The sequence below is a fragment of the Equus przewalskii genome, chromosome 16 (genome assembly GCF_037783145.1).
Source record: "Equus przewalskii isolate Varuska chromosome 16, EquPr2, whole genome shotgun sequence".
NCBI lineage: Eukaryota > Metazoa > Chordata > Mammalia > Perissodactyla > Equidae > Equus > Equus przewalskii.
The window spans coordinates 65,515,096-66,668,528 of NC_091846.1; the positions used below are offsets into that span (position 1 = coordinate 65,515,096).

Consider the following 1,153,433-nt stretch of genomic DNA (forward strand, 5'->3'; position numbering starts at 1 on the left):
CTTAACAGCAGGTAAAACATCGCAGGTGTAGGGCATGTTGGGTTTTGCGGGGACGCCAGGGCAAGCGGTCGTCCACAAACTCAACGCCAGATGGAGCAACTTGAACTTAATCTTCTTCAAGTTTTCCCTGACGAGCACAGGATGCAAGCTCCATTCTAATGGGTCTCTCTCGTTTCTCCTTGCGGTTGACGTTGGCTGCCCTCTCAAGAACTCTCTGCCTCCCTGGTTTCTTCTTCACAGAATCTTTCAGAATTGCTTTCTTTTCTGGACACACCGGTCCGCTTGACTGTCGCGGGGAGGGGGTCCCCAAGCTTCCAAGCCAAGCTCACTTACCTGCCACGGGTCACTAAAGCCCTTCTCTCTAGTAGGCCCTGCAGCGCTTGGGGCTCCATCAGCTCCTCCTACTTCACCCAGCCCAGCTTCTCCCGACCGTTTCCCGCGCACTCTCCGGTTCAGCCCGTGTTTGTTCCCAGACGCGCAGCGCGGGGTAGCAGACTCTGTGACTCGTCGTGCTCCCCGGTCCTTTCCGACACCTCCCTTCTAGGCGCTTTAAAGCTCCCCTCAGCCTTCCTGGGACCAGCTTTGGCCTCCTCATTCGGGCGCGGCGGCCTCGCTCGCCTCTCGGAACAGCACACCGGAAGACGCCGCCTGGCAGAAATCCTCCTCCAGGCTGTCCTAGCGCGCCGGGACCGACCCAAAAAGGCCTTCGCGGCCTGCGCATGCGGACTCGGCGGCCGGCCGCGGCGGTTTGGAGGTCTCTGACAGCTCCACGGCCGGCGGACGCAGCCTCGTTTCGTGCTTCCACGTTATCCTATCAGCGACGGGGCGGGGCGGCGGCCTCCGCAGCCTATCAGCGCGAACCACGACCCCGGCGAGCCCAGTAGGAGAGCGGCCGGGAAGAAGGCGATTGGACGGCGGCGGCGCCCCGGGGAGTAGCGTCGCCCGGGCCCCGCCCACCGCTGCCTTCCTCCGCTGGCCGCCGGCCGCCCCTTAGGCCCGAGCGAGAGCGGACGGCGAGCGGGCGCAGCTGCCGCTTGAGCGCCGGCGGGGGCTGCTGGGCCCCGCACCCTTGCTCCTCCTTAGCGCCCGCGCCCTCGGACATGGTGGCCCCCGGCTCTGTGACCAGCCGGCTGGGCTCGGTGTTCCCCTTCCTGCTGGTCCTGGTGGACCTGCAGTACGAAGGTGAGTCCTGTGCTGCCCTGGTCGGAGCCGGGCCCCCGGCGCTTCCCCTCTTGCGCCCGGGCGCGAGCCTCGGGGCGGCCGGGCCGTGCAGTGGGAGCCGGGGACTCCGGGGCTCGGCTGGGCCTGAGCCCGCCCCTGGGCGGGGGCCGGCGCCGTGTTCCGGGTTTGTCCGGGGCAGAGGTGCCTGGAGGGTTTGGAGTCAGGAGCGGGAGCGAAGGGGTCCGGGGCAGCGGGGCCCCGGGCAGCGACTTCTGGGGCGTCCTGGGACGCGGAGACTTGGGCAGCCGTCGGGTCCTGGCCTCGCTCGGGACCTTCGCTTGGCGCCTTGGGGACCCTGTTGGTCAGTGCTACTGGGAGGAGGCGGTAAAGGTGGCCAAAGGGGAGGCATCTTTCGCCCTGGAGTTCCGGGGGAGGCGGGGATGTCCGGCTGGGTGAGCCGGAGGGGACAGTTGCCTGTTCAAAGTGGGTGACCATCCTGTTACTCTACTCTGCGTCGTGTATGGAAGTTGTTAGGTTGGTGCGTTAAGGAGCCGGGGCTGGATCTCAAGCGCCGGAAAGGCCAGGCAATTAAGTTTGTGGTTTTACAACTCCCAGCACGGTGTCATTCAACTTAGAGCTGGCTTTCCTGTTCCGAGTTCTCTGAAAACAAGGTCCCCTTCAAAAAGTACGAACGCGTAAACTTCTCTCCAGACCTACAGATTGGAATGTTGGCTCCCCTAACAGGATAGCAGAAATAGAGGGCTGTCCCGTCTTAGATGTCAGCGGGAGGAGTGAGAATTAAAGCTGAAAATGCCAGTTGAACGAATGCTCCTAGCTTGGTTACTGTGTGAAATATTCGAGGATAATGACACATCACATGCACTGATCTATTTTCATCCCTTCGAAAACGGTTAGTAGTCAAGGAGGTCAAATTAAACATTTTAATATGAGACTTGATGTTAGGTTTGGAGGGAGGCGCTGAGGTTGGGAATGGTTTCTTGTAAAATCCACTAAAAATTCTCAACTTTTTTTAAAAAAAAGTAATCCTGTCCAATTTTTAGTTCTCATTCATGGCAGTGGTTTTTTTTTTTTTTTTTTTTTGGTTTTCCTGGGGACCATATGTTTTTTTGAACCAAAATCAGAACGTGTCGTGTGATAACGTTGGGACAAAGATGTTGACAGTGAGGCTGCCCCAGAAAGTCTAGGGAATTGGAATTTGAATGCCTGGACCACTTTAATACGGGTCATATATTCCAGTTCTCCTGCATTTTTTTAGTGCTACCTTCCCCCCAAGTGTAGCATTTGTGTCCGGTTACCATTAATGATTTCTTTCGACCACTTAAGAGAAAGTTGCCTATGAAAATACCAATTTTTTTTAAAGTTACAAAGGTGCACATTTTTGTATGGTTTGCTTTCCCCACTAACATTTGGACTACCTTTTTTATAATTGCTGTTCTGTTTATGATTCTGGAGGACTTTAACCCTTCACTTCTCTCCTGTGGTATTTTTCATGAGAAAAACCTCATTAGAAAGCTTTTCTGTAGAGGAGACATTTTTCTGTATAGGGAAGAAAGGTGGTAGGAAGAAAGGAAGATCTTAAATTTAGTGAAGGTGAGCTATGTGCCAGGCACCTTTCTGTAAGCTGTCTTGTTCATGGAAGTATCTGATATTATTCCTGCTTTACAGATGAGGGAACTGAGGCTTCAAGGGTTTAACTTGTTTAAGGTCACATAGCTGTTAACTTTAAGGGCCATAAGCTGAACTCAAGTTATTTGACTCTAAAGTTCATCTTGTGTGCAGGCTGGAGACAGAAGTGGTTGACAGCATCCTGTGGGCCCAAGAATTTGTAAGTGGTAGCAGCTGAGAAAAATCAGCCTTTTTTAATTTTTTTGCCACCAGCAGTAATGAAGAGGAAGGTGGTTTCCTGGCATGTTTAACACAGTGGTTCTCAAATTTGAGTGTGCATCAGAATTTCACCTGCAGGGCTTTTTAAAACCGAGTGCTGGGCCCCACTCCCAGAGTTTCTGATTCAGTAGATCTGGGTGGGACATGAAATTTTGCATTTCTAAAAAGAAACCGCTAGTGAGAATCACTGATGCAATAAGTTACATAGAGGAATGAAATTACATGTTTGTTACGTACTAGACATTCCGTGTGGTGATGAGGATATGACGATAAGAAAGAACCTCTGACTTGCATTAGCAGACTGTTAGCTCCTGTTTTCCCAAATAACTTCTGTGTCTGAGTTCAGTAACCTCACGGTCCTCCAGGAGGCATTCAGGTCCGCATGATTTCACTACTCAGCCTGAGGCTTGGAGAGAGAAGAAAGAATGGAGAATGGGAGTGAGAAGAATAAATGTGACACAAAGAGTTGCATAGGATGGAGAGTGTCGCCAGTAATTAGTTAGCCTATTTTTTTCTAATTTAAAAATGTTTGTCTAATTTAGGAACACAGCCTGGGAACCAAACCTTCATTTATATATTTTTCTTCCTTAACATGCTGGCTGGACCCAGTTTTTCTTTATTTCACTGACCTGACCTGACTAAATCATATATTTGACCATAGGGAAAAGAATAGTTGAAAATCCTTAAGTATAAAAGATAGTGATAATTTTTTTTTTTTGGAGAAAGATTGGCCCTGACCTAACATCCGTGCCCATCTTCCTCCACTTTATATGTGGGACACCTACCACAGCATGGCTTGCCAAGCAGTACGAGGTTTGCGCCCGGGATCCCAACTGGGGAACCCCAGACCACCAGCGCAGAACGTGCGAACCTAAGCGCTATGCCACCAGGCTGGCCCCAGTGATACTTTTTATATGAACCTAACCTACTAAAAGTATGTTTTGTCTCCTGTAGGATTTTCTTGACATTATTTAAATATAGAAAGAATAAATAAAGTAGGGAAAATGAGTGACTTTCAGTAATTTATATAAACTAAATATTCTAGCAGATGGTCAGATAGCTTCTGGAATTATTTTAAATTATTTTTAATGAGGTCATAGTTGGCAGTAGTGTCAAAGTTCCAATTCACTTGACTAGTTGGCGTTTGCTGAGTGGGTGCCTGGAAATGCAGTAGTTTCATTCTATGGGACAGGGGGAGTTTTCTGAGATGGGATGCCCTGTAGTAAGTAGGCTCTGTTTTCCCATATGAAGTGAATTAATTGTGGTTAAGTTTAATTTCTTTTGCCATAGTTTTCCTTTGATTATTGAGCAGTTAATCTTTGTTTATATGGAAATATCATGGGAACCCAGTCACCTGCTCTTTAGAACTGAAACATTTCAACTATAGATTTGTTTTTCTTTCGAGATCTTTAGAAAGCTGCTTTCAAAAAAAAAATCTGATGAGATTGTGTCATGTGGAGTTCTGGAATATGGGGAAGACTCTAATCATTCAGCAGAGGCTTATGCTGTAGTGCTCTTGGGTAAGGTATGCATGGTATAGAACTCACGGTTTTTTCGTTGAGTTTACAGACCACTTGGGGGTATAAGTCATGCTTTGTGAATCATCCATGTCCTCTTCCCTCCTTTCTCAGTTTAGATTTGGTGGTCCATTTTGTAGTCATTCCATTGCAAACACTCTTTAGTCTCCTTGTTCCTGTATTCTTTTGTTTTATTCACTTGGCAAAATTTGACAGTGATTAAATCCAACTTGGCCAACATGTTTGTTGTACCTCACAGGTGAACATGGATGGAGAAAAATGGAGATAACCTTGCCAACTGGTCTCGTTTTAAACATATAACCTCAATTTCAAATGCACACTCAATACTGCCAATGTTCCTATAATTCCCTAGTATGTCTGTTCTTGAAAATCAGTATTTTAGATCTTTTGCTCTTTCCTAAATCTCCAATTTAAACCCCCTCTCCTCTCTTCCTTTACCTTATTCCTTTAGATCTTGTCTTTATTGAGAAAATGAAAGCTATCAGCAGTTTCTTCTTTCTACCACTAAATTCACTAGCCTACCCATATCTGTACCCACTCTACTACTTTTCTTATATTAAAATGGATAAAGCATCTCTATTCCTGGAAAAATCCAATTCCTATACTTATGCTCTGGATTCCGTTTTCTCGCATCTTCTGAAAATATTGCTCCTGCAATTATCATTTCTCTCATGTGTCATCACTTTCTTCCTCTGCTGGATCATTGACATCAGCACTTCAGTGTGCTCTAGTGTTTCCATCTTAAACTGCGCTTTGATGTTATATGTCTCTTCAGCTACTGAACTGTATCTTTGCTTCTCTGGACAGCAGAATTTTAAAGAATTGTTGGCAGTCTCTATTTCCTTATCTTCTGTTCTCTCCTCAACACATGACTCCACTAATACTGCGAAGCTTTGCTTATCTGATTCCTATTTACTTATACCTCTTTTCATCTTAATTTTCCCCTCGCTGGGCTCCTACCACATCAACTTTTGCTTCAGATGCCAAGCTCATTTCTGACTAAGGGTCTTTATTCTTGGTGTTCTCACAGTCTGGAAAGGTCTTCTCTGAGACCTTTCAGAGAGGCCTGCCCTGATACAGTGTAAAAAGCACTCTCTCCTTTAGTTAATACTCTCCCTTTACCTTCTCTGTCAGAATTATCTCCCTTATTTTTATTGTCTATCTGTTCCCTCTAGAATATAAGCTTTATGGAAAGAGCTCTTATCTCTGTACCTAAAACATGTTGACATGAAGTAGATGTGCAGTAAATATTTTTTAAATGGATGAATGAAGTTGATTATTTGGTTTGTTTTTTGCAAGGACTTTCCTAAACTATCCAGGTTGAAACTGCTTGAGCAAGGAATCCTATAGCAACATTTATGCCTTCACAGTTAATTGAAGCAAAGACAGTTAATTAATATCCGTTGAAATTGAGCAAACATAGTTATAGAATAGATTTTATTTTCCTAGTTCATTCAGGAAGATTTTAGTGCAGACATTGTTCAGATGTCCTTGTTCAGATGTACTTAACTGCTTGGGCTTTTCTTCCTTTCAGTTTGGCTGTGTAGACTAAACCACTTTTTAGGTCAGCGCGATTGGAGAGAGATTCTTAGGGTTTCCAGCTCAGTGTATTTTTATTGAAACCATTTTGTGATTGGTCCTCAATTGACTATGGAATTGCTAAGATAATGAAATTCCAGCTGTCTTTCTGCAGCCTGATTCTACTGTTTTCTGTGTTTCTGCCGTGAGACTTCTTTCAGACTCTGCCCCATCCTGCTTGGATGTTGGATTCAGGTCGGATATTTTATAGACAGTACTTTGTCTTTTTTCCCTCCTGCTCCTTTGTAGAATGATCTTAGGGTTTTCTTTCTCCCTCACATTCTAAGTGCTCCAACCTGCATAACCACCCCGGGCTTGCTACTGGCTCTGTCATCTGGCCTTGGCTTGAACCTTAGTATCTTTGACCACTAGTTCTTGCCTTTTTCAGGCTTGTTTTTCCAGTCTTGATTTTTACTCTCACCTCATCATACTTTGAAACCCTCAACTTTAAGTTTCTTAAAATTCTTTATTTTTTGCTTTCCAAAATATGACAGATTCTAATACTAACTATAATGAAAGACTTAACTTCCTCACCTTTTTTCCTTGCCGTTCCTGAATATTTTGCTGACCTATGATTATGCTTGTCTAAGGAGAGACCTATTGTTTAATGCTGATTAGGAAATGGCGTGATGTTTACTCAGAAAATAGGAGAACCTCTTGGTGTCACTGCCTCCCAGGATGTGGCAAAGGAATAAAAATTATCCATAGCTCAAAATAGAGTTGAGATATTGCAAAAACAGCCACAATTTACAAATAATTTTTTTTAAATATTATTGTCATTATGAATCTTTGGTAGTATCAGTTTGATTTGATAGTTGTTATTATGTATGTCAGATTCTGTTATTCTCTTGAATTACAATATGTTTAAGTAAGAAGGAAAATAGTTACACTCATTCAATAAATACTGAGTGCTCACTTTGTACAAGGTACTGAGCTGGGTGATATAAAGAAGAAAAGAGAGTTTCTCCTGTCAAACTTGCTTCTGATCTAGGTTAGGGAGCCTGGAGTTGTGAGAGGCAGGTAAACTATGAAGGTCAATATATTGAGACCGTGGTTTTGCAAAGTGAAGTCGTGTACTTGAGAGTGTGGGGATGCCAGGTATAGGAGGAGCACAGAAGGGGCTTTTTCCCACCCTCTCACTGAAGTAGTTAGGGAAAGTTTCACAAAGGAGCCAGCATTTGAGGGCAGCATCCTGATGGAGGAGTAGAATTTTCCAGGTGAGCAAGTGGAGATGGCCTTTTCATGGAACAGCAAGTGCAAAGGGATGCAGCATAAGAACATAGTTATGTTCAGGGAAGTCCAATGAGTTGATTATGTTATAGGAGTATGAAGTAAGAGGTGGAGGAGTGAGGGATGATGAGACTGGACACACACTGCGGGACCTGATCATGAAGGATCTTGTTTGCCTTTATATCTGGAGGGATTCAGATTGAATCTAGCCAGCCATGTGAAAATACTACAGAATTTTTATTAGGAGTGCATTTTGGAAGAATTGCTCTGGGAGCAGCATGGGGCTGGATTTGGAGGAAGGTAAGGGAAGATTCCAGGTAGGAGGCACACTGTCTCTTGCCGGGAGAAAGGGGCCTGTGCAACCAACCCTTCCTTACATTGTGGTGTGTTCTGTTGCGGAAATGTGACCAAGGTGCGCCAAAGAAAATTTTCAAAGAGGAGATGGTATTACATAATAGAGATCTAAGTTTTATTCAGAAGGGACTGAGAGATGCTGGATACCTCTTTTAATCCTAGAAGGCAACAGAAATTTAGTTTGAAGGGTAACTCAACCTTTGGGATGACAGTATGACTTAACTTTTTTTGGGGGGGAGGGGAAGTACCAAATTAGTTTATTTGAAGGAATGCTACAAATGAAAGAACTTAAATGGATGTCTTGGTACAACTTAGAGAAAAGGTAAAGGTAGCCCCATCCTGCATGCCCTGCCTTGGTGACCAGGGAACTCAGCTCTGTGGCTATGGGAAGCTAGCCTAAGGCTTAGCTCTTGTTGTCACTGTCTTCCCAGTGTATGATTGTCAAAGAGTTACTCTCTCATGCCAGATCCTGGGGCCCCCATCTTGTGCAAACTGGTTATGTGATCACCCAGTTCTTTGATGGATTTCACCTGCTTGTTCAGGTAATGCGTCTCAGTGAAGTCATGCAAGTGGGAGTTGTTTTTGTCAGTGACCAGTTGTACCGTAGTGACTGATTCATGCATTTTCCCAAGTGTAACACACACTTCATAGCATTCAGCTGGCTCTCCTGATCATCACACATCATGTTTAACTGGCTCTCCCAGGCATCAGTTTGGTTTCTTGACAACCCGAAGAATTCGGGATTCGGCCACCTCCTTCTACAGCTTCTTCATCAATTTCTCAGGATACTGGTGAAGAAAATATTTGGGAAAGTTCTTCAGAGCCGCACCATCAGGGTCAAATTAGTAAGACATGCACAGGTAGACATAGGAGACGTAGAGCTCCAAGTTAGTCTGGGAGTTGACGGTGGCCTCCAAGCCCTGGGGGTAGTTCTGGCACACCTGCTAGTGGGACGCACTAATTGTGGCAGGTTGTTGAGAAGGGGCCATTGGAGGGTGCTGTGAGGAAGTGGCGGAGGGAGGGCCGGTCAGGTGAGGGACAAGGGCAGAGTTCTGTCCAAGCACTGTGGAGCAGGAAACCTCGAGGACTCTCAGTGAAGAATGTCTGGCCTGACATAGCAGTTCAAAGAACTTTGCAAATGCATTCTTCCCTTCCGCTGGACTTCAGGTTCAACCTGTGAGGTTGGAAACAATTGTGGCTAAAATGTTACATTAAATGATGGGTTGAGTGAGTGGAACATCCAAGGATTAGTAACTGTGGAAAGCTTGGCTTGGTTTATGTGGGGAAAAGGATGGTGTGCTGTGCTGAAAAGAAAGCTGGGCTGTGGAATTGCATCTTGTTTTGACAGTTACTCTGAGTCTTCAGGCAGGATGGATAACTTCTTTGAGCCTCAGTTTCCTGAGTTATAAAAGTATGAAAGATGTTTACTTTCTAGGGTTGTTGTGAAAATGAAGTGAAATAAAGACACTGAAAGTATCCAGCACATAGTAGGTTCTTAATTCTTCTGTGTAGCATCTTTCTTGTTAAACATTTTCATGGTTAGATGAGGAAAGCACTTTGACTAATGGTTTATCTTCTGCCTGAATTTCTTCCCTCCTCAGGCACTCTGGAATCCTCTATTCAGTGCATTGGTCTGATCTCCCCTTTGAGAAAATGTAATAGGGAAATGTTTGAAATCTTCATGCTATTTTGAAGACTCTCCCCCACTCCCCACATTTTGAGAGCACACAGGTATCCATCAACATGCTCCTATAATTAATTGTGCTTACTGGGATAGGCTGGATTGTTCCATAGCCCAGTCACAGCACTTCCACCATTCTTATTTGATCCCACATTCATTCTCTAGTCTAATTTTACAACAGTTTCTGTACACATTTCTCTCTCCAAGAGTGATGTGCAATATTTTACACTAGGAACTGTAAATGTTTATATAAGAAATTATCCTTAAAAAATCAAAATGAATTTAACTCTTTAACTGTTTTAATTTCCCCATCTCTAATCCCTGAAGAGGATTTAATATAAAACTTTATTATGGAAAATTTCACACATTTACAAAAGTGGAGATTGTACTCATCTCTCAGGTTTAACAGTTACCAACTAATGACTGATCTTCTTTCATCCATACCCATGGATTACTTTGAAACATATCACACATGCCATCATTTCATTCATAAATATTTTAGTAACGTATCACACATGCCATCATTTCATTCTTAAATATTTTAGTATCTATAAAACATAAGGACTGTTTTAAATTTTAGATTCTGTATCACCTATATTCCCTGCAATATCTGATATTATGATGCTATACCTTTAAACTATAGTTTAACAAAAAGATTTGAGGCAAGTTTATTTTTCTTTTCTTTCCTGACTTAATTGGCTACTTCACAGTAAAATATGATATGTCTATAGTGTTTACAATTATTCTTTAAGAGTTTTCAATTGCATGTGATTATTTAATTGGCAACATCTTTAACAAAATACATTCCTCACTCTAGTTTGTTAAATTTTTATCTAAGTAGTACATGAATACATTCTTACTGGAAAAAGTTTAACAATACAGAAATACTTATTATATCTTCTTTTTAAAGCATACATGAAATCGTAATATACCTACTGTAATGCAGCTCCCTATCCTTAGTTCTTTCCACCACAGTTCTTTCCATTCTTGCCTTCCTCCAGTCTGTTTTCCACACTGCAGCCAAAGTGATCTTTTTAAAATGTAAATCAGATAGTCAGTTCCTTGCTAAAACCCATTCTAATGACCTCCCTTTGCACTTAGAATAAAATCTAAGTTTCTTACCATGATCTGCGTGGCCCAATGTGATCTGTCTTGCCTACATCCTTTATCCGTCTTAACATGCTGGAGCCACCTTTTGATTCCTTGAAGTTGAACGTGGTCATACCCAAGCCCTGTGCGCTTTTGTGGTCATATTTTGGCATGCTGGAGGCTTCTTGTTATTCAGGATGCCCTCTCTCCCCTTCATGTTTTAACTCAAAGACTAATTTTGTTTCCTTAATTCTCTTATTTGGTGTTAGTTTTTTAAGGATTGATTTTATGATCTTTGCATTTCAGAATTGCTCATTGCCAGTCTTTGAATGCTGATTGTGGGAGAAAGCTGATAGCCTGACTGGAGGCTGGGAAATCCCCAGCGTCCCTTCCTTTTCCTTGTATCAGACTTTGGAGCACACAGAGAACTGCAGCCACCTCACAGCACACTTCCCCTGGGAGGGTGTTTGGATGTGATTTTGCCCACCAATCCAGTCCAGCCCTTTTTATTTTTTGAGAATTTATCTAAACATTTTTTTTTCTTTTTTGTAAGAAAGATTGACCCTGAGCTAACACCTGTGTCCAATCTTCCTCTTTCTGCTTGAGGAAGATTGTCGCTGAGCTAACATCTGTGCCAATCTTCCTCCACTTTGTATGTGGGATGCGACCACAGTGTGACCCGATGACTGGTGTCTGGGTCCGCACCTGGCATCTGAACCTGCCAACCAAGGGCTGCTGAAGCAGAGTGCATGAACCTAACCACCATGCCACTGGGCTGGCCCCTAAAATTTCTGTTTTTTTGATGGCCCTCTTCTTAAAACACTTTTTTTCCCCCCAGCAAGGTTATGCGTTTATCTCTTTAAATAGCTTCTATCATTTCTAAGATTTGACCACGTTGGCAGGTAGGCCCATGTGCTTAGTTGGCTGTCTTGATGTAGTAGTCTCTGTGGTTTACTTTCTTCAAAACATTATTTTTTGATGTAAGAGGTAATTTTTATCAGCCAGTTTTCTCTTCACTGAAGGGATTTAAATTTTTAAAAAACTTGATTTTGGAAAATCTTAAAAACATACCAAAGTAGAGAGAATAATATCATATTCCACTGTGTACTGTCACTCAGCTTCAAAAATGATCAACACTTGCCAATCTTGTTTCATCTATACTTGCATCCTCTGCTGCAAGATTATTTTGAATTCACTCGAGTGCTTCCTATTATATATTCTGTGAATGCTTCAGTATGTGGCAGAGACTCCAGTGGAATACTAGGAGGCAGCCTGGCTCTCTCCAGTCAGTGATGAGAACCCTTCCGGCTAGGGCATTCTCATAAATGGATGAAGCCCCATAGGGGATCCTCACTGCCTCACTTACTCATCTCTGTTATGGCCACAGTTTCACGCATAATATATATTCAGTAACATTTGTTAAATGAAACAAATTAGCTTCCATAATCTTCATTACAAAAAGCAGGGTATATTTTTGGATATGGTATGTCATTGCATGGAACTACAGGTGACCCTCACTATGTGAATATAATCAGTTTCCAAATCTCTATTGTATAATGAGTTTTCACAGAGCAGGAGCCTATGTCCTCATTTTAAAGGGGAAAAAATAAAGTGCTTTCCTAGCCCACTGAAAACCCCAAACCAAGTTCTCCATATGTTACCCACACACTCTTGAATAGGCTAGACATCTTCACATTGTTGTCTAAAACAAACAGGGCTCTGCAGGACCCTAAGTTTTTGAAACGATCAAGTTAGAGTTTCGTCCTTCCCTCGCTCCTTTTTCTCCCTTCCTTCCTAGTATAGAGGGTTCCAAAAGACAGACAAGGTAATGAGACACTACACAGAAACTGCAGACTAGGAATATGAAAAGCTGAAAAAGCTACTTTGTTTAATAGGGCAAATAGCAAGATAAAGTGAATTTCATTCAGCTTTTTGCTATAGTAGATGAAATAAGGAATTCAGTTGCTTTTGATGCCTGAAATGGCAGGCAACTGCTTCAATCGTTGCTCTGCGTATCCTCCTGGACTCCTGCTTTTTCTTCACTTAACCCCCACATCCAGTCAACATAAGCTGTGTGCAGTCTTTCTCCTTATATTTCTCTAAGCAGCCTATTTTTTTCTGTTTCCACTCCTCCTCCTCCACAGTTAGGTCACCATCATGTCACCTGGATTATTGTAACAGATACCTTATTGGTTTCTTCTCCTTCTGGCTGTTTACTAGAATCACCTAGCAGTAAAAGTGACCCACTTCAGAATAATTAAATCGTGATGGAGAGGAGAGCCAGCTAAAATACTGGACTTTAATTTCTCCGAAAGTCTCATTAATTCTCTGATTTCTTGGGATTTAAATATGATGCTCTTTGTGTTTAGAATGTTGGTTTCCCTCTTCAGCCTTTTCACATACGTGGTATCCTTTCCGTTTTTCCTGAGACCTCAGGGATCCCCCTCCCTCCAGCGCTGACCACTAGAACTTTCTTTGATGATGAGAAATGTTCTGTACCATCCATGCTGTTCCATACAGTAGCCACTAGCTATCTAGCAGTTAAACTGCCTATAGTGACTAAGAAATTGAATTTTAAATTTTATTTAAACTATAGGTGTTAGGTGCCTTAACTTGTGCCCTTAAAGCACTGTGTGTATTCCTCCCATCATAACACTTATTATATTGTATATTTTACCAACTATTCCAAAATGTTTATTATTAAACATTTTGAAAAGCTGAAACATTTTTTTAGTGTACACTCTGATACCCATCACCTAGATTTTACCATTAATGTAATTACTGTACTTGATTTTAACATATATCCATCTGGGCATTTCTCTCCATTAATTCTTTTTTTAAAATGCATTTGAAAATAATATCAGTATACATGCCCCTAAATACTTTAACATGCATATCATCAGTAGCTTTTTTTGGATGTACATTTATATACAATAAAATGTCCATATTTTAAGTATATATTTGCTGAGTTTTGGTAACTACATATAACTGTGTAACCCACACCTCTGTCAAGATTAGAACATTATTAGCATCCCAGAAAGTTCCTTCCTGCTGCTTCGCAGTCCTTTCTCCCACCCTCCCAAGTGATGATTGTTCTGATTTCTTTTTCCTGCAATGTCCCTTTAACACCCTGAAAAGCTTAACATCACGTTCACTGTAAAAGAGAAATGCCTTGGCTGCTTAGCTTCCATATGTACCCTTCTACGCACATTTGAAGTGTACATCCAGTACAGCAAAACAACTCTGTTTTTTATCTAAGAAGATACAGCTATTCTTCTTATAAATAGTGAAGAAATTTTCATCTGTACACCAATTGAGAAGACACAGTTCCAGCAGTCATTGTGTCCCTTGCTGGCTGTATTAATTACTGCTCTTATTCCATCACTGTCACACTCAGTATTCAGTTATATAAAGACTAAATCATTAATTCCAACAACTTGTATATAAAATAAAAATGGGAATTAGAGAAAATATGATTAGTATAGTTGTTTCTCATTATTCATGGTAGTTATGTTCCATAATGTCATTGTGAACACTGAATTAGCAAATATTGAACTATTGCTCCTAGGAGGAAATACAGGGTTAAGATCCTGCAAGTCCTCAGGTCACTATATTTTTGTCAACAGATCAAAACATAACCTCGTTTTATGTATATTTCTGTTTAAAAATATCTCACTTAATATATTGTTGATTTATTAACATTGAACTCATGGCCAACAGCAGTATCGTTCATGCCTGAATGAAGCTTATCTAACACATATATTTTCTCTGAAAGGCACATCACAGCCTGTTATCCTTAGGAACACGAGACAGCACTATACTCAGGAGCCATTGTAAACAGTGAAATCACCAGCAAAAAGCACAAAAATGTGAAAAATGTGACACTAAGTATACTGTGGAAGGACACTTGTTTATAATGTGAGAGCGCAAACAAGAAGGCAGAGCATCACATTGTTTGACTTCAGCTGGGACTGTGCACTTTGAGTGACTCAAGTGTTTTGCCATTCTGCACTTGCACATGTCTGCAAATAACTGCCAACGCGCTCTGAGAATTAATTCGAGGATTACAAATGAATTGTAGGGGGTTACAAATGAATTTTAGTGAGTGGGCAAGTTCACAAATACAGAATCTGTGAATTGTGAGGATTGACTATATGTACAAATAAACCCATGTATAATAAACAAAGAGAAACTATGCAAAGCTACTGCAGTCCTTGTGTCTATAATTGATCATGAGGTTGTAGTTGATATATATGGCTTCCTTTTTCAGTTACCTGATGCATACTTCTCCTGACCTCAGCTAGAACCTCAGCTACTCGCACTTCTTTACCTAATGGCGTGACCCAAACTTTCATTCTTGAAGGGTCTAGTGCTTAATTGTTCTGTTTTTTGGTTGATGTAGTTTTTCATTAAGCTTTAGTATTGGGCATGGAGTTACTAAGACCCTAGAGAATCCTCTAGGTTCCAGATGTAGCCCTCTTTGCCACCATTGTATTAGCAGCAACCCTTGGTTCTCCTTACTAATTGAGATCAGTTTCTCCAGCCAGTAGATTAACCTTTTTTGTTTTTTTGGCCCTTTGGTTTCAGTGGCATAAGGAGTATAAAATGGTGAGGTGGCAGTCTCACCTTTAAAATCACTGGAACCATTGTTGTGTCCTCTTATAGAAGCATTTCCCCTTTGGGGACTAAGATCTCCGAACAGTCAGAGCTCAAGTTGCCAAGACTGGAAGCAAACATTTTGTAAGTGGGTTATTAGGTGTAATAATGAGAGGAACCACTCCCACTTCTACTTCTTGATTCCTGGACCCATGTATTCTGGCTGTTGGGGAGATAGCACCATATCATAGTCTGTCGTAACCTGCAGCCTGTAAAATAATTTTTCAGGTTTTTGTCTCCCAGCTGATGCTGCCATTCCACTTTTCAAATGGGCTTGCTGCTTCTGGGTGATGGAGTATGTGGTAAGACCAGTTAATTCCATGAGCATGAGCACATTGCTATACTTCCTTTGCTGTGAAATGAGTTTCTTGATTAGATACAAAGCTGTATGGGATGCCATGATGGTGAATAATGCATCCTGTGAATCTGTCAATGGTAGTGCTTGCAGAAGCGTTACAGGCAAATCCATATCCTAAATATGTGAAGATGATCCATTATGGACAAGAACAAGTATAATCAGTCTGCCACCAGGTAGCTGGCTGGTACACCCCCACCCGCCTGCACTCCATGGTGCCATATTGGGAACTTAAGGTTGGTCTCTGGTGTTGGCAGATTAGGCACTCAACAGTAGCTTCAGTCAGATCAGCTTTGGTAAGAAGTAGTTTGTGTTTTTGAGCCCATTCATAGTTTCCACTTTGTTCATGGGTCCTTTGCACAAGCACTGACGTAGTGGTGAAGGAAGTTGACTGACATCCACAGAACATCATTTTATCCACCTGATGATTAAGAGTCTCCTCAGTAGCAGATGCCTTTGACAGTTGATGTGCCTACCTAGTTTGTGATGGTTAAGTGCTGCTACTTAGTCTTCTGCTACTCCAGGACCCCATCATCCCCATTGAAACCAGAAAGCCCATCTCAGTGGTGACATCCCCTATAGTCATACCTGTCCTGCAAAGGGAAGTGACCACAGAGCTTTGAAAAGGTTGCGGGTAGTCCCTCACTAATATATTCCTCAACACCTTAGTAAAGGAGGAGTGTCTCCTGGGCCCTCTCATGGAACTTAGGTGGGAGGTTGGTGTGTAGGTCACATAGGAGAAGTTCAACAACATTTCTCTCTCTCTAAGCCTTTGGATAAGCCTTCTTATCAAGCTAGGGAAACTCTGGATTCTCAGCCTTATTAAATATAGGCCATTTTTGAGTCCAAGTTTCAGTCAGCCAATCAAGTAAGTTGTTAGAGCCACTTCCAGCTGCATGAGCTAATATGTTAAATCTGGGATCTCTAGTATAGGAGTTGGCAAATCTTTCCTAAAGGGTCAGATAGTAAATATTTTAGGTTTTGTGGGCAATTTGGTTTTTGTCAGAGCTACTTAACTTTGCTATTGTAGCGTGAAAGCAGCCATGGACAATATGTAGTGAATGGGCATGGTAGTGTTCTAGTAAAATTGCATTTATAAAAACAGTTTGCTAACCTCTGCTCTGGTAAGTGGGCACATATCAATGAATTAGACCGGATTTAGTGTTCTAGTCCACTCTCCTTGGTCTAATGCCTTTAAAATCCGTTCCCACACACGTCCCTAGTTTATCAGCAAAGTCTTGCAATTCTTTGGTGTGCAAGCTATTTTTTGGGCTCATAGTCTCTACCTGTCTAGTGACAACAGGAATGGTTAGGGTGGCTCAGAAGGACTTAGAGGTTCAAAGTTGGTCAGTTTCATCCGGGTCCAGCCAGTTCTTCATTCTAAGTTTTAGGATCCCATTCTTTACTAATTCATACCCTAAATTTCATGCAAGAAACTTGGCGAGACTATGAATTCAACTAATGTTTTAATTCCACAACTCTCAAAATTAAATTTTGTGTGTGTGTTTTTTTCCAGCTAAATCAGCTTTGTGGCCACAAAAAAAAAGAGGTTGTTTTAGGGCTACCAAGGAAACTCTCAGACTGTGGCTTGAGCTGAGAAACCTGAGCTTGTTATTTTCTCTCTGTAAGTGCACTACTGTGCTCAGAAGAATTCACTGCACATCACAGTCCTTATTTTATCATTACTGCCCTTACAGTCGAGTGTAGCAGCCACTTGGGTTTCCAAGGCATGTGCTTCGGTTAGCCCTTCATTACTGTCACCCACAAGTTGTATCTTGATTATTGTGATTCCAGTACCTGCCATGGGTTACTAACATCTTATTTCTCATTGACAAGGAGCTCAGCACTGCACTCAGTCTCAAGGGCATGACCAAACCAACCCTCAAATCCTGTCTTTGTGGATCTGTCTCCTGGGACCACTCCCAATACCAATTGTGGATAAGTCAGGGTCCATTCAGGAGACAGAAACTACCCAGTAATTTAAAAGAGGAAGTTTAATATAAAGAATTGTTAGGATAAGAGAGTAACTAGGAAGATGTAAAGAAAACTCTAAAGGATATTCTAAGGCTGAGAGACATTCCCCAAGGAAGGGCCAACTTGGAGGGGAGATGGCCTCCTCAATGCTAGAGTTAAGACCTCACTGGAGAAGGTATAGGTGCAGCCCAAGTTTGCTGGTAGAGAAGTTTGCTGAGTTGTCAGTGCCAGAGCTGTTCACGGTACCTGGGCAGCAGGAAACAGCCCTCTTAGGTGTTGGTGAGCCCAGGCTGAATGGCCTGTGTGTGAGGGGAGTTTGGGTGCTGTTGTGAGTGTGAAGCCTGGAGTGCATGGTGTCGTCTTTGGGAGATGGTGTCTGACAAGGCTGCCAGGTGGCTGAGGGACTAGATCCCTGGGCCTATGGCTGGGGCAGGGCACCACTGGATGTCCTGCTCAAACATACCATGCAACAGAAGCTGCATGGCAGACCAGGCAGCAGGAGCCAGAAAAAAGTAAAGGCAGCAGTGGGAACCAGAAGGTGTCCTTCTTGCAGTGCCCCTTCAGTACCCTTTCCTGACAGAGTGTAACATTGTGCTCAGCGTAAAGAAGAAACGCTTAGAAACTCCAGTCCATTTTTACAACCAAGTACTGAAGAATGAATTCAGGGCAGAGAGGCAACCTGCTGATAATTGGCCTGGTCAGTCAGATCATGTTATTCTACTCACAACTCCTCAGTAGTTCCCCATTTTACCCAGAGTAAAACCAAAGCTGTACATTGTCAGGACCTCGTCTTACACTGCTGTCTCCTTTGTTGACTTTGTGGTAGCCATCCTGGCCTCTCTGCTGTTTCTGGAGCAGAGCTGGCATTCTCTTGACTTAGGGCCCTCCCACAAGCTGGTCCTTCTTCCTGGAAAGCTCTTTTCCTAGATGTCTGCATGGTGGGTTCCTCACTTCCTTCTGGTAAGTCTTTGCTCATATGTCAACTTCTCGGTGAGGCCCGCCTTTGACCACCTTAGGTAGTACTGAAATCCCTGGCACTCATGACCCCTCTCACATGGCTCTATTTTTTCCATAGTACTTTACCTAAAATACCATGTAATTTATTTCTTATGTCTGTCTTCTCCCACCATAATGTCAGGTGCCATGAGGGCAGAGCCTTTTGTCTATTTTGCTCACTTATCCCAAATACCTGGAACAGTGCTAGGTGCATTGTAGCTGCTCAGTAAGTACTTGAATGTTACATGGATGCTTTAATATTCATTAAAGTGAGATTCTAGTTTAACAAAGCAATTCTAATTTTGTTGTTCAACATATTTTTACTACTACTGTGTTGTGCAATTTCCTTTATATTTTGTAGACTGGTTACATTCTTTTTTTTTTGAGGAGGATTAGCTCTGAGCTAACATCTGCTGCCAATCCTCTTTTTGCTGAGGAAGACTGGCCCTGAGCTAACATCCGTGCCCATCTTCCTCTACTTTATATGTGGGACGGCTACCATAGCATGGCTTGCCAAGCGGTGCCATGTCCACACCTGAGATCCAAACTGGCCAACCCCAGGCCGCCAAAGCAGAACGTGCACACTTAACCGCTATGCCACCTGGCTGGCCCCTGGTTACATTCTTTTGACTGATTAGGTCCATACAGGTATATTTTTGAGCTGCTTATATTCTGTAAAATGAAGCACTATTTATGCTTTTTTGTTGCGTTCTCTAGGTCGCTTTTCAGCTTCTGTGACTTTTCTCATCTGAGTAAATGACTGAGGCAGATAACTATATTCTTAACATGTTTTCCTTTAGAATTAAATCTTGGTTCATGGAAAGTTAACTTATTTTTTTTTGTTTTCAGGTGCTGAATGTGGAGTCAATGCAGATGTTGAGAAACATCTTGAACTGGGCAAGAAATTACTTGCAGCTGGGCAGCTAGCTGATGCTTTATCTCAGTTTCATGCTGCAGTAGGTTTGTATCTTGGAACCAAAACAGTCAATGTCCATCTTAGTGAATTCTAATTAATAGCTCTTTTTTTGGATAACATTTAAAATAAACACTATTTAATGTTTAAAGAAAACATTTAAAAATATTTACAGGATTCTGGGTGAACTAGATTAATAAAATAAATGTGTAACACTTGAATGCATGTGTATCTAACGTGAGAGAATTTTCTAAGTAACTGAGACTTACTACTGTAAGAACCAAGAATAATTCAAGAGAATTTTAACAGAAAACTTTTCTCAATGTATTATATGGTTTTCTGCCTTAAACAGATTTCACTGAATACAGTTTAATTTTCTTGATGACTTGAGACAATCAGTATAGTAATTACTTTAGTTTGAGGCCCTTGGGGAATCCTGCAGTTCATTGCCTCCTCAGGGCTGGTCAAACTCCCACCACTCCTTAGGCTGTTACTTTTTACTGCTTGCTTGTGTCTGTCTGTGACATCAGTCATCTTTGCAGCTTTTAGTCTATTGGGACTGTGAGACACGAGATGACCAGAAAAAATAGGTTCTACGTGAGGGCTTAAAGGGTTTTCTTATGAGTCACTACATACACTTTTGTGATGGGACTTTTTGACGTTGACATTCCTGAGTCCTTTTTATTTACTTATACATTCCCACCTTTATTTGGGATGGTTAAGAGTGACAAGTCAACCTGAGGTTAATGAAGTGGAGTATTTTTCATAAGATACAATTCTGCTCACCAGAAGAATTATTCTATTGTTGTAATTTACGTATAACTAAAATGTAGTTAGGTTTTGGCTTGGCAACATTTTCCTTCAAAATAGGAATATTTGTGACGATTAGGTGGGAATAATATGTATAATAATTTATTTGAAAATAGGATTCAATCCACACATGTAAGGTATATAGAAATAAATATAATTTCCATGTCTGAAAATTAAGACTTTTCTAGAAACAGATTTGATATGTTAATAGAGTTTTCTTAACTATGTGGAGTTTCTATTAGGAAGTTTTTTACATTTCAATGGTTAGCTCACCTTGGGAAGTGGCAGTTAATTGGGACAAGAATTTGTACAAGTTACTTTTCACTAGAAACTATATGTTATATGACCATGTCATTACTAAGTCCATACTTTTTCTGGTGATTCAAACGTCCTTAGTGCTGCTGTATGGTTATTAAAATTGTCAGTTGTCTTAGATAAAACATATCTTAAAAAATATATTGGGAGCTGGCCTCGTGGCGTACTGGTTAAGTTTGCACACTGCACTTCAGTGGCCTGGGGTTTGCAGGTTCTGATCCTGGATGCGGACCTAGCACTGCTCGTCCAACCATGCTGTGGCAGCATCCCACAAAAATAATAGAGGAAGATTGCCACAGATGTTAGCTCAGTGATAATCTTCCTCAGGCAAAAAGAGGAAAATTTGCAATAGATGTTAGCTCAGGGCCAATCTTCCTCCTCACCAAAAAAAAAAAAGAAAAAACAAATTGATTCTTTCCTACTACCACAAGAATATTTTCAGAAACGTATGCCTTCTACCTGTTTTATACTTTATTATTTGCTGTCATTAATTTCACATTTAAGAGAAACATTAAGGACTATGGCATATTGTTAAAGTGGTTTAAAATGACTGCCTATTTTTCTTTAGCTTCACTGCCTTACTGGAAATCTTGAGATGGCTCTTCCCCAAAATAGCCAATAAAATATTATTGTCTTTACAGACAGATGTAAATTAGTAAAGCTAAAACATAGTAGTTTGTGAAATTCAGTAAAGGGAGAAAGTGAAACACTTCTAGTGCATTCAGAATTCAAATAGCAATGTTCATAATTTGGTGAATAGCAGTGATTCTCAAATGGTGCACATATGGTAATTTCTGAGGAAGACCTATGTAGTTGGAGACATTGATCATTTTAGTGTATCTAAAATACAGATTATTCATAAGTAACTGTAGATAATAAAGTTGAGATGGTATATGATGAGAATATGCAGTACGCAGCGATTGGGGTGCTGTGCTGTCACGGCCTATTGAATCTCTGACGAGACGTGTTGCACAGAAAGGAACTGTAGATCCTCTATTTCAGCTGTCTCCTTTACCACATCAGATTTTTGGTATGGCCATGATTACTGCTTCAGGAAACCCGGAGAGTTAGTGAGAGCCTCTCACTGACAGCGAGTTAGTCCAGGTCTCCTGACTTCTAGACTAACCAGTTATGCACTTACTGCTGAAGGTCATGGAGCTGTACTCCTGTAAAATGTTCACTAACTTTTGTGGTCATATATCATCCATATTTTAATACATTGCTTTAAACTGACTGTATAAAAAGTTCATTGTGTTTATTTATTCATTAAAATGTTTATGCTTCTCAACTTGTAAATTTTATAATGTACTTTATTTCTTTAACTTCTCCTGTGTTAGGAATTGATGTTAAAGTTTGTAACAGAATTTGGCTAAGAGCATTGTGAGTATCAATGAATGCTACAGGTGACATTATTTATGGTTGTGGCATATTTTCTTCCATTTTTTTTTATTGAGTTAATGATAGGTTACAGTCTTGTGAAATTTCAGTTGTACATTAATGTTTGTCATTCATGTTGTAGGTGCACCACTTCACCCTTTGTGCCCACCCCCCACCTCACCTTTCCCCTGGTAGCCACTAATCTGTTCTCTTTGTCTACATTTTCAAATTCCTCATATGAGTGGAGTCATACAGAGATTGTCCTTCTCTAACTGGCTTATTTCACTTAACATAATTCCCCCAAGGTCCATCCATGTTGTTGAAATGGGACGATTTTGTTCTGTTTTACAGCTGAGTAGTATTCCATTGTGTATATATATATATACCACATCTTCTTTATCCAATCATCTGTTGATGGGCACTTAGGTTGCTTCCATGTCTTGGCTATTGTAAATAATGCTGCAGTAAACATTGAGGTGCATAGGACTTTTGGAATTGCTGACTTCAAGCTCTTTGGATAGATACCCAGTAGTGGAATAGCTTGGTCGTATGGTAGTTCTATTTTTAATTTTTTGAGGAATCTCCATACTGTTTTCCATAGTGGCTGCACCAGTTTGCATTCCCACCAGCAGTGTATGAGGGTTCCTTTTTCTCCACAACCTCTCCAACATTTGCTACTATTAGTTTTAGATATTTTTGTCATTCTAATGGGTGTAAGATGATATCTTAGTGTAGTTTTGATTTGCATTTCCCTGATGATCAGCGATGATGAACATCTTTTCATGTACCTATTGGCCATCCGTATATCTTCTTTAGAGAAATGTCTGTTCATGTCTCCAGCCCATTTTTTGATCGAGTTGTTTGAGTTTTTGTTTTTGAGTTGTGTGAGTTCTTTATATATTATGGATATTAAGCCTAAGTCAGATATATGACTTGCAAATATTTTTTCCCAGTTAGTGGGTTGTTTTCTTGTTTCAATCCTGTTTTCATTTGCCTCGAAGAAGCTCTTTAGTGTGATGAAGTCCCATTTGTTTATTCTTCTATTGTTTCCCTTGTCTGAGAAGACATCGTGTCCGAAAAGATCCTTTTAATACTGATGTCAAAGAGTGTACTGCCTACGTTTTCTTCCAGAAGCCTTATGGTTTCAGGTCTCACCTTTAGGTCTTTAATCCATTTTGAGTTTATTTTGGTGAATGGTGAGAAAGAATGGTCAATTTTCATTCTTTTACATATGGCTTTCCAGTTTTCCCAGCACCATTTGCTGAAAAGACTTTCTTTTCTCCATTGTATGCCCTCAGCTCCTTTGTCAAAGATAAGCTGTCCATAGATGTGTGGTTTTATTTCTGGGCTTTCAATTCTGTTTCATTGATCTGTGCACCTGTTTTTGTACCAGTACCATGCTGTTTTGATTACTGTAGCTTTGTAGTATGTTTTGAAGTCAGGGATTGTGATGCCTCGCATTTTGTTCTTTTTTCTCAGGATTGCTTTAGCAATTTGGGGTCTTTTGTTGCCCCATATGAATTTTAGGATTCTGTGTGCTAATTCTGTAAAGAATGTCATTGGGATTCTGATTGGGATAGCACTGAACCTGTAGATTGCTTTAGGTAGAATGGACATTTTAACTATGTTTATTCTTCCAATCCATGTACATGGAATGTCTTTCCATCTCCTTATGTTGTCATCCAATTCTCTCAGAAAGGCCTTGTAATTTTCATTGTATAGGTATTTCACTTCCTTAGTTAAATTCATGCTGAGGTGTTTTATTCTTTTTGTAGTGATTGTGAATGGTATTGTGTTCTTGAGTTCTTTTTCTGTGAGCTCGTTATTAGAATATAGAAATGCTACTGATTTATGCAAATTGATTTTATACCCTGCAACTTTGCTGTAGTTGTTGATTACTTCTGAGAGTTTTCCAATGGATTCTTTAGGGTTTTCTATATATAAGATCATGTCATCTGCAAACAGCGAGAATTTCACTTCTTCCCTCCCTATTTGGATTCCTTTTATTCCTTTTTCTTGCCTGATTGCTCTGGCCAGGACCTCCAGTACTATGTTAAATAAGAGTGGTGATAGAGGGTATCCTTGTCTCGTTCCTGTTTTCAGGGGGATGGCGCTCAGTTTTTGTCCATTGAGTATGATGCTGGCTGTGGGTTTGTCATATATGACCTTTATTATGTTGAGGTAGTTCCCTTCTATGCCCATTTTGTTCAGAGTTTTTATCATAAATGGCTTTTGGGTCTTGTCAAATGCTTTCTCTGCATCTATTGAGATGATCATGTGGTTTTTATTCCTCAGTTTGTTGATGTGGTGTGTCACGTTGATCAGTGTGCGGATGTTGAACCATCCCTGTGTCCCTGGTATGAATCCCACCTGATCATGATGTATGATCCTTTTGATGAATTGCTGAATTATGGTTGCCAAAATTTTGTTTAGAATTTTTGCATCTATGTTCATCAGTGATATTGGCCTGTAGTTCTCTTTTTTCGTGGTGTCCTTGTCAGGCTTTGGTATCAGCATGATGTTGGACTTGTAGAATGTGTTAGGAAGTGTTCCATCCTCCATAATTTTTTGGAATAGCTTGAAAAGGATAGATATTAAATCCTCTCTGAAAGTTTGGTAGAATTCCCCAGGAAAGCCATCTGGTCCTGGGGTTTCATTCTTTAGGATGTTTTTGATTGCTGTTTCAATCTCTTTGCTTGTGATTGGTCTGTTCAAATGGTCTGCTTCTTCTTGAGTGAGCTTTGGGAGATTGTAGGAGTCCAAGAATTTATCCATTTCCTCTAGGTTATCCATTCTGTTGGCATATAGTTTTTTGTAGTATTCTCTTATAATCTGTTGTATTTCTGCAGAGTCTGTTGTTATTTCTCCTCTTTCATTTCTGATTTTGTTTATTTGAGCTTTCTTCCTTTTTTTCTTTGTAAGTCTGGCTAGGGGTTTGTCAATTTTACTTATCTTCTCAAAGAACCAGCTCTTTGTTTCAATGATCCTTTCTACTGCCTTTTTAGTTTCAATAGCATTTATTTCTGCTCTGATTTTTATTATTTCTCTCCTTCTGCTGACTTAGGGCTTTGTTTGTTCTTCTTTCTCTAATTCAGTTAGGTGTAGTTTAAGATTGCTTATTTGGGATTTTTCTTGTTTGTTAAGATGTGTCTGTATTGCGATGAATTTTCCTCTTAGTGCAGCTTTTGCTGTATCCCATATGAGTTGGTATGGCATATTATCATTTTCATTTGTTTCCAAGTATTTTTTGATTTCTTCTTTAATTTCTTCAATGATCCATTGCTTGTTCAGTAGCGTATTGTTTAGTCTCCACATCCTTGTCCCTTTCTCAGCTTTTTTCTTGTAATTAATTTCTAGCCTTACAGCATTATGATTGGAGAAGATGCTTGTTATTATTTCAATTTTTTTAAATTTGTAGAGTCTTGCCTTGTTTCCCAACACATGGTCTATCCTTGAGAATGTTCCACGTGCACTTGAGAAGAATGTGTATTCTGCTGTTTTTGGATGAAGTGTTCTATATATGTCTATTAAGTCCAATTGTTTTAGATTTTTGTTTAGCTCCACTATTTCCTTGTTGATTTTCTGTCTGGATGATCTGTCCATTGATGTGAGTGGGGTGTTGAGGTCCCCTACTATTATTGTGTTGTTTTTAACATCTTCCTTTAGGTCTGTTAATAGTTGCTTTATGAACTTTGGTGCTCCTATGTTGGGTGCATAGATATTTATAAGCGTTATTTCTTCTTGATGAAGTGTCCCTTTGATCATTATATATTGTCCCTCTGTGTCTCTCTTTACCTGCCTTATTTTGAAATCCGTTTTGTCTGATGTAGATATTGCAACACCTGCTTTCTTTTGCTTGATATTAACTTGAAGTATTGTCTTCAACCCCTTAACTCTGAGCCTGTGTTTGTCCTTGGGGTTGAGGTGTGTTTCCTGGAGGCAATAAATTGTTGGATCTTGTTCTTTAATCCATTTTGCCACTCTGTGTCTTTTTATTGGAGAGTTCAATCCGTTTACATTGAGGGTGATTATTGATGCATGTGGGCTTAATACTGTCGTTCTGTTGCTCGTTATCTGGTTTTCCTGCATTACCTTTGTTTCTCGTCCTGTGTGTTTTAGCCTACCCATTGACTTCTGCAATTTCTTATGCTGGGTTTCTTAGATTTTTCCTTATTCATGTTTTGTGGCTCTGTTCTGTTTTTTAGTTTAGTGGCTACCCTGAAGTTTGTATTTAGAATCTCATGTATAATATAGTCTATTCTCTGGTGGTCTCTTACTTACTTGGCCTCGGCTGATTTAGTCCCTTTGCTCTTCCCTTTGTAAATTATTATTTTCATCTCTTATTCCAACTCGTGTTATAAGTTTGTAGTTAGAGTGATAAGATCGTCTTTGCTTTGGTGGTTTCCTTACCTTTATCCTAATGCTATAGTTGAATATTTGCTATCCTATTCTGGTTCTATCTATCTGTCTCCCTACTCTGTGGTTTGTGACCCCTTTCTCCCTTTTTTTTATTTTTTCAGGTATGAAAGCCTTCTTGAGGATTTCTTGTAGTGGAGGACTTTTGGTTACAAATTCCCTTAACTTTTGTTTTTCTGGAAAAGATTTAATTTCTCCTTCATATCTGAAGGATATTTTTGCCAGATAGAGTATTCTTGGCTGAAGATTATCTTTTAAAGTTTTGAATATGTCACTCCATTCTCTCCTAGCTTGTAAGGTTTCTGTAGAGAAATCCGCTGAAAGTCTGATAGGAGTTCCTTTCTAGGTTATTTTCTTCTGTCTTGCTGCCCTGAGTATTCTTTCTTTGTCTTTCATTTTTGCCATTTTTACTACTATATGCCTTGCAGTAGGTCTTTTTACATTGAGAAATCTATGAGATCTGAAAGCTTCCTCCACACACATTTCTCCCTCAATCCCTAGATTAGGGAAGTTCTCTTGTATAATTTCATTAAGCACACTTTCTGCTCCATTTTCCTTTTCCAGAAGTTCTCTTGTATAATTTCATTAAGCACACTTTCTGCTCCATTTTCCTTTTCCACGCTCTCTGGTATTCCGATAATTCTTAAATTCATTCTCCTCATTGAATCCGCTATTTCTCTGATATTTTCCTCATTCTTTCTAAGCCTTAGTTCTCTTTCTTCCTCTGTCTGGAGCCATTCAGCCTGTCTGTCTTCGATTATGCTAATTTGCTCCTCTGTGGTGTCTACACGGGCATTCAGAGAATCCGTATTCTGTTTTATCTGGTCCACTGTATTTCTCATCTCTAGTATTTCTAATTGATTCTTTATAATTTCAGTTTCTTTTGTGAAGTAACTCCAGATCTCATTGAGTTGTTTCTCTATGTTTCCCTCTACCTCATTGAGTTTTTTGATGATAGCTACTCTGAACTCATTTTCACTTGGTTTACCTATTTCCAAGTCCTCAGGACTTAATTTTGCATTTTTACTGTTTTCCTTCTGGTCTGGAGCTTTTATAAATTGCTGAATGGTAGAGGAGCGCTTTTTGTGCATGATGGTAGTATTCGTTTGCAGTTACAGCCTGTCACCACTAGATGGGGGTTGAGAGCCACGTGTCCTGAGCCCTCCATGTTCAGCCAAGATGGTGGCGCCCAGCGCAGGTTGGGGGAGGAGGGGCACTTTCTCTCGCATTCTGATCTGGATTTCGATCAGCTCTCATTCTCTGGTCTCCCCGGGGCCTGGCTTGATGGAGTCCCCATACACGGAAGCTTTCCCCCATCAGTGGGTTTCCACTGCACCAGCGCGCGGAGTCCTGGATGGTCCCCTGGTCGCGTGGCCTCTCCCCTGCTCCTTCCCTCACTGTCGGCAGCGATCCCAGTCTCTAGGGGAGGGAGTGAAGTTCTCTCTTACCCCATTCCAGCTCCTCCGAGGCCAGCTGTAGCCTCTCTGTCCTCTGTTGTTTTGCTCTGTAGCTCTCTGATGGTCTCGGCATTAGGGGTTATTGGTTGAAAGTCAGTTTTTCCATTTCTTTGGTTGTATTTTGGAGGGGAGAGAGTCCTGGGTCAGCTCACCCTGCCATTTTGCTCCACCCCCTCTCTTTTCTTCCATTTTTATTTTTGAAAAAGTACTTGATATAGTTTCAAAATTACTCAAGCACAGTATGTTTTATGATTACCTTTTTACACAGTGTAAGGTTTATGTATTTAAACTGAATAGCAGCAAAAATAATTATTTTTATGTTGTAGTGTAGATCTATCAGTGATATGGTTTGAATTTTTTTTCTTTCTGGCATGTAAATATTTTTTGGCAGGAGTTTTAAGACTTGGAACTGATTGGAAAATATTATAGATCTATTGGAAACAGTGTGATTTAAGGAAGAGTGTTGGCACTTTCCAAATAGTCTTCTGAAATAGTTGCATCTTTTTCAGTGTTATGAAATAGTCAGACACTGTTTTGTTTAGAGATTTGTCATCAGAGAAAACTGCAGTGCAGGTGTGAAGATGCCCCACCTCTCATTCCTGCAGCATGGTCTTACCGGGATAATGAGCCCTAGGGGGTATCTGGCGTAAATGTATGTCTAAAGTGGTGGATTAAATGGTGGACTTGTCTGAAATGATTGGTTTCTCCATTTGCTTGGTAAGAAAACCAGTATCACACTTACATAGTTTTGCTAAATTGAAAAGTAAAGTCCATGTCTACATTTATTTGTTGTTAAAACATATTGGGTGCTTTCTCATCACTTTTGAACCTCACTAGTGAAATGAGGATGGACATTACTATCCACATGTAGACAGAAGGAAACAAAGAGGTCTCCAGTGGCTTTCCAAAGGTCACATTCCAGTTCAGGAGATTGTGAACTTCTTAAAGATGGGTGCCATCTTATTATTATTATTATTATTATTATTATTATTTTAACCTCTGGTAGGTGCTCAGTAAAAGTTTGAATGAATGAAGGGGTAGGCTTGGATTAGCTGGGAGCAAGAATAAAAATTTTTTTTGTATTTAGGCAGGGATTGGTGGTCTTTCTGCTTCCCACCTCCACTGTTTACAGCATCATTTGTAGTTAACTTTCTGATGTATTTTCTCCAGATAGTGGTTGTATTTTCTTCATTAGGGCTAATTTTCTTATATTTGAATTGTTTGATAGTTTTAGGATTAGACCTTAAGTCCATCTCCCATGTTCAAATTTCTAATAAACTAGTATAACAATTTGAATGACTTGTTTTCACATGAATCTAGTGTTTCTCTATGTAGGCTTGCAGGTAATTTAAATAATGAACTGTATTGTATATTGAAGGCCAGCCCTAGTGGTCTAGTGGTTAAGATTCAGTGCTCTCACCGCTGTGGCCCAGGTTAGTTTCTCACTCAGGGAACCACACCACCTGTCTGTGAGTTGTCTGTACTATGGTGACTGTGTGTTGCTGTGATGCTGAAAGGTATGCCACCAGGATTTCAAATACCAGGGGGGTCACCCATGGTGGACAGGTTTCAGGAGAGCTTCCAGACAAAGGCAGACTAGGAAGAAGGACCGGGTCACCCACTTCCAAAAAAATTGGCTATGAAAACCTTATGAATAGCAGTGGAGCATTGTCTGATACAGTGCCAGAAGGTGAGAGGATGGCACAAAAAGCCAGGGCAGGGTTCCACTCTGCTGTATACAGGGTTGCTAGGAGTCAGAGTCTACTGCACTAACAACAATTGTATATTTAATGGATAACAGGAAAAGTGATTATTTTCAAGGTCAGTAAATCTTGTATTTTGAGAAACTAAGCATGAATTTCTTAAACCAGTCTTTGTTCAGTTGCTACTTCATGCACAATGATATAGGAATGGGTGCTAGTTCTAGGAACTGTTGGTATTTTAAGATGAAGAGCACTGGAAGGCTATTTTGATTTGCCATTTTGGGTGACCCTATACCGCTAAGCAAGTAAGCAAATTGATTCTTGATTCATGTGTTGACCACTGTCATCTGATTTCTTAATTTTTAAAGGTTGATTGTTATAAATTTGGGTCTTAATCCCATTTCATATCTTAAAACTACCTGAAAACTGGATAGTAAAATAAGTGAAAGTGAACACCTCAAATATTTTATATAGACTTTTTTTATATGTTTGTAATCAAATTCTTAATACAAAAGCTAAGTCATACATAATCCTCTTCGGAAGTTTTTCTGCATGAACTGAAATGGTCAGGTTTTTTTCCAAGTAGAATTCCAATGCAATGTTTACTGAAGGTACTTTCTTGATAAAATACCCAAAGCTAGCACTAAACAGTCTTCTTTTCTTGAAAGAACTTCATACAGAGTTCAAAATAAACATCATCTGTTTTTGAAAATGCCATTGCTAATCATGTGGGAGAATGATCTGAATATCCTGGTGAGGCACGTTTGTTTAAGAGCCATATCTTGCTGACTTTGTTGGGTCCCTTGCTTGTCCCAGGCAGGTCTCAGTGTTGGCATTGGCCTGAAGTGTCCTTTGCAGTTATCAGGAGTTTGTTTTAATTTCCTTTTGCTTGGGTACCTGTGGACCAGGTGCTATGGAGACACAAAAATGAATTCACTCATGGAATTTATTTTCTCTAGACTGAGGCATGTGTATAAATAATTGATATCAGGAGGTATTGATAAGTGTTAGGTGCAGTAAGAGATATGTATTATAGAATGTTTTGGAAATTGAGGTAATGGAAGGTTTATTTTCACATGTAATCAAATAAGTCACTTGTGGTGTAAACTCCAGACCTTAAATCATGTTGTTTTCAGTATTTCTTATTCTCTGCTTAGTGTAATTAAATTTGGAGAACTTAAGGTTTGTTTTTTTTTTAAATAAATGAATATAAAAGTAATTCATGTTCATTGTGAAACATTTTGGAATACATGGACAGTATAAAGAAGAAAATCCGATCTCTCTGCCCAGATGACTATTGTTGATGTGTAGCGAATTTCCTTCTGCTTTTAGGGACAGTCACTTAAGTTTTAGTAATCCTTAGGTAGCCAGTCATTCTTACAGCCAGTTTTGCTGACCAGACCTATATATTTTTAATTTATTGCACATTCTAAATCAAATATAAACTAAACCCAAAAATATTCTATATCAAGTATGCTCTAAATATAGTTACTCTGTTTCTTAGTCCTTCTTCAAGCCAATTACAATATTTTGCAGGAAAAACCCTATATACAGGCCACTGACTTTGCTCTTCTTTCCTCGCTTTCCAAGGGAAATTGGTCAGGAAAGAAATTTCAGTGATGCTTAGCTGGGATCATATATGGATTTTGTTTTTGTTTTAGATTTAAGAAAAAATGTTTTTTTAATTGTTAAAATGCCCAATTTTCTTATTTTTTCAAAATAGTCCTTTTTTTCTGACTGCCTCATTCTTTTACTTTTTTATTGTAGTAAAATATACGTAACAAAATTTATCATTTTTAAGTTTATAGTTCAGTGGCATTAAGTGCGTTCACATTGTTGTGCAGCCGTCCTTACCATCCACCTCCAGAACTTTTTCATCATGCCAAACTGAAACTCTGTACCCATTAAACAGTTGTTTCCCATTTCTGATGCCCCTCCCTTCTCACCCCTGGCAATCACCATTCTAATTTCTGTCTCTCTAAATTTCATTACTCTAGCTACCTCATAGGAATGGAATCACACGATATTTGTCTTTTTGTGTCTGGCTTATTTCACTTAGGATAATGTCTTCAGGGTTCATCCATGTTGTAGCATGTATCATAATTTCATTCCTTGTTAAGGCTGAATATTATTCCATTCTGTGTATACACCACATTTTGTTTATCCATTCATCCATCGATGGACATTTGGGTTGTTTCCACCTTTGGGCTATTGTGAGTAGTGCTGCTATGAACATGGGTGTACAAATATCTGCTTGAACTCTGCTTTCAATTCTTTTAGGTATATACCCAGAAGTGGAATTGGTGGTTCATATGGTAATTCTATGTTTAATTTTTGAGGAATCACCATACTGTTTTCTACAGCAGCTGCACCGTTTTACGTTCCCTATGACAGTTCACAAGGGTTCCTGTGTCTCCACATCCTCACCAATACTTATTTCCCCCTGCCTCCCTCCCTCCCTCCCTCCCCTTTTCCCTCCCTCTCTTTCTTCCTTTTTCTTTCTTCCTCCCTCCCTCCCTCCCTTCCATCCTAAGGGATATGAAGTGCTGTCTTACTGTGGTTTTGATCTGCATTTCCTCTAATGATTAGTGATGTCGAGCATCTGTTCACCTGCTTATTGGCCATTTGTATGTCCTCTTTCATCGATAGTTTTATAGCGTATTTGCTCCTCCTGCCCCACCTTCCTCCAGCAGTACTTCAGGTAGTTTTCGGTGCCATTAACAAGTGCTCAAAACTATCATTTTAAATGATTATATACTATCCTGCCATATAAATTTCATATTGTAATGTTTTTAAATGATGAGACCTTTAGGGGTAGAACTTTTAGGGAGTTTAGTTGTAAATCTTAAAATGATGACATCTGTGTACATATATATTTATTTTTTTAAGATATGTGGTTGGATTTGGTCAAGATCATTTTTAAGATTCTTGGTACACACGTTTTTTCAAAATTGCTTTCTAGAAGGATTAATTGACGGTACAAGATTTGCTTGTAATTGAATTCACTCTTCTCACTTTGTAGGTGCTGAGCAGAGTGGAATTAGTTCGAAAACCTAACTCATCCATCTGCTTTCCTTCTTTCAAATGTTAACTTCTCTAGTCTCACTCTCATTTTCATTTTCCTCCTTTGTCCTATGGTTTGTGACTTTATTTCTTCACTGCCATTTTAGTTGGAGTTTATGAGGGAGCAGAGATTGCACATTCAATATATTAGTTTAATTGGAAGTCTATAATTTCCTAAAATTCTGTGAATAAGTGCATAGTCCATGTTCACAATCAGTGTTTCACTTAAGAAAATTTCAGCAAAGACTGAATTGCATACTTATATAAGTTATGAGTTGAATATAGTTAATATTCTAGACTGGAGGTTCGCAAACTTTTTCTCTGAAGGACCAGATAATAATTTATGCTTTGTGTCTAGTCTCTGTTGCATATTTTTCTATTTTTTTGACATCTCTTTAAGAATGTAAAAAATATTCTGAACTTGAAGTCTGTGCGTTAGATTTGGTTCAAAGTCTACAGTTTGCCGACCCCTATTCTGGAATTATTTGCAGTGATCTTGCTAGGCAACATGACCCATTATTAAGGAAGAAATTCTTTTCTTAATGCTTTTCTTAATAGAATTGCAAACTCTGATAATGTTCAGGTGATTTGGTTTTTAGAGTAAATTACTGAGAGCTAATATTTATTTAAATTTTCAGATGGTGACCCTGATAACTATATTGCTTACTATCGGAGAGCTACCGTCTTTCTAGCTATGGGCAAATCAAAAGCAGCACTTCCTGATTTAACTAAAGTGATTGAATTGAAGATGGATTTCACTGCAGTAAGTTCATCTAAACTTTTTTTAAAGGGGAGTTTCAGGGAACTTAGAAGAGGTAATTTGTTTCTTGAGGTGAGGACTGGCGTGCTAGGCATAGCTAGAAGATATAGAAAGCCACTGTGATGTAGTGGACTGGGCAACAGGAGAAATTGAAAGTCCCTGGAATCAAAGGTCTTGTGAAACAGGAACAGTAGATGCAGTAGGTGATTTTTAGAAGCTTGGCAGTGATGTTAGCTTTGTGGTTTAGAAAGACATCTGTGTGGATTGATGGAGTGTAGGGCAAGATGTGAGGGTGAGAAAGTTGATTAAGAGACTGTTGAGCTAAGAGGCTATCAGGTGACTGGTGACAGTTTCAATTACCAGTCAGCTGTAGTAGGAAGAATAAAGAAGACAGGATAGCTCAATAAAGCCAGTGGTTTGTGGTGAGGGTACAAAATGCTGAATTAGACAGAGTCCTCCCCTGAACCAACACCCAAACTTCAGAGGGAGAGGAGTTTACAGTCTAATGAGATAGCCTGATGATTGGCAGGTCACTGTAATGGCTTAAAATAATAGGACCAATGAGATGCTTTCAAAATTAATTTGGTAACTTATTTATTGTTTATATTCTGCCATATTTCAAAAAGGATTTGAGATAACTGATTAGATATGAGTGAATGTTTAGTTTGAAATATTACTATTATTTTTTTTATTTTTTGAGGAAGATTGGCCCTGAGCTAACATCCATGCCCAACTTCCTCTACTTTATATGTGGGACGCCTACCATGGCATGGCTTGACAAGCTGTGTGTAGGTCCACACCTGGGATCTGAACCTGCGAACCCTGGGCTGCCGAAACGGAATGTGCAAACTTAACCGCTGTGCCTTTTGGCTGGCCCCAGAAATATTACTATTGTTTTTAGATAGAATTCCCAAGTATCAAATTTTTCTTTAATCTATTACTTTACCAAACTAGGCACAACCTTTCACAAAGGTTACATGGCTCCTTTTTCTTGTATTATAGTAGCTATTAGCTAGTTGAAGTGACTTTACTCTTTCTTTCTAACAGAGGATTAGGGAAATTATATGTACCATAAAAGTAATATATAAGTTTTAGTGGACTATTGATGTGATTTCTGTCTTATGGTAGATGTTTGTCATCAGAGAGTTGATATTCTTGGAAGAGATGGGATTATGCACGTTAGAAGCAGGAGAATATCGGAGATGATGGGGAGAAAATGATGCATGTTTAAAGGGAAGAGCATGATTATTCTGGTTATGGTGGAGTAAATATTTGCATTGAGAGTTAATAAAAAAAAAAACCACAACTATTTCCAGAGCTTGGATTGGTAAAGTCCCAAATTACACACTTTTACAGTAATGACAAAAAAGTTATTATGATGGCAAAAGTATATTTTTTTAAATTGAGATATAATTCACATACCATCAAATTTACTTTTTTGTTACAAATTATACACTGAAGTATATCAGGTGTACACTGAAGTGTACAATTCACTGGTTTTTAGTATATTCACAAGGTTGTGCAAGCATCATTGCTATCTAGTTCCAGAACATTTTTATCACCCCCAAAAGAAACCCTGTACTCATTAACAGTCACTCCCCATTTCTGTCCAGCCCTTGATAACCACTTATCTGTTTCTATGGATTTGCCTATTTGGGATATTTCTTATAAATGAGATCATACAACATATCCCCTTGTGTATCTGGCTTCTTTCACTTAGCATAATGTTTTCAAGGTTTATCCATGTTGTAGCATGCATCAGAATTTCATTCCTTTTTATGGCTGAATAATGTTCTATGTATGGGTATATCACATTTGTTTATTTATTAGTTGATGGAAATTTTTTTTATGACATTTTGACTATTGCTGTGAACATTCATGAACAAGTTTTTGTGTTGACACATTTTCAATATTTTGGGTATAGCAACAGTATTTTTAAGAAAGCATGTTTTAACAAAAATTAAAAACATTCATTGGTTCCAGGAATTATTCTCAGAGTGCCCAGTCAAATGGGCATTGGAAAAATAAATATTTCATTAATACTTCATTAGCTTATTTACTTTTATTCTTTGTGTTTAAAGAAAATTGAAAATGCATAGTTCCAGGACATCTGTTCTGTTTTTTTTTCTAGGCAAGGTTACAGAGAGGTCACTTACTACTCAAACAAGGAAAACTCGATGAAGCAGAAGATGATTTTAAAAAAGTGGTATGTTAAGTTCAATTTGTATTTGGCTCTATGAAGATGTTATTTTGAGTGAACATATTGGACTTATGTTTTATATTAAGACATTTAATAATAATTTTATAGCTAAAAGGGAGAATTGTTTGATTTGTGTTTATAAGAATCACAGATCCCGGGGCCGGTCCTGTAGCTGAGTGGTTAAGTTCGCGTGCTCCGCTGCGGCAGCCCAGGGTTTCGCCAGTTCAGATCCTGGGCGCAGACATGGCACCACTCGTCAGGCCACATTGAGGCGGCGTCCCGTATGCCACAACTAGAAGGACCTACAACTAGGATATACAACTATGTACCAGGGGGATTTAGGGAGATAAAGCAGGAAAAAAAAAGATTGGCAACAGTTCTTAGCTCAGGTGGCGATCTTTAAAAAAAAACACTCACAGATCTTGTATTAATATTTAGTGACTGCATCAAAGAATCGCTTTAACAGAGGGAAGGTAAAGTGTATGGAATAGATACATAATCCTAACTCAGTTCATGTAGCTCATGTGTTCTGCTTTCTTCTCCGTGAGAATCTAGAGATGTCAGCTGAGCTATTCTAAAAGTCCTGTAAGTGACTTGGGAAATGCTTTATTTGATTTGAAAGGAATAATGAAACAGATTCTTAAAAGGAAATGTTGCTGTTGCCCATATGGCTACTTTACAAAGTAAAAAATGTTTTGGATTTGTTGGAAAGATGTTATAGATTACATGTAATTGAAGGGGGTATGTCTTAAAAAATGGTTTAGAGAGAGACAGCTAGCTAATGTCTTTATGCCCTCATTGGGCTTGTTTTAAGACCTGCATTTTTGTTCTACATGGATTTGTTTCTGGAAGAAAATATTTGCAACCACATATGTGATAAAGTATCTAGAATATATAAAGAACTCCCAAAACACAATAGTAAAAAAGCAAACATCCAATAGAATATGGGCAGAAGACATCAACAGACATTTCACTGAAAAGGCTTTACAGATGGCAAATATGCACATGAAAAGATCATTAGCCATTAAGGAAATCTAAATTAAAACAACAAGGAGCTATCACTACACATCTCTCAAAATGGCTAAAATAAAAAAGTCACAATACCAAATGATGACAAGGATGTAGACAAACATAAAATGGCCCATTCACTCTGGAAAGCAATTTGGTAGTTTCTTTTTTTTTCACTGAGGTTGATTTGCCCTGAGCTAACACCCATTGCCAATGCCAATCTTCCTCTTTTTGTACGTGAGCCTCCGCCACAGCATGGCCCCTGACAGACGAGTGGTGTAGGTCCAGACCCGAGAACCAAACCCAGGCCACCAAAGCAGAGCACACTGAACTTAACCAATAGTCCACTGGGGCAATATGATAGAATAATATTCATTAACAAGAATTGTTTATGTATAGTGTTGATTTATAGACCTAGACATACAAAATAAAGTCAATTAAAAGACAATATAAAAATTGTGTGTAAAAGTTGTTTACAACTAGAGAAAACTTTTACGTGTGCTAAATTAGTCTAAGTGGCAGTTATTTAAAGTTTATAGCTGTTTTCCCTTTTGCAAAGTTGTATACAACAAGTTTTGAAGAAAAAAGAAAAGCTTTGGAACAGAGACAGGAAGTTTGGCTTTTAGAACTGACTTTGTACTTCAGCCATGATTTACATAGCACTCCGGATGTGCGGGGCATGTTGCTAAGTGATTTCCAGGGATTATTTCACTTAGTCATTGTTCAGATGTGAGGCAGAAAGGGAAGAGGGAGGGGTGAGGCTTAAAAGATGTCAGCAATAAAATGGAATCTGACTTATATAAGGGAAAGAGGAATTTAGCATGACTTCTAGGATTTGGCTTAGATAATAAAGAAGAGCCATTTATTGAAGAGGATTGGGGGGGTGCGGTGGTAGTGGCAGTGGGTTGGAGATAGGAAATGGAATTCTGTTGACCTTGTTATTGAGATGCCATTTAGAATGTCCCATGGGAGAGATGTCAAATAGGCAGTTGCAGTCTGATGTCAGTGTATGCATAAGAGGGAATGGTGAAGAATGTAGGGTCTGGAAATGACTTTGAGCCATAGTTACTTCTTGTATAAAATGGAGATCATCTGAAATGTCCTTTAGGATTTTAGGATTTGCTTAGAATAGTGCCTGGAGCACAGAAAGCTCTCAATAAATAAAGCTCTCAAATAAATTGATCATCACCATCATCCAAAGCATGGGCTTTGGAGATAGAGACCTTAGTTTGAACTTAAGCAAGACTTCTGGCAAGTTATATAATCATTCCATTTCTTTATCTGTAAATTGAAGACAGTAAAACTGTCTCATGGGTAATAGTATTAAGTGAAAAAAAATAGGTATGCAAAGTAGGCTTTAACTGTTCTTTCTGCTCTTCAGCAGTTTTCACTTTAGTTGGAAGAAATAAGCCCTAAATATGTAAAAAATAACAGTGCAGAGGCATTTGTAAGAAGTGACATATGAGCTGTCTAAATAACAAGATAGCTCATTAAGATTGAGAATGACATATGACCAGAAGTTGGGAGACCCACCTCACTTTGTCTCCTGATTAACTGTGTGTTGTTGAGCAGATTACTTACCATTTGTGAGACTCAGTATTTTCTTTTATAAAGTGAGAGTTGATTGGGCAAGATGATTTCTTAGCTTACTTCCATTGTTAAGAGTTTCTTAAGTGATTTAAACATGTAGAGAAAGGCGATTACTACCATAATATAGAACAATTAGGGAAGCTTGGAGGAGAGGAGACTTGAGAAATGGGTTGGTTTGATTAAAACTGCTTGATGGAACAAGAGAGTCTTTTGGAATCTTAGATTTTTTTTTGTGTGTTACAATTAGGAGAAATTAGCTATATTCTCACATTTCCCTGCTTCATTTCTGGTAGGTTTTATTTATGAATTTAACAAATATTTGAGTTCATCCTCTGCCAGGTTCAATGAACATTCTTATCTGTTTTGTTTTCCTTGCTCATACTGAATCTCTTCAGGGCAGCAGTTCTCAGGATTGGTCTCTGGATCCCACTTACTGTTAAATATTGAGGACTCTAAGGAGCTTTTGTTTATCAATGTTTATGGTATTAGAAATTAATTTTAGAAATTAAATATTAATTTAAAAGTAGTAATAAACCCACTATGTGTAAATATAAATAGCTTTGTTTTTGCATGAAAAACAACTATATTTTCAAAAACAAAAAATTTGGTAATGAGTGGTATTATTTTACATTTTTGCAAATCTCTTTGATATCTGACTTACTTGAAGACAACTGGATTCCCAGATCTGATTTATATATTGGTCGAAGCATTATTAGAGGAAATGTGTCTCACACATATAAGCGGTTGGAAAAGGAAGACTATTTTAATAGTCTTTTTAGATAATTGTGGATATTCGTTGGTGTTACACAAAGACTCCACTAGTGGTTATAGGTTAGTTGCAGTGTGGGCTCTGAAATCTTATCAGTGAACTTTTAGTACTTTGTTATAATGAAACCCATTGGTTTATCTTGCACTTTGAATGGATTCTTTATATTTTATACATATATGCTTTTGTCCCCACAGACCCCTGAAAGAATATTAAGGACTCCCAGGGGTCCCTGGATCAGAGTCTGAGAATCACTGCTGTAGGGTATATACCTGAGAGGATAATTGCTACTTTGAAAGTTATGGGCATTTTTAATCTGGCTGAATAGTTTGGCACTGTCCCTTTAAGTGGTTATCCAAATTTATGTTCCCACTAGCAGCATAGGAGAGTTCCATGTGTTCCACATCTTCAACAACACTTGATATGAACAGTGTAACTTTTGCTAACCTGGTTGATGTAAGAAATGCAACTACATACATCTATGGTGTATGTTTCTGTTAGATTCTATTCTCTAACTATTTCTTCTCTGTCAATCCACCCTTCTCTTCCCTCCCCCAATTCATTTAGATTTTTCTTCCTTATTCTGTTCTTTCTACACTATTACACATACTATGTCTTTTTCTCTTAGTCATTACCTCAGGAATTTCAACGTGCATGCTTAATAACATTTGAAGGTAATCAATATCTTTAGCTTCCTCCAGAATAATACAGGGACCTTAGAATGCGTTAACTCAATCACCCTCCCCCTGACTTGGATACTATTGTTTTTCAAAAATGGGTCTTTCTAGTAACCAAAAGAGCATGGTACTGGCACAAAAACAGACACACAGATCAATGGAACAGAATCTAGAGCCCAGAAATAAACTCACACATCTGTGGACAGCTAATTTTCAACAAGGGAGCCAAGAACATACAATGGAGGAAGAATGTCTTCAATAAATGGTGTTGGGAAAACTGGACAGCCACATGCAAAAGAATGAAAGTAGACCATTATCTTAGAGCATACACAAAAATTAACTCAAAATGGATGAAAGACTTGAATGTAAGACCTGAAACCATGAATCTTCTAGAAAACATAGGCAATATGCTCTTTGACATTGTCTTAGCAGCAGTTTTTCAAATACTATGTCTGACCAGGCAAGGGAAACAATAGAAAAAATTTAAAAATGGGACTACGTCAAACTAAAAAGCTTCTGCACAGCAAAGGAAATCATCAACAAAATGGAAAGAGAACCTAACAATTGGGAGAAGATATTTGCAAACCATATATCAGGTAAAGGGTTAATAGCCAAAATATACAAAGAACTCATGCATCTCAACAACAAAAAAACCAACAACCCAACTAAAAAGTGGGTGAAAGATCTGAAAAGTGATTTCTCCAAAGAAGATATACAGATGGCCAACAGATGCGTGAAAAGATGTTCAACATCATTAACTATCAGAGAAATGCAAATCAAAACTACAATGAGATATCACCTCACTCCTGTCAGAATGGCTATAATTAACAAGACAGGAAACAATAAGTGTTGGAGAGGATGCGGGGAGAAGGGAACCCTCATACGCTGTTGGTGGGAGTGCAAACTGGTGCAGCCACTATGGAAAACAGTATGGAGTTTCCTCAGAAAATTAAGAATAGATCAACCTATGATCCAGCTATTCCACTGCTGGGTATGTATCCAAAGAACTTGAAAACACAAAGGCATAAAGATACTTGCACCCCTATGTTCATTGCAGCATTATACACAATAGCCAAGACTTGGAAGCAACCTAGGTGCTCATCAAGGGGTGAATGGATAAAGAAGATGTGGTATATTTAAACAATGGAATACTACCCAGCCATAAGAAACAATGAAATCCAGCCATTTGTGACAACATGGAAGGACTTTGAGGGTATTATGCTAAGTGAAATAAGTTAGAGGGAGAAAGTCAAATACCATATGATCTCACTCATAAGCAGAAGATAGAAACAATGACAAACAAACGCATAGCAATAGACATTGGATTAGTGGTTCCCAGAGGTGGTGGGGAGAGGGAAGAGGGCGAAAGGGGTGATGAGGCACATGTGTGTGGTGATGGATTGTAATTAGTCTTTGGGTGGTGAACATGATATAATCTACACAGAATTTGAAATACATTACAGTGTAGACCTGAAATCCATATAATGTTATAATCCAATGTTACTGCAATAAAAAGAAAATTTGGTCTTTCTTCTTTTTGCTGTTCAATTTAGTATTATTTTTTGTATGGTTCCCTTGTTGTTAGATTGCAGAAAGAATTTATGAAGGCAAATTCTAGAAGTCACTGGAGAATGTTACCATATACCTCAAATATTACATATTTTTATGTTATTAAATAATATCAAATGAAAAATTTAAATTTGTGCTTCTCCCAAAACCATATTTAAATATAATAGGATTAGAAAGATTAATTTCTTGAGACAAGCAGTTCAGTGAATGTATTTTATGCCAAAGTCTAATTTTATTTTGACCTAAGAGGAGTCAAACTGAGGTTTTATTATTCCAGGACCTTAATTGCTGTAACTTTAACAGAGGGTATCCAGTTTAAGTTGGCTAATATGTAATGCGATGGGAAATAAATTGAACATCCTTTTAAACTGTGTATTACATCTTTTACATTCTGTGCTCGTCTTGAATTTATTTATTATAGGGATGTCACAAAAGGAGGTTGGAATTTTTATTAGCCTTTTTTGGAGTACTTGCTGTATGTTACATAAAGTATGTTTTTAATTTCTCAGTGACTGCTACTCAAGGTGTAGGTATTAATATCCTCCTTTTGTTGGTGAAGAAAATGCAGATAACATGTAGACAGTAATAAAGTTAGGATTTGGGCTTGGTTTTTTTTTTTTTCCCCATTTAGACTTTATTTTAAAACATTAATACAAAATCTATGTGGAAATAGTCACAACCTGGCCATTGAGAAATGGTAAAACTACTGTATTAGTTATCTGTTGCTGCATAACAAATTACTCAAAGTTAGCAGCTTAAAGCCACACACATTCGTGATCTCAGTTCATGGGGTCAGGAATCTGGGCAGGCTTAGCAGGGTCCTTTGCTCCTGGGTCTCTCACAGGCTATAGTCAAAGTGTCAGATAGGGCTGCAATATTATCTGAAGGCTCAGTTGGTGAAGGAACTGCTTCCAAACTCACTTGGTTGTTGGCAGGCTTTAGTTTCTCTTGAGCTGTCAACACTGAGGTCTCTGTTTTTTTCTGAGCTTTTAATCAGAGGCTTCCCTTGTTTTTTCTTAAGTGGGCCTCTCCAGAAATACCTCACAGCATGGCAGCTTGCTTCATCAGAGTGAGCAATGAGAAGGCAAGAGAGAGAGAGAGAGAGTACTAGCAAGATGGAAGTCACAGTGTTTTGTACCTAATTAAGGAAGTGACATCCTATCACCTTTGTCATTCTGTTTGTTAAAAGGAGTTACCAGCTATCTTAGACTCTGGGGGAGTGGATCACACAAAGGCATGAATTCCAGGTGAGGATCACCTGGGGCCATCTTAGAAGTCTGCCCACCTTAACTACCAACCCACTGTTTTCATTTGAGGTCCCTGAAATAGGGGTGTATTTAGATTAGGTTAGAGGGCAGTTCACCTCTTTCAACAAGCCCCTATCCCATAGCTATTATGAGTTTTTATCCAGAAGCTCAGTGACCATTTAAATAGTCAGAAGAAATAAATAAAATATTGTCGTAGGGAGACATTTGGCAGAAAGGGTCAGAAATACACAACACTAAAGAAGAGAAGGAGATCAAGAAACATGAAAAAAGGAGGGAGGGAAATATCAGCAGGAATCTCTGCATGTAAATATCCTGGAACATGGGAAGGCAATTGGGAGGAGGCGGCAACCTTGTGGTAAGAGTGAAAGTCTTCATCTCACTTCATCTTCTTTAAAACTCTCCAGGGTTGTAAATAAATCCTTAGTTTGTTTCTCAAACTCTTTTCTTAGCTCCTTGAAAGAATCTCCTCCCTCTCCTCTCCTTCCCCCTCCTCCCACCACTCCCTCCTCTCCCCAAAAAGGCCCAGAGGACCTGAGCTCATTCCCTCTTTCCCATTCCTGTTGCTGGAGGACTGAGTGAGGCTGAGCCCTCCATCCTCAACCTTGAGATTTAGTGCTTTCTCCTCATTTCCAACAAGAGAAATTTTGTGGAAGATACTAAAGTTTGGGAGAGGAAAGAGGAAAAACACAAATTCCGTCCAGAAGAGGTAGTCTCTAATACATTCTAATACATCCTATCCAAAAGGGAGCAGTACATATAGGGAACAAGTTGTCAGTAAACTTCTACTTTTACTCAAAGTGGCAGGGCACACACATTTATACTTTTCCAGTGTGGTCTATCAGAAGTATTCAGGACCACCCTGAGGATGATGAAACAGACACAGGCAAACACGCCAAGGCCCTGAAGCAGTTCCTTTCAACTTGGATAATTCAGTCATGCAGGGAAAATCCTCCCCCTAGACCGAGCTGAGGTTACCAATTCCTAGTTACCTATGAATACCTGGAGTCCTGTCCAGTCCTTCAAAAGCTAAGGGTTAAACAGACAAAATAGAATACCTGAAGTTCCTGAAAACCAAATGGTGAAATACAGAGCCTCTACCAAGAAATAATATTCTTAAGGTTTCTTAACCTTAAGTTAAGGTTTGGAGTGTTCTCTCCTACCAGGTGGCTAGTGGGGGTGTTTTTAAAAAATGAATCGACTAAAAGGGGAAGCAGTATGATCAGTCAATTGAAGGAGAGACATTTCTAGAAATAACCTACCATTGTCTGCACCTCACCCCAAATTGGAACTCATCAACTACAATTCTCATCGTAGTAAGAATATTAGATTTCAGAAATTGTTACATATAAATAGTAATCTTTAAAAAGTTCCCCCCAAATTTAGTAGCTTTTTAATGTAGGCACTCAGTTTTTCTGAGCTTAAGCTTAAGATTTTCCATCTGGAAGAAGAGATTGTTAAGAGCTGCTGTGCATGAGGCTGGACTGGGAGCAGGGATGAGCTGGGAGCAGACAAGGGGGGATTTTATTGGGGTGACAGAAATGGTCTAAAACCGGTGATCATTGTAGACTTGGTAAATTTATTAAACATCATGGAATTGTATACTCAAAATGAGTGAATTTTGTGGTATATAAATTATACCTTGATAAAATTGTTAAAAAAAAGAGACAACTTGTAAACCTCTTAAAACCATGTCCTAAGCCTTTTAATAAGGTATTAATTACTCTCTTATTTTTTCATGTAAATTCTTCCTTTCTTATTAACCTTAACCCCTCTGGTACCAAATCTTTTTCTATCATATAATCTCTAAAAAAACCCTGCTCTCTCCTTCAGTTTCCCTATGTTTTTGATAAAATTATTTTATACTTAAAAATAAGTACTTAGGAAATATAACTAGAAGGCAAAATATATAAAACTCAAGTAATTCTGCAGAGCTCTATGTAAGAAAGTGAGAGAGGTGCTTTCCTGTCTTCGTTCTTCTCTACCCTCTCGCATTCCTAAATATAACTCAGGTCTTTTGACTGTAGCTCCACTGCTCGCTCTTATGCACCGTATTGGTGGAAATAAAGAGCCTTTGCCGCTGCCTCCCACGGTGATTAGCACCAGGGAGCAAGTCTGTGGACAGCCAGCGTCTCTGTCCTTTTCCCCCACTGAACTGAAGTATTTGCAATGGTCAGATTGTTGTGTATATTATGGGTATTAGATTTAAGAGATTAAAAATGCTGTTTAATTTCTTATTATTGTTATAGCTCAAATCAAATCCGAGTGAAAATGAAGAAAAGGAAGCCCAGGCTCAACTTATAAAATCTGATGAAATGCAGCGTTTGCGTTCACAAGCACTTGATGCTTTTGAAAGCTCGGATTATACTGCTGCTATAACCTTCCTTGATAAGATTTTAGAGGTAAGTTTGTTAGATATTGCGGCTAACAAGCCTAACACTGCTTCTTACTATAAGGCATGTTTATACACTTCGACTTGTTATATACCACAAAAACCTAGATGGGATAAAATCAGATTGGTCCTTGTGCTTTCAGCCCTTCATTGAGAGATGGTGTCTATGTACGTAGAACACAATTTGGAACTGAAGTTTTCAGTAAATGTAGTGAATGTGCTGTGGAGTGGGAGTTACCTGTTTTTAGACGTTGCTTGCTTTGCTACTTTTGTTTGATTTTGCAGTTTTTTAGGGGAAGAAAACTCTAGAGGTTAGATAATGAGCTAATAGATGAAAGACTTGGTTGAAGGTAAGGAAAAATAATGTTTGGGAGGAAAGAGTAGTGTTTAGAGGGAGAAGCTCCTAGGGAAGAAGGCAGATGAAGTTTATAGGATCCAGAGAGCTCTAGATAGGGGAAACCAAAGTCTAGAGTTTCCTTGCCTCTGAAGGACTTAATAACAGATGGTTTCAGAAGGAAGTCTACTAAAATGTTGAAATGGAAGCAGGCATAATTCGTATTTGTCATTTTCACAGTGCTTTGATGTACAGTTTCATTTCATCTTGGCAGGAAACTTGTGATATATGTAGAATGGGCACCACTTTGATAATTTTATAGAGGAGATCATGTGATATAGTCCAGTGGAATTCACGTGTTTTTTTTGTTAATGCTTTATTAAGGAAGTATAAGTATAAGGTTATAATTTTTACCTTCTAGTAGTTAGAGAATTTGTTTTGACCTAGCTTATTGCCTATGATATTTAGTTTATGTACAGTGTTGATTTTGATATCCTAACATAAGTGAAAAGTTGACATGACTTCAGAACAGCTCTAAGAAGTATGTAAAAATACTACTACAGGTCTTATTGGTGAGCTTTTGGGTTTATATTTTGAAGAATACTAGTGTGTTTACTACACATTGTCAACTTTGATAAAATAGAAAAGGTGAAACCTCCACCTTCTCACATTGTTTTTCTCTTTATTTTCGTGATGTGAGGATTTAACTTGAAGAAGGTGACATTTTATAAAAGAGAATTTCATTGGTTATTAGTAGAATAAAAATATTTTGTGAATTTAGAGACTAGATTTTAGTTTTTGAGATTAGAAATGAGAATTGTTTAGGTACACAAATCTGATTAGTAAATATTCTCTTCAAAATTAAATATGCTTCACCGGGAACCGTCTTCTAAAGTAAATGCTATCTTTTCTTATTTTCAGAGTTTTAGAATTATATAATTGAAGGGGGTAGGAAAAAGGCCTTGTTAGTATGTATATCCCTTACCCCATTAGAATTTATTTAAGGTATCCTTGGAGAAATTATTTTGTCACATCTAATTATTTTTGTCACATCTAAATTGTATCAGACTTTTTAACACTATTCACAATATAGAAGTCATCACATTAATTGAGGATGTTTTATGTTGATAAATATGTAGTAAAATATGTGGGATGCAAGTATGAATGTGCGTAATTTACTGTTTCTTTCTTAAAGTCTAGTTCTTTTGTTTCTCAAGGTTTGTGTTTGGGATGCAGAACTACGGGAGCTTCGAGCTGAATGTTTTATAAAAGAAGGGGAACCTAGGAAAGCGATAAGTGACTTAAAAGCTGCATCAAAATTGAAGAATGATAACACTGAGGCTTTTTATAAAATCAGCACACTGTATTATCAACTAGGAGACCATGAACTGTCCCTCAGGTCAGTTCTAGTGACATACACATCTCATCATCTTTTTATTGTTAGCAGTAAGATAATCTCCTTTTCTTTTTAATTTTAAATTAATAAAATTATGGTTAAGGCTGTTTTTATACTTCATCTATTTTGTATCTCTAAATAATTCTGTTTCCACATAATTTATTTTCATGAAGTATGCTTATTAAAATAAATAGGAGGGCTATTATATTTGTAGAAGAAAAATGGAGTGTTCAATGTATAACTCTCTTTAAGTCATTTGAATTTGAATTAATAAGTATGTGCATAGTACAATGCCATATATAAAAGTGTATGGTAAATTATTGTCAGTATGTTTTGTTTGTTACAAACAAAAAACACCTTTCATGTGATTTCTCTAGTTAGTATGGAAAAACCATTTATTAATTATTTTGACTTGGAGTATTTTCCTCTTTTTAATACATGAGCAGTGAAGTTCGTGAATGTCTTAAACTTGACCAGGATCATAAAAGGTGTTTTGCACACTATAAACAAGTAAAGAAACTTAATAAGCTGATTGAGTCAGCTGAAGAGCTCATCAGAGATGGCAGGTAAGAGTATGCTTGTCTAGAATATGCTTGCTTTCGCTTGTGTGTTTTGTGGACGCAAAAGAAAAATTGAACTGCTTTCTCTTTTAGTCCTTAGCCGTTGAAGGTGGAGTATCTTAGATGGTACGGGGTCTTAGCAAAACTACCACAATTGTACATTTTTTGAATAAGGCAGGTATAAATGATGCTAACTGCATAGTGTGCAGCAGATTTATTTATATTTCACCAAATATTCATTGAGTTTCTCCTGTATCAGGCACTATGTACTAGGGCTGCAGACATAAATATGACTATAGTTTTCGGTCTTAAGAAGCTTATAGTTTAGGAGACAGGCATGTAAATTGATTATTAAAAGATAATGTTTTATCTAGAGTGATAGAGATGCATACAGATTTTCTCGAAGTATAGGATTCTGGGTTAACAGTTCGTTATGGCATCTGAAAAATATCATGCCACTTCTATCTGGCCTCTTTGGTTTCTGATGAGAAATCTGTTGTTATTCTAATTATTTTTTACCCCTTAAGATAAGATATTTTCCTCTGACTGCTTTCAAGATCTTTTCCTTGTCTTTTGTTCTTAAAAGTTTGATTATGTTGTATCTTACCATGGATTTCTTTGCGTTTATCATATTTGGAGTTCACTTAGCTTCTAGAATATGTAGGTTTATGTCTCTTATCAAATTTGGGAAGTTTCTGGCCATTATTTCTTGGAGTACTTTTTCAGCCCTGCCTCTCTCAGCTTTCCTTGTTAGACTCTGGTTAACATAAATGTTAGCTCTTTTGTTATAGCCCCACAGCTCCCTGAGGCTCTGTTCGTTTTTTTTTCAACTTTATTTCTCATTGTTGTTTGGATTTGGTAATTTCTGTTGTTCCAATTCACTGATTTTTTTCTCTGTCCCCTGTGTTCTGCTGTTGAGCACATTCAGTGAGCTTTTTATTTCACTTTTTATATTTTTCAGTTTTTATCTTGTGTTTCTTCACTGAGACTTTCTCTTTCTTTGCCAAGGCATTCGAGTTCTTCATTGGCTTTAAGCATGTTTGTCATTGCTGCTTTTTGCGTGGCTGCTTTAAAATCTCTGTCAGATAATTCTTTTTTTTTTTTGAGGAAGACTAGTCCTGGGCTAACTGCTGCTGATCCTCCTCTTTTTGCTGAGAAAGACTGGCCCTGAGCTAACATCTGTGCCCATCTTCCTCTACTTTATATGTGGGATGCCTACCACAGCATGGCTTACCAAGTGGTGCCATGTCCACATCTGGGATCCGAACTGGCAAACCCGGGCCACTGAAGCAGAACATGGGCGCTTAACAGCTGCGCCACCGGACCGGCCCCTCTGTCAGATAATTCTAACATATCTGTCTTCTTGGTGTTGGAATTTATTGTCTTTTCTCATTGTTTGAGATCTTCCTAATTCTTGGTATGATGAGTGGTTTTTATTTGAAACCTGGACATTTTCATTTTATAAAACTCTGGTTTTTATTTAAATCTTCTCTTTTGCTGGGTTTTCTAACACTGTTTCCAGCAAAGCAAGGGCGGGCACCATCCTGTTGCTGCCAGGTGGAGGTAGAAATTTCTCACTTGGCCTTCCTTGCTACTCGAGGGGTGGGGCTTCTTACTATGCTTGGTGCAGGTGGGAGTTTGGGGGACTCATTTCCGGCTGTGGATGGAAGTCCTGGCTCGCTACTTGGCCTTCTCTGCCACTAACCCTGGCAGGCGTGTGGGCATGCCTCGTTACAGCCCCACCAGAGAAGAAGTCTAGGTTCTCCACTCGACTGCTGGCTTTGGTGGAGTGGAGCCATAATTTTCTCTGTGGCGTTTGGCTAGAGTAGAGCTGTTATTGTCAGAAAGCTTTCTGTCTTTCTAGGCCACTCTTTCTAGGCCTTTTATCTTAGGAGAGCAGGCTCTTGCTCGTTTTTTGTCTGCACCCATTGGCATTTCTGGGTTGCTGGCTTCTTTAGCTCCACGTCTGAGGTATCTGATGCAAAAAGAAACCCAGGGAACTTACCACACCAAGTTTTTCCTCAGGCCCCTGGTCTCTAGCTGATCTTCCTTCTTCTCTCCCCTTTTCTGAGTCTTTTTATATTTTAACAAATATATGATGTCGAGGGTATTTAGACAGATATCTGGCTGGAGGAATTGGGGAAAGTACTATTTCACCTTCCCCGAAGCTAGGTTTTTTTTTTTTAGTGAAGTGCAGTATTTTCTAATTGAAGCTTTTATTTCAAGCTAATTATAGTTTCACATATAGTTGTAAGAAATAAAGCAAGGTCTTGCATACTCTGTGCAGTTTCCTACAATTGGACCATCTTGGAAAACTATAGGACAATATTTCCACCAGGATTTTGACGTTGATAGCCAGCTTTTGTTTGAAGTGTTGTATTTAAACCTGTGTTTGAATGCGTCAGTGGTTGAATGTGAAGACTGCAGCACTTAAGGAATGATGTGCCCAATGGCATGGAAATCATCTTCTAGGTCGCCGTTACTGAGCAAAGTAACAGTGGATAACACGGCTACGGCTTTTCACCAGTTTAAAGCAAAATACTGACACAGCTTTATTATTCTTAGAAAGCTGGTAAAGTTGGGAATTTAAGCAGTTTCCTTCTGCAAGGAACCATGTTGTACTTAGTTGTGAATATTGACATTCATTATATAAAATAATAACTCCATTATTTCATCAAAGTGTGTAGTGGCAAGAAGTAAAACCTGATCTGTTTTGCTAAAAGTGCTCTGTGTAAGTCAGACTTTAATAAGGTGTTTTACTCAGTTTCAAAATTATGAGTGTTTTTCTGTAAGGAAATTCATCATTTGGTTTGATTGATACTCACAGGTATGCTTTGATTTCTCCATATACATTTTCTTGGTCATGTGTTTTATCTCCTAACTCTTAACTGCAGAGACTACCTTCCTTGGTACTCTAGATAATAAGGTAAAAGCAGTGTCTGAAGGCATGTGCTTATTCAGGTGAATTGATTAAGCAACATAGAGTGAAGAGTAGAGGGTCCTCTCCTTACCTCTGGAGGTAGAATTTCATTGTTACTTATCATGATTTGCTCATTTAATAGATACACAGAGGCGACCAGCAAATATGAATCTGTCATGAAAACAGAGCCAAGTGTTTCTGAATACACAATTCGTTCAAAAGAAAGAATTTGCCACTGCTTTTCTAAGGTAATAGTTGACTTGTTCCCAGAAATGTAAAAACTTAACATATGGAATAACAACAATAAATCCTTTTCTCACATTTGCTTTTAGGATGAGAAGCCTGTTGAAGCTATTCGAGTGTGTTCTGAAGTTTTACAGATGGAACCTGACAACGTGAACGCTCTGAAAGATCGAGCAGAGGCCTATTTAATAGAAGAAATGTATGATGAAGGTAAATCTTTGAGGACTTTGATGTGTAACATCTAAAAGTTGAAGTGTATGAAATTAGCACATGTTTAACATACTTTTGTGTCGAACAAGTTTACCAGAGTACCTGGAAATGTTGGCAGTTTTAGAAAAATGGCAGAGAACCTGAAAATTACTCTTCCTTAGTGAAACTTGAAAGGTTTTCCGTATGAAGAAAGAGTTGTGCTGTTGAAACTAGTTCAGAGAATATAAAAATAAAAATTTTAACTTTCTTTGTTGTAGACAAGTTAGAAAAGATAAATAACAAAATAGAAAATTTAAATTGTAGATCTCATATCATTTAGAGATAATCACTATTCATTTTGGATTTATATCTTTCAGACTTTTGTCTATGCATATATACATATATTTTATTCTATATCTGTATATATATTCTCTGCCTGTGGATGGTATACATATTATACGTATGTGTACATATATATGTCATACATGCCTAACTATAAAAGGATCACCTGTGACCTCTGAGCTGTTCAGTGGTTAGCATAGCTGCCCACCCTGCTTTGTTCAAGTTGACGTATCAGAGTTTCCTGCTAGATGTTGTAAGGACCTTGAATAAAGGCAGTGCCCTATTTTTGGAAGATAACTAAGGCATATACCGTAATAGCCAGTTTTTGAAAAATAGAATCCTTTCATATATATTGTTTTGTGACAAAATGCAATGAACATTTAAATGAGATGGTTTTTAAAAGAAGTGAGCCTTATAGTCCTTATTGCAAAGTTTTTGTTTCTAATCAGGTAAAACATTTTAAATTGAAAACACTAAGAGTATTTTTCTGGTGAAATTTGGTTTGTGGTACTCTTTTTTTTTTTTCAGTTAAGTGCTGATATTTATTTAATAAAAAAGTATGCAGCTATTAAAATAATGTTAAATTTTAATGCCATGCAAAAGTAGTCCTATTGATAAGTGGTAATTGTGGATAATATTTTAAATGCAGCGAGGATGCATCTGCAACAATGATAAAACCTATACTAAGAAGGATGTAACTATACTTATAATTAAGAAAGGTTTGTGGTACCTGTTTTCAAGGCAAACTGATCAATCACTTTTTCCCTGAGTTGAAAAGGATGTTGCTCCTAAGCAGTTTCCTGGGAGTGATGACAATTCTGGTTGCTACTGTTTGTGGGACATTTTTATAGTATAGTCCTCAAGGTCTGATTGAGGCTTGAAATGTATGCAATCAAAATGATAAATTTTAATATTCATAAGAATGCTTCAATAAGGCAGGTAATATCCATAGAAGAAGCCTTTAGCATATTTGTTCTTTTCACTTCTGAGCTCTGTATCTACTCAGTGAGGGGGCTGCACTCTAGGATTTTGCATTCTGGTTAGGTTTTGAAACTCTTCAGCAATGGTACTTTGTCATCTGTATGTAAACCCTCAGCTCTAACTGAAATTAGAGACACTGCACAAGAATATGAAAAGCTTAGCTGTTAGAAAAGTGTTAAATCTTATAGGCTGCTAAATATAATTTGAAAGATGCCTTTGTAACTTGAATGTTAACCTGATTTATTTTTAGGGAAACTTGACAGCTTAATTCTTAAAGAAAAAGATGTTTACTACTAATTTAATAGAATAGATCTGTCTTTGAAGCCTGTTTTTTCCTTTAAAATTTTATTTTATTTTTTATTGGAGTGTAATTGACATACAGTATTCTATTAGTTTCAGGTGTGCGTCTTAGTGATTTGGTATTTATAAACATTACAAAATGATCAGCACAATAAGTCTAGTTACCATCTGTCACCATACAAAGTTATTATAATATTATTGACTATATTCCCTGTGCTATACATTACATCCGCATGACCTATTTATTTTATAACTGGAGGTTTGTACCTCTTAACCCCTTCACCTATTTTGCCCACCCTCCACCCCTGCCCCTCTCTGGTAACCACCAGTTTGTTTCCTGTATCTCTGAGGGTTTTTTTGTTTTGTTTATTTGTTTTGTTTTTTAGATTCCACATATAAGTGAGATCATATGGTATTTGTCTTTCTCTGTCTGACTTATTTCACTCAGCATAATACCTTCTAGGTCTGTCATCTGTGTTATCACAAATGACAAGATTTCATTTTTTCATTCTTTTTTGTGTGTGTATGTTTGTTCTTTATCCCTTTATCTATTGATGGACACTCAGGTTGGCTGTTGTGAATAATGGTGAAGTGAACATAGGGGTGCATATATCTCTTTGAATTAGTGTTTTCATTTTTTTTGGATAAATACTCAGAAGTGGAATAGTTAGATCATATGGTAGTTCTATTTTTAATTTTTTGAGGAACCACCATACTGTCCATAGTGGCTGCACCAATTTACATTCCCACCAACAGTATACAAGGGTTCCCTTTTCTCCACACCCTCACCAACATTTATTTTTTGTCTTTTTGATAATAGCCATTCTGATAGGTGGAGGCAAAAATATACAGTGGGGGAAGACAGTCTCTTCAATAAGTGGTGTTGGGAAAACTGGACAGTCACATGCCAAAGAATGAAACTGAACTACTATCTTATACCATATACAAAAATAAATTTAAAATGGATAAAAGACTTAAATGTAAGACCTGAAACCATAAAACTCTTAGAAGAAAACATAGGTAGTCAGCTCTTTGACATTGGTCTTAGCAATATTTGTTTGGACCAATCTCCTCAGGCAAGGGCAAGAAAAGCAAAAATAACAAATGGGATTACATCCCATTACATCAAACCAAAATGCTTTTGCACAGTGAAGGAAACCATCAACAAAATGAAAAGGTAACATACTGAATGGGAGAAGATATTAAATCGTACATCTGATAAGGGATTAATAGCCAAAATATTTGAAGAACTTATACAAGTTAATATAAAAGGAAACAACCAACCTGATTAAAAAGTGGGCAGAGGACTTGAATAGACATTTTTTCAAAGAAGACATATAGGTGGCCAACAGGCACATGAAAAGATGCTCAGCATCACTAATCATCAGGGAAATGCAAATCAAAACCACAATGAAATAAAAATTTCTTTTAAATAGGAGTTTATTCTTTGTCTCTTGGGGGGGTTTAGATTATGCACTAGGGAATCTTTCTGATTTATGGTTTTACAAGAGTAAAATGGTCATTTGAGTCATAAGTATGGAAATTAAGCATGGAGAGAGAGAGAATAGGTTGCTAGGTCTCTAAATTTGGGGGAGTAGGGAGGAAAGCCTGTATAGTTGGAACTTAAAGGTATTATTTGACTTGTTTGGATTTGAATCAGAGGTTTATCAAATGATGTCAATGAATAATAATCTTCCTTAACTAGGTTAAATAAAAATATGTTGAAGTCCTAAGTTAAAATATGAAGGCTTTCCATATTCTGTTCGCTGGTATTACCTATTTTTAAATCAGCAATTTAAAATGAGGGTAGGTATATAATGAATGAGGAAAGAATAGGGTTAGGGTAGTGAGTAATAGAACATGGAAATTTATTAATTTTGAGCTTGTGATAGAGTTATCAGGAAAGGTATTAGGGGATTTCACTCACTAGAACATGAGTGTACAAATGCTTCTTCAAGACCCTCCTTTCAAGTTTTCTGGGTATATACCCAGAGGTGAAATTGCTGGATGATATGTGCTTTTTAATCTTTTGAGGAACTGCCATACTGCTTTCCATAGTGGTTGCACCATTTGCATTCCCACCAGCCTGTATCTGTGCTGTCTACTCCAGTGCTTTGAATACAGTTGGTGATATTTCTTAACTGTTGATAGAGAAATTATAGTACAAAATTAAATTTTATAATCTGCTAGGAAATGGAATTCTCTTTGTCTTTTACTGTTAGTACTGTTCTCTCTTTTCCACTATAAAAATTTCAACAAAACACATGTATAGAGCACATTGATGTATCAGATTCAGTTAGAGTGCAGGCCACGTTATGTCCCTGTGCACAATTAAACATAGTTTGTCTCCTCTCTTTTTAAATCGGCCTAAAATATATTGGTTAGGCTTACCCTCAGAGTCCAGTGTTAGAGTGTGCTCTCCTTTAGGAAGTTTAACTTTAAATTGTTCTGCTCTCTTTTGTGTCAGAAATAGCTCACAGTTCTCTTACACTTTTATGCTAATAATGGGCCTGTATTATAAGGGTTTTTGAATAAAACTTTCCCTTTGTTGTCTAAGGTTGAATATATATAAAACATAGTAGTAGAAAACTTTTAATTTTCATTGTCTATTATTCTGACAGTCTCATAGCAGATAAATATTCTCCTCAACATTTTATTAGGAGAAATATCAAATATAGGGAGAAGTTTAAAGAATTTTACAGTGAACACTCATGTCTTCACCATCTAGATTCTAAAATTAACGTTTTTATTATGTCTTATCACATTTACTATCTATTCTTCCGTCTGTCAGTTCATCTTTCTTAGATGAATTAAAAAAAGTTGTAGACTTTGGTTTACTTTTCCCCAGATACTTCAACTTACAGGTCATTAACTAGAATTTGTTTACTGTCTTCCTTTTTTTTTCTTTTTTTGGGGGGAGGTGATTTTAGGCATAATGAAATGCACAAATCTTAGGGATACCTGCCCCGTGTTCTGATACCCGTACAACCTTTTAACGAGAAAAGTTATTCATGACACTTGTTAAAGACCTTAAGGAAGACTTTATTCCAGGGGGGACTGTCAGGATAGGTACAGGGACACTGCAGTGGGGTCTTGGAGTGAGAGAGAGAGAGAGACTGGGCTCAACTCTGACTCTAACAAGGACAGGTGGGGATTTAAAACCAGGATGCAGGGTGGGGGTCAGTGGATGGAAAATTACTAAGAGGCAACATCAGGGAAAAGGGGGATTCTTGCTAGGTGGACTCAATTGAATTCTTGCTGAAGGCAGGCCAGGGTAGAGGATGAGGAGTTCAATCAGATATAAGATTCAAAGTTGGTCAGATACCAAGGGTGGGAGATTTTAGCTAAACTGACTGAGCAGGATTCTTGCTTAAACTGGATTCTACAGGGACAGAGTGGGAAGCCCAAGGTTGTGCCTTAGTCAGAAAGAGGACTCACTTGGAGGAGCCTGACTAAAGTTTTGGTCAAAAGAGACAGTCTTTGTCAAACTCCAACTACTATCAAGATAGGGAATGTTACGTTACCCTTTTGTCCCTTACCAGTCAGTCCCCATCCTACCCCCAGCAGGCAGCCATTGTTCTGATTTTCTCCATCATAGACCAGTTCTGCATCTTCATATCTGCAGAACCATATGTGTGTCCTCTTTTGTATCAGGCTTCCTTCATTCAGCATGTTTTTGAGATTTATTTATGTTGTTACATACATTGGTAGTTCATTCCTTTTTACTCCTGAAGAGGAGAAATTGGCAAACTTTTCTATAAAGGGCCGGAGGGTAAAAATTATAGGCTCTGTGTGCCATGCAGTCTCTGTTGCTACTGCTCAGCTCTGCCACTGCAGTGCAAGAGCGGCCACGGACAACACGCAAACACACAGATATGACTGTGCTCCCATGAAACTTGATTTTAAAACAGATAGTGGGCTGGAAGCACTTTTATTTTTCTACTATAAGAGAAGGGAGAGCATTCATTATTTCACCATTAATCTTATCCTTGAAGAGTGTTCTGTTTTATGTCTATACCACACTTTGTTTATCCATGCTCATATTAAATGGATACCTGGACGGATTTTAGTTAGCATGAAAAAAGTTGCCATGAACATTATTCTGCAAGGCTTTTTTTAGACATATGTTTTCATTTATCTTGTGTAAATGTCTAGGAGTGGAATTGCTAAGTCATAGGGTAAGGTGTATGCTTAGTTTTAAAAGAAACTGCTAGATACTTTTCTAAAAAGTAATTTACATTTTACACTCCCACAAATAAAGTATGAGTTCCAGTTGCTGTGCATCCTTGCGAATGTGTTTAACATTTTATACCTTTTGGTGTGTGTTAGTGGTGTCTCATTGTGGCTCTAATATGTGTTTCTTTGATGACTATGGTTGAATACTTTTTCATGTGCTGCTTGTATATTCAAATATCTTCCTTTGTGAAGTGTTCACATCTTTACCCATTTGATAAAACTTTTCTTTTTGTTATTGAGTTGTAGAAGTTATGTATATATTTGTGTTTTTCTCCTTTGTTTTGTTATTGTGATAAATTACATTGATATTTCTAAAGCTAAATCAACCTCGAATTATTGAAATAAACCATTCTTGGACATGATGTATGATCCTTTTTAGATATTGCTGGATTTGGTTTGTTAATGTTTTAAGAAGTGTGCATCTATGTTCATGAGGGATATTGCTTTGTAACTTCTTTTTTGTAATATGGTTGTCAGATTTTAGTGTTAAGGTTGTGCTGGACTCTGAGAAATTGTTCCCTTTTCTTTTATTTTCTGGAAGAGTTAAGGTTGGTGTTATTTCTTCTTTAAAGTATGAGAGAATTCACTAGTGAAACCGTCTTGGTTCTGGAGTTTTCTTAGTAGGAAGGTTTTTGCTGACAAATTAAGTTTCTTTAATCAATATAGGGCTATTCCTATTTTCTGTTTCCTGCCGTGTTAGTTTTTCTAAGTTGTGTCTTTCAAGGAATTTGTTCCTCTACATTGCTGAATTTGTTGGTATAAAGTTTCTAATATTATCTTATTATTCTTTTAACGTCTGTAATTTCTGAAGTGATGATTCCTCATTCATATAGTGATAATTTGTATTTTCTTTTTTTCCTGTTGGTCAGTGCAGTTAGAGTTTGGTCATATTTGTTGGTCTTTTGAAGGAAACAACTTATGGATTTGTTAATGTTTTCTATGATTTTTCTTTATTATTTCATTGATTTCTTCTCTTTATTTCCTTCCTTTGACTGACTTTGGGTTTACTTAGTGCTTTCCCAGCTTCTTAAGGTTGAACTATCATTGATTTTAGGCCTTTTTTTTTTTTTTAACATAAGCATTTCAAGCTGAACTTCTCACATTATTTCATTTTATCTTTGGTTTGAAATGTATTTTAATTTACCTTCTGATTTCTTTGATGCATGGATTGTTTAGATGTGTTTTAATTTTCAAATATTTGTTGGTTTCCTAGGTACCTTATTATTGATTTCTAATTTGATTCCTTTGTGCTCAGAGAACACACTCTGTATAATTTCCTTCCTTTTAAATTTATTTAGATTTGTTTCCTTTTAAATTTATGTAGACTTGTTTTGTAGTGCAGCATGGGATCTATCTTGCTGAATGTTCTTTGTGCACTTGAAAATAATGTATATTTTGCAATTGTTGGGTGTAATGTTTTTGTTAGTTTCCCATCAGTTGCTGAGAGGGGAGAGTTGTTAAGATTGTGGAAATTGCAAACTTTCCTCTTTCCCTTTAATATTGTTTGTTTTTCCTTCATGCATTTGAAGCTGCGCTATTAGTAGCCTACACGTGTATGACTGTTAAATTCTATGGGTGAACTCCTCCTCCTCCTATCAATTCCAGAAGGGAATACTGCAGTATTCTCAGAAAATGCAGAGGAAAAGTGACTTTCAACTCAGACTTTTATATATAGAAAACTATCAATTATGGTAGTTTTTTGGTAATTATCTGGAAGGTTTCCTTTTTCAGTGTTGTGGAATCTCCATGGAAAGCTTGCTGCTTTATTGGGAGGTGACTTTTTGACAACTTTCTCCATGAAAATTGTTCTGTTTAGGTTTTCTGTCTCTTTTGGGCTCAGTTTGAGTTACTCTCTTGAGTTTTCAAGTTTATTTGTACAGAGTTTAGCAAAGAAGTCTCATTATTTTAATTTCTTCTGTCATTATGGTTATTTCTTATTTCTTATTTTTTGTATTTCAGCTTGCTTCCTTTTCTTGATTGGAAGTATTTATTGATTTTTGCCAAGAAATAAGGTCAACTTGTTCTATTCTTTTTCTATTTCATTAATTTCTGTTTTTGTCTTACAAGTCACCTTCTTTTTCTAACTTTGAATCACATGATTGATTAATTCATTTTTCTCCTTTAATTTTTATTGAACCATTATGGCTATGAATTGCCCTCTCAGGACTGCTTGAGCTATGTCCTATAGGTTCTGAAACATAGTGTTTTCATTATTATTTTCTAGATCATTTGCAGTTTTTATTTTTATATTCCTTCTTTGTCTTAAGAGTTGGAAAGTTTAAAAATTTCTAGGTGGGAAAGGCATTTTATTTTTTGATTTATTATTAATTTCTAGTGTTATAACATTGTGATCAAAGAATGTTTTTACTTCTTCCATTTTTTGGAATTTATAAGTGTTTTCTTTTTGACCTGAAATAGCTGACTTCATGAGTCACAGGGACTTGAAAGTAGGTGTACTCTCTTGTTTCTGGGATAGAATTTGGCATATCAGTTAGATCTACCTTATATTGTGGTCTTCCTTTTCTTGCCTTCTTTTTGTCTACAGAGGTAAAAGTTTCCCTCCACTAGCGTGTTTGTCTCTCCTAATATCTCTTATAATTTCTGCTTTATAAATGTTGCTGTTCTTTCACTTGATGCACAGATATTCATTGTATCTTCATTATTATTTCTAGCTTTTAACATTATGTCCCCCCTTTTTTTTCTGTTTAATGTTTTAGACCTAAATTCTAGTGATCTGATGTTGAGGTTGTCAACTGTATTTGAATTTGCCTGGGGAAACTTTGACCACACTTTTATTGTTAGCTCTTTGGAATCACTTTGTTTCAGGTGTGTCTCTCGCATAGAGTTGGGTTTTGCTTTGTGATCCAATATGAAATTCTTGTAAATGGTTAAGCACATTTACACTTATTGGTAAGATGGATATGTTTGGTCTGAGTTCTGTCATTGTTTTGCTGAGAATTTTTGTTATTTGGCCTGTATTATTTTGTGTACTGTTTTGATATTGAAGGTTTGCATTTTTCTTCTTGGTTGTTTCTACAGTTTTATTAACTTAGCCCTCTTTCTTTGGGCAATATCTATTAGTTTCCTATAGTGAGGAACAATATTAGTGTGTTTCTTCTGCTTCTTCCCTTTTCCTCTATCATTTAATAGCTGTTAATGAAATTCTCTTTAGTATTTACCTTTGACTTATCAGTGGGTGATGTTTTCTGATTGTTTCAGCTGTAAATGGTAGGAATTAATGAACTTTCTCATCTTCTCTCCCCATTCTTCTCCTATATTTTTGTTATCTGTATCCCTTCTGCATTGTCAGGGCATACATTTTACTCTATCATAGTAATTCCCTGGTTTATTTTAGTCTCAGTTCTACATTAAATATCTTCAGTGTGTGCCATCCCTCCTTTGGCTGTGGTTTCTCTAGCCTTCTCTTGGCGAGTTGATCCTATTGTAGTAGTTTCCTTGAGGGGCTCCTGAGAAATTTTTTTTTCTGGTTTCTTCTATGTTTAAAGCTGTTTGTACCTTTGACACTTAAAAGATGGCTTGGCTAGATAATAAAATCCTCTGCTCACACTTTTCCTGTCTATCTTGTAGTTATTGTTCCATTCTCTTCTGCCACTGAATATTGCTATGGAAAATCTGGGGCCAGGCTTTTTGTTTTTGGTCTGGCTGCCCAGAGAGCCCTTATCTTTCAAGTGTGTTAATTATACTAGGATATATGTTAATGTTTACCATTCTCATCCAGTTTGCCTTGGCCCCTAGTATGCCCTTTCAATATATAGATTCACCTTTTATTTCAGGAAAATTTTCTTAAATTTAATCTGAATTGTTTTGTTCTGTTCTATGGGTTTGGTTTTCTGCTTCAAAGATCCAGTTATGTAGAGGTTGTGTTCGCTTTGCTTGTCATCTGTAGCTGTAATTTTTTTGAACTATTTTCCATTTCATTTTGTTAGGTCCTTAATTTTTCCCATATGCTTCTCCCTTGTGCTCCTTCTCATTTCTTCTTCAGTTCTATGATAGTTTTGATTTGTTCTTATTTTTCTTGAGTTCTGACTCTTCGCATTTTTATCTCTTCCTTGTCTCACTGTCTCTTGGCTGAGTTCATTCTGCTTTGTGATTACTCTTAAGCCAATCACCTCTATTAAGTTTTAAAAATTGATGCCATAATGTTTGCTCAGAATTTTCATGTATTCTTTGGCTGTACTGTTCTGATCATGTTCATCAGGTAAGTTTTGGTTCTCTTTTCCTTTTTTAATTTAAAAATTAAATATCTTTGAATTGATGCTGTGCTATTTTTTAAAAAAATTCGTTACTCATCATAAAATGACTGGCATTACCCTGCCCGAGCTCTTTGTGGGAAAATCCCTTGGGGGAGGGTGTGTATAAAGGGGCGCTTGGGACAGGGCAGCCTTCTGTACTTAACACTTGCAATACTCTCTGCTTCCCTGTTTCCACAGACACTCTGCTTCCTGCTAAAATGGCCTTTCTGTATAGCCCTGCCCTCTCTGCTTCTCTGAACCCAGCCGTGTCCAGGAGGTCGTCTGCTGCCAGCCCTGCTGCCCCTCTGCCCACTTCCTTTGCTACACCAAAGGGGTATATCTTTTGCACTTCAGGGTGAGCCCCTCACCTTCAGAGCACGCAGTTGCTCGTGTTTCCTGAGACGTGCTGCCCAGGGCTATTGCTACCCTCACTTACCATATTCTCCCCTTCTTCCCGCCTCCTCCCCAGTAAGGCCTCTGCTTTAGCTCCACTATGTCTGCTCTAGATTTCAGGGTTCTTCTAATATGCAAAGGATACAGGTTGTCACTCACTTCAGGGTGAGCCCATACTCACAGAAAGCATATTTTGCTGGCATCTTCTGTGATCTTTTGCCATTGGGCTTTCTCATTTGTTTCCCTCTCTCATCGTGGAATCATGGCTGATGTAACATAATTTTAGCAGCCCTTCCACAGATTCCTTGAATTGTTTTGCTGAAAATGAAACCTCGCCCTCCATTTTCGTTGTTTGTTTTGTATGATACTCAGGAGGAGAAAGCTGGTGTTCCAGGGGGCGTATTTATAGTGGAGGTCTAGTGTACTCTTTAAAAGGATCTCTAAAGCCCCTGTATTGAGAGCAGACTTTTAGGGGAATAAGGGTGGAAGTTGGGAGCAGCTGTTATGAAGCTATTATAGCTTTCAGGTGCATTAATGATGGACTGCGTCACAGTGGTAGCTGTGGGAATGGTGAGAAGTGGTTAAATTCTGGATGGATTTTGAAGGGAAGCCATTTGGGATTTGCTTATGGATGACCAAGAGCAGGGAGTCATTTGCAGCTGTGCATATCTGTCTTTCAAATGCTTCTCTGTATTACGGAGCTCACAGCTGGCTTTAAGTGGATAGGACCTATTCACAGGAAGACTTCCCCTGTGGCACTTCCCATCTTGCCGAGTTATCAAAATGAGCAGGACTTTACTCCTTTTGTGTCTCAGGTGGAGTCCTTTGCTGTATTTAAATTCTGGGTGGAACTGATTTCCTTTTGTTGCAGGTCTGTTGTAAAAGCTTTGAGTGCTCTTGAGCTCAGGTCTGCTTCTCTTCCTGGTCCGAGCAGCCACATCAGGGGCCCTCCACATGCCCATCTTCCATCCTGCTCAGAGGTGGTTCTTGGGCCCTGCTTGGGGTTAATGTGCTGTAGCCAGTTGCTCCACATACTGGGAAGCCTGCCCAGCCATTCCTTAGTCATCTCACGAACTATCCTGATGATTGCCTTAAAGCATGTTCTCTGCTTGCTCAACTGAGGATCCTTGGCCAAAAAGAAGTCTTCCAAATCTGCTAAGGCCTCTTTCAGTGTGTACTTGGATTGTGGTTCTCTCTACTTAGGTTTATTCATTATTAATATTATCCCATTTGCTTTCTTACAGAAATTTATCAAAATTTTTGGTCTGCTGTTGTTTCAGTGCTGCCATGGTTACATTATTTTTGTCATTTCAATAGGATAGTGTGGCAGAGGGCAGGCGAACTCCTGTGCTTCCTGTCTGCCATCTTGATCTGATTGTTCGTGTTACTCCTTAAGAATTCAAGGAGGGGAATACGGAAGAAAAAGGATTTGGGAAGGATAAGATCTTTTAGATTCAGAGGTTAGAAAATGAATTGGCTAACATGTAATATACTATTCATTCAGGGCCTTAGTATTTCTGGCTTATTACACTTTTCCTGGCTGCTCAGTTATGGTATAGTATAATTGAGTGTCACTTACTTTTTTTGAAGAGTCCCCCTCAGAAAGCAGAATCTGAGAAAATAGAATTAAAAATGATCTATCTAGTTTATGTCCATGGAAAGTCTTATGTCATCCATATTTAGTTTCTAATTAGTGACCTACCTGTAATCATGTGATTTTAGGAAACCTATAATTTTATATTTTTCCTATATTGGGAAAAATGTGTCTAAGTTTTAATAAAAGATAGGATATAGAAGACTGCTTTAGGGAAGGTACTCTGAATATTTAAGAATGAAAAGATATTTTAAATGTTGAGTTTACATAAGTAGCCAAATTAAGTATACTGAAACATTTTCCGCTTGTATTAAATTCCTTCAAAGTATATGACGTCAAGTGCTATGGGGATTAACTGCAAAGGTAAACCTCACTACTGTTTATAATGGTTTTCTGTTTGTATACTAAATTGGAAAGGTATTTTGTGATGTCACTGTGGTTGGGTGACAGTAATATTTAATGTTTCATATTAATATTTAATTAATGCATTGAGGCAGGAATTAAGATAAAAGCTTGAAGTGCCCCCTGCCCACAGGCCAAAGGTAGCACTGGTTCATTTTTCTGTGTAGTGCAGGCTAACTAAATTTGTCAATCTTACTCTACTATCTTTCTTATTTTAATCTGCCAAGGTGCCTTCCTAAACCCCTTCCAGGATTAGCTGTTGCTAAGATGAATGCTCAGGCATGTTATCCAGAGAGATGTCCTTTCCCACAGTGAAATGCATTTCCATACAAACTAGAATTTGAACCCAGCAATCCATTATTTTGAGTTGTCTGTCCAGGGAGAACACTGAGAAAAATTTGTGTTGGGGTGCCTCAAGACCACCCCCAGATTTGGTGATTCAGGAGGAGGACACATGGGACTCAGCTTATAGTTATACTTAGGGCTAAGACTTGTTCTAGTGAATGGATACAAAACAAGACCAGTAAAGGGAAAAGGTGCAGGGGGAAAAATCTGGAGAAACCAGGTGGAAGATTCCAAGAGTCTCTGTCTGTGATATCATCCAGGACAAACTTAATTCCTCAACACATGTGAAGTTTTGGCTACTAGGGAAGCTTGTTAGAGACCCAGTGCCCAGGGTTTTTACTGGGGCCTGGTTAGGCAGGCACCTTCCACCTAGCTCATACTGAAATTCCAGACTCCTGGAAGGAAAGAAGATACTTAGCGTAAAACCACATTGTTTGTACAGATTAGGCACGGTGAGCCATTCTTATCAGGGAAGGTGGAACACTCCTGAAATCCAATTTTCCAGATGCCAGCAAGGGGCCAACCTTGCAAGCAGCCCTTTCTAAGGATAACAGGCTCAGGCCGGCTGATTTGCCTCTTTTCTGCATGACATTTGATATCCAGAGGCCTTTTATTTTCTAAATATTCAAAATAATCTAAAATAAAAGATGTAATGTAGATTCTCATCAGACTTCCCATACCAGGACTCTGTGTGTTTTCTGTTTTGGTTGACACTTTAAAAAGATTAGGTTTGTGACAGTTTGTGTTGAAACCTGTGGGTGATTTAGTCATTCTGATGGCTGGTGGTTCCTCTTGCTCCCTTTCTAAGCCTCTAATTCTTCTGAACTGTGGACTTGTAGCTGACCATGGAGATTTCTTTGCCACTGTCTTATTTTCCTCTGTAACACTCACCTTAATCTTAGCGATGGAAGATTGCTTTGTAATAAAATGCTAGTATTAAAATATCTCAAAGGTGTGGGAAGGTGGGCAAGTAAACAAAGAGCGGTGAATTTTATTGAATGGGAATAATAAGCTACCTACATTCAGCCTTAATTATGCCTTTTATAAGTTTGTGAACAAAATTATTAAGGTTATATCACTTCTTAGGCTCTTAGCAGTAACGGCAAAAGAGTGAAGGGGCTGGGGATGACGACTTCAGTATCATATGTGCAGGATAAGTAAAAGTCAAATTATAATTCCTCTTAACCGTATTTTCTTAAACATATTTTGACAGCTATTCAGGATTACGAAACTGCTCAGGAACACAATGAAAACGATCAGCAGATTCGGGAAGGTCTAGAGAAAGCACAAAGACTATTGAAACAGTCACAGAAACGAGATTATTATAAAATCTTGGGAGTAAAAAGGTGAATTATTCAAAATTTGCATGGTTATTTTTAACCAACTCTGTTTTAAAGCTAATCATTGCTTTTTTCCTCTCTGATTTATTTCCTTTCCTTCTGTAATTTCAGTCGTAGATTAAACCCTAACAATCTTTAGTATCATAAAGCTATTTAGAGTATGTTACAGATAAATTTCTTTGATAGAGACTAGTAATACAGCAATGGGGAATTAGTAATTGGTGACAAAGATATAACACCGTAGCACGAATAGGTGCTAGGCCTCGATTTTTAAAGACGGGTAAAGAGGTGAGCTTTTTTTTGGTGGGGATAGAAGGGAGAGAGAGAATGAAGAAAAGAAAACTTCTTTAGGCCTAAACATAAAGTGGCACTTTTGGAATTATCTTGCAGGCACTGGGAGGTACATAATTTACTCAACATGTGCTTTTATATAAGACCTACCTTCCCTGAACAAGGGAACCATCGGTCTTTCAATCAAAAGTCTGAAACTTTGTTCTCATTATGTAGCTAATCCAGAAGCAAAATAGAAGGTGGGGTTCCAAGAGGCAAAGTATCTTTTTTAATGCTAAAAATTAAATCATGGTAGCTTGGAAATTTAGAAAGTTTAAAAATAAGTCTATGTGACTTTAAGGGAAAATTGTAAAAATCAGGAGTGCTTTAATTTGTACCCAGTAAGACTCTAATCTTAGTGAACACGTATCTCGGAAGCCTGACCAGCTTTAATGAACCTCCAGAACAGTACGTCAGATGTTCAGTCTGTGACGCCACTGGCACTGTGAGGAAGACCAGGTTGCTAGTTTGCCAGTGGGATCTTAACTGTCTCTTTTAGTTTTTTGTGGCAGTGTGATGGACATTTCTTAACTAATGATAATTAATTTTACCACCCCTCAGAAATGCCAAAAAGCAAGAAATCATTAAAGCATACCGAAAATTAGCGCTGCAGTGGCACCCAGATAACTTCCAGAACGAAGAAGAAAAGAAAAAAGCAGAGAAAAAGTTCATTGACATAGCAGCTGCCAAAGAAGTCCTCTCTGATCCAGGTATGCTCCGCCTTTAACGCTTGTGTTCTCTGGAGAGAGTGGAACGGGCGACTGGCGACGTACTCGCTCTGTTTCTGTGCCCACCTAAGAGGCAGTGTGAGCAGTAGGGGTGGAGGCGCGGTGGGCAGGCTCAGGACTGACAGGCACAGCAGTGGAGTGGCCTCCTGGACTGTGCAATAGGGGACCCCCCTCCCTTCAGGTCTGAGGAGCCTTAGCTCTGTTCAGATTTAATGGCAAAGCCCTAGGGAGCTCACCAGGCGCTTCAGGGGTTGATGAGGTTGTGCCTTCACTGTCGGTGTTAGGATGGTGCCATGGCTGTTTGATCAGAAGAGCGTGACTTTTGGAGGTCTCTTTCTCTGCAATTATTCACTTTCTCCAGAGAAGAATTTCATTGAATACCCATTTTCAACTCTGAACCTCACCCCCTTCTGCTGTGACTGGGGTTTCTCGAGTGTTTCTCCTGAGACCAAACCTCTGATTCTGGGTGGGAATGGGAGAGCTTTGTTTTGAGTACTGGGCACACTGCTCCCTCTCCCTTAGTCAATACTGGGTCTTAATTTGCTGGTTTCTTTTTTAGAAATGAGGAAGAAGTTTGACGATGGAGAAGATCCCTTGGATGCAGAGACTCAGCAAGGAGGCGGCGGCAACCCTTTCCACAGAAGCTGGAACTCGTGGCAAGGGTTCAACCCCTTCAGCTCAGGCGGACCTTTTAGGTTTAAATTCCACTTCAATTAAACCAGCTGTTTTTCTGCTCTTTTTTTTTTTTTAACGATTAAAAACAACGAAACCTTGTTCCGGGATCCTAATGAAAAAAAATTTCAAATCTTTCAGTTTGTCCATGACCAAAGAGTTGTTTTGATAGGAAAAATCTGTTCTTATCCATTTTAGACGGGAGGGTGTTGGGTTTGCGAGGGCCGGGAGCTGAGGATGTGCTGGGTCTGGCAAAGCGGCCGCGTCTACGCTGGAGTGTCTGCAACGGTGCTCTGAGGCCGGCTCGCCTGTGCAAGCGCTCATGGAGGAAGTCGTGTGGGTTCCTACACATGGCAGAAGTTGCTGTAACTTCTTGAGAACACGTTGTGTTTCAGAATTCTTAAAGAGAATATTGACATTTAGAGCTGTTTATTCTTAGGGACAACTTTGCTTACATTTTGGTCAGTCCAGTCACTTGCAATGATCTGTTAAATTTGAGCCTCCTTTAATCCACATGTATTGCCATCTCTACTAGCTCGAACATGGCTGTCACTGAAGGAGGGGCTGGGCCCATCTTCTAGAAAACCTGCCACCAACTGGTGGTCGATGTGGCCAGGTTTAGACTTTGGATTGATGTTAAGCATATATTTTATGTTTTTTTGTTCAGTACCTGCACGACAATACTGAAAACTACTGAAACAGAATTAACTGTAAAAGCCTATGGCCCTTTTGTTTAATATGAAACAACAAATTAACTGAAAAATAATATGTAAAATACGTTCAGATAATATAGCAGGGGTACTATTTAGAATAATATTGCTGAAGTGCAGAATGAAATACTTTAACAACTGAAGTTGTGAGCTAAACAATTTCCTGTAACAGGATTCGCTTAGCAACGTAAAGTTGCTCAGTCAACATAAAGAAACAGAATGCCATGTTTCCCACTTTTAATAAATACAGTGGGCACTTCTCTTCCATCCTGGCTGACCCTCTTGGAGTGTAGTGACTCCCACTGGGCCATCTGAAGTGGGCCTTTGACAGCAGACCTGCCCCTCCACCAGACCTTGATGCCTCTGCGTGTTCCTCCTGCCTAGAAGAAAGCCCAGGTGTGGATCCGGTCAGCGCAGGCTGCATTCCCCTCAGGAGGGCAGCTCCTCTTGGGGCACCTTCTCACCTTGGAAGAATTGAACCCTTCAGTCTTTGTATACTGGATAATTTTTTCCCTAAGAAATAAGTGTTAATCAAGAACATTAAATATTTATGGAACTAATGATGCTGCATTTAAAATCTGAGAGAATTTAGATAAGAATTACCTTTATTCTGGAAAGGCTTTGTTTTTTCCCTCAGAGCATTTTGAAGCATTTTAAGCAGGGTCTAATAATATATTGTTTTTATGAAATCAAGTATTTTCATTTTAGTTGTGGGAGGCATCCTGATCACTAATGTCCACAACAGCCAAGCACAAATCGTTTTCTTCTACAGTCATCCTGAAACGTATGTGGAAAAAATTTTTTTAAACTGAGAGACAAAAATCACATAGTTGAATAAAACACAAGTGCTTTTTGCATTTATTTAGGCGTCTATTTCTTACCAATAAACTTAACTGCATTTTGAAAACTAGTGAACAGCTTGTAGATTTCATTTTGTTTTAATGTCTCAAAATTCAAACCAGTGTGAAAATTTCCAAGGCAAATGCATTTTGGTTTATTCTTTAATCTCAGTAATCTTACTACTTCATTAGTTATATCAGCAATATTTTTTTCCAGTCTGGTTCTTTCGTATGTGATGTCACTGTGACCTCTGAAATCTAGCAATGGCCTCTACCTACTTTCAAAAGAAAAATTTTCACACAGAACCAGAACAAAGGAAATATCAAATCAGTTGCCCTTCCATTCAGAGAAGACGAAAAGTTGCCAACAACAAGGAGCCAGAGGGAGTCAGGCTGGCTGAGGGCGGGGCCCGAGGGACGTGTGTCCCCGCGCCTGTTACCCTCACTGCCTGCCAGCCTGCTGCCCAGAGGGTTGGTTGCATTTTTTTCCCCCACTTGTAATGACCTTAATTGTATTTCTGAAGTCTTGCTGTGGTTTTAGTTTAGTCACTGTAACTGAAATGTGCAGAGTTACTTGCTTGTTTTCAGTGGAGAGAGAGGAGAAGCTATGGTGCCACCTGCCAAAGCCACTGAGACAAATTCATTCTCTGGAATCTGTTGTTTTGCTGATTAATGAAGAAGATAATGACCTTTAAGTTCCAGCCTTGAGAGGTGTAGCAGTCTTCTGGTACCCACCTCAGTGGACAATCAATTCATGCTTTCTTTGACAGTGACTGAGAAGAACTCTGGGCGTATGAAGGGAAAGTCTTCCTCCTGCCAGCTTGATGGAGGAGAGCGTTATGCAATGAAGAGCATCTGCCTGAAAAAGCATTTGACTTGTTTTTGGGCTACTTCCACTTACCACTCTCCAGTTTCTGTTTTTGGGGACTGCAGTTGCCCGGTAACCTTTGCGGCTCTTTCTGGAAAAGTAAAATCAGAGGGGTACCTAGCCTTAGCTGTATTATGTTCCCTTCCTAAACTCCTCCCTTTGCTGGTGAGCTCCAGAAGTGCAGCGTCGCTGGTCTGTACACTGTGGACACTGCCCACAGCAGTGAGTTTTATACACATCAGCCTATACACGTGAAAAAGTTCTAGAAAGATAATAAATTATTGCCCACTTCTGAAAGTTTATGCTTTCTCACCATGAATAAATGAAAACTTGAAAACAACTTCTATAGTTTACTAATGTGAACTTGATGTAACATAATGCTAATTTTAAAATATCTCTTTAGTCAGTATTAAAAGTTTATTTTTAAATATCAATATGAAAACAGAACCTTTTGGGACTCTGATAATGGAATGTAAAAGCCCAGAAGTTTTCTTTTGCTGAGGAAGATTAGTCCTGAGCTAACATCTGTGCCAGTCTTCCTCCAGTTTGTATGTGGGATGCTGCCACAGCATGGCTGATGAGTGGTGTAGGTCTGTGCCTGGGATCCGAACCCGCAAACCTGGGCCACTGAAGCAGAGCACTCAAACTTAACCACTACACCACAGCGCCAGCCCCACCCACAGTTTTTTTAAAGAGAAAAATACTACTGATAACCATGTAGGAAAAAAAAAGCTAACAGAATCACAATTTGAAATTGGCACCATTTTCTATTCATGGTAGAAAAGGAAAGATTCCACCTTTAAAGGCATGAAATTGGTCAGAAGTTGTGACATTTATCATGAAAAAAATGCCTAAGATGCTTATGTTAAAAATGGCTCCTCAGTCAGGTCTGTGGTAGAGCCGACTGTCTTAAAGGTATAGGGCACTGGTGATGGGCCTTGCAGAAAGTTTTCACTGAGTACCACATCCATGGTAAAACCTAGAGAAATTCATGCAACTTTGTTGAATGTAATTGACTTTTCCATATTTATAAAGGAAGAAGGCAAATGTTAATTTGTCAACAAACAGTATCCTTATTCTAAGATCATTCCTTTTTTGTTAGCAGCAGAGTTTATTCTGTAATTGAAAATGACGTTAATAGGTGGGGATAATTTTTTTTTATGGATGATCTCATTTGTTGAATGATTTAAGAGTACAGTTAGCCACTGCGTGGCTCTGTGTATGTATCGTACCAGGTCTTGTTGCACTCGTCTTAGTTGAACCTCTCACCTGCAGTGGAAAGCAGAGGTGGAGGAGGTAAAAATTGGAGATGTTTGATGTTAAAATATTACTCCTACCTTAAGACTATAGTTGGTTTTTAATGAGACAAAACTAAGGAAGTTAATCCATCTCAATTTAGTGTTTTAAGTAAAAACTCAAAATTAATTGAAATGGCTCTTAGACATGTCTACAAATATGGGTACTATTTTTATGCCCGTGTATTTTCACATTTAATAAAAATATTTATGGTCAATTCAGTACCTTTTTGCTTTCGATTCATTTTTAGTCACTTGCAGAAGTCTATATCCAACTTCACTTCACACATAATCAGTGACTGGGGAGACAAGGGCTCCTCCTTTATGAGCTCAAGTCAGAGCACAAAAAGCAGAAATGGCTAAAATCTCAACCCCAAAAGTCCTAGGACAGCAAGGCCTTAAAGTAGACAGTTCTTCAATTTCAATACTACTAAAATCTAATATTTAAATTGGCTTTTTGGGGAGCCTTTCCCATTTATTCCATCATTTCTGTTAGGTCCTAAGCGGAGGAGGGAACGCTGCTGCCTATATCTCATTCATTCTTCTCAATTACATATTCTGCATATGCTAAAATTGAAGGACAGCTAGAATACTTACACAGAGCTTTCCAAGAAAGTGCAAAGTTTCCAAATGGTTAATAATCAGTTCATGATATTTTGCAATACATGAGCAATCAGCCTTAGTCTAAAGACAGTGGAAATGTCTGCACAGGCTGCCAGAGCAGGGGAGGATGCGAAGATCCAGTTTCTCCTCCGAGACCCCCAGGGGTCAGGACTTGGCAAGCACTAATTCCCTCTCCCTCCCAGCTCCTTCCCCAATTGTGTCTGATGATCTATAAAAAACAAATCCAGTCATTTTAATCTTAGGGCGTACAGGTCACACCCCAGGGACCCTACACTCTGCAAACCTTTATCTGCTAAATAAATCCTCCTTGAGAACAGATAGTCCACACAAGCTTAACATGCAAATGTATTTGTCACTGCCTTACACTAGGATTCAGTTACTAACAAGGAGGTGTCCAGGTGACAACTGTGAGGCTGCAGAGCCTTGTTTTGAATACATTTCCAACCTTCATTCACTAAGGGGTCAGTCTGCCAGAAGTCCCTTTTGATTTAGATAATCCCAGGGACTGAGCAGCCGGATTTCAAAGCACCTCTGGGAAAGTTAGTTTCAAGGTCTTTCTGAGGAAATTGCTGAAAAGCAGGAAGGAGAAACCACTGCTTGCAGCTTTTCTTAATGGATTTAAATTGTTCTAAGTCTTTTTGGTATTTCCATATTTCCTTGTTATTACAGGAGATTTCTACAGTTATATGCTTGAGCACAGTTTATCATTTGTATGTAACTAGGTAAAGGATTTTCTTCCTTAGACTGGTTTCCCTAAATGGATGTGATTTTTCTCTCTGGTGTGAAAGATGCTTTGAAGATAGCAAAGGATAACTCTTCTAACAATTACCATTTCACTGTATTGGGTTTTTCTTAGGATTTTATGAATACTCCTTCATATAGTCCACCTGTTAGGATGTTCTCTTTCCTGCAATGTTTATGCCTTTGTTACCTCAAGTTACTAAAACCTCATGAAGGTGGAAAGACTTCCTTCTACAATTGTACAAGCTTAGTGCAAACAAAATCACCTCTCCTACTGGATGCACTCTGCTAGGTCAACATGCAGGGAGGGGCCTGTGGAATGTGACCTTTGACCAAGGAAGTTTCTTAGGGATGCTGTGCAATGAAGAAAAAGGGCATCATCAAATCCCAAATAAGGCTATTTGTCCTTATCCAAGAGCTTTTACCCAATAAAGTAGTGATGTTATGAATAAATATAACTATTAGGAACAATGTAGGCATAAAGATATTCACTGAGCCATTGTGGATTAACACTGATAGACGTTAAAGCCCATCAAATCACCAAAGGGTCAAATCACCAAAGCTCCTCACATGGTTTACAAACTCACCTGCACGACCGTGGGCAGCCCGGCTCCAACCTCATTGCCTCCTCCTCGTCCTCAAATGAACAAAACTACCTCCATGCTGTTCTTTCTTTGCTTGTCTAGCGTGGACTCCAACTTGAGGTTTTATCCTCAATGTCACTTCTTTAGGCCTTTCCGGACAGTTCTCTTCATAGCATTTTCATTGGGATATTTAATGCCATTTATACTGGTTTAGTAACTTCAAAAGGACAGCCTGGCCCATAGTAGGTACTTAAATATTTGTTGGATTTGTTCAGGTTACAGAGACCTATATTATTGGCCTTATTCAAGGGCATCGTTTTCTGGTGAAAGGAGACGTGAGTACACAGAGGACAAGGCTCCGGAGCAGTGGCGGGTTCACAGCGCGTGCTGGGACAGCATCGGAGTAAGATGCTCTTAGACCAGACACCCCACTGTATGAGTAGTGACAGTTACTTCAAAACTCATCTTACTCAGCAAGGCTGTGCCATAATTATTCCTTCTCTACCTTTCCGCCAAATTTTGAATTAAACCTAAGTTTGATCTGGAGCCTTTGTCATTCAAACGTTTTGGTTTTGGAGCAGTCTTTTAAAATGAGTACTTTTTCTTCCCTCAATCCTAATCAAAACCTTTAATTTTAAAGTGAAATCATCTCAGGTAGGATACAAACCTCATATAGTTGGGCAGGTCCATAAGACTGAAGTAAACTTCTTAAATTCAAGTAATTAGGAACTGTAGGGGACAAGATTATTTTCCAAATCTGAAGTCTTTAAACAAAGATGTTAACAGTAAGTTCTTAATCAAGAGGCTTCACTCCAGAATTTCTCAGAAGACAGAAGTTTGTATTTGATAAGCTGGGCTAATCAGCCTGAAAATGGGGAAGAGCTGCCCATTCACTGCACCACGTCTAGACTGACTGTTCGGGTGGCTGTAGGAGGGGCTTGCACACAAACCATGCGCGCTTAAGTCACAAAGTGGCCTGTCAGTTGAACTTTGATCATCAAAGACCCGGACCTTCGTGCCTCCCCTCCCTTACTTTGCCACAGAAGGCAAGACTTTAACAAACTGACCGGTTCTGTGGAAGTGAGTGGCCCCCCTAAGTCTACCAAGTTAAGTACCAGAAGCCGGCAAGACAGTTAACTCAGACTTCATGGTACTGAGCCTGGATCCATGTGCACCTTTCATTTAACCTCTGGACCCAGGGATCTGAGACACATGTTGGAGTCTTTCATGAATGACCGGTCTTGTTTTGTTCTAGTGGGAAGTTAAATGTCATTAACTTCTTTGCTGCTATATCTCCGAGAAGACAACTCTCTTAGCCATGCTTTAGTCACTGAAGGATATTCTGACTTGACGTATACCTCCTTCCTCTAAAACTATTCTGTGAGGTCCCTGGAGCCTCTTTTGGGCAGTGGCAGCTTTCCATCTGGTTGTTTCTCAGGTGCTGGAGTTGGGACCTGGCACGTTGAAGCAACCATTTCTTTGGGTAGGCTCGCACTCCGGTCAAACTACATTTTTCCTATTAAAGAAAAGCCTGATTTTATCTGTAGCTCTAGGCTGACATGACCCGTGGTGCTTCCTGGAAGTAGTCTACTCTCTCAAGGAGCAACACTGTTCTCTGGATCTGAGGATAACTGGGGCCAAAGGATGGGCACTTCCAAAGTCTGGCCTTTCGTATCTCGGCATCCGAGGGCTATGAAGACTTTGGGTTGTCTTCAATCTCATTTATGGCTTTCTTTATATCTAAAACTTACATGTCTTTACATGGTTAAAGCTTAGAATCTCCTAATTTTCAAAAAACTCTATCTTGTGACCCATTCCTCTAAGAAGGGGGAACAAGAAGTAAATTATAACTTCTCACAGATAGAAAATATGGGGTTTTTTCCTCCTAGGATTTGATTTTTGTTAAAATTTGATAAATGGCCTGCACTTGAAAACCAGAATTCAGGATCGAGAATGTCTGTAAAAGCCCTCAGGCTACACTCCAGGCTCTCCAGCTCCATGGGGCTGGTGCTTTCTCTGCAAGCGCTGCCACGCACTCCAGCAGACCTGCAGTTCAGTTCCCACAACGTGTCCCCGAGGAGGGGAGGTTTTTGTACGGCACAGCAGTTTATATGCACTGGACCTAAGAATTTTAAAATGAGTCATTTTATAAAAGCATCCCCTGTAGAGAAATATCTTATTTATAAAATCAGGATTTTCAGATATAAGGTAGCACTCATCTGGAAATGGGACGTGTAAATTTAACTGATAAAAATCACAAGACACAAACCAGGAGGTGGGTCGTCAAGACTGTGTTTACATTATCCTGCAGTTTTAGCTTATACTCTATGAAATACGGAATCCAGCATACTGGAGATGGTAGTCAACAGGAAGCATGGGAATCAGTTGCCTTTGCCTAGCCAATCCTTCTTCCCACCAGATTCTTAGAGAAGTGAAAACAGAGGCTGACAATAAAGGAAAGCAAAGTGCCACCTTACAGTCACTTGGGGCTTCTGCCCAAAACACCACCCAGACCTCGGTGAGCTTGGTTGGAGCATCTGGCCTAGGCTAGAAGGTTACAGAGTCTCTTCCCTCATCACACCCAGATGTTAGGCCTGACTTCAAAGAGGAGGGAGTTGGAGAGCACCGTGGAGTTGGCCACCCCAGGCCCAGTTCCCACTGCAGCCTTTGACAGCATCCCTCAGCATCCTTGGCGCCTGCAGGAATAACCTAGTTCCATCAGGGCAGGCACACCTGAAGCACTCCATTTTATCACAGACAAACACGGACAAGTAACAAAGGGTGATCAGGAGAGGGACAGGTCTTGTGATCTCTTATTAGGGATGGATGGAGCTGCTGGGAGCAGAGTAGTTACTTTAAAACACTCTACAGGCTGTGCTGTCAAAAAGAGCAGGATTAGACTTGCTGGGAAGACCTCAAAGGAGCAAGAGTAGAGACTGCAGGTGGACAACTTCTGGCTCACTGCGGACCTCTGTACGGAGCTGTCCAAAGATGGACCAGCCTGTCTCTTGAGGTGGACAGTTTCCCATCACCCTGGAGGTTTCTGAGATGGCCTGAGGCTCCATCTGAAGGCCCTATGAGGGGGGCTGGCACACTGGCTGGGGGCTAAACTCTACTGGATGTTCCCCAAACCTCACTTATCAACACAATCATCTGGACAGATTGTTAAACAATCGTGATTTCCCATGCTCACCTCAGCCTACTGAATCAGCTTCCTCAGGGGATGGGGTCCAAATGACATTGAGGTTTCCTCCAATCCCAAGATCCTATGATTCTAGAACAGTTGGACAGTTTTTGAATATTTACTATTCCTATTTATCTATTATTAACACACAACAGGAAAACAAATTATTTACATTCTTAACTTAGTTTCTAAGTAAAAGTAGCCAGTTTTTTTAAAAAGAATACATACCCCATAATCCCACAAATATCATTTTATAAAAATAAAAATTAGAAACATTGAAAAAATACAAATACAGTATAGGCTTAAAATATCATACATTTAAGATAAATAAAATAAATGACTACAGTGAGACACTACTTCCATTTAAAAACAATGGTTAAGGTATAAATGGGCTTACTTTGTTTTATTATTCAGAGATAAACATGAGTCCTTTTTCTTTCTCAGAAGAAAAGACACAAAATAGGTTTCTCTAACTTTAAACGAATTTTGTGAATGAGGAAATATGGACACATATAGAGCTGGAAAACACAAAGATGCAGATGGTCTGATAATCCCCACGAGGACCAGCTAGTCAGATACATTCTTCTATCTGGATAGCTGGCAAAATATCACTTTCACTGGTGAAAATCCAGTGTTTTAAGCAATAAGGAAAAAGGAACAATCCAGTTTTAAATACTCAATGGTCATTTCTTATATAACTTAAACTTATTCAATACGTTAAGTTCACGTATTTTTAAATAATTTTTTAAATTGAAGAATATGTCACTGATCATTAATGAAACTTCCAGAAGTCTTAGCAGCAGTTCCACACTTCCCCAGCAGGTGGCAGATTTCTCGTCATACTTTCATCTTTCTCATATAAGCCAGTGCTAGAGTTCATCGTGCGTCAAAACTGTAATACAAAAGTTTATTTAGTTCTCAAAATTTTAAATATAAAATTAGCTTAAATCTCACTGAGGTATGGGATATAGAGAAAGCACAGGTGCTGAGGATCCTTTTGTTAGTTTAGAACCTATTTGCTTCATCATGTGACATGAGAAGAGCTCTTTGTACATTACGGTTTCTATTAAATTACATCATAACTACTTACCTTTTTACCCACCTAAAAGTGGGCTACCATGAGTCTCTGGGACAAGGGCCATACCTTTCTTATACTTTGTTCTCTCTAGGACCTAGCACCCTGCCTGGCAATGGAAGCCTTGAAAAACACTAATACATTATTCACCATGCACAAAGTATCCTACCATTAACGTAATGAAACTACAAAGAGCAGAAGGCCTGCTTCTAAGATGGGAGGACAGAGCATTCAAACAGAGACATAAGTACTATACAAATGCGAGAATCAATACCAATGAAGACTCAGAGAACAAAACGGTTTCTTCTCCTCCCGCCTCACTGAGCTGTCACATACTAGCTGATGTAAGAACACTGAGAATTCAAAATGATATTTTCAGGCAGAAATTAATTAAAATACAATTTAAGTGTATCTTGTTCCACAATTCAAGATGGCAGACTGTGATTCTCTCCATTAAATTCCACTTGAAAGATAATAAATATAAAAAGGAATAACAACAATGAGAATGGGGGAAGTGGCTATGAGCCACTATTGGAGCAAAGTCATCAAAGAATTTCTAAAAGAGGAAAACAGAATATACAGCTAAATATACAAATACACAGCTGAGAGGATGAGCTGATTTTCCTGACAGAGCAGCCTGGGAGGGCCTGCTAGTAGAAAACACTGGCAGGAAGAGAGTCAGACGATGAAAACCTGTGCCTCTCAGCTCCCCACTCTCACTCTTCCTTCTGCATCCCAGAAGGAACTGACAGCCTGGTGTTTATTCCAAGATAAAAAGTAGAAGACAATTTTTGAAAAAGAACTGAACAATTTATTCAGAGAGATTTTTGTATGGGTGTCAATGTTCTTGTGTAAAGTGCATTCCTTTCAGCCTTTGGCCTGCAGGGTGTGTGGGATAGGCTTTGATCTGTCCCATGCCCATAGATCTAGAAAAAGCCTGCCAGTTCTACACCATGTCTATGTACCTAGAGCTACCAATTAACCCTCCCATTCAGGGAAGGACCTATTGCAGAAAAGAGATACATTTACACCATGGCAGAGGAAACCCATGCCAGGTATCTATATTGATCAATCTAATCTTTCATTCTTAAATATGGTCAAGATCTCTGGGCATTTGAGGAAGACCAATAGCAAAAGAAAAAACAACTAAGATGAACACACAAAACAACTCACCCAATGGAAACAAAGATAACCAAGAGAACCAAAGAGATACTTATAATAATTCTAATTACTATTTTCTGAATAGTATCTGAGATATCTGAAAAGTCAATGAAGCTATAAAAAAAGGACAAACAAATTAAAAGGAAGCAAGCAGGAAAAAGAAAGATCTCTTGGGAATTAAGATGTGATTGATCCTCTTAAAAAAAGATCAATAGAAGGTTTGAAGGTAAAGCAAAAAAATTTTCCCAGAACACAGTGGGAAGATTAGGAAATATAAAATATATACATAACCATAGGAATACAAAGAATCATAAGATTATACACTTCTATGATCAATGATTCTAGTACTATGAAAAATTACACATCAACAAATTGGAAAATCTAGAGGAAATGGATAAATTCATAGAAAACAACCTACCAAGACTGAATTATGAAGAAATAGAAAATCTGAACAGACCAATTACTAGGAAGAGGACTGAGCCAATAATCAAAACCCTCCCAACAAGCAAAACTCCAGGACCAGATGGCTTCACCGGTGAATTCTACCAAACATTTAAAGAAGAATTAATACCAATCCTTCTTAAACTCTTCCCAAAAACAGATGAGGAGGGAAGATGTCCAAACTCATTTTACAAGGCCCGCATTACCCTGTACCAAAACCAGACAAGGACACTACAGGAAAATAAAATTACAGGTCAATATCCCTGATAAACATAGATGAAAAAAATCCTTAACAAAATATTAGCAAACCAATTCCAGAATACTTTAAAAGGATCATACACCACGATCAAGTGGGATTTATTCCAGGGATGCAAGGATGGTTCAACATCCACAAATCAATCACTGTGATACACCACATTAACAAAATGAAGGATAAAAATCATATGATTATCTCAATAGATGCAGAAAAAGCATTTGACAAAATTCAGCACCCATTTATGACAAAACTCTTCAACAAAGTGGGTATAGAGGGAATGTACCTCAACATAATAAAGGCCATATATGACAAGCCCACAGCTAACATCATACTTGGTGAAAAGGTGAAAACTTTTCCTCTCAGATCAGAGACAAGGATGCTGACTCACCATTTTTATTCAACATAGTATTGAAAGTCCTAGTGAGAGCAATTAGGCAAGAAAAAGAAATAAAAGGCAATCAAGTCAGAAAGGAAGAAATAAAACTGTTTGCAAGTGACATGATATTATATATAGAAAACCCTAAAGACTCCACCAAAAAACTGTTAGAACTAATAAATTAAGTTGCAGGATACAAAAATCAATATACAAAAATATGTTGCATTTCTATACATTAATAACAAACTATCAGAAAGAGAAATTGAGAAAACAATCCCACTTACAATTGCATAAAAAAATAATAAAATAGGAATAAATTTAACCAAGGAGGTGAAAGATCTGTACACTGAAAATTATAGAACAATGATGAAAGAAATTGAAGATACAAATAAATGGAAAGATATTCCATGGTCACGGATTAGAAGAATTAATATTGTTAAGATATCCATACTACCCAAAGCAATCTACAGATTCAATGTAATCCCAATCAAAACTCCAATGGCATCTTTCACAGAAATAGAACAAACAATCCTAAAATTTTTATGGAACCACAAAACACTCTGAATAGCCAAAGCAAGCTTGAGAAAGAGGAACAACACTGGAGTCATCACACTCCCTGATTTCAAACTACGTTACAAAGCTATAATAATCAAAATAGTAGGATATTAGCATAAAACAGACCCATAGATCAATGTAACAGAATAGGGACCCAGAAATAAACTCACACATATATGGTCAATTAATTTAAAACACAGGAGCCAAGACTATACAACGGGGAAAAGAGAGTCTTTTCAATAAATAGTGTTGGGAAAACTGGACAGCACCATGCAAAAGAATGAAATTAGACCATTATCTCACACCATATACAAAAATCAACTCAAAATGGATTAAAGACGAACTAAGACCCCAAACTATAAAACTCATAGAAGAAAATATACGTGGTGAGCTTCTTGACATTGGTCTTGGTGATAATTTTTTGGATTTGACACCAAAAGCAAAAATAAACAAGTAGAAGTACATCAAACTAAAAACTTTTTGCAAAGCAAAGGAAACCATCAACAAAATGAAAAGGTTACCTATGGAACGGGAGAAAATATGTGCAAATCATATATCTGATATGGGGTTAATATCCAAAATATATAAAGAACTCATACAACTCAACAGCAAAAAAAACAAACAACTCTATTAAAAAATGGGCAGAGGACCTGAATAGACATTTTTTCCACAGACGACATACAGATAGCCAACAGGTACACAAAAAGGTGCTCAACATCATTAATCATCAGGGAAATGTAAATCAAAACCACAATGAGCTATCACCTCACATCTGTTAGAATGGCTAGTATCAAAAAGACATGAAATAAATATTGGCAAGCATGCAGAGAAAAGGGAACGCTTGTGCATTGTTGGTGGGAATGTAAATTGGTGCAGCCACTCTGGAAGACAGTACTGAGGTCCCTCAAAAAATCAAAAATAGAACTACCATACTACCATATGATCCAGCAATTCCACTTCTAGGTATTTATCGGAAGGAAACAAAACACTAACTCAAAAAGATATATGCATGTTCATGGTTACTTCAGCATGATTGACAATAGCCAAGACATGTAAGCAATCTAAGTGGCCATCAACGCAGGAGTGGATAAAGAAAATGTGGCGCATATATACAATGGGACACTATTCAGCCATAAAAAAGAAAGAAATCTTGCCATTTGCAACAAAATGGATGAACCTTGAGGGCATTAAGCTTAGTGAAATAAGTCAGACAGAGAAAGACAAATACCATATGATCTCACTTATATGTGGGTTCTAAAAAACAAAAAACTGAGCTCACAGATACAAAGAACAGACTGGTGGTTGCTAGAGGTGGGGGTGGGGGATGGGCAAAATGGATGAAGGGGTCAAAGGTACAAATTTCCAGTTATAAAATAAGTAAGTCATGGGGACGTAAGGCAGAGTACTACGACTATACAGTCATGTGTCACTTAATGATGGGGATATGTTCTAAGAAATGCATCACTGGGCGATTTCATCATTGTGCAAAGATCATAGATTATAATTACTTAAATCTAGATGGTATGTCCTATTACACACCAAGGCTCTGTGGTATTAATCCTATGGGACCACTGTCATATTTGCAGTCCATTACTGACCGAAATGTTGTTACATGGCACATGACTGTAGTTAATAACACCCTATTGTATATTTGAAAGTTGCTAAGAGAGAACTTAAAAGTTCTCAACACAAGAAAAAAATACAATTTGATAACTATGTGTGATGATGAATGTTAATTAGACTTATTGTGGTGATCATTTTGCAATATAGACAAATATAGAATCATCATATTGTATACCTAAAACTAATATGTCAATTATATCTCAATTAAAAAAAGAAAAATAACAATAGGTCATGACCAAGTAAAGTTTATTTTAGGAATACGAGAATGCTTCAATATTAGGAATAACAATTCCATATTATAAAAAATATTAATGTACTTTACCATATTAATAGATCCAAGCAAAAAAATCATATAGTCACCTCTATTTCTGTTGAAGAGGCAGCTGATAAAATGCAACCTATTCTTGATAAAAACAGTGATTAAAACAGGAATCAATGGCTATTTCCTCAACATGATAAAACACATTTTTTAGTCCAAAGCTACTATCTTACTTAATGGGGAAACACAGAAGGTTGGCCAGGCAACCTAGGAAAAAGAAAGGACACCCTCCTCCCTATAAACAAAACCCAGAAAACATCTGGGGCTAGATAAGCTGATTCTAAGGCTTGTATGGAAAAAGAACCAAAAAGGACGCCCAGGAAAAGAACAACAAAGAGGGCAATGAGGGGGCGATGAGCTCTACTTGACATTAAAACATGCTGTCGATCTTCCAGAATTAAAGCAGTATGTGATGGGCACAGGCACAGAGAACAGAGGCGCAGAACAAAAAGTGCCAAATGAGACATAAATAATATGGGAGTTCAGTATAGGATAAAGATGCAATATAAATCTGTGGAACAATGATTATTAATTTTTTTCCAGTGTTGGAAATGTTGGACAACAATCCTCTTGGAAAAAAAGGGCAAAGGGCAAGAACAAATAATTGAAAAACAGAAGAAATACAAATGACCCTTAAATATATGACAAGATTCTCAACTTTTATCCTGTTATGGCGGGAATTATGTCCCCACAAAACGCATATGTTGGAATCCTGACCTCCAGTACTTCGGAATGTGACCTTAGGTGGAGACAGGGTCTTTACAGAGGTACTCAAGTTAAAATGAGGGTAGGAGGGTACACCCTAATCCACATGAGCAGTGTCCTTACAGGATGAGGAATACGGACACAGACGTGTGCAGAGGGGGCATGATGTGTAGAGGCTTAGGAAGAAGACAGCCGTTTACAAATCAAGGAGAGAGGCCTGGAACAGATCCTTCCCTCCCAGCCTGCAGAAGGAACCAACCCTGACAACAGTTTCATCTTGGAGTTCCAGCGTCCAGAACTGTGAGGCAAACAATTTTTTTTCTTTAAGTAACCTAGTTTGTGGTACTGTGTTACAGCAATCCCAGCAAACAAGACGAGAATTATTTCTCTTATCATACACCTGCAATTTTTCTTTAATTAAGATGGGGTCATATTATAAATATTATTCTAAAACCTATCTTTTAACTTAAAAATATACTGTCAGCACAAATACACCTATCTCAATTCTCCTGAAAGGTTACACTACATTTCATTGTATGTATCCATGTTTATGTAATCACTTCTCTGTTGATGGATAGATTTTTATTTCATTATTAAGAACAGGCTATAATAAACACAGTATATATACCACACTTTTATTTTTTAAATGTAAATTGCTTGAAGGAAATTGCTAGGTCACAGGGTGTATATATTTTAAGTGTTACACATGGTGCAAAACTTCTGTAATTTATACAGCTACCATATGTATGTGTACAGGAGAGTGCTCACTTGTCAACACCCTCACTAACGCTGGGTATTATTAATCCTTTAACTCTTTCCAATTTAAATGATAAGAGAAACATTTCATCTCAATGCTTTGTGCATTTAAAAATTTCTGTGAGGTAATTATGTAAATTTTCCTTTCCTTCCTTCTCACCCTCCTTCCTCTCTTCTTTAAAAGAGTAAAGAACAATCGAGAGAGACAGGCACTGATGAGGAAAGGAATTATGAGGGAATAAAGAAGTTTACACTAGATTTAAAAGAACATTCAACACATATTTGTTGAAGGTTTATGTAGGGTGATGAAATGCCAAGGTAACTACATGGCCCTGAGCTAACATCTATCCCAATGTTCCTCTTTTTGCTTGAGGAAGATTGGCCCTGAGCTAACATCTGTGCCAATCTTCCTCCATTTTGTATGTGGAATGCCACCACAGCATGGCTTGATGAGCAGTGCCAACTCAACACTACGCCACTGGGCTGGCCCCGTAACTACAGTTTTTTAAATCTAAGAAATGGGAACAAATCAAATCCAAGTGACCCTCCAGCCCATGACTAAGGCTACTAGAACCAAGACCAAATTTCCATAGAGAAACTTATATTATGTATGAGATTAATTTGGGAGATAGGTGGTAGTATTTTCAGTTAGATACGTAGGCTTTTATTAAACTTTAGGGCTTGGATTTTCACATTTAGGAGAGTCAGTGTGATCTTAAAGACAAGTGGTTCTTTTTCTTTGATTTTCACCTCTCTCTTGCGTCGGGAGGCTAATGCTACACTACCCACCTACGTGGCGCTACAAATTAAAGCTATAACCGGGGCGGGGGGGGGGAATAGGTTCTCTATCCACGATTTAAATTTGTGAGCATAAAAATGAAGTTTTTAATCACATCCAGACTTTCCTAAAGAAATTATGGCCTAAACATTTGAAGACTTCACTAAGAAATGAGTTTGTAATCTATGCTAATTTCACTTAACGCAACAGTGCAGAATGATGACTCACTTGCATTTTTCTTCTTGTTCTCCAGGTGCTCTAACAGCTGTCGTATCTCAGCATCGTACTCCACCCATTCTGGGACAATCCTGGCAGCAGCTTTCAGTTTGGGTTCTTTTGTTTTGGGATTATTGCACTAAAAGTTTAAATAAAGTTTTGTTAATAAAAAACCGTGTTCCAGGAGATATAAAGGACCTACTTGAGGACACTGCCGTGTCACTGAGCAAACAAAATGCATTTGATACAAAGCAGAGCCCTGAGTGCTAAGTACCTGAAATACTGGAATTAGTCTAACAGTGAAAGGGTCAAATGAAATGATAAGTCATAGTTTATGTAAGCAGTAAGTGTTTAATGCAAATATCTCAATCAGAAATTTAAGCAAAAATTGTTTAAAGACATTCTGATGGTTCAGAAGAAGTTTGTCAAACAACTCCATAAAATATTTTGACAGAAGATCTAATTACATGACCATTCTGTAAAAGAACATAGCAGACTGTATTAATAAATATTTTCTTGCCTTTTCTTTGGACTAAAAATCTGTTTTTTTATACTTTATGCTTTCTACAGATAAAACTATTTGTCAGCCTTTAGAAATGTCTAGAGTTTCTTCAGAAGAAGCATTCATTCCCCTTCTGTTCTAATTAGCAATTGTGATGATATTAAAAATCAGTTAACTGGAACTCATTTGTCAAAATACTGATAGTCATGAAATTCAGAGCAGTCCAAAAATCTCCATGCCTTACAAATATTGAACTCGTCTGCGTAATAAGCACAGTGGAAGACAATGGATGTGGATCTTCAGTCCTCACAGTTCCAACTGCACACTTACTGGCAGTAAGACCCGTCTGTACACATCACTTAACTTTGTGTGTGGATGGCGGAATCTTAGTTTCTTCATCTGCAAAGGAGGAAACTAAAACAAGATCCTCTCCAAAGGTTCCTCTAATATATAATCAATTTAAACTACTTAGCAGTTTCTTGGGAAATTAAATAAAGGTTAAACGGCAAAAAGTATAGGAGAAGGTTGAGAAGGATCTGATTCTGGGTGTATTCAAAGGTACAGCTGACAAGATCTGCTAATGAGCTGGCCGTGAGTTGTGAGAAAAGAGAGGCATCAAAGATGCCCAGAGTCCTTGGCTTGAGCAACATAAAAATGGAGATGCCATTGACTGAGACAGGAAAAACGATGAGAGGAACACAGACCACACAAAGGTACAGAGGTATCCCATTTGCTCTTTACAAAGCATTAACAGAGAGTGCATCTTGAAGGTCGCTTCTTCATGAGAGATGCGGCACATTTTCTTGTGGTTGCCACAACTTGCCTTCCCCTTAATGCCTTGTGGGGAAGCTGTTAGCTATGCGCCATGAGGCTGTTGTCTTAATCCTTTCCTCAGCAAGTATTTTCAGTTCATTCCATTGTGGATTCTATTTTCTACAGTACTACATTCCTGAAGCAAGCAAAAATCAGGATTTTCTTTGCAGAAATTACCTTTACAGGCAATGTGTTCTATAAAGTGAAGATAATGGAACTATATTCTCTCCTTTTAATTGTGTCAGAAACTATTAAAATAAAAACACTAAGCTTTTCTTAGTTTTTCATGCTACATTTTCTCTTGTTGTTACAATCTATATAGTAGTGCTTAAATGGGGGCGTCATGCCCCTCAGGGGAGCTTTGGCAAGGTCTGGAGACTTTTCTTTTAGTTGTCATGACTGGGGGTAGTGGGTGCTACTGCCATCTAGTGGTAGAGGCCAGGGATGCTGCTAAGCATCCTACAACACACAATCGGTTCCCTGCAACAAAGAATTATGCAGTCCCAAATGCCAATAACCACCAGGTTGAGAAACCTTGATTGAAATAGAGTTGAGATAACATTCATAAACGCTCTCATTCTCACCTTCAATACCGTGAATCATGTTTTTTCCTCTTAGGCCATTTCCTTGGGATTTTTCTGTATTCCCTTAACTGTTTTCCCCAAGATAATGGCCAAAAGTAATATATTCTTTCATTTTTAAGTGTTTCTGTGAGAGAAATGGTTAGGCATTCCACCAAAATTTATGCCACTTGTCCTTTTTCTATGTAGACGATTGCTAGGAAGTAGCTACCCACCCAGGAAAGACGTTTCTCAGCTCCTCTGACATCTAGATTGTGACCACACAACCAATTCGTACAAAGGGGTCTTTAGGAGTCAGGATGCATTCCCCACACTCCTTTTTCCCTTCCCTCCAGATCAACCCTACCCAATGGAAATATGATGGAAATCACGTAATTTAAAATTTCCTAGTAGTCACATATAAAAATGTAAAAGGAACAGGTGAAATAAATTTTAATACTATATTTTATTTAACCCAATGTATCCAAAATGTTATCAGTCAATATGTAATCAATATAAAAATTAGTCATGAGATATTTTTATATTCTTTTTATTGTGCTTCAAAATCTTCAAAATCTGGTGTGTGTTTTACGCCTTAGAGCTCAATTCAGACTATCAACATTTTAAGTGTTCAATGGCCACACGTGGCAAGTGGCTGTCATACTAGACATACCAGCTCCAGATGGATACAGATGATGACAGGACCCTAGAGGATGAAGAAGCTGCAGATGGATGGATACTGGTCCCTGAGTTATGACGTACAGGGAAGCTACTCACTGACAGGACACTCTCTTAGGTCCGTGCTTGGTTGAGTGCGAAACCATTGAAATTTGGGGGTTTGTGAGAGTAGCTCATGTTAACCTAAGTATTAAAGGTCCCGAGGAGACCTTATGTCACTAATGTGTGAGTCACAACCTGATATGTCACAAAACAACCTTAATAACATCTTATGAGTTATATTCAGTAATGTTCTTGACTGCTCTTTAGAAAATTCCCTTGCTTTCTTCTTAACAATGCCATCTTACTTGTTTCTGCTATATTCTATCAATTATGATTGCACACTAACATGTTGGCATGCTACTTCTTTCTATTCATTTCTACACATATCTGTAAAAATGTCCCTATATTTTACTGTCCTGTCCTGTTTTGTTCAAAACTGTAAGAATTTTAAAATTTTTAGCTTATTCTTCAGTGAAAATTTTGTATACAATTATTTTATACTAAAATTAGCACATAAAAACAATATGGTCTGAAAAAGAATGATAATACCTTATAACTATTAAAGATAATATAGTTTTAGAATGTAAGTTCTAGACAGTTGGACAATAAATCAGTTTGAAACATTTCATGTCTAGGAGAGTTAACTGCGTAGCAGAGTCAAACTGCTTAAAATGAAAATCTAAGAAAAATTTTCTCAGAAGTAAGGAAGTAAGAAAAATAGACATGTATAGGATAATTTAAGTAGACATAGAATTATTTTGGCTGTTGTCTTTATTTGGGAAAAATATTGGCAGGAGAACTAAACTGAAGATATATTAAGATGATAGCTAATCCATGAACATTTCAGCCAGCCCATGGCCTTTCTTTCAAAAGCCCTTGTGCAGAAAAGAGTTAACACAGCAGGCCTGAGACTGCTATTCTTAGAAAGGTCTGCTTGCAAGGCTGGTCCTTGCTGGGGTCTAGTAACTTGAGTTTCAGGAGTGTTCCCACCACTCCCTGATAGGAATGGATCACTGTGCCTAAACTGTGCAAACAACACGGTTTATGCTGAACACCTGCTTTCCTTCTGGATGCTGGGAATTTTGGTGCGTGCCAGGCAGAGAGGGTGCTTACGTGATCAGCCCCCAATAAGAACCCTGGGCTCTGGTTTCTAATAAGCTTCCCTGGTAGACAAGATTCAACATGTATCCTGGACTTTCTCACAGCTTAAGGAATGAAGCTTCTCCGGTGTAACTTCACGGGGGAGAACTCCTGGAAGCTTGCCCCTGGTTTCCTCTGGACTTCCACCCTGTGTGCCTTTTCCCTTTGCTGACTTTGCTTTGGATCCTTTAACTGGAATAAATCACAGCCATGAGCATGGCAATAGTCTGAGTCCTGTGAGTCCTCTTAGTGAATCATCAAACCTGGGGTGGTCTTGGGGGACCCCTGACACAGCCCTATGCTCACCATCCTAACCAAATATAATAATAAATAATAGACTAAGGAGCAGTGTACCATATGTGTGCCATTCCATTTGTAAAACAGAAAGGATTTCTATCTGAATATTTTCTTACCTGCTTATATACAAATGAAAACACAGACACTCACCAGATCAATTGTTTTGGCTCTTTGTTTGGAGTCATCATCACACCAGGTTTCACACCACAGCCAGTCTTGAGGAAGAGACTTAATGGCAACTTGGTAAATCATATTATTGGGAAGATCCTACAGAAAACAATGATTTACACAAAGAGGTGTAGAAATTATAGTCGGAGTGAACAAAGTTGAAGATATCATTTAGACTATAAACAGATCCTAGAAAACATATGCAAATCTGAGATATCTCTATATTTTTAAGCTTTAAGTATTTAATTTGACCCAATCATCTTGTGTCATGAATGAACCCACATACTGCAACTGAGCCCATACCTGCCCTGGACTTCACTCCTAGCATCAGGGATGGAGAGGGAAGCCCAGAAACCCACCACGCCACACTCCTCCAAATGGATAGCCTCACTACTTCTCTCTGCCTTGAAATACCAGGATTAATCCCTCAAACTGTGCCTTCTATTACTGTTTATGTTAGTCACCACCAAACTCTCCAGCTTCTGAGGCGACTTTTCATTTCCCTGTTAGGAAACAATGCTCCATGAATATCTTCACATTTCTGCAAGCTTAGGGCTTTCTAAGTAAAGATTGCTGGCACCGGGGTTAAAGGATGTTTAAGTGGCAAATGAGCCTAATAAGTTGAAAAGAGAGACCTCTGCAGAGATTTGGAGATGCCTTCCCTGGAGATATTTGTTTATAAGCCAGGGTTGTAGAGCCCTCCCCCTTCTCTCCCCAGAGAATATCTATTTGCTTTCCAGAGCAAAGGGGATGCTCCTCTCTCCCAGAGGCCATGACAGGTATGTGTGTGAGTTGTCTCATCTGTTTCAAGATTCATAATTTTAGGGTTCTTCTCTCCACAATCTTATTAAACACCAAATTGAAAGTCCTAGCTAATGCAACAAGACAAGAAAAGGAAATAAAAGGTATACAGATTGGAAAGGAAGCAATAAAACTGTCTTTGTTCACAGATGACGGTATTGTTTATGCAGAAAATCCCCAAAATCAACAAAAAACCTCCTGGAACAAATAAGCAATTATAGCAAAGTTTTAGGATACAAGGTTAATATAAAAAAGTCAATTGCTATATACCAGCAATGAACAATTAGAATTTGAAATAAAAAACATAATACCCTTATATATTAGCAGCAACCCCCCCACCCCCCCAAAAAAACCAAACTAACAGAAAACTTAGGTATAAATCTAACAAAATATGTTCCTCCACGTGAGGAAAACTACTAAATTCAGATGAAAGAAATCTAGGAAGATCTAAATAAATGGAGAGATATTCCATGTCCATGGATAGGAAGACTCAATATTGTTAAGATGTTAATTCTTCCCAACTTGATCTATAGATTCAACACAATCTCAATCAAATTCCCAGAAAATTATTTTGTGGATATCGACCAACCAATGCTAAAGTTTACATGGAAAGGTAAAAGACTCAGAGAATAGTAAACACAGTATTGAAGAACAAAGTCAGAGAATGAAACTACTGAACTTGACATCATACTATTAAAATCTGCAGTAATTAATGTGGTATTGGCAAAAGAATACGCAACAATAGATCAATGGAATAGAATAGAGAACCCCAAATATGGGAATTATTTGTACTTTCTGCTCAATTTTTTTCTGTAAAAATCATTTTAGATCAGAACTGATCTAAAAAAATAAAGTTCATTAAAAAAAACAAAGCTTAATTTTTTCCAACACCCTTATTTTTGGAATCCATTCCTCAAATAACCTGGTCTGTCATCTTGTCTCAGCCACTTTCTCCCATGGTCCTGACCTAGCCAACTCCTACATAATTTCAATTTCATGCTCTCACTCTCTGACCATCTCTTGATTTTCAGCTCACTCTATCAAATACTCAGATATCAATACCTTGTGACCCTCACCGGGACCTCCAATCAATTGATCCTTTTACTACTTCATTGTCCCTTACTCCCTGATGTCTTTGCTCCCATAGCTTAATTTTCATGGTTAATTATTATAGTTAATCTCTTGAATATACTCTCCATTGCCTTACTCTTCTCAGTTAGTTGTACTCGCTTGGGAAAATTGTAGTCCTGGTTAAATCCAAACCTCTTTACTTGCACTCTTGCAACTAGACACGGCTGGCAACACACACAGACACACACACAACCCATGCAGACTGCCTTCATTTAACTTCATGAACAGAGATCTTAAGGGGGACCTTAATGTTGTCAGACAATATATACATATGTCTATTCTGTTCTAACCCTTTCTTAATTATTTCACTCATTCTCCTCTTATATTCTCCCTTACCCTCTGTGTAAACAATAATCTACTTTTTCTATGAGTTTCTCTAGTCTAGACTTATCATATAAATAAAATCATATAACACGAAGTGTTCTCTTACATCTGGCTTCTTTCACTTAGCATAATGTTTTCAAGATCCATCCTTGTTGTAACATGTTTTAGTACTTCATTCCTTTTTGTGGCTTAATAATATTCCATTTCATGGATATACCACATTTTGTTTAACCATTCATCAATTTATGGGCATTTGGGTTGTTTCCACTTTCCAGTTCTTATGAATAATGCTGCTATAAACATTTCTGTGCAAGTTCCTGTGTGGGCCTTCTCTTGGGTATATACCTAGGAGTGGAATTGCAGAGTCATTTGGTAACTCTATGTTTAATTGATTGAGGACCTGCCACACGGTTTTCCAAATTGGCTACACTATTTTACATTCCCATCAGCAGTGTATGATGGTTCCAATTTGTCCATATCCTTGCCAATGCTTTAGTGTCCATCGTTTTTATTATAGCCATCCTAGTAGGTATGAAGTAGTATCTTATTGTGGATTTGATTTGCAGTTCCTAATGACCAATGAGGCTGGAACATTTTTTCATGTGTTTATTGGCCATTTGTATATCATCTTTGGAAAATACCTATTTAAATCCTTTGACCATTTATTTTTTTGAGGAAGATTAGTCCTGAGCTAACATCTGCCACAAATCCTCCTCTTTTTGCTGAAGACAATTGGCCCTGAGCTAACATCTGTGCCCACCTTCCTCTACTTTATATATGGGATGCCTGCCACAGCTTGGTTTGATGAGCGACATGTAGGCCTGCACCTGGGAGCAGAACCGGTGAACCCTGGGCCACCGAAGTAGAACATGTGTACTTTACCACTATGACACCAGGCCAGCCCCCTTTGACAATTTTTTAAACTGGTTGTCTTTTTGTTATTGAGTTGTAAGAGCTCTTTATATGTTCTTGATACTAGTCTCTTATCAGATATACGATGTGCAAATATTTTCTCCCATTCTGTGGGTTGTCTTTTCACTTTCTTGTATCTTTTAATGTACAAAAGTTTTTAATTTTGATGCAGTCCTATTTATCTATTTTCTTCTTTTGTTGTTTGTACTTTTGGTTTCATATCTAAGAAACCATTGCCTAATCCAAAGTCACAAAGATTTAGGCCAATATTTTCTAAGAGTTTTATAGTTTTAGCTCTTTACATTCAGGTCTTTGATATTTTTTGAGTTAATTTTTGTATATGGTGTGAGGCAGAGGTCCAACTTAATTTTTTACATGTGGATAGCCTGTTGTTCCAGCACCTTTGTGGAAAAAGCTATTTCTTCCCCATCCTGGCATGCTTGTGAAAGATCAAGTGACCATAGATGCATGGGCTTATTCCTGGACTCTCAATTCTATTCCTTGATCTATAGTCTAAACTTATGCCAGTCTACTCACCATACATATACATCTATGTACAAATGTATATATATTTTGGTGAGCAAGATCGTTGCTGAACTAACATCTGTGCCAGTCTTCCCCTGTTTTGTATGTGGGATGCCACCACAGCATGGTTTGATGAGTGGTGTGTAGGTCTGCGCCCAGGATCTGAACCCATGAACCGCAGGCCGCTGAAGCAGAGAGCGCGAACCTAACCACTATGACATTAGGCTGGCCCCTCACTGTACATATTTAAAGGGTACAGTGTGATTAAGTTTTGCATAGAAATATTCCTCTGACACCATGACCACAATCAAGATCACTGAATATATCCCAAAGTTCCCTCGTGCCCTTTTGCAATTCTGTCCTCCTGTCCTTCCCACATTCACCCTACCTAGTTCCTGGGCAAGAATGAAGTGCTTTTTGTCACTATGGTTAGTCTGCATTTTCTAGAATATTATACAAATAGAATCATACAATATGTATACTTTTGGACTGGCTTTAGATCAGCATAATTATTTTTAGATTGAGCCATGTTGTTACATGTACGAATAATTCATTTCTTTTTACTGTTGAGTAGTAGCATTCTATGGATATATCATCATCTTGTTATCCAATCTCCTCTTGATAGACATTTGGGTTTGTGGTAGGCAGCTTCTGATATGGTTCCCAGCAATCCTTGCCTCCTGGGACCCCTTCTCTTGTGCAATTCTTTCTCCTGGAGTGGGGCTGGACCTAGTGACTTCCTTCTAACAAAGAGAAAATGGCAAAAGTAATAGGATATCAGTTCTGGGATTAGATTACAAAAGACTGTGACTTCTGTTTTGCTGGCATTCTCTCTCCTCTGACCCTTCTGGTACGTTTGCCCTAATGGAGAAGGCCAGCTGGCAAGAAACTGATGATTTCCTGAGTCAACATCAAGCAAGGAAATAACATCTTCAGTGAAACAGTTCTTGAAGAAGTGAATCCTGCCCACAACCACATGAATGCCCTTGCCCAGTTAGGTCTTCAGATTAGGTGGCAGTCCCTGCGTCAACACAATGACCACAGCCTTGTGCAAGACTGTGAAGCAGAACACCCAGCTAAGTCAGGCCCTGATTCCTGGTCCACAGAAACTGTTATTTCAGTTGCTATGTTTTGGGGTAAGTTGTTATGCAGCAATAGATAACTAAGACAAGGTTGTTTCTAGATTTTGGCTTTTACAAATAAGGCTACTATGACTATTCACGCACAAGTCTTTATGTAGACATATGGTTTCATTTCTCTTGGGTAAATGCCTCAAAGTGGAATGACTGGTCATATGGTAGGTGTAAATTTAAATTTATAAGAAATCATCGAACAGTTTCCCAAAATGGCTGTACCATTTTACATGCGCATCAGGAATGTACAGGAGTTCCAGCTGCTGCACGTCCTTGTCAGCACTCGGCATGGCCAGTCTTTTTAATGTTAACCATTCTAATAGGTGTGCAGAATTACTGTTGTTTTAATTTTCATCTCCCCAACAACTAATGATCTGTATCATCATTTCATGGGCTTATTGCCACTTGATCATCATCCCTGATGAATGATCTGTTAAAATATGATTTAAAGAAAATCAGATTGTTTACTTTCTTATTAATGAGTTTTGAAAGTTCTTTATATATTTATCAATTTCCTTCTTTTGTGAATTGTGCTTTTAACAACATATCTAAAAAAAAATCTCTGCGTAATCCAAGGCCACAGAGATTTTCCCCTATCTTCTTTTAAAAGTTTTATAGTTTTACATTTTAGCTTTAGATCTATATGTGTTTTGAGTTAATTTTTGTATCTGGTGTGTTACGAATTGGAAGTTTTTGTTTTGCATATAGATGTCTAATTGTTCCAGCACCACTTGTTGAAAAGGCTATCTTTTCTCCACTGCACTGCCTGTGCACCTTTGTCAAAAGTCAATTGCCCATACTTGTGGCTCTAATTCTGATTCATGGACTGAATTGTCTATCTTTACACCAAACCACACTGTTTTGATTACAGTAGCTTTATATTAAGTCTTGGAATCACATAATCTAAGACCTCAAACTTTGTTCTTTTTCAAAGTTGTTTTTGCTATTTTAGGTCTTCTGCATTTCTATATGAACTTCAGAATCAACTTTGTAAGTTTATACAAGAAAGTCTATAGGAAAAAAGCCTACATTTTTATTGGAATTCTATTAAATCTAAAGACCAATTAGGGGAGAAATCACATAAATACTCTGACTCATGAACAAGGTATATCTCTTTACTTATTTAGATGATCTTTAATCTCTCTCAGCAGTGTCTGATAGTTTTTAGTCTACACGTCTTAAGTCTGATTGATCTAAGTCATTAATTTTAAAAATGCTATTAGAAACAGTATCTTTTTAATTCCAATTTCCAATAATTTGTTGCTAGTACACAGAAGTAGAATTGATTTTCATATCCTGATCTTGTACCTTGCACCTTGTTAAACACATTTGTTAGTTCCTCGTAGCTTTTTAGTAGAATGTGTAGGGTTTTCTACATAGATGATCATATTGTCTGAAAAAAAGGACAGTTACTTATTCCTTGCCCATCTGGATGCCTTTTATTTCTTTTTCTTGCCTTGCTGTACTGTCTAGTACATCTATTACAATGTTGAAATCGTGAGTGGATATTCTTGCTTTGTTCCTGATCTTAGGGGGAAAGTATTCAGTCTTTCACCGTTAAGTACGATGCTAGCTACAGGTTTTTCATAGATGTCCTTTATCAGGTTGAGGAAGTTCCCTCCCTGTCCTAGTTCACTGAGAGTTTTTATTAGGAATGGATATTGGAGTATATCAAATGCTCTTTTGCATCTACTTAGCAGTCATATGGTTTTTCTTTTTCAGTCTGTTAATACAGTGAATTACAATGATTGATATTTCAATACTGAATGAACCTTGCATTCCTGAGATAAAGTCCACTTAGGCACGATATAGGGTCTTTTTTATATATTGCTTGATTTGGTTTCCTGAAATTTTATTAAAGCTTTTTACATCTGTTCATGAGGAATGTTGGTCTGCAGTTTTCCTTTCTTGTAACGTCTTCGTCTGGTCTTGATGTCAAGAGAATGCTGGCTTCATAAAATGAGTAGAGAAGTATTCCCTCCTCTTCAATTTTCTGGAAGAGTTTGTGTAGAATTGGTATTATTTCTTTGATGTTTGGGAGAATTCACTTTGAAGCTATCTGGGTCTGGAGATTTAAACTAAATTCCATTTCTTCAATTGATACAGGGCTATGCAGGTTACCTATTTCACTTTGAGTACATTTTGGTAGTTTGTATCTTTTATGTAATTTGTCCATTTCATAGAAATTGTTTAACTTACTACTATAAAGCTGTTTATAATAGTCCCTCATTATTCTTTCAATACCTGTAGATACTATGCTGTCATGTCTCTCACTTCTATATTAGTAATTTGCGTCTTTTATCTTTTTTCTGATCAGTCTGGCTAGAGGTCTATAAGTTTTGTTAATTTTCTCAAAGAAACAGTTTTGACTTTACAGGAAAATCTATGAAAATATACCATTTTCCTGATTTTTCATTTCACTGATTTCCACGCCCATCTTAATTATTCCCCCTTTTCCACTTACTTTGGTGTTATCTGGCTTTTTTTTCTAGTTTCTAGGTAGAAGCTGAGATTATTTATTTGAGACCTTTTTCTCTTCTAATAGACGTACTTAGTGCTATGAATTTACCTCTGAGAATTGTTTTAACTGCTTCAGATGACACACCTTATCATGTACTTTGTATGTAACACAGAGATGTAACCTAAGACTAAAATATATATAAATTCATGTGAAATGGTGAATGGCTTGGCTGATTGGTCAGGATCCCAGAAAGAGGAAGATTAAGAACAAGAAATTCTGGGGTAGAGGCTTATAAATGAACCTCTGGGGTGGCAAAAATTGTCAAGATCTTTGCATATTGCAAGTTAAATATCCACCAGAAAGCATTCAACACAGAAGCAGCACTAAATGACCAACCAGACAGAATGATGTGGCCTTTTGATGTCAGCCAGCTTTGGTCATTGGCCACTCCAACGGCACAATGAGTACATGAAGGGAGTAGTCATGATGGCAGAGATGGAGACTACGTATGGGCCCAATAGCATGGGTTCCTACTTAACCAAGGCTGTTCTAGCTCTTACAGCTGTCAGCAGCAGAGACAAACACTGAGCTTCTGATGCAGCATTTACACTTTACAAAGACAAATCAACTGTTTTGTGGCAAGGTGACTACACCAGACTCTTTCTACCCTGGAAGGGGCATAGATTCTTCTGAACTAAAATATACACATACTCTGTGTATGGGTTTGCCTTTCCTGCTCTCAGAGACTTAGCCAGCACCCTTATCCAAGGGCTTCAGAGCTATCTACTGACATCGGATTCCATATAATATTGCACTAGACCAAGAGACCCACTTTACAGCAAAGAAACATAGCAGAGGGCACATGACCAAGAGATCCCATGTTCCCCTCACATACTGCACCACCTAGAAACTGCTGGCCTGACAGAGGCATGAAATGGTTTACTGAAGGCACACAGAGGTGCTACCTGGGAGACCATACCCTGCAAGGGTGAAGCGTCATCCTCCAGATGCGGCATTATATTCTAAATCACCAACCATTACATGGTGCTGTGTTACCATCTGGAAGAACTACATGGGTCCACGGGGGCAAAGCAGAAGCGGACCTGCTTATCATCATTCCCAGTGACCCTCTTGGGGAAGGTGTACTCCTTATACCCATAACTCTGGGAGGTTCTGAGTAGCAGGTTAGGTGAATCTAGAAATTACTGAGGTATGAAGAAAAAAAGTGTTTGTTAGGAAAAACAAAAAGTAAAACAGTAGCCAGGTGGGGCACAAGAGGATGGGAGTTAGTCTTAAAAGATTAGCGAGAGAGAGACATGTTTAAACGATGGTGGAACCAAGTGAGAGAAAGACAGGGTAAGTGAGATGGGGGAAGAAGAGGTTTAAGGACGGGAAAGTGAGGATAAAATACTATTAGTTTCGACAATGTTGAGCTTGAAGTGAAAAAGTTATATCTAAGTCAAGATATCCAATAGAGAATTGCACAGAGGGGAGAAAGAGGCTGAAAACATAAGATTCTGAAGTTCACAAGCAGGGAGTTGGAGCAGTCTACACCTATGTACTGAAAATTATTCTGTGGGCATTTTACTTACCTGATCTAGGTTTGAAAGGCTGTTTGGATCTTGACTGAGAGCCTGGTACTGGCCCCGGAGCCTGTCACCTGCTGCAATTCTCCTGAACTTCTTGAGATCCACTACATATAAGGCGCTGCAAAAAATGAATACTCCTTGATAGACTATGTCGTGCATGTATTCTACTTTCCCCCAGTGATTGTCCACAGTAATGGTATTAATTTTAAATATCCTTGAGTCTAATAATAATGAATCCTTTCATAAATTTGCTCCCAATGTCTAATGCTGTTTCCAAGGAGTTTGAAGTTGGATATAATACTGTTAGGACCCATATCCTCTTAGGGTCACCTCAGGTTTTCCCAAGATCTCATGAAACTCAAAGCCCTGCAAAACAATAACAGCTTGAAGAAAGTATCTTTATTTTGTTATTCGCTAAACTCAGTTTAAACCTGCAGTAGTTAGGAGCATATCCTTGAGCCATCTTACTTGGTTTTAACTCTTGGCTCAGCTAAGTACTTAAGAGCATAAACCTGGGCAAGTTAGATAAATGCTGTATGCTTCAGTATCCACATCTATAAAATGGGGATAATAAGTGTATCTCAAAAGGTCATCACACAGATTTGATGAGTTAATACATATGTAAAGTCTTATAAGAGTGACTGGCACGTAATAAGCACTATATAATTGGTTGCCATTTTTGTATAATTTTTAAGAAAACTGAGCATAGGGATTCAATAAGTTATTTATTTACTAAAAGGTAAGAGTATGAATTTTCTTACCTGATATGATATTTCCTTCTTAAAAGATGTGATGCCCAGTATCCTGTTTTCCAGAAGCGATATCCATCCATTTCAGTGCGGCTATCACAGAACGGAGTATATCCATAAGGAGCTCCATCCAGATTGAAATCTCGAAGTTCTTTTAGGTCATGTCTCACGATCTAAATTAAAATAGTTTCTCTGATCAAAACTATAAAATAATATGAGCCCTTTTTTGCAAATCTCAAATCATCATTACCTTATTGTAGAAACAGAGAGAACTGCATTTTCCTCACAGTTCTTTTGTGCAGTATGAGTCTATTAAGTTTCTATTTTTTTCTCTTGTCCTTACAGATTAAAAGAAACCTAAAATTTATATACCTAGTCTACACGACAGTGGTCTTACTCATTAAGAAGAATAGTTTGTTACATCATTTTTAACCACGATAGTTTAAATAAAATGTATTTTGGGAAGGAATTAAATATCACGTAAGTGCATAGCTTTTAGTTTCTCAAGGTATGGATTAATAATTCAAAATTATTTTTATTATAAATCTCCATTATTGTATATTGGCAAATATTAGTTTGAAACATAAAGAAAAATCTCCTGATTATCCTCAATGGCTTTAATGAAATAATGTTAGTATGTTTCATTTTTAATAGACTCTAGTCTGCTGGAAAAATATTCCTGTAAATGTGGGGGAAGGTAGGAGAAATAAATTTTACGTTAGATGGCATATACAGAAATGCTTACTTTATCACCTACGCTTGCCTGTTTTCTTAGTTTTTAATTATAATAATTCATATTTATCCATTTTGAAAATAAAAAAATAAAGTTTATAATAGAAGTAAATTCTAATATAGGAGTTAAAAATATACTTTTTGTCCTAAATATAAACAATAACTTGTGCATTAATATTTACATATTACTGTTCTTAGAAATTCTGTGTATTTTTCAAATATTTTTTCCCATCAATGATTACAAAGGCATGCAAGGAGAGAAGGTGAAAAGTCATAATAATTTTTGGATAGATAAATTTTGAAAGCTGAGTACCATAATGATTTTTTTGGCCAAACTTGGGACATTTTCTTTTCCTCAAGTGGTAGAATGATGAGGACTTGGTTTTTGGCTAAGTGTCAAAGAATGCTGTTGAAGTGGAAAAACAAGAGGAGAGTCATGTGTAATTAGCTAACTTTTCCAGCAAGAAGACTGAGCTTATTTTAAACAAACATCAGCTCACATTCATAGGAACTCATATAACTACTTATATTATGACTAATGTAAGCATTTGTTTTACTTTTAATGACCAAAACTAAAAAAAAAAAAAAAACTACTACTTCAGAGAGAAAACTGCCATGTCCTAAATAATAAATGGTACTTTTTGCAATACCTTTGATTTCTCCCTGGAATTCTAGTGGTATTTTTTTTTTTTTTTTTTTTTTTTGCTGAGGAAGATTTGCCCTGAGCTAACATCCATTGCCAATCTTCCTCTTTTTGCTTGAGGAAGATTTGCCCTGAGTTAACATCTGTGCCAATATTCCTCTATTTTGTATGTGGGTTGCTGCTGCAGCATGGCCATCAATAAGTGGTGTAGGTCTGTGCCTGGGAACTGAACCTGAGTCTCCAAAGTGGAGTGCACTGAAATCAATCACTAGGCACAGGGCCGGCCCCTGACAGTTTTTTTTTTTAAGAGATACTTTGCTTATATATTATAAGTATGTCTTGTACATTTGCATAGAATAGCAACAAAGATAATAATAAACACCAGCAACATAAACTGAGTCCCTACACTCAGGTAGAAGTATAGAAGAAAGTTTAAGTACTAAAAACAACAGTTAATCTTATTACCTGGTCAGCATCAACAAAAATGATTTTGTCCACTGCTAGAGGAAAAAGGACATCAAGGAAAAGAATTTTGTAACCCCAAATAATCCTTTGCTTTTCAGTCTGCTGATGAAGCCAACGGGGCCACTTATATTGGACTAGTTCATACTGGAATCCATATTTCTCAGCCATGTGGGGAATTACCTCCTAAAAACAAACACATACACATAAATCAAAGAATATGTTCAAGAAGAGAAAGGAGTTTTTATTTTAGAGAAAAAATTAACACTTTAAAAGGTAGAGGTTACTATAAATTGTTACAAACTAATTGGTAAAATGTGTACTTCTACAACTTATACCTATTAGTGAGAAATATGAAAATGATGACAAATATAAAAATAAAGAATATATAAAACTATATAACTTAATGACATTAAGAAACAGGTACACTAGATTAACTAGCAAGCTTATTAACTACAATAAATGTTCCCCTACTTTTACAACTAAAGTTTGACTTGAGAAAACCTGACTACAGAAGGAAAAGCCCTTGGATATTGGAGCACCTATGCATCAAACAGTTTATGTATTTGCCAACACATTGGTTAGTCAGAGAGACAAAAAGATAAAAAGGGTGTACAAAAAACACAAAATGAGGGGCCAGCTCAGTGGCGTAGTGGTTAAGCTCACGCACTCTGCTTTAGCAGCCTGGGGTTTGCAGGTTCGGATCCCAGGTGCAAAGCTACACACTGCTCATCAAGCCATGCTGTGGCGGCATCCCACATACAAAACACAGGAAGACTGGCACAGACGTTAGCTCAGGGCCAATCTCCCTCACCAAAACCACCCCCACAAAAAACACAAAATGAGTTACAAACTGATAAATTAGATTCTATACATGAGTTTCATGTGAGATATTTATGACTATTTAATTCAAGGATTGAAAATACAAGGTAGTTATCGTGGTCTGAATATGTGATATTTGATTCAGTGTCTTATAGGCTTAGAGTATCTTATTCTGTTTAAACTAGAGCAGTTAATGAAATACACTGTTGGCAGGGACTGCAATTTTACACAGTATGGCCAGGAAAGGATTATTCCCTAAGTAGGTTTAATTCCAAAGATTTGAAGGAAGAGAGGAGGTATGTTTTTGTTTTGTTTTGTTTTGAGGAAGATTAGCCCCGAGCTAACATCTGCTACCAACCCTCCTCTTCTTGCTGAGGAAGACTGGCCCTGAGCTAACATCCGTGCTCATCTTCCTTTACTTTATATGTGTGATGCCTACCACAGCATGGCTTGCCAAGCAGTGCCATGTCAGCACTGGGGATCCAAACTGGTGAACCCCGGGCTGCCAAAGCAGAACGTGCGCACTTAACCGCTGCGCCACCCGGCTGGCCCCAGGAGGCATGTTTTTTAACACTGGAGGGAAAGGATCTAGGGTACCAGGAATTTCTGTTTCTGTATACGGTTGCTGGTTACACAGGTGTTTTAAGTTTATAAAAATTCACTGAAGCTGCACACTTATGACTTGTATATACCATACTTCACTGAAAAGTTTTTAAAAGACAAACGTTTTGAGAGAAAGAAATACATTACAAAAATAAGGGAAATACTATTTCAGATACGGTATTACTTTTGGCCATGTAGTGGGGAAAGACTTTTATTCAGACATAGCAGTATATTTCTAGTGAATAATACCATTTCCTGCTAAGAGAATCTTTAAGATTTTATTATCTCGGTTTATGTAGAGTTAAATCCCCCTATTCAGTGTTTGCCTAGGAGGATAACATGTTAAAAAACTAGTTTGTTAAAACTAGTTTGTTACTAAATACAGACTAATTCTTGTCTGCATTTATGGGTTCTTTTTAGTTTTTTGTCCACTGCCAGACGAGCTCAGGAGGCGGCACTCTTGGTGGTGAGGGCAGAGGAGCTGTTACATAAGGGTTAAGCTCCTGGGCTTTGAGGTCAGAATGCTTGGGTTCAGATCTCAGCTAAGTTCCCAATTAGCTGTTTGACCTCAGGCCTGTGCTATAAAGGACAAATCTTGCTCAAAGAAGGGTTGAGCCCTTTGCCCCAGGCTCCTGGGAGTAACCCCTATCCTCGGACTGTCCTGCCTGGTAAGACTGATTTTATTTACCTGGGGACCTTGGGTCACATCAGACAGCCTAGGCTAACAAGGTGACATATGGTGGGGACCTTGGGCTACAAGGTATCAGCTCATCCTCCAGGGGCCAGAGGCTCAGGTCAGCCACAGTGGCTGTCACATGGGTCTCCGCAGCTACCCTCCAATTAAAGCTCTGGATACTCAAGTTTGAGCGAGCTTCCTAGGTGTCAATACTCCACGTGTATGATCACACATTTCTGCTAGGAGAAATAAGCTCTGTCTGCATGACTCCACTGGGAGAGGACAACTGGAAGCTCTGAGTCTGGTCTCCCTTGGACCTTGCTCTATGTGTCTCCTTGCTTTGCTGATTTTAATCTGCAGCCTTTTGCTGTAAGAAGCTATAACTGTGAGTATAATTGCTTTTCTGAGTTCTGTGAGTCCTTCTAGTGGGTTACTGCACCTAAGGGTGGTCTTGGATACCTCCCAACTGTGCAGGCCAGTTATGTAATTTCTGAGTCTTGGTTTTCTGGGAATAAGACTTTATGAAGAGCAACAGAATAATGTAGGTAAAGTACTTAGCAATGCGCCTGACAATATTAAGGAGTAAAAGCATGCATGCCTATTTTTATTTCTGCTTTGACCACCGGTTTTGGCCTAGAAATAGAAGACTCCTTTAAACTGGCTGAATAAGATCCTAATTTTCATAGATCAGCCTATCTTGTAGTAAGAATAGGAAGAAACCAGGTACACTTTGCAGCAGGAGTGTGGGGCTGAGTAAAGGGTAATCCAACAGGCCATCTGAAAACTTCTCAACACAAAAAGCCTCAGACTTCCAAATATAGTGCCCTAACTGCCACAGCAATCAACGCGCTGCACAGAGATAAAACAGCCTATTGTTCTCGGTACCATCAAACTATTTTCTATGGCAGTTTTCATCCTTTCTGCATACCACTCTCCTAGCCTATCTTTGTCAAAATATAACAGAATTCAAATCTTTTTATTGACAAACTGTACATATTTCTCATTGCCAAGTTTTATTTAATTATATTCATTATCATGAAAAACTACTAATCCTTTTGATTTTGAGTTTACTTAAAAATAAACCACCTCCTGTCCTTTTAAACAATTCTTTAAATGAAAACAGCACAGAATTTTTCTTAAGCTAGATAAAAAATACTGAATACCAAAGTTTTAAAACTGACTAAAAATAATAATTTGAGTAAATATACATTTCAAAAGACTCATTCTGAAAAGAGAGATGTTATATGAACCTGCAATGATCTAAAGAATTTACTATTCAAATTTTAACCATTCTATAACAAAAAGGTTAATATACTTACTTTAAATGTTGGTGAGAGATAATTTTTCAGAAACCAGAATTTCACTGGTGTTTTGGTGTTACGTAAAACAGAAAGCATCATAATTCTGTATAAAAAAACATTAAACACAAACAACATTAATAGTAGTTCATCCTACTTTTCTTAAGACTTTTAAATATTTAAAGGCAATACTTAGAAGTTTTTCACTATGAATTATGGAGAAACAGATTGAAGTACTTTCAAATGTCATGGCTGCTCCTCAAGCATGTAATGTATCAGTATATATATAGACACACACACACATACACCTGACAGACTAAATTGATTGCTTTTGTTTGTTTCAGCTGACAAAGAAAGCAGCTAGTCTGAAATAGTCCTGCTTAGCTGAACTACAGTCTAATCTCGGCTCTCTTATGGTGTAATTAATATCAGGTGTGCAAAACTTGAAGCCTGACAAGTTGACAGGTCACTTGTTTTGCTATCACAGCCCTCTCACTGGAGAAGATACAGATGTTCCATCTTAAAATATCAACACATTCAAACAGTTTTGAGGCATTCTCTAGGATCCTTCTATCTAAACAGTTAAAAAATAGCCCATTGTAGTTTGTAAATATGCTTTCTTCCACACAAACCCCCTCCTCCTTTTTATGAAACAGGTATTTCTTCACTGGAAAAGGAAAATTTACTACATATACTTTTTCTCACACATTATCTTGTTACAAAATATGTTCATTTTATAGCCTTCAAGAACACTGATATTCTGTATCAAACTCAAGAAATTTCACTGTATTTAAAAAACATATTTTCCCCATAATTGTAGGTAAAAAAAAAGAAAGAAAAAAGAAAGGTGCAGAGCAGTATAATCTTTGTTACTATTTGGGTAAAAAGGAGTTAAATATATATACATAAATAAATATATATATATATATATATTTGCTTGTCTACAGATATCTTTGGCAGGAAATGAAAGTAATAATATTAGTTGCCTGTGGGAAAGTGAACTGGGTATCAAGAAAACAGAGGTGGGAGATGTTTTCACTACACCTTATTTTATTCTTTTGAACTTCTGAAATTCTTTTTGAACCATGTAAATGTATTACTTTTCAAAACATTAGATCAAAAATATACCTACCTTAAAAAGCGTTCATATAAATGGCCAGAAGCAACTGAAAAAATGTTTAGAACGTCTGTTTCCTTTTTGTCTTTTTCTTTATGCAAGCTTCTTGTGAAACTTGGAATAAAAAAGTAGTGATTGACAGTTTCTTAATACACATCTGCAAACTTTATATAAATACTAAATTTGATAAGCAATAAAAATAGGAATGCCTTTCAAAATGAAGAATTATTACACTATAAACAAGTTCTTATCCTAACAATTGTGAATTATTAATATTAAAACATATGACAAATCACAAAGTTCTATGATTTTTAAAAAATTTATAACATAGAATGCAATTATATTGTCTCTGGGTTAATGAGGTACTATCTTTGAATCTCTGTGAGTTACAAGAGTTGTTTTGAGAACAAAAAATGAGTTATGGCATGCCATGGCCACATCTAATGTACCGAAACTTTACTGAACAGGCCAATAACGAGGGGAGAAACAGAAGGCACAAGTGTGTAATATAGCACAGCAAGAATTTTCATACATGGTAAGAGGGTAGGTCCTTGAGCGCTGCCCATGTGGCTCCCCCAGAATAAAATGTCCTAAAAGGCAGCTATAATTTAGAGCTGGAAACCTCTGCACCTTGGGTGCCCCTCCTTGAGGAACAAGGGGCATTAGGGAGCTACACCCATTCACTGGTCTACGTCACGATCACTTCATCTGGGACCAGCTGTTGTCTTCAACACTATTTAGACCCATACCAGCTTTTTTTTGATATGCTCCATCTCCTATATAAAAGTAACTGAACCTTTTATTTGGGCTGTTCATAGTATATAATTTTTTCTTTTTCCAATTTAAAAATTTCATTTAATTAAAAATCTCATTTTTATATGCAATGGTACTTAGAGTGACTAAAATTTGGAAAACTAAACAGTTTATAATCATTGTGGAATATATTTTGCCAAATAGGAACTGTTATGACAGAATCATTTTTCAAATCTTTTCTTATTATAATCAGCAAATAAAAAGACACATACAATTGATTCAGTGGGGGGGGAAATCACTCTAAGTCAGGATTAAAAGTAAGACAAAAGTGAAAGCAGTATAATATACACAATACTGGAGAAGTTACCATCCCCAAAACTTACCTTCTTTCTAACTCTTAGTGCTATTTTGGTTTTGGTGTCCTTTTTGTACATAGCAAGCGGCTATGCCGTAGTTTAACAGTTACCTTCATTCATTCTTGCTTCTGCCTTTTGGTTTTAATGAAAGGTCATGGACAGACACTCTCTAACATGTCCAGATTCTGTTTCATCATCCCCTCTCAAACACAGCTACCTTCCAAATCATTTCAAAGTGAGTGAGCTTGAGCCTTTCTCTATCAGCAACTAGCTCGATACACATTCTGACACAGTAACATGATTCTTCTTATCAAACAAAGAGTCAACTATAGAAAAACAGGCCTAAACTGGGCGAAATCCAAAATGATGGGAGTGCTGATTGGTCTAACAAAATCTGCTTAGGCTGTTAAACTTATTTGGCCTAAAGTTTCTATTTCTTACCCCTGATAAAAATGATCAATGGTTCTTCAACATAATTCAAATTAAGTTCAAATCTCTAAAATAGACTTTCAAAGTTCTCTATGATGTGGAATACAGCAGGCAGCTTTTATTTTCGCCTAACATCCTTTACACTTCTAGGAACAATAACCTAGTATTTTGGCCAGCTTTGGGGGAGGGTGGGGATGGGGGTGGGGAGGCGTGACCATTCCTCCTCCAATTTCATTCTACGAGGTTTAGGTGGGACAGGCCATCTCGCTGGCTCTATAGGTAAGTATATGACCCAAGCTTGGTCAATCAGAATCACAGCAGTAAGTTCAGTTTGGGACACATGCTACAGCTGGACCACTAAGTCAACTTTAGAACTTCTGTTGGTACTATTTGGAAAGAAACAATCTCTTCCCACTGGAGATGGCAAACCTTCCCTCAGAAACGTTTATCTGAAAATGAAGGAGAGGTACAGATAACTGACCTAAGAGATAGAGAAAGTTTCTAGATCCCATCATCTGAATGCCCAAAGAGTCATCATGGACTCTTTAGATATGTGAGCCAATATATTCCTTTTTTGATTAACTAATATAGGTCCCAATCTAACTTATAGATCATTATAGTCAATGTCCCAGCTAACCTGGGCTACTTTCTGTTCCTTGAGGAACATACCCAATCTTTTTGACTTCACGTAACCAAGTACCTTCATTTTATCTTCAACTTTTGAAATACTGTCCATCGTTTAGAACACATCCTAGCCACACACTTCTCCAAGGAGTCTTTTCTGAGGTTCCTCCTAACTGGATATAGCCTTTTTCTCCCTTGGTTTTTAGAGCACTTTATTTTCAACTGTCTTACAGCTCCAGTTTCCTGTCTTGTATTATTAACGTTTATTCATGTATTTCATCCTTCCTAGAGGAGAGGATCTATGCCTCACTTAAATGTTCACCTTCGGCAGGGCTTCCACATACTAGACTCCTGATGGATCTACAGCTATGTGTTAAAATATCGATTTGTAATTACCTTTTAATGGAATCCCACATTCCTTTTTTTTCATCTTTATCAGTAAGGACATTTTCCTTAATTTTGTCTGGCTTTTTTTGCACCTAGATAGCACAGTAAAGAAAAATTTTAGAATTTTGTAGCTTTACATAATATCCTGCATGGTTAGACAGTGAAACACATCAGGCAAGGTGACCCTTGTAAATTTAAGGTAGTTGCAGTAAATGAAGCCAGGGAAGATCCTAGTACAACAGTATGGAACAATCTGGTTCCAACTATCAGTCCAACTTCTTGTGTTTAGTTCTTTTGGTAGTTACCTCCATACTGCTAAATAATGTGTTCATACTTGTATTTACTGATTTATCAACTTTAGACGTTATCTACTAGTAAATCTGGATTCACAGAGTTTAGACGTTATTTATTCTCTCTGATGACAGATGATTAGCTCACTTACACCACCATTTCCTTCCCCTTTTGGTCTGGAAATTTTGGTAGTAACATCTTTATCATTAGCTCTCCCACTGAGTATTTTCCTAACTTAAATAATACTTAAATCTCTATTTTTCATTCTAACAACTTCAACAGTTCCTCTTGCATCCTCTGTTTATAAGACAAGCACACTAATATCTCTACCTTTTCCCTCCACCTCCCAACTTACATTAGCTAAACCCCTATTTTAGCACTATATATATATTTATATTTATTTCGGTAAATATATGTTTTACATTTTGCTATGTTTCTTCTACAACTTGAAAATCAGTAAAAAGTGCTTACTGTGACAACGTAAATACTTTTCACTAAAGAGTCTGAAGGCTACTACAATTGTATTTCCTCTGTACAGTTACAATGACGTGTCCACTGTGCCCCTCACAGAAGACTGGCTAGTTCAAATGGATTCTGTCGTCTTACTTTCCACCAATAGGGAAGTGTTTCTTCTTGAAATCTTATTGTATTTATTTTTTCTTGTGGTGAGATATATTTCTTCTCTACCACATACCTAATATTTTCCAGTATATTTCTGATGTTACTTAATTGTCTAGAGTTCCTGTTTTCTTGAAGACATTTTTCTTGGAGCTTAACAATTAACAGCCTGTTTCTTTCTAGGCCTTCTTTGTATGGGTTTTCAGATTAACTTCACCATTTCTTGAACTACCTATCTTCCTGTTTCTTGGTCTTCATCTTCATTGTGCTGGCAAACACCTTCAAGAAGGGGTGTGAAAAATAATTTTTCTAAATCTTGACACTTCAGAATATAACTTTTGCCTTCACATTTGGTTAAGAATTTGGCTAAAGAGTCCTAGGTTCAAAATAATTTTCCTCAAAACATTAAAGGCTTTGTTTCGCTGTTAACATCCATTTTGAAAATGAAAAGTCTGATGCCAGCATTAGTGTCACTGTATTGCAGTGACCTGCCTATTCTCCTTGCAGTTATTAAGATCTTATGTGGGCCATTTTTCACTCATCCTAATCTGTGGATCCTTTTGACATGAACATTTTTCTCTCTCTTTATCTGTGGAACACTCTCCCTCTTCCATTTTCTCTGTTTCGTCCTCCTGGAATTCCGATTAGTGGGGTACCAAAGTTCATGAACTGATCGTCTGTTTTGCTTATCTTTTCTCCTCCCTTTTCTCTGTCTTTTTGTGTAATTCTGAGAGACGGATTGTGAAGAGAGAAAACAGCTTTACTAAAAAACAACAGAAGGACCTAAGCAGTAAGGCTGTAGAATATTTGATTCAAATAGGGCATGATTATTACCCTTAAAGATTTGATGGGTGAAAGACTTAGACCTGCTCTATCCTACAGATCAACAGGTCAAATTAGAACCAATACATAAAGTGCAAAAATTCATCTCAAGAAAACTTAATTTTTCAATGGCCAAAATTGCTTAAAGATAGAACTGCTGCCACCCCCATCCCTGGCAGAAATAGTTTTTCTCTCCTGTTTGTAGCACAGGATAAAACTAGCTTGAATGCTGGTCCTAAAGGCTAGAGCTAATTTAGTACCTTCAGTAGCTGGTCTGGGTTTTGTGGGGTTTTTCATCTGGAATGACCAGAAGGAAACGTATTCAAGGAGAATGTAAGTTATTATTGAGAAAGGAACCCAAGGTCAATATAGGAGAGAAAGTACCAAAGATGAGTGTGAGCAACATGTACAACTGATCACAAGATAAAGAGCAGAGGTGTTAGGAAGAGGTTATGATGTGGGATGCAAGGTATAACTTGGTGATACAGCTTAGGATCTAGGCAATATATAGGTGAGAGCTTTGGTAACCTACTGTTAGTGGATCTTAGAGATCCCAACCATAAGAGTATTTCCCAGTTATCTTTCGATATTAATTTCTCCTCTACTGCATAGTAGAGAACATACTCTGTATTCATTCTTTTGAAATTTGTTGAAACTTGCTTTTCAACTGAATGTAAAGCTTATTTTATCAATATTTTCTGTGTGTTTGAAAGATTATTTGGTATTATTGGGTGTGGAGTTCTATGTGTCTGTTAGTTGATTTATAATCACACTGTTCAAGTCTTCTATACCTCCACTGATTTATTGGTCTGCTTGTTCTATCAAGTAGTGAGAGATGTGTGTTAAAAATATCCCAATATGGTAGACAATTGTCAATTTCTCTTTTTAACTCTATTTCTGCCTTATATATATATAAAAAATGATCTTCTTTTAGTAATGTTGTCTTAATGTCTAATATCTCTGATATTAGTATAGCTATACAAACTTTGTTTCGGTTAGTATTGGCCTACTATACTTTTTCCATGCTTGTGTTTTATTTCCATCCTCACCCTGAAGCTGTATTCTTAAGCATTAGGTATGTTTTCTGCAAACCACATATAGCTGGGATTTTTAAAAAATCCAGCATAACAATCTTTGTCTTTTAAAGATTGGAACATTTAGTCCATTTACATTTAATGTAATTGGGTTAAATTCTAATTTACTGTTTTGTGCTTCCATGTCCCATATGGTCTACTGTATTTCTTCTCCTTTCTTAGTCTCTTTTTATTGATAAATTTATTTCATTCCATTTTTTCTCTTTACTATGACAATATGTCTTGTTTCTATACTTTCAGTTGATATCTTAGAAATTAAAAATTCATATTTGTGGGGGCTGGCCCCATGGCCGAGTGGTTAAGTTCGTGAGCTCCATTGCAGGAAGCCCAGAGTTTCGTTGGTTCGAATCCTGGGCGCGGACTTGGCACTGCTCATCAAACTACGCTGAGGCAGCATCCCACATGCCACAACTAGAAGGACCCACAACGAAGAATATACAACTATGTACCGGGGGGCTTTGGGGAGAAAAAGGAAAAAAATAAAATCTGTAAAAAAGAAATTCATATTTGCCCTAAAGTCTAAAGTAATCATTACCCTTGCCCTTGTCAATATAAGAACTTTATGTGTAATTGCAAACAACCATATTTATCTTATCACTTAAATGCTATTGTTATATTTTTCAATTCTATATATTTTAAAAATTCTCATAAGACATTACTTTTGTTTTATATACTCACTGTTCATAGATTCATCCACATATTTACCATTTTCTTTTCATTTCATTCTTTTTTCAAACTCAGACTTTCCATCTGAGATAATTTTTTTTCTGCCTTAAGTAAATCTTTTAGAATTTCCATTAGTGTGAGTGTGCTGTGGCAAATTCAATTTTTCAATTTGTCGGAAAATACCCTGTTTTATGTTTCCTCTTGAAACATATCTTTTTCAGGGTAAATTATTCTAGGTTGGCATTCCTTTTCTCACTTAGTGCTTTTAAATATCATTCCAGCATCTTCCAGCTTTCACTGTTACTGCTGAAAAACCAACTGTCCGACTAACTATAGCTCTTTGCAGGTATTTTTTCTTTTTTCCTCTGTTTACTCCTAAGATTTCTCTTTGTCTTCGGTTTTCTGAACTTTTATCAGTAAGAGTCTAGGTGTGGATTTACTTTTAATTATCTTGCTTGGGAATCACTGGAATTCTTGAATATGCAAATTGATATTTTTCAGCAATTCATGAAAATTCTCAGCCACTGTTGCTTCAAACATTACCTGTACCTCGTTGTTTCTTTCAGCATCTTCTGAAACTCCATTTAAACTGATTTTATTTATTCAAAACTCAGAAAGCACTTTACAAATCTATCTATCTTACTATATTATCCTTATAACAGACATATAAGGGAGGTTCTACTGTCAAGTGCATTTGATAGATGAAACAAATAAGACAGAAAGGCGTTAAGTAATCTGTTGAAGGTCACATATCTAGTGAGTGGTGGAGCCAGGGTTAAATGCAATCCTTGCATCTTAGATTTTTTCACTGTGTTCTCCCTGCCTTTTATGCTCTCTGCCATATTTTCCTCTTTTGTTTTTAACATCCCTGTTGCATTCGGGATACTTTTTCTGGTCTATCCTCCGACTCACTAATTCCTCTCTTCAGGCATGTTAAAGTCATCCAGTGAATTCTTAATTTTGGTTATTGTATTGCTCAGTCTTAGAGGTTCTACTTTAAAAAAACATTGGATACGTGTTTTTTACAGTTTCCTGTTCCCTTCAATTGTCTTTAAGCTTGTCTTTTATTCCTTTAAACAATGTAAGCATAGTTTCTTCAGAGTCTGTGTCAATAATACTAATATATGTAGTGTTTGTGTATCTGCTTTCTGTTGTTTGTTGTTTCTGCCAGTTTTCTTTGTGTATGTGGATATAGTAATCTTATTCCAGAGATATATGGATGTTTTTGCCAGGTGCACGTGCAACCTTATCAATCTGGAACTATTTTAAGTGCAAAATTAAGGCTCAGGGTTCCCTAGACTACTTAAGGTGATAAAAATTTGGGCTAAAAGACAGTGTGGGATAATTTATTATGGTTCGCCCTTACCCTGAAGCTACAGCCAGCTTACTGTGGAGAAGGTCTTCTAATAGACTACCACTTTATGTGGGTCCAGGGTTTAGTTTCTGTCCCCATCACCCTGCAAATTAAATCAAAATGATAATTCAAGTGGACCAGGACAGACAGATGTTCCCAGGGCAACGGTGGCTTTCTTGGGACAAGAGAAGCTTCTGTGCTTGCTTACTTCACTAGGTTCTTATTTTCCCTTTACTTTTCGTTTTGTATTTCCTTATTACCTTTATTGTTTATTATTGTGAGCTCCTCATTACTTTTAAGATTTTTAAAAAACATTTTACCTAACATTTTTACTAGTTTTAAGTAGGCAGGTTGGTCTGAAAGAACTAAATCTGCCATCACTAAAAATTCTTTTTCTCTATTTTTTTGGTTTCTGTGTTGTTTTTTGTAAAGAAAAGAAACATCACTTTTTCTTTTCAGGGCTAAATTTTCAACGTGTTCCTGATCTCATCTCTAGACAATCTGCAGTATTACCTGGCTACAGATAGAGTAGATATAGTAGACACATCATAACTGAAAAAAATAAAATTCCTTTTCTTCTATCGTTAAGCTGTTTTCTCTTCATGAACTTAATCCTCTTCTTCTTTTCATTGCCAGAGTTCCAATATGACATTTTAGGTAGTAAAATTAGTTGTAAAATAAAAATTAATCAATTAATTAAGGACAAAAATGATAATTCTTAATACTAAGAACAAAGCCTATAAAAAGCTTCTGCCTCACCCACTTGTACTTCCAGTATTTTGCTTTTGAAGCTGTTTAACACAACAATGACATCTCCTAGGTCTGGTTGAGAGTCAGTTCCTTCGTGCCTAAAAGTAGAAAAACATGTAAATGTCTATAAGCAATTTAAGAAAAGACATAGAATTATGATGGTATAAATAGCAATAAACTCATTCTGCAGTAAACATAAGTATACTATCACTTGTGTATATATATCATACTTGCTGTTTTTATGGTCAAAAAGATATGCTGTAATACACTACCATTTTCAAAATTATCTAATCAATTTTAACTTAATACATATTAAAATTGTACAAAAGTAACTCATTAAATTCACTATTGCCTAACCACTCAGAAAACCCAAATTATTGTTTATCTTTGCTGTTGCATACCAAGATTATCACAAAAGTGAAATCTTTCATATCTCTTTGATATATTGCAATAATAATTAAAATACGGAACATTTTCTAGACTTCAAGATAAGTTGTCTATATATCATAAGCACAGGAATTCTACACTGTCCAACAAATTTTCAATATCCAATTTCAAATACCAAAATTTAAAGTGTATTGTTAAACTCTTAAGACTGAAAATTTATCTATGATGTCCATGTGGATCACCTGAATGTTTCTATTTTATACTATACATAAGGTATTTTATCGTCTAATTTTCAAAGTTCCGTAAGTCAAATATGACAGCTTTGATCAATAATTATTTTTTATACTACTCTCACTAGGTACTAAGAAATGCCACTGCAAAAGACATTTACAATAAGATTGAATTTTGTCAAAGAGGGAAAGCAGACGTCAAATGAGTAGATGCTTTGAGTCCAGTCAGATTTATAACACCTGAATATTTTTCTAAAATGAAAATCTGGGGATGCTAGCACTGCCTAACACATGCCCTGACTCCCTCTTACTTCCAATTCCCCAGCTGAGGTGGCTAAACCAAAGAAGAAGGCATAGACCCCCAATAATTATCATTAGAAAATAGAAAGGTTTCAACTTCTGTAGCAGAAATGTCAAATTTCTTAACTTTCAAGGGCTTCCAGTCCCAAACACTGCTCAAGGGCATCAGCAACTTCAGCCATCAAATCCATTGTCCACTGAGACCAAGGCAGAGCGGGTAGAGCCACACTGCAGCTAGACTCATACAACACCTAAAGCAGCCCCCTCTCTGATCCCAGCAGGTGTTAGAGGGAGTAGTGATGAAGACTTTCATTCTCTTTCAGGCACTATGTCAAGCACAGTATAGATGTTAGCTCATTTAATCCATATAACCGTCCTTGAGGAGGGTACAATTATTATCCTAGATCCAAACTGAGCCCATTTAGTCTGGCTCTTCACCACTGCACCAGTAGGCCTTTATAAGTAACAGCAACTTAAAAATCACTGGATATGCTAGGACAGTTGGCAGCTTAAAGGAGGAAAACAAGCTAAGCAGTCAGAAGACATGGACTACACTGGTAAGGAATTAATACAGGGAAAAAGAGGAGCATTCAAATAATTTATATTCCCAATGAGATTTGAGAAGATATCTCAGTAAAAGCCATTTACTTTAAAATGAAAAGATTCACTACGTTAGGAAGCAGTTTTTTTAAAAAAGACATATTTCCTAGAATTCTAAATATCATTTAAATTTTTATAGAGGAAAAGTAAATCACACTGTCTCTCATTTCTTATCCAAGACACTTGATGGTAGGAGACAATGATGAAGGCTTGTTGCAAGAATTCTGAGGAAAATTATAATGCTACTGCTATTATCAATACTTATGAAAAGTAAGCAAAAAATTTTTCAGGCCTTTAGGAACAAGAGTACACCACTAACGTTTCTGAAAAAAAGTATTTGTAGAAATTTGGTGCGTATTACAATATGGCAGGCAACATCCATTCCACCTCTTAGCATATACTGCAGAAGTTAAAGAGCTAAAAACTCTTTTTTTTGTTCCTAGATTCTTTTGCAGCTATGGTTCTGGTTGATAATCAGATTCTGCTAAAGAGAGAGATAAATTTGCAAGTGATTTGGAATTTAGAAATGAGGTAGGGGTAACAGTGATGCTTGGATAGTTTCTTTTGGCAAGCAAAGTCATGGGGACACAGAGGCTTTTTTCTGATAATGGGAAAGGTACTGGCTCTTTCTGGTTGGTCAGTTCCTTGGCTTTGTTCTGTGAGCCATTCCTGGGGACTAGCCCTCCTAGAGAGCTTGTTCCTCCAATCCTCACCACCACAGTCAAGAATCCATCTCCCTGTGTTAAATTCTCCTTTGATATGAGAAGCCAGCCACTCAAACAAAAATGAATGTGAAAGATAAAAACACACATACAAAAACTATGATCAAAAGTGAATTTGGTCAAACTTACATTCAACTAATGGTAATGTGATGGTAAAGAACTAAAGAGAAGATTCTTTGGGAGGCGCAGTAAAAGGATGCTACAACACTTAACTGAGGCATCACTAAGATAGCTTTCAGGGAAGAGACTGTGTGAGATGAAGCTGAAGAATGTCACTGGAGAGAGATATTGCAAGGCTATGAGTCTCCACCACTACACCATCTGGGGAGAGGGGAGAAGAGTATTACCTTCTAATCCTAAACTCAGTAATGTAGATGCTTTAAAGGGAAAGCACTTTGCACTGTATCTTCTGAAGTTGAGAGACATGGAGGATCATGTCTGGCTCATATTTGGGAAAGTTAAAGTGGACCACGGACTGGGATACGATATTTGAGGACTGGCTTATTATTGCTTTAGTCCAGGAGAGTACTAGTGCCATTGAGACTGGCCTGAACTCCTAGAGTTTTCCAGGCAAGTGATGCCTAAGTATTTCCCACGGATCAGATGTGGACCAGCAGGAGAGAGATTTGGTTTTGTTATTACCATGTAGCAGACACACCTCCTGCCAATATGGCAACCTGGAGATATGAGGAAACCTCAACAAAAACAGGCTGCAGATATAACACAGGAGTCTCAGAGAATGAGGAAGTTGTCAGGCAAGCTGACTGGAGTAGAGATGCACCAACAGGGACCAGGGAATCAAAAGAGAGAGAGGTGCTACAATTGTAGCCTTCTAGGAGTCCATAGCAATGCTCCACCAAGAGTGAGCTTTAACCACTGCCAGGGCCAGAGACTGCAAGGCTGGCTTACAAAGGGGCCAGCTCAAGGAAGTGGGGAGAAAGTATGGAAAGCCTTGTTTGAAATCTCTCCTGCCTCCTTTCTAAAACATAAGAGAAGCAGTTTAGTCTCAAAGGTACCAAACTAAAATTATATACAATAGCAATTTGTCAATGTTTTTCTCAAGATTTCAAGTGAAAAGCCTAGCATATAATTTAGCATTCTGAAGGTGTATATGTGTGTATGTGTATATAAGTAGATACAAAAGTATCCAATATTCTCCACAATTTAACTAGGAAAATCTGAGAAGAAGCATTTGCCTAATTTTAGTAGAACTACAAAGATTTTCTTTTATAGGAGATTAATTTTATTGACTATTTTTGTATTCAAGGTAAATACCAGTCAACATTGAGTATGGGCAGATGATCCCAGTTAAAGATTACAAAAACATGGAGAGACATAAAAAGTACACATGTGAGGATTGTGCTTAATAAAAAAAAGGCAAATTTTAAAATATCAAATTATTTAGTCACGGTTTTCAAATCTGGACTTAGAACCTCATGTCAGTATTATTTTAGCTTAGCTTTTCAGCATACTTTAAGACTATCTTTCCTAAATATAAATTTAATGTCAATTAGAATTAAATCATAAATTGGGATAAACAGAATTTCCATTTTTGTCATATTTTATATTGACCTATTTTTCATTACTGATACTTCAATTTCAAACAAATTTTATTACAGAGTAGCATTATTTATGTTTTCTCCATTCTGGATATCTAGTGACATATTAATTACATTTGGAGTTAATTATAATTGACAGAAGTTTATGATTTTATTATTTATAAGTAATACAAACAAATTTGAAATTACTGCTATTACCAAAAGTTGTCTTATTGTGAATAAGAAAAATTAGCTTTCCATTACTAATGTTAGTGGTACTTAAAATATAATGATCATCAGGGGCTACTTTCTCCCTAAACCATTCATTTATAGACTATGTATGATAGCAAATAATGGTAAAGAAGATAAAATAAAACCTGATATATTAATGTATAGTTTTACATAATATATATTATACATATTATATATAAGACATATATTGCACACATATAATATACAGAATTGTAATTTGCAAAGAAGGAAGGAGTAAGTGGGGAGAAAGGGACATTTACTCAATATGTGAGACATGGCCCCTATGATGATTACCTCATTTAGTCCTCACCAAGATCCCACAAAGTAGATAGGATTATCCCCTCTTGTTATGAGGAAACAAAGACTCCAGGCGGTAAAGAAATGTATGCAAGGTCGATGAGATAGCTGGTGGCAGAGAGGGACTCAAATCATGGTTTATTTAATTCCAAAGGGCTTTCCCTTTGCAAAAAACACTGGAGAAACAGCAGTGGCACATTTAGGAACACTCAGCTCCAGGCAACACAGTTTGCACAAGATCAAAGAAGCTGAGGCAAAGCAGCATGAATCGTTCTTGAAACGATGGTTTTCATAAGAAGAGTTAATAAAAGGTTAGTGTATTTGGCTTATTTTCTGTACAACCATAACACTCTTTTATAAGTACTTATAATGTATTAATAGTCACTCATTTTCTTAACTGCCTCTCCTACTGGAATGAGTTGTGGAAGGGCAGGAACTGTTTTGCTCACCTGTTTATCTCCCATATTTTCCTCTGCTTTCACCTGACCACCCACCTCCCATGCCCAAGCAATCAGTGATCTGATTTCTGTCACTATAGTTTGTATTACCTAGTGTTTTACAACTAACAAAAGGAATCACACAGTATGTACTTTCTCTCTTTTTTTTTGCCTCACTTCTTTTACTAAGCATAATTATCCTGAGATTCATCTGTCTGAGATTCATTCATCGTCACTGTGTGCATCCACAGTTCATCCTTTCATAGTGCTGGGTAGGATTCCATGGTACGGATACACCACATTTTGATCATTCCCTCACTTGTTAACATTTGGGTTGTTTCCAGGGCCCGGCAATTACAAATAAAGCTGCTGTGAACATTAATGTACAAGTCTTTGTATGAACATATATTTTATCTTGGGTGAATACCTAGGAATGGAATGCCTGGATCATAAGGTAAGTGTGTATTTAAATACTAGGGACCCGTCAAACTGTTCCAAAGTGGTTGTGCTATTCTATGTTCCCACCGGTAGTGTATGATAGTTCCTCTCACGTCACATCCTCACCAACACTTGGTGGTGTCAGTCTTTTTAATGTTAGATATTCTAAGAGATGTGTGGCAGAATCTCAATGTGATCGAAATGTGCATTTTCCTAATAACTAACAAAGTTGATCATCTTTTTTATGTACTTATTTGCCATCCATTTTTTCTTCTTAGGTGAAGTGTCTGTTCAAGTCTTTTGCAAATTTTTTATCAGGCTGTTTTCTTATTGTTGAGTTTTGATAGTTCTTTATATGCTCTACACATTTTACAAAGATTTTTCTCCCAGTCTGTAACTTGTCTTTTCATTTTCTTTTATAGTCATTATATATTCTTTTAGTGTGAATAGTCACGTTTTGCAATAGAAATGACGTTTGTTTAATGAAATGCTTTCTCAGATCCTGCTCGATATGTCATAATATATGATGTATGTACTATATTAACTTTCTAAAATCTGAAAAATTCTAAACTCTGAAACACATATGGCCCTACAAATTTTAGAGGAGACATTTGCACCTCTAACCTCTCCTGGAATGTTCTGCCTGTGGTATGACTAGCGGTAAGTTCCTATAATTCTTCAAAACTGTCCTGAGGTACAATCTTATTTCTAACATCAACACACTTCCCCCATCCTCCTCCTCATCATAGAATTAAGCATTCCCAGCTTTGTCTGCAGTGATTATTAAGCATATTTGTTGAATGACACTATGTGCTTCAGCACCATATAAGGAAAAGGGGAAAAGGCAGTGGGGAAAAAAGTACAATAATCCCTACCCCATACCTTTGTTTAGCCCAGTGCTTGGTATAATGACAGGTGCTCAATAAATACTTACTGAAATAAATTAAAACTATAGATATTTATTAAGGAGTATCAAACAAAGACTTTATGGGGCTGGCCCATTTATTAAGGGGTATCAAACAAAGACTTTATGGGGCTGGCCCAGTGGCCCTGGGGTTCATGGGTTCCCAGGCACGGCCCTACACACCGCTCATCAAGCCATGCTGTGGCAGTGTCCTACATCCAAAATAGAGGAAGACTGGCACAGATGTCAGCTCAGTGACAATCTTCCTCATGCAAAAAGGGTAAGATTGGCAACAGATTTTATCAAAAGAGACTTTATCAAGGGTTGGCAAACTATGGCTCGCAAGTGAAACCAGGCTGGTGGCCTAGTTTTATACGGCCCCTGACTTAAAAATGGCTTTCACATTTTAAAATCATTGTTCAAAAAAAGAATATTGACAAAAATTATATCTGCCCTCAAACTAACTATTTACTACTGGCTCCTTATAGAAAAAGTTTGATGATCCCTGGTTTATACTATTCTCACTGATGAGCAGGGAAGTTACTGTGAAAGAAACCAATTTTTATTTATAAAAATGAAAAACTGAACATAACCCATGGACAATGGCTTTGTTATAAAAGATCTAATACATATTATATTGTCACTAAATTATATTATCACTAAAGGATAAATACATGAACTATGCTAATACATGCAAAAGTCTACAGAAAACAGTAAGTAAAGGAGATAGAGTAAAGAACAAGATATATACTTTATGCATATCTTTCATATTTTTGAAATAAAACAAGGATAGGAACAAATGTCACAGTTTTAAGGTAGGTTTTGGTTTATAGTGATGGTATTCGTGAACATTTTAGTTGTTTTGATGACCCTGATTATACCACACTAAAAACTTATTTATATATAAAAATTTAAAAGGGGTTTATAAAAGGGGTTTATATAACTCACCCAACTATTTGATAAATATCTCCAGATTTTCCTTCACGTAATTTCAGGATCCAAGCACCTGGGTTTGCTTTTAATTGAAAATATCCCTTTTAAGATGAGAAAAATATGATCATAGTTAAATGACTAAAAATATACCCAACTGTTCAAGAAAGATTATATATGAATCATCCAAGAAAGTGTTTACTAACTGTGGAATGAATTCTATAAATGATTTCCACAGAAGGAGGTTTTGCAATAACCAGTAAAAGTACATTCTGAGAGCATGCTTCCCTCATTTTTGTTTTATTTATCTTATTTAAGGATTCAATTTTGTTTCCTGGGAGCTGTTCAGCAATAGGAGAATAAAAATTATTTCACCTTATTATTAGGAAAACTTCGAGGATTTCACCAAAATATCTAATTAAATATCATCAATTAAGTACTTATAATACTTACAAGATTGGCCATCACTATTGTATCAACCACAACAGGTTTATTTTTTGTGCCGAGTGTAAACTGCAGACCCCGAGGAGGTTGATCTGTTATTACATCAAAGCAGTGTCCTTCAAGTAACAGATATTCTAGTTCATACTCTGCTGTAACAGTTCTCTCAATCTATGGAGAAAATATGTCATTGTTTTTGGTATCAGTAAGTCTCATAATACAAATTTTGTAATAAATAAATGTGATTATTTTAATATTAGCCAAAGCATCTTGAGGGGCAACTTCAAGTCTTTCTTTTACACGAAGGAACAGTTGAATCAATTTCTTGAAGACCAACGTTCATGATGAGTATTTTTTCCCTTCCCATAACATCAGCTCTACTCCCATCTTGTGATATATGCACCAATTTCACAAGCAGGAAAGATGTGAGCATGAACGGATGCTCTGTGAGTTATAGTATTCAAAGATCTCTTCAAGTCAGATTTAGATGGGAAACTTCTCAAAGATCTGCTTCATTTGCTGTTGCCCTAGAACTCCCACTTCAGACCTGGCAAGACAGCCAACCTATCGTCATCTATTGCCTTTCTTGTCATTTTTTAAAAATTAATGTTTAATTGTTTTGCAGTCAAACTAACATATGCTCATTAAAGAAAATTTAGCAAACGTGAGAAAGTGGAAAAGAGAAAAAATAAAAATCACCTACAGACTAAACATTCATAAACAAATCAAACTCACTGATTTCTATTTCTTGTCATAAATTTTTTTTTTCCTAAGAAAGTGTAACCTACTTTTCATTTAATATAGTTTTCTAAGACATGTCCTTATCTCTATAAACACCCTTTTAAATGGCTGGACATTCCAACTGTTTCCAGATTTTCCTCTATTAAAAATGTTACAATAAATATTTTAGGGATAAACCTTTTTCTCTACTTCACATGAAAAATATAACCAATCATGAAAATAAATCAAATGGTAAGTGACTCTTATGTAGTTTGGCAATTTTGTTGAGCAGATAAGACAATGATGCTATCTATATTTACCTTTATTTCACTATAGGTTTTTGACACTATTGTTTAGTATATTTAGGATACGGAGGATTTGAAAATCTATAGTGTATGGGTTTGTTTTTTTTAGAGATTGGCACCTGAGCTAACATCTGTTGCCAATCTTCTTTTTTTTTTGTTCTCTTCTTTTTCCCCAAAGCCCCCCAGTGCATAGTTGCATCTTCTAGTTGTAGGTCTTTCCGGTTGTGCTATGTGGGACGCCACCCCAACATGGCTTGATGAGTGGTGCCATGTCCGCGCCCAGGATCCGAACTGGCAAAACCTTGGGCTGCTGAGGCAGAGAGTGTGGACTTAAGCACTCGGCCATGGGTGGCACCTATTGTATAGTTTTTTAACTGTGATTGCCACAGAAATAATTACAGTACTTATGTTCAGCATTTTTTCTTGAGTCTAGTTCTCATAATTTTACTGTTTTTAAGAACAAGAAATAAGTAACTTCTTTGGAAACAGTATTCTTTTCAACCACTTTAGTTTGGTTCTGAATTGGTTGTTGAATTATTACAATTCCAGTGATGAACTTCACATACTTCCTTAGCCTGTGTCCACAGTCCTACAGCACTTTGATGGAAAGATTTAGAGGGGACAGTCTCAGAATAGGAGAACACTAAAAGTTAGAAAGAAATCATAATATAGTTCAATCCCTTCATTTTACAGACAAGCAAACTGTACCCCAAAGTGATTATGAAGTAAAGCTTAACTATTTTTTATTATGAATTAGATTAGAATTATGAATTAGGGCAGAGTCCAGATACATTCAGTTTGTGCCTAATAATATCTTCATTTTATAATATATTAATGTGAAAATTTTTCTTGTCCCTATATATTTGTATAACAGACATCAATTCTGTTGACTTATTCAAACCACACCACCAAAAACAGCCAAGCTGTTTTTTAAAGAGTTCTTTCTAGTAAATACTTTAAGTTTTATAATAATTTCATAAAAGTGATTTAAGTTAAATTAATTCCTATTATTAAGGTTTCTTTTCAGCAAGAATATAAAAGCCAGTGATCCTTTTTGATGTTCACATCTCCTTTATATTTTATCTCTTCTAAATATTAACTGTTCATATGAGACATGAATTTAATACCTTTCAAATATAACTTCGGGTGCCCATAAATATTACTAAATAGAAGTGTTTATTGTATTGTTCTGTGGCTGAATAGTTAAGAAGTTAGCTTCTTCCTTTAAAAAAAGTGTAAGTTTAATTATAAAGATGAAGATTTGGATTTATTAAGATTATCTATGGCAGTCAAAGAGGAATTCTTCGACAATTACATTGGTAATACATCAATTGGTAATACATCACATCAATAAAACTGATGTCTAAATTATTTATATTTCAGAGTGGCAAATAAATTTTTTCTGTGAATCCCTTTTAACATAGCCACATCCTATTTTCCTTTAGCTATCTTTTATTTACTCATTTCCTGTTTACTGGGCAGACGACCACTACTGTTTCAGGCATTGTGGTATCTCTCAGATACAAGCTGTGATCAAACAGAACTGCAGAGTCTTTGGATGCAGTTCCCACAAGCTGAGAACCACCTCTGAACTCAGGTAAAAGTGTCTCTCACTTTAAGCTTTCCTGTAACCCACCTTTGGCACCTTTAATTATGGCATTAATAGTGGTTGTGCAAAGAACAAACTCCTGGTAACAGAGAATTTTTCTACATCCAGCTTTTTTCAGGTGTTTATGTAATGTTCAGGAGTTAGATGCAGCAAGGAATACTTTCACAAGCTAATGTGTAGTGACAAATCTCTCAATATTAGTCTGATTTTTGCCAGGGTGTGCTTTTTTCATTTACCTACAACTCCTCCTTTCTATTCTAGCAAGTGTCTTTACTTTGTTATTTCATATTCTTTTAGGATAGGTGTAGGTAAAATTCTAAGTATGTACAGCACAAGTGGAAGAGAAGAGCCTTAGAGGTGGGTAACCTTCACAGCTGCTAGAATTTATATTTCCTTCCGGTTATTCATATAATCTATGAAGACAGAAGAAATTATTTCTTTTTATTTCAGTCTTCTAAAATAAATACAGCTACTGTCCATTTAAACAGCTTCTAAAAAGACATTGCTATATTTGCCACTCACAACAAAAAATGTTTAATCTCCATTAATTGTTTAATAGTTGCTGAAATTTTTCACCAGCAGATTCAATTCAAAATCTTTTCTAAGCTGCACTAATTCTCCTACCACAAACTTTTTACCCTTTTGGTTAGAATCTTTAAAGCTACCCTATTGATAGATATTGCTGAACTCAATGAAGAATCCAATAGACTCATTTAAAAGATCCAACCCATCATGAGGAAAAGAGGATTTTTTTTTTTTTTACTTCTTGCCAAATTCATTTCTGAATTTGCCCTCACAGGTTTTATTATTTTGCTGTCTTTCTATTCTTTCCTTAGATTTAAAGGACTGATTTCAGAAGACTGCTACAACTGAGTTTTAGGTTTTTCCTCAGATGGGTAAAGTTGGGGGTATCGGTGAGTATGTTTCAGGGAAGTGAATTAGGATCCCACAGACTCTATTCATGAGTGGCTCAGAAGAAACCTGCCTAGAAGGAAAATCTTTAGACAAAAAGTAACACGTGAGAGGCATGAGAAAAAAATACGATGAACAATCTTAACCAAATTATTAGAGGTACAATGCTTATGCCTAGGTCAAGGCAATGGCAACATTCTGAAGGAGCTTGTCACACACAGTTGGAAATAGGTGAGAGGCCATGCACAACCAGGCAAGAGGGAGGACAGCGAGAAGGACGTATTTTCTCTCCAGTTTCTGGATACCCATTCTCTAGGTAAACTCCCCTAAAATTCTTATGCTTTTTGTGGTTTCTGAATCTCTTCCCAATTTTTGAATGGAATGTTTTGAAAGACTCAGTGTATTTTAAAATAGTCTCCTCCTCTTTTTTGTGCTGAGGCCGGAGTGACAAAAGGTGGGGATGAGAAGTCTGGTCATTGCCTGGACAAGGGTCATGCTGGAGGCGATGGGAAGCAGTGCACCCAACCTACAGTACACGAGTCAGCTCTTTTTCCTGCTTTCTTACCCTAATCTTGTTAGGACTGCGTTCTCTGGCTATGAGCTATGGGGCAAAAAAGAGTTTCAGACGGAACTGCTCCTTTCTGAGTTAAAAACAAAACCTGAAGGGCAAAACAGGTACTTAACGGTGTTGCCCTAACTCACCACGCACCCATCTCCATATTTTTTACATTGTTCATCCTAGAGTAGCATGTATGAACCAGGGGTCTGAAGCAACAAAAAAGGCAGGTGCAGGTACGAACTCGGAAAACTACAGAAGCTGAATTTGGAAGTTAGGGAAACTCAAAAATCAAAGGAAAGACTAGATCAGGACCTAGAATCGTAAAGAAGAAAATTCTGGTGAGCAGCCATAGTACAATCACTCATTTGCTACAGTTATCGTAGCTGATAAGAATTGATCCTATTTGTCTTCCTTTATATAACTTTATGTGATAACTTACATCCTTTAAGTGAATATTATCAAGGTCACAGTTGCTGTGCACTGTTTCTACCAACCAGCCTTCAGGAGTAATCATGTTGAGCGTTAGAAGGGGTGATTCCGGGATATCCAAGAATTTTGCCACTGGTCCAATATTGTCATTAGCCATTAACATCAATTCTGGTTCCAGAACAAAACGGTAAAAGCTGTTGACAGAATATAAACAAAAACACATACTGTGACCAAAATTGAGATTTCCTCTGTCTAAAATATTTTAAAACTGAAAATGGCTTAAAAACGTGACCAGAAAGTCTTTATTAAAAAGATTAAAAACACACTGTTCTGTAGAAGAGCTAATGCTTATAAACAGTGGAAAATTATCTTGTTTATATTATTATCTATTATAAGACTGTGTACATTATTACACCCTTGTTAATTATTTCTTAATGAACACAATTACAATCCCTTTAAGATATACTGGTTTATGCAGCTTCTAGTATTTCATGATCTGTTCATCTTTTTTTTGTTGTTTTTTGTTTGTTTGTTTTTGAGGAAGACTAGCCCTGAGCTAACTACTGCCAGTTCTCCTCTTCTTGCTGAGGAAGCCTGGCCCTGAGCTAACATCGTGCCCATCTTCCTCTACTTTATACGTGGGATGCCTACCACAGCATGGTGTGCCAAGTGGTGCCATGTCCACACCCGGGATCCGAACCTCCGAACCCCGGGCCACCGAGAAGCGGAACGTGCGAACTTAACCGCTGCGCCACCGGGCCAGCCCCGATCTGTTCATCTTTTAACTGATCCTCCTTTAAACCTGACCATGGTCTATTTTTCAGCCATTGTACTGGCTCTTAGCACCACTAATAATATGAAGAGAAACGATAACCAGAAAGCAAGTAAGATTCAAGCTAGAATCTGGTACCAATTTTAAAAATTCAATTAAAACCAAAGAGGATTGAGTTGAAAGCAGCTGCTTATTAACAGAACTTTCACAAGTACCTGAAGTCTTAATGTATCTTAGCCTTATCTCCCAATATCATGCACAATAAGAATTAGTTCTGTTATTAAGCACAGTGACTGTCACTATTTTGAGACTGCAGTCGAGGTGTCAGCTGTGCTGTAGTTAGCTCAAGGCCGGAGCGGGCAAGGATCTACTTCCAGGTGAGGCAGTTCCTCAAGGGCCACTGGAATAGAGCCTGCAGGTCCTCACTAGCAGTTGGCTGGAGACGGCCCACAGCTCCTTGCTACAAGGGCACCTCCAGCAAGCTTCGTCAGACAAGCACTCAAGAGCAAGAGAGAAAATGCCAGCAAGACAAAAGTCACAGTCTTTTACAACCTAACTGCAGAAGAGACATTACAGCACTTTTGCCATTTTCTGTTCACTAGAAGCAAATCACCAGGTGCAACTGAGGCTCAGGAATAATCTACACAGAGTGTGCATCCCAGGAGGCGATGATCAATGCAGCCATGCCTGAAGCTGCTTACAGCAGGCGGGCAGAGTAAAAAGTAAGTGGGTACAAGGGGACTGGAGAGAACACTCATGAAGCAAAGGTGCAAAACACGCGCTTGGTTTGTCAAATGCAGTGGAAACGTCGTCAGGTAAGAAGCAGCCTTAGGATGCTGCAAACAGCAATTTCTTCGTGATTTAGTAAAAATGATTCAGCTGTAAAGAGGAAGTTAAGGCCAAACTGCAGTGGGAGGTACAGTGAATGGGAGAGGAAGCGGGGTAAGATGAGTCTTCGAAGATGCTGAAATGAGAAAGAGTGGAGAGGAGCATCAGGGCTCTACAGGAGGAGAAGTTAAGGGAACACTTTCTTTTTTTAAATGGAATAACTCTTAGGACTGAAAGAAACAAGCTAGTAAGGTGGCTAAAGACAGGAACAAAGGGACTCTGTGACAAAGCAAGGATCCAGAACAAACAGAAAAGCATGGGATCAAAACAGAGAGGGAGTATCTGCCTTAACCAAGAGGAGGGAGAGCACATTCTCCCGCTACCGCACGGGAAGGCTGGGGAGGCACAGCAGACAGCGGAGGAATGGCAGCAACTCCCACCCATAACCTCTATCCTCTGAGCAAGAGACGGCATTCTAACAGTAAAGGGCTGGGAATTAATGTGTCAACTATTTTGCTTGATACATGCCATTGAGTAAATAAGACTCTGTTGAACTCATAGTTTAAAAACAGTTGAATGGTTTTCATCTCGTGCAGTATCAGTTAAGCATGTTGCAAAGAAAAAATAAAAACAGGTCCAGTAATTACGGTCCTCTTTTCATCGCAGCATTTGCAAATCTTTCAAGATGAAATTACGTTCACTTAGACTCACCTCTTTAAGGGGGCTTCTGAAAGCTTACCCCTGCAGTTCATGAACAACTTCACCTTCATGTTGATAATCTTGCCAAGTACCTATCAGAAAAAAAATTTCCCATATTTGATATTAAGTCATATTAATAGCTAACATTCAGCAAGCATTTACTATGTACTGGGCGCCACACTCACATTTTATATTCATTATCTCTTTTGATCCTCAAAACATCCTTCTGAGGCAGCTACTTTTACATTTGAGGCACAGAGAGATGTGGTGATCTGCCCAAGATCACACAGTTAGTCATGGCACAGGTAAGCTTTGTATCCAAATAGTTATTTCATTGACCAAGGGCTATACTGCCTACCTTTTGCCTGATGTGACTTTCTTTCATGGTATCTAAATTTCCTTAGTACTGAAGAACAATCAAATCATTATTAGAGTCTTGACCTGCAAATACAAAGTGTGACCTCACAACAATGGTGAGGATGACCTGATCCTTTTGGAAATTCACTTATTGTAAGAGATGTAGGAAGTTCTTGCCTACATACAGATAAAATACTCTGTTTTCTTTTCTTTTTCAACTTTATATCAATTATGGTTAATAAATTATCTCTGATCTATTTCAGTTAAGCATAAGAGGTAGGAGACCTATTAATTTATTAATATAATTAATTATTAATTTTTATAGCCTCCACTTCTACATAGGCAACAAGTTAGTGAAGATTTGAAAGATATTAGACAAAAAAGAATACATGTAAAGGGGAAAAAAAACATCTATGGAACAGAAAGGATGCAGGCTTGATGAAGAATTACAACATACAGACTGGGGATTTAAGAGTCTTGAGTTTTAATTCCCATTCTGTCATTCCTCATATTTGCTACAACGGAGGTCCCTGAGCCACTGTTTCTCCCAAGTGTTAAATGAGATACTTTCCATTTTTTCCAATAAATTAATTTATGCTTTACAGCATAAATTTTCTCTATAGTAAAAAATAATGTTACATGAAGTGCTCAGTTGCTCAGAAATAAAGTATGCTATTATTAACAGTTGCCTTAGCAACTCCAGGCGGTTGCACTTGGACTGTGAGATCAGAGAAATAAACTTGAGTCTTGAAGGTACTGTTGGCTCTGGCCAAACCTACTGAATACAACCTTCAGGTTTCCACTTCCCTTAGCTTCAACTGTTTGGCTAATGTTACTTATTACACTTTAAGCTTCAACTAATTAAGCTTAGGCATCAGTTTCTCCAGGAGCCATTCTCCATATCTGGGGAAAAATGAAGACAGGAAGACACCTGTATTGGTCTGCTCAGGCTGCCATATTAAAATACACAGACTGGGTGGCTTAAACAACAGAAATTTATTTATTTTAGATCAAGGTGCTGGTGGATTTGGTTTCTGGTGAGGGCCCTTTTCCTGGCTTGTGGGTGGTAGCCATGTTGCGGTGTGCTCACATGAACTCTTCTTTGTGCTTGTGAAGACAGAAAGAGGTCCCTCTCTCTCCTCCTCTTCCTATAAGGCTATCAATCCTATTGGATTAGGGCCCACCTCGATGAACTCACTTAACCTTAATTATGGCCTAAAGGCCCTATTTCCAAATACAGTCACACTGGGGGTCAGGGGTAGTCTAACATATCAATTTTAGGGGAGAGGGAGGTAACAATTAAATTCATAGCAACACCTAAACTTGGTACTGCCATAAGGCCCTGTGCACAGCTCTATCATTCATTTTCTATATTGAAATATGACAACTATTTAAAATGTTGCATAGAATAAAGAATCTTGAGCACAGATATTTGATTATACTTGAAAACAGCCTTGAAAGATTAATTATAAATTTTGAAATAAAAGTAGTATATAATAAGATGTAAATATATATAAAATACATTATCTTACGATCAGTAACTGTGACATTTTCTGTGCTTCTCTTGTCAATGGATCAACAATAGCAATGACATCAAAGAACATATCATTCTCTTGAGGATTTATCTTTATAATGCTAATAAAATAGAAAATAAGATGAAAGATGATCAGTTAAATTTCTTCAATTGCCTAGTTAATCTTAATCCTAGCTACATACATTCTTATAAATTGCTTTCTATCTCATTGGATTAAAAAATTCTGGTTATTTCAAAGAAGAAAATGCAAATTTGAAAGTCTAATGTTCATGTTCAATAAATTAGAAAACTAGAAAGAACTGGAGAAAACGAAAGTAAGATTTTTATGAACAAGTGATTTTAGAAAACTCTTCAAAGAATAACACTATTGAAAATTCTGATAATTTTAAGCCCCCCAAATTCTCATGGATCATACAATATAAAAAATAAAACCAGGGTGTTGTGTTAGTTGAATATATTTTCTAAGATATTAGAATGATAAAATTAACTATTCAGTACTTTTATTAAGTTTAATATTAAAAAAACCCCAACATCCTATAATAGGAATGTTCAGGGAAAAAAACACCCCAATTTATCACTTTAACTCCAGTCATCCTCTCCTCATCTCCTCCTCTCTGTCCTTTTCACTTTGTCTTTCATTGATCTAAGTTCTAAGTTAGAAGAAGGACTAATCTTTAAAGGAAAATGTTGAAAGGAAAAAGGCCAGTGGGAAATAATCAATTCTATCTTGAATACAATTAGAAGTTAAAAGTATACATTTAAAGTACAGAATATTCCAGTTGAATAACTGCTTTAACACGGTAATAATACAGGAAGTCAGTTTGAGATGTATGAATTAAATATTTCGCATATTACAAAGAGAAAAAGATTACCAAATAAAGAGGTACACCTGTAAAATTACAGGGATATTAGTCTTCTTTCGTACACACACTATAAATATCTAGAAGACTTTGCAGTGAAAGGATTAATTTCTTAGCAATTAAATAAAAGCTAATGTAAAAGTCACTTCAAATATGGGTCCCCTGATGTAGAGAAATGAAAGACATTTTATTTTATATGCAGTTGATATGATTTACTTATGTTAAAATACAAGTGGCAGAATCAGACAACAGAGCCTGCTGGATAACTATTGCTAGAAATAAGGGATACAAATCAGATGTTTTAAGTTAAAGTGACTATCTACAATCATTCATTCCTTTAGTTATCTTGGTGAAAATTTTACAGATTACTACCATACTTGTAGCACTACTCAAAACTGGTCATTTTCTATATGCTTTCTGAGATGTTATTATGGTGAAAGTAGGCATCTATGTACTGCTACTTGAAGGTTTTCCCCCCAGACTATTGCCACTTCTGTGAGGTTGTATGAATCAGAATTCCAGAGTCCTCATCATCTACTTAGATGTGTGTTGGTGTAGATGCAGGACAATTTTCTGAGCAGAATCCTGAGCCTATTACGAGGTGTCACACTGACTTATCTAAGAATGGAAACAGAGCATCCCTTTTCTCAGGCAACATTCACAACTCTATGCTAACTCTATATACATCACCTTTTTAAGGCAGCAGATTTCCACTCAATTGCCAAGAAACTATTGCTACACTTCATGCCATTAGTCAGGAGAAATAATGTCAAGCACCCTGACAGTCAACAATTATTAAAAGCTTAAATCACAGAAAAAACAGTGAAGAACAGCTTGAGGTATATGAAGTTCATCAACTCTTAGATACACAGTCATATGCTGCTTGACAAAGGGGCTATGTTCTGAGAAACGCGTCATTGGTTGATTTTGTCATTGTGAGAACATCACTGAGTGTACTTACACAAACCTAGATGGTATAGCCTACTACACTTCTAGGCTATATGGTACTGCTGTCATACATGTGGTCCATTGACCAAAATGTCATTATGTGGCACACGACTGCACTAAACACATTTCAAACAGGTCAAAGCAGTAGAAAGCCGGGTACTCAGCCAATATTGTATTCATTCTGTGTAGAATTGTTTTACTGAATTAACTTTGTTATGATACTATCAGTTTATGTATAAAAACAGGTCAAATCATCTATTTTAAGGATGTTAAAGACACTGCTCATTATACAGAATTATCTTTATGAAGATTCCTAAGAGAAATTCCTGTCTGTCCTTTACTAAGGTTAGTTACATTTCACCTGAACAACTCATTTGTTTTCATTCGTGAACTCTGCGAATGATGTAAACTGGAATTTCTGGCATGCTCAAGGGAGGCAGGCAGGCCAGCCACTACTCCAGTGGTCTACAAGGCCTTCTTCGAGACCTTTAGCATCACACACTTGCATCTGCCACTGCAAGTTCCTGGCATGACGGGGTGACAGGTCAGGGTTGCTATTTTTGCTTTTGGCAAAGATGGCGGAAGAATATCAAATCCACATACTCTGGAGAGAAGGCCACAGGGTAATATAGAAATTCAACAGAGATCCTTCAGGGCTGAGAAAAATGTAACTGTGCTTTTCATTTTTCACTTTCTTCCAGATTTCAATTTACCCCTACCTTTTTCTTTCTCCTTTTGCAAACAATCTATAACTTACCTTGTTAAATTTAAATATTCTCATAAAAATTTAAATTTTAGAAGGAGGAATTAACAAATATATTAATATAGCAATAATATATTTATAATAAATTTTAACATATTGGCTCCATACAAAAGCAGACTGCCAAAGATATAATGCTGCATAAAAAAATACACATATGTATAGTGTATATAACTAAAAAGCTGTAATTGAATGAATTTTTCAACGTGATTATAGAAATATATATATTTTCTCATGAAATAATATACCTACATAACTATAAAAATATTGGAAATGTATAAATTAAAACAAAAAGTGACTTGAAGTTTTTGCTCATCTCTGTAGCATACTGTATTATCCTAAATTTTAAAAAATTAACAGTATGTGACATGCATAAATTTATATATAAAATTGAACTATATTATAAAATATTATAATAATTATCCTTGATAGGAAAAAATCAGAAGCAAACTCTTTGATAGATGAAGAATGGTATTTCTAGAGACAATTACTAAAGGTGATAATTTTAAGACACTGCGTGAGCTCGGAGAATCTGTAATAAGAGTAATAAAAAAATGTAGTATAGTTACTTTTACAAGTAATGAGGCTTTCTAACAAAGAATATGGGCTTATAAATCACTGAGGAATCAAACATATGATTATGGTTAAACTGCCTTTATTCTTTCCATCTTACCACTAGGGCCTGACAGAGCAAATCCTTGGACTCTTGGTCCATGCAGTAGCTTTATAATGCATCAACTTCACTAGGCTGAACTACATTTTGCAGAATTCCCTTTCCCTCACATTTCTGGTTTGGGTGGGCCACAAGAGAGATTCTCAGGAGGTGGGGAGGGCAGGAGAGGGGCAGCAGTCATTTTCGTAGCTCACCCACTTTGTCACTTATCTGCTGATTCACCTCGTTGGCATGAGACACCTTCCCCAGGACCCTCCCTCTACGTCTCTGACTCCTGGGTCATGCGTGTGTGTTTAGCTTTGTGACAAAGCGCTCCCAGTGTCGGCAGGATGCCCACTATATATCAAGGTCAGAGGCAACAAGAACTGACACAGGTTTCAGTCCATCCTTGTGGGGTTCCAGCTTGCTCTTGATCCCCCACCTTTACAACCACCTTTCCTTCCTCACTGCCTGCCCTGTGTACTTGAAGCTCCAGTATAGAAGTCAACAGCCTTGCAGAGACTGCTTAACCAGCTCCCACAACTGCATTAGGTCAAATCTTATAACACTCTTTTATTTATTTATTTTAAATAAATATTTTAAATAAATAAAGTCTTATCTATACACTCTCCATATACACATGCACACACATAACAATGTTTCTACGGCTCTGATTGACACTGACTATATAGTCTAGCAATGCTAATGTGTTTTGTTCTACTTTTCCTAGGCTTCCAAGAGAAATAAAATCCAAAGTCATTGTTTCTTCAATAAATTAATATCTTCAATCAGGTTATGAGTAAGTCTTGCTGGCTTTTATCCTACATTTAAGGTAGGTATTCACATTTCTTCCCTGATTAATGTGAGTTAATTTTATAGTTAAACCTGAAATTTTCAGGTTCAATCTTATTTCTCTTATTTTCACGTTGTGAGAGAAACCTCACTATTTGTGTAACAAATATGCAAAACAACTAGCTACAATGCATTAAATATCTACTATATTCAAGGCAGGAGACCTTCAACTCACAAAAACCCTGAAGGGTAGGGATCATCATCTATATTTTACAGACTAAAAAACTGAGGCTAAGAGAGGGAGCTAGATAAGTGGTAGATTAGGATTCAAATATTAGGGTTTTTTGACAAAAAAGCTCATGCTGTGCCACGCGACCAAAGTTGATCTAGATAAATATATCATACCAACATGTGTAAACACACAGAAAACAAAAGTTAAATGCTTAAATTATATACATGAACTCAGAAAATTGTGGATTACTGACTTTGCGTGTTAAAAAGAAGCAGGCATTAGACGAGTTATGTATCATTGCATAAACATAGATATAAACCAATACATACATACTACATATCCATTTACAATAATGCCCCAGAAATAAACAGAAAACACTGGAGACTTGTAAACCACTGTCACAAAGTTACATCATATCCTTCCCTCTGTGGAAAATAAGGCAGGAGGCTTCAAAGCAGCAGGACACATTGACTGATGTGAAAGCTAGAGAAAGAAAGCAGAGACTACACCACCACAAACTATAAAAGATCAAACGTTTTAGACGTTTCATGTGGGAGTAAATCATTCCAAACACATCAAAATTCCTAAGTATAATTTAATGGAATGGTAAAGTGACTAATGTTTACAATGATAGTTTTGAATATTCTGTGTTAAATTACTTCAGCACATGGTATTTAAGAGATCAAAAACGTTTCCAAAAAGAATTCTATTAAACGTGTTTAAAATACTTAATTAAAAGTATTGAATCTCAGTTATCTGAAAAAAAAGAAAATGAAGACTTCCTTCTCAACAGTGCTAGATAATTTCTTTAAAAAGTAATTTTCCCTGAGAATGATAACACTACACACGTGTGAACAGATCTCAGCAGAAAGCTTTCACAGCTGGAGCACATCGCATCTTCTAACAGTAAATGTGAGCAACGTAAGATTGCATCCACCACAAAACCAGAAAACTGACAAGGAGGTGCAGCCGTTTTAAGTTTGTGTTAAAGTAATTTGTCTCAATTTAGTTTATAGGAGAAGTGATTACAAAAATATTATAAGATAAAATACGTCTGTCGTTTGGTTACATAACGTCTAACTTATTTTTCCCCCAATTTTAAGTGGTGCTTAATTCAAAACAAAGGTTCCTTTCTGGGGACACAGATAATTGCATGTTTGTAGACAGAGCTTAATGAAATTTATTTCAAATATCTTAGAGGACTTGTATACAGTGAAATTATAAACTAGTTTATAATTCTAAAACTATTTCTCTGATGGCTGTCTTCAGAAACCTAATTTTTGTGAAATAAACTTTTAACCAAAAAAGTCTTCCATGGATAAATAAGTTACGCAACTACTAAATTAACCAAAAATAAACTTTTCTTGTGTTTTCTTTTAGTTACACCACATCTCATAAACCGTTAATACGTTGATACACACTGACAACCTGCCCCCTCCCCCGCCCAAGGACGCAGTGTTCTCTAAACTTCGTTAACCAGAGAACAGTTTTTCTCTCAGAATATATCTGTCAACATCTCAGAGTAGTGTTCCACAGAATACATTTTGGGACATGCTATATTTGGGACATGTCTACATTTTATCAATCAGAATTCTTTAGTAACTGAGTCTTTTATACATTGAGAATATAGAGATATTATCATTTATAACGATTATTCCAAGTTAGTGCAAAAATTCCAAATAGTCTTGAGCATGAAAGAAAGATAAGAATAAGACAAATCATATTAGGTATAACTTACTTGAAACTTCATATCCTATATATACCATTCCTTTATTTTCTAGAATATACAATTAACTGGAATTTCTTTCCCTAATCTCGTCAAATACTTTATTCTCTAACACAGAACTTTTAATTCTACTTTCAAAGCTGCTATATTATGACTACAAATGGAAACCGTAATTGAGTACAGGATGCAATGACAGAAAACACAGCACTATTACATTCTTACCTGTGACTCTCTTTCAGAAATGTGACATCATACCGAGATGCATGTGTAGGCAAAGAGGAAACAAGGGCGTCAACTTTCATAATGAGGTCATTCATGCTAGATAAACAAGATCAACAATATATGAGCATTTCGGGAAGAGAAAGATCCATATTATATGTCATGATTAGTGCCTCAAGAAAGGGGACTTTAGTATAAAATATTTCCAATAGACAAACTTTAGATAAATGATTTTTCTTCCACACTTGTCAGTAAGTAGAATTTGTCAGTTCAAAGCAAGATGATTGTTGCTTTTAAAATCATCCTACTTTCTCTTATCATTGATATGATCTTTAAACGCTTATATTGATAAGTCGTATTCTCAACAGTGTCTATAAGAATATGGTGAATCATTCCATTCAAATCAATACTTGCTGAGTGCTGGTTATGTGTTCAAGCATTGGGGCCCATGTCATGTAGGAAAGAAAGGCAGAAAGAAGAAAAAGTAAATAATAGGGTATTTACTTTCAAAAAATTTTTAATATAGTTAAGAAGCCCAGATTTCTATGGTTTCAAATTAGTTTGAAAACTAATTAAGGTTGCACAAAATAAATACCTAGATTAAATGTAACCAAATTCGAAAATCCATGACAGAGAAAATGTATTATATGTTGAATGATACACTGGGACAGAAAAATGTTGGCTGAACTTTAAGGAAGGCTTACTTAAAAAAAAACAAAAGAAAGAAAAGATTGGCAACTCCATTTAATAAACAAAGAAATTTAGATTCAAAGTGGCTGAGACCCTTGTATCTTTCTAGTATATCATCTTTCACTGAACTGTAAAGTTCTGAAATGTAGGACTTTGTATTATTTCTATTTGTAATACCTACCATACCTTTCACAGAGCATTGCATTTAATGGCCACTTAATAAACACATCAAATGAATTAATTAATCAAAACCATAATCTCTATTCACATACTCTTTCAAAGATATTTACTTATGAGCCACATAATCCCTAATATGTAAAACTGGAGGAAATATTTATGGTCAACATGCTCTCCACACTTCTTAAACTGGGCTGACTGCTCAAAGTAGTATGTATGGACCAACAGGAGGGGAAACGGAGAAAAGGACAATCTTTGAGACTGAAACAACTTTTTCTTAGAGTCTCTGCTGAATTTTCAGCTATCCAGGTCAGTTTTTTTCTTTCTGAAAAGTACTCTGAATTAAAGAGGGAAAAGAGCACCTGAAATGCAGCACCTACTGCTTGAGAACTGGAGACATCTCTCAGAGCACAGCAAGTAGTAATCACTCCATTAGAAGTAGATTTTCTGTGCTCCTCGGGATAGTGGTTCCAAGGATTCTGTTTTTTGTGTGTGTGTGAGGAAGATTGGCTCTGAGCTAACATCTGTGCCAATCTTCCTCTACTTTATGTGGGACACCACCACAGCATTGCTTGACAAGCAGTGCTAGGTCTGCACCCAGGCTCCAAACCTGCAAAGCCCAGGCCACTAACATGAACTTAACCACTATGCCACTGTGCCAGTCCCTCCAAGGATTCTGTTTTTGGCATTCAGAGTTCTGCCTTCCTAGTTAACTAACTCTTGAAAAACATAATAAGGATGCATACTTTTAATACATGTTCAGATTTAAGTGAATATTAATGTATTCTAATTACAACATAACTTGCTTAGTATTATTTGCGTGCATGCAACAAGTTAAGACAACTAGAGGGGAGGTGGTTATGGTTTAACATTCTTGGTTTTCTTATTTGGTGGTAGTTTTGGTTTGAAATGCAGCTTTAAAAGTGGCTAAAATAGCTTCCTGAACCTTCTTAAAACTACGATTATAATTTTTACCAAACAAGGTTAAAAAAATTACCTCTGAAATATTAGCATATTTATAAAATTCAACAAATAATTACTGAATTATAGGCTTTTCAACATATACTAGACCTAAATTATTTAATTATAAAATCATAACTTTTTTTGCTTTTGAAAGTTTTCTTTAGTTTTATTCCATTTGAAAATAACGTGGATATTATCTCTTCACTGCAGAAAAACCCTTAGTTTACTACTTCACAAACATTTATAATTTTCTATTAACATAATTTACTAAATGATGAATTTTTAAGAAATATCACTTCCTAAATGATACATTAAGTAAGACATAGTTTCATCTGGATCAGAATTCTGTAGTCAAGACTAAAAATCAGAACTTTTAGTTCTGGCAAGATAACCACCCCCAAGGCACAGCCGTATGCTGTGAGATGCATGGATACATTAAAAGTAGAGGACAGAAAAAGGTATAACAGAAAAATATTAACCAAAAAGGACGTTGATGTGGCTATCAGACCCCATACACTGTAAGATAAAATCATTATTAGGAAAAGAGTAATTTATATTATAATGAAAGGAATAATTCACTAGAAAGATAATTTTGAAACGGTATATGTAACGACATATAGCTCAAAATATTTAAAACAAAAATTGAAAAAACTACAAGAATTAAATGATAAACCCAGAATCCCAGTGGTGTTTAACAAACTTCTCTTAGTAACTGACAGACAAAACAAAGAAAAATTCAGTATTTCTATGATCTGAAAAAAAATAACACATTCAATCTGATAGACATATATAAAATCTTCCACACAATTAGAGAATGTCTTTAAAAAAAATAAGTATGCAATGATAAAAATTAACCCTGTCTCACAAAATTAAGAGAAATAAATACCAAATAACTTATCCATGTTCTCTAATCATAGTTCAAAATAAACTGGAAATCAATTACACAGTGTGCCATTTAAAATTTTCAAAACACACTTTATTCATTTATTTATTCAATAAATATTTACTGAGTGCCTAATAAGATCTAGGCACAATTCTATGCACAGGAGATTAAAAAAGACAAAAAAAATAGACAAAGAACTTGCCTTCATGAAGCCAACATTCTAAATATTTCAAATACTTTAAAAAATAAAAAAAATTTAAAAAAATCAAAACAGAAATTTGAAAATATTTAGCACTGAATCATTACAAAATAATTATATTTTACAACTTCTGGGATCCAGCTAAATAAGTGTTTAGAAAGAAATTTCAAGCCTGTAATTTAAAAGGATGAAAGGAAAAAAATGTGATATTAATAAGATAATCCAACTTGAGAAGTTTATAAAAAAGAACAGATTAAAAAGAAATAATGAACTGAAATTGATAAAAACAAACAAAAAACAATTAAGAGCCTGTCATGTCCTAAATCTACATATATGAAAAGAGTAGTAAAACAGATATATCCCTCACTAAATTGAGCAAACTAAAACAAGAGAAAGGCCAACATAGATGAGACAGTTAAACACTGGAACTTAAGGAACAAAGCTGTTATAAGTCACAAATGACATGAGTGTCTTACATTAGACAAAATGTTACAAAAGATAAGATAGTCCAGCAAGGGACATCAACACAGAAACTTAATACTGTTCCTATAATTTAGCAATAAATGATTTGAAAATGTAATCTAAAATACACCATTTACAATATGAGCTAAAAAGTATAAAGTACTAGGGAATAAATCTAAAAACACGTGCAAGATTTCATGAGAAAAATGGAAGCTTCACTGAAGGATCTAAAAGGAACACTAAATAAGTCTGCCTGTCTGTCTAACTACCTATCTACCTACCTAGTCTCATATATATATTTAAATATAAATTATATACCATATATATCAGTTATATATGATTTACATATTTTAAATATATATTATATATACATTTAGATAGCTACATATAAATAATATATGTATATATTTAATGGTTGGGATGATTTAATATTATATAAAGGTGGCAATTCTCAAACTAACCTATCAATTCAAAGAGATTCCCATAAAAATTTCAGCAGTTTTTTTTGTAGAACTTTTTATACTGACCCTAAGCATATTTATATGGAAAAGCAAGTAGCAAAAGACAGTCAAGACAATTTTGAAGAAGAGGAAGTAGGGGGAGTTTTCACTATCTGACATCCAAGTTGATTATGAAGCTGTAGTAACTGCGGGGGGACTGGCATAAGGCAGATACCAGCAGCACGGTGTAAAGATCCAAGAAGAATTAAAGATATAAATCAGAAAAAAAGCAGAACTGTAAAACTTTTAGAAGAAAATAAAGGAGAATATCTTTATGAACTCAGACTAAGGAAAATTCTTATTCATCCTACACCCACACACACACAAACTCCCTCACTTACATAGTCGTAGACAAACTACAAAGGGAAAACCCTGATAATACATCGACAGTAAAATAAAAAACTTCTATGCACGTGGTAAAAAGACAATGAAAAAGTAAACCGCCAAGCCACAAACTGGAATATTATATTTTTAGCACATATAATAGATAAAGATTAGTATACAGAATCATAGAAAATACATTTACAAATCACTAAAAGAAGAAAATAATCCAACAGATAACTAAGCAAAAGATATGAACAGGTATTTTACAGAGGAGCAAACATGAATGAAAATAATCACATGAAAAGATACTCAACTTTACTAGAAGTCAAGGAAATGCAAATAAAACAAGATACAATTTCACATCCCATCAAACAGGAAAATTAATAAGGCAGATAACACCAAGTATTGGTGAGGACTTGGGGAAACAGTAACTCTTATACATTTCTGATGGGAGTGTTAATTGTTGCAACTACTTTAAAGGACAGAATTTAGCAATATCTGGTAGAGTCGAAGATACACATACTCTACAATCCAGTTAACAACACTCTTCTACTCTAGAGAAACCTACACTGCAAAAGGAGACCTTTAAAAGCAGGTTCATTATAGCATTTCTCTAACAGTAAAAAACTAAAGCCAAGTTAACTGTACCTCAGTAATGGATGTATAAAGGAGCCGCAGTATACTCACAAGATGAAAGACTCAAATGGAATTAAAATGAGTAAGCTAGCTCTATACACATGAACATGGATAAAGCTCCTATGGTAGCAGACTGCAAAAGGAGCCTTCAGTATAATATAGCATTTCTCTAAAAATGTCAAGGTCTTCAACACAATAAACACTAATAATAGATATTTACACATGAAGCAAAAGTAGAAACACAAATATGGGAATCATGCACACAAAGTTTAGGAAAATGGTTACCTCTTGGGGAAGGAGGAGAATGGGATGGGTGGGTAAGAAATAAAGAGACAGGCAGATCCAAGGCAAATAAAACAAAATATTAACATCTACAGTTTGGTGGTGGTGAGTAAATGGGGATCATTTATTATTTCTCTATATTCTCTATATGTCTTTTATTATATCTTTACTTGTGTACATATTTGAAACATTTTCTCATCTTAAAAAGAAAAAATAGGATGTGAAATACCAAACCCCAAAATGAATTGCTCTTAGATTTAAATACTTACTTCTTTGATTTGATTTCCATATTTTCAACAATGCCTTTAATTTTCTCTACTAAATTAGTAAATGTTATCTTTTCCAACAAGTAAAAGTCTTCCGCATGGAAATTTTCATCTATAGGTCCTAAGAACTTAAAATAAAAGCAGTTATATTATTGTGCATCTTCTAGACAATATCAGTCTGAGACAAATATTTTCTCATCAAATAGATATTTCTTTAAGCAAAAGTTGATTAAACAGGTGGCGGCTATTAATCTCATCATTTACTAAATCTACTAGGAAACAAAGAAGAGAAAAATATTTCCTCACTTTGATATTACAAATAACATTTACATAAATACCAAAACTAAACTGACAAAATTAAAAAGCAGCAAATTATTTTCATTTGAAAGTTTTACTTTGAAACATAATTCTTCCAGAAACCTAAGGCTTTTCATTCTAAAGTAAATTATGAAAGCAACTGTCTATACTTTGTAAATCTTTTAATTTCAATTTTCTATTCATCTGTAAATGTAGTCTACACTATGTAGATATGAATTAACACATAAGCAAGGGATAAAAGAGCAAAAACCGAGAGACAAATCAGATAATTATAATACCAACCAATCTTCGTCTAACTGATGTTGTCTAGTGGTTTGGAGCACAGCACGTTCACACAGTTTAGCTTTACTCCAGTAACTACAGACGGGGAGGTTGTCACAGTCAGTGTCCACATCTAATTTCTCAGGATGGCTATCCCATCACAACCACCACCAACTCCACTACTATTAGCACTTTCTGAGGAAGCTGATACACGCAATCACCATAATCTCATGAACACAAGCCCTGAGGTAGAAGGTGAGCCTGACACAGTCTTATGTGCTAAACAATTAATAACAAACAATTGGAAAACGCGTCAGCTAGAATATTTTTTTTCTTGGTAAAAAGAACAGAGTGAAATGGCTGCAGCAGATTTTCTCACTTCCCCTTCATCTACTTCTGCAATTAATATTTTCTAAAAATTAATGAAGTATAGTTCCTGGATCTTTGTCATTTGCTCATATCAAAGAGGCTATTAGCTGGGACGTTGGCCTTACAGCTAAACAAACACCATGTTTACCCTTAAACATAAGACACGGGCTTTTAAAAATGCAAAACTAGGCACTATAAAATGAAAAGTACATAAATATTTCATTGCCTTAAGATTTGATATTTTTAAAGAAATTTTTTTTGGTTGGCATTTGTTTTTTAGTTTTTAAGGTAACTTTGAAAGCACTTTCAAGGTTATATTTTTAAGACTACGAACAGGAGAGGCCTGGAAAATAGTTGAATTTAAATATATCATCTCTAGTGACTTAAGCAGTTTTGTTAATAACTCAGAATAAGGAAATATGAAATTATTTTCCTAAGGGATTAACAAGATTGTCTATCTTTATCAATTAAATTCACCAGAGAACCAGCTCTATTTCACCTTTCTAAGTACAGTCTCAAATAGTTAGGAGAAAATTGATTCTGTTGTGTCTTAGCTCTTCTACTTAAAGTTGAATATAATATTTGTAATAAAGTAATTTAAATAGTATCAAATCACATAATGTCTGAGTTGGGAAAAGGAACATTTAACTTCAAAATCATGTAATAGTAAAATAAAACCTATCTGGAGCTTAAATCTTCTTTATAACATTTTGGAGATGTGATTTTTCAGTTATACAGAATAACTGCTGTAACAGAAATGCATTACCTCCTCTGACAGCTCATTAAAATTTTAGAAGCCTCTGTTAGAGGGTTCATCCACATCCTGAGTAGAAAAGCTCTCTTCACTCACAGAAGTTCAGTCAACTGGCCTTGATAACATACTGACCTTCACCAAGAGTAACACAATCAAGTCTACAAATCTGCCCACTATTTCCCATGAAAGCCTTCAAATACTTAAAGAGAAAATAGGAGTTAAGTATATTTAATCTCTCTGACAACTCTGTGAAAGACACTGTTACTACTCCCATTGTCCAAATGAAGAAACCAAGTCTCAGAGAGGTCACATAATTAATGGTGCACCTGAATCTGAATCTAGGTTTGTCTGGCTGAATCAAAAAAGGCCATGCTTGTTTCCCTAGCTTCTGCTACCCGCTGTCTTCCAGCAGTTTGTAAATAGGCAGTGTGATAAAAATAAATTTACTATAATTACAGCAACAGCATTATTTAGGGTTTTAATATTAAAACGCATAAAGTTTTAATTCTTCAGCATCTCAGTAAGAAAGTATGAGATAATCACTGCACCCCAGTTTTGATCATTTATAAGCAATTTTAACTTTGACTATGTTCCAATTCTAACATAAATGTTGGGACAGGTTCAAATGAAGATTGATTCTAAAATGCCAGAATTATTTCAAGCATTAAACTAGTTGGTTCAGAGCGATAACTAACTGCTCCAATTGCTGTGATTATTGTGCTTTACAGCATTACAATGAGAGAGTAATACATTAGGTATTACATTATAGCTCATAAACCACAGTACTTATTTTTGGCTACATTGTACTCTACTCAAATCACAGTTCTACAAATAAAAGGATAATCAAAATTACAATTTTCTAGTAATCAACACAAAAATTCAACATAATTTCATTTAATACTATCTCTAGCTCCAACCTCTTCCCTGAATTCAACTCCTATGTTCAATTGCTGATCAACAAGTCTGCTTGGAGGTCCAGAGCTGAACACTGAACTCTTAATATGTCCAGAACTGAATTCTCTCTTTCCCTTCCCAGTCTCCCTGAACAACCCCACTCCTCCTGCAGTCTTCCTCACTTTATACAGGGAACTCCATTCTGCTAGTTACACAGTTGTCTCATATCCCACATCAAGTGTGTCAGCAATTCCTGTTCACTCTGCCTCCAAAACATATCCCACGTCCACTTCTCACTACTTCCGCTAACACCATTCTGGTCTAAGCCACCATCACTCTCTCTTCAAACTGGTTTCCTGAGCCTCTACAGTCTATTCTCAATGTAACAGCCACCAGCGATCCAAACAAAACATGTCAATTCCCTGCCCAGAACTGTAAGCTTCATGACTCGTTCATTCACTGCCTATACAACCCTACAGGATCTGGCCTCCAGCCACTTCTCTGGACTTCTCTCCTAACTATTCTCCTGCACGCCTGCTACTCCTAGAACACACAGACATGATCTCATCTCAGGACCTTTGCACTCACTGTTCCCTCTACCTACAACATTCCTCTTTCAGATATTCAACACAGCTTGCTCCCTCACCTCCTTTGGTTCTCTGTCCAAATGATACCTTATCAGTAAAGATGCTGTTTATGATCTGTCTCTGCTCACCAAAATGTAAACTCTATGAAAACATGTTTGTTCACTACTGTACTCAGAACCTAGAAGAACGTTTGGTTCAAGCAGGTGAGAAATTAACATTTGAATATGTTTGTCAATTTCAAGGAAAATGAGAAAGAAACAGTTCTAGGAGAAATAAGATGAATATAACTATAACTAATATTTGTTGTCACTAATATTGACAATATATGAATATATTAAACAATGACAAAGAAAACATAAGGTAGCTTTTCCATAATGTATAACCAAGAGGCAAGGTACTAGATACAGTTGGTGTAATTTTTTACCTCTTTATCTCTTAAACTGCCTGACAGAGCCAGAGGTAGCCACATACTTTAAAACTATCCTAAAAAGCTATATTTCCTCCCAAAGAAACTGTTAAAGAGAAAAAGCAATGCTATTTCTGGGCTTCCACATAGCTCACTATCAAAATTTACTAATACTTTATATTATTGTAATAATAAATGGCAACCATTGTTATCAAGTTGTAAAATAGCACTGTACACAGATAAACCTGAGTCTAACTGACTAGCAGCTAACACAATTAGTCAGCTCAAAAACTGTTTCACGGAAGCAGATATACTTGATCTGTGGTGGCTGGGGGATATGAGTCCCTCACTATTCTCCAACTCCTATTATCTACAGATTCAGATAAGAAAGAATAAATAAGCATAATTTTAAGGGGATAATGATATGGAAATAAAACACATAGGTGAATAGAGCCCATAAAAATATAGAAAACAAAGAGCACATTGAGGGGGTATTTGAGCTCTGAAGATGATCTGGGGATATATAATTTGATAGTGCAAGCAGAGATGTGTCAAATACTTTGCATTAATTGATTTCCTAATAAATCTAAGCATCAGATTGAATTTTTTTAAACTTAAATCATTCCTAAGAAATAAAATCAGACTATCATATTCAAAAAATATTAATAAGTAGACATTATCCACTAATTTTGCATGTATATAATAAAGACTCTTTAATCAGAAGAATGTGATATACTACAAGAAAAAAGTGTGATAGAAAATTACATATACACAGTAGGATTACAATTGTGTATTTAAAAAAACAGAAATAGTTATGTAGGGTAGAAAAAATGGTTAGAAGGTCAAACAATAAGCTCTTAATAAATTTTATTAGGATAGTGGGAGTAAGAGTGACTTAAGTGTGATTTTTTAAGACTGATTTTTTAAATCTTATAGATTTTTAAAGATTACATTAATAAACACTACTTCATACTTCAAAACTTATAAAAGTATTGTATTGTTATTTAACTTAATCATATTGTTATTTAACATAATCAATTGTAGAGGAAAGCCACAAGAGAAAGATGTCACAATATACTTTCTACACCTACTACAACAGTGGATCTCAATCACAATGTTGTCATGTGTACCAAGTGGTTTATTCTAGTACTTATATTAGAACAAAATAAAAGTCACCCCCACAAGAACATTCTTCCTTACCTGCATTCAACATTGTCACCAACGGGGGAAAGGGAGAAGTAAGAGGCAGTGTGCCGTGGACTGGACATCTCAGCGCCATGTTATTGATGCTGAGGCCTGTCTGGTGTGTCTAGCACGTGAGCACTGTCCTCCCCATGTGCTGCATCAGGTGTGTTGTGACAGAAAAGTCTGAGACCTCTGTAGCACAGTGTCACTGAGAAAAGTGAACAACGGCTTTTCCTACTTACTTTCCCATTGCTGACAACACCTAACTCTCCAGGACGCAATTTGAGTACGTCTTGACAGAACAACTGGTGAGTTCGGAAAATATTCACTCCAACGGTATTATATTTTTTCTCAAAAGCATTCTTCTCCATCCCCTAAAGCATAAGAATGATGAAACTTATATGAGAACAGTAAACATATTAAATCATTTTCCTAACAATGCCTACTTTAATATATTAGTATAAAATTTAAAATTATACTAAACTATGATTTTAAAAAGCACTTTCTTCTGAAACTACCCTTAAAAAAAAAAGAATCTTCCTTTACCAAGTCAATTACAATATTTGTAAATCTTGTTACAAGTAGCTACAGTTTGTAATTCAGCCTTTGAGAATTTGAGTTGGATTATTGATTAGTAAAATGCTAAGGAACATCAACTTAAATAAAATTTAACATTAGAGAAATGAAGTGTTTATTAAATTCTGAACTCAGTACCCCCATTTTGATGCAATCAATAAAAAACAGTGTTTAAAATAGAAATACCTTATCTCACCCCATTATACCAATCCCACAAAACTATTTTAGTAACAGCACATTTAATTTCTGAAATAGAAAAGTAACCCTTGGTCAGAGTCAAAAAAATATGGACATCCACAAAAAATAAACCACGAATAGGTTCTTTACACCTTCATGCTAAGACGCAGTTCTCTATATGAGCCATTATCAAACTTTAATGTGCATACACATCACTTGGATGCCTTGTTAAAATGCAGGTTCTATTTGAGTAGATCCAGGGCGAGGACTTAAATTCTGAATTTCTGACAAGTTCCCAGGCACTCTTGTGACGATAGCAATGTTCCCCTGCACTGTCCAATATCGTAGCCACAGCCACAGATGGTTATTGAGCGCTTGAAATGGGCTAGTATGACAGAAGAACTGAATTTAAAATTTAAGTTTAAAATAGCCACACGTAGCCCGTACAGTGCAGCCTAGATGCTCCTTACTTCCAGAATCTCCACCTCCATCGTCTCCTTGATCACAAGCTCCTGCACTCCCAGCTCACTCATTCCATTGTCATCAGACCAACTGCTACTCAACCCCTCAGTCCACAGACCCTGCCACTTAGGTACTGTCCTTGATAGTTGTCTTATTGTGATTTTCCTCCTAACCGAGTTATACCCCAGAATCCTTGACTACAACAAAACCTTCCATGCAGTTCCCCTGAACGCTCCCCCTTAGCCATATTGACATGGCAAAACCCCAACTCTGGTTAAAGACAACTCTGCTTTCTCTGGACAACTGGATCCAAACAGTGTTAACACAGCTGGAGAAAAACATGCAACCAACGCTGTTCTCACTTTCAATTACGGTCATTAACCTCATGTGGGCTCTCGGAAATCTTCCCACACTACATACTCAATTCACTTTTTCACTGTCAGAATAATAGAAAAATATTTGACATTTTCTCCTCTTTCCTCAAACCTCTATTAACTAACGTCTGCTCCCTCTAATATTGAACTAATTACCTGACTTTTTTGAAAATGAAAGCAATCAGAAGAGAAGTACTTCATCTTGCCACCACCAAATAAATCTGCCCTTCTGCATCTGTACCCTTATATTCTGCCTTTCTCCTGGTTAAAATGGGTCCTGTTCTTAAGACCAACACTGAACACTTGTGTACTGGATCCCAGCACTTCTCATCCACTCAAGAACTTTGCTCTCCTCTCTCTATATCATCCTTTCTCATTGTTTGGATGGATTGTTTCCATTAGCATGCACGAAAGTGACATTTCTCAAATTTAGAAATCCTTCCTTGACCACAAACTCCATTCTAATAGCTACAGAATGTTTCTCTGTTCCCCATATAAAAAAGTTCCTGGGGGCCGGCCTGTTGGCATAGTGATTAAGTTCGCATGCTCTGCTTTGGTGGCCCAGGGTTCGCAAGTTCAGATTCCAGTTGCCGACCTAGCACTGCTTGTCAAGCCATGCTGTGGTGGTATCCCACGTAGAAAATAGAGGAAGATCGGCACAGATGTGAGCTCAGCAAAAATCTTCCTCACACATGCGCACACAAAAAAGTTCCTTTAAAGAGCTACCTATACTCATTGTCTCTATTTCCTGATTTCACATTTTCTCTTGAATCTAACTCACTTTTACATGTACCACTCCACTGAAACTGTTCCTATCAAAGCCACCAATGACCACTTTAACAAATAAAATGGGCAATTATGAAGCCTAATTTCAGCAACATCTGGCACAGGTGATCATCCTCTCCTTGAAATACTTTCTCCAACTGGCTTCCAGGATATTATACTCTCCTGGTGATCTTCTTAACTCACTGGCTGTTCCATCTGTCTCCTTTACTGGATTATCCTTTTCTTGTGTACCTACTTGGTAGAATGTACTAGGGCTCTGTTTTCAGTCCCTCTGTTTTCTACCCCTTCACTCACTTCTGAGGTGTCTCATCCAGTTTCTTAGCTTTAAATTACATATAATGCTGATGAGTCTTAAATTGACTCTCAAAAAGATATTATAACCCTCCTTTGATTTCTACATTCATTTACTTGGCAACTCAACATTTCCACTTGAACGTCCAACAGGCATCTCTAACTTAACACATACAAAACTTAACTCAATCATCTGTGTGTCCAAGTCTCTTCATCTAGACTTCCCCAACTCAAAAAAAGACACCACCATTAATTTTAGCTGTTCTAACCAAAATCCTGTATTACCCTCACATCACATACAAATTAGCTCATTCTGCTGACCCAAGTTGTAATAAATACTATGTATCAACCATCTGACCAACTCTCCCACTACTCTCTAGTCCAAGCCACTATTGTTTCTTGCCTAGATTACTACAATAGCACCCTAATTGCTCACCCTATTTCCACTCTTTTCTACTTACTATCAAATCTTGACATGGCATCCAGAGTTATCTTTTTGTTGTTGTTGTTGTTGAGGAAGATTTGCCCTAAGCTAACATCTGTTGCCAATCTTCCTTTCTTTTTTGACTTGAGGAAGATTTGTCCTGAGCTAACATCCGTGCAAATCCTCCTCTATTTTGTATGTAGGTCACTGCCATAGCATGGCCACCTCTGAGTGGTATAGGTCTGCACCCAGGAATTGAACCTGGGCTGGTGAAGCAGAGCACGCTGAACCTAACCCTAGGCCATGGGGCCGGCGCCCAGAGTCATCTTTTTAAAGATTATTCACCGCTTCAAGATTCCTCAATGGCTTCCCATTATACTCAGAAAAAAAATTCAATTCCTTACCATGGCCTACAAGTGCTTGAAATATCTGGAGTTATGTCTCTGCCCTCATCTCCTAGTACTCTCCACATCACCCTACTTTGGTCATAACGGTCTGCCTATACCTCAAACCTGGCAAGAAGTCTCTGCATCAGGCCTCTAGACGTGCTGTGTTCCTGGACCTGGTAAGATCTTCTTACAGACTTCCCGTGACTTGATTTCTCGTTTCACTCAGAGCTCTGCTCAAACGTAAGCTCTCTAGAAATGCCTTCCCCAACTACTCAAGCAAAAGGGCATCCCTCAAACTATCAACCTTCTTACGTTTCTTTATATTTTTCCAATATCACTTACTTTGTCTGTCTTTCCCACTACAACATAAACTCCACAAGAGCAGACACTCTATCTGCCTTGTTCACAAGTATCTTTATTGTCTAGTAGACAATCAGTATTTTTTTTTTTTAAACAATTTTTTTTTTTAAGATTTTATTTTTTTCCTTTTTCTCACCAAAGCCTCCCAGTACATAGTTGTATATTCTCCATTGCGGGTCCTTCTAGTTGTGGCAAGTGGGACCCCACCCCAGCGTGGTTCGACGAGCAGTGCCATGTCCGCACCCAGGACTCGAACCAACGAAACACTGGGCCACCTGCAGCAGAGCGCGCGAACTAAACCACTGGGCCACGGGGCCAGCCCCACAATCAGTATTTTTTGAATGGATTGATGAATCTTTCTTCCAGAGGACCATCTTCTATCTTTTGAATTTCCCCCATTCTGGACCCCTTCAAGGAAATACCTGAGGATTATTTACATAATCCTTTAACTCCCAATTCTTCACTTAAGTACACATCCTAACTAAAATGCCATCAGCTCTAAAGGATCATGAAGTAGCGGTTGAAACATATGAAGTTTGATTTGCTAAATGTCTCTATGCAAAGGTGTATCATTTAACATTTATCTTTTCCCATTGTAAAGGAATGTTTATTACCCACCCCCAATTGATTATACTTATTTATTGATGTTTTTCTGTAACATGATATCTCCAAGTACATTTACATACTTTTATTTAAAATATGCAACAGTACTCATTTATTATTTCAAACAAATAGCTACTGACCTCAGTAAGAAATGTTTTAATTTTATCTCCAGAGTAAATAGCTGCAGCAGTTTCTTCCTTTGCCAGTTTCCTGAGAAAGTTTCTCAAAAAGCTATTTTTCTGTGTAAGAAAAGCTGCCAAAATTCCTCTAGAAATAGCTGTGTTCTCTTCATTTATTTTTGATGTAGGATTATAAATAACCCCCAACCGACTATGAACACTTGTTTCCTGCAAAACACATTTATAGGTGAAAAAGATCACAATCTTACATACCTTTTCACAGTTGAACCTTCCAATCAAGTTTGTTCACTTTACCATACAGCACCTTTCACTGTCAAGTTGACTGTACTGAATGTGGTACAGCACTGAAATAGTCTAAAAACAATCACTTTAGTAACTCTAATTGCTTCACCTCTTTGCATAACGATTCTTTCGTAATGCAATACTTTGTTTAACCTTTTTCTGTGTACGTGTGTATGTGAAATAACATACATAAAAAATACACAAGACAAAAAAGTAGAGCTCAGTGAATTAACCCATAAAACTAGCACCCAGGTCAAGAAATAGAACATTGCCAGCAAACGAAAGATCTCTCTCATATCCCCTGCCAATTACTACACCTTCTCACTTTTCTAAAGACAACCGCTATCCTGCCATTTATGGTATTAACGTTCTTGCTTTTCCTTATAGCTTACCATCTAAGCTTGCACTGTTAAACATTTAGTGTATTTCGAACTTCATGTAAATGTAATCACACAGTATGTATTCTTTTGTGCTCTTTGCCACTCCACATAATGGTTGTGAGATTCATCACCATTGTTTTCTGTAGCTATACATTTTTTTATGCACTGTACAGAATTCCATGGTATGAATACACTCTCTTTTATCCATTCTATCGATCCCGGACAACTGAATTTTGTACACTTTGGTGGTTTACAAACAGACTATACATACCTTCAACTTTAGAAGATGCTAAAAAGTTTTTCAAAAATAGTTGGATTAGGTTTCACTCCCACTAGCAACATATGAGAGTTCCATCACCCCACAGCCTCATAAACATTTTATTGTCAGACTTTTAAATTTAAATCATTCTGGTAGATATGTAAAGATATCTCATCAGGGTTTAATTTGCTTTTCCTCGTCACTAATGCTATTAAACATCTTTTAACGTGTTCATTGGCCTCTTTTCTGATTTGCCTGTTCAATCTTTTGCCAGTATTATATTGGAGATAATTATCTTTTTATTACTGACTTATAGGGATTTGATTTCTAAGACTTGAGTACTTTTTTGGTTATATGTGTGCAGGTAACTTCTGCCATTCTGTGGCTTGCCATTTATTCACTCAATGGTGTGTTCTGATAAAAAAAAAAAAGTCCTTAATTTTAATGTAGCTGAATTTATTGATATTTTAGTTCATGGCTACTGGGTTTTGTGTTCTGTTTTATGAATCTTTCCCTACTCTGAAGTCATAAATATAATCTATATTATCTTTGAGGAGCTTTATTCTTTTGCTTTTTATGTTTATATCTATAATCCATCTGGAATTGACTGTTGTGTATGATGTGAAAAGGAGAAAGTTTAAACGACCATCCTTACTGCTCTGTAAGGCCAACTTTATCACAAAGCAAGTATAATGTACGCATGGATCTATTTCTGGATTCGCTATTCTTTTTCCATTGCTCTATTTTTCTATCATTGTGCTACTACCAAATTGTCATCAATTATATAGCTTTATAAAAGATCTTAATATTCAGCAGAGCAATTATCCCACCTTTCTCTTCTTTCAGAGTAATTTAGTTATTCTCAGTCCTTGGAATTTCTATATAAACCTGAGAATCAGTTTGACAATTTTCATAAAAAATGTTGAGATTCATATTGGAATTACACTGAAGTTATACATCAATTTTGGGAGAACTGACCTCTGTACAATTTTGAATCTTTCAGTTCATGATTATGGTATATCTCTCCATTCATGCAGGACTTCTGAATTTTCTCTCAATAATATTTTATTGTGTAAAAGGCTTAAATATATTTTATTACATTTATCCCTAGTATTTGATATTTTTGATACTATTGCAAGTGATATCTCTATTTAAAATGCATTTCTTCTTTGTTCCAACTCTTAGAAATAATTCTTGTATACTGACCTATTAATCAGCAACCTGGATAAACTAAAAAATTCATTCTAATAACATATATGTGGATTCATATGTATTTTTTGTATAAACAATTTGGAAGAAATGACCATTTTAATACTTCCTTTTTGATTTTTATGCTGTTTATCCCTTTCTTCACTTATATAGGATTTCTGTATCTCTGTTCATAAATAAGACTGGCTTGTAGTTTTCTATTCTTATATAATGCCCTTTTAGGTATTTGGTTTTCAAGTAGAGCTGGCCTTGTAAAACGAGTTGGGATGTATTGCTTATTTTTCTATTCTCTGGAAAAAATGTGTTAGATTGATGCTTGGGACAGCTTACTAGTAGGATCAGAGAGGTCCAGAGTTTTCTCTAAAATTACAGATTTCATTCCATCAATAGTTAAAAATATGTTCTTCCTACCTCTGCCATGTCCACAGATCTTAAGTAACATGCCCTATTTCAGTCACGGCACAGAATGCTTGGGTCTGCTTCTCCATTTTTCTTGACCAGTTTTACCAGGTGTTTTATCAAGTCTATCAGTCTTTCCAAAGAAAACTTTTGGCTTTGTGGACCTTAATTACTATATGTTTTTATTCTATTTCATTACTTTTTGTTCTTATCATTACCATACCCTTTCCTTTTCTTTGATAGAAGTTTAAGTTACGGTTTTCAAATTTTAAGATTCATGGTTAGATGACTGATTTTTCAGCCTTGGTTTTTTTTTCAGATACATACATATAACACACAGATGGGCACTTGGGTTGCTTCCACATCTTGGCTATAGTGAATAATGCTGCAATGAACATATGGGTGAATAAGTCTCGTTTAATTGTTGATTTCAAGTTCTTTGGATAAATATCCAGTAGTGGGATAGCTGGGTACATGGTATTTCTATTTTTAACTTTTTGAGGAATCTCCATACTGTTTTCCATAGTGGCTGCATCTTTTTGCATTCCTACCAGCAGTGTATGAGGGATCCCTCTTCTCCACATCCTCTCCAACATTTGTTATTTTTTGTCCTGGTGATTACAGCCATTCTAATGGGTGTAAGGTGGTATCTTAGGGTAGTTGTGATATGCATTTCCCTGATGATTAGTGATGCTGAACATCTTTTGATGCGCCTGTTGGCCATCTGTATATCTTCTTTGGAAAAATATCTGTTCATATTCTTTGTCCATTTTTTTATTGCGTTGTTTTCTTGTTGTTGTGTGAGTTCTTTAGATATTATGGAGATTAACCCCTTGTCGGATATATGATTTGCAAATATTTTCTCCCAGTTGGTGGGTTGTCTTTTTGTTTTGATCCTGATTTCTTTTGCCTTGCAGAAGCTCTGTAGTCTGATGAAGTCCTACTTGTTGATTTTTTTTGGTTTCCCTTGCCTGAGTAGGCATGGTATTCGAAAAGACTGTTCTAAGACTGAAGTCAAGGAGTGTGGTGCCTACATTTTCTTCTGAGAGTTTTATGGTTTCAGGTCTTACCTTCAAGTCTTTGATCCATTTTGAGTTAATTTTTGTGTATGGTGAAAGATAACAGTCTACTTTCATTCTTTTGCACATGGCTGCCCAGTTTTCCCAACACCATTTATTGAAGAGACTTTCCTTTTTCCACTGTGTGTTCTTAGCTCCTTTGTAGAGGATTATGTCCATAGATGTGTGGTTTTATTTCTGGGCTTTCAATTCTGTTCCATTAATCTGTATGTCTGTTTTTGTATCAGGACCATGCTGTTTTGATTACTATAGATTTGAAGCATATTTTGAAATCAAGGATTGTGATGCCTCCAGCTTTGTCTTTTTTCTCAGGATTGCTTTAGCTACTCAGGGTCTTTTGTTGCCCCATATGAATTTTAGGATTCTTTGTTCTATTTCCATGCAGAATGTCACTGGAATTCTGATTGGGACTGCAGTGAATCTGTAGATTGCTTTAGGTAATATGGACATTTTAACTATATTTTTTCAATCCATGTGCATGGAATATCTTTCCATTTTTTTATGTCACCATCGATTTCTTTCAACAATGTCTTACAGTTTTCATTGCATAGGTCTTTCACCTTCTTGGTTAAATTTATTCCTAGATATTTTATTGTTTTTGCTGTGATTGTAAATGGGATTGTATTCTTGAGTTCTCTGTTAAGTTCGTTGTTAGAGTATAGAAATGGAACTGATTTTTGTAAGTTTATTTTGTACCCTGCAACTCTGCTGTAGTTGTTGACTATTTCTAATAGTTTTCTGATGGATTCTTTAGGGTTTTCTATATACAAAATTGTGTCATCTGCAAACAGCGAGAGTTTCACTTCTTCCTTGTCTATTTGGACTCCTTTTATTTCTTTTTTTTGCCTAATTGCTCTGGCCAAAACCTCCTGTACTGTGTTGAATAAGAGTGGTGAGAGTGGGTATCCTTCTCTTGTTCCTGTTCTCAGAGGGATGGCTTTTAGTTTTTCCCCATTGAGTATGTGTTGGCTGTAGGTTTGTCATATACAGCCTTTATTACGTTGAGGAACTTTCCTTCTATACTTACTTTATTGAGAGTTTTCATCATAAATGGATGTTGGATCCTGTCAAATGCTTTCTCTGCATTTATTGAGATGATCATGTGGTTCTTATTCCTCATTTTGTTAATGTGGTGTATCACATTTATTGATGTGCAGATGTTGAACCATCCTTGTGTCCCTAGTTTGAATCCCACTTGACCATGGCGTATGATCTTTTCAATGTATTGCTATATTTGGTTTGCCAATATTTTGTTGAGGATTTTTGCATCTATGTTCATCAGCAATATTGATCTGTAATTTCCCTTCGTGTTGTCCTTGTCTGGCTTTGGAATCAGGATGATGTTGGCTTCATAGAATGTGTTAGGAAGTGTCCTGCCTTCCTCAATTTTTTGGAAATTTGAGAAGGATAGGTATCAAATCTTCTTTGAATGTTTGGTAGAATTCTCCAGAGAAGCCGTCTGGTCCTGGACTTTTATTTTTGGGGAGGATTTGATTACTGTTTCAATCTCTTTACTTGTGATTGGTCTATTCAGACTCTCTATTTCTTGGTTCAGTTTTGGGAGGGTGTAAGAGTCTAAGAATTTATCCATTTCTTGTAGATTATCCAATTTGTTGACATATAGTTTTTCATAGTGTTCTTTTATAATCCTTTGTATTTCTGTGGTATCCACTGTAATTTCTCCTCTTTCACTTCCAATTTTTTATTTGGGCCTTCGCTCTTTTTTTCTTAGTGAGTCTGGCTAGGGGGTTGTGAATTTTGTTTATCTTCTCAAACAATCAGCTCTTAGTTTCATTGATCCTTTCTACTGTTCTTCTATTTGATTTCAATTTCATTTATTTCTGCTTTAATTTTTATTATTTCCCTCCTTCTGCTGACTTTGGGCTTTGTTCTTCTTTTTCTAATTCTACTAGGTGTAGCTTAAGATTGCTTATTTGAGATTCTTCTTGTTTGTTAAGGTGGGCCTGTATTGCTATGAATTTTCCTCTTAGGAATGCTTTTGCTGCATCTGATATGAATTGGTATGGAGTATTTTCATTCTCATTTATTTCCAAATATTTTTTGAGTTCTTCTTTAATTTCCTCAGTGATTCACTGGTTATTCAGTAGCATGTTATTTAGTCTCTTAGTGACATGTTTGTCACTTTCCAGCTTTTCTCTTGTAGTTGATTTCCAGTTTCATAGCATTATGGTCAGAAAAGGTACTCAATATGACTCAATCTTCTTAAACTTATTGAGGCTTCCCCTATTTCCCAAAATATGGTCTATCCTTAAGAATTTTCCACGTACAATTGAGAAGAATGTGCATTCTGTTGTTTCTGGATGGTGTGTCCTCTATATATCTATTAAGTTCATCTGGTCTAGTTTTTCATTAAAATCCATTATTTCCTTGTTGACTTTCTGTCTGGATGACCTATCCATTGATGTAACTGGGGTGTTAAGGTCCTCTACTATTATTGTGTTGTTGTTAATATCTTCTTTTAGGTTTATTAGTTGTTGCTTTATGTAGTTTGGTGCTCCTGTGTTGAGTGCATAGGTATTTATGTGTTATGCTTTCTTGGTGGAGTGTCCCTTTGATCATTATATACTGCCCCTCTTTGTCTCTCATTACCTGTTTTGTCTTGAAGTCTACTTTGTCTGATATAAGTATGGCAACACCTGGTCTCTTTTGTTTGCCCTTAGCTTGGAGTATCATCTTCTATCCCTTCACTCTGAGCCTGTGTTTGTCTTTAGAGCTGAGATGTGTTTCCTGGAGGCAGCATATTGTTGGGTCTTGTTTTTTAATCCATCTCGCCACTCTGTGTCTTTTGATTGGAGAATTCAGTCCATTTACATTTAGAGTGATTATTGATGTATGAGGGCTTAATGCTGCCATTTAATTGCTCATTTTCCGGTTCTTCTGCATTTCCCTTGTTTCTTGTCCCATGTATTTTAGACTACTAATTCAGTTTGGTAGTTCTCTATGATGGTTTTCTTAGTTTTATTTTTATTTATCACTTGTGTCTCTGTTCTGATTATTTGTTTAGTGGTTACCGTGAGGTTCCTATAAAAAAATCTCATAGATGAGAGAGCCCATTTTCTGATAGCCTCCTAGTTCCTTAGACTAAGCCAATTCTATCTCTGTCCTCTTCCCCTTCTAAGTTATTGTCACAACTTATTCCAATTTGTACTGTGAGTTTGTGGTTAAAATAACGAGCTTATATTTATTTTTGGTTTTACTTCTCTTTATCTTTGATGTTATAACTGCTAACATGTTCTGATAGAGACCTGTAATTTTCTGATTTTGTCTATCTCCTTGTTCAAGGCTTCATAAGCCCCCTTCCTGAGCATTTCTGGTAGGGGGGGTCCTGTGGTGATGAACTCCCTTAGCTTTTGTTTATCTGGCAAAGTTTTTATTTATCCATCACATCTGAAAGGATATTTTTGCTGCATAGATTATTCTTGGCTGAAAGCTTTTGTCTTTGAGAATTTTGAGTATATCATTCTGCTGAGAAATCCACTGAAAGCCTGATATTTATTTTCTTCTGCCTTGCTGCCCTTAGTGTTTTTCTCTTTTTCATTGACTTTTGCCAGCTTTACTAGCTTATGCCTTGGAGAAGGTCTTTTTCATTAGGAGAGATATTAGCTTCTTTCATTTGTATTTCTAGCTCCTGCCCCAGGTTTGGGAAGTTCTCAGCTATTATTTCTTCGAACAAGCTTTCTGCCCATTCTCCTTTTCTTCTCCCTCTGGAATGTCTACAATCCTTATGTTGCATTTCCTAATTGAGTAGGATATTTCTTGGAGAATGTCTTCATTTCTTTTTAGTCTTAGTTCTCTCTCCTCCTTCATCTGAAGCATTTCTATATTTCTGTCCTCTAGACTGCTGATTATTTCCTTCAGAATATCAGCTCTGTTGTTCAGGGAGTCAAGAATTATCTTTATCTCATCCTTTGTATTTTTCATCTCCAATATTTCTGATTGGTTTTTCTTTATAGTTTCAATCTCTTTTGTGAAGAAGTTCCTGATTTCATCTGTCTATCTGTACTTTCTTGTGACTCATTGAATATTTTTATGATAGCTATTTTGCATTCTCTATCATTTAGATTACAAATTTCCGTGCCTTCAGGACTGATTTCTGGGTGCTTGTCATTTTCCTTCAGGTCTGAAGTACTAACACATTTTTTCATACTGTTTGATGGCATGGATATGTGCCTCCATGTAATGATAGTATTTGGTCGCAGCTTCTACCTGCTGCCACTGGGTGGGGGTCAAGAGCTGTCGTGACCCCTGGCTGGCTTGCTCACAGCTGCTGCTTTTCTGTCATATGTGCGGGCCCTCTGGCCAACTACCAGCATTCTAATAACAATGAACACTCTTAGCACTCAGATCTGGTTTTCTAACTACCATTTCCCACAAAAAGAAGTAAGAATTCTTTGAACAAATGGCAGATTATAGATCTGAGACAGCGAGAATACAAGGTCAAAAAAGGACATTTATCAGAAAGCAAGAAAGTGCTCAGAAAAAGAACCATAAGAGTCAGCTTGACAGGGTTCACTAGCCATAGTGGGGCATTGTCAGCATCTAAAAGAACCATGTATGCAAATGACAGAAGACACTGAAAAAAAAAATCCATGAGCAAAATGATACTTGAAAATAAAAGAAAAAAATCAGTATTTGGCATCAAGAGGGGACTACTACACCATCTCCCTTCTCTGAAAACTAGTAACTAAACATAAAGAGTAAATAATTTCCTCTGGATTCTTAGGAAGAATTTTATTTCATGTCATCCTCTGTTGATAAGGGAAAATCTCTTATTTCAGAAGACTACCAGCTAATCAATGAAGAATAATCTCTCTTTTGCTATCAAAAATAAAATAACTGATTCAAGCAAGCATTATCAATAGATCATAAAAGCATTAAGTGAAAGATTGTGGGCAACACAATATTCACATGGTGTCAAAATATTCCTTGGTAGATTAATTCCTATTTGAAAAAGGAAGAAACACATTTACAAAGTAGAGATTTGGCTATCAACACTGTACCCTTTAAATGTGTAGTAAGACAACCCTGATATTTATATGCTTCTTGTTGTACAGTAAGACAACCTGACAGTCATGTGCTTCAACAACAAGAAGGCCATAAGGAAAGGCTCAACACATACAATACGATGAAGCCTTCTTGCCAGAACATGTTTAAGCTGAATCTAATTAAACTTTAGACATAACTTATAGAATAGAGGAAACATAAGAACTAGAAGAACAAGTCAAAAATACTATAAGGAAACAATCAGTGAAATTCAGAATGTGGGATTTTTCTACAAAGCAACTAGCTTGGTTTCTAAAAAGTCAATACAAAAAAATGTGGATGGGGCTGTTCTACCATAAAAGAAACTAATGAAATGTAACAATGAAACGCATTGTGGGAAACTTGTTTGCATCCTGGTTTGAAAAAAGAAAACACATCTTGTGGGAACAATCTAACATAGACTTAGTCCTCATACTGTGATAATTGTATTGCAGTTATGTAAAAGAATATCCTTATTCTTGGGAAATGCATGTTGAAGTCCTAAGTAAGAATTGATTGCTGATTTCTACAACTTACTTTAAAATGATCTAGACCATTCCTATCCCTCCACCCCCTCGAACAGATAATTATATAAAACAAATATAGCAAGATATTAAGAATCATAGAATCTAGGTGTTAGGTGTGTAAGTGCTCATTACATTAGTCTTTTGAATTTTATGTAGCAATTAAAAGAAAATATGGCCTCCAAAAAACAGACTCAGGGAGCCATAAGGAGAGGCCCAAGTGAGATAAACAAAGAAATTAAAAACAAGTTGGTTGAAATGAAATAAAAATAAAAGAGGCTCAAAACATAACACTGGAAAGAATAAAAATAAGAATGATATCATAGATAATTCAATTAAAGAACTAAATCAGGAGTCAGCAAATTATAACCTGTGGGTGAAATCCCACCTGGGGCCTGTTTTTATATGGTTCTCCAGGAAAAATATATTATGAAAAATGGCAAAGTAGGCAGAAATTTAACAGAGAGAATTAGAGAAAGAGAGAGACAGGAAGAGCTGTCCTGGTATCACACTCGTCCCTGAGGGTCTGTAAAACTACAGATATGCTAACTGGCCCCACTCGGGAAAATCAGAATGGACATGAATCACCTTGAAAGCATTCCCTGAATAAACACTGCTGAATAAAAAGCAGCTCTGATCCAGGAGGAAGTTCTAGGAAGTAAGGTTTAAAAACAAAATTAAACCCATCCTGGGCAGTGTGGAAGACTGTGTGCAGCCAAAGGTTGAATCTTCTCAGGAGTAATTACAAAGGGAAATTCCAACATTCCAAGATGGATGAATTTGGGGCCAAGTTATAAAATCCCTGAACTGCAAAAGTAGTCTCTAAGTCAAATATACATCCAACAGTAAAAGATGAAAATCTAACTGGCTCTGAGGACTTAAGCACAACCTTTGAGCAGTAAGTGGCTTCTGCTGATCCAGAGGCAGTCCCTAGGAAACCAAGATAAAAGATAAAAATAAGGATAAAAAATCTGAGCAGGAACACCAGAGATATATATTGAGAGGGAAATAGACTATAGAATTAGTTCAGTCACATCACTAAACAAATAAATGATGAAGCAAACAAACAACAAGTAGCCCTGGGGATGAAGGCGTATCAGTACCCAAATGTACCATAGTGTATTATCTAAAATGTTTGCTTTTCAATAAAATATTATGAGACATACGATGGAATATGAGGGGAGTGTGATTCAAATAAAGAAAAAAAAACAACAGGCATTAGAAGCTGTCTTTGAGGGGCCTTAGATGTTGAACTTAGCATACATAGAAATATGTTCAAAGAACTAAAGGAAACCATGTCTAAAGAATTAAAGGAAGGTTTGATAATAATAATTTATTACACAGATGATAATAACAAAGACACAGAAATTACAAAAAAGAACCAAACGGAAATTCTGGTGTTGAAGAGTATAATAGCTGAAATGAAAAATTCACCAGAGGGGTTCGCTAGATTTGAGTTGGCAGAAGAAACAGTCATTGAATTTAAAAATAAATCAATAATGATCATACAATCTGAAAAACAGAATGTAAAAAAAAAATGAACAGATCCTCAGAGAACTGTGGGACACCACTAAATTTACCAGCATATGCATAATGGGAGACCCATATACACTGCAACTACTGGGGAAAGGCAGTGCATGAGCTTCTCAAAGAACATGCTACCAGAGATTCTTAAGAAGAAAGAGAAGGCAGAAGTGATGGTTGCTCCATAGATCCCAAACAACCATTTTTGAAATGTGCTGGTCTGTGAAAAGCCAGAATGTGTTCTGAGATTGTCTAATATTAAATGAAAATTCTTCTAGCAGATGTTTTGTTTAAAACATATTAATTATTCTTAATGTGGTGGCAAGCCTCCAAGATGGTCCCCAATGATCCCCACCTCTTGGTACTGAGGCTTTTGTATAGTTCCTCCTCATACTGCATGGAAGTGGTCCATGTAACAAACAGGATATTGTGGAAGTATTATGTGTGACTTCTGAGACTAGATCATAAAAGGCATTGTGGCTTCTGTCTCTCTCTTTATCACTCATTCTGGGGAAAGCCAGCTGTTATGTTGTGAGGATACTTAAGCAACACTAAAAAGAGGTCTACGTGGCAATGGAATGAAGCATTCTGCTACCAGCCAGTGAAAAACTGGGGCCTCCTGCCAACAGCCATGCAAATAAGCCATCTTAGAAGCTTATTCTCCAGCAACAGTCAAGCCTTCAGATGACTGTAGCCAAAATCCTGATTGCATCCTCAGGAGAAATCCTAAGCCACAACCACTCAGCTAAGTCACTCCTGAGTTCTTAAACTCCAGAAACTACGAGAAAATAAATGTTTATTATTTTATGCCATTAATGTATGGGGTAATCTGTTACAAAGCAATAAATTTATACTTAGCTAATAAAAAACAATTTCATAAAATATTTTGGTTTATGTTTCTTAGGTATTTTTATCTAGACAGACTTTTATGTTCCTGTAGAAGTACAGAAGGTTATAAAAGAGTACTTTTAAATAAACACAGAAGTATATTCTATTGAAGTATACTGGTTTGTAATTATCAAATAAGAAAATTAAGGTTTACTTAAAGCTTAAAATACTCGTCAGTAAGACAAATTTATTTAATTTTCTTCAATAATCAAAGAAAAGAAAGTGCTGCCTAATAATATGATGAAAATTGGCTATTACAACCTGTTGTTGGTAAAAAGTAGATCTGGGGTCACTGAGGTAGTGGTGGGATCTAGAACCAGTCACTCTGTTTTAACAGCCTATTTATAACCACTATGCCTTAGTCACTCCGGGTTGCTACAACAGAGTAACCACTGACTGGGTAGCCAGTAAACAACAGAAATTTATTTCTCACAGTTATGGAGGCTAGAATGTCAGCATGCTCAGGTTCCGCTGAGCACCCTCTTCTGGGTTGTAGACTGCCGACTTCTTGTATTCTCACAGGACAGAAAGAGACTAAGCCAGTTCTCTGACATCTTATAAGGGCACTACACCCATTCATGAGGACTTCACCCTCATGATCTAATTACCTCCTAAGGGTCCCACCTCCAAATACCATCACATTGGGGATTAGATTTGAACATACGAATTTTGGGGAGATACAACCATTCAGTTTGTACACACTATTAGATATGTATATGTCCAACAGAAAGGGCTAGAATAGAATCTATAGGTCACAAATCATAGAAGAAACATAGGTTTTTTTTTTTTTCCTGGGCAAAGTTACCTGTTTTACATGGAGACTGAATTTGAATTCCTGTCTTAGTCTCCTCAGCACCCTGTTCTGACCAACTTAAGGTACTTAAAATGTTAACGTGGGTGAGGACAAAGATTTAATGCATGTTTTTCACATTGCTTTCTTGAAATTAACAACAAAAATTTTTGTAGTAAGAATATCTAAATACTTACTATGTGCTTTAATGCATTAAAAAGCAGTTTTCTCCCAGATGGTTTGTCAAAATCAGCAATAATCCAGAGAGTAACTGAAGAAATTACATCATAATCTGAAAGTTTCAAATAGTTTAGTCAAACTAATTCTTTTTAAGGTCCAACAAAAAGCAGGCGACCTTTCCAGTTAACGAAATACATAAAAAATAAGTATTACAGTTAATCCTTCCCAAAATAAGCAAATATTGCTAAAAATTATATATACACACTCATGTACATATAAAAATGCTAAAAGAGTAATTCATTACATAAGCTTTATACAAACTCAGTTACCCAGAAGAAACAGCCCCTAGGGAACATATCTGTGGATACCTTTACCAGTCGACAAAAATTGTATTATGCTTATCACAGTTCCAGTGTTGTCAAACAAAACTGCCTTCTACCTACACTTGTAAAAAAAAATTGATATTTATACCCCACATATATATAAAACCAGATATAATAAAGCTTATTAGTAGATTTTCAGAAAAATTTGAAAACTTGGAAGTCACAGCAAGAAACAATTTTTAATTCTGAAGTCACAGTTAAGTGGGTTTAATTTCATCCAGCCTAAGCACATAACACCTGAAACAATACTTCTCTGGCTATCATTAAAACCTATAGAAAAACTAGTCCTTTAAATCACATGACCCACTTAAAACGACCGTAAAAAATGTGCTATTCCCAAACATACTCTTGAATAGATGTGAAGCTACTGAGTAATATCTAACTTCACAAAATTGTAACAAAAAGAAGGGTAACATTGATTCCACTCGCAACCTTCAGAAACAAATTAAGAATAAGGCAGGAAAAAAACAGTAAGGCAGCAGCACATTCTTTTCAAAAAAGAAAGGTAAAGAATTCTGATGCTTTCTTAAAGCCAGCACTTTTACCATCACAGCAAGTAAACTGAGAAATATTTCAAAAGTGCAAAGTAAATTTCTCACAACTCTATTATTTCCTTACACATGTACATAAATGCAAATAGGAGGAAATTAGGTGTTTCTCAGTTAATAAAGTATTCTTTTAAATTGCAAGAGATTTAACGAAAGGGCATTAATGATAGGCTAACATTCTGATGCCCAGAGGCAATTTTCAAAATACAACCCAGAACCTGACAAATATGTTTCTCCTATTTTTTATTCCTTATTTCTCTGTCTCCTTTTCCCTTAGCTTGACACATTCAGGACCTTAGCCTGCCATAACATGGAACTGCATTTTATTTTACTATTTGTTGGATTTCTTGTAGAGAGACTACTTTATGGATATAAAGTCATGAGTCTGTTATACACTAATTTGGGGTCATCTGATCCAAACTTGGATTCATTCTACAGCATTCTCGAAAACTGGTTGTGTGGCCTCTGCTTAAATCTCTCTCATGCATAAAAATTTGTGCCTTACTACATAGCTCATTCCATCTTTACATCCCTCTCATTGTTAGAAAGCTACTGCTTTATACTGAGATGAAAATCAGCCTTATTTTCTCTCTCATGTATTGGCTCTCCTTTTTCTCTCTCGAGCCAAGCAGGTCACACAAAACAAAGCAAAACCAACACAAACTGAACTTTAACTGTCTCCATCTCTGAATAGTTCATGGTACCTAACAAATCTGTGGCCCCACCGCAGACTCCCTGTCTGGCTAAATCCTTATTTCCAAATATGTTCCTGTCTTGGTCTCCCCTCCTTTGGCTGTGACCCCTAACCTAAGCAAAACATCCCAATGCTGTTTATTAATCAGAGTGCACAACTGTTCTCCTCTGATCTGGAATTATACTTTTATTCAGGCCTTATAAGATATCAGTTTACATAGTCTTGAAAGGATTTTACCACTTTCTTAAAAAAGTGAAAAATGGAATAGCTTGCTTTAAAAAAAGGCAAAACACCAAGATTAATCCCTCTGAGTACAGTATTAGCTAGGAAAGGAGGTATCATTTTCTCAGCACAATCCTTACATCATAACAAATCACAAACTCTCAAATTGAAAACCAGGCCTCTAGTCAAAGATCAACATGCAAAATGTATTATGCAAGCACCTTACTAAAATCACAAGTTTTTGCTACTTTAGGAATAAATTCAGGAAAATAAAAGATGCTTAATTACCTTCTCGGGTTAAATAATACATGTTCTTTGCAATTACAGCACTCTTATCTTGTGAATCCAAGAAAGAGAAAGTAGAGAAATCTTCAACATCAGCAGTTACTGAAAATTTTAACATTAAATGTTAAATAATGAATTAAAAAACATTCACAACTCAATAAGCATTTGTAGAAAAGTATATGGAAGGATTATTTTACCTGATGTAGCTATTAAATTAAGGTACTGCATTTTGGTGTGCAAAATCAAAGGATTTATACGGGGTACAATGTTCTTTTTATCCATAAGGAAGTCAATTGCATTTGTCCAATCATTTAATGTGCCCTAAAATAACAAAAATATCACTTAGGTAAATATAGGTAATTTATATGCATACGTTTTAAAGTTATGCAAAGAATACATCTGAAGACTATGTAACCTAAAATAAATCAATAAATAATATGCAATTTAGGATTCTTATAGTAAATTTTCCTGTAAAACTTTGAATTTTCTTTCCAACTAAGCAATTTTTAGCTGTAATTACGCACAGATAAATTTAATTAAGTATTACTTTTAAAATCACTACTAAATGATCAGGATGGAAATTTTTACAAAATTAACTTTTGCTATTACTTTTGTATTTTTTTGTGAGTGTGTGAGGAAGATTGGCCCTGAGCTAACATCTGTGCCAATCTTCCTCTATTCTACATGGGATGCTGCCACAGCATGGCTTGACCAGTGGTGCCAGGTCCACACCCGAGATCTGAACCTGCAAACGCCACGTGGCTGAAGCCAAGCATGTGAACTTAACCGCTCCACCACGGGGCCAGCCCCACTTTTGTATTTTTTAATACAAAAAATTATATATAAATATCATTCATCATACATTTTCTCATAAACGCTTACCTACCATAAAAACTTCCCTTTGTAAATATACAGTTGCATCCACCATTCTGTGAAGAACAGCCTTTTCCAGTTCTTTAATATTCAGCTCTTCACGGTTAAAGGATTCACCATTATAAAGAGCCTGAGGCAAAGGACCTAGGCCAGTCATCTTATAAAAGCTTGCTCCTGCCTATACAATTAAAAAACAACTGAGAGTTAAACAGAATATAGCTCTCTGAAAAAGAAACAAATAAGAAAAAGAAAGGGACACCACCACATTTTTATATTCCAAATTTTACTTTTTCTAATTTTATCTGTCCTTTCCAAACATTATTTAAAGGAAAGTAATGTACCTAGACAGAGCAAAAGTCAGTAAACATTTCTGTAAAGGGCCAGATAGTACATATTTTAGGCTTTCTGAACCATTTGGTCTCTTTCACAACCACTGACTTGTGATGTTATAGTGCAAAAGCAGTGATACACAACACATGGATGGATGAAAATGGCCATGTCCCCAAAAAACTCTACTTACCAAAAAAGGCAGTGGGAGGCCTGGATTTGGCGCATGGGCTATAGTTTGCTGACCCTTGATATAGAGGGTGACATTTACTTTAAAAAAAAAAATGTATTTACCTGCATCAGAGATTCATTCATCCCTGTATTATTAGGTTAATCAATATTTATTGAATTCATGCCACTAACATTAGGCTAGACTCTGTGAATACAGAGCTGAAAATCTGCCCTCAAGGGGTTCACATATATACAAACAAAACAGGCAGGTACAAGGTTCTATGGGAGCCCAAAAAAGAATCACCTAACCAAGCTTGAGTGCGGAGAGGAAGGGATCAGAGAAGGCCTCTGTTAGGGAGTGAAACCAAAAGGATGAGTAAAAATTTGCTAGGGAAATAAAGTGGAGAAAGACATTTCAAGTGAAAAGGGACAGCACAGCAAGAAATGGAGGGGAAGAGAGAATATGGCATATTTAGGCAATGGCAGATGATTTGCTGTGTTTACAGTGGGGAGAGTTATATATAGGAGAGCGCTGTCAGGCATGGGGTCAGAGGGGATAGACAGAGGCCAGATCATGAAGGTCCTCAACACCTGGATCTTATCTTGTGAATGATAAAGTGTCACTAAACAATTAATTCATTTGCTATTCAATACTATGTATCATTATAATAATTATTACAGGCATTATTTTCACAATCACTCCATGAAGCTAAGTACTACTATTACAATCATTTTACAGACGATGAAGCCGATAGAGAGAGATGAAGTCACTTTCAGTGCCACATAGCTACTACATTTTTGAAACAGAATTTGAACTTAGATCTGACCAAGAGTCTGAACTCCCAACCACTGGACTATATTATCTCTGCATTTGTTGGGAGCTTACTGTGTATTAGACTTATGAATGCATATAAATGGTATGCAAAGTCTATCCGAAGGAAACTTATAGTTTAACAGAGGGAGAGATGGATATATTAAAAACAAGTGTGGATATAGTATCCAGGATACCAAGGAGGGGCATGGTCAATTCTCTAGGAAGAGGGTTCACGACAGATAACATGATCAGATTTGCTTATTTAAAAAAGAATACGGGGCAACAATGCGCAGGACAAGGCGGGGAGAGCATACACTGGGGACCGTGGGTCAGGGCTATTGCAACAAGGTGGGAAAGAAAAAGCAAGAGACGAAAATCAGTGGTAACACGCAAGGAGAGAATGAGGCAGTTTCTGAATTATTTAGCTGATGGAAGAGACAGAACTTGATGATCTACTGTTTGGGAGAGTATGAGAGAAAAGAAGTTGTTTAGGATGACTATAATGCTTCTAGCATAGGTGGCCTGGGAGAATGATGATGCTATCCCCTAGGATAGGACGTAAAAAAGAAAAAAAGGTTTGGGGTAACAAGGAAGATGATGGGCTTGGTTTTAGATCCTTTTGATGTAAGATTCTTATGGGCAATCCACTAGGCAGTTGAATACATAGGTCTGGACCTCTAGAAAGATGTCCCTGCTTGAAATACAGGCCCTCTTCTGATTTACTCTATAATTTCCAATTAGGCAACCTGTCCATTCTAAAAACTTTAATTACCACGAATAAGCCAATGACACTGAATTTTATACTTTTCGCCCAAACCTCTCTTCTGAGCTATAGACACCAATATCTACTCAGTTATTTCACATGTCCTCTGGAAATCTCACAGGCACCTCAAATTCAATTTGTGAAAAACTAAACTTCTGATCTTACTTCCAACTCAGTTTCTCCTCCACTGCTTTCCATCTTGGCAATGGCATCACAACCCTCCCAGCTCAACTGAACCCTGGGAGTCGACCTTGACAACTTCTCATCTCTCTTCTACCCTATCCAATCCAGGAGCAGGTCTTGGATTGTACTTCCTAAATAACTTGATTGTGTCCCTTTTTCTCTGCCTCTACTTCTTCCAAAAGCCTCCTAACCCATCTCTCACCTATATGTTTCCCAATTCATCTCACCACATACTTTTACCCTCCAAAAATCCATTCTCAACAACAGAGAATGCTCTTTGAAAAAAAATTCACATCACTGTCACTTTACTCCTTAATATCTTTTCAGGTTTTTCACTGTTGCCAAGGTCTTCTACTCTTCTGAATTCAAATTAAATATTGTTCACAAGACCCTGTGTAATCAGGCCCCTTGCTTATTTCTCCAGCTTCATCTAGGAACTTCCCTCCACAACACAAATACAACACATGCTTGCTATCTATAGGGCAGCAACACCAACTTCTCTGAATTCCTTTGCAACTCAGGACCTGCTAACATTTTTCTCTAAAATCTTAATCTCCTATCACTTCCTTGTTTTCTTTAATCCAACTCTTCCTCCTACTTCAGGACTCAGTGCTTCAGAGAAGTCTTCCTTATCCCCAGCCCCCAGGGCACTCCTCTTTCATTCTGTGTGTTGGGCATTTGCTGGGTCCCATCCAGTGAAGACTCATGTCCATCAATTTTGGGAACTTCTTTGTGATATTTCTCTGATGCTTTCCTCTCCTTTCTGTCTCTGTTCCTTCTGAATTTTATGGATTGAATCTCTAATTTTTTACCTTTTATTCTTATTTTTCATTTCTTTGTCTTTTTTTTCTCTCTGTTCCATTAAATTTTTATTTTATTTTTAGTTTTCAAGAGATCTTTCTTGTACTCTATTCTTTTACCTCTTGTGCCTAGAACATTATAAGTACTCAAAAAATATTGGTTGAAAGTACAAAGTTTGAATGGAGAGAGAAATATGAGTTTAAGGAATAAAGACCTAAATGCATTTATTTTTTTTTGTGATGCAGGAGTCAGAATGATTTTCTAGGCATGAAGAGGAAGGTAGAAAAAGGGGCTTATAGGCTAATGAACATTTAGAATAACTTTTGGGAGGAATAGAGAGGAGAGAAGACCAAGCACAACTGAGGGATTGTCAAATAACAGAGTCCAGTTTAAACTGGAGATTAAGTAGACTTGGGAAAAATGGAGAAATTAAGAGACTGAAGATATCATCATTACAGAACAGTCTTAGGGGGAGAAAGGAGTAAAAAGGGAGAAAACAGAAGACTGTACTCACATACTAAAAAAATAGAATTTAGTATTTCCAAGGAGTGCATGGCATTTTCAGTCTACAAAATTCTGTAGCACTTTTCATAATTTCAAAAGAAAATTACTGCAGATATCTTAAAATGGTAACACCAAAAAAAATTCATTTCACTGCTTAACTTGCTAACTGTTTCTAGACCTATCCTCACTTTCTGCCTCTACATCCTCTCATTTGCCACATATATTCCTTCTAAGATGAAAATAAAGAATTCTCATTTGAAGAAATCGAATGCTGCAACAGACTGTCAGTATTAGAAAGACATTTGTTGTTCCTTTAACTGAAAAAAAAATCAGCTCAGCCCCTTGAGTGAGGCCCACCAACCAACAAAACCCATTTATTGTAATCTGCTTCTTAGAATTTCATTCTTACATCTGAAAGATAATCAGACATCATGAGACATTTGACAAATTCTTTGAACACAAAAAAGAAAAACTAAAATTAATAGGAAAAAAGGAAGCTATAGAAAGCAGAGATAATGCAGGCAGCAGAACAAAATATCAAAAAATTAATACTCTTACATAAAAAAAGATATTGTGTCCATGAGAGAAAAACTGGATGATACAAAAAAGGAACAGAAAACAGGAAAGATGTCCAGAAAATTTTAAAAAATCACACAAGACAAAGGAATAAAAAAAGAAGAAAAAGTAAATAAAGATTCAACTCAGAAGATTCAGAAAGAACATAAAATAAATGAAACAAAAGTATGAGAGAAATAACAAAGGAATTCCAGGAATTGATGGACAGGAATCTCCATTAGAAGAAGGTCATCAATACATTGAATGAAAGAGGATCAAGACAAAGGTATAACATCACGAAAATTCCAAACACCAAGGATAAAAAGATCCTAAAAGCTTTCAAACAGGAAAAATCAATCAATCAATCAAGTGGAAAGAAAAAGGAATCAAAATCAGAATGGTATCATTCATTATTAAAAGCCAGGAGACAGCAGAAGAAAATATTCAAAATCTGGAAGGAAAATGACCACCCAGTCCAACTATCAATAACACGCAAATATAAAATAAGATTTTTAGGGGCCAGTGCAGTGGCATAGTGGTTAAGTTCACATGCTCTGCTTCAGCAGCCTGGGGTTCACTGGTTTGGATCCCAGGTATGGACCTACGCACTGGTTATAAACCATGCTGTGGCAGGCATCCAACATATAAAATGGAGGAAGATGGGCACAGATGTTAGCTCAGGACCAATCTTTTCTCAGCAAAAAGAGGAGGATTGGTGGTGGATGTTAGTTCAGGGTTAATCTTCCCCTCACCCCACCCCCCACCCCCCAAAATAATAAAATTTAAAAAAATAATAAAATTAAAATTTTAAATACAAAAAGTTCAAATAATTTTCCTCTCATGCATATTTGCTTGGGAGAGAAATAAAATCAGAAATAAATCAACAAGAGGAGAGGCACAGTGTTCACAAAACCAGAGATAAAGCAGAGATCCTATGAAGGAGAGCAGCAAAGGGAAATCCAGAAATGACAGCTGTGCTTCAGGTCTGGAGCCAACCAGCTCAGTTTAGAGAAAGGGCAGGCACAGCTGCAGAAAGGCATTCTTGGGGCTGGTGTGTGCAAGGGATGGTGCTGGTTTGTTCATGCTATGACTATCTGTAAGGAACATTCTAGATGGGTTCTTTGACCAATCTCTTGACTATTTGGATACGTTTGCAGTATGTAGAAAACTACACACATGGGTAAAAAAATGGAGTAATTCTCAAAGCTAATAAAGTTGTTAAGGGGCTGGCCCCATGGCCCAGTGCTTAAAGTTCCATGCACTCCACTTAGGCGGCCCGGGTTTGTGGGTTTGGATCCTGGGTGCAGACCTACCCCACTTGTCAAGCCAGGCTGTGGTGGCAATCCACATACAAAATAGAGGAAGACTGGCACAGATGTTAGCTCAGGGCTAATCTTCATCAAGTAAAAGAAGAGGAAGATTGGCAACAGATACTCAGGGTGAGTCTTCCTCAGGGGGAAAAAAAGTTGTTAACAAATGGAAGGACAATCATAGTACATGACTTACTAGCAAGGAATCTTTAAAAAGTCACACACACTAAATATTCACTTAATCAAAATGTGTTAAAAACAGATCTGATAATTAGCTGGTTTGCACTGGACAGGCCTTACCGATTCTCTATGTATTGAAATACTTCTGTACCAGCTGGTAAATAACTGCTGTCTTGGGATGGTGATTTCCCCCATGAGAACCAGTGGACCTCTTTCCCAGACCCTCCATGTCAACATGATTCAGCCACTACAGGGTTAGTAATTGCCTCAGCACGAGGGTCTCTAAGACTCTACTCCAGCTCTAAGACCTGATCTGAAACGTTCTGATTGGTTGCTCTCGAAAACACAACAGTTTTAAATATTTTAAGTAATACCACTGGACTGGGGGAGACTAAGTGAAGGTAGGGAGGTGGAAGAGAGCTCAATCCTCAATGGCTATAACAGAAACTCAGCAAATTAATATCTAAAAGTTAAGGCGTGCACTGTACAACTTGAGGAATAAAGAATAAGACAAGATTCCTTTTTTTGAAGTACTTATAGCCCAGCTGGAAATGAAACTTACATCCACATACAGTATGTACAAAAAGGGCAGTTAAGAGGAAACAGTAATATTGAGTTGTGAATATCATTACTTAAGGATAACATAGTGCTATTAAGGATAACATAGTGCTACTCGGGTGATATTTTACAGCAACAGATAATATGTAGTACATTTTGGCCATATAATATTATCTCAACTTTAACCCATTTGTATTACAGCATATATTGCTGCTGCATTTACCTAGAACAGACATGAATAAATGAATCCATTTCTTTCTATATATGTTGTATTATGAACAATATTTCAAACTGTTTAATAAATATATTGAAATTAAATAAATACCTTGAATATTTATTTGAATATTATTGAATATTCCTATCTAGCTGTTCTTAGGAACGTATGTTATTTAGATGCACTTAATATCCTCAGGTACACAGGCATTATTAAAGGCTTTAAATGGTATAATTAATTTGAATCAGAAGAGGTTTTTCAAGAAATAAAGCATATACAACTTAGTGAAAAATCAAATAAGTGGTTTCAGATTAATAAAAAAGAAACAGGCAAATCAACCAGAAAAAATTTTTACTCTTGAATGGGAAGTGATTCTTAGTATCATCATTATGCATCTATCTATCAGTCACACTTAAGAGAGATGATATTTGCAGAAGTGCCAGTGCCTAAGGAAGGTAAGGTCTCAAGAGAAACTGTGTTCTATTACTTAGTAGCAAGCAGAGAAAAGACCCACTTCTATAAAACAAAAAAAAAGAAAGAAAGAAAAAGAAGAAAAGAAAGAAAAAGAAAAACATAACATGTAACGTGTAAGTAATGAATTACTTCCAGGACTCCTATAATTAACACTCGCTACTGGCAAATATTAAAACACAAATGGTGCAACATTCTGCTTTCAACCTCTGCAAATAGGACCCCTAATATACAAAAACTCATTGTTTTTCTATTCCATGAGCTTACATAATCCTTATAGGAAATTTTTGTTCCTTCTCCCCATAATTCAGAATGCCTGAAAAGTACTTATAAAACAATAATTTTCTTTCTAAATTTTCTTAGTGCCATAAATAACTTTATCAAAAGAGATGCCTCCGTGCAACCTGGCCTTAAAAGGAAGCTCATCTTGGCTGCTTTTTAGTTTTGTTTTTTAATTATATGAAAATATAGTAATGGAAAAGAATCAGGGGCTGGCCCCGTGGCTCAGTGGTTAACTTTACATTGTCCACTTTGGTGGCCTGGGGTTTTGCTGGTTCGCATCTTGGGTGCAGACCTAGCACCGCTTGTCATGCCATGCTGGGGTGGCGTCCCACAATAGCACAACCAGAAGGACCTACAACTAGAATATACAACCATGTACTGGGGGGCTTTGGGGAGAAGAAGAAAACAAAAAGGAAGATTGGCAACAGATACTAGCTCAGGGCCAATCTTTGAAAAAAAATCAATGAAACCCTTTCTCACTTCAAAAGCAACCATTTGAAAACCATTCTTCTATAAGTAACAACAACAACAAAAATCCATAATTTCTACCACACTGGCTTTTCAATCGCATAAAGACCACCAGACCTTTGGCTTCCTGGCTTTGATTCCATTTCAACACAGCCTGCACTCCACAGATCTCGCTGATGGGCTATTCTTTGGGCCTCTTATGCTAATGCTTTACCTGTCCTATGAAATTCAACCTTAAGATATTTTATCTAGTTACCTTCCTTCACTCATATGGGTGGGCATTTTGGACTGTCTTTAAAACTGAAAAGATTGACACTCCTGTAAATTTATGGTAGGCAATTTCAGCAGAAATTTCAGCACCAAGGCAATTCTTTTATATGTTTTTACTCTACTCCCTTTCCTGGTCCACGGAGCAGCAATTTCTAAAACTTCATTGCTCTCCTGAAGTTCCATTCCTACCACACCAACCCTCACTTTCAGCCTTGCCTCCTCATTCAACAGTTATTTACTGATTACACATGATCCACTCACAGAGCTATAGGCCTACAACATCCCACAAGACAAATACTATTCCTGCTTTCATGGAGGATGCAGTCTAGTGAGAAGGCAGGTACTGAACAACTAAGTATAATTAGTATTACACAGGACTATATTGTACTATTTTAGCATCTAAGTTAGCTTGGGCAACTTAATCTCATATAGAGGGTTAGAAAATGCTTCCCACAAGTTTTTCCCACAAGTGATACTTTTCCCCCAAAGTAACATTAAAGCCAAGAGCTAAAGATAAGTAAGCACAAGCTAGGAAGAAAAGGGAGGGAGTCTCGACAAACATCGAGAACAAGTATGTGCAGTTCCTCTGATCAGGAGGTCACCCATTCAAGAACCTGAAATAGTGCCAATATGGCTGCAACAGAAAGAGCAAGGAAGAGAGTAGTGAAAGATGAGACTAAAGAATTAAATAGGGGCCAAATCCAGTAGGACCTTTACGATGCTAATGATTCTGAACTTTACTTTTACTATGGAGGGATACTGCATGTAACAGTGACAGGATCAGACCTACTTTTTAAACAACTCTTGATATCCATATAAGCACTAGAAATTCAACCCCAATGATGCCACATTTTCCTAAGTTTGGTTCTTGTCCTAGCATTTAACTAAAAAGCCAACTTTCCATTTCTTCCTCAAAAAGCACAAATTACATTGTTTAAGATTTTACATTCAAGTTTTCTATCCCGTCAATCCTGAGAATTACCTTTTTTTTCATATTTTTCAAAAATTAAATAGTGGCAACTTAAATACTGTGTCCAACTTGTGTCATTCAAAGGTCTAAAATTTCCCTTCTGAGAGACTAAAATCCAAATCAAGAGTTATTTATATTCAGATAATTTATTCACGAGACTATAATCAAAGTTTCTTTGATCATGTTTTTGAAAATTTGCATTCCAACTTACCTTTCTGTTGCCATCATATTTAGAATGAATCCCTAAAATATCCAAAATATTAGCTTGAGGAAATTGATTTTGGAGGACACTCTTCACATTGTCTACAGTGAGTATATTTTGATTCTTCACTTTTTGGTACATCTGCGGAAACAAAGATATTACAATTAACTTCCATCTTATAGAAATTAGTTTTCTTTCTTTCCCTTAGCATGCAGATAGATTTATAAAATAAAGAACATATTTTCTAAGTTCTAAGCATATTATATATATATATATACACACACACCTCCCCCCACACACATACAGATAAATAAATCATTTTAACCATACAATATATCATCTTCTAATAAAAATGGTCTTGTGAATATTCTATAGCTTTCAAAATCCTAATAAATTTATGTTATACTCTATTTTGATCAAACTAGACACTGTGATTCTTAATAACGGTTACCTTTATTTAAAAAAATATGTGTAAGACATTTTAAATGACTGATTTCAGAAATGCTTTATTTTCATTTCTGATTGCTCTTCAGTAAATATCTTGACTAGTTTTCTCTGTTCCTCCACTCTTCCCCCCGTCTCAAATGTTTTAAACACACTTGCATACTGTAAGCTGTTACTCCTTTACTGCTTCATTTCTCCCTTCATCATACATCCTCTACTATGACCCAAGCATGTTCTAGGCATGGGGAAAAAGGACAGTTTTGCACCGAGAGTCAAGAGAGAATGCATCTCTGAGTAGTGGCCTAGTCAAGATATAAATATGAACACTGAGCTAGCATTAAGACATTGTGGGGAAAGAACTTTCCAAGCAGAAGGAACAACTAGTAAGCATAAATACCATTAGGTAGTATTTTGATATATCAACTAAGAATAGTATTTTTAGTTCCAATTCACTTAAGTCATTATTGCCAGAGATAATCCTCATACTATGGCTGACAGAATCCCCACACTATTCCTCACAGTAAGGAATTAGCATTCTTCTTTGCTTTCCTTTTATCACTGTAAACTTTGTAACCTATTCCTTCAAGAAGAGGCACAGGTCTGCAGTTAGGCCACAGAGTTTAGTTTTATGAGATTCTCAACATAGGGGCAAGTTTTCTTCTCAAATCAAAGCAGGACATACTATGATCTAACTAAAAAAGAAACAAAGTGAAAAGTTCAGTATTCTATAAAACATAAATAGGGATTACAAAAATGAGATTTTAGGTCTACACGCCTGGACCAGGTCAGAGCAATGGCCCCCACCAGTGTCTCAGTCTCCAGGGAGGTCCCTCCTCTCACCGAGATGCCCCCAGAGCCCACGAGGAACGTACAGTTAATGGAGAAGCAGAGTTATAGACAAATGATTAAAGCACAAGGTGGAAATGGAGGAGTAGTACAGCTGCAGTTGTATGAAAGAGGAAGATCAGCTTGTTTCTTCTCATTCAAAGAATCCAAGTTGTTAAAAAGTACTTGCCCAAGTTCACCCAGAAAATGAGGCAATGTATGCCTTGTTCAAAGTCAGGCTGCTGGTGGGCACTGAAGCCTGAAACACCACTGAAACTCAGACCACCTGACTTCAACTCAAATGGACTCCACTCAAGCAGACCTACGATTCTGAAGATGAACTTGGAAGCAAGATGGAAGGCTCCCACCAGACATCATGAAGTCCAAATGTGTTCTCTAGAATGTGGCAGCCTTTTTGCACCCATGCTGCCAATGTGGAAGATGGCAGAGTGGAGGGATGAAAAGAGCCTCTATCCTTAACGATGCTGCTGATCTGATGATCCAACCCCAGCCTTGCCTGCCTACCTCTCAAATTCTTGTTTTCTGAGATTACTAACTTCCTTTTTGTTTAAAACCACCTTTAACGGAGGTATGCTATTACTTGTAGCCAAAAGAAACATAACTAAAACATTACTATATTAAAAAAAATGAGATTTTGAATAAAGCAAAAGTTACATATGAAAAGTCATTGAGATTAGGCATTTTACTAATTAGTCCTTTTAAAATATTAGACTTTCCTAAGGTACCTAAGGAAGCCAGAATCTCTTCCATAAGCTACTTAAATATATAATGACTCCATTTTTTAATACATTTTTAAATTTTAAAAACAGTTATGCTACTTGGTAGGAAAAAAGTGCATGTATGTAACATACATGTTATAAGGAATAAATAATAAAACGAATAGTCCCCATGAGCAAACCACATAACACAGGAACTGGAATATCACTGGTACTGGTGAAGCACAACTTCTCTCCCTATCTCATCTCCTTCTGCTCCCAGATGCAAGCATCATCCTGTTTGTGTACATTCCCTTACCTTTTAAATTCTAGAGTTTTACCTGAATGTTCCCCATGCACTACATTTAGCTTTGTTTGCTTGTGACCTTTAAGAAGTGTATTGTATGGCAATATATTAGCCTTCCATAACTTCATTCTGCTTCAAATACAGCCATGCTCTTATATATCATGTTCCATTTTATGAATAGACTGAATTTTACCCATGTTTTACCACTGATATAGATAGAGAGATAGGTAGGTATCCAGTTTGTTGCTATTATGGATGCTAAGAATAGTCTCCTATGGCACAGGTACAAGATTTTCTCTTAGGGTGTGAGTGCGTCTAGGGAATATGCAAATTTAACTCCAAATCTGGACGTAACCAGATTGTTTTTCAATGTGGTTGTGCCAATTCGTATTCCTAAAGGCAGGGTAACATTGCTCTACATTCTCAGTAACATAAGATATTGCCAGCCTTCTTAATTAGTGCCAAATTACAGGCTATAAAATAATATCTCAGGGTAGTCTTTATTGGCATTTTTCTGATTTCTGAGATAATGATCTTATTTATCATTAATTGTAATAAATATTTATCTACCTCAATAATTTCAATAAATTTTTGTTTATCATTAATGTAGCCTCTTGTATTTAAAAAGAATTCTTTTATGTATTTCTTCTCTTGGGTTGTATTTTTCTTTTTGATTTGTAGGAAGTCTTTACATCATAGAATACAGATCTTTTACGGATTTCTTGCTTGGAACTTTTATCTCCTCACTTCTCATCTGTAAACATTTGAACATTTGCAAACATTTGTTTTCATTTGTAATACAGCTAAATTTATCAGTATTTTCCTTCAGACTCATGGCTTTTTAAGTCTTACTGAGGAAACCCTTACTTCCCTTGGGGTCTTAATTTCTTCTAAAAGTTTCAATGCTTTGTTTTTCACACTAAGCTTTTAAGCTAACTGAAATGATTTTTATATAAAGTGTGAGGTCTTATCTGTTTGCACTGGCAGAATCAATTGTCAAGCCACCAGCTGCTTAAAGTCCATTCCCACTTACTGCAATGCCACTTTTGAATTCCTCAGTTTTAGAGGCCCCACGTGTTCCTTTGGCCTATACACATCTTTCCTTTGAACCAACACTGTGCTGTCTTAGTATAACTTTATACACCTTATTATTTGGTATGGTGAGTCCCATCACTTTATTCTTCCTCAAGAGATTTTCAGCAATTTTGGGTTTTATTCTTCCATACAAATTTCACTTATTTTTCTATTATATTTTTTCAGCTTTATTGAGGTATAATTGACAAATAAAATAGTAATATATTTACACTCTACAACATGATGATTTGATAAACATATACACCATGAAAGGATTCCCACTATCAAGTTAATTAACACATCCATCATCTATTTATCTTTTTTTTCTTTTTTTGGAAAGAACACTTAAATTCTACTCTCTAGCAAATTTCAACCATACAATACAGGATTATCAACCATATCATCTCGCTGTACATTAGATTCCCAGAACTTACTCCTCTTACAACTGGAAATGTATATCCTTTGACGAACATCTCTTCATTTTCCCCCCTCTCCCAGCCTCTGACAACCACTTTTCTATTCTGTTTCCATGAGTTCAGCTTTTTTAGATTCCACATATAAGGAATATTATATAGTATTTATCTTTCTCTGCCTGATATATTTTACTTGGCAAAATGCTCTCCAGGTTCATCTATGTTATCACAAATGGCAGTATTTCCTTCTTTTTTAAGGCTGAATAATATTCCATTGTATATGTATTATTAATGTATATATATTATTTTCTTTATCCATTCATCCACCAATGGACACTTGGGTTGTTTTCATACCTTGGTTATTATGAATGCTGCTGTAATGATTATGGGAGTATAGATATCTCAAGATACTGATTTCGTTTCCTTTGGATACACACCCAGAATTGTGATTGCTGGTTCATACGGTAGTCCTATTTTTAATTTCTTGAGGAACCTTCAGACTGTTTTCCATAGTGGCTTTACCCACCAACAGTGTACAAGGGTTCCCTTTTGTCTACATCCTTGCCGGCATTTATCTCTTGTCTGTTTGATAACAGACACCCTAACAGGTGTGAGGTGATATCTCACTGTGGTTTTGGTTTGCATTTCCCTGATGATTAATCATGTTGAGCATCCTGTTGAGTACCTGTTGGCCATCTGTAATATCTTCTTTGGAAAAAAGTCTATTCAGGCCCTTTGCCCATTTTTTAATTGAGTTATCTGTTTTGTTTTTTGCTATTGAGTTGTATGAATTCCTTGCATATTTTGGATATTAACCCCTTATTGGATACGTGGTTTGAAAATATTTTCACTTGATCATTAATGATCCTTTAAAGGTACTGTTGAATTCAGTTTGCTAGTATTTTGTTGAAGATTTTTGCATCTATGTTGGTAGGGATACTGGCCTGTAATTTTCATTTCTTATAGTGTCCTTGTCCGGCTTTGGCAGCAGGGTAACGCTGGCCTTATAAGTTTGGAAGTGTTCTCTCCCTTTCTGTTTTTTGTAAGAGTTTGAGAAGAACTGGTATTAATTCTTCTTTAAATGTTTGGTAGACGTCACGAGTGATGCCATCTGGTCCTAGACTTTTGTTTGTTGGGAGGTTTCTGCTTACCAATTCAATCTCCTTACTAGTAATTGGTCTGTTCACAGTTTCTATTTCTTCATGATTCCGTTTTGGTAGATCATATGCTTCTAGCATTTATCTATTTCTTCTATATTGTTGAATATTTGTTTTGTGTATAATTTTCCATCTTTTTATATCCATTCTTCTAGTATGCTTAAGTTTAATTTACTTATACTTAACATAATTACTAATATGGTTGGATTAACTTATGCCACTTTGCTATTTGTTTTCTACATATCACATGAGTTTTTTGATCATTGCTTCTTCCTTTTCTGCTTTCTTTGTGCCTAACAGACATTTCTTAGTGCACCATTTCAATTCCTCCTTTGATTTTTAAGCTTTTTATAACTCAGTTTCTTTGCAGTTACTCTAGGAATTAAAATATTCATCAGAACTTACCACAATCTGCTTCCTATTAATCTTAACTTAATATTGACAAAACACAGAATTTAAATTCCAAAATAGATCCATTTTATCCTCTGCTCCTTTGTACAATTATTGTCACATGTATCATTACATCTGCATAAACCAGAATTTATGTTTTATTCAATCTTGTGTAATTTAAAGAAGAGACGAGGAAAATACATTCATACAGCCTTCCATATCTACCCATATGTTTACATTTCATTTACTGTTTCCACTTCATTTCTTCCCGTGGATTTGAGTTACCACCTGATGTCACTTCCTTTCAGCCTAAAGGACTTCCTTCAGTATTTCTTCTGAAGCAGCAAGGAGTTCTCTCAGTCTTTCTCTGTGAGTATCTTTATATATTCAAAAATATATTCGTTTGCAAGGATCATATTGTGTTACCTCTCGCTGAACATCTGAAAACAGACTTATTTCATGTACTTTGTCCAGTTTTATAAGTGCTGCTGTGGTAAGGCTAATCTGGTGTCAGTTACTCCATCATGGCCAAAAGTTAGTCTTACAGTGCTTTTACATTCTAAAACATGCATTCATCAAATATTCATTAAGTATGTAACATACAATTTTTTGAGTCTTAATCTTGTAAGGTAGGGAGAAAAAATTAAATTACTTGTAAGTTCGTACAGCCACTGTGCAGTAGAACTGAGATACAAAGTCAGACTGTTTTACTATAAATACTGTACTTACTCTACAATAACTATCTACCACATTTCAATAATTTTTATATACTTTTCTTATGACTTTGGTCTTCTATTATATTCCTCCTCTCTCCTGATACTGTATTTTCAAATTATTTAGATAAAATAATTTGCTCATTGAAAGTAATGAAACAGTATTAAAGAGATTTTACAATTCATGTATTTTATTAAAAGACTAGATTTTACTCAAATTATTTTAAATTAGTGAAGCTAAGTCATCTAAGGGATGTTAGCTCAATAATGTTTTACTTTCCTGTGAGACACAAAAATTTGGGAGTCCCTAAGCATATATGGTTTGAATAACCACAAATATTCTCACACTCCATACCCCAGTGGATTCTACTATCTTTCTCTAAACATTCCTTCCTCAGTTATTTTTCCTTCACTTTCTTCCTCTAGTTGTTTAGTACCACTTATAGGCTGTGGCACATATTCAATACTTACTTTTATGCTGCTTTGTATTGAATCCTATGGTTTCCAGTATAATTTGGTTTTCCAAGAAATTATAGTATTGTGCTGAACATCACAATAGATAATTCAGTAGGCAAGTGATTGACAAAATACGCCATCACATGCAAATTAGTGTCTGATACCAAATGCTTACAGACTAGAGACTCACTAGAGATAACTAAGATAACTTAGGTAAAGATAACTTTGGCAAGTCTTCAAGTTTCTTAGTTTTGGACAGCATATTGATCCTTTTGCAAAAAGGTAGTTGGACATTAATAATAATAATGATAAAAAGATATGTCAATTTGACTAAGTCCCTTATAAACTCTTACACCAATCAGTTAGTAAAACTAACAGACTGAGATACAATACTGACACATATTCCACTGCCCAAGTCACAGAAGGGTAGGTAGTTTCTATACCCCAGGACAGTGAGGCATTTACTGTTTCTCCTGGGAGTTACAGAAACAGGGGAGGAAATTTACACTGCTTTGGAAATTTCATTCTCAGTTTGAAGAAGAATCATTCCTTCTTATAATAATAGTTGACAAGCTAAAGACTGAGTATAAAAATGAACAGAGGTTATTTTTTTAAGCTATAACCTGACTTTCTTAATAATAACAATATAATTCTTTAATACACTTATATTTCCATGATGGGCCATGAGAGAATTTCCAAACCTGAATTATGAAATAATCTTCCTATTTCTTGTTCTTCCTTAATCAGGTTCTTATCAATTTCTGACTTTTCTTACACAACCTCTTGGTCAAACTCAGTCTCAATCTTACCATTTCCACACCAATTTGCCGTCATGAAGTGATCTCTTCCTCTTTTGAAATTCTCTAGCAAGTGTCTGCATACTTTGTCATTTAGAATATTTAATTTTGCAATAATCTTTTCTGTTCGTTTTACTCAAGACCTAGTGCAAGAATTCTTCCCTGATTAATCATTTTATATTAATATGTTTGCCTTTAAACTTACATATACAATTTAAATTTCTTTATTGGCTGGGTAAACCTGAGCAAACTCATATATTTTGGCAGAGTCTCAGTTGCCTAATTTGTAAAGTGGGGACAATATTATGTACCTCAGTTGGGATTTGCAAGGATCAAATTCATCATCTGTATTAATTCCCACAGTCATATTTATAAACTTTTAAATGTTAAAATAAATAATAATAATTACAGTGATGCAAAAAAAAAACCCACTGTACATTCTACAGAAATTATACCTAACACATAAACTCACTTTTAGTACGGAAACAAATGCTTGTGACACATCATGTTCTTCTGCAATATAGTTGAAAGCCCGCCAAAGAGCAACTCCAGCATCATTTGTTCCATCAACTTCATCATCCGTATTAACAATGAATACAAAACCAATTCTGGGAAAATAAAATGAATAAGTCACAACTACCTCTTGAACCACAATAAACCACAACTTTTAAACATTATTAGACTATAACATCTAGATGGAGGGAATATGTTAGTAGATGGGTGAAAGGGGAATATCATTATTTGAAAAGGTTTGATTTGTAATGTCTGTTCACCAAAATCCTCATATCTATTGGATTCGTCCAAAATGTCAAACTCTCTCCGTTGGTGATATTATCAAACAATCTATTTTTCCGGGGAAAAAAAGAGGGAAAGTGTACTTTTAACACCACCACAGGGAAACGGATCCATCTTTAACTACCCAAAGTAATCAGATCACTCTCCCAGGAAGGTAAGAGGGTAAGCAAGATTACCAAGCAGCTTTGATTAACAGAGTCTACTATAAAAGCATATGACATTGTAAACACACAGCTATGTTGTGTCAGGCACTAGAGATAACCAATGCTTTGAATTTCACAGTAATATTCTGTGTAACACAACATGAACATCACTGATTTCCTTCAGTTGACAATTTAATGTTATAAATTGACAATTACCTAAGAGGAACTTTATGATAATAGAAAAGTTCAGCAAGTTTTATGAAATCCAAGGTATATTCTTGAGCAGGATCAATAAACAGAACCTAAAAGAAAGTAGATAGTCTACAATCACTATTTTGTCTCAACACTTTACAATTTTCATGAAATTCAAGTTTAGTCTAAGCTCTATAGCCAAGAGTATGAAATTCAAGGTACAATCTTTTTTTTAGAAATTTCTAGTAATTCTAAAGAATTTTGAGGAATGTATACAAGAAATAATTTCATACTTTATCAAGGATTTCTAAAAGCTGCACATTCAAATATAATAATACATGGAATTTAAAGAGAGATTACTCATCTTCTTTTTGAAGCACAACACAAAGGAAATGTTTCCTACAAGAAGTGAAATGCCTTATCATAAATGTTCACTGGATTTTCTGTGATACATTTTTTTTTGTTTTTGAGGAAGATTAGCTCTGAGCTAACATCTGCTGCCAATCCTCCTCTTTTTGCTGAGGAAGACTGGCCCTGAGCTAACATCTGTGCCCATCTTCCTCCACTTTATATGTGGGAGACCTGACACAGCATAGCTTGCCAAGCAGTGCCATGTCCGCACCCGGGATCCGAAGTGGCGCCCCCGGGCCACTGAAGCGGAACATGCAAACTTAACCACTGCACTACTGGGCTGGTCCCTCTATGATAAATTTTTTTTTAAAAGAAATAAAAATTAAATTTTGACCAACAAAAAATAGCATTAATATAACTGCTCACTCTAGGTTGCTGTAGGAAAGAAGAAATTCACTTCCTATGTAAAAAAATACCAAAGCCCTAGGTGTTTTCCCCATATTTCAAAGTTCTAGAAGGTTGTCTAATATTGTAATAATAAACATATGCACATATGAGACAGTAGTATTTATGTAGTTTTCTCTGAAATGTACTAAACTTTAATCAGTTCTTTATAATACAGAAGAAAAGTCTGATCATAAATTGCTTTCAGAAAATGTAAAAGCAACCCATCAACTTAATATTGGTATTATAAAAGTACAGGAGGGCTAAATAGTAAGAGGCAGATGATGTGACACTGCAAGCTTTTGATACCTAGGCAGCCACATCGCCTCAAGCTTGTTGCATCAGGCAAATATTTCCTTCCTCATTACTCAGATGCCTATTTACCAAGAGCAGGGTAATCCAAAAAGAACACTGATATCTTTATAAAAGATGTATACAAAATGTCAAAATAGAAAACTCACCAAATTATGAAAATTACGCCTTATGGAAGGTATACTTCCAGGGAATATTGGCTTCAGAAGCTCCTGGCAACTTGCAGGCCACATAACATACAAATGATCATTTTCTAGGTCATTAATCCACTAGAAAAGAATCCAGAAATCTGTAAAAGCTATATTAAGATAATACTTAAATCATTTCAGAGCCAGATTTCACGCTATCAAATGACAAGTAAAAATACACAGAGGATTTTCTATATTTCTGATTAAATATATTCTTTAAATTAAGGAACATTACTATGTACAATTTTATATTACCATGGTCTTTTACATTGAGCCTTTCCCCCCAAAACAACTGACTCCTTTTACTCATGTTTGTTTTTCATATTAAAAAATAAAATTCTATAAAAATTACTCTCCAAAAACCATTTAAAAGAGACACGTATTTATCTCAATTATCAGCAGTGCAGAAGGTGATGAGGTCCTCGACTGCCCGTCTCAAACTGAAAGGCTTGGACATAAGGAGAATAAAATGTCGTATAATAATTAAATTATAAAACTGACACCTTGGACATTTAATTCTAATCATGATGAAAGAGCTTATATTAGACTAACCCTCCCACCTGAAACAATGATAAAAGCTGGAAAGGACATATAAACCATTGTTCAGAGGCATGGAGGCAGGTGTCAACCCAGAATCAAGGATTGAGGAGTTACAATCCTTGAAAGCAGGAGGTGTAAGAGACAAGCTCCACATTCACCTCAACACTGTCCCTGGGGGCATTTTCCAAACTGCAGCCTGGAGAAACAGAATTCAAATAGAAAGTAACAGTCATATTGGGCTGGAAAGAGAGAAGTCAAAATTAGGGTTGCCAAACTGGTGGGATTTGAGGCAGGGGCAATCCAGGAGAGGAGGAAACTGCAGGGAAGAAACCAAAGCATCTCCACATAAATTCCTCTCATTTGCTGTCTACTAACTGAACATACACTTGGCAAGACACCCCTCAAAAATTCCAGGAGGAAATAGAACCCGGGAGGTTGAAGCCACAGCCACAGCATGGTACTGAGGACACAGAGGCCGGAGCTGAAGGCGAAAGGACTTTGCAAAACACTGCGCTTTCATCTGAGACCCAGTAGGGCCAGACCTTAGGAGTACAACAAAAAAGAGAAAAGCTTGCACAAAGCCTAAAACAAAATCAAACCACAAGAGAATCAAGTGAGCATCTCTACCTGGACTGCCAGAACAAACCTCACAACTCTTTGCTTCTATAACCTTTCATCAGCAATTTTCGGCTCTTATCAAAAACTGTCATGCAAAAAGAAAAGAACCACATGAAATGCAAGAGAAAAAAACATAACAGAAAGGGACTTAAGCAAAAACTTTAAAATAACGACAATTAATGTATTCTTTAAAAAGAACAAAAATACATGGCAAGATGGAAAATTTTAACAGAGAACTAAAATCTATTAAAAAAGAAAGGGATATTCTAGAATTTAAAAACAGTGTCTGTAATTAAGAATTGTAAGAACTTATCAGGCGGGTTTAATTGCACGCTGCACATGGAAGAGACGGGGATGAGTAAACTGAATGACAGATCAATAGTACATATATCAACTAAAGTGCACAGAGAAAAAGATTATGCAAAGTTGAAACAAGTGTAAGAGAGATGAGTGACAGGCAAAGGTCTAACATGAATGAGGCTGAAAGTACTAAAGGAGAGAAAGAATGGGACAAGGCAATGCTTGAAGAAATGAGGAGTTTTTGCAGTAAGCTAGACATGAGTTTTTGGAGTGCTTAATTAAGTCAGAGGCAGTGGCTTTAGAGAGAAGACAGAGTTAAGAGACACAAACAAAGAGGGATGAGTAAGAGGGAGGAATCTAGGATAACTCACGGCTTTCAGAAAGGAACACCATATCAACCCTGAAGAATTAGGCTCTAAGAGAAGTAGGCTCTTCCAAGCAGAGAGGATCGAAAGCGGAGAGGGAGTTAACTCAGCTCTAGACATACTTAAGACATCCGAGGAGGGATAACAGTGGACAGCTACAACTTCTACATTCGTGGTTCGCAAGTGTGATGGTGACCTGGGATTGGCTTATTTCCACTCTAATTTGCCTGGGTAGTACAGAATTAGAAGGGAGAACTTTGGTCTCCCTGGAAAAGTCAGGAGTAGTGTATCTTGTTTAGGCTTCTGAGGTAATTCTTGACAAGATGTGAAGGTAATGGCAACAGTTCTAAAGATCCTCACAATATGCTAGGAATCCCCTGTGAACTGGAAATCTTTGCAGACTCAGTCAACAGTGTCTAGATCTGTTAAATTTTCTTCTGTGGGGATCCTGGCCAGAGGAGGAGAAGGCACGAAGCAGAGGATGTGACTATCCGATCTCCGTGGCGGTCAGTTATGTTTCTTATTTTAAGTGAGAAACTGGCCTTAGGCTTTATGTATCAGTCCCTCTGAATCTGATTAATGATCGGAAGTAGAGTCACTTTTGATGTGGATCAAAACAGCTGGAGGTGTTTATTTAAAATGCAGATTCCTTGGCCCCACTTCAGACCTACTAAACCAGAAGCTCAGAACAGGCCCTGGGAATCTCCATTTAAACCTAGTGCCCTACGTGACTCCTATCAGAAATACCAAAGTTGGAAAACTACAGCAGCGGTCTAACTTACAGCATGGGTGTTGGGGAAATTAATTGAGGTGACATCCTGATCCATTTGGAGAACTATTGAAACAACACTGGAAATCACACTGAATAGGCCCATAGCGATCGAACTGTCCATTTCTTTAGTTTCAAGTAAATCTACAGAAGCATCAACAATAGCTGGAAAAGTGGCCTCACAAAGTTGCATGGAGAACTGGCACTGATATTCCAAACATCTACCTCACTAGTTCTGTTAGTCTTAACTGTGGCCTTTATACCTACTGTTAGGAATAATAAAAAGTTCTGGAGATGGATAATGGTGATGGTTGTACAGCCTTGTGAATGTACTTAATGACACTGAATTACACACTTAAAAGGCTAAAAGAGCATATCTTATGTTATATATATTTTAATTCAATAGAAAATTACTTTGTGACACACTCAGATAGAAGTTCCTTGGAAAAGAATGCCTCCTGAAAGTGTACAAGAGTTGGGCAAGAGAGGAGGAGAATTCAGAGCAGTACTACAGCAGGAGACTTCAACCCAGGGAAGCGGGACTCTGCGGAGGGTAAGGGCAATGAGGACAGCATCAGGGCTGCTCCATCCCATGAGTGACTGTCCTCTACTGCCAATCTTAGAAGACCAGAATGTTATTTTGTAAATGGAGCTGCAAAGTTTCTTTAGAGATCTATTTCTTATGCACAGAATAACCTTGAAAATTACTTCCTTCATTTTCTCAGTGTGACTCACATTCCCAGCACTCTTCTATAAATGCTAAAAAGCATAAATACTTAAAATAAAAGGCACAAAGTATTATGATTACCAATGTGGTCATTCCTTTTTCTGGTAAAACATTTTTAGAAAAGACTCTGTTATTACACTCAAAGATATCCAAGTAAAAGTAAAATCTAGCCAATGAGAGAATATAATTAAAGAGCAGTAAAACAGTTATAATAAATGTTTATACCAAATCACTTAGTGTTCTAGAAAATAATGATGGCAGCTAATAACTCGTGTGATTTTTCCTGAGTCTGAGGTCTTTGATAATCAGTGAATATGGCATTTCTTTGGTGCTGCTATCGTTCCATGATTTTTAGGTGGGGGACTAAATTCATAAGTGGAGAGGCTGTTAGGTAGGACAAAAGTAACTGCAATAACTGAGATACGTCAGAGGGAATCCCTTAAATTTTTATACGAAACAATCAGCAAGACATTTAGAGAGGTTCTGTTTTTTTCCCCTTAAAAACTTTTTTCCTGATCATATAATAATACATATCCATTGTTAAAAATTTGGAATTCACACAAAAGCAGGAAGGAAAAAAGCCCCAACTACTCATTAAACCATATCATCCATTAATAACTTAACATTTTGATCTATTTCCTTCTGATCCTCTGTCCATCTTTTCACATGATGCTATCGTGTAAGTCTATATTTTTTACTTAACATGAGAATACAGCCATTGTTACTGATTATTAAAAGATATTTATAAACATAATTTTAATGTCTGAATAATACTCGATTGTGTGGATATACAATTTACAACATTTCTCTGTTATACACCTAACTCATTTCTACTCTGTTTTAAAAATATGCAGTGATGATGATATCTTTGGGTATAAAGATTGTTCCCCCTTCCCAACTATTTCTTTATGGTAGTTTCCAGTGAAATTACTAGATCAAAGTATATGAGCACTGTAAGGGTACCACAGCCATAATTTTTTAAAAGGCTATGCCAATTAACACTCTCTTTCCACATGTCCTTTTATCCTTCTTTTATATCTCCTCACTTAAGTTGCAGTTTTTATCATTAGTCATTAAGATAATTTTACTACATAGTAGTTACTAAGATATTATCAAGGTATTTAAACTTTTATGCTATTATGAATAAATCATTATGTCTTCCAAATGGTTTCTGGAAAAAAAGCTTTTGATCTGTTTACTGTCATTTCAAACTTATTTTATAGTCTCTTATCAATTATAGTCTCTCATAATGGCTTTCCTTGGAGAGTTCTAGTTAGATAATTTTTATGTCATGCAATACTTTTATTTTCTCTTAATAGTTACACTTTTTATAATAATGTTAAATCATAACAGTGATATGGACATACTTATATAGATTATGTTGTAATTGGAATGCTCTCACAGTTTGACTGTTAAAAATTATGTTTTATGTTGCTCTGAGATAAACATTTACTTATTCATTCAGGGAATATTTATATTTATTGACTTCCTATTAAAACCAGGGATATAATGGTGAGAGAAAAAACTGGATAGAATTCCTACCTTAAAGAAGTTTTATATAGTCTGGTAAGAAACAAAGACATCAGGGAATCACAGGATAAATGTAAAATTATAACTGTGCTAAGCATATGGAGGGCTTAGTGTTCTATCACATATAATAAGTATGTATACACACGTGTGTGCGTGTGTGTGCATGAAAGGGTTAACCCAGCAGGCCTGGGTTGCTCACAACTTGCACATTCCCAAGAACGGTCTGTTTTCGTGACAGAGGTTCTCTAGGTTGGCTCCTGGGAATTGAGCTCTCAGAATGTTCTGACTGATAAGGGCTTTTTGCAAGCTTAGGGCCTTGCTGCATGCTGCAGCAGTGTGCAGAGAGAATTTATAGAAAGCATGATTCATGATGAACACCTGCATCCCCTCTGAGGGTCTGGAGCTCTAGTGACTGAGATCAGTCACATAGCCATTATATGTCTATACGACAGACTCCTTTCCAAACCCCTAAACTCCCGGGTTCAAATAAGCTTCCCTAGTAGGTAGCACTTTGCATGTACTGTCACACGACAAACAAAGAATGCTCTGTACAACTCCACTAGGTGCAAATTCTTGGAAGCTTGCATCTGGTTTCCTCTGGACTTCACCTCATGTCCTTTCTCCCTCCGCTGATACTGCTAGTATTTTTTTGCTTTAATAAAACATAACCAAGAGTATAACAACTTCTAGGCCTTTTGAATCCTTTTAGCAAATCACTGAACCTGAGGGTGATCTTGGGGACGCCTTGACACAATGTGTACAGGCATATCTCACTTTATAATGTTTTGCTTGACTGTGCTTTGCAGATATTGCATTTTTTACAAATTAAAGGTTTGTGGCAACACTATGTTGACCAAGTGTATTGGTGCCATTTTTCCAACAGCATTTGCCCACTTCATGTCTCTGTGTCATATTCTAGTAATTCTTGCAATATTTCAAACTTTTTCATTATTATTACATTTGTTATGGTGATCTGTGATCAGTGGTCTTTGATGCTACCATTGTAATTGTCTTGGGGCGCCATGAACAGTGTCCATCTAAGACGGAGACCTCAACTGACAAACGTGTATGTTCTGAGTGCTCCACTGACCAACCATTCCCCCTCTCCCTCTCCTCGTGCCTCCCTATTCCCTGAGAAACAACAATATAGAGATTAGGCCAATTAACAGCCCTATGATGGCCTCTAAGTGTTCAGGTGAAATGAAGAGTCACACACCTTTCACTTTAAATCCAAAGCTAGAAATGATCAATTTTAGTGAGGAATACATGTCCTTAGTAAGGAAGGAAGGCAAAGCAGCAAGTCATCCAGAAGATCCAGCTAAGATGATTAATGCAGGTGTCTACACTAAACAACAGACTTCCAGTGTAGACGAAACAGCCTTACAATGGGAGAAGATGCCACCTAGGACTTTCACAGCTATAGAGGAGAAGTCAATGCCTAGCTTCAAACCTTCAAAAGACAGGCTGACTCTCTCGTTAGGAGCTAATGTAGTTGGTGACTTTAAGTTGAAGCCAATGCTCATTTATCATTCCAAAAATCCTAGAACCCTTAAGAATTGGTAATACATACTCTTACCTGTGCTCTATAAATGGAACAACAAATCCTAGATGACAGCACATCTGTTTACAACATGGTTTACTGAATATTTTGAGACAACTGCTGAGAACTACTGCTCAGAAAAAAAGATTCCTTTCAAAATATTACAGCTTATTGACAATGCATCAGGTCACCCAAGAATTCTGATGAAGACAGATGACATTAATGCTGTTTTCATGCCTGCGAATACAACATCCATTCTGCAGCCCAGGGATCAAGGAGTAATTTTGACTTTCAAGTCTTATTAGTTAAGAAACACATTTTGTAAGGTTATAGCTGACATAGATAGCGATTCCTCTGATGCGTCTGGGCAGTCATTTGAAAACTTTCTGAAAAGGATTCACCATTCTAGATGCCATTAAGAACATTTGTGATTCTTGGGAAGAGGTCAAAATATCTACAGTAACAGGAGTTTGGAAGAAGTTGATTCCAATCCTCATGGATGACTTTGAGGGCTAAAGACTTAAGCGGAGGAAGTAAGGGTGGATGTGGTGGAAGTAGCAAGAGAACTAGAATTAGAAGTGGAGCCTGCAGATGTGACTGAACTGCTGCAATCTCAGGATAAAACTTTAACGGATGAGGAGTTGCTTCTTATGGACGAGCAAAAAAAGTGGTTTGCTGATATGGAATCTACTCCTGGTGAAGAACGCTGTGAAGATTGTTGAAATGACAACAAAAGGTTTAGAATATCACATAAACTTAGTTGATAAAGCAGCGGCAGGGTTTGAGAGGGCTGACTCCAATTCTGAAAGAAGTTCTACTGTGGGTAAAATGCTATCAAATAGCAAACAGCATTAAATGCTACAGAGAAATTGCTTGTGAAAGGAAGAGTCAACTGATGCAAACTTCATTGTTGTCTTAAGAAATCGCCATAGCCACCCTAATCTTCAGCAACAACCACCCTGATCAGCCAGCTGCCATCAACACTGAGGTAAGATCCTCCACCAACAAACAGATTATGACTTGCTGAAGGCTCAGATGATGGCTAGCATTTTTTAGCAATAAAGTATTTTTAAGATTTTATTTTTTCCTTTTTCTCCCCAAAGCCCCCTGGTACATAGTTGTACATTCTTCGCTGTGGGTCCTTCTAGTTGTGGCATGTGGGACGCTGCCTCAGCGTGGTTTGATGAGCAGTGCCATGTCTGCGCCCAGGATTCGAACCAACGAAACACTGGGCCACCTGCAGTGGAGCACGCGAACTTAACCACTCGGCCACGGGGCCAGCCCCAGTATTTTTAAATTAAAGTGTGCACATTGTTTTTAGACATGATGCTATGAATACTTTAATAGACTATGGTGTAAACATAACTTTTATATGCATTAGGAAATCAAAAAAGTCGTGTGGCTCTATTTATTGTGATATTCACTTTTTTATGGTCTTCTGGAACTGAACCTGCAATATCTCTCAGGTATGACTGCATATGAAAAAATCATCTAATCTGAATAGCTAAGAAAAGCTTCTCTCAGCAAGTGCTATTTGAAACTGAAGTCTGAAAAAAGAGTAGGAATTGACTGGACAGAGAGAGGAAAAATTGCTTTCCAAGCATGAGATAAAGGATATCGTGAAAATAATATTTCATAGTCTAAGAAATGAAAGGAGGGAATAGGCCATTTACAGCCTCATAGGGCATACTAAGGACTGTTTTTGTGCTTTAAGCAAGGAAGAGCGATGTGATCAGATTTTGGAAAATTCACTCAGGCTGTAATACACCGACCAGAATCTTAGGAGGCCGCAGCAAGTGGTGTAGGCAGAATTTTCATCATATTAAGGTGGTATTCTTATGTTCCTCAGATTTAAACTATTTTGTGTTTTGTTGTTGTTGTTCATGTGATTCTTTCGTTGTTCTCGTTTGCTTTGTTTTTGCCTTTCAAGCTGGAAGGGTACTGAATGAGAGCAAGCAGGCGTTCTTGTAGGGAGACACAGAGAATGCAAGGAGGGGGAAGCATCCACGCACGAGATGGGGTGAGTCTACACTTTCCATTCTTCTCCCTGATTCTCCTACAACCTTTTCCAAAATACGTAAATTTATTCTAAAGCCTGCCAATATTTGCTTTTCTGTGAAGTGTTGCAGCTACTAAAGGTTTTAAACAAGGAATGACACGAGCACTTACCATTACAGCAGAATGCCGAATATCTAAAGCATACGTAGAATCCAAAACAGGTGAATTTAATTTTAAAAATTTGCTCATATCTTCTCCATTGATCCCAAGATTGCGAAGTCCATTCATCATTTTTCCTTCCAGTTTCAGCATATCCAAAAGACTTTGTTTCAAGGAAAGAAATAGTTTATTTCAATTTGCCAAAATTAAAAAAATCCTTTAAAGTTTATAGCTTTCTCAAAGCATTAGAAACAAGTTTCACTGGTATTTTCATTAACAGCAGGAAAACAGATTATTAAATTAAACTCATTAACAAAAAAGACAAGAATTTCTTCTCATTAGTTATCTTGGGTGAACTTTTGTTGAGGTTTTTTGTTTTGTTTTTTTTTAGTGGTAACAAAATATTATTTAAGAGATAAAACAACAAGGTATATTTATTATATTCCTTGCCAAAGAAGTGAGGATGTGCTCACCCCTGGGGAAGCCAAATATGAAGGGAAAAATATATTAGGTCACTCTTTTGATAAATCTTCTACAAAAAAAAGATCAAACACGACCTAAAATATAAAATTTTAATACAGAGGAAGCCCCATTAAAGCATCAAAGTTCACATCTGTTTAGAATACATATTAAAATTTCTACTTGCATATATAATAATTTGATAGCTCTTAAACATAATAGAAAGTATTACTGCTAAAAATAACAATAAAATCAATAAATAATACTATTGACAAAAAGTTTGGGCAATTCGATTCTTTAAACTACTGGTTATCAAGCTTGTACTGTGTGCCAGATGATGTTAAGCACTTTTCAAACAGAGCTCCTCTGAGTCTCACCACCATCTCAGGGAGTCGCAAATGCTGCACCTGAGGCTCAGACGGTGAAGCCTCCTGTGCAGGTCCCTCGGCTAGTGGAGCGGCAGGGCTGGGATAGCAACGCTACAGGACTGCAGTGCTTTCCTGCATCTGGAAAGATAAGGCTTTATGGACTGCAGTAAAGTGTGCTCATGTCCGAAAAGGTAAAAGTTTACTAGGCAGGGAGAAACTTTATTACTTTTTGAAACCAAGTGTTAAAATTCACATTTATAATATTTAACTTAAGTGCTTAATTAAAAAATTGGGTCATGAAAATTACTTTGCCTTTCAGAAATGAATAAAATAAAATATGCATTTCGGAATACATTTCTCAGGGAGGCCTACAGAGATCTACATCTAAAAAGTAGAGATGTAATATCTAAACTCTTAAGAAAGCTGTTTTATAAGTGTTTCAAGCTGGCCTGTGTGACTTCAGCTCTGCACATCTGTATCCTAGACAGTTCTGACCGCTGCTTTACAAAGCAAACCTTTTAGCACCCAACCCCTGACAGATTTACTAGGAGATGAGTGTGATAAACACTAATTTAAATATCACAAATTATCAATCTAATAATAAGATTTAGTCTAGGCTATAACACTACTTCACATGTGACTTCCTGAAGTTCTTAACCTCTTTAGTCTAATTTTTCTCAGTTGTAAACTAAGAATTTTGGATTGCTTTGCCAATGTTCTCTCCATTTAAAAAATTTTATGATGCTTACTGATCACTTTTTTGTGTGACAGAATTTTAATATTCTTCAAAGCTTTTGTAACTATCATCTTTATTGTCTCAACCTAGTTTCTAAGGAAAACCACCAACAGGAAAACTAGGTGGAGCTACACAGTACACTGGAAAGGGAATGAGATTTCAAATCCTATTATTATTATTAATTTTGTGTGTGTGAGGAAGATTGTTGCTGAGCTAACATCTGTGCCAATCTTCCTCTACTTTATGAGGGATGCAGCCACAATGTGGCTTGATGAGCGGTGCCAGGTCCATGCCTGGGATCTGGACCCACGAACCCTGGGCCACTAAAGCAGAGTGCACAAACTTGACCACTACGCCACCGGATGGCCCCTAGAATCCTATTATTTGCTAGCACTTTATTTTTTATAAACCTTACCACACTCTATTTATTTATTTAATATCAATTATCCCACTAGACTGTAGATTTCAGTTATTTCTGTCTGGTTCACCACTATACCCCCAAAAGCTAGGTGTTTCTATAGCATAGTAGGCACTCAGATATTTACTGAATTGAATTTTAAAATTGATTTGTTAATATTGAGTTTTAATGTTGCTTGCATTACAAATACATATTTATCAAGCACTCAAAAGAACTCTGAGCCAAATAACTTTATTAAGATACAGAAAAAATCACACTGGTGGGGATATCAAGACACCTTTGTTACTTCTTTCTTCCTGGTAGTCACACTGTAGTGACACTGCTTGAGTAGGAATAGGTTGGCTATCAAAAGGAGTAACATTCAATTTGTACCAGTTTCTGTCTGGTCAAGTCTGTGGCTAAGGTGAGTGCTTAGAGACAAAGATGTCAGTGCCTCTAAAGGAGATACACAAGACACCATTTATGGAAGACTTCAATTTACTCAGTCCTACCTGTCTTCCTCCCTGGTCACTGCCACACCTCCCACTGTCCTAGCCTCCCTGAGGGTGAGAGGTAGCCCCGGTACAGCCTCCACTGCACCAATGCTGACCTGACCCAGGGAGGCTGTGGGTCCTCTCACTACTTTCAGGATCAGAGGAAGAAAGGCTAAACCACAGGGCATAGTATCAGCTCTCCACAACCCAAAAATCCAACGAGAGACAGGAGGTAGAAAGGAAGTGCAAAACATTTACCCACTCCCTTTATTTCTCCAAATGGACAATTCTGAAGTACCAGTCGCCCAGGAAGCCTCGGAGGTCCAGGGTATAACTTCAGTAATGGGACATTTTCCTTCCTCTCCTCTCCTGAGTCATTTTCTTCCATTCACCAGTCTCTTCACACTGACTTTATTCTACAGGTTCTAATCTTTTTCTGATATCCTCTTGTTTATCTTGTGCTAAAAATGTCAGAAGATATAAATATCCTCACATATTTTCTTTTCCTCCTCTAAGGGAATTATAGTAGCTGCAACTAGCAATCACATCAATGAGGAACAAAAATGTATCACCCATCCTACAGATCACTAATTACCAGGTGGAGGAGCCAACGGGGTTGTATTTCTCAAATAACCTACAGTCTTCTAGATTACCCGTCAAAAGGTTTCTGCTATGAAAATTTCCCCATATACTGCCACAGAAAACTTTCCAAAATCTACACACCTTTTCACTCTCTCTTTTAAACCTGTTTTCACTTTTTCTGAGTATAGATATAATTTTTGTCTCTCTGAAGTTTACAGGCCAGGAGCTTACAATCACTTTACCCTTTGTGTGTGTAGTACTCATCCTATATATATATCTTAGGTCACCATTTTCCCAATACTAGGTCCAGGAATTCAACTAAATAAAGAGAAAAGCCCCAATTGAACTACTCTACTTCTTAATCTTTCCTGTATTTTTCTATATATTTCCAAATTTGTAATAAGATAAACAATTAATTTAAGTTCAATAAAAGTATATTCAATCAAATTAAAACTGAGTATCTGAACTAAAGTATCATGTTTACTAAATTTATCTTACATTCTAAATATTAATTTTTAAAGTAGTTTTATGCCTCTCTTTAAAATAAATTCAATTTGATTTCTCTTCTGCTTTGCCCATGCCTTTAATTTATGGGCCAATGGCCATGATAAATAAAAGACTTTCTAATTCTGCCCTAGAGCAGTTTTGAAGGTTTTTTTTTGACCTAAGGAAATAGATAGCACCCTGCCTTCTAGAATTTCAAATTTCCTTTCTGACAGATACAAGTACTTTGAATCCTTCCTGTTGATTTCTTTCCTCTAGGGAAACATCTCATGTTCCTTTCAGCTCCTTCCTGGAGGCGAGATCTCCCTAGCTGCTGAGCCCAGTCTCAAGGAATTTCCCCCTAAAGGATAAACCTACTATTCAATCAAAGACAGTTTTAAACAATGGGGTGAGTATAGGTCTCAGATTCAGGAACTCCAGTCTTCTCATCTGAACAAATGCCTCCATGGTCTCCCCCAGTTTTGACATTCTAAGATGCAAGAGAGTATTCTACCAAAATAATAGAGTTGTTTTGCACAGTCAAAACATGTATTTGCTTTACCTTTAAAGTGATTATTGGCATTTTTGACAAATACTAAATTCAGGACAATATTTACCTCTATATAAACCATAGTTAGTTTGTATTAGTAATTCAATACTTACCTAAAAGGATCATAAGTATCCATATCAACACGAAGTCCATTTATAAACAGACGAGCATCACCTGGCTGAATTTCAAATCTATTAAGAAGATTCTTGAAACAGAGCAGAAAAACAGTTAACAAAGTCATTTAACACCAGTTACCCATGTCAGGAGCCAGCAAACTTTCTGCAGTCAGAGAGTAAATATTTTAGGCTTTGCCGGTCATATCTCTGTTGCAACCAGTTAACCCTGCTCTTGTAGCATGAAAGCAGCCACAGACAACATGTAAACACACGGGCATGACTATGTTCCAACAAAACTTTTTTTAGAACAGGTGTCAGGCCAGATTTGGCCTACAGGTGAGTAGTAGTCTGCCCACCCCTGACTAAGTGATGGGAATCTTATGACAAGTCAGACACACAAACACCTGAATATTTTGATTTTGCAATATGTGATATCAAAGTTCTAATGCTACAATGATTACTTGCCTACATTTCATATTGTGCATGTGTATGTGCACACGCACTTAGAATTTGATAGTTGGCATCGTCCTAATCTTTGATATCCCAGGACTCAAAACTTTGGTGTATGTGTAAATATTTGGAGGCCACTCTAAATTCAAGAAGGTCTCCATTAAAGGACTGTTTCAACATTCTGTCTTTCCATTCAGTAAAGACTTCCCAAGTGCCTGGCAATGCCTTTGCCAATACAGCTTAGTTATTAAGATGGTGGTGAGGGAGTCAGATCTACTTTAAATCCTAGTCTTGCCACTTACTAGTGGTAAGATTTGGGCAAATTTACTTAGCTCCCGTAAGTCTCAGTTTCCTCATCTGTAAAATGGAGTACTCATATCTACCTCATGGGTTTGTTATAAAGTTCAAATGTAATATATACCTGTGTCTCACACACAACACTCACAAATGAAGCTTTTATTACTATTATCAGGGTAGGCAAATTGGTTTAGAAGGAAAAACAATTTTAAAACAGTGCATTTCAATAACATCACATGATAAGTGATCTAATAGGGATTTGTATAAATTATTATGGAAAGGCAGATGAAGCAACAAATTTGAGAGTCAGGGAAGGCTTGAGAGAGGTGAATTTTTCTGTATGGTTATCACTCACCATGACAGGTGAGTTACATACAGAGAAGGGAAGGGAGAAACTAAATTTGTAACAGATCAGAAAATATTCCACTTGACTTTTATAAAATATTGGTAAGAGATTAAACCTTACTATGAGAAGGTTCACAGGTAAAATTTTGATTTGTCTTCAGCTACCTCTGTGCCTTTCGATCAAACAGTTACTTATTCTAAGAAATCTGCATTCTAACTTCAAAATCTACAGACGCCTAGTGACTTCGTTGCCAGTTTTCCCAAAACTTGCATTGAACCATCATACACTGTCTGCAGCTCTCCCCAGCACCTCATCATTTTAGGCACCTCAAATCTAAGCAGAAAGCATTTCAAGCACACAGACCCACACTAAATTGCTAATTCCCTCAAGAATGTCTATGCCAGGCACAGTGCCTTGAACAAAGAACATGCTCAAAAAGGTAATAAATTGAACTCAGTGAACTTGATTGCTGAAATACCGTCAGTCTATTAGAGGCTGGTGCTGACAAATTCTTTCTCCTTCCCCTCAGAGGGGTAGCCTTAAATCCTGGCAAATTATCCTAAGAGTATAATTTAAGGCAGCGTTTCTCAAATCAAGGAGTAAGAATTCAGTTTCCAGCTGTACGATGAACCAGAGATCCTGAAACCCTCCTACTAAAAGAAAATGTCAGAAATGCTGGATTAAAATATTAATAATGCACTCTAAATGAATGACTCAGCTTTTAAAAATAAAGACTTCATCTAAGGGCAGAGAAGAAGTAGGACTGTGAGTCCAAGGATGTAACAAACACTGAAGGCCCTCTCCCGAGGAAATCGGGCTTCCTAGGTCGTCTAAAGCTTGGGCTTTCAAGGGCCAGTCTCAGAAGGCAAAGCTTGGGGCCCACACAGCGAGGGAGTAGGCACAGAGATATCCTTGTGCACAGAAATAAGTGCCACACTCAGAGTGAAAAGGTGACCTAGAAAACAAAGCACCCTGCAGAAACAGCACAGAAACTTGTCCATCTCAACGATGTTCTTGGTGGAGGAAGAATAAATCCTCCATAAGAATTCATGGCCTCTGGCTTCTCTTCATATGACTTTGAGGCTTGATTTCACACTATATTTAAGGTCCAAAAAATACATGCAGGCTCTTTATTTAAAGCAGAATTAAGTTGAGAGAGCTCTTAAGCTTTGAGCAGAAGCAAATACAAATCCCCATGGAGAACCACCATCTCATTCAAAAAAAGAGGGAATAATGTATTGCAACGTACCCCTTTAACGACCAACAGAGGTAGGCCATTGCTTGAAGCTAAAACAATTCCACTTGATTGAATCTCAGAAGACTGGCTGAGCTTTATAAAGGTAAACTGGTTTACAAACATGCCTGGAGGTTGCTAAGCTGAAACTACATGCATTCTGAACTTAAAATTTGAAGTCAAATCAGACATAAATCTTAACGTAGAAAGGTTTTTTTTCCTTTCCAGGATGAATGATGAGAGAAAATAAGATTCTAAAAGAAATATGTTTTACAGAGAAACTTTTGGAGAAATATTCTAATCTAGGGAATGTCTCAGATTGTAAAATTTTCACACATTCTAAGTAATTAGTTTACATAATTAGAAAAGCATGAGCTTTTATTCGGATTAGCTGTAATCTTTATTTGTATTTTGTATTTAAGTATCTGCATTTGGTTTATTACGTAATTATTGAATTAAACAATCTGTTTCATACTGCTGAAGCAAAAAAAAAAAAAAAAAAGTTACCAGACCACCTGACCATATCTCCATTTTTTTCCCCTCAAGCGCACACAAAAATGTTATTGGAATATAATTTAACAGCTCTTAACAGTAAACAATAACAGCCACACATTGGATGGACATTGAATTTAAAACCACCAAAAATAGTCTCTGAGCAAATTAATAAGAACTATGAACTTTGAATGGAAATTAGCTATACTTTGGAGTTAAAGCAGTTGTCTCCTGAATAAAACCAAATCCAAATTCACTTATACAATCTCGGCATAGTCATAATATTTTCTGAACAATCTTTGCATGAATCCAAAGTGAAAACTATATAAAAATCTATACACAAAGAGTTCTTATGCTCATTCCAGCACGTTCCACCCTGTCTCCCAGCTCCTATCTGTGGCCCATAGAGGTAACCTTTTTTTTTCCCCAAAGTTTCTTGTTCATCCTTCCGGTGTTCCTTTATGCAAACACTAATACGTACAAATATATATCTTGCTTTCCCTGCTTTCTTACACAAAATAAGATAGACTTGCCAACACAGTGCAGTATCAAACTTTTGAATTGTTAAAATCTGGTGTCTCAGTTTCATTCTGATCTGTATTTCTCTCATTACGAGCGAGGATAGGCTGTCTTTCTCTGTATTTAAGGACCAGTATTCTCTCTTTTCTGTGTGTAAACTTCTTGCCTATATGTTTTGTAGGAACTATACTCCTTGGTGTGTATGGATTAGATGTTGTGGCAGTGACATACTGCCAGGGTGTTCATGTGCCCAGTCCATGTTCAGTAACACTGCAAGGGACACTCCAAGATTTTCTGACCTTCCAGTCATAACCACCCTCCTCTCCAGGGTTGGCGCTCCAGTTTGTTTAGTTACCTTCCACACACCCCATGCGGTAGTGGCTAACATGGATTACCAGTCCAAACACATTTACCTGAGATTAATAACGTGAGAGCCATTACCATCCTTGTCTTTCAGTGTGTTCCAAAAGAGGCAGCTAAACAAGATGACCACATACAATGTCATGATTATTTAGTTTACTGATTAAACTTAAGGTTTCTTGCTCAGAAGTCAAAGCTTGTTTCAAAATTGTTTCACTGCTAATTTCAAATGATGAGAGGTGGAAAAGGCAACGGCAGCGGGTGGCCCAATAGCCCTGAGCAGGCTGGAGCAGCGGGTGGCCAGCACAGTTACAGAGCAACAGTCCACGACACCAGCCTGTGCGCGTACCCACATGCAGCAGGTCCACATTGCTCTTTTAATTTTTCAGAATATTCTTGGCTATTATTCCTTGCCTATTTTTTCCACACGAATTTTTCGACTCATCTTGTCAAGTTTCAGAAAAAAAGAAACTCTTGGCATTTTTATTAGGTTCTGATTACATTCATAAATTAACTTAGAAGTGATTTCCAGTGTACAGTAACGTAATCGTCAAATACAAGAACACGTGTGTCTTTCAACATGCCCTTATGGAATGCTTAAATTTTTCCTTACATACTTGGTAAGTTTGTTCCTAGATAGTGCTTGTGTTGCTGTTGTAAATGGAGTCTTTTCTTACATTATATCTTCTAACTAGTTGTTAATGGAGCCTATTGATTTCTATGTATTAATTGTGTAACTCATTAGCTTTTGTTGTGGACTAAAGTGTGTCCCCCCTAAACTCAAATGTTGAAGCCCTAACCCGCAGTGTGACTGTACTTGGAGAGGAGGCCTTCAGGGAGGTGACTAAGGTGAAATGAGGCCATAAGGGTGGTGCACCATGTGTGTACAGAGGAAAAGCCATTTGATGACACAGCAAGAAGGTGGCCATCTGTCCATAAGCCAGGAAAAGAGTTCTCATCAGAAACAGATTCTGCCAAATCCACGATGTGGGACTTAGGGCCTCCAGAACCGTGAGAAAATAAGTTTTTATTGTTTAAGCCACCCAGTCTGTGGCAGCCTGAGCAGACTAACACACCTTTCTATCTATAGTTTTTTGTTTTTAGTTGATTCTCTCATACCTCACTTTTTCCCAATTTTTATACTTCTAACATACTTTTCTTGACTAATGTTAACTAATAACTAATACAATGCCCCTAGTATTCTTCTGTTAGTAAGATGCTGGTTTTTAAGCTGAGATAACACAAATACACATGCACACACTTTCAATCACATTAAGGAAGTAGAATCAATTCTCTGATAAAGTGTTTTTTTACAATCAGCAATACGTCTTGAATTTTGTAAAATGTTTTTCACCATCTATGGAGATGATCATACAACTTTACAACTAAGATCTAATCATATTATGATATGAATAGATTTCCTAATGTTGAACCACCCTTGCATTCCTCACATAAACTTAATTTGATTATATTATCCTTTTAATTCTTTAGTTTTACTATTTTTGTCTTCTAATGTATTTTTACCTGTATTAATTTTTTCTGCTTTCTTTTGGTTTTCTTTATTGCTCTTTTACTAACCTTTGCGGTCCTATACTTTTTTTTATTTTTTCATTTTTACTGATGTAAGATTTTGAGGCTTTTCTGTGAACTTTGTTTTACTTCTGTCCCAAAGAGTCTAATACCGTGTGTTTTTAAACGTTATCAACTAATACTTCAATTTTGATATGTATTTTTTCCTTCCACTTAAGAGAACATAAGAGGTTTTAACCTCCAAGTGAACAAGTCCTTTTTTCTGATTTTGTTATTGATTTCTAGTTTGATTGCTCTGAGATAAGAGAATGTTTTTTTCTATTATATCTACTTTCTGGTTTTTTTGCCATTATTACTCCATAAAAACTTGAAAAAAGGCATATTTTCTCTATTATCAGGATACAAAATTTATTATACATCCATAAGACCCTGCTAATGTTGCTTGGTCTCCTGTATCTTTACTTATTTTTTGACTACTTCATCAATTTTAGAGATGTAAATTCTATTTCTCCTTCCATCTCTGGTACTTTATGTTTCATGAATGTTGCTACAGTATTTTGAGACACAGATATTAATAACTGCCATATTTCCATTGTGCCTTAGTATTATAAAGGGCCATTTTTTTGCTCATTAATGTTTTTAGGCCTGAATTTAGCTTGAGGGTATTCAGATTACTACCCTTGCAACACAGTATTTGACTGGTATACTTTCACTATCCTTTAGTTTTTAACATTCCTGAATTACTTTGAGTTTTATTTCTCATGTATTATGTCTGCCCAACGATCCAAACTGAAAAATTTTGCTAACATGTTAGTTAAGCTTATTCACATTTTATTGATATCACAGATACAGTGAGCCTCAACTGTCATTCTTTCATGCTGTATTTACTTTTTCCAGATGTATTTTTTAAATGTCATTTATGAATGGTTTTTCTTTCTCTTCTTTTGCATATTAAGTTCTTTTCACACTAGGGAAGATTTAGACTCTTGTTCCAATAGTTACTACTAAACATGTATTTTCATGTAATACCCTCAGTCATCTCTTTCTTTAAATGATAACTAATGATTCTGTTACAAATAAGAATAAAATTAGCTTTTAACCTCTTCCTGCTGCCTTTCCTCCTCTTGCACAGCTTAATTTTAGTCAATAGTTTTATATTCATTAGTGGTTAACTATGTACTTTTAAATATGTTTAGGCTTCTATTGCTTGACTTTTCAGCTTAATCAAATCCTTTGATTCCCAAGTATTTCCGTTAAGGAAATCAGAAAGTTATTCTGTTTTCTATCTCCCTTCTATTTTTAATAGTAGCAATATTTTGTCATTGTCAGAGTAGGTACTATTTGTCTATTACACTGTCACCCATTCCCCCACCTTCTCTTTAGTTTTAATTGTACACTTAACTACATATTAAATACATTCAATATTGGGGATTGAATGTGTTTTTCTGCCAAAGTTTCTTCAATCAGTTCTTGGTTGGAAGAAATGCCTAAGAAAGTGCTCTCAGGAGCAATATTCCCTGAATTCTTGATGTTCAACATTTTTGTAGCATATATATACATTTCTATCCAAAAGACAGCTTGAAGGACAGCTTTTCTTTCCTTAACCATCTTGTAGGTGGAACTGCACTGTTTCTTGGTATTGAATGTTGTTTTTGAGAAGTCTGATGCCAATCTTATTTTCTTTCCTTAATGATCTTTTTAAATAAATGCATAAATAATTCCCTTTATTTCCTATAAAGTTCAATAGCCTATGTCTTTGTTTTGATCATTCGTGGTTAATTTTCCCAGTTACATAACGCACCCTCTTAATATGTAGATTTAGGTCTTTGATTTCAGAAAATTTTCTACATGTAGCTTTAAGCAGTCGTTCTGTCCATTTGTTTTATTTTTCTATTTCAGGGACTCTAGTATAGGTATGCTGGATTTCCTTTACTTGCCTTTTATTTATCATTTTCTCTTGAATCCTTTCTATTTCTGTTTTTCTTTCTTTGTATTTCTTATTTCTATCCACTACGTCTTCCACTGTGTTTTCCATAAGGTCAGTTCTCCCTTGTGCCACTTGAAATTTTAGTTTTTATTTCTGTAACAGTTTTACCTTTTTTCTTCTTTTTAGTGAGGAAGATTGGCCCAGAGCTAACAATTGTTGCCTATCTTCTTTTTTTCTGCCCAAAGCCCTAGTACATAGTTGTACATCCTAGTTGCAAGTCCTTCTAGCTCTTCCGTGTGGGACGCCACCAGAGCAGGGTTGGATGAGCAGTGTGTAGGTCCAGGCCCTGGATCCGAACTGGCAAACTCTGGGTCACTGAAGCAGAGCATGCAAACCCAACCACTATGCCACCAGGCTGGCTCCTGAAATGGTTTTATCTTTACTTTCTATACCTTTGCAAAGTCCTTCCAGTTCTGGTTTCACATTCTCTTGTTATCTGCGCGTCACCGCCTATTGTCTGTCCATCTTTACTGAGAGTTACAGTATTTTGGTATTGGGCATGGCTTCTCCACTTCAGTAAGTTTTCAAGCACACGTCCAAATGTTATATTACAGGTTTTCTCTGCTTAGTGAGGTTTCTTCATCTACAATGCAGTTTCTCCCTGCTTATACAGTAAGATCTTTAGGTGGATGTAGTAGTTTTACCTTTTGGTTAATCATATTTGAAACACTTGGATTTTCTTGGACCAGATGTTAGCAGGGAAGATTGCTCTGGAGCACAAGGGGCAAAATCAGCTCTCTGCTTCTTGGCTTGAAGTTTCCTTATAGTGATCAACAGTTTAAGTTGGCTCATCTAATGGTCAGTCTTCCTCAGAGTCTCAAATATTACGCTGGTTCGGGGGTTCTGATCACCAGTCACTTTTTTTCTCACTTTGCCACAAGAGGATACTGCCCTTGTCTTTTGGGTGAGCCATCCCCTCTTTTACTAGCCAGGTTTTCTTAAATCTGACACTTTCATACACTCTGCATGACTTCTCTCTCTATCTCCCTCAGCACACGTGCCCTCTCCTGCTTGTTTTAAGTCCTGTCCATACTGTTCCTACTCAGAGTGGAGCTCTCTCTCTGAGGATGAGTATTTGCTGCTGATTTCTGAGACTGTCATTGCAAGGAGCCCCCTGCACCTTTCCATTCTTTCCCTCCTCACCAGTGTAGCTTTACACTTCAGTTATACTGGTGTTGGGCATTTTTCACCACAAATCAACGTTAGAGTTTGTAGGGTTTTGCTTTCTGCCAATTTTGCTAAAAATGTTATTTCATTCTCCTTGTTGCTATGTAGGAGTTTTCCTCATTCTCTTTGTTGCTATGTATGATTTTAAGGAGAATAAATGGGACCCTTTTGAATTGGGCTGCAGTCATATTCCTACTGGAACCAATTGCTATATTCTTAACTGAATAACAAAGTGTCAACTTAGGCCAGCTTTGATCCAAAGTGTGATCTGGCTAAATAAAATGAACTATAACCAGCCTCCCTAGCCCAGTTGATAATAAAATACTAAGTTATGCAAATAATAAAGATGACACTAAAATTTAAAAGATCCAAATAATTACTGAAAAAATGAAGGGATAGAGCAAATACTAGGGTTGAGAGAATTCTGGATAATGTAAATAAAAGATATTTTAAAATGTATATTAGAATAACTTTTTAAAAATAACTTTAATCTTCAACTTGTCATTTTGACTGTTTCTACTATTTCTGCCACCTTACAATTGTATATATAAAATATATTCAAAGATTATTGTAATATATACTCCATAATTAGTTACATTTTACAGAAGAGGTGTGTAGAAGATGACTTTCTCAAAGTTAGTAATAGTACCAGCAAGTGAAGTAGAACTTGCACCTTGTCATTTCCTTGATAGCTATCTTATTCTTCTAGTCCTTCTAAGATTCCTAAAATCACTGTTTGTTTTCATTCTATTTCCAGAATTATTTCTGGATTTCTTTCAAACATAGAGGCTTTTAACAGTTTCAAGAGCATAAGACAAAATATGATTTAACAAATGAAAAAGTAACAAAATTTAATACATTTGATGATTGTTACTGTAACCAAGTTCCTAATATAATGAATCCCAAAATCACAAGTGGCCAAATCTCAGTGGCTTACTATAGGAAACATTTGTTGTTCACATCACATTTTCACAGGTCCAGGTGATCTTCGGCTCTGCTCCAGGGCCTTTTTCATTTCAGGAGCCAGACCAGAAGAGCAGGGACGTGCCTCTTGTGATAGAGAACAGAAGCAAGATTGCAACCAAACCATACAGTTACATTCAAGGCTTCTGCTTGGATATGACATACGTATCTGCTCATTTTATATTAGCTAAGGAAATCACACGGCATCAACCAATGTCAAAGGGGCAGAGAAGGAGACTCTCTGACAGAGAGAAGAGAGTGACTGTGAACAATAACATAATTCATTTCAGTAATTCACATTTTCCATCTGCTAATATATCAACCAAAGAGCTTAAATTTTTTAATAGTCCTTTCCTATGACGTGCTACCTGGTACCTACTAGTAATACCAAACCTTTGGTCATGAAGCACTATAGGAGAAGTAACCTCGTCTCCCTCACTGTTCTACCTAGCTGCTGTCCACCTCTTGAATCATCTTCTGCCTTCCTAGTGAGAAATGAGACCACCTATGTCAATACACCTCAACCAATGCGACTGAGAACTGGGATCACCTGGGCCAACAACTCTCAACTATTACAGGAAATTCTTGTCCAGGAAGACAAAGCTATAAATGAATAAAGAACCATTTGCTTCAGGAAATTCTTGCAAGCCAATTTTTCCAGGCAAATCTGTAACACTCTGATTTACAAATCTGGACAGTTAAGGCAAACAGCTTGCTTAGCCGACAAGTCTGCTCATCAAAACCATCAATTTGTGTTCACCGATCCTAAACTACTGTGTGACAAACTCCACCCAATCTCAAACAATTCCTCACCTTGAAAGACCCAACTTAAAACCAACTGAACAGAGACCTCAGAACCCAAGAAATACTCTACCCTAACATCCTCCTCCTGAGACTCTAACAAGGTTCTAGCAAGGTGCTGTTCTCCCTGACTGGCGTTTACTACACTGGGCTCTGCTTATCAACAGGTTTCCCTGGGATTTTTTGGGGGGAGCTGACAGTCTACACCAGACTCCCCCTACCCACCTGGTTTTATTTAAATACATCTCTCTAGCATTTTGTATGTTGTTCTTCTGGAAACAGGAGTCATCAAAGAATTTTTGGAAAATAGGTGACTAGGTCAAATTTCTTAGTCTTCTCAAATATCTTTGTTTTCCAATCATCACCTGGCAAGGTGTTTGGCACTTGAACAAATTCAAAATACTTAAGTTGTTCTGAAATGAACTGTACATCAGGGCACAAATTCTGGCTCTGTCTTGTACCAATTCAGTGACCCAGAAAAAATCACTGGATCTCAGTTTATACATTGGGCTATTAATAACTGCTACAATATATACAACATCTCAAAACTACACATTGCTAAACATAAAGTGTATTTTAGATAACATTTAAACATTCAAAAGTTTTCAATTCAACAAATATTTCTGAGGGAACGCTGTGTGCCAGGGACTGCACTCATTCAAGGCCCTAGATTCAGAGTTTCCTGATTTACTCATTTCTACCAACTGCCACTTCCCCTCTACTTCAGCAACTAGCTCTGGTTGTCACTCCAGGATTATGTTATCACACTGGTCTACCTTTGAATTGATCCCATTTGGTGATTTGGATCTTCAGTCCTTCCAATTATCTCTTTTATTCCTTCCATATCTCCTCTTTAACCTAATGAAAGCCTCCAGCCTCTGGACCCAAAATCATCACATAGAGCAAAGCTCTGACGATCAAGACCACCCTCTTGGACTAGTAAATGAACAAAAAATAAATTTGATTGTGTGAAGCCACTAATACTCTGGCATTCCTTTCTTTTTCCTTTTTCTTTCCCATCCTCTCTTCCTTTCTTATTGTAGGTGGCATTATTCAAACAAATAAACACAGGAGCTCTTACAAGAGAACAATCCATTCAGCTTGAAGAATGGTAAGAGCAATTAGGACAATTACAGAAAGGAGCAATACCAGAAACTCAGTTTTGAAGGATAAACGAGAATTTGTCAGGTGGTCAATGGGGTAAAGAACATCCCAGTTAGGGATGATGAGTTATGATTCCTAATACTCATGCTCCAATGAACCAGGCATCTGCTTCATTATCATCATTGTAGTTGTCTGTCATCATCAAACCAGCTGACAGTTATTGAGAGCTTACTCTGTCTCAGTGTGACAGGCACTCTTGGCTGGCTAACGTACCACCATCCCTAACGTACCACCATCCCTAACCTACTTCTCCACTTGCCTCAATTACTAGAAAAGTAAACACTAACTTTCTGGTCTCCCTTGCAGCTAGAGATGGCCACTTTACAAAACTGTGGCCAATGAAATGAAAGTCAAACTTCACTGACGTGTTCCAGGAAGGCTTAAGTGAGGATGAATGTGGTTGATACCTTCTTCCTGCCTCTTTCTGCTCTGAATACAGATAAGAGTCTGGAGCTGGTAGTCATCTTGCGACCATAAAAGAAAAGAACCATATCTGCAGCCACCTACTTTGAGACTTCTGTTTATGTGAGAAAAAATAAACTCCTACTGATTAGGGCCCTGGGTATGTGGTACTATTTAACTTTTAAAGCCAAACCAGTCTGATGTGATAAAGCCAGGCAGTGTTCTAAGCACTTCACAAGTATTAACACCATTAGGATCATTTGGGGTTTCAAGGTAATTTAAGAGACCATTTGGGAGAATTTTATCAAATTACTGATCAATTGTGTCCTGTAAGCTATAGGATTTTAGTAATGCTCCAGCAGTGTAAACTTGACTTGGTCCTCACAAGCTTCTAGGCAAAACTAACTACGAGAAACAGAACAGTTAACTCATAGCCTTTATTCTTTATTCTATGAAGAAAACCATACCATGTGGTCAAAAGGTCTGGAGTAGAGAGTGGAGGAGGTTAAGTAGGACATGCGTCAGGAAAGCCTGGCTGGAATCACAGACTGCATGCCACACAAAGGAGACAACACAAAAATGAAAAAAGCTCAACTGTCTTAATAACCAAAAAGGACAAATTAACATTTTCTTTTTTGTATGAAAATTATACATCCAAAGTCTGAAATAGTGATATTAGTGCAACAAATTTTTTTAAAGAGGAATTCAAACAAACCTTTTGATTTTTCTGTATTTCTTCTCTCATATGTTGATTTACAGCAATTCTGGTCAGAGATCTGGGAAAATATTGATATGATTCATTCCTCCTTAGATGTTTAGGACTAATCTATAATTCACTGTAATGTAACACTTTCATGACTGAAAAGTGTACATTCTCACATAGCCGATTTGCCAAGTGGTACGATGGCTTTCCTTTGATTCAGGTGGAATAGAGATTGTCAAAAGTTCATGTGCACTAATTGTATGCAAAAATATTGTCAGAGCTTGTTTACTACTAGATGGTACTCATTTTTCAAAAGCATTTGATTGAAAATGCTATTCTGCGTTGTTTTGCCCACAAAGGAAATCTTTGTATGAAATTACCAACATCATCATATGCGTCAATGCAAACAGGCAATTTTCAGAATATTTGTACATAAAGAATGTTGCTTAACCTGGGATCTTTACATGAGTATATAAGTTCTAAAATACTGGTAATAGTGACTGCACATATTCATTCTTGAAGAGCTTATAACTCCTTTATAATTTGAAGGTAGAGCAGAAATGGTTTTTACTAAGCCTATTAACTGCATTTGACTTGAAAACTCCTCTAAGATGGCTTAGTTATATATATATACGCCAATTTTATACACAGATGAAAATGACTTAAAAATTAAGATTGTTAATTCAAAGTTACGCCTTAAGTAAAACTCAAGCAGAAAGGTATATCTTAAACCAATGTACAATAACTGTGTACTATCTCTGAAAATTTGGCAGCATTGGGGAAAAATTACAACTGAAAATTTGACAATACACATTTTTCATTTGTTTAGCAAATATTTCAACAGTTACTGATTGTCTACTGAATGGCTTTAGACATATGCTCAAGCCTACAATTTAGCCATTAAGCAGTGTTAGCATAGTTTGCAAAATTTTTTTAATGACCAACCACAAATTAAGATCAGAGTTTAGCAGCAGAACCCCTGAATAGTTGTACTGACTTACAGACAAAAGAGCAAATCAACAGTCTTCTTAAAACTAAAATTATTTTACTTTATTTGTATTTGATCTAGTGATTTCAAAAGCTACTGTTACTTAACGGCAGTGTGGGTAAACATACACATTTACACTCACAGATACATATTTCATGTTTTAGTATTTAAACGCTGACTTCTCAAATTCTTGACCGGGTAAACAAAAATTGACTGAAAAGAGTCATATTAACATACTCATTCTTAATCTGTAAATAAGGTGACAACTTCTTTATTTTCAGAGTACTATTAAAAGGTTCTTGGTATCTTGTGGCCAATTAGGTACTATTTGTTTTACAGAAGTAAAGAAGTCCTAGCTTTAAGATTCACTAATTTATACTGTGGATGAATGTACAAAATAGTGTTTGAGACAAGAGAGGCCTCGTAATCATCCACTGCTTCTGGAAGGGTGCTGAGAGCACAAGGATGCTCTGCAATCCCTCTCGATAAAACGCTGCTGTCGCACTTGTCACTGCGGTATGTCTTCAAAATAAGCTAACTTACTGGTTGCTTGTAAGTTTACATTCTGTCATTCCTAACCAGAATACAAAAGCATCAACATTTTGTTATTTTGTAAATCCTTATAATACCTGGTACCCTGAATTGTATGTTCTGGTTACTTTTAGATATGCAAATGTATTATCTACTGAACTGGCAGATGTGTTTACTGTAACATCTGTATTTCCGGAAGCAATTCAATTAGATATCCAATTGGCAAAAAAGTATTCCAGAAAATATTCCATACAATTAAGCCATTACTAATTGTTTGGAACCTGAAAGGGCAAGAACATGATTTGCCATACTTTGGTCTATTAAGGATAATACTTTTCTTCATCTTCCATAGAGGAAAGAGAAAAATGCTCCTTTATTATTTATTGTTTAAACAAGTTTTTTCTTGGATTACCATGTCTCACTGTTTATGTTTAAATAATTTTTAAAATAAATTACTTTTCCATTCTATTGGCCTCTAATTCAAGTTCTATTTTGTAGTATATACACCCGTGTGCACAAGTCACTATTCTGCTCTAGTAAAAAAACCAACATACATAATGAAGAAGGGCCCTGATTTCATAAACACTATATATACTAGAATTAATTGACATCATTATGTTAAATGAAATAGCTATTTTCATAAAATTTATTTAATGGAAAGAGTTCTGGCTATAATCAAACCAATTAACTTTAGTATACCTGGCTTTTAGGGGGAAGTTCTGCGAGATGTCTTTCATTAATTTTATGGCATCATAAACTGGAGTGGACATTATTTGAGAAGCTGCTTGAAAACTAAGATCTGTAAGAAAAAAATATCATTAAGGAAGTTATTATAATGTCGGAACTTTATAGACATGTTCATGTAATTTATATAATTTACTCAACCCCTCTTGCCATAATATTCATATACAGACACGATAACATTCTTACTCTTATATTTAGCATTTTTCAAAAGTTTTAAATGGAAAGCTTTCACTTACATCCAATTAAGGTAAGCTTTCCATTTTTATGAATGAGAAACTATCATTTAACACCTATTATTTGTTTTCCAAAAATTACAGTTTAACTTCAAAAAGATGTATATATATATATAAATAAATATAAAAAGAAATGCTGATGCAAAACTATTTTTCTATACTCAGGTTAAATAAAACATGCAACAAGAAGCTTTAATAAAAAGAATAACAGGGGGCGGAGCAAAATGGCAGGCTGAGCTGACCTGGGATTCTCTCCCCTCCAAAATACAACAAAGAATTGGAAAAACTGAATTTCAGAGAATGAATCTAATGTCACCACATTAGAGACCTACAATACCAAGAAGGCGGAGATCATAAACCTAGCTTTACACCTTCGGAGGCGATGGAACGGTAGGAGAGAACGTCGCTCCCTCCCCTAGAGTCTGCGATCGCTGCTGCGCAGGTTGGGAAGGAGCGGGGGAGGGGCAACGCGACCGGGGATCATCCAGGACTCCTGCTGCTGATTCAGTGGAGATCCGCTGACCGGGGGAAGCTTCCGTGCTCGGGGACCCCATAAACCCAGGGCCTCGGGAGACCAGAGAACAGAACTGATCTGAATCCAGATCGGAGTGCGAGAATAGCAGCCCCTCCCTCCCGGCAAAGCCAGTGGATGCAGCCATCTTGCCCCAAGGCAGAGAGCTCAGGACACACAGCTCTTGACCCCCATCTAGTGGCAACAGGCTGTAACTGCAACCGAATTCTACCACCATGTGAAAAAACCGCTCCTCTACCATCCAGCAATTTATAAAAGCCCCAGACCAGAAGGAAAACAATAAAAACATAGAATTAAGTCCTGAGGACTTGGAATTAGGTAAACTAAGTGATAATAAGTTCAGAGCAGCTATAATAAAAAAACTCAATGAGGTAGAGAGAAAGATAGAGGAATAAGCCAATGAGTTCTGGAGTTACTTCACAAAAGAGATTGAAATCATAAAGAAGAATCAAACAGAATTACTAGAGATGAAAAACACAATGGACCAGATAAAACAGAACATGGATTCCCTGAATGCCCGTGTAGACACCAGAGAAGAGCAAATTAACATAATTGAAGATAGACAGGCTGAATGGCTCCAGACAGAGGAAGAAAGAGAACTAAGAATTAAAAAAAAACAAGGAAAATCCCGAAGAGACAGTGGATTCAATGAGGAGTAAGAACTTAAGGATCATAGGAATTCCTGAGAACGTGGAAAAGGAAAATGGGGCAGAAAGTGTGCTTAACGAAATTATTGAAGAGAACTTCCCAAATCTAGGGATTGACGGAGAAATGTGTGTAGAGGAAGCTTTCAGATCTCCTAGATTTGTCAATGTAAAAAGACCTACTGCAAGGCACATAGTAGTACAATTGGCAAGAAGGAAAGATAAAGAGAGAATACTCAGGGAAGTAAAAAAAAAGGCAGAGAATAACCTACAAAGGAGCCCCTATCAGACTTTCAGCAGATTTCTCTACAGAAACCTCACAAGCTAGGAGAGAATGGAGTGACATATTCAAAGCTTTAAAAGATAAAAATCTTCAGCCAAGAATACTCTATCCGGCAAGAATTTCCTTCAGATATGAGGGATAAACTAAATCTTTTCCAGACAAACAAAAGTTAAGGGAATTTGTAACTAAAAGCCCTCCACTACAAGAAATCCTCAAAAAGGCTCTCATACCTGAAAAAAGAAAAAAGAAAGAAAGGGGTCACAATCCACAGACTAGGGAGACCGACGGATAGAACCAGAACAGGATAGCAAATATTCAATTATAGCATTAGGGTAAAGGTAAGGAAACCACCAAAACAAGGGCGATCTTATCACTCTAATACAAATTCATAACACGAGTTGGAATAAGACATGAAAATAATTATTTAGGAGGGGAAGAGCAAAGGGTCTAAATCAGTCTAGGCCAAGTAAGTAAGAGACCACCAGAGAATAAACTATATTATACACGAGATTCTAAATACAAACTTCAGGATAGACACTAAAATAAAATACAGAACAGAGTCACAAATCATAAATAAGGAAAAATCTAAGAAACCCAGCATAAGAAAGTGCAGTATTAAAAGGGTAGTCTAAAGCACACAGGAAAAGAAATGCAGGAAAACAAGATAATGAGTGACAGATTGTCAGCATTAAGTCCACATGCATCAATAATCACTCTCAATGTAAATGGATTGAACTCTCCAATAAAAAGACACAGAGTGGCAAATGGATTAAAGAACAAGATCCAACAATTTGTTGCCTCCAAGAAACACAACTCAGCCCCAAGAACAAACACAGGCTCAGGGTGGAGGGGTGGAGGACAATACTTCAAGCAAATAGCAAGGAAAAAAAAGGCAGGTGTTGCAATTCTCATATGAGACCAAGTGGATTTCAAAATAGGACAGGTAAAGAGAGACACAGAGGAACAATATATAATGATCAAAGGGACACTTCATCAAGAAGAAATAACGCTTATAAATATCTATGCACCCAACACAGGAGCACAAAGATTCATAAAGCAACTATTAACAGACCTAAAGGAAGATGTTAAAAACAACACAATAATAGTAGGGGACCTCAACACCCCACTCACATCAATGGACAGATCATCCAGACAGAAAATCAACAAGGAAATAGTGGAGCTGAATGAAAAACTAAAACAATTGGACTTAATAGACATATATAGATCACTCCACCCTGAAGGAGCTGAATACCCATTCTTCTCAAGTGCACATGGGACATTCTCAAGGATAGACCATATGTTGGGAAACAAGGCAAGCCTCTACAAATTTAAAAAAATTGAAATAATAACAAGCATCTTCTCTGATCATAGTGCTATAAGGCTAGAAATTAATTACAAGAAAAAAGCTGAGAAAGACACAAAGATGTGGAGACTAAACAACACACTACTGAACAAGCAATGGATCACTGAAGAAATTAAAGAAGAAATCAAAAAATACCTGGAAACAAATGAAAATGATAGCATGCTATACCAACTCATATGGGATACAGCAAAAGCTGTATTAAGAGGAAAATTCATCGCAATACAGGCATATCTTAACAAACAAGAAAAATCCCAAATAAGCAATCTTAAACTACACCTAACTGAATTAGAGAAAGAAGAACAAAGCCCAAAGTCAGCAGGAGAGAAATAATAAAAATCAGAGCAGAAATAAATACTATTGAAACGAAAAAGGCAGTAGAAAGGATCAATGAAACAAAGAGCTGGTTTTTTGAGAAGATAAATAAAATTGACAAACCACTAGCCAGACTTACAAAGAAAAAAAGGGAGAAAGCACAAATAAACAAAATCAGAAATGGCAGAGGAGAAATAACAACAGACTCTGCAGAAATACAACGGATTATAAGAGAATACTACGAAAAACTATATGCCAACAGAATGGATAACCTAGAGGAAATGGATAAGTTCTTGGACTCCTACAATCTCCCAAAGCTCACTCAAGAAGAGGCAGACAATTTGAACAGACCAATTACAAGGAAAGAGATTGAAACAGCAATCAAAAACATCCCAAAGAATAAAACCCCAGGACCAGATGGCTTTCCTGGGGAATTCTACCAAACTTTCAGAGAGGATTTAATACCTATCCTTTTCAAGCTATTCCAAAAAATTAGGGAAGATGGAACACTTCCTAACACATTCTATGAGGCCAACATCATGCTGATACCAAAACCTGACGAGGACACCACGAAAAAAAGAGAACTACAGGCCAATATCACAGAGGAACATAGATGCAAAAATTCTAAACAAAATTTTGGCAACCAGAATTCAGCAATTCATCAAAAGGATCATACATCATGATCAGGTGGGATTCATACCAGGGACACAGGGATGGTTCAACATCTGCAAATCAATCAACATGATACACCACATCAACAAACTGAGGAATAAAAACCACACGATCATCTCAATAGATGCAGAGAAAGCATTTGACAAGATCCAACAGCCATTTATGATAAAAACTCTGAAGAAAATGGGCACAGAAGGAAACTACCTCAACATAATAAAGGCCATATATGACAAACCCATAGCCAACATCATACTCAATGGGCAAAAACTGAACACCATCCCCCTGAAAACAGGAATGAGACAAGGAGTGCTGGGGGCTGGAAACGTGCTGGGATATATTGAGGAAATTCTGTTTACAGTTACTCTGCTAGAAAGTGATATAGAGCTGAAGTTGGAACCCTGGTCTGTTAGATTCTACCATCCCACGGAGACTACCCTAAGAACATCTTTTTCTAAGCTTTGACTCCAAGTTGATCCACCACTTCACACTGAGAATATGGAAACAAAACTAGCCTTGTCACTGCAGACTGGTTGTTTTACTAGTATTTGCTAAGCTAAGATTCCACCTTTAGTGAAATGTTAAAGAGAAACAGTATGCTTCACTATTAGGTAATGAAAGAATTCAGTTTTAAAATCTTTTCTGACTCTTGACAAAGTAATGAGACTAATGCAATCAGTCAAGGTATGAAAACAACCTGGGGCCGGCTCCGTGGCCGAGTAGTTAAGTTCGCGCGCTCCGCTGTGGCGGCCTAGGGTTCGGATCCTGGGCGCGGACATGGCACCGCTCGTCAGGCCACATTGAGGTGGCGTCCCACATCCCACAACTAGAAGGACCTGCAACTAAGATATACAACTATGTACAGGGGGGTTTGAGGAGATAAAGCAGAAAAAAAAAAGATTGGCAACATTTGTTAGCTCAGGTGCCAATCTTTAAAAGAAAAAAAAAGAAAACAACCTACGGGTCTGTTGACAGATGATGGATAAAGAAAAGAATATTATTCAGTCTCAAAAAAGGAGATCCCGCTATTTGAGACATCACTTTTTTTTTCCCCTTCTTCTGCCCAAAGCCCCAGTACATAGTTGTATATTCTAGTTGTAGGTCCTTCCAGTTCTGCTATGTGAGACGCCACCTCAGCATGGCTTGATGAGTGGTACTAGGTCCACACCCAGGATCCAAACCGGTGAAACCCTGGGTTGCCAAAGCAGAGTGCATGAACTTAACCACTCTGCCATGGGGCCAGGTCCAATTAAACAGCATTTCTTGAGGAAGCCTTCCCTTTCTATTTCCTTCCCTCCCCGCCACCCCAACAGGTTCAGATCTTCCTGGCATGTACCCTTCATACACCATGTACTTTCCTCTGCAGCATTTACAATGGTAATTTTTACACTGTTCTTTTCTTTTTAATGTTCTACCTCGTATTTTCGTTATTTGGAATCAGGACATGTCCCCACTATTAGATGTTTAGCTCTAAACACTGGTTTTTAAAATTATTTATGTTTATCTAAGACCCTTAGAAGAAACAACGTATCTGTTTTAGCTCATCATTTCATCTTCAGAATCTAGTATTTTTCAAAATGTCAGGTGGAACCCATTTAGTAGTGAAATCAGATTAATAGGAAATACATTTTCTAATGAAATAGGGTAGAATAAAAAAAGTTTTGCCAGAGTGAATAAAATGTAGTAAACATAAATACTGTATGCTGAAGCTTTTGGTTTTGAGCATATCTATGTATTCACATATTATGCACAGTATGGGTCTTGATAACAAAATATACTTCCTACTGTAGGTCTCAAGCAAAAATTATAAAACTAAGGCTATAGGGACATGACTGACACCTAGCAGACATTCAATAAATATTTGTTGAATCAATCAAAACAAAAAGTACTGATCACTTTCTCTTTCTTGAAAATCTATTTCCTTCAGCTTCCACAACGCACTCTTCCATTTCTTACCTTTCCACCGTGTCTTCTTTACGGCTCTACTTTCCACACGTGGCCGAGCACCACAGCACTCTGCCCCGTGCACCGACTCGGTCACTCTACCACTTCAGTTAGCACCCTCTCCTCTTACAACCTTTATGCTAAGATTTTCAGCTTTGTAAATCCTCTCCTTTTGGCTTAAGGACTTTACATTCACTCCACCACTGGACCTCGTCATCTGGATGTGTCACAATCAGTTTAAGTCAATCTTTTTAATGCTGGTCTCATTATTTCTGGGGCCCATATTCAACCTTAAAACGACCTGACACGTTTTATATTATCTCTACTTAGGGTCAAAGCTGGAAATCTTGAAGTCATCTTTGATTCCTTTTATCTCCTAAATATTTGCCAAATCCAGCCTTCTCTTCTACGCCTTCTACCACATAGTTCAAACTCTCATGACGTTATTTCAATGATGTCTTAACTAATTTTCCTGTTTCCAGTCCATTCAAATATATCTTACACAGACACTAAAGAAGTTAATTAAAACTAAGCTGGCTATCTTTGATCTCTGTTTACAAGCCTTCAAAAGCACCCTATCACTTACAATTTTCTAAATTATGAGTCCCTTTGAGAACATTTTGAAGAAAAGGTAGATTGCTGCTTGCCTCCACACGGAGGAGTTGGGGAGAAATAGGGTATGACTGTTAATGGGTATGTTAGTTTCCTTCTGGGGTGATGAAAATACTCTAAAATTGACTGCAGTTACAGTTAAAGAATTCTGAAAATATACTAAAATTCATTGAATGGTACACTTTAAGTGGGTATCTTGTATAATATGTCAATTATATTTCAATAAGCTGCTACATTAAAAAAAAGTTGATGAGATGGGACAAAAGTTACGGATTACCCAAAAAATGACGTTTCCATGACCTATTAAAAATTAAAAATAATAAAAAAGAAAATTACAAACTGAAAAGGACTTAAGAGTTTAATTCAAACCAAATTTTGGTCACAAAATATTTGCCTATAGGATGTTAGCACAGAAGCTAAGTTAACATTGAAACCTGCAATGGTCTATTAAGATCAAAATTTTAAAGAGAAGAAAACTAAGGTTTAGTCCTGATTTCTCCCGACCTACTACTCAGGATTTTTAACCAGTGTTATAGATTCTCTGAAATGTGATTTAATACTTGAGATGAACGTCTAAGATAAATCATGTATACTTTAAAAATGATTAGATAATATATAACTATCCTTCATATAATTTTAAGTCTTACAAAAATATGATGTGTTTGATGGATAACCTTTTAATTAAATATATTTCCACAAAAAGTAATGTAATAACATATTATTCACATTAATAATTATTTTGTCTATGAAATAAGTTATATCATGTTATATAAAAGCTTAACAAAACAGAGATCAGTTATCAAAATGCTGTGTTAAAGTAGACCAAAATACTATACCTTGTAGTTCCCACACTTTCAAAGGAATCATTTCTTTATTACTCTCAATCAGGTATTTTTGGAATGCGGTCAGATTATCTCTAAGATGTGAATATCTCTCTCTGCATTAGAATATTAAGTAATGTTAATTATTATCACCTAATACAAATCATTATACAAGCAGTATATTTTTTAAATTGACTCTTCCAAATAGACACAAACTAAGATAATAATAAACTGCGATGCAGCTACATCCACAGAACTTAAAAATGATGAGGGAGATATATGTCTACTTTTGGTCAATATATAAAACCAAACCAAACCAAACCAAACCAAAATCTAGAGGGATGTACTCTCAATTGTTAACATGCTAACGTTACCTATAAGGAATCCAAGCACGAGGGCAGAATTATTAGTTTTTACGTTACATACTTTTTATTTTAAAATTTTATAAATTAGAAGTACTGCTTTCATAATTTAAAACAAAAGCTATTTTATAATGAAAGACATTGATGCTTCTATACAATCTTAGAATTTACTCTATTTCTGAAAAGTTCCAACTTGGAAACTTATAAGAACCTTAAATAAGGTCAATTTTGCCTAATGTTAAAACACATCTAGACATCTTTTAGAGAGTGCCAAATATTAATGTACTAGAATGACATTTTACTGTACATATAATCTAAATAATCTTCTTTCTTCTCTCTTGAAATCAAAGTATAGTGCCATTTCAGATTTAAAAAGACAGAATTCTTGGGACTGGCCCAGTGGTGTCATGGTTAAGTTCACACACTCCGTTTCGGCAGCCTGGGGTTCACGGGTTCAGATCCCAGGTGCAAACCTATATACTACTCATCAAGCCATGCTGTGGTGGCTTCCCACTTACAAAATAGAGGAAAATTGCCACAGACGTTAGCTCAGTGACCACCTTCCTCAAGAAAAGAGAGGAAGATTGGCAAGAGACGTTAGCTCAGGGACAGTCTTCCTCATGAAAATAAATAAATAAATAGAATTCTTTTGTGAAAAATCTTATCTAGCCAGCAGAAAAACTTATAAAACACATATTTTCAACAGCAAAGAGAAGATTTTAAAAAGTGAAATGAAAAATAAATACACAGAACATACACACAGAAATGCATTAATCTTGTATTTAACAATAAATACATACTCTACTCAATATCCTGCAATTTTATTACAACATGGGACCACATTTTGAAAATCAATCAAGACTATAACTGCTCATATAGTAAAAAAGCAATAGAATTTCTTCCAAAAAGAAGTTCACTATGAATTAAATTGACTTCTCCTTTCTCAATATTTTACATTACAGAGTAATGTAAAATACTTACATTAAGTTACATTACATTAAGTTTATAAGAGCTATTATATTGCTTTTCATATTTAATCAAAAGCTTAATGATAATTTTTTCTGCTAAAATTATTTATGTAATGCAGGTAAAAATACATTATTCATACAATACCTCAAAGCAAAGAGTTTTTGCCTAAATCAATTGAGTAATTGTATAAAAACTAACTTTGAGTATTTCCTCCTTTAAAAAACTAACATTCTAGGGTTCCAAAGGCTTTTTGGATGAGTAATTTATTCCCATAAAAAGTTATGTTTAAAACAGAATAAGGGGGCCAGCCCCGTGGCCGAGTGGTTTAGTTCACACACTCTGCTTCAGCGGCCTGGGGTTTCGCCAGTTCAGATGCTAGGCACGGACACGGCACTGCTCAACAGGCCATGCTGAGGCCACGTCCCACATAGCACAACCAGAGGCACTCACAACTAGAATATACAACTACATACTGGGGCCTTGGGGGAGAAGGGAAAAAAAAAAAGATGACTGGCAACAGTTGCTAGCTCAGGTGCCAATCTTTAAGGCAAAAAAAAAAAAAAAAAAAAGACGGGGGAGAAGAAATTGGCTTAAAAAAAATAATAAATAAATAAAACTACAGATTCCAAGTTGTTGCAACACAACTGAAAATGCAATAAAAATGTATTGTTATCCACTAAATAAAAACTTTACTTAGAATAAATCTGTGTGCATGATGCATTAACTTTTTAAGCCCACTAATGTGCCGCTTGGCCAAAATACTTTAGGAATAAAACTCAATCATCAGCATAAAGTAGCAGAGTCTCCAAAGATGCTCCCCTCACTCTGTACCCTTATCTACTCACCAGGAGACCTGACCTTAGCGACCTTTATAAATACTTGTAATACTGAATAAGAGCTAAAAATATTAATAGAAACAGTCTTTTACTTTGAATTAATTTAGTCTTTGTAATGGAATGGCAAACTTTCCCTTCTTGTAAATAAAGGAAAGCACACACAAAACTCTAATGATCTCTTTTCATGAGTATTCAGAGAGCACTCACCATCCTATTCCTTGTCTTCAACCAGTGACGCAGGAAAAAAAAAAGGGGCACAACTTTAATTTTTGAAAGGTTACTTATACAAGTATATGAAATTAAGACCAGATGCTAAAAGGTTTCTAATATAGTAACCTGTGGCACAGAAATTTAAGTAAATAAATATCTTATCTTCTTTTGAGGCATAAAAATTTTGATTTTTTCATGCTAAAGATCCAATATTAACCATGATTTCTGTAACTGATTAGATCTGTAACAGAATCTATAAAGTTTTGTTTTAGTTTTTTGCCAGAGATAACTTTGATCATTTTCAATTCCTTTTTTCTAATCATACTCATCATCTTGTGGAACTAGTGACTATTTTCAATTTTGTGCTTTTTGCAGTAACTGTGACTTACTTTTGTAATAAAAACAACATATATATTTTAAAAATGAGAAACATATACCTTCACAGCATATTGGATTAATTCCTTTAAGGATAAACTTAAGAGTACAGTAATAAAATTTTATTTCCATTCAGACCTACTTTAGTTTCCCAAAGAGAAATCCCTGAACTTCTTTTGTTTCAACCTCATCTTCTACGGAGGCATTAGTCACAGCTGTATTTTGGAAACAAAAACAAGACAAAAACATTTTTAGACTGGGAAAGGAATACACGATCAAAAATTAGAGCTCAAAATGAAATCAAAGTCCATGTGGCTTGCCTTGTTTTTCCTTCATATATCAGCTTAATGACACATGCATGTACACACGCCGTATTCCTGAGTATGCTTTCTCTTTTTAAACGGGCTTGAGCATTAAATATTTAACAACCATAATAAAGGCTCTATAGACAATTTCCTAGTCAAGTTCTATTTTATAATCAGAATGATAAACCACAAGGCCTGCAACCAATATTGGGTTCAGCTCTTACGGCAGGCAAGAGATCCACACCCTAACAAATATTTTGAAAACAAAATATTTTCAACACCTTTAAAGATAATCAAGAAATCTTCAGAAAGACACAAAACTCATGGCCTCAAAGAATAAGGACAGAATAGTTTATATTCATTTTCCTTCCCTTTCCCTTTTCCTTTACTTATCAAATAACTATACATACAGTGCGGTGAGTGGTCTAGGCAAAGGGTACTTTGGGACTGTAAGAATCTGTGGCCTCCTAGAGCCTGGGCTGCTCTCCCTCAGACTGCACCAGAGCTCATCAAGTCTCCTTCTCGCCTCTCTTCCTGCCCTCCTGCAGATCTGACCTCTAAGACCACAACTGAAACCCAGGGTGCTGTGATCTCGTCTTCCTTTTCCTCCCTTTCATTCATCCCTCAGGCACACATTCACTTACTGCCTTCTATGACGCCTGATGCCTGCCGGGATCAACACCAGAAAGAGAGGAGAAACAGACACAAACTCCACTTGGTGGAAAAGGAGAGAGACAGCAGACAATTTTCATAGAGTGTGTGAAACTTTTCTGAAAGAAAGCACACAATGCATGGGATATAGAAAAGGGAAAACCATCCTCTGACAGAGCAGGAAGACAGGCAGCCATCTCAGAGGTACTGACTGATATACATGTCATGAGGAGGCCTTAGAGGAAATGAAAGAGTAGGGAGGAGGAAGAAGGTCTCAGGCAGAAGGAACAGCATACACTAAAGAGATGAAAGTACTCTACAGAGGTCATAAAGACTTAGCATGGAGCCAAACATGGAGGTAACCAGAGAAGGGAAAATTATTCTGGATAGTAGTTTACTGTTGCAGGACCAGAGGGTACAAATAAGAGAGGGCTGAGGGAGAGTGATAAGGTGGAAAGAGGGCAGAGTGTGAAAAGCTTTCTTTGCTACTTAGTGGCTACTAAGGGATTTTAACAGTGAAGTCACAAAGTTGGATTTTCATCCTAAGAAGTTCAGTCTGAAAGTATGCATTTAGTATATAGAACTAGAGACAGATAATTGGTTTGCAGATAACAAATCTAACCAATTTACCTTATCTAAAACAAACAATTCACAGGCCTCTCTCATCCCAAAAAAAAAAACCCAACACCACAACATCATCATCCTAACTTCATTATATATAAATAGCGGAGACAAAGCTTCCTAAGGCAGTATGTTACCAATGCATTTCAGGTTTACTGAGGTCCTGATCCCCTTAGACAGCTGACCTCCCACTCAGGGCTGGCTGGGCGCATCATGAGCCATTCTGAGCTCCTGGGCCAGCCACCTCCACCACAAGCAGCCTCACCTATGGCCTCAGTGTACCTTACATATATTATCATTTTTTATATGTTGTTTAAATCGTTGGGAAGCCACTGAGTATAAGCAAAATAACATGCTATTTTCATTTTTTAAAGAAGTTTTTGAGAGCACAATATGAAATGTATTTTTCAGTTTAAAACTAAATTTCAAACTTCAAATTAAATTCTCCAGCCTCAAATTAACATACCTAAGATTGTAGACACTAAATTTTTTAAAAACAAAGTATGTAAGTCTCCAAATTTTCATTCTACTCAAGTATAGAGAGAAAACTTACTTTTAACTTGGGTATCATCCAATGCTTTGTATTCTGTACTCTTAATCGCCAGTTCCACACCATAGCCAGATAAGTACATTTTCTGTGAGACTGGTTTCTGTTCAAACACATTAATTTTTAAAAAAGAGAAAATATTTAGTGAAACATCTTTTAAATTCGGTATGACAGTGCATTAGGACATTAGGATAAAGTACTAATGTCGAAGTTTTTTAATCACTGGGAAATATTATTTGGGGGATATTTATACTTTCTCTAGATGGTCTATCAGGGAGCCAGAAATTGGTCAATGATAACTTGTTTACTTTCTAAAAACTCTGTCATGACTCTACTGTTTTAGTCTTTTACAATGAAGACATATCTAATTTTTTTCTGTTATAAATGATAATCTTCCCGTCTCTCCCATGTGTTAATTAAAAGAGGATCCAATACAATCAAGTTTCAATAAAACCGTACTCCTTTTGGGGAACTACACAAGATTTGCTAACCCAGCATAGATGTAGGACAACTAGAGTGTTGCCAAAAGCAAATACTGGAAAGTAGAGGTAATGGACACAAAAAACCCACTGCCTGAACAACCTGATTAAATTTTTCTTCAACTTTCTCAATGATTAAAATATACCAAGTGCCACAAATTAAAATCTCTTCTTGCAATGAAAGGCAACAATTGCCTAAAACTGAGTTGTCTGTGGTATTTATGATCAGAATTTTGGTACATAATTTCCCCCTTTCTGTAAAAGGGAAATATAAAATGTACTTCTAGAGATTACCCCACCAAGGAAGAGAAGTCACCAGGTTTTTTCAAAAGGTAAGCAACCTGGATGAATATACATAACATTTTAGAAGATGTCTAAGGTTCTTTCTAGCTTCCAGATTGAAATTCTTACCAGTTGTGCTACCATCATTATCACTTGGCGTATTCTTTCACAGGTTAGGAAACTAGTTTAACCTACTGTGCAGCAAGCTCCCTCGAAGACGTCACATATTTTTGTTTAACTCAGATTCGCGCAGGGGTAGTTGTGCAATCCCAAATATGACAGAGGAAGAGGTAAGATGGGAGGGAAGGAGAACCTTAATAGCGTATCACTCTTCTTATTCTCTTCTATCCACCCTAAACTTCTCCCCCAGCCTTAAAAGTAAGCATACAACCAGAGTAACTATTCCTGGACTGCTCTATTTCCAAATAAGATGATGTAAGAATTAGTTTCAGATATGCAGACAAGTGTTTAACATTGCTGCCCACGCTAAAATTTAATTTGCTAATTTCTCAGGCACATGCTATAATGAAAGATAGCATAAGCCAACTAGGTGGTTTATAATTATAGTAATCTGACAAAGTTGAAAAATTTTTAAAGAGTTTTCAATTTCAAACAGCTCAATTTAAAAATACATTTTGACTATCCCTCAAAAGACAATCAGTTGGCTAAGCAAATCGAAGCTCTAAGTCCACATATCTTGTTATAGTTCATAAAAGAAATGCAATTTCATATAACCAATTTTCATTATCAGTTCTGGATATTATAAGCTCCTCAGCAATAAAGATAAGTGTTTATTAAATTCATATTTACTTTCCCCATTTGAAAATGTATTAATATAAAATTTGAATTATAGTTTAGTAAGTTTAGATTTGCAAACCAAAAATGCTAATAAGCCAAATCAACTGGTGAGAAGAATCTTCCTTCATTTTTCTATTTCTTCTTTCCCCACAAAAAGGGATCTGTTCAAAAGGTAGCATAAATAAGTCCATTTTTATTAAAATTACATGTTGACTAGATTTAAAATATAACTATTTTTAATGTAAAATAGGTCACTCATTAAATAGAAGGTTAAAATTTGATGCTACAAAGCACCCAGACAGTTGGCTAGTATGTTTTCACAGAAGTATATTTAATGGTCACATTCTCCAAAGAATAACTTGGAACACTGATTCTCCACAGATGAGTGTACCGCCTGGCGGTGCATATTAGAATCACTTAGGGGGCATCTTTTAAAAAGATAAACATATACTTCCATCTCCCACTTCCATTCCTATTATAATATAACTGACATATAACCTTATGTTAGTGTAAGGTGTACAACATAATGATTTGATATATGTATATACTATGAAATAATTACCACAATCAGTTTAGTTAATATCTATACCTCACAGTCACAGGTTTTTTTCTTTGATGAGAATTTTAAAGATCTACTCTCTCAGCAATTTTTAAACATACAATACATATTGTTAACTATAGTCACCATGCTGTACTACAACACCCCTAGAACTTATCTCATAACTGGAAGTTTGTACCTTTTGACCACTTTCACCCATCATCCCCTCCACCCCTTGCAACCACCAATCTGTTCTGTTTCTATGAGCTTGGTTTTTTCAGATTCTACATATAAGCGAGATCATATGGTATTTGTTTTTCTCTGTCTGACTTATTTCACTTAGCATAATGCCCTCAAGATCTATCCATGGTGTTGCAAACAGCAGGATTTCCTTCTTTTTAAAGGTTGACTAACATTCCATTATATATATATACACACAAACACATACCACATTTTCTTTATCCACTCATCCACTGATGGACGCTTAGGTTGTTCCCATATCGTGGCTACTGTAAGTTAATGCTGCAATGAACATGGAGTGCAGATATCTTTTCCACATAGTGATTCATTTCCTTGGGATATATACCCAGAAGTAGAATTGCTGGATCACATGAAAGTTCCATTTTTTTTTTTTTTTTTTTTTTTTAAAGATTTTATTTTTTCCTTTTTCTCCCCAAAGCCCCCTGGTACATAGTTGTATATTCTTGGTTGTGGGTCCTTCTAGTTGTGGCATGTGGGACGCTGCCTCAGCGTGGTTTGATGAGCAGTGCCATGTCCGCGCCCAGGATTCGAACCAACGAAACACTGGGCCGCTTGCAGCGGAGCGCGCGAACTTAACCACTCGGCCACGGGGCCAGCCCCATGAAAGTTCCATTTTTAACTTTTTGAGGAACCTCCATACCGTTGTCCATAGTGGCTGCACCAATTTACATTCCCACCAACATTATATAAGGGTCCCCTCTTCTCCACATCCTTGCCAACACCTGTTATCTCTTGTCTTTTTGATAACAGTCATTCTAACAGGTGTGAGGTGGTATCTCATTGTGGTTTTGATTTACATTTCTCTGATGATGATTAGTGATGTCGAGCACCTTTTCGTGTACCTGTTGGCCATCTGTATGCCTCTTTTGAAAAAATGTCTACTCAAAAATAGATACAAAAATCTTCAACAAAATTTTGGGAACCCGAATTCAGCAATACGTTAAAAAGATCGTATGTCATGATCAAGTGGGATTTATACCAGGGACACAGGGATGGTTCAACATCTGCAAATCAATCAGTGTGATACACCACCATCAACAAATGGAGGAATAAAAAGCACATGATCATCTCAATAGATGCAGAGAGAGCATTTGAAAAGATCCAACAGCCATTTATGAGAAAAACGCAACAAAATGGTGATAGAAGGAAATTACCTCAACAAAATAAAGGCCATATATGACAAACCCACAGCCAAGATCATACTCAATGGGCAAAAACTAAATGCCAGACCTCTGAAAACAGGAACAAGACAAGGATGCCCACTATCACCACTCTTATTCAATGTAGTACTGGAGGTTTTGGCTAGAGCAATTAGGCAAGAGAAAGGAATAAAACGAATCATAACAGGGAGTGAAGAAGTGAAACTCTCCCTGTTTGCAGACGACATGATCTTATAGATAGAAAACCCTAAAGAATCTATTAGAAAACCATTAGAAATAATTAACCTCTACAGTAAAGTTGTAGGCTACAAAATCAACTTACAAAAATCAGTTTCTTTTCCATACTCTAATAACGAACTTACAGAAAGAGAACTCAAGAATACAATTCCAGTACAATCGCAACTAAAAGAATAAAGTACCTAGGAATAAATTTAACCAAGGAGGTGAAGGACTTAATATGATGAAAACTATAAGACATTACTGAAAGAAACTGATAATGACATAAAGAGATGGAGATTCCATGCACAAGGATTGAAAGAATAAACAGTTAAAATATCCATACTACCCAAAGCAATCTACAGATTCAATGCAATCCCAATCAAAATCCCAGTGACATTCTTCATGGAAATAGAACAAAGAATCCTAAAATTCATATGGGGCAACCGAAGACGCCAAATTGCTAAAGAAATTCTGAGAGAAAATAACAAAGCTAGAGGCATCACAATCCCTGACTTCAAAATGTACTAGAAAGCCATAGTGATCAAACAGGCAGGGTACCGGTACAAAAACAGGCACACAGATCAACTGACCAGAACTGAAAGCCCAGAAATAAAACCGCAAATCCACAGACAGCTAATCTTCGACAAAGGTGCCAAGAACATACAATGGAGAAATGATAGTCTCTTCAATAAATGGTGTTGGAAAACTGGACAGCCACACGCAAAAGAATGATGTAGACCATTATCTCACGCCATAAACAAAAATAAACTCAAAATGGATCAAAGACTTGAAGCTAAGTCCTGAAACCATAAAACTCCTGGAAGATAACATAGGTAATATACTCTTTGACACCGAACTTAAAAGGACCTTTGTGACTACCAGGTCTTCTCAGACGAGGGAAACAAAAGAAAAAATAAACAAGTGGTAGTTCATCAGACTAAAGAGCTTCTGCAAGGCAAAAGAAACTAGGATTAAAACAAAGAGACAACCCACCAACTGGGAGAAAATATTTCTAAATCATATATCTGACAAGGGGTTAATCTCCATAATATATGAGGAACTCACACAACTGAACAATAATAAAACAATCTGATCAAAAAATGGGCAGAGGAGATGAACATTTTTCCAAAGGACATATACAGATGGCCATAAACACATGAAAAGATGTTCAACATCACTAATCATCAGGGAAATGCAAATCAAAACTACCCTAAGATACCACCTTATTCCTGTTAAAATGGCTATAATCACTAAGACTAAAAATAACAAATGTTGGAGAGGGTGTGGAGAAAAGGGAACCCTCATACACTGCTGGTGGGAATGCAAACTGGTGCAGCCACTATGGAAAACAGTATGGAGATTCCTCAAAAAACTAAAAATAGAACTACCATATGACTCAGCTATCCTACTACTAGGCATCTACCCAAACAACTTGAAATCAACAATCCAAAGTAGCATATGTACCCCTATGTTCATTGCAGCACTATTCACAATAGCCAAGATATGGAAACAATCCAATTACCCACTGACTGATGATGGGATAAAGAAGATGTGGTATACATATACAATGAAATACTACTTAGCCATAAAAAGACCAAATCATCCCATTTGCAACAACATAGAAGGACCTGGAGAGAATTATGCTAAGCGAAATAAGCCAGACTGAGAAAGACAAACACCAGATGATTTCACTCATATGTGGATTATGAACAGACACAGGGACAAAGAAAACAGTTCAGCGGTTACCAGGGGAAGGGGGATGAGGAGTGGGCACGGGGTGAAGGGGAGCACCTATGTGGTGACAGTCAAGAAATAATATACAACTGAAATCTCACATTGATGCAAACTATTACGAACTCAATAAAAAAAAGGTCTATTCAGGTCCTTTGCCCATTTTTTAATCAGATTGTTTTTTTGCTAGTTAGTTGTATGAGTTCTTTATACAGTTTAGATATTAACCCCTCATCAGATATATGAATTACAAATATTTTCTCCCATTCCATAGGCTGCCTTTTCATTTTGCTGACGGTTTTCTTTGCTGTGCAAAGGTTTTTTAGTTTGATGTACCCCTAACTTGTTTATCTTTGTTTTTGGTGTCAGATCCAAAAATCACTGCGAAGACTAATGTCAAGGAGTGCTTTCCCTAGGTTTTCTTCTAGTAGTTTCATGGTCTCAGATTTTACATTTAAGTCTTTAATCCATTTTGAGTTAATTTTTGTGAGCTGTGTAAGACAGGGGTCCAGTTTCATTCTTTTATATGTGGTTATCCAGCCTTTCCGGCATCAATTTATTGATGAGAATATCTATTCCTGAGTATTCTTGGCTCCCTTGACAAATATTAGTTGATCACACATGCATGGGTTTATTTCTCGGCTCTCTGTTCTGTTTCATTGATCTATGCATCTATTTTTATATCAATACCACACTGTCTTGATCACTATAGCTTTGTAACATAGTTTGAAATCAGGCAGTGTGCTGCCTCCAGTCTTGTCCTTCTTTCTCAAGATTGCTTTAGATTTTAAAGCTACTGAAATTAAAATGATGTTTTATTTTTGTACAATAAAGACATGTATTATTGGAACAGAACAGAGTCTAAAAACATACATGCCTATATGAAAACTTGGTATATGATGGCACAGAATAGAGTCAACTGTTCAACGAATTACGTGGGGACCATGGTTTCTCCATATGGAAAAACTAAAATTATCTCTCTACCTCACAGTATATTAAAATACACTCCAGATGGATTAGAGACCAAAACATAAATAGCATTTTAATTCTCACAAGAAAATATAGGAGAATGTCTTTATGACATCATGAAGGAAACCATTAAGAAAAGTTGGATAAATTTGGGCTGAACAAAAGATGTCAAAAAGTTGTTTTTTAATACCAGAAGACCAGAAATACACTAGAAGATGTTTGCAAAGTTTGGAAGAAAAGATTAGTATTCAGAATATACTTTTAAAAGTCTGTCAATGAGAAAAAAACCAAAAATCCAAAATAAAATCAAGCAAAGGCTATGGATAGGCAATTGATAAGTATATTTATAATACTTTTATTACTTTAAACATTAATATGCTAATCACTAATATTTTGGGAAATGCATATTAAAAGACGCTTTCCACATTGGGAATATAGCAGTAAAAGAAGCAAAGTCCTTCCTCTAAGGGCCATTATATTCTAGTGTGCATGTGTGAGAATTGGTGGCGTTGGGGGGTGGGGGGAGGTGTTAAAGAAATAAAATTTGAGATATAGTAATAAGTGCTATGAAGTCATTAAAACAGTATAATGTGATAGAGTGAGACAGTAATGTGAGGTTGGGAGAGTCAGCGATAATAAAACACATTTGACCAGAAACTTGAACAAGAAAGTGGTCAGCTATCCAAAGAAATAGAGTTAAGAGCTATCCAAAGAAATAGGTATAATTCCTATACCATGCTCAGCACTTTAATATATACTCTAAGTATATCAAGTAATATATCAGTATATCAATATATCAGTATATCAGATTTTCTCATCAGGGTATATTTTCATTAAAAATAACTGTATTTATGAATTCTAGCGAATATTATATACATGTGATTGCAGTAAGGTTTTGTTGTTCATCCAAGTTTTAAATCTGTTCCGGATATATGATAAGGGAAAGGAATATAAACATGATACCCCCAGAAATACACAGAATTCCAATATATTTTTCCAGACAAAGTTCACATTTGATAGTTCTGTTAACTTTTAAAAATCTTTTAAATAACTGTTCTGGTGGAAATTATTACGTAAAATATAGTAAGAAAACTATCATAAAATGTATTTTTTATAGCCAAAATACTCTTGGATAAAACAAACCTGTACCTGAATATAATGCCGCAGAACATACAGAATTTCCCCATTTTGAGCTTTTTCAGACAATACTGTGTGAAATTTACCAAATGCCCTGGTACCCATTTCTGCATAGAGAATAATCACTGGTAAGTTCTCTTTGCTTGTGGGAAATTTATGATCTCCTTTAAACAGATAAGGTCTGGGCCTAAAATGAAAACAAAACACAAACTTTTAAAAGAATTGAAAGTAAAGAGCAGGTGAGAAACATACCAAGACACTTTATAATTTCTGCTTATCAAACAACTTACAGGAACATATATATATATATATATATATATATGAATAATCACAGAAAAAGAATTTAAATTTCTTGTGGTGATTTTGTACACACAACTTCTATTAAATGACAGACAAGAAATAAATTTGGTTAACCCAAAATTGAGTACTAAAAATTCTTTATTTCCCAACAAGGTTCACTATCTTTAAATAATAACATACAATGGCAATATACTTTTCAATGAAATAAACTACATAATTTCTCCAATTAGAAAAATATAATTTTTCATTACAGTTCACATGTCCTGAAAATGGGTTCCAAATATTTAAAAAACAAAACAAAAACATTATACCGTACAAAGATTATCAGTACTTAATAAGAGTAACAATTCACTAAATCCTCAGGGATAAGCAAAGAAACCAAGCAGTCCTGTGGCCTGGCCCTCTCATCATTAACAGACTTCAACACCTTATTTACCAGGCATTGTGCTAGATTCTTTGCACATATTAGTAAAATCTATCCTCACAACAATTCCTTTAGATAGTTACTATCATTTACTAAAACTTTTGAGGATCCTGAGGCTCAGACAAGTGAAATATCCCAGAGAAGATGAAACAGAAAGTGAGGAATTGAAAAAAGATAAGACTCTCTCATGTTAGGCACTAAAATGGAGGCAGGTGGCCATGAAGAGGAGAGGAACAAATTCCCCCTTCAGGATGAACTCTTGAATTCAAGCATTTAGTATGCCTGAAATGCATCTGCAAGTCTTGTCAAGGAAGATAAGATCACCAGGACAGAGACTCCTTTCCTGTCAGTCATCTCCCACATTCCTAAGTTTAATGGTTTGTTTCAACTGACCCTCACCCTGATGATTACCTTGAGCCTGGAATTTGTTAAAAGACATTGGTTAAGTTCACGCACTTTGCTTCAGTGGCCCAGGGTTCACTGGTTTGGATCCTTGGTGCAGACCTACACACTGCTCATTAAGCCACGCTATGGCAGCATCCCACATAAATGAACTAGAACGACTTACTACTAGGATATACAACTATGTACTAGGGCTTTGAAGAGAAAAATAAAAGGAGGAAGACTGGCAACAGATGTTAGCCCAGGGCCAATCTTCCCTGCCAAAAAAAAAAAAAAAAAAGGACATTCTTTCTCTTTTCTTTCTTTACCTTCGTTAGCCACGACTATAAAACCTCCCTTCTCTCCTCAATGGCTGGAACACAATTCAAGTGTTACTTAAATCTGTGCTTCCCAGGCTGCAGTCCTAACAAACTCCGAATAAACTTCTTTTTGTTTTAAGTTTACCTGAGTCTACCTCATAATTGATCAACAAAAGCCAGAATTTCAACTCATGTCTATGGAATTCCTAAGCCCACATCTTTAAACAATTTACCTAGGCAGAAAGAAAAACATGAAATAATGAAGTTAAAAATAACAAAGGTGTTGAGAAATAACCTTTTATTTAATGAAGTCAGATCTCTACAATCTTTCAGTCATTTACTACCTTCAAATAACAAAAACTGAGAATAGGAAAGAGGAAAGAAGGGCATAAATAACACTCCTACAGCAGGCTGGTGAAAAGACTGTGGGTTTTGAAATCAGGCAAAACTGGAGTCAAGTTCTAGCTTAACTATTTAGTAGCTTTGTGAAACCTAGGCAAGCGACCTGATCTCTCTTGGGCCTATCTCTTCATCTGTTCAAGAGGAGGAGTTCCAGCTACCTCCTACGAGTGTCCTGTGGATTTACCAACACGACCTGCAAATCATCTAGCACAGCATAAAGCACATACTTGGTGCTCAAGAAGTGATTATTTTTCTCTCACTCTCACCAGCCTCCACTTATCTAAAATATCCATCAAGAATAGTGTGCAGGGAAAAAAGGAAGGAACCAAATGTTGCATGGTATATCACCATTTATGACAAAAGTATGGGGTGTTTACCTGTGTAATTATGATCATATATACCTTGACTATTTCTAGAAGGATATGCAAGAACTTGATAGCACTGGTTGCCTCTGAGGAGAAGTTCTGGAAGTCTAGAGTAAAAGGGAATCTTATAATTTGCTCTATGTACATGCTGTATTTTCTAATTTTTAATGTTTAAACTCAATACATTGGGAACATGTCCTTTTGGTGTAAGTTAACATAAAAATGAATCAAAAAATTTAAAGGGACAAATTCTGCACTCATAGTAGATGAACATACTGAAATTTTTAAGTCACTTTCTATTGATTCTCTCAGGTTTCATATACCAGATGTGTATAGGATTCTTTTTTATTTATTGAGATATAACTATAAAATTTTACAGCATGTTTGTCATATCTTATTATATGTTTATTATATTGTTTTGTACGTAAAGAAAATTATTTTGTAGACAGAAGTAGATAATATTTTCTTTACATTTTTTAATTCTCCCACAATAGTTAGCATGTTAACCTGTATATAGTAAGGATGAAAGTTCTCAAAACCAAAATTTAAAATGGAAATTGAGTCTTTTTACCAAAAAGTATAATGTAATTTTAAATATCAAAAATAATATTCCATTACTTATTTGAGCTAAATAAAACGTGGTAAAATCTTTTGTGATAACTACTGTTTGTTATTCTATAGAAAAATATTGCTATAATATTCATGATAAACTTATTTAGAGACAACTTTCTTTGACATTTTTTCTATGGTAAATAAGATAACTAATTATTCAGTTTTCTGATATGGCTGGAAAATGCACATATATAGATTATATCTTATAGAGAAATTCAAATTTCTATTTTGTTTAATTATTATAGAATAAGGCTTGTCAATGGAGATAAATTAACTTTCATTTAAAAAAGGGCCAAAAATCTAGCGTTCCTGATTACTGACTTAATTTATTTTAAATCAAAATCACTCAAATGCTCAATAAATCTTATTGACCAACAAAACAATGAAAACTTTCCTCTAATTAATCATTTGGCTTAAAGTTTGTGACATTTCTTGACATCAGTATGGAGTACCGTGTTTATTTCAGGTTTGTAAAATTACATCAATTTAAGCATCTTTACGGTGGTTTACTGTTTGGCGCGTATAGTACGTATGCACACTCATACACTTTTTTATTTTAACAAACTTTTTTGAAGTATAAAAGCTTTACAAATTCATCCACTCTCATTTGATTTGTTAATATTTAACACGAGAAATGATTTTTAAAATATTACTGCCAATGTTTGGACATTTGGAACATAAAACAAAAAGAATTTTATCAGCCTAAAATAAGACCTAACTTCACTATTAATCTCTTCTCCAACAGATGAAGAGACATGAATGTGCAAAACAAGAGAGTGAATTAGTTGCCATTCTTCATAGGATCCTATTAATAAATGTAAAAAGAACACTAAAATCATATTTCACATTTGAAAAGAGTAGTAAAAAAGAATCCAACTACATGAAATTATTAAAATCATTCTCATTAATTTTAACTGATACCTTGGAACTCACATGGCACTAAGTCAAATGGATTATCCTTAAAAAAATTATTTTTATCAAATTCGTGCTGTAGAAGTACATTTAGTGATTTATACGGGGTATCTTACATTTTAGCATGTCTAAAAGACATTTTCAAATACTTTACCATTGTTGGCAATTGGAAAGGCTGCATCAGAAACAATGCTAGTAGATAAATCTTGAGGTTGAATATAAAACAAAAAACTAGAAGAGATGGAATACATTTTCCAGAGACAAAGGTAAGGGCTCATCCACCATTTGTTCATGAGTCTCTAACAGAGGGCACCTTGTTACACCCATATACAATTACCTTTCAAAGTCTGTTCTATGATTAATTCAGGAACTGCTTGCATGTAGCATAGGTAAAAAAAATTACCCTATGCTCATAGAGAATTACTGGGTAGGAGTGAAAAACAGCCTTTAAAAATTGAATAGATTACATTTAAAAATAGATATTTTCACTTATTGAATTGACTAAGATTATAAGGGGAAAAAATACAAATTAGCACTGGTGAAAACATTAGAAATGGAATGTAAAACATAAGCAGCTTTCTGAAGAACAATTCTGGAGTATGTATCAATTTTAAATGCATACACTTATTTACCTAGTGATTCTAGTTGTAGAAATTTATCTAAGACAATGTCAAGATAACCATATAAAGATATATTTACAAGGACATTCAAGTAGACAGTGTTTATAACAGAAGACAAACGTAAAATACTTATATCCATCATAAGGGGTAGGAAAATTAAACATACTTGTTCATTTGACTATGGTATCATTCATTTGATAAATATTTTTGAGCATCTACTATATGTCTGGTGGAAACACAATATACATGGGTCCTGCTTCATAATGACAAAGCATAGCTATACTTACATTTATTTATATGTAAGGCATGTAAGGATGTATAATTTAGTGGGGGAAGGTTCTAAGACATCCTTTATAGCACAATTCCATGTTGGTTATAGAAAAGAATATATTTGACATGTGAATATATGCATTAAAAAAGAAAAGACTATACCAAACTGTTCACAGAATTATGGGTCATTTTCCCTTTCTACTTTGCATTTCTCTGAAGTATTTGAATTCTTTTATAATGACTACATATAATTTTTTTTTTACTTTAAAAATACAGCTTTCTATTTTGGACAAAAAGTTTAAAGTCACAATAAAAGAGAGTCATGCTGATTTGAAGTGGCATTTGGAGGGCAGTCTCTAACACTACATTTCCAGAATCTCCAATATTTTTAGAGACACAGAAAAAGACAACTACTCTTAATGAAGCTGAAAACCAATAATAACCTTATACCATAATTTGGGAGCAAAACCCATTAACCATAAAATCTACACAGTCTAACTTAGAATCATAACTAATGGTCAGCCTTATTGCTTAAAACATAATACCTTACCACCTGAAAGACAACAACGTACTAGTCAAAAGGAAAGGCAGAAAGATTCTTCGTCTCTTCCCTACCTGCTTGTTCAAAGACCCATCTGCCCCCAAACTTGACAGATATTATGCTAAAATGTGATTTATATATTTGGGAGAAAATGACAGCAATCATGGCCATCCTAAATGAGTGTAATTTTCTCCCCCTTTTCCCAAGAAAGAAATAAAAAACTACTATTAAGGAGGGTTTTTATTTTTTTATGAAAACGGGACAATGAGGATATCACACAGTAAAGAAAGACAACTCTGATGCCCTAAATGTGTTATGACTGAAAAGAAGAAAAGTAAAATAAACCAAGCGTTTAGCTTAACCAAAAGCAAAAGCAGCAAATTCATATTATATGAATGCAAAAGGCAATAGATTGGAAGAACAACAAAAGTAGAAAAGAAATCTATTAGTGATTTCTTTAAAAAAAAAACAACATAAAAATCCAATCTGAAAAACTGAAAGAGCATGAAAACCGAAGAAAATTTAGGAATGAGAAATACGTCTACAGAAAGGGGAAAAAATGAAAATATTTATGTTACTGTAAATATATATATATACACACACACACATAAATTGTTTGCTTAAATAAGAAAAAACAACCCCCATGGACCAATGTTGATAGTGTGTCATGAACCAAGGATTATTGCCTAAGATTCACAAAAAGAAAAAAATGTATTAACCTAATCCTATATATGGCTTCTGTCATGCTGGGGAAATGATTTTACTCTACTTACAAGCTAATAAGTTTGCCTTTTATACTATTTCATGGATTCTAGCAAAAGACAAGAGATTCCTAGGTCACAATCAAAGAATTTTACTACTCATAGCACACAAGCAGCATGAGCATTAGCATATCTGCATTAGTTCCCCAAGGCTCCCACATTCTATGGAAATGAAAATGCACCCACAAGAATGGTACCTATGCAGTGGCCAGCGTGGTGGCATAGTGGTTAAGTTTGCACACTCCGCTTCAGTGACCCAGGGTTCACGGGTTCGGATCCTAGGCATGGACCTAGACACAGCCCATCAAGCCATGCTGTGGAGGTGTCCCACATACAAATTAGAGGAAGACTGGAAACAGATGTTAGCTCAGGGTCAATCTTCTTCACCAAAAGAAAAAAAAATGGTACCCATGCAGTAGGAATGCATCACAGCTAAAGAACACTAAGCTTGGGGAACCCATCATTTCGTAACAAGCAGTAACCTGCTCTTTGTCCCAGGGGGAGACGTTAACTCATCCCTCAAAGTCACTTGCTGCAAACCACCCTGAGAAATGGCCTGGGTAAAGGGCAGTCAAGGCCTCAGAGTCTTGGCACACCCAGAGATATATTCAGGGGATATGGCAGAGTGCTTCTCTCAATAATCTACCCTTTGGCCTGACAAATTCTTGATCAAACATAAATTTTTATGACTATGCCACTCATTCGCCATTCTGATGACTGAGAAAAGATGAGACTAGATGTATGAAGTCTCATACAGCATTTAATTAAGGCTACTGTCAACAGGACTCCAAGTAGCAGGATAAGGTCCAACTGCAGTATTAATCTCAACCATGCCCACAGGGTCCCAGAATCAGCCAGCTGCAAATAAGTCCCAAGGGGACTACTATGTCCTATTTAAGACAGATAATACACAGTACAACCTGCACAAGGGAGTTTGTACTAACATGCTGATGTTTGCTGTCATTGGAAATATTTACTGGGGCAATAAATGGGCCAAGAAGGCAACCTCCATCCCCAGTGGAAACATTCTGTACTGATTTTCCCCAAATACAAACATATAACCCCAAAGTGGCACACGTCACTCCAGCTCCAAAAGTGTTAAACTTACACCTAGTAATTTCAGCCTCAATCATCATACATGGCATAGCCCAAGGCTGCTCAGGGAACAGAAGTCTATGAATTTGTATCATTAAGATGAAAACAAGGTTGTGCCCATCCACATGTTTATACATGAATTTAGGGGAGGGGTAATATAGGCTCAGGAACTGCCGTGATGGGAGTTGGGCACAAGTGATGGATCAGGACTAGCCACGTTCACATAGCACACTGAGGGGATGACAAACCCAGCAGCAGGTGAAACTGTCAGCCAAAGCTGCTGGTTGACTCAGGCAGACCATATGATTGCTTTGACAGGCTGCTGTGTTGGATCTAGGATCAAAGAAAACATTAATTTGTCCCCTTCCTGCACCCTCCAGGGCCTAAGGTCAGGTGCTAGGGTTGAGGTTCTGCCTGAACAGCTGTGAAATTGACATGTCCCATCCTACTACCCACAATTTCACCTATTTTCTAATCATCCTCGATTTACACCCAGACCTTTCATCTGGAAGAGTCAAGTCCAGTGAGACAGGGGCATTTTTTAAAAACTTACAAAGACTCTTTATGTCCCCATCTTGGCCTGTGTGGGCTACTATAGGAGGACTTGGTAAGCTGTGGACTCAACCAAGTGGTTATCTTCACCATCTAGGACCACATCTTTCCAATAAAACCACCCAGGAAACTGGACCAAAATCAAAGTCTGAATTCCTTAAGCCCCTTCTGGCTGGGCTACCATATGGAGGCTGAACTAACCAGGCTGATCTGAGGTTGCTGTTGGGGAAGAAAGGATGCATCATGTCCAGCAATGGTCAGGGTAGAATCCTGAATAGGTCTATATAACCTCCTACCTCTTTCATCCTGATCATTTCAAAGGAGTAGACAGGAGATGAAACCTTTCCGAGGATGGTCACATTCAGAGATCAAACTGCCCTACTAAGGTCTTTGGATCAGAAGGTGAGGGAGGCAGAATCAAGTCTTTGTGAATTAATTTTTGAAGAGGCCATTCCAGTGTGCTCACAAAACCAGATGCACGTAGATGGTAGAGAATGTGGAATGCCCACTGAACAATCTGACTGTTGACCTAATGCTGGTGGCCTCTGTGAAATAAGGTGTGTAGCAGACTGTAGATCATCTGGAAAGCCAGAAATCTAAGTTTGGTTTCAAGTGTTACAGTGGTATGGCTAGAGTTAGCTGATTGGACTTAAATAGCAAAATCATAACCTGAAAGTATCAACAGTGATGAGGCACCGAGAACAGCGTCAAAGGTCTGACATAGTTTGCCAGCAGTGAGTGGTGGCCCAGTGCAATGTGGACTCCTTTACCACAAGACAAATAAACCGTCTCTGGGCAAAAGTCACAAGTCAGGTATGCTGTGGTAGATTTTACATCAGAAACATGTAGTCCTTTATTGTGCTCCCAGTCTACAGTGGTGGATGTGTCTCCTTTCCTATGCAATAGAGGATCCAGGTAGCAATGGCAGCAATCTGGATGCTGCAGTCTTGATAAGTAGCTCAACTCCATTGAGACTCATCAAAGACTGGGCCCGGGCTGTGTGCATCTACAGAAGTAACCCAGACTATCAGATGAGCAGCTGCAATTTAGTCTCACAGAGTATAGCCCCAAACAATGGCACTTTAATCCGCCAGCTGTAGTCTTCCAAGTGGCGGATCAGACAGGTAGGCCATTGGTAACAGCCTAAGAGTTCCCTTCCTGTACCCTCAGTGCAGCCCAAGAGTCAGTATGAATGTAGCAAGTTTCATCAAGAGGTCAGAGATTGGTCAGGGATATGAGGAATGCCTTGAATTCTGCCCACTGAATGGAGTGACCACATCTGCTTTTGGTTCTACATAGCTGGAGCATGGAGGAACAGCAGCAGCCGCCGAAAAACACTATCAGCTTTTAAGTTAGCTGAATATGTCAGTAACCTGGCCCAGGCATCAAGGGAAAGCACTGGGAATTGGCCCCCCAAGCCAGAAACTTTACTTCAGGTAGTGAAATAGGGCATAATGGTTTGTCCCAAAGGGGTAGCTGCCACTTTGTTATGTAAACCTAAGATTATGCTAGGTTGATGCAACTGTGCTCTTGAATATACCATTTCCATTTGATCAGAGAGACTCGTTGGGTCCCTTCCATCTTGTTAGTCACTGAATCCTAGTTGACCAATGCCAGAACGTAAACATCAGATGTTAGAGTCACAAGCCTTCCCTGGGTCAGGCATTCAGTTTCAACAAGCATGCTGAAGTCCCTTAAGAGCAGCTTTTTAAAAAGTGGTGAACTTGATGGCTGATCCAGGAGTTGACATTGTCATACTTGGAAACTGCCTCTGTGGGTGTTCCAAAGGTCACAAAGTCCTTAACTAAAGGTGTGATTCTCCCTTTCTCCTCCTGGGATTCTATGTTGTTTCTGCTAGTCTACCTGGGAGTAGACAGTACATGTCATGTGGTAGGCCCGGAATGAGAGTATCTCCCTTTAGACTTCATGAGCATTCACAGAATTCACAGTATAAACATGTACAATATCAACACCAGTTATATACTCAGATGTGGGAGCCACAACAATAAAAGGACACTGAATTGGTCTAGTGATCCTTTTAATTCCTTTCCCCATCATGAGAGCCTTCCAAACCCCATCAGCCGGGTCTGGGTGCCTTTTCCTGTAGGAACACAGATCAAGGAGCACATGTTAGGGCCACAGTAACAGTTACCAGAAGACTGCTAATCACCCAGCCAGGAGCACAGTGAGTACAGAACGGCAGGGGAAGAGAGAGGGGAGCAGTAGGAAAGAAATTTAAGTATTGAGCTTCTGTCTCCCCAACTCATGGGGCCCTTGTCCTTCCTCTCCCAGAAAGCCAGGTGTCTGTCAACATCCCACCTTTGTTTCTAAAACTATCAAGAACTGTAAGATGTCTAAGGTTTGATTTTACCCTACTTACAAAGTAATAAGTTAGGCTTTTTTCATTTCACGGTTCTGGCAGAAGACATGAGACTCTTGGGTCAAAGATAAAGGACTTATTGCTCATGGTACAGCAAGCCGCGTGAGCATTATGCTTGCCCCCACCAAGTTCGACAGGGGGTGACAAAAGATGGACCTAAAAGGATACTCCACAAACAGTGGGTGTATGTTGCAGCTGAGGAACACTGTACTTGGGGAACCACCGTTTTATAGCAAGCAATAAACAAGTCTGCTCCTCTTTCCAAAGGAAAACGTTACCTCCTTCTTCAAGCTTGTGCACTGCAAACACAACCCTGAGAAATGGCTCAGGTGAAGAGTGTTCAGGGTCTTGCGTGTTTTATTGGTCAGACCAAGAAAGAAGATGCAAGGACTCACAAGGTCCATGGCAGGTTGCCTCTCCCAACAGCTTAATGTTAATGTTTTTTTTTAATCTTAATTTAATTTTAGATTTAATATCTAAATATTTAACTGAATTTTAATATTAGTTTCTATAAGAAAACTATAAAGTCAAATATCAGAAATCAATAGCAACATAATAAATTTTAAAAGTTACCAAAATTACCTCTAAAAAATGCACTAGGAAAGAAAAACAACACACTAGGGCTGACAATTTCCTAGTCTATTAATGCAATGAAGGAACAGATAATTCCTATACCATACTAACTCTTATAGAGCAACACGGTTGCCTAATTCACTACATGAAGCCAGAATGACTCTGATGAACAAAAATAGCGTAAATAATTTAAACAAAAGCTAATCTCTTTTATTAAAATAGAAACATGAATCAATAAAAACATAAGCAATCTTAATTCAACAGAAATTAAGATAATCCCACATCACTAACAAATAGTTTTCCCTAGAAATGCAAAGAAGGTATATTTTAAAATATACCACCATAATATACAGTATGCCCAATGAGAAAAACTTTGTATCCACCTCAATAGATGAAAAAATAATTGATAAAATTAAACAATTATTTCTGATTTCAAAAACCTCAGAAGATAATAAAACTGTAAAGTTTTAAAAGGAGATATGAAGAAGACACCATGTTATCTGTTGAGAGATTTAATGTAAGAAAGATTTAAATTCTTAAATTAACCAACGAGTTTAACATAATTCTAATTAAAACCCTACCAAGGCTCTTTAGGGAGGCAATTTGGCAGGAGGAAAAGGACTCTATGTTAATTCGAAAGCAGCAACAAGCGCAAAGAGCTAAGAAATTCTGGAGGGAAAAGAGCAGCAATGAAGAGGCAATCGTCCTGTGAGATATTAGAATATATTACAAAGCAATAAACAGTAAAACAGCAGGGAACTGCTACAAGAAACAGATACTGGTACAGAACAGACAGCTATAAAGTAGGCCATAATATAAATAAAATCAATACAAAAATTGACTAGCCATCTGAGCAGAAAAAGATCTGACTGGATTCTTACTTTCTGATTAAAATAAATTACAGATGGATTAAAAGTTTAAGGTAAGAGAAAAAACTTTAAGAAAGGTACCACAAAATCTTAGCAAAATTTCTTACTCAGGTTTGGGAAAAACTGTCTAAGTATAAAAACATACACACGTGACAGAAAAATTTGGCTACATAAAAATACAAGCCTTATGCATATCAAAATAAGTCTGAAATAAGAAAATATTAGAAGAGATTTCCAACAAATAAGAGAAGCACTACTATGAATCACTAAACACATGTTAGTGTTTAACATATAAAGAGCTCTTTCAAAATTAGAGAAACTAAAGTATAAATAATCAGGTAGTAAAACATACACTGGTATTACTATGTAAAAAAATCACTAATAAATTAATAATTTCCTTTCTACTTCCCATATTCATTTGTATTAAATACTTGGAGGAAGCAAAAAAAAAGTTTTGAGTAATACATTATAAAAAAGCAACTCTATCTACATTATTGTTTTTATTATTAATTTTTCACTCCCAAGGTACACACTTGATATTTAAAGAGATACAGTCCAAATAAAGGTACAGTTTTACAAGTTTATTTGAAAAAACAAATTATGTTTATAGAAAACAATATCTCATTTTTCATGGTATTTTTGTACAATTTATATTCTAAAATCAAAAGCTAATCAAGACAAATATTGAAAGTACTCATATATTTTAGAAAAGGACTTAGACCACCAGCTCAGATACATTCAGTTTTTCAACACGGATCACATTTTTTAACATACAATGTCTTGGAATATTAAAATTTTGTATTATAAGAAATTTCTGCTATTTCAACCCTTAGCTTTTTTATAAACCACTTCTTTCACAACAGGCTATCATTAATTTACCTTGAAGTAGCCTTCTTCAGCAGCTTTTTAATCTCATTAATTTTACAGGTGTGCTTCTTATGGATAACCACAAACGCATCGCAACCATCTGGTGGCGGCTCATCAGCTGCAATCTAAAATTTCAAAGATTATATTTAGCTAAAGTAGTTGATAATTACAATATGATTCAAAAAACTCACACATTACTTTGATTAGAATAACTCATCAACTACTATTAAGTTATTGCTCTAATTAAAGTAAAAAATACCTATATGCAGGCAGAATAAAATATTTTTACAAAATCAACTTTACAGTGGGAAATACATGCTTCAAAGTTGTTGAAAAAGTTCCATTAAATTAAAATTTCCACTATAGTTCATTTCAATGGTGTTTTGTCCTCACAATTTCCTTATCCCAAATAAAAAATTACATACTTGATTATATAAAAATCTACGATAACGCAATCAATGATAAGCTATGGAACCAGGTATTATAAGTTTGCGGATCCTTCTGAATCAAAGATATTCACATTAAGATAGATTTATGTACATTGCTAGCATGCTTCTTTGTCAAATACAGTTTGGGTATTTTTACATACCTGTTGAAACATCTGAATAGTTGGAGAGTATGCCCTTATAGAGAAAGCAAACTTCAAGAGATTGATGTGTAAATTGTCTAAGAATTGTCCAGCTTTCTTTAGGATTAAGTTGTAATAGGAATAATCTGATTCTATAAAAAGTAATCAAAAGAACAGAATGTTATTTCATACTCAACACCTTGGCACATCTCTCACTGTAAAGCTAACTTAATTAATGTCATATAACCATGTCTTAAGTTTGGTTATGGATGGTGTTAGAGAAAAATGGAAAACCAAGATCTTTGTTACATTAATTTCATTTGGATCTTCAGTGAAGCTCAAGCAATCAATGCAAGACTAGGTGAAAATAATCTAGTCATTAAAATCTTTTTGGAAGATGCCACCACATCAGACCAATTCACTCCCAGGTTTTCGAGTGATGAAACGCAGATAAGATACAGGCCCTACCTACAACTTCAGAGGAGACTAAGAACAACATAGAAAACTTAAAGAATAATCTGACAGCCAATTCGTTTACATTACACGTATGAATAAGTCCTACTGGGACTTAGTACACACAGCCAAGCGTAATCAGTGTGCCCAAACACTTTAGGAGACAGAATTTGAAACAGACCTTAAAGAATAAGAGAAAAGTCTTCTTGTCTGGAACAAAGTAAGCTGAACTGCTGGTTCCCTCCTTTAAACCCATCTCCAAAGATTACAAAGACTCAAAAGAGAAGGACGAACCTGACAATTCAATTTAAAAACTCTTGGACACTCCTGGGGAGACAGAGCTCATTTGGATGGGAGAGGGCAGTAGAGAATGGCAGTCTGAAGAGCTGAAGAGGGCCTGGTGGCTCTAACGAGGACAAGCAGGCAGCGAATGAACTATTTTTGTCCCCCTTTTTTTTTTCTCTATACTGCTCTGAGTGTAATCATTGTTTGCATTGTTGCCATTGTGCCAGAAAAATGCAGTACCATTCCACTGCCAGTCAGAGGTGGTAAGGTAACAACAGAGCAGCTCTGGAGTTTAGCTGGTACAGATATCCATAAGCTGGCCCCTGGACATTCCCTGGTCATTTCTTCTCTCCTTTACTCCTTGGAACTGGGTTACCAACTGACGGAAAACTTGTTAAACAAAAGGACAGAGTTGGGGTAGTTCTAAAACAGTTACCCATAGATCAGCGTTCCCTGACGTGAAATGGGAGGGCGAAAGAGGTGTGTAAAACCAGACATTCTCCTGGGAGGAGGAAAAAGGATGCTGACTGGAAGAAGACACTTGGGGGAGGCAAGGGAGACTGGATTGTTGGTTGATTACTACAATGTTTACTATTTGTTCAGAAGGTTCTGGGCTCTTAACCCTTGGTTCTTCTACTGACCACAACCCATTCATGGTGCAGGTATCATCTGGCCCTGTACATTGTCCTATGTGAATTGGGGCTCAAAAAACTAATAAAAATATGTGGACATCATGGTTATTGCTTTTGGTTTGAATAATAGTCTTTTGTCTCTGATACAGGGGTCTTTTGTCTTCTGTCAGCATCCATGCAACTAATCTGTCAGCATGCAAGTAGGGTAAAATCTCAGATCCTTCACAGTATTTGACAGATTTGACAACAAAAATTGAATGCTGACAGATACACGGATTTTTGGAGGAGAAAACACTTGGTCCCATGGGCAAATTAACAGGATTTGAGGAAAGCCCTTGTAAATTCATAGTGGACATACTGACAAAATTGTATGGTCAATCAGGCAATAAATGGTCCTCCACTTATTGCCTGTTAATGAAAAGAAAATTTGAAGAAGATTACAGGCTAAGAACTGGGCAGTAGATTCACAAGCATTTGCCCAAATGTCTTAGTTGTTAACTCTCCTTCATATAAGTGGACTTCCTCACCAATTGTTCTGTCAGCTTCAAGTCCATTCCACTGTGACAAGTACAAAGACCTGTCTTGGATTAGAGCAAGGTTCAATCTTCTTCAGACAACAGATACAGAGATGCACACCTACACTTAGGGAGAAAGGAAGGAAATCTGTGACCACCATGGTCAGAAGGCTGGCACATCATCAGAACTTTGGTTTGCCTGGCAGATGAGAGGATGAAGTACATAATGCAGAATTACAACCACCTTAAGATTCAATCACTTCTACAGTGTATCATGCCAACCTTAGATCCTTTCAAAGATGACAGTAAAAAGACTCCGAGTTATTGTAATAGGTCCTGGCTGATAAGAGAGAGCTATGGCCCACTTGGGAGATTTCCCTTGGTCAGTTACAAAGTCTTCCAGCTCTGATCCAGGAGTCTCATATCTCATGTCTTATGTCTGTCTGATGCTTGAAACTGTGAGAAGTAAGTTTTGGGCTTGCAAGTAGCATAAAAATCTCAGCCCCTCTACAGTTATTGATAAAAAGCTCAGATATGAGATGACCAAAAAACAGGGGGATATGAAAATATTTCTGAAAGAACTCAGGAAAGAACAAAAAAAATACTAGAAAGTATAGACTAAATTAGAAATAACAAATGAGTAAAAAGACATCACGGAAAACATCGTAAAAGAAATAGAGAATACACAGGGAAAATGTGAAGAAAATAGAAAAAAAAGCAGAGAAGATGAAAAAAGATTTGAGAGTAAATGACAGATACAGAAGACAGGCAAAGAAGACCTACAATGTGTATAATTGTAACACTAAAGTGGAAAATCAAGGGACTAGAACAGAATGAACAAAGAAAATTATAACCCAAGAAGACCTTCCAGAATTAAAAGGAGTAATCAATCTACATGTCTAAGAATAAAGACTCAGAACGGTAAGCCCTGAAAAATTTTCTAGTAAAACGATGAGATCCTAAAGTTAAAAATCTGAAGTTTAAAATACACATAGTTATGTACATGAAGAACTCAAGGCCATTATTCCTAGGAGTTATTCATGAGGTATCAACTAGAGAGTAAACTTTACATAACCAAGAAATAATTGAAAAAATGCAGCATAAAGTTTGATGGTGAGCTTTCAATATGACTTAACTGTAGAAATAAGACTAAATTTAGGAGTTAAGATTTACGAAAGACTATAAATGTTCTGGCAATGCTCTGGTGATGTAGAAAAATATACCACTAACAAAAACGCTACAAAAGGGAAATTAGCTAGAAAGTAAAGTAAGCTCAGTGATTCCTCATAAATATTGGCTGGGAATAAAAGAGTATCATTGAAGTCAACAAAGCAAGTAGTAGAAGCTTATGCATACTAAGAATACAAAAATAAAGACTAAGACTATTTGTGAATAAAACCAGATGGTGGTGGGGGAAGAAAGGACCACTAGCCATTTCAACACTGCTTGTAGGGGACCAACAGAAAATATCTAAAGAGGAGGTTAACAACTCACGGCCTTCACACGTGTTATTTCTTTTGTGTGAAATGCAGGAGGGTAGCAGGTGCACGTTTGGCCAACTTCTATTCAGCAAATCTCAGCTTAAATGACATTTGTCTTTAAAAGAGTTTCCCCTGACCTCCCAAGTCTAGATCCTGCTATACACTCTGACGGGACCCTATACTATCTCGAGAGTAAGTCTCAAAACTGTAATTAAAAATACTTGTATAATTATTTGCTTAATGCTGTCCTTCCCGTTAAGCTATAAACTGTGAAGGCAGGAATCTTTCCTGGCTTGCAATGGTACCTTTCCACTCCCACACACAAAACAGGTATTCAATACATTTTTGGAATTAATATTTAAGAACTGAATAGGTCTCTTCATTCTAGGCAATAATTTTTTCCTAATCCAGTAGTTTTAAAGAGTTATCATATGACAGAAGGTGTGCTCATTCACTCCTACTTCTTTAAGAAACTAGAGGTGATTTCTCAGGAAGTTATGGTGAGTTACCCTACAAGAATCAAAAAATAATCCAAATAAGACTCACCTTCAACAGTAAAGAAAATTCACAAAACAGATTAGAGATGTTATCTTAAAAATTGATCATAAAAAAACCTAATAGCTATAGGACCAACAAGAAAATAGCTAAAATTAGTGTAATAACGTAACGAAAATAAGACTACATCATCAAAAGGGGAGTGGTTATCCATGTAAACAGAGAAGAGAGTCAACATAAACAAATGTGAGTAGTGCCTGACAACAGACGTCAAATTTTGTCAGGGTCACTGTTAAGGTTGTCTCTAATGTAGAGACGGATGTAGGATTCAGGGGTTTATAGAAAGTAAACATCTGTGACTAAGGCTTAACTTGCAAGATTGTCTCAATCATGAGATGGAGGCATTGGACTGATGTTTTAAAATAACTAAATCTATGCTCACCAACTAACCTGCTCATAATTTTACCCTTTCAATATCCTTCATCTTCGACCTCACCTCTTACACCATTTTTGCCTACTCGCATTTAAGATACAAAAATCACTCTTATCTTCAAAAAAGGGAAAAAAAGCAGCAGCCGCCTTCAGTCAGCTACTGATTCATCTTATTCGCTTCATAGTCAATTTTGAAAGACTTAAAATACTTAGCTCTGCTTCCTCAACCTCTACTCACACCTCAATCTACTGTAGTTTTGATTCCCATACCAGTGAAATGGCTCTCACCAAAGCCACCAATAATTTTTCTGTTGTTAAAGCTTAATATTCATATTACTTCATCTGTCTATGGCATTTGATAACATCTGTCATTTACCGCTCAATATTCTTCTGGCTTTCATGACATTACACTTCCTGGGTTTTCACCTACCTCCACAGTACTCCTTCTTAGTCTCCATTGTGTATCTTCCTCTGGTTATAGTTTAAACATTGGTGTTTTTCAGGGTTCTGCCCTTGGGACCTATTTTCTTCTCATTCTATACTTTCTCCCTATAACTTCAATTACCCTCTCAATGTTGATAACTCCCCAACCCTACCCTTTAGCCTAGATTTTTTTTACCTAAATCTCTCACTCATATATCAGCTTGCTGGATATCTTCACTTGGATGTTCCACAAGCACTTCAAATGTGACACCTCCAAACCGCAATCATCCTCCTACCCCAAACCCGCTTTGAGTTAGAAACGTCATAACATTTTCTGAAAATCTTTCCATTAAAACATAGAAGCACCTTGACTTGTGTAGAAACCATTAATATCCTCAATGACTGTGAGAATGAGACTCTTAAATGCTGAGCACATGGAGAAGTGAAAATAAATAGGGACTTTGGAGTCAGAAAAACCTTGGTTGACATTTCTAACTCACCACACAAAACTACACAGATTAGCTACTATGATGCCACTTGAATCCTGAGGCATCAACAAATACATAACTCTGTGGCACAACCATAAAAATGGTTAAGAAACAGGTAATTCAATGTTTAAAAGTCTTAATTTGCTACACATAATGTAAAGTATTCTCACTAAATGGCATGAAACTAGCACCTTAATTTAAAAAGTTAAATGTTCAATATTTACAACGTTTTTGGGCAAGTGGATCACTAGGATTATTCCTTAGTAAAGAGTGTTTAGAGGGTCTCGTGGAGATTCAACAACCTAAACAATTATTAACTGAGGATTTAAAATGTTTCCTCTAGGATAATGTCTTGCAAACAAATTCAATAAAATCCGACAGTTGTTAACATATTTAATTCCTATATACCATTCTTTCTTACGCCTAACAGGTCAGCAATGATGCTGCATACGCATTTGACTCTTACCATTTTAAGTTCAACAGAATTATATTTTCAGTGTTAGCAATTCTTACTTAACAGAATTTCTTTTAGGTTCCACCCTGAAATACACACACCTCCTATAGTATATGCTTGAAGTAGAGTTTAGGTATTCCTGAGCTTAAATTCCAACTTGTTAATTATCTACCACCAGTTTGTCCAGGTATGTCATTTCATTTAGGTATAAAATATGCTGATATGCTTAAGTAACTTAAAATAAGAGTTCAAAATTTACGAAAGCAATTTTCAAGATTTCTTCTCCCATGGAAAATGGCACTGAATAAGGCCATAAAGCACGCACTGAGAACAAGACATTTGGGATAGAGATATTCAGGATTTTAGGTGAGAGCCAGGAAATGTGGTGTTGGATTTTATAACTATCAGGAAAACCTGACATATTAATCTAGCCTATTTTTACCTCAGACACCAAAACTAAAAGCACCAGGACAAATACAAAGCCAAGAAACAACAATTTTCCACTGACTTGAAAGTAGATTTCTAAGCGGTCAGAGGTCCTCTGTGCATTCCATTCCTGTCTCTTCTAGTCTTCTCCCTTCCCTAAATCCTGCCTAAATCTTATCAACCAAACTCAACTCCAGCATTCACCACTGGAAAGGCTGTCCTGCTCTCTCTGAAACACTGGCTAGGTGCCTTTGTGTGTGCTCCTGTGTCATGCATACCCCTATTAAAGCTCTTATCACCCAATAGTATACTTAGCTGTTTTGCTGTGTCCATCATACTATGAGGTCCAGAGAACACAGATCACATTTATTCATCTCTGTATTCCCAGGATCTAAGCAGTGGGGCATACTATCTCCTGTGACTCAAATAACGATTATCAAATAATCAATCTTTACAGCACAATTTTTCTGACAGAGGAAATTACTTGTTTTGGAAATATTTTAGTCTAAAACATCATTAAAGGCATGTCGACCCTCTTTATTTTTTAAATGTATCTCATGAACTCATAACACTGCTGAAATTCAAGGCCATTTGCGCCAAACAGGCTCCAATAAAAGAACACTTAAAACATTCAAAACTGTTGTTTATCTTACGTTTACAACAGGGGATAAAATCATAAACTATTTAATCACCACAGTAAGAAGTTTTCTCTATGTCGAAAAGGCTAAAGAATTCCCTCTTGAGGGATTCCATGTTAATATAATTTATTCTATTCTCTGTAGAGACACGAAAATAACCTTTCTTTATGATAATTAATAATTAACCTTTTAGCCTCTGCTGCTAAAACCTAATTTCAGTATCTTTGATCTACTGACCTTTCCTAAGAAACACATTAATAAACACTTCTTCATTCTGAAGATATCTATATGTATATACAAATATATACTCTCATATATATTAAAAAAGTAGGAGCACCTAACTCTGTTTCCTAGATAGTGAAATGAAAGCTCACAGTTTACCTGACTTGTTGAGGGCAAGTATTAAAAACCTCTGTACGAGTTTAAGAGTAAAAGTAGTCTGGCAAAAAAAAAATTCAATATTACTAGATACAAAACTAATACTATTTCAAAGAAGTCTAAGTAAAAAGAAAACCATAATTCAACAATTTTTATTTCTTCTTGATTGTAATGCAATATCCAAACAATGCTAATTAAATGAGTATTCCTATAATAAAGTATTAAAGCCTTATATTTTTGGAAATGGATGCTTGGAATAGTTACCATTAAAACATCTTTTCAAATTTAATATTCAGGTTTACTACCGCAATTGAGCATTTACACTTAACCTTTACCATTAAAAACAATAAACACATCCAATGTACGCACATAAATACAAATCTTCTAAGTTAAAATATGCACATCACCTACCTGTTTGCTTATAAATTGCTAATTCTTTTACAGTTTCCAAAAACTGCCAAAATTTTTCATTACTTTCTTCTGCCATAAATTCACTATTAAAAAAATAAAAGTAATCAGTTATTAGATAGAAATGAAAAATGGTTTAGATGCTATAAACTATATTTTAAAACCAAATTATAACTTATAGTAAAAAGAAAAACCTCCAAAAATTAATGTCAAGTTACTGATTTCCATTTACTATAATGCAGAAAGAGAACAAACTGATAATTCTTACCTGAGATATCATTTTCAACTACAAGCATATAATCATGACTGGAAAAGACTGCATGAGAAATTACTTTTGGCTTTTCCTTATTATTAGCTACAACTAAAAACTGGATAATTTATTTTGTTTCTCCATGTGAAATACCACTGAGGAGTATAATTTAATGGTAATGAAGAGAGTGTTACATAAAGGTAAAAAGTAAAAAAATAAAATAGACTGCTATTTTAATCAAACAAAAATTGATTCTATCAACACTTTTGAAAAGTTATATTATCTATTTTTATTTAGCTACTTATTTGTGTAATCTTTTTATTATTTAAAACAAACTACCTTAATAAAAAAATTAATAGGAAGTTGGCATATCACATTAGGTCTTTGGCCTTGAAGCCCAAAGAAACTTCCATTTTTCCACAGAGTATAGGTAACAAAACTGGCCAAAGCCATTTAAAACCTTTTAGAAATAATGAAGTAAGTGAAAGATTATTCAGTCCTGTATAGAACAAAGTGCAAGACACCTAAAATAAGTAGACTTAACTATTGAAACTGGAAAGAAAACAGCCACCAAACAATTGGTACAGACTCTTTCTTAGCTCTCGCCTTCCCTTTCTCTTTAGCCTTGGTAAATTTAAACTAATCCTGAATATAAATGGAAAGTATTGAGGATAGCCAAGACATATCCAGAGTAACTAACTGTTCTGAGTCTGAGATGGTCACCAAAGGAGGAAATGGAGCTGAGAAAAATTGATTAATTCATCAACATAAATATGACAAGCATAGGAATTTAAAGCAACAAGTAACTTTAAAACAACTCTGGCTATTAATGGTGTTCAACTCAATGTCATAAAAAAGAAAAGCAGCTAAAAGCAGAGCAAGCAATGGGAAACACTAAGTAGGATGTGAACCTGAAAAGGACAAGGATGGTACAAAGCCTTAAGAAAAGAAGGGAGCAACACTTAATACCTAACTGACTCGATTAAACAACCATAGACATGCTCGTATACCGCGCAACCATAGGTAAAAGACTTTTTCCACATGCCAGAATTCACACATCTAAGTGTGATCCTTCATACTTAAGTGATCACCTTAAAGTATTCACTTACACTTATTCCCTCAATATCCCACAGCTCTACGCACTTTTGGCACTCTTCTGGAATTACTTTCAGGGGTACTTTGTCAGTAACTCATCATTAATCTTAGAGAAGGAAATATCCTTGAAAGGCCATCTAAATCAGCACCTCACCTTCCAAAAAATATCACCTTTGGTCAAAGTTTAAAAAAGGGAAAACTCCAAAAAAACTGACATTTCCAATTTGGTCACTTGTCTTATATAATACTTTGTTCCAAATAACTTTTCCTGAAAAATCTTCTAGCAAAGAGAAAAAAAATTATTTCTATAGGGGGTGTTTTTATATGCACTAAAGAGCATGACAGTAATTACAAGTGGAATTCCAAAAAATATTTTCAGCAGGAGCAATGCCAGTGGAATAAATGCAGTTTAGAAGTATAAATTATGGTATATGTGTTGGAAAAGTTTAGCTCCATCAGCCTATAATCATGCTAGCAAACACTACTAAATTATAAACTTTTTTAGGTAGAGGACGCACGTTATTCAACTTTGTTTCCTACACAGTACCCATCAGAGGGCCATGCTCAAAATAGGCACTGAAAATTTTAGGCTAAACTAAAAGATATGTTTTACATATATATGTGTGTGTATATACACGCAGTTAAGAGACATCTCCAAGAAAAATGCTTTAAATAAAAGACACTGAGCTTCTCAAAAAGAAAGCTATTACTTTTCCTAAGTTCCTATCTCCTATGCTCCTTCAAACTACCCAATGCTCTTCAATTCTTCCTCTTCCACACTTACTTCCTTCAATTTCTTTGATTTTCCTAAAATTTTGATTTGAGAAACATTAAAAACCCGAAGATGAGCAGAACAATGAAGTCCAGAAAACATAAATAAAAAGTGCAATGGTTAAAGAAACTACAGGCTTCTAGCCTGCTACACTGTCACAAAGAAGAAAGAGATTTGGTTCAGAAGGATGATGTCAGGACCAATAGATAAAAAGTATAGTGGGAAAGATTTTAGTTGATAAAATAAATGACCTGCTAACAACTTATATTTGTTCACAACAGAACAAGCAGGTGCATGAAATTAACACTGAGCATCATGTCTAAATTATCCAAGCAAAGACCAGTTTCCAAAGGCCAGGCATACTGTAGAGGTAATCCTGATGCTGGTTTGAAGTATAGACTACCTTATAATGAGGTCCCTTCCATCGACTCAACATTAATAAGTACCTACTTCTGTGTACTGAGCCTTGAGGAAAAGAAGTATGAATAAGAAGTACTCTTGTCGCATCTACTGAACTAACACTTACTACTAATACTTTTTAAGCACCTACTTTTTGTTCACTGGGCCTTGGCAAAATAAACATGAATAAGAAATACTCTCATGTCCTGAAGCTCACATTTTAGCAGGATAGATTAGCATACATGATACCTTGCAACAAAGATTATTACAAAAGTATTGACCAAATATTATGAGACCCTAAGACATTTGTTTTATCAGAGGAAAGGATAAGGCAAAGAGAGGAGTAATATGGTATGTCCACAAATAAGGTATCAATGAAGAAAAGACTGCAGTAGAGTGTTATATTTCTTTCCTAGGGCTATCATAATAAATTACCACAAACAGTGGCTCAAAACAAGAGAAATTTATTCTCTCACAGTCCTGAAGGTCAAAAATCTGGATTCTGTTTTTTGTTAAGATAAACACAACAGGTTCCAAGAGGTTAGAATGTGGATTTATCTTTTGCGGGGTGGAGGACGGGCACCATCCAAGCCTCAGTCCACCTTCTGGCTCCCTAAAACCCACATTTGTCCCATATACAAAATACATTTACCCCATCCCAACATCCCCTAACATAATCTCAACCCATTATAGCATCATCTCTAAATCCAAAGGCTCATGCAAATATCATTAGAAGTCTCAAATCTCATCACGTAAATCATCTAAACACAGTATGAGTGAGATCCGGGGTATGCTCCATCCTGAGGCAAAATTCTTCTCTGTATGTGGACCTATGAAACTAGAAAACAGATCTGCTTCCAAAACGCAATGGTGAGATAGGTATTCCAAATTCCAAAGACAGACATTCCAATTCCAAAATGGAGAAATTAGAAAGAATGAAGGAGTCGTCTGTCCCAAGCAAGTATGAAATCCTGGAGAACAAATTCTATTAGGTTTCAAGCACTGAGCATAATTCTCTGAGGCTTATTGCTCCACCCTCTATGCTGCCTGCCACAGCTCTGCCCTTAGTGTCACTCTTCCTTTTTCTTGAAGGGTAGTACATGTTTGCAGCCAAGCAGTTCTATCAGTCAATTTCCCTACCTATACAATTTTGGAAGTCTGACAGCCTTCTCTCTTTTCATCTTGTCTCTGTCCCTTTTGATCCAAGCTGGCAGTGTTTCTGCTGATACAACATAATCAAAACACTTACGCGTCTTCTTGTGTATCTCACCAGGGTGGTGCCATTACACAAGGATCCTCCATGGATCCTTCCTGGATAAGCTCATCTCTATTCCTGGCTTCTGCTGAGATAGTTGAGTGGATCCATGAGACACACACCTAACCTATTTCAGCAAAAGTTTGTCCAGCCACATGTTCGGCCTTTTTTCCAGAGCACACATTCCCAACAATGAGTTTCCTAAATTTTAGCATCCTTTGCAATCTGAATAGGCTGAGACTCTCCCAAATTATCAAATGCTGATTTCTTTTTCGGTAACAGTTCCTTCTTCAACTTTTCTCCTTCCTCTTGCATTTTAATATAAGCAGTAAGGAAAAACCAGGTGACACCTTTAATACTTTGCTTGTAAATCTCCTCAGCTAACTATCCAAGTTCATGGCTTGCAAGTTCGGTTTTACACGCAACTGTAAAATGCAATCCAGCCGGTTTTCTGCCACTATATAACAAGGGTCATCTTTCTTCATTTCCAACAACACATCTGTCATTTCCTTCTGAGCCCTTGCCAGAAGTGCCTTTAATGTTCACATTTCTACTAACATTCTATTCATGAGGATTTAAGTATTCTCTAAGATGACAGAGCTTTTCCTGCCACGGCCCTCCCTCTCCTCTAAGTCTTTACCAGAATCACCTTTAATGTCCATATTTCTGCCAACAGTCTCCTCAAGACAATCTAGGCTTTTTCTACCACACTTCTCAAAACTCTTCCACCTTCTGCCTGATTCAACAGCTACTTCTATATTTTTAGGTATTTGTTACAGCAGCACCTACTTCAAGGTACCAAGCCTGTATTAGTTTCCTAGGGATGCTGTAAAATTAGCAAAAATTTGTTGACATAAAACAACAGAAACTTATTGTCTCAGAGTTCTGGAGGCCAAAAGTTCAGAATCAAGGTACTGGTAGGGCTACGCTCCCTCCAAAGGCTCTAGAGAGTATCTTTCCTTTCCTCTTCCAGCTTCTGGAGGCTTCAGGTGTTACTTTGCTTGTGGCTACATCAGTCCAATCTCTGCCTTTGTTCACATGGCCTTCTCCTCCTTCTCTGTGTCTTCTCCTCTTCTGTCTCTTAGAAGGACACTGGATTTATCACCCACCCAGACAATTCATGATATCTTGTCTCAAGACCTTTAACTTAATTACATCCGCAAAGATCCTTTTTCCAAATAAAATAACATTCACAGGTTCCAGGGGTTTGGAATGTGGACCTATCTTTTTGGGAGCTGCCATTCAACCCACTATGATGATGTTGGTACAAGAGACTGTACCTAGATCGTGAAAGACCTTAGGGAACATTCTGCAGAGTTCCAGTTCTAAGACTCTCGATGCAAACAGAAATCAGGACAACACTAAAATTACTGTTAGACTGATTTGGAACTGAGAATGGGATCAGATCCAGGCAAGCTCTGGGAAAAACTGGGGAAAAGACAGAGGAAGGGAACATATTTTGAGCTAGAATATTTTATTCAATACAAACTGTTTTACTACCTCTGATACCAAAGAAATACAAATAAGAGACTACTATGAACAATTATACACCAACAAACTGGAGAACCTAGAAGCAATGGATAAATTCCTAGAAATATACAACCTACCAAGATTGAATCAAAGAAATAGAAAATCTGAACAGACCAATTACTAGTAAGGAGGTTGAATCAGAAATGAAAAACCTCTCAACAAAGAAAAGTCCAGGACCAGATGGTTTCCTGGTGAATTCTACCAACCATTTAAAGAAGAATATCAATTCTTCTCAAACTCTTCCAAAACAGAAGGGGAAGGAACAGTCCCAAATTCATTCTACAAGGCCAGCATTACCCTGATACCAAAACCAGACAAGAACACCACAGGAAAATTACAAGCCAATATCTGATGAACAAAGATGCAAAACTCTCAACAAAATATTAGCAAACAGAATTCAACAACACATTAAAAGGATCATACATCAGTCATGGGATTTATTCCAGGAATGCGTGGATGGTTCAACATCTGCAAATCAATGTGAAACACATAACAAAATGAAGGATAAAAATCATAAGATCATCAACAGATGCAGAAAAAACCTTTGACAAAATTCAACACTCATTTATGATAAAAATTCTCAACAAAGTGGATATAGACAGAACGTACCTCAACACAATAAAGTCTATATAAGACAAGTCCATAGGTAACATCACATCCGACAGTGAAAAGCTGAAAGCTTTTCCTCCAAGATCAGAAATAAGACAAAGATATACACTCTCACTACTTTTATGCAACATAGCACTTGAAGTCCTAAGCCAGAGCAATTAGGCAAGAAAAAGAAATAGCCAAGCCCCATCCCGAGTAACGGACTCGAATCCAAATCAGAAAAGAAGTAAAACTGTCACTATTTGCAGGTGGCATAAAATAATATACAGAAACCCTAAAGACACCACCAAAAAATGGTTAGAACTGATAAACAAATTTAGTAAAGTGGCAAGATACAAAATCAACAAACAAAAATGTGTTTTGTTTCTATATATTAATAAGAACTACCAGAAAGAGAAATTAAGAAAACAATTCCATCAAAAGAAATAAAATACCTAGGAATAAATTTAACCAAGGTGGTGAAAGACCTGTACACTGAAAACTATAAGACACTGATGAAAGAAATTGAAGACACAAATAAATCCCTCTGCTCAGGGATTGGAATAATTAATCTTGTTAAAATACCCATACAATGCAAAAGCAATCCACAGATTCAATGCAACCTCTATCAAAACTCTAATGTCATTTTTCATAGAACTAGAACAAACAATCCTAAATTTGCATGTAACTATAAAAAACCCCAAATAGCCAAAGCAATCTTGAGAAAGAAGAACAAAGCTAGAGGAATCACACTCTCTGATTTCAAACTATATTACAAAGCTATAAGAATTAAAACGGTATGGTACTGGCATAAAAAAAGACACATAGATCAATGGAACAGAATAGAGAGCCCAGAAATAAACCCATGTATATATGGTGAATTAATTTATAACAAAGGAGCCAAGAATATACAATGGGGAATGACAGTCTCTTCAATAAATGCAGTTGGGAAAACTGGACAGGAACATGCAAAAGAAACTGGACCACTATCTTACACCATACACAAAAATTAACTCAAAATGGATTAATGACTTGAATGTAAGACCTGAAACCATAAAATTCCTAGAAGAAAACATAGGCAGTGAGCTCCTTGACATCATTCCTGGCGATGATTTTTTGGATTTGATATGAAAATCAAAGGCAACAGAAGCAAAAATTAAACAAGTGTGACTATATCAAACTAACAACCCTCTGTACAGCAAAAGAAATCATCAACAAAATCAAATGGCAACCCACATAATGGGAGAAAATATTTGCAAATCATATATCTGATAAGGGGTGAATATCCGAAATATACAAAGAACTCATAGAACTCAACAGCAAAAAACACTCCAATTAAAAAATGGTCAGAGGATCTGAATAGACAGTTTTCCAAAGAAAACACACAGATGGCTAACAGGTACATGAAAAGGTGCTCAAGATCATTAATCATGAGGGAAATGCAAACCAAAATCACGAGCTATCACCTCACACCTGTTTAGTCTGGCTATTATCCAAATGACAAGAGAGAACAAGTGCTAGCAAGAATGTAGAGAAAAGGGAACCCTTGTGCACCGCTGGTAGGAATGAAAATTGGTGCAGCCGATATGGAAAATGGTATGGAGGTTCCTCAAAAAATTTAAAAAGAACCACCACAGGATCCAGCAATTCCACTTCTGGGTATTTATCCGAAGGATGTGAAAACACTAACTTGAAAAGATCTCTGCACTCCCATGTTCACTGCAACATTATTTACAACAGCAAAAATATGGAAACGACCTAAGTGTCCATTGATGGATAAACGGATAAAGAAAATGTGGCATATATATGAAATCAATGAAATCTTATTCAGCCATAAAAAGAGAAGGAAATTCTGCCATTTGTGACAACATGGATGGACCTTCAGGGCATAATACTAAGTGAAATAAGTCAGAGACAGACAAATACCATATGATCTTGCTTATATTAGAATCTTAAAAAACAAACAATCAAGAGAGCTCATATACACTAGCCCAGAGGCAGGGAGACTAGTGGGTGAAAGTGGTCAAAAAGGTACAAATTTTCAATTATAAAATAAGTCATGGGGATATAACGTACAGCATGGAGACTATGGTTAATAATACCATATTCCATATAGTATTCATTGTACTACTCTATTTTATATGAGGGATTTGAGCATCAGTGGATTTTGGTATCTGCAGTGGTTCCTGGAACCAAAATCCCCCACGGATATGGAGGGATGACTGTATTTGAAAGTTGCTAAGAGAGTAGATCTTAAAAGTTCCCATCACAAGAAAACGAAATTTTTGTAACTATACATGGTGAAGGATGTTAGCCTTAATTGAGAATGATCATTTCCCAATATATACAAATATTGAATCACTACGTTGTATACCTGAAACTAATGTAATGTCAATCATATCTCAATTTAAAAAAACTTTTAATCTCTTATATATGAAACGTAACGTGGGGTGACAACCTCTTTTTAGGACCCTAAGCTGTTGCTTTGGTGAACTGACAAAAGCAACTGGCGTTAAAACTTCATCTGGCTGAAGGAAAGAACTTGCAAATTTTACTACTGAAATACGACGAGCAAAATTCAATAGCTAGTAGTTTTGTTTCCGCACAGTACATGATACCTTCTCAACTAATTCCAGTGGAGGAGTTTCGGAAAAAAGTAATAACTTGTGGGAAGCTGTCTTCTCCACAGAAAGCCCAGGAGCCGACCGAATGATATTATCATTGTGAAACTAGATGCTTCAAGTACCGTTTCCTAAAAACAACTGCCTACATCGATTGAAGTGCTTGCATGAAACGCCACACTCCGCTCCCATCCTTCCTTTTCTTTCGTAAATGCTAATAAAATCCAAACGAATGAAACAAAAGCCCCTAAGTTTTAAAAACCTTGGGTAAGGAAAAGTAGGAACCGCGGGGAAAGGAACTGCAAGTGAGTGCTGGGCGCGGGGTAGCGGGGGAGGAGGTGATGCTCGAGGGCCGAGCACGAGGGCGCCTGGAGACGCGGTGCAAGATCTTGCGCCCTGGGCCGGCGCAGAGACGGCGTCCGAGGGGCCCTCGGGGTCCGCGCCTGCCCCCAGCCCCGCCGCACCCTCCTTCCGCGCCGGGCTCGGCAGAGGGTCCGATCCGCACCCACCTGGCCTCCAGCAGCAGCGGGGTCTCCGGCCACTTCGCAGCCAAGTGGGCCGTCACTGCCTTCGACGCGGAGGCCGTCTCGGAGCCGAACAGCGACAGCCACAGCGTCGTGGAGCCGAGGAGCAGCCGCACCACATTGGCTGCCTCTGCCATCGCGCGGAGAGGGAAACGCGATCGCCTGGGAACCGGCGCCCACTGCCCGCAGCCGCCACGCTACAGCCGGCTCCTCCCGCCGCGCGGCCGCCCACTTCCGGTGGGGGGAGCTCGAGTCCGTTACTCGGGACGGGGCTTGGCTAGAGCCATGCGCATGCGCGTCCCGCTCCGGCGCCGTCCTTGGAGGCCCGCCGGCCGACGCGGTGCCAGCCCCGAGCCACGTAGGTGCGGGCGGCGCCGGAATGAGGAGCAGTGTGGCTGATGCTCCGGCGGGTCTGCAACCAGACCTCCGATTCTCAGACAAAGGTTGTGGGACACTGGGTGGGAGGCGGACTCCCTGAGTCCGAACTAGGATTGCGGCCGGCTAAGGCTGGCTGGATACACCGAAATCTGGAAGCGAAGGCAGGAACCAGCGTGCATATCATCCACATTTACACAGGCGGAAAATAGGCCTAGCAGACTTCAAGTACCTACTTCACGGGGTTCTCAAATTTTATTGCATATTATTGACCAGGTAGAGCTTTTAGAAAGCCCGATGCCCAGACGGCGCCACACACCAATTACAGGGGAATCTCTGGGGATGAGATTCGGGCGTCAATAGTATTTAACCCTCCCCCCACCCACGTGATTCAAGTGTGCAATCATGTTCGAAAACCTGTGACAGTACCTGGGGGGTTTGTTAAAACACAGGGTGCCCGACCTCATCCCTGTGTTTCTGATTCAGTAGGTCTGGTGTGTGTGTGGGGGGGGGGGGGGGGGTGGCGGTCCAAGAACTTGCCTTTCATGTCTGTCAAGTTCACAGGTGACGTTGATACTGCTGGCTGGGAACCACGCCTTTAGCCTTTGTATTCAGAGGTGGTCCACAGACCGGCAGCGTCAGCGTCTCTGTGAGTTCATTAGAAGCGCAGTCTCAGGCCCCAGCCCAGACCTACCGAATCCGAATTCCCCACTTTAACAGGAACCCCGGGTGATATTTGTGCGCAATAAAGTTTGAGAAAAGCTGATGTAGAGGATTACTGGTGAGAATTCATAGAAAAGTGCTAGTTGCTTTTATCATTATCACCCCAAATCACACAGCTGTGACTGAGTCTCGATATCAGCTGAGGACTATCTGGCCCCAAAGCTCATGCATTTACTATATCATGCTCAAAGACAAAACCTTGCAACCGAGTTAACGGGCTTTCCAGTACATATGATTCATCAAATCAAAATATTCAGTTTTATTTAACTGGGCAGAACCTCAAGATTCTGGCTCCTAGTCAGGATTCTTTTTCTATTCCGAAGAGAGTAAATTTATTATAAATATTAAAATATACGGTAAAGAGAAGCAGCAGCTGGGAAAACAGTTTAGGAGGATGTACTGATCCGTTCTTTTTTTTCTCCCATTACTCCCTTTTGCTGTAGGGAATCTGGGTGTCTTGAAGCTGCCTAAATGTGAGCGCTCCACTTTTTCATTTCCCTTCCTTGGTTTAGTATATACTTTTCCATAAAAGACCTTGCTTTGGAAATTCTGCTTAGGTCTCACTTCCAAAGTTCAGCTTTCATTTCCTGATTTCTCCTACTTGGTTTGATCTCTCCCTTCTTTAAATTTCCATAAGCTCTTTATTTCAACGGTCATATACCACTTATAATTCTCACTTTAGAATTTGGATACAGTACTTATTTATTTCTCCTACTAAAGATGGAATTCCCTGAGGGCTCATGCCTTATTCATTTCAGCATCTCTTACAGTACCTAGCACAATCCATATTGTTGGGGCTCAATAAATATTGAAGAGTCCTTGTTTTATGGATAGGTAGGCAGAAAGCTGAGGCAGGTGAGTAAGGAGCTTAATTTCTATCTACAAAGCATAATAGAAAAATATATTATGAATCTTTAACAAGTATTTGCTTTAATTAACTCCTAATTCCCACTTATTTTTGGACTAAATTTCTGACAAATTATTGGAGGAGGGGAATAAAATATTGAGAGTGAATGTTTTAAATGTCACCATATCTGATGGCATCTTTGAGAAATGATTTGCCATATAAAAAGCTGCATAAAATACACTATTAAAGGACACTACTAAGACGTGTTAATATATGTTCCATTATATTTGAGTTCAGAATAGTGAGGAATGCTACATTTCTCTTTTAAAGAGATTGAAATTAATCTAATCCAGGGTCATTTATTTACATACTTATTATACACTTTAACTTACATAGTATTTTCCTAGAAATTTAAGTGTATTTGAAATATTCCTCAGATGGGGCATCCCTGGGCTTGCTTCTCATCTGTAGAACAGAAGAGTATGACTGATATTTCAGGTCTCTTCACTATGTAATTTCTGTGTACAGATAGAAAAACTAAAATGCAAAAATTGAGTAACTCAGGAAAGGTCATTCAAGTTAGTGAAGCAGCAAAGCATTCTAACAGCCGTTACCAACAACCTTCCAGCACAGATTGGTGATGAACTGTGTGTAGTTCGAGGACACAATTGTGCTTTAATATTTTTTAGCAAAATGTTATTTGAAGTTATTCACATCAGGGTAATATGAATGAAAACTGATGATGATAGCAGTTTTCTTTGTATGTGGAAGAAGTGATTAATGAGTGCTTTATAATAAGAATGTTGTGCTTAATAGAATAAATCATCTGGAATTACTTTAAGGTACATAAACTTTATTTAATGAAAATAGGTGGCGCCATGTGAGGATACAGTTATTGCCAGATATCACATAATATAATAAAACTTTAATTTTCTCCACCTGAATAAAGTCCCACAGCTGACGTGACTTTTTAAAAATATCATGCTGTAAGTCTTCCGGATTTCCCTTACTATAAGAAAGACCCGGGAGCCAGCCCATGCTGAGTCGTCAAGGTCGCACGCTCTGCTTCGGTGACCTGGGGTTCACTCATTCGGATTCTGGGCGCAGACCTCCATACCACTCGTCAAGCCATGCTGTGGCAGCATCCCATATAGAGGAACTGGAATGACTTACAACTAGGATATACAACTATGTGCTGGGGCTTTGGGGAAGAAACAAAAAAAAGAGGAAGATTGGTAACAGATCTTAGCTCAGGGCCAATCTCTCCTCACAAAAACAAAAAAAAGAAAGACCCTATTCGTAGTTTTTTATTTGAATATCTTTTGTGTGAGTGTCTGTGAAGAAGATTCATTCTGATCTAACATCCATCGCCATCTTCCTCTTTTTTTGCTTGAGGAAGATTAGCACTGGGCTAACGTCAGTGCCAGTCTTCCTTGACTTTGCATGTAGGTTGCTGCCGTGACATGGCTTGATGAGTCGTGTAGGTCCATACCCAGGCTCCGAACCCACCAACCCCAGCCGCTGAACTGGAGCCCACTGGACTTAACCACTATGCCTCAGGGCCAGCCCCTGAATATCTTAAATACGCAAAAGTGTCCTATGCTTCATTCAGTTGGGAGGAATTTATAGACTTATGCAATTTGTTATATTTCTACTCCCTAAGCAAGATTATACCAAAATCATAATCAACTGAGTAACGGTTTAGTTTCCTTTAATCTATTGGTTAATAGATTAAATAGACTGATAGATTAAAACAATTAATAGATTAATTGATTAATAGATAACCTATTGATTTGATTTTTGTTTACATATTTTCTTTGAAATAGATTACAAATGCCTCACAAATGTCTAATGCAGAAATGCATGATGAAAATTCTTTTAGTTTGATGAAATTCAGTGACTTTCAAATAGCAAAGTAAGTATGTGAAATATATAACTTTTAAGTTAATCATTTGAAATGATATAAGAACTTGAAATATGCTATTTAACAACAACCTTCCATACTTACATCTACAGGCAGTATTTTATAAGTATATGTTCAAAGGTTGCTAAGTCACTATTCTGTTGCTTCTGTTATTTGTTTCTTCAACAAAACACGTAGGAGTGAAACATGTTGGTGAAAAACAAGGAAACGTATTCTGCTTTCACATCTTCTAGTAAAGGTTAGTATAGTTAGATGTGCAAACTCATTAATTCATTCACAATGTATTGCATATCATCTATGGGGAGGTGACAGTATCATATATTGGGAAAGAAGACTGAGATGAATAAAATGATTAATGTCTTCCAAGGGCTTACGGTGTTATAAAGACATAAGAACATAAGCCCATACACTATTACAGAGAAAAATTAATACGATTCTATCGAAGTCCAGAAGAAGAAGACAAATTTTTAAGAAATCTTTTTGAACAAATAGCCTTAACGAACTTTCTCATTAAAACTGTTTCCTGAGTTTAAATCCAGCATTTTAAGAAGCTGCACACATTCTTTCAGTCCCAAGGGAAGCGTCTGAAAAGTACTGTCATGATTATTAATAACAAAAATAAGGATTTATACAGCAGCTGCTTTAAATTTATGTCATGAAACATGGTCTCAAACCATATGTGACTTTGTCATTTAGTTGGGAAGGTGGTACAGTACATAAAAATTAAAGTACATAGAAGGAGACATTTTATGTGACAAGATCCCAAGGACTGAACGTCACAATAAATATGACAGAAATTAAAGGAGGATGCAATCTCGGAATAGGTGGTGTAATGACACTTTGAAGGAAGTGTAGATAACTTAGATGACAGCTCTGCCATTGTAGCATGAATGTAGCCAAAGACAATACATAAACAAATGCATGTGGATATGTTCCAAAAAACTGTTACTTATGGACACTGAATTTCCTGTTTTCACATATCATGAAATATTATTCTTCTTTTGATTTTTTTTGAGGGGGTGAGGAATATTGTCCCTGAGCTAACATCTGTTGCCAGTCTTCTATTTTGTATGTGGGACGCTGCCACAGCATGGCTTGATGAGCGGTGTGTGTGCAGGTCCACACCTAGTATTTGAACCTACGAATCCTGGGCAGCCAAACGGAGCGTGTCAACTTAACCATCACACCACCAGGCCAACCCCCTTTTGCTTTTTTTTTTTTAAATTTAAAATTGTAAAAATCGTTCTTAACTTGCAGGCTCTACATATTTGGCCCATGGACCAAAGTATGCCAACTTTTGCTCTAAAGAAAGTTTTTCAGGAAACTTGTACAAGAAAGCTTATAGAATTATTGTTTGTGATAACGAAAAACTGGGCACAGCTCAAGTGTTCACTGGAGTAGAATGACAAAATAAATCATGGCTTATTTATTCAATGGAATACTAAACAGCATTTACAATAAGTGAGTCACAGGTATATAAGTAAGCACTGATGAATCTCGACAATATAATGTCAGTGAAAAATCAAGTCATGAAAGAATACATATACTAAGACTCTGTTACACAGAGTTCCAAAGCAGTTCTGATGATATAACTTTTAAAGATACATGCTAACTCTAATGAAAGCAAGGGAATGATTAATACAAAATTCAATATATTGATTATCTCTGGGTAAGAAAAAGAAGATGAAATCAAAGATGAGCCCCCAGAGAGCTCCAGCTATTGGTCATAGTCTACTTCTTAAAAAGTGTGGCCAGTACATGGATTTCACTTGTTAGTGATATAGTTCATAATTTTTACAAAGTGGAATGAAAAGCCACAAAACAATTTATGTCAATGTCTTGCTTAAAAAACTCATGCTTCTCCATTGCCTAAAGAATTGAATTGAAATTCCTTACATACAAACAGCTTGACACCCTTTTAGATTTTCAATGTTTAATTGAATACTGGCCATGGCTTTTTCATTTTCTGGAAGATCATCAGCTGGTGTTCTAAGACCTGTTATGCTGTTTAGAAATTCTCTTTCCTAGAATATGTAAGTTTTTGGGGAATCTTCCTATAGATATTTTATTTTCCTTGTGTTTAAAAAAACCTTGTAAAAGAACACTCTGACCCTATTGTACCTATACATCTTTGTCCTCAATCTCATTACCACATTCCTTATTCTTAAAATTATTTTCCCTTCCCTCAACTTACCAAGCCCTTTCATGTAAAGTACTCTGCATATATGCATGTTATACCTTTTAGCTGGAATTCACTTTCATTTGTTGCATCTGGTCTAACAGCAAAGCCCATACCTTTTCTGTTGTACCAGGATATAGAGGTAATGTCTTAGTCACTGTGCATCTCAGGTCCTTGCATGGGGTTTAGCTCATAGTAAGTGCTCAACTAAAATTTCCTGAATATTCCATGAAGAATGAAATAGAATTGTAACTTCACTAGAATATTTGGTTTAAAATGACTATAAAGCAATGAAATTAATTTTTAAACAGCATTCTGGTGTTTACCTACTTAAACAAACATCCTAGAAAGCCCTTTTTCAGTGGCTATGTACTTTATCAGATGCTACAACTGGAAAAAGTATTTTTTTTAGTTGTGGTAGAATACACATAGTGTAAAACTTACGATCTCAACCATTTGTAAGTGTACAGTTCAGTAGTGTTAAGTACATTTATATTGTTGTGCAACAAATCTCCGGAACTTTTTCATCTTGCAAAACTGAAACTCTATACCTATTAAACAAAAGCTTCTCATTTCTCCCTTCTTCCAGCCCCTGGAAGCCACCATTCTACTTTCTGTCTCTTTGAGTTTGACTATCCTGGATACCTCATGTAAGTGGAATCATGCAGTATTTGTCTTTTTATGGCTGGCTTATTTCATGAAGCATAATGTCCTCAAGGTTCATCCATGCTATAGCATATGTCAGAATTTCCTTCCCTTTTAAGATTGAATAATATTCCATTGTATGGATATACCACATTTTGTTTATCCTTTCATGTGTTGATGGACGCTTGGGTTGCTTCTATCTTTTGTCTATTGTGGATAATGCTACTATGAATACAGGAGTCTCTTGGGGTCCCTGCTTTCAACTCTTGTGGATATATGGCCAGAAGTGGAATTACTGGATCATACGGAAATTCTATTTAAAATTTTTTGAGGAACTGCCATATTATTTTCCATAGTGGCTGCAGTATTTTACATTCCTACAGTATACACGAGTTTCTGTTTCTTTTATAGTAGCCACCTGATGGGGGTGATGTGATATCTCGTTGTGGTGTTGATTTGCACTTCCCTAAATAGTCAAAGTATTTTTGAAACACAAACTTTGGAACTAATTCCACAGCTAATTTATGAGCTACTCAAGCAAATAATGTCCGTAATTGTCTAAGTACAAGACACTCTCTTTTGTTTTTGTCTGTCTGTCAATGCTTCAGTCAGATTATCTCTCAATGTATCACTTAAGGGATTGAGGTAGGCTGACAATGTCAACACCCGCCAAAGAGTAGCTTAACTAGTAAGAGATTGTATTTTTTCTCATGAAACTGGAAATGAGCAGTCTGGAACTGCTATGACAGCACAAAGGTGACCAATCTTTTGTGTCTTTAATGCATAGATTTTAACTGCATCATCACAGATGGCTCCTGTGTCTCCAGGCATCATTTATATATTTCTGGCAGGAGGAAGAGGAAACAGAAAGAACAAAAGGCAAAACCTGGGTGCCAGTGGAGTTGGCTGTATCTAATAAACTCTCCCCAAAGCCCTGTCGAATGACTTTCTCTGCCCTCTCATTAGCTGTTCTCTGCCACCTGGCCACATCTTGCGTGATGTCAATGAAAATAATCCATAACTAATCTACAAATGAAAATTTGGGTGAGTTTATTCTGAGCCAAACTGTGAGGACCATGGCCCTGGGCCTTCCTTCCTAAAGGAAGGAAGGGCACCAAAGAAGCGGGATGTACAGAGTGGTTATATGCCCTCAAAGAAGATGTTTCACATGTGATTGAAACGTCCGTTTTACAATAGTCACGAGACTGCTCTGTCGGCACAGCAATTGATGGACACAGCAGGTACTAGGTCTGCTGTCTCTGAGGCATAGCAGGGTGGCAGGTCTGTTGTCTCGAGCTGGGTGGTCACAGGTAAGCACAGCAATCAGTTCCTAGCCTAAGGAAAGAAGCTTATCCTTAAGGAAATGCCACTGTTGGGAGGAAGTTGCCCCTTTATCTTAAGGCCATTTGTTCTTGTCTTTGGGACATAGCAAATGCTTAAGCAGATAGACAATGCATACTCAACAGCCATGGCAGGCCCTTTTGGAAAAACAAAGTCAGACCGAATTAGTTTTACACCAAATAGCTTCCTCATATGCTCTAATATATCCCATTGCTTGCCATTTCTATTTGTCAGTGATGAGAGTCTGGGAAATGTAATTTTATAGCTGGGCACATTTTCCCTATCTCTCCCAACAAAATCAGGATTCTGTTACTAAGGAATCAGGGAGTGATGTGTTGTATAGACAACAGGCTTTGCTACATCCATGTATCCTTTCTACTTTCAGTGTTTCATTTTGAGGCAATGAATTAGCCTGGAAACTAAAGTGAGTGAGATTCTAGAAACCAGAGGACAATTTGTAAGGCAACATCAGGGAATGGACTGTCTGCTATAAGTAAATATCTTCTAGCCTAATATAAGTACCATACTGTGTATTTAGTTGGTTGAAGAATCACTTTAAAGTCAAATTGCACTAAATTAAGAAATGCCTTTATTTCAAAAATACTATAATTCAAAAGTAGCAAAATATCAAAATTTAGTGTTGATTGTTATCTTGAATCTGTTATATTTGCAGCTGCAAGTGCTAAAAATCACTTTGTCTAAAATTAGTTGTATCAAGTATGATGAGCCAAGAAAATTTACGTCATTTGTGTAATTTTGGTTTAAAATCCTCCTGACCCAGCAACTCATCTTAATATAATCAAATAACAATTTGTTGCATTTCAAAAGCTAAAATTTGATTATTCTTGTCAAGCTAAAGGAAGACCAGAGAAATTCATTCTTCCCATTTACCTTCTCATTTGATTCTGAGTGCATATTTCAGCTCTAGAATTAGGAAGGGGAGATTCTGGAAAAGAAAGAAAGAAGCATGGAGGCAGTTTAAGTAGCACATCAAATAGGGAATTTATTTTTTGTGTATACTGTGTCACATGGAGATACCGAGGGGGGCAGAGAGATGGAGAGAAAGTGAGAAGAGGTTTTACAATGCTGGCAGACTTGGTAAACCTTTTTATTTATTTTCATTTCTATCTCCATTTCACTTTGTGGCACAGTGTCTTTCTGTTTTCTCTTCCCTCTTCTCATTTCCCCTTCCACTGTTGTCTGATATCATTCATTTTTAATTTAGTATGAATGCCTTTCCAAACCTAAGCTAGAGATGCCAGAGTACTCTTTGAAAAAGCTGTTTGGTCTGTTCTGAGGTCATTCACTACTCCCAGTAGCAACTACACTGGAAGAAAAAGAGACCTGGAGCATATATACTGAGAGGGCACAGGTTATTCTGCTTAACAAGGTCCCTGTTTTATCCATCCTTGGCATCTACACTCTCTTCTCTGTAATTCAGGCTTCTCTCCTCACATCAGCACCTTTAGCTGAGTGGTCCTGCTTCCTCCCTCAAACTGTATAACCACCCACTAAACTAGCCCTTGGTCTCATGTCTCAAAGATTTTTAAAATTTTGAATCATTTAGCACCTAGAACATCTGGGCCTGATGCTTCTAAAGATACATGGGATGCGTATGGATACCCCTCTCAGAAACACCTTGGAGAAAGTTAAGCAAGAGGTAAATATGGATCAGAGGGTACGTTATGACTGGGTGGAGAACATCACTCGTATATGGCAAAGTTTTTCTGACAATTGGCTACTAAGGAGCTGGATTCAGGATGTAGGTGTGTTCGTGTGTTGTGTTAATGTATTCATAACAATGAAGATTAAGCTGCCAATGTGAACGCTTTATGGATACTCAAAAAACAATGAAAAGAGAATAAAAACTCAGAACAATAGCGCTGACTTAGGTGAACTTCTCACTGATTTTACTTCATTGTAAAGCATCACAAGAAGTATATGTAAAACTACATTAAACAAAATAATGTCTATTTTTTCATTTATGCCTAGTACATGGTAGGCCCCCAAATGCAAATATATAATTACTTACATTATCATATTATATATGTATTATATTACAATGACATTATAATGTATTATATCATTTTGTCATTAATAGATGCTTTATGAGATTATTTTTAACTTTATTATTGTTATAACTTTAGTGTTCATGTAGCAGAATTTTCTATTCATACATTTCCCAAACTGACAGGAACATTAAGTGTGAATTTTCATTAAATCGTACTGAGAATTATGTCATATCTTCACCTAAAATTTATGTGCCAAGTTCCTATAATTCAAAATGTCAGAATAATTTCTGCCATTGACTCAGAAGGTGTCTCTTGGCTTACCAGTTTCTCTGCTGTTTTGTCTGGATTTATATTTAAGCATTTGGCTTTCATATTTATCTCTAATTCAGCCACGCTGGAAGAGTTGAATAGTAATACCAGCTGGCATAGAGTTGAGCCTGTTTTAGCATATTGATGTTCCTGCGTCAGCATATTGATGCTAGTGACACCAAAATGTCTCTCTGTCTCACAAAATTGCCTCACAGAGGCATTAAACAAGTGTGGTGACAAAAGAGAGCTGACAGGAATCATCCCCTAGAGTGGATGAACGGTTGCCCATTGGAAGAGAGAATGTTTCACAGTGAGGTGGTGCATTATCACAATGACATGAAACAAATCAATAGATCCCAACTATCCATAATAAATAAGCATAAGTTGTGACTTTCGGTTGGTTGTTGATGATTAACTATTGACACCAGAACACTTTTGGTTCTGAACGTGATTAAAAATGAAACTCACCATGATGAAGAGGTTTATAAAAAACTGACGCTGTTGCCCCAAACTGATTTGAAGATCAATTGTGGTTTTTTAAATTAACTTTTTAATTGAAGAAAAAGATATATACAGAAAAGTGCCTACATCATACTTGTTTAGCTCAATGAATTTTCATACATCTGTCATACTCATGTAACCTCCACCAGGATCAAAAAATAGTACATATTGACTGTACCCCTCTTGCCTCCTGATAACCATTACCCATAGCTTTCTCTCCAAAGTTAACCACTGACATTAATTCTTACACAGTAAATTAGTTTTATTTGTTTTTGAACCATAAGCCTGTACTACTTTTGGGAATGGTTTAAAGTGGGGAGTGTATTAGCAGACATATGTGATAGAAAGATTACTCTGCAGCAATATGAAGAAACTTGAGGCCCAAAGACAAGTAAAGAGATGATTGCAATAGTTCAGGTAAGAGAGAACGAGGAGTCAACAAGGCAGTAGAGTAGGGCTGGAAAAGAAGACACACACATGCATGACTGGTTTGTATTGAGTATGAGGGATCCAGACTGACATACAGTTTTCTAGCTCCAAGAAGATGGAGCAGGTTTTAGGGGAAAAGAAGTGAGTTCGGTGTTGGACATATTGAGTTTGAGGTACAATGTGGCAAGGAGATGGGTAGATTTCAAAATATTAAGAAGTCGGAATGTAAACTCTTTGTTGAATGAATTATTAGGGGAAAGACACATTAAAGAAATAATGATGTGAGTGATGATCCGTAGAACTCTGGCTTGGGCAAGGTGGCAGATAGTGTTGACATTCACTGAGCCAGGAGAACTGATGAGTTTGGGACATATTGATTCCAATTATGAGGAATCCAAATGAAGGTAGTTTAAGGATAGTTGGATATATGGATCTGGGCTCAAAAACTGGATTTTCTTTTGAAGAAGAGTAAAATAAAATAAGGTATTTAAAAGCACTCTGTAAAGTATAGAGTGCTCCATAGACTACTATTAGCGATTATTTTTTGTTGACTCAGTTTAAAAAGTCCCTGATAGTGATATCCAACTAGTCCATGATTAATTGCTGGGAGAGAAACATCGTTTGTGGTTTTGTGGAGGTAAAAGTAGACATCAGTATTTTGTCACCGATAACGATGGCATCATGCCAGTCGTAGAAGCCATTTCAGCCAGTGTTCATCAGAAATTATTCACTTAAATTATTAACTGGGAGGCAATTCAATTCTGTAAGAAAGCAATGTTAATTTATTCTTTAATATTGGTTACTATTCATTTGTGACACTAAAAAATGCCTTTCGTTAGTAATTGGTTGGAACTGAGGAGTCATACATAGTCCAGAGTGAAAAGCCTTGTTATCAAGAAAAGTTTTTTGCTGTGTCACAGAAAACTAGGAATATGACATTGTTGTCACCTTCATTTTCGGATCCAGTGATTCACCTGGGAACTAGGGAAGCACCAATAAGAAAGTTCCATAGCGCTTGAGCCTGAAGTTCGTGGACTACATAGAAAAGATCTGAAAAAGCTCTGTCAGGACATAACTGGATGTTTTAGACACGTACTATATCTTTGAAACTCCTGAAGAGGTTATTCTTCCTCTTGAAAAAGAGTCTTGCCCCTTGATGCCGTAATAAGCATGGAACCAAGACAAGGTAGAAGGAGAGCGACCTAAGTGTCCATCAATAAGTGAATGGATAAAGAAAATGTGGTGTATACATATATACACAATGGAATAGTATTTAACCATGAGAAAGAAGGAAGTCCTGCCATTTGCAACAACATGGATAGACCTTGAGGGCATTATGCTCAGTGAAATAAGCCAGACAGAGAAAGACGACTACTGCATGGTATCACTTATATGTGGAATCTAAAAGAAAAGGACAAAGAAAGTCAAACTCGTAGAAACAGAGACTAGAAAAGTGATTGCTAGGGGCTGAGGGGTGGGGGAAATAGGGAGAAGTTGGTAACAGGGTGTAAACTTTCAGCAATAGGATAAATAAGGTCTGAGGATCTAATGAATAATGTATAACATGGTGACTATAGTTGATAATGCTGTATTATACAACTGAAATTTGCTAAGAGAGTAGAACTTAAATGTTCTCATCCAAATAAAAGAAAGAAAGGAAGAAAGAAAGAAGAAGAACGAAAGGGAGGAAGAAGAAAGAAGGAGGAAAGAAAGATAAATATGTGAGGTGATGAATGTGTTAATTAAGTAGATGTGGAGAATCCTTTCATAATTTATAAGTATATCAAATCACCATGATGTATACTTTCAAAATCTTACAATTTTATATGTCAATTATATACCTTAATAAAACTGAAATAAAGAAAATAGAAAAAAAAAGAGAGAAAAAACATGAAGAGGAATGATAAACAAGACAAGAGAAATCATCGATTTATTCCACCAGTCAGAATACATATTCACCAGGCATTATGCTGAGTATTGGGGATATCAAGTATAAATATGTCTCTTCTCTCAGGTCTCCTTATAGATTAGTGGAGAAACAAACCCATAAATAATTATCATGCAATGTGATAATGGAGATGTAAGCAACACATAATAGGAGAATATGGGAAGAGGGCACTTAATACTCCCAGTAAAGAAGGCTTCACAGATAAAATGGTGTAAAACAAGTCAGGCAATGAGCTGGAGTTCAAATAGGTAGGAAGCTTGAGGAGTCTCCCACTAGCCAAATTTATGATAATCTGGAATAAAAGATGACGGTAATTAATTATAGTGCCTTGAATAAAAAATATTCGTAGATCCATAGTGATATTCAAGAAAGAAAGTGGGAGAGAAGGGATAGGAATGAAGGTGATGGGAGAAGGAAAGCTAATAAATGTGGAAGGAATGATAACATCGGAAAATTATCACTTGAAACCCCCAGTGTAATACTTAATTCAGACATGACTCATGAATAGATGCTGAAACCATTAGGTAAAATGATTTTGGAGAATGTAATATTTGAACAGTGCCAAAATATCACCCCAGAGTTTACTCATTCATTTACAAAGGGAAAATTGTATCATTACAACAGAATGATCTGGGGACATTGCCTTAACTGAATAGTCAAATTTATTATCTCATAGAGTGAGACAATGTGATGTCGTGCGCCTTCTGATGAGGTGCAATCAGATGTACACATGTCACTTATGAAAGACTTTTGGTCAGAATGTTAAAAACTGAGTCTATTCAAACCTCTAAACCTAACTTCCACTTTACAGGAAATAGAGGGAAGGGAGGAACAAGTTAAACAACATTACAAGAAACAACTGAACATGCAGGATGTGGGGTCATTCTGCAATAAAACTGGCCTGAACTTCTGTAGGTTAATATTTTAGGGGGGAAAATGGTGTTGCTATCCCAGAGTAAAAGAGATTCAAGAGACATCACAACAAAATACAATGTGTGAACCTTGATTAGATCCCTGTTTGATAAATAGCTATTAAGGACATTTTGGGGAAAACTGGGAGGAAATTTGAAGATAAACTGGATATTTAGTTAAATCGTAGGATTGTTTTCTTAGTTGTGATAAGAAAACTGTGGTTATATAGGAGAACAGACATTTTTAGGAGATGCATTAAGTTTAAAATGTCTGTGACACACTTTCAAATGATTCAACAAAAAAGGGGCATACATTTGGCAACATGTTAAAATTGTTGAAACTAAATGAAGAATTTACTGGAATTCATTGTACGATTCTTTCAAGTTTTTTGTATAATTAAAATTTTTCAAAATAAAACGTCAAAAATATTACAAGCTGGAAGAGAGCTTAAAAATAGATTTGATCCTTACAAAATCATTTGGTGACATTTCAGTCTCATGATGTTTATAAAGGAATCATAACCCCTATCCATACCAGTTCTTCCCTGCTCTATTTGCTCAATCCAGTTTTCCAGCACAGCATACGTAATTTTCCTTATATCACAATATGAGTGCGCTATAGCTTAATGACTATGTATATGGGCTCCGGAGTAAGTGCCCTTTCTTAGTTTCTAAATTCCATGAATAGGGACTTTGTTCTTTTCACTACTCTGTCCGCAGGGCCTGGAACACCACGTGGCCTAGAGAGTGTTCAAATAATGCACTTTTTTTTTTCTTTCACTTTTCATTTTGAAAAATTTTCAGACTTAGAAAAACGTCGCAAAAGTAACATAGATTTCCATTTACCGTTCATCCTTCAGCCCCAAATGTTAATATCTTACATAACCATAGCACAATTATCAAAACCAGGTAAATAACATGGAAAAATGCATAAATACATCAAGTAATAATTTCTGAATAAATGAATCTGTAGAATAGGCAAAATAATAGCTGCTATCTCAAGCACATAACCCTCAGTAAGTGTTCACTGGCGTAGTAAATAGTAGCATCTTATTATTTCTGCTCCCCTAAAGTTTCTATATAGAAGGGGCAAGGGGACAGCAATCTGGTTGGAAGGACAACAAGAGGACTTAAAGATGTATTTACCCAGCAAGCAATGTTTGTATTGAGCTTTTTTTTTCTTTGAAGATTGGCCCTGAGCTAACATCTGTTACCAATCTTCCTCTTTTTCATTTTTTCTCCCTAACGCTCCAGTACATAGCTGTATATTCTAGTTGTAGGTCATTCTAGTTCCTCCATTTGGGATGCCACCACAGCACGTGTTGATGAGCGGTGTGTAGGTTCATGCCAAGATCCGAATGGGAGAACCCCAGGCCGCCAAAGCGGAGCTTGAGAGCTTAACCACTTGTCTATGGGGCTGGCCCCTGTACTGAGCTTTCAGTTTATTTGTTACTGCCATCATGCCTACCCTGTCAATGTCCAGGTCCTGGGTCATTCTAGATTTAGGCATAATAGGGAGCTACTTCCATTAAGTGCTGCGAGAGTTCATTCATTCAACCCCCTTTATTGAACCCCTCTTATGAGCCCTTAGTAAACCCCTGGGGAGTCAATGGTAAACCAACCAACCAGATACGCAAACAAGCAACCAACCAAACCATACAGAAAACAAATACAAAACCCTGTCCTTTAAGGAGTTCAGTCCAGTTGGGATAAAAGATAAATAGCCAGTGATAAAAATAGCTGATAAAGCAAATGTGCTCACAGAGCCACTTCTCCAAGACCCCACCAAAACAAGTGTCCCTGGAGCTAGAAGAGAGCTAACAGAGAAGCTACTAGAGTTCTGAGGAAGTTGTACACACATTGCCGCCCCCCCAAAAAGTGGCACCTTCTTGGAAGTTAGGGCTTTGTGGTCTTGGAGGGAAACTGCCTCAAAGATAGGATAGAGTCTTGAACAGTCTTTTTCATGCTGGCCCAGGGCTTCCTGTGTCAAATTTATGCCTTGCTGCCTGATTTTACTGTCCCAGATTCTTGGTGACTGCCTCCTCTCCCTGGCCTGACATCAGATCTTTTTGGACCTTAGATCAAAGTGAATGTTGGCCTGTATTACTATGACAAAGTGGCTTTAAGTCCCTCCAAGAGCTGCCTAACATTGTCTCAGCTCATTCCAGACGGTCTTGTGTCCACTGTGTGACAGCAGAATGCTTAACATGTCACCCCAGAGTAATGTCTCTTAACAGACGTCCTCAGACTTTCTGTTCTTATTATAGGAGACAGTTCTTTTCTCAACTTTCTGTAGATGGCTCTCTCATGCCATGTATAAATGGAGCTACATCAGACTCAAGCAAAAAGAAGCAGTAACATTATTCTCCATTTGCTGCTATTCAATGCATCCCTTCAATTTCTGGGTGCAGAATTTCCAAAGAGTTTAGGAAAGACATATTGCCCAAGTTCTAGTATTATATTCAGCTTTAACCAAATGAGGATTGAGGCTCATATCCCTATTAAAATCAAATCCTGATATATTTCAAATGTAGTAAAACAAAAATACACTGATAACGAAAACCAAAACATTATCCAGCAATCAGGATATTTGATTCATGCTTTGGGAAATATGATATATCACACTCTGATTATGGCATTTAAAATTGGTAGACTAAAGAGTCCCTTACAAATTAAATATTGTCTTCTCAAAAACACTGAGTTTATATAACAACTTGGCAATTTCACGATTTTAAACACTGCGTTTAAGTTATAGTCATTTAATCACTGAATCCATGCACTTATATTGAGCATAACTATGGTGAACATGTAAAAATTACTTTTCAATAGTGAAATGAACATCTTATATCTTTTCCCATTAATTTGAATATGTAAAATTTTCAACTGAGTTGACTTACATGGGGTCATAATTAGAAAACATTGAGAAACAGCTTTAAAATCAATGCAAAATATAAAAGGCACACATGAGTGAATATGTATAAAAAAACTGCAGCCGCAGCTAATAAACGTATAATTAAAATGGATTTATTGCTTTTGGCTTTGATTTTTTTCTCTTTGTTATTGAATCATTATGGGGAACCCCTTGAGTTCAATTATAATTACACACATACAGATTATAATGTTTCACATATATATAGTACATACATAGTCTTTAAAGCTGAACTAATATAATAATATATATGCAAATTAAAATGCGTAAAATTCAGGTAATTAAAAATTATAATTCCCTAAGCAGCATTAACATACAGATAGTTATGAATCACTGCATTGTATGTTAAATTTACATCACGATACATCTCTCTGGCAAGGTGGATTTATGGCGTGTGTATGAATTCTTTAGATTTCGTAACTTATATTCTTAAAGTATTAGGCATAAATTTCTCAGTTTACTAATTTTATGCTGGGATTTAAAGGCTTTGTTTGTGTCTCAGACAGCCAGTCGTTCCCTGCACAGGGTCCCCTGCTAAGCAAAGTAGCCCTAGGTGATTGCATAAGTGTGAGTAACTATAGTGACATCTCATGACCTGTTCCCTTAGCCACAGCTGAGGTAACAAGTAGGTGGGCGCCCTACCCAGGTTTCCCCAATGTATAGACTTGTCGAAGGCCTTAGTGGTGCTTAGAATTGAGCGCTTTGCACAAGAGAAGAGTAGATATCCCATTAGAATAATCATATTCTCTCATTGATTTTGAATGTGAGATTCAGGGAAAGCTGAGCAGTTGGTAGATGGAACAAAGTTTTTAAAGAGATGAAAATGAAGAAGCTGAAGCATATCTGTAGGGGAATACTGCAACAAAATCTTGCTCCCTGAGATGGCAGCAAGGTAAACTAGTCATTAGAGCTGGTCCTTAGCAACCGTCTAGGTCAGTCTCTATTACGGGTTGAGTCGTATCCCCCAAAAGATATGTTGAAATCCTAACCCCCAAGTACCTGTGAACTGACCTTATTGGGAAATAGGGTCTTTGCAGACGTAATCGAGTTAAGATGAAGTCGTTAGGGTAGGCTTTAATCTAATATGACTGAGGTCCTTATAAGAAGAGAACAAGAATACCATGTGAAGATACAGATATAGAAGGGATGGACGCCATGTGACGATGGAAGCAGAGATGGAAGTACTGCAGCTGCAAGCCAAGAAATACCAAGAATCGCTGGAAGATGATCAGAAGCTAGGAAGAGGCAAGGAAGGATTCTCCCTTGCAGGTTTCAGATGCATTGGTTTCTGACTTCTACCCTCCAGAACCTTGAGAGGGTACGCTTCTGTCATTTTAAGCCACTCAATTCGTGGTACTTTTTTATGGCAGCCCTAGGAAACAAATCAGCCTCTATGAGTCATCTCGGCTAAGTTTCCTGTTCTCTCATGAGGACTGGTTGTCTGATTTCTGGATTCCAATGTGGCTGAGCTTCACATTCTCCTTATTTCCATCTAACGTGAAGTGAAGTGACTCTCTGTTCTTTGCAACCAAAATACCAGTATCGATTGGAAGCAGGAGTGGGGCTACAGCAATGGAGGTTTGCAGGAAATGAGCGTGGAATCGGTTATGGTGATGAGGCAGGGTAATGGGCAATGAGAGTTTCCTCTAAATTGTCAACGAAGTGCTGGTAGCCTTCACTTTGTGGTGATGGAAGAATTAATTAAGCCATAACCTGTCGTCTCTAGATACTTAGGTAATATATCCACTAAAGGCAAGTCTTTGAGGCTTTTGTACTGAAGACTAGGACCAAAAGACCTGTAGAATTGTAGGGTCAGCTGAATTTCTGATTAATCCATATCTCCATGTAAAGATTTCGGGCATGAATGGCAGAGTTTGGAATCTCAATAGAAAATCTGAGAAATAGGAGAGATTGAGTGACTTGCTCAAGGTGACATCAATTTTGTGTTATGTGCATTTTACCACAGTTAAAAATAACAATAAATGAACAAAAGCACTCAGCTTATTATGAGTCAGGGAAAAGAAAAAAGTAAAGAAAAAGTTAACTATTTGAAATGCAAAAGAATGTATTCAGAATTACATGTGTGAACATTTAAGGCTGAAATTGGAGTGAGATCTGTGCCAAAGGCCTCATATTCTCTGTTGAATGTGATCTGTTGGACCAGTGAAGGACTTGTCCCTAGAGAAGTTTTATTACTTCAATATGAGTGTTTTGCTGAAATGTCCCACTAGGGAATGGGACAAGAATTTAGGATAATCTAATCTTTATCATCTTTACAGAATGGCTCAAAAATGGAGAATGTCTTACTGAATCTAATACTTTGGAAATATTCTTGATGTCTACGGGGGACATACAATTATAAAAGACATAAGGAGACAATGATCAAGTTCTTATTTTTTGTTTGTCTGTTTTTGTTTTGTTTTGTTTTGAGGAAGATTACCCCTGAGCTAACATCTGCCGCCAATCCTCCTCTTTTTTGCTGAGGAAGACTGGCCCTGCGCTAACATCCTTGCCCATCTTCCTCTACTTTAATATGTGAGACCCCTGCCACAGCATGGCTTGACAAGTCTTGCATAGGTCCACACTGGGATCCGAATCAGCGAACCCTGGGCCATTGAAGCGGAGCATGTGAACTTAACTGCTGTGCCACCAGGCCAGTCCCCGAGTTCTTATTTGCTTTTAACGCTTTGCCTAAAAGAACTCACAGAATTCAGTTTCATAGTGTTTACCTGAAATATGCAGTCATTTTCCACAGGACAATCTAAGTTTTCTGGACTATATATCCTTGGTGTCAGTCTGTCGCTTAAATGGAGGGTTCAGAACAAAGGTGGAAACCTTCAGTATTGTCACATACTGTCTTCGTCTCATTCTCTGAGTGATTAAATATAATTGAATATTAGACCTAAGTTTGCTTTCCGAATGAGAAAAAGGGAAGATAAAGGATCCTCTGGTTTTCTTTCAGCAGAATAAAAATCACACCAATCTTTGACATCTCTCCTTTGTTCCCATATCCAAGCAAGCAAGCAAATACAGATACATGAAAAGCTCCTGTGTTTCTTTGAGCATTTTCCAACATTGTGCAGAAATTAGTCTCACTCTAAAGACAAGTTTTTCATTCTTTACCAAGAAAATGGAAATGTTTGGAACATGCTAACTGGTTAAGGATAGGCAAAAGAGGGAAAAAGGAGATCAGACATTTTTCAAAGGTCAACTCTTCTAAACCTTTCAATCCCACTGCGATATAGGGAGGACAATCTCCATGTTACAAAAACAAAGATGTTTATTCACTCAATCAAGATTACTCAATCAGTGCGAAAGCATGGTCCTGTCTGACTCCAAGATAGGTGCTTTTTCTAGCACATCACCCAGACTCTCATATTAAGAGAATATTTATTCAGGCATAAAGTGATTTTTGCTTAACAATTTCTATAAATATCCTGTTTTCTTCAGATCTGTGACAGCTAAGACCCTTTTTCTTAGGTTAGTACACATACACACACATGTATTGGTTCAAAATCTCAGGTGTCTCCTCTGGTTGAAATCTGAAACTTGTCCCCATACACAGAGGGCAAGGAGAGACAAAAGAGAGGCAGACCACTTCAGATTGGTAGGTGGAAGTTTTAGTAGGCAAGGGAACTTGCTTTGAGGCTTGTCTTGGGCAAACATCTGCCAGAATCTTCAAAGTTTATGTAGAGGCCTGAACTGGGTTTGGTCATGAATTCAGTCTACACGATCACAACAGCATCTTCCTCTCTCAAGGTTGTGTCCTTGAAATGGCTCCTACTGTGGGAACAATAGGTGGAAGTTAAACTCAAAGGACCAGAGAAGGGGTGAGGAGCCTGCAATTGCTCGGGGCCAGCTCATGGCTCCACCAATGGTCACATCTTCTCAATGACCTCCTCTAACAATACCACAAGTCATAAAAGTGATAAAAATTTGCTAATTAGTGATTCTCAAGTTTCCTAGGTATCTTTGATAATGTCAGCTTCTGTCAATGAATGCCTTTTTAGGCATGGCAGCTGGATGATATATATTTTGAAACAATGATGATAACCAATAATGATAAGGCTCCCATAGAAGATGTCTAAAACTTGATATTATGTAAAGCACTCTCTTTGAATTTGGAAAATCCATATTTCCAAATGGATGTGTAAGTTCTTTAGTAAGCTGATCTTAGAAAAAGGAATAGACCATTACTTAATCAACAAACATTATGCAAAATTTGCTATTTTAATTTCACCATTTCTGTTTTCTCTCTTGCTTGTTAATCAAAAACTGTTCTGTTTCTTGGCTCGGAGAAGATGATGCTAACAAAAAGTACCATAATTGTTTAGAAGTGATTTTCTCCAGAGATCCAGGAAGCTTAAGTAGTTGAGTTTCCTATTACTTTCTGCCCCCTGGGTTTTACATTAGTTCTGCACTGACTTTCCTGTCTTGTGTGTTTGTAAGAGTAAACGATTAGGTAGGAGAGGCTCCAGGGGACTGTTCTTGGCAGTAGCAGGTTGTGCTTAACTACCTTCCACTTGCATGCACCTGATGCTGTCGGTTATTAACAGAGTTTGTGGGAATCAATGACTACAATATCTCTTTGCTTAATAGGTATATGCAAAGGAAAAAAAGATGTAATAACATTTATCTGCAGGTGCATCCTATGGTCTTAATCCAAGAAACAGAATTTTGTGGAGTTGTTGACAGCTGTTTCTCTTGTTCTATGTTTTCATTGCACAGGTTGAGCATTGAATATTCAAAACTTGGTCTGCCTGACTATGCCACCCGTGGGAAAAATCAACAAGAAGCAATGTATGTGGTAGAAAGTAAAGGACAGCAAAGGCTATTGCAAATGGAGTGGTAGGAATCAAGCATAAACAAACCAGAATGATGGTAGAGACAATTAGTGGAGGATTTTAGAAACTGAAAAACGTGTTATCAGTATTGAAGTCATAATATCAACGAATAGTGTTGGATACTTGGAGGACCTTGATGACCTTCAATTCATCTACGTTGTCTGAATGCTGGAGATTAAATCAAGTTTTGTGATTGTTCGAGAAAATTTAAAGTGTAAGTTTTTATATCCTTGCCCTACCATCTTTCTAGGAAGAAATTACTTACCTTTCTTTCCTCTCTTTTTCTTTCTTCCTTTTCTTTCCCTTCTCCATCTCCTCTTCCTCTCTCTTTTTCTCCTTATCTTCCTCCTCTTATTTTTTATGAAGCTACTTGGCCTTCTTTGCTGCTGGGTAGGAAGAAAAACTGGAGAAACTGAAAATCAGGTGGCTCTTCATGATAAAAAAAAAAGGGAAGGAAAATAAAGGAGTAAAAATCCACTAGAGGGGTGATGGTGAGCAAGGGGATGGGAGAGGGAAGAGGAAGGTAGGTTTGGGTGAGGAGATCTGCAGAAGTATGGAGCTAAAGGGTACATGGGACTTCTGGAGGAAAGGAAATATATAATAAAGATTTGTTGCTATGGGATGCATGATGTAATCGCCATATCTATATTTCCAACCAAACTATTGAAAAAGTCAGATTGTGTGTGTGTGTGTGTGTGTGTGTGTGTGATCTGTTAGGTCAACACATGTGGCTGGGCATTAGGTAAGAGCAGAGCTGACTCACTAAGACCCAAAGAAGAAACAACATGAAAAAAATTATTAAAAAATAGGAATCATTTCCTTTACTGTCCTCTAAATTACCTTCTACAGCCGGATGAGACTACTCACTGCTTCCTGAACTTTTTGCCCCTTCTTTCCTCCACACTTGTGCTTGCACTCTCTTGACCTTAATGTCCTGTATCATTTCCGTTCCACCCGGCCGTCAAAATCCCACCAGTCTTCCAAAGTTTAAATGCCATCTTACCCTTAAAGCCTTCTCTGACTCCCTGGTTGGAAATTATTTTTTCTTTAATTCCTGTTCCTGCTCTTTGTTGACAGCTCTTTCAAGTCCCTCATCACCCAACGCCTAAGATTAGGGCCACATGGGCAGGTCCCTCTCTGCTGAGAGAGTGCAAGCCCTTCCTATGAAGAGATCCTGTTCCATTCATCTCTGTGTCCCATCTAGGTCCTGGGTCAGTGCATTTAGCAGATGCTCAGTCAACATCTATGGAACAATGCATGCCTGGCTCATCAACTGTAGTTATTTACTTGTATCTTCTTTTATAATTCATGAGATATATTTTTTAAAATTTTATTTATTTATTTATTTTGGCAAGGAAAATTTGCCCTGAGCTAACATCTGTTGTCAATCTTCCTCTTTTCACTTGAGAAAGATTGTCCCTGAGCTAACATCTGTGCCAATCTTCTTCTATTTATTGTTATTTTTTTTATATATAAGAAGCTGCCACAGCATGGCTTGATGAGCAGTGTATAGGTCTGCGCCTGGGATCCGAACCTGCAAACTCTGGGCTGCTGAAGTGGAGCATGCAAACTTAACCACTATGCCACTGGGCTGGCCCCAATATAGTTCATGAGTTATTTTTATAAAGCTCTTTTTGTGGGTGAAATTTCCTTCTCATAGTGTAAAATTGAAAGGTAACGTTGGTAATAACAAATTGCAATAGTCAATATAGTTCTAAAACAAGCAAGATGGAAAAGTATTCAAGAAATTCTTTAGAGGATACTATTTGTATTTCAGTAACTAAGTTATAATAAGTGCTCATCCATTTGGGAAATGTATTTACAAAATAAAATTGTGTGGAAGTGAAAGACAGCAAAACTGTCGTTCTAAAGATTTTTATATGAATAGAAGTGGGTCCATGCTGTTATCTGTCTTTGTCTTAAATTAAAAGAAGAATTGTGAAATTCAAATTATTCTAGAATCAGAAAATTTAAGTAACCTGAGGTGATAATTAGATGTACTTTCCATATTTCCCTTGTGGAAAGAATGGATACTTATGGCTGTACACATTTCTCAGTTTTCATATTGTCCCTGTACCCTTTGGCAAGAAGTAAGAAAAGAAATTCTGATCGAGACACTGCTTGGAAGAAATAGTAGGATCCCAGAGAAAATGAGTGAACAATAGCTATATATATAAACACAGATTAATCTCAAAAAACACATTTATTAGTGAAAAACCAAATCATAGGAAAATATGTACAGGATGAGTTCCCTTACACAAAGTTAAAAAACATGAAAAAAAAATGTTGTTGAGAGGTATATATATATATGGTATTAAAATATTAAAAAAAGGGAATGTTAATGCAAAGTTTAAGAAGTAAACTTTATGCTTTGAAGAGATGGAAAGGAAGGGAAGCTGAGGAAGGAACAACAGGGGACTTCAAAGATACAGATAATATTTTATATCTTAAGCTGGGTGGTGGATTTTTAAAGCTGTACCTATATGTTGTGTACACTTGTGTATATGTGATATATTTAAAGTCTGAACATGAATATATACTGTAACTTCATGGCCCTGTTGCAAAACCTGTGTGTGTACAGCAGCTTTGTGGAGAGTTGTGTCAAGGGTTGTGCAAGAGAGACATACCATGTGCAGATAGCATGTTTTGTTGAAGTGTTATGGGCAAATACGTTAAATTAAAGCATACTGGAATATTTTATGGAATAAAACAAAGCATTTGCATGAAGTTTCAAAGATAAATACAAGCCTTGCCAAGAAAGTTACTGTTTGCAGTGAGCCATTTTAAACTTGACCCCAAACCACTTGGGATGCTCATTCATTGTCCTCTATAGTAATGGATGGTGCAGGGAAAGCATTTGGGAAGCCCCAGGGAGCCAAGGACAGGCATTTAGCCTGAGCCAACAAGGAGAGAAGACTCATGCCTTATCTCAGAACGCAGCAAAGGGGTATTATAAATGTAACCTTGTAGCATATGGTGTTACACAAGCTTGCTTCCTTTTTGCTATTTTAGAGAACACTGAGGAAATTCCTTTAGAGGTCTTTGCTGAAATAACTGTTATTTCTGGTGCCCCCTAGAGGTTACTGGGGATACACTAATAAATTAGTCTCTAGTTCACAAGTGACATTTGTACTAAGCCACTTCTGGAAGAGTGAGTGAGGGATTCTGGAGAGTCTATAGGGGCAGATAACACACCTAAGACACAAGAGGCTATCAAAAAGGAAAAGGAGATGTTAGGAAACAACAAACAGACATCCTTAAAATGCAGGAAGACTTTATTAGCTTCCTTTATCCAAATACAAATTGAGCTATCTCTTGTCAAAAAGGGGAATGTCCGTCTTCCTAATATATGCACATCAAGACAGAGTGAAATCTCAGTCTCTCGAGACAAGCAGGATAAGGACACTCAGAAAGTCTAGATTCATTCATTCAGCAAATATTTGTTGAGCGTCCACCTTGTTCCAGGCACTATGCTAGCCAGTGGAGTCACGGTGATGAGTGAAAGCATCGTCACTGCCCTTTGGAACATGTGGCTGGTAAAGAAGATGGAAATTAACCAAGTGACATGCAAATAAATGTATAATTGAAGATAGCTAAAATATTATGGAATGGAGGTACATGCTGCTAGAAAGGAAGTGCTATATAAGAGAAGGATTACGGGGCTGGCCCTGTGGCCAAGTGGTTAAGTTTGTGCACTCCGCTTTGGCGGCCCAGGGTTTCGCTGGTTCGGATCCTAGGAATGGACATGGTACCACTCGTCAGGCCATGTTGAGGCGGCATCCCACATGCCACAACTAGAAGGTCCCACAACTAAAGGTATACAACTATCTACTGGGGGGGATTTGGGGAGAAAAAGCAAAAAAAAAAAAAAAAAAAAGAGAGAGAAGGATTAGATATAGTGGTGGAAAAGGTGAAGAAGAACTCTGAAGAAGTGACATTTGAACTGAGATCTGATGGATGAGGAGAAATCAACTTGTTGAATTGGAGAGAAGATGTTGTGTTCTAGGAGAGAAATAATATATGCAAAGGTCCTGAGGCAGGATGAAATATGTATAGTGTATTCTAGAAAATGTAAGAAGACCAGTGTGACTATAGTGCAGAGAATGAGGGAGGTGAGGTGGGCATGGGAAGAGTCTTGAGGACCGGTTAAGGATTTAGGTCATTAGCTTAAAAGCAATGAGAAGCCACTGAAGTATTATAAACAGGGGAATGATATGCTCAGATATGTGAAAAGAATATTATAACTTCAGGGTGTAGAATAGATTGAAAGATGCAGGAACAGGGAGACACGTTTGAATCGTGAGCCAAAGCAGTGGATAATGGTACCTTAATTTATCATGCTAATGGAAAGAAAGATGTTCTGAGAAGTATTTAGAAGATAAAAATCTATAGAACTTGAAAGCGAATTGGATATGAGGGGTGAGGAAGAAGAACTGTCAGGGGTGACTCTCAGGTTTCTGGCTCAAGATGGTTTTGCCATTGACTTGGGGCACACCCAAGGGAAAGATCATGAATTTGGGTATGGAGGTGTTGAGTTGGAGATATTAGTAAAACAAGCAAATAGAGATATTGAGAAGGCAGTAGGCTACATGCAGGGGCAGTTGAGGGGAGACGTTTGGGTTGGAGGTGCAGAGAGTTCTGGGAGTCACTCTTGTATGGGTGGCAGGTTAATGCTGGGGGCACAGGTGAGGTTGTGGGTGGAGAGGGTTTAGAGTGAGAAGAGAGGAGGGCCTAAGCCTGAGCTTTGAGGAGCTCTAACAGAAGACTGAAAGGAGTCGTCACACAGCTCGAATCACTTACAGCAATTGTGTGTAACCCGGTGGAGGGTGTGGTACAGGAAAGTAAGAAAGACCCAGGTAAAATCATTCATTTATTCATTCAATTAGACAAGAAGCACCTATTGAGTGGCAGTCATTGAACTAGGTAATAGAACTAATCCAAAGAAAAGGAAGGCATAGACTCTGCCCCTGAGTAGCCCATAATCCAGTGGGACATCAAGCTTTCAGGCTCTAGCTCCTCAATTTGATGAAAAAATATGGGGCCGTGGAGAAACCCATAATCCACCCTCAGAGAACCAACTATCCCTTTCTGCTGAGCCTTTGGATTTCCAAAACACACTGCTGTCATCCATCATAAACAAGGCTGTCACACTGATTCTTTGAGGAATCAAGAGTTAGCTTGGCAATCAACACCCATCTGGAGAAGCCTGGACCTTTTATTTGCAAGAAGGCAGCCAGGAGCAGGACCAAACAGGGAAAAAGCCTCAAGTGTTTTGTTTAGAGCAGTGGTCCTCAACCTTGGCTTGACATTGGAATCGCACGGTGAGTTTAAAAAATTCTGATGCCCACATCCTGATTTAATTGGTCTGGGATGCAGCCTGGATACTGGGATGTTTTTTTTTAGAGCTCCCAACATGATTCTATTGTTCATCCAAGGTCAAGACTCTCCAGTTTAGAGCAATCAAAACTCAAAGACTCACCGTACCCCATCCCTCCCAGCTTTTTCTTTGTATGCTTACCTGGAACAGACATTTGATTATTAGTCAAATCTGAGCCTAGCTCACCTACCTGTCTTGAGTCTTGTTCATCACATTTATACCTGTTTGATTCTATCACATCTTTATTCTGAGCAAAACTCATAGCTACAATCTAAGTTTCTATTTAAATAAAAGTAACAACAATTAAACTCCTGCCCTTGGCCTCAGTCCAAACCTATATACTTTATGTACTCTGAAGTTTGCTCAGGGAATTTCTGCCCCTCTTACTACTTGGGAATAGGGACCAGGGCAGAGTCAAGCATGGTTTGTGCACTGGGGCTTTTGGGGTAGAGAGTTTTGGGAGATTGGGAATGAGAAAGAAAAAAGGAAACTGAATTTGGGCAGTGACGCATGATCAGATTAACTGCAATCCCAATTTGCTGCTTTGTCACCACTGTAATAGTCATCTCCTTCCTCTGGTCACTACTGGACAGAGGAAACCAGCTCCTGAGAGCTTGCATTTGTAGATAAGTCTCAAGAGCCCTCAGCTTTGGAGAAGGGAGAGCTTGTTTATTTGATGAAAACTTTCAGATTCAGCTATTCTGACTTTGACATGCCCCAACAATGAATCATTAAATATACATAGCATTGCATCCAAGAAGTGTTTAACATAAATATCCTCACTTCTGTGGAGGCCCATCAGCTAGAGACCACCAGGAACACACATGCAGCAAAACAAAGATGAGTTTATTGTTTGCTGCAGCTAAGGAGACCATGCACCACGGGGAACCATGGATTGTCTTGAGAAGAGGGAGTTAGGAGGGACTTATTGTAAGATTTGGGCATGTGTTAAGTGATTTGGGGAGGATTCAAAGGAGCAGAGGTCTGGATTGGGTCTTTCAGAAAGCAAGACAGTTAGGTAAATGGGTATCTTAGTACTTCTTATTTAGTGGCAGGAGGAATGGAGCAGAACTAGAGTTGTCATTGGAAGAGAAGCAGTTGTCATTCATATTTTCTGGGAGATGGAGATGTTTGGTCATTTTGTGATTGCACAGTGTCTTTGTTTTGGTCTATGTTCAGGCCTGTTTACAGAGTAGTCTTATTTTTGCCTGGTTCATAACCATGGGAAATCCTCACCTGATGTTGATATTATGTGAAGCTGTTTATATTCAACAGGAAAACACTGTAGCCTAGCTGGTAGCAACTAGACCAGCTACCAGCTGATAGTTGCTAGGGCTGTGATTTTCTTTTTCACCAGACAAGCTGGGGTCAGGGTAGGGATGACAAAATGGTTAAGGATAGATTAGGGATGAGGAATGGAATCAAAGTTAGGAAATGTGAACACAAAAGAACTAATCTAAGCAGACTTAATATGTCTGCCGCACTTGTTCAGGTCAGAAAGGCCCATCAATCATTCTAAGAAATTGTCTATTCATTCTTGGAAAATTCATTTGTACTTGAATGGGCCACAGTACAAATCCTTTTTCTAAATAGTGTATTTCTTTCTTCCTTCTCTCTTTCTCCTTCCTTCCTTCCTTCCTTCCTTCCTCCCTCCCTCCCTCCCTTCCTCCCTCCCTCCCTTCCTTCCTTCCAAAACTTCATTTTTTTTTTTCCAAAACTTCATTTTTTAATTCAAACCAATCAACCCAAGAACTAACCAGCCAATATTTTCATATGAAATTTTCGTATGTACTGACAGTGGGCTAGTGTATTATTTTCCATTGCAATGTAACAAATTACCATAAATATAGTGACCCAAAACAACACAGATTTTAGGTTATAAGTCCAGGCGTGTCATGGCTGGGTTCTCTGCTCAGGGTCTCACAATGCTAAAGTCAAGGTGTCAGCTGGGGCGACTTCCTGCCTGGGGGTGCTGAGGAAGAACCTGTTTCCAAGCTCAGTCAGGTTGTTGCAGAATTCTGTTCCTTGAGGCTGTGTAATCTGTGTAATCGAGGTTTGAAGGCTGTTGGTCGGGGACTCCTCTCAGCTCCTAGAGGCTGCTTGCAATTCCTTACCACACGGTCCCTGTGGGCATTTCACAAGATGCTCATTGCTTCTTCTAGGTCAGCAGGAATGAATCTCTCTGAATTCTTCCTTTGCTACCAGCTGGAGAAAACTTTCTGCTTTTAAAGGACTCAGGTTCAGCCAGGATTATCTCCCTTTTGCCGTCTACCATAACATAATCACAGCTCCTGCCCACACTCAACAGGATGGGATTGTACAAGGGTAAGGGTCAGTGGGAATCATGTTGGAATTCTGCCTACCTCAGCTAGATAAATACAGATACTAATAATCAATAGTGCCTGCCCACAAGGAGTTCACACTCTCACTGGAGTCAGTCATATAAACATAATTTAAATACACAGTATGGTAATAGAGCTACATAATTGCAGTGAGGAGGAACAGAGAAGGAAGAATTAACTTTACCTGCAACAGAAGGATTATGGAGTGTCCAAATTGCTTTACAGAAAAGGAGATGTTTCAGCTGAGTGTGGAAGTGTAAGTGGGATCATCAGGTGGACAGGATACAGAAAAATATTCCTGATGGAAGGTTGCCAGGAATAGAAAGTGTGTGTGTGTGTGTGTGTGTGTGTGTGTGTGTCTGTGTGTCTGTGTGGTGCAGAGGCATAGGTCTTTGCCACTGGAGTATAGTAGAGTGAGAAGACGGAGCTGATAGTAGAGTCTAGACAGATAACATATACAGATGAGTGGTAGAATAGGACTCAGGAAACAGACCCAGGGAAGATCTGTAGAGTTGGTGTTAACTTTTCACAAGCTAACAAACCTCCCCAGCCCACTCCTCCCTGGGTCACCGGAGTGCTTGCTGTGGATAAGTGGCCATCGCGTGAAGCACATGATCATTTTATCGTGCTCCACCATCTTTGTGCTTTCAGCAAATAGAACTTATCACAACAAAGGCCCAGAAGTCCAGATGTTTCAATTTCCTTTTTTTTCAGAGGAATGAGATGTTTTTGCATTTGCTACATTAGGACAGCACCTTCCAGTTAGACACTTAAATGATGTATCATTGCCTTATCAAATCACAAGAACAACATTTAACTAACAATAGCTGGGAAGAATTAGCATTAAATGCTTAAGAGCAATTCACAGGAAAGAATGATCAGCAGACAGCTATGCTCTACGGAGGGAGGAAAAATGAAAGAGCAACTGTTTCGAAATGACTTTTTGTGCAAAAAAGTATATTGTTTGGGTGTCTGGAGCACAATTAAGTATTAATTGGATTAAAAAACATGCATTTCACAGCATGATTTTAAAAACAAATACATTAATTAATTGAATAAAAATGGATATGCACTTCTGAGGTTGTGTGTAGGGCCTGAGTTTGGGTTTGGGTAGGCAGGTTTATAGCTACATTAAACTGCTGGGATTTTTACATTTAGAATATACCTTCTTGATAACATAGAAAACTAGAACAATAATGAGCAGAACTCAAAGCTTTACGAAAATGCTCTGAGGACAGTAAGTGTTTACTGCTTGATTCCTCAGGGGAAACAAAGGTATATGTATATGTTTTGAAGATAATAGGATTCTGTATAATAATCATTAGAAGGTAGCAAAAATAATTTTGCCCGATAGCTACTATGCTTCCATGGCAAGGTGACCAGTCTTTTTGATAAATGAATACATATATTCATATATATACGTAATAGAATTTTGGTGGTTTTTTTCGTGTAATTCATCAGACCATGGGAACATCAGTTGAAATGGTAGCAAAAGATCATACTAAAAAGATTGTTATTGGTTGTAGGAACACAATTGAATGATTCGCCAAGGGAATCAATGCTCACTTCCACCTTAGATAAGACACAAGTGAGAAGTGTCAGAGGTTTGAGGCTAGGTGCATGTTAGCAAGGAAGTCTGTGGAAACTCCTGTGGCAATTTAAAAGGAGAGTATATTTATTGCTTAACTTATTCAAAGAATACTTATTCACCTACTTATTAAGTGTGAAGCATGTGCTAAGCGCTTTAGAAAGATAGAGTCCAAATTAAAGCCTGCCCTCAGGCAGCCTACAGATTCTCTCTTTCCCTGTTGGAAAACGCCATCCTAAGGGAGCAAAGAACAACTACCCATGGTGTCTCTTAGAGCCTGCCTTAGATACTTGATTTCTTATGATATATAGAGAGAGATAGAGATACATTTCCCTCTCTCTCTCTCTCTGTCTCTCTCGACAGCAAGAGAGAGAGAGAGGATAAAATTCATTGCCAATGTAGAAAAGAGGAGCATTGCATCCTGATTTATCATATGAAACATTAGGAAAGTGAAAATAGTCTTTACAAAATAGACTTCTACCTAGACTTTTCTTTCCAAAGCTAATAATTAAGCTAAGGTTATCTGTTTTGCTGCAGAAAAACGAAGGTATATTTTTAAAGCCCGCTTCCTTAAAATGAAATGTAAATGTTTGCTCAAAGTTGTGTGAAAAATGAGAACATTTTAATTTGCTGAGAATAATAATTATCTACATTGATTTCCCTGCCAGTCCTTTATGTATTTCTCCTCCCATATTAATGGCATTACCATCCATGTAGCTTTCCAAGCTAGGACACGTTGAGTCATCCTCAATTTCTTCCTCTCTTACCTCTTCATACTTAGTCACTAGATCCTATTGATTCTACCTCTAGAATGTTTCTCAGATCTTTGCTCTTTTGCTCTACTGCCATTCCTTTTGTTTGTGTCTCACTTCTCTCTTGGACCACAGTAGTTGCTTACTTAATCTTTCACAGATTCTTTCAACAAACATTTATAGAACACTCACTGCTATGTGGTACTTATGTTATTAAAACCACCACAATTTTATCTCCTGTCCAGTCATATCTGAGCCCCAGATCCCATATCCAGCTGATTGATATCTCCATTTGACTGTCTATTAGTATTTTACACTTAACTTATCCAAAGCAGAACTCAGAATTCACCCTTCTTGAATCCCAGGCTCCCAGCTGGTTTCTCTCTCATTTACCCCTTTTCAGTAAATAGAACTGTCAGCCTGCTAGTAGCTCAAATGACAAATCTCAGAATCGTCTTTGATTCATCCCTTGTTCACTCCCCCTTATCCAATCTTTCAGCAAGTCCTATTGATTAGGCTTCTAGCATCTATCTTGAATCCAGTCACTTCTCCCCATCCCTGAGTCAGACCACCTGGTTCAAATCTAAGTACTGTCACTTACTAGCTATGCGGCCTTGGGTAATTCATGTCTGCAAGTCTTGGTTTCAAATGCAAAACCAGACTTTTTAAAGAAAAAAGTAGACACCATTTAAAAAAATTCCAGGAGTGTGGCTTTACCTATCAAGAGCCAAAGTCTGACTGAGTGAGAAAAAATATGCACTGATTTGGCATTTTTATCTCCCCCAAACTAATTTACTTTGACAGAGGAAAGGAAGGGGAGTTACTAGATTCTCAATGGGGGTGATGTCAATGCCTAGGGGAGTGTTTGGGCTTCTCACAATGATGGGGAGTCTCTACTGGTATTTCTTTGGTGGTTGCAATGGTAGGATTGTCTTGCCTTCACATGACTTTCAAATATTCCACTACATTCAGAAATCGGATTAGCTTTGATGCGTAGTAGGATTTCAAAGTATGTTTTTTGAGATATTTTATATTATAGAGAAGTATTTTGACCTGACATTTAAAAAGAAAACCTAGCTCATTTGTGAGAATCATACTTCCCTTTTTTCTTCACTCCAAAAATCTGTAATTTGTTTTGGTGTGTCATCTCTGCTTCATTTAAGGATATTTCCCGCTTTTTCTTATTGTATGTATATTTATAAGTCAAGTCTATTCTTCCTTACCCTACCACTATTTTTAATTCTAGTATCCACTAACACCTCTGCTCTTTCGATCTCTTCTTGAAAGGGATGGCTTCTGATCTTCCTTCTCTTTGTCCAAACAAGATATTTAAGAGACACAAGCATCTGACCGCTTCTTTATGTTGACTACTTTAGGTAGGTCTGAGCCTTTGCATGTTGAAATGTACAGAGTTCTATTATTAATTACTTTTTAAATCTCCTTTATATTACTGATTAGGGCATTTTATGTTAATTTTGTCAAATTATGTGTGTAATTAGATTCTATTACTTATGACATTTAAGTTGAGATTATTAAAGGTATTATTTCAAAATATTTGTTCAACAAAAATGAATATTGGGTCTGATGGGGTTGAAAACCACTGATTTAGATGCAAACATGCCCCTGAGAAAAGGGCATAGAAGAGCTGAAGGTGCTGGCAGACAAAAAGGCCTCATAGTTCGCTTGAGTAAGGAGCAGATCATGTGGACATGATGCTAAGCTTCTAACAGGGCAGCAGAACACTCGGCAGAAATCAAGACTTATACCTGAGTCCAGATGAGACTAACTACATATCAAGGGAGGGCAGTGGGAACAGGATACTCCCCACAGACCACCTTTCCTTCAGCCATTGCCAAGATGCTACATAAATTCCCGTAGTTTAGATCACCTAGAGGAAGGCAAAGAGAAAGGGGAATGAAGTGCAAACTTGAATATTGACTCCAAAGAGACAGAGGTTAACCAAGAAGTCCTGAGTTAACTTAAGTTGGATGCTTTTAATTTTCCTCTATCTCAGGAAATGGAATCTTACTGGCAAAGTTTCATTCTGTTGTTAGAAAATGAAGGAAGTTAGATCATTCCATATCGAGTTTGTGGACTGATGACTATAAATTGTTTTCTCCCCTGCTCCCATCCTCGTCCAAGCCCCCATCATCTCTTGCCTGGAAAACTGCGCTAGCCTCCCAACTGGTTTTCTGTCTTTCTTTCTTATCCTTCCTAATCCTAATCCATTCTTCGTGAAGCCGAGTGAGCTTTCAACATCAGTCATATCATTTCCTTGCTTAAAACTCCCCAGCGCTCCTTTGTACCCGTTATCATGGCTCTGAATAATCTGCCCCCAACCACCCTGTCTAGTGTCCTTTCTCTACCTTGAGCCCACCAAGGTCTTTCCCACTCCAGACCTTTGCACTTGTCATTCTGCTTAGAAAGCTGTTCTCTAAGATGTTTGGCACGGCTGGTTTACTCTAATCCTTCAGAGCTTGGCTCCTTTGCCTTTACATAACAACAGTCTTTTCCGACTGCCCAATGGAAAGGACTACCTCCTTCTTTCCACCTCTGCCATCTATTCTTTGTTATATCACTTTCTTTAGTTACCCTGATAGCACTTGTAATGATCTCAGTTGATATCCCAGTTGACAGCTACTCCATCCCTCCAGTTGCTGAGGCCCTAAACCTTGATGTCATCTTTGGCTTCCTCTTCCTTTTATATCCCATATTCAAACAACCAGGAAACACTGATAGTTCTGTCTTAAAAATGCAAGCAATCTGACCACTTACCACCCCTCCTCTGCTACCACCCTGTCTTGGTTACGAGATAGCCACTTAAGTGAAACGTTTTCCTGCTTCTACATTTGCTCTTTCATAGTCTGTTCTCAACAAAACAGTCAAAATGACCCTTTTAAAACTGTTCAAATCCTCCAGTGGCTCCCCATTTCTTGCAGAGTAAAATTCTTACTGTGGTCTACAAGGCCCAGCTATTTTACCCTGCTAGCATTTGAACACTTGAGGACAAAAATGATTGCCTTCAATGTTCACTAAAGTATTCCAAATACCTAAAAACACCTGGTACGTAGTAGGGGCTCAATAAGTATCTGTGGATTAAACGACTGGATCTTGTTTGATTACTCATTGTTTATGTTTCCACTGGTGGAATGTAAGATACATGGGGGCAGGATCCTTATTGGTCTTGTTTAATGTTGTATCCAAAGCACTCAGAACAGCACCTGGTAGACAGTAGGTGCTTGACAAGTTCTTGTTGAAGAAATAAGTGAATATCTACCTTGAAAAGATCATTGCAACTGCTTACACTATGCTGAGTTAATTGAATACAGGTAGCATAGTTTCCATTCATCGCTCATAGGCAGCTCTCTGTTGTGGATGAAGAGAGTTATATAACGAAGAAAAGAATGAACTGTTCATATAAATAGAACTTTATGGGAAGCAGTATATAGGGTTGTGGTTGCCCCAAAGTTACAATCATGTGGTGAACTGGAATACATTCAGTGTATATCAATCCTTTCTGTAGTTTGCCTTGCCTATACAAACTCTTCTGCTTAACCTCCTCAGGAAAAAGAAAGCTACTGCTTTCCTGGTTATCTGTAAAACTGCTTACCACAGGGGCTTTTTTTTTTGGTTTGTTTACAAAAATGAAAAAAAAAGTCATTTCAGTGTCTAAGAGCACTTTGTATTCTTGAAGGAGAGATTCATGCTGCCAATGACTTACATAACCTATTTTGTTTTTCATCTCTATGGAAGAGCATTCATATCACTATCTTCCTGTGTGCCAGTGCAGGGGATCCAAAACTATTCTCTGTGATTGTTTGGGTTGTTAATCTCTCCAGGGTTTCCTCAACATTCTCCAAGGCAGTTTCTGGCACCAAAGGGAAAATGGAGAAGTTGAGACGCAATTTTATCTCCCAATTGAACTTGATTAAATGGGGACTGTTCTAATCAAAAGTTTGAATCCTAGGGGAGTGTGATGTTGTTAATGGATTTGAGAATATTTGAGAAGAACAGGGAGGAAGAGTACTAAAGTAAAGACAGAGAAGGAATCAGGCAAGACAATAATTGTAGTAAAGCTTATTAAGGCATAAAATTAGGTGAACAAATTGCTTCCCAGATAGTGTTAAGCTCACTGCTAGACTGGCAAAGGAAGTGGAGGAAAGCTCTTTGAAAACATTATTTTTATTATTTTAATAATTTGTGTAGGAATCATAGTAGCTGCAATCTGTTAGCCAGAAACAATTGCCAGCTGGTGTCATCGTGGAGTAACTATAGTAGGCTGAATGCAAACATGTCTTTTTCTTTTTACCTGGAGAGCATTCAATTTTAGAAAGTTTCTATTCATTTTCGCCTGAATGTGAGGTCTGCCCTTGTAGATAAGGAAGCCTGTTTATTGCGTGATTTAACAGCTTCGATTAGGTTCCCACCAAGTTCCACAACTGTAATAGGGAGACCACACCTGGGGCAGTCTGTATTTACACAACCAAAGTTACCTATCATTAAAAATGAGCACTTGGGTACACGCCTGAGTTATCTACGTAATTGCTTGCTTCTCTGCATTGCTTTCATTGTGGTTACCTCAAGGAAATGGTGGTGCTCCATCAGTTATTTTGCTGAAAGCAAAAACATCTTCTGGGATAACATTCTTTGAAAAGGGTTAAAGGTACACTTATTTATGGAAACATACATTTTGTTAGCAATATAGCTGTTATATTTGTCATAATTTCTTCTTCCGAAATTCTCCTAAATAATTTCTTTTGACAATGATATAATCATGTTAAGATTGTTATTGTCTTTCCCCTGTCTATCTGGAAACTCACAGGCTAGGTGCCAAAATACTACAGGATGTAGAGATTTCTCAGCTTTGCCTATAAAGCCAGAGAGAGGGGGAAGATAATTTAATTGTTCTATTGCAATTCTATCATCTCTTCCTGCCTCTTGACACAGTCTCAAGAGGGGATAGAGGAATTATGGTCTCTGTTGTTGATGTTCATTGGATCTCTTCAATGGTGATTTGAACATATTTCAGGGATGTTAGTGGTTTTTAATCCTGGATCTGCTGTCATCTAGTTTTCCTTGGTTCAGTTTCCTCATCTCTGAAATGGGATATTACACTTCTCTTATCTCCTTAGAGTGTTGTTCTGAGACGCAAATGAGATAATGGTTAGGAAAGTGCTTTCTATTATACAAATTGCCACCAGCACTCAGGCTATACATTTGGGTAGCTAACAAGGTTATATTTATCCATGTGATATCAAGTGATTTTATTGAAAATGAGAAACTTCCAAAATAAAGTAATATAAAAAATATAATGAATTTGTACTTTGCCAAAGCAAAGGTAACATTTTTAAAAAGAGGCAATACCATTAGTTAGATGCACTCAGGAAATAATTGTTGGGTTTTATTGGGTTTTTGTTCTATCAATTTCTTGCTTTGGAGTGTAGTGTGATGCCGTTAATAGAATTTTAAACTTTAAGTGAGAGAAAAAGAAATAGAATCAACTAAGCATTAAAACAGCTGATTCATTTTACCCAACACCTTTCTTACTAATATAGGCTCGTACAGTACCAGGAAGGGCACTGTTTGTGGTTGTTTATAGAGTTGAAAAGAGGAAAGGAAGCAGAGGAAGAAAGCTTTGTTGAGAAGAATCTCACCTGCCCAGAACAATAAAAATAACTCCCTATGGGAAAGCGTTAGCATCTCTGGAAGAGATCTGGGTCTTAACTGATGGCTGGGAAGGGGACAGTCTGACAAATGGAAGAGATCAGCACTGTGTCTCAGGAAGAGTCAAGTACCGCATAGATCCCCGAAGAGGCCAGGTGGGAAGCCTGGCTGCTGTGAAGGCGTGGAATGCCAGGCGTAGTGGACTGGGAGTGGCAGGGTAGCCAGGAGGGACATGTTGGCCTGCACCTGGGAATCAAACTGCATTGTCTCTGCCTTCAACACCCTGCCACTCTCCTCTTGGGTCAGGCAGGCCCAGGGATTGTGGAGGGGCAGTTACTTCAATTTGATGTTACACCTAATCATTATCTGAAAAACAGAGACTGTTAGTCAACAAAGATTTGGTTCTCAGGTAGATGCAAAATTTAATGTTTGCAAAATAAAGTTTTAAAAAACATTTGCATCTAAACGGAGTTTATTTAGCTTATGAAATACAGTTAAGAGTAGGTCCTATGGTCCACGTTGCGGGGAAGGGGGGAATCTCGCACGTTTTGGAGCTCAGTGTGTATTAGCAGGATGAATTTTAGGAGGTGACCCATAAACTCCTCTTACGTTCTAAGTACTGCATGGTTGTGGGCTGGATGGTCTGGTGCTGGAAGAAATGAAGCGTGTGTTGAACACAGAGCCTGAGATACGTAGGTTCCTGATGGATAACTGATGAATGGATGCTGGTTGAAGAAAGCTGTAGAGTTGGACCAAGTTGTGGAGGAGCAGTTGTAGTTAAGGAACGACTGGAATAAAACTTGAGGACCAGTTAGAATGTCTTGGGTAGAAATTAAAAGCGGGCTGGAGCCAGTCTCCCTTGCCGACAAGGGACCGGCCAACTCGTGTCAAGTCCGGTTTAGGTGGGTCTGCCCAGCAGCGTGCAGGTGTTATCCCTGCAAATAGGCCAGCCAGATTTCTGTCCACTCAGATTGAGAAACTGCAGATCTGGCGGTCTCAGATCAGCGCCAGCGACGCTCTCCTTGGGCCTGTCCTCGCTCCGCCTTTGCCTTTCCCCCAAATCTATTCTCGCTCTCGGCTGAAGGGATTCCCACCCCCAGCTGCCTCCTCCGAGCCCCGTGGAGCGGCCGACTCCTCCCCTGGAAACTCCTCCGGGGCTGGGGAAGGCTTTGGCGCATGCTCCGTACCTAGGGCAGGTTTTTGCTGCGGGTAGCACGGCTCCCGTCACACCGGCTGGCGGGTTGTGGCGGTGCCAGCCTGTGTGTGCGAGTGTGTCTGCGTGCCCGCGCCTGGGCGGACCGACCCGGAGCAGCAGTGCGACTCGCCTGGAGAGGCGGCTCCGCACAGGCGCCTCGCCCGCAGCGGCCGCAGGGGCTCCTCGGCAAACTTGCGGCGTGCGCCGGCCGTCCTCGCGCCTCCCGCGCCCCGCCACCGGAGGGCACAGGCGCCGGGCGCGCGGGCGGGGCGCGGTGCCCGCGGCCGGCCGGGACGGCGGGGCCGGGCCGCGCCTTCGCCCTTGGCCGGCGCCCTGGCGAGCCTCATGCAGCCCCCGCGCTCGCGGCCGCAGCTGCCCGGGGCAGGTCCAGCACCCGAGCCGCGCTCCGCTGCGCCTGAGCGCCCGAGCGCCGGCGGCGGGATGCCCCGCGTCGCCTGAGAGCGCGCGCCGCGCCCGGGAGGGAGCAGGGATCCGGCCGAGCCGGGCGCCCCGGGAGCGCAGGGCTCCCCACGCCGCAACCGCGCGCCGGCGCCCGCCTTCCCGCTCGGCTCCCAGGCCCCGGCCCCGCCAGCCCCCGGGTGCCGCGGGGCCGCCAGCCAGCCGCACGCCTCGGCGTCAGGGGCATGGAGGAGCGGCGGGCTCGGAGCCGCGCCCCGGAGTCCCCGAAACTTCCGAGCGGGCGCCCGTCCGCGCCGCTGCCGCCGCCGCTTCGTCTGCCGGCCTGAGAGCAGGACCATGGATGAAAGGTTCAACAAGTGGCTCCTGACGCCGGTGCTCACTCTCCTCTTCGTGGTCATCATGTACCAGTACGTGTCCCCCTCCTGCACCAGCTCCTGTGCCAACTTCGGGGAGCAGCCCCGCGCGGGGGAGGCCGGCCAGCTTGCAGCTGCGGGACCCGCCCGCCGGGCACAGCCGCCCCTCGAGGAGTGGGAGCGGCGGCCCCAGCTGCCCCCACCGCCCCGGGGGCCTCCCGAGGGGCCGCGGGGGGTCGCGGCGTCGGAGGACGAAGACGAGGACCCGGGGGACCCCGAGGAGGAAGGGGAGGAGGAGGAAGAGGAGCCGGACCCCGAGGCCCCCGAGAACGGCTCCTTGCCCCGGTTCGTGCCTCGCTTTAACTTCACCCTGAAGGACCTGACCCGCTTCGTGGATTTCAACATCAAAGGGCGCGACGTGATCGTGTTCTTGCACATCCAGAAGACCGGGGGCACCACGTTCGGCCGGCACCTGGTGAAGAACATCCGGCTGGAGCAGCCGTGTAGCTGCAAAGCGGGCCAGAAGAAGTGCACCTGCCACCGGCCCGGCAAGAAGGAGACGTGGCTCTTCTCCCGCTTCTCCACCGGCTGGAGCTGCGGGCTGCACGCCGACTGGACGGAGCTCACCAACTGTGTGCCGGCCATCATGGAGAAGAAAGACTGTCCCCGCAACCACAGCCACACCAGGTACTGTCCCGTGCCCCGTCCCGCTTCCTGCCACTTCCCTGCCCATCTCCCCCATTCCCCGACCTCGGGTGGCCCTGCGCTCTCTAGGCGTGCTGGTGGTTCCCCAGCATCTTCTGGGGATTGGGGCACTGGTTTTGGGAGAGGGATAAGAAGCCTCTGGATAGTGCCCTGGTCTTGAACTCGCTCCTCCCCTCGCCCCATCGCTTCCTGCCACTTCCCTTTCACCTTCAAAGGTGTCCGGAGCCGTTGTGTGTGTCCTTCCTTGTGCCCAGCATGGTGTGACCTCCCTCAGAGCAGACGCTGGGAAAACCGTAGAATGGCAAGGAGCCTGGGTTAGACCAACAAGGTCGGATCTTGTACTTAAGTTATGTGAGTGGAAACCCAAACCTGGTAAAAGGCAGGGGAGCTTGACATAGAGAGGCAAGGCCGGAGGTTTCCAGGCATGCTGAAGCCAGAGACGAGACTAATCCCTCCATAAGTGGTTCTTGGGTGGCTGCTTGCCAGCTCAGGAAACAATCCTCTTGATGCCGCTTTGAAGATATGCGTTCAAAATTCCTGCTCTACCTTGATAACCCTAATTCTGGAGATGGTCTTTGTTGCTGAGCAATGCCAGGATTTGGACTCATGCTGTTCTCAGCAAGATTTCCACTTCCCCCCAGGACAATCCACCAACTCATTCCAAAAGTATTTGTTAAATGCCTACTGTGTGCCTGGCAGTGTGCTAAATGCTGAGTGAATATAAGAATGTAATAAGTAAAATCCCTTCCTTTCAGGATAGAATGGCTTTCTCTGCCACCCACCCCCCACTTTTAAATAGTAATACTGCTGAGAATTAGGAAAGTTTGAAATCTGAATAGCCAATGAAACTGCTTACATTATTAACATCTTTTGAGAGAGGCATAGGCTTAAGAATTTGGTTGAATGTTCTTTCTGCCCAGTGCAGTTTGAAGATTAATCTGACATGCTTGCTCAAGGGACTAAAATATTAAAAGCTTGAAACACTAGTTTATTGAAGTTTTTATCTTAAAGGTTTCAAACAATTTGGTGTAAGGAAGTAGAAATTTAAAAACTCAAGCTCAATATGTTGATATCAGTTAGCTTTTGCATTTGACATTATGGAAAAGCTTCACTTACTGGAAGCTACCCAGATTCTGGAATTCACCACCACTGAAGCATCTAATTCTACTTCATTTCTCCAAGAATGAGCAAAATTTCATTATGGGATTTTTTTCCTCTGGCAGTTTTTCAAATACTTTCTCTCCTCCTTGCTCCTTTCACTGTTTAATGGAAATTGGTTAGAATAAGAGGCTGGTTGGGCTGGGAATGAAGGCATGAGACTCCTCCCTTAGTATATTTTAAAGACCTTTTTACTTTTAAAGATTTCTAATTGTGTAGTATTTTAGATCCTGCCACTCTATTTTAGCTTAAAACAGTTTTCCAATTAAGTTTTACTTCAAACTTTCTAACATACAATACTAATATTTTAGTGAGAGACAATCTCTGCTACATTTCACCCCAAATTGCACTTTTTGTTTTTAGGCGCCTATGTATTAATTCCTGAACGATCCAAAAGAGTTTGCTGGTCTGATGTCCAGCTTCTATTTCACTAAAACTAGAGACTTTGATTATCAATAGAAGCATCTAATGACTCTTCAGTAAAGATCAGCATTATTTTCGACCAATGTATATAAAAGTCTTAGTAGACAGGTGAAGATTTTGAAGGAATTAGAAATTATAGAATCTAAAACTAATTGGACTTTTGCTTAGTGATGAAGTGATGCTGCTGCCACAGACCACGCATAGATTACAGCAGTAAGGTCTCACTTTTATAGGAGAAACTCAGTGTCTGTCTGCTCTGTAACATGGGAAAATTCCACCTCGGCTATTTGAACATATGGTTTCTATTGCACAGTCAAATGCTTTTCTTTGTTTAGCGATGGACCATGAACACTCGTGTCTCCCTGAATCACAAGTTATCAGATAATCACCCTGCACTGTTTTGTTTTAATTTTTGTGATAGTGTGTTTTTTGGTACCACTTTTATGATCCTTCTTCCTTTTCCTCCTCCTCCACTCTCCCCTTCTTAGTTACTTTTCTTCTCTAGATGCTGCAGCATCTAGATGGAGTAGTTGTGGTTTATGTGAGGTGTCCTGCATCAAAAGCTATAGGGAAAAAGTTGAAGAGATGTTCAGTAGCATCTTCCTCACAGAGAAGATTGAATTAGTTGTCTGTCATTGGAATGTCTGGGTATAACATTCTACAGTCAACTAGATTAGCCTGGATAATGGAGGGTACATTTCCACAATGCAAAATGGCAGATAATCTATTGCTACATAATGGGAACAAGTTTCTTTTTCAAATAGGGCTGACTCTAAGCAAAATCAAGAATAGGTCATGTTGATTTTAACTTCCTAGTCTCTTTGCTTTTGGTTCTCCCCAAGCTTTCCCTCCCTGTTTCTCACAAGGATCAGTGCCCCCGTGGGTCAGGTAATGGTAAGAGCAAAGATTCTGGAGTCAGATGGATATGGCTCTTGTGCTTACTAGCTGTGTAACCAGGAGTTACACAGTACTCTTTCTAAGCCTCAACTTCTTCATCTTTAAAGCATAGGTAATAATTAGTGCTTCTCTCGTAGATGTGTTATGAGAACTGAGTGGCAAAATGCATGCAAAGTGCTTAGCATAGTGTCTATGCATAGTATAATATGCCAGTATATGATACTTAGTACTTAATATGCAGGTATACAGTAATACTTAGACATTAGTTGTCAAATTGTAACAATATTTTCCATCATCAAGACCTTCTTTCACAAAAGGATCAAGGTCAGTTCCTTAGAGCAGCTCAGTGTAAATGGGTCACTTTAATTTCTAGAGATGCCATTGTATGATTTTTTGTATTAAGACAGAACCCAAAGTTCCAAACTTTAGAAATAAATTGAAAGTTGTAGACATTTGGGCATCAGTTATTGCAGGGAACAAGATAGGAAACAGGGATGGAGGACACATGATATAATTGGGTATATATTCTGTTGGTGACAAGAAAAACTGGAATAGTGAGAGAGGAGGTAGGAACATCCAGGACCAAAGGTAGAAGTCGGAAGCCAACTCTGAAAGGAGATGCATGGTAAGGTTGAAGGAGCCATCCTGTGGATTACATGGGCCCAGGAAGGGGCAAGGCTCAGAGGCTGGCAGTTTAGATCCAGCGCAGAGGGCATTTCTGATCACAGAAATTGGTTAGAATAAGATAGGAAGCTAATAGGAAAATGGCACATCTGAATGACCTCTTTTATCATATCACTGATGATTTCTTCCCATTATTATTCCTTTGCTTTTTTCCCCCAATTATTTCTTTGGTAGGTTATTCTTTCTTATTATCTTTATGCTTCCTTCTTTATTACTGCGCATTTTCTCTTTATCTGCATGCCCAGGTCTTTAGAAGACTCTTCTTTACCATTGTTGAGTATGCGTAGAATCACAGCATTTTTTTTTATGGCTAAAAAAGACTGAAGAGATATTATAGTCCCATGATTTATACTGTTAGTGGGTAATTTAATTCTAAGGCGATGAAATGATATGTCTAAGGTTTCCCCAGGGAACTCGTGTCTTCATTTTGGTAATTTATATTCAATGTTTTGCCAATTGTTCCTTCTGTTTACTATGGAAAATATAGCGGAGGGTGTTGTAAGCACTTCCTGTGTGCCAGGCACCTTGCTAGTTCTAGAAATATGATTTTGAACAGATATTGTCAGCCCTATGGAGCTTAGGCTGTTAGGGAAGATAGACTTTGATCTTCTTTGGTGAGTATTGTTCTCCTAAGAGAATCTCTTAAATAACGCTGGAAAGAGATTCCATCCATACCTTTTGTAGGGTGGGATGGCAATTTTTCTCTTTTATGACCCACGTTTTATTGGTCCTATTAGAGTAGTTGGAACCCTATGAATATTGTAATAGATTGTAATAGATAGGTGTTGCAAATGAAAACCTAAATTTAACTGAATTCAGCCAGAGAAGAATTATTGGCTTAAATAACCAGACCACAGGAAAGGTAGCGGTAAAGTTGGTTTCAGGAATGACTGCAACTGGAGATTTTGGGTCTTTCTCCCTACTCTCCTTTGCATATTGACTTCATTCTACCAAATTGGCTTATCTCATTAAATGGGTAAATAGCTGTCATCTCCAATAGCTCCACAAGCCAAGAGGAAAGTAGGCCTTCTCTGAGTTCCAGTTTGAAATCTTGAGGAATGACTCTGATTAGCCTAGCTTGGAACTTGTGAGTATTCTTTCAACCAATCAATGTGGCCAGGGAGATGAGGTTCTCTGACCCACTTTTCATCGTAGAACCATCCCCATGCCTGGTATGTGTGTGTGTGTGTATGTATATATGTATGTGTGTTATCACAAGAAGGAGAGCTAGCATAGATATGGCTCCTGGGTAGACCATTGGGTTCTGGACAGTCCTTCCAATTGTGTCAGATATAGGTGTAAATAAGTGAGAAATAAATGACACTTCAGATCTCTTCTTTGCATTCCATTTAGGAACGTTTTTAAGTCAGACTACAACTCCAGTTTATTTGCAGCATCTGGGAACCATGTCATATGAGGAATAATTGAAAGAATTGATATTTAATACAGAGATGGGAAAAATAAAGAAAGAAATAAAGGTTGTTTCCAATGCTCCAAGAAGGAGGATGTGGGAAGATGGAGGAGACTTCTTCTGTATTTCTCCAGAGGACGCAACTAGAATAAGTAGGATAAGGACAGCAATTCAGAGTAAGAAAGAACTTCATAAAATCTGTAACTGTCTAAAATGAGAATGAACTCTTTTGTGAAGTGTTCCCCAGTGGTGAAAACTTTAGCCATGGCTGATTAGCCATTGATGTTGTAAGAGGAATTCCTTCCTGGGGAAGGGCTTAGCCTGTATGGCCTTTTATTTTAAGATTTTGTATTCTAATCTACGCTGAGTTCAGAGCATCTTCTTTCTTCTCCCCTTTTCTGCTCTATGCAGAGAAAATAAAATCAACTTCCAAAAAAAAAAAAAAAGGGATCATAAGTGAACTAGTCAGTTCTCAAACATTTTTAAATATTATACCAAGGGAACTTTTGATAAAGCACAGTCTGATGGCGTGAACTGTCTTACACATTCAGGGCCAAGAGCAATAAATAGATGCTGTGTACTAGAATGTCTGCTTCTTAATAATAAGTATAAAAAGATAAGATGAGAAAATATAACACAACTTGCCACAAAAAGCCGTAACCACTTTGAAACATCATCTGGTTATTGCTTTTCCTTTAGACAGCAGGCTAAAATATACAGTGAGGCTGCAGAGCTCTGTTTCAAAGACTATCTAGAATATTACGGCCCCTAGTGCCTTCTAAAGCATCATCTTTTTGATGTCTCTTCTAATTAGAAATGTTGAACTGCAAAGAAGGTTAATTTTCACCATCAGGTTTGTGTGTAGCATAAGACTAAGGAGATAAGAGATTGTTCTGTCTATATGCCATAGCCACTTACATGCTCATTACAGAGTCTCTTAAAGTACTGCTTCTGGTTCAAACCACCAATATTTGCTATAAATCAGAAGGAGGTTGAATTAAACCCATTCAGTTTTTTGCGTTGTGAAGATAAAACTGGAAGCTGTAAATGGTAATAATTTATTTTTCTGCCTTTTTCCAGATGGTTTCCTTGGGATTTTTGAAGAGGTTGATTTTAGAGACATATAAACGTTCATTTAATAATTGGAAGCTAGGTAAATTTAGTCACTAACAGTGTGCATTTGCTTAATCTTAGGCTTGTTTTATTATTCTCAAAAGCTAATTATTATCATCTCATTTTGGCTAAGGACAATCAGAATCTTATGGCATTTCACAGTTGTTTATACTTGATAATGCATTACACAGGTTTAATTGAGACTGGCAAATCTTAATGTGATTTTAAAAGTCATGAAATAAATTATTGGGCCAAGAAATAGATTTAGTATGAAAATAATTAAATGGGGAACCCAAATTAATATTTTGTTGTAATCAATTATCTGGTTTGTGATGTTTATCATGTATGAATTCTCCGTTGATTTTAATTGGCTAATATAACTTTGTTTTAATTGTAGCTCAGCATTTAACTATGTGTTGGAAAGTGTACTAAACATTTATCTTAGACGATATCGTTTGTTTATGTCTTCCTCTAGCAAATTCACTTGCTCAGTAAAGCACCTGTAAAGTTCCCAGCACAGAGACTGACCTGTAGAACATGCTCAATCAATGTCAGCTAAAAATATATGGCATGTTCTAGAATACCCTGTAAAAATATCAGCATAACTTAACAAGATTGTGATTCTTTAAAAGATGGAATTATCAGACATTTTGTAGCGTGACTCTTATTTTGGGTGCAAGTTCTAATTCTTAGTAGTTGCCTTCCATAATTAGCAAGATGTCAGCTCCCCTGATTCTCTAGAAGATGAGTGAAAGTAAGTACAGAGGCCAAAGCTTATTGGACCATTGGAGGACATTTCTCCTCTTAGATAGTATGCCACAAATCAAAAATTCATTTGGGTACAAACAGATGTACTCGCCTTTTGGGAGGGTTAATCTCATCATTCATTCTCACTTTAGGAAAAAATCAGCCTTAACGGAGAGCATGGAAACTTTGATGTAGGATGGGAGGATGAGAAAAGTGCAAATAATGTAGACTCTGGATTACTACTGGTGAAGCCAGGTGGTGGTGGTGGTTGTAGTTAGAGACTGCGAGACTGGAGAGCAGTGGGAGAAGACCCTAAGTTAGGAAAAAAGTCCTCAAGGGATAAAATCAATGACGAATTTATCATCCTCTGAAAATCACTGAAAATTGTGCTGATGCCCAGTTGGTGAATGTAATTAGGATAATGTTTAAGAGCATGAAAAATGAAGTCAAACTAGCAGGATTTTGATCTGGGTCAATCACTTACTGTCACATAACCCTGCATAAGTCAGCTACCTGCTCTGTACTTCAATTTCCTTCTCTGGAAGATGGGAGGAATAATAGGACTATCTCATGGTGAGCACTGATAATACACATGACATCTTCAGACAGAGCCTGACGCATATAAGAGTTAGCTATTATTATTTTATCGTGGAACTCATCTTATACATCCATGCTGTTTTGTGTAAAAATAAAATGATAGGTCAACCTGTACTATCCTTTTTGAATCTGGAACTTTTCATCTTGAATGATGCAAAAATGAACTTTCAAGCTGTGATGCGAAAGAAAAGTCATAAATGATAAAAGTAAATGTTAATTCTTAGTATGCCATGGACATTCGAGCACTTAATGAATGCTGTTGAATGGAAACTTATGATCTTTCTTTTCTTCAGTGTATCATGTTATTTTTTTATGGGAAATTAATGAAACAGCAACAAAAATGTTTAAACACATACAATTAAATTCATAAATGAACCTATCTTTCAGTGAAATTGAATGAGTTGCCTGTGGGCATATATTTGTAGTTCATTGTGATTATTAACATCTTCCCATGCTTTTATTGGTAAATACTGTGTCATTTGTTGTCAGAACCTTGCACTTTACACCATATGTTCACGGTGGTCCCTGCATTCTAGTTGATAAACATAGAGGGTAGAAATGCTTACCACCTTGATGTCTTCCATATTTGTATCTTCCAAAGAATTCAAGGTTATGGATGTCTGACTGCAAGCCTGGATGATAGCTTCTATATTTTGTGGAGTCTAATTAGGAACTTTTAGAATTTTATAGGTTTACTTCAAAAGTGAAAACATAGACCTAGAAAGAAAAGTCAACAAGACTTTAAAGATAGATATGTGGTAATTTGCTGCATGTGTGGGAATCTGAAGGTGAGATCCTTATAATGCAGTAGAGAACAAGGTGACATGCCAAGGGAGAGAGAACAGACAGTGATAATGTAGAGTGTAAATTAGAAGGATGCTACGGAGGAGGGAGAGAGGAAGGATGGAAGTAGTCAAGGTGAAGAATGAAGTCCTAAAAGAACTGAATCCGAAGGTAATGTTGAAAGTAGAAGTCAGAAATTTATCTTGTATGCGATGTTTGTCTCATTAGTACATTTATGGGAAGCAATCAACTATCCAGGAGGCTATCTGACTTGGAGCGCTGGTATATTTAAATGCTGCTGATTTTTTTTTAATTTACTTATACGTTCTTTTTCAGTATAAGGTTACTGTTTTAAAACATTGGAGCTGTATTAGTTAGAATCCTGGAAGCAAGCAGGGGCACACTCTGGGGTTGCAGAGGGACTAGTTACAGAGGTATGGATGGGGTAGAGGCACCAACATTGGACCTCAGGTACCTTGCAACTAATAACAAGGTGAAACTGTTAACCCCCATGGGCCTGAAGTAGCAGAGGGAGAGAACCATGTGGTCAGCATCCACTGTCTGCTGGGAGCCTGACAAGAGCTACAGTCTCAGTGGGAGGAAGGGCTTCCTTATAGGAGCTGTTTGTAAAAGCAGCTACTGCCAGAAGTATGGAGCTGAGGCAAAGAGGAAGGGGTGGGGGAGGAACTGTCTTGACCACTTTCTCCTCCCACCAGTCCATCTCCTTCCATTGTTTTCTATTGGCTGAGTCCAGCTAGAAGCTAAAGAACAAGAGAGCTAGTTGATATGCTCCATGTGTTTCAGCAAGGCAGAGAAAGATGGAGAATGGATTTGGGGTTGCGGGGGTGGGAGGGATGAAAATGGAGAATAACTAGCATAGTACCTTAAAATATTTCTTCTAATTCATTTTATGAATACCCCGTTCAGTTCTACAAATGAGACCGAGAATAAATACCCTTTCTTTTAGTACCTGTACTGCACGTTTTCTGTATAGACCATTAGTCTCCAACTACAGAATGGTGTATGCAGCAAAGGGTGCTCAGGAAAGGAGCAGTCACCACAGGCAAGTGACTTTTTGCTGCGTAATAAAAATAGTGCTAAATTCGAGTGTTTTGTCACCTTAGTACCCCAGAATCAGCTGGTAATAGTGACAGATTTAGGCAGTTAGGTCTGTAGTTTGATGCATAGTGTACAACACGCATTTTATATCTGTGTGTGGTATTTTATGAATTTGAAGTCATATAACAATATTAGTTAAGGCATGACAAAACAGTTTGTAAAACTGGATGTAATTTGCAAAAGCATATGCATGAGATGCAGTTCTTTCTGTTGCTTAGATTTTTCTTCCACGACTGTTAAGAACATTAAAACTAATATTTATATGGCTTAAAGTCTCTGAAGGTAAAAGGTGAGGGAAGAAAGCAAATTGTATTACATTTGAAACTGGTATAATCTTTCTAGTTTTAATTTGAAAGGATTTTTGAAACACTGTTTCCATATTTATTTTGGGGGAGATATTGTTATGCTTGAAAGTGTACATATGTGCACCTCTCTGTGCATAACATTACTAGCATGGGATCTCCTAACATTAGATACTGAAGAATTGTCCAATAAAGTTAGTATCTGAGAAAACTTGACAGAAGAACTATCACTTCACTGCTTTAATTCCAAGAGTCAAAATGCCATGAGCAAAACACTTTTCAGCATGTTTTTGTAGACAACAAAAACAATATTCAGTGCAATATCTGCTCCCAATACATGTATTGAGATTGGTGCATATGTGTTAAGTTCATTTCTCCCATCCATAGGACGGCGTTTTGAGTTCCTGGCAATAACATCCATGAAGAACATACCAAAATCCATCATCTTTTTCCCAACCCCCCTTTGCACACTTTTGTTCTCTGGAATACCATTTTGCGAGGTGGCTAGAGTCAGCAATGGTCTGTAAACACAAGGATCATCTTCAGTCCCTAGCCTCTATATGAAACTTACTTGCCATGATAAAATTGCCTCAGGAATTGTTTTCTGCTGGCTATGAAAGTTATCAGCTCTAAGGAGCCCGCACTCCGTTCCACTGGATTTAAGTCCAGGTGCCTTATAGAATCTGGGAGTGGTGTCTCTAAGGTTTTCTTTCCCACATAGCTCCATTGAGTTTGTCATTGTGCCTTCCATATATGCAATGAAAGAGGTGGATCAAGAGATATTTCTGTTTCTAATATTTATATTAATAAACATTTCTGTCAATGCTTCTATTCATAAATAAGTATCAAAAATATTATGTATAAAAGCATCTGACAACATGAAGGAACTTAGGTACATTGGAAGTGTCAAATTTATTATCTGATGCATTTTTAATCTAAAAATATTTGTCAACTCTCTTGGCCCAATCTTTGCCTTTTAAATTCAAGCTTAAGCCTACAACACCGCCGTAGATAAATTTCTTTGCTTTGAAAGGTTTATTCTCCAAGTTCCTTATGTGTGCTGTAAAGAATAATTAATGTAATGAAAAAATCAATATTGTGTATAAATTATTTAGGCTTTACTATCATTGTAATTTTCTCTTCAACGCCTATTGATCAGCAACAATTCATTTGTTAATTTCTTCCTAATAAGATATTCATTGTATGGGGTCTGTAGTAGTGCTGTCCCTGCAGTTTCACAAATAAGTCATGAATTACTAATGATACATGGAACAAGTTAACTGACTAGCGAGTGCCGTGAGATGGAAAACAGGCAAAGGGGAGTCATTCGAAATGCTGGCCTATGAAACACTGTGTGGCTAGACAACTGCTTACAAAAATGAATAGATTTTTTGCAGGATATTAATTTGTACTGTTAAATTTTATGTGAATGTATTTTTCCAGTTCTTTATATGTTTCTTTTTTAGAGTTAATTTTTAATTCCATGATTCTCTTGTTTTGAGAGGATAGGAGACGGTTTTCCCTAACTGTCTGTAATAGTGCTCTGAGTGTGGTACTTATTAAATGCTGTTTTGACAGTTGGCCACTGAACTACTTCAGAGGAGTGGGAAAAAATCTGAGACCTGTAGGAAACCCAAAGAGATTTGAGTCCAAGAAATCAAACTGCCAAAATGATGGCAAAGAGAACTTTTGCATTAGTAATTTGGACCAGGGAGGCAGAGTGGTATCCTGAAGAGAGCTCTATATTTGTAATCAAGCAACCAGAGTTTCAATCCAGGCTTCCTCATTTACTCGTTTCTTTATTTAGTGACTGTTTTGTGCCCTTCAGCATCCTCAGTGCCTAGGATAGTGCCTGGTACATAATGGCTATCAAATAAATGCTGACTGAATAAATGAAAGAATGAAAGAAAGCAAGCATACATAAATTTACTAATTTATTGGACAATTTGGATAAGAATATGCATCCTCTCTCTTTTTTTAGAGTTGTTGTGGGTTAAGGAAATGACTCTGAAGGCACTTTATACAGTATAAAGTACTATATAAATTTAAATTTACATTGATAGTGAGAAGCCTTTTGATATAGAATGGAAAAGGAAGGAAAGTTGGATTTTGGAAATGCAATGAATATATAATTCAGCTTTTATGGAGAGTTTCAAAAATCGAGAATGACAAAGATGCAGTTGAAAAATATGCAAACTACACATTCAGCTCAACAACTTGTTAGAGTAATGAGCAGTTTCTTTTAAAACAGGACATAATATATAACAAAATTCTTATTGAAATGTGTGAGTCTTTTCCTTAGACCACCAGGAAACCTTTTTTCCCGAGATTTGGCACAGATCATGATGCACAAGGTTTTTTTCCATTGCTTTACCCTTTTGAGGAAGTTATCCTAAAATTGATATTTTAAATTTTTTACTTGTGACTTTATCATTATTTTCATCTGACGGCTATAAATTATACCTATCCGTTAATTTGTCCTGAAAGGGAACTGAGAATGTAACTCTTCTTCATTTAACCTGATTCAGGATGTGATAATCCACTGAGCTGTTTACTACATACTTGGTTTTGCAGCTAATTACAAAGAAAGCAAGAAGTTACTTTAGAAAATAAAATCTTCTAGAATCTAGAGTTTGCTTTCCAATAAAGGTCTATTAGCAGAATGATTTTGCTTAGCAACGATTGGTTTTCATATGTGGGACATGCCTGGTCACTTCAGGAGGGTGCACACATCTGCATGGGTGGAGACCTAGAAGCCCCCGGATTGGAGTGGAGTCTTGGAAGAGGTTCAGTAAGCTGTTGGAAAACCATGAGTGTTGTGATGCCTGGCAGTAGGAGATGATCCAGAAGAAGAGAGAGGCATTATCATTTGTTGAACTCTTAACAGCAACCCTATGAGGCATATAGAAGTCTCCTCATTTTACAGGTGATGAATTTGAGTATATTTATTAGGATGCCATCAGCTGCATTTGACAAAGACTGAAATTCAAATTGGCTTAATAATAAGACGTTTTAAATCTCTTAACAAGCGCAGAGAGCATTGGTTGATTCTGTGTCAGTAGCAGTTTCCAAATCCAGTAACGCAATGAGGCAGAGACCCTAAGTTTTGAAGCCCAACTTGGGTTTAAATCCTGACTCTACCACTTAATACTATGTGAGCTTGCACAATTTGCATAAATTCTTCAGGCCTCAGTTTCTCGATCTGTAAAACAGTGATAAAACCATTCCTACCTGGTGTTAGTGGTTAGGATCATATGAGTTAATGCACACAAACGTTTAGAGGAATACCTGAAGCAAGGTAAGCACTTATTACATGTTAGCTATTGTTATTTACAGAGGCCCCAAGTGCTTTTTTCACATCTTTACTCTGCTACCCTGACCTTGCTGACTTGGACCATACGGTGCCTCCCTCATGGTTGCAAGAAGGCTGCAGTTCTTCGGGGAGAATTTCCTGGCCAAATGGAAAAGACTAGATCAGAAAGGGTCACATTCCCGTCTGTAAACCAATTACTGGCAATGGGAATGGGACCTCCAGCATTTGTCCCTGAAGATGGGGGTAGGATTGCCCTTCCCTAAATCACTGCTTACAGAAGAATAAAATCAGGCTTCTCTCAGCAAGGGAATGGGGGGATGGATGTTGGACAGGCTACCAGTAGTCTCTCCATCCTGTTTTAGAGAGGCACGTGGGATTCAATTGTAAAGCTAGGCTTCAAATCCAGGCCTCATTTCTAAGGTCTAGCCTGTCAATTATTCTAACCTACATCTACTAAAAGTGTTGCATTTCTATGATTGGTCAAAGTACTGAGCTTTTTCATTGATTTTTTTCATTCATTTCTTTGTTAGTTGAGTCAACTTCAACATACATTTATTGAGTATCTACTATGTATCAATCACATACAATACAGTTTCAGGGAAATCAGAGGCAGAGGAAATAGTAATTATTGCTGACAGGTTTTGATGGCTTACTCTGCTTTAGGCAAAGTGCTTTATTTACGTAAGTACCTGCATTGAGTGGGCATTATTATCATCTCCATTATACAGATGAGAAAATGAATTCCAGGGATATTAAGTGACTTGCCCATGGTTGCAGAACTAATTGGTGGAGCAGTTAGGTATTTTAACCCAAGTGTATCTGATTTCAGAACCATATCTCTTAATCTCTAGGCTGTGCTGATGTTGTGTGTATTTGATAGCTGTTTGGGTAGGTTGTATGTGTACTGGCAGGAGGAAGGCAGGACGAAGGTAGACCTAGGTGGGTTACTGTAACAACCAGGTTTTATAGTTTTTGTATTTCATACTTTGGCATCTGGGGTCTTGCTGACCCTGGAGGTACTGCCGTTCCCAGGGTTAGCTAATTCCTAGAGATAGTAAATGAGCATGACTTCCACATGAAAACTAACAAATCCAGAGCCCATACCTGCAACCACTTCCCTTATTAAACCCTTATACTCCAGGCCACTATCCTCCCTGCCTTAATCACCCCCGAGCCAGGTACCAGACAACTCAGGACAGTCCCTGTACTCTAGAGCCTGCTGAAATTATTCAAACTAGCAGTCCTAAACCTGCTTACGCTGCCTCACTCGTTCCTTTCCCCAGAAACCACAATAAAGGCCCAGGTTTTCCCCTTGTTTCCTCTGCCTCCTGACCAAACTTGGTGCTTCCCCATGTGGTGTACTGTGCCTCCTGTCCCTAAGGGTCTGTGAGTATAAAAAACTTCTTCCTTTGTGTCAGTCATTTCCTTGTCTGCATTTCTTACCATAACTGATTAAAATAAATCCCTGAGTATCCTTAAAACAGTTATCAAGAATGGAACTCAAACATAAGACAAAGAGTCTAGTTAATCAAAAGCATAAAAGCGATACAAAGTGGGTTCTGAAGCAGTGTAGAAACCAGTGATTAGAGTAAGGTGCAAGGCTAAGTTGAGACTAATCAGTGGATTAGATTAGTGGATGAGACTAATCACCGGATTAGACTAATCAGTGCTCTCACATCCATGGTCAGGACTGTGGATTGGTTCCAGAGATTGGAGTGGGACCAACTCTTCAAGTCAGATGGTTCTAAGCTACAGGAGGACAAGGATGTAGGAGGAGGAAAAGAGAATGGGGAAGGTTGTAGAGCTGTGATACCCAGCAAAACCTGAGACAGCCAATCCTTATAATTTAAACAATATTGAAAAACATTGACTAGTTGACAAGAGAGATATAATAATATCTAATTTTATTTTGAAGTCATTTTCTTTCTATAGCTAGCTAGCCAGCTAGTTTGATTCATTCAATCATGACTGTGCATAGCCCAATACCTGGCACTATGGGGATGCAGATTGAGGACAAGACTTGGTTCTGGCTCTCAAGGACTGAAATCATGATTATGTAAGTCACAGGCAAAATGACTTGGAAATATTTACATCACAACATTTAAGTCAATTCATGATATTCAGAACTATATACAAAAGTTCTGAATAAGATATACTAAAAGAAAGAGTCTGAATGTTTTCAGGCATTAACAAGGCACATGGTAAAGGGTTGAATTGGCTGAAGAGATAGGGCGATATTGGGATGGCTATGGGGCAGTTTACAGGGGGCCCTGAACATATGCTGGACTGAGGAAACTATTTTTTATTCATTACCACATTTACACTTACTTTAAATTCTTAAACAGTGATGCTTTTACAAATGTTTATAAATTCCCTGCTACTCTGTTCTTCAAGAGGTAAAGCTTAATTCCTCTCTTCACCCCCAATATCGACTTTAGTGACTTAATTCTTATGAATAGAATACAACCGAAGGGATGAGATGCCATCTCTGAGGTTAGCTTATAAAAGGATTGTGGCTTCTGTTTTGGTGTGCATGCTCTCTCTCCTCTCATCACTTGCTCTGGGTAAAGCTATGTTCTCAGCAGCATTGTAGAAAGGCCCATATGGCAAGGAACTGAAACCTCCTGCCAACAGTGGTGTGAGTGAGCTTGGCAGGGATCCTTCAGCCCTGGTCTAGTCTTCAGAGACTACAGCCTTAGCCAACAGCTTGACTGCAACCTTGTGAGAGACCCTCAGCCTTGTTTGAATGCTCACAGGAATGATAAAGCAAAGAGGGGTGATTGTAGGAGTGATGTTTTTAAGAAGATGAGGGATGATACGATCACAGAACATAGGATCTCAACTATCTTCTTCCCTTTTTAACAGAAATGAAGGCAGAGTCTTTGACTACAGATACAGGAAGGTTGGTGAATTGATAGTTGAAAGATGATGTTGTCCTAATCTGATTGCATCTCTTTTCTCTGTGAAGTACAAAGCAAGGTCATTAGCTGAGAGTGGGGAGGAGAGGAAGGAATGTTGAAATTTGAGGAGAGCAGAGAAAGTGTGAATAATTATCTCAGAAGTTGGGAAAACAATTTTCTAGAGAAGTAAGCTGTCTGGCAGGATTGAGTTCTGTTTTGAGACCTGTGATTATAAATTTGAAACCAGTCCAGTTAGCATGATTCTGTGATTTTTCTTCGGCAACGTTAAGCTGCTCTGGTGGAGGCATGGACGAGGTGCACAGTTGGGTTTACGAGGACTAGGGTTTTACCAAGGGAAGAACAGGGTAGTTATGGCTGTGTGCAAGGGAGCATTTATAGTGCCAGATCCTGTATTTTAGGCTGGTTAGGAGACAAGTGAGGATACAAGGGTGGGTGAGAGATAATAAGAAAAATGGTAGGGTCAATAGTATGTGTTAGGGTTGATGGTAGAGGTCTTGCTGCGGAATTGTAGTAGGTGTTGGTGTAAGAGTGCTGGACTATGGGAGATGACGGTCAGACCACAGGGTGTTTGAAGTGGATGAGCTGGAGTGGGTGATGTTACTTGTATGATCTATGTGAATGGGTGCCTGAGATGGAGCAAGAAGTGATCACTGGAGCTAAGAAGGTAGAAGAGTGGTGTGAATGAGATGTTGTATGGAGTATCCACACAAATGTTGAATTCAAGAATAATGATAAAAGTAGAGTTGGAGAGGAAAGTAGGGAGCCTGGTGCTGGAGGGAAGGAGGCCGACAGTGGTAGAACCATGAGCAGAGGGTGATGAAGAACGATGTGCTCCAGAAGACTATGGACATATAATTCCTCAACAGACTTCAAAGCTGTTGAATTTTTCAGGACTGTGGTGAGCCAAGAAGGAAAGGAACAAATGGGAGAGAAGAGAGCATAAAATAGAAATAAGATAGAAAAGAAGTGGTGATAGGAAATTAAAGAAAGAGATGGAAGAAGCTGAATATTGCTCTGTGGAAAAGGGCATAAGCTCCACACCCTTCATTATTCCATTAGGGGCATAGGAACTCTGGGACAGTAAGGAGGTCAGAGGGCAGCCTTCCATGAAAGGTTACATCCTGTGACTTCCACTCCATTTATATATATCACTCAGTTATAGTTATCAAGCAACATTCAGCATTCTCTCTTTATGAAAGCAGAAATGTGAATAATATTTGTAAAGTTTTCTATCTAAAATCATTTTTTTATTTTAAGTATTGGTGCCAAAGGGACTGAGATTCTGTTTTCTGACAACTTCCCTGGTGAGGGACAGCTGTGTCCCTATGTTTCCAGGTACATGAGATTGTCTAGTGGACAGATGACCCAATAGGAAATAAAGTCTGACCATTGAATGTGAGCTGGGCCCTAGAATCCAGAAACAAACTATGACTCAGCAGGTCATATGTCAGTATGTGAGTAGATAGGTTTCTGAGAAATAAAGGTTTCTCGAGGAGACAACCCCCATTCATAAAGGAGGGTTCACCTATTTCAGACCACTTGTGGTTTTGATGAAATGGGCAAGGAGAAGGATGCATTATGGGATAATTATTATGGTTTCCAAAAGGTTATGCATTACTTATATGTGGGAGCGGCCTCATTTGTAGATAGATTTTCCTGTCTTTTGTCTAAAGCTTCTTTCCACATTAGGAGAGCTACTTGCTTTTATTTAGACTTTGATATCCTCTTGTTCTGTTCTGGAGGAGGGTTGGAAGCAGTAAATAAGTTACACTGGTGTTAGTGACTTTGAGGTGTGAGAAAGGTTGAGAGGGACTGAGGAAGAGCCTGGGAGTGAAGATCCAAAAGTGGCCCAAGAAAGCTAGAACAGGAAGGTGCAGATGGTGGATGTGCACCACAACCAGTGTTTATTAAGTCCTTACACTTAGTGTTCAGTAAGAGGACAAATGTGGGCATGCAGAGGTGGCTAAGGCCCTGCTGATAAACAAAAAGCTCTCTTTCTTGATGGGAGACAACAATCTGAACAACTAAGATACAGTGTGAGTAGGTTGGAAGTGCAGGATACTGTGCTAGACACTGGAGATAAAAAGGTGAGTCAGACATTGTCGCTGGTCTCAAGGAACTTACAGTGGACAGATTGAAAAATGGACAAGTGTCATGTAGTGGAGGATGTGCCTTAATGTAGGCGCCGTGGGAGCACAGTAAAGAGATTAGGCATAGCCTGTGGGGGCAGGAAAGTCTTCCTTGGAGGAAATGGAGTCATTTTAAAGAGTGGTCAGAACTTAGAATAAAGAGTAGCTAATTTTGCCTAAAGGGTACGGTCAAGACATCAGAAGTTATGATTCAAGAAATGCACGTGACTTACTTAACCTTGTCAAGGAACGTCTCCAAAATCCTTTCCCCGTTCCTCACCCATTTGTGTTCTGATAGCATGCCGTTTGCTGCACATTGTCCAATTATTAAGTTGTACCCTAAGTGATTTATTACTAAAAATATTGTAAGTACCGAAGTTTATGAAAAATGATTATATTTTTCTTTTAAATTAAAGAGGACTCAAGGTGACCGGGGGATCTCTCTCACGTTCTGTAAATGCTTTCTTGAGTGGGATACAAAGGAGTGGATTTACAGTGTGTCCTGAAGGAAGAAGGTTGATTACTCCGTTTTTAGCATATATAATTAGGAACAGATGAACAATACTATTCAATTATCATGTAGCTTAATTACTTGTGAATGTGCATATTAAGGTACATAACCTTCCTCAGCTAACTGCCTACCTCCAAAGACAATTTGAGGTGGATTACAGAATTAAAATAGGACAATTAAAAATATGAATAAAACCAAAACCAATTACAAGGAACAGAAAAATGTGTGTGCCAGGCACCTAAGTTTAGTTCACTTGTGCAGTTGAACATGAACTTAAGCTTTTAATATCTCAGCTGCTAAGACAAAAAATAAAATGCTAAGACGGGCTTTGTCATTGGGTTAAGTTTGTCTCAGGAAAAAGAATCCTCCTTTTTCTGACCTCTGGCAGGAATTTATTGCTTAAAGGGACATGAGACAACATCACGAACATTGTTTTCACAATAGTTTTGCAGGAGATATAGAAACATTCTTCAGAAGGCTGTTATTTACATGGCCCCTAAAACAGAGATTTTGGCATATCAGCTATAAATGACTAAAGAATATAATGAAAAAATTCATTTAATATATGACAGAGATATAAAACACTTAGGAATTAGCTTCATTAGGGATTACTGTGACCTGTATAAAGAAAACTACAGCGTTTCATTAGAGATATAATTAAAGCTTGAATGAATAAAGAAATGTTTCCTGAATGGAAGAATGAATGTTATAAAGACTGAAAATTGTTATCAAGTTAATTTGTAAACTTAAGAGTAAAAAATCTACTAGGCCTTTTCTTGATAAAATCATTTTGAAGCATTCTGAAAAAAACCGCACAGGATACCAGAAATATTACTGAAGAAGAAAGTGATGAGGTGGAGTTAGTCCCAGATATAAACCATGTTAGAAACAGTAATTAAAACTGTATCTATTGATGCATAGCTAGAAATATATATAAATTGGAAAAGCTCCAGAAATTGATACAATTATATTTATGAAATGATTATGTGATAGTAGTTATCACAAAACAATAAGGAGAGAAATACTCATTTGATAACCAGTTCCCCAACAACGTTTTAAAATACGGCAAACTCTTGTAGATCTGTATCTCATATTATATAGCAAAATTTATTCCAGATGAATTCAGTGGTTAAATATAAAAAATAATATAAGCTTTGGGATAATATAAAATTGGGCATATTTGAGTACCTTGGAAAGAGTGATCCTTTCCAAAATATGAAGGGATAAAAGAAAGCACAAGGGAAAGCCTGAAAGATTTATCTATGTTAAAAATGTGAAACACGTACAGTGAAAACAACATAACTGAAATAAAATGAGAAAGAAATGGGTAGAGATTCCATGAGTCAGGGTTGGCAGAAATACTGTAGACACACACGTTCCACTGTAAGAGGAGATTATGCTTCTGATTTAGTTAGCTGAGGATGCAGGGTTTTATTGGGATGAGGAGGTGACACCAAGGAGGAGCAGAGGCAGTGGTTCCAACAGCTCTCTTCTGTCTGTAGAGCTTCTAATGAGGAGTGGGTGTTGGGGCTGCTGCTGGTGGCATTGGTGAACCCTGTGGGGTCCCTCCAGATCTGAGAAGCTCCAATCTTGCTGCCCCTTAGCTCTTTTATACTCAGGGCTTATATCGCCAACCAGGGATAAATTACACAAAAGTTGATTCCCGTAAATTTAAGGAGGCGTTTACAAAGGTCAAGCTTTCCTGATTCTTGAGCCAAACTGAACCTCCTCAAGGTCACAGCTTCATCTATGGGGAGAAGGCTGACTCAGAGCCCAGTTATCATGGAGCAGTGTCTCAGTGCCTGGCTTTCCAGGACCTTGGAAAGCTCACTCTCCAGTAAACAGATTGAGGAAAAACATACAAAGTATGACAGGAAAGGATTAATGACTTTCTTAAAGGCATTCAAATGGGTAGAAAAACTAGTACATTCTCAATAGATAATTGGGCAAAACTTATGTACAATTTTCTCATTAAGAACTTCAGTTAGTAAGTAAACAACTAGGAAAATATTAACCTCACCAGCAATGCAACTACAATAAAAATTTTAAAAATGACACACAACTTACACCTACTAAATTAGCAAACATTTAAAAATATAGACATAATATCCAGTCCTCATGAAATTGTGGTGAAATGGATCCATTTGGAAGTTTGCAACCTTTCACAGCTCATTTTTGAGAAGTAGTCTGACTATATATCAGGAATCAAAAAACTGCCCATCAACATTTGTACCAGGAATCTCAACCTTGGGAATTTATCCTAAGGAAATAATTCAAGAGAAGGAAAAAAATGTATGCAAAAACATATTCATTCCACCATTATTAATAATGGCAAAGAAATGGAAAACCAGGGAACACCTAGCAATTTGGATGGGAGGGCAATGGTTAAACTATGGTACAACAAATTGATGGCTTATTATGTCCCCATTAAAATGATAATAGGAAAATCAGCAGATCAGGAAATTTTGAGGTGTTGTTAAATTAAAGAAGATACAGGGGCCGGCCGCATGGCTGAGTGGTTGAGTTCATGCACGCCACTTCTGCAGCCCAGGGTTTTGCCAGTTTGGATCCTCGGCACAGACATGGCACTGCTCATCAGGCCATGCTGAGGTGGTGTCCCATATAGCACAACCAGAAGGACCTACAACTAGAATATACAACTATGTACTGGGGGGCTTTGGGGAGAAGAAGAAGGAGAAGAAAAAGAAGGAGGAGGAGGAGGTGGCGGAGGGGGAGGGGAGGAGGAGAAAAGAAGAAGACACAAAGTAGTATCTAGTCAGTGATCAGCTTTGTATCCTTATTATGACTTCTACAAGAGAAAATGATAAAATGAAAAAAAAAATTGTGAAAGTGTGGGTAATTTTAATTTCATTCCTATTTGCTTTATTATTATTAAAAACAGTATGGAATATTGGTTAAAAATGTGGATTCTTAGATTGCTGGGTACGTATCCCAGTTCTTCTACTTACTAGCTGTGGGGAAAGTTACTTACCGTTTTTGTGCCTCAGTTTGCTCATCTGTAAATGGGGATAATAATAGTACCGACATTATTGTTGTGAGGATTGCATGAGTTAATATTTGTAAAGTGATTAGAAAAGTGCTGGGCATATATAAAGTGCTATGTCAGTATTAGGTGTTAGCATAACGTTGATTCTAATAAGATATAAAAGGGTGTAAAAATCCCCAGATAAACAAAACACTGTTTTCTCACAAAACACCATCAGCCAAGGCCTAATAAACAGACATTGACTTCTCAGAAGTCTTTGTGTAGGGAGCAAAGCCATTGGCACTGGACCGTGGCTTCCTTTAGTACAAGAACTCTAATTTTACCTATTTTTATAACATTCTGGTTCATGGTAGACAATCAGTAAATGTTTTTTACTGAATTGCCCAGATATGTGGCTTTTTGATAGTCTGGCTTAATAGTTAGGTAACCATAAGAATTGTTCCTCCTTGACCTTGCACCTACCTTGAGCCTCATCTGCCTCCCTCAACCTCTGTGCCTTTGTGCAGCCTATGAGTTTTCCAGGACTCAGTTCAGGTGTCATCTCTTGAGGCTGGGTCAGGAGCTCTTTCTTGGCACAGACATGGAACCCTGTTGATATGTCTGTTATGACATCTATCACATTATAGTTACATTTTTGTATTAGTTGGGGCTCACCTACTTTCAAGTGACAGAAATCCATCTAGCCAGCTCATACTTAACGTGGTGTTTATTTAAGATGCTGGCAGCCACAGCAATGTCTTTGGAGAGCAGACGATAGAACAGTGGGTATCAGGAAGAGACTTAAGAGTCTGGTCAAATTTGGGAACTGGGCAGTAGGAATGCATGAAGCCTAGTTCTCCTTCACTGACACAACTTCATTTATGTTCTCTTCATTTATTGGCTGCTTTTACACTGCTACTACCTGACTTGCTTCTTACAGGCCTGATTATAAATTTTCAGCTGAGAAATCTGACTGGCACACCTCACCTGACCCAACTGGGGTGTGGGGGTGGTGGGAGGGAGTATCCTGGTGATGAGGTGCACATGGCTGTCTCCTAATTACTACAGATGTAGCCTGGGGCAGGTTCTTTGAGAAGGGAATAACAGTATGGCAAACTCCCCAATACAGGTTTAATATGTGGCAGTCTCCACTCCCTACTTGATTCCCAAACCATAAATTTTCCAATGGTACATGGGTGACTTATTCATCTATGTATTCTAAGCAACTGGCATGGCGTGTGGCATGCAGAAAGTGCTCAACACATGCTTGCTGAACTGAATTTTCACATATCTGCTGGTGCACTCCTCATAGCAAGTGCTAAATTGCAGTAAACTTTCCAATGAATTCCTGCACACCACTATTTTAAACTGTTGGTTAAAGAGGAAGCCTGAAGAGTGCAGGTGGGAGAACCACCATCCTATTGTAGTTTTGTTGGGAACTGAATTGTCTTCTCATCTTTCTACTTATACAGAGAGGCTCAGGGCAACTTGGCAGGAGGTAAAAATGTATTTAAGGATCGATGGGAGTTTGTGTGAAGTCATGGGAAAAACATAGATTTTGGAGTATACAAGTTAATTTTGACTCTGAGCTTTATCGTTTACTACATATACAAATTTGAGAAAGTCACTATGTTCCCTGAGTCTCAACTTACTCATCTGTGAAAGGAGATAGATAATTTAATCCAATTTTTAGGATTGAATGTTAAATGAGATTGTGAAATGAAGTTTCTAGGCTGTAGTAGGTATTAGTAATTTAATTCCCTTCCCTTTCTCTCTTCTTGCTTCTTACCTCCTTAAGTGCTCTGAGAGTTATTCTGAATGGAGTCCTAAGGGTCCTGATTTCTGTAGCATGAAAGAGACTATTTTGGCTTGAATATTTCATAAGACAAGGACTTCCAGGAAAATGCGAAAAGGATTAACATTGTAAGATGCCTCCTGTGGTCTAAACATACCAAAGTAATAGCATAAGAATTACAAAAATCATAATAAGTATCACAAGGGGAAAATAACCTTGGAAAACAGTAAATGAAAATTTAAAATAAAAGAACCAGATCTCGCTGTGAAAGTATTTTAACACCAAAGAGGAAGAACACGTTTGCAGGACCAGGGCTTTGCACTGGTAGAGGTGTAAAACAAACATCAAGAAGCACAAAGAGAGAAGACTGGGTGATGATATCCACCTGAGAATACAGAAAAGAAAACATAATATCTATAAAAATATGCAGTGATGGTGAATGACTACAGCACATGGAAATGCGGCAGAAATACCAAAAAAGAGGACAGGCTCCAAAGGATGGGCTTAGAGCAGTGAAGTAAAGATTTACATTCGTTGTAAACTGTTACACTAAGTCACTGAATTAAAAACACGTAACAGACTGCATGAATCTAGAAAATAGATTGAGATAAATCTGTGAAGAATAGGGAGTGTGTTATGGGCTGAATTGTGTTCCCCTAAAGTTCAAATGTTTAAGTCCTAACCCTGGTACTTCAGAATCTGACTGTATTTGGAGAAATGGCCTTTAAAGAAGTAATTAAGGTTAAATGAAGTCATTAGGAGGGGCTCTAATCCAATGACTGGTGTCCTTATCAGAAGAGGAGATTAGGACACAGACACACTCAGAGGCAAGACCACGTGAGGACACAGGGGGAAGATGCCATCTATACGCCAGGAGAGAGGTCTCGAGGAAACCAATCCTGCTGAGGCCTTGACCTCAGACTTCCAGCCTCCAGAACTGTGAGGAAATAAACTTCTGTTGTTTAATTCACCTCGTCTGTGGGACTTTGTTCTGGCAGCCCTAGCAAACTAATACAGACACCAAAAGAAAAAATGATGATGAAAACCAGGAGAAGGAAGTACAGACTTATTCTAACCTGGAAAAGGAGAAATTATGAAAAGAGAACTGGGGAAAATGTTGAAATATCTTCTATCAATACTCTCAATTAACAGTTTTAGAGATGCTTGCCTCAGGACTATGAGTGGAAAAAATAGGAAGGACTAGATGAATAACATGTTACTAAATGCGTACATGATTAGGTATATAGAAAACCCTGAGAAATCAACCAGAAACTATCATAGTAATAAGAGTTCAGCACAATTATAACATAGAATAAATCTATAGTCTCCAGTGCTTCATATACCTATAAAGTGTAATAAAAATTAATCTTTAGAAATAGTAAAATAGCATTAAATAACTCAATTACTTTAATGTAGCATATGAAAGCTATTTAAAGGAATTTAAAATAATGGGAGACATTAGAAGAAAGCTGGGAAAAAGAGACTAATAATTTACTCCAGAATAACCTTATTAAGAATGCTCATGATTATAATATCTCTTCATTAAATAGAATTAAATATAATAGATATTAATGCACTTTATAAATTATAAAGATTTGGATGCCAGATATGGTGGTATTACTAGAGTTTAGGATAGCAAAATTGAGATTCAAAAAAATATTAGAGGAAAGTAAGTTTTAACATAGGCTAAAATACTTCAGGATTGAGATAAAGAATGCCTGATCGCTTCAATCATTTTGACCCCTTGGTTAAATGAAATTTGCATTGGGTCTATCTCATTCCCTGTTAGAATATGGTTAATCTCAAAGACTATGGAACCAACAGGCTGGCGGCTCTTCTGTCTGTTGTCTGAGTGCCCTTGGGCAGTTATTTAATATTTCTGTTCAATTTTCACTCTGTAAAATGGGAATGAGGCTGTTGTGAGGATTAATGAGTCCTGAAATATTACATCATGATTAAAATTACTTTCACAGACAACTTGCAGCATTAAATATAATAACAAAGAAATAAAAAGAAAAGGAAACTGTGTTCTACCATAGGAGACTTTTAAAGATGAATTGTGTCCTCTCTCCCAGAAGATATATTGAAATACTAACTCCTAGTACCTCGGAATGGCACTTTATTTGGAAATATGGTGCTTGCAGATGTAATTAGTTAAGATGAGGTCATACTGGAGTAGGGTGCGACCCTACTCTAATATGACTGATGTCTTTATGAGAGGATGGCAAGTGAGGACAGAGAGACACAGGTGACACTGAAGGCAAAGATTGGAGTTGTGCTGCTACAAGCCAAGGAATGTCAAAGACTCCCAGCAACACCAAAAGCTGGGAAGAGGGCAAGGTAGGATTCCCCTACAGATTTCAGAGGGAGCTTGGCAAGGTGTCGATTTCAGATTCCTAGCTTCCAGACTGGTGAGAGAATAAATTTCCGTTGTTTTAAGCCGCTCCAGTTTGTGGTACTTTGTTATGGCAGCCTAGGAAATGAATTCAAGGACTGTGCAGTTTTTGCAGTCATTTAAAGCATATTCTTGAATATTTTAAGGATATGAAAAGATGTTCACAATATATTAAACACTGAAAAAACTGTTTATAAAATATTCTGTATGCTCTGAGTCCTATTATCTAAAAAAATACCTAAATGTGTGTATACAATTTCCTTCAATTTGTTTTTTATACGTCATATTGTTAAAACTGTTTTTCTCTGGTTAGGGACATTTTGGACAACTTTTATTTTCTTTATTATATTTTTCTGAATTTTTCGAATTTAATCAGGAGACAAAAATCTATAAATGTTAATTTTTTTGAAGAAAAAAATGCATTTAACTTGGTATTTCTTCCTGTGACTTAGGCAACTATGTTTCTTCATGAAAAATACGCAATTATAAGCATTTTTTTCAGTTCAAATTTCTATGCATGGAGCTTGGCAGAACCATTACTAGCTCTGGCACACAAAAGGCCTGACATGAACAAATTAGTTAGAATGTAAAAATATGGGAGGCTGACATAGCTAAAGGACGTGTATTACAAGAGCGTTAGAAAGTTATATCTTAGGACATAGCAGATCAGTCTCATCTGGAAACTGGAGAAGGTTTGTGTTGAATATAGGAGGCTTCAAAACTAATGAAGATCCATTGGCTTATAATGAAATTAACTGGCCTGGGCTGGATAGGAAAAATGACTAATAAAACTTGGGCATCAAGAATTTCATTTTCCACATACCAGACCTCCTAAAATAGATACTCTGAAAACTGGTCACAGAGGATTTAAATTCGTTTGTGCACTTACCCAAAGAAAATTTTAAGTTATTTGTAAGTGTATTCCCAACCACCTTAAGGTTTTAGAATGCCTTCATTTCCCTTCAGAGTTTTAAAAGTATGCAATTTCAGAGTTGCTGATTTACTAATACTTTGAATTTAGGCATACTTAATTTAGCTGAATTGAGATATATCCAAGGAGCTAGGTTTTATGGGCTTCTTGGTACAGTTTACTAGAGGCTTATCAAGGAGCCAAGCAGGTGTAGAGTGAGGCTAGGATATCAGGTGAGTGTCATCCTGAGAGGTGCAGAATGGAGATGTCTATAGAAAAGGCATACTCTTTTTGCTGTTATTGAATTATAATGTCTGTCAACACCTTGTGACCATTCTCCTTCCCTCTGGGTGGCTAGAACTTTGATGCAAATGAGGCAGCAGATGGCCACCATTGCCAATAGCCCAGGCCAGTTCTTAACAGCCACCAAAAGAGTGAGCTCAATTCTCCTCCTGTACAAGGTCTCTTCCTGGTAAGAGTGGTTATGAATAGGACATTACAGATTCATGAACAGAGGCTTGTTTCTATTGGCTGTGGTCTCTCTATTTGGGGGAGCAGCTGGCCCTGGTCCCCAAAGTTTTCAGCTGCTGGACTCCCTGAATCACCTTTCATTTACCAACCAAGCCCTTCCCCAGATGAACTCACTCTTCATCCTGTACTCAAGCCCTCCTAAAATCCATCCCAACCCTGAAGAGGAACTCACAAGACTACGTGTTACTCCATATTGCTTACTTACTATTGCTTTGTATGCTGTGATTTTTATCCATTATAATGGCATTAGCCTAAGAAGAGAATCTCAATACTGTCAATGATTAGTAATGTTTGTGCAAGCCATTATCACTCAAGACTTTGTTCCCTTTGGTGATACTTTCTAACTTTCATTCTTTCTTTTTCAATAGCTAAAAAATAGAAAGCATTTCCTATGATCTGACTGTCGTAAGAGGTTTACATGCTGGTAATTCCTTTAATCATCAAAATAACCCTTTCAGGTAGGGTTACTATTATTTTTCTTAATACTATTATTATCCCTATTTTGCAGATGAGGAAATTGAGGCACAGAGAGGAAATTTGCCCAAAGTCACAAAGATAGGAAGTGGTGGAACCAGGATTTGATCTTAGGAGCCCGCACACTTACCTATCTGCATTTGTATTTGGTCTCAGAAGCCCAGACACTTACCCGTCTGCATTTGCTTCTTCCCAATTATGTCTTTGACTGTTATCTTCAGTTATCACAAGACAACATTCGAAGAAATGTTCTTCTAAATCTGTTATTATACTATATTTCAATTAACATAATCCTATGATTATACTTTTACAAACCCTCTAACAAGATATGTTGTATATATTCTGCTTAACCTAATATATTTCCCCACTCACATTGTTGTATGGGAAATTACAGCAATGCAATGGTAGCCTCCCAATAGACTACCAGAGACCACTGGACAGAAAGACAAAATTAAGATGCTGCGATCATGTGGTTTATTAAATCAATTTAAAACATATAATGAGAATAAAGAGAAAAAAGATGGGGTGAGTTAATACACTTAGGAGAGTATGCAAGTGGGGTGAAAGGAAACCCACAACCTGAATTCAGGGTTATATAATGTTCATATATCTTGTCTCTTTCTTTGCTGCATCAGCCTCCAAACTGGTGCTGTGGCTATGAGGATAATACTGCGATTTGAGGAAGGAGCCCCAAAAGACAGATAGAAGGTGTCTGGGGAGACACCCTTGCTCTGTCAGAAAGATGCAAGGGCAAGTACACCTGCCAATAGCCTTACCTTGCCCATTAGCCTACTGAACATCTTTGGGTTTTATCTGCATTATTTTGGAGAGAGCACTGGTGAGGCCAGAATTGAACCATATTAGGCCGCTGATTTAAGGATAACATAGTTGTCAGCCCAGAATGGTGTGATTTTACCTTAAGACTTGGTCTTTCTGAACCGTCCAATCAAAAAGTAGTACCTTTGACTAATTTCACTCTACATAAATACCGTATGATCTCACTCATAAGTAGAAGATAAAACAATGACAAACAAACACATAGCAATGGAGATTGGATTGGTGGTTACCATAGGGGAAGGGAGAAGGGGGGAGGGCAAAAGGGGTGATTAGGCTCACATGTGGGAGGTTGGACTATAACTAGTTTTTGGGTGGTGAACATGATGTAATCCAAACAGAATTTGAAATATATCACGATGTACATCTGAAAGCTATATAATGTTATACTGCAATTAAAAAAAAAGTAATACCTTTGCTTGTTCCATCATACATTTCATTTATTCTATCTTTAACGTGTCTAACAAGTTACTAACCTACTATCTATATTTAACACATCATATGCCTGTGTCTCACAAGCTACTCATCTGTACTTAATGCATCCTATGAATTTTGTCTCTTCTCTTAAGCTATTAGCTTACTTATTATCTGTGCATAACGCTTCTTGAGTTCCATACACTCTATTTGTTTTGCTTGTCTGTTTTAGAAGAATTGAGTATTCTTAAATAGTAGAGCAACCACATATTGTTCACTTGCAATAGAGTTCCTCGCCTACTATCAACTGGTGAGTAAAAAGTATTCAAATTGAATGGAGTTTTTCTTCAGTACTCAAGAGAGCATTGGATAAATGGTCTTGTGAATGAGTGATATTTTTTTTTTGGTGGCAGTATCAGAAAAAGTTTTGGAAGAGGAAAATTGGAGCCAATGCTCAGGCTTTGCTACTGGTTAGTTTGTTTTAAACTGCTTCATGTCAACTCATGAGAACTTTCTTAACTAGTTTCCATTATTGAGGAAAACCATTCCTGGAAATCTGGCATTGAGTATGATTAGAGTATATATAACTTCTCTTCCCTTGGAGGGGTCTGGAATTATCAAACAGGGTTTATTGCCCAAGGAGTTTGGAGTGATATCTTTTGTGAAAGGGGCAAAGCTGTTATAGCTCTGATTGACTTTATACCAGCTATCCCTTAATTTTCATGAGTGAAGGATGCAGATAAAAGATTTATATGATGGAAAAATCCCTTTGAAGCTTGTTCCAGAAAAGCTAGTTTGCTGAGAGTTCAAAATAGTGTAGATAAGCGTCCTCTATTGTGCCTCCCTCTTGGAAACATTATAGAAAAAGACCACCTGGTTGTTTTAGAAAATTAAAAATGCAGAGCTGATTGAACCATGAGTTGTTGCATGCATGGGCTGATTAGGAGGTTTGCCTGATAGCATAAAGTAAAGCCTGTTGAAGATCATGGATTTAAGCTCTCATATTTGTCATATAGGGACTGAATCATCCCAGATATTAAAAAGAAAAGAAGGAAAACGTTCAGGAGCTTTCCTTAATAGTTTTTAGAAGTGGGGCTTATTGCTCTCTTGGTGGCAATTTCTAGCCCATTGTTCCACTGTATTGCCAGGAACAGCGATTTTAGCTGTGAAGTTATTAACCATCTCAAGAGGGCCATCCTTTAGGACAAGGAGACCACTGGGGACTTGACGGGAGAACTGATTCCAGGCATTAAAGGTCCCTGTGGACAAAATCATTTAGCCGAGCTTCGCAGGCCCCACCAGTCTGCTTCCTTATTTTGGCCTGTCCCATTCCTTGTTTAATTGAATAGATGTGAAATATGTAAGTAAAATAAGATAAATAAAGAGAAAAAATAAAGTAGATGTTGCTTTATTCTTTTTCAGTAATGGAATGTATAAAAAACTTTTAAAAAATTAAAAAAAATTTGTATTGCAATAACGTTGGTTTATAACGTTGTATAAATTTCAGGAGTACATCATTATATTTCGATTTCTGTGTAGACTACTTCATGTTCACAACCCAATCCATCACCACACACATGTGCCTAATCACCTCTTTCGCCCTCCTCCCTCCCTCCTTCCCCTCTGGTAACCATCAATCCAATCTCTGTCTCTATGTGTTTGTTTGTTGTTGTTTTTATCTTCTACTTATGGGTGAGATCATATGATATTTGACTTTCTCCTTCAGACTTATTTCACTCAGCATAATACCCTCAAGGGCCATCCCTGTTGTCACAAATGGTCAAATTTCATCGTTTTTTTAATGGCTGAGTGGTATTCTATTGTGTGTACATACCACATCTTCTTTATCCATTCATCCCTTGATGGGCACACGGGTTGCTTCCAAGTCTTGACTGTTGTGAATAATGCTGCAATGAACATAAGGGTGCATGTATCTTTATGCATTTGTGTTTTCATGTTCTTTGGATAAATGCCCAGCAGTGGAATAGCTGGATCATCTGGTAGCTCCATTCTTAATTTTTCAAGGAGTCTCCATACTGTTTTTCATAGTGGCTGCACCAGTTTGCACTTCCACCAGCAGTGTATGAAGGTTCCCTTTTCTCCACATCCTCTCCAACACTTGTTATTTCCTTTTTTGTTAATTATAGCAATTCTGATGTGTGTGATGTAGTTTTGATTTGCATTTTCCTGATAGTGATGTTGAACATCTTTTCATGTGCCTGTTGGCCGTCTTTATATCTTCTTTGGGGAAAAGTCTGTTCAGATCTTTTGCCCATTTTTTTTTTTAAAGATTGGCACCTGAACTAACAACTGTTGCCAATCTTTTTTTTTTTTTTTTTGCTTTATCTCCCCAAATTCCCCCTGGTACGTAGTTGTATATCTTAGTTGCAGGTCCTTCTAGTTGTGGCATGTGGGACGCCACCTCAACGTGGCCTGAGGAGCGGTGCCATGTCTGTGCCCAGTATCGGAACCAGCAAAACCTTGGGCCTCCGCAGCGGAGCGCGTGAACTTAACCATTCGGCCAAGGGGCCAGCCCCTGCCTATTCTTGAATTGTGTTTTTTGTTGTTGTTGTTGATGTGTATGAGTTATTTATATATTTTGGATATTAACCGCTTATCAAATATATGGTTTGAAATATCTTCTCCCAATTGTTAGGTTGTCTTTTTGTTTTATTGATGGTTTCCTTTTCTGTGTGAAACCTTTTTAGTTTGATGTAGTCCCACTTGTATATTTTTTCTATTGTTTCCCTTGCCCCATCAGACATGGTACTTGAAAATATGCTGCTGAGACCAATGTCAAAGAATGTACTGCCTATTTTTTTTCTAGAAGTTTCATGGTTTCAGGTCTCACATTCAAGTCTGTAATCCATTTTGAGTTAATTTTTCTGTATGGTGTAAGATAGTGGTCTACTTTCATTCTTTTGCATGTGCCTGTCCAGTTTTCCCAGCACCATTTATTGAGGAGACTTTCCTTTCTCCATTGTATGTTCTTGGCTGCCTTGTTTAAAATCAGCTGTCCACGGATGTGTGGGTTTATTTCTGGGCTCTTGAATCTGTTCCATTGATCTGTGTGTCTGTTTTTGTGCCAGTACCATGCTGTTTTGATTACTATAACTTTGTGGTATATTTTGAAATCAGGGAGTGTGATGCCTCCAGCTTTGTTCTTTTTTCTCAGGATTTCTTTGGCTATTTGGAATCTTTTGTTGTTCCATATAAATTTTAGGATTCTTTCTTCTGTTTCTTGAAAAATTTTGGGCCTTTGATAGAGATTGCACTGAATCTGCAGATTGCTTTAAGAAATATGGACATTTAAGCTATGTTAATTCTTCCAATCCAAGAGCACGGAATATCTTTCCTTTCTTTGTGTCTTCTTCAATTTCTTTCAAGAATTTTTTATAGTTTTCAGTGTATAGATCTTTCACCTCTTTGGTTAAGTTTATCCTGAGGTATTTTATACTTTTTGTTGCAATTGTACATGAGATTGTATTCTTAATTTCTCTCTCTGCTGCTTTGTTGTTAGTGTATAGAAACACAAGTGATTTTTGTATGTTGATTTTGTATCCAGCAATTTGACTGTATTCACTTATTATTTTTAATAGTTTTTTTGTGGCTTCTTTAGGGTTTTCTGTATATGAAATCATGTCATCTATAAAAAGTGACAGTTTCACTTCTTCCTTTCCAATTTGGATCCCTTCTATTTCTTTTTCTTGCCTCATTGCTCTGGCTAGGACTTCAACTATTATGTTAAACAAGAGTGGTGATAGTGGGCATCCTTGTCTGTTTCCTGTTCTTAGAGGGATAGCTTTCAGTTTTTTTCTATTGAGAATGATATTAGCTGTGGATTTGTCATATATGGCCTTTATTTGTGTTGAGGTACTTTCCTTCTATACCCATTTTATTCAGAGTTTTTATCATAAATGGATGCTCTATCTTGTCAAATGCTTTCTCTGAATCTATTGAGATGATCTTGTGATTTTTATCCTCCATTTTTTCAATGTGGTGTATTACGTTGATTGATTTGTGGACGTTGAACCATCCCTGCATCCTTGGAATAATTCCCGCTTGATCATGGTGTATGATCTTTTTAATGTATTATTGTGTTTGATTTGCTAGTATTTTGTTGAGGATTTTTGCATCAATGTTCATCAGTGATGTTGGCCTGTAACTTCCCTTTTTTGTGTTGTCCTTTTCTGGTTTTGGTATCAGGATAATGTTGGCTTCATAGAATGAGTTAGGAAGCTTCCCCTCCTCTCCAATTTTTTGGAAGAGTTTTAGAAGGATATGTATTAAGTCTTCTTTGAATGTTTGGTAAAATTCACCAGTGAAGCCATCTGGTCTTGGACTTTTATTTTTTGGGAGGCTTTTGATTACTGTTTTGATCTCCTTCCTGATGATTGGTCTATTCAAATTCTCTATTTCTTCTTGATTCAATTTTGGAAGGTTGTATGATTCTAAGAATTTATCCATTTCTTTTAGATTATCCAATTTATTGGCATATAGCTTTTCATAGTATTCTCTTATAGTCTTTTGTATTTCTGAGTCATTCATTGTAATTTCTCCTCTTTCATTTCTGATTTATTTATTTGAGTCTTCTCTCTTTTTTTCTTGGTGAGTCTAGCTAAAGGTTTGTCAATTTGTTTATCTTTTCAATGAACCAGTTCTTGGTTTCATTAATTTTTTCTATTTTTTTTACTCTATTTCATTTATTTCTGCTCTGATTTTTATTATTTCCTTCCTTCTCCTGATTTTGGGCTTTGTGTGTTCTTCTTTTTCCAGTTCCTTAGGTACACTGTTAGATTGTTTCTTTGAGATTTTTCTTATTTGTTGAGGTAGGCCTGTATTGCTATAAACTTCTCTCTTAGAACTACTATGGCTGTAGCCCATAAGTTTTGGCATGTCGTATTTTCAATTTCATTTGTCTCCAGGTATTTTTTGATTTCTCCTTTGATTTCTTCATTGGCCCTATTGTTGTTCAGTAGCATTTTGTTTAATCTCCATATATTTGTGGCTTTTCTGATTTTCTTCCTGTAGTTGATTTCTCATTTCACACCGTTGTGTTTAGAAAAGATACTTTGTATTATTTCAATCTTCTTAAATTTATTGAGATTTGTTTTGTGGCCTAATATATGATCTATCCTGGAGAATGTTCCATGTGCATCTAAAAAGAATGTATATTCTGCGGTGTTTGGATGGAATTTTCTGTATGTATCTACTAAGTCCATCTGGTCAAATGTGTCATTTCAGCCCAATATTTCCTTATTGATCTTCTGTTTGGATGACCTATCCATTGATGTAAGTGGAGTGTTAAAATTCTCTACTATTATTGTGTTACTGTCTATTTCTCCTTTTATGTCTGCTAATAAATGCTTTATATATTTAGGTGCTCCTATGTTGGGTGCATAGATATTTACATGTGTTATATCCTCTTGTTCCCTTTATCATTATGTAGTGCCCTTCTTTGTCTCTTGTTACAGTTTTTGTTTTATAGTTTATTTTATCTGCTGTAAGTATTGCTACACCAGTTTTCTTTTCATTGTCATTTGCTTGGCATATCTTGTTCCATCCCTTCCCTTTCAGTTTGTGTCTTTAGGTCTGAAGTGTGTCTCTTGTATGCAGCATTTATATGGGTCTTGTTTTTTTATCCAATCCGCCACCCTCTGTCTTTTTTGTTGGGGGGGGGGGGAAGATTGGCACTGAACTAACATCTGTGCCTATCATCTTCTCTTTTGTATGTGGGATGTCTGCCTTAGCATGGCTTGATAAGTGATGCATATTTATGTGCCCCAGATCTGAACTGGCGGACCCTGGGCCACTGAAGTGGAGTGCATCAACTTAACTGTTATGCCACTGGGCCACATGCCACCCTGTGCCTTTTCACTGGAGCATTTAGTCCATTGAGATTTAAAGTAGCTATTGATAAGTATGTACTTATTGCCATTTTGTTACTTTTTCCTGGGAGTTTTAGTAGTTCTTCTCTGTTCCTTTCTTTTTCTCTTGCTCTCTTCCCTGGTTGTTTGATGGCTTTCTTTAGTATTTTATTTGGGTTCCTTCATATTAATTTTTGGTGTATTTGTTTCTGGTTTGTGATTATCATGAGGTTTGTATATAATAACCTACGTATATAACAATCTATCTTAAGTTGATGGTCTCTTTAGTTTGACTTCTTGCTAAAAGCTCTACTCTTTTACTACCCTCCTTCCACATTTTATGTTTTTGATATCATATCTAACCTCCTTTTTGTGTGTGTGTTTGTATCTGTTACCCTCTTATCATGGAAATAGATAATTTTAGTACTTTTGTCTTTTGACCTTCATATTGTCTTCACAGGTGGTTGATCTGCTACCTTTACTGTATATTTGCCTTTACAGTGATTTAATTGCTTTTTTTAAAAAATAATTTTCTTATTTCTATTTGTAGTTTTCTTTTTTCCTCTTAAATAAGTCCCTTTAGCATTTCTTATAAGGCTGGTTTCTTGGTGATAAACTCCCTTAGTTTTTGCTTGCCTGGGAAACTCTATCTCTCCTTCCATTCTAAATGATAACCTTGCCAGGTAGAGTATTCCTGGCTGTAGATGTTTTCCTTTCAGCACTTTAAACATACTGTGCTACTCCCTCCTAGCCTGTAAGGTTTCTGCTGAGAAGTGAGCTGATAGCCTTAGGGGATTTCCTTTGACTGTAACTTCTTGCCTTTCTCTTACAACTTTTAGGATTCTCTCTTTATCTTTAATTCTTGATATTTTAGTTATAATGTGTCTTGGTGTGGGCCTCTTTTGGTTCATCTTGTTTAGTGCTCTCTGTCCTTCCTATACTCAGATGTCTGTTTCCTTCCTTAAGTTAGGAAAGTTTTCAGCTGTTGTTTCTTCAAATAGATTCTCTGCCTCTTTTTTCTCTCTCTTCTCCTTCTGGGACAGCTATAATATGATTTTAGTGTGCTTGATGTTGTCCCAGAGGTCCCTTAGACTGTCCTCATTCTTTTTAATTCTTTTTTTCTGTTCAGCTTGGGTGATCTCCTTTAGTTTTTCATCCAGCTCACTGATCTCTTCTTCTATATCATCTATTGTGCTACTGATTCCCTCTAGTGAATTTTTCATTTCCATTATTGTATTCTTTAGTTCTGATTGGTTCTTTTTCATATTTTCCAATTCTTTGTTGAAATTCTCACTGTGTTCATCTATTCTTCTCTCAAGATCAGTGAGCATCCTTACCACTATTAGTTTGTACTCTTTATCAGGTAGATTGTTTATCTCTGTTTCATTTAGTTCTTTCTCTGAGGATTTGTCCTGTTCCCTTATTTGGAACATATTCCTTTGTCTCCTCAATTTGCTTCTTTCTCTGTGCTTATTCATATGTATTAGTAGGTCAACTATGTCTCCTGATCTTGGAGAGGTGGCTTTATGTAAGAGATGCCTTATGAGACCCAGCTGTGTGCTTCCCTCTCGTCATCAATTCCAAATGTTCCAGGAGTATCCCCTGTATGGGCTACCTCTGTCCTTCTGTTGTGGCAGTGTTGTTCTTGCTGCAGGTGCATGAGGAGGCTAGGCTGTTCCCCTGGCCAGCTTGTGATGCTCAGCTGCATGTGGCTGCTATGGACCCTTCAGTCACTTTATGAGGTGGGGGAACCCCAGCACAGTTGGCTGCAACATCTAATAGCACATTCCTTGTTGAAGTTTTTTGTTAAGTGAGCAGACGCCCAGCATGGCTGGTTGCTAGGCTCAGGGGCTTACAATTGTTGTAGACCTCTGACCCACAAGGTTGTTATCAGCTCTCTCAGGATTGCAGCTGAGTGGTGCCCAGAGATGGGAGCACCAAATCGTTTCGGGCTTGGAAGGTGGGGCTGATCCCCTATGTGGCTGTTTGAAAAGCACAAGTCTCCTGCAGCTGACAAGCCCACTGCCCAGATGGCCACATACTCCATCAACACAATCCTGCCCTGTGCATGTGTACACACTGAAGCAGACCCAGTTGCCCCACTGTAGAGGCCCCACACACTCCACCAACTACCGACGCACTCCACCCACTCCTCTTGCATGCCCTGCCCTGCAGAGGTGGTCCCGCTGCCTGGCTGCAGAGGATCCAGGCACCCTGCATATGAGGGCCCACAAGTTGCCCTAGGGCTGGCTGCCTGCCCTGGCTGAGCTGGATTAAATCCGTGCTCTAGTGGGTGGAGCAGACCCTGGACTAACAGGCCAGGGGAAGAACTCCAATGGCATCTGCCAGTGTCTATGTCAGCATGACTGTAGTAGGTCATAATAATGGCTGCTGACAATGTCTCAGTCCCTGGAGAGGTCTTACCCCTCATTGACATGCACCCAGAGCCTATCAGGTGAGTCTCTTTTCACCAAAGGACTGTGCACCTTTCTTTCTGGTGATTTTAGTTTACTTTCTGAAACAGGTAAATTTGTGCATGGGCGCTTTAGGAGCTGGCTTTTTTTCCCCTTATGTCAGATATCTTTTCTGGTAGCATTCCCTCTTGTAGTAAAGCCAGATATTATAACACTTGTCTCTGTTGTGCTGAGTCCAAAAGCTGCTTATAGCATTAACATTTCCCCACTCAGATCTCCTGCTCCTCCAGGGAAGGCTTCATACCTTGGGATTGCTCTTGGCTGACTGCAAAGCACTGTGGCTTGTGAAGGTGACATTTTTTTCTCTCCAGAAAGGAATTTCTGCCTCTTCCACCTTAGTCAGCACTGCTCCTTGTTGTGGGGGTGCTTTTTATACAGTTTTCAGTTCCCTCTCAGGGGTAATTATTCCAAGAGCATTTGTAAATTTGTTGTGTCTGTGGGAGGAGGTGAGTTCAGAGTCGACCTACATCACCCTCTTGACACTGTCCCTAGCAACTTTGACCTGAAACGTCTATAAGCATTTAATGCCAGTGATGATGGGTAATTCTTTGGTATGGAGTTCAGGGTTAGCCTTGAATTTCTACTCTTGAGCCAGAGGCCTGTGGGTCACATGACAGGGGCGTAACCAGGTAAAGACATATTTTGCTGATTTAACGAGTCATTCACATTAAGACATGGTGTAAATAAGCAATTTCCTTACCTATCCACACCTGCCTTACTACTGCTTACTACTGGCTATTAAAGATTCTTGCTTTTGATGACAGGATACAAATAAATAGTGGCAGGTGGTACAGAGGCGCTGATAAGCAATATAATTTATTATAGGTTTAATGTATACAATGTTGTCATTGATATTCCACTCCTGAATATAGACTGATAAATGTTGTGATATGCCAAACTCATGGAGGATATTTCACTGTGTCACATTCTGCTATATGTAGAAAAGTACTATTTTAGAGTGAGATAACTTGAGAAATGATTTCTAGGGTTTGAAATTAAGTATGGAGCTAGCATTTCCAGTAAGGCTCCAATGGCTATCTAGACCACTATTTAGGAATGAGATTTCTGAATATTTATTTCTAATTTATGTTGCACCTACTCCAACAGTGTTTGAAGTGGCATGCAATTAAAAATTCCACAAGAATCTTTCAAATCAAAGATAAAGAGCAAGATATAAATAACGAAGGCAGGTATTAGTTTTAATAGAAATACCTGGGTTAAGGATGGTTATTACAGTTGTGGAAAATATTTACTTCCAAATTTCCTGGAGTCAAGATCCAAATGGAAATGTGATGAGTTAAATAACTCTCCATGTTTAAAACTAGTAAGTAGACTAGTGTGTTAGGAGAAAACTTTCATCTGGCACCAAATTCTAAGAATTTATTGCATTGATCTTAATTTAGGGAGCATTAAGCTTCATAGACCAATCTCAATTCCAGTTCCATCTCACTTCCTTAACTTTATTAACCCATTTCTCCATCTTTCTTACTTATTTTAAATTTATTCTATCATGCTACATTTTTGTAACTTTGTATAAAATGCACCCAAATCCTACATAGCATAAGGTATGGTGCAGGCAAAATAAAAATAAGCAACATGATGGTTGGATCTTCATTTACAGTTTTTATAAAATATACAAAATCACTTAATGTGGTCATTTGTAATTGACTTGATAAAATTACACAAGTAACAGCATGTGGTCAAGGTTCTGTCAGGCCATTTTAACCAATGACCGTGGCTATTTAATTTTAGTTCTGTAAGTGCAGGTGATTCCTTCCTTCCTTTCTCATAATTCCACTTGCAGTATACCTGCTTGGTGACTTCAAGTAGACCATTTATCTCTTAGCTTCTCTCCTTTTGCCACATCTACCAATTAACTCCCTCTTGACCTCTATTCCTTTCCAACCTAGTAGGGGCATGTGGTTTATCATCCAAACTATTCTTTCACCAGTATCTTTAGCTGTGCTGCCCTCATCCTTCTGCTGCATCCCACTTTGCAAAATCTAGAATCAGGGTTGATGCCACAGTTTGCTTCTTCTCCCCCTCACGCTATTTGCTGAACCCTGTTGGAGAAAAACACACAAGTATGCAGTCTTGCCATGGCATGATCATGGGATTCTGGATCAGCTGAGCCTCAGTGTCATCAGTTCATCCTTATACTTGTTCTCTCATTGGTAATGAGTCCAAAGTTTCAACTCTCTAGGCTCCCCCTTCAACATCTCCTCTCTCACGCCTACTTCTCATTCTCAGCAAATGGCCTTTGTTTCATGCTGCCTCAAGAAAATCGGATCTATCAAGGTTATCCTCACTTCTTCCCACTTCCACCTAAAAACTTAGCTACCTTCCACTCATCGTATTTTCTCCAAAGACAATGTGTCTGGCTCTCTATTTCATACTAAGCCACCCACCTGAGCCCTTGCTCTGACCTCCCACCTCCTCTGTGTATTTGCTCCATCAACAGCGACCTCTTCCTTCTGAATCCCTGATATCTCTTTTCTTTGAAAGGATCTCAATTGTCTCTCTTCCTTAACACATAAATAATAACAACAACAACTCTTGACTGAGCATGTCTCATTCTGTTCTGTCTCATTCCAACTTCTCGACTCTTCTGCACTTTCTTCCAGTCTCCTTACTGTCTCTTTACTCTCAGTGTACTGCACTTGGCTTTCAGACTCCACCACTCCAGTAGAATTCCTCTTGCTGAGGTCACTAATGATATCTAATATGGTAATTCCAACAGATACTTACTTTTCCTCTATTTGATTAATTAACGACTTGCTGAAACTCTGTTATCAGGCTTTCCTGATTCTCCTTTTATCTCTCTGACTATTCCCTTTTGTGTCTTTCTAAAGTTCTGTTTTTCCTTCAGATCCCCCTTCAAATGCTGGTGTTGTTCAGGTATATGTCCTTAGTTCTGCTCTTATTCTAGGCACTCTCCTTGAAAGATTTCACATATTTTCTTGGTTTCATCTATGCCTTGTGTGCCCATTGATTGATTGGGAAGCTGAGCGAGGCCAACTAGACATGTAATGTTCTGGTAATTTGGACTGCTTCAGAGTTCAAGCATAGAGAGTGTGAGAAGGTGACAGCCAGCACATTCCTGGAGGTTTTGAAATAAGATCCCCACATCTACTGCCACAGAATCACTTATATACACCCAACTCTATCCCTGAGTTTCTGATTCAGTATGTTTGGGTTGGAGCCTGGGAATCTATATTGTCTGAACATACCTGAGTTGCTTCTGATGCATATTTATTGAGTGCTTACTTATGTCAGCTACTGTGCTATGTTAGGAAGGTCAAAATTTTATTTTGGGAATGTAAAAGCTGTATCTGTATTTTCTAGTTAAAGAGTAAGCTTCCTGGCTGCAGGAGGACCCACAGGCATGATCAGAACTTTCTTCTAAAAGCAGTTTTGAATGTGCTTATAACTAGTAGACTTAATTAAGTATTAGGTTGTTTCTCATGATCTACTAGTAGTGTGGTGGCCCAGAATATTTTGAGAACAGAGATTTTCTGTTTGCTTGTCCTATAGTTGTCCTCTCATGGACAGTCCCTGTCTTGAGCAGTGGTGTATCATGATACACCCAGGGTGGATTAGCCTTAAAGTGCATCCTGAGATAACTAGATGGAAGAAGGTATTTCCTATAACCCAGGTGTCAGCTGAAGTGCTCCTCCCTACCTGGCTCCTCCAGAAGTGTGCTGAATGGTTTCGCCCCATGTGGGTGCAAAGCTCAGCTCTTTTCAAGTTCCCAGAATGCCCACTTCCATTTGTTAGTTTACTGGCAATTTGGGGGTTCATGTGGGAATACATCTTATACCATGCAGCCTCCCTATGTCTCCAGGTTCTCTGCTTTTCCTGCCCCTCTCCTTCCTCTGTCTTCCCTCATTCCCATTCCTTCTCTCTGCTAAGAGCTACACACATTCCCCTTGTCATTTGATGCAGAAAGATTAATAATGGTCATTTTTAAATTTAGGTGTACCTGGGATCTTTCCCTTCATTCTAGAGGCTCATTAAAAGTATTTTTTTATTTCTGTGCTTTTCCAAAAATAATTCTGGAAGTAAAATTTTCTCTGTTTCATTTTCTATGATGTCTCCTTCAAAGCTGTTCTTAAAAATGACAATTTTGGTGGTGTTATAGGCAATATTGGGAGTGGTTTATTCTGGCCATGGTTGTTCAGTTTCTGCAAGAAGATCATTTCTTATTTCTCAAGGAGGATGCTACAGCAGGCAAGTATGCATCCAGACAATCTGATAACTAAATTACAGAGGGTAGAAGCTGTAGCATAATTTTTAAAATATAATTTGGAGTTTGAGTTGTTGAAACATGGTCTCTGCTGATTCTTGTGGCGATATTACAATAAAGTCATTTCAAAATCCCTGGGATCTGTCTCTTTGTTAGTTTGTATGGAACCAAGAATGACTGGGAACCAAGAATCAAAGTTAATTTGGAGCATTTAGTCCTATGTTTAAAAGTTCATCTGAATTATTATCTTAAGTAACTATAATGGTCATATGTACAGTAGCGTGTGTTATGGGTTGAATTGTGCCTCCCCACCCAAGATCCATATATTGTGATCCTAACTCCCAGTTAGTCCTCAGAATGTGACCTTTTTGGAAATAGGGTATTTTCCAAGAATGGTGTTCTCCCTGTGGGCATGAACACAGCCATCTACAAGACCAGTAGAGCGGCCTGCGAGAGACCCTTCCCTCACAGCCCACAGAAGGAACCAATCCTGCCAACACCTTGATCTTAGGCTCCTGGCTGCCAGAACTGTGAATCAATAGATTTCTGTTGTTTAAGCCACCTAGTTCGTGGTGCTTCGTGATGGAAGCCCTAACAAACTAATGCAGCATGTCTTAAATTGCAGTTCCTCATGCAGAATGTTAGACTGACTCACCTAGCTCTGTAGTTTGAGAGGGGAAAATAACAGCAAAGAGTTTTAAAGATATTTCCACCAAAAATGAAGAGTGCGTAATTTGAGGGAGAAGGATCGTAACTTTTGGTAAATACAATAACTTATCCTAGGGTTTTCTAAACTTTATTTGGCAGGGAATGTTTTTATTTATTTTATTTTGTCTTTTAGGCATTTTAAAGGAGGTAATAGCAGAAGTGCTTTGCTTCAGTTGAAAAGGCATGTGTGTATGTGGGGAGGGAGCTGAGTGCTGCTTACCTCTCCACTCCTCCTTCCGCTTTAGGTGGCCTGGAACCCTAGGCCTTTTAAGAGAGAGTGAGAATACTCTTGGCTACTACTTTGAATTGACCCAGAAGGAACCATGCCTGAGGGGTTAATTAGACTCTTTGTGTGGGTTAGAATTTATTACCATTAAAACAAATTATGTTGTCCTGTAGGCAAAATAACATTTTTGGGAAAGTGATTAATTATATATGCTGTAACTGGGGAGGGGTTACCAGATCCTGGTTGGGGAAGGTTTTAGGGTCTACAAAACATGGGGTGAATACCATGGGGAGAAATAACTTCCCTAACCAACCATTGTAAACTTGTCTTTCTCTGATACCTTTTTCTTGAAGTAATGCCAGGAGCAACTATATCCCCAAATCTGTATGCATTATTGGCCCTATTGGTTAAGCTTTGGGCTTTACAGTGAGCTCTGTAGTATTGCATTAAAAATTGGCTATAAAAGGATTTACATTTAATGAATTTCTCTGCAGCTTTCTCTGAGCTCTTTATCCTATCCTATCTAGTCTGGAACTTCCTCCTTGAGTACCACTGCTCTCAGATTTTCAACGTCTTGCTCTCTGATGCCTCACTCTCTGTAGATAGTTGAAATGTTTAAGCAATTTACCAAACCCCCACACTCCATGCTATGGATCTGCAGCCCATCTCAGCTAACCGCATTTTAGTCATCTCCTCCTTTCCCTCTCCCTACCCCCAAGCAAGGTATTTGAGGGCCAGTTGATGTCAAGTCTCCGGTGAGCATCTCCCAGGAGAAGTGTGCTGTTTGTGATCTTTCTAGGCTTTTGTCAGCTCACTGTCCTCAGCTTTCTATTAAAACTGTCTTGAAATCCTTTGCCAGGAACTGTAAGTCTTGGAAGGTCAGATCTGCAGGAGATCTGCTGCCTTTGCAATGAACTAAAAACACGTTCTTAAGTGTATCTAAGAGAAGTGTATATCTTACTTTACTATTTAAAGATTATATTCTATTCATTTAAACTGTTTCCATTTCCATTTATTCTCCTTTAGATTGTTTGTCTTAGTTTGTTAGTCCACTTATTGCTTGAGATATTTTTCCTTTAAAGGGTTTTTAAAAAATCTTCTTGGTTTAACTTAAAAAATCCTGGCATTTATTTTTGTTATTTTACTTATTTAACATATTAATTAATTTAGTTTTATTATTTTATTGTGGGACAAATACTTAAAAATGAGATCTACCCTCTTAAAAAATTTTGTGTACAATGTATTATTGTTGACTATAGGTACGATGTACAGCAGATCTCTACAGCTTATTCTTCTTGTTTGACTGAAATTATACCTATTGATTAGTAACTCCCCATTTTTCCTTCCTCCAAACTTCTGGAAACCACCATTCCACTCTTTGATTCTATAACTTTGACTGTTTTAGGTACCTCATATAAGTGGAATCATGCAGTATTTGTCTTTCTATAATTGGCTTATCTCACTTAGCATAATGTCCTTAAGGTTCATCCATATTATTCATAATATGTTCATCTGTATTATGCACTGCATAATGATATTTCAATGATGGACCATGTACATGATGGTGGTCCCTTAAAATTAGTACCATTTAGCCTAGGTGTGTAGTAGGCTATACCATCTAGGTTTGTGTAAGTACCATAGAGGAGGAAGAAATTTTCCTCTGTTCTTCTAGGTTCTTCTAGCTGATCTAAGAATTAAGTTGGTATGGGAAAGATTAACAAGAGAAAAACAAACAAAAGTTTAATAACAAGTATACATGGGAGAAACCCAGGAAAACTGAGTAACTTGCCAAAATGGTGGAAGTCCTCACCTTAAATACTGTCCTCAGCTAAAGACAAAAGAAGATGTTATGGGTGGAGAGAGTCAGGGACTTCAAAGAGAAGGAAGGCAATTTACAAGTAGCTGAAAAAGGGCAAGTGTTTGGAAAATAAGTGTTTGTTTGGCCACACAGAAACATAAGAACACAGAGGGGAGTCCAACAAACAGGCTTTTCTAGGTTCCTCCTTGTCTACCATCTAGTTCATATTATGCTAAGGTGACAGCACACTTCCTGAGACAGGTTTTTTAAATCTGAATTCTTTTAGGCAGTTAAGGGAGAGGTAACAAGCAAAACTATCTGAGTCTTTTGTTTCTTAAAAATAATCAGCTTAAAATAATCCTCATGTTAAAGAGACACATTTTGTGGTGGCAAATTTTGTTGACCTTCAATACATTCTATGATATTCGCACAATGACAAAATTGCCTAACGATGCAATTCTCAGAATGTATCCCCATCGTTAAGTGATGCATGACTGTGGATGTATATACCAGTTTCTTTATCCATTGACAGACATTTATGTTGTTTCTACATCTTGGCTATTGTGAATAGTGCTGAAATGGACATAGGAGTGCTAATATCTCTTTGAGATCTTGATTTCAATTTTTTTTTTTAAAGATTTTATTTTTTCCTTTTCCTCCCCAAAGCCCCCCCCGGTACATAGTTGTATATTCTTCGTTGTGGTCCTTCTAGTTGTGGCCTGTGGGACACCGCCTCAGCGTGGTTCGATGAGCAGTGCCATGTCCGCACCCAGGATTGGAACCAACGAAACACTGGGCCGCCTGCAGCGGAGCGCGCGAACTTAACCACTCGGCCATGGGGCGAGCCCTGATTTCAATTGTTTTTAATAAATTCCTAGAGTGGGATTGCTGGATCATATGATGGTTCTACTTTTAACTTTTTGAGAAACCTCCGCACTGTTGTCCATAGCAGCTGCACCACTTTGCGTTCTTGCCAATAGTGCCCAAGTGTTCCAGTTTCTCCACGTCCTCGCCAACATTTCTTGTCTTTTGTTTATTTGATAATAACCATCCTGACAGGTGTGAGGTGATATCTCACTGTAGTTTTGATTTGCATTTCCCTGATGATTAGCGATGTCGAGTGTTTTTTTAATGTGCCTGTTGGCCATTTGTATGTCTTCTTTGGAGAAATGTCTGTTCAAGAGTTTAGGCCATTTTTAAATCGGGTTATAAGGAGTTCCCTAATACATATTTTGGGGATTACCCCTTTTGAGATATGCGGTTTGCAAATATTTTCTCCCATTCTGTAGGTTGCCTTTTCACTCTGTTGATTGTTTCCTTTGCTGTGCAGAATCTTTGTAGTTTAATGTAGTCACACATTTTTGCTTTTATTGCTTGTACTTTTGGTGTCATATCCATGAAATTGTTGCCAAACTAATGTCAAGGAGCTTTTCCCTTATGTTTGCTTCTAGCAGTTTTAGAGTTTCAGGTCTTAGGTTTAAGCCTTTACTCTATTTTGAGTTGATTTTTTTTCAAGGTGTAACATAAGGTTCCAATTTCATTCTTTTGCACAAGGCTATCCAGTTTTCTCAACACCATTTGTTGAAGAGACTATTCTTTCCCCATCATGCATTCTTGGCACCCTTGTTGAAATAGTTACCATATATGCATGAATTTATTTATGGGCTCTTTAGTCTGTCCTGTTGGTCTGTATGTCTGTCCTAAGGCCAGTATCATACTGTTTTAATTACTCTAGCTTTGTAATAAGTTTTGAAATCAGGAAATGTGATTCCTCCACCTTTGTCCTTCATTGTCAAGATTGATTTGGCTATTCTGTTTGGCTATAACTATTTGTGGTTCCATATGAATTTTGAAATTGTTTTTTCTCTTTTTGTAAAAAATACCATTGGGATTTTGATAGGGATTGCATTGAATCTGTAGATCGCTTTGCATAGTATGGACAGTTTAACAGTATTAACTCTTCCAACCCATGAACATCATGTGTTCCCATTTGTTTGTGTCTTGTTTAATTAATTTCATCAATGTTTTGTAATTTCTAGTACACAAGTCTTTCACCTCCTTAGTTAAGTTTATACCTAAGTATTTTATTCCTTTTGGTGCTATTTTGATTGGGATTATTTTCTTAATTTCCTTTTCAGATAGTTCATTGTTAGTGTATAGAAATGCAACGGATTTTTGTGTGTTGATTTTGTATCCTACAACTTTACTGAATTCATTTGTTCTAAAAGTTGTTTGGTGGCTTCTTTAGGATCATGTTATATCGTATTAGATCATGTTATCTGCAAACAGAGACAGTTTTACTTCTTCTTTTCTGATTTGGATGCCTTTTATTCATTTTTCTTGCCTCATTGCCTGGCTAGGACTTCTAGTACTATGTTGAATAGAAGTGGTGAGAGCGGGCACTCTTGCCTTGTTCCTCATCTTGGAGGAAAACTTTTCAATTTTTTACCATTGAGTAGAATGTTAGCTGTGGGCTTGTTATATATGGCCTTTATTATATGGAGGTACATTCCTTCTATACTTAGTTTCGTGAGAATTTTATCATATTAATTTTTAAAAAGTCAAAATCTCTTTTATATTTTCTTAGCAAATTTACACTCTTAAATGTCTCAGCTTATGGTTTTAGGTGTTTTTAATGTTTGAATTTCTTTTTCTAATTCTTTTAATACTCTATATGGTAATCTATACTATACTCTATATGGTATAGTAAGACAAGATTACTTGTCTTATTTTTTACCCCCCTTTTTTGGTGCCCTGGTTTTACCTTCATTTATCTTCCTTTAATTTTCTATCTTTGATATGTTTTTTCTCTCTTTTTTTCTGACTATTACTTTTCACCCATTTATATTTTTTAGCAGTGTAATATTTTTTCTTTTTATTTGAGGTTTTGGTGTTATCTGTTTTATAGGTTTTTATCATAACAATTCTTTGCATTGTAATCTTCAGAACCTTTTTGTATTATTTGTTTGTTTCTTGTCTTCCTGTTATGGTCTATTTCTTCATTATTTTTTTTTAAAATTACAGACTCTCAAACGTTTTCTTGGGGATGAAAATTGCAAGGAAATTCTTCTCAGTAATCAGAGTTTGGATGTTTTTCTCTTGACTGTCCCTAAAAGTTGCTCCTTTCACTTTGTAGAATATCTCCATTTCCCTTCAATGTTGATTCTCCAGGAAAAATAATATTGTCATTGATACTCAGAGAGTTTCATATAATAGGTTTATTATCCAAGGGCAATAATGATTCTCTTTATGGAAGATTTTATATTAGAATTAGTAAGTTTTTCTTTCCTCCCTTCCCATATTGGCCAACTGTTTATTAGGAGCTGGATATTCTCATAACCATTCTCTCTGACACAGCATTGGAATGATAAGTTGTTCAACAGTGTGCCACATTACTTTCAAAAAGAGGTCAGCAGTGGAAGGGCAACTGTGAGGCCTGACTTTGCTCAGGAAACTTCCAAAAGACCATTCAGAAAGGAAGCTTTATAGTGAGACCACGGTCATGCTCCTGAAACCTGTTCTATCTCAGTTCCTTTGTATGTTGAATTTGACCTACCACCTCTCTTGGCAGGTTTGTGGGAGAACCTTGGATGTTTCTGTCTTCTGCTTCATTCTCACATTACGGGGAACATGAGGGCTGTGATTATCACTAAGAGGTTTCCTTTCCTTTTCTTTTGTTAAAACCTAAAATAGAAGTATGGATGAATGAAGGTAGAACTCAACTGCTCTCTGTTCTGATTAGACTATGTGTGGAATCATAAGTCTGTTCTGGGATATATCCTTTAAAAATAGAATGGTGAGGTAACTTAAAAATCGTGCTATATGAGGAAGAGTTGAAGGAATCACTTAGTCTAATTATACAGAAACTTAAAGGAAATTTGCTTGCTATTGGCAGATATTCCCTAGGGCTGCCAGGGAAGAGGGGGTTGCTAACTAGGGCAGAACTAGATGCAATGGGTGAAATTTGTAGGGAGCCAGCGTTGGCTATGTTTATGGAAGAAAAACAGTTGTAATATGAAAACCATTCAACCACACGACATGCTGCTTCGAAGTGGACCATGATAGGCTAATTTTAGAGAGAGGTTAGAAGGATCTTTGATTCTTTGGCTTTATGTTCATTTTTACCTGTGGCCTTTAAATTGGATTTTAAATGATCTGATTAGCTTATTTCAAATAGGGTATTTGAATTTGAAATAGGTTTCCTCATCTAATTTTAATTCTTTTAATAGTGAAAAGGAAATCCTTTCTCCTCAGCAGCATCATTGGTTATATGCCATTCAGGTGGTGATTGTTGTTCTGGTATCCAGTAGGATTTGTTGAATGTAATTCAGGCTTATACTAGGCAAAAGGTATGAGCATTGGATTGGAATAATTTTACAGCTAATTCTTAGCTTTCTGGAGATTTATTTTATTCCAGTTTTCTTTAATGAGGATTACTAATGTATAATAAAATGCACGATCTTATATGTGTGTTTTAACAAATGTATACACCCATGTAGCCATTTTCCCAAAGTTCCTTCATGCCTCTTTTAATTGACTCCCACATCCTCACCCCCATACATCAGCCTCTTTCTGACTTCTGTAGCTATGGATTAGATTTGTCAGTTCTTGGGCTTCACATAAATGGAACCATACAATGTGTACTCATTTGTGTCTGGCTTTCTTCACTCACTATAGTGTTTTGGAGGTTCATCGTCCACGTTATTGCAGGTATCAGTAGTTTGTTCCTTTTTATTGCATTTCATATGTGCATTTTTATTTTTATTGCATTTCATATGTGAATACATAGTTTGTCTATTTGCCCCTCTGGATATTTTATTTCTTGACAGCTATAGGAACAATGCCAAACATATCCAAAGGACTTTGAATTCTGTAGGTAAGTTTCCTCCTGACCTCATTACTTAGTATTGTCATATTTTTACTTCATTTTACCTATTTTTATTGAAAGAAACAAGTAAGAAAATAATTGCTGTGTAATGTAAAATGCTAATATCGTGTCTAGCTCATGGAAAGTCCTCAATGTGAGCTCTAATAATATCAACTAAGAGTCTACCTAATTTTTCCCCAAATGCTTTTTAGTCCTAATCTTAAGTAGTGTAGTAAATATTTTAGTAAAATGAGTTTAAGAAAAAATTAATAAAATCTGTTGTGAATTGCACAAGAATTGAAATGTCTCGTCATCAAATCTATGAATAAGCTTCAAATGTACAAAGTTATATTTTCTTTGAAATAAAGTGGTGAATTATGTTTGCTACCACTTTATTTATAATAGTTGAACATCAGAACCAAACATCTTAGTGTGCAACAATAAGAGAATTTTTAAAAATTATTTTTTATCAGCTTTATTGAGGCATGGTTGACATACAATAACTGCGAATATTTAAAGTTTATAAAATCTGATACATTTTGACATATGTATGTACCATGAACCCATCACCACAACAAAGATAATGAACATATCCATCATCTCCAAAAGTTTCCTTGCAACTCTTCAAAAGTTTTCTCCCCTGCCCTGTCTTTCCCTCACCCGCAGCAACCACTGATTAGCTTTCTGTCGCTCTAGGTTAGTTTGCATTTTGTAGGGTTTTAGTAAAGGAATGTTAAAATAAGTTATGGTACGTTTATCTTCTGCTAAACTTAAAATAATGCTTTTGAAGATTATTTAATTACAGGGCAAGTACTCGATATAATCTTAGGTGAAAAGTGATATAAAGTTATAAATATAGAATAATCTTAAATTTACATGCACAAAATAGCTTTAACATGAATAGAAAAAAGATGAAGGAAACATTAGAATGATATGGTTATTTCTGGGTATGTGGGATTGTGGGTGATTTTATTTAATGCAAACATTTTCTATTGTCCAGAGTACATTATTTTACAATCAGAAAAAAAAGAAATATATGAACTAGATGATCTATGCCTAAACAAGCTGCCATGCATTTCTGCTTGGCTGAGGAAACTTACACTTGGGGATTTTAACTGTAGATAGTTAAGAATGTGTTCTCTATGCTAAAGGAAAGATTCTGATAAAGAAGCATTTTCTTTTTCCTGGAAGTATTGGAGTGCCTTGGATATTAATATAATTTGTCTGAGTAATCATGTTAATAACTATGGTATGTAAAATAATTCCTACGGTATCTGACTGCTTATCCTCCTGGAACTGAACTGAAAGCATTAAGCGAGCTCTCTTGGTAATGAAGGTCACAAATCAAAAGAAAGAGTATGTGAAAAAAGGATTAGAACAAAAAGAGCTAAAGCCATAACTCTATATCCCTGTTATAATGAATCCTATAATTTGACAAACGTAAGTGGGTAAAAATGGCACTTAATGAATTAAGGATGAGCTGCTGTTCCCTATTGTCAGTTGGGAAGAAAAACTTTTTTCCTGAAATACTGAAAGATTCAGCAAGAAACACATATAAATTACAATAATTTGTTAGATGTAAGCAAATTATCATTTTTTACAAATAATGTTCATAGTAAGGAATAATTTTTCTTCTTGAGTTTTGCACAGCACTTAACATATATAACATAAACAAGAATTACAAAGTTATATATATATATATATATATTTACTTCTCAGTTTAACAAAATAGTAGTTGCCTACCGTGTGTTAGTAGAACTCTGCTCAGTGCTATGAGAAATACAAAAATAACCTCTGTTCACAAGGCACATAAAGTTTAGTGCATGTTTTAGGTGTGTTGCTTGACCCTTAAATCAAGTATCTATTTTGAGCCTGGGTAAATGAGTAATTTCAAGTCTTATTTTTATCCATTAGTATAGTAGAAGGAAATGAAGGTGACAGCATAGATCAATATAGTTATCAATTTCCATTAAAATGGTCATTTAAAAAAGATTATATTCTTTGAAAAATATATGAAAATAATCACGTATATTTTTCCTTGCTCATTTTTAGTATTATTGTTATTTCCCACTTTTGGATAGGTCATTCTCCTGGAAAAGACTTTTTTCCAAAGAAGTAATAATTTATTATTTTGCATCCAAATTCCAGGATTAGTGCAGGTAAAAGGAGACCAATTGAAAAGGATCTGGAATCAAGTCAGTAACTCTTAAGGCGGTTATTTCAGTCCTCAACCAAAGTGTAACCTGATGATATCACATGCAATATGATAGTCACAAGGACATGGATGATCCTCTCCACAATCAGAAGGGTATATATTGCACTTCCATTTACCTGTGGCAAAAAGGTGTGTGAATTGTGGCTATAGGCAATTCTGATGCACATGATCACATCTTATCTTAGTATTGTCTGGAAGTTTATAAATCTGGTAAATATATGTCAGAAACAATGGCATATCATGAAAGTACAATTAATGCAATTAAATATTTTATCCTTCCTTTGTGCTTCTCATCTGTTTTTCCTCACAAATCTTCCGACTTATTAAAGTGAACTCATTTTCAGAGGTGCATTAGAAAATCAAGAAATGGTAATATGATATTTCAGTAATGTCTTTAAAAAAAGATATTTCAAAGTTAAAGTGCTGATGCTTTCTGAGAGCTTAATTGTATTTAAAAATAAATGAAATTTCTGATGACTTACATCTTTCACCCCCCCCAAACCTTTCTCTAATATAAATGCTATTTCATATAAAACTCCTTAAGCAGAACTTGACATCTTTTAAAATCATTCACTATCATAACATAATGTAGTCTGCAAATGTTTTTTGCTTCATTTGAAATGTCTCTATGGATGAACACAGATCCTATTGATAGCAGCGATTGAATGCCTCACTCTCATTGCATAATGAAGCCAATATCGCTATGAAATAATATAAGGAGCTCTCAAAATTTACAGAGCTCCCAAAAACTTTTCACAGATCAAAACAAAAACTTTGATACTTAAATGTTCCTCAACCACTTTATGTTTAGGCAAATGATCTGATATGTGTGTATTAACAGACAGGGTGGTTTCAAGAATAACCTTAAATACTTGTAAGTGGTTTACTGCAAGTGATTAGAATTGAATCTCTAAATTATTTAAGTTGAAGAGATGTCTAAAAATGCTTAGTATGATTCAAGTACTTGAAATCATTTTTCGCTTTTAAAATGAATACAATTTACTGAAAAAATAAGAAAGACTGTTCTTTGTGATGGAAAATGAATTGTTTTCCCTTTCCAGACAGACTCTAAACAGATCATTTAGTTCAGTTTATTCTTGATTGTTTAGAGATGGTTACCCATTTGTGGATTATTCAGACCCTCTGTTTCTCTTCTCTCTCTTCCTGTTGTCTACCTCCTGTTCATATTAGTGCTTACCAGCATCCTAATGTGGTTGGGTGATAGAGGGAAGCGCTTGACGAAACAGAAGTTGGATGAGTCAATGTCTTTCTTATTAACATTAGGAAAGTATTTTGCCCAAAAGCTGTTAGTTAAAAATCAGGTTTTCAGTGTACCGTTGATTTTAATTTATGATATGTTTGTCTTTCATGAACTTAGGGAATCCTAAACCTAATTGCAAATGAAGGCAGCGTGACATAGTGAAAAGCTTTGAAATCAGACACAGTGGGGTTCAAATCCCAGCTCTGCCATTACTAACCATATGATTTTGGCAAGCTAGTTTAATTTATTAGCCTCTATTTCTTCATCAGTTCATGTAGGATAAAATATCTGTCATACAGAATTGATATGAGAATTAATAATAATATTAAAATCTGGTATATAGCATATTCACAATTTTTATCTGAGTGCATCTGTCAGTTTACTAGGACATATTCAATACTAGAGACCCATTACTTGATTATGTTAAGATTTCTAAGTATATGATGAAAAGTAGCTATCAGAAATATCAGTGGCTAAAGTTTTTGATACATAAATGTAATGACCCATTATTCATATAATTCTATTAATCTGGCAGTTCTACATCGTAGAAAAACATGCCTCACTTTTGTTTAATGCATAGAAGATTTCCTCTAGAATTAAGAGACAAACAGGAGAGAAATTTCAAGGCGAGAACTCTAGAGACCCCCATTTTTCTGCAGGTGGTGATCACTATCAAATAGTCATATGTAAAAGGTCTCAATTAATGTACCCTATGGACTAGATGTGATCCTGAAATTGGTTATCTATAAAATTCTTTTTAAAAAGTAGAAATTTAATGGGACGGACCCCATGATGTAGTGGTTAAGTTTGGCGTGCTGTACTTCAGAGACCCAGGTTCGTGGGTTTGGATCCAGGTGTGGACATACACCACTCATCAGCCATGCTGTGGTGGCAACCCACCTACAAAATAGAGGAAGATTGGCACAGATGTTAGCTCAGGGCTAATCTTCCTTAAGCAAAAAACCAGGAAGATTGGCAACAGTCAAATCAGTTCAGGGCAAATCTTTCTGAGCAAAAAAAAAAAAAAAAAAAAGGTAGAAATATAAATATTTTAGAAAACCTAAAGAAATTGGACAGAAAGTTCTGATAGATGCTCCCTAATATATTTTAGGATCTCTTCAAGATACAGTTATAAATCATGTCACAGAGATTATGTCTCATTCTTCTCATTCCTGCCTGGCTTTGCTTCCCAGGGCTCTCACACTAGCCTGGGACAAAAGCAATTTTATAAACTAATTCATACCCAGGTGTAGTCACATTGTGCAGAAATCTCTTGGAAAATTTGTTTTTCAGGTATGTTCTGATTTATTTAAAGTTAGTTAAAAAATTTCAGGGAACACAGGACTTAGTGCCATTAATAAGGAAACAATTGCATTAGCTAGTGTTGAGTCGTTGTATGGAGTTGAACGTGAATCAGGCGGGAGGAGGCATTGACTGGGAGACCCAAGCTGCAGAAGAAGGCTCGTGTGCCATCCATCGTCAGCGCCACCAGAAGACTTCACTGTATTTTCCAGATAAGGAAGTGAGATGCTGAGACATGAAGAAAAGCCAACAAAGTGACTGGGTATGGTCGAGGGGACTTTTAAAAGTCAAACCTTCATTTTCTCAAATTTCTGTACTTACTTCCACATATTTTAATTGAAGAAAGGGAAAATGCATTTTGTCATTCTTGATAGTGATCAACAGAGCACATAATGAAGGATTGACTTAATTATTAATCTCTGCGGGGAATGTCATTTGTAAGAAATCCACTTTCATGGATAAATTAAGTCTGTATGTTTTTCCCATTTTACCTTTATTTTTCAGTTTTCTCAGAATCACTTATCGATAGCTAACCTGCACTTTGGCTAGTTTATTAACTATCTCTTACAGAAGTGGCCAGGTTTCAGCTGTCCTGAAAGTTATAATGAGAGTGAAGACTCACTAACCATCATCCAAAGTGCATATTGGACAAACTGTTTATTTAACGAGAGGATTATAGCACAGTTAATGGATTAAAGGTAGGAGAGTGTATCTGGAACATAAGTAGAGACACCTCTGAGTAGGGTCTGGAGAAAGAGCAAAAACCAGAGGTGAGCTGTGCTGGTATTTAGATACTCTTGGCCTCTGACTTGCATACAAAAGCTGTTTCTTTAATGAAAATTTCAGTTAATTAAGAAAATGCATTTAAAGTTTGGTAGTCTTTGTGTAAGCGTCAAACAAGTGAAAACAGCAATCTAAAGAAAATGAATTTCAGGAAAGTCAACTTCAGTAAGCTTAAATAAAGTATAAGAAAAGGACCTATACGTGGAAGGATCCGTGCAAACTAGATTATTATTTTTAATATATATATATTTTTTACTGAGGTAACATTGGTTTACAGCATTTCTTAAAGCAATACTTGTAAGGGTGGCGAGAGGAACAAGAGGACAGGATGAAACATGGGTAGCTGCACAGAGCTGCAGATTTGAAATGCCCAAAAGAGTAAGGATTAGAAAGGAGTATTAAACCAGAAATAAGGCAATGAAGGCATGTAAGGATAAAACCAGGAAACACATGGTGAATAGATGGTGAAATGCACCACAAATGACAAAAAGTGTTCTTTAGGTATGTATGAGTTGCAAGGAAGACTGAGAAAAAACATCCTCTTTATTAGATGCAAAAACAGAATTGGCACCAAAGCGAAAAGCAGGATTCAGTTGTTCTTTGAGGAAATTTAGCCTTCATGATGAAATATAGTGTATAATTTGGAAAATGGAATAGGAAACTGTGGTTGAAGGGCAGGGAAACAAACTCGACTTGGCAGGGAATTGATCAAAGATCATTTAAACAAACAGATCCTGATGACTTTCAAATTAGAATGCCAATTATTGATGATCTGGCTCTGAGGTGCTAAAAATAACACCTTTCTGTTACAGTAGAAAACTATTCTTAGTGATTTTTAGATCACTGTGAACTGTTAGTGCCTGCTTCATTATGCTTTATGTCAAAGGACACAAAAATGAAAGTTTATTTTTGATTATGAAAGTAGTTCATGATCGTTTTTTTAAAGTGCCTTCATTTTAATGTCAACAGTGGCTACCCTTTGGTGGAGGGATCATAGGTGACTGTTTTACATTTAGGAAAAAATTCAGTAAATATTATTTTAAAAAAATCACTGTATTAATTTCCCAGGGCTCCCATAACAAAGTACCATGAAGTGGTTGGCTTAAAACACCACATATCTATTGTCTCACAGTTCTGGAGGTTGGAAGCCTGAAACCAAGTTGTTCACAGAGCCAGGCTCCCTCTGAAACCGGTAGGAGAGAATCTTTCTCTGCCTTGTTTGCCAGCAATCCTTGGCAGTCCTTGTGTTGCAGCTACATAGCTCGAATCTCTGCCTCCACTGTCCATGGCCATGGTCCTTCGTATGTCTGTGTCTTCACATGGCTTTTGCCTCCCTTTGTTTCTTGTTTTTTCTCTTCTGATAAGGACACCAGTCGTATTGGATTAAGGGACCACCCTACTCCAGGAGGACCTCATCTTGACTTATTACACTTGCAACACCCACTGTATTTCTAAATAAAGTCACATTCTGAGGTACTGGGGGTTAGAACTTCAACATATTTTTAGGGGGAGGAGGAGGTACAATTCAACCCATAGCTATCACTGTATTCAAAATTTAATCATCTATTTATCTCCAAAGCAATCTGCTCTTGAATACTTTATTACGCTTCCATCTCTCAACAGCAAGATATGAAGGTGCTTTGACTCTTTCTTTTCCTCTATATCCAGGTAGTGCCACACCACTGAGACCTTATGGGATAAAATGTTTCTCAAATCTTGGTTTTGTTGTTATTGCCTAGTTCAGACTCCTGCTCTTTCTAGCTGAGATATTACAATATATGTCTAATTGGCCCCTTCCTTATTTTTCTACATTCCCTAACACCAGTCTATTCTATATGCTTTTGATTCCTTATGTGACATATTCCATTTCTAAGTTGCGTTTCTGATCTTATTGCTCTCTTGCTCAAAATGTCCAATGGTTTCTCTCAGTTAAATCTCCAAAGCTTACCTCTGGCAGTCGAGGTCATCCATGAGTTGACTCTCTCCCCCTTTTCCAGCCTTAGTTCTCACAATTCTCATACACATACTCTGTGCTCTAGCCTGGCCTGACTGCTTATAATTCTCCAAAAATGCTTTGCACTTTTTTCTACATCCTCAGTTTAACTCATACTGATTGCTTTCCTTGAATTGGCCTCCCTCTTTTCCTTTGCTACCTGTTAAATTGTCAACCATTGTTCACTGGCACCTGGAATACCATGTCCTCTTGAATTTGGATGTTCTCTCACCTTCATTTGAATCTCCAGGTGCATTGGGGTACCTGATTTAAGGTATTTACCTTGTTTACAAGTTTCACTCTACTCACATCCCTGCCCAGCATGAGCACGTGGACACACACGTTCACACACCACCTCTAAATTGTAAAGCCCTCAAAGGCAGCATATGTGTCTTATCTGTGTCTTCTCCACAATGGCCTAGGATGCTGCCTTGATCCTGTTGTCCCTCATAACAGGTGTTGAGTTGTTACTGATTAGAGCATGGAAGATGAATTAGAGTTCAGAAGCACTAGTTCAATCATCAGAATCAGAGTATAGGTTACCAAACATTGAGAATAACCTATCAAATCTGTTAGTTGAGGGGATATTCTGCTGGAGAGACATGTTGGTTTCCACTCGGGATGTCTCTCCACCAGCTGGGCTGGAGTTCTTGTACCCATCCTTTCCCCTGCTGTATGGGAGGTGGGTTGTACTTCCTCTGAAAATGGTTAGAAGATGTGGCAATTGGGTAAATTTCTAGGACAGATGGTTTACCTGGATCAACCTAATGTTCTGTATGCAAACTATGTGAAAAGTGAGGAAAGTATTTAATTTGAGAATTTTATAATATTTATATAAATGTTCATTTTGCTATTAAAACTATTAGTATGAAAAGTTCTGTCTGAAATTTTGGTAAGTTAAAGAGGCTAAACTTTAAAAATGTAATCAGTGGTGTTAACCTTTGTTAGTGAAGGTATCATTTGAGGAATTTCCAATCAGAATGTATATACTAAATGCACTTGATAAAATGTCCACTTCTGAGTTTGTTTTCATCAGTATTAATACAGAATATTGCCTTGATGAGGGCTGCATTAATATAAGGCTGTATGCATAGTGGTCAGGGACACAGGCCCTGGGTTTGCCTTCCTCTCCATTGCCTGCTAGCTGGCTGGCCTTGGCCAGGTAGTTAGTCATCCTGAAGTCATGTTTTCTCTCTTGTAAAGAGGAGCAGCTAATACCCATATCGAAGGTTTGTTTTTGAGAAGAAAATCAGATAATTTATCTAAAACACTTCACACACTATCTGGCACTTAATAATTTTTCCTTGAGTGGAGGTGATTAATAATAATGCTTATATTACATAATGTCAGGTAATTTGAGATTTAGTGTAAGCATCAGTTTTAGAGTGGCAGAATCATCAGTTTTATTTGCATTCATTGAATTGTTTCAACAATGCATTAAAAGGTCAGGGAGGGATAAGGAATAAGGCAAATTTGTCTTTAATTGGCTGGCCTGCCATGTTTGGAAAAAAACCCTTTATTTTAATTTTAAAAGATAAGTATAATTATAACAGGTAAGTTTCAGGGAAGTAAAGACTTTTAAAGCCTCCAAAATGTCCCTGAAATAATGTCAGAACTCAGTGAAGTGTTCCTAAAATATTTTAATTTCCGTTTATTAGTGAGTGTGATGTCACTATTCAGCTTAGTGCAACATCATCAAACTGTCAAGGACCCATCTAATAGTCCTACTTTTAGTATGAAATGTTTTTATCAGTAAAGGAGATGACCTCATACAAATCAATGCAAAAAATGAGGGTTCTAATAGATGAACAAATAAAGATAATGAATAGATGACTCACAAAGGCAAAGTAAAACGGGAAAATAACCATGAGAAGAAAAATGTTATCTGTAATAAAGGAAGTAAAAATTAATACAGCAAAGTATCTTTTTTATTTCTTGCCTATTGTGATAGGATAACTTTTTCCTACAGAGAACTGGGGTCTAGTGACACTGATTACTCACCTAGATTATTGGTGGCAGTAAAATTGGTACAACCCTTTTAGAGGCAGTTTGAGAATATGTATCAAGAGTCATATAAATATTTATACCCATAGACCTCCAATTCTACCTTTGGAAATTAAACCTAAGAAAATAATACAAAGACAGAAAAAAGTATATGCAGGAAAATGTTCATCACAATGTTATTTAAAATTATGAAGACTAGAGGCACCTGTCATCATGGAAATAGTTAAGTTAATCTTTCAGTTATATATTGTACAGTGAATACATGAGTATTCCATATATATATATATATATATATGTATGGCTAAACACACATACACACACATATATGGCTATGTACCAACTTTAAAAATGCTTACAGTAGTGTTAATTGAGAAAAGCAGAGTATAAAATTATGTGTACGCCATAACTAAAGTTTTATAAAAATATGCATGAAAAAAACTTGAAGGAAAAGCCCAAATAGTAGTAGTGATTGCCTAATAGAGGTGATATCCTGAATTGTTTTTCTGTTTGTACATTCTACAAATTTTCTTTGCTATTGTTATATTTTATACAAAATGTCTTATAAAATTAAAAAAGAGATGCCAAAAGCGATTCTCCTCACTGAGATTACTATTGGGCAAATACATTCTTGCCTTGTGGGCAAGTTTATCTTTGCCTCTAGGGCAAAAACTGAAGCTTATTAGGTATTAATTAGCCCTAGATTCAGTACTAGGGGAGGATGAAGATGTCAGAGGTTAATACAAATTTTGATTGGGATAATTTATACAATGAAAATTCATGTCCATGCTTTTCTGGCAAGTTTTCCTTTAAAAAAGGTTAAGGATCTTTTTTTAAAGGCTAAGAATGGCAGTAATTTTTAATAATGAAAAACTGATAACAGGAAAAAGATTTTTTCTGTATATACCAAGTACTTCTATCTTCCGTGGCCAACAACATACATATGGTTAGTTTATCTTGGCTTATTGTGCTGTTTTTCTGTCAAAATATATGAAATTTAGGATTGCATTTAATCTTCCCAAAATGCTTCCCTGAACAAATAGAGAGGAGTCATAAACATGCTATATTGTTTGGTGAATAAGTCATAGAGTCATGAAAAGTTTTTTTAAGCTCACCGAAGACCTCCTTTTAGCCAAACCCAAAGGTAGATTTTCCAGTGACTGTTATGGATGAGTGTTTGTATACCCCCAAAATTCATGAGGGGAAGGTCAACTCCCATTGTGGCTATATTTGGAGATATGGGCTCTGAGGAGGTATTAAGATTAAATGAGGTCATAAGGGTGGGACCCTGTGTGTCATACGGTGTGTCTTTATAAGGGGAAACACAAGAGAGGTGGAAGTCTCTCTTCCTGTGCACATTCACCAAGGAAAGGCCATGGGAACACAACAGAGAGAAGGGGGATGTCTGCAACCCAAGGGAGAGCTCTCACCAGGCACCAGCGCTGCTGGCGTCTTGATCTTGGACTTTCCAGTCTCTAGAACTGTGAGAAAATAAATTTCTGCTGTTTAAGTCACATATTCTGTGGTATTTTTTTATAGCAGCCCGAGCAGACTCATCCAGTAACCTTTGAAAGGATCAGGAACATATTTTTTTTCTCCTTTAAACATGCCTTCCCTTCAGCTTCCATGAAGCTACATTCTCATGATTTTCCTTCTGATTCTCTCTTCTCATCATATGGAGTCATCTAACAGTCTGTAAAACATCCAGCTAATATTTATTGAACTTTGTTATGTAGTAGGCATTATTCTGAGCACTCTATAGGTGTTAATTCACTGAATAATCACAGAAGCTCTTTGAGATGGGTAGGGCCATCATCCCCATCTTACAGGTGAGTAAATTGTGACACAGAGAGTCTGACTCTCCCAAGTCACATAGTAAATGGCAGACCTGGGCTAGGAACCCAGCAGCCTAATTTCAAGGCATGGGTGCTTTACTGCTGCACCCTACTGTTTCTTATAGTGCCCCTCAGTGCAAAAAGTGGCTGAAAACCCTAAGGTGGCTCAGTGAGGGCAGGCATTGTTACAACAAATCCAGAGAGTGAAAAGTCTACAGCTCTCTGATTAGGTGGCATGATAGGAGGATATGTTTTAGAACACCTAGAAGACCGATTGGATTGAATATGACGTGTTACTATCAAATTTCAGAATGGTAGAGTCAAGTTCCTGGTGATATTCTCAGGCAGGATCCTGCTGATTTAGGGCAGCACTGGCCATGTTGACGGTCAAAGGAGGCAGCAGAGTTGGTTTTGAGAACACAGTCGGCTCCCCCAACTGGGAGATGTTGGGTTTGTTTTGGAACTCCAGGTCCTGACCTTTGTTTCATTATCTGTAGGGCAATGAATAATACTGCCCCATTCATTACTCGTTCAGTACTTAAATGGAAAAATGTGTTAAAGCTCTTAGCACAGTGAGCAGTATAAGTGCAGGCAGAGTATAGGATTGATGATCTCTTATGGGAATATGGTGCCTGACCAGGAATCACATGCCAGTGAGCAGAGGCAGTGACCTTCAGGCAGGTCAGTTTTTCCTGAGAAAACTACTTCAGATCACTCCAACATACGACAAGAGGCTCCCATTTATTATCTGGGTAACCCTGGGCAACTACTGAACTTCTCTGAACCTCAGTTTATTGATCTATTAAACAAGGATAATGACATTTACCTTGCAGGGTTTTGATGAGGATTAAAGTTAGATAATAATGTCTTTAATTACTAAGCTATTTTCTTATTTCTTTAATATTTGATGCCATTTAGTAAATGTTATCTTTGGAAAAGTCTTTGCATATGATTTTTCCAGTTTTCATTTTTATTCCCTTCTTGCTTGGAACTCAGTTTCTTCTTTCTGTCATTTAAAAGGATAATGAAATTATAGAGATTTTAATTCCCAAAAGTTTAAATTTTAGGAGAAGTTTATCAAAGAAATTATATCCTGAAAAATAACAGAGGAGAAAAAGAATTTTATAAAACAAAATGTAAGCTGGCAGGAAGAGACATTTCTATTGGTTTAGAATGAGGCAAAATTGAATAGGAATAGGCATCAGCACTGACATTTCCGAAAGCGATGAAGTATTTGCCCAGGGACCTGTGAGTTAATTTGTCATTTTGGACTTTTAAAGTAGGAGTTAAAAAAGAACAGTGAGCAGTTGGCTGACTTGGGAAACTGATGGGTGTTCTCAAGAGAAGCTGTTTTATTGTTCAGTGGAGTTAATCTTCTCTGGACAAGAACCTTAAAGGGTCATATTTTGTGATAACATTTATTTCAGGAAGAAAAGAATAAAAATGTTAATTACCTCTTGAAATTGTTTTTGGTGTCTTATGAAATAAATTATTAGTATTCAAAGGGACCCAAATAAATCGCTTAATATAAGCCCTTACCTCTTAACAGGATTACATGTAAACTGTACTAGAAAAAGTTTAATGATTATAATAAAACAAAAATAATAAAAAATTACAATGCTGTAAATTATATACAAAGTGCTTTGGGAAGATTGAGGAGGAAATGAATATTCTTAGGAAGAGTAGAGAAAGCTTCACAAAGTATATGACAAACAGAAATCTGAAGCTTAAGGGCTATATTAAGTGAAGGTATGTGTAATATGTGTATACAATATGTATAAAGGTCTAAAAGCTGGGGCCATCCAGGATGAGTGTGCCTCCATGACTGTTTGGCTGCAAATGAGGGGTGTTAAGAGATAAGGCTGCAGAAGAAGGTTAGGAAGAGATTTCGAAATGACTGGGTGGTTTCTGCTTGGGAAATGCACTGGATCTAAGTTAGGGCAAAAAGAAGAAAGAGTGAGTTTGAGGAGAGAAAAGCTAATGTGGCTTTGAGCATCTTGAGGTGGGGCATCCTGGGATATATTGAGGAGAGATGGGGAGAGTAAAGATAGAAGAAAAATGAGGAGAACCTTGAACTCTTGGAAAGAAGGGAAAGGAAGAAACCTGTGAATAAGATGGAGAAAGAAGGACAGCTTGGAGAGGAACAGTCATAGAGGTAGGAAGACAAACAGGAAAGTTTAGTATTAATGAGTCCCAGAGAGAGTGTTTGAGGAGAGAAGAAACAGCATTAACACAAGCTGGGAGAGATGAAGTAGGATGGAACCAGTAATTAGGGGGTCACTGGTGACATCCCTGGGAAGGATTTCAGAGAAGTGAGAGCAACAGCCAGGCTGCTTTAGGATAATGAGTGCTTGGGAAGTGAGGAAGTATAGGCAGAACTTTATCACTTGGTTAATCCTTTTGGCAGGATGAGAGGAGAAAGAGGGGAAGGAGAGGTCTGAGGGAAGGGGTTGTATGTCTGCAGATACAGGAGATCGGGGCATGTTGTTTTTGATCTGAGAGCTAAAGCCAGGAGGGAGGGAAGAAGCAGTTGAGGATACAGAGGTACAGAGCAGTTGAGAGAGGGGAGAATTCACAGAGAAGGTGACAGAGGTGGGGAGAAAGAGCATGAATGGGAGGATTAGTTCTTGAAGAAGCAGGACGCTTTTTCCTCTAAGACAAGGAGGAAAGACACAGGGATCAATGAAGGTGAAAAAGACGAGAGTGGGTTGCATAAATGCCGTCGTTTTAAAACTCTTTTGCCAATGGGAATATTTGCTCCCAAATGCTAGCATTTGCTAGCGTTTATTTTATTTATTTTTATGTGCATTTTATATTATATTAACTATCTTATATATTTTTACCTTTTATTTTATCTTATTGGAATTAGTCTGTCTATTTGCATTTTAGAGGAATTGGAGATACCCTATGAATAAATCATTGCTGGTTTGCAGAAACCAGTCATTGTCCATAGCTCTAGCATATGCTGATCTGGAAATGATTTTCTTAGGGGGAGAATTCCTGGCCACATATTTCCACTGTGTTTTTCATATAATCAATCTGTGATGAGAATTGGGGAATTACTTAAAGGACTGACTCGAGTTTATGTCTTATTGGTTATACTGTAATTTGTAATAATAATAATTTCAGGAGTCATTAAATACATATACTATACAAAATAAAAGAAAATAATATATTGGTAGAGAACCAAAAGCTGCAGATACGAATATCTTAAGTTTATTCTGTTAGGTTGAGCCACTTGACCATTTTTGGTCTACAAAAATAGCTATTTCATGCAGTTCAATGTGATGATAATGTGAGACTTATGAAAATATCTGATCAAATATATCTTTCAAGTGAATTCTAATGTGGGACAGTGTCCATAATGGGTAGTAGCCAGAAGTGTGGCACCAGAAAGGACTAAGAACTATTCCCATCTCCATCTATTATTAGCTGTGTGACCTTTGGCATATTGTATCTTTGAGCCCCAGTTCTCATTTTTAAAATGCAGTAATGATAGTATCTAATTCATAATATTTTTATGAGGAGTAAATGAGAAAATTTATATAGCTTTTAGCAACATACCTGGCATGTAGTAAACACTCAATAGCTAATAAAATGAATAATAAGAGCAATAATAAGTGAAAATCTAAATAGCTATGTGAGGTTTTAGTAGAAGTGTCTTGTTTTTAGTAGAGGATGTTGTGTGTAATGAAAATGCTGAATATGATAGAAATTAACATAAACTAAATCTGGTGATGTTTATAGTTTTTTAAAGTTCTTCTGAACGGGTTAAATTAATATGGTTGCCCTGAGCACCTACAAATGATGATGCTGTGCTAATCTGTGTATGGATGACTGACTGTTTATGATATAGTTATGTTCTGGAAGCTCTTAGACTTGAGTGAATGGATGAAACAGAACTCTGTGGGTTATTTAAAGGTCAGTTTATTCACTATGTTATTGTGAAGGCTATTTCCTTTATGTAAAGAGATTCAAGTTGTCCCATTCTTACATTCCTGACCATGGATGCTTTGTATTATGTAGGAGTATCTAGAAAGGTGGTGATTAATTTCAAGAAGACCTAAATTCTGCTACTAAGTTCCTTTCCCTTGTGACCATGAGTTCATTTAACTTCCTTTTAACTTTAACTTCATTTAAACTGTTTACTCTAGTTTATCTATTGGAAAATGAGAATAATACCAGCTTTCCTTATGGCTCAGGGCTATTCTGAGGAAATATAAGGGAAAATGTGGTAGTTAGGCATTTATTTAGTCAACATACTTTTTATATGTTCTCTGATGAACACTGTATCTGGTTTCTGCTCTCAGAGGGGATATAATCTAGTGGGGTAGATGGATACACAGATAGTTGCACTTTAGCATGGTAAATGCAATGAAAGAGGCATGCAGGCATGTAATAGAACCCAGAGGACTGGGCTATCACTGGGGGCTTTTTTAGAAAGGGAGGTGGTACTTGAGGCTGGTACAGTTTCAGAATTTCAAGAAGAGGAAATTTCCTTTTCCTACAATCTAAAGCCATGATACTGAATCTTAGTTTGAATGTCTTTACTTCCTTTAATTCCTTGAATTTAATTTTATGAATATATATTTGCCACATAGCATTTCTAATCGTGGAACAGGGGTCATCTTTCATTTAAAAAGAATTTGTTGATTGCCTGTTATGTGCTGAGCATTGTTCTAGGTGCAGCTTGAAATATGGAAAGAAATAACAAATAACCTTCACCTAAAGATGTTATGGCCTCGTTGGGCATTCTAATGCATTAAGGCAGAATGAGATAAGTACACTAACAGGGATATGGGTAATATCTTATGGAGGCCCAGATAATGTGATGTCTGTGGAAGGTTTCATAGAAGAGATAGTAGGATTTTATCTGGATCTTGGTAAGTGAGTGGGATGTGGAAGTGAAGTGAACTTCAGCAAAGGCAGGGAACCATGAAATTGTATAGATTCTCTGATTAGTTGGGATGGCTAGAGGGTAGCATTTGTGAAGAGATGCCATAGGGAAATGGGTTGGAAAAGGAGATGGGGCTAAAATTTAGGGAGTTTACCCTTTATAGTCTCTGCTAAGATCCCTACTGCAGAGTTCTTTATTCTCTTGGGAGTGAAGGATGTAGGAACATGTTTTGCTACTCTTTAGGTGAAAGAATAACACCAAACTCAAGATCAGGTCTTTAGGAGACTTTTGAGGATAGCACTGGTTGCAGTGTGACTTGAGAGACCAGGGAAGCAGAGATGACTTAGGAGGCTATTGCCAAAATCCTCTGAACATGTGATAAGAGACCTTTAGTTCAAGATTGATAAATGAAGCATATCCTGAAATCTTCCCTTTCCACACAAAACTCAGAAAAATATGTAAAAGGAAAGACTATAAAACCAACGAATATATATCTCTGCTAAAAGAAGAAAGCAGCTGGGGTTAAGCATAGAGCACAGGGGAAATTTTCTCACATGAAAGAGGAAGTCAGTACGCATTACAAAGACCTGAGGAAGGCCACCATCATGAAAGAGATCACAATTACTTAACACATACTCTATTTCCTGATGAAATAGAGATAATAGAATAGCCTGAAAAAGACTTTAAAATGAACATATTTAGTATCTTCAGGGTGATAAATGTCTTCACATTTATAAAATCAAAACAAGTATTTGCAAAATAAGAATAGATACTTATGAAGAACCCATTCAGAGATCTTGGAAATAAACCATAAAATTATTAAAATGAAAATATGGCTGATAGGCTACATAACAGCCTAGAAACAGCTTAATAGTAAACCAGTGATTTGGAATATCAACCTAAAGAATTTTCCTGGAATGCAGCAGAGATGAGGGTATGGAAAAAATGATAGAAAATTTAAATGACATGGAGGATGGATTCATAAATTCCAACATCCATCTAATGAGATGACAGTACAGTGGTAAAAAAACAAAAAAGGAGGAAAGGTGGAGTAATGGGAATATAAAAAAATGAATTGAAGTGTTGAATGGAATAGTTGAATGTGTGAGAAAATTGAAGCACTTGTCAAATATCTGGACAAAGAATGTGAAAATGGGAGACTAGAAGAGGATCCTAAGGGAGTAAATAGATAGGTGATGGGACTACTGAGTATAGGAAGGAGAAAGTTGTAGGCAAAGCACCTCAGTTTGGTTTTGGACCTTTTAGTTTGGAAATGCAGGAAAAATAGCTGTGCAGGCAGTCTATCCAGTACTGGAAACTGTAAGTCTGGAAGCTCAGAGGAGAGGTAGAGAAGAGATCACAGAGGCAGTACTTGAAGGATTTCAAGCGCATCATATAATGGAAAATATGATGAAATGTGGTGTGAAGCATTCTATTTGATATACAATTGTTGTACTATGTGGTTTCACTTTATTAAATCAAAGTTGATTGTGGTACAAGGTCTGTCCCATTAAAAATTTATCACAGTTAAGATGAAAGGCAATGCATTTTATGTTATCCAGCAGTTCTTTTTCATATTTTGTGTTTGGATTATGTTGTTTAGTTTATGTTTGATATGTTAATTAACCATTGTATTTTGTTATTATTAATGCTTTTCCATATAAACAGTAATGTGGCTTTTAAAAAATTCTTACCTCACCCCCTTCCCAAAAGAAATGTATGATTAAATCATTACAGCTGCTGAATAAATCAAATAAGAGGTCTCCCAGATAATCTGATGTCAATATATGTAAAACCTTATTTTAGGATCTGACCCTAAACTTCTAACAAGGCCAGAATCATCATAGTCATCAATTCTTAAGAAAGGAGGAGAGAATTGATTTTATAGAGTTGTTCTTTTGTGTTTGGAGTAAGATGCTGCTTTCATGGGGCAGTGGGCATATAAAAAAGATACAATATTTTTTTCTGTGCTGTTTCAATGCATTTTGGTATGTAAGTCTTTCTGAGATATCTATATCTATATCTATCTATCTGTATCTATCTATCTATCTATATATACATATTTTAAACCAGACCAGTATATGATATTTTCCTTGGTGCCTGCTGAGGTGGTTTGTTGAACTATAGTGCTGTGTTCAGAAAATGCCATTGTAATAATATCATGGGATTAATTTATAATGATATTTAATGTATCCCTAGCTTAATAAAAAACCTTTTTTCCCCCTAGCCTGGAAATATATTATTATTAAACTACTAGTAGCATGACATGATGTACTTAGATTTTTCTGTTGTGGTAAATTCTTCTCAGCAGAAGTTCTGAATCTGCCAGTGTTGACAGTTCTTTATTCAAAAGTGTAGTTGCTAGCAGGGGTCTTTTTAGTAGAAGAGTTTAGATATATTACCCATGAGTTCTTAAATATGTATAGAACTGGGAAAACATTTTATGGTCTCGTTGGCACTCTCAGATACATGATTTGCGTTCTGGGAACACAGTTCTCGTCTTCAGTGGTGCTTCAGAAATGATTCGTGGTGTAGCTGCTGCGGATACCATTGCAATGAGGCCTCCTTCCTGGTTTTGGGGAAGAGTCATGTGAAATGGGATTAGGCTTTCCGCTCAAACTTGTTTTGCAAATCTAGAAAGCACCCGTGAGAGTTAGCCTGTCCATCTGCTTCTTTGTCACATACACACCAACTGTGTTTTGTATGTATAGAAAAGGTATTCTTCAATAGGGCATGCTCACTTTCCAAGGGTCCTCATGCGTGGATAGTTTTAAGAATTTACAGTCACATGCTGCTTTCAAGATTCTCAACTTCTGCATTTATTCTTTTCTAAAATTGCCTGAGAAAGTGTCGGGGCTTTGCATATTCCTTCTCTCACTTTACAAAATAAAGGCCTACTTTTCACCCATCTGAAGTGTTAATATAGTACATTTCCCCAGGATTAGAAACCTCCTATGTTGGGGCCCACCTGGTGGCCCAGCGGTTAAGTGTGCACATTCTACTTCGGCGGCCCGGGGTTCACCCATTCGGATCCCTGGTGCGGACCTGGCACCGCTTGGCAAGCCATGTTGTGGCAAGCATCTCACATATAAAGTAGAAGAAGATGGGCATGGATGTTAGCTCAGGGCCAGTCTTCCTCAGCAGAAAGAGGAGGATTGGCAGCAGATGTTAGCTCAGGGCTAAACTTCCTCAAAAAAAAAAAACCACAAAAAACCAAAAAAGAAACCTCCCTGTACCAAAAAAAAGATGATTAGAAATATTAGTTTTCTTGTTAATCAAGGAAACTTAAACCTGATGGGTTTCTTGCCTTTCTGTATCTTACAAAGATGAAGCTGGGCCTTGCAATGTAGGCTAGAGGTACCAGTTTTAAAAAAAATAACATCCGTGTTTTCCAGGACTAACAAAATTTTAAAGATATGTTGAAAAGCACAAATTCATATTGCAGGTGGTTCCTTTTAGATTCGGTGCAGTTTTCAATATGATAGTTAAAACCTATTTTATCAAAGCATGTCATGAAATATTGATTTCAAAGTTGACCCTCATCTTATATTTGTCTTATGAAATATTTAATATTTCATATCTCCTATTAACAAAAAATTAACTTTAAAGTTATGATGAAAAATTTTGTGTGACAAGTTAAAAATATGTAAAGGGGATGCATAATTCTTTTTCCAAAATTCTTTTAGGGAGAATGTGAGCAGGGTTCTCACTGCATTCAGAATAACACTGCAAAAAGACTTCCTTGAAATATGACCTGGGACTGTCCCAAGGCCTCCGGTGGCCCCTTGTTGATACAAGCTTACCTCTTTTGGTGCAGTAGACGTGCTGCTTTTAAAGCCCCACGGTTTGCCTGGTACTCTCTCTGGAGTGTCTTGTCCGGGAGGACTTCTGAAGCTCACTGTCAGTTTATGGAAGGTGGTGTCAGAGGCCAGGCTTCCAGGAGACAACTGGTCCAGTCCAGAGCTTCCCTTTTGCAGTCCAAAATTTCAGAAAGGGTATGTGACTACTCAGGACTGCTGGCTGTGCTGTGGACAAATGATACCAATATCTTAGTGGCTTACAACTGCCAGGATGCTCATGCTTATGCTGCATGTGCACACGTGGGTCAGCTTGATTATGCTTCTGTTGTCTTCACTTGAGAACTCAGGTGGATGGATCAGCCTCTATCTGGGAAAGAGAAGACTGGGCAAACTAAAGGCTAGGTCCCAGAGCTTTCACCTGGAAGTAGCATCTCCCTTCAGCTCACTTTTCATTGACCAGAGTAAGTTCATGGGCCAAACCTGGTGTCAGTGGGGGGAGGAATGTGGTCCTCTCTTAGGGAGGGGCAGTGAATATTGTCAAAGCAAAATTTATGCTGGGCAAAGCTCAGCAGGCAAGGAAGACATTATCCAAGGCCCTTGTGATAGCAGAGAGAGACCTGAACAGTCTGCTTTCAACTCCACTGAAACAAAGGGCAGGAGGGTTTTTAAGAGCTGGAGTGGGAGCTTGGGGATCATTGGCTATCTGTGTTTGCTTACCAAAAGAAAAAGTACATTTTCTCCTATCTTCATGACAAGAGGTAGTTTTACAACTTGGAGCAAGGCACCCACCTAAATTAGGCTGCTGCCCTCCTACAGAGACTGGGAGATAGGGGCCCTATCTTCCTTGATGATTACTTTTCAAAGAAATGGCTTTTCCCAGGTTGCAAAACTGGCCAGAGACTTTTAAAATGTTTACGTCTCAAAGGGGCAGAGAAAGAATTTACAGTTACAAATTTTCTAAAGTAAATGCTTCAAGAAATGGGAGGTCAGGGGCCTAGAGTCAGGAAGAAGTCTGTCTAAAGTTTATAAAGCTGAGGAGAATGTTAAAACCCTCTTGGTCAACATTTAAGAACAATAATGTAGTCTACCACAGCATCGAGGGTGTGTGTGTGTGTGTGTGTGTGTATGTGTGTGAGTCTTTAGCTTGACTACAAGTAGCAGAAACCAATGCTGGTTGCCTTAAGCAGAAAAATGCCTTTTTCTAAGCTACTGGGGGCTCACAGAATTGATGGGAGCTGAAGAACCAGATTTGAAACATACACAGCAGGTCCTGAGAAGGCAGTCCCTCATCTTCTGGCAGGGACAGTATAGACAGATCTTTGGCACTGCTCAACAGAGATGTGACTGCCACCAGACACTTCTGTAGCTGCCATGAAGAAAGGCTGGCCACTCCTCCAATTTTGCTCCAGAGCAAAGTATGGGCTGAAATATCTCATTGGCAGAGCCAAGGCCACACACCTTGGATAATGAGGAGGGAGTTAGCTCTCTCACACCCCCAGGCCCTGGCCCCTGGGTAATAGGGAGGGGGTGAATTATTTCACACACCCATACCCTGTCCTTGGGTGGTGGGAGGGGGTTATCTCTCTCATACCCCCAGGCCCTGGCCTCTGGGTACTAGGGAGGGCCTGGGCTCCCACTGTGGCTTTGGTAATGGGTTAATGAGTTCCACCAAAGCCAAGACTCACATAACTGGAGATAATGCCCTACCTACCCAGCCAAAGAGAAGATTGAATAGACAAGGCAAGGCAAAGCAGAGCAAAATAAAACACAGAAGAAACATGTAACCACTAATGTCCACTACCTGGAAGATGGAGTGGTTGTGAAGAAATCTGTAGCAGTTTTTTACCCACTTCTGTCCTATCTCTTCTGTGGGACCCTTTGATGGCCAACAAACTGCTAGACTGCTCTGACCAACCACTTCCTTCCCTAACCCCTCGGCTCACTGGTACAGCCTCGCAGGTCTCTGAGTGGTCAGCCAACACGACGTGGAGGAAATTCTCTCTCCTCTAAGCTTCTTGCGTTGAGATGGTGAATGGACAAGTGACGCTCTTAAAACCTTTCGTGTCTATCAACTAGGAATACAAAAATCTTTCTTAACAGTAAGACTTCCTAACTTAGTTCCGTTAAAGGAGAGGCAAGGGGCACTCTTTGAAGTTGCAAAAACTAGGATTCAAGTCCCTGTCCCTTATCTACCTGAGCTCCAGATTTCCCATCAGATAAATGGTTTTCATGCGCATTTTGCAGGGAGGTTGGAGAATGTGTTGATCATATCTGTAGAGTGCCCAGCTCTGGCACACAGGAGGCCTGAATAAATGGTAGCGATGATTAGGAAAGGGACACCTTTAACTCTTCTTCTTCCCCTTCTCCAGAGTATTTCTCCACTGCAGTCATAATTCCGGTATTTGTTCAGGAGGAAGATGGTGGTCTATATTTGAATTGGCTGCTGGGGGTTGCGGGGCGCCATGTGCCCTCGCTCTGTCTTTCCTCATAGCCTGAGAATCTCCTGTGCAATCCACCTGCCTAGATCAAACAGTGCCGGAAGAGGTCAGATCTTGTGCAGACAGATCGGAGCACTTCTGCCAGGCCTCTGGGTCACTTACTGAGCTGCAGCACTTTGCAAATAGGAAGCATCTTGAGGAAGGGTTTATTAGACAATCTTCACTATGTCCTCACACCAACGCTGCATTAATCATGCTGAATCGTGCAAGTACCCAAGTGTTTCATGAATAGGTAATTAATTAAAATGTTATATGCAAGTGTCATGCAGTATGTGAGGAATCTTATGGAAATGAGCATTTCTATGGAAATTTCTCTTTGGGCCTATTTATAAATATATGCCTAAAGATGTGGTATCTCTGATATATAAGTAGACTGTGCATGCATGTGTTCATGTGTGTGTGTGAAGTGCTCAATGATGATTATGATTTTATTGGTGTGGGTTTAGTTAGATTATAAAGCTGGAAGTTAATACTGAAAACTTTTCCAAGTGTTGTTAAAACTTAGCACCATTTTTTTTTCAGTTTTAAAGAATGACTGTCTTACAAAATTGAACCAATTGGGAAGTTTTATTGGCAGTGATATTATGTTTCTTAAACTCTGGTTGCCTTGGTTACGCTTGAAATATTAAAATAATCTGGGCTTTAGACAGTGAAGACTAGTCTCCTATTTATTTTGGGCCTATGATGGTGCTAATTAACCACTCTCTAGGGCATGTGAGGAGGAAGTGCTGTCTAGAAGGAAAGATGGCTAAGGCAGCCAGCAGTTTAGATAATTTCTGAGCTCCCAAAGAAGACAGCATTATTGATATGGAGGATCATTATCTTTAAGACATACATAGTCATTTTCTGAATGTTTCTGGTACACAAAGGCACATCTTTGACCAATTATTTAAAGTTACTATTTTAGAATAGAGAGCAGGGAGAATCTAATGATCCTAATCTGTTATTTTTTTTCTTTAATTGTTGTCCTCCGCCTCCACCCCTTTCTCAGAGATAACCAGTGCTGGAAGTGGCAGTGGTCACAGACCACTTGTGCAGGAGTAATGGTTCTGTTGTACCTAGCACTGTGATGGGCTGCAACCTTATCCTAGAATAAGAATTTCAGAGTTGAGTGAAATGTAAGTGTTTGCTGAGCTCAGCCCACGTTTTGCAGATCAGGTGACCAATGATCAGTGAAGTGGGGTTTTAATTCTGAGTTTCTGATTTCCAGTGCAGTGTTTTTCTCTCATTCTGGTTTAGACTGAGGACAACCCTGTCTGTTCTGTAAATCAAAGTCCCTTGTTTAAATAATACTGCTGTAGGAAAATTGTTTGGTAGCATTGGGATTTCAGAAGTTGCCTTGGTAGAGTTATGGAATCACAGAGTGGAAAGGAACCTTGAACGAGTATATCATCCATCACGCCAGTTCCCAGCTCTGACGGGAATGTTTTTAATACTGCACATGCTCTCTGCTGATCTCCTCCCAGCGGTGAGCTAGCTCTTAAAATGTGTACGGACACGATGTGAGGAGAACAGGGATCAGAAGCAAGGGTATCTATCTAAATAAGCCTGTTTTGCTTATTTAGCATATTTTTGTTAACCTATCTAGTTAAAATTATTGCCTATAGTATTGTTGAAGGATGGGAGCATGGCTATGAGGAAGAATTAGAACTCACCTATGACAAAAATAAAACCTTTAGTGTTTCCACCTGTATTATTTCAAGACCATCATATAATCCATACTGATGACTTGTGTTTAATTGATTAGCAGTTAATTAACAATATCAAGAGTAAACAACACCGGAAGGGAAAAGGGAAAAATGACACTGTGTGTGTTCCACCTGTCACTCACTTATATTCAGTCTTCACCATCAGCTGAAAAAGGTATTATTGTCACCATCTTACAGATGAAGACACTGGGAATCAGGAAGTTTCAGTGTCCTTCTTAAGGTGACACAGTTAATGGTGATGCTAGGATTTGAACCTGGCCTGCTGCCTCCAAGGGAAGAGAAAACTTTAAATGGGGAACAGAAACTTGATATTGGTACAGTTCAGCTTACTTACATTTTCTTCCTCTTGCCTAAAAATAAGTCATTTCACGTGATCCTGTTGGTGAGCTGTTCCTGCTGGAGCAAAGATGCAGCCAAGGAATTTTCTTAAGTTTGCAGATCTCCTGAAGTTTAAAAATGGTGGGGGAGAGGAATTTTTTAAAGCTAACAACTGGAGAAAACCCGATGAGTAGGGAAAAGTTAAGACACAGATTGCTAAAGGCCTCACTGGCACTCCCTAGGGGAACTCAGTGCTATGGAAGAGGACGACGGGGATGGGAAAATAGTGAACCCATTTAACTGCCTACCTGATAGGCATGGGGGTGTGGGTGGTGGTGGCAGTATAGATGCTTTTATATTCTAGAAGCCTAAAAAAACCCAAAATGATTAATCGGCAATTGACAGCACGTGAGGCCTTGATATAGCACAGAAACTTGGTGGAGGGAACTGTATTGAATCTCTGAAAAATAGCAACAATAGGTTAAGGGGTTTATATTATTTAAAACACACAAGCACACTCACACACACATGTGTGCCAATGAGATTGTATTAAAATTATTATTAATATTTTTTGTGAGGAAATTTGCCCTGAGCTAACATCTGCTGCCAATCCTCCTCTTTTTTGCTTGAGGATGATTAGCTCTGAGCTAATATCTTTGCCAGTCTGCTTCTATTTTGTATGTGGGCTGCCTCCACAGCATGGCTGATGAGTGGAGTATGTCCGTACCCAGAATTCGAACCAGCAAACCTGGGCCACCAAAGCTGAGCATTCAGAACTGTAACCACTAGGCCATGGGGCCAGCCATAAAATTATTTTTAAAAAAAGATTGGGGAGCCGGCCCAGTGGCTGAGTGGTTAAGTTCACTCACTCTGCTTCAGCAGCCTGGGATTTTGCTGGTTTGGATCCTGGGTACTGACCTAGCACTGCTTGTCAGGCCATGCTGAGGTGGCATCCCACATAGCTCAGCTAGAAGGGATTACAACTGTGAACGGGGGAGCTTCAGGAAGAAGAAGAAAAAAAGAGAAAAAAAAGGAAGATTGGCCTCAGATGTTAGTTTAGGTGCCAATCTTTAAAAAAAAAAAAAATTGAGTATAAAATACGTGTATTTTTTTTTTTTTTTTAAAAAGATTGGGAAAGATTTAATCTCAGGCCAGGCTGCAATAAGGGATACTTTAAATATATCTACATGTGAATTAGATGAATATCTTTTAATGAAGAAATGTAGAGCTTAGATTTTTGGTTAAGACCACTAAATCATGTAGTTTTAGGATTGGGTATCACAGGAAAAGCTCAAATGTTGAATTAAAAAGCCAATATTATTTTATTAATATGAAACCTTACAGAAGGTGGTCGAGGGCAAAGTACATGAAATCCTGAATTTCCACAAATTTATTACCAGCCTCCCCCCTCACCTTCCTCTATTTACCTCTTTTCATTTCCCATCTCTTGCATCTGCCATGCATGAGTAGTTTCACAGTTCAGAGTCAGCATAGTGTGTTCAAAATGCCTTTTCTTTCTTTCTTTGTTCATAGGGAAGGGTGGCCCAAGTTGCAGGGGTTGTTCTTATGGAATGGAATACCCTCCGAGGGGTTCATTTGCACGCTCTTTGATTCAGCATCCAAGAAGCTTGCTCGGGCCTCTCTGGTTACTTGAATATCTTTTCTTTAACAATAGTCTTCTCTCAGTGGGCCTCCAGCCAATCTCACAATATATTTGAACTTCTTGGTCAAATTATGAGTTTTGTTTTCTGGTCTACATATGATAATGTGGTTTGTCCGTAACTCATACAGTAGAGGTTCGCAAACTTCATCTGTTCATAGAGCCCTTAGTTTCTCAGAAATGTTTTTTGTGTTTCCCCTAGGCAAGAAGCAAACAAACAAACAAATAAACTTAATGGTTCTGCTTATGAAGTAGTTGGGTTCATACAACTTAATGAGTATTTATGTCCTAACAATGCCGAGCATTTTGCATACATTGAGTCATTTCTGTCATTCAGCAATAACTTATTATTCAACCATTCATTCAAGAAACATTTATTGAGCAGCTGCTATGGGCTAAGCGTTGTTTTAAAGGCTGCAGATATAGATGTGAACAAAGCACATGGAGCCTTATCCTCAAGAAATTTACAATCTAGTATAGGAGACAGGTAGTAAACAAAGAATAGATGTATAGAGTAATAGCAGATAGAGATAAGTGCTATGACTAAGAAAAATGTATCTGATAAAGGGGAAAGAGGATGATGGAGATGTCCTTTTAGATAGGATGGTCAGGGATGTAAATCTGTGAAATTGGTGGTATCATTCCCATTTTATGGAGAAAGAAACTGAGTATCACAGAGATTTGTCTACTGTAGCACAGTTATAAAATAAGACCTTGGTTGGAATTCAAATCACTATAATCAGGGAATTGATGCAACACAACCAAGAGTCTTGAATTAATTAAGGATAAAGTTTTTAACATATTTGTTAAAGTGTGTGAGTTGATATATCATTGTGTCTGATTACCTGAAATTTCCTAAGATTAACTCCCATCTTTAAAGAACTTGAGCACCACAGAAAGATCAGGTTCATTTACATACTTATCAAAGAGATAAAACCTGTTATCATAAGGGTGGAATCATCGAATACTCAAGCAAAGCTTGCCTAGTGTGATAGAACAAAGTGATTTCTCTGAGGACAAGGAAGACTTGGCTTCTTTGAAGAGGTAAATTCTCAGGTGAAAAAAAAAATAGGTCTAGAGGACAATAATATTTAGTTCAAGAAAGAGAGGGAGATTTCTGGGAAGATGGCAGCATAGGAGGACTTGGAACTCACCTCCTCCCATGGACACAACAAATTTACAAATACCCATGGAATAATTAACCCTGAGAGAGAACCAGAAACTAGATTAAAAAAAAAAACCCACAACAATAATTTACATCACTGACTGAGGTGGAAGAGGCAGAAACATCTTTCTGGAAGGAAAAAGCTACATTCTAGCCATGGTGCTTCATGGCCAGGTGTAATCTTAAGGTACAAAGCTTTTCCTGGAGGAGCGGGGGATCTGAGCAGGAGAGCTTTGCCACAATAAGCAGCTTTTGAACTCAGCACAACTGAGATGATTGTCATGGTATCTGGGTTTTCTGTCTATTAAAAACAATGAGGAATACCCCCAGAAAAGCTGTCAAACATAACACAAAGAAAAGCCTGCTCTTAAAGGGCCAATACACAAATTCACCCATTCCAGAGAGCAACACAAAATCACCAGAAAGAAAGGTATGTAGTCCTTTGGGGAGAGACTCATTTGATAGCCTCTGGGTGCAGCTCAGGGTGGCAGGAGGCAGCTGAGACCAGTTCCCAGGGACTGAGACATTGGCAGCAGCCATTATTGTGACCTAGGATGGGTGTGCTGACACAGATGCTAGCAGGTGCCATTGGAGTTCTTCCCCTGGCCTGTTAGTGCAGGACTTTGCCCCACTCACTAGAGCACAGATTTAATCCAGCTCAGCCATGGAAGGCAGCCTGCCCTAGGGACTGACCCCACCAATGAGCAGGCCTTGGGACAACTTGTGGACCTACATAGATGGGGTGTGTGGGTCTGCCTCTGTGGGTCAGGGTGTGCATGAGGGGCAGGCCTGCATTGGTGGAGTGTGTGGGACCTCTTCAGCAGAGCAAGTGGGTCTGCTTCAGCCAGGCAGGGCATGCGCATGGGGCAGGACTGCACTAATTGGGTACATAGGCCTGTGGGTGGTGGGGCTTGTCAGCTGCAGCAGACTTGTGCTTCTCACATAGGGGTTCTGCCACACCTTCCAAAGCCTGAAGCAGTTGTTGCTGCCACACCTAGGGCTGGCCCCATGCAGCTGTGCTCCTGAGAGAGCAGACATCAGCCGTGCAGGCTGGAGGCCTACAGCAATTGTGAGCCCCTGAGCCTAGCAACTAGCTTCCCTGGAGGCCTACTCACTTAACAGCAAAACCACAGCAGGAATCTGCTACTAGACCTTGAAGCCAGCTGTGCTAGGGCTCCTCCAGCCCAATAAAGTGATCAAAGGAACTGTAGCAGCCATGTGCAACTAAGCCTTACAACCAGCCAGCCAGGGGGACAGCCTAGCTGCCTTGTGCACCTGCAGTAAGAGCAACCCCACCACAACAGAAGGACACATGTAGCCTACCTGGGGGACACTCTGGGAACATTTGGAACTGGTGACAAGAGGGAAACACCTTGTTGGACCTCATAAGGCATCTTTTTACATAATGCCATTTCTCCAAGATCAGGAGACATAGCTGATCTACCTAACACATAGATATAAGCACAGAGATATAGGCGAAATAGTTCCAAATAAGGGAACAGGGCAAATCCTCAGAAAAAGAACTAAATGAAACAGAGATAAACAATCTACCTGATAAAGAGTACAAACTAATAGTGGTAAGGATGCTTACTGATCTTGGGAGAAGAATAGATGAACACAGTGAGAACTTCAACAAAGAATTGGAAAATGTAAAAAAGAACCAATCAGAACTAAAGAATACAATGATGGAAATGAAAAATGGACTAGAGAGACTCAATAGCAGAATAGATGATATGGAAGAACAGATCAGCAAGGGGATGAAAGACTGGAGGAAATCACCCAAGCTGAACAGAAAAAAGAAAAAAGAATTGAAAAGAATGAGGACAGTCTAAGGGACCTCTGGGGCAACATCAAGTGTACTAACATCCATGTTACAGGTGTCCCAGAAGGAGAAGAGAGAGACAAAGGGCCAGAGACTCTATTTGAAGAAATAATAGCCGACAAATTTCCTAACCTAAGGAAGGAAACATCCATTCAGGTGCAGGAAGCACAGAGAGCACCAAACAAGATGAACCCAAAGAGGCCCACACCAAGACACATTGTAATTAAAATGTCAGGGATTAAAAATAAAGAGAAAATCCTAAAAGTTGCAAGGGACAGGCAACAAGGTACATACAAAGGAAATCCCAAAAGGCTCTCAGCTGACTTCTCAGCAGAACCCTTACAGGCTAGAAGGGAGTAGTATGATATATTTAAAGTGCTGAAGGAAAAAACCTACAGACTAGAATATATTCTACATGGCAAGTTTATCATTCAGAATAGAAGGAGAGATAAAGAGTTTCCCAGACAAGCAAAAACCAGAGTATATCACCAATAAACCAACCTTGCAAGAAATGTTAAAGAGACTTATGTAAGTAGAAAATAAAAGACCACAAATAGGAATAAGAAAATTATTTTAAAAAATCACTGGTAAAGGCAAAGATATAGTAAATGTAGCAGATCAAGCACCTATGAAAATCAAAAGACAAAAAAGTACTAAAATCATCTATTTCCATGATAGGAAGTTAATGGATACACAGACACAAATGAGGTTAAATATGATATCAAAACAAAATGTGGAAGAAGGGGAGTAAAAGAGTAGAGCTTTTAGCAAGAAGTCAAACTTAAGAGACCATCAACTTAATATAGATTAAAGAATAATAACCTATAATATAATAGGCTATTATATATGAACCTCATGGTAATTGCAAACCAGAACCCTAAAATAAATATGAAATAAATTAAGAGAAAGGAAGCCAAACATAATGCCAAAGAAAGCCATCAAACCACAAGGGAAGAGAGCAAGAGAAGAAGAAAGGAACAGAGACGAGCTCCTAAAACACCCAGAAAAAAGTAACAAAATTGCAATACGTGCGTACTTATCAATAGCTACTTTAAATGTCAGTGGACTAAATGCTCCAATCAAAATATGTTTGGTGGCCGATTGGATAAGTAAATAAGACCCATATATATGCTGCATTCAAGAGACATGTGTCAGACCTAAAGACACCCACAAACTGAAGGGATGGAAAAAGATACTCCATGCAAATGGCAATGAAAAGAAAGCTGGGGTTGCAATACTTACAGCAGACAAAATAGGCTGTAAAACAAAAGCTGTAACAAGAGACTAAGAAGGGCACTACATAATGGTAAAAGGAACCCAAGATAGGAGTACCTAAATATATAAAGCAATTATTAACATACATAAAAGGAGAAATAGACAGTAATAGTAGAGGACTTTAACATTCCACTTACACCAATGGATAGATCATCCAAACAGAAGATCAATAAGAAAACATTGGCCTTAAATGACACATTGGACGAGATGGATTTAGTAGATATATACAGAACATTCCACCCAAAAACCACAGAATACACATTCTTTTTAAATGCATATAGAATATTTTCCAAGTAGGAGAATATTAGGCCACAAGACAAGTCTCAATAGATTTAAGAAGATTGGAATAATACCAAACAACTTTTCTGACCACAATGGTTTGAAACTAGAAATCAGCTACAGGAAGAAAACCAAGAAAGCCACAAATATGTGGATATTAAGCAAAATATGACTGAACAATGATTAGGCAATGAAGAAATCAAAAGAAATAAAAAAATACCTGAGGACAAAAACGAAAATATGACATGCCAAAATTTGTGGAATACAGCAAAAGTGGTACTAAGAGGGAAGTTTATAGCAATACAGGCTTACTTCAACAAAAAAGAAATATCTTAAATAAGGAATCTAACAGTGCAGCTAAAGGAAGTTAAAAAAGAACAAAGCCCAAAATCAGTAGAAGGAAGGAAATAATAAAAATGAGAGTGAAATAAATGAACTAGAGATTTAAAAAAATAGAAAAAAATTAATGAAACTAAGAGCTGATTCTTTGACAAGATAAACAAAATTGTCAATCCTTTAGCTAGATTCACCAAGAAAAAAAGAGAGAAGGCTCAAATAAATAAAACCAGAAACAAAAGAGAAGAAATTACAATGGACGCCTCAGAAATACAAAACATTCTAAGAGAATACTATGAAAAGCTATATGCCAACAAATTGGATGATCTAGAAGAAATGCATAAATTCTTAGAATCATACAATCTTCCAAAACTGAATCAAGAGAATTTGAGTAGACCAATCAACAGTAATGAGATTGAAACAGTAATCAAAAACCTCCCAAAAAATAAAAGTCCAGGACCAGATGGCTTCACTGGTGAATTCTACCAAACATTCAAAGAAGACTTAATACATATCCTTCTCAAACTCTTCCAAAAAACTCAAGAGGAGGGGAAGCTTCCCAACTCATTCTACGAAGCCAACATTACCCTGATACCAAAACCAGACAAGGACAACACAAAAAGAGAAAATTATAGGCTGATATCACTGATGAACATCGATGCAAAAATCCTCAACAGAATACTAGCAAATCGAATACAATAATACATTAAAAAGACTGTATATCATGATCAAGTGAAATTTATTCCAAAGATGCAGGGATGGTTCAACATCTGCAAAGAAATCAACACGATACACCATACTAACAAAATGAAGAATAAAAACCACATGATCATCTTAATAGATTCAAAGAAAGTATTTGACAAGACACAGCATCCATTTATGATAAAAACTCTGAATAAAATAGGAATAGAAGGAAACTACCTCAACATAATAAAGGCCATATATGACAAACCCACAGCTAATACCATTCTCAATGGAGAAAAACTGAAAGCTATCCATCTAAGAACAGGAACCAGACAAGTATGCCCACTATCACCACTCTTACTTAACATAATATTGAAAATCCTAGCCAGAGCAATGAGGCAAGAAAAAGAAATAGAAGTCATCCAAATTGGAAAGGAAGAAGTGAAACTGTCACTTTTTACAGATGACAATCATTTTATATATAGAAACCCTAAAGAAGCCACCAAAAAAACTATTAAAAATAATAAATGATTACAGTAAAGTTTCTGGATACAAAATCAACATACAAAAATAGTTTGTGTTTCTATACACTAACAATGAAGTAGCAGAAAGAGAAATTAAGAATACAATCCCATTTACAATTGCAACAAAAAGAATAAAATACCTAGCAATAAATTTAACCAAATAGGTGAAAGACGTATACACCAAAAAGTATAAAATGTTGTTGAAAGAAATTGAAGAAGACACAAAGAAGTTGAGAGATATTCCATGCTCTTGGATTGGAAGAATTAACATAGTTTAAATGTCCATACTTCCTAAAGTAATCTACAGATTCAATGTAATCCCTAATGAAAGTTCCAATGACATTCTTCACAGAAATAGAGCAAAGAATCCTAAAATTCCTATGGAACAACAAAAGACCTTGGATAGCCAAAGGAATCCTGAGAAAAAAAGAATAAAGCTGGAGATATCAGACTACCTGATTTCAAAATATACTACAAAGCTAAAGTAATCAAAACAGCCTGGCACTGGCACAAAAAGAGGCACACAGATCAGTGCAATAGATCAAGTGTCCAGAAATAAACCCACGTGTCTACGGACGGCTGATTTTTTTTTTAAGGAAGCCTAGCCCTGAGCTAACATCTGCCACCAATCCTCCTCTTTTTGCAGAGGAAGACTGGCCCCGAGCTAACATCCCATGCCCCTCTTCCTCCACCTTATATGTGGGACACCTACCACAACATGGCTTGCCAAGCGATGCCATGTCCACATCCGGGATCTCAACCGGTGAACCCTGGGCCGCCGAAGCAGAACATACACACTTAACCGCTGCACCATCAGGCCGGCCCCAGGACAGCTAATTTTTGACAATAGAGCCAAGAATATACAAGGAGAAAGGGAAGTCTCTTCAATAAATGGTGTTGGGAAAACTAGACAACCACATAGAAAAGAATGAAAGTAGACTATTATCTTACACCGTACAGAAAAATTAACTCAAAATGGATTACAGACTTGAATGTAAGACCTGAAACCATGAAACTTCTAGAAAAATCATAGGCAGTACACTCTTCGACATGAGTCTTAGTGGCATATTTTCAAATACCCTGTCTGATCAGGCAAGGGAAACAAAAGAAAAATAAACAAATAGGACTACATCAGACTTAGAAGCCTTTGCACAGCAAAGTAAACCATCGACAAAATGAAAAGACAATCTACCAACTGGGAGAAAATAGTTGTAAATCATAGATACTGTAAGGGGTTAATTTCCAAAGTATGTAAAGAACTCTTACAACTCAACAACAACAATACAACAACCCAATCAAAATATGAACAGACATTTTTCCAAAGAAGATATACAGATGGCCAACAGGCATATGAAAAGATGTTCAACATCACTCATTATTAGGGAAATGTAAATCAAAACTACAATGAGATATCACCTTATGCCTGTCAGAATGGCTATACTTAACAAGACAACAAATAACAAATGTTGGAGAGAATGTGGAGAAAAGGGAACCCTCATACACTGCTGGTGGGAATGCAAACTGCTGCAGCCACTAGGGAAAACAGTATGGAGATTCCTCAAAAAGTCAAGAATAGAACTCCATGTGATCCAGCTATTCCACTGCTGGGTATTTATCCAAAGAACATGAGAACACAAATGCGTAAAGATATATGCACCCTTATGTTGATTGTGGCATTATTCACAATAGGCAAGACTTGAAAACAAACTAAGTGCCCATCAAGGGATGAATGGATAAAGAAGATGTGGTGGGGCTGACCCCCTGGCCCCGTGGCCAAGTGGTTAAGTTTGCACGCTCCGGAGCAGGTGGCCCAGTGTTTCGTTGGTTCGAATTCTGGGCGCGGACATGGCACTGCTCATCAAACCACACTGAGGTAGCGTCCCACATGCCACAACTAGAAGGACCCACGACAAAGAATATATAACTATGTACTGGGGGGCTTTGGGGAGAAAAAGGAAAAAAATAAAATCTTAAAAAAAAAAAAGAAGATTTGGTGTATGTATACACAATGGAATACTACTCAGCCATAAAAAGCACGAAATTTGGCCCTTTGCATCAACGTGGATGGATCTTGAGGGTATTACGCTAAGTGAAATAAGTCAGATGGAGGAAGTCAAATACCGTATGATCTCACTCATAAATAGAAGACAAAAACAACAACACCGGCAACAGCAAACAAGCACAGAGATACAGAGATTTGTTTGGTGGTTACCAGAGGGCAAGTAGAGGGGCGAGTGAAAGGGGTGACTGGGCACATGTGTATGGTGATGGATGGTAATTAGTCTTTGGGTGGTGAATTTATATAGTCTACACATAAATCGAAATATAATGATGTACACCTAAAATTTATATACTGTCATAAACTAGCGTCACTTCAATAAAAATTAAAGAAAAAAATATCATTTCCATTTTCATTGCTGACTAGTAAATAAGAGAGAAATCAATTTGGAATAGCATTCCAAATTATACAACTTCATTTCACCTTCTGTAAAAGAAAAGTAAATATTTCACTCACCTGAATTTTAAGTACAGAACAGGGATCATATAATAAAGACAATATGTAATGTATTTTAATTATTATTATTATGACCAATTAAATGGAAAAGAGAGCAAGAGAGTGATGGACAGAAGGATGCTGAACAAGCTCCAAGGGGAATGTGTTAGCAATAGGTAAATGATGCTTGTCACACTGCGTTTTGCGCATCACAGTAAATTATCACCTGTTAACACCACTCTTGGAAGGTTTTCAGCAGATAAGAATAGTCTTCACTTCCTCAGTGCTCTGGGAAACACGTTGCAAATGAAAGCATATAAATACCAGCTCACATTTATTTATTCATTCTCATAATTTATTTTTCATTAAAATATTATCATTAAAAATTCTAAGTATGCAGAATGGTATTAAATGAAAAGTACATGGCTTTCCAACTCTAGTACTACACCCCAGAGGCAATCACTTCCCGATTTTTCTGTTTATACATTTATACTATTTTATTTATATTTATCAACTTTAGACAGTATCTCATGAATCCCAGTCACGGGAGAGGAATTTATCTCACAGATTTTCCTCTCTCCCCTGTACAATTTTATATATATATAATTTTATAATATACGTAATTTTTATTTTTATGTTTTTATTTTAATTTATTGAGATATAATTGACTATAACATTATATTAGTTTCAGGTGTACAATGTAATGATTCAATGTTTGTGTATATTGCAAAATGATCACAATAATTCTAGTTAGCATCCATCACCAAATATAGTTACACAGTTTTTTTCTTGTGATGAGAACTTTTAAGATCCACTCTTTTAGCAACTTTCATATATACAATACAGTATTATTAACTATGGTCACCATCCTGTACATTCTATCCCCAAGACTGACTTATCTTATAACTGGATGTTTGTACCTTTGACCACATTTACCCATCTATATTACTTTTAGATTTTGAGTTGGAGTTTCTGACTTTAATATAAAGTTAACACCTCTAGACTACTTTGTCTCTTTCCACCCTTAGTTCAATTGCTTTTATATTATCAGGATGTACATATTTAAGTAGTTGAAAACCGATAAAAAACATTTACAAATTATGATCAAGTAAGTATTATTCACCATAGAATCAACTGTATGATTTGACCTTTGGAGAAGAATGTAATCCTGTGTAACTGAACTCTTGCTTCTCAAGGTAAGACGTCCGAGAATTACAGTCAAAAGGATATTTCTCCCTCTCTCTTTTAAAAAAAGTCCATATTTGTTCTTCAGAATCAGGCCAAAGATTCAGTTTGCTTCAAATTTGGACCTTGGCTTTAGCCTAACTTTTTATTTTTCTTGGAGTTTCTAGTGGTTTTGCTTTATGCTTGTTGACACAATGAATATAAGCCTTCTTTACCATACTGTTAAATCTTCCAGCTAAAAATTATGGATTTTATGAAATAGAAACTGTTCTCATATATATATATTTTTTGAGGAAGATTAGCCCTGAGCTAACATCTGCTGCCAATCCTCCTCTTTTTGCTGAGCAAGACTGGCCCTGAGCTAACATCCGTGCCTGTCTTCCTCTACTTTATATGTGGGATGTCTGCCGCAGCATGGCTTGACAAGCGGTGCCGCGTCTGCAACTGGGATCCGAACCTGTGAACCCCGGGCCGCCAAATCGGAATGTGTGAACTTAACTGCTGTGCCACCGGGCTGGCCGCTGTTCTCATCTTAAAGACATTATTTTTGGTTTGCACATCTGCCATTTTAGGGTTTCTTTTCATGGCATTGCTGGGTTAAGTTACTTGTTTCTTGGATCCCCAATACTCCTTTTCTTTGAGTCCTTTTGAATTTTCTCATAAAGGGTGTGCGCAGGCGGATGCATGCCTATGTCCTTACATTACTGTAAATGTCTTTATTTTGTCTTATTTAATATTTACTTTAAAATGAATGTTTAAGTGGGAGGAGACATAGAGGCTTAAACTAATTTTCCCTGGGAACTTAAAACGTAATAGTACATTTTTTTTTTTTTTTTTTTTTGTCATCCAGTGCTGTTCATGAACAGTCTGATACCAGTCTGATTCTTTTCCCTTTGGAGTAGTTTTTTTCATTCTTTTGAAAATTTAAAAATACTTTCTCTTTCTTTGGAGTTCATATTTTCACAAGGCTAGATCAGTTCGTGGTCTGTTTGACCCTTGGTGAGTCTCTTCAGTCCAGTTATCAGCTTTGAGAAGTTTTTGTCTGTTTAAAAAAAAATTGTTTCCTCCTCTTTCTTCCTGAGTTCTCTTTCCCTGGAAAGTAGATAATTGTAGGATCTGAATTGATCCTCCAAGCCTATTAAATTTTCTCTCATATTTTTAACCTTTTTGACTACTCATTCAACATTTTGTGAGATTTTCTCAATTTAACCTTCCAGCCCTTCTATTGATTTTGTCTAAAATAAAATCTAATTTCTCTCTTGTTTTCTCATTTCTCACATTTTCAAAGCAGTTTATTTTCATTTTATGACTGTGATATCCTCTTGATTCTGAGGATACTGATTAGGGGTTGAAATTATTATTTTTACTTCCTCTGGAGTCAGTTTTTAATTTCTCTGCCCCTCGATCTTCTTCTGTTTTACTTTTTATTTTTAAATGTTTTTGCGACATTTATTTCTCTGTTTACATTTTAAAATGAAGGGCTACCCACTTGTAGGAAATGGCAAAAGTATGAAAATATATATAATTAAGGCTATTGTCTACAGCACTATTTATAGTTGTAAAAGATTGGAAATAACCCAGCTGTTCCCAATAGGGGCCTGGTTGAATAAACTATGGAGCATTTTCAGAATGGAGTACTGTGATACTGCAAAAAGATATTAGGAAGATCCCTCTATATATTTATCAAGTGATCTATGGGATATATTGTTAGGTTAAAAAAAAAGGCAAGATGAAAAAAGTGTGTATAGTAAGATACTATTTACTGAGAAAGGGGAGGTATAAGTATATATATATGTGCTTAAATTTTAAAAAATGAAATGATAAACCATTAAATTTTAAAAAGTTAGCTTTGGGGAGAGAGGGAATATGGTTATGCTATTTTGTAAATTTGACTTTGGAACCATATATATGTTTTACATAATTATAATACAAAATTAAATTTTAAAAGATAATCCCCCCAAATCAGTAGTAAAATGAGATAAATGAATCTGATTGCATATTCAGTTGGCAACATAACCACATAGGGATGAACTATCCCAAGTACTTTGAAACACAGTGATCTGTATATCCTTAAAGGGATGTGCCCCACGGATGAAAATAATTGCAAAAACCCTTAAACTGTTTTCAGCAATTATATTATTGAAGGAAGTTTCGAAATTAGTATTCTGAGACTGTTGTTTGTGTAAGATACAATAGAGAAAACTAGCAATTGTCTTGGTGTTATTGAGGACTGGGATTTTTGACAGGGAGGATGGGTCTTATGAGGTATAAGATCAATGAGATTAAGTTAAAGCTCTGTAGTTCCAATTTTGAATTGGAAGTATCATTATGAACTTGTGAGGTATTTTGTGTGTATGTATGTGCATGTATTTATGTGTATGTATGCATGCATGCATGATTGTATGTATGTGTTACTAGCTCTCTCCACCAAATGCTTCAGGCACAATGACCAACCCAGTAGCAGTGAACACCCCCAGCACCTAGGTGGTTGTCTCTAAATACCATCTTTCATTAAAATGAAAGAACTCCTTGAAGAATGGCTGATTCTCTTGTCAAGGGCAAGAAATATACAAGATGAACCTACCATATCTTGTCATTCTGTAAAGCAAGGCAGTTGTCAAAGGTGCTAGGGTCATGTCAAATGGACTCAGGAGCCAATTTGTGTAGGTTCCTACTGGACAAAGCTGGGACAGTTTATACATCAAAAAGAATAATTGCAATGAATTTAAACATATCAAATATGTTTAAATCCATGGATTCATAATAGAACAAACAACTACCCCGACCAAAAAGTTGCCCAAAATTCATGGATCACCTTTGTAAGATACAAAATTCATGTTTTTTGAAGTTGGTGAATAAAGGGAAAGAATTAGCATTGATCTTGTATTTATTTTGTAAACAGTATCCAGGATAACCAAATGTTTGATGAGAGGAAGCTTATCTTTATAGAAGTATTTCAGATAATCAGTGAAGAAGGAATAATAGAATGAGAAGTCATCTTTTTATGTAACCCTAATGAATGACTTGATTTCGGCAGTGATTATCAATGGCTGCCAACTTAGCAAAAAAGGGAGACAACCAGACATTATGTACCTCCTGATGGAAGTACATACATCATGTTTGAAGTAGTCTTGCCAAAAAAAAAAAAAAATTGTGCCAGTATCAGATGAAGCTTCTGATAATTCTATCACGGTACAAGAAATTTGGACAATACGTTAAGTGACACCATGGGGAGGCAGTCAGCAAAATCCAGACTTTGAGAAACTCTATAGGACAAACAGTGTGATTTCGTCAACAAATTTAATTTGTCAGGAATTGAAAAAGAGACAGAAAGGAAATCTATAGACTAAAGAAATCAAGAGACTTAACCAAGCGTAATGCATGCTCCTTGTTTTGGTAGCGATTCAAATAAACAAATTGTATTTTTAAAGAGATCATTTATAGGACAATCAAGTATGCATATACTGTGTGATGATATCAAGGAATTGTTGATTTGGGGGGGCTGTGACTTACGTATTGTGGTTATGATTTGAAAGGGCAATCATTGTCTTTTGGAGATACATACCAAAATGCTTAATGATGGAGTAATAGAATGGGAATTTCTAAACGATTTTGTGGATTGGGGAAGTAGGTTGGGGTATACAGGGAACAAGATTGGCCATGAATTAATACTTTTGGGGTACATGAGGGTGACTCTCTGCCTTTGTACATGTTCAGAATTTTTCACAATTAAAAATATGAAAGAATAAATCAAAAGCCAGTTTGGGTTAAAGATAGGTAGGCAGCATGGATTTCTTTGGTGATTCAGTGGGACTTTTATCCCTCAGACCCCTTCCCTGTGAGGAGAGCTGACTTGGCTCCATGTAGTTGGGTGGGGAGTTTTAACTGGCAGACCGCTTGAGGGTGTACAGGATACGCCCTACTTGTTCAAACGCCAGAGGAAGGAGGCCTTCACGTTGGGGGCACCCACCCCTGCCTTGGAACGATCATCTGCCTTGGTAAATTCTTTGCAGAGCAGATCTTAGATTTCATTTTGGGGGCAAATGTCCTGTCCTGGCTTTCAGTATCTATGAGGGTGGGAAATGTTTCAAAAATAAGTCTCAGTAGATTAGCCTGATTACCATATAGCCCATGGGGTGCATGTTCTACTTGACATCTCTTAGTTTGGAGTGAATCTCCCTGTTTATAGCATGATTCTCATCAGATGCCCAGGAAATGGCTCTGTTCTTGCTCTTTTGCAGACCGGGAATACTTCTTTACAGGTAGGAGTAGAGCACATGGAAGACTGGAATTCTCCTCTGAGGAGAGACACTATTGCCTTGTGAAGTACATGTCTGATGAAGTTAAAACTAAAGCTGGATCTTTCTTTTAGATTTCTAACTGTTATTGACCAGGTTTTGATAGAGGAATATTTTAAAAGCTGAATTATATTGGCTTTGGGCCAAATAGTAAGAAATGGAGAGACTGGCTAATGCTAAGGAAATGTGTTTTTAAGTGGATGAAGTTAGTGGGTTAATAAAATATTATCTGCAGAGACTCTCAGATTTTTACATTGGTAATAAAGAAACAGGTTTGAACAGAGAAATTTCCAGATTGGGAAATGACAAACTCGATTAAGTAGTAAAATAAGATGGATGGTAAGGCTGAATGGATACAGTCTCCATGGTAGTGGGTAGGAAAGTGAGAGTTGAGCATGAGTGTGCCCTGGACAAAGTAGCTTTGAAAAAAGAAATCCAGACTATATTTTTAATGGTCTCAATCCCATTTAAACTGTTTTTTTTGTCACTCTAATGAGACTGTACTGTTGAAGATCGCTATTAACTCTGTACTCTGCAAAAACATCAGCAAACTCGCTGCATCAGTAACCAGACTCTTTATCCTTTCTCTTCTCCCTGCTGCAAACTAGCATCGTCTTTGTATTTTCCATTGAAGTTCCTGGTGATGCTGTCTTTTCACTCTGTGTGCTCCTAATCTTGAAATCATTATTCATCCAGTCATTCATTCAACACATGTTTATCAGTGCCTACACCTGCCAGGCTCTGTACTAGGTGCTGGGGACACTGTGGTGAACGAGATAGGCATGGTCCCTGTGTTCATGGAGTTCAGCGTCTTGCAGAGGTCACCCATAGCCCCTTCCTCTCCCTAGGGCCAATGTACAGGATCAAACCAATTTCTCTCAATGTTATCACCTTTTACTTGTCATGTCTAAATCAGTACTCACCACAGTCTGTCTGAGATTATAGTTATGTGTCTATTTCTTCCATTAGTTTCGAAATGAAATTCATTTATTATGTATCATTCTTTCCTACCTTCCAAACTTTTATTTGTATTTTTTATGTTTCCTTGTTTTAGAATGCAATTATGTGACTTTTTAACTACACACACACACACAGACACACATGCACCCCCAATTAAGCCAACCAACAAAACCCACTTTGTGTGCAGTAGTGAGGGGGTCCAGAGCAGATGATCAGATGCCTTGTGCTACACTGTGGCTCTCTCAGCCCGCAGCTTGATGCCTTCCTCCATATTTGTCAGCTTCTTACCAGGAGGAGAGTGGAAATTATGTCTGCTTCCCTTCTCTGATATTGAGCATTATTGCTAGAACTCTTCCACCTCAATTACACTTTTTTGGGTTGCTTTTGAAAATAATAAAGTAGCTTTTATTCATAAAACTTTAGGGATTCCTTCTGGAAAGACAGAAATAAGAAAGGGTTTCTATATAGACTGCATGTTGCTCACTCCCAATAGTCTAGTTTTTGTCTGTCACCGTACATATGTGCCCCTTTATCCCTTTTGCCCTTCCCTCCACCGCATTCCCCTCTGGTAACCACTAATATGTTCTCTTTATCCATGTGTTTGCTTATCTTCTACGAATGAGTGAATTCATGTGGTGTTTGTCTTTCTCTGTGTGGCTTATCTTGCTTAACTTAATGCCCTCAAGGTCCACCTGAAATTACACAATGTTATAAACCAATATGACCTCAATAAAAAACAGAAATGAAGAGAATTGAGACAATGTGCAGAAGAAAAGCAGAGGTAGACAAGTGGATGCAGAGAGAGTCCTGGTGCCCTTTGATTTACTGGTGCCCGCCAGTCCCAAGATTGGCACCTCAATGCCCCTCCTGCATTGTACTTACGTTTGCCAAAAATTCCCTTCCTTTGCTTATGGTTGTTTATATTTGTGTTTCTGACAGACACACACCCACCAACCCAGTTCTGATGAATGTACTTGTATAAAATTTTTTTCTAAATCGTTAAGAAAACGATGAACAGCTCATTAAAAAGAAAAATAATGGAAAAACAGTCAAAAGGCTTGAAGAGGAAATTCTCACAATTAAGGATGAGCAAAGTGAAAAGCATGTAAAGATATGCTCAATTCACTGGAAGTTAAATACATGTAAACTGAGATTTTAATATCATCAGATTGGTAAGTGTTAAAGTAGTGATAATGTTCATTTATTGGGAGGGTGTGAGAAATTGGCACTGTCGTTCAGTGTTGGAGGAAGTGAAAATTAGTCCAAACTTCAGAGAAAAATCTGGCAATGTGTAACAGAATATGTGGTCCTTTAGAACTAATAATGCTATTTCTAGGGATATGTGCTGAAAAAAAATCAGGAAATTGTACAAAGGATGCTCATTTTTGGTTGTTGATGATATAAAAAAGCTAGAATAGGGGATTAAATCAATCAGAGATTAACTTTTAAAAAATTATTTAAATTACTATGCCATGTAACCATTAAAAGGAAAAAGGTAATTTTATGAATATTTTCTTCATTAAATGAAAACGTGTACTAGAAGAACCATAAAAAAAGGGTTAATAAGTATTTATAAAACCTTTTCAGCTGTTCTTAATGATATCAATAGAATCTTGAAAATCATGAGATTAATTGCTTTATAGCAAGCCTTTGACATACAAACAATAAGAATGATCGAGGACATGTATGTAGCTGGCAGCAAGCCAAGTCTTAAATGGAGTAATTTATTTAGTCTTCACAACAATTCTATGAGGCAGGGGCCTTTCCTATCTTTATTCTAGTGCAGATTAAGGCCCTGAGGCTTAAAGAGGTTAAATAATTTGTTCACAGCTATCAAGTGGTGAGTCAGATTTAAACTAACCACAATTGTATCAAAGTATCACATATAAAGCTTGCTCGCTTGCTTGTCTTTTTTTGTTCCCACCTTCTTTTCCTCCCTCCTTCATTTCTTTCTTTCTTATGTGGATGTTTATGAACAGCTATATGGAAGCAAAATGTATGACTGCATTTGGCATGGTGCTGTGGAGAGAGTTCATTGACCATGACATACTTAATTTTTTAAACATAACATTCTCACCAGCAGTGTACAAGGGTTTCTTTTTCTCCACATCCTCTCCAACACTTATTTTTTGTCTTTTTAATAATAGCCATTCTGACAGGCATGAGGTGATATCTTATTGTGGTTTTGATTTGCATTTCCCTTAATAATTAGTGATGTTGAACATCTTTTCATGTCCCGTTAGCCATCTTCACTCCTTCTTTGGAAAAATGTCTGCTCAGATCCTCTTGCCCATTTTTTCATTGGGTTGTTTGTTTTTTTGTTGTTGAGTTGTTTTGAGTTCTTTGCATGTTTGGGATATTAACCCCCTATCGGATGTATGATTTACAAATTTCTTCTTGAATAGGTAGATTGCCTTTTTGTGTTGCTGATGTTTTCCTTTACTGTGCAGAAGCTTTTTAGTTTGATATAGTCTCATTTGTTTAGTTTTGCTTTTGTTTCCCTTGCTTGAGGAGACATATCCCAAAGATATTGCTAAGACTGATGTCAAAGAGCATACTGCCTATGTTTTCTTCTAGGAGTTTTATGGTTTCAGGTCTTACATTTAAGTCTTTATTTTTAAGTAAATTTGGTGTATGGTATATTATAATGGTCTACTTTCATTCCTTTGCACGTGGCTGTCCAGTTTTCCCAACACCATTTATTGAAGAGACTTTCCTTTCTCCATTGTATGTTCTTGGCTCCTTTGTCAAAAATTAGCTGTTGATAGATGTGTGGGCTTATTTCTGGGAACTTAATTCAGTTCCACTGATCTGTGTGTCTGTCTGCCTGCTAGTGCCATGCTGTTTTTTTTTTTTTCTTTTTGAGGAAGATTAGCCCTGAGCTAACATCCGCTGCCAATCCTCCTCTTTTTGCTGAGGAAGACTGACCCTGAGCTACCATCCATGCCCATCTTGCTCTGTTTTATGCGGGATGCCTACCACAGCATGGCTTGACAAGCTGTGTGTAAGTCTGCACCGGGGATCTGAACTGGCAAACCCTAGGCTGCCAAAGTGGAACATGCGAACTTAACTGCCACACCACCGGGCTGGCCCCTAGTGCTGTGCTGTTTTGGCTGCTATAGCTTTGCAGTATACCTTGAAATCAGAGTGTGATATCTCCAGCTTTGTTCTTTTGTCTCAGGATTGCTTTGGCTGTTTGGAGCCTTTTGTTGTTCCATAAAAGTTTGAAGAATCTTTGTTCTATGTCTGTGAAAAATGTTGTTGGGATTTTGATAGAGATTATAAATTAGTACAGCCACTATAGAAAACATTATGGAAATTCCTCAAAAAATTAGAAATAAAACTACCATATGATCCAGTTATTCCATGTCTGGTTATTTATCCAAAGAACAGGAAAACACTAATTCAAAAAGATCTATGTACCTCCTATGTTTACTGCGCCATTATTCACGATAGCCAAGACCTGGAAACATCATAAGTGCCCATTGATGGATGAATGGATAAAGAAGATGTGGTATATCTGCACAATGGAATGCTACTCAGCCATTAAAAAAGATGAAATCTTGCCATTTGGGACAACACAGACAGACCTTGAGGGTATCATGCTAAGCAAACTAAGTCAGACGGAGAAAGATAAATACCATATGATTTCACTCACATGTAGAAGATAGAAAAAAACACCAAAAATAACAACAAAAAAGCACATAGGGACAGAAAACAGATTGGTGGTTACCAGAGGGGAATGGGGGTGTGGGGAGAGCAAAAGGGATAAAGTGACACCTGTGTACAGTGATAGATAGAAACTAGACTTTTGGTGGTGAACACCGTGTAGAGTATACAGAAGTTGAAATATAGTGCTGTACACCTGAAACTTATACAATGTTGTAAACCAGTGTTACCTCAATAAAAAAGAAACATTCTACTTCAGGTACTAATATTAATGTTCTATTAACACGTGCATTTATTATTTAGTGAACAGTAGCAGCTGACTGGATTTCAGTTGTTAAACATTACTCTGCATGTAGTAGAGAAAGACTTGTTATCTTATTACATAAGTTACTCAACATAATTGAAATTAGAGATTTTATTTTCTACAATATTTGGTACTATATTTGAAAAAAATGTTCCTACTCAAAATTCGTGGTATATTACAGTAATTTGCAACTGTGAGCAGCTTTGGAGGCACATTTCTTCAGGAGAGGAGCAATGGTTTTTGAATGTATGCCCATTTATATTTCTTCCTGCACGTCATTTACATTTATGTGTTTTAGCTATTGAGTCGTGCTCCTAAAATGTCAAATGCAATTATCGTAGTTAGCAATGACTGGGAAAACTTTACTCCAAATATTTTCCTCAGGAAAGAAGAGACTTTTTCTGCCTTGTTTGACTTCAGTAGCCAGAAGCTTCCAGATTATCTCGCTGGCCTCCAGCATATTCACAGACCTTCTCTAGCAGAGTTGCAGGTGGTCTGCTGTGCAGAGCCTTTTGCTGGAAACCCCTGTCTTGAAACTACACGGGAGGCATGACAGGCTCTGGAAGGCCAATCCTGGATGGAGATGTTCCCCTCCATTTCAGAACTCTTGTGATCACCCAAGCCTCTACTAGAACAGAATCCATGCTTCTGAACTCCCACCCCTTGGAAACTGTTTCTCTAGACTGAAAAAGAGTCTCTGGATTTATATCCATACCTCTGTCCTGGTTTTTTTCAGTTTATCTGTTTTCATTGCAGGCTGTCATAGGAATTTTTACTTGATGGTTTTTACTTAGTAATTAGTTTTACTAAATGATACCTTATAGGTTTAGTACTTTCTGGTTTTAAAAGCACTCATACCTACCCTATTTTGTTTTATCTGCTCCTTAAGCCTATGAATTAGAAAAAGAAATTTTGTTAGATGAGAAACTGCAGCCTGGAAGTTGGAGGACTCATGTAATGACACAAGTAGTTGGTGACAGAATCAGAACATCAGACTTAGAATTTGTGACTATTGGTCTACACCTCTCAAGACCAGACCTTGCTGTTCATATAAAACATTTCCAAAATAACATTTTTCATGAATTGATCCCTTCAATTAATTTGCGTTTCTGAGGCTTTGCTGTATTGTCAACCCTTGACTTTTCCTAAAATGATGTTGAACCCTGCAATTCATTATCACTTCTGGGGCACAGCGATTCCAGCAATTGCTGAAAGTATGCTGGGCCATAAAGGCAATGTCTTAATGATTTAAGACAAGAATCCTTTATTCCTAAAATAATTCTGCTCAGTAATGTGATCAGGGAGCTCAATTTCAGTTTGACAGAGGTTTCAAAATAGAACTTCATGAGGGAAAACTGCAATTAGATATTCATGGGTAATATTCTTCAGTTTGTGAAGTAGAATGTTAATGAAGAGGAGTATTGATTTTATTTTAGTTTAATTATTACTGCATTTGCTGTTATATCTGTGGTAGATGGTAAAGAACTTTATATCTTTACTTTGCCTTTTCTTCTCCTTCAGTACCTGCTATGATGAAAGGCATAGAATTCTTAGCAATCTGCAACAGACAAAACATCAAATGTAATATACCGGTTGTGAGTAAGCAAATGAAATCCTTAAGAAAATTCCTCCTACTAGTGTTTAGTTGCAAAATAATGTCACAGTCTTACCTTCTTATCTCTGAAGGCTCCCATGTGAACTACAGACTTTTGTCAGATTAGGAATCAAATAAAATAGAAAAGCAGAAAAATAGCCAGCCCAGTCACGCAAACCAGAATTATTAGCTTCCTTTTCAAAGTCTTCTGCAATTTCTTTCTTTATCCGGTATTTGGAGATTAAGAATTTCCATTTCATGGAGGATAGCTGTTGTCAGTAGGCTCCTCCTGGGTGAATTATAGAAGTGATAGAAATTGTATGAGAGCTGATTCTAGATGGCAATAGAGATGAACGTGGACATGGCCCTGTTGTTTTTCTGTTACCAAATGTTGTGGATAATAACAATCATTTTGATAACCTCCATTTTCTTGGAAAATGATTGAATTGAAAATATAAGCTTTGAAATTACAGAGTGCTATCTTAAAGCCTTTGAGGGGAAAATTTGTAAGTTTGTGAGAGAGACTAAAATGAAACATGTTGATTTCCACAGGGTCTCACCCCAGCGCCAGTGACTTGGAGAAACTTAGATGCTTCAGGTGGAGAAGTCTCTGGACGATCTTCAGTTTACTCAGTGTATGTTAGGGGAAATCGCTGTGGGTACCTAGAGGTGTTTTATCAATTCTCCTCCCCAGTTCTAAGGGTTATGTGTTAGCCCCCCCCGCCCCCCAAATTAGCCCCATTTTCCCAAAGGGCAAATACTGTGTGATTCCACTTATAGGAAGTACTTAGAGTAGTCAAATTCGTAGAGACAGAGAGTAGAATGGTGGTCGCCAGGGGCTGAGAAGAGGTGGGGATGAGGAGTTATTGTTTAATGGATACAGAGTTTCAGCTTTGCAAGATGAAAAGAATCCTGGAGATGGATGGTGATGATGGTTGCACAACAATGTGAGTGTACTTAATGCCACTGAACGTATACTTAAAAATGATTCAGATGGTAAAATTTATATGTATTTTTCCACAATTAAAAATAATAATTTAAAAATCTCCTAACATGCCATCTGTTGTATTTAGATGTTCTCTCAAATAGATGTCTAATCTCATCTTTTCTAATTATTACCTACAGCACATTGACCCAGGTCCTCACATGCAAAGTCTGTATCCTCCCTCTTTCTCATCCACACATCCAGTCCATCTCCAAGTCTAGGTGATTCTACTCCCAAAATATCTCTCTGCTCCATCCACTGTTTTTGGTTTCTGCCACAATGTCTCTAGACGAGACTATCCTCTCTCCCCTGGACTCCTGCGACAATATCCTAGCTGGTCTCCAACTAAGTCTTTTCCAGCCATTTTTTGGTGTTCCTTCTGCATGAAACATTCTTCCCCCATGATTTTACTAGGCTGCCCTTCTAGTCTTTCAGATATTCCTGCCAGGATGACATCTCTCACCATCTGTTCTAGCATGTCCTTCCTCCCTCCCCTTTCTCCCTAGCCTCAGGTATTCTCTCTCACCCCGCTATTTATTTTCTTCAGCACACTTACCATACTATGTCCTTTCTTATTTGCTTGGTTGGTTATTGACTATCTTCTCCCAGAGAATACCAACTCCATGAGGGCAGGGATCTCATCTTCTCTGCTAAACCCCCAGAGCCCTGGCACAGGGAAGAGAACCTGGTAGATATTCAGTGAATTTATTGAATGAATGGACAAGAATAAATATTTGTACATTTCTCACTTTCACAGTTTAAATACTGTAAAAGCATAGAGTTGAAGAAACTGTGTATTTGTTCCAAACATAATTTAAAATATGTGATCTTAATAACTGATAATAAAAACGAGGAATTTTACTTTAAGAGAAGAAAACTGGGATCAGCCAGGCACCAATTTGGATGTTGCAGAACGCTGTTTGTCTGTCACATGACCACACCGAGTTTCTTACTGTGAAACGGGGATAATAATACCTGTGCCATGCACTTTAGAGTAGTTATAAAGATTGTGTTTCTATTTCTTATTTGTAGAGTGCTTTAACATTTACCAAGTGTTTTCTTATTTATGCCTCACAGCAACTAGAGAAGTTGGTATGATTATCTGCCATTTAGACAAGAGGAACTTCATTTCCCATATTCCAAAGCTGGTGAGAGGCGACGCAGGGACTCAAACTCGGCTGGGTGTCTGTTATTCTGCCTTTGGCATGACAGCTGCTTCCTCACTGTCCACCAGCTGAGGGACAGAGACCCTTCTGAACATTCTAAAGTGCTATAAAAACATACATTCTTATTGTTATGATTTTTAATCATGGTGAGCTTTACCTATGTAAGTTTGCTGTATTTTCTTACACACTAATTGAGTAAGCACTTGGGTGGTATACAAAAACACACAGATACTCCACGTAATTTTTTCAGTGGCAGTTGTTCAATTCCAAAATCACATATTTTGCTTGAATTTAGAGATGGAGAAAATAAAGGCACTTGAAATTATTTAGCTTTCTGAATTTGACTCTGTGTCTCTTTCTGTTTGCTTTTGCTAACTTGCTTTTTATCATGTGAGGACGTTCACCATGTGATGTTTGCAATTGGAAACATTTATTCACACATATAGAGTCCATCTACTCCTCCTGAATTGGGCAGAGATGCTAAAAAAAGTGGCGTGGGTCTAAATTAAGTCTGTATGTATATATGTGTATGAGTATGTATGTGTAGGTGTGTCTATGTATATGTGTATATATGTATGTGTGTATATATTTATGTGTATATGTTGTATATGTATATACAGTCACGTGTTGCTTAACAATGGGGATACATTCTGAGAAATGAATCATTAGGCAATTTCGTTGTTGTGCAAACATCACAGAGTGTACTCACATACACCTAGATGGTATAGCCTACTACATGCCTAGGCTGTATGGTACTAATCTTATGGGACCATCATCATATGTGTGGTCTGTTGTTGACTGAAATGTTGTTATGTAGCCTGAGACACTGTGTCTATAATGAGTGTATGTGTATGTACACAAAAACACATATACATATGTGTGCATACATACATGTATATGGATATATGTGCATACACAATATACATATATATGTGTATATATAATTTTTCTTCCTCCTAACAATGAGCAAACTAGTCTGGCTATTTCTTCTTGAGACATCACCTTTCTTATGTGCAGTGAAAACAGACAAGGTCCCCCAAAGTGTGTTCTCTTTGTGAAAAAAGAAAGAAGTAAGATGGCTCAGAGCACCAAGAATGCATGCTCCCTCATCTAAGGTTCACGGTCTGAGAACAGTGGAGCTCTGGGGCTTCCATTAGAGTTTGCCCTATTGCGTCTCCCCGGCCGGCAGGAATTCTGAAGGAGACGGCACGTGTGATTGTAGGCGAGGATTGAATGTTTCTTTAACCTGTCTCTGGTGACCTTTTTCCTGCTGAGCCTATGGCACACGTACACAAGTTTGAACTTTGACTTTACATTATTATGCACCCAGTAGTGGTTGTGTGAACGAGTCTTGAAAGTTTGATGTGATTCAAAGTAATGTCTGGCTGCCTTTCCACTAAGGAGACCCTTGTGTGTGGGTATGAAAAATACCCTAGGACTCTCAGCCTTATCTAAAGATATTTGAAAATCCAAGTAAATCGTGTACATCAGGGTCACTATTTTCTATTACTTTTGACTCCATGGGCAAATGTGTAATGTCCCCTTTTCTGAGAGAAGCTACATTTTTTTTTCTGAATGTTCCTTCAAATATCTATTTCTAATCAGACTCTCTGATATATAAGTCTCTTCTCCTTTTTTTAGGTCTACATGTGAATACTCATAACTCTCAATGTATGTTCTTCACTTTTATTAACAATGGACCAATGGAGCATTTTCATTTTATTGTCCTTCAGGTTCAAAGATGATGCTGCCCGAGATGATGCTAGCTGTGAGGGTGGATATGATTGAAGAGGCCACTGTGATTAACAGTTTCTGTGATGTAATTTGCTGTGAACACTGTTTCTTGGTTTGTGGCACAGGACTCTCTTAGCTATGATCAGATCTGATTTACTGGGGGCCCAGGATTTTGTTCTCATAATCTGTCCAGTACCGTCGCTACAAGGCAGGCATCCTAACACGTTTTCTAGCTTGGTGGCAGCAGCAGCTGCTGCTTATCAGCATTTTGCAGGGAAAGGCACACTCTTTGAGCTTGTGCTGCCATGTGCTTTTAAAACACTTTTCTGCTGTCTTTTGTACTTGCCTGAATTCTGTTCACCTTGCAGCAACTTTTGTGATATCACATTTCTATCCCATATCTGGTTAAGAGTAAATATACTGCTGAGAACACCACTTCCAAGTGGATCAAATGATTAATAACATAAGTAACTGACATTTACTGAGCACTTTCTAAATGCCAGATCTTACCTATTCTGTCTCACTTATTCTTTGCCAGAAAGGTAAGTCATTATCCCCATTATACAGATGAGGAAATTGATGCTCAAAGTGTAAACAATTTGCTCAAGATCTCCCAGTTAGTAAGTGGTAGAGCCAGTTTGGGATCCAGGTCTATTTGACTCCAAAGCCCAAGTTTTCTGTGATGTGACCCCGTGGCTTCACATGGGGTTATGTGATAAGTCCTGGCACTCGATTGTTGCCTATGTGACTCTTCTTGGTGAAGCATGACTCAGTGTTCTTATGACCAGTTTGCTGTAAATGTGTTATTGTTGGCAGCTCTTTGCTGCCTTGACACATTGTGGGTTTGACACCAGGAACTACCCTTTGATTGATAGATCAATGCCACGTTGGTGTTCTGTTCTGTCTCCAGCCTGCTGAAGGACATGTTGACTTTTCTGATTTGGCTGGCTACTTCTTTATCTGTCAAGCTGCTGTCAAAGACCTTGCTACCTAGGTAGCAGAATTCAGTGACAATTTCTTTCCCTCCGTTGGTAATGAACACCTGTAAATGAGCTTACATTCTTTTAAGTGGAGGTTGGTATCTATGTTGATCCTCTTCTGGCAACCACCAACTTTTAGCCATTTGATTTCTACTCATTTCATTTCAGAGTGCTGCTGATTATATACAGAATGACTTACAGTATAAAAACAGATACATGCCTATTTTCTGGAGTTCTTCCCTTCTCTCTGCAGCACTGGGTCATGTGAGTTGCGTCTGGCCCGCATTCCTGGGATGATCGCTTAAATCCTACCACAAGTATTGCTTACCATATAGTCTGTTTCATATAGCCAACTTTAGAGAACTTAACTCAGTATTATGTATAGGGTTATAGTTTAGTAAGTATGATGTCCATAGCAATTTTTAGATAAAGTTGAATATCAGTCTTCATTAAAATTATATATAACGTTTTTGTTTCAAAATTAGAGTAAAATTTCTAGAAAATTAAATGAAACCTGGTCAAATTTCTTAATCTTTTTGAGTTATTTTCCTCATCTGTAAAACAGAGATAATGTTGTACTTCTTATTTAGATATAGTTAACAAAAGAGAATATGTAGAAAGTGCCTTGTAGGACCTCTGGCATATTACTCTTCAGAATGGCATTTCTTTTCCTCTGTAAACTATGAATCATTGCAAAGTAATTCTTAACCCATTTTCTTTGTAAGTTTGCTTTATCATTATAGTTATCAATATGTATTTTATTATTGTTACCAGATGACTCCATTTAGGATATTTATTTCCCGTTATTGGATGAGTTCATTACAGGATATGGATCTGAGAGTCTAGGTTACTTTTATGCTAATTTGAAAGGTTTCTTCCAATCTACTATTTCATATTTTAACTTTTGATAAAAATATTAAGATCCTTATTGTCACATCATAAAAAATAGGTAGCTATAGCCAACGACAATAAGCTTCTTAATACAAGTATTTATATTGTCTTATTTGAGGGAATCATTTTAATTAAGCAAGAATGGAAAATGTATTTCAGTTTATTTTTCTTCATCTAGAATTTTCTATAAGTAAAATTTATTGCCTTGATTAAATCTATATGAATTATAGCACTGTAAAAGAAATGAAAGTTGATTATTCAATTATCATTATTTTAATTTTAATACTTCTTTATGTTTATAGTTTCATTGAATTTTCTTTCAGAGGAGCCTAAGAACTGTAGGCTTAAAAATGCAAACATCCAAAACAGAGGTGGTGAGTGGGGGCTGAATGAAAGATAGGGAAACAGACCATGGGGGTCATAATAGAGTGTACAATAGCAGATTCAAATTGAATCCCATTTCATAGTGAATATAAATTCCTGGACTATTCATCCATTAGTTTTCAGTTCTACTAAGTAAGGTAAAAATCACATCCTCTCGCCTTGAACTCCCTTCTAGGCAGAGATGTAGGGCTATTTCTCAGGAGAGTTGTTTGATAAGAACTTTGTCTATGAGATCCTTGTCTGTGAGGTTCCCACTCCCTTACTTTCATCCCAGAGGCATTCAGTGTCTTCTGGGGGTCCAAGAATCAGTCAACTTTTGCTGCAGTAATAAGTCAAATCTCAGTGGTTTACAGCAGCAAAAATTTGCTTCTTGCTCGTGTTACTTGTGGCTGTGGATTTGCTGTGGCTTTTGTCCAGGCTGCTGGATGACTGTGGGTCTATTCCATGAGTGTTATCATTCTGGAACACAGACCGAAAGAAGCAGCTCCTAATTGGGACATCTCCTGGCAGTGAGTGTGAACCAAAGAGGATGAATTGACTACACAATTGGATTTAAAGTCATGACATAATGTGATGTACATCATGTCTGCTCACAGGCCCTTGGCTGAAATGAATCACGTGGCCAATTCCACAGGGCAGGGGTGGATCAGCAGCAAGAAGGGAAAGTGGATATTTGTGAGCAATCTACCAGACATTGACTCAAATCTTCTGGACCCAGTGAGGAAATAAATTAGGTGATAAAAATTCATAATATGTTGTGAATTGCCTCAACTGGCATTTATTGGACTATCCAGCAGACCCTACGTGTTAAAAAGATAAATAGCCCAAACTTGATGTCCAAATGACATTTGGATAGTGGTTTATAGCATCAGATGTGTGTTCAAGTAACTATAACATATCCATCCATTCATTTGTTAATTTGTGCAATAAGTACTTATTGAGTGTTTACTGTGTGCCAGATACTGTTCTAGGTGCAATTCCCCGCTTCCTTCCTACTTGCTGTCTGCCTGGGCATGCTCCTTCAGTCTCATGGCTTCAGTTACCATCTGTACATTGATGACTGAATTCATTCTCCGGCATAGACTCTGTTCTGAACTTCATAGTAACTACTTTCCAGATGGAGACCTATACTTTTATTGGTAATACCCCTCTAGTACCTCATGTCAAAATTGAACTCTTTGTGCCTCCCGAGCCTACTTTCCCTATGAGTTCCCCACTCTTTCATGCACTCATTTATTTATTCATTCAACAAGTATTTACTGAGTACTTGCCATCTGCTTGGTGCTGTTTGAGGTGTTGGAGATTCAGCAATGAACAAAACAAGCTTCTTGCTTTCAAAGAGCTAACCCTAACCCTAACCCTAGAAAAGTCCCTGACAAATGATACTTTTATCATTAGTACTACAGTAGAGACATGAATATGTTCATCAAGGGCTATAATGTTGACCAAATATGATGTTTTTTGTTTTCTTGATTTTTTTTGGTGAGGAAGATTGTGACTGAGCTAACATCTGTGCCAGTCTTCCTCTATTTTGTATGTGGGATGGAACCACAGCATGGCTTGGTGAGCGATGTATAGGTCTGCTCCCAGGATCTGAACCGGTGAACCCCAGGCCACCAAAGAGGAGTGCGCGAACTTAACCGCTATGCAACCAGGCCTGCCCCAAATTGTTCATGTTTTTATTGCTGGAGTAGAATCTTCTACTCAAAGCTTAGAGAAATCAAAGGGAACATTGCTAGCCAGTTTAATTCCATTCAACCAGCATTTTCAAGCTCCCTGTATTTCTTACAGCTATCATTAAGGTGGTATAAATAACTAAAACAACAAGGGGAACAAGTGGTTGAGTAAAGGCCGAGGATGTGAAAAATGAAGGGGCTCTGGTGTAAGTTTTCTAAGAGAGCTGTGAACAGGTGATGGAGAAACTCAGGATAAGCAGAAAAGCTGAACTCTCAGAGTGGCAGTCGATTTAAAGGGGTCAGAGACTGTGTCATGGATATGTGTTAAATGTTTAGGATGATACTGATTATGAGCTTGTTCTTCAAAACCAGAGAAGATGTTACATATTTTAAAAAGAAATCAGAGAGAGAGAGGTTGAAAACAATAGGGACCTAGCCTATGTCTTAGAGTTGACATTTATATTTGAGTGTGCTTTGTGTAAGTGTACAGGGCATTTAGAAACAGGGGTAGTGAAATTTCTTATGGGATTTCCTCAAGCCCCTTTCTAGCCATCTTATTATTTTGGAAATTATGTAAGCTCTTTCAGGACACCAGAGCTAATTAATACACTTGGTAATCTGCTACTTCATTAAGTGAAACTCCTTGAGGAGCTCATGAAGCTTCAAAATGTGCAATCTAGGAATAATTTTGTTGCTTTTCAGTAATAATAACAACAGACATGAGCTATTGGACATTTACAGTGTGCTAGGCACTGTGCTCAGAGCTTTATATAATTCTCCTTTCATCTGCACAACAATCCTGTGAGGTGGATTTCCCCAGCCCATTCCCAAAGCCTTGGTCCCCTTTACTTGCTGCCATGTCACAGATTGCAATTGCTTCCCTGCCGTCCTCATCTCATCATCTGTATGATATTGTAAAATGAAGCGGACCCAAAAATCTGCTCGCAGGAAATGTATTGTGTCTGCCTACACCTGATGGCCATGAAACCAAACCAAAAAGTGAGATGTCAAAAAGACAGAATATATTTGAAGATATTTAGTCCTGGTCTCTAAATTTTTAAAATAATTCCTTTGATGCACTTTATCAATTATAAACCTGGGGAAGCATGGAAGTCTCTATTTTCTAGACAGCTTTTTACTTAGAAAATCCATCTTATTATGTCCCTCGTTTCTCTTTATTCCCTTTAGCCTTTCTTATAACAGTTATCTATCATTCCTATTAGGTAAATTGATCCCATTTTCAAACTTTAATTAGTATTTTGTTATTGATTAAACTTAGAGGTCATGTGCTACTCATGGAATTAATGTGAATATTATGTGTGATGGTTATTTTAAAATGCAATTTTATTGATTCCTTCAAGAGAGCAATGTGTTGGTGGGAAAATGGTACTTTCATTGTTACTAGTTCAAGATTCATCTGTTAGTTTCAAGGATTTTGTTTTTGAAATGTCAAAACTAAAAAGGGAAACAAAAATAACATTAACAGACACACGTAGGAAATTATATTATTTGAGGATGTCAAATTGGAAGATGGAACATGTTTTTTGCAGACTTCCCTGCTTCCTGAAAATAGCAATGAATAACAGAGAAAATCTTTAATGCCATCTTTGAGCTTTTGCTTGATAAAAGGAACTACTGTATAGCTTCGAAGGTTTAAAAAAAAAACTCTTTGCAGAAATAGTTTATCCTTTCCAGAGCATCTTCTCATCTCTGTGCATAAGTGCACTCCCAGTGGCATGCTTAATCCATCTTCACAGCCCTACAAATCTTCAAGTGTGTGCATAAATTCTGTCAGGAAGGAACTACGACCTCGTTGTGAGTAACTGCAAGCAGCACTGTGCGTGGGGCTCTATTGCTTGATGTAAAACACGGCCCTGGATGATCACTCTGGGCTTTGTTTTTTAAGTTTATTTGATTAGAAGGGTGGATGTGAGCTCCTCGCCAGGGTGGTCAACATCATGGAGCATTTGTTGTAGAGCCAGTGCCTGAAAAGCATCACTTGTTCCATTTCCATAAATTGTCACCCACACCCCAATTGCTCCAAGTGTTCATCGATTGCTTACAGTAATTTAACCCTTCTGTGCCTCAGTTTCCTTATTTGCCAAACAGAGATATTGTTGTATCCCTCACATAAAGTTATTATGAGATGAAATGAAACAAGGCACCAGAATATCTTGAGCAGTGCCTGGCACATAGTGAAATATGCTCTTGATAAATGTTAGTTTAAAGCAATTTTATTTTTGCTCTTAAGAATAGACTTGAGTTCATCAATCTCAGGAACCAAATGATTTCTTTCTATTTTAGATCTGCTTTTACTTGTGTGCTTTTTCCTGAAGTATAAGCCATGATTTTGTACTCTTCCAGTGTGTTTCTGAGAGCACAGATGTGAGGGAAAGTGAAGAGTGATTTAGTGTGAAGTGTCACGCTGGGTCAGCACATTAACTGCTTCCTCTCTGCAGTCCCTATAAAAGGCTGAGGCAGCCACCCCTGGTGGCCCACAGGATTGCTAGGGCCTGCCTCCCACCTTCCTGTTCAACTCTCTCCTCTTAGAGGGTGTCTGCTGTCCTCATCACTTTGGTTTCTTAGCTAGTCTGTCCCTCTTTGCCTCGCCTATTTGGATTGTGACCCGTGTATATTGTCTGTTGGATTTTTGATTGGCATCTCCCAAAATGCCCCCCTCCCCCCGCAAATGTCCCCTTGACTCTCTACTGCCTGGAAGGTAAATCAGACAGGAAGGGAAAAGGCACTCTGTTGATCAGAATCCCCACAACAGACCTATGCTGTAGACATTTATTGTCCTCTTGTACAGGTGATGCTAAACATCATGGAGGGAATCAATAACTTCCCAAGGCCATAGGACCAATGAATGATTTCCTGGGTCTTGAGGACTGTATTGATGCTGGTTGGTGACTTTGGTAACTGCAGGTCAGAGCAAGGACTTAGGAAGACAATGGTGTGAATGCTCACCCTAGAGCACAGTAGTGCCAGTCTTGGGAGAGCTGTCCTAAGTGAGCATGGGAGATCTCTGAGGTGTCTTTCTCAAGAGGATCACAAGTGAAGCAGAGCTCCACAGATGTGGCAGACAAAGCTGGATTCTACCCACTAATCGTTTCTCCTTCTTTGCTTGTTACAGGACCTCAATATTTAGCTACCCATATTGCCATCTGAGACAGATGGCTTTTCTCAGTCTTCTTTGCAGCTAGATGTGGCCATGTAACAATTCTGGTTGGTGAGTGGTGAGTCGAGTGTTGGGTGAGGGTTTTGAGAACATTGTTTAAAAGGACCTGACTCAGGTGGATGGCTTTTTCCATTCTGACTTTCCTCCTGGCCTGCGACTCAGACGTGATGATCTTGAGGGTGGAAGCCGTGAACTTGGAACCCTAATGACACTATGAAGCTTCATACTAGCCCTGAATTGCATCCCTGGATTACTTTTACGTAAGAAAGAAAAAACTTCTGTCTTTTATATCGCTAATTTCATACAACAAATCACAGTTAAGTCTACAGTTAAGCAAAACAGCATCTAGAAGAAAACTATAAAAATATAAAGTAGGAGAGAAAAGGCACAAGGGACAGTGCAAACAGACATGAAGTGCCAGACAAACACCAGAATTTTGCCCAAGGATCCGGGGTCCTGAGGAAAGGACAGAGGAACTCCGGGCACTCAGGAATCCAAGGTATAAAGGGGACAGGTGAGCAGACTTCCTGTACTAGGAGCTCGTCCCCAGCCACCACTGCATCCAAGCTATAGGAATCAACACTAGCCTAGTGGCTCATCCATTTATTGTCTGACCTCTGTCAATCATGAGGCCATTGAGAGTGATAGTGGTGGGTTCTGCTTTGGGATGTGCCAACCAGATGTGCAAACAACCTACCTTTTGGGCAAAGGGCTGTTGGCTTATATTTGCCCATTGCTACCAACCACCACCATAGTGGACACTAGGAAAATCAGAGCCCAGCTTCACACTGTGGCTCCGGGGCATCCAGTGTGGGCCACAGTGGAGTTCTTTCAAGTCTGATTATTTACGACTCCCAAACACTATTGGGCTAAATTTATTCATGCTCCAGGTGCTTGTTTTCCTTTGATCAATGTTACAAACCCAAGCTCCTCTGGTCACTCATCATGCCCAAACTATCTTCTTTATGAATCAACCCTCCACTCTTCTCTCTCCCTATTCCTTTCAAATCTCCAAGTATTTTCCCTATCTCTTTGACTTGAATTGAAACCTGGCTGGTCTCCAGGATGGGGCTTCTCCTGTAGCCCTCTCAATGGTCAGCTGCCAATCTTCTCACAGCCTTTGTTTCTTAGGGTTAAGAAGTGCCTTCCTTGCTCCAAAATGCAACTTTCTGACTAGTGTTTCTGCGCGATCATGAGGCTCATGTTGCTGAATCTACAGAAGTTGCACCCTGCCCACAGAGGATATACTCTAAGACCCCCCCTGGATGCCTGAAATGGCAAATAGTACTAACCCTATATATACTATGTTTTTTTCCTATACATACATACCTATGATAAAGTTTAATTTATAAATTGGGCAAAGTAAGAGATTAACTGCAATAATTATATTGTTATAATAATAAAATTGAACAATTATAGCAATATACTGTAATAAAAGTTACCATAGATTTTAGCAACCTCAGCATATGATTTTTTTTCTTTCCTTATTAAGTCAAGAACTTTCACCTTTTCATTTAAAGGAAGCACTTTATGACTTCTCTTTGGCATGTCCAAATTGCCAGCATTACTACTCTTGCACTTTAGGGCTATTATTAAGTAAAATAAGGGTTACTTGAACACAGGCACTGTGATGGTGCAACAGTCAATCTGATAACGGAGATGGCTACTAAGTGACTAACGGACAGGCAGTGTATACGGCATAGATCCGCTGGACAAAGGGATGATTTCTGTCCCGGGTGAGAGTGGGACGACACGACAAGATTTCATCACGCTACTCAGAACAGCATGCAATCTAAAACTTATGAATTGTTTATTTCTGGAGTTTTCCATTTAATATTTTTGGACCATGGTTGACTGGGGGTAAGTGAAACCACAGAAAGCGAAACCGAGACTAAAGGAGGACTACTGTATTGCTCTTCTCCACGTGACCTCTAGATGGATCTGTGTGATTCATCGAGGACTGGTTCATTGATGATAGGATGGATGATCTAAATATATTTGATAAATAGATGATAGGAACTTTCTTTGGCTTTTAGGGCTAAAGTATATCTATGTAAATTGTGTATAAAATTATGTATAAAACATGTAAATTAATTTGCTTTATTGAGTTAAAATAGGGCTTTGGCAACATGAAATTGTATTCTCTGTGTATCTGACTAAACAATTACAGTGAAGATGAGATTTTGTATAAAGGGTATAGTTTGCTTTACTTAAAAGAGGAACAACCACACAGGATCTCTTGATAGTTACGTATTTTCCCTGGGATCGCAATTATATTATTTTAAAAATTAATTATAAGCTCATTGGATGGGAATTAGTGGGCTATTATGTAGCCGAGTGCCTAGTCAGCATTAATTCATTTTAATAACTGAATATGAGCCATAAAGAAATGAGAACCATTAAACATCTATTGATTTTTTTGGTTCTGATTTCTGCATCACTTCTGCGTATATCATTTCATTTTTAATTTTAAAAGCTAGACTATAATTTGTTCTAAGACATGGCTGAGACTCTTGCAAATTGTAATATACTTTATCTTAAAGTTGTACCTGAAATTTACAAGGTAGACCTGGTAGGTCTTACCAGGAAACAACCCACTGATAATCTTATTCATACTTGGTAGCGAAAAGCCTGGTAATGTGCTATGGCCAGTGTCAGAGTCAAAGGACATGCAGATTCTGGTTTAATATGATTATTTGAATAGCTTTCTAGCAAGACAAATGAGAATAAGATTAAAATTAAACTTTCTCAGATTAATAGACTTCTATGCCTCTTCTAGCAGTGGAAATATATTTTTGACACCAATAATGAATTACATACGTATGTTTCAAATCTCCAAGGAAAAGGTCTTCAAGAACTACACACCACGCTTAATTCCATACTCTCACTTAAAATTTGCTTCCCTTAAAGTAGAGTATTAGAACTGGAACTTGCAAAGCTATTTCAGCTCTTTGCCCTAATGTCCCCAAAATGTTTCCCATATTTGGGGGTGGAGCCAGCAAGTGGGCTTAATCTTTGGAACTGTATATAGTCAACTCTGTAATGGCTGCCCATTTTCCTCCCAGTAAAATCCATGCACCTGCAGTGGTTCTCAAGGTCCACCTGATCTGACTCCTGTTACCCTGGGGACCTCATCTGCTACCCTCCTCTCCCCTGCTTTCCTGACTGTAGCCACCCAGGCCTTTTTCAACAGACCTGGCATGTTATGGCTTAGGACTTTGCTCTGGTACCTCCCTCCACCCAGAAAGCTCCTCCCCTGGATATTCACATGGTTAATTTCCTTAAGTCCTCCATGAGTCTATGCTCAAATATATTCTTGCAGTAAGGCCTACCTTGACTATCCTTCCTAAAGTTATAACTTGCCATCTTTCCCTTCCTTTCCTCCAACCCTGGCATACCCAGTCCTTCTTATTCTGCTTACTATTTCCTTTTGCCATATTATTTATTATTTTATAACTATGTTATTTTCTTATTTATTATAGGTTCTGCTTTTGTATGTCTTCCACAAGCTACAAGAGAGAAAGGATCTTTGTTTTGCTTACTAATGTATTTTAAGTAGCTAGAATAGTGCCTGGTTGTATTTATTGAATGGATGACTACAAAGTATACCTTACATCCCATCCAGGATGCCTCTCATTTCAGATTCGTCCCAAGTTCCTTTTGTTCAATATATGATCCAACTTTTCCTTGGACTATATCTTTCATCTCTATTCCTTGCCTGATCCCACCATCCCCTTTTTGTGTGTGTTCTGGTGATACCCATGGGCCTCTCAGGACAAAGCCCAGGCCAGAAGACTTATGGCTGTGAGTTTATGACAGGTGGCCATGGTATGTTGCCCAGTTATCTCTGAGATTAGAGACACAATTGATAAATGACAGCCTGCTAAGCATCTATTACCACATCCCAGCTGTGCATGGGACTGGGTGTGCATCGCTCAGACGACTGTATGCAGATGCGCCTGTTTCACTCTGAGCTCCGGCATGTCTTAGAATTTCTGATGATGGTGACTAAATAGATGGAGCTATTTAAGATCTGATGTAAGGGGCAAAATTCCTTGCCTAAAAGGAGACTTGGCCTGAAAAATGGCATCATCAGAAATTCAGATGAGAGCATATCTGCTTTTCAGTTAGTTTCCGTTTCAAATTTCTAAGTCCCTTTCATGGAAGAAGCCATCCTATATTAGGCTGGTTGGAATAATGGTATCTTCCACCCCAAGTTTCTGTGAATAATATTGGTCTTTACTTGTGAAATCCACAAGAAATTTAACAAAATAGGAAAATTTAGAAATTGATATAAGAAAGTGGGAATCCATCATTTTTATGGAGAGTTGTGTTTTGGTGCCATTGCATGAATGATGCTACATTAATTTTTAATTCTTGTTGCACAGAATCCTTTCGGTGCTGAAGGTACATAGCTCTATGAACCGCGTAATATATTGGTGTTAGCACTATTCTTAGAGTGTAAGCTTCAAATATGAATGGGAAGATACTAAATAATGAGCTGACGGCTCTGTATTGCTTGCTTTTGTAACACTCAGCAAGCACCATGTAGAAACAGTATGAATGCTTTTTCATGAAGGTGATGAGGGTGGATATTTAATATTTATTGGATAATAAGAGTAGCACAGTTTCGTTTCAGGTTTCAATATAAAACAGATTTCCATCTGTATATTCGTTGAACTTGTTCAGTGTTGCAAATGCACAAAAAATACTTGTTTTTAAATGTATGTATGTTATATATATAATATATATTAAATATATATATAATAGATTATTTGGCACAAATATTAGATGTTTGTATCAAGGGAATTGTGACCTCAAAATTAAGAATTTGTATGTTGTGAAATAAAATGAAACATTTAGTTAAAATTAAAATCATGATGAGTTTAAACAGCCAAATCATCTCAGTAGAGATCTGTTTTAAAATAAGCACTCTAAGATTAACACCTGCATATTGCTGAGTATGATGATACATTGCAGTGGCTATAAAAGATTATTTCATCCCCTAAATCCTCTTTTTAATCTCTTTTAAAAAATGAATTGTTCTGACACCAATGAAACATGTTATAATGAATCACATGAGAGAACTGCATTTTAATATCTTGATGCCCCATGAAACGATGAGAGGGGGTGAGAGGAAATGTCTTTTCCTTAGTCAGGTACTCCTCATATCCATTTGAAATTCCTGATCAAAGGTTTTAATGCTTTCTAGCTACTATCCCCTCTGCAATCCATTTCCTCTTTATGTCATTGCACGGATTTCGTCAGATGCCTCAGTCTGTATTCCCTACCCTAATCATCTACAACTATTGCCACTGCTGTCCTCTGTTGAAATGACATTGCATGTCATATCCTCCATCCCATGGTGTTGTGGCACCTTGCTCACTGCCCTATGATAATTTGTGCTTCAGGATCCCTGATACAACCCCAACATATTGAATTGGAACAGCCACTCCCATCCAACTACAACTTTTCCCTCCAGGATTCCCTTAAGAAGGCGAACAACTCTGATCTGTGTTACTTTCTTTCCATTGTGTCTACTATCCCAAGAATTCCCAAGGAATTTTCACTTCTCAAGATTTTAGGAACCGATCTCAATGATTAGACAGTCTAATCCTACTTGATTTGCTGGGGATTTAGAACTGACTTGCTTGTTGGGGAAATTACTCAGGTCACCAGAATAGAAAGCCTGGAACAGTGTCTGGAAATTCTCAGTTCTGCTCTTTATTATTATGCATCTGATTTGTCAGATATCTTTTTTGGCATGTGATAAGCTTCAAGATGAATTTAGGAGGAAAATTCATCATAGGTCATTGAGAAGATTCAGGAAACTGATCAATGATAAAGGCTTCCTCCCATTCATTCAGTTCATTAATCCAGTTCATTCATTCCTTCATTCATTTACTGTCTGTCTTTTACTAATGATGCCAGCTGTATTTCTCCTTATAAGGCATTTTGGGCTTGATCCTCCCTTTTAATATAAATCCCATACTGTTAAATTATTCTACAGTAGATTTAATGTTTTAAAATTAATTTATTTCTACCATCTGCTTTCTGTATTTCCAAATTAGAGCTTTGCATCCCCTTCTTAATGGAACTCTTTTCTTATAGGCTGACTTGTTGACATGGGATGGATGCTAGAAGCCATACACTATATGCCAAATACCTTGAGTGAAGCTTAGAGGGAAACACGGGTAGTGGATTTAGATTTGCACACTTTCCTAGTGAAAGAGAGTTCAAAGTAGAGCTCAAATTTAAAGCACTGGAAAATATATAAAATTAGGAGATACCACTTAGAATTCCACCCCTTCTTTTGGATTATATCAAGAAATGAAATAAACCAGAGTCTCTATACATCCCTCTAATCTCACCTCTCAGAGATTACTATCTGTGTAGTATCTATATTCATACCCATATCTTAAAATATTATGTATGATTGTAAAGCAAAACAAAAAAAAAATGGAGGCAAGCTAGCTATTCATATCCATCAAAAAGAGACCAGTTGAATACCAGTTGAAGAAGTTTTGGTACATTCATACTATAAACTGTCATATGATTATTAAAGGAGGGTGGTATGAAGGCTTAAAAGCAAGTTTCAGATTAATATGTGTCATAAGATTTAAATTTGGTTAAAAATGTGCATATATTGGCAAATCATTTAAAAAAAAGAATAGATGACACACACCAAACCGCTACTGTAGGTTTCATCTGTTGCTCTATTTTTTGAATATTTCAAAAATCTGTATTACTTTTATAATTCTAAAGTAATAAAATATTAAAGCTCCTTTCTCCACATTTTCTTTATTTCCCTTTGACGTTGAGTTATGCTAAATACTATATTGGTCTTCAGCTTGCATTTTTCATTTAATATGTCATAGACATTTTCCTATTAAAAAATCATTCTTTTCATGGCTACAAAGGATCTGCTATATGTATATGGTACACCTTATTGAATCATTTTGCTATTGGACTTTTAGGCTGTGTCTAAACTTTTGCTATTACTTGCAATGCTTCACTGAACATCATTGTCTCTAGATAGGCACATATTTAAGCAATTATTTCTGTAAGATGAATTATCAGAAAGGAGATGACTGGAAATGTACATTTAACATTTTAATAACTTAATTTCCTAGGGTTCAACTGATTCTTCAGAGACTAAAGTAGTACCAAGTATTTTAGAATAAAATATTTTCTTTCCTTTTGATGACTAGGCTGATTATTGTTGAGGCCTGAGGATTAGTAACTTTGGTTTTTATTTATTGTGGTTGAGTTTGGGAGGAAGCACTCTATAAGAATGGTTGCAATTTTCCTTGGATGTTTTGCTGAAAACTCATTAGCCAGTGCTAAGTGGTGGTAATCTTTTTATTTGCTATTATGTACATAATGTACTTTGATATCCTCAGCTAAAAGGGCACTAGGTAAACTGAAAATTATTATTGTTCTTTGTTTACTTCCATTATTTTGGGAATAGTTGTTAATACCACAGATAATAAGGCAGACTTTTTCCACGTACAAACATCTTCTTAGAAATATAGAACATGTAGGGAAGTTAGCAGGAATACTTTTTAGAAAGTGAAGCTGCTGTTTTTTAAATTACTGCTTCACTGAGCCCCTTATTAACCTCATGAGTTTATGTACTCTCCACAATTATGTAACAGATTATTCCTGATTTTTTAATTTGGCTTGAGACACAATACTAAATTAGGCTTTTCAACCATAAATAAGCAAGTTTTGACTATAGCAATAGAGATGTAATGTTCACGTCAATGTTGTAATAGAGATGGAAAGACAGATGACCTATACAATCCCTTGCTCTTACAAGTGAGGGAATTGAGAAAATGAGACGTTAAGCAATTTGTAGAAATCGTGGGTTAGCAATGGCAGGGCTCATGCCAGATCCAGATCTCTAACTCATATGCCAGTGTTCTAGCCACCCAACCATGCTCGATTCTATAGTGAAGGCCTGAGGTCATTGAATAACTGCTATATAAGGGCACCATCGTGTAACATGTGGTTGATGCTTTCCAACTATTTTCTGGTTACCAGTGAGAAAATATCGCTTGGTTGTTGTTTATTCCTAGACTCTACTCCAAGCCCATCATCTGTTATGGACAAGGATCCATGAGAATAGATGGATTTAGGAATAGTGGGCCTAACAGTAGCAAAACTAGCTGTATCTTTTTGGGAGAATTTGTAGCAAATAAAGAACATTTAGCTCTGCATTTTCAGCAGGCCCTTCTACAGGTTTCCCATGTGGCCCCTGCCACCTCCCTGACCTCTTCACATGTCACCCATCCACCCAGGCTTTTATGTCCTCAAATGCTCCAAAGTTGATCCAGCCTGGTGATGCTTGCCTTTACTCTGCCGCCTCCTTCGTGTTCAGACCTTGGCTCCGGCTCAGAGAGGCTTTTGGGACCACCCTATATACAGTGATGCAGCGTTACCTCTTGGCAGACTTGGCCACATTATTCTTCTTAATTTCCTTTGCTGAATTATCACTGTCTGAAAATATGAGGGACATTTATTTGTTTGTTCTTTGTCTGCCTCCCCTTAGTAGATTGCCCCTCTATGAGAGCAGCCATGTTTGTCCTGTTCACTGCCCTAGAATACAGTAGGTGCTCAATACATTTTTGTTGAATGAATGGTCTTACAGAATACGGCTTTTGTTGGGATATCTCTTTCTCTGTGTGTTCCGTTTTGCTGTGTGGGTCAAGTATGATCTGCCTACACCCTTGCCAATGCTTGGGACAAGTTTTCAGAAAAAAGTTTCAAAGGCAGAAAATAATTTATGTTAGAAATTAAGGAAGTGACAAATGTAAGCCAAATGTTTTTGTTTCAAAGTATTTTCATGTTTCTAAAGTTTCAAACGTTGAATGTCTTTCACTCAACTTGTGGTTACCGGCAAGAGAAGAGATTTTTCCTCATAACCTCCTAGGAGAATGTATTTCACTGCTAGCCACTATGGAGTCACAGTCAATTTTGTCATCTTTGGCATGTCCTGAGGTATGATCTTGGGTTTCCGAATTATTTAGCAATCCCCTTCTCACATACCCATAGCCTTAGTAGAAGTCAAGGGGAACAGATGTTGTCTTCCTATATTTTTTCTTCTATGACACCAACTTAATTGCCTGCTTATGTCATCATTATCATTATGTTATTATTACCTTTATTTTTATTATTACGGTTATTATTTGGCTGGTAAGATAAAATTCAGACCCTTGGGCTTCTGGAAACCTTACCACTATCAATTCTCAACCAGTCCTGCCTCACCCACCCTGTTCCAAACCATGGTCCACAGTACCTCTGGAGTTGGGTCACCATGCCCACCTCTAGTGACTGCACCCTGGCTACAATTCTTAGCTTGCTCTTTCATATTTACATAAATGGATGTACAACAGGCTTGTTGAATCCCAGCTGAGTACTTTGCAGGACTGAATTAGCTGTTCCAATTTTCAGAGAATGGAGTTATGTATTGTCTAAATGTCTTTTATATTATGAAAATGTTGAAAGCTTTTAAATATATGGTTTATCATTATTTTATTAGATACTTTCATACTCCAAAAATCTTTGTATTTTTCTCCTGTAGGGAAAAAAAAAGACAATAAAGCGAATGCTATTTTCTCGTGGAAGTATGGCACCATAGCTGGCTGTCTTTATATTGTGTTTCTGGGAAACTTAAAATTTTACATTCACGTTTCATGGAACTACCTAAATGTCTACATGTTGCAGTGATATACTGCTGCTTTTATTTTACTTACTCTCTTTTTGTCAAGAAAACACAAAACCTTTTATAGATATTAACTCTCAACAACCCCACAGGATGAGATAAATGGCAACTGGAAATAAAGTTACAGAATGGATTGACAATTTTCTTGACATCATAGAATATACTAGAAGCAAGAAGATTCTGTTAATTTCACAATTTCTCAAACTAGAGTCTTCCCTGATTAGGATGATCCAATTTTGATATTTCCTGCTAACTTAAAAACTTACATCAAAAGAAGCTTTTATCTGACTGGTCTGTTGCTGCCAGCCACATTAATAGGAAAATATCTCTAGGGTAAAAATTAAAAGAAAGCTTTTTGTAGGATTTTTGAAATATTATAAAAGAGGAATTGGAATACTGGCAACAGTTTTAATGCTTGGGTACTACAGCAGCACATATAAGAAAACATGAAGTCATTATGTATGCTAAGCATGAAGTAGGTATGCAATATATATTTCATTGTTTTGAAAATTCCTATGAAAGTCTATTTCCAAAATGATTATCTGTCTATGGTTTAAAAGTTGAAGTCACATTTAGCTTATTTTCTTCACAAGATACATATTATCAGGGTATGAAGAATCTCAGTGTGTGTCTGTCTCAATAAGAATGTCTTCCTACAAAATTCGAGAAAATTAGGAAAATTCTCTGAATTTTTTTGTTTGTAGATCTAGTCCATATGTGTTCAAGTTATATAAAGTAGTCAATTTTGTATTTTCAGAGAAAAACAAAATACATTCAGGTTGAAAACAGGTCCCAAATGCTAAGTCATTTCCTAGAGTTTGGGTTATTTTATTCTCTTGATTGGCTGATGCTGTTTTTGGTGGTAGGGGGTGGGGGGCAGCGGCAAGAAGTTGGGAAGCAGGAGGACTGGGCTGGAGTTCACTGAATCACAGATGTAATACAGGCTTGTGTCTTCAGCGGTGAAGAATTCTATTACCAAACATGGCAAACTCACATGTTCAAATAATAGTATTTCATTTTTCATTGCTCTATATAGTAAGTGACTAGATTAACTATTGAAAATATATTTTCTCTCTCCTGAATCCAAAGAGAGAAGAAAATTTCACCAGCCAAATTTATTAACTTGCACCACTAAAGCAGATGGTATGATAGGAAAATATTGATTTTCCTATACTGACAGAGCAGCTGATAACTTATTTTTGGTTTGACTTAATGTATAAACGGTGAGTTAGGTCAAGGGATTTTTATGCTATTTTGTACTGGCTTATCTTGGACTTTACAAATCCAAACATTGACTTTTCAAAGGAAAAAAATCCAGTTTAACCCATTGGGGTTTTCATAAGACAGCCACAGATTTTCCTTAAAATTTTGGCCTGCTTGTACATGTACTTGTCATCTATTTCCCATCGTGTTGCCATGAAAAGGGCATGATTCATGGGCACCACTAATGTGTCCACACATAGTATTCTTTTTATGGTCCTTGTGCACCTTTGCTCTTTTCTCTAAATTTGCTGGGGATGTATTCTTAACCGTTTGTTCCAACCATACCTGAAGGTTCTGCATTGTGCTTCTGTGGGATCTCCTTTTTCCTACCTGTGATATGGCTGTTGAGGTCAAGACCGTGGTAAGTGAATTTATGTCCCCTACTCGGTGGTCCATAACTGACTCCTGCCTCAGCTCAGGACATTTTGATGTCAGTGAATAGTGAATCTCAGTGTGTGTCTGAATCGCTCAAAAACAGTGCCCCTCTACAAAAGAAGAGAAACTTAGGAAAATTCCTGGAATTGCTTTTGTATGTGGACCTAGTACATACGTGTTTAAGTTAAGTACATTTAGTGATTTTCAGAGATAAGCAAAACTCATTCACTTTTGCAAAAGGGTCCCAAATGCTAAGTTTGGGTATTTTGATACTGAAATAGTATTACAGAGTATATGTGTCATATATTCTGTGTCCTCTGTGTCCTTATTTCACCCATGACAGCTACCTTGACTAGTGGGGTTCTTTTACTTTCTCTTTTTTATTGTGAAATATTTTATACCTATAGAAAATACGGAGAATAATGTAACAACATCCTTAAATCCTCAGTTTAAGGCATAAAACCTGACAAATACAGTTGAAGATCCCTGTGGACCCTTCTGGGTCTCATGACCTTTCTCCCAGATGTAGTAACTAGCTTGAGTTTGGTGTAATCATTTTCTGCATATTTTTATACTTTTACTACATTACACATGCATATCTAAAAAAATGACTATCATTTTGCATATTTTAAAAACTTTATATATAAGCCATCATGATGCCTGCCTGCTATACTTTCACAATCTGCTTTTTAGCTTAACATTGTATTTTAGAGATTGATCACATTAGTACATATAGAAATAGTTTATTTTTATTGCACTATATGCTTGAATTATATGAATTTAACCGATTTTATTTATCCTTTCCCTTGTTGATGGGCATTTAGATCTTCCAAAACAGTGGGTGCCGTACAAATTTCCATGTACACACGTCTGAGATGTTCTCTAGGATGTCTACCTAGGAGTAGGATTGCTGGGTCGTAGGACATACGTATCTTTAACTTTACTAGATATTGCCAAATTGCTCTCAATTTATGCTTGCATCAACAGTATATAAGAATTTTAGTTGCTCCATATTCTTACTAGCAGTGATATTTTCAGACTTTTTAATTTTAGTTGTTAGTCTGATACATATAAAATGGTATCTCATTGTATTTTTTGTTTACTCTTTCCTGATAACTAATAAGGTTAATCATCTTTTCATATGATTATTGGTCATTGAAGTTTTTTCTTCAATGAATTATTTTTTAATAGCCTTTGCCTTTTTTGGTGTTTGTCTTAGTTCAGTTTGCGATAACAAATATACCATAGACTTGGTGGCTTATAAGCAATGGAAATTTCTTTCTCACAGTTCGGGAGACTGGAAATCTGATATGAGGGTGCCAGCATGGTTGAGTTCTGGTGAGGGTCCTCTTCCAGGTTTAAGACTGCTACCTTCGTGTTATATTCTCACATGGTGGAGAAGCACCAGAAAGCTCTCTGGGGTCCCTTTTAAATGGCACTAATCTCATTCACGCAGGCTCCACCCTTTTGATCTAATTACCTCCCAAAGGCTCCACCTCCTAGTATTATCACATTGTGGGGTAGGATTTCAACATAAATTTGAGGGATACAAAGTTTCAGTCCATAACAGTGGTGATCTTTCTTTTACTGATTTGTAAGAATTCTTTATATATTCTGGGTTCTCATCCTTTGTTACATCTATAACAAAGATCTTTTCCCTAATCTGTGGCTTCTCTATACACTTTTAAAATGATGCCTTTGGTTGGATTGTAATTTTTACATTTAATTAACCTATTTTATCAACCTTTTCCTTTTAGTTTCTTTCTTAATATACCATTTCCTAACTCAAAGTCATTAAGAAACTCTCCTAGAGTTTTACTCTCTGCTCTTTCATTTCTGGAGTTTGTATTTTTGTAGCTGGTTCTAGTTTTTTAATCTTATAAACCATGCATCACTGGTTCGTAAGTCTGCACCAGTCAGGCCAGGATCCAGAATTCCACCCTTGGACCATTTCTACAAGAAATCTACTCACACGCAGCATTTTTGTGAATTAATAACTTGTGCAAGATTTCATTTGGAGATGGGGTAGGTGGAGGCAGTGGTAAGGAGGAATTACATGGAGGCACAGTTGCTCATATACCCTACCAAGGTCCCCTGAAGTATAATCTCACCTCATCTCTGACTGCTTCTCTCTTGGGGAGTAGCCCTGCCATGCTGAACTGTTTCCTCCAGATTCCTGGAGTTCTGGTAAATAAAATTTGCCATCTTGTTACAATTTTTTTAAGAAAAGCTTTATTGCTTATAAAGTCTATATTAACTTGATTAACTTCTAAGGATGGGCCACCCATCCCCCAAAAACATTTTAAAGGAGTGTATTAAATATCGTGGATGTATATTATTGAGGGCCCAGAACTGGCTGAAATTTAACTGAGCCAGTAGGTAACCAGTGGGTAAACTTGTTGTGGCCTGAATATCTCTCTAGTTAGCATGATTAGGAGACCTGCAAATAGTGGAAATATCTATCTCTAAAATTTTACAAAGGAAATCAAGCAAAGAGTTTTGTTATTTGAAAGTGATTAAAGATGACCATTATAACTTTAAGAGCAAAATCAAGAATTTGATGTTAAACCATTGAAATACAACTGAATTCTGAAAAAAAGAGAGACGTACTGCCTGGAATGGTGGGCTGAGCAGTCGCAGATACTGGGTGCCAGCCTATGTGTAGTTTGTCTGACAAATTGTGTCTAATTCCCCCCCCCCCCCCCGCCACTGCCCCCACTCCACCTTGAGACCCAATTTACTGGGGTAGGAGTGAGGCAGTCTTGAGAGATGGAGCAACTTTTTGGGATAGGGTACGGATGGTGACAAAAGCAGCTTGCCTTTCAGGCTGTTGTTTCTTTTTCTCACTGTCTGCATCACAACAGCAGCTTCAAGATATCAGGGACCTGTTTTGTCCAATTTGTGATGCTGCATAAAAGCAATATTCTCCAAGGAGAGGACTCTGTTTTAGTGATCTGTCTGTGCCTATGTATGGCTTTCAGCTCTCCCAGTGATTAGTAATTCTTGGTTGTTAATGGGTAATGAGACACAACTTGGATAGCTTGGAGAGAAAATCATTGGTCATTCCATTAAATTGAATTTTAGATGTGAACTGCCGTTGGCAGTGGGTTTATCCAACCAATCATATAAAGAAATGTTGCCTTTCCCAAGTGTTACCAGTCAAAATTATTTCTTGGTGATATAAAATTGTATGTATTCTTTTACAGTAATGTGAGAAATGAATATTAAAAAAGACTTATGGGGAGCTGTAAAATGGGGGTTTAAACTTTGTTTTTTAATCTAAAATGTTGTATTACTTTGTGGTTTAAATATTTTTTGTTGTTGAAAGTAGCTTTTCTTTTGGATTTTTTCGGCTTTTTTTTTTTAAAAGATTTTATTTTTTCCTTTTTCTCCCCAAAGCCCCCCCGGTACATAGTTGTGTATTCTTCGTTGTGGGTTCTTCTAGTTGTGGCATGTGGGACGCTGCCTCAGCGTGGTCCGATGAGCAGTGCCATGTCCGCGCCCAGGATTCGAACTAACGAAACACTGGGCCGCCTGCAGCGGAGCGCGCGAACTTAACCACTCGGCCACGGGGCCAGCCCCTTCGGCTTTTTTTTTAATCAAAGTAATATGTGTTCATTGTAGAAGATTTAGAAAATAGTACAAGGAAGAATCAACATATAGTGTCATAATTAGGACATGGGCTATCACTTGATTTCTCAGTTCCTGGCTTTGTTTCTTTGGATGAATCACTTAGCCCTCTCTGATGCTGAGTTTTTCATCTTTTTAATGGGGTTGGTAATATCTACACAGAAAGTTCTTGTGAGGATTAACCGAGATGATTGCTGCCCTTAACAATTGGTAGGTATTCTTATTGTTAGCCTATTTATGGGAGGTAGTATAGCATAGTAGTTAAGAGCATACTTCTAGAACTAACTGCTTGTGTTCAAATCCCAGGTCTACCACTTGCAAGTTGTATAACGTTTGACAAGTTCTTTAGCTTCTCAGTTTCATCATTTATAGAATGGGAATAATAGTAGTATTTAATCATGGGGTTGTTGTTATATAAGTTGAATTATATAAGTTAACATATATGAACAACATACTACATACATAGTAAATGTTAACTATTATCATTATTTTGCAATTTCTGGGCAATCAATGCTGACATTCTAGCATATTTATTTGTTTGCATTGCGTATAAGTTTTTGATTCTACTTCTTCACATAACCCTACACTTTAAGCAGTCCTTTCAATGACTGCATCATGTTCTACTGAATGGGTGCTCCACGATTCACTGAACTATTGGCTCAGTGAATGAGTACTCAATGAGTGAATTGATTATTGGCTACTAGAGATTTCTTACCTTTTTTCCCCTTTCTGATAAATAGTAATTAGAGAAATATTATTGTGCTTACCATTTGTTGAAAATTCTGATTCTTTCGCAAGGTGGAGTTTTATCTTAATTTTTGCAATACTTCATGAGTACAAAGAAGTATAGAAAATAATATGAGACACCTATGACTCAACAACACAAGAGAATGTGTTACCATATTTAGATTTTTCTTTTGCTAAGAAATATGTCATCATGGGGTGGGAGGAGATGGGAGAGGTGGTGGCGGGGGATGTAATCTGGCAGACAGCACCTCTTAGAAAGAGTTGAAGGCTGCCTCCATCCTAGTCCCCATGTCCCAACATAGAGGTGACTTCTGTTAACATGTACTATCCTGGCCTGAACATGGATAGTCTGCTATTTCTTATTTTCTCTTAGCACACTAAGACAGGTTACCATTTTCAAAGGACTTTTACTAAAAACAAAGGGAAAATGAAAGGGGAAGGAAAGGAAAATACAAGCAGAACAACAGTCTAATTTTCCTTCAGCGCTTGCCTTGTTTTCCCTGCTCTCCCCACTCTTCCCCTGGGCCCTGACATGCTGGTCTCCTCTACAGAGCTCAGAATTCTAATTCTGGCCCTGCCTGCAACTCCAGGATGTGTTTCTGGAGCCCTACTCACCCAATTATCCAATTGCTTATTCTCCTGCCTTGGTGCAGTTGTGGGATCTCAGGAAGCAAGACGAAAGCCAGCAATTTTCCAGGGGTCAGTCTAGGAGAAGTCAATTTTGAACATCATATCTAGTCTAAGAGCAAGGGACTTGAACTAAGGGGTAAAAGAGATAGAAGACAATGAGCATTTATTGGGTGACAAGTTGTGTTAGGTGTTTTACATATATAGTCTAATTTATTCTTCCTCAAACTGCAAGATAGGGTTTATTTTCCTCATTTAATGGAGGAGAAAACTGAATCTCAGAGAATGAAAGTACTGCACTCAAGGTCTTCATTGCCTGTTTATGGTATAACTGAGACTGGTAAAACTGATGTACTCATCTATCCCCCTCCATCAGAATGTAAGTTCCAGGATGCAATAAAAAAATCTGCATTTATTCAGGGCTTATTTGGTATTTATCACGAAGGACTTCCATTGTATTATCTCACTCAATCCTTTCAACAATCTAAGGAAGTAGATCCTATCATCTATCTATCTATCTATCTATCTATCTATCTATCTTTCATCTATCTATTCATCTATCATCTATCTTTTTATTTTACAAATGAATAAACTGAGGCATAGAGAGGTTAAGCAGATTCTTGCAGAATCTTACAGTTAGTTAAGAATAGGGCAGGAATTTTAAACCAGATAGTGTAACTCCAGAGTCTGGACTGTTATTAACAATGATATGCTGTGGACAAGCAGTATGTATGTGTGTTTGTGTGTGTGACTATATATCTGTGTGTATACATATGTATATACATGGGTATATATATACATGTGTATATATATTTCTTTGCCCATCTTATTTACTGCTGGTATTTAATAAATATTTGATGAATGAATGAATAAATTTATGTGAGCCAAAGTCCTAATATAAAAGATATGAAGGAGATGTTGCTCTCAAATTAAAATAACTCAGGGTGAATTCATTTATGAAGTGACTCACTATCAAGATAGAATAGAAGATCTATAGATAGTTCGGGGACTCAGGACAGGCAGCAGCTGTGCTCTTCACCATCTCTGTGTCCACAGAGATAAGGGACCAGGGAAGGGGCGGGAAGGGGGAGGTCACTGAAACCAGAGGAGAGAAAATTGTGTAGAGCAGGCCACCTCAAGAGGACTAATGACTGTCGGGTGAGGGACACAGCAGGTAGAGGGGACACTGCAGGGAGGGAGCCAGGAGAATAAATACCCAGGCCTCACTCTCCTCCCTCCCTCTCGTCTCCTGCCAGGGCTCTCCATCTGCCAGACCCAAGGGGCAGCCAGGGGGAAAGGGGCCCAATGCTGCCATCCATACAGATGAACCTCAGGGCAGAGAGCAGGGTTGAGAAAGGTGGAAAGACCTGGAGGGACCAAGGGATGAGATCTAGAAGAGAATGACTGCGTATGATGTCTGTCTCTCTCTACTAATCTGGCTGTTTCTAGGACCTCGCATTTCCTCTGGGAACTGCCGTTTATGGAATGTTCTATGTCCAAGTCATTTGTTGCCTTGGGGGGGAGAAGATAAGCGTTAGAGATATGTTTAAAAGCATAAGTTGGGAACTGGCTGGAGCTGGAGACTGAAAGGAAGAAATGCAACGTGGTCCCATTTAATTAGGAAGGCATCTGTTAAAGGGCTGCCGTTTAAGGAGCTTCTGAGTATTTTTGTCTTGTGCTGTCTGATATTATTTGCTGCTGTCCATCACTTGACAGATGGGCTTTCCTGGTGCTAAACCAAGTCTGGATATGCACCATTCTTTCTTCATCATGGCTTTGACTGCCCTTGGCAGGGACAGTCTTTATCCCAATTTTGTTTTTCCCTCCAGTCCCTGTCCCCACTACTTCTCAGTGGACATTAAATTTAGTCAAGGACCTAGAGCTCATGGTTGAGTCTGGTGTGCCATTTTCTTTTTCCCACAAAGGCACCTGTGGCTCCCCAAGCCATCTCTTTACAGGGCTGCTTGTTTTCACATGATAGTGACCTAGGACCAGCTGTGACCTCTGAAGGTTCCTGTACATCTTCCCCTTGAACAGTCTGCCTAAATTAAGACCCTTACATATAAGTATATGTTTCCAGAACATCACTAACTTAAATAGCTTACCTGGCTCCCAGATGGTCTTATTCTCTTTCACCTCTGCCTAAAGTTCCCACCTTAGATAATTGCCCTGTGAAAGTCTTGGCATTTTTCTTTCCTTCTCTCTTGTCCATTTTCCCTTCCAATACTGTAAAGGATTTTACAGGTGGAACATCATCTAAATAACATGAACAAATTACTGGAGATAATAGAGGTTGCATTTCCCGAGAATAGTATTTTGTGGTGATTATTACCTGTGACTGTATTTTGAACCCTATTCTTTCAACATGGTATGTTGATAAAAGCATGGGTGATGGAGATAGACAAATCCGAGCTCACATTGACATAGGTAGGATTCTTAAACTCTAGTAGCATCATTCATTCATTCATTTACTCATTCTTTCCAAGAATGTTTATTGAGTGCCTCCGAAGTACCATGAGCTCTTTTAGGCTCTGGTGAATTGGAGATGGACCAAGTAGACAGCAGATGCCTTTATGAGATGGCGAAAATAATGTTTATCTTGGAAAGTGGTTATTAGGATGAGATGAGATGATATATGTAAAGCAACCAACGTACAATTTGGTACATAATAGTTGCTTATTAAATCTTATTTGTCATCCTTTCCCTGCAGATAATAAACATGAAATTAGATACATTTTTAAAATTTGTGTGAAAGATCAGTGAGAGGGAAAATATTTTTGAAAAACCTTTTTAAATAGAGAATTTTAAAGTGTCATTAAAGCTTTAAATTTTTTGATTTGTTTTCTTGGCTTTTAAGTTGTAAAGAAAGACACAGTTTTTAAGGGTGTAAGATAGAGCAGTTATCTCAGAGAACATCTAAAGTCACCTTTCTTTTTTCTGCCACTTGAAGAGCTTTAATTAGAAATGGTGGTGATTTTCCATTTCTCTAAATTATCAGCTTATTTGAGATAGCTAGGTTGTTTGTGGTGATCTTCTCCATACAGACAGTTTATCTTAAAAAAAAAAAAACTTTAAAGAAACTTTAACTTCTTTCCCTGCTAATAGCTTTATATCCCCTAATAAATCTGTGACATTTTATCTGGCCCCAGGCTTCTATAAATTCACATATTAGATAGCTATGCCATATGATGTAAAATTTTAAGGCTGTTCCACTGGCTTCATGAATTTAATTCTGTAATTGTTGAAATTAATGTGGTCTGACAGTGTCATGATTTTCCCACTTTTTTATGCCTCAGGGTTGAAGCATCCTATTTTGGGGAAATGTGTGGTTACTAAAACTATGACAGTCCACTATAAAACACTAACCTCATTAGGAAATTAAATATCAAAAAATATTCTTAAAACCATAATAATACTGGAGCACAAATGAACATTTGTTTTGCCAACTCCTTTAAAAGTTTTCACTTGACTGTTAAGTATTTGCAAGCTGGCAAAGGAAAATTTGAGGAAGGCTTCTATCTTTAGGTGGCTAAAAGAAACTTAGCACACAACATATTTAGCAATAGCATATTATCTGACTGAATTAATAATTTACATATCAGCCAGCCCATACTCTGAGCCAAGCTAGTGATAACTTTTAATTTATAAAATACATCTGAGCATGCTCAGTATTGTCTGTTTGTCTCTTGAGATTTGCTTTCTGCCCTGCTCCACCTGCTTTATCTCCTGGTGTATTAGTCAGCTCAGGCTGCATAACAAAATAAAATAGTTTCGGTAGCATAAACAACAGAGATTTATTTTCTCGTGGTTCTGGAGGCTGGAAAGGCCAGGATCAGGGTTCTGCAGGGTTTGGTGTCTGGTGAGAGCTCTTTTCTTGGTTTGCAGATGGCAGCCTTCTCAATGTGTGTTTACCTGGCCTTTTCTTGGTGCACGTGCGTGGAGACAGAGTAAACTTTCTAGTGTCTCCTAGTGTTATCCCATGGTGAGGGCACCCATCCTCATGACCTCCTTCAACCCTATGTACTTCCCAAAGACCCCCACCTCCAAATATCATCACATTGGGAGTTAGAGTTTCAGCATATGAATTTTGGGGGTACACAGACATTTGGTCCATAATACTGGGAAGCTTACCTGAACACACCATGCCAAGGCATTGCTTGCCTCTGGCTTACTGTTGAGTTTGGCCAATGGGGAGCATCAGTAGGAGATGGAGGGAGGGAGAAAAGTGAAGTCAAGGGTTGTCATGGGCTGGCTTTGCCCCTTCACCCAAGGTCATAGCGCATATCAGGCAGCTCTATCCACACAGTCCCTTGCTCCAGGTCCCTGTAACCACTCCACTTCTTTGTCTTCAGGTCTGTGGTGGTGACAGCCCTGCTGTCACTGGTCTCAGGGTACTGCACCATCCCTGCACCTTCCTTATTTGCCCTGCACCCTGTCAAATTACCATCTATCTGTGTGGGGTACTTATGACTATGACTCAGATCACTGGTCAGGGAAAAGCAGTACCAATCCTGCAGCAATCCTGAGTGGTGATCACCACTCCCTGAAACTGTCATTTATTTGTTTCATGTTTATGGCTTGTTCCCATCTGTAGAATTCAAGCTAAGGATTGTAATTGTCTTAAATACTGTGGTGTTCCAGGCACCGAGAACAATGCTCATGATAGCTTCCAATAAATATTAGTGAAGTGAATTTGTTATTCAAATTCTGTTGATCTTCAGTATTATGGAGGGAGGCAGGATTTGGGGAATGGACTCAAATGAATGCTCTAAATAAAGTTCATTCAGCAGCCAGCAAACAGTAGAGGAAAGACATGGTACAGACAGTAAGGAGTGGCATGGTTAAACTGGTGGCCTCCGGAGTCCAGCAAGGTAAGAGATACTTCCAAAAATCTCATGGGTCAGAGGGAAAGAGGCTATGGACATTTGGCCCCTGGAACTCTAGACAGTTGGGATGTCTATCAGCAGGTTGTGAGATGTAAGCAACCTAGCAGATTACATGTACTGGGGTGATGGGATACAAAGATGAATAAGACATAGTCCCTACATTAGGTTATTTGCCTCTTTAGCATGGATGACTGAAAAAAGTGATTATATTCTCCCCCTCAAAGTGGAAAAAACTCAATTGACTCTAATTATACAGTAGTCCACCGTTGTCTGTGGGGGATATGTTCCAAGACCCCCAGTGGATGCCTGAAACCACAGATAGTACCGAGCTCTACTTATACTATGTTTTTTCCTATACATACCTACCTATGATAAAGTTTAACTTATAAATTAGGCACAGTAAGAGATTAACAGCAATAACTGATAATAAAATAGAACAATTATAACGCTATTTGGCAATAAAAATTACCATAGATCTTAGCAACCTCAGCATACTATTTTTTTTCTTTCCTTCTTAAGTCAAGACCTTTCACCTTTTCACTTAAAGGAAGTGCTGTATGGCTTTCTTTGGTCATATCTGAACTGCCAGCATCACTGCTCTTGTGCTTTGGGGCCATTATTAAGTAAAATAAGGGTTACTTGGACACGGGCACTGCAATACTGAAACAGCTGATCTGATAACCCTAGATGGCTACTAAGTGACTAATGGCTGGGTAGCCTACTCAGTGTGGATACCGGGACAAAGAGACGATTCACATCCTGAGTGGGATGGCGAAGGACAGCGTGAGATTTCATCACGCTACTCAGAACAGCACTCAATTTAAAACTTATGAATTGTTTATTTCTGGAATTTTCTGTTTAATATTTTCTGACCGAGGTTGACCATGGTAACTGAAACTGCAGAAGGCGAAACCATGAAAAAGGGGGTCTACTGTAATATTAAATTTTATTTTAGGATGATAACTTCGGTGTAACTTTTAATTTTATAATTGATTCTAGATGGTTGAACAGTAAACAGTAGCATGATGACTTTAAAATTGCTCAAATTCTGAAATACAGGTGGTGAAATTGACACTACAATTGGATAAAATTGAGGTTATTTTTCCGTGGGCAACCATAAAAAGCCAATCTCGGTTCTTTATTTAAAAGTTCATAAGAAAATCCAGAGATGCTGAAGTAAATATGATTTTCCTTTTAGTCACTTCATGATGTAACAGGGAATAAATTGATTTCCTTTCTAACAAGGCACAAATCACATAAGACAAAGGAGTAAAGGCCTTGAAATGGACTTTAATAATTTCCAGACCTTATAAGACACTACAGATATCTGTGTGGAAAGGCGATGAGCAACATTTCTTATGGTACAACATCAGCTCCACTTTCCTGGGCTGAAGATTAATAGCACAGGAAATTAAAGAACATCGTAAAGCTTAGAGAGAACCAGAGCCAAAATAGCTAGGGCAAGGTCAATATCCAAGCAAGGAGTTAACAAGATCAGTGAAGGCTAACCTCAGTCCCGAACTTTCTTTAAGGAAAGTTGCCCACTGGACTCATACCAGGTAAATGGGTGCAGTCGTTTTACCTCATTCCTGGAGAATTTCCCTCTTAGAGTACTATTGTTTAAACAGAAGCATATTATTCAGGTCTAATTAATCTCAGCTAGTAATTGCCCCGATGGCTGAATTAGTAATGGAATAATCAAAGTGAATTTATCTACAGAGAATTATTGTGTGTGTTAGCAAATTTTAGATGAATAATTAGGCAGTTTAAAACTTGGGACCTCTGTGCCATTAATTTCTTGGATTTCTATCCCTTTCCTCTCAGAAATTAATTTCTCATTTATCTGGAAGCATGCTTCAACTCACACACTTTAATGATAGGACTTCTTTTCACGGAAGAAATGACTCTTCTTGTTGCTCATGTGTGTCTATTTCAGTGGTGTTTATGGATATGAACTTGGTAAAAGGTCTCAAGCCAGGAGCTTCTCTGGTGCTGTCACCTCTTGAAACTGCAAATTGGTGTTATGTGTTTTGGTTTAGAAATGGAGTGTAACCACGTAATATGCCTTAGTATTTGTTTGTGACTTGTAGGATGCGTTTGTATGTTAAGTAGCCTCTTACTGTTGTAAACCATGCTTGTTTTGGAATATTTTACTTCGTCAAAGCAAACAAATAATGATTTTTCTGGTTTGAATGTTCAGTATTAGTGTGAGAGTTGCATAATCCAATGAGGATAAGAATGGGATAAATCGTGAGTGAAGTGGAAGGAGGGAAGCAGAGATGGATGGATGATGAGTCACCCTTGTTTTGCAAGAGGAAATGTGATCTTGGCTGTCTAGCAAAAGACCTGCTACTGAGTTGACAACACACAGGCCTTCTTGTAGCACGGGACAGCACAGCCCCCAACTCTAGAACAAGACAACATATTCCAATGCTCTTTGTAACATGGTTGCCTGCCCTGGTGGCTCAAACCACCACTGACACCATTCAGCTAATTTCCACACTGGTGTTGGCAGGGTTGAGGTAGGCAGAGCATCTTTCTGATGCCCAAGTCTGGGCCTGAGTCCAAGAATCATCTCTAGTATTGACATTTATGGATGGGACCAGAGAAATTACTTTCAGAACAGAATACCTGTACTTTGTGGTGACACAAAATAACCCCTTGGATGTTCTTTCTGGAATGAATGCAGGGAAAAACTTTTCTGTTTTTCATCTTTAAGGTTATTCCTTTATTTGTGTCTAACTTGGGAAGTGGTAGGGGAAGGAAAAAAATTGTTTAGATGTTACAGTAACATACACTACAATTTTTGGCAATAACTATATAACTGACCCTAGTAGTTGCTATGGTAAAAGATCAGAAATGCTTGCCTTGGATATCTGGTTGAAGGACTCCAGTCTCTCCAAGCCATGCAATTTATTTCAGATGGAAGCTAGTTCTTTATATAATCTGAAGCAGAATATTTCAATCACTTACATTCTTCTCTCCCCTTTCCTCTTCTCCTTTTTGCAGAGGATAAATTAGCTGAACATATACGAGCATGACTCAGCCCAATAGCAGCAAGCTGTCCATCCTAGTGGCACACATAACTCCTTTTACATGTTACCTGTGGGTTTTCAAGATGTTCTAATTTCTATGTCAGGATATTAGCATCTACAGCGCTTTCAGTTATCCTGTGGTTCTTAAGGCTAATGATTGCAAATGAGACTCCAGAGCCCGATCACTGTGAGCATTGCTGGTTTGCACAGGGACTAGTAACATCTTGAAGCTTGCACCAAATTCTAACATGAGAAATTTGAGATTAGCTGTTTGGCACCTATTAGAAATTAATAAAATCTTGCATTTTTATATATGTTCACACTGCTATTTTCTAGGCAGAATATAAATTATCTTTGTTCTAGGATAAAGGAACATAGGATTAGAGATAGCCAGTGCTTGGCCCAAGGTTACAGGGTCAGGTAATTTTTTCCTGATTCCTTAGACCGGTGATCCTTCTACAGGGTCCTCGTAAGAATCTTACACTCTCTAAAAATGAACGTCCTCTCTGTCATCCATTACTTAGATTTCTTTTAGGCTATTCTTAAATAATTTGGGCAGACTTTAATGTTTAAGTAGAGCATATTTGCATTGTTACTGGGACTGCATTTAATTTTTCCAAAGGGTAATTGAATTATTCTGAAGTTGAATGCATGGTTTATGCACAGTGATATATTAGCTTGTAAGTTGGCAATTGAGGGAGTCACTAAGAATAAAACATTTCTTCCAAGTGTGTTGTAAGTATTTTGGGAACTTAAAATGTGAATTTTGATCACGGATATCCTTTGTAGACAGTAGACTTAATTGGTCGTACCTGACAGGTGTACTCATCTGCAAGGCCATTTGAGAAGTAAATGTGTATCAAATCGAGTTTGGCCTAATTAAGTTATCTGGGGGACATAAGTATGTAGAAATGCTGATGCTGTCATGATAGATTACCTGCACTAGGAGGTTTCCTTTTGGAAACCTGTTCATGAATTATCAAATAATTTCCAAAGTCCACAAATAAAGAAACGGCAGACTTCAATCTTCTCAAAGTCATGCTTCTTCCCAAAGTAGAACATTTTTACTGGAAATGAACATTATGCATTTTAATATTTTTCTCACTGCATAGAAAGGATTATTTTAGGTAATTATGTTGAATATGTCCCTCTTTTTTTTTTTTAATGGAAGGAGCAGTGCTGGAAAAGGAAAGCAGTCTGTCTTAAAGTTCTTGTATATCCGTTCCTATTTGCATCGGGATACCACTGATATAACATCTCATTTTAATAACTTTACTTTTCTGTTCAGTTTGCAAACTGATTGCTGCTTTTATTTCGTATTCCCTCTTTGTCTGGCAATTCTGTTTACCCAGATTTTTTGTTTTTTGTGTCTCTATTTTCTCTTTGTGAATGGCTAACATTGATTATTAAGTATCTTAAGATTTAAGAAAGATGAGAAAATGTACTTCAACTGGGGAAAAAAAGAAAGGGGAACCTAAAACAGCATGGAGACTTTGTCGAAAAGTAGCTAATAAGCACATAATCATTTATTATAGTGAATCCTGGGGTAATATGTTAGGAAATATGGTTTACTTGGCTGATCTTTGGTAAGTGCTTTTTGTTGAATCTCTGGGTATGGTAGTAGAATAATGAGGATTAAATGAAGACCCAAGCAGAGTGTCACTTTAGTGTAAGACGACTAGTTTTGGAGAAGCATGGCACTCTTAAAAATGGATTTGATGGACTAACTTAAGGAATTTAGAGCATTTAAAAACAGCTAACAACTAGATTTATGTATATTTCAAATGGGAAATACCTTGAACAGTTTCAGGATTTAAATGAGGAAATAAAGGCTTTACATCATCTTTTGTTTTGTTGTTGTTGTTTATATTTTTGTTAAAAAATGTGAACTCTCTTCTAAAGACGTACCATTTAAATGGGACAATACACTTTATAGTTTCAATTTCTGTCATCTATAGTGTAATATTTTTCTGTTTAAAGAAATATATGGGCACAGTTATGCTTTGGAGGCCTTAATCTAGGTTAGACACCTTGGTGTAAATGCACATGTGTGGCACATGCATAGAGTAAGGTGAAATATCAATCTAAGATATGAAATGATATTTTTCAAGCATTTTAACAATGGATATTATTGATAGGAGCCAGCTCATCTTAAAATTATTCATATTAACCAAGTAATCTTGATGTTCCATGGTGACTTTATCTAGTGTTCTGCGTAAATATTTTTATGTTTTTTTTAATGGATTTATATTTAGAATTATGGCCAGTTAAATCTGTGGTTTTTAGGATTAATCACTTTATCTTGGTGATAAAGTGTTTTTATCTGTTTAGAATTGTTTTTAGCTAGTCTCTTTGAAAGAATAAGCCCTAAACCATCAATTTTGCAGGATCCCATATTTTGCAGGTTCCACACAAAAGTGAAAATATAGTTTTACTTTTTAAGTGCGGATGTTTTTCATGTATCAGGTATGTTTCTTCTTGTCAACATCCTATATTTACTACAAGCTTTGGGATAAATATTTACCCATCTTTTGCTCTAAAAATAGGTACTTAACAGCATTTGTGGAGATCCAGCAGAACAACAGTAATCAATTTGATCTGGCCTCTGAAACAGGTGTCATTTTGATAAATGGTCCTAATTAAGCTGAGATTTCAGGTAGAAAGCCGATTGAGTTAATGCATTGGCACCTATATGGCCATGGTCAGACAAGTACAGATGTTGCAACGAGGTAAAGGCAGTGCTTTATTAGCTTAGTCAAGTCCCAAGTTCCCTGCATCTCTCATCGTTTGATCGAAGGATCTCGGTGCTCTGACACCACTGGCTTTAACTTTCATTTATTCACAGTGTTGCAGGAGGCAAAGGCAGCTATGGAAGTTTCAGCTCTTTTGGGTCATTTTTTACTGATCCCTATCCTGCAGTGAGAGACAAGTGCATAAAAATGATTAATTAGACAAGAAGCTTCATTGTTTTCAATCCATGATTCATATTCCTTCTGCACAACATGGGTTTAAACTGCTGGAAACAGAGCTCTTTGATGTCTTCTTACATTAATTTCAGTATAGATTATCTAGGTAAGGAATTTGCAGGATGCCTTCACTGCTTACTGCTTCACATTTAGAAAGACTTTTAGTGCAAAATGATACAGGGACGTGACCTTCTCTGCTAAATTCATGTTCCTCTGTGATCTCACAGTATCAGATGATGCCATGGGCAGTTCTGCAATTGGGCACTCCAGGAGGAGACTTGTGATTTTTTTTCCCTACTTACTCATTTTGAAGGTTTATTTTGTGGGGGAAGGTATTTTGGGGGGAATATTTCAATAATCTCAGTGAACTTAATTCAATTGCTTCAACTTTCCAATGCAGAGATTAGCAAACTTTTTCTGTAAAGGATCAAATAATAAATATTTCCAGCTTTGTGGGCCATATGGTCTCTGTTGCAACTACTTGGCTGCTGTTGTGACACGAAAGCAGCCACAGACAATACATACATGAATAAGTGTGGCTGGGTTCTGTATAACTGTATGTATGGATACTGAAATTTGAATTTCATACAATTTTCACATGCCATGAATATTCTTCTTTTCATTTTTCTTTTTTTTGCAACCAAATTAGAAATGTGAAAAATATTCTTAGCTTGTGGGTCATACAAAAACAGGCAGTGGGCCCGTTTTGGCCTGTGAGTCCTAGTTTGCCAACCCCATTGTAATGCATTTCATGAAACTCTGACTGCATAATTAGTGCTGTGTTTAGTGCTGGAGTAGATACACAGAAAATTTAAGTGTTGTCCCTGCCTTCAGGGACCTTTTCATTCAGGTGAAGAAAAAGCCAACTGCAAAAAGACATACCAATATTATAAAAGAGAATATAATTAAATGCTAAAACTCAATGATACTAGTTCTCTGGCCAGCCCAGGAAGGAAGAGGAGGGACCAGGGAGAGGGAGCGATGAGTTCAGGAGAAACCATTGTCACAGAGGAGTGTGGGTGTGGGTACAGGGAGAGCAGTCTGGGTAGGGAGGGAATCCTGAGAAGGCAGAGGTCCCAAGAGACGTGCAGCTCACACAAGGACTGCAAGAAGATGCTTTTTGAATTTAGAAAGAGTTTCAGGAGGTGATAGTGAGAGAACCAAAACTTAAGCCGCTTCAAAATTCAGCTTTGCTCTTTTCTGTAGCTACAAATATACCCCAAAGCAAAATTAATTATCAGTTCGTTTGTGTGCCATGTTCTATGCTGTAAGCTCAGGACAGATACTGCTTCTCTTCCTCTGATTTTGTGAGACTTGTCACTTTGCTGTTGGATGGCACGTGGCATTTTTAATTCCTGCGTGTACGTTTGGCCATTCAATAATTACTTATTATACTACCTTCTGTGAGTTGAGAACTGTGCTGGTGTATTAGTCAGCTCGGGTGGCTACAACAAAATACCATAGACTGGGTGGATTAAATAATAGACAATTTATTTCTCATAGTTCTAGAGGCTGGGAAGTCCAAGATCAAGGTGCCAGCAGATTTGGTTCCTGGTAAGGATCTCTTCTTGGCTTGCAGGCAGCCACCTTGTTAGTGTCCTCACATGGCAGAGAAAGATGGGGGGAGAGACAGAGAGAGAGAGGAAGAGAGACACATACAGAGAGAGAGAGAGAGACCTCTGGTGCCTCTTCTTATAAGGTCACTAGTCCAGTCATGAGGGCTCCACCTTTGTTACTTCATCTAAATCTGATTACCTCCCAAAGTTCCCATCTCCAAGTACCATTACATTGGGGCATTAGGGTCAATATATGAATTTTGGGGGGACACAATTCAGTTCATAACAGCTGGATACTGGGAACATGAAGAGTAGAGTAGAACATAATTTACAGCCATCTAGCATCTCACAGTTTCTAAGGGGAGACCCCATTTAGGCTCTTAGTACCACAAAGTTATAAATGCTAAAATGAAGGGACATATAATTTGCAAAGAAAGCACAAAGGAAGAGGTACTTGACTCTGCTTGGGGGGCTAGGGCGAGGAGACAATTCATAGAGGAGACAACATTAGAGCTGTGTCTGGAATGATGAGTATGAGGTAACCGGCTGGGAGAGAGAAATCTCAACAGCAGGGGCAGAGTTGGGAAAGCTTGTGGTATGTTCAGGAAATGCAAGTAACTCAACATGGCTAGAGAATAGGGAGAGCATGTTGGCTGCAATAAGGAAAGGAGTCTGAGCAGGTATCAGAGTTAGGATTTTGAAAGATCTTTCATGTCCTATTAAGGGGTTTGAACTTTGTCCTGTGGGTAATGATGAATTGTTGAAGGACCCTGAGCAGAGTAGTGATATGACCAGATTGGTCCTCTCTTTGGGCACAGTGTAGAAGATGGATTGGCAGGGCAACAATTTAAGAATCCATTGTTTTAATCCATGTGAAAAGGGGTGTAAAGTTAAACAGGCTGTGAGAATGGGAATGAAGAGGGTAGCAGGGGGCGGGGGATGGAGGAGTCTTAAAAAACTCTCAAAATACTGGTTTGGAAACTGTGTAGATCCTGTGATCATCAGCCAGATGGGGATCAGTGGATTGATGTAATGGGATAAAAGGTAAATTCAGTTTTTGGAGATGTTGAATTCGAGGTTCCAAGTGTAATTATCCAGCCCTCTGGGTGAAATATGGGTCCAGAGATGGAGATTTAGGAGTTAATCATTATGAAATTATACTTGAAGCCTTAAGAGCTGGGGAAACTGGGCAGGGAGATTGAGCCATGTGAGAAGATGAGGTCCAAGGATGGCACTTTGGTGGAGGCCAATATCCAGAGGATAGCAGGGGGGCTGAATTGAAACCAAGGGAAGATAGGTTGTGAACAGAAGAAGTAGAGGCATGAGTGTAGGCATCTTTCAAGAAAACTGAATTAAAGATAATGACAAGGTGATGTTTAGAGGGATATTCAAGGTCAAGGAACTAGGGTATTTTCTAGAAGCTGCACTTGCATATACTCACTATTTTTACTTAGAGTATGTGTTTATTTGGGGGAGAGGCTTTGATGAGGAGTGATAATGCAGAGTATAGGGGGATTAAGGCTCTCTGAAGCCAGCCTTGGTCCCTGGACTGAGCAGTCATAACGGGCAAATAAAAGCTGTTTTTTCCCCCTGAAATTGGAAATTAAAACATTGATAGTGAATGATTGTGTACTGTTATCAGCCATATTTGTCTTCTTGGGTATAAGTAGGGTGAACATAGGTAGTTGGACTAAAGGGGATATGGTAGGACAGTTGAAGAAAGGTGCCGTCTTGATTCATTCTTGATTTGGAAAGAGAGAGCTCGTAGTCTCGGGAGGGAGGTTTAAGGTGTCCAAGTGAGAAAAATGGAATGTCAGAAGATTATGCGGAGACTCTGAGAGTGTGAATTTGCAGTATAAGATGACAGAGGTGAGGTAGCCTGAGAGATGGCAATGTCTGACAGTGGCTGTCAGGGTGGGTTGCTAAGGAAGTGTTCAGATGGTTGGCAGAGTTGAGAACTAGAGAAAGATACCAAAGTCCTCATCGGTTGTGAGAGTCACAGTAGGATCATAATAACGAGGTAAAGAACGTGTTGGGGGTGGGATAGACAAATGCCATGAGCCTCTGAAGAGGAGAATGTGATACAGAGTGGAAAAGTAATGATTTGGAAATGGCAGAGAAAATGCCGCACAGAATGCTTACATATGTGGTGTGAGAGAATGAGCAGTCTCCCCTAGAGAGGGCTAAAAGGGGAAAACGAATCCCTAGAAAAGAAAGACCTAGATAGAGTTGGGAAGAATTGCAGCATTCTGAGATAAGCTTGAAAATATGCAGGAGGGAGAATGGGGCTGGGCAGGGGTGTTTCCAGAGAGCCCAGAGACAAGGATTGGAGGGAGATTGGCTGTGGGAAGAATCAGGATGAAGGGAAGAGCAGTAAGAAGATGACAATGGGAAAAATGGTTGGTACCTAAAGACGATTACCCTTGGGGCAGTGCCAAACGATGACAACAAGGAGACAGGGCAGGGACGCTGTTGGCTGGTCTTGGGGTTCTGACTGAGACTTGGTTAAAAAAGTTGTTTGGAAGTGAATTGGAAAACCTGATCCCAGGGTGGATGTGTTGGGATGTTTAGGCCCAGTATCTTTTATAGTGTGTGTGGTCTTGGTCAGCTAAAGAAGAGGTCTCCTTATTTTATGCACACCAAACAAGAAAACTTTAAAGAATTAATTCTATAATTTAAATAAGCATGTTATACATTCTTTTTGGATGTCAATGCAGAAGAATCTATTGCTTGATTGATACATGTTTTACCCTCTTAAAGCACTAGATTTTATTTAAATAATGCATTTTCCTCTAATTGTGGTGTAGAAATATTTCTTTTTCCTACAAATTGGAAAACAAAAAATTTCAATAGAACAAAGTTCTAACTTCCTGCCCTAAGTGGGACCACTATCAGGCTATCAAGAGTAGAATTTCCACCCAGAAAAAGACCCTTTCCATTTGAAGCTATATAACATGCCACTTGCAAAGGGTTTGTCATGTCTACCGGAATGGGTAGGATGTTACAATATTGCAATATTGGTTCTTTGTTCTTGTTATTCTTTTAGTTTTGTGTAGTAACTACTACTGTCCTATTGAAAGCAATAGCCAGTGGGAAATGTAATTTTGAACTTGACAAGTATAGAGCATTCATTTTATTATAAAGGGTTTGAAATACCTAAGAAAGCCACTATAGTTTGAAGAGCTCCAGCAAAATAAATCTGAAATGGAAAGAGATACAGTGATGAGGACTGGAAATGATACCTAACAAATAAAAGTGAAACCAGTTATGAGGAAGAGGGAAAACACAGAAGAAACAGGGAAAATAATAAAAGAGATAATGAAACAAGATGAAATGATAGCAATTTGTGTTTACCTGGAAGCTTTCCTTCAGAAATTAAATTTGATAGGAGTGGGGGATTTGATGAGGTTGGGAACCAAGCTAATAATGACTTGGTTTTAGGAGGTTAGGGATGGGATATGAGCACGTCTGTGAATGGGAAATAAAAATTGTGAAGGAATTTAAATTTAATGCGGGGAGCTTTGAGGAGATTTTGTGCAAAGGATTGACATGGTCAAAGTGACAGCAGGGAAGATAATTCGCATTCAGGATGCAGGAGCAGAAAGAAGCTAGAGGAAGGCATCTTAGGGGAAGTGTGTGTAGGGAATGTTGTTACCTACTGCGTGTCGGAATGGACAGACCTTGGCACATCAACACACCCAGATTCTGGAATGGATACTAACTTATGAGCAAGACTCTTCCTTTTAGGTCCTTGTTTTTTAATCTAAAAAAGAAAGAAAGAAATAAAGGAAACAAAGAATATACCCAAGCTTGGCAAGGTACAAGGGAAGTCTTAGATGCAGCTTATGCAAACTTTCTTTGAAGATAATTGGATGATATGTCTCAAAAACCTTAAAAACATCCGTTTTCTATGACCAAATAATACTACTTCAAGGGATTTGTCATAGGTAACAATAATTAGAGGTATCTTCAAAAGTTTATTCTTATGGGTGTTCGTTACAGCATTGTTTATAATATCCCAAATTTGGAAACAACCTAGACGTATAACGATAGCACATTGCTTAAATAAATCTCAGCTGATTTGTCCAGTGTAATACAGTGAATTTATTAGGATCTTGTTGTAGAAGAATATTTAATGTTGTTGGAAAATCTTTATGATACATTGTTAAGTGGAAAATAAGTAGTTTCCCAAACTGTTTGTACAATATGGGAAAAAAAATACATATCTGAATGTGTGGGTAGATACTGCCTATTTCGTCATTATGGTCACTAATAGAAAAATGCCTATTAGAGGACTATCTGGAAATCTGGCTTTTAAGAAGTCCTATGGTTGAGCTGCAAGATAACAAGGATTTGTACTATATTGAGTAGGCAGTCAGCAGGCATTTGAAGGTAGGCTTCTCTATAACCCCATCAAATAGAAACTGTCTTTTCACTCATAGCCTGAGTACCTCAAAGGCAGGACAGGGCCAAACACAGAATCAGGAAAGAGGAGGCCATGTGCTGGTTCCAGAAGAAGTATGATAGGGGCATTCTTTGTGGTAAATATGTTTCTCTTTTGATCTAAAAAGGCCGATAAAAAAATTTCCAATGAAATTAAAAAAACAAAGGTGTGAGGAGGGATGGGTTTTTCCCTTGTTCTTTCCTACTGTTTTTAGACTGATCTTTCCTCTTCCCTCCATCAAAACCCCCCAATCCTGTAAGTGTTACACCAAATATGTATGCCAGTTTCACCCCCAAATTCATGCTGTCATCCCCTGATCTCTTGATCATCTTTCTTCATTCATTGAAGATTTTAGCTCCTAATTTATAGTCTTAGTTCCTCCTCATTATTCTATTCTCAGTGACTATAACACCCATTCACTCATCCAACTTGGTTCCTCTACCTTCTCAATCATCTTTTCTACTGCCCCGACCCCCCGCCATGATACATTCTCACTGTCCATTCATCACCTCCACCATAGTCTTCGTTTTTCTCCTTACCCAGCTTAGATTCCATGGTTATTTACCCTAATAACTTCCTTGAAAAATCCCTCAACTTCTTTTACTTTTCTTCCTATGTTATTTATCTCTAGAAAAACTCTGACACTGTGAATCTGTCATTCACTATCTCCTTGCCAGCACCACAGCAGCTGAATATTCCTGGAGGAAAAACACACAAGAGGGCTGCCTGGTTTAATTTTAAATGCGTGATCACAAACATGAAGTAGCCAGTCAGTACACAACTGCTATCCTACTTATATTTCTCTAGTGGATTCACTTCCCCACTTCCTGAAATGGCTGTTTCCTCTCATCTACTCTGCTCAAATCTCTCAGACCTCTTCTTCCCACTTCTCTTACAGCTAGTGACCTTGCTTCTTACAACATTGAGAAGATAGAAGCCATCAGGAAGACAATTATTTTTCTTCTCATTACCAAATCTATAAACTCACTTATGTTATTCCTCCCTCTTTGTACAGTAGAGGACATATCTCTCCTCTTCCTATAAAAGCCAGTTCTTTTACTTTCTGCTGGATCCTATTCCTAATTTTCTGCCTTCTGCAGGTCTTCCTTCTCTAACTTATCCCTTCTCCTTGCGTCATTGATCGCTTCCTCGTTACCAGATGAGTGTATAAAAACAAACCTAAAATCTTTGGTCCCGTATTCCTCTCTAACATCTGCTCCATTCCTGTTTTCTTAGTAATGACCCACTTTAGATAATTGTCTACAAATACTATCTCTAATGCTTCACCTCCAAAATCTTGTTTTTAACTCCAACACTCAGCTGAAACTGCTCATGTCAAGGTCACAAATCACCTTTGCATGGCCTAATTCAGTGGCCACATCTTTTCTCTTTTTGTTCTCAGACTTCACTCAGCACTGAATTCAGTTGACCCCTCCCTTCTTGAAACATGATCTCATTTTGTCTTCTTTAACCTCAGACTCTTCTAGTTTATTCTTATCTCACTTGATGATTTTTCATTACTTTGCCTCAAAATTTTGGTCTTCTTGTTAGCTAAACCTGGGCCCTTTTCTTTCTCCTCTCTTTACACTTTCTCTCTAATAGATATCACTCTCTACCCGTGAATTTAATATTGTCTCCAGCTGCCATCTTGACATCTCCAGTTGATAGTCTTACAGCTTGTCAACTTTAACATGTCCAAAATGGAACCTTGGATTCCATCCTCCTCCAAATCTGTTCCTCTCCCCGTCTTCCTCATCTCAGTCAAGACTATGACCATCTGTTCACCTCTTTAAGAAAAACACTGGAAGTCATCCTTAATTCATCCCTTTCACCTCTCACATTCAACTTATCACCAAAATCTATAAATTTCGCCGTCTATATATCTCAAAACCTTCTACTACTGTCCATTTCTGTCATCAATATCCACACTACATACTCCCTTATTTGGACTACTGCCACAGCATTCTAACTTCCTCTGCTCCCAATCTTGCCACCTTTCACCCATTCTTCGGCCAAAAGTGCTTTTCTTCTTAAAGTTAAATCTTGTTTTGTCTCTTTGATGAACTATGAACTCCTTACTATGGCTTACAAGGCTCTTTGGTCTATCATTCCAAACTCATTTTGTTCCTCTATCCCCTTTACTACTGAAAACTCATTCTTTAGGTCTCAGATTAAAAATAATTAATTCCGGGGCTGGCCTGTGGCCGAGTGGTTAAGTTCACACGTTCCGCTTCTGCGGCCCAGAGTTTTGCCGGTTTGGATCCTGGGTGCGGACATGGCACCACTCATCAAGCCATGCTGAGGCAGCGTCCCAAATGCCACAACTGGAAGGACCCACAACTAGAAATGCACAGCTATGTACCGGGGGGCTTTGGGGAGAAAAAGGAAGAATAAAATCTTTAAATAATAATAATAATAATAATAATAATAAATTCCAAGAGACTTTCCTCAACCTCCTGCTGAAAGTTGGTCTCTGCATCATGATTCTCTAGCACAGAACCATTTTAGTTTACAATACTTATCATCTCGAATTATGTATATTTATATGTTTATTATGTGTACTCTAGGCTCCTAGGTGCGAAGCCCCTTGAGGTCAAAGTTGAAGTCTCCTCTGATCACTGTTTCACTCCAGTACTGAGTACTGTGCTTGTGCATAGTAAATAATATGCATTCAATAGATATTTGTGAAATGAATGAATAGCTCAGTATTTGCCAAGTGTTGGTTCTGTTTGGTGCCAGTGTGAAGAGAAAGGATAAAAATGATGCAGATTGTAAGATGATTACCATGATACCTGGGTGACATGATAAGTGGTAAGGATTGGCAGCACAATGTGGGGAAATAGGAAATACAATAGCGAGGTTTAGAACTAGAAAAATGACAAATGATTATATCTTTGTGGGGATGAGGAAATAGGGCAGTGCAAAGGTCTGAGGAAAGAATACTCAGAACTCAGTATTCTCTACCTTTTGTGGGAGATCTTAGACTTAAAAAATCTCTTCAGGCAAGCCGACTCAAAAATAGAATTCATAAAACTACTCAGGATAGAATGCAGAACAGAAGCCACAAAGACATTAAAGTTGAGAAAGTTTATACAGATAGCAGCAGGTCCTCACTATCTACATGCAGACCAGTGAGTACATGAAGGCCTACCATGGAAATGGTTAGTAGGAAGGTTAACTCCTTTCATGACTGATGCTTACCGATTATCATAGAATTCCCTTGGTGACTGTGTTATGCCTTAGAGTATTGATGGGAGAGCAGCCCTTCGTCTGGCTACATAAATGAAATTGATCATTTAGCAGCAGTTGGCTTATCATATTGCACTACTTTATGTGAAGGATGCTATCCATAAAGGCAGTTGTGTTGGGTGGTTTAATAAGGCAAACACTGCTAGAGAAAACAATTTAACTGTATTCTTAGCAAATATATTACTTTTTGCATAGCACTCATTTGTTTTATTAAAGCCAATTATACATTTGTTTTTGCTAATTTTTACCGTACAAAAGAAATTTGAAATACTTAATAGTCACTTACTGTAAGCATGCAGATAAAAATAATGAATGTTATCACACAAAGAGTTTATATATAAGAGGCAAGGCAGACATGAATACAGTATATGGAAATTTGTCAGAAATTAATAACTTCTATTTTAAGCCTCTTTAGAACATTAGGGGAAGGAAAACCTTTAAATCAATGAAATTCCTACCTGGATCCATGTAGATGGCTGACCTGATTCTATCTAAATGGAATACTGGTAAAAGCTACAATCAGTGTCCTCTCAAGAGAGCTGGCTTTTTCTTTAACAGCACCTTTAAACAATAGACCAGCGACCTCTTGGTACTTAGATCTCTATATTTAGTCACTTTGAAATAGTTGATGCTTTTATGAGTCATCAGAAAGCAACCGTGAACTTGCCTTCAGGTGATAATGGAGAATGACATATTTCAAACAAATTTTGGGTTAGGGAATAATGGATATACTGATAGTAAAATTATGATTATGAATTAATAGGGAAATGTTTATTATTCACCAACTTTCATTTATGTATCACTCACAATAATTCAGACTCAGTACTAGATATAGAAAATATTTCAGGTTCAATTCTATTATGTAGGATAGATGTGGTCCTTGAGTATAAAGTTAAGAGTCTCAAGGTGAAAGGAAGCATTAGACAGATTGTTTCAGGAACACATGATATGTGCTGTGATGGTGGAATAAAAATATCACGGGAGCGTTCGTCTATAAGGGTCTAACCTAACATAGAGATCAGGGAAGGCTTCCTGGTGGAAATAACAGTTAAACTAAGACTTTCATTTAAATAGGAATTAGGCAAAGGGGACAGAGGAAAGAGCATGTATTTAGGTCCTGGAATCTTTGAAAAATGGAAAGAAGTCCAGACTGGCCGGAGCATAGAGTGTTAAGAAAAGTAGCAGAGATGCTCCTGGAGATTTGGATTGCCTTGTGAATCATAATAAAGGAGTTTGTACTTTATCCTAAATGCTGGGACACCACTAAAGATTTTAAGGAGAGTCAGAACATGATCCAATTTTATTTTGTCCTTTTAACTCTTCTAGCTGTAGTGTGGATATTGGGTGGGAAGGAAATAAGACTGGATGGAAGGAGATGAGTGAGTGAGAATGTTGATATGGCATTCCAGGCAAGAACGCCTGGTGATTTTCTTGGGCAGGGATGGTAGGGATGGAGGATAGAGACCAGTGGATAGATTCAGGAAATGGTTATGAGTTAGAATGGCCAGTATGTCAGTAGATATTAGGTTTTGAATCTCAGAAGGGAGGACTGACCTGATATATGTTTGAGAGTTATCAGCATTTAGACATATTGTAATTGAAGTATAGGAATCAGTGAAAAACCTAGAGCAGTGGTCTTCAAACTGAGGTACATGTACTTCTCGGGGTACATAAAGACTCCAAGTTTTATGTGGGCACACAAATAATTTTAAGGGAATCCAATTGCTAGGTCTTCAACTTCCGTATGTTGTCTTCCTAAAATCAATATTCTTGAGAATCCTTCTGTGGTCAGGTAGGTTCTTCTTCCCCACATCTCCTATTACAGAGTTCTTTTCCCATTGACAAAAGAAGGACAGGCCTGCAATTTATTCCTACTTGCCATGGTGCCTCTGTGGGCCCCACACAAAAGCAATAGTGTTTATATGGAGAAAGTGAATGACCCAAATGGGTAATAAATCCTTTTGCAACTCAGTTACTTTCTGTTGTTATTTTTTTCTCTGTGAAATGAAAGGAATGCCTAATAGAACTGTCAGCTGATAGATCATTAAAAATAATTTTTGGTGCTAGATCGCTATTTGATTTTTGGCATATAACTCAGAAGGAGTTTAAATAATTGAATGACATTGCTATGATAAAACTTCCATTTTTATCTACCTATTTATGTGAAAAATGTTCTAGGCATTTACATAAAAAATGAAAAACAGGAATAAACTTGATGCAGAACATGGTTTCACTCTAGCAATGTTACATTATCCATGGACTCATGAAATAATTTTAAAAACCAATTTTTATTAATTAATAGTTCCATCTAAATTCTGTTTTGTATAATTAATAAACATCTGTCAAAATATAAAATATGTTACATTGTGTTTATCAATTGTATATAATGGTAATTTAATGAGAACTCGATCCAGAAGAAAAATGTTATCACTTAGAAACTTATTGTCCCAGGAGACTAAAAAAAATTAGATTTGCCAACATGTTTTTTTTGCAGAGATGTGTGATATGGTGATCAATAAAAGACTTTCAAGCATAAAATGTATTACATTGGGTTGAAATTTTGTTGGAGAAGTAGAACAGAATTATGAGTTCCAAGAGCAAAAGGAATGATGTAACATTTTCTAATGTTAAAGAAGAGCTAATTCATGTATTTTTTACTGGATAAAGGTGGGAATGAAATCACTATGGTGATTTCACACATTTTAAACATTGGACATGTTTAAAAGAATGAAGTAACGGTATATTTTTAAATGTTTTAAAATTTACAAAATGAGGACAATTATATTTTTTTGCCAATGATATCCCATATGAAGTTATATGGTAATTTTTGGATGTCAACTTAGAAAAGTAAGAGAGGTTTTGCAATATCAGTTTAGTAGGTATATGAGATCAAAAGTTTGAGGACCACTGGTCTAGGGAGGGAAGGTAGGGTGAAAAGAGAAAAGGGCATAGGTTAGGTCCCCAGAAGCGTCATTATTCAAGGATCCTTCTACCTTCACCAGCGTAATACAGAAAGGAAGCAAGAAAAGGCTTGCTAGATGTAGGTTTGTAGGTTGTCTCTATGGGATTGGAGATGAGAACATCTATGAGAGTGCAGGAAGGGTGAGGAGTGTGTCCAAAGAGAGTATAATGTTTGGACTAGCTGTTGTGGCGAACGGGAGCCTCAGGTGATGATTGAGAAGCCAGTCTTGAGGTTGACTGACCATGCTTCTAGAGTGATATCCATCTGGTTGGTGTGTGATATTCTTCAAGCATTTATGGCAGAAAATTCTTCAAGTCAATGGATAACATAGGCATTAAGAAAAATATGACAAATTACATAATATTAAGGAACTGTGGGCATAATCAGAGGCAGAGATGATAAATATTTACCCAAGGTTACTTTGGAGAATGGCAGATAGAAGTTCAACTTCTTGGTTTCCCACTGAAGACTTTATAAACTTACCTTGTACTTCTCCATGGTATCTCCACACATGGCTTATAAAGTTCACCAGAAGTGAGATGAGAAACTTGGTCATTACCCAAATATCCACACCTTCAAACGCACTTCCAGGCCAATCTCCCCTCTGCCTCTAGAATTTAACATTCTAGCTTCTGTCTGGAACATGTCTGCCTCCTAACTCTACCTACCAAAGTCCTCTGGATCCTTTAAAGGCTAGCCCTCCATGAATTTTCTGAACTCCACTTGTACTTGTAATCTATACCAGCCCTGTCCAGGACAAAAAGAAAAGAAACCACAAATGCAAGTCATCTATGTAGTTTTTATTTTTATTTTTCTAGTAGCCACGTTTACAACAGTAAAAAGAAACAGTTGAAATAAGTTTTAATATGCTTTATTTAACCCAATATATCAAGATACTTACTTTAACATGTGATCAATACAAAATTATTGAGATATTTTATATCCCTTTTTTGGTATTAAGTCTTTGAAATCTAGTGTGTATTTTACATTTATAGCACATCTTGATTTGGACTAGGCACATTCTAAGTGCTAATAGCCGTATATACTAGTGGCTACTGAGATGACAAATATTAGTGCAAAAATTCCATTTTTATTTGCTGATTGTTTCTTGAGTGTTCTTGATTTTCTTAGCAGATTGTAACATCCTTAAGGGCACGGATCGTATTTTAAACTTCTTTGATATTCTCAAGGTGCTCAGCATAAGGCTCAGCCATAGTAAGTTATCTTGATCTGCCACAGTAGTTGAATTATTTTGACTAATGAAACTTTTTGTTAAACTACCTCGATACCACTCTATTGACTGGCCCCTTGGGAATAGGATAGCTCTTTTTGGAACAACAAAGCTGTCAGAGTTTTAAATAATTGACAAGACTGCTAATAGCTGCTGCTGGTGTAATTAGACAATCATTTAAATTTGTGAGCATCCTGGGGGTGGGACTGTGGTGTCTTTTTAGCTACATCCAGTCACAACAGCTTTTAGTTTAAGTATGAACATCTTTACATACAAATTAATAGTTCTTTGGAAGGTATTAGATGCTCTTTAAAAAAATTATGAATTTAAATTTTCCCCAGGATGCTTGTCAAATTGGTTAATATTATCACACTTACATTTGACTTATCTGACTACCTAGGTTGAAAATAAATTGGCTTAGCTGTGCCAACTAATTCCTTAGAATCTTTTCATTTTTTTTTTTTTCAGGGAGGTGGGAAGGAGGGATCTGCCTCGATTCTGGAAATGTCATTATCTCCTGATAAGCCTGTATGTTGAGAGCTGTGGCCTTCAGGATAAACAAAGTGAAAAAGGGCCTCGTGAGAATTTTAATTTCTTCAAATTAAAGTGAATGTAGGAAGATAACAAAACTGTTTTAAAAAGCTAGTCTGAACTTCTGCACAGTATTTTAAACATTCCTTTGGGGAAATTACGTCACCCTTACATGAAGAGTCAATGAAAAAACAGTAATTATTCAGAGTTGTTGGATTTTTTTACCTTCCACCATTGTGAGTGCAATAATATGAATTCAATAGTGCACATTCTTGAACTTCAGCTTTATGGCATTAGAAAACCTCTTACGTGTACTGAGTAGGGAAGGGGGTTGACAAAGTGATTACTTTGTTCTAATGACTTTATGCTAAAATAAACTTATCATATCGAAATGTTTTGTAATAGAAATGCAGGTAGCAGTTGCAGAGTGGAGATCTTTTGCATGATAAGGGATTTTTTTTTCCTTATGACCACTACGTTAAAGCAATCAAGAAGGTGTGCTAATTTACTTCTAAATAATGCAATTGATTTCCTAAAAACTTTACGGGAATAGGGAATAGGAGATGACATTGTGATGAATCAGAAATGCTTAATGCTATCACAATACAAAGCACACTGAGTTGTGATGCATTCCATCTGTTTTGGTAATAATCAAAGGGGGAACAAACCAACCTTTCTTCCTCTAGTTCTAGGTAATTCACAGATGGGGAGAGGATTATACAAGCTAGTTTTAAACTTTTACCAGAAGAAATAGAATTGAAATTTGAAGCCTCTGGTGCTAATTATTGAGGTGAATTCCAGTAGGGATTGAAGACTATGGGTGGCCTATAACAGAAGTCTGCCAGATATGATATATTCCGAACATAGATAATGAACTGTTGTCAGTTTCCTTTAAGGGAAATCTGGATATATTACATTTTCTCTCTAAGGTAGGTGTAACTGTGTTTGAAAATAAAATAGTTATTGCTGCTAATACCTATTAACTTTAAATGTTATTCACTTGTCTATGCTGGGAAGTCACAGCATGTGCTGAACGTTAATTTTAATCTCTTCTGGCAGCAGTGAATTTTACTTCATAACCTTCTTGTGATGAATGACATCAGCTACTGTGGCACTAATTTTGTGTGCTCTTGCAAAATCATCTCAGATGATCGAAATCAGGCTTCTAATGCTGATTTGGAATCAACAATATGGCATTGCAAATAGTGAGGTTATTCTCAGATTCGACTTACAGCCGGCTCCTCGGTCATCATGTCTAGTTTGGACCTTATTGCTTATGCATGATTCAGAGAATTGAATCAGTGGGAGATGAGTGCAAGAGGTATGTCACTAGGACCACAACCTTAGGGTCTCCAATAGGTGTAACTTAATTTTTTTCCACTTCAAGCCTTTTATTTATTTATTTGTTTTTGAGGAAGAGTAACCCTGAGCCAACATCTTCTGCTAACCCTCCTCCTTTGTGCTGAGGAAGATCAGCTTTGAGCTAACATCTGTGCCCATCTTCCTTTATTTTATATGTGGGATGCCTGCCATGGCATGGCTTGATATGTGGTGCGTAGATCTGTACCTGGGATCTGAACTGGTGAACCCCGGGCCGCTGAAGTGGAACATGTGAACTTAACTGCTACACCACTGGGCAGGCCCCCATTTCAAGTCTTTTGACAATTCAAAGTAGTAGTTGTCAATTCAGAGTTTCCTCAGTCAATTCATGGTTTCCACTTTCTCATAGGTTCCAGCTAGTTTGGAGGGTCTTTGTAGATGCCAAGACATGAGGATCTGCTCTGGTCCTCTCTTTGGACCCCACCTGTTGGTCACTACAGCTTGCTGCAGACCTTCTTTGTTCTGACTATAAGGTGTGCAGCGTCTAGGTCTCCCTTGGAGCCACCTCCTCACCCATCCGGTACTCCTTAGGCTTATCTAGGCTTCCTAGACACCCCATGCAAACTGTAGTAGTCTCCTGTTTGGGTTGGGAAACAGCATATTTTTCTTCCAAATGAGTCTCTTGTCCATGCTAGGTTCTTGGCTTTCTAGATGCAAAAGTCAAGAATTTGCCTCTTTGGTTCTTCTCTGAAATAGAAACTCCCAAATGCCTACCTGTCTCCTAGATTACAATAATGTGGGAATGGAGGAGTGTCCTGGGCTAATAGGAAATATAGAGGGAAAAACCTCATCAGTTAATATGTCAAAAATACTATTCTCTACAAGAACAAACAAACTGAATAGAGTTTTGGAAATGTTAAAAAAGACTAGGATTGGTCAGTCTGAGTGAAAGAAAGCTATATAAAATACTAATTATGTATCATACATACATATATGAATGACTGCTGTGTTTGGCCTGGGCTAACCAGTTAGTTTCTCTCTTAGAGTAGAGCCATATCTGTAAAGACCATCTAGTCCAGTAATTTCTTCTAAGAGTTAGGAAACAAAGACCCATAACCAGCATGAAGTCACCCAGCAAATATAGCGTGAGAAACCAGGTCCTCTGACTCAGAATTCTTTGCTCTTTTCTTTCCTCCTTTCCTGTGAATGATATTATTTTGCAATTGAAGAAAATTAGGTTAGCTATCAGGATGGACTTTTTGATGCTGATAGGTTGAAACATTGAAATATATTATTAAAGACAGTTGCCATGGTTATTTTAAAAAACGGTTAGGCAGCTACCTTTTTGCTCTGGCCTAGGGGCAGTCCCATGGAATCAGGGGCGATATGGCTTATTGAAGTCGATTTCTTTACCCTGATTTTAGATTACATGATTTTAAGGCAGATACGTCAAGAAAGGTTTACAAATGTAGACTTGATTGAAATATTTACCACAGAAGCTGCCCCTGTAGCTTCTCTAAATTCACTGTGTTTATTTCCTTTTGTGTGTGTGTGAGGGGAGGGAACATCCATCTGCCCTCTCAAGCAAATGTAAGGATTTTTCAAGATGTTTAAAAACAGAAGAATGAAATTGTCTTCAGATCCCTGGAAAAGATTGGACACATAGAACTTCAGCTTCTTCCTCGCGATGGAATGGATTTCTTTTGGGAGAGGATTTGTAACTTCATGGACCAGAGAGTGTAAAAGATGTGACAGGCTTCAAAAATAATTTTTCAGTGGGACTATTTCTTGGGAATAGTAATTGATTTCACTTAGAGTCTGCTAAAAACAAACCTGGAGGACTGGGTTGCATTAAAAAAAAAAAGAAAAGGCTAGAGCAAAGTATTTACATTTCTGTGATGCTGTATAGAGATTTAGACAGATTTTAGAGAGACTCTTGTATTTCATTTCTCCCTGGCTGGGAGGGCTACATTTTGTAAAGCCAATCAGGCATTTTCTTTTCCTAAGGTAGTACTTAAAATCTTGGCTTTCACGAAAAATCTCCCAGAAGAACTTTTCTTTCCCATACTGCACCCCAGAACACCTCTCCAGTCCTTGGGTTCTTCCCTTTTGATGGCAAGGTGTCTGTTTAACAGGATTCAAGCACCTGTTTGAATGCAACCCCGTCCTCCCTCCCTTCCTCCCTCCCATCCTCCCTCCCTCTCCTTCCTTCCTTCTCTCCCTCCCTTCTTCCCTTCCTCCTTCCCTTCCTATTTTGTAGTGAATGACTTTAAACTGCCCTAATCAAATAACATGACAACATAACACAGCCTGCTTTTTCCCCAGCTTTATTGAGAAATAATTGACATATAACATTGTGTCAGTTTAAGGTGTACAACGTGATGATTTGATGCACGTTTATACTGCAAAATAATTATCACCAATAAGGTTAGCTAACACATCCATCAGCTCATATAATTACCTTTGTGTGTGTGAGTGTGTGTGTGTGTGTGTGTGTGTGTGCAGTGAGAATGTTTAAGTTGTACTCTCTTAGCAACTTTCAAGTGCATAGTACAGTATTGTACAGTATTGGTAACTATGTCACCATGCTTTACATTAAATCCCCAGAATTTGTTCCTCTTATAACTGGAAGTTTGTACTCTTTGACTAATATCTCATTTCTCCCACCCCCCCACCCCCCCCCAGCCCCTGGCAACCACCATTCTACTCTCTGTTTGTATGAGTTTGGCGTTTTTTAGATTCCACATATAAGCGAGATCATACGGTATTTGTCTTTCTCTGTCTGACTTATTTCACTTCACATAATGCCCTCAGGGTCCATCCATGTTGTTGCAAATGGCAGGATTCCCTTCATTTTTATGGCTGAATAATATTCCATTGTGTTTGTGTGTGTGTGTGTGTGTGCATCATATTGTCTTTACCCATTCATCTGTAACAGAACCTATTTTTAATATGGCTCTTTTTTATTGAATCTGGGAATCTAAAGTACATACTGCAGCTTCATATTTCAGTATACTCAGCTAATTTGAGAGAACTTTTGATTTTACGTAATCTTTTAAGGTTATAATAATAGGGTTAAAAATTGTGTTTCCAGTATACCTTCCAGTTGGATTCTCACTCTATATGTCATTAATCCCTTAGAGACAAAACCCAAATTTTGGATTTAATTCAGAATTAATATAGTGTGAGGATATTTAAGATCACCACCTAATTCCCTGTAGTCTGTTTTCCTTTTAAAGTCATACAGTTGTATGTAAACTCTCATTGTTCAGATATTTGCCATAAGAATTTTTAGCCCCTTTTACCCTAAACTTACTGTCCGAATCCACGTCTCACCATAGTCGACATGCATGTGTGTACAAGTTGTTGAGATCAGGCAAGAGTGAGTGGGCTTCCATCTTAAGTCCTTTGCTCAGGTTGTTTACAAGTGTTTGCATTGTCTCTGACTATCTCCCCCATCCTGTTGCCTGAGGATTGAGCCCTTCCTGAGTCCCAGTTTCTTTCTCCCAGGATCTAGGAGCACTTTTAAACAGGGTCTAATTTAGCTGGGTCTTTGGTGTCTCTAACATGGTATGTCATTGTTTACTTCCATTATAGTATGTATTCCTTGCATATGTGAAAGGACAATATAATTCCTCTTTGATACTGTAAGGACGGATTCCTTGTTTACTGTATACAAACATACCCTCTAAACACTATGTGTTCAAGAATTAGGTAATTGGTGTTTCAAATGATTTAATTTATATCATTCAGAAATCCTGGGTGGATTTGGATTGCCATATAGATGTTTACAAGTGTTTTATTGATATTTGGGGAAACTGGATGGGTGTTTGGATGGGTTGGCAACATATTAATTTTCCCAATTAAAATAATAGAGTGATAGGCTCCCACTACCTGATAATTGCTGTGCAATATATTTTCAGAAAAGGATTGAATTCAGATAAGTGATGCCTGTATTTCGGTTCTGAGCACATACACATATAAATTCTATAGTAGCCTGTACTAGTGAAGTTGTCTTGATACCTTTTGCATGACTAATCCTCACATTTGCCATCTAGTGTGATTGATGTGGCTACTTATTCTATCAACCAATACATTTATAACCTTTTGTGGATTTCTTGACAGTTTTCTTTATTGCTGGCAGCATTCCTCCTTCTGTCTTCTGAAGGGTCATTGTCCCGAGCCTTCTCTTTCTTCTCTCCCCTGAAGACAACTTTCTTTCTTATCCCTCTACTGAACTCTTCATCTGGAACCCTGTTTGTTCTCTTTCTCATCCTCCTGTCTCCCATTTTCAACCAGCTGCCTTTCTACATTTGTGTCCCAATGCCACTTTAAATGTAACATAGCATGGAGGAAGCCTATTATCTTAACAGCGGGCCCCAGAAATCCCTCTTAGGAGACAGTGGACTTTGCCTAGGAAAATGCTCTGTAAACCAATTGATGCTGCAAATTGAGACTCTGGGAAAAAAGGTTGACAGAAGACAAACTGAGAAAAGGTAGCTGAATAACACCAAATACATGATGAACAGAGACTTGAAGTTAGAAGGGAAGGAGAGAAATGGAGTAGGAGGAGAGAGGAAGGAGAAGGAAGAGAGAAAGTGGCTGGAAAACTTACAGAGAATTGGAAACAGAGTTGGTGGCAAGGGCCAAAGGACTTTGTAAGGACAAGTTGTTTTGATCGTTGAATTTAGGTTGTTTATATTCTTTGCAGTATAAATGTCTTCATCTGTCCAATAAAATGTGCTGCATATATAACAGCCTTCTGTGGGTGAATTTTTCCTACGTCAAAATTTAGAGACAGTTAGATTAGAGCAGCATTATTCACGATAGAAAAAAGGTGGAAACAGCCCAAGTGTCCATCAGCAGATGAATGACTAAACAAAATGTGCTGTAATCAAACAATGGAGTTTAATTCAGCTTTAAAAGGGAATGAAATTCTGACACATGCTACAACATAGGTGAACCTTGAGAACATTATGCTAAGTGAAATAAGCCAGCTACAAAAGGACAAACACTGCATGATTCTACTTATATGAGGTACCTAAAGTAGTCAAATTTATAGAGACAGAAAGTAGATTAGAAGTTACCAGGAGGTAGGGGGAGGGTGAAATGTGGAGTGATTGTTTAAGGGACACAGATGTTTAAGGGGTTCAGTTTGGAGTGATGGAAAAGTTCTGGAGATGGTGGTGATGGCTACACAGCGATGTGAATGTACTTAATGCCATAAAACTGTACACTTAAAAATGCTTAGAATGGTAAATTTTATGTTATGGGTATTTTACTACAATAAAAATGTTTTTTTAAATGTGGAGACGGGCCGTATCCCATGTCTGGGGTCCTACAGTTTGTGTAGGGTGAAAGATGGTCTAGAAACGGAATTACTTCAGCAGAGGTTGGTTATAGAACCACAGAGAGAGAGAGAGAAAACCCATTAAACCCCTGTAGTCAGTTGAAGGGTGGCTCCCAAAAAGATATGTCCATGTCCTAACCTCTGGAACCTATGAATGTGTCCTTTTTGGAAAAAAGAGCTTTGCAAGTGTAATTAAACTAAGGATCTCAAGATGAGGTCACCCTGGATTTCCTGAGTGGGCCCTAAATCCTATTACAGGTGTCCTTATAAGAGACAAAAGAGAAGCCCAGAGGATAAGGCCATGTAAAGATGTAGGCTGGCATTAGAGCAATGCCAAGCAATGCCTGGAGCCACCAGAAGCTGGAAGAGGCAAGCAAGAATTCTCCTCTAGAGCCTTCAGAGGAACGTGGCCCTGCCAACACCTTGATTTTGAACTTCCAGCCTCCAGAAATGTGAGAGAATAAATTTCTATTGTTTTAAGCCACCAAGTTTATGGTAATTTGTTACAGCAGCCCCAGGAAACTGATTCAGCTTCCAACTCCTCCATGCTCTGGAAAATCTGACTAGTCACTGGGCACTTACAGGAGCTCCCACTGCAGAGAGGACTGGCTTCCAGCTGATTCCATCGGCATCTTGAAGGCATCTCTACAGACTTCTAGGTTATAGAAAAATAGAACCACCCTTCTTAGGTCTGATTTATGTGCCACAAAACCCCTAAGAATGTAGGCATTAGCATGTGTGTTTTCAGATGGGGAAACTGAAGCTCCTTGCCAATGTTTGTCAGAGTGTGATCCATGGATGGTCTGCACCAGAATCACCTGTGATATTTGTTGAAATGCAGTTTCTCGGGCCCCGTCCAAGACCTAATGAATCAGAAACTCCAGGGATATTCTCCAGGAATCTGCATTTTTTTTTTACAATCATCTTTCCATATGTTAGATTATACATATTAGATTCTGAGAACCACTGCTCTAAGAGATTAGGTGATTTGCTTGATGTCTAAAGGATGGTTAAAGATTCAACAAGAATTTGAATCCACCTCTTGTTGTCTATAAAGCATGTGTAGGTTCCACCAAAAACCAGCTGACTTTTCATCTTTCTTTTCACTCTGAATTCCTTTACAGGATTCAGTGGCACCAGTGAATGAATTATTTTCTTTCTAGGTATTACATAGCTAATATTTATTTACTCTTTTGGTTCCAGATCAAAATGATGATAGTATTGCTGATTGTGTATGTGTCTATTTCCCTGAGATGGTGAGTTCTTCCATGGCTGGGTCACATTTAATTTATCTTCGTACCTCTGGTCTCGAGGGCAGGGCCTTACATACAAAAGGCATCACATATTGCAAAGCCTAATCATTTCTTCTTTATTGTTTTAATTACAATAGAAATATGTGCTACTTATTAAACTTTCAAATATTGCATATATATGGAGAGTGAAAAGGGTGAGTCTGCTCTTAATTCCAATGTTTGGAATATATCCTTCAGTTTTCTCCATGTAAATCAATTATTATAAATATAATTTTTCCAAAAAATGGCATATTGCTTTGTAATATACTTTTTCCTTTTAACAAATACATAATGGACAGCCCTCTTGATTACTGCTTAGCAAGCTACCTTATTTCGAAAAAGTCTGACCGTTTAAGAAGACAATTTGTAGTTAATCTTCACAGTTCCTGCTGGAAGAACTCGGTTGGAATCAGCTGAAGAAACTGATGTCATTTGGGACCTGTAAGGTATAAAGATGTTGAAAAGCTCAAAGGGCTGGGCAGACTCCAGAGAGAAGCTCAGAAACTGTCTAGCTCAGAGGAAGCACAGAAAGGAGACTTTCTGCCTCAAAGGAAAAAAAATTGCTTTAGAAGAAGGAACTTCAAGTTGTTCCAGAAAAGAGAAGGCTATGTTCTGAAAACCAGAAGAAAAAAGCTGACTAGGTTGATTCCTAGCCTTGTAGCTTTCTCCATAGCAGTGCATAGAAAGCCAACATTCAGCGATTATTGTATGTGGATTTCAGCTGTTAAAAAACAATTGTGAAAAGAGTGAGTCAAAGTAAATAGTGAAAGTTAGGTTGGAAAAGACATTCTATTTTTCTTACTTTTGGAACTATTCTTAACTTTTTAGACTCTTAAAAATTCATTCAAAAAGCAATTAATACCTGCCACCTAGCTGGAACAAGGCAAGGCACTGAATGAAGACTCAGAGACAAGTCAATCTCCACCCACAGGGAGTTTGTGGTCTAAATTAGGGCTATGGGACCTTCCCTACCACAGGCTCCCTGTGAGAGCAAACAGTTTTTATCCACTTTATTACAGAATGTCTCCCTGAAAACAAGGATGGAAACATGTACAAAAGTTGAATAACACAGACCAGCAGGTTAATAGCAGGGAGTTTAGCAGAGACTATCCCTTGGAAGTGAAAATGTTATAAAATCCCTAATTATGGCATCAAGTATGGTATGTAGGACCTAGGTTTTTCTTTTCAAATTTTACAATGTATATATGTTTGTCTAATATACTAAAAACTATATTAAGCATTAAATACATGTAATGTGAATTTATTTTAAAAGTAATTTCCTACCTAAGGTTTTAGATCTCTCAACTTAATTGGTGTGACTTTAGGAGACAGGAGAAATGTATTTTAACAGTGGGGTGGGCTTTCTGGTTGTAATTTTTCAGCAGACTCAGCAGGCAATTTTGATGCTGACTTTAATGGGGATTTCCTGACTTTCGCACAAAATTTGCTCAGAAAAGTTGAAACTAGCCTTTGTTTTCTCTTGATAAGAAATCTGTAGAAAACTATCCATATCAACTGAGCTAGTGATTTTTGAGTTTCTCTTTGCATGTGAATCACTTAAATGCTTTTCTGATGTTGATTCTTAATTCACAAATTTACAATTATCTCCATTTTCTCTACCCTTACTCCTCAAGTTGTAGACACAATGTTTGGCCCTAGTTCCATCATTTCATGTATGTCATTGAATAATTGCTATTCGCTTCACAAGTAAACTCACAGTTGACCAACTTATGTCTCATGAGCTTTTGATGTCTTGCTTTTGGCATGCTTAATGATAACACATATTTCCTAAATTGTATTAGTACCAGTATTAGCATTTTCATTTTTATGTCTTTCACTCTGCTGAATAAAAACAGAAAATAAAAAAGCAACTAAATATTCAAATGCATACACAAATGCTGTTGTACAGACAATGGTGAGGCCATACCTTAGCCTGGTGTTTCCTCAGGTGATATGTGCACACAGAATTGGTACTAGAGAGGGAATGGAGTTCACTGTATAATAAATAAAATTCAAGGTTGTAAAAATCTTGAAGACTCTTGTCATGTGTATATTAAAACGTTCTGTCATCTCAAAATTGTGATAGAGGTGGGGGCTAAATCTTCTATGCTATTTCAAAAGTGTCCAAATTATTAGTTTACTTTATCAGTTCAACAGTGACGTCTGAGCCTCAGTTTTTCTTTTTCTTAAGAAAGAGTACTTATTCTCATCTCACAGGGCTGCTGTGAGGATTAAGTAGTATGCTCACAGAGTGTAGCAGAGTGCTGGTGGCATGGTGGGGGCCAGCAATGGAACTTCAGCCTCTTCTTATCCAGCGGATGGTGCACACCTGGAGAGCAGGGACCATATCTTTCATGCCTTTATGGGGCTTTGTACAGGTTGTTACATAGTTAAGAAGTATTTTATTGTCGTTGTTAATTTTTTCCCTGGTTAGGATGTTTAAAGTGAATTAGTAATTGAACTGAATTTTAGATGAAGAGTTGAGAAACAGATATGGTAAGTTTAGAGATTTTTAGATAAGCTGTGCACGCTTATCTGCAGAGAGAATTCTCCCCTGGAGGTATTAAGAGTTATAACCAACTGTTGGTTATCCATGGTGAGGGTTGTGACATATCACCCAAACTAGTATGATTTTGAGAGTTAAAGAGCATGCTATGAATATTTATGCCTGGACCACTGGTGAAATCTGGAATTGTTCCAGGCAAAAGGAAATAGATGGTCACCCTATTCATGGTTCTTCATTTGGGATCTGGTTTAATTTAAGGTAGAGCATTTCTCAAAAGGGCTTCCTGTTTCTGTTGAATTCATGTCATAACCACATTAATTAATGTCATAACCACATTTTCAGCATGAGTGGACTTACTCCTGAGGATTGCCTTTCTCAAAAGCTTTTGGGTTCCTTCTGGAGGCAGGTGGTTAGCACCCTTGTTTGTCCTTAATTGAGCAATGGTACTGGGACCTGAGTGGGTTTATCCAGAGATCAGAGGATTCTCCTTTCCTAATCCTAATACCCCTGCTCCCAGAAGAGCCTTCACTGTCTAACTACTGTGTATCCACAGGAGGCATTTAATTAGTCTTGCAGTAGCTCCTGGAATATGAAGCTATATGATTCGAAGTCAAAGATTATTCAAATATTATTTGCAGTTTTCCAATGATCCATGCTGATATTCCTTTTCAGGATTGCTATATGGATTATCATATTTATCTGAGAGACAGCCTAGTCTTGGGGTTAGAACAAAGGCTCTAGCTGCCAGACTGCCTGGGTCTGAACCCTTGCTTTGCCCACTTATCAATTTTGTGACCCATGGCAAGTTACTTAAATTTTTTCCCTTCGGTTTCTTCATTAGGAATATGGAGATAATAATAGTAGCTACTTCATAGCAGTCTTGCAAGGATTAAATGAATTAATATTTGTAAAATGCTTATAACAGTGTGTGATATTTAGCAAGAACTATATAAAAGTTTGTAAGTAAAAAATATAAATGAAACTTCTACATATAATCAAGTGCTGGTGATATTAAGCTTGAAATGCTCACAGGCATAGATATGAGAGTAAAGGGAAGAGCAAAAGAAGAGTGAGGGCTATGGACAGCACTGGGGCATTCGAGAGAACAGTAGGAAATATATTCCACAGGAGATTTAAAGATGGAAATCTCTGTGTAACGAGAGCCACTATTTTACTGGGATAATGAATCCAAGAGACAAATGTAATTTTTTCTTTACTTTATTCTTTGGGTGTCATTGAATTTTGCAGGGATGCCTCTGCAGTCATTTTTGTTATTGTTAATATTGTCATCTCTATCATCAATATTTTAATCATTGCCATAAAATATTAAATTCCGTTTGACTTGGGCAATTCACTATATCATTTAAATGCAGTGGTCCAGCCTCAGGACTTAGAGGTTTTGAAATGATAATTTTTTATTGAAGTCTGGATGAGATCATAGTGGATTTAGTATGTCTATTGTTGAGTACTCTGAATGAAGCAGGAAAACGGAAACCTTCATAGAACTGACAGTACAGCATCTGGCAATGACTGCCTCTAAGTCCTGGATGGAATAGTTTCAGAATCACTGCTACAGAGTGAGCTGAGCAAGGTCATCTTATTATCTAGTTCCGAGTTCTCATGTCAGACATAAAAACAAATCAACAACAAAGAACCCGAGAAATGTAAACATTAGAAAAATAGAGAGACACAGAAAAAAGGGGTGTGGGCTTTGGAGTGGGTGGAATTATATTGAAATTCTGGCTCTGGGATTAATTGTATGAGCCTTGACAATTTGTTAAGCTCTCAGAGCCTATCTGTACAATGGGATTGACACCCCCTTATGCAGTCAGAGTAAGGATTAAGTGAGATCATGTATGTCAAAGCAGTGTGCTTAGTGGCACTTGGTATAGGCAATTTCCTTTTCCCTACCACTTATTAGACTGTTTCTTGATCATAGAGACCATGCCGTTTTATTAGTATATCCCTAACACAGTGTCTGACATATAGTAGATATTAAAGAGCTATTTATTCAATATTGAATGAATAATGGTCTAACTAAATCCATTCATTCATCAACCATTAATTAAATCACCATTCTATGTCAGTTACTATGCTAAGAACTTGAGAAATAGAGATGAGCATGGCATGGTCCCCTCCACATAGGGGCTTATAGTCTGGAAGGAGAGAGTATACATTATAACGAGTGCATTGTAGAGTCTGTACAAAGCACTCTGAGTGCACAAATGAGGCAGTGCATCACACTACTGGGGAAGCCTGAAAGCTTCACAGAAGAGATATTCGAGCTAAGTCTACCCAGCAGATATAGTGGGGGGAAGGGCCCTCTATACAGAGGGAATTGGATGTGCAAGAACTTGGGGGTGGGGAGGAGGGTGAGGGAGAGAGCATGCTGTGTTCTGTGTTTTTGCATATCTGGAAAGCAGAGAGTGTGTGTGTTTATTTTGGGAGCTGGGGAAGGGGGCACATGGTGGAATCCGCGGTGAAAAGGTAGGCAGGGGGACAAATCATGACAAGCCTTGTAAGACATGTTCAGTCACCTGAAACTTATCCTAAAGGTGATGGAGAGCCTTCAGAGGATTTTAAGCAAGGACAGATGGGACCAAAGTTAGATAGGGCCTTCTGGCTACCACATGGAATGTCAGCTAGGTGAATACTGTGGTATTCCAAATGAGACAGAGGAGGATGTGGGAGCACACAGTGGCTCTGGGAAGAGCAATGGGATAGATTCAAAAGATCTTAGGATATGAGAATGATAGGACTTTGGGACTGATTGGATGTAAAATCTAGAGAAATTCAATTCAGATTTGAGTTGTATCATTAGAGATTCTTCTATATTTTAAGAGCCATGAAAAATATTTTGTATTCCCTTCAGATTTTCTAACTTAACTATAAAGATAGTGTTTTAACATCTGAAAGCCACCACTCTAATATATCATCCTTTTAAGTTTTCTTTGGTGCTTTCTAGCTCATGTCTTTATAAACATTTACCTTTGATCATTTAATTTTGGATTTTCCATCCATCTTGCTTCTCCCTTTTCTACTTGCAGTTGTTCAATAAGCAATAAAAAAGTAGATATTGATTAGCATCTCTGTTAGAGAGTAGTCATAGATAAAGAAGAGAGGTAAAATTTTGCTCTTGTTTATTAGTGCCAATTAAATCTATATTACAATATGAAGTTTAAACCAATGGCTATATTAAACCAAGATTTAGATACATGGCAATATTTTCCATAAAATATTATTTTCTTGGTTCTGCCCTCACTTGGGTGATGACTATATTGTTCTGAGTTCTGTAGATACACAAAGTGAGTAAAAATCTGAACCTTTCATTTATTGTATCTTTTGTTACCACCAGTTAAAACAAAGCAAAGCGTTCAATACTACTACTATATGTGAATATTCTTTGATGACCTTGCTTACATCATTTGGTAGCTGCTTTGCTAGGTTCCTAGCTTGAATGGCCTTTTAAGTGTTTTCTTTTCATTGAGCGAATTCTCTTATAGTTTAGTCTGTTTGCCTCTTATTTGAATCCTCTTTACAGTGGGTGACTTCCTGGGATTTACAGTAAGAGCCAAATGGGATTTATTTATAAGAACAGAAATTCATATATTTGGTGATTTTTTTGGTAGATTATTCAATTTAACAAATCCATTACTTTCAAAATGTCTTTGGGTTGTACCCTAAAAATTTTGTATTTGGCTTCACAGTAATTCATTAGTAAATACCAATAAGTTTAATAAAACATAACAGAAGTGGATTCTTTGTTTAGTAGTTGGGAAGTTAATATAAACACTTTAAAGTAGTACAGTTTTTTAGGTATGTATTTGTAAGTAATGGTAGGCTTCACATTGTTGGGCTAAAATGAGGTACAGGAAAGTACAGATTGGAAAAGGGGATATGAAGCTGTGAATGAAAAAAGAAAATTGCTTGTACACTACTGTTTTTAAAATGTTAGCAAATAGCCTTGATAATAGATTTTTTAGTATTAAATGTCTATGAATATGAGAGAACACGGTGCGGGTGGGGAGACGGCGTGATGAAATGGAAAAGGCACAGGAGATGTGTTTCCCTCAGCTCTGGCAGCTGATTGTGCCTGAGTTGCTCAGCCCTGTTTGGGTTTAGCTTTCTTATCTACAAAGTTGGGAGACTGAAGCATTTGAACTTCAGGGTATTTCAAATGTTGTTCTTCAAAGCTTGGTAAGTGTTGTGAAGATAGAAATCTGTAGAGGCTATCGATAGGGAAACTGGTGTTTTGTGTTTTTTTTTGACATTGAAATATGAAAATAAAGGTATTTTGTGGTCCTAGACTAATCCACTTCAGTCAGGTCTGGTGAATGTGTTAGGAATTTACAGCAAGTACACAGGTCACCTGAACCAAGTTTCTCACAGAAGAAACTGAGAGAAGGATCAACTGCATTTAGAAAGGTACATTGAGAGTCCTAGAATCATCTTAGAGAGTAAATGTACATTACTATGACAGACGATTTATCCCTTGAGGTGTTTATCTGGGATGAACGAAGGTCATCAGAAAGGTGGATCATAACTGTCATTCAGGAATGTTTCAGAAGTAAGATGTCAACATCACTGCTAGGTACCTTCACCCCCAGGACATGGAGAAAGGTTATTTAACTATTTGACTCTTCTGAAATGAAAGTGAGGAAACAAAAAAAAAGATAGTTGTTAGTGGGTGAAAAATATAAAGAAAATTAGGATGAATAGAAGGCAAACATTTTCTATTAGAAAAAACTGTTGGACAGAGGGACCTTTTGTCCTAGTCTGGACTTTGTGGCTTAACAGTCAGACAGAGGTGTTTAAGTGTTTGGGTAAATCTGAAACCCATGAGGAGTCTAGGTAGATATTTCGGCCCTCTGTGACTTATGTGTCTGAGGATAGCATGTGCTTTTTGGGGGAAAAATCAAGAAAATTATGACCAAACCTTGATTGTAATTGTTCCTTTATACAATAAATGATTTGGTTCTTAACCAGATTTAATGAAATCAAACCTATGCCTATGGTAATTGTTTTTTGTTTTAATCTCAAATAATGCAATTTCTCCTAGTAAAGAATGGTAAGAATCCATCTTCCACATTCACGCAGATATCACTATGGCTCCCCGAACTGGCTGTGCACATACTGGAAGAGGTGTGGAAGTGTGGAAATGGGTGCGATCTCAGAATACAGATCATGGGAGGAAATTTACCTTTTGTTTAAGGAGACCATTTTTAACTAGCTTTTACTGAAAGGTGCTCCAAAGGCTGTACAACAAAGTGCCAACTTCTCCTGAGCTATAGAAAGCCCTCAGATTTCTAGAGAAGTGTTTGACTGGTCCTGGCTTGTCCACACTTGAGAGGAAATTTACACAGCACATGGACCACAGCACATTAGATTACTTCTATTTCTGGTAACACCAAATAATGAGTAACCTAGTCTCTGTTTAAAGATGCCCTGTCTGTAATTAAGTGGAGCTCGACCCTGAGGGATAGCTGAAAACAAAGGGAAACTGATGGACTCTGAGCTCATCCTATGAAACTCCAATTCAGGTCCTTTCTCAGCTTTATTTTACAGCACAAGGAAGTGAGCTGTTGGAGATGAGAGGCTTTGCAGTTCTCCAAAGCAGCCCAGTGTCACCATGGGTTATTTCTGAAAGGCAAAGTTATAAGGCTTAGTTTGCACAGGTTTTAAAAAATTATTTGCAAGTGTTACAAGTTGACATTTCAAAATGCTGAAATTTGAAAATAACTTTTAAAAAGTTCTAATTAAGCAATAATAAGTGGGAATTGACATTTTCTACCATTCACTGAGAAGTTACCCAGCTAATAACCCCTTCTTTTCAAATTCCCAGCCCAAAGCCATTATATAAATATAGAATGACATCGTGGTGTTGTGTAGGAAATTGGAGTCTTAGCTTCTAACCTACTTGCACTCCTCTCTCAGTCCCCTGAAAAGTGCTATTGATATGACCCTAAACAGGCAAAGAGTTTACTGTTACTTGGAAATTTTAAATAGAAATTGACTTTCTTTAAGCAATCCTAGTTTACTTAATACACCACAACACTATTGACTCTGATTCATTTAGAATCCCGTCAGACACACCAGCTACTTTTATAGTATGCAAAGTGAAGATTCCTATTTAGGAATTTTAAGAACTATGGACACATGGGCTGATCCAAAAGCAGTAATGCTTTATGATGGAGTGATTTCGGATTGTGGTGAATTAGCAGACTTGCTCTCTTGGGGAGATGGATCAAAGGATGGGACCAGAGTGATCTTCATCCAATTTTGCACAAGACAGAGACAGTTTATGTTTGTTGTCATAGTCCTTTCATTCTCAAAAAGTGTCCTCATCTGGATGATGAAATAGATGATCATCTCATTTAATTGTTCAATTTCATGATTTCTCAAGATACAGTAGAAGGAGAACTAAAGTAGAATCAAAATATCTGGTTTCAAATCTCTACTACCTGAGGAACGTTAGGCAGTTTGCTTAATGTCTCTGTGGTTTTTTCTTTGTCTCTACAATGGAGATATCAATCCCTACCTCACAGAATATTCCAGATGTGTACCTAATAACCATGTATTCAAGAGCACCACAGTAATGCTTGGCTAGGAGTGGACACAATGTGTTTAGTTTGGTTGGTCTGAATCTACTGCCACTTATTGGGACTCAGGGCACTCATATGTTGATTCATCTGATGTTCTGGGGGGAATATAAGTTGTTAATTCTTCTTCCTTGGACAGAATTCCATGGTTGTTTAATTGACAAGACTTAGGACTGGAAGACCCAAGTTCCAGGTCTGCCACTGTCTTCCTATTTGACTGTGGGCACGTCACTTGAGATTTCTAAGATCTCTCTCACTTTCAACAGTTATGAGGCTAAAATGGATACACTATAATATGTTTGACTTCAGATTTTGATTAGGCATTCATTCATTTAACAAATATTTATTGAATGTCTGTTCAATAAATACCTGTATGCCACATACATTCCAGTTATTGATACATCAAAAGAGAACAAAATAAATCTGGAGCCTACCTCAAAGGAACTGTCAGTCTGGCTGTCCTGAGTTATCTTTTCTAAGCATTCCTGATAGACAGGCATCTCTCTTCTTATACATCAAGAGGAGAGACTATTTTGGATTTCTTCACCTAATCCTATATAACAATTTCTAAATCTTTAAATCTAACTGAACCTCCTCTGGTTTCTATTAAGTATTTTCCTTTCTGCTTTTTCTCAGTGGGAAAGCAGAAAATCTGTTCTTCTGACTGCATGAATATCTTTTATTTTATTAAAAATCTGTCAGGCTTTTGTCAAGGCATTGTACGGTGGAAATACCATGTGGTTACCTTAAGTACCACAATGAACTCAACTGTTAGGTTGCATCTATTAATTATCTTCCTGCTAGTATAAACTATTTTGTAAAATTTAGAGCATGAGGCTGATTTTCTAAGTGCTGTATTGTAACATTTGCGAGGTGGTTCCAGTTAGGGTGAGAAATTCTGTTAGGCTGAGACATCAAGAATTATGTGTGTGTATGTATTGGGGGGGGGCGGGTTCCAGGGGGCACATTATCCCTGCTGGGAAATTAGTTACTTTTGTGATGAACGTGGAAGACCTTACTGATAGGAAGGAATGGATCTGAAACAGATTCTGGGTACTGAAGCCATGAAAGACCTCAAAGGAATGGGCTTATCAAGGGACGAGTTAGAGGTGGAAAAAGAATCAGGCTTTAAGACAGATAACCAGGTATAGCTGGGCTCCCACCATTGACCCAAGAACACAGTCTTGTTTCTCTTGGCTGCCTTCTGATAAATCTTGCTGAGAGGAAGGGATTGTGGCAGAGAGCCAGCAACCAACAGGCGTATCAGGTAATTCTCCAAGTGGCTGAGGTAGTTGATTAGAGCAGGGGGGCTAGACTCAACAAAAGATGAAATCTAACATCACTGTATTTTGAACTGCCAACGATTACCTACATTTATCAGGCTGCAAAGGACATCAGATCATCTTGCTTCCTGGAAAAATTGTGCATTAGTGATTCTAGATGGAGGTGTGTCTCACATATCAAGTGACTTTAGAACAAAAGCTCAGCTAGAGCTAAAGACAACTTTCATTTGGGTCTAGTATTCCCTATATTATTTTCTCAATTCCAACCTGGTGCTACGTGAAGGAAGTGGACACAATTTTTGTATTATAGATTATTTGCATAATCACAGAGATGTACATTTCTGAACAGGCAGGAACAAATGTCTCATGGAAAGCAGCACCGTGACTCCCTCAATCCTGCCTCTGGGTTGAGAGATGTCCATGCTTCTCAGTTGTACGCAGGAAGCAGTCACATTTTATGTGAGGAATAGGATCATAATGACCTTGCGTTTTTCAAAACTCACATAATTCAACACTAATTTTCCTATGCAGGGGGATGCGTTTCCAGACTTCATAAATTTACCACAATTGTAGTGTAATTTTACTTTTAAATATACTTTTTATGTATATCAAATAACATAAAAATAACAGATGAATAAATAAACTATAAAACTTTGACCCTTTTCAGAGCTTTTTATCACATCTAATTTCACTCCATGGCTTTTGATTTGGGGACTCATTTAACAGCATCACTATTCAATGCATTTTGGCATATTGTTATGGGATATAAAAACAATTATAAATTATAATAGCACTGAACATTAAAATAATATTACAATAGTCACAAAATCATTTAGGAATGTTCCCAGGCTGTAAAGCCAAGGGTGGTTCATGGCATACTTTTATTTGTGATATTTCTGTTTACCAGCAAAAGTGCTGCTGCCTTCGGGAATGAAAGAGATACTGTCTGTGGTCAACCTACTCAACTGCCAGCTTTTAAGGGATGTGATTCATGGGTAGTTTTTGAAGTGTGTGTGTATGTGTGTGTGTAGGGTTGTTTTGCTTAAATTTTTCATATTAAGTTATATATATTATATATAAAATTATAAGTTGTTATATGTAAGATTATAAGGTATATAAGATATATGAGATATATAAGATTATAAGTTGTTATATATATGATGTAGTATATATAGTATAAATGATATAACTAAATTATACCATTTCAAGTTGGCATATTTCAGTTTTGTATAATAGAGAATGTCTTATATCTATATCCAGTAATGGCTATCATGATTATTGATATAATTTTAGAAAGGATTTCTTTGTTTTCTTGACCCAAATATCTGATATATATTTTATTAAACCATATCTCTATGGACTAAATTGTGACCCCAGCCCCTCATATTCACATATTGAAGTCCTAACCCTCCATGTGACTTTAGTGGAAATAGGGCTTCTAAGGAGGTGATTAAGATTAAATGAAGTGATGAGAGTGAAGCCCTGATCTGACAGACAGGGCTGGTGTTCTTATAACAGAGGAGGAGATACCAGAGATCGCTCTCTCTTTCCACGGGTGCACACGGAAGAGGTCACATGCACACATGGTGAGAAGGCAGCTGTCTACAAGCCAAGAGAAGAGCATCAAAATGAAACCTGACTTCCAGCACCTTGATCTTGGACTTCCCAGCTTCCAGAACTGTGAGAAATAAATCTCTGCTGTTTAAGTCCCCTGGTCTATGGTTTTCTGTTATGGCAGCCTGAGTAGAGTAATACACATCTCATCCTTTAATATTTTTGTTTAAGTTGAATATGTTCAAGTTAGTTCAGTTTTGATTTTTATAACTTAAAGTTAGTGCTTATACATATTAGATTGTATTTTTTCACTTAAAACTTATTATTTTTGTTTAATTTTAAAAAGTTGAATTGTGACTTTTATCTTCATTTCTGAGGATTTAACTATTCATGTTTACTGAGTTTAATGTTATGAGGATTCATTCAGTCACTCATTTAGAAATATGCTCGGGGTATGTAAAGAGCTGTGGTAGGCACCTGGCAATGAGAAGATAAGGAAGACATGGTCTGTGTCTTCAACAAGACTTGTTGAGTTACAGGGAAAAGAAATGCACAAATAACAGCAATGTAAGGCAGACCATGGTGACTGACAAGAAAGAAAAGTTGAACAGAATGGAGCTAAATGCCATACACTCTCTCTTTTCATTCGGTCCCCATCAGCTTTTCACTTGTTTGTCAGGACCAAGATCTTTCTCCCCTCACAGAGTTTGTGTCTGATTTTCCTTTTCCTGGAATGCTCTTCCCCCAACCCTGAACCTAACTGACTTGCAGAGTTCAACTCAAGTGTCACTTCCACCATAAAGATGCAAATATGTATTCAAGTAACTTCAAGAGCATAGAAAACTGTAAATTAATTAGGAAATGTTGGGTTTAAAGTATTACTTTTGTTTCTCATGTAATTAATTGAAAGTTTATATAACTTAATTTTTAATATTGACTGTATTTAATGACTGGCTTGTGAAATTCTGGAAATTTAGCAAACAGGTCTGATCACTGCTAAAACCTGGCTCCAACACACCAATAACAATCACATAATTATGTATGTAGTCAGTTAGTGAATGTCTATCTTCTCTATGAGAATGTGAGCATGTAAAGGCAGGGACTGTGTTCCCTGGTGCTCTATGAGTCATTTTTGGTAGGGGAAACAGAAGCCACCTAGGTAATCCAAATAGGAAGCTTTTATACAAGAAGCTGGAAGCTTATACTTCTTTGGAAGGTCGTGGAACCAGATGATTGGGTACAGTTGACTTGTAGGAACCTGCCCAGAAGCTAACTCAGCAAATCTCCAAGTCTCAGTGGGAACTGCCACTGCTGATCTTAGGGATCCTCAAGAACTAGACTTTTGCCCACAAATCTGCCTGCAGATGCTACCAGAAATGTCCAAATCCCACATGGGCTCCTCTCATGGGCTGCCTCTAAGCTGGTGCCATGCTGGGAAGGGCATTCTGAAGAATCTGGTTTCAGGGATCTCTGCAATGCAGAGAATCTGCAGAAGGGAGCAGAGATGGTACCAAGTTGATGATAGACAGTTTATCTCTCTTGCTCATTAACATATCACAGCACCTAGAATATTCTCTTGCACATAGGAGGTGCTCAGTGCATCTTGGTTAAATGATTGAGGCCAGGTGTTCAAAGTATATAACACAGCCATGATAAAGAATAATTGACTTTAGAGAAAGGATTTATTTGGACATCCCCATCAGTTATCCTCACCTAGTACCTGTCGCATTCAGATAAACCAGCTTATGAAATAGTATTCTGAAAGTTAATGTTTAACTTAGTTGCTTGGAATTTAAAACATATTTCTGTCTATAAATGGTGGTGAGGTCTCTAGACTGGTCCATTAAAGCTCATTTCACTCATAATGTTTTTAAAATATAGCGCTAATAATGTAATAGCTCACTACCTTATAGAATATTCTGTGAGAAAATGTACTTCAAGTTCCAGTTCTGATGCCAGATGCACATTTTCTGCTTTTGCATCTCTGGCAAGAAGTATATGACTTCCTCCTCCCCAATTCCTGTTTACACTTTAAGCAATAGGAATAAGAACATCTTGATGTAGTTTGAGCTTTAGTCATAACAAGGAATGTTAAGTCCTGAGTGCCCTAGTAGTAGTAGACAGAAATTCTAGATGGGGGAGGGAGTTCCATTAGGTATAATGGAAAAGTAAATTCTATTTAAGGGACATTGCAAGTGCTTTATATTAAGATTTTCTGTATTATGCTTATTTAATTAAGATCAGAGTTTTCATTGCCAAAGAATATAAGCTATACAGTTAAAATTAAATTAGGAGAATAAACTATATTACATTTGCATAGAGATTTTCTTTAGTAGGTCTTACCAGGTGAGTGAACCATACCTTGGGGATATTAACTCTGGCAGTTCTTAAAGGAATCACTTAGTAAATTACTAATATAATGGACTAAAAGATTCTCTAAAGAATACTAAAAAGTGCTTTAAGTTTCTGGGGGCAGGGATCATGTCTTATTCATCATGTTATCCTTCCAGGGTTGGCACCATGTTTAACCAAAAGGCATCCAATGAATGTCAAATGAAATATGCATGTTGTCAAAGAGATACATTTAGAAAAGGAAGCATAAACTAAAATAATCTAATCTAATCCAAGGACCCACACAATAGTCCATTAGGAAAAATGAGTAAGAATCATAGATTTACAAATAGGAAAATTGATATACAAGAAGAGAGAGTTTGAGTTTGGAAGTCCTTAGTACTGTTAACCAAATAATTTGAGTTCTTGGCCCCTTGCGATGAGGTGGGGCTGTGACTAGCTCTGGCCAATGAGTTGTTAGGAGACATGATGCCTCTAGATTCTGCTTCTAGTCTGGAACATTTAATTGCTAGTTTAAGACAGTAGAACTCTCTTTTCCCTCTACTATGTTGACTGGCAAGGTCCTAGATAGTGACCATTCTATCAGCCTTGGCCTCATGTGTTGGATAGGTAAGATAAGTGAGAAGTAAATAGTGTGACCGTATAGTTTTTCATTCAAACCATATCACTTTTGAGACTTAGAGGAGGCTCTATTAATAATTTGGCTGAGACAAGAGGCATACACTAGAATTGTCCTGAGCAAACAGAGACATGTAGTCATTAAGAACTAATTCTTTGTTATTTTAAGCTACTAAGATTGGGGGTGTTTGTTACTGAAGCATAACCGCCTATCCAGACTGATTCATGGAGTCAATACCAGAACTGATGGTGGCATTCTCTTTTTTGATTTATTGCCTTTAAATGAGTGCATATGTATTATTTGGACTGCAAGTGACAGAAGCTCAACTCAGATGCATTGAGGCAAAACAAAGGAATTTAGCAGCACTTGGAATCCAAGAAATGTTAAAAAATAAAACAATAGGAGTGTACAGATGGAGCTGAGCCTCAGGCACAACTAGAGCTAGGGGATCAGGTTGAATGCTGCCAGGCCTTCTGTCTCTGCTTTTCCCTGCGTGGAGCCCTCACTGCTTCTAACTGAAGCCAAATTTCCTCCACAGGGGGGCGAACTATGGCCACCAGCAGCTCCTAATTTCTAAGTCTGACTGCTTCCATAACCAAGAAGGACAGACTCACAGATGTTTTCTGAATCCAATTTCAGAAATCCCAGGCAAGGATTTCTGTTTGGCTCAGTTTTGGAAAAGTGTCAACCTCTTAACCAACCAGCTGAGACCAGGAGGTTGAGTCACTTAGGACCAAGGCAGGGTCTTTGGGAACTACATTGGGATAAGGAGAGGAACAACTTTGAGAAGAAGAGTGGGGCGCTAGGAAGACAAAAACACTAGATGTTTACTTCATGTGTGCTCATGGATGTGGGCAGACACCACTAATAAGACCCTTGCACAGAGCTTTTCTGGAGGTATTGCTGGAATCTGCAAAAATTTATAACATTCTTTTTTCCCCCATATTCTCTTTTGTGATTCCTTTTGGATAAAAGCCTCACATTTGAAAATAGCTGGGTGGAAAAATGATGAGTTATGGGGCCAAGGGACTCAGTAAAGCTAACTGACCCACCTGGGCATTGAACCAGAAATTCTGCTCTCTGTAGAATTATATTCTAATCAACCGAGCTCAGCTGTGGGGACATAAGTGACATGATGACATTCAAAGTGACTTTTTAAAGCTGACCGTAAACTTACATTATCTGCAATTAGCTAAGTCCTTAAAAAAAGAAACAACTAAAGAGTTAGATTACATCATCTTAAGCCTGCCTTCAAAGGTTGGATTGCGGGGTCCATGATTTGGTTGCAGGCTCCAGCACTGGGTTGCCCTATTGTCCTTCTCTCCTGAGCAGAGTGCCTCCCATATTTTCAAGGTAAATTTTGGGGGGTATGGAAGAAAGCCTGCTCCCAAGAAGGTTAGCAGCCAAACTCTCCCACAATTCTGAAGGTGCCTATGATTAAGGGCTGTGTCGTGATGAAAATAATTGCTTTAATTAGCCATTAAACAGGCTTCAGGGTCAATATGACAATGAGTTTCTTTCTGTGTTTGATTTAGTAGAAGCAGTTAATGATTTTGTTTTTATTATCTTTACCCCCTGCTTCAGAATTATTTACTTAGCACATGGAAGGCAACAGATATTTGTTATTATAAAATCAATTTCATGCCTGACTAGACCATCTCTTCCACCTTTGTCATTACTCTTTGAGCTTTGGGTGTTATCTTGGGCTCATTTATGTTTACACAACTAGGCGGCAGTGGACCCTACCAATAATTATTTGGGGAATTTGAGTCATACAGCAACAGGCAGTGCATTTTCAGAGAATTTCCATGTATTCATTTCCCCCCCATTTCTATTGAAATTTCTAATCAATAGAATAATGTTTCTAAAGTAAAAGTGTCACATCATGTTTTCTCTTATCTACATGATGTTAAGAATGGATTATGTATCTAGAGTAAAAAATTCAATATGTAAAGGGACTGAAACAAACATCCATAAGCTATCATTTTGGTTAAAAGCATTCTTCTTTGAAATCTTTGTTTACTAAAGTTATGTTCCTTTGTTTTCACTAGCTTTTATGTAAGGCTCAAGGTGACAATCATGGCTTTTCTGAAATGCCAGTAGCTATGAAGTTAAATAATCTAAATGCCAGTAACATTCTTTTTTTGTTGTTGTTTTTTTAGTGGTTGTGGTGGTTCTGAATTAATTCCCAAGCATACATAATATTAGGTTTGCAAAGTCTTTTCATGCCTGTTAAGCCCAGCCTGGATATAGCTTTGTGGATGTGGGGTAGGAGTGAGTTAGCTTGCTTCCATTAGGATCAGCCCATTGTTCCCATCATGCCTTGTTGATCCCATCTTGCCTGATAGCGTCTGCCTTCCCTCAGTTGCTGGCAGGACCCAGAACACTACCCTATCTGGTACCATGCTCCCAACAGCCCAGCTATCTGGAACCATAATGCCATTCTCTGATCCCATTACCTAATCTTTCCCATTGATTAGCTTTGACCTTCAACACCTAGCAAGCATTTATTGACATGTACCCAACTGGCTGGGGGCCTTATCTAGTTCAGCACCTTCTTGGATGTGTGACACTCAGCAAGCTGGAAACTTTCTGAACCTTAGTTTCTATATTTAGAAAATGGGACTAATATAAATATTCACCCTATCTACCTCACAGTTGTTGTGAGGACTCAATACAGTAAAGCATGTCAAAATATCTTGTATAAGTTGGTGTATAGAGGTTAGTTATTTCATTTCATTGGAGGTATACATCTAGATTTCTGTCAAAAAATAATTTCTATAATCTCGATCAGCTAATTTTTTCTGGAAAATTCTATGCTGGTGTTATGGCTTAACATTTGGCATAGGTTATGTAGAAGGTTCTTATGCTTTTAAGCATATCATAATCATCTAGGGTGCTTTATAGCTTCCTGGGTGTCATACCTAGAGATTCTAGTTTTAGCTTTTCCTTGGGCTCAGAAACATGCATTTTTAACAAGCACTGTGGATTAGTTTCCTGGGGCTTCCATAACAGGGTACCACAAACTGGGTGGCCTGAACAACAGAAATTTATTGTCTCACAGTCTGGAGGCTAAAAGTCTGAGATCAAGATGTTGGCAGGGTTGGTTCCTTCTGAGGCTGTGAGGGAGGATCTGTTCCAGGCCTCTCTTCTAGCTTCTGGTGGTTTGCTAGCAATCTTTGGTGTTCCTTGGCTTGTAGATGTATCTCCCCAATCTCTGTCTTCATGTTCACATGGCATTCTCCTTATATGTACATGTCTCTGGATTTCCTCTTTTTATCAGGACACAGTTATATTGGATTAGGGTCTAGCCTAACGACCTCATCTTAACTTGATCCTCTGTAAAGACCCTATTTCCAAATAATGTCACGTTGTGAGGTACTGGGAGACTTTAACATATGGATTTTGGACTTCACTATACGAATTTTTGAGGAACACAATTCAACCTGTAACATGCTGTAAATGATTCTGATCCAGATGTGTGTTCCATTCCACCTTGAGAAACACTGGACTGGAGACCAGGCTGAGTGTGAAAGAGTGTGAGGCTCAGAGTGGTTGCACAGAACCATGTTTTCTTTATATTTGAGAGAAGCACTTGAGAATGGGATGAAGAGTGGTGTAGTGTGGCTGGAGAAGAATACCCCTGTAACTAACAGTGGGTGAATAGAGACCTTAGGGTTGCGTCTGAGTAACTCTGGAGGAGGCATTATTAACACTCCTGTTAAAACTGTGAAAACTGGTGGGCCACATTCTCAACCCTGCAAAGGGCTGTGATCCTGAGAAACCTAGCCCAGAGTCCACACTCAGAACCTCAGCCTACTCAGATGGTTCTTCTGAATTATTTGGTAATTTCTCCCACAGCCTCATGTTTATTCCAGAACCTAAGCTATAGTACCTAAGGCCTTTCCAAAAATATCATCTCTCTACTTGATCCACACAGATGAACTACTCGCGTGAAAATCTGAATGTGTGGTGGCCAACCCAGGGCTTTCCTCATTACATCAATTACCTCCATCCTTGAGCTGACCCTGGGGTGAGAGTTCTGAAAGATACCAGAAATAATTGGGGAATGCCTTACTCCCACTGGTGTGTGTTTGAAGATACTGCTTTGTAATTTGGAATTGATAATGAATTACATTTAACTCTGATATTGCAGGGCATATTGTCAGGCATAGTTCCAATAAAATTTAAAAAGAACATTTATGGGTACTGTGGTCTAATAGTTGAAAGTATTCAGGATTGTGTTTTTCCTTATGTACATCCTCATATGCCATGGCCATGCCTGGGCCAGGTAACTACAGCCTTCTAGCTCACTGCCTCAGGAGAGGGCTGTTACAGTTGAGGGGAGATTGACACATAGGCATTGGAAGATAATGGAAGATATAATAGTTAGAGAGACTTGGCTGCAAATGCATGAAAGAGACAGTAGATTTGGAAAAAATGCATTATGATATAAAACCAAGTTTCTCCCACCCTGGAAGAGATGTAGGTCCTACAGAATGAGAAGAGGAGAGGAGAACTGGGGAAGAATCAAGGTAGATGGGGGCAAATCTCCATGAGAAGGGACCCTCTGCTTCTCCTACCCCCTTCCTTGGGTCAAGTCATAATCTAAGATCCAAACATTATCATTTTTAATTTTATGTCCCTATTTGCTTTCTAGGTAGTGGGTTATATACACTTTCATATTTTGTGTTCTACTTAACAACATATGATGAATATTTTCCATGTTGTGATATTCTTCATATTTTAATGCCTAAAAAATAGGCCATCAAGTAGTTTTAATTATGCTGTGAGCTACACCTATGTATTTCAGTGATTGTAATGAAACTACACAATGAAGGGGAAGACCCAAGGGATTCATTGATAAGGGAAGAATTACCTAAGTGAGTCTTTACCTCCCTCCCTACTCTTGTTGGACAAACACTGCTAAGAGGATGGGTTTACTCACTCACCCGGTTCTCTGTCCCTGAATCCCATTAACCCTCACAAATGGAAAGGATGAAGTGTCCACTTACAGGTCCAATCCTGCTTTAGCTGGGGGCAGATTTCACCACTTTTGCCAAAGCCCTTGTTTTGACATATTCAAATAACCTTCTTCCGTTTTTGGAATGCCCTTCCCTCCCCATCTCCCTACCCATTCAAACACTCTCTCTTCATATTTCCAGGCCCCAGAGAAGTTCAACCTACCCAGTGAAGCCTTCCTTGACTAGCTCAAGAGATCTAACTTTCCCCTGAAGTCTTGGTTGAGTGTTGTTCTCTGCTTCTGTCTTATCTCATCTGGTGTATTATAAATTGGTTGCAATCAGGTATCATGTGTTATCCTTCTGGGTATTTCTCACCACTTCTGTTACAATGGGGAGCCTCAAGTACGTGCTCAACAAATACCATCTTTCAAAAAAGTTTAGTCTTCAAAAAGGTGTCAGATTTTCCAAATGTCCCTGGAAAAGAGTGATGGTTAAGTACATTGTACTAATTAAATGGAATATATGCATTCATTAAAATTATAACTATGATGATTATATATCAATGTGAAAATGTCACAAATTTAATTTTATGTGAGGAAAATAGAACATAAAATTACATTTGTACTACAATTATAGCTGTGGAAAAACATGAATAAAGGCTATGAGAGAATGCAAATATGGAGACAGTTATATTTAGGTGCTAGATTAATGAGTGAATTACTTTCTTTTAATGCTAGAAAACTATTTTCATAATAACTGAAAAATATATAGTGATAGACAATTTAGACTGTGGTCAGCTGTGGGAAAAAGTACTCAGTTTCTGGGAATGGAAAATGAAATGAGTTATATAGCGATTTCAAGAGCTTTCAATGTATGAGCTAATTCTGGTAGCCTTGAGCTTTTAATTTTTATCTTAAATAATAGTGAATACTCAATATAGGAGATATTCTGAAGACATGGCTACCAGGTCTTAGGAGATCCATCTTAGAATCCTGCCATTTATATAATAAGCTCCATATTTCAATTTCCCCCCAAAAGTAGAGCTTCCAGTAGGATATGTGGAATTCAAGACCTATAATAATCTTAATATGCTAAACTTGTTTTGTTAAAAGTCCTCATCTTTTTGGGCTCTTGTGTTTTGTTTGTGTGACAAGAAACAGTTTCCGGTGTTTGAATCATCATGTCCTCTTCCCTCATAACAATGTCCCGTGGGGTTTTCATCAGGGAAGAAAAGGCAGCACACCGGAGTGAGATTTTGCTATGATTATCTCATCATCTCTTTTCATTTGTGGTGCCATGGGCAAAACTCTTTTTTTAACAAAGGTTCAGCAAAGTGATTGGCACTCAGTGAGTGGTTGATATTGAATAGCAAAAGCCAAGAGCTAATTTGAAGTCTTCATATAATGTTCTTTGTTTAAAAAAATGAAGAGAAAAAAATCCAAAATTAGAATACTAAGAACTAGAACAGGCTTGCACCATACTGTTTTAATTGGCTGTTGCTTATGAGAAGAATCAATAATTTCTTTTGAAGTTTCACATCAATTGCTTAATTTTGATCGTCTTGTAATTAATCAGCTGTGAATAAAATGAATCAGCTGTGATTTTAAGCTTAGTTTTTTTTTAAATGGCTACAACGTTATAAGTAATAGGTTATCCAACCTGATTCAAAGCTTTGTAAATGATTTTAGCTGTATTTTGAAAGAACTACAACTTATCAACTTACTCATGAGTTTCAGCAATCACATTTTCAATACCTTTTCAGAACACTTTTATTGAAATGTTAATGTAATTTTGTGTTCTTCAGGTATTTTACCTGTTTTATTTTAACCATCGAGTAACAATATAGTAGTACCCAGTGTATTTCTGACACTGTGCCAGGCACCATAGAGGCAGAGAAGTGAGTCAAAAGCAGCCTAGGGTATGGATCCTATTCTCAAAGACCTTACAATATAAATGGAGGAACAGACAGACTGGACATACACGAAACAATCAGAGAATAACTGACTGAAATTTCCAAGTGTCACGTTAACTGATTGAGATAAGGTAATTTCAGAAACTTAAGAAAGCTTGAATAGACTTTGAGCTCCTTGGAGGACATGGAACTGGAGTGGAGACTTGAGGGATGGTTTGGCTGAGATTGCTACTTTGCCCTGATATCTGTTCTTCCCTTGTTAGATAGGAATAGAATTTAGGGGCCCAGTTGAAGGATACACTCTTCAGGCCTCTTGCATTACATGTGGCCATGGGACCAAGCTCTGTTCAGTGGGTTGTAAGCAGAACGGTGTGTGTAGCTTCTAGATCAGGAGATTAAGCCAGGAAGTATGCCCACCCAGTTCTACTTTTTGTCGGTCTTAGTGGGTAGGACACAGATAAAATAGCTAGGAGGTGGAGCAGCCATCTTGGGCTGTGATATTGGAGTCATGTGAATATAGCAGATAAGATAGAAGGAGCCTGAGCCTCTGTCAGTCTCATCAAACAGAGTTGTCATGCCAGCTGAGAATTTTATATGTGAGAGAAACAGACTAATATCTTGTTTAAGCCATTGTTATTTGGGGTCTTCCTGTTAGAGTAGCCAACCCTATATCCCAATATAGATGGATAGAATTTAGATTCAGCAGAAGAGTAGAGGGAGACATTCCATGTAAGGAAGCAGCAGGAAGAGAAGCCCTGGATGGGGATTATTCTCTACCTCAGAGTGTCTCCACTTATATCAAACAGTGAATGGATATTACTTATTTAACTTCATTGTAGTCAGAGAATACACATGATGATTTGAATGATTTGAATACTTTAAAATTTATTGAGACTTGCCTTATGTCCTAACATATGGTGTATCCTGAAGAGTGTTTCCTGTGTACTTGGGAAGAATGTGTATTCTGATGGTGTTGTGGGAGGTGTTCTATAGATGTCTGTTAGGTCTAGTTTCTTTATAGTGTTCAATTTTTTTGTTTATTTTTTGTCTAGTTGTTCTATCCATTATTGAAAGTCGGATTTCGAAGTCTCCAACTATCATTGTTGAATTGTTTATTTCTCCCTTCATTTCAGTCAGTTTTTGCTTCATGTATTTTGGGGCTCTGTTGTTAAGTTTATGTATGTTTTTAATTTCTTATATTTTCATATATTACAATTTCTAATAATTTCATATGTTTTCTTGGTGGATTGACCGTTTTATCACTATAAAATATCCTTCTTTGTCCCTATAACAATTTTTGTCTTAAAACCTATTTTATTTGATATTAGTATAATCATTCCACTTTCTTTTGATGTAAATCCTACCATATCAGTAATTACATTAAATGTAAGTGGACTGAACACTCCAATTAAAGGCAGAGATTGTTTTTAGTTTTTGGTTTTCTATGCGTCTTGTTATTTTTGTTCCTCTATTCCTCCATTACTACCTTCCTTTGTGTGAAATAGATATTTTCTAGTGTGCCATTTTAATTCCCTTGTCATTTCTTTTACTATATATTTTTTAATCATTTTCTTAGTGGTTGCCCTGGGGATTACAATGAACATCATAACTTATAACAATATAGTTTGGATTAATACCAACTTAATTTCAGTATTGTAAAACACTATATAGAAGTACTTACTTCTATATAGCTCCATTTCCTACTCCCTCTTTTGTGCTGTTCTCATTATATATATGTGTAGCTTTATGCAGTAGTCTTTTAAATCAGATGGGAACAAATGAAGCATCACCAACAAAAATACATTTATGTGGTCTTTTATATTTACTTATATAGTTTTCTTTACTAGTATTCTTTCTTTCTTTGTCTATTTATTTATGTGTTACGTGCTATTGTCCTTCATTTCAGCCTGAAGGACTGCCTTTAGTGTTTCTTGTAAGGTGGGTCTGCTAGTGATGAGTCCTCTCAATTTTTATCTGCAAATGTCTTAATTTCAACTTAATTTCTGGATAGTTTTGTTGGACATAGAATTCTAGTTTGACAGTTTTATTTTTCTTCCAGCACATTGAATATGTCATCCCACTGCCTTTTAGCCTTCATGGTTTCTGATGAGAAATTGGCTATTAATCTTATTGAGGATCCCTTGTATATGATGAGTTGCTTCTTTCTCAGTGCTTTCAAGATTCTGTCTTTGTCTTTCAAATGTTTGGTTATGATGTGTCTAGGTGTGAATCTCTTTGCATTTATCCTACTTGGAATTTGTTGCATTTCTTGCATGTGTAGATTAATGTTTTTCATTAAATTTGGGAAGTTTTGGACAATTATTTCTTCAAATATTCTTTCTGTCTCTTTCTGCCTCTCCTCTTCTTTTGGGTCATGCCATATGCATATGTTGGTATGCTTGATGGTGTCCCACAGGTCTCTGAGACTCTGGTTCATTTTTTCTTCATTCTTTTTCTGTCTATTACTCAGGCGGGATAATTTCAATTGACCTATCTTCAAGGTCACTGATTTGTGCTTCTTCCTGCTCAAGTCTAATGTTGAGCCTCTCAAGTGAATTTTTCATGTCAGTTATTGTAGTTCTCAACCTCTAGTACGTCTATTTGGTCCTTTTTCATAATTTCTATCTTATAATTTCTATCTCACTCTACTTGGTGAGCCATCATTCTCCTATTTTCCTTTATTTCTTTAGATATGATTTCCTTTAGTTCTTTGATCATATTTAAAATAGTTGATTTAAAGTCTTTGTAGTAAGTCATCTGGCCGCCTCAGAGACAGTTTCTATTGATTGATTTTTTTCTACTGATTGATTGTGTTTGCATCGTACTTTCCTGTTTCTTTTCATGTCTCACACTTCTTTTCTTGAAAAATTAAACATTTTAAATATAATGGACAAATCTGGAAATCAAAATTCCCTCCTCCTTCTTCAGGCTTTGTTGTCGTTCCTGTTTGTGGTAGTAGTTGTTTGTTTGTTGTTTTGTGATTTTTCTGAACCAATTATGTAAAGTCTGTAGTTTTTATTACAGGTGGCCTCTGAAGTTTCTTTTTAGTTCAGCAAATGATTGGATAGAGATATCATTAAATGCCTGGAACCAATGAGTCTCCTAGTCTTTGCCTAGGTGGTCTATGTGCATGTTGGGGCACAGGGGCAACAATCAGCTAAACAGTTTACAACTCTGCCTTAGTCTTCACTTCGTGCTTGCATAGAGCCTTCAGATCAGCCAGAAGTAAGAGCTTCATGTGTCTTTCCTGAGCATACATTCAGCCTTGGACATGTGCACAGTGCTACACATGTACCTGGCCTTCTAGTTTCCAAGGAATATGTGGGAGCTTTTCAAAGCCTGTATGGACATCTCATTCCCAAGAATTTCCTTTTAGGCTTTTTAGTTAGCTATTATTTGCTCCAGTTTTTGTCTGTCACCTCAGGCTGCCACAAATTTGAACAGTTTTCTGTAATCGCTGTTGACAAATGCCCTCAAGAGAAAAGGATTTTTGGGAAAAGTTTTTTTGCATTGGGTGAGCCTTGAGTCAGGTCAGATGCAGAAGAAAGACTTTCAAGTGGGGTTTTACAAAGAAGCACCATTCAGGTCAAATAATGATAATTCTTTGGGAATGTGGCTTTGAAAGACCTCCAACTTCCCTCTGGTGGCTGCCAGGCTGCTGATTTCTCACATAAATGTGAGCTGGAGGGCAAGGGATGGCAAGTCAAAATGCCACAAATTTCTTACTGATATGCAGCTGTTTTTCTTGAAGAAATGCTCCCCAAGTTCTTGGAAGTATTTGAATAATTTGTAGAAATCTGAGAAAGTTGGTTTTGACAATTTTTGCCAATTTTCTCTTTGCTTTTATGGAGAGAGAATTTTCAGAGATCTTTACTTCTCCATTTTTGCTGATGTCACTCTCTCATCCATTCTATGGCTGTTTCTGAGTATTACTTGTTATTGTTTGAACACTTTGAGATAATTTTTAACAAGTTATTTGAAATCTCAATGGAGAAATTTTACTTTTGCTCTTCACAATTATATTGGCTAGAACATGTGTTGTTGGTAGTAGTGTCTGTTGAACTTGGGAACACCAAATCTGGATTCACAGTTAATATATTTAAACATTCAATTCTTGTTGTTTACAAACAAATTTAAGTTTTGTTAACATTCAAGTATAATTATTTAGCTAATACTTATGTAATGGTTAATATGACTGTTTACTGTTCTAACCACTTTACAAATATTGTCTTTAATTCCCATAACCCTGTGAAGAAAGTACCATTATTAACTTCATTTTGCAGTGAGAAAGCAAAGTCACAGTTAAGTTAAGGAACTTGCCAAAGTTCATTTAGTTAGTGAATGGCAGAAACAGAATTCAGATCCAGGCAGTCAATCTCCAGAGTTTCTGCCTTTAATCATTATGCTATGCTGTGTCTCCAAATAGTTACATTAATGATCATATTTAATTCATTTATTATAGTACTTACTGAGCATATATACTCTATGCTAGGTATTCTGGATTTGGGGATATATATGGTTTCTACCATTATAGAGCTTATAATTGAGGGGTAGGAGAATATAAACATTAAACAAATAATTATATAAATTATAAGTGATACAAAGGGTAGGTTTCAGGGTGTATGAGAGTACTCTGAAAGAGTTATGAGGAAAATTTAATCTTGTCTAGAGGGGGCAGAACAGGTTGTTTCAGAAAGTAAATTGCCAAATTGAGAACTAAAGCTGAGTAGGATTTATCTAGACCCCAGCCATGGCCATTCCTGCCATTGAATTGTGCTGCTTCTGTTAGTGACCAATCTACTTTCTTCCTGCTTTGGTCTCCTTTCTTCTTTCTTGCCTTCTTTATCTTATAACTGCTCTCTTGTCCTTTGACTATCACATAAAAAGGATAGTCATTGGCATTCAATCAGTATATTTCTTTCATTCAGTGTTGGGCATAATTTGGAAGTGGTTGAAAGTTCTTCATTATGTCTGCAGTTGTTTGGTGCGTAAGGGTTTCTTCTCAGTGTCACTTCATAAAACTATAGTTTTTGCTACTTTAATTTTTTAAAGATTATTAATATTTTACTTTTATAGGAGATATTATACATTTTTGGAAATGGGTAAATTGCATTAAAAATGGCAGAGAATCACAACTCCCTAAAATGTAATTTTTGCTCTTGTGGCTTCAGTCGTATGTGGACGTAGCCTCTGGGTTTGTCAATTCTTTGCCTTGGTGCCCTCAGTCAGTAGCTTGGCAACATATTACACTGGCAGGTTCTTATTGTCTGTCAACATAAAGCTTGTTTTGTGCACAGTATTAGCTCCTGGATGGTTCTGCAAAAGTGATGTGTCACTGAAATTTTCTTTTTTGACATGTCTCTTACCTGGCAGTTAATGGCTGTGATGAAATATTTTTTCTTCATGAAACGAACCATTTCTTTTTGGCCGTATATTCTAGTCTTTGAAGATATATTTGCCAAAATATTGCCAATGAAACCTTCTGTTTTTCTGTCCATTTAAAAAATATCTACCATTTCTCCATTCTGGGTTTATTATTTCTATCAGTGAAGTGATGTGTAACTGCGATCTGTAAGGCATTATATTAGAAATTGATTGATTGATTACCTTGACTCGAGGGACTCAGTGTAGACAAAGAAGACATGACAAATTCAGGATGTGTTCCATTCAACAACAAATGAAATAGAAAAGTAGATTTTCACTAAATTGTTTGAACAATCAGAGAGTTGTGGGAAAGTATGTATTTTGTAATCAATATAAAGTGAATTATGCTTTTCTCTCTCTTGTATCATGTAACACAAAACCTGCTGGATGTATTTTCAGCTGGAGAGTAATCTAGAGGATAGGTCTCGTATAGTCTGTCTTAAAAGAGGCTTTGTGGCCCAAGCAAAATTTACCCTGGTGTACTTCAACATAATAGTTATTTTCTGAAGCAACAGCTAATGTTGAGATAGAATAAGAGGTCCATGTGACTGACATTCCAGAGGGACCAACCACACATATTCAGATACCACGTCTTTATGAAACAAATGATAGTTTCAATGTAAGATTCAAATCAGAGTAATAAGGACAGGTGCTCTGAATTGTAGGTACAGGCATCCCTCTGTATCTGTGGGGGATTTGTTCCAGGACCCCCCACATATACCAAAATCCTCAGATGCTCAAGTCCCTTATATAAAATGGTGTAGTACTTGCATATAACCTACGCACATCCTCCTGTATTCTTTGACTCATCTCTAGATTACTTATAATACCTAACACAATGTAAATTCTTTGTAAATAGTTGTTATACTATATTGTCTAGGGAAAAATGACAAGGAAAAAAGTCTGTACGTGTTCAGATGCAACCACTGTAGGCCTTTCAATATGTGGTTGGTTGAATCCACAGATGTGGAACCGGGGATAAGGAGGGCTGACTGTATTGGTTTCTGATAGTACTGCTTCTCTTAAGGGCAGCTCTTTTTAGCATACTACAGTGTAGCAACAGGAATTTATATCTTTAAGGATGGTTAATGCCTTGAACTTTGTGAAGAAAACCAGCTAATTTCTCATAAATCTCAGTATTGCAGTGGTGAGGAATAAAAACAAATATGCATTCTTTTTTCAGTACCGACAAAAGAAAATAGGTAAAATTGCACTAAGAGTGATTTAGAGAACTGTGCAGAGAAAGACCAGTGGTAATATCACTCTAGCACTACAACAGAATTCTCAGGGCCATTGCGAAATTTTTGTCCTGATGGCTTTAAAAATAGCCCAGGGTTACCAGTCTGAAGTGGTTAAATTGCTTGCATTCAGAAGCATTTACTAGACATCATAAAATTACTGAAGTTATTTTTAGACCAAGAATTGGATTCTAGTTCTGGTTCTGGTAGTAGTTAGTTATATGACCATAGGCATATTTCCAGAAAGGGAAAAGATAGGAGTTATATTGGATTCTCTCCAAGGTTACTTGGCACTGTGGGTTCTTTTGGACTTCCCTCATAAAGCATCAGGTAACTATGGTCATCATATTTTGCATAATTGTCTGTTGTTCTCATGAAAATTAAGATCACATCCAATCAATTCTACAGGAAAAGCTTAAGAAGTTTTGTAATAAGAATCTTCTAGTGGGTCCACTTGGTGATATAGCCAGACTTATGACCTCTGGTTGTGATAATACATATGTGAAGTTCTAAAATTCTGTGATACGTGGGAAAATCATTCATTTTAATAAATTTTATGAATCCTTTTGATAGGTTAATCTCTGCTCTATTTTAATCTCCTAATTCTTCTCAGTAACTATTCTAAACTTTTCAAAATACCTTCACACTTAGTATCTACTTTGGTTTAAAAAATGGGACTAAAGCATGCTATGAGTCCTCACCTTGGGGCCAATTATGCATAGGTGTGGAAGGATGTGAATAGAGGTAGAAGGATGAGATGACTTTTCTGGAGTTAGTATCCCATGGAAGAGAGAAAAGGTCAGTGGTCAGGAAATCCAGCCAAGGTCAGACGGCCAGAAGGAGTCCAGCTGGATGTGCTTTGACAGAAGCACAAACTAACAACAGATGAAGGTCAATATTCAAGAGATCAAGATGTAGTGAAGTAAGTAAAGACCAGAGAAGAATGTTTCAGGAGTTACATCTATGCCTATTCAACATGAGACCCACAGGACAGAGAAAAACTTGGTTTACTTGATTAACCCATTAGATTTAGTGGAGTGAGTCAACTTACCCAAGGTGGTTCTTCCCCATGCAATGGGATGCCAGGAATCAAATGTACATCTTTTGAACACAATATCTATTTAATTTTCCCTCTACCTCTCCATGTCAGGATTAGGGTGCGCTGTTTATGTTAAGGAATATGTAAATTCTCATGTAAGGTTTTTATGAGAAACGTAGGATCCCTGGTTTGATGATTCCCTTTCTCATGAGGCACCAGACCTGAAAGCAAGTTAGCGAAACAATGGCAGGTTAGGATGAGTATCATGAAAACCTGATGCTGTATGTTTGTGCACTGAGGTTGCTTTCCTTGCAAGCAGAGTGTTAGAATTCAGGGTTTACACAAAGGGCTGTTGTGAGCATGAATTTTTAAAATGTCTTATTGTTTAACGCAAAATTGCAAATAAGGAACACATGCCTGGTTACCTGAGGGCATCATTGTTGGCTGGAATATCCATTCACTCCACAGCTGTCCATGGTTCCCAAAGTCCCTGATGGATAACCTGGCTCAGCATCTCTTGAATATCTCTTCACTGTGTTCCAAGCATCTGCTGTCCCAGACTCACCATTTGCTTCTCATGTCTCAGAAAGATTTCAGTGATGCAGAGTGGGGCTTTTTTACCTTGAAGCAAAATGCAAACTAATGTTTGATCTATCAGTGTATTTATGTATTCGCTATTTGTTACCTTTCCATTCTTAAGTCATAAACCATTCTTTACTACCCATCAGGACTAAATCATTGTTCTTCTTGCTTCGTAACACCCTACAAGGCTGCTAAGTAAGTCCTTTTCAATTCTCCATATACCTGGCCTGTGCAAAAGCTGTTATTTTATGACTACAGAACATTATTTTCATTCTAGTTGAGGTTGTGTTTCTTCACTTCTGAAGATGTTTATTATGTAATAATTGAATATACAAAATATATGCAGCATAATAATAACAGGAACACCTGTGAATCCACCCTTTCAGTTTTGAATGAGAACAATACTGTTGTTTTATCTTGTCCTCTTTCCTACTCTGTCTCTGTACCTCCTTCACCCCAGAGGTAGCCAATGTCCTAAATTTCTTTTTAATTTATACTTTTATCACAAAAATTTGAACCCCCAAACAATATACCATTTAGTTTCATTTATTTTGTAATCTCGAAATGGGTATTGATGTGTATAATTTTCTATGATTTGCTTTTTTTCAGGCAAAATTATGTTTTGGAGAAATTTCTATGATTTACTCCTAATTGAGCGGTGCTTTTTCAACTTTAACATGCACACAAATCACCCTGGGAACTTGTTAGAATCTGGATTCTGATTCAGTACATCTCTAGTGGGACCTGAGGCTCTGCATTTCTAACAGGCTCCCAGGTCTTGTTCCTGTTGCTGGTTTGTGTCACACTTTGACTAGCAAAGTTATAGAGGGTAGAGATTATTCACAATTAATGGATGGTGGCTTACTCTAAAATAAATAGTTTGTTGTTTAAGTTCAGGCATACCTTCCTGAAAACTTACATTTTCTTTACGTTTATTTCTCCCTCCAAACCTTAGTGGAAAGATAGCGATTGTGAAAACAATTATGGGGCTGGCTCCCTTTGACCTAAGAGCAATGATGAGCAATGTCCTTGTCTGAAAACCTCTTGGGTAATATTAAGTCAAGTTTCCCCCTGTGGATGCTCAGTTGGATGTTCCTCTATTGTAGTTCCTGTATAGAGGATACTGGTCATCTTTTTTGGAAAACTGGGATTTTCAGACAATGATAATGTATGTTAGCTATGTATATCTTAGTATATGAGGGCTCTAAGACTGAATGCATATTTTTACTTATTAGTCTTGGGCTTCATCACTTGGTGAAACTTTGGCTCTGGTGAGGTCCTGATACTATAGGATAATCAACCTGTAAGGGAAGAACAGGAGGCTGTGTGACAGAGCTTCGAGCAGCTCTTCAATGTGATTCAGCGGGAAGATCTACAACTCTGATATGCCGATGATTTATCATCCTCCCGTTCCCAAGCACATAAATTTCAAGGAGCAGCTGACACTTCTGATCCTCTTAAAGATATACTATTTAGCAATAATTTTACTTTCAGAGAGACTAAAAAATACTTGTTACTTAGTGCTATTTATTATTCTTCTGAATTCACAATGTTAAACTATGAAACTACAATCAGCTTTCACTTTAAGAAGGGGCATTTAGCCTTTGAAAAAATGGAAAGTATGGCCACATATTACATGTTATTTAATAAAGTGGTGTAGAATAGGGAATGGGGCTCTTAGGTTCTAGTAGTTGTCTGCCTTGGTGAGAGAAATTAGTGTTCTGAGGAGTAACTTGAATTACTTCACATAATATTTACCATTACTCTAAATAATGATGGATTTGAAGGATGTGTTGTGGATTTGAGAGTCTTTCTAGCTTGTTTGGAGACAAAAGAGTTGAAGATTAATTAAAGGACAAGATGTCTTTTAATTTCAAGTGACAGAAACTCATCTCAAATCAGTTTAAGCCAAAAGGGGGAATTTCTGTGTTCATATGACTGGCGAATTCTTATGGTTCTTTAGCTTCAGATGTGGGTAGATCCAGGGCTTAATCAAGTTATAAACTACCCCCGTACTCCCCTTTTCTGCAGCTCAGTTCTGTTTTCCTTGGTGTTGGCTTCATTCTTCCCAGTGAGTGGCCAAGTTGGCCACCTGTGGCTTGAGGCTGACATTGTCTGGTAAGTCGCAATCTCAGAGAGCAGAGTGAGCTGCTTTCTGGGTAGCTTTTAACAGTTCTCTCCCTCTTATCCTTTATTTTAACCTCTCTTCTTCTCCTTGAACTATTTAACTCTGAATCCTTTAACCCTTAAATCGCTCTCATTTAGAATGTCCTCTTGTTTCCTTCCTTAATTACCCCTCTCTTTCTCTGTGTACCTAAAATGATTGAAAGCTCTGGGTGTGTGCGTGGGAGACGTGGAGGCTGGTTGATGTGGCCATTTAAAATAATATCATAGAATATTTAACATCATGTAAAAATGTTCACAATACATTAAGTAAAAAAGCAGATTCCCAAATAGCTATAGACTATATTTTTTAAAACACACATAAGTAGAATATCTAGATCAATAGGCAAAATGACGAATAGATAACAGGAAAGTTATCTAGCAGGATATACTCCAAAGGGTTCACATTGATTATAGCTAAGTAAATGTTAATTCCAAAATTTATTTTTACTTTTTATTTTTTTATTGCAGTAACATTGGATTATAACATTATATAGCTTTCAGATGTACATCATAATATAATTCTGTGTAGATTACATCATGTTCACTACCCAAAAACTAATTATAGTCCATCACCAGACATGTGAGCCTAATCACCCCTTTGCCCTAATTTAGTATCTTTAAGTCTTTTCTCTTGGGCAATTCACACTCCTCAGAAAAAAGGCCCCCTCCCTCTTTTGAAGGGAGATATGCTTGTGTATGCTTGCCTCCACTGCCCTGGGAGCTGAGTGCAGAGGAAAACTGGGATTAACACTTAATTCTCCTGATTTCAGGATGGTAAGAAAGCCTGTCTTTATGCCTGAGGAGAGATGGTGTGTGTGTGTGTGTGTGTGTGTGTGTGTGTGTGTGTGTGTTGTGGGGAGGAGTTGCCAAGCTGAGCTGTATAAAGCAGGAAAGAGATCTGGGAGAGAGTTGAATTCCCCAGCTCTGGGTGGCACCCCTCCCTGGGCAGAACCTGTTCTCAGGAGGACCTCGGAACACAAAGAGATTTTCGTTGCCAAGGCACGACAGTAGAACTTGACTCCAACAGTCATAGTCCCTAATCCCCAACGTTTTCTCATAAAAGTAAATCAGATGAGCTTCTATATAACATCCTACAAGTCCCTGTCCAATTCCTAATTAAAAATCGAAATGAATCTTTTTTATTAAGGTGCACTTCCAAATGTTTAATATCTATGAAATAAATCTGATTTACTTCATTTCAAGTAGCCTCAACCATAAAAATATATAGGAAAATCTTATATAATATCTTGAAATATTTTAATATTTGACTATTTTAAGATCCTTAAGGAACATTATCTCTTTAGAGATATTTTAAGATCTTTAAAGAGCATTATGCACATATAGCTCGATGTAAGTCATTACTTAATATTGAGCTATATGTGGAAAGTAATTTGGAGAAAATTTCCAAATGGAATAATACCTAACATCAAATTTAAAGTAGCATTGATGACTTTTTTTTCTTTTCAGAGAATTTAAGAGTCAGTGCTGAAAATCTTGGCAGTAGTTTTTGTCCTCACAAGAATGAGTGTTCCTGCTCTCCTTCTTAATTTAATTCTCCTTGCCATTAATTTTTATGTTAGATATTGACATAAAATGGCAATAGTTCACAGGCATTGGATGTTGTGTTCGCCTTCCTTTTTAGCTCTTATTTCTTTCCTCTCCCTCTTCCTCTTTAATTCTTTACTTCTTAGTGAAAAATAACAACTAACATTTATTTAATGTTTACTGTGCGCTAGGCTCTGTTTAAATCCTTTGCATGCACTAGATTATTTAATTCTCACAGTAATCCTGTGAGGCATGATGGTTATCTCCATTTTTCAGATGCTGAGGCTGAAGTTTCAAAGTTTAAGCAATTAGAAGGTTTTAAGCTTCGAGTGCTGTACTGCAGAGGTTCTCCAAATCTAGTCCCTGGACTAGGAGCATCAGCAGCATTTGGGAACTTGTTAGAAATGCAAATTCTTAGGCGTCCCCCCAGATTTAGAGAATGAGAAACTTTGTGGGGTGGGGCCTGCCAATCTGTGCTTTAACAACTCCTTGGAGTGATTTTGATCCATGCTTAAGTTTGAGAACCACTGACGTCATTCTTCTCTGAGCTTGATCTGAAAATTGTGTTCTCTGTTGTTGACTTTTCCCTTTGTTATAAGAATATACATATGAGTTTGTTCTTATGGGTTGCTTTACATTTTATTTTGTCTCTTAAATTGTTAAAAACTCTTAGGTTTAAATAGTGGGTTTTGTTTTTTTTTTTGCTAAGGAAGATTCGCTCTGAGCTAACATATGTTGCCAATCTTCCTCTTTTTGCTTGAGGAAGATTGTCCCTGAGCTAACATCTGTGCCAATTTTTCCGTGTTTTGTATGTGGGACCCTGCCTCACATGGTTTGATGAGTGGTGTGTAGGTCTGCACCTAGGGTCTGAACCCGTGAACCCTGGGCCGCTGAAGTGGAGTGTGTGAACTTAACCACTATGCACTGGGTTGGCCCCTAAATAGGTTTTTTATAGTCTATTCTGAGGATTATTTTAAAAAATATTTGTACTTTGGACCAGATTATTCAAAATGTTACCAGGTAGAATCCAGCAATGCAGTAATGTTTTAAAAAATATGCATGATGACCAACTAGGGTTAATTCTAGGAATATAAGGATGGATCGGATATTTGGAAAACTACTAATATAATTTACTGCATCAGCACATTAAAGGAGAAAAATCCATGCATTCATTGAAAAAATTTCTGACAAATTAGCAGCCATCCCTAATAAAAAAATTAAGCAAGGGGATGGCCCGATGGTAAGCAAGATAGGAATAAAAGCAAAATACTGTAGTATGGTAAAGACTGTTTACTAAAACCAATAGCAAACATCATCCTAAATAATAAAACACTAAGTTCATATTCATTGAAATCAGGATAGAGAAAAGGATGCCGACTTTCCTTTTTTTTAAAGTCTACTTGCCATCGGTCACTGTGCAAATGTGCCCTTTTACCCCTTTCACGCCCCCCTTCCCTTCTGGTAACAACCAATCTACTCTCTGTATCTATCTGTTTATTGTTGTTTGTTTTTCTTCCACACAGGGATGAAACCATATGATATTTGTCCTTTTTCATCTGACTTATATCACTTACCATAATACCCTCAAAGTCCATCCATGTTGTTGCAAATGGCAAGATTTCATCTTTTTTTGTGGCTGAGTAGTATTCCGTTGTGTATATGTATATATATAGATATATATATAGATATATATACACCACATCTTCTTTATCCACTCATCTGTTGATGGGCACTTAGGTTGTTTCCAGGTCTTGGCTATTGTGAATAATGCTGCACTAAACAAAGGGGTACAAATATCTTTTTGAATTAGTGTTTTTGTGTCCTTTGGATAAATACCCAGAAGTGGAATAGTTGGATCATATGATAAATCATAATAGTTGGGTCATCTGATCATATGCTATCTATTTTTAATTTTTTGAGAAATCTCCATACTTTTTTGCACCAGTTTCCATTCCCACCAGCTGTATATGAGAGTTCCTTTTTCCCATATCCTTTCTAATACTTGTTATTACCTGTCTTTTTAATAATAGCCATCTGACAGGCATGAGGTGATATCTTGTTGTCGTTTTGATTTGCGTTTCCCTAGTAATTAATGATGTTGAAATCTTTTCATGTGCTTGTTGGCCATATGCATATCTTTTGGGAAAATGTCTGTTCAGATTCTCTGTCCATTTTTTGATTGGGTTGTTTTTTTGTTGTTGAGTGGTATGAGTTCTTTATATATTTAGGATATTAACCCCTTGTCAGCTATATGATTTGCAAATATCTTCTCCCAATCAGTAGGTTACCTTTTCATTTTGTTGATGGTTTCTTTTTCTGTGTATAAGCTTTTTAGTTTGATATAGTCCTATGTGTTTATTTTTGCTTTTGTTTCCCTTGCCTGAGGAGAAATATTCAAATAGATGCTGCTAAAACTGATGTCAAAGAGTGTCCTGCCTATGTTTTCTTCTAGACGTTTTATAGTTTCAGGTCTTGTATTCAAATCTTTAACCCATTTTGAGTTAATTTTTGTATATGGTGTAAGATAATGGTCTACTTTCATTCTTTGGCATGTGGCTGTCCACTTTTCCCAACATTCTTTATTGAAGAGACTTTCCTTTCTTCATGGTATGTTCTTGGCCTCTTTATCAAAAATTAGCTATCCATAAATGTGGGGTTTATTTCTGGATTCTCAATTCTGTTCCATTGATCTGTGTGTCTGTTTTTGTGCCAGTACCATGCTGTTTTGATGACTACAGCTTACTGGTATACTTTGAAATCAGGGAGTGTGATGCCTCCAGCTTTGTTCTTTTTTTCACAGGATTGCTTTGACTATTCAGGGTCTCTTTTGGTTGTTCCCAAAAAAGGATGACTTCTATTGCTGTTATCACTTAACATTGTTTTGTAGGTTGGAGTAGATGCAAAAAGTCATGAAAATGAAATAATAGCTATAAGTATAAAGAAAAAGTAAGATTTTTTTTCTGAAGATATTTGTTTTATACCTGTAAACCCCAAGATATGCTAGTAAGAATGACTAGAATTGATGAGGGAACTTTATAAAGAGCTTGATTATAAGAAAAATGTTAAAAAATTTTTTGTACTATTAGTAACCGCTTAAAAATGGAAATAGTAAAAGTATCTCAGGCACAGGAATGACAAAAAATTTAAAATGCTTAGGTATAATTTTAACAAGAATATCTCATAATCCATATGAATGAAATTATAAGGTAGTATTCAAGCATATAAAACAGGCATAAAGAAAGAAAAGGACTAATATCCTGTTCATAATATGTAAATTAAATGAAATTTAATGTAAAATCTCAAGTTATTTTTAAAACTGAATAAAAAGATTTCAAAGTTAGGAAAAGTAAATATCTGAGAAAAAATTAAAATAAAAAGAAAAATAGTGAAGAGTCATTTTTCTTACCAGATGCCAAAACATAGTATTAAACAACTGTAATAACAACAATATGGTGTGGAAATAGATGGGTAGACTAGAATAAGTACCCTGAAATAGATCTCAATATATGTGCAAACTTATATGATAAAGCTGACGTTTTATTTTACAACGAAAAGGATGATTTATTTAATAAATTGTGCTCACACAACTGGAAATCACAATAAATGGGTACCATTACTTCATACCTATATAAAATTAATTTCAGATGAGTAAAAGACTTAAATTTAAAAATAAAATTCTAGAAGAAAATTCGCGTTTTGACACGCAGGTTGTGGAGACCTTTCTAGCTAAGATAAGAAGTCCAGAAGCTATTAAAGAAAACACTTTTGGCTACATAAAAATGAAAAATTTGAGTATGACAGATGCTACAAAGACATAGACAGGCCATAGCTTGAGAAGTTATTTCCAATGTATATCACATGTAAGCATAATAATAATAATAATCAAAGAGATTATATTTGTGGTTACCAGAGAGGAAGGGGTTGGGGGGAGGATGAAAGGAGTAAAAAGTCACATGTATGGTGAAGAATGGCAACTAAACTTTGGGTGGTAAGCACAATGAAATGTACACAGAAATTGAAATGTAATGATGTACTCCTGAAATTTATATAATGTTATAAACCAATGTTACCGCAATAAAAAAAATTAAAGAAAAAAATTTAAAAATTTGACACGTTGATGGCTCTCTTTGCCCCCTTCCCCAAGAAAGTAGAATCTGAGTCAGGATTAAAGTGCTAGTGCTTTATTCGTGAGGCGCAAACCCAGGTCAGTAAGGGTGACAGGTAAAGGAGGAGAAGCAAGGTAAGATGTGATGTGGTTGAAATGGTGTGTTACTGTTCACGGGACACAATAAGACACAGTGGGTTGCTTAGCAGGTGTGTTTTCTCAGCATATGGGACTTCTCAGGTGAGCTGTAAGGAGAACACAGCTTTGGAGAATTCCATGGGAGGAGGGAATTTATCTGCCTAGATCCCTTCTGTGTCTTGTTTTCTATTGGCCAATGCTTTCCCTATAGGCACTTAGCTTTCTGAGTGCGTCATTGGACCACTTTAATGACTCCGCCAGATGCCAATTCTCGAGTTCCTCATTGAGGTGTTCCACACTAGCCTGGAGGTAACAAAAGATCCAAAAACTCTGAGCATATACCTGGTCAGCCCAGCACAGTAGTGACCAAGGGGATGGCCTGACACATGCAGGGCTTGTGACTGGCTGGACCCCAATGGTGTTAGTGGAGTCTAAGAAGCAGATAATATGACCAAGGGGAGCCGAGAAGGAGCAGAAGATTTGTATCCTATACAATAGCAGAAAGATGTAAATAGGCATTTTAAAGAAGTGCAGATCCAAATGGTGATATGACAAGGTGATTGACCTCCTCAGTAGATTTATTATTCAAGGCATCTGCCACAGTAAAAGAAGATTGCCCAAACCTCAGAGTTACTCATCTATGTCTCACATACCTCCTACTGACACTGCTCTAGCTAAAGCTACCATCATGTCTCTAACGCCTGGATTGGGAGGAAGTAGCCTTTGAATTGCCCTCCCTACTTCCACTCTCTCTCCCCGCTCTGAGTCTATTCCCATTATAGAAGCCAGAATATCCATTAAAATGGAGATGAGAGCACTTCATTCCTCTGCTGGAAACCTACCTTTGGCTTCCCATCTCCCTTAGAGAAAAAGCTAAAGTCCTTGCAACGACATGTCAAGCCCCACATAATGTGGTTTGTTACCTCTCTGATCTCATCTTCTACCACTATTCCTTTGTTCTTCTAGCTCCAGTCACATGACTTCCTCACTGCACCTCATAGGCCAAACATACTCCACCTCAGGGCCTTTGCATTTGCCGAATAATGCTCTTTTGCCAGCTATGTGCTTGGTTTGTTCTCTTGTTTTCTTTCTCATCACCTGTTCGAAAGTCACCTTTTCAGTGAGGCCTTTCCTGGCCACTCTTTAAAAATTTTCAAACTCCTACTCCTGACATTTTATGTTCCTCTACCTTGCCTATTTTTCTTTTATTTTTAGCGTTTATGAATATCACATACTGTATATTCTACTTACTTATTTTGTTTATAGTCTGTTTCTGTCATTGAATGTGGGCCCTATGAAGGCCCTCTGTGTTTCATTCACTACTGTATCCCCAGGCCTAGAACAGTCTCTGACAAATAGTAGATACTCAATAAATATTTGTTAAATGAATAAATGGTCATGATACAAGAATAAGGGCTAGATGCTGCCAGCTTTAGTCTTATTTAGTGTTGGTGACAAGGGTTAGTGGTTGTGTGAGGAGCTAGAAAGAGGCACACCTGACTTCTCAGCATCCCTGTTGCGGCCCATATATTGAGATATGATGGGAACTGTTATCTTCTTGAGTGTGGACTAGAAAATAAGGAAAATCGATGTGTTAGGGGGAAGGCAGAGAAATCTTACTGGGTATCTAGAGTCTCTGATTGGGATTTAGTTCGATAATAAACTTTGTTCTTAATAAAAACATCTATGGTCTGGACAAGTGAATAAGATAAATGCATTTATTAAAAAACATTAGATTCTCAGAAGATAAAAATTTTCATGACCTAATGATATGAAGAGTTATTGAAATACTGTTTTCTGCCATGATGGAACTTTCTGTTAATGACTTAAAACTGGAATAAGAAGTAGTACTAGCAAAACTCAAACAGGAACGTGATTGATTTTGAAAGGCTTGTTTAGGCAGGGTTCTATTCACATGAAATTGGTATAAAAGAAGGATCTGCTTCACCATCCAGGAAGATGCCAATGATTGTCTTTTTGGCAGAAAGCGTGTTCTTGTTTATCCATCCTCTGTTTCATTTGTCAAACTGATGTTCCAAGGAAAGCTATATTGCAAGATGCTAAGAATTGTGCTGCAAATTTATTTTCTGTGATTAAATATGTTTAGAAAATCTTGACTTCTGAGATTGTAAATATCTAAGAGGGGTTTAAAAATGCATTATAATTACCATATCATGGCACACTTTTATTATAAAACAGTTGTTGACTTATTTGAGAATGGTATTCATTGTAAGCCAATATAGGACCACCAGCATATAATGCTAACGTGAAGTCTTCAAAAGTCAGAGAAGTACATTTGTATAATTTTAGAAAGTTTACATTACTTAAAAGTGACATTTAATTATGCCATTTATGGTATTCATTTAGTATTTCTACCTCAAGGGCAATGATAGTCTAGTTATTTTATTTTAACAAGGTAAATTTTGTAATTTTAATTTTAATCATCCTTCAAGTCATACATTGACTCACCATGGATTTTGGGGGTTATGTCTATTCAAGTGTTTGTTATTAAAAATAGCCCTTTAGGAGCTGTCCCAGTTGCATAGTGGTTAAGTTCACACTCTGCTTCAGCGGCCTGAGTTTTGTGGGTTGGGATCCTGGGTGTGGACTCATCAAGTCATGCTATGGTGGCATCCCACATACAAAACAGAAGAAGATTGGCACAGATGTTAACTCAGTGACAATCTTCCTCAAGCTAAAAAAGGAGATTGGCAATAGGTGTTAGTTCAGGTCCAATCTTCCTCACCTAAAAACAAAACAAAACAACAAAAAATGTCCCAGCCATTTAAATTAAAAATGCTTTGTTAAAGCCAATCCATTTTTGATTATTCAAGGCACTTTTTAATCTATAGAAAGAAATGGAAATATTTTAAATTCTTACTTTTAGTTAAATTTCTGTTACAAGTATGAAACTCTATATACAGTATTTCAGCTAAATAAAGTCAATAGATTGACAAACGTTTATTGAGCTCATCACTGTGCTGGGCTTCATATAGGTACTCGGGACTAAGAGAGATAAAATCTCTGTCACCAGGCAAACTCATTCTAATGCAGAATTCAACTTGGTGGATAAATAGCAAGATTATTAGAATAAAGTTAATCTTCTTCCTAATTATCCACTAGGAAAGAAAAACGATTTTACTGTTTTGTTCCGTTTCAAATGACTTCAAATTTTAGAATGAAAATTCTAAAGAAATTAAAATATTTCTTAGAGACAAAATAGTTTATGCTAAACATGAATTGCTGCTTTTATATGCTGTATTATCATGTCCTAATTTTCAAGCCACAGATTTATTTTACAATTAATGGATGATGACCTTTAGTGATAATGACATCCTGAAGTTTCTTTTTAAAACAGAGAATGTAGAGCTATTAAGAAGGTATGACACCCTTCTCCACCAAATCAAGATTTATGTTATTAATAAAAGGTAATATAGATATTTATGAAACGATAGTACCTTGAAATAGAGCGAGAACAACTTATAAAATTATTAAAAAATTAGGTTCAGTTAGGAGCTTCATCATTCAATATATTTTGGAGATTTTATCTAACAATTATTTGATGTTCCTTCTGAAAAAAATAGCAACTCTTGTAACAGTTTCTGAAAGTCGGGGCTGCTAATGGTTGCTGCTCCAGTACTGGTGCTTTTAGAGCTTTTCTACGATCTTATGCCTAATTTTTGAAATTCAGAGCAAGGGAATGGTCCCTGGTAGATTTCAACACTTAACAGTTGGGTATATCCAACTTAACTTTTCAGGGACTCCTTCAGGTAGAGAGAGAGAGAGTGAGCATCATATTTTCATATAGTGATCTTAGATGACCTGACCTCTAGGTGACTCTCTTAAGAAATTTCTGTATGTGCACACACATACATGGACACATATAATGCATATAAGCTCACACCCCAGATAATACATACACATACATATGCACCCCTCACAGGTTGCCTGTATAGCGGTATTTATGCAGAGTCACCATGTTGTTATTAATGTAGTATTTAATAAATATTAAATATTTTTCTTTAACAATATTATGAAGACGTGATTCTCAGATATTCATGTCGCAATCAGCTCTCAAGCAGTTTAGGATTAGTTTTTGTATCACCTTTGGAAAATATTGGTAAGAAAATAAACTGTAAATTATGCAGAAACCACGATCTCTATGATGCAGAATGGGGGAGGCTGAGATGCAAGGTATTCACAGGAAACTGATGCCCACATCATCTCCGTTCGAAATTCCCCAGACTGAGGAAAGGGGGCGATAGAGGACATTACTTTTCCATAGACTTTTCTTATGTTGGAATTATCAGGAGTCTTGAGGTTGCATAGTGGTGGCAGTATCTTTAACTTATAGTTAAAATATAAGATCTATTGTGGCTTAGGGAGCCAATAATGGGACTATTAATGTCTGGAGGAACGGCATTACCTTTCTTGGGTTTTCAAGCTTAGACGGATTTGGTAATGCTATTTTGGCATTCCTTCTTGTCTATAGGCAAGATTCTATATGGTGAGAATTCTATACAGAGAATTACTTGTATACATTATACTAATGTTGATGGTTATTTAGGTAAGTGATATGATCATTATTTGTTACTAATACAACATGTAGGTTAGTTTCAGAACAGTTTCTGTGTAGGCGTCTTGAACCCCTTCTGTTGATAGTTCACCAATATGTCTGTGCATTTATATTTCTAATTTATGGTATAAAGTAGTAATTCAATGTGGCTGCAGTTACTACAGTATTATTTTTTGGTTCACAAGCAATACCTTAAGGTAAAAGAAAAAACTAGAAAACAAAAAACAGTCATTTTCTCGTCCCAGTGGAGTCAACCTAGATAGAACAATATAGATGGGTGAAGAAATTGGTGGAAATAGTATTCAGATTAGAGTTTGTGAAAAAAGACTGCGATTATAGGCTTATATACTTACATAAAATAGCCTAAAGGAGGTTGTTTTATTCTGTCACCATTTGTAGGGTAACTTTACTTTTCAGATTCTTTAAAAATACTCTGATGTCATGGACTGTATATTTAAGGTAAAAAAATATGGAAATTGGTAATGAAAGTGGGCTTTTTTTTCCTGATTGAGGAGGCTGTATTTATGTATTGTAAATACCATACAGAAAGAAGGTGTGTGATAGAAAGCCTGCCTGATCCTTAATAGCATTGCTTATTTCTCTGTAATTTAAATTTTCCTTTGTTAGTTATGTGAATAGAATGAGAGTTATTTTAAAGGAGCCATAGCAAGAAACAAAACAATTGGATTGTTATAATTGGTTGTTTTTTTAATAAATAGTATGTGGTTAAAACCAGGGTCCTGGTAACAATCACAAGAGGGACATCAATGGACAGGCTTTACACTCCAGCTGTTTCACCAGATGGCCATAGCCAGGTATTTTGTACCTTTTAAACAGGTTACATGTAATAAGTAGAAGGAAAATAGTTTCATTGAAACCTTATCAATTTGATGATAATATTGTCTTAAGTATTTTCCTTTTGTTAACAGAGATAATATATCTTTAATAGTTTGTTCACTTGTTTTTTTTTTTACAAAGAAAAATATTCAATATCAGAACATAGACGTGTTTTCCTTTTTTGTTCCCCAAGTGTCATTGTGATTTAGAAGTGGTTGCTGAAGAGAAGCTATGTTAACATAACAACAGTTGATGCAGTTGCAAATCTTTCTGTTTCAAGGTGTCAGGGTTGTCCCCAAGGAGCGATCCTGGCCTGCAGTGCAGATGTTGAGCTCTCTTTAAAAAAATAGTGCTGAGCCTGATACAGATGTTCCCACATTGCCCAGCACTTTGATTAACCTTTTATGAAGTATCTGCCTACAGAAATCTGGATTAGTATGTTCCCGTGTGTCTTATTAAAAGCCTGCCAGGCTTTATTGAACATTGTGTTTATATTTTTTGTTCTATGGACAGTTTTGGTGTTTAGTAAATATAAAATGGAAAGCATTAGCATGCCCTAACAAGGATATCTGAGGTAAGCTGCTGACTTGAGTTTGAAATGGGAACTATCATGGTTTGATTAGCTGATTGTCATTAAAGAACGAGTGTACTTACACAAATAGGAGAGGCTCTGATTTCCCATAAACAAGTTGCTAATAGAGGACCTACTTTGTGTCCTTTGGAGACATGTTAATAGAATTTTCTGCTGTTACCAAATCCTTTGGATTGGGTTTTCAAGAGTGTGGTCATAATTTAGTGTAGACCTGAGCCCTCAATACAGAAGCCTTCCAAATGTAGTTATTTAAATTTAAATAAAAACTAAATAAAATTCAAAGTTCAGTTTCTTAGTCACACTAGCCACATTTCAAGTGCTCAGGAGCTACACGTGGTTAGTGGCTACTGCGTTGAATAATGCAAACAGGCAAACAGAACATTTTTATCATTGCAGAAAATCCTATTGAACAGCATAGCATCGCTCTGAACTTTGAATACCTGATTGACTCATATGCTACAGTTTCCATTTATACTCTACGTTCTTTTTTTATTATTATTTATTTACTTATTTTTAATTCCAATAACATTGGGTTATAACATTATGTAGCTTTTGGATGTACATCATAATATATTTCGAATTCTGTGTAGATTATATCATGTTCACCACCCAAAAACTAATTATAGCCCATCCCCTCACATGAGCCTAATCACCCCTTTTGCCCTCCCCCAACCCCCATGGTAACCACCAATCCATTCTCCATTGCCATGTGTTTGTTTGTTGTTGTTTTTATCTTCTACTTATGAGTGAGATCATATGGTATTTGACTTTCTCTCTCTGACTTATTTCACTCAGCATAATACCTTCAAGGTCCATCCATGTTGTCACAAGTGGCCAGATTTCATCATTTATTATGGCTGAGTAGTATTCCATTGTGTATAAATACCACATCTTCTTTATCCATTCATCCCTTGATGGGCACCTAGGTTGCTTCCAAGTCTTGGGTATTGTGTATAATGCTGCAATGAACAGAGGGGTACAGGTATCTTTATGCCTTTGTGTTTTCAAGTTCATTGGATAAATACCCAGCAGTGGGATAGCTGGATCATATGGCAGATCTATTCTTAATTTTCTGAGGATACTCCATCCTGCTTTCCATAGTGGCTGCACCAGTTTGCACTCTCACCAGCAGTGTACAAGTGTTCGCCATCTCTCCACATCCTCTTCAACATTTGTTGTTTCCTGTCTTGTTAATTATAGCCATTCTGACTGGAATAAGGTGATACCTCATTGTAGTTTTGATTTGCATTTCCCTGATAGCTAATGATGTTGAGCATCTTTTCATATGCCTGTTGACCATCCGTATATTTTCTTTGGAGAAATCTCTGTTCAGATCTTTTGCCCATTTTTTAATTGAGTTGTTGGTTTTTTTGTTGTTAAGCTGTATGAGTTCTTTGTATAATTTGGATATTAAGCCCTTATCTGATATATGATTTGCAAATAACTTCTCCCAATTGTTAGGTGGTTTTTTCAATCTGTACACCGAAAAGTATAAAACATTGTTGAAAGAAATCGAAGAAGACATAAAGAAATGGAAAGGTATTCCATGCTCTTGGATTGGAAGAATTAGCATCATTAAAATGTCCATACTTCCTAAAGCAATCTACAGATTCAATGCAATCCCTATCAAAGTTCCAACAACGTTTTTCACAGGAATAGAACAAAGAATCCTAAAATTTATGTGGAACAACAAAAGATCCCGAATAGCCAAAGGATTCCTGAGAAAAAAGAACAAAGCTGGAGGTACCACACTCCCTGATTTCAAAATATACTACAAAGCCACAGCAACCAAAACAGCATGGTACTGGCACAAAAACAGACACATAGATCAATGGAACAGAATCGAGAGCCCAGAAATAAACCGAGACGTTTATGGACAGCTAATATTTGACAAGGGAGCCAAGAGCATATGATGGAGAAAGGAAAGTCTCTTCAATAAATGGTGCTGGGAAAACTGGACCGCCACATGCAAAAGAGTGAAAGTAGACCATTCCCTTACACCATGCACAAAAATCAACTCAAAATGGATTAAAGACTTGAATGTAAGACCCAAAACTGTGAAACTTCTAGAAGAAAACATAGGTAGTACGCTCTTTGACATCGGTCAAAGGGTGTTTTCAAGTCCCATGTCTGACAGGGCAAGGGAAACAAAAGATAAAATGAACAAATGGGACTACATCAAACTAAAAAGCTTCTGCACAGCAAAGGAAACCATCAACAAAACGAAAAGACAACCTATACTCTACATCCTTAAAAGGATTTCTTCAGCGGGCTTGTGATTCCTTTAAATTTCTAGGATTAAAATCAGAAGTATCTATCGGCTTTCCCTGGAGGAGAGATCAGCTCCCATTCCTTCTAGCTTAACATTTGAATCCTTCAGTGAGAGTTTAGACTTAGAGATTTAAAAATGGATTCTTGGAATAGCTAAATTTTTTTAGATTCCTGGATAACCCTCAAGAAAAGACTCCTGGGAAGTTGGTGGCAATCTGCATATCTTTGTGAACTGCAGAACTATGGAGAGAAAAGCTGGAACAAAATTCCCAGTGTTTATAAAGTATCAACATTTTCCAGGCTATTTTTTTCTATATTTTAGAATTAATAAAGTAATTTACGTAGTGTTAAAATGACTTTAAATGGCTAAGATCATGATTACTTTACCCTGAAATTCCTTTTGTTGTCTGCTTTGAGTGAATGGGTGCGAGTATTTTCCAATTTGCATCTATTTTATAATATGAAATATCTTTAAGTTATATAGTTTCGTTGAAGTGTTTTACAAGGAACACTTTGGCTAATTTTGCTGGATTTACCCTTCCCCATATTCTAAGTTGATTATACTTTGTTTTATTAACACAATTAATTGAATATCCTTGTCTTTCACCTAGTTTGTTGCGTTAGCCTGCAATCTGGTCTTATTGTCTCCAGTTTATCCACTCTCCTGTCTATCTTCAATGCCTCTACTAAGGTTATCTTTCTAACTGCATATTTAATCATCTTCTGCTGTATTCCATGGCTTGCTGTATTAAAGTTAGAGTCCTTAGCATTTTGTTCAGTGGCTTGTCATAGACTGGCTCCTATCTACCTTCTCAACTATATGTTCAACAAACTCTTTTTTACCTTTCCTCTTACTCTAACATATTCCTAATAAATCTGCAAGTCTTTATAATCACCACTCCCTTTTAGCATTGGATCCTAACTTCATCCATATCTACTTGCTTTCTGCAATGACCAATTTATTTTACTGTAAAAATTGAGGTAGTTTTCTTGACTTCCCTCTTTCTAATTCTAAATTTCTCTATAGTTCACCTGTTTTGTTTTCTTCGACTCTTTTCCGAGAAAGAAATATCTCTTTGATAGAAAAAACAGAGATAAACACCTGTTTTGTTTTCTTCGACTCTTTTCCGAGAAAGAAATATCTCTTCTATCAAATTAACTGAGCTAAAGCCAAACTCTGCATCCTTGCTCAAAAAACTTTAGTAGTTTCCCCATAGGGTGTAAGTTAAAGTAAATAACGCTCTTTTCTTGGCATTCAAGGTGCACCATGATTTGGCTCAAATCTACTTTGCCAGTGTTAGTCCTCAGTGTTCCTTCTGTCCATGATTTGTGCAAATGGAATTGATTCTCTGTATTTTGCTTTGCATACTTCCTGCCTGCCCTGATGCTCCTTCTTCTAAGTGGCATGTTGTTCTCCCTCATCTGTGATGACTTTTGAGCATCTAGACAAAAGCCCAGACGAAGGCATTTCTGATTCCCTCAGTGTGCAATGCTCACGCCTCATCTACACTCCTAGAACACTTTATCATCACTTCAACTGGCATTCATAATCTCACCTACCAGAGGAGGAGATCCTTGGTAACAATTTATTGCTGATTCAGCTTTTCCTGTTCTCCACTATGCGTAGCACATAATCTTGTATTTGGTACATGCTCAACAAATGTATTTTGAACGAATAAATGAATGGAATCACTTATTTTCAAACTTAAACATTTAATTAAACATTATTTACAAAGCTGTAGCTATTTTAAATGAAAATTTCTTAAAGAAAACTGCTAATTTGTCTGTTCTATTAGTGTACTCTGGATTAGGATGGGGAAGTGATTAATTTCTTATTTTAGCTGGTTAGATATGATGTGTTTGGACAATTTCTGAAATGCTCAAGTTTGTTGGATTTAAACACAGAGATACTTTATTTAACAGTGGTTGTTTCACGGATTCTTCTTTGGTGTGCTTAAATGCTAAGGTGTTAGGATTTTCAATAGAGAGGAAATACAAAGTTTCAAATGAGGTGAACAGAGGTGTATTTGCATTCATACGACCATGGGTTTGCATGTGCACACACAAAACACATAGTAGATGGTGGGAGGAAGGAAATGGAGAAATGGGAAAGGCAAAAAAACCTACCGTTACAGATTATTAGAAGCTTGATGCTAAGATGAATATTGTGAGGTACATTTTCTCCTTAGGCTCATTGATGAAGAACACTAACTCTGAGACCAAACTTATTGGTTTGTATTTATTCATTTCACAGAGGGTCCTCTAGGGCTGAATGCTTTGCCTTCTTCTTGTGCACATTCTATGAATCCAGAGACATCTCTAAGAGTCTGCTACCTAAATCAAGATATAACAGCACCCAAATTGTTCTACAGCACTTGCAAAATGTTTTTTATTACTGAACTCCATTTCAACTTTATAGATATTAGTTGACCTGTCACAAGGAACGAGGTTATCATGTTTGACCTTTGTGTCCCCTACCTATTTTAAGGGCAGGAACTAACAGCACAGCAGAAGTGAAGCTGAGTACCTATTCTTTGTCGTGGCAGCTTTAACTTCTGCCAAACACCTGGAATTAAGGGAAAGAGATTTCATATTGCAGGGAGAAAAAAATGAAGTTTAGCAATACCTATTGGAGGTGAGGGAAAAGCAATATGCCTTTTCAACATGTAGGTTCAATAGTGGTAGAGAAAAATATATTTTGGAATATTTAATTTTTTAAATAAGCTAGAAGTTTAAACACACTAATTCATCCAGCTCTCCTGTTTTAGTAATTCTTTCAGATATTTTTACTCTGGGGAAACTAGAAGTCCAGATGTCATGTTTCTTTGGGCTATTTCTTATGGTAGGATAAACTCCTACTAAATTCCAAACCATAGTCCAGGCCCTAGGAAATTCAAAGACAAACCAGATAGTCTCTGCTTGCATGGAATTTGTAATCTATTGGCTAAGGTACAAGTAAAGCAACAATGAAAATATGGCGACATAATGTAAGTTTAGAATGTAGGACTCTGTGAAGGTAGGATTGTGTCTGTCATATTCACTGCTGCATTCTTGGCATCTAGCACAATGCCTGTACATGGCTGAAGCTGAATAAATGTGTGTTAGATGTTATTTGGGATTTTGCAGAGAAGCAACTTGCAGAAGTAGTACCAGATCCTCTTCGTAGAGGGCTTCCCACAGATGGTGCCACCTGAGCAAAGTCTAGAAGGATGTGTAAAAGTCACCATGCATAGAGAAAATGGCCACCAAGTGGGATTGATTACGAAGGACATCCCAGGACCACGGAACAGAGTGGGAAAAGCACAATAGATGAGAAAGTGTGCAATGGTTGTTTGGTGGAGTGTCAAAGGGTAAGGCTGTAGAGGCAGCAAGTGCAAATTATGAAATGACTTGAGGAATAAGCTAGAAATTGTGCTTTGGTGTGGAGGCTACCAGGATCCCATGAAGCATTTAGTAGAGTGGCATACTCAGGTTTGCATTGAAGAAAAAAATCACTGTGACATTGATATTTTGAAGGATGATAGTAATGGAATAACCCAGACCAGACAACTAAGATATTCCAAATTGTGATACGAAGTTTCATCTATAGAAATAAAATTTCTAGAACTCTTAAATAAGTGGAAGATATTAGTCTTTTTTTCATGAAAAAAAATTTAGAGAAAATGAATATTTATTATGTATCTGGGGTGTTTTTATCAAGTCACTTTATGGTCTTATATAAAAAAATATATATACCTCAATATGTTCACAAAATAATCATGTTTATTCTATTAGGTTGCAAAACTAAAAATTAATTATTAATAAAAATGAATCATTTTAATTCACTTTGAAAGATTTTTAATATTAGTAAAACTATAATGACTTCATGAGAAATATTTTTAGAATGTTAATTGGACCACACTTTGCATAGATGTTGAAAAATACCAGAAGCACCGTTAGAAAGAAGTCATTAAAATCTAATGTTCTAGATTTTAGAACACTTGCTTTTGCTATGCAGTAGTTGTCGAGTACACCTATTATTAGCATTCTCTTCCAAATGGGAAAATTTTTGAGAATGAAACAGAGTGCTGTTAATTATTATACTGGATAAGAGGTGTTAACTGAGGTAGTCCCTGGCCAAACCAAAATGAATGGTCGTCTCTAAGAACAATCCATATAGTATTGGAAATATATATTGTATTTGATGTATTTGTTATTCACAATGTTAGCTTATACTCCATCTTAAAGGTACAAATTAAATAAAACAGCTCACTATAAAAATTGCCTTTACAGTAAGACCTTGGTCTAAAACACTTTGGTAAGAAGAAAGAACAAAGGAAAAGGAAAGTTTATTGGTTATCTTGTACTTAAATCCTAAGTAATAAGTTGAACTAGAAACAATTTTTGAGCCTTATCAGACCAATCCAAATATACAGCTTATAGATGGGTAATGTGAGGGTAGTATAGTACAATGGAAAGAGCTTTGACCTATCAGCCAAAGACCTGAGTTCTGGTTCTGGATCTTTCTCTCTCTAACTTTGTGACCATGAGACAATATTTAACCCCTCTGAACCTCAGTATTTTCCTTATCTTTCAAGTTAGAGCTGAAATTCACAAAATAAGAAATAATTTTCCCAAATAAGGAAAAATGTCTAGTCTTTTCACTAATGGAAGAAATGCATGTTAAATGATAATATGGTAGCATTTTAAGTTTGTCAAGGTAGCCAATATCAGAAAAAGAAAGAACATCATAAGATTGCATGGCGATGGTATTGCAGTTTACTGATGATGGAGGGCTAAGTTGAAAAATCCACCCAGGAAGGCAATCTCACAATATGTATCAAAAGTTACAAAATTAAAAAAAACTGTTTTTCATACTTTTTGACTTCACAAACAGGAGTATAGGAATTTACCATAGGGAAGAAATCAGATCATCATACAGGGATTTATGAACAAGGAGATTCCATTGTCTAATTATTTATAATAGCATAGCAACTGTAAAGAAATGTCTAGTATTAAGGGACTGATTAAATGACTTATGGCATATGCAGCTGATGATAAAATTATGTAGCCCTTTAAAATTATACTCTTGAAGGTTATTTAAGGATGTGAGTAAATGCTTATGAAAAGTTGTTAAATAGATAAATGGTTCACAAAATTGCGTATGTAGTGTGATAGTTACTTTACAAGAAAGTACATGTATAATATGAAAAAAACATGAAATTTGTACATATAAGACTTATACACAGTGACTAGAAGGATAAATACCAAAATGTTAACAGTAGCTATCTCAGTATAGTGAGATTAGAGGTGACTTTTGCTTTCTTCTTTGTCCTTTTTATTTAGAAATTTTCTTCAATGAAATGTTATGTATTTTACAAAGGACAATCATTGCTATATAATAACTTGATTACAAGAAAAGTTGCTAAACCAGATAATTTGTAGGCTAGCTCTTGTTCTAATGTTCTATAAGCCTATGATTTTGTCTGAGAACAGGAGTTGGCAATCTACAGCCCTCAGACCTAATCTGGCCCAGTACCTGATTTTGTAATTGAAGTTTTATTGGAACACAACCATGTACATTCATTTACATATTACTCATGGCTATTTTGGTGCTACAATGGTAGAGTTGAGTAGTTGTGATAGAGACCATATCACCCAGAAAGCCTAAAATATTCATTATCTGACCCTTTACAGTAAAAGTTTTCTGACCACTATTCTTGAATGTTGAATTGGAAATTTCCATCTGGAGTGTTGAACTGGAAATTTCCCTCATTTAAAAAATACATTAATTCTGTTAAAATATAGTTTAATATTATTATTTCTGATATATTTTGATGCCTATAGTTCTATAAAGATCTATACTCTATTTTAATAATTTTGTGAATATTAAATGCACAGGGCCAGGAAAGAGCAAGGTCCAACTTGACTCTTTCATTGAAGAATCAGAGAACTTTGGATGTAGAGGGGGCCTTAGAGATCTGGGCTTGCTCTCATTCTTCTGTGTCCTGACCTTTAGGGCTGCACACTGTTATTTCCAATCTAGTCGTATGGGAAGGAAATGGGGCTATTGTTGCTTTTTTGAAAAATAGTTAGCCCATTTTACAACCGAGGGTGAAATATTGCTATCATTTCAATACCAAATACTTATTGCATGAGGCATGCTGTGGCCTTGTGGAGGATGAATGAAGAGTCCCTGAGCTTGAGGAACATGAAGAAACAAAATGGAGAGGGAAGCACATTCTGGGTCAGGGGAGAATCAAGGCACCTGTATGGCACTGGAAGGATATCTGAGAACTGAGAAAATATGATAATCTGTAAGAATTTGAAAAAATGAAGCACGTGATAAATCTGTGGAAGAATTGAGTTAGGGTTTTGCACTTATTTTGGCCATGATTTTTTCTCACTTTGTTTTGTAATATTTTGTCAGATTCACTAAGATTTTAATGAATAGAGCTAGGAAGATGTACCTTAAAAGTGCAATTTGCACCTTTCAGATATATTCAGCTTTGGTCTATGTTTTTTACCTAATGCAGATTTCATTTTAATTGGTGCTCGTGTTATTATTTAGTCATTGACAAATTACATTCCTTAGTGGACAATTTTGAGGGTGGAGTTGCATCTCATCTAGAATAAACAAACAGCAGAGGGTTCCAGAATCTCCTGTTCTAGATATTTTCTCTCTAATTTTCCATTTAGATTTTTATTTGATTTAAAACGCCTTTCAGGGCTGGCCCCGTGGCTGAGTGGTTAAGTTAGTGTGCTCTGCTGCAGTGGCCCAGGGTTTCGCTGGTTCGGATCTTGGGCGCGGACATGGCACCACTTGTCAGGCCACGTTGAGGCAGCGCCCCACATGTCATAACTAGAAGGACCTGCAACTGAGATATACAACTATGTACCAGGGGGGATTTGGGGAGATAAAGCAGAAAAATAAATAAAAAAAAATAAAATGCCTTTCATTGCATCAGAGACGTGAATAGACTGAGGAGCCTTTAATTTTTTGTTATGGATCAGTGCCAAGGTCTAATCAAGTGATCATCTCATGGAGACCTGCCTGAGTTAATGGGGCTGATGATGGTGGGAGGGTGGAATGTTGATCATATGGGAGCTGAGGATGTCTTCGGAGCGCACTGTAAACTCTTGATTGCCTGGGGAAGAAGATAGAGAATAAGATATATAAGTTTCAAGGCTTGAAAACTCAATTACATGACAGTCACTACTGGATGTTCTTCTAATAATTTTCCTGCTCTGAGTTTTGCATATTTCCATGTTTCTACATTTATTGATTTGTCAAGATATCAGAGGTGTCTAGTAATTTCTCTGAAATTAATTCTCATCTACAGATTACGGGTATTGTCTACCTGGATCTTATTACGGCTGGAAAACCTAATGGCTTTTTCATTTGGAAAAAAAATTTTATGGGAACGTTGTTGACAATGATAAGCTTGGTTGTCAAATATTATCATTTATATTTGCTTGATATATTTATAAATATTTCTGAAAAATCCATATTTATCCTTTAAGTAAACATCTAGTTTTAAGGCACTTCATGAATGTTTTAATTTTTATATTTTATATGCAATATATTTGCTAGCAAATTTTTGTTGAAATACAAAGAACATATAAAATGCACCATTTATGGAGTTTTCTAACTTGCATTATTCTTTATTCTTCTCATCAAGTTTTAGACAATTCAGTATTTGAAGAAATTATTCAATTTATGCTTTAGGATCTGTACAGATTCTACTGTGTAAATATACATATTGCATATTGAATTTCTAATATATATGAAAATGAAAATAATGTAAGTTATTTTACATGATCATATTTATATAGAATAATATATAACTAGGTTTAGAATCTAATACCAAATCCCATGTAAATCATACCTAACAACATCCTTAGCAATTGTTAGACATAAAAACAATTATTAGTGATTTGTACTTCAAACTACATGTATCCCACAAGAATATGCATAATATACCTTGGACATTTTTCCTAATTGATTCAAGATTGGTTTGTTACTTGCCTTGGTATGAATTGTTATTTAGTTCATGGTGTATTATTTCCTCCCAATGAAAATGAGTTTGAATTATTTTTGCTTCAAATGATCTGTATGAAGGTGAGTTAAATACTGTCTCTCTCAGAGCAAAAGTGCTCATTGGTCGTTTCTCCTTTCCAGGAGCACCACAAGAGTCCTGTTGACCGCTGGTGAGGGATTTCTCTCTCAATCAGTTTTTCTGTTCAGGAAGCTTGTCTGCTTGCTCTGCACATATGCCCTCTTGCTTCAGTGTGCAAGTCGATAGTTTCTCTTTGTGTTCCAGGATTTCCGTCAGGAAGTGTTTAACGTAAATAAATAAGCTCTTCACTTTTAAAAGAAAATATATTTACCTCCCTATAAAACTGGATTCTAGATGATAAGAAATCTTGACCTTAACAAATGATTTTCATCATTATCATTTATACCAGGCAGCTTTTGAAAGTGCCTCATCTGGAGCTGGTCCTGGGTTGGGTACAGAGTAGACAGGAAACATTGATTCAAATAAAAACAAGGAAGATGCAGACAGTTCAATCAATGTTAAAATAAAAAAATGTACACGTCAAATAGATGATTTAATACCATTATAACTCCCAGGGGAATAATTATATAGGAAAGGGTGGTAGTAAGCCATGAATTTTCTGTTAGTGTTATACATTCAATTAGTCTAGAGAGGCTTCAAGAAAGAGGACAGGTTTTAAGATATGCTTCAGTGAAAGAAAGTGCCCTCTATAATATCACTTCTTGGGTAGCAAATTACCATTTCAGTGCTTTTCCTGCATTTATAATCTTGGGCAATTATTTAGGCACATAGACAGCGAATCTTCAAAACGGAGGGAGTGATGTCCATACATTTCTGAAAACAAGAGGAGTAATTATGAAATCTTGTTCCCTGGAAAAACTGAAAAGAATCTTATCTCACTAGAAGTTGACATTTTGGAACACTGTAGACAGTTATTTTTTTAATGCTACTTTTTGTTTTTACATGTGTAATGAGTATGTTAAAAAAAACTGCCAATATAATACATTAGATGTATTTGAGATTATTCCTCAGGATGCAGTGTCCATTAATTTTGTTCTTTTGATTGATTTATTGTGACATAAGAAATTTTTTAATTTATTCTATCTTGAGTTACTCAAAATTCCCAATAAGATAGCTCCTTCAATGGGCAGTATGTATAATATGAATATTAATTCATGATACAGAGTGAGATTTAATAAAATAAAATTTATTACCAAGAACAAACTCCTACTTTATATACATATTTTCTTAATATATTCTATATGTGCTACTGCAAGAATGCTATAATTTGCTTTTTGAAATTACAGCTCTCCACGATGAGAGGGAAGCTTGATTTGATTAATTATGCTTACAAGCTGTTAGAGAGGGGGAAAAAATAAAGAAAACCGTTTTGACTTTAGTTTTTGCATAATTGCTGCTTTTTGGATTCACATTACTTCCATCAGTTGTTGAGAAATGAAGAACTAATTTATTTTAAAGAGAGAGAGAAGATGAAGAGTCGAGGGTATCAATACCAAGAAGTAGTGACATTTAACTACTACTTTAATATGGTGATCAGTAAGATGAGAGAAAGCATTTATTAAAATGTTAGTGTTGTACTTTATAGACACTTTTCAATCTTTAAGAAAATAGTTATTCTTACATTTAGAGGACTGATTCCTTAGAGGATTTTCGTTTTACTCAACTGACATTAGGCCTTACATTAAAAGGAACACGATCGATGCCTTATATACTGCTTTGTTGAAAGCACTTCTGATGATCTTTGAATTTGGTATTCATTATCCTACTAGAAGAGTTATTGAGATTCATTTCAGTTCTTCTTATTCAAGTAATTATAATTATAAAATATTTATTGCTGGTACCAAGACAATGCTGTAGATGTGAGGCAATCACAATATCCAAACAGACAATACAGGCAACCAAATATCCAAAATAAAGCATCTGAGTTGTAGACAGTTTAAAAATTAGTATAAAGGTTATTAAAATAATCAACATTGTTTCTTCTTCTCTTTCTGTAATTAATTCATAAGTGTTGCATCAGGTGGCAGACTTATGTAAAAGACAGTGCAAGATAGAGGCTAAGGTAATTTCTGAGGTGCCATTTTCATTCTTCTTTCCATTTCCATTCCATTTGTATTCCTTTCTTCCTGTACACTCTTATGTCCGGGATCCAGCAAGAACCCCTCTCAACAGCCATGTTTGGTTAAGATTAGCTTGTTCTTTTCAAGTTCACAGCGTCATAAATATGCATGCTATTCTCAGAGGCAAAGAGTCTGTCCATGACAATTTGCTGTCTTGTGGCATGCATGATGTAATTCGTTACAACGGAGGAATTGCATGCACATGTTGACTGAAGAGAGTTTTACTGATAGGAACCCAAGGAATTTCTGGGGAAGATTAGGAAAATTAACCTTTGTCTAGAGGGAAAGAAAGAGAAATTATATTTGGATGTTTCTCCTATGTTTGTACAAAATATTTACATAGTCGTCAACTGTGCAAAAACCAATTTAAAATATTTTCTAAGTGGATTTTCTGATCAAATATACACTTGGCATAGTTTGCAAATATTTGTTTTCCTAAATTTTATCCTAATATTCTAGGTTAGGCACTGGGATGACATAGCACTTTGACCTACTTTTAGTTTAGCATTTATCACCTTCTGGTTTTTATTATTTGTTTTTTCTCACTTAGTTATACATTTTGAGGGAGGGGGCATCTATTTTAGCATCTGCTCGGTTCTGTGCTGAGCATGGCACATAGGGAGTGCTCAGTAAGTACTGTCTAATTGAGAGATGATAGTTAACATCAATGATGATCAAAATGGCAACCTCATTTTTAACTGTGATAAAGATGTAAATGTAACATTTTAAGAAGTTGATGCTTATTTGTTTATTAGAAATAGTTCATTGAATTCCTGTTCCGAGTAAGGTTATTTTATAATAGCAGCAAATTTTTCACATATACTGGGGTACTTAAATCAAGTTCTATAGCTCACGGGGGCTCCATAGACAGGTTTAATATTAATATGAACTCTTTGAAACAGTTTGCAAAATGTTGCATGGATGTGTGTTTTTCTGGAGAAAGGATCAAAGCTTTTACTGGATTCTCAAAGAGGTCTGTGACTTAAAAAAGATTAAAAATGACTGTGTTAAAGCATAGTTGTTTTGGTAAAAAGTCTGGATTTTGTCAGTTATCACATATTCTCTCTGTGCTTTATCATTTGAATTAAATTTTGATAAAAATTAAATAAGAACATATGTTCCTACTCAACGCTGCATTCACTGTTTTAAAATTTAAAAACAGATTAATATCAATATCCTTATTTTTAACTATAATAAGAGACTTTGAGAGGAATATTGTTAGAGAAAATCAATAGAGAAATATTAAGTGGGAAACTAGTTTACAAAACTTATGTACAGTAGGTATGTAGTATGCAATTAAATATACTTCACGTAAATAAAAATTTCTAAATGCATAAAATATAAAGACAGGGAAGATATCCTTGAATTACCTGCAGTGATTATTTAGGTAGTGGATCTTAGAGAATTTTATTTTCTTCTTCTGGCTATTAAAAATCTGTATTTTTAAAATCTGCTCTTCAAATTAGTATTTAAAAAATATGCCCCTTTTATCATATGAGGACACAGAGAGAAGTGGGCAGTCTGCAACCTGGAAGAGGGCCTTCATCAAAACCTCACCATGCTGGCGCTCTGAGCTTGAACTTCCAGCCTCTGGAATTGTGAGAAATCAATTTCTGTTGTTTATAAGCCCCTTCTCTCCCCAGTACACACACACACACATAAATATATATAGTGACTAGAATTCAGAAGGTCTTTCTCTTTGAAGTTGTTCTTTGCATTTTGTCAGGCTGATTTTCTTGAAACATTTAAATATAAACACAAGCTTACACACGCACATATATACATATATATGTATATACACACATATACCCAACAGAGAGCAATATTCTCCAAAGACATTAGAATAATTTAAACATCATTGAAACGAAATTTTGTTTATCATTGTGTTGTGAGGACCCTATGCTTCCACTGTCAACGAATCTATCCTTTGCTTGAAAGTCCTAGGTTTGCAGCAGGCTGAAGGGATGTCTTAACTTTTTGGGTACTCATAGGAATTTGGAAGGATTTAGAGTATAGATGAGCTGGAGAAAACAAGTTAACTCTACCGGACAGTGATGAAAGAAATGGGAGGTGCTCACATTATCCATATAATTAACAAGGACATGAAGGAAAGGTTTGCAGCTGCCTCTCTTTCTCTTCTCCCCTGCTTTACACACACACACACTCATGCACACAAAAACACTTGTGCACACCTATATCTGCACACTGTCCTCGTTGCATAGGAGACTTTTTTAAGTTCTTCCTGTCTTTTTCTCTTACAGGGTTACCCTTGATATTCATTTAACTATAGTTCACTTACAAAAATGTGTTTTTGTTTTGTTAGAAGCTAGAGGGTTCCCAGCAATTATGATGTTGTTTGTACTACATCTACCCTTCCCAAAAGGCATTAAGTGAATCCCTACAACCACCCCCCACCAAAAAAAAAAAAAAACCACAAAAAACCACCCCCTCAAAATCATGTGATCATACTTATAAGTGGAAATTCAAAAGTAGTTTTACCTCAGGTCCAGATAACTCTAACGAAGCCAAGAAGACAAATAAACAGAAAGTATCCTAATAGGTAAATTTGATAACTAATTTTCATATTTGACACTAAGCTGTAACATACCACCATATTATGTATGACATTAATTAAAGGAATTCAAGCATCTCACTCCAACTCATTGGTAGGGAATTGCCAGGGAAGGTAGAGTTGTGAGGCTTGATGAAGAACCATGGTGATGTTGCTCTCCTATGTGTTCTTTCATTTCTGTCCTCTCATTTCACCTGCCACAAGCTCTATAACTGTGGAATGGCAGAATACATGTCTCTCTCTAGTCATCAAAACACATGAGATTTAACCTTTGGCACTTTGGGGGGACACTTTCCAGAAGTCTTAAATGAAGAAGGCAAGATAGCAGATGAAGTTAGTCCAAGCAAAGAGGCCACCGCTCCACCCATTCTTTGATGCTATCACCAGAGTTGTCACAGGAAATGTGGGTTTAAAGCAGGTTGAAATGGTTATTCATTTTTCGGCTCGAAGGTATCCATTCCTCATCTTGTTAAAAGTAAACTGGCTTTTCTTTGAGAAACTGGCTTTTCTTTGAGAAACTCTCTTTTCTGCACATATATCATATATCTGAGGTCTGTATATTTGAAGTGGACATGATTCAGGCCTGCCCAAATAGAACATTTTGCAATGTCCTGTCCAGAGTAATTGATTCAGAGATGGCACATGAGACACAGTGAGGTTTTTCTGGGGCTGTGTAAATCCAGGGGAGATGTGAGTTTGTGGCTCCTGGTAACCATCTACCCACAAAGTAGAACTTGAGAATAAAACCAATGTGGAGAAGGGTGGGCTTCATGATGGGGACAGAGTGGGTTCTGGGTATACTGTTTGAGCCCCTAAATAAATCTGTTAGCCTTTTCATTTTCATCAACCAGTAACTTCCTTCTTTTGTTTAATCCACTTTGAGTTTTTTTTTTGTCATGTACAACACAAAGATTCCTGACTTATACAACACCTGTCCCCTCCCAAAAGGACAAATATTCTGCATTAGTTGGAGAGTAAAATAGAGCTTCTTAGTGCTCCAGCCAGCACCACTGCATAACCTGACCTGCCACTGCCTTTCAGCTTCTTTGGATTTTTTTCTGTTAATTCTTAAATTAGATGCTTAGCCCAATGATATTCAGCCCTTCTTTTCTAATACAAACGTTTAAGGTTATACATTTCTTCCTAAGTAATCGTTTAGTTGGGCTTCTCAGGTTTTGATATGTAATATTTTCCAATTTCCAATTTGGTTCATTATTTGACCCATGAGTTATTTATGTATTCCAAAAATCACCAATCTTGATATTTTATTCTAAGTTTTCTTTGTTATTGTTTTCTCACTTGATTACATTATTGTTGGCAGAGAATGTGATATGTATGATATCCATCCTTTGAAATATGTACTGACTCATCTTATGGCCTGGTATTTGATCAGTATTTATAAATGTTCCACAGATGTATGTGTATGTGTGTATATAAATTATATGTATAAATTATTTTAAGTTCAGTAATTTCATTCAGATTGTTTTATATCTGTTTTACTTTATTTGTTGCTGTTGTTTTTCTGTGTCATCAGTTAGTTACTGAAAGATCTCTGTTAAAAATCTCCCAATATTATATTGAATCTTTCAAGTTCTCTCTTTAGTTCTGTCAAATATTGCTTTATTTTTTTGGAATTTATGTTATTAGCTGTATACAAGTTTAGGATTATTACGTCTTCCTGGAGGACTGAATCTTTTAGCATTATCTACTTATTTTCTTTTTCACTAAAATTTCTTATTGCTTTCAAATGTAAATACATTTTAAGTTAATATAAGTTAATTCAAACAGCAATATCACTTTCCTTTTGGGTAGTGTTTGCCTGTAGACTGCTGTCTGTGTAGGTTAATGGGAACTGGAAGTGCATTAGGGTAATTGTTGAATTGAGAGCCTGCTTACCACAATGGATTCTTCTTCTTGCTTTCCATTATCTTCCTAGGATTTGCTTTATTTCCTTACTGTCTTGCAAGCTCAGTCATGCAGTAGAATGGATTTTTTTAAAGGAATTTTATCCAACATTTTTAGGAAGTTTATTTTATCTGCTATCTTGTGAGAAACAGAAATTCTCCTCCATTGTCTGCCCATTTAAATCCTTATCATCCTTAAAGGCTCTAAACCTACCTCTTTAGAGAGCTCTTTTGTCAGACAAAATTAAGCATCCTTTCCTCTGGATTTCCTCCTATTATTTATACCTCCATTCAGCACTGATGTCATTCAGTCAGTCAATTCTCGTTTATATGAACATGCCCATGCAGTTCTTCTCCACTCACCCCCCACATTGTCTTCCTTCTTTCTGCCCATCTTCCTAAGTGCCATAGATTCTTCTCAAGTCTGAGACAAATTTATGTCCCACATGATGGTTTCAAATATTCTGCTTCTCGCTGATGTATTCCCTTTCCGAACTCCTGTTACTTTCTTACCTTACGTCACAAAAATAGCACGTTATGATTCATAATCTTGCCTTGTTCTCTAATTTTATGATGTTCCCAGAAAAAAACTAGAAAGAGGTTAATATATTCTTGTTCTCCCCACCCAGACGTCTGTTGGAGTCTCCTCATCTCTCTAGTTGTAGATGAGATTGACTTGAGCCACCACTGTACACGAAGCATGTGTCCAAAACCCTCCCCAGGCTTTGTGGCCTTTTCCAGGCTGAAGTACACGTGTGGCTCTCCAGCTCACCTGTCCCAGTCTCCTGTTCTCACAGGGTTAGCTGTTTATGGGTCATATTTACATGCCATGTTTCCTGTTTCTGTTCTCCTCACATCAACCTAGACATAAATTCATTCTTTTACTTAATTTCCAGAAGGAAAACCACTCACACAAGGCAGTTATTGTCTATACTACACTTTACTAAGATATTGGGAGATTTGTTTCCAAGAATGTAAAGAAATTTAACTGAATTCTTTTAACGTGATTTTAAAAATAAAGTTAAATAAGTTTAACTTGATTATTTTTCATATCTTTCCTTAAAACTCACTCATCTGTCCCATCATCAGGAATGCTTTTCCTGAATACCTTTACCCCAAATGTTGCTCCAGCCTTGCGTCATCTTCCTGACTTCTCTCTTTTTCCCAACTCTTCTCCTAATACTCCAAATTTATGATTATTTCTAATGCTAAGTATTAGAAAAAATTTACCCTTCGCTCCCGCAGATCCACACTCTCAGGTTTTCACCAATCCATCAATTAACCTATCAAGATATTTTCCTAAACCCGAGTCTCTGGGGCAGCTGTTAAGAGGATAGCATTTTCACTCACTTCTACCCTAACTCAAACGTATCTTCCAGCAGCTAAAGGCTAGCTTCATGCTTTCTTGCAAACCCTCCTTTTGCAATGTGGTCACTAGGAGGTAGGAACCCAGGTGGCAAGATACAGCTGTTGCTAGCTATTTCTGGCAGTATGATTGAGCAGGAGAAAAGAACTGTACAGCAAAATTTTTTTTAGCATTTTCTCAGTTGGCTCTACCTATGTTCTGAATCCTAGTGCTGTATCGTTTTTTTGTTCTAAGCATTCCAAGATAGAAAAACAAGGAATGGCTTGTTTTTGGAGGGAGGATATGAGGGTCGGATGCAGAGGAAGAGGAAGAAAGAGAAATGGAGAACTATTTACTTCATGTATTTGAAGTCATGGAACTCAACATTGCTGGGTTCAACAGACTAGGCCCATTGACCTAATGTTCATTCTATTGCAAAGAGGCAAATCAGTCTGCAGTAGTCCCCCCTTTTCCAGAGGGGATACATTCCAAGACCCCCGCTAGATCCCTGAAACCACGGATAGTACCAAACCCTATATAACTACGTTATTTCCTATACATACATACCTATGATAAAGCTTAATTTATAAATTAGGCACAGTAAGAGATTAACAATAAGTAATAAGCTAGAACAATTAATATACTATAATAGAAGGTACCACAGATCTTAGCAACCTCAGCATGCAATTTTTTTCTTTTCTTATTAAGTCGAGAACTTTCACCTTTTCACGTAAAGAAAACACTTCATGGCTTCTCTTTGGCATATCTGAATTGCCAGCATCGCTATTCCTGTGTGCTTTGGGGCCATTATTAAGTAAAATAAGGGTTACTTGAACAGAAGCACTGCAATGCTGCAACAGTCAATCTGAAAACCTAGACGACTCCTGAGTGCCTTTGGCGGGTAGCAAATACAGAGTGGATCCTCTGGACAAAGGGATGAGTCCTGTCCCCAGCAGGACAGAGCAGGAGGGCAAGAGATTTCATCATGCTACTCAGAACAGTGTGCAATTTAAAACTTATGAATTGTTTATTTTTCGAATTTAATATTTTTGGCTGTGGTTGACCACAGGTATCCGAAACTTTGGAAAGCAAAACTGCAGATAAGGGGGGACTATTGTATACATCTTTGGAGAGGGTAGATATTTTGTGTGAAAAATGAACCAACATCATGAACAGTAGCTACACTCATCAACATGGATGAATTTCAAAAGCGTATTATGGAATGAAAAAAAATCTAGGAAGAAATATAATTAGTATTTTTCCATTTAAATATAAAAACAAGTAAAATCAAACTATGAATTGTTTAAGGTTACATGCAAAAGTAGCAAAAATAATTTTGGGATATATGGGAATGTTCTACTTCTTGGTCTGTGAGCCAAATACAAATATTTTGTTGCTGTTTCTTAAACTATACAATTAATTTGTACATTTTAATATACTCTCATAGGTATATTTCAAAGTATAATAAATACATAAATTAGACAACAAAAGTCAGAAACAAATAAAATACACCAATGTCAACAAAGTAGAATGTATCAGAAATTCTAAAATTTCTGAAGTCTAGCATTAGATCTATCTGTGGATGAACAAATCTTACCTAAATGTATTTGACCTTGGGAAAAAATAAAGTACAATTGCGACTAAATGAGAAGTCTTTCTTCTTGCTGAATATATCAACTGTAGAGGAGAAAATCAGTGACTCATATCATACTACACTCAGTGTCTGCACAAAGGATTTAGATTAATTATTCTTGGGAGGTTCAGACATATTTCTCTAAGATCTTGACAACTGATATTGGTTGGTTATGACCTAAGCCATTACAAAGAAACAGAAAGAACCAGACCATCATCACTTCTGTGGAAATAGAAAAGTTTAAATATAGCCAATTATGATTAATAGTTGCAGAATAAATAAGAATAAACATAACACATTATTTAACTTGATAGCTAGGGATCTATTACTTGAAGTGTAAGAATACTCTTTTAAACACTTTATTTACATTTAGAATTACAGCTCTGCCATAGTTTGCATTTAGGTTTTTAGATAAGATCCTCTTTCAGAAATTAAAAATGAAAGATTCCAACAAATCTTTCTAGACAGAATGTTTCAAAGCTCATGATGAAATTAGAGCTTTCTATAATACAGGGTATAATTTCCCCATTTGTATGCTTTAATTTCTTTTCTTTTTGCTTGATTCTCCTTGTCACCCAATATAACAAATGAAAATGACATTTTGTTTTTAAAGGACTGTTTATGTTAATCATGTGAATATGTATTTGACTTAGCATCTTTCAGCTGAGGATATTTGTATTCCTCTGCATTTTCAATAGCAAGCTTGCTAGTCCTTTGAATAGGTATAATAGATACCCAAGAGAGATGCGACTTTTTCCAAGCCATGTATGAAGTCAGTGGGTTTTCTTTATAATAAAACCATGTTTCCTTTTTTCCCTTTGTAAGGAAAACAGGAGTTGACACCATTATGGAACGAGCCAGACATACTTCAGCACTTGGCTTCTTTCCAGAACCCTGGAGTGCTCACTTCTGTGTTGTATTTTTTAAAATCATCGTTATTGTGTTAATATTTACAATTTGTATTGAAGACATATTTGGAGTACATATTTGTGATAAGTGCTGTTTTGTTTTCTTAAACCAAAACTTGTAGGAATAAGATTATATACACATGTGCACACCCCCCCCCCACACACACAAAATACACCTTTATGGGTGTTTAGTGTGTGTGAGTATAATTGCGAGTGTATGAAAGTCTCTCTTTAAGAAAGAACTGAGAAAGAATAGTCAAATAAAGAAAAAAAACAATTTCCCTGGGTTCTGAGCTATCCTAGGGTGCTCATCTCCATTGCCTTCCTCAGTTTTCTCCAGATACAACTTATTTATCATGGATTTGGAACACCTGGGAAGAAGTGTAGTTCGATCAGTGGAGAAGGTCCTTGTTCGTCCAAAACCATAAGGCCACCCATCGGGGGAGAAGCTTTCTATTCTGAACTGACCATTTGGCCTCTTCTCCCCTAAATGACGAGAAAATTGCAAGTCACATCTAGTTTGTTAGTTTTATTTCAATTATGATAATTTTAGCTGAAAGCTAAATTAGAGCTTAATTTTAGTCACAACCAGCAGGAACAGATGCTACTTTTCTGGCTTCTGGACATTTCTTCTCCTCAGATGAACAAACACGCCTACCCCCTTCTCTTTTTTCCCAACTTTCTATATTATATATAAGGCAACATGGAAAAAATGGACAGGCATTCTTAAATCACAAAGAATCACTCTTTAGGTGTTGGTTACCTGTTAAGCCCAAGTTCTAAAGATGACATTCAAAGAAAAAACAACTTTTGGCATATAGGTATTCACAAAGGAAAATGTTAATTCTGGCTTAATAGCTGTCTTTTGCTTTTATTTATTTATTTTTATTTTTTGGTGAGGAAAATTGGCCCTGAGCTAACATCTATTGCCAATCTTCCTCTTTTTTCTGGAGGAAGATTGTCCCTGAGCTAACTTCTGTACCCATCTTCCTCTGTTTTGTATGTGGGACTCCACCACAGCATGGCTTGATGAGTGGTGTGTAAGTCCGTGCCTGGAATCTGAGCCCTTGGACCCTGGACCACTGAAGCGGAGCATGCAAACTTAACCACTATGCCACTAGGGCCAGCCCCTGTACTTTGCTTTTTAAAATGATAGCTTTATTGAGATATACCATAAAACTCATCCATCAAAAGTGTATAACTCCTTGGTTTTTAGTTAATTCACAGTTATGCAACTATCACCACAATCAATTTTAGAACATCTTCATTAATCCACAAAGAAACCCTGTGCCCATTAGCAGTCACTCTCCATTTCCCTCCAACCTCCCCCATCACCTGACAACCACTAATCTGCTTTCTATCTCTATGGATTTGCCTATTCTGGACATTTCATATAAACGGAATAAAAAAATATGTAATCTTTTGTAACTAGCTTCTTTAATTTATCAACGTTTTCAGGGTTCATCAACGTTTCAGGGTTGTTGTAGCATGTATTAGTACTTCATTTTAATGTTGAATAATATTCCTCTGTATAGATATACCACAGTTTATCCACTCATCAGTTGATGGATATTTAGGTTGTTTGCATGTTTTGGCTATTATGAATAATGCTGCTATGAACATTCATGTACAAATTTTTATAAGGGGTGTATGTTTTCATTTCTCTTGGGTACATACCTAGAAATGGAATTGCTAGTCATATGGGAATTCTATGTTCCACCTTTTGAGGAACTGCCAGACTGTTTCCCAAAGCAGCTGCACCATTTTCCCTTCTCACTGGCAGGGTATAAGGGTTCTAATTGCTCCATGTCCTTAGCTTTTAATTGGGTTTTTGTTATTGAACCACACTACAATAAAAGTCTATGCTTAGCCTCAACATTACAATGTCAACACCAAAAGCAATAATTACCAGACTTTTTATGACTTTTGCAGGTACATTTTAAGATTTGGTTCTATGGCACTTGAGAACAGTCTTTCTATAGCTTTTTGCTGGGAGTCAGAAATTTTACCAATACCAGAGCTCTCTGACACTGGAAAAACAAGATTGCTGCCCCAGAAAGTGCTTTCCTTTGTTCTCTGAGGACATCAGATATGAGTTTGCGGTTTTGGCTTCTGATGAGGTTTGCGAGTGCTTCAGTGGCAATGGCGGTGGGGTTTTCGGTTACTCCTCAAATGACTCCTTTCAAAGAATCTATCAGAGAACTCCCTGGCATTGTGTCTTGGTGCTGTGCACTGGAGAATTAATATGCAGCTTCATGTGGAATCCTCCTGCTTTTGTCCTGAAAAGTCACTCTCATGCCTACATGAACACTTTGATCTTTTACTCACTGTTTTCTTAGCAAGGTGCTTGTCTTATGTTCTTCCCCTTTGGATTCTGAAATTGTTGTTTACTTCTCGTTCACAGCTCCAAGGACATATGAATGCATTTCCTGACCCAAAAGTGAACTGTTGGAGGAAGAGATTCCAAACCTTCACAGTGCCTGTGTCATATTGTCTCCCACCCTATGTTTTCATTGAGATCTGAGAACATCCAGTTCTAATAAGTTTTACTTACTCTTCAGAATTGTGCATAGCATTGTTGTTATGGAAATAGACAGTGCTGAGGCATAAATGTGTACAGAAAGCTGACAAAGAAACACAGAAGGTTTGAAAATGGGCTGTGTTATCTTTGAGATCGGGTTGAGATTCATCACAATGCTGATTCCCACTCTAATTTTTCTCTGACATTTGAGTGTGTTTTATTTATCTTTATTCAGGAGGGCATTTGAGCTGACTTTTACGCTGTCAGCAGCTTCCAGTCTCAGCACGGCCCAGCAGCTGGTTGGAGGGTTTTGGGCTGGCCCCAGCATCCCAGGGTCAAGGAAGAGGGAGGATGCTGGGACCCTGATTTCCCACAGTGGGTGGGATCCTGGATCAATCTATTGTCTAAAGTCTTTGGTGCCCTGGTGAGCCGCTGCCTCTGTGCTGAGGCCGCTCATGGCAGGTCAGTTTGGCATTGATGATGCTCCCTATCAAACTCATGGTTGCCTCACAACTTTGGATCCTATAATGTGGATTTCTGACCTCTTCCTGGGGCTGAGGTATGCAGCAAGGATCATTTCCTTGGTCCAGGTCCTATTTTTTCCATGATTACTCCTTCTCATATTTTCCTGGTTATGATGAGTAATCAGCATGCTTTTTTGGACTCTCTCTAGTAAATTCAACATTTTTAGTGTGTATGAGGAAAATTGGCCCTGAACTAACATCTGTTGCCAATCTTCCTCTTTTTGCTAGAGGAAGATTGACCCTGAGCTAGCATCTGTTCCAGTCTTCCTCTATTTGTATGTGGGAAGCCATCACAGCATGGCTTGATGAGCAGTGTGTAGGTTCACGCCCAGGATCTGAACCTGTGAATGCTGGGCTGCTCAATTGGAATATGTGAACTTAACTACTACACCACTGGGCCAGTCCACAAAATTCAGCTTTTTAAAAAAGAAATATAGTGGGGCCAGCCCTATAGCTGAGTGGTTAAGTTTATGCTCTGCTTCTGCAGCCCAGGGTCTGCTGGTTTGGATCCTGGGTGCAGACCTACGCACAGCTCATCAAGCTATGTGGTGGTGGCATCCCACATGGAAGAACTAGTATGACTTACAACTAGGGTATGCAACTATGTACTAGGGCTTTGGGGAGAAAGAAAAAAGAAATATAGAGTTGTTTTCCTTTGGCTTCCTTATTTAATGCAATAGAATACTAAGAAAAAAATGTTCCTCAGTCCCTCTACTTTGAATCGTCTAGTGGACCCTTCACCCTGTTCCAGACACACTGGCCTCCTTGCTCTTCTTGGAACACAAACTCTCCTCAGGTTCTTTCCTCTTCCTATTCCTTCTGCAGGAAGTGTTTACTGCCAGGCTCCTTCCCATCTTTACTCAGCATCACCTTCTCTGAAGAACCTACTTCAAGTTGCAATATGCTGCCTTCTGGCACTTTCTATTTTCCTCCCTTCTTTATTTTGTATAGCATTTATAACCCTCTAACATGCTGTATATTTTACATCTTATTTTGTTATTTTCTATCCACTCCTCCCAGCAGAATATGGGCTTCATCAAGGAAGGGATTTTTGTCCATTTCATTCAATGTCAAGAACCGTGCCTGGCATAATAGGAACTCAATAAATATTTGTTACATGAATACAATGTGGATTTAAATTGGGCCTTCAGTCTTATTATAAATTCCCTCTTGCCACAAAGGATGTGAGGTGACGAATCTCCTTTAAATGAACACACTGAGAAACTGGAGGCTACTTTATCAATCCTCTGTACCTCTGTGCTAGCCACGAAGATTTGCAGCAGTAGAGGGTAGAAAGCTAGACTCCAGGAGGAAACTGACAGAGGCAGCTGTTGAGCACAAACAGGCTGATGGAAGTTGTAGAAACGCCTCTTTTAGACATCTTCAAAAGCTTTATTATGTGGCCAATAGCTTCACCAACAGGATTGATGGCTTCATAACTATCTTTAGGATAGGGGCATAAAGTATCCTTAATTTTGGTAAATTAAAGAATTCTGAGGGAAGTGATTGCCAATGCTGTGGGATTTCATAATATTTAGTTAGTACGTGTTATAGGTTGAATTCTGTCCCCCTCCTGAAAGATATAATGGAATCATAACCCCCAGTACCTGTGAGTGTGACCTTATTTGGAAAGTGGTTTTTTTGCAGATGATCAGGTTAAGATGGGGTTGTTAGGGTGGACCTTAATCTAAAGACTGTGTCCTTACAGAAAGGGGAAGTTTGAACATAGAGGCACATACAGAGGGAAGATGATGTGAAGACACAGGGAGAACACCATCTACAAATGGAGGAATGCCTGAGCCTACCAGAAGCTAGGAGAGAGGGCTGAAATGGATTCTCCCTCAGCCTGACCCTGCCAACACCTTTACAGTCATGTGTCACTTAATGACCAAGGATACATCCTGAGAAATGTGTCAGTAGGCAATTTTGTTATTGCATGAACAGCATATGGTGTACTTACACAAACCTAGGTGATATGCCTACTACACACATAGGCTGTATGGTACTAATCTTGTGGGACCACCATCGTATATACTTCCGTTGTTGACCGAAGTGTGGTTATGTGGCACATGACTGTATTTTAGATTTCTAGGCTCCAGAAGGTGAGACAATAAATTTCTGTTGTTTAAGCTGTTTAGTTTGTGGTACTTTGTTATGACTCCCGTAGGAAACTAATATATTACCTTATTTTAATTTTATTACTCTCAATAGCTTGGGTATATTATTTTAGGACTGATAATTTATTTAAATCCAAGAGCTTTAGATTTTAATTATCTAGAGAAAATTTCCATCTATTACCAGTAAAATCATGGGTGTATGGTAACATTCTCAGACATTTAATAAAAAGTATAGTTTTACTGCTTTTTTAAATGTATCATTTAGAGGGCTGACTTTACAAATAAAAGAACAGATTATGTTTGACTATTTAGTGTTAGACTGTAAGAAGTATTTTTGATAAATATTGCTTTGCAAATGAAACTCAGATAAATGATACCCCTTCAGAGCTTTCTGAGGTAAGGTAATATTTTTACACAATCTTAAACTTTTGACATTAACTATTGGGACTATGAATGGAACCTGGAAGTAAGGGTTATTCTTTGAAGGGCTAAATATAGTCATTTAAATGTGTTGAGAAAGTTTTTAAGACTTTGTGAAATTCATTTAAATTGACAGACTTTAATGTTAGTAAGAAGTGGTTTTGTATGTTAAAATCTTTTCCCTTCTGTATTCGTTATCCATCTTAAGATATGGTAATATATACACAGAACTATATTTTCAAAATACTTAATTTAGTTTGAAATTATTGTAAGAAAGAAAAGATCCAAGAAGAGATCAGCAGCTTAAAACGCCATAGTGATAATGAAGTTGGAGGGAAACTTGTGTACTAAGTGAATTCTAGACTAGAGACAATGGGAAAACTACTCAAGTAGTGATATTGAATATCATCCAATTTACTCTATTCATGAAGATTCCTAATTTTAAACAGATCTGATATATTTAATTACTTTCTTTCATGTTTTAGGTTTCTTTTCTCCAAATTTCCTATCGTAATTTTAAATTTTGTTTCACTTGAAGATACATGACGGTTTTGTATCATACATAGCAGTACTGAAGGTCTGAGTATATGCGGCTCTTGCAGACCTGGGAAATTTTGGATCTTAGTTCTAGCTCTGGTTTTACTACCAACCAACTGGTGACCTTGAGAAAGTCTCTTCACCTTCTTGATTTCATTTTTGTCGTCTATTAAACTCTAAAAATCTGTTTGGTCTTTGTGGAGCCTGACAAAGTTTGGATATGTTGTTCTTTTTCCCAAGGATTTAGTTTGCATGGCACCGTTTAAAACGTCCTTGTTTTAGGTGGGCGTTCTGTCTTCCTCTGCTATTGGCTATAGTTTCCCTCAATCGTTAGAGACCCTCTTTGGACATCTCATTTGAAAAAGTTCTGCTCAATCCATGAGAATTTGGAGAATGCCACCATGTCATAAGGGATTGCAACGAAACAAATTGAAGGCTTTTCACATTTCGTATGGGGGATTGTTTAGCATGTCAAATATGCATTGACTTCATAGTGCCCATTTATATGTTCTGTCAGTGCCACGTAGGTCAACATTTATTTGAAAACATCTACTTGAGAAAAGGAAATGGAAATGCAGGCACATCGCTGGTACTTATTTTGGGTCATCCGCTGATATTTAGGACCATAGCTACACATGTTACAGCTGAGCCCAGAATCAAAGCAGGGGCTTTCCACAAAGATTCTGTGTTTATAATTCAGAGTAACGAGTGTATGGCAGCTTCCATGGAATACATGCATCCTTTCTTGTCAGATTATTAACCTTAAGTAATAACTCTTTAGAGTTGTCTACTGTTAAGACTTGTGGTAAAAGTCAGGTACCAGCAGAGGAAAGGCGATGGCGGGGTGTGGGGGACACAGTCTGGATGCCAAATCTCTCCTCTCTTTTGGGAGGTCTGCAATGCTGGATGGTACTGAGGGCTTTGAGGAAGCCTGTAGCTTTCCCTGGCTGCTGACAAGCTTTTGGAGTAACAGTAGTTCTGGGATTTGTAGTAGAAATTGGCAGGGATGGAAGCCTTCATTGTGTCCAGGGTAGAAATATTCAGTATGTCGTTATAAGCACATTCTGTAAGATGTGGGTTTTGGGGCAGGCATTTTATAAGGTTTAAAGATTCCTTTGATGGTGAGACACAGCACATTGACCCTCAGATAGATGAAGGCTGAACTCTTTGTTGCTTACAGCTCCAAAGAAGAGAAGGCTGCCAGGCCGGGCTGCATAGAGTGCTCCCAGGGGCAGGGTAACAGCGACATGAAGCTGCAGGGGGCAGCTTATGCATGGCAAGTGGAGTGATTAGCTAGGTTTCGTGAGTTCTCTGTGGATTCAATAATTTGAATAATTCTGTGGGCTTAGGGCCATCCCAGCTGCCCCTAGTTGTCTGGTACCTGGCCCTGGGGCAATTAGAGCAGGTACATCATAGCCCAGGGTGTGAGAACCTGATAAGGGAAATGGTTGGAGTGTGGACTTAATTAGCTGGGCAAGGAGAGTTGACTGGCCCCTGTCCAGGTCCTCAAAATTGGATCAAAACAGCATTAAAAAAAAAACTATATTGCAGTAGGTATAAGTTCTCTATAGTTGTTCAAGTACCTAGTCCATGCTTCACAGCTCTGCCATGTGTTGGTGAGTGGCAGGGGAGGCAGGTTATCAAGAAACTCAAAGACCTTAGAAAGCACCACCCAAAACTTGTATGCAAATTGGCCAATGCACAGCTGTTGGGCATCTTGATGTCCCTTGGAGGCTGAGGCTCTTGTTGACATGAGAGGGTGTTGGTTGTTGCTAATTGAGGGTGGCCGGTGTGGGAGGTGTCATATGCTTATTGAGGGCCACTCTACAAGCAGGAGAGCCTTGGGACCATGCCAATGGATAAGGTAGAAACCATATTCAGGGTAAGCTGTCACTGGAACACTTGCAGGTTGAAAGGCATTGAAAAGTCTCTGGAGTCACCCAGGCCTGTTTTTGACCAAGGAGGTGTCTCAAGTCATGGTCTATTTACCATAAATACCATACCAGTCATTCAGTGGATTGAACAGACCTCAGTGATCAGCCCAAGTGGTAGTGTTGCCCCAGTGACATGCTTGACTGCTGGATTTGCCAACTGAGCAGCACAATAGCTTGTCCCAATATCACGGGCCTCCCTTTTCATCCCTTGTGTCTTTGGTTCTCTGGTACCGCTGTAAATAGCACTCTACTTACTGCCCACACCAGCTCTCTTTTAGCTACAGCTGGGTGAAGGTTTCCATGGTGATTCTAACTTCTGGAATAAGGCATGTATGAGGGGGCAGTTTGGGCTGGTACACATGGCCCAAGTTGACTAAGTTGCTGCCTATAGAGCATAGTTTTGTAAATCGCATAGGGATTGGTGTAATGCTTCACTCTAGATTTATTTCCCCCAGCCTCTTCGATAGGGTCTTCTTTGATAGGATATTAATGGCTTGCATAATTCACTCTTTTGTTCTTTTCAAAAGATGTATAGAAAACAAAGACAAATACTCCTTGTGTGTGTATCAGTGGTAGAATAATCTCTTCTTTGATCAGGCTCATGCTGTCTTATACACTTGGCCTTTCTTTAGATTATTGGTGCCTGGGAAGTAATAAACCTAAGTGTTTGACATTTTAAAACACTGTGAGTTCTGGTTAGTTTATTACCATTTTCTTAGTTATTTATGCTTTGAATGTCATAAATTATTGGACCTCAAGCATCTGGTAATAAGCTGAAAGTTTTGACTAATTGGTAATGAAGTATTGTTGGTTATTAATCACATTTTAACAATTATTTTTGTGTTGAAATGTTAGAATTTCTTTATTCTTACTATATTTAAATGTATATTTTTAAAAAAGACTACTAGTTCTAAGACTTATAACAGAAAGTAATTCCCTTCCATCCTCTGTCAACCTGATTCCCACTCTGGAGCGACAACTACTTTGAATTCTTTGAGCTTCTTCTACTATTTGCCTCCATGTTTCTAATAACATGATTTTTCAGTTTTAGATTATTATATATTGACCTACTGGTCATTATGGGCTGAATTGTGTCCTCACAAAATTCACATATTGAAGGCCTAACCCCCGGTAACTCAGAGTGTGGCTCTATTTAGAGACAGGACCTTTAAAGAGATGTTTAAGTCAAAATGAAGCCATTAGGGTGGGCCCTAATCCAATCTGTCTGGTGACCTTATAAGAAGAGGAGATTAGGACATAAACATGCACAGGGGGAAGACGTGGAGACATCTGAAGAAGAGGGACGTCCACAAGCTAAGGAGAGAGGCTTTGGAATGATACCAAGCCTGCTGGCACCCCGATCTTGGACTTCCCCCCTCCACAACTGCAAGGAAATAAATTCCTGTTCTTTAAGCCCCCCAGTCTGTGGTATTTGTAACAGCAGCCCAGGTAGGAAAAACGCATTCTTCCTGTGCTTTTCCTTTCCTCTCACACTGCCATGCTCACAACACTTATGACACCAGATGTGTGGCTTTTTTTTCCTACCCCAAGCAATTCTCTGTGACACTATATATCTCTTCATTTGGTTGTTCGTCTGTATCCTTTATCACATCCTTTAATAAACTCGTAAGTGTTTCCCTGAGTTCTGTGAGCTGTTCTAGCAAATAGTCAAATCCAAGGCGGGGGGGGGGTTGTAGAGTCTCCATTAAAAATGCCTAAAGTATGGGGTTTAGAGAGCTTCTGGGTTGGTGAACACATTCACCTACCACATTCACCTACCACATTCACCTGCCGGGAGGGTGGAGGCACACCCCAGCTCTACAGTGACAGCAGCTGCAAGGGTCCAGGCACAGGGCCTTCATCACTGGGTGTGATAGATTATTAATTCAATCTCTGGTCCCTCTCCCCTTCCTGGAGCCTGAAGGGTGGGCTGGAAAATTCCAAGCTTCTAATCATGGCTTGGTCTTTCTGGTGACCAGCCCCCATCCTGAAGCTTGTTAGAACAAGACACTCCTATCACCCAGGAAATTCCGAGGGATTTAGGAGCTCTGTGTCAGGAACCGGGGTCAAAGACCAAATATTACAACAAAAGATGCTTCTAGTGCTATTATCACTGAGGAAATTATAAGGGTTTCAGGAGCTCTGCCAGGATCCAGGGGCAGAGACCAATATGTATGTTTTCTTATTTCACATAGCCCTAGAAAATTAATATACTGCTATAGAAGAAAGATAAGATTTTAGCCTTATATCTTCAAGCTGAATTTACATATACAAACATCTAAAGTTATTATGTTATTGTAATATTTTTAAGTCAATCTTTGGGATTGTACTGTTATAAGAACTATTACTCACAGGTCGGCCAAGAAGTATAGTATAATTACATAATCTTTTGTCCTTCCTGGAATTAATAATTGTTTCTTTCTCCTTCGATCAGTTTTCTATGACCAGTCACTACTTTGTTCTCAACTCTGACAGAAGTATGAATCTCTTCTCAATACATCCAAACACATGAAATAATTGATCAGTTTTGTTTTTCTCTTGAAGACATTTCTTCTGGATTTTGCTGTCAGCTTCATTTCAGAGTCTCTGAAATGGCAGTTCCCATGACCTGTCATTTATCTTGAATCTCTTATTTTTCAGATTCCTTTTTACTAAGTTTATTTCTTCATTTGGGTGGGACACATCCTCTAGTATCATCCTGAGAGAGGGTTCGTGGGATGTAAAATTTTCTTCTACTCTTACAATTAATTGTGACTTGGAAAACACATTTCCACTGTTTCTAGTTTCTAACGGTGATATTGAGATAGCTGAGGGTGTTCTCATTTCTGATCCTGTGTGGTGACCTCACCTCTTCTCACTTGCAACATTGTAGTTCCCAGTGTTCTGATATTTGACGATGATGTGCAATAGATGATGCATTAGATGGTGTGTGTTGAGGTAGGTGTATTTTCATTCTTGTAGCTAGGCATTCAATGAGTTCTCTCATTTTGGAAATTCGTCTTCTAGAATCTGGAACAATAAAAAAAACTTCTTTATTAATTTCTCCTCCATTTTCTCTCTTCTTTATTTCTGGAGCAACTGTTTTTGCAAGTAGGAATTTCTGGATGATTACCTAATTTCCTTATAATTTCCCCTCTCTTTTCCAACTTTTTGACTTATTTTTCTGGAGGATTTCCTCAATTTCATTTTCCAACCCTTTAAGTAATTTTTTTATGTGTGCTGTAAAATTTTCATTTTTAAGAATTCTTTTTTGTTGGGGACATCAGGCCACTGGGAACACTTGTTTAATGAATATTTTTATAATCTCCTTTTTCTTTTTTATATATGTGATACCCTTTCTTATATCTCTGGTGATATTTATAATAGAATTTTGAAGATTTATTCTTCATTATCTTTGCTACCTCTAGGTTCCTGTTTCATTTTGATTACGTTGGGCCTCAGTTTTTCTAGAGGCATTCCTCAAATATCTGGTGGTCTTTGGCTGAAATTGCTGCCTAAGAACAAGACATGAAAAGGCTAATTGGAAAATTTAAAAATGACTGATGAGCCATGTTGCAGGGGGACTTCCAACTTTCAGGATGTGCAGGTCTTTTTCTCTTGGGTTGTCAGTTCACAGGGGAGGTACATGCATGGCTGTTGAGAATACTCTGTAGGTTTTCACATATCCCTGGTTTTCAGGGCACAGTACTTATGTGAACTTCTCTTTCGCTACCTCCAGAGTAGTCTTCTAGTTTTCTGCTGAAGCATGAGAGGGGTAGTCACCTGTCCAGGAAGAGTTGGAGAGAGGATCTGGAAACCTGAGTGTTTCCTTCAACCAGTATTACCAATATTTGTCAGCTGTCCATATGGTTCCCTACTTTCAGAGTTTTCTAGTGCCTCTAATTCCTGGGGTTTTGGGGTGTGAAATCTTCAGCTTCAGGGCTGCCTCCTGCCAGCTTAGGTGTCAGCTTTCTCAGGTGTCAGTCACTCCAGTGGATTTCTCTTCAACTCTTTAGTTGCAGGCTATACTACTGGTACCCCTTTCTTGTCATTTAGGGGGATCCAGGAGGGAATGGTGGTACCCATATGTGTTCCATCTACCGCATTCCTGGAGGAATGTTATATTGAAATTCTCTTTCAAAACAAGGCTCATTGCTTTTGGGGTCTTGGATAGTCACGGGTAGGGAGTGGCCCTTTATTTATGGGTTCAAAAATTGGTGATTTTGATTACGTGCTTGCAAAACAGGCAGTTAAACTGCTGCCTACTGTACCTTGGGATCCAGATGTTGTGCTTGCCAAGGCTACAGTGTTAGGGAAATAGTAGGAAAATTCAGGATGTGGAGTGTGCTGGCTTCTCTGTGGAACCTTTGGTGATAACCTACAAGAAAGGGAAAACACAGAGCTGAAAGTGGTCTATTTTAAAAAAAACAGGCACAAGAATAATTAGTTTTTAAAAAAGATATCGTCTTTGGCTAGAGCCTGAAATCTGTGTCAGTTGATTAAAAAGCCAAATTCTCTCTCTACAGCAAGCAGAGGCAGGGGCGTGGATGTTTAACAGGAGTTGAAATGAGCCTGTGCTGTCAGGATCTCCCAAATCCTCTCCTTAAGCATTTGGACCTGCGAGGTGATCAGGCTTGAGGCGAAAGAAGGCCTTCTGAGGGCGCTTCCCTGCCCGAGGCTATGGTTTCTTACTGCCTCAAAGCAGAGCACTGTAAACTGAAAGCCAAGGGGTAGGCAGGGCCCAGAGCCTGTGGCAGAGAGATTGCAGTTCCCAGAAGGAAAGGCTATGTAGGCATCAACTAGACCAGGAGTTTATTAAGTTATTGCAGAAGTGGATTGCCAAAGAAACTCACATATGACTGTTCATCTCCTAAAAAAATCCTCAGCTCGCCCCTCGCCACCCCTGTTCACTTTGAACTAACAATGGGTTGCTATCCAAATCTTGCAAAGGGGTTATTTAATAGTCATCTCATGTGTGGATTTGGAGGACAGTGGAAAAGGATGATGCTCCTTGTGGGTATAACCATAGACTCTGGAAGAGAAAGGATCACGAAAGTCTTTCTAGAGAGCAGAATTGGGGTTGACAAGTTTGCTGATGAAGAACTAACTCTCACATCTAGGACAGGAGTCCTGGCTCTTTCTGTCCAGCTGGGTATTATGAGTAACGTGGACTGTAAAGTTCTGTGCATTGTTTTCCAGTCTCCCTTTTTCTGAGTTAGTTTTTTTTTTAAATTTAAAAAATTTGCAGTTATTGGGTCCTTGTTGACTATTGTATATTAGGTATGTTGGAAATAGATCATTTATCTTTAAGCCACATGTTGCTGAATCATAGAGGACTCTATCAGGATCTAAGAAGTGGACGTGTCACCCAGAAGTCCTGGTCTTGGAGCTCTTTGCAGAAACGAATTCAATGTATGAAAACAAAAAGCAGCACAATCCAAAAGACACCTTACATGTTAAGGGGCAGGTGGTGGTTGATTCAGGGCAGAGGATTTGGAGAGGGATGGACAAGGGTACAAACATAAGCTCTGCAATTCACCTGTGTACCCTTGGGCATGTTATCCTCTCTAAGCTGCATTTTCTGCAAATATAACTTGAGGATGGTAATAATCCCTACCTTATCAGGTTGATTGGAAGATTGGATGAGATAGTGTATGTGAAGCACCCAGCAGAGTGCCTGGCACAGAGGGAGCGAGCAGTCAGTGTTAGCCAGGTTGATCTGACTCTGACGATCGCGATGCAGAGACAGGCACGCTGCTGTCCTAGGTACTGAGATTTGCTGAACTAGGTGGGCTTGGCTGGGGTCCTTGAAATCAGTCTCAGGTTTCCTAAACACTTCTCCCTTGGCGTCATTTCATTTATGTGTCTGTTTCTCAGAGCAAACGCTGTCCTCTGCCTGCGCCTCGCAATGCGTTTTATAGTTTTGGTCTCATGACCTAACACAGTGTTGTATAATAGATGTTCAGTAAATGGTTTTTGAATGGATATATACTTATCACTAATCTCATTCTTAAGTCAATATTTGCAAAAAAAAAAAAAAAAAAAAAAAAGCATTTTGGATTTTCTTAGCTTCCAGCTTATTTTTTAGAGAAATGTTGGATGTTTTATTCTCAGACCTAATGGCTAAACTAACAAATAAAAAAGGTCTTTTTAATTTATTCTTTTCTGGTTATATGTGAAAAAATCAGCCATTTATTCCCAAACAGGCCTCGGCAGTGTTGGGGGAACATGGCATTCATTTCTCATAAAATAAAAATTATCTATAAAATGTTCTTCTTTTTATTTAGATCTGTGCGCAGAATTTGGCCAGTTTTCAATTGGGGAAGAAGAAATCTGATGCATTGCTTTAAAAAACATTTACTATGTTTAAAAAGTGGGTTGAAATGTTAATGATGTTAATTTTTAAGTTACATCTTAAATGTATAAATTAAAACAATAAAATAAATTTAAAACTTTAACCCAATTAAAAATCACTTTATTTTAATCTTGAGGCTTGCTTTTTGTCTGCTCGTGGGAAGGGCTCTTATTTAATTCTGTAGAATGACTAGTTTTTCTTCACGTGGGCAACCTGGCACCATGTGAACCTTAGAAAGAACCAATTTATAAATATACGTGCATACATATATGTGGGTAGTTTTCATTATATCAGAAGCAGCCCCTATATAAATTTATTATATTTTGTAAATTATATTATGTACAAATTCCTTTCCATGAAGAGACTACTCTAACAAATTCTCCACGGTGCTTTTTGATCTGAGATACTCTTACCCTGGGGATGTACAGTAATGTGCCCTGGGTTTTGTGAAGCTCTAGGGTGGATATGACACTAGGCATATCTACCTGTGCTGTCAACTTTACCAGAAAGAAATTTTTTTTTTGGAGAGATGTGGGGGCTGAGAAATGGAGATTGAAGGGCTATAGTAAGTATGTCTTGAATGGTAAGCAGGTAAGCCATTTTTTATGTAAGAAAGTAAATATATTATGGAATTGGATAAAAATTCTTGTGGACTTTTAAAAACTAAAGGTTGAAACTTTGAGAATATGTCTTTCTTGCTAAGAAGGGCTCCCAAACTCTATGGGATGCATTTTCATTCTCTTCTACCGTTGGTGTAAAATTTTTTATAAACTTTGCTTAAAATAATTATTTAGTCTGTCTATTTTACTTACCATATGTAGAGATGACTTGTAGCTTACATATCTTCAGTTGATATAGGATGCTCTAAATCAGGAGTTCAGACGAACATCCTGAAGTTGAATGCATCCATGTGTGACTATGTTCGTATTTGTTACCCTTTCTCCACCATTGAACTTTTTCTTTTATCCAATGGAAATTATGTACTAATAGACGAGGTTTCATAGCCTTCACCATCAGCGACAACCAAACTCCTTTGTCTTCCATCCAAAGAAGGTCCATGATTTTCATCAGATTCATAACAGGATGTGGGTGAAAATAATATTAAGAACTTATTGATTTAAATTTTTTAAAAAACTTTTTCATTCACAGATTGGGGCATCTATGGGCAAATGGTTACTTTCCAAATTTGGACTCTCATGATTTGAAATTCAATGGCAGTTTGTATTTCTTTGCATCTTATTTGCTATATTTTAGTTATTTGTTTATGTTCCCTTCATCTATACTATGAATTCCATGAAGGGACTGTGTCTTAGTTTTAAAGTCTAAGCATCTAATATTATGCCTGGATCAACAGTAGGTGTTGAGTTGAACTGAGTAACAAACACATTCATATAGTTTCCCTGAAGCGTTACCCTTGTAACCAATAGAACATTCTGTTGCACATTAGTTTGAACTTAAATGATTCAATTATCATGTTTACTTGCTAATGTCATCCTATCAATTGTGTTTCAGAGTTGAATGTTTTGAAGAATAGCTTCTCCTTAACAAGACAGAATCCAGACAAGGCAATATCTGTCTTTACTCAACCCAGACCTAATATGTTAATTCTGATTTAATTTAATTTTCTTCTGCTCATGGCACTGAAATTTTCAAATGGTTCATTTGGTGCTTAATTATCAGCTAAAAATTCACCCTGTCTAGAGAGAAGCCATGCTGTGTCGAGTGCAGATCGTTTATCTGGGCACAATTCTGTTCTTCTCACTATTGTTGGGCTTGTGTTACTCAAGAAGAAATACTTCCATCTGTGACTCTAATTTAGAGATAACTGATATGTTTCAGAAAGGATTTCTAAGTATTTCAGGGGCTAAATGCCATGTCTTCTGACTCCACATCTGTATTCTGTAGTCAATATTGTACTACTTCTCTCGTCTCTTAAAGGGACTTATCATAACTGCCAAACTAGCCAAAGTTTTATGGAAACTTTCCTTTCATACAAAGAGAATTATTTACCAATAGAAGGGATTTCTTACTCTTCAGCATCAATGAAAACCAGATTCATTAGTATGTTCCTTTTTTGCCTGAGAGACATGCTATCTTACTACTCCTCAGCCTATCTGTGTTAGTTTCCTATTGCTGCTGTAATGAATTGCTGTAGACTTAATGGCTTAAAACAAAACAACTGTGGTGTCTATAGGTCAAAATTCCAACACTTGTCTCACTGGGCTAAAATCAAGGTGTTGGCAAGGCTGCATTCTTTTCTTGAGGCTCAAAGGGAGAATCTGTTTTCTTGCCTTTTCCAGCTTCTAGACACTGCCCACAGTTTTTGGCTTGTGGCCCTCTTCCATCTTCAAAGCCAGCAATGGAAGGTCCAGTCCTTCTCACATTGTGTCACTCTGACCTCCTCTTATGCCAATCTCTTCCACTTTTAAGGACCTTTGCAATTGCATTGGGTTCGTCTGGATAATCCAGGATAATCTCTGTTTTAACGTCAATTGGTTAGCAACCTTAATTCTCCTTTGCCATATCACGTAACATATTCATAGGTTCTTGAGATAGGACATTGATATCTTTGCTGGTGAGGGGAGCAAGGCTATTATTCTCATGACCATACCTCCCATTATCTTTTCCTTCTCACTCTTAAACTTTTAATTATCTTTCCACTCCCCTTATTTCTTCTTCATCAGTCCTTTTTCATAGTATCCTTTAGTCACTCATTGATTACTTTTTATCTATTTTTGCTTTATTTAACATACACCTGTATAGTATATGTTGGATAGCTGTGTGTATGGAGGTGCCAGATAAAGCTTTTAAAAAATATTAACACTTTAATCTTCATAAGAACTCTGTAAGGTTGTCCTAAGATAAGCACTATTTTCCTCCTCATTTTACAGATGAGGAAATTTGGGCTCAAAGAAAATAGCAATTTTTCTAACTAATTCTTCAACAATCAATATAATATATTTTACTTATGACTAAAAGAAACTAGAAAAACCATAGAAATAATCAGAAGATAGGGATACTTACTTAAGTAACTTCTGAGAAGTAGGTATAATTGTCATTTCACAGATTGAGTCTCAAAATTTAGAAAACTTGCCCAAGGTCAGACAACTGGTAGTTGATAGATACTTGGGACATCAAAGCTTATGATCTTCGTACCAAAGGACTCTATTTTGACCAATGAGTACTTATAGATTTGGTTATGTAATGCTACTGCTCATTCCCTTTGTTATTGATTGGTTCCTTTTTAAACATGGTGAGTGAGTGTATTGCATTTTGGTACGTTTATCAAATTTGTACTTTCTCCTGTGGTGGTTAGTAGTGTACACTGACCCTGAACTGTCCTCTATTACAAAGAGGTGTTTGGTATCTGTTTCAGTCCTCCTTTTGATGTTACTTTCACATTGGATGTTTCTGTTTAATGAGAGACATTGCTTGTGAATCATGTCATTGGTCTTGTAGAATACCATCCTAAGAATCAGTGTGATGAGGCTGTTGATTGAGGTATTAGATGAATGCCTGTTTTGCCCATAGATAGATGAGCTATCTTATGACATGATCTTTTGGCTTTCTCTCTTATTATTTGCTTTTCCACATGTAAATAATAAGACAAAACAGGAATTTCTATTTCAATTGTGTGAGGATCAGGTTTGAACAAAAGTAGTAGAACATGGTCGCATTTTCTAATAAACTTATCTTCAGGTTTCATGTTGGAGAAACATTGGGGTTAGTAATATTCTCACCCCACAGCACAGATTAAGGCAGAATTTGAGAAACACACTAGAAAGAGGGGTGCTAAGAGACATTTTGATGTTTGTTTTGTTTTAGAGATCTATTTGCACTATGTTAGGCAGTCTTCAGGAGAAATCTTCTTAAAGTAAGCTCATAGTGCCTTGTTTTTCATAAGGCTATCATCAATCCTTGAGAAATGCAATTACTTAGAAAACAAAATATAGCTTCTAGCAAATTACCTGAAATATTCCTATTCATATTGTTGTTTCAGAGTGCTGTTGTTATCAGGCCAGACAGCTTTTTTCTAAAGCATGTTTGTCTTAGTGACTAGATTAATTTTTAAGTGTGTGTGCATATATCTAGTGCCTAGTGTTGTTTATTGGAATAATATGAGAATGTTATATTGCCAGTGGATTTCAAAAGCCACTAGTTATGCAAGAATTTTATTTGTCCAGTAGAATCCATTTTTCCCACACCCATATTTACCATTTACATTTCCTACTGTTTCCTTCATGTGTACTGGAGGACGATATTTACCATATCATCCATTTCTATCCTATATGGAGAGAGTAAGGTATTTTTATTCCTTACCCATGATAAAATTATCTGTTGGAACCAGCTATACTTGTGACCATACTAAATATTACTCTAAAAGATTAGCAGACATTTGGCCCTATACAAAATGTCTATAAGACGTTTGGTCCACACCAAAATGTCCTTAATATTTGGTCCTCTACAAAACATCTATGCCAAGTGGTTTTGGACAGGACCAAATGTCAAGAATCTTTTAGGATGGACCCAATGTTTTCATGGATGTTTTGGACAGAACCAAATATGACCAGATATCAAGGACCTTTTGGCATGGACCAAATGTCTGATGGACCAAATGTCTTCTGGACGAAATGTCTTATGGATGCTTTGGACAGGACCAAATATCAGGGACCTTTTGGCATGGATCAAATGTCTTATGGACAGTTTAGACAGGACCAAATGTCCTGCAACACTTAAAAACATAAAGCCAAGAAAAACAGGTACTGTAATTTCATATTTGTATATTCTTGCTAGAGATTTGGAACTGTGCTAAAACTTGAACATACTTTACACTTGCCTGAGACATACTGAGACTGGACCATCAATCAGCCTGTAAGGCAGACAGCCTCTTAGACGGCCCTGAGTGATCCCAGCCTCCTGGCATTAATGGCCTTATGTAATTTCCTCCCCTGAGTAACATTGAAGGAATGCCACTTTCTGATTAGGTTACAAGAGATCGTGACTTGTATCTTGATAGGGGACTCTATTGGCTTCTAGGCTTATATGATTTGATGAAATAAGCTGTCATGGTGGAGAAATCCCCATGGCAAGGAACTGAGGGTGGCTTCTAGCCCACATCCAATAAGGAACTCAAGCCTGCAAACAATTACATAAGCTTGAAGTGGGTCCTTCTGAAGTCAAGGATACAGATGGTCTTCAAAGCAGAAGATCCAGGTAAGCTGTGCCTGGGTTCTTGTTCCACAGAAGCTATGAGATAATAGGTGTGCATTGTTTTAAGCTGCTAAGTTTCGTGGTAATTTGTCGTGCGGAAATAGATAACTGATACAGCCTACTTCCTGGATTTATCTGCCCAAACTTCCATTCTGTCAAGAAACATATAATGACATTGCCCACAAAAGTATGCAATTGTTGACCATTTATCTCAATCATATTCATGCTTCATTAGGTTCTTTTGCTGTTTCTTTTCCACCTAAGACCCAGTTTGATGAAATTATCATCATTTCATCAGTCTTTGTTCAGACAATTGAATTTCATAAATGAAGCCAGTAGCCTGATGAAAGCATCCCTGTGTACATATTCCGACTTTGCAGTTTGGGGGCATTTTTAAATTTTATACTTTCAGATTTCCTGATATTTGGAATCTATGATAAATTCGTTCCTTCTGACTGGACCACAGTTCACATTAATAGAAATTAATAGTATAATTAGAACAGATGCTGGGCAGTAATGCCACATTGTTTTTGGCCTTAGGATTAAGAGGAACAGAACATACTATACATGTCTATGGTTAGGAAAAATCCACTCCTATCCTCTGCCTCCTTTCGCTATCTCTTTTTTTCCCCTGTCACCTTCTGGATCCCAGTTAAATGACATTCTCTCCAGGTACTTTACCTGACTCCCTTCTTCACTTTTTCCTTTCCACCATGACTGGGCTGGGTGACCCCACTGTGTGCTTTCTATTCCAGAATGTGTATACTGAAGAGCTATTGTTTAATTATTGGTGTCTTCCAATTGGCTTTGGGCCCATTAAGGCAAAGGATATAAATCTCTTATCCATTCTGTATCTCTAGCACCTAGCAAAGTCTTTGGTAGAGAGAAAGAATTCAGTAAGTATTTGTTGAAGAAATAAATAAATGCAAATGTCAATAATATACAATCAGAGAATTCTTAGCAATGGAGTCAGCAAAAATGTGGCAGGAGGTGTTTGCCCCAGAAAATCTACAGGTCATGGAAAACTACTAACACTTGCTTTACTGCAGTATTACAGCAGCACTTTCCTGGAAAATTCAAGAATGTTGGATATAGATTCTGCAAAAGAGAAAGCCATCTAGGGAGGTGTAACATTCAAAATCCATTAGAGTCAGGTTGAGGACCTATTATTGCAGTTCCAATTACTCAGCATCAAGAAATGTTAGCTATTCACATAACACTGAAAGCTGTGGGTTGTATCATATTTAGAGGGTCTGAGGGAATGTGCTTCAAAATACATCAGCATTTGAAATAATACTAATCAATGACAAACCATGTAAGGTGAAACTTAGCTTGGATTGTGACATAATTGGCAAATATGCCTCCCATAGCATTTTTTTCCCAAAGAACTATTTGTCAAAGTTACTGAAACCAATGTGTGTTCTGGTGGATTCAATGAAACATTGCTAAATGTTGTGTTGTGAAATGCTCGCTCACAGAGGGACTCAGATTTTTCTTCACAAGGACCTCAGGCATCTACTTTGCCACCCAGAGAGCCAGCATCCAGGGCAGTTAGAATAGCCCAACTTCAGAAAGGTCTCGACTGATTTCCCAAGGCACTCTTCAAAGTGGTGGGCACTTGCATAAACAGCCAATCTCTTTATGTCTAGATCTCTTCAGGTCACACATGCTCCTGAAGATTTGATGTACTGTTCAAGGAAGAATAAAAGTGAAGAAAAGCCTGATAGCTAATCAAAGTGTCCTTAGTCTCATGTGGCAGTTGGGGTTTACTGATTATGTCACAGATAAAAGTTAGGGATGTTTTGAATACAGTCAACTAACAGGGAAAGAGATTGAACAAGTGTAAGGTTTACAAAATTAAAATTTCATGACATTTACATCCTGGAACTCTCTGTCCTTGACTGACTACTCATGCCCTAAATGTTATGCTCCCCATAAACAGAAATTTGTAAACTTAAATGTAAGATTTGATTTCATGTTCAATCCAATGTTTAACTTTAATTTTGAATTTGCAATAATCTTAACATATTAGTACAATTTTCAGTTAACATTTTTTGAGTTGTTGATCAGGATTGGTCTGATAAATTAAAGTCAAAAAATAAAGCAATCTGTTCTCAGATTTTTGGCTTTTCTCCATAATTTAAAATAAGCAAATCAAGAGTGTTTGTATGTTCTATGTTATATTTTTAAGGAAGTTATTGTGGTGGTCTTTTGTTTGTTTTATAATCATATTGTTCTTTGCTTATTTCTCTCTCTTTCAAAACAACTCTCTCCAAAAGCTCTGCATCACATTTTCAAACATTTAAATAGAATGTCACAACACTTCCTGAAAAAGGAAATATCCATGGGTATTATATTTCAACCCCCTGAGACTGAGATTCACTCCACTTCTGAAAGTATATTGATGGTGTAGCTTGGCGCAAGTTGTAGCTTGCCAGTCATTTTTCTTTAAAGCAAGTTTATTTTTCATATATTTGTTATTAGACTTTATTGCAACATAAGACAAAAATTTAAACCACCTTGTTTATTTCTGTCCAGGAAAAGTAAAAGAGGAAGAGAAAATTTTACAAAGAAAATGTGATTGAATTATTAACGCTAAGACCTTGATATGTTTGTTAAGCAAAGACTAAGGAGAATCTATTGATATAAAAACCCAATATGTATTGTTGTTGGTGTAAATGTTAACTGGAGTTGTGAAAGGGGGTACAGAAAATCAACAAAATATTTATTTCAAAGGAACTCATATAACCCCAGTTCAGATGGTATAGGAAGTGAAGATGAAACCCTCTCTCCTTAGTTGTTGACTAAGGTGCTGCAATAAATCTTACGCTGTGCTTCTGAAGGGAATAGTTGGGTATTTGAAAAGAACATTCTGCAACGTCCTAACTGAGGCTTCAAATCTGCAGAGTCCCAACAATCACAAATTTCCTGGCCGGGATTAAATAGTCTTTCTTACTCTTGCTATTCTTCATATCACTCCTGTAGCTACATTGAGTCAGGCCACCGAAATTAGTATTGAAACAAATCTAATTTCCCAAGCCTATTGTTTTTCATCATGCTCACAACAGATGTTAAGACTTGAAAAGGTTTGAGCTTAACACGTCTGTGTTTCTACATTAAGCACAGGAAAAGCCAGCTTACATGTTACCGTCACGGTCTGTACTCCTGTAAATCCTGTAATGTTTGGTGTAAGATGATTCTGCTAGTGTTGATCAAACCTGCTTATAAATCTGGCATTGTGATAAGTCACATTGGAAAGTCTTGGCTTAACATTTGTCAGTAAAGCATAGAAGAATGTCTTCTCAAGCAGAATTATCATTTATTTGCAAGATAATGTTCTAGAATTACAATCTGTAAAATGCAGAGTCTCCAACTCTAAACTTGGATGTTGATTTTGCCTTCTGTATAAAGTGCTAGATGTTCTTCTGGTAGACATAGATAAGGAAAAAACTGACACTAAGCAACTGTAGGTAATAATGAACATTTTACTTCCCTAGGCGTTATTTTGGCTTTCCTTTCCTTCACGTGAATGTAATAATGAAATTGAAAATCCTTGGAGGGTGTTTTAACACCTGCTAGTGTATTCTCTTAGTGTAGCACAATGAGGAGAGAGGGTTTGCAAGCTTCTAACATTATTAAAAATCAATTTATCAGTTACCCTGTAGTGTTCTCATCTTCCTGGGTCTCAAAAATGCTCCCCATTGCTTCCTTCCTATCCTGTTCCATCTTGAAATTGTTTTTCAACTTAAATCTTTCATTGATTGCTTTACTTTTGAAAGTTATTAAAAGAAAAATTTATTTGGGAATATTTTATTTTCCTAATCAGTGTCCATATGTTGCTCCCTTTCAATTTTAACCTTTTTCATGTAGAAGCACGTTTTTATTTATTTCTGTAGTTCTGATTTCTACTTTCCTTGGGTTAGAAGGATAATTAAATCGTTTGGTTAAAGGTCAAGTAGGATTAAGGATAGTAAATGAAAGATAGTGAACTGTGACAACAATGACTGTCATCTCTTACATTTTTTAGTCGTATTACTAAGAACTTGAAAGTAAGGTTTGATTCGGTGTAATTAAAAATTAATTATTAATATATCTATTAAAAATAGATGTTATTAAATAAAAATGTTAATCATTTCAACCAAATTGGGGAAGGTGGCAGTCTTTAACTATAAGAATATTCAGAATAATGGAAGAAATCAAACTGATAAATACTGATGGTTTATAATGTCTTCTGGCACAACACATTTATAGAGCTAATATTTATTACTTCAGCTAATGCAATTACAAAATAATAGCTGTAAAGAAATAATAGCTATAAAACGGAAAATATGAGGCAAAATTATCATTTGCACTGATATGATTATACACTTGAAAAATCCCAAACAGTTGTCTAACTACTGGAAAAATGACAAAATTCAGCAAGTTGGCTGGTTACAAAGTTAATAGAAGATTAATAGCATTAAAATTGATAGTATCAATACAATTTAGAGAATAAAATAGAAGGAAATAGCAACAAAAATAATAAAGGAACTGTACCAGATGTAGATGAACACAACTTAAAATTTCTACTGGATTAAAAAAACTCTTAACTCAATGGAAAGACAGAAATTCTACTTGCATAGGAATGTTCAATATTGCGAAGAGGTCAGTTCTCTATAAATGAGTCTATAAATGCAATGCCTTCCCAATAAAATTGCTAATAGGAACATATATTAGATATGCTTGACAAAATTAACTCAAACTTAGTGACTTAAAACAACAATAAATGTTTATTATTTCACACAGTTTATGTGTGTCAGGAATGTGGAAGCAACTTAGTTGGGTGGTTCTGGGTTGGAGTCTCTCATGATGTTGCAGCCAAGGCTGCAGTCATCTGAAGGCTTGACTTGGGCTGGAAGATTCTCTATTCCTATAGTTCACCCTCATGACCATGGCTGTTGGCAGGAAGCTTTAGTTCCTTCCATGTCAGCCTCTCCAGAGGCTGCTTGAATGTCTTTACAACATGACGGCTGGCTTCTTCCAGAGCGATGATCCAAGAGAGAGCATAAGGTGGAAGCACCAGTGTCTTTTGTGACCTAGCTTTGAATGTCACACACTGTTATTTCTGCAATATCCTATTGGTTACACAGGTCAGCCCTATTTAATGTGAGAGGAGACTACCTAAGGGCATAAATTCTAGGAGTCGTGAATCATTGGGGTCATCTTGGAAGCTGGCTACTTCAGAATGTTTGAAAATTGGCAAATCAATCCTGATGTTCACATAGAGAAATAAAAATCTGAGAATAGCCAGAAAATTTTCTGGAAAGAAAATGTTAACATTCATTAAAATCTTACTCTTTACCAGGCATGATTCTAAGCATTCTGTATGAATTATATCAGTTATGCCTGCCAACATCCCTATGGGGCAATTGTTATTATTATAACCATTATAGGTGAGGAAATGGAGGCACAGAGAATTTAATTTGTCCAAGGTCTCACAGTAAATAGCAGAGGCAGGGTTTGAATGTAGGTAGTATGTTCCACTACCCAGGTGGACCAGGGCCCAAGTCCTCAACTCTAAGTGGAAAGGGAGGGAGTGCCTACTAGACCCAGTACGTACTTAAATATTCCATAATGAAAACAGTTCTGGTATAGCAACAGAGAGACAAATTAATGGAACCAAATAGAGTCTAGACATAGGTTCAAATATATGTGAGAATTTAGGGTGGAATATGGTTGACATTTCAGATTAGTGGGGGCAATTCAATAAATGATATTGTGTCAGCTTGGCTAGCCATTTGGGAAAAAATAAAGCCAGCTTCAATCATTCCTTACACCCAATTTCCATGGATAAAGTACTATAATATAAAAGCATGAAAACATAAAAGTACTAGAAGATAATGTTATCAAACTTTTTATTAACAAGTGGGGAAAGCTTTATTAACCAGTAAGTCATATAACAAGATAGTGATCAATTTGACTACATATGGAAAATATACCATAAGCAATCAAACTAGGGAAAAAGATATACTTTCATTGATGCAACTGACAAAGCTCTAATTTCCTCATTTTTATAGAGACTTCTTACAAAACCATAAAGGACAGACCTATAAATCAACGAAAAATCACAGAGATGGAGATTGATAAAAAGTATAGAGGGTTTATAAACATGGAGAAAAATGCTTATCTCATATTTAAAGAAATTAAACTTAATTTTCACTTATGACATTGGCATATGGCAGAGATTAGAATTTTGCTACTGTATAGTATTACCAAGAGTCTAGGGGAAGAGATAACTCTCATACACTACTGATAATATCTCTCAAAATAAAATGTGCCCTGAAACACTCACTCTGCTTGTTCTGGGATTGTGGCAAGGGGGTCAGCAAGTCTTCACAGAAGAGACGCTTGAGCTGGGTCTTTAAGAAGAAAGACGAGTTTTTCTGGCCATGGAATGGGAAAGAGGATGATTCTAGACAGAGATAGCATCTTCAAATACATAGCATGATGAAATTGTTGAGCTGTGAGATGACCTCAAGATTCTAACCATGGAGAACAAGTGAACAAGAAAAGGAGCAAGTCTAAGAAAGTGAGGGAAGAGCAGGATATAATGAGTTTAGCTCTGAGCTTGCTAAATTTTAAGTGCATGTGGGTTTTCCAGGTGGAAATGTCCAATCAAAAGTAGAATATATAATATGGATCTGGAGATTTCAACAGAGGTGATAAATGGAGATACAGATCTTGGAATCATTGGTGAGTGATGGAGGTGGAGTGGAGGTGGAGGTGTCTGAGATCACCCAGGGGGACGTTTAATTCAAGAGGAGCAGATAATGGAGGATTGCACCCTGGAGCACCAACACTAAATAGAAGTCCTGTGGTACAATTAATGCTACCATTTATCTACATTATGGGATAAATGGGCTGCTATGAGTTGGCCCAAGACCCATGCCACCATTTATAAAACTTTCTATGTAAAAGTGCAGTGTAAGTTCAAGCAATTTATAAAGTAATTTTGGGTCACAAATTGTAAATTGGAGCTTGAACGTACTTTCTTTGAGTTATCCTAAATATACCTTTTCACCCTATGACTCCTAGTGTAACCTGCCCACATACTTTGTATTTTTATTGCATTTGAGAGTGTTGTCAGCTGTACTTGGTATTTCAGGTGTACTTGGTTCATTTGTAACTCAAATATGATGACATCCAACCTTTGCCATTAAAACAGGCAAACTTTGAGTTAAAAAAAAATACCTTGATCTTTTGACGGTCATTTTACTACTAGTTATTTATTCTAAATGCACATTCTCACATGCCCCCAAAGATATATATGCAGTTATATTTGTTACACAATTGCTTGCAACAGTAAAAAACAAGCAAATAAAGAAATGTGAAAACTATCAATCAGTATGGTACTGGTTAAATAAATTATAGTCTAACTATGCAGTGAAAGTGAGTTAGCTGACTGGCGTGTTCTGATGTGAAAGTTTCTCAAATTCAGTTCAGGGCACCAGTCAAATGCAGAACACTGGTTGTAAATTCCCATTTGTTTAGCAATAACAACAACAAAGGATTCACCTACACTTATTTTTATGAATTTGAAATTTCCGGAAGGAAACTCAAGAAGCTGTGAAAAGAGGATGACTTTGAGAAAGGATAGATATAGTCTTGAATAGAAAGAAAATGTCATTTTATTATATTCCATCCTGTACTCTTTGACTTCCCTTTTTTGCCATGTACTTATATTACTTTTATCTTAAAAATTAGTTAACTCAAAAATTTAGTCTGTGATAGGGTTTGGTTTTATGATATATGATGTGAAACTCTATATATCTTCAAGCTTATGTCTGATCTCTCTGAAAAATTAAAAAATGTTTATTAGGTGAAAACAACTAATATATGTAATTATTATTACAACAATGTAAAATGCATAGAGGTGACTTAGAAAAGAAAAGGTAAGGTAAGATTTGTGAGATTGAGGTTAATTTTTAATCCCTGTTTATTGTTAGCATTAATAGCTTTATTTAAATAAAATATCCTGAAATAAACCCCATTAAAACTGAATTAAAGCCCCACTTGCTACCAAATGTAGAGCCAAATGGTACATCAGTATTTCCAAGTGCACTACTCTGGACTATTCTCATTCAAGCTACCTTCAGACGGTCAATCATTTACTCACCTACCTAAACAGTATGAATAGTTTCTCATAGAAAATATCAAAATCAATTTTTAAAAATTAATCAATTATTTAAGGCAGTGACGTTGGTTTAAAACATTATATAAATTTCAGGTGTACATCTTTATATTTCGATTTCTGTTTAGACTACGTCATGTTCACCACCCAAAGACTGATTAAAATCCATCACCATTCACATGTGCTTGATCGTGCCTTTTGTCTTCCTCCCTCTCCCTTTCCCCTCTGTTAACCACCAATCCAATCTCTGTTTCTATGAGTTTGTTGTTGTTTTTTATCTTCTACTTATGAGTGAGATCATATGGTATTTGCCTTTCTCCCTCTGACTTGTTTCACTTAGCATAATACCCTCAAGGTCCATCCATGTTGTCACAAATGGCTGGATTTCATTGTTTCTATGGCTGGGTAGTATTCCATTGTGTATATATACCACAACTTCTTTATCCGTTTGTCCGTTGATGGGCACCTAGGCTGCTTCCAAGTCTTGGCTATTGTGAATAGTGCTGAGATAGCTGAGATGAACATAGGGGTGCATGTATCTTTATGCATTCATGTTTTCATGTTCTTTGGATAAATATCCAGCAGTAGAATAGCTGGATCATTTGGTAGTTCTATTCTTAATTTTTTGAGGCATCTTCATGGTGTTTTCCATAGTGGCTGTGCCAGTTTGCACTCCCACCAGCAGTGTATTAGGGTTCCTTTCTCCCCACATCCTCTCCAACACTTGTTTCCTGTCTTATTGATTATGGCCATTCTGACGGGAGTGAGGTGATATCTCATTGTAGTTTTGATTTGCATTTCCCTGATATTTAATGATGTTGAATATCTTTTCATGTGCCTGTTGGCCATCTATATATCTTCTTTGGAGAAATGCCTGTTCAGATCTTTTGCCCGTTTTTTAATTGAGTTGTTAGTTTTTTGTTGTTGTTGTTGAGATGTATGTGTTCTTTGTATATTTTGGATATTAACCAATTATCTAATATACGGTTTGCAAATATCTTCTCCCAATTGTTAGGTTGTCTTTTCATTTTGTTGATGGTTTCTTTGCTGTGCAGAAGCTTTTTAGTATGTAGTCCCACTTGTTTATTTTTTCTGTTGTTTCCCTTGTCTGATCAGACATGGTACTTGAAAATATGCTGCTAAGACTGATGTCAAAGAGGGTATTCCCTATGTTTTCTTCTAGAAGTTTCATGGTTTCAGGTCTTACATTCAAGTCTTTAGTCCATTTTGAGTTAATTTTTGTGTAAGGTGTAAAATATTGGTTTACTTTCAGGCTTTCCAGTTTTCCAAAAACCATTTATTGAAGACTTTCCATTCTCCATTGTATGTTCTTGGCTCCCTTGTTGAAAATTAGCTGTTCATAGGTGTAGGGAGTTATTTTCTGGGCTCTTAATGCTGTTCCGTTGATCTGTGTTTCTGTTTTTGTGCCAGTACCATGCTGTTTTGGTTACTATAGCTTTGCATTATATTTTGAATTCAAGGAGTGTGATATCTCTAGCTTTGTTCTTTTTTCTCAGGATTTCTATGGCTATTCGGGGTCTTTTGTTGTTCTACATACATTTTATCATTCTTTGTTATATTTCTGTCAAAAATGTTATTGGAACTTTGACAGGGATTGCATTGAATCTGTAGATTGCTTTAGGAAGCATGGACTATGTTTTTACTATGTTAATTCTTCCAATACAAGAGCGTGGAACATCTTTCCATTTCTTTGTGTCTTCTTCAATTTCTTTCAACAATGTTTTCTAGTTTTCAGTGTACAGATCTTTCACCTCTTTGGTTAAGTTTATTCCTAGGTATTTTATTGTTTTTAATGCAATTATAAATGGGATTGTATTCTTAAATTTCTCTTTCTGCTAATTCATTGTTAATGTATAGAAACAATTGATTTTTCTATGTTGATTTTGTCTCCTTCAACTTTAGCATATTCATTTATTATTTTAAAAAGTTTTTTGGTAGATTTTTTAAGGTTTCCTATATATAAAATCATGTCATCTGCAAATAGTGATAGTTTCATTTCTTCCTTTCCAATTTGGATCTCTTTTATTTCTTTTTCTTGCCTCATTGCTCTGGCTAAGACTTCCAATACTATGTTAAATAAGAGTGGTGAAAATGGGCATCCTTATCTCGTTCCTCTTCTTAGAGAGATAGCTTTCACTTTTTCTCCATTGAGAATGATATTAGCTGTGGGTTTGTAATATATAGCCTTTATTATGTTGAGGTACTTCCCTTCTGTACACATTTTATTCAGAGTTTTAATCATAATTGGATGCTGTATCTTGTCAAATGCTTCCTCTGCATCTATTGAGATGATCATGTGATTTTTATTCTTCATTTTGTTAATGTGGTGTATCATGTTGATTGATTTGTGGATGTTGAGCCATCCTTCCATCCCTGGAATAAATCCCACTTAAACATGGTGTATGATCTTTTTAATGTATTGTATTGCATTTGCTAGCATTTTGTTGAAGATTTTTGCATTGATGTTCATCAGTGATATTGGCCTGTTATTTTCTTTTTTTGTGTTGTCCTTGTCTGATTTTGGTATTAGGGTAATGTTGGCTTCATAGAATGAGTTAGGAAGCATCCCTTTTTCTTCAATTTTTTGGAAGAGTTTGAGAAGGACAGGTATTAACTCTTCTTTGAATGTTTGGTAGAATTCACCAGTGCTTGGTATTATTTAATCTTCTTAAATTTATTGAGACTTGTTTTGTGGCCTAATATGTGATCAATCCTGGAGAGTGTTCCATGTGCATTTGAAAAGAATGTGTATTCTGTAGTTTTTGAATGGAATGTTTTGTATATGTCTACTAAGTCCATCTGGCCAAGCGTGTCCTTTAAGGCCAATGTTTCCCTATGGATCTTGTGTTTGGATGATCTATCCATTAATGTAAGTGGATTGTTAAAGTCTCCTACTATTATTGTGTTACTGTCTATTTCTCCTTTTATGTCTGTTAATAATTGCTTTATATATTGAGGTGCTCCTATGTTGAGTGCATAGATATTTACGAATGTTTATATCCTCTTATTGGATTGTTCCCTTTATCATTATGTAGTGCCCTTCTTTGTCGCTTGTTACAGTTTTTGTTTTAAAGTCTATTTTATCTTATTTAAGTATTACTACCCTACTTTCTTTCATTGCCATTTGCATGGGGTATTTTTTTCCATCCCTTCACTTTGAGTTTGTGAGTATCTTTAGGTCTGAAGTGTGTCTCTTGTATGCAACATATACATGGGTCTTATATATTGTTATATTTTTATCCAATTTTATCCAATATTTTTTTTATCCAATCAGCCATGCTATTCCATTGTATTGGAGCATTTAGTCCATTGACATTTAAAGTAGCTATTGATAAGTGTGTACTTATTGCCATTTTGTTACTTTTTTCTGGGTGTTTTAGTAGTTCTTCTCTGTTCCTTTCGTCTTCTCCTGCTCTTTTCCCTTGTGGTTTGATGGCTTTCTTTAGTATTATGTTTGGATTGCTTTCTGTTAATTATTTGCACATTAATTATAGGTTTCTGGTTTGTGATTACCATGTGGTTCATATATAGTAACCTATGTATAGCAATCTATATTAAGTTGATGGTCTCTTTAGTTTGACCTCTTTCTCAAAGCTCTACTCTGTTACTCCCCTCCTCCCACATTTTATGTTTTTGATATCATACCTAACCTCTTTTGTGTGTGTGTGTTTCCATTACTCTCTTATCATGGAAATAGGTAATTTTGGTACTTTTGTCTTTTGACCTTCATATTATCATCGTAGATGGTTTATCTGCTACCTTTACTGTATTTTTGCCTTTACCAGCAATTGTATTGCTATTTTTTTTTGATAATTCTTGTATTCCCATTTGTGGTCTTCTCTTTTCCCCTTAAGTAAGTACCTTTAACATTTCTTGTAAGAAACTCCTTTGGTGAATAAACTCCTTCAATTTTTGCTTGTCTGGGAAATTCTTTGTCTCTCCTTCCATCCTTTTTTTTGTTTTTTGAGGAAGATTAGCCCTGAGCCACCAATCCTCCTCTACTTTCTGAGGAAGACTGTCCCTGAGCTAACATCCATGCCCATCTTCCTCTACTTTATATGTGGGATGCCTACCACAGCATGGCTTGCCAAGCGGTGCCATGTCTGCACCCAGGATCCGAACTGACGAACCCCAAGCCACTGAAGTGGAACATGTGAACTTAACTGCTGTGCCCTTGGACCAGCCCCCTCTCCTTCCCTTCTTAATGATAACCTTTCTCGGTAGATTATTCTTGGCTGTAGGTTTTTTCTTTTCAGAACTTTAAATATATCATGTCACTCCCTTCTAGCCTATAAGGTTTCTGCTGAGAAGTCAGCTGATTGCCTTATGGGGTTTCCTTTGTATGGAACTTGTTGTCTTTCTCTTGCAACTTTTAGGATTCTCTCTTTATCTTTAATTCTTGACATTTTAATTATAATGTGTCTCTATGTGGGCCTCTTTGGGTTCATCTTGTTTGGTGCTCTTTATTCTTCCTGTACCTGGATGGCTGTTTCCTTCCTCAGGTTAGGAAAATTTTCAGCTATTGTTTCTTTAAATAGATTCTCTGGCTCTTTGTCTCTCTCTTCCCCTTCTGGGCCACATATAATATGAATGTTAGTATGCTTGATGTTGCCCAGAGGTCCCTTAGACTATCCTTGTTCTTTTTAATTCTTTTTTCTTTTTTGTCTTCAGCTTGGCTGATCTCCTCTAGTCTTTCGTCCAGCTGACTGATCCATTCTTCTGTATCGCCTACTCTGCTATTGAGTCCCTCTAGTGGATTTTTCATTTCCAATATTGTATTCTTTAGTTCTTTTTTATATTTTTCAATTCTTTGTTGAAGTTTTCACTGCATTCATCCATTCTTCTCCCAAGATCAGTGAGCATCATTATGACTTTTTGTTTGAACTCTTTATCAAATAGATTGTTTATTTCTGTTTCATTTAGTTCTTTTTCCGCGTTTTTGTCCTGTTCCCTTACTTAGAACGTATTTCTTTGCCTCCTCATTTTGCCTCTTTCTCTGTGCTTATATCTATGTATTACATAGGTCAGCTACATCTCCTGATCTTGGATAGGTGGTCTTATGTAAGAGATGCCTTATGAGGCCCAGCTGTGTGCTTCCCTCTCGTAACCAGTTCCAAATGTTCCATGGGTGTCCCCTGTATGTGTTACATGTGTTCTTCTGTTGTGGCAGGGTTACTATTGGTGTAGGTGCCCAGGGAGGCTAGGATATCCCCCTGACCAGCTGGTTGTCATTCTCAGCTGCATGTGGCTGCTGTAGACCATTCAGTCACTTTAGTGGGAGTGGGGGGCCCCAGCACAGTTGGCTGCAAGGTCTAATAGCACATTCCTGTTGCAGTTTTTCTATTAAGCGAGTAAGCCCTTAGCATGGCTGGTTGCTAAGATCAGGGGCTTACAATTGCTGTAGGCGTCTGGCCTGCAAGGCTCTTGTCAGCTCTTTCAGGATTGCAGCTGAGTGGGGCCTTCCCCAGGCATGGGAGCACACAATTATTTCAGGTTTTGGAAGGTGAGACCAATGCCCTATGTGGCTGTTTGAGAAGCCAAGTCTTCTGCAACTGACAAGCCCCACTGCCCATGTGGCCACACATACCATCAACACAGTCCTGCCCTGAGCGTGCAACCTGACCCCCTGAAGTGGACCCAGTTGCCCCACTGCAGAGGCCCCACACACTCCACCAACACCCCACACACTCCACTCATTGTTCACTCCCTGCCCTGCAGAGGCAGACCCACTTGCTGGACTGTAGGAGATGCAGGCACCCAGACTAATAGGCCCACAAGTTGCCTGAGGGCTTGCTGTTTGGTGGGGCCAGTCCCTAGGGAAGTCTGCCTGCCCTGGCTGAGCTAGATTAAAACTGTGCTCTAGTGGGTGGGGCCAACCCTGGGCTAACAGGCCAGTGGGGAACTCCAATGGCATCTGCCAGTGTCTGTCTCAGTACGCTTGTAATAGGTCACAATAATGGCTGCCACCAATGTCTCAGTTCCTGAAGAGGCCTCACCTCTCACTGAGATGTATCCAGAGCCTCTCCGGTGATTCTCTTTTCACCAAAGGACTGTGCACCTTTCTGGTGATTTTAGGTTGTTTTCTGAAATGCGTGAAGTTGTGTGTGGGTCCTTTAAGAGCTGGATTTTTTCTGCTTATGTCCATAGCTTTTCTGGGGGTATTCCCCATTCTAGTTAATAGCCAGCAAAGCCAGATATTATGATACTCATCTCAGTTGTGCTGATTCCAAAGGATGCTTATAGTGGTAACGCTCCCCCACTCAGATCCCTCGCTCCTCCAGGGAAGGGTGTGTACCTTAGGGTTGCTCCTGCAGGCTGTGAAGTGCTGCAGCTTGTGAAGGTGGCTTTTTTTCTCTCCAGAAGTAATTTCTGCCTCTTCTACCTCAGTCAGGACTGTCCGTGTTGCGAGGGTTCTTTTTATCTAGTTTTCTGTTCTCTCTCAGGGGTAATTGTTCCAAGAATAGTCGTAAATTGTTTGTGTCTGTGGAAGGAGGCGAGCTCAGAGTCCACCTATGCCACCATCTTGAAAGCCCCTCAAAATCCATTTAAAATGAGAGCCCATTGAAAAATTTAAGCAACTCAACAAAAAATTAACCAAAGTGAGAATGTGTCTACCTCTAGGAATTGGCATGAAGTAGATATGACTAGCCAAATCTGGACAATTTGAACATCAAAAAAGAATAATTATAACGATGTATTGTTCCACATTAAACAAAAAGTAAAAGCATGAGTCTATAGTGACATATCATTGTATCTCATTTATATAGAGAGATAGATAGATAGAGCCCTTTTTTACAGAGAATGCTAATTAATAGATATAGAAGAAAAGATAGAGTACAAAACTCTCAGTGTTTAACCCAAAATCAATAATTGACAAGTCAAGGATAATCACTGGATAATAAGTCTTTTGGATAAAGGTGGTGGGGAACAGGATATTCACATGGTTCAAAGTATCTCTTCATGGGTTAATCTCTTACAAAGTGAAAAATGTATCTGTATAGTGGAAATCACTTTATCCATATGATCAAAGTTAGTATCATATGGTGTCATATGTCTCCTGATTTGATGTAATATCACCTAGGTAAAGTTCATGCCAAATATGTTAAACCAAATCTAATCATGAGGGAACAATCAGACAAATCCAGAAAGTGGGACATTGTGACAGACAGCTGGCCTAGATTCTTTAAAAACATTAATATCATGAAACACAAAAAAGCAGAGGGAATATTTAAATTAAAAAGATTAGAGAGACCTAACAACGAAATGCAATGCATGACATTTGGATGCTGGATTAAAAATAAAAAGGAGAGAAAACTACAAAAGGCATTTTGGGGCTTTGGGAGCACTTGGAACAATTTGAGTATAGACTGTATGTTGGATTATAAATTGAATTAATGTTAGTTTTCTTAGGTGTAATAATGATTTTGTACATATTTAGGAAAATATTTTTATTCTTAGAAGATGCAATTTGATGTCTGGACCAACCTTGAAATGGCTAAGCAAGGAAGAAAACATATATGTAGAGAGAAAACAAATGTTGCAAAAAATCATTGATAAATCTAGGGGAAGGGTACATTGGTGTTTATTCTAACATTCTCTAGGTTTGAAATTTTGCAAAATGAAACGAAAAGTGTTAAGTATGGATTTCATTGTTTCTGATGCATTAGTATGTCCTTGGTGCTGACTTCATCTTTGCCATCAGTGGGATATTACAGTGTTTTGGGGAGGGGGTTTTAGAAGAACCTAACTAGATGAATGGGACTCTTATTTTTACTAGAAACAAATTACGTTGGTTAATGTGAATGAAGGTACTTTTGAAGCATCTTTACCCAGGGTCACCTTTTTCCTCCTAAAACTGCTTATGAATTTGACGGGATTATTTGTGCTCCAGAATTGACCGGCAGTCAGAGTATTGAACAACTTTTCATAAACACATTTGCCTTAAAATTTTTTGGATTGGATCTCTGTGTAGGAATGTGGAAAACTATCTAGTTGTATAGGCAGATTAATTAATCAGTATGCTTTTAGAAAACCTTGGTTTCTCATTCAAGTTTTCTTTTTTTTAGCCATTAACTGGTTCTCTGAATAGCATCTGGGAAACTTGTTAGAAATGCAAATGAATCAGAAATTCTGGGAGTGGGGCCCAGCAGTCTGGCTTTAACAAGACTTCAGTGAATGACATTGACATGTCCTCTCATTGACATATAAGTTGTCAGGAATGGCCACCAGTGGTTGGGCTGCAATGAAGGGATGGGGGACTTCACATAGATTCTGGAGTTCTTTCTACCCTTGGTCTAAACATGCTGAAGACACTGAAAAACTCCGGGAGATTTGGCCTAATAAGGTAGACCAGCAGAAAATGGATTAACACCTCCAAAGATACCAAGTTGCAAAGCAATTTTATCTATAATTAGTCCCTAGCAGGGGTTGGTAAAGATCCTCCAACCTGGGCCCAGGGAAGGCTCAGCAGAGAAGAAGCCAGCAGTAAAGACAGGATTGGGCATGGGGTGAAGGAACAGGGTCACACTAGAGCCACCATCCCACCACTGGACAGGGCTGAGTCCAAGGGCAAGTCTGGGAAGTGACTTAGTCTGGGTCATCCAGATAGAAAGTGAGGACACACTTTAGGGGGATGGGGCAGAGTTGAAGTGAACAGTATTCCTGGCTGTAGCTGCTCCTAAGCAGAGTCTGGGAGAGGAGGAGCCAGACCTGTTGAAGGGTTGGGTGCTGGCACAATCCAGAAGAGATTCAGCTAGCGACCTTCTTGGGGAGGTTAAAAGAGCTCCACTTTGAGGTTAAAAGAAGGTTGATGTTTCAGGTGAAAAGAGACTCTGCTTTATAGGGAGGAAACAAAAAGATCCAGGATACTTGAGTGTTTGGGCCAAAAGGGTAGGCGCCTTTTGGATATTTTGTAGGACTTACTGGCAAAAATAGGGGAGGGGGACAATGTCTTACTCAGTGCTCCTTTCTTGAGGTGCAGGACAAAGGGGATTCATGTTGAATCCCTCTAGGGCTTTGAGAAAGATTTGACCTTCAAGCTGTTTGTGGGAAAGGAGCAGAGAAGCAAGGTAAATCTCTGATATTAATACAGGTGGGAGGAGCCAAAGGAGGGCAGTGAAAAAATTTCGATCACCTCCTATCAGAAAGAGAGATGCTAACATCCTGTCAGGTGAGCCACCTATGGCTGCCAAGGTAGGTGGGCTTGAGTCTGGGGCAGCCATTGTTATGAACGGCTGTAGAGAGGTTAAGAGAGGTCGGAACATCACAGTTATTTTGGAATTCTCAGGAGATGGAGACAGCCGTGATTTATGATGTTTTTGTATAATTTAAAAAAAGTGCAAGAGGAATCAAAAGGCATTTATATACCAGATATTTATGAGTTCTTAAACAAGAGACTAAAATATTATTGGAAACATTATGTAAGAATGGTATAATAGTTAAATAAAGTGATAATATGAATAATTAGGCTATTAATAGCTAACGAGTTGATTATCCCAGTTTAGAGAGTGCTTCGGTATACGTACATTATTTGATGTGGTGCACCTGTGAGTAGTAAGAGGCACACTTTTATCCCCATATTGCAAATGAAGAAGTCCAGGCTAACAGTAATTAAATGACATGAGTCATCAGTAGAAAACTATGATTCCAACCCAATCTCCTGATGCCTTACTTTATCACAAGCCCCTGCTGATCCAACTATAAAAATGTTTTTGGCTTTTCTTTAATGACTTTATTTCCTCTTATTCTGAATAATGCATAATAGAAAAAAATGTGAGTAAGAAGTTTTTAAAGATTCATTTGAAAAAGCTGTAGGGAAAGCTAAGATGGTTTCATCCTCTCTGAATTTGGATCTTAATTTACATCATTTGAAAGTAACACCTAACTAGTCTTTTCCCATCTGACAGCCTCAACTATTTGAAAATAATGCAAGGGTAAGTTACCAGTCCAGGAATTGCTAAAAACAGAGAGCGGCTGCTGGAATATTTTGGGTGTATAGGAGATTCTTGCTTTGGGAAGAGGTTGCTCTAGATAACCTTTAAGGTCTGACTGCCAAGATTCCATGAGAAGCTGGAAGCAAGTGAAAAACAAAACAAACAATACCCACTTCCTCTGTAGCCAGAGTGGATGCTACAAAGTCTGGCTCCCTGAGGCAACTTACTCACCCAGTAGAGACACACCCATGAAGTCTTTCAGGGTCTTGCTGCTCTTGTTTGAAAAACAGTGGAAGTTGCTTTTGCTGATTTCCTAGGTCAGTGGTTCCCAAAATGTAGTTGCTAGACCAACAGCTTCAGCATTCATTAAAAAATGTAATTCATTAAAAATACAAAGGAACCAGAAACTCTGGGGGTGGGCCAGGCAGTTTGGGTGTAGCAAGCCCTCCAGGTGATCCTGATGCAGCTTAAGTTTGAGAACCACTGGGCTAGGGAACAAGAGAGCAGAAGTTGTGAGTTAAATCTGGTGGAAGGATGATATTGGAGGGAGACAAATGAACCAGAGAAATTGAATAAGCCATTCACCTGGGGATCATCTCATGTAGGCATTACCTGCACAGCCCATATTACTGCTGTGCTTATGCTGTCGTGATGATTTTATTTTCTAAATAAATGCATGATGTAAATAACGTTTCATAAAGATTTCTAACAAAATGGTTAAAATTAAAAAGATGTTCTTGTTGAATATAATTTATTTACAGAAAATAGATTTAATTCTTAGTTAGAATGTATTGTATTCATTAGGATTTGTTTAGTTTGTTAGTAGTATGAGATAGGCTGAACTGCTGTAACAGACCCAAACACAATGAAAGTTTATTTCCAGTTTATTTAACAGTCCAATGGGAATATTCCTAAGCAATACGAGGCTCTCCTTCACTCAGTGATTCGCGAATGGAGGCCCCTTCCATTCGGTGACTCTGTGTTATGCCTAGTGCCCTGTTGTCATTTGCATCCTACTGGTAGAAGAGAAGGAGAGAGTGGGAGAGGCATACTTGCTTATGAAAATGCTTAGCTCATGGGCATTTATCCCAGAGAAATGAATACACATGTGCAATGTTTAGAAGTAGCTTTATTATTTATAATAGCCGGAACTTGGAAACAACCCACATGGCCTTCAGTAGGTTAATAGGTAAACAAACTGGGATATATCCATACTATGGGATACTACTCAGCAATAAAAAGCAATAAACTATTAATATATGCAACAAATTTGAGGAATCTTAAAGGCATTATGCAGAGTGAAAAAAGCTGGTGCTAAAAAATTACATATTGAATGATTCCATTGGTAAGACCTTCTTGAGATAGCAAAATTATAGATGTAGAGAGCAGATTAGTGGTTGGCAGGGGTTAGGGATGAGAGAGGGAGATTGTGACCAGAAAGGTCTAGCATGGGTGATGGAATGGTCGTGTGATTTGATTGGGGTGGTATTGCTACTGTAACATGAAGCTACACATGTGGGAGAATTGCATGGAACTACACATACACACACACATGAACGAGTGCTAATAAATCTGAACACATTCTATGGATTGTGCAATTGTCAAGTTGCAACTTTTCAGAGTTTTGCAGGATGTTACCAGTGGGAAAGGCTGGGTGAAGGGGGCATGGAATCTTCCTGTATAGTTTTTGTTAGCAACTTCCTCAGAATCTATAGTTATTTTAACATTAAAAGTTTAAAGAAAAGAAACTTGACCCAGAAGTGGCACACTTCATTCCCTTAAACTTAAATTGACAAGAACTAATTGCATGGCCACACATAGCTGCAAGAGCACTGGGAAATATGGAAGAGGAAAAGGTACACAGCTGGCCTTCTCTGCCACAAGAAAAATACTAATTTCCCAGTGAAACCAGATTGCTAAAACCAAAGGCATTTACCCTAATCTGTACAACATTCTCCTTATTATGCATCCTCCTAAAGGTTTATCTTCTGGACACTTGTGTGGTTACGTGTAACCAATAGCAGCTATCAGCCTTTTCAGAATATTACCAAGAAACATCCCTTCATCATAAAGTTCAGAGAGAATGGAAGAGTCAAAAGATTAAGGTATTTTTTATCATGATACTTTGTCAAGTTATAGTTGAGAGGAAAAGTGTCCCTTTATTTGTATGTGTTCCATTCAGCAAGTTTTAGGGCTCAATAAATATTATGTAGTCAATTTTTGTATATTTTTAGAAATGGAAAAAGAGACCACTTGGTATTCTCCCTCACTGGAGTTGCTGTTAAAAACCATAACATAAAAGAAACATACAACAAAAGAAAATCTGCCATGTTTGATTTTTATTTTGGTGACTATCGGATAAGTTGAATGAATTAATAATTTATTTTACTCAACATACTTGAAAATAGTTTATAAAAATATTGGAAGCATTCCCACTAGGATGGCTATTATTAAAAAAGAAAAACAAAAGAAAAAGAAATGTTGACGAGGACGTGGAGAAATCGGAACCCTTCTGCATTGCTTGTAGGAATGTACTATAGTGTAGACACCATGGAATACAGTTTGGTGACTACTCAAAAAGTTAAACATGGAGCTACCATATGATCCAGTAATTCTACTTCTAGGCATATACCCCAAAGAATTGAATTTAGGAATTCAAACAGATACTTGTACACCCATGTTCATTGCAGCATTATTCACAACAGCCAAAAGAGAGAAGGAGCTCCAGTGTCCATTGGCAGATGAATGGATAAACAAAATGCAGCGTATGCATACAATGGGATATTATTCAGTCTTAAAAAGGAATGATATTCTGAATCATGCTAAAACATGGATGAACCTTAAAGACATTATAAGCCAGACACAAAAGGACAAATACTGTATGATTCCACTTATATGAGGTAAGTAGAATAAGTAAACTATGGTAGAGATAGAAAGAATAGAGGTCATAAGGGACTGGCGGGAGTGGGGGCTGGGAGTTATTGCTTACTGGATACAGTTTCTGTTTGAGATGATGAACAAGTTCTGTGAATGGATACAGTGATGGTTGTACACCATTGTAAATAGACTTAATGCCACTAAACTGTACGCCAAAAATGGTTAAAATGATAAATTTTATGTTATTTATATTTTACCACAATAGAAAAAAGGAAGAGGGAAAATATTGGAAGAAAAACATTTTAAGACTTCAAGTCAATGATTGTGCTCATCCTGGACATAACACAGGATTATAACACACCGAAAGGAAGGAATAGATTATCTCAATTTATTTTAAAACTCACTCATAATCTCCCTTCTAGGTAGTAAACATTGTATAATACAGAATTGCCAAGGGCGGATAAATTATTTTTTTGGATTTTGTAAGTACTTATTTAAAGGGACATACTACATATTCTTTGAAACAGATTCTTCCTTTCCCTCCAAAGTGATCCAGTAGAGTTGGACTAGGCACTCTCTTTTGCTACATCAAGTTTAGGCGAAGTTTTGGGTCAGAATGTCCACATGTCAATGACACAAGTCTGGGAAGACATATTTTAGATGTAGTTCGCTGGGGCTAGGAGGCAAACTCCCCCTTACTCGGGTCTCAAATATTCAACCTTAACACACTCATGTTCAGAGTATGCCACCCACATGGAGATTCTGGGTGTGGTTTAATCTATAGGGATGTGTGTTGTGGCCATGAATATTCTTAGAGTGTTCTTTTCAAATGTTCCATACCAGCCTGTCACATTCACCAGAACAGTGTGAGGTAGGGTACCAATATCAGGCCTGACCTTATTTAACAAGTATCGATTGGATTCTCTCTCTTTTTCTGCTTTGTACTAGGCACTGGGGAGTCATGGGTAAAAACAAAAGGTCTATAAATAAGGAGCTCAAAACCATACTTGTTACATTATTCTGTTTATATTCTATGACTTTCCTTTTTGAAAACACTTTGTCAACTGTGGCATATAGCATGCACTATGTAAATGTTATTGCTTCTAAAACTGTTATTTGTAACTGTCGAAATAGGAAGATTAAGGAGAGGCTCTGAGTATGAAGTGTGAATATTTTCAAGTTTAGTGCCTTTATCAGACCAGGAACTATGATTTCCTTCTAAAATATATGGTCATCATGCATATAAGGGAAAGAGCAGATATTTCAGGAAGAAATTGGGAGTTTTGTGTTCCAGTTTCACAACTTGCTGGCTAATTCACTCTGGGTGAGTCAAAAGCCCTAAAGCTAGATTTGCTAATATTTAAAAATAAGGATCATAACTCATAAAACGAGGAACATAACATGACTCCCTCACAAAGTTATTGTCATATTAAAGGAGATAAATTACAAAGAAATCCTTTGGAAACACTAAGGCATTTAAAAGAGATATTTAAAATGATCGTATCTACTACTGAATTTGTTCTGCTCCTTCTCTAGGGAGGGGCCAAAGGAATGGAGGACACTGAATATTGTTCAGTGTCATTTGAATATCTTTGAATCCTTTTCAGATTAGTGTAAATCAAAAACATTTTTTCGTATTCGTATAATTTATTGTGTTTAAGAATCACCTGGAATCTTGTAAGGCTGCAGATTCTAGGGCCCATGACCAGAAGTTCTTCTCCAGTGAGTCTAGAGAAGTGACTCTTAATCTTGAGTGCACATCAGAGTCTCCTAGGGAGTTTAAAAAATTCCCCATGCCCAAGCTGTACCCCAGATCCATTACATCAGAATTCTGGCGGTGAGAGGCAGGCATCAGTACCCCAGACGATTCTGGAGTGAGTGGTCCAAGAACCATCGCTTAAGAAAAATGACTTTAAAGAATAAGCTGCTAAATTGAGCTGCAAATAATTACAATTTGCATTTTCCTGTTGTATGAAGAAAGATATATGTAAAACTTAGATTAATAGCAGTATTTAAAAATATTTTTTGTAAAAGAAAAAGCTAAAGTAAAACAAATATCTTAATTCCAGATGGTAAAACTTACTTAACTCTAAGATTATATTCTTAGATAACAGTGATATTATAAAAGCAATATTTATTGAAAAATGAATGATAGTAAGATTTGCATTTTTAAATCTTTTGATTAAAGGGTTCAAATTTTATTTTTGTAAATCTGATGCTTGTGTGTTTTGTTCCCTGTGCTTAATGTGTTTAATTAAACATTGATCCTCATTTTACTCAAATCATAGCTGTTGACTGTGATGCCAGTACAATCTTACTATGCTTATTTTCTAATTCAGACTCCTAATTTCCTGCTTCTCAGTTCTTACTAGCTCTTTTCCCATTTTTTTTAAGACTAGTCCAGTTCTTAGATGTTAACAATGATTTCATGATTTTTAGTTTTTTTCCCTTATAAGTGTATGAGGTCTAAGAGAGAGTTCATAGAGCACAACATTTCATCCCCAGAATCCCCAAAATTTCCCACATGGCTTTGGTCAAGGTTCCCTATGGTTGCTTCACCCCCACCCCCTCTCCCAACCCCACCCCACAGAGCCTGGCCTTGCTGGCTGCTGCTTTCCTGCTTTCCTCGGACAATCGGACAATCTAAGTTTCTCTCTCCTTTGTTATGCATAATGTTTCACTAAATTGAAGTTCTCCTTCTACACTTGCAGGCTACAACCTATTACCCACTCCAAAATAAAGGTCTCTCTGGTCATAGGGCCACACAATTAGGATTGAAGATGGGGTGCTTATAAATAATAACATTTTCAGAACTTAGTAATAAGAAGACGACTGCCTTGTATCAAAGAATATTGTATGTAAGTACATATTGTATTAAGCTTCACTATATTCGAAGAAGACATGTTTTCAATCTAGCTGGTAGACATGTTCGATGAAAAAAGGACCTCTCACATCATAGGCATTAATCCAGACTCGAGCCAGCAAGCCTGATGCTCAGAGCTTTTAAAAAACTGTAATTTTCTCCTTCATTTAAAATTATGTGGTATAATTCAGGATCTACAGTGTAATTCTTCATTTTAACAGAAACATAATGAAACTGAGTAAAAATTTGATTTTTGTCAGTCATAGTTATGCATTTTCTCTCCTTAGTCAACTATCAATTATTTAGAATTTGTCTGTGTTGGGGATTATCCCATCCACTTTTCTCTTTCTCTTTTGTTTTGGAGTTTAGATAAAACATTCTGGATTTGCCAGGGAAATGAAAGGAGACTAACTCTGAGTAAGTTAGTTATGATATTGTGAGGGTTGTGTAAAGGTTCGAGAGCAGGACACATGGAAACTGTTAATACCTGTCACTGTTTATATTAATAACAATCCAAGTCTTTACAAACTTGAGAATTCCTATTTCTTGGTATAAATGTGGAAGGGACATGTTTCACTCACAGCTAACATTTATCTTAAAATCACCGGGATCTAGGAGAGACATCAATTCCATCACAGGGTACTGTGTTTGGACTAAGAAACATTAAGTCTGTGACAGAAAAATGGTGCCTCCTTGAGGTTGTGTGTTTGGGGAGGGGGCGTGGAAGTGGGGTATGTGTGCACTCGTAATCGTGGAAGGATGATATGGACCCAGTGCATTTCAGCACGATTATCTCTTCCCCTAGAACAAAACCCAAACTCTCCATTAGTGGAGGCAAGCCCTCCTGCAGCATGTTAGAGAGAGGGACCGAAAATACTTTGAGCAAAACTCCCCCATGGCGATGGGCTGATTCCCCATCAAAACCAACTGCAGGAGAGTGGGCAGAAGGATATTTGGTTATTGAATCAAAAGATCACCCCCTCCTTCCCCAGTTTTCTGCACAGTGAAGCAGAAAGCAGACGCCTTAACATATCCAATTGCCTTAGGTATTGTTAACAGTTGTCTGATGACTTGGCGTGAGTATGATCTGGCATCCTACGATATGGCTATCGTTTGAGCTGCCACTGAAGCCTTTCTGGGCAAAGCCTAGGGAGAGAAGATGCTGAAAGTTGTATTTTTTGTCTGTGTTCCTTCTAGCCAGCCCTGCACATTTGTCAGCACCTCACTGGCCTCTGTCATCTGGGCAGCAGTTGCGCAAAAAGACTGATGAGCACAGGGACGAGGCTGTTAGACACCTCTTTGGTAATTTCTAGGGCTCTGCTGCACTTCAGTAAGTACAAAGCCAAGCAAAGAGTCTAAAGCAGGGCGCCCCACCTCCACACACTCAATAAAGGGAGGGAAAAAAAGATGAAGCTTTATGTAATTTTTGCCTGGAGAAAATGTGTGGGGAGAACTGGAATGCCAGAGTGCTGGTGACTATTTTCAGAATAAGATCTTTTTTTAATGTTGTACCCTTTCCGCCCCTTTTTTAAGTTTTAGTAGAAGTTTGGTGAAATTCCATGACAGTCTATTCCTATTGATGAGTTAGTGGATGGCTTGAAGCTTGCGGGTTCTGCTGATATAGCAAGTCACTTCCCTCTGGCCTCAGTTTCTCAACAGAAAATAAGAGGCTTGGTCTAGATCAGTGATTTGTCATCTTGGCTGCACGTTAAACTCATCTGGCAAAAGGTGAAAGCAAACACAAAAGAAAACAAACAAACAAGTTGATCACTGGTTTCCAGCCCTGTAAATTTGATTTATTTGATCTCAGGTTGGGTTCAGGCATTGCTCTTTTACTTTTTTTCTTTTTTTGGTGAGGAAGATTCGCCCTGAGCTAACATCTGTGCCAGTCTTCCTCTATTTTGTATGTGGGATGCTGCCATGGTGTGGCTTGACAGGTGCTAGGTCTGTGCCCCGGATCCAAACCTGGGTTGCCAAAGCAGAGTGTGTGAACTTAACCACTACACCACCAGGCTGGCCCCAGGCATTGCTCTTTTTAAAAATCTCCATCACTTCAAGTGATTCTAATGTACACCTAGGATTGAAAACTATATTTAGAAAATCATATAGGCTTAGTAGTTTATTAAATTATTTTCAGCAGTGATATTTGTAATTGTTTATTTGCAAATTTTTTTTGTACCCTTAGAGCAGTGGAATTTTGTTGGTCTTTTGTTTATTCCTACTTTTTCTTTAACAAAACTTTCTATATAATATTTTCAATATATGAAAAACTTATATATGTAAGTTATGAAGCATAAGAATAATATGAAAATCCCTGAAAAAATTTTCTAACTTTAGAACTAGAGTATTAGCATTACTATTGAACTTATTTGTGTATTCCTCTAAAATCTTATATCTCCTGATTCCCTCAAAGGTAATTAGTGTTATGGATTTTGTCTTCATCATTCCCATTTTTAAAATATTTATTATTATTGCTCTATGCATGTATTACTAAGCAATATATTATTTAGTTTTTCTGAATTTTGATCATTATAAAAATTATATACTCTGTGCTACCTTATTCAGTTTGTTTTTTTTCCACTTGAAATTGTTTCTGAGTCATTCCTGCTGTGAATGGCCCTATTTCCACTCATTTTCATTGCTGTGTAGTCTGCCACTTGTGTGACCATAGCATAGTTTGATTTAGTCATTCTCCTGGCAATGGATATTGGGTTACTTGTGACTCCACTCCACTCCATATCGTGAACACATACTATTGTAAGCCTTTAGAACTTTTGCCAATCTAATGTATATAAATTGGTATTTCATGGCGGTCTTAATTAGCTTTATTCTGATTACTAAACATCTTTTAACATGTTTTTTTGCTATTTGAGTTTTCACTTCCATGAAAGGCCAGTTCAAGTTTTTTGCCAGTATTTCTAATGATTGTTTTTTATTTCCTTATCAACATGTAGTTCTTCTTTATACATTTCTAATATTAATTCCTAGCAAGCCATATATGTGGATATATCAACTTATTGTGTTGCAGATATCATTGTATGGTGTCTTAATGGGAAATGATTAATTTTAACGTAGTCAAAATCATCAGTCTTTTCATGGATAACTATGCTTTCTGTACCTTCTTTAAGAAATTATTTGGTATTCTAATGTCTTATATTCAGCCATCTTGCTAAATTCATTAATTCTAATAATTTGTCTGTAGGTATTTGGAGGATTTTCTATAGAGTTAGTAATATCATTTACAAGTTATTCTAGAAACTAGTTATTCTAGTTTCTATTTTTCAATTCTTTATTTTCTTTTCCTTGTGTTTTAGTGCTTTTAGGACTTCTGGTACAATGTTAAGTCAAAGTGGTGACAGACCATATTATTTTTTTCTTGCTGATTTTAGAGGAGAAACTCCTAACATTTTACCAATGAAGTGTGATGTTTGCTGTAGAGTTTTGAGAGATGCCTTCTATTATATTTGGGAAGTACCTTTCTATTTCCAGTTTGCTAAGAATTCTATTCCTTCTTTGTTTATTAATTTTATCAGTTTATTGTATTTATAAAACGTGTTGGCAATGTTTTATCAATTCACCTTTTGGTTGTCATATAAACCAAAAGCCCATGTACTTTCTTCATGTTCCTTCATGTTTGCAACATCCCGAAGACCTGGAACAGTGGCTGTACTTAGTAGTTGCTCAAGAAATACTTGTTGGGTGACTGACTGATGGTTCTCTGGGCAGGATTCAAGCAATATATATATTTTTTTGCATCAAAAATATCTAGGTCTTGTGTCTGACCATTGTTGACAATCATTTGTTGAAAATCATTTGTGAGTAATGTTATATAAAAATCAGTCCAGATCTTCAAAACTTACAAAATGTTAAAGTAATATATAGTATATAAATTCAGTGGAATTCATACAGAAATTAAAATACGTTTGAAGAGCATTATAGACGCAATGAAAATGCTTATGATGGAATGTTTAGTGAAAAAAGAACAATGAAACATCATGTGCTCAGTTTGAGGACAACAATCTAAGTATATCGACAAAGAGTCAATAGCAGTATGCTAAAATGAAAATACTTGTTTAATATTAGATTGTTGTGCATATAGATGATTTGTCTTGATCTTATGGTCAAATCTTTTTTTAATGTCACCATAGTGCTTTTATAGTCCTTAAGAAAAAGAGTAGAAAGATACTACGTTAGTTTTCTAGGGCAACTGTAATAAATTACCACAAACTTGGTGGCTTAAAACAAGGGGATTTATTTTCTCTTAGTTCTGGAGGCCAGAAATCCAAAGTCAAGGTGAGGGGAGAGCCGTGTTTCCTCTGAAGGCTCTAGAGGAGAATCCTTCCTTGCCTCTTCCAGCTTCTAGTGGCTTCAGGAGCTCCTTGGCTTTTGGCTGCATCACTCCAGTCTCTGTCTCCATCTTCACATGACCTTCTTTCCTTCTCTTCATATTTCTCCTCTGTGTGTCTCTTATAAGGGTACTTGTCATTGGATTTAGGGCTCACTTGAATAGTCCAAGATGATCTCCTCTTGAGATCTTTCATTATGTCTGCGAAGACCTTTTCTCCAAATAAGATCACATTCATAGGCTCCTGGAGGTTAGAATATGGACATATTATTTTGAGGGCCACCATTCACCCGACTAAAGATACTTTCCTTCTTGAAACTAAACTTCATGATCTTCAAACTCCAATATTTGGAGACCATGCTTAGTGTACACGTACATTGACTAGCAATATATATACCTTTTAAAAAAACATTTTAAAAAAGGATTTTGGCTATGTATTATTTTTATTAAAAGAACAAGAATGAGTCTAAATAGTGCTTGTTGCTTAAAGAATTTGTAAGTCTAAAATTGGCATGAAGTTTTCTGAAGGGTGAGCTTTTCTATTTTCTGTGTCTCATTACTTGCATTCCTTACCAATTTGAAAATGTGACCATTTAGATTTTTGTTCATATTGTTAACAAATATGTGATTTAAGGAGATGTAAGAGGATTCTTTTATGTGAAGCTGTGAGTGTTAAGCAAAATCTTCCTCAAGCATTCTCTGCTTATTTCAATCATGTCTGTTTTCATCAATTTGATTGAAAGAAGTGGCTGGGTTTTTCCCAATGTAATCCCAGGGGTATACAAATCATGGTTTGTCTGACAAACTGATATCGACGTTAAAAACACTGCTGTGTCTGACTATCACAACTTCTGAGTTGGAGTTATCTTATTTTGTCATGATGTTAGTTAAAGTTTGCCTTCCTTCTCTCTTATAGAGTTTTGACCCTGTTAATCATGCTCTGAATTCAGGGAGAACAAAATGAATTAGTTTCTTTAGAAGGAGCAGTACTCAGAAAGTTATTTGGTCCAAGCAGGTAAACAATTTGACCAGACGAGTCCAAGCTCTCACTCTCCAGAAAGAGAGGGCCTGTCTTAACCAGTGTTAGTCTTTTCCTCAAGTAAATATCCTATCATGTGTCCTTATATTATTGTTTTAGTCTCTATAATATTTTTTTTCTTTATATTGATTAGTCCAAAAAAGAACTGAAAAGGATTTTAAAATACATTGGGAAGAGAATCTGACCTAATGCACAATCAATAATTGGAGATTTTTTTTAATGTTGAATTTTTTAAAAGTTGTTTTTAATGTGTTTCTTATGTGTTTATTTTATATCTCTGGCAAACTTCATGTCTTTTCCAACTTTAGCTAATGGTATCTGCTGCTTAAATCTTTTGCACCTTGTAGGATTTCTCATTGTCTGTAATTTCATCAAATTTCTCCTTCTTGAGGCACTCACTGAATCTTTGTCCCTGTTCCTTTCTGTAGATCCTATTCAAAGCTGTATTTTGTCTGAGAAAGAGCAAATTCTGAGGGCCTTCAAGACGTTCTTCCTGTAGGCATGTGGTACTCCTCTCTTGTTCTTTTTAATTTCCATCTTCAAAAAGAGCTTTCTTCAACCACTAGATGTTTGCTCTGGGACAATGAAGAGAATAAAACCATTAGAGTCTCAAGTGGTAAATACCGTAGTCCTGCGGGCATCAAGAAAAGGTCACCAGATGTCAGAGACCCTGGAGTTTTGACTCCCCTCCTCACTGACCCCACTGTCCCTTCACTGGCCCTCATGGTCAATATCTATGTAATGAGGCCTGGAATAGATAATCCATAAATTCCCCTCCACTTCTAAAATCTTATTGTTCTTTTCTTCTAACTCATTAACTGGCCCAGATATACTACATTAATTTTATATGTCAACCAAGTTACAAGGAGCTTCTACTTATCGTTGTCATTTCTAAGTCTTTCATGTCACACAAGGAAGACCTGCCCCTGCCCCCATTTTCACTTTCATTGCAGGTGCCACATTCTAGCCACACTGGCACCCTCTCTTTACCATGAACGTAGAAAGCTCTCTCTTGCTTCAGGGTCTTTGCATTTGCACTTCCTTCTGCTCCACACACCATTCTTCTGGCTCTTCTCTTTCCTTGTTTCTTTTCATTCTTCAAGACTTAGCAAAAATGCCACATTCTCAGCAGGCATTGCCTGACCACTCTGTAAAGACCTGCCCCTTCATTCACTCACCTCAGACTCCTAGTTGCTTCCCATAACTTTGTTCATTTTCTTTATAGCCTTTATCATGATCTATGATGATCTCGCTTCCTTGTTTTCTTTTTATTGTCTACCTCCACTCTGCATCCCAGCATATTTTGGGGGTAGGGATCTTCTCTGGTTATTTTTGCTATATCTCAGTTATTTCTGCTGTATCTCAATGCCTAGGAAAGTATAATGACAGATGTCCAAAAAATATTCGTTTAATGAATTAACCTTCCTGAGTAGATCAAATTGCTCTTCAGTAAAGCACATTTATTAAATTATCGTGATCTCTCTAAGAATCTCTATCTTCAAGCCTGTGACCTGGGTCAGTGTGTATAGCAGGGTGCTTATTTTGGTTCCCAATTATTTGTCTTTATTGCTTATTAAAATCTCTCAACATGAAATAAAAGCCAATTAACATGTGCCACCTAAACTCTGCAAAATTGTAATATACTAACTACACTTGACCTTGAATGAAAATTGAATGCTGGTATTTACTTGATGTGGAAAATATATCCCATGGACTTAAACAACTTAGATGTCACTAGTGAAATTTTCTTTATAAATATTACTATTTGTGATACTAGCATCCAATTAGTGATTCCAGAGGCCCCATAAAGAGAAAAGCTTCTCTGTGTGTATGTTTTTAAGGCTATATTTCAATGATAATTTCAGCCAACATTTCTCTCTGGATTTATTTACATGTTTTATCTTCAGTGTTTTGAGTTCCTGGCATTTCATTTCCTTAATAATCTGTTTTCTGAACTTTGCAAGTCAGGCAATATGGTAACCATGCCTCCAGAAGCATATGGAACCCCAAATGATCAACATTATCTAGGCTTCCACCAAGTAAGTGGTATCACTCGAGTCATAAGAGCAGATGGAGTTAAAAAGGGTGGATAATAATATCTTAGGGACTAAGCTAAGTAAAGAAAATAAACTTGCCTCTTTGGCTCAACTAGCATACAAGTGTATTTTATCTTTTGTAGAACAAATGTGCAAATATGCTTTAAGTACATTTGTGCTTTTTATGGATTGATATCTAAAATTGCTTTAGGATTATTAACTACAGATGCTAATTTGTTACTGTAAACTCTTATCAGAAGCTCTTGGTAAATGGACAAATACTTGGGAGCCATTGTATTATCCTTCATGTCAAGCAGTCAGATGGCACAGAGATTCAATACAGGGATAAGTTTGTTCTTTAGTGTCAAATTCACACAACGTTGGTGTGTCATGCTCTCAAATGGACTGTAATGACTTATTAGGAAAAAATGGTGTTGCTTCAAAAATGTCCAAGCCTGGTAGCATGGCAAAAGCCTGACATACTAGGTATTGAATCCTGGATCAGCCTTTTCCCAGCATCTATGATATTTATTGATTATGCCATTATCTATGATCTTCAGCAAGTTCCTTCGCCTTTATGAAGCTCCAGTTACTCATCTACAAAATGGGTAAAGCAGTACCAATGTCACAGAATTATTGTGAGGATGTCATGAAAATTTTGTAAATTCCTGGAATATAGTATGCTCTCCATAAATGCTTATTTATTCCCTTAGCCACTCTCCCTTTCCCTAGAAACTTTGACTTTTGAAAGTTAAGGTTTTGTTTTGTTTTGTTTTTTGCAGAAAACATACAATTACATGGTGCCCTTTACTTTTTTTCTTGGTATTTTGAATGCAATTAAGTTTTTAAATTATTTTATTTTATTGAGGTCATAATAGTTTATAACATTGTGAAATTTCAGTTGTACACTATTATTTGTCAGTCACCATATATATGTGCCCCTTTACTCCTTTCGCCCACTCCCAACCTCCTTCCACTCTGATAGCCATTAACTTTTTGTCTATGTATTTGTTTATCTTCCACATATGTGTGAAATCATACAGTGTATGTCTTTGTCTGGCTTATTACACTTAACATAATACCCTCAGGTTCCATCCATGTTTGTTGCAATTGGGATGATTTTGTCTTTATTTTTATGACTAAGTAGTATTCCATTGTATGTATATACCACATCTTCTTTATCCATTCATCAGTCGATGGGCACTTGGATTGCATCTACGTCTTGGCTATTATGAATAATGCTGCAATGAAACATAGGGGTGCATAAGTCTCTTTCAATTGTTGATTTCAAGTTCTTTGGATAAATAAGGAGGTTGTTCTTTTTAAGAAAAAGAGCTTAATTTCAAGTGAACACCTCCCCCCCAACATGTAATTATCGATAGTAGTTTTCAACTATTTTTGCTGAATTTAATGAGATCTAGGTGCAGAGTTCTACAAAAGAAATTAAAACAGTAATTCTTGAGATATTTTCTCTAAATACAGAAGCAACAATTCCTAATATAGATGTAAAATATGTAAAATAATGAATTAAATGATACATTAAGGCGCAGCGTTAGCATACAGGTGCTGATATCTGTGCTGTTTCCATCTAATGCACATCTTCAGTCAAAACAGCTTAAGCATTGTTATAAAAAGAACAAGGAAAGTAAGTGGCTGTGACAAAAAATGACATCATTGAAGAGCAAGAGAAAATCCAGAGTAGGTGTACCAAGCAGCATGTTAAAACCAGAGTTAGTCAAAATCAGGCAAACATTTTATTATAGAATAACGTGCAACTTAGGTTAGCAAAAGGAGAGATACAATAAAATGCCTGGTAGAATTTTTCCTCCTTTACAACTGGGAAATCTCCAAAGAAATCCTAGTTTACTTTATTTGCTAAGTTTTGATGAGATTAATAGACTGAGTTGTCACTTATAAAGTTAGTCTTGTCATATTATTTACCAGTATTGGTGAATGTTAGAACAAGAACAGACAACTCCTAATCGTGTTTCCACAAATGAAGTGAAGAATATTACTCAAGAATGGACTTTAGGTGTCATGGTAACCAAGTACCAGGTGCTGTCCAAGGTGCTGAGCATACAGCAGTGAATGAGACAACCATCCCTGCCCTCTTCCATCTTGCAGTCTATTGGGAGTTATGAATCCCACAGAAAGACACCCTCCCCCGCCCCCGCCCCCGCCCCCGCCATGGGTCCTAACTTCAGTAATATCTGACCTAGTATCAGGAGAGGTGGTGAGAGCTTCCATGAGGTTTTAGGAGGCCTTTTAGGGAAACAATCCTAGAAGAATCATCATGCATGTAGGCAACCCATTCAGCAATCTACCTCATGATTCCTGGGAATTGTTCCATCCAGTGGCTTTCCCTCCTTTCTGCTTTAACTGTCCATTCCCAAACCATATCCTTAATCTTGTTAGGGTCTCTCTGGGCCAATTGCACATTATGCTTTGCATGAAGGCCCTTAGTTGTGGAGTGGGTGGGGTGTTAAGTCCAGCCCTTGTTATGGTTCACTAGCTATTCAAGCTCCAAAGCTTGAATTTTGGAAGTTAAGTTGTTCTTCAATATTCCTTGTCTCTCACCTCAACTCTCTCCACTCCACTGTGCCTAACTATTGAATCACCAACTCTTGTTGATTTAGTTTGCAAATATTGAACCTCTTAAATAGTGTTCCTACTATCCTCTTTCCATACTATGCTCTTCAATCCTACATAAACTTTCATCTGGATTATTGCAACAGGTTTTCTTGACTGAAGCCCCTTTCCTGTGAAATCATTCTCTGTGTCACCACAAATGGTTTTGCAAAAGTCTTAAGTTTAAATTTGCTATTCAAACTGCGTCACATTTTCTGAAGCAATATTTTTCCAAGTGTAGTTGATACATCCCCCAAATCAAGCAGTACCCAATAAAAATGCAGTTTCCTTAGCCACATTCCAGATCTACTGAATTACAATCTCTGGTGTGGGGTGTGTGAGAGGTATACTGGGATTTAGGATCTGCATTTTAATAACCTCTCTAGGGGATTCTTACACAATCTTAAGTTTCAGAACCAGGTTAAATATTGCTTAGAAGGAGTCTGTGCTTTATCAAAAACTTTCTTTTGAGGAAAATTTCTAGACTTTTGGACATGGCCTAGTACATAAAAGAACTTTTTTTTTTTTTTGAGCAGAGAACCAAGGGGTAAGAAGGAAAATATTCTAAAGCCAGTTTATATTAGAATAATAAGATGTTTGTGGTTTCTGTAAAGCCATAGTCTGGTTACAACCTTTGCTCAGGCAGAAATTTTCTGTTCTGCACCCTTGATGAGTGGCCATCAAACACTCTATTTTCAGTCAAGAGCTCACTGCTTCATAGGAGATTCTGTTTCAGTGTTGGTCATCAACAGTTTCAGTTGGTTGACCTTGAATGTGCAGGTGTATGTTTGGTTTTGTTCATAAATGACATATGGATTTTATAACAGACAATAGTTCCAAATTATCACATTTTTTTAAAGATAAGCTTTTAAAAAATTATTTTTAAGGAACTACTTTATCACTTTGTATGAAAACTGTAAATTGTATTCAAAACATTTGTCAAAATGTTCAGAAAAAAAAATCTAGCCTCTAAATGAAAAACTAGTTTTGGACAAAATGAAGTAGCTACTAACACTTTGACGTTTTAAAAATAAATGATTCCTTGCTTGACTTTATTTACTTCTATATTTATTTATTTGTTCCTTTTAAAAAGACATTTATTGAGGGACTGAGATAGGTTTTGGTGACTATGATATTGTGATTTATAATAAGATATGTATATTTTGTTTTAGTCCCATTTCTGGTACAGAGCTCCTAAAACCCTTGGAATTTCCTAAAAGATAGGAGCCAGAGCTGTGCCTTTTGTTGTGTTAATGAGGTGACTTTTGGAAAGCACCTAAGGATGGGAGCTGGTTGATAGGAGAGACAGCTATGTGATTAGAGGGTTGAAACTTTCAGTCCTACCTCTTGGGAGGCGAGAGGGGCTGGAGATTGAGTTCAGTCACCAATGGTCAATGATTTAATCAATATGCCTGCATAATGAAGCCTCCATAAAAACCTAAAGGACTGGGTTTGGAGAACTTCTGGGTTAGTGAACATGTGGAAATTTGAGGAGAGTGGTGCACTCGGAGAGAGTATGGAAGCTCCATGCCCTTCCACCATACCTTGCCCTACACATCTATTCTATCTGGCTGTATCTGACTTACATCCTTTTATAATAAACTGGTAATCTAGTGAATAAAATGTTTCTCTGAATTCTGTGAGCAGTTCTAGCAAATTAATTGAATCCAAGGTGAAGGGCTTATCAAGGTTCAATTGTTGGAACCTCCAAACTATAGCTGGTTGGTCAAAAGTACAGGTGACATCCTGGACTTGCGATTAGCATCTGAAGTCAAGGGCAGGCTTATAGGACTTAAGTCTTACGCGGTGGAATCTGATACTAATTCCAAGTAGCGAGTGTCAGAACTGAGTTGAATTATAAGACACCCAGCTGATGTCTGAGAATTGCTTGGTGGTGTGGGGAAAACCTCCTTGCATGTTGGAGTTGGTGTCAGAATCTTAGCAATATAAAAAAGAAATGAGTAAGACCTGGTCACTAGTTGTACACAGATCATAGTCTAGTTCAGGGAGAAAGATATGGACATAATGAAGTGTGCTGAGTTTGAGACGGACATGTTCAGCAGGTAGATGGAACCACAGAAGCTGGATTCAAGAAATCTAAGCAAAGGTATCTTGAGCTACATGTACCATTGTGTGTAATTATATCTGTGTTTGAAATGATTATAGCATAGAAAAAGGAGAGGACCTAAAATATACTAAGCTATTTTGAAATATTTAATAAGAAACTATGTGTATAGAGGGTAATAATATATGGATTGTGTGCTGCTCTTCCTCAGTCATGCTGGACGTAAGCCTTTCCTTCAGTTTGTATACTCGATAGACACCACTGTTTACTTAGTGCTGGTTAGCAGAACGGAAATCAGGGAAAAGCCAACTTTGTACTCATAAACTTATATTTTTCAACTCTTTTCATCTGGTGACAGATTGTTTCCATAAAATCCACTTACCAGAGGACTCGTTCGTTCTGAGGCCAGTAGTTCTTTTGGCAGTGGCGTTAAAAGTACAGGCTGTGGGATCCCAGCTTCATCTTTCACTAGCTGCATGCTCAGCTTCTTTGTGCTTTAATCTCATTGTCTGTAAAATGGGAAGAATAATAGTACCTACTTCACAGGATAGTTATGAGGCTTAAATGAGATAACACATGTAAAGAGCTCAGCACAGAGTGTGGCACATAGAAATTTCTCACAAATGCTGACTGTCATCATATGTGGGGATAGCTCTGAGGAGTGGAATGGCAGTGGTTCTGGAGTCAGAAAGCCTGGCCTGCAGTATCCTCTCTGCCATGTGCTTGCTCTGTGTTTTGATCACCTCTTCTCCACCGTGTTGGTGAGTGAGGAATTTCTCACCCTATGGGGATGGGGATGGTCAAACACAGGACATCTGACACTGGACAGATAACAGTTTCTTAGTTACATGTACTCACAGCCTGGGGAGGAGGACAGTGCACCGTACAAGGTCACACAGAGGTTGTTTTCAGGAACAGAATGACAACCAGGAGCGTGGGAGGCAGGCTTTGTAGGAGCAAGAGGGTAGGGTGTCTCCTGGCTCCCGGGGGAGGATGTGATGGTTTGTTTGAACAATTTGTGAGCTGGCAGGGAACTGAAACCTGCTCCTCAGCGAGAAGCAAGAACCATGCTTGATAAGGAGGGTTGTTTGGCTAGAGGATCTTTGCTATGGATGCAGAGTGGGGAGGGGAGCTTACAGTTAGGTCACTGAAGCCCCTCCCAATTTTACCAGATGTCAAGGCAGCATGTAATATTGAACCTTAATTTTAGGTCTTACACACTACTCTGTGACTGAGTAATTCACTTTTATCTCATTGCAACTATGTTTCTTCCTCTGTAAAAGAGATATGACTTTAAATGAATGTGTCTTGTTAACTACATAATCCACAAATATGCAGTTTTATTAAATAAGCCATTACCGAATATGATTTAGAGAGTATTTCCTGTATCCTGATAATAATATTCTGAGAAAAATATCTTGGTAAACTCCATTACATAAGTTGAGGTCTCTCTTACATTCTAACTGAAACTTCCTTTCTTTCTTTAGAGTCAAGGGCTATGTATCAATATAGAAAATTAATGAATTTTAGTAAGATTTGTGATAATATAACTAGCATAACTGTCAAACGTAGTCATATCACTTTAGTAATTGAAGGCCAAGTGCCATGCACTTCCAGTAAAGGGTGAGTATAAAAAAGTTTACCTTGTAGATATCAGACATCAGTTAATGTTTCTGGCTGATCGTGCTGGTTTACTTTTCAGATCGATATTTGTATCTGACCAATAATGTCAAAATTATAAAAAAACTACATAATTAAGGAAAGTTCATCTCTCTACTTACTACTTCCTTCAATCTAGGATTAATTTATAATTTAGTTTTTTTTTCTTTTTTGGTACATTCTATTAATGGACATGAATAGTCAGATGAAAGTGAAAGAATATATACATATATTTTTTAATTATATGCTTTGTGTGTGTGTGTCAGTGTGTGTATAATAGCATATCCTTGATGAATCTACAGACTAGGTATGAAAGGCCGACAACCCACCCCCATACCATGATGTATATTTGTACCACCTGATTTGTATGAGGCTAAGGGAACTAATGTACAAGAAAAACACCTCAGTGTCAGTGATTGAGATTAGTCCCACAGATTGACGTTCAGCCACATAGAGGCAAGTCTGAGAGGTGATAGATGGAGTGGGAATGGGAGAGAGGGACTCAAAAGAACCCAACTGCAAAGGAGATTATAAGAATCCATTATGGGAAGAGAAGTTTCTGGAACAATGAGCCACACTTGGCAACAGAGGCTGAAGCTCAGAGGGGAGCTGTGTTTCTGGGTCAAGTGTGAGGTTGTTGACTGATTCTGTTCTTTGCCAGGCCCTTGATAGTTTGTGCACAACCTGAAGGCTGAACACCTATTGGTGTAAAACCTAAAAGGAAAAAATCCTGGGGGCCAAATGGCTCTGAGGTGTGACCTCTAAAAGAGAGGAGAACATGGAGGAAGGGAGCAGTTCCTAGTAGGCCAAGAGAGGTGAATATAAAGTGGAGTTGGTCTCAGGAAAATATTAGTGGGAAGATAGTATCTGAGGAGGTCAGAAATCAGGATGAAGCTCAAGCCTGGGGGAGCCCAGAGACTCATAAGTCAGGTCAGTGAAGCCTGAGAGAGCATCAGCAATCTGGGGTAGGGTTCCTGTGCCCCAGAGCAGCCTGAGAAGAAACATTGAAGAAAGGAAGACAGTCCAGGGCAAATGGTGGCTCTCAGCAGTGCAGAGGTGGCACTGAGACAGCTCCTGGGGGAGCTTGGACCACATGGGGACACCTCTTGGGAACTCCATAAGCTACCAGAGTCAGAAGCAAACCATAAAAGATGGAGGAAAGGGACCTCTGTGGATAGAGACCTCTGACTGAGCCAGAGATGGATCTATTAATATAACCTATATCGTATTACAATGAGGTGTCCTTAGTCTTTCAGCCTGTGACTATAAATAAGGTTATATTTATTTTAATATTCAAACGGTAGTGCTGAGCTCCTGCCTTACTTGTAGTAAGTCTAATTTTGCTCCTCCTCAGGTACTCCTCCTATGTTATATCCAAGACTGTCAAGGATGGTTACTGAAAACCAAAGGCTGGTTCTCACTAGTCTTGGCATCAGGCAGTTGGGAGTATTGCTTCCTTTGCCAAGAAGAGTTTTTCTATTGCTAAGTAACCCTGTCCATTGCTGTGGCTATCGCTGTGGGTGGGAATGTTCCTTCCCTACCCTTGTGTTAGGCCTAGCCAGAGGTGCTCCTCTTTCTTATGGTGAATTTGATCTCAGGGGCTTCTCTAACTTGGTGTTAGTCAGGACTAACTCAACAGGGTTCAGTAACATTGAGCAGCAGAGAGAAGACTTTGAGTTCTTAATGCCTTTCATCCCAGAAGATCCCTAAGATGCAAATGTGTCCAACTCTTTTTCAACAACTTCTAACCTCTTGTACCAACGGCTATAGGTGAGGGACAAAGAGATTCCATCCACTTACTAACTCAAGTTCAGATTCTGGTTAAATTTAAGTCCTGTTGAATATCCCAAAGATAAAGCATTGGGAAGTTGCTTTGGATTTGTATAATTAAAAAGGGCTCCTAAAGTGGTTCTTTCCAGATTAAAATAAGTTTTCCCTAAGGAGAAGTTCTAGCTCCCAAAAAAGAATATTTGTCAATATTTGTCAAAAAACACTAAACTGCCCTTAAAAAAATTGTCTTCCCCTGCCCCAGCAGCTATTTCATGTTTATAAGACCTCAAAGAACATACTTCTTTGCTGACTTGTTCACAGTGCAGCATAGAATTGGTTGTAGGAATGTGTTAAAAGCATATTGGTAGTAATTCTAGCTCTTCTCCAGCTGGATAGCGCTGTGAGAAAGTGGGTGAAGCAGTCCCTGGCCTGGAAGACAGAAGACCCTGATGGACTAGATCTCTACTGCTTCTAAGCTGTGTGACTACAGAGAGGTTACTTAATCTCTATGGACATTGATGGAATTAGAGGGCTTGGACAGTGGTCCTCAAAATTTATTCTTTGAAACTCTTTGTCCATCTTTTAATCTCTAAGAGTGTAGCAATGCTGTCCTTGATCACAGGATTGTTATCTTATATTGTGAAGTATAATTAATACCAAGGACAATCTTAGTAGAAACAAGAATTATTTTTTAAATGCTTACTATTTTTCAGGTACTATAATATGCATGAATTATCTTATTTAATTAAGATGTGTATGAGGTGTGTATTAATATATCCATTTTATAGAAGTTAAATAACTTGTCCAAGTCGTTTATCTAGTATGTAGCAGATCCAGGATTCAAACCCAGGTCCATTTGGGTTCTTATCGTGTACATATAATGCATGCAGAAAAATACATAAACCAAAGTTCTAGCATGGTTTGGCTGTAAAGAAATTGAAATCTAAACAAAAATGAATTAGGCAATAATAAAAGAGAAGACTGGGAATAAATTTTGTAGGGAAAAAAAAAGATCCATAGAAGAAAAACCTTGGAAAGTTGCTTTATAGTGACATAGGTTGACCAAATGCCTTCAGGCACAAAGCCACAAGATTGATTTGTATGAATAAATATTGATTTGACAGGAAGTCAGACAAACTAATTATGTGAGTAAGTCTATCTACTGTATGTTAAACCGAGCCGTACCACAAACAATCTGAGAAGAAAACTGTTGCTGCAGACAGTTCCTGATATAACCTGGGACTTCTCCACTCCACTGACATATCTTACCTCTGCAATAACATGGATAATAATACCTTGAGCCCAAGCGGGCTGTCCTTCTGAATGTCTCCATTTCTCTCATCCTCCATGTCGGCAGTCTCACAGTCATTTTTGACCTCCTTTTCTCCTTTGACTCCTGTTTGTTACCGTCCCTTTGATTCTTATGCAGACGCTGGGCATTGATGTTGAACCAGACAGACATGGTCCCTGTTCTCCTAAAGTTTGCTGTTTATTGGAAGTTACTTGGGGTTGAGGCTTTGAATCCTGTGAGAAAGATCTCAGCCAGAGTGGGATCTTACCATGGTCAAGTTCTAGTGGAATCAGGAGAGATGACAAGGACTGCCTTAGGTTTTGGGGGAGGCTGGTGAGGGAAACAATCCTAAATTAATTCATCGTCCATGTAAACAATCCATCTACACCTAGAATTCCTCCTGATTCCTCTGCTTCGTTCAAGCTTTTATTATGTCTCCTTTGGTTATTATGAGAGACTCTTCTAATTGGCATTCAAATCATTCCTTTTTTTAGTGCTTTCTGCCAAGTGCTGCCATATTTATTTTTCTGATGTGTAAGGTCGTTGTTTTACTTTTAAGCCAAAGACTATTGTGTATTCTGTGTCCTTTTGATTTTTCCAAGTCAAGGCCAAGTTCCTCATTTTATAATTCAAAGATCTCCATCAATTGCTCACTCTTTCCCTATTCACAGATCTTAGTCCCAGCCCCATCATTTCTCAGTACCATCCATCCACCTAATCTAGTCCCATCTGACTCATTCTTTCTCTCCCCACAACTATTTATTTCACTGATATTCACCAAAGCCACATTTGCTTTCTCTCTCTCTTCGTGGGTGTGTGTTTATTTATAGATTTGTTTTTTTTACTGAACCGTTTGAGAGTATGTTGCAGACATGATACATCACCCCTAAATACTTCAGCTACATCTCTTAAAAATAAGGACATTCTCCTACACAATCATTTTCACATCCAAGAATTCAGCACTGATTCAGTAATATCTAAAATGCAGTCTATATTCACATTTCTCCAATTTAGAGGGAAAAAATCCTGTGTAGCTGTTTTTCCCCTTTCCAGGATCTAATAAAGGAATTTCATTGCATTTGGTAGTTATGTCTCTTTAGTATCCTTTAATCTAAAACACTCTTGCATGATATTTTGTCTTCATGACATACATATTTTTGAAGAGTACCCATCCAGTGTTTTGCAGAATTTTTGTCTATTTGGATTTGTCTGATGGTTTCCTCAAGATTATATTCCAGTTAAACATTTTAGCAAAAATACTATATAGGTGACATTGACTTGGTACTTTTTTCACTTATTTCCTCATGTTGCTCTCTTGGCTTGAATGTTCTCTCACTTCCATTTTGTTATTGAAAACCATACTTTCTCTTCAGTTAAATTCAGAAACTTGTTATGTGATCCTTGCACTGTGCCAGGTGATCTGGGCGCAGGAAGAAAGTAGGAGATTTTCCTTCCAGGGCACTTGCATGATCCACACCCTGCCAGGAATCTTCCCTGATTAACCCTGCTCACAATGATCTTGTCTTTCCTGAATTTCTGTAGCCCTATAGTCTATAAACTATAAGATTCCTTTGATTATGAATGTTCAGCCTTGTAAGATGCTGGAATTTTTGTAGTGTGTGTGAGTCTTCTTGTCCAATAAGACTCCAACTTCCCTTATCACAGATGTATGTCTTTTACCATTTTTTCTTGTCTGTTACATCACCAGCAAATTGCAAGACCAAAGGCAAGTGCTTAAGAAACAGTTATGAGTTGATTCGGTTTTTGTAATGCCTTCCTTATTTTAAAGCCTTTTGCCTGTTTTTCAAAGGAAGGTAATTCTTGACAGTCTTCTGCATTGAAAAGAAGCTGTGGCACAGATAATACACTAGTATATAGCTTTGGAATGCATAACATGACTTTTGAAAAATCATCCTTTTATATCATCCTTATTATGTTTGTGTAAGACCATGATCAATTGGTTTTCCCTCAGAATAAACTTGAGCATTGTGAAAAGATAATCAGGAATGTGTTGAGTGCTTCAGATTTTTAAATCAGCCATGGATGATCTTCAAAGCAAATAATCCACACTTGCAAAATTAGTCATTTAAACCCTTTGTCTACATATAAGATTAGATGGTTTGAATCGTCATGCTATTCTGTACAGAGATCATTCTTCTCATGGAGCTATTTTTAGTCCATCTGTGCATGTTGCTTAAAACATTTTCTTTTGGAAATCAAAAAGATGAATCAGAATTGCAGAGAATTATAATACAGCCAAAATCCATGTTAAACAGAATCCAGTGGGGAGACTGGTGTTTTTATGAAGGGCTCTTAAATTTTGCACGGTACTTTATTATTCTACATTGAGAGAAAAACATGTTTACAGTCATGGACCAACTGGATCACTCCGGTTACCCCAAGGCCCCAAATATTGTCTGCCCACGCAAAATCAATCAATAACTAGATGTAAGGTTTTCATGCATTACTGTTTGTTTGATTATTTGTTTGTTCATTTATTTATTTATTTTGGATCAACCAATGCACAGAAACTTTGCTTGATGCTCTAACAGGGAGTTCCATAAAGCCCGTCTTTTCTCCCACTTTGTATATTAGGGGCCATTTGCAGTTGACTGCACCAGGTCTTTTGATTGCTGGCCATCTGGTGTAGCCTTGGCCTCTGAGTCTTACAGCCATAGAGTCCCCAGCAGTGGATTTACCACCCATTCTGGTATAAAACAACCATTTGGCGAACTCTGATGGCCTTTAAGCTGTCAACTACCCTCTGGTCTGCCTTGACTGCCATAGATTCATCTGTGGTTTGTTTGCTGGAAAATAAACCTCAAGGTATTTAATCATGTACTTTTGGTCACATCCAAATTAGTGTGTGTTACATTTGCATGTATGGAGCTTAATCATGGATCAGGTGTGAAAGAATTCTATATAGATATCCAGAATGAATCAAAGTAGCTATATTGAGTTATTTGAGTAATAAGTTGGACATGGTTCTAAGAGAAGTGAGTTCCTGGATTGTAATTAGAAGAGTTTAATATTCACCAGGCTGATGTGTCATATAGTTTCTAAAGGATTACCGTTACATTTATACCTAATAAATATATTCTTCATGAATATGCTAAAGCAATATTGATTTACTAAACAAGATGGTGCTTATAAGGAATAATTAACTGAAATGATTTCAAAGACCTGTGTAAACAAAGCAAGTTGTGTAAACACACCTTCAAATTAGAATGGGCCCATAGGCCTAGAGCTGATGAAAAATGTGATCATACCTAAAATTTCTGACAACAGCAAAGGAAAAAGTGTCATTTATCCTATACTTTTTAAAAGTTTCTGAAACTTCTTACCATTATCTACATCCTTAACCTAACATAGCTGGGAAAGCTTTGTGGAAATCTTATGAATTGTTAAATTTTCAATAAACTTGTAGGTTAGAAATAGATATGTATACCACATTGATATAAATAATTGTTAATTATTTTAAAAACCTGCCACCGTGGGTATATATATAGGAATTTTTTATCTGTATGGAACACACGGAGGCCTAGTATTTAAAAAAATTATTCAGGCATTTATCTAGTAAGGTAATTAGTGAATTCTAGTTCCCTAAACTCATCTTTCCTCTACAAAAAGTGCTATGTATGAGAATATGAGTATATAATTTTTAAGCTCTTAATTAGCACAATGGGTGAAAGATTATTGGAAATGGAAGGAATGGTAAAAACCATCTAGCCGAACTGTTTTACAATGAGGAAACTCAAGGCTAGCTAGAAGAGACTTGGCCATGATTTTAACAGTGACAAAGTCAAGACTTAAACTCTGGTTTCCTGTGTCTAAGTCATTGCTCTTTCCACATTCCAGGAGAAAACAGAACATTTTAAATAATTTTATGCTTACTGAGGACCAACTCAGCAAGGAGGCACATAAGTAAGAGGTCACCAAAAATCAAACCATCACTTTTGAGCTCGGTTTGTGATTTCTTTTCTTGCTTCTTACCTTTTATTTTGTAGTATCAATGACTCTTTAGGACTGAACTAATTTATTTATTTTTTATTTTATTTTATTGTATTTTTTTTGAGGAAGATTAACCCTGAGCTAACATTGCCGCCAATCCTCCTCTTTTTGCTGAGGAAGATTGACCCTGAGCTAACATCTGTGCCCATCTTCCTCTGCTTTATGTGTGGGATGCCTGCCACAGCATGGTATGCAAACTGGTGAACCCCGGGCCGCTGAAGCGGAATGTGCAAACTTAACCGCTGAGCCACCGGGCCGGCCCTGAACTAATTTATTTTTCTTTGCCATTTTACTTTCAGTGAAATTTAAGAATGTCTTTAGTATTGATACAAACTGTCTTTTTATTCTCTCCAATTTTAGTATCACTCAAACCTGTATAAGATATTTAATTCAGTCCTATAAGCATGAATTGAATCATATTTTTCCATGAGAAGTTCACAATCGCATATAAGGGCTCATAGGTATTAAAAATATTTGAGATCATTAAAGGTACCGTGCAATATTCTTAGATCATTCTTCCAGTTATCTACAGACTCTTCCCTTTCTCTCATCTACCGCAGTCAATATGTCACCAAACCCATTGATTTTACCTCTTAGGTATATGCCAGCATACACCCCTCCTTCCCCTTTCCTTGCAGCTGTGCCAATTCAGGCTGGATCACAACTGGGCTGACTTTTGCAATGGCCTCTTAACTGGCCACTAGTCTCTGTCCTCCTCCCCTAGTCCAATGCAGTTCAGTTTCATTAACATCACCAAGTTATTTTTATAAATTTCCAATCACTCTGTGGCATGAAATCTGTCATTTATTCCACACCATGAATAGGCTAAAGTTCCAGCTCCAATGCATCCATACACATGTTCTTTGCCCCTTTAATCCCATGTTCTGCCTTTTCCTCCACGCTGATCCCCAATGCCTAACACCCCAGCCACCCCAAACGTCTCTGTTCATGTAATATTTTGGACTCCCTCTCTAGTCCCCCCCCCCCCCACTCCCACCATAGTCCAGCAAATGGCTTCATCTTCAAGGTGCACTTCTTCCTCTATGCTCACTTGACAGCATTGCATTCTTATTTGTCACTTTTTACTCTCAGTATATATAAGTGCAGAGACCAATTTTTTTGGCTATATATGCCCATAATCTTGCATTGTGAGGAGCACAGATGAAGTTGATCTTCATTATTCGTGGATTCAATATTTGAGAATTCGCCTACTTGCTGGAATTTGTTTGAAACTCCAAAATAAACACTCACGGAGCTTTCACGGTCATTCACAGACATGCACAGAGAAGCACAAAATTTGAGTGACCTGAAGTGTACATTCCTCGCTGGGGTTGACACTCTGCCTTATTGTTTCAGCTCTTATACTGTAAGCAAATGTACTTTTAGGGTCTATTTAGTACCACATTTTTCACATTTTTGTCCATTTTATTGGTGATTCTTTTCTTTAAAATGGCCCCTAAACGTCTTGCTGAAGAGATGTCTAGTGTCCCTCAGCACAAAAAGGTTGTGATGCACCTTAGGGAGAAAACACGTGTGTTAAATAAACTTTGTTTAGGCATGATCTATAGTGGTGTTGGCCATGAATTCAACGTTAATGAATCAAGAATATGTATTAAAGTGAGGTGTCTTTAAACAGAGACACACATTAAACAAAGTTATGTATTGATTAGTTGATGAAAATCTTGTGCCCAGAGATTCATAGGAACTTAACCCTGTATTTCTTCTAGGAGCAGTGATTCAATATTCACTATCTCAGTGTTTGTAGTAACTTTATGGAACATAACTACTTTGAATAATGAGAATTCACTGTAAATATTACGTGGAAGGCCAAATGAATAAGTGAGTTGCATCCACAGCTTCGTCTTCTTCTCAAGTTTAATGTTTCATGAAGGATAGACTTTCATTCCCACGATCTCAATGAGGAAATCTACTGAAACTCCTTTTGGAAGTAAGAGTGGTTTTACATTTTCTCAGATTAAGTAACAGGACACACTGGTGAATTAGCAAGGTGCATGGGAAAAGAAGGGAACCAGGTGCTGAAGACCTGCTCAAGTCCTGGCTTTTCCTTGGAGCTCTTGGAGAAATCATTTAAGATCGTTTAAGCATTCTTAAAATGGATGTGAATAATAACCCACCTCACCTGACTGCTGAGAGGAAAGAGAGAAGAAAGAGTGAAATAATGGGTGTGGAAGGTGTCTGATGCTTGAACTACGTTGCAAAAATGTGAAGATACATTATTACAATATATTTACAGTTTGGCTTAAACGAATAACATCTACTCTCTGCTGCAGCAACTGCTTTTCTAACTTTGTCCATTCCCCTCCCTTCATCATTCTCTTCTGACGTCTTTATTCAAACTCTCTACTTGAGAAGAAAGACTACTCTCAGAGAACAATACTTTATTAAGCATTTTGTATGTGGTATAAACAGTTTATTTCAATCCATACCTATAGGCTGACTGCCTTACAAATTTCCAGTGTGGCTCCACTGTTTTCTTATCCTTTGACCTGAGTCCAACCACACAAGAAAGGACTGATTGATCAACTAATCAATTCAATAAATAATTATTGAACATCTCCTCTGCACCAGGCATGATGGTCAGCGATGGAGATGCAATGATGAGCAGGGAGAGGATGAAGCCCCTGTCCTAATCACAACAGGGGTGGACTCTTTTAGTCACAATAATGAAACAAATAGGACATGAAGGAGAGGAACACAATTCTATGAAAGGCTGTAACAAAGACACCTTACCTAGAGGGTGAATTTGAAGGAAGTGATGGTGTCCTGAAGAAGTGACACATGATCTGAAATCTGAAGGATTAGTGTGAGCTAACTTGGTGAATAAGCTTGGAATGGAAGATGGGGAGAGTGTTGAATATACCAAATGGGTACATAGCCTGTGCAAAAGCTCTGTGGTGGGATAGGGGCATGGCACATTTAAAGAACTGAAAATGGCTGGTATGGCCAAAGAGCAGTAAGTATCAGGGAGATTGACAGGAGAAGAGGCTGGAGGTGTAGGAAGAATCAGACCCTCAGGGACTCGAATGCAATGTTGATAGTTTTGATCATTACCCTACAAACAGTAGGAGGCCAATCCTACAAAAGTAGGAGTTTAAAGCATCAGGCTTACATAAGGATATTTGGGTTCTGAAAGGAATCACTTCGCCTCCAGTGTGGAGAATGGATCATAGAGGGATGGGAGTAACCCAGAGGGGACCTAGGGAGACCCCAGATAGGAGGCTATTGTACTGTAATCATCCAGGAAACTACTAAATGTGTGAAGATTTGCTATACAACTTATAATAACTTAAGTAGTGAATGGTTTAAATAAAGCTAAATTTCTTTAATTTTAAGGGCTGAGTCCTTTCTTAATAATTATCATCTTCATCCTAATGCTATAAATTTTGAAATAATGCTCGTAGACAAGTATGTAATTTTGGTATTACTTGAAATGGATAAAAAAATTGCTTGCTTGCCAGGAAGATTCTTGATAATTTCACTTTTTAAAGAAGGAAAAGCTAAGCACTGAAGAATTTAAAATTTGTGGCTACTTTTAGTTGTGATAGTGAATATGCGAGTTACTCTTGGAAAAAGAATGCAGCCTGCAGAACCTGTGACAAGCAAGGGAGATGGGCTTGTTTAGCCACAGCAAGAATAAAATCTCCTTTCATTCCTTATGCAATATTAGTCATGAACTTCCAGGTTAAAAGTAAAATTTTCAGGTCAGGATGAGGAAAATGAGCCAACCAGAGTTTAGACAGGCCAAGATTTCGTCTTAGTGGATGAGGCCAGTGCTGATCACCATTTCTACCTGTCACGCCAGAAAATGGTTCAATAATGAAAGTAGTTATGGGGAAGGAATGATGTCAGTCATTTGTCCCGTGACATTTTTTATAAGGTATCAATTTTAAATGACTGGGAAAACATAGAGAAACTGAAATATGCTTTTTCTTCAGTATTCTTGACCTCTCTTGGCAGCTTGTAGCCCCTGCTCTCTCAGCTTCCTCTCTGTCTCTGCACTGAGGAAGCAGGGTCAAGCCGATGTCTGGCTGTAGCTGTGGCTCTGTTCCTTTGCCACTTGACCTTCTCCATGGCTGTTCTTGTGGGCCTTAATGTCTACTCAGAGAAGTGCTTTGGGTGGAGACAGGCTCAGCCAGTTTTCTGGATTTGTTCTAGAATGGAATGGCCACAGCAAGTAATCAAGAATTCGGTCGTATTTAGGACTCTTAGTGCATCTTGGGATAAGGGGATATGGCCACTCTTTCAGATTAAGCTTCTCTTCCAATTTTAACTCCTGTCCCGCTTTCATTTTGACTTTCAACAGGGTAGAGGCTCTTTTTTCTTTTGTAGTCTTAGTTTTAAATCAGCATGATATCATTTTTGTAAAACGACACCTAAAGTTTGATAAATTAACTTTAGAGGTGACACGGAGCGTATCTGGTAGAAATATAGTTTGTATAAAATTGTGTAATCCTCACTGTGCAGAACATGAAGAAAGGCATGATTATAGCTTTTTGCCAATAATTTTTGTAATAAAGAGCTTTGAGAGTGATCTTATTATTTAAATTTTCCCTGCCTTGTGGTACATTGTCTAGTTGGTACAGAAGAGTGTAAGAATACTGCAAGTTCAAACTCATTTTTGTACAAAGTGAGGCTAAGATCTTTTAAAGAAAAATATACACAAAGGTGAGAGAATTGTACTAGCAAATTCTCAGAATCATTCAGTTTTATATACAGTGTGAAAACCAATGGGTTTATTTTATTATTTTATTTTGTTAACTGTAGGGAAAAAAAAAGTGGTGAAGGTGGGTAAAACATTAAAATAATTGCTGCCTCTGCCTGTTTACACCAAGAAGATCTTTCTGTCTTTCTATTGTCTTTATTTGTTCATTTATTGCTTTGTAGTCGTCTCAAATGGAAAGCTTTTGGCTAATGCACTTATATAATTTGGAAGATTTCTATTTGCTCCAGAGGATGTTGGAGAGACTCTATTTCTTTTTCCAGCATCTGAGTTAAAAGATAAATTAGTTTTTTATAATAATACTGTTATAAATTTTTTTGTAGTATTTCTGGAGAACAACAAAGAGGAGTATTTATTAGTGTTGCAGCATCCCTGTGAAGTTTCTAGCGACTGTAATTGTTCCTATTTTGTGATAAACCAAACTGGTCAGGTCAAATTTATCTTTAATAGCAGACTAAACTCTATTCTCAGTTCTGAGTCGGTGGTTTAGTGCTAAGTTTGCTGGTATGATATGAATATGTTGTCTTTCTCTTTAGGTCCCATGTGGCTCTTTCCTGCCAGTGTGTCAGACTACCCTTAGCAATGCATTCACAGAAAGCGTTCAGAGGCTGGACTTTGAATACTGACTTCAGTGGTAAACCATGACTCAGGTGCTCTACCCCAATGTGCCTATTCACATTGCTATCATTGCACTTATTTCATTAAAACTGCTTTTTTGTCTGACTTGACCTCTCCCAGTCTCAACAGTGTTGAGTCCTTGAAGACAGGATTTTTTGTTTATTTATTTACTTACTTTTATATCCTTGGTTCTAGGCACACAGTCTTGGGCATAGTAAACACTGTAACTTGACAAAGGTGATAGGATGTCCCTCCTGTGGATATGTTAGATTATGTAAGACTTTGTCTTAGGAGATAGGAGTGCTGGATTCTCCTGCTGGCCCTGATGTTGTGAGAGGCCAGCAGAGAAGGCTATGTGGCTTGGAACTGAAGATAGCCTCTAGGAACTGAGGGTGGCTCCAAGATGACATCCAGCAAGTAGAGAGGGATTTCAGGAACTGGATGTTACCAGCTACCACATGAGCTTGGAAGATGATCCCAAGCTTCAGAAATGAATGCAGCCTGGCTGACAGCATAATTATAGCCTTGTGAGACCCTATGCAGAGGACCCAGTATACTGTGCCCAGACTCCTGACCCCTAGAAACTTCCAGATAATAAATGTGTGTTATTTTAAGCCACATTTAGTACCACATGTGTGGTAATTTGTTATGCAGCAGTAGATAACTAATAGACACATCTGTTCAAGTTTCTGAATAGCTGTCTAACTTTGACCCATTTTTGCCTCATTAATATTAGACATTAAGGTATATCTTAAATTTAATTTGTAACTAGAGAAAAATAACAGCTAATTTTTTTAAATTTTCAAAGAACTATTAATAATTTTTAATTAGCAACAAATTTAAAATGTGAGTGAGGTAACAGAGATAAAGCAGACCCTTTTAGACTCAAAGAGATGTTAGAGTTTGTCTAACCCTTTTATTGTATAGATGAGAAAATTGAACCAACTTTACACTACATACCATTGCCTCTGTGCATTATGAAATTTTCACTGAGATTTTTATAAGTTTGAACTGAAAGAGGTTCTTAATCTATGTAAATATCCCTTATATTGTTTATTTATGGAAGTGAGGAAAAGCCCAAAGTTGCATTGTACAAATACAAAGAAAATACTTTAGTGTTAACCAGAGCCCTACCCGTTATAGAAGATCCTGACAGTTGCCAGAGGGGAGATGGGCCTGGAGGTATCCAAGAATCACCCATGTCCATTGGTTAGAGCCACTGGCCATGCCATTCCTCTTCTCAAGGGCTATACATAGATTAACTTCTGATATAGGATTGGGGGACCCAAGTTTAATATGTTTACTTGTGTGTGTTCTGTAGAGGGTGCAATATTCTTTGAGTCATTGACTCATTGTGCCTATAGAATAAGTAAAAGTTCTGCACCTTGCTGTTTAAGTTCTTTCCTCAGAGATATGGCTTAATTTACTGTCTCAACTCTTTTCAGGGGAGACTGGCTGTATCGTCTCCACCTCTGGGTTTTGTTCACACAGCTCACAAACCCACAAGTTTGAACTCTGCTCTTCCTTCAGATAGGGAAGCTCACGTTCTCCATCTCTTCAACGGGGGCTGCCTCTGCTCATCTCAACACAGCACAAAAACTCCCTTTGATTTGGTAGTGCTGAAATCACACACACACATACACACACACACACGCACACTCATATTCTTGGTTCCCTAAATAGACTGTACATTCCTTCACTTTTGGACAGAGTATCCTATACAAATTATTATCCCCCCCAGCATCTAGTAATGTGCCTTGATAGGTATTAATTTGATGTTTGTTAACTGATTAATTAATTAATTGGTTAGTGTGGATAAGGAAGTGGGTAATGGATATAATTAGAGGAGTGATAGCAGGAACTTATCACAGTTGATGGGAACTGGGGAGTTGGTAATGGCTGCAATTAGAGACCTAATAACAGGAGCATATTAGAAAAGGGATGCTGAAGGGAAGATGAGGTCACAGGGAAGGAGTGAAAAGAGAAGAGGCATTGAGACTGAATGGTGGAAGGAAAATCCCACCAATGGTTCAGGGCTTTGTGGTTTTGGAGCTGGGAGATTAAGATAATTCTCTGACAAACTCAGGAGCAGGAAAATACATTGTGGTTTGTATACAATTTGTTCTTCTTGTCACATCTTGTCACTATGATGTCCTTGAGTTACATGCCATCAAGATTTCAGGGCGGGGCCGGCCCCGTGGCCAAGAGGTTAAGATCGCGGGCTCTGCCCAGGGTTCCGATCCTGGGTGCCGACATGGCACTGATCGTCAGGCCATGTTGAGGCGGTCTCCCACATGCCACAACTAGAAGGACCCGCAACTAAGATATACGGCTATGTATGGGGGGATTTGGGGAGATAAAGTAGAAAAAAAAAAGATTGGCAACAGTTGTTAGCTCAGGTGCCAATCTTTAAAAAAAAAATAAAGATTTCGGGGCGTCTTCTTTTCCTCCTCGTAAGAGTAACCTACTCCCTGATTTCCAGACCCAGCCTCCCTGATTTCCGGACCCAGAGTATTAATTTGCAAGATAATGAAGATAGAAATAGTGCAAAGAACTAAAATATAGAAAAAAATGTTTTTTAAGCACACCTTTCTGGAATGAATGAAATTATTTGAATGTAAATCTGAGTATCTCTAACTTAAAATACATTGATTATTAAATGTTTAATTATTTTAAGCTGGTATAGGGAAGACATCAAAGTAATTAAAATGATGTGGAGACTGGGAGAGTACATAAGAGGCTGCATCCTGCTTTTACTGGGAATCTTTCATCAGAAGACTTTCCCTTTTTTTGTACCTAATTGGTTTTTTTCTTTCTCTAGTTGAAAAGATTTGCCTTTGTTTCAATTGACCATCATCCTGTTTTTAAGTCCCACTTTTAGGGGTCATTTGAAACTGTGTCCAATCCTCTAAGCCCTCCAATTTGGATGTCAGTGTGGACTTAATAAGCATTCTTTGTTTTCTCATCATCTAAGTCACCATTCAGAATCCCAGCTTTATCAGGCCTCCTTGATGGATGTCCCTTAGTAAACTGATAACTATCCTAGAGATATGTCCATCTGTCCTCCTCTGCAGGCTGAAAGTGCCTGAATGTACTCAATGAATCTTGGTAAAAACTATCCTTTCTCAATTTCGCATAGCTTTATTTGTTGAGTGTTATAATTGTCATAAACATACACCTTCATGAATCAGAAATACTCTACGGTGACTATTTTATTTACCATGTAACTGTGTGTAATACTAGTTCGGTAGTTTGTGAATTGAAGAGCTCATCAACCCAAATTCTCTGAACTACTTAGGACTCATTGAAGTTGATGTAAGATACATTTAGACCTATTAATGTCTACATAAGATATAGATGGATGTACAATCTATGAGAACTTGGGACAAATTACTTAGCCCCTCAGATTCTTATCTGTATAATGGAGATAATAGTAGCATTTGCTTCATAAGATTGTTGGGTAGATTAAATGAGATAATATACATAAACAGCTTACAACAGTCTGGTGTATATGCAACTATATAAGTTTTAGTTATTATCATTGGGTGGTTTGAAATAGTCAATGTAAATGAGACTGACCATTTTTAGGTCTGTGTTTGTTGAGGCAAAATTTACATGCAATAAAATCTACGATTTTAAATGTGCAGTTGGATGACTTTTGACAACCATATACACTCATGTAGTTCACAGTCCGGTTAAGATACGGAACATTTATATCACCCTGGAAAGTTCCTTATGCCCCTTTGCAGTCAATCTCCTGTCTCCCGGAGAAAGATAATTCTGATTTCTATCACCAAAGATTTGTTTTGCCTGTTATAGAACTCCAGATGAATGGAATCATAGAATATGTACTCTTTTGTGTCTTGCTTCTTTTCTGCAATGTATTTTTGACATTCATCCATGTTGTCGCATGTGTCAATAGTCCAGTCCTTTTCATTGCTGAGTGGTATTCCATTATGTGTACATATAACCTGTTTATCCATTCTCCTATTGGTGAACGTTTGGGTTGTTTCAAGTTTGGGGCCTCTTATGAAGGAAAATGCAATGCATATTCTTATATACATCTTTTTCTGGATATATGTTTTCCTCTCTCTCGGGGAACACCTTTGAGCAGACTCCCTGGATCATAGGGTAGGCACATCCTAGCTTTTGAAGAAAGTAACTGTTTCCAAAATAGTTTTACCCTTTTGATATTCTCACCCACAATGTATCAGATTTCCAGTTGCTCATGTCCTCACTGACCTCAGTTTGCCATTTCAGCCATACTAGTGGGCATGAAGAGGATCTCATTACAGTTTTAATTTTCATTTCCTTGTTGACTAATGATGAGGAGCTTCTTTTCATGAACTTATTGGCCATTCATACATCTGCTTTGGGGGATTGTCTATTCAAGTCTTTTGCCAATATTTAATTGGTTTGTTTGTTTTTATTATTGATTATTTTTATGTGATTTGAATACTTATATAACAATCAAATTCTTTGCTATGTACAGCACATTTATTATGTATTTATTCCATTTGTCAATGGAAGGAAATCACTGCCAAAGTGGTTTATTTATCCTCAAATAGACTCAGTAAATTATCAATACCTTTGTTTCAAAGTTTCACACCAAAACCAGAGCCAAAGCAGGTGTTGCTACCATCTGAGAGTGATGATCGTTTGCAGATGCTACATATGGTATTTCCAGTAACTTAGAGTCTACATTATGTAGTTCTCTACGTTTTTACACCTTGTGACTTAATCATTTCCTTCCTACACTTGTTTTAATTTGTCTCTTCAAGGAGAAAAAAAATCCCTGTGAGAATATGAGAGTATAATTAGTTTCTATGAATTGGGTATTTTCAATAACTGGCTTTTTTTGTCTTTGCTTTCAGGAAGAGGGAGCAATTGTCTTTTTCTGGGGGGGGGGGCAGCATTACTTTCTATGTACAATAATGTAGCTGTGAAAGTTGAATGCTTTCATTAGCTTGTACCGGGGTCATTACAGTAGTGACAGCTAAGAAATGTTAATACATACTTAGAAAATGTGTTTGTTAATGGTTCTCAAGCAAAGACTGTGACAGAGCTGCCCCTGATTCCATAAACATAAGGCATATTAATCCCTTTAGTTGACAGGTGCTTAAATGGACAGATTGGATGAGTAATTGGGTTGTTCGCCTAATCCTTAGCTTTGAATATAAATGAGAAATATCTCGATATTTGTATTTGTCTCAGTTAACGTCTTCTAATTGATTTATTTTAAAATGAACTGTTTCTGTAGAATAGTGATTTCTTTCAGCATCTGTTGTTCATATGAGAGGGGTTGCAATTAAAAACATTTCTAAAAGGCCATACCTTTTAATATTCAGCAATCTTTCCAAATCCCGTATAAAGGATCGAGGAAGTCATCCTCCAATGATTTCATTTTAAATAACATTATTTTTTGGAAAAAAAAAAATCTATTCCCTAGGAAGAAGATTAATTCCTTTGGAGGCTGCTCTGTGCCTTATGTGCCCCGAGGATACAATTTAGTGTTATACTGTGTGACCCGAAAATTATGAGGTAGTTTCCAGAAGAGCCTAATATGCTCTCAGGAGGCAGCTCCTGTCCTAGAAAGACCTCGCTCAATATTCCCCTTTTACTTGAAGACAGTGAGAGACATTACTTAACATTTTAAAGAGTGGGCTGATATATTTCTGAAACTTTTGTTGCAGTCTCTCATCTGTCAGTGTGATGAAGGATTGGGAAAGAAATTTAGAGTAAGTGAGAATTGTGGCATGAGAGGAATGGCAGACATTTTATAGAGCAACATAGGAAGAAAAGTTTGGAAGGAAAAGTTGGGGAGTTCTGCATACCAAATCAGGCCAAGAGCCAAGCAGCTCGGAAAGGGTCAGCACCTTAAAAACAGCAACAGTGCAATCAACACTTTACACTAAAGTCAGAGTGAGTTACAGGACAGTGGAGCGCCAGGGGAGGCAAGGTTGGGTAATGAAATGAGGTACTATATCCAGAGAGAACCAAGGCAGGGAACATCTGAGTAGCCAAATTTTGTATACGTGTTTTTTCTTTTTCCTATGTTTAGGACTCTTTCTGTGTTTTATGTCTATATACATCATCATTTTTACAAATATTTGAAAACTTAGTTCACACAGACAGCTGTGTAAATTTTTAATTGATTAGCGTTTGTAATATTTACAACTGTTAATGTTTTATTTTGGGGGGATGAACGATATGAAGGTGTTGCTATATGTGGAAATATGATGTTATTATGTTTAGTCATGGCCAATGGGAAGTCCTAGAAGGAAGATCCATATCTCTTCATTTTTGTACCTTCTGGATCTAGCACCATGCCTTCCTTCTAGGAGAAGCAAGGAGAGTGAGTTAATGGAATAAAATCAGATTTAGGAACTTTCTACCAGACTTGAGTACTTCTTAATAATGATTTCTTGATAGCAGGCGACAAACTCTTTTACTTACATGATAAGTACATCCATATGGTTGCTACATTTTCTACCTCTTTTGCAGATATAAATTGCATTTCTTTTGGGAGAAGATTGCCTATGGCATAGTGAGACAGGAATCTTTGGAATGATTGTTTCCACTGGTGTTCAAAGGCCTGGCAGTATAGAAAGGGATGTGTTTGGAGGAACAATAGGATTTCTGAAAATTGCCTACATTTTCCTCCAGTGTCTACCAAGGACCTTTGGTGTGGTCTTTAGTTACTTTTTAAAGAGTCATTCACATTTATAAACTCTCAGGGGTGAGTTTTGAAAACTTAGAACAATAAAAAGTAAAATTCTCAAGTTTGTTCAATAAGACTTTGGGATTTTCTGTTTCCAATTCACTTTTCAGTTACGTGATTAATTTAGTTTCTTTGAAATTTGTAATCCTTTTATGCTAGGTTCCACAACTGTTTAAGGAGCTGGAATACTAATGGCATTAAACTGCCGTGTTTATTTTGGATTAGTTCAGTTTAATTACAATCTCAGCCTTTTCTAATTGGTTTTATATTTTTCTTCAGCCATTAATCTGGTATCACACACAGATAATTGTGACAGCTCCTTCATATGAAAAGAGAAAAAAGAAAACATTCAACTAGTACTTTGAAGAGTATAAATCCTTGTGCCATAATTCTTAGGCTCAATGATACTGATTTCTTCCTTCTCAAATACTAGTGAAAACAGCTATTACCTATCCCTGTACCTTTTGCTTAGCTTTATGAAATTGTAGTACTTAATTTGTTTCCATGTCTGTGAAAATACCAGCGCTATCCATTAGCTATAAACTGGAACAGTAAAGTGCTATGTATATCCATCTTGCGCTGGAACTTCGGAATTAGTAGAATGTTTTAGCTATCATTTGCATTTCACAACCAGGGAGCTGTTCAACCCAGACAAATCTAACACAAAGGTAAGAACTGGCTCTATAGTTATTCTCAATTTCCTTTGGAATAGCCTGATTTTTAAAAACGCAGTTAGTGTTCGTTTTAGGCAACAAGAACTGTAAAATAAAAAAGAGCAACACTGACAATTTATGTAAGCACAGCATGTCTTCATGCCCTGTGGGGTGAGGAGAATGCAGATCTCTGAGTTAGATAAAGGTGCAAATCAGATATTTGGAATCTTTAGTTGTCAGAAGTTATTCTAAATAGGTTTTTGATCTGGCACAATCCATACGCTTTTCTTGGGATGTTGTGGAGGAAATCACCTTTGTTCTCTTTCCATATTGACTCATTAGGTCAAAATTTATTAAACATTTTCTGTAGACAAGAAACATGTACTAGTGTACGTTTGAAATATAGTTTTTTTGAGTTCAATGGAGTTGTATCCTAATAATTATGCTCCACTTCAGCCTCTAGATATTTGTATTAATATTCTACAGTGTAGTGATATACAAAACGTTGCGTTATTTTACGGTATTTGACTTTAAATCCAGGGAACATCTTAGAAGTGGATATATTTATTAATATTAAAACTTAAAGTGATAATTTCTTAATATTGCGAATACTTTAATATTATTTGGGAACTTTAAGCTTACAGGGGAGAGCTGTTTATAAAGTTTTTATCAATTTCATCTGAGGAAACATAAACCGTAGTTCATCTCTCCAGTGATAAATCCTTGTATACTTCTATAGGCAGTATAGCATAACAGTTAAGATATTAAGCTTGGCTCTTGGGTAGATTGGAATCATATCTCTTCTCAGCTATTCACTACCTGTTTAAATTAGGCAGCTTTATTAAGCTTTGTTTGTTTGTTTGTTTACTGGTGAGATGGTAATCATCATCGTATCCACCTCATAGAGTTGTAATGATTAAATGAGTAAGACTATGTGAAGTAACCAATATCAAATACGTATGAACAGCTCAATAGATGTTTATCTTTTATATCCCATGCCTGGCAAAGTGCTCAAAATTACTCATTGAATAAATAAGTCAGTGCTGTGGGGTTCTGAGAACAAAATTGATTCTAAAACACCTGGCTGGATGGTTGTATTCACTTCAGTAATCTGTTAAACGTATCCCTGAGTAAAATGCTAATTACTTAAATCAATAAATAAGATTTTTGATGACCTAGGAAGATCAAGACACTGTGCTAGGTGCTGTGGGACGTGTAAAGCAGAACAAGAAATTGTCCTTGTCCGTAATGAACTTCCATTACATTATAGATGGGGCGATAAGACCTGAACACTTGGAAAGTTCAAGAATCATACTGAGTTTAAATAATAAGTGAAACTATAAAAAGAAATGATAAAAAATATTTTAGTAAGTGATGGAGATAAAAATCTTAGGAGTTAAATAAAATTTCAAGACTCAGGATTCAGGGAAGGTTCAGTTACAACTCAAACTTAAACATTGATGATATTTGGGATTTTTAGCATTTTTTTCAATACTGATAATGGTAAGTATGTCTTATTCTCCCCCCAGTATTCATATTTCAAAATAGATAGTGTATAAATAAAGTGTAATATTTATTCTTCCCTACGTGAGGACCAACATGAGCTAGTTGGATATACAAAAATGAATGAAAAATATTCCCCAACCTAGAGTACATTGCGCAAATACACATGTAGCTAAAATATGAGATGCAATATGATAAATTCATTCAACTAACACATCCTGAATGAGGAAAGAAACTAAACATCATCTGTATTTACTCATTATTGAATGGGTAGTGGTTTGCTAGGATACAAATGTGAAAAAGATAAAGCTCTGACCTTGAGGAGGAGAGAATCCAAGGGGGTGAGTGACCTATGGACAAACAGATAAACACAGCATTGAGACAAAAATGCCCTGATAGAACCTTGTGTAAATGCTCTGGGGGGCCAGAGGAAAGTGCCACTTGAGCTACTATAAAAGAGAAATGAAGAGAAACAGCCAGAGGATTCCAAGTAAACAATAATGGGGAAGTCAGGGAAGACTTCATGAAGGAGAAGGTATTTGAGTTGAATATTGAAGGGAGATTATCTCAATGAATTCCCCAAATGGGAGATATTTGTTCATATCTGACTTGCACAGAGTCAGAATTGTATGGGAATTCTGGACAAAGTAGCCCATGCTTATATTCAATCTCTAATACTGTGTCTGATTATAGCAGGGGCTAATAAATGTTTGATTGAATAAACAAATATTCATTTACATGGTGCATAGGAGAAGCAGTGCCTAATACAGTGTCTTGCACATTGTAGGTGCTCAAATAGCTGTTAAATTTATGACACCTGGGTGGAGGGTGTTGATAGTTAGGTTTACGTGGTAGGTAAACGTGTCAGAGTTTTCTCATGGCTGATGCGTCAGAGCAAATGGTAAATTTCAAAGTGTGTTTGTCATTGTGGTACTAGCACAAGATGAGATATAGATCAGTAAAAAAAATAAAACAATAAGTAGGAGCTTCTATTTTTTGAGTGCTTCCAACTTTCCATGTGCTGTGATAAGCACTTCCTATAAATCATCTCTAATCTTAAAATGATCTGCAGTAGGGCTAGCTCTGTTTTGCAGATAAGGGAATTAGACATGAGGAAGTGAACTGACTTATTCAAGGACACAAAATCAGTAAGACTTGAAAATGAACCTGGAAACAGAAAGACCCTAAAAGGATCTATTACACAAAACAAAATAGTCTATGATAATATGGTCTTAAAAACAAGTGCGAAAATAAAGCCTTATTCAATAAGCAGAAATAAGGATAATTTTAATGGGGGAAAAAGTTTCATTTTTACCTCAAACAGTATTTCAATGTAAATGCTAGATAGGTTAAAGAGTTAAGTGTAAAGAAAAAAGAAATCATAAAAGCACCGTAAGGTTAATATTTTCCTCAAATTTGTATGTAGAAAGACATTCTGTATATAAAAGCAGTGAAAGGAACAGTGAAAATAATGATGGATTTGACTACATAAATATTTACAGCTTCTATAAATCAAAAGAATCAAAAGATATCCTGCGCAAAGTTGAAAAGCAAATGGCAAATTGTGAAAAACACTTACAAAACATGCATGAGTAGATTGAAATATATGATATTATAATATAATGTAATATAATATAAAAGTGTTTTACAAATCAGTAAGTAAATTCAAATTTCCCACTTAAAAATGAGCAGAAGAAATGAAAAAGCAGTTTTCCAAAGAAATACAAATTAATAAACGTGTAAAAACATGTACAAGCTCACTGATACTCAAGAAATAAAAATTAAAACCATAATGAGATGCCTCATGCTACTTAACAAATTGATAATGATTAAAAAAAAACAAAACAAAACCTTTGTCCTGGGGAGAAATTGTGAGAAAATACTTTAATGTACTGTTTGGATGTTGGTTGTAATGTTACCTCCAATTGTGAAAAATTGAAAAAAATTAAATATCTATGATAGGGAAGTGTTAAATTATGGTTTGTTAATCATAATTATTGTTAACCAAATTATTCCAATTGTATACAATGAAATATTAGCCACATTTAGATACAACATTTAATGATATAAGAAGTGCCTTGTAACATTCTATTAAATAAATAGCACATACATAGGGAATAGTATCACCTTGTTAAAATAGGAATATAAATACAAAGACTGGAGGCAAATACATTTAAATGCTAATTAATCATGGTGATCTAACTTTAGTTACATTATGAAGGTCATATTTTCCAAATTCATTATAATTAAGAAATGATAGGAGAAGAAAACAATGATTTTTTTTTTTTAAAAAGTAGTGAGAAATGCTTTGCTACATAATTTGAAATTTTATGTGAATCTTGGTGCTCATAGCTAGGAATGAGGATATTTCCAGATTAAAGTTCTTTGCCCTCACTGTCAGAGAAGACACAAACCATCATTGGTGGGATTTAGGCTAAAAAGAGCAACCAACTGAAGGTCAACTAGAGTTCAGGGGTAAAACTAAGATGCACAATAAGATATTCCAGAACAAGTGAAAAAAATCATTTTAAAACTGATCTATATGTTGAAGATATCAACCAGTTTCAACATTTGATGAATAAAAAGCAAAAGATTTTATTTGGAGAAGAGTAGAATACAAATCTCCCCAAACTTCAGTGAAGATTTTTATGCAGTGATCTGGAGCAGTGAGGAAGCTGCTTCTGCAATGTCCCCTCTGCCAGTTAGGGAGCAGGTGGTTGTAGAGAAGAATGCTTCTAAACCAGACACAGGAATCAGAAGAATTTTCATGGAAAATATTTTAGGACTTAAATAAGCTGAAATGGGGAGAAGAACATCCCAAATAGAGGAAAGATATTTGCAAATGCTCAGATGGGTGAAATAACATGGCAAATTCTGGGAATGCAAGAATTTTGGTGGGGCTGGAGCCAAAAGAGGTTGTGGGGGAATGGCAGGAGATGAGTCAAAGACATGCACAAGGTGCAATTTCTGTATTGAGTCGATATTTCACCTTGAAAGATATGACAGCCAATTGAGGTTGCATTGAACAGGGGTGACACACTCAGTTTTATGTTTTAGAAAGTCTGCTCCACTACCCACCTGGAAGATGAATTAGTGGGAAATCTGACTAGAGGCAGGATGATCAATTGGATATTGCAGAAATTCTAGTGAGAAATAAGAAGGACGTGAACAGAGGAAGAGACAATGGGGATGGATAGAAGATGGATTTGAAATGTTAAAAAGTGATGACAGGACCAGATGAAAAGGGAGGGGTGAATGAGAGGAAAGAATAAGATGACTTGAAGTTTCAGGGTTAGCTTACAGGGGAATGGTGGAGCTCTTTACACAGGCAAGAAGTATAGAAGGAGAAACAGGCTACGAAACAGAGGAAGGTGGTGCACATGGTGCAGGCATGAGGTATTTCTAAGAAGAGAGGTCCAGCAGTGGACTGAAAATGTCTTTGGGGCCCAGGAAGAAGGTCTAAATTAGAGACAAAGATTCTAAGTTGAGGGTCGGGATGGGAGCACATCCGAGGGAGAGTTTGTGTAAAGAAAATAGAGTGGCTGATATAATTGTGAGGAATCTTGATTTTTAGGGGATAAGATGAATTAAGAAGATTCTTGGATAGAAATAGTCAGCTGCAATGTCCAGAGAGCTAAGAAGAGAATCAAGAGAATCTATTATAGAAGTCATAAAAAGAGAATTTAATAAGAGACTATTAAGGGATTATTACAATATTAAGATTATTACAATAAGAGAATATTGAAAGCCACAGAGAAGGTGAGTGAGGAGAGTATTGGATGACTTTGATTGGATCTCTTTCTTTTAGTAATTTATAGGCATTCAGTAGATACATCTCCAGCTCAGTTTGAAATGGTCAGTTTTTATAGGAAATAAATTCCATTAAAACTTACAAATGTAAGTATGTGCATATGCATATGTTATCAATGTAAATATAAGACAGACATAGTATTTAATCAATATTTATTGAATGAACAATTGAAGAAAGAAAGTTGAAAGAATGAAATAGAGACCCCTCATGTGATATCCTCTCCTCCCACTTTCTTTCCAAATAAGTCTCTCCCTCTGTTACTTTCTTTCTACTCCTGAGAGTGAAAGTGGACTACCTTTGTTTCAGGCCCAGAGAACATGTCCATCAATGCACTCTAGACACGTGGACACATGAGCATTTTATGTGTGCCCCCTTCTATTTGAAGGGCCTTTTTAAAGGGATGCTTTCTGTGTTTCAACCTCATTATCAGCTAACATTGCTTGTCTTTTTTTTTTAAAAGTATGCTTTTTTGGGGGAGGGGTGAGAAAGATTGGCCCTGAGCTGACATCTGTTGCCAATCTTCCGCTTTTTTCTTTTCCCCCCAAAAGCCCAGTACACAGTTGTATATCCTAGTTGTAGGTCATTCTCGTTCTTCTATGTGGGATGCCGCCACAGCATGACTTGATGAGCGGTGTGTAGGTCCATGCCCAGGACCTGAACTGGCAAACCCCAGGCCACGGAAGTAGAGCGTGTGAACTTAACCACTCAGCCACGGGGTTGGGCCCCGTTAGCTGACATTGTTTTTAATTGAAATTTGAGATTCCAGCCTTGGACTCAATCTAGTTTCATGTCTTTATGAATATTATTCATTGATTAGTCAAGGTGTTTCTTAAATTTATGAATAACAATACTTTGAATGCTTCTGAAAATAATCTAGAAATAAAATGAAAGGGTATATATACATGGTGTAAAATTTAATTGGTTAAAGCACACGATTTTGTCTTTAGAATGAGCAGAAAATAAACTGGTACCATTGTGGCATGAAGGATAATCTTAGTAAATGTCAGAGAAGAAATTCGGAGTGAAAGAGCTATAAAACCAGTGCCTTATTTTATGCAATATCACTTAAGAATTTTCAAACTATCCATTAATTCCTACAGAATATTAAATTTAAGAATTTATAGAGGTTATTGAAGCAAAATAATTTTCAGAAGAAATTTTTACTACTTAATTTCAATAGCATTCAGGTATTCGCTATATGTTTGGTTTTGTTTTACTTCTCAAATCGTTCTTGAATTTGCTTATAAAGGTTACAGTTGTGCAAATAACATAATATTTGGTGGAGATTGAAGGCTTGAATATATGTCATGTGATAATCGTTATGATTTGTGTTTTGGGTCTAAATCCATCTCCTAAGATTTGAAAACATCATCCGTCTAGAACCATACTGGCTAATGATGCCTAATATAGTTGTCCTGTGAATAATTTTTATTACTGCTGCTGTCTAGCATTTGACTTACCAAAATCCATTATGGAATTCCTTTCTTCCTAAAGCCAGTTTTTGATGAGATGAAAAATAGATGGTTAGAGCTTAGGTTTCAATTATGAATGTATGTCATGTTTGTAATTATGTTAAACACTAGCAACAAAGTGTTACATAAATTAAACTGGACAATAGCCAAATTTCTTTCAGAGGATGGCAAAGTCAAAACTAAGAACTAACGGCCTTGTTCAGTCATACCTGTAAGAAATAAGGTATTTTAATAATGCATTTGAAGTCAGAAAATAAAAAATAAAATAACATTTTCACATAGACCAGTCCTGCAAAGAGAACATTTATTTCATTGTGGTTTACTAAGTGTTAAACAATTAAGAAATGATTTTATTTATATTGCTCTTTAACCCAGTAGGATAATGGAATTTTAGACTTCGAAGGGATCTTGCCATCATTTAGTCTGACCTTTGAATTTGTGTAAGGAAAACATGGGGTCCAAAGAGGTCTATTTACTCAAAGCCAAATTTTAGTTAGTTTTGTGATCAACTTCAACTCAAATTCCTTTATTCATGTTCCGGTACTCTTTCTCAACATAGTGCTCCTTCTTGCTGAATAAAAAGGGCTTGTTTTCATTTTGCACAAAAGTGACTCTTAGGTGTTCAAAAAAATGGTATATTTTATAAGAAGTGATGGAGTCTTTCTTAGAACCCTGTGATATTTGAGCAGGAAATTAAACTCTCCACCCTTTAAAAAAAAATGAGAAAAACAACCAAAACCAAGACATTTCTTAAGGATTCAACAAATTTTATTTGTCTTAACTTAGCCTCCATAGCTATGATAATTAACTCCCCAAAAGGATACATTTAAAAATAGTATATTTTACACATAACTGAAAAAAATTCAGGGTAGGATATTGCTGCCTTACAATTACGGCTCTTTAGGGACTGAGATGACCTGCTCAACCATTCTGAATCTTTTCACAGTGTAACATTAATCAGAAAATTACAGTTCCTGAGGGAAGTTGTCTGGGAACATGATGTTCAGTACAGATGTGGTGGGAGCAGATGAGGAGAGGGAGGGAGGTAGAGTCATCTTACTCCTTCGCCTGGGAAATCTCAGGAATCCGTGAGGAGCCCCCAAGTCGTATTGATGAAAAGGACACAGTATAGTACAACTCTTAAGCCTCTCATAGCTCAGTGATGCACTTCCATTATCCTCTTGCTAAGCTAAAGCAATTTTCATTGCCTTTGAAGGAAAGAAAAAATAAAGTGCTCTGCTTTTATTTGGAATGAAGGGCACACCATTTCCGAACTCTGTCTTTGCTGGTTCTGACTAATGAAGCAGCTTAGTCACCACGTGAGTGGAATAGCCAGAGTTGGGGGAAATATGACCAGCTTGCATAGCTGTTGAGATGTGCATATTGGCACAGAAGACCTTTGATTGACTTTAGAAAATAATGGTTGATGTTCTCTGTGGATCTTGCAAGAGAATCTTACTGAAAAAAGACATGTTTCATTTATGCCACTTCCTTCTGTTACTGGCAGCCCTGCAAATGATCTGGAACAGGTGGGCATACCAATGAGCAAAGAATGTGTTTTATAGCCTGTCATACTCCACTTATCTTATTTTGATGAAACTATATAAAGGGAAGATCGCATTTGTACTGGATCTTGTGTTAGGTATCTGTAAAGCACTCACAAAATAAAAGGTACAATTTCTCTTTGGTAAGTTAGTTGGCTATTAAAATTGAGAATAATTTTCTTGCAATTGCACAGTACAATTTTTCATCGATGGCAGTCATCATTTGGGGCAGGAAAGGGAGAAGCAGTCTATCAAAAACAGATAAAGAAAAGCCACACCACAGCCTGCTGTTTCCGCTATTTTGGATGATCGAGCTTGTGCACAAATGAAATCATGACAGATTCATTTATATGAAATGGCCATTGCTGATCTCCTTGCCAGAAACTAGATTGCTTTTTTATTTAGGAGATTTGCAGAGCAGTCCTTAGCTTTTTTAGTTAGTGGCAAAATGGCACCTGGCCAATCTGCCTCTTCTCATCCAGTTGGTGTTGCCAATATCTTGGGATGCGTGCATTAAAATATATTTGCAGTCAATTGAAAAAATATTTTTCCATTTAAATTTTTTAATCATTTGCATAGTTGGGTTAGGGATGCCCTACTTAACCCGATATTAAGATTAATAGCTTGAATGATATAAATTTTGCAGTCAATAACCATAGGGTTGTGAATAAAAAAACGACAAAACAACTTATGGATCATTTTTCATTAATGGTATTTACTATTATTGATCATCTCTGAAATGGTTAAAGTATTTTCATTGCTGGTTATACAGGCCAAATTTACTGAGCAGCTGAGCTCAATAAATTGATTGATTGGAGAACATAAAGGTATTGGATAGTCACAAAGAAGAATCCTTCTTTAAAACAGAAACTAGCCAGATGTTTTTTTGGACAGCTCATTTACTAATTTCTGCTTTCCCTTAGAGGGCCTGCCTGCTTGCTCATCAACAGAGGCATGGGGTAACTTTTCTGCTACCCGCACACATTCAGAAATTCTTAGCAAGAGGACAGGAATTAGAAGAATTATTATCAGATAGGTAGATATGTTTAGCAGTATTATTTTGTAGTTTGCTTCTGGTGTCTTTTCTTACAGGTACCAGCTATACAGCTTACACGTACATATTTAGTGGACCAGTAAATTCATTCATTTATTGAGTGTCGACTATGTACAAGGTACCTGTGTTAGAAACTGGGGATTCAGAGCAAAGTAAGCAAAGATCCCTGCCCCATTGAACTTACATTCTATTGCAATTCTCTTTCGTTACTCTGTTTCATAGCCAGTTGAGAGACAGAGAGAAAGAGAGAGAGAGAGAGAGAGAGGAATCAAACAGTGAAGACAAACACATCAAGTTTTACTGCTGATGAAGCTGATTAGAGAATGTGGCTTTCCATTTAGCAGCCCAAAGGGGCTTGCTAATTAATGCTTTACTGCTTTACTAGACTTTAATGTCCATGAGAGGTGGAGCCATCTCTGTTTTGTTGACCACCATCTATATAGGACCCAGCACAGTGAAAAAAATATAAGATATATAAATATATTTATATATGTATATATAGCCAATTTCACATATATACGTATATGTTTGTATGTGTATATATGTATATGTATATATAAATAGAGCGAGAGAGTCTATTCTCATCATTTGTGGTAGTTATGTTCTGTAGAGTTGCTGTGAAGACTGAATTAATGAATACTAATTGTTCCTATGGGAAATGCGGGTTTAGAATCCTGTAAGCCTCTGGTCACAAGCATTTTCATCAACTGATCAATACTCAATCTTGTTTTATGTATGTTTCTGTTTAAAGACACCTTACTTAAAATCTATTGTTGATTCATTAACATTGAACTCACGACCAACAGCACTGTAACTCGTGCCTGACAGGAAGTTTACCTGACACGGGTATTTTCTCTGTAAGGCACATCACAGCCTTCTCATGCTCAGGAACACCAGACAGCACTTCAGTGCTACATTTGGGAGCCATTTTAAGCAGCAAAATTACCAAGAAAAAGCACAAAAGTAGGCCCTAAATAGAGCACGAGAAAGAGACTTGTTTGCAGTGTGAGACCTGAAACAAGCAGACAGGGCGTCACCTTGTTTGACCTCGGTTGGAAACATGCATGTTGGGCGACTCAAATTTTTTGCCAGTCTGAACCTGCAATCTCAACGACCACAAAAGCACAGAGAGTATTAATTTTGGTGTCACAAATAAATTTTAGCGAGTGGGTGATTTTGCAAATATGGAAGCTGCAAGTAATTTGGATTGATTGTAGATAGAGAAACATGTTAAATTGCATCTTCTGACTTTCTCAGTGAGTTCCGAGCTGTGGGTTTAGCCAGAACGAGTTGTAATCCAAAACGGAGAATGCAGTTTCAGGCTCAGAGCAGGGAGACGAGGAAAGCCCCTCTCTCCCCAAGTGCTGGGCTCAGCAACCAAACCTCCTCTCTCTGCCTGTGTCCCAGTAGGAGCCATAGAGATGCAAACGACTCAGGGATTCCATCAGCCCAGGTGCTCATCCTGACCAAGTCCTGTGGGTTGTGAATACTGAGCTAGAGAAGAAATGGTTGAAAGAGAGGACACAAGCAGCAATAGTGTGTGGAAACACGAAAAACAAGCCGTCTGAACTCTACTAGGCAGCGGCAGCCTCTCTGCATGTGCCATATTCCTGTTTCTCAGCTCTAACTCCTGGCTTCACTGAGTCCCTGCACACCCGAAAACCAGCGGGCCCCAGCTTCCTGAAGACCAAGCCCTTCCCTGCTGACTGGCAGTCCTTTCAAGGCGCCAGGGACCTGACCCACTCCTGCATCTTTGGAAGCCTAAAGCTCAGCACTAGGGCATGGAGGGCCCCCAGAAATGCTTTCTTGATTGATTTAACTATCTTGAGGCTTTTTACAGATTTTAAGTCCGACTTTTTTTCAAGTGTCAATTGAATAGGCAGATGCCTGAAATTCCTTTATTGAGGAGAAAAGCCTTTCATTGCATAATTATAGAAGCAAGGAAAAGATCATAAAAATATTCGGTTGTAACAATTTAGTGTGAATGCTTTTCAGTTAAAATGTAATTAGTCAACAAATGTAAATTAGTAATTATGAGTTCCTTTTCTAATTTGATGTGAAACCATCCTTCAAGTCTTTGTAGCAAGAGGGGACCTTAATACTGGAGCTGCATAAAAATGTAGGGAGAAAATGGGACAGCTAATTAAAAAAAAAAAAAAGCAAATTTGACCATTTTGCATTTGACTGGGCCTGGACAGAGAAAAGCCAGGTTCTGTGGTGTCGCGTTTACAAAAGCACCAGCAAGGTATATAAGACCTTTTATGATCTGACCGCTCCTATACTCAATGACCTGAATGTGCCATTTTCCTTCTCACTTTGGCACATGCTGTTCCTTCCTCCTGGAAAGCTCTCTGTGCCTGATTTGCCCAATTACTTGCACTCATCTCCTTAGGTTCTATCTTAGTAATCTTTAGGAAAATTGTTCTTGACTCACCAGGGAGAATTTGGTGTCTCCCACCTCCACGTTCCCATAGTATTTCACAAGCAGCTCTAGTAAAACAGTCAACATGTTGTTTGTTTGCATACCTGTTTTTCATGCTAGATTGCAAGCTCTTTGAGGTCGAGAACAATGTCTTCTCATCCATATGTCTAGTTTATAAATTCAAGTATTGGTTGAATGCCCCCCTTTGGCACATAGAGAAGTAAATGTTTATTTGAATAAATGCATGTTTTTGTGCCTTGGCTCATTTTCTCCACAATTCAGTTTTTCATATCTTTACATAACTTGTTTTATCATTTGTGAAACAATTATCACCTCCTTCAGAATATCTTGCACGTTTTGTGCTTCCCTGCATAATGATGATTCATTTTAGCACTATTTATCTTAGCAGTATTTTTGTATTAAAACAGAATTATAGCACATTGTTAGTCTATGCTCTTTGCCATGCATCCTCCTCCTGCGAGAGTCATGGCAGACAGTACCTTCCACTCCTGGCCAGACTGCATTAGCTCATCACACTACAAACTCGTAGCCAATGAGCCTTATTCTGAGTTGGGTGGGTTCTGTAACACATGTGGTTTAGTCTGTAGTGTCCTCTCTCTTTGTTCTGTGTTTTGTACTTTGGTGAACTTTTCTGCAAAGCAAGAATATCCTTTTGGATGTTTAAATGTGGGTTTTGTAGTGGCTTAAGAGTCCTCCAAGTGATGATTTAGAAAATAGAAGATAATGTTTATCAGGAGATTAAGGATTGGTGGAAGTCTCTTGACATTATGAAGGGTACATATACATCCGTGCAGAATGGGCAGGATGTTCAACAGTTAAGAATGGTGTCTGGAAGAAGCTATGGTGGAAGGTGTGTCATGATTCCAGGAGATTTTGAAGAGGATGAACGAAGAACTGTCACTGTGTGGTGCATCTCCACGAAGACTTTCTGTCGTGTGACTTGCATTAGAGCTAATTCCTTTCGGCTCCTATCTAGGAATGCATACACTACCTGCCACTCTTATCCTCTAAATGAGGTATGTGGATACTCTTGGAATTACATGCAAGCTCGTAAAGCATATGATAGGAGGGACCCAAAATAACAAACTAGCAAGAGGTAATAATAAAAGATAAATACTCTCATTTATCTTTACTTTTAAAGCATGTTTTCTCTTTTTTACTTGCTTTCTTAAGCATCTAGCCCTACCACCTACCTCATATAATACTACTATAAGATCATAGGTAATATACTTCTCATGTGGACATTAAAGAAAGCATACATATTTAACAGTAAATAACATCATAAATGAAATAAATATATAATTGAAACAAAAATCATCAATGGGTAATAAAAAAATGAAGAAAAAAAGCCTTCCTTTCTTATTTTTCAGGAGCTTATATATTTTTTCACAAGATTTTTTGGGTTTTGGGAAAGTGGTCATCCAGATAGAATCCGTGAATTTGCAAATTCTGCTTTCTTTAAGCATGAGGGTCCCATCTTCATTCTAATTCTGGTATTTCATCTTAAATGAAAATGAGGTATTCATTAGCAGACTTTCACTAAATTTTTCAGATTCATTCCTTCCAAAAATTTCTATGGAATGCCTGTTATGTGCTTAACACCGTTCTGGATCCTGGGTCCAAGAAAAAGTCCCTGACCTCAGTGAATTTATTTGCTAGTGAGGAAGATAGGAAACAAACAAGTAAACAAATGGTACATGCTCTCAGGCAGGGAAAAGGAAATGAAAAGTAAAGTGGGTCAGTTGTGTGGAGAGAATGCTGGAATGGGGTGAGGGTGACTCTGAGGTGGGGTGAATGGCCAAGCCCTCTGGGGAAGTGACATTTGAGCACTTGGATAAAGTGAGAATACCAGTCATTTGAAATTCTTCAGTAAGAGCATTTCAGGCAGAGGGAACAGCCAGTACAAAGGCTCTGTGATGGGAACCCACATGGCAAGGGCGAGGACCAGCAATGAGGCCAGTGTAGCTGGAGCAGAATGGGGGCTGGATGTTGTTGGCCATTGTAAAGATTTTATATTTTAGTTTCCCTATGATGGTACACTTCAGGAGAGTAACTAATCTAACTTATGTTTTACTGGCTGCTATGTTGAGAATAGACTACAGGGGGCAAATAACATGTAATTAGGGAGACCAATTATGAGGCCACTGCAGTACTCCAGGTGACTACATGATAACACAACCTGTGGGGTTCCGAGGCTACTTCATTCTCCAAACATGCAATTGTATCTTGGCTGCAATAATCCAAATTATTCATGTGCATTAAATACTCTAAGCCTGTTATCCTCATTTTATGCTTCATGAAGACTGGATTCAGAACCACCCCAGGGACTATTCATATTTATATTACAAGTGTATGTTTCCTATAAAGCATTGTCATTCTCCAAGTAGCTCAGAATTATGAAATCCAATTACAATGGCCACATTTATTAGAGATAAATTTTTTTCCCACTGTTGATATTACCAAATAAATGAATTCCAGAACAATGGAATATTTACAATTAAAATGAAGATGTCTCAATTTATATTCACTCTTATTTTGATAAAATGTGAGTCCAACCAATTCTTGTTTAATGATTATACCTGTAAATGATTTTAATTAGTCTGTTTCTAAGCACAAAATACCATCACATATATTAAAAGAATTATAAAGCCAGACTTGATTGCCTAGTGGTTAAAGTTCCATGTGCTCTGCTTCAGCGGCCCAGGTTGGTTCCTGGGTGTGGAACCACACCACTTGTCTGTCAGTAGCCATGCTGTGGCGGCAGCTCACATTGAAGAACCAGAAGAACTTACAACTACACACAACTATATACTGGGGCTTTGGCAGGGAGAAAAGGAGGAAGATTGGCAAAAGACATTAGCTTAGGGCGAATCTTCCCCTGAAAAAAAAATATATATATGTATATAAACTCTAATGCCATTTGCTAGCATTTCATCTAGAAACACCATATACGTTCAATGGGCACATCTTCATGTTTTTTGACAAGTGTTCTTTTACACAATGAACTTGCAATAAACCCTGAAGTGATAAACATAAACTTATAATATATGCCTATATGGAAGATTGATGCCTCTCATTTTTTTTTGTTATCAGGTAACACTCAAGATAGGTGCTATTAACCTACTTATATACATCAAAAGAATGCACAACTGGGTTATATAATTCTGGAATAGTATTGTGGATTCAATGTAGCAGGTTTTGGGGGCATACAGGGAGAGAAACTGTGGTTGGCTGGTATAAGCTACCCGTGTGAGGCAGGAGAGTGGTGAATCTGAGCACTTGCTTTGGGGGAGACACCACCTGGGACAGAACCCAGGTTCTGCCTTTTAAGAAGCATGTGGCTTTGGGAAAATGACCTATCGAAGCCTCTCACTTCTCCATTAAGTGGAATAAACACAGTACCAGACTCTTAAGATGGTTTTGAGGATTAAATAGCTAATATGTTTAAAGCACTATAACAGTAAACATGGCAAGCACCAAATAAATGTGAGCTTTTATTATTACATCCTGCAGTTTGCTGCCTGAAGCCTTGAAGAACTTTGCAGCTCTTCCTCTTAATGAAGTTTCCTAGAGAAATCTCTCTTTGGCATATATGACAAAAATTTGCCATGTCCCTATTTGACTTTTCAAAGATCAAATGTTTGTGTGACATAGCTCATACACAAGTTTCATTCAAAAAAAATTTAGACAACTAAGAATGAGTTCATGTCATTCTGTGGATTGTTCTTGTTTTCCTAGATTCTCTTTCTTATATTTAAACAAATGAAAAATCAATCATTAGCATTTGTAGATCATGGACATGTAAAATGGTTAATTACAAGCCTTTTTGAGTGTGTACAATTACAGTGAAAGACTCCTAACCCCACTGGCTTTCCAAGCACTGCACAAGCGAATCAGGAGGGACTGTAAATAATCGTTCTCTACCAACCTCAGACAGTCAGCTGATTTGCAGATGCAATTTGCAATCTGGGCCAATTACCAGAATGAAAATTTATTTGGGATATATATCACAATTGGTGGTTTCTAGGGCTTTTCAATTGGTTAGATGTTAGGAAATACAGTTTTTCTGTGTAGGTTGGGGACTTTCTTTCATTTGTTGCATACACCTTTACTAAGCATGCTCCATTATTCACAGCTCTATGTTTGGTGCTGTAGATGTTTCAAAGTCTCTAGAAAAATAAGTCTGTGCCCCTGAGAAACCGAAGGGAGATGGAGATCTTCATATTGTAACTCAAAATATCGTACTGCCATTTTCATAGGTCAAATATTGGCAGTTCCATCTGATTCAACCTAAATTGTATTTTTTAAGAAAGGTAAAATAAAAAGGTGGCACCCTTGCTCTGAGACCCAGTAGTGAAAAGGAGAGGAACCGTGCTTCAGGCAGGGGTCTCTTCCACCTGTCACAGCTGTGTAATTATGTAAAGCTAATAAGCTTCATAACCTCATTTCAGGGTTACTATTGTTCACATTGCCTCTATTTGTGTTTTTAGAATCCAGCTCGTAAACCCTATAATTAGGAAGAAGTATCAAAGTGCCTACTTACACACTTTTTATTTGTTTTCTAGGGTTGTAATTGTCTGTAAGTGCTTGCCTGGCTGACAATTCAGCAAACAGAATGGTTTCCAAACACCCTCATTGCAGCCTTCTTGATGGTGCTTTCTGTTTTCATTCCTCACCTTGAAGCAATTCAGTTCTTCCCAGCTTTAATTCCACTCAAAAGCAGGAAAATGTTTATTTTCAATTAGAGTCTTACATTGCCTAATAGTTTCCCTTTGCCATTTTAAAAGGACCAGAGGAAATTAAAATCAAAGGTTGTAAGTCATTTGACTTCTACTAGGCAAAAGATTGCTACTTTCTTCTTAGTATTGGAAGAGTTTTGAGTTTTTCCTCTTAAGTCAACTGCTTCTAAATTCTTGGTACTATATGCAAGTAGCTAATGACAGCCCTTCTAAAGCTGCTCCCTGTTCTCCATGTGTCTTTTAAAGAATTTCTTCTTCTCTTGTTGTTCCCATAAAGAATATTTTGCACGAGTCAAATTTAATTGATTTTGATGATATTTGCTTACTCCTGACAAATGATAGATATGACCACCCTGTCTTTGGGCAAGTTTTAGTTCTGTTCTTTATGACTTTAACACTGATAAACTAGTAGAGTTTTTGTTCTCTACATGTTGAATTATCTGGGGAGATTTTTTAAAATCCTGAGATCAGGTTGAACATCAAAACATTTACATCAGAATCTCCTGGGGTGGAATCTGGGCCTCAGGAGTCGTTAAAGCTCCCGGGGTGATTCCAGTGTGCAGCCGAGAATGGGAACCACAGAGTTAGAACAGCTATAAGGAGATAAATGTTTAGTTGTGGGGACATATAAATTATTACTTAACCAGTAGAACAAGCTTGGTGCATTGGATTTAATGGACTTGAATCTGAAATTCAGGTCTCTCACTTGTTATGTGACTTTGGATAAGTTACTTTATTTTTGAGCTTGTTTCATCAGTTGTCATATTTTACGGTGTTGTGAGGATTAAGTGCTTGGGCCTGTCATCCAGTAGATCTCAATGAATATCAACTCCTTCTTTCTCTCCTCCTTTCTTTAACATAGAGTTTATTTCAGAGGATATTTCAGTGATTAAATAGGTGGTTTTCTTTCCTAGTGGTTATTTATTGTTTCATTTATTTTATTTAAAACGTATTATTTTATAGTCTATGTACCTAAAAATAATTTTATAATATATGATTTATATTATGATAAATTATTATCTATAGTATGATACTTATTATTGTGTATTTATTATTATTTTACTTTTAATTTAGAATCAATTTTAGGATTGCAAAAATATTGCAAAGATAGAACTGAAAATTTCCATATACCCTTTGCGCAGCTTTCCCTAATGTTAACATCTTGCATAACAATAATGCCTTTATCAAAACTAAGAAATCAACATTGGTACAATGCTATTAACTAAAGAATAGGCTTTATTCAGATTTCACCAGTTTTCCACTAACATCCTGTTTTGATCCCAGGATCCAATCCAGGATTCTACATTGCATTTAGTTGTCATATTTCCTTACTTTTCTCAATTCTGTGGCAATTCTGGGCCTTTCCTTGCTTTCATGACCTTGACACTTGAAGTGTACTGGTTAGTTATTTTGTAGAGTGCCTCTCAATTTAGGACTGTCTGATGCCTATGCATGGATAGATTGAGTTGCATTTTGGACATGAAGCCCACAGAAGTCGTGTTCCCTTTTCATTGTTAGGGTTACATGATATTGGCATGTATGGGGTTCCTTACATAATTAATAATATAGTTAGTGAAACAAGACAAATTACAGGGAGCTATATTGGATTTCAAGGGCTGACATAAGTACCATAGATTGAGTGGCTTAAAAAACAGAAATTTATTTTCTCATAATTCTGGAGGCTAGAAGTCTGAGATCAATGTGTCAGCAGGGTTGGTTTCTTTTGAGGCCTCTCTCCTTGACTTGTAGATGGCTGTGTTTTTATAATATTTTCACATGGTGTTTACTCTGTGCATGTGTCTGTGTCCTAATCTCTTCTTCTTATCAAGAAACCAGTCATATTGGATTAGAGCCCACCCTGAAGACTTTATTTAACTTTAAGTACTTTTAAATGCCCTAATTCCAAACATAGTCACATTCTTGATATCGGTCCTGAAGTGAGTTTGCTCAAGCCCATCAAGTGCAACAAGCCAATCTCTGACACCGGGTGTAGTGGAAGAAAGTAGCAATTTTATTATTGCACAACACTGAGCAAGGAGAAAGGCCAGGTGATGCTGAAATCCCAAACTCCCCAAAAACCTAAAAGCAAGGGTTTTTATTTGGGGTTTTAGGTAGGAGAGGGGGAGCATATGGCCTTGGTGGTTGGAGCTTTCCCACCAGCCTGTGTTTGGCCTTGGGACTACTTGCAGAGATGAGGGGGAGGAGATAACAAATCCAGGTGGTTATCCTTAGCCATTTGTCTCCATGGAGGATAGTGGATTCTGGAGCCAGGAAGCCAGGGAGTAAGCAGGGAATGAGCGTTTTGGTTTTAACCCCATATATGCTGGGTTTAATGTAGGGAAACCAATATCAGGGCCAGTATCATTCTGAGGAACCTGGGGCTTAGGACTTCAACATATGGATTTTAAGGGAGAAGGGGACACAATTTAGCCCATAACAGGTGCTTCTCACGTAGGGACATACACTGAAATAGAAGAGGCAAAGGATTTCACCAGGACAGTAGATCTTCAGGGCTCCTCAGAAATAGAAGTAGCTTCTTAGCAAATTGGAGAAAATGGTCCCAGCAAACATAGTGAAACTCAAAGAGGACAAAATGCTCAATGGGAGAACCAAGCTGCTGAAGCATTAAACAGGAGACAGCTGGTTTAAGAACATGAGCGGGATAGAGGGAAGGATTGGTCCTTGGACTTATAAATGACTAAAAAAATCACGTGCCAGTGTTCCAGCTGTAAAAGTCAGCGTGATATGGGGATGCTGCGAGATATTTAAAGGTGCAGAAATCTTTTTAAGGAAACATTAGAAAAGGCTTATTCAGCCAAAAGAAGAAATTGCTGATGGGAGATTTAATTATCTCCAAGTACTGTATGTGAGGGAGTTCTTAAACCAACGACAGTGACCAGCTGTTTCAAAACTTTACAAGAACAGATTTCAAGTAAACAGGCTTAAATGGCAGTGAATGAAATTTAGAACAGAATAAAATTTTTCTGACAGAAACAATGGTTAAATACCAGAAAACTTACAGATGGAAGAAGTATGATGTTGTAAAAGGAACATATGAGATAGAGTTAGATACATCCATTTTGCATACCAGCTCTGCTGTTCAGCTGTGTGATCTTGGACAAAGAACTTAACCCCTATGATGATACCAACGGCTACATTATTTTTAAGGACTAAATGGGCAACTACAAGTCATTTTAGCAGATTTACTAATGTAAATATAGCAGATTGAGAAGAGAGCTTGCCCTTCAATAATTGTGAATTTGATTGATTGTTGCTTTCTCTCCTGTATAATTTCATTTCTTAGAGGTATCTAAAGAGTTCAGTCAGTGTCTCTGCTCAACTTGAATTGGTATATATGTGGTATTTATATGAAGTCCAGGAAAATGGTATTTCCAGTCCCTTTAGCTCTAAGACTTTATATTTTCAGTCACAAAGTGATTTTGGGGCTTAAATTCCTAGCCCTCTAAGAATCCAGGTAAATCAGATATGCTGTAGGTTCAGTAGAAAATTATAGGGACTAGGTAAACTCTTTTTGCTGTCAGAATAATGCAGGAGCTTGTGTTTGGGAGAAAGCATGAATTATTTGACAAATCACAGTTTATAAAATTCGGCTATGGTTAAGCACTGTGTGTTACTGGATTTCACAGAAATATTTTTCTATCGTAGATTTAAATCCCTTTACAGATAATAAACCCTGATGGAAAGGCATGGTAAAATCTAGGGGCTCATTTGTAGAGTCCAAATTGACATAGATCACTATGCTTTCACAATTTGATGTAGTATGCCTGCCGTGTGTTCACTCTCCGAGACAATGTTGCAGCCAGTGTCTTAGCATAGCTGTGAATGTTAGACGCTTTGAGTTCTAATTTGGGGTATTACCCTTTTTAGTTTGAGGAAATATCACAGTCTCTCAGTTTCCCATCTCTGAAATTAGAATAGCCCCCTAATTTCTGGCTTCATAGGAGTTATTTATTTTAAGTGTAATGCAGATGTCTCCCAGGTCTCACGAGCATGGGGAATACAAATGATGTCACATTGATCGGTTAAACTCAGACCTCTCCCTTTGCCTCAAAAGCTGTAGTAAGTGAATTCTCTCTCTTCTGGATTCTTCAGGATTACCTCCCTTATCTAATATTTTTCCAGGATGGTATCTCCATGAGCCTCTGATGCCAGCCTGGGCACTGTCTGACCCCTTGCTCCACAGCAGAGAGTAAGTTAGTCCTCATCATTGCCATGATTAGAGCCTCTATTCCAAGTATCCACTTGTGTTGGCACCTGGGCTCTTGCTGCTGTATCACTGCCCTCTGTGCTAGTTTCAGAGGGCCCTGCTCTTCTTTTTACCACCTTGGATTTCCAGTAATTCCCTACAGCACAAGGTCTGAGGTGGCCCAGGGAAAGTGCACCACCCAGACGGACTTCTCATTTATCACTAGCTATGGCTCCTCTCAAAGGTTGTAGGCTCATTCAGCCATTCCATCTGGAGCTGCTTCTCTGCTCAGCCACATAATGTTGCCCTGCTTGTTCACAGGGTTCTCTTTTGCCAGCTCCTTGCGTGTCTCCATGTTTAAGAGGCATACTTCCTCCACCATCTCTGTCTATCCTTAAGGTAGATTCTTTGGGGTCTAGACCTAAGAACACAACACCAAGAGATAAAATGGAGATCCTCTCTTCTCAGTTTAGTCGCACCCTCCAAGTCTCACTGTCTCTCCCTCCAGGATGATTGACAGTAGGAATGCCCAGTTCCTTCAGATCCTACCCTCTACTCACAGAGGTGTGGTTTTAGCCTTTCCTTCCCAAAAGACAGTCACACTCCAGAAAGCTTGTAGTCCTATATTAATAAACCTCTTCCTCACATCTTCTAAATTACAGACACAAAGGACAGATCCTTTAATTTAGACATTTCTGAATGTGGATTTCATTTTTACGGAATGTTGTGTGTTGGACTTTCATGGTGAGCTTTCTCAAGCTTAGTCCAGTTTCAGTTCAAAGATCTTCCACCATCTGAATGTTCTCAGGCTCTGCTTACCTCTGAGCAAACAGCTTACATAAAATATACACGTGGCTACAGGAACAAACAATGGTTGCCAAGTACTATTTCTCCAATCAGAAGATCGTGTTTGCAACTGCAAGTCTTGCCTATTACATAATCATCTCTTGCAGGCCAGCTTAGCTCCTCATAGCCCCAGATTCTCAAACTTCCACTGACCAATATGTTCTTTGTTTTACATTTGTTTAACTCAATGGTCTGTCTTTTTCCCAGAACAAAGCTGTGGTCAACACTAAAGATACATCTCACTCATCCCACGTCATGCCCCCACCAGTGCAAGTTTTGAAGTTAGTGAGGGTTTTTTTACCCTTTTAAGGGTCCAGATTTGGATCACTCTGCCCAGAAATGAGTATTACTCTGCTCCCTCCCAAGCACATGGCCTGGAAATAGGACTTTCCTTTTTTTTCCTTTTCCTTTTTATATCTGAAACTAAAATATTTGCCAAAATGATACCTTATCCCTACCTTGGGCCAGCTAGTGTGCTCTCTATTGTAAGAATTAATAGATTCACAAAGTCCTTCAAAGTTATTGCTAATGAAGCCTGTAGAAATATGCAAATTGCTTTAGTGGGCATAGATTACATATACTACACATTTTAAATTGCTGAAGTAATACTGAGAAACTTTATTGTATTATATTAAATGATGTATGTCATCACATCTTTAACAAATGATGAGAAATTTTATTTTTCCTCTTATCTCTTTATTCTTTTCTTTTAAATAATATCTTCTCTAGTATATTATCAGTGGAAAAACCATCTTATTGAATTGTGGTTCATTCTCTAAAAGGGGCTCCATATTATTTGAATTATTTACTGTTTTGTAACATTTGCATTCTCCTCTGATTTTAGAAATTTATTTTTAATTCAATAATATTATAATCAGACTTATCTGAAAAAGCTAATGGAGTTAGAAAATAAAAGTTTCACAGGGCTCAATCAGGACAAAATCATCAGTTTTTTCATACTAAATGTTCTTTAGCAAAAGGTCAGCAAGCTCATCTTCATTCTTATAAAACGTGGGCAGAAATGAGAAGAAAGTGAGAGGACAAAAATGAGAGAATCAAAATTACTTACAATTATATCTCTATGCAGTAATAATAACTTTATTACTATGTTGCATATGTGGCTTGACATTCTAAATGAGCTGTATGAAATTAATACCAATAAAACTATAAAGACAATTACTGGCAATTGTATAAAGTAAAAGGTCTTTAAGCCCTCTTAAAATAGTGAAAATCATAAATGAAGAGTGCATGGCAATATTTCCTCCTCTTTTTGACTTTAAATCCTAAGTAGGCCTGTTTGGATAATAAATAGTAAGAAAAGTGATGCTGGCACCTAGCCAAAGCCACAGACTATTTAGATTTGTTCCTTTTTCTTTTAAAAAAACACATTTCTTTTTTACTGATTTTGTGTTCTATGTTTTTATTTGAGATAAAGTAATTGGATGATAAAATTCTCTGTTTTATTAAGAAAGAGTCTATAACAAAGCTGTACTTAGTGTTCTAGTTCCTGTGCTGAGCAAGGGTGACATCTTTATATAGTGGAGAATGTCACTCAAAAATTCCTGTATTTTCCAAAGCTAGGCAAGTATGCCTCTGACTAAATTTTGACCAAGGCATTGATTGCCTGGTGCATTTTTAAAAGAATCCTATAATTACCACCTGTTATGGGCTGAGTTGTGTCCCCGCTAAATTCATATGTTGAAGTTCTATCCCCAAGAACCTCAGAATGTGACTGTATTTGGAGATGGAGTCTTTAAGGAGGTAATTAAATTAAAATGAGCTCCTTAGGATGGGCCCTAATCCAATATGACTGGTATCTTTATAAGAAGAGAAAATTTGAGCATACGGACATACACAGAGGGAAGATGCTATGAAGGTACAGAGAGGAGATGGCCATCTACAATCCAAGGAGAGAGGTCTCAGAGGAAACCAACCCTACCGACACCATGATCTCAGCCTTCTAGCCTCCAGAATTGTGAGAAATCTGTTGTTTAAGCCACCTAACCTGTGGGTCTTGTTATGGCAGCCCTAGCAAACGAATGTACCGCTCAGGATTTTTCTTCGTCCCATTTTGCTGCACATCAAAACTAATTATCGCAGCAATTGTGTCAGCTCCCTACCTTCCTTGACTGTGGCTACCTCAGCCTCGGGCTTAGTTGTCCGAATGACTCCCAAGAGCACCCTTGCCCTCTAGTCAGATGACTGAGTGGCGTCCATATCCAGGTCAAGGTCACCCAAACTTGAAGACTAGTTCTGAAGGGTGCCAGGAAGTGTTACAGGTGGCTCCATATCTCAGTCCCTTCTTGTTGCTTGTGGCCCTAATTCTAGTCTTGCCAGATCTTGACCTTATTAACTCTAAGATCCATGATTCTCTCCTCATGCTTCCCACACTCCCTCTGGAGCTTTTCTGGGTGATCTGATCCCTAGATAGGATTAACCGTACTTTTTGGTTGCTTTCCTGAAGAGTGAACATTCCTCATCTTTTATGTACTTATCATATTTCAATTTATACACCAATTTTTTTGTTTATGTTTTATCTCCCCTGTAAGGTTATTGGTCTCTTGATAATGCTCTTCCTAAATTATAAGAAAGGTTAATTGAAAAAATTTAGATTTGATGATCTCTTTCTTGATCAAATAATGCCTGTGTGCACCTATGACTGAGCTGTTTGTCTTGATGGATGGAACCATTGTTGTCTGCCTGACTTGAATTTTTTGCCTTTCTCTCTGGGCAAATTCTCAGACCCACCCTCTACCCCAATCTATCTTATTTTCTCTTTTTCTGAGGGTGTGAATATTTAATGCTAAACAATCCCTTGAACCACTTTGGTAGTTTTAAAAGTAAAAATTCAAAATGTGGTGGTTAAATTTGGCCCACAGCTAATGTGGTTTAAGAAAAAAATTGAGAAAATGCAGGCCCTTAGACATAAATTCTTCTCATTTTTTCTCCATTCATTCTCAAAGCTTGACCATATCAGTCTCCATGTTTCCTTTTTTCCTTCCTCTCTGAGATAGAAGTATCTCCATTCCATTCTAAGATGAACTTGTCCATGGAGTCTGTCTGTGGTTTTCCATGTCTCTGATGTTGCATAGACTCTTCTCTATGAAATGCCTGCTCTCTCTTGTTAACCTGACACACTACTCCTCCTGCAAGCTCCCACTTTCCTTCTTTGAGAGGCCTTCTCAGACTCTCCAAGGACACGAAGGTGCTCCTTTCCCCATGTGTCCTTTTCAGTTGGACAAACAGCCTCAAAACAGATAACTTATGGTAATTGTCTGTATTCTACCCCCTTGAGTGCAGGGAATGACAAAGACAATGCTGGGAGTTTCTAGCACACTGGTTAGAGGAATCCGTGGAGAATTCCCTCACTCCTTTGATCCTTCAAACCCTACTTCTCAGCACAGTCCTTTCTTTAAACCTGGAAAGAAACTGGTTTCATCTAAAAAAAAAAAGGAAGAAGAAAAAAAAAGGAAAAGACTCTGTCCATTATTCCCCTAAGCCACCACCATATTTCTCCAGTGGTTAGACTTAAAAAAAAAGCCAAACGTAAAAAAATCACTAATTCTCTATACTTTGTTTCCTGTTCACTTCTCAACCCATTAAATCTGCCTGTCACTCTCTCAACTTTCCTAACATTGCTCTTCTGAAGGTCAGGAGTGAACTTCAAAGTGCAATGTCAAATAGAGTCTTCACAGGCCTTATTTGTCTGATCTGTTCACAGCAGTGGACTCTCGGCTGACCTCTTCTTCTTAGAATCTCTAATCTCTTTGGCTTCTAAAATACTGTTCTTTCCTAATTCCTCTCACTCTTTTCTTTCTAATTCTCTTTAGATGCCTCTTCTTTTGCCTCAGACGAGAATGCAGAATGCCCAAATCCTAATTCATAGCTCTTTTTACTACATTATTCTGCCTTACATTTTTCTAAGACACAGTCATTTATTTTACCCAAATGCCTTACCACTAAATTTATCTATTGAGACGGTTCATCAGTCCGATGGAAGGGAAATCAAAGATAAACATTACCATTTCCTGGGTTAAATTTGTAACTCTTCTGTCTTGCAAGATTTTGGAGTTTAATTGTTTAAATTGTAATGTATTTATCTGTACTTTTATATAAATCCATATCTTTAAATTACATTTCTCATTTATAACTATGTCCATTATATCATGCTGCGTTTTAATAATATTCTACATGGTTATCAGTGTCATTTCTCTTATGATTAAAAAACTTATAAAAAACATGTCCAGGGTTGAGTTGTTTTTCCCTAAATTTGTATGTTGGAGCCCTAACCCCCAGTACCTCAGAATGTGACTATATTTTGAGATAGGGTCTTTAAAGAGGTTATTTAGGCGTAATGAGGTCTTTTGGGTGGGCCTAATTTAATCTGGGGGTGTCCTTATAAGAAGAGAAAATTTAAAGACACAGAGAGATACCAGGGATATATGTGCGCAGAGGAAAGACCATCTGAGGACGCAGTGAGAAGGTGGCGGCCGTATGCAAGCCAACGAGAGAGGCCTCAGGAGAAACCAACTCATTGACACCTTGATCCTGGACCTCCAGGCTATGAGAAAATAAATTTCTGTTGTTTAAGCCACCCAATCTATTGTATTTTGTCATGGCAGCCCTAGCAAACGAAGAAAACCCAGTAGCAAAAGTAAACACTCAAATATATTTATTGATAAAGTTCCAAGTGGAGGATATTAAAGGGGACAAGAAGGGCCTCCTCCTCTTTTCTATTTTTCTCTTTTAACCCTTCTTATTATCCTGACAAATTCATTATGGGAACAGGCCTCAGGGCAGTGCTCTTGAAGGCCAGGTCGGTTACAAATATGTCTTAAGAGTGTTCCTCAAACAACTTAAGCCACCCTATGGTCTCTTCCCTCTTTGTCCCTTTACTGACCTCCGTAGTTCTGCTCTTTGAGTGCCGTGTTTACCAACTCAAGATGCCTCCCCCCTTCTTCACACATAACCAAGTCAAGCCTGTTCTCCTGCATGGTGTTACTTTTTCCCTCCTTCCTGGAGATGCCCTGATTACCCAGGCGACACTGATCTCTTCCTTCTCCCTTCTCAGTCCCTTGTCGTTCATGGTATTCACTCACGTTGCTTACTAGTTGCTGAATATCACTATCAGCCGCTTCATTTCATTATTCAGCCTCTTCGATGTTTTGTCTTCTTTGCCTTGAAGATTTTCTATTTTCTGGAGGCAAGGAAGGTGTTATCATTTCTTTCTCATTTCCATTCTTCCCCCCCAGCTCTACCACGTCCCCATCCCAGAGGAGCTAGTGTACCACTGGACACTTGGGAATGCTTCATTCTTGGATTAAATTCAGAAGGTTTGACATCTCTGACTCCTCACGACTGTTTGCGGTGGAAACAAGTGATCAGAAACAGGGCTGGTAGGAGCTACCAACATCTGTTTTCAGAAATGATGGGAAGGTTTGAATGCAAAGTTAAATTTATTATGCTAGATTAAATCTTTGCCTTTTCTTGTTCAGTATCTTTCTTGCTGTAGTCAGTTCATGATATGCTAGGGAAAAGAGAACTACTATTGACGATTCGATACTTCAGATGAAAAGGCGCTTAAATTATTTAACGAGAACTTTTGTTTTCCCAGTAAGTCTGCTGGGGATACTTCTCATGTTAAAAAGTATGAGGATTGGTCTCTTTTCTAATTTTTCTTTCTTGCTTGTGTAAATGCACAATAAATTCCTTTGACGGTTAGAGGCACAGACAAATGTTACTGGAAATCTCCAACCTGTCTTAGAGAGGAGAAACACTTTTAACAGTGAACTCACTGGGGGACACTCTGTTATGATGTCATGACTTTTTACTCTTTACAAATGTCAGCAACATTCATCTTTTAAGAGTTTCATTGCTCTAAACATATATTTCTTGCCACTTGTTCATTCACTCAATATATACTCCACTCTGTCAAGGGACTGATGTCTGTTTTCAGTTCAAGCTGGTTCTTGTGTCTCAGTACACTCGATTCATTGTATAATAATTTGATTTCTTTTCTCCTATACCTTTGGTCTGTAAAACAAGATTATTTATAGGTTTAATATATGCATAAGTTTTAACCATATTCTGACAAAAATCTCAGACTGTGACTTATTATTTCATCATGCTGCTTATTCTCATGTGAAGTTTTTATTTTATAGATAAGGTCCAGAGAGGTGAAACGACTTATTTAAGGTCTCATAGCTAGTTAGGGATGGAGCCAGAATCCATATCCAGATTTCATAACTTCTAGTCTTGTCTTTTCTTTTCTTTCTCTCTCTTTTCTTATTTGGCTCGTGTTTGACCCACTTTAGCTCATGGTAGAGTAGCTACTTGGGCATTCGAATGTTATTTACATGTTGTATTCAGAGGAGTTTGTTCACAAGGAGCACCGCTTTAATAAAAATATATTGACTCCATTCAAAGACCTCACCAGTGTTCCAGACCCGTAATGCCTGTAGGTGATTCTAATGAAACTTCTCAGCAATCTTCAGAAATCATCTGCGTGGTCACGTGGTTCAGAATTCAGATGCCTTTCCTGATTTAAAATATTGTGATTACCTGTGGCCTCTAGAGCAGTGGAGGCTACAGTGGTTTGACCTAAAGAATCCCAGCAAGACTGTAGCCTTAGAGACTATAAGAAGAAGAGATTAACAAGGAGAAATGCAGCTGAAAACTGGGACCTTTAAGTAGATTAATTAATCCCTTCACTACCACGCCCTTTTCTCCAGCACTTATTATTACGTAGATAAAAAATAGAGAGTGAACTTAAAAAAAAATTGAACTTCTTTTTTTTTTTTTGAGGAAGATTAGCCCTGAGCTAACATCTGCTGCCAGTCCTCCGCTTTTTGCTGAGGAAGACTGGCCCTGAGCTACCATTGTGCCCATCTTCCCCTACTTTATACGTGGGATGCCTACCATAGCATGGCCTGCCAAGAGGTGCCATGTCCACACCTGGGATCCGAACTGGCGAACCCCGGGCTGCTGAAGCAGAATGTGCGAACTTAACCACTACACCACCTGGCTGGCCCCTGAACATATCTTTTTGAGTGGGGAGAACCAAGGAAACTAATAGAGAAGTTGTTATGCCACAAAATAAAGCTTTCCATGTGGTGATACTTGGGGAGCCATGGGCTCATTGACTATTCCTCACTTGCTTACCCTAAAGTGGAATTTCCCAGTTGAAAAATCTCATCTACAAACACGGAGGCCCCATTATTATTATGAATGAACAACAAAGAAGCACAAGATGATTCAGGAAAGTCTTCAACATTAGAAAAAGACCTACCAAAAAATATGGGAAAACTGACTCTAAAGAAAGCAGGTAATTTGGAGTATAGAACACATGGAAAATAAAAAAGTTATAATTGGTGTCCTCAGAGAGACTTGAGATATTACATCCATAAAACAGGAATAAGATGCTGTAAAAGTGAATAATCAGAAAATGAGAAAGAACTCCTGAAAATTAAAAAAAAAATATTTTTGATATACAAAATACAATGGAAGATTTAGAAGTTAAATTTTAGGAAATATGCAAGAAAGTAGAATGAAAAACAAGAAACTGGAAACGTGAAAGATAAGAGACATAGAAGTTAATCTGAAATGTCCAGTGTTTGACTAATAGGAATCCCAGGAATTAATAAGTGAAAAAAATTTATGGGAATAAATCTTATATAATATAAGAAAACTTCCCAGAGTTAAAAATTGTCATGGGGGGCCCACCTGGTGGCACAGTGGTTAAGTTCATGCACTCCACTTTGGTGGCTAGGGGTTCACAAGTTTGGATCCTAGGCCCAGACCTACGCACTGCTTATCAAGCCATGCTGTGGCAGGCATCCCACATATAAAATAGAGGAAGATGGGCATGGATGTTAGCTCAGGGCCAATCTTCCTCAGCAAAAAAAAAAAAAAAAAAAAAATTGCAAATTTTCACTTTGAGAAAAGAACAGAGTAACAATGTCATTTTAAAACTTTAGGACATCACAGGTAATAGAGAGAATTAAACTTACCACCTAAAAGAAAAACATCCAGTTTTCCTCTGACTTCTCTTCAGCAAACTGGATCCTAGAAGTCAATGGAACATTGACTTTCAAAGCTGAAAGAAAAGATTTTCAGCCAAGAATTCTATATCAATCAGGAGGCCAGGATAAAATCATTTCAGACATGTACTTTTAGGAAGTTACTTGACAATGCATAGCAGCCAAAAGAGGATGAGAATTCAAAACAGTTATGGGTTTCAGAAAAAACTGTGCATCCAAGAGAGCAGTAAAGGAAAATCTCAAGATGACATTTCCCTAGCACTCCCAGGGAGACCAGATGGGTGAGGAGAAAGAGGATTTCAAGAGGTAGGAGTCTCTGAAAATGATGAATTTAATATAATAAAGAGTACAATTAGCAGTAATGAAAATATTTGAGAATATAATACAAAGAGCATATAAAATTAAATTTGAAATAAAAAAAATTTACAAGAAACTCATGGTTCAAATATGAAATAACCAGCCCAAATTAGGTTAGGAGATTATTGGGCTTTGAGGAAAATGGGAAGGTTTTCAATCAACAGAAAGAATGAGTAAATTGAATGATATTAGAGACAAGGTGAAAAAAGTATACTTTCAACAAGAAGAACGAAGACAGGAAAAGTGTACAGGAAAGCGTCATGGAAATGTGAAACAAACTAAAATGTCAGTTGATTTTGAGTACATGAATGGGGAAAAAAAAAACCACGGGAATAATTCTTTGAACATTTTCCTTCAGAAGTCATAGGGCGTGGTGGGGAACAACAACACCAATGTCTATTTAAAATTGTGTTGTTTGTTTGTTCATTTACTCATTGTTCTTCCTTGCTAGAATGTAAGGACCATGTTGGTCTATTTCACTACTCTGTTCCCAGCTTGTTGAAGAACGGCTGGCCCGTAGAAGGTACTCAGTAAACATATGCTGCTTGAATGGAGAAGTAAAGAATTTTCCCCACAGTTATAATAAAGTAAGTGCTCTTGACTAGTGTTTAGCTTCTGGAGTCAACCTGTAGGCACAGACTTAATTCCCGTTATAGAACAGAATATAATTGTCGTAGATCTTGATATTGTCCATCCTGATCCTGTAAAAGTATCATCATCGCAGATTACACTTCCACAGTGCATACTATGATCCTGACACTGCTCTAAGTATTTACACATATAAGCTCATTTACCCTCACGATGAACTACTTACACTATTGTTATTCCCATATTACTGATTTCTGGAACAGCTGGAAGAAATTGATGAGGAGAGGTGGACAAAAGTGTAGAATGGGGGGCAGGGGCCTCTTCTTTTTATTAAAGATCCTTCTGGGCTACTTGCTTTTTAAATCATGGGCAGGTGACTTTGATCAAAATTTTAAAATAAATTACTTAATGCACTGGATCCATGGGGTTGGGATGTGTGAAGGGAGGCACTATACAATGTGGCCCAGTTAGACCATATGGTTCCTTGGGAATCACCAGAGTGATGGGCTATGTCACATGGTGCATAGATTTCAAAGCACCAACCATTTCTTCTGGAATGTGCCCTGAAATGGGAACAAGCCAAAAAGGGAGTTTTATTATAATGAGGACTTCTCACTAATGTACATTACATGTTTAATTAAAATTGACAAACTGTGAGATCTCACTCTAGTTTCTGTGAGCTGAACAAAATTTGAGTATCAAAATCAGCCTAATAATTAAGCAGTCAATCTTAATTTCTTAATGCTAAAATCTTGAAATTTTATTATTCATATAGAACACAAATGAGTTTGTATGTAAGTGACATTTTACATTGTGCTTTCTGGGTTCAGAAGGATACCTGAATGATAGGGTTTCTTAAGTAGGAATATATTCAGTAGAGTTCACCTTTTTGTGGGCAATGAAAGGATTTGAACATGAACAAGTATACGATTATATGGTATATAAAACAGATATTGTTACTCTGCTAGACCAACGGTTTCGTCTGGTAGTTTCCTCTAAATTGACTGAATGGATGGTGTCTGCTGAAACGGCATTTTTGAAGATTTTTTTTTCTCATTTTCAAACTGCGCTTGAAGCTCGTAAACATATTCTTTGACGATCAGAAGATTTGGAGCATACTATACTCTGTCTCAATACAAGCATAATCTAAATGTAAAGAGAAGTTGTTAAAAAATGGGGGTATCAGGGGCTGGCCCCGTGGCCGAGTGGTTAAGTTCGCGCGCTCCGTTGCAAGCGGTCCAGTGTTTCGTTGGTTCGAATCCTGGGCGCGGACATGACACTGCTCATCAAACCACGCTGAGGCAGCGTCCCACATACCACAACTAGAAGGACCCACAACGAAGAATATACAACTATGTACTGGAGGGGCTTCGGGGAGAAAAAGGAAAAAAAAAAAAAAAATCTTTAAAAAAAAAAAAATGGGGGTATCAAATGTAGTGAATGACCTCACCATAGTTAGGGCTTGATTCTAGAGGCAGAACTGAATTACTCCGCATTAGAGATGTTCGATGCTGCAATAGGTTGTGGAAATTGGAAAGAAATAGGTAAAAATAATAGGTCAAACCTATTACATTGGCCTTTCTTCGGCGTAATTTTGTGCTGTAAAGCATTGAACCAGGTATCACCCAGTGTTTACTGGAGAAGAAAACACTGAAGCTATTACATTTTTTTATGAAATAAAACAGTCAGTTGGGTAAAAAGTGTGTCAGAGGGATGCTTGACATCAGAGTTGGTAACCAGAGTATATGACAACCAAATAGGTTTTATTCATTTATATTTAACATTTATGTTTAAAAAAAAACTTTGAAGTTTTGTAGATAATATCTTAGTAAACCTAAAATGCCTTGTTTAAAGAGCAACTAAAACCCACTGTTACCACAACATTACTTATTAAAGACTTAAAATAAGCCTGTGGGAATATGCTGTATTATATATTTTCCTTCATATCACTTTGAAATAATAATTTTGAAAACTATGGTAGGTTTTTTAAATAAAAAAACATTTCATTTACGGAATTCGTGCAAGTTGTCTATCAACCTTAACATCCATACTTTTTATGAAAAATGAGTTCCAGGGGCCGGCCCAGGGGCATAGTGGTTGAATTTGCATACTCTGCTTTGGCATCCCAGGGTTTGTGAGTTTGGGTCCTGGGTGCAGACCTATTCACCATTCATCAGGCCATGCTGTGGCTGTCCCCCACATGCAAAATAGAGGAGGATTGGCACAGATGTTAGCTCAGGGCCAATCTTCCTTACCAAAGGGGAAAAAAAAACCCAAAACCAAAAAAAATAAGAAAAAGAAAAATTGAGTTCCAAGGTAAGTTAATTTTTTTTTATGGACAGGATTATTTTTAGACCAGTGAACAGAGACTAAATTTAATCAGCAGCGTCTTACTGTGCATACTGCCCTACCCAACAGTAACACCTTCAAATAGGTAGGTATGCTTTTCTATGACTGCTGCTGTTTAATATTGAAAGAAGTCTCTATGTGTGAGAAGATTGATGCAGGGTTACAAGTGGGAGTATTTTTCTTCTCTCATAATAATAAGGGAACATGATTGACAAGGTCCGTGCTGTGACCTCCCTCTTAAAAAAGAGTGCTTGGCACTCCTAACACCCTTGAACTGGGCTTCATCATTCCTATCCCAGGGATTTCTTTTTTACTGAATGCACACACAGCTTTGGCAGTAGAAAAGGATAAGCATGTTGATGGGTCCAGAAGAGTTGTGTGGGTGAGATCCATTAGCTGAAATGGAATGTTCTTGATGAATTCTTATTCGCCAAGACAGCCAATGCTGCTGTGGATGTTAGGGCTCACCAGGACAATGCCCTCATTCTATAGATGTGGAAAGGAAACTGAACCAGAAAGGCAAGCAGTTTGCTCACTAAATGTGGTCCTTCCTCTGCATCCCTTTGTTCAGTTAGTGAGACTAGCATTGACCTCATTATCCAGCCAGAGACCTGAAAGTCCTCTCATTTCCACACCTCTTTTTCCAGGTGTTCCCCAAGTCTTCTTTTCTTCTATCTCTTTAATATGCAACTCATCCATTTCCTAGCTACAGCCTTCAACATCTGGACTATTGCAGTAGTCAGTTATCGGGTCTCCTTGCAATGCTCTGGTGATCTTTCATTCCATTCTCCATATTCCATACTCCATTCTGGGCCTGCCCTGGCCCAAGATAAGGGATTCAGGAAAGCATCAACTCTACTTTAGTCCCACTCAACAAGTTTACAAGCTGAGGGATTTCTGGAGGCAGAGTGCACTGATGTAATTTTCCTGCATTCCCTCCATGTGACTCTCCAAAGCCAGTCCCTTCTGCCGCCCCTTCCTCTTCCTCTATCCTTCCCCTTGTGTCTTGATTCTCAGCTCCCAGAAGGCCTACCTTTGTGTACTCCTGTCTCCAGAGTGTTTTCTCCATTTTCACGTAATTATAGTCTGAGGTGGTGCTCTTCTTTCTGAGGATGCAATTGAGTTTTACCACTGGAGACTCTTTACCTAATTGTCCATGGTACAGTAAATGCAGCTGGTTGAAGCCAGAGCTGTTACTCTTCCCACATCCTCTTATCTTTAGTGCTGGACTAAAAATTTAGGATTATATAATTTATTTTCTCTCTTGGCACAAAGCTTCTGGGTTACCTTTAAGAATCAGCCCACTAAACATACATTTTACAGTGTTAAATTCTATGCTTCTTAGATAGACCCACCTAATTGTATCTATTCCTTAAATAATCAACCATTTTCGCCTTCCCCATATATGCCACCAAAATCTCTTACCAATGCAAATATGATTGTATTTTCCCATTGCTTAAATTTTTTCAGTGATTTTTTAATCACCTACGCTAAAGACCGAAATACTTAAGATGGCACCCAATGCTTGTCTCAGTCTGCCTCTGGCTTAACTTTCAGTCCTCATTCTCACCAATCTTCTGAATATGCCTTCCTTCTGGGTATTTCTTTTTTCTTTTCTTTTTTTTGTTTTTTTTGAGGAAGATTAGCCCTGAGCTAATATCTGCTGCCAATCCTCCTCTTTTTGCTGAGGAAGCCTGGTCCGGAGCTAACATCCCTGCCCATCTTCCTCTACTTTAATATGTGGGATGCCTGCCACAGCATGGCTTGCCAAGCGGTGCCCTGTCCATGCCTGGATCTGAACCCACAAACCCTGGGCCGCCGAAATGGAACATGCACACTTAACCACTGCACCACCGGGCTGGCCCCCTTCTGGGTATTTCTAATGTCTATTGCAATGCATGGTACCTACGAAATACTCAAAAGAATTCTTATCCATCCTAAACCACTTGTGTTTCTAATGAATTATGTTCTCATTTGCCCCATGTCTTTTCCCTCTAATGCTCCTGAAATTTCTCTTCCTCTCTACTTGATTTTCTAAACTCAATTCTAGAGATCCTCCCCTGGGGAGCCTTCCCACCCGACGTCTAAGTCCTCCCCAACAGAGTGCCCTTCCTCTTTATTTCCATAGCTCTACACTGGTACACTGGTTGTATTGCAATTAAGTTTAATTTCCTGTCTCCTTTAGACTACGAGAATATTTTTTTTGTTCATCTTTATATGTCATGGAATGAGTGTAATTTTTGGATGAGGTATACTTTTATGTCTTATTTTCCCCATCTTTGGGATGAATGGTTATTGTCTGGACACCTTTAGAGTAGACATGCTGAGTATCAACTATTGTCCAAGAAAGGTCCTCTCTCCTCTTTCACCCCAGGAAGACACTGTTAATGCTATGACATCTACCATGCCAAGCTGGGAGAAATAAAAATTGTGTCTCTGCTACAAGTCTTCATGATTCCACTTCTTGTAGAGTTCCTATAAGAGAGGATGCTTCTTGTGACTCAGTCTTCCATCTCCCTTACTCAACTCCACCTCATGGACCATGGCTCCATTTTTATCAAATAACAATTTAAACTGACCTCTTTATAAGGTGGGCCCATGTAAAATCTGAAATAAATAAATACACACACATATACATTTGTTTATCTTCAGAAGACCATCCTCCCATATATATATATATATGCATGTGTAAATGTATATATCTATATCTATCATCTATCTATGTACCTATATTTAAATTTTCAGAAGACTCTACCAATTTAGATGTGTTTTATTAAAGAGAGTGCAGGTAGTAGGCTATCTAACTGTTTATCACAATAGACTTACTTCTTAGGAACACGTTCAAAGACATTGAACAATGTTGGGTGTTTCTGTTGCGCTTCACCTATACAGAAAGAGATCATAGAATTTCAAAGTTAGAATTTTGTACACGTAAAAGGTGCTATGCACTACATTATATTGCTTGCTAAAACTGATTGGACTGATGAAAACTACCGATGAAGTGTATAGCTTGGATTTTAAGAAACACATCACAGAGCAGCCCCAAGTTAGCGAGTAATTTGTATTCCTGTCTTTTCCCCATGTTTATGCCTTCTGCTCCCAAAGACCCCACTAGTCTTTCCATGTGGTGCCTGCCTTACTCTGACCTCAAACAAATGTTTTGCTCAGTGGTACTTCAGTGAATCTGGAAACTTACTCTCCGAGAGATAGGTAGTTCTAATAAATGAGTTGGCTCAAACAAAATAATTCTTTTTGGGTGTACCGCTGGCTTTTTATCAGTTTTATGAGGCTTTTGATGGACTGTTACTTTCTTGTTTTCCTGCTGGTATTTGCCATAGGAACTTTTATGATTTGTTTTGAGACTTATTTAAAAACTTGTCTGTTCATCTCAACAGAACATTGATGTTTGTGAAATATCTCACCATGGTTGACTTTTTATAGAATCATTGTGAGATCTGTTTATTTTTAGATAAAGATGTCTTTAACATTTTGTGTTAAATAGAGACCCTGCCTACCTACCTCTATGCTTTTTTTTCTGGCTGGATTGGAATAACTGTTGAGTATTTTTTCCATGTCCGGGAGATTGGCCATCTATCTTTCATTCTTCAGTACAAATATTTACCAGTCATACAAGAAGTTGAGATGATTGTCTTGAGCCTACAAATTGCCCAAGAGGTTTCTGGCTAAGTGTCCTTAGAAACCGTGCCTATGATTAATAAGAAATTATGCTCTAGCAATGTTTTCTCTGCTGAGAGAAAGGCAGTGACTGTCCTTGCTCATTATGAAGTCGATGTGGCAAAAGTGCAGTTGTAGCCTGTCATAGAGCATTTGGCGTCTCTGCTAAAGAGGTGAAATTATGTTATTGGCAAAACAATTTGGGCGGGTATCAAGTATTCTGGCGCTAGACAAACACTTGGCTGTGGCTCGTGAAGTCATAATGGGGACTCTTCATAGTCCCTTGTGAAGGCCCCAGCTGAAACCAACAGCCAATTTTTGCCATGTCAAAAGATCAACCAATATTTTGGACGCAGATTTCATCTTCTATGGCTGCAACTATACTTATGTGATTTTATTTCTGGCTTTTTTTCATGTTTCATAGAACGTTGTTTCCTCCAACATATTAAAAATCACCTGATGTTATATAGGAAAAAATAAGGGATAAATGATAGTCACATTACCCATTTTCCTATAATTAAAAAGAAGAAAACCTTAATGATGTTGACATAGATCACGTAATTTTATCTTTAACAAAAGCCAAAATATGCTTTTATTTTGGATTTCCCATATAAGAAAGAGTGGTTTTATCTCTGTGTTTCCATTTTGCTCTGGTCTAAAGGGTAACACACATAGTCATAATCATCCAGGCCTGAGTGTTTTCATCAAATCTAGAATATGTAAAAATGCCTTATCTTAGCTTTCCAAGCAATGGCATTAGTTTAATTCAGATGCTGCACTTCAGAATGTTAGCTAAATATTGAAGTTTGAATTCTCGGCTCAAGCTTCATTAGCAGTGATTAACTAACACAAATGCATCTCTGATTTATGCATTTCTAAAAAGCTTTCTGAAAAGCCATCCTGTGCAGGGTTGATTGTTCTTGTGTACAGTTTTGTCATTTGAGGCCATGTTCTTCAAATAATGTGATCAAGGAGACCACCTTTGGGACATGACACTGGCAAACAGCTTGTAGTCTGCAAATGAACATTATAGATGAAGTTCTAGAAATTGAGAAGACAGATATTTTTGTGATAATGAGAGGCTGGGACTAAATTTACAGAAAAGCAAATTTATACCAGGCAGGTTTTTGTTTTTTTTATTTTTAGATACTGTAAATTTCTAAATGAATTTCTGACATTTTGAAATGTTTTGACAGTCTTTCATTGGTATAAAGGTTTATGTGTAGCAGCCTCATTGACTTCTTTTTGTTTAGTCTAGTTTTATGTGGCCGTTTTTACCTCTGTTGAATTGATGAAAAATAATTTAACATTTTTTTCAAGGCGGTAGCTGGCACAAGAAATCTCTGAATCCATCCAGGGATTTTTCTATGGCCTAATTTGTGCATTGCAATGAGCATAAAATTTGCATATAGTTTTATTTTTCACTCTCTTTACTGGTATTTACGTAATGCAAAATTAAATGTTGCAGAGCGTTAATTAACCAAGGAGAAGCATAATCATCAGCAGAATCTATATAGTAAACCTGTAAAATTCATAGAGGCTCAGAACTTGAGAGTAAATAGCCATCATTTGGAACAATATCACTGAGTTTGTGCTCCAACCAAATGATACAGCTAAGCAGTAGAAACCCATGTTGAAGGAGACATTTTTCTATACTGCAGAGAATGATAAAGGTTCCCCTTTCTCACTTTAAAAGATTGACAAAAAAGTCAGTGACAGGAAAATGATTGAGCTTCATGTTAATATTTTGTGGGAAGATTGCAAATTAATATGGGGGAATAAAAATATGATTTTTAATGTCATTGTAGTTTTATTTTTAAAAATGAGTTTTAAGAAGAGTGTCAGTTTTCTGAATGTGTCTTAGTTTTATCTGAATTACCAACTACTCTGTTAGGAATAAAAAGGAGTCTTGTGTCTTAAAATAATATACATTTTTCTAATGAACAATAAAGGGAATTATTAGATTACTTTGGGACAATATGGTGGTCCCCAAGGTATTGGAGAAGTTCTTTCTTACCTGGCTCTTTATTTTCCCTTCAGCACCAGAACTACCTATGCTGGCATAAGACATACTCCTATATTTTTTGCCCCAGGCAGTTGGAGAATCCACAGCAACTTCCTACCCTGCTACCTGGGAAGATGATCTTATCCTCCCAGGGATCAAACTTTATTCTTGTAGAGATGAGATTTTACTCTACTTGCAAGGAAACAAGTTAGCCTGCCACAGTTTCATGGATGCTGGCAAAAGACGTGAGACCCTCGGGTCAGAGACAAAGGACTTTATTATTCATGGGATGACAAATGTAATGAGCTTCCTGATTGCTTTGGTTCCTCTTCTTCCTTCCTCTCCCCCCAGCCTTCCCACCCACCAAGTCCCATAGGGTGAGGAGGAATGGCCCAGGGAGATGCTGTGCACACAGTGGGTTTGTGGCACACCTGAGGGACCCCTGAGTATAGGAAACCCAATGTTTTATAATGGACTGTGTGTAAACCTGACCAACCTTTGCCCTGGAGGCAGACACTATCTTTATCTTCTAGAGCTGTTTGCCATACAGACACCCTTGAAAAGTTCTGCTGGAACAAAAGCTGACATAAGATTGTGGAAATACCTTGGAGAGCTGTCTGTCAACACTGCCAAGTGAAAGTGACTGGATGCTGCCTCAGTTTACTTCTCCACAAATACTGCATCTGAGGTGTTCTTTTAGTAGCATGTGGAGGTAGAAGAAAACTGGTGCTAGTATAATATTTTTATGGCAGCCACAAGTCATCTCATTAGCCACCGGTTACTTTGTTCATTTGAAAGGGGTCAAAAGTCATTACACACTTGGAAATCAACAACAGGAAACTAGGATTTCATCACAGCACCCCTAGCATATAAAACTGCTTCTCACCTCCACCTCTATAGTCTGAAAAATTTAAATATTTCTTGACCAACTTTTGCTGGCTGTGGTTAAGAACCAGGCTTGATCAAAACATTGATGTAGAAAAGAGTGCCTTAAGGAGAACTACACTTCCCTTTCTGAGTCTCCTCCCACTAATTTTATGCTCCTTATCTTGCCCTGTTGGGTATTATTGGAAGGAATTGTATAAGATCTTTGAGAGAAGTTAATAGGAAAGGGGAAGAGTCTCTCTCTTACCCTCATCTCTAATCTCTGACCCCTACCGTGCTCACTCTTGGCCTTCTGAGCCCAGGTTTTCCAGCTTTAGTAGTGTTGGCTCTTTGGCTGTCAAGAGTAGATGCTGTCAACAGTAGAATGTGTTACACTAGGTGCTTTCATGGGACCAGTGGATCAAGAGTTTGGAGATTAGGGCATGTGTTAGGCACTGAATGTGCCTCAGCTCTGGGTCAATAAGGAAATCATAGTGGGGTCCATGGTGATGCAGGGTGGGAGTGTCCACCAGCCATGAGGAGCTAGGATTTGAGAACTTTGCCTTTTCAATGTGGATATGAGAGCTACTGTATATGATAGCAGACATTGATTTTGGTAGTAATTTAATGAAAAGTGTAGTACCATGAGAATTTGATTTTGCTGTGTAAACCTAACATTAATTTTAGTCATTTATGTGAACGACTTAGCATTTATCCCTAATTACCATGCAGCACAATGATTATTCATAATACTAAATATGTGTCAGATCAATGTTTTTAAGTTGCATTGATTATAACACTAAAATCTGCTCATGTGTGATGTTCCATCTTCATTTGAATGGGTGTCTGCTAAAGTATCAGGGCTTTCTGCTTACAACTTAAAACGTTTAGGGTTTTTTTAATGAATGGAGAAATTAATTTGCATTGGAAAAGGTAAGTTTGCAGCCAATGTGACTGTGTGTCGCTGTGGACAGTAGAATCCTCATGTCTTGAGGACAGTGTTTAGGAATAGCAGGAGTGCTGGCATTTCAAGACTTTGAGTCTGGTAGCTAACTATCTAGTTCTCCTCTTATTTTATTTCTGCCACTTCTGATATTACTGAGGAATGATATTATTGAACCCTGAAAAATATGATGTCTGCCTTCATGCAGCCAAGCAGAGGAATATACAATGTCCTTGATATGCTCAAATAAATTGAAGTTCAAGGAATTAACTGCGTGTGGGAGGAAGAGAGATGTAAATTCCTCCTTTTCTTGCTTTCTGGATGGGAACTCAGCTTTCTCCTCTTCATTTTTGTCTGTCAATCTGACTACTAATTTTACTAATGCGTATTAAGCAAGACCACTTTGCTTTAAAATATATTCACTTGGCATGATGTCAAAATGAAGTAAAATAAAGCAAGACCTCTTTTAGGGTGCGAGCATCCCCAATAAATGTTAGCTCCATAGAATGTTGTTTTCACCATTGCGAGGGGGTGACGGAGCATCGTCAGTCTATCAGTTACTGAGTATCTACCGTGTAGGCAACACTTGTGTCCGCAGCACTTGATAGATGAAACAAGTTTAAAAGAAATTGAGTGCTTGTAAGGCTTGAACTCCAGTAACTGGCTACTTATAGTACTTTCAGTATAGTTTTGACATAAAATTTTAGTGGTTAGATAATTTAGAACTTTGTCTTTATCATAAACCAATGTGCACCATTTATCCATGGTCAAGGTATCTCCTGGATTTTAGGTCAATTTAAAACTCTTTAATGCTTGGTTTTATTGTGCAAACAGAAAGTCTGTACTTTCGGCAAAGAAGAAGTAATCAAGCCATTGGAATTACGGTGGAAAAATGTAGAAAAATATCTTTTACAGGCTGACAGCAAACCTAGGCCTCTTGAGTTAAATATAATCTCTGAGCTGTTCCTGGCAGAGTGATGAAGCTGTGTTCTCTTTTGTGGAAGAGTCAACTTCTCTGAATGCTTCTTATTACATTCATGTTTAGTTGGACTCTGAGGCTTCAATGGACTTATAAAAACTTGACTCTTCTAGGTAAATTTTTGAAAGAACAAATTTGTTTTGTCTTATTACCTGGGTGGGGTGGAATGAACATAGTGAGTGCACCATGAACAGAGTGACTGTATGATCAGTATTTTGATCCTTTTGTTAGAATTACTGCTGTGAAAAACTGAAGAAGATTAGATTGATCTAGCTGTGTATAATCAGCATTTTGACCCTTTGTTATAAGTCGTTTCTACTGTATAAAGATGAAGATGAGTGGATTAATCAGAACATGCATTGTCCATTTGTAGTCAGTTTTCAGATGAGGCAAAGTGGCCCATTATATCCAGATTTGAATGTCCAGCAGCCCTCCAATCCAATTACACACATTACTGCTGTGTAAATGCATTTTCTCAAGTAATAAGCAAGTGAATTTTTCTTAGTGATGAGTTATATGATATTTAATCTTATTTATATGTTCTGTTAATATCTGTTATGTATATCTATCATACATGTCCTTAACTTTGTCAGCCCCGATAGTCTAGATTTTGAGTTCTTAGAGGACAGTTTCCCTTCTACCTTATTTTAAAGTCATCTGAGAAAGCGATTTATGTAATTAGGAGCTTGGCAAAAGCTTTTTTTCCTCCCTGGTGATGGTGGTATTTAAACTGAGGTTTTCTTGGTAGTTCATTTATTTAAAATTATTAAAACTTTATTTATATTTACATCTAATTTTTTTCAGCATGAGTCATGGATTTTACTATGCAGTCCTGATTTTTGGCATTTTTCAATCTCAGTTTAAGTACTTGGTTACTGCCTAGAGTTTTCCTTTGGAAAATGTAGGTGTTATACATATTTATATTTTTTGCATGTTTATGAGGTAAATTAATCTTTCTGAATTAGTACCATAACAATCTGTAGTATATGCAAATAATTCTAATCTCTTGAATTTGTATTTGGAATAGTTTAATAAAGTAGCAAAACAATAGGGAAAAAATGCTGATAAATGTAAATATATATGTAGTTGGTTTATCTTCTCTGTGCTCTCTTGCTGTGTTTTCAGATTTTGAAGACAGCAGGGTCATGCGGCCATTGCCCTGGTCTACACACCCTTTAAGACCAGATAACTTTAAATTCTATCCGTTACACGGAGACTGATTCTAAATGACCCTGGTTAGGATCTCTCCTCTTATTTGTTCTTGCACTGAAGTGTACTTCAGGGGTCAAACAATTATTTAGTTATCCTTTTAATGGAAAATTTCTATCATTTGAATGTAGTCAGATTGACATTTATCTTTAAAACACTCAGTGGAAACACTTAGCTTAAATTGCAAAAATGCTTAACATCGCAAGCTTCATAATCCCAGCATGGGTCTCTTTAAAAGAATCCCACACCTCAAACAGTATAGAGTGATTTCCCTTAACTTGCAACTTCTAGCAGCTCAGGTGGTAGAAGGAGAAAACGGTTATTTTTCTTGGTGACAGTGTGGCAGTTACATAAATGTGGTGTACAAAGTGAACACATAAATGGTATTTCAGAAACAGAGAATCATCTGAGTCCCTGTTGATTATAGTATAGGTGCTAGACATTTAAATGGAATTGCTTCTTAATTACCGAACTCTCTTTGATAGCCATGAAAAAAAATTGGATTGGACAGTATTGATTCCAAGCACTTCTGTTCCTCTTTAGGGATATTCTGAGCTGGCAAAACACATACAGATGGGCAGACAAGACTGCTTAGTTTGCCCTCTGCTGAATTTGATCAATAGGAACCTATTTCTGTATCAAGGAGAAGTGGTTCTGTTAATTTAGACTTGGAAATCTCACCATTAGATACTCTTGAGTAAGAAGATTTAAAATATTTTAGTTAAGGTATAAATTGCATGTAGGTGTTTTTCACAGTAAAATTTGTTTTTCTTTATCTTCTTCTTTTTTTTGGCATGTCAAGTGTTCTTTGAGTTTTTTTGTTTTTGTTTTTTTTCCTCAATAAGAATGCTAAGAGGGCCTTAGCTACTGGTTTCAGTAGCTAATGGATAATATTCCTATTCCATCATATTCTGCTAGATAATGTTTTTTCCTGAAGTATTGCATATAGTTTTAGGAACATGGGAAAAATAGAATTAAAAAACTTAAGAACTATTTTGGCTAATAGCATGGTGGTGAGTTTCCTTTTATCCTTATCCAGGTGAACACAACTCTTGTTTTGTATTCTGTATTCCCACAGTGTGGTCTTACCTTTATTCATTCAAAAAACATTTGCTGAGCCCTTACTCTGCTTAAGGGTAGTTGGCTGATAACTTGGAATCAAGAATACACTTCGTATTAGGAATGCCAAATTATATTTTTCTATTTTAAGCCTTTATTCATATAATCATACTTGTAGTAACAAAACGATATAAGGTGTATGGATTGGCTGTGTGATGTCTGATTTATGTTGCTTCTGTCTCATAACAAAACACCCAAAGAAGTTTTCGTTAGGTGTTTTCTGCTCAGTCCTTCTAATAGGGCCATTTCTCTGAGTGCAAAGATAAAGTCAGACTCACTCAAAGGAGGAGGAGGTAACTGAGAAGGGAGAAAGCCTTGGCAAGCAGCTGCATTTCAGACTCAAGGTGCTCTGGCTCTGATTTGACTTTCTTTTTCAACATTTGGAATAGATTCTAAGAGACTGTCCTACCCAATCTGTTACATTTGTCAGGTTCTCAAGTCAAAAAAAAGAATGATCTTTGAATTGCAGTTTGAGATTTGAAATTCCCAGATCATATTTCCATTTCCTGGTGTACGTGTTCTGAGAGAGCTGGGACATTATTAAAACCATCAGGGAAATGGAGACTGCAGGAGACACTGATCAGAATGAGGAGGTTTGTACAAAAGAGGTGATGTGAAAAGGGGGAGAACACTCATGGTTTGTAATTGGTCTTGACAGGAGCGACGCTGGGATGTGGCAGTAGATGCTCTTCTGAGATTATAACTCATACTCATTTGAGTTTTATTAATTTTATCACAAGTAAGGAAGAAAAAACAAATTTCTATAGGAGTCATTAAGCAAGGGAAGAAAAATATATATATTTTATCTTTTTCTGAACCCAAAAGACATGAATGACCTCAAAAAAGGGATGTAAAGATCATCGTGGAGTTGCTTATAATGAAGATCATCTTGGTTATTGCATTGGAAAAGTCCAACAAACTGTGGAAGTCATAGTGATTTCAGGGTAGAGTATAAAGCAATAAGGAGAAGTACTGACTATATCTGAAATACAGGTACAATTCTAAGTGAGTCAGTTCATATCCTTGATATCAGGACCAGGCATGCAGTTTTGGAATAAAGATAGACTCTGATATTTCCACTGTTGCCATGTTATTTCTACTGTTGCTGTGGTGCGATGTGTTCACTCCTACATATTCACTGGGATGAAAGGGTGATTTTAAATTTCCCCTTGTTTTCAACTAGTCTTGGTAAGATTGCATAGTAGGCCCCTTTTCTAGCTTTAGGCACACAAATGGCTAGAGCTCCTTCCCAAGAATGATGCCCTCCAGGCTGTGATCAGTGCTCACATTTGCTTTTGTAACTTAAAAATGATAAATTGAATACCAGCGTAATTAGGGTTGGCTTTAATTAACTGGTTATAGTGTGTGCGTATATTTGTAAACCACCCTTAAAAATTCAGTCTTTGGAAGTTGCAGGAGTGATTTGAAGTTTGACCTGAAAAACATTTTGAAAAGTTATTTGCTTGATTCTCTTTGTAACTATAATGATGATTAATGAGCAAATTGGTTTATTTTAAATTCTTTTGACTAGCTAAATTCAATATGTTGCAATTATTAAAGGCAAGAATTTCATTAGATTCTTTTACTTAGAGCTCAAGATAGAGCCAAGATATTATACATGACACAACAGTCAAAAAATAATTTCAGTGCAAGGGTGTTGTTTTCCCCAGGATTGAACCATTCTTCTGTGTGTTTTAACCGAGCCACTGTGTCATTGTTAGTCTGTGGGAGTAGAAAGCAAACCCAACAATGGACAGAGAAGTCTGGTTTCAGACTCAGACATGTACCAGGAATTTAAAGAAATTAAAGTGATTTATTTGTTCAGAATTCTTCTACTTATTTAAGTGGTTGATGGTTTTATTTATAGAACAAAATATCTTTTAGTTTGGTAACTAAGCTTCATCCTGGAACATTTTTCTTCTCAGGGCTCATATATTTTCTGTAAGACTCCATAATGTTTTGTAAATATATATGTAGTTGGTTTATCTTCTCTGTGCTCTCTTGCTGTTTTCAGATTTTGAAGACAGCAGGGTCATGCGGCCATTGCCCTGGTCTACACACCCTTTAAGACCAGATGCTCTCAGTTATTGAAGATGCATTTATGTTTCTTCAGAGATCTAGATGTGCATGGGTATTGATTTTTTATATCTTTACACTTAGTAGTAAACTATGGGAGGCCATTACTTCATATAGTAGTGGCTTTAAGAAGTAGATAGCTCATATGACTCTAAATTCTATTTACAGGTAGTTTTTAGTTAAGAAAATACGTCTGGCAGCATGACTACTCAGCATGGGCCTACCTGAATCCCCTCTTTCAAGTTCAGAGCGTCTTGTCAAGAAGTATAATTTATGTTCAAATAATGCATGTGAGCCGGACATCTACTGCCAAAAACAAGCTGCCTGGGGGCAGAAACAGAAAAAGCATCCTAAGTGCTATTGAACAGCTCACTGTAGACTTTTAATTATCTGAGATTTACATAAGCAACTCTACAAAATGGGAGATAAACCCAATTAAATGACGGTAAATTTACTTCGCTGCAGAATTCAATAATTTACATCTTGGTTTCCTTGCATTGCGTTAATTACCTATTTGATTAAAAAGCATCTGAGTAAAATTTAACCTACATATATTCAAATTAACTAAAATGATTGATTTATCTTTATATTTATTCACTCATTTATTCAGTATATTTATGTGCTAGACATTTGGGATAAGAAGACATATAAACAGACACAAACAGCTTCGTATCCTTCAAAACCTGACAGTTCAGCAGAAGTGATAAACCTGTAAGTAAAAATTATGATGTATTGTGATAAGGACAGCAATAAAATATGTTTAACGTGGTTGCGGTATTCATTTGTTCTTTTAATAAACATACCTAACCTCAGCTATATGCCAGAGTAGATCTGGCATATGGTAGGTGGGCTTGAATAGACATGGTCTCAGAAGTAAGGTCAGGTCAAATGTCATTAGCAGAACATAGCCTCTTTGATATACATTTCTGACAGAATTAAAGACCACCTGATTAAAATAACCATAGGCTGGTGAAAAACGTATCGTGGAAATCTTTTAAAATGTATTGCTGAGCTAACACAAAAAGAATGAATCTGAAGAAAGCAAAACTACAGTGAAAGCTGGAATTCTGCAAAGTGGATGAGCTCCTGAGAGTTTCACCCTGAGGGTTCTGCCAAATCCATGAGACCTTGAACCTTCAAATCAGGGCTAAGTGGCTCTACTGGATGGTCAGGGCTTGGGTAATGCGATGTTGCGCAAACTCTTTCTGAGAAGGAAGAGGGAGCAATCCCAGACTAGTTATAGGAGGCAAGTGTAACCTTGACAGAAACTTGGCAAGGAGGAAAGTAGATTACAAGAAAGAAAAATTATGGACTACTCTCCTCATGAATATAGATACAAATATCTAATTAAAATTGTGGCACACAAAGTCCAGACAATTCTAAAAAAAGATAGTGTATAATGTCATCTCAGGAATTCAAAATTTATTTAATATTAGGAAATAGATTAATGTAATATATCACACAAAACATATTAAATAATTTTTTTAAGCTCCCAATGGATTCAGGAAAAAAAGAATTTGATAAACTTCAGCATCTATTTATAAAGAATAATTCTTGGCAAACGAGGAGAATAATGAAACTTCATTAGTCTGGTAATAGGAATCTCCACAAAAACTACAGCAAACAGTCACCTAATGGGAAAATGTTGACGCACTCTTTAAGCTCAAGAGCAAGCTAAACAGGCCCATTGTCAACCACTTCTAGTCAATGTTGTGCTGGAGGTTTCAGCCAATGTAATAAGACAAAGAAAAAATAAGAATTGGAAGGAAGAAACAAAACTGTCATTGTTCAAAGGTTGTCTATGTAGAAAACTCAAAAAGATCTATAAATAAATTACTAGAATTAATAAGAGTTTAGCAAGTTGCTGGATATAAAATCAAGATATAAAAGTGAGTTGCATTTCTATATGCGAACCCCCAAGAAGTTAGTGTAATGGCATATATAGAGTAACAAGAAATAAATATAACAAACTGTGTAATATTATATTCTCATTTAAATGATGTGTGAAGTTAGACAGATAGAACTAGGGAACAAGCACAGAAGATTATAAATTTTATTGCAAAAAAATATAAATAAATGGAGCGTTATATCATTCTCCTAGACAGGAAGATGTTAATTTTCCCCAAGTTGATTTATAGATTCGATGCCAACTTAATAAAAACCTCAACAGAGTTGCCTGTATTTATGTAACTAGATAAAACTTAAAAAAAATTTATTTGAAAAAGGAAAGTTCAAGGAACACTTAAGACACCCGTGAAAAAGAACAAGGTGAGGCAAGCTCTTTCAAATAATCAGGCTTAAGTCTATATTCCACTTTAGACAATGTGCAGGGTTATGTAGAACCGTGGAGTAAAATGCAGAGTGTCCCAGTAGATCCAGGCATATAAGAAAACTTTATGTATAGAGGTAGCATTGCAGACCTGGTCAAATGTAAACGGTAATAGGGCAAATGATTAGTTCATCATAAGATAAAATTGAAATTGGGTGCCTATCTCCTTACGAAAAGTAAATTAAAGTGATTAAAATTTTGGAAGTGAAAGAGGAAAGTATAAAATGTTTAGAGGAAAATATAGGTTTATATTTTTATGACCACAGGGTAGAAGAATATTTCTTAAAGACACAAATAATGCAAAACACAAAAATGCAAACCATTAGGTAAGGATTTAATTTGACCATATTAAAATTAAGATACTCTTTATCAAGACACTGTAAGCAGAGTGAAAAGGCAAGCCACAAACTGGCAACACATAAAACTGGCAAATAACTGGTATACAGATAACATGAAAGAACTTACTCAAATCAGCAAGAAAAAGACAATCCAGTAGAAAAATAGAAAAAAAAAGAACAGAAAATTAAGACTCACAAACATATGATAGAATGTAAAATAATATTATTAGTCAGGGAAATGAAAATTAAAAACACAATGAGATACCTTTATCCACACACTAAAGCTACTAAACCAAAAAGGGATATGAGGTTGTGATAGCAATGGAGAACCCTTATTCACTTTTGGGATTTCTTAGTAAACTTACACACTCACAGACTCCCATAATTCTAAATACCACTTCTTAATATACATCCTAGGGAAATGCTTTCACATTGTTGTACAAAGATGTTCATAGCATCACAGTTTGTAATAGCTAAAAAATGGAAACAACCTAGATGTCTCTCAAAAAGTAGAACATATCAATACATAGTTATATGTTTATATCATGGAAGGAGAGGAACGTTTCTAGACCTAATGAAGTTAAAAAGAAGTAGTAAAGTAGTCTCAGTAGAATTTGATCACCTACTGGAAGGTAGAGTAATGGAAAGTGAGAGGAGTAGAGTGATTTCTAGTTCTAATTTGGGCAGTTATGTCAATAATGGTGCCATTGACCATGGTATTTTTTTCTAATCATTGCCATATATTTTTTCAAGTTTTAAAGGCATACATGGTCAGAGAAGCTTCCTATCTCCTTTGATTAATTTAGAAACAGCACATACAGTCATGTGCTGCATAATGATGACATTTCAGTCAACAATGGACCGCGTACACAATGGTTGTCCCATAAAGTTAGTACCACAGAGCCGAGGTATGTAATAGGCAAGACATCTGGGTTTATGTAAGTACACTCTATGATGTTCACACAATGATGAAACCGCCTAACAATGCATTTCTCAGAATGTATCCCTGTCGTTAAGCGATGCATGACTGTAGTTATGCACAGTATCCATGATAAATAAACTATGATATTGACAAGACACTTCACACTCATGCATCCTTGCACAGAGAGGGAGAGAAACTTGAATGGCAAAGCTGATAAAAAACGATGCTCCAACTTTCGGTGTAAAAACTACAGACACCCACCAAATTGGCAAAAATTAAGAAGTTAGATAACATTAAGTGTTAGATTGTAGATGGAGACTCTCATCCACTTCTCTTGGGAGTAAAAATTGGTATAACTACTCTGGAAAATACTTTGGAATTACTTGGTAAATGTGAACCTGTACCTAACTCATGGACCCAGCAGGTTCATTGCTATGTGGAAACCCTAGAGAACATTTGCATGCTTGCACCAGGAAATATACATAAAAATATTTTTAGCAGCGAAACATGGAAACAACCCAAATGGCCATCAGTGGTAGAATCAAGAAATACATGGGGGCTGCTCGTTCAATGGAATACTACACAGCAATGAAAATAACTGAAACTCAGCTCATGCTTTAACGTGGATGAATCTCACACAGACATTGTGATGAATGAACAATAGCAAGCCTCTGATAATACATAGTATATGATTTTATTTGTGTAAAGTTAACAAGCAAAATTTTTAATATACTATTTAGGGATGCAACACACAGATGGCAAAACAGATGTTAGGCTCAGGGAGAGGGGATGGGGGTATGATGAGGAGGGTGGAGTGATTGAGGTTGGAGCAACAAGGAGCTTCTAAGATGTGGTGTAGGCTTCTACTTTTGAACCTGGGTAGATAGGTGTTTACTTTGTTATAATTCTTTAAAATGTTCATATGTTCTACGTAGATTGTGGTCACTTTTCCAATAATATAATTTTTAAAATTAAATGATAAAGCAGAATATTAACAATACTCTCTCTGAGCCATACATTTACAGATAATTTTAATTTTTTTCTTTGAATTTTTCTGTTTAAGCTTTTAAAATGAAAATTATAGTCAAAAAGAAATGACACAGACTGTGTTATCGTTTTTTAAATTGGAAAAAATTCTTCGATGGGAAGGGCACAGGCATCACATATGAAAGCTTCCTGGGGGTAGAAGAAAATGGTGGTGCCCCTAAGTAGAATTTGATTTTTCTATACCTCTTAGCAAGAAATATTGGGGAAGAAAGGAAAAATATGCAGTGTCACTTGACACTGGTTTCCTTTGTTTCAATGATTTCACTTTTATATGTATTTTTTAGTTTGTTCTTTCTGACTTCCATTTGTAAGTCGAGTGGGAGACAAGCTTATTCAGACTCAGAGTAAGCTTGGAGTTTTCTGGGTTTTTTGCCTTTTTCCTGTCAACTTGACGTCATGCTCTGCTTTTCATTTTGGGCAAAGAAAGGGGCATGGTCTGGATTGACATTAGGTGGTCTGTCTAGGGGCTTGTTTGCATATCGGTGGTTGGACTTAGCAATGTTTCTGCTCTCTTTGAGTCTGCTATGCTTGCTTGACTTCAACGTATCACACACATGAATTTCATCCTTGTTGTTTATAATAAATGTCAAAATGTGACTGCACTTTCCAACTCTTCTTGTGTTCTTTTTGCGTCTAAATGCAAAGGTATCCCTCAAGCATCACCATTTGATGTGTTGTGAAGGGAGAAGACTGCAAGACAACCCATAAGGAATAATGCCATATTAGCAGTTGGCACCATCCTCTGCTTAAGTCTGTCCTTAGTCCTGTTTCTCTTTAATTAGTCTCATAGGAAAAGAGAAGCAAGATCATGCTGAAACATGGGATATTTTTGGAATTCTCATTATTCTTTTATAATTGTCCTTCTGGTCATTTTTTATCTTTACCTCAGTTGAGTTTCTAATAAAAACAAAGGCAGGATGGATTTAATTTGTTGAGCACCTACCATGTACACGGCATTGTTGAGATGACATAAATCCACAAGGCCCGCTCCTTTACCTCAAGAAACCTATAATCTAAAGGGATAATCAGCCATGTTAATAATAATAATTAAATAATTATTGTGAATAATGCTGCAATGAACATGGGGCACAGATCTCTCTCTCTCTCTTTTTTTTTTTTTTGAGGAAGATTAGCCCTGAGCTAACTGCTGCCAGTCCTCCTCTTTTTTGCTGAGGAAGCCTGGCCCTGAGCTAACATCCGTGCCCATCTTCCTCTACTTTATATGTGGGACACCTACCACAGCATGGTGTGCCAGCGGTGCCATGTCCGCACCCGGGATTCGAACCCGTGAACCCCGGGCCGCCAAGAAGCGGAACGTGTGAATTTAACCGCTGCGCCACTGGGCCAGCCCCCAGATATCTCTTTGAGGTACTGATTTCATTTCCTTTGGGTATATACCCAGAAGTTGGATTGCTGGATCATATGGCAGTTCTATTTTCAATTTTTTGAGGAACCTCCATAGTGTTTTCCTTAATGACTGTACCAATTTACATTTCCTCCAACAGCAATTATCTTTTTAATATTAGCCATCCTAGCAGGTGTGAGATGATATCCCATCATGGTTTTGATTTGCATTTCCCTGATAATTAGTGATGTTGAACACCTTTTCATATAGCTGTTGGCTATTTGTATATCTTTTTTGGAAAAATGTCTGTTCAGGTCCTTCAGCCGTTTTTTAATTGAGTTGTCGTTGTTTTGCTGTTGAGTTGTAGGAGTTCCTTATATATTTTGGATTAACTTTTTATCAGATGTATGGTTTGAAACTATTTTCTCTAATCCAGTGGTTGCATTTTCATTCTGTTGATGGTTTCCTTTGCTGTGCAGAAGCTTTTTAGTTTGATGTAGTCTCACTTGTTTGCATTTGCTTTTGTTGCCTGAGGTTTTGGGCCATTGCAGCATTATTCACAATAGTCAAGATACGGCAACAACTAAGTGTCCATCAATGGATGAATGGATAAAGAAATTATGGTATATATACAGGCAATGGAGTATTATTCAGCCTTAAAAAAGAAATCTTGATATTTGCAACAACATGGATGAACCTGGAGGACATTATGCTAAGTGAAATAGGCTAGACCCGGGAAGGAAAATACTGCATGATTGCACTTACATGTGGAATCTAAAAAAGTCAAATACATAGAAACAGAGAGTACAATGTTGATTACTGGGCAGGGATGTGGGGGAAAAGGAGAGATATTGGTCAAAGGTTACAAAGTTGCTTTTATGCAGGATGAGTAAGGCTAAGAGATCTAATGTAGAGCATGATGACTATAGTTACTGCATTAGTTCAGAGATTTCAGATTCTTTTACCACACAATCACAAAAAAACCCCTCATCATGTTGTACCCCTTAAATATATACAATATTTATTTAAAATCATAAAATTTATTGTAATAAATGATGATAATTACAACCACAGAATGAATTTAGCATTTCCTGTGTGATAAGCAGTCTTCATATATTAACTCACTAAGTCTTCATAGCAACTACATCTCATGGATACTATTTGGTACCATTTTGCAAATGAGGAAATGGAGACAGGGAAGTCAAATCTTGTGCCCAAATTCATACAACTACTAAAGTGTATAGTCAGAATTTAAAAACTGGGTAGGCAGACTCTAAACCCACTGTACCCACTACAGACATGGCATTCAAGTTCACTGCCAAATAAAGCAGAGAACAAGGTTGGTGCAAGGGGATAGGTATGGACTGAGAACGGCGCTAGTCAGTGTCAAGATTCCAACTGAAACCCAGGAATTTGGAACTGACTTCATTAGAGACCCATTTCTGGGGTGATACATTGTTATTCAGTCTCGTGTTTCTTTATGTTGACATCCAAGGGCTGTGCCTTCCTAATGATTCAAACTTCTGTTTTCTTTAAACATACCTTACTGTTGACTTTTCCCAGCAGCTGTTTGCATTTTAAAATGTCAGAATTTGCTGCACACAATCCTAAATGAGAACTTCAAGCCTTAAGTTTAAGAAAATGACAAATCAGGCTTAGAAACAAATGTACAAACAATGTATGGCATGATGTGCTAGGAATCTTGAATGGGCTTTTTTTTTTTCTCATAAATTGTGAGAAGGCTCAGAAAGCAAGAAATTGGGTGTCTTTAAATTGAAATAAATGTGAATAAGAATACAAAAATTGAACTGATGGAACATTTATTTGGTTATGTGGCCATTTAATTGAATGATTCTGTGTGGCCATTTGAATTTTATTTAACAGGGTACACACACATACACACACACATACATCATTATGTGATCAATCACATCTCCTTTTTCTACAAGGAAAATGGGACACTGAGAGTAATAGACATGCTAATACAAGGCTGTGTTGGAATGAGAGTTCTCACTGCAAGTTTAAGTCCACCCAACGCACACACGGTGGGGCAAGGTGTTATCATCATAAACAACAAGAAAAATCTACTGTACTTATACTATGGAGCCCTGTTTGCAGAAGCTATGGGAACCATAATTTAGAATTTTAGATACTTTCAAGAAGTAAAATATTTACTTTGGGTCTTTTGGCATTAAACATAAAATGCACCTCTTCACATCAAGATAAGCCTTCGCTGAGCTGCTCTCTTTGGCAAGACCGAAAAAAACCCACTTTCGATTACTTTTCCATATTGATCTCCTTCAAGGAAGCTAGTAAATAATTTCAGCACCACTGTTTTCTTCTTGTTTATTCATGTCTTTTACTAGAGAAAAGAAGTATTTGCTAATGGAAGAAACAAAACAAAATATTTACACCATGCTGTGCCTTTCTTTTGACAAGGGCAGATGTGGTAAGAAAGCTTTTTCTCCCTCATAAAATTGTTTACATGAAACAGTGGGAAAGAGCTAAAGAATAACAGTTTTGCTTTAGCAGCTGGAGATTGTCTGAATGGAGTCTTCAATTCCGTTGCATGTTTTGTAATGCAGATTTCTTTGAAAATGGTCTTGCCAGTGCACCTTAAATACATTTTAGAATTATTTTACCATGAAATTAGTTTTCTCCATCATTGGCTTAGTTGAATCCCTTTTTTTTTTTTTTTTTTTTTTGATCAATGCTGGGACGTTAAAAATAAAGCCCTGGATGCACATGGTATTTTTGTAAGTTCCTATCAAAAAATCCATCCTGCAGCAGGCCAGCATGCTTTGAGAGTCAGGTCATTTTTGCGGCGTGGTTACTTGATGTTCTGCTCCTCCTCCTCTCACCCTGAAGCTTAATTCTCCACTTCTCCCCTTGCCACTAGCCTGCATTTGTATATTTATTATATTTGTTATACAAATAAGAGCAGGAAAGGGGTTGCAGGAGAAAAGGTAGCACAGAATTTTGTTGCAATTGAATGAGCCATGTCTAAAATTATTGATTCTTGTAGCAACTTATGGTTCAGAAATCCTGTTAGGAAACTAGCTGGTGGTGATGATATTGGTACAGGTAGTAGTGGTGATGGTGGTGGAGATGGTGGTAGGAGTGACAGTGGGGATGGTGGTAGTGATGACGGTGGTGGTAACGGTGGTGTTAGTAGTAATGGTAGTGATGGTGGTGGTGGCAGGGGCAGGACAGGGGCTTAAAAGCATCCCAATTAAGGTTCTAGGAAATGTGGTTGGTGAAACACTGTTTTTATTTCTATGCTTTGCTCATTTCACAACAGGTAGTTCCCTTTCTATGCTAATATTTTCCTTTGTCTAAAAATACAATTAATTTAACAAGAGAAATCTTAATCAAATATGCTACGTCCTTATAGAAAGTACTTCAAAGTCAATAAAAAATAAATTGTCAATTATTTATTTAGTACCCATTCAGTACCCTTGAGAAATGAGAGTTCTATAAGGAAACCAACCCTGTAAATTTAGTAGTCTTAAAACTCTCTCCATATTCACTTTTCCAATTGCTGTTATACCTAGAGGATTGTCTCTGTGTCATTGCTAGTTGGCACATTTTAAAAAATTCTACACCTTGAAATATGAATCTATTACAGAAGGATCATGTTGGTGAGGCATTGGGGATGAATAAGTTAGGAATAGTAATTAGTTTTCAGGCATTCCATTTGAGGATGATAATGCATTTCCCCCCCCAAATAATTTCCTCCCAAACATTTGGTTTATAGTAAGAACAGTTTAGTTTGACTAAACTTGCACATTCTGAATGGACTATCTCTATCTTCTTGACACATTATTTCCCAATTTCATTGTACTGTTCCTTCTCCTCATCCTTGTCCACAAAAGATATCCTCTTCTAGATATGTCGCCAGTGACACCTATGCCTCATGTCTGGAATGTCAAACCTTTCCCACTTTGAAAACAATGACGACAAACAACTTCTCAATTCCATCCCACGTACCCCTCCATCGAAAGCCCAGCCTCTTCCATGGTCATGGCTCCTCCTTTGTTTCTACTTTCTCACTCTTCTCTTCAACCCACTGCAGTCAGGCTTCTTTCTTGACTACTCCACAAAATTTCTCTAATTATTAGCCAATGATCTTTCTTGGTCAACTGAGAGGCCAATTCTCAGACTCTTACTGGTCACTTAGGTCATGTTTGACCTTGTTGATTACTCCCTCTCTGGTGAGCTGTTCAACTGATATTCAGCTTAAATATCAGTTCCTCCAAGATGACTTTCTGGACCCCTCCAAATCTGGGAAATAACTCCCGTAGCATCTGCATTTCCATCATAACTTAGGAACTGTTTGAAAATATCTATTCACTCATCTATCCTTTGTACCCCTCATGCTTAGCACATGTATGGTACATCGTAAATACCTGTTTTTGTCATGTTTCTTTGAGGTTCATGTAACAGACCTGTACTTGATCTGAAGCAAAGAGGGAATTTATTATGATGATTCAGAGTTATGTCTTGGGTCAAAAAGCAGGAAGTACCACCAGGCTTTGTGGGGACCGAGGACAAGAATAGACAATTGTAGGAACCAAGACAATTTATCTTGGATCCACTCTGCCCTCTGGGGCCAAATAACTACTAGCTTCTGCTTCTTTCTGTGTTTTGGCCCCAGTTTTTCCCCCTCTCTTCTAGCTTTCCCTACTTATCAGCTTTCCTTTCTCTCCTCTGAGTTTTTACATCCTCAGTTCCTGTTCTCTATGCCAGGGCAGCAGGGGCAAGTGGTAGAAACATGGCTTCCAGCGATCCACCCTGAGGGTTTTGTGGGCTACTCAGAAAAGCTAGGCAGACACTCCAGTAGATGTCCACTTCAGTGTTCACTTAAAAATCTGGTGAATGATTGAACCTCTCTCTCTCCCAGTATTGTCTCATTTCCTTAAGCAATCTAAACTCTCAAAACACTAATATTTCTTACTGACAAAGAAGTGATTTTTATCCTGAATAGCTTCAACATTCCTCTACACTTTCCTTATTCCCACAATGGGATATATTGTCCTTATAAAGAGCTATTTTTATCTAAAATGAATTCCTTACAAAGTCTACAAGGTCTGAGTTGACCATGACATTATTATTTTGGTTAAAAAAGTGGGAAGAATGGACTCAGTACTTATATCAGTCAGTTATTGCTACAATAAGGCAGTGTAATAAACATGGCCCAAATCTCAGAGGCTCACAACAGCATGGATTTATTTTTCTTGCTCATGGATCTGTAGGAGCTGAGGTCGGGCTGAATTTGGCTGAGTTTGGTTGGGTGTGGGGCAGTCAGGTTTGGGTCTACTCATTCTGGGACCTGGCCTGAAGGGACAGAGGCTACCTGGGGCTTGCTCCTCTCAGGCAGAATCCTGAGCAGAATGTAGGATGCTCCTATAGACCTGGGCTCAGAAGTGGCAACTGTCCTGTTCTATGCTTTAAAGCCAGAGACAGGGCAAGCTCAACAACCATAATCCTAAATTGCTAAAATGATTTCCATGAACTTTTAGTTTTTAAGGCAAAGTTCAAATTCCTTACCTAGGTATTCTAGATTGTTAGGTCTGCAACCGCCTCTGGCTAATGTCTTGAGCTTCATTTCTCTTTCATTGGTCCTCATAATTGTACAGTTTGATTCAAGCCAAATTGAATAACTGTTGAACCTAACATGTTGTTTTATGCCTTTTTGGACTCTGTTCTTTCTGACTTTCCTCCTCTTCTCCATCTAGCTAACTCCTTATTAACCTTAAAAACTGAAGTCAAGAAAAGACCTCTTTCTAGAAGCCCTCCATGATTCTATCAAACAGACTTGATGCCCCTCCTCTGTGCTTCTTAGCATCTTGTGTTTACCTCTATCGTAATTATCCGTCTGTGCTATATCGTTGCTTTAAATATCTGTTCCTCCAGACAGAACGGAAAGTTCCCCAAGTGCTATGGTAATACCTTAGTCAACTTGTGTCCTTAGGGACTAGCACAGGACCTAACACACACAGGCATTCAGTCACTGTTTGTACAAGGAAAGGAGAAGAATGAAAAGGCAAGAAGGTGGAAGGAAGGGAAGGAGAGAGGATGGAAAGAAGGAAGGAAAAGTGGTGGTTTGTTACTTGTGGGACAGCTCATTCACTGGGGTCATCCAGTAAGCTTATGTTAGGAATATCTTATTTCTATAGTTCAGAGACGCTGGACCTTAGCCAATATGCCATTATTGGCTCGGTTCTGTAGGCATTATTCTTTTATTGAGAGCATCTAGATATTTAGGACTACAAACACATGCTCAAACCATAAGTCCCTTCCAAAGCCAAGTTTGTGCCATTCCCACTTCCCTGTAAATATTTTGTGGCCACTACCTTGCATGGCAATGTCTATTTGAACATGGGTAGGTTTAATTCCACAGGAGCATTCTTGCCCTGTTATTGACTGATGTAGTTAAATGCACAGCCTTGAGTACCCCTGGTGGAATGCTAATAAGGAAATGAGGACTTAGCTGTTATTGAGTCATTTTCTTATTAGATAAACAAAGGGTGATGAATGTTGCCAGGGCTGAGTTCCTGCATATTCTAGGCATGTATCAAAAGGAGTTTATCTTTATCTGAACTTCTCTGAGCCTAAGTGACTGCATGACACATCATGGTAAATAACTTCTTAAAAAAGTATATGCTGACTTGTTTTAGAATGCATGTGCTGTTTAAAAATAGGTAGGGAATTTGACACACACCTGATTGCCTCAGAGATGGAACCTGAAGTGTCTGGCAGCGTAGCCTCTTCCCGGAAGCTTTCTCATCACCTCACCTCTTGTCTCCAGCTGCTCAGGCAGCAGTTAGGTTACAGAGGCAGCATCCAATTACTCAGAATATCTGCCCCTGATCTTGGCAGGGATTTAAACTTCCTGGCTTTTGCAGATGATGGATGGTGCTCTTTGTAAAATGCGATTTCTCTAGAATACTGGGAGGTTGAGTCCGGAAGAGGCCAGGTCTTGTTTCCCACAGGACAGCATAACTGAGAACTCGGCCAGGCAAAATCAAGAGGCCACTGAGCGAGGGCTGTGCTGTGATTTCATCAGAATCTGGTGAGGACAGCGTTGCTCACAAAGGTGTTGGCTGCAATTTACTCTTAAGTGAGAAACTGTAGTTGTTTCTGAACTGTGAATTTCTTTCCAGTCTGTTGTTATAACCTGGTGGAATGGGAAGGGCTTGACCGAGTGTGAGTGTTCCCATGTTGCCACATGCCCTCCCTGGGATCTACAAAAGGAGTGGCAAGTTGCAGAGATGGCTGTCAACATACAATGAGCAGTGAAAATCAATGAGAGGAAAATGGTCCACTTTTGCTTCATTGATTTTTGCTGGTCAATGAATCCTCTTCATTTTATGTACCCCCTCCCCCGCTTCAATTTTCTTTTCCCCTGTTGGACACATCTTAATATTACTGCTCTGCATCAAGCCCAGTACAGAGTCACAGTCTCTTTAATCACAGGAGGTTGTTAGTGATGGCAATGTGTAAGGTTTGGAGAGGATCACAGTGAGATGAAAGTGAATCTTGAGGAAGAAGGTATTGCTCCTGGTATTGGAGAGAGTGTCTGATGCAAAGGATGGATGGGCGTGATGGTATTAGGATTGAGTAGGTTAGCTAAGAGACTGGAGTGATGTGTCCAAATGGATAGGAAGTGTTTAAAACAAAAAAGGACTGGTGGCAGGTCCTATAGACAAAGAGCAAGTGTAGGGCCCCAGGAAGTGAGTAGTGTCAAATCTGGGTGGGCCTAATTATGAGATTTAGGAGATAACTTTGGCTTAACACAAATCTACTGAATTGATGTTTTTGTGAGAATGCAAAGAAGTGAATAGCATTTCGTCTACAGTAATATAAGTTTAGTGTAATAAGTTAATCATCTGGAGCTCCTTGCTTGCTTGTACTCACTAGACTAGGGGGAAGAATAATTTGGTGATAATGAAAAGAAATCAGAAACCCAGAAATCCTGACCTCACTGAATGTGTGTTCCAGGGAGTCTTGTTCAAATTAATGTGAAAAGGATGAAAAGAAAATCTTAGTAACCTACAACAATTATTGTGTCTAGCTCAAACTTGTTTTAGTTATTGCTCTCAAATAATCATTGGATTGCTCTTCATATTTTTAATTTTCAGATGAGAAACTATGGCACAGGATATTTTTTAAAAATTGTATAAGATCAAAAAGAAGCTAAATGCCATGCTTGGATGAGAACTCAAAATCCTAAATGTTTTGTCTACTCATTGGCTATTGAAACATATTACCTTATAGGGAAGCAGTCAGCAGTTATAGGAATTTCCCCAATTAGAAAAAGCAAGGTTCAAGTGTGAAATGCAAACTCTATCCTCTCACCAGTGAGGCTTTTTTTTTTTGTTTGTTTCTAAATAGACCTTTTAATATATATTTTGCATTTGGAAACTCCTGCTCCAATATCCAATAGCAAAGTGTCCTGAGCATTCTTGGGTTTGGAACATATCAGTTCTTTGAGCTATCATTACTCTTTAGTCTTCTACATTTTGCTTTTGGACCAAGAAGGTGGATGATGTCTTAAAGCCTGCTCCCTGGTCTAAGCAAGCCTTTTTAACAGGACAGTGTGTGCTTATGTAGCTCTGGGCACATGAAACAGAGATGACAGGAGGTTGATAATATTTTTAAAATAGGTTCCATGAATGCATGTTTTCTTTAAGGCCTTGGGCACTGATACAAACATAATAGTTTGATTGCTTGATAATAAACATGTAATGTGTCCTTCATGCTAGTTTTTGCAAGTTTTCTTTTATTTTCTGGAGACCTCAGCCTGCTCCTTGACCATCAGCAGTCCATTATAGCACATGTCAGCAGAAGCTGTTTGGCTGGAATATAGCCCTGAGAAAATAGCAGCATTACCCATCAGCCAGTCTTACAAAGGAAAGGAAACTCTCCTGAATGGTTCTGCATTTGTTCCACTAATGGTGTGTACTAATTAGGGACTAATTAGGGACTTTACTCATTCAACAACGGTCACAGAAAAAAAAAATCAGATGAAATCATTGTAACTTTGTCCCTTGTTAAACGTGGTGAGGCACAAAGACATCTGTGGTCATATTCCAAAATGAGGAATTCAGAAGTTGAAATGGTACTTGTGATAATTAGCTTAACCTCGTCCAAAAATCCTCACATGGCTGAAAGGAGGAAAGGCGGGAAGAACCGTGAAACAAGCAAACACCACACTGGTCTCTCAACTTTTGTATTCAAACTGCTTCGGGAGAACATAATGTCACCAGATGAGATGCACAATGACCTTGGCAGCTGGTAGATTTTTCACTTGAAGAAAGCAGCTACCATCTGAAAATAAGAGGTAACTATTCTTTTGTTGAAAGGGATGAAGGATGCTTCTTCCTAGCTGTGAAAGCTCTTCAATTTAAGGAATAAATTGGACACAGACATGATAAGAAGCTATCTTCATCTTTGCTGGAAGCTTAACACTCCAAGAACACAGATAATTAAGTTAATTTCCCTCCACAGCTATTCAGGATCCCTAGACAAATCCAATGGAGGGGTTGCCAAAGGAGACAGAGAACTAAGACCTGAATCATTTCTTGAGACCATTTACTAGCAGTGGTGACGTTAGATCTTGTGAATGTTGCCAAATGGTTCTCCCTAGGCTGGGGTTTATTGGTGGTGTAGTATCTTGAACCATAGAACAGGAAATATATTCATGCTGTTAATGATGGGAAACCAATCTCTGAGGAAGAGTTTGTATCAAAGGATGAAGGAGTGGAGCTTACAATGACAACACCTTGATTTGATAGTGTCCTTGAGTTCCTCTAGATAATTCAGAGCATTTCACACATACCAAACTTGGAATAAATTGCAAGGAGGATCTTCCTGAAAGTCAGGGCTGTTTTAGTATTAGACATGAGTTACTAGGAAAGGTTAGTTACTCATCAACTTCTTGTGTGTGTGTTGTTTTTTAAAAATTAACTCCTTTTAGTTGCTACATTGGTCATATAGCATTTCTTTCCATTTTCCTCATGAGGACCCAGAGACTGACAAAGGCTAATTTCCCTGACATATCACAGTCTCACTAGCGTGACTGAAAGGTAAGCCTTTGGAATTCCTGACCAGCATACTCTCCGTAATATTATTGCCTCATTTCATTTATATAGACGGTGGGCGGTCGGGGGCGGGGAGGTTTGGTTTCGTGGCGAAGAAGGGAGGAATAGTAACTGACTTTTTATTTTGGTCATTAGACCTCGTTAGCAGTGACAACCTCAAGTTACAGAAAACAAATTTTAAAAATTACCATGTCCTTTAATATGTGACAGTGCTCTATGCTTTATTGACACCTGTGAGATTCTTGGCTTAAAGAGATAAACGCATTTATGTACTGATGGGTCAGGTTCCTAGAATAGCAGAACTGACATCCGTGCATGCGTGCCCTGGTGTCTTTGGTTCAATCAAAGAACTGACTAATTTTCATGATTAAAAAGCAAGTCTCATAAATGCTGAAAATTAAATACTATACTACCAATTTGATTTATTAAAAACAATAACAAAATAGTATAAAACAAATCCTCTTTCTGTCTGGGTATCAAGAAGGACTGAGTATGGAAGGGGGCTGACTTTTTCCCCAAGAAATTTTATTCTGATTGGGTATGGCCAGTAGTTTGTAACTAATTAATGTTTGCTTAAAGAAAAAATAGCACCCGGCTCAGTACCCCAAGCCTGTATCAGTGGGTACTCAGTCAATATATGTTGAATGAATGACCGATGTGGACTTTAGAAGCCCTAGACAGCATTTTAAGTGAGGATAGATTGTTCAGTCTTACTTGTGCTCATTGACTACCTACTTCTTCCTGGCCAGGGATAGTAAAAGAGCTATGTGCAGCGATGAGTTTTAAGGGTGACAAGAGAAAAGAACATGGAGAATGCAGGGGGTAATGGCAGGAGTCCTAACAGGCAAAAACAGAAGGAACATTTGGAGTGGCTTAAAAATTAATGTCTTTAGAAAAATATAAAGAATGAGGAGGACAGAGGAAGCTGGCAGGGGAGTGGAGAGAAGTCCATTATCCCCCATATAGTTCTCTAGACTAATTTCCAGTCTCATTGTTTACTCTTTGCTCCTGCTTGAAATGAAAGCCGATCTCACGTCCAAGTAAGTGCATTTCCATTGCTGCCATCAGACTAGTTTTTACACGATTTTTAGTAATAATGATGATAACAAGAATAACGGTATACCTACCATTTAGATTTAGCATGTGCTTTGTGCCTCTTACTCTGTGGCTGTTTTATGTTCACAATTCCAATTTTTACAACTCCATAATGGACATGTGATTACTCCCGTTTCACAATTGGAGATTTGGGGGCTAAGAAAGATTAGGTTATTTACTTGGGGTCACACAGTTTCCAAGTGGTAGTGGAAGAATTTAAAGCCAGATTGATCAGAATTTAAGTCCTTTCTCATACCTTTTGTTCTATGCCTGAGATAATGCAGAAGGGAATAATAACTGAGAAGGGAAGCTGGGAGAGAGGAAGCTTGGATTTAAGCATTCATTCATCATGTATTCATTTGACAAATACTCGTTGAAGGTCTATTTCGTGCTAGGCCCTGAGGATGGAGTGGTGACTGGAAAACAGTTCCCGTGTCAAGGAGCTCTCCATCTAGCACAGGAGTGTCAATGAGACAGGCGATTATATATGCTGAAGAAGTGACCATTAAGAGGGGTGAGCAGAGGTTAAGTCTGGAACACTCAATTCAGCCTTGAGAAGTCAGGAAAGGAGGTGTTGCCTAAACAGGTTTCCTAGGAATTAGCCTAGAAAAGGTTGGGCAGGGTGGACCACAGCGTTCTAGGAAGAAAGAACAATGAGTCTGTGCCTTGGTAGTTCCAGGAATCTTAGATATTTATAGGACTGAGGCATAGAGAGTGGAATGTCAAGAGAGGAGAATGGAGAGGTGAACAGGTCCGATCATGGAGGGCCTTGAAGGAGTTTGCATTTTATCCTTGGAACAATGGGGAACAATTGAATGGTTTTAGATAAAGGTTTTTTAGACAAAAAAATCTCCAGTTTGCACTTTAGAATGATGACTCTGGCTGTACAGGAGAATGGATTAGAATGGGTCAAGACCAGAGGCAGGGAGATCTCTTCCATTAATACAGGTCAGCGGGAATGATAACCCGATTTAAGATAGTGACAAGGGTTAGAATTAGATGGATTTGAGAAATGAGATGGAATTAAGAGAACTTGGTGATTAATAATATGGACAAGTGGAGTGAATTAGTCAGGTTAAACTGAGTTACACTGCTATAAAAACAGCACCCAAATCTCCTTAGCATAGCAAAATCTTATTTCTGTCTCACATAGAGTCCATTTTAGGTCTAAGCAGCTCTTTCAGGGAATTGTCCTACATGCTCAGGGATCCAGTTGCTTCAACCCTGTGTGAGCTCCATCTCAACACAAGAAGTCCTCTGTGATCACCATGACAGGGGCAGAGGAAGCCTGGGGAGCTGTGCTTGAGCTTTGCACGACCTTAGCCCGAAAGTGACCCGCTGTAATCTGCTTCCATCGCATCAGCGAGAACTATTCATATGAGGCCAGCAAATGGCAGGAACACACTAGTATTGTCTACTACAAGGACTGGCAAGCTCTGACTTTAAAAATTTAAGAGTGTGGAGAGAAGAGAATAGAGTTTATGTGGAGCAGTGGATTAGCTTTCCAAGTTTGGGGCTAATTTATGAAATTGGGGAGGGCATTCAGGTCTCTGCTGCTTTCATGAATTTCACTGCTTTGTCCTGCGGGCAATACAATGTTTATTAAAGTGTCTCTTTGTACATCACTGGATCCTTTAGCCTTCTGGGGCTTGCCCTCTCTACCTCACTTCTCCCCACCTCCACTCCTACTCACCTTCTGCCATCTTGGTGTGAGTCTACCTTTAAAAATGGTTTATGGAGGGCTGGCCTCATCATCGTCTCTGAGCCTTGGGGGATCTTGTAGAAAGTAGAAAAGAAGAACTAGGGTGATGATCCCTGCCTGGTCTGTCTCATGGGCTGGATCTGAGGAGGGATAGACTCGTGTGTGCGAAGTGCTTTGGAAAGCACTATGCGACAAGCTCTAAAGGGAAACTAATTATTTTTCACAGTTCTCTTTCTCTGCCAGTGCTCTCACCTCACTCACCTTTGTTTCTTTCTTCCCTTCTTTGTTCTCTCTGTGTCCTACTCACCTCTGTCCTCTTCGCAACATGCTCGCTCCTCTGCTCTTAGATCTCCACCCTCTGTGCTTCATCAACTCCAAAAATAAAAGAATACAAATGGGCGGGGAGGGGGGGGGGTCCATTACTACTGCTGAAAATTTCAGCAAAATACTCTTTTCTCTTTCTCCCTTCTTGTCCTCAAGTATATTGTTCACAGCACCTCTCATACACTGTGGACGCTGTATAAATATTCCTATTAATAATAACCGAGAGAGTTATCTATTTCTACACTGGCAATGATATTTACCGGTTACCTGTAACACTGATCTTCAGGGTCCTTTCTCCAGGGGCAAAGGCAGGCTCATTATTTTTGTCTTTCAATCTGCTTTCTTTGCCGTACCTTCCAGTGGGGAGTGATTGGGAGGCTGGTTATGATACTGAGATCATTAGCTTTCAAATCTGTCTCCTTGAAACCAAACAGAATGTATTTTCTGCTCATAGGACAATATTTTTCAATATCTTAGGATTCACATTCCTGCTTTTTTATTTTCCATAAAGCTCAGCTTGGATATAGCACTGTCTGTCCTATGGGGACTAAGGTCTTCTTTGGTCTCCCAGGCAGAGCTGTTAGAAGCCCATAACAATCAAATGACTTGATTAAGGTCATTTCCTGGGCTGAGGCAGCTTAATCTGTCTGGATCCTGAGCAGCTTGCAAAATGACTTTCCTTCAGTCCCATACAGCAATTGTCTTTCTCCACTTCAAGTTCAATGAAACAGTAAATATAAGGAAGTAGGCAAAATAGAAGTCTATAGGAAAATATAAAACTAAACAGAGATATTAGACTGCATGAGTGTGTTCCTTTTGGTTGTTAATATTGTTACATTTATGGAAGACCCTAGGAAAAATTGTTAAATAAAGAAAAATATGCATTATGCCCATGTCTTAAATGCCGATTACTTTTTTTCTGTCTTCTTTGATGATCCCCAACAAAAGTCCATTTTATACTAGTGTTACTTTAAGCATGCCATACACTAAAAGAAGTTCTTAATCTGTCAATAGGTTTGGTAATAAGCAATGTTTATTGAATACTTGTGGTGTGCCAGATACTAGGCACCAAAGACAATAATAATAAGCAAAAGCACAAGTGGTCACCATTTCATGGAACTTACAGTCATTAATGAGGTAATCACGCTAATGAAAATGTGAAATCAAACTGATACCTAAATTCTGACGGAAAGGAATATGGTTTTATGAAAGCTTTTAACTGTGGAAATGACCAGATTTTTAGGATAGGGTAGTCCGTGAAGTGATCCTAGAGATCTGAAGGGTGACAAGGAATTACCCAGATGAAAGGTGGAGCTTATGAGGAAAGTATTCCACTAGGAGGAAGCAGCAGGTGCAAAGGCCCAGTGGTGGAAAGAGTATGATATCTTTGAGGAACTGAAAGGAGGACAGCATGTTTGGAGCTCAGAGAACAAGTGGGCAGTGGTTTGGGATGAGGTAGGAGAGGTGGACAAATCCAGGGCACCTGAGGCCCTATGGACCATCCATGCAAGGTCATGTGGAGTGACTAACGCATTTTAAATAAAGATTGTGACATCATCAGATTTTTATTTTTAAAAGAGATGTTTAGCTTTATAGCGAAAGAAAAGTAAACTATACTCTCAGAATTAGTAAACATATTCAATATGAGAAATTTTGGAGTATATCTTTCTTTGGCTCACTATTATGTCAATCATCACATTATATTACTGTATGTCTTTGTGGGCTATTTTATCACTCAAGAGAAGAGCATCCTTGAGAGAAGAGTTTTTTAGCCTCATATCTTTTTAAACATTAGTACCTAACACAGGTGCCTGGGACATAGTGAATGATCATTAAATTGTTTTTGAGTAAATGAATGGATGGAAGGAAAGCTATGAATGAAAGAATGAACATTAGTGTTATGAACACATATGGAGTTGCTTTGACCTAGTTTGCATAGTCTAAGATACCTCATAGCTCCCAAATTCTGTTTGGAAATGTATATACTTCCTTATTAATTCTCTGTACAGCAGGAGCCTTTGAATAGATGGATTAGAGGTACAAAGGGTTCAATATCAGTGGCTGGGGAGCCTGGGGAATTAGAACAGCCTCCACCCGATCTGTAACCTCTCAACTGTAAAGGCAGTTACATTAGGATGACTGGTATGATTTAGTAGCAACAATGCCATTGAGTCAGACTTCAGAAATAGGCAGAATTTCTCGTTTAGGGAATGTAAAATCTGGCAAAAGTTAGATAAAGGGACAGGGTGACTAAGAACTTTAAGAGGTGAGGCATTATCTGGAAAGGATACAGATAAGGTGAATAAGGATGAAATGGCTAAGGTTGGACCCTGTTCAGTTATGGTCAGGTTGTTGTGAAGTATCTCAAACCCACTGGAGTTGAATTTTATTTGTTCTTAAAGGGAGAGCTGACTGTTTGTGTGTGTATTTTCCTGTTCTCTCCTAAAATAAAATAAAATGGTGAAGAAAATGGAAAAAATAAGAAAACTCTAATAGAGCTATGTTATTTAGAAAGGTAAAACTCCATGGGGATATTTGGGGTTTCCTGGGGCACATGTTGAGTTGAACTTGGCTTGGGGTTATGAGCCTTAAATTTAATTTCTAAATGTGATATCCCTGCAAAGTAAAAACAAGGAATTTTAACAGGGTCTAATGCTTATTAGTGCGGCTGGTGTCAGGAGATCCTTCTGATGATCTCAAACGCAGAACTTCTGGATGATGTCCAGTTACCCATTTATATGATATGAATGTCATGTTCATGTAGGATATTAGATGTTAAAGGACAAAGGCTATGTTTGTGCTGTGGCTCCTAGCATTGGCTTCCAGAATATTTAAGAGATACAAATCAATATTTTACAAAAGTGGAGCAAATAATTACATCGTGGGTCACATTTAGATTATTCACATTTGGCTCATAATCCCTTTTTCATGTGATTTTGAGCATGACTACAGAGTTTCTGCAGCTGTGTGAGTGCACATTGATATCATAAGGCATGTTCACTGTTTTCCACTAAGGTTTTCTGTAGTCAAATTATGTTTAAAATATGAGACTGGTTTTGTACGTCTATTGTCGTGAACAGAAACAGCTGTTCAGAAACCACCTGAAAGCATGTACTGTGAGAGATCAACCACATTATAGACAAATCAACTCAAGTTTACTTGGCAGAAAAAAAAGGGATTTAACTGAACAAATCCACACAGTCAGATGCTTTTAGAATGGTTTTCCTGAAAAATGTGTCATTTTTATTGTTACTTACACTTTAGTTTTACCCAAAATGATCCTTTATATATTTTTTTCTCCTCCTTCGGCTTCCTCTCTTGGATGTGTATGGACCCTGTGAACTTGACTTCTTCTCTCCGGTAACAGGTAAGAAAGGACAGTTTTGCTGTTTATGTTTTCTTCTGTGCTTCAGTTATATTTAGCAAAAAACAAACATTACTTATCTGGTTCACTGTTGAACTTTAATATTCTTAATATTTCTTAATTCTATAATTAATATTCTCTAATAATTAAATATTATTTAATATTTAATATTCAAGAATATGATCCTAAACTTGTAAACCTGATACCTCTTATGATGGCTCTAAGATGAAATCTTTAAGTTATTGATGATATACACTATATGGTGTTACTTTGATTGTGTGTTGATATTTGTAAATCAAGTAGCTTTAGTAAGAGAGATGGGTTCTTGAAAATTAGACTGTAAGTTGATTCATCATTCCCCATTGACTGCTGCTATAACTTCTGATTGAATGTCCATGGGCAACGCTGCCTTATGTTTTCAAAGATGGGCTTCCTTTGTTCTCTACTTCATCTCCATCAAGTAGTTGGCTATTTATAAAGATCAGGAAAATGCACTCAGTGAGTGAGAACATGACCATGAAACCTTTTGTCAATCAAATCTTCTTTTATATAGTGAATAATCACTGTCATCTATATGGTAGCTTTTCTTATTAAAGTGGAACACACATGTAATTGAAATAATATTCTTGGTCACTTTGAATGCTTCCACATCAATCTTACTTTTGATACATGTCAATATGTTTCACATCAGTCACCACAAAATTTTGGAGTCCTTAAAAAGCATTTCCTTTTTTTTCTTTTTAACTTCTTAAGGAAAATACATGGAAAAAAATTCAAGAATGTATGCATATGGTACTATATGTCTAAGACAGTGTGTGTGGTCTTTGGAGTATGTGTGCCTTATTTACTGAGGAGACAGATTAGCAATGTATGTGATACTCAGAAATAGTCATGAGAAATAATAAATGATATTACAATGGGCATGTTAACCAGACCATTCCTTTAGGTTCTCTAAGATATATCTTTATATGGAAGTACGAGGAAATAGCATTTCTGGCCTCTATTAGCTTTTGTCCCTAAAGAACTGCCTTTGAAGTTATGATTTAATGTTATATCTTCAGCTTTTATCCAGGCTTTTTATAGCAAAATGACTACTTACAGAACAAACTATGGTTAGTAAATAGCTCTTCATGTTACTCGATGGCTCTTAATTCATCAAGACACACAATAAACTCACAAGATTTTGTGCCAGGAATTTTTTTTTCTGTGTATACAAACATGTATTTTTTCTCAAATTAGTAAAAACTAAAACCAAAAACAGTGTATTTCTATTTTTGACTACCAACTAAGAAACTTAGAATTAAATTTTGTTTTTAATTATAGTAACTAGTTCATAACAGTTCCTGGTGAAATTGTTTTTTTTCCTGTATTTTCCCATGTTTTCTAAAAATAACCTGTCATTTTCATAGCAATGCTTATGTGTGTTGTTATATTGTGAGTCTCTGTCTTTAGGCAACGTTGTAAATGGTAAATAATATTAATATGAATCATAATAAGAGCTAACATTCTTTAAGAGTTTCCCAGTTACCAGGCACTGATGTCACACGTACATGAATGCATATGTACTCCTATATTGTCTTATATATTTGGAGCAGGTTTTGTTGAAGTTTGGAGGAAAGAGTATACTGTAGCATATCAAATAATACTATTCTTAAAATGTCCTTTTTCACGTAGCTCAGCCAATCTTTTTTCTCTCTTCTTCTTGCTTCTGCAGCTTCCTTCGTATGTATAGAAATAAATTTTACTCTATTTTCTTTTTTTAATTTGCCTGAGGAAGATTAGCCCTGAACTAACAACTGTGCCAATCCTCTTCTACTTTGTATGTGAGTTGCCAACAAGTGGTGTAGGTCTGTGCCCAGGATCCAAACCTGGAAACCTGGGCCACTGAAGTGGAGAAGGGAGAACTTAACCAGCAGGCCACAGGGCCCACCCCTTACTCTGTTTTCTTATGCAGAGCAAACTAGCTCCATCCAGTCCTTCCATTCATACTCATCTCTGAACCTTCCCTGGCATATTAAAGAAATCCAGAGATGCACTAAATAGCCTCATATACGGACAAGTATATTACATTTCTGAGGCGTAGATCTTTCAGTTATACAGACAATAATTATAATCACTGGTGCCAGTTCATGGAGTTAGAGTCATTAAAACATATTTGGATTTAGCAGCAGCTGAACTGAATTCAATAGGAAAACATCCGTAATGTGTTCAGACCCAGAATCTTAATTCTGGAACTCTTACATGTTTATGGTGTGCAACAGAATGAGGGCATCTGACATATGCTTTCATGGTAGAATCCTAAAGAAGAAAGTAGAACATATGCGTCCTAACCTAAACCTCAGAGAATGAACTAAAGTCTGAATTGTCACAAAGAGTTAAACTACAAACAAATATGTTCAATGTATTTTTAAGGATCATAAATAAAAGCAAATATGTAGGGCAGAATTTTAGGGATATTAAAATGATTAGAATGAAAATGATATTGCAATGCTTAAAGATTTATGAGGTGGCTATTTTGCATTGACCAGACTAAGAATGTGTTTAAAATATTAATATGTATATTATGGTGCTGAAAATGCTGAGAGGGTGTTTAAATGACCTGGTTACAGACTCTGTCTTTCTGAGTACTAAACAATTGTATTTCATGGTTATGATATCACTTGAGAGACATATTTTGTTGGTTTGCCTGTATCATCTGGTCTATAAATAGAACTCCCGAGAATATCTGCAGAGTGGTAATCCATTAAATATAACTCTTTTCACAGCGTTTGCAGGGTAGTAGGCAAGCTTATTGATAACTCCACGCACTGTTTCTATTATTGTCTTAACACAGTCAGGCTGTGCTGCTTCAAGTCTTGGAGCATATTGCGCTATTTGTTGTACAAGTAATCAATACTGAATCACATCTGGACAGCCTGGGTGAGCCATCTATGGCGAACCATACAAGGGCCTTATTGCTACTGTGTATTTAGGATGTGAGCGTGTGGCTTGTGACTGCTTGTGAGCCATTCTGAACACTTACTATAACGACTTCCTTGACTACCAGGCTGGGAGACAATAGGGTATAAGTTAGTTCTTAACATAATTTACCTTCTTGGACCAGTTCTGGAGAAGATCCATGTTAATCCGAATATTCTACTTTTGCTAATTAAGTCCAGGGGAGATTCCGTTTATTTGAGGGAATTGTTTCATTATTTTTTGCTAACTAAATACATTTTGAAAAGCTAAAAAAATAAAAAACCCCAAAGTGACCATTTCTGAAAGTTGTTCCTAAAGCCATATGCATACCATCTGGTATTTCTTTCCATGGTTACTGTTTCAGTATTCTGTAGCAGATCAGAGGGACTCAGGGATACATTTCTCACTACCATTAATAAAAGAGCAGGAAAAGCGAAAAGATACTTTGTTTTCAAAGGGAGGAGGGGGATTGTCCTATTACAGAGTTATTAGTAACTTTATAATTGTATTATTAATGTGCATAAGACACCCAATACAGTGCAGATGTACAGATATGAGACTCTGAGAGGAGCACTGTGAAAGTGGATGTTCCCAGCTGTCTGCCCGTGAATGTGACATCTTTTGCAAATGGATTATCTGTCACTACCTACCTACATCCTCTCCTTGCATGCTAACAGACATGTGGGTCCTACTGGGCCAGGTCTAGGGACAAGTTACACCCTAGCTGTTAGCAATATTTCCTACCACCCAACCTTATACACATGTCCTCTCCCAGACTCAGTCGTATGCTAAACCCTTCGGTGAGCCATGGTCATGGTGCCCCTGCTCATTTTGGTCTCATTTCCAGATCTCTCAGTTCTAACCACTCTTGCTGATAGATGTGTCACAAGAATTTCCTGGACAACTTTGTTATCACTTGCTTATTGTCTTCCACCGAGAGAATTAATTCATTGTACAATAGGAATCATTATTAATGTTTATTAATAAATCTTTCCATGGCACTTCCCCAACTGTCCTCTTTGCCCAGGTAATCAATATAAACAAACATTGACCTTTCTTTTCCTTAGTCATGCCTCATTCCAACTTCTGCCCAGTAATTGGCTATAAAATCTATCATTCACCCAAGTTACATCCTTACCTTGTTTTTTTGTGCATCTTTTGAAAGTACTTGGTACACAGTTAGTTGTGCCTGGCACATAAAAATTAATTGAGTTCAACTGAATGGAAAATATCTTATGCATTTTTCTTGCCCAGCACTGGAAATCTCACCCCTCTTGAATAACTGCAACTGGGCACTCTTGTACTGCTTTTCTGTTTCCCACGTTGCTTATATGTGACCCATAGAGGCTTGAGGGCCCATTGTTAGTAAATATATCATATTTAGCAAGCATTTATTTGTGTCAGCCTGGCTATCTAATATTGTGAAGGTATGGCCTTGGAAATGAAGGCTACTGTCTTGTTATGTCATTTATGTTAATCTTCACAGTAGATCAGTAGACATCATCATCCAGTGTTTTATTTCTCCCAAGTATGACATATGTAGACATTATTAAACTCTTTTTTTCTAAGCCTATGCCAAACAGAAAAATTAAAATCTGGTTTAAAAAAAGGTGAGTGAATCTAGTCTCAACCCAGACTTTGTTACTGGGGCTCCAATTTTGGGTCCCTGAATGAGAGAGGTTGCCTTAATGACTCTGGACGCTACTACATTTATCCATCTCAAGGCTGTATTTATATTCCAGAGGATGAAAGCTCCCAATTTCTCTTTTCCGCTCTTGCATGTGGATTGTAGGTAGGTCCGATTGCTTTTGTTGCTGGTGTTGTTCCGCCCGGTACTGCCATGATGTCTCAACTCTTGTTTCACAGATGCCATCATTTTGTGGGTTAGTCCACATTCTTCAGGCGCTTGGTTCATTCTTACTGCTTTTGCTGTTAAATCCACACATTCGCCAGGCAGTGACACTCTTTCTATATCACTTGGACAGAATCTCAGTTCTTGCAGCCAATTTTAGAGAGGTTAGCATTTCATTTTACTTCAAAACTTGTTCTATTAAGAAGGTATACCAGTTGTCCAGAGGCTGGGCTTAGGGCTGTTGTGTGATACTCGTCTCTGCCATAGGTACGTCTTCCTCCCTGACTCTGACTTGGTCCTATGTTAGAGTGCGTGTCCTTCGATTCCTCCTTAGCACGTTTAGTACTTTGCCTTTATGGGCAGTCTATATCTGTCTTCTTCCTTGTAGATTTTTAGTTCTAGTGTGTACAGACAGATGATCAGTCCCAAGATATCTTCACCATTTCTAAAGGAAAATTTTATTTTTTTGAAGAATACCTTTACTGAGACCCTAATACATATTTGTAGATATATAACTGAGTTTCAACTCCTCCATGACTTTTAAACACAAATTAAAATTGATTTGAATCTTCTTATATATTGGCAAGAAGTACAGTATCTTCCCTTTCGGGGATCCTTCCTCTCTTAAAATTTCCGTGAAACCTGAGGGCTTTCCCATCCAAATGGCGGCCGAAAGGTCAGTTCAATTTCCATTATAAGAGAGGAGAAATTGAATCCTCTTCAGTTTGCTAATGCTATTGCTTGCGGCTGCCAAGTTGGGTGGCTGTTGACAAAATCATGCACCCTGCTCTGACAGATACTGCTAATTCACATCTCCACACTGGCCAAGGGCGCTCTGCCAATGTTGACTTTTGAGAAAGAACAACTTTAATTTCTCAGAGCCATGCTCAGAAAAAGTTACCCTTCACTTGGCTTCTCAAGGTTGTGGTTCTTGCTGTTCAGTTCATTTAGTCTCTTTTCAGAACTAGAACCACTCTTCCTTCACTGCTTCTGGAGACATATACCCAGATATTGGGCAGCTTGTCTCTTTTTGTTCTTCAAACACAAAGATTTGACTATGCCCATTTCCCAGACAGTTCACTATTCTGAGGGAGGTTACCTTAGTGATACTGGGCATCCCTCTATTTATCCTTCTCAAGGTTTCCCTCAAAGGTTTCAAAGTAATTCTCTGACATCTTTGTCAATAGAATATTCTAAAAAATCACAATAGAGTACTTTGCTATATATATATATATATATACCTAAGAATGATAATCATTTAGGTTTTAGAATGTTTTACAGGGTTTAAGTGACTCGTTATTGCATTTATTCTTCACAACTTTTCTCAAGATCAATGTTATCATGTTTTTTGTGACAGTGTGTGGCACAGTGTGGGTTAACTTTTATTCAGAGTGGTATTGGCACTCAATGGTTCAAAAAACTAAAGTTACCCTCTTGACCTTTATATATGGTGGGCAATATCCCAACATATGAACAGAACAACATGTTTCCTCAATAGCAAAATATTAAATGTGTTGTGGTTTTGTTTTGCCAAAAATCTCTAGAAAAAAGAGTCATTTTCTTTCTTGTTTTTTTTTAATGGTCATGTCTTTTTAAATTCAAATGATGTGCTGGAAATCAGAGTGGTAGGATGATAGAAAGATAGACAGGTATAGAAAGTTATGAGAGATATGTTATGATTTATTAAAGTATGAATGTCAATAGCTCACATTTTAAAACAAATATAAAGACTAAGTATTATTATAATTTTTTCAGAATGGCTAAGTGAGTTGCTTAAGGTCTCATGGTCCTGGCTTAAAACCGTTAGTTCAGAGTCAAGACTCTAACCCACCATCCTTAATTTCTGTTCAAGTCTTTCCACTGTGCCAATGATCCTGTGTTTGTGATATATCAGAATAACCTGTGGAATTTATTACAATTAGAGATACCTGGAACTGCTATGTGTTTGCTAAATCCCAATCTCTGAAGCTAGGTAGGGTCCATTGGAAATTTTTCAACACCAAGTTTCAGAATCACGAAAAACATACACACACAAGGGAAGGGATAAGAAAAAGAGAAAGCATGCTTTTGAGTACATGCTTCAGTACGTATACTGGAGGAACCCCATTAGTGTGGGTTATTAACAAAGAGGTAATGGATAAAACTGACTGCCATATTGCTACTGGTCCCACTAACAATCTATGCTTTGGCATAACTAGTGCTGTTGAAAGACCTTTATTTGAGACCTCTCTTTGATATATGCTTAATGACTATAGCAATATGAAGAATACAACATGCGCCACATAATGACATTTTGGTCAATGACGTCTGGTGGTTCCATAAGGTTAGTACCATATAGTAGTACCTACTGGGTGTGTGGTGGGCTATACCATCTAGGTTTGTGTAGGTACACTGTATGATGTTTGCACAATGATGAAATTGCCTAACATCACATTTCCCAGAACGTATTCCCATCATTAAGTGACGTGTAAATGCAATTAGGAATAGTTTTGCTATAAGGGCAAATCACGTTTGATTGCATACAGTGGTGTGTCTGGTCACTCTATGCCAATCCTTCCCTTTCTTGTGTCCCTGTTTCTCCCTCTCCTAGCTGGTCTGCTGCTTTTCTTCTCTTATTCTGTGTTGACATCTTTTTCACTCCTCCCGAAGGATATTATACTGTTTCCTTTTCCACAATCACCCTGAGGGAGATTTTTATGTTTTTTCCACAGCCCATTTATAACACCCAGTTCTTATTAAATGAGTTCAAGAATTTATTGGTGCAGAATTTGTTAATGGAATGAGAAATTCTCTTTCAGTGCTAGCAAAGAGGATGCTATATCATGAGGATTTTTGTTTTGAGAGCTGTTGCCACTTGTAAGAAATATTCCTCCTTTTTAAAAAAAATTTAATTTTTGGGCTAATTAGCAGTTCTCCTATTGCCGATATTTTATAATAGACTTCATTAAGAGAAAACACCTTTACTTTACCATTACCTTCTTGGAATTTTAACAGTACCTTAAACACTGAGGGCTTGTGATTTTCTGTCCTAGTTGGAAAGAGTTGATGAGGAAAATAGCCACAGAATAAGTAGAGAGATTGTTTTTGTTTTGTTGATGGCTTCCTTTAGTGATTTCTTTAATCCAATTCAAGCTAAGATTATTAAAAGCTTAATGAAAAGAGCATATTGCCTCTTTACTTAAAGAGCCATTTAATGAAAACGCTAATATCATTCCAGTCTAGGGCAGGGGTAGTGTAATTGATATGACTTCATAAGGCCACAAATTGTTAGTTGTGTAAGTGTGTGGCCAGGACCTGAATCTTAGTGTTCTTGAATACATCCTTTTTATACCTCTAATACTAGATTTGTGGAAAATATACATATGGAATGAAGCGTGCTTTTTTTTTTTAACTCATAAAGGTTTGGACTTATTCTCAGATACCTTCTACCTTGATGAACAGGACAGTGGTCCCTCTCACCCCTTCAGCATGAAGCCTGGACACAAGGCAGGTGTGAGCAGTCCTGCTCTGAGACGTCCTTGGCTGAGCTTCCCTAGTAACTGTGCTGCCCAGGGGCAATGGGCAGAGGCAGAAGGACTCATAAGTGGGAGGCAGCCCCAGCACTGCCTTGCTATTTGGGCCACATAAGAGGAAGAGGTGAGAAGAAAGGAAGTGAGCCAAAGAGCATTCCCCACAGTAAAAAGAGTTCTAAGAACAGGGCCGTGCTCCACCTAAAATCCTTTTTATCCCATTCCTAAATGTTCCACCCCTGACTCGAGTGGCCACATTTTATCCCTGGTATTCATCTTATCTTTGATTTTGGAAATGGAGTGAATGGAATGGAGTGAAGACTGTGGGGTGAGTTCTTAGAAATTACTCTGTGAAGCTCTGGGAGCTTGTTTCCAAAGATGGCCACCATCAACTCCTTCCCTCTTGTACACCCATGCTGCTTTACCCATCAAGAGGTGGGGTCTGTTCCCTTTCCTTGAATAGGCTAGACTGCCGATGGCTTTGACGGGAAGAATATGGCAGATATGACACTCTGGGTCTTCTTCCCTCTTGGAAGCAGCTGTCAAGTAAGAGATCTGACTACTTGAGACTACAATGCCCAAGAAAGCGTCATGGAGAGGACATGTGGAAAGAGATGTGCCTGTCCCCATACCCCTCTCCAACTTTTCTAGCCAACCCAGGTGAGATGCCAGACACATCAATGAAAAACTATCTCAGACATTCCAACACCAGAAGACACTCATGGAGCAGAAAATGCACAATAATTGAGCACAGCCCAGATTGCAGAACCATAAGAAGAATATATTGTTGTTTTTTAAGCCATTAAGCTTTAGGTGACTTGTTACTTAGCAATAGACAACTGAAACAGGGGTTGATACCTATGAAAGTTTGAATAAACTTCATTAGGACCTCAGAGGTACCAGTTAATGGTGAGGGACAGAAAGCCAGGACCAAACATAACCACCTTCTAGGAGACTAACACAAATTTAGGACTACCCCAAAGGAGTAACTTACTGCTCCAATGGTGGTGTTCAAGAAAGCTGTGGTAATTTGGACTTGATTCAGTCTGGAGAGAATACCCAAACTAGTCTGATCGGGTGGGTGGAGCATGACAGCGAGGAGTGGCCATCAAGAGGCCAGGGCATGCAGTAGGGTAGCAAGGGTTGGTTAGGGTATCAGGACAGATCTCCAGTCCATCCAGAAAAATAGAGAATGAATCAGGGAGACACATCAGATGGCAGGAGAAGGGAGCCATTGGTAGGTAGGAGGGCATGTATGCTTGCCTTCGTAGTAGACCTCACAGTCTGGTGGGTACAGGACTGCTAATATTACCACCTGTCTCAGTGAGTTCTGACTCATGAACCGAGAGGGTTGATCCTACAGGCTCATGTTCATCCCTGAGAAATGTGGGATACAAGCAGTGAGATATTCTAGATTGTTGCATAATTAGTGCCACCTTTAAATCACTCCCTAACCCTCATGTAAGGAATAACTCATTAAGTCACAGTGCTTCCTGCATATACGCCAAAGCAACCACCTTCCCTTGAGTAGATGATTGCAACCGCCTTCTAGCTACTCCCCCATCTCCTACTCTCAGACATCTGCAATTCCTTAACCATCAAGCCCCCAAAATGATGATTTAGAAGTAAAATCGGATTGTGTCAATTGTGTCCTGCTTCTCTCCCTGCAACAGTTTCCTGTTGCTCATAGGGTAATGTTATCAACTCCACATGAGGCTTTAGAGCTGGCTCACATCTGTCTCTTGCCTACCTCTCCAGCTCTATCGCATGTTGCTTTCTCTGATGGCTTTAGCCTCAGCCTTACTGACCTTCTTAAAGTGCCTGTCACACACTTCGGCGCCTCTTTTGACTGGCTTCTTCTTGTCTTTTCAATCTCAGTACATGTCCCCTCTCGGTAGAAGCCTTCCTTCCTTGTCTACCCAAAGTCACCTCCCAGCCGCTATTAGATCACCAGATTTCCATTCTCTGCATAGCATTTCTACTGTTAATATCTTATTTATGTGTTTATTGTTGATCTCATTCCCTGAAGATCTAGACAGGTGAGTTCCCATGTCATTTCTTCCCGCAGCAACCCATACTAACCCTTTGTAACATCATGTACTTTTAATTACTTATTCAACTTGTACCTTTTATGATGAAGTGTGAAATTCACAGGGGCAATGATCATGCCCTTCTTGTGTAGCTCGTGTCCCCAGTTCTTAATTATTGGTTGAGCTGAATCAAATCTCCTTCATATTATATTCCTTGTAATTTGTGATTAGGAATACTGAGTGTCATCTAGGGAAGACTGAGTAATCCAGGTTCAACAGAATGTATAATGTAAGATCTCCGCTTCTGGATTCTGTGAATTTTCTATTTGGGTCAGTGTGGACCATTTGTGATGGAGAGAATTAAATTGGAAAGATTGTTCATTCATTTCTTCAACAAGTGCTTACTGAGCATGTGCTGTGTCTCAGGCATGCACTGTTCTGGGTCATGGGGATATAGATGTGAATAGAAAAGCCACAGATATCTACCCTGATGAAGCTTGCATTCTAGTGGAAGGAGGCATACAATAAATATCTTAATTAAGTAAATTATTTAGTGAATTTAAAGGCAATAAGGGAAATTGGGAAAAATAAGGCAGAATTAGGGAGGTAGGCAGGGAAGGACAGTGGTTTTAAGTGGGGTACTCAGGATAAGTCCTCACTGAGGTGACATTTGAGCAAAGACTTGAAGGTGAGGGAAGAGGCCCTGTGCTACCTAGGGGATCAGCTTCTGGGCAGCATGAATAGCCTGGGAGAAGGCCCTGAGGCATGAGTGCACCTGACTTGTTCGAGAGCCAAGAGGCCAGTGTGGCTGGAGTTGAGTGAGCAAAGGAGACAGCAGTGGGAGATGAGGTCAGAATGTGAGGACAGATCATGTAAGGCCTTGAAGGTTACTTCAAGGACATTGGCTTTTATGCTGAATGGGCTGTGGAGCCTCTGCACTGTTTTAATAGAAGAGGAGCATGATTTGACATCTGCTTTTCTTTTTTAATAACAGTTTTATTGGGATACAATTCACATATCATGAAACTCACACTTTTAAAGTATAAAATTCAATGATGTTTTTAGTATATTTACAGAGTTGTGTAACATCACCACTATTTAATTTCAGAACATTTTCATCACTCCCATAAGAAACCATGTACCTATTAGCAGTCAGTCCCAGTCCCCCTCTGCCTGTCCCTGATCTACTTTCTGTCTTAGATTTCCCTATTCTGGATGTTCCATATAAATGGAATCATATAATATGTGGTCCTTGGTGACTGGCTTCTTTTACTTAGCATCCATGTTGTAGGTTTTCAAGGTGCATGCATGTTGTAGCATAGATAAGTACTTCATTCCTTTTTATTGCCAAATAATATTCCATTATATATATGGATATACCACAGTGTGTTTATCCATTCATCAGTTGATGGACATTTGGGTTGTTTCCTTCTTTTGGCTATTATGTATAATTCTGCCATGTGCATTTATGTATAAATTTTTGTATGGTCCTATGTTTTCAATTTTCTTATATGCCTGTAAGTGGAATGATTTCTGTTTTGAAAGGATCACTCTGTCTGCTGTGTTGAGAATAGACAGAAGGGGGTCAAAGGTAGAGGCTGTTGCAGTAATCCAGATGAGAGAGGATGGTGACTGCGAGATAAACTGCTTTTGACCAAGCACAAGTCTTGGGACATGACTGAGCCATGATGACAGCCACTGTTCAGGATGAGTACCATCACAACACATGGTCTACCTGCCATCCTGGAAATGGTGTGAAAAGCCCCATATTTAATGAATTAGCACTCTGTGTCATATGTTTTCTAGAGAGAGTTTCCATTCATAGATCTAATGATTCTGTACGGCATCAACATGAAATCTATTAAAATACAATTGCCCAATAATATTAAAGCCATAAACATAACTGTAGTTGGCTTGCAGAAAAGAAATTTGTGGCCATATTATTTAAATGTTTTCACCAATTGTAGACTTCATCAGCTGTGAAATGCATTACAGCCTATGACACGTTTTGGCAATCTCAATTTTTCTTTGGTAGAGAAAGTTTGAGTGGAAGGAATTGTGGGAGGAGATGGATAGAGATAGAAAAAAATAGAGCCCACAAACCTTCTGACTATACAATGTCTTCTGGGGGTGAAGAGATGAGAGAGAGAAAGAGAAGAGGGAGAGAAACTATCTAACCCTCACCTGCCTGGATAGTTCTGGTGCCTGTGGCTGATGAGATCATTAGTATATTGTGTCTGTGCTGCTGTTTAGAACCTAATGGTCTGTTTGCTTACCAGATGAATGTCTATTCTTTGAGCACCCACAGCACATAAAATTGGCTGCTAAATAAGGGAAAGTGGAGTAAAATGTATTGAGTGCCTACTACTGTATAGAGTTTTTCATGCGGACTTTCATTTCATCCTCTGAGCAGATGCTGTGTTTAAGAGAACAGATTCTGGAGCCAAACCCCCTGGGTTCAAATTCTACTTCCTGCCATTTGTTAGCTGCTGTCCTTGGGCACGTTATGTAACTGTGCTGTGCTCTGTAAATGGGGATAATGCTAGTAATCTACTCACAGGGCACTTGTGAGGATTTATATATTCAAAAAATTTACAGCAAAGACTGGCCCATAGTGAGTGCTCCCTGAACCAGTATTTGAACTAAGTTCTGCCAGAGAACCTGGGTTCTTTCTGTCCACCTTGTATGCTGCCTCTTCCCAAAATAAGAACAACACATTACACAGGATTTATTATTTTCCTAATTTATCTAGTACACTTTTGATAAACTAAGAAATCCTGATGAATGTAGGAACCTAAAGTCCTATAAAGCATCAAATGAGTCCAATTGAATTGTTGGCTGATTAGGGCTTGAGGCAATTTGTGAACTTCACCCTTGACACATACATACCACAAAACTTTTGTAATCTAGCATAAAATTATAATAGCGGATGAAGCAAAATTTGATGGAAAATGAGACTTAGTCATGTTGCTTCTTATACTCTTACTTACATTTTTCTGCCTTTTTCTTCTCTCCTTAGACCTATAATCAAATACATGGACCATAAATCATGACTGTGTGTTAAGGCCCTGTATGACAGATATCTAACTTTGCCCCCTCAAGAAAAGCTGGAATAATAAATAACAATGTTCTAGGAACCCTCAGGTACTCTAACCTCACTGTGTAGACTGCGGTATTCATTTAGCTTACTGTTCCTGACCAGATTGGAGATTTATTTTAGATGATATCTGAAATGCCAATTCCTGATAGCTTGTAGTTTCATGATTCTGGGCACCTGGCAGGCACTCAGTAAGTATTAGTTGATCGATTGATTTGATTCCCACGGCTTTCTGGTTGGTAAAGTGCCAGCATATCCTACCTTGTTCATGTGTGTGCACATTTATATCACATTCTTTTCTTTCATTTGGCAGTTTTGGACACTCTAAATGGGAATAAATCAGAAGTTTAGACATGTAGAGGGAAATGGTTCAAAGTACTGGTTCCCTCCTGATATTTTCTCACAAATGAACTTTTTTTTTTTACTATTATTATTTAAAGCACCTATTAATTAGCAAGCAGGAACAAAGCAGACATACAGCCTCCTCTGTAAGCTTGATGAAGACCCAGCTTTCCATTCTTTTAGGAACTCAGCCATGACCTTGCTGGAAAGAGTTGCTGGAGTCAGATATACAATATTCCAAAGGAAGGCTTCTATAGAAGTTTCTGTAGGTGGCTTTATGCAACCAGAGGTCTTCCAATGCCAAGTTGGGAAATAGGAACAGACCCTAGCCCTCGTAGTACAAGTTATAGGCCTCTGTGCTTCTTATACCTTGTTCATTCAGGAATGGGAATATTTCTAAAATATTTTAGCCAAGGGCCAGTCTGGTGGTGTAGTGGTTAAGTTCATGCACTCTGCTTTGGCGGCCCAGGGTTTGTGAGTTTGGATCCTGGGTGCCATCTACACACTGCTCGTCAAGCCATACTGTGGTAGCATCCCACATGCAAAATAGAGGAAGATTGGCAACAGATGTTAGCTCAGGGCCAATCTTCCTCACCAAAGGAAAAAATTAATTTAGCTAAACCGTGTATCTTGAACACCAACAAGAACCCAGTTCTAGCATCCTTAGTGCAGATGAACAAACCATGAATTTCACCAATGAAAACTCATTTCTGACATTCATTATATGAATTAGCAAATCCTCTGGTGTTGGGTGAGGCATGGATAACAGAATCTTCTCTACAGGGTGGTTGGAGTGGTGTGAGCTGCCATTCCTGGAATGGGAATTCCTGATTAGGTCAATTGACTACAACTGGAGTGTAACAACTAAATCACATACATCCTATCTACCCTCTATCTATGCCCTTTTCAAAAGAGCTTCGTATCTTTTTTTTTAATTAATTAATTTATCTTTATTTATTTTTTTGGAGGAAGATTAGCCCTGAGCTAACATCTGCCACTAATCCTCCTCTTTTATTTGCTGAGGAAGACTGGCACTGAGCTAACATCCATGCCCATCTTCTTGTACTTTATATGTGGGACACCTGCCATGGCAGGGCTTGACAAGAGGTGCATAGGTCCGCACCCGAGGTCTGAACCGGCGAACCCCTGGCCGCTGAAGCGGAACCTGCAAACTTAACCACTGCACCATCAGGCCGGCCCCAAACTTTGTATTTGAAAGGTGCTCTTAGTGAGCTTTATACTATGTGATGGTTGGAAGCTCTCCTGCATGCATAGCTTGTTTTCTAAATGCTAAGATTGAATGAGAAGAAAAGAAAGAGAAAATTTGAAAGCTTCCCTTTTTTGTTGTTAAATGCACAGCAAATCCCCCTAGGATGTTCACAAAAGAGTGAATTAACACCTGTTTGGAACTACCCATTTGTCAGCATTTGTCGCATGAGACCTAGATCAGAGCTGTCATCTAGCTATGAAGATAACATGAATACATGGACAATAATTACAGAACCACACATTAGAGTATCTAATTGACAATGAAAGGATATGAGAGTGTAAATGATACAGAAGAAGTAGGGGGAGATCACTGTGACATGATATGTCCCAAGAACAGCTCATGGCAGAGGTGACCGTAACAGGAAGGGTGGGATATAACTGGAAAATCATGGAGAAGGCATTCCAGCCTGGGGGATAAGGGATCATTGTTTGGGAGGGGTGTGTGTGAGCTTGGTGTGTTCTAGCACAGCAAAGAAATCAGCCGCAACGGGGTAGTAAAGTAGAGGGGGTTTGCACTAATAATAATAGCTCACATTTACTAAGCTTTTATTGTGTCATTTGTGCTAAATACTTTATATTTATGAAGACATTTAATGATTCCAAAAACCTTATGAAGTAGTTGCTCCTATTATTCCCACTTTACAGAAGATGAACTAAAGCATGGCAAAGTTAAATAAGTTGACCAATGATCATATAGCTGATAAGCGACAGAGGCGGGGTTGAACCCAGACAGCGCGACTCCAGACACTGCGACACACACCTGTAGTTCTTACGCTCTTTTGCCTCTCCAGTGGCCAGTGCCTGTGGTAACAGGTGTTACTGTGGGGCGGCTCAGCAACTGCGGATATTTGAAGCAGATCTGAATAGGTGTTAGCAATTGCTTAGCAATGACTGTTGGCAGCAGAGTTCAGAAAGCTTAGGATGTAGACAGGAAAAGGAGACATTGAGTGACAGAGAGACAGAGTCAGAAAGAGGGAGGCACAAAAAGAAAATAAGTTAAAGAGAGGGGAAATGTGGTTTTGGTACAGAATCATGGCAAGGCGCAAACCGCCACCTCAGGGACATTCAGTGGCACCCTTGCTCTCGTTGCTTCGACCTAGTGCCAAAGTACCTAACATAATTAAATACGGCCTTTCCCACTTAGAAAATGAGGCTCATTTTTTTTTTTTTTTTGCTTTCAGTGTGTTTGTTATGAGCACGTGTCAGACCACAACGTCAAAGAAGTTCATCTGTGATAGAACAGCTTACAAAAATGTATGAAATGTATAAAATCCTGTTGTATAATTCTTATGCAACGGTAATGAAATAATACTAGGATTTCAAGGTGAAACTGTGAAATGTAAAAATAAAATTCAAAGTAATAAATGACTGAAAGCCCAGCTTCTCTGCCTACCGCTTTTGGGAAATATTGCCCCAAATGTAAACACTCTGACCCAAAGCTCTTATTATCTACTCAAGGACTGAATTTTGGTGACATCCTCCCTATGAGGGTGTAAATAATGCTTATCCAACATGACGGAAACATTTCCAAAATTTTCGAAATGATGTCCCAAAGCAGCTGAAAATATCTTTAATGTGGAGCAAATTTATTCCTTTGCAATTGTTACTTTACATCCGTGTGATCACATGGGAGAATTCCCGGAAGATTGGCAGGCTGCAGCTTAAATCCGTCAAAAACATGCGAGAAAATATGAGCAAGCAAGCTCCCATTAAAATGAAAAAGTGCTAATAAGAGCAGCAAGAGGCTCATGAAAGTGGGCCCTTTTGTGGGACTACTCTCTCCAGACTCCTCCCAGAAATGAGTCATGTGTGGTGGGGCTCTGAGTTTGGGAGATACTTCTAAGAATTCTCGAAGTATACCTCAGGCTGTCAGTTGGAATATTCCACGGGATAGAAGTGAGTGTCGTCCAGTTGTGCCGTGGGGCTCCAGTCTACACATGCCTTTTGGCCAACATCCCCCTACAGCTCTCTCTGTCACCCAGAGAATACCAGCGTATGCAAAGCACTCAGAAAATACTTGAATTTAAATGAATTGAGGGAAATACATTTGCAGGAAGATATTTATTTCCTTCATCTATTCTAAAAATGTATAGCAAATTAAGACAACTTCACATGGTTGGACCTCAGGGTATTTAATGATGACATTTTGAGGGCTCTTTTAAAAATCCTTTCCTGAGTACGCAGGGAAAATATACACATAGAAGTACATCTCTCTTGTTGACTCTCAATAAAAAATGTATGTCGCATCAAGAAATATAACTAGAAAATGGTAGGCAAAATGGTTTATCCATACTCTTTCTGCAAAGGGCTTCTGTAAGATTTTTGCTGGACTAGTGTTTTTAATTGGATATTTTTTAAATTTAAAAGCTGCTGGTTCAGGCTCTTTCTCATGTTAATGGTTCTGAAATTCATTTTGCCACTGTGTCTGTGGGGTGTTGCACACAGAATCGATATTTCTGTTTCTTTACCTGCTTTGCCATTGTGTGACCTTGAGGAAGTTTCTTATTCTTTTTAGGTCTCAGTTTACCCACCTCTAATAAGGAGCTAAATAATGCAGGATTTTTTTTTTATAAGATTTTAATAATAGATGTCTGAAAAAGCTTTTAGATTTAGGATTTGAAACCACTGTATAGTTGGCGGTGATAATAATAGTAACAGCTTGGATTAGCAGAGAACTTTTCTCCCAAAAGCTCTAACTGCTTTTACATTGTTCTTTCATTTGTCCTTAAAATACCCTTAAGAGATAAGAATGAGAAAGTGTCAGCTTCCTCATTTTGCAGATGAAAAAATGAAGTAGAGGGATGTTGGAATGAGCATTAATTTTCAAAAACAGCGTTTCTGATTCCATAAGATTTTCCTGATAAAATGGCAAATGCACTTTCGCCACACACTGTATGTGAGTGGGGACACTTCCCATGCAGGCTGCCTCTCTGGGTTGTGTCTGCCATTAATTCATCTCTTAAAGAGGATAAGAAACCTTTCTTTGCAGTTATCATTTATTTTCCTATTGAATGCTACCCTTGCATTTAGATGATCATTATTTCAGTGTTCAATGCAATCAGTGAATGGAGAGATCCATGTTATTTGTGCCCCCTATGAAACTGATTACATTGTCATAGTCCTGGATAAGCACTTGTAAAGTACACACAAATATCATTATGCTGCCATGCAGGTTATCCATATGCTGGTATTATGGTTTTCAGATGACTTCCACCTGTAGCAGTGTGTAATTGAAAACCAATCACTCCTCTCCCGAGAACATCACAATTTCTTCTGCTGAAATGGAAATTGACAGGCAGAGTTAGATACAGATGTACCTGATCATCGAGGGATAAATTATTTTGTGTAATTGTTGGAGCCTTGCTAAGACCTAATGGAATGAACATGCTGTTTTCCACACCCGTGGGTACGGCTAGTCCTAACAAATATTATGTGCTTGCATTTAAAGATGTGGGAGACTGTCAGCCTGTTGACAATGAGAAAAATTAATTTGAACTGCTGATAAGGAAGGAAAACATACACAATGAATTAAATTTAATAGACTGAAAAAAAATATTTCTCCTTGCTATTTCCATGTGGAAATATGTCAGACTTCATTTAACTCAAATAACTATGAATATCAAGGACTACTACTCTGCAGCCTCTGTTGCAGAATTCTATGTGGCAATTTGGTGCATCTATCATGGGCACTATTTTGGTTAACTTTACCTTTTAATGTAAAATGTAATGATGTGTGCCCTGAGCAGAGTAGAGAGTGGTTGGTTGTCGATGACAAATTTGACAAAGTTTCCATTCACTGTCTCTTGTGGTTTTGCCTTTCCAGTAGTGAACAGTGGAGTAAAACCAGCCCCTGGTTGGGTTATGCCTTTCTGAGATCCTAAGAAGATAATCTGATCTCTGGAGGGGGAGGCAGAGTTTTACAACTAGGCTCTCACTCAGAATAACATTTCGCTTTCAATTTTCTGCAATTAAAGTATGGCTCTGGGAAACTTGGCACATGCAGCTTGATTCTCTTTCCTCTATCTCTACTTACTTTTAGAGCCTAACAGCTAATAAGAAAGATTCTATTATTGTCACCACTTCCTCACTATTTTCCTCTCATTTTATTAGTAATAGCTTTTTTGTTTCTGTAAAAAGGTTACAAGCATCTTAAAATTTTACACAAGGAAAATGAAAGTAAATTATTGCTAACATTTGGTGGGCATCATTCTAGATGTTGCCCTAAGCAGATAGGTAGACAGGTTGATAAAAATAAAATTGAAATAACTTTAGAATGTATTACACTATATATAAAATTTTAATATTAACTATTCAGTTGAATTTTAGTTGAAGTTAACAAAAGAAGCTGAATGAACCCAAAGGAGTTGAAATTTAGGTAAATTGTTCACGAGGAATATTGGAACCTGAGAGAATCCAAAGTTAAAAATGAGTTAATAAAGAGCTTTAAAAGTTTCAATTACAATGTATATTATACCTACGTGTTTGAAATTTAGACTTTATTTATGCACTCCCTGCTATGAAAGATGAACAAGTTAGCACAATTTTACGCTTTTATACCCCACTACCCACTATTTTTATTAGTTACATGATTAGGTTTTACCTGACCAAGGTTGATAACATTTGCCTTTTCCTGGCTAATATTAATCGCCATGGTTTCATAATTGTAATGGGATATTTAAATTAATAGAATTCTCAACTCCAGCCTTTCTACTGCTGGTTTTCCGTTTTTAGATTTTTGCTTTGATTCATTTGTTAATTGGCTGGCTCTGTTAAGCAGTAGCCATCCCCCACCTCTGTAATTTTGGATCTCAGGTCTAGAGGGTGGGTTAATCCTGTTCCTTAGTTCATGCCACAAAATCCCTCTTTTAAAAGAATTTTTATCATTATTCTATTATTGTTATTATTTATTCTCTTTTATCCCCTAACTTCCTTCTCCTTTCCCTACTCCATAGATAATCATTCTAATGTGTTTAACGAATATCCCAGGTGTTTGATGCATATGAGTTTGCTTTCTTGAAAAACACATAATGTTTTATTTTACTTACATGACATACTAACCTCATTGAATTTCTTGCTTCTTCACTCAACATGATATTTTTAGGTCTTATCCATGTTTCTGCACGTTAGTTTGTTCCTTTTATCTCTGCCTAGTCTTGTGTGTAGTTAGTTGATGGGGCACTTTTGAGGCTAAAAAGGGCCTTAGTAATAATTATGCCAGGACAATGGACATACAATGTGGCTGAGCCAGGCCCCCGAGATGCGTGGTCACCTAATCCTTAGGATACCCTCTCCGCATTTATGTTTTCAGGGATGTATTCATGGCAACATAGCTTGTGTCCAACTTTCTGCCCCAACTAACTGTGTTGAGATGGGTTTGCTTGTATATGTCCCTCATACAACTGTGTGAGAATGTGGTGTCCATCTAATTGGTTTGTCTAACCAGCCAGTTTGTGCTCCAGAATGCCTGCAGCTGTGTAAATTTTATCAGTAGTGCATGAGGATTCTGATTCTCACATCCCTCCAATGGCTGACATCAGGCAGCTTTCCAGTTTTTGTCAATCTGCTGGCTTTACAGTAAGGGCTCAATGTTATTTTATTTTGAGTTTCTCTAAATACTAGTGGGTTTGAGCTCGCTAGCTTTTGAGTTTCTTCCTCCATTGAATTGCCTATATGTCTACTTAGCCTGTTTTGTGGAGGTGGTTCTTGATTTTATTTCTTTGATTTTGATGTGTGGGCGTTCTAGCTATGATTCTCTTATTGATGTTAGATTGCAGACATCTCCAGTCTATCACGTTGTTGTTGTGTTGTTAACTTTGTACATGATGTCTTTAGTTGACCAGAAATTCTTATTTTTTATTTAGTCAAATCCATCAATGTTGCTTTATGTCAGTGCTTTGAGGCTTATGTTTGAGAAGTCTTTCTGCATCGCTAGGTTATGACAATCCCCTACTTTATTTACTGTTAACTTTATTTCTTTAATTTCTACATTTTGGTTTGAAATCCACTTTTGTACACACTGTTAGATGGGAATGCAGTTTTTTTTTCCTTCATATAGTGAGTTAATTTTCCCAGCATTACTTACGTTGCAGACTAATATTCATCAATTGATTTAAGGTACCAATTTTATTATATTAAAAAGATATACGATTATATATTTAGTCTCTCTTTTTTCCCTCAGTATCATATTGTGTTTATTACTATGACTTGCATGTGTTTTAAAAGTGTCTCTTGGAGCAAGCCCCCCTTCTTTGCTTTTCTTTTGTGATACTGAACTAGCTGTTCCTGCAACTTTTATTGAAATTTAAAAATAAGTTTTAGATTGAGTTTATCGAAATCTACCAAAAATTCAACTGGAATTCTGATTTTTGTTACATTGAATTTTAGATTGATTAGGGAAGACTTGACTTATTCTTTTTTTTTTTTTTTAAAGATTTTATTTTTTCCTTTTTCTCCCCAAAGCCCCCCAGTACACAGCTGTGTATTCTTCATTGTGGGTTCTTCTAGTTGTGGCATGTGGGACGCTGCCTCAGCGTGGTCCGACGAGCAGTGCCATGTCCGCGCCCAGGATTCGAACTAACGAAACACTGGGCCGCCTGCAGCGGAACGCGCGAACTTAACCACTCGGCCACGGGGCCAGCCCGACTTATTCTTAATATTAGGCGTTCTCATCCAAGAGTGTAAACTGTCCATCTATTATCTCTTCGGTAGGTTTAAAATTTTTGTACATGAGACATATGAATTCTTTTAAAATTCCTAGACATTTCATGAGTTTACTGTGATTGTGAATGGAATTTTAATTCTTAGTTATATTTTCTAGTAGTTTATTGTTAATGTAGAAAAATGTTACCATTCTTATAAGCTGATCTTGTGTCTATCAACTTCACAGAACCCTCTTACTAATTCTAGCAGTTTGTTGATTCTGTTGGTTTTTCTGTGTGGGCAATTACATCCTCTATAAATAATAAGGATTGTTTTCTCTTTCTCCCCCCTTTCTGATTTCCAACCTCTCATTTCTCTCTTCGTTTCTTATGGTATGGGCAGGCCTTCCCCTACAGAAGCAGTGACAGTCCTGCTCCTCAGAGATTTTAAGGAAAGCTCCACGGAAGTTGTTTTCCCTTTGTTCTCGCAAGCTTTAGAATATCTTTCTATTACTCCAATTGGATGATTCTAAAATTATTGTAAAGCCTCTTTCCCTTGAAATTCTGTGGACTTCTGCACTATTACATAGCAATGTGTGTTGCTTTGGATAAATCTGAGATCAAACTGTGTTTTTCCCCTTTTGAATGCCTTCTTTTTCCCCTCCTTTATTGGTTATCTGTTATAATATCTCTCCTTATCCTTGAGGTTCAATGGCTTTCCACAATATATTTTGGCCTTGATCTTTCTGTGCACTCTTTTCTGGGACAAGATCTAGAGATTCAAGTCTTTATTTTAGGAAAGTTTTTTCGATTATGTCATTGAACACTTTTTTTCATTTATTTGTTCTCTTCTTTTTGAATACCAATAACACTCATTTGGAGTATTCTTTGTTTTCATGTGTTTGCTCATTCACATAATCATTTAAATATCTTTGTTAATTTCTATTTTGTTTTGTGTGATTTTTACCATGATCTTCACATTCATTTTACGTGTATTTATCCTAATTTTTGTAATTGTTTATGTTTCTTTTCCTTCCACTTCTTGTCTGAGTTATGCCAACTTACTTTTTATTTCCTTCTGTTGTCTTAAAGATTCTTTGAACACTTGTATCTCTTTCTTGAGGTCTTCCTTTTAGAGCCATCATACTGGGAATAATTTCTTTGAGGCAGCAGAGAATTATCTGAACTCTGCCTGTTTCTTTGGATATTGACTCTTGTGATGTATGTTCTCCAGGTGCCTTTGCTTATCTTCCTGTACTCCTCTCTTCTCCCAGAGTTTATGCATAATTGTGCTACTGGATCCTTTTAGATGATTACTTATGGTAATGGGGACAGCTGTTTACTGAAGGGAAGCACATGTGGACAATGAAAGCTGGATGTTTGGGAGATGAAGCAATCTAAAGCCTCTTCTCACTCAGTCTCACTGGGGATACTCCTCTCAGGTTGGGAGTTCAAGAGGTTGCTATGGCTCAGAGCAAAACTTTTTAGGTCAAGAAACCTTACTATTGTCATGTGGCTCTTGCATGTCAGTCTTCTTCATTCCCTCTGTCTTATATGCCATCGTCTCCCTCAAGAAAATATTCATGGTAAACGATAGAATTAGATGTGTGGCATGGTTTCTCCTCCAGCAGTCTTTCCCTGATTTTTCACAGTATCTATCTGTGATTTTCAGAATCATTACCCACCTTTGTTGTGTATGGCCATGACTCTATATCTCGTTACTCTAATCCAAGGATCCCTGAAGCTTTCTTTCGCAACTGTACAGGTAAACTGGAGAACATCTGTGTTCTGCTTGAGGTCTGAGGAGGTATGCATCTTCTCTCAGGTCTCTTGGTCTGGGCTTCACATTGTATAGTAGATATGTTCATAAAGTATATTGCATACATAAATATGTATGTAAATAAGGACATATTATGTGCAACTATCAAGGATTATTCATTAGTATTTTTGCTAAGAGTTTGTTCATTACAGGTTAGTGCACTGGATCTCAAACATTTTATCTGTAGTCCATGTTCTCAGGTCCTACTTTCCAATGGAAAAATAACCACAAATATCCAATGATAAAGTATGAGCAAATTTGGAGTGTTAGTTTTGCATCTTTAGTTTAGAAGTGAGGAGTTGGATGGTTTACATTTGAATTGTAGCCCATAGATATCTTAAAGTTCAGTTGTTGGAAAATTCTAGGTTAAAATAATGTTGATGCAATATGTATCACTACTTTGTTGGGCTAACCAAGAAACCCTAACAACCTAAATCCATTCACTTATTCAATATACATTACTTAAATAGATAGTATGGTCTGGGTCCTATTCTAAGCGGAAGGAATATAGTGGAAGGAGAAGAAGCAGGAGGAGGACAAGGAGGATTAAGAGAAGGAGAACGAAGAGGGAGGGAGGAGGGTAATAACCTCCCTGCCTTGTGAAACTTTCATTCTAGCAGAGATTGATAGATAATAAACAAATAAACACGTAACTATAAATATCATATAGTATTATTTATGGGAACAAACCAAGGTAAGCAGGCATTTTACACAGGGCAAAGAGGAAAGAGCTCTCTTTGAGCAGAGACTTGAATTGAGAGAGATGAAATGGGAAACAGAGCCATGTGACTATCAGGGGGAAATGTCCCTGAGCAGAGGGGCGAGTAAGTACAGGGACCCCGAGACAGGAAGGTTCTTGAAGAGTGTGGAGGAGTGCGGGGAATGCAGCGTGATTGCAGCAAGGCGAGTGAGGCGCCACAGGGAGGAGATGTGATTGCAAGAGTGGGCAGGAGTCTGCTCATGAGCCCGTGGGATGTGGGAAGGGTTTGGGTTTCATTCTCAGTGAGATGGAAAGCCAGTGGGGGATCTGGGTAGGAGAGTGATAGGACATAACTTGTTTTTCAAAGGATCACTCTGGCTGCTGAGTAGAGAATAGATTTTGGGAGCTCAGGGGTGGAATGAAGGTGGGGGGAGGACAAATAGGAAACAATCTTAATAATCCTGAGATTAGATGACACAGGCCTGAACTAGGTTGATGAGACTGGGGCAGAGTAGAATTTACTGGATTTGGGCTTTATATTGAAGGTAGAGCCAGTGGGATCTGGTGCTAAATTCAATATGAGATAAAAAAAAAGTTTGAAAGGAGTCCAATTTCAAGGTTTTTCTTGGCTTAATCATTGGGGTGAATGGTGATGCAATTTACCATAGGTAACTGCCATGGACTTAATTATGTCCCCCCCAAATTCATATGTTGAAATCCAACTCCTAATGTGACTATATTTGGAGATGAGGCCTTTAGGAGGTATTTAAGGTTAAATGAGGTTTTAAGGGTGGGGCTCTGATCTGATAGGATTGCTGGCCTTAGAAGAAGAGGAAGAGAGAGAGAGATTTCTCTGCACACCCATACAAACCCAATTTGTGTTGTTTTTGTGTGTGTGTTGGGGGGAAGATTGTGCCAATCTTCCACTACTTTACGTGGGACACCACCACAGTGCGGCTTGACGGACGGTACTAGGTCCACGTCCAGGATCTGAGCCTGCGAACCCCGAGCCGCTGAAGTGGAGTATGCAAACTTAACTACTATGCCACTGGGCTGGCCCCCATTTGTGGTATTTTGTTATGGCAGCTTGAGCAGACTCATATAGTAACTCTGAGTGAAGTACCTTTTATTGATTTACTTCCTTAGTTATTTTGACATGGTGTTATTAATTGAAGAGTTCGATTTTTGGCAAATTAAATTTGAGATTCTATTAGACATGCAAGTGATGTTATCTAGTAGCAAGCAATTCAGGTAAAAAGTGTTAATAATAATGAAGGTAAACTAACAGTAATTTATAATAAAAAACCTAGGGTAGCAATTGAAAGTCAGAGCCACCACAAGGCAACACTGATTGTGCACTAAAAACAAAGCGTCCTTTCTGAAATGGGTAAGAATTCGATCTATCTTTATGCACGCCTTCGCCTCAGAGGAAGGAGCTTCGTAGCTGGTGTGGCAGCCAGCCTCATTATTCTCCTTCACTAGAGCCCACACTAACACTAGGAATAATATAACGTTTGTTTATGAATACCAAATATTGATAAAGTTGAATAAGTCACTAACACGCAGCTCTAATAAAAATCAGATCTGTGGAGTCTCTTGTAATTCCTTTGTAAGAATGGAAGAAAGCAATTATATTTATCGAATCAGTATGCAGCCCACTAGGAGGGCTCCCTTAGTCCACATCATGGGGATCAGACCATCACTTGAGGCAGTGAGCTAGTGAGATCCTTGCTAATGTTAGGCCTGAGGGGATGGCCTTGGTGACCTTTTAGTAGTCGCTTCTGCTTCGTTCATTCTACGCATGCTGAGTGTGTTCGTGTTTTGTGCCTCTATATGTGCTAGAATGCCTTTTCTCTGCTCCTGTATTTGCAAACTCTTAGACATCTTCCTACTTTCACCTTAAATGCTACCTCCTCTAAAAGATTGTCCAGACTCCCTAAAGCAGACAGCGCCTGTTGGTGCTGTAAACTCCTGTTTCAACTTTGTGCAGAGTTCCATTTGGCAGTTATTGTATATATCGTTATTATAATATACTCAATTGTTTGTCTAGATGATGATGAAGATAGTAACAGCATTAACATTTATATTATACTTACTACGTGGCTGACACTGCCTCATTTACTTAATCTATACTTCTCATCTCTGTGTTCCCATGTCTATTGAGCACTTAATAGATGATCAATAAATAGCTATTAAACAGCAAAGCATTTTCCATCCCTGATATATTTTGTTGAAATTTAAATGTTCTTAAATTTGCATTATTTTTTTTGAGTAAAGTTTTAATTTATAGTTTCAGTTTTCTTTTCTATGCATAAGAAAAAATAATGGAAGAACTGTTATTGCTTTGGAGTAATCATTTGCATTAGAACCTCAGTGAACTTATTGAAAAAAATTGCATTTATTCTAGTCTTGGTGGATTGACAATCTAAATAGTTTTCAAAATTATTGGATGTTAACCTTAGGTGTTCCCACAATAATGCAGTGTAACCCAACTACCCCCAAATCTAGTGGCATATGGCAATAAGAACTTTTTTCTCACAGATGGATCTGCGGGTTTTCTGGGGGTCAGTGATCAACCATTGGGTTAGCTAGTCTTGGCTCAAAGCCATGGTGATGTACGCGTCAGCTTCACATTTCTCATTCTTCTGTGACCAGCAGGCTACCAGGGATATGCTCTTTTTATGGCAGTAGTTGGAAGCTCTCAAAAGGGCAAGAGGCCTTGGTCAGAATTAGCATATCATCACTTCCACCTATATGGGGCAGAGAAGTATACACCTCCCATGGAGGTCAGGGTTGGGGAGCAGGAAGGGGGAGCCAAATCTACCAGATGGGGCTTTTAAACTTTCCTTGACATAGAAGCTTAGATAATTGTAGTGGCCCATGTACTTTTATTAAAGTAAGTATTTTCTCTGATCATTTTGGGTTTCCTTGAAATGCTTCCTTCTCCATGGTAGAGACACTATCTCCTATACAGACCTAGAACATTCTAAATTTCTTTCTGACTAAGACCATTCAAATATTAATTAAATATGTCTTACATGAGGTAGTGGACATGACTACAAATTAATTTTTCTTCCCCTTTTTATGGGACGCAGTTGGAATAGTACTAGTTGATTTAGTAGCTTAGAGCATGATATTCAGAAAAGCAGTACTATTTATTTCACCTATGTAGTATGTTAGGTATCTTATATAGCAACTTTGAAACTGCTTATAAAGAATATCACAAAAGCATATTATTCTGTCTACCTCACCACCATGTCTCCTCCCTCTCCTTGAGGTGGTAAAAATAAATTCTGCAAAGATTCTTTTGGATTACTTGCTTGGTATAAGTAGCTATTTATCTTAAATGGGTAGTTAACTAGATATTTAAGTTGTAGAAATTAGCAGGACTGGATTAAGGCAGCAATAATTTATTCGTCTGTATGGTGTTCCCATTAAATGCAACTGTCATGTGAAAAGGAAATGTCTAGTAGTGTTTTTGAACTTCTTATTTATTAGGCTGCCATTTATAATGCCTCTCCTTCAAAGTTATCTTATAGTTTTCAGGTTGTTTTATGAAGGAGCATTCATGCTAAAATCATTTCACTTATTTCTAAAATGGACACGTTTCCATGGTTCTGGAACATTATCCCTATCCTTTCTATATACAAGGCTTTAGAAAACATTTATTTTCACATTTTGGCTGAAAATGACTTTAGAATAGAGAGTTTATGGTCCAAATATGTGCATTCTGTTTTATTTTATTTTTTATTGGTAAGTTGTCTAAAATGATAAAACACTTGTTTAAAAGCTATTTACTTAGCACAGGGTAATGGAATTCATTCTCCCTGGCTTTCAGAAGATATGTTCTTCGTGGGCAGGGCAGAGAAATGCCTGAAGAATCCTCTTGGTCTAAAGCATGGTTAATGCTGCATTTGAATCACTTTGTTAATGAATGGTGGTCTCAGTTCTCATTGACTCCAACATTTTCCTAATTGGTTGGCAGGAAATTGGTATAGTGTTTGATTGTCTGTCTACTGGAGAAGAATTATGGCTTCACTTGGTGATCTATGCTTCTTCTAAATTATAGTACAGAGATTGGCTATTTTGGGGTAGGTCTTGTCTCTATGCTTTAAATGACTGCATCTAAGCAGAACTCTTACATGTGCTGACCTACCACTGGGGGGCAGAGGAGCAAATGAATGGATGTTTCTGGGCACGGTCCGACCAGTGGCCATTTTTTGGGTTCCAGTGGTGTGATTGGTAATGAACTGGCCACCAAAAGGTATATATGAAGTTGAATAACAAATATTTCTGCTCTTAGGCAGTTTAAACTTGCTTGGGGAGGTGACCTTTATTTGTCCATTTATAGCTCAGGAGGCAGTATGGTATAATAGATATAAACACAACTTTGGAGTCAGGCCAAATGAGTTTATATCCCACTTACATGAGTTATTAAGGTGTGAAACTTTAAGCAAATGACTTAACCTTGTTGTGTGTCAATTCCCTCATGCATATAAAGTAGGCAAAATAATAACACTTATCTCATGAAGTCATTCTGAAAATGGAGTTCCTCGTTCTGCTGGTGGTTATCTACGTAATGCTAAATTGTAAGCATATATATACACTTAGATCTTGACTTGGAAAATTTAGGTGTTACTTTTTGACCCCCAAAATGAAAAATGAAGGATTATTTGATTTCTCCCAGCCATCCTTCCCTCTACTTCTCTTAACTGATGGTTGTTTTATTATTATATTTAATAATTCTTTTGTTTACCTTTTAATAGTCTATTTGATCCTCTATTCCTTGTTCCATCCAGTTTAGGCAATGTTTCACGATTGCCCACTACAACATTGACTTGAAGGAAAGTAGATCTTTAGACTTTTGTCCATATATTCCTCTAAATCCCAAAGTCTGCTATCTTTACCATTATTTTCATATCACCAGGGTTTATAAAATTTACCCCCTCATCTGAAACCAATATTTAAATATTTTGCTCTGTCTATAAGTTAATTCTAAGATTATAAAAAAGTTATCAACATCTATGTTATGATTATGCAAATGTGATTCAAACAGTGATTGATCCTATAGAAATATAGAAGCTAATGTCCCTAATCTTATACTACCTAGAAGAGAATATTTCAGGCTTCAAGACCAAATGCATTCTTGTTTTAAAAATGCCATTAAACGTTCGAAAGCAGGCCACATTTTATTTAATTTCTTATGACTTCCTTGACTAACTTTAAATTATTTATTCTTTTTTATTTTGGGGGCATTTTCAATTACTTTTTTTCCTTACATACACTTTATGATATTACTAAGATTAAGAATAACAGTGGTTCATCTATCTGTCTATCTATTTATCTATCTGTCTATCTACATTGCTGAATCTACTTTATATCTTAGACATTGTCCCAAAGCCTGCCCACTTCCTGCTCCAATGTTGGTGGGATTTTCTCCAGGTCTGCAGCTCAGTGTCATAGCATCATGCAAGGAGCAGCTTTCACTGTATCCTGGATAGTGTCTCCTGTTTCCAGGAATCCCTGTCCTTATTTTTGTTTGCATTTTTTTGTTTTATTTTGTTTTCATATTTATTGAAAAATTACTTTTTGTGCACCTGCTGTGTGCCAGACGCTGTTCCAGGCACTTTTGTTATACTTGTTTATAAAATGATAAAATCCCTATCTTTGTGGAAATTTCATTAGAGTCAGGAAAGCAGAAAATAAACAATAAAAAATAGGTAAATTATATTGACATGTCAGAAGTTGATGAGTGCTATAGGAAAAAAAGTAGACACTGTAGATCAGAATAAAGGAGAGCTGGTGAGGGACAGGGTTGCAATTTATTGCTTTAATTAATAGACTTTATATTTGGAGCAGTTTTGGGTTTACAGAAAAACTGAGCAGAAAGTACAGAGAGTTCCCATGTACCACTTCCCACCACAGTTTCCCTTATTGTTATTATCGTGCATTAGTGTGGTGCATTTGTTACACTTGATGAATGTACATTATTATTAACTAAAGCCTGTAGTTTACGTTAACGTTCACTCTTCCTGTTGAATGTTCTGTGGATCTTGACAAACATATAGTGTCCTGTATCCATCATTACAGTATCATACAGAACACTTTCACTGCCCAAAAATATCCTTTGTACCTACCCATTCATCGCTCCCTCCCTTGTCCAGAACCCGCAGCAACTACTGATCTTTTTACTGTCTCTGCAGTTTTACCTTCTCCAGAATGTCGTGTAGTTGGAAGCATACAGAATGTAGCCTTTACAGACTGGTTTCTTTCAGTTAGGAATATGCATTTGAGGTTCCTCCATGTCTTTTCGTGGCTCGATAGCTCATTCCTTTTTATTGAGGGTTGTGATTTTCCATAAAACAAGCAATGTGGCTTGCTCTGTTGGAGCACATACTCTGATAACTTCTTATGAAAGGGTGCCTAGGAGGAGGATTTTCTGAGTCTTTGAATGCCTGAGCATGTTAATGTTTTATCCTCACACTTAACCTATAGTTTGGGTTGGCATAGCGCTCTAGGAAAATGGAACGTCCCCCCAGGACTTGGAACTGCACTATTCTGTTGCCTTTCAGCATCTAGTGTTGATACTGAAAAGTCTAACAGTCGTGACTTTGTAGATAATCTTCATGTTTTATTTTCTTCAAGACGCTTTCTGGATTTTCTGCTAATCTTGATTGTTCTGAAATTTCACAAGGATGTGCCCAGGTGCAGAGTTTTTTTTTTTATTTTCATTCTGGTCCTAAAATTTTTCTTCTGTTATTTATTTGATTGTATCCTCTCACCTGTTTTATTTGTTCTCTCTTTTTGGAACTCCTATTGGTTCAATGTTGACTCTCCTACATTGATTCTCTTTCTCTCTTAAATTTTATCCTGTTTTCTGTCTCCTTTTCTTCTGTCTCCATTCTAAACAAATTCCTAAAAATAATTTATAACGCTTTATTTGGATTATTTTGATAATTGTATGCTTATAATTATAAGAGGTAGTTACATTCTTTTACTTTTTGCATGCGATTCTCCCTTATTGCTTCCTATTTTTATTTTATGGCAGCAATATCTTCTTTAAAATGTACAAGGATAATAATTCATGTTTTGCAAGTTGTATTTTGTTGCCTGAATTATGTTTCTTCCAGCATCAATTAAATATAGATTGTTTGGGTATGAAATAGGTTAGTGAGTTGACCCTCAATCCTTCTCTCTACCCACACTAGTTTTCCACAGGCACATTATTTAATTTCTGTAAAAAAAAGAGTTCTTCAGTTTGTTTTGCCTCAAGGTGAATTCTGAGCTGCTCATTGTCAGCACTTGCTAGGATGGAGATGGGAGATTAGGGACTCGTGTATTTCTTTAATTTCGCATCTCATTTTCTGTTTCACTTCCCCACCTGTCCTGGTTACCAATGAACTTTGAACTTTGTGGCCACTCTGGGGCTACACCAGGAAGAACAACTCTTCCCTCTACAGCCAACGGAGCACACCAGCTACTGAAAAATATACTGACACAAAAGCTTTGAACATATTTCTAATGTTTCAGTATTAAACACACACACACACACATCCCAGACTCAATTTTGGATCTTTAATGATCTGTTTTGCTATCAGTTATTTCAGATGCAATCTGTGACTTTGAAAGAACTTCAATTGGAATTATTATTCTGCCTAGTTGGAATGTTTTTGTCTCATTATCAATTTTCTTTGTTATGTACCTATTAACTATAAGTGTGATGAGAACCAGTCAAGGACAACAAGTCTAAACATATTAATTCACTTGTTCTACAACTGTGCATGTGTAAACCATGACCCAGGCATTGTGGTAGGCTCTGGACACAAAACAGTGAGAGACACTGTTCCTGATCTCAAGGATTTTGCACTTCACTTCAGCAAGATGTACAAGTAAAGTCACAATTGTAGTGCTATGGGTACACTAATCTAGAGGTTTCCAGGACGCTACATAAAAAACAGGGACCCATCATTAGGTAAACTAGGGGGAAGAGAAAAGATTTTTGGTAAGTTACTGAGTTGAGTCTGGAAGATTTTTGGAGTTAGGCAGGAAATGGGAAGATAGAATATATTCTGAGCAAATGGAGTGGCTCAGCGAAAGGTACAGAGATGTTCCTGATTTAGAGAACTGACACTTGTTTGGTGACGTGACGGTGAGTGATGCAGATAGGAGGATGAAGATGAAAGTGGATGAAGACCAGACAGGACACAGGAGCTCAACCACAATGAGCCTGTGTGGTGTGCTGACGAGCTTGGAATTTCTTGGGAGGATGAGGTGCACGAGTGAAGGATTTAAAATAGGTGAGTGTCATGATCAGAATTGCATTTTAGAAAGGTCACTGTGGATGCTGTGTGGAGACTTAGAATTACTCCCTCGAGTCACTGTGGTGCTGTGCAGGATTTATTTTATTCTGCTGAGATCCAACAGTGATAGTTAAGGGCTTAGCTGTCTGCTCACCTCCTCTTTCTAATCCTCTCTACATTAGAAAGTAATAGTGAAAATTCTCAGCAAATTGGTAACTCATCTCCTTTCCCTATTACCATTTCTAGGGGTTGAGGTAAGGATGGTTAGAAGTGTGGAGCCATGACAAGATTTTCTGCCTCATTCATGGCCGCCATTTTTGCAAAACTCATGGTATTAAGTTGGACTCTTTCTTTATTTGGTTGCTGCTGGTAAATATTATTATTATTTTTTGTTACTGTTTGTAATTTTTTTCTTCATTCCATTAGTTTTGGGAGAAAGCAAATGCTGTTACCTGGCTTCCCCTCATCTTTTCTTAGGTTGTGCTCTCAAACACAGTGGCCACTGGTCACTGCTGGCTATTGAGCACTCGAAATGTGGCTAATCTGAATGGAAATGTTCTGTGAATGTAAAATACACACAGGATTTCAAAGATTTAGTAAGAAAAATAAGAGAGTATAACATAATAATGATTTTTATATTGATTACGTGTTGAAATCATAATATTTTATATATATTGGGTTAAATAAAATAGATTATTAAATCATTTTCACTTGTTTTTTACTTTTTTTAGTGTGGCTGCTAGAACATCTAAAATTATATCTCTTGCTCACATTATCTTTTTCTTGGAGAGCATTGACTCAGAAGACTCTCCTTTTATTTGTCGAAAAATAACATAGCAACAGCATTGAAGGGAGTTTTTCAAGTAAATTAATTTATTCATAAAGGAAGTATATATTGAGTATGATATCCCAAGCACTTTTCTAGGCATCAGAGCTGTAGGGGTGAATAAAACAAAGTCCTAGCTCTCATGGAGCTTATAGTTTAATGGGAAAGGCAGATAATCAACAAGTAAGCAAATTAATGCCTGATGGAGTTCTGGTTAGTGATGAGTGACATGAAGAACCAGAGCAGGTTAAGGCAGAAAATTTCTTGAGGGTCTGCTGGGGAAGATGGATCCTAAAGTGGATAGGGGTTCAGGTAAAGCATCTTGGAGAGAAAGTAGAAGGAATGAGGAGGAGCCAGCCAGGTAAACATTGCAGGTAAGAGCATCCAGCAGAGGAAACTACAAATGTAGATGCCCTGAGGCAGGAACAAGATCAGTGTGTTCAAGAAATAGCAAGACAGCCAGCGTGGCTGGGGTAGAGTAGGGAAGGAGAATGGTAAGAGATACCTTGAGAAGTGGGCAGAGTTGTTCTCAAAGTGTGGTTTTCAGACCCCTGGGGATCCCAAGACCTTTCAGGGGCATCTGCAAGGTCAAAACCGTTTTACTGTGTTAATATTTGCACTCCTGATGGAAAGGAAAGGGTGGAGCCTTAATGCCTATCAAGGCAAGAGTGCTAAACTATAGTAGTCACTGTGTCTTCCTTGCCATTCAGGACCAGTACTCAGGATGCCAGGTTCACTTAGGAATGACCTTGCTAAAGCAGTGTAATTATTAATTGTATTAAATCTTGAGCTTTGAGTACACATCATTTTAACATTCTTTGTAATGAAATGGGAAGTACACTTTAAACAATTCTGCTGCAGACCCAAATAAGACTGTTGACCCCAGGAAAAGCACTGGTGCAATTGATTGTGAGCTGAACTGACAATGTTTTCCATGGAACATCATTTTTACTTGGATAATGTCTTACAAATTATGGTTATTCAGACGTAGGTATTTGGCAGACAGTTTCTCAAAAGTGAACCCATCATTTTGAAAGTGAGTCTATCACTTCAAAGAGCAAAGGACATTATTTGTTGCTAATGATAAAATTTGAGCTCTCAGGAGAAAATTAGAATTTTTGGAAAGCCTGTATCAGCATCCATGACAGATGCCTAATACTGAAAGGCTTTACTGATGAGATTGGTGGTAATATTAACAAATGTGATTTTTTTTATATTATATAATGAAATATGTAAACATTTGGAGGTTGTACTTAACTCAATGAACTGATAGTTCCCAATGACCAATGTGTAATGTCAAAAATCAAGCCTGAGTAGAAGATTCATTCAAAGTGCAAGACAGACCAATGTATTTACCATAATACCTTACAGAACTTCTGTGATTAAAGCATCAGATTCCACCTTGCAACTAACCGTGAAGACACTACTACTCATCAAGTTTGCATGCAGGACCAAAGAAAAATGTCCACAATTATCCGAAAATGACATTAAAATATTTCCCCCTTATCCAACTACATGTTTGTGGGAGGCCAGATTTTCTCCTATTCTTCAACTCAAATAGCATATCAAAACAGATCAAATGCAGAAACAGATATGATAATCTAGCTGTCTTCTTTTAAGCTAGACATTAAAGAGATTTACAAAATACAAAACAATGCCATTTTTCTCACTGATTATTTTAGGGGAAATTTAGTATAATTTGTCTCCCATAAAAATGTGTTATATATGTTAACATGCAATGGATTTATTATTGCTACTTATAAACAAATTAGTAAATTAATATTTAAAATAATTCTTAGTTTTAATGTGAAATATAGTAGATATTAGTAGATATAACCCATGTAAACAAAAGCTCTTTGGGGTCCTCAATAATTTTAGACATTTAATTGCTGCTAATGATAAAATTTGAGCTCCTGAGGCCAATTTGAGAACTGCTGATTCAAAGTTAGAAATTTGGATTGTATTCTAAGTATAATGGGAAGTTATAGGTAGAACTTAGGCATAGCATATGACAAGATCTAATTTATATATAAAATATTACTGTAGCTACTGGAGGAGAGAAGAGATTGCAAGAGAAGGTATGGAGGCCAGTTGGGAGAGATGGAATCTTGGATCAAGGTAGTGATGGTAGATATAGTATGAAGGCATTGGATTCAAAATACATTTTGAAGGTAGAACCTGTAACATTTACCGATGATTCAGATATCTATAATATTCTACCTCATTCTTATTTATCTATGTGCCTTTCTACCTTTTGATCACATGCTATATGAATTTATATAATTGCAACCATAGCAATCTTACATTTTATATTCTTCATTGTTTGGTTTTCTTTTTATTGTAAACTTTTCCATGTGGAGGCTTAAACTTCTTAACTATCATTTTCAAGTTTACATATTACTCTATAAAACAAAAGCACCATAATTTCATTTATGATTTCTGTTTGTAAGACATTTAGGTGATTTTAATTGAATATATTTACATTTATAACAGCCTTCTTCTATTGAATTATTTCCTTAGCATAAGTTCGGAGAGAATCACCCTTACCTTTTATTTACCCAAAAGCAAATTGCCTATGCTAAACAATTCTTCCTTCTCCCCTCTGTTATTCTGGAGGTTGCCAATAACAAGGCCAGGTGTGTCCAAGTTTTTTCTGTCTCAATACCTCAAGGAATAACATGAATCCAAGAATACAGAAGGTAACAGCCCACACATTAGAGTTGGGACTTATCTTCAAATTATGTGATCATAACCGTATTTGTAAGATAATTTATAAAAATCAAATTTGTAAGATAATTGAGAAAAATATGATGGATATGTTGTTGTTGTCATTGTATGTTTCACAAATAAAGTTTGGGAGTAAGGACTTGGAGTACTACCCACCTGACTTCCTCCTTCCCACCATGGCGGCTCCTCAAGCATCTCTTCAGATCCCTCGGTGTTCGTGGGACATGATTTGAAATCCTATGGCCTAGATAGTGCCTGCAGTCATTCAACTCATATAAAATGCATGCCTTCTCTGTTCCAGGTATGAATACAAGGTGAACAAGCCCTTATTTGACAAATGACCCAAGATGGAAGCCTTAGAACTTCATCTTAATTCTTCCTTTCCACAGATGTTCTTTATCTGATCGGTCTCCAAATCCATTCTATTTCTGATATGTTTTTCAAATCTATTCCCTTCATTCCATTTCCAGCAACAGTTTGGTCTTTATCATCACACACCTGTACTGTTACAATAGAATCCCAATTGGCTGCCCTGGTGTAGTTCTTTATTGATAATTTATCCCCATATTGTTGTTCCCCTCTCCGCCATGACTTGAAACAGATCTGATACTATCAATCAGCATTTTAAAATCCATTAAGCCCTAACAGTGAATGCTTCTCAAATTTTAATGTGTATTAGAATCACCTGGGGTCTCATGAAAATGCAGATTCAGATTTAGTAGATCTGATGATTCTGCATTTCTGACAAGTTTCGTCTGAATGGTATGCTGCTGGTCCATTGACCACACTGGGTAGCAAAGGTTTACGTCACTCCAAATGGCTTATAAATGCCTCATCTTCAGAGCAGCATTCAATGCTGATCAGAAACTGTCCAATCTGTATTGATAGCCATATCTCTTTCCATCTTCTTCCTCCTCTCTGCCCTCATCATTGTTCTAATCACTCTCCTAATAAACAATGAATTTATTTGCAGCAAAATAAGAGTTTGCAGACCTTCCACCTTGTCTGCACAGCCAGGCTCTGAGAGATTCAAATTCTCCTGCTTTGGTGACAAACTGATATTTGGAAAAATGGGATTTTCCTTGGAATAAATCATGTTTTATAGACGTCCCTTCATTGCCTTTCAGACATACTGTGGAAGATTTGATCCTTTTCTGAGTAGTCATTGTAAGATCATTACAAGCCCAAACTTTAGAAGAGGAGTGTTCTGGGACTATCTCAGTCTTGGCTGGGTGTTAGTTAGCATAAGTTTCCATTCATGATAATTACATTAAGCCTTGGACTGTTTCTTATATTTATTGCTCTCCCAGTGCAGTTCAGCAGGGTAGAGTGTGGACTGTGATCCACTAGTGCTGTTGCAGCCAGGACCATCTTTCTAGCTGTGACATGGCATGGGCCAATACATGGCCATCTTTACAGTAAGCATTATGGAAATGCCAACTTCCTTGAGGGTGTTAGTGTTTTGGCAACAAAATGCTTTAGAATAAGGAAAGTAACACAGTGGCCTGAGGTCATGGAACCTGTAAAGAAAGCTTACAGTGAGAGATCCAAGGGATTTTCAGAACCTAGGGACTGCTGCAGGTATCCCTCCACTCCTGGACGCACATGCAGTGTGCTTGCGGAAAGTGCATTGGAACACACATTACAAAGCTTGATTCTTCTTGTCCTGGATCCTACTAGTTTTGTGAACTTGAGCAAATCACCAAACATCTGTGAAACTCAGTTTCCTCACATATGAAATGGAGGTTTTCTTTGCCCTATCTGACTACCCGGGGTGTTGTGAAGCTAGATGAAACAAGCAACATCACTCCCACTCCATATCTCCTGGAATTACTTATTTATTATTAAAGCCACTAGAAATGGAGTAGCTGCTGTGTGCCAGTCATCATTGTTGGGGCAATGTATGCAATAAATGATTCATGCTGCCTGTCTCCTGAGTCCTTTTCCCTTTGAGAAATAAACACAACTGTTGGATATTAGTTTTATTACAGGTAAAGCTGGGTGGAAGAACACGACTTGGACTTGAGGCCAGTATGTGATCCCTTCCTCTTCTTTCCTCAATAAAACATACCTATCTCCAAAAGCTGATGAGCCAGACAGGTAACTGCAGGCCGCTTCAGACACCCCAGCCCCACTCTGTTCCCAGGAGGGTTAGGACCTGCTCCAGCTGGATCTAAAGAACAGCCAAGCCTCATCATGTGGTCACCCTTTCTCTGTGGAAAGGCAAGAATGGCTGACGAGAAGACTGATAACTGGTTTTCCAGTACTTCTGAGAGAGGGAAATTCCTATCTGATGCGTCACAAGGGGTAACTAATGAGGGAAAAAATGGTTTATTCTACACATACATTATTCCGTTTAATCCTTGCAACTGCACTTTGATATACTTATTAGTTTTCCAACGAGAAATGTAAGGCTTGGAGAGCTTAAGAAACTTGCTCAAGTTCTTTCAGCTGGTGTGGATATAAAACTGTGCTGCACACTTTCAGCTCCTGAGTAATATGAAAGGTATGATGTCTGTGGGTTCCATTGGCAAATATATTTCAGGATGATGGGGGTGGTTGGCAAGGAATGGGTTTAAGAAGAGAGTGTTGATGGAAGGCCAGATGTTCTAGAAGGGCTTACAGAAGGGTGAGAAAATGCTTGGCCTGAACTTCAGGAAGTAAAAAAGTACTGAAAGTGAGGAGGTCTGGAGGAGGAAAAATTGTCCTGGATAAGAAAGAGGACCTTTCCTAATGGTACAAGACACCCAGATTTTATACTTCCACCACTGATTAGACAGAACAAGCATTAACAAGCACACTCTGCCACTTGTGCTGCCTCATAAGACAGCTCTCCAGTGTTTCCCCAACAGTGGAAGCCTTTTCCAGGAAGTGGTCTGCACTCAGCATTTCTAGGCAGGAGGTTAAAAGCTCTAACGTAAGATGCATACTTAATGTGATTTTCTGCTTCATTCTCCTTTAAAGATAAACTGGGGAGCTAAAGTGTCAATGTTTGTAGCTTCATTCTCTGTTGTAATTGGATGATGTTGTTTGCATTTGAAATGGGAGCCAAGTGAAGTGAAACTAAAAACTTCTTAAATGGTGCTTTGATTCTTCAGCGGGGTGGGGACGTGGAGATTGATGAGTTATTTGGACCTTCCGAGGAAAGTCCCCAGACATTGTCAAGCCCTCCATGTTTATTTACTTAAAAACAAGCTTCCCATTCCTCAGAGTTTCAAAAATGATCCTGCATGTTATTGACAGATAATAATTTAATGGACAGCCTGATTAGATGGGCACAATGAATTAGCTATCGGCCTGACAGCCATGTAAGCATTATGTTCTGTATCTGTTTACTCAGCACTAGGTGAAATGCAGAAGTCTATTGAAAATCAGATTTCCATGCTGCTTTGTCAAAGCAAATTTAATCACAGCCAGAACATGTGGCATCCATCATTTCCACTTCAGAAGGCATCAACGGGGACAGATCAGCAACAAGGAGCCCGGCTGCCATGGATGTCCTCCACTCACAGGAAAATTAAATTTAACTATAGATCCTTGATAAATGAGGCTGCCGAAGCCATCAAACATGATGACTAAGTGCTCAGTATTAAAGTAATCTCCAGAGGCCCCCAAACTGGAAAGAAGCACAGTCTCATTTGATCTGGCCTTGAGGTCTTTGCGCACATTCACACCTCTGCAATGGACAGATAGATATGGGCTTTAGCACACTGCCCCAGGGTCCAGAGATTATTTTTCTAGAAATCCGTATTCGATCTTTGCTCTTTCAGAAGTTTCTGTTGGAGCTCTCCCAGTCACTCACCCAGTCTATCTTTTCCCTACATACCTTTTTCCTTTCTCATCATTTTTTACCTTATGAAACATTGATCATCCAGGCCCTAAAGTGACTATTAGATCTTGATTCCTTTTAAAATGTTCCTTCTCTAGCATCCCACACTATTCTCCCCCAGGCTCCAACTTATGGGAAATAAGACTATAGATGTTATTTGTGGAATGCCAAGATTGTGAGCTGTTTGAGGGCAGGGACCTTATCTTATTGATTTTTTTAACCCCCATAATTTAGAAATTAGCAATGGCACGTAGAGATGGCTCGACAAATGTATATTGAATGAATGAATGAGTAAATGCATGCTCATTAAATTAGTTGAATGCTCTTATCATAGAATTAAGAACCATATATTTCTGAATGTACTCCAGATGAATATACTGTGTTAGTAAATATCTCAAGGATAATTATGTATACCTACCTCTTTGAAATTCAGTTTTGATTAACTGACTAGCTAATCAAACTGACCTTCATATGTCTTCATTTTTCTTATGTTTTAAATGGCACATTTAATCGTATCTATCCCATGTGGCTGTTATGAAATTTAAATGCAATAATTTATTAACATTTGATAGCACAGGGCCTCCCACATAAGCGAAGAATCAATATACATTAGTTACCATTGTAGTCATAATCATCATCATCATGATTATCATTATTTACATGCTCTTTGAGGAGCCAAGAGATATAAAATTTGCTCTTTTCCCAGATGGAATTTCTAAGTGCAGGGAGAGACAAGAAAAAAGACACACATACTGGAACAACATACTAGGGAAAAGCAGCACAGACCACAAATGCATAGAATTTCAAAGTTGGGCCTGCTCGAATTGTATGGAGAAATCTGACTTAGTGGGAAAGTATCTAGGTCGTAGAAGATAAGTCACTGTGGGCAGAAAGTCATGAATGACATGAGGAATGGAGGTTTTCCTGGGAGTGGGCCCTCAGGGATATTTAGGAGGCTAGCCCCACTTGAGTAGAAGGTTTGACTGGGCCTTAGTAGAAAATTAGATTATGTAGGGATGAGTAGACCTGAATTTTGGAGAATCTTGAAAGCTAGGTAGGGTTTAAGCTTGTGGCTTGATGTGTATGCATAGAGAGCCACTTTATATTCTTTACCAGGAAGTCACATATAAAAGTGAAGTTCTTGAAAGAGTAATTAATGTGGATTGACGGTGAGAGGCTGAGAAGTGAGAAATGAGTGAAGCAGGGGTTTGCAGACATTGGGTGTGAGATAAGTGAAGATGAGTAAGGAATAAACGGGAGCATCTCTCTACATCTCTCAGGAAGAATCAATGGGTTTGGGTGACTCTTCAGTTTCCGTTGCCAGACAATGAGAAGCACCTTGCTGGTAAGGGGCAAACTCCCTTTCATAATGCCAGTATGAGAGAAGGGCAGGATGAGTTCACCTTGCTCCAAACTGATTGACTTGCTGGAATAATTTTAAGTGTTAGTAATTGAGAATAACTCTACAGCCTGAGAGCACTCTGCACATGGAGGTGTATTTATAACTCTTCTTAACCTCATCAACTGCCAATTTAACAACTTATAGTCAATAATCAAGCACATTTGAACTCTCCAGGAAAAATGATGATGCACACTTAAGCATACCCCTGCACTTAAATTTTCCACATGAAACACTCAAAAGGATTTTGGATTAAGTAAATGTGCTGTCTACCTTCTTAGAAGATTTACGTGGAAATTTTTCAAAGTTGTTATGAAATTGTTAAATCATTTTCTTGGTATCTCTTGGAAACACTTAGAAGCTTTGGCAGAAATCGTTGTCTTTGGTCTAATCACATATTTCCAAAGGCAGTTTACAAACATGTTATTTTGCTATTTACTAATTATATTTATTTGAAACACCAATCACTTAATAGCCTCTGGCTGCATTTACAAATAGTATTGAGAAAGCTCCTGCTGTTACACTTATAATTTATTATAGACAACATAAAAACAAGATGCTCTCTCTCCACATGCATAGCACGCATAGGGATGCTTAGAGAAAAACTGTACAGATCCTGAGTGATCAAATATAAAGGGCATTCTTAGCTGAGGGCCTTAGTTTCTCTCTAGACAGCTAGAGAGTGTGGCTTTTCTCCATCTGTGCTTGGGGAGGGGAGAGGCAAAGCGATGCCTGGAATGCTGACTTCTGTTGGCTAAACAAGGTGGAAAACTATGGCTCCCAAGAGACAGGTTGATGCTTGCCATCCTCTTTTTAGGATAACCTGAAACAGCCAGGTAGAATGTGGTCTGAGGGGATCTCAAAGAGTCTGTGATGAGCAGTAGTTTCTCCAACGATAGTTATGCAAAAAAAAAGGGGCTGTCCCATGCATAGTCTATCTAAGTTGTATGGTTTCAAAAAAATACCAATAGCCTACTTTTTTGGAGAAAATCTTGACGATACCTGACTACTTGACTATACCTGATGGTCCTCCCTTTTAGCCTCTTCTCATTTGAAAAAATCATCTGTTCAGCATTTGGCAGGCACTTTGCTCTGTGTATGATATGAGAAGTTGTTAAGAAGCCCATACTCTGATAGTTAGGCTAAAGCACTCCTCTCTTGCCTCCAAGACCTGAGGAAGACTTTATTATGGGCCATGATTGAAAAGGGATCCCCATTCCCGGTTACATCTACTTCCATGTTCATCCTGTATTGGGCATTTATTTCTCTGTGCTGCACCCCCATTCAAACCATTCATTCTATTTTTTTGTTCTTTGTGCAGTTGAGTATATTCCAACCCCTAGTGACCCTGTGTACAGCAGAATGGGACCCTGCCCATTTTTTTTTGTGCCATCCTCTCACCTTCCAGTGCCATATCAGACCGTGCTCTGCTGCTACTCATAGGGTTTCCATGGCCAATTTTGGTGACCAGATCCTTCTTCCTAGTCTGTCTTAGTCTGGAAGCTCTGCTGAAATACCGTCTACTGTAGGTGACCCTGTTGGTATTTGAAATAGTGGTGGCATAGCTTTTAGCATCACAGCAATGTGCAGCCACTGCAGTATGACAACCTACAGGCAGGTGGCGTGGTTCCCTGACCCAGAAACAAACCCAGACCGTGGTGGTAATAGCCCCAAATCTTAACCACCAGACCACCATGGCTGGCTGTTCACTCTATTATACACATTTCCCTCCCTATAGATCATAAGATCATAAACTTCTCTTAGGACAGGGAACATGTTTCACACACCCTTGTATTGTTGACTTACTTACCTAATGACTAGTAGGGTGCTATTCACATAGTTAAATGTTAATTATAATACAACAGAAAAAGATTGTCTTAGCCTGGATCAGTTAATTTCATTAATTTGTCTCAAGTAAAGCCACTTTATAAATAAACCAATGCAAGAACTGATAAATTTTTGATGGTAGGTTGGATGTCAGAAATCTGTTTTATAAATGAGCATGGGAGAGAGTCTGCCTGCTTGCAGAGGCTTATGGCAAGATACAGGTTCAGCGTGGTGCAAGGTGTGGGTGGGTAGTGATGCTTTAAAAGGAGAGAGAGGGTACCAGAAAAGGTGGAGGGAGTGAGATAAAGAGACTCACCCCTTCAACCTCACAATTCTGCCGAAGGCCTGGCATACCTTAAAGGTTATGCTCCACATGGAATAGATGCAGATGAAGCAGATGCTAATGCAAGTGTGATACTCACACTGTACTTCAAAATAGGATGAACCAAACACTAATCATAACTTGAGGTGCCTTGTCTTATGTGTTATCAAAACAACATTTTAAAGGAACTTTACTACATACTCCAAATAAGTGATGTGATTTATGTAGAAAGAGACGCTGTTTTATTATTCTAGAAGAACATGTGAATAATTTATGAAGTAATTCTAATCACACTTTGAAGAAAAAAATGATGGCCACGCCTCTCTTCTGCTTTATGTATTAATGATAGAGATCTTTTGCATTATAAATTTGTTAAAAATTTGAGAGGAAAATAGTTTTGTTTAAAAATATGATGAGATATCCTAGTGAAATATTTGAGTATATGGAAATTGATTTTAGTAATATTTAGATCTTATAGAAAGTTCAAGACTTCAACTAGGAAAAACCTTATCTCTAAATTTTTACCAGTTCTGCTTGTTCAGTGTTTTTTTCCTTTCTTTCTTTTTGTTTTTGCTAGTTCCACCGTTTCTTGGTGAGGGTAGGTTACAGAGGACTGCATCTCTGACTGTTCTATAAGTTATATTTGGGCAGGTTTCTTGTTCTGTGTTTTTTGCATGATCTCAACATTTTCCTGTTCCAGTGTTTCTCTAGGTCGTGGTATCATTGCAGGTGTAAGAGTGGCTTGCTTATCCCAGATTACTCAGCAGAGCATTTCTCAACAGACAATGATGCCAAGGCCGTCTAGAAAAAGTGTGGTCAACATAAAGGAGATGCTCTACACTTTGGGCAGCCTTGTTGGGAAATAGGGAAATCATAAACTTAAAAAGTCCCTTAAAAAGTTTGTGTCCTGTTCTAACGTTCATTGTTTTACTAGTTTTCTCCATAAACTTTAATCTGAGCCCAAATTTGTATCCATGATGTGACTACAATGGCTGCAAAATCCTGCCCAACCAAGGCATTTGCATAACTCAATTTAGGTGCTCATTTTAAAGTCTGTTTCTCTTCAGGTTGTTCTTCATTGTTTTGCTTCCATTTTAATGTGTTCTTGGAATTGAAAAGGGAAACCCTCTAATGGATAATTGGCTGAGTAATAGCAGGTGTTGACTTCCCTCATGTAACCACCCCTAGGTTCAGAAAGCCACAGTGGCTCCCTTTGGTATCTTAACACATCCATTTGTTCTACTGGATAATATCCTTAACTACTGCTCCCTAGATAATGTCCTTAACTACTGTTTTTATTTTGCATTTCCCACTTCCCACCCCCCACCCCCCCAAGACCTCTCCCTTATGGCCTACACCATAAATGTGCTTGGTATTTTCTTATGGCCCAGAGACTGGACCTTCTTCCTGTGAGAATCTACTTTATTCCTTCACTCTCAGGGTCTCTCCAATGGATAACAAGAGTGGAATATTGGATATAGGTCATTGACAGGCCAGGCAAGGGGGCTGTGGATGCTGGCTAAAACCTCACGTCTATGAAGAATTCCTGTATGGTGACATGACATTGAAAGCTAACTTTGGGATGGCCAGGCAGAGTTCTGAAACTTTCTGGCAGGTCGGGCCTTGCTGTGTGGTGAGTGCTACTCTAGACACTCTCACTGGATTCTCTGGCAAGTTCAACCTGATTACATTTCTTCCCAAATACTTTCCAATATATGTTTTGTATTTATTTCTTCTAAGCCACTTTCCACAACAAATGCTACCTTTCCCTGAATATCCATTCTAAGGTTGTTAGAGCACTTGGGTATAAAACTTATTCAAGATTTCCCAGCTATTTATCATGCGCTGTCAATTCGTATGTTTCTCTCTTTTTCTTTTTTAACTTATCTCTTCACTGAAATGTTCGATTCATTTTATCTGCTAAATGATAAGCATGTGAAGGGCAAGAAATGTTTAGGGGCATTTTCTGACCCCCTCTATCTAATCCAATATCCCCAATTCCTCCTCAGCCAAAGAGACCTTGTCGATGGATTTCTCACTGAGGATAATCTCTTAAATTGACATTTTCCGGCTATACCACTAATTACTAACATGCTCTTGTAACTTAATGCCATTTGCTTCACTGCACTCTGCAAACTATTTTTGTTCTAAAATAGATCTCATGAAGGATTCACTTCCCTTTGCTTAGCTTGGGACATCTAAATTAGCCCTAGGTATTCCTATTTATTTCTGGTTCCAAGGACCTTAAGGAATTAGATTTGACATGGAGTCCTCCACGGGGAGCTGTCAGCTTGCGAGCACCAGGATGGATGATGCCGTTAGAGAATGTAGAGTAAGCATGACCTCAGGAACAGATTAATACATATCTATGCACAGATATATGTCAGACACATCTTCCTGAGAGCTCTGATAGACAAAACCAGAAAAATCTTAGAGCTGAAGAGGATATTAGAGGCCAGTTAGTCCAACCCAGACATTTTTCCTGTGAGAAAACTTTGGCCTAGAAATCAGAAGTGACTTGACTTTCCCTAGTCATAGAGCCAATGAGTGGAAAAACAGTAGTAGAACCCAGGTCTCCTGGTTCCTGAGAATGTACACTGGTTTGAGTGTCTCAGAGTTTCAGTTCTTCTTACTGATTTTAGAGCTTTACACATAAGGAGACCCGAGAGTTAACTAGCAAAAATGAAATGACTGTAATAAATTAACAATGTATAGTGCCTGGGAGCTGTGATTACAGGTGCTGTAAAAATGCAAAATAGGAATAATAACTTTACTGAAACCTGTGAAAATGGGATGATATGATGTCTGCCCACGGCTGAATGGGAGGTGCCTCCTCAAATCCACCGATGCTGTGTGACCTCATGGAATCTCTGGGAATGTTTCCCCATAAGCTATGGCTTGCAACTGTGATGCCCAAAATAGTCGCCCAGGGCCCAACACATAGTGTCTTCATCAGTGCTAAATTATTCATGATGAGATTTTCTTGGTAGACTACAACTCATTGTATCCTTTGATTTGGAGGCAGTTCCCCAATTTACCAATTGCTCTTCTTATGTCAATTGAAATGTAACAGTATAGGAGTAAAGTTTAACAGAGTGTACATTTCCTGAGAGATTTTTAATTTTTATTTTTGTCCCTAGTGTTATTGGATCAAATATGCTTTACCTCCTGTGGATTAGTTATGCATTTCTATAGATCTGAAACTTTTTTGAATCAAGGATGCCAAGGGGCAAAAAAACCTGTGAAACAAATACTTAATAAATTATGTTTGAACAATTACATAAGAAAGAGATGGTTCTTGGCACATTAAGTATCAGACATGACAAAGTTACTTCCTCACATTTGTGAGTATGATTAGTGGACTGGCAGATGAAGAGAAAAACCATAACCCATAGATACAGTATATTTTTGTTTTCTTAACATATCCAGTAGCTTTTTTACCCATATAGATATGCCTGTAGTGAGTAGGGAGAAATTGGACGGCATGATAATAGAGTCAGATGGACTCCTTTGATTGATCATCTATATGTAAAGTGTTAGATTCATGTCACCTTAAAGGTAATCTGTAGTCCCATTTGGTAATTGTATTCATGATTATATAAATACACAATAAAAGTAACAGCTTCCCACTCTTTCAAGAATCAACCTCTTCCGGCATATTTGGGAAAGAGGAGCTTGATGTCATATTCCTGATGGAATCAGGGGCATTCACTTCATTCTTGGTCCCTTTCTGCCACCTCCTAACCACAGTCCCCTATATTTGGTGTATCTTCCCTCTCATGAACTTTAGCAGAGTGGTAAATGTGGGCGTGATTGCATTCACCTCTACCACTCTATCCTTTTACTGCTCACATGTTCAGGTGTGCGCTCAAGGGAAAAGGACTAATGAGGTTCAATCTTTAATTTTTTCCTTCAGGGACATAGTCTAGGGCCTTGCTCTGCCACTTTCAAGTCCTACGTGTCTCAGTCTGTCTGTCAACAAGGCCGTGTAGCCACACATAGTAATTGAGAGCCTCTCTAAGCATTGTTCTAGATGCTAGTACACAAGAGAAAATATATGATAGGAATCTCTGCTCAAAAAAAATCAAATAAACAAGATTAAATAAGATAAAAAAATGAAGGCCAAATAAAAAAGATGCTTTCAGTTAGCAACTAGTGCTATGAAACAAAAGACATTATAGTTTTAATTCTTCACATGTGTATATCTATATCTTCACACATCCATAGTTTGGCTCCATTTAGAGAATGCCACCCCCACTCACAGACAGGATTCTCTCTCTCTTCCCATCTCCCATCCAGACAATCTGGGACACAGCATCCCCAGCAGTACACTACTCAATACTGGATTTATTCAGTCTAGAATAATCCCCTGAGAGACTTTAGCTATCCCCTTCGCTCAGGTCTGGTTGATTCAATGTCTCCTTGCCAGCATGTGATAAGTCTACTCATCTTGGAGTCATCCACTGGGTAACTGCAGCATCCAAATAGGCACTCAACCTTAAGAACAATGCTCAGAGATTAGACGGTCAAAACATATTTTGAAAGAGAAGCGTAATCTGCACAGTTTCCCCTGCCCATAGAAAAGAGATCATGAACAACTTCGTGAACTTTATTGTTCTGCAAATGTTTGGTCTTTACACTGAAATCTGTGGGAATATAAAAAAAATGGAACCATTACAGGGCCCCCTGACTCCATATGGGCCATCTCTTAGCTATACAAACATTGAGCAAAAACTTTGCAATTAATATATTTTCCCTTGAATCTGGAGCCAAACCAATTTCTTAACCAGGATATTCTATAATTATTACATAAAGGGAATCTGTTTCAGGATCTGTTCTTCTATCCAAGTAGCATTTCAGGAAATTGTAGGTGAATTATGCTTCAGTTACACATAGAAAACATACTTCTGAGTTTTTCTAAGAGACAATCTATGAAGGATGACAAATAAATTTTAAAACATGTCTTCATATGAGTTATTTTTTTAAAAAAACATTGAATAGGCTAAGGACAAAAATAGATGACAGAATCAAAATTTTTTCTTAATAGGTTGGAATGGTGTGTTTCAACCATGGATATGAAATATGACAGGAATAAGTATAAAGTACTGAATTCTAAACCTCATCTGCACTAGTTCAGGGTTGGGGAAACCTGATGTGACTTGACAATGGTTGCTATGAAAAAAGACCCTGAGGATTCAGCAGACGTGAAGTTACCCTATGTCCACAGCATGGCATAGCAATGAAAGGGTAAGTGCCCAGAACATGGGAGGATATATTCCCACAGAAATTTGCACTGGTAAGCTCAAATCTGGAGGATTGTATATAGTTTGGAGACTAACTCACCGACAGGGATAGTTATGAACCAGAGAGCATTCAAAGTAGTTGAATTTAATGGAAGGGCGTCTGAAAACTGTATAATACAATGAACTGTTTCTGGAACTGGGGAATTTAACACAGAAAGAGAAGACGTAGCAAACGTGGTAAGTTTCTTTAAATATTTGCATGGCTAGCATATGGAAGAATGAATAGATAGAAACTGTGTTGTACGAGAGAACTCATGGCGGAGAGACAGGAGTTCTTTACTAGAACAGTCTAACAGTAGAACAAGCTCCCTCATAACATGGTGAATGCTTTGTCACTGAAAATGATCAAGTAGGGGCTTGAACAGATGTAAATCACTATTAGTTATCTTTATTTTTAGTTGTTGTTATGATCATCAAGAAAATTCTTTGTTAGTCTTCCTTCTTGACCCACAATATGGAAAAATCCAAAATACAGATATCTTCCAGCTTTGAGTCCTTCATCTCTATACCCTTTTGTGCACGCATAATGTTTGCATCTACTTCTGCAGTGCTGTCTTCATTGGTGGATGTCTGATGGAACGTGATAAGTGGTCTCCTACTGGCCTGGAAGTTTCAGCAGTCTATCCAGGAGTGACTTGGGCATTATTTCTCTGGCTCATTATCCTATTTAAAAATGAACCTTTGTAGAAATTCACGCATGTATTGCTTTGAAATGAAGCTTATACTAGAAGGAATATTTGGAATTTATAACAATAAAAAAACTTCTTTCAAAATTGGTATTCTAGAGAGAACCAGAGGGATTTTTGATAATTACAAAATGGGAAATGTACTCCTTGCCTGGTGAATCTATAATAGAAATGTTTGAGAGCATCTCTGTATACTGCTATCCAGGTCTTACTGGCATTATTTATGCAGCCTGTGTCAGCCACGAGAAAGTTGTGGTGGGCTCTATTCAAGACTAAAATTTGGTTTTCTTTTGAATCAATTCTTGCTCGAATTTCTGCTACTTATTTGGATTGTGAGTTTAACTCTGCTCATTGTGCTCATGTTCTCCCATGTAAGAATGGAGCAATTATTTCCATTTACCTCATCAAACCATTGTGAGCAGAGTTTTCAGCTGAACATAGTAAAGAGAAATTAATGACATCCTACAAATGATGCTGGCATATTTACTATTCTGCACACCCTTTATAGGCTAAATTACTCTTTTGAAAAGCTTAGGAAATATTTTAGAGCTTATTTCAAACGATGCTGAAAACCACATCAATCATCATGAGAAGGAGAAGAGTGATGTAACTCAATACTTCCGATGGAGATCAGACTATTATTACCTTAAGAGTGGTCAGTATAGTTTGTGCTGAACTTTTATTTCTCTCATCAACATCACAACAGAAGATCAAACCTTCATAAGGAGCTAATGTTTCCTATTTATCTTTCAGGTGATTCTCTGAAATGTTAATTGGTTTCAAATCAGTTTATTACCTGTGTTCTTATTGCTGTTATAAAGGTAAATGAGTTCACTAGTTTTCATCTGTATTTGTAAGAGATTTGAAAACAGAAGTTCCAAGTAGAAAAATCCAATACCTACTTCAAGAACCTCCTGATACAGCCTAGCCATCAAGAGCGGATAGAACAGTAGCTGGAATACAGGAAGGAGGAAAAGCTGTCCACAAATGTCTGCTGAACTCCATGCTCTGTGAAGACAGGGCACGACTGTCTTATTAATTCTTGTAACTCCAGGGCCTACTGCAGTGTGTGGCGCATGGTAGGTATTCAAGAAATATTTCTTGAATTTGCTATAACTCATAAATTGCAGGGTGAATTAGAAATGGAACAACCTACAGCGTGGCCTCTGACCTTATTCTTCAAGTTATTCAATAACAGTGGTGATTTAAATTCCATAGTGTAGATTTGCCTAATTATTTTAAAATACTTTTAATGTAGTAGATCTCAGTCTGGACTGTACGTTAGCCTCACCTGGGACCTTGTAAAAATCTCAGTGCCCCAGACTACCCCAAAAACCAATTAAAGGAGACCCTCTGGGAGTGGAACCCAGGTATCAGTATTTTCTAGGGTCCTCCAGGAAATTCTAGGGTGCAACCAAGTTTGGGAACCATTGTGTGTGTGTGTGCACATGTAAGTGTGTGTTAGAGACTTTAATCTCCATATTGTGAGTTTTGCCTGATACTATTTTCTCTCCTGTGGCAAGAGCAATGATTGGGGGTCTGGAGGGGAAAAACTTGCACCAGACTACAGAAAATACATAAATATGTATGGAGAAGGAGTTGGTACTGTAAATCATTTCACTATTAATTATGCCATGGCCTGTTTTTATGTTCACTCTTCTTTATAAATGAGATGAAATAGCTTTACAATGTGCCTAACATCGTTTTAAAATGCCGCATAAATTCACTCCTGTTTTTATGGGGTTGAAAAATTTTAACACAAAAATAATTTGCCTAGCTTGAAGAATTTGCATAAAACCATTGTAGGGGTGGGTTAAAAATTACTCTTCTTCCCTCTGATATAACAGCACAAGACAGGATGGAGGATAGATTTCATTCTTATGGTACCCCAGGTGAATCTCATATTTGCATATTAAAGATTCAATTTAAAATAAAGTCCCAAGTCACAACAGGCACTTACCCCAGAATACATATTTCAGCATTGGCCTGGAACATTATAATGAAAACTCCTAGAGGGCCAGCAATGTCCACAGTTGTTCCAGCCATGCGGCCCTCGTTTATTCCTTTACAAACAATAGCAGGAGGAGAATACCATGTGGGTAGCCCACCACTAAAGCCAGAGACAAAACGGTAAATCACAGAAGCAAAAAGTATAGTGGTCTAGGTTTTACTTCTTAAAATCTTGTGCATCATTGTCCCTGGCAACAGTTGGGCTATTTTATAGGAGTAGTCAGGTGAAAGCTTGCTGTTGCTAACAAGCGCTGTGGGAACAGAGTGGAAGTGAGGAGACACTGGAGTGAACTCCTCTCACTAGGGTACAATAAATATTTTCTAGAAGAAATTAACCCTGGAGAGAAGAGCTGGGTAGTGTAGGACATGGGTGAAGGTTAGGTAAGCTCAGGTGTGGCTCGGGCACCTGTTAACATCAGGATGTCAACTTGGTACCAAAACAGCTCATAGCAGATCCATCAGCAATTCTAGCATCTCTTTCCCCTTTTTTGGGTTTGCCCAGCCATTTGGTCTAGTATTTCTTTATTCCTTAAAAGGCACTGCAAACAGAGCTCTACCATCCGTAGATGTCTTTCATTACAGACAAATTAGGGGCGCTATATTAATGTGATGTTTATTACTTTCCTAGTATTGCTTTTGAAACTTAAACATGATAAAGTTAACCGTAGTCATTCCCTTGTTGTCCAAAAAATGAAAGGCCAACGGGGAGGCAGGGGAGTTGGGGGAGAGAGAGAGAGAGAATGGGAATTCAACTTAAGTATTTCTGCAGAGCATTTAAATTAATTCTGCCCTTTATACAGTCCCAATGCTTTATCTGCCACCCTGATTGTGTTTGCCTCATCTTCATTTGTAGTCTGAGTTGTGGGGGCTTTGGCCAGTGTATCTACTGCATGCGGAAGGTTCCAGTTTTAGGCCTTAGTGTTGCTTGGTCTGTCGTTTGCTTTGGGCTTAAAAGACTTACAGTACCCTGGTGTGTTTTCAGGTCTGAGAATCCATTTTTTATCCTACAGATTTGCTTGAAAGATGCAGCTGTCACAGAGGCACCCAAGGAAGTCATGACAATTCTCTTCCACTGTGCAGCTTTATTTAGAATAAATGCAGAAAAGTGCAAAAATTTCAAAATTGTGATGTTTAGAGAAAGACAAATCCAGTCTATTACATTTTGTTCAATGATTTTGTTTTACTTGAAGTGCAGCTCCCCCCCCCCCCCCACCATCTTGGCCAACCTCATTTTTAACTCCAAATATTTTTGAGTTCTTTCGATTCAGACTTGGGATCTTATGGAGGAGCTCACTCTTCTTCAGTGTGTGACTGGAACAGGGGCTTCCAGACTCTTCTTCCTTCAGGAGGTTATACACCGAGTCCAGACACATCTTCCTAAGCTAATTACCCTCCCCCCCGAAAGACATCCAATGACGTGGACACCTGCAGGAATCAATCCCATGGCTCCAATTGTTCCATCTTCTTCTCCACAGTGCCCCTTAAAACTCTGCTCATGTAAACTGACCCATCCACTGTCACCCCAAAATGTCTTATACTTTCTTAACTTTTCATATTTTCTCATGCTATTCTCCCTTCATTATTACTTTCTGTGTTAGTCAGAGTTCTCCAAAGAAATGGAACCAATAGGAGATATAGCTATATCTATATGTATATCTATGTCTTTATCTCTCTCTATCTATGTATCTCTCTATAGAGATTTATTATCAGGAATTGGCTCACATGGTTATCGAGGCTGGCAAGTCCAAAATCTGGAGAGCTGAGATCCCAGCTCATGTCCATAGACCAGAAGCTGCTGTAGAACCAGGAAGAGCCAATATTCTGTCTGAAGGCCATCAGGCAGGAGAATTCTCTCTTAATTGTGGGGAGGGCCAGCCTTTGTTCTCTTCAGACCTTCAACTGATTGGATGAGGCCCACCCACAATAGGGAGAGCCATCTGCTTTGCTCAGTCTACTGTTTTAAATGTCAATCTCATCCAAAAATACCCTTCCAGCAACACCCAGAATAATGTTTGACCAAATAAATATCTCAGCACCCTGTAGCCCAGTCAAATCAACACATAAAATTAACCGTCACACTTTCCCTACAAACAATGGAAGACACTTACCTTTATTTCTCTTGATACACAGTTCTTCAACGTAAACATCTCAGATCTTCAGTCATTCCACTCACAGCTGAGTCTGAGATGCTAGTGCCCTCACTGCGCCTTGGCCCCACCATCCCTCATCCCCACAGTCCTGTCCCAAAGAAGGGGAGCTGTTTTTACCCTTCCATTTCTCCAAGGATGGCCAGATCTCCCTTGTCTTTTTGGTTTTAGTCTTCTTAAGCACTCAGGAGAAATTATTCCTGGGTGTGCACACAGAATAAACAATGCCTACAGCCTCCAAGAACTACCGTTTATTTGTTGGTTGGATGCGTGTATTAATTTGTGTGTTTTTGGTACACAGCTGAGATAGTTTGTCAGACTGGGGGAAATGGTGGCACGAGGTTTGCAGTTTTCGATGCTGGCTTTTTCAGATTATAGAAGATTAGAATATTAAATCCTCATTACATTGAGGAACAGCTGTGGCTCTGATTTGATTCCAGGCTTATATAGAAATTGTTAAACTGTTTTTCTGGAAGTAATAGAAAATACTAATATTTGAAAAGAAAACTCTTAATTAAACTTTGTAAACGATATAGTGAAAGTTCCTCTATCCTTTGTTTAAATAATTATGAGAAATTAACTTTAGTCCAATAGTAATTTTTCACTTAGATTATTTGCAGAAGCACTATTTTTTCCTAGGTAATAGTTTATAAGAAAACCTGAGAAAAGTCCTGATTATATCTACAGTAGTCTTCAGATTTCCTTGCCAGCTGCAGCAAAACATTTGTGGCTTTAGAGCACGCCGTGTTCTCTCACGCGTCCATGTCTTGGCACATGCTGTTTGTCTGCCTGGAATACTGTCTCATGCCTGGCATGATAATGCTTCATCCCGACGGTGCTTCCCCCAACAGTGTCTGCCCTGAGAGACCTTCTCTGCCTTCCTCAGGCAGACTTGGGCATTTCTTCTAGGCAATAAAGCAGTGTGTGTGTTGCCTTATTTTCTCACCTGTCACAATGTGTATTGTGCTCTGTTCCTACATTTGTCTTTCTACAGCACCTTGGAAAGCATCACACATTAGTACATCCTTATTAATACTTCTGACATTAGAGATTCAACGGTGAGCAGCACAGCCTAGCTCCTACCCTCATGGAGCTTCAAGCTTAATGTGAACCCAGGTCATGCTGTCTTTGTAAAGACCAATGCTTACTAAATCAACAAATGAGCATGGAATCCCCCACCAGACTCCTCAAAGATAGGGGCAGTATCTTGTGAGATTTTTTTTCCTACATCCCCAGAACTTAACATAGTAAACAACACACGCCAGACGCTCAATAATTATGTGTTGAGTGAATGAAGGAATGATTAATTTAGGTAATTTCATTGTTGACTTTGAATTTTATACGAGCAAGAAGCTTTTCAGAAAAACCTCATTTAAAGGTTTATGTTAATTTCTTTTCATAAATGCTGTTTTGAAGCTGATAATTTTAAGGGTAATGAAAATTCAAAAGTCAGGTCATCTCCCAGAAGAATGAGCAGGAATCATATGACAGTTTTCAGTAGCACAAGATATTTAGGTAATTCTAATCATAGTTTCAGTAATTATAAAATTATTAATATCAACTGTCAGTTATATGTAGACATTCAAGGTAAAATTTAACCTTTAACTCTGTCCAAATCTGTCATGTAATAAAAAAAAAAGCTAAATTAACTATCCTTTGATATCCAAAACTAATATCCTACAAGGATTTACTCAGAGTGTGCTGATTCTTTGAAGCTTTGTGGAAACCAAATTCAAATTCAAGACAGTTAGTTGTTAATAAACTTCTAGTGATCAGCGAGACAAATACAAGGAAGACTGATATTCTTACCCATGCTTTAGATTCAGGCTCTCAAGGTGATAAAATAAAATGTTACCTTCGAAAGCAACCCCTTAAATTACAGTGCTTGGATGTCCTTGTATATTTAGTGAAAAAGAAAAAAAATTTTTTTTGAGCATGAAATAGATGCTAGGCTTGGTGAGCTCCCTTGAGAGGGGTCATAGGAATAAAAATGTATTCATTCATTCCACAAATGTTTATTGAGCAACTGCCACGTGTCAGGCATTATTGTCTGTGGTCACTGGGATTCTGGCCATAAAGAAGGAAAGGAGAGATCTGGTGCTGTGGAGCTTACTCTTGATGAATAGGGAAATGCAAATCCTCCAGAAAATAAACACAAAATAAAGACACGATAATTTGCAATACTCGGGAGAGCACTGTATTTCACAATTCATATTTTGACATATCTTTGGGAAGGGATTTAGTCAAAGCCTTGAGTGGAGGATGTGCCTGTAAGTGTTTACTCTGCCCTGAGCATTGGGACCACGCCCACCCTTCCTTACTGCTCAGCTCACATCTCCACCCCCTAGATCGCACTTTCTCACTTTAGGAAATAAAACTAATGTGGGAAGTGTCTAACTTCAGCTCTCTGCCAGCTCTGCATTGACCTTGTATGTTCAGCTCTGTAATTTTAAGACTTCATAAATATAAAAAAATACTTACTTTTTATCTTCAGTTTGGCTTTAATTTCTCTTCTCTGTGAGAACTGTAAACCTGCCAACTTTAAAGTTAGTTGATCTATTTATTCTGAGCTATAGGAATACAGAACAACTCAGTTGTTATTTTTCTTAAAGTTAGAGCAATCTTAACTGATATCCTAGGGAAGAACTTTATTGCACGCATTAAAAATGAAATTTGGTTTATTTCAATGGTTTTGGAGCAATTCAAAGTACATGTATTTATTGCTTAGGTGCATGCTATACACCTATTATGGAGGTATAGTGGCTTATAATGATATTTTCAATGTCTTTCCTCTTAAAAATGTTCCCCTTTTCTGAAGTATGTTCCATTGTATTTTTCTGACCACAGCCTTATGGGGTTGCCTGAGGGCCAGAGAAGCTAGAGGCAGCAGCTGAGCCCCACTGCTCTGAAAGTGGCATGGGTTTGTGCTATGTATTTCTGGGTTCTCTGCAGCAGGCCTCCTGCCAACTTGTCACATCTGCGGTCCAAGCCAGGTCAACTAGAACAGAAAGGGTCAGAAGGCAAGGATCCAGGGCTCTAATCCAGACCTTCCCACCTGGGTGCTGTGGGCACCGTGGACATACATCCAGCTGCCTGCTCTTGGAGCAAATCTGGTGGGGCTGCCAAAGTAGATATCCAGGCCAAGAAGAGCCAGCACAAGGGGGACTCCACAGGAAGGACTGATAGGGGATCTGCATAGGAGGCTGGAGCTTGGTAGTGGCTTTACAGGAGAGTGGCACTTGGTATCAAGAGCCACTTCAGCAGGTAGATGGCGCCTGGCTGAGGATCAAGTGTAGGAGCTTATGCTGGAGGAGGTGTCAGGACGGATTTGAGAAACACAAACTAGAGTCCAAAACTCAAGGGACTGGGGAAAGGGAAGATTAGTAAGGCATACACACAACATAAAGCAAAGGAATTCAGCTACCAGCCTGGAGTATTAGGTGGAAGAAGAGATAAGCCCAGTTATAATGGCTAAAATAAAGATCTGGAGCAGAAGTTGTAGCAAAGGCCCTTGGAGTCTAACAAGGGTTTGAGTTGTCCAGCTGCAGGGACAGGAGTGAGGTAGAGGCTGGGAAAGGTAAGCCTGACATTAGGGATCAGTGGGTTCTTCTTGGGGTGTGGACACTGGGTTCACTGAAGATACTTGGCTTCATGGAACTCAAAGTATATTTGAAGGGGTCCATGTAAGTCCCACATGCATGCTTTATTTTCCTTATCCCCTGTCAGTTCTACATTGGGATCCCTATATTTCCTGATTTATAGTGTCTCCTCCCTCTTCCTGGGACCTCAAATGCCTGTTCTTCAAAATTCAATGTATGCTTACTGACTATGTACAAGGGCATGTGTGGGATGCTCTCAGAGCTACAGTGGTCAACAAGGCTTGGTTTCCATCTCAAGATGCTGACACTGTGGTGGTGAGTTATGACAAAGGTACAAGTGAGGACAAGTCAAGGCACTCTGTCATAGAGGTGGTGTGAGTGCTCTAGAGTGCCACAGCAGTTTAGAAGCAGAAAAAGAGGTCCCCAGGAGTGTGCATGGAAGGCTTCTTAGAGGAAATTTTGTTTGAGTTGAGCGTTGGAGGAGGGCAAAATTTCAGTAGATGTAGATGAAGGGGAGAAGGCAGAAGGAAGAGCAGGTGTACAGATAGGAAAACATTCTCTAGGCTTGTTGGTATTTAGGAGAGCAAAGAGACAAAAGGTTGGAATAGAAAAGTAATCTTGCACAGACATGCCTACATTTGATAGAATCTTGTGTCAGATTAATTCCATTGAAGCTTCATGTGGTAGTTTCAGTCTTATTGAATATTTTATGAGTAAGAGTAATACAATCAAAGAGGTGCTTAGTTTTATCCAAAGTGAATTAAATGAGGATGCAAAGAAGAAGGCCATGTCAGAAAGCATGTGCAACTCTGCCACCATCATGACGTGCCTGTGATGGTAACAATTTGGTGAGGATGAGAAAAGAATTAAAGATGGCTGTGGGTTTGAATCTGATTGACTCAGAGAATATTGGTACAATAAATAGCATTAGGGAAATTAGAAGAAGGAGTTGGTCCTGCATGGGTGTGTGTGTGTGTGTGTGTGCATGCACTTGACTAGGCTAAGTAATGAATGCTGAAGACTGAAATACAAATAGGTTGATTAGGCAGGTAGCTGGAAATAGATGTGAACATGTTCGGGTAATTACAATGTGGTGCCACAGCCCAGGGGATATGTTAGGGATTGAGATAGAGAGAGGTCAGACCTGGGATTTCATACTCATTTAAGAGACAGAAGGACAACAAGGAACAAGAGAAAGAAATGGAGAAAGGACCATTCAGAATAGATGAGAACCAGGAAAGTATAAGTGTCACCAAGCCAAGAGATGAGAGTTTCATGGAGAAGGTATCATGTCTTGCTCTGCATTAAAAAAAGAAAAATATATATACGACTTAAACATGTTTGGATATATAAACTACAATGGCATATATAGAGAGAGAACAGTAAAAGTTAACAATTAAGATACATACGAGTATCATAGCCAAACAAGTACATACATCTATTTTCTATTTAGAATGTAAATAGCTAAAAAATAGCTGACAGAAGTCCTTTATCTCTGCTATAACAAATCCAGTGTTCACTGCACAAAAACTTTTTATTTGGGCTCTCTGGTGAAGAATCTGGGCAGAGTCTCCTTATCCGTGGGCGTGGGGTCAAGGAAGGAACCTTGTAAGATGGCAGCACAGCCCATTCTCAACAGCTTCGAGGCATAGGAGCCCCTCCCTCTCTCATCAGCAGCTCATGCTCTCCAGGCACATCACCCACCATCATAATCCCAACCCCCTTAGGTACTTCCCGTCATGCACTAGGAAAAGGTGCTGTGGGATTTAATGGGATGTGGTGGTTGAAGAATTTTACACACTTCAGAATAAAGAGATACAGTATGGGTATTTATAAATAAGCAGTATCAGATCTAATTCTCCTTCTGCTTTTTGAACACCAATGGAAGCAGGGCCAGTGGTCACATGGTTTATGATAAGGGAATAATGGTCTCAGTGCAAACTTTCCAGAAATCATATGCTTTACACTTCAAGTCAAATATGATACTTTTAAAGAAAACAATGAGATAAGACAGAGATGTATAATGAGAGTAAAATCCAGCCTTTCTACACCTAGCGGAGTTCCCTAGACCCTAAGAGAAACTGTGCAGCTGCATTGTGTTGGGTGTTATCAAAGCTTGTCTATGGCTGATCTTGGTGGGAGCAAACATGGCTTCCATTATGTGTGAATTACTTGGGTACATATGTAAATACCTCTTCTATATTTAGATTCTTATGTTAGGTTCTGCCTAGAGCTCTATGAACGATTTGTTATAAGAAAATTTATAATCTGTAATTTGTAGACATGTCAAAAGATACACCAAAAGGAATTAATAAAGTCATTTTAAACAGATGGTTCTTTTAAAAAAAAAAGTCCTGAATGAAATACAGTGCACTGAACTGGAGCGAGACGTGGAAGACGATACATTCTTGTCTGAAAATCTTCACAGATGTCAATGACAATAAATGCCAGTCAGAGATAATAAATCCTAGAGATTTTAGTGGGAAAATTGCTTCAAACAATTTATTTGCCCAGAATTTCAGCCACCTTAAGTGAGCACCACAGATCATTATATCTTGATCTCCTGTGCATATGAATTAAGGAGAAATGGAAAATTTCTGGAAGGGTCTGAAGGTCAGTTGAGGTGGGTCTGTGCTTTAGAGAATCTAGACCATTCTTAGTACAATGGAAATGAATTTTCCATCAACCCACTACTGATTATGGGCCCTTCCTAGGCTATTCATAAACTTGGAGAGAGGTGCAGCTGGGTTTTCTCTGGTGTTAGGGTAGGAGGATCCTGATTGTTCATAAAGTAACATCTTCCTTAGGTTTTCATACCCCTATATTTGTAGTGTGTTTTTAAAAAAAAAAAACACTGGACTTGAAGGAAAGAGACCAGTTGCTTTTGTGTGTGTGTGTGTGTGTGCGAGGAAGATTGGCCCAGAGCTAACATCTGTTGCCAATCCTCCTCTATTTTATGTGGGATGCTGCCACAGCATGGCTTAATGAGAGGTGCTAGGTCTGCCCCCAGGATGTGAACCAGCAAACCCTGGGTGCCGAAGTAGAGTGCATGAACTTAACCACTATGCCACTGACCGGCTCGAAAAAGACCAGTTTTAATGCTAGTTTTCATCCTAACTAGATGTGTAACTATGTTGTTTTGAGTTATAGCCCCCATTTCCTTAGCTTTAAAGTTCCTTTTTAGCATAAACAATATTTTATTTAGATTTTACCCTCTTTCTTACCTATCCATTCCTAGAAATTGATGTCTGAATGAGCATCTTCAAATTTCCATAATCACTCTCAGATTTGTCCAGAACTCATTATCCCTAACTTTGTCAATTGGAATTATCCCTTGATCATTTAAAAAATAACAAAAATTCTGCTTGGATATACTTTTGGGCTAATTGAGAAAATTATTGGTTTTGCAAACATGAGGGTATTTTAATCCTGGTCGGTGAGGCGTGATTGGACTATGCAGGGCAGGTGAGGCAGTTCCAGCCTGATTCTCATACCAACCCTTTTGTGTTCCAAACCATCCACTTCTATGAGAAGAGTGAACAATAGTGACTGTGTTGCAGGCACTGGTGAGTCATTACTCACAAAAATGACAGAAAGCAGTTTTCCAATGCTAAAAGTGACATTAATGATATATAATAAAGGCTCAGGATATTTTGGCTGCACTCATTTTTGTCGGCAGCGGTGGCTACAGCAAACTGCCATTGTTGCATACGCTGAAAAGAGATGGCCCTATATTTGATGTCACATCCAATTTCTTAAACTGCTTAATCCAGGTGATTTATAGGTCATCTTTAAAGTTGAGATGGAGCCCCCAGCAGTGAGGGTCTAGCTGTTCTTAAGTAATACTTGCTACTGACATCCAGATCCAACAAATGTTTATAGAACACCAGGTATTTTCACAGATATAATCTCATTGTACCTTTGCACCTACCCTGGGACTCAGGTCCTGTGGTACCAATTTTTATAGATGGAGATGTACTCAAGGAGGGTAAAGGTCACACAACTAGCAATGGTTCAACCCTTCTGAACTGGTACTGGTTCCAACTGCAGAGGCGGTATTGGAGGGTGCCACCTGTTGGAGTCTGCTTGGTAAAGGCAGGCAGGCAGACATCTAAAGCAGCTTGGGATGAATGAACTGCAGCGGCCATGTTGACGAGTAAGGAGGACAAGGAGTAGCCAAACACAAACCACGAAAATGCCACGGCAAGGTGGAAGCCCGCAGGTGCTGCAGCCAGCTCTCCCAGGCCTCTCTGAGCTTTCCAGGAAAGGACAGTCCTCACATGCCCAATGTTTAAAATGGATTGCTGGGAAGTTTGATGTCTTTCAGCCACAGTAACTCAACCTAAGTGATCCCTCAACAATCTTGGCAAGTGCATGGGGAAGAACAGCGTCTGCACTGTGGTCTCATTGTTCCAAGCTTTTAGTGACCCCTGCACCAGGCCAGGTATGTCCAAACTGTGGCACGCTCAGGTGGTTTTTGCCTTCAAGGCAGATGTCCCCTAGTTGAGTAATTGAGTATTTTCAGTACCCATTTAACCTCTCTGCTGTCTTTGACTCCTAGCTTAGAGCAGGGGCAGACTAGCACAGGAATAAGAGCATGGACTCTAGAGTCAGACAGCCAGGGTTTGAATCTTAGCTCTGATACTTACTGGCTGTATTACCTTGGGTAACGTATTAACCTCTCTGTCCTTCAATCTACTCTTCTATAAAATGAGTACAATAACAACAATAGCTCTCTCATAGTGTTGGCAGGAGGATTTACAAAATATGTAAATTCTTTATCTGCTTGGGTCTTTCAGTTATCATTCACAGGCTGATATGTGCATATGTGTAGGTATCATTATTTTTCTTTTTTGATTTCCCTCAGCCTTTACCTTTTGCTCTTTTGCTATTGAAATTTTTGGTCTTTTCCTGTCTCTATCTCGTCCCAATGCTCTTTTGTTTCCTATTTTATAAATGAGCATGCCATTGAGTCCACTCTTCACTTCCTTTACCTCCAACAATCCCATCTTTGAAAAGAAAAAACTCCATTCACAGCTTTAATTATCATGAAGGTTCTGAAAATCCTCAAATTGAGATGCATGTTAAATAGGTCATTTTTGAGAACTCACTAGATGACAAGTTCTGTGAGAGTTCCTCTGATATGCTATTTCGTTGATTCTCTCAAAGGCAAGTATGTTATTATTTTGATATTAAGAAGAGAAAGTTAAGTTTCAGAGAGATTTACTAACTTGCCTTAAGTCTCACAGCAGGCAGATAACAGCTATCACTGCCGGCTGCCTGCTGAGTGTAAGAGGTTCATTTTTCACAAACCATTTACAGATTCATTTACAAAGCATGCAATAATGTTCTGGAGAATTTAGGCAGGATGGCAAGTGCCAGGTGAGGGGGAAATTTTAACTTAAAAAAGATAGTGTAGTATAAAGAGCCTAGGGCCAGTTTGATGGTCTAGCTTAGACTCCTCTTTTAGCCATTTAGGCTTCATGTCAACTCAGGCAAATCTTTTTGATCCTCATTTTCCTCATCTGAAAAATGGGAATCATAATATTGTTGATGTTTTAAATTTTAAATTGGAAACAGAATTTTAAAATGGAAACAAACAAAGTTTTTTGGATATTTTATGTCAAAATAGAAATGTAAGTCTTATTAATCTTATTATTCATTTTTCAGACCCATAGAGTCCCACCTGTAATCTTAGATGTGAAATGAGGAATATTAATTAATTATTGGGCAAGATTCCTTCCAAATGCCTGATATAATTTTGGCCAAGAGAAGATGAAGAATGGTGGGCTTGTGCTTTAAAAAAATCACGTTCTGACTTTAGAATATGGCTCTATTAGCATCAAACTAAATTTTGGGGCCATTTTGACCAATTTCTAAGTGATAAGATATATAGTCAATTAAATCTTATTGGTCGATAAAGCTATGTATCATTCCACTCCTTTATTTCCCAGCCTAGTTTATTGCACTGATATCTAACTGGTCTTTGAAGATTTTCATCCTAATGAAACTAGACCACAGGAAGATATGTGTAGATTATATCTTTGGTTCATTTAATGGGCCAGGAAAAGGAGGCATAGCTGTCTCTTTAATCAGCAGACCTCAGGCTGTTTCAATGAGAATAACCCAGGTGCTGATCACCTTAATGACAACACTATTTTAAAAAGCATTTTAAACACATTATACTGTAGATTATTCTATTTTTTTTTTCCTAATGGAGCTGTCCTTGAAGAACCATTATGCCATTCCGTTCAGATGTTTAATAAAGCACGAGATTATAATGATCATCCTTGAGAATAGGTTTTGTGCAGCTGGGAATTGCAATATAGCAATCTTCTATTAAATCATCAAGATGCTAAAATGCATCTTTAGTGGAGTGGTGATAGGGGTTTTTTTAAATTGGTTTAATCAGTATTCCATATGATCATTCATATAATTTTATTTTTAATTATTATCATCTTAATCAAAAAGCGTGTATTCATGATTCCTATGTGCATATTCCTGAATTGAGATCTATGAGAGTTTCAGTGCAGGCCCTCCACAGACTTATAGCTGGAAACAACCCTGAAGCTTGTCTAACCTGCTAGGTGAAGGACAGATATGTTATTTATCGTGGAAAGTGTTGCTGCGGGGGTTTGAGTTGTAGGCTCCTGGGTGTGCTGGCTTGGGCTCAAAGATATGCACTTCACCTATTAGTGGCCATACGTGGGACATGTTACTTAATCACCAATGAGAATAATGTTACCTTGTGAGAATTAGATGAGATGATTCGTATTAAGTAAACCCTTAGCAACAAGCCCTTGGCAAGTTTTCAATAAATGGTAGCTCTTTAAAAATAAAATAATGAACATCAGTGATAATGTTTAACCAGTGAATTTAGACTTATTTCCCCAAAATTTCTAAATAGTCTTTATCACATTGTTCTTGACATTTCAGATTTTTAAAATATAGAGTCAAAGTTCAGATCAAGCAGATGGAATCTCTTTCTTTTGGGATCACAACAGGAAAAACATCTTTCCTAGCAATTGAGTTTCAGTAAAATTATCAGTTGTATTTCATTGTGTACATACAACAGGCAAGAGGACAGTGTGAGTGACATGAGCGTCTTTCATCCAGAAGTAAGGAGCCAGCAGCCCTCCATGTGGCAGTTTGGGGGGAAGAGGGCAGGAAACTCAAGTATCTTAGAGGAACTGTAAGAGGCTCCTTGTTTCTGGTTCATAAAAGGTCAGGGAGCACAGAGAGAAAGCAGCAAAGGCTGACATCAGGGATCCAGAGAGAAACTGAGGTTTCTGACTGAGGTCTGGCTGAGAAAAAGAAGGCAAGAGCTGCCCCCTGGAGATAGGGCTGGACTGAGCCATGGATCCAGCTAAGAGAACAGAAAAAGAGCCTAAGGGTGGAAAACTAGTTGGTAATTCAACCAATGAAATATTTTCTTCTGATCTCGATTTAATTTTTCTAATAAATCAAACTTGTAATCATCTTATATAGCGGTTGTAATAAAAAGGATCTCATGACATAGGTCTGGCAGTGGCTTAGGTGAGGCTCAATTTCTTTCCATCACGTTGTGTGAGATCCCATTCTTGGTTAAACAGAAACCTATCACACTTATGTATATTGTAAAGGAATGAAGAAAACCTTAAAAAGAAATCAGACCCCAGGTATCTTTGATGGTGACAGAGTGACAGTTTTTGTTTTGCTTTGAGAGTTATTATTTTTTTGATCCCTCTTCCTTCAGCATGAACACTTACTGGTCTTTATTTTTTTTTTTATTGAAGTATAATTGGCATACAATATTATGTTAGTTTCAGATGTGCAAAATAGTGATGCAACAAAAATATAGAAGGCTTCATGAATTTGCATGTCATAATGCGCAGAAGCCATGCTCATCTTCTCTGTATCCTTCCAATTTTAGTATATGTGCTGCCAAAGCAAGCACCCATTAGTCTTTAAAAAATGTTTTTTGAGAAAGCTTTCCCAACTTCAGGTATTTCCTCTTATGCTTGAGGAAGTCTTGTAGCAGTGGAAAAAAATGCTTCAAGTTACATTTGTGAGGAAGACTCTCAAGTATAGAAGAAAAGGAAGGGAGGGCTGGTCACGCCGACAGAACTCACTGGCAGAAGCTCTAGTCGGTGTACAGGTATAGGGGGTCTGTGACAGTCCTGCAGAATCATGTCACTCTATATACAGCTGCTCAAAGGTTTTGAAAGGTGCCCTGCTCTTTGGCGTGGACTCCCAGCATAATAATAACACCCAGTTTAACAACGGGGATCCATTATGTAACATGAGAGGGGGATTTGAAGGAACTTAATTGTGCACCTGTTAGGTGCAATACACTGTGCTGCCCATGTTACACGGATTGTATCTCTTAGTCTTGATGAAGGCCCTGTGAAGTTTGTATTATCATACCCTTTTCTCTTATAAGATTAAGTGACTTGCTAATGGCCATGTTTTGGGGAGGCATGCCTGATGCCAAAATTCATCACCTTCCGTTGTAATGCTATATTCTTCTGGGTTGATGGGCTTTTGGAAGAGAATTGAGCCCAAGGAGCCTCTTATGCACCATAATCACCAGCTCCCCTCCCATTGCCCTGGCCCTGAGGCTCAGGTCTGTGCCATAACAGTATGGCCAGCCTGTGTGCAAACACCATTTTGACTTTTCTCCTGCCTCTATTTGTTGCCCTGCAGATATACAGGACATGCTATAATTGGCTGTAGCCTCTTCAGATATAAATGATAATGATACACATCTAGTTTATGACCTAACTCATTTTTCACTGCCCAAAAATAGGAAAAAGAAACCACTTTGTTGTTCCTTGCAATTGAAAATGAACTAACAAGTTCAGCAAGTGGTGTGAACTGCATTTTGAAAGTTTCTATAGAGCATGAGTAATTGGGCAATTTAGCACAGTACTTCTGGCTGATGCATTTTGTAGAACTTTTCTTTTACCTATTCAGGAACTCTTTCTTTGGGAAAAATTCAGACTGTATTCAGTTTATGTGTTTTTAAGTGAAGATAGTACATACTCGCTATTCTTTTGTCTTATAAAATTACTCGAGACTATTTTTTTCCTTCGTGGTGAGCTGCTATAAGCTGTCTTGGAAAGTAGTTTCAAATACCAGAGATGAAGCTCTATTTTCTTCACAGATCATTGGGCGCTTTGCCTTAGCACCTTGCATAATGAATGTCTCATTGGCATACTGCTTAAGTATCACTTAGTCACAAAACCAGAAGAAATTCCCTATTTGAATGGAGCGACTCTTTAAAACCATGGCAATATATACATGAAAATAAAAGAGAAAGAAAGTACAAGGTCATGAGAATTAATGTGGGATGCTTTCTCCATGAAACGATCTGGGCAAATCTAAAATAAAGAGCTCTTAATTAAATCTATGGAAATGACAGACTATCTCATTACACTGAGTCTTCCCTCATCCCCATCCCCAGTTTTAAAACAGGCAAGCTATTCCTCATGACCCTAGATAAGTGCTCAATTGACCTCTGGGATAGTGCTCAAACATATCAAGAACAGAACAAATAGAAAGTCCAAATTATTTAAAGAACTCATAGTAACTGAATTTCCTACTAAATCCATGGGAAAATGTCCATTTTCCACATATATTTGCAGCAGAATAAAAGCATTCTCTCCATCTATCTCTTTGATGAGAGAAGAAGTTAAAAGTGCTATTGTGGGTGATATATTAAAGGGACAGGTCAGAGGCCATGGTAACTTTCTAGCTGCAGCTGAAGTACATAAACCAGCATGTATGACAGAGGGAAGAGGGTCTTAGGTATGGAGAGCTCAGGACTTCTGGCTGACATAATAGATTCGCTACGTCCATTCTCCTCTCTCCCCTTCCCAAATCCTTGTAAAATGAGAATAAAGGAAATCATGAAGTGTGATGCTTCCAGCTTGTTCTCCTTTCTCACGATTGCTTTGGCTGTTTGGGGTCTTTTGTGGTGGTTCTACATGAATTTTAGAATTATTTTTTTTTTATTTCTGTGAAAAGTGCCATTGGAATTTTGATAGAGATTACATTGAATCTGTAGATTGCTTTGGGTAATATGGACGTTTTAATAATATTAATTCTTTCAATTCGTGAACATGATATGTCTTTCCATCTATTTGTGTCTTTTTCAATTTCTTTCATCAACGTCTTATAGTTTTCAGTGTACTATATCAGATACTTTCTGATCAGATACTATATCAAATACTATAGTGCTATTTCAGTGTACTATTTCAGATCTCTCACCTTCTTGGTTAAATTTATTCCTAAGTATTCTATTCTTCTTAATGCTATTCTAAAAGAGATTGTTTTCTTAATTTCTTTTTCAGATAATTCAGTATTAGTCTATAGAAACACAACTGATTTTTGTATACTGATTTTGTATCCTGCAACTTTACTGAATTTATTATTTCTAATAGTTTTTTGGTAGAGTCTTTAGGATTTTCTGTATATAAGGTTGATTCATGTCAATTTAGCTTCTTCCTTTCCGATTTGGATGCTTTTTATTTCTTTATTATAAAACTGTAGTTATCAAAACAGTAGGGTACTGGTGTAAAAACAGACATGTAGGCCAACGGACAGAATAGAGGGACCAGAAATAAACCCACACATATATGGTCAACTCCTCTTTGTCAATGGCACCAATAATACACAATGAGGAAATAAGAGTGTCTTCAATAAATGGTGTTGGCAAAGCCACATGCAAAAGAATGAAATTGGACCCTTATCTTATGCTATACACAAAAGTTAACTCAAAATGGATTAAAAATTTAAATGTAAGACCTGAAACCCATAAAATTCCTAGAAGAACACATAGGGGAAAAGCTCCTTGACTTTGGCAATGATTGTTTGGGTATGACATCAAAAGCATGGGCAACAAAAGCAAAAATGAGTAAGTGTTACTACATCCAACTAGAGAGCTTCTGCACAGCAAAGGAAACAAGCAAAAGAGTGAAAAGGCAAGCTATGGATTGGGAGGAAATATTTACAAACCATATATCTGTTAAGGGGTTAATATCCAGAATATATAAGGAACTCCCATAAATCAATAGCAAAAAACAAATAACCTCACTAAAAATAGGCAAAGAACCTGAAGAGATATTTTTCTAAAGAAGACATACAAATTGTCAACAGGTATATAAAAAGGTGCTCCACTTCACCAATCATCAGGGAAATACAAATCAAAACCACAATAAGATATCACCTTACATCTGTTAGCATAGCTATTAGCCAAAAGACGAGCGGTAACAAGTGCTGGCTAGGATGTGGGGAAAAGGGAACCCTTGAATAATGTTGGTGGGAATGTAAATTGGTACAAACATTATGGAAAACAATATGGAGGTTTCTCAAAAAATTAAAAATAGAACTGCCATATGATCCAGCAATTCCACTTATGGTTGTATATCCAAAGGAAATAAAATCAGTATTTCGAAGAGATATCTGTACTCCTATGTGAGATGATGGATGTGTGAGCTAAGTTGATTGTGGTAATGACTTCAGAATGTGTACGTATATTAAATTATCACATTGTACTCCTTTAAAAAATCACATTGTGCAACCAAAATATGTAGACAATTTTTTTGTTTGTCAATCATACATCAATAAAGGTGTACAAAAATAAAATGAGAGTAGAGGAATAAAAGGCATTAACACGCAAGAACCAACATATATATGAAAAACTTACAAAGTCAATATGAAGTAGAAAATATCCTAATAGAAACATAGGCCAACAGAACAAATAGGCATTTTTTCAGAAGGAGAAAGATATCGTGGTTAATGGACATAAGGAAGTGTTTAAGTTTAATCTCACTGGGAACCTGGGAAGTGCAAATAAAGACAAAAATGAGATGCCACTTCGTGCCCACCAGATTGGTAAACATTAAAATGTCTTTTCATATCGTGTGTTTATGAGAATGTGGTGAAACAAAAACTCTCATATACAGCTTATGGGAATGAGTACAAGCAGTTTGCAAGGTAATTTGGCAGCATTTGTGAAAATAAAATATGTACATACCCTATGACCCAGGAGGACTTCCACTACCAGGACTCCAACACAGAGAAACTGTCAATTATATACGCTCCAGAAGGCATGTACGTGAGTGCTACTAGAATGTTATTGGAAATATAAAATAGGGACATGGCTAAATATTCTGTGATGTATTCATATTACAGTGTTTTTGGCAAATACTACCATTTAACTATGTGAATCTTTACATTCAAGTGCCTAGATAGTATGGTTACTGTCTCCTCACATAGTCCATTTTTAGACTGCAATATAGTATTTACCAATACAAAAACAGGTGATATGTGAGAACAGTGGGTTTGGGAATGGACTGTACATACCATATGCCATATTTTAATTTATAGCAGCTATGATTTTGTTTTGGTGTTGTACTATATTTATCTCGTTGAAAATTTTATTCCAGATATTTCAGATAACGCTTGGTTGCAATCCACTGCAATCTGAAATGCATTCTGCATTGATGAACTTTAGTCACTTCAAGAACAAGGTCAGTGTAGCCTATGATAATAAATTCATTAAAATAAAAAGGACAGAATTTCTTCTGTTCTAGAAGTAAGAATAATGTCACACTATCTAACCATACCTGGAGTTTCAGCCAGGCCTTGACTAACCTAGGGATTGATTAGCCTCTCTCTGTGGTATCTGGGGATTGATTAACCAAAGATGTGAAAAGAACCTGGGTCCTTGATGATATCTTTCACCCTGCCCTGAGCCCATCCACACTCCAGGTATCTTATTATATGAGAGAATACTTTTGCATGAAGTTAGACTTTCTATTACTTGAGGCTGGAAGCATGACAATGAATAACATCTTTAAATAAACTGACTTTGCAGCTACCAAATATGCTAAAAATTGCATATGTTTTTTATCAGACCACCAGACCACCACTCTTTTCCTCTGAGTGAGGAGTACAGTCAGGGAAAACAAATCAAATAAACTGTACAAAAAGAAATGATTGAATATTCATTGAAACAAAATAAAGATGAACTATTCTACCCCTTTTATTTAAATTGGGAGCTTTATGCTTAGAGCAATACAAACCTTGCTCAGGGTCACTCAGCAAGTTTGTGGCATGTCAAGATTATATCTCAGGGCTGGATAGGCCATTTCATACTGTCTCTCTATGGTATTAGTGTCAAAAAGAGAGACACTGTTTAAAGCGAGAGGAGACTGAGATATTAACACAATACATGCCATTTCTAGGTGGTCATCAGTGCCTACCCACCTAAAACTTCACAGGATCCTTGTTCAACTGTATCATTAACTTGATGGGATTGTACAGGATTGAGACATTATTATTTTATGTTTCATTTTATGGGAATATACAATGTCAACACTTCCAGTTCTTGTTTATAAATAATTAATAATTGTAGGTGTTTTAGAGTTGAGGATATTTTTTAAGCAATAAATGTGCCTTTGGTTTGGTTTGCATCCTTTCTGATTAATGCATGACCTGTGACACTTGTTCGTTTGATCCTATTTTAATTGTGAAATGTTTTAGCCTTAATTTTGGCCCTAAGTTTATACACAGTACAGTTTCTTTACTCATATTTCTTTGCCTAATTAATGTTTAGTGTCATTTGTATTCTTACACCTCCGAATATTAAGCCACAGAAAGGTTTTTCAATGATATAAATTATAGCTTCCATCAAAAGCACTGGTGGAATTAATATCCTGAATTAATGTAAGGCTGAAATATAAGTGTATAGCATATTAAAAAAATGAACAAAGATTCATACATTCTGGTTTACAGCCTAAATGAAAGGTCAGGGAGTTGAGACTTTGGGTCAATGCATTATATTTGGGAGGGTTTTCAACACACACAAATCTAACTACCCATTAGATCCCGACTGTCCATTGGCCACTACTACTCTGGTTCCATTGGGCATTTATAGGACCTACTTGATGCTCAACACTGTGCAAGATACTGGGAAGCATACTGGTCAGGGGTAAAAGTGTAAGGGGCAAATGGCTAAGGAGTAGCAGAAATATAACAAGGAATAACACAATGATGCTGCCCACGAGGAATGTACAATCTAATGGATGAAATGTCTAATCAAGTGATGACTGATTATGGCCAGTGCTATAGTAATGGTTTGACCAAAGTACTTTTGAATATAGATTAATGTACATTTACTTAGGGCTTCTCTGAGGAGGTGACATGTAAGCTGAGTCTTTAAAGATGAGTAGAATTCTGTAGGTAGAGAAGAGAAGGGAGAAAGGGGCTATTTGAGGTGAGAAACATCATTTGCAAAGGAATAGTGGCAAGAAAATAGTTGTTGAAGCAACTGTGAGTAAATAGTTCAGGAGGTCCGGGGTGGAAGATATGTATGGTGGGAAATCAAGCGGAAAAATCTAGATGATAAAGGACTGATAGAGTGATGAAGGGAGTGCTCACTTAATCCATTCACAGCATTATTTAAGGCTCAAGTCATCTTTTCTCCTCTGTATGCATATTAGTCAACTCTGCATGTTAATCAATTATTAGTTGATTTGGTTGTCCAAATTTGATGTCACTGGCCAGTTAGACATGTGCACATGTATCAATTGAAAAAGATTTCCCTTCCATCATATTCTAAAACTAAGAGGTGACATTGCACTGCTAGTAAACTTTAAACTGTGTCATGTTTAAGATTGTATCTATAGCAATGTAAGTAAGGCCAATAATAACCATAATATTGGTATATATATATAGGATAATGTGAAAGAGACTCTACAGTTGAACTATAGGGCAAGTTTATTTCAGCTTCCTCTTTATTAATAGTTAGCAGCAAAAACACCTGTCCTTATCACACTTTGTTTCTCCATTTGACAAATTAATCTCCAAGACTCTTTTTTTTGGAGTCTCTGTTATCCTTGCCAAATTGAAGCTCACAGTTAATTGTTGCCTGAGAAGAGATTATCCATAACTTTAGGTCTTGGTAATGTTAATGGTGGATAGGGAACTACCATTTTTATTTTGCTGTTAGAATAACTAAGGGATAGTTGACTCAGTTTCCTTTATGAATTAAACCTGGTGTTTAGGGAAAAGAGTTGGAGGAACCAAAGATAATTTGAACAGTTATGCCTACCTCATATCAACAAGGATTGAAGGTATTGAACACAGGTGCCGATCCATGGAACACTGAACAGCCCACTGAAGGGAAATCCAGAGTCTCTGAAAGCCAGCGAGTTTAAGCCTCAATTGTGCATATGTGTAATGTGTACCTTTCTCTTTGAGGTCACGGTGCCCATAAAGCCATAGAAATATAGACCCTGAGGGCGAAAAATGATGTTAGAGCTCATCTGGCCTAACCCAGAGCACTGTGCTCCATCATGGAGAGCACGTGGAAGAGTGAAAGGGTGCATAGCAGGGGTCAGAGGACCTGGGTTCTAGTCTAGGCTGTGGAACTCGTTGCTGCTATATCTTCACCTCTATGCTGGTAGAAAACCCTCAGTGCACAGAGCTCTGTTAGGGCAAAAGTTAGAAAATACATATGGTCTGCCTATGAGGGGTGGAAACAAATTATTATTTTATTTTATTTTTTAAAATATTTTTTCTTTTTTTTCTTTTTGTGGAAGATTAGCGCCTGAGCTAACATCTGCCAATCCTCCTATTTTTGCTGAGAAAGACTGGCCCTGAGCTAACATCCGTGCCCATCTTCCTCTACTTTATATGTGGCACACCTACCACAGCATGGCTTGCCAAACGGTTGGTTCTATGTCTGCACCCAGTATTCGAACTGGCGAACCCTGGGCCGCCAAAGTGGAACATGCGAACTTAACTGCTTCGCCACCGGCCTGGCCCCAGAAATAAATTATTTTTACTATTATTATCACTTCTTATAGTAAGTAGTAAGAGCATTATTACTATGAGACTTTTTACAACTTAACTAGAACTAGACTAAATTTTACCTCTCTACTCTCTTTAGGGAAAAGTTTTCCATGCAAAGTTTGGAGCAAATAAGATTTGATGGCATATTTTTAATGTAATTTTGAATGCTTTCTGATGTCATTTGCATATAAACAATTTGCTAATTACAAATGAGTTATTCAATTATTAAAATAAGCCCTAAAGGACTTATATTTGACAGTACTTAAATGGTTACTTTTACTAATTCAAAATAATTAGTTTGTATTTCTTTAAAAGTATTTAATTTCAGACATTTTTTACCATTGATTTGCCCCCGCCTCATACCCCGTTCCTCCCAAATGGTCTGAATCAATGAAGTTTTAGTGCATTGGTTCAGCCAGTGCTTGACATGACTTTCAATCCTAGAGTCTGTGAGTCGTTGGTGCCGCCTGGGTCCTTGTTTGCTCATGATGAACTAGTGCATTAAAGACACGTGAGCCGTATGCTAAGGCAATGGCTGTTAGTCCATTCTAATTTCAAAAAGCAGTAATAGACACGTTGCACAACACCGAATAACCAAAAAATCATCTACGTCAGATTTTCGAGTATGGTGTTGGCATTTACATTTAATATGATTATCTTATTCAATGAATAATTCCTTCTCAATGTTACAATGAAGCCTCTCCCTGAACACACAACTCAGGGACCAGATGCAGAGGAAAGAACCCTGGACTGGACGGGTAGACTGCATTCTAGTCCCATTTCTGCCAGCAACCAGCTGTATCACCTCTCTGGACCTCACTTTGCTCAAAGATATTCAGATTAGGTTGAAACTGAGACTCTCTTAGAGTTGCTTTCCTAATCTTCTCCGCTGCTCAATATCTCCTAGTCTCCTCTTGCTGGCAATAGTGTTTTTACATCCCTGACTAAAGAGCCTTTTAAACCTCTCTCAAACATTCTTAGGACAGATAGAATATTTGGCTTAACCTTTCATTTAAATAAATATACCCACAAGCCAACAACAAGCAAGATGCTATCAGGGCAAATAATCAGCTCAGCTAATTCAAGAAATGTCGGTATTTTTTTCCACACCAGGAAGCCTAACTTTTAGCCCTTTCTCTGTCACTGACAAATTGGGCGACCTTGTGCAAGTCACTGTACAGCCTTTCCCGGTGGTATTTCCAGAGTGACAGGCCTTAAACACTCATTACGATCCCTCCCAAGTGCTAACTAACGTGGTATATGATAAGATTCTCTGTGAATTCTCTGATATCAGTCAGTCTTGTGCTGGGTAGTGAACAATATAATCTCCCTTGAATAATTACTGGCTGCTATCTTATATTTGAGTTGATAATTAATTTTCTCTGTTTAGTGATTTTTCAAATTTTCTTTGACTTTTCTTCCCTTAACGTGTACGATTTAATCCAATCAGAAACTAGTGTCCTTCTACGAATACTTTTTCCCCGAAATTCTATACCGACTCCAAAGATTCTATTTGATTGAGGAATTTTTTTTTCTTATTTGTTAATGAATAAGCATCTTCCAAACCACATGTATATAAGTTTACGAAGAATGCAATCCATCATTTCACATGGTGTATTAAAGTATGAGCCTTTCCTAAAAGATTTGTCTATAATGTTATTATTTTCATCTTCACTAACTGCCTGCACAATGGGAGCAGCTAAACCACGCGTATTTGCTGCTTTATTCACTGCTTCAGATTTTGTGCATTTGTGCGAAATGGTTGTAGCTTATGGATGAGTTCTCGGCAGTGAGCCCATTTAAAATTTGTCATGCCTCATGATCCTGACAACGCATCAAGAGGAGCTGATTTAGGAAAACACAGATTGTTTGATAATCCCTGCTGTGAGTGGATTTCTTACTAATTAATTTTTTACTTTGAACCTTTTAAAAATTTTCTTTCCAAGTAACTATTGTATGGAAAGAACTTCTTTGTGATTGAGGAAATATTGATTTTTGGACCTCTCTCTTCAAAAGTTATTCTTTTTTTTTAAGGTATATGATTTAAGTAAATTATTTAAAACTCATTGTTTTCTACATACCAGTTTAAAAGGACTGTGTTTTGATATCTGCTCACAGTTAGAAAATTTTTTCTTATAATTCACACTTCGCCTCTCCTTCCTTCTATTTCTAACAGATACATACAAAGCCAGAGAATGCTTTATTTCCTCATTTCAAGCCTTTAACGTTTAAATAACCAGCCTTCTTAAAACGATGGAAAATTGAATCTCTGAGTTTTAATAATCTCATAAGAAGTAAGAGCAAAATGAGTAGAATTTTTAGTTTTTATTGGTCATAGAATCAAATATATCTGTGGAATAAAATGAGATAATATGGTTTAATAGAGGGGCTTTATTAAATTACTTTAAACAGAAACTTTAAAAGAGCTGGCTTAGTGTCTATTTCTTACATACTATTTTTAATAATTGATTTCAGGAAAAATTACCAGTTTGAAACCATACCTCTATACCATTAGAAAAAGGAATACATTCAGGCTCCCTTTTCTTTTTATATGCTGATTAGATTGCAGCATAGTCATTTCATGCAACAACAACTTTGCATGCTTTTGGGAAGTCCAGACCTGCTAGAAGGAGCAGCTGGGAGGACCCTTGTCCTCAGGGAGTTGACGCAGTCATCTTGGCGAGATGAGACAAGCGCCTAAGAAACACCTAGGGAATACACGCCTGTGAACTTTCAGAAAGCAAATCAAAATAATGAACAATGTTAAGATTGCTCTAAACCGATTTTAAATGGGAAATCAAAATAAACAAAAAGAAAATCTGGATTGAAGAAGAAAAAAGGTGGATTCAGGTTTTCACAGCTATTGGAGGTGAAGAAGCAGGGGACAAAATGAGATTGTTGGGGCTAGAGGCCTCACGGAGCTTTGACCTGAAGTGGGGAACAAGAGAAGAACTTCCAGGGGTCCCCAGTGCTAGCTGTGAAGGCGTTTGAGGTAATCCATTTCCAGCCACAATGTCAGATGCCAGCCAAGTCACCTAAGCAGGTGAGGACCCGTGTGTCCTATTGAGAGAAAGTTTGTATTCAACTCCAGTGGTTATAGCCATGAGTAAGTGCAGATGTGATGTGACCAGATCTTCAGATCTTTCAAATACAGCCAGACACCCAGATTTTAAAGAAAATGCTCAATTTTAAACATTGACTCTTTTTTATTACTGTGTAAGCCAGATTAAAGATACCTGCTGGCCTGATGCAGCCTAAGAATGACCAGTCTCCAATTCTTGCCAATGATAAGTAACATTGGAAGGTTTAAACCTGAGAGTGACATGATGATACTAGTGAATAAGAGAGAGAACCCTGGTAACCATGCAAGAAATAAGCAGGAGGGGCCGGCCTGGTGGCACAGCAGTTAAGTTCGCACGTCTGCTTTGGTGGCCCGGGGTTCACCGGTTCGGATCCCGGGTGCGGACATGGCACCGCTTGGCAAAAGCCATGCTGTAGTAGGCATCCCACATATAAAGTAGAGGAAGATGGGCACGGATGTTAGCTCAGGGGCAGTCTTCCTCAGCAAAAAGAGGAGGATTGGCAGCAGTTGGCTCAGGGCTAATCTTCCTCAAAAAAAAAAAAAAAAAAAAAGGAGAAATTGCAAAAGAATTGACAGAACTTGGAAATTTTATTACTTCACATATGAAATAAAAATCATGCAAGAAGCCTACCACAAGGTAGGTTCCAGGAACTCTTGGTTCCAGGTTGATGGGAACAGAAAACAGCTTAGGGGGCCACAGAACCAATTTATTATGTATGTTCCAGCTTTCACTGAGCTACTGGAGGGATAACCTGAAGCTGGTTGGAGATTTTAAACTAATGAGAGGGAGAGGTAAATGTCAAAATTGATTAGGTACTTAATTGATCTCCTATATAAACAATATCTATTTGAACATATCCTTCTTCCACATACAGAAACCATTCATGCAGAACCTTTTATTTTTTAATTTGAAAAATGTAGCAGGTTAGCTCATTTTCCAAACGTATATTATCCTGTGTTTACTTATGCAGATCTTCATCCATTCATGCATAGAGTTGCCAGATTTTGCAAATAAAAATAAAAGATGCCCAGTTAAATTTGGATTTCAGATAAATACTAAGTAATTTTTTTTTATGAGCATGTCCCAAATAATGCATGGGATATACTTACAAAAATTATTTATTGTTTATCCAAAATCCAAATTTGACTTGACTTCTTGTATCTTATTTGGCAACTCTGCATATGTATATCCAAGCCGTCATCCTGTTTCTCTTGGACCACTGCTGCAGTCTTCTTACTCACCGCTTGTTTCCACTTTCGCCCTCCTACAAGCCATTCTCCACACAACGGGTGGTGTGATTTCTTAAAATCTGATTATGTCATCTCTTTGCTTGAAACTTTTTGGGGACTTCCCTTTGTACTTAGAATAAAATTCAAACTCCTTACCATAACTCATAAAGCCCTCAATGATCTAGTCTGTGCCTCCTGCCCAACCTTCTCTTGAATGTCCTGTTACCTGCCCAAACTCGTCTTGAATGTACCTTTGTTCTCCCTGGTTGAGTTCAGCCCCTTTACTCTTCTTTGTTTTCTTCAAACTACCTAAACTGATTTGCACCTTAGGGCTTTTGCGCTTGCTGTTCCCTTGACTTGGAATGTTCTTTCTCCTAAACTTTGCTCGCCTGGCTCTCTGTCATCATTCAGGTCTTAGCTCCAATGGGACCTCCTCAGAGAGCCTTTCCCTGATCACTCTATCTAAAGTCAAGTTTCTCAACCTTGGCACTGTTCACATTTTGGGTTGGGTAATTCTTTGTGGGGAGGAGTTGTCCTGTGCTTTGTAAAATGTTAAGCAGCATCTCTGGCCTCTACCCACTAGATGCCCTCAGTTGTGACAATTAAAAATACCTTATCAGGGGCTAGCCTGGTGGCGCAGTGGTTAAGTGTGCACATTCTGCTTCGGCAGCCCGGGGTTTGCCGGTTCGGATCCCGGGTGCGGACATGGCACTGCTTGGCAAGCCATGCTGTGACAGGTGTCCCACATATAAAATAGAGTAAGATAGGCATGGATGTTAGCTGAGGGCTAGTCTTCCTCAGCAAAAAGAGGAGGTTTGGCAGCAGATGTTAGCTCAGGGCTAATCTTCCTCAAAAAAAACAAAAAACAAAAAACGCCTCATCAAATGTCACTGAGGCAGAATCACCCCTGGTTGAGAACTACTGATGCACCCAGCCCCCTTCCGCTTTATTCCTATAGTATTACCCTGCTTTCTTAACTTCAGAGCACTTATCACTATCTGCAGTTTTTCTGTTTGTATTCATTTATTATTATATTTTTTTAATCATCTCTTTCTCTCTTACCTGAAGAGAAGCGATGTGTGCAAGATTTGGTCTGTTTTATTCACTGCTGTATCCCTACTGACAGGAATCATGCCTAGCACATAAAGACACTCAATAAACATTCATTGAATATATGCCAAATAAATTCAAATGACCTTTATTGAAAAGCTAATATGCCCAAGGCACTGTTAGGCTTAGGTGGAATAACAATGAACAAGACTTTATGCCTGGTCTGTTGTCTCTGATATTTTCTGAAGAAAACCAGTGGTGAACTCTAGGCTACGTGTATTAGGAATTACAGGTCCTACAGGCTACAGGCATCTTGGGTAAGGTCCAGGGAAGTAACCCATGCTACAATGCGTGAGTCAGTCCCATACAACAAGGGATTGTCCTGCCCCAATGAAAACATTGTTCCTAAGAGAAACACTGGCTTGAGTCACCCAGCACTCACCTGCAGAGCTGGAGAGAGTGTCACTGGGCACAAACCACATAGAGGAGAATTGGGGAAAGGAGTTTCACAAATGAAAGGTAGGGCACTCAGCAGAAGGAGGAAGGGCCCATGCTTGGGAGAAACAGCACGTGTCTTCTATAACAGGGGAGAGGCATCACGTGAAGTTTCCAAGGACTTTCTTTGAACTTGGACGTTGGAGAATTCTATGAAAAACCTTAGAATAATATTCATTTTATTATATCACTTGTGTTAACTCTGACACAATACAACTCTTGCTGTAAATCACTGGCATAATTTCTTCAGTATACTTGGCACTGATATAGAGGAGTTTTTTCTTTAATAGTGTTCATTTATCTTCTAAAGTGAACTTAAAAAAATTAAAGTCTATTGTACCTACTAAGAAGTTCACAAATCGTAAGTGTGACACTCAATGCATTTTCACAATAGGAACCTACATATGTAACAACCACCCAGATCAGGAAACAGAGCCTGGCCAGCCCCAACAGCCCCCTGCTGTCCTGGTCACTGTTCTTCCAAAGCAGCCGCTATGCAGATCTCTGTCATCACAGAGTGTCTGTCGAACTTTGACATTTATATAAATTGAATTGCACGATCTATGCTCTTGTGTTTGTCTTCTTTTTGCTCAGCTTTATGTCTGTGGCATTGTGACATCACTTGTGCTATTTTTGTAGCAGGAGTTCACTGATTTTCATTGTGTATTATATATCTATGTTATATTATATTATTCTATAACTATGTCACAATTCGTGGTTCAAGCTTTTACAAATAGCGCTTCTATGAATATACGTATCTGTGTGTTCTGTGGGTACCTGCAACCATTTCTGTTGGGTATATACCTAGGAGTGGAATTGCTGAGCCTTACAGCGTGTATATGATCAGCCATAGTAGATACTGCCCGACAGTTTTCCAGAGTGGTTGATTCAGTTTACTTGTGTGAGAGTTCCATTTGCTCTACATGATGATAGAATTTTTTAAAAGGCAGTTAGTTATAGGATTGGGGTATGATGGAGAAAAAGCATTGCCTTAAGAGAAACACCACCTACTCTGTAATAATTTTGTGTGCTTGGCATTGGCATCCTTCAGCGTTTATAACAAAGCTGATCACTTCCTTTTGTGAGATTTTACCTGTGTGACTACTTGAACCTACTTCAGACCAGATAATGATGGCAAGGATCTACTGAGTCTAGGAAATTCACATTATCCCCAGAATATTGGAGATATGGGAATAACTTACTCTGTAAGTGTGTAGTGTTCCTTTAACTAAATCATAAAAATCATTGCTGTGTAATATGAAAAGTTTATGAGGTCACATGAATGCTTACTTACTGTGCATATGGTAAGAGCTGTGCATTTCAAGTTAAATATAGGAGCAGTTCTGGCTGTAAAGAAGTAGTTTAAGAAATCAAGAGAACTATAAATGGCCATCTGCTCACTTCTCCATTTTTATTTGCTGAATTAACCCAGTGCAATATTTTAATGAATTATGGGCTGGTATTCCATCTGCTCATTAATTTTTTTCACACTATACAATAATCTATCATTTTTACTGAGTGGAAACAATTTGCTACATTGTAAAAATATTTTTAAAAATAGAGGCAGTGGGTGTAATTCAACTCTCCGTCAATTTCAAGTGTATTTTAGAGATGGAGATAGTGAGAGCATCTTTTGGGTCAGGGTGCTGGGAAAAGAATTTTAGTTCTTTGGAGTGACAATGCGTATTGGGTGATGTGTAGCTTTGTTTTGTAAGATATGTTTGGGCTTATTTGGAAAAAATCAAGAAGAGATCCTTTCTCTGTATGATCAAAGTTTGTAGAGATGTAAATGGCTTTGGTGTAATGATAATATAATGCCTTGGCAAAAAGAATGTAAGGATTAGTTCTTTAAAAATAATGCAAAACATATGTTACTATAAGGATGGAGCTTATGGTATTCCAATTCTGTACTCAATGCTAGGAATCTAAACCAAGTTGAGCATATTAATGTGTGTGTGTGTGTGCATACATTTAAATTAAAATTTCATTTAAGTATATTTTTAATTTGTTTCTGTTTTCTCGCTTCTGCCTTTTTATTTCTCTTAAGTTGGCATGGTGCATTATATGCTTATGGGCCATTTAAGGTTCATGTATCCAGGAGCAGATGTCCGTTTAATGGCATCTTCAGTGCCTGCTGTGCCACTTCCACAAGTAGATTCCCTGAAACAGGATTTGGCCAGAGGGTTCAAGCTGACGTTTGGAGAATTGATGGATGAGATGAGAGGTGGAGAAGAAAAGGGAAGGGGCTTTAAAATATTCCAGTATTGACGATTTTTAAGATTTCTACATCATTTACCAAATATTTTCTCTTCTGGGGAATTTCTGGCTCAGTCAGTTTTAAATAATTTATCAACAGATTTGAAAAGCCTCCACTCCTGTTCTTATAGGTTCTGGAACCTGAGGCTATTTTTACCTATCAGTAGAGATATTTTACTCCCTTTAAAGAAAAGGGGTATGTTGTGCAGAAGGAATGGAAAATAATTAGTAACAATGTTCCTGTCGATTACAGGAGCCTATCATATATTAATATTATTTTGAAATAATGACTAAATTCTGAATAATATTACAATGCACCAATCATCACGTCTAAAATAAATGAACCATCTTAGAGGCACACATTTTAATCCCATCAGATTTCACTTGTGTCTTCTTTCTATTTGACTGGATGAATTGAAGCCATAGCTTTTTATTTACTCCTTAGAGTTTGTCTATGAAATAGTACATACTTACATTTTCCTAAGTCTCTTGGGCCCCACACATTGTTCACATGATCTCCCACACCCAATTTTTCCCCATATTACTAAACAGAATATCTAGTATAGAGTAAATGATATATTATGAACTTTTTTTCAAGAGAAGGTTCAATTAAAATTTAAAGACCAAGCAAACAAGAAACTTGGAAAAATTAAACAAGTCAATATTTTAATTGGTCCAGCATAAGAAGTCAAGGATTTCTGTTTGGTTGAATATGACTCTGACAATGTCTGGACAGATAGGACTAAGTTGTAAAGAGAGGTTTTCGCTCTGGGTTCTACCTTGGAGGATTTTTATTTTTCATTTTTTTACATCCTTGTAAAATTTAGTTTCAAAACAGACTGTATGGATGTCTTTGGGAACCTGTGTTCAGAGAGATGACACGGCAAAATGTTTCCATGAGCTACAAAGCATAGATAATAGGTGGAGACAACAGTCTGTTATAAACTGAGGCGTGCCTGTGATGGACATCTTACAGTAGAGAACCGAGTCCATCATGGCAATGTCAGGACCAGAATTCAGCTGACACTGCCTCCCAATATGTGCAGTAGATTCATCAGCAGGTCCTCTCAGATAGAGTTTTATATTTCCAAGGTCATAGGAACACTATCTTCAGTTACAAAGCGGGAATATAACAGGGGGAAAAAATCATTATATTCTTTGAAAATGTACTTGTGAATATAATTCCATTAAAAGATACTTTAATCTGAAATATACAATATTTTAATTGTTCTAATAAAATGTGATGATGGAAAATGAACTAGGAAGTTCAATATAGCCTTCCCCTTAAATCTTAAAGAAAACATACATGATAGGAGCCATTTTCCTTTCTCTCTTGTGGAGCTGTTAGGTAAGTACATGAGAGCAGTTGCTGGGCTGTTCTTCACCCATGTGTCCCTAGTGACAGCACAGTGCAGGGCACACAGGCACATAGGCAGATCTCAGGGAATAGATCATAACATAAAAGAGTGACTGGGCATCAGATAGTCTGGGTTCAAATCCCAGCTCCTACAGTTAATGACTTCTGTAGCCTTAGGAAAATTCCTTAATCTCTCCAAGCTTCAATTTATGCACTTGGGGATAAAATTAGCCACCCTCTGGGTTGTTGTGAAAATTAAGAGTTTATATATAAAATGCTCAGTTCTAAACCTGGCATAGTTTGTGCTCAATAAAAGGTGACTGTTTCATATAAACTTTGTGATCTTCCTGCCCCAGGTAGAATTATTTATTTATTTTTAATCAAAACTTTGGGATGGAGGGTGAGGTTTATGCATGAATATCAAAAATGATAGAGAATTTCTCAGGCCATTACTGATTTCCAGTGTCCCCGATAGGATTGATTCTAATCAGCACCCGGAAGAGTGAGGGACTCATGTTATTCCCTCATATAATCAAGTGATAGCTAATTTATAAGTTAGCATTGGGTTCTTCCTTTGTTCTTTTGTCTTAATTGTACACCTTGTGTCCAGAAAAGAGAAATAGCACTGGAAGCTTGAAATGTCTCGGAGAAGAAAGTACGTTTATCAAAATCCATAAGGAATGTTCGATTATACAATCTGTTCCAATGACAAGACCTGTGTTGATTATCATGTTAATTAGAATATCTTCTCTACTGAAATATTCTATACAATCAATGTTTTACTTCCTTGTGTCTCAAAGCACATAATTTGTAGTTTTCTGAAATGGAAGAGACAGTACCAAATCTTTGCCTTATAGCTGGTCCCCAGAGAACCTTGTAGCTATGCTGAAAAAAAAATGAAAAACTAAAAACTACAGCATATTTCCTGAACTATATACTGGGATATCAGAGAAAGATTTTTAACCTTATCATGTAAAGCTCAAGGGTATTAACCACATGATCAGCCAAAGAAATGTATCAGGCTAAAAATCACACAAAAAAACAGAGACACATCAGTGCTCTCTTCCATTATTCCTTTCCTTTCTTTTGTTCTCTAATTTACCTATCAACATTTTATAAAAAAAGAAAATTTTATTACTTTTTTTGTTTTTAAATTAAAATGCTTGTGGTTTTATTTATTTTAAATTAAAAGCAATTTTTGGTTTTCTCATAAACTTCTTATGTTTCTTTTTTTCAACATTTTATTTTTTTATTGAGGTAACAATGGTTTATATAACATTAAATAAATTTCAGTTGTACACCATTATATTTCAATTTCTGTGTAAACTGCATCATGTTCACTACCCAAAGACTAATTAACATCTGTCTCTATACGCATGTGCCCAGTACCCAGTCATCCCTTTCTTCCTCCTCCCTCTCCGCTTCCCCTCTGGTAGCCACCAATCTAATCTTTGTATCTGTGTGTTTGTTAGTTGTTGCTGTTGTTGTTGTTTTTATCTTCCACTTATGAGTGAAACCATCCGGTATTTGACTTTCTCCGTCTGACTTACTGCACTTAGCATAATACCCTCAAGATCCATCCATGTTGTCACCAGTGGTCGGATTTCATCGTTTCTTATGGCTGAGTAGTATTCCATTGTGTATATATTCCACATCTTCTTTATCCATTCGTCCCTTGATGGGCACTGAGGCTGCATCCAAGTCTTGGCTATTGTGAATAATGCTGCAGTGAACATAAGGGTGCATGTATCTTTACACATTCACATTTTCATGTTCTTTGGATAAATACCCAGAAGTGAAATAGCTGGATTATATAGAAAATTGATAAAATTAAAAATGACAAAATTATAAAATTAACAGTTTAAAGAGAGCTTTTCATATCAAAGATATTTTAAGAGGTACAAAAATTAGCTTCATTTCAACAAAAGTATGAATGCTTATCTAATGCAAGCAGTGTGTTAGAAATTGAGGACCTACTGACTTAAATAAGGTATGATGTCTACCTTCAAAGAGCTTTCAGTCTTTTCAGTGAAACAGGAAAACAAACAACTATGTCAAATAATTTAAGGTGAAGTGAAATATGTATGATAGAAGTACAAAGTCCAAAGCTTTCTACCAAGCAATATCAGAGAAGGCTTCATCGGAGAGTTGGGATTTCGAGTTAATCACTGAAGGATTAAGTAACCTTTTCTTAGGCACAAAAGAGGAGGAAGTGCTTCCAGGAAAGGGAATATCATGAAAAAGTCATCAAATTGTGAAGGTTTGGGGACCAGGAATGAGTCAAGGTTGGCTGGAGCATAAAGAGCATGAACAAAATGGATGGAGACAAGACTGCGTTGTCAACAGGCAGGACCTTGAATAGAATGCCCAGGGGATTCTATTCTTACTTCACAAAGTAAGCAGGGGACCACTGAGGATTTCTGAGGAGGAAAATGATCTGACCTGTGTCGGATACACAGATAAACTTTCTCTTAGTTTGCACATCTCAAGTGATAGCAACTCCGTCATTGCAGAGACCTTGGAATCATCCTAGACTCCTCTCTCTCACCCTACATCCGTCAGTCAGGAAATCCTGAGGACTACACCTAGAAATTAATACTAATCTGGCCACTTCTTTTCTCATCCTCCACTACCGTCTTCATCAAAGACACATCATCTCTCACCTAGACTGTTGTTCATCCACTGATCTTCCTGTTTTGACTCTTGACCCACCCCTGAGAGTCTCTTCCTTACATAGCAGCCACAGTTGTGTTATTTTACCACAGATATTTTTACCACAAAAATCCAATAACATCACCCTTCCATTCTAAATCCTCCAGTGCTTTCTCATCTCCCACAGGTTAAAATGTGTGGTCCTTCCTATAACCTGCAAGGCCCTGTGGGATTTCCTGCTCTTACCTGGCCTCCAGCCATTCTCCTCCTCACTCCCTTTGCTTCAGTGGTTCTCGTTAGTCTCCTATGGTTCTTTCAAGGCTCTAAGCCATTTTTCTCCGCAGAGCCCTTTCACTTGTACGTCTCCCTTCCTCTAATGCTCATCCTGAAGTTGCAGAGCTCCATCCTCATTTATTCAGATTTCTGCTCAAAAGTCACATTATCAGGGAGGCACTCTGGGAGAGACCACCTGGTATATAATAGCAATGACCTCCATCCTTTATTCTCTCTCCCCTCTTATTTCTTCACAGCATTTATCACTTCTTGACCTATTATATAGGTTTGTGTTTCATGTCTGTCTCTTTTTGGTAGAATTTGAGCACCTTGAAATTTTGTCAAACACTTATATCAAATATGCCAGGCACTCTTTAAAGAACTTTACAAATATTAACTCATTGTATACTCATAACAACCCCACAACATAGGTAGTATTATTCCCATTTTATAGACTAGGAAATTGCAGCACAGAGAGCTTAAGTAAATTACAGAAGATCTCACAGCTCAGACATGGCAGAGCTCGGACTCAAACCCAGCAGTCTGGCCTCTTCATCACTGGCTAGGTCTTACTGTCCTTTGAAAGCAGGAACTTAGTTTTGTTCACTGTTAATGCTGCTTCCCTGGCACCTAGGATGTGGCCTGACCCCTCAGGATTTAATGAATAAATGAACTTTGGCTACATTAATTTAATGTGGTGGCACAGCATCTCTTTCTGAGGTTCAGAAACCAGTGGAAATATAGGAAGATAAAAATCAGAAAGTTTGTTTTTGTTCAATCACCACGTACTCTTTTTTTTGAGAATATCACTTTTTTTAAGTTCTCTGGATTTTTTTTAATCAGCCTGCATGATTCCAATTTCTATTAAAACACTATTATTGTAAACTCAGCAGTAAGTACTAAATATTAAATACTTGAGTGCTTTTTTATGGTTATGTGCTGAGTTGAGCAAATTAATCAAAAGAAAGCTTGTTTTCTAAGATTTCCTCCTTTTAATTGCACTGTAGGAAATAGTCAATAAAAAGGTATTTGATGAGCAATGTTAGCTTTATCAAACTGAGCAAGGTTATGTTGGTCATGGCAAGTGCCAAGAACTGTGCTGTGAGTATAAAGATGTGGAAGGTTTCCCTACGTCTACAGAGTTCACAGTCCAAGAGACAGACTAGTACATGAGTAAGTACAAAAATTATCACTAGGGCACAAGCAGGAACATAGAGCCATGAGTTTGGTGAACTGGGTAAAGAGGGAGAGGTGACAGGAAAGGCTTGGTGGAGGGGAGGGTGTTAGGTGTCCTAAGAGGTTAGTGGGTATTTGGAAGGCTGACTCAGGGTGGGGGCAACTTGGGCCAAGGGCTGTTGGTGGTGACGGTGGGTAGAAGGCTTTCCAGACAGAGAAAAAAGCATGAATAATGGAAGCTTACCATGTTGTGAATCTTTCTTCAAATTGATATTTCATGAGGAAAATGTCTATTAATTTGTGAGAAACTGATTTCTTGTTAACGCGATAAATTGCTCTACGGCCATTGAAGGCTCACAATTGCATATATATAAAAATGGCTGACAGGAAATAAAATAATGTGTTATCATTTTATAGGTGGTTTAAAATGCATTTCCTTTTAATTATGAAAATGTGAGATTATGGTTTTATTTAACTTCTTCCTCTTAGAATTGACATTTTGGTACAGTTTTAGAAAGCAAGCAAAATTCTACAAATGCTGCTTAAGCTTTTGCTGAATTTCAGGTTTGTTTCCATCTCAGATACATTTTTGTAACAAGATTATTCTTAATATTTATTTATAATATACCTTTAAAATTTATCCAATCATTTTATTTGTGGATAAAATTTGGCATAAATATTTTGTGGTATTCCATATATCTTTGACAAGACATCTAGGTTTTTCTTTAAGAAACTTTCATATAACAACATTTTAAGTTTTATGGTCTTGAATTTCGTTACGTTTGTATCATGCTTACATTGCATCATGCTATACAAAGCCTGTTGCTTTAACAGTTTACCTGCTTTATATCAGTTAATCCTAGAAATAGTTCTGTGAGTTACATGAAGGGTAGCTAATTCAGAATTCCATGTGCAAATTACTGCTTCTCTTTTTACTTACTCTTCAAATGACTGGATGCAATACCCTCAGATAGCTGTTGAGAGCATGTAATTCCAAAGAAGGTGTCAGGGCACCATGTAATATCATTGATCAAATGGCATAGTGAGAGCAATGCCAATGGACGGTGAATCCTGTGACCATGGTTTCAATCAAGCTTGGCCCTTTCGTCATCCAGATATAGACACTGGACATATCACTAGACTTTTCTGGGTCTCAATAAATCATGTCTGAAAGGGAGTTGGAAGAGAAAAGACTAAATCATCTTCCCGGTCTCTTCTAGTTCAAAGATCTGAGACTTGATGTGAACCTAAAACTAAAGGAAACAGACTAAACATGACCATTAGAGGAATCTGTTAGAAGATTTTGGTGAAACATGAAAGTTTCATGGCACCTTGTGACACCCGTGAAGTGCGTTTGGACCTGTCATCCTAGGCAGTCTGCAAATGGACAGCATCTCTTCAAATGGAAAGTACTAAAAGCTGGTTTCATGTCAACATTGACACCTTTTTATATACGTGACCTGAAGTTTACTTTGGTAAAGTAGTTGCATCTTTTAAGTGATCTGCTTCTATTAGGAATTTTTGATTTCTCTTAATTATAATCAACAAGAACTTTCTGCTAACAACTTTGAGAGAATCGAAAGAATTATTTCCAGATATTCCAGATTAATGGAAACAGAGCTGACACCGGTTAGGAAAAGTTTTTGTTTTTTTTTAGCTAAACAGTATTTTTTAAACCATCCGCCTATGAAATGTGAAGTGAAAAATAAATTTGTAGAGGCCATTTTTAGAAAGTACTAATGGTATTGAATGTTGGTATTATGAAGCATATATGTCTTTTCAATGGAATCTCTTGCATGTGAAGGTACCTATATCCCATGATAGTTGTTGGGAATTTGTTGTTTTCTTGTGTACTGGTTCAGAAACTAGATAATTGACTGGAAGTCAGAGCTAAGATTTATTGCCGCTGATGGTACATTTTCTAGGAGAATGCAGAACTTTCTTTTATATCAGATCAAAGGTTACATTTTATTACCAGTTTCTCAGAAAATCAGTGGTTGCTTTTGTGGCTATCTGTGTTTCTATTTGGAAAAACTCTCAATTTCTTCTAATTATCGGCACTCCCAACAATTCCTCCTCTTTAAACAATTCCTACGTAAACACCAATGCACACAAACCCTCCCTATGAACCTCTGCTCCTGGAAGCAGAAACTATTCTAACCAGAGCCCATATTCACAGTATTTCTTAGAAATTAGCCTGTTTTCTAATAGAAAGACCACTTTGTGAGAAAACTGTAGATCTATGACCATTCATTTCTATAGATCACACAGAAGTAACAGAAGAAAAACTCCGTGAACCCAAAGCTCAAATTATTTTTGTCTATCTCTGAGATGACTTATTGCATAGTTGTATTAATTCTATTTCCTTTCTTCAAGTAAAGTAAACAGAAAATGATGTAGTTGACTAATTCTTTGAAGGCTGGATCAGTATCTTATTAATTTGTGTATCCTTGGCTCCTAGTAGGTATCAGTAATTCTTTGTTGAGTAATCAAAGAGCCTCATAAGCTTCCAACCAAAAAACAAATACACAGGATGCTCACTACAGAATAATTCATGAGATACTAGTGGCAAAAGGGTCATCTCTTCTTTTCATAAACATGTGCAAGAGATGTAGGAGTTCAGAGTGAGCTGGAGTCTTCCGAACCCTTATACACTTAGGGCTGCATCTTAAACTTATTTATCGATGTGACTTTTGTAGTATGTCATAGAGATAATTTGTCTACAATCATTTCATAAGCATCGTTGAATAGCTATCCTGTAATACAAGCCCATCATTATTATATTGAATCAGGCTTAAATACAGACTGTAAGTTGTACTCTATTGTAGAATGCATTTAAATACCTTGATTAAACCCTACTAACTCAATTTCAAGTGACATTTCTTGCCCTTAGCCTCTTAGTGTTTTTTTTTTCTTTTCTCTACTTGGCAATTCTCTTTCCTTGGCTTCTCATGATATTCACTGATTCTATTTTTCTATTAGTTTACAGAAAAGAAAATTAGGGTATTTCTGTGAGTTTATGTTAACTACAGATACTCAGCAATTTTAAATTGTGCTATTGTGAGGCTAATTTAAATATATTGAGTTTATCATGGTTGAATTGCTTTTTAAGAATTAGTCTTTACTTTCAACATAATCCTTCACTAAAGTCTTTCCTTTTCAGCATCTTTTGGATTCCAGCCACTGTTAATCTAGCCCAAGGCTTTCATGAAGGGATAGACGGGGTTTAGCTCTTTGTTAGCTGAGCTGGTAAAAGTAAACCTGAACTACAGTGATTGTGGTTTCACTGGAGGAAGATAACATGGACAGAATGTTAGTATTGATTCAGTTTCTCTAGGTCAAAACGAGGGGTTAAAAGTTATGGTCCCAAGCCAGCAGCGTCAACATCACCTGGGAAATTCTCAGACACCACCCAGACCTGCTGACTGAGAAACCCTGGAGGTGGGCCCCAGCACCTTGTGGGTTCACAAGCGCTCCAGGTGATTCTCACCCGTGTGCAAGTCTCAGCACCACTTCTTTAGGTCTTCCCTTCACATGGTGAATTCTCTGGGGGCTAGAACAGCTAAGAATACCATCCCGTCTCAGGGGAGTCCAGGTAACGCAACCCAAACCTCAATGAATTTAAACAGAGACTCAACAGCGCACATGAGTTTCCATGTAGACAAACTTGAGCTTCGATCCCAGTGAATGGATTCCTAACTCAGTCGTCTAGGGTAATCTATCTGAGCCTCAGCTTCCTCCTCTGTAGAACAATGCCCACCTTGCTGGGCCTTTGTGAGGACTAGAAATGACACATGAAAAGCAAGATCCAGAGACATTTTTACCATGTCGCTAATGAGGCTCAAGTGTTGGACCTCCACTTATGCAAGTGCCTTCTAAATACTATTGTGTTTTGAGTCTGATTTTGTATTTGAAGTTTGTATTCTTTTTTCTTAAGGAGGACCCTCAAACTGTGTTAACTTCAGGCCGCCACAGAATCCCGATGCACTCTCGGCATAGTACAATGCTTGACAAGTGCCAGAGGCTTCCTAAGTGTTAGTTATGTCGGTATTCAGTCTTTTCACTATTCCTGTCACTTTTGTCATTTACATTTGAGTTCTGAATTGTGTTCTGGAATGACTTGCCAGCATAGCACATATGCTAGGTGATGGGTCCATGGTCCATGTTGCTGGATGACAATGAGGTTGAGATATATTTAAGAAACAAAACTTGAGTGCCGAGGGGTGCAGTTTCTCGCAAAGCAAGAGTCCGCTTGCTTGTCAGGTCAGGTGAAAATTCCAGCCTCTCCATTTACATTTATCTAATACAGCGCAAGCAAAGTGTATGGTGAGTTGAAATTTTTTTTTAAGACCAAAACCTTTTTAAACCAATGTGAAGTTGCTTAAGACTCAAATGACAGTTCTCTGAAAGTCAGATTGCATTCTCTGCCCTCTCTTTGACAATGATTATAGTAATTGAACAGAAAATAGTCTTCTCCATTGAAGTGTATGAATGTAGACACTTAAGGTTATATTTCCAAAGTAGCATGTATAGGCTTAGCCATGTGTCTCTTCTTAATACCGATGGTGTCATGCAAGGAAGTGCTTTTGCTCATTGGCTTGAAAATGCACCCCATGACATTAATGCAAGTATCCTTCAGCATCATCAATTATCCCATTTCTCTCTGACTTCTTTCCAATTAATTTCATTCCAGAATGTAGAGTTATCTAAGCAGTGATTTTTTTTTTTTTTTTTTTTTTTTTTGGTTTAATGTGCTAGCATTTTCAGTATTTCTCAAGTGCTGACTGGATCTTTTTGGTTGAAGAGTTGGTTAAGGAAATTACTGTCAAGCTCACTCACCACCATAGTAACCGAATTTTAATACCTTCTGGAGATACAGACATTTATATAATCTGACTCTATGGCACTGAGGTACAGTGTATGTAGTGTATTTATGATTGAACAGAAAGTTTCAAACAGCAGCCTGTGAAATTGGATTTTAGATGTAATGTACCATAAATAAGTGCTATAAAGATTGCCTTTAATGCTATAAATCAGATTTTATTGGTTTCAGCTATCTCATTCTGGTTATTGTATTACCCACAAAATCAGAGGAAATCAAAGAGCTGGAATATTTTTTATTTTAATATCCCATATTCTACAGTAATGGCACATGCACCCTTACGGCTTCCTTTTGGGTAGGTTGCACAAAGTTGACAGGTGGCAGACCCCAGCAACATATCGGTGGCAGGATCAGTGTAAACAACCAAACTTTAGGACTTGAAGCCTTTTAAAATTTCCTGTCTGTGAAATATACAAGGTAGGCGAATTGGCAGATCCCTCCCCTTTCTGAGAGGCTGGTTGTCTTGTTCTTGTGCGAGGCTGACACTGCTAGAGATTGACAGGTGAGGCGCACTTTGCATCTTCTGCAAAGCTGATGGCGTTTGGTGATGAGGTTACCCAATGGAGATGGAGAGTGTCCATGCATGACCTATCTGAGTTATTTAAAGCCCCCAAACTGTTGCTACAAAAGAAAGTTGTGTCCTCAATCTCTCAATATTTGATTTAGAATCAACCTCCTTGACACACATTTTGATGCTTTTTATTCAATATGGTTTAGTCAAGAAAATCGACATATTTGGCATTTTAAAAAGAGGCTTAGGGTCCAGCCTGTTGGCATAGTGGTTAAGTTCGCACACTCTACTTTGGCAGCTGGGGGATTGCAGGTTCAGATCCTGGACGCAGACCTACCACTGCTCATCAAGCCACACTATGACAGTATCGCACATACAAAATAGAGGAAGATTGACACAGATGTTAGCTCAGTGACAATCTTCCTCAAGCAAAAAGAGGAAGATTGGCAACAGATGTTAGCTCAGAGCCAATCTTCCTCACCAAAAAAAAAAAAAAAAAGGAAGAAAGAAAAAAGCTTAGAAAGCATAGACATGGACTGGTAGAGCCCAAGATTAGTTTAGTTAATCTAAAGCTGAACTAGTTAGAACTAGAACTGTTTTCAAGCTATTTTTTTAAATGCAGTTGTGCTTGGTTCATGTGTAGTTTTCCTCAGTGTTTACTTACTAAAGTACTCTGAGTTCCAGACGCTACTCAGCCTACCCATGCGTTGCGGGTATCACTATCATTGTTCGAGGTCGAGGCTGTAGGACCTGAAGAAGGCAAGAGGGGAAGCAGGGCTTTCTGGAAACTGAGGATCTCAGAGAGCTACGTCTCCGTTTACTTCACTTTTTAATTTATTTGTACTGCGGCATTACTCCAGATATGTTCTCTTTAGTTCCCCTACCTAAAAAATAACCATCCTTAGCGATCAGAGAAGGCACCAAAATGTTGTGTTCTGTCCTGATGACAAAGAAATCTAACTCCTACAAATGCTTAAGTAATCTTGAACCTGCTGGAGATAAAAGCCCTATAGAACGTTAATACTGCTAATATTATGCCAATCCCAGTTTAGCAATTATTATTTTTTTCCAAAATAGGAAATCTTCTTGATGCCACCTTTACTCCCTGTGAGCTAAGCTAGGAGAACTAAGGGGATTATGCTGATTAGGGATTGACATTTATGACTGTCAGTTTGCTGTTGAAAATTCAGCCCAGGAGCTCAGCCCTAGACCATGGAAGCAGCTGGGTCCCCAAATGTGCTTTGGCACTTGTTTTAGGCTGCACTCAATTTTCTGGGAGCCCTGTGGGCCACCTGTGTTGCATAAGGAACTGTCCCTATCTGGAAGTGTGCGTCCAGCTGCAAACAGAAGCAAGGGGGCTTTGTGTCAAAGCACTTCTGCCCCTTGTTCCGTGTTCTCATTCGAGCATAAGAACCTCTTCCTCTCTCTCTTCAAGACTAGCCTTCTCCGAAAAGCGATCATCAGTGCCAACCCTCCTTATTTAGTTTCAGACCAACCCAGTGATTTTTATCATTTACCTCTTTTGTATTGCTCTCTCTATAACACTTTTTAGGTAAATGCTAAGAATATAATTTTATATTTTGGTTTATTTGGTTTGTGCTATCTATCTCCTTACCCAGCCGATCAGCCTGAGATCACCAGAAATGAGCTTTTATTCAGCAAAGTCAGGTTTATGGCACCATGGCAATGAGAGAGACCACTCACCGGGGGAACTGTGGGTCATCTCACCAAACAAAGGAAAAGCTAGAGGTTATTATAGGATTTTGAGGGATAACAAAGTTTAGGTTAAATTTAAATAAAGCAGTGTTTGGATAGGCTCAAAGCAAAGCAGGGCTGTATGCAAAAGGTTTAATATCAAGTCTGGACTGTGAAGTGGATCTAAGGTCCTGTTTCCTTGGAAACGACAAAGTGAAGATAGATGTAGAATGTTGTGTCTAGAGTCCCTTATTTGAAGCTCTGCACCTGGATTGGAAATTGAGGCTTTGTCTGTGTCAAAGTGGTTTAGATCCTCTAGGCAAGAGTGGGGTGTTTCACTTTTACTGATGTAATTTCCCCAAAACAAAGTTTTGATACTTAATGATTTTAGAGAACGAAGCATCTCAGTGAGTAAAAAAGCAGTGGTCATTCAAAGAAGGGAATTGTTATGACACTTTATAGCTGTAGTATGTACTTGGGAGAAATATTGCTTCCTGTTTACTTTCAGCTGGCTTTATCTGTGCCTATTATTCCAGATGTTGTGTGACTAGCTACTTTTAAAAAATTCTCAGTCTAAGTTTTACTATCTTACTATCCATATCAGGAAAACAGATGGCAAATAACAAAATACTCAACGTAAATGGGATTAAATATGTACGGGCTAACAACAGAAAAGTTGAGGAATGTAAAGGGCTTCAGGCAAGGTTTGATCAAGCACGTTTTAAAAAAATCATTAAATATCTTATTTCTCTCTCTTCCCATGGCTTTCTATATTATCTCTTCTGTTCACATCTTAAATATATAAATTCTTTTCAAACTCATAATGATTAAGTGTTAGCCTTTATATTCTATTCTCTAGGACCCTTTCTTTCATATTTTATACTTTTTTTTCTCACTCTTGCTTTCTTATTAATTTTATCATCTTTATATTTCATGTCACTGATTCTGTCTTCATCTAGGCCTTATTTAATTGTTAATCTGTCTCTTGGGTTTTATATTTCAATTAATTTATTTCTAGAAATTCCAGGTGGTTATTTTTCAAGTCTACTTGGGTTTGTGGTAGTGTTCATGCTTTTTAGATATTTTTGAATTCTCTTTTTATGTTCTCAATAATCTTAAATATACTTAATTGTTATTCTGTGTCATATAGTTCTATTGTCTGAAATCTATTTGGAGACCTATTTCTGTTTATCTGTTGACTTTTACGTGATGGATTTTTTTCCAATTTTTATTTGGTGATTTTGGATTGTGAACTTATTTTCCTCGGGGCTTTATTTCTTGGAATCCCATGCAGCCTGGGTAGAGCATTAGGGTGGGCATTGGGGACAGGAATCTCAGGGGTTTACTAGCCAAGAATATTGTATGTTAAATTTTCAGATTGTCAGTTCTTGTATTATGCTGTAGTAAAGATTCAGATCTCATAGCTATGTGAGAGCATACTTGTGAGCACATATTCTCAGGGAAACTTTTATTCACTCAGATACCAGTGTATTTCCCTGTTCTGGGGGGTGAGGGCATAAACCTTACATAGCATCCGAGTCACAGCTCTGACGTTTTGCAGACCTAAGACATCTTCTCCTGTCTTTGCAAACCCAAGACATCACCATGAGCTATAAAATGCAAGCTTCTGGTACTGACTGGCTGGTTATAGCAGCTGGAACCAGTCTCAGCCCCTTGACCAGCCTACCCTTCCTGCTCTGGTCTTCAGTTCCGTCCTTATTTTATTTTTCATTTGGATTTCCATCCCTCACCTATGCAACCTACGTACTTCTGGGGAAGGTGACTCCACTCTCATCAACTGGCTTGGCTGAGAGATGTCCCTTACTTTCTTTTGGGCTCAGCCGTGCACATAGAAAGGATGTTTGTTATGTTTTATTTGGCATTTCTAAGTGTTCTGTTGCAAGTGGGTTTCTAATTACCTAGTCAATAATGTTACCAGAAGGGCTGACCCTGCCCTATCTGGCAGTTTGATTTAAAGCTGGCTCCCCAGGTGTCACGGAGGTGACTCCAGCAGCATCTAGGGGCAGGGATGGGTAGCCAATCTTGTTCATATGTCCAACAGACAGGGTGAGTGTCTCTCTGAGGATCTTTCAGAGACCTAGGAGGACTCCTGTGCTGCTCCCACGCCCCCAGCCTCTGGTGAGTAATTTCTTGTATCTCATGGGCTCATCTTTCATTAACTGCTTTGAACCAGACACTGTTGCTAAAGATTGGGAGATACTGATCGGCTTAAACCAACCAGAACCCGCCTCGGTTGCTGACAGTGGGGTCACCTTTCCTAGTAGCGTGTAGGTTGTGTGGGTGAGGGATAGATGTCCAAATGAAAAGTGGAATACTGTTGCCAAGAAAGAAGGGCTAAGATGGACAACCAAAAATAGCCAATGCCACACATTTGCCCACTGTATTATCTGTATTTTAATTTAGTCCAATTCAACAAGCATTTATTTAGTGCTATTTTGTTTCAAGCTAGGAAATAGCCCTCGACTTGTGGAGATTATGTAATTATTTTTTTCTTAATTAGGAAGACCTCACCTCTACTAAGTATCTATCTTAGGTAGAATTTTGCTAGGTACGTGAAACATCACATAAAAGTTGGCCTTCTTGTGATGTGCTATTATGGTGAAGTATATTTTATTTTTTGCTGTTAAAATATGTTAAATATTTAAAAGTATGTGTAATATATACATACATATGTGTACGGCTTAAAGAATAATAATGAAATGAAAAACCGGGTGCCATCACCCAGCTTAAAAAATAGTATAGTATCAGTACCTTAGAAGTCCTCTGGACCTCATCACATCACAGAACCCATATTTCCTTCTTAAGTAACACTTCTGATTTTTGTGTTATTGATAGGGTTGGATTTCTTTATACCTCTACATACATATGCAACTATAGATAATATATTTTTTAGTTTTGCCTTTTCTTGGACTTGATGTAAATGGAATAATACGATATTTTTTTAATTCACTTTTATTTGCTCAGTACTATTTTTAAGATTCACCCACGCTGGAGTGTTCCGCTGGTGTACTATTTGTTTACACAACCATAAAATATACTGTTGAATGAATATAACACAATTTTTGGACCATTCTGTTGTTAATTTACACTGGGTTGTTTCCAATTTGGGCTGTCAAACAGTGGGTCCGTGGACATTTTGAACCAGAATTTTGGTGCATGGGTCCAGAAGTTTCTTTGGGTATATATTGAGGAATGGAATTGCTGGGTTGTAAGTCATGTACATGTCCAATTTTACAAGGTAGAACAAATCGTTTACCAAATTATTATGCCAATTTACATTCTCGAGTATTGTATGAAAGTTTCATAGCTCCATATTCTTTCAAACATTCAATTTTTAAAATTATGCCAATTTAATATTTAAATTTTGACAATTTAATATTTGCTGTTTAGGTATTAAATGGATCTCATTATGTTTTTAATTTGCATTTCCCTAATTACTAATCAGACTGAATATATTTTCATATGTATATAAACCTTTTTGTGTATCTTATTTTGTGAAGTGATTATTTGTGACTTTTGCTCACTTTCTGTTCTTTTCATTGACTTTTTATTTCTTTATATATTCTGGATCCTAATTTTTGGTACATCATATGTGTTGAAAATAACATTCAACTTTCTGTTAGTCCTTTTGCTCTCTTTATGGTTATTTTTATACAGTGAAGTTCTTACTTTTAGCCTAGTCCAGTTTATCAATATTTTCCTCTTTTTGTTTATTGTTTACAAATATCATCCTGCAGCCATTTCACAAAGATGTTCTCCTACACTGTCTGTTAATATGCCTAGATTTGATTTTTTGCATATGGTGTGAGGTAGGGAGTCCAAGTTTACTTTATTAACATAGAAAATTAATTCACCAGCAACATTTATTTAAAAGTGTGCCTTTCTCTATAGCTTTTCAACAAACTCCATCAATCATTACTTTTTATATATGCATAGCTCTGTTTAAAAGCTCTCAGACTGCTTCATTGGCTTATCCGTATGTATTTGAGCTGATATCTTACTGTCTTATTATACAGTGAGTACTGAGCTATGTTAGGACAGGTATTCTCACCTTATTTTCTTCTTCAAGTATATCTTGGCTGTTTTTGATCATTTAATATATATAAATTTTAGAATCTATTTGTGTATATAAAAATTTGGGAAGAATTGTAATTTTCATATTATTGGGTTTTTCTATTCATGAACTTGGCATTCCTGTCAATTTTTTTGTAGCCTTTAATATTTTGGTTAAAAATGGTAAATTTTAACAAGTATTGCATATCATTGGTTAAATTTATTCCATGTTACTTAACATGATTTGTTGCTTTTCTAAACAGTGTATTTTTTTCTTTTGACTTTATTTTATATATATATATATTTATTTGTGAGGAAGATTAGCCCTGAGCTAACGTCTGTGCCCGTCTTCCTCTGGTTTGTATATGGGATGCCACCACAGCATGGCTTGATGAGTGGTGTGTAGACCTGTGCCCAGGATCCGAACCTGCCAACTGTGGGCCGCTGAAGCAGAGCATGTAAACTTAACCACTATGCCTCCGGGCTGGCCCCTAAACAGTGCATTTTAAACATTACATTTCTTAGCTATTGCAGGACTATTGGAAATTCAGTTTAATTTTAAATATTTATTTTGTATCTAATAGTTTTGCTAAAATCTCATTAATTATAATCTGTTGTATATATGTTTTTGTGTTCTATGGATGCACTCATATCTTTTGCAAATGAGGACAGTTTTATTTTTTCATTTTAGTTCTTGTATTTTTATTTTCTTACTTACTGGCAGGGACCTCTCATGGGATTTTTTTAAAAGAAGGGTGATAGTGGGCTGGCGTAGCAATTAAGTTTGTGCACTCTGCTTTAGTGGCCCAGGGTTCACCATTTCTGATCCCGGGCATGGATCTACACACCACTTATCTAATTTATAAGATATATTTGATATATACCACATGTAAAATGGAGGAAGATGGCACAGATGTTAGCTCAGGGCCAATATTCCTCAGCAAAAAAAGAGGAGGATTAGTGGTGGATGTTAACTCAGGACTAATCTTCCTAAAAAAAAAAAAAAGAAAAGCAAGATGATGGAAGTCATCCTTGTCCTGTTTCTGACCTTCAAGTTAATTATTTCAAAATATTATATTTATCGTATGTGCTTTTGTAAAGACTTTCTAACGAGTAAAGGGTATTTCTTGCTATTAATAGTTTGCTGAGAGAGTTTCTGTTTTGATTTATTCAAGAATGCATGTTGAATTATAACCAATGGTTTTATGCATCTGTTAGAAGATCATATATGTCTCTCCTTTAATCTGTTGTTATAGTGATTTAGAGTAATCAATTTTGTACTCATGGATTGAAGACAATTGGCTATGGTGAATATCTTTTTAATGTAATGCTAGGGTTTTTTGCTAATGTTTTATTTAGGAACTTTGGAACTATATCCATGATTTTGCCTATTATTTTATCCTCTCAAAACAAGAGCCAAAAGCAAAAAAATAGACAAGAATATAAGATTCTATTAGTCTCATAAAATGAGTTAGAGACTGTGTGTGCTTCTTCTGTTCTCTGAAAGAGTTTCTGTATGCCTTATATTTTCACTCCTTCAATGTTTAGGAAACTTCTCTGTAAAGTAATTTAGGCCTGGTGTTTTCTTTGGGAAAAGATTTTAAACCATGGATTTAATTGCATTAATGATTACATGACCATTTCAGTTTGCTAACTTTTCTTGAGCCGGTTTTGATAAGTTACACGTGTATGTTCTAAAAGCTTATCCATTTTATCTGTGATTTCAAATGTTTTGGCTGAATTTGTTTCTAATGTCCTTTCAATATCAGCTAAATCTCTTCTGCATCTTGAAGTTTTATTTTCTTTTTCATTCCAATTATTTTCCATTTGTTTTTATTTCTCTTTTTCTAAATTAATATTACCAGCAGTTTTCTTGTTTTGTTGTTATTTTCAAAAAAATTACTTTTAGCGTTTTGATCCCCTCTATTATATGTTTGTTTTTTAGTTCTTTATTGCTCTTTATTAATTCCTACATCATTCTTTGAGTTTATTCTGTTGTTCTCTCCCTAAATTTTTAAGTTGGATCCTTAGCTCATTAATTTAAATATTTTATCCTTTTAAATACATTCACATGTCTATAAATTTTCCTCAGTACTTATTAGCTGAATCCCACATTTTAATATGCAGTATTTTAATTATCATTTAGCAATTAATTTAAAAATTTTCCATCATGATTTCTTCTTTGATCCATATGTTTTTCAGAAGCATGTGTGTTTTTTATTTTTCAAATATATAGTTCTTGTCCTAGATATTCAAAGCTACATTAATATGTTTCATATAAGTCTAAAATTGCTATGCCTGACTGATTAATTAAACTTTTTGTCATTATGAAGAGACTTTTATCTCTGCTCATACTTGTTCCCTTTAAAGTCTATTCTCTTTGATATTTTGGGTTAGTATTTGTTTGACATAACTGTTTTCATCCTTTTGCCTTCTCTCCTGCTCAGAATGTGTGTGTATGTGTATGTTTGTGTATATATATATGTATACATATATATATAGGAATGAAGTGTGTATGTGCTCACTGTAATAAACTCTTAAAAAGTTATTGGATGAGTTATTGTATTGGGATTTTATTTTACCTTTTTTTTCCCTTCAATTTATTCTACCCTTATTTTCAAATTTTTCCTCATTTCCTCCTTCCTTTTGAATTTTATCTCTATACTTATTTTTGAAATTTACTCTCTATGCCATTTTTAGTGGTTACTATGGATATTTTAACATGCATAAATAACACCACTTAGAATTAATCATAACTTTACTCTCATCCCAAATGATACAAAAACCTTAGCATGCTTTAGCTTTAATCATTGCCTTCCCAACTTATATACTATTATTTTCCACTTATTAAGTCCTATGTTTTTTTAATCTTCACAAATTAAACTACTTTATACATCAATGTTTGTTTGTATTTATCATATATTTACTAGTATTTTTTCTCAGCATCCCATTTTGCATTTTAGACTTTCCATTTGGACTAATTTTCTTCCTGCCTGAAGTGTATCCTTTAGAGTTTCAGTTAGGGATAGTCTGTAAGTGATGAACAGTCTCAGGTTCTGCTTCTCTGAAGATGTCCTTATTTTGCCCTTGTTTGTGAAAGTTAGTTGTATTGGGTATGAAATTCTAGGGTACTAGTTGCTTTGTCTCCATGCATTGCACTCTGTCTTCTGGTATCAATTGCTATGCTGAGAAGTCAGTCATAAATATAATTGTTCCTTGTAAGTGGTATTCATTTTTTCCTCTGCTTCCTTTAAATATCTCTTCTTTATTTTCAGTGTTATATATTTTTACTTTCATTATGTATAGGTGTGGATTTCTTTTCATTTAATCTGCTTGGAAATCATTGAGCTTCTTGGATGTGAGTCCAGTATCTTTCAAAACTTGTTGAATATATTAGTTATTATTCCTTTCAATATTTTATTCTCCCAATTTTATTCATTAGCTCTCTCTGAAACTCCATTTAGATGTACTTCAAACTTTCTCAGCCTATCCTCTCTATCTCTTTTCAACTTTGTTCTATTTTTAATATTTGTCTCTCTGGGTTGGTTACTTCAGATTTATCTTCAACTTTATTAATTCTCTCTTCAGCTGTGTTGAATTTGCCAATTTATCCTGTTGAGTTCTAAATTCCATTTTAAAAATCAGTAAGTTCAATATATTCTTTTAAAAATTGACTTTTTCAAAAGTGTCACCTTGTCTTTTCATGTTTTTGAGTCTTTTATTTCTTACAGAATATTAAATATGTTTCTCTTATATTGTGAGTATTTTTATATATTCAGTATCTGAGATCTTTGTGATGATTATGCCACCTCTCATTCTTGGTATGCTGTCTTTTTTTGTGTGTTTTATAATCTTTTTTATTATGATTTCCTTGTTTTTCTTGGAATTATCCGTGAGAACTATTAGAGCTCCCACTTGATGTTGAGCTCCTCTAGAGAGGATGTTCAGGATTACTTCCACTCTGGCTGCAGATTTAATTATTTTCTGTGTATTTTCAATACACATAGAAAGCATAAATGTGGGTCACAAATCCAAGATTCTCTGTGAGAATTGACTTGTGACTACTGATTCTCAGGGAGAGTTCTTTTTCCTCATACCTAGTATCAAGTGATGACAGTCAAGTTCCCTACTCTCTTTCCTGACATTGAGGATTGTGTTTATTTACCCTTCTACTTTGGAATCTCAGCTTTACATAGAGCTCTATTACCTTCCACACTGTGAGCAAACCCTGGCTCTTATCCCTCACCTTCTGTGCCCTGACAAGCCATCCAAAGAGAGAGTCAAGTTCACAAGTTTTGGCCAATACCCTCAGGACAGCTGAGGCTTTGATGCTGGCTTATTTCTCTGGGGAGTGGATTTTATTTCATTTTGGGGGGTTCAATTCATCTGTGATTCTTTTTTTCCTCACGAGTTCCAAGATGGCTTTAAAAATCTGTGTTTTAAAAATGATTTTATTCAATGGTTTTGGGAGCTTTCAAAGGGAAACAGGAAATTTAGCTTGCTGTACTCTCAGCAATGTGAAGTCCTCTCTAAATAGGCCTTTTTTTTATAGTGCCCATTGGAATAGGGATAGGAATGAGATTTATTTTATTGAGTTTTACATTTTTTAGAAGCTCACCATTATAATTAGAAATCATTGATTTTCAGTACTCTTAAATGTAAAATCAAGGCAGAAACATCCTAAATGTGAGAGTGCAAATGCATATGAGATAGAGGTTGTTGCTAATTTCCTGTGAGGAAATAAAGGTCTACAGAACTGGCTTGTAATCATACAAGCTGGGGAGTTAGTGGTAATATTTCAGGCAGGCCTCTTTAATTTTAACAGCGGGGCCAGGCGTACACAAAACCGTTCATCTTTTCCCAGGCATTTCTCAGTCCTTCAGAGTGGTTTTAGTCTAGCATGGATTATGGACCTGTTCTCTCCTTGGTGCCTGGATATCATCTATCAATTCTTCGGTATTTCTAAAAATAAAATTTTAGCATCCCATGGCCCTGTTTAGATCAAAGGGCATAGCAATAATGAATGTTTTTATCATGAAATAACAGTAATGAATGCTGTAAATTTCATTCTCAAAAGACTGAGAACATAAGACACACTAACTTTGTCCAAAAGCCTTAAAATTTAATGAGGTAAACAAGAAAGTTCTAAGAATAAACAATCTTGTTTGTGTGGAAAAAGAAATAGCTACTTATTCCATTTTTCTTTTTCTCTGCACCAACCTTACTACCAGTCATTCTACTGGAAGATTCTGTTATCATTAGGGTCCTCCGCCCCAGTCTGTAACATCTTAGTTATCTACTGATATCTGAGACATGTTGCGAAATTCCTAAAATGCAATTAACTTTAGTATACTTTGGCTATATGCCATATTTCTTAAACGTCAATCAAGATTTTCTCCAGATATCCCCAGATAATATTGCAAAATTCTCAAAAAGCCCATTAATTTCTATACAGTTTTGAAGAGATGTCATATATTTCTCAAACATTTCCAGCAATGATAGGATGTCAGAATCAGTGCTGCGGGGCTCATGAAAATCTCCTGGAAATTAAACCAAGGGACTATGAATGCTAAAGCAGACTGGGAAGGGCTGCCATTTGGCAAACCCAATGTAGATGTATCTGGAAATCCATGCAAGTTAGAGCTCAGGTTAGTTGAGATAGGAGTGAGTGGGGTGTTCCAATGATTGGATCTAAGGGAGAGCTCTTTCGATTCAAGAAGATAATCTGGTGCACAGTTGTTTTGGGGGGGTCACCAGAATCCCGCATAATATAACTTGTTTTCTGAACATCAAAACGTTTCTTGCTTTCTGCAATTCAATCTTCTAAAATACCTTTGCAAAGCAGTTCCAAAGCACCAACCCTTGGAAACACAGAGAATTTAAGCAACCACTGAGGGCTTAAATGTATGATACCAATGAAAGAAGATAGGCTTTCTGGTTTTGCCATTTTGTCACTGCCTGGTGAGCTCTGAGAACAGTATATAACATAAACAGAATCCCTGCCCTTAGCAGCTTCCATACTGAAAGCAAATCACTGTTTTTCAGCGGCAATGCTATTTCTTTTTATTGTTAGTGTTGGTGATGGAAATTTGATAGTTCAGGCTGTACACTACACTAAGGATTAAGGAAAACATTGCCTCTGTCCATATGGTGCATCATCTGAATACACCAGGCAAGACATTAGTAGATGTAAAAATCTGGGACTACGTGAAAGAGATGTGCATGTTTACAGTGAAATCAGCCAGGTCATTTGTTTGTGTTGTCCCTCTCACTGTGCTGCAAGCCACACTTGTAATCAGAACCTCTTCTAATTCTTTCCTTATTCTTTCGTCTTGCTTTCCTGTCTCTCTTCTAACACTGGAAGCTGCAAATTTGGCTGTGTGCCTCTTCCCTGTGGTGAGTCAAAATATGGAGGAATGGATTTCGGTACCATTCCATGGATCAGTCAGCATGACTGTATGCTTTGGCAGGGACCGGTGTCTCTCAGACATCCAGAGGGAAAGGCAGGAATATAAAGTGAAGGCATATGTACAAGCACAACAGGGAAAGCAGAAATGAAGTGCAATGGCAGAAAGCAAAATAAATCTCAGCTCGATTCAGGAACAAACAGCACACAGTTCTATTTGCTTAAGAATAAAACTTTTGCTCTCAAAAGACTGAATTAGTGACTGAAATCTTTGTTCAGCACTTATTAAGTAAATAGAGTATGCTCTAAAGGCATTAGAAAGTGAAGACTCTAGGAAAACTTGAAAGTGGAAAAAAATTTAGAAGTCCTTAGTCTATTACTTCAATTCAAGGATGATGACATGAAGGCCCAGAAATGTTTTAATGGACTTAGCTCTAGGCACTGAGCTGGGAAATTAAAGAGCTGGTACTAAAACTCTGACCTTATGGAATCTAGTTCTTGATGTATCCAAACAGGGTGTGCCAATCTGTCACCCCAAATGTATGTGTAAATGTGGACGCGGGTCCTATATGTGACAAGTGATGGAGGAAACATATCCCTGGATTCTGCATTTCTACCTTAGTGCTTGCCTTGTCTGTCATTGCTAATGTGCGTGGCACGGGGTATGGAGAAGAAAAGTCAGTAAGAAAAGGCTTGAGACAGAATAACTTGCTTTGTGTCACCAATACTAAATAAGGATAATAAGGCTAGAGATTTGGGCTCCTTTGAAACTCAATCTTCATCCGACAAATGAAGCCTCACTCTTTACATCTTAAGGTAATAGAGTCTGTGAAGACTTGGTCTCATTCGTTCATTCGTATATTTATTAAACTATATGTATGAATGTCTTTGCTACAGAAAAGGCCTTTAAAGACTTCCTTATTGCCAAAGCTATTAGACATTACTCTATATTGACTTTACTGCAATGTGGCATTAACACTGTTTTCTACTTTTTCTATGAAAATCTTTACTGCTGAGTCTCCAAGAACTCACACTTTTTGTCTCACATGTAGGTCTCTGAAATGTCTTCTCAGCACCTTCGGAGGCACCTATTCCCCAACTCACCGCTAACTGGTGTTTTTTCCCCCAAAGATTCTCAACTATTGCTTATCTCTTTCAACCAGTTCTTCATGGGAAATCTCATCTTCTCTCAAGGATTATTTCTACTCCCGTAAATTTAAGAGTTACATAATTTACTCTTAATCTCTGACTTTCCTGAGCTTCACGCTCACTTAGCCCAAGGCCTGATGAGTATCTCAGAACACAACTCCTGCCTCTCAACCAGCACAATGTCCTTTGCATTCTGCCTTGTCAATGTTTCTTGCATGGTCTGACTCTCAGCCCTAATAACACTGTGCTAATATAGGCTCCCATGGTCTTTCACCAAGATGGTTAAAATTGCTTACCAGTTGAATTCCCTGTTTTCAGTCTTGCCCAAATAAAATCCATGCCCTTTAGTAAGTTCCCAATTTAAATTGTTTAAAACACAGATATGAGCCTGTTTCTCTTAGGGTTGAAATCTTTCAGTTTCTATCTTTCTCAAAAATTATTTACTTAAAAAAAAAAAAGCGTTCATGGTTACCTGGACACTGCCCACCTTTCCAGTCTTAATAGCCTGCTGTTCCCTGCCTGGCACTTGAAATTTGCAGGGCAAACCACTTGTAAGTCCCTGCCTACTCATGTTGTTCTATGCCCTCTTGCAGTTTACTCTGCTGCCTAGGCTGGAACTCTCTCCTCTCCCTGCTAATTCTTTTTTTTTTTAATTTTTTTGAGGAAGATTAGCCCTGAGCTAACATCTTCCACCAATCCTCCTCTTTTTGCTGAGGAAGACTGGCCCTGAGCTAACATCCATGCCTATCTTCCTCTATTTTATGTGGGATGCCTGCCACAGCATGGTTTCACAAGCAGTGCATAGGTCTGCACCCGGGATCCGAACCAGCGAACCCCGGGCCGCTGAAGCAGAACGTGCAAACTTAACCGCTGCGCCACGGGGCCAACCCCCCTCTCCCTGCTAATTCTTGACTTAATTCCTATTTATTTTTCAGGACTAAGCTCTGGCATATTCTTCTGCCAGCAGTCTTCTTGACTATACCCCCAGGATTACATACCCATCTTCTGTGTTCCCTTTGGCACCCTTGTCATACTCTATGTAGCCTCTGCTCACTTTGTGCATAAATGTTATGCTTATGCATCCATGTCCTGACTAGACTCTAAGTTCCTCAGGGGAGGAAGTATGCAACCCCACCCCATCTGTGGGAGAAGATGCGATGCCTAACACAGAGTCGACAAACAGTAAATGTTTCCTTACCTCAACTGCCAGACCCCTTGCAGTATGGCAGAAATATGAGATAAATGCTATGTTGGTCTTGCCTCAGGGGACCCACATTGAACAGTGGGAGACGTACCTGGTAAATCCCACCCCACCTAATACCGTGTGAGGTGCACACAGGATGTGGAAACTGCCTGAGGGAGAAGAGCGGAGGAAAGGATGGGAAAATACTTCTCCAATGAGGCAAAGCTTCCGCTCTTTCCTTCACTTACCCTTCTGCACTTTTACTTCTTCAGCTAGGGAAATACAATCCCTTCAAAACCTGGCTAGAAGGGCAGAGGACTACTTCCTCGATGAGGTAATGAAATCCCAACCTTTCCCTGCAAGCTGTTTCTTTCATGTGGCTTCTGCAAGTGTTTAAGCCAAGAAGAAAGTACACTTGTGTTTGCCAGGGACTCGCAAAATGTGCTTCTGATTGGCAAAACACAAAAAGCTTTAAAAAGTGAGGAAATTGTACAGCAAGCACTGCCAGCTGATAATAGCAAACAGGCTCACGTTTGTGCAGGAATTGGGAGAAAGGCACTTACTGCTTAGTGTGCATGTGGCCAATAAGAGAACTAAATGGCGCTATTGCCAAATGTCACTTTTAGATACACGCTTCACACCTACTGACTTTGGATGAAGTTGCCTACACAGAGCTGAGGGGGGGATTTGGATCCAAGTGTGCCATTTGGCCACAGCTGCAGCCCTGACTGTTGAGAAAACAGCAGCATGCAATTGGAGGTAGTCTGGGCACATCAACTGGATTTCTCATCCTATCTCTTGGGTCCCCTTGTGCCTGGAGCACAATGTGAGCCATTTTATTTACTTTTGGTGCTTTGTGGTGCCAGTGTTGCAGCAGCCAGCCCTGAAGGGAAGCTCAGCATATTTTTCCAAGAGTCTCTATTGCTAGAAACACAGAATGGAGTTGACACAAATCTAATGAAATGAAAGCTTTCTCTTACCCTCCCCTGAATCCCAGAAAGCAGTGGCATTTGGAAAATTGTGTTCTTAAAAAAGCTGACAAGGGCAGGAGTTCAGTAGAAGCTAGCTATGAATATAGATATATTTGAAGATTTCTACTCTCCTCCCTTCTCTCTGCTGTGTGAAGATAAATTATATTCGGCTTTAGGGAGTGTAGTTTAAACATCATGCATGTATATCTGAAGGTTCTCCTCAAAAAAAGAAGAAGAGGGAAAAAGGAGACATTTTGGAGCCCTATTGGTTATGGACAATAAAATAAAATAAAAAATAAAAAAAGGAATGAAAGTAGTTTCCTTGGTTGCCCTGTAGAAATTAGAAGAAGAAAAAAAAGACATTGGCAAATGATATAATTCTGGACTCAAAATTTGCTGGTGCTTGATGAATTCAGAGGTTATTATTACAAAACTGTGTGTTAATTTGAACTTCATTAATTGGAGAGGGGCCCAGCTGACTACCTTCATGTCAGAGAGGAAAATATTTAGCCTTCCAGATTGATATGATAAACAATATTGGAGGCTTGGAGAAGAGGTCTATATAAGGGGCATTTGTTAAGCACTTGATGTTTTGTGTTTTATACTGTGTGAATACAGAAATATTTCTGGCCACAAGGATGATGAAGTTGAGAAATTACAGCGCACATACGTGGATGAAATAGAGATCAACTTTGAGGTCTTAGACAAGTTATTTAATCTCTCTTAACCTCAGTTTCCTCATCTGGAAAAATGGGAATAATTACCTCAAAAACTTGTTCTGTCAATTAGATGAGATTACATCATGCCTGGCATGTTGTGAGTCGTTCATACTATTAGCTTGTATTTGTATTAAGGCAGGCGAATTAAAGCATTAAATCAAGGCAGGTAATAGATGGCAATTAAAAGCGAGGCCTTAGAAGTCTCATGGTCATTGATTCAAATATTTATTGAATACTCACTAGGTGCTAGGCATTTGCTAGCTGCTGCATATTCAGTGGTGAACAAAAATGTGAGGCCCTGCTCTTATGGAGTGAACCCCATTTGGAAAGAAGCAGAGTAAACTAGTAAACAAACGGTAATGCACTCTCTCTTCCTCGCAAAATGGTAGTGTTTTCTTGCAGAGTCTCTGTTTTTGTTCAAAGCCTGGGTTGAAATCCTATCTTTGTTTGGTTTCTACATGGTGTTTCCGTGGTGACTGAGAAGGGTACCTTGTAGTGGATAGACCCTCGTGAGGTTTAATAGCCACTTAGGGTTGTCGGGGGGAAAGAGGGTTGGCGACAGCTCTCTTATCTCCTGGGTAACAGCTCTTATCACTCATGAAGGGAACACCTAGTTGTGTGGCGTCAGTGAGGAAACACTGTTAGCTTATTTATTCCTTAGTGAGACCAACTACCCTGGTTTTCCCAGGCTGAGAAGATTCCCAGTACTTGGGGCTATCAATGTCAACTCTAGGAAAGTCTTAGGCAACCAGCATAAGTTGTTCACACTACAGATCTTATCTATATATAATTTAGCATTGGGAAAAGTTCCATGAAGAGAGAGAATAGGATGCTGTGGAAGTGAATTACAGGAGGGACCTTGTATAGTGTGAGTGGAAAGTATCTCTAATGAGGCAACATTTAAGCTGAGACCTCAAATATGACAAAGACATTAAGTTTAGCTTCCAACTTTGTTTCTTATTAAGTGTTTCATCTTAGGCAAGTTATATAACCCTCTCTAGTGGAGTTTCTTCATCTGTAATAAGTGGATAATTATTACACCTAATCATACATCACCTATCTAATCATATCATACTTCATAGGATACTTTTAGAACTAAATAAAACAATGCATGTAAGTCACTTAAAAGATTTCCTGACCATTGATTTCTAATTCATTCTATTTTCATAATATGTTTAAAATTATTGTCTTATTTTATGGTCCAACATGTGGTGTATCCTAGAGAATGTTCTATGTGCACTTGAGAAGAATGTGTATTCTTCTGTGTTGAATAATGTTCAAAAGATGTCTGTTAGATAAAATTGGTTTATAGTGTTGTTCAAGACTTCTATTTCCTTTGGTCATCTGCTAGTAGTTTTGTACATTATTGAAATTGGGTTATTGAAGTTTCATCTATTATTTTTGAATTATCTATTTCTTTAATTCTATCAGTTTCTGTTACATATATTTTGGGACTCTATTGTTGGGTGCACATATGTTTGTAATTGCGGTATCTTCTTGATGGATTGACCCTTTTATTATTGTAAGATGTCCTTATCTGTTTCTAGTAACAATGTTTTTTTTTAAATTCTATTTTGTCTAATATTAGCGTAACCATTGCAGTTCTCTTTTGGTTATTGTTTGCGTGATATATCTTTTTTACTTCCAACCTATTTGTCTTTTTGAAAGTGTGTCTCTTGTAGACAATGTATAATTGGATCATATTTTTTCCTCATCTAGTCTGCCAATCTCTTTCTCTTTTTTGGAGTGTTTGATTCATTTATGTTAAGTGAAATTACTGATAAGGTAGAATTTACCCTGCCTTTTTTCTATTTGTTTTCTGTCTTATGTCTTTAATGTTTTCCCCATTACAGCCTTCTTTTGTGTTACACAGATGTTCTCTAGTGCACTATTTTAATTCCCTTATTTCTTTTATTATATTTTCTTTGAGTTATTGTCTTAGTGGTTACCTTGGGAATTACAATTGTCTTAGGTTTTAGTTTGGATTTATACCAATACAATTTCAATAGTATGCAAATCTTTGCTCCTATATAGCTCTATTTCTTGCCCTTCCTTTGTGTTGTTATTGTGATAGAAATTCTATCTTTATTTTGTGCCCAACAAGACATATTTATAAGTATTACTCTATGCAGTTGTATTTTAAATCAGATAGGAGAAAAAACAAATTACAAACAAAAAAATTATACTGTGTTTTAGATTTACCTAGGTAGTTACCATTATGAATGTTCTTTATGTCTTTATGTGAATTTAAGCTACTGTCTAGTGTCCTTTTATTTCAGCCTGAGGGGCTTCTTATATGGTAGAAAAGCAAGAAAATGATTCTCCCAATTTTTATCTGTGAATATCCTAATTTCTACTTCGTTTTTGAAGGATAGTTTTGCTGGATGTAGAATTCTTGGTTGACAGTCTTTTTGTTTCAGCACTTTGATTATGTCATCCCACTGCCTTCTGGCCTGTATGATTTCTGGTGAGAACTCAGCTGTTAGTTTTTGTGGAGGATCCCTTGTATGTTTTGAGTCTCTTCTCTCTTGATACTTTCAAGGTTCTCCCTTTGTCATTGGCTTTCAATCATTTGATTATGACATGTATAGTTGTGCATCTTTTTGAGTTTATTTTACTTGGACTTTATTGAGCTTATTGAGCATGTAGATTAATGATTTTCTTTAAATTTGGGATGTTTCAGTCATTCATTCTTAAAATATTCTTTTTGTCCCTTTCTTATGCTCTCTTCTTTCTCTCTGGGATTCCCGATGTGCACATGTTGGTCTGCTTGATGCTCTGAGGCTGTTTTAATTTTCCGTTTTTTCTTTTTATTTCTGTGCTCTAGACTAGGTAATCTCAATTGACCTATCTTTAAGCTCATTAATTTTTAATTTTGCTTCTTAAATCTGCTGTTGAACTCTTACAGTGAATTTTTCATTTCCTTTACTGTACTTTTAATCTCCAGAATTTCTGTTTTTTTAATATAATTTCTATCTTTTCATTTATATTCTCTATTTCGTAAAAACATCCTTCTCACATTTCCTTTGGTTCTTTAGCTGTGGTTTCTTTTAGTTCTTTGACTATATTTAAAATAGCTGATTTAAAGTCTTTGTTGAGAGTCCCAACATTTAGCCTGCCTCAAGGACAGTTTCTATTGATTGATTTTTTTTCCTTGTGTGTGTATGGACCATACTTTCTTGTTTTTTGCATGTCTTCCACTTTTTGTTGAAAACTGAACATTAGTTAATACAATGTGGCACCTCTGGAAATCAGATTCTCCCCACTCCCCAGGGTTTGTTGCTGTTGCTATTTGTTGTTTGTTTAGTGACTTTTCTGAACAAATTCTGTATTGTTTTTTGTGTGTGGTCACTGAAGCCTCTGCTCAGTTATCTTAATGGTCAGCTAATGATTAAACAGATTTCCTTTAATGCCTGGAACTAATAAGTCCCCAAGCCTTTGCCAAAGGCTCGAGTGTGTGCTGAGAAACACCTTCAACACTCAGCTAGGCTATTCCTTCTTAGATTTCATTTTATGTTTGCACAGAGCCTCAAATTTAGCAAGAGGTTAGACTTTCTTAGGTCTTCCTGAGCATCCGTACATTCCTAGCCATATACAAAGTCCTACACATGCACATGGGCTTTGAGATTACCAGGAATATATTGGAGGTTTTCAGAACCTCCAATGGACATGTCATTCTCCATCTTTTCTTTTTAAGCTTTTTGTTTAGCCTATTGTCTTGACTGTTATCCTCTGCCTCAGGTAGCTGCAATGTTAAACAATTACCTCTGATTATTGCTTTTTTTTTTTTGGCAAACACCCTGGGAAAAGGCTTTTCACATTGAGTAAACTTCAAGTTAAGTCATATAAAAATAGCTTTGTGTGCGGTGTCTTTCAGGGAACCACTAGACAAGTCAAATAATGACAAGTTCTCAAGGAATAGGGCTTTGAAGATGCTCCAACTCTATTTTACCCCTTCCCATGGCTGCCACACTGCTGACTTTAACTGTAATTGTGGCTGTTGGTCTTCATGAGTACTGCAAATCTAGGGGTGGAGGTGGGAATAGGACAACTTAAAACACCATGAAACCTGCTCTTTTTGATGAGATTTATTCTTTTTTTTAAATGCCCTATAAATTGCTACAAGTCTTTAGCTAATTTTCAGAATTATAAAAAAGTCAATTCTAACAATTTTTTTCCAGTGTTCTCATTGCGTTTATAAAGGAGAGGCTTTTTGTGTGTCCTTACCAGTATTTTCACTGATGCTACCTCTCACTATTGAAAGACTCAATAAGCGGTGTTTGTTTATTGCTATTAATTAGCTCAATAACCTCATAAAATGAACATCATTATTATTGTATTACAAATGATAAGGAAGCAAAAGGAAGCAAAATATTTGGTGTCTTCCATCTCCTTTTACTGTAATTTTCCCATTTCACCTGCCAGTGGGGCTTTCCATCAAAGTCCATCCTCAGGAAGGAATTTGATATTAATCAATTATGTCAGATTAGTCAATTATATAAATTTCAGGTCACATGTTTCCTCTCACAAGAAAATGTGTCCTGGATCGAGTCATGTCTTTATTCTCTTAAAGGAATTTGAAGCATCAGTGAGAAAAGTAGAATTTTGATTTTAAGGCAGAGAAGCCCTTGAGATGCCTGAAATAGCATCATATGAGCAGGAGACCTTCATCTTATTAGTGAATCTATTTTGGAGTCCACCATTGCCTGTAGGCTTGGAGTTCTGCTAGAGTTCATGTGGGACGATTAGGGCTTTGCCTCCAGGGATGGAGAGCAGAGAGTAGAAGCAGCCTAGAAAACTGATTGACATTCTTGATGGGATGTGGTGGGGACTGGCTTTATAACATGTGGCCAGCAAACTCCACGTTGGATGTGAAAATCAATAGCAGGAACCCATGGCTGTACTTTAGGATCAGTAAAGTCATAGGAGCATCTTACTCAAGAAAACAAAATTGTTAAAGCCTCTTGTTTGCCTGTTGGTATAGTAAATAGACAAACCATGCTTCAGAGGAGAAATCTCTGGAAATGGTTTTCCTCATGGATCTTTCTGCAGAGATGATGTACTTTCATAAATGGCAGTTTTTTGAAGGATAATCTCTAATAAAATTCTGATTTAGGTGGAGGAAATATTCTGCCTAATAACCAGGATCAGTCCCATACCAGAAATATTAACTGTTCAAATCCTAATATGTGTGCTTCGGTCACTAGAGATAAACCATAAAGAGATTCTGAAAACTAAGACTTGAAAAACAATTTTTAAGAAATGTGTTGTTTAATAGGGTTCAGAGCATCATCAGAATACCTGAGCATGGGTTAACCCCATGTTGCTTCTCACTGCTGTTAAATACTCTCACAGTGCCTAGGGGAGCAGTACTGCAAAGATGAAAATTTCAGCACCATCTCAGATATAAAGTAAAGCCAATTGTGTCCTTGTTATCTTTTCTGTTTTTGTATTTTTTGCTTTGCTTTGTTTTGTTTTAGGAGAAGGAGGAGCAAAGCCTGCTGTTAATCTGGTATTTACCTTTAGCAGCCCAGACCTATAGGATTATATGACTCCAGAAATACTTTTATGAATGAGGAAATTGAGGCTCAGGGAGTTGGGGCGACTGACTAATAGAATTCATAAGAGTCAGAGAGCTGGAGTTTAACCCCATACCTGTGATTCCTTTTGTCCAGTGCTTGCTCCATGTTACTGCTCTATCTCACTTATTCCACTTAGGTGAAATATAATGTTGAGGTGAGAGTGCCCAGACATGTGCACTCCATAAGTGTATTTGACATTATTATACGTACTTTGGTTATAGGATTCATACTATCTGAAAAACAATCAATCACATTTGATAGAGAACATCACTCAGTGTGGATCTCTATCCACTGATGCAATCTGTATTGGACTATGAACTCTTTTAGTTCATAAACAAATGTGTTTAGGAGTGATGATTCACGAGTTCATGAATTCAACAATCAATTCATGATTGATTGTTGGTTTTGAAATTAACTCCCATTCAGGCAAGAGAATTCGGACCCCATTTGCCAGCTTAAAGGGGATGAAATGTCATGCAAATTGCTAGGAGAAGCTGTGGGTTTGTTATACCTGCAGATAGTTTACAAACAATTTGGTAGTTTATTTACTCTCTAGTTCAGTTTGCACAGTGGTCTACTTGAAACTAAGTGACCTTTCAGATTTCTTCAAAATCTATGAGTCTTAATTGGATGCTATTACAAAAACAATTTGTTACTAACAGCCAACAGGAAATTCAACAGACTCAGAAAGATGATCTCATAGCAGACAAAACTTAGAATTTTCAATGATATAAATGAAGAAACAGAAGGAGCAGTACTACACGCCCCAGTTTTGAGGATTAAAAAATAAGGAGCGTAGCCTTGTTATGCATTGTGATTATAAACTGCTGAATTGGCGTTTACTATGACAAGAGTCTCCAATTTATTGGATGCATGTCATTGGAATTTGCCCTTTCTTTTTATGTGTCTTTCCATGATGAATGCCAGTGCTGGGAAATGAAGAGCTCTTACCCTTTTCATACTTTGCTGAATGCTGGCGAACTTGCCAATTGATGCTTCTATAATTTTTGCCTCAAGGTCACCTGAGGGGACAGAGTCATCCAAACAAGGTCACTGACTATGTTGAAAGTTAATAGTTGTTTCTTGAAAAGAAAAGTCACAGAAAAATTAGGACACCGTGGATATAATTACTATAAGATGGAAAATAGATTCAGAGAATATTTTCTTTTAATAATGTAATTCATTTAAAATAAAATGTGATAAATAGTGCTTGGACAACTAAGGTCATTTGGTTTGCTCTCAGTAATTCAATTAGGAGAAATCTGAAAGCGATAAGTGTGTGGTAGGTGGGAGCTGTAAAAGCACTGGACTGTTAATAATTTGAGACTTCCTCATCCCTTTATGTGGATGAAAGTGGATCCATTATCTGAACACGTGGGTCTCCGTATTGTCCTCATTTCATGTATGGGCCCTGAGGGAGACTGCACAAGGACCCCTAACCGCGAGGCCACGCTTGGCTTTTGGAAGAGGTTCACTGTCTTTGACTTGATATTCCATCCAGGAAAAATGCAATAACTGGCTTTTTTTTTTTTCTTTTCAAGTCATAATTTCAATGTCCTGAGAACACAGAGCTCTTTTGATTCAGAGCTGCTGCTAAGAACTAGGGGGGACATTCAACTATAATTTGAGAAAACATTTAGTATTACAGCAGCTTGGACCAGCGGAGCCTTCCTGGGACTGCAGACCCAATGAACACATGGGTCAGGTTTTTAGCGCTTTTTCCACGAGTAGCTCTTAGACTTAGGTCGGCTTTCTCCACCATCCAGCAGACACTGGGGGTGGGATCTAAATTTAATTTAGCCCAAAGCAAATGTGCTGACAGTGTTCATGTTTTCCAAAGAAAAAATTAGAATACATGGTTTGGCAATTACAAATACATTTATGAGGACAATGAGATTGTCCTGAAAAATTCTAGAAATGTGATTAGCATACGTATGGTATACCTCAAAGCTAAATAGAGCTTTTAAAAAGTTGTATCATAAGTCTGATTGTTAGAACATATGTCTAATTATCCATTGTTAGTGCCATTGATTCGATTCCAACTCCTAGTGACCCTGTGCACAGCAGAGTGGAACCCTGACTGGTCTTTCTGTGCCATCCTCTCCCCTTTCCACACTGTATCAGACAACGCTCCACGGCTGTTCAGAGGCTTTTCATGGCCAATTTTTCAGAAGTGGGTGGTCAGGTTCTTCTTCTATTTATCCATAGCATGATTTTTATCTAAATAATTAAGAATTAACCATACTCATTTGATTTTATTCTTCATCAATGAAGTTGAGTTATACACACACACATACAAAAGCAAATTGTGTGGATTCTACCTTTTCCTAATGGTTTTCCTTAGTATTAATCAGTGTAACAGGTCTTTTGGCTGTTAATACCTTGTACCAGATGTCACATGACTTAAAAAAAATTTTTTTGAGCACATCTAGGAAACCACATTGACCATTTGGGAAATCCAAATGGTGTATGTGTTGGAGTATGTAGATATTCTGATGACATTTTATTTTAAGGAAGCTGAAAGTGGGTAAAATTGTTCTTAAATAAGTTCAAACTGAAATCCTTCTATGGACATGATGACGAACTTGTGTCCATTCTCTGAGAGGCTAAAAGGAAAAATTCCTATCTGAGTCTGATATACTTTCACCTATCAGGAAAAAAGTGGAAAAAAAAAAAAAAAAAGAAAGAAGAGATACTTTCCAGAAGTAGCAAAATAATCCTAGCTTGAAAAACCATTCTGGAACTTAGCTTCTTACTTTGCTTTCTTTATTGAGGAAGATTAGCCTTGAGCTAACATCTACTGCCAATCCTCCTCTTTTTGCTGAGGAAGACTGGCCCTGAGCTAACATCCGTGCCCATTTTCTTCTACTTTATATGTGGGACGCCCACCACAGCATGGCTTGACAGGCAGTGCCATGTCCGCACCCGGGATCCGAACCGGAGAACCACAGGCCACCAAAGCGGAATGTGCGAACTTAACCACTGCACCACCGGGCTGGCCCCTAACTTTGCTTTTTCCACTTTGAAATCTGAGCCCTTTGATAAGGGCATTCACACACATCTTGCCTTTAGTTTTCTCCTGTTTATCACCATATGTCCTCTGAAGATTTTATCCTTTCCAATAACTTTAATTGTTCCCTCCCTAGAGATGATTTCTCAAAATATATTTAATAAATTTTTGGTTTGGTCTTTAGTCCTATATTTCCAGTTGCCACTAAATGTAGTGACTTCAAGTTGGTAGCTCAAAATTAGTCATAATAGGGGTATTTACACCAGAGAAATTGGTAAATGGTACAAATTACATTCCTCTGACCTGGAGCCAGTTGTTAAATATTTCCCAGCACACCATTAGCTGTCACCTGAATTTCGTAGTTTCACCTCAAACACAACATGTATAAAATAGAACTAATTTATCAAACCAGTCATCTCGCACCACACTCAGATTTTCTCTTACTCCTTTAGGGACAGCGCCATTATTCCACTCAATCTCTTAATGTTGAGTGCCTCTGGACTCAGTCCTTGGTCCTCTTCTTTTCTCTGCTACATCTATAGTTACTTTTTTGGTAGTTCCATCTTGTCTCATGACTTTACATAAAGTTTATAATTGCACACTTCCCAATTTATATCTCCATCTCAGACTTCTCTGCCTACCCTTATATTTAATTACCTATTTAACATCTCCACTTGGATATCTATTGGACATCTTGAGCTCAACATGGTTGAACTGAACTCTTAATCATCTGCACAAATCTTCTGCAATCACAGTCCTCTCTATCTCAGTTTATGGAAATTCCATCTTTCTAGTTCAAGCAAAAAAACCCATTTGATTCTTCCTATCCAATCCAATCACTTCCTATCCAATTTCTCAGGAGGAAGTCCTGTTGGTTCTACCATGAAAACATATCCCAATTCTGCTCACTTCTCACCGCCTCCATTGCTGTGTCCTGGTGTGGCCATTGTCTTGTCTTCCTTGGATTATTGCAGAAGCCTCCTCATGGATCTGTTTCTATACTTGCTCCTTATAATTTTTTCGGAATTCTCAGAGTAATCCCTGGAAATGTAAGTCAGATCATGTTACTCTTTGGCTCAAATGATCCAGTGGGTCCTGCTTCACTCAGAGTGAAAGCCAAAGTCCTCACTGTGGCCTGTAAAAGTCTGCAAGGTTTGCCTCAGACTTCCTGTGATTTCATTTCCTATCATACCCCTTCTTGCTTACTCTTTTATTTATTGATTGATTTTTCTGAGGAAGATTGGCCCTGAGCTAACATCTATTGCCAATCTTCCTCTTTTTGCATGAGGAAGATTGTCCCTGAGCTAATATCTGCACCAGTCTTCCTCTATTTTGTACGTGGGATGCTGCCACAGTGTGGCTTGATGACTGGTGTGTAGGTCCGTGACCAGGATCCAAAACCGTAAACCCCAGGCCGCCATAGCAGAGTGCGTAAACTTAACCACTATGCCACCAGGCCAGCCCAAGTCCTTCCTCTTTTAAGTTCTTCCTTGGTGAGTCCTCAAGCTTCCAGTGTCTCAAGGAATAAGGTAGGTTCTTAACAAGTGGGTCACCTTTGGGATTTTGGTCCCGCAGCTGAGGCTGAGATGAGGGCTGTGCTTATCTGCAACAACCAGGAACTGAAAGAGTACAACAATGAGTGCTGAATATCAAATTGGGAAGTAGAACTTTAAGTCCAAGAGGCATGTGGAAACTTGCCTGGAAACAGCCAATAGAGCTAAAGGGTCAGAAGACTGACATACAAGAATGGAAGCAAAGTGTGAAAACCCAGGCCAAAATAGGCCCGGAGGTCTTGTGGTATATACTTACTGGCCTGCAACACCCTGCTGTGAGTGAGAGGATAAGCCTGGTAAAGCTGTGTAATAGCGGTAGATACTTCTGCCTTTCTGATATTTCTTCCATTCATTCTATCCATTAAATTCCTGCTGTTATGTAAATCCCTGTTAACATGAGTCTGTGATACAGGAATAGCTTGTTCTTTCTGATATCTTCTGTCTAATCCGTCCTTCATCTCAATTCCAGATTCATATTCCAGATCACAGTGTTGATCCTGTCACTCCTCCCTTTTAAAATCGTTTTGGGTCTCCTCATTGCCCACCGGATTAAGCCCTGACTTATTAGTCTAGTATTCAAGGTTTGACTCCAACCATATTTTGAAACTTCTTTCTCCCTTACTTCCCTATGATTAGTCATTTATTTATTCATTCAACACGTACTCACTGAGCTCCTAGTGTGTGCCAGGAATGAGCAAAAGTTTTTATCCTAGTCATGCCATTCACCATTTTCCAAGTCCACATTACGTGTTCTTGTCTCTACCTCTTTCCTATTGTCATCCTCTTTTCTTAGGATGTCCTTTTTCGTCATACTTCCGACTATATAAATCATATTTATCTTTCAATACTTAGTTGAAATGCCTTGTCTTTTACATGATCATTCCTGACGTATCAGTTATTGCCCCATTTTCTGATCTTGACTCAGCATAGTATCCGCATGATAAACAACCTTGACCCCCTTGCTGTCCTTGGCTTGGGTCCCTTGCTGCAACTCCACTCCAGGTCAGTGAACCTACCTGCCATTGCTCAGCATGTTATACCCTCCTCATCTCATGCCCTGGCTCACATTTCTCTTTGGCTCACAGAACTTACTTCTTCAGCTGTTAAAATGAGCTCAAAATCATCTCCTTTAAGAAACATTTCGCTGTCTCCTTTGCCCCTCGGACCATGTCATAATAATCCCTCCTTTCCTTCAGTCATTCTCAGCTTCTGGTTTTATCTATATCAGGGTATTTGCTTCATACTCTTTTGTATTCAATGAGTTATTTACATGCCTTTTCCCTCATGTGGCTTGAAGCTCATTTGGACCACAGAAACCATATTGTTCTTGGCTCTCTATTCCCATAGTGTGTGGTCCAATTCTTTGTTCATAGGAGAGTCTTCAGTAAATGCTTGTGGAATGAATGAGTGCATCCATATTTGGCTCCATATGTTAGTGTCATGACACATATCAGATATAGAAGCTTAATGCCTGGTATACAGTCTTAGACATACGTGTGTACCCATATATATACTGCATTAAATTCTACTATTGTATATAATGCAGGCATATAATAGTCTGTATATAAATACACACACACATATATATATACACACATCTGTGAATATATAAAATATACTGTATTAAGTTTCTACTATATACCGTGTGTGTGTGTATACATATGTATGTATACATCTATACTATAATACTGTATTAAATCTCTACTATTGTATATAATACAGTCATATAATACAGTCTCTCTCTCTCTGTATATGTATACATATATATAAACACATTTGTATATGTATATACCTGATGTATATATAACATATATACACAAGCACATGCATTTGTGTGTGTAGATATATATATAATTTGGTATGCAGTCCCTGGTACATATAGAAGCTTAATACCATTCCCTTCCCTTGGGCTAAATGTATTGAGAAGGCTCTCTAGTTAACTAACAGAAAGTACAGGCGGAAGCATCATGGTGTCATGGCCATCTAGTGCAAGACATGGGCCGTGTGTGTCAAAGAGTCACATGTTAGCACAGGCCCCTTGGAGGCCTCTTGGCACAGGGAACATGCTGTGAGCTGTGAGAGTGTTCCATAGGCCTCCTGATGGGAACTAGAAAAAAGGACTCTTTTCCAGTTCTTGCCCTTGTCCCTTTGTCACAGATGTTCTGACACTGTGCCTGTCAGGCCAGCCCTCTTATTAGTTCCTAACGCTCTTTTCATCTCAAGGAGCAACCATCTCTCCAGGAAGAGGTTAGGGCTTCTGGAGCACTGAGAAAGTTAGACCTGGGGCATTCTGGATGACTCTTCTGTGAGAAAAACAGATTTTACTGAATGTAAATCCATTCTCCCTCATTCAAACATAGATTAACTCCCTGCCCATCATCAAATCAGTAAATCTTCGAATAGGGTCTGAGGCCTGGGAAGAGATGCACAGACATGCTTTTTGTTTCCTTTCCATCCATTCACTTCTTTTCCCTCCACTTTCCTTTCTTTTCTCTTCTTCCCTTCCTTCCTGTCTTCTTTCCTTCCTCCTCCTGTCCATCGTACGCTTTCTCATGCTTGATCTTTAAGATATGACTCTGCTTTGATGTACTTGGTACACACAAGAAAAGGCGCTGATGGTTAAAATAACCATCATCGCCTTGTATTGAATTCTTGATATACAGGCTTATGGTTTGAAAGCATCTCACCTATTTGTTCTTGACTGTACAGTGCATTAGAACAAATTGTTTCGTATGTTTTTTTGAAGGGAAGATTGGCTTTAGTCAAAGAAGTGCCTGGTAATCTGTGATGTGAATTGTGCCTTCAGTTTTTGAGGACTTTTGCGGGGTATGAGTTCTGAAAATATTGCTGCAGTCAGCAAAAGGACTCATAATTGCTCTAAAAATGTAAATTTTAAAAGGCTTTGGCAGACCATCTTAGACCTGATATTTAGTTGCTCTTTAGAAATGCCGTAAAACCCAGCAGCACTGATAGAGGAAGTGAGGAGGACTTTCTTATGTTGTCACAAAGTTCCAATCACATCATAACAATCATCAATGAATTGATGACCAAACACTGATGGTTGACCCTTTGCTCTGCAAGAAAATAGAAATGCTTTTTTAAAAAAAATAAGTTTGACGTCAGTACTATTTGGGGTCTTGTGTTTGCTAAAATCTTTTCTGAGGTGAATGCAAAGGCAGGGGAAGTTCACTTTATTACTCATCCTGATCTTGAACCAAGAGAATTGGAAAACTCAATTGTCTGTTCACAGTGTTTGCTTGATTCTTATGTTCCATTCCTTCTCAAAGAAACAGAGGCTGAGTAGTAGGCAATATATAAAATCTTTTGAGATTTTTGTTTTTAAAATCACCACTTGCAAAAAGCAAATATCCTGATTGAAACAAAAGAAATCTATAATGACGCAGACTTTCTATGGTTCGTTTTTAATCATCACTGTAAGAACACACGTCCCATCTTTGCCTCTTTTATACCTACTGGATGTGCCAGTTCCTAAAGCCATCGTTATTAGAAAAAAGCCTGGAGTTAGCATGTCTGAAGCAATTATTTAATTTGACAAGGGCAGTGCCAATTTTTCCCCTCAAGAGTTTACATTACAAAATGTTGAAGAAGGAATTTCTGGGCTGTCTTCACTGGCTCACCAGCAATTTTCGTTATTTTAGAGGTGTTTATAAGTGGAGGGAAAAGATCACCTGAGCCCTTAGGACATTGTTAAGTTTTTATTTTCTCTCTGCCAATATCTGTCAGGGGAGAGCAAAATGAGCATCTTAGTTCCTTACTTTATGCTTTTCAGTTCAACTGAATTTCTCAATCTAACATACTCATGGTGACAGTGATTAGAGAAACTGTGAACCCCTGACAGTGGGTAGGTTGTCAACGTTCCTTAAGGAGCCTAAATCAGGGGACGTTTCTGATATGTTAGAAAACGTGCCTCAAAGTCTAGTTCAACAGGGAATACCAGAGTGTTTGGAATGCACAGGATTATTGCTTATTTCCAGGAGGGTGAATACCATAGAAATCATCATCATCATTTTGAATTCTTACTCAAAACTTGAGAATAGGCTGTTAAAGGGAGGACTGCTGATTTTGGCTTAGGTTTTTTCATTCATCTCTATCCCAAAATAGTTAGTCTTCTTGGAAACCTGTACAAAAGAACTAGTCCTTTCGTTTACAAGATTGTTTGAAGACCGTCTAATACATCTGTAATGAGCTGTCTCCAGGAAGAAAATTCTGACTGTAGAATGATGACTATCACTACTGCTGGTGCTGAGGAAGACCAGGCATTGTGGATAAAGAGTAAAATGAAACTACCAAACATCCACAGATGCCGTCCCTTCCATACTAACCAGATGCATATTTTCTTCCTGGAAATTGGGATGTCTGTGAAGGGAGAGACAGTCAGACAACATTATGATAGAGAGGAGAAGTGTGTCACCCAAACTTGTTTATCTGTCACCCTTGTGTCAGGCTGCTCAGGGCTCTCTACATCTTCTGAAAGGAGATCCTGCATCTCAAGAACAAAGGAGTGGGCTGAGCACAGTTCATGGCCATAATAGATGTCACCATTTTCATTGCTATTATGGTAACCACAATTAGAATTCAGAATCTGTGGTTTCCAAGAGGAAATTAGATAATGTATAAAACATAACAATAGATAAAATCCACTCAAGAGCTTCCAATTTAGACTAATATTTCTGTGGCTTTTTTCATAACCTAAGAGAATTATGAAGATTGTCTTTGATCTACTTTTGAAACAGCATTATTAAAAATACTCATGTGATATTTTTAAAATACAAGAAAAATAAATTACAGTAATGGGCCTAGATGCCAGATATAAAGTTATATGCTGAGTTGAACAGAGCAGACCACTAATGCAATTAATAATTTATTCTTCAATAATGCTTTTCATCCATGAATTCTCAGGATGCTTTACAATATACCAGTTATGTCACATAGTCTTTCATTTATTAAGGGAAGCCTCATGTTTTTGCTATCACAAATCAAAAGTTCAGGTTCAGAAGTTATTAGTGAAACTCATCTTCAAAGAAAATGAGTAGGAATACATTGTTGGAACTAATTCTGAACTTAGTTCAAACTTCTACTCACTTTGGGACTAGAATAAGGGCCAGGAAACTAAATGAAACCAAAATATGACAGTGTGGAATAGGTGTGTATGGGGCCAAGGCTCTGGGCTCAAGGACCGGGCTACAATATAACTCTCTCCTTTGGCCAGTGCTCCACTACTCTGAGCCCTTCTGTTGGAATGGAGAAAGGAGAAGGAAAGATAAAAAAGATGCCATAGGGATCCTGGTTGGATTCTCTGAATAACTGGCTGTACTGAGAAACTAGGGCTGATGTCCTGAGCTCCAAGCTTTAGGTCGGTTCTAAATCTTAAATTTCATAGCAAACTGACTGGTTTCACATATGTTATACATAAAACAGTCTCATGGTTGCTCTAAAGCCATATTTGGGATGCCTCTCCATTAGATGCAAGCTCTCAAAACCCAGATGTGTCATGGCCAAATGGGTTATTCTGACTTCTTTTAATTGTGTGTATGAGGGAGAGAGAGAGAGAGAGAGAGAGAATGCATGTGCATGTGTCTCGGTGGCTTTTGTTTCTAGTAAATGCCTCAAATGGCAAAGCAAGAAAGTGAGATGCCAGCCAGTTCTGATATTTATTCAGTACAAGCAAAAAGAGGCATATTCTTCCCTGATTTTTATTTATTGCAAAGCAAAATTATAAAAAATAACAAAGATAGTTTTAAAAAGCAACAGGAAAAAGACATTATCTAGAACTCTTTCACTTTTAAGATATTAAGACTACAGCAAGTATGCTCAAGTATACCCTGTCATCATTGTTTCAAAAGAAATTTTTGGAAGTTTAAAAAATGCTTTGCTGTGCGTGCTGGCGGTTTAAAGATGCTATCAGTGACTTTTGCAAAATGAGGTTTTGTACAGAAGCTTCCTGGCTATGGTCATGCTGACACCAGAGGTGTTCAGTGGAGTCTTTCAGAATCTTACCTGGCAGTAGGTGTGGAGAAAGAGGTGAAGGGAAGGAGATGGCAGAGTATCTATTCTAAAAATTTGTTTTAACAAGTGGAAATTCAGTATTCAAAATTACCGTCCAGACGATTGTGAAGAAAAAGCAGCACACCACAGCTAGCGGCTGGCCAGACATTAATACAACAATTAAAAGGTATTGGCCGTAAGGAAGCACACCGAAACTGAAGCAACATCTGACTTTGCAGTTATGTATAACTGTCACCTGCATCAAGATCCAGAACATTCCTGGTATTCTAGGATGTTCAACTGTACTCCTTCCCCCTAGAGGTAATGATTTTTTTACTTCTATCACCATTGATTAATTATGCCTATTCTTGATGTTCATATAAATAGAATAATACTATATGAATTTTTTTGTGTTTGGCTCCTCAACTTAATGTCTTAGGAGATTTATTGATATTATTTCATGTATCATTAACATGTTAAATTTTTAATACAGTCTACTATTCTATTGCATGCCACAATTTATTTATGTATTCTTCTGTTCATAAATATTTGGGTTGCTTCTAGTTTCTGGATATTATGAATAAGACTTGTGTGAACATTCTTGTATATGTCTCTTGATGGATATATGCACTTGTTTCTCTTGGACGTATGCTTAGGAATATGATTGCTGGATCATAGGGGAATAATGGCACACAGTTTTCCGAAGTTGTTGCACCAGTTTAGACTTCCTCCAGCAAGATATGAATGTTCCAGTGACCCCACAATCTTACCAACAAGTGGTATCATCAGTCTTTTGGATTCAGCTATTCTAAAAGGAATGTAGTTCTATTGCATGGTGATTTTCATTTGCTTTTCACTGATTATTAATTATATTGATTTTTGCTAATTTGTCATTTGGATATTTTCTTTTGCATAGTGCTTGTTTAATACTTTTGTCCAATTTAAAAAGTAGGTTTGTCTTTTTCATATTAATTTGTAGGAGTTTTTGAAATATACTATATATAAGCTTTTTATTGAATATATGTATTATAAATATCTTCTCTCCTTGGGTTATTTTTTGCATTCTCTTCCTGGTGTCTTTTGATAAATTAGTTCTTAAATTTAGTAAAGTATAATTTATCATTTTTCTTTGATGTATATTGTTTTTGTGTACTAATTAAAGAATTGTTTTTTGCCCGAAGGTACGAAGATATTCTGTTTTCTCCTAGAAATTTTATTGTTTTTTATTCACATTTAGGTTCATAGGCCATTTCATGTTAATTTTTAAATACAGTGTGAAATAATAGGGCAGGGTTCATTTTTTTCTCATATAGATATCCAGTTGCTCCAGAACCATTTATTGAAAATAAATTCTTTTCCTACTGAATTTTAATGGAAACTTTGTCATAAATTAATTGACTGTGTATGTGTGCATCTATTTCTGGATTGTCTAACCTGTTTACACAGTCTTTTGTAAATTTTTTTCCACTTAGTTTATTATGATTATATTTTCATGACAATAAATATTCAACATAATGCCCTTTTAATAGATAGACAGGATTTAATTTATAGATGCACTAAAATTTACTTAATCCCTTGCAGCTTGCGAACTCAAGTATTAAATTTATTTTCTCGCTTGCATATACTGAATCATTATGCACCTTTGTTCCACACAAATGCTGTAAGAATAGCAAAACAATTAAATTTTTAATGAAGAGAACTTCTATTGTATAGTGTGAAGTACATTAATACAGCATCAGAAGAATTGAATTCCAATCAAGATTCTACCACTTATTAACTGAACATCATAAGTCTCAGCTGTAATTGGAGCACAATAACACCTACCTCCCATAATTATATAAGAATAAAGCATGTTAATGGACATAGGAGTGCTTTGGAAATTGTAAACTCTTATAAAAACATTTTTTCTTATTGATGAATAAAAGTTTGACAAACATAACATTATTTTAGCTTGTTTGACAAACAGAAAATCATTTTAGCCTGTTCATAAGGAAACAGACCTGATCTGGGACAAGTCTGTAATTCAGAAGAGACCTCCAGTATTCAATAACTTTAAATTGTAGTAACTTTTAAAATATTAAGTACTTGCCCTATATCCAAAATTGGAGCCATCCTAAATCTGTAATTATTGTTAATCAAATAAATGATTGTCAAATTTCAAGAGGAACTTCCCCTTGCTCCTTGTCATCGCCTGATGAGGTGTGGCAGGTAGACTTGCTAGCCTGGATTGCAAAAGTCAATGAAGGTGTCTCAGACATAAATTCAAAGGCCTAGAAATATGAAGAGAATAAAACAGTCAATAAATTGACCATGGTTGGAGTCAGATAATTATGTATTGCTTGGAAACTAGCAATTTTAGCAATCACATTGAAGAAGGATAGTCTTCTTAGATATTTTGGAATGGTCTGTAGGAGACATGCTGACTTTGACATCTTCAACCTACCCAAGGCAGAGATCAAAAAAGATGTATCTGCCTTTACTTATTCCAAGATGGTGCTCCTTACACTCAGCTCCTTGGATGGTTCTCAGTCTTACCTTCCTGAGGTTCAGAAAAATATGGATTTCTTCAGAGCACTAATCCCAGCCTGGTGACATTTTAGGCAACACAGCGTCTTTCTTTTTGCATGTCAGCCAGTGGAAATAATAACCTAGGTGACATGGAAATATGTCTCCTAATATTAAATGATTAGAATTGGATGCAATTGGATTGACAGAGATAGTAATATATTATTACAAGTGTTTTGAAAGCATAGATTTTAGGAGAAGAGTACTTGTTGTTGGTGAGCAAGGAGAAGACAAAATGACCACGTGTAGTGGCTGAAAAGAAGCAATGAGTCATAACTCTCAGTGCAGTGTCTAATAGAGTCAGGAAATTATTAACGGTAAAAAGTCAAATACCTGCTCTGTTGGTATATCAGTCACTGACCTGTTTGACAATATTGTAAGCAAAAAGAGAAAAGTGCATTCTTCAATTTCAGTGAAGGAATCTTATGATATAGTGAAATGTTTTTGTTTTCCTTGTATCCTTAGAACTAACACAGTATCTGAAGTCATTAAAAACACAGTGAAAGAAGACAGTTACTAAGAAACTCAAAATCATTCATCTCCGTTCTGTCAGAACAGTTAAACATTTAATTCCACATTGCAGAGTTACCTAAAAGGAATGGTATCCAAATTTCCCAAAGAATACAGTGTTAAAACTTCTGTATCTCATTACCTATCCTGACAACTGATTGGTCAGGGTAGATGATGTCTTTACTAGCTTTGTAATATAAATCCTTAGGGTGCTAATTAAGGAGAGAAATATTAAGTTTTCTTTGGTGTTTTGTGATGTGTGTATGCTGTCTAGAAGAGACGCACCTTTGATGCAAAGACACAAATTGCTTGAGAGTAAATATTGGAAAAAGATATACCGTGAAACAATAAACATAATGGGTCTGAAGTAGCTATATTGATATCAAACAAAATAAACCTTCATGTAATAAATACCATTAGAAACAAAGAGAGGCATTTCTTAGTGTTAAAAAGGTTCAATACATTAGAAAGATACAACAATTATAAATGCATATACACCTAATAACAGAGACCTCAAATACTTGAAGCAAAAATAAAAGAATTGAAAGGAGAAATAGACAATTAAAAATAATGGTTGGAGATTTCAATGCCCGACTCCAATAAGTGATACAAGTAACTCAACAGAAAATTAACAAGGGTATAAAAGACTGAACAACATTATCAACCAATGTTATTAACTGACTTAATAGCACATTTCACTCAAGGACTGCAGAATACACATTTTGGAATGGAATATTCTCCAGAATAGACTATATGCTTGGCCATGAAATAATTCTCAGTACATCTTTTAAAAATGGAAATCATGCAAAGTATGTTTTTTGACCACAAAAATATTAAATTAGAGATCCACAACAGAAAGACATCTGTGCCAAATATTTGGGTGCTAATACACTTCTAAATAACCCATCAGTCAAAGAAGAAACCAAAAGGGGAATCAAAATTATTTTGAGTTGAATTAAAACTAAAACAGAACAAATGAAAATTATGGAGTTCAACTAAAGCAGTGCGTAGAAAGAAATTTATAACTCTAAATGTTTATAACACGAAAGTTATAAACCAAACCAAAAACCAAAGGAGAAAGTTTCCAATCTCAATAACCTAAGCTTCCACCTTAAAAAAGTAGAAAAAGGAGAGCAAACTAAATCCAGAGGAAGAAAGGAAGGAAATAATAAAAATTAGAGCAGAAAATCGTGTGTTTACAAATTACCAAAATGGACTCAAGAAGGAATAGAAAATCAGAAAAGACTAGAACTAAGGAAATTTAATTAGTAATTTAAAATCTTCCCACAAACAAAAGCCTAGCCTCTTATGTCTTAATTAGTGCATTCTATCAAATATTTAAAGAAGAAATACCAGTTTTTACAAACTCAGAAAATAGATGAGAAGGAAACACTTCTCACCTCATTCTTTCTTTTTTTATTTCAGGCCAGAATTACCATGATGCCAAAGCCAGACAAAAACATCACAAGAAAAAAAATCTTAGCAAAATATTAGCAAAACAAATTCAGTAGCGTATAAAAAGGATTATATACCATGAGTATGTGGGATTTATTTTAGGAATGCAAAGTTTTTTATATCCGAAAATCAACCAATGTAATAACCATATTAATAGATTAAAGAACAGAAACCACATGACCATCTCAATAGACACAGAAAACACATTTGACATATACATTTCTGGTGGGGATATACAATGGTACATCTACTTTGGAAAACATTTTGACAGTTTCCTAAAAAGTTAAACATGACCTTGCCACACAGCCTTGCAATTTCAAATTCCACTTCTAGGAATCTACACAAGAGAAGTAAAAATATATGTCCACACAAAGAATTGTACGTGAATGTTCACAGCAACATTCTTCATAATAGTCCAAAACTGGAAACAATCCAAATGCTTATGAATTTCAAAATGTAGGGTACCTATATAATTAAATGCTATTCAGCAATAAAAAGGAACAAAATACTGATACATACTACAGTGTGAATTGACCACAAAAACATTATCCTAAGTGAAAGAAGCCACACACAAAAACAAATCTCTATTTTATTTGATTTCATTTACATGAGATGTCCAGAAAAGGCAAATTTATTGAAACAGATAGAGAAATCAGTGGTTGCCTGGGTTTGGAGAATGAAGCAGAATTGAGCGCAAACAGGCTCAAGGAATTTTTTAGAATGATGAAAACAGTCTAAAACTGACTTGTGTTGATGGCTGCCAACTCTATAAATTTATTAAAAATCATTTAATTCTACACATGCAATGGGCAGATTTTATGGTATGTAAATTATACCTTACTACAGTTGTATAACAAAGCCTCAGTATTCTCACCTGTAAAAAATGGATATATACAACATTGTGTGTGCGTGTGTGTGTGTATGTATAATAGATGAGGAAATTCATAGAAACAGCTTTGCACAGTGCTTGACAGGGTAACAGTGAGTTAATGTTTCTCATCCTCCTCTTCATCATCACTATCATCTTTATACTGAGTATAACCATCTGTCTTCAAGACCTTAGTTGCTGAACTGTGCAGCAGAAAATACTCCCCAAGCCAGTGTAGGTTGGTAATGTTAAAAATTCACAGTCTCTGACTTTGGCTGCATGCTTGATGCTTCCTGGGAGTTCTGTGTCTCTGGCTCATAACTTTATCCCATTCTCTTCACTAAACTCTTCAAAACCCCATCTCCCTCCTCTCACTCACTCACATGTGAATGCCATCTCCTACTTTACAGAGAATAGAATGTCTATGAAGGGCTCTCCTTTGAAAATATTTCTGCATCTGCAATGATCTTTCCATCCTCTTTCCTACCTCAGTGTCATAATTTTTCCTCTTCCCTTTCCTGAGCAATTCTTGCTCCTGTACCCTGGATCAAATCCTTTGACATCTTCAGGGACCTTACTCAATCTCTCGTAATTTCTCTACTGTAGCTTAAATTTGTCCATTCCTTCTTTTTCATGTTCAATATTCTGTCATTAATGAACAAAACCAAACAAAAATATTTGCCAATCCAAAGCTCCTCTTCATTCTTCATTTATCCACTGATGCATTCATTGATGTATCCAAAAAATTTTCATTGAATGCCTACATTGTGCCAGATACCTTCCTAGGGACTGGAGGCATGATATCAGCAAGAAAGAAACGGCCCCTTCTCCTGCTGCTTACCTGTTAGTAGAGAGAAGGTAGTTAAAAATAATTAGAAAACTAATTAACTAACTTTAATTATTAATAAGTACAACAAAGGAAAAATATCAGAATATTAAGAGAACTTATAATAGAAGCTCCAGGGACAGACAGTTCACTGAAAAAGTTATATTTAAAATGAATTGTGAAGGATGAAGAGGGTTGAACAGGCAGTAGGAAATTTAGGGTAGAAGAGTGGGGAAAGAGTTGCCAACAGAGGGACCAATATGTACAAATATCTTGAGGCTAAAGATATGAGAATTGCTTGAGTTTTGGACTAGACAGGCCTAATTTGAATCTAGCTCTCCCACTGATATTGTGCCATGGTGTGGTCATGAGCATTAAGTGACAGAACCCATCTGAAGAGCCAAGAGAACAGTATAGTCTTACAATACTGCATGAATAATTTAATACTTTCCGTACACTATCTCATTTAGTCCTCACAATAGCTTAGGTATTATCACCTTCACTTTGAAATGTGGTATCAGAGATTCACTGGGCATGATTCATCCAAGGGCACTGACTAGCAAGTTTAGTAAGACTAGCAAGACAGATTTTAAACTGTCTTTTTGAATAAGTTATGTTACTGTGATTTTGACATATAGCGGCTGCTCAGTATTATTTCTTTTCTTCCTTTTCCTTTCTTCTGCTCTTTCCTTTGATCTGAGAGGACCACCTTCAATTCATTGAAGTACATCACCTTCATACTTATGTTTTCCTGGTATACCTTTCTTCCAATATTTTTGTTAGATTAAGATTTTAATACTATTAAAATAGTGTTATTGTTAATTTTCAAATGGCTGAAGATATTTTTATTTTCTCTTTACCATTGATGTTATTTAATACCACAGTTAGAATGTTACAGGAACACTTTTGAGTTTCGGCTGCCTTATTTCTAACACGAGTGATTTGAACTAGAAAGTAACTACGGTCATTTCTGTCTCTAACAGGTTGTGAATGTATATTTCTGGTCTTTCTGTGTAACTTAATTTTCAAAATTTTATTTCTTTACCAAATAGTAGTTATATTTTATGCCTTCATGAAAATAAGTAAATAAAAGTCATTCATGTATGTGTTTCATCTTGTTTCAAGATATGCAATTTGTAGATAGGACAGTCCATCTAGTTTGGTTACTTTTATATGTAGAATAAATTTATGAGTCAAAACATTTCACACAATGTGACATTTAAGTTGTCTTAAGCGCTTATACCAATAAATTTTAATTATACAATTTCATCTGTGATAAATTACACCCGTATATTTGCCAATTTTTTTGTTATATAGGATGTCTTTTAATCATGGAATCAAAAATGGCTTTCTTATGCTAAGATAGTCTTTTAAGCCAAGATAAACACCAGATTTTCACTTGTATTTGTTTTATTTATGATGCTCATAAAATAGTATGACTATGGATTGTGTATAGAGTAATTCATATTTTGCTAATGCCAAAATCTATTAACGGTATTGAATGTGAAGTAAAAGTACATTTGTAAGGCAATATTTAAACAGAGAAATAGATAACAGAAAGTAGCAGACAACTTCAGGTAGATTTTTCAGTTTTCTTAATATCTAACTTTAACTTGTAACAAAATCTTCTGAAAGGGTCAGTATCCAATTAAACTCTTGTGCTAAATGTTGAATACAGAAGCAGTTGCTTCTTTACAGAAAATATGCCTTCTGGAAACTTGTATAAGGCATGTCATCTTTTGAGGATAAAAAAGCACATTTGTTATCCTAGTTCAGAGATAATTGCTTGCCATTAAGTTGGTTGGAACGTAAATTTTACTCATTTCTGTCAGCTAGTGTGTCAACTTCCTAAGCTCCATCTCCATCTGCCCCTCCGGTGACAAGCCGAATATCATTTTGCCTTCCACCAAAATGATAATGACTCCTAAATGTAAATTTCACTGAAATCACACGTGTGGAAACATTTATTAACTTTTCTTTTTTTTTTCCTTAGGAATAGAGAACTCAGACGGGTTGATCTTGGCTCAGCAACATTATAAAAAATATCCCATCCAAACTCATTTGCTTTTCTTGTTACAATGGTATAAACATATTATTGACTTTTTTCTTCTCTCTTTTTTTGCAAGAATTATATATGCATTTGGCTGTTAGGGCTTTAGCCATAATAGTGTCACAGAAGGGGTACTTACTATGCCTTCCTCTAGGATGGGAGGGGGTGGTGAGACCAGCCACCTGCATGAGCCTTGTGCCAGAATTATTCTCTCTAAGCCCAGACTGTGACGCTAGGGAAAAGCCTTAATAAAAATAGCTGTTATTTCCAAAGTACCTACTGTTTTTGTTTTTTTCCTAATGTTCCCCAGGTCCTTACTCTTTGCCAAGCTCTGTTTTAAGCTCTTTATGTATTAATTCATTTTAATTTTCACAAGAACCTCTTGAGATAGATACTGTTATGATGCCCATTTTGCAGGTGAGAAAACTGAGGCACTCGTAGCTGGTGAGAGGTGAAGCTAGGATTTGAACCCAGGAAGTTTGGACCTGCAGAGACCACCCTCTTAATTACAACATACTTCTATCCTTTAGCATATCATCTTATTCAGTCCTGAGAAAAACCTAATCAGGCAGAATGAGAAAACAGATGTTCAAAAAGGTTAGACAATGTCCTTAAATGCACACTGCTAATGCAACTAAGAAGTGGCAAAGCAATACGTGGCTGATGGTAATGCACAGGCTCAGAATGCTTTGTCACATCAAAAGACTCAATGCCCACATGCCCATTCCCTGCAAGGCATCCCCTTCTAACTCCGGGGAAGGCTGGAAAACCTGACAGTGCTGCTACCCGCTGCATTCCATCCCATTCTTGGCTGAATCTTGACAGAGGGCTGCAGAATGGGGGCGGCACACACTTACTGCTGTGCCACACCAGTTCAGGAGAAAAAGGAAGACAACAGAGGAGCTGAGCACACAAGTACAAACCTACAAAGCCTCTGTTTTCTATTGGGTACCTTTTGTATAATGCACATTCAACCTGTTCATCTAGCTTTTCCAAAAAAAAAAAAAAAAAGGCAATGTAGTTTTCTTATAAAGATATGAGATCTTGGCACATTAGTCTTACATTTACCCTTGAGGATAAGAATTCTTGCTGATAGGAAGTGAGCTATAAAATATGGATACCATGTCTCAAGTATTTAAGGATAAAGTGATAAACATGCAGATGGGGCCATTAATGAACATTAATTGCTTTAAATTAGGTTTTATTGTGCAGTGGGTAAATTGGAAAGCACACATTTGCATTGGTAATAGAAAATTAGTTTAAATGCTTCAGGAAGCAAAATATCACCTGATGTGTTAAAACCTGTTATTTGTGGTAGACTTAAAAGGAAACTTGAAGGGCACTATGTATTAAAACAAAATAAAATAAACTATGCTGGCGGCATACACATATGTGAACATCTCCTTGGATGTAAACCCTGTATGGCTACTGAGTTTGCCTAGGCCAAGAAAGGTCCCAGATGGCGACTGGGTTTAATGTTAAATGTTTGCTGCACTGTGTCGCCAAAACATAGCACTAATGTGATGGTGCACTGTCAATCTAGGACTTATTTGGGCCCTCAGGAGGTCATTGGATCTTTCTTCCTCCCTTCAGGGAGGACACAGTGTATTGAAATCTTCCAGAACAGATTGTTCGCTACTCAAGTCTTGTAAGCGCTTGGAGGGACAATGTGGCGCCCCTTCCTTAGTGGCCTATTTCTAGTTGGAAGCCTTCTGGGCTCAGGTGGAAGAAGCCCTCCCTTGTGCCTCTCAGTCTCTCCAGCAATGGTTTAAACCTGTATCTTCTTCTTTAATTTCTGAAGAGTTGGTAACCAGAGAATATGCGTGATTTGATGGCTCTTCAACTTTCCTATACTTGGATAGAAGTAATCTATTTTCTTTAACACTTAAAAAAAGTTTTTTTCTTGTCATTATTTTGCTCTGGATCCTGCTCTGAAAAAGGTAGTATTTTAAAATATTAAACATTCTTTGATAAAGGAGGTCCATAATAAAGACCTTATGTCCTAAGGCAAAAGTAATAGGAAATTGTCTCAGAACTGTTTTATTGACTTAGGCACTTGCGCTACTAGCCAGCTAAAGTAGTTAAGATTCGGTGCTCTCCGCGCCACGCCTGGGTTCATTTCCGGGTCAGGGAGCCACGCCACCTGTCTGTCAGTTGTCATACTGTGGCAGCTGCGTGTTGCTATGATGCTGAAAGCTATGCCACCGGTATTTCAAATACTAGCAAGGTCACCCATGGTGGATGGGTTTCAGCAGAGCTCCCAGACTAAGAGAGACTAGGAAGAAGGACCCGGCCACCTACTTCAGAAAAAATTGGCCATGAAAGCCCTTGGACTAGCAGTGGAGCATTGTCTGATACAGCACCAGAAGGTGAGAGCATGGCACTAAAGGACTGAACATGGTTTTGCTCTTCTGTACACAGGGTCATTAGGAGTCGGAACCCACTGGACGACTCTAACAACAACAAAAATTGCACTGCTGTTCCTTAAGACACGATGAATGGGAGAGAAGTGGGGTTGGGAGGAGGAGCAGGAAATTGAGGCTTAAGTAGCATAGAATACACTGATGTGGAGTTGATGAGACAAATTGAGGCCAGAGATCTAAATTTGAGAGCCGTTATTTTATAGATTATTTTCAAAGCCAAGGGGTTGTGTGAGATCACCTAAGGGTAAGTGTAGAAAGTGAAGTTAATATAGAAAGAACTGAGCCCTAGGGGCACTTTGGCATTTTGAGATCTGAAAAGAGGGGGATGAACCAGCAAAGGAGTCTCAGAAGAAGTGAGGACAGCATGAAATAGAAAAATTAGGAGAATGTGGTGTCCTGGAAACCAAATAAAGAAAATGCTTTAAGGATTAAACCCAGCTGTGTTTAATGCTGCTTAAAGGTTGAATAAGAGGAGGTCCTTGTTGACCTTGGCAAAGTCATTTTTTGTCGTGTAATAGGGACAAAGTCTATTTGAGGTAAATTCAAGAGAGAATGGTGGATGAAAAGAAGAGCTAGTGAACATAGACATCCTTTTCAGGGAGTAATATAAAGAGGAACAGAGAACAGCAGAGAGGAATGTGAGATCAAGAATAAAATTTTTTAAGGTATAAGATCTTGTAGTAAGAATGTATGGTAGTGGAAATAGTTCTGTATAAGGGAGAAATGATACTGCTAGAGAGAAAATGCCAGGGAGGGAATGGAATCTGGTATACAAGTGGCATACTGATCCTGGATCCATTCAGGGAGAGTTCATCTATAGTTATTGGATGGATGTCAGGTATATGGGTACAGATGGATGAGGTTTAGAGATTTGGTTCATTAAATAAAATATTGAATTATTCTCTTTATATTTACTCAAATTTTGTTTTGGGTAATCAGACATTTTCTTAGGCTTTTGAATAATCCATTGGTCCTTGGAAGAAAGTTGGCCATTTGGCCAACTATGCCAAATAGATAATGAGCAGCTAACAGAAATGGAAAATATTGTGTTGTTTGTGCAGCCAAAGACCTTATAGCATAGCTGTCCTCCTTAGGAGTCCACCACTGATGCTCCATTCTGGCTGTTCCTTGGCCATGTGTTCTAGTATCTGGGATCAGACCCCCAGTGCAGCAAGAACAGGCTATGAAATTTAGGCGTTTACAGGGATAATGAAAGTACATCACAAGAGAGTAGCTTACAGCTATGAGTAGAAGAGACTCCCTCTGTCCAAATCTGACCTTAAGAGAATCTCTGCTGGGCTGACTCCCTTCCTGCTTCCACATGGATTGAGGGGATCTAGCTCACCTCATTACTAGGAATGCTCCAGGTGTTTTCAGAGCTTAGAGTCCAGGCCTGAATGCCATCACCCATCATCTCCCAGATTCTTTAGAACTCAAATCAGAAGAAAGTCTCTTCTTCCTTATATATTTCAAGGTCTACTCATTTCCTGCACCAGGATTTACCCTCTTCCCAAGATGACTGACAGTGGCAATTCCCTTCAACTGAATCTATGCCTAACTGCAAGGATGTGTCCTGGACCCATGTCCTCGATAAGACAATTGCCGTAGTGCAGTTCCCAAGTGTAATAGTTTACTAGGGCTGCTGTAAGAAAGTACCACAGATTGGGTGGCTTAGACAACAGAAATTTATTTTTAATGTGTTTTGGCTTTAGTTTTTATCAATCATTTTGCTTTGTAGGCACTTTGTGGGCAATTTAATCTAGAAACTCATGTCTTTTATTCCAGGGATATTTTCTTTATTGATTCTTTGGTTTTTTTCCTGCTATATCCTACCTTTTTCAAGAATTTCTATTCATTGGTTGTTGGCTCTCCTAGGTGAATCTTCTGATTTTTATTTATTTATTTATTTATTTTGCTGAGGAAGATTAGCTCTGAGTTAACATGGATGATGAGTGGTATAGGTCCACCCCTGGGATCCAAACCTGCGAACCCTGGCCACTAAAGCAGAGTGTGCCAAACTTAACCACTAGGCCACGGGGCTGGCCCCCTGAATCCTCTGATTTAATTATATTTTCTCTCGTTTTCTGTTTCTTGAATTTTTTGTTCCAGTTCCTGAGAGATATCCTTAACTTATATCTTCTAATCCTCCTATTGATATTTTATATTTCTGATATTAAAATTTTAATATCTAATATAGTATTCTCCCTCTTTATAGCATCAATTCTTGTTTCATGACCATAATGTCTTTTTTCATCTCTTAGGATTTTTTTAATTAGTTTTTTTTAACTCTCTGTATAATCTCTTTTTCTTTTAAGTGCTTTTTAAAAAAAAATTTGGTTTGTTTTTACCTCTCTCTTTCATGTGGGAAGATTTCTTCAAATGTCTGGTTATCTCCTCATACTTAATAGTGAGGTAATAAAAACTTAAGAAGATGATCACAAAGTGACTCAGCTTTTTTTGCTGGATGACCTCCAAGTGTCAATTTCTCTAAGTCTTTTGTGTGTGTGTTTTTTTTCATATTTCTGGTCCTTTTTCTGAGAGAGGAACCCTCTACCTTCCCCCTGAGGAGGCTGAGCCAAGCTCCTGGTTTTGTAGGGGGTGAGGAGGGAAAGGGGCCAGGCTTCTCACTGTTCATGAGCAGACTTCCACTTAGTCCGTCCACTAGTCCTCTCTTTCATGGCCCTGAAACGGACTCAATGTTCCTGGGTTCACATACTCTGATTTAGTTTCAGTAGAAATAAATATTCCTTCTTCAGGATGGAGGAAGAGCCTTAGAAGCACATGGTACTTCCAATTTCTGAGGCTTTGTGTGGTCAGCAGTGCTCTTCTGCTCACTTCTTGGCCTAGCCCCGTCCTCATTCCTCCCTCCACACACCATAGACTTATATTCCAGCTCTGCTGTAAAAAGTTTTGTTGACGTCTCTTACTTGCTATTGTCTCCTTTCCCATCCTGAAGACAAAGATCCTTATGAATTTATGCCCTTTTCATTTCTTTAGTTTTTAAAATTTTTTTAAAATCACGTTTCAGAAGAAAGCAGAGATAAATGGATGGATTCAATTTACCATGTTTAACCCAGTCTGAAATAACAGTAAATGTAGCGTCCAAATAACCCATTCCAGCTTTTGCCTTGTCATGCCCAGCCTTTCTCCCAGGATGAGATGGAGAGAAGTTCAGGCCTGCAGGCCTTTATTGCAGGAGTTCAGTCTCCACTCCTGGCCTTTGAGAAGCTAAGGCTTGGATAAGAATGTAAACAAACAAACAAAAAAAATATGCACACACACCCCTGGTATAATTTGTAATTTTAAGTGCAAATTTAATTCTATACATTTACAAATCTCTAAATCTAAAGCTACATCCAGTTAAGGAAATCAAGAACTATATTTTCTAATTTTGAGAGGGAAAAATTCTTCACTATATTCTATGTATATATGTATTCTATTTTAAATGTATGTCTATTCCATACTCAATTTCTAATACTAAAGACTAAATTTTCGATTTCATTCTAAAGAAAGGGCATTTGGGTTATCTCATTGAGTATAGGGCTTCCTCAGAACAAAATGGTAAAATGGGCAAGAACTTTCTCATATTTGAAGAGTGAAAAGGTCCCACTTTCTTGAAGAGAAAAAAGGTTTCTTTTCAAACAAAGGATGATCTCTCCCAAAGGCAAATCTAGTTTGCAATTTCTGGGCTTCTCCTTCCACCACCTAGAATAACAATTTTTCCCCATTTCAAAATAATATAAGATCAAGTCTCTCCTGGACATTTGGTTACATAAAAGTGTTTTAAGAAAAGGTGCTTTGGGGGCCAGCCCAATGGCGTAGTGGTTAAGTTTGCACGCTCTGCTTCAGCAGCCCAGGGTCTGCAGGTTTGGATCCCAGGACCTATGCACCGCTCATCAAGTCATGCTGTGGCAGTGTCCCACATACAAAATAGAGGAAGACTGGAATAGATCTTAGCTCAGGGCCAATCTTCCTCACCAAAAGAAAAAAGAAAAGGCATGTGAGCCAGCCCTGGTGGCCTAGTGGTTAAGTTCAGCATGCTCCACTTTGGTGGCCTGGGTTCAGTTCCTGGGCACAGACCTACACTTCTCTGTTAGTGGCCATGCTGTGCTGATGGCCCACATACTAAAAAATAGAGGAAGATTGGCACAGATGTTAGCTCAGGGTGAATCTTCCTCAGCAAAAAAGAGAGAGAAACAAAAAAGAATAGGTGTTCAACATCACTAAGCAACAGGGAAATACAAATCAAAACCTCATCCAGATATCACCGCACACCTGTTAGAATGCTATTATCAAAAAGACAAGAGCTGACAAATGCTGGCGAGGATGTGGAGAAAAGGGAACCCTGATGCACTGTTGGTAGGATTATAAATTGGTGCAGCCAGTATGGAAACTTTTTGAGTTTCCTCAAAAAATTAAAAATAGAACTACCATGTGATCCAGCAATTCCACTTCTAGGTATATACCCAAAAGAAATGAAATCACTATCTTAAAGAGATATCCGCACTCTCGTGCTCTTTGCAGCATTATTGACAATAGCCAAGACATAGAAACAGCCTAAGTGCCCATCGAAGGATAAATGGATAAAGTGTGGTATATGCTTACAATGGAATATTAATCAGCCATAATGAAGAATGAAATTCTGCCATTTTCAACAACATGGATGGTATTATGCTAAGTGGAATAAGTCAGACAGAGAAAAACAAATACTGTATGATCTCATATGTAGAATCTAAAAACTTCAAACTCATAGAAACAGAGGGTGGAATGGTAGTTGCTAAAGGCTAGAGGGTGGGAGAAATAGGGAGAGGTTGGGAAAAGGATACAAATTTTCATCTGTAAGATGAATATGGTCGGAGGATCTAATGTATAATATGGAGATTATGGTTGATAACAGTGTGTTGTGTAGTTGAAATTTGCTAAGAGAGTAGAACTTAAAAGTTCTCACCATAAATACATAAACAAACACATAAACATATGTGAAATGAAAAAGAAAAGTAACAAGGCAAGAGAGGTTATTGTAAGGCTAAATGAGGACTAGAATTAGATTTGGAAATCAGTCTGAAGCAGCTTGAAGGGCTAACCTCTCTCTCTGGTTTTCCCTAACAGCCCACATGGTCTCTCTCCCTGTGCTGTTGCTTTTTTCTGTGTGCGTCTGCACCCTCTTTAGATTTTGACTATCAATCCACTCTATCCACCAGTGGGAATGCTGGAGCAAGCCAGACTGGTTGGCTAGCTCACTATCATTGTCCAGTTAGGCTGAGAGCTGTGCTCTTGGCCACCCAACAGGGTCAATCAGCCTATAGATGAGTTACCCTCACTCACTGCTAATCCCTGGTCCAATAAAAGCCAACTGTGCACCACAGGGAACACAGAGCTGCTTCTTGGCACAGGACTTTGTATGAGTTTGCTAGGGCTACTGTTACAAAGTACCACAGATGGGGTGGCTTAAAAAACTGAAATTTATTTTCTCAAAATTCTAAAGGCTAGAAGTCCAAGATCAAGGTATTGGTATGGTTGATTCCTTCCGACAACTGTGAAGGAAGGTTCTATTCCAGGCCTCTCTCCTTGGTATGTACATGGCCCTCTTCTCCCTATGTCTTCTCATCATCTTCCCTCTGTGTGTCTGTGTCCAAATTTCCTAGAAGGATGCCAGTCATATTGGATTACAGCGTACATCATTTTAATTTAATTACCTCTTTAAAGACTCTATCTCTAAATACTGTCACATTCTAAGCAACTGGGGTTAGGAATTCAAATTATGAACTTTCGGGGGGACACAGTTCAACTCATAACAGGTTCTGTGGGGCAGAGCTTCCTGAACCAGAAGCCAACACTCAGAGGGCAAACAACATAACTGACACACCCAGTGCACAATGTTCAACCCCGTTACAGTTCCGTTAAACTGTATACTTACTGAATTAAATGAAGGTGAATTACCCAAGATATGAATCCCTAATATCAATTGCAGGTAGTACTAGGCTCAATAAATTTCCTTGATAAATTGCTTTATGATTCCCATTCCACTCCCAAGAGACACAGATAACTCTTTTTTTTAAATCCTCATTGCCAGGTTGTGGTCGTCTACCTCAAAGTTTTTGAGGTCTAAGTCACAATTTTCTAAATTATTTGTGATTGCGTTCTTCAGAAAAGACCAAGAAAAGTTGACAAGACTTGTGAAGTCAAGATAAATGACACCTTCTGCTCCCTTTCACCTGTAAGATCCATTGCTCTGTCGGAGGAGTAATTTAGATGGCTGTGATTTTTCCTCAAAAAGTTCTTCTGGTTCTTCCAGCACCCTTTCCTTGGGTGTGGTGATCAGCAGGTTTTCTTGGTTAGAAAATCTCTCCAAGTGAACTAGAAACAGGAGGAGGGTCAAAGCCATAGTAAACTTGGCTTTATATTTGCTTTTCGTCCAATGCTGCATCATGAAGCATGCAGCAGATCTCTGCGGCAGAGCACGGGTCATCTCTATGGGTGATTGGGGAAATTTTCAGATTAAAAGAAAAAGTTGCTTGACACATCAATTGGGTCTTAGATTACATTATATGGAGCTAAAGTACAAGAACATCTACATTGTTGTCTTTTGGAAGTCAGAGTTTTCTGTATTAAAGCAGGTTGTTTGGGTTGGTTTGTGTTAAGACACATCTTCTCTACCAATACAGATGGGATAAAATGTCAGGTAAGAAATACCATTAAAAGAGGAGGTAAGTGAGTCAGAATTTCTGTTGCTATGTTGGTTGGCTTTGTGTCCCCCCTACTCTTTGCCCGCAGATGTGACATCTGGCTGGACCAAAAGCCTCTCCATTAAACAGAATGTGAATGACCGGTCTTCCTACAATGGTCATGAGTGTCTCTCACATTTTAAATTTCATTTCATATATATGTACACACACATATATTATATACGTGTGTATGTGTGTCTGTATACACACATGTATATCATACTTTTTTTTGTTCGAGAAAAATTAAAGTGAAAGAGAAGGTTGCATATCATTTTCATTCCCTGTGAAGGATTTCATTTTAAAAGAGATTTATTTTCAGATATTATTAGCAACTCTGAGCCCATATCACTTTGCACTCAATTCTCTTATATGTCTTATGACATTGTGTTGTAAATATTTGATTACATCTCTTTTTCTCTCCTCGAGAACTTGAGTCATACTAGACTCACATAAATCTCATTTCAAATTTAAGTGAATATTGTACTTGGTCAAAACGTTTATTTATTTATTGTTTCGTACTGAGTTCTTTAATGTAGAGAAATAGCTTTAGGACTTGGACCTGCAACATTTGGTAATACTTCTATTTATAATACATTATTATAGCATTCTTGCTGATCCTTAAAACCAGATAAAAGCAAGATTGGCCTTCTGAACTCAAGAACAACGTGAAGAATTGAAAGTAATATAAAGTTGCTTCGATACTGTGCACCTACTAATTACCACGCTATGCATTTCATCATTTATTTATTTTTCTTATCAATTCAGCTATTTGTGCAGCCCTCACAGCATTAGGAAGAGGGAACAAAGAAAGCAGAATTTCAAATGGATGCTTTTGTTATTTATAAAACAATTCATTAAAGCGTCAAGCTCTCATCACCGTGAGCGTGGAGATGATAGGAAAATTACACCTGTTTCCTCAACTGGTCATAGAATAAAGAAGTCACTCCTGTAGGGACCAGGGGAGTCAGTGCTGTGGCTCTGCTCTCTTCACCACCACGCCCTCACCATCTGGCTGTCTCAGCAAAGTTCTTCTGTGCTTGTTATTTCACTTCCACATGGAGATATAATCGTCAGATTCCAACCTGTTTCCTTATTAGGCTGCTAGATAGGACCAGCACTTATCTTTGGGTTCTGAGCACCTTAATGTAACCGTCAAAAGTTGACTGATGATTGAACTAATTAACTAATTAACGTTGAGAAACATGAGCATCTCCTTAACAAGCTCTGAGGAGGCTTGTTTAAAGCCCAAGCCAGCATCCACATCTGTCTCACCCCAAGAGCCTGGACCAGGAACTCCTCACTACCCTTTCCCCTAGGGACTACATAGATTCTTAATGTAAAATGGCTACACAGATACCTTCAATGCGCATGTTTGGTGCCTTTATTTACTCCCACATTCCCTATCCCTCTCACCATCCACGCCCACTCAAATGTTCAAAGCCCAGCCCACCTCAGCAATTGCTGCAAGGCCGAGCAAAAGACAGTTTATCCTTAGTGCTTGCTGCTGCTCACTAGTCTTTGTGGTGTGCTTCTTTTTCGTTTTATGAAGAACTCCATTGAAATGCTGCTCTCCCTTAGCTTTCTTCCCCCACAGACACCTTCTTTCATGGAAGTCACCCGCTGGTTACTGTGGCAACCGTGCTATATACAGCAGCAGATTGTTCTTTGTCGTTTCTTTCTGTGAGGTAGACATCACACATTCATTCGTCAAACACTTAAGGATCTGGTATGTGCTGGGATCCAATAATATGATGAAAAGTTCCAAGACACTAGGTACTGACCTTTGTGAGCATTGGAATCCATTGGAAGAGTTTGGGCATAATAAGAAATGGGAGGCCCAAGACCCCAAAGACCCTATTCCACACCTAAAAGCAGAGATGGTAGAAACATGGGAAAGGAATGCAAGGGATGGAAAAGGGATATGGCTCTGGGTTGTGAGGAAGGAGCCCTGGAGCCCATCCCAGCACAGCCCTCCAGGACAGGTATGCTGCCTGGGAGGTGCAGTGTTTGTCGATGGGAAAAGTGGCTGTGAAAGGCTGTGGGCCCATCCTAGCAACTCTTTCTGGGGGACAAGTGACCCAAACAGGCTGCCACACAGTCCTTGGGCTCTCAGCAAATTTTGCATTTCTTTTTTTTTTTGCAGAAAAGGGTTCTCCCTGAGCTAACATCTGATGCCAATATTCCTCTTTTTTTCTTCCTCAAAGCCTCAGTGCATGATTATATATCCTAGTTACAAGCTCTTATAGTGCTGTGATGTGGTTGCATGACCAGAAAGTGAACCTGGTCCACCTGAACCACTAGACCATCAGGGCTGGCTCGAATTTTGCACCTCTTGATGGCATCCATGAATCTTGTCAGCTCATCACCACATGGATCAGCTACACCTCCTCACATCCCAATTAGATACTGCACTGCATTAGAACCCCTGAAATATGGACAAATATAACCTGTCAATCGTTCCACACATTTGTAAGCTTCATGTGATCACAAGACTCTTCTGAGAGGTTAGAGAGAATGAATTTAAACTAAATGTTATTAGAAGCCCAGTGGTAGACATTCAGGGACTCCTACTCTGGGATGAACTAAGACCCTTTAGTGCAGTCCAATCTGGGGACACAGGGAAGAGGACACTTCCATTATACAAATACAGTAGAATATGTTTCAACAGAAGGGAGACAGTATGCTAGCACAGCCAAGGTAGGTTTTAGCACCACTATACTCCTAAGAGGTGAGACTACATCTCTTGATCATATCTGCGTGGGCCACCATGGCCAACTTGTGAAGAAGACTGTTACACGAGAGGCTGACCCACCATCTTGGTACAACCATCCCCTTGTCTAACCATGGGCATATTTTTCTTCCCACTTCAGGGATATTTAAATTTCCAGGGCCTCTATATTTCATAAAAGTCATTGCTGGAATGTCATGCATCATATAAAATAATAAAGAGTTGGGAGTATGTAGGTAGGGCAGGAAAGGATAGAGAAAGAGCATGATGACTTTGGAGCTATATAAACATGATTTGGAATACCGACTTCACCACTAACTACCTATATGACTTTGGATAAGGTATTTCAGTGTTCTGGGCCTCAGTTTAAAAATCTTTAAAATGGGAGGGGGAATATTTACTATCATTAGGTCGTTTTTTCCTAAAATCATCAAAACATGCTACATAGGTAGTTGCGTCCTTTGACTAGTTGGGATAGTGGGCTCTGCTTATATGAGTTCTCCACACTTTTGGCTCCAATAAGAATAATAACACCTGATAATGTAAATTTTGTTTGGATTAGCTAGATGCATGCATTTTAGAAATAAAACTAGGCCCCCAAAATATGCTGTACATTGATCAAGTAAGAATGCTTTGTGAAATAAGGAATTATGACACCTGTTTTCAAACAGTCACCTTTATCAAGTCTGGGAAATTGAGACTGTTCTTTCTCAACCCCACACTCAAATGCTTGACAGTACCTTCTCTCCATCCCAGATTCGTTTGCTGTAGATGCTCGTGCTCTCTTAGATTCTGTTGTTCTACCTCCACTGCAAACCATTCTCTGTCTTGCTGCCATGAGACTTACCTTGCAAAAAAGCAAAACTGATTGTATCACTAACCTGATCATACCCTTCATTGGCCTTATTGTCATAAAGTCCAACCCTCTTGAATGGGCATGCAAGGCTCTTAATTAACCTAGACTGTTTTTACTATCATCCCCAATACATCCCATCATGGACCATGTGTTTCTAATGAAATAATTTCCAAATATATTTTCTTAGCAGCAGACTACTTCTTCAAAGGAAATCCAATTTAAAACCTGATATGAAAAATGAATGAAATGGGGCTGCTCCAGTTAAGCTCGAGGGTGGGGACAAGGAGCCCTGACACTCGGTCTTCCATTTCCTTCCCCACCAGCCCCTGTACCAAGAGACGCTATGCAGCCCACTTTTAAACCACTGACTAAGTCTGGACTTGCTGACTTGTGGCCATTTATCGAATAGTCCTCGTTCTCTCTTGCCTCATCTAGAAATCTTTTCTCCTTTCTCTTCCACATCATCCTTGTGAAGAATACCTCCTCATCCTTTAGTATTCAGTTCAGCATTAGTCCTTGTGCAAAGCCTTGGCTGACTACTCAAGCAAATTCAAGGGTCTGTTTAATGTAATTGCTCGGGTATATTCTTATCTATTCCATAGACTGAGCTGCTGGAGACCAATGAAATGTATTATTTATCTTTGTGTCTGGACCATATTGGGTGCTTCATAAATATTTTGGAAACTAATAGAACAAAATTCATAATGTTACTTATTATTTTTCCTTTCCAAAACGTTAATTAATGCACAGGGCTCAGTCTAGATGCTAAGGATACCTGTCCATATGCGGACATGTATGTAATTAGAAATGAATGTATGACCTCTTTATATTCACAAATACATACTGCATTCACTGAAATCGTTTTTGTGAATAAATATTTGGGTAACATCATGACAACTTTTTAAAGCATGCAATCTTCATATCATTTATTTTCTCTTCATACTCACCATGCTTGGTAAAGCCTTGCCTCCTGAAGCTAAATGTTTTATTCCTCTTCTATGTTTAGTCTATTCTTTGTTCCTGTGCAGTTGTGTTTAAAGGTTTGTAGGAACACAATGATTCTTTGATACAGGCTGAATTATCAGAGGAGCTCCAGCTGTAAAGTGGGCAAATGGAGGAGAGTGACTTTGACTCCAGGGGCCACCAGTGACTCTTAAAGAAGTGAATGCAGTGGATAGAGCATAGATCCTGGAACCGCAGTACCTGGAATTTAGACTTGATACAAAAGACACTTCATAATAGCAAATTTTGTTCATTAAGCTAAAGTACTTAAGGTGAATTCATGGTGGAGACCTCATTACAGGCTAATAAAGAAAGAAGCTCTCGTATTGATATTTTAAAATAAATGATGGGTTTATTTCTTTTGTCTTGATAATGATGCAGCCGTGCATTAGTTGATGGATTTTTCCCATGTCTTTTTTAGTGCCAAATGAAAATAATTCCAGAAAAGCACCTTATTAGTGTTATTAAAAAAAAAAAAATCTTTGACAGACTTTCAGAAGCAACTTTGTATCCTCCCATTCCTTTTTAGAAACAGGAAATTAAATTACCTTTAGAGAGTCTATGTGAGGCTTTTTCCTTTTTTGTATAACACCCTGTGTGCATTGAATGGAAATGATTTCATGAAGGTCTGTTTGATGCAACAGTGTTATCATAATGTTTACTTGCATCACTTGTGCTGTTCCCCGTACCTTATATACTTAAAGTATCTGCTTATCCTTCTTCACATTGACAGTGAGGTAGTGAGGGAAGCATATAATACATCGTTTACAATATTTAAATGTCAAACACTTGTTCATCCAACTAGAGTCCAACTATATATAACTACTCCCATTAAATCTGTCTTACTTGTGCCTCTGTTGGAAATGTCAATTAAAGAAGGAATCTAATCTCATTACAAAAGCTCAGTGACAATGCTATGATATTCAAATTTATCTATCAAATTGCTTTTCCCCCACATTTTGATGTTTTAATTAAACCTTAGTGTGCCTTGGCAGAATTTTTACTGATGGAGACATCTCTAAAGCAGTCTCCCTTTTATTGCATGCTCATTATGACATTGTAAGAGCATGAATACTAGTAGGTATTACTTCGCCATTGGTTTGATACATTGAGAATTCACTTATTGTTGTCATTTTGTTCCAAGCAAGTGCGCACTGTGGGAACAAGGTTGGTAGCCATTCGTACTAATAGATTTGAGTTTGTCTGTCTAAGTCATTACATTGTTGTGAAACGATCTTCAGTCTTGGGGAAATACTCTCATTGTGTGTTTAATTTCTGTTGGTGTTACTGAACTATCGCTTGCGTAAGAAAGAGTCTTACATTTTTCTGTAGGGGGGAAAACCTTCTTTAATGATAACAAAAACAACACCTAAACAATTCCTAAGTCATTTAGCATAATAGAACCCAATACTTTTATCTTCAGTTTGTAAAAACTTTGGGGTATAAGAATTACCAACCACAGAGAATCTGAAAACAGTTGAAACATGGGTGGATGAATTTGAAGGCTAGTGTTTGTTTTTAATAGAAATAGGCATTTCTATGCCATGTTTCTCTGCATACCTCTCTAATTGAAATAATCTTCGTATACTGGGAAATCTGAAAGGTTGAGAGCTAAGTCACTTTCTACAAGTCCTTTAATATTTACTTATCTAGAAATAGTTTAGCAGTTGTAATTTTGGAGAAGGTGGATTTGGGTAGCACCAGTTAAATCCTGATTTCACACATGCATTTGTTGCCTCAAAAACTAAACTATTTTGCTCAGAGTAAAAAGTTCTATATTTTCTATTACATATAATTTCCAGGAGTCTGGGTAGAATAGTTATCTTTTCTCTTCATTTCTTTTGTATTTTGATTTCTTTCATAATGTCAGTTTTCACTGGTTTCTACATGGATGTTCCAAAAGATGGTCTATTTTAAACTACATTTCTGTATATCCAGGGACACCATGCATAGGGGCAATAGATGTCTAATTTTTGAACTAAGTAGCTAAATAAAATGTTGGCATTAATATTTGATACCATCGAACACTTTTGAAAAGAGGTCTTTACTTGCAGTCAGAAATGTAAGTGGAATCAGGGCTGGGGGACTTGTGTGTATAATTTTAGAGGCTTCTCCAAAACTCAAGCCTCAGAACAAAGTTCTCACTATGCACACATTTGTGAGGGATGTGAGGAGGGCCTGTTGATCCTACAAATAGATTCTCTTGCAAAGGTAGCCTGTTGCTTGATAGAGGACCAAACTTTAAATGTCTCCCGGATTTGAAGTATTTCCATTGTTTTGTCATCTCTGCACTTAATATCCTTTCATACTCTTGACACCTGAACTGACAGCCCTAACCTGTTATCACTTGGTAGTGCAGCTCCATGACATGAAATGTACAGCTAATTACAATGCAATTCACAGTGGCATATGACAGCAAGGATGCCATCAGAAGACCCATCCAAGCAAGAAGTTACTAGATGATTTAAGGGCTGCTTGCCAGGACAGCCACAATAAGAAAATGCTGTGTGTGTATGATATGCATAATACACACACACATACACACGTATACACATACAACACAAATATATTTGCAAAGCATTTTTTTATTTGGTTCTTTAGCTTTTAGCAAAGACATATGGGTGAAAAAAGTGATCAATACACAAAATGAGTATTCGGCACACAGCATTCAGAAGTGATCTATTTGTCAGGGGCTGGTTCTCTTAATCTGGCAGTCTTCTATTTTTAATATGTAAGTATTATTTAACTGTTATTCTCTCTGCCATGATTCCAAAACAAACCAATGAAAAATGATGATGCAGGTCAAACCAATCATGTTGGCATTAAGTAGAACAGAAATTATTTAACTTAACTCAAAACGATTACATGCAGATAGTTTATTCCTCATTCTTGGGTTTTGTTGGTCAAAAAAACGATGGAAATAGGATGAGTGATTGTGGTTGTGGAAGAAGTATTCATTCTCAAATATCTGGCATGGGAACATGGAAGGACGAAGCCCACATTGTATTTTGTAGCTTTACTCAATATTTTTTATCACAAGCACAAATTTATATTTCAAATCAGTTTTTTATGTTGTGGGCTCCATCCCACCAGCATGTAGTGTCTGTGTTAGATACTGCATAGAGAATAAACATGACATTATTTCACTAATTCAGTTAGCATATGCTGAGAATCAATAATATTTGAGGCATCGTGCAGTTGAGATCTCCCGTTCTGTAGGAGTGTGACATGTATGAGTTATGTCCACCTATTCCATGACGGGGTTAAAAGGGAAAAGAAGTAGAATTATACCTCAAGCAGGTAAAATATCATCTCTTAAACACAGACACACCATGGGAAAGATGACAACTACTGCATTTCATTCCTGTTTTCCCTCATTTGCCCAGAATAATTTGCCAGAACTTCCGATGAGCTGAGAAATGTGATCCACATCTATGTCATGTTGTCTAACTCCCTGCCAAATCATAAGGGCCAGAGAGTAATTCAAAGAATGAGATGTTCATTTTACGTGTTCGGTTAATGACAGTGGCAGACAAAATTGCAGGTATATAGCATTGAGGTTATATTTTAAAACTGAAAATAATTTCATTTTTGGAGTGTACAACTTTCCTTACCTAGTTATTACTTTCCCATTGGAAAAGTAACCCATCATTAAATTTTCATACAGGGAGGAAGGCGTTTGCCTGCAGTTATGCACAACTCATCATCACACTTTCTCATTACCATACATGTCTCCTCCAATTTGGGGTCTCATTTTCTTTACAAACACAGCTTGAAAAGCTTCCTCTTTGCCTATTTATTCAGGCAAATGATGACCTTTCGAGCCACGAGAAAGATTGTCACAAGCAAAAAGATATTTTTATTGATGGAAAGACCAGATTGTGGTTTAGCCCACAGCAATGCATTTATTCCCCTTTAATAATTATGGTTTATTACCTGTGTAAATAGTGCTGAAATGGTGCTGAGTACATACTGCTCAGAGGCCAAAGCCATCTAAAAACTGTCTTGAGTTATTGTAGTTTTCTATTGAATGCAAGGTAACTGAACCTATTCGGGTTTAATGTTCTATCTTGTGTTGGCTAGGCACGTCTGAGAAGGATTGATAGTCATTTTTTTATTGCTGTTGTTGTTGTTTTAATTTAGTACCTCTAATAACTTCCATTCCTAAGACACTGCATGCGCAAGACAGCCCCTTCCATCAGCAAGCTCATGATCTGTGCAACTAAATAATAAAACAGAAAAGGCTCTTTGATAAAGCAAGCACGCTTACAGTCAAGAAAAGTTAAAGTGCCATATGTTTGCCCCAGTCCTCTAATCGTTGTCCCTATGTAAAATTATAGCTCTGAAGCTTCATTTTTCCATTGTGGAAACAGACTTAGAAGATAACTCTGTATAACACTGGTGTTGAGGAATGGATTCATAGCCATATGGTATACGTACATTTTATTTGCCATCTATGGTCTATAGTTACTTTTTACAGTATTCCCCATTCTGGAGTCCAATACATGTGATAATCAGATATATTAAAATGTGAGTTTTGGTATTTAATATTCACTAGAGATAAAAGTGCAATTTAATTTATGTATGCTTGCTGCTCCCGTTCCTCCAGGCTCTCTTTTCTCCTTTTCTCTAAAGAAACACTGAACAAATACCAAATGTATTTTGAAACAGCTAGAAAAACCTTTATTTTCTTTGTATAAATATGATGGTAAGATGTTCATTTTGTGAATATTTTCAGTATAACAAATAGACAAAATAATTCTGTTAAAAAAATAATCTGTGCAGTGGGATAAATTTATGCTCTCCACCCCCAGTGAATATGTTATTTTTATCCATGGTAGAATATGTGTGTGGTTTCAAGGCAGGCTATTAAAAGTTTTCTTAGGGTGGAAACTTCTGAGTTTGGGGTGGGTTTTTGAGCTGTAACACATGGCATGTTCTTTTTTTGTGATTTGGTCACAGTTGGCTGAAAGTCAATTACTTTGAATTTGGGCAACTTATGTTTGTAACACATCTAGACAGGGTGGATTTAAAGAATGAGTACAATATGCAGAATGTCTCTAAACATACCCACAGTTGAGCTCACTTTGGTATTTTAAATTTGTAGGAAATGAAGGGCAGAAATGATTATATATTTCCAACTCACATATCAGCAAATCTCTGAAAAATGTGAAGCACTTTCCATCTCTAAAATGATCTGCTAGTGTGAATGTCAATCCAAAAGGCTGTTCACATGGTGGGCTGGATGTATCTAAATATTATCCTGGACAAGGGCAGTCATGCTAGTTGGTGGCATTGGGAATAGAGTAGTAAAAGGTTGGGAGGATGTCAAGGATTGAGACCTTCTGTCTTTTTAGGGGCATGGGCAATAAATGAAGAAGAGAAAGCCAGTGAGACACAATGACTGACATTGCAATTTCTCACTAAAAATTGGCTAAAATAGTGAATGAGATAGTCAAACACTGGTTTAGTCCTCATTCATACCATTTGGATAATAGATCTATGAAAGGAATTGACTCTTTCTGGCTCCAATTTTGTCAGCCAAAATCTTTCAAACCTCCCCCTGGTGATACTAAGCTGGGCAGTGGGAGATCAGTTGGATGCTGTACTTTTATGTGCAAATAAAATGTGCTTTTATTTTTTAATGTATTTTGTTATCTGTGATTGACGTGGCTTCACCCAGCTGATGGCATGAAGAGGTAGGATTATTTAGTGCAGACCCCAAGGATGGTAGATTGAAGGTACTTTCTTCCTTCTGTTTTTAACTGCTGCCCCTAACTTTCAGGTCTTGAAGGATACTGCTGAAGGAATAATAGAGAACAGATGCTCACTTGATAGAGGGGTTTATTCTAACCCTATCAGCTGTCAAATTCACAACCTCTGAATTTAAGAGTGTTTTTATAAATGAGGTGTTTTTGAACTTATGAATCTGTCAGTTGTGTATGAACTCTCTCTCCTCTATGGTGACCTATTTAGTGCGATGAAATATATTTATAATCTTCATTAAATAAGTTGCCCATCACTATGCAAAGGGCCCCACTAGTCCTTGGCATATATCCTTCAGCTAGCCACTGTGGTCTGCTTAGGACAAACCAAGGATGCTTTGCCAATCCTTATTTACCCCATACCCCCCACCCCCCAATTTAAGCATCCTCCTACTGCTGCCTGTTTATCTGAATCCTACTTATGCTTCCAAATCCACCTGAAATTCTGCCCTCCTTGGAGCCTTTCCTATCACCCCAGTCCAGAGAGCCACCATTTATAGACCACCTATTATCTCCAGGGCCTGTGCCAGGTCCTTGTATTTCCTGTAAGAAAGCTGGTGATGAGACAGTGAAGAGCCATGGATATTGAGTCATGCTTTAGATTCTGCCTGTGTTCTGCTCCTTACCAACTGTGTGACCTAGGCAAGTTATTTAATTTCTCTGAGTCCTAGATTCATCTTATGTAAAATGGGGATAATCAAAGTACAACCTTCTGTAACCCTTCAGCGTTGTTCTGAAGGTAAATAAAGTGGCATCTATAACGGTTAGCTCAGTACACATGGTCAGCACCAAGCAAATGATTATCATTTCCAATCCTCATAGGGGTCCTGGAGGGTGGGTATCACTAATCTCTTTGGCAACTAGTCAGTGGAGGGACTGGAATTTAGATTCAAATTTGTTGGGCAATAAAATCCAAGTTCTTCTTTGTTTCCCATATCTTAGTATCATCTAAGTTTCTAAAATACTGATCGGTAGCAAATTTAGCTTTATTATAAACTATACTCTGGTGTAGTTTATGTACATGCCCTATATCCCAACTATGTTGTCAGTGATCTATGTAAGGACAGGCACACTTTCATAGCTTGGTAAAAGGGTCCCCCCAAGATGAGTTAATTGGTTGCTTAGTCATTAGACCATCAGTTGTGTTTGTGGGAATATTTTGTAATTGTTCATGTGGTTAATTGACATATAGAAATAATGTACCTAATTTACAAGTATGAAGGATATGCAGTGCAACTTGGCTCATCTTCTTCCTAGAAAGAGGAAGGTTACTTCTTTCAATACTCTTTCTTTATTCAGCATCCTGAAGTTTATTTGTCAAGATATACAAAATTAACTTCAGATGATGGTGGCCACTTGTATTTCCTTTTTTATTATAATATGCAGCATCCAGTTTTGATTTTGTATCAATGTCAGTAATTTAGCTATATCATATTCTGGCTACTAGGTTGAAGAATCACAGGAAAGAGGGTACAAGCAGGGAAAATTGGCCCATTTTGACAAAGGCTAAGTGTCTTTTAATTGCTTGTGTTTCGAATTACAGTGAAGAAAACCTGTAATGGGTGCTGTGGACAGAAAGCCCCTTTTAAGCAGTAAACGTTGCTATGTCACAGATTTGAGATATTTGACTTAGTCCTTACAAAAGGGGCATTATGCTATCCTATTTTACAATATTATATTTAAAAGCATGAATGAATCTTTGAATGAAATGAAATAGAAACTTACAGGAAAAAAATCACCCTTAAGAAAAAAAAACCCTGGAAACAAAAAACTGATGGACTCCAAACATTAGGCAAGAGTACAAAAATACTACAGATTTGGTTTCATTACTCAGGTTATAATTTATATGCAGACACAGTGCGCTGTGTATGATTTACTATTCAAAATGCAATCAAGTCATCTTTGTTTGATAGATTGGTATTTTGAGTTTTCGTAACAAAAGCTTTTCTAGACACTATTGCATGACTCCCTTCCGACTTGGTATTTGAAACCAGATAATGGGTTATCTTATAAATACAACACAGACATCTTGCGTGTGCTCCCTGGGACCTTCATGGATCATAGGAAATGAAAGTTGTCTCCCAGACCAGGAGAGAATACTGAGGAAATACTCTTGGCTCTGGCATCTTGTAATGTTTACTTTCATTTACCTGAGTAGAGATTACCCTTCAAGCACTGTCAAGGACTTCTGAAATTGTTGAAATGCATTTTTGGATCATATTTCAAAGTGCCTCTGTGCAGAGATCATTACTCAGCATGGAAATTACCTAGGGATAGGGATAGAGGAAAATCCATTCCAAATACATGGGAAGGTCGTGTCCCTTATGAAATGAACACCCACAAGAGATAGAAGTAAAAAATCTGAATATGGCTTTTATTCTTCTTATTGTCACTGACTGACTATGATAGGTTTCAAATTTTTCAATTCCAAAGTTGGGAATAAATGCCTACTTTATAGATTATTATAGGGAAATATGAAAAGTAAAGTGTCTAACACAGTCCTTGGCACACAGCAAGCCCTCTGTAATTTCCGGTTGCCTTCCTGTCCCACGGAGAATCCATCACATGGGTCACCTATTACGGTTTCTGCACAAGAGCAAATACTACATCAGAAAGTAATAAATCAAAACACATGACTACTAGCCTTTAATGGATCTGCTTCAGTTCACATCTCGGCAAAATGTTTATTTCAAATTAATGTGTCCTGACATAAGGAGGGGGTGTTTTCAGCCAAAATATTTAATTTGCAGCTGTCTTGTGATTGATAAGTTGTCAGAGGGCCATGTGTAAACGATTGCTCTGGTGACAGGCTACCGAAGATAAAGGATTTAAAATGGGGTGTTAAATGTAAGACTGGTAGTCAACTTCTATATGCCCCTACCCTCGCTCATTTGAATGCCATAGTCTCTCAAATTGTTGGCCAACGAAGGAACCCCATTGTATCTTTTCTTAATACCGGTAGTCACATGCAGAGAACAGAAGGAAGGGACAATTGGTTGGAATTTAAACAAACACATGATAATTTAAGTTTTTGACTTTGTAAGATGGCAAAATTGGCCTAGCATATTTTATGTCTACTAGCCAGCTCAGGCAACTCTGCTTAGTTTTTCTTTTTCTTTTATTTCTTTTTCTTTTTTTTTTCTTTTTCTTTCTTTTCTTTTCTCTACTTTTTGTCTCTTTTCCTTTTCTCATCCTATATCATTGGAACAGGCTGACCACTAACTTAGCAAAGAGGAGATTTTAAAGAAAAATAGCAAATTTGGTGAATGTGTGCCCTAAAGAAATTAAGTCTTACATGAGTATCTGCTCTTAACTAACTCTTAACCGAGGAACTATTTCATCTCATTTAACTCTTACCCTAATCAATCACCATTAGATAGGTATTAACATTCTGACTCTACAAAAAACGATGGCAGAAGTTAAACAATAAACTTGAGAAGTACACTCAAGGTCACAAAACTGGCGAGTGAGAGAAAGAGCCTTCAAACTTGAGCTAAAGCCTACATATGGTGTGCTTTTACTCCTGCTGCCCTGACTGAACGAAATCATGTTTACTATGAAGATTGATCATTCAGTAATCACCTAAGACAAAATTTTCAGATTCATTCAAATAACAAATATTTCTAGGAAAGAAATAATTTCTTCGTTTCTACAGAATTATGTAGGCTTGAGAGCCTTGCTGATTTCATAGTATATTCAAGGACACTTGCCACTATTAGGACGGCTACAGATTCCTGAATCTGTTGGGAACTTTAATCACAGATTGCTTTCAGGGAGCTTGTGCAAATCTAGACGACGAAAATAATTAAACACTCATTAAGATTCCATACTGAATGATTCAGGAGCAACTATTTCTATATAAATATTAATAATGTTTCATGAAATAACAGATGTTCATTTTTTACTTCTGTTTCTGGCATAGCTATTATTGGTCAAATAAGTAAACAAAAATGTATATTTTTCCATTTACTTATTTACTAATTTTGGTCTCCTATTATTAATTCTTTTGTGTTTTATTTATCTGATGTCTTGTATTCAGAATTATGCAAATCCAATCACTACTCTCAAAAATGACTGTGTAGGAGAAAATATATTGTTAGACTGGTGTATTTTCTAATGTACTATTTGCGGGACATGGTATGGTGTATATTTTACCAAGGTCATATTGGAATTTTTGCTTGAAAAGGTCATCTGTGGCCAAATGATAATCCCAATTTGAAAAATTAGGTTTCATACTTAGATACAAAGACTCCCAAGGGTTGATGTCCATCTACAATCCCAATTCTCAATTTCATTTTAGTTCTCTGAAATGAATTCACCTTACATCTATTACCTCACTTTTTTTTTTTTTTTAAGATTTTATTTTTTCCTTTTTCTCCCCAAAGCCCCCGGTACATAGTTGTATATTCTTCGTTGTGGGTTCTTCTAGTTGTGGTATGTGGGACGCTGCCTCAGCGTGGTTTGATGAGCAGTGCCATGTCCACGCCCAGGATTCGAACCAACGAAACACTGGGCCGCCTGCAGTGGAGTGCGCGAACTTAACCACTCGGCCACGGGGCCAGCCCATATTACCTCACTTTTATGTAGATAAGGCTGCTTTCTATACTCTACAAGTGACAGACAAGAAAGCTTACTGTCCTGTTTCACCTGTTTTTAATAAAAATATGAGAACAGATTCCAACCTCATCACTGAATGTAAAAGAACCTTCTCTAAGATCAGATATATGTGACTTTGTTATGCCATTAAAAAGAATTAGCCAGGTTCTTTAGAGTTGCATTGGAGTTACTGCATAATCCAAATTGTTTCAGCTATTTGTTCTCTTGGTAAAATGATGATTGGCTACAAACACAGCTTGGGGGTGAGACCATCTCTCACAAAGGTTAAAGCAAGAATGGACTACTTTCATATTCACATTCTCAATCTGTGAACACCTTTCATTTGGAAATGGGCTCTAGCCCTGTCACAGACTCCTCTTTAAATTAAAGTTATGCAGGCTCAGATTTGATCCTTAATACACATTCATTGTGGCCCTCACATCTCTTTATAACCTACAGACCTAAAACTCTAATAGCGACTGATGTTAAGCAGTAATATCCTTATATTTGCAGATAATCATATCTTCTTTCCATGTCCGTAGTTTTAAATCTTACGGAAAAAAACCATCTTGATGTATCAAAATAAGGGATACACACACACAAACACACACACACACTGGTCTGCACAGAAAGACAGAAACCTAGAAGCTCTGAGTTGGAAGTATCCTTAAAAGTCTTTTGGTTCAAAGCCCCAGTTGTTTGATGCTTGATAACATACCAGCTAAGTGCTTGAACAGAACTAATTATGAGAAAACCCATTTAATCTAAGGATACTATTGTCTTATTTTTAAATTATTTTTTATTTAATGTTCTTTCTTGTGTTGGCCAGGAAAAAAAATCTCTTTCTTTAGATTCTGCTCATTGGTCCCGGTTTACTCCTTTGAGGCAAAATATTGAAGACTGTTCTCATGCACCATCTGAGTCTTCTCTAGGTCAACCACACATAGTTCTTCTGAGTGCAGGTCTTCTACTGATTCTATCCTTTGTGATCGACAGTCTCATTTGAAGGTGTTCCAGTCATGGCCCCTCAGAAAGTTTGATGGCCACTCTTACAGATGGCAGGTGGGAATGAGAAATATGCATAAAATTCCTGGAAGACAATTTGGATATATGTGGCAATACATTGTAAAATGTGCTTACCCTTTGATCCAAGAATGCCTCTTGCAGGAAGTTAGCATGAAGAAATATTGAGATGTACAAGGTTCATACACAGTGATGTGCAACACAGCATTAATAAAAATAATAACAATGATGATAACAAAATCTTTGAAAAACCCAATTATCCAAACCTAATGAGTGAGTTAAATAATCAGAGGCTTCTGGCACCAAGTGGTAGACTGAGAATATATGTTCATTTCTTCTTTTTTCACAATAATTTATTAAAATATATTAGAATAAGTCTATAACAGTACAGAGAACTATACAGGGATTGGAGTCTCTGAATAGGTGAGAGAGCTCAACAAATTTCTAGATGCCAGGGTTCAACCAAAAAAGTAGTAGGAGATATATATTATGAGATTTATTGCAAGGAAATGTCTTATATGACTATCGTGGCTCTCTAGGCAGGTGGGAAATCCACAGGCCGGGCTGTCAAGAAGGGCAGACTGGAAGTCTCAGGCATAGACTGAAGCTGCTGTCAACAGGTAAAACGTCTTCTTTCTCAAGGAAGCTTCAGCTATGATCTTAGGGCTTTCAACTAATTGAATCAGACTCACCCAGATTATCCAGGATAATCTCCCTTATTTAAAGTCAACTGATGGTGAATTTTTAATCTTCTCTACAAATACCTTCACAGCAACTGCTAGATTGGAGTTTGATTGAATAACTGGGAGCTGAAGCCTAGCCAAATTGATACATAAACCTGACTATCACAGTAGAAGACAGAAAATGGATGGAAGAATGTGTTCTGATAAATCAGAGAGGAGTCAGTCCCAGCATATATAATAAACTGTCGAGGCAACAGCAGAGTAGGGAGCTGAGCAGCCTGGCAGAACCCCAGGGATGGTTTTTGTACAGGACTGGGAAGTGAGGCAGAAAAGTGGATATTTATGAAGGTCTTTTGATCTCCTCACACCTTTCTTCCTTGGGCTTTTGTATAAAAGTGCAACTAACTACACAGCTAACCTTTAAACCTGAGCAAAATATTGGAGAGTTTTTCACTAAGGAAGCAGAATTAACATCTGGGAAGAATTAGGACAGCCAACACGGATGTTGACAGATGAGGGTAAGGCCTGCCTCATTTGGCTCTTAGAAGAGGCCCCTAGCCTGACAGCAAGTTCAAGATCTGCTCACACTAAACCAAACCGTAATGAACAAGTGCAGTCCACAGACACACACAGGCCTCTCAGGCAGACCCTCTATTTATTTCCATGTCCTTACGTATAAATGGCCAATCAGAATCTTCTGACACTTGAGGGAAAATGCAGCATTTTAAAAAAAGAAAGACTGCATAGAAAAACTGCCCCAGAAGAAACAGGAAATTCAAGAAACAGAAGACAACTTACAATAACTATAACTATTATATTTAGGGAGATTTGAAAAGGTAATACATTCATAAAACAAGAAAAAGACGTCATGAACAAGAGAAAGAGAGAAAAAAGATACCCTCAGAAATTAATGTGTGTATGTGTATGAAAAAAAAGGAAAATGTATTGCAAAAATATGAAAGTCTAACAGTGGGAAAACGTGAGATAAAAATATTAGAGACATTAAAATCAACCCATGCACTTAAACATGTCACAATTAAAAGTGCCACCAAAAGAGAAGAAAGAATATAGCAGGAGAAACTAGAAAAGTGACAATGCAAGAAAATTTTTAGAGGTAAAGAGAGCCAAGACCCTTCCAATTAGGTTTCCACTGAGTGTTGAATAGAACAAATGAGATAACACCAACAATTAGACGTACCAGTGTGAAATTTCAGAAAACTAAAAATAAAGAAAATATCCTAAAAGTTTCCAGGTGAAGAGAAAACTTAAATAAAAGTACAACTAACCTCTGAAAGAGGTCTTGTCAGCAATAATGCATGCTTAAAGATAATGGTAAAATACCTTTAAACTAAAACCATAAGGGAAAATGGTTTTGAACACAGAATTCTACTACCTAATGGTTATCTTTGAATGGTAGGATGATGAGTGATTTCATTTGTTTTTGGAGTATTTTTATATTATACTCTGATATTCTCCAGAGACTGATATAATATTTTTTAAATATTTTTGTTTTGTTTTTTTTTAAGATTGGCACCTGAGCTAACATCAGTTGCCAATCTTCTTTTTCTTTTTTTTTCTCTTCTGCTTCTCCCCAAAGCCTCCCAGTACATAGTTGTACATGCTGGTTGTGGGTCCTGGTTATGCTATGTGGGATGCTGCCTCAGCATGGCCTGATGAGCAGTGCCATGTCTGCGCCCAGGATCCGAACCGGTGAAACCCTTGGCTGCCGAAGCAGAGTGCATGAACTTAACCACTTGGCCACAGGCCGGCCCCTGATATAATATGTTTTTATACTTTTTTAAGAGTGATACATAGAAGCAAACACAAATACCATATATAGCCTACTCAGTGCTTAAAGTACCAGCTTATTGCATAACTTCTTTTAAACACTATTTCTGCTGAGCAGTGGACTAAGATTGCATTAGCTGTTTTGGTGACAATAGTTTTGCTGAATCTTATTGAACTTATTGACACTCTCGACTCCTAAACTATTTTTCATTTGTATGTACCTGACATATCTCCCTTACTTAGGACCTGAGCGTTTATTTCATATTTTTTTTTGTAGTTATGTCCATATCTTTACAATATTCGTTTTCAATTCTTTTTATTCAAACAGCCTATCATGGATGTTGTCAACATTTTTGTGAAGGCTGATTTTTATCTTAATATATGAAACCTAAATGAATAATTGTGTTATTCCTAAAGCTGAAAGAAACACCTTGAGTCCTTTGCTTGCCATCTTGCTGTATCTGGGTCTGTGCAGGAGAGGAGGAAAATTGTTCCCTGTAAGGAAGAGGAGGGCTAATTCCCCCTGGCTCGAAAGGGACTGCTTATCGCTCTGGAAAAGGTCATTTGCAAAATTGTTTCCTTTTGGCCTAAAATAGATGACACACTTCCCCCCGAGCGAATGATTCACTCTTATTTCATTGGGTTTAATCATTAGGCTAGATAATAACTTAATGAATGTAAACTCCTTACTCATGTAAGGCAAGGACATTGGGACGTTTGGGTCATATTTAGTTCACCAGAAGAAACAATTGACCTGGTTTCCACCTCCCGGAATGACGTGGTCACAATTTGAGGGTGAATGGTTTACTCACAGAGTTGTTTTGATCATCATAATAAGCAGAACAATTTTATTTTACCTGATTTGGTGAGAAGAAACATGTTAGATAATAATCAACTATTTTAAATAGTTGAGTTGATCTATCCATCAAAATTACCATCTAACAAAAGTACTATACTTACCAAAGTCACAACTTTTCTATCATGACAACTGGCATGGTATATTATTAAAACCAGCCTTTCGCTTTGTTTTCATTTCATCTAAGACACTATGCGCAATGTGAGACAGGTGAAATGTTAATTACTGGTCTGAAGAAGTAGAGAATGACTAATGGAATAATGTGGTAGCTCATTGAGATTCTACATTAGGTATAGACAAATCCTAATTATGGTATTTAAGAATAAAATTAGAAGAGGCTGGATTTTAAATAACTATTGGAAGTGGTTAAATATACATATTTAACTTGCCTTAGATTTTTTTTCCTGGGAGCAAAAATAAAATCCAAAGTTATAGAACTCACAAAGCTGACAGGAAAAGTCAGTCAAAATTTAATACTCAGAGCACTTTACTGGATACTGGGCATTTGGTGGAAATAAAAAGGACCCCCATGACCAAATTACTTATAATTTAATGAGGAAGACAAAGAATATGCAAGAATTAACTATAGGCAAGGAGAGGTGAAGGGAACAACGAAGAACATACACAACAGACGTAGGGGTAGAGGCTGGATCAAGGTGATAACTGGACTTCTTAGGCAGGTGGACAGAGAGAGGATGTGAAGAGGAAGATGATGAGAGGACCAGTAAGTATGGCTGTGCAATATCTATGGTGTTAAATATCTGGGTGAAGTCAGATAGAGGCAATATTGGTTGTTTGTTCCATTTTAGTTGTGGAGAAGAATCATAAGTGTAGAAGAGACCCTGAAAGAACACATAGTCCATTTCTCATGTCAAAAGCTATCTGTAGTCATCCTGGTAAGATAATGTAAGAGGAATCTGTTTATCTGCAGGGATTTTCCTACCTTTATTCATAGTCTTTGGAGCCTTTCAGACAAAACATTCTGGTGGTTCCATGTTCAGAATGGCCTTTTGGACAATATTTCCAAATAGTTCAGTTGGCAGTTTTTAAAAGAAATACTATCAATGAGTGTGCAAATCAATCAAATGAATAATATTAACCAATAACATCTTACTTTTAAAGTATAATGTGGAAACTATTGGGATATGATGAGGATCGTCCACTCTCTCTTGCTGATACCACCTTGGGCATCAGCACAGCTGTATCAAGCCTGCTGCACATCTCTCTGTTGAAAACCTACTGAACACATAACTTGCTTGTGTATACAGAAAAAGGAGACTTTGGAGGGTTCAGTCTTTTGATTTCAGTGAGTGTCCCAAAGAAATAAAACTAAGATCATTGGATTTAAATCTTGTTAAGGGGCTTTTAAATATCTCCCATGAAATACCAGGAGTACTCAAGTTCACAAGGCATATTAGCTGGACATGGAGCAGAGGAAATGAAAGACGAAGTGAGTAAGAGACCTGAGCAAGTCGATTAAATTCTGTGGGCCTCAGTTTCCATAGCAGGAATGTTTTGTTTTGTTTTGTTTTTTGTGGGGTTTTTTTGAGGAAGGTTAGAGCTGAGCTAACATCTGCCACCAATCCTCCTCTTTTTTGCTGAGGAAGACTGGGCCTGAACTAACATTCATGCCCATCTTCCTCTACTTTATACATTGGATGTCTGCCACAGCATGGCTTGACAAGTGGTACTAGGTCCACACCTGGGATCCAAACCGTGCAAACTTAACCGCTGTGCCAAGAGGCCGGTCCCAGCAGGAATGTTTTTAAACTATGAAAGTTAAGCACGAGGAGCTGTTATTGTTGTTATTTTCTGCTCTGTAACTTTGAGCTAGCCCATTCAATTCGTCTAAGATTTCTTTCTTTGTCTAACAAAATGATTAAATTATAGGGTCTCCAAGGCCCATTCTCTTCTAGATTTAAAATATTTATGTATATTGGACATACTTGCTTATATTAATCTTAAAATTAATTTCTACTACTGGGCATAAGCTCTGTTGCCAGGAACTTTCTGCTTCCAAATACCAAACCATGTGTATCTATGAGATAGCTTCCACTCAAAGACTGACTTTTCTAAATGATCTATTGACATGGCATTGCTTATCGTTGATGCTTTTACTTGGCTTGCTTAGGATCTGTATTTAATAGATGACACTGAGAACTTTCAGTGTTAACCTGAGAAGCAGCTCTGCTCATCTGCATTTGTTCAGGTTGTGAGAAGAGCAACCAACCTACAATTTTCTGGTGCATCCTAATTAAAAATGGAGAATGAAAATAATGTTATGCTCTCATCAGAGGCACTTAGCCTGATTGAGTGCTTGCTTTTTGTTCAGCATAAAATTGCTGGAAATATTTTCATACATTTAAAGTGGGGATAACAAAGAAAATGCAGCAAATTCATAGGCATCAATGTTACCACTACTTCCTGACAAGTGCTCTATTGTGTTCTGTTTGCTGGATTTGTTGCCATTACTTTCTTCACTTTGGGGACACTTAACAAAGGATGCTAGATATCTTCTGTACAAAAGAACTTGGTTTAAACATGTTGGTATTAGTCCTTGCCCTCTAAGTAGTTCTAAGTAGGCACTTCTAATTAACCCCAAATATATCAGGTGACTCCACAACCTGTCCCAAACCAAAAATCCCAGGGGGTTGCAATATCAGCAGACAGAGAGCCTTGTTTCTGGTCAACTTTACACAGATTAGATGGGATTCTGCACCTGACATTCCTACAGTGTCTGCTCTCTGTCTCCAGAATAACTCTCAACCTAGAAGTCTTTTGTTTCTCCATACTCAATCTGGATCTAGTCTAAATAGTTTATGGGAATCATTTTCAAGCTAGACTGCCCTAAACTGCTTACCTAGGACAAACTTCAGTAGTTAGATCAATCAAACTGGTGTGGATGCCTCAAGTGGAGAGATAATTATAGATTAATAAGTTATAATTTGATGAGGACTGAGGAGCAAAGACCAGAAATTAAGATTGTTGCATCCACGTAGAAAGCAATATGTACAAAATTCTATATTGGAATTAAGATGTTGCTTTTGAGTCGAGTACTCTAGGGCCTGGGCTGAAGAGCAGGCAGAGGAAGAAATCAGGTCCAGAGCACCTGAAGAGTCAGCCTCATGGGGCCTAGCAGAGAAGAAGCCAGGTATGAGGGAGCAGGATGAAAACTATGAAAACTGAGACACCAGACACTAGAAGAGTCAGAGCACTAGAAGAGAGAGAAATTCCCCCAAGTTCCTAAATGCCTAAACCTGCAACTAAGATTTATAGGCAACCTGAAGTCTCTATCAGGGATGGGAATGGAACCTTTAAGGGTCCAAGTTGCTTGGGATCCCTGGGGGTGCTATCTGGCCTCTTTTCAGAAACTGTCTAAGCAGTGATTTTGTTAAAAAAAAAATTCTATTTGTACATTTTGAAAAATAGGCTTTATTTTTAGAGCAATTTTAGGTTCACAGCAAAATTGGGTAGAAAGTACAGAGATTTCCCATATATACCTTGTCCCCATACACATATAGCCTCCTCCACTATCAACATCCCCCACCAGTGTGGTACATTCATTACAATTGATGAACCTATATTGACATGTCATTATTAACCAAAATCCATAGCTTATGTTAGGATTCACTCTTGACGTTGTGCATTCCATAAGTCTGGACAAATGTATAATACCATGTATCCACCATTATTGTGTCATGGAGAATATCGTTTCACCAAATCCTCTGTGCTCTGCCTGTTCATCCCTCTGTTCCCTCTAACTTCTTAGGGTTTTTTAAATTGCATATAAACCAATGTAAGAATAACTTTTAGAAGGGTAAAAGCAGCCAAAATAATGATTCAGTTTAACTCTTCTGTCAATGTGATTTTTACTCAAATTATTCCAGGTGATATCTTTCATGGAATACTGTGCATTTTAGCATATTTTCTTTCCTGAGAGTGTTTGAAATCAGCAATTACATCAGGGTGCTGCAAAGACACTGGAACTGACTGAGCCATCCTGGCCTCTCAACGTTCCTCCCTCGCACCCAGATGTTGATGGCCCTTCTATGCGCCCACGTGTGAAACTCAAAGGTGGGTGGCTTCCAGCTAAGGCCTCACGTTCCTCTCCATGACTTGCATCTTCAGAGAGTTACTTTGTGCAGTTTCCCCAAAGCAAGCCCTTGCCTGAAGTACTGGAGAAACCTAACAGGTGGGCAGAAAAGCATACTCTCCCGTCACTCCCAACCGATGAGGAGCTGCTTTCTGCTCGGCAGTCTGCTCGTGTTCCAGCGAATCACTCAAGCATCTGTCCAGCCTCTCTGCTGGTGCTCTGCACACCTGCACAGGTGACGGTGGTCTCGTCGAATCTCCAGCTGTAGGTCCCATCATTAAACTCTTGCATATTTCACCCAAAGGAAGATGACAGTGACAGACACTTCTCCCTGGCGCTCACCCTCTTTCCCTCCTAGATATGGCTAGTTCTCTACTTTCAGTACAAGAGTTTGCCAAGTCCAGGCTCATCTAGGAATATTTTCTTTCAGAATAATCCACTGTTTCTTTTCCCTGTGGCACTTCTCACAAAATATAATCTTGAGTTGCCTTTTTTACTCTTTACAAAAAAAGAAACTTACTTCTTTTAGTACATCTGTCCCCACAGAGCAGAAAGGGAATGAGCATGCTTCTCTTCTCCCAGGATCACACCCCCAGAAAACGAGCAGGCAGTTCCTGGAAGCTGTGTTTGGGGTCATGTGTTACACCTGGAGATGCACTGAGGAACAGGCAGAGCTGTTAGTATCCTGGGTCTCCGAACAAAAAAGCATGCAAAACATCTCAGAAAGCTACAACATCACTGGAAATGTAACAGCAAGGAAAAATCTTATATTGACCAGGGAGAGCACTGTGTAGGTTAAGAAGTACAGGTGATGAGTTAAATGGGGTGATATTGAAGTCCCCAAGAGGAAGGCTTTGGTAACAACTAAGGGTCAAGTAAATTTGTTCTCAAGACAGGGAATCCATTTAATTGCAGAGCTTTTGTTTTGCTAAGCAGAAGGAGGCGCCTATGCCTTTGGGACCAGAGCTGAATTTCTCAGGACAAGGAAGGTAAGGCTGACCACTGTCCCCAAGAACCCATCATCGACTTCTATCCCCTGTGCAACATTCTGCCTCTCCCACAAATAAGTTTAAAAAAAAAAAAGTATTTGAAGACTGTTAATTTAGAGGAACTAGTAGTTTAGAGGAGTGGCAAATTATTAACCTGCTCAGAATGCTTACAAGACAGTATTTCTGTCTGCACCAACAGATAATCTTTCTTCTCATTCCAACCCTTGGCACTTTTGAGCAGAGGAGAGATGTTGAAAACTTTCTGAATAGCAGTTCACAAACTTCGGTTTGCATTAGAATCACCTAAGTAGCTTAAAAAAAAAAGATTCCTGAGCTCTACTTCAGTTCTACTGTATTAGTATCTCTACGGTGGGACCCAAGATTCTGCATTTTTCAAACCTCCCATGACATCGTGATGCATCCAGCCAGCCTGAGCCAAGAGCTGACACCAGAGAACTGTTGCACCAGACTGTGGTGGTGGTGATGTGGGCTCAGTGAGCTGAGGAGTTGAAAGAAAGATTTCTTGGACTCTCAAGGTCTGGCAGTAGTGCTCTTTTATTTAGAGTATAGTGTGGAATAGCATGGGGACAGGACCCATGGGCAGGAAGAGCTGCTGCAAACATGGGTTGAGGGTAGGGCTAAATTTAAGGCATAGGTATGTGAGTTATCTCTTTACAAGACAAAGGAAAGAATATGTAAAAATGTCATTAAAATGGTATCAGTGCAGGTGGGGTCTGGTTATTGGGTGGTCCTATAACTTTAGATAAGAATCAGATCAGATTAAGTCAGGATGTCCTATGCTTCCCAGAGGAAGTTGGTGGTGGGGGGAGTCAGTTACATGAGGTTACCAGACAAGCACAATAAACAAGACTCCTTGCCTTCCCCAATAAGGGTTTCTAGAGATAAGGTCATCCCTCCTTCCTCCTGGTGCAGAGAGGGAGACACCCCCACAAATGGAGACTTCCTTCACAAATGCTAATGTCTCTCATCAAAGGGCAAGCAAATTCCACTCCTCAGAGCCTCCTTCCTGTCTGCAGTTTTTAAAGGTAACCAGCCTAAAATAATCCTCGTCAGTGGTTCATGTTGGCCATGCCTCCTTCTGGCTTCTACGCACATGTACTGGGAGCCAGACACACTGGAAGTTTTCTCCTCTGCACCCTGTATGCTTGGCTCATGTAGAGATGTCCTGACAATCCTAGGGCTCCTGTACATATAGGAAGAATGTAGGATCCAGGATTTGTTTATTTCACTCTCCTTTTCCCTATAGAGAACCAAGCTAAGCGTGTGGGGAAAAAACAAAGTCCTCTGAATGAAATGTCCTCTGAATGGAAAGAAGTTAGTATTGAACCATCTCAGGCCCTCTATTGACCATTAACGATCTAGATGAAGAACTGGAGTTAGTGAGGTTTGCTGATGGCATAATCAGCGTCAGTCAATAAGAGTTGCAAAGGAGTGAAGTCATCCAGATGGGCTTTAAAGTTAGGAAATCTAATGAAATAACTCCTGGGGATATTGGATTTGTGAACCTTTCAGCCAGCCTGCAGAAAAACACTAAGTGCTGGTGTCATGAGTTCAAGTAAACAGAGGCCAGAAATCACTCCGACACTCTTATTTACGTGTTCGCTACTTTGCAGTGTGTTTGTGGAAAATGAATAAACATTGCACTTAGAAGCCACTTTACTTTTTTTCCCATAATTATCTGAACACAGCTAATGACTTTGATTAGGCTTCTGAAAAACAAGAGACCATAGGAAAGTCTGGACCTCGTATTTATAGCATATAACATGGATTTTTCAATAATAGTATTCTGACTTTCCAAGGCGTGGACAGTCCAGTTTGAGAATGCACCAGTCTCTTTCTCTGGCCTCTGTCAGGCTAATTATCTCACTGAGGAAAGTCAAAAAAGTATTGATACATGACATCAACAATATTCAATTTTCTTAGCACATCCTTCACTTCTTTTCTCATCACCAATAGTACTATCCTCTCTTTCCTTCCTCATATGGCTCCTGCTCTCTCCATACACATAGGTCAGGCTTTTATTTAACTAAGTAGCCCTCATATACAGCCCAGCACCTGGTTCTCTCTGGAGAGACGTTGATCCCCAGGGGAAGAATAGCTCAGTGATGAGGGACCCAAGGATCCTGGCCAGACCACATCAACTGAGCTAGAGGAATGTGATTGTTCTCTTCAGCTAGTCTGGGGAGCAGTTTTCCAGCACAACAGATTATGGGAGGAGATGCAAAATGATAAGCCTATCAATGAGGGACAAGGGCATGGAAGGACAATGTTACAAAGTAGATGCTGTTCAGTTGTTTATAGGCTAGAAGAAAGGATAGGAGAAAAAAATGTTTGGATACCCCTTGCCCACCCTGTTCCTAAACACCATCTCTTCACCCTTTCCCAGTGTGTCTCCCTCTTATGTTCTTTCTTTCGCACACTCACACAATCATACATGCACATGACTACAATTTCTTTCAGTGTGGGAATTGTATCTTATTCATCTTTGTGTCCCTGGAACCTTTCCCAATGGTGAGTACTATGGACTCAATGTTTGTGCTTCCCCCCAAATTCCTATGTTGAAGCCTTAATCTCCAATGTGATGGTTTTTTGAAGGTGGGGCCTTTAGGAGGTAATTAGGTCATGAGGGTAGAACCCTCAAGAATGGGATTTATAAGAAGAAACAGGAGGGAGATGATTCCATGTAAGGATACAGCAAGAAAGTGCTGCCTATAAACCAAAAAGAGGGTCCTTACCGTGAACCTGACCATACCAGCACCCTGATCTTGGACTTCTAGCCTCCAGAACTGTGAGAAATAAATGTTTGTTGCTTAAGCTACCCAGTCTATGGTACTTTGTTACAGCAGCCTGAGCTCAAACTGTAAGCAATCAATAAACGTCAAATACATAACTCAAGGTGAAGCATTTTAAGATACTATTTAATTTTAATATCTACATGAAGTGGTAAATTGAAATAGGATATTCTATCTTCCTTATTATAATTACCAATTTGTAACTTGGAGAAGATGTAAAGAAAATGAATTATACTTCAAACAAGGACCCTAAGTGGCAGAGCTGTATTTGAACCTAAGTCTGCAGTCTCCATCCTTAATTGCCACTCTATGCTGCTTCTCAATCACTTGGAGAGGTCAGGTAGGTATAGTAGCTGAAACAATTCTGGTGCATAGTAAATAATCACTTGGTGGTGTTAATTACTATTGCAATGACTATTGTTCTAATTTGCCTGCTATATATAATTAGCCTACTAATTGTACAATTCAAGATTTTGAAAATGGCAAAAAAGATAGCCAAAGGAAATATGACAAAGGACTAAGCTGTGTCATCTAACAATAAATGTAGATATTAAAACATCAGGCAGGTCCCAGCCTGAACTGGTCAACTCCTTGAGGGGCCTGACTTAGCAGAGTTCTTCCTGAAGGCAGCTGGCTCTGGGTCACCCCTGATCCCCACACCCACCAGCAAGGCTTCCTGAGCACAGCCAGCCAAGAGCTGACTGTTTCAGGTCCCAGAGACTAAAGTGATAAAACTGGGCTGTATCAGGCTTGGCCTTTCTCAGGTCAATGTAACAATGGGGATTCTCTCTGCAAATAAATACACAGATAGGCAGATAACTCATTCTTTCATATACAATTCAACAAATGTTTTTTAAATGTTTATTAAGCACCAGGCATAGTCCAACCTCCAGCCTCTTGCCTTGAAGAGAAGAAGGCTGACCCCACTGTGGTGGGCCCCATGTCATACTTCCACCTCCTGTCAGCTGCTGCCTCCGAGGCAAGTACCCCTCTCAAATCCAAGCTGATACCCCTAATGAGGCACAGGAAGTTCTCTGTGTGCAGAAAAATGCTTCTCCGGTGATGGTGAGGACCACATGGAGAATTCTGGATGGAAGCTGAATCTAGCTCCGTACTGGGAAACTAGGCCTAAACGAATTGTCCCTCGGGAGCTATCTCAGAGTGAATTGAGCCAGTGTGGATGGACCACACTGGTATCAGAATAGCACTTTTCTCTCAGATTTCTCAATGATTCAATACCTTGACTGGTCTTTTGCTGGCCTCACCAACAAAAATTACCATTTGTCCTAAGTCTGTCGTACATCTGACATGCCTTGTGTGTAACCAGCCCAGATCAAAGAGAAGTGAGTGACCTGTGTTCCATACTCAGTTTTGGCATCTTTCTTAGACCTTTATCTGCACTGGCCAGTAACCATAGCCTCACCTGTCTCCCAAATGTTGATCACACCTCAGCATATAGTCCCTAATAGCCCAAGCTAAATGATCCACTCTCCCAACTTCTCAGAGCCTGGCCAGCCAGGACACCGAATCCTCATCTAATTACGTAGTAAAAATAAAGTAAGCAAGCACTCTAATGATACATAATGCATGAATTCTGAAATATATGTATAATTTATTAATAAAGTAATATGTGGTAATAAAACAAGAAAAAATAAATAGACATTTTATGTTGAGATGAATAATTTTCTATGTGGGAAACGTATAAATTTATTAAGTAATTCTCTATATGAAAGTAGAATATGAGCACTTATGACAAGATGGTCCTCATCTTTGCTTGTCTTCTTTCTCTCTGACTTTTGTCACCTCATGTCCTCCTATGAACCTCTTAGTTTCTACTTTGCATACATATTTTTTTTTCTCCTAACATCTAAGGATGTCTCCTTATTAAGCTACCATCCAAAGCATCAATTAAGCACCTGCATATCCATAGGACTTTTCCAGGGGCCGCCTTCCCACTATTTTCTATTTATGTATCATTGCACATCTCATTCCAGACTTTCCATGTGTTTCCAAATATATTTTGTGCCACACTCTCCCTGTGGGTCATTCTTTATGGCTCCTTGTTTATTTATATCCATACCTTGTGATTTTATAATCCAGATTGTGATCAACCTGAATTGTTTTATCATCTCTGGTATATCCTATATAAAGAGTGACATTGAGTATAATTGCAATAGATTGAGTAGATCACTTAGTATTTTATGTGTGAAGTTAGGATTTCTTATGATTCTCTGCCCCAGTAGAATAATGTATGAATTGTGTAGAACTCCAGTTTTCTGGGATAAGAGATGCTTCACTCTAATATGGCATATTTGTCCAAAGGTGCATAATCCAGGAGTGGTCTGATTTCATTTCTTATCTATTGCATTAACCAGTCCTGATTTTTCTTCACTTCACTCAGTGACCTATAGATTAGGAATTGTGTAAGGACTGCCTAGATTCATGAAAAATGGCTAAATTGAACTGAATTGAACTAAGGAGAAGAGTAGAGATAACTAAATGAGTTTTAGGGCCTGGACACTAATGAACACTGAGAGATACAGATTCACCTTTCTTGACACCAGTATCTCTGTAGATACTTCCTGATGTGACAGTCTTGTAAGAACTTAGAATACCAGTAAGGCAGGGAACAGATGGATTGGGATCATTTGATGATTTGGAGCTATGGAATTTTGAGTTTCACAGTGTTAGACTCTGTTAGATAGGAATTCTATGTAACGAACTCAATGAGATATTAGCTCACTTAAACAAAAGCATACAGTCTCTTATTCTAGGGTGAGGGTTGAGGGGTGGTGTGTGGCCAGACAGTGAGAGAATGAATTAGCTACCAGGACTGCACCTTAATGCTTTGGGAGGGTCAAATAGCCATTTTTCCAGAGGAAGAAGTGTTGGCTTACTATCCACATCAGTCAAGGTGACTCCATTTCATATGTTGATAGACAACTGTTAGATAGCGTCCAAATGTCCCCCCCAGTTTCCTGACACTTTTTAGCCAATAAAGGCTTTCCAAGAATCTGATGCAAACTCTGATTCTAGGACATCCTCTCCCTCCCAAACCTCCAGGGTATTTGAAGGATTCAGTAGGTGTGATTCGATTCTTCCATTCAAACGATACAATGGAAATGTAAGTGATTCTAAAGGGAGAAAAGAACAGAAATAGAAACCAAGGCCTGTGCAAACTGAATCAAATGAGATTTTTAAAAACAGTAAAGCTTCAAAGCTTTTTTTCAGAAGAAGTGGTCTTCAAAATGACTCCTACCGAATAACATAAAATGAAAATCCATTTGAAGATATAAAAAGGATGCACCAGCTTTCCTTGTTTGGTACCACAACTTTACTATTGTGAAATGTCATCTTTTTCTGTGCTAAACTTTCTTGGCTTTTTTTTTTTGGTGTGATACTAATGGGATATTTTCAAAATTCCACATCTGTCCCAAGCTACAGAGAAGCATTTATAACCATAATCTTGTAAGCCTGCTTGTTATAGGAGTTTTAAATATGGACTCTAAATATTCTACATCTTTCATAACCATTGATCTCCATTGATCAACTAGAACTAAACTGCTTTTGAGTCTCTTTGGATCCCCTGCATAAATACATATTTAGGGGCTGTTTTAAATGTCCATTAGATCTTAACATTTCTCTTTGGAGCCATTACCACTTATCATATGACTGTAAATATAGATTCAGGGATATTTAAAACACACATAATTTACCTGGCAAGGCTCAATGGCTCCAAAAGATACATTAGAGCCCGTTTATAACTCCTCTCCAAAAATAGATCCTGAACACCTCCCGTATATGAATCTTATCTTATACCAAGGGAGGGGATTATGCTCTTGAGTAATTTATCCAATGTTTTAAATAAAATATATTCTTCAAGGCATGTGTGTTCAAAAATTTTGTGACTATTTGTGAAAGTCTGTAGCTTTGAGTGATGCTTTGGTAGAAGCAGCCAGCCATGGTTTTACTGAAAGCACTTTTTTTATAGATCCTCAAAAGAAAAATGAATACTCTCTACTTTTAGAGTAAAAAATATTAGATTTTCCATTTTTATTAGTATTTATTATTTTGAAGTTAATATACATAGATGGTTAAAGTAAATATTTTAGAAGATCTGATGATGGAAAATAAATGATTAATGGAACAGAGCACAGAACAGAGAAACCTCCTTCATGTGTATGGAAACTTGGTATGACATGGGTAGTATATAAGCCAATGGGAGAAGAATGGGTGAATCTAGAAGTGATGCTTGGATAATTGGTTATCCACAAGGACAAAATTAGACTCTTACCTTACAGTAGGCCCCAGATAGCTTCCATGAGGTTAAAGAATTATATGTAAAAATGAAACAAAATTTTTGGAGGAAAATATCAGAGAATATTTTATGACCTCTGGGTAGGGAGAGATTTCTTAAGATAGAAAACCCCACAAACTTTCAAGGAAAACATGGATAAATTAGGGCTATATTAAAGCGCATAACTTCTCTATAAAAATATATCACATACCAGGTGGAAAGACAATCTAAAAAAAGATATGTGTAATGTATATTTCAACAGAAGATTAGTATCTTGAGTGTACAGAGAACTTCCATATATTGCCAAGGAAAAACAAATCACAGAATTGAAAAGTGGGCAAAGCGTAGGAGGAGGATATTCACAAAAGAGGAAACCCAAATGTCCAATAAACATAAAAAGATGCTCTCCCGTACTAATGGCCAGGGGAAGGCAGAATAAAGCAAAGCAATGCCATTTTACCTCATCAAGTAAGCAAAATTAAAATGTCTGAGAATGCCGAGAGTTGGAAAGATTGTGAAGCCACAGGAACACTCATGTGTTGCTGGTAGGAATTTTCATTGGCATCGCTACTGTACATGTATTAATTTGGTAAGATGTAATAACACTGAGGGTGTACATTCCTTCCTCTCTAGCAACTCACTGCTACGTACGTAGCCTAAAACAACCTTGTTCATGTGTATCAATACACAAGTAGATCTATAAGGATATTCATGATTGCTTATAATAGTGAAGATTTGGAAACAGCACAACTGTCCATTAATGGAAGGATTAATAAATAAGAGTAGTCACAAAATGCAAATAGCATTTTGCTAAATATACTAAATAGCAAAACCAAACAAACATCCTGAATGGAGCAGAGCTACATGTATCAACGTGAATAAATCTCAAAGAAATAATATTGAAGGAAAAATTGGCAAACTGGTAATTTAAAGTTTAAAAAATGCAAAATAATACTATGTATGCTATGGATTTATACATATGAAGGGAAAAACAAAACATTCAAGGAAATAAAACACCATCCTCAAGCTAGTCTTTAACTCTGGGGAGTGAGGGTAGATGATGGTGAGAGAGGTACATTGGGTCTTCCAATTGTATTTTACTTTTTTTTAATTAAAAAAAGTTAACATTTTTTAAATTAGAAAAAATCTGGAGCAAACAAGGGAAAATACTAAATTTGATAAAGCTGGGTGTACCTATATGTTTATTATGTTATTATCTATTCTTTTTTATTTTGAATTCTTGAAATATTTCTAATTTAAAATTTAAAAAAACACATAATAGTTCCCTTCCTATCTCCTTTCCATTCCTTGTACCCCTCCCTAGAGGCAACCATTCTTGACTATCTTTAGGTGTCTTTTCCAGCAGTTACTGCTCTATCTCTAGTTATGGTCAAAATCCTACTAATTGAAACATTATCTATTTCCCATGATAAAAGTTAATGATTGTACTCACTTATACCACTTCCTGCCTTCCATTCTTAATTTTGAAACATGGTTATATCAAGACGTTTTTGGTTGGTTCGTATTGAGTTTTAAGAAACACGCTACATGTAAATCTTCATTTCTTGTTCCATCAATTACAGGCTGTGTTTCTTTCTCCTCTAATTTCTAAGGTGGTTCCTCTTACTGCTCTCCTCCCCTTCCACCTCTGAGACTTTTTCTTTTGTGCTTTTACATTATTCAGATTGATAACATCTGAGTTCTGTTCCATAATCATAATTAAATCTTCTACTCTTTGTCTCTGAGCTAATTCTGAGAAAAAAATCAATAAGGAATATTTATATTATTGTGATTATTTAGTGTGGTTTTAAAATCGATCCAAACAGTGAATCATGGTTTTATTTTTCTCATATTGCTTTTTGCTTTTCCTGGAAATTTTAATTGCCTTTATTTCTTGAGTTAGCTACCATTATTATTTCCTTGAATTGTTCAAACATCCCATAATATCAAGCATTCCATGTGAGGGACTGATATAAGTAGGAAAGATTTTTTTTTTTAAGTAGAAATGAATCTGGACAGATGACTAGAAGAGCCTATTAGCTAGGAGAAAGGAACTACTTGAAATTCTAACCCATCATTGTTACATAGCATGTTAAATGAATTTTTGAATCTTTGGCTTTAGATTAAACTGGGGTTGAAATCTTTCTGGAAGAAATAGCAACAAACAGCACCACATAAATTCTGTCTCTAGCAATAAGCAAGAGGGTGTACTTGATCCAGACTCACCACCAGTCCTCCTATGATGTGTCGCTGAGTAGCTAATTTCAACTTTCTAATATCTTAATTAACGCAAAATGCTGGCAGTGGTATCTATCTGTTTGTCTACGTGTATTAGTTTTGTGTTGCCACATTACAAATTACCACAAATTTAGTTCGTAGCTCTGTAGGTCAGAAGTCTGGTGAACCTAGATGGGTTCTCTATTTAGAGTCTCACAAGACCAAAATCAAAGTGTTAGCTGGGCTGGGTTGTTGTCTAGAGGCTTCGAGAAAGAATCTGCTTCCAAGCTCATTTACATGGTCAACAGAATTCTGTTCCTAGTAGTTTTAGGAATAAAGTCCCATTGCTGGTTGTCAGCCAGGGGTTGCTCTCTGCTCTTGGTGGCCACCTGCATTTCTGCTCATGTGGCTCACTCATCTTCAAACTTCAAATCTCTGACTTCTGTTATCAGCTGAAGAAAGCTCTCTGCTTTGATTGAAGAGCTTCTGTGATTACTTCAAGCCACCTGGGGCTTTAATTACCTCTGCAAAATCCCTTCAAAACAGCACCCAGATTAGCGCTTGATTGAATAACCTGGGTAGGAGCATCTTTAGAATTCTGCCCACAACTCTATCTATCACCTTCTTTCCTTCTTCCTATTTCTCTATTTACCTATCTACTCTATCATCTCTCTGTCTATCATCTATATAGACATCCATCTATCTAAATATATGCCTATCTCTATGCCATTTAATATCTTCTCTCATTCCAGAAAGGACACAAGGTGATTTTCAGACTTTTAAAAGACAGCATACAGTAAAAGTAAAGTGAAAAAGAAAAGAAAAACTTGGGTAGAGACAGCAGATGCTCTTACCCCTCCATTAGTGTGGATAAGTGGGCCAAGTAGAAAGGCAAATGTTAGCCGCAGAAGCAGTGAGCTAACAGCAGACGGTAATGGAAGAACACCTGGTGTCACTTCCCTCCATCCAGGTGGGCCTGACGTTCGGGTCCAGCAGCAAATCCAAAGTCTGAACTGTGAGGCTCTGGTGGGAAATTACACAGATGTTGGGCAGCACAAGAATATCTAGGCCTTTGTGTGGGGGATGTCAGTAAATATCCAGGAGTAATTTGTGAACAGTGTACATCACTCAATTTTTGAACCCCTAACTCTGAAAAAACATGTAGTCAAGGAAGAGAAAGTAAGTATAGTTTCATAGAGTAGGGACACTCGTGTGGCAGATCCTATGATTCTGCTGTCCAGGTGCCTGAAGCAAATATCAGACAAATGCCTACTGGGGACCAGTGCTTGGGTAGGCAAATGGGAAACATATCGGCCCTTCTATAATTGATAGATTATGTGCTCAGAGGCAGCAGGTTCTGGGAATAATAAAGTGTCTGGTCCCAAGTGAGTGTGAAGTACAATATTTCTCAAGCTTTTTCCAGTTTTTTCCCCCTAATACCTTATGAAAGTATACCACATCCTCCATGCTTTCACATAGAGAATGACACTTAATCCTCACACCAACCCTGGCAAGTGTCCATCCTCATTCTTGTTTTGCAGATGGATAAAGAAGAAAGAGATAAGGAAATGGAACTGTAACAAGTACTACATGGCTGTTAGTTACTAAGTGCTGTGCCAGGTGCCTTTCATGTTTCATTTTATTTATTCCTCACAAGTTCATGAGGTAGGCTTTATTGCTTTCATTTCACAGAGGGGGAAATCAACACTCAGAAACGAGACAGAACTTGCTGGTATCGAGCTAGAAGTGGTGATCTTAGACTTAACCTTGGAGTATGTCCTCAAGAATGTCTCTGATGAGAAGGCGACATGAGGATCCCAGAGAGGTGCTTTAGAAGTTCCACATGTGTGGGGGCAAATTTCATGTTTTAGTACATCATTTAGCTGTAAATTAAAAATATAAAATACACTCAGAGGTATCATATCCAAATTTTAACACATTAGAGATCAGCACGTGCGACTCCTCCTGCCCTGCAAAATAAAGTGATAGTAAAAGCCCCACTCCACTCAGGGTTCCCTGTCTCAGGCTCCACCCAATAGTCTTTGACCTCTCTCTTCCCAGCCTTCCACACCCAACTAACCATCAAATCCTGAGATTTCCTGAATCGCCCGTCTGGGTCAACATCCCAGCTACACACTCAAATAGCACTCCTTAGCATTTATTACAATAATTATTAAATAATAATTTGTGAATTAATCTTGTTCAATGTCTATCTCCCCTGCCAGATTTAGATTCCACGAAGATGACAAAGATAGTTTCTCACCGCTATATCTCTAGCAGTGACTTATTGAATCTATAAATAAATGCCAGGTCAAATCATTTTTGTGCAGACCTCAGATCAAAGCTTTTCTTCCACCTTTATTTAATTGAAGAGTACCCTGAGATTACAAGACATGCTGTCATGCTCTTAAGGAACTCTTACCAACTGTGACTCCTTTTTGGCATGAACCAAGATTTTTTTCTATATTATGGAACCAACGAATAAAAGGGAGAGGGGAAAAATAAATTGGATGCTGACTTCCATAACTACAAATTTCAAATTCAAGGGTTCAGGGCCACCCTGTGGCAGAGTGGTTAAGTTTGCGTGCTCTGCTTCAGTGCCCCAGCGTTTTGCCAGTTCAGATCCTGGGCACAGACATGGCACCGCTCATCGGGCCATGCTGAGGTGGCATCCCACGTAGCACAACCAGAAGGATCTACAACAAGAATATACAACTATGTACTGGGGGGCTTTTGGGGGAAAAAGAAGAAGAAAAAAAAGAAAAAGGATTGGCAACAAATGTTAGCTCAGGCGCAAATCTTTAAAAATAAATTCATGGGTTCATAAAAATAACCGTACTGTTTGGTGACTGACTATACGAAATAAAGATTATAAACTTGAACTTATGACATACAACTAGCTTTATAAAAGAACCTCTTCAGTATGGTTTGTATAGTGAGATTTAATTTGAGAAAGGATTGAATAACTACTGATATAACTTCCAAAAAGGTAATGCTGGACACGGGAGAGGCCCTTATTAAAATCTGTTAAATGAGAGCATGAATGAATGAATGCCTATATTCGATGTTATGGACTGAAAATTTGTGTACCATCAAAGATTCCAATGTTGAAACGCTACCCTCCAATGTGATAGGATTAGGAGATGGGGCCTTTGGGAGGTAATCAGAGTTAGAAGGGTCATGAGAGTGGAGCCTTTATGGTGGGATTAGTGTCCTTGTAGGAGTCACTAGAGAGCTCGCTTCCTCTCTCTGCTCTCTACCATATGAGGATACAAGAAGTCAGCAGTCAGTAACGTGGAAAAGGACCCTCACCAGACTTGACAATGCTGGCATCCTGACTTTGAACTTCCAGCTTCTAGAGCTGTGAGAAATAAATTTCTGTTGGTTATATAGACTGAGACCACTCAGTCTATGGTACTTGTTATAGCAGCCTGAATGGACTAAGACATTTGATAAATACTTACATTAGCCATTGTGGCTACCATTTCCACTTTATTCATCAGCCATCTCTGCCTCTCTCTCACTTTTTATTCCCTCTCTCCTTCAAGCTATAACATATTTCTTTAAATAATGAAGATTTTTAGTAAAAAGCTTTGGTAAAGGTGCACCTTCATAAAGAAGCTTCTTCCTTTGGAAATAGCCCAGACGCATACCATCCAAATTTCTCACAATATCTTTTCTTTGAAATGGCGACTAAGAAGCTCCTACTTGAAGAAGGTAGAAAATGTGAGGGCAAGTTTATTCTTGGTTTAAAGAAAACAGGAAAAGCAATGGAGAGACTGTTTTATTTCATGGGGTTTTTTGTTTGTGTTTTGACTTTTAAAATTATTAGGATTTTCATAAATATTTGAACCCTGTGGAAATAATCTCATCAACATTCTATTTCTAGGTTGATAAAGCAATTACAAGCTTGAAAGTGCTGTTTTATTGCAATAAAAAAGAGAGTATTGGTGATATGTGGTTTGTGGTTTATTAAAGCCAGCTTGCTTAGACTTTAAAATGAGTAATTGCCAGCATAATTACTGTTTTACATTATGTGATCTGTACTTGGCTTTTTCAGTGAATCAGTCTTTCTCCAGGTTTATGGTGCTCTTGCTTGCAGGACTAACGAAAATGTCGTTAAATAATTTAGCAACTATGGTGTTACCTACAACTGTGGACTTCCACAAAGTTGTCCTAGAGAGTCTTTGAGTTAAGCCCAGGACAAGAACACCCACACACTACACTCTCCACCACCCTGAGAGCCCAGTCTCCCTAACAGCCTCTGTCTCTACCTTCCTTCCTATCTGCTGAAGAACTCACACCTTCCCAGGCAGCCCTGGACTCAAGGGGGCGCTCTCTCACCCTTGCTGACAAGGTGCTGAATATTAGAGGTGTGCGTCTTTGGGACCCCAGATGCCAAAGCATCCGTTCTGGCTCCCTTGTTTTGGCCCACTCTTTCCCCTTCCTGGCTTCCTCTTTAGGTCACTGGAACACTGGAGACAGTGAAAAAAAGAAGTCATTCGGCTTCTGGAGGAATCCTAAATAATCCCCCTCTCCTCTAAACGCAATAATGTATGTTGGTTCTAAGACCCAGTTGTCACTCATGTGTATTGCCTTCTACAGAATTTGTTTTGTTCTTGTACTTTTATCTCAGAAAAATGGGTTATAAGCTCCACAAGGCCATGGTTATCTTCCTTCTTTTTGTATTACTCATAGCAATTTGCATGTAGTAGGTGGTAATGAAATACAGAAAGGAGAGACTCTAGCCCTACAGGATGCTGCTGCTTGTCTAAAGCAGCCCCTGAAAGCTCCCAGGGAGGAGATCCAGGCTGGAGAAGTACATGTCCATTCTTCTACCATCCTTGGGTTTGGCATTAGCTATGTGTTGCCTCTTGGAGTTTGTGGGGGCTAGGGGAAAAAACGAACTAAGAAGGAGCCTTTCCGTGACACGCTAGTGTCTTCTCTGTTCTCTCTAATTTATTTTCAGTTGAACTAACCTACCTGGTTAGCTGTGGTTGTCTACACTGATTAAGCCACTGATAGCCTGTTTGGTTGCTATTCACCATCCTTCACTTTTATTCTCATCCTGAAAAGGTAAAAAGGCAACATTGCTCTGTGAAAGGAAATTTCTTTTGTTGATCAAGAGCAATATGGAAATCAACATTTTGTTCTTTTGTTTATAATCCTCGCGTTTTGATAGGCCTCTGGCTCCTCAGATGATGACATGGAATTGACTTGCAGTATTTTGAAGTTTACCGCTTACTTAGGAAATAGTGTTTTATGTCCTTCCTATCGCATGTTTAAGGGTGTCATTAAAAGAACAGTTCACATTAGCACATCTTCCTGTTCTCTCTTCATTGAGCATCTTTAGAAGAGCTCATTGAGAGACCGTGCAATGATAACCACTGCAGGAACTGAGGAAAAGTCATACAATTTGCAGAAAGACACATGGTGAGCAGATAGTGGAGACCTAGAGACTGTGAATTAACAAGCAGACTGCAACAGAGTTTAAAATTCTTCAAAACCCTCTCATGCTGATTGCCTCTACACTGAGGTGATGATAATTCCTCTTGTTGAAGAACGAGGTGTTTATGTGTTTTTATGGTGCATGTCACCTGAGTGCGAGATGCTTAGACATATTATTTTAGAACAAGACGCAGCATTTTTATATCTTTATCTAGTTAATGACCTCATATTTGCCTCTGCAGGTGATTTGTGCTCGAGTCAGAAGTCTTTAGGGATTAACCACACATAAAGTGTTGTCTCTGAGGGAGATCTTCCTCCAACCAAATTGAACTGAGCTAATTAGAATGTTAGCATAAATCACAATATTTATCTAATAATAATAATAATGTCTAACATTTATATTCAAGATAAATTTACAGACACATTCTTTTTATGGAAGAACACACACCTCATGTATTGATTTACTGAGTTAAAGGCAAGTGAGCCAATCTGGGCCATGGACTGATAGTAATATATTACACATTTATGAATTTCTCAGCTCATCCCCATGCATTTTCACAGATATTACCTTATTTGATTTTTAATGGTAGAAATATTTCTATGTAGTCTACATTACCTTTGCCAAACCCTTATGGCCAGAAATATTTCTTAAACAAAAATTTCAGACTTTTAAAGGTAAAATATACATATACCATGTGTTACAGAGCATCCAGGGGTTGTACAGCAGTGCCTGTAGTCAAGCTCATTAATGTTGCTGCAATGAAACTTATGAACAGTCACACCAAATAACTAAATAATAAGTATAAGGAATCTCACATGAGTTTAAGTCAGGTTTTGCTAATAAATGATTTAGAAAAAAAATTTAGCTTTCAGAAGTTGAGGATTTGGCATACAAGTGAGGGATTGGGAACCTACACAAAATATATGTTAAAGGCCCAGGTTTTTGCTTACAAAAGCCAAAAATGTTTCACAAACATCACATCAATTTCTTACTAAAAAATCTGACACCAAAAGTAAAGACAACAAAAGCAAATATGAACAAGTGGAACCACATCAAACTGAAAAGCTTCTGCACAGCAAAGGAAACCATTAACAAAATGAAAAGGCAACCTACTGAATGGGAGAAAACATTTGCACAACATATATCTGATAAGGGGTTAATATCCAAAATATATAAAGAACTCATACAATCCAATAGAAAAAACCAAACAATTCAATTAAAAAATGGGCAGAAGCTCTGATAGACATTTTTCAAAAGAAGACATACAGATGGCCAACAGGTTCACGAAAAGATGCTCAACATCATTAATCACCAGGGAAATGCAAATCCAAACCACAATGAGATATCACTTCATACCTGTTAGAATGGCTATTATCAAAATGACAAGAAATAAGTGTTGGCGAGGATGTGGAGAAAAGGAAACCTTTGTGTACTGTTAGTGGGAGTGTAAATTGAGGCACCCACTAAGGAAAAGAGTATGGAGCTTCCTCAAAAAATTAAAAATAGAACTAACATGTGATCCAGCAATTCTACTTCTGGGTATTTATCTGAAGAAAATGAAAACACAAACTTGAAAAGATATATGCATCCCCATGCTCACTGCAACACTATTTACGAAAGCTGAGATATGGAAACAACTCAAATGTATGTCAATGGATGAATGGAGAAAGAAATTGTGGTATATATGTATACAATGGAATATTATTCAGCTATAAGAAAGAGTGAAATCTTGCCATTTGCAACAATGTAGATGGCCTCAAGGGCATTAGGCTAAGTAAAATGTCAGGCAGAGAAAGAAAAATACTGTATAATCTCTCTTATATGTGGAATTTTAGAAAAATGCAAACTCATAGGTACAGAGAACAGATTGATGGTTACCAGAGGCTGGTGGGGGTCAAAAGGTGAAAAACAAAAATGTTTTTTCAAGTAGTATACTCAATGTCAAAGAATAAAAAATAAAACAAAGAAAAAAGAACAACCTCACAAAATTATCAATAAATTGTCCTGTTTTTAATAAAGTTTTGATCATTCTGCTCCAGTCTCCTGCCTCCTTTTTACATTCACGTTTATGCCCTTCTCAAAGATCTTTTCCTTAGGGTCATGACATTTAAATTTCCCTTTTTTGGGAGGAGGGAGATGAAGATTACCTGAGGTAACGTCTGTTACCAATCTTCCTCTTTTTTTTGCTTGAGGAAAATTGTTGCTGAGCTAACATCTGTGCCAATCTTCCTCTATTTTATGTGGGGCACCACCACAGCACGGCTTGATGAGCAGTGCTAGGCCCACGCCCAGGATCCAAATTCATGAACCTCAGGCCACCAAAGAAGAGTGTGCAAACTTAACCACTACACCACCAGGCTGGCCGCCTAAATTCACCCCCTTTTTTTTTTGAGGAAGATTAGCCCTGAGCTAACATGCACTGCCAGTCCTCCTCATTTTTGCTGAGAAAGAGCCATCCTGAACTAACATCCATGCCCATCCTCCTTTTTTTATGTGTGGGACACCAGCCACAGCACACTTGATAAGCAGTGTGTAGGTCCAAGCCTGGGATCCAAACCGGCAAACCCCAGGCCACCACAGCAGAATGTGTGAACTTAACTGCTGCACCACCAGGCTAGTCCCATAAATTTCCAATTTTTTTTTTTCATTGAGGTTATGATAGTTTACAACATTGTGAAATTTCCGTTGCATATTATTATTTGTCAGTCATCTTATAGGTGCGCCCCTTCAAGTTTTGTGCCCACCATCTGCCCTTTCCCCTGGTAACAGCTAATCTGTTGTCTTTGTCCATGTGTTTGTTTATCTTCCACATGTGAGTGGAGTCATACAGAGTTTGTCTTTCTCTGGCTTATTTTGCTTAATATAATACCCTCAAAGTCCATTGATGTTGTTGCGGATGGGACGATTTTGTCATTTTTTATGGCTGACTGGTATTCCATTGTATATATATATATATATATATATATATATATATACACCATATCTTCTTTATCCAGTTATCAGTCAATGGGCACTTGGGTTGCTTCCACATCTTGGTTATTGTGAATAATGCTGCAATGAACATAGGGGTGCATAAGTCTCTTTGAATTGCTGATTTCAAGTTCTTTGGATAGAAACCCAGTAATGGGATGGCTGGGTCATACGGTATTTCTATTTTTAACTTTTTGAGAAATCTCCATACTACTTTCCATAGTGGCTACACCAGTTTGCATTCTCACTAGCAGTGTATGAGGGTTTCTTTTTCTCCACAACTTCTCCAACATTTTTTATTTTTTGTCTTGTTTATTATAGCCATTCTAACGAGTGTAAAGTGATCTCTTAGTGTCATTTTGATTTGCATTTCCCTGATGATCAGTGATGATGAGCATCTTTCCATGTGCCTATTGGCCATCCATATATCTTTTTTGGAGAAATGTCTGTTCATATCCCCTGTCTATTTTTTGATCAGGTTGTTTGATTTCTTGTTGTTGAGTTGTGAGAGCTCTTTACATATTATGGAGATTAACTCTTTGCCAGATATATGATTTGCAAATATTTTTTCCCAGTTGCTGGGTTATCTTTGCATTTCAATCCTGTTTTCCCTTGCCTTGTAGAAGCTCTTAGTCTGATGAAGTCCCACTTGTTTATTCTTTCTATTGTTTCCCTTGTCTGAGAGGACATGGTGTCCAAAAAGATCCTTTTAAGACTAATGTAAAAGAGTGTACTCCCTATATTTTCTTCTATAAGTCTTATGGTTTCAGGTCTTACCTTCAAGACTTTGATCCATTTTGAGTTTATTTTTGTGACTGGCATAAGAGAATAGTCTGCTTTCATTCTTCTAAATGTGGCTGTCCAGTTTTCCGAACACCATTTGTCAAAGAGACTTTCCTTTCTCCATTGTATGTTCTCAGCTCCTTTGTTGAAGATTAGCTGTTCGTAGATGTGTGGTTTTATTTCTGGGCTTTAAATTCTGTTCCATTGATCTGTGTGCCCACTTTTGTACCAGTACCATGATATTTTGATTACTATAGCTTTGTAGTATATTTTGAAGTCAGGAATTGTGATGCCTCCAGCTTTGTTCTTTTTTTTCAGGATTGCTTTAGCAATTCGGGGTCTTTTGTTGCCCCATGTGAATTTTAGGATTCTTTGTTCTATTTCTGTGAAGAATATCGTTGGGATTCTGATTGGGATAGCATTGAATCTGTAGATTGCTTTAGGTAGTATGGACATTTTAATTACATTTAGTCTTCCAATCCATGTGCATGGAATGTCTTTCTATCTCATTATGTCATAACCAATTTCTTTCAGGAAAGTCTTGTAGTTTTCATTGTATAGGTCTTTCACTTACTTGGTTAAATTTATGTCAAGATATTTTGTTCTTTTTGTTGCAATTGTGAATGGGACTGTGTTCTTGAGTTCTCCTTCTGTTAGTTTGTTATTAGAGTATAGAAATGCAACTGATTTATATAAGTTGATTTTGTACCCTGCAACATTACTGTAATTGTCGATTATTTCTAGTAGTTTTCTGGTGGGTTTTTTAGGATTTTCTATGTGTAGAATCATGTCTGCAAACAGCAAGAGTTTCACTTCTTCACTGGCTATTTGGATTCCTTTTATTTCTTTTTCCTGCCTAATTGCTGTGGTCAAAACCTCCAGTACTATGTTGGATAAGAGTAGTGAGAATGGGCACCCTTGTCTTGTTCCTATTCTCAGAAGGATGGTTTTCAGTGTTTCTCCATTGAGTATGATGTTGGCTGTGGGTTTGTCATGTACGGCCTTTATTATGTTAAGGTACTTTCCTTCTCTACCCATTTTATTGAGAGTTTTTATCATAAATGGGTGTGGGATCTTGTTGAATGCTCTCTCTACATCTGTTTAGATGATCATGTGGTTTATGTTCCTCATTTTGTTAATGTGGTGTATCACATTGATTGACTTGTGGATATTGAATCATTCCTGTGTCCTTGGTATAAATCCCACTTGATCAGGGTATATGATCTTTTTAATGTATTGCTGTATTTGGTTTGTCAATATTTTATTAAGGAATTTTGCATCTACGTTCCTCAGTGATATTGGCCTGTAATTTTCCTTCTTTGTGTTGTCCTTGTCTGGCTTTGGTATCAGGGTGATATTGGCCTCGTAGAATGTGTTAGGAAGTGCTCCATCTTTCTCAATTTTCTGGAATAGTTTGAGAAGGATAGGTATTAAATCTTCTTTGAATGTTTGGTAGAATTCTCCAGAGAAACCATTTGGTCCTTGAATTTTATTTTTGCAGAGGTTTTTGATTACTGTTTCAATCTCTTTACTTATGATTGGTGTATTCAGATTCTCTATTTCTTCTTGATTCACTTTTGGGAGGTTGTAAGAGTCTAAGAATTTACCCATTTCTTCTAGGTTGTTCAATTTGTTGGCATATAGTATTTCATAGTATTATCTTATAATTTTTTGTATTTCTGTAGTATTCATTGTGATTTCTCCTCTTTCATTTCTAATTTTATTTATTTGAGTCCTCTCTCTTTTTTTCTTAGTGAGTCTGGCTAAGGGTTTGTCAATTTTGTTTATTTATCAAAGAACAACTACTTGTTTCATTGATCCTTTCTACTGTCTTTTTAGTTTCAATTTCATTTATTTCTGCTCTAATTTTTATTATTTTCCTCCTATTGACTTTGGGCTTTATTCTTCTTTTTCTAATTCAGTTAGGTGTAGTTTGAGATTGCTTATTTGAGATTTTTCTTGTTTGTTTAGATGAGCCTGTATTGTAATGAATTTCCCTCTTAGGACTGCTTTTGTTGCAGCCCAAATAAGTTGGTATGGTGTGTTTTCATTTTCATTTGTCTCCAGGTAATATTTGATTTCTCCTTTGATTTCTTCAATGATCCATTGGTCGTTCAGTGGCATGTTGTTTACTCTCCACATCTTTTCCCCTTTCCCAGCTTTTTTCTTGTAATTGATTTCTAGTTTCATAGCATTATGGTCAGAAAAGATGCTTGATATTATTTCAATCCTCTTAAATTTATTGAGACTTGCTTTGTTACCCAGCATATGGTCTATCCAAGAGAATGTTCCTTGCACACTTCAGAAGAATGTATAACCTGCTGTTTGGCGATGGAGTGTTCTAGATATATCTGTTAAGTCCATCTGGTCTAGTGTTTCATTTAATTCTAGAATTTCCTTGTTGACTTTCTGTATGGATGATCTATCCATTAGTATAAGTGGCATGTTGAGGAGCCCTACTATTATTGTATTGTTGATATCTCATTTTAGTCTTGTTAATAGTTGCTTTATGTACTTTGATGCTCCTGTGTTGGGTGCATATATATTTATAAGTGTTATGTCTTCCTAGTGGAGTGTCCCTTTTACCATTATATACTGCCCCTCTTTGTCTCTCTTTTCCTGTTTTGTCTTGAAGTCTACTTTGTCTGATATAAGTATGGTGACACCTGCTTTCTTTTGTTCACTATTAGTTTGGAGTATCACCTTCCATCCTTTCACTCTGAGTCTGTGTTTGTCTTTGGGGCTGAAGTGTAGTTTCTGAAGGCAGCATATTGTTGGGTCTTGTTTTTTAATCCATCCTGCCACTCTATGTCTTTTGGTTGGAGAATTCAATCCATTTATATTTAGAGTGATTACTGAAATGTAGGGGCCTAATGCTGAAAATTTATTGCTCATTTTCTGGTTTTCCTTCATTTCCTTTGTTTCTCATCCCATGTGTTTCAGACTACCAATTCAGTTAGGTAATTTTCTATGCTGGGTTTCTTAATTTTCTTCTTATATGTAATTTTTTCCCTTTCTAATTATTTATTTAGTGATTACCATGTGGTTTGTATAAAACATCTCATAGATGAGATAGTCCATTTTCTGATAGCCTCTTATTTCTTTAGACTAAGCCAGTTCCATCCCTTTCCTCTTCCCCTCTTAAGTTGTTATTATCACATTTTTTTATTCTCGTGTTGTTTTTGTGGTTAAAATGACGAGATTTTATTTATTCTTGTTTTTTTCCTTTATTTTGTAGTTAATGTTATAATTAAGCATTTTCTAACCTGTTCTGATGGAGAGCTACAGTTTTCTGATTTTGTCTGCCCACTTATCTTCTTGCTCAGGGTTTTGTAACCGCTTTCCTTTTTTTTCTTTTTTCCAAGTATGAGGGTCTTCTTGAAGATTTCTTGTTGGGAGGTGGGTGGTCATGTGGCGATGAACTCCCTTAATTGACTATCTGGGAAAGTTTTTATTTCTCCATCATATTTGAAGGATATTTTTCCTGGATAGAGTATTCTTGGCTGAAAGTTTTTGTCTTTCATAATTTTGAATGTGTCATTCCGCTCTCTCCTAGCCTGTAAGATTTCTGCTGAGAAATCTGCTGACAACCTGATAGGAGTTCCTTTCTAGGTTATTTTCTTCTACCTTGCTGCCCTTAATATTTTTTCTTTGTCATTGATTTTTGCCAGCTTTACTAATATATGCCTTGGAGTTGGTCTTTTTACATTGATAAAGTTTGGAGATCTACTGGCTTCTGTCACATGGATTTCCAGCTCCCTCCCCAGGTTTAGGAAGTTCTCAGCTATTATTTCTTTGAACAAGCTTTCTGCTCCATTCTACTTCTCTTCTCCCCCCTTGGGTACCTATAATTCTTACCTTGCATTTCCTAATTGAGTTGGATGTTTCTCAGAGAGTTTCTTCATTTCTCTTAGTCTTAGTTCTCTCTCCTCCTCTATCTGAAGCATTTCTATATTCCTATCCTCCAGACTGTTAATTCTGCCCTCCATATTATCAGCCCTACTGTTCAGGGATTCCAGATTTTTCTTAATCTCATCCATTGTGTTTTTCATCTCCAACATTTCTGATTGGTTCTTCTTTATAGTTTCAAGCTCTTTTGCGATGTAGCTCCTGAGCTCCTTGAGTTATCTATCTGTATTCTCTTCTTAACTCATTGAGTTTTTAAATGATAACTATTTTGAATTCTTTGTCATTTAGGTTATGGATTTCTATGTCTTCATGATTGTATTCTGGGTACCTGTCATTTTCCTTCTGTTCTGGAGATTTAATATATTTTTCCTACTGTTTGATAGCATGGATTTGTGCCTTGGCATAGAGATAGAGTTTGGTTACTGCTTCCACCTACTGCCATTGGAGGGAGAGGGCAGGAGCTATGTAATTTGCACCCAGCAGGATCCCCGTCAGTTGTTCCTAACCAAGACTGGGCCACTCCTTGGGATCACACTGGCCCTAAGGGGTCTCCCATCAGCTGTGGGAACAATCACACAGGGGCTTTGGGTTGCTGCTGCCTGCTCCCACAGACCTGCCTAGACACACTCTCACCCTTAGGGACTGCAGCAGTGTTATGGGCTTTTGAGGCAGATGGGAGCTTGTTTGCTCAGACTCACAGCTCTGCCACCTTCTGGTCCCACTGGATCTCACTTGCCCCCTTGGGGCTGCAGTAGAGCTATAGGCATTTAAGGTAGCCAGCGGTTTGCCTGGCCAGCTGCACCGTGTCTGCTCCTAGGTCGCACCAGCCTTTGTGCTTGGTGGGTGTGGCCTCCCTACCAAGTCTAAGCCCGAGTCACTCTCTGGGGCCACAGTGGGACTGTGGACTTTCCCACTGGTCCAAAGAGCAATCACAGGGGGCTTAGGGCTGCAGTCACCTGTTTCCACAGTCACGCTGATGCACAGACCCTACCTCAGGACTGTGGCGGTGCTATGAGTGTTTCAGCTGGGAGAGAGTCACTTGTGGGTACTGGCCTATCTGGGTGCTGGAGAGTTCTCACATATCTCCACCACCTCTCCAGGGGTAGTCCATCCACCTTCCAACGTATAGCAGTGCGGGTCTCTCAGGCATCCTGAGGTGCTGCATGAGTATCCTCCATTGATTGGTGAATGTCCATTTAGTTGTAGTTCAAAAGGGGAGAAACAAAGAAAACCGCTCACTCTTCCATGTTGCTGACATCACTCCCTAAATTTACAAATTTTAATAGTGAAAAGAATATATACTTTGGAGCCAGACACATCTAGATTTTAATCATACAGTGAATTTCTATAATTTACTTGAACTTTTGATACATCATTTTATTCACCTCTGAAGTGGGAGTAATAATATGTATCTTGTAGAGGCTATGTGAACATTAAAAAATAATAAGTAAATAAATAAATAATGTGCTTAGCCTAAAGGAGTTTGTGGCAAGACTGCTAATTGTGTACCCAATGTCCCTGTCCTCCTCTTCTTGCTTAATGGCAGAACCTTAATTTTTAGTTTTTGCATGGTTACTATAAATAATGACTACGTCTCACAGCCTCCCTTGAGGGTGGGTGGACATGACACAAAATTGTGGCCAATGAAATGAAAACAGAAGTGCTGGATGGCACCTTCCAGAAAACCTGAGGAAATAGTGGGTGTATACCCCTTGTTCTTTCCCCTGTCTTGCTTCTTCTACCCTGGAACCCCCACAAGGTGCTCCAGCAGACGTCCCTGGACCATAATGGAGGGCTGCACCCTAGAGGTGGTGGCATAATGAGCAGATGACAGCTGGGCAGCTCCTTGCTGCTCTGTGGAGCTGGCCTTCCAGCCCTGCACTGCCTGCTTCTGGATTTCCTTTGTGAAGAGAGAAGCCAAAGTCCATCTTGTTAAGCCACTGTTATTTTGGGTTGTCTGATGCTTATAGCTGAACCTAATTCTAACTTATAAATATTTTCAATAAATGTTGGTTCTCTTGAGCTGTGCTCATAATTAACGTTTTATTGGCACCCACAAACTCTCCTTGCAGGTCTTCTGAACCTTCCAGCTGGAGCTGATTGGTTAATTCCTGTGGTGCCTTCACAGCATAGCTGTGGGTACCTCCTCCTCACACCCTGGTGGCAGTGCCTTCTTTCTCTCAACCCTTCAGCATGGTCTTGTTTAACCAGCAGTTTGTTATGTAAGGCATCTTCCATGACATTGTTGTTTTATCCTACTTTCATTTCCTATGGCCTCTTTTAGATCTTTTTAATGGTCTCATCTTAAATTCCTTTAATTCCTATTTTATGATTCTAGAACTCTTTTGATGTTTCATTATGAAATACTTTATTAGGCTTTCTTTTTGCCTCCTCTCTTCCAAATTTTTCATCAGATCTTTCTTTCTTTCTTCTTTCTGTCTCATTTTCCCATTTTAGAAAAAGTTTTCTCTTCATTGCTTTATTCCTCTCTTGGGATTATATTGGCTTCTTCCCAGACCGCAGTCCAGCTTCAGAAGCGAAGCTCATATATTCTTCACAACACTCTGGTGAGATTAAAACTGATAGAAAGTAATGAGCACATTAACATTTATGTACACTTAAAACACACAAAACAGTAGTATGTACTGTATGAGTACACAAAAATGTAGAGAAAGTAAGAAAAAAAATGTACCAAGTAGGTACACATCAACTTTAATGTGATTACATATTTGGAAGCAGGGGGAGAAATGGGGTAAGGTAGGAGTCTTTGGTGATATCTGTAACTTTTTAAGCAGCTGTATTGAGGTATAATTAACATACAGTAAATGACACATACTTAAAATGTACAATTTGATAAATTTTGACATATGTATGCACCATGAAATTATCCCCTCAATCAAGATAGTGAACATATCTATCAGCCCCAAAAGTCTCTTGCATCCTGTTGTCATTCCTTCCATTGGCTCCCTGCTCCCAGTCTCATCCAGGCAAACACTGATCTGCTTTCTCTATGGATTAATTTTCATTTTTGAGACTGTTATACAAATTAAATCATAAAATATCTCTTTCTTTGGTCTGGCTTTTTTCACTGAACATAATTATTTTGAGATTCATCCATATTTTGAGCGCACTGATAGTTTATCCATTTTTTATTGCTGAGTAGTAGTTCATCATATAGATATACCATAATTTGTTTGTCTGTTTAACTAGTGGTTGTTTCCAGTTTGGTGATATTATAGAAACACTTTATGCAAGCCCTGAATGAACATTTGTTTTTATTTCTCTTGAATAAATACCTGGGAATGGCATGAATGGATCATATAGTAGGCATATGTTTACCTTTTCAGAAACTGCCTGTCTTCCAAAGCAGCTATAACACGTTACATACCAACCAGTAGCGTATGAGAGTTCTACTTACTCCACACTGGCCCTGACGTCTGGTACTGGGGATACATAGTATTTGATAGATGTGTACTGGTATCTGATTGTGGTTTTAATTTGCATTTCCCTAATGACTAATGATGTTGAGTATCTTTTCATACGCTTATTTACTATTCATATCTCTCCCTGGTAAAGTATCTCTTCAAATCTTTTGCCTATTTTTTATTGTTGTTGTTTCTTATTATTGAGTTTTGCAAGTTCTTTATATATTACGGATACAAATCCTTTGTCAGATATGTGATTTGCTAAGACTTTCTCCCAGTGTTTGGCTTATCTTTTACTTCTCTCAGCAGTACCTTGAAGAGCAGAATTTTTTAAATTTTCAGTAAGTAAAATTTATCATTTTTTTCTCTTATGGATTATGATGATGTCTATGAAATCATGGCTTCACCATGACCACAAGGATTTTCTCCTATGCTTTTTTCTATTAGTTTTTGAGTGTTACATTTTACCTTTTGGATTATGATCCATTTTGAGTTAATTTTTGTACAGGTACAACATGTGGATAAAAGTTTATTTATTTTATTTTTTTTTTTGCTGAGGGATATCCAGTTGTTCTAGCACCATTTTTTGATAAGAGAATTCTTTCTTCACTGAATTTCCTGTGCATGTGAGTGTGTGTGTGTGTTTGTGTGTATGTGTGTCTAATGAGAGAGAGAGATTTCTGGTTCTTGTTAAAAGAAGTGCTTTCTAAAAATAGAGTTGGAGATCTTCATGTCATAGGATTGTTACGGGCATTAAAGGAACTAATATGTGCAAACGGCCTGCCATACTGTTATTGCCCAATGAAAGCTAGTTCTGTTTAGGGGCTGGCCCAGTGGCACAGTGGTTAAGTTCCCATGTTCTGTTTCTCAGTGGCCCAGGGTTCGCCAGTTCAGCTCCTGGGTGTGGACATGGCACTGCTTGGCGCACCATGCTGTGGTAGGCATCCCACATATAAAGTAGAGGAAGATGGGCACGGATGTTAGCTCAGGGCCAGGCTTCCTCAGCAAAAAGAGGAGGATGGGCAGTAGTTAGCTCAGGGCTAATCTTCCTCAAAAAAAAAAAAAAAGTAAAAAGCTAGTTCTGTTTAGAAAAAATACTTTGTACCATTCAATTTACAACCAAATTATAACACAGAATGGTAGTGGTAATGGAAATTATCTCCTCCATTTGGATTACATGGAAGGAGACAAAGAGACAGACATTTCCTTAGTATCAAATTTTGAGTTTTCATCTTTAGGTGAGCAATACATGCCTTAGCAAGCACTGTGAATCATCTCATGTAGGAATACACAAAGTGTGCTTGAGGAGCAAGGGCTGAAGCCTTCTTTCATTGTCTAACCCAAGGACAAACTGGGATAATAAAATTAGTATGTCAGAGAGAGAGAGAGAGAAAAAAAGGAGGAGTTTTCTAGTTTCAGAGGCTAATGCCAGTGGCTGTAGTAGGGGTAGGGTGCAGGAGGGCCTCTCTTCTCTAGGGTGATAAGTAGAATGCCCATCTGGGCTGGAATCCCAACCTCCAGAGGTGCGTTGAGCACAGAACCTTCACTAATTTAAAAGATAGTGGTATTCTTACATCATCTCAGCTGATATGGATACAAAAGGAGGCTCTGCCCTCAGAGGAGTAGAGAGAAGACATGGGCCATCCTCTGCCCTGAACTGCAGAAACCAAGGAGTTGAGGCAGAACCTGCATGGCATAAGATGCTTAATTCAGTCAATTATTTCTGTTTTGACTTTTGTTTCACTACTTGTTTGAGGCTTTTAAAAATGTTTTATACTTTCTATATTCAAAACATCACAGAATATTTTTAGTCCATTTGTTTAGCAATTGGTTTTCCAACTTCTTCATTTTCTGTATATGTAACACCTTGGTCTCTTTGGATTTTATTACTTTACTGATTTCTCTCACCTCTGGTACATGGTCAATCCAATTAGAATTTATTTATTTTTTGAATCTTTATTTTTTTTATGTAGACTATGATAGTTTTTAACATGGAGTTTCATGCAGTTACATCTTTCCTGTATGCCTATCCTTATTTCTTGCTATTTATTAGCCTTTGCACATAATATTCTCTCTCTGTTTTCATTGGCATGCTTGGCAATTCCCTATTTAGTATCATCTGAAAATTTCATTAATGTACATGTCTTTCCAGATCATTAATAAAGTTGTAGCTCAAACTAAACCTGACATTCATTCCCATGGCTCCCTTCTGGTCATCTTCTTGCAGCTCAACATGTTGCCCTTTATCATAGTATTTTTTTTTCATGGATTTTCCAGCCACTTTCCAATCCTCCAGATATTGCTCATATGCAGTCATTTTAAATTAATTCTGTGATTGGTGTTTCAGAATATAGTAGAGTGCCTTGCACGTAATAAGCTCTAGATAAACATTACTAGAACTGAATTGGGTCACCAGGTATGCCATTTGCTTTATTCAGTGTGTTTGGCAGTCCCTACTACTACCAAAAAAAAAAAAGAACATAAATCTTTTTTGTGACAGACTTTTTTAAAACAGCTTTCAGTCACCTTCACTAGTGTTTTTAAATATTTAAGGATGCTACATTTCTTTTGATAGGTTAGATACTATCTTAACCCAGGTACTGATGGAGACAATAAGGAAGGAAGGTATCCATATACTATATATATATTCTATAGCAACTTTAATACTAACTAGTTTTAAAGATGTCCCTATAACCCTACCGAATTCTTAATAGGATTTGAAATATCTTATAAGAAATCCATATTTACAGTAAGACCAACACCAATTATCATAGGACATAAGTGAAGAACATAATTAAAAGAGAATAAAAGGGAAGAAATATTTTAAAAGTCCTTCTAGACTCTATCAAGAGTGGCAGAGGGGAGAAGAGAGGAGAGTCTGAGTTTAGTAGCCAGCATAGGACTGAATTCTGACTCTATTACTCATGAGATAAATGGCCTCAAGCAAGTTATGTAATCCCTTTCAGCCTCAGTTTCTTCATCAATGATATGGGGATGATAATATTTCACCATACGAGAGTTTGTGAATGTCACAGATAATGTAAATAAGGCTCTAGGAGAACTCCTGGCATACGATGGACTCGGGACACATTCTTACTCCGTCTCCTTAATCTCAGAAAATGGCTGCCCCATTGCTCAAACCGGAAATGAATTCAAAAGAGACCTGTGATTGGCTTCGTCTTTCACCTCCACATCAAAACAATAGCAAGTCGCATTGCCACTTTCTTGAGACTACTTCAAATCCACCCCCTGCCACCTCAGTACCTTGCCCCTGAATCACTGTCATGGACTTCAAGTCTTTCTGCTTCAACTCAGCCCTTCTCCAGTTCGCTGCTTGAAGAACAGCCAGATTTAACCTTGTAGAAGTGCAAATCAGATCCTGAGGCTCCATTGCTTACACCTTGCAGGGACTTCTCACTGACTTGAAATCAAATCCAACGCCCTTATTTACTTATGATCTGGCCGCTTCCCTCAGACCGTGAGCTATGAAAGGACAGGGACCAATCTGTCATTTCAGCAGATACCTGGCAATATCTGGCACATTGCCTAACACACAGGAGGCACTCACAAATATTTCTGCATGAAGGAAATACTCTGCATTATTGCTGCAAGGGAGAAAGACTTTTCTCCCAGCTTGGTCATACGCTCTCCTCCTAGGTGAGTGTTCTAAAATAGATTGCTCAAAGACACCTAGTAGTGAGAAACGGTAAAACTATGATTGCTCCTCCAGTGGCCCCACCTTCATTCTCCAGAAGCTGACATTTAATAATCATTGAGTATTCAAGAATGCAGTTCTTATAGATTAAAGTAACTATTTGTTAAAGAGGAGGGGACAAATTAAATTGGAGGATCCTTTGATGAACATTACGTTCAAATCATTAGAATTTCATATAGATGTAATTGCTCCCTCAGAAATAGATTAAATATACACAGCATTTTAAATGACATTTTTACATTGTTAAAGCACAATTGATTATAAATTATGAGTGTTTTAAACCAGGCATGTTTCCTCTCCATCAATCAGCATTATCATGACCATCTTTTTAATAAGATTATTTGCTAATGCAAAACTAAGATGAGCAATGCCTGGAGCAGCGTTAGCAGAGAGAATGATCAAGTGACAGCACACCCACCATGTGAATCTCTCGCCAGGACATGGTGTCTGAAGAAATTTGTTTTCCTTCATTCACGCATACCAGTATAGCTTCTGCTAATGGGTATTTTTTTCAGATGAGGAGTCACGAGTGCCTTTAAGCTTCAAGGTGCTAATCATTAGCAGTTAAGAAGCATCTCAGAGAACAAATTCTGGCATTCTCCCCAAAAGCTGAAGGTTGAGATGCTGCAGGGCTATTTTGGATGCTGGATTTTGACATTTATACTCATTCAAATTAGGAACATAATAGATTAAGTTGACAAAAAAAGTAAAACCATCAGGCTCTCAGTTGTGCAATCCAGTAGACTGCTCAGCTGGGTGCGTTAGCCAAGAAGTTCTAATGTGCTATTTACCTGCATAATTTCTTTTAAGAACCTAGGAGGATGCATGATGAAAACCATCTACAGCCAAAAACAGAGGAACACACAAAATCTCTAAAAGGCAACATTGTTATTCTAAAAATCTGAGAAGGGCAGATGTGTTTTGTGTGTTAGGGGTGGGACAGGGACATGGGAAGGGAGCCATGCAAATGCAGAAATGCCGAGAATCGTATTGGGAAATTATCAGGAAACATGTCTGATAACTCTCCTCATAACAGTTACCTATACCTGTTACCAATTAACTCATTCTTATTCATTATAAGCATTCGCTCTAAAAAAGTCATCAGCATGTATGAGAGATGATATGAAATACAAAGCGTGAAAACTTGTTCAAAACATAGAATAGATATTGATTGAGAACACTATGTTGTATTCTGAGGAACAAACAGTAGAGAGACCCAAGGTCTTCATTCCTGGCACTTAAGAATGGGCCCAGTCTACCCTTCTCCAGACTTCCCTATCTCTCTGCACTAAATAAATGGAAACTGTGCTCTCTCCTACTGTATACGGAGTAATTAAAAACTAAACAAAAGCAGTAAAGATGAGCTAAGACTAAATATATCTATCATATAATAAAGTTTAAACTGGCCAAACTCATCTAAGAGACTCTCAGACATACCACAGAAAACACATCTATACTCTATAGAAGGAAAACTCCTAAAACTAAGTGACAGAGAATTGAAAATAAGTAAATCATCACGAAAAAAGAACTGGTTAAATAAGTTATGGTACACTGATAAAATGGAATATGCTGCAGCCTTTCATGAGAGACGCTTTTCTCTTTGTGTTGAGACAGAAGAAATCTGCCAAGACGCAGATCATATGTCATTGTTTATGAGAGGCCTTTTTTTTTTTACATTTTAACATCTCTGAAATCAAGATATGGCTTTCAAATAATATCCTGTCATATTTAAATGGCAGAATATTTTTTCTTTCATAGCAGTAAAATAATAATGGTGTATCTTCTGGTCAGTGAGAACTTAAATTTGATTGAATATTGTAGTTAAGTGGAAAAAAGTTCAGATTAGTAACTATGTATCATATATGCAAGAAAATGAATATTTGTAAACACACATTTTCCGTCTTTATTAGATCATTAGCATCAGTATTCAAACAAGCGTTTTATTTCTCCCATTAAAAAACGAATCTCCTTTGATCATATTTTCTCCCTCCAGTTATTACCTCTTTTCTTGGCTTTCTTTTACAGCAAAATTCCTCAGGAAACTTAATCTATACACATTTTCTCTCGTTTCTCTTCTGCTTCTTACTCCTCAATCCATTCTAATTCATTTTGTCCCACTAAAACTCTTCCCATCAATATTACCATTGACCTCAATCTTGATCAATTGTTTAGCAGCATGAGACACAGTTGTCTTGCCTCCTCCTTGAGGTATGTTTCTTCCTTTGGCTTCCGGGACATCTCACACTGGTTTTCCTCCAAATTGCTGCTCCTTCTTAGTCTCTTTGCTTTTTCCTCCTTGTCTCTTTCCCTACTAATTGTTGGAGGATCCCAGGGCTGCATCCTTCTTCCCTTCCTCTCTCTATCAACATGCACTTCCTTGGGGTCTCCTCCATACTGACAGCTTCAAATACCCTCTATTTGCTTTTGACTCAATCTTTTATCTCCAGCTCAGATCTATTCCCTGGTTTCATACTCATATATACAACTTTGCCTAGCATCTCCAATTTGATGTCTAATAAGCATCTCCAGCTTAGGATATATAAGACTGAACTTCTCATCTTCCCCCTTAAGACCTATGCCTCCTTCAGTCTTCCTATCTCAAGTAATGACACCTCCATTATTTCAGTTGTGCTGGTTAAATTCTTTAGAGTCCTTCTTGATTCCAGCCCAACTTCCTCTTGCAGCCCACATGCAAGCCATGGTGTGTTCTTGTTGACTCTGCCTTCAAAGTGTATCTAAAATACGACCATTTTTCACCACCTCCATTGCTGCCATCCTGATCCAAGTCACCAGTCATCATCTTTTGCCTATATTACTACAGTGTCTTTCTTAGTGCTCCTCTTTAGGTTATTCTCAACAAAGTATCCAAGATATCCTGCCAAAATGTAAGTTAGATCATGTCATTCCTTCTCAAAAACCTCCAATGGCTCTCTATTTCTTTCAGAATAAAAGCTAAGCTTATCATAGTGACACATCTAAGCGTGATTTGATCCACTGTGGACCTTGACCTCATTTCCCACTCTGTTCCCAAATTTACTCTTCCTGAATGCTCTTCCCTAACATCCACAGAGCTGACTCTCTCTCCTCCTTCAAGTCTCTTCAAATGTCATTTTATCTGTAAAGCTTTTTCTGACCATTCTTAAATTTTTCCACCCATGTCTATGCCTCCCCAAGACTCCCCACCACCATTTCCTGTTTGAATTTTCTTCATAGTAATTATGATCTTCTAATAGACTACAAAATTAGCATCAGTATCTCATCTATTGCCTGTCTCTATACACTAGAATGTAGACTCCTTGATGGCAAGGAGTAGTAACTCTTGTTCACTGACATACGCACTGTATTCAGTGCCTGACACGTATTGAGTGCTCAATAAATATTTGCTCAGTGTTATGAATTCCTTATATGAGCATAGCATAGTTCTGGAAGGATACACAAGAGAGTGATGATAAAGGCTTCTCTGTGGAGGGGAACCAGATTTCTGGGAGAGAAATGGGAAATCTATACATTTTCAATCTTTGAATTTTATGCTGCGTTACTCATTTAAAACAATCAAATTAGATTATTTACAAACAATTAAAAAATATTAGTTAAAACCTCTAGTCTCAATTGTGAGTTGGGATGGAGTAACAGATTTTGAATCAAGGGTGTGAAATATTCGATACCAATTTGAGGTCACCCAACACTCTCTTTTCTCTGGTTGTGTCTCTGCTAATCACAGCGGTAATTTAATATGTCAATAAGGAGGAACTTATATTCTTGGTGATATTCTGAATCACTAGTTCATCCTTTCCCATTCCTTTGCTCCACTCTTTAAGAGAATTTGCAGAAAAGTAGTGTCCAGAAGGATAGAGCTTTTTAGACCAAAGTCAAGTTAGTTCTTGAACGACAGCAACAAGATTTCATCTTCTCCTCTAAGGGGGAGACGGATGCCAGCCTTAGAACAGCAGATGGATAGTGCTGACAAAATGGACCAACTCAGTGTGTCTGGCAACAAGATTGGGGCAAAAACAATACTTGATTAAACAAGTGCCAGATACTAGCTAGCACGTAATTGTGGGAAGTTAGAAGTAGCAGTTATGATGTTGCCGAGCAAAGATGCTTTGTTAGCATTAAGCGTTTTCCCCTCCAACTGAAACATAAACCCACAAGGGAAACAATCCATTCTTTATTATTTTTAAAAGTAACTTTTTGTCTTGAAAACAATTTACTGCCACCAGAAATGTCTTCTTTTAGAAAAGTGTCTAATTGGCTGCCGTTTGACATTATGTGGCATGATTAAAGTTTTGAAATTCTCTTAATGTGTGCATTTTTTTTTCTTGCCACTGAGCAACATTTGCACAATCCCAAAGCTTCCCTTTCTGTCTTACACGGCTTAATCTATTCTGAGAGCTTCTCAGCCCGAGAGGATTTTGAAAGAGTTAGGTTCTTGGTACAACTTTATGGCGTTAAATGAGTCAGACTAATATAAAGATAAAACGTAATCATGGTTATTATTACTTTTGATTAACTTTTATTCTGCACACCACACTATCAAGACATTTTCCACTAATACCTGACCTATTGGTTTGTAGAAATGTAGACTTCTACCTGCCCCGATTCTAGTCCAACGATCTACCTCACTGTGACAAACATTTGTGAATCATTGAATTGACAGGACAGACTATACAAGTGTGATTGTGCTTCCTCTTCATCTGAGAGAGTGCTTGTTAGAAATGCAAATCCTCAGGCCTCCCCCATGACTGCCAAATGATCTGTGATTTTGATGATTCTCGTGATTCTGATGCTCACTATGGTTTGAGAACTAATGAGTGAGAGAATGGAAAATAAATAGAAGACAAAGTCTTTTTTCCTTTGAAATGTACGATATAGTCAGTGAAGACAAACTCCTTACATATAAAGCAATTTTGTTTTATTATCAAGTAATGAGTGAATAGCATGAGAGGCACTCAACAAAGATCTGCTATTTGAATACATGGCTGCATGAATGAGTTCAGCACAGACATTGTTGGAGCATGATGGACATGCTTCTTTCCAATGCTGCTCTGCCTTCTGTGTGATTCTTTGGTTTCACAAGATTAACAGATATCCCGTGTCTCTATAAGCAAGACAAAGCCTTGTCATCTTTAATGTTATACCAGCATCCCATTGAGAGAGGGTGTGTGAAGCTAGTGGTTATAATGTTGTTAAAAATTACAAAGGGCTTCACTTATTTTGAGTGAATGCTAGTTAATACAAACAGCAATAAAGAATAGGAATAGAGCGTGCCACGTCCTAACCAGGGGCAAAGGATGAGGGAGTGGGATTTAAAAATTTGAATCCAAAATACAGCAGAAAAGAAGAAAAACATAAACACAGATGAAATCAGAACAATAGGAACAATGAAATAAGATGATTAGAAATAATTCCATATATATCAATAATCTCAATAGATATAAGAGGAACAAAATCTCTAGTTTAAATACAAAGATCTTAGTTTGAATAAAAGACAACCAAAATTCAGCTACATTCTGTTTACAAGTGACACACATAAAATGACACAAAGAAAACATAAGGACAGAGAAAGATTGAAAGTGAAAGAAGGAAAACAGATATACCAGGTGAATGTTAACAATAAATGTACTTGAGGCCACTGCAGTCGCATTATTCTGCTACCTGTAACTATAAGATTTCCAGCTCCTGCACATTTTAGAGAAACAAGAACACATAATTAAATACCACGATTTCAGTGCACGGTATTTCAATGGAATATTCAGGCTTGTTCTAAATTCTGAGGTCATTTTCTCCCTAAAAAAATGCTCATTTCTAAGTTTTTCATAAAATAGAATTACATTCCTATGATTAGAGATATTTTCATTTTCTTATTAAAATGCTCTAGATGAAGGTGCATTCTATGTGAAACACATTTCAGTAGGAAATTACGTCCTAACTGTTTTCGCTATAGCTCATGATCTTGAGTACCAAGATGCTGCAATTTAAGTCCAGTAAAATGTTAATTGAGGGAATGTTGAAGACTTGTAACTTCTTTGATAAAACCAAGTGCAGATTGCCAGTGTTGGAGTGGACAGAGAATCTTCTCAGGATACTATGTTGTGTCCCCTCTAACCTTTTTCTTATCTTCCAAGACTTATGGAGAAATGTGACTGATTTTTTTAAAGTGGTAATACATCTCCTCATATGGCTGTAGTAACGAGTGTGACATTTCCAAGGAGACCTCTAGTCCTCCCCATGCTTCATTGCCAGCTTTGAATGATCACGTCTGATTTCATTAATACTAGTGGAGGGGGTGGGTTTCCTTATAGTGAAACCAGTGGTTAAGTTATGCTGCCTCAAGCCATTCTTTGTTCCGAGTTATTCATCAGAGGTGCCTCAAAAGAAAGTCGTTTGATGTGGAAAAGTGAGTTGAAAAAAGTTGAGAGGTTCAAAATTTGTGCTTTTAAGATATTAAGGATATTGAACAGTCGTGGGGCCATCCTGATACTGCCTTGCTCTGGCCTCTTTGTGAGTCTTTGGACTGAGCATTTGTATTGGGAGAGCAAGCCTCTGAGATGACCCAGCTTTCCCTGGAGAACATGGCCATTAAACTTCCCCTATTCTTCTCCTGTAGGAGTGCTACATACTGTGAGTAAAATCCCATAATGACAGTGGAAATCCTGCTTAGTGAAAAACGGATCTTTCTATTCTTTTTGAAGTGGGGAAATGGGGGCATGTTTCTTTATAGTTTTTCTGGAGCTCTTAGTGCTTGTGCTATATGAAATGAAACCAAAACACAGTTTGCGGTCTTTTCTTTGTTAGTTTGACAATGAGGGTGTTGTGATTCAGGAGGTTTCAAGACAGCTCTCTATTGTAATATCCATTTGGGGGTAGGGTCTAATTTTTGAAGATTTATCAATATGGTGCTTGAAAAGGTATATCACAGGAAATGTTTTGTACCTTACAACTCTTTTTCCTGGCTATGATTTATTGGACTATGGGACTATAAATCAGGCTTTCTGATTCCTTCTTCTCTTTCTGAAATAAATGACTCATTCTGTAGGGCCAGGCTTATCCCTTTTTCTTTTTCTTCTTCTTTTTTTTTTTTCATTTTCACTGAAAACCTTGCTTTCATCTGCCTCAACTGCATACATGTCATTTTTTTCTGTTAATTCCCCCATTATCTAGGAATGCTCATTTAAAGAATATTTCTATAAAAGTCATGTATCATTTAGGAAATGCAAGAAGTAAAAAATTTAAAACATTTGAATTCTTAGGAAAATGCATAGATTTCAATATATAAGCCACATTGTTGCTTGGAAACATAGTACAAATGAAATTTTATCTTGTTTTGATTTTTTTCTCTTTCTGTAAAGAGTGTAATTTTCACTTGGCTTGAAAAATATGAATTCAAATTAGAAATCAGGTTGTAAGCAATGTTTATTTCTTTAAAGCCAAACTTCTAGAAAACCAGAAAGAAAATAATCGTATTTTTTACGACACGGCAGGTAAACCACCACCATATTTAGAATCTAGAAGATTTTGAAGCGAACGACAGGGTAAATCAATAACTCCCACATGGAGGGAAGAAATGATTTTCTATTCAGGATATCAAACAAAACTAAGGGGATATTAATGGCTGAATGAACAGGCTTCCCATTTGCACTTGCATGAGGAGGAGGTTACGGATTGGCACTTGCTCATATAAATCAAGTCTGGTAAGAACCATATGAATAAGTGTTTGACATTTTCAGTTGGAAAGGAGCAGCTTGTCTTCAGTTCTGAGAAGCCTTCCCCTTGAGACAATCGTCTTTTTTCCTATTTTGATGAACCAGATTTTTAATATCAACTTCGTACAAGCAAATGCACTGCAGTCCAGAGGGCAGAACTTTCTGAGGTGGCAAGGTAGCCAAGAGGATAGGGGAAAATATGAACATATTTGCCTATCAAAACCAAATCTGTTACCTGTGTATTTGCCAGCACATTTTGCTTAAGTTTTTTCTACCCACTTGTGCTGTGTCTCACTATTCTCAGATCTAAAGAAACAGGGAGAAAATGGTGGCACAAATCAGATTGTTTTCTCCCTTACATCAACTTCACAGAGGAATCTAGTTTTTTACTGATCAAATGTCTTACATGGCAATTACTTGTCGAACAACTGCTAACCCAACATTTATTGTTGAAGGCCTACTAAGTGCACAGAAAATTGTGTGATCCATATCCAAGAGAAGATATATTGCTTTATATAAGTACAAAAGATCTCTCAAGACATATGGGTTCTAGTCCTATCTCTACCTCTAGTCCTATGACCTTTGCAAGTCACCTGACCTCTTGGCCTTTGGAAAAATTGAGGAATTTTATTTATTTATTATTTTTTTTTGAAGATTTTATTTTTTCCCTTTTTCTCCCCAAAGCCCCCCGGTACATAGTTGTATATTCTTCATTGTGGGGCCTTCTAGTTGTAAAATTGAGGAATTTTAAATAAATATTTTCTGATGCACCTTCCAGCTCAGACATTATAGCCTGAATTAACTGAACCTACTTATCGACCTGTAGAGGAGAAAGTAGGAAGAGATCAAAAGGCAAAAAAATAACAAATAAAGTACAAAACAATGGTAGTGACAAAATGTGCTAGGATTTAAGGCAGTGCCCAGCCAAGTTGTAAAAGTGATAGCCTCTTGTCTTGCTAGATATACATGACTCTACGTTCATTTAAAAGAGATCAATCAGTTCTCTCCTGGAGCTGTGTCAGAGCAGAGCGGGAGACATTTACATTTCGGCAATGCGCAAAAACTCATGACAGTAACCTTAACAGAGTCAGTTCCCTCAGTGAACTGGCTTTGGCATGATGGAAGAGGGCAAGGCCAGACCTCTTTGTGGAGGGCAGAGTTTCCAGTATGAGCCAATTACAGCTCATGTATATTCAGAATCTCAGAACTCATTTCAATGCATTAAATTATAGGTCTCCAACTTGACTCACACTTGAGGTGGCTTGATATGCACCCCTGAAACTTTCTGCTTTGACTCCAGTATTGCTCTTGTAGCCATCTGGCTGCTGGCCATGATTCGGAAGCAAACTTCCTCTGGAACCCTGCTTCTACTTGCTTGGCCTTCTTCCCGGTGCCTCACTTTCATCTTCAGGCTTTCCATTGCTGCAGAAAGACAAAGCCCAAGCAATGTGTTGGAGCAGCAGTTTCTGGTTGAACTCGCCTTCCTTATAGGCATAAATTGTCAGCTCTATTAAGAAAACAAAAGGAGCATAAGTAAGGAGTCAATCCCCCAGTATCAGGACTAGACCCACGAAATGCATTGGATTAATTGACGATGCAAAAAAGTCCATCTCAAATTTATCCAACCCCACTTACACTTTAAAGAGAGAGTATTTTCTTGCCAAGACTAAGGGAAAGTAATGGAACTAATCCAGGCACTTTTATATAATTATATATCTGATCTTCTTAATAACCTTTAACACTATTTGACATAATTCCAATTTTGCATTGAAGAATTGAAGGTTTAAAAGGCTAAGTAACCTGTCTAAGGTCAAAGACATAATACGTGGTAGATGTGGATTAAAAGCATTGACCTCAAAATTCTATTTTCTTTTTCACTATGGTATCTGTTTTTGCAAATACATAGAATAGCAATTACCTTAGTTCCTTTCAAATTCTAAAGATCAAGAAAAGGATAGTAAGTGAAAGATATACGCAAGGAAGGTAGAGTGTAGTAGCTATGTAGAGTTAACTAGTTTAAACTAGTTACATCCAATGCTTTAGGTAAAATAATGAAAATGGTGCATATTTCCCATATAAGACTGGGTTTCCATCCTTTTTGCATGTCATGAATAACATGATTTTGGCTTTTATATTGGTCTTATATGAAATCATGATGTGTCATCATAAATGTTTGATTCATGAATATCAGGGATCATTTTTTATTAAAGATTTACATTTAAACAATTGCTCTGTAGTCAAACGTTATTTTGAAAATTCCATTTTCAGATCCAGATTGCCCCTGAAATTCTAATCTAATTAAAGGTATTATATCATTTGATTTGTAAAGTGATTTTAGGAAACTACTTATAAGGGAGTCATACCAATAGCCCTGCAAGGTCTAACCTTATTGATAAAAAGTAAATGGCTAGTGATCGTCATTGAAGACTGTAAGGTTCTTATGCCATTGATTCTTGCCATGGTACTAATAGATGTTTTTGGTTTGATGTCAGTTGTTTGTCAAGGAATTATAATAATATTTTTTAAAAAGCTTCACTGTGACTTCCATTACACTGAGAGACTATTTTTTCCCCAACCTCCCTACCATCTGTCTTGATTTTATACTGGAAATTCTCCCTGATACTCCATCCAGAAGGACTAAGTGAAATCAATATGGCAACAGCAGGTTGCTGATGCATTCCAGCTTTTAAGTGGGATGTTGTTATGATTAGCAGTGGCCCAGCTCCTTACCTCTCTATTATCCCAGTGCTCCCAGAACATTTCCGTCACTCATCAGATTCAATTAATTCTATATCTTCTTAAAAATGCAGCATAAGGCTAGAAGAAATGTGAAGAAAAAAAGATCAACTATATTTAGCTTTTGGCAGGATTGGAATGATGCAGTTTTCCCTTTTTGTCTATTTTGGCTAAAGACTGATCAATATATAAGAATACCATGTGTTTTAAAATAGGGGCAATGAAAATCATTAGCAAGATCTATTCTTTTATGTGCCATATGCTTAGCTAGAAATTATGTAGAACATTTGAGCTTTTTTCAATATTACTACCCCAAATAAGAAAGACTCTTTTGAAAACTTTATAACACCTAATTATATTATGTAATCTGTCACTGTTGATTTTTCATAATCCAGCTATGAATAAATATGTGTATCTCTACAATTAATAGAAATTGGGATATTAGGGATAGCATTTCATAATGGTGCAGTTCTGGGTAATGACAAGGGTCCAGTGGTGGTTGAGGTAGATTGAGATTCAGGGCCACTGGAGACAGTATAATTAAAAAATGGTGATGCTTAGGGTTTTGCATGAAGCATTCACATATGGAAATCTCTCAGGAGCAGGGTATTAGGAAGACATATTCAGGATGCATTTGATTGCAAGTGTCAGAAATTTTGACTGCTGCAAAGAACAAATTCGTTAGCTCAAATAAATGGGAAGGCTGGAGGTGAATCCCACTTCATGCATGACGTAGGGCATTTTTCTTGAACTATCTCTTATCTTAGCTTGTCTCTTTCATTCTGTATTTACTTCGTCCTCTGCTGTTGCAAACAAGTGCTCTCCATACAGCATGAAAGATGGCCATGGGCATCCTGAGATTGCTAGCTTCCTTGTGTAGCATAGTATAAAGAGGACTCGTGTCTTACAAAGCCAACGTGCAACTTCCGGGACAAGACTCTTTGTATCCCTGCTTGGATCCTATATCCTCTCTTGGACCAATCACTACAGATGGAGAAATGGGGATCTAATGCTTGCTTGACCAGGCACCGGTCAGGGCTGTGCACCCCTGTGACCTGGGTGTGTAGGGTGTTATGAAAAGGTGAATAATTGGGGCAAAACCTTCTAATACAGTTAGAGAAGCAGACCCCAAGCCAAAAGCAAAAAAGTCCTCAGTTAATATGGAGAAAAAGCTTTTGGTCCCAGCTAGTTAATTAACCATAACCAATCTTATGCAGCGTCAATCAATCAAACTCATGCAGTTGTATTTAGCTACTTGAAGCTAATCTAGTTTACAAATGTCTCAGGTGCAATCCTTATATTTTCTCCTAGTATGCCTTCTTTTTCATGAATGTTTGCATGGTCTCATCAATTACAGGGTACATTTTAAAGCTTCATTAAGTGATTGTGTCTTGCCTATTGCTCTGCCTGTCTTACAGTATAACCTCAAAAATGTTTGTGAAATGACTAATAATAATCATGCTTTTTTTCCCTTTTGTATAGCAACTGGTAGAGTCTGGTTGGCACAAGCTGCTCTGTAATAGTATAAGCTCTTTTTTTTTTTTTTTTTTTTTTGCTGAGGAAGACTGGCCCTGAGCTAATGTCTGTGCCCATCTTCCTCTACTTTATCTGTGGGATGCCTGCCACAGCATGGCTTCTAAGCAGTGCCATGTCTGCACCTGGGATCTGAACCGGCGAACCTGGGGCCACCAAAGTGGAACATGCGAACTTTGCTGTGCCACCAGGCTGGCCCCAGTATAAGTTCACTTTAATTGTCTTCCTTTGAGTTGGTATTTGGTATCCTCCCTCAAACTCCTGGTCTCTCCTACTCCCTGCCTCTCCTATTACCCTTTAGTTTAGGAGAAAAACAGCTCAGACATTTAAGTACTTTTAGCTCACCAGATCTTTAGAGTTACCTGTCACTGCTGACCTCCTCTCTCTGCCATGTTAGTCTCTCACTAAAATAGAAAATTAACAGTTGATTCCACATTGGTGGAGGAGTTATTGAAACTAGCATAAAATGAATAACTGTCAGGTGCTTGGTTTTTTCCTTAATATCACTGCAAATATGCCTTATGTGCAACACACATTAATTCTTCATTTTGCCTTAAACTGGTGATTTCTATGGAATACTGTGCAACTAATAAGATACTATTGGTGAAGATGAAAAGAAGTCAAGATATTTTTCACATTTTGACTGAAAAAAGCACAATATATACAGTCTAATAAATCTAGTCATTTATATATATAATTACATATGTAATTACACACATATGCATACATACACATATAAATGCATATGTATATTAATTTGCCAACACACTGCTAGATTTACTTTGTTAGTATTTTATTCAGGATTCTTACTTTTAATTCATAAATGAGATTAATTTTTTGGATTGTGTGTGTGTGCATGAGTATTCTCCTTGTCCAGTTTTGGGGTCAATATTATATAAGCATTATAGAATGAATGCAAAACTTTCTATCTTTTTCTAAGCTTTGGAATAGTTTGAGTAAGACAGGTATTTTTCATTGCCTTATTTTTGGTATTCATTTGTAAAATTATCTAAGTTGGTAGTCTAAATTAGGGATAGAGATGTGTCTAAATTTTAATTTCATCTATGGTCATTCATCCACTGAAGTATTTTAAATCTTCTTGAGTCAATTTTGGTAATTTACATTTTCATTAAAAATTGTCCGTTTCATGTATATTTTAAAATGTACTTGCATAAGGTTGTACATAGTACTCTCTTACAATTTTTAAATCATTTTTGTATCTGTAGTAATGCCACTTTTCTAATATTATTTGTATTTCCCTCTTTTTGTCAGATTGGTTAAGACTGTATATTTCATGTTTTTATTTACTGAGCTCTACTGTCTTTTAGTTTTCTAGTTAATTTCTACCTTTATTTTTCATAAATTTACCTCCCTGCTCTCTTTAGCTTTATTTTGCTGCATTTATTATTTAATTCATAATATGCCTTGATATCATAATCCAGAGTTAATAAGTAAACTGATTTATCAGTTACCCAAATCCATAAACATGAGAATAAGTCAAACTTAAAATTCTTAGCTCTCAGTATACTATTATTTAATTAAATCAAAGAAGATATTATTTTCTGTAAAGAGTTTTTAGTAACTGCAGAAATCTCTCACAAGTGTTTTGCCCATAATAAACGCCATCACTTTAACATGAAGACAGTTGAAATAATCAGAAGTTCCCAACTCTCTCATTTACATATTTAAATTACCCTGGTACCATTGAAGAGACCTTGTAGTGATTACCATACATTGCAACGCTGGCAGTTGGTAAAAAAGTCAAAAAGTGATAGTTACATGGCCCAACTAAAACTACCATCCTTTTTGAGTTGCTCCTATACATGCTGCCTAGTTGTGCACAAGCCCAGGGGAAAACTAGGGATTTTAAGAAATTCAATATTCCATTGCTGCAATCTCCAGTGATACAAGACCAGTGGCGATGACCTTGGGTCCAGTTGTAGACTTTCCCTTCCTCACCAGGTGAACTTGACAAGCCACATCTCACTTTCAACATCCCTGTTTGTCTTTTACAGTGAAGTGATGATAAAGTCACTGTCACATACCTCCTCCCAATCACTCTTTCATTATATCAACAGGAATGTTATTGTTGATGAGATAATGCTTTTAAAATCCTTTATATGTCTTTCACCAGAAGAAGCAGCTATTTTTAAAGATTGGCCCTGAGCTAACATCTATTGCCAATCTTTTTTTCTCTTTTTCTTCTTCTCCCCAAAGCCCCCCAGTACATAGTTGTAGGTCCTTCTAGTTCTACTATAAGGGACACTGCCAGCAGCATAGCTTGATGAGTAGTGCTAGGTCCATGCCCAGGCAATACCCTGGGCCACTGAAGTGGTGCTTGGGAACTTAACCACTCTGCCACGGGACTAGCCCCAGAAGTTGTGGTTAAAAGAAATGTTCCACTGGCCTTGAACTCCGATCTGAGTCCAACCCCTGTGCCTTCTGTTGGAAGGCATTTAACCATAAAGATGTTCAAGAGAGACTGGAAACTTTGCCAAACAGGCAGGAGACCAGCCATGACATAGCATACTGTGAAATAGCATTAGCTTCCTTTAAAATTTTGTCAACCTAAGTGGAAATATAGGTGAAGATATTAAAATACAAAAAAGAAATATGTCGATAGCATTTTAGTTTTAAAGTAAAAAGAGCTTAAATATTTGTATTTGTAAAAAAAATTATAGGTTCATTGAAACACCTTCAAACAATACCAAAAATTATAAAGTTAAAATTCCTTATTTTTTCCCACATAGAGAGAATCATAATTTGGCTCATACCCTTTTCAGACATCTATGTGTATTTTATCTACATTTGCACTAAGGGAATCATACAACCGTTTTCACCCTCATCATATGTTGTGAATATTATCTCAGATTTTAAAATAATATATAAAATAAAATATGTTAAAAAATTAAATTCAACTGAGTAAACTTGAAGGTTTAATTGGCTTTATTAAACAATTCATGAATCAGCCAATATCTCATCTGGCAAGCAGAGAGATATTCTGAGGGGTTACACAGCATGGAAGGCTTTTATAGTAAAGAAGGTGGGACAAGGAAAAGAAGTCATCAGCAAGGAGAGAATGAGAGTTCATTGGAGGAAAGAAAAGTTTAGATGAGGAGGGCTTCTCATTAGCTGAGCTGCAGCATTTTCCATTGGCTGGGCTCTTTGCCGGGCAAGAAGGAAGTCTTCCTTCCTCTCGCTGGAGTAGTAAAGTAGTTGCACTTCCTGTTTGGGAGTGCAAGGTACATCTCTTCCTGTTGAAGTCTGTAATTGACTTCTTCCTGTTTGGGGTAATGAATGAATGGTAGGGCATGAGAGCTGCCTCTAAATTCCCACTCTAATTTTAGTTGAGGTTTCCTTTATTAATTTTAACAAGTCTATGTGGATTACCTACTGTTGTGGGTTGAATGGTACCCCTACACCCAAGATACGTCCTCTTGGAACCTACGACTATGACTTTATTTGGAAATAGGGTCTTTGCAGATGTAATTAATTTAAAGATGTTGAGATGAGATCATCCTGGACTATCTGAGTGGGCCATAAATCTAATCTTGTCATTATCAAGAAAGGCAGAAGGAAATTAGAGAGACAGAGGAGGAGGCCAGGCGAGATGGAGGCAGAGATTAGAGTCATGCAGCCACCAACCCAGATATGCCCACAGCCACCAGAAGCTGGGAGAGGAAAGAGACTGAATCTGCTCCACAGCCTTTAGAGGGAACACAGACCCAATACCACCTCATTTCAGACTTTTGGCCTCCGGAACTGTGAGAGAATGAATTTCTGTTTTTTAAGCCACCCAGTTTGTGGTAATATGTTATGAAAGACCTAGGAAACTAACACACCTATATACACATGGGAATTGTAATAAGTGAATACATTTTTAAGTGGAGCCTGGATTTCTAAAATGTTCAAAAAAGTAGATGTGCAGTTATTCATAGCTAATGCAATGATTTTATTGAATATTGTGTTTAAAAGAATAAAACCTGATTTCCAGGATAGAGTTATATATTGTATATATATTGCATACTGTAGTCTCTCTCTTTAAAAAAAATTATGTGGTCTATATACCTACATATAATACATATAATATATATACATAAACATCGTTACAAATATGCATCTATAATCTAAGATATATGTCTATCTATAGGGAATTATATAGAATTATAGCAATATAGAATTATTTGCATAACTCAATATAGAAAAATTTTAAAGCAAATAATTTATAAACTGTCTACCAAATTTAAGAGCAGGATTATTACCAATACTAATGAGGCTGCTCATGTGGTCTTCCTGCTCCCACATACCTGCAAATAACCTTCAGATGTAACAACTCTCTGACTTTTTTAAAATCATTTTTTCTTAAAAAATTCTAAAACTACATGTTTCCCTAAATACTATATTGCTTTTCTTTAGAGTCTATATAATGGTATCATAGTCAATGTAGTCATTTCAGAGATGCTTTTATCATTCAATGAACATTTCTAAGATTTATCCACAAGCTACATTCATTTTTTGCATCCATTTTTTGTGTATCCATTGTTCTGTGGATGGATATTGGAGCTATTTGCAGCATGTTGTAAGTATTTGCTGGGTACTACTGTGCTTGTTCATGTACCATTGTGTACTGGACTTGCACATTCTCAGATTGTGCACGTGTTTAGGGGTGCAAGATAAAGCCAAATTGTTTTCCAGTATGTTGACACCAATTAACACTCCTGCCAGCAATGTAGCAAAGTTTTCTGTTGCCCATATACTCTTCAAAACTTGGTAGTGTAAGTCTTCTTCATTTTGCCAATCTAGTGAGTATAAAATGGAATCTAGCTGGGGTCTTATTTTGCATTTCCCTGATTAATAATTGAGTTGTGCATCTTAAAATAAATTTTTGGATTATTTGTGTTTCCCACTATGTGAGATGCGTATTCATGTCTTTTTTTTTTTTTATTAATGTTATGATAGATTACAACCTTGTGAGATTTCAGTTGTACAGTTTTGTTGGTCATGTTGTGGGTACACCACTTCCCCCTCTGTGCCCTCCCCCCACCCCCCCTTTTCCCTGGTAACCACCGATCAGATCTCCATATCAATATACTAAATTCCACCTATGAGTGGAGTCATATAGAGTTCGTCTTTCTCTGACTGGCTTATTTCGCTTAACATAATACCCTCGAGGTCCATCCACGTTGTTGTGAATGGGCCAATTTTGTCTTTTTTTATGGCTGAGTAGTATTCCATTGTGTATATATACCACATCTTCTTTATCCAATCATCAGTTTCTGGGCATGTAGGCTGGTTCCACGTCTTGGCTATTGTAAATAATGCTGCGATGAACATAGGGGTGCAACGGACTCTTGAGATTTCTGATATCAGGTTCTTAGGATAGATACCCAGTAATGGGATGGCTGGGTCATAGGGTATTTCTATTTTTAACTTTTTGAGAAGTCTCCATACTGTTTTCCATAGTGGCTGTACCAGTTTGCATTCCCACCAACAGTGTATGAGGGTTCCTTTTTCTCCACAACCTCTCCAACATTTGTCACTCTTGGTTTTGGATGTTTTTGCCAATCTAACAGGTGTAAGGTGATATCTTAGTGTAGTTTTGATTTGCATTTCCCTGATGATTAGCGATGATGAACATCTTTTCATGTGTCTATTGGCCATATTCATATCTTCTTTTGAGAAATGTCTGTTCATGTCCTCTGCCCATTTTTTGATCGGGTTGTTTGTTTTTTTGTTGTTAAGCCGTGTGAGTTCTTTGTATATTATGGAGATTAACCCTTTGTCGGATAAGTGGCTTGTGAATACTTTTTCCCAATTAGTGAGCTGTTTTTTTGTTTCAATCCTGTTTTCCCTTGCCTTGAAGAAGCTCTTTAGTCTGATGAAGTCCCATTTGTTTATTCTTTCTATTGTTTCCCTCAACTGAGGAGTTACAGTGTCCGAAAAGATTCTTTTGAAACTGATGTCAAAGAGTGTACTGCCTATATTCTCTTCCAAAAGACTTATTGTCTCAGGCCTAATCTTTAGGTCTTTGATCCATTTTGAGTTTATTTTGGTGTGTGGTGAAAAAGACTGGTCAATTTTCAATCTTTTGCATGTGGCTGTCCAGTTTTCCCAGCACCATTTGTTGAAGAGACTTTCTTTTCTCCATTGTAGGCCCTCTGCTCCTTTGTCGAAGATTAGCTGTCCATAGATGTGTGGTTTTATCTCTGGGCTTTCAATTCTGTTCCATTGATCTGTGGACCTGTTTTTGTACCAGTACCATGCTGTTTTGATCACTGTAGCTTTGTAGTATGTTTTGAAATGGGGGATTGTGATTCCGCCGGCTTTGTTTTTCTTGCTCAGGATTGCTTTAGCAATTTGCGGTCTTTTGTTGCCCCATATGAATTTTAGGATTGTTTGTTCAATATCTGTGAAGAATGTTCTTGGGATTCTGATTGGGATAGCATTGAATCTGTATATTGCTTTAGGTAGTATGGACATTTTGACTATGTTTATTCTTCCAATCCATATGCAAGGAATGTCTTTCCATCTCTTTATGTCATCGTCAATTTCTTTCAAGAAAGTCTTGTACTTTTCATTGTATAGATCCTTCACTTCCTTGGTTAAGTTTATCCCAAGGTATTTTATTCTTTTCGTTGTGATTGTGAATGGGATTGAGTTCTTGAGTTCTTTTTCTGTTAGTTCATTGTTAGTGTATAGAAATGCTACTGATTTATGCACGTTAATTTTATACCCTGATACTTTGCTGTAGTTGTTGATTATTTCTAATAGTTTTTCTGTGGATTCTTTGGGGTTTTCTATATATAAGATCATGTCGTCTGCAAACAACGAGAGTTTTACTTCTTCATTACCTATTTGGATTCCTTTTATTTCTTTTTCCTGCCGAATTGCTCTGGCCAGCACCTCCAGTACTATGTTGAATAGGAGTGGTGAAAGTGGGCACCCTTGTCTTGTTCCTGTCCTCAGAGGGATGGCTTTCAGTTTTTGTCCATTGAGTATGATGTTGGCTGTGGGTCTATCATATATGGCCTTTATTATGTTGAGGTACTTTCCTTCTATACCCATTTTACTGAGGGTTTTTATCATAAATGGGTGTTGGATCTTGTCGAATGCTTTCTCTGCATCTATTGAGATGATCATGTGGTTTTTGTTTTTCATTTTGTTGATGTAGTGTATCACGTTGATTGACTTGCGGATGTTGAACCATCCCTGTGTCCCTGGTATAAATCCCACTTGATCATGATGTATAATCTTTTTGATGTATTGCTGTAATCGGTTTGCCAAAATTTTGTTGAGGATTTTTGCATCTATGTTCATCAGTGATATCGGCCTGTAGTTCTCCTTCTTTGTGTTGTCCTTGTCAGGTTTGGGGATCAGGGTGATGTTGGCTTCATAGAATGTGTTAGGGAGTTCTCCATCTTTCTCAATTTTCTGGAACAGTTTGAGGAGAATAGGTATTAAGTCTTTTTTGAATGTTTGGTAGAATTCTCCAGAGAAGCCGTCTGGTCCTGGACTCTTATTTTTGGGGAGGTTTTTGATTACCGTTTCTATTTCCTTACTTGTGATTGGCCTATTCAGATTCTCCATTTCTTCCTGATTCAGTTTGGGGAGATTGTAGGAGTCTAGGAATTTGTCCATTTCTTCCAGGTTGTTCAATTTGTTGGCATATAGTTTTTCATAGTATTCTCTTATGATCTCTTGTATTTCATTGGTATCTGTTGTGATTTCTCCTCTGTCATTCCTAATTTTATTAATTTGCGATTTCTCTCTTCTTTTCTTGGTGAGTCTGGCTAGGGGTTTGTCAATTTTGTTAATTCTTTCGAAGAACCAACTCTTTGTTTCATTGATCCTTTCTATTGTCTTTTTTGTTTCAATATCGTTTATTTCTGCTCTTATTTTTATTATTTCCCTCCTTCTACTGACTCTGGGCTTTGTTTGTTCTTCTTTTTCTAGTTCTATTAGGTGTCGTTTGACGTTGCTTATGTGAGCTTTTTCTTGTTTAGTGAGGTGGGCCTGTATTGTGATGAATTTCCCTCTTAGGACTGCTTTTGCTGCATCCCAAATGTTTTGGTATGTCGTGTTCTCATTTTCATTAGTCTCCAGATAAAATTTGATTTCTTCTTTAATTTCTTCAATGATCCATTGTTTGTTGAGAAGCGTGTTGTTTAGTCTCTACATTTTTGCACCTTTCTCTGCTTTTTTCTTGTAGTTGATTTCTAGTTTAATAGCATTATGATCAGAAAAGATGCTTGATATTATTTCAACTCTCTTGTATTTATTGATGTTTGCTTTGGTTCCCAAAATATGGTCAATCCTTGAGAATGTTCCATGTGCACTTGAGAAGAATGTGTAACCTGCTGTTTTTGGATGAAGTGTTCTATATATATCTATTAAGTCCATCTGGTCTAATTTTTCATTTAATTCTATTATTTCCTTGTTGATTTTCTGTCTGGATGTTCTGTCCATTGGTGTTAATGGTGTGTTGAGGTCCCCTACTATTATTGTATTGTTGTTGATGTCTTCTTTTAGTTCTATTAAGAGTTGCTTTACAAATTTTGGTGCTCCTGTGTTGGGTGCATATATATTTATAAGCGTTATGTCTTCTTGGTGGAGAGTCCCTTTTATCATTATATACTGTCCCTCTTTGTCTTTCTTTATCTGTTTTGCTTTGAAATCTACCTTGTCTGATATTAGAATAGCGACACCTGCTTTCTTTTGTTCATTATTAGCTTGGAGTATTGTTCTCCATCCCTTCACTCTGAGTCTGTGTTTGTCTTTGGGGCTGAGGTGTGTTTCCTGGAGGCAGCATATTGTTGGATCTTGTTCTTTGATCCATCCTGCCACTCTGTGTCTTTTGATTGGAGAGTTCAATCCATTTACATTTAGAGTGATTATTGAGACGTGGGGGCCTACCACTACCATTTTGTGTCTTGTTTTCTGGTTTTCTTCAATTTCCTTTGTTTCTCGTCTCATGGTTTAATCTGTTCTGATGTAGAGTTGCTACTCTCTGTTGTTGTCCTTCTACTTATCTCCTCTGCTCTTGGTTTTGTAGCCCCTTTCCTTTTTTGGATTTTTCAGGAATGAGGGTTTTCCTGAGGATTTCCTGAAGAGGAGGTTTTGTGGCAATGAACTCCCTTAATTTTTGTCTATCTGCGAAAGTTTTTATTTCTCCATCGTATTTGAAGGATATTTTCGCTGGGTAGAGAATTCTCGGCTGTAGATTTTTGTCCTTCAGATTTTTGAATATATCATTCCACTCTCTTCTAGCCTGTAAAGTTTCTGCTGAGAAATCTGCTGATAGCCTGATGGGGGTTCCTTTGTAGGTTAGTTTCTTTTGCCTGGCTGTTCTTAGTATTTTCTCCTTGTCGTTGACTTTTGCTAGCTTCACTACTATATGGCGTGGAGTTGGTCTTCTTGCATTGATAAAGTTTGGAGATCTATTGGCTTCTGTCACCTGAAGATCCATCTCCCTCACCAGATTTGGGAAGTTCTCAGCCATTATTTCTTTGAATAGGCTTTCTGCCCCTTTCTCCTTCTCTTCTCCCTCTGGTATACCTATAATCCTTACGTTGCATCTCCTAATTGCGTCTGATAATTCTCGGAGAGTTTCCTCATTTCTTTTTAGTCTTGCTTCTCTCTCCTCCTCTGCCTGCAGCAATTCTATATTGCCATCTTCCAAATTGCTAATTCTTTCCTCCATATTATCGGCCCTACTGTTCAGAGCATCTAGATTTTTCTTAATCTCCTCTATTGTGTTCTTCATTTCCAATATTTCTGTTTGGTTCTTCTTTATCGTATCAAACTCTTTTGTGACATAGCTCCTGAACTCGTTGAGTTGACGGTCAGAACTCTCTCTTAACTCATTGAGAATTTTAATGATGGCTGTTTTGAAGTCATCATCATTTAGGTTATATATCTCATTTTCTTTGGGATTGTTTTCTGTGTATTTGTTACTTTCTTTCTGTTCTGGAGATTTAATGTATTTTTTCATATTGCTTGATGTTGTTGATTTGTGCCTCCGCATGGAGATAGAGTTTAGTTGCTCCTTTCACTTGTTTCAGCTGCTGCAGTGGGGGAGCAGCTGTTTATACTGCACCAACCAGGAACCCTGTCCGCAGTTGCTAACTAGGCCTGGGCCCCTCCTCGTAGCCACAGTGGCCCTTTGGATTCCCTCCTCTGCTGTGGGGGCCGTCACAGGGGGGCTTCAGGCTGCTGGTGCCTACTGTTGCAGCCCACCTAGATGTGCTCTCTCCTTGGGGTCTGCAACGGTGTTATGGGCTTTTCCAGCGGCCAGGGGTGGGATCACTTATATTTGTCACTCCATTGCTGTCGGCACCCACAAAATCTCACTTGTCCTCTATGGGTCGTAGGAGAGCTATTGGCATCTTCTACAGTCTGTGGTTAGTTCACCTAGCTATGCTGCTTTTGCCCTGGGGTCTTCCAGCCTTGTGGCTGGTGGCTGGGTGCCTTCTACTGGTGCTGTGCAGAGGCTTTCCCTAAGGCTGCTGTGAGCCTGTAGGGTTTCCCCCTAGGCTATGAAGCTGGGTCTCTGGAGCTCCCCCCAGCCCCAGTCCTCTCCGAGATCTCCGGCTATCCCTAGACCCACGGGGCGGGCAACGGCAGCTGGGGGTTGCCCCGCCCTCTGGGATTCTCTCCGGGCCTCTCCTGGAGCCGTGAATGCTCGGTGTGGCCCCTCTGCTAATGGCAGACAGAGAGTTTTGTCTGCTCCCCGGGCGGAACTCCGGCGCTTCCCGTCCGGGTCGCAGAGCCGGCCTTTGAAACTTCCCCCAGCCCCGGTCCTCTCCGAGATCTCCGGCAATCCCTAGTGCCACGGGGCGGGCAATGGCAGCTGGGAGACCTCTGTACCCTCAGCGACTCTCTCTGGGACCCTCCAGGTGCCGCGAACCCCCGGCGGGGACTCCCCGCCAATGGCGGGGAGAGACTCTCCCCGCCGGCTCAGGTGTGCAACTCCAAAGTTTCCCTCTGCATTTAGGAGTAATTGCAGGGGGTTTAGGTAGGGTTCTGGTCACCTGTTTCCACTGTCGCTCCTCTGTTGTGTGCTCGCTCCTGCCCTAAATGTGTGTAGATCCTCTGGGGGCGTCCATTGGAAGAAAGCCGCTTGCGGGTACTAGGCTGCTCGTCGGGGTCGGAGAGCTTTCACCTATTTCCACATCCTCCCAGAGGAAAGTCCATCCGCCTTCCGATGTATAGTCACGTGGGTCTTTCAGACGTCCTGAGATGCTGTCTGGATATCCTTTGTCAAGCGATAAGTGTCCATATAATTGTAGACTCGAAGGGGGAGAGACAAAGAGGACTACTCACGGCGCCATCTTGGATCTTCCTCTCTGCGTAGTCATGTCTTTTGCTCACTTTTTCTATTAAATCATTTGTCTTTCTCATGATGATGTTTAAGATTTCTGTCCGTATTCTAGATACCTTGTCAGTTATATATGTAGCAAATATCTTCTCTCAGTTTGTGGCTTATCTTTCTCCATCTTTATAATATGTCTTGATGGTAAGGTCTTAATTTAATGTAATTAAGTGGATCTATTAATTCTTTATTTTTTTAACTTGTGTCTTTTCAAAACTCTTTCCAATCTCCAGGAGTATAAAGATATTTTCTTCTAAAAGGTTTAAAATTTTGCCTTTTGTATTTAAAACGTGTAGAACAGATTGTTGTGAATGGTGAGTGGCAGTGTTCAAATTTCATTTCTTTCCTCATGTCACTCGCCAGTTGTCCCAGAGCACATCCTTGAAGAGTCACCTCTTTTTCTAGAGATTTGTGTTGCCATCTCTGTCATAAATCAGCTATTCAGTTTCATTGTGTATTTGTTTTTGTTTTTATCTATCCCTGTAATTATCTCAGAGTGTTTTAATTGCTGTAGCCTTAAATCAATCTTGTGGGGCAAGTCTTTACAAACCATTCGTCTTTTTGAGTAGTCTATGTCATTTTGCTTTTTTAATATAAATTTTAGAATCACCTAGGTAAGTTTGTTTTTTAAAAAACTCTGATGGAATTTGGATCTTTAGATAAATTTGTAGAGAATTGTACCTTTTAGGATAGTGAGCTTCCTGCCCCTGAACAGGTTATATCTCTTCATGTAGTTACGACTTCTTTAATGTCTTTCAATAAAGTTGTAAAATTGTACCCATAATGGTCTTCTGTATCTTTTACTTGATTTTTGAATACTGTATATTTCTGTTTATATTTTAAATGCTACATATTTTTTTAAACACTACATTTTCTCAGTTGTCGTTAATGGTGTTTGGATTAAGTGTATTGCTCTTATTTCTAGCCAAATTGCTAAACTCTTTTATTGTTATTAATATTTCTGTTAATTATTTTGAATTTTCTGTGTAGATAATTATATCATCTATGAAAAATGACATTTTTTGTCTTTCCCATTCCAGTTTTTACATTTTAAAATTTATTTTCTCTGTGTTACTATACACTGAAGGACCTCTAATATAACCTGCATGGAATGAGATAGTGGACATCTCTTGCTCTTGATTTTAAAGTGATTGCTTGTAACATTTTATTAGTAAGAATGTTTTTGATCTAGGTTTTTGGAACTATTCTTGATTGGTTTCAGGAAGTTTTCTTTTATTTCTAGCTTACTAACATTGTTTATAATGAATAAATCTATTTTATCATGGATTTTTCATCATTCATTGAAAGGATATATGTTTTTTCTACTTTTCCTTATTAATGTGATGAATTGTATTTAAAAACTGCTATCAAACCACCTTTGTAATTTGGGAATTTTTTAATGATGAGTGGTATTAAATATTATCAATTTTTTCTTCATCTATTTATATGATCACATCATTTTTCTCCTGCATTTAATGGATATATGAAGTATATTGATTCATTTCCAAATAGTAAACAGATCTTCCATTCCCTGGAAAAAACATATTTATTCATGATATATTATCTTTTTTATGTGTTTTGGATTCAAATTGCTAATATTTTGTATATACTGATGTTCTTGAAAAATACTGATTTGGAATTTTCTTTTCTTGTAATATCTTTGTCAGATTTTGTTAACAAAGTTATGTTGAACTCGTGATGTGTAGAGATTTGTACACTTTTCCTCTGTTTCCTAAAACATTTTCTATAAATTGATATTATTGCCATAAGTGAAAGAATGACCAGTTTAATTTACCCAAGGCTGAAGTTTTCTTAATGGACAGGTTTTGATTACAATTTAATTCCTTTAATATGTGTTAGGGCTATTCAACTTTTCCATTTTTCTTGTGTCAATTTTGAAAATGTGTGTTTTTAAGAAATTTGTCTATTTCGTCAAAGTTGTCAAATATTTTGCTATAAAATTGTTTCTTTTAAATCTTCATATCTAAAAGATCAATAATGATATTCCCTCCCTCATTGCTGATATTGATAATTTGTGCTTCCTCTGTTTTTTCATGATTAATCTTGCTAGGGGTGTATAATTTTTCAAAAATCTTTGCAAAGAACCAAATTTTGGCTTAGTTAATTCCATCTGTTGTTTTTTTCCTGTTTCATGGTATTCTGCTCTTTTTTTATTTCTTTCCTTCTCCTTACTTTTGGTTTACTTTGCTTTCTTTTTCTATGCTCTTTAGGTGGAAACATATCATTGCTATTAAACTTTTATTCCATTCTAATATAATCAGCTTAAGATATAAATTTCCCTCTAAAAAATTCTTTGGTTTTATCACACAAATTTTGATATTTTTATTATTTTTTAGTTAAAAATGATTTTTTAATTTCCCTTAAAATATCTTTTTTTGACTAATGCATTATTGAGGTCAGTATTGTTATCCAGTGAGAAATGTCTTTTTATTTTTATTTTTGTGAGGAAGATTTGCCCTGAGCTAACATTTGTTGCCAGTATTGCTCTTTTTTTTTTTTCCTGCTTGAAGAAGATTAGCCCCGAGCTAACATCTGTGCCAGTCTTCCTCGAGTTTGTATCTGGGATGCCTCCACAGCATGGCTGATGAGTGGAGTAGGTCTGCCCCTGGGATCCCAACCCACAAACCCAGGCCACTGAAGTGGAGCATAAGGAATTTTAACCACTTGGCCATGGGCTGGCCCCCAGAAATCTCTGTTTTTTAATTGCAGTGTTTAGCTCATTTATTTTTAATATAGTTATGGTCACGATTGAGTTTAAGTCCACTATTTTGTTATTTGTGTTTGATTTGTCCCATTGGTTTATATTTATCCTTTTCGCTTTCTTTTGGGTTAACTGAATATTTTCAATATTACATTTTTGGCCCTCTAATGGGTTTTTAAGTATACCTCCAGTGTGTGCCTATATATGTATATTATGTTTACCCTAGGGATTATAATGTGCATCCTTAACTTATCAGTTTACCTAGAGTTAGTTTTTACTACTTCATTTAAATTTGACAATGTCCTACAACATAATTCCACTCCATAGCACCATCGTTTATTGCTACTGTTGTGATATATTTTAAATCTACATTTGTTATTAACTCCACAATATGATGCTATAGTTTGCACTAAAAATGTAAGTTTCTTTTTTTAAAGAAATGAAACGTTGCTAATTTTTGGTTGTTAGCTTACATTTGATTGGATTTATTGTCCGGAAATCCTTAGAGGAGAAATTTGGATTGCTTTCCTCTAGAGAAGATTTGATTTATTTCTGCTGAGAGCCACTGGGTGATACCAATTATGGACATGAGGGTCTCATCCTAATGTTTGAGTCTTAGCTTCAATTATGCCTTATTCCAGAATTTAACCTCTTGATCCCAGTCTTAGTATTAAAGCTCCAAGCAACTCCAGCTTTAGTGTTCGCTTTCAGCTCTCTTTTCAGGATTTAAAACGTGTTTTTCTGTTTATCACTTGGAGATTCACCTTATTTTCATAAAAATTCAGCAGTGGTTTAACAAGGTCTGTTTGCTGTGATTTATCCACAATCTAGTTGTGATGTAGTAGGAGAGCCTTCAGATTATCTAGTCTGTTGTACTTCTAGAAGGGTTGTTCTCTAGCTTCTTAAAAGTAAAACTTTTCAAAATGTTTGGTTTTATTAAAGTAATACGTGACTATGGAAAAATATCGCAAAAAAAATCATGTTTCCAAAGTCAATAATAACAACTCCTTTCCTCAGTCTTCAGCTCTAAGTATTACAAGTGTTCCTTTCAAAATATCTTTTCTCTTCTTATGGCTACAATTATGATTTGAATTATATACTCTTATTTCTAGTTCTTCAATTATCCGTTTATGTGAAATTTATTGACTTCCTGCTATGAAAGTTGAGAAATTGAGCACTCATGCTCATCCTTCCATTTTACTTCTACCTACTAATTTAGTTAATGATTATGTTTGCACTGTCAAGCTTTACAATATTTATATTCTGCTCTGCAAAAATAATTAAACATTTTATACTTTGTGAAATGGTGATTTTAAAAGTTTACATATTATTTTTTAATCTGCATTGACAGTATTAGGTTTGTATAGGGAAATTTTATTTGCTATAGAACCAAGAAAAGTGTTTGAACTGATGGTGGAGATGATGCAATCATATACTAAATCATTAAATCATACATCACAAATCATTGAATTGCTACAGGGAGACTCTTTCAAATAGCTCAGTCTAACAGCCTCTCTGTTATTTTTTTAAAAATGTTCAGTTCTATGTTGCTCAATTACTTTCTTCTTTTTTATTTTTAATTTTTCGTATTCCTCCTAAAGAAGTTTATCCTTCATTTCTTCTTCTGCTTCTTCTTCTTCTACTTCTTTCAGCATGGGAAGCATTTGTAGTAAAATTACTGAGTTTTTGAGCTTTGGAAAATGTGTCTTTCCTTGTCCTCACTCTTCATTTATAGATTGAATGGGTACACAATCTTAGATTAAAATTCATTTTCTTTCTGCCCTTTGAACACATGGCTGCTTTATCTTTTAGCATCCAGTGCCCTTACCGAGAAGGCTGATGTCAATTTTGTCCTCTCCTCTTGTAAGCAACCTAGTTTTCCTCTCTGAAATCTTTTTAGGATTTTCTCTGTATTCAAGAATTGCTCCGGTTTTGTCAGGGAGCACAGTTGGAGTGGAAATCCAACTGGTCCAGCTGTTTCATGAACAGTTATATAATTATCCTGATGATTTCTCCCCAGTCTAGTCCTATTATTCTTTTTGATTTTTAATTTCATATTTTCATTTAATTTGGGGCCTTCCTTCAGTAAGACAGTTCTTATCTCTGTTGACTTTTGGAGATTTCCTTTGGTAAGACAGCTTTGATTTCTGTTGTTGGGTTGCATATATGGTGCCTCTGTTTTTCCATTAATATTAGTCCGTATTTTTTCAACTAAGCAAAAATATAAACATCCATGCACCTACCACCCAGAATTAGCAAATGCTTTAATTTGTTTCTAATAATTATTTTTAAAAATAGATGAAGATGAAGGCCCCTTTGTGCCCCTTCCCAGTCTTATCTTCCTCCTTTCCTGAAGAAATCTCTCATGTAAATTAAGTATGCATTCTTCTAGTTCATATGTTCATACTTTTATTTCATATGTTAAATGAATATGTAGTGTTGTTTTGAGAATTTTCATTTACATAAATATTATATTGTGAATGGAGCACACATAATATTTCAGAGTGCTTGCTTTTACTCAATTCCATGTGTTTGAGCTTTGCTTAAGTTGATACACATACACGCACACACACATACAGAGTGCATTCATTTTCTGTCATTCCATGTGACCTTGGGAAGAAAGAGATATAAATTGTTTGCTTAATTCTCTGTCTTGAACTCTGAGCCTAGTAAATAATAAATTTAAAAATAAAAATTGGGCCGGCCCGGTGGCGCAGAGGTTAAGTTCACACGTTCCACTTCTCAGTGGCCCGGGGTTCGCCGGTTCGGATTCCGGGTGGAGACGTGGCACCGCTTGGCACACCATGCTGTGGTAGGCGTCCCACATAGAAAGTAGAGGAAGATGAGCATGAATGTTAGCTCAGGGCTAGGTTTCCTCAGCAAAAAGAGGAGGACTGGCAGTAGTTAGCTCAGGGCTAATCTTCCTCAAAAGAAAAAAAAGGAATTAGTACAACATGAAGTAAATTAGTACAATATTATGGTATATATATATATGTGTGTGTGTGTATAAATATTTATTTACATATATACCTATATAGCTATATATTTACTATATTTATTTTTATGTTTTACTATATATATACATATACTAATGAGATTAGAAATTACATTGCTTGCCATTAAAATGTGTAGCTATTTAGATATATAACATCAAATCGAGTGGAGGAGTTATTGAAAATGTTCTAAACATTGAGAGTTGTTAGGACACAAATTATCAACCTTTCATATTGCATTTACTCAGCAATAGAAAGTGATGTCTGCAGTTGTGCTGATCTCTCCTGTAGGCTGGTTCTCTGTAGACTCCAGCTGGAGCCTTATTCTCTGGTCTTTAGTTGTCCTTAGCACCCTGTGAATAAAATTAACTAAGGATTATTCACTGGCTCAATAGCCTTACTGAAGATCACTTCTTTTGGGGAGAATAGGGTATATTTATTTGAAGTCCAACCTGTTCTTTAACTACTCTAAATAATTAGCAGTTACTAAATTTATCTTACGAGAACTGAGCATTTTAGGAGGTTTTGCAAGGCTGACAGATATTGCATTTTTCCTACATTTCCTGATTGCTTCCACTGTTCTTTCTCCTCTTTCATTGATCCCTTCCACCTCTTTCTTTTCTTTTAGTCTGCCTTCTCTGCATTTATGTGCTTTAAATTTCAGAAACAATGAAGTAAAAAACAGAGACTGGAGCCAACATCTTCTCCCAATATGGCCCTTGTTCAAGTGGCGATTTAGCTCTTTTTGAGACAAGTGATTTGCATACATGAGATGATGCAGCGTATTACCTGTTTAGATTCTTGGGAGATGAGGTGCAAGGAGGGACAGAGGGTGGTGGGAAACAGCACTGAGAAAACAGTGTGGCCTACTAAAAACCTTTTAAAGCCAGTTAATTTTACAGAGATTATTTTTAAATTTGACATAAGCGTCTATCTAAAATGAGGCAGTGTGACCTAACAGTTAAGAGAGCTAGACTGACTGGGTTCAAATCCCATGTCCACCATTAGGAGCTCCATGGCTTGGAAAAGATTCTTAACCTCCTTTTGCATCAGTTTCCTCCTCTATAAATTGGAGGTGATAATGGTACCTACCTTATAACGTTGTTGATTATCTGAGTTAATAGTTGTAAAGTGCTTAGATTGGTGTTGGCTATATACCAAACACCATGTAGTTTCCTTAATAGCCAAAATAAAAAATAAATGGGAAAAAATTGGACAAGAAAGTAGAATACAAGTCATATTGCAACAATATGCTTTTCAAACATAATTATCCTTGGGTAACCTCCTTGAAGTTGGAAAATAAGCAAATTTTTAAAGGAAAATGTGGCATGCAGAAAAATAGTAGAAATGAAAGAAATTACAGTGACTTGCAGTTATACTTGCAGAATCACAGTGATTTGTAGTTTAATTAAGAATAGTTCATAGTATTTTTAATTCAACGTTTACTCACATCCACTTCTGTAGATTCTATGGACTTCCTCACATAGTCATGCTCCTTCTTTAAATATTTTAAAGTCTTTTCTATTGAGTACACGAACAACACTAATTTTAGCTCCAATTGTTATTTTTTCAAAGAAGCTAAAAAAAGTGTTAAGCCTGACTGTTTTCAAAGAGTGATTCTATAACAAGGAACTAGACCGTGGTTTCAAAGTGATTGGTCTTATTAACAGGAGAGAGAAGTATGGCCTGATGGAAAAGGGAAAAAGGAACAAGTGATGATTATATCTTACACTTTCATCTTAGGCTTCCCAAAGCACCTGAAACCAAGTCTCATTATCATTTCTTTAAATAGACAAAGCAAGTGAGATAGCGAGTTAGGTGTGCTTCCCAAGGTCATACTCCAAATTGCTAACATAGCAATAAAAATCCAATGTACTTGAGTAGCATCCTCTGCCCACTCATCCTCTTGGCATCGATTTCATGCATGATGAGGAAAGGAGATGGGCAGGATGATCTTCTCGGTCTTTCCAAACCCACCATCTTGCTCACCTTTTATAAATCGTTGATTGCATCTTGACAAGCTTTCCTTCACACTATTTCTGTTCAGGCAGAATTCTTGCTAGCTGAGAGGTCAAAATGACAAGTCTGGTCCCTGGCTGTTCTCTTGTGCAACTTTGGCTCTTTCTCAGCCTTTCAACTCCCAAGGAAGAATTTAAGTCCTCATAAGTGTTTTTGATTTTTGTAGGTCTTTGTTTTATTGATCACTTTCCCCTGGAATGCCTGTCACGTTTGTGGTTGGTTTCAGAAGCCTTTGAGGATTTCATTAATTGTAAATGACTTTTGTCTTTTTAATTCTTTTGAGTTTTAACCCATTGGCCATGTCTTTAAACCCAGTTGAAGAGAAGGGTGTAGGAAAGGCCTCTGAGCTGTCCAGCAGGGTAGCCGCTGGCCATATAAACATAGTGAAATTGAAGTTGGAACTTAAAGTAACCAAAATTAAAAATTCAGTCTCTCAGTTGCCCTAGCCATACTTCAAGCACTCAGTAGCCACACATTATCTCTATTGGCTTCATCCTCAGCTTACTCATCTCTAGAGAGGAAAGATTGCATTAGATGACTATAAGATTCCTCGGGTACTAGCATGTCTGTGAATTTTCCAGGAACTTTTTTGGGGTTTGGCAGTACTACCTTGGATATTGTGAGCAGTGCCTCTCTCTCTCAATTTCTCTTTTTCTCCATCTAGCAAAATGTACCTCTCTTATATTCACCTTGTATGTTGGAACCAAGTACTTGACGAAGAATATGGTAATGTATTCAACAAAAGCTTTGTGTACTAAATATAGCCTCTGAGTTTTAAAGAGTTTTTTTTTTCTTCTTTTATGAGTGTTGGCAGCTGTTTTACTATGAAACAGGTCTCAGAGAGAGATGAGGACACATTCTATTTTAAGATAAAAGCTTCATCTAAGATGTAGAAATGACACTGTAATAAATGCTGTTACAGTTAATGAAATCAGAGTAGTAGCGGCTGATTTTTATTTGATTATATGAGGTAAATTCTTCCAAATTTCCATATACACATTCTGAGTATAAACTGGCAGTAGAACCTATTGTCAATCAATCAGAACTACAAATTGGTCTCGTCTTCATTCTTTTTTGTAGCCCTGAGATTGTAAGAAAATTAGAGGTTAAAATCTTGGAGACTACAGTTTTCTCTTCTTTTCCTACTACTTACATCAAAGGGCAACACTTAATTATCCAGTGAGAAACATTTATGAACCTCAATTTACAAACCAAAACAAATGATTGAAAAATTGTATAATGCAAAATTTCTGTTTGTATCCATTTGAAAAGTAAATGTGACAGTATGGTGTTAATCATCTTAAAAGGCAGAATTTTAAAACATTGAACAGCAGCAAATTTCCAAAGTGCTAATTATATGCGCTAATTGTCTTTTGCTTGTTAGTTCAATTCCTTAACTGGGAAGGTTGTAGCATATGTCTATTTTCCCCCTACTTTCTTCAGGCAGAAATTCCCTTGGGGGGAGTTGCCTGACAAAATTATTAAGTGGAAGTTCTATGAGCCTAGGTGTGATATAACTTTTGGAGATGACTGATTACATGATTGCAGCTAATTGTGGGACTTGGAGAGTCTCTAACATCTTTAAGGGGAATCCTTTCACTTGTAATCCATCAAAGATTGCAGCTTTCTCTAAGGATAAGCTTCCTTTTGGGTGTCACCGAGAAATATTTCTGACGCAACCTTGCACCAGCTTCAACCTTTTTACTTTCTGATGAAAATAATCCCCCCTTTGTCACCAAAATGCAATTTATAGCTATGAGGCCATTCCCAGCTAGGATATTCGCCCTTCGACAAGCTTATTTGAGACCTCTTCCAGTTGCGCGCAAGAAATGATACACTAACTTTGTCCTGTTAGAACCCTACTTATTGAAAGAATTAATATACTTAACAAATAGGTGAAACTCACTCCAGGAGTAGCTCACTTTTTTTTATAATTGCTATGAATAACATGCATTTATTTATTTACTTTTATTTATTATGGTAAGAACACTTAACGTGAGATTTACTATCTCAATAGATTTTTAAGTGTAAAATACAATATTGCTAATTATAGGGACAATGTTGTAGAGTACATCTCTTGCTTTTGAACTGAGCTAGTGATGAGTGAAGTACCTCAAGCTATTTGTAATTTTAGTGTATTTTTTATGCACACTATGATTATTACCATATATTTTTTTGGCATCTATCCATCAAAGGCTTTGAGCAACTTTGCTAAGTTATAGTTAAGAAATAGCCATTAGCTATGAGACTATGGTGATGCCATCATGTCTAGAATCCTGAGCCCCACATCAAAATCCTACCCATGGTCTTCTCATTTCACATCTACTACAGGACAATGCTAGTTACATAGCAAGTGTTCAGCAAATATTTTCAATAATTCATTCAACAAACATTCACCAAATACCACCTATATGTGACACACTGTGACTAACACACATGTTCACACACATGCATATGTGTACACACACACATACACACATGCACCCCACCCTTAAGGTTTAAGAAAATGAAGGTCACCTATGTCACAGTCTATTTGACAGAAGCTCTGCTTGCCTTGATCTTACCACTGGTTTGGAAAAATTTGTGATATTGAGCAGTTATGAAACTGTAGCTTTGTTGGGGATGGTAGTGGGAATTGCAAACACACAGAAAATTTTTCCCGTTTGTAACCTGTTACACATCTTGTACACTGCTTCCACGTTGGTCTGATAAACTCTTGAATTGCAAACCTGAAATACAGGTGAGTGTGTGCATGTTGCAGTAAATATGGATTTTGACAAAATTTCTGCCCGTTGGAGGTCTGGGTGGTGTTTGGTGATAAACGGTGGCTGAATCCATGTGGAGTGGATCAGGATGAAGAAATTAGACTGGGAACTATGGAATGTGGGCTGTGGCATGAAGCCAGCTAGGTTTATGTATTGCCAAAATCCCATTCAGCCAAGAAATTAACTACTTAGCAGGCAAGAGATTGTACATACTCTGAGCTGAGAATGAAAAAAGAAGGCATCAACACCCCTTTATCACCCAGGCCTGTTTTAGAACCAGGAATGCCTTGACTCTTTGGAATGAGCTAATATTAAAATCACATAACTTCTTTGTGTTTCCGCCCCCATTGGAAGCCATAATATTTTTGCTCTCCCATTTTAGCTGAGAAGAATGAGGCTGGGGACTGGACAGCAACACATCCCTGAGGTCACACCATACGTTGCTTCCCGCCTCTCTTATTCAGGCAGACACAGTAGAGTCTTAGAGACTCACACTCTTTGCGGAGGGCCTGAGAAGAATGCTTTCATTACTTTTCCAATCACCAGCTCCAACTTCGTGCTCTCTTTGTTTACCTTGCTGATGCTTGGAAGGTAGGTTGCCCTTGTTCAGCATGCAGACACGGCTCTTAACTGCCTTTGAGGCCACAGATTAAGGGAAAGGAGAATGAACGTTATCTATGCAAAAGGGAGAATGCTTAGCATCACTCCCTCAGCTACTTGACCGTGTAGAAAAGTAATTGCCAACAGTGATTTGGGGCCTGCATTTTGCAAGTGGTACATTTAAGTACATACATAAGCCTTTCGTAGCAAATGATCACAAACTCCAACTACGTCACTTTTATATTCTCATCTAGCTTTTTCTTCTTTTCTCCTCAGACACAGTTGTTCGAGGATATAGAATTTTAACATGAATACTCAAACTTCATTTCTTGTACCCTGACTGAAGTGTGATTAAACTCAGAATAAAATGAATTCTTTCCTGCCACGTAAGCCACAGTGAAGAAGGGAAAAAAAAAAGACTCTTAGTACCACTTTTACTTTTTCAGACCCTGTGAGCATGCCCTTCATAAAAAGCAATATCAAACTCTTCAGTTAGTGTACAAGCAATGCCATGGACCCTGTGAGCCATTTATATAAAATCTAAGATGCCAGCAATCACGTTATTTAGTCTCTGCCACCTGCTTGCTCATACCCACGTTATTCACAGCACTATATCGAGTCAAGAAAAACTCTAGACTGACACTTCAAAAACTTTAGGGAGCAAACACATCACCTGCAGAGCTTGTAAACACAGATTCCTGGGCCCTGCTCCAGAAATTTAGTAGATTGGCAATGGGAAGGACCAGAGAATTTTCACCTCTAATGAGCTCTGAGGTGATGCTGCTGCTGCTGCTCCATGAACCACCTGGAGGAGTGCTACTCCTGGCTGAAGGACCTGCATGGAGAACCCCTCACTATCAGGTACCTAAAACAACACACGCACACACATGCGCACACACACACACAATCTGCTTTTATTCAAGGCAGGGGATTTGGTAGGTTCATTTCGGCACAGAGCAGTAACACATCTTCTTTACAAGACATTTCAACTGCCTTCAAGGAAATAGCAAAGAGACTTAGAGGGCCATTAGGATAGACCGTTGAGAACATCCCTGACTTTAACACCCCAAACAGAGGAGAAGCCGTTAATGCAGACATCCATTCTGTGCTTACTAGGAACACAGTATTGCTGACACATTGCTTTAAAAGGACCATTTAAAACCTCTAGTCAATTGGTAATTGTTAATATTTATTACTGCTCTGATGAAACCCCAGCATATATTTACTTTCTAAAGGTTGGTAATAAAAGCAGATAAACTGATAAACAATTAGTCATTTGAGGGACTTTCCCCTGTTTAATTCGTTTCTTCCTCCAAACCAACCCTCTCTCTGTATATACATATACACTTTTGAATAGAATAGATATATATTAGGATAGAATATATAGACAGAATATATATTTTTATATATAGTTTTGCATATAATATATATTATAATATTATATATATTCTAATTTTGCTAGCTAAGTTATGAGGAAGAAATAAATTGCTATCCCTACTCTACCCCCGTCTTATTTGGAGCTAATAATTATATCATTAGGTTAATTATGCCAGCAATTAAAAAGGATCTAGGTGTTTGGGAATAGTCATTCAGAATGAGTTGTTCCTTAATGCCTGTGCACACGGATTGGTTTGATGGGAGAACAGGAAGTCTGTAGGTCAGTGCAATATTTCTTCTTGCATTTTGCTGTCAGAGGCTTTCACTTCTGCCCTTGAAAGGCTCAGAAGTACTGGATAAACCACATTATACCAGTCCTTATCTTTCTTATGGGTATTAGGGACAGATATTCTCATTAACTCTCAGCTTGTGAATTATGGGCCAGCCATTTACAGTACAGAATAATAAATTGTCCAGAACTATGCTCACACAGCTATTGGCTCCAAATATTGGCTTCTCTGCCCAATGCAGCTCAGTTATTTCTAGAAGCCAGACTGGAGCTCCAGTGGATGGACTTATTAATTGAAAATGTATCCTGATTATATTTTGTGCCATTTAGCAATTCTCAAACAATTTCTCTTGAGTATAATTTTAAAGCTGGCATGTTCTCACTTTTAAAATGACCAGAAACTTAGAAAATATAAGTCAGACCTAACACTTTCATGTTTTCCTTAAATACCTGCCTTACAGAATTAAATAATTCTTAACTGGATATTTTATTTATTTCATATAAATAGTGGTTTTATAAGGCAAACATTTGCTTACTGCAATATATAAAAAACTATAATGCAAAACAAAAAGCACTTTATTTTCTTGGTGGGGATGAAATCGAAGGAGATATTAGAAAAAAATAGTAAATTCTATGGCACAGTGAGTACTCAATAAATTGGTATTGAATTATGGATTGATTAATTGTTGTGTAGTAACTGTCAGAAGCCAATAGAAGAGTTTGAAATAGTACTCCCTTTCATCAAGCTTGAGTCTGCATCTAAGATCTGAGGACATCCTGTAGAGGGCTTTTCTGTGGGTGCTCTGATCACCCTATCAAGGGTAGTCTTGATGACGTTACATGTTTTATCAGTAATTGTCTGTGAACGGAGGGTAGCATTGTAGTCAGTAGTTAATCCATTGACAGAATGGCTCTCATTGGATCAGCAAATTTGATGATATATTGAAAGCAAGGATCATCTTTTGAAAGAATTCAGAAAGCCGGATAAGCATTCTAATGATGTAGTCGCTCAACTATTCATAGAAGTATAAAATAAGCAGACCGAAAATGGCTGAGAGGTAGGGGAAGAGAACCCTAATGATTCCAGTCCTGAATTGCGAGAGCATATGTACGTTTTAGGAATGTTGCAATAAACAAATGTTCATTGTTTCCTCTATCAAGGTGCCAAGACTTCCAAGATCTTGGCAGCTTTGTCCTGTTACACAGCAGGCATTCCATTCTCTCCCAGGCAGTTAGAGAAGATCCTGACATGACTGCTTTTGATGCTCAAAATCACAACCTGACTGAAAAAAATCCTCTATAGATAAGGCATCAACCTTTGGCAAGGCTACTAGGAACTACTATATATATATAAATGTGTTTTGCAAGGAGGCCATCTTCCCCCTAACTTCTAGTTCTAACAAGGATGCGCAATGAACAGTGATAGTGAAGTACTAGCTGTGAAATATCACAAATCTATATGGTGTAATAATGACAGAGTTTGTTATTTGGTTCTTCATTTGTTGTATTTTTGTTCTCCCTTCATATTTGCTGAAGTCTTTTGTTTTTATTCCATGGTGTTTCAGCTTTGCTAAGGGATAGAGAGGGAAGATATTTGGGTTCATGCAGAGGCTGGAGTTCTATCTGAACAATAGTACACATTTGGCAACCAAGATGTTGATGCAGGCCACACTGATCAAGGTGAGAGAGACCCAAGAGGGAGGTGAAACTCAGCAAGGCTATCAGAATTGGTGCTAATTAGATCAGCTACTGCTGGACCCTTGCCCATTCCAAATCTGGAGTTCACCTTCCAGAGGTAGAGGTTTGCCTTATTTTAATAGGGCTTGTGAAATGTCTAATTCCAGTGCATTCCAGGAACATGAATGGTAGATTCCAATGCTATTCTGTACTCTAGGCAAACCCAGTTAAAGAAGAACAAAGAGAGCAATTTTATATTGGACAGAGGAAGACAACGGACCCCAGAACAAAAAAGCCATGTGATTTTTGGGCCACTAGCATCAAATACTCAGAATATTGTAATATATATATATATATATATATATATATATATATATATATATAATATAAATGGGAGAAATCAAAGATTCTGTGTTGGTGTTAAATATTGAAAAATTGTCTTAAGGGCACAGATGTGGTGAAATAAAATGCTATTTATTTAGTATCTTCTATGAGCCAGAACACGGTGCTAGGACCATCAAGTTATCCAGGTGCATCAAGTTATATAGATATATCCATGTTTTTGAATGGGCATGGGATGAACACTCATGAAGAAGAGCATCCCAGGGCCGGCCCAGTGGCGCAGCAGTTAAGTGTGCACCTCCCGCTTTGGCGGCCCAGGGTTCATTGGTTCGGATCCCGGGTGCAGACATGGCACCGCTTGACACGCCATGCTGTGGTAGGCATTCCACACCTAAAGTAGAGTCAGACCCGCACGGATGTTAGCTCAGGGCCAGTCTTCCTCAGAAAAAAGGAGGATTGGCAGCAGTTAGTTCAGGGCTCGTCTTCCTCAAAAAAAAAAGAAGAAGAAGAAGAAGAACATCCCTCCAAATTATTGCAATGTTGGCTAAACCATGGTCTCTCCTCCTCAAGCAGACCATGGTTTTGAATGCCATCTTGAGAAGTTTGGAATTTGTTGTTTGGGAATTCCTTTTATGGGACTGGAAATAGAATTCACTCTATGGGAATTTGTTTTATGGGAATGGGATGTTATCAGAGCTTTTTGAGGTAGCCAACAACTACATCAGAGCTTCATGTTGGAAAGATTGCTCTGACTATGGTGTAAAAGATGCATCTGAGTTTGGAGGTCATTTTGGGAGAAGACAGTGAACTGAGAATTTGGACATTTTGAGTATAAGGAGCTAGCATAACATCCATACAAAGATAGATGTGATAGTTGTCGAAAATGCAGAGTGTAAAAAGGGACTAGAGATGAAAATGTAGGGTTGTAGAGTACTCCACACACTGTGCAGGAGTAAACATGAGGGCAAATCCATGAACACAGGTGAGAGAACTCATGGCCCTTTCGCTTTTGGGTTTGCCCCAAGATCAAGCAGGTATATTTGCTTTATTAAAATCTTTGATCTTACTTAACACTGGTCTTTTGCAGGGGCATTTGAATCCTTCTTGTCCAGCTCACCCAGATTGCAATTCAAGTTGAGGGACTGGAAAGAAGCCAAGAGGAATCATAAACTGCAGGCTTAAATGGCCTATTGTTCAATCCCAGAATGGAAATGTGGTCATTAGAATATATTGCTGAATAACATGATTAATTTTAAAAGTCTGTGCTTGATCCTATTAGTATGAGTAGAGCAGCAGACTAAAGCAAAGAACTAAGACCAGGAGATCAGAAAGCAGAGTGAGCGGAGGGCAAGCATGCAGGAGATTGCTCTCAGTGGCAGGCGTGGGACACAATTCCCAAGGAAGGGCTCATATCTGGAACTGTAACAATTAGAACTAGGGGAGAATGGATATACCAAAAGGAAAAGGTAAATAGGTATCAAGGAGTAAGAAGCTGGGAAGAGAAAGTGGATAGCAGGGATTAAGGATCCATGCAGAGAGACCAACAGCACATACAGCAGGCAGTAGTAAATCCTCTCGATACTATGCCACATATTTGCTTCAGCTCAAGCTAGGAGTGATTGTCCTGCATTAGTAAGAACCAGCAGCTTTAGTTGGACAGCCCAAACCTTATAGCAAGAGATAAAGAGGAGGCAAAGAGCTGGACAAGGCCATTCTTAACACATTCATTCCAGATAAGACCTCCATTTCCTGGAGTGAAGGAGAAATCACCTTCCTGAATTCCTTCCCTCTTTTTCCTTAGTCTAGAGCTGAAGTTCTTCACCTTTGGGTGGGAGGCACTTCCAGAATGGAGTGAATGCTACAGGCTCACTCATCAGAGGATTGCAAAGACTCATGAACACTCAAATATTTCCTCTAATTATAGACTCCTCGTAGCCCTCTGGCTGAGAACTAGTCCAGGATGAGAATAAGTCAGCTCTTCTGCAGCACACCCAGCTTCTCTCAAGAAAAGTAAAATGCTCTGCCTCCCTCTTATATATATGTGGCAGGCAGAAGACCGAGTGGGTTTGAGCTAGTGTCCTCACCTCTTGAGTATTCCTAGCTGCACATGTATGTATGGATGAGCTGATTCTGATGGAGTGACAATCTTACTAGGGAGTAAGGGGAAGAAAGAGGTATTAATCATAGCACAATAAAACAGCAACAGCAGCAACAACTACCACCAAGTATTACAGGCCTATAGAGTACCAGCCTCTATATGATACACTTTACCTTGCTATGTAAACATTATTATACCTAATTTACTGATGAGGAAACTGAGTCTAGAAGGAATTAATTTTGACTTATCCAGAGGCAAATAGCTTCATTTGTCTGACTCTGAGGAATTCTTCCTTCCATATCTCTAATTCCTGCATCTTTCTCATGGAGATTCTCTTCTTTCTGCCCTTTACAGAGCAAAAATTAATCTTAGTATTTTGGAGTTTTCCTACTCAGTGTCAGCTGCCAAGCTAAACAAGAGCCACCACTAGCTCACAAATATCTTTGTGCAAATTAGTAAAAGGCACTCCTTCTTCCAGGTGGATGCAGCCCAGTATCAGGGCACATGGCTGAGCAAGCAGAACATTGGCCAGATTTTAGTTCCCTTAACCCTTGGCCAGATGCCCTTGTGCAGTGAACAACCTGCCCATCTGTACATAGCAGCCTTGAATCAAATTCTCCAAAATGCTATCAGAGGTGAAGAGCCAAGGACAAAGCTTTGCTCTCAGGAGAAGCTGTGGTGTATTCATGACAGTTTCTCAGTCATCTTGATATTCAGTAGCTGTATCTTCTTAAACAAATTGCTCTGGAAGTTTACACTTTTGAAAAAGCATGTACTATAAAAATGGAAAGATAAACCCCTCAGCAGGAAACCAGGGCAGATCATAACTCTGCCGCAGTTCAGAAAATGAAAATATATCAATAATGAGATGAAGCCCAATTCAAAACAACTTATGTTGTCTTTGGGCCTCAAAAATAATCTCTTTCCTGTTATTAGGGAAAACGTGAACCTTTTTTTTATTTCTCACAAATCCAAATTTTCTTTTCAAGAGATGATCATGTTTAGCTAAAATCGCTTCCACTTAGCTATTATAGTGGAATGACAAATATGTTATTGCTGGTGTTTATTGGCATTATTATTAGTCAGTTGTCAAACCTTGAAGGAAAAATCACAGGCTAAAACCTTGAAAAAGTAATCTTATTTCATAAGTATGTTCCCAAATAATTATCTCATGTCCAATAACACTTAGCCTGAATATAAACTTCTCATGGGAAACAGGAATGGTTGTAGATAACTCAGAAATTTGTGAGGAAAATGAATAGAAATGATACAGCATATTTTGTGATATCTTAGTATCCGTATTGATGGTGAACTTTCACACTTGTCTTACCTACACTGTTTTTTCCCCAGAATCCAATGCTTTTCTTCAGAGAACATAATCAATTTACCAGCCTCAGCCTGAGGCTGTTCCCTATTTCCTCTAGTTACGCATGTTAATGTTCACACAAAGAAGGTTACTGAATTATTTAAGAAACTGAAGTATGTAAAATTATCCCAGAGTTAAGGATTGCCAGTTTTCTCCATATTCTCCACAATGGTTGCCACGAACACGTCATGTCATTGCCAGATAGAATGAATTTTCTTTGTTCCTATTCAGCTGTAGTGTCTTTTCTTGCACATGGACTTCTGGCAGGGAGCTTCTCAGTGGCCATTAACCAGTGCTACAAAGGGTGAACGTACAAAGGGAGATTTGGGATTTGGTAGGCCTTAATGAAGGCATGTCTGATTTTCGCGGCAAATCACTCATTCTAAGTAGAGAGAGGAGAAGCCCTCCAAATACCTCAGGCTGGAATTTCTGGGTCCCTATTAGGAAGGGAGAGAAAGAAAATGAGCAGACACTGTCTATGGCAGGAAAGATGAACTCTGAGCGGCCAGACATTCTCATCTGTAAGAACAGGCAGAGGAACCAGACCCAAAATAATTTATAAGCTGACTAAATTATTCATAACCATGTGATCAAATGAAGGCAAAGGAGAGCATATTATTTGTTGAAGAAACAAAGAGTCTTAGGAATGAAGAATGTTAGGCACCTACATGGACATGACACAAAAAATATAAAAACAGAATGTATGGCACTGAATGAGCCCTCACTCTCAATGCACGAAAGCTGTGTTTTGGGACCATTTCTTTCTTGGGAATCCACAGATATAGCTAGTCTCTGTATTCCTGAACAGGGCTGATTTGCCCCTATATTGGGTCATGACTCTGCTGGTTTTTTTCTTACCTCTAGTCCCATTAGGGCATTGACACCCTACCAGCTAAACATCAAGAAGGCTGGCTGGCTGAATTTTTCATTTTTTGTCCAATGTTTAAAAAGTATTATACAGGCTGTAGCAATCTCTGACATTTTCCGCCTTGTCTTCATTTCTGTCTCTGAGTTTGAAATTCAAAATGGTTTTTATTTTTCTAATAAGAAATCGTGAATCCCACAACTGATTACCACCACCACCACCCATGGCTATTGAGTATTAGAAAAATAAAGGTGTTTCTTCTCTCTTGTGAAAGGAAGAAAAGAGTCTTCCAGGGGCTCAGACATCGATACCTTAGTGTACGGACAGGACGGAGCCAATGAAGCTTTGCCAGGCAATTTGACACAATATAAACAAATTCCTTTTTCTGGGGGATGAGAAGTGCAGTTTTCAACCATGAAAACTCTTGAATAGGAAGATGAAGTGGGATTAGACAGAGCCTGGCAGCGATGTGTGTAAGAAATTTGCATCATGAGATCACATCAAAGCTGTTATTGATTGAGTTGAGAAGAGGGTGTGTCATTGATCTTCAGAAACTCCCACTGTGCTGCACCCCAGCACTTACCAATGAGCTTAATGTCAACACCCTGAAGAAAGAAAGACTCAGTAGAAAGAGCAGAGGACAGTCAGGCCCTGGAGGCCTCCTAAATCTTAATATTTTCCAGCTCTTTCCGCTGCAGGCCGTTTGATTCATCACCATTGGGAGATTGGAGACTGAGGCTGAAATTCCCTTCCTGCTGAGAAGAAAGGAGCTTTGATATGAATAAATAAGTTGCATGTTTATTTGTATCAATATCTGCTTTGTCTCCTCATGATGATCTGGGGAAAGATTAATGGCGGTAATGAAAACCCTTCGGAAATGAAGAAGACCTGCTTAACTGACCTGTCTGCTGAAAATCGGGGCTTTCACAAGTGGAGTTAGCAGATGTAGCAAAGACAGGAAGAGAAAGGAAGGAGTTGCAACCTGCTCTTCAGGAAGTGAGCTTTTTTTTTTTTGCCAATCTTTTTTTTTTCCCCCTTTCTCTCCAAAGCCCCCCAGTACATAGTTGTATATTGTAGTTGTAGGTCCTTCCAGTTGTGCTGTGTGGGATACCACCTCAGCATGACTTGATGAGCAGTGCTAGGTGCAAGCCCAGGATCCAAACCGGTGAAACCCTGGGCCACCGAAGCAGAGTGCACCAACTTAACCATTTGGCCACGGGGCCAGCCCCAGGAAATGAGCTTTTGAGATTTGTAACTTTTTAATTTTTATCTATTTATTTTTGTCAAGGGAGAGGCAGAGAGCTGGATAAAACAGCATGTGCTAAAATAGAGTGTGATATGCACACACACAACGTTGTAGGACTGTGTTCGCCTACAGCGTGATAAGGTCATTCTTGCTTGTGGACAGATCAAATGGCTTGGCTTTGCTTAGAAAGTAGTGGAGAATGGACTTCTATTTCAAACAGCTAGTTAGTAGGCTAAAAAACATTGTTCAAAATGCATTTCATAGATGTTACATGCTATCCTCAAGGAACTATAAATTAGGTGCCTCAAATTGAACATGAAAACTAGAACTTTATCAACTGACTGGATTAGTTAAACTTGATTCTCTAATTCCATTATACCTTTTCTCAAGCCCATCCTCAAGGAAGTGATAGAAATAGTGTTTCATGCAATGAAAGCATAAAATTTGCCTAATAAAAAGATAACGAGGATCGAATGCTTTTGATATGGAATGCAGTATTTGGAAAAGTTTTGTACATTGGTGCTGTGACTCTGAAAAGATCCCCCCAGCGATTTGTTGGTGACCGAGGCAATGTGCAAGCGAGGTGAATGCTCACTTATGCTAGTGAGAATGGGCATGTCTTTGATGAACATGGGCTTGATTAGAATCACGGATGTTAGAACCATGACGGTTCTCAAAAATAATCTAATCTCTAGCACAAAACAGTTAGGATCCGTGCTGGTCTCATTTTAGTGTGCTGTGAAGCTACATCACATGAAGTTGGTTCAGCCTAATTCAATCAGTTGTGATCTACTGAAATAGCCATTTCATATGGCTCAACCAAACAGAATTTGAGCTGCCTGTCTCCCAGTCCACTAGCGCAAGTGGGCAGAGACAGCAGAAACCAGAGGCTTTGACTGTGCTCATGGTGGAGGACCTGTGTAGATTGTCTTTCCAAGGTCAGACAAAGTAGGCAAAAGATAGGATGGCAGAAAAAAAGAGACAGAACTGAGGGGCTCACACAAACAGAAAAGCAATAAAGGGGCACACATACACACAGAAAGAGGAAGAGACACAATGGAAGAAGGGAAGCCCATATTTTATTGAGCACCTGCCAAAACCTGCACAATTCTAGACACCTATATATATAATTCTCACAAAAATATTGCTTAGTAGATATTGTCCTCACTTGGCATATGTGGAAACTGAGTCAGAGTTAAAAGAACTTTCCAAAGGTCACATTGATAATATCAACCAGGTCATGGCTACTCCCTTGCTTACAAAAAAACAATGACAAAAACCAGTGGTTTCCCCGGGCTGGACTAGTGATGTAGTGGTTGGGTTTATGTGTTCTGCTTTGGCAGCCCGGGATTCACGGGTTTGGATCACAGGCACGGACCCACACACTGTTCATCAAGCCATGCTGTGGTGGTGTCCCACATATAAAAAACAGAGGAGGATTGGCACAGATGTTAGCCCAGGGAGAATCTTCCTCAAGCAAAAAGAGGAAGATTGGCAACAGGAGTTAGCTCAGGACCAATCTTCCTCACCAAAAGAAAAAACAAAAGCAAACAAACAAACAAAACCAATGGCTTCAAATTGCTCTTAAAATCAATCAGACTATGCCATGGTCTACAAGTCTCCGCAACGTGGCTACTTCATCTCTCTCCTTTCTATGCTTCACAGCACTCTAGCCCCATCAGTGTCTTTATTGTTCTCAGAACACTCCAGACCCTTCCTTCCCGCTGCTCCCTTACACTAGCTGTTCCCTGCAGTAGGAACACCTCCTTCCCTAGCTCTTTGCATGGATGGTTCCTTGTCATCTTTCAGATGTCAAATGTCCTCCTGGCGCCTCCTCCCCACCTTCATTCTGCTCTAGCCCAACAGCCTGTTTATTTTCTGGATAGCACTCACCACAGTCTATAATCATCTTTATTTATCTTTTCCAGTGTTTATCTTTTTACTGTTTGTTCCCCTCACAAGACTATAAGTTCCTTGATATCAAATCATGCTGTTTTTTGTTTGTTTTTTTTTAGAGATTGGCACCTGAGCTAACATTTGTTGCCAATGTCCTCTTTGTTTAATTTTTAAATTTCTTTTTCTTCTCCTTTCCAATGCCCCCCACTACATAGTTGTATATTCTACTTGTAAGTCATTCTCGTTGTGTCAAATCATCTGTTTTATTTACCCTTCTCTTCTCAGAACCCAGTACATACCTGGCATATAGGAGGTGCTCAGTGAATATTGACTGATAATTGGATAAAGTTTGGGGATGAGAATTTAAATTCAGGTTTGCCCCCAGAGCATGTGTTCCTTTCATTAGATTGTAAGGATCTCCTGTTGGTGGTTATACAGGTGAGTAGAGTTACACACGGAGGCAAAACACACACACACAAAACACACACACTTGCATGAGAACACGTTACAAACTTAGGAAAATTCGACATATGATCAAAAAAGTCTTTTAAACTTTTTTTTTTTAGGAAGATTAGCCCTGAGCTAACATCCACCACTAATCCTCCTCTTTTGCAGAAAAAGATTGTCCCTGAGCTAAAATCTGTGTCCATCTTCCTCTACTTTATATGTGGAACACCTGTCACAGCATGGCTTGATAAGCTGTGCGTAGGTCCATGCCTGGGATCTGAACCGGTGACCCCTGAGCCGCTGAAGTGGAGTGGGTGAGCTTAACCACTGTGCCACTGGGCCAGCCCCTTAAATTATTTTATTTTTTAAATTTAGATACAGTAAAATCGACTTTTTTATATATTACAATTCTGAGTTTTAGCACATGTGTAGGTTTTTATAGCAATTTCCACAATCAGGACACAGAACCGCAACAAAAACTCCCTCGTGTAGCTCTTTTTCAGCTGAATCTTTCATCGAATCCAACCCCCAGTAACCACTGATCTGTCCCCATCACTCTAGTTTCCGCTTTTCTGAATGTCATAGATGGAATCATACGATATGTAACCGTTTGACATAACTCCCTTGAGATCTAGCCAATTTGTTGTGTGTTATTAATGAGTAGTATTCCACTGTATGATTATACCACAGTTTATCTATTCACCTGTTGATGACATTTGGGTTATTTCCAATTTTTGGCAATTACAGATTGAGCAGCTATATGTGTTTGTATACAGGTTTCTGTGTAAACATAAGTTTTCATTTCTCTGGGGTAAAGACAGGAGTAGGATAGTTGGGTCAGGCTGTTTTTACTACAGGAGTGGTAAACGTATATTTAATTTATCAAGAAACTGCCAAAATGTTTCCCGGAGTGGCTGTACCAATTTGAATTCTCACAAGCAGTATGAAAATTACAGTTATTCCTCATCCTTACCAGCTCTTGGCATTATCATTTATGCATGTATGTATGTATGTGCGTGTGTATGTACTTATTTGTTTTAGCCATTCTAATAGGAATGTAGAGGTATTTAATTTAGTTTTAATTTGTATTTCTTTAGTGAGTAATAATGTTGAAAATCTTTTCATAAGCTTATTTTCTTCTCTATGTCTTCTTTACTGAAATGTCCGTTCAGTATTTTGCCCATCTTAAAAACTGAGTTCTTTGTCCTATTATTGCCTTGTAAGAGTTCTCTATGTATTTTGTAATCAAGTTCTTTGTGTGACTTGTAATTTGCAAATATTTTCTCCCAGCCTGTAGCTTGTCTATTCTTTCTCTTGACAGTATTGTTTGCACTGTCAAAAATTTTAAATTTTGATAAGGTCCAATTTATCAATTTGTCTCTTATGGATTATGCTTTTGGAGTTATATCTGAGAATTCCTTGCCTAACCCAACATCAGGAAGGTTTTCCTCTATGTTTTCTTGTGTAAGAAGTTCTTATAGGGGCTGGCCTGATGGCATAATGGTTGGGTTTGGTGCACTCTGCTTTGGCGGCCTGGGTTCACAGGTTCAGATCCCAGACAAGAATCTATACTATTCATCAGTGGCCATGCTGTGGTGGCATCCCATATACAAAATAGAGGAAGATTGGCACAGATGTTAGCTCAGTAACAATCTTCCTCAATAAAAAGACGAAGATTGACAACAGATGTTAACTCAGGGCCAATCTTCCTCACCAAAAAAAAAACAAATTTGTATTTCTAGCTTTATATTTTAAGTTTAGGTCAATGACCCATTTTTAGTTAATTTTTGTATAAGGAGTTAAGTTTAGATCAAGGTTCTTTTTTTTTTTTTTTTTTGGTTATGGATGTCCAGTTGCTCCAGCACCATTTTTTCAAAACACTATTCTTCCTCCATTGAATTGGTTTTGTATCCTTGTCAGAAATTCGTTTATCATCCTTGCATGGGTCTATTTTTGGGTTATCTATTCTGTGCCATTGACCTATACAATCTATCCCTTTGCTAAAACACTCAGTCTTGGTTACTACAGGTTTATAGTAAGTCTTAAAATTAAATAGTATGAATCCTCCAACATTAATCTTCTTTTTCCAAATTGTTTTGGCTATACCATTTCTCCTTTCCATTTAAATTTTAGAATCACCTAAATTTAGAATTCTAAATTTAAAATCTACAAGACAGCCTCCTGGAGTTTTGATTGGAATTGCATTAAATGCATAGATCAATTTGAGGAGAATTGGTATCTTTTTTTAAATTTTATTTTTTTCCTTTTTCTCCCCAAAGCCCCCAGGTTCATAGTTGTATATTCTTAGTTGTGGGTCCTTCTAGTTGTGGCATGTTTCTTAACTATATTAAGTCACCTAATCTATGAACATGGTATATCAGGTCAACTATTATTCTTTGATTTCTTTCATCAACCTTTTGTGGTTTTTAGCATATGGTTATGCTGCTCTTTATGGAGTCTTCTGTAAATATCAATTAGATCCATTGGTTGATGATGTTGTTCAATTCTATATCCTTGCTGATGTTTTGCCTACTTATTATAGTGATACGTGGGGGAAAAGTGTTGAATTGTGGATTGTTCATTTCTCCTTTCAGTTCTATCAGTTTTTGCTTCATGGTTTTTGAAGTTCTAATGGTGGGTGCATACACATTTAGGCTTATTATGTATTCTTGGTGAATTGACCCTCTTATCATTACGAAATTTTGTTATTTATCCCTGGTAATTTTCTTTGTCCTGAAATTTACTGTGTCTGAAATTAATAGTCACTTCAGCTTTCTTTTGATTAGTGTTTGTATGGATATCTTTGAAAATTACCTAGGCCATTATATTTTAAGTAGGTTGTTTTAGACAGCACATAATTGAGTCTCTCTTTTTTTGCCATTCTGACAAGCTTTCTCTTTTAATTGCTGTGTGGACTATTTACATTTGATGTAGTTATTAATACACTTGGATTTAGGTCTACCATTTTTATTATTTGTTTGTTTGTTTGTTCCCTTGGTTTTACATTCTTCTCTTCCCCCATTCCTGCCTTCTGGAACACTTGAATATTTTTTATTGTTCTACTTTTGTTGATCTATTGAATTTAAATATTTCTCTGTGTATCAATTTTTAGTGTTTTTCTAAGGTTTACAATATGCCCACTTAATATTTTATAGACTACTTATAATTAATATTGTGTTACTTGTAGTGGAACATGGAAATTTTACCACCATAGAGGTATTTTTGTCCTTCTTCTTTTGTGTTGTTGTCATAGTCATTCATTTCCTTGCAATCCTCATCTATATAAATTGAAGTCCCAGTTAGACAATGTTATAATCTTTGCCTTCAACCATTGTTAATTTTTAAAGAATAAGATGAGAAACATCATCTTTTGTATTAGTCAGGTATCTACCATTTCTGCTGCTTTTCCTTCATTCCTGAAGTTGCACATTTCCCACTGATATAATTTCTCTTTCTTTTGTTTCTTAGAGCAGGTCTGCTGCTGCTGACAGATTCTCTTAGTTTTCCTTCTGAGAATGTCTTCATTTCCTCTTTATTCTTGAAGCATATTTTAGCTGGATATAGAATTCTAGGTTGACAGTACTTTTCTTTAAACATTTAAAAAATGCTATTGCTCTGCTTCCTGAATTCCATGGTTTCTGATGAGCCGTTTGAATCATCCTTCCTCTGTATGTAATATGACACTTTTCTCTGGTTGCTTTTAGGATTTTTTTCTTTGACTTTTGTATTTAGCAGTTTGATTATGATGTATCTGGGTATGAATGTTTTCAGTTTATCTTGTTTGAAATTTATGAGCTTAAAAGTTTGTTTTCTACCAAATTTGGGATGTTTACAGCCCTTATTGCTTCAAGTAGTTTTTCCGCACTACACTTTATACTCTCATTCTAGGATTCTGATTACACAAATACCTTCTGGTTTTGTCCCATGAATCCTTGAGATACTGTTCAAATTTTTCAATCTTTTTCTCTCCATTTTTCAAATTGCATAGTTTCTATTAATCTGTCTTTAAGTTCACTGACTTCACTCTGTTGTCACCACTCTGCTATTGGGTCCATTCATTGAGTTTCATTTTTTTAGGCTATTATATTTTTCAACTCTAAACTTTTAGTCTAGTCATTCCTTATAACTTCTATATCTCTGCTGAGACTTTCTGTCTTTCCACTCATTTCAATAACTTTCACTCTTACTTCTTGGAGCATGGTTACAATAGTTGCTTTAAAGTCTTTGTTGATAATTCCAACATCTGTTTTTTCTTAGGGTTGGCATCTCTTGATTGTCTTTATCCTTGAGAGATGTTGAGATTTTCCTGATTCTTCACATGTTTACTAATTTGGGATTGTACCCCAGGCAGCTTGAATGTTATATTATGGGCTTCTATGGAGAATGTTGATTTTTTTTGTTTAGCCAGCGATTAACCTTATTATGTTTGGAAAGCTCTCTAGATTCAGATCTGTTCATGTGCGGCTTGGTAGTGAGCTCAGGAGTTCATACGAAACTGAATGGGATTTCTTTCTTTGGCTCCTTCCTCTCTAGGAGCTCCCTTATACACTCTTGCTCCCAAGGGGACCCCTTCATGGCCCTCTGGGGAGAAACCCAGGACTTAGTTTGGCTCCTTTGTCATAAATTTCCTGTGACTGCATGTGCCTCTGGGACGAAGTTGCAAATGAAAAGCAATGGGGATCCCTCGGCAGTGCTCTTAGGACCACAGTTCCTCTGATTAGAGGGGGAGTTTCCTCCTCTCAGAGCTTTAGGCTCTTACCTAAACCATAGGATTACCTGAAGGCTTGGGCAGGAGAGAAAAACAATGAAAAAAAAACAAACAATGATTTCTCCCACTCTCTCTGACCCACACGGGGCCTCTTTCCCACTCCTCATACAATAAAAAGAGAGCTCTGTTGGAGACTTTTCTGTTTGTACCCAACGTGCAGCTCTGGGTGCTTCAGACTGCTTTTGAGTCCAGGCCGAGAAAAAGCAGAAGCAAAACACATTGAGAAAGTCCCCGCTGCTTTGTGGAGATCTGTTTTCCTTCCCCAGTCTGCCTGCTGTCATTCGTTTTTCAGAATCCTCAGATAGTTACTCCGTGTACTCTCTCAAAGACGTTTAGGTGCATCTGGTGGGAGAGGCAGGGCAGGTTCTACTTAATCCACCTTAAAACAGCACTGGAACCTCAAGAAAGACTTTTAAAGTTGTATGTTTTTGCAACTCTAGGTACAATTGTAATCTGGAAGTCAGATTAAGTTACAATGAGCTCTAAAACCAGTAAGAATGAATATTGATTCTAATCCTAAGCAAAACAATGCAAGTGAACAATCAGCTTTTTTAACAATTCTGACTTGCAACTTTTCCTATTCGGATCATCTCATCTTTTTTTAGAAAAGTGTCAGTCTGAGCAGCAGAAACACTAGATATCCCTCTGCAGCTGTAAGCCTTGCTGCAGACGGACCACTCGATGGATGAGGACTTTGTCTCTTAAGATACCTGGAAACTAACTCCATAAAAGGATTCTAAAACACACACACGTGCACATCCTTCTATACTATATGCGACACTTATGTTCATTGTTAGAAAGGAGGGTAAAGCTTAAAATTAGGAAGTCACAAGAACTAACAATGAAAAAAATGCTTAAAATTAGGAAGTCTTGAAAACTAACTCAAAATTCAAATTCAATCAGTATTTATTGATTCCTGATCACATGTCAAGTAACATGCTATATGCAATACTTGTCATTTTTGGAAATGAGGGGAACACTTAAAATAAGGAAATCCAAGGCATTCTAACTTAAGAATCAGATTCAACCTATATTTATTCAGGTCTTACTCCATGCTAAGTACTGTGCCAAGTATTCATACAGATGTGATATTTGTTTATTTGTTACAAAATCTTGCTTGTCCAAGTTGAACTTAAGAAGACATTCTGTAAAACATTGTTTTCAATACTGTCCCTGTGTCAGAATCTCTTGAGGACATAATAAAATATGCATTCCTGGGTTCCGTGCCCCGAGGTTTGTATAACATGGCTTCACAACTGTCTCCACAGGTGACTATGGTGCCCACCTTGATTCAGAGTGACTGGCTATCTCGTGACTTAATTCCCTCACAAAATTCTAAGTGGTTGTCTAACTGCCCCTTGAATGTAACACTACCTCCCCTTTAAAAAAAATCTCCATAGTATTTCAAGAGAGCATATATGCTTTGATTCTCTAAATTGTTAATGTTATTAATGAAATGGTATTTTTAGAGGTTTTTTTCCCTGCTACCACCACTGATATGAGGTGCTGTTCTGAGACAGCTTCTTCCTTTAACCTTTAGTTACTATTTCTAGTACCAGGTCCTCAAGTTTTGCCATGTGAAATAGATTCTTCTTAGATTGAGAAATGACTTCCTCGTGCAGCAGCCAGTTTCTTCAAGTTATTGACGTCCGTTGGACCTCTCTTTCATTAGGAAGCTTCTCTTTGCTGTACTGATTACTATCCTTTAACTTCTGACCTTTGGTCTTTTGGCGTCTTGCATGCTAATATTCCATTCTTTATTATCAATAAAAAATATTTAATAAGCACTTATTAGGTACAGAGGGAATGATGGTGAGTATATGTTGTATAATCACCATTTGCCTTTCTTACAGCCACAGCAGATATTATTTGTTCGTGATCCCTGCTCTCTTTGAGCCCAGATGAAGCTTGAGAATCCTTCTCAACACGGGGGTCCAGGCAACCACATCAAACAGTCAAATTTGACACATGGGATGAAATTTATTTGCCATAACTATGCTAGGCTCTAAAAGGTAGTAACATACGTAATCTGGGGAAAAAATACTCATCGTCATTCTTATGTGAAAATTGTTAATGTTTAGGGCATGGTAGAGCAGGAAGGAGTGTCTTTACCTTGACAATACAACACTGACCACCTCTTCCTTTGTCTGTCCTACTCTAATCTGCTTGTATTTCACAGTTCATGCCATTCTCTAGTAACATCATGGCTTTCAGATCTCTGACATTCTACTCCTGATAACTGTTTTAAATTAATGATGACTTCCTGTAAGTCCTTGTTCAGAGTTTGACTGTCTACTTTTCATCAACATAATGGTTGTATGAGGCAAATTAATGTGTTCGTTATTTTCCTGTGTCCTTATATATTTTTGTATATAAATAGTATATGCACACACATATACTATACCATATATATGGTAACATATATATTGCACTATATGCAATGCATATGTATACATATAACTTTATATACATATATATGTGTGTGTATATTATGCACACACAAACACAAATGTTACCCTACATTTAAAGTGAAAAATGAGTTGTCATTCGACTACAAGTTCAAGAAAATGGAAAAATTAAAAATTATCTTTTGTGGACAAGGAGATTTTACACTCTGTTTTCTGAGCATTTGACAGTCTTTGTGAAAAGAGCTTGCCCACACTTTCACGGCAAGATTTAAATCAATGTTCACTGATAGATCTACACACATGAGCTGTAGAATGGAAATAAACACTTTGATCCTGAAATTGAAACATGATCCATGGCTCAGATTGTTCCCTGGGAGCTCACAGCCCTGGCCCATTTGACATTCTGGGAGAAACGAAATTTTGAATTGACCATGTGTGTTTCCCCCTCTAGTATCCACGGAATACTTCCTACATTTGCCACCATAGTCTTCGACTTTGTGTAGTTGCCCTATGAAATTGTTGATCTCTTCAGCCTCCTGGCCACCAATTTCTGATGAGAACTTCTAAAATAGTCCCTTACTTGGCTTCAGTCGTTAACTGAGAGGCCAGGATGGTGCTTTGGTCCATATGAGCAATGGGAGGAAATTTTATAACCTGTGTTTTGGCCTGAACAGAGAGACCTTTGGTCCACATTCACTTTTCCTGAGAGAAAGAGGACTATTTACCTTGGGCGTAAAACATTTCCGGTGCAGCAAGAGCAGCTTTTCCTATCTGAGCTGGCACGGCTTTGTTTAGCTGGAGAGATTTTGCTCTATGGCAGCCTGGCAGTTTGAATTGAAAATTTTGATTCTCCATTATCATGCCTCGTGTAATGAGAAACTTGTGGCAACATATGTTTATCAATCTTAGTTAAAATACACCTGCCGAGATGGTTTATACCTGGAAAACACTTGCAGTCATCAATCCTTCTCAAATCAGCAAGTTTTCCTTCCCTCCTGGCACCAAACCAATTTGTTGAGATGACCAAGAGTTGATTTTCTTTGGTCATGTGTGATCCATGCCTTGTGAGTTAGAAGGATGGAGGGCGATGAAGCAAATTGCTGAGCTCAGGGAAATAAGTGAGTTTGCATCTCATCAACATACCCTAGTAGCCCTGACCTTTAGCTGAAAGGATTCATTTCGTATTATTCTTTATCTCACAGTCTGAAAGTCATGGTAATGAGGCATCCTCTCTGTACCCACCCATTCCAACAGGCTGTGTGGAGAAGTACAGCTGCGCACGGCAGGGTTCTTACCACCACTTCCCCAAGGATGGTGAGGGCAGACAGGGCATGCAAGCGGGGGCTGTTTTTTGATTGGAGAGGCTCCCCTTATTATTTTACATCCATATCATTGCTTACCTGGAAGCTCACGGTTGCTTGTTGCTTGCCACAAAGGCTAGACTTCTATAAACAAAAACATTATTCTGGGGTGAAATTAACTAAGGTATTAAATTGATCAATGTGATGGCGAACAGACCTGGTTGTTGGGAGACAGAGAATAAGCAGCAATCATCTGTGAAATACAAAACAGCCCAGACATTAGGGAAGGAGAGTTGGTGAGTTGTGAGCCTGCCAATGGTAACATGATATTTCCCTGCATCCCATTATATCAAAGGGGGATTTATGGGATTTTTTTACCTCATGCTTCTGGTGCATGGGCCAGAGAATTGCATATGTGCCTTGATAATTTGAAAAATCATCAGTAGGCAATTCACATTCGATGTCTAATTAAATCTCTCATACCACAGGATTGCAACCGCATTCCATCATCCAGGAATCTTTACAGTCTCCTCCATACCGTAGCAAGCAAAGACATATAAATCTGCAATCAATTCTCAGAAGGCCAGTGCTAGGAATTGATTTCCACTACAATGCTATGGGAATTCTATGCTAGTTTTAAGTAATCCCTTGAGAGGGAATAAGGGTATTCTTATGGTTCTAAGAATACCTCCCTCACTCATAAAGTATTGTTTAAAGATAATAGTGCATTTCATTTTAGTTTTGTCATTACCCAAATATTTTCTTATTGATTGAATACAAATGACACACTAAGAGGAATGGAATACTTGAGGAAGATTTAAGCATGCATTTATCTGACTACTTTTGTTTCCACTGATTTTGCACTTATGACACCTTCCACTCTCTAGACAAATGGCTATGGCTACTGATTTTCTTTTCTGAGGAGACCAGACACTTCAGTGTCATCCTTCATGTGTCAATTCCTTTGTTTCAATCCCTGATGACAGATTAAACAGTAAAATTCTGGGCACTCATCTATGTGAAAATGCATAGCCCCGAACTTATAATTAGGCAAATGAGTTCTATGTATGTGCAAAACCAGCTGATAAATAGCCCTTTGTGCAGATTACAATTCCAGGAACCTGTGTAATATAAGCTTGGATCTGATTCCAGAAACTTACAACCTATAAAAATACACACATTTTAACAATGAAGATTCTTTCCAACATTTAGATTTCCTGAATACTTCTAGCCAAGTTTCAAAAAAATGTATTTTAAGATATTTCTACATGACCAGTGTTCTGAAAACAAAAATGAATCTTCTATTTGACAAGTTACTTTGCCTGCAAGTAAGATATTTGACCGAGTGTGTATTTTTTTTGTCTCCTTTATTTTTTGGGCTGATAAGTGGATTTATATTCTTGAATTCTGGTGTTGATTTCTGATAAAAACTTGAAAGGTGAAGAAAGGAAACAGTCTACATTGTGGCAGAATTTGGTCACTGTATCATCCTCTGAAAAAAATAAACTGAGATGAAGAGTGTTGTTTCAGCCCACAATTCTTGATTTGATGTATAAGGTCATCAGATGAAACATGAAGTAGAGATGGGCTTTCTAACCAGCTGTGTATTTTGGTTCCAGTTGACTGACAGTACAAAGAAAATGTGTCAGTCATGAATATTAAGTTTCTTTCTAGCATTTTTCTTCCAGATGGAAGCAACATGCACATTGTAGCAATGCTTCTTTCAGCTGATAAATTTTCTTCTTTTTATTTTTGGCAAGGCATATTGATTTTCATCTGTATCTTCCACCTTAGTACCCTACTGTGTGGTTTTAAAAACGCTCAGTTTAGTTTCTCTTTAAATACCCCACTCTCCAAAAAAATCTATTTATATCAAAGTCATTCCAGTACAAGTCCTTTCATTATCTCTCAAAACCTTCACACTTTTTCATCCTCTTTATTATCTTTGGAAGTGATATTATAAACCTACCTTTTTAACTGACTGATGGCTTCATTACCCAGTCTTATCATCATAATACTATAATAATATTAATAATCAATGTTAATATTAAAATCTACTATTTTTAAGGTCATCTTTGTACCAGGTTCTTGAAATGTGCTTCATACTCATTATGGCTGTTATTTCTTCCAATGGCTCTATAAGTTAAGCATTATTATTTCCATCATATAGTTGAGGAGACTAAAGACAAAAAGGTTAAATAACTTCTTCAAGTCCACATAACTATTAGGCGACAGAAGCAGGATTTGAAGCTAGTCTTTTTGAATCCCAATCTCATTCTCTAGACTCCTAAGCTATTACAATTTTACATAGTCAGTGGTTCTGTTATTCATTCATTAATTTCTGCCTTATATTTTTCAAACAAAAATTCAATATGAATGTAACTATCAAAAATATGTTTAAAGATTATGCTCTTCCTCATTCAAGTTACTGACTTTTCCCAAATTATTTTCAACCTAGCCCCAAGAAAGCCCAAAGAAAATCCTATCTAAAAGGAAGGGTTTTATGTTGGAAGACCAGTTTTCATTGAATGGCTCTTTTCCTGACTCTGATCCCCATGGCAACAAGCATCTGACTGAATTCTCCTCTGCAGTCTCCACCAAATGGCAAGGAGCTGCACTTCCTAGAGGGACTGCTACTTGTTGGAGATGAGACAGATGAGACAGAGTGGTCCAGTACCACGGTGCTCACTGTACGTGTCCAGTTGTGCTGTTTGTTTTCTAGTATATCTGTTGATGGCTTTGAGATGGTGGGAAGGAAAAAGGCAACTCAAACCCAAATCCCCATCATCATAATCCTCGATGTTACCATTAGTTTTGATAGGAGATCTGTTTCTGATCTGTCTGTTACCTTTCAGAAGCATTAAGATTCACGTATTTTAAGCAGCAGTCACCACATTTAATTTTTCCGGCATTTATTCAGCTTTTATTTTGTCTAAGTCAATCGCTGAAAATGAAATCTTGCCTTTTGATTTGTTGCTCGCCCTTATTTGAATGGGAAAAGAGAAACTTCACATTTGAGCGTTTCAAGCCTCATCATATTTTCCTTTTCCACATGACAGCGATAAACAGATCTTGGCAAAACCTCAGACGCAAAAGAAATTTTTAAAATGAACCATCCTGTCATTTCTTTTGAATGATATGGCAATAAACCAATAATTCAAAGGATCACTGAACATCTAGACTTCTAAAGCAGGAGAGCAGCTCAGACTGTTGGTATAAGAAAGCACCATTCAACTTAATGAAGTTTCAAAGGGTAACTTTTTAAAGAAAACTCATATTTTTGGAATGTCAGTGATGATTGGCTGAAAGAAAATCTAATAGAATGAAAAGACATGAGCCTTGGAAATGGTGAGACAATCTCGGGCACTTTGTAGTTATGAGACCTTGCATATATTAAATTCAGCACGCTTAGCTTTCCTTAATAATGAGAGAGATGTAGTAGTTGGCAGTTTGCCATATTATTGTACGAAATAGGACTAAAGTCTGTAAAGAAATGCCCTGTCATATAATAGTTGCTCAAGAAACCAACTACTGCTGTTTTTCTCTCACTGATATTTCCTAATGTGTCAAGGCATTATTAGTGTCTATGAGGAGAGCTGAGTAGATGACCATTTCTTCAGTAGGTGACCATTGGACAGGCAATAATGAGGTGAACATTATTTGTTAAATTTCTGCATGTGAGGGTGTGTCCTTATGAGTCTGAGGACCCTGACTATAACTTGCCAGACATTAAACTATGCAAATCAATAGGCTGAGGACATCTGCAACCTTTCAAAGCCCTCATATTTTAAAAAATCCATTTATGAGATGGAGAGAGTTGGCCCTCCAAGGAAAGGCACTCAGAGAATGAGATCCAGTTGGATGAGTCTTTTAATTATATTTATTGACCCTTCAACTGGAAGTCACCCAGTGCCCAGGCGCAGATGCACAAGGAAGATTTGAGGCTCCACTTTTCATGGAAGTGAAATGCTGCAGGGGAAAGCAAAGAGCACAGATGTTTGCGAAGCCACGAGGTCCTGGGCTGCACTGACATAGGCACCATCTGATTGCAACGCTGTCCCAGTAAATGGGGACCCACTCAGAGTTCTGATCTAAGCACCTCATTGCAGAACTGGCAAGCTGCAACCCCCTGGAGTGATCCCAGCTGAGATGGGAACAAAGGCCAAAAGAATAAACAGTCTGGTTAATTGAGTTTGAATGATAGAATTGCAATGAGGGACGAATAAAAGGTGCAATAAAAAGGATGTTTAAAAATTCTGATAAACCTGGAAGAGACAGTGCTGCTGGAGCTTTGAAAATAACAACAGCAAAAAGCTATGAACTCACAGCATTTAAGCTAGGAATCTAAGAGTGTGGTTTTGGAAAACAGACAAATTTAAGTTTTTAAAAAAAATTTCTGTTTCTGTGACTTCAGTTTTTTACAATTACCTTTAAGAGCAATCTTACGATTAGTATGCACTTTGTAAGAATTTACCTGTCATATGTGACCTTGAAAGAAGTCACTTAAACTAAGTCTGTGTCCTCAATATGTATATATACGTAATACTTACTATATATATATATACATACATGCTAATATATATATATATACATATATAAATATGTATGTATTCATTTGCTAGGGCTTCTATAACAAAAGACCACAAACTAGGGATCTTAAACAGCAGAAATTAATTTTCTCAGTTCTGGAGGCTGGAAGTCTGAGATCAAGGTGTCAGCAGGTTTGGTTTCTTCTGATACTTCTCTCCTTGGCTTGCAGATGGCCGCCTCCTCCCTGTGTTCTCACATGATCTTTTCTGGTGTTTGTGCACTCCTGGTATCTCTTTGTGTGTCCATATTTCCTCTTCTTATAAGGACACCAGTCATATTGGATTAGGGCCCACTCTGATGACCTCATTTTAACTTAATCACCTCTGTAAAGGCCCTGACTACAAATACAGTCATATTCTGAGACTGGACATTAGGCTTCAACGTGTGAATTTGAGGGGCACACAATTAAGCCCATAAAAGCCTACACAGAGAGTAGAGTTTATTTTATTTATTTATTTATTTATTTTGAGGAAGATAAGCCCTGAGCTAACTACTGCCAATCCTCCTCTTTTTGCTGAGGAAAACTGGCCCTGAGCTAACATCCATGCCCATCTTCCTCTACTTTATATGTGGGATGCCTGCCACAGCATGGCGTGCCAAGCAGTGCTATGTCCTTACCCGGGATGTGAACCGGCGAACCCCGGGCCGCCGAGAAGCGGAATGTGCAAACTTAACCACTGCACCACCAGGCTGGCCCCAGAGAGTAGAGTTTAGAATTACTGCCCCCTAGATGGCACCCAATAAGTAATAGCCTTTATTACTATCAGGGGCATTATTGTTATTATTGTTCTCATATAATTTGATTTTTATATAAAATATGTGAGATGCAAATTATTGTCACAATAATTTTATATATAGGTAGGGAAACTGAAGTGCAGAGAAGGTAAAATACCCACCCAGTATTAGACAGTGTTTGTCAGTTTTAAAGCTGGAAGTGCACCTCATTTCTTCTGACTCCATATTATTTTCTTTCTACCACATTGTGCTGCCACCAAGTAGTTGGATAATAGAGAACTAGTTTTCCTATTAAATTCATGACTATCCTGCCCTAAAACATCTATATTGCATCTATTCCAAAGAAGCTATTCATCCAAGTAGCGGAGCTCAGTGTCTGAGCAATTAGAGCATTCTCTAAATAGAAGCAAATTCTGCTCTTCTTCCTCAGAATTCTGTGTTTTTATCCTAAGGTCAAAACTGTGAAATCTGAAACAAGGTAAATGTACAACATTTACCCATTTCTGGGAAATTCTGTGTCTTTTGACTTTTATATCATGTTGTCCAGGATAGAAGTCACTGGATAGAAATCTACTTATTTTCCCATCACCAAATTCATCAAAGTACCTGCATATATGCATCTGTCTGCACATGCCATATACTTACTATAATGAATAAAGTTTCCCAGCTCCTACCTAAGGCCAGATGTCTCATCGTTATCTCCCCTTCTCAAGAACTTTACTCTTGCCATCATCTCCCTTCTCTATGCTCGGTCAATTTCTTCTTCCTTAATTCATCATTCCCATCAGAGGGTAGACATGTTCCAGCACATCTTATCTTAAAAGAAAGAAAAAAGCACCTTTGGTAGCCTTCTAGTTACTTCCCTACTTCTTTTAATCTTGCTGTAGTAAAATATAAAACGTATATACAGTCATTGTCTCCAATTTCTCAACCATACTTTACTCTTCAACCCACTCCAGTCAGGTTTTCATCGTCTTCCCCCATGGAAATCCATATGTTCACTTCTCTGTTCTTATAGTGCTTAGTCTCTTAACAGTATTCAACACTGTCATCCGCTCTATCCTTCATGAACACTTTCTTCTCTTGGTTTCTGAGTCAGCATATTCAATTGATTCTTGTTCTATCTACACCACTGGCTACTCCATCTCAGTCTCATTGTTTGATCCTTGCCTGACAATCTCAAAGACCTGGGACATTGAGCACCTCTCAGATCCTAGGTTCCTAAGAGATCCTCCCCTTAGATTCCAGGTTCCTAAGAGATCAGAAAAAAATACCAATATTTTTCACTTTATCCTGGATTAGGTGTAAAAAAAATAGTGTTTAAGTCAAATACTCAGATGCTGTCCGATGTACCATATGTCTTTCTAGTTTTATTTATCCTGCTGCTTGAATGGTGTTTATTTTCTCACTTGATTTGTTTCCTACTTGAAAAGAGCCTTTGGAAGGTATGCATGTTTGCATTTCAAATATTACTTATTGAGTACACTTTGCATGCGTTCTCTTACATAATCTTTATAAGTGCCCTATGAAATAGTGGTTATTGTCCCTTTATAGACAGAAACTTGAGGCTTAGAGAGTCTAGGTAACTTATCCAAGTTCATACAGTCAGTGGCAGAGTCAGGGTCCAACTTCGTGTCTGACTCTATTGCTGGTGCTCTTAATAAATGTACAACGTTACATTTAGCATTTCTAGAGCAAAAAGGAATTTTAGGTCAGGATATGACCATTTATTTTGGATTTGTAGAGTGCCTTTGGCTGCAAGCAACAGAGCACTGAGTTCAACTGGAATAAATAATGGGATTTATCACTGCTCTGAAAGGAACTCCAGAGGTGTGTCACAGCAAGATCAGGAGCTCTTCCAGCTCTCTGTTTTGCTGTCTGTGTTAGCTTTATCTAAAGGCTATTTCTCCTTATAAGTGCAAGATGGCTGAAGTAGTTACAGAAGCATACCAAAGTATAACATCATCTGGCAATAGAAAAGGGATATTTTTGACTTATGGAATTTATCAGGAAGGAACAGAAGCCCTCCAGTAAATATCCTCTCACATCTCATTGACAAAACTGGCTACATACCACCTGTAAACTACCCACCTTGGCAGCAATGGACCCATTATTAATGGCTTAGATTTATCAGGATCTACCTGATTCGTGGGGAAGGGCAGAGGATTAGAAATCAGAAGAAAATCAGGACTTTCACGAAAGAAAGGAAGATGACCATTGCCCAGACAGCCAAGAGGGTCCACTCCACTTCTCAGGGAGTATATCAGTTACAATATCTGTGACTGCACATTTGTGTTTGTGTATGTTCCATTTTGAAGCCATTTTCCATTTTAACAAAAGGGAAGGACTTTTCAGCTGTTCTTTGTACATATTTTTTTACAAAAGTCTAATTAGCTATTTTGTTGGCAAGAGCCTTAAATAAAATATGCTTCCTGTGGTACCAGGCATGCTTAATTATCCATCATTTGGTCTGTGACTGTTCTGTGTAGGATTTCCAATTTTTCAAAATGTACTGGTATGCTAAGGGGTTGAACACATTCCCAAATCATCCAGAGGCTCATGCAATTTTAAAGTTTTTTCCTTAGAAACAAGTTGTCTGAGCTATATAATCTGTGATCATAACTAGCAATTTGAATATCTTCCAATGACTTCCCCTTGTTGATAGTATCTCTGACTCAGATGTCTTGTGCTGGTCTCACCTCATTCTTATTGATAGAATATTCACATTTTTAGATATTCTCCCCATGCTCTTTTCTTTGGCTCTACAGTAAACCATATTTTCAAGTGGCATTTAAAGCCTCACTATAAAGTACCTCACCATTCTGCATATCCAGTTATGCTGTGGATTAAATCTTGCCCCAGTTCACACATCGCTACATAATCTCTCTCTCACTCAATAACGTGGAAACTGACAATTATTCTACCATGTGACTCTGTATTTTACTTTAGGACAGGCACTCTCACATCAAAAGTACTTTTACATGATGGATCCAATCTCTTCCCAACTGCTCTGGTTGTCAGAGTTGCCCATGGGATATAATTAATGACATTATCACCGTACGCCCCTAGTAGAGGCTGGACAAGACTTTGTTGACAAGAGCCAACCTTGTGTGTCACCATCATCCAGCCTCTTTCAAATCCTCCTAACATCTGCTCTCTGCAGTTGTCAATCCTCAAGAATTTAATAAAATGCAAAATAACAATACTTCCCATCTCTGCAGAGTTGACAAGTAACTAATTAGCCCATTAACTCTTTGAGTCAGATTTGTAAGTTAAGGGCTTTGGGAAGTATATTAATCCTTTAAGGCCACTGGAGCAACATTTGCAGCTAATGGGCCCATATCCCTAACTTACTACCAGGGAGGGACTAGGGTATTGTTAGGAAATAGAAACCATTAATCCTCACTGTACCCAGAGGGGCAGGTGAGAATGACTTTGCACAAATTGATGAGAAAATATGTTTTGTTTTGTTTTTCTCTTTTAAGACCAAAAAGAGACTGAGTTAAAGCCGAGATTGGAACTCAATATTTTCTGGCAAACGGCCTATATTCAAATTGGAAATCTTGTCAGAATTTGTTTATTTGTTCATAGTTTTAGATCCAATACTGAGAGTGGGTAGGCAAGAAGTTTTGTGCTGGGGTGAGGATAATTCCAGCATCTGGAGTCTTTAGCAAGAGAGGAAAACTGCAATTCTGTTTCTATTGTATAATCTACTTAAATAGGCACTTACTAAGTCATGTGGAATATACCTCTAGATGGTGTGTGTGTTTTGGGTGGGGGTGAATGTACAAAAAAAAGACATTTCTAACATGATTCCTGTTCTGCAGAACAGGATAGACTGTGGAAGTGAAGTGACTCCTGCCCTCAGTAGCCTGCAGCTTATCTGGAGAAAAGTGTCTAGGACTCATCTCTCCCTCTGACTCCAGCAGGAAGTGGCACATCCCTATTGGCATATCCTGGAACCAGGCAGAGCAGAGCTAGCACCTAAAACACGGCTGTGTAAGCTGGAAGCTGAGCAGTGGCACAGTTGCTCGTGTCGGTATTCCGCATGGGGTTTCCAGTTCTCTTGTGCCAAGGCAAATGGTTCAGAGTCAAGTTACCAAATCCAAATGGAGAAAATATAAGTGTAAAGCAAGAGGTGGCAGTGGTAGTGGTGGGGGTGGAGAGATATGCAGCTAAAGTGGTCAGAAGAGAGAAACACCAATCTCTGTAGAGAAATGTAGGGCAGGTGGCAGCCCCGAATGTCCTTGATGTGGCTTCCAAGGCCATGTGGTATAAAGAGGGAGGAGGGAGGTACCTGGAGTGTTTAAGGGTACAGCCTGGAGCTCACAAATGTATTTATAAACTTATGTTTATTATACATACAGAGCCATAAATCCTCAAGGGCTCAGTGTCTGGCTACTCCCTCTTCGTACCACCACAGATTAATCACAGCTACCTTTGGGAAAAAAGAGAAATTGACTTTCTTTCTTTAAAAATAATATTAAAATTCCTGCTTATATCAGTTCACTGTGCAATATTTAGGTCACCTAGGCAGTACACAACACGCCAGGAATTCTTTCTTCCTTTCCAGCTATTGTGATCTGTACTCTCAGGGTCCTTCCTTCCCTCAATGCAGTTTCTGTGCCAAACAAGAAGGAAAGCTTTTATTTCGACAATAAGTAGCATGGAATGTGGCATAAACCTTATTAAACTCTTAGACGGGATGGCGTAGAAATTCTGCAAAAGAGAAGCTTCAGTGGCTCTAGAGGAAAAAGCCCTGGAGCTAAGATTAAGAACACAGGAATTTCTCCTGCTTTGCTACTTTGAGTACATTTCACCTCTCTGTGATCCATCTTTGCCCTTTGAAAACTAATGTATGTACGTGTGTATGTATTAATAACTCACTTTATCCCACAAAGACTGTAAGCCAGCATCCAAAAGTGTGAACAAAAATGTACTTAGAAATATGTAAATGAGAAAATTTGTTCAAGGGGAAAGTAAGAGTAGGAAAAATTAAGATGAACTTAAGGTTATTTTGTCCATAAAGTAATTCCACTCGGTGGAGGTGGTCAGGCATGTGCCTGGGTGTTTTCCAATCCTAGATGTCAGGAGGGTAATATAGTGATGGTGACAATGATGATGGTGACAAATGATCAATACTTATTCATTGCTTATCATGCACAAAGCGCTGTGCTAAGTAAAAGCATTTTGTTGATATTATCCCATTTTATTTTGTCCCAAACCCTATGATGTAGATATAATTATTTTCCTCATCTTTCAGGTAATGAAACTGAAATTTGATGATATGATAAAAACAAACAGATCTTCCAAAAGAAGTAGAATTTGGAATTTGACATTACTCCATGGGTGCCCAACAGGAGGTCACAATGCAATGCGACCAATATCCTCAAAAATATTCTTATGGTGAATCTAATGGAGTTAGCATTAGAACAACTATAAAGTTGTTACAATGTCACATTTATATCCAAGTAAAGTTTGTTAAAGAAATTCCATAAGAAGTCATACAATTTTGTCCAGGTATGCAGGCTCCTAATGCTTTGGTTTAACCCAAGGATATATTTTCGTTTATCTAGAGGCATGAGTAGTTCTATCCTCAAAACAAATGTTCGGCAAATTCTATTTCAAAGCTTTTTTTAAAAGCTCCCTGACAAATACCTGAAATTGCAGATGTCTATATCACTTGTTAAATCCAGCCCATAGCTAGAGGTGGGATTCATTCTGTCTTATAAATGTGGTGGGGACTGACAAGGACACGTAAGCAAACAAGTCACTGTAAATTCTCTCACAGAATGTCCATACGCAGAACCAAAACATTCCTCATAAAATAATTTTGAAATATTTCCAAGCCCCAGGCTAATGAATAATCAAAATTCAATTAATGTATATATTCATACAGTCATAGAAATTTTATTGAGATGTGCAAGGTATTAGAGGCATAATGGGAACAAAATAGATCCAGCCCTTCTCATCGCTGAGCATATGATCTACTAATAGACACTGATAATTAAAAAAGCAATTAAAATAAAGCACAGCAGAACACACAGGGAAAATGCCATGTGAAGCGAAGGCAGAGATTGAGGTGATGTATCTACAAGTCAGGAAATATCAACAATTGCCAGCAAACCACCAGAAGCTGGGAGAGAGGCCTGGGACAGATTCTTCCCTAACACCTTCAGGAGGGGTGTGGCCCTGCTGACACCCTGATCTTGGACTTTTGGCCTCCAGAACTGTGACACAATAAATTTATGTTGTTTAAGACTCTCAGTTTGTGGCACATTGTTATGGCAACCCTAGGAAACTAACACAGGTCCCCCAAACAACCTCAAGCTAGAAACCAAGGAGTCACCCTAATCCTCTCCCTCTTCTCTCAACCTCCACTCATGTCCTTCCCCTCCTTCCAAGTACATTTGGTTAAGGCCTAGTTCAGCTCACATGTATGGATCAGTCAAGATTCAATCAGGGAAGCAAAACCACTGTGCATATTAAGGAATTTATTATAGGAATAAGAACTTTCACAGTTGTGGGAGGAGTTTAGAAGGTAAAAATCTGAAAAGGAGAATTTTTAAATCAAATAAAAATCACTGATCAGCTCTGGTATGGATGAATGAATCGAATCTCGCAAAGAAATCTTGAAGGTAGACATGTACAGCTAACACAGTGGGGCGGTGAGGTGGTTAGTACAGAAGCCTATGGAAGGTTTTTGACTACTCATGGCATCATGGCTCTGTGAGTTCCTAGCACAGGGTCTAGTGTGTGTCTGGAGGCACAGTCAGTCGACAGGGCGAGCTGTTAAGACTGAGATGTGGGTGCAGAGTTGGTAACAGGGAGCCCAGAGCAGAACATGACTTCACCTCTGCACGGGTCTCGGCTTCTAACCAGTGATGACCTTCAGAGTGTAACGGCTGCTGCTTGGTTTCTACCTTCCAAATCTCACATAACTTCACTTTGGGAATTTTAATCTGGGGCTATACAGCGACTGAGCAATGTTGCTCCCAAATTGACAACAAAACACTCTAACTCAAGCTGTGACAAATACCCACAAACTTAGCAGCTTAAAACAACAGAAATGTACTCTCTTGAAGATATGGAGCCCAGAAGTCTGAACTCAGTATCACTGGGCCAAAATCAAGGTGCTAGCAGGGTGTGATCCCTGCAGAGGCTCTAGGGGAGCATCTCTGTTCCTTGCCTTTTCCAACATCTGTGGCTGCCAGCATTCCTTGACTTGTGGCCACATCACACCACACAGCAATTTTCTGTTTACTTTGTTGTGTCTCCTATGACAATCTGAGTTCTTCAAACACGTGGACCTGTCTTTCTCTGCCCTGACCACTCAGTTTGGCCAGTAGTAGATGTGAAACCAGTGCTCAGGGGATTATCCCTGACCATGGGCTGTGTTAATATTATACTCCAAGATATATTGATTAGAAAATGCTTCCTAGAATTTTTTTCATGTAGCTATATTATATATTAGAGCTTCCCACATAATATGATCTAAAATATTGATGCCCTCCGCTTTCCATGGAACCTGATAGGCTCTGGATTTAACAGAAGGCCACCCTGAACAGCCTCATCCATTTTCTCCCAGAGGTCTGTACAATAATGATCATTCTCTACATCAGCCACTACATGAAAGAAGTTGGGAAGCAGTGTCCTAACTAAAGAAAACTTGGTTCTATCTGTTCTACAAAATGTTTTTGTCTTCTCTGAATTCCAATATGGATTGAAACGCAGTATTGTGCAGTAAAATGAATACAGCATATGAAAAGAGAAAGACTTAAGTTTAGACTCTGCCTCCACTAACTTACTTTGTGTTGTTGTTCTGGTCAGGTAACCCACCTAAGACTCCGTTTTCTCATTGTGAGAGGAGAATAGCGGTTCTACCTACCCCTAGGGGGTCATTTGTAGGGAAGCACTTTCTACTCTTTCATGTCTGATAGAAATGTTGGTCATAGTTTTTTGATTCAAGGTCGGGAAGGCCAGTCCAGCTCATGGGGTCTGATTAACCCACATTAATTGTATTGGAAATTTGTCATTGGATTCATTTACTCCTCTTCTTATTTTGGGGATACCCAAGATGGCAGAGAAGCAGGGACCCATCTTGTACCAGTGGGCGTCTATGATAGAAACATGTGAGAACGCTTGACCAGGCTTATACCAGCCCGTCAATTCCAGCCCGTCAATTCTTGAGGAGGCTCACAGGTCCAAGAAGAGTCGACAATCGTCAGAGAGTTACAGTAGGGTGAAGAGCCCCACAGCTGGGGAGCCAGGGGCCAGTGGGAAGTCTTCCTCAGCTGACTTCCTGCAGCGGGACTAAAGCTGGGCCTTGCCTCCCTTAGATCCTGCTTTTCCTCTCTGAACCTATTCTTTAGCTAGTTCCTCATTTTTACAAGCTCTCCTTTACCTCCTCCCCCACCCAAATTCTGCCTTAGTGAGCTAGAATTGATTTCTCTTGATCGTCATCAAGAACCCAGCTAGAATAATAAAAGTTTTAAAAATATCAATTCTACACTAAATCAATATAATATCCTTTTAACAGCTTTGATAAAAGCAGCTTTATTTTGTATAAGAATATTATACTGCATTGTTTGCCAGACATCTCTAAGCCTCAATCAATTTCTTTGTCTGTAAAATGAGGATTCTTTCTTTCAGGGTCATTTTGAACACAGAATGAATTATTCAATGAGGTATTTATTGGATGCTTATTATTTGTCAGTGACTATCTTATGTGTTTGGGATACATGTAAAACATTAGCAAATATCTAATGAGTGTTCAATAAAATATAAGTGCTTGATAAAACCAACAACTAAGGAAATAGTATTTGAAATGACTGTCATAAGAATTAAACTGGATAAATAAGGAGTTCAAAGCTTTCATGTATCGTGGCACAAAGTGAACGAGTAGTGTGATAGATGCCATATTTTAAATGTAATTTGGAAAGGTAATCAATGTCTAAATATACTATTAAACATTGTTATGTGCTCTTAACTGTGGTAGATCAGGTGAATGATTTCCAAAATGATGCAGTTTTGGAGATAAGACATATGTACATGAAATAATAACTTAAAATGTTTAGATATGACAGTACCAAATAAATGAAATAAAAAATAAATGTTCTAAGAGTGAAGGGAAAACGACACCACTGCCATCCAGCTGGGCTCTGTGGGAAAAGCAACAGAGGAGGTATTTGAGCTCAGCCTTTAGTATTGATAGGACTTGAAAAGTACTTTCTTTTGCTAGTCATGAACACTGTTTACCAATATTTTTACCCATTTGAGCCACTGGTGGGTCTGTAGATCCTGACTCCATTGTAGTTGAATGGGCCCATGCGACTAGTTCTGATGAATGAGTAGAGAGCAAAGTGACACGTGTCACTTCCAGGTCAAAGCATTTAATTGCCAATCTGAGTCTCCCTGAGCTCTCTTTATCCTCTGGCATGGCAACCAGCGATGTTCAAAATGGCTACTTCATCTGCTGATTCTGTAATGTGTAAGATGAGGCCAGCTCTGTGCCAAATCATCATAGACACACCATTTATGCAAAAAATAAGCCTTTATTTTTTTAAGCCACTGCGAGTTAGGGGTTGTTTCGTTACTGCAGATAACCCAGCCTACTCTTACTGATTCAGCATTTGTAGGAGAAAAAGAAAAAGAGAAAGCATAGATATGGGAATGTAGAATCTTAAGTAGGTCAACTCCTTAAAAAAAGTTAATTTTGAAAAGAAGTAAAGTCTAAAAAAAGATGAGAGAGGCCAAATTGCAGAGAACTTTGCATGTCAGAGTAAGAAATGGGAACTTCTTTCAGAAGCCTGTTCCTGGTTTTGAGTAGAGGCTAGATGTGGGAAGGTAATCTGCTGATTTATATGAAGGCAGTGGTGCCTGGGAATTAGAGAAGGGAGCACAGTCAGGCTGCTGCAGGGTGCAAATGAGATGTGAGAAGATAAGAAGTTTTCCTAAACTGGTGGCGTGACTCTCACTTAAACCACAAAAGAACAAAACAAGAATACATGCTAATCTGAAGAGCATTTACAGATTCACCTCTAACCATTTGAGCTATTGGCTTAATGTTTTAGATTCAAGGAAAAAGCTCTTGGACCTCTGATTTTGCGTTTATCATGTTTGAGTAATGGTTCTGGTTAGCCCTGTAATAATGTCCTCTTCTTTTTAAAGTGAAGCCTAGTAATAAAATTTTTATTGTAATCCAATGCTAACATGATTCTTCCTAAGAAAGAATTATGTTTGGTGGATTTAAGCAACTCCAGAAAATATTCAGGCTAAGAATTTAGATACATTTGGCAAAGAGAACATCCTTATGAATTAATGTTTTAGGGGGATTTCCTAAGACTTTGCTATTTCTTATTCTGTCTTATCTTTTACTTTTAAATTTAAAACTAGTAGTTTTCAACTTTTAATTACTTTAAGAATCACCTGGTGACGTATTAAAAATTGCAGAATCCTCAGGCCCATCTCAGAGGCATTCTGATTCAGCAGGAATGGGGGCAGAGGGGTGTTATGGACTAAAAGTTTATATTCCCCCAAAATTCATATGTTGAAATCCTAGCCCCTAGTGTGATGGTATTATGAGGTGGCGCCTTTTGGAGGTGATTAGGTCATGAGGGTGGAGCCCTCATGAATGGGATTAATGCCCTTATAAGAAGAGATCCCCAGAGAGCTCTCTCATTCTTTCTTCCACGTGAGGCACGGTGAGGAGAGGACGATCTAGGAACCAGGAAGTGGTCCTTGTTAGATACTCAATCTGCCAGCAACTTGATTTTGTACTTCCCAGCCTCTACAACTGTGAGAAATAAATGCTTGCTCTTTAAGCCACCCAGTCTATGGCATTTTTGTTACAGCAATTCCAAGGACTAAGACAAGGGATCTAGGAACCTGCACGTTAGAGAAGTAGCTCAGGTCATGTGTAAAGGGGTCTGCAGGCCACACATGTGGAGGGACGCTGTATTGACTCGGAGTTCCTAGACTCAACCCTGAGCTCTGTGAAGGCAGGGAAGTGTTTTCATTATCTTGGTATCCCAGGCACTTATTATCATTCCTAGCACATATGAGGCAGAGCCATATAAGACTTGTAGACACTGGCTTTGCAACCAGACAGATGTGGATTTACTTGCTGGTACTAAAACTTATTAGCTCTGTGGTAGGTGCTATAACATCTCTGGACCTGGCTTGGTCCTCCAAAATTTAAAGATAATGACACCTTCCTCTCTGAGGATTACGGAGCTTACATGAGGCTATGTTTCCACAGAGCTTGGCACAGTGCCTGGGGCCAGGGATTTGAAGTGAGATTCTGGTACAGTTATGATGGGATTATGGCCAGCACACAAGAATGCTACAGTTGGAGTTCCTTAACTAAGGAGACAATGCCAAATAGGAGCCAAAGTTCCTCTTGATTGAGGACTGAGACTGCGTACAATACCCTGCAAGCAAGGCTGAAGTCAGGTAAAAGTTGATTTGGAGAATGCGGTGTAGAGCTGGAGGTCACAGTGAGCATCCTGGCTCCCCAGGGTGAGAGGAGCAAGTACAGGGTGGTCTCACCATGGTGGCTCACTTTGAAAGTTTGGTAGCTCTTCCTATCAGGAAAACATGGCTCCACCATATTCCAGACTCTAACCAACATTATGAGAAATCCTTTCTCCCCGCTTCAGTGAGGGAGGGAGACCAAGCAGCGGAGGAAAGAAGGAGAAAGTCGACCTATTTTCTCCCCTCACCAGGCACAAATGAAGATATTTGTTTGGGTTGTTATCATTTATTATTATTATTACTATTATAAAACCTTGTGAATGATGAGAATGGCTGACCTTCATTTAATGCTTTTTATGTGATAGGCTCTGCATTAAGATTTTTCCATATTGTGTTTCATTGAACCCTCACAGGAAACCCTTTGAGGTTGTTACTATTTTTACCACCATTTAGACACAAGGAAAGTAAAGCTCAGAAAGGTTAAATAATTTGTTCAAGTAAGTGGTATCAAAGCTCGAATTCTGTCTAATGAGCAAATCTTAGGACAGTGTTAAAAATGGATTCGTTGTTAAGTTGAAATAGAGGGGAAATATGAGTTGCCCTATGTCTGGGGAATTTGCTGCCAACTTAGAGCTTAGGTGTGTGTTATGGGTGAGGAAATCTACTTGGCCCTTACCTAATGGAAAACTGTCCACGAGACAGAACAAAACAACAAAAAATGTAGCCAGTGAGCTTAGGTAATTTTTCTATTACTGTGTTCATCAAAAGTAAGAAATTACCATTTGTTTTCCTGCGGCTTAATTACAGGTCTCGTGCTGTGAACAGTACACTAAGTACTACTAATGGGGCCAATCCCCAAACAAATCCTCTAGAGACCTCCAACTCCGGTGGGTCTGTTTTAGGACAAGTGACAAGGAAACAAGGTTCTGTATGAAGGAGCACTGGGCCCCTAGACAGAGCGAATCTGTTTCTTGCTAATGAAGTAAAATGAACATTTTTACTGGTGTAAAACCAACAGCAGAAATGAAAAGCCATTCTTGTTGCTTACCTCGGGGCTGCAAAGGAAATAGCATTCAGCATGTTAGCGAGGAAGCAATAAGGTACTGTCAGGAGACCCTGCCCGGTGCTGGTTTGGCAGAGAGGACCACAGAGAAATGGTCCTATTTTTAAAGGGCTTTTCTACTGCTAATGTTATTTGGGCCCTGTTCCTAAATCATCTTTGAATCAGAATAGCAATTCTTTTTCTCCCACTTGGCTGGAGTGTTAAAGAATCTTTGGAAAATGTTCAGAATGTCTTGAGCTCTAGGTAAATAGGAAAAACGCAGTTATTTGTAAAAAAGAATATCAAAGAAAAGCTTAATATTATTGAACTTTTTCTATACTGGGAAGCAAATACATTTATTACAATGTACAGAAAAGGAGAATTACTTCATGGAATAGAACCGACAGTGGCTGCAACGTAGTAGGTATGTAAGTATCTGTTGCATGAATTAATGAATAAAAAACATGTGAATAGGAGACCTCATTAAAAACAAATTAGAAAGTTGAATACATATAATAAATAACCATTCATACCTACTGTTGTAATTTAGTCTTTCACCAACAAAAGAAAACCTCTGCTTAAAATATGAAGACTATTAAGGCTTGAGAGAAGTAGGAAAGGACCAGGAATATCTGTGTCTCAAGCCCCAGTCGCAGTCAAGCTAGCAAGTTCAATTTCTGTTAGATCAGAAAAAATCAGCTCAGAACAGACAGGTAACAGGAGAGTCTTGGCCAGAAAGTGCATGTGCTTGGCGGTGAGGCTGGGGTCTACAAGCTGGGCTGGAATCAGGGTCTGGGGGATAAGCAGGGGAGCACATATCCTTCCCCCAATTTTTTATGCACTCTAAGGACTTTATTCCTTTTCAAGGTCACCTTTGGCTCTGATAGGCTGCATCCAGTGGCATCCCAACCCTGGCCCGACTGAAAAGTTTAGCCTGTTTTTCTCGATTGCCCCAATTCACCACTCACACAAAACGTTTGCTTGCTTAGCTGACTCTACTGATGGTTTAGGGTGGCAAAGAGGTCTTACAAGACAGAATCACACAGAAATCAGTTTAAAAGTTAATATTAGTCATCCTTGTTTTTCAAATCTTTCACTCACTCTGCCACCGGAAACTTCCTGCTGGCCAATATTTCCCCACATGCCTCCCCCATGATGCTTGGCCCATCACTGTCTTTCTCTCTCTTGAAGCTTCTCTTTCCTTCCTACTTGCTCTTACCCCAAATTCAAGGTAGCTTCTCTTAGAAAGTATCTGAATCCTTGCTTTATCTGGCCATGCTAAGCACAGAGCTCCTTCTATATAAAAACACACACGGAGGGCGGGCCCAGTGGCACAGCAGTTAAGTTCGCACACTCCACCTCACTCGGTGGCCAGGGGTTCGCCAATCTGGAACCTGGGTGCGGACTTATGCACAGCTTATCAAACCATGCTGTGGCAGGCATCCCACATATGAAGTAGAGGAAGATGGGCATGGATGTTAGCTCAGGGCCAATCTTCCTCAGCAAGAAAAGAGGAGGACTGGTGCTGGATGTTAGCTCAGGGCTAATCTTCCTCAAAAAGAAAAAAAAAAAAAAACACATACATGGTGTAGATATTTCATTAAGCAAGAACAGTTCTCTTCCTGAGGAGAATTCTGAAGTTGACTCTTAAAATGAACTTTTCAACACTTTTTTCCTCCTCACTAGCACAGGAAGACAATGAAGATCTACACAGAAGGGCAGTTTGCCTGTTAGCAATTGTTAGCTTTCTAACCATTACTTTTTATTCTTCAGGCTTGTAGATGTTGGTTACTCTATTAGGTGATGCTCTGCTCATTATAAAGCTGTCAACCAATCATGGTATAATTCCAATTCCAATCACAATGTGGCTCGGGGGCTGGGGGTGGCGGAAGGTTTCCCACCACCAAGCAATTCTATGACACCAGCTGGGTGTCTTATAATTCAATTCAGTATCCACCTGCACATATCTACTGGAGACAGCATCAGATCCCACAGGCTAAGGGCTCAGTCCCACAAGACTGCCTCCCCTCCCCAAGTTTAGATGCCAATTGCAAGTCCACATTGTGGCCTGGGCTTCTGATTAACAGCTTCCCACGACCCCTTCCTTGGGTTCAATTAATTTGCGATGGCAGCTCACAAAACTCAGAGAAACAGCTTACTTACTAGATGGCTAAATTACTACTACGTTGATTATAAAAGGATATAACCCAGGAACAGCCAAATGAAAGAGATGCATAGGACAAGAAATGAGGAAAGGATAAAGGGTGTGGAGCTCCCATGCCCTCTCCCAGTGCGCCTCTCTCCCCCCATTTCCATGTGTTCTCCAACCTGGAAGCTCTCCAAAGCCTGTCCTTTGGTTTTATATGGAGGTTTCATTACATAGGCATGCTTGATTAAATCACTGCCTGTTGGCATTGAACTGGATCTGCAGCCTCTCTCCCCTCCCCAGAGTTGGGGGTGGGGGCCAGTTGAGACTGAAAGTTCTAACCCTGTAACCACATGATTGGTTCTCCTGTCAACCTGCCCCCACCCTTGTGTTACCTAGGGACTTTCAAAAAAGTCACGCCATTAACATAACAAAAGATACCTTTATGCTCTCATGGCTTAGGAAATTCCAAGGGTTTTAGGAGCTCTGGGCCAGGAACTGGAAACAGACCAAATATATAATATATCTTATTATAAATCACAATATCACACATGGTCTCTTTTCTCTTTCTGAATGTGAGGAATTATCTTTGTATTTAAAAATGAACACACACACACCTCTTAGGCATTGGTGTTGGACTGTGGGGACGTAGTTTTGATACTTGATTCACTGGAAGGTTTCATTTTTTCAGTGACTCTGGCAGAGTTGAACCTGAAGGAATCTGGTGTAGGGTTCTCAGTTTCCTGTCATGGGCGTTTCTGAGGACTCAGGTGGGCACAGGGCGTTCTTCCTTCTTTTCCTGTTCTCTGATCACAGTGCCTGTGAGATGGACTTTTCTCTCTAATCCCATTTCTGGCCTGGCAGGAGAACTATACATAAAGCCCTTGCTTCTGAGGCTATTTGGCTATCAAGATAAATTTTACAATTTACTTCCAGAAAGATAGGAGCATAAGAACGGGTTTACCTACCCCACAGCTATCCTATGATCAATGAAAAGGAATAAAAGCAGAAATAGGAGAGAGGTGAAAAGTACCGCAAAGGGGTATAGTGTGAACTCTGCATCTGACTTTAGGAGAATCTGTCCCATGTAATGTAATTGGGCTGAATGCAAGAGTGGTAAAAAGCATCAGCATGCAACAATCCTTGAGAAGGGTATGCTCCATCTCACACTCTGTCACTGACATTGTCACTGTCCGGTCAAGATAAGGTGTCTGGACCACAGCCTCTTTACTGTGTGTTGCTTCTATTCTTTCCTCTGCTGTGTTGGGGCTCAACAAGGATTTGTTCCTCAATGAATAAAAGCTTTCTTTCTTTCACTGTCACCCAGAGATGTCTTGACTCTCCACTATGGAAATGGAGGAAATTAATGCACATTTAGTTTCCTCTGTGCCCCCTCAATTTACTCCACCCTCAACATCTGTTGGCTTTACCTTCATTCTGTAAGAATTTTGTGAACATTTGCATTCTAGCCTTCAATGTGTGAAAATAAAGAAAGGAAACCACATTTTAAATGGAGTCAGGAAGCCCTAAAGGAGGAGCTCTCAGTTCTACTATTCATTGCCATCTGCAGATCCTAAACAGGAAGAGATGTACCTTTCATCCCCCACAGGAAGAAGCGCACTTTACTACCCCAGCAGGAGGAAGAAAGATTTCTCCAGCCAGTGAGAAACCACCACCCTCAGCCAGTGAGAAGCTGAAACTTTCTATCTCCTGCATTGGACTTTTGTTCAAAACAGCCCCTCCCAACTCTCTCCTTTCCTCTATAATAGCAAGCCCCTCTTTTTTTTTCTCTGGACTTGCTATGGTTTGCCATAGCCTCCTTGACCCAAATTGCAATTCCTCTGCTCTTCCCAAGTAAACTCATTTTGCTGGTAAACCAACTGGCTATTTCATTTTTAAGGATGACAAATGTAACATAGGCTTCTAAACTTGTTCTGTAGGCTGATTCTAAAAATGAAAAATTGAAAAGCCAATAAATAATATGCATATGTGATCCTGTAAATATTCACAAATTGTGTGATTGGACTCACAAAAAAGGAAATGTACAATGGGTCCTCCAACTCACACCAAAGTCAAATGGATTCTCTTCCCATACACTCCATTTAGTCCTTAAAATATTCCCATGTTTTTGATTGCTTCACATCTGATTGTGACTTTCTCTTTCAGCTTTTTGTTTTTCTTGGGATTGCTAATTGTCTTTCTTTTATCTTACGGAGAGGAGAATTCAATGCCTCTTTCATCAGTATTATCTAAAATATTCAACCTGTGAATCCTGGTATTTGTTGAAAGGGAATCACTTTCCTCTCACATATGTTCTTCTTGAAGATATCCAATTGTCATCCTTGTAAATCTTTCCCTTGCAGGCTAAAACCAGTGTCTCAGATCCCACTTCTTTTTTTATAGGTTTCTTATTACTTATATTGGGATGCTTTCTCAAATATAGTTTTCTATTTTTACAGAGAGTGTAAAGAAGGTAATTCTCTGAGCACGTCAACATTTTTTATTTTATCCATACAATTGCTTGATAATTTGACGAGGTTGAAAATTCAGTGTTTAAAATAATTTCTCCTTGGAAGTTTGAAGTCACTGATTCGGTTTCTAGCAGTTTCTAGAGTTCTGATAAGAAAATTGTGGGCAATTTGATTTTTATTCCGTGTGTGTAAACTCTTTTTAGGTCTTTTGTCTCCAGAAGCTTTATAGATCCTCTTTTTAGTTTTGGGTTCTAAAATTTCATTCACACCCCCTGAATTCCACAGACCTTTTCAATTTGAACATTCATGCTTTTTCAGCCTTAAGGAATGTTCTATATTTACTTTTATTATTTCTTCCCCGTGGTTTCTTCTTTTTCTTTACTCTCTATCAGGAATTATTTCTAGATGGACTTTAGACCTATAGAACCCATCTCCTTGTCACTTAATTTAATTTCTTATCATCTTCCCCTCCCTATCACATTTGGCAGGTTTCCTGGACCCTATCGTTTGTCCTAGCTATTGATTTTTTTCAGGCCCAATGTATATATGAGTGTAAATTAATTTCTAAGAAATCTTTCTTGTTCTTTTCCCTAATATCTTGTTCTTGTCTAATAAATGCAATAATTTTTCAGGATAGTCACAATAATATTTTTAAAGCTCTCCTTTGTTTCTTAAGTCACCTATTTCTTCCAGACAGTTAATCAATTTATTCATTTTTTTCTCAAATGTTTAGTAACCCTTAATGGTCCATTCCTATTTATAGATAAAAACTAGACTTGTTAAGGTGGGTAGCTAATGTGGGTTTCCTCTGCCTTATGTTCATCTCTTTCTCCAATAAATATCTCCCTTGAATTAGTTTCCCAGGGCTGCTGTAGCAAAAATACCACAAACTGGGTGGTCTAAACAACAAAAATTTATTCTCTCACAGTTCTGGAGTCTAGAAGTCCAAAACAAGGTGTTGACAAGGTTGGTTCCCTCCGAGGGCCATGAGAGAGAATCTGTCCCCCGCCTCTCTCCTAGCTTCTCGTAGCCTCAGACTTCCTCGGCTTGTAGATGGCCATCTTCCCCATGTGTCTTCACACTGTCTGTCTCTGTGTCCCAAATTCTCCTCTTTATAAGAACACTAGTCGGGGCCACCTGGTGGCGCAGCGGTTAAGCGCACGCGTTCCGCTTCTCGGCTGCCCAGGGTTCGCCGGTTTGGATCCAGGGTGTGGACGTGGCACCGCTTGGCAAAAGCCATGCTGTGGTAGGCATCCCATACATAAAGTAGAGGAAGATGGGCACGGATGTTAGCTCAGGGCCAGTCTGCCTCAGCAAAAAGAGGAGGATTGGCAGTAGTTACCTCAGGGCTAATCTTCCTGAAAAAAAAAGAAAGAACACCAGTCATATTGGGTTAGGGCTCACTCTAATGACCTCATCTTAACTTGATTTTCTGTACAGACTCTATCTATTTCCAAATGAGGTCACATTCACAGGTACTGGTGGTTAGGATTTCAACATCTTTTTGGGGGCACATAATTCAACCCATAACACCTCTCAGTGGGAGATAATAATAGGTTTTGTATTGATTAGTAAAGACTAGCAGTTGGGCTAGTGAATTCTAAACTGAGAAAAACTAGTCATCCAAAAACTCACCCCCAACCCCACCCCGTCACGGCAGATCATTTGATCATTTAATTTCTTTAGAAAGCAGGTGCTAGCGTGGCCAAATACCGCTGTAACCAGGTTCTCTAGGAGAGGGGAAGGATGGTGGAGGAAAGGTTTATTCCTTTACTTTCTCTAAAACACCAGCATTTGCTGTCATAGTCAGTTCAGGCTGTTATAACAAGATACCATGGACTGGGTGGCTTAAATATCAGGAATTTATTCCTCACAGTTCCGGAGCCCAGAGAGTTCAAGACCAGAGAGCCAGCTGACTTGGTGTCTGATGAGGGCCTTCCTCCTGGTTTACAGACAGCTATACTCTTGTATCCTCACATGGTACAGAGAGTGACCTCTGGTCTCTTTTTCTTATGAGAACACTAATCCCATCATGGGGGTGCCATCCTCCTGACTTTATCTAAACCTAATTACCTCCCAAAGGCCCACCTCCTGATACTATCCCATTAGGTGTTAGGGTTTCAACATATGAATTTTGAGGGACACAAACATACCGTCTATAACATTTGCCTTCTGCTTGGAGGTGGGAAATTCCTTCTGTTTACTACCTCGAGCTATTTTAAGTACACAGGCCAAAATGTATTTCAAAAAAATATACTTAAACTTGACTAGATGTGCTTTATCCAAAAACTAAATGCCCTGTAATCTGTTAAGGATCTGGATGTTTCCACCTGCTTGATCCTCCTCCTTCACAAGATGTGCCTCAGTCCCAGCTGCCCTTCTAGAGGGCAGGGCTCTGAGTCAGGACCCAGCCTGTACACACAAGCCCTAGGCTGAACTTCAGCCGCAGGTCGTGGCTGGAATGCTCTAACAAAGGATGTCCCACTAGAAGATCAACCTTCCAAGGGTGCACGAATGAGAGAGAGTATTCTGGGATAGATGTGGGAGAGCACAAAAGCAACTTGCAAAGTGAGGAAGAGGAAGGATTTAAATGGAAGTCTGGATTAGAACTGAAAAAACCATGATGCCTCCCAGGAGGCACCTTTTGAAATTCTAAAAAAAAAAAAAAAAAAAAAAATGATTAAGGCAAATTATGAAGGACTCCCACTAAACTGGGAATTATACTTGGGGAAGCACCCACTCTAAAAAATGTTAGCTAAAAATCTCCCTAGTTTACGTCAAGGTTTAGTTCAATTTGTATTGGGGGCATATGATGAGCAGTGTAGGGTTTCATGAGAGAGAATTTTGTTTTTCCAGAACACATCTTTGGGGTGTCTGAGTCAGAGAAACAAGGCTAGCCTTCCTGGACAAGGGATTTACTCTATGATAATTTTTAATTTCAAGAAACGAGTGAATGTGAGACCCTGACGTGTGGAAACCGGGATCAGGAGGGGCAATGGCGCTGCTGGAGCAAGTGTCTCCCTCTTCCCTCACTCCCCTCCCTCCCCGCTCCCCGAGGTTCCAAGATCTAGGAGCGCAAGCTGTCCAGAAGGAAGACCACATCCTCACCAGGGCACGGAAGTACTCCTGCCCTGTGGCAGAACTGGGACCAACCCTTACCTTTCTTGGGGACTACTTTACAATTACAGGAAAGGCAGTCATCAAAAGCCATTTCATATCAAAGCTCAGAGGTGCTTTCTGAGTTTGTACAAAGGCGATTTTGATATTTAATCCGACAGGATGTTTTGGGAGCACGTCTGCTCCCATATTTTCCCTGTGGTAGGGATGATAGGTGATATTCTCTCTTCTGCCGGAGCCTTGGAGAAAGCTGCGTTTCCAGTCTTTCCTTATCTGTTGAAACCTCCCATTCCGCCCAAGCACCGCACTAGATTCTGCCCCAATCTTCTGGCTTGAACAGAAAATTAAAATACCTCTCTTGTTCCAACGGCCTTTTGTGGTGCAGGCTGTAAACACCATCAACACCATCAAGCTCTCAGCATGAGTTGAAAACCTCCAGAACTGATGGCCCCAGCAGCTTCCCGTTGCCCCAGGGAAGGGTCACTGCATTTTAACTTTTGTGTGTCAGCCGCCATGGCTGTTTTGGGGGCGCGTTATGTGGCAGAAGGAGGCAGAGCGCCTTTAAAATCCATCGGCGGTCAATGTATTCCATTATGTACACAGTGCTTCAAATTCAGTTTTAACCTTTGACGGAATTTGCAGTGTAGGGATTTTTTATGCTAGATCAGCCACAGGAACTCACAGGTGCAACTCCTTTTGGTTTTGACTTACAATCACTGAGGGCCCCTTGAATTTTTATAGGAAATTCTCTCTTTACCTTGAGTGTAAAGTGTCAGAAGTCTGTAGCTTGTCTCTGGAATGTACATTAATAGGTGATATTGATTTGTGGAAATTAATTACTAGAAAAACAGCTCTCAGCACTTATTTAGTGTTTGGAAAGATTTGAGAGCCCCCTTGTGGCTATAATAAACCTAAGCTGAAAACTGATGAAAAGCTTTTAGCTGGTTTTTTGTTGCTCTTTTCTACTGATTTTTCTCTCTTTTTGGTTACATTTGTTTGCTTTCTGAATGAATTGTTTTTCGTTTTAGATTAGCATCAGGATATTTCACCTCATTTCAATGGAGGACTCAGAGATGGTAGCCACTGTCAATTTTAAAAGGACAGGCTACTTCTTTTTTTCTGATTATTGAACTCAGATTCTTATCACCAAGATTAATAATAAATGCAGAGGGGGCGTGTTTAAGGAAGTTCACAAAGCAAGGGGAATTACAGTTGCGTTATTCTGCTTCTTAAGTGATGCCTGCCCTCATTTTTAATCCATATATTGATTGCACAAAGGTAAACGCCACCTCGAGCAGCCCCAAGCTACATTTATTTTGAACACCTTAAAGATTATTTTCTCTGATTTACTTGTAGCAGAGAAAAGTGGTAGAATAAGTGTCCTCATTTGAGTGTTTTAAAATCTCTAAGAAATGGATGTTGAAAGCTATTACCTCTTTGGTGCTTCAGCCATGCCCGAAGAAAAGTATTTTCTGCAACTTTAGGTCACTGTGCTCCACACTTGAGTTGATGAAGGAAGCCCCCTTGGCAAAGTTTAGACAGAATGAATTGATTTTAACGTGGGAGATTTAAATTATCGTGCATATATTTCTCTAAAGTTCCGTCACTGCTTTATTAATTAGGCAGAGCTGCAGCTGCACTTCAGAGCCCGCTGCAGATGAAGGATCCCATTGAGTGTCCATGTGGTCAGCTCGGCTCCTGGAGGGATCTCAGGCTATTACTGTGACTATGTGGACTTTGGAGGTGACCTGATGAGGGCTCCATGTTACCTCCAGCAGAATTTGGTTTCTCCTAGATTAGTCTGTGGAGTGACACTGGCATCTAGACACAAAGGAATCACCAGCCCGGCCTATTGTTCCTAGCGTGGAGGAAAATGTCGTGTCTGTGAATTGAAGAAGAAAAAGAGGAGGAAAAACGATAAAGAGAAAACCTCTGATGGTAGAGCTTAGATAGAACATATAAAAGTTAAAGATGGTGTCTGATCTATTTCCCCTTCAATGCACGGGTGTGATTAGCACAAACAGCAGTTACACCGCTTGGTAGGGAGTGAGAGAGAAGACTGTGGCGCACAGGTAATGCTGGCCAGGATGAGATCCGGGGCAGTAGTCGCTTCCTTCTTTGGGAGCTGTAGAAAATTTCAAGCTCCAACACCATCTTTCTTGTTTTTTTTTTTTTAAAATATAGAACTTCTGCAATGTGCAAGCTCCTTTAAGAATATGCATAAATGGCTACAAGGGTGTATCAGAAAGACTCGGGTTCCATCTTGAATAAGCTCCTACTCGTCAAAATGTAGATAATTTGAGCATCAATACGGATAATGACTGCAATGTATTGAAGCTCATTCAATGTATTTGGAGTGATGAGCTCATAATGACATAAAAACAAACAACATAAACAAAAAGTCCCTTTAGAAGATTCTAGGAAAGCAACCTATTAGTTTGAAAACCAGTAAATAAAATGAGTCAAACATTTATCTACTTTCCTATATGAACTATACCTTGGGGTGTCAGATAAGGGGAAGTTTCTCCTCCTAGAAGCCTGGCAGCTAATAAATGAAGAAGAAATGGTGGAATCTGGATATCACCATTCTGCAATAGTCTAAGGAATGATCATCAATGGCTACTGGCATCACAAAAAGAGAGATCAGACATTATGTGCCTCCAGATTGAAAGTCCACACCACTGCCTGCTTAGAAATGAGTTTATTATTTCAGATGATTTTTTTTTTCCCACAACTTTAAATATTACCTGAAGGTATATCCATATTCTGGCACTTCTGGCTAGTTCTTCTGGGTCCCCCTTTTTAATGGTTTACAAAGAGAACATGAGCTAATGTACAAATCAGTGAAACCTCCAAACTGTAGAATGACCTGATAATTTCATGTTTTCTTTCTAACTTAACTATGTTAGAGCAACATATGACAGTGTGGGGTTGTCAAAAGATGACTACTGGGGCCAGCCCGGTGGCACAGTGGTTAAGTTCGCATGTTCCGCTTCAGCAGCCCAGGGTTCGCCGGTTCAGATCCCGGGTGCGGATATGGCACTGTTTGTCAAGCCATGCTGTTGTAGGCGTCCCACATATAAAGTAGAGGAAGATGGGCACGAATGTTAGCTCAGGGCCAGTCTTCCTCAGCAAAAAGAGGAGGATTGGCAGCAGATGTTAGCTCAGGGTTAATTTTCCTAAAAAAAACAAAAGATGACTATGCAGTCAGCTCCCTGAGGTCAGGCTGTCTTGTGTGTTATTATATCCCAAGAACCTAGCATAGTGCTTGGCCTGAAAGACATAATCAACAAATATTTTTAAATAAATAAAGAGTATAGTAGCTGAAGAAGAAGAAAAAGAGAAGTCCCAGCTGCAGTACTTCTGAGTTGTTTCACCTCAGGAACATCCTTTCCTATCTCTGAGCATCGGTTTCCTCGTCTGTAAAATTCCGCATCTGATACAATCTTTTAGTGAGGATGAAATGAAATGATGGATGAGGAAAGTGTTTTGAAAACTGTAAACATGTTATACAAACAGAAAAACACTATCAGCTGGGTTTTTTATTATTAACACAGCTTGTTCAATGTTTAAAATTTCACTGTATTTGGGTAGTTTCAGAGGCTCTGATATTCATGGAGGAAGGGAAGCTGCTGAACGGGAGGGTGTGTGCTCTTGCTGAGAATCTGCTTCGCATCAGCTACTGCTGAGCCCTTTACGTTCATTATCTTATTCAACAATTCCAACAACCCTGTGAAGGAAGCCTTTCTACCCTGTCTATTTAGATGAGGAAACTAAGCCTCCCAGAGGTCATATAAGCTAACTAGGTGAAACCAGAGTGAGGTAGACCTGAAACTGAAACCCAGATCTTTCTGACTTCAAACATATTTTCTTTCCACTGCACCTTAAGTGAAGTTTCCAACATACTTGAAATTATGCGCTCTCGCTCTGTCCAAATGAATGGAGTTGGCTTGTATCTTATTGAATCTCCTCTTCCTGCATAAAGGCTTTGGAATAGCCAACTCTGGGATCCAGCAACCTCCTTTGAACACAGTTCTGAGTCTTGGTAATATTCTGTTCAAAAAAGATCTGTTTTAAAGCCAGAAAGAGAATTATAGCATTGCACGGGCTTTGGCTTTATCTGAATTCTTTTGTATCACTGTTTCTAACCATCCTTTATTGTCCTGAGATTACTACAGCTTTTGGCTCCTAGATTCCTTGGGAGTGTTAAAAACTAATGCAACTGCAGTCATTCCCCCTTGTCTCTAACACCCTTTTCTCAAGTGTAAATTTGTTACACGGTTTTATGGGTGTGCTGAGCTCAGGAAAATTGTTTCTAGGACTTCTCCTAAGCTGTAAATATCTAGAGGACCGTCTGGATCCGTACGCTCATGAGGCTGAGATGAGATAGACGCCCTCTGTCTCCCCAACCCTGCAGTGTGCTGCCTCACTCTCATCTCCTGCTGCCTACCCATGTGTCAACACAAATCCCTTAACCCTGAGATGCTCATTTTGCTTCTAGAGCTTTGAGTTCAGCAAAGCCTGGACCACTGCAGCATTCAGTCACAAACCACATCTCTAAGACAGCCTGACGCTCACAAGATGATGGAAGAGACTGTCAGAACTCTCATAGCTCTGTGAAATTACAGACATCGTCTAAAAGCCTACATAGCTCAAAGGGTTGTTTTGACGACTAAATTGCATAATACAAGTACACCATGTAGAACTGTAATGGATATAGTATGCACTCAATAAATGTCAGCCATTATTATTATTGCTGTTAATATCAATTTTTATTTCACATGAACTTTCTGCATTTTAAGTTAGCTTGCTCCTTAATTATTGCCTGGGGGATGACCTCCAAGGCACTCTTTCTTTGAGAGCTGGCCAGGGATGGAATCAGGTGGGGATCTCTCAGGCATTTTGTCAAATATGCTAAAGTGATTGTTCAGTCTGGATGGCAGAATGTAGAAAGATCCCAACACAGAGGAATTTTTTACCGAAGAACATGGCGAAATCTGGCAGAGATGATTTTTTATTTAGTTGTTGTGATGTTTTAGGAAAAGCTGTGTCAATCTGTCAGATGTAAGCCTAAATATTGAAACACGTGCCTTGCTCTTAGATTTCCTGCTTTACTTCTTTTGCTTTCCAAATTGGCTGGTGCAAAACAATTGCAATGAAGCCACCTTGTCGCCTCTACCCTTGTGATTCTCACGTTCCCTAAAAGCAGCGTCTGAGAAATTAGCTAAGAAGAGAGCACCGCTGAACACGAATGGTCTGATAAGAGGATCTGAATGTGCTATCTGGTGTTCTGCCTTGCCTGGCTGGGATTAGAGCTGCGGGTAAGGCTGAATTGGGCCTTATCTCACTCTGGGGCGGCTCCAGGCTTCAGGTGGATGCCCGCATGCATAAACCACAGCTTTGCAGAGCAAAGTGCCTTGAGACGTCCTCAGGCCCAAATCCCAGAGAGGCAGCGGAAGCAGGGCGCCTCTGAACCAAATAATCACAGAAGTCCCTGAATAATGCATGAGAGCAGGACCCTCCCTGGCATGTTGGAAACTGTCCTGGGAAGAACTGTACTCAGCAAGAGAGCAAAAACAAGCCCCTGGAACATGCATTTTCCGAAATTTATTCTTGCAGAGCCACTTGGGGGAAAGTGAAAGCAAATATGACAACCACGGAAAATCGTGGCATTTTAGTGAGTCTGAGGCTCATAGGTTTCACGTCAATATAAATCAGCAACATGACAGGATTTAAAATTTTATCTTATTGGTAAATACTACCTCTTCCTTTAGGAAATTGGGAGATGGAGTGATCATCACTGAGAAATAACCAGTAACGTCCGGAAGCCTCTTATTTCATGCTTTTGTTTGGTTGGTTCAGTATCCTGTGTGCCTTCTCATACTTAAAGTTAACTGACACCGGACATTGCAGAAAAGCTGCCTCTCAAGAGGCTGCTTCTTTGAGGACCAACTCTGAGTATAATTGGGCGAGGAACCTCCATCTTTCTGATCCAGATGTCATCTTTAATATAGCTGTAGTGCTGATGACTGGGATTTGATTCCACAAATGTTTAGTCTCTAATTATATATTCCAGCTGCTCACTAAGTACAAAATAAATCTTTTTGGAAGAGTGTTTCTCACCAACTTGTCACAAACCCCTCCCTGGCTGTTGTGGAATGTCCATCTTAGGCTCATGATCCATGATCCGGCAGGGCAATTTCCTGGTCCAGCTGGGAGGGAGCAGAGCCAGGAGCCTGTTTCACAGCCCTCCCTTGGCTTCCAGGTGACTTATCTCCTGGCGCCCGATGATGTCAGGCTTCATGAAATGGCCCTGTGCTTTCCTGTGCTGACTGTGGTAGGCTGTATTTTGGCATTTTGACAATGAAATGGGGGCAATTCTCTTGACTCAGAAATTCTACTCATAGCAATTTATTCTCTACACTAATACTGATGGCTGAGGATGTTCATCAGATTATTGTTTATAATAGCTGCCGGCCAAATAGAATCAGTTTAATTGTCCAAAACTGGGCGATGGATCACATAAATTATGGTACATCCATAGTTGGAATATTATGCTTTTATGGAAGGATATTAAATAAAATGTAAAAAATGTTTACCTTGTATTTTTAAGTTAAAATACAGGTTGAAAATAATGTAAATTATGATCTCAAATATGTAAAAGAAAGAAATATATATATTTAACTGTGGTTATATCTGAGTGAAGTAATTGTAAGTAATATTTATTTTCTTCTTTTTTACTGTTCTGCATTGCTCATATTTTCCATAATGACAATGCATTGCATTTCTAACTGGGTGCAGGGGGATCAATGATTAAAAGAAAAAAGGAAGAAAGAAAGAAAGACCAGCTACAGCCAAAGAATTCCCCCCCCTTAAAGTTGTCAGGTACACAGGTAAAGAAAAGGGATGCAGAGCCTCTGTCTTCCTGAGGGCAGTGCTGTGGGCATTCCTCTCCCCATTATTTTGCCAAATGAAAAGAGTCACGATCTCTGGGTAGTAAGTAAGATAAAAACGACTTAGCCAAAAGGCTCTGGCTGCTTTGGAAGGAGGAGGTGATGGCAGCATGGTGTGGGCTGTGTGGCTTCTGTGTGAGGTAAGATAACCACATGTCCGTGTCTCCATTTTCCCCTCACAATCGTGGACGCCCCTGGAACCAGTCGCTCTGACACACACCATTGTCGGCCTCCTAAAGTTCTTTATTATGATACTTAACAATCATAGTTCCCAATTTCCCATTTGCTTAGATCATCATTCTTAAATTCCTAATTTGTTTTCAAGGCTCAAATAAAAGGTCTTTTCATCACTGTGTCAAAGGGCAGTGTGATTGCCCAGCTCTAACTGCTGCGAGTCCCGCTATCAGACACAGTATAGTACAGATAATTCTCTACTGAGATAATGAAGAATGGGCAGCCCATAATGAGTGTGCGACTCTAAAGAGAGTCAGGAAATTAATTCCACTCTGAGCATTTGGAAAATGACTCCAGCACACAGTACAGCAGGGCGGAGGGGGAGCTAAGTTTCACGTTTTGAAAATGCACACATCAGCTTATAAACGTTTAAGATGTACCAGGTGTCTGTGCATATTCCACGGTGAGGACCAAAGATCTCCTTCAGGTGCCCTCAAGTCCACCTTACAATTGCTCAGGGGGTTCTTTGTGAGACACTGAGCTTTGGCAAAACTTGATTATGTAGGGACAACTCATTTCAAAGTCTGTAGGGCAAGAGGAAGGAGGAGAAATTGATTATTTCCCATACATTTCACAAGGTCTAGGCTAAGGGAAACCGTTTGCCTGGGCCACTTCTGTTGGTTGAAGCACCAACAAGTTGTTTTCCGTGGGCATCACCATCAGAATCCCTGAAACAGTGGCTGATAAAATTTATATATTCATTCATTCCACAAACATTGAACAACTGAACATCCATGATGCATAAGGTCATGTATCATATGCTCTGGAGGATGAAAGATGAATAAAGCATAAAGCCTGTTTGAGGGATAAGGCAATCACTGGTCACCGGAATGAAGACAAAGCAGGAAAGGCACAGGTTTCAGGGGGCAGAAATCCCTCCCTTGGAGGACATCACAGAAGGATGGCTGGAATTGCTTCTACTTAAACTGGTTTTTCTGAATGCATAGAATTGTGGAGCGTGATTTTAATTTTGTTGCTTGATTTTACAAGGCTTAAGCTAATGTGAGAAGGAATATATTTGTTAAACCTCCCCTGTGAACTTAGCCTTTTGTAGATTCTTTCAGATGTGTTTTTGTTCGCTAGGCAAGTCAGAAGAGTGAATTCACTCATAAAAGTGAATATTTTTTAACCACCACAGGCGGAATGATTCCAGAGACTTATTACACTATTCATTGCACCATTTTGATGAGTGTACTAGGTCTGCCTCTTTTCCACGGCAGGATAGAAAGGAAGGATTAGATAGAGGGGAAGAAGGAAATACGGAGGAGGAAAACGTAGTTTAAAAGAAGCTGACAGTGAGAAAGGGGGAGGGAGCGATGACAGAAGGGCGTGTGAGATTCCTTGTTTCTTCTTATCAATGTGCATGGGTCTTTCCTGCGGGTCTCTCACCATGGCTGCCAAATGTCTCTCCTGGTCTCAGCCTACTTTTGTCTTTCCTAAACACTGTTGTCAAATGAATCTTTCTAAATGAACACTTTTCCTCTTTTAGCAATTCACAGTTGCATTCAGAGCCCATGATAATTTGGCCTCAGTATCCTGTTCCAGTTTATGCCCTCCTTTCATTCATTCATTTGTTAAACAAACGTTTAGTGAAGTGCACAACATGAACTTCCTGATCTAATTAGGCCACTCTGCTCTCTGTACATTCTTAAATATTCTCTGAAATATTCCTTGTCCACCCCTTACCTCATAACTTGCTCATCAATACCTTTTTCTAATCTACCACCTGCACACCCAGGCTACTTGAGGGCATTTTATTCTTTTTTTCTGTTCTCCACATTTCCTAGAGCAGCTCCTTACACATATCAAACCCTCCATAAGCATGTGTTAGTGAAGTGACTTGCTAAATAAAGAAATGAGCAATTATACAATAAACTATTTAGTGAAAGACAGATTCTTGAAGCAGTAGGGAAGAAAACTAGTAAGTTTAACATTAAAAAAAAACCTTATTTCTTCTAGTTACCTGTTGTATGAAATATTTTGCTTTTTATCCAAAGTCTGTATTGATTGTGTCTCTCTGCATATGAATCATCACAATCAAATGATAGATGTATTAGAAGATTATATATCTTTTTACTCTTTTCACGCATTTTGGACATTCAAAAATAATATCAGATTGGTTTTTTTTAGGAGAGAAAAGAAAGGCATGTTTATCAAAAGCAAGATTAAGCTTAGTCATGGAAATACGCTTATCTCATGTGACAATCGTTTCTTTCACATAGCATCATTTATTGAATATCTGCTGTGAGCAGGACTTTTTGTCAGGTGCTGTGGGACATGAGGCCTGAGGTCCAGTTATCAAAAAGGGACTTAAAGAGTAGATGCGACCACGACTTTCACATGCAAGTCAAAAGTGTAGTAAGCGAGGCAGGAAACTCTAGAGGCTGGAAAAGTCAGGGAAGATGGATATGAGGCTTGAGTTGGGCCAGGAAGGATGATGAGCAGGATGCAAATGAGCAAAGGAAAAAGCAGAGACTGAAGGAAGGCAGTAATGCCCTTGTGCTGTAGTCAGAATTTTTTAATATGATTACCTTACAGCAGAGCAAGACACTAAAGTGGTTCTAAAGCAGGCACGGAAAAGTGAGTTCTGTGTCTTTGAACATGAGTGAGCTGCGATGGCCCATATGATAATTATCATGTAAAATGATTGTTGAACTAAGCAAGGCACCCTGTTCGCTAATCTTCCTGAGTACACAGGTATTTGCCATCATTACCCTGGGACCACAAGAATGAAGATTCTAAAGAACTGCGATTGCTTTACAGACATTCTTAAATGAATTCACTCAAACCCTCAATGAAGTAGGTAGCAAATGGAAGACTTGCTGACAGGCTGCTGTCACTGAGACAAAGTTATCTGTCTTAGCGATTCTTCTGGTCCAGGGAGACTGGCAGAACTTTCCCGTAAGTTGGTGGTTAGCATTTCTTTGACTTTACCAAAATCATTCGGTACCTGAGATCTCTTGAGGACAATGTCTTAGTAATCTCTGAGTCCCCACTGCCTAGCCCCAGTGCTTGGCAAATACGGATGGTCAAGGGGGACTCAATTATTGCTTGAATGGATAGATGAGGGGGGAAAATAATAGTTTACTTATTTTTATTTCCAAAATCTGGGGAGAGTTTTGGTTAACTGCAAGGACAAATAGACGACCAGATGATACTGTCTAGGCTTAGAAGATTGAGTTAAAAGGAACAGAAGGAGTTCATGAAGTTCTCTGCCTTGTGGCCACAACAGGCTCTGCTGAGAGCTGCTTGTCCTTCTTTTCTATTCCTTGTTTTACACTCCATTGTGCTATTGAACAAGGAAGGCCGAAAAAGCAAAGTTGCAGATTTCAGTAGTACTAAAACCTTCAAGTATTTCCCTTAGAAACTGAATTGGGAGTTATGGGAGCAGAAGAAAATGAGTTTCTGTTGTTTTGGAGTGGGTAGGAGATTCATGAAACTGGAGCAAAGCTTGTAAACAGTGAAGATTGGGTGTGAGGCCTGGAGGTAAATATCATTTCATCAACGATTTTTTCAGTTTTCTTTCTGAAAGTAGAGAAGCAAATGAAAATAGAGAAAAAAATAGAGATGAGAAAAAATGATTTAATTAATCAAATTTTGAGTGTTTTTTTCCCTTCAATAGTTGGGTCTTCTTCAACCCTATTATTTTCTTTTTACTATTTTTCTAATTTTCTATTTTGAATGCTTTGCAGGATTGAAACAAACATACGTGAGAATATGCCTGACTAAAGCAATACCCAAACGCTGCTAGTCACTCGGTTCCAGAACCACAAGAAAGGACAACTTTGTACTTCGTCAACATAAATGTTCCACCAGTACCTTTTTATGTCTTAATGTCAGAGTTTTAGTTACAAATTGACCTCTTACCTATTTGGCTAGGAGAGCTTGCAGACTTTTGAGACTTATTTTATTCATGTAAATGTTACCCTTCAATTTGTTTAGTCATTGTTAAATGCAATGTTAAATTGAATAAAGTTAAATTTGAAACCAAGACCATTCTAAGCCAGGCTAGTTTCAGTCAGCTTTGAGACCATGTGGATTTCTAATGGAACAAAGGCACTGGGAACTCTGTGGCCAGTTTTCCCAAGTAAGACAAAAGCCTCTCAGATTCCAGGAGCAGGTTCCAGTTAACCTTTATGTCACAAACCATGGTAATTCCCAACCCTAAAATCCTCCAACTCTTATGATTATTTTAAAAATATGGATCATGTCTAAATATGAGACACATAAATGGGATTGAGTCTTACCAATTGATAATCATTCATATTTTCTACTTAAATATTTTTGTGTGTTTTCTGTTTTGTCCAATTAACGGGGAAATTATACATTTTCCATTTGTGGTCTTATTTGACCCAATGCAAAGATTTCTCTGATTTAAATTCTTCTGTCCTGGTGTGTTTGGTATCCTTAACCCACCTGACATATCATTGTCATTATTATTGTTTCTCTATTTATTACGCAATTGTTTTGTGAAATAAAACTCAGTCTCTGCTTGTAGAATTGAAATGTGAAGAAGTTCCAACATAGGACTCAAGTAGGGTTAATGACAGCATGTTATATAATTTTCAACTATAGTAACATCCACTCTGAGCAAAACTTTATCATCACCGTTTCCTTGTAGAGCCCAGAAGCTGTGTCAGTCATTTTCTGCTTTCCCTACTGACCTTTTGGGAAATTTTCTCCCACTGATGGAATTGTCATTCTGTCACAGTGAAAGACAACAGAATAATGTAAAATGGTGGTTGGCAAGCAAGGAATCAGGCTGGCCTGTCTGTGGCAATTTCAATAAAGTCCTCCTCCTGATTTAAAGAGAAGCAAGTGTTACTTAAGATTTTGAAGTTTCTGTAACACATTTCATAACTGTCTGGCTAAACATTAAATATAACTGAATACAGTAAATGTATAGTTTTAAATATTATAGTTCATCAATTCATTTTAAAAAGCAGCATAAAAACACTGCACCCTTAAATTCCTTATTTTTTTCATTGCTTTTACAAGGTATGCATTTTTAAAAATCTAGTTTAGGTTGGCCAAGTAGGCAAGTACTACTAGATTGAGTTTTTCCCATGGAATAAGAGGTTTTTTTCTTCATAATATAGTGACTGAGTACTTCTTGAAGTAAGCCAAACCTGGGTTAAATTCAAGTTCTGTAACTTACTATCAGTATGATCTTTGGCAGCTTATTTTCATCTCTCAAAATCTTAAGTTTATTCAACACGTAGTGAAAAAAAGAAATAATGATGTTCACTTACCTCATGGGATTCTTAAAATCGGCTATGCGCTTAGCATCGAGCCTGACATACAGTAAGCTTGTAACATCATTGATCTTGGGGTCTGGTCAACAGGGAAGGCATTTAGCATGCAAGTGTTTAGGTGAGTTTATCTACATAAAAATGTTATCATTGAAATTTAAAACAAAGTTAGAAAACTTTTGCCCCCAAATCTTGAAAAACATATTTTTTCTTAAATGGTATAGGCAGCAATCAGTTAGACTTGAATGAATGAAGCATCTCCATTAAAGATAAAATAAACCTTCATTAATTAGTTTTTTTTTTTTTGTATATTTATTCAGCTCCTCTATAGGCCAGATTCTCTTCCTTGGGAATTGGGAATGTGTTCTTTTCCATTGACTCAACTTCTCTGTTGAGCTTCTCATCACCTCCATTGACACTTACTTCCCACACACACTCAAAATGTGACATAGTCTTCTTTTCCCTCTTCTCTCTCATTGTTCCTTTCAAAGCAATAATAAAATTTCCCCTGAAGCTGATTTTTGAAGTGTGGTGACAAATTGGCTCTCTTCAAACTTAGAACGTATTCTGATGTGATAGCCTCTGTCTTAAACAAGCAGTGGAGAGGAGTGCTCTGAGAATAAAGGTGGCGACTTTCCAATTCCTCCAGGTTTTTTGGTCAGTTTTTCCATGCAGAGTTAAAATGCTCTTTGATTTAAACATAGAATGAGACACATCACCATTTATGTTTAACCGCAAATGTATGCCCTAATAGCATATAGGTGATTCAGGTGAGTAATACCTACAAGGCTCCCTTCGTTAAAACAGATATTTGACAAAATATGACATGATGCAGTGATAAGAAAAATTCATTCCTCAACAGATTATTTCTCTCTCTCTCTCTAATCATCCATCCATCCATCTATCCATCTATCCTCATGTGTGTGTATTTATTTTAGTGGTCAAGTTTCTTTGAAGAGCAGACACTAAGCTGAATCAAGCAAAAATGACCTAGCTTTGCCCCAGCCCTCTAGATGCCAGGTTAAGGGCAGGCACTTTGGACAAAAGTACTTCTCACCTTGTATAATTGGGTCATGTTCAGGCCTACCTGGCAGAGCCCCTGTCCAACCCAGCACCAGCCTTGGCTCTAGAGTTCTCAGCAGCACTTTAGTCATTTGTACAGGTGTCAGGGAAGCCTGGTGTTCTTTTCAGAACTTTTGAGGACCATATTTGTTAGCCTAGGGGAACTCTTGAGTTCATTTATACTGACCTTATATTTCTGGAGCTGGCCCCTCAATGAACCAAGGACTGAACTAGGATTAAACTGGGATCAAATTGGCTCCCATGGAAGGAGAAAAGGACAAAGTAGGCTCTTGGAACTGAAGACAGCTTGGAGGCCTCTTGTCCAACCTGTTCCTCAGTAGGGTCCTTTCTGTGGCTTCTGTGACAAAAGGATTTCCAGGCCCTGCTTGAACACTCCTGCTGACAGAAGTGGGGTGGACAGCCCATTCCATTGGTAAGATGCTCAAATGATGAGGGGTTTTCTTATTTTTGAATCGATATTTGCTTTCTTCTAATGCTTACTGTTGTGTCTTTATCTGTCCACTTTTCCAGCTCTCTTCTTGTTTTCTTTTGCCCTTTTAAGCCAGGCGTACCCCAATCTCTTCCTGATCATTAAAATATTTTTCTTCTCAACTTTCCAACAACATGTCATTAGATAAGACCTGTAAAAATAATAATTAAAGCACCTGACACTTAATAGGCACTCAATAAATATTAGTTACATTTTTGTTTTTAAAATACCACTATGGTGCACAGGAAAGCACAGGGATTCTGAAACCAAATAGGCCTAGATTTGAATGTAGTGCAAGTATTAACTTGCTCTAGGATCTTGGGCTATATATTTCACCTTTCTAAGTCTCTGTGTTCTCAGCTTTTTTGAAAAAAAGTAATAAAACCCACTTTATAAAGTCATGTTGAGGACCATCTGTGCTAGTATCCATAAAGCACTTAGCACAGTTCCTAGCACATAGTAGGTGCTCAGCGAATGTTGGTTTAGTTTCCACATACAACATATCCTTCCCTAACCCCACCTACCTCATAATCCAGAATAGCATATGTGTGTGTGTGTGTGTGTGTATATGTATATATATATATATATATATATATATATATATATATATATAATAAAGAGAAAAGATTAAGGGGCATTGGCTTCCAGCTTTGCCCTTTCTAGTCCCACGACTGTGGGTAAATCACTTTACCTCCTTGCATGTTTCCTTATCAAATAGTCCCATGTCTGCTACAAAAGTTTGTTGTAAGAATCAAATAAAACATCAGATGTGTAATAACTTTCAAAAATCATGGTGTATTCTCTTAATATAAGGTATTGTTATTGCCGATAGTAATTTAATCAGTGAATAACTGCTGAGTGAAAGAATGATCCGATCCCACCACAGCGTCCCTACCCACCCTGGTGTGGGGATGAAAAGCCCAGCAAACTTGGTATAGCAAACTGGTCCACGAGTGTTTATGGAAACACGTACGTGTGGGAACGTTTGTCTGATGGGTGAAAATCCAGGCAAATGCTCTAACATGAACATCTGGCAGAAGAGCTCATTCACTCAGTGCTGATATAAACACCACAGAGGTCCAGAATCCTAGAGTTATAGCTGTCAACAATTGACACTCTTCCTCTAATTTCTTCCAGGAATTTCTATTACATCACAATGTTGCGGGATCCAGTGTCGCGTTACCTGAGCGAGTGGAAACACGTCCAGAGAGGGGCCACATGGAAAACTTCCCTCCACATGTGTGATGGGAGAAGTCCCACCCCCGATGAACTGCCTACCTGCTACCCTGGGGACGACTGGTCTGGGGTCAGCTTGCGGGAGTTCATGGACTGCAGCTACAACCTGGCCAACAACCGCCAAGTGCGCATGCTAGCTGACCTCAGCCTGGTGGGCTGCTACAACTTGACTTTCATGAACGAGAGTGAAAGAAACACCATCCTCTTGCAGAGCGCGAAAAACAACCTGAAGAACATGGCCTTCTTTGGGCTCACGGAATTCCAGAGGAAGACACAGTTTCTCTTTGAGAGGACATTCAACCTCAAGTTCATCTCCCCGTTCACGCAGTTCAACATCACACGGGCTTCCAACGTGGAGATCAACGAGGGTGCCCGCCAGCGCATAGAGGAGCTAAACTTCCTGGACATGCAGCTTTATGAGTATGCAAAAGATCTCTTCCAGCAGCGCTACCACCACACCAAGCAACTGGAGCACCAGAGGCACCGGCAAAAGAGGCGAGAGGAGCGGAGGCTGCAGCGGGAGCACAGGGGCCACCGGTGGCCCAAGGAGGATGGGAACACAGAGGGGGCAGTCACTGAGGACTACAACAGCCAGGTGGTGAGATGGTGACCCCCTGCCCTCTTCTCCCTCAGGACGGGGAGGATGAGCAGGTGCACAGGCCTTCTGTGGTGTTACCTTGGAGAACATTGGACCATTCTGAGGACATCTGGCTGTATGTTGCTTGATTTGGAAACCTGCTTCCTCTTTGTCTTCATCTTTATCCAGCCAGAGATGATCCGTCTTGTTCATTTTTTCCTGATGTTTTTAAATCTATGAGATTAAGTAGGGTAGGAATGCATCCAATCTAGGCCACTTTAGAAGGTCAGGGAGAGAGAAGCACCTAGAAGGAAACAGTCCTTGCAATCTCCTTTGCAGCAGCATAGGTTATATTTGAAGCAACTGGAACCCACAGAGGCACACATGAAAAGCCAAAGTATGGCTTGGATGTTCTGCTGAAACGGGTCTGTTTCATAATGTCTCTGTAGTGGAAATGTTGGTGTATTTAAAGAGAGAGAAAAAGAAGTCTTTTTCAGCCCTTAGATGAGGTTTTATACCAGCCCTCACTTGGCTGTTCGCTCTCATCTTTGAACTCTATTGGAATGTGCTTTCAGTCCTGAGTAGAGTAATGTGTTTTGTCATTGCAATTGTTTTTAAATGAGATTACCCTACTATTGACTATCACCAGAGACTCACATCCTTCAAAGCCCCTCATCTTAGCCCTGATCCATGCTTCCTCCTCGATCTTTCAGGGAAATGGCTAGTGGATTCAGGACAGGGGCACCTATGGCTCCTGAGAAATGAACACTGGTAGGGGCATTTAGGAGAAAATGTGCTTATTGACTAATGCTTAAGGAGATCACACTTTACCACTTTTCATTTTCAATGTAAGGAATGAATGATAAATTAAGGGGAGGATAACTATATGTCTAACATTTCCAGACCTGCTACAGAACCTTAGTTTTTTAAGGACTATTTCATAGTTTTACCTGTTTGGAGCAGTCATTTTGGGTATGGTCCTGCCAAGTTTGACATTCTGCTATCATAGAGGAAAAGACGTTTAAAAAGAATTTGACCTGAAGAATAGGAGCTTAGCTAGCATGTATACAAAACGTATTAGAGGTCGCTAAATAGATAATAACTCTACTTTAGGCCAAGAGACATGGAACTCAATTGGGTAGTCATCCTAGGAGTTTAGAAAGACTCTCCCTCCCGACATCTTGACTATCTCCAGCCTGATAACGTTTTTCTCCCTACATGAACTTTGGCTATTGTGGGACTGCGGCTATAGCGAGCAAACCAAGCTTGAGTATGTAAAACAGGACCAAAAAATGTGCTGTGTTGCCAAGTGTTTCTTATTTTCACCTTTTTGCAGTCACAGCTACAGTAACACAAAGTTTGTTGAATAATACAGGGAGACGTATGGAAACAGGAATAGAGAGCCCTACCCTAGCATCCAGTAGGAGGATCAGAGTGGGTAGAAGTATCACAAATGCTTGATCTGATCAATCCCTTCAAGGAGCTGCAGGCAAAATGAGTGAAACCCCTAAATCAGATGGAAAAGCCTATTTCATTGATGTCCAACATGTTTGATGTTTAAGCCAGCTTTACATAAGCCACGTCTCAGCCTTTAGAATACTCTCTTTGGGGTTGAGAGTCGATCAACCCACAAGCATTCACGGAGTGCCTGCCTGCACGGAGGGGAGCCCAGTGTCTTCATCAAAGAGAGATCTGAAGAAGCGGCTTAGGTACTTCTCTCACTACCCTTGGCCTCGTCTGTGATGAGAGTGAAGGCATTATTGGGGACCTCTCTTGTGCCAGGAACTGTGGGAGGCCCTTTTCATACCTTAAATCTATTCACAACAAGGTAGATGTTATTAGTCTCAGTTTCATAGATGAGAAAATGAAACCCACAGGCAGTAGGTAGGTTCCTCTTGGATTGTAAGCTAGGTCTCACTGACTGCAAAGTGCAAGCTCTTTTTACTTCATCGTATTTCCCATATGGGATCAAAACTTCTTGCCAATCATGCACGAAGCCAGCTGTTATTGTCCAGAAGGGTTTATCTCCAACCCATCTGAGTGGAACAAGTGTGAAAGCACCAAGCCAGCAGTGACCCAGAGCCATGCTGCCTTGGGCAAATCCAGCCCTTTCCATGTCACTGACCCAACAATGAGCTGAGAGATTGATGACTTTTTAGGCAATTGTACTTCTTGAGCCACATATGAGGGTGAGTTAAAGGGCCAAGTAAATATTTCTTGTTGGTTGGTAGAGATTAAGCTCACAAAATATTAGTGTTTCCCTCTCTGATGATTTGTTCCTAAGGTGGGGGGAAGGAGAATTACAGCTGAGATTAATAAGCAGCTCGCTCTCTATCTTCACATTTCTGTTAGGATCTAATGTTCTGCATAGAATGGCAGGGCTGCAAATTATCCTCCTGCCTGCCACTGTGACACACACACACACACACACACACACACATACTATAACAATCCAGTGTTTTGTCATGTGGAAAATCAAAACAAGTTAGCAAGCATTCGGATTGTTTCTTTTAAACTCACTTTAAATTTTGGCAGGGAATTCATGCATAGCTGAGACTTGGAGACAGGCTCAGCTAGCTTCACACTGTTCCTCAGGCACTTCGGGACTTATAGCAAAAGGCTTTCCACAGCCTTGCCGCTGAAGGCACCATGTATGGTACTCCACTTGAGACCAGATATCAGGATGTTCAGGGGAGAAACTATCTCTTTGTGTTGGCCTGAGGCCAGTGCTGAGCAAATTAAAAAGGCCTACACGGGCTTCCTCCCTCATATCATTTCATTCTAAAGCAGCACGCTTGTCATATCCCTGGGGTCCCATGTTGATAGAAATGAAAAGGTAGGGACGCTGTTTGTTCTCCGAAAATTGACTGCACACCAACATGCTGAGTGAAGCTTGGGGAAGGGAGACCAACAGAAGTCATCTGGACCTAAGGATCTTTGGGAAGTCAGCAGTCTTAAGATCCCAAACCAAATCAATTTCAGATACATTAGTGTTAAAAGCCCAAGAAGAGGCAACAAAAGAAAAAAAAAAATTCCCTAGGGAATTCCACATCCTATTGGCTCCTAGGTCTCCCAGTAGACATTCTTTCCCCTCTCTTGGCAATGGCAGCTCCAATAACCAGATTGGGATGAGATGTCCTTGCGTGTGTGTATACATATATTTAAATTATTTTTAAGGACTAAGATACTTGCTGTCTATTCTGTCTCCTACTAGTTTTCTGGCAGCCTACTCTTGGTAACGAGAGAAAAACTTGCCCTGAGAATTATTTGGATATTCTCTCTAATAATTGATAACATTAGCAATCAGTGTTAGGCAATGGTTAGGGATATCATGTGTGTTATTTAAAAATTATAAAAATGTCTGTCTTACCTAAAGGAGATAACTTTGTCATAAATAGTTTGATCAAAGGTTTGAGGGTCCAGCCCCGTGGCTGAGTGGTTAAGTTTGTGTGCTCCACTTTGGCGGCCCAGGGTTTCGCCGGTTCGGATCCTGGGTGCGGACATGGCACTGCTTGTTAGGCCACGTTGAGGTGGCGTCCCACATGCCACAACTGGAAGGACCCACAACTAGAATATACAGCTATGTACTTGGGGGATTTGGGGAGAAAAAGCAGAAAATAAAAGTAGATTGGCAACAGTTAGTTGTTAGCTCAGGTGCCAATCTTTAAAAAAAAAAAAAAAAAGGTTTGAAATAGGAGGACTTGTTCAAAAGTCTGAATAGAGATAGTATTAATATGGAGAAGAAAGTCTACTAGATAGACCTAGCCAGGAGGTGAGCATAGATCATTAAAAAATAAATATCCGTCTGCTGGACAGGATTCCCATTTGGCTGCTTTAACAGAGAAACTCAAAATAACAGTGACTTCATTAAGGTTCAAGCTATTGCTCTCTTGCTTAAGAGACAAACTGGTTTGATAACTCTAGTATGTGACATTGTCAGAAACCCAGGCCCTCTTTTGTTGCTCTTTTATCCTACCGTGCAACTTTCCATCTCATGGTCCAAGATGAGTGCTGCAGCTCCTGCCATCTCATTTACATTTAAGACAGCAGATGGGAAATGGTGGGAAGTTGCACATATCACTTCTAGTCACATCTTATGGGCTAGAACCTAGCCATTAGCTACGTCTAGCTGCAAAGAAGGCCAGGAAATGTCTTTATTCGTGGTTGCCATGTGCCTTGATAAATATGAGGGTTCTATTATCAAAGAGGCAATGTGAAAATTAATACTGATAAAAACTAACAGTCTCTGACACAAAAGGGAATTGAAAATATTTCAACAGTTTTTTAATGTCGTCTATTTCATCATATATTTTACAAAGGATAAGATTAAAAATTCATAACTTTGTATGGTATTTAATGCTTTTCAAAACATTTGTACATTTAATATCTCATTTGGTCTTCACTACATTTTTATGTGTTAAATAAGACCTCTATTCACTATCCCGTTTGATAGTTTGACATGGAGATTCAGAGATGTTGAAAGATTTCCCAAAGATTCTAGTTTACTAGCAAGAAAGTTACTCAGAGCATCAGTCTTTTGACTTTATAGCCTTTCCTATACTTTATGCGGCTCAGTGTTAGTATTGGGATTGGGAATTGCAAGAATGTGAAATCTAAATCTTTATTGATTTTTTACCTTCCCTTACCTTCTCATGGACCTTCAGTGACTTAGAAAATGCCAAGGAAACGAGTAGAGTTGGCCCATAATCCCCCTACCTCCACTGAGGGAGCCTCTTATTAGAAGAGAAATGTCCAAGAGATGGGCAATGTTGCAGGGGAGATTGAGAAGCAGAGACACGCAACACCTCTAACTGGATGTCCACCCCATCCGATCCAAAAACTGTTCAAAATGAAGGGTGAGGGAACGTGCTCATAACTCCTTAGGGAAGCTCAGTTTTGGAAATATAAGAATCAGTAGCAGCCTGAATAGTGAAGCTTAGCATGTGATCAATAGAACCCCTGTGCAAAAAAATCTCCCTTCCTCTCTACTTCTTCCCCAGGTCCCTGGAATGTTATCAGCAACTTATTGCTTTGTTCTTGAAGGTTTTATTTGGTGTTAATTGGGCCCCTTTGCACATTTGCTAGAGAGAGAAAATGCTTTAAGCTGTCATAAGCTAACATCTTCACACAGAAAGTGTATCTGATTCCTCTCCAACCATGACCTGTAGCTGAGAAGAAGGTCCTGTATAATGGGATCACTCAGAGGTGGGGGTTAGGAAGAGCTGGGGTAACTACAGAGGAAAGCAGGGCTTCTAAAAGGAGAGCGGGTCTTACAAAGGTGGAAAGATGAGGAATTAAATATTTGCCAGGCAATATCAAAAAATAGAAAAATGACTAATACACAGTTTCTGTCCTCAAGAACAAGGGCAGGCTGGAGACATGTGGACTGTTATTCTTTTGGCCATTTAAAAGAGCAGTAAAGGGTATCAGGCTCCTGAGACAGGACCAGAGCATTGGAATGGTTTTAGGGACCAAAGTAAAGGCTGACTGAGTTGGAGGAGTTGAATCAAAGGGAAAGCTGAATCGGATTTAGGCAAAGAATACTGTGATCTGATCACAACTGTGTCTCTAAGGCTTCCCCTTCCCATAGTTACTGTGCCTCAGCTGGTCACCAGAGCTCCATCTGAAAGTCTCCAGGCTGGGTATCAGGGCTGACTGAGTCCAATGACTTTACCTGGTTGTGTCACCTCTCAGGAGCGTGCAAAGGGTCTTTCTCCCAGGCACTTTCGGCTTCCTTCTTATCCCCTTCCTCCATCTCTGCAGGACATAAGCCAGCTATTCTCTCACCACATTCACCTTGGACACATCTAAACTAATTCCCTAAAACTGAATTAGCCCTTCTGAGCAAGAGATCAGGTTCTGAGACCCGTGTGCTTTGTAGCCTAGTGGATGGAATGCACATGGACCCGTCTTCACCACACCTTGACAGGACCAACCTGCGTTGCAGAGGTGCCTAGATTTCTAGAGAACTGGCCTCGCTGTGAACACCAGCAACATCTGCAAGACAAAAGCCCCTGAAATTCAGGCTGGGACTCCAGGTAACAGAACTCAGATCTGAGAACGCAGGAGCGCAGATGTTTCTTGAGTCTGTGCTGTATGTAGAAAAGACTGCACTGTCATCCTTGGGCACATTAAGTGGAACCTTCATGAGTTACCTGTTCTTCTGCACTGTGGGAACTCATCAAAGAGCCAGATGTTAGTGCTGAAAAACCTCAGTTTCTGCTGGGGAAAATCGCGTCCCGAGGAAGCAGAGTTTGTGTGATTTAGTCTCGTCACGTTTGTCTTACACCCGCTTGTCGTTTTTTTAATCATACGATCATCTTTTCTTTTTTTCCGCCAGAAGTACTTTCTGGGTTTTGCTTGCATTATTTTTCATTTACCGTATCAGAGATGAAAAATGTTGGAAAAAAAATCTGGACTTCTATCTGGTGCCCCATTTTAGTGTAAAGATAGTTATTCAATAGATAGTAAATTATTTCCCCTAAGAGATGTTTCCTTTTGTTTCTGTGCAATAATACATATGAACTCGGGTACGAGGAGGTTGTATTGTGACATTATCAACCCTTATTGCTATTTAAAAATGATAGTTTGTAGAACTGAGGATTTCCATTGACGTGAAGCACAATTTAATGAATAAGTTAACATATTAAACTGTTGTGATGTCAAGAACAATTGCTTTCCCCTGTGCTTTTGTTGGATATTTTTTCAAAACGAGAAAACTTGGTTAAACACTTTAAGGGATTTATGGAAATTGAACCCGCGGGATCAGCTTTGTCAAACTCTAAAAATCCATGCTTTGGATACAAATGTGGCTATTGGATGTGAAACTTTAAAAGCACAAAAGACACAGAAAATATAGATCGAAACCATTTAAAATCTCTGAGGCCAGGGAGGATTTCACAGGCTCTCAAACACATAAGCTTCTAAAAGCATGGTTCTTAGTGACTCTCCTCTTCAATGCTCATCCCAGCACATTGACATTCACTGCGAAACATGGAAAGGCAACCTGGAGCTGAAAGGATGAGGAAAAGGTTTGAGGAAGAGTGGTGGGTGAGAAAAACAGGGATTGGAACAAAGGAGTTTGGAATTCAATCTAAAAGACAGAAAGGAGAAAAGGAGGAAGGGAGAAGAGGGAAGAGAGAGAAAGAACAGAAAATGAAAAAAACAACAATAGTGGAATCTAATTTAGGTCTCTCCACAATTTCAGTGTGTATGGTTTGCCAGATTTCTAAAAAACGACTAGTTTCTATAGTATAAGCAAAGAAAGAGAAAATTAACTTCTAGTAGAGAAAAACTTCCTTCATTCAAAAATCCCTTGAAAGGTGCAATTTATCACTTTCTTTTTGTTCTGTAGAAGTGGGGTTTGTGGATTTCTTCCTTGCTTGTGGGTTAGTGAGATTTGGAGCCTTAGGAAGATGCCATGTGACTGCGTCCTTCTATGTAGTGACAATTACATGCAAAGGGAACTTGACTTTGAACAATTGAAGTAGCCATAAGAAAGTTTCCACAAGACAGTAGAAGTTACAGACAAACACACTTGCATGCATGCACATGCGAGCGCACACACATACACACACACACACACACACAGAGGAAGACATTTTGGGGACTTTTATATTCCTAGAAAAACCTCAGATAAGTTAAGAGAAGGACTAAGCAACACTCAAGACTCACTTCTTTCCCCCATTCACTTTGAAAATAGCGTTGAACGTAAGATTCGACGAAATGTCTGAAACGTTAGTGAAAATCTGTTCTCAATCTAGTACTGTTTTACTCTCATGGATCAGTTTTCATACCAAATATAAATTTGAAAATTAATGGAATCTAATTCAGTATAATTCTTTATTTTATAAACAGTTTAATTGTTTTTCATGATTACAAAGTAATATATGATCTTAGATAATTTGGAAAATACAAGATACTAAAAAAGCCCATAGTCCAATTCCAACGTTATTTTGATCTATTTCCTTTCATATTTTTTTATGCACTAGTAATTAGAGTAAAATTTTAAATAACAAATATTTTAGGAAATTAGAATCATATAATCTATGCAATCAAAACACCTGTATTAACATCTTAACACCCATTCTTTGAAAATATCATTAATAGCTACATTTGATTTTACCATTCCCATATTTTTGGGCAATCTGGTCATTTCCAGTTTTTCCACTAATATGAATAACACTAAAATGAATTTATTTGTACATAAGCGGCATCTACGTAAGTGTCTTTGTTCACCCGTTGGAGAGAGGACAGTGGACCCCTTGGTTGTATCTTCCCAACAACTCGGAATGAAAGTATTCAAGATAGTCAAAATTACGTAGACGCAGCTAAGTGAATTTTGAGAAAATTGAAATAAAAGTTATCCATATAATCAAGGAAAATTATAAGTGGCTCTCCAGAATCACCTACCTGGCCCTGAACTGAAGCTCTCATTTCCCAAGATGCTGGGAGTGTTAGCTGTGGGCTGACAGCTCCGAGCTGAGTCTTTCAGGAGGACCTGCCCTCCCCCAAGGTCATGCCACCTTTTTCCCGCCATGCCATATTGAACGACACTGTTGTGGAGGTAAAGGCCAGCTCTTTTGACTGGTGACATCTCAGCTCCAAAGTGCCCTGTAGGATCACCTGAAGACTCCACTGCAAAGCATCCCAGCTCCCTTTCTGCCTCCACCCCTCCTGCAGCCCTCACTCCCCCGGAGGTATGTCCCCAGCCAACCTTCCACACGCATCTCCACCACAACTCTGCTCTCCAGGGACCTAGAATTCCATCAGCCCCGTGTTCTGGCCTCCACAGCCTTCTGCTGAGTTTCCTCCTTGTTCCAGCACCTGTAGATTTCCTTTCCTGTCTTTTGAGCTCAGCTATATTTTGAAAAGTTATTTTGGCATATTTTGTCCAACATTTCTACTTGTTTTTTGCTGAAAAAAGAATCTGTATTTGCTCAGTCTCTTAAGTTCCTAGAAACAAGTCTGCTGTTAAATTTTTAAACCTCCTTTGATTCTCTGTTTCCTCTGCTTTTGCGTTATTTGACTCTGTCACATTCTTTCAATTTCAAGACTCCAGTTTTTCACCATTCACCTTCACTCCTTTTCTACTTTTTCAGATTTTTCTCTCTGTTTGCTCATCTCTTACATAAAACTTCCAGTTTGTGCTCATTCTTTTAATAATATTTTTCTTTTCCTATTTATGCATATATTTTATATATTTTACTTTACCCTTCCACTTCTTAATTTTCATTTCTAAGTTTTAATCTTACATTTATGCTTGATTTTTCACCTAAAATTTCTTTCTTTTTTATTTATGGTTTTCAAGCTTTTATTTCTTTGGTCTAATTTTTTATCTTTTATTTTAAGTCAAACCAACTTCGTCTATCTCTTAATACTTAACCTTTCATTTTCATTGACAGCTTATCTTTATAATCAAGTTTTCTATCGAAATTTATTTCAACTTCTCACTGCTGGTTGTAACTATCCCTTTATTTTGAAGCAAACTTGTTTTATTGTTTTTAATCGATATTTTGTGCCCAGGTAACTCTGCCTGCACAATTTCTACTTTTTAAGCTATGCTAAGGTTCCTTTGCAGCTTTGTACGTGTTCAATTTTTGTAAAAATTTCATAGATGTCTGAAAAGAATATGTATTGCATTGTTAAATTATATATATTATAGAGAGATCTCTCTATATAATATTAATGTATACAAATAAAGTACAGTCGTGCACCACATAATGATGTTCCAGTCAATGACAAACTGCAAACACAACATATAATCTCATGGTGGTTCTATAGCCACCATCTAGTCTAGGTGAGTAGTAGGCTATACCATCTAGGTTTGTGTAAGTACACTCTGTCGTGTTCACACAATGATGGAATCACCTAACGACATGTTTCTCAGAACGTATCCCGTCGTTAGACAATGCATGACTGTATACGTATATTTATATATTACGCATTTATCCTTATACATAATCATTTAAATTATAAAACATGTATGTATATATACTCATATAAATGTATTTATATATAAATATTTAATTGATCAAAGACAGAGTGCACGCTAAAATCTTTCAACTGTGTTTGTATCATTTCATAAGTTTTCTTTTTGAGGAAGATTAGCCCTGAGCTAACTACTGCCAATCTTCTTGTTTGTGCTGAGGAAGACTGGCCCTGAGCTAACATCCATGCCCATCTTCCTCTGTTTTATACGTGGGACGCCTACCACAGCATGGTTTTTGCCAAGCGGTGCCATGTCTGCACCTGGGATCTGAACTGGCGAACCCAAGGCGAACCCCGGGCCGCCAAGAAGCGGAATGTGCTGCACTACTGGGCTGGCCCTCATAGCAGTTTTTAGTTTATATATTTTGGTGACTTGTCATTGAGTGTTTATGACTTCTATAGTCTTTACTGATGGAAATGCCCTTCGATATGAAATGACCCCTTTTGTATCATTTAATGCTTTTTGCTTTAAATTCTACTTTCATTTAATATGATTTTCAACTTTAATTTGTAATTAACATGTAGTTTAATTTTTCTTCACATAGCGTGAGTCTTTGTCTTTTAGTTTGAGAATTATAATCATTTATAGATTACTATCTTCCGTTGTTTTCTTGTTTTATAATTTCTGCTACTTATGCTTCTTTTCTGTTGTATTTTCTCTTGTTTTGATAAGCTATGATTTCTTTGGAACCAATGTTAAGAATGCATCCAAATTTATTTGACTTTCCCATGTGTAATTTGAGGATGTTTATGTTTATATGCTTCCCTCATCTTACTTCCAACTGTTTGTTTTAATACTCTGAGTAACAACCCTGGATTAGAAATAATCTGGAAGTTTAGATTCATATTGTTGTTGTTATACCGTTATTATAGTTAGCATTATAACTATGTCAAAGGAGATGGGAGAGTAAAAATTAGGCAACTGTTTTTCTCATCCTAACGTGGACATACTGAGTTGCTTTCAGAGTCAATGTCCTCACACTTCTGGGTGACGCTTGCATGTATCTGATCATTTAAATTATTCCAACAGCTTGTTGCATGTGAAATAAGAAGATATGAAGATAAAGAGGAAATTAGGACCTCACAAATTGGTGTTTAAAAGCGGTGGGCACAGCTAGCTTTCAGGGTGTCATCAGTTCCTGTGAATATGTCTGTTCAATGAGAAAAAAATTAAAGGAGTGAAAATTTTATCAGGACTCGGAAAATGCAATTGTTTTCAATTTAATTTATGACTAACTAAACCCATCATAACACACAGAAAAAAGGGTAATGAAGCAGTCTTCTGTAGTAGATAGCAGAACATTTTTTTTTAATTTAAGAATATAATTTAAAAATATTTCTGAGTAAGAACACCGGTGATAATATCAAGGTAACAGTGATTGAATAAATGTAACATAAAGAGTTCTTTTCCGGAAAGGAAAGATAGTGCCTTCACAAATCCAATGTGCTCACTTTATCTGGGACACAGCCAGGTGCTAATGCCCTCCCCTCTTGCCTCTGTGCCTACAGGTGTTACATGACAGGAAGTCATTAAGTCCTTGCAAATCAGGGCATCACTCCCAGGAGCCCTGCAGGAAGCCTGCCAGTTAAGTTCTAAGCAGAAGCATATACATTACCATTCTTCTAAGAAGCCACTGCTGATGGTTAGTATTCACATGTGCAACTGCAAAGCATAGCCAGTAATCCCCCTGCCACCCCTACCCTGCTCCCCACGTGAAGGTTGAACCGGAGCATGATGTATTAGCTCAGTTGTCCCTGAAGAGCCACGATCTTCTGCTAATGTTGTCATTTTCTTTGTTCTCCGGGAGAGAAAGCCATCCCTAGGTGAGATTCTGAAATTTAGAAAAAGTACAGGATATGTTCATCATCAAACTATGACGTTGCACATCCTGCTGTTACTAGTTAACAATTTTACTCAAAGTAATTGGAGCAAACTTGCATAATTTTCAACACTCCCGAAACCTAGATTACCAAACCTTTTATCCTCCACAATAATTTCTATGACTTGGTAGAGGGTCAGCAGAGATTCCACAACTTCTTTACCACCTTCTAAATTTACAGCCCAGAATGATGTTAATTTAACTCTTTTCAATGTCTCCTCCTGCTTTTCTTTTTAGTATTCATTTTTTCTTTCCATTCTAAAAAACATCCACTAGCATTTCTACAAGACTGGAGGCTAGATGCTAAAGTTGAAAGAATAGTGTCCTTCGGATCCAAAACACTATAATGTTTTTAGCAATCTCTTTAGCACCCACAAGCCAAGTGACACGTGCCTTAGAAAAGGCTCTTGCCTTGTCCTCCAGAAATACCTCAGGGAATCTTTCTACCCTCAACCATCTGAACCTGCACACTCCACCTTTCTTGTCCTGTGTTGTACACAGTCTATTCGAAATCAGAATTTTTCTCTGTCCTCAGACACTCACAGCCTGGACAGTCTTCCCTCCTCTTGTGACATGACCCAAACCACAGACCAGATCTACTCACTCCATGCCCAGCTCAGCATCCTCGCATCCAGCCATACACAGACCTGAGTTCCTAGATGCCCGGGATTGATGGGCAAGGCCATCCAAGCCCTCTTTGATTCTATACCCTAGACTTAAGTTCCTGAGGGTCAAGGACTACTTCTGCCTGTTCAACATTGTCTAATAGCACTCAGCGTGGTGTGTATTAGGTGCTCAGTACACATTTGATGAATGAATTAGCAGGTAAAAGAATCAATGAAAGAGTGAATCCAACTTGCTCTCTTGGGCAAGCTCAGCAAATCCCATGGTGACCACAATGACCTACATTCTGATGAGTCCCAGATAGAAGTGCTCTATAGATATTCCCTTAGTAAACTAATGAACGTCTTCACCTAAATGTCTTCCATTCACTCCTTCAATTCAACGTACCCAAAATGAAACTCATTATCTGCTCCTTTTCAATCTGAAAAAACCCTGTGCTTCCTTCCATATTCCCTTAACCCTCATTCAACCATGAGCTGTACAACTTATCGGGTGACTCAAGGAAGAACACCACACCTAGTCACTTCTCAATTCCTCTTACCTATCCTAGTGATTCAATCTCTGATGACCATCTCCTACTCTCTTTCCCACACCCACTGCCCTGGTTTAGACTTTCTTCCTATCTCATCCCATTTGCCAACAGAAGTTTCTTATGCCTATTTTAACCTTCACAGCAACACCGTGAGGCATTATGACTTTTTCTAATTAGGAAATTGAGTATCAGAGAAAGTAAGGAATAAGCACCTAATGGATACATAATTGACAAATATTGAAAGTAGGATTTGAAGTCAGTTTTGCTTCAACCAAAAGCCCAAGTTCTACTATTTGATAACTGTCCTCCGAGCCTCCAAAACCTTTCCTCTCAGCCTGACTGCCCTTTCAAAGACCTGGTCCTATCGCTTCCCTGCTCAGCCTTCTTAATGGTGATCTGTTGACCTTAGGATCAAGAAAACACTCTGTAGAACAGCATTTAGGACCCATCACCCCCCAACTTGCTCTCTGTTTAAATTTGTCCTTGATTCTAGTCAAACAGAATTCCTGGAGAATTCTCCCAAGTGGTCTGAGGGAAAAATGCCTAAAAGGATCATCGAGTGGATATGGATGGAGTCGATTAAGAAGATAAGGGAAAAGTTAAAGGACAACAGAGACCTGGACATTCTTCAGGTAGAGGACCTCAAATAGCAAGATAACCGTTTTGACTGAGTAGGAAACTATTATTCTACCCCCAGAAGTAAAGCAGAAAAGATTGAAATTCTTTATTAAAAGAGAATTTTTTGGTAAGCTGCACATTCTAGAATGACAATAGTTGAGAAGAGTCCAAGCGGATGTTGAGATACTATCACAAAGCAATGAAGCCATGAATTACACACAGGAGGCCATGACTGTAGGGACATTTCTGACACTCCCTGACGAAAGATCTTATGGGCCTGTCTTTGGTCATAACAAGGAGGGGACCACTAGGCACATTTTGTCCTGCTTCTACTTCTTAACCAGTCTTTGGAGGAGAGACCTTAAGTACATTTTGGCAACTTAAAAAAAAAAAAAAGAAAGAAAAAGGACAATCTGCCACAATTACTGAAGTCAGTGACAGAGAAGAAGGGATATAATGATATTTAGTATAATTTTAATATTTCCCTATTTAATTCTGTGAGTACAGGTAATCCTAACCTAACATTTGATTAACCACAATATTTGTATTTCCCATGATACTGCTATCCTTGGATTCTTTTGCCTGAATAAGTGGGAGTTTATCATGAAGCAATGCTTTTTAGTTTGACTTTGGCTTTTTAGTTTGTTTTCCTACTTTAGGCCTCATTATCTTGTTAGCGTGTGGTTCCTGGACTGTCTACAGATTTCTTGATGAAAGCCTTGAGGTAAATTGGTTTGCTTTACCTCCTGAGATGGTAATTTAGATAGACAAGAAGAATCAGACTCTTGAACACTTTCATTGGCCTTTCATGATCAAATCTTCCTGTAAACAATCAGAAATAGGTAACAGTGGTGGATTAACCCCTTGCTGGAAAAAGAAACCCATTCTAGACTTGGGACCCGCCTCTCACTAACCTTAGCTCTGCTGTCACCTCCCAGAGTGCCCAATCACAAGGCCATCCCCACATTTTCAGGACTAGGGACCCCAGTAGTTCAAATGGTAGAGACCCCTGCTCTACCTTTTACTCCCTGTTTCATCCCACACTGTGAGGGGGGTGGTCTCCAGTCTGTGGACACCTCAGAGCAAAAGTCCAAGTTCCAGTGGGCTCTCCCTCCAGGACTCACCCCTTTCATGACTCCCACCAGGCCAGGTTGGATCTTGGGGGGAGGCCTGTGCAGGTCCCAGATGCTATTGTGGCTTCTTTGAGTAGGGGTGCTGAGTACCTAGACTAGAAGGAGGGAGGGTCACAGGTTTCAGCTGGACACATCCCCCCTGATCCTGCAGAATCCTTCCCTATAGGGAGGGCCCAGATGGGAGAAGGTCCAGAGTGGGCCTTCTATTCAAGGGGGACCCTGGTTGCCTAGGTCTAGGATGGTTCAACCAATTAGTGTTCATGCTCAGACCCTCTTCTTCATTTCTGTATTTCCAGGCTCCGAATATGTAGTCAATAAATAAATGTTAGATAAACATAATTGAACAAAACTCCCTAGATCAGGTCATTTCCTTATGGTCTTCTCAGCTAACATCTGAACATGGAGATGGATAAGACTCCTTTCCTCCCTGTGAGAGTTAGCTAGGAGGGAAGGAGGGGCCAGAACAGACAGAGAGCTCTGTAGACCTTTGGTGGGTAGGCTGGTGTTACAGATTTTGTTGCACACCCACCTATCCTAGTAATAATTCAGCCTTTCCTAAGCCTCCAGATGGGGACCAGTAGTCCCAGCAAAGCAGGAGAGGACAGCCCTCAAAGTGGCACTTCACCTGCATAATCAGCTAGACTGTCAGATGCATGACACTCCCAAAGAGGCCAACATGGTCCTTTGTGCCTTAGCTCCCAGGACCTATGAAGGCAAGTCAGCGCTCAGTGTTGTTAACTATTTTCAGGGATGTGGAAACATCTACTTGGTCTGTTCCCACCATGCAGTCTCTGCTCTGGTTAAAGTTCTAGCTGCTGCAATTTCATATTTTGTTTAAAGCAGACCCTGCCTCAAATCCTCCTGGAAGTAGGTGAGGTGTGACTCTAAGTAGGTAAGTAAATATAGCTGATGTTTATCTGTTAGAACAAGCTGCATGGACTGGAAGAAGCTTTGGGTTCTTATTTTTTGTTTTTTGCAAACAAGCCAGTTTTATAGGATGAAGATTCAACATGCACTGCAGATGCAAAGGGAGAAGTCATGTGGCCTGCCCTGGGGGAGCTCCAGTCCTAGGAGATCTCAGCCACTGGGTTCTTTACTTGAGGCCCCTGGCCGTCTTCTGTGTGTCAGTACTGAACACCCTAGAAATGCTATTTCTGCTGTTCTTAGGGGGGATATGTAGCCTTTTGTCACCAGCAAGTTATTTGGTTCTCTCTTCTTTTCAGCAAACAAACAAAAAACTGGGACATTTTAGTGCCTTCCTGTTGAAGAGCATAAACATTGGTATGTGGCTTTGAACTGCTCTCATACCTGGAACAGCAATTTACTCTCTGTGGTAAGAGGTCAGCCCGTATAGCTTCTCCTTTTGCAGTTGCTAATATGTTAACTTTTGGTCCAGGATTTAAACGTGTTATTGATGGCCAAGCTCAAACATCACCTTCTGAGTTGTCTGCTTCAAAGCAACCACTACTGCAGATGTCTTTGCTTTGTCTCTGCTTCCAACAAAGGGCATGGAGAGGGGTCCACTATCCTCCGTCTATATCTACATCCACTATCCAGGCTGAGTAGACCACTTCCAATCTCCACTCATTTCTACATCACCAAGGATTGAAACAAAGAGCAATGGGATCGACGGTAGACCATGTAACTGGTCACCAGTATCTCTGAGAGGGTTATACTTCCCTGTCCTGTTGAACTCAGGCATGGTCAATGAAAATGTGAGTGGAGTGAAATGTGTCACTTCCAGCCCAATGCTTTAAGGGCAAGTACGTGCTTAGGCATGCTTGACTTTCCCTCTTCCCCAGCAGTTAGCAATGCTCCAAGGAGCAGCCGCTCCATCAGCCTGGGTCTCAGAGTGCAGAGGATTATAGGGAAAGACTGAGTGAGGAGAGCCCCAGCTGCCCTGGGATGGACATGTAGCATGAGGGAGAAATAAAACTTTGTTGTTTTAAGCCACTGAGATTTGCATAAACTACCCTGAGTGATACAAAGTCCAATGTTAGTTATTTCCAGAAAATAGAAAGTTTATTCCAACTTTTCCTTGGAATACATGGCTTTAGTTCTGCCTCTTCCTAAAAGTTAGGTTTTAGCCAAGTTAATTAAACTTTGGGAATCCACCCAGCCTATCCCTTTCATGGGGTCATTGGAAAGAATGATAAGGAGATAGTGAGACGATTATGCTTTACGAAGATAGGTGTTAGCACCAATGAGGGCTTCCCCAAGTGAGAAAGAGCAAGATTTAGGGTTCTTTAGTTCCCCGAGTCCCTCCAAGGACCTTCCCTTGTTAGGGGTGTTAGGGGAGGGGTTGATGTCCAACTTGGATGTGACGACTGGGGGTCTGTTGAGGATGTATGGTAGGAAGATGACAAAGAAAGAGAAGGAATGGCTCCTGTTCTTAGGGGTCTGGCCCCTAGAAGAAATAACACAAAATGCTTGAGAAACATCTGTAGGACACCTTCAATGGAACAGTGGGTGGGCAAAGTGTGGACCACTGTAAACAGGTCTTATCGATCACGAGGAGCAGGTTGTAAAAGAGACAGCTGAGAGGGATAAAGTCCATCAGGGCAGATGTGCTGGGACACGAGCAGGTACAAAGGAAAGGTACCAATTTTTACTGTGTGACCTGTGTGTTCTGTGCGTCCTCTCTCTCTCTCTCTCCCCTACACATGCATACATCATCTCATACAGCACTCGATGAAGTCATTATGTTTTCCAGTGAGAAAACAGACTCTGAGAGGTGGAGTAACATTGCCAAAACGGATCCCAACGCAGGTCTATGTGGCTTCAAAGCCCGTGTCTCTTCCTCACACCACACTCCTGCCTTTTCAAGAAGTCTTTCAAGTTGGCGCAGCCCATCAACTGTGGACCTGGAAGTGCCGGTGGCATATTCCATTAAAGCCGTGCCCTCTCTCCTTCCCTCCCAAATGAGGTGGTTAAATTTTCTCTTCACAGGGCCTTTGGCAGCTTCCACTGCCTGCAGGGCCTAATTGAGTGGGAGTCTCCTGGGGCCTCCGCTCTGCTATTTCCTGATGAGCAAGGGGAGAAGGGAGCAGAGAATGCGACCATTCTCATTAATGAGGGACCCCCATTTGTCATTCCTCTTATCGGCATCATCACTATTTTAATTAACCATCTTTGCCATGGGGCCTGCAAATAATCGTTCTCTGCATTGTTCAAACCACTAGGATGGATACCTTTAAAGGTGTAGACTTCCCCCTCCATCAGCAGTTGCTAATTAGAGAGGAGAAGCTTCAACTCTCTCGGCAGAAGGCCCACAAGTCAGGTAGGATGCGACCCTCATTAGCAGAGGGAAGATTACAAGCCCCGCTGTTATTATCCAGACCCCGGTACCCTTCTGAAAGCCACTGCTTGCTAAGAGGGAGTGTTGATCTGATGTAGATTTTTGCCCAGCAGAGCAAAGTTACAAGATAATTTTTTATTCTAGCAACAAGATGAGATAGCATTTACTTTCCTACTCAGAGGGTAATTTTCTAGTTAAGCAGCAGGTAAAAAGGTAAAGAAAAAAATAAAAAACCTCTCCAGAGTCTGACTGAGAAAAGATTGTATTAAAAGGGATCTAGTAAAGAAACCTACACTGCAACTCCGGATCATGGAGGTAAAGACTCTCCTGGGAGCGGTTCTAAAAGAAAGTTCTAGTGGTAAAAGTATGCTTAAATGCTGGCTGTATGGAGAGAAACGTGACAGAGAGCCAACGATATGAAGACTTTTAAGTCTATTGTAGAAACCTGCTTTCAGACCCAGGTAACGAAAGGAAAAGCAAGTGTGGCTAAACATGGTCACAAGCAATTTGAATCGCACCAGTGACTTGTCACGTGTCCAGATTTCTGAAGGGTGATATGGCCAAACCTTTCTCTCTGGTACTCTCTGTGGATTTATCTATGAGTCTGTGCAAAAGGAGCAGGTTCTCTTGATGCTTTTCCCCTCTGTGACTAAGGATGTCTGAAGTTCATTTGTGAGAATCTCCTTGGTTTGGTTCAGAAACCTCATTTCTTCATAGCTACTCTTCCTTCGGAGAGACTGAATATACAGACAATGGCCAGACCATATAGAAAAACAGAACTCTGACCCACAATCTGCAGCAAGCAGACCATTATCTCTGCTCAACAGCTCAGAAGGCCAGCCAGCTTTCGTCAGACTTGTAGGAACTCAGACTACTATCACCAGCAACAATCCAGGAAGCCAAACATAATCCTGGCAACAAATGACCCCAAATGGTCAGAACTTGATAAATAACTGACACCTTCCTTAACTTTTATCCTCACTTCCAACTTGGGGCCAAGCAGAGAAAGCCAAATATGCACCCCTAACCAATCCCACAGGACACCCTACTCCTGGTCAGCGCACCTCCAGCTTCCCCAGGCCAACTGCCTCCAATTGGGGCCCCCCTGGAGCCTTCCCTTTCTTCACTGTGAAGCTCCCCCACTCCTCCACCTGCCTTTGAGACTCTGCCAAACGCAAGCTCCGAATAAACAGCCGCTGCTTTTCTCACTGGGTTGGTCTTCATTTATTTCTACACTTCCCTCTTTATTCTCTGCCCCAGTGCTTCTTAAAGCCTTTTTTTTCCCCTTTTCTTCCATGGCAGGGTGACATGTTTAAAACTTCCCAGTTCAGGATGTCAGACCCTTCATTTCTTTTCTGCCAGAACCATCCCAGGTTATCCTAGGTTAATCGATGTATTAATTATCTATTGTGGAAGAAATTATCCCAAATCTTAGCAGCTTAATGCAATGCCCATTTATTACCTTACAGTTTCTGTGGGTCAGGAATCTGGGCATGACTGGGCTGGATACCCCTGCCCTCAACCTCTTACAAGACTGCAATCAAGGTCTCGTTTGGGGCTGTAGTTATCTCGAGGCTCAAGGGGCAGGATCTGCTTCCAAGCTCACTCGGCAGTAGTAGGTGGGCTTCAGTTTCTGATGGCTTTTAGATTCCAGGCTTCAGTTCTCCTGGGTTATTGGCCAGAGGCCACCCTTAGTTCTTGCTACATGAATCTCTCCATAGGGCAGCTCACAAAATAGCAGCTGACTTCATCAAAGTGAGCAGGTAGGGTGAGAGAGTCCCAGCAAGATGAAAGTCACAATCTTTTATAGCCTACTCTCAGAAGTGACATCCCATCACTTTGGCCATCTTCTGTTCATTAGAAGTGAGTCACTTTCCAGCCAACAATCAAGGTAAAGAGATTACACAAGGGCATGAAGACCAGGAGGCAGGGACCATTGGGAGCCGTTTCAGAAGGCCCCCTACCACAATTAGCCAGGGTTGCTCTCTCTTTGAATCTATCTGTGTTTCCCACTGTGCACAAAACTTCCCCTATTCTTGAGCTGATTGCTCCCTTCCTTACCTCCCAGATATTATCAGTAAAATCTTCCTCTTTTCCCCTTTGAGAAAACATCAAAGGATTGTGTTCATTTTTCAAATGATTTTAGATTTACTTTCTCACTTCCTCTTTACTGTAATCTGTGAGTGAGAGAGAGTGGCCCTTATTGCTCATAGACTCTGGGGAGATTTTTTTGCTTGAGGTCACTGGTGACAGTGCCAGAACTGAAACTCGGGTTCCCATTTCTTTCTTCAAAGTTCTCATATCACCAGAACACGTTACAGTGCTCCCCAGTGACCTGCTTTAGGCTACTGGGGAGATCAATAGGTGTGAAAGCTCCCCAAAAGTGGTGATGATTATTTTAGGGCTGCCAAAATTAAAAGTGCCTCCTTTTTCTGGGCTAGAGTGGCTTTGATTCTTTTAATTATGCTGTGATGGGAATTTCAATATTTAGATACAATGTACAGTTTTTGGCTCTCTAACAAAGGTACAATTCTTGGATATTCTGAAGTGATCTGGACTCCCAAGCTGGCATAGCTAAATGAGAGGGTGGACACAAAGGGATTTGCCGCTAGCCAACAGTCACGCCACTGTGGGTGACAATGGGGAATTCTCACAAACTGAGGGGATGTCCTGATCTTTTTTAATAACCTTTCCTGGAGCAAAGATTGTTGCCCACAATGAAATCTATTAATAACCTCCCCCATGGTTTAATCCTATAAGGCTCATGGCAAATTTCCATCAGATGTTTCTTGCAATTCATTTGGGAAACAAGAGACTAGTCTCTGTATGTAAATTAAGGAAATAAACTTCCTGCACAAAGGAACTTGAAAGAAAGAGTTTGTGTATATTGTTCATTTGTCTCTACTGCAAACCCACAGACATCTTACAGAAAAAAGGGCACTGACTTTGGCTGTCTTGATCAAGAAAACCCTCATGATATTAATCGCCTCTGATCCTATAAGCACAATGGGAAAAAATTATGCCATATGGCTCATATTAGTACTGCAAGGCCCATTTGGGAATTTTTCTAAGGATCCCCTCTATATGATATATCCCCTTTAAAAATGCAAAGACAATTTATGATTGTGTTTATTACATTCATGCAAAGACAAAACTCACAGGTAACGCAGTCTGCTTGTAGTGGATGGCCATTTTGAGGAGGCTGGGGAATTTCTCACAGCCCACTAGACTCCCCTTCACCTGTCCCCAACATTCATACTCATTCTGCTGGACTATTTTAACTCCAAGCATTTCCTAAGCTTCCCTGGTACTTAAATTTAAAGATCTATCCCTGTATATTGTAGAAATCATTATCCTGACAAGATCTAGAAGTCTCATTTTAAAATTAGTGTGCAATATCCAAAATCACTAGCTGTCTCCACAACTTCCTAGCCACGTCCTCCTTCCCATGTAGCAGAGCTAAAGTGCTCATAGTCTTTTAATGATTTCCCTTCCAAAGATGACAGACATCTCAAGATCAACAAGCCAAAGCCAAACTCATCCTCTCTCCTGCCACAAATCTGACTTCTACTTTCTCTCTCCATCATGCACCAATCACACAAAACACATTGAATCTGTCACCAAATTTGGCAGCTTGTTTCTCCAAAACTTCTCTCACCATGATTCTGTGTTTGGAACTCAAAGACCCAGTCTTAGTCAACCTTCCTTAACTCTTGCCTTGTTGCTTGTTATAATGCCTTTCACCTACCCTCCAAGTGAAAACCAGAAAGATTTCATAAAACCATAGTTCAGGTAATACCATTGCAGAGGTTTTTAGAATGAGGCCCCAAATCCTCAACTTCCTTCTTTCCTTTGTGTCCCATATCCACCCTTTTAACAAATCCCAAAAGACATAAAGAATTCTACCATTTTGTACCACCTGCCCTACTTCTACCCACCCACAAATCACTCACATCTAGTACCTGGATCACTGCAGTAGTCTCTTCTCTGATTTCATATCATCTGCCCTTGGCCCCTACATGCTGTTCTCATCACAGCAGTCAGAGTGAAACATCTTTAAGCTAAAATCAGATCGTGTCACTCCTCTACTTAAAAGCATCCAGTTGTTTTCCTTCTCACTCAGAATAAAAGCCAAAAATCCATCAGATGGCTTACAGAGCCCTTCACAATCAGAGCCCCCTTCTTTCTGCCTGGTGTCACCTTACTAACCTCATCTCCTACCACTCTCTCCCATCCTCTTCCATTCCAGCCATGCTGGCCTCCTCTCTGTATCTCAGAGGCACCAGGCAAACTCCATGCTCAAGGCCCTTCCATTTGCTTTTCCCTCTGTCTGGAACATTCTTCCCCCACTTGGCTCCCTTCCTCACCTCCTTCAGAGCAAAGATCAAATATCACCTTCTCAGCAAGGCCTTGTCCAGGCACAACCACTGGCACAGGCACTCCCTCTTCCTCTCCTCTATCTTATGTTTCTCCTTGGCATTTATTATCATCTGACATCTCATATATTTTATTTGTCTGTTGATTTTCTCCCCCTACTAGAATGGAAACTAACAAGGAAAGGCATTTTGAAAAATTAGTTTGTAACTGATAAATCACCAGAAGCTAAAACACTGCCTGGTACCCAGCAGGTACTCAATACCTATTTGTTGAATGAATGAGCAAGACATACAAGGACATTAAAAGAATCCCTTAGTGATCAGCTCTTCCCACATCCTATCACAGACTCGTGCTCTCATCATGTTGTATCACTTGTCCTTCTTCTAAAGAGTCATGATTAAAATATGTGTATACACATGCACACTTTTATTCCTTTGCTTATGTAATTCTGCTTTCCCTTTAATGTGCTCCTGATGGACAAACTCTTGTTCATCCTTCAAAACCCAGTTCACAGATCTTTCCTTGTAGTACGTTTTCTCCTCTCTTCCTTTCAGCCAGGTTTACCTGCTGCCTCGTCTCCTTCATCAGAATACCAGGTTGTACAAACCTCCATTATGTTACTGTCTCATGCTGTCACAGTTATTGTTTAGCTGTCTGTCTCTCCTGGCTTCATCTTTGTGACTACCATTGCTCCCAGCCAAAGAGCTTAGCCAAAGAACTAAGGCTTTTGGTTGAGGAGGAGTGCAATCAACATTTGTTGCATTCTTCATTATACCAGGTAGTGGGGAGAAAGGGACTTTTGAAGTTGCTTCTTATACTCTGGGTATATCTGCCGCAACGTACCACAGTGCTAGGCACATAGATAATAGGCTTTAGAGGTACTTACAGAATGATTAATCCAGTGTTTCCCACACTTGCCTGGTTATAAAAAGTAACCTGGAGGCTTGTCAAAAATAGAATCCTAGGATCCACTCTAGCCCTGCCAGAATCTCCAGAGGAGAACCCAGAAAACCTCTCTCATTAGCAAATACCACCAGGGAATCCTATGACAGAGCAAGTGTGTGGAAACCCTTCACAAATCCACTGCAACTGGCACATATATAAAGTGACTTTTCTTCTGTTGTCTCACATATTTGCCTTAGAGATTTTGATGGATAAATATGAGTGAAAGTTTTCTAACAACATTCAATCTGGATTACTCCCCTAAAAATACTAGACCACTGCTCTGAGCCCATTGGAGCTGAAGCACAGAGGATCAAAGAAGCACAGCCTTTCCTTAATGTTTTCTCACAGATTCATGAGTTAACACTCAGAGACCTGTCTTCTGTTGGCCTCAGTTCATCCATCTGTAAAATGAATATGATGCTGCCTCCTCACAAGGGTATTGGAAAGTTTAATTATATTTTGAAATTCTTTGCATCTGTCAAAGAGTAAAGGCGTGCAAGGTCTAATTATGAGCAATGAATTAGTATTCCTGGGTTGTCATGCCGTTAATGTCATGCCTGCATTTAAATTCACAGAATACAGAGCCCTTGGTTTTCATTTTAAATAACTCCTTTCTCCTCTTCTTTCCTGCTGTGCATGGGGGCCTACCACAGAGTCCCTCTTAGGCCAAGATGCCTCAGCTGTGGCATTTCTATCTCTATCATTTCTGGAATCCCTTATTGGTCAGCACAAGTACCATCACTCAGTCAATTGGGCTCCAATCTGTCCACCAACATTTGGGTGAGCTCTTTCAGCCTCAGTTACCTCATTTGCCAAATGGAGAAATATTTACTCCAAAGGGCTATAAGTAGGGATAAGAGAATAGGAACTAAGACAATGGTAATTATTTTTAAAGAGAAAAAGAATGTCAAGAGACCAAAGATTGAGTATTGAGAGGAAGAGTTTTACTGCCAAGCAAAGAACCCACTGCAGTATAGGGTCTAGTTTCCCAGGGATGAGATGGGGGGAAGGAGAAATTTGGGGAGTCTTGTAAAGCTGGAGGACCTGGAAGTGTCTCTTCCCGTATCAAGAAAGCAAAGTCCCTGAGTGTGGCCAATGGCATGCACCTATCTGGGCTCCTTGCTTAGTGAGCAGACGGTGGCTGGAAGTGGTCAGGGACATGAGGCTCACCTCAGTATTTTGGTGCCCAGCTCCCCAGTGCTACATGTGTGATGTTCGTGAGTTGATATTTGTCCCCCAATGACTAGATGGTCAGGTTGGAGTTTATCAACATTATAATGCTGATTATTCATAATTTTATTAAACATACCAAATTGTCTTCCTGGCATCTTTTCACCTTCCTTTTAGGCATCCCGTCCAGCTCCTGTTCCATCCTTTTAGACTTCCCTTATCTGCCCCTGAGCCTCAGGGCTTGTGAGTATAAGAATATAACTGCATTTTCAGCAGTCAATATTGTGTCTCTCTTTTCAGGGTCTAGGGCCCAGCAAACTAATCTGAGAAATTTGCCAGGTTAACAGCCTAATGGTAAGGATACTTCTATGTCATTCTATACATAATCTTGTTTTTCTCAATGACTTTCCAAAACAAATAGGAGGGAGGATGAATTGGGGTGGGGTACCTTTTGACAGTCGTTCAACCACACTTCCTGGGGAGAAGCATGTCCCCCCTTTGCTATAAGAGTGAGATGCTTGTATTAGTCAGGGGACTCTGTATATACATGTTGAGAGAGACAGAAGAGAAGAGATTTTGTGGAATTGGATACAGTTGTGGGGGGCTGGCAAGTCTGTAACATGAGGGTCAGGCCAGTAGGCTGGAGACTCAAGCAAAAGTTGATGCCGTACTCTCGAGTCCAAAATCTTCAGGGCAGCAGGTTAGAAACTCAGGCAAGGTTTCTATGTTGCAGTCTTAGAGAGAATTCCTTCTTTAGGAAACCTCAGTCTTTGCTCTTAAGGCCTCCAACTGATTGGATGAAGCCCACTCACAATATGGAGGATAATCTCTTTTACTCAAAGTCTCCTGTGATACTGTGAATTACAATAAATACATATTTGATCTTTGCCCCATTCCCAGCACAGAGCTCCTGAAACACTTGGAATTTCCTAAGGGATGAGTGTGATAAAGATATCTTTTGTTTTCTTGATGAGGTGAAATGCCTCTGGGTCACCTAACGATGGGAGCTTCTCACCAGAGGAATCAACCATGTGATTAGAGGGTTGGAATTTTAGTCTCACCCCTCGACTTCTAGGGTGGGGAGAGGGACGGGAGATTCTAGTTCAATTGTGCTTAAATAATGAAGCCTCCTTAAAAACGTAAAAGGATGAGGTTCTGGAAGCTTGTGTTTGGTGAACATGTGGCAATTCAGGGAGGCCATGGAAGCTCTGTGCTCCTTCCCGCATACCTTGTCCTATGTATCTCTTCCATCTGGCTGTTCCTTAATTATATCCTTTCATAATAAACCAGTAATCTATTAAGTGAAATGTTTCTCTGAGTTCTGTGAGCTATTCTAGCAAATTAATTAAATGGGAGTTGTGGGAAGCTCCAATCTATAACCAATTGGTCAGAAGTAGAGGAGACAACCTGGACTAGTGATTGACACCTGAAAAGGGGGACAGTCTTGGGGGACTGAGCTCTTAACCTGTGATATATGATGCTATTTCTAGCTAAACAATGTCAGAATTGAGTTAAATTGTAGGACACAGGCTGGTGTCGGAGAATTGCTTGGTGATGTTAGACAAGGCACACATGGGGATTGGTGTCAAAATTGTATCTGTTGATTTAAATGTTAGTCACATCTAAAAAATACCTTCACAAGAACATCTAGATTGGTCTCGGACCAAACAACTGGGCACCACAGCCTAGCCTAGTTGCCACAAAATTGCTCATCACAATGCTCAATTCCCTTCTTATGCTGCCAACCTGCAGAGGTAAAAACCAGTTGCTTCCCCTTCTTCTTAGTTGTCCAGCCTGCTTCCATCAAGGTAGAATATGACAGCAAGAGCAAACACACAGACAAACAGACAAAGGAGGACGCGAGAGCCAACATAGCATTTATGCAAAGCTACTGTTATTTCCAAAGTGATTCCAAATCACCTTTTGAAATACAAGCATTTTATTTTACATTCTCAAATTTGGCTAGTTCAAGGTCTGTTCCCACCCTCAGCTCCAATCCTTTACACTTAGAACAAATTGTCTGAGGAAAGCTGGAGTAATTGTGGTTACTTCCTCCAGGGAAGATCTAAAATAATTTTTAAAGTGTGGCAAAGGATGAAAAATGGAATCCAGATGAAACGCGGGCAGACTTTGGCACACAGTAAAAGCACCGCTTGCTAAGCATCTTGCCCAGCTCCTGTTAGGTAATGGCACCACCCAGCCCTGGAGAAGAACAATTCCCTTATCTTCTCAGGCCAGCTGGCTCATGGTGTTCTCCAGCCAATAGATCAGAGAGAATTATTTCCAGCTCTCAGCTTCCAACCAGCAACCCAGGGGCCTTCCTACCTCCCCGCTGCCTTGCCAATTCTGCTCACTCCACCGCCAGTTTCCAAGATGGGCAGTGCTGAAATGATTGCTGAGGGTGTTCAGCCCCATTTTGCAGATGGAAAGATGAAGGACTCAACAGCAAACCTGGTGAGGAAGTGCAAATGGCCCTTCACAAGCAATTAATTAGCCTGCCTCATATGGAAGCAATGCATATGTTTGGGACGACCATATCATAATACACAGCTCTAACTAGATTCCAAATCCAGTGGCCCATGTGACTAAATGGTTTATAAATAGAACTTCAGATGTAGAAAACAGAAGCACAATGCGTGAGTCATGACTGACTGAGTTCCATTTAATTAAAAGTCATTTGAGGTGGTGCTGGGGGAGTTGCCTCGGCTCCGGCACCTGGGGAGACCACTGTTAGCACTAACTTCAAAGCATAAACTTGAACGTGCAATTGTGCTGCTGGCAAAGATCCCTATAGTAAACAGTAGGGGGTGAAGAAGCCCTTGCAAAATTCCAGGGAATACCTGCATACTAAGGGGGAAAAGCAAAACTCAGAACAAATTTTTCATAAAACATACCAGAAATTTTATGCTTTTTTTTTTGGTGAAAGGTTGGGAGGCATTTCAAGGCCCTGCCATTTCTGTGCTTCATGGGCTGTGGCTTCTCCAAACCCCTTCAGAAGGAAGGTCATTTGAAAATACCGTGGATTCTGCTCTGACTCAGCCTCTCCGCATTCCTGAGACCTTGAGAAAGTCATCAGCGGCTCTTTCTCTGACTTATAAGCTTCTCAAGGGCAAGGGCATGTCTGGGTAAACACGATCTCTGGTAATAGCCACTCAGATTTTTGTTTAATGAAAGAGGGAGGGAAGGAAGAATGAAAGAGATATTATTATGTGATATCTAAGCTGCCTTTTGATCTTAATATCCTATGATTCAACATTCAAAAATATGTTACAATGAGCAGTTCAGCATCATGCTAAATATGGGCACATACTCAGGCCAATGGTTTGATTTGCCCTGGCAGGGAGGAGCGTTTCAACACTGACATGGTTTAGAATTGCAACTACGTGGCGATAATAAAATGACTGACTTTACGCTGATTTTACCACAGTTTTAAAATTGTGTAGTGACAATGTACCCACTTCCTGGCAGCTCACTCTGTCCGGTGTCTCCCACACCAAGACTCCAGCCTCTTACCTTTTCTTATCAATATCACAAACTTGATTAACTTTTTTTCATAGTGGCTTTCCTAAGAAGAATCAAACAAGGTAAGAGGGTGCCACACAATGAAATGATTTCCAGTGGTCTGAGCTTGTAAGGCCCCACACGAGTACTGGGTGGAAACAATTGCAGAGCATATTCACAAAACACACCCATAAAATGGCTCCTCCCCAAACGGTAAGTAGAAAAGATAAACCACACGTCTTCGGAAGCTCTCAGAACCCACATGTGCTATGGGCAGCAGCAGCAGTAATGTTAAGTTAAAAAAACCCTCAAATTTTAGTTTAAATTAATTGGCCCTCACTCTGCTCTACTGAGCCCCCGTGTCTGGTGTGTGGAATGCATGCTCTAACAATCTTGCTCATTCCCCTTAGTCTTCCGCATCCTTGAATACTCCCACTGCCATCAGCTACATTCCACATGAGGTTCTGAACTCACATTCAGAACAATCGGACATTTTTCAGAGAGAGTTTATACAATGAGAAAATTGAAGTAATTGAGTTGACTCTAGATTTGTGGGGAAAAATATATTTTTGCTTTAATGATTGCATTTCTTTTCTTGCCTTTCTCCACTTCCCGTCTCCTGTTCCTCCTCTCGGAAGGATGCTGCCAGAGGCTGACGGCTTCTGAGCCCCTCCATCGCCTGTCTAGCCTGGCTGGGCGACAGAATCACAGCCAGGTGCAGAGCAGTAGGTGGTTTCCTTTGCCTCCTGGTCTCCTCCGTTCTCCAGCAACCAGTGACTGGCTGTTCGTCAAACACATTTCAACAGCCCCTCCGCATCCCCATCTCAGAGAGCTAGCCTCACATTAAAGCAGCTCCCAATTTATTTTGAAGACAGAATTAGGTTAAATTAACTGGTTTCTGACTGATAAATTTATTCTTTGAAGGGCAGAAATTCTGTGGCAGCAAGACTGATATACCTGTAGGCATTGACAGGAGGTCATCTGGCGAGATGATTCGACTCATGTTCATGAAAAGGCTTCCACAAGCAAATATATTCTGCCCAACATGTACACACACACACACGCGCGCGCGCGCGCGCAAAGATATTGCTAAGGAACAAGTACATTTTTACTGAGTTTGAGACATATTACCTGGCAAGGGTATTTCAATCTAAGTGCGTTGAATTGATCTGCCTTATAGATCAGGCACTCTGCTAGGCACTGGGAGTTGACAGATGGCCTGCAACAGTGAGACTAATAGCATGAATAAACTGAGCTAGCACAGAGAAGGAATTCTCCCTAAGCACTTGCAAGGCTTCCCAGAGAGGGTAACAGCTAAACTGAGCCTTAAAGAATGAGTCTGATGAATCTCCTTCTTGAAGAAGTGCAATGCTATAGCAGGAATGAATTTACTGGTTTACTTGACAAGCCCGAGTTGAAAGCATGCAAGATAAGTGAGATTTACTGGGGGGATGAAATCGAGAGTTCAGGGTGGCAGCCTCGGGCCCTTCTGGAGTATGGGGTGGGGAGAGAGAGCCAGGTGAGCTTGGTGGCTAGAGATAGACCTCCCCTAACCCACCCACAGCCTCTGTGTGATGGAATGAGGAGGGGAAAGTCTCAAAAGCTACTTCACATATTTCCTTGGGCTGAGCTCTATGGAAACATATTGCTTTACATTACAATTACAAGACTTGGATGTTTCCTACAAGAGCAAGTCTAAGTCATTCTGTATAGAATTCATGACTCTTCAATTTTATGAAACACATCTCTCTACTTTTTAAAAAAAAATTTTGAGGTGAAGTTTGCATTAAATTTTAAAGTGAACAATTCAGTGGTGTTTAGTATATTCACAATATGGTGCAACTACCACCTCCATTTACTTCCAAAATATTTTCATCACCCAAAAGGAAACCTCATACCCATTAAACAGTTACTCCTCAATCTCTCCTCCCCCAAACTCCAGGCAACTAGCAATTCACTTTCTATCTCTACGAATTTACCTATTCTGAATTTCTCATGTAAGAGGAACCATACAATATGTAACCCTTTGTGCCTGATTTCTTTCACTTAGCATGATGTTTTTGAGGTTCATCCCTGTTGTAGTATGTATCTGTACTTCATTCCTTCTTATGGCTGAATAATATTCCATTATATGTATATACCACAATTAGTTTATCCATCCATCCACTGATGGACATTTGGGTTGTTTCCACCTTTTGGCTACTGTGAATAGCACTGCTGTGAATATGCATGTACATGTATTAGGTTGAATATCTGCTTTCAATTCTTTTGGGTACATACCTAGGAGTGACATTTCTAGTCATATGATAATTCTATGTTTAACTTTTTGACGAGCCACCAAACTGATTTCCACAGGAGCTGCACCATTTTACATTCCCATCAGTAGGGTACAAGGGCCCCAATCTCTCCACATCCTCACTAACACTTGTTATTTTCTTTTTATTTTTTTTATTATAGCCATTCTGGTGAATGGAAAGTGGTATCTCGTTGTGGTTTTGATTTGCATTTCCCTAATGATGAATTATGTTGGGCATAATAATTTTCATGTGCTTCTTGACCATTTGGATAGCTTCTTTGGAGAAATGTCTATTCAAGTCCCTTGCCCATTTTTTTAAATTGGTTTATTTATCTTTTTATTGTTGAGTTGCGAAGATTTTTTATATATTCTGCATACTAGACTCTTATCAAATATATGATTGCAAAAGTTTTTAATTCTGATGAAGTTTAATTTTTCTATTTTTCTTTTGCTTTTTGTGCTTTTGGTGTCGTATCTAAGAATTTGTTGCCAAATCCAAGAACATGAAGATTACCCCTGTTTTGTTCTAAGAGTTTCATAGCTTTAGCTTCTCTATTTAGTCGTTGATGCATTTTGAGTGAACTTTTGTATATAATATGAAGTAAGGGTCCGACTTAATTCTTCTCCATGTGGATATTCAGTTGTCCCGGCAACATTTGTTGAAGAGACTATTTTTTTCTCACTGAATGGTCTTAGCACCCTTGTCGAAAATCAATTGCCCATGGACGTATGAGTTTATTTCTGTACTCTCCATTCTCACACACCTCTATTTTTATAGAACTTTCGTGATGAAGATTTCAGCCACAATAAGCTCCATTTTGTTCTTTCTCTTAGTCATAAGACTTTTGAGGGATTTTCAGGCCACATAATCATGCCTTTATTTTTCTCTCTCATTCACTAAAGCACTTCTTGCTCTCTTTTCTACTTGGCCACTCAACAGCCAAATAACTCCTGAAGACTGAAAAAAAATTTTTTTTGAGTAGTTTTTAAATAATAAATTTGGCCACTGTGATGATGTAGCATTTACAGTGTGAAATCCAGGATGAATGGAGGCCCTCACACATTCTTCCATTTGTTCTCTTGAGTTCCCTTGAAAAGCAGCCATTTATCGGAACTTAGGTTATTCTACTTCACAGCTCTTCTTCTGACAAGGTTTTATTCCTATAAAATGTCACTTCTGTAGCTTTCCTTTTAAATTTGCTCCACCTGTGTCATCTTGCATCTTGCTCCACTTTTGTAGTTTTTTGGCCCAAGCTCTCTGATTGATTATTTACCTGTTGAAATATTTACATTGATTCTTTGAGGCCACAGCTGCTCCTGGCAGAATTGCCTCTTAGCCCCTATGGGCCAGGCTCTGAACTTTTCCAATTGAAAAGGTCAGGCTGTTATGGGTACCGACAACGTTTAATTTTGTAACCTCTGTGGAAAGCTGAAGGGGGCAGACTTGAACAAAGAAATTAAGCTGGCCACAAATGTCACTGAAAACTGCCATGGGAGGAAAGAAGAGGCAATTTAACTCCAACAAATAAAAAAGGGTACTGGGCGTGCCTATGACAGCATCAAGCTGTGTCATCAAGTAGACTGGAGGAAGTTTGAGTTACTAATCCCTTAAATCTCCTGCAGGCCTCATCCAGTTAAGAGCTCTCAGCTGAGCTTCACTCAGTTTATTTTGAACCAAAAAAGATTATTTACTGATGTATGATGCCTCAGAAATACTGACGTTGGAATGTCCAAGAAGACCCAGTTTTCTGTAAGATCTTCAAGAGCTTTGCAGTCAAAAAGCTTCTAGACATCTTGACCACAAAGAAGGCTTCGTTAGAATTTTGTCTTTAATCTGAAGCCACTTCCTTGTGTTGCTAAGAAAGAGGGAAACATGTCCATGGGATGTCCTAAGATGCTGGGAGAGCACTCAGTCACTGCAGTTCTTGAGTCCATTCCACGGACAATGGGGAAGGAATCCAAGCCTCCCAGCTCTTGGAGGAGAGCTCAAGACCTCTCTCAAGTCAGACGCTTCCTGATTTAGGCTTTAGGAAGAAGTTGGATTCTTTTGCACTCCTTCTGTTTAGTCTCTTGGGATCCATAGGACAAATTATAGAAAAGGAATTTTGTCAAATGAGTGTCACAGAGAAAGTCACAGCCACCCAAGCTACAATTTCTTGACAAGTTGAGAAATATGGAGTTGGAAAATGCCGTATAGGACTTCTTCCCCTCCCTTTTATTTCACTCCTTTTATAAAGCTAGGCTTCCCTGCTGCATCTTTCTGCTCTAAGGAAGCTGCTCTCTCAAGGCTTTTGCACTAGCTTGACCTTCTCATGAGCCACCTTGAGCTTCGCCCTGTGCTTACCTCTAGCCATTCCTCCCTAAAATACTTGCCTTGTTTGAATTCCAAAACATCCATATCCTCTGCTTCTCTTCTTACTTCTTTGATTACTCTTTCTCAGTCTCACTGATTTCTTGTTTTTCGACCCAGAAGTCAAAAGTTCTCAGCTTCATTTTCTGAGCTTCAGGAAAGTTCTGAGCTTTGATTTCCCTTTCTCACCCTACATATTCTTTCTGAATGACTCCCTCTCCACCTATGGCTTTAGCTACCACCTATATTCTGATGTCTCTCAACTGTAGTTCTTGAGCTGTCTCTCAAACTTCAGGTACATTTCCAACTGCCATCTGGACACCACCACAGGAATGCCCTATAAAGTATTCATGCTTAGTATATTTACAACATACCCTTCTGAAATCTATAGAAAACTTTCTTCTTATTCTCTGTATCTTACCTTAACTAAGAGCACTCAACTATATTACCACCTACTCTCATACCCCAGCTTTCAACATCCTGTTAATTGACCTCCAAAATATTATCTCATATTTCCTGTCTATTCCCACTGTCATCACTCAGTTGAAAGGCACAACAATCCTACAGTATTCTAACCCCTAACCTTTGAGCTCTGTGAGGGCAGGAATTTTGTCCATTTTGTTCACAGTCTAGTTTCAGCATTTAGCATACTTCCTGGGATATTGTAGGCAATTTATAAATATTTGTTGAATAAATGAAAAAAATTGATTCATAGATTCTCTCCCTTTTAATTCATTCTACACAACCATCAGAACTAACCAAAACAAAGACATAATCATATGATCACTTGTCCAGAACCTTTTCATGGTTGTCTCTCATTTGCAACAGAATGAAGGCCAACATGTCTAAACACCCAAGACCTTTCACAAGTGCCCCCAATTTACTGCTGAGAATTCATTTTCTACTGCTATCTGCCAGGACCCTATTTACTGGTTGGATTAGACTATTTCCATGCCATTGATGCATCATGTATATTCCCATCTCTTCTACTTGGCTCCTTCTGTTCTCTCTGCCAGAACTACCCTCCTCCCTTTGTGTCTGAGATGGGATAGTCTTTTATTCATGGTCCTTTGAGTGGTTGTTTGAAAAAATCAAGAATTAATAGCAGGCAAATAAAGTTCACATAATGAGACTTTGAAGTGTAATTAAAGGTTGAGAAGAGACAAAAAGGCTGCCATTCTGTATCCGTATCTTTAAAAATGACCCTTCCAGCATCCTGCACACTCTTAGGACCCAAAATTCCTTCACACCCACCTCTACAAACCCAACAACAGAAACAAAGGGAAAATGGAATAGAGTGACTCACCCATTACATCTAAGATTTCTGATACTGAGGAGAAACAGTGAGGAAGGGCCAGCCAGAGACTCACAGAGGTCAAGACTCCCAGGATGGAGGAGTGAAACAAAGGAGCCTTTGGGTGTGGGCCACGACACAGAGAAAGAGAGAGAGAGAGTTACAGAGACACCCTGGAAACTGGAGTAAGGGAAAGTCCACTCCAGGGTAGATGGTGGCACCAAGATGGTGGCAGCAAGGAGGCCGTGGGAAAGACATGTGCAGACATGAGTGTGTGTGAGGATTTCCAGCCTCCTACCCTTCTCCTGCTCTGTTCAGTGGCATTCTCCCTATGAGAACTGAAAGCAAAGCACTTCACCATTTCTGGAGTGAGTGTGTGTGTGTGCCACCCATGTGCTGTTCAAAGGCTGGAGAATAGCTAATCCCCTCTCGCACCTCCTATAGATCCCCTACAGACGATTGAGATCATTCAATGTAGACAAGAAAGAAAGAGACCAAAGCAGGGGTTTCACTCAACCAGCTAACCAGAAAAAAATGATTTCACTGTTTCTAGAAGCCTGGGCCCCAAGGCCCCAAGAAACAAAGGCTGGTGGTGACTCAGTGACATGCCTACCAATTTCCTTCTCACACTTCATCAAGCGTTGCCTCCTCAGACAGAATTGATGTCCCATCCTCTCGCTCCAGCCATCTTTCGTGGGTCTCTCCATTCTGCTTAACTAGATCCTGTCTTCTCAACTAGATCCTGAGTTCGCCCAGAGCAAAGCTGTTGATGCTGCCTCTGCATCCTTCAGAGCCTCACTCGGGGTCTTGCACCTCATGGCCACTCAATAAATATTATCAACTTGGCTTTTACAGATGCTATCACTGAGGCCCGGAGCAGCTAAATGGCTTTTCCAGCACCTGTGACTTATCAGTGGCTAAGCCAGGACAGGATTGCAGTTTTTATTTCAGAGGGAAAGGTCACTCTTTCCAGTCTAAAAATTTAAGTTATTTGCATATAATATATTTGCTTAGGAAGGAATTATAGAATGTGCACCGTGCTTATTTTCTTGAACCATATTATAGTCTAAAGTAGCAGTTTTCAAATGAAAGGCAGCATCATCCACAAGCACGGGCTTCTGAATCAGAGGCACCTTCCATTAGGAGGAGCTCTCTGGCTCATCCTTCCAGCTGCTGAGCTCACTTTCCTCACCTGAGAGAAGAGGATCCTAGTACCACAGCCAGGGATGCTGTGGGATGAAACACGACAGAGGGAGGGCCAACAGTCAGCTATTCTTCAAGTGTATTGTGACAACTATATCAACTGCTCAGTGGCCTTTTTTTTTTTTCTTACAACATGAAATTTTATTCAAAATGAGAAAAGAAGTCACAACAAATTACAAAATATAAAAGCTAAAATTTACCTCACACAGCACAAAAATCAAGAAAAAAACCCACATATTTATACTAACTCCCTGGCACACGTTTATGATACCTTTTCCTACGTATTTTGTCAACATACTTTCTAAATTTTTTTATTGTGGTAAAATATATATAACACAAAATTTTCCATTTTAACCATTTTTAAGTGTACAATTTCGTGGCATTAATCATATTCACAATGTTGTGTAACCATCACCACTATCTATTTCTACAGCTTTTTCATCTCCCCAAACAGAAACTCTGTATGCATTTAGCAATACCAATTCTCTCTCCAGCCCCTGGTAACCTCTAATCTACTTATTGTCCTATATGGAATCATATAAATGGAATCACACAATGTTTGTCCTTTTGTGCCTGGCTTATTTCACTTGGCACAATGTCCTCAAGGTTCATGTATTTTGTAGTGTGTGTCAGCCCTTCATTCCTTTTTAAGGCTGAATAATATTGCATGGTATCTATGTACCACATTTTGCTGATCCACTTATCTGTTGATGGACATGGATTGCTCTTGCCTTTTGGCTGCTGTGAATAATGCTGCAATGAACAGTGGCATACAAGTATCTGTTCGAGTCCCTGATTTCAGTTCTTTGGGGTATATACCCAGGAGTGGAATTGCTAGGTCATATGGTAATTCTATATTTATATATTTTTGAGGAGCCACCAAACTATTTCCACAGCAACCACACCATTTTATTTTCCCACTAGCAATGTGCAAGGGTTCCAATTTCTCCACATGCTTGCCAACACTTATTTTCCATCTTTTGTATTATAGTCATCCTGGCAGGTGTATTCACTATTATCTTATCTGAAGGCTTTTACTGTGAGTTGGAGGGATTTTAAAGTTTATTTTTCCCTCCCTAAATATCCTTATTTTGCTCCTGGATGGCCAATTCCACAATTAGAGATTCATTCATTTGGTTTAATATTTTTCACCTTCTATTAAAATGCTGAGAGCAGGAGCATCTTGAGCCTTTTTGGTTATTAGCATGACAACACATTTCTTGTCATGTGGGCCGTCTTGTCACAGAGCGGCTCAGAGGGCTGACAAGCACTTGCTAGTGGCTGATTACTGGCAAACAAGGCCTCCTTCTGGCTCCCTGCCTCATTCCCACCATGTCACCATGATTCTCCTGGAGCCCAGGCTTGCAGAGATGCTCCTTACTTCCACCTCCTTTCCTTTCCCATACCATCAGTCACCAAGGCCCAGAAACCCTCCCTTTACCCATGCTTGCCCCTTGTTTCTGCTCACATTGCCTCCATTCTGGTTGACACCTTGAGTCACTTCACAATTGAACTATTTCAATACTCTCAACTAGCCCTCCCCTTCCATTGACCCCCAGTCAATCCCAGCAGCAACTGTCATATTCATTTCCCCCACTTGTCTGTGTATTCCATATGCCACAGTGCTGCTACTGTAAAATGATCAGGGGGACCTCCTTGTTGGCAGAAAGCTCTCTACAATTTGATCCATGCTCATCTTCTTAGGAAGATCAGCCCTATCCGCCCCTCTATTCAACCTGAAGCCTCCTATTCTCTCTTACAGTAGAGCTAGCACTTTTATGAAGTGCCAGGCCTCCTGTGGCCTCCTGGCCCCAACGCCTGGCAGTCTCTGCTTCTGCATATTTGTTAATGCCTAGGAGAGCTGTTCACTTATGACGCGATGTGAATGACATCCCCTTGAGTCCCCTTGAGTTGTGCGGCACCAAGCCCAGAACATGCTATCTTCTCTCACTTTCAAGCTTTGGCACAATTTCTTCCTCTGCCCCAAACCCCATTATGTCAAACCTTTCCATCTCCCATTTTTCTGGACCTTCCCCTCCCTTCTCAGCCTCAGCCTAGGAAGAGATTTGAAGCCCTTATGGAAACTCCCAACTGGATGCCCTTCCTCTGTGCTCCTACTCCACGGTTACCCAATTAGAGTACTTTTCATACCATTTTGCTTCCATTGGTCTGTCCACCCTTGTAGACTGCGAGTTCCTCCAGGGCAAGAATTGTGTGTAGCTCACCACTGAATCGCTGGTGCTAGTGATTGACACTTAGTGGTTATTCTATAAATAGCTGATGAATGAGTGAAAGGAATGGCCAATCATCTACCAGTTCCTGTTTATGGGCTGCTTGGAAACTTACTCCACATTATTTCCCTCAAATTCATTCATTCTTTCATCCCTTTATCCTTACATCAAATGCTTATTGTTTTTTTCTTTTTTCTGCTGAGGAGGATTCGCCTTGAGCTAACATCTGCTGCCAATCTTCCTCTTCTTGTATGTGAGCCACCACCACAGCACAGCCACTGACAGATGAGTGGTGTAGGTCCACGCCCAGGCACTGAACCCAGGCCGCCGAAGCAGAACATACTGAATTTAGCTACTGGGCTACTGGGGCTGCCCCTCAAATGTTTATTAAGCATCTCCTCTATAAGCCAGGCACTGATTTTAGAATGTGAAACAATAGCAGAGAATAAGAAACAATAATCACTGATGTTATGGAATTTATATTGTAGTTGGGGAGCGGGAGAGGGTACGTGGAGAGGCAGAAAATAAACAAACAACTAAATAAAATATATAGCACACCTAACAGATCCATTGTGATAACAAATATGTGCTTTAAAAATTCAACTATAACTTTGAGATAGAATATCAAGGGGGAGGGAGAGAAGATATTGGAGTACGAGGCTCCATGGTGGAAAGTTGGATGTGGGTATCAGAATGGGAGGTGTGGGGCATCGGGAGAGGAGTGGGGATGGAGGAGACGAAGACCATGGAAATGAAAAAGAGGCAGATAAAGGGAGGCAAAGTACCAAAGACAATCAGTCTTACCAAAGTCTGGTCCTGGCTCTAGAATTTAGAGGAAAGGAACAGGAGGAAGACCTGTGGGTTAAGGACTACGGGATAGTTACCATGGGACTCAAGAAACTAGCCAGAAAGAAGATGCTCCTCTGGAAGATGGTTACTCCTGGTAAATCTGACCTCTTGCCTTCCTACCGCAGAAGAAAATCCATATGTAGTATCACTTTTTAATTGTTAAGAGTATTTGTGTAGGAATACAGCCTTCCACAAAACGTGACATCTTTAGCCCTAGAAACATTCCTTTAACTTGAACTCTAGAATTGAAATATCTTATGTCAAAATAACCACTTTAAGACACCCTTCCACCAGAACAAGACTGTGAGCTGTTTGAAAACAGGGCAGTGTTCTCCTTCTTTGTTCCCAGACTCTAGCACAAGGCGTAGGACAGAGCAGACACGGGCAACGTAAGCCTAGAATGAGAAGAATAATTTATTATCAGAACTTGTCTTGGAAATACCTGCCTCTGCGTCTTTCTTTTATACTTGAGACTTTTATTTTTTAATTTATTATAACTTTTTTTATTATAAAGTAATAAATTTTCTTTGCACGTAGAATGCTCAGAAAATAGACAAAATATGTAACATATTTCTCCAGCTCATGCAACCTGAAAGCCTACTAATAGTAATAATTCGTATTTCACTGGCTTTTTCCTCCTTTTTCTCCTCAAAGCACATTCTCAAATCCCTGAACAATTATTGTCCCCTCCCTCACTTCTAGTCAGTATTAGGAATCCAAGGGGCCTGGGGACCCAGACTCATGCTCACAATTTAGCTTGGCCCGTTATTTGTGGCTTTTGACTCATTCCCTTTCCTGAGGCACACTTAATGATATTTGTTCCCCACAAAACTGAAAGATGGGACCCCCTGGGCTGTTCTTGAGATGACCACTCAGAGCCCCTCCCTAAGGAACTGGAGCCCTGGAGTCTTCCAGTTGCCAAAGTACCCTCTGTGCAATTCACACTCTCAGAGTTTCATGCAGAAATGGAGAAAACGAGCCCCACCCCAGCCAGATCTTCCTCCAAGGCACTGGCCGACTAGAGAAGGACTGCTTGTCTCCCGGCTGTGGCCTCTCTCTCCCTTGGCCTAAGCTTTATGTCCATATGATGAGTTTTCAGAGGACATTTCCTGCCCCTTCTGTGCCTGAGCTCTGGGCTTCTTCCATGAGAACACTGATCCAAATTGGATCTTAACTTGCTCACCCCATGCCATACCACCCCACCCTACTTACTCAAACATCTTCAAATCCCAACAGCTGGACCCCACAGCTGGCTAAAGTTTGGCACCTAGCTATAAACACAAAAAAGACAATTTAACAAATCATCGTTCAAACATTATAGTTGTTAATATTTTAATGTTTTCCTTTCCTTCCAGTGTTTTTCACACATTTATTATAAAGTTGAGACTGTGTGATATATGAGTTTAACATCAATTCTTTTCTTTTTAAAATCTCAGGTACCAGTGTGTTGAATGCATCATGCCTTTCATTTGTAGAAGAACTCATCACTGAACATCAATTTCAGCAAGGCCCTTTTCTATTACAATTGTAAATATAATAATAATAACTTTTATTATTCTCTTCTGATGAAGCTAATTCCCTACTGATTTCGATATATGCAGCTGTTCTTGAAAAATATGTTGCATTGCTTCATGTACATGTTCTTTAATATACGTTTGTACTAAAATCTCATTCTGTCCTTACTTTTTTCTTTTTTTTTATTAAAGATTTGGACCTGAGCTAACATCTGTTGCCAATCTTCTTTTTTTTTCTTTCTCCCCAAAGCACCCCCGGTACACAATTATGTATTCTAGTTGTGCTGTGTGGGATGCTGCCTCAGCACGGCTTGATGAGTGGTGCTAGGTCCATGCCCAGGATCCAAACCCGCGAAAGCCTGGGCCACCAAAGTGGAGTGCGTGAATTTAACCACTTGGCCAAACGGCCAGACCCTGTCCTTACTTTTTTTACTCCTACATTTTTCAGATTTATTGAGGTACACATCATCTAATTTTTCTCACTTCTTGGCATGCATTTACTACATTTTGCTTATTTTTCCTCCAAGTGTTGAACACTTGGTTTACTCTAACGTCTTGCCTCTGATCAATATCATGACAAACGCCCCTTATATGTTCCTGTAAGAACCTGTGTAAGAATGCGTCTGTGATATACAACCAGGAGTGAGTAGAATTATCAGTTCAAGGGACCTCACAGAGGAAACTTCTCTAAGTACCACCACATTGCTTTCCAGCATTACCCAAGTTCCCACATCCTTAGTGTCACTTTGTATAATATACTCTTCTAATTTTTGCTATTTCAATGCCTGTAAACCAGTATCTCATTTTTATTTGTATTCATATTTTACTGATTGTTACAAGGTTTCAACATCTTTTCATAGAACTGTATATCTCTGAGGCTTCTTCTGTGGAACGTGTAATCATAGCTTTGCCCATTTATCCTACTCATGCCCTTAAGATTATATCTTGAATATTTTTTCATATTCTTCGTGAACATTATTTATAATGGGTTTGTAATATTCTATAATGTACCAAATGTTGTTTAACCATTACTCTTTCATTAGACCTTTAAGAGGTTTCCAATTTTGGCTAAATATGACAAACTTCTCTGCCTATAAACCCTTGTCCACGTGTGTGATTCTTTCCTTTGGACTGTGTCTTGGAAAGATAATGACTGATTTAAAGGCTAGGAAACATTTGAAGTCAGTAGATATTACCAAATTTCTTCCTCGAAAGGTTATACCATTCACAGTTCCATTAACAGTACATGAGAGTGCTTGCTTATCTTACCATACACTCATGAATATTTTCCAAATAATCACCAACCTGAGACGCGAAAAGCTCCAGCTCATTTTTGCTTTAAATTGCTCACTAGTGACACCTGGATCTATTCATTGTAGATTAGAAATTTGCATTTCTTCTTTTATATATTATCTGTTGGTGCTCTTTGCCCAGTTCCTCTAGGATATTCGTGCTATATTGTTGATTTACAGGAGCTCTACAAATAAACAGTATGTCATATTGCTTTCCATGTTTGTGGCATATTGGTGATAGTTCTAGTACTTGAAAAGATGGAAATTGCTTGGGGCTTGTGTGGGTGTTGAAGAACATTGGATTACAAGAGTGCTTCTGGACTTCTGCAAGAGTAAGAAAAATAGCTGTAAGGCAGGGAGACACTTCAGATAATGTTTTTGTGTTGACATGGCAGAACCCTGAAGGCTGGGTGCCATGCCTCCCCAGGAAGGGCTGAGTATCACCTCTCAGCAGGGAGGTCCAGACAATTTCGTCTGTTCTATATTTCAGCTCATTTCTCCATCTTCCTTCTGCCTGTGTTTGACTCTCATTGACTACAGAAGTGAGGAGACTCATTGACTACAGAAGGCCCAGGGCCCTTGAGATAAAGCTGGAATAATGAGGATTTGATAAATTTGACCCTTAGGACAAAGCTGCCCGCAAAGGCAATATTTTCTTCATATCTATTTTTAATGCAAGTTACAGATCATTCCATTTTATGTCATTTCCAAATCAGATCTGTTCTACCATAAACCTATTTGTAATTCTGGAGGAGTTAATAACACGGCACCTTGTTCTGTGCTGTGTCAAATCCCGCTGAAAGCCAGTGCATTAACCTCCAGAGAAACTATTGAAAACTGTGGCCAGTGCTGTTGTTTGCACTTAAGGCCGGACACATGTAAGGCTAATCGTAGAACCATGTAACCGTCTGCAGCAAGGAGCACTGAAATCCTACCTGTCTCTACTTTACCTCGGGGATATCTTACCCTTTCTTCAGAGAGAGGAGGGTAGTCATTTAGCCTATAACCATTTGCTAAATGGTTACAGAATGTACATCTCATACTAAATAGTGCTGGACACGATTTCTCATCAAATCCTCAGCTGGGCAAATGTCTGTCCAGTCCCAAGCTCTTCTTTCTTGGATACCAAGTGCAGAAACTATACACAGAAGTCTCCAGAAACTTTAAAAAGGTCCATGTTTGCCATTAGGCAATAGTGAGTAAAACCAAGACAACATGGTGTCAGGAGAATGGGGAGATATGGAAGCAGAAACAGGTGACACTTCCAGAAGTCAGAGTAGGTCACCAATGACCTTCATCTACGATGAAGAGTCAAGTAAGATGAAGCCTGTCATGGTCATTGCATCTAGCAAAAGGAAGTCATCCACTGTTCTCAGGAAGAGCAGTTTCAGTGAAGTGGTGAGAGAGGAGGCCAGATGGCCGCCGAGGGCTGAGTGAATAGGGGACAGCCAGTGGAGAGAGCTGATGTAGGCTGTGAATTTGAAGAGAGTGCAAGGCCAAAGCTAAAGTGAGACTTGAGGTCCATGGAAAGCTACTGTTGTTACAGTTGTTTCTTGAGATGGGAAAGAAGTGAACTCTTTTAAAGGCTGACTAGAAAGAGTTGGTACAGAAGAGGTAATTGTAGCTGTTGAAAAGAGAGGTGGTGCCTGATTGGGCAGTGTTTCTGTGGAGGAGGATGGTTGGACTCCAAAACATCTGTGGAGGGAGTAGCCACACTGAAGAGGAAAGGTGCTTCTGAAAAGATCAGGCGTGGGTACCTGTTATGGGTTGAATTGCATCTCCTTAAGATTCATATATTGAAGACCTAATCCCCAGTGCCTCAGAATGTTGCAGATGTAATCAGTTAAGATGAGGTCATCCTGGATTAGTGTGGGCCCCTAATCCAACATGTCTGGTGTCCTTACAAAAGGGGAAATTTGAACATAGATATGAATGTACAAGGAGAATGCTATGTGAAGATGAAGCCAGAGATCAAGATGATGCAGCAGAAGTCAAGGAATGTGAAACGTTGCCAGCAAACCATCAAAATTTAGGAGAGAAGCCTGAGACAGATCCTTCATTAGCACCTTCAGAAGGAACCAACCCTTGATCTCGGACTTTGGACCTCCAGCACTGTGCGAAAACAAATTTCTGTCGTTTAAGCCACCCAGTTGGTAGTCTGTTGTTAGAGCAGCTGTACCCTAGCTGACTAATAGGGTACCAGGGAAGGTAAGTTTGCATGTTGACAGGCAAGAAGTCTAGGGAGTTCTGACCTGATTTCTGCTGTAAACGTGGACTCAACCTCGTCCTCGGGGAGTCTGTCGGGAAGGTGGCATGGAGTACTTGGAGAAAATGGAGAAGACTGGAAATGACCACCGTGAACAACGAAGGCAGCAGTCTACAAGGAAAAATAAGGTTGCTGGGGCAGTACTGAGACCCACGTTAAGTTTGGATCACAGTAATTTACCGTGTTTCTTTGTTCTTAAATAGTGCTTCCAGCGGCGTGCCACAGCCCTGAGCGATTATTTTGGGAACACACTTTCCACCACTGGAGTCAACGCTATCTTTTTCTGTCCTGCCTCCCTTGTCCTAGGTCCTAGTCCTTAGCAAAGGTACAAAGTAATAACACTGTTTTATTCATAGGAAAGGCCATTAAAATTATTCAGCAGGCTGTTTGCCCATGTCCCTCTCACATTCTTCCGCCACCACGAGCTAATCCCCGGGGTTTAGCTTGTAAAATCCATGACTAAGAAATGTTTTTGTCCTTCTTCATCAGCTTTCCCACACATGTGGTGGCTCTGAGCTGCACTGAGGAGCTGAAGGCATGTTTCTTCGCCTTTAAGTTCGAGGATGTCTTAAGAGGCTTGTTTTCTCTTACCGTGAATGTGAATCAGGTCTCGGCAGGGTGTGTAACTAACCAGTCCCGGAGAACTGCAGGAACACAGCTGATGCACGGAAAGTTTCCATTACAAACTTTGCAAGTGCACATTTTCTTCCACACGAAGCATCAATTTTTTAAAGTAAAATATGGCAAGTCATGTGAATCACATGAAATCCATGTGAAATACAACAGAGAAAATGGGACTTTGACTTTTGTGAAATTATTATTCCCCTGCTAAGGAAGCCGGTTTTATTTTAGACCCCATCCTCTGAGTAAGCAGCAGATTTTGAAGCCTGCCAAAAAGGGGAATGGATTTCTCACAGGTGAGGGAGAATTGCAACTTCTGGGCAGTATTCATTAGGGAAGTGAGAAGATTGAGTGGGGGACACCCCCAGGAGGAGAAAGAACTGGAGTAATGGTCAGAGCTGGACAAAAGCTGCAGTGGGCTGACAGTTCGCCTCAGAAAGTCACATCAGATGCCTGTGACAACATCCCCATAAGTACCCTCCCTCACTGAAGAAGTCAACAATTCAGGTCCTGACAGTAGGGCCTCTCTGCCCCAGCTCCAATGGCTCATTAGGGAGGAAGCCATCCAATTAGAAGGTACAATTGGCTCCGGGTATCTGCGTGTTCTGCATCTGTGGATTTAATAACCTTGGATCGAAAGGTCTATGACAGTTACATCTGTGCTAAACACATTCAGACTATTTTTCTTGTCATTATTCCCTAAACGATACAGTATAACAACTATTTACATAGCATTTACATTGTATTAGGTACTACAAGCAATCTAGAGATGATTTAAAGTGTACGGGAGGATGTGTATAGGTTATATGCAAATACTACATCATTCCATATAAGGGACTTGAGCATCCACAGATTTTGGTATCCACGGGTATCCCAGAACCAATTCACCATGGATACCCAGGAACGACGGTACTTCGTGCTAGATTTGGAGTCTAACTTACTCCTACTCCAGTGGAAGTATGTCCAAGGCTGGGGCAGGATTTACTCCCAACAGCCAGATGTAAAATGCTTTCTTTTAGGGACAGAAGGTGAGATGGTATTCCTGATTCTCATTCTTTATCAGTGACCCTCTGTGCTAATACATAAGACTCAAACTCTGAGGATCCCATCTTATTCACACCACTGTCTTTAAACTCCAGTTTGACAATAACTATGAGACCTCAAAGGCATACATGGAATCCCAGAATAATAAAGCTGCAGTGTAATTTAGAGAGAATCTAGTCAGTGCCCCCTGTCCCACTCCCTCTCTCAGTATACACCACAACCAACACTATCACCATCGCTATTTTATAGAAAAGAAAAGAAAAGCTGAAGTCCAGGGTTTAAGTAACTTGACCACATGTTTTATACTGCAAAACAGATATTAAGCCTGAATATTTGATTCTGTAGTCAGAGATCTTTCTACTGCACCACTCACAAGGGTCCAGAGCCTAGAGATCAGCTCATCAGAAAGATTGGCTAGAATAGACTAGGTGAACCCTGAGGTCATGAAAACAGCTCTGATCCGCATGTTAAGAGGGATGAGAGCAAAGATTCATAATGGTCTAATCTAGGTCATTTCTATTAACAAATACTTAGTAAGATGGATTTCATTTTATCTACATACGTAATTTATTTCAAGACACTTTCCTACACTAAATTTCATTTAATTCTTACAACAAACCCGTGAGAAAGAGCAGAAGTTTAGTATTATTTGGTATTATTATTTTCATTTTAGAAATGAGGAAAATGAAGATCAAAGAAAAGTGATAGACCCAAGTTCACAGGCTAATAATTATTAGAACTGAGATTGGATCCCAGCATTTTACTGACTTCTAGCCCAGCATTTTCCCTCTATTCAACAGACAATCATTAAACTCCCACCATACATCAGGACCTCCTCCAGAGCCTGGGGCATTCAAGATCCTGCTAGAAGATGCCTGATTTCAAGGACTTGGAAGCCTGGTAGGAGATAAGTAAACAAGTGAATTGTGTTCAGTGAAAAGAAAATTATTAACTTGTGTCCACCAAAGAAGTCGCTCAACTACTCTGAGCCTCCGTTTCCTCATCTGCAGCAAGAACTCCTTTGCAGGGTTATAGGGAATATATGTAATGCTCTTTTAAAATGTCATTTTAATACACACAATGTTACAAAGAAGCTCAGAGAGCAGGTGCAAGATGCTAACATTTGGGGGCGGTGAGTGAGAGTTCCAGGCAAAACTGCTCTGATAAAACAGAAATTTGTTTCATGAACTTAGAAGAACCAACTTCCCACTGATTTCTACAATGCCCTCTAAGCCCCTGGAATCTTTAGGGGTAGGCCAAAGCCTGCAGGATGCCCCCTCATCATATAATAGATCTTGGAGCGATCTATTCTAATTTGAAATTTGCTCACATACTGAATCAATAAGGATAAATTGCTTACTTTCTCAGATTCTGAGCCCCTGAGGGGTAGAAAAGCATAATTATCTCAATAAATAACATGGCATTATAAGTCAGTGATGGGATGGCATCTTCCTGGCAGCTAGACTGTAATCGTGTGAATTCAGACCTTGAGTTTGCCAAGGTGCTTGTTACTGCAGGGTTACCATGGGCTTATTATATTCTTTTGGTCTTGAAAATGGCTGTCTCTGCAGCTGAGTTCATTAGGTAAACAGCTGGGGTAATTGATAGTGTGAATACCATTTCATTTCCTGCTGCTCTAAAAGAATTTGCTCTGAGGTGGAAGAAAATGACCAGTTCTGCTACTGTGAGTTCTGGCCACCTTTCCTTGAGGAGATGCTTCAGGCTGAGCATCTGTAGATTGTCTTCCTTCCTTCAGGAGTGAAGACCATGGGAGGGGCTGATAGCTACTCTCTCTTTCTCATGGTAGAGCGGGAGTTCCAAGGCCAGCTCTCATCTGGCTGCAGAGAGTTTTACAGAGAGCTTCCCAGACCTCACTGGAAAGCCTTGGCAATGCCAGAAGGACCACTGAGTCAGCCAGGAAGAGGAAAGATGAGCCTTTTCCCTGCTGTCAGTCCCAGGCCTGATATTTCTGGATGATGGAAGAAAAGGTACCCTGGTTTCATGGAGCTTAAAGCACATTCAATTTGGGGGATCATGCTTTTTGAGAAAAAGAAAAGAATATGAAATCCTACTGGATGGGAAGAGATAGTTTTTCCCCAAGTTAATCCATAAATTTAAAGTAATTCCAATAAAAATCTCAGAAGCACTTGTTTAGTTTGACAAAATTATTCTGCAGTGTATTAAAAAATAATGATTAAATAGTAATCAAATTTTACATAAGCAAAATAACAAATGTGACTCGTACTTGCAGAAAATAAAAGATACTACCAAGCGGTGGTTATTACAGAGTGTGTTTCTGGAGCTAGAACAGACACATATATCCCTAGAAATGAATGGATCCAGATGAAAACAATCCAAAATTCACATGGGAAACACAGCACAAAATAATATTTTATGTCAGAAATGGCTATCAGCAACTTTCCTCTTCTTCGGTAAGGAGATTGGGAGGGACGGCAGTGTGACTGGTATAATTCACATCGGCAGGTAACGAAATATCTATTATTAACAGTTTAACAGCACAGAATGCCTGGAAGAGACTTTGGAATTTTCATTTTTTCTTCTGTTTTTCCCTTTATTGGGGTGAAGGAGGCATTTTTAAGAATGATACTAAAGGCAAGTTACATAAATGGATTACATAAATGGATTGTTTTTGGTTGTGGTGATCATTTCGCAACATATGCAAGTATCGAATCATTACATTGTACACCTGAAACTAATATGCAGTTGTGTCAGTTACACTTCAAAACGTGCCCATGTGCATGAGGTAGGATGGTTCTGCAGGTCCTTCGGGAGGTTTTTCTTCATACCATACTTTTGAATGAAAATAACAGATGTTCAATGCCAATCACAGGTTTTATACTCGAATTCTTTCCCTTTCTCCCCAACTCTTCCCTTCTTGCTTTTTCCTCTGCTGCATAGACTTATCAGTGGAAATTGTAGAGAAGAATTAAAGAAAAGTATATAAAAATCAACTCCATCCTCTCCCTCACACTTCCTTATCTGCCACTCCTGCTTTACCTTCTCCATAGTGCTAAAAAAGAAAAAAAAGAAGATTGATCTATGTAAACATCTCAATTTCCGTTAAAAAATACATGTTAAACTGGGGAAAATATTTATAACATATAATAATATAATATAAAGAATTAATGTCCCTAGTATAGAAAGACAACAAAACCTAACAAAGACAACCAAAAGCCTAGCCTAACAAAACAATCAGGAAAAGATGAATACTCCAATTTTTAAAAGAGGCAAATGACCTGAAGAAGTAGTTCAGAAAAAAAGACACAAAAGCACCAACATTCAAATGAACAAGTGTTTTAACTTCACGAAGTAATACAAAGGAAAATAACAGTGATATCATTTTCACTTATCAAGTTGGCAAGCTTAAAATGTACTTTTTTTTTTCTTGAGGAAGATTAGCCCTGAGTTCACAATGCCAATCCTCCTCTTTTTGCTGAGGAAGACTGGCCCTGAGCTAACATCCATGGCCATCTTCTTCTACTTTATACATGGGATGCCTACCACAGCATGGCTTGCCAAGCGGTCCCATGTCAGCATCCGGGATCCAAACCAGCAAACCCCGAGCCGCTGAGAAGCGAAACGTGAGAACTTAACCGCTGCACCCGGGGCCGGCCCCTTAAAATGTGCTTTTAAATAATCATTGCTGAGGAAGCAGCAAAATGCACATCTGATAGAAACATAAATTGATGCAACGTTTATGGATGGCAAAACGTTGGAAATTTGGAAAATGTTCATGCCTTTTAACCCAGCAAGTTCTCTGCTTGGCATTTATCCTGTAAAAATTATTATAGATGTTCACAGAGGTTTCTGTGTAATCATTTTAAACACACTCTTCATAATTTAGAAACAATAAAAAGATTTATCTATATGGGACTGGTTGCGTAGTACAAACATACAATGGAAAACTATGCAACTTGAAAAGCACAGTGTAGAAGTACATTTAATGATATGGAAAATACTCTTTAGTAAATTACTTGGAAAAAAGTTTACACACCTACATGATTACAATGATTTTCTCTTGGTGGTGAGATTACTGTGATTTTTCTCCTTTTATATGCTTTCCCACACTTTCCAAAACTTCGACTATGAACATTTAATAAATTTAAAATTTAGAAACCATGATGTCTATTATATTTCCTTTCTAGAAACCTAATACAGAAAAGTCCAAAGTGCATTTCAGCACGAAGCTGAAGTGGCCATCTATTGGTTTCACTGGTGGTGCTGGTGATTTCTGCCTGCCTACAGCTATTCTCTAGTCTTCCTGTAAAGAACCACCTTCTGCTGTACCTGTGGACTGCCGGGTACTTCCGGGTGGAGACGCTTCCAATTGAGCTGCTAGGGTGGACCCCGGCCTGGATCATCAGCGCATCCCTTCCCCTGGCCAAGTGGTTGGGTCACGGATAAGTAGGTGACACAAAGCAGTCTACCAGGTCTCATCAGGCTAATCCCAGAACTTTTTCCTGGTTGACCAGAAAGAAGGTGTTCTCTTTTGTGTTCCGCCGCACTTAGAGCTGTGAACTGTCCCCAGCAGCCATTGAAAGAAATCCTGCTAAAAATGAAGCCATCAGAGGAGGATACAAAGCAGAGGGGTGGAAAGAAACTCAGTCCTCATGATAGCATCTAAATCCCAGGATCAAATCATGCATGAGACTCAACTGACTCCTCCCCCCAACCAAAAAGATATTTTTTTTAGTTAGGTGAAGAAAACACCAGTATTTTTAACCACCTCAGTCTCGTCTTCAGTTGGTTTTTATTACTTGCAAACAAAAGAGACCTAATCAACATAGAACTCAAAGAGGTCACAGCTGATGGCTCAAAAATGCACCAGGAAAAGTTTCAGGATTGGGATGAGGAGGTGTCCAAAGTGACAAGAGTTCACTTTGACCTTCTGCCTTTTCTGAGCTGGAACATCCAACCAGCTGAAGGGACTGCAGTAGCCTTCCCAGGCTGTCCTGTCTCCGCTTCACTAGTTCTAATGTAAATGAGAGGCGATCACTAAATTTACCAGAGACCTCCAAAGCGCCGCACCTGCTGCTTGAAAAGCACACACTTCATTCAGATAAACCCTCCAAGGGATGGGGCTAGTGGGCTAGCTGAAAATGGGTAATTTGCAATGTTGCTTGTTAATCATGTATGCAACCTAGACCGGTGTTTCTCAAAGTTTAACATATTATTAGTCAGGGTTCTACCAGGAAAGGAAAACCACCTTTGGTACCGTAGAGTAAGGGGTTTATTCCGGGAACTGGACCTATTATAATTGTGGGATGAGCTGGGAAGTACAGTCTGGTAGGTGGAATTGAAGAATCAGAGAAAGGTTGCTAAAGTACCTTCCTGAAGCTTTGGCCTGCGTGGACAGGTTGGAGCATTCAGGGAAATCTCGGAAGCCCATGGGAAGGAGAAGGGATGCTGACCAAGTCTGAGTCCATGTCTGGAGCGGGGCTTGGAGTTCCTTTAATTAGCAGGGCTGACAGGTAGAAAGAAGAGCTGAGTGTGGAGTGGAATAGCGACCCAGCAGCATGCATTTGTGTGTCTCACTGCAGCTACAAGGCCCCTCAGAGAGCAACGGACGCTGCTCCACTTCCGCTTTGTCAATCTCATGAGATTTCTCTTTTGGCCAACTCTAATTTGGGGTGCTACCGGAGAAATGCAGTTCTAGCTTATCCAAATATTCATTGTTATAAAACCACCACAGATGTGTATGCAACCCACCTGGGAATCTGGTAAAATGTAGATTCTGATGCAGTAGCTCTGGGACTGAGATTCTGAGTGCGGAACACGCTCTGGGTGATGCAAATGCTGCGGATCCACAGACTATGCTTTGAATGGTCAGCCCTGGTCCCTTTGATGAAAGTGAAAAAGTACACAGTAATGAGGGTCAGAATAAGAGAGGCTGCTCTTGCCAGTTTCATTTTATTTTCTTTTTAAAATATTAAATACCACCTAAGCATCCCTCACGAAAAAGTAGAAAACTGGCTCACTTATGATGAATAAATAGCAATTTTAAAAATATTTCTTAATCTTTTGTTTAGCACTACATTTAAAGGAGACCATGAAGACCACTGGTCTCTACTTGAGACTTAATATTTGACTTACCTTTGATCCAAATGGCCCTTTACCACCTGGCATTATGTCAGTTCTCTGTAGGGTGCTCATCTCTGTCTTTCCTCCTCTGATCAAGAACAACAAGGCCAAATGCAGAAACCTCCTGTTAGCAGTGAAAGGAGATATTTTTTGTGCATTCCATCAGCTTGCTTCTTTGTGAGAAGCTGCCCCAGATTTTGATTTGTGGAGCCTATGACCAAGTGACAATTTAGGGCATAGAGATTGTATTATATAAGAGATGAGTTATGGTAGTAATAAGCATGTGTAAATAAGCATTTACATATTTAATGATCATTTTATTCTATGGCAATTTTGCATTAAATATTCAGAAATTATGTTCTCTTTACTCATGTAAAAACCTTTTGTCAAGTGCATTGTTATGATTCTGGGAAAAGAAATTCTATGATGCCATTATGCAATACATGATGGCATTTAAGCTCTCGTTTCTATGTCAGCCACCTAGAAGTCCTCACCTCGACCAGAGTTAAGGGGTCACCTTTTGCTGTAATAGTGAAATGAGATGGCTGGAGCTTCCCTTTCACGTGAGAGGAAACCTCATGCCCAATTTCTCCATTTTCCCCTTGCCGAGGGCCGAGGAGTTTCAAGGAGTTTTGTTTCTTCTTGTCTCTTTTTGTTTCCGTGTTTTATTTCAGTTTCATTCTCAATTTCCCCTGAAGCTCACGTTCTATGACTATTCATTTCACTTCATTTTCACCCCACTATCAATCCAAACACAGAATACTGACACTTTTTGGTTTTGCTGTGCTTTTCCTTTAAAACACCATTTGCTAAAATCACTTGTGTTTAGAGAGATTTTCACTGACGATTTTGGTGGTGGAGTGAGTGAGGGTGATGCTAGAGATGACAGCAAAGCAAAGTGCAGCAGATAACTTTAAATAGAGCATTGGACAGCCTATTCTAGACTGAGTTTCTGCCTGGCAGATTTCTCTCTCTAGGCCCCAAAGGCACTCACCTTGTTTTCAATTTTCCCTCCAGCATCTCCTCTTATCTCCGTTTTCCAGCGGGGCGTGCCATCCATCATGGTGACTTCCTGAAACTCACATCATCTCATCTCCCACTTTACAAGGCAGAGCAACATGGGTCCCTCTGTTTGTCCTGACTATCTAAGCCGTGCCTGGGTGCTCAGTCACTCAAACTAAAACAAGACACACTAAAGATGTCTTGCTACAAACAAAAAAAATTCCTCACCCCAGTGGGAAAGAATTCTGCCACCAGCCGGTATACCAACAATAGTCGTTTTTTGGCTTTTTTTCCTGCTACATTCTCTTCTCAGCAAAATCTTTGCAGCCCCTGCAAGGGCATAAGCCTCTCAAATTTTAACCCCCAAGTAATGTGTAGGGGTGGAGGAAAGAAAGAAACACATCATTTATTTGGGGAACCTGAATTGTTCACATTGAGTAATTATTCACGTTGATCCCCAAGAGAAAACGGTTTACACAGACCAAAAACTGTGTGTGCATCACCCATAGTTTGTGGACCATGAGCAATGCGTTTAAGCATAACTATGAAGTGAATTTCTCACAGTCCCCACACAAGATTTCTTCTGTCACAGCTCTTGTTCTCTCTTTTTTTCTTAGGGGTCCTAGTTTCATACAGAATTGGAGTTTCCTGCAGGTTTTCTACCAGGGGAAGGTTGAACGTTCAGCCTCCACTTGGTGGCCGGACTCGGAGCCAAGAGCGCCCCTCACCCAGAGCTGGCTGGCTCCTTCTCTGCAGGAAGCTCTCCTGGCATCCCTTTCAGAGCAGGACAGCTCTCTTCCTGCTCCGGGCACTCTGTCTGGCCAGCATTCCTCATTCAGAGCTCTGCATGCTCTCTCCACAACCAGAACCCTAACCAACGAGCTCTGGGACATGCTGAGTCCCCAAGCCCTGGGTAGCCCTGTCCCCACTCTCCTGTACCTTTTTCTACTCCCTACAGAAGACTCTAGCTTCCTAAGGAGGACTGCCCAGTGAGCTACAGCTGTACCGTTTATTGGCCTCACAGCTCTAGCAGAGAGTGGACAGTGCCCTGACTGGAGGCCAAGATTGGCATAGCACCTCTTTCCTCCATGTCAGGAACACAATCTCCTGTCACTGAATTTTTTACCCATAATGACTCCCATTTCCTCTGTCTGCTTCGGACTTTCAGCGCTGACTCTGCAGTTTTGGATTTTTCCTAAAAGCAGCCAATTCTGCCTCCCAAACTCCCTCATCGTAAAGTAATTTCACTGGAAAGAATACTTCAGGCATTCCTATAAGTCTCTTGTGCCACTCCAGTTCATTTTATTCCAAAGAATTTCACACAAAACAGTCTCAGAAATGCTTCGTTCCATTTCTGTGTTTGACAGCCCTTTGGTATTTCCCTTCGCAATGATCTTTCTGATATGCATATACATCAGTGGTTTTTCTCTATACTTTTGATTGTACAGTCAAACTCTGCACCTGCAAGTCCTGGTTATATTTCACCCTAACAAACAATCATGGGCTATGAGGCAGAAGTCTCCTCGCACTGAGGCATTTGAAGTTCTGCACTCGAGACTCTGATCCCAATATAGGAGCGCCTTGCTTCTCTGTTTTGAGATGGATCAGGGGTGTAGTAGATTCTTGGTGTATTCTTGCTGGTTTTCACTATCCTCTTTTCCAATTTCTGTCACTCCCAAGACAATCCCCAGATCGGGGTTGCACGCAGTCTGTATCCAGTGGGATTCCTTTTCCAGATCAGTCTGAAGCTTTCTCCCTTCAGAAAATAATCTTTTTTCTTCTGTAAGAAATTCTGTGTCTATCTATGTTGGTTTATACTGTAACCTCGAAGGACTTTGCTGGCTAGCTTCCTTCCTTGGAATTTAATCGGGTCTTGTGTGTTCTCAAACAGCATCCTCTGCAAAGCTGGAAGACCAATTTCAGAGAAGTTTCTAAGTGTCCATCTCAGGGTTGGGACCACAGTGAAGCAAATGAAATACTTGCTTCAGGCACAAAACTGGAGAGAGCACCAAATACTTCAGTGATCGAGATAAATAAAGTTTTTCATAAATACTACTTTGTACAATATATTAAACGATAAAAAATAATGCAAAAATCCATGATGAACATAATACCACTTTTAAAAAAAGATGAGATTAGTATTATTGATTTTTCCTTTTGCCGCAGGCTCTGGTGTGGTTAGGCACACCACTGTAACTGATCCTGTCTTTATTTAAAATGTTGATAATTTGTTAATTATACATGTTTTTGCTGTCACTTCAATTTTTGAAAATATTGCGTTAAAATAGTATTTATCTTGATTCCTGAATCTTTTGGCTCCCGAGGCAAGTCCCAGGCTCACCTGGCCCTAATCCAGGCTCTGGTCTATCTTCCTTTTGGGCAGTAATTCGAGGGCCCGCCCAGCCCAGGCCCTAACCAACTGACCTGCAGGGCGTTATGCGGAAATACCCACTCCGCAGGTTTGAGAGCAACAGCCAGGTCTGGCATTAAAGCAAAATGGAAAACTGAATATTGAACATCAGGCATCTTGCTTCTCACCAGAGGACTTCTCACTCTTCACGGTCTCCCGCTCCTGGAGATCTTTTGTGTTCTTTCTTCCCTCATCTCACAGATGCTGTGGAGACATCTTCCCCTAACTAAAATGACAAATGAAGGAATCTAGGTAATAAAAACATGTTATTTCACTAAGAGGAATTAGACAACTAGTTTTTAAGCAAGCATTTTTTTCCTTGCTATGGCACATTAATCTGGCAACAGTTTGTGCCCTCCCACAAGTGACAGGCACTAGTAATACAAAGATAAATAAAACTCGCATCTGGCCTTCGGGAGCTGATCCTCTGTGGTCTTCAATAAGACCGGGCTGCTGTCTCGCCCCAGACCCAGTGGGACTGAATCTCTGGGGGTTGTGACTGGGCATCTGTGCTGTGTTAAGGTTCTCAGTGGATGCTGAAGCATAGTTTGGCCTGAAAATCGCTCTTCTAGCTGGAAAGCAGACACAAATAAATGTCACAGAATACCTGGTGCTACAACAAAAGGCAAAGTGGAATGGGAGCAAAGTGGAAGTAAGGATTGGTTCTGCCAGAGGGGTTGGGAAGGTTTTCATCGAGGACGCGACACTGGACTGAGAACTTGAACGCTGAAAAGAAATTGCTCAGCTACCACGTTACCTTATGAACACCGGAGAAGTGTTTACTTAGTTCTGGCAGAGCCAAGTGACTGCATGAGGCAGAACCAGAAATTTCCCACAGCTTGCTGGACAACACGGCTCATACAAAATGCTGTGTGTGTGTGTTGGGGGAGGGGGTGTGATCTGTAGCCTGATGTGTCTTTAAATGGCTGCATATTTATTTCCCTGCTGGGAGACTCATTCTATATTAGCATATTGAAGGTTCTAAGGAGCCCTACGGTGACATTTTTGAGGGCAAATGGATTTAACATTCATTTGGTCAAAAATCTTTTTTTGTTTTGCTTTGTGTTGTTTTCACGGAATCCTTAACATCCTAGACCTAGCTAGCGTACCATGAAACACACCTAGGAAGTATTGTCAGAGACCAGCGATTCCCAGCTGCTTCTCCACAGAGCTGCTGTTCGAGAATCAGACTGCACAGTAACCACAATTCGACAAACGAGAACAAAGAGAGATCAACCAAACTTCCGCCAGCAACTGTTGATAAACATTTTTTTTGTTTTTGCATTTTTCCTCTTCCTGGTCCATATAAATACATATTTAAATTTGTAATAATGATATAGGTAATATTTTGTGTTCTTGTTTTCTCACTAAAATTTAACTGTAAATTTCTTTTCTTAGTGTAACATGGTTTTAATAATTATTATTGCTAAACATTCATCAAGGAAATAGCATAATTTACCTGCCATTCCCCTTGTGTGACACTAAGATTGATCAAAATGGTCCTGCAATTATAACTATTTTTGCTGCAAAGGACAGATCAAGTTGTATTTTCTTTCTGGAATTATCTCCTCAGAAAAAAATTCCCAGAAATGTGAAAGTATAATTATGGGATCTGATTATTATCCTGATGAAATATTTGGTCTTGATGAAGTTAAACAGTTTGTATCTCTAGACTCAACTTAAGGAATGAATGAGAAAGAGCTGCCAAGATACCTTCCACATGATTTACCTGCTAAAATCAGATTTCCCAGCGCACAGACTCGCAGTATAGAAAAAGTTCTCACACTTATAGAGAATAGGGCCTTTCCAACACTTTTTCTTTTACTATTACATCAACAGGGACAGAAAAGCACATATTTGAAATGACTTAATTCTCAGACAACCTGATAACCTCTGTCCTTGCTTTCTCCTGGTCTCCTTGACCCCAGCAGTCCCTTTTTTCCCCGTAGAGAGACACTTAACATGCTACTACTCACTCCCCAACTGTGGAACTGGAGATAAATGCCAATTTGGAATCTGTCTTTTAAATAGGGAACTGCCTGTGGCTAAAAACGCTTTAGTGTCCTCAGCTCTGTAGTTATTGAATTTAGATCTTGATACCCAAAAGGAAAACAACAACCAGAAAAATATATTTATTTCTTTGTGAAAATTAATCTAACAGAGTATAGGTACCTGGATATGGGTATAATTAAACTTTAAACTTGGGTTGCCAGTAAGAAAGTTTGCAATAACGATGATAATTCCAAGCGACCTCTTGGATCCTCTGCAGTTGGTGAAAATGAAGCATCCTGGCTCATAATTCTGGAACTGAGCAGAAGGGTGGTGACTCCACTTTTCTCACTCTAGAATGCTGATTTCCTGTGGTCTGAGTCAACGTTTTGAAGGAGCTACAAGTTGAGCTTTGCTCACTGATTTGGTTACAATGATTGCGTACTCTTTCCATTTGAGGATTCAGTGACAACTCAGTTCTTTCCTGAAACTTCTCATTAAATCAGAATTTTAGAGGTAGGATAAGACCTTGAATAAGGGCCACTGGAACCACAAGAATATCTCAACACACGTGGACACAAAGGGATACTGAAGTAGAAGAATATCATGTTTATTTCAAGAGTTTTAAGATACTTTCATAGGCTGTGTGTTGTATCTGGTTTGTTTCTTTATGCTTCTGGAGATTCTTTTGACTGAAATGATACTACTGGAAGGAAAAAAATGCATAGACTGAGGTAGAAAAGTGAAGAATAAACTCTAAAGTGAGTGTTTTGAGGAGAATGAAAACATAACAATAAAAATGGTTGAAAGCATACTCTTTACAAAATGCCAAATGGAGCATCAACAACAAAACAAAGTTGGAAAAATGGAAAAGAAAATAGAAGAAAATTAGATAATCAAGTTAGGACATACAACATCCAACTAAAAATGAATTCTAGGAAGGCAGAACAGAGAAAATGGAGAAGCAATCAATGAAATATGACAAATTTCTGAGAAATGACGAAAATGAGCATCCACCGTAGTTAAAGCAAGGACACCGACATCAAGGTATAGCGCTGCCAAATTTCAAAATCCTACAGTGTAGTTAAACATCCCTAAATGTTCCAGGGACAAAAAGCGAAGGGTAAGAAGTCAGAATGGCTTTTGCCCTCTCAACACTACCATCACAAACTAGCAGAGAGTGGAGCATCACCTTCAAAATCATAATGGAAAATTATTTTCCATCCAGAATTCTCTACCCACTAAGGGATCAACAAAGTGTGAGTAGGAAGCATAAAAGTGAGCTCAGACACACAAAGGTTCTAATTTCCCTCTCGTTCTCCTTGTCTTAGAAAGCTGCTGGAAGATGTTCTCAGCAGAAGAGATAGGCAACTGGCTGGATGATCACTAAGGAAACAAGAGAGGGCTACCGTTTCTGGACTGTAAGATTCTCCCATGACTTGGGCTTCTGAGGGGATTCAGCCCCCTGCTCTCTGAGCAAGATTTGTGAAGTGTGTTTGGAATGCTGGAATTACCACAAACACTGGAAGGTTGATGGCTGTCAGCTTCTGTTAGAGGTGCCCAGACGAGACAGGGGAGCTCCCTCTGAACTGCAGGCAGGAGAAGCTGATCTCACCCAAAATGGCTCTGCATGAACACTCTCATTAAACGAGCCTTCCCTTCAAGTTAGCTCATAAAGCTAAGAGTAGAGAAGGAAGGAGCAGCAGCTTCCGGAGGAAAGGTGGCAGCTAGCTGGAGGGTTGGAGAATTTGAAGACAGAGGAGCCTTCTCCCCATCTGAATAGAGTTCTCTACTCTCCAATCTATGAACTCAAGGTCCAAGGTTCATTAGCAGTTTTGGTAACGGCACTGAGCCTGTGGGAGGAGAGGTGACCCCTAAGGAAATTTGCTAAGCAACCATATGTGCTTTTGTTATCTCTCCTTTCCCAATTTGTCCTTCTTACTCCCTGGACTCCTGCAAATTTTGGATATCCAGGCTTTGACTAACCACTACTTATGCTCACACATGTCCTATACCCCTCTCAACACACACTCGTCCCCCACTCTTATCCTCAGTTCTGTACCATAGATCAAAATGACCTCTCCCTTATTCTCCTTATCACCTCCCCTTCCCCTCAGGAGAAAACAGTCAACATTCTGGTTCATAAACTATCAAGTCATCAGAAAGACAGCAATTCAAGGAAATCAGTTCCCACTAAGTTGTGAACAGTTAAAATTTCCCACTGTCCTACAACAATACTGTATTGAAGAGGATTGTTCAACTAACTGCAGAGCCTGTTAGCTGAACTTCAGAAAAGGAGGTGAGCCTGTTGGGATGGAATTATCTTCCTGGTGGCTTGCCTAAGAAGTGGGGAATTCTGCTTGCTTCCACGCTCTGGGGCTTTTGGTAATGAAAGCGTAGAACTTGAGAAGCAGAGGGAACCTTCGAGGTTTTGCTATTCATCTTCCTTGTTTTACTGAGAATAATGAAGTCCAAAAGGAAAACCCAACCACAGATAACTGTTTGTTGGTAGAACCAAGGCAAAAATGCGTCTCTCTGACTCCCTCCAGTGCTCTTTTTCTTTCGATGCCATCTCCATGTCAAGGACTCAGAGCTTTTTCTTACCCCATCCTGTTAACCCTTGTCTGACCCCCATACCCCCAGAGAAATGTCCCCACATATCCTCATATCTAGAAAGATATTTAAATATCCAAAATATAATTATCCTTCTAGAAAGTGATTTCAAACTACATTTTGAATAGTTGAAAAAATGGTTACATACAACTCTTTGTGTTTTTGTTTGTTTGGTGGAGACCAAAAATGACTGAGGTAGATAAGGGGTAGCTATTCACCCCAGCCCCACTACCAGATTCTAAAGAAAGCATGGCATAAATGCTAATCCACAGGCAAGACTTTTTTTAAGTCAACATTAAGCAAGCAGGGAAAAATAATTTGCACGAAATGTTCGCTAGGCTCAATGAAGTTCCTGCTTTCGATCTTTTTAAGTCTTCTGGCCTTATTTTGCGTGAAAGGTTCTCTTGAGCCAAACACAGCCTCACTGCGGAAATAGTATTCTGGGCCCTAAAGTTAGTCAGCCGTTCAGAAATCCTTCTAACTGAGGGCCGGATGAAGGACCACTTAGGGCTCTCAGGTGCCACACCCGAGTAAGCAAGCTGTGCAGACCTTGCTAGGTTTTATACCCTGGCCGTGCAAGATGTGGGGGAAGAAAAGGGTGGGGGATGTCTCTAAAATATTCTAACTCATCTACATAACTTGCAACCTTGAATTTTACCAATGGGATCGCATTTCTAACAGCTCTCACATTAGTCAACAGGTCACTATTTTTCACCAATAAAAATCCATTTCTAACATCCACTATACAAATTAACACCGTGTGGGTTGACTGAGATTTGGCCACCAGAAATACATGTAGTAGCTGCCTTGGAAATGCATCATTTTCCAATATAATACCAGCTGACCTCCCACAAGCTGGGCACTCTTGAGTAAAGCAATCACTTGTACCTGGAGTAAAGCTGTACTTTACCAGCACATTCATAAGTTCTCACTACCTAAGACGAATTACTTTAAACTATGTTTCAGACTTCACAACAAGATAGAATCTCTTGACCTTGAGTCACATTTCCTTGACTCCATCCTTCCAGACATATCTTGTTCCATTCTTTTGTTTCCATAATGGCTGAGCTGTGATTACTAGTTGACCTTGGTCTCTGGTTTCTTTTCCCAAGGTCAGAGCATGGGCCTCCCATAGAATACAGCCCTACTAGGAAAGTCATCTCCAAGCTCTTAGATACTCCACCAAATTGGGAATTTGCTTCTTGGAACTAGCATAGCTTCTTAGGAGGTGGGATGTTAGAATTTCTGACTTTTCATCAAGCTGCTAATTAAATTCTTTTCATCACAATCCATTTTGGCAGCTCTTTGCTTACATGTAGAATCCTAAGGAGGCAACTGAGCCAAAGCAGAATGTAGTGGCCACAGTGGGACGCATCGTCGAAAAGGAGTTGTCTGTATCATTAGACCCTAGTGGGCCCTAACCCAGTTTCACATGCATAGCAAATTGTAGCCCGATACCCATGGACTTCAGCCTGCCATGATGAAGCAAGTTGCTCCTCCACAGAATGACTGATGCCAAATTATACAACCAGAGATGTATTCCTTCCACTTAAACTCTTGCCATGACTTGAAATGCAGATACCTGCAAAGGGTAGCATTTGAAATCAGGCAATAGGCTGATGGGGGCGATAGATTTGTGGAGGATGGGGAGTTGGAGAGAGACCCTTCTCTGCATCTCTCAAATCAAACTCCGTATTCGCTTATTTGCTCTGCTTGCTTGCAAGATTTGCACTGATAAGGAAACAGAACCAAATCCTCTTATTCTGACACATCCAAATAACCTTGTGATACGGGATCAAAAAGAGTTCAGGTGGATTTGTACTCCACAGGTATAATATTTGCTTTGTCTGATTTGTCACTGTGCGCAAACATTGGCTATTACTTTTACGGCCAGTAGAAGGGCAGAAGTCAAAGCTCTGGCAGAGAGTAAATAACATATTCCACAGTGACGGAGGAAGACATTAAAAGCTCATAAGCAAGGAGTCAGTGCGTGCGCAGCCCATCCTTATGATTTACCGCATTAACGCTGGCTGCGCACAGCCCCTCCCCGTAATTGGAAACCAGCCCCTCTTAAAATGGGAAAATTGTGGTAGTTTTACAGGCTTTATTGGGATCTATTGTGTGTGAAAGTACACACTTGAAAGAAAGAGGCCTGGAAAAATGGCACTTCCGACACATCGTGTTCAACAGTGTGTTTGTCTGCATGTGGCTCCATGACCTCTGCCTTAGAGGCAGCCCCATGCAGGGCCCGGGGGCTGGCAGGAGCAATTCAGACCCCTGCCACCAGATTCAGACTCTGCTGACTGCACGCCCCACAACCACCACGTAACAGACCTGTCTGCTCACCAGGACCCACCCCAGGAGCTCTAACTGCATTTGTCTAACCACTAAGTTCAGGTGTGGGAAGGGCTCCTCCTTGCCATCCTGCAGGGGTCCAAGGGATTCTGGAAATCCCTACCCCTGACAGTGCTCTATGCAGAGGGTAGTCCTGCTTCCTTGTGCTCTCCCCAAAATCACCCTGCAGAAGCCCAAATCCTATAATGAAGCCCTCCTAACACCCTCTTACTGAGGTGGTCCGCAGGCCTCCGTGATGTTTGGTCCCACTTGCTGCAGCACGCACCCATGAACCTGACTCTGTTTGAACACAGGTGCATTCCAGGTGAAGAGCCTTGAATGAAGAGCTTCAACAGCAATTACAACTAAAACCCAAGTCATTTGGAATAAAAAAATACATATATATACAAGAACAAAACACCTAGTTGTCACTTCCTTTGAGCACTGGGATAGCTCAGCAGCACAGCCACACAATTACAGACCCTCCACTTCCTAGAGGGAAGGGAATAATTGTTTCAGACTTAACATTTTGCCGTACGGAATGTCACCACCACTCTGCTAAGAAGGGCAAATGAATCTTAAGCGATTCTTTGGAAAAACCAAAGGGAAGTGACTGTATTTGTTTCCCACACTGGTGTAGTGTGGTGTGGTGACTGATGTAGCTTACATTTCCATTCAACTCTGTATTCAATAGACATTTATTACTTCTTCTGCTTTCAGGAAGTTTAAGCTAGTAAGGGAGAACATGGTTATGAGTGTCAGATTTTGCACTTTAGATATTTAGACTTTCCTCTATGGATTTTTCAAGTATTTATACCTAGATTTATCAATTATACCTAACACTTTTGAAAGCATTTGGCAAAGTTATTTGTAAATATAAACCCAACATTGCAGTACAGTATGATAAGTATCATGATAAAAGTGCACCCAGACAACTAAGGAGCACAGAGGAAGGGGATTGTTATTTGACGTGGAGAGACCAAGGAAGACTTCCCAGAAAAGGTGATGCTTTTGTAGAGTTGAGTTCATTGTTAGCCAGGAATGTGAACCGCAAGGCATTCCAGGTAGCTGCATTGGTACAGGAAAAGACGTCAGGCTCCTTGGGAGAACTTTCCATGGATCAGTTCGATTCCCTTGGGAAACCTTCCCAAAACCCTCAGGGGGAGTTAGTCTACTTTTGTTTGGGAAGCACATGGTATATTTACATACCAGTGTATTTATCCACAGTGTACTGGGATTATTTTCTAAGTATTTGTTGCTTGCTCTAGAGGGAATGTTCTGAAACATTCCTGATAGCAATATGGCGTATGAGACTGAGAACAGGACTTTAGTGTCAGATAGACCTGGCACTGCCATTTATTTATCACACAACTTAGGTGAGCATCTGGTAGCACAAAGCAGGTGCTCAGAAATATTTTTGAATGAATATATAAGGTCATTTGACCCCTTTGAGCTTTAGTTTCCTCATGTGTAAAATAACAATAATACCTACATGGAAGCCAGGAGACCATTGAGGGGCTAATGGAATAATCTAGAGAAGTAGTGGTGATGGCTTGCATTCAGGTAGCAGCATTAGAAATGTAGAGAAGTAGATTGATACAAGAAATTTTCTGCAGGATGAGTCCTCAGACCCTTCTAATGGGTTAGATGTGATGGATGAGGGAAAGAGAGAAAACAAAAAGGACTCCATCCTGTTTTTGACTTTCAGTTCCAAGTGTCACTCACCGTTGTAGGAAAGACTGGGAGACGTTGCTGAGTAAAGGGATCTAGTAATCAGTTAGATGTAAGAGTCTGGCATTTAAAAGAGCTGAATATTCACAAATGTGAGACTTTTCATCCTATAAATGACATTTAAATAGGCCACTTGGAACCACCCAGGGAGAGTATAGATTGGGAAGAAAAGGGGTCCTGGGAGATATCCCTGGGAAAATTCCAGCATTTAAAGGCCAAGCAGAGGAGGGGGAGTCAACAAAAGCCACTAGAATGAATGTGCATGAATGAGAGGCCACAGTGAAGTACTGGAAGATCGGGAGAGTGTGCTAACACAGCAGCCAACGGGAAGAAGTGATTGAAGAAGGAAGAACCGCCGAGTGCACCACAGACGGCTGCGAAATCAGGTGAGGCCCAAACAGAGGAGGAACGCGGCAAAGTGAGGGTCGTGGGAACTTGAATGAGCGGTTTTAGTGGTGTGCCAGGGTGGAGTGAAGACAGGAACTCCGAACAAGTCTTCAATAGTGTTTGCTTGGGCAGGGTAAGGAGGATATTGGTAGCCATAGGGAGGTTGTCAAGAGAGGATTTTGCTGTTCTGTTGTTTATTGTATTAAAGATTGGAGGCATTTTTGTCCCACATTGGAATGATCTGGTTCAAAGAAGAAACTAATGATGCAGGAGAGAGCAGGGATGCTTAGATGAGTGAAGTTCCGGAGGAGGAAGGAAAGGATGGATGACGTGTGGTTGACAGAAGCGGGGATAGTTTGGCCACTGCCATTGAAGGGAGGTGAAGAGTTTAGGTTCACATTCTGTAGGCTGGTAAAGTTAGTGGCAGGGAGAGGAAGGAATTCCTATCTCACTGTTTCTGACTTCTCTCAAAACTTTAGGGCAAGGTCATCTGTTGAGAGTGACAAGGGAGTAGGGAAAGAAAAAGGTTTGAGTAGAGAGGGCAATGTGTTACAAGTCAGTTTAGGGAATGAATGGAAAAGAGACTGCTAGGGATCTATAATGAGATTAGCAAGCAGCCTTGTATGCCCATTTGAAATGTCTGAACACGCGTTAAAGGGAGACAAACACGTGAAATTGTGTGCTTTGCTAAGCCAATGTTTGGCTGCTCAGCTTCAGGAATGCAATAAGTGGATATTTGGTTTCTCCAGTATTGGTATTGACCAGGTACAGAGGAGCAAGGGAATGAAAGGTGTTTGCAAAGAAAGTGCGAAGGTGAGGCAGGTGACGGCTAGGGCTGAATAAGTGTCTAGTAAATGAATGAATGACTTAGGACAGTGAAAAATTCAAAAGTGGAAATAAGCTTCGTTATTGAGATGCTTATCCGCTCTCTATGAGTTTGTCTTTTCTACTGCTATTGCTGTTGAATGTGGGTAGTCTACACGCTGTTGCCTGAAGCATAGAGCTCTCAACTGCCCCCACTCAGTGTGTACTTGTGAAAGATGCGCATGTCATCTGGATGGGGTGAAGTAACCAAGGAGACCAAAATGATTCCTGCAAAAACCTTGAATGACATTTTCAAGGATGCAATCCTAGCTTCTTCCTAAGATGGCTGTATAAATTATAGGTTTGCAGGGTCAGAAAGCCCATCACTAAAAGGTCTCAGAGCCAGAGTGTGGGAGTGAGGACTGAGAGAGGTAAGAGGACAAAACAAAAAGAAGGAATCAGAATGGGGCACCACCCTTCTTTGTTTCTTCTTGCTGTCTGAACCTCCAGACAAAGCGAAATCTGTCTGCTGCTCCTCCCAGTTTCTCTGGCTCCTCTCCTTGTCCCCATGGCCAAGGAGCAGTGGCTTCATCATAGCTATCTTTCTGATAACACTTTCTGATGTGAAACAGGTGAGACTCCAGATTCCTGTCGATTCTAAAAATCTTTAATGACCTTCTGTAATCCTCAGGCACCTTTCATTACCCTCAAATGATAATTTTGTTTTCCTTCCCCAACAGATGTGTTTGGTTGCTTTTTTTGTTTAAATGCCCATCTGCAGACAGGATACTCACAAATAAAAATAGCAAACCCATAGACATCTGTGTCTCTATTTAGAAATATCATGAAGTAAAGGAGGGTGCCCATTGCCTGGGGCCCCTTTTTATTCCACTTAGCCTGACCACTGAACTGGCAAGCGCAGGTAACAGCTTCCTCCCGGAGTCTCTGGGCACGGTGACTGTGTAATGACAGCTGTGGTTGGAGAGCCCAAAGCTGCCGCACAAATACATTTGCCATTCCTGAGGAAACGGTATGTGAATTGGGTGTTTTGAGTCCAAGAAAGGTAAAGCTGAAAGGTGCTTTGATTTACAGTCTTCAAATATACGAAAGCGGGCTTTTTCCTCCTAAGGAGAACGATAGCTTTGAATGCCAACAACGCAACATGAAGCAGTAAACTTAAGGCAGGAAATCTTTCCATTGGGCATGAGAAAGCATCTCCTGGCCATTACTCCTTGTGGAAACACTCAAACTTGCTGCTGAGCAGATTTGCAATATCTCTGTCTCTGGATATAGCACATTTGTGCTCAGTAGACTTAATCCTTCACCTTTCTGAGCACAGGGAACAGGCCACATGCTCTCTGGAGATTCCTCTCACTGCCTCTTTCCAAGGGCACTTCATATTTTGGGCGACGTCAAGTTAGGATGTGCTTGTCTGCCCTTTTGGAATGCACGTTCACCTCTGTCCATCTGGCATGACCTGCTTGTCCTCTCCTAGGAGAGGGAGAGAAGTGGGACCTATATTTATTAACCACCTACCATGCACCAGGCCCTACAGACGAGAAAACTGAGATTCAGAGACACGAAGTCATTTGCTCAAGGCCTCTGGCCAGTCTGACTGCAAACACCGCTTCCACCACTCTGCAGCACATTTTTGAAGCCCTTAAAATTCGTAGCTTCTTGTTTCTCAGAGACTCTCTCTGCCTGGCCTATTTGTTCCAGCTTGATGGCAGCTTTATTTAGGTGATAATAGAAGAACCCTGCTGTTTTATGAGGCCATAATCCAAGCCCAGTGTGGCTAACTATTCTTTTAGGTTGAGTGGTTTATCCCTTTGATAAAAAGAGGTAGATTATCTAAAGCCTTCCTTTCATTCTTGCATTAGATAAAGACAGGTGCATATTTATCTGTTTGCAGAGGCCTCAGAGGGAACCCCAAGCTGAGATGTGGGGGCCTGTCTGCCCAGCAGAGGGATTGTACTTCCTTCACTGTTGGCTGAGATTTGAGGAAGCCACCTGCAACTGTTGGGAGTGGCTCCTTTTCCTTTTATTTGAACTTTTAAAGGGGTTACAGGGTGATCAACTGACCCATTTGTTTCCTGGGACTGTCCCAGTTTTAGCATAGAAAGTCTTGCATTCCAGAAAACCCTGAGCCAACTAAAATGGTTAGTAACCCTAATTAAAACCTCAGCTGGAAGAAATGATTGATAGAAAGAGAAAAAGGATGGGTAAGCAAGAACTAAAGCAGAAATTTGTCAAAAAACGGTTTAGTGTCCCTAGACATTTCATATTTTTCCTCATGACAGAATGGGATCTATTGAAGGCCCAGGAAAACAACCTCAAAGTCCATTAAATGGAGACTGGTTAAATAAAATTCGGAACCTCAATCACTGGAACACAAGACAGCATTAAGAATTAAGAGAGCAGATGTGTGTATGACCACGTTGAATAACTTCCAAGACTGGAGCGAAAAAATTGAATCTCTTTTGCATACTGACAGATGGGCACTGGGATTTATTAAGAAGCTGCCTGGAAAGCAAACAGCTATAAGATCTCTTAAATCCGCTGGGTGGCCCATGGACCAGCAACATCGGCATCACCTTGGAGCTTACAGGGAATGAAGAGTTTCTGTTCCTACCCCAGACCTACTGAATCAGCATCTGCATTGTAAAAGTTTCTAATGTATTTTAAAGGTTGAAAAATTTTGAGCTAGACCCCTCCATACTAGAGTACATACACACTCAGGAAAACTCACCCATATTTTCATGGGAAATATCTACACAAGAATGTTACAGTATTGTCTGTAACAGCAAAAAACCATGGCAAAATAAAACTAATTGATCATCTGTAGAAGACTGAAAAACGTTACCATGTATTTATCAAAGGAACACTCTAAGAAGTTAAAATATACAAACTACAGCTCCATTTTTCATGGATATATAAATAAGTGGATACATGGATAGATCCTAAAAAGATAGTGACGAGCCCAAACAGAACAAAAATAAGACAACAAAGTTGCAGGAAGGGATATATAATATAACATCATTTATGTAAAGTTCAAAGACTTGGCGTATAAATGCATACATAACTAGTGAAATAAGCGTTAGAATGACAAACACCAAATTCAAGACAGTGGCTTCATCCGAGAAGAGGAGAAAGGGAAGGAGCAGGAGAAATGTACAGGCATTTTCAGTGTGTTTTTCACACTGGGCGGTAGATGCACAGATGTTTGTTTTATTTTCGCTACTTTTTTGCACACTCAAAATATCTCATAATCAAAAATATTCAGCTTCTCTAGATGATGCCAAATTCTCCATCAATGTACATGTGCTGATTTCTACTCCTACAAGCAGGGAGTGGGGCTCCCACTACTCCACATCCTCACCCAGTTTCGGTTGGTCAGACTTCTAATTTTTTGCCTATCTGTTAGGCAGATGTGAAATGGCATCATACCGCTGTTTTCATCGTCTTTTCTCCCGTTATAAGTGACGTTCAGCTTCCTGTTCTGTGAACTGCAGCTTCACATCTCTTGCACAATTTTTCTGTTTATTTGTTTTTCCTTATTGATTTGTAAGAGACACTAATTGAGACTCTAAGAATGCAAGATGATGTCCTTTTTCTGTTTAAGTTTCGAGTAACTGTATCTCTTAAACTGGGGAGAGTAAAGGGTAACGGAAGATGGCTATGGGGTTCTGGATACAAATTGGGTCACTTCTTAGGTTTGCCACCCAACATCTTATGGTATCCTGAGTAGATGTCACTCTTCCTGCATTTAAAAATACAATAAAAACAATCAATTAACCAACTAAATTCACAGGATTAGCAACTTTCTGTATGTTCCTCATTGGTAACCTTACTTTACCTTACAGAGCTTCACAATTTTATTTATTTTTTGCTGTCATTTTTAGAAGAAAAAGAAGAAACAAGTGTAACATAAATAGCAAAATATGAGATTTTCCCAATCTCGAATACAAACTTTCCCAATTTGTATTAGTGTTTTTTGGCTTTTTTTTGGCCCTTAAGAAAATGACAATCTCTGGAAATTACTTAATGGACAAAATTCCTTTTTGTGTTTGACATAGTACTTCTGGAGCTGTCACTGTTTATATCTTAAAAGAAAGACACATTTTCTTGTTTAAACTGAGAGGAATCAATTTCTTTAGAATGCTGGGAAATCCTTGCACTTAAACGATTGGGAAATCTCATTTATGTGATGGATGTTCCTTAGAAAATTTTTGGTAGCAGCCCAAAGAGAGTTGTAGTTGCATTTACAACAGGAAAGGTGGTGTCGCCTCGGTGAGTGAGACCTATTGCTTTAGGCAATAATGGGCTTGCTCTCAGGCCCAGAGTATAAATGGGATTTTTAAGCATTGCAAAACAGAGACCCCACAGACATGTGTTACACTGCTTAAATCTGAGGTCTAACCCTGTTCCCAGGGACTGACTGTATAGCTTTAAGGTTTCAGCTATGTCAAAAGACTTCAAGGACCCTTGGTCATTAGGTCGGTCATTTGCATCCTCCAAAACCGACCAATGAGAGTGCTGTTGTTTTGTTTTCTTGTTTTGTTTGTTGTTTTCTTTCTTTATTGGCTTGCTTTATTGTATCATTATGAATTCATAGATTTAAACCTATTTACTGTGTGTGATGGAGTGATTGTGTCCCCCCAGATTCATATGTTGAAATCCTACCCCCTAACATGATAGTTGTAGGAGGTGGGCCTTTTGGGGCATTATTAGGATTAGGTGAGTGCCCTTATGAGAGTCACAGGAGAGCTTGCTTCCTCTCTCTGTTCTGCATCCACCAGGTGAGGATACGAGGAGAAGCAGGCCATCTAGAACCCAGAAGAGGGCCCTCATCAGACCTGAGCACGCTGGCACCTTGATTTTGGACTTCCAACCTCCAGAACTGTGAGAAATTTCTGTGGTTTAGAAGCCATCTCAGGCTATGGTATTTCTGTTATAGCAGCCTGAGTGGACTAAGCCACTGTATTTTAATCCATTGTACTTATTAATGGTCGAATTTGCTCATCTTTGGCCAGTAGGAGCTAAATCAGTTGGGCTCTTTTGGTGTGAAAATGTACATTCGTTTTGTACATCTCCTGCCTCAGACCTAGGATAATTTGTTTCTCACAAGATCCCCGATTCCTTTTGGTGTGTATGGACCACATTCTGGGCATCTGTGGCATCACGACAAATGGACTGGTCATTGTTTCTAGCCTTTTTGCTGGACGTAGTAGGAAATAACATATTTCTCTAAAATAAAAAATACTGCATAAATGTATAGTAATACTTCCAATCCAAATTCAAGCCTTTAAAGTTTTCATTTAACCTCATTGATCATATGTTTGTATTTCCTTTCAACTATGCTGGAAAGCTCACATAATTGCCTATTTGATACCGTTCACAAAACAGCCAGAAAAATCTCAGAATAATTATATTCGCATTTCCTCCAACAAAATGACTGCTGAAAACAGTTTGAGAATTCTTTTGGCAGTGCATTTTCTCTCAGGGTACATCCCACTAGGGTCAGACAATCAATCCATTGTTTTTTAAAGTCACTTTGGAAAACTCTTCTTTGTGTGGTTTTGTCACCAAATAGATACATAGTTAAGGCCATTCATTGCAACTGATTTTCAGTTCTAAATAACTACTTTTTATATTTATTTAAATGTTGAAATCAACTATTTCCATGGCTCCAAAGTAAAAACTATAGTGTGGGGTGTATTCAGAGCAGTCTCTCATACCCGCCCTCTCCTCTTCTTCCCCATAAATCAGCCTGGCCCTTCCACTCATTATGATCTTTTCAAAATGCAGGTCCTGTCACCCCACCCCCTCCATGGCCACTTCCTGCTTAGAAACATTCACTCACCGGTTCCAACTACCCTAGAAGGGTCACCATCTCTGCAGGAGCCAGCCCTTCCTGCCTCTCCAGACTCACTCTCCATCCTTACCCTTGATGCACCAACTAAAATGGAATTCACTGAAAGCCTTAGAAGTACCAAACTCAGTAGCACTTTTGAATTTTCGCAAATCTCCTTCCCTCTCTCCGAAACACTCCCCTTGCCCACATTCTGTCTGCGAGTCTGTCTAAATCCTACTCACCCTCTGGTGTTAGCCTATCCACTACCCTCTCCAGGAAGCCTCTACCTGGATCAGAATACTCTTTTGTGTGCCCACGACATGCCACCTACATAACATCCAACACATTGTTATATAATTGCCTGCTAACGTGTCCACATCCTCCACTGAAATGTAAGCTCTGTTAGGAGAGGGACTTTGTAGATTTGGTTCACCATTTTATCCCCAGGGCTGAAAATCTTTTCTGATTCCAAGCCATTGCTAGCCCATGGTTTCTTTGTGAGTAGCCAGGTGCTTTTGTGCAGTCTACGCACTGCACAATCATACAAGACAGGCCCACCTGGCACACAGGATTTACCCATTACATATCTGTTGAATTAATTTGATGATCCCTGGTTTTGACATTTCCTTACTAATAGTGATGCCGACCCTGGTATCAGTTTCCCCACATTAAACCCAGCATATATGAGGTTAAAACCAAAACACTCATTCCCTGCTTACTCTCTGGCTCCCCACCTCCGGAATCCGCTATCCTCCATGGAGACAGACACCGTCAAGGACAAGCACCTGGACCATCTCCTCCCCACAAAGAGGTACGAGCTGGTGGGAAAGCTGCTGACCAGCAAGGTCATGAGCTCCCTCCTCTCTGCAAGTGTCTCAAGGCCAAAGACAGGCTGGTGGGAAAGGTCCGACCAGCAAGGCCATATGATCCCCCTCCCCTACCTAAAGCCCCAAATAAAAACCCTTCCTTTTAGCTTTTCGGGGAGATTGGGATTTGAGCGTTAGCTGCCCTCTCTCCTTGCTCAGCGCTGTGCAAAAATAAAGTTCCTACTTTCTTCCACCACCCCCGGTGTCAAAGATTGGCTTGCTGTGCAACGGGTGAGCGAACTCACTTCAGGTTCGGTAACAATAGCTTTATTGCTGATCCCTTTCTCCTTTTTAAATTTTGTTTTTAGTATTTACAGCGTCCTTTGACAATCAATTTCCCTGAAGATGATTGCACTACTATTTTCCAAGCAAACAAATTGAGGCTTGCAGCATAACTTCACTTGGGAAGGCACACAGCCCACTCTTCCTGACCAAGATGCCCCATGATCTATGAAAAGAGAACATGTGCTTTTTATGTGAAATTTGACTGTTGCCATCCTCAGTCCTTTGAAGAAGTAAGTGGGTGGTGGAGGAGAAGACACAACTGGAACCGTTCCTGTTCGGCCCTGATCTTCAGCTCTCCCAAAGCTTGAGAGACTGCGGAAGCATAGAGTTTACAGTCAGTCCTATGCAGCTCGACCCCTGTTGCTCCTTTTATGAAAGCACGTCTTGTGGCTAATCTGCCTGTGGAACTCAGAAACGCCTCCCTCCCCCTGAGTGCCCAAGTGCTTTGCCTCACACTGGGAGAAGAACCTTAGCATAACCAACAAAGTAAGTCACTTGAGCATAAAGCCTCCTTTCCTCCACTTTGTTGAAAGAATTGTCAAAATACCACTTTTTTCATAATTAGGGTTTTTCAAAATACCAAGATATTAATTTTGAATGCTTTCTCCCACATTCCATCACAACATGGCCCTGGACTACAATGAGGGTGAGATGCCCCCTCACAGGCCACATTCTAAAGACACGGCAGCTATTCTGTCAGCCCCTTGGGGGCCCCATTTTAGGCCCTCTCTAGAAGACACTTCAAATTTGGAGAGCTGGTGCTGATGAAGTATTTTAGGAACTGTGTTTAAAGAACAGGAAGAAAGAATTCAAGTGTTGTAGGAGGAGAATCTGAACTTAAATCTCTCTCCTTTTCAAGAATTCTTTCCGAGGCTCCTTGTATTGCTTCCTGAAACATTTATATGAGCAAATATCTTGACTTATCATAAAGAATGTCGGGCATGACATAGTCAAATAAACTCATCTCTAAAGGAAGATAAAAACTCCCAATGAGTACTGAGGTGGCCAGCTGCCATTCAACATTCAGATCTGTTAACAGCAGTAAGTAAATATTAGTGAAAGCAGTTTTTTCATTGACTTCAAGAACCGGGCAAATACATGATCATGGAAATAATTCTCTAAAAAGCAGATTTAAAGATCTGTGTTGTGAAAGACTAAGGGTGACTCTTTCACAAGGTACCCAGAACAGGAAGAAAGCTCTGAAGTTCTCCAAGAAATTCACTTTTCCTTTTCTGCACTTAGCAGGATTTTTAAAAACACCTTTATTGAGGTATAATTAAACACAATAAATTATACATATGTAATATACACAATTTGATGAGTTTGGTCGTATGTAAATATCCATGCAGCCATCACCACAATCAAAATAATAGACATATCCAATATGTCCAAAGTTTCCTCACATCCCTTTGGGGATTTCTTTTTCTTTGGTAAGAACACTTAACATGAAATCTACCCTCTTAACAAATTAAGTGTGTGATACAGTATTGTTGACCATAGGCACTGAGCTGTACAGCAGATTTCTAGAACTATTCATTTTGCATAACTGAAACTTTATACCAATTGAACAACTCCACATTTTCTCCTCTCCCTGGCCCCAGGTAACCACTTTTCTGTTCTCTGCTTCTTTGAGTCTGGCTATTTTCGGTACCTCATACAAGTGGAATCATACAGTGTGTATTCTTCTGTGATTGGCTTATTTCACTTAGCATGTCCTCTGTGTTCATCCATGTTGTTGCAAATGGCAGGATTTCCTTCTTTTATAAGGCTGAATGATATTCAATTGTACATAACTTTATACCACATTTTCTTTATCCATTCATCCATCAACAGACACTTAGGTTGTTTCCATATCTTGGCTAATGTGAATAGTTCTGTGATGAGCCTGGGGGTGCGGATATCACTTAGATTCTGATTTCAATTCTTTTGAGTAGATATCAAGATGTATGACTGCTGGATTATATGATGGTTCTATTTTTAATTTTTTGAGGAAACTTCATACTGTTTTCATAGCAGCTTCATCATTTTATATTCCCACAAACAGTGTATAAGGGTTCCCTTTTCTCCACATCCTCATTAATACTTGTTGTCTTCCTTCTTTTTTACATAATACCCATCCTAACTGGTGTGAGGTGATATCTCATGGTGGTTTTGATTTGCATTTCTCTGATGATTAGTGATATTGAGCATCTTTTCATGTACCTGTTGGCTATTTGTATGTCTTCTTTAGAAAAATGTTTATTCAAGTCCTTTATCCATTTTTTCTTTTTTGAGGAAGATTAGCCCTGAGCTAACTGCTGCCAATCCTCCTCTTTTTGCTGAGGAGGACTGACCCTGAGCTAACATCCATGCCCATATTCCTCTACTTTATATGTGGGATGCCTACCACAGCATGGCTTCCCAAGCAGTGCCATGTCCACACCTGAGATCCGAACCGGCGAACCCCGTGTCGCCCAAGCAGAACGTGCGAACTTAACCTGCGCCACCCGGCTGGACTCTTCCCATTTTTTAAATTGAGTTGTTTGTTAGCTATTGAGTTGTATCAGTTCCTTATGTATTTTGGATAATAACCCTTTATCAACCATATGGTGTGCAAATATTTTCTCTCATTCCGTACGTTGCCTTTTCATTATGTTGATTGTTTCCATTGTTATGCAAAAGCTTTTTAGTTTGATGTAGTCCCACTTGTCTATTTTTGCTTTCATTGCTTGTGTTTTTGTGTTATATCCAAGAAATCATTTCCAAGACTGACGTCCCCTATGTTTTCTGCTAAGAGTTTTATTGTTTCAGGTCTTGTGTTTAAGTCTTTAATCAATATTGAGTTGATTTTTGTGTATGGGGTAAGATAAAGGTCCAATTTCATTCTTTTTGATTTGAATACCCAGCTTTTCCAACACCATTTTTGAAGACACTATCTTTTCCCATTGTGTATTCTTGGCACCCTTGTCAAATATTAGCTGACAGTATATGTGTGGATTTATTTCTGGACTCTGTATTCTGTTCCATTGGTTTTGTGTCTATTTTTATACTAGCACCATATCTTTTCTCTCACTATAGCTTTGTAATATAATTTGAAATAATTTTCAAGAGCATCAAAGAGAATAAAATACTTAGGAATAAATTTAACCAAGGAAAAGAAAGATCCATACACTGAAAATACAAAACATTGATGAAAGAAATTTAAGACAAAATCTTTCCACTTATGAAAGATCTGAAAACTATAAAACATTGATGAAAGAAATTGAAGAACACAGAAATAAACGGAAAGATATATCATGTTTATTGATTGAGAGAATTAATATTGTTAAAATGTCTATACTGTCCAAAGCAATCTACAGATTCAATGTAATCCCTATCCAAATTCCTATGGCATTTTTCACAGAAATAGAAAAAACAATCCTAAAATTCATGTAGAACCACAAAATACTCTGAATAGATAGCAATTGTGGGCAAGAAGAACAAAGCCGGAGTCATCACATTTCCTGATTTCACTCTAAATCTTTTGATTGGAGAGCTTTATCCATTTATGTTAAAGGAGCTCTTGATAGGTAAGGACTTACTACTGCCATTTCGTTAATTTTTTCTGCTCGATTTGTGGTTCTTTCATCTCTCTCTTCCTCTCTTGCCATCTTCCTTTGTTACTTGCTTATTTTTTGTAGTGATATGCTTTGATTCCTTTCTCTTTTCCTTTTGTGTATCTACTATAGATGTTTTCTTTGTAGTTACCATGGGGCTTACATGAAACATAAGATTACATAAATCTTAGAGTTACAACTATCTATTTTAAGCTGATAACAACTTAACTTCAGTTGCATACAAAATCCCTACACTTTTACCTCTCCTCCCTCAATCCTCTATGTTATTGATGTTATACTTACATCTTTTTATATTGTATGTCCATTAATAAGTTTTTGCTTTTGTTTTTTATAGTTATTCTTAATACTTTTATCTTTTAATTTATATATTAGAGTTAAAAGAGATGTACACACCCCCATTACGGTATTCTGTGTCTATACATTTACTTTTACCAGTGAGGATAATCAAAAGAAGAGGTAATTGGTAAACAAATGTGGCCAACAAAGAAATGAAAATCGACAACACTGGAAGTGAAATTCGAGTCAAACATAAATGGAGTTATAGAAGCCATAGGTGGACGTGAGAATGTTAGGTTGCCGCCATTTGAGAGAGTCTTGATATGCAGCCAGAGGAATTTAATGAAAGTGAACTTATCAAAATAAATGAGGAAAGTGATTGTCATAAAAATATGAAGCTATCTCAGAGGAAGTGAAGCTGGCAAAAAAACCTTCACATTAAGGGAATTCTCAGAGATATTTCACAACATTGAAGGCACAAAGTACATAGCATTGAAAGCTAATCCAAGCTTAGAATGGAGTTTGACAATTCAGCAAGGCATGGAAAAGATGCTTGCTCCATGTTGTAAGTTCTATGATGAGAAGAAAGCAAGCACTATTCAAACAAAGAAATAAAACACTTCGATTCTCAATGTTTCTAGTGCTTTTAATTACAGTATACTAAATACATATTAGTTTTATTATTTCATCACTTTCCTTTGTTTACAACTGAAATAAGAGAGTTTTCAACGTTCCAACAAAAATTGTTAAAGATCAAGGAAGAATCATCATTTTTCCCACTGATTGTTAAACTCACTTTGCATGGTTTTAGCTTGCATCTGCGAAGTGAGGACTACCAATTTCAGAGGAATTTCAAAAGCTAATGAGTGAACAGTAAATATGCTTTAACTGTCTAACCCAAACTTAGCTGATTCAAAGTATTGGACATCTTTTTTTTGATATGCGTCAAGAAAAAGGCTTTAAGGCTCTTTAACTAAGTTACAAGTCCCACAGGGAAAAGCTGATGGTATGAGAACAGGGATGTGCAAGAAGAGGGCTAGCTCTGGAAAGCCAAGAAGCTGAACTAAATATTGGCTCTTTCGCTCATTAGTTCTATAGTCTTGAGCATTCATTCAATATCTGAGGCCATCGAAATTAAGTATGAAAAATATTGTGCCTAGTGCCTGGCAGAGACCAGGGACCCAACAAACTGTTGCTATGTTTTATACAACCACAATGAGAATCAAAACATAACTTGTAGGGGCCGGCCGGGTGGCATAACGGTTAAGTTCGCATGCTCTGCTTTGGCAGTCTGGGTTTGCTGGTTCGGATCCTGGGTGCAGACCTACACACCGCATATCAAGCCACGCTGTGTAGGCGTCCCACATATGAAGTAGAGGAAAATGGGCACAGATGTTAGTTCAGGGCTAATCTTCCTCAAAAAAAAAAAAAAAAAACAAATAAACATAACTTGTAAAAGTAAAAATCTAGTGGAGGTAATAGAGCCCTTTCTCCAGCCAATCAAGGGCAGGAAGGTACCATTTATTCTGGGCTTGGTGGTTGTCAGGGACTTTGACAGACAATCTCACTCAATCAGTGCAACGGCATAGCAAAGTGTGGCAGACAACCCTTCCAAAGACAGCCAGATGATTTCAGTGACTGTGGACTTCCTCATACAGGACATTGCCAGTTCTGAGTGACTAAGGTTAAGCCAATAGCTAGGTTTACCTATGGGGCAGCTTGGATTTTCTGATAAAAATTTCAGGTATTCCAGAAAGAATTTTCAAGCTCTACAGTTTCTTTTCACATCTAATTATTTCCCTGATTCCACATTCATAGAAAAGGTACCTTAGCTTCTCTGCTTCTCATTTTGTTTGAGTACACTACAAGGAGAATCAAATTTTAATAACTACTATTATTATGTGTTTACATATAATGAGGCTAGTTCTATGTTCGTGCAGATGGCCTAGAATAACTAAACATTATTAAAACGAGTTCTTGTAAATGAGGAGCATCTCTAGTAGCTTCTTTGATGTCTATCAATAAAATATTGTTATGTTGATATTTGTTTTTATAATAAACTTTATGCTACTCTGGAAATTTGCTAGAATTGTAAATTGTTCATATTCTTTTCAGAGGGGAGTGGGGAAAAAAGTTCAGATGGCGAGAATGCTCCTTCTTAGAGGTTGTCTCTTCAGCTCGTTTCCTATCACTCCTTCACACATTTTCACTCTATCCTGAGTTAATAGTCCATTTTCCTAATGTATCAGGTTCTTACGTGTCTCTGTACCTCAACACAATGTAACAGGCCAGGAAAAAGACGTGGCAGCCTGGACTAAGGTAGTAGCAGAGTAGATGGGGAGTAAGTATGATTAGGAGAGGACTTACAGAACCGGAAGAACAGATCCTGGTGCCTCGAGCTCCCCATCTAAATACTTTCCCGTGAGATAAAATCCCTTTGCTATCTGCCACTGACCCATTTGCCTATCATCTTCACCCACTGCCATAGGAGCCATGAACTTCAGGCACCTTCCACGCCCCACCGTTTGCCCCTTGTTCTACATTCATGCCCAGGTGGCTCTATTTGCCTGACATGCTTTCCTCCTCCATCTTGCCACCTTCATTTCCCAGAGCAAATGCTGTCTTACCTGACCTTTCCTAGTAGAATTAAATACTTTTCCCTCATGGTTCACAAATGCCCTTTAAATATATTTCTGTTATGATATGACTGGGTAAAAAAATGATCATTGTTGGGGCTGGCCCTGTGGCCGAGTGGTTAAGTTCGCGCACTCCGCAGCAGGCGGCCCAGTGTTTCGTTAGTTCGAATCCTGGGCGCGGACATGGCACTGCTCATCAGACCACGCTGAGGCAGCGTCCCACATGCCACAACTAGAAGAACCCACAACGAAGAATATGCAACTATGTACCGGGGGGCTTTGGGGAGAAAAAGGAAAAAATAAAATCTTTAAAAAAAAAAAAAAAAGATCATGGTTTTGTGGTTGGCACCAGAGTTCCTATTCAGGAAAACACACCGAAAAGCTGCAACTAACAGAAAGTAAGGCCTCAGAGGACAGGTTAGCAGGAACAACACAAAGACGGATTAAAGAACTGTGCCCCCATATGGGCAGTCTAGAGCTGGGATAGAACAGAGGGCAGAGAGGTTGGGGGATGAGCTAAAGAGATCAAGAGAACGTGGTGGAAGTGGAAATGTATGTTGCCAGATGGGCAGAGACTTTTACAAAAAGAGGAATCCAATATTCAATTTACATTCATCCACCATGTGGTCATGAGAGGCAATAGCCCCATGCCATTGCTCCCACTTACCCCACATGAAAGTCTACTGTCTGCGGAGGCTTCGCGTGGGTGGAACTTCTGGACCATGAAAGAGACAGATCTGTGACCCACGTTTGAGATGACACGAAGACTGACAGCAAAGGACAGAGATCGAAGAAAACAGAACAAAGAAAGAGGAATTCTGAAGAAACTGATCATCAGAGTTGGCCAGGAAATTTAGAAAAAGAAATAGAAGTACCATCCTTCTCCCCTTCCAAACTCCTGCCTCCCTTCCCCACTGTGAACCAAAACCAGTAACTTCCCCACCTGTAAAATTAGAGGGAGAAATTAGATGGTCCCGCAGGGCCCCTCCACCTTAATATTCTACGAATCTAAGCTTTTCATCTAGCTTGGGGAAACTTATAAAAGTTATGTCTTATTGTAGAAAAATATTTGGTGCCATGAATTAACTTGATTAGGCACTGGAGATGACACAAATAATGACAGTCTTTTAACACCTAGGTGAGAAAAAAAAGCAAATTAAGAGAAACATTCTAATGGCACCAAACAACGGCCTGTTCAGATTCTTCTGGCAGTTGTGTAGCATCTGTTCTAAAAATTATGATGTGTTTTAAAATCACTACTTGAGTGGATATACAATGTGTGTCAGGCATTTATGTAATTATGTTATTAAAAAAAAGGTTTCAGTATCTGTGGATATAAACACGGCAATATAGGCAAAAATATCAACATCCCATTATCTCCAAACCTGGTAATTCAGAGAGGGTCAACACAGGCTGTCAAGTAGCAATTGACAATGAGGGCTTAGTCCAATCAATTGATTAAAATGCAATTATTTGGAAGGAAAATATTAAATGTTTCTGTTTATCTGTCAGAAGCAATTATCTGATTGTGTTTAAGTAACTCCAATCACAAAGTACTATCATTTGGAAGAAGAGGATGGGCTGATTCGTTCGACACTATTTAAACAGTGGCAGGTCTGTCTGTTTTGCAATGGAGAGATGGATACACGGGGAGAGAAGACACTGTTGTAATTTCTAAAATGAGCAAATAGTGAAGTGATTGAGTCAATTTGTGATGAGTCATATATTAGCTGGATGCACATGGAACCGGTGGAGTCCCACAGAATTCCTTAGGAGCCAGTGTCGAATCTTGAGGAGATTTGAATTGAGCTATGAGGAAAAATTGAGCCCACAAAATCTGGAAACAGCTTGGGTTCAAGTCCTGACTCCAATACTTATTGGTTGTGCGATCTTAGTTGCTATCTGTGCTTCAGTTCATTAATGTGTAAAATTATATATCTAATAGCTCCTAACTCTTGGGTTTGTTGTGGGGATTAAATGAATTAATACAGATGAAGCATGTAGAGTCATGCCTAGCACATAGCAAGTGCTATATCAATGTAAGCTATAATTTTGGTTATAAAATTTTGTCATGAGGAAAGATTTGAAAAGAGTATTAATTAGGAAAGAGATAAGCAAGTGTTGTTTGTTATACTCTTGGGGGAAAAATAAAGAATTTAAAGACAATATGATGTAATGGCAGGGTGGATACAAGCACTCAGGGAAACAGAGGAAGCTGCTATGTATTTCTCGCCCACCCTATTCCAGACACTAGGCTGGATACACTGTCTGTGGCAACTCACACAGCTTTCTAACATTCTGAGAAGTAGTTATTATTATCATCTCCACCTTACAGGTGAAGGCATGGAGGGCTCAGTGACGCTAAGTCTCTTAGCTGAGATCATGGAGCCAGTAAATGGGTGAGTCATGGTCAGATTGAGGTCTATAGACTCCAACATTATGGTCCTTGCACTGCAGCCTGGCACCTTCCTATGATAAGTCACTGAGGTTGTGGCCACTAAGGCCAGCCATCTGAAGCAGCAGTCTTTAAACTCTTTGGTCTCAGGACCACTTTATAGTCAAAAAAATTCTGAAGATGGAGAAGAGCTTTGGTTAATGTGGATAATATCTATCAATATGTAGTGTATTAGAAATTAAAGCTGATAAAAAGTTTAAATTTATTTATTAATTTAAAAATGACAACAGTAAACGCATCACATGTTGACAAAAATCATGTATATTTCTGAAAAATAGCTACATTTACCAAAGCAGAAAATGTTTGTGAGAAGAGTGACATTGTTCAATGGTCTTTTCAAACCTTCTTAATATCTAAAGTATTATCTTGAAGAAATGATTAGAAATTTTAGGCTGATGCACAGATAAACTTGGTAAGCAAAAGGCGTGAATTCATATAGTTTGATTGGATATAAAACCTACATTTTGTTAGAACCATGCTCTAGCCAACTGGGTCTTTGTTTAATATCTATATTTTAAAGTGTTTTATTTGGGAGAGAGATATGGTAATAGGCAAACTGTGCCAATACAAACAGCACCACATGTGTCCTCCTTCAATCTTTTCTAGTTGGGGAGATTCTTTAGGTTGGATCAAAGATATAAATTTTTAGTTAAGCTGTACTTAAAAACGATTAATGGAGGAAAACTTATCATCAGAGAAAGACTCAACACTGCATGATGCCAGTCCTACTAAAGTTTCTGAACTTCTTGGCGAGACCAAATTTTATACAATCATAAGTAGCGGAAAGGCCTAGAAAAGGAAGAAGAAGAAGTGGGAATGAGATAAAAGAGGAGATGAGATGTTGAGTTGGTGACATCAGTGGCTGAACTTACCTTCTTTTCATTGCTCCCAATAACTCCTTGCAGCTGACTAAGAATCTGAAAAATTATGGAATATTTCCTTTAAACCTGAAGAACATTGTTGAGACCTGTTAACTATTTGAGGTACTACTGTATATTTGAAGATGCACAACCTGGATGGGAATGTGTGTAGAGAGCAAGAACTAACATTTATTTACTGCTCACTCCTTTTGGGGAGGGGAGGTGAGGAAGATTAGCCCTGAGCTAACATCTGTTGCCAATCTTCCTCTTTTTGCTTGAGGAAGATTGTCACTGAGCCAACATCTGTGCCAATCTTCCTCTATTTTGTATGTGGGTTGCCACCACAGCATGGCTTGATGAGCAGTGTGTAGGTCCATGCCTGGGATCTGAACCTGTGAACCCCGGGCCACTGAAGCGGAGCATGTGAACTTAACTACTACACCACCAGGCAGCCCCTACTGCTCACTCTTATATGAGACATTCTTCTTAACCTGTGCTGGGATCCAAGTCAAATTGCTTGACTTCAATTCCATTTCTGTTCTTTACTACTTGTATCACCTTGGACAAGTCCCCTAATTTCTCTGTGCTTCAATTCCATCTGTAAAATGGGGATAACGATAATAATTTCTAATTCATGGGGTTGTTGTAAGCATTAAAAGAGTTAATATATGTAAAGTGCTTACAATCAAGCACTATAAATAATTTGCGATCATAATAATCATTACCATCATCATTTTGGGACCATTTAATCCTTCCTCTTAATTTTTATTTGAAATGACACCATTGTAGTACATGCTAAGCCAAGCACAGAGTCAAGAATTAAGCACAAGGACCACCTTTTTAGGAGGAAACTTAACCTTCACTATTTCTGCTCACTTGGGAATCCTCTGACACCCAAGGGAATTTTAGATGAGATTCCACTGAATTCTTTGGTCTGGAAACTGCACCTGTCACTAGAGATGAGAATCTCATCCAAAACCTTCCATCTGCACTTCATCCAGTTTCTATTCCCAAAGACAAAGACAACAGCAGTCTCCACATTGAGCTCTGTTAGAATGGAGTATCTCCTTTGGTTCATTGTTCATTTTCCCTTTTCCTTCTAATCTACCATGAACTCCATTTAACCAAATAACTCACAAGATAATATTTTACTCTTTGACAATTTCTCCCTTGACTTCCATTCTTCCTGCAGGTATAAAACTAATAAAACCTGTTGGAATAAACAGAACTTCCCTCAACATCTCCTCTCCAGACCACAAGCTCTCCTCTATCCTTTCCCAGGCAGGTACGGCCTCAGGGTGGGTTCTTGTCTTCTTTATGCAATAATGCTTATTGGGAGTTGGCTTGTGGCTCGCAGTGGTTTTGGTAATATGGAGATATTTGTACTTCAGCAGGCACAGAGGGAATGTGGTTGTCAAGTGAAGTTGTAGCATGACCTAGCAATTCATTTTTATCATGAAGCAGTATTCCAAAGCTTAAATGCATTTCTTACATTCTGGAAAGAGACACACATGGACACAAGATGAACACCACCAATAACAACCACCACCACCTCATCAGTCCAAGCAAACACTGTAAACTAACCAATCAAAGGATTAGCTAGCCACATGACCATTACCTTCTATCCCACTGGGCCCAGGGCACAGTCAGATTCCTAAAACAGAGGATCCTACTGTTTGCTCAACAAAAGCTCCACACACTAGACCCCATCTCTTGTGGTTCAAGGGTCCCTTGGAATCTTTTCTACACAGAGTAAGTTAGGAAGGTATTGGTTTTGTAACCCAACAGTGATATAATCTTTAATAGCTGCTACATTACTTTTTATAAAGAACCTTTCTAGATGGAAATTTTAATTAACCACTGATATCTGCGGGCTAATCTCAGTTGTAAGGTAGATTGGAAATCATTTCACATCAATGGGAAAATATGTACCTTTACTAATTTTGGCAATTTAATTCATATTCCAAAAGGACAATCATATTTTATAAAAAGATTGCATTAAAAAATGCATCCTTTCTGCCTTTGCCAGCTGTATTTGGCTCAGAGACATTTTCAGCCTTTCATTTGTTCAGACACTGATGGTTTCCTGAGGCACTTTTATTTCTAACAAGGTTTTCTATGCCCTCTAGTGGTTGTTTTGCTTCTGGCTTTTGAAGCAAAACAACGTACAACCAGGGAGCAAAATTGTGCCAGAGGAGGATGAAAGGAATGATTGCCGTGCCTTCATCGTGCTATTTGAAGGCTTTCTGAGTGCCCGCCTTGCGAGAGGGGGTTCTGGAACGACCTCACCTCATGTTGCGCAGACAGGTTCAAACTTCTGCTTCAGTTTTCCAACCTCTTTTCCTGTGCTCCCCACCACAGACTGTTGGAAATTCTGCCTCATTTAGGCTACATTTGATAGTTTATTATAAGAATTGGTTATTTGAGTTGAAAATTAACAGAGAAGAGCTTGTTTCTGTCCTTAAATTCTGGCTCCTGGAGAAGAAGCTTTAATGTACTCCTCTGAGAAATGGAAAATGAGTCACATCAGTTTTTAAGGCTACTGAGTAGAGTCACGCAACATTTTGTGGGGGCCCTTCTTCCCGTTTTCAAGTCCAGTGAATTCGATAGGAATCAGGCTATGCTCATGTCTGCGTTTTCAAAAAGCCAAGGTGATTTGAAAAATATGTTCTTAGATGTAACAGCTGCGGCTCTGCGGTCAGAGGCAGATTTATTTTGGTACAGCTGCCAGGCCTTCGTTGTGCCTTCTGTAAATTTTGATCCCTGGTAATTATTGGAAATGACACCAACTCTTCTTAATTAACCCCTCTGACATAAACAGAAGGTGTGCTACCTCCACGGGTTCCCTCCAGAGGACAGCGTGTTGGGATGAGGAGATGTCACTTCTCTGCGCTCTTACTCTCTCATCCCCTAATCCTCCAAAGATGAAGGTGATGAGGTGGATTTGCTCAGATCGGCATTTCACATTAATCTAAGAAGTAACGTTATCCATTGCTTATACAGTGATGGAAGAAAGCAACAGTTCTAAACAGACAGGCAGGGTGAAGAAGCAATAGATGTTACAAAATGTGTCTAGTAGAGTTAAGGTGTAACTACTAAGACCACTTTTTCCATAATTGTTACGTCATATTTTCAGAAGATTATTGTTTTAAAGGTTTATATTGTAAAATAGATCATAAACACACACACACACACATATACAGTTTACTATTGAATAAAAAGAAAACAAATACCTTTGTACCTGCTACCTTTATGAGGTCATGCCAAACCGTTTACAAATTAGAGTGTAAAGGTCCTTTGCTATATCTCCTTACTGACACTTTGTATTATCCAACTTTCAAACACTTATCAATCTGGTAGGTGAGAAATGGCATCTACTATAGTTCAATTTTGCATTTCCCTGAATTCTAGTGAGGTTAAGCAGCTTTCCATGTATCTATGGGCCATTGATGCTGTATCTTCTGGGAAATACCTATCTATGTATTTTTACTTATGATTTCTACTGAATTGTTTGGTTTTTATTCACTTGTAAGAATTCTTTGTATATTCTCGATATGTAGGGTCAGCTGTTTATATAGCAAGTATCTTCAACAGATAGCCTTCAACAATAGTTTGAGACTTTTACTCTTGCTCTCTTTATGGTGTATTTTGCTGAATAGAAGCAATTAAATGTTTACGTAGTTGAATTTATCAATTATTTATTTATAGTTTGTATTTTTTGTGACTTGTTTAAAAACATTTCCTTCCCAGATTTTTAAAGATAGGCTCCTATACCTTCTAAAGTGTGACTGTATTGTCCTTTGTATTTGTGACAAAGAAAGGTAACTGTCCGCCAGATTCTCATGGTCTTCCCCCTTTTCAGAGGATAGCGTTTTTTTGGGAAGCAGTTGCTCAGTCAGCACTTAGGTAACCTATCTTTGCATCTAGATGAGGCCATATGACTAGGTCTTGCCAATGGAACATGTGTAGAAATGATGTAGCACTTATATGTAAGTAGTGTGTGACTGCTCTCTTTCCCCATCCACAAAGATGCAAGGACTCCAGGATACTAGGATTTGGTGAAGCCACAGACAGAAGGAACATAGATGCTTGAATCACTGCACGTAGGTAGATAGCCTGCCAACCAGGAACACCTATATGAGCAGTAACTTGAGCAAGAAAAAGGCCTTCTATTGTGTTAGCTGCTACATTTTTGGGCTATTTTGTTTCATCAGCTAGTATTACTCTAACCAGGACGGAATTGGTATCTTGAAGTGGGAAGATACTTTAACAAATTCTAAAATATGTAGCATTGACATAGTGGATGGGTGGAGGCAGGAAGGAAGAAAAATAAAGACAGACAGAAATAGAGTTCTATTATATATTAGCAGAAAACTTTTTCTTCTGTAATTGTGGAAGCAGAGCAAGTGCCTAGCAGATGTGTAGTTCCGCAGGAAGTAGTCGGAAGGAGCTAGACATGTAATTGTATAGTGGTTTATACTCACTGCCCATAGCAAGGTGCAAAAAGGAAAAGATAAGTCCAAGGAAAAAGTGGTTGGCTTGAGAGAAGAGAAACAAAGGAATGGAGAAAGTCCAGAAATTTAGTTTCAAAGATTGGCAAGTTGTTTCTGCCCTCTAAACCAGGATTAAAAAAATTAGAATGAAAAGGACTTTGAGCCACAAGGGTCCATTAGGAATTCTCTATTATGCAAAGGGATTAGGCCCTGTGGCAAAGATCAGATTAAGGTTCTTTCTTTCCAACTCAAGGTTACTTTATGAGATGGCCTCAAGGTACCTGCCATTGCATTGAGAGAGGCCATGGTGGGAGGTGGGGAGCAGAGATACAAATCGGAGTGAAAATTATGTCCAGGGAAGAACTAATGTGGTTATTCACATCCGGGATTTACTGGAAGCAAATAGATGAAGAGCCCACCAAATATCTCTGGGAATTGTCTTGCTAAATAAACTGCAGTCTGGCTTTAAAAAGGCTGTGCCTATAAAATAGCATGCATGCCTCCAAAGCTTGCCCCAGCAGGAAACTGTCAGGGAAAATGGAGCCCCCTCAAGGAGGACATATTCCTTCAGCTCACTTCAGATGGGCCTTAGAGCAGTGGTTCTCCAAAAATGTGGTCCCCAAACCAGTCACCCAGGAACTTGCTAGAAATACAGATTATCCAGACTCACTGGATGAGGGATGGAGCCCAGCAATCTGTGTTCTAGCAAGTCCTCCGGGGGATTTTGATGCTTGCTAAGGCTTGAAACCGCTGCCTTAGAGGAGAAAGAATGAGGCAGAATCTCCTGGCCAGTGGGGAACAGTGGAAAGGAAGTTTCTTCTAGAGAACAGGATTGAGTTTCATCAGAGATCTTCCACCACAACCAGGGAACACGGTCTTCACAATGCCAGCATGGCGGGATTTCAAAATTCCCATGCCTGTGGTCTCCTTTTCCTTTTCCTGAAGGAGCTGCTACATTGAAGTTATCTTTAATCTGCTCTGTCTTTGTGTATTGGGGTTGAAGACTGTCCCCAAATAACTAGTCTTTTAATTCCTAAATAGCTGGATGATGAGGATCTACAGCCAGACCATTTGGAAAGAGCTGTGACCAGTTATTGCCAATGGAACGTGAGAAAGGCGGTTAGGAAGAGGATGGCCAGCCTCTGAGGCCAGAGGCAGTGGAGGAGTCCGGAGCTGAGAGGCTTTTGGGTCCCTGAATCACTGTGTGGCCAAAGTGAGCTTCTGACCGGGAGCACTACACTGATTTCTAGAGAGTAATAAACTTCTATTGTGATGAGACAATTTCTAATTCTATTTCTTTCATCGTTATAAGCATGTTCCATTTTTTGTTTTTCATAAATTGTAAGTTGTTTTGTATTTTAGATGTGTCTCTTTAAAAGAACATAGACTATTCTACTTTAAAGTGTAGTCTGAAAGTCTTGTTTTTTTTAAACAGGAATATGTAGTCTTTTCAAATTTATTGTGATTACTGACATATTTGTATTTATCCTTCCATCTTATTTTATGGTCTCCATTTGTCCCACTTTTCTGGGGTTATTTTCCCTCTTCTTTCTTGACTTCATTTGAATTCATTGATTTTATTATTTATTCATCTTTTATAACTCCCAAGTGAACAGAATTGGATTAATCATAATCCTTGGTTTATGACAGATTTTCATCACTGTTCTATGCAAAGCCTTCCTTTATATAATCCACATTTGCTTGTTAATTAATACAATAAACACTTGTGATCTAATTACACAACTGTTTTTGTTTTTTTCCCCATTCTCTTTTTTATCTCCTTCTGAAGATCTGCTCATATATATGTTGGACTTTCTCACTCTCTTCTCCAGATCTAATTCTTTCATATATATATATATACACATATATCTTTATGTATGTATATATGTATGTATGTACATATGTCTATATATATATATATATATATATATATTTTTTTTTTTTGGTGAGGAAGATTGGCCCTGAGCTAACATCTGTTGACAATCTTCCTTTTTTTTTTTCACTCCCTAAAGCCCAAGTATGTAGTTGGATATCCTAGTCATAAGTCATTCTAGTTCTTCTATGTGGGACGCCACCACAGCATGGCCTGATGAGTGGCATATAGATCCATGCCCAGGATCCAAATCAGTGAACACCAGGCTGCCAAAGCAGAGTGCACAAACTTAAGCACTCAGCCACAGAGCCAGCCCCTCCTTCATATTTTTTATTTTCTTGTTTCTTTGGGTTGCATCCCAGAGAGTTTTTTCTCATCTCACTTGCAATTCATTCATTCTCTTTTTGCTGTGTCTAATCTTCTGTTTCACTCATCCATTAGAATTTTTTATTCCAATTTATTATTTGTTATTTCTAGAAGCCTAAACTTTTAGGAGTTTAATTTTTTAAGCAAAATAAACATTCTATTTTGCAATCAGGATTTGATATTTCTCACATATGAAATCTTTGACTGTCTGATTCTTCTATCCTCTAATCCTGATGCATTTTGCCCATTGTGCCTTTCTGTTGGTACTTCTTTTGATTTCTTTGTAAATGTGTTTCTCATTTTCCTTAGAAACTTTACCAATGGGAATTCTTGGAAACCTGGGTTAAAGCTGTGTTCCCTCAGAGAGGTTTCGCATATGCTTCTGCCAGTTGCCTGGTGGTACTATCCATCTGGAAATCACTTTAAATTCAATTCTCCACTTGTGCTTCAATTTCAACATACAGGTAACAGCAAATGTACATGAGAGCTTGATGCTGACTGTGATTTCTCAGGGGCAAATTCATTTTCCTTCTACCCAGTGTCAAAGTAAATACAGGCAATTTTACAGGCGGCCCCTTCTGCTTCGTAGCCATATTTACTATTCAGCCTAACATGGAGAGTGGAGCCTATTAATGTGCAGAGTTTTTCAAAGATCTCCTATTGAAATCCCTCCCTTTTTGAGTTCCATACGTTATGTCCCATCTCTTATACCTAGGATGACTATATATCATTCCATACACTTTTAACAACAAAAATGGATGCTATTACTAATTCCACCATGGCAACAGGTATTAACCAGTACCACCCTGGGGAAACCAGGATATATGATTACCCCACACATGCCAAAACAGGTATTGAAACTCAGATTCCAAAGCATCAGGATTTTGAAGGTACTATTTGGAAAATCGCTATTTCGCTGCCTGCTGACTTTCAGTTTCCCACCTTTATATTTGTTTTTTCCCTTTCTGGATTCTTTAGCTTCTGAGCAGCTCAGTGAGCATTTTTATAGGTGTTTATGAAAATATTTTATTTAGCCACTTTCATTGTTTTCAATTGGAAGGTTGTATAGTAGAATTAATCTACTATGCTACCCGAAACAGAAGTTTTCCCCCTCGTCTTCAAAGGCAATACAGACTCAATTCAAGCATGAATTTTCCACATGCAGAAATTGCTCGAGTAAGAATTGGGATTAAAAAGCAGATATTTCTCATTCTAAAAGAGGCTTATTTTGTTGTTGTTCTGTATATCACACCTTTAGCATACTGCTAGGAGCTGGAAACACGAGTAAACGTAACCATGTGTTGGAGGAGTTAATACTCTCACTGGGGAGAAAAAGCACACACGGACATGGAAGAGTGGGATGCAAGCCTGCATGAGAAAGTGCTCAAAGGGCCCCAGGAATAGGAGAAAGAAGTTGTAGGACTGGCTGTCCTGGGCTGGGTGGTGGCAGAAAGATTCGTAAAGCTGAACTTTGGCAGTGCTTTCATGAACGGCTAACATTTGAAAAGGGGCTTTAACATTGGCCTTGTTTTAATTCTTTAATATGAATAATATCTGGGTTTACCCCTGAATTTAGAGGAAAAAACCAGCACTATTATTTAAAATTTTAGATGGACTATGTGAATCAGAAAATGTTTTGCAAGAAGGAGGTAGTTATTTGATATACAGAGCATCATTTGTGGCACATATATAGATTTTTTTCTTGACTCTCATGTTATAAGATCCAGATATTAGTGATGTTGTCTCTGAAAATGGGATAATACTAAGTATGCAGCATGAAACACTATTGTACCGTTCATCTCCTAGGTGGATTTAAACAGGTAAGTGGGGCCATTTAACCATGTACAATTAGCACCCTAGAATATTTCTGAGGATTTACCATTTAGAACACACTTTAGGTTTATTAGCGAGAAGGATTTAGATAATTATGTATGTTCTTGAAAAGCTCCCGTTGGATCGAGTTCTTTAGAATATAACTAAAATAATAATACACTATAATGGCAAAAAGAATTGAATCAACATTTCACTGAGTTTTGATAAGTAAATGCAGCATAACATAAATACTCAACCCAAAAGGCATATATGAATAATGCAGTTAGTTTGCAAGATTGTAATATCTTTGAAGGTAGAACTGTTTATTACTAAAGTTTATATCTCCAGGGTATACCACAGTACTTTGTGCACAGTAGGGATTCAAAAGGTGCTGATTTCAGTTTATCTGTATAGACTTAAAACTGGTATTGTAGTCCTAAACTGGTTGGTCATACATCCCTCCGTTCCACAAGTCCCTGTGCTCAACAAGCAAGGATATGAATTGAATAAAGAATATTTTATGCATCTATATTTTATTTTTTCAAATGTTTGTGGAAAGTATTGTGATTAATCCAAAACACATCATTTAGAAACATTAATGTAGTGTTAACGAGCATTTCCAGAAAGAAAAACAATGTGTTCAGGCTATGGGCATATTTTCAAATCACAGAAAACTAATTATATGCTATTACATAATCATAAACATATACTCCTACATCATTTAATATGTAATCATAGAGACAAAATAAAAATAAGGAAATAGAGCAACTCCAAGAAACTCAGTGCTCTAGCAGCACTTTAACAAGCTCTGCTTCCCTAAAACCTCTGAAATGCACACAAAATAACAAAAATCAGAGAGTGTTTCACCTACATTGAAAGCAGGAAATAACTCTGGCATCATACTACCAGCCTCTAAGACTTTCTTCTAGATAACAGACAGAATAAATTGAAAGAACATGCCAGCAGTGCTCCTATCTCCCTGGTACAGAGCACGTACCCAGTTGTAGGCAGTCAGTGGAGGGCATTTGGAATAACGCCACTAATCTCCCCACCTTAGAAGCCAAGAGCTCTTTTCTGTTCTTTGAATGGTCATTCCTTTAGAATCTCCTGATCTGTTTCAGGATGTCTCTGAGAGTATCAATTATTGGTATTTTGAAAGTTTCTTATGCTCCCTACAGTGTTTCTGTTTCCCTATTTGTTCATTTTGGAGTCTCTGATTCCTACTGTAACTTTCAACAGTTGCCTCAGTATTGGGCAACTCTGCTCATTCTGAAGAGTAAGTTGCTAAGAAGCTGTGTTGACAAGACAGGTCAACTGGAGGGCATCACTATGGGTCAGCAGGCTGAGCTGTTCTTTGACTATTAGTATCTAGAATCTTCTCTCCTTTTGTGTAAGTCAGCATAGTACAGGGGTTCTGCACACAGGCTCTGAGGTCAGACTGCCCGGGTTCACAAAGAAAGCATTTAAAATGGAGCCTACATGTTACTAGTGCTATATAAGTTGTATCTGTTATTGCTATATTTTCCATTTCCTTGGAGAAGAATGTACCAATATCTGCAAGAAAATGTAAGCATGAGCTGCTAGTGTTACCAGAGCCAAATGTTTCTATCCAATATTTAGGGCCTCTCTTTTACGCTGCCTTTAATTGTATGTATTGTCCCCAAGTCACAAATCTTTCTGTTTCTACCTTCCAGAATGAAAAGCTTGGAATTCTCTTGGTGTGGAAAAGGGACAGTCATTGGTTGTCCAGGATAAAGGCGAGTATCTAGGGACATAACTGTTTCTTATTCAGGCTTTAAATCAAACCGTCTATTGTCAGTCTCACTTATAACCTTCTTTCAGAGGCTGGTAGTTGTAATTCCTCAGCATTTTGGAGTCAAGCAGAATACATTATCCTGCCTCAGGATTCTCTCCACTGCCAGCTTTGTTTTCACTTGGTTTCACCATTCATCCAGCCTTTTGCAGTTTCCAAAATTTCCAATATTTTTATAGTTATATTCCCATTGTCATTTTAGTGTCATTTTCAGAGGAGAGCATAGTGGTTGAACTGCCATGTTTAAATTGAAGTCTCTCCCACATTGTGGAAGGGTAAATAGTAAGAAGCATTAATGGGAAAGGCAGGACGCATTCCATATGGGTCCTGCTCCCTCACCTGGGATAGATTATAGTGGAATGTAATGGAGAGGCTCTCCCACTGTTAACAACAATAAGACTTGACAAAATATATGAATCCAATGTTTTCAGGCATAGACAAAGCAATATACTGTGAGCCGCACAATCATCCCAGCTCTGTCTAGGCATCATTTCATGACCATGGAGCAGAGATCTAGAGTCCACGCAGAGCACAGAAGTCCCACTGAGCTGAGGAGGCAGAGGTCAGAGTTTGACATTGTTGATATGTCTAAAATATTTGAAGCAGAGCACTAACAATGAAGGAATCACGGAGATTCCCCATGACTCCTGGGGCTGTTTGCAGGGACAGACTACTTGAGATTAACCAAAAAGAGGCTGTTATGGCATGAGAGATACTAGTGGTCAAGCAATGCTAATGGACATTGGTGTTCTTGTCCAACTAGAGAAGAAAAATCTCATTAACGTCCCAGTAACTCATTTCACTGAGACAGCAGAAAACTGTAGCTTAGGCATAAGGATCATGCCCTAGAGTAAAGTCTACTCTAGGCTTGCTTTAAAAAAGTGCCTAAAACCAAGTCTGGACAAGACCACAGGAGAAACAGAATTTGGCCATTGGGTGCTGCTTGTTAGAAGAGCTTGGAAAACTTCTTGGGCTTTTCACAAATCTGTTCTTAAAAAATTGTAAAACTAAATCAACGTAATTTCACCGTGAGTAGTAAGTACTTGATGAGTTTACTAGACTAAAAGTTTACAGTCTTCAGGGGACAATAACAGAATAATCTAGAGTCTGTACAATAATTTATTCACAATATCCAGAATTCAGTAAAAAATCATTAGACACTCAAAACAGAAAAACATGTCCCATAGCCAAGAAAAAGAAAGCAATTAGAAACTGACCTCAATGTCACTTTACATTGTTCTTATTGTTACCTTAGCTGGTTATCCCTTATGAAATCCCTGCAATAGGCTGTATAATAGCCTTCGGAGATGTCCTCGTCCTAACCCCCAGAACCTGTAAATATGTTGCGTTACATAGTAAAAGGAATTTCGCAGATATGATTAAATTACAGATTTTGAGATGAGACGATTATCCTGGGTTACTGGGTGGGCTCAGTGTAATTGCAAGAGTTACAATAAAAGGAAGGCAGGAGAATCAGTGTCAGAGAGGGGAGATGTTCAGATCGAAGTGCAAGTCAGAGAGATTTGAAGGCGACATGCTCTTGGCTTTGAAGATGGAAGAAGGGGCTGTGAACTAAGGAAGGCACGTGGCTTCTAGAAGCTGGAAAATGCAAAGAAATGGCTTCTCCTCTGGAGCCTCCAGAAGTCGGGCAGGGCTGCTACATCCTTGACATTCGCCCAGGGAAACTAATTTCAGACTTCTGACCTCTGAAAGAGAATAAGTTTGCGAGCTTTTAAGTCACGAAATTTGTGGTAATCTGTCACAGCATTCAGAGGACAGTAATACACATCAGATGCTGGATTTAATAGGCAAAGATATTAAAACAGCTATTTAAATATACTTAAAGAGTTAAAGGGAAATACGATTTATTTAGTGGATAAGAGGAAACTGCAGAAGTGAAATTAAATAGAAAATTTACAATTGAAAAGTAAAGGATCTGAAATAAAACCTCTCAGGGAAGCCTCTTTGATTCTTTCCTATGAGATTTCTGTCATTCAATCAAAAATTAATAGATCTGCAAGGAGGGATGATCATGTAAACAATAAACATGTGGAAAATGGCAGACAGAAGCAGACCCAAAAGTAATCCAGACATTAGAGTGGGTGGATAAGAACTTTAAAATAACTATGATTATTCAGTCCTAGAAAATATGTGAAAAAGTGGACAAATAGATTAAAAGACAAGAAAATTCACCAAATGACAGAACTAATAAAGAGAACCAAATGTATATTCCATAAATGAAACAAATACAGTAGCTGACATTAGGAATACAAAGGCTGGATTTAGTAGCAAACTGAATACAGTAAAGGTAAGATTAATGAAAGACAGATCAATAGAAAATATTCACACAGAAGTGCAGAAAGGAAAATAGAATTTAAAGAAAATAGATCAGTGCATATTATAATTTTATTTCTCCCTGGGGAAGTCAATAATAGAAGGGGCCCTCAGCCTCAAGCATTTTCATGTTGCTGGCCTTGTATCATTTGGTACCCTTTCGGCTCACTGTATAATAGTGGATTACATTGAATGGTGTTGCTGGGTAGAATTTAAGAATAAAATTAGAACAGGGAGTGATGCTTGACCTCAAGTGCTACATGGCCTTGTATTTATTAACGGCTAGTTCCACCCCTTCTCAGAGCCTTCTTGGGGAGAACCCAGATGGCCTGCTCTGTCCAAGAAGACACACAAAGGCAGTAGGGCAAGCTCCTCTGAGGGCCTCCTACCCCACGGCCGCAGCTCCAGCCCTGTGGATCTTAGTCTTAATCCCAAAGAGTTCAAGAACAAAAATGTGGCCCATATTGAAAGGAAATTCTGTCAAAATTTCTGTCAACACTTACACTCTTATGGAGGAAATACCGGAGAGGCAGCTTCCAGCTCTCTTTTCATCCCTCCCTTATGCTTTCCCAAAGGAGGAACAGGTAAATCTGATCAGTGGGAGCTGTGTTCAGAGTGGAAGGGGTAAAGAGAGTTGATGAGTCAAAGACCTTTACAGAAGAGTCATAACTAACAGAAGCAGAAGAAGGTTAGAATTTTAAAAGTCACCACTGTGAAAGTCCTAGTGGACTGAGACAACAACAAGCACTGACTGACAAACTATGAAGGCAAAGGAGGTTGCAGAACTTCATGATAGAAGAATCAGCCTGATACATCCTGAAACCTCTGCTCGGTCATTAAATGGAGGGTAGTCAGACACTATGCACCTCCTCAGGTGGGTTAGTGCTTCTGAGAAAGAAAAGAGAGAAGGAAGGAGAGAGGGAGGGAGAGAGAAAGGGAGGGAGGGAGGAAGGACTCTGTGCCTAGTCTAACTTCTACCTCTATCTTCCAATTTACAGCAAATACAGGGCATGGAGCAACATGATAAACAACAAAATGGAATACAGCCAAACCCACAATGTGGGAAATTTCACAGGACAAGCAACTTGATTTCTTCAGTAAACAAATGGCAATAAATCAAGAGAGTGGGAATTCTAACAGATTAAAAGAAATTTAATGGACTATTACCAAATGTAATGCGGAGACCTTGTTTGGGCCCTGATTTGAAAAATACCAACTGTAAAAAGACACTTTTAGGGGCTGACTTGTGGCCTAGTGGTTAAGTTCAGTATACACTGCTTCAGTGGCCCAGGTTCACGGGTTCAGATCCAGGCTATGGACATACACCACTTGTCAAGCCATGCTGCAGCAGCAACCCACATACAAAATAGAGGAAGACTAGCAACAGATGTTAGCTCAGGGTATGTCTTCCTCAGCAAAAAAGAAAGAAAGAAAGAAAGAAAAAGACACTTTTAAGGCAACCAGGGGAAGGAAAATACAGATTAGATATTAGATAATATTAAGGAACCATTTTTTTATTTTGTTTTGGTTTTGTATGTTTTGAAAGAGGTTAATGTTAAAGCATTTATGAGTGAAACTACTGTGTTCTCCAGGATTTGTTTTTTTAAATATTCTAGCAAAAAAATGTGGGAAGGGACAGATAAAATAACAATAGTAGGATGTTGCTTATTGGTGAATTTAAGGCATGGGCATGTAAAGTCATTTGCTAATTTCTTCAATTTTGTGACCATTTGAAAACTATCGTGATATAAAGTTGAAAACAAAATGGAGGGGTTACTGTGTCTCCAGAGTTCGGGACAGGTTTTTCTGGATTCCCTGAGCTCAGGCACAGCGAGCCTGGCTTGAACCTCAGTCCTCATGTGGTGAGCAGACCGGGCAGCCCTGTCTCTGGCAGACAGTCGGAGATCTGCCTTTTGTTCTTACACTGCCTGCAACTGGGTGTATAAGGCAAGGTCATTCGAGTCCCATTTTAGTCTCAGAAGTATCATCAATCTCTTTTTTGGCCTCAGTTCCAAACTGCATCCTCCAACACAATTAGCCCAGAACTCCTCAGTTTGGAAAATAAAACTGACCCTTTGAATCCAATTTAGCTGGGGTCTCTGTGATGCTATTCTGTCAATAGAACCCTGGAGGGCAGACAGCCTTCTGCATCTGACCCATAACTGCAGGGAGCGGGTCAGATATGAGCATGACAGAACAGCTGAGTCAACCGAAGGTATTTTGAGGATAAAGGAAAATTATGCCTGTTCCCAAGCTAAGATCAATTATTCAGGGTAGTAGAAACGTTAAAAATTTGACAAAGTGGGATCGAGTGTTGGAGCAAGTCCCTGTGAGAGCAGAATGAGGACCAAGGATACAGTGGAAGACTTAGTATCAGAAAGATATTTGCTATTCTGTAAATTGGTGGGAAGAAGGAAAAGGATAAAAGAAGTTACAGAGACAAGTTGAGATAGATATGAAGGAGATTGGGGTGGCTTTTCTCTGGTGGGTGAAATCTTCGGAATAAGAAGAGATAGAAGGGAAAGGGGTTTATGCCCAGGGCTAGCCTAACAACAGCAGTGATTAAAAGCTAATCTGGCCCCACTTTGGTGATGGCTCAGGAGCTGGCTGGACATTAGGAAGACGGGAGAGGAGAGCTACCAAGCTTCCAGGTTCCAACTGGACCTTCGAATGCTGCTCCGTGCCGTGCAGTAGCATGGATGGGCACATTGGGTGCTCTAGGGAAACAGCTCATTCCATGTGCCATAGGAAGGTCCCAAGAAGATGGCTCAGAAGGTGGTGCGTGGAGAAAGCACCATCATCGAGAAAAGTTCATGTTCAGAGCCACTGGCCTCCCTCTTTCTTCCCCTGCATGCTCAGCACAGAGAGGTTCCTGATGAACATCCTCTCTTAGGTCTAAGTGAGATGTAATGTCCTAGAAGAACCCCCCAAATCAGGAAGCGTTGTTATGGTACCCTTCCTTCTGTTTAAATCGTCTATTCCAGCTTTATTCTGTAACTAATTCTTAAAATTATTTTTATTCTCTAAACATGGAGAACATGAGATTCATGTAAATATAATTGTGGTAAAGCTGCTTTTTCACAAAAAAATATTACCAGCCTATTCAGTGATTTTAAATTAGTTTATTAAGAGTATCAACACATTTACTAGGGTTTTAAATATCCACAGTAGGCGTTCTCTCAAATATTTACACTTTGTGATAATTAAGCTCATATACAATTCAAAAATAGCTTTAGCTGTTACAATAGCGATCATATTTTTATGATAATCACAAAAGAAAAAGTATCTAAAGAGAATTAGTGTTTCCGGGAATACTTTCCCACAGAAATCAAAACAACGTTAGATTTCATTTAATACCCAATATATACAGGATATTTCAAAGTACTGCTGTTCCGCAAAAAGTGCCCCCGTTTCCTCAGGACATGTTGATAATTACAAATACAGTTTGATGAATTTTATAAATTCAATAACAGCTTTTAAAATGATCTACAACACTAAAGACATAATATCCCAAATATCTTACAGGTATTAGCTTTAACTATTTGCTCTGACATCTTTGAATTGTCTCCAGTGTAACATACCAGGCTTGCTTTAATCTACAAAATTGACTAAAGCCTAGTGAAAAATACAGTTTAATCATCTCAAAGCAAAGTTTGGGGAAAAAAAAGTTTTAAAGATACATAATATAAAAAAAATGAATATTGAAAAAGATACAAATAATGGATTGAGCAGTCTAGGGGTTCCATACACATAGGCCCCAGTATGAAGGATAATGAGGCCACGCATGAAAAATGGGCATTCTCCTATCTTGGCATAAATTACTGAGGGATCCAGGCAAGTGGGTGAACTTCAATTAGCACACATACGTAGTAAGTTGGTGAGACTAGATGTTCTCGAAATGGCCTGAGTCCCAATAGCTCCAGTTTTACATTTGAATCCTTTACTGATAGGCGTGGATCCCATTCTTACACCTACCCAAGGGAGGATCTCAATAAACGGGTGAAAGAACTCCTAGCAGCCCTGCCTGGCTTTGGCCCATAATTACCTGAATACACAATATTTACTAAGAGTTCCGTTGATGGAGATATTCTGGACTTCTTAGAAGTCAAAGTTGATGTATCAGCAGGCTTTTCTCTTTAGTTGAGTAAAGGAAGTCTGTCAAGGGTTGTTTGAGTGACCGATTTTCTTTGCTTCCTCTGAGTTCCTCCTCGCTTTGCATCTCACCATGGAGCACATGGCCTGCTGAAAGTTGTTGCTGACCACCATATACAGCAACAGGTTCCCGAAGGTGTTCAGGGCAGTTAATGGTCTAGAAACAATGTAAGCTCCATGGATCTGATTCTCTATGGAGCAGCTGATGGAAAGCAGGCGAGATTCAATGCGAATGACTCTCAAAATGTGGAAGGGTAAAAAGCAGATATAAAACACGAGGAGCAGCAGAATGGTGAGCCTCCGAGCTTTCTGCTTAAGGCAATTGTGAGTCCGAGGTCCCTGGGTGAGGGTGTAGATAATCATTGTATAGCAAAGTGTCACGATCAGCAGGGGGAGGCAGAAAGTGGTTGCAGTCAAAATGAGATTGTACCATTTGACAGTAGTGAGGTCATCCGAATTGGTGAGGTCAAGGCAGGCAGATCTATTGGCCCTGGTGGTTGACGTGATCAGGAAGGTCATGGGAACGACGACCGCTAGCGAAATGATCCACACCACAGCACAGGCCACCACGGCCCACCGAGTTTTGTGAATGGAAAAGCAGCTCATCGGGTGAATGATGACAAAGTAGCGGAAGATGCTGAAACAGGTGAGGAAGAGGATGCTGCTGTACAGGTTGAAATGGAAGCCGAAGTGGATAAACTTGCACATGAAATCCCCAAAGATCCAGTTCTCGCCACTGGCGTAGTAGTGAATCAGGAAAGGAAGGCTGGTTAGATACAGCAGGTCTGTGCAGGCCAGGTTCAGCATGATGATGGTGCTGCTTTTCCAGGGCCGCATTTTGAAAATGTAAGTGGAAATTGCTACAGCGTTCCCTGGAAAGCCCACCAGGAAGACGATGCTGTAAATAACAGGGAAGTAGTGCCTCTTGAGCGGGATTTTTTCATCAGTGCAGTTTCCAAAAGCAGCTGCATAATTGGGGAAATGAGAAGCATTTGCAACATCGTCTAGTGGCTCATTCATGGTGGTCTCCTTTCATCTTGCAAGAATCCAAGAGAGTTCAGTTTGGCAGTAGAATCAACTGAGAAGTAACTCGCTGATAAAGGAAAATAGAGGACATTAATGATGGGACAATGAAAACACTGATCTACTTTTAAGTGAAAATTGCTCTCGCATCCTGAATTTGCCACTTCTTTCTCTTTAATCTCAAAAGAGACCCTGTGGAGAAGAGATTGAATTTCTAAGAAAATAACCCTGAGGCTAGTTACTGAAGACATCGAATAATAATATAAAAGTTAAATTACCATGAGAATGAAAATGAAGGATTGGAAAAATAATCCACATGTAGCTGCAGAAAACGACTTGACCAGGTTGCTGTTTGGACAAGCCATAGGCATCACCTGAGAGACTCAACAAACAGAGCCACTGCTAATCCATCTCCAGCGCCTCACCACCACATTCCCTCTAAACTTGACAAAAGGCTGAGAAGTACTTTTTATTATCTCTATTTTACAGAAGAGTCTAAGACTGAGGGAGATTATGCAATTGTATCTGGTAACGGTCTGGCAGAACGGCCGGGATCCAATGTCTGACTTACAAGCCATTTTCTTTCTCCCTTATCTCACTCTGCTGCCTCTCAGTCTGGATTACCCTAAATAACCGATGGAACATCAAGGGTGAAGGCAGGAAAAGACTGAACACTGGGAATCTTAAACGTAGATCTCATGCATTGCAACATTCTATGTACGGTAGATTTCATTTTCAAATTTCAGCTCTTCCAGCCCATTTTAGTAGCTAACATCATTTGTTTGTGGGGTGGGGGTGTTCGGGGTGGGGGGGTGCAGAGAAGTAGCAGGAGCATGCAGCCTTAAGAGTTTGGGTTCTGAAGCCAGAGGGCCTGACCTTGAGAAGCTGTGTGTCCTTAAGCAAGTTGCTTAAGCTCTCCGGGGCTGAGGGGAGTGGGATTTTTATCTTCCTTCTTCCTGCATGTCAGTGTTTTCTGAAATTTTAACAGTGAATTTCTGCAATAAAAAAAGCAAGAAGATTATTTAAAAGGAAGAATTACTTAGAATTAGCTTATTTTTCTGATGTAAATAGCTGTTGGTAAAATGCATCCACTTGCACGGATATGGAGCACCAACTGTGTACAAATGAGGCACTCCGCCAGGTCCGAGAGATACTAAATGAATAACACACACTGATGTACAAGCCACTATCACAGTCTACTGGGGGAGATGCAAAGGGAAATAATTTTAACAAAATAAATCCTACCTCATGAAGCTGTCAATATGTGGGGGAAAAAAAAAGTAAGAAATCTTGGAACACTACTGGCACATAATAAGTGCTCAATAAACGCTGAGAGGTTGCTAATGGGGGAGTCCTTTGATAGATGAATGTAGGAGGCTACTGAGATCACAGAGAAGGGAGGGAGCAGCTACCTGGAGAATAGGAGAGGGCATGAATGGAAGGCCTTTAGGAGGGAACGTTTCAGCTGGATCAACCAAGACTAAAGGAAAGGGATTCCAGGTAAAGGGAACAGCATGTGCAAAGGCACTGAGACATGACAGAGTTTGAGAGTTCCAGGGGAGCTCTCAGTAGCTCAGCATGGCTGCTATATTAGGGGGCGTTGGGAGATAAAGCTGAAAAGAAAAAATAGCTAATAATAAAAATAACAGTGCCTCCTGTGTACAAAGCACTCCTCTAAGAGTCTTACAAATATAAATTCATTTAATCCTCACAGTAGCCTGGTGAGGTAGTGCTGTGATCATCCTCATTTTACATATGAAGAAACTGAGGCACAGAGAAGGCAGTGACTTGCTCAAGGTCACACTGCTAGTTAGTAGTGAACTAAGACACAGGCCAGACAGTCTGTCTGCAGAGCTGAGCCACCTCTCACAACAAGGAGGCAAGAGGGAAAGAAATGCCCTAAAACCAACAAAGACAAGTTAGACTTTATCCCAGAGGAGCTCAGTAAATGAAGCATCCCAAATTGCGTGATCTGGGGCTAAAACGTCAATAATAGTCCCCACTTCCTTGGGTTGAGAGAGGATTAAATGAGTTAATATCCATAAAGTGTTCTGAAAGGTGCCCGGCAGTCAGTGCTCCATCCCGGGTCTGCCGTCAGCGTTACTATTATCTGGTTCTAAAATCTACACTATCTAGCTTTTCCTCAGCAGAGTACAGAGATGTATTTCGACTGGCCCAACTTAACAAATCCAACATTAGAAGAATCCTTCCCTGTTGACTGGCCTTGCCTATGCTTTTCCAGGTCTCACTTAGGATGTACCTCAGAAGGCACTTAAACCTCTATTACTTTTATTCAGTATGAATTGGGGAAAGTATAGCCCAGGGATGGGACACTTGCCACTGGGCAGCTGTTACGACCCTCAAGGGGAAAGGCCAGGGCTCCTGGGAGGATGTATTACCATCAGAAGTGACTGTTTCTCTCGTTGTAGGTTAATGTACTCTTGCTGGCAATGCTGTTCTTAGAATTCTCACCTACAGAGCGCCAAGGTGATGGGAGTCGGGCACCACTGACCAGCAAGGGCGCTGTGAGGCTGGGAAAGCACAGTGGGGAACCATTCCCTTGGCCAAACACCTTACATGGGCTCATGCACGAAAAGGGGGCAGTGATTTAGACCTGAAAGAAAAGGTCAGAGTCAGAGAGTCCCTGAAGTAGCTCTTCCTGAAGTCAGGACTTAGCGAGTCAAGATTCAAGTCCATACTGCTTGTCAGTGAACTTTTGGAAAGCGGAAAATGAAGTCACCTGGTACCCCAGAAGCCAACATGCACGAGGTGCTCAATAAATATTTGCTGAATACATAAAAGAACAGTGAGTAACACCAGCAAAATTCATCTTGTGCTGAAAGGCTAGTGAAGCAGCAACCATTGTTCAAAAAAATAAAGTTTAGTTTTTTAATGACTTTTAGAGTAATGAGCAAAATTAATTTGTGTCATTGCCAAATAAACCCCTGCCGTGTTATGGGACCACTCTGAACAATAATCATATCAGGAAAAGACAGGTTGTAGGCAGAAACAACCACCCTATTGTTTTGGAAAACAACAGTTCAACTTGGGATTTAATGAAGACTGACTAACCAATTGTAAGGGAGGGGGGGTTGACTAAGAAATTTAACCTGCTCCCATAAACCTCCCCAAAAGAAAGGTCTGAGTTTACAAAATAGGCTTGAAGTTAAAAATAGCAGACAAAACCTGATCGGGCTGTGAGCCAAGTAGAAGGAGGCAGTTTCTTTCCTCGATGGTCACAGAGTCCTGAGCAATTCGCTGCTACCACCCAGAGCATCAGCTGTCCCCAAAGGAATCAAGGGGCATTCAAGAATGATGTGTAAGTATTCCTCACTCTGCTACACAGTGGATCTCAACCATAGGGTGGTTACCGATCACCTAGAACAAACAGACTCATGATAACTAGGATTCACGATTTATTAAGCTTCGACATAACCAGATATCTAAGTGTGAACTAAACTAGATGCCACATGAATGGAAGCAAGCACCAAAGATTCGGGAGAATTTTAAAAAGGAAAAAACTTTTAGAATTTTAGCCTCTATTTTTTTCTCTGAAATTTGGGAGAGATTGTGACTATCTGAGGCTAGCTGCAGGGTATCAGTGTTTCAGGAATGCAAGCTTGAGGGCCGCTATCCTAATGCCAGTTTGCCCACGAACCTCACAGACCGGGATTCCCGGCTTCTGTAGATAAAGAAGGCAGGACCAGAAATGGGACCTATTCCAGTGGCAGCATATACTACTTTACATCCATAGAGCGTTCTTGCCCATTTGGTGGGAACAAGTGAGATTAATGATGAAATGTGATTATTCTAGAGTATCTGTTAATTTTGTGGTTAACTTTTTATCCACCAACTCCCCAACCCACCACAGCACACCTCCCCACCTTGGGTTTTTGGGTGCTGCTGCAAGGCTGAGCGAACATCCATTGTGCCCTCCTTTTCCCAGGCTGCCAGTGGACCAGGGAGGTATAAACTTGGAAGACTGCACCCCTTCCTGTCCTTCAGACGCCTTGGAAAATTCGCAGCTTGGGCCACATTTGGCTACCAAGAAGAAACTTGTATAGATCTTTCATTCACAAAGGTTCATCTTGGTTTCCTTGTCTACACATTTGTGAACTAATTTGATTTCATACTAGTGGAAAACAGTCCGATTCTTAGCCCAGATAAATTTGTGACATGGGTGAAAGTCGTCCTCCCTGAGCCCTGAAGGAACCCTCTCCCCAGCTCTTCCCTCCATCCCAAGTTTCAATCAGAACCGCAACTCAGGGACACTGAAGTCCCCTAGGACTGGCCGTGGTGATGGTGCCCAAAGCTATGATTTTAGCTATTGCATCTTTGGGAGAATCAAATAAAATCCAGGGATGTTCTCTACGGAAACATGCACTTATGGACACAAAATTTACATACAATTTGGAGGTTTAGAGACAATCCTAAACTAATTCGCTTAATCTATAGCAACAAACCAAACGAAAGAAAGGCACACCATGGAGAAGATTTTGCTGGCTTGCTTCTTGAGGAGTGGGGGGATTGGGGAGCAGTGTCTTCCGACTTTGCTAATATCCTTAAAGCCAGAACCATACAGTGTAGCTAAGAATGCATCCAGGGAGCAGAATCAATCGGTATCAGAGATGAGCTCTCTGTTTGTCCCCAAAGTCCCCACACTTAGTTGTGAAAAAGGCAGGAGATGGGACCTGATAGTGCGGAACTTCTCCAGGCCTCCCTGAGACAAATCTCTGGCCATCCTAGGCTTTTATTTTCCCCAAAGGCGCCCCTGCCAGGATGCGGGGTGCTCCTGCTGCCTCTGAAAGAAGTTAGGGGGCCCTGTTCTGGCAGCCCTCCCGTCCTGCCGCAGGGACACGCCCGGGGTCTCTGTTCCTCAGGCTCCGGCGCCCGGCGTCTCCACTCTGGGATCAGCGCAGGTTCCCCGCACCCAGCTCCCTCCGGCCCGCGGGGCCCCGCTCCCCGCCGCTCACCTGGCACCCGGGCTCGGCCGCCGCGCACCCGAAGCGGCCTTCAGAGCTCCGCTATGCCCTGGAGGCGGGACGGTCGGAGCAAAGGCCTGCGCGCCGCCCCTGCCCCTCCCACCCCTCGCAGCTCCGGGAGCAGGTGCATGCTCCGTCCCGCCCCGGTGGAGAGCGGACAACATCCTCCCTCGCCCACTTTCGAGGCCGACACAGGACAGCAGCTTCCACTCCAGGGGATTCTCTGGACAACCTCCGTACGGGTTTGGCGCGGAACTGCCCAAAGGGAGTATTTGCAGAGGTGCAAAACAGCCTGGCAGGAGGGCTTTTGCCCCAGGAGGGTTGCAGTCCGGTTGTCTGGGTCCAGAAATATCACCTGCTCGCACACAGGTCAGAGCCTATTATTTAGCAGGGGATAGAAGCAACTTAAATTCTGGCCCCTCAAATTGGAGACCACTGAAGTGTCTTTTCACCGTATCTAGTTATCCACCTGACCCCCACAAACTGTTTCTAAACTGCCTAGTTTGTAACTGTAGGAAGAGCATGTGTCTGCATCTCCAGATCTAGGTTGCGGCCCTCTTGCCATGTGACTCCGGAACAGTCTCTTCCCTTCTCTGAAACTCGGCTACAACATTCTAGTGGATAGGCTCTGAATCATTGGATTCTAAGTTCCCATCCAACCTCAAAAGACGGGTTTTATCTATTGCCTAAGGGGGACACGCAGAGAAAGCCCCGTCTATGCTCCACCGTGAATGGGCGTTGCATGCCTCTGCTGCGTTGCCATGCCGATGGGCATTAAAACAACCGGTCCATCCTCTGGGCAGGCCAGCCTGCAGGAGCAAGAATGCTAAACCGGGCACCCCAGAGCCCAAGTGAGAAAGTCTCCCCAGCGGATGGTGGGGACAGCAATGTATTAGGTAATTTTACTGTTAGGCTTATCATTATTATTTGAGTCCCAGCCTCTCCAGGGAAGTATTTTGCATTCAGAGAAAAATTATTGTCCAATTTTACTATTTTTAATCACTTCCTCAATTCATCAGTTGGAATTATTTGACCCTGTTTTGTTCCAATTCATCCACACATTCATGCAACAGACATTTGCTGCTTGATTATTCTGTATCAGGCACTGAGGAGATAAAGAAAAATAAGACATGATCTCTCCCTTCCAGGAACTCATATTGTCGAGAAAAATAAACAGTTACTGTAAACAGTGATTAGGGTTTGGCCCTGGGAAATAAGGATGCTGTCAGGGAACATAACCCAAGAGTAAGAGAAAGAAGTCAGAAAAGACTTTCTGGATAAAAGACATTTGAGCATTTTCCCTTGAAGATCAAGATTTCCAGGGAAGGGAAAATGGCTTAAAGAGATTATTTAAAAACAAGTATCGGGTCCTAGAATTTTAGACATGGAAGGGACATTTAAAAATATCAATTCCTGGGAATGTAAAATGGTGAAGCTACTATGGAAAACAGTATGATGCTTCCTCAAAAAAATAATAATAGAAATAGCATATGATCTAGCAACCCACTTCTGGGTATATGCCCCAAAGAATTGAAAACAGGGATTCAGAGAGATACTTATACACTTATGTTCATAGCAGCATTATTCACAATAGCCAAAATGTGGAAGCAACCCAAATGTCTATAGGTGGATGAATGGATAAAGAAAACGTAGTATGTACACACAATGGGCAATTCAGCCTTAGAAAGGAGGGAAGTTCTGACACATGCTACAACATGCATGAAGTTTGAGGACATTATGCTAAGTGAAATAAACCAGTCACAAAAGGACAAATACTGTATAATTCTGCTTTTATGAAATACTTAGAGTAGTCAAATTCATAGAGACAGAAAATGGAATGGTGGTTGCCAGGGGCTGGGGGTAGAGGGAATGGGAAGTGTGTGTTTAATGGGTACAGAGTTTCAATTTTTCAAGACGAAAAGAGTTCTGGGGATCGACAGTGGTGACGGTAGCAGAACAATATTAATGCACTTAATGCCACTCAACTGTATACTTAAAAATGGTTAAGATGGTAAATTTTATGTTATGTATATTTTGCCACAATTTAAAAATTTTTGTTAAAAAATCCAGTCCAGGGACCAGCCCGGTGGTGTGGTGGTTAAGTTCACACATTCCACTTTGGCTGCTCGTGGTTCACAGGTTCAGATCCCAGGCACAGACCTACACACGCCTCATCAAGCCATGCTGTGGCCGCATCCCACATATAAAAGAGAGGAAGATTGGCACAGGCATTAGCCCAGTGACAATCTTCCTCAAGCAAAAGGAGGAAGATTAGCAACAGACGTTAGCTGAGAGTCAATCTTACACGCAAAAAATCCAGTCCAAGGGTCTCACTTTACAAAGGAGGACACTGAGAATTAGAGAGGTCAAAGTGATAAGGCTGAAGACAGGGCCTGGGAGGCTTGTGTAAGACCAGCGCTCCAGCCTCTTTTCTTACTACGCTGCTGGGGCTGGCTGGCCACTTGATTGAAGCCATGGCTTTATCAGAAAGCAATGGGCTATAATCCAACACTCTAAATCAGCTCCATCAACAAGATGATTTTTATGACTAATTGTCTATTTTATCTTTTAATGTTTATTTGTAAATATGATTTCTTACTACACCTTGAAATCTTCACATATAAAGTAGCCAATTTGCAGGAAGATAAAATATAAACCAATATAAATCTTAAACATCTCTGAATAAAAAGAATAATCTAATTTATATATTTTTAGAACAACTTGCTACAGCAACAACATCATTAGAAAATGATGTCACTAATTTAGACTGCGTTTTAAGCTTCAAATTTGGGACCTTGAAGTTGTCTTTCAACAACCCTAAGTCAAAGACTTATATGAGCAAAATTCAACTTCCATTTAAAATTGGTCTCTTGCCCAGATTCAGAAATGCACTTTCTCCTTTAAAACGAGCACCCAATAGAACTGGATTCCAGCACTTCAACTCACAGCTATTTGAGCAGCACAGGTGCCACCTGCAATGTGCTGCTACTGCTCCTTTGAAGCAGGGGATGGGGCTTATCTCCGTGATAATCTGGATGCTCAGAATTTCTCTAATTAGGAAGCACTGATATCTTAGTCTCCTGCTCCAAAAAGCCTGCCAAACTCTGCAAAGAAGACAGATTCAAGGAGAATTCTCCAAAGAGCCACTAATTATTGAGTTGGGGGTTGGCATGGGGAAGAAGGAGTAACACATTCGAACTAGTCTTAGTTCCTACTCAGAGGTGAGTGAGGAAGGAACAAACCATTGGTGACAATATGGACCATTCTCTTCCTCTCTCCCTTGGTTATCATTCCCCATCATTCCCAACCATTTGTCTTAACCATTGTCTATTATTTTCTATATCTAATACTTTGCTCTGGGATCTTACTGACCCAGGTGAGTCTGCCTCTTCCAGGGTTAGTCAATTCCTAGAGATGATAAATTCACCAAAGAGTGTACTTTCAAATGCAGATGAACCATCCAGAGCCCATTTTCCCACCAATCTCCTTTATTGGGCCCTGATACTCTGGGCCACTATCTACACTAATCACTCCAGGGCCAGGTACCAGACAACTTTGGGCAGCTCCTATGCCCCAGAGCCCACTGAGATGATTCAAACTAGCCACTCCTAAGCATGAGTCCCCTCCCTCAGCTGTTCCTTCCCACAGAAACCACAACAAAGGCTCTTGCCCACATTTCTGCCCCTCTCCCTCTGTCTCCTGACGATGCCCTTTCCTCTTGGGATCTGTGAGTATAACAAATTATCTTTTCAATGACAATAATTTCCTAATGTGTTGGCCTTACTATGTGGAAATAATAACAAAACCTATATTTTGAAACACCATTTATGGCCTTGTCAAACTCTTTTGTAACTTTGGCCACAATATGACACATCTTAGTATAATAGCAGTATTCTTATGAGATGAATTGTCTTGATTAAAAAAGAAAATGGTTAACTTGTTTTCCAGTGATTTTAAAATGGATTGCTCAGTAAAGATGTACTGTTTAAACAAAGCAAGTTTTTGATCTATACTCTACTAGGCAACAAATTCAGCTATTGCAATGCCTTCCAGATTCCTGCAGTATTTCTTCAGTTAGGAAGAAGACATTATGGTATAATGGAGAGAGTTCCAGAAGTTTGAGGCCTGAATTTTAGTGTTTGGAAAGCAACTCAAATTGCTAGGAATGGAAATTCCCTTTCTAGGCCTCTATCTGGGAAAAGCAAAGGCTGGACAAGACATTCTCTAAGGCCAATTCCAGATTAGAGGGATCTTAGTTGGGAAAACAAAAAAAACTCAAAGCTTTGTTTCTTAGAAAAGGATGTATGACATTTCTGTGCCAGTCTGAGTCACTTGCTATGCTTCTATGTGAACTGTTGAAGATTATTAAATGTTTTCAAAATGATATGGTGTTTTGGACACTTCTTTGACAAAGGGTTTTTCTGGAGAATTTAGACAACTGTTGGGAAAAAGAATGACTGGACTGTCCACCCTTAGATCCAACTCCAGTATAATTGGGGAAATAGTTTGTGTCTTCTAGGTGGATAATGACCCAGGCAGTTAGTAGAACTACACAGGATGGCCACAGCTAAGGATGGGATTGCCAGTCTGCTCAAGAGGCGTTTTAATGTGAAGAATGGAGACCAATGGAAGCAAGGATAAATGGAGACTGGAGATGAAAGGAAATGTGATAAAAGGAGTATAGAAAAGCCAGAGAATAGAGAAAGCCATCGTCAAGAAATTGAGCTCATCATTGCCCTTGCTGGTACAGGGTCCCTGCTTGGACTATCCTTCCCATCCCAGCTTTCTGACTTGAATCTTATAATTTCTTTAAGGCTTAATAAAATACGAACTACTCTATGAGCGTCTTTGCCCAGAATATTTTTTCTCCCCTGAACACTTACTGTGCTTGTAGTCTGTACCACGCAGTCTAGCATTTACTCATTTTAAAACTGTTTAATAGTATTATAAACTACAATAGTCTTATAAACTTGATTCTTGTCTAATCAACAAAATTGTCTACATCTCAAGAGAGGGGAGTTCATATTCTCCTCTTTGAATCTTGCATAGCTCCTTAAATAGGTACAGATCTGGCAATTACAATTGTCTATTGCTGTTCAGCAATTATTACTATAACTGATTCCTCATTTGACCTTAATTAATACTAAGTTGTTCTAGGTTTTAGTTACTAGTTAAGACCAAGCTGACTCCCACTAGTCTCTGTCCAATCAGTTGAACATATGAAAAAGAACATGGGAAAAGAGTAGTCAAGAATTTAGCAGGATGAAAACTAAGCTGAAAGACTGAATGGGACAATTAGGAAATCATCAGCGACCTGAGAACTATTTTAGTCACATGGTGGGAGCTAAAACCGGTTTGTGCAGTGGGTGAAAGAGTAAAATTGACAGTTATAAGTGTTTGGGAGTGATGGGAAGAAAGAAATAAGGACGTAGCTTGAAGGCTGATGTTTTAAAGTAATTCCATTGTCCCCGCAGCTAGTCCAGAGGTTTTTGATGCTGGCAGAATATTAGAATCAATTGGGGAGCTTTCAAAAACACCAATGCTTGGCTCTCACCCCAGACCAACTAAATCAGAAACTCTGAAGTCGGGCATGAGGATTGGCCTTTTTTAAAGCTCTCCAGGTTAACACACTATACAAAGTTGAACATGATTAGGATAAATTTTGATCTTCAAACTTGACTACGCATTGTGAGTACTTCAAAAATTTTAAAGAATACTGATGCCAACCATGAACAAATCTCAAAAACATTGCGTCAAGCCAAAGAAACCAGAAACAAAGGAACTCACTTTGTATGACTCCATCATGATTCCATTGAGATCAGGAAAAAACAAATCTCTGAGGATAAAAATTAGAATAGTGTTTGCTTCGGGGAGGGGAGGATATTACCCAAATGGGAAAGAGGAAACTTTCTAGGTTGATGTAAATGTCCTATATCTTGATTAGGATGTTGGTTACTGAGATGAATACATTTGTCAAAACTCATTGAACTGTGTACTTTAAATCTGTGCATTTTATTGTATGTATTTATAGTTTGATTAAAAAACCCTCCAAAACCAGATTTGATTTGATTGGTATGGGAAATAGGTTGGGTATTGGGGTTTTTATAAGCTACGCAGGTGGTTATAATACAAAGGAAAGTTTGAGAACCACTGGGCTAAATCATCTGCTGAGATTGAGACAAGAGTGAAGAAGGAAATTTGAGAATCTGAGAAAGGTTTGATAACAGAAAGTGGGGTTGGATAGATACAATCTTTTCTCAGAGTGAGATCGTGGATTATCTGCATCAGAGGCAGCTATGGTGCTTGAAAAAAAACAAATTCCTGGGGCCCACACCAGATCCTGTGGGATGTGCACTCCTGGAGTGAGGCTCCCGGGTTTGCAGTGTAACAGTTCCCCAGGTGATTCCCACCCTCTATGCAGAGCACTTCCTGAATAAAGGGACCAGCTGTCCAGGAGAACCAAGCCCTTCAGTGGAGGTAAGAGGACTGAATGGAGGGCAATTCATAGCAGGTGAGGGCAGCTCTCGCAGCAGAGAAAGTATTTGGAAAACCAATCACATGACAGCCAGGACAGGCAGGCACCCACATCAAACTGAGGGGGTGACGTAGAGCTGAAATGAGAAAACAAAGCAAGCGGGGAAAACCAGGAGAAAGGAGAGGAGCAACGCATCGAGGATCTGGTCTGGGGTCTGGGGCTCAGTCCTTGGACAGTCGTCTTCTTGGGATGTAACTTTTGGGCAGCAGCCAGTGCTTCTTGAAGATGATTCCTCCGAAATGAACCAAAATTAAATGGTACGATTGACAAGTGTCATAAGAAGTATTAGCAAAATGTTACATTTTGAAAAGGAATACAGGACACATTTGAGAAGGACCTTGGGTAGGATTTATACAAAGCTAGATGTTTTTGAGAGGGAATTTCAGGAAGAGTGGTCAGTTTATGCAAAAATATGGAGGCTGAGAATTGAAGGAAGTGTTCAGATAATAGCATGAGGTCCAGTTTTCCTGGAATACTAAAAAAAAAGAAAGTACACTCAGAAGAGAGTGGGGATGAGTGACTCTTAAAAAAGTAGCAGAGGAGTGTATTGTGGAGAGACTGAAGTCCCTCTCTCCAACCCTGGCTCTGAAGAAGCAAGCTGCCATGAATCACAAATCCTGAGCCTACACAGAAACTATTCCTGCCAACACCGCAGGGAGATGAGAAGCGGATCCCACCCTGAGCCTCAGATGGGAACCCAGCCCTGGCCAACAGCTTGACTGCAGCCAGGTGAGACCCCGAGCAGAGGACCCTAAGCTGTGCATGGACGCCTAACCCTAGACTCACAGAAACTGTAAAATAATAAATGTGTATTGTTTTAAGCCACTAAATTTGTGGTACTTTGTTATACAGCAATAGGTAATTAATACAGATGTCAGTATTACATGAATCTAATTACACAGGCAAAGGGGAGCCATTAGAAGCGTTTGAGTGGGGAAGTGTATGAAAAACTGTCTCAAATGTGTTTAGCACCTTCTTGTCCACTGGTTTTTCTGTTGGGCAGATATTTAGTTCAAATATTTTATCAGCAAGTTTCTACTAAGAAAAAAAGGATATCCCAGGGAACTATGTAAGGAACCAACTTATTGTTGTTGTTGTTACCTTAAATATTCAGTCTTTCGTATTTCTTATATTATTTACATATTGAGTTATATCTATTGTATATCACGTTTTGGTTATTTGTTCAGGTTTTCATCCTCTGGTGTTTACTTTGGTGGTGGTTAAGGTTTTATTTCCTCGTTTTCTTCTTTGGAACTTCGAAACTATGAAAAGAATGTTGGGCCAGAACCACATGATTCCTTAAGCTATCTTCTGGTTTTATGGAAGACAAATAGATTCAGGGGCCAGTGCCAAGTCTCTTGCCAACATAAGAGAAATTTTACTACACCAGCATATCACACCAACGTGATCTTTGTCTTTACCCCAGAGACCATGAAGGAACGCCCCCTTCTATGCACACAAACGTGCTCACCAAGTAAAACTACCTCCATGCTCTCTCCTTTGCCAAAGTCCCATAATGCAACTTGTGATGCTTCCTCACCCCAATCGCTTTACTAACGACCAGTGTAGGATGGTTAAGTTTGAAGTGAATGAAGAAAATTGTTCCAGCATTGCTTTCAACTTCTGTATCCCTACTTTGTTCTATTTGCTGTATGAACAGAACATTAATCATACTTACACTCTGACAGAAGTTCAGAGATTCAAATTCTTCGGTGCTGAAGTAATGATTGCTTGCATTTTCTATAGCAGCCAATGCTGAGTGCGTTAACTTCGCCTAACATTAAAAAAATAATTTGTTGCCAGAGATTCCTTTCCCTTCCTACCTCTGTTAAGATTTCTCCTCTTCCATTAGATTCTCGAGAGAACATTAGGCCATCATGAGCTGTTGAAATTCATTTCCCTACCCTGCTAGCATCACTTTTCCCTTTTAGCAGCCACATTGAGCAGTATCATCTTATTTTCTTTGTCATGCCTCTGTGTTTGAATTAAAATGCCTTAGAAACACACATAACAGGCTCTGTAATTTCTTTATTATAGCACTTTCAATTTCTTCCGTTTGACCTTTTGGTATTGCTTTCATGACTAATTTTTTTCCAGGGCCCTGTTGACACAACAGACCACTGCACTAACCTATTAACCTTTGAAAGTACAAGCTGAAATTTGATTTGAGTAAGAAACCCAAAATAGTTTTCAACTAGGCTGGGCTTTATGAACAATAAGCCAGACAAGTTCATCTCCATGATGGACTGGCTCTGCTAGTGGAGGAGATGGTGTGAATAAGAGGAGATTGAACGGAATGGGACGTAACTAGGGTGTAAAAATAGCATCATGTTTAACGTTAGAGTGGCTAGTCTTAGTGCCCACTTTTAGAAAAATAAAAACGCAAGTAATTTAATATAGCAGCTATTTCTTCCTTCCTTTGACTTTTCACAGACAGTCCTCAAGAGTCTGCCCTTTCTGCTTTGTGCACTGATGTATGATTGTTAGTTAAAACTGTTAAGCTGTTTATTGTGCCTCCCTTCCTAATTATACCAGATTGATTTTTCATTAAATTGAAACAAATTTTTGAAATCCTCTCTGACTGTAAATCCTGCTTTAATCCCAATTGTGAGTTTAAGTGTATCCAGACTTTTGTGAAATTCCTACAAGTGTCCAGTGATAATTGCAGAGACAATGCATGCTCTTTGAGTAATCTATCCTTTGAGAACAGATGAGTCACTCATTTCTACTCAATCTGCAAAGATGGTTTATTCCTGGCCTTTGCAAACTTCCCTGACCCTCCTCTCCATGTCACAACACACTGATCACTGGTCCTGTGGTTTTAGACGTCCTTTGAGTCTTTATAGCTGAACTTTCTGTTTTATTTCATTTTTAACTAGGAGCACGTAGGTCACCAAAACTCTCAAAGTCATGTTCTTTGAAGAGATATGTCTATATTTGGTTGTTTTATTACATATTTATTTGAAAAAGAAATATTGCCACTCCTTTCCCTCATCACTGCTTTCAATCCTGACTTTCTCAATTCTCTGTGGTCATGTCACAGTGACATCCACGTGAGTAGAGAGCAGGGGTGTGAGATTGTATAAAGACGGAGGTGAGTGCTCGAAGACTTTCCTCCTAAAAAGCAACATTGCAGACCCATTACGATCAAAGGACAACTCCAGGGAAGGCTTGTTTTGATCATACATGTGCCCAGTGGCCTCACTCACTTGCCCTTTGAAGGAGCCGAGCTCTTGGTCGGTGTTCTCTCCCAACTTTATTACCTGAGTGGACACTTAAGCGTTCTCTTTTTGTACCCCTGACCTGTGCACTTATTAGGCCTTGAGCAGGGTCAGCCATATAATTTTCATTACAAAATGAAAATGTGGGGCTTATTGTTCACAAAAACAGGGGGAAAATGCCTTTAAAGGTAATAAAATATAAAGCTTTTTTCTTTCTTCTGCAGTCTCTTCATTTGTCATGGTTTTTTTAAATTTGCTATTTAATGTCAATCAAAGTAAAGAAAAATTAACATTTGTAATTATTAGCATGAAATTTACCATTCACCTTTCTATGGTGCAATGCCGGTTTTAAATGCAAATATAAGAGCATTTAACTCATATGAAGCATCGTAAAATTACACAAGCCATGTGTAATCATACATGTGTGTGTATTTTGGTTTTACCATAACAGTGGAAACTGCACAAAACTAACTCAGCTGTTTTTATTTCACAGTTTCATACACATACATGCTACCAACTCTATCTTCATCTTACTGAGATTGAGATAAGACTGAAAGGAAAATAAACTATGGGTCAGCTGATCTTTTCTTTTCTTTCTATGTCAACATTTTCAGTGATAGTCATTGGCTTATCCAGGGAAGTAACACAAGTAAAAAATGACATGATAGTGTTCCTTGCTCATTCGTGTTTATTGGAGGCTATTGCCTTCTTTCTGGTCTGGAGCAAGCAACGGAAAGCATGGCCTACAGGAGCTGTCTTACCCTCTTACCCAGTCATAGATCTAATACTTGTGCTTCTTTGAATCACTAAACTCCCATGCCTCATGGGTTCACCAGCATTCTTTGCTCACTGAGCATCGTGAATACTACTTGTAAATAGGGCTGCAGGGAATGGCAGTGGACACACATATTGCATATATCTCCTTTGCTCACTTGCCTGCTCCATTGTCCCATCCTATTTCACTTACAAAACACAAGTTCAAAGACAATATTATTAAGAATTTCAAGACAGCAACAGCAGAACATTAAACCAGACAAAGGACCCTTTTGATCATGGCCCCTGGACTAATGCGTAGATCACACACCCATGAAATCAGCCACGGCCTTGAATTAGGAAATCCTTTGTTTGATTGACTCAGGTTCAATCCTGGAAAAGTAGTCAAAGCCAAGAACATTTCAGAAGTATCAATTGGGAAGAAACATTTAAGTTACTATTTCTTGTGTTGGTAGACCACAAGAGACATCAAAATTTGTTTATCTTTGATTGAGTTCTTTGGGATGGCTTCTCTCACCTCTGGTTCCCTGTTCCATGCCACAAAACAATTTTATAAACTATGAATGAACTGGATTACCTCTGGCTCCTGGTACTGTTTTGTCTCTGAATGACTGCAGGCACATACGTTTCTTAACTCCTTGAGTCTCAGCTTGCAGAGCCACCACGTTTTATCCCTTCTTGGTAATTCTAGCTCAGACTCTCCAGTGATGATGTCTTTGGGACATGGCATTTGTACATGTGTGATTTATTAGAGACTTGCATCTCAGGTGGACTCTATCCACAGTAGATGACCCTCCATCTGCAAGGGGACGATATGTAGATAATTATGCCTTGAAACGCAAAAGGGGAGCTGTGAAGAAAGACCTTTGCAAATTTGCCCCAAAGGAGCCATGTAGTCATTCCACAGCATTGTTACACACATGCACACACACACATACACAGAAAGAGAGGGAGGAGAAGAAAGCAGTAACATGGTGTCCTTCCTCAAAGACAGAGATACCAAGTTATCTGTCTGTAACTGACATTTTTTAAGCTGACTCTATGCAGAATTTAAGCTTTTATCTTATTAATTACCAGAGACAAGGAGGATACTAGGACTTTGCAAATAATCTGTTCTCCTCAGGCATAATAGGACAGTTGCCAACTACTCCTTACTCCTTTAACTTATTTCAGAGAATGAACTTGTTGCATATCAATAGAAAGAACCATGGGGCCACATGCACATGTTTCTCCAGTGAGCTGCATTCCAGCCACATTTTTCTCTTTGTGTATATGAAGGCTTAGAAAACAAATCCTCACCCCTCTGTCATTTTTCTGGAAGCAAAGAATGAGAGCTAGACTGCTGTCTTCAGGGGCACAGTGTGCTGGGCTCTGAAGTCCGAGCAGCAGTGACCATCCTTCCCCTTCTTGTCCTTGTGCACTGACCTCAGCTCCACGCATGTGCAGGGATAAACAGAGACCAGTTTGGACCTGCCTCTGTTCTTGCCGTCAGTCTCTCTCAGTGACCTATCCTTTGGCTACAGTAGGGTGCCAGAGACACTGTGCCTGAAGCCAAGTGAGTGGGCAGAGCTGAGTCTGGAAAACTGTGGAAAGGCACTATATCCTCAGTGTCTCACAAATCCTCCTTGGGGAACCCCCCAGGCACCCAGCATTCACCATGACTTGTCTTCCCATCAATCAGCCAAAACAGGTCATAGATATTAATGGGGAGCCTTCTAAAGAATAAGCTGGTGACATGGACAGGGCAGCCGTTGAGTTTGGTATAACAACAAATGTAGTTGAGAGTTTGGCTCTGGATATTTCTAACCAGATGAACTTAGACAAGTTATTTAATTCTGGAGGCTTCCTTTTTCTCAATAGTAAATTAAAGATGAAAATACCAGAAGCTTCTGTTTTCTCAATAATAAATTACGGATGAAAATACCTCCTTGCCTAGTTGGCAGTTTGTGGGAAGATTGAACATATACTAATACGCCATAAGGAAACTGTTAAGGGCTATTGCAATGTCAGGCATTACTATCAAGTGCCTAATACCACGCCAGGCAGTGTAGAATGAAAATATCTAAGATTTCATGCCTATTTGACATAAGCTCACAATCTAGTGGGGAGGAAAGGCTCTATATGTGGTACAAATATGCTCTTTTAGATCTCCACATTATATCTTGTTAATAACAAGTAACACTTTACCCTACAAAGTTGGTTCCATTATTATTCACATTTTATTTATGAGGTGATGAGATGCAGTGATTTTAAACAACTTTTGAAGGTCACATAGCTATAAGAAAATGGCAGATCCAGAATATGAAACCTATGAAGTCTAACTTCAGAATCCTAACTTTACTTTGACACCATGCTATCTCCTTTTATTGATATTAAATATTTACCACAGACAATAACTAAGCAGACCTAGCTATGGAAGAGATCAATATGGTAATCCTTTCAAAGACCCTATGTGCGTATCTTTCCCTTAGAGCCCTACTTTTAGGTTTATAATAAATCATAGTAATAGCCTAAACATAAAGGTTAAGCCTTCTTAATGCGATCCCCAACTGAAAGTTCTCAAAATCTGTCAACCTATTTAAAAGGTAGAATTCTTGATAAAGGCCTTTATGGAATACAACAGACTGGAGACTCTGATGCCTGGTGGAGAGAGCGTCTTCCAGGAAATCTCCAAGCATGTCCTACAGATGCCAACGGCTCTGCCCACACATGGGGCTGGTTCTGCCAATGGACAATATTTTATTAGGACTCTTTCATTGTGCCCCCTTGCTCAAAAGTACTGATCTATGGCATATTTCTTTAAAATAATATTGGTCCCATGCCTAATGAAATAGAATGTAACAGCATTTCTGGCTCTTGGGGGGGTCAAAATAAGTCAGATAATAAAGAGCGATTTGAATACACCAAGGGGAAGCACAGTTTTAAAAAAGAAAAGGTCTTAACGAGAAGGCTGTTCTGGAGAAGACTATGACAAATTTAAGAGCAATCCCATATTCCTTCTTCAAACATCTGAGAGAACTCACTGGTTCCTGAAACCTCACTTATGTCTTTGGTGCCTCCTTCCAAAAATAATGGAACCTTGAAATGACTGTCCTAATTCTGACTCTGCTAATAACTGTCTTGTGTTCATTTCAGCTCTGTCTCCCCACACTGCCGGACAAAACATAGAGGCCATGTTCTCAGGGCTTGAGAAAGTAATGCTGGCACTTGATATCAGAAATGGGATATTTTTCCCTGAATGGCTTCTTTTTAAGAGGTTTTTTCCATGAGTTTTCATTTAATGTTTAGGTGTTGAAGAGTGGCCTATTCAATCAGGCTCCCAGCACACTTTATTGGATATCAATCCTGTGCAGCTGAACTTGGTTCTCAAATGACCACTTATTGATGGACATTTACCATGAGAGATCTTAGAGATCTTTGCCTTTGGGAGCGTGCTCTCTCCGAACCAGGCTTCACAGCCAGGTGACTCAGAATCAGATGATTCAGAGCACTTTCCTAGATGAATTTCTAAGAGATATAGAGCAAGTGGACATTTGACATTCAGCCAGGGATTGGCCAAAATGCCCCTGGTGGCCAGGGGAAGTCAGACACCCTGCAGTGTGCGGCCATATGAAGCACGCTGAGTTTGGGATGTTTACTCTCCACAAGAACAAGTCTGGACTAAGACAAACCTTCTAAGGCTCTAATAAGGAACCACATGCCAGTTCCAGGATGACCTGAATACCAGTGCTTTCCAGAAGCTCTAAGCACAGCAAGATGCAGAACGATCATCACACATGTCATTACTGATCAGGGCTTGTCTTCCCTGCTGTAAGTCTGTGTCTTCTTCACCACTGTATTCCCTATGCCTAGTACAGAGTCTGACACGTGGTAGCCATTCAATAACCTGGAGTTGTTATTTCAGGGATTGGGTGCCTTTATGGACGAAGCTATGGGATCTGACCTGGTAGGGATGGGTCCTGACGTCATCAGAACACAGCCATTGCCCTGTAATACATACGGTACATTAGCAAAGCCAAAATTTTCATATTGCCCCTCTCCTTGGGGTCAACTCTTGTGAATTCTGAGCATGATCATGCTTGAGGAGAACAGAGATGAGTCTATTTCTGTAGCCTCCTTAAAGTTGTTTCCTTGAGCAAACTTGTTCCAGCTATCTTCTAGAATGACCCACAATTTGTTTCCACTTTCCTTTCATTTTAAAACTTAACTCGTTAACACAAATGGAAGACAGTGAAATAGATTCACCAGTGACCCTTAGTTTGGTGGGAAATGTGCTGTGTGTGCAGGGAGCAATAAAAATTTCCAACCCAGGCAAGTTAGAGGCAGCAGAAGGCACTTTCTAGAAGAACGAAGCAGCCCAGGGTTTTTGGTGTCAGCATTGTTGATGTTTGTTATATAACATTCTTTTTTTTTAATTGACTGCTCTGTTTTCCTGCTCAAGTTCAATTTGTTAGTAGGGATGCTGAAAGTATTCAGGATTTATGATAATTTGTATATTTGGGGGAGTTGCCTCGGATGTACCCTCTTTCGGCTGGATGGATTTGTAGGGGTTGCAACTGTGTCCTTCCCTTCTCCAAACGCAGGGCCTTTAAACTGTTATGAGAGTTGAAATTTCATCATGCTGTTATATCCCCAAAAGAAGGGTGGGCATACCATAAATTCCCTCAGAAATCAAGCAACTATTCCTTTGACTTCAACTCATGTTGAAAATATTGAGCATATGATGAAGCATCTTACTAACTGCTTTCTTTTTGCAGGTACTAAACTAAGCCAACTGTATGCGTTTTCACATTTATTCTCACAACACCCTCAGGAAGCCCCATAGTATCATTGTCCCTACAGAATATGTGGGGAAACTGAGCATCATAGGAGTGTTTCGACTTGTCCGAGGTCTCCAAGGCTGTACCAGTTATTACTTTAGTGCCTCTCAGCTCCATACTCACTTTTCTTTATCTGCTTCATGGGTTGGGGACTCCACGAACCTCATTTCTGCTTGCCTGCCCACAGGTAGCCCTGGTGGGAGGCAGGAAGGCTGGAAGTGGGAGAAAGGATGCATGTGAGTTTTCTAGGACTGTCCTAACAAAGCACCACGAACTGGGTGGCTTACAACAACAGAAACGTATTCCCTCTTGGTTCTGGAGGCTGAGAGTCTCAGATGAAAGTGTCAACAGGACCATGCCGTCTCTGAAGGTTGTAGAAGAGAATCTGTTCCAGGCCTCTTAGCTTCTGGTGTTTCCGGCAGTCCGTGGCCTTCTTGGCTTGTAGATGCATCGCCCAGTCTCACACATCGTCACATGGCCATTTTCCCTCTGCACGTCTGTGTCTTCATGTGGTAGTCTTTCCTTAGTGTGTATCTGACTCTGTGTCTCTTTTCTTCTTATAAGGACACCAGTCCTATTGGATTAAGGGCCCACCTTACTCCAGGATGTCCTCATCTAATCTTATATCTTAATTATATCTGCCAAAACTGTTTCCAAATAAGGTCACATTCACAGGCACCAGGGGTTAGGACTTCAATATATCTTTTTGGGGATACAATTCAGCCTACAACAAGACTATGCTTTTTCTTTGCTTTGTTTTCCTCGTGAGGCCCACTCATAAGGCAAGTTGTGGTCCCAGCAGTGTTCAGCAGAGTGTAGTGGCTGTGGCTCTCAGAGTTCCAGAGCAGGTGATCTCCAACGACTTTCTTCTCTCAGAGGCCACAGCGTGTTCCTCCATCCACCATTCCTTCAGCCCAGAGGTCTGAATCTCAGCCCTGCAGGGCTCTCCTTGAAGTTTCCAGATTCCTTCTTTGTCCGCTTTTCCCTCAGGTGCCATGTTTGTAACTGCCATCTACAGTCCCTGCCCCTGTGAAACCTTTACGTTCTCTTTTACTCCATCTTCTAGTTAATCACCTTTTACCTAGTCAAGAATTCTTTCTATTAAATTCTCTCTGTGAAAATATTGGTCTCCTGACTGGACCCTGATATATAGGGGGTGGACTCGGAACTCATACCTAAGACAGTGTGGTGTTGTCTTTAAGCATCTGAGATACGTCTTAGGAGAAAGCATTAGAACTTTTAACCAATCCTCAATTTTCCACTGTCACTGTGAAATGATATGGATGAAAGTCACCTGTGGTAGCTAGTTTTGACAGTAGAGAAAGGGCAAATAAATCTCAGAACCTTCTTTAACATCTTCTCTGGTCTCTAAATGTCCAGAAGTGGTGAACAGCACCACTGCCAACCTACTTCTGTGTATTACTAGCAGCCCTCTGCGTGGTAGCCACCAGGGCTGTTTACAGGTACCCCATTTTCACCTCTTCTGGGGATTCTTTTGAAGCTAGCTGTGGCCCTGATTCCTTTGACCAATGAAATGTGAGGGGAACTGGCCTGTGTCATTTCCAAACAAAGCTCTAAGAACCAATGCCTGGCCTCCATGTACCGTTCCCTCTGCCCTGTCAATCACGGAAGCATATGTCAAAACAGAAGGTCCTCCAGGCCATGTCCCTGAGTGACTACAGTGAACAAAGCACCCAGACAACCTGAGCTGTACATGTAGCATGAGTGAGAAATGAATGTTTGTTGGACCATTTGCTCCTGCAGCATCCCAGAACCTGTCCTGATCAGAACACACAGACTCCTGCGTCCAGGGGCAATCTCTCAAGCCCATACATTTTTTGTATTTTATTCATCTGTCTCTTGGGACATTGTGCTTTCCTGGTATTCATTCCCTTCATTGGCTTCTCCTTTTTTGCAGCTTTGCTGGACCCTTCTGCCATTCTGTTCTGTTAATGCTGAAATGCATCAGGGCTCAATCTTCATCCTCTTTTCTTTTCTACCTGCACGCTCTCCCTAGAAAATCTCATTCGGTCCTGTGGAATAAATTTATATCTGCCTAGAAATCTTCCCTAATTACCAAATACATATAATGAACTACCTATTAATCATCTCCATCTTGATGTCTCATTGACCACTTTAAATTTCAGATATCTAACCAAAATTCTGATTCTGCTCCACACCTGCAAACTCGTTCCCATCCCATATAATCTTAGCAGCATTCACCCAACTGCTCAAACCCTAAAATTAAAAGTCATTCGTGATTCCACTCTTTCTACCACCTCTCCCAGGTCCCCATCAAATCCAGCAGTAAATCCTATTGGTTCCAATTCCAAAATGTTTACCAGATCTGATCACTATTACCACTCCACCCATCAGAGTCGCCCATCTGACACCTAGTAAACTGCTCTAATCTCTTACTCAGTCTCTCTGCTTTCACTCTCAGACCACCACCATCTCTTTAACAGGCAGCAGCTATAGTGTTGTTTTTTAAAATATGAATTACATCGTATTGCTCTCCTACTTCATAAACCTCCAATGGCTTTCTGTTACACTTAGAATAATAGCAAACTCCTTAGAAAGAGTAAATTATAAACCCCATATTTGTTTGTTCAGAAAATGTAACTGAAGCCACAGGCCTCCTTTCAGAGTTTAAGAAGAAACCTTGAAAGAATAGAAGACCTGCTGACATGGGCGCTTGAGAAGACAAATTGTTCAACAGGCATTACTTGTTGTTAGATAAATAAGAGGAAAATGTAGCTGATGTACATACTAGTTACCCAAAAGTTTAAGTGAAATCTCTGCTTATATACCTGTCTTCATGGGTGAGTTCCCATCGATTTATTTTCTAAAGGAGTCAAGAGGTTTCCTGTAATCTTGAAAAGGTTCTAAAAAGTTCCAGGACTATTGACGTGTGTCCTTGAGACTAAAAATGTCTACTATAGTATATCACATTTCTAAGATTGTTTTGTTGTAAAAAAAAAAAAAAAGTTTGTTCACCTAAAGTTGCTAACTAATTTTGTCATGGGAGATTGGTTTTTACTGACCAACCTCGTGATAATTATTTCACTCCAACCTCCCTCACCTATCTCTAATGAAACTGACACATACAAAAGGACTATTGCAGATTCTTTTAAGCCTAGAAAGAAATCTAGGGAACATTTCTTCCTTGTAATAATTTGTAAGTAATAATAAATTGTTTTAAAATAAATTAGCTTTAAAACTCATTACTTCGTGTCTCAATCTTTTCAGGATTCCTCACCTTGGCTCATGAGGCCTATGTGATGAGGCCACTAACTACCTCTCTGTGCTCTTTCTCTCATTTACTGTCTCCAGGTATTCTGGCCTTGTGGATGTTTCTAGAACACAGCAAGCTCATTTCAAATTAGGCCCTGAGGCTTGCTGATAGCTCTGTCTGGAATGGGTTTTGCCTGATCTTCCCATGACTCTGAAGTACTCAACATTCAGTTTTGGTTCAGACACCACCTCCTCCAAGAAGTCCTCCCATATCACTCTAACCTTCCCCCCAGGCCCATTAAATAACTCCCTCGTCACCCTGTTTCTTTTCTTTATTTTATTTATTATAGGAAACTGTGTTATTTGTTACTTGTTTGTCTCTTTCCATTGGAATACAAGTTTGATAAAAGCAAGGACCTGGTCTGTCTTGTTCATCAGTTTCTCCCTGGCATCGTGAACTCTGTCTAGTTTATAGCTGGTCATATAAAAGATTGTAGAATGAACAAATGTTTATAACTTCAAAAGCATTTTAATGGATAGTAACAGCACAGTATTATCTTACATATCTAGATGAATTAGGGCCAAGGACAATTCCACAATAAGAAAATTGTCTGGTTCAGACAATATTTTAGCACACATCTTTTGTGGGCCACAACTGTAAGTAGGTTTAGCTGATGTGCGTGTTTTATATCAAAGACCACTTCAAAATTGTCGCATTGATCCACCTGTGAATTAGCAAGAACTCAGCCCACAGTTCCAAGGTGGGCAGGTGATTTTTGCTGCTGTGTATTGTAAAAGTTAACCTAAGCTGGAATAGTACATAGTACAGTTTATTAAAATAATTAGGATTCCATAAAGTCCTCCTGCTAAGAAACTTCTCAGCATGTCTGTCTGCAGATCAATAACTGCACCTGAATAAAACCTGACAGATGCCGAAGGTTGTGGTCTCACCTATTGGCTTTAGTTGGGTCAGCAGCTCTAACTCAGGGTGTGGCCACAGACTCACTGCTTCAAATGCACCAGGCCTGAGTCGAGGAGACATAAGGCCAGGCTGGTGTCAGGCCCTCAGATATGGCTACGTTTGTCACACTCTAAGAGACCAGTTGTAGAGAAAATTGAAATAGTCCTTCAACACGAGTTATAATTCATATTATTTGTTATTTCTAGTAAAGATTCAGAGATGGCTGCATGGCCCAGGGAAAAGAACACTTGACTTCTATTCGTAGAAGACAATGATTACCTGTGGTATGCACCTGTACAAACTGCTTGGCCTGGTGCTTTTGGTTATTACAGCATCAATATTTAACTGGTTTTTAGTCCATTTGTATTTTCTATTTCTACTTATGCCAATTTTTAAAACTCATTTTAGCTAGAAATTTCTCTTTTTCATCAAGGTTTTCAAGGTTATGGTGATTGAGGTGTGTCCTATATATATATGATTTTATGTTTGTATCATATGCATTATATATGTAATATTTAAATATATATATAAATGTTTATAATCTCCGTTGTGTTTTTAGTCATTTCTCTCTTTTCACGCTGCATTTTGTGTTGTTGTATCTTCTATCACTCTCCCACCGCTCTTCTGGTGCCTGCAGGGCTGGCCTGAAGGTGCGAAGGAACGGACAGCCTGTGCTTAGTTAAGCATCTCATCCAGACATATTTTTGCTTGTTTTTTAAAAAGTTTTACAAGTTGTTCTATTTCTACTAGCCCTTGAATATCCTGCAAAAATCAAGAGAGCCGTTTTCTGGTGGTGGAAGCAGTGGCTGCTGGAGGTTCTCATGCCGGGTTAGTTGTCCTGGGTGGGCCCTATCCACAGGCTGTTGCCTCCTTTTTCCCACTTGAAAATGGATTTAATTAGAAACAAATAACAAGCGCACACAGATGTGTTTGTTTGGTGCCTTTGTAGAACTGGAGGTGGAAACTCTCTCTACATAGTATCCAAGCAGCTGGTAAATTAATATTTTTCAATTTTAAAAAGTCCTAGAAATGTGGGGTCTTCTAGGCGGTTCCCTGACCTGCTCACTCATTTTGTTTAGAATCTCCTACATATGTTACTCAAATAGTAAACAATGTATACTCAGCAGTGAAAATATACAGTACAACACGTTACAAATAAAGTAATTCTGGCCAGTCAGGGATTAGATCTGTTCTTATTGATCAGCGTTGTCTTGACCTGACTACAAAGAGTCTCATAAACTTTGAAAAAAAAAAAAATTAGCTGTGTCGGGGCCGGTCCGGTGGCCCAGTGGTTAAGTTTGCATGTTCTGCTTCTCTGCGGCCCAGGGTTCACTGGTTCAGATCCCCGGTGTGGACATGGCCCGGCTTGGCAAACGTCATGCTGTGGTAGGCGTCCCACGTATAAAGTAGAGGAAGATGGGCATGGATGTTAGCTCAGGGCCAGTCTTCCTTAGCAAAAAGAGGAGGATTAGCGATAGTTAGCTCAGGGCTAATCTTGCTCAAAAAAAAAAATTAGTTGTGGTTGAAAGTGTTTCCTTTTACCGGCAGATGTCACTGTTGCCTCTTAGCCCTGAACGTTTAGCATCTACTGGAGACAAAGATGATGGAGAGCAAGAGAACTATGTTACTAAAATCTCTGTGAGACATTGGTTACAAACAATATTGCTTCCGCAGGAAGACAAAGAATTATGCAAAAGCAGGAGAGAATCTGTCTCCCCACTTCAAATCCACAGAATGCAGCAGATTTCAGACAACCTGACTCCACTCTGATAACTCGGACGCAGCAGAACGGGAGGGAGGCCGAGGAAAGAATGTGGTGTTAGGAGCTCTTCAGTGATCAGCACAGAGCCATTCTCATTCCGCACAGCCAACAGGACTCAACCAGAGCAGAGGTCCTGGAAAACAGAAAGCCAGAGTCACAGGAAATTAGTGAACAAACTTACTTGCGAGCACATGCAAGACACTCTCTAGTAATGCATAGAAATAATGGAGAGAATTTGCAGAGGCTGAAGGTCTCACATTGGCAGGTGGGACCAAAAGCAGTGGAAATGAGGCTCACACAAAGGCATTCTCAGCACCTCTGCTGGGTCCAGGAATGTAGAAGTGCACGAGACATGGTTCTGGACCCCACCTTCACCATGAAGGCAGCAGGAATGAACAAATACCTCTAGCAAACCAGAGAAATATGGCTGTGATTTTTGTACACTTTTCTCCTCCCAAAAGTATCCTACCACTCTGAAAAATTACCGTGATCATTGCTTTCAGTAACTTTAGGATAAAATCAGCAGTTACATGAATGATTTCACAATCAAATAATAGGATGCCCGTTAAATTATATTGTCTACAAATATATCAATCATTTAGGGTTTTAAAAATATCTGTTGCTTGAAAATGTTTGCTAATAGTGTAGTAAATTCTACTGTCTGGGGAAGTTGGGAAATAAATTCTACCTAAATTTTAAGAAGTTGTTTCACGGTTCACTACGGAGAACTTTTCTAAGATAAATTAGCACACTTTTCTAACTTGGTCCTGTGATTTCAGAAGCTCATTTGGCAAAAGAATATGCCATCACTCCTTGCTTCTGGATGTGGGCTCTGTTTTGGTCAAACTGGTTGGTAGTAAGAAGACAGAGGGTGATGCTTAGTGCTACGAGGGGAGCAAAGGGGTATCCTTTGACTTACACTAATCTTCAAATTCCATCTCCTGAGGAACGCTAATTGCTAGATCACAAATAGTCTGAAACTGAGTGGCGGTGCCTACTTTGTGGAATGATTCTGTTACCAAGCAAGCACTCACTGTCCAATGGGCATAGAAGCCAATACTACAGTGCTGGCTTTTGAGAGAAGAAAGAGCTTTATTGCATGGCTGACCAGCAAGGAGACTGGAGGCAAGGCTCAAATCTGTCTCCCCAAGCTGAAGCAGGGACGGACTTTTGAGGAGTTGGGAGTGGGAGTGGTTACACAAAATACTAGTGTGGCAGAATCTGATTGGAGAGTGGGAGGGTAACAGTCTTATACCTCCCGTGTGCCACAAATCAAAGGACCCTTCTCTTCTCATTATGTTCCCCATGCAGCTTTCTCTTCACATTGAGTTCTGTAGTTAGGGAACTTTTGGTTCCTAGGCAGCTCAAGGTCATCTGAGGACAGGGTACCCAGAGTCTGAGCGTGGTCTAGCTGCTTGACTTGCAGGTTTTGCTCATTGCCCCTGCAAGATAAACTTGATAGTTCATTATTGATACAATAGGGCCAGTATAAATTGGTCTATGATGGTTATAATTCTCTAGCCAAATAAACAATTCACCGTGACCGCCCTGCCCTAGTCCTTAGGCTAGATCTTTCACTCAATCGCTTTTTTTTTTTTTTTTTGCTTAAGAAAGATTGTCACTGAGCTAACACGTGTGCCAATCTTCCTCTATTTTATACAGGATGCCGCCACCGCATGGCTTGACAAGTGGTGCTGGGTCCATGCCCTGTGAACCCAGGGCTGCTGAAGTGGAGTGCACAAACTTAACGACTATGTCACTGGGCTGTCCCCTCTTAGCCAGGTCTTTCTCTTTAGTATCTAATGCATACATCCCAACAGTCTAAAAAACATTACTATTAGGATGTCTCCTGGCATCCTGAACACATGGGTTCACCCAATGTATCGAGTAAAGATAATACAGAATGCCCCATTAAAATCACTATATATTTTCTCTTCTGTCAATTTTTGCTTCAAGTATTTTGGAGCTCTGTTATTGAGACATATTTACTTGTGACTGCTATGTTCTCCAGATTAAATGACTCTTTTATCACCATGACACGTCCCTGTGTGCCTCTGGCAATACTCCTTGTCTTCAAGTCTAGTTTGTCTGGCGTTAACATAGTCACACTAGCTTCCTTATTCTTAGCATTTTCCTGGTATAACTTTTCCCATATTTTTTCTTTCAACCAACCTATGTCCATTTCAATTATACATCTAAGGACTGAGAAAATTACCGCTGTGTGACCCATGGGCCCACTGAGAGCCGACCCTGGACCACGACTCCATTTATTAAGCTATCCCGTATGTTCTTACTCCAGCAGGGGCCACGATGATGCTTACTGTTTGGGGGTATCAATATCACCCTGTCCTTTCCCAAAGGAGCCTACTGCCATTTCACTCCCTCATGCTGTCCTGGGAACTCCACCCTTGCACACTATTTCACTAGGGTGTTTTGCAAGGATGCATACACAAAAATGTATAGCTGTCAGTGTTTTTAATTGAATTGAGGAAACTACACAGTCCAGTTTTTCTTTGACTTTTTCTAAAAATTTTAATAAATTTCCAAAATTTTGGGGTTTTTTTGATGTTTGCTTCCTTGTCAGATCTGCAAAACCTCCTTTGCAGCCTCAATCCCATTTCCCCGCAGGCTCAATGACAAAAGTGGGCTTGTCTTCCCCCTAGTGGCAGGCCCTGCGATGCCTGAAGAGGGCGAGTATCCAGACACAGCATCTACGCTGGCGCTGTCACAAAAAGGCCCTGTCAGATTGTGAAGGTCCTGAGCATTTTAATCACCGAGCCACGACCTTCAATCCATGTCTAATCTTCACTCTAGATAAAAAGTATTATGACTTTCCTGTATCAGTGTTTGCAATTATTTGTTTTTATTGAGAATTTATTACCTTCATGGTGAAAAGAAATGGAAAATATTTTTTTAAATAACTTTTATAACAGCTTTGGTCTTAAAGAGGTCTGTCCCACAAAACCGTTGTAATAGAGGAGTTGTATGACTGAAAATAATACGTCATAACACAGAGCAAACAATGTAAATATTAAATGATTTTTCGTCCAATTTGGAAATATGAATAAGGGATCATATTTATGGTCCAGTTTTTCTCTTTGGACCTGGCACCAACCCACTTTCTAATATATATCTAATCTAATGAAGGTTTTAAATAGGGAGCCTAAAGTAGGCAGAGCGTTCTCCACACTTAGATCAGTGTTTCATGACAGTTTTAATCCTTGGCTCATTTCAATAACCATAAAAATTTCAGCATCTTCACTCCCTCCTGGAGATTCATAGCTGCCACCCAGGAAGAGTGTCCTTTCAAGCTTTATCATCTCTACTTTGTAAAACAGAACAATAATTTCCTTTTCATTTTGTAAACATAAAATTGTATTGATTATTGCCTTGCCCACCTCTGACTTCCCCCCTCCTCACTTCTCGCACAAACTAAGGCATGTTGGTCATGTTGCCTTAAAATTCCAATTTCATTGGCTACAGATATCTTCACCCTTGCTGATCTCAGAAGGTACCGTGAATTCTAAGCAAAATAATGTGCACTGTCCTGGATATCATGACAACATGATATGCATCTCAAAATCTCTGACATCTCTCTCCGAGAAACACAGTTTATGCCACGTTCATTTTTATTTTGTATGTTGATCAATGAGCATGGTAGACACATGGCTACAGACTTTATGATTTGTCTGCCTTATGGTGTCTGACTCCCACGTTGTTTCCACCACTGCCCTAGCCATGGTGCGGGGCTCAGGGATGGCAAGCATTGAGGGACGCTTGGTTTGCACAGTAGTTAGCAAATACTAAAGAGTGGAGAATTTAAATGCTTTTAGTCGTGTACGTGGCTCCCCATCAGAAATTTCCTGTAGGTCAAAGATTCAGTTCTTGAGAAGGTGAAAATTTCAAGTATGCTAAAACTCAACTGGTTAAATACTAAGCTTTCCAAAAGGGAGATCTCTTGGTTGGGGGTGGGGTGGGTAGAAAAAACTTGTGGAGAACAGGCATTGGAATTTTACATTCCAAACTGTAATCTGGTTAAAGTATAAATCTTAACTCATTGAAAAGTGAAAAAGGCACAGATATGTGAGATCATTAATAATCATTCAGGCTGTTAGAGTGTGTGTGTGTGTGTGCGTGCGTGTGTGCATGTAGCGTATGGCAGGTGAGGGGTCTAGTGGAAGGGGGATGATTTAGATAACAAATTTTAGGTTAAGTCACTGAACAATGTCTATTTCCAATGTGGATGTTAGCTCTTGACGCCTAATGTTACATATTAGAGCCACAAGGTGGGGATGCAACATTATCTTCTTGTCTCATGCTGCTGACAAGTAGAAAATTCAAAAAACAGCAGGTTTTAAAGCAAGGCAATGCTGTTTCTAGGCCCAAAGAGGTTTCCTCCCTGTTTTCTCTTTGGCGTTATTGCTAACTTTGACCCTACGTCTAGTACAGAAAATGTGCTTATAAGAGAAAGCATATATTTTTTGAAAATTACTTGTTTTTTAAAATAATTGGCACAATATGGCAAGCAAAACTCACCTCCCAGTCTTAGCCCAGATGAGAGGGTAGGATCCTGGAGTCACTTTTCTGGGGGAAGCCCTGGTCTGTGGCCTTAGAAGCTCTGTCCCGTCAGCATTCTCGCGTCATCCTACTGAGTCATCGTACCAGTCAAGTCATCCTCCCTTCTTTCCTTCTCGATTTTTGCATGAGTTTCTCACCCTTTATATTTGTGTTAAAAAGTTTTACAGAATATTCAATTTAAGCATTTCATAATATGACTATTTTTTTTTTACCACTGTGGCTTTCCAGAGTTAACCATCTAGAATATACTGACATCTTTTATAACCTTTTAGAATATCAGTGTGTATGTGTTGTGTCTGTGAAATATCTACACACAGATAAAGCTACGGATCTACAGTTAGCTATTTATATCTCAGATATGTGAATTTAATATTTAAACATGCACTCAATTCTCATATAAGGTTATATAAACAATACTGATAAATTTGTCTATATATAAGTATGTAAGATAAGCTATATCTTCACATGTAAATATATAGTTACACATAGCTATGGATAACTCTGTGTGTGTTTATGTACTTAGGTGGCAATTTTTATCCATATTTTTATAGATAAACTTCTACAGCAAACTTTACATTTATCTGTCTGTTCAAAATCTCCAACTAGATATCCCATGAGCATCCTGTGTAAATTAAATTCGTTACCACATCCTCACCCTCAACCTCTTCCTAGATCCCATTTCAGTGAGTGGTCCTACAAGCCATTCAGTTGCCCAGAGATATTGACACCTTCCTATCCTTCACCCTGATCCTACAATCAATCACTAAGTCTTGTGGATTGTCTTCCAAATATTTCTCAATCCCATCCCCTTCCCTTGTCCTCACAGAAACTTCCAAAGAACGAGCCTTTCCCTGGTCCCCTTGCCTCCTTTGAAACCATCCCCAACATGGCCATCGACCTCATCTATCTGAAGAGCAGATCTGGGCACATCTGTACGCTAGTTAAACCTTTCAGTGCATCCCTACCTCAATACCCAGACGATAAATTCCAGACATTTATAAGGGCCTACACAGCTCCAAACTACAGAGCCCACCAGCTATTTTTACTCCTTAGCCTCTGCTTGTACTGCTTTTTCCACCAAGAAAACTCTCCTTGATGAATTTCACCCTAAAATTACATTCAACTTTAAAACATATTAGATATTAACTAAAAATAAGGATAAATTATATAATGCTTTTGTGTTCCTTATATATCTATATAAATTTAGATATATAATAATCAAATCTATATTAATATAGTAGCAAAGCAAAACCTCCGCTTGACACTGGCAATACCTCAGCCCTGCTACATCTGCTTATTCATTTGTTCAAAACACATTTATTTAATTCTCACTACATGACAGATCCTTGGGAGATATTATTAAGTAAAATGGGTGAAAATTCTTGCCCTGGTAAACCTTAAATTTTGGAATATAGAACATTTATTTATTTTCTTTAAAAAAATCTGCTGGTGAGTCTTTTAATAGTCAATAATCGTAATAAATTTTATCATATCATAAAAGTGAAGCTTTCAGTATTTATTTAAATCTAGAATTGTATTACTAAACAAATGATTTGGTACCAAGGTAAATTTTTCTTGTCTCTAAACTTATATTTTTAGAAAATTTTAATTAATTGGCTTGTATAAATTCAAATACATAATATGCTCAGTATTTGTCAACTAAGGAAATCCCTTACTTGTATGTTGTATAGCACAGGATTAGATTAAGTAGTGTGTGCTAGAAAACAAAAATAATTGTGACCTAAAAAAGGTAATTTTTTTTTTCTCATGAGAAAAGGAGTCTGGAGGCAGGCTATCCAGGGCTGATAATGGCAGCTCTGTTGTTCCTGAAATGTATTTGAAATGGACAGCCGTCCTACCCAGTCAAGAGTTTGATTGAATTCTCTTATGAGATGGAAAGCAGAGCTGTGGTTTCACCAATTTACATTCCTACCAGAAGTGTTTGAGGGTTTCTGTTTTTCCACATCCTCTTCAACATTTGTTATTTCTTATCTTTAATAATAGCCATTCTGACAGGCATAAGGTGATATATCATTGTAGTTTTGATTTGCATTTCCCTAATAATTACTGATGTTGAGCATCTTTTCTTGTACCTGTTGGCCATCTATATAACTTCTTTAGAAAAATGTCTGTTCATCTTCTCTGCCCATTTTTTGATCAAGTTGTTTTTTCTGTTGTTGAGTTGTATGATTTCTTTATATATTTTGGGTATTAACCCCTTATCAGATATATGATTTGCAAAATAACTAGGTAGGTTTTCTTTTTGTTTTGTTGGTGGTTTCCTTTCCCATGAAGAAGCTTTTTAGTTTGATGTAATCCCATTTGTTTATTTTTTCTTCTGTTTCTCTTGCCTGAGGAGAGATGATATTCAAAAAGATGCTGCTAAGACTGAGTGCTCTGTCTATGTTTTCTTTTAGGGGTTTTATGGTTTCAGATCTTACATTCAATTCTTTAATCAATTTTTAATTAATTTTTGTGTATGGTGTAAGATAATGGTCTACGTTCATTCTTTTGCATGTGGCTGTCCAGTTTTCCCAAAGCTATTCATTTATGGAAAACATCACGGAGATTTCTCAAAAAATTAAAAATGGAATTACCATATAATCCAGCTATTCCAGTTCTGTGTATTTATCCAAAGAACACGAAAATACTAGTCCAAAAAGATACATGCACCCCTTTGTTCAACACAACATTCTCCTCTATAGCCAAGACTTGGAAACATGTAAGTGCCCATTAATGGATGAATGGATAAAGAAGATGTGGCATATATATACAATGGAATGCTACTCAGCTATAAAAAGAGACAAAATCTTGCCATTTGTGACAACCATGGATGAACCTTGAGAGTATTATGCTAAGCAAAGTAAGCCAAATGGAGAAAGACAAACACTATATGACTTCACTCATAAGTGCAAGATAAATAAACAAATGCTTAGATACAGAGAACAGATTGGTGGTTATCAGAGGGGAAGGAGGCAGGGGAAGAGTGAAAGGGGTAAAAGGGCACATGTGTTCGGTGACAGACGGCAACTAGACTTTTGGTGGTGAAGACAATGCAATCTATACAGAAGTTGAAATATAATGATACATACCTGAGATTTACGTAATGTTATAAACAAATGTGACCTCAATTTAAAAAAGGTGGGGAGCTTTGACAAAAACGATTCCCTCAATACTTGGAATTAAACCTTACAGGTTTTTGGGTCCCAGGCACTGGAAATTGGCTTGAACATTTGCACATCATTTTGCCCCAGAACTAAGGATTATAGAAGAATCCCTAATCACTTCCAGTTGGCTTTTGACAATAGTGGCTATATTTTGGTGACTATGGGGTCTGAAAACATTTCCTTTTCTTTGAAGACTATTAAATGGAAAATAAACAATGCAATTAAGAATATGAACTCTAGTTTTTTAGCACTACATTATATCAAGATTTCTTCAATTCATAAAGATTCTTCCAGAGAGATTACAACCTTCCTAAGGACAGGGATCATGAGCTGCCCATTTCCGCATTCCCACAATCTCCTAGCACAAGATCCTGCATGATCTTGCTCTTGCTCCCCCCTCCAGCTTCATCCTGTCATACTCTTCTTCCCTTCCCTCCATCACCTTCCTCTTGCGATTCCGAGAATGGGCCCACATCGTTCAGTATTGGCGAAACTTCTGATTCTCAGAGAAAAGATATATAGGTATTGATTGCTGGGAGCTCCCAAACAAAAACAGCTGGGGTGTGCACTACATTGGAGTCCACCATTGACAAGCCCCATTCATGTACGCAAATTCCAGTCCAGCCTCCAGAGGAGGAACTACAATGAGTCTCAATCAGTAATGGTAATCTCACTGCGTTAGCCAGTGTTTGGGCCATATGATACTGTCAGGATACCATTATGAAAGCCTGCCAGACGGGGCCACCTATTCAGTATTTGACTTTCCAGATGAAAGGGAACAGAATTGGCCTGCATGGCACTTCACCCACTGCCCTTTCCCCTTTTCCAGCATGGAAAGTAGATATGATGCCGGCAGTCATCTTTTCTTAGTAAGCTGACAGAGATGAAGAAAAGTCCAAGAATCTTACAAACAGATGGCCCTGGTCATCTTTGAGCTTCTATCCATATTCCTTGTTATGTGAGAAAAGTCCTGATTTTGGTATTCATGTTTGTGGGTAGTCTGAATGCGTTTCTAACTGATAATCCAACAACTGTCTATCAAGAAGTATAGCGGGAAAGAGAAAACTGAGGGCAAGTTATTAAAAAGTGTATTAAAAAGAAATTCATCTGAAGGACAGTTTTGCAAACTGAAAGAGGTCAGTAAGTATCCAAAACGATGAAGAAAATTAAACCTTACCAAGGCATATCAGCACGAATTTCAGTACAGTAGGTGTATTTTTTAAAAAATCTAAAAAGTAACAGAGAGAAAAAATAAAATCAGGCACATACAAAACGTCAGGCATCATAACAGTGTTGGACTTCTTCACAATAACACTGAAAGCTAGAACACGTGAAGCCATGCATTCAAACTTCCAGAGGAAAGGATTTCTACCAGAGAATTCTGTACTCAGCCATCTTGGAAAAAAAGTGCAAAGGTGAACAAAATTATTTTCCTATATTCGCAGTCTCCTAATTTTCACTTCTTGTGTACTCTTCTCAGGAAACTACAGGGGAAGCGGTAATATGCTCTCCACCAAAGCAAGGGAGTACACTGAGAGAAAAAACTTGGGAGCCAAGGAACAAAACCTTTGACGCTGGAGAGTGAGGTGAAGGGAATTCAACAAGACGTTAATACAAAGTCCCCGGATGAGAGCCGGTCAGCAGATCTGAACACAGCTTTTCCATAATGGAGCAGAAAAACAGAAGACTCCAGGAGAGATGTCACCGAAAGGAAGAGAAATGGTGTTTAGCCAGAGAAGTTTTTCTGCTCTCATGGAGAGTTTAAAGAAAAATTGCAGTACAGACATAGCCAACTCAGCAAACAAAAATAAAATAAGGCATTGATTAACTACAGGAAAACAGAAAGATGTGCCAGCGAAGAATTCTAATAATCGCACAGGGTGGCTCCCTTGTGAATAAGATTCATAAGTCATAATAATAGAAACCATGAAGGTTGACTAAATGGAGAATTGTGATATAGGGATTTGGGGAAAATGGAGAGAGAGAGGGTAGAGGACTAAGTTCTCACCTATCATAGTAAGAATCCTTAGATATCTAAATTTTTAAATGAAGAAATCACATTATGACACTGTTATTTTAAAACATGAGATAAATTCCTGAAAAAATGGCCACAAGATTTATCATTGAAGGGTAAAAAATGGACAGGACAGAAGTTCTCTGTTTTTCCTTATCGGAAATTTTAAACTTTTCAGAGTATGTACATGTTTTATTTTTATACAAATTAAACTAAAACACTTGTTTACCCATAAATAATTGAGGAACGCATTAAAATAGATCTTCTCTAGTTGCAATAAAGGGGCTCTAAAAGCTAAAATGATGATTTAATTAAGATTTGTTTCCACGATCTGGTTTTCTATTTGTTTGTTTCCATGGTTTTGAGCAAATATTTCTCTATGGTCCGAAATGGGCCTGCTTTAAAACTCGCTAAAAAGCTAGATGTTTTGAAACAGAGAAGGGTTTCTAACGGGAGAATTGAAGCATCATAAGAGAAGAAGTTGCTGGAAAAATCTAAAAGTTCTAGTGATCTGTACAGTAAACTTTGTCAGCTCATGCACTTTCCTTCTTTGGAATACAAAATCGTGACCTCTCAATTAAAGAAAAATTGTCAATTAGGGGATCATCTTCACTCTTTTATAGCTTTTTAATGACTTGACAATAATAATTCTATAAATCTTATGAACCTTCATATAGAACACCATTTTTCTTAGGAAAGGGTCTTCATGGAAATTTAGGTAAGCTATTGGAATGTAATGATCATTCGTAGTTTTTACAATATAATGATATTGAAATTATGAGCTTATGATAGATATTACAGTCAAAATTTACAATACAATTATATTTTTAAAAAGGGATTGACTATCTATGTGGGGAGGAATGGGGGTGAATACACATGGGAATAAGTAAAATAATTTCTAAAGTTGCTTTTGCAATTTTAATGAAACGAAAGACCCCTCGATAAACATACCAGAGTATGGCACCATGTCTGTCAGAATTTCTCTTGTAGGAAGTTTTTGTTTGCAATCAATTTACGTATTTTCCCTTCCTCCTTCTCCACCTTCTTTCTTCCTTCCTTTTTTTCCCCATGCAAAGTCAAATGTTAACTCTGTAGAAAAAGTATGTTCACTAATAGGTTCATGCAGATAGCAACTATATTAGTCATCTCAGTTAATCACCTTAATAAGGACTGGGTTGATAATCCTGCTTCTCTCTCTCTTGGAAAAAGCAATTCCTTGTTCAAAAGAACCCTTATAAGGATACATCCCAATAAGTCAGATTCCCCCAAAGGGGAGTCATAGTCCTGCTTAAGAGCTGTGTATCTTTACAAGAGCTCTAGGAGAGCTTTCTTTCTAGTCTACCCTGCAAATCTTAACCATCTTTTAAACCTGGCTTTGGCCTCAACTCATCTGACGTTAGATGGTCTCTCTTAACAATCTCCACTCCCCAACTCTCCATATTAACCAGCATGCCCTTTGCTGTGCAAAATGCCTACAGCACACCCAGGGCAGGCTTCTCTGGCGTGTTCTTCAGTGCTCCAGCTGGCTTCTCTTGTCATCTTGGCATGTGCTCACCAAGAGTCACTTCAAACCACTTGGACCAGTGATTTCTGTTATTGTAATCATACAATTTAATTGAAGCCTACACAAACCAAGAAAATGTGCATGAGCAAAAGATATCGTTCTCTGAAAACTGATTTGAATGCTCCTTTGAGAAGACTCAATGTAGGTAAGTCTTCATGAACAAAAAAAGAAAAAGTGCAAAAACTAAATAGGCAAAACAAGTGTGAAGTTTTGGGAAAACAATGAAAAATCTAGAGGAATAGCGAACTCAGCTGCTTCACAAGAGTCTTTTTTTGGATTTGCTGCTCTGTAAACACATTGAAACTGGAAATCACAGAAGATTCGTGATAGACGTGGTTTACACAAGAAGGGGGTCTCAGTTTTCCAGTCTGTGGGCTTAGACTCGAAAAGGCTTGGCTGTTTCTCAGAGGATTGGCAAAAAACAAGAAACAAAAAATGATGTTTTACTTTAAATAAAATGCTTAAGGTTTGTATGTATTCTTTTCTTTGACTACCTACTTTGACCAAACTTTCTGATTAATAACTGTCCTTGATAACATCTGATAAGAAGGGCTTCTATCATACGTACTTTCTCTTCTGTAGTACTTTTCTCATTAATAAACTAAATATTCAGTATAGTCAATGCTTTAGGCACTAGGCTAAGTTCCGACAATATAACTATGAAAAAGGAAAATGTGGTCCTGCCCTCCTGGGGGTTAAAATTGTTCACAGTTACATCATCTTTTAGCATCTTATTAAACTATAAACACGTTTACATAACCTCCTTGCTGTTTGACATCCACCTAAAAAGTCGGAAACGTAATTTCCATTTTGGCATTTTCAGTGTCTTACAAAGTATTTAGCACTTGGTAAAGACTAAATGAAAGTTAGTTGAACTGAATTAATAAATAAAGCCCAAAACTTATTTTATCTAAAATTTCTGCTAAATACGAGCACGTGGGGATATCAATATTGTGACATACAGTTTGTAGATTTCTCTGCATTAAAGCAGCGAATGGAATTGAAACATAAGTATATCTGACTTTTTTTTTGAATGAAAAAAATGGCTGCACGATTGTACAATTACTTATTAATTGGGGCATTATTTACCAAGGGAAGTGCTTACACAGCAAGCACCTACTTTCAGAAATTGTCACCATAGTCAGTTCTCAGCAGGTCTCCAGCACAAAAGTTCAGCAAGGAAATAGCCTCACAGTCATGTAAGTGCCTTTTAATGAATTTGTCTGCGCAAAAGATGAGTCAGAGAAACAATTCCTTTCCAGCGGGGGGCAGGGGGCACTTAAGCTGCGATTCGTCAAATGTTGCTGGGTTTCTCCCGACACTTAACACTTTAATGCTATAATAACAGACTGGAATAGACATACGGATTCCTTGGAACAGCTTGCACTTTTAACAAGTTTTATTCAGCTAAAAAAGCTCTTTTTCCCCATCCAGCAGAAAAATTAATGAAAAGTCATATACGAAACCTTAATCAATAGCATTGATAATTTCATCTTGAAGATCTAGATGCTCCTCCCAAGTCTGTGATGGAATCTGATTTTTGTTTCCAGGTTTTGTTGGCCAAATGGTGGTGGTTGTCCAAATGTCCTCAACTATATCTGCTCTGTCATCTGGTTTCAATGTCAGTCTTTGATGGTTCTGTGCTATCCATGGATGTCAAGATTTCTTGAACAGATGGTGGAGTTTCACACTTCCAGTTTCTCAATATAACTGGAGCAGATATCTGGGTAACATGCAGCCATAATTTACTAAAAGTACACCCACCTTATTGTGCTGTTTTTCTTGAGAAATTTAAAAATACGGAAAAGTACAAATAACATATATCAAGTATTCACGAACCTACCACCCAGTATTAAAAGTTAACATTTTTGATATATTCGATTTAAATCTTTTTTTGAAAAAGTAAACATAATAAAGCCTTATGGATAAAATTTGAAGTCTCTTTGCTCTCTATTCCCAGTCTGAATTCTCTCCTTCCCAAAGATTCCTTCCCCAAAGGTAGCCCTTGTCATGGACTTAGTATATACCTTCTAGTCTACCAAAAGAAAATTACACACACATATTTCATTCCAGGAGTGTAAAAGACCATTGATTTGTAATGTAAATGATAGCATTTTTTATTAATGTAATGTACCACTGCTGGTGGTAATGTAAATTGATGGAGCCACTATAGAAAATAGTATGGAGATTCCTCAAAAATTAAAAATAGAACTACCATATGATCCTACATCTGGGTATTTATCAAAAGAACACAAAAATACTAATTCCAAAAGATATGTTCACTGTAGCATTATTCACAACAGCCAGGGCTTGGAAACAACCAAAGTGCCCATCAATGGATGAATACATCATGAAGACGTGGTATATACACAAAATGGAACACTACTCAGCCATAAACACAGATGAAATCTTGGGGCTGGCCTGGTGGCATAGCAGCCGAGTTTGCATGCTCTGCTTCAGTGGTCCGGGGTTCGCTGGTTGGATCCTGCACACAGACCTGTATACCACTTATCAAGCCATGCTGTGGCAGGTGTCCCACATATAAAGTAGAGGAAGATGGGTATGGATCTTAGCTCAGGGCCAATCTGCCTCAGCAAAAAGAGGAAGATTGGTGGTGGATGTTAGCTGAGGGCTAATCTTCCTCAAAAGAAAAAAAAAGATGAAATCTTCCTATTTGTGACAACATGGATGGAGCTTGAGGATATTGTACTAAGTGAAATAAGTCAGATAAAGAAAGACAAATACCTATGATTTCACTCATATATGGAAAATAAAACAATAACGAACACATAGACACACAGAATAGATTGGTGGTTACCAGAGTGTGAGGGAGGTCAGGGGAGGCAAAGGGGGTAAAGCGGCACATGTGTACGGTGACGGATGGCAACTAGACTTTTAGTGGTGACGACGATGTAGTCTATACAAAGGATGAAATATAATGATGGACACCTAAAATTTACATAATGTTACAAATCAATGGTACTTCAAAAAATAACTTAAAAATAAACATTAAAAAGTCTCATATTTTTAATAAAAAGTATTAAATATACTTTATCTGAATTTAATGCAAGAAAAATACACTGAAGTAAAGCCAATGAAATCCCTTAAACTTCACATAAATGTTTCTTCGTTCTATGAGATTTTTACCAACAAAAGATCCCTCTAAAATTAAGGAAAGATACTAAATAAAACATTGAGAATGTGGAGTCATTACAGTTCATTAAATACATAATGTAATTTTAGGCAGTATCAGCTGATTACCTGCAGGGCTAGAGAAGTGCATTAGCAATTTAATTCTTCCTCTTATTGTCAAATATTTATATTCCGTAACCATAATTCCAAGAGTTGTTTAGTATTTGTTTTATATAGAGAGATATTCAGTGCTCACCACCAGTGCAATCTCTTTCTCAGTTCCTGTTTTACTTCTTTTCTGGATTTTTTTTCATCAAATAATTTACTTACGAGGGTCCACACTGTATTTTGTACGTACGCCTGAGTGTCTCTTTATACTAGAGAGCAGGGCTGGCCTTGTTAGTGTGCAACCTGTGATACAGCATGGGACCCTTCTCAGAGAGGGACCCTGTGCTTGGTGTAATGTTCTGCTGTCACAGTCTTGAAGTTCTTAATATTCTTTTAAATAAGGGGCCCCACATTTTCATTTTGCTTTGGGAACCCCAAATTATGTGGCTGGTTGTGCTTGAAAGACAAGGTGTCTGATACCAGTTCTCAGTCACTCTTTCCTTCAGAACACAGCACCAACGTGTTCTGGCATTCGGCATCCCTGGAGAGAGTTGGAGGCCAGCCCGACAGTGTTCTCTGTTGCGGTGATACAATGCTGCTGCCTGCATGCTTGCAGAAATCCTTCATCTTAGAAGTTCAACCACTTCCCCAGGATATGCCTCTGTGTTAGGCTTTCTACATTACAGTTTTCTGGAACACGGTGTACTTCTGCTTCAATCTGCAGATTTGTTTCGGGGAATGATCCTCACATAATATATTTAGGTATTTTTTTTTAGAAATTAAAGAGGCAGACCTGGGCCTCCATATGCTCTTCATTAAGCTGCTCTCCCCTCGGACCTCAAACCTCCAGCAGCAGCAGCAGAGGAGGCTGAGAACGTCTTCCTCCAGGAGCAAGGGGAGAGATCCCTTAAAAAAGCAACACCAAACCAAACCCTGACCCCAAATCCCTCTCCAACTAATTATGGTAAAACTGCTTGAAAAAGCTGTCTGTTATTACTGATCCCAGCTTCGGAGTGCTGGTGGCTTCCCACTGCTGCTAATCTCTTGGCTCAGCAACACCCATCTGTCATTGCAACTCTTCCATCACACGTGTAACCAATTTCTTGCACTAAATCCCCTTACCCCTGTTTTAAAGACTTAATGTGGCTCCTGTTTCCTTGGTTGGCTCCTGACTGATAGATACGTGGGTGAATATTTTAGTAACATCCATGAGATGGCACTTATTAGTTGTGTTATTTAAATCCTGTATATCTTTTCTGATTTTTTTTTGTCTGCCTGGTCTATCAATTATTCAAGAGTTGCAAAGTTTCCCGTTATATTGGCAGGTTTGTCAATTTCTCCTTATAGGGCTGTCATTTTTATTATTATTTACTTATTTTTATTATTAGTTCTGTACATTTATTAATATACATTATTCAATACATACAAGAGTAAAATTGTTATATTTTTCATGTTGGAACTCAAGGTCAATTTCTGCTCTAGGAATTGCATGAGCCCTTCCAAGTTTAGGTGGCCAGGGGGCTGCAATGGGAGAAAAGTGTGGTTTTAGTCTGCACATTTCTTTTCTGTGTCTAATACTTTTTCTTTCTCTGGTTTCTATGCCCTTCTGATCCAGTCCGCCTTTTCTTCCAAACATTGTTCAAAGTATCTGGTTCTCTAATTTCACACTTTTTTCCCAGTAAGGTGATAGATGTATTCTTTTTCATAGTGTGTGTTTGACACACACACACACACATATCTATCCATTTCAATGAAATGAATACAGTAGCTTTATAGGTTTTTCCTTCTCTCACCTGTTTTTATGGTATTGAAATCAGCTGCTTAAAAGCATTGGCTGCTAACCTCATCAGGCCTTAGTCTCTTTGGAGAAATAATTCTTGGATACCTTTTTCATTTTTTTAATAGTTATTATTTTTCCAGGTTTTCTACTTTTTCTCAAGTCATTTTGGTAATTTATATTTTCTATAAAACTAAACTTTTATCGGGATTTGCAAATCTATTATCATTAGTTGATTATAATTCAAATTTAATTTAAATAATTTAAAACTCCTCCTTAGTAGTCACACATATAATGCTTCCAAGGTTAATTTCTTTATGTTTTCTTTTGCCTAGCTAAAGAAAGCTAGTGGCTTATTAATTTTATTCGCACTTTTATTCTTTTATAAATAAATAACAAAATGAAATTTCATAAAATACATTTTTATTTATTTTACACACATTAGGAAAACATGTTTATTTGATGCTGCATGTAAAAAATGCAGGATACGTAAAGAAAAAATTAATATTTTTCTCCCCATTCCACTCTTTACTGCCCTGAAATAATGCTAACAGGCTAGTATTATATTTCACCTCTGGTCTGCATGCTTGTGTACACACAAACACACACATACTTATACATTTTTTGTTTTTACAAGAAAGAGATGCACTATACACATTACTCTTTAACTTCCAGTTTTCAATATTGGACAGCACTGCACCTTAGCGAGCTTTGTTTAGCATGAGTGCTAGCTCTGTTGGCCAAGTTCAATGTTAATAAAACAGTAATATATATTAAATAAGCTTTTTTTAAACAGAAACACACATAAAACACAGCTATGTATTAATCAGTTGATGAAAATGTCACCAGAGGCTCACAGGAACCTAACCCTGTATTTCTTCTGCATTCTGTATTCTTCCTCAGTATTCACTAATTCAGTGTTCACAGCAACTTTATAAAACATAACTATCATGAAAAACAAGAATTGACTGAATTTCATACAGGTGCAGATTTTGAGAACAAATGTTTGACGGTCAAACCCTGTTTAGCTGTATTCACACAAAATAGATAAAATAAGGTCAGGCTAGTTACTCTCCTCAAAATCACACACACATACTTCCCACTGATAGCCAAGTTGGTGCTTTCATATTGGCTAAGAACCTCGTTTTCCTACTAGACCAGTCCGGAAGGCGAGTGCTTGCTGTTGGAGGCACATTTCCAATCGAAGCTGTGAGAGCAATTGTCTCAGAATTTGGAAGTTGTTAAAGATATCTTTTTATATTTGCTTTGCTTTCTGCAAATAGCCATGTAAAGTGGATCTATTTCATGAATTAGTCTTTCCATTTTATTGTTACTGAAAATTAGGCACAAATAATCAAAAAGGATACTTTGAGATCTATTCTTTATTGATCAGGCACCTATATTAAAAATAAATGGCAAATAATCCAGCAAGTCATCACCGAACTAAAATGATAACTTGGGGAGTAGGAAGAGGATTGTTATCCATGGTTTCATTACCATTGCCGGAATAGTCATTATTAAGAACCTCAACCCAACAATCTAAAATACTTTTTTTTTAAAGGAGATGCCTTCCGTTAACTTAATGCATTTAATGAAACATGGGGGAAAAAACGAGAGTGTTTCATTATTTCTTCGAAATGTAAATACAAAAATCACTATATATTAACTCTGAAGTGTCCCCAGGTTAGTTAAATATGTCGGCATTCTCATCCAAATAATACTAACTTAAAAGATGCAACAGATAACTTTTCAAGCTATAAACACAGGCTAGGTTTGTGGTTTGCTTTTATACTTAGACTTTTTCTCTATTTCATCTATAGGAATGAAATTCTCAGTTTAGAGATATCAGATGTATAGTCCACATTTACTATTAATTATAGAAGATGAGAATTTAATTAAGACGACATTTATGGTCCTCTACAATCCAGGCCCAGCCTTGAATCTCTCTGCCACCCTTCTAATCTCTTCCAGTTGCTTTTACCTCTCATCCCCTTTATCTCTCTACCTCCTACCACCACCCATTACCCAAGTATTCTCTGGGCTCCAACTTCTCATTATCTTACCTGAAATGATATCTTCCTTCTATATTGTCCTTCTGAATCCCATCTACTTCCGAAACATTCCAAGAACCAACTGAAACATTTCTTCCCTCTCTTGACTACCAGATTGTACCTATAATTTGTCCTACATATTTTACTTTAAAAAATAAATTAACATTTCACTGTATGTGTGTGTGTATGTTTAATATACCTGTAGTTATTTCACTTATGTAAGTTCTGCCTGGCAAGTAAGATTTTTTGAGTACAGGCTTCTTGTCATATTTTCTTTTTCTGTCTTCCTGAGCATTAAAACACATAAGTCTTCAACTATCTCCTGTGAGTTGAACTGTATTTCTTAATAGATATAACTACAAATCAAGTATGGGAGAATTAGACTAAAATTGCAGGGAGATTTTCCAAGGAGAAGTTAAGAATGAGACAGGGGATTAAAGACAAAGAATTTTACTTAAATATTTAAAAATAATAATGATGTGATGCTTTTAATAATCATCTCTCTTAATTTTCCTACTTATCCCTATACTACAGCCAAACTGCACGTTGCCCCAAATAGTTTCCTCCCTCTATGCCTTTCCCTGGTCTTGGGCGTTTCCATAGTCACATTGTGCTGTTTTCGAATTGCTGTTGGACTACCAAAAGGTGCATGACCTTGAGTCTTTCCAAGTCTCAGTTTTCTTATCTGAAAAACAGACATGATAATGGCATCTATGGCATAGAATTTTCAGAAGTATCAAGTGATATTAATCATACAAAGTATCCCCACCCTTGCCATCCTTTAAGGCAGCATATACCGAATTATAGGTAACAACCCATTGGTTGTGAAATAAACTTCATGGGTTCCAATTATGATTTTTGGTTAAACAAAAACAAGTTCCATACGGTAGAGTTGAGAAGGACATAGAGTATATTGGCCCATAATAATGGAAAATATTGCTTCATGAAATTTTTATTTCATATATATTCATACATATACACACATGAATACATTCATATACATATATAAATATATATGTACTATGCTGTGATATGAAATGTATTTCTCACTGAAGGTTGAGGATGAGACAGTTTGAAAAACACTTTTCGCATCACCTTACATTGCATGTCATCCATGAAAGCTTCCCAGATCATGTGGCCCAGAAATGAACTTTCTCCTTTGATGCTCCTGGACTCCTGTCTTGTAGCCACATTCCTGGCAGTATCGGAGCTGCTTTTGTAAGTACCTCATTTTTACAGTAGGTTCAGAATCTCTTTGAACATCTAGAACATGCCTTGTTCATCTCTGCATACTTGGCAGTGCTCTTAGTATGTTTGTTTGCACATCATAAATGCTAAATACATATTTTGTTAATAGACAACTAAGTTTTACCCATATTTAATTCTGGAGGTGACAAATTGACAAGGAAAGCCTGGAAGAGAAACTGGAGATAAATATTCAGGGATTTAACTTCAATCAGAGGAAAAAAACCCATATCTACTTATTTGTTTTGATGAGGAAGACCCCCACACACACACGCTGAATACAATATTTCAAACTTTTTGAAAGGGGATTTTGTGATTAGATAAAGCATTTCCCTCCTAATCTATAAAGGGCAGGGCTTCCTAAACTGGGCTTAATGGGTGAGCTTTAGGAGGACATAAATTCTCTGAAATTGTGTGTAAAATCTGTTATGTGTCTGTGTGCACAGACACACAAACACAGATACACACACACATCGTGGAGTGAGAGAGAGTCTAAAACACATTTTCCAAGGAGGTGTTCCATGATCCAAGAAACCACAAATGTAAGTCTATGATGCATCTCCATCAGTGAAAAGAATTTCCCGACTCTCTGCAGTTCCCCTCAGCCTCAACACTATCCTCTTATCTTAATCATCCAGCAAGGGTTAATGATCCAGATTCTCTCCCTGGTCCAAAGGGCACCCTGTGCTATTCCATTAGGGATGGAGGAAAGCACCGTGACTCTTTCAAGTCATTAGGAAATCATCTAGTCACTGATTTCCTGGGTCCTGCTCCCATTAGTCATCTCTCATTGGCTTTCAGCACCAATAAATCACCTGTTCACTCAGCATCTCGACAGTTCTCAGAATACGTGATCATCAGGCACATTCGCCCTCCTCTGGCTTGTAGAAACCTGATGAGTGGTGCATGGCATCACTAATGTTCAGTTTGTTTTTGGTCTTTCAACTTGACAAGGGATGAGCGCAAGGAAAGCCACTACAATTAATGGTTATTTGGGACCTCCCACCTACTGGGCTCCCTAGGCAGGGAAGCAAGGGTAGCTGTGCCCAGAACAATTTGGAGACTAAAGCATCCAGCGGTTAAGTGGCATTTAATATCTGAACTTTCGTTTGTAGCCCTGCCTTCCGAATTCCCCCACCTTTGGGATTTCTTCCAGCACACTCACCAGAATAATCAGGAACGCCTGGGTAGCTGTCAGGGGAATGAAACACTGAGCGTTTGAACAGCTACTCCCCTTCCCCTTGAAGCACACCCTCACTCCTTCATGCTAATTTCCACCATTAAAATTGACCTTGCTTTTCAGAGATGAGATGCCGGGGCCCTGGGGAATCTGACCTAAGATTTAAAAACCAAGTAAAGATTTCCAGCCAGCCAAGGAGTATTGCAGACAAATCACCCTCTGATTTTTCTGGGGCAAATGTGCCACCTCTGTAAGGCAGTGCTGTGATTCCATTTCAGTTGTTCTCCATCCTTTCAGGCCTAGAAGCCATCAGCTTTAGATCCGGGTTGGATGCTAATTCAGGAAGGCTGGCCTCCTCCAGGAGCAATTACCTGGAGGGAGAGAAGCATCACTCTGGCAATTTCAAGAAATAGTTGATTCTTGGTATTTTTTTTTCCTCCTGGATCTAAAAGCCTGAAACACTAATCTCTTCAAATGCAACTCTCCCTCTGCCTTGAGTACTTATCTCATGGGCAAACAGTTTACTGGGGAAATCAAATCACTTAAAAGGTGACTCTTTTTGGAGGAGCATCTCAGGACAGCAGTCTTCTCCATTCTCCACTTAAAGTGCAGTTCGCTGTTCCTGGCTGAGTTTCCCTTCTCCCCACATCCCATTATACTTCATACTGTTTTACTTTCCGCAGCAGCAGCCATGGGCTCGTCTGAACTTGGCGTCCTCTCTTCTTTGCCGTCCTCCCTTGCTTCTGGATAAGCAAGATATTAATTCTCCACATGGTTCCTGAGGAATAGAAAACACAGCGGGAGGTATCCATTTGCCAGTGGATTCCCCCTGACCAACGGTCAGTTTCCAAAATTGTGTTCACCAGGATCCTGACTTTTCATATAAACAGGAAAGGAGGTTTTAAATTCCCATCCCTGTGCTCAGCCCTCAGCAGAAAGGAGTCTCATCTCTCTTATTGCCCAACCGCCCTTCTAATCAGTGGCCATGTGGCCTTGTTGTGCTGTGAGCTGATTAAACTTCCACCTGACTGAGAAATATTATGGACAGTGGTGCAATGATGAAGGAGGGTTTGGAGCAGACACCTGTTCTTCCTGTTTCTCGGCTCTTAGCATTCACTTCAAAAACTTAGTAGGCCTATTTTTCCTTCTCTGTAGAGGTAGCAATAATCAATAATCAATTCTTCCAACACCACTGCTCCATGAGCCTCCATGCCTGCCTTGGAGAGAGGGAAGAGGAGCCCAGAGACTTGTTTGCTCCCTCCACCTCTCCTGCCCCCTCCCCAGCCCTCAGCCTCAGGACTGCCCCATTGTGTCCACTACTTCTGTTTAGAGCACCACAAGGAGCCCAAAGACTGCCATGACCTTCTTCAACACCTGGACCCCCATTCCCATGAGGTCCACTAACCTGACCCCATCACACCCCTGCCCTCCACTATGCCCTCTGAAGAGGACACTCAGTAGCAAAAACTATGTCTCCAGTCTCTTGATCTAGGATGCGATACCGTCTTCCCTGAGGATAATGCAGCCACAGCCCCTCTGGTAGGTTTCTCCCTCTCATGCCTCGCAGTCCTAAGTCTGGGCTCCTCACTGCTGCTTTCAGACCATTCTCCCCACTTCATCTTTAAAGCTCCTGTATCAGACTCCAACACCAAGTCCTCACCTGGATGAAGTCTCCTTATACCATGACCTGGGCCCTCCTCTCTCATAGAAATTGTAGATAGTGGCCCATTACAGGTCCTGAGGTATTTCTTTCTTTTTTTTTTTTTTTTAAGATTTTATTTTTTCTCCCCAAAGCCCCCCGGTACATAGTTGTATATTCTTTGTTGTGGGTCCTTCTAGTTGTGGCATGTGGGACGCCACGTCAGCATGGCTGGATGAGTGGTGCCATGTCTGCGCCCAGGATTCGAACCAGCGAAACACTGGGCCACCTGCAGCGGAGCGCACAAACTTAACCACTGGGCCATGGGGCCAGCCCCCTGAGGTATTTCTTGATGAGCCAACATAAATGACCTTCCCAGCCCTCTGTTGTCTCAGCTCTTAGGCCTCCTCTTCTCCAATGACCATGTCCTCCCCTCTCATAATCATACCCTAGACCTTTGCATTACTAAGCACTGCGCCTCTTCCTGACCTTGATTTCACATCCCCCTTTGAGATTGCCACTTCTCATCTTTTGCTAACTCACTCCTTCATACACCCTAACTAAAAACTTATTGCACCCACGATTTACATTTAATTGATCCTCCAAACTTTCCACTCCCTCCACCCTCTCATAGCAGCACTGTCCTCCTTACCTAGCTCAGCTTCCATGGTCCATCATACATGCTTTGCATGTGCCCTGAGCTCTCTTCTCTCTCTCTCCCTTTGCCATAGTCATTGGGGAAAGCCCAGTCCCTGGGTTAATCCAGCTTCTTGCTTTCTCTTCACCTGCACTGAAGCACCTGGCTGTGGCTGGAGAAAAACACAAAACGATGTTGTCATGTCAGTTTCTTTCATGATGCTAACCTCGTGTGGCCTTAGGACCATCAGCTGTCTTTGGTTCACTCTCCCACTCTCCTAGACTATTTTGGGCCATATCTGTCCCCAACTTCCACTACCTTTGCCCCATCCTCACTCCTAGTGGATAACCCTTCTTCCTATTTTCCTGAAATTAGAAGCAGGAGGAAGAGAACTTTCATGTGTCCTCAATCAACCTGCTTTCAGCTGTGCCTCGATATTCTGCCTTTCCTATTCCAGGACCCACTCTCTCTTGCTTCTCCTGCCACCTTGCTAGTCCCTTCTTCTTTGTTTCCTTTGCTTTCTTTCTTCTCATATTCCAGATCTCTAAACTTTGGAGTGTCCCCAGGTTCTGTCCTCAGTTCTTTTTTCTGTCCATATACACCTGCTTGGTGATATCCAGTCCTGTGGCTTTAAGAGCCACCTATGTCTGCATCTTCAGGCTGGGCCTCTTCCTGAATTCGAGGCTCATATATGCACCTGCTTTTTCAGCGTTATCACTTTGGGTGTCTAATAAGCGTTTTCAACCTAACAAGTCCAAATTGGAGCTTCTAATTTTCTCAACCTGTAAGTCTGATCTTCCCACATTTTTTACCATCCTAGTAAATTGTAATACCATCCTTCTAATTTCTTAGGAGAAAACCCCAAGATCATCCCTAATTCATCTCTCTCCTCCTATCCACCCATTTTTTAATCCATTAAAGAATCATCTTCTACCATCAAAATGTGTCCGCTCCCTTTTTACGCATTGCCTCCTACCACCCAGCATTTGGAACAGGGCCTGCTGCACTGAAAGGGTCTGTGACTGCCTGTCGAATGCTGAATGCCTTGAGACCACATAGAACAGGTGACTTATAATTTCATAAATTAAAACAATTTAAGTGACATGACATCATCAGACCTTTCAGGAAGAGTATCGTGGGTGCAGAACGGTGACAGAATTGAGAAGTGGGTTTTTACTACGTCAGTGGCGTGTCTCCACGGCAACCTCACAGCCTGTTTAATTCCTGTTTACTTCCCAGCAAAGCAAGGAGTTCGCATTCTTCCCTACCCTCTTGTCAAGTACCATTTATTTTTTAAAATGGTCCATCACTAATTCAGATATACTGGCAGACGGCTCAGTAGGAGTTGTAGAAAATTTGGAATGTGAAGCCAGGTTTCCAAAATTTCGTCTTTTTTTTTGGACTACCTATAGTCATTCCAAGTACATAAATATTTAGTTATTCAGTCTTTACAACCCACTTCCTTCCACACACTCAATCCTTCAAGATAATAAATCAAGTGCTTAATAGCACTGATACCCACAAAGAATAGCTCAGTGTGCTTTCAGAGTCAACTGGAACGTATTTCAGTCGGATCGAACAGAAAAGTTAGTGTTAATGCCCCGTAGGACATTAAATGGTTTTGTCTCTGGCTCAGAAAATTATTTCAGTATGTCTCTCTGGTGGATTTTATGACCCTGTTCGTCTAATTCTTGTCTGAGTCAGCTTTACCTTTTTACTGGTTCCCTGGTGAATGAGTTATGTAAACTAGGTTGTATGTCTGTTCCGTGCAGGCATGAGAGTCATGCTTTTGAGTGGTTAGTGTTATTACCAAGCATATAACAAACCTGGGTTTATTGCTTTTGTTCATTTGTTTGTAAATATTTCTTATTGATGTATAATGCAGAATCAAACTTTGTATAAATGAAACCGTACTGTATTTGTATTTTTGTGTGTGTTTGGTTTATGTTCTCAGCATGTTTGTGAGATTTATCCAGGCGTTTATTCATCCATTGCCTTACAGTATGCCACTGTGTGAATAGATCACAATTCATCTACTCAGTTTACTGCTCTTGGACATTTGAGTTATTTCCAGTTTGAGATTATTATGAAAATTGTTCTTATGGAGATTTCGGTAAATGTCTTTTTTTGTATTTGTGTAAGCATATGTAGGAGTGGAATTGCTCGGTTCTAGAGTAAGCCTATGTTCAGCTTTAGTAAGTACTCCTAAAAAGCCCTGTATCAGTCTATACCCCCATGCACAGTGTACATGAAGTCCCGTTGTTCCACATTCTTACCAACACTTGGTAACGTCAGATTATGCAATTATCACAGCCCATCCGCTAGGTGTGTAGCGGTATCTCAGTTTTAACTTGCATTTTCCTGAGGACTAGTGGTGTTGAATAACTTTTCATGTGTTCATTGACCTTTGGGATATCTTTTTTTGTGAGGTAACTGTTCAAATCTTTTGTCCATGTTTTGTTTGAGCTGTCTATTTCTTTTTAATATGTAAAAGTGCTTTAGATATTTTGGATGTGAGTTCTTTGCCACTGAAAATAATTATCTTCTCCTTCTTGTGGTTTGCCTTTCCACTCTCTAAGTGGTGTCTTTAGATGAAGAGAAGTTTTTCAATTTATTGACCTTTATCTTTATTAGTAGTACTTTTTTGTGCACCGTTAAGAAATCTTTGCCTATCTCAGGGTCATGAAAGTATTATCCCATGTTATCTTTTATAAGCTTTATTGTTTTATCTCTCACAATTAATCAGTCTCCAATGTATCTGAAATTGACGAATTGATTTTTGAGTGTGGTGTATATATGAGTTAAATCTGTCTTGGATAATACTTTGGAGTGTAGGACATCTGAAGATGAAAGTCCTAAATATCACATGTAGAAAGACTGCCAATAGACACCAAAACATCTGTTGAACTTAGGGCAAAAAAACTATTAATTTAATCGTTTGGTATCCTGTTGACCAACTCAGTAAATGATATTGTGACTAAAATGGTTCAGTTGCCGGTTTGGTTTTGGCATTCTGAAAACCTAGCAAAGGGACTGAACATGAAATTTTACTTAGAAGAAGAGAATGATCTTGAAATTGGCTTCTGGCCCAGACATAATTACTCCCAAGATACACCTGTTAACAAAGTTGGGCTTGGTTTCCTTAGTCACCTCTTATTATGATTATGAATTCATCATTTTCCTGGCAGGGGCCTGAGTTGGGTCTGTTAAGTTTCCTCTGGCTCTAATATACAATGACTCCCTGCTTCTCTGCAATTCCAGGCAAACCAACCAATTAATATAAAAATTAAAATATAAATAGGTTTAAAATGACCACAGGCCACAACAGATAATTTTCATATTTTGTGAAGGAAGCAAGATTACTTTTAAGGTCCTTTTAGCCCTAAGAGTTGATATGTATATGTGTATATACATATAAACACTCATATTGATATATACACTTATAGACATACACATATATTCACACACATACAACACATTTTTGTGTATATGCATTGATATAATCTTAAGAATCTATCTATTAACAATTATAAAGATTTCTGTGAAAGAATCAGCTTGCTTTCTTATTTATTCAACCTTACCATTACTAAAGTAACCATCTCATAAAATTTGGAGAATAATCATCTACAGTTCTATCACTCAGATTATCACCAATTTTATCATTTTAGGGGTATTTCTGTTTAGTCTTTCAAAATGTTTAACGGAGAAACATGCTTAATGGGAAAAAATCTCTATAAATACAATTTTTTCTACCTGTTATCAAATTTTGTGAAAATTGGGAGATAGCAGTGGGATGATTTAACTTAAAATAGAGGTCATGAAACACACTCAAAATTCACGTTGTTAGAGTTTGGGGGTGAGGGTGGGTCATCTCAGAGAGATTTACGGTTGTTCTCCAGAACTATCCGTATGAGGCCAAAAACAAGTGATATGACTGTCATTCAAGCCAAGGTAGGTAAAGATGCCAAGGACCGAACAAACAGTAGTATTTTCAGACACAGCCTCAAATTAAAGTCATGAGTAGAGGTGGCAACACTTGGAACTGAGCAGCTTCTTGTGTGGGTGACTCCTGCAACTGCCCAGAAGCAGCAGGAATTTACTTAGTCAACAGCTGTCAAGGCTTCTCCTGAGAGTCTAAAGGCTGCGCAGAGGGCTGCTGAGTTGCAGTGTCACCGGATTAGTTAAAAATTACCAATGGTCCATATTTTAATCCTTACTAGTCGCCTCTCATGACCAAATGGCTATGATGGTACTCTTAATACCAGTGATTTATAAAATGAAGAGTCCTGAATATTTGGGAATAGACTGAACATCAATCTCTCCTTCCCCTGCCCCCAACCTTCTATTCTTGTCCCCAGGTAGCTACCTTGGAGGACAGGGGGCACGTTTTCCCAGGATGGAAGGTAGATGAGCTGTCCCTGACTTCTCTTACTTGGACTATTCCAGAGTCCCATTTTGTCTATTATTAGGCTTGAAATTTATGTGGGGAGTGTTTGCAACCATCTCGGGCTAGTAGCAGAAGGGGAATAAACAGAATATGCTAAGTGTATTAGGGTTCTCCAGAGAAACAGAATCAGTAGTGTGTGTGTGTGCGTGTGTGTATATATATATATATATATATATATATATATAAAGAGATTTATTATCAGGTATTGGCTCATGCAATTATGGAGGCAGAGAAGTTTGCAATTTGCAAACTGGAGACCCAGGAAAGAGGTGGTGTAGTTTGAAGGAAGGCCTGAGAGTCAGAGAGCTGATGGTGTAGATTCCAGTCCAAGTCTGAAGACCCGAGGCCTAAGCGTGGGGAGCGGGAGATCAATGTCCTGGCTCAATCAGTTGGGCCAAGAGAAAGTGAATTCAACTGTCCTCCACCTTTTTTGTTCCCTTCAGGCCCTCAATGAATTAGATGATGCTTACCTACTTTGAGAAGGGCCATCTGCTTTACTCAGTCCACCAATTCGAATGCTAATCTTTTCCAAAAAGACCCAGAAATAATGTTTAATTAGATATCTGGGCATCCCATGGCCCAGTCAAATTGATACATAAATTAACCATCACACTTAGAAAAGCCGAAGCGACCATTTCTTCTCATCAGGACTTGGTTATCTAGCAGCACTTTGCACCCTCCCCTGCACATTTAGCCTCCCTGCCCCCTCTAATATAACTTCGGTCAATTAGAAACAGACCTGCTTCCTACTGGCCCATCTCCCCCTAAGAATAGTACCTACGGTATGGACTTCCCTCTGATTGATAGATTTTCTTCTGAGATTCATTTAGAGGAGTGCATTATAGGGTCTAATGCAGCATGCGGGTAAGAGCACATGTACTGGCACAAACCATCAGGTCTGCAATCCTTCTGTCAGCTTCTACAGGCTGAGATCTTGAGCAAGTCACTTCATGTCTCTGTCCTTCAATCTCCTCTGGAAACTGGAGATAACAACAGTATCCACCTCGCAGGATGGTTGTGAGCATTAAAGGGGTTAGTAGATGGGCCTGAGTCATAGTGAATGTTCGATAAATGTTAGCTATACTTGATGTTGACTCAACTACTATTTCTTACTTAGTGACATAGTTATTGACTGAAGGTTAATAATGGTTTGTCCTGCTGATCAACGCAAAGTTACCACTGATCCACTGAGATTTTTAATATAAACATACATATTATTTGAATTCCAAGTAGGTAATATGACCTTTGCATCTATTTGGTTGGAAAAATTCTACTACACTACTGAACACCTGTATCATTTTTTTAATCCCAAATCTGCAAGGGAAGATCAAAGGGGAATTTTTTTAACCACACTAGCTAAGAACAATGAAAATGAAAGTTCACATATAATTGTGTACTCAGATATAATCACAATTAATATTTTAGTGTATATGAGGACAGGCTTCTTTTTATACATTTGGGTATTACTCAAGATAATTGAACTTTGCTGCTATAATAGACAAACCCTTAAGTCTCAGAAGCTTAAAACAGTAACAGTTCATGTCTTAACCCCTCAAAATTCAGTGTGGGTCAGATAATCCTTTCTCACCTCACACTGCATTCTGGAACAGGTGGCCTACAACGCAAAACTTGAGAAGAAGGAAGAGTGGAGGGGCATATACTCACATGTGCATTTGAAGCTAAGAAGCAATGAATTGACAACTGACACAGTAATCACCAGGGCCAGGTCTTTTTGCAAGATATTTTCTTACTGGTTTACTTTCTTCAAGGGTTTTAAGATTGTTTAGTTTTTCTATTTCTTTTGGAGTCAGTGTTTTTAGCTTAAACCTTCTCTATGAATTTGTCTATTTCATCTAAATTGTCATGTTTGGGGCATAAACTCACCATAATATCCTTTTATGATCTTTTTTAATGTCTGAAGGATCTGTTGTGATACTGGCCAGTTGTGCTTTCTCTGTTTTTTTCTTTGAATCAGCCTCATCAAAGATTTATCAATTTTATTAAAATTTTCAAAGGACAACTATTTGGTGGGTTTCATTGCTCCTTTCTGTTGCATATTTGTTTTTATTTTTATGAATTTCTGCTCCTAACTTTATTATTTACTTTCCTCCTCTCTTAAGGTTTTATTCTTCTATTATTTTTCCAGCTTTTGAGTTGAATACTCAACTTATTAATTTGCAGCCTTTCTTCATTTCTAACACATTTACTTCAAGACTATAAATTTCTCTAAGTGATGATTTAGCATGTACATTAAGCATTTAGGATGATTTAGGATCCATTTCAACCTTTCTGGTGTTTTTTGTTTGTTTTGTTTTGTTTAAATATATCTTTTGTTAAAAAACAAATGGTGTATTTGTTTTGTTTTGTTTTAATCCAGACTGACAACAGTCAGTCAAGTAATCCATTCACATATAAATTAACAATGACTAATATTTTGGAGTCAGATCTACCATCTTATTTTGTTTTCTAGTTGTCTAGCCTCTTCCGTGTTTTTCCTTCCCCTTTCTTGACTTCCTTTGGGCTATATTTTTAGCGTTTCATATGTTTCTTCTATTTATTCTGAATTATATATCCTGTTTATATTCTTTATTTTTACTTTGGAAATTGAAATCTAGATTAATTTATCAAAGTCTAATGTTAATTAGTACTTTTATCCTCATCTTGAACAATACAAAGATCTTTTAAAAATTTTAACACTATTTACCTCCTTTCATCTTTTATATTGCTTTTGTCAATATTTTAATTATATATTTTTTAAAATTGAAAAAACCTTGCTTTTTTATTTTTACAGTCAAATCCATTTAGAGTTACTTACATATTTCCCACTTCCTTTGCTTTTTATCCCTTCTTACAATTCAGATCTTCCATCTGGAATCATTTTCTTCTACCTAAAGTACACGTTTTAGAATTTTCTTTAGTGCAGTGTTTGTGGTGAATGCTCTCAAGTTTTACTTGACTGAAATAACATCATTTCATCTTAGTCTTAAAAGATACTTTCAATGAATATAAAATTCTGGCTTGCTAGTTAGTTTTTTTTGTTTTTTTTTTTAAAGATTGGCACCTGAGCTAACAACTGTTGCCAATCTTCTCTTTTTTTTCCTGCTTTTTTATGCCCAAATCCCCCCAGTACATAGTTGTATATTCTAGCTGTGGGTCCTTCTAGTTGTGGCATGTGGGACGCCACCTCAACATGGCCTAATGAGAAGTGCCGTGTCTGTGCCCAGCATCCCTGGGCCACCCAAAACAGAGTGGACGAACTTAACCATTCAGCCACGGGGCTGGCCCCAAGTTAGTTTTTTTTTAATGTACATTGAAGATATCATTCTACAGACTTCTGGACTCTACTATATTGAGAAGGCAGCTGACAGTAAAACTGTAGCTTCCTTGAGGTTAAACTATCTCTATTCTCTGTCTGCTTTTAAGTTTTTCTCTTTGCCTTTTATTTTCTGCAGTTTCTCCATACTTTGTAACAGTGGATTTCTTATATATCTTGCTTGAGGTTCATTGGGTTTGTGGGATCTGTGGACTGGTGCCTTTCATCATGTCTGAGAAACTCTCAGCTATCATCTCTTTAAATATGGGTTTTGTCTCATTTCTTCTGTCCTCTTTTCCTGGGCCTATGATTAAACGTATGTTGCATATTCCTGATCTGTCTCACATTGCTAATGCTATTTATGCAACTTAAATCCTTTCTTCTCTCTATGTCTTCATTTTGGATGTTCCTATTGACCTGTTTACCTGCTCATCAATCTTGTTTTCACCATGTCTAATCTGCTATTGAGGGGAGCCTCTGTCTCATTCAATTTTTTCTCCTTCTTGGATTCTGGTTCCAAATATATTAAATTTTCTCACTCTGTGTTATATGACTCTTAGTGTCTCTTTTGTATAATAGCTACATTTGTATCTTTGTGCTATACTCTGGATACTTTAATTACCTAATTTATCTTCCAGTTTAGTAATTCTCTCTTTTGCTGTGTCTAATTGCTGTTACAGCCATCAATTATTTCTAAAGAGGTTAATTTCTTTTTTTTTTTTTTAAGATTGGCACCTGGGCTAACAACTGTTGCCAATCTTTTTTTTTTTTCTTCCTGCTTTATCTCCCCAAGCCCCACCCTGTACATAGTTGTATATCTTAGTTGCAGGTCCTTCTAGTTGTGGGATGTGGGATGCTGCCTCAACATGGCCTGACAAGCGGTGCCATGTCCGCGCCCCCGATCCGAACCCTGGGCCACCACAGCAGAGCACGCAAACTTAACCACTCAGCCACAGAGCCGGCCCCGGTTAATTTCTTTTTAATTCGTAGAATTTCTGTCTGGTTATTTTTCAAATATACAATGTTGCATTTTTATAGTTTTCTGTTTCTGCAGATATCTTTAAGCTTATCTGGTATTTGTTTACATATAGCCTAGGTGTTTTACAGTCTGTCTCTAATAGGACCAGTATAGGAAGCCTTTTAAGGTATTTTGTTAGAGTCTCCTGGTTTTGCTCATAAAGACTAATTTGCTTGGGCTTCCAGTTATCTTTGGCTGTGTGTATATTGCACATGAAAAATTATTTGCTGGAATTAGTTGAGGCATGCACTAAAGGTGCATGCCTCCAGAAATTATTTACTTTTGCTTCTGCAAGTTACCTGGGGTCATTGTAATGCTATGACCTCCTTAAACCAAATTCAAGGCTTTATATTACCTGTAGAACCAAAGTGCTTGATACCAGTATGAAATTCCCCATGAGTTTCGCCATTTTGATTTGCCCTCACCCTTGAGTACATGGCCATTTGGGGTCTCAGGGGTTATTCTGGGGGGATGATGGAGGAAGTTGGTTGCAGAGAGTTTCTGATAGCATGCCCTATCTGTACAGGCCCTGGGATTTCTTCTCAGTCTCTTCCCACTTAGAATCCCATCAAAAATACAATTCTAATATTTTGTGATTGCAAACTCCTCAAGGCAAAAGAGACTTCCATGTTTCCTTAACTTTGAGGGTACTCATTTATTTATTATATAGTTAGCACTCAATAATATACTTTAAAAGTTCATCCAATTTTTTTTTAGCTCTTCTTAGCAGCTAATACAAGCAGCAGAAAATGCTATGAAACAGTTCTCTTTTTTTTCTCATCACGTTAAACAAATTTGGATATATTTTGGGATAAAATTTAAATTTGCAAGAGTTTTAAAGATAAAATAAGACACTTAAAATACCTTTTGTGCTTATTGTGGATCACATGATATTCTACCCCTGGTCAGAACCCATCCTTCCTCATTTTCCACCAACCTCTCCACTCCCTACTACATATACACAGATGTATACAAATATATTTATTTTCTGTTACTGTTTCTCTGTAGGAATATGTATGAAAAGCTTTATACTATTTTATTTATATAATATCTCTTGGATCTATTCTCTTTGCCTATTTTTTTTATAGTAATTACTTGTGGGGTTTGTTTTTCTGTTTTTTGCTCGAGGAGGATTTCTCAAGCTGTTTATCTAATTTCTTAATTTACTATTCATTCTGTTCTTTAGAACCTCTACTATATTTGTCATTTTTAATATAACGATTTCCCTCTGAAAGTACTGTCCCCTGCTTTCAATTGTTTCCTTTTTCATTTATATAATATCTTAGGGAATCATATTGAAAATATAAATTAGATTTTAAAAATAGTTTTCTCCTGGTTTTTTCTTGGTGTTTAATCTGTTTCATCACAGAATCTTTCCTCTGAAAACTCAGATGCATGTGCTTCTTTTGAACTACAAGATTTTTTTTACCATATAATATTTTCTTTGTTTTCCTATCCATTTAGATACTTACGTGGAGTTCAGTATGTGGAGCTCAAATAAGTTGTCTTGGAAATGTATATATTTATATATTCAAATCTTTTTATCCTTAAAGAGGACAGGAAAATATCTATCTATCTATCTATCTATCTATCTATCTATCTGTCTGTCTATCTCTCTCTCTGTCTGTCTATCTGTCTATCCATTTTTGCCTCGGTAGAGTTTCATCTACCTGTTAAGAGAGTTGTCCAGGAGAGAATTCCACTGCTTGTTGAGGAGTTTCTTCTGTGTTTGCCACTAAATTGTTGAGCCCTGCCACTCAGAGAGCACTTGTTCCATTCTCATGATCTCTGCAGTTATGAAAACCAGTTTTCTTCTCCAAACTACTAAACAAGATTTTGCTCACACTAAACATTTCTGATAACATCTCACAAAGCCCACTGCTAAAGAATATTTCCCCTGTTCAGCTCGCCCATGTTCTCTCTAAAGTGGCATCTCTGTCTCCAGTTCCCCTCCAGGAAACCCAGTTATAATCTCCTCCATGTGTTCAGGCTTTCACGAAAAGCAGGAAAAGCTGAGGGCTTTTGCTTTCAGCTCTTCAAAAATTCCCGAGGCAAGAAAACATTAAGGCCTTTGCTAGGTGCTTGAAATTGGAGAATTAAAATATATAGGGAGCAAAATACAACTTGATAGCTCCAGAAAGCTACCTTGCTATAAGGTATCTGATTACCAAAATACAGCAAATAGAGATCATATTTAAGTACACATTACTTGAAAGAAAAAAGGAAATAAGAAGAGAAACATAAAGAAAGAATGTCACTTATTCCTTTACTTCTGGTAGTTCTTTGACCTGTATTGGGCCTGGTGACTGCTTTATTTAGCATGTTAGAAGAAATCAAAGCAAATGACCTCATGGTTATTTTTAACTATGTACGCTAAGTATGATGAAGAAAATACTTTCACCAAACGTATCAAGCATATCTATCACCATGATGACATTAGTTTGATGTCATCAGCAACTCTAAAGTGGTCAAGAATATGAGTTTTTCTCACTGCATGGGTGTCTAAGGTACGATAAAATAATAAAATCAGATGATTGTATGGAAAGTCAGGGTTCACTTCTATGTTTTTGGACATTTCAATGAGAGTTTAGGAAGATTCAAAGTGAAATCGTGAGTCAATTTTTTAATGAGGCTGTGTCATCAACATTAAAAGCCATAGGAGATAAAGAGATCACTGGGAAAAGACAACAATTTATGACAATACCAACACATGCTTATATGTTCCTTAAGTACTGGGTTAGAACTCTCAAGTGCATGTGATGGCATTGTGTTTACCTCATACTGAAGTTAATAAGAGAAATATTCCTAAAAACTTATTTGAACATTTGTATAAACAGTTTAGGATGCACCTTTAGAAGTGCAAAAGACAATAGATGCCTTAATTTTAATACCATGTCTAAACCCATTACCCATCCCTGACACAGAACAGGAAAAGGTGGAGCTAACTTGAAACTGAGTGCATTTATTCAGCTATGGCAAGACATCTCAGATGGTTTTACAAAGTAACTTAGGAAAATCATTGAGACGGCAAGCCACTAGATTATTTTCAAGTGGTAGTGTGTCATGTTTTCGCTTCTTATATCTAGTTGAAAAGTATACGAAGCTCAGTTTACCAGATGGGCAAATTGATATCTGCCAGTTCAACTTCGTAGATCTGAAAATTTTTGATTATTCATCACAGCTGCTGGTACCTACTGCATGACAAAGAGGACACATGTATCTGAAATACAGGGCCCCCAATCCAAACATAGAACCATTAAAGTGAATAATCATTGACATTTAAATAACTATTGTGATCATCAGCTTCATGATTGGAAAACTTAATTGGATAATATGAAAGTTTTAGTGAATAACAGTAACAGCTACCATTTACTGAAAGTTTTATGCGAGCTGAACATTGTGGTACTTCACAGGGTTTTTTCCTCCTTTAAGCCTCATTACAACCTCATGACCCATTTTACAGAATAGGAAATTGAAGCTGAAAAAGGTTAAAAAATTTACCTTAGATCATAAAGTGAGCACATATCAAAGCACGGATTTGAACCTACATTTTTCTGATTCTAAAGTTGGCGTCCTTCTCAATTAAACCACATTGCCTCATGAATAGATGTTCTAAGTAAGGATCTCTTTTGCTGTAATACATTTACATTTGAGCTTTTGATTATCTCACCTTGAGGTAGATGTTTAAAAAGAGTAAAAGGCTGTGCATAAGAATTTTTCACATAATGGTATAATCTATCATATCTACTCTTAAATAAAGATAAATTAAAGTCACACTATGTTTAAGGAAAAGATTGAGCATGTTTTGGTTTGAAGTGTACGATGAATCTGTAATAGCTTTGAACATGTGAGTAAGAACTGATGGATGCTTTAAGTTTTGAGTGTTGGCAAAGTTAACTTTTGAGCAAGATAAGATTCAAGAATATTTACCTTCCAACAACTCTAACTGTGCCTCAAGAAAAAAATCAATCAATAAGAGATATGCCCCTACTCTGATACAACAGCCACAGAGAAGAGAAAGTGTTTAGGGTTAAGCAGTGGGTTACAAACATTTTGTACTGTCTTGTGAGATCTGATTAATAAGTTTTCGGGAATGTTGTGAGCAAGTTGTTAAATACAATCATTATTAAAAATTAAATTATACAGTCTTATAATTAAATTGCATTTTAAAAAGGTGATAAATACTCAATATCACTTCCTAATTGTTTTATTACACTTTAGTATTATATAGTCTATGGTCTTGCAGTTTTTTCTATTGTGTTTGTATGGAAGAAATATTACATAATGCTCTGCTACTGCACATGTCTTCCCAACTCCGCATTCAGTGACATCACATCAGTTGTCTGGCATTGACCATGGTGGGAGTATTTACACCAAACAAACTGGCAAACCTTGTATATCAAAACTTGATTTATTGCTTTGTTGATTACCTAGACAGAGTTTGGCAAACTACAGCCAGTGAGGCAAATTCAGCCTATGGTCTGTTTTTGTAGTTTTATTGGAAAAGAGCCATGCCCATTTGTTTATGGGTTGTCTATAGCTGCTTTTGTGCAATGGAGGAGTTGAGCGGTGGTGAGAGGGACCATCTGGCCCAGAAATCCTAAAATGTTTCCTATCTGGCCCTTTACAGAAAATGTTTCCCAACCCTTGATCTAGACTTAAGAAACTGATGGAGAAAAATATTAATAATGCAGGTTAAACATAAAAGGGCATCATGTGTATAGCTATTGCATTGTGCCTAGCATGAAAAGTTGTGAAAATATTCTTCCAGGATTCAAAAACTATTATCCAATTCAGCAAAAAAGTTGCTCATGTAATTGACAAATGAGTGAAATTCCCATATATGTAGTGCTGAAGCTGAAAGAAGTTTCGTTTTAGTGGATATAGTTTGTTTGAGGCTGAGAAATAATCTAACAGAGACTATGTCTCAGATTTAATGACAATAAATGTATTAGGAAAAGAATTAGCAGATTAGGATGCAACTTTGTCAAATCATGATTGAACAGCAATAATAGATTGCCTATGGATGCAAGAGTTTAGTAAAAATCGATGAAAGCATTCTGTGAGAATCAATTGGATATACAAAGTTTTCAATAAAAAGTATTGTATGTTTTATTTGTAAATTATGTGCTACATATTCTTAATATCAGTAAAATTAATAGTAGACTTATGTACTTATATATATGTATATGATTTTTCCCAGAGAACCAACTTAAACATTTACCAGCACATCAGCAATCAGGCTCCAACAAGCGTGTAACTGCTATTTGCCCTAGTGGCGTTAGGAGACCCAAGTTGTCACTAATGATTTCCCCTGTAGACCGAAAGAAGCAAATGAAAATTGGACAGTAGACAGTAGTAAATTGAACAGTAGTAAAATTAGACACGGCAAGCCCTGGTCCCTAAAGAGTCATAAGCACCATATCTTTCATAGCTACATCGCCTGAAGGAGCACCGGGTGTGACTGACCTACCTTGAGACCAGAGGTGAGGAAAGTTGGGAGTCAGGTGGTTGGTACCTGTATTGATTAGGAAATGAAAAATGCTGTTACAAACAACTCCAGAAGCTCAGAGACTCACAGAGTTTTATTTCTGGCTCACCTCACAGTCCAGTGTAGTTTGAGGATTGGAGATAGAGGCTCAGCTCAAACAAACACCTAAGCTCCTTCCATTAAGTGGCTCCACCATCTCCAGGGGCCTCAGAGTCCTCATGGGATATCTTGGATCTGGTTGGCTGAGAAGGACAATGCCTAGCGGTTTGAGAAGGTAGGTCTGGATGGGGCATGCAACAATTCCTGTCCACATCTCATCAGCCACAATTCAGTTAGCCGGGCAGACTGGGAAAAGCTGGACTTCCCACATGCCCAGGAGGAAAATGAAAGGGAATTTGTGAACACAGAGTATTACTTCCTCCACTACTTCCCTCTTTTTCTTCTTTGCCTAACAAGTCCCCGTGTCCACAGGACATCTTCCCTTCTAAAGTGATGCCAATGAGGATACTTGGTTTTGTTGAACTACATGGTAAACCTAAAATGGCTTAGGTAAACTAGTTGATAACCATCCAGTGCAGATATGCAGACTTTTAGAGGGTTTCCAGGTTTTCCAGTATAAGAGTGTTTCTGGGAGACTGCAGGAGAGACAAGGTACAAGGTCAAAAGGATTTTTAAATTTTATTTATTTATTTATTTATTTTTGGGAAAGATTTGCCCTGAGCTAACATCTGTTGCCAATCTTCCTCTCTCTCTTCTTGTTTTTTCTTCCCCAAAGCCCCATAATTGTACATTCTAGTTGTAAGTCCTAGTTCTATGTGAGCTGCCACCACAGCATGGCTACTGACAGATGAGCGATGTGGTTCTGTGCTCAGGAACTGAACCCGGGCCACACAAGCAGAGTGTACCAAACTTTAACCATTAGGCCATGAGGGCTGGCTCTAAAAGGATTCTGACATAATTGCTTTTCTACTACCTTACTTTTACAACATAATTACTCAAAGTACTTGGCCACTTAATGCATATATCTTTAGGACAGTGCTTTCCTTTATGTTATCACTATCTCTTGATTTTTTTCCCAAAACTTTATGTTTATGTGAGGGAGGGTAGGAGATAAAAAAATATATTAGGAGAAGTATATAAAGTGTAGGGAATACTACAGCGATGTCCAAGAATAGACAGTCTAAAGACCATCATTGTTACAATCACAAATTGCAAAGACGAATTTTCAGCAATGTGAACTGAGGGTAATGTGCTTGCATGCGTGTATGATGTGTCTGTGCGTGTATTTGTGGGTGTGTGAGTGACTTGCAGAACTCTATCTCTGGAGCATGATTCCAAGGACAGCACAGTAGGCATGTGCCCCTGGAACGACATCAAGCAAACAAACAACCTTCCCCTCCCTAACCTGGGTGCCAATAGTGGCATATATGTGAGGGAGGCACTTCCACATGCCCCTTCCCATCTGTTTCCTAGGCTTTGTGAACAGAATGGAAACGCTGAGAGGCACAGCAAAGCCAGAGCCACTGCTGTCAGTTGGCCCAAGGACACCTGTCCTTGTGGTGTTTGGCACAACCCAGGTCATCCACACTTTGATGAAGGCAGCACTCCAGGCCTGTCCATGATAGGAGCTGCACAAGCACGAAAGGGCTATTATTTCATAAGTTGGTCTCCTTAGTAAAGCAAAGAGGCCATGGAAAGATAGAGGCAGTGGAGAATCCCGAAAGGAGTACCTAGCATGCAGTGGGGGTCCCCTTCAGTGCCCTCTTTTTTAGCCATGGAAAGGCTCTCACCTGTGGAGTCCTTGCCTGCATCCCTCTTGCGGGTCTCTCCTGGTGTAATTCTGCCATCTGTCATGTGGAGTATTCTGGGCTAGGCCCTCCTATTCCTGTCACCTGCAGAGGAATGACAGATGACTGTGGAGGAAGGGAAAGCACATGGCTCCCCTCTGAGTGGGCTTGTGTGACTTCAAGTAAAGCAGAGCTCATTGCACATGAGCTTTGGGAAAGAATATACTCCCACTATCACGGTTGTATCTTCCCTGCTATGTTTCTGTTTCCCACCTATCTTTATTTCTTCAATTCATTTTTTGGTAAAAGGGGAGAAACTGCTCCAAACAGAAAAGAAAAAATTGGAAGTGTGGGTGGGGGAGAGTTTGACCACAAAAGAAGAGCACAAGGGGATTTTGGAGGGTGAGAGAACTATTCTGAATCCTGCTGTGGTCACGGCTACATGACTCCATGCGTCTATCAACACTCACAGAGCTCTATGCCAAAAAAGGGGCATCTGCTGCTTAAAAGTATAAAGTAAACCTATAAAAATCCTCAGACACCTCACTAGCCCTTGTAGGTCCCTTTATGAAAAAGATAATAATGTAAATTAAAGGGACAAGAAAAGATATTTAAATGGACTGAATTGTCCTCCTCAATCCAATATGGTGCCCCTAGTCACATGTGGCTATAGAGCCCTTGAAATGGATAATTAAGATGAGATGTGCTATGGGGCCAGCCTGGTGGCATAGAGGTAAGTTCATGCACTCCACTTCAGCAGCCCAGGGTTCACAGGTTCAGATCCCAGGCACAGACCTAGCACCACTTGTCAAGCCACGCTGTGATGGCATCCCACATAAAATAGAGGAAGACTGGCACCAATGTTAGCTCAGGACCAATCTTCCTTACAAAAAAAAAAAGAAGAGAAGAAAAGGAAAAGATGAGATGTGCTGTAAGTGTAAAATCCGTGCCAGACCTCAAAGCCTCAGAGACTTCATACAAAAAAAGAACGTAAATTAGCTCATTAATAATTTTTGTCTATTGATTACATACTGAGGTGGTAATATTTTGGGTATATATAATTAAAATATACTATTAAAATTAATTTTATCAGTTTATTTTTACTTTTTTAAACAGGGATACTAGGAAATTTGAAATTGTACTTGTGGATTATATATTTCTGTTGGACAGTGCTGGCTGACACTGTGTACAAGGTGTAGGTAGCTGTATCATGGAATTAGCAATTAAGTGGAATTGAAGATAGTAAGTGTCCAGGCCAGGCCCCCAAGCCTTCAGGAAGGTTCTACATCCAAATGTGTGAGTCTTCCTGAAGAATCTGCTGATGTACTCTGAGCAGGGTATATTTCTGCTGAGTCTCACAAAGATGACCTTCTGCTTTGATGGAACGCCAGGATTCTAATCTTCTTTGAATCTGGAGCTCCTTGCATCGTGTGGAACGTTGTCAATCTGCATCTAGCGATCCTTCCTTGTTTTCTAAGCTCTAAATGAGAGAACAGTGCAGTCACATTTTGATATTCTGTAGTTTTCTCTGCTTAGTCATGCAACTAAGCACCTTGTTATGTGAGAGGCAACATACGAGCTATTTGCTGAGTGTGTGAAATAGGCTTATTTTCTGTTTTACAGTTGGTAAGCATTTTCACATGTAACATCTAAGTTTATTTTGCCTTGACAAAAGAGACAGGGCTGAGGCCAAACATTTCCCCAGCAGCACTTAATCAAGGTTACTTCTTCTAAATCATTATTACATTTCTCTGCACTCAAGGACAGGCGTGAAAGAAATGCCTGTCGGAACTTCCTGATAGGCAAGCTAGGAAGCAGAAGCTGCTGTTCTAACCTGGGGCTTCTCCATCTGCTTCAGGTCACCTGGGGGAGCTGGTTAGATACTCTGGGCTCCCATTCCCAACCCACTCACCCAAGTCTCTGAAGACAAAGCCTGAGAATCTGCATTGTTTTAAAAAGCTGTCCCTTTAACCTTTTGAATAATATTTGTTATTATGATTGCCCAGCCAGAGGTCTTAAGATGGAGACCTCTGTACAAAGGAACGGCCTACCGTCGTCTGGCATTATTTTCCAAGATCCGCAGCATTCAGCCCACCGAGACCCAGGTGAATATTCTGCCAAATCCCCTAAAAGAGTTAATTACAATAAAAGAATTGATTTTTAGGCTACTTCGAGTGCACCTGTCTTCCTGAAGCTACTGTGGTCTCTGATTAGTTCACTTATAGCCTGAGAACTAACACTGACATGGATTGGGGGCTATGTTTAATTACAATTTTTTTCATTCATTATCCAAAATCAACACAACTACCTTGCTTGAGCAAGTGGAAACATTTGGATTTTGAAGGAAAAAGTGAAATCCTTAATCACCGGGACATTGATACACACTCCATCTTTGCATTAAAATTCATCAGAGATATAAAATGAAAGACAGTTAGCTCTGTGACTCCTTGAGAGTTAATGCAGCTAAATTTGGTTACCAAGCAAAGTCAACAGGTGAAGTAGTATAGGATGAAACTAGAAGTTCTCAGATAGGGCATTGTGCTAGGTAAAGAGATTGACTGCTGAGAAACCTAGCCTTGACCCAGTTGGCTAACTACAGCAACAACAAAATGGCTGTTGTCTAGGAAGGAATAATGAAATTGATGTGTGTTGTCTAAGTCTAAGACTTAAATATTCAAAACAAAGAAAAAGGTATGCATATGTATGTTCACTGTAAATCTATGTAAATTTCAACCTCTGCCCTCCTGACATTTGGGGCTGGAATATTCTGTGTTATCAGAAGCTGTTCTGTGCATTGTAGGATGTTTAGCAGCATCCCTGACCTCCACCCACTAGATGCTGGTAACACCGTATCCTCAGTTGGGACCACCAAAATTATCTTCAGACATTGCTAAATGTCCCCTAGGAGCATATTCACCCCTGACTAAGAACCACTGATCTACATATTCTAATTTCTTTCATTTTTTTTTCCCCTGGGAGCAAGGTTTTTTTTTTAAAAGATTGACCCTGAGCTAACATCTGTTGCCAATCTTTTTTCCTTCTTCTTCTCCCCAAAGTCCCCCAGGACATAGTTGTACATTCTAGTCATAGGAACTTCCAGTTCTGCTATGTGGGACGCCGCCTCAGCATGGCTTGATAAGTGGTGCGAGGTCTGCGCCCAGGATCCAAACCATTGAAACCCCGGGCCACTGAAGTGGGGGGTGCAAACTTAACCACTTGGCCACAGGACCGGCCCCTAATTTCTTTAATTATAACTTATGCAATAATAAAAATGTTTTTAAAAATTAAAGGAATTCCTGAAAATGTGCTTCAAATAACTAAATATGAATTTATTTAAATATTTGAAAAACACTCAAACACTGTATCAAGATCAAAGATGTAGGAGAAAGGTGAAGCATTCCATTTTCATATATAATTAAACAACTTTCATAATGAGGTGATGCAGATTTATATCTATGGTAAGTGAAGACTCAACCTGTTAAAATTCAAAGGAAGATGAGTTTAAGCATCCTGGAGTTCCTGCCTCTCAAGCAATGGGACAAGCTTTGATATGCAAAACAGATCCTGATACAGTCAGAAAAATGGAAAGGGCACTTGGAAGAACAAGCAGTCTCCGAATTTTAAATGAGTTTTTTGTCATTCAAACGTATGGATCTCAGAAAGCAGGTGGGGTCATCCTGAACTCCACCTCCTGCTTCTGAGCCAGGAGTGCATCTCCTTGCCCATTCCTTCTCCATTCCCCAAATCAGTGGAAGAGGTGACTTCACTCCATGCCACTTCTTACTCTCAATCAGTTACATTGTGTGTAAAACAAGACTGCCCAAGCCTCAGGTGGTGGCCAAAAGAAATAAACTTCAGGGAGGAGAGAAAGGATAAGAGAGAGGAAGCGGTCTTGGTATGGACTCCAGGGTGAGGGACAAGAAAGGGGGCCCTGAGGAACAGAAATGTCCAAGTACCAAGTCATCCTACCAGTGAAACTTCTTGTGGACTATTCATCAAAACACTTTTTTATCTTACTATATAGGTAATGAATGCCCATCTGAGGATAAAACAAATAAATAAAAAGAAGATCCACCTATCTTGCTTTTCTGTACAGTATTACCATCCATGTGGCATAAATTCCTCAGGTTTGCCTATTTTTGTCCTTTATATAAATGGAATCAACTTTATACATATAGTTTTTTACAATTTGGTGTTTTCAATCAAAATTCAGTTTTAAGAATCACCTATGTTGATGCTAGTAACTGTAATTCATTTTCACTACTGTTTAATATTATACTGTAAGAATATAACAGATTTATTTATTCATTCAACTGTTGATATTGGTTGTTTCCAGTGTCACCTATTAGAGAGAAGGCTTCTGTGACTATTTTTATGTGTCCCTTGATATAAGTGTTCACCAGTTTTTCTTATGTCTTACTTATAAGGATGAAAATGGTGCATTTTAGGGGATATGTGTCTCCATGTCTAGATAACGCCAAATTGTTTCCCAGATTGTTTGTGTCATTAAACTCCTGCCAGTTCACTATCCTCCCCAACACTTGGAATTGACAGGAATTTTAATATTACCAATCGGATATTAGGAAAAAGTAGTTCATTGTGGTTTTAATTTACATTTCCACAGTTACTAAAAGGCTTGCAATCTTTTCAGATTTTAATTGGGTATTTGTGTTTCCCCTTTGGTCAAAGTTTTGTGTCCATTTTATGTTTCATTATTTGTCTTTTTCTTATTGGTTTATGTGTGTTTTTTTGTATATTCTGGATACTAATTCTTTCTCCAGCTACATATGTTTTTGTGTATATATACCGGTTAGTGATCTGTCTTTATACCCTGTAGAGTTTTTTGTTGAACAATAATTCTTAATTCTAGTGTAGTCAACTTTACCCCCTGCCAGACCCTTTTCCACAGCAGCAGCACCATTGTACATTCCCACCAGCAGTGTATGAAGTTATCACCAGCTGTCAACATAATATCTTGTGCATAGGATGTTCTCAAGAAATATTTTTGCAAGGCAAGAAGAAAAGGGAATCCAGGGTTCATACATAAGTCAGTGCTGGCTGTGAAGAAGCTGCATTTAGAGGAGAGTCTGATCATGGCGCCCCCAGCATCAGGCAGGGGCCGGGCTCAAGCGCCCACAGTCTGCGGATGCCTGGATGGCTGTGTGCACGATGCCTGCTCCAATTCGAACTGTATTTCCTCTATTTAGCCTTCAGGTTTCTTGGGATCAGACCTGAATATAGATGAGCAGGAATGTTCAGACCTCTTGAGACTCTTGTCCCAATACCTCCCAACACTGGAGGGCCATGTGACATAGATGCACACACATTCACACGTGCATGCACACGTATATACACATGGCGATAAAAGTTTTTGAGATCATGAAGATCTGGGAATACATTTCAGAAAACAAAAAAAGGAGCAAGAAATCCCTGTTTATGTGCTTTGCTTCTCCTGAGGCAAGTTTCCAGCTTGAATAACACATCTTCCCCTCCCCTTGGTCAGCGGGGGTGAGCACTGGCGGCCAAGGCCTCATCCGTACATCTGTAAGTCTCGGTTGGGAGGAGAGTGGCTGACATTAATCCAGCTGCCGGTAGCCTTCTATTTATTCACATAGTCGCCTATGCAACTGAGCCCAGCAACTGAGAGTGCATCTATAGCACAGCCCCCAGTTCAATGAAGTGACAGCGGATAGGCGGGCCTGACCCCACCAGCCAAAAACAATGAGGAGGGACCCTGAGGCTGAGGCGGGGCTGACCCTGCTCAACTGAGCTGGGATGTCACTGACGATGCAGATTCTTGCTCCCGCCCTTGCCAGACCTCCAGTTGTCATCTCCTTCACTGTCTTCCCAACCTTCCACCCTCAGCACCACCTGGTGGTTGCCGGTCCCTGCGACTGTGCCTGCAACCTTCTTGCCACCACCCTCATCTAACTCGTCTAATCCTGTCAGCTCTTAGCTTGGTCCCTGCACTTTCTTCTGGAAGTCTTTCCTGATTCCCAAAGTCAGACCAAGAATCTGCTTTCTCGTGCCGTATATCACTCTCTCTTTCTGCTGTCGTGCTGTTTCAAGTCAGCTTGTTCATCTGTGTCCCTCTCTAGCTGGAAAGCTCCATGGTGGGAGGGAACACGTCCATGGTTGTTCATCATTGTATCCTCAGTGCCTAGCAGAGTGCACAGTGCATGGTAGGAATTCAACAAATATGTGTTGAATGAATGAAATGAAACAAATGAACAAATGACATTTTTTTCCACTTAAGAGCAGACCGAGCCTCAAACCTTTTGGAAACACCAGCAAGTGGTGTCTCAGAATCCAGAGAGAAAATAATAGACTTCCCTGGGATCTCTGTCACATGCAGACTTCCAGTAAAAGCTCCTTCGCATCTGTGATTAATCAGTCCAAAGAGAAGTCTGCTGTTTTCCTAACCGAGAAACTTAAAATTGTTTGCTGCCCTGAGTCGGCTAAATTAGACCCGGCCTCTGGTGTGCCGCAGATGGTTCACGGGTGTGGTATTAGGCCCTCAGTTCCGAAGGAAAGGCCTGGGATGGCTGGACCCCCTGCCAAGGCTGCTGGCCTTGGGCAGCCTCATCCACCTCCCCCGAGTGTCACTCAAATATCAGCATGGAACGTCTGGGGGGGGGTCTGGACAAGCTGGCAGGCCCTGATGGCCACCAAGTTGGCAGCTTGGTCTGTATTATTAATTATCATTTTCAGCCATTATAAGTTCTTATGTATATGTGCCTTTTTTTTTTTTTTGAGGAAGACTAGCCCTGAGCTAACACTGACTGCCAATCCTCCTCTTTTTTGCTGAGGAAGAATGGCCCTGAGCTAACATCCATGCCCATCTTCCCCTACTTTCTATGTGGGACACCTGCCAGAGCATGGCTTGACAAGTGTTACATAGGTCTGCACCCGGGATCCAAACTGGCAAACCCCGGGCTGTCAAAGTGGAACGTGAGAACTTAACTGCTGCACCACCAGGCCTGCCCCTGTAGATGTGTCTTAAGGTGGGAAGTCAAAGGAAGCTCCATATTTTCAGGTTCTGCAGCACTCAAGCAGTGGCCCTACCATGCCCCCCAGCCCTGGAGTCCCAGGATTTCTCCAACTTTTAAAACAGAAGGAAAAGGGGGGCATGTGATCAGGAGAAGGAGTGGGAGTGGTGGCATAGTAATAGCAGTAAGCAGGAGTAGAAGTAGTAGAAATCATATTTCCAAGAAAAATTGTAGATGGAACGAAATAGCTCATCTTACATTTTTCATATGTGGGCCCCCAAGACGGGAGTCACCCAGGGGTCAATAGCTGGAAGCAATCAGCGGCAAACAAGGAATTTCCTTAAAATCTTATGCTTTATCTTACAAGTCCATGCGAAATTTCCCTGCTACCTATAATATGTCAGTTCCACCTCTTCCTCCTCCTTCCTCCCCAAAAGAAAAATGATGAGTTATAAATATGCTCCTGGAACATGGGCCAACTTCACCCTGGGGCTTCCAAAACCCCCTTACGCTGCCTCTACACTTCCAGTCACCCTGGGGTGCTGCCTGGTCCTCTGTAGGTTTTTTACTGCTCTGGATGGTGTGACAGAAAAAACAAGCCACAGAAATTCCACATGAATGTGGAAAATAGTGGATGGGACAAAAAAACACCCAACAAATAAACAAACAAAAACCCAGAATGAAATGGTTAAAATTCTTTTAAGGGAATTAGGAGTAGGAGTTTTCTCTAAGCTGGGATAGTAGTGTTTGGGGTGCAGCCGGACCTCCCAGTATCTCCCTGTAATTCCAGGATGGCTGGGAACCTTGTCCTGACAGCATCGTGGTCTGTCAGTGGTCCATCATTGCTTATCAGACTCATGTTCAATTACGTTTGGCATGTGCTCTCAGCCTAGAGATGCTGCCAGTCTCCGACTGCAACTTGGCTGCCTGACTAAGGAGGTCTGATCAGGGTTTGATCGGCATTTTATCATCAGTTCAGGGGTGGACGTCATTCAGGCCCCTTTAGATCATCTGAGGTTTAGTGTTTTCATGAGACCAGAGGAGCCCTCCAGGCACCATGTTCAGAGGGAGAGCTCTGGAAAAGGCGTTAATAGATTTTTGGCACGAGACCTGACTCTGGGCTGGTGAATATAATAATCAGGCTGAATCCTGACTTTCTCGTGGCTGCCCTGATGCTGTGTTGACTCAGCTTTCCTAATGCCTTCCAGCTGACGGATGAAAGGTACCCTCCAAAGTTTGGGGAAAGATGCTCAGTCCATCTCTTTTTATTGTTTCTAGAAAACTATGCTTATTTGAACAAATAGCTCAGACTGTCATCCATAAAATAAGAGAATGGGATCAGATAATCTCTAAGGTGCCTTCCAGTTTGTGTGTCTTTGAATTTTCAAATGTTCCATTAAATTGTCTGAGAGACAGAGATGCTTCATAGCCCCATGTGGAAAAGAGATCCTTAAAGTATTTTATGAGCTGAAGATTCCAGTGAACTGGAGGAATGTCATAAGTCAACATCCAAACTAGATAGGACTGAAATGTCCACCCCCTCATACCAGCAAAGAACCAAACTAAAACTCCTTGAGGATTAATTCAGACTGAGAACAAATATGCCTGAAGTAAATGGCGAATGGTCAAAAAGAAAACAAACCAACCAACAAAGCAGGCGAGGGCAACCTTTCAGAGATGATGGATAAGTTCACGGCCTTGATTGTGATGATGGTTTCACGAGTGCACACTTATCTCCAAACACATCAAGTTATACACATTAAACCTCTACAGCTTTTTGTCTGTCAATCACACCTCCATAAAGCAGTTAGAAAAGGTAAATGGTCCCACCAACTCCCGGGGTGAGACCTCAGGGACTCACTCTGGAGAAAATGAAAATGTCCATCGCTCCTGGGCTCCGATGGGCTTGGGATAAATCTGCTCAGTTTGTAATGTTCCTTTCTCTTCCACATACACTGTGTGCCCTTGTGAGTGAGGCTGACCTTTTGGTACATTTCACCAGTGGTCAGACCGTAAAGCTGGAAGGCCTGTTAGAGAACACACCTCGAGCCTTTGACATTATTTGGAGGAGAATGGAAGCCGAGTAGCCTCTGGAGAATAGGGCGGGGGACCTGGCTTGTTGGGGGCTGCCGGGTAGGAGTGGGAGTTGTCTCCCAGTAGCTTTGCTTGATGAGAAATGCACCGTCCCCCTGGGGGAGATGATCTCATAGTCCATTTCCATGCAACAAGAACAAATAGTAACAAAGGCTTGTACTCAGAATGTGAGAGCTTAAAGGGAACTCAAAGTTCACCTCAGTCAACCCCTCACTCCAAAGATGAAGAGCACCAAGACCCAACACGACTCTTTGGTCCAGCGCCCACAGCTAATTAATGGCAGAGCCAGGTGTGGAAACCTGGTACCCTGAAGTCAGAAAGGCCCTAATTCAAAACCTAGCCGGTCTCTCCCTAGTTATGTTTCCTTCAGTAATGTACCCAATCTTCCCTGAGCTTCATTTACAAAACAGCAGTCACTCCCCCTGCTCTTCAAGGTTCCTGCGCAGACAGAATTCACGTACATGGCTCGGTGCCTTCTACTTTGGGAAGGCACTTGCTCTTTTCTTATCCTCTCCTTCTCTTATCACGAGTTTAATCGATGCGCCATGAAGTCAGTGATTTCCTTTTCTCAAACGTGCTCTGGTTGCAGCCTGGTGTTGCATAACCTGCTGGACGAGGACACGGGGCCCCTGGGAGCTGCAGCGATGTGACCAGACTCGCTGGCGCAGGTTGAGCGTTCCGTCCAGCAGAGGGCAGCAAAGCACGACCGCCCGGGCGCTCCTCCGCCCCGGGAGTGCGAACAGCAAGCCATTATGTTCCCCTTCGGGAGAGGCCGAAGGAGACTTCCTTGCAGCGCGTTCTTTTCAGTGGAGGCATTTTCACTGAGGACACAGGGTTTTGGCAACTGCTATGTGCCCAGCTCTTTTTCCAATTTTTGCTTTGTTTGGTTGGGTTTTGTTTGAGGGGTAATCCTTACGTTTCGTAAGGCATCTCCCTCCCCTGCACCAGGCACCGTGCTCGGCGCCTCATAGTGGGTCTGACCGTTAGCGCCTCAGCACCGCCTAAGGCAGCCACTTGGATTCCCAATTTAGAGATGTTACTAAGGTGTAAGAGGCAAAGGCTCTTTCTAAACCGAGGATGGGGCTGGTTGAAGAAGGGGAGGTATTTTATTTTACTGTGTCTACCTCCCTTCGGTCCAAACATTATTCCACATTTGTTAAGTACTCGATTGTGAGTTAGGAACTTTTATAAATGCAGGGGAGCAGGAAACCAAAAAGAATACCCTAGTCTTTCTCTAGGGTATGACTGTTTTTCTCTCCTGAGCAACTGATTTGGGAAGAGATGGGCTGGTTAGGAATAGCATCAGGCCCCACCCCAGAACTGCTGAACCAGAATCTGCAGCTTCACAAGCACCCCCCGCACCCCCCCCCCCAACCCCCGTGACTTCTGTGCACGTTCAAGTGTGGGGAGAAAGACCCTGGTGGGCAGCCAGTAGCTGCCTTCAAATATTTGGAAGGACAATATTTGAAAGAGAGAGTGTATTTGTTTTGCTTTCCTCTAAAAGGCAGGTTTAGGTTTAATTAACAGAAGCCACAAGAGAAGGAGGTTTCCAGATCGTTCAAGAGTAGGGGATTTGCAGTTGGACGTTATCCCAAACCTCACTAGCTCCCTCCTGGTCACCGGGGTGGGTCAAGCTGGAGGAGCCCAGCTATGCAACTTCTCTGATTCTTGTGATCTATAAAAACAGATGCTGCTTTCTAAACAACTGTTTTTTTATTCAATGAGATAATGAATTTGAAAATAATTTGCACGTTTTAAAATACTTTACAAATGTCAGTCACAGTTATCACCGACTGCAGTGGTCCGAGATGGAAGGCGTTGCTCTGTGATGTGAATGCCTCATGGTGAAGTGAGAACCGTGTGAAGGGATGTGGGGAGCTATGTTTGGGGCTCTTAAGAAATGTGGTGCCATATGCTGTAAATGGGGATGGGGGTGATGAAAAGCTGGATGGGGGAGCGAATGGAAATTAGGACTAGAACCCAAAAGTTCGCTCATTTCATATTTATTGTGTCATGAGTAAGGGCAGGGTTCCCCCAACTTCAAACTCTTGGCCCTTTATAAAGAACCAATGCTAGGTGGCGTCTGGTTAGGTAGGAGGAGCCTTACTAAGAGCCTAGACCCTTCGCGCTAACTGTGAGTCCACGAAAAAGCAGTCTGTTTACTGTTTCCTGCCGCCTCTGCATCCGCACAATTAGGAGCAAGTGGAAACAAGGCGGAGAAGAGCCGGCATGTGTCTTGGTTCTGACCGCTGGAACCCAAAGCTGTGTTTGTCTTGTCAGCTCTGTGTGATTAGCAGGAAGGAAACAGTGGCCTCTTCTGGGAGGCGCCGTAGGGGCTCGGAGTCCTGAGGCCCTCACACTGTGGTACTCCCCTTGCAGGGCAGCAGAAGGCACAGGAGTGAGGAGACCCAGCACGCGCCGCGCTGGGCACCTGGCACACGGCAGGCCCTCCATATGCTTGTGATGCTTGTGGAAGGCATGAGCGAAGGAGGGACTGCAGAGCGGAAAGCTCCACCAACGGCTGGTTTCCACGCACACGCACCTCCATCTACACGCCCTACAAGTGCCCAAAACAAAGACAAAGCTTCTGCTAGTGGAGAATAGGTTGGTCCTAATTTAGGCCTTCCAACTGATTTGAATGGCATCTCTTAAACGCCGAGATGGTTAAGGAAAGGGCATAAGGTAGAGAAACCCGGTCTATCAGGTTCTGCCTCAGAGATCGCTCATTAGCTGGACATAGTACGTTTTATTGTTGTCATTGTCGCCGTTATTGGACACTCTCATGAAGCTTAATGCCACAGTCACTCCATGTTTGAGCACTGCTTAGTTGTAAGCCACTTTCTTTCCCAGGGTGGAGCGCTGGGCTGAAAGAGGAGCTGGGAAATGTAATTATCAGTCAGTGAGGAAGCAGGTAGGAGCTTGAACCATCCTGGGTTACACAGTCCTGGTCAAAAGGACGTGCTTATCTGTTTTGAGGCCTGTTTTTCCCACTCAGTTTCTTCCTAAGTCAGAACAAGCCTTCCCCTCCTTCTCATCTCCACTCCCCTTTCTTCTTCTTCCTTCCCTTCCTTCCCTCCCCTCTCTTCCACCCGCTCTGTGTTGAATCCTTGCAGTGTCTGGGAATTCCTCCAGTTGCTGTGTGTTCCAGAAACAGGCAACCTCCAGTTCATTCAAGGGACATCGGAATTCAATACTGTCTGCTTGTCACCACTTTTTGCCCTAAATAAATGCATTCAAATGTATTTTTGTCCTTTTCATTCAGTATCCACCTGAAAAACAGATGTCCATCTTTTTTTGTATTGTTGACAGTTTCATGTGGTTTTAAAATTTTTTCCTCTCAGATTTTCTCATTACTTTTGGAAAAGCATGATGAGATGAAGCATGTGGAATTTGGAATCAGGATGTCTACATATTAGTTCCAGCCTTGCCCCTGACTAGGTCACTGACCCTGAAGACACCACTCACCCCCTGTGCGCCTCAGTTTCCCCGTCAGTGAACAGAGACCCTGCCACGCTCCCAGGAGCTTTCTTTAACTTCTCTCCTGTGTCATTCCATTTGCTGTCTCTAGTGTTCTTCTCTTTTCTCTCCTCAAAGCTGGCATTTTAAAAACTGTTGCTGTTAAAATGAGTACTTGCCTTTTAAAAATCTTCAAGTTGCTAAGCAGCATCTACCCCCCTCCTCAGTTCCTTTTATGCAGCCTGGTTGCCATAGTATCATCTGAGCATGGTAACAAGAAGCAAAGAGCAATCATTTTTTGCTAAATAGGGTTGGGCAGACAGATAAACACGCTGAAATGTTTCCGTACAACCCATCTGGAAGGAGCGGGGGGACTGCTCCATAGTACACATCTTAGAGTCTGTAATCAGCTACTACCTGGATTCCTCGCTCACTTATAGCTCTTCTGACACCTGTAGCTCCTGGATGTCATACCACCCCTGGCACGACACTTCCTACAAAGGCTTGTGAAAGGATGCTGCTTCTCCTCCCTTATTTGTGGCTATTTAGGGCTAAATGCAGACTCAGATCCTTCTCAGATAGTTCCCAAATATAGAACATTGAGCGTGAATCAGTATTGTATCTAAAGGTACTAGTGTCGTAGCAGGTTTGGAGAAGATAATAAATAAACGTCATCACAGTGACATCAAAGGGTGCTCTTAAAAAATGGAAAAGATTAAGAGAGATGTGAAAATAAAGAACCTACTTGAAATCTAACACGTATTTAAGAAATATAAATATAAGTCCTAGACTCTTCCTTTTGGGCTATGTAGTCCTAGATGGTCGAGTTTCCAGAGCCATGAGACGCTGAGATATTTCTGCAGTGGCAGTGTTCCTCTCACTCCCAGAGTGTCTTTCTGCTGCCCAGGAACTCAGGCTCCAGCTCCAGAACCCTCCAGGTCTCCCCACAATCTGGCATCTAAGGGGTTAAGGCTGGCAGGCAAGGGGTCTCGAGCACCGAGGCCAGCATCTGTGCTGCTGGGTCAGTGTCCATATCATACTTCTTAACTATTTGGAGTATCAGCTCTTAAAGCCACTGTCCCGTACTCCAAAGCTTTTTCTAAATAAAGTCAGTGTTTCCTTGTGGAAGCAAAGTTTACTCTTCCAGATTAAGCCATCAGGAAAGCATGCTGCCCTCTAGGAAAAATGTGGCTGAGCTCAGCCTTCTTGGGGAGGACACTGCCTTTGAACTTGGGTTGCAGGATTGAGATGAGCAAGCGCTATTGCCTGCACTGTCATGCTTGGCTGCCCAGCGACAATGACACACAACTGCCAGGCAGCTGGTTAAAATAGGAAGCTCACTCCATGGCCCCCCGGTGCTGTGTGTTGATTGCCTGAGCTGATCCCCACGCTTTAAACATGTTTGGCTCAGAGGGACTTAGAAAGGGCTTTTCAAGCAACGGCAGGCTGGCCCCAGACTCATTCAAACAATCACCTTCTCCCTCAAAGTTGAATGAAACTTCCTTCCGTTGGTCTTCCAGGGTTTTTCTTATTCTGTGTTTGGCAGCTTCTACTTTTCCTCCTCCCCACTGGAAACCACTTCAGGGTTAATAACACATCTTGCCAGAGGAGTCTTAGGACCCAGAAAGGGAGCAGAAGAGATTTCCCAATCTTTGCTCCAGCCAGGCGGGAACCGCAGACATCACAGACAGATGGTATCCATCCAAAGTCTCTCAGAAAGAGCTTCTGCCACGTCACTCGGTTACTCATCCCAGGGCTTGCTGATCCTTGCTCTAGGAAACTTCTCTGTGATGCCTTAGGAATGTGTGGCTGAAGCCCATTTTTCTTATGTCTGAACTCCAGAGGAAGCAGAGGTTAGCTGTCAGAATGCCCTGTGCACGAGTCCTTCTGAGTCTCAGCTGTCTTGACTCTCTCAACTTCCTTTATCTGGCTGGAGTCCTTGGTCAAGTGAGGAAGGTTCCCTACTCCGTGTCTGAGCCGTGCTTACCACACACCACATGGTCCTTTCCACATCCACTCTTAGATCCCTCATCTATGGCCTTGTCTATGACTACATAACAAAGGTGTATTTTCCAAGCAGAACTTCTTCCCTCTTCCCAGATTCTACAAACTTCCTAACAGTCCCTAACTTGACCATGCCCAGAAGGCCATTGGTCAGAGCTTCGCAGGGCTTTGGCTGTTTTGCTGACCAAATTATCTTTGGATTAAATTCTGGTGGTAAGTATTTTATAACTGGCTCTCTAGGGGAAAAAAGAAAAGAAAAGCCCCTGATTTGTGCCATTTGCCAATTTCCGCAGTGTAAATACTCCTACCGTGGCCAATTTCAAGCTAGTAACATGACGTCACTGAATATAGAGTTGGGAAGAGATGTACAAGACTGTTTGTTGCGAGCTCTTACAAATGAGCTGGCTCCAGTGCATCATCGAAGTAATCCCCTTGTCAGGGGAATATGACCATTGATCTTTTCACGTCCCTTTCTGCATCTTGTTTCCATCTAGCGTCTAATTCTTTCAGACATATCAATTCTTTAAGCCAGAGGTTTTCAAACTACTTTTTGGCCAAAGGTCTTTATGTTTATACAAATAAATGAAGAAGATTAAAGCAACGCCAGCCTGGTGGAGGGACTGAAAAAGGTTCTAGGCCCCATACTAACCTATAGCTCTGGAGAACAGTAGGAATCACTACTTTCAGTTTTTTTTCCCCACTTTTTCTCACTGAAGCAATCAGAATTATATGGAAAATACAATGGTTCTTGGCATATGATTGTTTTCCTGAACTCTTTGGAATAGATTGAAGTGAGCAGTACTTTTGGTCCACTTGGAGCCATTTGTAAAACCCATTGCTTTTGGCTAGGAGGGGCTCTCAGGAGCTCTATTAATCAGCATACCAATAATGACCTCATATGAGCTGCAGGACAGGCCGTTGCAGTGGGAGCCCTTGCTCTACCAAGATATGCCTAATTTAAGTGTTTGTCTGCAGCTCTGAATGTTCTCTGGCTTCAGCTGTCTACCCAAAACTGAGAGTTATGAGTCACACCACTTAACTGGCTCATGGGTTTTCAGCTCAGCTTTTTTCTCCATCAATACCTTTCTCTGTCTCTTGTTTTCTCTCGCTCCAGGTTTTCTCACAATATTATTTCATGTAATTTAGATAGCCCTAAAAGAGTCTTTTATGTATTTCCCTGCCAACAGAGTGCTTCCATTTTTGTTAATCTGTTTTACAATGTAAATCATAGTTTAATGGAGATGCGCCATTCTGTCTTAATGGAGTCATGATTCCATCTGATGAGTTCCTTTTGCTTTGATGGGAGAAATAGGCTTGGAATTTTCTAAGATTTCAGCAATCAAGTTATTAATAAAGAAATAAAAATTCTAAAGCAGGAAAGGAGCCCATGAAGACAGAAGAGAAACTGCAGGAATGTTTTATCTACAAGCCCTACCTGTCTCTCTGACTGTCACTGCATCGTGTGGGATTGGAAGGTTCTTCTGTTTCCAGTTCTTCCTGGCCATACTCTCAGATCGGAGAGCAGTAGTAACTGGGACATATAAATTCTCAGGACTGGCTTCAGGTTGGTGGTGCTGGAAGGAGCAATCCCACACTCCCACACTGCAGGAGGCACACAAGAGCAAAAGTTGAAAGGGCTTTAACTTTAAGCTATTGGTGTGAAGTGCTAATAGTTGGATTTCAAACATCGAACTGGGTTAGGGAATATGACTAGGAAATATCCAAAATCACACATGGAGGCTATTGTTACTTCCCTCTGCACGTAAGGCCTACCCTGTGGGTCCACCAGGAGTGAGGAAGACCAACCTGACCCACATCCGCCTCTTCAGTGAATTACTGGACGTCTCCGTTAGACATCCTGACATGCTTCACACCCGACAGACCCAAAACAGAACTACTCAAATCCAACTTTTAGTCTGTGCTCCGTATCTCCGTTAGTAGTAGCAGTCACAGGGTCACCCAGATCACAAACTGGGAAGTCTTGTGTGACCTCTTTCCTCTCCCTACTATCCACTGAGTTGTCAAGGTCTATCAACTTCCTTTTCAAAGTCTCACATTTCTGCCTCTTCCTTTCCAGTTCCAACACCGTGGTCCTAATTCAGGCTATTTTAATTTTTACCTGGTCTGGAATAATGTTTTATTCATAAAACATTTTCGATAACTATCAGTTGAATGACTGGATTACTATAGGAATCTTCCTTCTAGCTTGCCTGCCTCCAGTTAGTTGTGCTTTCTGACTCCCATTTATGCTCCGTTCTCCAATGAAAGTTCTAAAACAGAACGTGGATCGTGTGGCTCCTGGAGGTCATGACATTGCACCCGCAATGTTCCTCCTTCCTGCCTTTCTCTCCCTACATAGTCCCACACACTCATCCTTTCAAGCTCTTTCACAGCACTCAGCTGCCTCTGCAGCATCTACTGGACTTTGCTTCGCAGCATCAATCCCACCCAGACTCAGCCTTACCAACATCCTGGGTCCGTCTAACCCATTTCAGGGACTCCTTTCAGGATCACATCTCCACTAGCAAGCAGGATATTAGTAGTGGTTCTCACTTAGGCCTCATGCCAGATCATCTCTTTCCTCCTTCCGTGTCCTTCCTGAACCCCAAGGGCTGTCAAATCTGGAAACTACATTTCCCAGAAGCCTTTCCAGGGGCTTCCGCCTTAGACTGTGCCGAAGACAAAATCTCCGGGGAGACGCAAAGGTAGAAGAGAGGTTGACATCAACACTGTTCCTGCAGCAGCAGCAGGCAGGTGTGCAGGCTTTCTCAGAGGCCAAGTGCGCCTTCGACCCTGGCTTCCAGGGGTCCTTCTGTGATCAGCCAGCATCTGAGGTTGTTGACTATAGTCTCCTGCAATTCCTGTACTTCCTGAGTTCCTAAATTCTAAAAGCAGCTTTCACTGACCTTTGTCCTCCAAGTCTACCAAAGGTTTTGTAGGCTTTTAACTCCCTGCATTAAATCTTTTCTTCTGGAAATATCTGGAATCGTTTCTAGTTTTCTGGCCAAATCTTGATTGACACAAATCAGGTAGCCAATGATTTGGAAATGAATTTAAGCCGAGCCTCAGCTTCGAGCTCACTGAGATAGAACCTTTCTGTCCCATCTGTGCTTGCATCAATCTATGGGATTGTGCTTCTGCTTCTGTTCCTGGGCTGTATTCTGAATCCTGTGAAAGAATTAAACCTGTGTGGTAGATCCCAGCCCACTTGGCTAAGGCCATGTATCCTTCCTAAATTTTGCTGGTCAATCATATCAGGGAACTTAGCTCTGTGCCCTTATCCAGTCTACCTCTTGACCTTGTGCTCCAGATTAGACAACCTGTCTGGAACTAAAGGGCTGCCATCACTCAGTTTGATATCTGTTACCACCTGGAAACTTCTGCTCTCATTCTTTATTCACTTTTTGGCTCCAATCTGCTTTTTGGCTCCAATCAATCAATGTTGGTTAACCACTGAATTCTTGTCCCATCTCTCCAGTTGACAAATCACACAGCCAAGTTTGTTCCCATGGGCTGGGTCTTACCTCGTCCCTGTTTTGTCCTAGCTTCTTTCCTTCCGCTGCCACCCTCGTCTTGAAGTTTCAGGATGTCCCTTAGTTGAGACTGTCAGGGTTGTAGTATTAAGCTAGTAACATATGAATTGCTTAAAAGTATAGCGTTTTTCTATCCCTGTCATTCCACTTCAAGTCCTTGTGGTACCCAACTTCAAGGTAGGGTATAAGTCACAAATACAAAAGGAAGTCACGAGCGTCATAATAAATAGACGTTGTACTATTTTACATGAAAGTATAGACCATTTAGTCTGGTCAGCACTACTCATGACAGATCGTTATATTGCCAAAGTCAATTGGTCTTTTTTCCCCTACATATTACATTATGGTGACTTGTTTTACTTTTTCCTCATGTATGCTATTTGCTGTCCAGAAGAATCTCTTCTTCCATATTCAGGTAACAGAACGTACACGTGTACTCTGCTTTTGAATCAGCCCTCTGTAGTTCCTATGTGCTGTGAAAGCGTTCTTTCTTTCCTCTGGCAGGCTCTCTGCTTTTCCTCTCTGGAAAATTTTTGTAACCACATGTGTATGTTTAGAACTACAGACTCTTCTTTAAGAGGTAATTTATGGAAAACCAATCCATGTGTATTACGAGTGCCAATGTTATAAGCCTGTGTAATCATATAATTTCAGAATACGTTCCAGCCAGAAAATGAGGAAATCAATCTTTGGTATGCCTACACAATCCTTATGTCCATATTCAAAAGGGAATACTTAGTGTGAAAACGCCCGGCAGCAATTGTCTTACCTGCCTCTACTCTTAATACTCGAGAGGAGGAATAATTTCTGCCAGAAATTACATATGGACATGCTACCTATTCTTCTTGGAAATCTTTTAAAAGAGATTCCACCCACCTATCGCATTGTTCTGCAAGATGAGTCATGAGCACTGTAATGCCACAAAAGGAAGATTCTAGCACATTTACTCATAGACCTCCTGGCTGGACACATCAGCCTTCCAGATCTGTCATGCTGCAGTCCTGTAACAGTGATGTGCACTTTCCTGGGCACGATGGCAGCATGATGACTCCATTCCTCTTCAGGGTCTGACTTCATTCTGGGGCTTCAGCCTTTCCGCCTCTCTCTTGCCATCAAGTCTGGCTTCATCCAGTTTCCAAAATCTAACTGCCTGCCTTCCAATGGGGGTTTCCATGACAACTTCTGTTTGTGGTGTTGACTCCAGCGCTCCATTTCATCTCTCCTTTGTGGCACTGAGCTCTTCTTTCCTAAACATCCTTGGTTCTTCATTGTTCTTATATTGTGCTTGACTTTGACCCCAGCCTCTCTGAGTTCAATTTATATATTGATGAGTTTTGTTTTCAGATAAACCAGAGAGAATCGGAATCAAAGTCACAGTTTTAAGGCTACTCCATCACAGAAAACTAGGTCACATCAAGAGTCTCCTACCTGGTAGAAATGGTGGCTATTAATTTTCTGCCCTGGAAAACAAGAATTAAACAAGAAAGAATCCAGGGAACTTCACCCTCCACACACTCCTCCCCCTACAAAAACCAAAAACACTTGCAAGTTCACCTTCCAAAATAATTCTACATGTTTAACCAATTGAAAACTCACTTAAGATCACAAGTGTCTTTTTTTTCAGGTGCATTCGCCTGATAGAGAGTGTCTATCAGTCATTCACTCCTTAGTATGAAATAACTTTATCACTCAATGACAAATTGGCAGTCCAGGATAAAGGTAGGAGATTGGGGAGAAGGGGGTTCATTTTTAAATGTGGAATACTGAGAGGCAAGAAGGGAGATGATTTATAGGGAGATGTTCTAAAAACATAAAGATCCCAGAGCCCAAGGAAATGAGGCAGCACTTTGTATGAGCTGAGGGGGCTGTTGACAAAGGGAGATAGGAGGACAAAATCACATATTTCGCAGATTTCTTCAGCACATCAATGGCAGCTGACCATTGTGAAACTTTCTGCCCTTTGCCCTTGGCATGTGGCAGTGGTTTGCTGATGCTTGTGTGTATGAGGAATTTCATCAGATGCAAGACTGTCTCTGTAGTTTCCTTAAAGGACTAGCAGACACACTTGCAGTTCTGTCACGTCCTGCTTAGAAGACATGCTCTGCTCCTTCTCTGTCTCATCCTCCTGTTCCTCTCCACTTGAAACTCTTCATAAAAAGGGTTTGTTAGCCATCATTCTCACAAAGTTCTGTTGGTTGCCTTACCATCCAAAGGCACATAGTTAGTGACCAACATAAGAAGAAGAAATAGACACACAGTCTACGTAGTACATAGGATGAGTAAATCTTTTGAGATCTTTGAAATACTGAGCATTTTTGTACGCTGGAGGGAGGAAAGTTTCTGAACTTAATAAGATCTGAGTGTGGATCCTTATCTTGCCTCTTATCTAGCCAGATGCCCTTGAGAAAGTTATATTACCCAGAGAAGAGAGAATAAAAATATCTCCCTCTTAGTGTTGTGAAGATTATGAGATAAAGTTTGTAATGTGTCTGGCAGAGGGTTAAGCCAAATTAAATTTCAATAAAGGGTATATTTAATAATATAAGGGGGAGTGGAAATGAACACATTTTTAGTTTTCTAGAACTTTTGTCTAGAAAATTTTCTATCAATATTGACCCAAAAATTCATCCAATAAAATAATTATTGAGCAACCCAGGTATGCCAATCAATGAAAAATTTGATATAATTTCCTTTCATGGATTTCGCTTGAGGATGTGACTTGATTTATTTTGAAATCAAATCTTTGGAACAGACTCATTATACCTTTGCTCTTGCTGGCTGGTTTGGAATTCAGTGCCTGCTTACTGTATTTGAAAAACCAGTCATGGTTCATCTTACAGTCCAAATTCTCTTGAGAGCCCTCAAACCATTCGTTTTAATGCAATCAGTATTTATGCGCCACTTCCTGTGTGCAGAGGGCAGTGCTGGAAGCTGGGAGTAGTTAATGGAAGATAAAACACCATTCTGTTGCAAGGAACAGTACACACGGCTGAGAGCCAAAGCGCTGGGCAAATGACTAATAGAAAACAATGAAGTGAATGCAATGAGCAAGCCATAGATGAAAGGTGGGGAGAGAGCTTCATTCTGGCTGCGGGATCCAATTAGTGGACGAGGTAGCGTTTACACATGGCCTGAAAGAACAAGCAGAATCTGATCTAGGGAGACGGGAAGAAAGAGAGACCTGTGTAGGCAAAAAAGGTTGAATATCTAGTTACCATATCTAGGGAGACAATGAGCTTGGCTAAAGTTGTAGCTTTGGAAGCTTGGAATCACTAAGTTTGGTAGCTGAAGCGACCCTAGCAACCAATCTCCTCATTTTAGCAGCGTGTGTTAAAGGGCGTTCTGGGAGGCATGTTTAGAAAGTCATGTTGGATTAACTCATGGAGAAGCCGTCGTTTCAAACGTCTGGACTTCCTACCACACGTAATGGATATTTCTGGAGGTTTTTGAATGGAATTTAATGTATTGCACCTCTTACTCCTGTTTCAGGTCCTTCTATAGCAGTGGTTCTGAATAAATATTTGGAGAGCTTATTAAAACTCTGAGTGCAGGCCCCACCCCCAGAGTTTCTGATTCAGCAGGTCTGGATAGGGCCCAAGAAGTTTCATTTCTAACAGGTTCCTGGGTGATGCTGATGCTGCTCATCTGGAGACTACACATTTTTTTATTTTTTATTTTTTCTTGAGGAAGATCAGCCCTGAGCTAACATCGGCTGCCAATCCTCCTCTTTTTGCTGAGGAAGACTGGCCTTGAGCTAACATCCGTGCTCGTCCTCTTCTACTTTATATGTGGGATGCCTACCACAGCATGGCTTGCCAAGCCGTGCCACGTCCGCACCCAGGATCCAAACCAGCAAACCCCAGGCCGCCGAAGCAGAACGTGGGCACTTAACCGCTGCGCCATCGGGCTGGCCCCTGGAGACCACATTTTGAGAACCATCGTTTGATTGTATATTATTGATTCTCAACTCCGGATGCCCATTCAAATCATCTGAGGAGCTGTTAACAAATACTGAGGCCTGTGTCCTACCCCAGACCTGCTGACCCAGAAGCACCGAGGAAGGGGAAGAGCTGTTGGTGATTCTTAAAAGCTCTCAAGGGACAACCTAGGTCAGCACTTCTCAAATATTATTATGCATATGAATCACTGGGAATCTTCTTAAGATGCAGATTCCTTTTTACTAGGTCTGGGTTGAGGCTTGAGATTATGCATTTCTAATAAACTCCCAGCAGGTGTCAATGCTGCTGGTCAATGGACCACACTTTGAGTAGCAAGGTTCTAGCAAGTTCAATATCCTTTTTTGTTCTTCTCACACTTTTCTCTCCATGCTTCTATTCAGTGGTTGATTCAGTCTCTCTCTCTCTGCCCCCCATGCAGTATAATCACATTCAATCCCCAAACCCCTGTTTGAATCGCGCCTCAGAAAAAGCCATTGAGGGGTTAGGTGAGGCACCTCGCCTTTGGGTTTCGTCAGCAGCTAAGTCGACCTGGAGATGGGACACTGGGCAAACCGCGGCTTGGTGGCACAAAGCCTGACGCAGTGCAGGTGAGCGAGTGTCAGCAGCCCAGACCTAGACGTGTCCATCTGAAGCCTTCTGTCCCTACCAACTGCTGCGCTTGGCAGGCCACCCACACACGCCTTGTGCTAAGCCTGCCTTGCCGCTCTTCCTTACATGCTCCTGAGCCTCGCTTGCCCACCCTCTCTCAGCAACACGCTTTTTGCACAAATTACTCTTTGTCATAGGCATAATTCCCAAAGAGAGAATAAGAAGCTTTCTGGCGTATCTATTAATCATGAAGGAGATTGAAAGCTGGGAATAAGGAAAGGGAGAAAGAGACTTACAAACTAAATGGAAAATGCCCTTTGAAATGAAGATTCTCTGACAGGCCCCCTGGGTGGACCTGCACTCCAGTCCATTACCTTAAATGCCTCCTTCCTTTTCTGTGTGTGTGTGTGTGTGTGTGTGTGTGTGTGTGTGTGTGCTGAGAGAGGAGGAGACAGAGGAGCAGGAAAGATTTTTTCCCCCTTTTATTTTCTTCAGTGAATTCTGATGACAATTTGAAGTGCTCTTGGCTGGGAAATTACACTTGGAGGAGTAAAAATAAAAACATTCCAAGGTTGTAAGGCGAGTCTCCTACCCTTACAACCTTGAGTAGATCAATAAAGGACACCTGAATTATTTCAATTAAAGGAAGATATCTGAGCACAAGCAGCGCTGTGCCATCACTGAACAAAGAAAGAACACAGTAATTGTTTTGCTAAGCTGTGTGTATGTTAACAAAAGCCTGTGGAAGAGTTCAGCCCCTGAAATTCTTCTTCCTGAGGCCTTGCGACATTATCACATAGGAGGGGAACTGATAATTTATTTACTGATTATATGTGGGGGAGGAAATTTTTGCTTCCAAGAGTGACTTCCAAATGGGCATGAATATAGATCCATGCAAAGGGTGCAGGAATTCAGGCCAATTGTCACACTCTGTGATCCTCACAAATTTGGGTCACTCTCTCAATTAGTTTAGCTCCTCCTCTGTGTGACTACAGAAACAAAAGCTACTTGGAGCCCTTGTGGGTTGGCAGAGCATCTTAAAATACCCTCCTAAAGAAGCGGTGCTATAAATTCAAAACAGATTTCCCGAATACACTCAGCAGGACAGCACTCTGGGAGTTCACCAAGGCAGGCCCCCTTCCCAGGTCTGGGTGTTTGACTCCAGTATCCTGGACTGTTACGGTCCTCCTCTATGAGCCTGCTTCTCCTGAGAGGAATCAATCATTCTGAAGTACAGTCAGGATCTCTGCCATTCCAGATGCAAGCTTTCACGCGCCCTGTGTGCTCCCCCTTCTCTGTTAGTCATTATCAATCTCTCCCGTGCAGTGGAGGGAATCAGGCGTACCTCGTGTGCTTGAGAGTGTGTGCTCACGGGAAGGCCGAGCATCGGAGGAGGCTGGATCAGGGCCGTAATCTCAGAAGTTGCTCAAGACCTGGGGTGGTGTACGGTAACAAGCACAGTTCTCTCAGAACTCAATCCAAATTCTGTCCTGTTTGTCTAAGCCATTTCTGCCACTAGAGCAAACTTTTATGATTTGGAGCATAAGTACATATCATCTGTTGTGCTTTGAAGTGGGTGTTTTTTTTTAAAGGAGCTAATTTGGTTGTGCAATACCACCAAGAGGAGCCACTTGTAAATTCTATTTAGGTGTGTGTATGTTCTTCCACGGGTGGCGAGGATGAATCATCTCCATCTTCGTTTTATTATGTAACTCCACACTGACAAGGAGGGCTCCAAGACCTCGCCATGCAGGAGAGGCCCCTACCCATCTATGCTCCACCTGGCAGAAGGTCTCCGTTCTTCCCCAACCTGGCCTGGCCTTCCAGTGGGGAAGAGAGTACAGAGTGAGCAACTGGTCTCGGTTTGCCTGGGAGTTTCCTGGTTTTAACTGAAAGTCTTGTGTTCCAGGCACTACCCACCCCACTTAGTCCCGGGCAATCTGGCACAGTTGGTCACCTCACAGGTCTGTTGTTTGCCCATTTCTGGCCTCAGCTGATGAGTGTGATGAGCACTGGGTCCTGATGGCTCTGGGTTCCACCCAGGCCTTTCTGCTCCTGCAGAAATCAAGAAGATTCTCTGCCCTGGAGTCAGAAGGCAGGTTTGGGGGCACAACGAGGTCTGCTCTGGTCACGGAGTGGAGGACAGTTCCCATCCTCCACAGAGGGCCATGGACAGATGTTAAGGAGTCCCCCTGTGCTGAGGGAGGCAACAGGCCCACAATTCTACTCCATTGCAGGAAGACCGAAGCCAGGAATCCTGGCATGTCTGTAGTGGGGAGAGGGAGAACTCAGGCTTCGAGCCCAATTGGGTTCAAATATTAGTGATGCCACTTATTCATTCTGTGTCTGGAGCACATTCTTGAGTCTCTCTCAGCCCCATTCTCCTTGTCATTAAATAGAGATCACGATTCTTAACCCTCAAACTTCTGGACAGTATTTTCCCTACAAAAAGGCCATCAAATTCCAATTTACTTCTCCTAGACTTCAGGATAAGGCAGTAACCTTGGCTTTTTAACCAGGTTTGTATTATCTTTAGAAGAAAATTACGTATATTAAGTGGGCATAAAATTTATGCACTGTAATTAAGATGTGTAGAAATGTAAATTCGTTTTGCTATAATGAAATTGTTTCCTCGTGGGCTTTCATTTCTACTGGTGGAGGGGAAAATCCTGCTTCTTGAGGATTGTTCAGCTCCACACTAGACTTTTCCAGCTGAAACCCTGAGTTTAAGTTTAATCTATTGAAAATCATGCTCAAGTCCTCAGTGTTTTCTTCTCCTCTGGGAAACCAGGGTGCATATGTACGTTGGCTTCCAGAAGCGATGTCTGGTCACAGTCTTCTGTTCCTACTCATCCTGGAGTGGCTGGTACAGTTGGGGCTTTGTGTGAAGGCCACTGTGCCTATTTGGAGTGGCTGGTCCCTAGTGCCCTGCACTTGTATTTGCTGCTAAAGTCCATAGTTCTGCTGCAATCCCAATTATGGGGTCCATGTCTTCCTTCTTAGCCTGAGCCCAGACCTCTGCAGCCCACTGACCCTCTCAGTGTCTTGGCTGCCTTTCCCAGCACTTAATGGAGACGAAGCAATGAGTGTATCTCAGGCCCTCTTTATCTAAACATGGAGGCCACCATCTTGGCTCAGAACATAAGGCAAGGTGTTCCGAATTTTCCAGAGTTCCAGTCAGGTGGGCATATGCCCTGACAGTCATGGATTCCCTCTTATCCTGTTCCGTGTTTCTAACCTCTCATGTGCCCCTCTCTCCAACACAATTTTGATTGTGGAATGGAGCTGGATCAAAGCTACTCAGAGACGTTGACCCATTCTAATGTTCTTCTGTGTAACACTCTCTTGGTTCAAAGCTCAGCCCTTTATATGCAGAGGAACTGCTTATATCCTGCTTGCATAATGTCCTAGGTACTTCCCTCTTCCAGCCTTATTGTAAAAATTCTATAGTCTGAGTCCTACAAGGTTGACCTTTTAATCTTTCTAGAGAAACTCTTTTCAAGACAAAACTAGCTCTTTCTTTTTCTTTCCCTAGCCTCTCCTCTATCCTCTCTCCTCTCTTTCCCTCCCCTTCTCTCTGCTCCCCTTCTCTCTTTCTCTCTCTCTGAGTCTCTTTTCTCTCTCTCTCTCCCTCTCTTCCTTACTCAGCCTATCTCTTGCAAATCTAATGTGCTTTGGCATTCAAGCAATTATTACTCTCTATGTACTCATTAAAGTAAAAGCAACTGTCATAAGAAATCAACCCCTAAACTTCAATGACTTGGAGTCATTTGTTTCTCAATTTTGGAACAGTTTGATGCAAGTGAGGAATGGGGTGTTCTGCTCCACATGGAGATTCAGGGACCCAGGAACTCTGTCATCTTCAGCAGAAAGTTTCTAAGAGAGGGTGAAGAAGATACATCCACTTGTCTTGGGAGGGACACAAATCACTAGACTTTATATTCAGTTGGGGAAAACTAGTCACATGGCCCCACCTAGACGCAAGAGGCTGGAAAATGAGTCCTTGCCTGTACAACCACTTGCTAGTCACAATTCTAACTAAAAATTGTCCTTTCATGTGCTGACTTTTGCAGACTTCTGGAATGTATGGGGCACTGTGCTGGACATTCATCAAAAAGATGATTAAGACATGGTCTTTAGCTTCAAGGAGCTTACCTTAAGTATTAGTAAGTTATTATTAACATTTCCATACTACTCTTCACTGGCCTGGAGTGATATTCATCATTTGGCTTGTCTTTATTGATGTAAGGGATAATGAATACAGAGTGCAGGGGGAAAGGAAATTAGCTAACAACCAAATCTAAAGCAGAGAGGGGTCTTGGAGACCGTCTGTACAAAAACTTTTGCCCATGGAGAAGAAAACATGAAACTCAGAGAACTGAAATGACTTGCCCAAATTCTCCTAGCTAATTACCGAGAGAACCAAGTTAAAATCCTGCTCTTTCTGTCTTTCAGTCTTAAACACTTTCCAGTATATCAGGTTCTTTCTGATGACTATGCAACATATAAGGGTTTATGAGCTCAGCCCTATTTAAATATGTATTTAGGCAAATGGAGCTAGGGCTAATGGTGTACAGAATTTTCCAATATGGTGCTGTTTGTAGATAATAGTCAGCATTCGCCATTATACCTACAGAACATATGGGAATCATGGCTTCGTTGGGAAATCACGGTGCCTCTTTGGGGTATTATCTTTACATCCACTTTGAATTCCCCCCACATTCAACAATACCTCAGTGCACATGCCCCAAAACTGTCAGCTTCACCTCAGGTAATAATATCTACCAGGTTTAATTTGTCCAACTAGCAGTCTGATGTGTCTCAGAAGTTTGAACAATGTTTTGTTTCAACATACAGTGCCCTCTACCATGTGTCCAAAGCTGCTGGCCATATCTGTAGATTAGTTTAGCTTGTATTTAAAGTGTAGTTATTGTGACCTCTCCCAAAAGACACAAATACATTAGCCTAAATGGCCATGTCGGTATGATCTACCAGCTGTGGCTGGATTGGCATTGTCAGCTTTGAGACAGAAATCTAAGGGGCCTTGGGGATTTCTGAGAGTCAATCCTGACCTGCAAATCCCTGGGCAAGGGGCATACCTAGTGTGTAATATAATATTTTCTTTGGTGGAGTTGCCCCTGAGCTGAAAACTTTTAACTCCAGAAACTCTCAGACTTGTGTATACTTCTCAGATAGACACACACCTGTGAGGCTGGCACTTGGGCTATTCCTGAAGATCCCAAATCTCCATGTGGAGAAGTGGGCATGGAGGAGATACCCTCCAGGAGGTCAGAATAAAGTAGAGGAAGCAGTTTACCAATATTTAAGGTAAGCTCCTTGAGAATAAAGGCCATGTCTTCATTGTCTTTTTATTCCTAATGCCCCAGACTGGAGCTTTTCAGTGAATTCTGTTTCTATTCCCAGTGAGTCTGGCAACTGTGACTTTGAAGAAACTTCATCTTAGGTTCTGAAACTAAGAAGAAACGGTACACACTGTGCAATTATGAAGCTACTCTTTCCAGACAGTAGGTCTACTTTGAACCAGAGCACATGGCAGAGGAATTTCTAGATCAGACCAGTTCTGGGGGGCATGTGTGCACACACACACACACACACACTTGAGGCCCATAAACAACTGGGAAAGGCTAGAGACTCTAGAATCAGTTTCCTAATATGTAGATGTCTGTGCCGCTATTTATGTGGCTGAGTTAAAACTCCCTGGAGAGTCTCAGGCTCTCTTGCAGTCTAAAACCATGCACTCAGCTGTTCAGCTAGAAGAAACAGAGTGGGATGGGAACCCTAATTTCTTAGTATATAAACAAAATGAAGTTTTCCTACAGTCCTAGACTTGTATATTTTAGTTAAAACTGAGTATTTACCAAGGCCAGCTGGTGGCGTACTGGGTAAGTTCATGTCCTCTGCTTTGGTGGTCTGGGGTTCAGGGGTTTGGATCCCAGGCATGGACCTACACACTGCTCATCAAGCCATGCTGTGGTGGCATCCCACATGCAAAATAGAGGAATATTGGCACAGAAGTTAGCTCAGGGACAATCTTCCTCAAGCAAAAAGAGGAAGATTGGCAACAGATGTTAGCTTAAGGCCAATCTTCCTCACACACAAAAAAACCCCTAAATATTTGCCTATGTTTTACCAGAAAACTACTAAGACACCAATTTACCTTCCATAAGTGTATTTTATGATGAAATGGCCAAGTTTCTCCTAAGTTGACCAAAAAACAAAAATCCATTCCTTGTGGCTGGAATCAGGCCAACTGAGATTTTTCACCAAGAGCAAAAATATCTTGTGCATGTATCCAGAACAGCTGGAAAGAACTGGCTATATTTTCTGCACCAACAGCATCAGACTAATGGCACTCCAGCCAATTAGTTGGCATTGTTCTTTTTGGTGTTTGTACCCAGAATGGCCCAGCTTAAGCTGGCCCATGAAACTTGTTCTTTCTTCCGGATTCTAAATCTGAATGTACAGTTTAGGTCCTTGTCCTTTCACATGCTGACTTTCAAAGACTTCCTCTGACTGTTCACTCAATATAAGACACGACCCTTACATTAAAGAGCTTGCCTTAATGTCTGGAGGAGGAGACAGATATGGTACCAGATTGTACTCATAATGGGAGAGGATTCAAGCTCACTTAGGATGGCATATGGTGCTCTCTATTGCAACCTCTAGGGTGATGATGTACATGATTTTCCATGTGATTGGCAGCCTTTAGAGTCCAGCGTGAGTGATACCCTGGAGATGTGCAACATGGCCGCTCTGGGAGGAGTCACAAAAAGGCTTCACAGCAGATGAGACGCTTGAGTTGAACCCTGAAATGATGAGTGATAGACAAAACATGAAAGGACATTGCAGGGAATGATCCAGGCAAAGGGGTAAAATATGAACATGGTTAAGACTAGAGTTAAATGGAGAAGAGGAGGGGTGGTAGACATGAGGTTGTAGAAGGAAGTGTCTTGTGTGCCATATCAAGGAGTTTGAAATGCATCTGGTTAGTGCTAGAGAGTCTTTAAGGGGCTTTAAATATGGCTATGACTTACAGTTTTGAAACTTCACCTTGGAAGTAATGTAGAAGATAGACTTGTGGAGGAAAAAGGTAGGGGGTGTAGGCTGGAGGATAGGGAAATAAGTTAAGAGGCTATAGAAATAGACCAGCAGAGAAGTGATGGGAATTTGAGTTAGGGTGATGAGGTGCACAATGATTCAAGACATTTAGGAGGTGAAATCCGTGGATCTGGGTGACTACCAAGAAGTTAGGAATAAGCAAAGGGAGTTGCTGGGGATGAAAGACATAAGGGTGAATCACAAGTCATTGAAACAGGGTGGGGACCCTGTCTGAAGGTGACGTTGGGTACAAGGATGACTTTGGTTTAGGGGCATGTTGAGTTGGAAATTGAGACCACCAGGATGGCTGCAGAGGTAAATCTGGAGTTGAGGAGAGATGGCTGGGCCACAGAAAGTAATTTAGAGCCATCAGCGTTGAGCGTATGATGGAAGATATTGTCCTAAATTCCTAATTTCTCCCTTCACTCTAAAATGACCTCTGATGAACTTTCCTGATGATTTAAATTTTTCAAAGCCATCACGTGGAATCTTTTCAGTTTGTCAGGTGGAATCACTTCTCACATGGCCCTCCACTTGATTATTACAACTCCAAGGCCCTTCCTGAGGTTCTCTGTCTGCTCGTCCCCTGATTGCTTCTAGTTATCAGTTGAATAGACTCTGGTCCAGCATAATGCAGGGCAAAGATCATAAGTCGGATTCTCTGCTCTACCACTTTCAAGCCATGTGGTCTTGTGCAAATTATCAAACTTCTCTGAATCTCAGTTTACTTATCTTCGTAAGCAGCTGTAACGATAACTTGAATATGAGATTTTTTGAAGTTTAAATGAAATGAAGTGTAATAACGTTTAGCATGTCACCTCAAGAAATGCTCAACAAACATTAAATTTGTTCATTCATCAATTTTGTAAATCAAAATCTCTATTAGAATTAGAAGAAATCTTAGAGTCTCGCTCATCTAACTCTATCAAATTAGAGATAAGAAAACTGGGCTCCAGAGAATGAAAATGACTTGACAAGGTTGCATAGCCAGCGAGCCAAGCTTTAGACCCCACGTCCTCAGAGTTAACTCTATACCATGCGCCTTCCTTCCAGCTTCTTTGGGAAGAGTCTCTGGCTCCCCATATCACCCCAGTTTTATTGGGCTTCCTGTGGGGAGACAGGAAAATGAAAGCTGTATTAGCTATCCATCACTGCATTTGCAGCTTAAAACAATGCACCTCTATGATCTCACAATTTCAGTAGGTCAGAAGTCCTGGCACAGCTTAAGCGGGTCCTCTGCTCGGGGTCTTACAAGGCTACAGTCAAGGTAGTGACTAGGCTGTGTTCTCTTCTAGGGACAAATTCACTTGAAAGCTCACTTGGGCTGCTGGCAGAATTCATCTCCTTATTGTTGTAGGACTGAGGTGCCCACTTTCTTGCTGGCTGTCAGCAGGAGGCCACTCATGGT

The 1,153,433-nt window shown here is 38.3% G+C and overlaps 4 protein-coding genes, 2 long non-coding RNA genes, 1 other non-coding gene and 1 pseudogene across 11 annotated transcripts; 5 read left to right on the forward strand and 3 right to left on the reverse strand.

The window, feature by feature from the left end:
• Positions 1-331: 331 nt before the first annotated feature.
• On the forward strand, positions 332-70,290 carry DNAJC3 (DnaJ heat shock protein family (Hsp40) member C3). 2 transcript variants are annotated; one of them, XM_070579080.1, is made up of 12 exons: positions 332-1,182; positions 19,367-19,477; positions 33,210-33,334; positions 35,463-35,537; positions 44,656-44,808; positions 46,350-46,531; positions 46,975-47,094; positions 50,151-50,256; positions 50,341-50,461; positions 64,500-64,632; positions 65,518-65,666; positions 66,244-70,290. In XM_070579080.1, exons 1-12 carry the CDS (start codon positions 1,101-1,103, stop codon positions 66,399-66,401), a joined length of 1,515 nt encoding a protein of 504 aa, XP_070435181.1. In that variant the 5' UTR covers positions 332-1,100; the 3' UTR covers positions 66,402-70,290. The 2 variants fall into 2 exon arrangements, with proteins under 2 accessions (XP_070435181.1, XP_070435182.1); XM_070579081.1 differs by lacking the exon at positions 332-1,182 and adding an exon at positions 4,177-4,288.
• A 5,146-nt stretch (positions 70,291-75,436) lies between these two features.
• Positions 75,437-260,152, reverse strand: UGGT2 (UDP-glucose glycoprotein glucosyltransferase 2). Of its 3 annotated transcripts, XM_070579077.1 has the most exons (39): positions 259,845-260,152; positions 250,829-250,911; positions 243,339-243,469; positions 242,762-242,874; positions 230,518-230,692; positions 222,938-223,034; positions 220,950-221,022; positions 218,071-218,171; positions 210,598-210,697; positions 208,392-208,452; positions 195,962-196,053; positions 191,792-191,942; positions 183,195-183,314; positions 181,963-182,048; positions 181,281-181,416; positions 173,526-173,657; positions 164,487-164,651; positions 163,798-163,921; positions 163,604-163,702; positions 161,486-161,580; positions 148,912-149,118; positions 144,572-144,703; positions 139,559-139,683; positions 134,177-134,272; positions 127,983-128,085; positions 126,106-126,185; positions 123,805-123,988; positions 119,273-119,431; positions 118,838-118,923; positions 111,798-111,882; positions 106,199-106,281; positions 103,656-103,754; positions 102,545-102,629; positions 99,128-99,310; positions 97,300-97,460; positions 96,542-96,656; positions 87,645-87,761; positions 83,475-83,601; positions 75,437-76,093 (listed from the first exon to the last, which is right to left on the reverse strand). In XM_070579077.1, exons 1-39 carry the CDS (start codon positions 259,994-259,996, stop codon positions 76,071-76,073), a joined length of 4,536 nt encoding a protein of 1,511 aa, XP_070435178.1. In that variant the 5' UTR covers positions 259,997-260,152; the 3' UTR covers positions 75,437-76,070. The 3 variants fall into 3 exon arrangements, with proteins under 3 accessions (XP_070435178.1, XP_070435179.1, XP_070435180.1); XM_070579078.1 differs by lacking the exons at positions 75,437-76,093; positions 83,475-83,601; positions 87,645-87,761 and adding an exon at positions 90,985-94,481; XM_070579079.1 differs by lacking the exons at positions 75,437-76,093; positions 83,475-83,601; positions 87,645-87,761; positions 96,542-96,656 and adding an exon at positions 98,333-98,425 and having other exon boundaries at positions 97,326-97,460.
• On the forward strand, positions 116,264-126,037 carry LOC139076508 (uncharacterized). Its single transcript, XR_011528205.1, has 4 exons — positions 116,264-116,421; positions 116,892-117,001; positions 122,985-123,122; positions 124,339-126,037. It is a non-coding gene; the product is annotated as an uncharacterized lncRNA (long non-coding RNA).
• Positions 260,153-260,186: 34 nt separating the features above from the next.
• LOC139076509 (uncharacterized) lies at positions 260,187-267,491 on the forward strand. The gene is made up of 5 exons (XR_011528206.1): positions 260,187-260,510; positions 261,401-261,430; positions 263,631-263,719; positions 266,497-266,557; positions 267,340-267,491. It is a non-coding gene; the product is annotated as an uncharacterized lncRNA (long non-coding RNA).
• Positions 267,492-299,325: 31,834 nt separating this feature from the next.
• On the forward strand, positions 299,326-961,375 carry HS6ST3 (heparan sulfate 6-O-sulfotransferase 3). Its single transcript, XM_070579083.1, has 2 exons — positions 299,326-300,154; positions 957,077-961,375. The coding sequence occupies exons 1-2, from the start codon at positions 299,451-299,453 to the stop codon at positions 957,783-957,785; spliced, it is 1,413 nt and encodes a 470-aa protein (XP_070435184.1). The 5' UTR covers positions 299,326-299,450; the 3' UTR covers positions 957,786-961,375.
• On the reverse strand, positions 731,147-731,252 carry LOC139076562 (U6 spliceosomal RNA). Its single transcript, XR_011528299.1, has one exon. It is a non-coding gene; the product is annotated as a U6 spliceosomal RNA (small nuclear RNA).
• Positions 784,597-793,331, forward strand: LOC103552592 (ubiquitin-conjugating enzyme E2 variant 3 pseudogene; annotated as a pseudogene).
• A 93,401-nt stretch (positions 961,376-1,054,776) lies between the features above and the next one.
• OXGR1 (oxoglutarate receptor 1) lies at positions 1,054,777-1,061,874 on the reverse strand. 2 transcript variants are annotated; one of them, XM_070578550.1, is made up of 5 exons: positions 1,061,820-1,061,874; positions 1,060,033-1,060,224; positions 1,059,319-1,059,460; positions 1,057,723-1,057,841; positions 1,054,777-1,056,916 (listed from the first exon to the last, which is right to left on the reverse strand). In XM_070578550.1, the coding sequence occupies exon 5, from the start codon at positions 1,056,841-1,056,843 to the stop codon at positions 1,055,830-1,055,832; it is 1,014 nt and encodes a 337-aa protein (XP_070434651.1). In that variant the 5' UTR covers positions 1,056,844-1,056,916; positions 1,057,723-1,057,841; positions 1,059,319-1,059,460; positions 1,060,033-1,060,224; positions 1,061,820-1,061,874; the 3' UTR covers positions 1,054,777-1,055,829. The 2 variants fall into 2 exon arrangements, with proteins under 2 accessions (XP_070434651.1, XP_008514351.1); XM_008516129.2 differs by lacking the exons at positions 1,057,723-1,057,841; positions 1,059,319-1,059,460; positions 1,060,033-1,060,224.
• Between the last annotated feature and the right edge of the window lie 91,559 nt (positions 1,061,875-1,153,433).

Bases quoted from the DNA above. Each gene is read 5' to 3' on its own strand.
- DNAJC3 (XM_070579080.1), top strand. From the start codon at position 1,101: ATGGTGGCCCCCGGCTCTGTGACCAGCCGGCTGGGCTCGGTGTTCCCC. The intron at 35,538-44,655 runs GTATGTTAAGTT...TTATTGTTATAG, and splicing joins AAGATGATTTTAAAAAAGTG to CTCAAATCAAATCCGAGTGA. The intron at 50,257-50,340 runs GTAATAGTTGAC...ATTTGCTTTTAG, and splicing joins TTTGCCACTGCTTTTCTAAG to GATGAGAAGCCTGTTGAAGC.
- UGGT2 (XM_070579077.1), bottom strand. From the start codon at position 259,996: ATGGCAGAGGCAGCCAATGTGGTGCGGCTGCTCCTCGGCTCCACGACG. The intron at 242,875-243,338 runs GTATGTAAAAAT...TTGAAATTTTAG, and splicing joins CTATTCAGATGTTTCAACAG to ATTGCAGCTGATGAGCCGCC. The intron at 126,186-127,982 runs GTAAGATAATGT...TTTTTCTGATAG, and splicing joins AAATGTCACAGTTACTGATC to GTACTTGGCAAGATTATCAA.
- HS6ST3 (XM_070579083.1), top strand. From the start codon at position 299,451: ATGGATGAAAGGTTCAACAAGTGGCTCCTGACGCCGGTGCTCACTCTC. The intron at 300,155-957,076 runs GTACTGTCCCGT...AATTTCTTCCAG, and splicing joins CGCAACCACAGCCACACCAG to GAATTTCTATTACATCACAA.
- OXGR1 (XM_008516129.2), bottom strand. From the start codon at position 1,056,843: ATGAATGAGCCACTAGACGATGTTGCAAATGCTTCTCATTTCCCCAAT.